The sequence below is a fragment of the Geotrypetes seraphini genome, chromosome 3 (assembly GCF_902459505.1).
Source record: "Geotrypetes seraphini chromosome 3, aGeoSer1.1, whole genome shotgun sequence".
Taxonomy (NCBI): Eukaryota; Metazoa; Chordata; class Amphibia; order Gymnophiona; family Dermophiidae; genus Geotrypetes; species Geotrypetes seraphini.
The window spans coordinates 140261595-141415027 of NC_047086.1; the positions used below are offsets into that span (position 1 = coordinate 140261595).

Genomic DNA, 1153433 nt, shown 5'->3' on the forward strand with positions numbered 1-1153433 from the left:
GGTGGGACGAAAGGGTGACGTGTTTTACATAAGATAAAGCAGAGTAAGGAAAAGTTGTGCTCTAAACGGTAAAACACTAACACTGAATCAATGTCCCTTAGCAACGCTCAGGTTTATTTTCATTTACTTTATAGTTTATCTTTCACTTTTAGTTGATTTCTTTAAGCAGCAATTTAACATAGCTAAGAAAAGCTAGTTATGCTGAAATGCACACTTCTCTCACTCATTCAGTGACCAGACCAAAAAGAAGCATGTCTCCTCATAGGCCCTAGGTGACAAGTTTCAGTATCAAAGATAAGGCAAAAATAGAGAGAGCAAAAGAGTGCAACTCTGTTTTCTCATGAAAAGGCAAAGTAATAGCTTGAGCTGAACTATGAGAACAGCAGTAGGTGGTGTATGCAGGATAAAAATAACTGAAAATTAACAAAATACCAAGACCTGTCTTTTGGCATCTTCTGCCTGAGTTTCAGAAAAAGGCAATAGATAAGATTCTGCCATCTAGTGTCCCAGAATAAAATGAATAAGCAAAGGAAGCTCTCTATATTATCTATATGCTGAAGACACCTGGAGTGCAGGAAACTTTTTGGACAAAGGGGGATATCTTAACCACAAAGGGAGAGATTCAACATGATATCTGGAGCCTTGGACTGATAGCAGGATAGCTCCTAAACAAAGGAAAAGAACTTGTCATAGGTCACAGTTAACTACTTTTTCTTCAAATCATTAATTAGACTTCATCTTTCCCCTTTCCTCCAGCACAGCTGGGTTAAAATTTCAGACATAGCTGAAAAAGTTAAAAAAAAAAAAGCCCCCCCCCCCAAAAAAAAACCAACCATCCCACCAATACATGTCACAAATTCAGTCTCTGTTGAAATCCTCTTCTCGTTTTCAAGTTGCAGAAGTGCTGCAGGATGCTGGCTCTGCAATTTTCCTCATGAAACCACAGACGTGAAGCAGAGACACAGACTGAACTAACGCACCAATCTGATCATGGCTCCTTAATTTACCGGTTCCACTATCCTGCCCTATTCCTCTATTTTTCCTCCCATTTGGATATCAAGGGCCAGATGTGATGCTGCACGAAATCAGGAGAAGACAGTTCAATCATCCAAAGTGCTTTGAGTGTCCTATAAAAATCCTGGGAAAATGTGCTGCAGCAGCAGAACAGCAGCAAAGATCATCAGAGCACACAGCACCAACAGCAGCCAAACTGGGAACATATCTGGGAACAAAGGAGAAAGGATTCCCATTGGTTTTATGACAGACATCTTTGCACCATAAAAGCTATGTGAGCAATATTTATGTTAAAAAAGAAAATCCCCTGAAAATGTCCAATTGAGTCTTACATTTTAGCCAATTCCTTCTATCTTGTCAACATCCTCTGGTCTATATTACTTCCAGAAGTTTTCACAGTGGGGTTTTCTCCTACAAATACTGTTATATAGTTTTTGGGAAGAGACGAGAGCATGATTTTTTGGCCCTGAAAGTTCATCTTGCTTCTTAAGGTTTCTAAGGTCTATCAAGTACTAGTGTTTGTGGAGGCTGTAGACCTTCTCTCACAACTACCCACCATCTTCCCAATTTTTTAAGCTCTTTCCTAGCCACAGTGATAGCCCTTAAAACCACAATAGCTCTCACTAATACTCCCCACAAGTTCATTTTGAATCTGGCTACTACCATGTTCCCCAAAAATAAGCCCTAGCATGATTTTTGGGATAGGTCTAAATATAAGCCGTACCCCAAAAATAAGTCCTAGTTAGATCCCCTCCCGAATGTCCTCAACACTCCCCAACTCCATCTCTGGATTTGCCAGCAGCAGCGCTCCCCCCCCCCCGAACCCCTGCTGATCATCCCATCTTTCCATCTCTCTCTCCCATCCGAACCCTGCAGACTCTCCCACCGTGAGACTGACATACCTCCCACCAAACAGCAGCATCGGCAGCACTCTAAACAGGCTGGTTAGCAGCCTTCTCCCGCCGGGGCCTTCCCTGTGCCGCATTGCTGATGACAATCAGTGATGCAGCAGAGGGAATTTGATGCACAGGGGGATGGGAGGGAGGAATAGAAGCTGTGCAAAGATTCTGCTGCATGGGGGGATGGGAGGGGTAGAAAGATGCTGCAGAGGGAAGGCACGAGGGGAGGAAAGATGCTGCACATGTGGAGGAGAAAAAGGAAACATTAGGATTGCCTTCTGATTGCCAAATTTCACCATAATATTAAAAACCATTTCCAGTAATGTTGTGTAGTACCTGTGTTTTATTACATACCAGCTGGGGTAAACGCAAACGCACTCTCTGTACCTCAGATCTCAAAGAATTTTAACACTGTAAGCACATGTATTCTAAAGCAATATGTAACACAATACTGATATCCTAAATGCAATTTGGTACCGAGCATGGAATATTTCAGATGAACATACATCGTCTGGGTATAAGATGCAGTTTGCAGCAACTGTCCACAGCCACACTCAGCAAGGCAGCCTCATTTTCTCCCATGAGCTCTCTTCCACGCCGTGTTTCTGGTAGAAAAGTAACATCGGTCACCACGATGCCATGGGCTTCCTTTACATAATACACCTTCTGAGGGACACAAGAAGAGAAAACAATACTTCAGCTAAAAGCAAGCTGCTTTAATCACTCAAATGACTACAGGGAACTAACAACCTGAGCTAGGGTTGTAAAAATGTAACTCCCTCTGAATGTGTCCAATGGAAAAGGGGCAGAGAATTCACTTCCATCTACAATCCTTAAAGTTCCACACTGCCAATACAGATATTAAACAATAGACATATCATGGGCTTTGATATGTCATAACACAAAATTAAGGCTAATGTTATTACTGCACTGAATTAAATTCAACAAAGCAACACCACAAGAACTATGAAACTCTAGGCAAACAAAGGGCATTTACAGATAAAACAAATTTAGAAGATAAGTATACCTGAAGGGAGAAAGAGATGTAGATTGTGACTGATCCTGTCACTGTGCCCAAACCAAGAAACGTTCCAGAGTCACTAAAAAGAATGAAGCCATGTTTAAAGTAGCAGCAACAGTTATTCTACTCACCTTCTAACCCACTCAGTTTCCTCCAGGCCTGATGCAGCTGCCAGAACAGCACCAGATTAAAAATAAAATGGGCTGATAAAGTCAGCATGACAGGATTTAAGATATCTAAGAAACCTCCTACCCATTAACATACTAAAAATATTGGAAACCTAACAGATTCTCAAGGAGTCCTGAAATATATCATTATAAATTCTGGAGGTTCCTCACCCAGGATTCTGTCAACCTGCCAACATTAGTTTTCTAAACGATTGATTTTGTTTCAGGACAATTGTGATATGCGATTCTAAAAGTGGAAGCAAACTGGGTCCTTCTCTACCATTGTACTGTCCATAAACTCACCAATATGGCAGCTGTCTTAATACAAAAGATGCCGAGACTGACTGATATCCACTGAGCCTGTCTCTAAAGCAAACAATATGGGCTGCTTGAAAGAGCCCATCTGATTTTAATAGGACAGACCATTCCTTTATTACCCGAGTTTGTCCATCAAACCCCTTTCCTTATTTAAAAGCAGACTGAAAACCCACCTTTTTGATATAGCCTTCAATCCTTAACCCTACTCCTCTGCCCTCCAACCCAGCCAGCTGATTAACCGTTCCCCTTAACTGTATCCATGACATCCTGTTTGTCTTTGGGAAGCAAAGCTGAGATTGTGATGTCATAATGCCTCCTTCCACCAATAAGACACAACCTCATTAGCGATGTCACAATGGCTTGATTGTCCTGTACTCCCCTCTGCCCTCCAACCCAGCCAGCTGATTAACTGTTCCCCTTAACTGTATCCATGACATCCTGTTTGTCTGTTTAGATTATAAACTCTTTCAAGCAGGGACTGTTTTCTTATTCTTTGTCACTCTATGCAGCACTGCGTGTGTCTAGTAGCGCTACAGAAATAATAATAGTAGTTGCAGTATTCTCATAAGTATAAAGTGGCAAAACATCTAAATCAGTCTGACTTATGTATCTGTCCTCCAAAAATCTGTCTAAAAATTTTTTTAAAAAAATTCAGCTACACTACTTGACTATCACATTCTTTGGCAACAAAATCCACAACTTGTGTGTTAACCTGAATTTTTTTACATTGATTTAAAGCTGCTATTAGTGTTGTTTCATGGAATGTCTTTTAATCTTAGTATTGTTTGTAAGGCAACAATCTTGTAACTATCTTAGATCCTTCTCCCCATCATTGTGTTTCCATATTGCAGATAGTATTTATAGACATAAGAATAGCCTTACTGGGTCAGACCAATGGTCCATCAAGCTCAGTAGCCCTTTTTGACGGTGGCCAATTCAGGTAGTACCTAGCAAAAACCTAGAGAGTAGTGACATTTTATGCTACCGATACAGGGCAAGCAGGGGCTTCCCCCATGTCTGTCTCAATAACAGACTATGGACTTTTCCTCCAGGAAACTGTCCAAAACTTTCTTAAAACCAGCTCTCTATCCGCTCTTATCACAACCTCTGGCAATACCTTCCAGAGCTTAACTATTCTCAGAGTGAAAAAAAATATTTTCTCCTATTGCTTTTAAAAGTATTTCCCTGTAACTTCATTGAGTGTCACCTAGTCTCTGTAACTTTTGATGGAGTGATAAATCGATCCATTTGTACCCAGTTCTACTCCACTCAGGACTTTGTAGACTTCAATCATATCTCCCCTCAGCCGTCTCTTTTCCAAGATGAAGAGCCTAACCGTTTTAGTCTTTCCTCATACGAGGGGAGTTCCATCTCCTTTGTCATCTTGGCAGCTCTTCTTTGAACCTTTTCTAGTGCCGCCGTATCTTTCTTGAGATAAGGAGACCAGAACTGAACGCAATACACCAGGTGAGGTTGCACTATGGAGCGATAGAGGCATTATAACATTCTTAGTCTTATTAACTATCCCTTTTTTAAAAATAATTCCTAGCATCTTGTTTGCTTTTTGGGCTGCTGCCACTGCATATTGGACAGAAGGTTTCATCATATTGTCTTGTCTACAACACCACCTGAGTCCTTTTCTTGGGCATCTACCCTAAGGTCTATAAAATATTGAATAGAGTGGGTAAATGTTTACTTTTTCCAAACACACTAGTACTAGGGAGCATGCAATGAAGATACTAAGAAGTAGATTCAAAACAAACTGGAGAAAATATTTCTTCACTTAACATGGAATTCATAAGAACATAATAACCTTACTGGGTCAGACCCATGGTCCATCTAGCCCAGTATCCCATCTTCATGGTGGCCAATCCAGGTCACAAGTACCTGGAAAAAAAATCCATAGTACTATATTCCATGCTACCAATCCAGGGCAAGCAGTGGCTTCCCCCCATGTCTGTCATAATAGATTATGGACTTTTCCTCCAGATAATGTGGTGAAAGCAGTTAGCTTAGCAGGGTTTAAAAAAAGGTTAGGATAACTACTTAAGAAAAGTCCATAAACCATTATTAAGATGGACTGGGGAAACCCACTGCTTATTCCTAGAATAAGCAACATAAAATCTGTTTTACTCTTTGGGACTTTGCCAGGTACTTGCGAACTGGGCCGCCCCTGTTGGAAACAGGATACTGGGCTTGATGGACCTTAAGTCTGTCCCAGTATGGCAACTGTTCTTATGTAATCTCTCATTTTAACACATCCTTACTAAAGGTGTACTCCATTAGTTATGACGTCTCACTAGGTCCCAATTTCAGACACATTACTTCATCAGGATATACTTTTAATGCAGTTGCTTGGATCAAAGCCAAGCTGAAAATTTTATATATGCTGATAATATTAATGTCTTATTCCCTGTGTTAAAGGATTGTCAGAGACTAACAGATACAAAATTTAATTGAAGGAAGGGCCACATTGCACTGTCTTAAGTTGAAAAGGGAGAAGACAAACTTTTGTGGATAGATTCAATAATGATCTTCTTATATAACCAAATTTTCTCTATTGGCTGTAATTAATTTTCATTTGAGTCTATTTGAATTAGTTTCAAAAATCTAGGAGTATATCTTGACAATTTAGTTTCAATGAAAATCTATGTCCAGACGGTAGTGAAACCGCCCCCCCCCCCAAAAAAAAAAAAATAAATAAATAAATTTTTGGAAGTGGTAGTTTGATATACCTGACTGACAGACAGGAAATGACTTCATTGCCACATGGCTGTGTGAGTAATGCCAAATAATTCTTGCCATCCCACTTAGTAATGTAGCAGGAAAGAGGCTTGCGCTCCCTTTTGTAGGGAATTTGGACCGTATATAGCCGAAGGGCGTCCTTGTTATCCTCCACCTTACCAAACCTAGAGGAAAACCAAAAGCAAATCAAAGTTACCTTTTCTTGCTATAAAACACAGATCTACAACAACGCAAGAATAACTTAGGGCATGGGGACCATATAATGAAGAAGTGTTTACCTTATGAAATCAAAAAGAAAAACACACACAACTTCACAACAAATCTTGAAGAATACAATTTCCTCCAATTACATCTATCCTCAATCTATTCTGATTGAGGTGTGCAGGGCACTCTTCCCTGGAAATGAATCAGATAAACACTTCACTAAATACTGGACTAGGAGCTTAAATATTCTCAGTATCCCTTATGGCAGTAACAATCCCATCTGATACAAGCTTCTTTTTTTTTTAAATCAGGAAAGCCACAGGAAGAACCATCGAGTGTGCACTGGGCTCCAGTCCACTGCCTAGAGAAAAACTGTAGCGAGCTCTCATTTTTAGAGAACAGATGCCAGTAGTTTTGAATTGTTTCAATCTCTTTCCATAACAGAACTTCTGCCTAAAGTTATGACTGAAAATATTTTCTACAATAAAACTTCATTTTTTATTGAGAGCTGTGGTATACAAACCTAAGGATTAGATTACATTAGATTAGCTGTGGCTTTGAAGTCCTGTAGGATAGTTATAAGTCGCCAATATCATAAGTTGACCATCAATGTGATTGATGGCTCACAGGATTTATATAGCTTCTTATAACTGGAGAAGTACAGGTTCTTCTATCTGTCCCTAAGATAACACCATTTATTTACTGTCCCCCAGCACCAAACATAGAGGACAGATTATGTCTAAGTTTTAAAACAAAACAAAAAAACCCAAAATCCCCCGACTCATGAGGTCAGTGCTTTTGAACATTGCAGAACAGATGGAATCAATAAGACCCAACAGCAAGTATCTATATATTTTTTTAAAAAAACCAAAAACGACTCAGACACTGCTGAGACAAACTATTACCTGCAAGCTTGGTATCTGTATACTCTGTCTGAGATTGCTGGAAGGTTTTCATTCCATCGCAAGCCAGTCACCAGCTGATCTTTCTTCCATACACAGCACTGAAAATCATGCCCCACTGTCACTATCTGGCAAAAGAGAGGGCCAATAACATATTTCTTCTCGTTATCAAGGAAAATTCAAAACCGAATTATCTAGTTTTGAAGAAGTAAATACCCACACAAGATATCTTGCAACTAATGATTCTTCCTAAATATATTGCAAAATCCAACCCCCCCCCCCCCATGTTTTTATACTTTTTCTGCTAACCTCAATCCTGGGAGGAAAAAATGAGCAGGCAGCAGTCCTATATCCACCACCATCAGCCTGAAGAGAAGGGGGGGAGGACACACTGGGGAGGAGAGGCTGCATACAGGATGTGTCTCACGGCAAGAGACGTGTCCTGTTGGCAATCAGCCAGAGCCAGCCTCTCCAGCCCTCTTCCCTACTAGCACCCACCATTGGCGGCTCAGGACCTGTCTCTGGAGGGGTGACATCACGACGATATCTGCGCATTTCCAGATGCCTCGAGCTGCAGCCACTACATTTAGTGAGCAGCAGTTCAAAGTTTGCGCGACATTGTGCTAGAGGCAGAAAAATACTGACAGGATCCATGTTTCTCCATCACTTATACTGATGTCATTTGAATTTTCAGCTTCCTTGCCTCTATTTGCTGGTAAGGGAATGTAACCCACTAGTATGGACTAATCAAGTAGGGTAGTAAGGAAATAGACATTTCAAGATTAATTCCATAAAAAATGCATAACAATGCATGTGATGCTATGCTAAAATGTCAAATCTATTGAAGATGCTTTCACAGGACTATGATGTAAAACTGAGTGAAATACTATATTTCCCAAAAATCTGTTGCTAGATATTCTCAACAGAATGCAAAAATTGTTCCAATTCAGTGTTCCATTAAGCGCAACAAATGGAGCAGGAACTCCTAATTAGACAGACTATGCTTTTCTTTCTGATTCATGAGGGTAGAGGATATCCCCTTAGTAGTGCAAACAAGGTTATAATCACTAGGCCAAAATAGGGTTCATTTAAAAACATGTCAAGTAGAAAGTCTAATCGGTTGGAATGTTTTACAAGACTCTGGAAAGGGCTATTAATTTAATCTTTTGTCTTATATACCATATTAGCCTTAAACTATAGGGTTCGACATGGTTTACAGTAACATTACACAATAACATACTTATACAATTTACAATAAGATTGAAAATATCAATTACTTATATTTAAATATATTTATTGATTTTTAAATCATATAATCAAGAATTATCTTGTACAGAAAGCAAATTAGCAATTCCACATAGAGCAAGAAACATTCCAATAACATATAAATCATGTATAAACTAAAATGCTCAAGTCCTCAAATTTGAATCCAAGATTTCTTAGCGAAAACAAAAGAAAAAGAATTGAACAAAATGTACACTCTTTCATATAAAGTTAGCTAGAGGGCTGATTGCTGGGATTAATCTATAATCTTAGAGCTTATGATTTTTCTGCCTCCAATCGGGAGAGCGCTAAAAAAGAAGTCAACTGATTAGGCTCAAAGAAAACATATTTAACTGATCGGTGATGCACTATACACTTACAAGGATGTCGTAAATAGAAAGTAGCACCTAAAGATGTAACACCTGGCTTCAACATAAGAAATTCACGGCGACGCTTTTGGGTCTCTCGTGATAAATCAGGAAATATCTGCACTTTACAACCCATAAATTCTTTGTCTATTTTTAAAGAATAGTTTTAACAACCAAACTTTATCAATAGAGAGAGCTACTGTTACAATCAAAGTACTTGGTTCTATAGCCTCTTTATCAGATTTTTCCAATAACTCCGATACATCCAATAATCCTTGGTCCGACGATTTTTTTAGCAATTTATTCTTATTAGGTAAGTAGTAAACTCGTGATAAAGGAGGTAATGAATCTTCTGAGGCCCCCAAAACTTCAAGAAAATATCTTTTAAACATTTCTCTAGGTGGTGTTAATGGTAGCCTAGGAAAGTTAATTAATCTTAAGTTATTGTATCTGGAGTTGTTTTCCAAATTCTCCATCTTTCTCCTAAGATTTATATTATCTTTCATTAAAGTTTCCTGTAGTTGTTTAGAGGATTTAATTTCCTGTTCAAGCTTTTGAACAGAAGAATTAGAGGCAGTCATTTCATTTTTCAATTCTTTAAGTTCAATAGAATGTTGAGACAGTTTCCCCTCAATTGACTGAAGTTTGGGACTTATGGTCTTCACTAGTCCGGCCATAAGATCCCATAGTGAGTCCAGAGTTACTTCTGAGGGTTTTTCCAAAGAAATTAAAGGTAAAGAAGTGTCATAGTGCTCACCGTCCAGTTGATTAACTTGTCGCTGTCCCTGAAGGCTGATTCGCCTCTCCTTAGATGATTTTTCCTCAGCTTCTTCAAAGGAGCTCATATCCATGAGAGCTCCTGTCAGCAGGCTCTGTGTTGGACTACTTGCCTCAGGGGAAGGCAAAACCCCGACATCCGGGGTTCCCTTACCCCTTGGAGAGCTGCTTAGCTGAGGCTGCGGGGGCGGCGCCCTAGCGTCAGGGCTCAAAGATGTCTCCAATCCCGGAGGAATCACCACGGCCTCTCTGACGCCGCTACTCCTCTGCGGGCCTCCCTCAGACGCCAAAAATGCTCCCTGCATCCGTCTGAGGAATTCCCCGATATCGCCGACCGCGGGGGTGGCAGTGGGCCGCGAGGCACCAGCGGCGCTACGGCCCCTCCGTATAGGCATCGGGTAAGTGATATAGCCGCTAAGAAATTATTGTTAAGAGAAAGTCCTCAGAGCGGCTCCTCAGCGCGTCTAGCCTGACGCCATCTTGGATCGAAAATATCAATTGCTTAAAGGATAATGGAATAATTATTCTAATGAAGCAAACAGTAAAGTTTTCAAATTTTTTCAAAAGTCTAGAAAAGACATTCTTATATCCAGCGGTAATTCTGCTGCCCCTCAATATCTCCCCTCGCTTCTCTCTCCTCAGATAAATCACTCTTTAATGTTACCCTTCTCCTCCACTGCCAATTCCAAACTTTGTTCCTTTCATCTAGCTGCCCCCTATGCCTGGAATAAATTACCCGAGTTTGTCCGTCAAGCCCCTTCCCTTGTTTAAAAGCAGACTGAAAACCTATCTTTTTGATATAGCTTTCAATCCTTAACCCTATTCCTCTGCCCTCCAACCCAGCCTGCTGATTAATAGTTACCCTTAACTGTATCCATGACATCTTGCCTGTTTAGATTGTAAGCTTTTTCGAGCAGGGACTGTTTTCTTACTCTTTGTGAATCTTTACAGCACTGCGTGCATCTGGTAGCACTATAGAAATAATTAATTGTAGCAGTAGTAATAGTAATGAGAACCCAAGTTTTAGACTGAATTCCCTGGGGCTGGCTTCCTTTTGGGTTTCTCTTTGTTGCTATGCTATACCTGTACCATTCATGTACCTATTAGTGGAGAGTGTATTTTCTTGTGTATATACTGCCTCTTTGTATTTGCGCTTTTGATATTGCTGTTCCTGTTATCCGGTTGTACCTTTTCTAATAAAAACTACAAAAAAAAAAAGGAAAAGAAAGTGTAACCCAAAATTCCATTTTGATAATTTCATAAATCATGCTATCCTTTTAACTAATTGTTAAAAAAGAGTTAAGAGATTTGTAGACACCCAAGACCTCATTTACCTATACAGCGTGGGAATGATCTCTCTTAGCTAGAGTAAGGACATGCCTTTCTGTATTAAGGTGCATAAGAAAGAAAGTTAAGGGAACACAGTGTGCAGAGCAAAGAGGAAAACAAAAAGGCTGGATGGTTCACAAGTGATGAATGTGAGATTCTAAGCAATTTGATTGATGTTATTCTCAGCATCAAAAGCTTGATTCACAAAAGTTATTTCCCATTCTGTGACCAAATGAGGTAAAAAAAAAAAAAAAAAAAAAAAAAGATTAATAGATCATCCCTCACATGATATTAACAATGCCATACCTTGTTATCTGGGTCTACAGCAATGTCTTCAATTTCTCCATTATGGGCTTTAAAATCCAGCGCCTTCTTCATACTGGGAAACTAAAACCAAGTTTACCAGATCAGAAAATTCAAGCAGAGGCTGCAAAATAGCATTCTTTTTACAAATGAGATATCCTTTTAATTAAAACAGCACTGTATAAATACATATTTAACTACATACTTTGTCATTTGCAACCATTAACATCTTTAAAATGCCAGATATGCTTCCCTATCAGAACTAGCATCAGTACCACTTGCCACAAAATTGCTGGGGTCATGGAAGGCTGGGGTATTAAAAGGCTTGCATTTGTAGCTTAACACCACCTTTTCCTTTTTCATCCAGCTCCATGAGGTGTTAATACCACAACCATTGTTTTTCACTTCTCTGTTTCCGAAATTGGATCCTCTCAAAGATCACTCTACCCCACCATCTACAACTCTTTCTCCCAGTAAATCTTCCTGTGATTCTCTCTCCTTTCCCTCTGTGGTTGGGTGCTCTCCTTTCCTTCCCTCCCTCTAACCTTTTATAGCCTGCCAGCAATGCTAGCGATTAGAGTACTACCGAAAGGCTCACCGGCTCCACAGTCTCTTGCAATCTCTTCAGTCCCTGTTACACTGGAACACCTGATGTAACTTCCTGTTCCAGTGTAGCAAGGACTGAAGAGACAGCAAGCTGGCCTACCACGGTGAGGCACAGCAGATAGAACAAAATAATAATAATATTTCTTATATACCACCCAACCAGAAGATCTGGGCGGTTCACAGCAAGAGAACTGAGGCATATCAGTGAAGATGCAAGATATAGTAGGAATCGGTAGAATTCAATGTTATACAATACAATAAAATACAACATGATACAATGTAGAGTGATACAAAGCAAAATCATTGCAAAAAGGTGATTAGACAGCCTGAACTGAATAGTCCGGCACGCAGACACTGCACCAGCAAAGAATGTACTAAGAGGAGAATGTACTAAGAACTTGAATGAGATCATAATGGGCGCCTGGCATCTAATCCACACCTACCATCACCAGCAGATAACAGGCATGCACCTCCATAGAGCACGTATTACGCAGGCACGCGCAATAAAGGAAGTGGCCACTGCTGCTCGGCTACCTGAAGATGCCGCTAGAAAAATGTTTTGTAACATAACATCCAACCTGTGATCCTGAGAGTCCTTAAACCTCATTCCCCCATCACTAGGAAGGGCTGCACGCTGGATGGGATGCACCACGGTGGAATCTACCTCAGGCTGTTCAAACCTGCCAAAAATCAGGATCCAGGTGATAAAGTGTAGACAGGGCCAGAAAGAGCTTTCCAGGGTATCACATTGTTCTGAAACCAGACCAAGGAGTTGTGGACTGAATGGAAAAAAGGCACAGGAGAATGGTCCGGGACCGAAGCCTGAGAATGAAAGGTGGAGAATCCAGATGGATCTCTTTCAGATCATCATCTGTAAAGAGGCGGGCAGAAGCCTGCTTAAAAATCTGCAAAGAGACAGCACCCAAATCTGGATGCTCAGGGCAGCCGAGGAGACCAGTCTCAGCAAAAGTATCAGCCATTTCCAAAATAAGGACAGTGGCAGGAGACAGAAAAATCAAACTCTGCATGGCAACTACTGCAATCGAGGTCTGGCACAGCCAGAAGAGGGCTCCTGAACAGGAAAGCTTTGCCACAAGTGCAACAGACCGAAAAAGCCCCAACACGCCCACCGGCTGCGTCAAAATGAGCAGAGTCTGAGGAATAACACCTTTCAGAGGAGCCAAATAAAATGGTGAAAAGGCCCACGCAACCATGGCAGGGTTGAGGTACATGCACCATGCCAAAAGAGTCCCCAGACTTGGAATGCAGGTGTTTTGCACCAGACTCCAGGACGGCCTCTGGTCGAGATATTCTTCAGAAGGCACAGACTCAGGCCAGCTCCCCAGCCCAAGGTTACTCGGAGGAGATGAAGTCTGAAGATCCCGCCCCCTCCCCCAGCATGTTATGGCACGCAATAAACAATTGCTGATCCATTGCAATCAATGTCCACATTCACCAGATTAGAGGCTGGGAAATCCATCCCAAACTATTTTGTGGTAAATCGAGGGGTTTTTGAGGCAGAAATAAGTTAGAAAAAAAGATCAATTTTAAAATCCAAGATGGCTACAGTCACAAATTCATGCCAAAAATAAACAAAAACCAAAAATTAAAAAATAGCAAATTTGGGGTCTGGGGAGGTGGGGAACCTGAACCCTAACCTCAGAAACTGTGAAAAACGTCTAGTAAAACAATTTTAAAGCCACGCTCAAAGTTCCTATAGGAGATAATGGAGGTTTACTCACAGTATGCAGTGCCAGACTGTCAGAAGCTTTAAACAGCATTTGAATGGAGGAAAAGTATTTTCTGCCTTAAACAGCTCCGAATGGATCCAGACTTGAAATCTTCAGACTGCCAGCTGCCAGAGACCGACTATGACCTCCACCCCCACGGATCCTCGTCCACGCAGTTGGGGGCATCCAGATATCTACTCGTTTAATGGCCAACTCAGACTATGCAATTATTCTAATTACATCCTAATCTAATCTAATCTAATCTTTGGTTTATACCGGGTCATCTCCCAGTGGAACTCGACTCAGTTCACATATAATTAAGACTAGAGTACATAGCAGAAAACATAAGCAAAGGAAGAACTAATTAAAAACTAAAGTACATAATAAAAGCATAGGAAAAATAACTATAATATCATCATTTCGGTGAGACTAAAGTTAAACCATTTAAAAATTGAAAGAACAAAGTTTTCAAGAATTTATGAAATAATTGCAGCTGGCCTAAAAGCCTAATGGAGTCAGGAAGTTCATTCCAAATCTCTACAAACTTGAAAACGAAAGAAAGATCGACAGCTTCATAGCAAATTTAATTCCCTTAAAGGAAGGGAAGAATAACTTACATCTTTGTGTGTTTCTCAAATGGCAAAGTCTAAAGGTATTCCAACATAAGGGGACAAAACATAAGAACATAAGAATTGCCACTGCTGGGTCAGACCAGTGGTCCATCGAGCCCAGCAGTCCGCTCACGTGGCGGCCCTTAGGTCAAAGACCATTGCCCTGAGACTAGCCTTGCCTGTGTACGTTCTGGTTTAGCAGGAACTTGTCTAACTTTGTCTTGAATCCCTGGAGGGTGTTTTCCCCTATAACAGCCTCTGGAAGAGCATTCTAGTTTTCTACCACTCTCTGGGTGAAGAACTTCCTTATGTTCGTATGGAATCTATCCCCTTTTAACTTTAAAGTGCCCTCTCGTTCTCTCTACCTTAGAGAGGGTGAACAACTTGTCTTTATCTACTAAGTCTATTCCCTTCATTATCTTGAATGTTTCAATCATGTCCCCTCTCAGTCTCCTCTTTTCAAGGGAGAAGAGGCCCAGTTTCTCTAATCTCTCACTGTATAGCAACTCCTTCAGCCCCTTAACCATTTTAGTTGCTCTTCTCTGGACCCCATAGAGAAGCTTGAAGATTATACATGCGCATTTAAATTGGATCCTAAAGCTTCACTGGCTCCCAGTTCGCTTTATCAACAAAGGGGAAACATGATCATATTTTCGTTTCCCAAAAATGAGCTTAGCTGCAGTATTCTGTATTAATTGAAGTAGTTTTAGACTGCCCTGCTTAATGTCCAGATAAACTGAGTTACAATAATCTAGCTGAGAAAGCACAGTGGATTGTACCAACACTGAGAAATGTTCTTGAAGGAATAGTGATTTGACCTTCCTCAACATGTACAGACTAAAAAAAAAAACAACATACTTTTTTGTCAAGGAATTTATCTGTTCATGAAATGTAAGTGATGAGTCTAAGATGACACCCAGGACTCTAGATGAAAAATCTATATGTAGTGAGATACCCGTTTTCTTTTTTTTTTTTAATTCTTTATTCATTTTCAACACATTCAATAAGTGAAAAACAGAATAAAATTAAACATTTTACACTTTAGACATCACTTAAGTTTTACAAGATTCATACATATTAATACCCTCCCCGACCCAACCTAATCTTTATCATTAAAATAACTATAAAATTTTCCATAGCTTCAGAAATATACTATACATATTTCAAACAGAAATTACACACATATAACCATTCAGACTTATTTATTAAACCACAAAAATTTACCACCCTTCCCCCCTATTTCTATCCATAAAAATGATCAATAAAAACCTTGTATACCTCCCATCCCTCCCCTCCCTGGATGTGCATTTTATCTAACCACAAAAACATAACTATAGTGATTCTACAAAGGACGTCAATGGGCCCCAAATTAAAGTTTTTATTATTCCCTAACAGAACAGTGTTTATTTTCTCATATTTATAGATTAGACATAAACTTGCCCACCAAAATGTAAAGTTGAGACGATCCCAGTTTCGTGTAATCAGTTGTATAGCTGTACTTGTCATAATTAAAAAGAAATATATTTTATGTTTATCTAGGGGATCTTTGATATGCAAAATGGTACCACAAATTACTATTTCATAAGTTGTTTTCAACGTAACAGAGGAAGGGAGGTTTTCTAATCTTGGCCCAATCCAAAGTAATTTGGTTTTGGCAGCGTTCAGTTTCATTTGAATAGACAAAGCCCATAGTTGAAGTTTAGAAATGCAGCAGTCTATACTAGGGATCCAGCTATGAATATGGGAGGATGACTTCCCTTACTGAACCAACAAAGGTAGCACCCCTCATTTGTACAAGGAGCCCAAGCCCATCTAGCTCCCAGACGTGCATGAACGTAGGCCACTTAAAGTACAGCGTGGTAAGCATGGATCAAAATTACTATTTTTTCATCTACAATGACCATTCAGCAGACATAACAGATGCTTCCATATTAGCACTTTATATCAATAAATAGTAGTCTTACCTCCCAAACCCTCACGAAGCCATCTGCTCCACCTGTGATAAGTATGGAATGATCCTTGTTGAAACAGACTGACTTTTGCAACAACTCCTGACTGAAATCTGTTTGTACCACTTGCAGTTTGTCTACAGAGACTTCAGCTGTCTCATTTTTGGTATCACCACCTCCATTTTTTACAGTACTATTAGATGACTTCCTCTTCCTAATTCCTTTCTCATTTGGTCCTATAAAACAGAAAAGAAGTTTTGATTCACAAAAGCCAGCCTTGAGTGGCCTCAGAACATCTTTACCACCATGCTATTCCCTTCAGTAACAGAGACTGGTACTCCTTTAGTGACTTCATGCCCAGCTCTATTACTTTATTGCCATGATGTCAATTAAGTTGTCACTTTGCAGGTATATTTTTAATAACCAGAACCCCAGCTCCACCTGCAACTTGCACTCCTAGCACCATCTAGCTCTCAGCTCCACTATAGCAAATAGTCTTGCTCTGCTACCACATTTTTAATGCTGTCATATTATGTGCACCTCCAAATCTAGTAGTTCCACACAAATCTGTGTTATCACCTATCCCAGAGGTAGACAATTCCGGTCCTCGAGAGCCGGAGCCAGGTCAGGTTTTCAGGATATCCACAATAAATATGCATGAGATAGATTTGCATCTCAAGGAGGCAGTGCATGCAAATCCATCTCATGCAATGATGCCAAACAAACAATGTTCAGAAGCTAGGGTAAGGGAAAATTTAGGGTAGGATAGCACCCCCACCCCCAAAAAATAATTTATTAAATGTTCTGAAAAAGTAAAGCAAATGTACTTAAGCATGACTGACAATGGATGACAAACCGAGAACATATAACAAAGACTATTACATTTAAAACAGAACCCTAACAGTACTATTAAAATTCACAGTTTACCTGGCTTTCCCTGGTTGCTGTTAGCTTTCTTTGCCTCCTGTTTCTTTAAATGGAATTTGAACATTTGACAATATTCATCTTGTCCTGTTGCAATCACATTGCCAGCCAGTGCCATGTTCATAGGGGCACGAGTCTCTGTGTCATGTGAGTGAATGAGAGAAGCGGTGAGCTGTCTGCCAATCAATTCCAAACGCAAAAAGTGCTGTGAAAAATAATACATACCACAGATGAGAGTAGGTAGAAGTCCTGAACACCATTAATGTGCAAGTTGCCAGAATGGCAGCATGGAAAGATTAGGTACAGACCATGATAATCTTCTTTCTAGTAAATATGCACTAGAGAATGACATGGGGACAAATTTGTCCCTATCCCTGCAGGAACTCAATTTCCCTGTCACGTACCCTATCCCTGTAAGCTCTGCCTTAACTGCACAAGTCTTGAACACGTATGATTTTAAAGTGTTTGAGGCTTGTGCAGAAGAGGACAGAGCATGCAGGAATGGGACGGGACAAGAAAAGAACTCACAGGAATGGGACAGGAAAATGAGTTCCCGCAGGGACAGGGAAAAATTTGTCCCTGTGTCATTCTCTAATAGGCACATCATTCTGGAACACTTTGGTAGTCAATCCCTGGTCACGAGATCCTATGTTTAGCGTCATTAGCATTTTTCTACTCTGCTTCCCATCCCTCTGGGCTGTCCAGTACTACCTTAGCTCGTATCAAAGCATATGGTCAGCCCTTGAGGAATAAACAGAATAGGGCGGGGAAAAAAAACCCTCCCTGAGAAGCAAGTCTGTTCTGCTCATATCATAACATATAACATTAAATAATCATAAGATGGTGGAACAAACAGGCCACCTACTTGGGTCAGGAACTGGTTGAGTGAAAGGGGACAAAAATGCTTAAGTATCTGAATAAATTTATGTAAACCATTCTGAGCTCCCCTGGGAGAACAGTATAGAAAAGTGAATAAATAAAAGGGTAGTTTTTATCATTGGAGATCTCTCTGAGGAAAGGGATGTTACCAGTGGCATGCCTCAAGGTTCAGTTCTTGGGCCTGTTCTTGTTAACATTTTTGTAAGTGATACTGCTTAAGGACTGTAGGGTAAGATTTGCCTCTTTGCAGATGCTACCAGAATCTGCAATAGAGTAGATACCCCTGATGGTGTGAATAATACGAGGAAGGACCTAGTGAAGCTTGAAGAATGGTCTGAAATTTGGCAGCTAAGATTTAATGATAAGAAATGCAAGGTCATGCATTAGGGCTGCAAAAACCCGAAGAAACGGACAGTACAGTTTAGGGGGTGAAGAACTTTTGTGCACAAAAGAGGAGCAGGACTTGGTTGTGATAATATGTGATGATCTAAAGGTGGCCAAACAGGTTGAAAAGGCAATGGTGAAAGCTAGAAGATGTTAGAGTGCATAGGGAGAGGTATGGCGAGTAGGAAAAAGGAGGTATTGATGCCTTGGTATAAGACTCTGGTGAGACCTCATTTAGAATATTGTGTACAGTTCTGGAGACCATACCTTCAAAAAGATAATCCACATATCTACCACATTTTTCTGTAAAAAAAGATTACTTCTGAGTCTAAGGAAATAATTATCACCTCTTAACTCATCCTATGCCCTCTCATTCCAGAGCTTCCTTTCAAATTAGAGAGATTTGACTCATGCGCATTTATGCCTTGTAAGTCTTTAAATATCTCTTATCTTCCCTCTCCCGCCTTTCCTCCAAAGCATACATATTGAAATTTTTAAGTTTGTCCCCATGTCTTATGATGATCATCGACCATTTTAGTAGCCTTCCTCCAGACTAACTCCACCTTGTATAGTCTCCGGGTGGAGGTGGTGGAGACAAAGAATTCACTTCAAGATGGTTTGCATTATCTACAAGGCAATCTATGGGGAAAACTCTTGGCAATGTCAGTGTCTCCCCAACCTTCCTCAATGCACACATGAACCAGTGCTTCAAAATTCCCTTCCCCCCCCTCCCCCCCAGCAAGTATGTTGGAAAAAGGCACACGAGTCTACATTTGAATTCCAAGGACCACTTATATGGAATAAACTGCCAGCACATATGAGAATCTAGTACATACCTTCATTTCCAGAAAATGCTTAAAACTCACACTAAAGACCAGAATACCTGGCATAAGTACCTAACCGTATAAGTACCTAAATTAAATCCCCAACTTCTCTTTTCTGCATATACTTTACAGCGGTATAAAAAATGATAAATAGTAGTAGTAGTAACTGAGGTGAACACTTAAGCTAATGGTTTTAAATGTATCCAATCATCACTCTATTGTGAGCCACAATGAATCCAAGCAGAGAAATACAGGATATAAGAACCACATGAGTTATGTCTTGAGTTAAAGACAGCATGGGACAGGCACATGGGATCTCTTGGGGAACAGCAGAGATTATGAATGCTTTGGATGGGCATACTGATGGGCCATTTGGACTTTATCTGCCTTCATGTTTTATGTTTCTATTGAGTGCAACCTGCACTAACAGTCCTGGAGTTCTGAAAGATACTCCATGGTCTCTTCACAGTAGTAGTGGTTCCCTGTACTGGACAGAGGAAAGAAACAAAGGTATCCAGTATTACAGATGTATCTTAAGACAGCAAATAGACTAATGAATATCTGCTAGAACAAGCTTCCAGAATGATGTGCCTATTTACTAGAAAGATTATCAAGTACCTACCTAATCTTTCCTTCTAGTGCAATAGGCACATCATTCTGAAACAAATGGAATTCCTCAAAGCAGTCCCCTGGAATTTTAGGGTGAGACAGATGAGCCTGCTGAAAGTACCGATGATATGAATGTGGTATCCAGTTTAGCCACTACATCCATCGTATTAAAAAAAACAAACAAACTTTGTGAATGTATATTCTTCAGGGGAAACAGTTCTGGACTCTGCCCAGGACGCTACACTCCTAGTGAAATGGGCCTTTGTGGCTGGCGATTGCTTTCTTCTGCCAGCGTAAGCTGATGAAATGGCCATATGAATCCATCTAGAAATCGTTGCTTTTGAAGCTGGCTGGCCCCAGCCAAAACTCATTTGTAACTTCCAGATAGTGAAGAACCACTCTGCCAACATCCAGCAATATTAGAGCTTTGTCACTCTTCTTGGACCCCTTGGGTGTGAAGGTCGGCAACTGTGCCTCCTAGTTGATGTGGAGACTACTTTCGGCAAGAAAGAGGAGACTATTCTCAGTGAAATGCCCATCTCCAAAATCCTGAGAAAGGATTACTATACCACACCATTTCTTATACCCCCCAAGTTTTGGCAAGGATTCACTGCGGTTTATAAAATATTTTCAGATATTCGTTGAAGTCACATTATACTCGGTTTAGCTTATAAACAAGTATAGATCAGAAACATTATGAAGAAAAGAGATATGTCTAACAGTTTCCTGACATGGTAATAGGAAAAGAGTGGACGCAAATAGTCTGGTAGGTTCCTGACTTTGGGTCCTTGAAATTCAAAGGTACGGTAGATGTGAATAATTTTTTCCAACGGACTTGTTGAGGTGATGGAAAGGTCAAGTTTATTAATAATAATAACTTTATTCTTTTATACCACCATAACCAAACGTTCTAGGCAGTTTACACTAAAAAGAGCTGGACAATCAGCGAAATACAATACTACAGTAAAAAATACAAATAAAATAGAATTTCAATAATAAAATTCACTAAATAATAAACTTATCAAGCAAAGTGGTCTTAATTAATTTCCAAAAACTGTAATAGGATAACATAGCTTGCTGAATCCATTTACCTAACAAAGATTGTTGCCTACCAGCTTGAAACGCTAGGGTCCTATCTAAGAAGGTCTTATATCTACACCCATTAATTTTTGGATAAGCAAATAAGTAGAAGTTTCTAGTTTCTCTTGATGGTCTATGCAACACAAAATGAGGAAAAAGGTAAGCTGGAGACAATCCCAATATCAGCTTAAAGCAGATACAGGAAAATCTGAGTAATACTCTTGCTCCAAAAGCAGCCAATGAAGTAAATGATAATATGGACTAATATGGTCGTTCTTTTTTAAACCAAGAATGCAGAAAGATGGATAAGCCTCACTGAAAAATACAATGATACTTTAACAAAAGATGAACAGAAGCAATTTGTTCTTTGGCTAGCGACTGAAAGGCATTTCCTTCTGCATCAAAGGTGGCTCTTATGTCAGACTGCTGATTTGTCGAGTGCAAAAAACTCAAATTTACTGTTAAGCTTAACAGTAGTTTAAAAAAAAAAAAAAAAAAAGTGAGGTGGGGCAACCCCTAAACTTTGTTTTTAAGTCAAATTTTACATTACATTAGTGACTTCTATTCTGCCTGTACCTTGCAGTTCTAAGCGGATTACATTAGAAGATGACTGGACATTTCCAGGAAGTTACAATTTAGGATTAGTTACATAGTAGAGGCTTTGAGGAGCAATTGAGGATAGATAGAAATAAGAGGATTAAATTTAGGGAAGTTGCAGTTTAGGGGCTGGTTACATGACTGAGTTATTGAGGAGAAATTACAAGAGTGGTAGGAAGACAACGGGGAGATTGCAGGGAAGGTGAGGAGAACTCTATAGATTTTTTGAATAGCAGAGTTTTGAGTTATTTTCGAAATGATTTAAAGTCACTTTTTGCTGTCAGCAGGTTGGAAATAGATGGATCCAATTTTGTGTGTTTTTCGTTTTTACATAAAGGAATAAGATAGACAGACAGACATGCAAATAGTGGTATTTGTCCTATCATGTGGGAAGAAAGGTTTATGCTGTCATTTGGTTTATAAAGTAAGAAAATCAGCAGTTTCAACTCTTGAAGATGAGAAACGAAACACAGATCTTATATTGAGTTGGGCAAGGTACAGGTGACCTGGATTGGCCACCGTGAGAATGGGCTACTGGGCTTGATGGACCGTTGGGTCTGACCCAGTAAGGCTATTATGTTCTTAAGAAAAAGTTATGTGAGACTTGCACATGATCCTAATGTGAATTTTGATTGCATAGTTTGTCGTTTACATGCAAAGGGACTACAGTGGTCAGCATTTGTAATGAGTTTTAGGGCTCCTTTTAACTAAACTGCAATAGCGTTTTTAGTGTGCGCAGAATTTTAGCACACGCTAAACCCACGCTACATGCCAAGAACTAACGCCAGCTCAATGCTGGCGTTAGCGTCTAGCACGCGCTAAAACCGCTATTGCAGCTTAGTAAAAGGAGCCCTTAATGTATATGTTTGGGGAATGTAAAGTGAGTGTGATTTATGAGTATAGTGGGTTATTAAGATTAAATTGGATAACATGGTCAGCAGCAGTGTCGAGAGAGATCGAGAGAATTTGCTGCATGGGCTGGGAGAGTCTGCTGCAGGAGCTTGGGGGGGGGGGGAAGGGAGGGAAAGAAAGATACCCCAAATTGGCTGTCTGCCTACATCACTGGTGTCGTGACCTGTTACACGAAGATATGTAGCAACTCTCCTTCAGCTCACTGGATCCAAAGGGGCCCTGACTTAGTGAACACCATTGCTCTAAACTGTCTAATATCTAATAAATGGCAACCCTGACAGATATAAAAATTGGAATCTGGGGGTTTTTTTTCACCACACCTGAACATTCTAATCATACCATCACATTGTAATTATACAAAATGTCAAATTAGGCAGGACTGGTATTTGTCCATTTGTCCAAATGTATTTAAATTACTGTATAGTCTTTGGGGTCTTTTCCAGATAAGCCCCGCCACTAATGCAAAAAGTGCACGGGCGAAAACTTAAGCCCCGCCACCACTAATGCAAAAAGTGCACGGGCGAAAACTTAAGCCACGGCACCTTATAAATTATGAAACTATTGAAGCCCTCCGAGGAAATTATGATTTTAATAATGACTCGGGGGGGTTCAAGGAGGGGCAGAGCCCCCCCTTGTATATCACTTTCCCCAAGTAGTCACTTAGCATGGTGTTAGCTAAAACTGTGGCGGGGGTTAACTTTTTGGCGGGGCTTATCTGGAAAAGATCCAATCTTTGTACTGTCCAAATGTACTCCACTGTGAATGTTTGCCTGTAGACCGTTCTGAGCTACTGGGAGGACGGGATAAAAATCTAAATAAATAAAAGTCTCCAGAGAACATTTAGGTGCAATATGAAGAGATGATGGGGATTCTGTATGGAGCCCTATGTTTCAAGTAGCAGAGCCCATGTTTTTAGAAAACCTGCCTTTCCAATGAGATCAGATACTAATATTCACTCAGTAGTATATCTATATGAAGAATATTACAAGATTTAATGGTAATCCTGTGCCATGGATAACTACAATATGACCTACTAAAATTTTCAAAAGGGGTCACAACCTGGGCAGGCCCTCCAAAAGATGTCATTGGTCCATACCTCTGGGGGCCACAGAGAAAGATTGAAAACCACCGATCTAATTGGCTTCAGAGACTTTTCCCATTGCTTTATGTATTCTGTGCTGACAGAACAGTGTTTAAATAAAAGCAGTTCATATATACACTATCACTAACCCCCTCCTTTACAAAGCCGGCCACCATTCATAGAATTCCTATGAGCATCTGAGCTGATACCACCATGGTCGGCATGGGGGTAAGTGTTTGCTAGCTGGAATTCAGATTTTATTTAAAACATTTCTAACCCACACAATCATCCTTAGCAGGTTACACCACCACATACATAAATCTAAAGTTGTTGGGGTTTTTTTTTTGCTCTGTTTAAGGGTACTGCATTTGGAAGATGTATTGATAAAAATTTTATAAGGGTTAGTCTTGTAACCATGTAGCAAACTCTGTGCACTGTTTGATGATTTTCCAGGCTAGTGAGAGTGGGGAGACAGTAATCACATAAACCTTACGTGTATGAATGCAGGGTTCTGGATGGAGCTCCAGTGCATGACCCCATTGCCATGACTGAGCTAAGAGTACTAAGGATAAACCTAGAGTGTTACATGTGAAAGTTTATAGCAACACATGAAAAATTTGGGTAGGCAAAAAAAAAAAAAAATAATAATAATCAGACCTTGTAAGAAAGACCATACACGTGTATAAAGGAGAGAGAAGCTGCAGATCAACGATCAATATTCAGGTTTCTAAAGGTGCAGTACAGCACCAAGACAGACATTTAAAGAACAGATATCTGCTCATTATTTTCAGATGTTTCCCCAAAGGTTCAATTTACATCAAGCATACCACATATAGAATGACAGCATTTTAAACAAAAGAGATGGATATTCTCCTAGTCAGAATACTCCGCTGCAACCATAAAATTATAAATGAAGAATAGCAATCATATAACTGTGGCTTTTATCATAAGCGCAGGTGTTCCACAGACACACAAAAAAATCAGCCCGTTACATTTCTGAACACAGAGTCCCAAGATCCTTGTCTCAGAAAGTCTTCTTGCGCTCTAAACAAAGCACATATATACTCAAGATCGTTTTCAGGAGGGTCCATGTGTAACCAGCAGAGAGAACAGTTCACAAGACACCTGCCAAGCAGGACTAGGAGCTTTTCCCTCTCTGGTTTTTAACACACTGCATTCCCACCCTAGCCAGGGAAAACTGTGGTAGGAGAAAAGAAGCTACAACAATAGGCCTAATTTAACAAACTGCCCTTCCCCGACTACATTAAATCAATGCTCTTAGAGTAGAAGCATGGGCACACTTTGTTTCCAGGTTAAACGAGGACTTTGGACTACACAAGAGGCAAGATTTACGAGTGCCCACTTTAGCTCTGTGACTGTGGGAGCAACTCATGAAAATTTTGTCCCTATGTACTGTGTATGTACAATTCACTACTCAGGTGCTAAAATGCAGACGCTTATTAATATTGAAGGGGGGGGGGGGAGAGATGTTAACAGCTGGTTCTTCTCCTCCTCTCCCTCCTTTATCGATCACCCCAGTCTAATCTCTCTCACCACGCCATTCTTGATGCCCGTCTGAGCAGCGCCTCCGCCACCTGCAGTAATAACGAGCCCATTCTCAGGATGTATCTGCAGGGTATAAAGAGGAAAGGGGGCCCGATACAGCTCGGGGTGCTTGCGACGGCCCATCCCCTCCCTCTGCTGCTCACAGAACCGAGGCCAGTACCGGGAGCCAGAGAGAAAACTCTTCTTTCATGCAACGGGAAGGAGGGGGGAAGCGCAGACTCTTAAGGCAAGGGGCGCCGAGTCCTGCGCTAAGGGTTAAAGCGCTAGCAGGGTTAAAGCGCTCGCGACTCTGTGGCACTCGGGACCCCCAGTCCCGGTAGGATCCGTGCAGCAAGCATGCCCCGTCCTGCACACCCGAAGCGGAACACTCAGTGCCCACCACGCAGACGCTGCCACGCCAGAACCGGTTCAGCACCAACGCTAGCCCTCCGTGCCAACTACCGACCGGCCCCCAGCCACCGAGCTGCGCACGCGCGCAAACGAATTAACCTTCTGCGCAGCCGCCGGAGAAAGAACACGTCAGCTCCCACGCAGGCGGCTAAATACTTCAGAACCCCCACCGTTAATTGGACGTATGAAAGCGCGTGGCCTTCCCACAGTCCTCCAGGAGCTGTTTACTAAGGGGGGCTGGACTTTATTTATGCTGCGGTGCTGAGGAGGAAGACCACAAGCTAAAAGTCCACTTTTTTTGAAACGGTTTTCAACGCTTAACTCCCACTCACTGCTGTCAGATACCTATACCCACTGTATTCATTTCCTCTACCATAATCTCCCTAACCCTGAAATGTCCTGTCTAAATTAGATTGTAAGCTCTTCTGAGCAAGGACTGTCTATTGCAGGGATCTCCAAAGTCCCTCTTTGAGGGTCGAAGCCAGTCGGGTTTTCAAGATTTCCCCAATGACTATGCATGAGATCTATGTGCATGTACTGCTTTCAATGCATAGTCATTAGGGAAATCCTGAAAACCCGACTGGCTTTGTCCCTCAAGGAGGGACTTTGGAGACCCCTGGTTTATTGTATGTTAAAATGTACAGTGCTGCATACGCCTTTCAGTGCTATAGAAATAATAAATAGTAGTAGTGGTGGTAGTTATGGAAGAGTCTGATAGTCAGGTGGAAGGTGTAAAGGATGGATAAGGATAAATGATAATTTCCGGGATGGCTATATAACTTGGCTCACCAATTTAAACTTTAGGGTTGCCCGGTGTTGTATTTGATGGGATAGTTCACTGTATTTATTTAGAAAATAATCAAATCTCCATATTTTTTTAATTTAGAGTGTCCTGGTGTTTTTCTAAAGATGCTGCTGTATGTTCTGCATAAGTGAGAATAGGATACACTACAGAGACAGGGTGGCCCCATCCCACCAAAATGAGTGAGATTTTCTAGTGCTACCTGCATCTGAGTGTGAATGTTGACAGATTTGCATGGTGTTTGTTTTCTTAAATGCTGCTGAAGCTAGGGCAGTAGTTTAGGGATACCTAGTGGAGAGGGTAGTAGTCTTGCTGCACCATTGGGGCAGGGAGAAGGGAAAGGGAAGATACATCTCTCCCTCTCTCTTACTCATCTTCTTCTGGTCCATTATCTCTTAGTGCTCTCTTTCATCCCATAGTCCAGTATCTCTCTCTCATAAGAATTAAGCCTCGCCATACTAGGACAAACCAAAGGGGTGAGTACCTGGCAATATACCATACCAAAAGAATAAAACAGATGGATTTTATGCTGGGAGGGGCCAGAATTGTAATAGACTCGCACACAGACATGCCGGCAGAGCAGTGGGACACCTTAGAGGGCACTGCTGTGAACTTCACAGAAAGGGTGACAAATATGCACCATTATAACCCCCTTATAATTTGTGCTGAGCCCTCTCAAACTCCCCCAAAACTTATTATAACCACCTGTCGCTCACCCTAATAGCCCTTATGGCTGCCGATGGTCAATATATGGTATATAAATTTTTTAAATAAATGATACCTATATGGCAGCATAGGAGGGTTTTGGGGGGCTCACACTTTCCATCATAAATGTTGTGTTTAGACTGACTAATGGGCTAGAGTCCTCCTTTCTATGGTTCATTAGCCCACCCTCCAGGCTACTAGGCTTTACTATACCAGGTGCTGCTGTTCTAGAGACTAGTATGTACTGTTTTATTAAGATCTTTGTGGGGTGGGAGAGGGTTATAGACCATTGAGGGAGTGATTGGGGGGAGGGGTCATTACATAATCCCTCCAGTGGTCATTTGGTCAGTTTGGGTACCTTTTTGGCACTTTTAAAATTTTGTACTTATGTATATCTACAATTCACTGCTCCAGTGCTATAAGGCAGATGTTTATCTGTATGGGGTCTAGCCTCGGACGTCTAAGTTCCATCCTGGACATCTTGAGAAAGGGTTGATTATCACCATAAGATTTCTTAAGTTCTAAGCCTGCCCAAAGTCCACCCATATCACCTCCAACATGCCACCTCGAACTTTGGATGCACAGCGGCTAAGAAGCTCAGCTAGACATCCAGAAAATCGGCATTTAGATGTTTTGGAGAAAAAAACGTCCAAGTGCCGATTTATGTCGTATTTTTTAAAAAACATCTTAATGTTTTGAAAATGCCCCAGATAGTGGAATTAGAAAAGGTATAGAGAAGGGCAATGAAAATTATAAATGGGATGGAATGACTTCTCTATGAGGAAAGGCTAAAGTGGCTAGGGCTCCAGCCTTGAAAAGAGATGGTTCTGGGGAATATGATGGAGGTCTATAAAATACTGTAGAGAGGAACAGGTAGATGTGAATCGCTTCTTTACTCTTTCCAAAAATATTAGGACTAGGGGGCATGCAATATCTACTAAGTAGGAGATTTAAAACAAATTGGAGAAAATATTTCTTCAACGTGTAATTAAACTCAGGAATTCACCGCCGGAGAATGTGTTGAAAGCAGTTAACTTAGCATGATTTTAAAAAGGTTTGGATAATTCTCTAAAACAAAAGTCAGTAAGGCCTTATTAAGATGGACCTGAGGAAATTTACTGCTTATTCCTAGAATAAGCAGCATAAAATCTGTTTTACTCTTTGAAATCTTGCCAGGTTTTTGTGACATGGATTGGCCACTGTTGGAAACAGGATACTGGGCTTGATGGACCTTGGGTCTGTCCCAGTATCCCTTTTTTTAATTCTCTGTTGGTGTAGCCAACCAAAGGGAGATAGTCATATAAATATGTACATACCTGTATTTACATTTAAATTATGTACACTATTTTATTAAAATAATGTCTGACATTTCTTCTGTGTCCTGAGTAAGGTAATTACATTTGCAGATGACAACATAGTTCAAAATTGTTAAATCATGAGTGGGTTGTAAGTAATTGCAGGAGGACATTGTTAGAGTGGGGGACTAGACAGCCAGAAAGTTAATGTGTGCAGATGTGAAGTAATGCATATGGAGAATGATCCTAACTATGGGTATGTGATGCCAGTTCTATATTAGGAGTCAACCCCCAGGAAAACAGGCTCCTGTGGTCACAGTGGACAATATGTTGAAATCTTCAATGCAGTGTTCAATACTGTAGTAATGAAAAAATAAAGCAAGAAGAATGTTAGGACTTATTTGGCAAGGAATTGAGAATAAAAAATGGAATATCATACAACTTTCTGTTCAGTCCACGGTACAACGGTAACTGTATCACCATGTCTCAAAAAAAAATGTATAGTGGAACCAGAAAACGAAGAAGGGCATCCAAAATGTTAAAAGGGTTAGAATGGATCCTTATGAAGAAATTAAATAAAATAGTTAAAGGCTAAACAGAGATTAGGAAAGAGACAGCTGAGAAGTATGATTGAGGTTTATAAAATCACAAATGAGCTGGAGTGGATACTTAGGGGATTATTATTTAACCTTTCGGATAGTACTAAGGCTAGGGTCCACTCCAAGAAATTAACAGGCAAAACTTTTACAAACAAATCAGAAAATATGTTTTTGCATTGAATGTACAATTAAACTGAAAATTGTTGCCAAAGATTTAGCTAAAACCATTAGCATCGCTAGGTTTTGCATTAGACACATCACTAAGGGGGTCTTTTACTAAAGATTAACCATGTTAACTGAGGCAGGACCAATAAAAATAAAATGGGTCATGTGGCAGATAACATGCACTATGGTAATCTTTAGTAAAAGGCCCCCAAATTGTCACATCTGTGGGGGTGGGGAAAAAGAGGGATTGATGCACATTAGTATGCCTCACAGGTCAAACCAAGGGCATAAGCTGAAAACATTAACCCCCACCCAAAAGAAGCATAAGAATAGTAACAGAACTGACAGCAAAGCCTTTTCTCTTACACCAGTGTGCACTGCCATATCTGAGATATCAAACATATGTGAAGGATCATTTTCTATAGGACATCTAAGTCCAGCTTTGGATGTTTCCCGCAAGAAGTCCAAAGTTGGAGGTGTAGAAACGGTCATTTTCAAAACTGGCAACATCACAATATGCCCAATTTTTTTTTAAATCCTATATTAGACATCTTGGCTGCCAGATGTCCAACCCTTAGGATATACAACTTTATTTGCCATTTTTGACCACAAAACCATCCAAGTTCAAAATGCCTGGCCTACTGCCGATTCAGCACCCCGCCCCGGTCCGCCGCCGCTGCTTGCTGCCCGCTGCAACTGAAGAAAAGTAAGGTCTAGGTGCCGGCCCACAAGCCTTCTTCCCAATGTCAATTCTGACATCGGAGAGGAAGTTCCGCGCTGGCCAATTATGGCTGGCCCGGAACTTCCTCTCCGACGTTAGAATTGATGTCGGGAAGAAGGCTTGTGGGCCAGCGCCTGGACTTTCCTTTTCTTCAGTTGCAGCGAATCTGGGGGGGGGGGGGGGTTTGAATCGGTGGTTGTACATAAAAGAAAGACGAGAGAGAAAGGCCTGGACCAAAGGAGAAAGACAGAGAAAGGCCTGGACCAAAGAGGAAAGACAGGAGGCAGATAGATGCAGGACTATGCGAGGTGCAGACAGAGGGGGAGAGATCCTGAGGAAGAGCAGAGAGAGGCAAGATCATAACAGAGGAGGAAGAGAGAGGGAGACCTGGAACAAAGGTACAAAGGAGAACTGACACTGGATCTGGGGAGGGTAACAGAGGGAAAAGAGATAGAAACCCGGACCCAAAGGGGATGGGGCTGGATTCTGAAAGAAATGTTGGATGAGAAAGAAAAAAAGAAATATATATATATATATATACAGTGGTACCTCGGTTTACGAGTGCACCGGTTTGCGAGTGTTTTGCAAAACGAGCAAAACATTTGCAAAATCGGTGCCTCGGAAACCGAGCATGGCTCGATTTACGAGCGCCCCCTCCCGCCACAATCCAGCATTCTCCCCCCCGTGATACGGAACCCTCCCCCCGCGATCGGCACCCCCGCCACGATCTTGCACCCCCCGATGCGATTGGGCACCCCCCGCCACGATCTGGCACCCCCCGCCACGATTGGGCACCCCCCCGCCGCTTCTTACCTTCATCTGGGCACCCCGAAGATCGGCCTCCTCGTCTGCTGGGCCTTGAGCATCTGTGCATGCTCAAGGCCTGCGAGTTCACGTTCAGAACGTCGGGGGAGTGCCGGATCGTGGCGGGGAGGTGCCAGATCGCGTTGGGGGGATGGGGGTGGGTGCCGGATCGCAGGGGGGCCTTCAAGGGGAGCAATGCCGGTTCTCGGGGAGGGGGGGGACGCATCAAAGCGAGTTTCCATATTTCCTATGGGGAAACTCGCTTTGATAAATGAGCATTTTGGATTACGAGCATGCTCCTAGAACGGATTATGCTCGTAATCCAAGGTATCACTGTATATATATATTGGATGCACAGAAAGAAACAAGTGCAACCAGAGACTCATGAAATCACCAGCCAACAAAGGTAGGAAAAATTATTTTATTTTCAATTTAGTGATCAAAATGTGTCAGTTTTGAGAATTTATATCTGCTGTCTATATTTTGCACTCTATGTGTCTATTTTTCTATAGTTACTGAGGTGACATTGCATATTTTAAAGTCATCTGCCTTGACATCTTTGAAACCCCCCCAAATATAAATGATAATTAACATTTTCTCTGCATACAGTGTGCTTTGTGTGTTTTTTTATTTTATGGTTACCATTATGAATTAATAAGATATTATGTGTACGTGAAAAATGAATAGAAGAAATTGGGGGCAGAGCTAGGACAGGATTGACAATTAATAGATGTCCCGTTTTGAAGAAAAAATAAATGGTCACGTTAACCAAGCACAAGTGCTAGGGGAATTAGCCATTCCCTGAACAAACTTTTAAACTGCCAGGAAGCAGCAAAGGGGTGCTTGAAAACTTGGGGTGGGGTGGGGCATAGCACAACTGTATGCACAGGAAGGGTTGTTTTGTTTCCACCCCCACTGCTTGGGCAGAACAGAAGTCCCAAGAGAAAAAAAAAACACAGTGAAAGCCAATGAGAACTCTTTTGCTTTATTATTGGAACTGGCTATACTATAATAGAGCAGGCATTGCCTGGAGAGAGGGGGGTAAGCCAGGAAAATGCTCCCCCATGAGGGAACCCAGCTACCTGTGGGGGTCTCAACAGAGACTAGGGGTCCCAACAGAAACTATAATATTATTTGGACAATTAGTATTAGAGGCAAATGAAGCCTAATAGCAATGAATTTTGAAATGAAGTACAATAAAGGATACTTGACCCAGGTGGCAGTGATCTGCATTGAACCTATCACTGGATTTAAGTCAGATATTTTTGGTTTGGTTTTTCTTGCGGACAAATAAAGTGTAAACCTTATTTTGAACTGAATCCAGAAAATTTCCGTGTTTTTCTTTTCACCAACCAAATCAAAGGCGCCCAAAATCTTGCCTGCAGTCCAAGCCGGGTCTTTTGCTAGCAGAGTGCCTGGCCCGGCCACAATACACATGTAGAGTTGAGTTAAGTATACCATTTAGTCATTTTTAGGTGTTTTTCTAAGTTTGCATACAGTTTGTATGCAGAGGTAGGATAAATAAGGATTTTTGGGGAAAAGATAGGTCTATATTGCTCTCTTAAAGTTAAGAAGTAAGCCCTGTTTAATCTTTAACAAAATTTACTTTCCTCGAATCCAATATCCTTCCAACCTGCTTGGTCTCATCTGGCTCATGATAGTGGAAATTCCCTCTTCTCAGAGGCATGAATAACCCTGTCAGCTAGGGAATCCTATATGTCCTGCCTGCTTGTCCTGGGATAAGGCACAGTTACCTTTCTGTAACAGGTGTTATCCAAGAACAGCAGGTACTTAATTCTCACAACCCTCCCACCTCCCCTTATTGGCTTCTTAGCTTGTAACTGAACTGGGGATCTCTTGAGCTGCAGGGAGATATGGGGAGCTGACACATGAACAAGCCTGAGGCTCTTAAAGTTGTATCACACTTTTCAAATGTTTGTGCCCGGGCTCCGTTAGAGATGTCACCTATATGTGAGAACATCTGCCTAGAGTCTTCGGATAACACCTGTTACAGAAAAATAACCCCTAGACCAGGGATCGGCAACCTGTAGCTCGCAAGCCACATGCGACTCTGCCATTTGGCTGCGACTCATTGGGTCCCAACCCCACAATTTGACCCACCCCCCCTCCGGGCCTACCGAGGTACCTGATAGTCCAGCGGGGGTCTTTGTGGCAGGTGCGTGGCCCTCTTGCTTGACTTCTAAAATGACTGCTGCAACCTCTTGTGGCAGCTCATGGTACTACAGAAAATGCTGTGAGCAGCTGAGACAGCATTCATTCTAGAAGTCAGCCACATGGAGGCAGGAGCGAGAGGGCTCCCCTCCTGCCATGAAAACCCCTGCTGAACCACCAGATACTGTGGTAGGCCCAGGAGGGGGGGGGGTCATGGGGTTGGGAGATTAAAGGGTCGAAGCCTAGAGAGGGGATAGAACCTTGGCTATGGTCTGGGTGGAGAGGGAGGGAAGAGAGGTGCAGAGACCTGTGAGGGGTTGGAGGGAAGAAAGAGAGGAGAGAAACTAGACCTTGGGGAGGGAAGAGTGAGAGACCTGAAATATCTCAAACTCCCTTCTCTACCCATTGCAGCTTTGTAAATCTTAGGATAAATTGTCTTTTTGTTTTAAAAAGGTTGCCCGACCCCTGCCCTAGACACTGAAGGAATCTGTTCAAGCACCCATTACATTCACAAAGTTAATACCTGTAAATTTATCTATAGTCTAAATGTGCAAATCTAACAAGGACTTTAGGATAACATCCAGCTGTTCCATCCTCATCAAGGTTCGGTCTAAGAAACCCCCAAAATAAACCAATATCCCTGAAAACAAAAAGCACCATGATACTGTTGTTCAGGTTGGCTTTGTACACTGGAAATGAGCGACAGGACATTTAAGTTTAACCCGACTCTCCCTAGCTCTGCACAAATTAGAGATGAGCGTTCTTTGACCTGCTTTCACTTTTAGCAATTTGGGAACGCCCCCAGCCTCCTTGGCAACAAGGTGCAAAGACTGGTTTGCTTGGAAGCTGGGGAAGAAGGAAAAAGAAAAGCGCAAGTAATGCTGACGTCATTGTCCAAGGTGCGCTCGAGACGGGCGGGGGTTGTGCAGCTGGTTCCTTTCTACGTACAGAACCCGAATTATGTAATAGAGAGTTCGGGAAAGGGAGAAGGAATAAGAATAAGATACACATTAAATCAACAGAACATTAAAAACAAACTTTGGGTGAGGAAGTCCGGCCTCTGCACACGGAAGGAATGCGTGTGCTCTTGCCCACAGCAGATTAATTTCTTATTCCACGTGGATTCTTTAAATCAGTTCACTGTAACTTTAGATCGTTTTCGTCATGCTGTTTCCTGACTGTACTGAAATTGGAACTATTCGAATTGCTTGCCGTTTTCTTGCTTCATCTTTCCTCCCTGCATAAAGGAAAATTTTGCGAGGCAGCACAGAACGTTTTCTTCTAGCAGGTAAAACTTCTTACCAGTTATCCTATTAGACAGGGTCTGGGGCTAGTGTAATTGTACTAGATATATTTCTACATCCAGTTGATTTGAGAGAAAATATTTACAAAGTCCCACTTAAGTCTAGGGCTGTTAGTGACGGGGTCACATTTGAAGATATCACATTATACATTTACAACATGCACAGGTAGCAGAATGGGGCCACTGGAACCATAGCCAGAACAATGTTTTTAGTCTCAGGAGATATAGGAACATGGTAAAAAACCAGGATCGGCAGAAATAATGCTAAATTTGTAAACTCATCCGTTGAGGGCACGATCCTGCAAGTTTTCCCATGGTTATCTGCACGGCTATTCTCGTGTCATTCTCTCTCCTGCCTGGAAAGCTAAGGAAGGGCTTTGATGTAGAGAGTTGCGCGAGGACAGAAATCCCACCCGTCCCCGCCAAAGTCCCACCCGTCCCCACCCGTCCCCGTGAGGAATCCCTCCGTCCCCACCCGTCCCCGCGAGGAATCCCCTACGTCCCCGCCCGTCCCTATAAACTACAGAAATAGTTATTTCATTTAATTATGCTACTGAATTAAAGGCTCTGGTAGAAACCCATTTAAAAATAAGCAAAAAGACTTTATTAATTTGGAAATATTAATTGGGAAGCATACATACTTTGTAAACGGGTTTCTACCAGAGCCTCTAATGTTTATAAATTTTTATCAACACAACTAATATACTACTTTATCCTTAAGAAAAAAAAAAAGAAAAAAAAAGAATTTTTTTCCTACCTTTATTGCCTGGTTTCTGCTTTCTTCATGTTCTCATTCAATTCCTTCCATCCACTGTCTCTCTTCTCTCTGTGTCTTCCATTTGCTCTGTTACTGTGCCTCTTCCTTTCTCCCCCCTCCCAAATTGGTCTGGCACCCATCTTCTTCCCGCTGCTCCCCCCATAGTCTGGCACCTCTGCCTTCTTCCCTGCCAGCGTCTTCTTCCCATTCCCTCTTCCCCATTTCCTTTCAGTGTCCTTCTCCCCCACCATCTTCCCCATGGCCTGTCAGGCAGCATCCTTCTCCCCCCTCTGCCTTCCCCATGTCCTTTCAGCGTCCTTCTCCCCCCTCTGTCTTCCCCATGTCCTTTCAGCGGCCTTCTCCCCCCTCTGTCTTCCCCATGTCCTTTCAGCGGCCTTCTCCACCCCTGTTTTCCCCATGTCCTTTCAGTGGCATTCTCCACCCCTTTGTCTTCCCCAGTGCTTTCAGGGTCCTTCCCCCCCCCCTCCTCCCGTTTACCCCATGTCCTTTCAGCGTTCTTTTCCACCCCTTTGTCTTCCCCAGTGCTTTTCAGCGGCCTTCTCCCCCCCTTAAGCGTCTTTTCTTCTCCACTCCACCTTTCCTCCCTCCCTGCCTCCACCTTTGTGGCGCTTTTGCACCGGACCGACAACAGAACAGGCCCGGTCGGACAAATCTCCCTGTCCTGTAGCCGCGAATCTAAATTACCTTCTTACAGCAGCTGGAGTAGTGAAGCTGCTGTAAGAGGTAATTTAGATTCGCGGCTACAGGGCAGGGAGATTTGTCGGCCGGGCCTGTTGTCGGTCGATCGGGGGACCTGACCGGCTGTGCACATTCTCCGGGGCGGACCGCCCCCTCCCCCCTCTTTCATACACCATTGCCTTCTCCCTACCTGCCCTGCCGCACACAGCCGACCGGAAGTCTTCCTGATGTCAGCGCTGACATCGGAGGAAGGGAGGGCTTTGCTTAAGCCCTCCCTCCGACGTCAGTGCTGACATTGGGAAGATTTCCGTTCGGCTGTGTGCTGCGACAGGGCAGGTAAGGAGAAGGAGACTACCCTCGCGGCTCGAATGCACTGCGATCCAACCCCGCAGGATCCCCGCGACCCTCAGAGGCATCCCCAAGGGATCCCCGCGACCCTAGGGGGCATCCCCAAGGGATCCCCGCGACCCTAGGGGGCGTCCCCACGGGATCCCCGTGACCCAAAGGGGGAACCCGCAGGATCCCCGCGGGTCCCGCGGGATTCCCGTCATCCCCGTTCCCGTGCAGCTCTCTACTTTGATGACAGAGAGAATATATTATGTAGAACTGTTTGGGGGAGGGGTGAGGGGGATGATTGACTTGTCTCTTACACACACTTTTTTCTGCCATGCTGGTTGAAGGTCTCCACTGGGTTTCCTGATAATTAGGATTTCTGATGTTAGATTAGGTCCAGCATAAGAGTAAAGAGATGATGTTGGAAATCACCTAGGGCAGGGGTGTCCAACCTTTTGGCTTCCCTGGGTCGCATTGGCCGAAGAAAAAAGTTTCTGGGGGCCGCATAAACGTGCAAACACTGCAGCAAGACAGAGGAGAGAGCCGGCAAGACGGTAAACACCCGAGGGCAGCAGAGGAAAACACTGCATCACCCTCGACCGGGGCTGCACAAAATACTTCACCGGGCCGCAGGTTGGACACCCCTGACCTAGGGTAAGATTCTCAAAACTTTAACGCGGTCGCTAAACAGTTTTCCAGTGGTTTAGCCTGTACGCATTTTAGCAGCGGATTATCAAAATGAATTATCTCGGCTTTAGCGAGGTTTCTGGCAGTCTCCAGCAATAGGCATTTTCGAAGAGCAGCGTTGGCTTTTGGCAACATAAAGCAGCGACCGTTATAGTGCCAGCACTTGTGTTTTGACTGTGGCTAATGCAAAAAAAAAAAATGTGTGTGTATATATTTTTAGTGGAGGGTAGTAAAATCACACTTCTTTTGAGTTTTTGGGAGAGACAGGCATGTTTCATGCGCGCTTGTTAAAAGCCAATCTTTCTTCTTGAGCACGTGTATGATACCCTTGTCTTGTGTGTTGCTGGCAGTGGGTCTTGATTAAATTTTACATTAAAAACAAATTACAAGATTTACCTGAATTATAGTAATTTTTTTTTCGAGAGAAAGGCATGTTTTAAGTGTGATTGAAAAAAGACGACGTTGCTTCTCCCCTCCTCTCCCTTCCATTCATCCAATGGTGCAGCAAGAGAGTGGGGTTTTTTTTATCAGCGTTTTTCTGTGCATGTGCCCATGCAAATGTAGGAAATCTTTGCTGCTGTCCGCCAATTTTATTTGCATGCTCAATTTTTTAAGAATGTCTCAGGTTTTTAGATTCGGTATCAAAATGGCTGCGGTAGCAGACCTTGGTTTTTTACGCGGGTTTTTGAAAATCCTGCCCCTAGTTCTGTTCTTTTAGCATACAGGCTGGAATTTTCAAAGCCTGCGGTCCTGATGAGGGTGGGCCTTCACTATGTAAATCCAGGCAGAGGGAAAATGAAGGTGTGGTAGAAAAAAGTGCCATTCTTTTAGTAAAGGAGAACTTTCCTGCCAGCCATACTTTTTACCAGTGAAACAGACACAATATTGCAGAGAAGCCTATGATTAGCTTGGAAGTGCAGGGAAGAGGGGACTTACAGATCAATTTTAAGCATCAAGGAAGTCTAGATCTTTTTGTGGGGAAAGCATCAAATAGACCAGGGGTGCCCACACTTTTTGGGCTTGCGAGCTACTTTTAAAATGACCCAGTCAAAATGATCTACCAACAATAAAATTTTTAAAAAAAACACAACGCACACTATACGCATAGAAAATGTTAATTATCATTCCTATTCCAGGGTTTTTCAAAGAGGTCAAAGCAGATGACTCTAAGCACTATCACCTCAGTAACAACCATACAAAAATAGACAAATATACCCCCTCCCTTTTTACTAAACCATGATAGCAGTTTTTAGCGCAGGGAGCTGCGCTGAATGCCCAGCGCTGCTCTCGACACTCATAGGCTCCCTGCGCTAAAAACCTCTATTGCGGTTTAGTAAAAGGGGACCTTAGTGTAAAATATAGACAGCAGATATAAATTCAGACACATTTTGATCACTAAATTTAAAATAAAACCATTTTCCCTACCTTGTCTGGTGATTTCACGAGTCTCTGGTTGCACTTTCTTCTTCTGACTGTGCATACAATCTTTCTTCCCTTCTTTTAGCCTGTATGCTTCTTCTCCTCCAGACCTCATTCCTTCCCCCCAACTTTTCCTTCCTCTTCCCTGCCCTTTCTTTCTCTCTGCCTCCCTTTCTTTATTTTCTGTTTCTCTTCTTTCCTTCTTTCTCCCTGCCCTTCCCCAAGCCACTGCCACTGCCATTACCATCGGGGACCAGGACCCAAACGCCACCAATAACAGGCCCCAAGCTCTCCCTGCTTCGGCCAACCAGCATTCCTCTCCCCGACGTCAATTCTGCCATCAGGAAGAGGAAGGCTGATCAGCCCAAGATCATGATCAACCTATTGGGGGAAATGCTGCCGGGTCCTGCCTTCGCGGAAACAGAAAGTAGGCAGGACCCGGCAGGAACAAGAACAAATGTTTCACTAACCTGTCTCCCGCATTAGCCCGTAGCGAACGCTTGCTTCAGGGCTCTCAACATGTGCGTGCAGGCTTCCCTTCTTCCCCCCTCCCCCTCCCCGGACATAACTTCCTGTTTTGGAGGGAAGAGAAGAGAAGCCTGCATGCACACGTTAGAGCCCGGAGCATAAGTTCGCTAGGGGCTGAAATCTCCAAGCCGGTTTTTTTGTTTTTTTTTTAATGTTCAGCAGCGGCAGATGACAGCTGGGCAGACCGCCCAGCTAAAAGGCCCTAGGGAGAACACTGGAGAGGAAGGCTGATCGGCCCGTAGACCAGGACGGCGATCGACTCGAGTTGCCTTCCTGAGCTACTGGTCGATCGCGATCGACGCGTTGGGCACCCCTGAAATAGACATTCCTCTGGGTTTAAGGACCCCTACAAGTAATGTGTGGAATACTGTTCACAAATCCTGAGAGAAGAGGGATGTCTGATGGAACCCAGGTGTAAGAAGACTTTGCACATTAAGAAACCACGCCTCCGATCCAGAGCAAGCAGTGGCTTCTCTCATGTCTGTCTTAACAGCAGGCCATGGACTTTTCCTCCAGGAACTTGTCCAAACCTTTCTTAAAACCAGCTACGCTATCTGCTCTTACCACAACCTCTGGCAACACTTTCCAGAACTTAACTATTCTCTGAGTGAAAAATGTTTTCCTCTTATTGGTTTTAAAACTATTTCCCTGTAACTTCGAGTGTCCCCCTAGTCTTTGTAATTTTTGACGGAGTGAAAAATCGATCCACTTGTTCCCGTTCTACTCCACTCAAGATTTTGTAAACTTCAATCATATCTCCCCTCAGCCGTCTCTTTTCCAAGCTATAAGAGCCCTAACCGTTTTAGTCTTTCCTCATACGAGAGGAGTTCCATCCCCTTTATCATCTTGGTTGCTCTTCTTTGAACCTTTTCTAGCGCCACTATATCTTTCTTGAGATAAGGAGACAGAATTGAACGCAGTTCTCCAGGTGAGGTCGAAACATGGAGCGATACAGGGGCATTGTAACATTCTTAGGGCTAGATTCACTAACATGACCGATCGGTGTCCAATCCGGGCAGGTCCGATGGATTCACAAACCGACAATATTCTAATGGGGCGATCGGAGAAACGCCCCCATCGGCCAACACAGATCGCTAGTGTGCGATCCTGAAGCATGCACAGACCATCTGTAGATGGTCTGCGCATGCGTCAAAGACCCCTCTGAGCCACGACTTTTTTTTTTTTAACTTTTACTTTACTTTTAGTAGCCCAGTGAGCCCATTTAAGCCCGCAGGTTAAAAACATGGGCTCGCAGTTCAGGGAATTCCTTAAGCCATGATTGAGATGTTCCTAGGATAAGCAGCATAAAATTGGTTTTACTCCCTGGATCTTGCCAGGTACTTATGACCTGAGTTGGCCACTGTTGGAAACAGGATACAGAGCTCAATAGACCTTCGGTCTGTCCCAACATGACAACTCTTATGTTTTTAACTGATGTTACTGAGGTCTGCAGTACTTTCAATGGTCTGGGATGTTTTGTGAATTCCTGGATGAGTTTCTGCTCTACACTTTTAATAATTTTGGCAGTCCAGACACTCCAGGGAAGGTTCATCACTATTCTAAGACTTCACCATTTGGAGGTAATGGCTCTCATGGTGGTTTGTTGGAGTTCTAGAGCTTTAGAAGTGGCTTTGTAATTTTCTAGATTGATGTGTTTCAAGAGCTTATTTTTCTCATCTGTTCTGGAATTTTTTATTGTTACATATAAGCGTTCTAAAAACTGTATAGTACCTCTTCACTCTCAGACTCTGGTTCAGTATATAGTGAGGTTTTAGATTCAACAGGGCTGGCTGTAATCAAGTCTAGCTATGTTCAATCAACTGAATCTAATCGATTACATTTGATCAATTGGTTGAGAACTAAGGAGGCAGCTACTTTTTCACATAGGTGAATACGGGTGTTGGATAACTTTGTTGCTTTAAATCTTATATAATAAAACCATAAGCGCACATGCGCACTTAGGGTTTCATGTTCCCTGCCGCCGTGGTGTGTGATCCTTGGCCGTGTTCCATTTTAGAACCCGGCTGCAGGGAACATTCTGACCACTCCCCTCCTCCCGCCCTCACTCACCATTTGGCCAGGCAAGCTCTGTCCCTGCCCGCGTTCTCAGCAGGGAACACACCTCCCGTCCTCACTCACCACTGCCGCCGATCCTCCTCTTCAGAGCAGCCTGTCCTGCCCTCACTCGCCGCCGCTGCTGCTGCATCTGATGCTCTTCTAAAGAGCAGCCTACAATGGTGGCCAGCTTTAGCGAACCTCGCAGGCCGCTCTCCAACCTCAGTAGCACGTTCCCTCTGACGCACGGGGGGAGAGGTGTGCTGGGGACAGACAGTTTTGCTCGGGGGGGAGAAAGAAGGGGCCATGGAGAGACAGGGAGAGGGAAAGGGGATTGCTTTGGGGGGAGGGGTGTGCTTGGGGCAAACAGTTTTGCTCTGGGAGGAAGACAGAAGAGGGCCATGGAGAGACAGGGAGAGGGAAAGGGGGCTGCTTTGGGGGGAGGTGTGTGCTGGGGGGCAGACAGCTTTGCTCGGGGGGGGGGGGGGGGGAAGACAGAAGGACACAGACAGCAGCCAAGGAGAGAGAGATAAAGAAACACAGACAGACAGACACATCTATTTTAGCACCCGTTAATGTAACTGGCTTAAAGACTAGTTAAGTAATAATTGAATAACTGTGTTGTCTGTTTACTCAGGTTCTCTTTGTCTAATATTATGTTTTGTTTAAAGGTCAGATACCATTTAGTGTGACATATATGCAATAATAAGGGAAATTGGTTGGGTGGTAAATACAGCAATGTGAAAAAGTACCTTCCCTGACTTGTGCTTCAGGATTTTGATTATTAGATTATCTTCTTGTTTTCTTGTTGCTCTGCAGTTTGAAAGTTTGGAATTTCAACAATTCTAAACATGTTTGGAAGGATTTGACTGCACATGTAGGAAAAGGAGTGACAGGGTGTATGTGAGAAAAGGGATAGGTCAGAAAAGGCATCAGTTATGGTTTAGTCTGTTTCTAACTGAAAGAAGTTGGCTCAAGTACCGAGAGAGCACAATATTTTACATCTAGATCTAAGGGAGACCTACTATACAATCTTTTGTTTGGATTCAACTTATCCTACCTTGCTCAACAATTGCCAAAATTGCCTGGGTAGACTGAACTTGTTACTTCTTGGAAGCTACATATTAAATCAGATTTGTTTTAGAAGTATTCTTGGAGTTGAAGGTGTTCATTATGTGTATATTCTGAAGAATCTTTGCTCATCTACCTTTCCATGACTTCACCATCTCCACCTCCTTATATTCCTTTCCCTTCTTCTCTACTACTGTCTTTCCATCACTATTGCAGGATCTCGACACTCGTAAGGAAGATTGGATGTGGATCAAGCCAGAGCTCCCTCACATCTTCATAAATAGCTAAAATGGAGCATCTTCAGGTGAGTGTTGGGAGGGGCCTAAATGCTGTTAAGTGGCTAGGCTCTGGTCATGTACAACTTATCCATCCACATTCTCAAAAACTGGGAAACTTAAGGCAATTCAATTTTTTTTTACACAGTTGTGTTTAACATTCAAGAGTCCTATAATCTGTTATACTGAAAAGAATATAATTTATTTAACTCATTCTACTTTGGAAATACTTGTATGTAGCTTTAAATAAAGGGGAAGGGATGTGGAAAGACTTTGTGGCAAAATTCCTGTTATGGAGTAGGCTGGGATATGGCAGACCTTCAGAGTATGCATAGAGTAAAAGGCTCTGTGCTCCCTCTTGTCTTACCTGTCCTTACCACAGTTGAGCATGAAGCCCAGCTGTAGCTACAAACAGAGCAGAAAAGATGATGTTGGCTGTCACAATACAGGGAAACCAGAGAAGGCAAGAGGGGAGATACTGGAGGAGGAGAGTAGGGAGGACAGGGACAGAGGATAGGATGAGCAAAGGTATATTGCTTTTCTGTGGTATAACCAAAGTGATTTACATATTATCTGAAAGAACTTTCTTTGTCCCTGGTGGGCTACAATCTAAGTTTTGTACTTGGGGCAGTGAGGGTTAAGTGACGGTCTAGGGTTACACGGAGCTGCAGTAGAAATCGAATCTGGTTCCACTGGTTCTGTTCACTGCTCTAACCATGTTGGACTGTATGAGAAAAAGAGAAGAGCAAAGGAAGATAGGAATATGCGGAAGGCGGGAGAGGGGGGGTATGGAGTGGAGAGATGCTGAACCATTGAGTAATGTATGGGGAAAGAGAGGGACTGGTTAATGCACAGGAGAAGAGGGAGATCGGGGAATGCTGCACCATGGTGGGAGAGGGGCTGGAAAGTATATTGATTTATGTTGGGGGATGATGGGGAATGGAGAGGAAACAGGAATATGTTAGACCATGGGGGAAGGAAAAGGAGAGGAGATGGGGAGATGTATAAAGCATGGTGGAACCATGAGGGAGAAACCAAAGGAGATGAATGAGACAAGGATGGGAATAGAGCTGGGAGATGGTGAAAGGATCTAAATGGAGAGTGAAAACATAAGATTTGTCGCTGCTGGGTCAGACCAGTGGTCCATCGTACCCAGCAGGCCGCTCACGCGGCGGCCCTTAGGTCAAAGACCAGTACCCTATTTGAGTCTAGCCTTACCTGCTTATGTTCTGTTCCAGCGGGAACTTATCTAACCTTTTCTTAAATCCCTGGAGGGTGCTTTCCCCTATAACAGCCTCTGGAAGAGCATTCCAGAGTTCTACCACTGTCTGGGTGAAGAAGAACTTCCTTACGTTTGTATGGAATCTGTCTCCTTTTAACTTTAGCGAGTGCCCTCTCGTTTTCTTCACCTTGGAGAGGGTGAACAATCTCTCTTTCTCTACTAAGTCAATTCCCTTCAATATCTTGAATGTTTCTATCATGTCCCCTCTCAGTCTCCTCTTTTCAAGGGAGAAGAGGCCCAGTTTCTCTAGCCTCTCATTGTACGGCAACTTCTCCAGTCCCTCAGCCATGTTTGTCACTCTTCTCTGGACCCTTTCGAGTAGTACTATGTCCTTTTTCATGTACGGCGACCAGTGTTGGATGCAGTATTCCAAGTGGGGGCATACCATGGCCCAGTACAACAGCATGATAACCTTTTCAGATCTGTTTGTGATCCCCTTCTTAATCATTCCTAGCTTGATTAGGCTTGATTAGGCGGTATAAGAAATTTTAAATAAACTTGAATTCTGTTTGCCCTTATCGCCACCGCTGCGCATTGCGCGGACGGTTTCATTGACTTCTCTACAAGTGCTCCCAAGTCTCTTTCCTGGGGGCTCTCTCCAAGTATAGCACCAGACATCCTGTATTTGTGCATATGATTTTTGTTACCGACATTCATCACCTTGCACTTATCCACGTTGAGCCTCATTTGCCATTTCGCAGCCCATTCCTCGAGTGTGTTTATGTCTCATTGTAGGAACTATAAGGGGTGATCAATAGAGAAGGGGCTAGGATGAGAGCTGAAATGTGGTATTTAGTAGATAAAAGAAGGGAATAGGCTGAGGAAGGAGTAAGATGAGAAATTGGGAGGGCTGGGGAGAGTGGGGAGATGGAAAGTTGATAAGCAGGTGAAAAAAAAGGAGATGCAACATGAATTTTGAATAGATATAGAAGAAAAGAGAAAAAGAAAGTGAAAGGTAGTATCAGAGATGGTTGTGAGGGGAATGGAAGAAGATATGGCAAGTGGACTAGAGATCCTGAACAGAATTAAATAAAAACAACAAAACCCCCAGGAAAACAGAAGAAAGACACTAGGACCAAAGTGAATGGAAAAATAAAATGCTCAGAAATCAAAGGTAGGAATAAAGAATTTTATTTTGAATTTATTAAATGGGATCTGTCAGCTTTAAGAAATGCAGATCTCTCAAAACTATATTTTGCCCAGTACAAGTGGAAATGCATTTCTTTTTCTATTTCTCCAGTGTTACTGTGCATGCAAACTCGGACTTCTTGATGTTCCCATTTCAGCTTTTGCCTTCATCTCTTTAATACTAGTGGAGTGGAGGAATAGCCTAACGGCTAGAGAAGTGGGCTGAGAACCTGGAGAACTGGGTTCATTCTGACCTTTCATTGCCCCAGGTACAAAAACTTAGATTTTGAGCCCACTAGAGCAGAGAAAGAACATCAGTATAATATGTAAATCACTTTGCTTGTACCACAGAGAGGTTTTGGCCAGGTACTAGTGACCTGGATTGGCCACCGTGAGAAAGGGCTACTAGGCTTGATGGACCATTGGTCTGACCCAGTAAGGCTATTCTTATGTTCTTATGTTAAATCAAATGAATGATCATTACCTTATCCTTATTAACCTGTGACCCTTTGTTTCATGTTTGGTGAGGACTTGTCTGTGGGGCTGATGCAGAAAGCTACTGCGAAATATACACACACATTACTGACTGAGCAATGCAGTAACTGGGTTGAGCCCAAAGAAGAAGCAGAGCAGTCCAGGTCTTCAAACTCAGGGAAATTTAATATAAAAAATGAAGATAAAACAATATCAAGACTTGACACGAGCCATGTTTCGGCTAAACTACTACTACTACTATTTATTATTTTTATAGCGCTGAAAGGTGTATGCAGCGCTGTACATTTTAACATACAGTAGACAGTCCCTGCTCAGAAAAGCTTACAATCTAATTTAGACAGGACATTTCAGGGTTGGGGAGGTTATAGCGGGTATAGGTATCTGAGGGGAGAGTTGAAAGCAGTTTCAAAAAAGTGGTCCTTTAGCTTGGATTTGAACACTGCCAGGGATGGAGCACGACGTATTGATTCAGGTAACCTGTTCCAGGCATACAGCGCCACAAGAAAGAAGGGACGGAGTCTGGAGTTGGCAGTGGAAGAGAAGGGTACAGATAAGAGGGGCTTGCCTGACGAGCGGAGATCACGGAGGGAAGCATAGGGGACGATGAGCGAGGAGAGATATCGTGGGGGCTTCAGACCGAACGCACTTGTAGGTCAGCAAGAGGAATTTAAACTGTATTCGGAAATGGATGGGGAGCCAATGAAAGTGATTTGAGGAGAGGTGTAATGTGAGAATAGCGGCTCTCACGGAATATGAGTCGCGCAGCAGCATTTTGAACGGATTGAAGAGGCGAGAGACAGGCGCATGGGAGGCCCAAGAGAAGTACGTTGCAGTAGTCTAAACACGAGATGATGAGAGCATGGACAAGGGTTTTGGTCGTGTGCTCAGAGAGGACGTATTTTGGTAAAGTTATAGAGGAGGAAGCGACAGGATATGGCGGTCTGTTAGATCTGAGCAGAAAAGGAGAGAGAGGAGTCAAAGATCACCACAAGGTTGCGAGCCGACGAGACAGGGAGGAGGATAGCGTTATCCACAGAGATAGAGAATGGCGAGAGGAGGAAGGTGGGTTTGTGGGGAAAGATAAGGAGTTCAGTTTTAGCCATATTCAGTTTGATATGACAGGCAGGCTGAAATTCGGACCTGAACTCCCGCAGAGATATCCGGCGTGGAGAGGTAGATCTGGGAGTCATCAGCATAGAGGTGATATTGAAAACCATGAGAGGAGATCAGCGTACCAAGAGAGAGGGTATATAGGGAAAAGAGAAGAGGGCCCAGGACAGAGCCTTGGGGTATGCCAGTAGGTAGCGGGATGGCGGCAGAGGAGGATCCACCATAACATACGCTGAAGGTATGTCGAGAGAGATAGGAAGAAAACCAGGAGAGAGTGGAACTCCGGAATCCCAGCGAGGACAACGTGTCGAGAAGGAGGCGGTGATCAACAGTGTTAAAGCAGCAGACGGATCAAAAAGAATGAGGATAGAGTAGAGTCCATCGGATTTGGCCAGGAATAGGTCGTTAGATACTTTAGCAAGGGCAGTTTCTGTAGAGTGGAGAGGGCAAAAGCCCGATTGAAGTGGGTCAAGAATATTATGAGAAGAAAGGAAGTCCAGGCAACGGCGGTGAACAGCACGTTCGAGTAGTTTGGATAGGAGGGGGGACATAGGATCAAGCTAGGGCTTTTTAAGGAGGGGCATAACTATAGCATGTTTGAAGACATCAGGAACCGTAGCAGTGGAAAGCGAAAAGTTGAGGATGTGACAGATGGGAAGGATCACAGCAGGAGCGATGGATCCGAGTAGGCAGGTAGGAATCGGATCAGAGTGCTTCAAGTATCCTAGCATCTATAAAACAAAGTATATATAAAAACCAACATGAAAAAGATACTAAACAGCATGAAAAAGATACTAAACTTTTAAAAAACCTATAATCTTATTTTTTATATTTATTTGAAGATCTGGACTGCTCTGCTTCTTCTTTGGGTTCATTTGTGTCTGTGCAAAGGTTGATATTCCCTATTATCTAGTGGATTATGGTAAACTAGTGTTTAAACCCGTTACAATAACGGGTGCTAGAGTAGATGTCTGTATGTCTGTTTTTTGTTTTTTATTTGTCTCTCTCTCTCTCCCTGGACGCTGTCTGTCTGTCATTCTTTGTGTCTGCGTCTCTCCCTGGTCCCCTGTCTGTGCGTCTTTCTTTCTGTCTGTCTCCCTGGCCCCCCTGCTTGCCAAAGCAGCCTCCTTTCCCTTTCCCCCTGTTGTGCAATGCCTGCCTGCTTCTTGGCCCCCTTCTGTTCCCCCCCATGATTGCTGTCTGCCCCCAGAACAACCATCCCCCCAAAGCAGCTCCCTTTCCCTCCCCCCCTGGCCCCCAGTTGTGCCATGCCTGCCTGCTGTGTGGCCCCCTTATGTCCCCCCCTATGATTGCTTTCTGCCCATCCCCCCAAAGCAGCCCCCTTTCCCTCTCCCCCTGTTGTGCAATGCCTGCCTGCTCCGTGGCCCCCTTCTGTTCTCCCCCATAATTGCTGTCTGCCCACAGCACAACTCTCCTGCCAAAGCAGCCCCCTATCCCCCTGTTGTGCAATGCCTGCCTGCTCCATGGCCCCCCTTCTATTCCTCCCCCCATGATTGCTTTCTGTCCCCAGAACAACCATCCCCCCAAATCAGCCCCCTTTGCCTCTCCCCCTGTTGTGCAATGCCTGCCTGCTTCGTGGCCCCCCTTCTGTTTCTCCCCCCTCCCTGATTGCTGTCTGCCCTCAGCACACCCCTCCCCCCAAAGCAGCCCCCTTTCGCTCTCCCTCTGGCCCCCTGTTGTGCCATGCCTGCCTGCTCCGTGGCCCTCTTCTGTACCCCCATGATTACTGTCGGCCCCCAGTACAACCATCCCCCCAAAGCAGCCCCCTTTGCCTCTCCCCCTGTTGTGCAATGCCTGCCTGCCTGCTTCGTGCACTCAGCACATCCCTCTCACCAAAACAGCTCCCTTTTTTGCCTGCTCCATAGCCCTTCTTTTTTGGCTTCCCCTCCCATTCTTACCTCCCTCCATCCATCCATGGTTCCTGCCGCCGCTGCCGCTCCTATTCCTGTTCAAAGCGGCCTGCTTAGGTTCATGGGCGGCTGTATTGAACCTCGCAGGCCGCTCTCCATATGGTAGCATGTTCCTTCTGATGCGATCGCGTCAGAGGGAACGTGCTTCATGTGGAGAGCGGCCTGCGAGGTTCGCTACAGCCGGCCGCGAACCTCATCAGGCCGCTTCAAACAGGAGCGGCAGCGGTTGGTGCGGGAGGGGGGAGTCGTCGACTTGTTCCCTACTGACACTGCTGCGGCGCAAGGGGATTGGGGGCCATGCTGCCAGCGGGACAGCCCCCAGCCCTCTCCCTCCTCCCCTCGCGGGCTTGGCAGATAAGTAATTCTGCGCTGTGGAGGCAATCGTTGGCTGGCTGCGGCCCCGGTTTGGAGAGGGCAGAGGGTGCTAGCGGCCGGCAGCCGCCGCTCCGCAGGTGGAGAGCAGGGAAGGGCGCGCATTTTCACTTGTCTTGCGTGAGGCCAGACCGTAAGCCACGCATGCGCACTTCCTATGGATCGCTACAGCTCACGGAAAACGGACGCACACATAGGAAGTGCGCATGCGCGGCTTAACGTTTTATTATATTAGAAGATAGGTTGAGTGCAGGTTTGACTCGCTTGACAAACATGACCTTACATTTCAATGAAATAAATTCATATGAGATCATTAAGTATGCTTCAGCAATGCAGATAGAGAAACAATGACTTTTGTGTGCTTACCACTAGAAGTTTTTTTCGCCATGTGCAGTGCACCATAGGTACTGATAGCTTTCTGCAATGGCAACATCCCACTCCTATTGGACCAGACTGGACCTGGCTCTCCTTCTCCTCAAATGGTATCTAGTGACACTGGGGGGGGGGGGGGTGTTACTAGACACCATAGAGAGGAGTTTAAAAAAAAAAAAGAAGTTGTTGGCAGGGGCAGAGGGTCAGGTCAGTGGGGTGATGGGGGACATCACCCCACTGACCTGACCCTCTGCCCCTGTCTTAATAAAAAATACTTTCTCTCGTCTCTAGGGCACCCAACTTTACTGCACTACTTCAAATAAAATCCTTGGTGTCTGGAGCACCCCTTTCCTTCTCGCACTATAAAAAAAAAAAAGACAAAAGACCCAATCCCTTGTATCTGTTGGCACCCCCTACTCACCCAATGCTCTCTAAAGGAGGCAGAAGTCTTGGGTTGTCTCTCTGTCCCAGACCCTGATCTCTTTGGATTTGGATAAGTGTACAACAGGTTTGGAGGTTGCTTTAGGGATTCAAATTATTGAAGGGGGCAGGGAGGGGTAAAAATGTTAAAGTGAGACCTGCAATGTGTTTGTTTTAGTATTTTTGCTTTTCTTAATAAAGATGAAAATTTAAAAGTAAAGGAGGTAGAAGTGATGCCCATTCACTGCTGCTTCCAGAGCCACCATCTTGAAAAATGGTGGCTCCAATCAGTCTGCTGTATACGGGGAAGTTTCCCTTATTTGATAGGTGAAGACATGATTGATTAAAGCTAATGTTCATTCTTTGCTTTCTCTACAATTTTCAACTTGGATATTTATAAACTGAAATACCTGTAGATATAAAAAGAAAAAACTTGAGATACCCGGTGTATATATATATATATATATACCTGTTCTCTTAAGATTTATAAAGCATATGTCATAAAGCAAAGTTGAAGATATGTGCTAGATAATGGTAATTAATTTGTATTAACATCAACCAGGATTTTAGGCCATTTTGTTGAGATGAAATTCTTTGTAGTATCCTTCTATCTGGTTAGGTTTAAATTAAGTTCTCTTTCCTGTTAGAACAGTCCAGATTAGTGAGTTTTATGTCCTTTTAGCAGTAGATGGAGGCAGAGAAAAATAACCCCAGAAGATTCTAATGCCATCGCTGGTATAACGGGTGGTGCAGCCTGGATCCTGTTCATATGCTTCTGCCTCCATCAGATGGTTCAGGTTGGACTGATGCAGCAGGAGTTTTGTGGTAATAGGCCTAAAACCCCTGGATGCATCCTATGGTCTACATCAAATGGTTGAGGCTGGTTGCTACAAGCTCTCAGGGGTCAGATTAATACTTCTGCTAGTTGAGCCCAGAAGGATTTGCTTCTATTCTCGAGCTCTGTGCCTTGGCCCAAAAGATTTTGTTCAACAAGGCTAACTAGCATAGGTTCATACTGGGCCTTGCCAGAAGGGATACCTCCCTTCCTATCTTTCTTCCTTTTGTAGAATTAAAAAAAAAATTATTTGGGCTGTCATTGCTTTATTTCCTTGCAAAAATTGTCAGGCAAAGGAATTGGATTACAGCAGCAGCTGTCAGCCCAAACAAGAACCAGCCTTGTTGCATCTTAATGGGAGAGTTGCCTGAAGCAGCAGCCATTTTTAGAGGTGTCTTTCTGTGACCAGTTTTGGGGGCTAGAAGCTGCTTGGTGCTAATCCAACCCTAGTTCTCTATAGACCTTTTCCATTGGTGACTTTTTGTTATATTATGGAGAATTGCTCCGAGAGGAAGTGGACGATTCCCCAGTAGTTAACCAGGAAGAGTAACAGTTGCTTATTAATCAAATTGTTTTTGCCTTTCATATCTCTATGATTTCGCAGGGGTAGACTGGGCATCTCAGATTTGGTGCTCAAAGGTTCCAAATTTATGAATAAATGGTACTCTCGTACCCAGGTGGATCTGGATTAGTTTGTTTTTTTATGTCCCAAGAGTGGATGCTTTGGTAATGACAATGACCAAAAGAACACCACTTCCAGCTTGAGGTTCTGCCCTGAGAAATGCTTATGACAGGAAGGCCTAGATCAGTGATCTCAAACTCAAACCCTTAGTGGGGCCACATTTTGGATTTGTAGGTACTTGGAGGGCCGCATAAAAAATAGTTAATGTCTTATTAAAGAAATGACAACTTTGCATGAGGTAAAACTCTTTATAGTTTATAAATCTTTCCTTTAACAGTTAAAGGAAAGATTTCTAAACTATAAAGAGTTTTACCTTATGCAAAATTGTCATTAACTATTTTTTTCTGCGGCCCTCACATTTAAAGTTTAATATCTTTCCTTTCTCAAAACTGACACATTTCAATCACTATATTGAAAATAAAATCATTTTCCCTACCTTTGTTGTCTGGTGACTTTATTTTTCTGTGCATTTAACTATGTTTCCAGGATCTTCTTGTCCTTTGACTGTTTTTCTCTCCGTCTTCACTTTCTGCCTTGCATCCATCTTTGGTATTAACTTAATATTCAATTTTTCTGCTTTCTTTTCAAAATCTATGTTTCCATGTCTTACCTTCCCTTCAATATCTCTCTTCTTCTGTCCCTATTTCCATGGTCTGCCATCTCTTTCTTTCCTTTCTCTCCATCCCTCCTTCCTTTCTTTCCCCTGGTCTGGCACCTGTCTCCTTCCCTCCCCCAACTTTTTATTTCTTTCACCCTGCCCCCTTCTTTCTTTCTCTCTCTATCCATGCCCCCATTCTTTCTATATGTCTGTCTTTCTCTCTCTCCCCATGCCCCCTTTCTTTCTTTTTTTCTTTCTTTCTCCATGCCCGCCTTTCTCTCTCCAGGCCCCTTTCTGTCTGTGTCCCGTTTCCCTTCTTTCTTTCTGTCTCTCTGTCCCATCCTCCCTTTCTTTCTTTACTTTTCCCTGCCCTCTCCCAAGCCACCACCATTGGGGAACAGGCTGTCACCGCCGCAATCAGATAACAGGCCGCCACCGCCGCAATCGGGGAACAAGCTGCCGCCGCCACAATCGGGGAACAGGCTGCCACCGCTGCAATCGGGGAACAAGCTGCCGCCGCCACATTCGGGGAACAGGCCAGTGCCGAGGTCTTAACTCTCCCTGCATATCTTCCCCAGCGCGGGGCCAACCAATTCATGCCACCCGACGTCAATTCTAACGTCGAGGAGGAACTTCCGGGCCAGCCAGGCAGCGAATATTAGAATTGAACGTTGGGTGGCGAGAATTGGTCGGCTCTGAGCTGGGGAAGATATGCAGGGAGAGCTAAGACCTCGGGCGCTGGCCTGTTCCCCGATTGCGGTGGCTTGGGGGAGGGCAGTGGGAAGGGAAGCAGATTGGGGACCCCTGCTTTAGGCAAGGACAGATCGCGGGCCGCATGTTTGAGACCGCTGGCCTAGATGTTCCTTAAACATGCCTTTAGTTCATGGCTGTTGTGGTCAAGGAGTGACTATTGTTATTTGTCTGAACTCCCACCTCCTCTATCTGAGTGTTTAGCTGGCCACTCGTATACCATGACTACAGATTTGTTGAAAAAGGAGCTGCAACGCTTGGGCCAGAGTGGGCGGGGTTACATTATGTAGCTTGGATGTTGCAGTTTTGGAGTCGGGGAAAGGGGGTGGCATTTTTGACTGATTCTCCAGGCTGCCTTGGTAATAGTGGCCTGATTACGGTTGTGGAATTGATTGTCTGAGTCTAACTCTAAGACTAACTTCCTTTTTGAGTAGTCTGCTTTTGGGGAGTTAATTAAAGAGTTGTTCCCTCTTTGTTAGTAAGAATATAGCTAGTATATACACTTGGACTTGCATGCCTAGTGCCTCATCCACATGTTAACCTTGGGGACCCCTAAAAAAAAAATCAGTTCTAGCTAAAGCATTATCCCAAATATTTTAACTGAACTATCTCTGCACTGCACTATCCCTGCCCTGATTTAGCCTCTCCAAACTTATGAATCTGCGAATCAGGCAGCACTACTCCAAACAACTGAATCACTGACACCTATGTATAAGCAGCTTGTGTAACAGGAAGCAAAGCCTTCCCAAAGTAATTTCCCTGTGGCAGGATTAAAGGAGAGACACTATCACCATAAGTAATTCCCTTATCCCTTATTTGTCCTGCTTGGCTGTCTTGATTAAATTGTAAGCTCTTGTCAGTCTCTTACATGTTTAATGCACAGTTTGAGTGCTGTGTCCATCTAATAGTGCTATAAAAATGATATGTCGTAGTAGCTGCTCAAGCTGATTCCATTGGCTGTGGATGAGTTATGTAAAAACAAGTTAGCACTGCTCAAATATTTTCAAAAGTTGTGGGCCAGCTGTGCTACTTTTAGAATACAGAATATTAATACAGCTGACCTGCTAATTTTGAAAATGCTTCATGACAGCTTTTGAAGGAGGAGGTTATAATTGGAAGAGCAGGGTGGCAGAGTGGAGGAAAGAAAAAATGAAGGATTTTTCTTTTAAGGCATTTATATTCAACTAGTGTTTAAATCCGTAACGTTAACGGGGTGCTAGAATAGATGTGTAAACCTTTAGCACAATGGGGCACTGAGGCCTTTCTTTATTTCCTTCTTTGCTTCCTGTTCCCCCTGTCCAGCAGTAGCCCTTCTCGCTTCCTTTTACCTCCACCCTGTGCAGCAGCACCCCTTCTCTGCTCCCCCTTTCCAGCAGTAGCCCTTTTCCCTTACTTTTACCTCCTCCCTGTCCAGCAGCACCCCTTCCCTGCTCCCCCTGTCCAGCAGTAGCCCTTCTCCCTTCCTTTTACTTCCCCCCCTGTACAGCAGGAACTCTTCCCTACTCCTCCTGTCCATCAATAGCCCTTCTCCCTTACTTTTACATCCTCCCTGTCTAGCAGCACCCCTTTTCTGCTCCCCCTGTCCAGCAGTAGCCCTTCTCCCTTCCTTTTACTTCCCCCCTGTACAGCAGCAACTCTTCCCTACTCTCCCTGTCCAGCAGTAGCCCATTTATCTACCCCCTATCCAGTAGTACCCCTTCTCCCTTCTGTGCTCCTCCTGTCCAGCATCCGCTAGCCCGAGCAGCCTCGGGGCTTTTGCTAGGCCGGCCCGCCTTGCATTATCGAAGTGGGCCGGCCTAGCAAAGACCCCGCGACTGCTTGATGAAACTGCAGCTACTGCTGGTCCGGGGGTGAGAAGAAGAGGGGTCCCAGCAGTGTAGGTAGAAAAAAGGAAGTCAGCCGGCGTCAGTGATTGGAGCAGAAGGCAGGAAATCAGCTGAGGTAGGCACGGGTGATCAGAGGTAGGCACGGGTGATCAGCGGCAGGCGAATTATTATACACTTCTCCCTCCATATCCACGGTGGTTAGGGGCAAAGCTGGCCCGTGAATATAAAAAAAAACTGCGAATAATATTCGGGCTGGTTCTGCCCTTAACCCCCGCTTCCCCACGGCTATTTTAAGCCCTGTAAGCCCCCCCCCCTTAAGCCTTACATGGTGGTCTAGCGGGTTTTCGGGCAGGAGCGATTTTCCCACGCTCCTGCCCTGTGCAGATCGCTTACAGGAAATGGCTGCCTTGAGCTCCCGTCGTAGTCTTGAGAGACAACGGGAGCTCAAGGCAGCCATTTCCTGTGAGCGATCTGCACAGGGCAGGAGCGTGGGAAGATCGCTCCTGCCCGAAAACCCGCTAGACCACCAGGTAAGGCTTAAGGGGGGCTTACAGGGCTTAAAATAGCCCAAAAAATGAAAATGATTTTTTTGGCATAAAATCGCGAATAATCGAAACCGTAAATATGGAAACCGTGAATACGGAGGGGGTAGTGTACTGCACATGCATGGCATGGTAGCACAAAACACGGACGCATGGAAATTAAAGTGCGCATGTGCACTGAGGGTTTTATTATGATAGATACCTTCCACAATTCCAGGCAGCTAACAAAATATAGACATAACTAGTCTTATAACCCGTTACATTAACGGGTGCTAGAATATATGTGTGTGTGTCTCTCTCTTTATTTCTTTCTCTCTCTCCTTAGCCGCTTTCTTTCTTTCTGTCTTTCTTTTTCCTTGGCTGTCCATCACTACCCCTTGCCTGCTCCCCCTGTCCATTCTCCCTTCCTTTTACCTCCCCTGTGTCCACCACCACACCTTCACAGCTCTCCTTATGCAGCAGCAGCCCTTCTCCCTTTGTTTTACCTCCCCTCTGTCCAGCAGCACCTTCCTTCTCCCCCTGTCCAACATTAGGCCTCCGTTCCTTTTTCTTCACCCACCCCCTGTCCATCAGCACCTCTTTCCTTCTCCCCCTGTCCAGCAGTAGGCGTCCCTTCCTTTTTCTCCCCCCTCCTCCTTCTTATCCTTATGATACACTTATCTTGCTCTGCCCCTGATCAGAAAATGTCAGGTTTGTTAGTGGCCCCCACAATATTAGGTGGTAGGGGTTAAGTGAGAGGCGCCCTGACAAACGCCAGGTCCCAGGTTCAGTTCCCTCACAGATGACTCACCAGGAAGTAGAATCAAAGAGGCACAGCCAGAGGTGATTGCTTAAAGAATATATTATAGAAATAGTCTTATAGAAAAGCAATATTCATAAGCATTACAACAATTGAGCATTACAATTAAGTAGAGAGCAAAGCAGTTTCCCTGCCTTACAGAGTCCAGAAGGAAGTGTGAAGTTCCAGGGAAAGGCAGAGAGAGAGAGAGAAAAGGGGGATGGGGTGATGCTTCGTGTTCCACAGATAAAGAGAAAGATAGACAGAGAAAGAGAGAGCTCAAGAGATAGAAGAGAGGACCAGAGTGCCAAGAGCCAAGAGATTGATAGATATTTGTAGGCTTTTATAGCTTGGAATCTTATTCTGAATATAGAAACTATATGTCCCAGTATCTTTCTGTTTAGAATTTGTAAACTGTTTGAAACAATGGTTAATTTAATTGCTAAGGAGGGTGTGATACTTGCAGGCATGCTAGATGGGATTAGTCTCTGGCTTCTTTGTCCCATTCAAGCCGCCTATCTTCTTGATGTGCACCTGGACCCATTGTCCTAAGCACCCTCTTAATCAGACATTAACATCTTTTAGCTAGTCATGATTCAATCAGGGCTACTTGAAACATATCAGGGATACTTAAAACCGTCTCCCTGCCCTCAGGATCTATCTGCATTCACATTGCAGAGTCAGATTGATATAATTTCCCATAGGCCTTCGCTGACATAAGTAATGCCAACTGAAAATGCTGAATGTTAGTGATAGCTATGCTGACAAGGTTCCCGACAGCCGCCCAGTTGCACCCATTGGAAAAGTTCCCTCTGCGGCATCCCGCACCCCTCCTGATGCGACTCCCGCTGTCTTTCTTTCTGTCTGTCTCTATCCCTGGCCCCCTTTGTCTGTTTGTCTTTCTGTATATCTCCCTGCCCCTGTGTCTTTCTTCTTTTCTTTCTGTCTCCCTTCCCGAAGCAGCATTCCCTCCCCCTCCATTTCCCTCCCCCCACACCAGTTCCCTGTGCACCGGCCCCTGTGTCTTTCTTCTTGTCTTTCTGTCTCCCTTCCTCCCTCTGTCTGTCCAAAGCAGCATTCCCTCCCCCCACACCAGTTCCCTGTGCAGCAGCATTAGCGTTTCCTCTACCCCCCTTTCCCTTCCCACAGTCGCGACTACAAACGCGGGCCTGAGTCCTTTGCCGCCGCCCCCCCTTCCCTTCCCACGGGCCCGACTACACATGGCGATTCAAGCAGCGTGTGCAGCAGTCTTCACACGCTGCTTCGGGTCCTTCTACTGCCCTGATTTACTCTGGCACGTCCGGAGAAAATCAGGGCAGTAGAAGGGGCCGAAGCAGCGTGTGAAGACTGCTGCACATGCTGCTTAAATCGCCAGTCGGGCCCGCGGTAAGGGAAGGGGGGGGACGGCAAATGACTCGGGTCCCGGGCAGCAGAAATCTTCTTCTACCTTGCCTCTCCTCCACCCTCTAATGCTCGTCTCTCCTGATTCCCCTCTCTGGTGCTGCCCCACCCGTGGTTGGCACCCATTGGCTGCTGCGCGCGAGATGTGCCAGCGGCCTGATCCAATGGGAAGCAGCCATCTGTTGGAGGCTGGAGGCTGGAGTCGGGAGTCAGCGCCAGGAGCTTTAACGGCTGGTGGTTCCGCTTTAGAAAGAATCCCGCGCCTCTTTGAAAACTGTAACGCCGCTGGAGCCAGGAGGCGACGGAGAGGGCAGGGGGTGCTAGCGGCCGGCAGCCGCCGCTCCGCAGGTGTAGAGCAGGGAAGGGCGCGCATGCACACTTGTCTTGCCTCGCGTGAGCCAGACCGTAAGCCACGCATGCGCACTTCCTATGTGTGCTACAGCTCACGGAAAACGGACACACGCATAGGAAGTGCGCATGCGCGGCTTACCGTTTTATTATATTAGATAATCTCATAACTAGCCAGCAAACTTTACTTTAAATTCATCTGTATCACATTTATACTTTGTGGAAGACTCGGTTCCCATATAAATTTTCTTGCTTTGAAGGGTTGCAGAGGCAGTGAAGTTAAGTCATTCGGAAGCTTGGACAAATCTATTTGCCAGTGGACAGTAGAAGATGTGTGTGAGTGGCTGAGTCATGGCTGCTTGGAAGAGAGGTCCTTCTTGCTGGAAGCAGTCACTTATCATGCCATTTCAGGTACAACAGATTATTATTATTTAAAGCAAAATATTTCCATTAAAATACCTTAACTAGTCAAAATGCATAGTAAAAATGTATGGTAATTTTCTAAATTGACAGAATCTGTAGTTGAAGGTGATTTTTAATATGAATATAAATAAATGATAAATTATATTCTTTATAAATTGTTTCATTAGCTATTATCATATAGGCAGCAAAGTGAAGCAGGTATGGTCTGTACTGGATACTGAATGATTTGTGATAATGTAGTTTGATTTATATACTATCCTATATAATAAAACCCTAGCCACGCATGCACACTCCTATCTGCGTGCTTCCATGATCCGTAGGTCTGTGGCCGCAGGAGTGCGCATACACGAGTCCCCAGCCTTACACCTACCTACACTTGCCGGCAGGACTCGCCGCCAGCGCTGGATTCCCTGCTCTACAAAGCCAGGGGTCGTAGGAGGCCCGAAATCGCCCGAACTCACAGCCACATACTGGCACAAACCTCCCTCCAGCATTGGCAGCCGCAGCACGCTAAACAGGCTGCTTCACGGCTTTCTCCTGCCGGTGAGTCTCCTGCTGGTGATGTCATCAGTGACGCGACAGAGGGACTCAACTGCAGAAGAAAACTGTGAAGCAGCCTGTTTAGCGTGCTGCGGCTGCCAACGCTGGAGGGAGGTTTGTTAAGGTCATGTCGCATGAGAAGGAGACATAAGAGAGTCACCGGGGGTTGGGCTGGGAGGGTAGAGAAGCGTCTGCCTTGGGTGCTTCAGGCAGCAGCAGCGTTTACAATTCACTGCTGTTGCCGGCTTTAGGCCTTCCTCTCTGGCGGGTCCTGCCTAAGGACCCGCCAGAGAGGAAGACCTGAAGCCGGCAAAAGCAATGAATTGTGAATGCTGCTGCTGCCCGATGAAGTTCAAGGAGGAAAGGGAGCAGAGGGGGAGAGAATGGCTTGGAGGGAAGAAGACATGGCAGGGCATGGAGGGAAGGAGGAAGGTATGCCAGACCAAGGGAAAAGGAAGGGGGAAAGGAAGGAGGAGATGCCATATGGAACAGAGAGAGAGAGAGGGCGGACACTGGATGGAAAGAGAAGAGAGAACAGTGAATGGAAGGGGCAAGACAGAGGGTGAACAGTAGATGGAAGGGGTAGAGAGAGGGAGACGGACACTGAATGGAAGTGTGGGGGACAGGGGAGCAGACGTTGGAAGCAAGTGGAGAGGAGAAAGAAAAAAGGGCACATGCAGGATTGAGGGAAGAGGATAGAGAGACAGAGGGCTAGGAAGAGACACAGACAGAAAGAATGACAGACAGACAGCGTCCGAGAGACAAATAAAAACAAACAAACAGACAGACATCTACTCTAGCACCCGTTAATGTAATGGGCTAAAACATATATATAGTTTGGTAATGTGTGGTTTCAGCGGCGTACCTAGGGTATGTGGCACCTGGGGCCCATCATTTTTTGACACCCCCCCATGTAAAAAAATATTTTTTGTAATAACCATGAAATGGAATAAATGTTCAGAATAGAAACAGGCAGTGAAAATTTTCTTTTATTGAACCTCATATATGTAACCATTATTCCAAACATAACATAACATAAATTATGTCTAAATTGTCATGACATTAGAATTACATATGGAGTAGTTGCAGGTGATGCTTGGGACATTTCTGATTTGTGTTAGTTCGGTTTTATGTGTTTTTTGAATAGAAGGATTTTTATTTCTTTTTGAAGGTTTTGTAGTCTGTGGTCGAGGTCAATAGGTTGTAGAGTTGGGGGTCGAGTGTTGCAGCTCAAGTGGCTAGGAGGTTTTCGTACAGTTTTTTTCTTTTGATGTTTTTGGTTGGAGGGTGTGTGAATGATGTGTGGGTTCTCCTATGTCTGGTTGAGGTGGATTGAACTAGTCGATTGTTCCAATAGGCTGGGCTGTCTCCATTTATTGCTTTAAATAGTAGGCAAGAAAATTTGAAGTGTATTCTCGCTTGCATTGGGAGCCAATGTGAGTCGTGGCAGTTTTACAAGATTACCACTAGAGGTCATAATAGTTATTTTGAAAGCAGAGCCAGTATGCTCAGGAGCAACAGGGGATTACTCCTGCCCTGACTACATCCTAGAATGCCAGGCCCTAGGGCAGGGGTGTCAAACTCAGGACTGCGTGCCAAATTTGGCCTGCAAGTAAATTCCCTCTGTTCCTTCCCTCCATCCCATTGTCCACCATCTCTCTCCCAGCTTCCCAATCTCACCTTCAAAACACCCTGCAGAGGATCGCCGGTTGGCTGTAGCAAATCTAGCAGGCTGCTGTCGACCTCCACAGCACATTCCCTCTGCCGTGGTCCCGTACATCAGAGGGGGCGGGACCGCGGCAGAGGGAACATGCTGCGGAGGCCTACAGCAGCCTGCTAGATTTGCTACAGCCAACCGGCGATCCTCTGGAGGCTGCTTTGAAGGTGAGACCAGGAAGTCGGAGGACACTAAAAAGAAGGGGAAAAACATACAGGCCTTGTAGGGGGGGGGAGCGAGGGAACCCTGGTGTAGAAGTACACAGAAGGAAGGAGGGAAGGAGGGGTCCGAAGAGACGTGCATATGCAGGACTGAGGGTGGGGGGGAGGGAGAGAGATGGTGTACAATGGGATGGAGGGAAGGAACAGAAAGGGAGAGAAGTTGTATGATGTGGAGGGGGGATAGAGATACTGGATAGGAGGGTAGTTGGGATCAAAGGGAGAAATGGTGGACCCTGGGGTGGTGGGGAAGGAGGGAGAGAAGCTGGATAAAAGGGTAGTTGAGAAAAAGAGAGATGGTGGATCTGGGGATGGTGGGGTCCATCGCTGCAGCTGCGGGGATGGAGATGAAAAATAGAAATGATGGTCAGACCTCTGGGGGAGGGAAGGGAAATGGAAGGAGAGGACAGAGATGGAAGATGGATGGTTAGAATGGAGAAAGAAGGAAACAATAAATGGGCAGGAGACCCTGACAAGCGAGTCATCAGAAGACAACCAGAGCCTGGGACCAACATTACTTGAATAATGACCAGACAACAAAAGGTAGAAAAAATAATTTTATTTTTTGTTTTGTGATTACAATATGTCAGATTTGAAATTGTGTATCTTGCCAGAGCTGGTGTTAGATATCAAGTGTGAACTAGGAAAAAAGAGAGGAAAAATCTTTTTTATTTATTTTGTTTATATCACAGGTTGTAGAGGGTTGGAGAGGTTGTAACCCTATACTTCTACTAAGACTAAGGGGTCCTTTTATTAAGGTGCACATTTATCGTGTGCTAAATCGGTTAGTGTACCTTATTAAAAGGACCCCTAAGTATCTTAATAAAAAATTCAGCCCGTGACTTAGTCTATGTTTTAGATTTCAGCCCCTTATGTGATTGCATTTGACATCCCTGCACTAGGGGAAGATCCTACAGGTGAGAGTCCCTACAGGTGGGCAAGGGGAAGGCAGCTTCTGTTCAGAGGGAAGAGGTGGGGGATAAATGGTACAAAGCACAAATTTTCAATTTCCACTGAAAATGCATGGTCAATTTCAACCAAAACCATGGCTACAGCCTTTTCACCAAAACAGAAACCAGGCTAAAAAAGGATTTGGGGGGGTCAGTTTCACCACCGTAACTGAAACCGAAATTCAGTCAGCTTCTACTTTTATACATTTTACACTTACTCTTTGGTATGTACACATTCCCCAATTATCAGATGCTAGGTTTCACTTTAGGATTCAGCACCTAAGAAAAAGATTTGGGTGTCATTGCAGACATTATGCTGAAATCTTCCACCCAGTATGCAGCAGTGGCCAAAGAAAACAAACAGGATGCAAGAAATTAAAAAAGTGATCATAAGACTATAAGAATAGCTATACTGGATGAGACCAATGGTTCATCTAGCCCAGTATCCTATGACCTGGATTGGCCACTGTGGAAACAAGTACCTGGCAGAAACCCAAAGGCTAGCAAATAGAACCAAGAGTATTATAATGTCTCTGTATCACTCCATTAGTATTGCGCTCAGTTCTGGTTGCTGTACCTCAAAAAAGATATAGCAGAATTAGAAAAGGTTCAGAGAAGAGTGACTATGATAAAGGGGATGGGAATCCTTTCATATAAGGAAAGGCTAAAGAGGTTAGGACTTTTCAGCTTGGAAAAAGACAGCTGAGGGGGGAATATGAGTGAGGTCAACAAAATTCTGCATGGCGTAGAACGGGTAAAAGTGAATCAAATTTTCACTCTTCAAAAAGTACACAGGCCAGAAGACACTTGTTAAAATGTCATGGAAATACTTTTAAAACAAATTGGAAAACATTTTTTCACTCAAAGAATAGTTACGTTCTGGAACTCATTGCCAGAGGATGTGGTAACAGCAGTTAGTGTAGCTGGGTTTAAAAAAAGGTTTGGACAAGTTCCTGGAGGAAAAGTCCATAGGTCTGCTATTGAGACAGACATGGGGGAAGCTACTACTTGCCCTGGCATTGGTAGCATGGAATGTTGTTACTATATGAGTTTCTGCCAGGTACTTGTGACCTGGAGTCCGCCACTTTTGGAAACAGGATACTGGGCTTAATGGACCATTGGTCTGACTCAGTATGGCTATTCTTATGGTTCTTTTTTTACATTACATATGTTTTGTAAAGTTTGTGCATGAATCCAAACCTCAACCCAACCTCATGCCTTCTGCTTGGGTTATACAAACTGATGTGCACAGTCAGGAGAACTACTGTGTTTCCCTGAAAATAAGACAGGATCTTATATTAATTTGTGTTCCAAAAAACGCACTAGAGCTTATTTTCGGGGAATGTCTTAGTTTTTTTTTTTTTTAATGTACAACAATCATCTCTCCCTTTCTCCCCTCCACCCTAATTCTTCCTCTTTCCTTTCTCTTCACCCCCCCCCCCACATGTGCAGCATCTTTCCTCGCCTCTCACCCATTCCCTTGTGCAGCAACTCCTGAGGCCTCCAAAAACAGCAGCGCTCTGAACAGACTGCTTCGCAGCCTTCCCCGCTGGGGCCTTCCTTCTGCCGCGTCACTGTAGTCCTAGCCCCAAAGCAGAGAGGACACTGAGAAAAGAGCTCCTCTATGAACCCTTGAAAAAGCTCTTTTGGGCAAACGGGTCCCATCGGGGCATGATAGAGACACTGCATTAAAAGGATAAGTTTTTATTTAGATTTTTCGAAAAAATGATATGTTAAACAGCAGTAAGCAAATTATCTACACTCAATCAGAAGGCTATGATATGAGCCAAGTAGAACAGCCACACGGGCTCATATGCCATTCTGCAATTGAACCCAAACCAGTGAGGTTTATATTTGTTGTGGTGGTCTCCGATTTGTCTCACTTTCTCATCTTCATCATTCCTTTAAGGCAGTGAAGCAGCCCATTCAGAGTGTGGCCACCGCTGCTGTTTTGGATTCTTTTGGAGTGGAGGTATGTCAGGCTCATGGTGGGAGGGTCGGTGGGGTTCCGTTGCGCAGAGGGAGGGAGGGAGGGATAGAAAGATGCTGCAGAGGGAAGGCTGTAAGTCAGCCCATTCAGAGCGCTGCCACTGTTTTTGGAGGCCTTAGGAGCTGCTGCACAAGGGGATGGATGAGAGGCGAGAAAAGATGCTGTACATGTTGGGGGGTGGGGGGGGGAGAGAAAGGAAAGAGGAAGAATTGGGGTGGAGGAGAGGAAGGGAGAGATGATTGGCAAATTGGGCAGCACTAGTGTCAGGGGTGGAGTCAGGGAGTGTTGGAGTGGTTTCAGGGATTGATCTTAACTGGGGCTTATTTTGGGGGAAACACAGTATGATGGATTAGCAGTGTATTTTAGGGTGGGAAACAGTCAGTTCATTGTTTTTTAAGAGTAATCTTATACATGTATATCGCCACTAGAGGACAGTGGAACACAAAGAAAGTGCAGGCAAACCCACAGAATTTGGAGCCCTGTAGTTAAAAATCTGCAGCTAAGTGTGTGAAAGTCTCTATATAAATTTTGTTCCTATTTAAATTAAATAAATGCAGTTTAGGAACAGAGATTTCATAATGCATTTGCTCACTTAATAGACCTGATGGTTTCCAACTGTGTGCTAAATCTATGGTAATGGCCTAATAAATGAAGGACCAAATCTGTTGTTTCAACTAAGAGTATGATTTCAGGTTTTTAAACCTGGATTGTAAAATGTTCTCTGATGTTGCCACATTTAATGAAATACAGCAGGAGTTTAGAAAATATAACAGGGTAGCCATGACCTAATGTTGAAATATTAGCAGAAAAATTTGGCTTAGTACATATCTTCCAGAATCACTGAGATTTCTTTCAGTTTATAAAGTTCTGAATAATTTGAATTCAATATTTTTTTTATTGTAAATTTGTCTTTACCATCTAATAAGGACGCTTAGATCTTTTAACCAAAATTTATTTGAAATGTCAACATATTCGTAAGACTACATTAATGAATATCGTTTTTCCTTATTTAAAGTGATGGGACAACAACTTTGGAACAGTTTACAGCCCACTTTACGTGGACTACAAACTTGCAGATTTTAAGAAAGCTTTGAAGAGTTTCTTATTTCAACAGGCATTTGGAAATTAGATTAACTTATCGTTAACTTCTTTTAAAAGATTACGGCTAGAAACATTTTATGAATTAGTCATGTAACAGAAAAGTACTCACAGTATCAGCACACAACAAAAGATCTTTTCAATAGGCAGCAGAAGGGACATTGTAGCAAAGATATAGGCAAGAGGGATAAGACAAAGGCATTGGGATAAATAAGTGGATGGCTAGATTAATGGAATAATGCACAGGCAAATAAGGTTTTAAGTGTAATCAATACTTAATCACTAACCTAAGAAAACTGAGTTACTTCTGTAGATAGGTCCAGGAGTTCTTGCACAGATGGTTGGTGTGTGGTATTTGGTAGACCATGAAAAGCTAGGAAATTAGTTCCTCATCTTCTAGCTAGAATAGATTAAAAGGCATTCTGATTCAGATAGCTGGGGGATGGTGATTTTGCGCAGTTTATCTTGTACATCAAGGCAGTTTTCCCTATGCCCCTCTTCCCTGGACCTGGCTGATGCTGGCTAGTGAATCATATTGAGCAGGATTTAGTAAGTGTGACACCTCAGGTTTTGTCTTGCTGGATCAGTTGTTCCCAAGATGTTCAGGTGATATTACATAAGAACATTAATTGCCATACTGGAACAGACCGAAGGTCCATCAAACCCAGTATCCTGTTTCCAACAGTAGCCAACCCAGGTCCCAAGTAGAAAAACAGATTCTATGCTGCTTATCCTACGAATAAGCCATTTACTTTTCTTTTCTTTGTCTTACACAGGCATACTTGCTTCTGATATTCTTTACTTCCTGCCTAGTAACTGGGGTAGATGATATGGGTCTTTGGAAGGCAGAATGTTCTGTTAGATGGGGATCTTACTTCTCTGGTGTACTATAGAATTAGTTCTGGGTGTGCTTCATTATGGCTGTCCTGCATGAGTGATATCATTTGTGTGGGAAGGTATGCATTGGTCCATTAGAGGAAGACTCTTCTAGGGCAAACTGCAGAAATAGGTGTTAATAAGTTGACTTTGCTTCTTTGGAATAAGACTGTAAACCTTTAAGAACTTTTGAAATAAAAAGCCATCATAAAGAAACTGGACTACTATACACAAGGGACAAAAATGCTTGGGGAGGATAAGGAAAGAGCAGAAAAACCAAAAATGGATTCTTCACCTCAGTCTTTATTGAGAAAGATCCACAGTGAAAACCTTTGACAGTGATGATGCAGAACAACTAAATCAAATCTCTGTACCTCTAGAAGTCATAGAGCATACTGTAGCAGGGTCAAGTCACTTCAACCCCCACCACGTGCACACTGATCATTTCTCCACAGGGTGGCAATGGGGTTTATGCAGAATTTTTTTTAGACACAAATAGTCTCTGAGCCTTTTCCACTTTCCAAAACACAACAAAAGCTTTATTTTCTTTCACATTATTTCCACACAAGTCAATGGGTACAACAATCGCCTCTTCAGCACTCAACACACAGACAGACACACACAGACAGACACACAAACACACTCTCTCTCTCTTTGCCAGCAGGCAACACTAGGCAGCACTTCTGCTTTCACATCTCTTCATAAAGGTTTTGTAGCTATAGTGGAGCACAGATCACATCTCTGCACAATTCTTTACCCTGACCTCCCCACCCCCTGCCTTTGGGTGCCCTCGTTTCTCACAGTCAGCTTTTGTAAATCCACAGAATCTTCCCCTTCCCAAGCTAAACTCCCTCTGGGATACGGATACCTTTCTTTCCTTTTTGCTTCTGGCTGAACTCTCCTGTGGGGTAGAGGAAATGGAGTATAAACTCTCTCGGAGTTTGTCCTGGGAGATTTCTCGGCATCCAAGCTCTGGACTGCTGCTCCTCCACCCAGCTCTGAGCTATAGGAGATTTATTCTTCCCGGGCTTCTGCACTTCTTGGTGCATGTCATGTCAGCTCTGCTGGTTCCTCCCCTCACTTTAACCCTTTGTTTGTCAGCCTGTACTGCTTTAGGATTAAAGTGATTCTTTCCCTCTGCAGATTTGTATAAAGAATAATAGGGTAATAAAGTGGAGCTCTTGTACTGCTGCTGCACTATTGCCTATTCCCTGCCTTTCTGAAGTGCCTGCAGTCTGCTTGTCAGACTTTAAACTCCTCTTTCTTTCCCTAGGAATGCGCACTGGTTTAGCACAGGTAGGGCTAGCAGCAGAGTTTATGGATGTGACAGGGTCTCTTGCCTGTCACATATCCCCCTCTCAAAACGCTATTATTTATTTTACCAACGGGAACCTCTTTTTTCCCCCTTATTTATGCAAGATAGGACCTCCCTTCTACCCCCTGCTCACTTGAGGATGAGCTAGTCCAGTGGAACCCCAGCCTTGCCCCCCCACATAGCGTGACATCCACCTTCTGAATCTCAGGGAGGGTGATCCTTTCACATATCAGTTGGGCCACCCTATCTCCTTCTCTCACCCTATACTCTTCTTCCCCAAAGTTAAACAGTATTATCGGTAGGGGACCCCTAAAGTCAGGGTCCACAACTGCAATGCTCAGCCCATATTTGAGCATTAAACCAGTCCGTGGAGCAATGTGCCCATAGCACCCTGCTTGCAAGGCAACCTGCAAATCTGTCCTTATAATCTTCCTACCCCCTTTTGGGATTGTTGCATCCTGGGCACTACATAAATCCAGGCCTGCAGATTGATCCATAGCTCTATAAGGTGGCTGCATTTTTGTGGTCACCTGCACAAACTTTAGAACAGGCCTGCTTGCTTCCCTCTTCGTTACAACCACAGGAACTTGGACACTACTCTCTTCCCCGATCTTCCCCATATTTCGGTGTAACAGCTCCTTGGCAACTTGCTGACAAGCTCCACAATCTTTACACCAGGCTTCTATTTCTTGGGGCATGGCAGGCCAATAAAACCTCAACTAAAGCTCTTTTACTGGTTTGTACCAAAGATAAGTGCTTTGACTGGGGATCACGTTGAGCCACCCAAAACATTTGTTTCCTAAAGGCCTGTGGAACCACCAAATGTTTGTATCTCCGGTACTCCCCTGGATTCCAGGTCATGTAATACAGGAGACCTACCACCACCTGGAAATGGCACATCCCATTCTTAACCGCCTCCAAGCATAAGTCAGGGTAGGGTCAGTCCCTTGTTCCCTCCTCAGGTTGAGAAATCTCTCTAATACTTCTCATGGGACCCACAGTTTCCACATAAGGCCCCCTTCCTCCCCCCACCTCTGAGAGTAGACCTGCTTCTCCCCCTCTGCCCTCAGCCTTCAGGGAGGGTGGCTCCAGCAGGTCATCTGCTAAGGGAAAGATGGTCCCCAGAGGCTTGTTTTCAAAACACTTAGACACACAAAGTACTGTGACTGGGCGCAGCCAACCTGGGCTCAGCAAGTGGCCTTACCCGGAGCACATAAACCTCAGCCGAGCCGTTATGCAAGGTTCTAATGGTAGCTTGGTATTAGAATAATGGAAAAACAATCAGTTCAAAGTCAGAGGTGCAATTTTTCTGGAATACTTTATTGAACAAAAATCAAAACAAAACCTTCAAATCTACTTACTTCAGGTTTGTTTCACCTGGTATCCTGGCAGCATTTAGAACACAAACAATTGTCAGCTTCCAGCCTATTATCTCAAAAGAGCAAAGAAAAAACTTGTTCCTAATATAAAGCTTTCTTCAAACACAAAACTTTCAGCCTTCTCTTAGGGTAGTACACATTCCACGTTTTCCTCCCAGTTTCCCAAACAGGGAAAAGATTAGCTTGTTTCTATGCTTTCAATAATGGGCTGCTCTGTTTCCTCTATCTCCATATCATATGCAAAGTCTTCATCAGCCAACTCAATGTCCTGCCCAAACCCAGTCTCATCACTCTCTGTGACTTCTATATCACCCATCTCTGCCTGGTCTGGTAGCCAGGAGGTAGACTGTGGCTTCCGGATTCCCTGGCCTGGCAATATGTGATTTGCAACTGGCTGACTGGCTCTGGCTTGCTCGGTTGGGAGCCGACGTGTACTCTCAGGCTGGTGTTCCAACTGCTTCTGAAGCTGGCTCCCCTTGCTTTGAGAAAACTACTCCCTTTCCTTTCACTGCAGGAAGTTGATTAGTCTTCCCTGCAGGTGTATTAGGGTAGCCTGCTCTCAGAGAACTTCTCATTTTGCTTAAAAAAATTTGAGCCTGATTGGGAGCGGCTTGTATTCCAGCCTTGTTCTTTCCTTTCCCTGGCTCTATGCCTGCTGGGAGATGTAGTCTTTCCACTTGTTTTCTTATAACTGGCTTAGGTAAAGCTAAACCAGATCTGCCTGCTTTAAGCAGGGCTTTAGGAGGTTTCATTGCAGGAAGGCTTGGCTTGTAAGTATTCCTAGGAGCTGCTTTGGGACTTTCCTTAGCATTTCCCTTTTCTGGCAAAGCTTCCTTACCAGGCACGCGGGCAGCCCTGTGACAGTACCTATGCTTTGAAAATGAGCTCCTTAGAGCCACATTCTATAAACAGTGTCAGACCACTGCCTAACTTAATTGTTTTAATTGACTTTAATTGGCATGGTAATTGACCACGTTGTTTAAAACCACTTATAAACTTGTTAAAAATGAAGTAGTTGCTGGGATGCGTCTACAGTGTAAGCGCCATTATCACATTTACATCGAGATGTCTAATGGCACCTTAGGCTTAAGTGAGGGTGGTTAGGGGTGGAACGGGACCTAGACGCTGTTAGGTGCGATTCACTAATGAACTTAAGACGCCTGCATTGTAGACAAGTAAAACTCTGGCCTACATTGCAGACACCTAAGTTTTAGGGTAGGTACCATTAGCCACGATTCTGCCTAAGTGTGATTGATATGAGGTTTTGCATGCAGTTGCTGATTAAGACGCCATTTACAAAATCTGGCCCTTAGTGTATTTGGATTTTTAGAAAGTGCATGATTCCGTACAAACATAAGGAAGTTGTTCTTCACCCAGAGAGTGGTAGAAAGCTGGAACACTCTTCCAGAGGCTGTTATAGGGGAAAACACCTTCCAGGGATTCAAGACAAAGTTAGACAAGTTCCTGCTGAACAAGAGCATGCGCTGGTAGGGCTAGTCTCAGTTAGGGTGCTGGTCTTTGACCAGAGGGCCGCCGCGTGAGCGGACTGCTGGGCACGATGGACCACTGGTCTGACCAAGCAGTGGCAATTCTTATGTTCTATATATGTTGCCTAAAAAATTGGTGCAAGCTAGTGTGATGCTAAGTGCAATTCTATAAAAGTTATGCACACTGTACAGAATCACACTTAGTGCCACTTAAACACCATTATGCTTTTAGGTACATCTTATTTATGCCAGGGTTTTCTCGGCCTGTGCTGAAGTTGTGCACACATTGACGTATGTCAAAAAACATTCACATATCTCAAACACCCACAATCTGCCCCTAACCACCTTGACTTTTAGTTGCGTGCATTGGACAAGGCGCCTGCCAAGTTAGGTGCCTAACTTTCAATTATCACCAATTAATTGCAATTATGAATTAATTGCCTTATTGGTGCCGATTAAGTTGTGCACTTCCATTGGCTAAGTACATCGATGTACGCCCACCGATGTACTTGCACAACTGTAGGTGCATTATATAGAATTTGAGGGTCAATGTTGTCTAAAAAAAAATATCGATGCCACCTAGTGTAGCACCGAGCGTGATTCTATAAAAGTTAGTTGCATTGTATAGAATCACGCTTAGTGCTGCCTAAGTACTGTTAGGCATCGTTATGTGTACTAACTTTTAGGTGCATCCTATTTATGCCAGGGTTTTCTTGGCTAATTTGTGCGCACAACCTGAAAACGTGCACACAATCCACCCTTAACCATACCCACTTCTAGGTAGGCGCTTTGGATTAGATGCAAATCGGCACAGATTGATCACTATCTCACAAGCTCAGTACCGGTTTTCCATGTTGGTTTAAACTAAACTAAACTAAACCTTAACTTTGTATACCGCACCATCTCCATAAAGATAGAGCTCGGCACGGTTTACAGGTAATTCAATAAATGAGGGAAGGACATAATAAGAAATTAGAGGTTATGAAGAAGATAGCTAGCTTTACATTTTAAATAGATAGCTTTACGTTTTGGAGAAAAGCCAGGTTTTCAGATGCTTTTGGAATAATTGGAATGAGCCTAGGTTCCGCAGCAGGGCAGGGAGGTTATTCCAAAGCTCAGTGAATTTGAAGAAAAGGGCTTTCCCTAATTTACCTGCATATTGAAGAGTGGCTCGTGGACTGTAGGGGGCGATATCTGTGGTACGTTAATGGAATGGACAGTGCAGGACATGATGGTGCAGTATTTTGTGGAGTTTTTCTACAAAAACGCCTGCTTTTCATATGGCTCTGGGTAATTCTAGTTAGATACAAGCATATGTGTTAGTTAAGGCCACGCCCAATAGAAGCGTACAAAAAGTTGGTGAATAAAAATCTGAATAGGGATGTAGCCAAGGCCAGAAAAACACACCACAGATTAATATTAAGGAAAAGCATAATAATATTCTCCTTATATACTTTGCTATTAAGCCAGACCACAGAGGAAATTAGGTAATGCGTAACATACATACATAGAAATATTAATGACTCCATTTTGTTCTTTGTCTTTCTGTATCCTCTGCTTGGCTTTGCTCCATTTTGTGTTCGGCCTATGTCTCTCTCTGTCTGTTCTTTGTTTCCCGCCTTAAGCCTAATTGATACCAGATGTGCTTAGGCCGGTTAGGAAGAGCATATTAGATTACGTATCCCAAAATGGAGTATAACATGCTTTAAATATGAATGAAATATATGGTGTGGATCTGTGGATGAAACGGGCCCCAAACGAATGAATGATATATGAATGATGTGTGAAGGTTAACTAAACATGAGAGTGGGTTTTGAAAATCATATTTTATATATTTGCAACCTAAAGAAACTTAAAGGAAGCCTGGGAGGCAACATCTGGGGTTTCTGAGTTTGTGTGAAATTTGAAACTGTCAGTTCTTGTAAAGAACAGAGCAGGAGGGGGAACAGCCCCTTCTCCTCCTTTTCTGTGCTGACAGGGAGGGACATGAACTTTTCAACATTTTGAAATGCAGGCTCTCTTGAAACAGATAAGCAGGTTTAGATTTAAAGGTTTCTTTGGTTATATGTTTATGCATATTCAGAAATTAATGTAACAAAAATATCACTTTAAAAACTTTGTTTTGAGTTTGAAAAACATGTAAAGGAAGTTCTTTGTCCAAATTTAAGGACAGCCTCTGTTAATGGATTGGCTGACAAGTAATGATGTCATTCAGGACAAAAGGTACATATTGAGGAGCAACGAATTCTCAGATTGAGATCTTTGTCAGAAAGGCCAGTATTTTGGCGTCTGTAAAGATTTCCCAGATGACGCAATAACCTTTTGAGGTCCATTATGACCATTAATAAACGAAATTACTATTTTAATAAAATTTGCGTCATGTGTTATTTTCCATGTACTTTTTACACACCTAGAGCGAAAGCTAGCAGCTTAATTGGCAACTTCTGCTTAGAGCGTGTGCTTGTGTACCCATGCTCAATACATGACGCCTTTTAACAAGGGGAAAGATAGTTTGAGTATGTGGGCAGATCTGGTAGTGTCGGGTCTCGAAGAATTCCAGGATAGTGGGATTAGGGGAGTTTATTGTGTGTAAATTCATGCGTTAAGAGCATTTTGTTTTGGGGGCCATAACTAGGTGGGGAGTAGGAAAGGAAGCTGCAGGTAGCACATGGCTTGTACTGCACACTAACTAGCACCTGTCCAGCTAGCACGGGTCCATTTAGCATCTCCTAATTAGGAGCTAAGTGATCTGTGCTAATTGTGAGCAGCATATTGCATTCTAATGGGCATTGTGATGTACGCCCCAATAGTTGCTGTGTTAGATATGCGTTTACTGCATGTTTTTTGCGTTAAGACACAGTAAATGCGCTTTAGTAAAAGGGCTGACAAGTCTGTCAAACACAGACTCCAGGAATTGGAGGCAATTGTCTTTGTTAAGCCTATGTTGATTAAACTGTTTTTACACAAAATATTGTCAGTAATTTTAGAATAGCTTTTACCATTTTGCCGCTGACTAATATCTGGCTATCATTTCCCTGGATTAATCCTGGAGCCCTCCTAAAAAAATCAGTTTTCTTTCAGTCCTCAGGTATTGTATCTGTTTTAAATGATAGGCTACAGATTACTGATAACATGTTAGCAATTTAATGCCTGAGCCGTCCCAGAACTCTGGTGATTTGTTATTCTTTAATTTGTCAGTTTGATCTATTACATTGTCTAGATTTACAGTGGTTTGCTTTAATTTCTGATTCATCACTGTCATAGAAGGTTTTTGCTTTTTGGCATGCCTTATTACTGTTTTACATCTAACTTGCCAGTGATTGTACTCATCCCAGTTTTCCTCATTAGGATCTGCTTTCCATATTCTGAAAGAAGCCTTTTCCATTTTTACTTGTTTCCACCTCAGCAATACACCACCCTGACTTGGGGCTCGATTTTCTAAGTGAAATGGGGGGGAGGAAACCAAGATGGCGGCAGCCCCGGGATGGCGTCTCTAATCGCCATCCATAGAACAGTCCCTTCCGATTCCTAAAAACTCTAATGCCGCTTTCGAAGCGTAAGGGGATGGTCCAGACTGATCCCTCCTGCACCCCGGACCCCGACCCCTACTCAGCGCTCGATTCTGGACTTTGTTTCTTACCTGGGAGTTCCACACCAAATGTCGGAGGGATGTCTGGCGTTTCCTCGGGGGGAAGAGGACCCGAGGTATCAGACTGGGAGATTTCTCTCTTCCCTCCGGCAGCTGTGCCTCCACCATGCCCGGACTATCCTGCAACTGAGTTGAGGGACCCCAGCGAAATTTCTCTTGCAAGGGAGACCCCAATTGCAGGGGCAGAAGCAGCGGAAGTTCTGGTTGAACAATGAGATTTGGAAGGGAAGGTGGCAACCTCCACTCCAGCAAGATCATCTCCGGTGGTTACATTAGAGAGCATTTGGAATGCTCTCTTGAAGCTCAACTCTTCTGTCGACAAATCTTCACAGGAGCTAACAATGCTTGTGAGTACTGTTAAATCTCTATCTGAAAAATTTGAAGGAACTAAACAGCAATTAACTTCAGAGGTTAAGCAGGTGAAAGAAAAAGTAGAAGATCTCCAATCTTTATCCTCAGGATTGGTTAAAGACAAAATTCTTCTTAACAGAAAAATAGAACAATTGGAAAACTATAACCGAAGGCTTAATGCTCGCTTGTTAAATTTTCCAAAATCATTAGGAGTGACTCCCATGGAAATGTTCAGGAAATTCTTGATTGAAGTTTTCAACTATTCTGCTGACTGTATTTCACCAGTCAATAAAAAAGGACATGGGAGCCAAAACGGATGAAGGTGTCCAGAATTGATCAGAAGCTGTTTTGAATCTCACAGATTTTCTTGAGACTTCAATAGCTGAGACCTCAGAGCGTGCCACTTTAATTGTTTCCTTTGTCTTTGAACAGGATATGTCTGATTTACTTAGGCAATATTTATGTAATTCTCAAGAACCATTCCTGGGGGAAATGGTCTGGATCTACCCAGACGTTACTAGACAGACGCAAGAGCGCAGGAAATTATTTCTTGTTATGAGAGTTGAAGTCGTAAAGCTGGGTGGGAATTTTATTTTGGCTTACCCCTGTAAGTGGGGACAAAATATGTTTTTTTTCTCACCTGAACAACTACGTGCTTTTATAGATATGAAGAAATTGTCAACAGGGGGAGTTTAGCGTTTACAACACAGTAATGTGTAAAAGGTTGGAATTTTCTGTGAAGCCAATACCTGTAGTTTGCCTTAGAGGGTTCTCTTCACCATTTTCTGATTCCTTTCCCTGGAGGGCTCCATTGTGGTCTAAGGAAGATATATCTTTTTCCTATTTATGTTTAAATATGCCTTATGATTTTCCTATCTGTATTTCTGTAGCAAGAGTTATCTTGTATATTATTTCTAAACTTAATAAAAAATGAAAATTAAAAAAAAAAATTCTAAGTGAAATGTTGTGGTGGCCATGTTAGTCCACTCTTCAAGGTAATATGTAGAAATAAAACAAAAACAAAGGAAAAAAATAACTTTTGCATTGGACTAACTGTCGTAGTTTATGATAGGCTTTTGAAGGTAACCCCTTCTTCCTCAGATCAGAAATAATTTCTCATCTGAGGAAGAAGGGATTACCTTCAAAAGCTAATCATAAACTACTTTAAGTTAGTCCAATTTTTAAAAGAGGTGGTATTTTTTCCTTTGTTTTTGTTTTATTTCACCAAAAGGCAACAAAGAAACTCAAAAAATACTGTCAAAAAAGAAAGTTCAAGAAAACAAAAATATATAATGGCAGGACCCTATATTAAACGCTCAAAGGGTGTTCACCAGCAACAAACAATCATATTACCTATAAATTCTAAAAAAAGTGCCGACTAATGTGCGATTCTATAAAAGTTAGTTGCATTGTATAGAATCATGCTTAGTGCCGCCTAAGCGTTGTTGGGCATCATTACGTGTACTCAATTTAAATTCCATTCATCATGGAATGAAGGAATAGCTTAATGGTTAGAGTAGCAGGCTGACATCCAAGGGAGCACAGTTAAAATCCCATTGCAGCTCCTTGAGATCTTGGGCAAGTCACTTAACTCTCCATTGCCTTGGGTTCAGACTATGAGCCTTCCAGGGACAGAAAAGTTACCTACAGTATCTTAATATGAATATACACTGCTTTGATAGCCTTTGTGATTGCAGACAGACAGTATATAAAAAATAATAATTATAAAAAATGACCCTATGAACCATTCCTTTGATTTTTTTTCTGTACTCCTCAATTTATCAGTCTTCCTTGTTAAATAACTGCCATAGCATTTAATTTTTCTTTAGCATGAACATATCAGGGATTATGAGAGATTTTGATCACACTACTGTATCGTCACTGTCACCAAGTGACCTCAGTTCAATTGACAATGCACTAGGTCTTGTATTTAGTAAGGAACTAGATCTAAAGCAGTTTTCTCCTCCATAGAACTTAACTCTCCAGCCTGTTCCAATGAGATATTTACTCAGTAAGTATTGAGATAGTTGAAATCTTTAAAACAAACAAACAAAAAAATAAACCCCCAACCAGAAAATCTAAAATATTCTGGCTGGCCATTCATAGAAACATAGAAATAGACGGCAGATAAGGGCCCACGGCCCATCTAGTCTGGCCACCTTAATGTCCCTCCCCTACCTTTGCCCTGTGAATAGATCCCATGTGCCGATCCCATTTGGCCTTAAAATCAGGCACGCTGCTGGTCTCAATCACCTGTAGTGGAAGACTATTCCAGCGATCAACCACTCTTTCAGTGAAAAAGAATTTCCTGGTGTCACCTCGTAGTTTCCCGCCCCTGATTTTCAACGGATGCCCTCTTGTTGTCGTGGGACCCTTGAAAAAGAAGATATCTTCCTCCGCCTCGATGCGGCCCGTAAGATACTTGAACGTCTCGATCATGTCCCCCCTCTCTCTGCGCTCCTCGAGCGAGTATAGCTGTAATTTGTCAAGCCGTTTTTCGTATGGTAGATCCTTGAGTCCCGAGACCATCCGGGTGGCCATTCTTTGCACCGACTCCAGTCTCAGCACATCCTTGCGATAATGCGGCCTCCAGAATGGCACACAGTATTCCAGGTGGGGCCTCACCATGGATCTATACAATGGCATAATGACTTCCGCCTTACGACTGACGAAACCCCTTCGTATGCAGCCCATGATTTGTCTTGCCTTGGACGAAGCCTGCTCCACTTGATTGGCAGACTTCATGTCCTCACTGACGATTACCCCCAAGTCTCGTTCTGCTACCGTTTTTGCTAGGATCTCGCCATTAAGGGTATAAGACTTGCATGGATTCTGGCTGCCCAGGTGCATAACTTTGTATTTTTTGGCATTGAAGTTGAGTTGCCATGTCCTAGACCATCGCTCCAGTAGGAGTAGGTCGTGCATCATGTTGTCGGGCACTGAATCTTCGTCTGTTGTGCATTTGCCCACTACATTACTCAGTTTGGCGTCATCGGCGAATAATTCCTGTTGAGTAGCTGTTTTAAAAGCCACTGTCAGTAGTAGACCTTTGAGTTTCTTGTGCACATGTGCTCAGAGCGTGCCGTGTTTATTCCTCTGTCAGGAGGCAGCAGGCCTTTATTGTTGTTGTTATTATTATTATTATTGATAGACTGGATGCATTTTCTTTGACATTATCATGATTTGACCTGTGCATTTTGAGTTTTGTTTACATGGAATGTGTTTGTCTTTGTGTGTTGTCAATGTGTTTTAATATTGTATTTGTGGCTTGGATAAAGGCGGGTTATAAATAATAAACTATTATTTATTTTTAGTGTATATATATACCACTTATAGCCTAAGTGGTTTACTTTCAGATACTTTACCATTTTTCCCTATCTGTCCTGGTGGGCTCACACTCTATCTAATTTATTTATTTATTTATTTCGATTTCTATCCTGTTGTCCCAGAAGCTCAGTTTGGGTTACAAGTAGACATTCACAATCGTTTGAAAACAGATTAGTCATGACAACAAATAGGTTACAGTAGACAATAACAGAGCTTATTCTAGAGACCAAACTGGTCATAGCAAACAGTACTAGGAGAAGTATATTGAGGAGGCAGTTTTTAGTGGCCCGATTGACAGAAGAGGAAGGTCTTTACTGCTCTGCGGAAGGCCATTAGTAAGTCTAGCGACCTGATCTGTTTGGGTAGTACCTGGGGCAATGGGGGATTAAGTGACTTGCCCAGGGTCACAAGGAGCAGTGTGGATTTGAACCCACAACCTCAGGATGCTGAGGCTGTAGCTCCAACTACTGCGCCTCACAGTCCCAGAGCAGAGCTGGGTTTTTGCTAGAATTTGCTGTTCGGAGTGAAAAGCATTCATTTGAAGTTGTTTTCCTACAGGGCGTGTTCTGCTGAGGCTGACAGACAAGACTCTGATGAGGATGGGACTCCATCAGCAAAGTCAAAGACATGAAGTGTTGCAGGCAGTGCAGGAGCTACGGTTACAGCAAGAGCTGGAGGACCTGATTGACATCTCTGGTGGTAAGTGTGAACTGCAGGAGACACTGGGTTGTTTAGTAATGCCTTACACATTACAAGAGAGCACACAATATGAGTCACTAGAGAGAGAGAGTGTGTGTGTGTGTGTGTGTGTGTGTGTGAAAAGTATATTTTGATCAGACCGGTCTTAAATTTGGATCTCCTGTTGGCATTAATGAAATAGAGAATATGATGGCAAATAAGGACCCTTTTAGTCTGTCTAGTTTTACTCCCGATATAAAGGTCATATACCCAAATTGAGGGCAGTCACTGTTCCAGGTAGAGGATTGCTTTTGGCACCTCCTTCCCTTTCAGGCTCACATGTTTGCAGATTCCTAAACTGACAAAAAATGTCAGTATAGTGCCCCCATTCAGGTTTATTACATAAGAACATAAGAATATCCATACTGTGTCAGACCAATGGTCTGTCTAGCCCATTATCCTGTTTCCTGGCAGAAACCCAAATAGTAGCAGCATTTATATTACCAATCCCAGGGCAAGCAGTGGCTTGCTTCTTGTCTATTTCAATAGCTGATTATGGACTCTTCCTCCAGGAACTTGTTGTTACCATATTAAGAACATAAGAACTGCCGCTGCTGGGTCAGACCAGTGGTCCATCGTGCCCAGCAGTCCGCTCACGGGGCGGCCCTCTGGTCACAGACCAGCGCCCTAACTGAGACTAGCCCTACTTGCGTACGTTCTGGTTCAGCAGGAACTTGTCTTACTTTGTCTTGAATCCCTGGAGGGTGTTTTCCCCTATGACAGACTCCGGAAAAGTGTTCCAGTTTTCTACCACTCTCTGGGTGAAGAAGAACTTCCTTACGTTCGTACGGAATCTATCTCCTTTCAATTTTAGAGAGTGCCCTCTCGTTCTCCCTACCTTGGAGAGGCTGAACAACCTGTCCTGATCTACTAAGTCTATTCCCTTCAGTATTCTCTGGCAATGAGTTCCAGAGCTTACTATTAGTTGAATGAAAAAAAAATATTTCCTTCTATTTGTTTTAAAAGTATTTTCATGTAACATCATTGAGTGCCCCCTAGTCTTTCTACTTTTTGAAAGAATAAAAATTTGATTCACTTTTATACCACTCAGGATTTTGTAGACATCAATCATATCTCCCCTTGAGAGACAAATGCTCATCTGCCCAAAGTGGTATTCCCTGTTTCCTGTTTATTCTGCCCTTTTGACTCCTCTGCGAGTTAGTCTGTTTTTGTCTCCATAACCTTCAGTAGTAGACTGCTCCATGCTTCTATTCCCGCTTCAGTGAAGAGAGATTTCCTGATTCTGTTTGAGTCTACTCTCTTAAAGCCTCACACTGTGACCTCTTGTACTTGTCTCTCATATTCTCCATGTCTCTGCTCTCCTTTTCTTCTAGGACAGTGGTCTCAAACTCACGGCCTGCGGGCAATTTTGCAGCCCGCGGTCTTGTACCCGATCTCGCACTTTGGGCAAGAACAGAAGTGCCGGGGTCAGCTGACATGAAACTGCCTTCTGCTGTCGCGTATGTCAGGGCTCCTGCCTTCGCGTATCTGGCAGATACATGAAGGCAGGAGTCTTGGCATACGCGATGGTAGCAGGAAGTTGCAAGTCAGCTGGCGCCGGAGCCTTTTTTCCTGCCCAGAGTGCGAGATTGGGTACAAGACCAAGGCTGCAAAATACAGGTACTGCTGGATAGGGGAGAAGGGGAGGAAGGAAAGGAGAAGGGTACTGCTGGACAAGGGGAGCAGGAAAGGGAGATGGGGTACTGCTAGACAGGGGAAGCAGGGAAGGGAGAAGGGGTACTGCTGGACAAGGGGGAGGTAAAAGAAGGGAGAAGAAGTGCTGCTGGACCTGGCAGAAAGGGAGGGAAAGGAAAAGTGCTACACACTGGAAGGGAGGGTGAGATGGTGCATGGGGAGAGAGCATGTTGGGTTGGGGGAAGGAGGGATGCCACTGAGGGAAGAGGCAAGGACAGAGAGAGAAAGAGTGCAGGAGGCAGAAAGTGTTGGACTCATGGAGAGGGCAAGATGGATGGGGAGGAGAGAAAGGAGAGAAGGAGAAATGTTACACTGGGGAAGGGGGAGAGGGCAAAGAGTGAAAAGTTGGACTCATGGAGAGAGAGAGAGAGAGAGAGATGTTGTTTGGTTGAGGGAAGGAGGACCAGAGGAGAAGTATGCAAGAGGAAGAGAGAGAAAAAAATGGACTGGTAGAAAGAAGGGAGAAATGTTGGACTGGGAGGGGGGCCAGAGAGGAGGTAGGGAAGGAAGATGGACTGCAGGGAGCAGAAAGGAAGAAGGGAAAGAGAAATGTTACACTAGGGGGGGAAGGAGAGAGATGTCAGACCATGGAAATAGGGAGAGAAGGAGAGAGAGATAGGAAGGGAAGGTAAGACATGGAAATGTAGATGTTGAGAAGAAAGCAGAAAAATGGAAAAATTGAATGTTAAGTTAATGTAAAGATGAATGCAAGGCAGAAAGTGAAGACGGAGAGAAAAACAGTCAATGGACAAGAAAGCGCTGGAAACATAGTTAAAAGCACAGAAAAATAAAGTCACCAGAGAACAAAGGTAGGAAAAATGATTTTATTTTCAATATAGTGATTGAAATGTGTTAGTTCTGAGAAAGGAAAGATGTTAAACTTTAACTGTGAGGACTGCAGAAAAAATAGGGTACTTGAAGGGCCGCAGAAAAAATAGTTAATGTCTTATTAAAGAAATGACAATTTTGCATGAGGTAAAACTTTTTATAGTTTATAAATCTTTCCTTTAACAGTTAAAGGAAATATTTATAAACTATAAAGAGTTTTACCTCATGCAAAATTGTCATTTCTTTAATAAGACATTAACTATTTTTTTCTGCAGCCCTCCAAGTACCTATAAATCCAAAATGTGGCCCTGCAAAGGGTTTGAGTTTGAGACCACTGTTCTAGGACATACATATTTATTTAGTTCAGAGTGGACTACTTTCAGTCTGTTCATAATCTTTATGGGTTAATATTCATAACCATACACAATGTTTTTGCCAAAGCCTTACCAAGAACCTATACAGGTTGTATCATCTTTTATTTTTTTGTCTTTGCCTCTCCCAATGCTCCTAGAGGCAAATTTTATAACCAACGCTTAAATTTAGGCGTTGGTAGGCATCCTGCCAATGGTCAGTAAAGGCAGGGTTGAAGCACCTACCAATGCCTAAATAAAAGGCGGCTGAAATGGCTGCTGGAATTGCAGCGAGGAAGCCGCCTTAGCCCGCAGAATGCCAAAGTAGGCGTGGCCAACCCCCGAAGTGACGTTAGTAAAATGTAGGCCTGGGAAACCCTGGCCTACATTTTAGCCTCCTATCTTTGCCTAGATTGCAGCAGGGAAATTCCCCCCTTCCCCATCAGCTGAGCATCAGGGACTCCCCAAAGCCACGATTATGTAAGTGGCACCCAAGTTCTGCGCTGGTTACAGAATCACGGCTTTGGGGAGTCCCTGCCACTCAACTGATGGGGGAGGGGGAATTCCCCTGCTGCGATCGTCTGAGAGCGGCTGAAGCAGGGAGCCCCCGAACCCCACCACAAATCAGCTGGTAGGAGAGATGCCCACTCGTCCTTCTCCTGGCACCCCCATTCCCGCTAACACCCCCAGCAGGAGGAATGCCCAGTCCCTCCTGCCGCCACCCCCGCAACACACCCAGCAGGAGGGATGCCCAATTCTTCCTGCCGGCAGCCCCCTAACATCCCTGATAGGAGGGATGCCCAAGCCCTCCTGCCACCAACCCCCGCTAACATCCCCCGGCAGGAGAGATGCCCAATCTCTCCTGCAGGCACTCCCATCAACTCCCCCCTGAAACCCACCTGTACACTCCCCCATACCTTTTTGTAGAAGGCTGGCTGGAGAGATGCCCACTCCTTTGGCTGGCAGGCCTGTATCTTCCAAATGGCGGGTCTTTCCCTTAGGGCCCCTTGGCCAACTGGAGTTTTAGGCCTCCTTCCCATTGCATTCTGGGATGCAGTGAGAGTGGCCTAAAACTCCGATTGGCCAGATCCCTAATGCCACTCCCATGGCATCTTCCCTCTGCTCCTCTTCCCCTCCCCTAGGTTTAGCATATCTCCCTTCTCTTCCCCTCCCTTGGTGTCTCTCTCTCGCTTGGAGGATCATAGATCAGCATATCAGGGGTGTGTGTGAGGTTATGGTACCCTTAACCTTTTCCTATCGTGTGTCCCGGATGACAGGACATTCCAAAAATGTTATTGCCATCGTATGTCCCATACTAATAAAGAGCCAGGAACACAAAATATTTGAATTTACAGACTTATGACTTATTTACATTATGTTTACAATAGCCGTAAATGATAACGGTGAATAATACAAAACTTTGCCAAAATAATTACGATTGGAACCAGCGTAACATAAAATGTATTATGATAGGAAAAGGTTAAACTAGTTCGCACTGAAGAAAATATCACAACAGTTGAAGATAGGATGTACCTGAAGCTCACAAGTCCATTTATCAAATTAGTTGAGCAACCAACATTTCTCAGTCAATGGTGTTTCAAATCATCCCCAATGATCTTAATGGTGTCTTAAGCAGAGGCAGTGTTGGAGGCGGAGGATCGGGTTTGATGCAGCAACAGCCTGGCAATGTATATTCCATAGCAAAGCAGCAGATGAATCCAGACTAGTGGGTATAGCTCACATCGACCAGCAGGTGGAGATAGAGAACTGATTAACAGTTGGCCTTAAAGCCTGGTGTTCCTCTTGTTACTTCAGTTTTGCTCTATCTCCCAGCAGGAATGGAGCTTACTCTACTAGCTCCTGGATTCTGGCTGGGGCCGGTTTAGGTGGTGTTCCTGTGGCTTCCTCTGTTGAGACTCTGTCTCTTCAGTAGGACAGGGGTGCCTGGCTGATCGGTGCCGGCTTTGGGAGCTACACCTGGGCCCTCCCAGGTCCCTTCTCCACCCTCCCCTCCGTTTGTTTGAGCGGGTTCTTGGGCCACTGCAGGAGGTTTGTGCTTAGGTTTCTTCATTCCAGTAAAAAAAAAAAAAAAAAACAACGACTTCCTGCTTGTGCTGAGCCGTGCTGGGTTCGTGTGGCTTTCAGTGCGATTACCAGCTGTTACCCGACTGCAGTTAGAGCGGGGGACCGGTTGGTGAGTAACTTTGTTTGCTGTCTGCCTCCTCTTGCGTTCGTTGGTCGTTCGGGTCGTTCCGGCGGTAGCGGGGGGTGGGCGGAGTCGGCGCGGCGGCGTGTTGCCGCGTTTGTGAAAAAAAAAAAAAAAAAAAGTTTTTTGTATCGCCGTTTTTAGCGATGGCGGCAGAGGCTACTCAGCGGTGCTCGCGCTGTGGGAAGCGCCGAGCACTGTCGGGCTTCTGCTCTGCAGGGTGTGGGGATACACCGGCAGAAGATGCCTTCCTGCAAGCGTGTGACTTAGCCATCTCCCGTGTCAGCGGGGCACGGTCTACTTCCCCGGGCCTCGAGGGCGACTCGGGGGGACTGCAAGGCTCTGCCGCGGCTGAGGGGAGGTCAGCGGCGGTCGGGGAGCCAGGGTCGCTAGGGGACGGCGCGGCTGCGCGCCCTAGCATTGATCAGGCCGGTTCTTCTTTAATGGGGGTGAGTTCCTTCTCCCCGGAGTTTATGATGCTATTGCACCGAGCTTTTCTGCTACAGGGCTCGCAGTCGGCCCAGTCGGTACCGGCGACCTGGCCGTCCCTCCCTGGGCCTTCTACCTCCACGGGCTTATCCGGTGCTAATGCCGGCCCGACTACGGGTCCTGTGCTGTCGCCTGGGCGGTCGCAGGGGGCGAAGAAACGCAGACTTGCGACCGTGGACGCGGAGGGTAATCTTCCCTTATCACCTTTCTCCCTTCCTGAATCATTAGAGGAAGGGGAGGTCTTAGATTGGGAGGCAGAGGATCCCCCGGGCAGGGAAGTTGATGATCCTTCCGCGCTCCGGCTGTTTCATAGAGAGGAGCTGGCGTCCTTGATTTCCAAGGCTTTGCAGGGTTTAAATATCTCTCAGGAGGATGCTAAGGTGTCGGGTAACCCCCTGATGGCAGGTACGCGTAAGCCACCTAGGTCCTTTCCGGTGCATGAAGCCATGCAGGAGCTGATCTCGGCGCAATGGGATACGCCGGAGGTCAGTTTACGAGTGGCAAAGGCCATGCGGCTCCTGTATCCGGTTGACCCGACCGAACTTGAAAAGTTTCGGTTACCTAGGGTGGACGCTTTGGTGGCAGCGGTAACGAAAAAGACTACCTTGCCGGTGGAAGGGGGGGTGACACTAAAGGATGCGCAGGATAGGAAGATTGAATCTTCACTAAAAATGTCCTTTGAAGTAGCTGCGGTTACCTTACAGGCCGCGATTTGCAGCTCGTATGCGGCGAGGGCATGTTTGCAGTGGTCACAAGGGATGACCGATAATTTAATGGAGTCCGGGGGTTCTGTCCCTTCGGAACTGGCTGATTTGGAGTCAGGCTTGGCCTATTTGGCAGACTCCTTATATGACATTATTCGAGCATCTGCGAAACAGATGTCTCTGTCAGTGGTATCGCGCAGATCCTTATGGCTCCGACATTGGGCAGCAGATGCTGCATCCAAGCTTAGGCTGGTGAGACTCCCTTTTAAGGGAGGTTTATTATTTGGAGAGGACTTAGAGAAATTGGTGAAAGATTTTGGGGATACCAAAACACAGCGTCTACCGGAGGATAGGGCTAGGCCCCCGGTGAGGTCCTCCTCGTCTAGACCGCGCTTCAGAGATGTGAGGCGGTCCAGGCCTGGTAAACCATTCTTCAGATCAGCATATGGTTCTTTCTCTGCGGCGAGGCCTAGGTTTCAGCAGAGGAGTTCCTTTCGTACGACGAAACCCTCTTCAGGTCAGCCAGCACGTGCCCCACCAAGTCGCACTCCGCAATGACGGTGGCTTGGCTCCCTCCGCCCTTCCCTTAGGGGGCCGGCTTTCGGCGTTCCGGGCGGAGTGGGCCACAATCACGTCAGATCAGTGGGTGTTGGACATTGTTCGGGAAGGGTACAAGTTGGAGTTCGCCTCTCCCGTCGAAGATTCTTTCTTGGTGTCCCCGTGCCATGGGGCGGCCAAGGGAGAGGCGGTCCGCATGACTCTTCAGGGGCTGCTCGATCTGGGGGCGGTGGTACCGGTACCCCCGGAAGAGGTAGGCCGCGGGATATATTCCCTGTACTTCATTGTTCCAAAGAAGGGGGGGGTCGTTCAGACCGGTGCTGGACCTCAAAGTGGTCAACAGATTTCTCAATGTTCGCCATTTCCGGATGGAGACGGTACGCTCGGTCATTGCGGCAGTTCGACCGGGAGAGTTCCTCACGTCCCTAGATCTCAAGGAGGCGTACCTACATATCCCGATCTGGCCTCCGCATCAGCGGTATCTAAGGTTTGCGATTCTTGGCCAGCACTATCAGTTTCGGGCAATGCCCTTTGGCCTGGCGACGGCTCCCCGCACCTTTTCCAAAGTCATGGTCGTGGTAGCAGCCTCTCTTCGCAAGGAAGGGATTCGGGTACACCCTTACTTAGACGACTGGCTGATCCGCGCCTCGTCCAGACAGGAGAGTTTGTCGGTTACTCAGAGGGTAATATCTCTCCTTCAGTCGTTAGGGTGGATCGTCAATTTTCCCAAGAGTTTTCTGTCCCCGTCGCAGTCTTTGGTACATCTGGGGGTCAGATTCGACACTGCTCTGGGGAGAGTATTTCTACCCCGAGACCGGGGAGAGAAGTTGCAGGCTCAGATTCGCCTACTTCTCGGGTCGCCCAGACCTCGGGTTTGGGATTATGTGCAGGTTTTGGGCTCCATGGTAGCGACTCTGGAGGTGGTCCCCTGGGCTCGGGGCCACATGAGACCCTTACAACAGTCGCTTCTCTCTCGCTGGTCCCCAGCTTCTCTGGACTACAATGTGCGTCTCCGATGGAGTCCTCGGGCGGCTCGCAGCATGCAATGGTGGCTACACGAGTTGCACCTGTGGCGGGGCATGCCGTTAGCCACACCGGAGTGGGTGGTGGTGACGACGGATGCCAGTCTGAGGGGCTGGGGGGCCCAGTGCCTGCAAGCATCGGTGCAGGGAGTGTGGTCCTTAGAGGAAGCACAGTGGCCCATCAATTTGTTGGAGTTAAAAGCGATCAGATTGGCGCTGAGGGCTTTTCAGTCCCTGATTCAGGACAGACCGACCAGAATCTTTTCGGACAGTGTCACGGCGGTCGCATATGTCAATCGTCAGGGGGGCACTCGGAGTCCGCAGTTGGCCGAAGAGGCAAGGATATTGTTTCAGTGGGCAGAAGGGCATGTTCCGCTTCTGTCGGCGGCATACATTGCAGGTCACGAAAACGTGCAAGCGGACTTCCTCAGCAGAAATCTTCTAGATCCGGGCGAGTGGGAGTTGTCGGCTCGAGCGTTCGACCTGCTAGTCCGTCGGTGGGGGTTGCCAGAGTTGGATCTCATGGCTTCGTCCCGCAATGCGAAGTTGCCTCGCTTCTTCAGCAGGCGCACGGAGAAGGGCTCGGAGGGGGTGGACGCGTTGGCCCTCCCATGGCCTCCAAATTCCCTTCTGTATGTGTTCCCGCCTTGGCCCATGATAGGGCGGGTGTTACAACGCATCGCTCTCTTTCACGGCAGGGTGATCCTGGTGGCTCCGGATTGGCCGCGTCGACCGTGGTACGCAGATCTCGTTCAGCTTTCAGTAGGCGATCGGGTGACGTTCCAGGTAACTCCGGACTTACTAACTCAGGGCCCAATCTGGATGGAAGATCCGGCCCGCTTTGGTCTTACGGCCTGGCTCTTGAGCGGTCAAGGCTAAAGAAGAAGGGCTATTCGGAGCAGGTGATTGCCACGCTTCTTAAAGCTAAGAAGATTTCGACTTCGACCTCCTATGCGAGAGTCTGGAAGATTTTTGATGCTTGGTGCGGTCGACAGGGAATCGCGCCCTTCCATGCATCTCTGGCGGCTATTCTTGCCTTTCTGCAGGAAGGCGTAGAGAAAGGATTAGCCTATAACTCTTTAAGGGTTCAGGTGGCGGCCCTTGCCTGTTACAGGGGCCGGGTGGCTGGCGCATCGCTGGTGTCGCAGCCGGACGTGGTCCGTTTCCTCAAAGGGGTTCACCATATCCGCCCGCCGGTAAGGCGAATTTGTCCTTCCTGGAATCTTAAACTCGTACTGGGGAGGTTGCAGGGGGCACCTTTTGAACCCCTGTCAGCGGCCACTTTGAAGGATGTCACGCTGAAAACAGTGTTCTTGGTGGCAATGGCTTCGGCGAGGCGAGTATCGGAGCTTCAGGCGCTTTCTTGCAGAGAACCCTTTTTACGTTTTTCTGAGACGGGGGTGTCAGTGCGGCCGGTGCCGTCCTTCCTGCCTAAGGTGATTTCTTCATTTCATGTGAACCAGAGTGTATTCCTCCCGTCCTTCCGGAAGGAGGATTGGGGTAAACGATTTTTGTCTTTGCGTCGACTGGATGTGCGGCGTATGCTTCTCCATTATTTGGGAGTGACGAATGATTTTCGTAGGTCGGACCATCTCTTTGTATTGTTCGCGGGTAAGAACAAGGGGATGGCGGCGTCTAAAGCGTCCATTGCGCGTTGGGTCAAGGAGACGATTGCTTCGGCTTATGTGTTGACAGGTAAGAAAGTACCGGAGCACCTTCATGCTCATTCCACTCGGGCATTGGCTACGTCTTGGGCGGAGTCCGGGGGGATGTCTTTGGAGGAAATTTGCCGAGCGGCCACTTGGTCGTCGGGTAATACCTTTTCGAAGCATTATCGCTTAGACATAGCAGCCAGTGCGGAGGCAAGTTTTGGCACTGCGGTACTGGCGGAGGCGGCATTGGCGTCCCACCCGGTTTGAGTTTGCTTTGCTTCATCCCACTAGTCTGGATTCATCTGCTGCTTTGCTATGGAAGGTAAAATTATGGTCTTACCTGTTAATTTTCTTTCCTTTAGAAGCAGCAGATGAATCCAGAGCCCCTCCCCAAGTGCACTGTATGTGTGTAGGGTGTTTGTTTATGGTTTCAGTTGGGATATGGTTGGTAATTGTATTATTTAGGGGCCCATTTTCTACTGGAATGAAGTTTTGTGGATGCTCATGCTCCTTTCGGGCTGCTTGGGCAAAATGCATAACTGAAGTAACAAGAGGAACACCAGGCTTTAAGGCCAACTGTTAATCAGTTCTCTATCTCCACCTGCTGGTCGATGTGAGCTATACCCACTAGTCTGGATTCATCTGCTGCTTCTAAAGGAAAGAAAATTAACAGGTAAGACCATAATTTTACCTTCTGCCCTGAAAATGTGATGATTTTCATCAAGTTGCTAGGACTTGAACATGTGTCAATGGCACCTAACAAGCAGAGGCAAGCACAGTACCTGAGAACAACTGCATTGCTTGTATGACATAGTCCAAGCAACTTGTTTGCAGGTTCCCCTCCTCCCTCCCCCACATGTTGTTGGTTTCAATTGATTCATAGATGAGCAAATTTTTATGGTTGAGTCACCTATCAACACCCAAAAAGGCCAACTTTACATACAGACTGCAGTTAGAGAGCGCTATATTGCTGCTGATCGTATTCTGTGTACTTGCTCAATTTACTATCCCCCTCTTTTACGAACGCATAGTGCGGGTTTTAGCGCTGGCAGCGGCTGTAACTGCTTCAACGCTCATAGGAATTCTATGAAGCGTTGGAGCACTGCCAGTGCTAAATCCCATGCTATGCTTTTGTCAAAGAGGGGGTATGTTTTGTAACATTCAGCTAATTGTCATGGTCTCTGTTGGAGTGTCCAAAATGGGATACACTGAGATTTTTTCATCAACTGAGGTGCAAAGATTAATGCTGAGTACTATTGTGAAGTTTTTCTACCACAGCAACTGCTACTGACCATTTGACATGTTGCTGCAAGCAGGGCTGTGGAGTCGGTAGATAAATGTTTCGACTCCGACTCCTCAGTTTTTTTTACTTCAGACTCCGACTCTAACTCCAGGTACCTGAAATTTCCTCCGATTCCGATTCCTCAACTCCGACTCCGAGTCCACAGCACTGGTTAATTTTGAGATCGTTAAAATGGAATGTCAAGTTGAGAGAAATGAGCATTTTCGACACCGCCTTCTTTTTGCTTTTAATCAAGGTTCTAAGGCCGCAGAAGCTGCTCGCAACATTTGTGCTGTGCTATAGCTGAAAGAATCGCTCGTGATTGGTATGCCAAGTTCAAAAATGGAGTTGGTAGATAAATGTTCCGACTCCGACTCCTCAGTTTTTTGTACTTCTGACTCCGACTCCAGGTACCCGAAATTTCCTCCGACTCCGACTCCACAGCCCTGGCTGCAAGACAATGCACCTGCCCTTTGTGCTCGTAAAGTCATCCAGCTGCTGCAGAAAATGGGTCAAGATTTAATTTCACTAGAACCTAACGGATGTAGCGGTATATAAGAAATAAATTACATTACATTACATTACTTGTGACCCCTTAGCAGTCCAAACCTGAATCCTGTTGACTACAGGATTTGGGGGTCTTATGAAGCAGCATGTTTATGACCATATGATCATCAAAATCAAGGTATATATTCTCAAAATGGGCCTGCACCCTAACATAAAAAAGACAAAGATCCTGACAACTGGTAAAATGAATAATTGCATCCTTAATGGAGAAGTAACAGCACTTGTAGACAATGTCGATCTGTTTGGATCAATATTCAATAAGGAAACACCAAGCAGTCAAGAAATGCAATGACCTGATTGGCAGAATGGCTCTGAAGCACCTAGACAAGATATTCAAGTGTATAGATTTAACTGCTACAAAGATTTGACTTTTCCAGGCCATGGAATTTTCAATGATATCATGTGGATGTGGAAGTTGGAACTGTGAAGAATCAAGACAGGAAACAATGGATGTATGTAAATATTTAATTCATTTTTTAAATTTACCCCCTCCCCCCTTTTATGAAACTGCATTAGATTTTATTTATAATCAGCCACAGCAGTAAAAACTCAGATGCTTATAGAATTCCTATGAATGTCGGAGCTAATACTGCTGTGGCCAGCGATTTTTTTTTTTTTTTTTTTTAAAAGGCCTAATGTGACTTCATAAAAGGGGGCCTTAATTTCTTCAATAGTGAATGCAGACTATTAAAATGGTGTGCCTTCGTCCATAGAGGGCTCACAATTTGAGTTTGCATTTGATCAAGGGAGGGTTAAATGATTTGCCCAACATCACAAGGAGCTGCATTGGAATTTGAACCAGGCTGCTCTAATTCTAAGCCCAAAAGGCTACTCCTGTACTCCAGATTATGGTGCTGGAGAAGAATACTGTGTATACTATGGACCTGCCAGCAATATGTCAAATCAATCAATATTGGAGGAGATCAAACCAAAGCTTTCCTTGGAATCTCAAATGATGAGACTTCAACTTTTATACTTTAAACACAACTTGTGAAGAGAAAGATCACTAGAGAAAGACATAGGGCTCCTTTTACAAAGGTACACTAGGGTTTTTAGCGCATGCACAAAATTACCACGCGCTACCGCCAGCTGAAAAGGAGGCGGTAGCGGCTAGCATGCTTGGGAATTTAACGTGCGTTAAGGCCCTAGTACATCTTCGTAAAAGGAGCCCATAATGTTTGGCAGGTTGAAGATCAATGCCAGATAGGAAATCCGGAAATGTGATGGATCGATAAAATAATAGCAGCTATGGATGCCACTCTATATCAATGATTGGAGATCGAACCTGGTTCAGGCCAACCATCCACAGGTTCGCCATGAATTGCATTGACCTGATATCACTTAACCACCACTAAAGAATAGATTACAAATAGACACCGTTTCCCCCTCTCTTATCTAGGCAACTTATTTTATAAAATGACTCTGAGTATAAGTAATGGGACATAGTTGTGGTAAATTTCCAGTCTGGATTGGCAAGGAGATACCTTCAGTGTTTGTGGAAAATCATAGGAAAACATTTTTGTGCAAGCTAGCAGTTATCACAGGGATTGCTGGTGTTCAATCTGTAGTTGTAATCAGAAAATTCAGTAGCTTCCTTGTTTGGGTTTTTTGTTTTTTTTAGAATTGTACTAAAATGTAATATATAATTTGCAGCTATTAAAAAGATTATATGCCAGTAATAAGGTGTTAAGATCTTCTCATTACATATCTGAATTAAACCTGAGTTAAAGTGGAACAAGTAACACACACATAATAGCCAAGGTTGATATAGTTTTGGAACACTTCACCTCTGAATTAAAAACTCTGAAATTTGTGCATTCATTTGCCAGCATCTTAACGTGTTTTCCTGAATTTGCGTTTTGCTAGTTAGTTCTTCCTATATTCATTTACCCTAGTGTATACAATATAGAGATTAACATCTTTCTCCTGACATACCTAATCAGGACAAGGCAATATTGTGCAGTAAGCAAATCACTAAGAACAGGACCTCATTTGTGGAGGGAGTGAAGAACCATTGAATAAATAATACAATTTCCTTTAATTTTTCTCCTGTAAACAGCACATTCAAGAATCAATACTCCTTTTATAAGTTAAAGTAAACTGAAATGAACCCATAACTCAGCCAGGCAAAAGCAAATGGTTAGCACACTCTTGAAATTTGTATATTGGAACAAGAGGTAGAGTTGCATCTTTCAGCTAAGTATACATTTTAAAGTTTCTGCACTTCAGCAATGAGGAGTGTCCTGGACCTCGTCAAGAATCCTCCTTGGACTTTCAACAATACCCTCTCAGGGAGTAATTTTAAGACAGAGTGTTGCTAATTTTGTAACCCTTATTTCCACATAAAGGGTCAGATTCAATAAATGGCGCCCCAAATTAGGCATTGTTACGATCCATGCTAAGATAGTATTCTATAAAGGCCTCTGCGCACCGAGTGTCCTTGACAGAATAGTAGTTTGGCGCATTTCCAGTGTTTAACTTTGGGCTCAAGTACTTAACACCTACCAACGGTTGGTGTGAAAGATGGCTCCCAATTGATGGCAGTTTGGCGTACAAATCCACTGGGAATGCCCCGATGCCCATGTCATGTTTTGAGTTGCATTCTATGAAATTTAGGAATGCATGTTATGGAATAGGACGTAGACAGATGATATGTAACTTCTAATTAGTGCCAGTTAACTGCAATAATTGAGTGGTTATTGCCTTGCCGGACTAATTTACATGGCACACCATGACATAGTAAAGGGGGGGGGGGTGGTCTGCCCTTGGTGTCTTCTTGGTGGGGGTGCTGGTACCCCTCCTCCTCTTCTCCACCCGCCACACGCCTTCACTCCCCCCCATACCTCTAACTCCCCCATACCTCTAACTCTTCACTGGCGTGAGCAGCAACTCAAACCTGCTGCTTGCGCTAGCGTTGGCTCTCCCTCTTATGTCACTTCTGGGTCCTGTGCTTATGAAGTGACATCAGATAGAGAGCCGACACCGATGCAGGCAGCAAGTTCGTGATGCTGCTTGTGTCAGGAAAGTTAAAGCGGTACAGGAGAAGGGAAGGGGGTGCGCGCGTGCATGACAGGAAGGTACGGGGGGGGAGGAAATAGAAGAGGGCGAGGAGGAGCGCCACTGCCCTAGGCACTTCTCACCCTTGCTATGCCACTGATGGTATATCTGCGATTCACACCCAAATTTGGGTGACCTGTACAGAATCTGGAGCAGGGATCTCAAAGTCCCTCCTTGAGGGCCACAATCCAGTCGGGTTTTCAGGATTTCCCCAATGAATATGCATTGAAAGCAGTGCATACACATAGATCTCATGTATATTCATTGGGAAATCCTGAAAACCCGACTGGGTTGAGGTCCTCAAGGAGGGACTTTGAGACCCCTGATCTGGAGGGAAGTGATGATTTATGCATGTAAGTGGGCACTTAGAAACCTAGGTCACGCTTAACTATATGCATGGTGCATGTATCTGTACAGTAGACATGGTCAGGAGAGGAGTTATGGCAGAGCATGGGTTGCAGTGTGAGTTTTGCACATACATTTATACCTGCTCTTGAGCAAACATAAGGTCTGCGCCTTCAATCTAGACACTATTGCTGCTGGATTTATTCTAGCATTTTATAAAGCTGATAGCGGCGGAGCAGGCAGGGGAAGCCCCAAGCCGCTGATTGGTAACTTTAGGGAATCTTGCCGGCTCAGCTGATCGAGGATTCCCCTGCCCTGATCAGATGCAGTCCCTTTTTTTTGGGGGGGAGGGGGTGTAGATGTTGTGCATGTGCTGTGTGAAAATTTCAGCACAGATTATTCAGTGCGGGGGGGGGGGGCATTCCCATTATTCCATCACAAGGAGAACTCATTTAAATACTAATGAGCTCCTTGCAGTGCATTTGCATTGGGTTCTTGTAGGCTGCTACGAGGATCAATAGCAGCCATGGAGATTGGAGAACCCTTTTGTGCACTGGGAGGAGGGTTTCTGTGCCATTAAGATGCTTTAACGAGTCTTACTGGCAAGGAAAACCTTTTGTACATTGAGATCTGAGTCTGGTTCCTACTACAGCTCCTTGCGACTCTGGGCAAGTCACTTAACCGTCCGTTGCCCCAGGTACAAAATAAGTATCTGTAATATGTAAACCACTTTGATTTTAACCACAGAAAGGTGGTATATGAAAATCCCATCTCCTTTCCCTTTTCTTTACTGTGCAAAGGGGAGACCAAGAGTTATGAATCCTTTGAAATGTGTCAAAGATAAGCATATATATCTTTAGATATACTTGTAAGAACATAAGAATAACCTTACTGTGTCAGACCAATCTAGCCCAGTATCCTGTCTTTACACAAAACGCTTCTAATCATCCAGAAGACAGTTGAGGATTTGAAAAGATTATATAGAACCAAGGTCTGCTTTTTTGTGTTAGTGTTCTGGAAGAGCTCACGAAATGGGGATAGAGCTATAGGAACCACCCTTCTACAACACTTATACACAAAACCCACTACATTCTCCTCTAGTGCAGTGGTTAAAGCTACAGCCTCAGCACCCTGAGGTTGTGGGTTCAAATCCACGCTGCTCCTTCTGACCCTGGGCAAGTCATTTAATCCCCCCGTTGCCTCAGGTGCATTAGACAGATTGTGAGCCCGCCGGGACAGACAGGGAAAAATGCTTAAGTACCTGAATAAATTCATGTAAACTGTTCTGAGCCCCCCCTGGGAGAACAGTACTGTATATAAAATTGAATAAATAAATAATTTAATCTTTAGGCCAAATTATAAGCCTTTTCATTGTAATAACTCATAATCTTTAGTGATAGTGAGAGACCACATAAATCTACACATATAATATGCACATAAAACTTCAGTGATACTCAAACATGTTTATACTCAGAAAAACTGAATTGCTAACTGACCCAAATACGGCTATGGATTTCTCTTGCCCAAGAATGGTCCGAAAATGCAGGCTTCTCATGATCACCTTCTTAGTGCTGGGTTTAAGAACATGAGTTGCTATACTGGGACAAGTCAAAGATCCATCTAACCTAGAATCCTGTGTCCAACAGTAGATAATCCAGGTAAAAAGTACTTGGCAAAATTCTAAAGGAGTAAAATAGGTTTGCTCGATTGTTTGTTTGTTAGGATTTATTTAGTTTGTTTGCATTGCATAACTGATGCACAATACAAAGTAGTTTACAATTAATAAATTATGAAAGTAAAAGAACTATAATATCAGATAGGAAAGATAAGCACTCTTCCAAAGGAGAAAAAAAAGCAAAGTAAAATCGCAGAGACAGATAAGGTAGGAGGCGCAGGGTCTTTTTGAAGAAATTCACCCAAGGTGATATATATCAAGTATAACCTGGGCATACAGTAGGCAGAACAGTAAAATATTTAAACAGCATCTATTATAGGATACTATGCTATTCTGTTTATTTGCAACTGCTTCTACTTTCATGACAGCAGTCTATATTCACTAAAGACACTAACCTAATAAGATCTCAGGCTCTGCTTTGAGTGATATATTTTTGGGAGGGGATTTTACTCTATTATATTCATGGAGAGATTATTCTTAGGGTTAGTAGGCATCTGTATATCGGTTTTCCTGCCCTCTAGCCCAGTGGTATTCAACCCATTCCTCAGGGACCACTTGGACAGTCGGGTTTTCAAAGTCTTTTGTCATCCATATTCATTGTGGATATCCTGAAAACCTGACTGGCCAGGTGGTCCCTGAGGACTGGGTTGAATACCACTGCTCTAACCCACCTTCACAGAAGCAGTTCAGTAGCCAGATATTTCCAGACATCTGCAGTAGAGAATGACATGGGGACAAATTTTTCCCCATGAGTTTTGTCGCTATCCCTGTCCCTGCGCCATTCCTGTAAGCTCTGACTTAACCACACAAGCCTTGAATATTTATGATTTTAAAGTGTTTGAGGCTTGTGCAGATGAGTTCGGAACTTGCAGGAATGGGGCAGGGACAGGAAAAGAACTCTATGGGACAGGATGGGAAAATGAGTTTCCGTGGGGACGGGGAAAAATTTGTCCCCATGTCATTTTCTAATCTGCAGCCCATGACAGATGATTTGAGATTTTCTTAGACTGTGGCCCAGTGTTTGGAAAGAACAAATGTGCTTAAGAAAGAAAGAGAAAAGAAAATCCTGCTCTGGCTTTGTTTGCTCATCTCAAAAGAAATGTTGAAATCAGTATGGACAGACTAGACGGGCCATTTGGCTTTTATCTGCCATCATCATGTTTCTAATATGGATTCTAACTCACAGTGATCTTCTGTTGTCCACAGGCCTAGGATAGACTCCACAATTTGGAACTCTCTGGCCCCTAAAGGTGGGTACTGTGACCCTTGTCTATACTTGTATTTCAAAACCAGAAAAGTGGTTGATATCAGTGTTGACTTTTCCAGTCCAAGAATCAGTTGAGAAATAGGGCAACTAGCCATCGCACACATTTTCTATTGGATGAGTAGCCTCTGGCTCTTGGACACATCGCTTAATGCTCCATTGCCTCAGGTACAAATTTAGACTGAAAGCCCTCTGGGGACAGGAGGAATACTTAGTGTACTCAAATGTAACTTCCTTTGTGCTACAACTGAAAAGGAGTGAGCTAAATCCAAATAGTTCTTTGCCTGTGGATATATATGCTTCTATTTTCAGAGCCACCAACATGGCAGTCTTTGGGCAGTCATTGTTAGCATTCAAAGAAATCTGACAGGGCACGTCATGTATTAAAAATGGTGATTTTACTGCAGATATCACCCAAATGACCTAAGCAGCCTATTTTATTGTGGTTGGGATTCATTTTATTTCAGTCTGGGTAGCAGAGTCTTACATCTTTAATTTATTGATGATACATTGTCTGATGAAAGGCAATACTATTTTCATATAGATAGGGGCATTTTTAATAGATTTAACAATATACGTATTTAAAACAAGAGAGATTTAGGGTTACACCTGATCATCTATCTAACATACTTTCAGAGCCGGCATTAGGGGAGGGGCAAACAGGGCAGTGCCCCACAGCTCCAGTGGGTCCCATGACTCAGGATCTCCCACCTTTACCCCAACATGGCCCAACATTTCTCTCCCTTCTCCCTCATCTTCTGATCTACAAAATCCATTCCCTTTGGCAGTGGCTCTGAATGGCTGCCTTGAATATTTCTATCTGCTATGTTCCACCCAAGCGAAAACAGGAAGTTGTGTCAGAGAGGGTCCAGAACATGGTAGAGAGAAATCTTCAAGTCATCTGTTAGAAGTGAGCACCGAAGTAAATGGATTTTGTAGATCGGAAGGTGAGGAAAAATGGAGAGAAAAATCAAGTCATGCTGGGAGAGTAGCATTGGGCCATGCTGGTGTAAAAAGTGGAAGATGCTGGGCCATGGGGCCCCAAGCTAATAACGGGGGGAAGGGGGAAGGTATGAGAGAGAGGGGGACATGCTTGACCAAAGTTGGAGGAAGGGGCCTGAAGAAAGAAATGATTAGCCCAAAAATGGAGGGGAGGGGGAGATAAAGAGCTGATTGGGAAGCTGAGCTCAAAGTGTGTGGGCACCAAATTTTTTCCATTCCCCCTTCCCAAATGCAAAATATAAATACCTGATCCCCAAGCCCCACCAGCTGAAAACTTCTTTCTCCAGTTCAGTAGCAAAATCTCTCCAAACTCTGCAGCCAGTGGCAGCTCAGGGATACTACTGCTAGCTGCAGAATTTGGAGATTTCTGGCAGACAGACTGGATGAGGAGGTGGTCTTTAGCTGGCAGGGCTTCAGGATCCCCATCAGCTATAGTAAAAGATGTGTTTTGGGGTTCGTTTGTTTGTTTTTTTGGTGGGGGGGGGGGACGTGGACCCAGGACTCCCTTTGGTATGCCACAAATTATGTTCAATACCAAAAGAAGTGCACTTCTGGTTTTAGTTCTCCAGTGTTGAAGTACTTGCTGAGGTTAATTTCTTGGAGTTTCCAGTTCAATTTTGGTCATCATATTTTTATTTGCAGTCCCTTGTTCTGTATTTTGTGTGTGAAGGAGTAGCCTAGTGGTTAGTGCAGTGGCTTGAGAACCTGGGGAACTGGGTTCAATTTCCACTGCAGCTCCTTGTGACTCTGGGCAAGTCACTTAACAGCCCCAGGAGTCAGGGAGGAGAAAAATCGGGGGCCCCCTCTTTAATTTATGCTCTTGGCTCAGCATGTCTAAAACTGGCCCTGCATACATTCTGTAATGTTGAACAAATCTACACACCTAGTTTTTAACAAAAGCCCAAATATAATATGGGGAGACCTATATTGGACATCTTTTGAAGAAATTACAAGTGGGAGGAATTCATTAAGATATAACGCAGATATATAGACACATTTTGCTATTTAGATGCTTGCTCGATTTATATTCTAAAGAAGGCACCTCTTTCCTTTAAAACAATCCTTTTTGACTGGATTAACATAATGCTAAAGGGAGATCTTTTCCCAAACTATCTGAAACATATAATGTTAACACTTTTATTTGTTTTTTTTAATATGCAGGGAGGGGTGGGGGGTCTGAGCTGTCAAGCCTTACTTTCCTGTCAGTGCCTGAGCCAATCAGAAAATTTTGCCTGCAAATGTGGCACAACAAGGTTAGGGAATCACCCAATGATGATAGAGAATCACCCAGGGTACTCCTTTAAATATTAATTAGCCCATTTTACTACCATTTTAATATTAATGACCTCGTTGTACACCCAGGGTACTCCTTTAAATATTAATTAGCCCATTTTACTACCATTTTAATATTAATGACCTCGTTGTACACCCAGGGTACTCCTTTAAATATTAATTAGCTCATTTTACTATCATTTTAATATTAATGACCTCGTACTACATTTGCATGGTAGAGTTGGAGACTGCTAAGAAGCTCGGAAAAGACTATGGTGAGCTATTCTGATAATCAGCTAGTAAAATACTGGCATGCTAAACTTGCTGGAATGGTAAGTTTTAAGAATCCTGCCCTGAAATACAGTGCGTTAGTATTTTCTGAAACTATATCATGTGTTTGCCCTTCAATACCAGTGTCATAACTCTATTGCCATAGTGTCCTGAAACTTGAATTGATTATTCTGTTCAATACAGTGTGCGTGAGTGTGGAGTTAGTATCTTTACTTTTGCCGCAGTGTTGAGTACTACTTCTTCAGTTAACGATGAATAGTTTTCATCCCAGAATGTCGGAGATAGCGATTGGGCCCCTTTCAGCTCTGTTCAGTTTATCCAGGACCTATGAGGCAAACTGATATAGTAATACACCACAAGGATTAACACCATCAAAATATAAACTTGTTAGTTTTATACCAGTGGTGGGCATGGTAATGAAAAGACTACTGAAAGACAAGATAGTGTATACTTTGAAGCTAGTGGATGACTGGGAAATAGGAAACATGGTTTCTTAAGAGGGAAATGTTGTCAGACACCACAGACTTTTACATAATCAGGGAAGCTACATTACTTGTATCTGTCTTGCGTTTCAGTAAAGATTTCTAGAATTTGACTCAGGACAGCGTATCACAAATCATTCAAGCCCAAGGTATGCCTAACTAAACAAAACAATTATACAGCCCTCCAACATTTCATGGGGAGACATGCATGACCACACATGTTCTCAGAAACTCTACTCGTGACTCGGAGGTTTGCCGCAGCCACGTTTGCCTCACACGCTTTTTGTTTGTGTTCACACCAGCATCTATACAGAGACAGAGCAGCTATCATAGACTCTTGACAAAGGCAGGATTGCCGAGACACTGCCAATGTTGAGTCCATTAGTTTGATACCATGCTGTTCTTCAATAAAGTATGCTTTGGAACAACCCAGTTGACATCTTTTGCCTCATGACTTCCCCTTTCTGGATTTGCTGCCTTCGTCGCTTCGTCGCTCAGAAACGGAGCCCAATTAGTGGTCTGGACATGCATGTCAGACAGTGAGGATTTATCAAGGTATACCTGATCAATTCTGAAAGTACTGTATACCAGCATGCTCTGACACAGTGGTTGAGAAACACTGACACAGAAAAATGGTGAACAATTTAGCAAGTCTGGGAGCTGGAAGAATAATTACAAACTTGGGGAGAAGTTAACTGAGGTGATAGCACAGTAGTCAATAGAGTTCACTATGGCGAAGAGAAATTGATCCATGGTCTTGTACATAGTTATTTAGCGTACCAGTTTATACTTGCCAATCCAAGATGTTTACGGTGTAAACCTGTTTTGCTTGATTTTCCATCTGCCAAAGGTTGTTCACATAAAAGACACTTCCAGCGGCTATTGTCATTTCAGGCTGCACCATGGGATAAAGATTTTAGTCGTTTAATAATTTCTTCTTCATACCAGTATTTTAGAAAATTGTTAAAAACCTATTTATTTGTTAAATTCTTAAGAAGTGTTAATGTTTTGTAATTTGCTGAGATTGTTCAGTTTTTTTCTTGCTTTGTTAACCACATAGAACTTTACGATTTTGCAGTAAAAAAATACATTTTTATGTTATGTTATCACTGATTTTTGCCACAAGGAGCAGTGCTAAGTCCAGTCCATTTCAGTTTCTTTAAGGGGTCTTTTTATCAAGCCACGCTAGCGGGGTTAGCGCGTCGGACATTTCATCACGTGCTAACCCCCATGGCCGGCTAAAAAACTAACGCCTGCTCAATGCAGGCGTTAGTGGCTAGCGCGGCAGGCGGTTTAGCGCGCAGTATTACGCGCGTTAAACCCCCTACCACAGCTTGATAAAAGGACCCCTAAGTAAGACTTGGAAAGTTTTAGAAGGAGAAGCATGCTTGCTTGCTAATATACAAATCTGTAATGCAGTAAACATTATGTAATAATTAGATAATATAAAAGGTAATGGAAACGTTGTCAAAGTATGGTAGCTGTGTTATAATCTCAAGAAATGTTAAAGCGAGCATTTGGAAGTCCAAGAATCAATTATTTATTTATTTTTTGGGAGGTGGAGAGGGGTGTCGGGTAAAGAACTAGTCATCACCAAACAAGAAAGAGATTTGAGTCATCTTGTCTAATGACCTGAGAGCTAGTCAGTGTGGCAGAGGAGTTGGGAATGCTTGAAGTCTACCCGGATGCATAAAGGGAAGGTATCATGAGCAGAGAAAGGGAAAGTTGTTTAATTACAGTTCTTATTAAGAAGCCATCTTGAGTACTATCTTGTGAAGACCACATCCTACAAGGGGTCATCGACAAGCAAGAGTCAATTTTAAAGGAAGTTCTCCAAAATTCTATTTGACATAAAGTGGGCCAATTCAGAAGGATTTAAGGAATGAAAGAGGTACTTTCTAGAAGAAAAAAGGTTGAGAAAATATAAAGCAAATACTGTTTAAGGCAAAGGATATAATACTAAATGGAGAAAACTAAAAGGAATGCGAGAAAACATTTTCATTGGGAGGGATGGTGGACACCAGGGACCATATTCAATAAATGATACCCCAAATTAGGCACCATTAAGATTTATGCTAAGCTAATATTCTGTAAAAAGTGCTTCCCACCCCTAAATATGGAGGTGAGGATATCATATAAAGCCTATTAAAATGTGGTATAAATCTTCATGCCCAGCTGATGGCAGTTGGATATGCAAATCCAAGTATTCTATAACATTGAACCTAATTTCTGAGAATGTCACTGACCTGCTCATGCCCCTCCCATGGCTATGCCCCCTTTTGAACTGAGTCCTATGAAATTTAGGCATTAAATTGATAAGGTCAAAGAATTTTTCATACTGGCAGGAGTAATTACTCCCCTTTTTTTTTTTTTAGTTCAATAAATTTGTATTTTGAAAAATACAGAGAGCAATTCAAATACATAAAAAATAATATAACATTTTGTATATATATATGGTTTATAAATATAGAATAAACTATAAAGGATCATAGTATTAAGAAAAGCTCAGAGTAATGGAGTTATTTGTGAAGACTGTATGAGAAAAAGATGAGATAGAACAGAATAAAAGTTAAGGAAAGAAAGAGGAAAAGTGAAGAAAAGGAAAGGGGGACAGGAGTGTCTACAAGTCAGAGCGTACATATGAATCTAAGAATGACCAGGGTGATTTTTTGCTTTTCAAATTCTTAGAGATTCGGTGTGTAATTTTATTCTCATATGCATATGATTCAAATCTATGATACATACATAAAGAGTTCCACCAAAACGTATAATCTAATAGCGAAGATGATTTCCAATTTTTCAGAATGTGCATGAGGGCAATTATCAACATGGTATCAGTGAGTCTAGGAGGACAATTTGATTGCACAAAGCAGGGATGTTGAGATCGAAGGATTATAATGTCCATAGAAATCTCTTCTGAGCAGTTAGTGATAGATTGTATGGTGTTCCAAATTTGGGTCCAAAAAGAGCGGACCAAAGTACAATGTAAAAACATGTGATCAAGAGTTCCCTCCTCTTTCAAACAATTCCAGCAAACAGAGTCTTGTTTTAATTTGGCTTTCCACATGCGAAATGGGGTCCATATTGCGTTCCACATAATAAAGAACATTGATTGTGAAACTCTAGCAGATAAAAGTGGGCGGTTTGTTGAAGACCAAAAGAGTTCCCAGTCAATGTCAGAAAGCGGAGTGATGAGTATATTATCCCAGTGTTTCATAGAATGGTATGAAACAGTGAAGAAATGATCTCTCAGAATATTATAAAAAAAAGATATAGCTTTTCCTTTTGCTAGAGACCATAAAGACCAATGGCAGATAGTATTTTTGGAAGACATGAAGTCATATCGTATGTGCACAGAAGACAGCACTTCAATGAGTGTGATCCACTGTGAATAAGCAGAAGAGGGCAACATATATGTGGAACAAAGTATATCAAAAGGAATTGACGTAGTGAGAGTAGACAGTTGATGAGCAAACCATATACCTGCCCGCTGCCACCGTTTCCATGAAAGGGATTTGCCTTGGTTTTGGATTTTGGGATTATTCCAAAGAGACATGAGTGGGCTAACACTAATTGAGATCTCAGCTATATTATCTAAATAATGGAGAGCATGCTGCGTTGAACTTAACAGAGAATACTTTCTCAAATGTCTGGGTATTGATATCGTTAGTAAGCAGGAGATGTGTAAAGGTTTGCATAGAAAACATTCCGTTTCAAACCAAGTAGGAGGGTCTTGATAAAAGGAATCATTAATCCAATAAGCTCCATATTTAGTTAATGAAGCTATATAATAATGGTAGAAATCCGGGATGTTAAGACCACCGTTAATTTTAGAGGCTTTCAGCTTGGCTAGAACAATTCGAGGTTTTTTCTTGTTCCATATGAATTCGGATAGCTTCCTATTTAGCCAATAGAAGAATGATTTACGGCATAGAAGAGGAAGCATAGAGAGAATGTAATTTATTTGAGGTGCTAGAGTCATTTTGATGGAAGCTATCCTACCCCACCAAGACAAATAAAGTGGTGACCATCTAGATGTAGTGTTAAGAACTAAATTTTTGATTTTAGATATATTACTTCCAAACCTTGTACATTTGCTCAATGTATAATTAAGAACAGCACTGCTACACCTTTACAAACAGCGCAGCTACAGTCTACATCAGTGGTCTCAAACTCAAACCCTTAGTGGGGCCACATTTTGGATTTGTAGGTACTTGGAGGGCCGCAGAAAAAATAGTTAATGTCTTATTAAAGAACAGTTAAAGGAAAGATTTATAATCTATAAAGAGTTTTACCTTATGCAAAATTGTCATTAACTATTTTTTCTGCAGCCCTTACATTTAAAGTTTAATATCTTTCCTTTCTCAGAACTGACATATTTCAATCACTATATTGAAAATAAAATCATTTTCCCTACCTTTGTTGGCTGCTGACTTTATTTTTCTGTGCTTTTAACTGTTTCCAGGGCCTTCTTGTCCTTTGACTGTTTTTTTCTCCGTCTTCACTTTCTGCCTTGCATCCATCTTTGGCATTAACTTAATATTCAATTTATCTGCTTTCTTTTCAAAATCTACGTTTCCATGTCTTATCTTCCCTTCTATCTCTCTCTTTTTCCGTCCCTATTTCCATGGTCTGACATCACTTTCTTTCCTTTCTCTCCCTCTCTCCTTCCTTCCTTCCTTTCCCCTGGTCTGGCATCTGTCTCCTTCCATCCCCCCAACTTTTTATTTCTTTCACCCTGTCCCTTCTTTCTTTCTCTCTCTCTCCATGCCCCCTTTCTTTCTATATGTCTCTCTCTCTCTCTCTCTCTCTCTCTCTCTCTCTCCGTTCCCCTTTCTTTCTTTTTTTTCTTTCTCCATGTCCGCCCTTTCTTTCTGTCTCCCTGTCCCCCCATTTTCTTTCTTTATTTCTCCCTGCCCTCCCCTAAGCCACCATCATTGGGGAACAGGCCACCACTGCCGCAATTGGGGAACAGGTCAGCGCCGAGACCACTGGTCTACATGCAGGATATATTCTTCAGAAGCCTCAGTGGTGACTAGTTTCACACAAACCACTCTGCCTATTGTTCAGCTAACTCTTCTTAGGCTTCAAATATTGTTTAGTTAAATTCTCATAAAACACACATTTTTGGGGGAAAAAAATCCTTCACAATAATCCATGTCCAAAAAGGTACTTAGTTTGAGAAAGTGTGTCTCTTTTTAAAGACTTGGGCCAGTTCAGTTTGGGCTACTTGGGCCAGTAGTGAGGGGAGGAGGTGCCTGGGGAGGAGACACCCCTGGCACCCTCCTCTCTGACCCCCTCTGCTCCACCACCCAATGCCAAATTTGTGCCCTCCCTTTCTCCATACCTTTTTAAATCTTCGCCAGTGCAAGTAGCTTTTCTCAGACTGCTGCTCATGCTGGAGTTGGCTTTCCCTCTGATGTCACTTCCTGGCCCTATGACCAGGAAGTGATTTCAGAGAACCAGGCCAGCATGAGCAGCAGGCCGGAGTAACTGCTTTTGCGGAAGATTTAAAGAGGGGGAGGGAGGCCATGAGCATGGTGTGAGAGGTGTAGAGGTGCCAATGCTCCCACAAAGATGCCTCCATGCTCCCCCCTCCCACCTTATTACACCACTGACTTGGACCAAGAGTTAGGTGAATCACGGGCAGAGTGGCTCATGTGAAACTAGTCACCACTGAGGTTTCTGAAGAATATATCCTGCATGAAAATTGTATCTGCGCTGTTTATAAAGGTGTCGAGGTGCTGTTCATAATTACACACTGAGAATTGAGCACATGTACAAGGTTTATGAAATTTAGGTATGAATGTTGTAGATTATAGTGCAGAGCATATCTGCAGAAAACTCTGAATGAATGCCAATTGACACCAATTGATTAATGACTCATTAATTAATTAGTTTATACACACATCTGCAATTCGTGTCCAAATTGAGGCAACCTGTACAGAATCAGGGGGCAGGTACAGACCTTTGCCAGTTTTGAATCCTTTCACCTCCATCAGAATTCAAAAGGACTTGAGAAAGAGAGAAGATCAGATTAAGACTTTTTACAGCATAGTAGGCCAGCACATACAGGGATGCTGAGTAGATCAAATGGTCTTTTTTTTTTTTCCTTTCATCTCCTATCTTTCTGTTTCACTAGGCTCAGGTTGTATTGGTTAAAGCTAGGACTGAATTTACATCACCAAATCTAATATCAGTATTTTTTTTTTCTATTTAAAGATGGCACCATCATGAAGACAACAGAATTTGAGCAAGTCTATGATAGTGACACCAACTCAGTCTTCAGTCTTAATTTGGAGCATATCAATAAGGAAATAACTGCTGCTGAAGGAACACCAAAGGAGGAAAGATGTCATGCATATGTCCAAACGAGCCCAACACAGTTGCTGTCCTTTATAGAAAGTCCTCTCTCTCAGGCCCAGCAACATCAGGTAGCTATAACTAATGATAGCTACTCATTGATTAACAGTAACTTAAGAGCTGTACGTGGATCCTTGGCTGGAATGCGTAAAGACATCAGTAACATGACTAAGGCCATGTATACACTTGCAAAGAGTATCAACAAATTAGCAAAGAGGAATGTAACATTGAATACCAAACTAGTGTGTACAAATCAGGCTGTAGGTGAGACCATACAAAGGTTATCGGGGGTGCTTGACACACTTGGAGCACTGACTGGCGTGACTGCTTGCAGAACTAAGGGAACTGATAGAATCATGCAGGAATCAATTGGTTCCGCACCGAGTGGCAATCCACAAACACCAGAATTGTTGCCAGAGATTGTGCTCAATGCACGTTTTCCACAAAGACAACAAAGACGAGGGTTAAAGCGAGCAAAAAGCAAACAAATATAATAGAATGGCTATTTATGGGTTACCATGTGCAGTAAGTATCCTAATGGCCGATTGTGTTGTTTTGAATTATAGAAATTGATTTTTTTTTTTTTTTTTTAAAGAAAAGACAATTGTGTATGCCCTGATGAAATTTATGTAACATGTTTAATGAGGATGACATTAGAATTGTTCCTTTACTTATTACTAGTAAACAAGCTGTTTAGCATTAAAGAGGATAGTGTGTTGTACTGGTTAAAGCTACAGCCTCAGCAGCCTGGGGTTGTGGGTTCAAACCCACGCTGCTCCTTGTGATCCTGGGCAAGTCACTTAATTCCCCCATTGCTTGTAAGTTTCAAGTTTTATTAAAATTTTGATATATGGCAATATCATAAATTCAAAGCGATGTACAATTAAAAATGGGGTCTCCGTTATTAACTACAACAAACACACAAACATTACAGACTTATACATAGGGGAAGTTCAGAAAACTACAATAAGCGTAGTAAAGTAAACAAGAAAGATAAGTACAATGGGAGGGTAAGAATTTTAAAAGTGTAATAAAAAAGTAAAAAGGAAATTAAAAAGATTAAAAAAAAAAATTCTAGGTGGAAAAATTCTGTAAAATATCAGTGCTATTTTTATAACTGTTTTTGTATGTATTCCTATAAGCACTGTTTTAGTTTCTCTAAAAATGAATAAAGATTAAAAAAAAAAAAAATAAATTTCTCGAGGCCTGACACAAAGGAAGCCAAAGTTTCTGCAGTGAATGGGGCCAAAAAAGAATCCGGCGATTATGTCTCAAAGGCATCCTTATACAACCAGCATTTTAACAGTCCTTTAAATTTTTCTTCTTTAATAAGTGCTGGTAAAGAGTTCCATATTCTGGGTGCAGTAACAGCAAAGATCGTATCTTGTCTTATATTTATTATACTAAGCGATGGAATTACTAGAAAGTTTTTGTCTTCTGATCTCAAACTTCTAGTAAGAATATATGGAATAATATACCTTTCTAGGAATGATGGGGCTTTAGTTGTTAATATTTTGAATACAGTGGAACCTTGGTTTACGAGCATAATTCGTTCCAGAAGCATGCTCGTAAACTAAATTGCTCGTATATCAAAGCAAGTTTCCCCATAGGAAGTAAGGGAAACTGCTTTGATTGGTTCCACCTCCTCCCCCCCCCTCCACGAGGCTACCAGCGCTGCTCCATTCTCCCCTCCCCTTGAGGAATCCGACGCTGTTCCAAACCCCTCCCGCGATCCAGCTTCCCCCCCCTGCGAACCGGCATCCCCCCCCGCTCGCGTTGCCCCCCCTCCACCGCGATCCTACTTTCCCCCCTCCCGAGCAGTCAATGACACCCTTTACCCGACTTGGCACCAGTGCCGGTGCCCGAAGATCCTCCCTCTTCTGGCGCGGCTGGGCGGTGCGTCGAAGATCCTCCTTCTTCTGGGCTGGGCTGGGCTGGACTGGCTTTGAGTATTTGCACATGCTCAAAGTCTTCTGATCTCGCTCTCAATCTTGGAGAGAGCGAGACCAGAAGGCTTTGAAAATGATTGAGTACCTGAATAAATTCATGTAAACTGTTCTGAGCTTCCCTGGGAGAACAGTATAGAAAATTAAATAAATAAATTTTGTTTCCATATTCCTTACTGGGTCATTTAACCTTTTTGGACTTTAGGCCAGATAGTATTTATTTAAATACAGCAGTGTGTTCAACAGTACTACATATTGCATATGCTACACTATTACACATTGTTATGGGCAAGCATATGTTTTGACAATTCAGCCAAGCTTTTCAGAAGGCAAAACATAGGCCAGGATTCTCAAAAAACTGCATTAAAAAGCGACGGTCTGCTAACGCAGCCGTTCTGCTAGCGAATTTAAATAATCGAATCATTCTCCAAAAAAACGCTCATGTGAATGAGGTTGGCAGAGAGTGGCTGAGACTTATCAAGCCCAATGACTATTATCTGATGCTGCTCATCCATGTTGACACTAATGATACAGCTAGGTACCCCTCCGAATGTATCAAAATTGACTTTGTGGCTCTGAGAGAGAAGGTGAAGCAGTCAGGTGCGCAGGTAGTATTCTCATTAATCCTCCCTGTCAAGGGTAAAGGCCAAGGCAGAGAAGCTCGCATCCTGGAGATGAATGCGTGGATGGTATCATCGAGAGCGTTTTGACTTCTCAATCATGGTCTGATTTTCCAAGGGCTGCTGAGTAGGAATGATGTGCATCTATCAAAGATGGGAAGAAGTGTCTTCAGCAGCAGACTGGCTAACCTACTAAAGAGGGCTTTAAACTAGGAATATCAAAACTCTCTAGAGAGTATGAGCACTCAAGTAAGTGAATCACTAAATACCTCTACACAAATGGGAAAAGGGGGTAGTGTCTGGAAAGCAGTATATATTAATGCTCGAAGTATAGGAAACAAGGTTCTGGATCTAGAGGCTGTGAAGGAAGAGGCTGTGAAGGAAGTGGCAATCACAGAGACATGGTTCATGGAGAACCATGACTGAAATATAGTTATACCAGGCTATAATCTGTTCAGGAATGACAGGGTAAGAAGAAAAGGAGGGGGAGTGGCATCATATGTTAAATATCATATTAAAGCCACACAATTGCAAGATCTGCAAGGTAAGGAAGAGGCACTGTGGGTCAATCTGGAAAGAGGGAAAGGAAATTGTATTTACATTGGTGTGATATACATGATGTGACCATTTATTTTTTTTCATCAAAAGGGGACATCTATTAATTGTCAGATTCTGGAGTTATTGGGGCAAATACATTTCATTGAAGTCATCCATTTTCCCTTCCTGCGCAAAAGTCTTGTTTTCTGTAGCTATAGGTCATTAGAAGAACAAACAGAAAGATATAATTGCTTATAATTTGTTTTTTTAAAAGGATTTTATTATATTTCAAAAATAATTTCAATACACGAGTTCACAATGCAGCAAACAAAGCAGCAAAAAAAACCCCAGAAATCTGTACATTATTTTTAATTCTTTCCTTCCTGAGCAGGACTGTTAACATCTTTTATCTCCCTTCATTTTTGTAATGTAAATGTGGATAATTATTTGAATTCAGTTCACATCTTCATTGCTGGCTCAAGGTGAATTATGTGTAGATATAGTACAGTAGATATTTCCCTGTCCCCACTGCTTTCAATTTACTAATTCATGTTAATGCATTAACATGTACTCTTCAATTAATATGAGTTATTACTAAATAGGCCCCGTTGACAATAATGGCGCTTAAGTTAAATAGTGAGCATTGATGTATTATTGCAGGTTAGTAAATCCGGCTATAACTTTGTACCTAAGGCAATGGAGAGTGATGTGATTTGTCTAAAGTGACAAAGGGCATTCAGTAAGTAAAGCAGAATCTGAACTTTAAGCCCAATCAATTTAACCCTTTACTTAGCAGATGGTGAAATGGCTGCTTTAGGTAACTTGATATTGAAAGACAGCAACAGTGCCAAGTAACAGGCATTTGGAGATGCAGATTTCCCATAAGAGCCATAGAAGACACATGTTGCTTCTGAGCAACAATGCCAAATAAAGGGTTAAAATCAGGAGTTGGGGTCCCTTTCTTCCCCTCCACTACATTTCCTTAAATGGCATCTTTGATTCATTGATCCCTCTAGCTTTAAATTTTTCAAGATCCTCGAATTGCAGAACTATCCATGTATTTAAACTTTATTTTCCCACTGTAAAAGGTGCCAGATCTATCAGTAAAATTGTTCATTCCTTCCCCTATTTATTAACAGCAATTTGGAACGACCTACCTTCTCAAATAAGATTCTGTCTATCCTTTCAAGTTTTTTTGAAAAATCCTGAAAACTATGCTGTTTCAGCGTTTTCTAGAAGATAAGTTTCCATGAGGTCAGTTCTCTCTATTAACTGCAATTACAGGTAGTCGTCGACTTATGACCTATGCGACATGCGACCATTCAACTTTACGATACGTTTTTCCCAGCCCATACTAATTATAGTACTGTACAGTATTTTTTACCCCTCCCCGCGTACCTTTTCCCTGGTGGTCCAGCTGTGTATCCTGCCTGAGCCCCTCCTGCCGATGTCAGAAGCCAACAGTGCACCCAGGCCGGCACACACAGGAGCGAGAACCACAAGTCCCGTGAGAACTTACGGCAGTGTTTCAGTCAGCAGTGCAGGGCAGGGCGGGCGTTCTAAAAGCTCGCTTCTGTGCATGCCAGTGTGAGTGCGCTGCTGGTTTCTGACATCGGCAGGAGGGGCTCATGCAGGATAAACTGCTGGACCACCAGGGAAAAGGTACGCGGGGAGGGGTAAAAAATAGTTAGTACAGTACTGTATTAACATTGGCTGACTTACGACTGAATCAACTTACTACCTATTAGTCGGAACCGATTGCGGTCGTAAGTCGCAGTGGCACCCGGGGCCCATCATTTTTTGACACCCCCCCATCTTTATAAAAATATAATTTTTAGTAACAATCCACATATCGCACAACAAGAGTGTACCTAGGAAAAGGCAGCATCTTAAACACTGCAGTGAGCACTAGAACACCAACACATACATTGTAAAACTAAACAAGCCAGATCCTACACAGTCAATTGATCCTGTAGTCAATGCCAACTGAAAACTATGTTCTTTTCATACACACAGAACAGAAATACACCCTCGCCCAATATGGAATAATCACAACTAAAAATAGAAATATGTAGACAAAAGTTAAACTAAACCGCCAAGAAATCAAACCCTGGATACAATGCAACACCACAAAAACAGTAACACATGTCCTCTAGTACAGTGCAAAATATAAAGACAGTAGATGTAAATTTGAAAAAACAATCACCACTTTACAAATTAACAAATAAAAATAAAACAAATAATGAGAAATAAAAAAATACCATTTTATTGGACTAATTCCCGTAAGCTCGGTCCCCATCCCCGCAAACCACCTGATTCCATCCACACAAGCCTTGAATTGTTTATATTAAAGTATAAAAAGAAACAATATTCTGTACAATTGTCAATTTATAAATCAGCGTCTTCTCCCCATTCTCTCTTCCCCATTTCCTTTCAGCGTCCTCAGCCCACTCTCTCTCCACTTTCCTTCAGCGCACGCACATAAAAACAAGCAAGTAATTTTATATCATTTTCATTCTATTCATTCATAGAAATTAAAGTCTAAATAATGCCAGTCACATAACAAAACATGATTTTACAAAAATAATTCCCTGCACAGTCAAACCTGCAAGGATTACTAGATGTCTTTCAGCAGCTCCCCTCCCTCCCTCCCTCTTACCTTTGTGGCCAAGTCAAAATGATCTACCAACAATAAAATTTTAAAAACACAAAGCACGCTGTACGCAGAGAAAATCTTAATTATCATTTATATTCCGCGGGTTTTCAAAGAGGTCAAGGCAGATGACTTTATGCAATGTCACCTCAGTAACAACTATACAAAAGTAGACAAATATTCCCCCTCCCTTTTTACTAAACCGCGATAGCGGTTTTTAGCGCAGGGAGCTGCGCTGAATGCCCCACACTGCTCTCGATGCTCATAGGCTCCCTGCGCTAAAAAACGCTATTGCGGTTTAGTAAAAGGGGGCCATAGTGCAAAATATAGACAGCATATATAAATTCTCAAAACGGACACATTTTGATCACTAAATTGAAAATAAAATAATTTTTCCTACCTTTGGTAATTTCATCAGTCTCTGGTTGCACTTTATTCTTCTGACTGTGCATCCTATATTTCTTCCCTTCTTTCAGCCTCCTGTATACTTCCTCTCCTCCAGACCTCATTCCCTCCCCAAACTTTTTCTTTGTTTCACCCTGCCCCCTTCTTTCTTTCTCTCTCTCTCCATGCCCCATTTCTTTCTTTGTTTCACCCTGCCCCCTTCTTTCTTTCTCTCTCCATGCCCTCTTTCGTTCTGTCTGTCTTTCTCTCTCTCTCTCTCTCTGTGCCCCATTTTTCTTTATTTCACCCTGCCCCCTTTCTTTCTTTCTGGCTCCCTGTCCCTCCCTTTCTTTCTTTCTCCCTGCCCTCCCCTCCCCCATGCCACCACCATTGGGAAAATGCTGCCACCGCCGCTAGGGAATAGGCTGCCACTGCCACCATCGGGAACAGGCCGGCGCCGAGTTCGCCCTGCTTCTCTTCCCCGCGGGTCCGACCAACTCTCACCGCCCGACGTCAATTCTAACGTCAGAGAGGATGTTCTGGGCCAGCCAGGCAGCGATTGGCTGGCCCAGAATGTCCTCTCCGAAGTCAGAATTGACGCGGGTGGCGAGAGTTGGTCGGCCCTATAAGGAAAAGCAGGGAGAACTCAGCTCCGGCCTGTTCCCGATGGCACTCAAGTGGCTAAAGAGCCGCAGTTTACCGGCCTAGGGAGAACACTGGAGGGTGGCCAGCTGTGCACCCCTTGGGGCGTAAACCTGGGGTGGACCTCCCCCCCACCCCCACCTTGGTATGCCACTGTCTGTACCTCACTCCCTCCCTATGACCAAAAATTTTCCTTTCTTCCATTCCTGTGTACACAACCATCTCTTTCCCTCCCTTCCTCTCTCCCAAGTTCATGCCTTGTGTCCAAAAAAGCACTCCCTCCCCCCTTTTGTGTTCCACGTTTGCCTCCTAGCCTTCATCTTAGCAACTTTCTCAGCCAAATACAACTCGAGCTGCGAGGCTCGACTTCTGCTCCTACCTGCCCTGCCGCGCACAAATAGCCGACCGGAAGTCTTTCCCGATGTCAGCGCTGATGTCGGAGGGAGGGCTTAAGCAAAGCCTGCCCTCCGACATCAGCGCTGACATCGGGGAAGACTTCCGGTCAGCTATGGGTGCGCGGCAGGGCAGGTAGGAGCAGAAGACGAGCCTCGCGGCTCGAGTTATATTTAACCCCGCGGGTCCCCTGTCGTCCCCATTCAGCTCTCTCCTGTGCACCCCCTTGGGGCTTGCACCCGGGGCGGAGCTCCCCCCCCGTCCCCCGTCCCCCCTCTAGGTACGCCACTGGTAAGTCAATGACTACCTATACTCTTAATGGAGTCGAGCCTTGTTTCTTAGGGATGACTTGATATATAAGTCCAAGATTTAGTTTAGTTTAGTTTAGTTTCCTGGAGAATTTTGACTCACTTTCACTATAGGTTTCACAGATCTTTTCCTCCATTTCTGGAATTCATTGGGTTCTGATGTCCTTCTTATGTGTGTAACAGTTCTTCTCTCATGATCTCATAGAAACATTATGGCAGATAAAGGCCAAATGACCCATCCAGTCTGCCCATCTACAGCATGTCTCACACTTTCTTGAATTCAGACACTTTCTTTTGTTTCTACCACCTCTACGAGGAGACTATTGTAAAAAAGAATTTCCTTAGATTACTCCTGAGCCTATCACCTCTTAACTTCTGATATACCAAAAGTGATTCTAGTAATGGAATGGAGTTAAAAGTATTAGATAAGATGCTAGGGTCCACCTTGGGGGTTGGCGCCCAAGAAAAAGATCTAGGTGTCATTGTAGACAATATGCTGAAACTTTTCACCCAATGTGTGGCAGTGGCCAAAAAAGCAAATAAAGACCTGGATTCTCTAAACAGCGCCCATATCAGCAGCTGCCGATTGCGTGTCAGTCATGTGACAGCACCCTTTAGAGAATCACACTTTGGAGAAAGATATATGCCGGAAATGTAGACCAGGGTTTTGAAGGCCTACATTTTTGATGCCTGCCTTTGCTGTGAATCAGGCGCTTTATAGTGCCTAACCCCACTTCCGATTAGGCACCGCCGGAGGCGTGATTCTGGCGCCTTTTGATTAGGTGCAAGTATGCACTTTAAATTTAAAGTTGATTGCCTTTTCAAACAGTGTTTCTCAATAAACTTAGGTGCCGTTTATAGACTTTCCCTCAAAATGCTAAGAATTATTAGAAAAGGGATGCTAAACAAGACTAAAATGTTATAATGCCTTTGTATTGTCCATGGTGCAACCACACATGAGCATGGCATTCAATTTTGGTTGCCTTATCTCCAAAAAGATATAGCCGCACAAGAAAAGGTTCAAAGAAGGGTGACCAAACGTTACCCCAAAATATGACTTTCTGCTGTGCGGGGGTTAAACTGTGGAACTCACTTGTCAGTCAGTTACAAAAATGCTGTGAAAAGGGCAGTTTTAGAAAATTACTTAAAACGCAGTTATTTGTAAATGCATTTTTTTCTAGATACTGAACCCTCATGATTGTTTTTTGCTGAACAATTTTTGTATGAGTCCTTCTATAAGCCTGGTGTGGCTTTCATTCTTTTATAGTCTATCTTCTGAAGATTATTTGTTTATATTTGTTCAAGTTTATTGTAAATTTGATTGATCGCTTACTCAAATTTCTAAGCGATGAACAAATCATTAAAATTATATACAATTAAAAGGGCAGCAAAACAAATAGACTAAACAGACTAAACATATGTAACATGATAAGAACTAACAGTACAAATATGTTAAAACGAGAGGAGAGGATGGGTAAGAAATACATATCGCTAGTAGAAAAGAAGACAATTATGGTAAAAAATAATAGGGAGGGAATAAACAATGAACCTTAAAAAGGTTATGAAGATGAAATGAAACTCTAAATCAAGCTTTTTTTTTTTTTTTTTAGGTATCAAAAGCATCCTTGAAAAGAAAGCTTTTCAGTTTGCTCTTAAATTTATCTAAGTTGTTTTCTTCTCTTAAGTAAATAGGGAGGGAGTTCCATGTTTGCAGAGCTGTAACAGAAAAAATAAAATGCCGCCTTGCATTAATAATTTTAAGTGAAGGAATAACTAATAAATGTTGATCAATAGACATCAGTAATCTGGTTGGGGTATAGGGAATCAATGATTTGTAGATGAAAGCCGGAGTTTGATCTTATTTGTTTTACTGAATTATGCATGTAAAGATATGTAAACCATTTAGGTTTAAACGGTATACAAAATTTTAAAATAAATAAACCTGCTACCCGCGGCTCTCCCTCTAATATCACTTCCAGGTCCCATAGAAACATGATGGCAGATAAAGTCCAAATGGCCCATCCAGTCTGCCCATCTGCAGTAACCATTATCTCTTCCTCTCTCTAAGAGATTCTACGTGCCTATCCCAGGCTTTCTTGAATTCAGAGTCTCTGTCTCCACCACCTCTTCCGGGAGACTGTTCCACGCATCTGCCACCCTTTCTGTAAATAAAGTATTTCCTTAGATTACTCCAGAGCTTATCCCCTCTTAATTTCATCCTAAGCCCTTGCATTCCAGAGCTTCCTTTCAAATGAAAGAGACTCGACTTATGCACATTTACATCACGTAAGTATTTAAACATCTCTAACATATCTCCTCTCTCCTGCCTGTGTGGAACACTGTCAAAGGCTTTGCTAAAATCTAAATATATCACATCTAGCCCACTCCCTCTATCCAATTCTCTGGTCACCCAGTCAAAGAAATTGATCAGATTTATCTGACAAGACCTACCTTTAGTGAATCCATGTTGCCTCTGGTCTTGTAATCCACAGAATTCCAGATATTTCACCATTCCCTGTTTTAGGATGTGACTTCAGAGGGAGAGCCAATGCCAGCATGAACAGCAGGTTGGATCTGTTGCTTGCACCGGTGAAGAGCTAAAGACACTGGGGTGGGGTGGACGGCAAGATGGGGGAACAGCAGTCAGAGAGAAGGAGAAGTACTGGCACCCTACTAAGATGGTGCCCAGAGTGGTCTGCCCCCCTTACTATGCCACTGTGTGCTAGTGTCCCACCCATGACCATCGGTGTGCTGCTATCCCCCCATCCACCCCCAAGATGACCGGCCCTTCTGTCCTAAACCACACCCCCATGGCTGGTACTAGTGTCTTCCCCCATTCCCCCTTTTTTTTTCTCCCCCTTATAACCCCATTGTATTATGTAACATCTTTCTTCTCCCATGTATTCTTTCCCCATGCTTCTCCAATTCATGATGTAACTTCATACTTCTTGCATTTTGTAATTTGCTGATTGTCCAGCCTTCTTTCTATGTGAACCACCTAGAAGTCAGTTTGACTATGGCGGTATAGAAAAATAAAGTTATTATTATTATTACTAGTCATTAAGCCCGTTACATTAATGGGTGCTAGAATACTGTTCACCCTCTATGTTGCCCCTTCCATTCACTGCCCTCTCTTCTCTTTCCATCCAGTGTCCGCCCCCTCTCTCTCTGTCCCATATGGCCTCTCTCCATCTCCTCTTTCCTTTTCCCTTGGTCTGGCATACCTTCCTCCTTCCCTCCATGCCCTGCCATCTGTTCTTCTCTCCAAGCCATTCTCTCCCCCTCTGCTTACTTTCCTCCTTCAACTACTTCATCGGGCAACAGCAGCATTCACAATTCATTGCTGTTGCTGGCTTCAGGTATTCCTCTCTGGCGGGTCCTGTGTTCATGAAAACAGGAAGTAGGCAGGACCGGCCAGAGAGAAAGGCCTGAAGCCGCAACAGCAGCGAATTGTAAGCCCTGCTGCTGCCTGAAGCACCTGAGGCAGATGCTTCTCTCCCCTCCCAGCCCAACCCCCGCTGACTCTGCGACCCTCCCGGCGAGATGACTTTAATAACAAACCTCCCTCCAGCGTTGGCAGCCGCAGCACGCTAAACAGGCTGGTTCGCGGCTTTCTTCTGCTATTGAGTCTCTCTGTCGCGTCATTGATGACATCATTAGTGACGCAGCAGAGGGACTCAACTGCAGGAGAAAGTCGCGAAGCAGCCTGTTTAACGTGCTGTGGCTGCCAACGCTGGAGGAAGGTTTGTACCGGTATGTGCAGAAGCGATATGTCTCTCCCCCTCCAGTACCTGTGCAGCACTTTGCTGCGGCGCATCCTCCCATCCTGAGTCGGCCACAGCGCTCGAGTCTGTTTCTCCCGCTTTGTCTAGCCGCTGCATACGCACTCTGGCCACGGACCTACAGATCATGGATCAGGGATTACAGATCACGCAGGTCTGAGTGCGCATGCGCGGCTAGCGTTTTATTATATAGGATTACTGGCATGCTACTGTCCTCCCTCTGTCCTCTTTCACCACATCTGATGACCAGCACTAGTGCCCAATCCCACCCTCCCCTGATGACCTTGGCATTAGTGTCCCTTCCCTCCTTGGTGACCATTGGCGCACTTATGTCCCCCTTCCACATCCCCTCTTCCTAGATGACCAGCACTACTGTCATACACCAGGGCACCTCCCCACCCCCAACCAACATTTCACTTACATGCACTAAACAATCAACCAGTGATCCTCCGTGTTGGGCTGGTGCGGGGTCGTGAGCATCTGTGCATATATGAAGCCTGCCAGCTCCTGCCTTCTTTGAGACTCTTAGAGCCGGTGAGAGCTGGCAGGCCTTGAGCATGCACAGATGCTCAAGGCCCTGTACCAGTTCAACATGGAGAATCGCTGGTAGCTTTTTAAGCTTGGGTAAGTGAAATGCCGGATGGGGATAGGGGAGTGTCTTGGTGTATGACAGTAACGCTGGTCATCTAGGGGGAGGGAGTGTGGAAGAGGCGGGACAGCAGTGCACTGATTTGGGAAGGGGTATAGCAGTGTACCAATGGTCATTGGGGGAGGGGAGACAGTAGTGTGCCAGTCAGCAAGGGAGACTCGCATATGGAATCCACTTGTGTTTTGGGAATCCCAGATGTTGGTGTTTATACATGCCTCGAAGTGAGTCTTAGGGCCTGCTGTAGGGCATATGTAACCAACAATATATGGGGTCTTCACAATACTTGCTGCCTTCCTGATCAAGCCCCAACCCTAATGCTACCTTCTCCCCATTAGACACTCCTCTCCAAATTACCTCCATTGCATTCAGATCCCCAAATCATGCCCTCTTGTGGCACTCAAATACGAGACATCCCAAGCAGCTCCCCAGTGGTGGGAGAGGGCTCCCACATGGGAGCAAGAGATCAACATATGGCTGCCTCCCTAGGGTAACCTCTCTGTGGTCCAAGGCCCTGAAAACAAACCTCTTCCAGCAGACCTCATCCCCCACCCCACTCCACTCCACTCTCTGGATTTACCTGGGATCTGCCCACTAATTTTCATGCCCACTAATTTCTACCTCAAGTCTCTGCCTAATCCACTATGGCTGCTGAGCCATCTAGCATATTGCTAGGGGTTAGGCTTTCATATATTTGCTCACATATGGACACCTGACCTCTATTAGTAGTACAGAAGTCTTGGTGGCCATATTGGATTGAGCTAAGACATGAGGTGGAAATCAATGGGCACTTTTCACACCCTATTAGATACTAGGGAACCCTGGTAAACCCTGGGAGTAGGTCAGGGGATTAGAGTAGAGGAGACCCGGAGACCTTCTGGAGAAGGGTTGTTAGTTGGCTTTGGGCCCCAAAGGGAGGGAGTTATCCTGGGGAAGGCAGCCAAGTGGCAGTCTTTTGCCCACATGGAAAAAGCTTCCTTTCCAGGGGGGTGCTACCTTGGAGGGATTTGATTGCTGTGAAGTGCTTTGATTGACAAATATGTGCTGTCAGGAGAGAGTCTGATTGGAGGAAGGGGTCAGGTGCTGTTGGAGGGTGTTTCCACGGGTGATGAAGTCTGTCTGTCTGCCACAGATAGAGTTGTTTGGAAAGACCTCTAATGAAGAGAGAAGCTAGATGCCAATGGTGGTATTGGGGCTTTTTTAGCAGGAGTGATGGTTTTAGAAAGCTGCCCCCATATCTATGTGTGTGTGATGGGGAGGAGGATAATATTCATACCTTCCCTCCCTCTCTTCCTCCACATACAGCTTTCAAAAATTACTGTTCCTTTTGGATGTGGATAGGCTGGAATGCAGCCTTGCTTTTATGTTAGGACTGGCTTCATGTCTGGCAGTGTCTCATGTAAAATAGCAGGAGAATTCCACACATCTTAACCTGGGTATGTGAATTCCTCTCGCCATGCTCTGTCTAAAATCTGCCTCCACGAATATAGTGGTGATATTCAGCCACTATCCTTGCAGCTAAGTAGTTCTAACCAACCACATTACCATATAGAGTGGTTGAGTATCGCTGTTATTCAAATAGCTACAAGTGGTAAGTGCTTTCCATGTATATTCTGTTCCACTGCCTTTCTGGATAGTAATGCGGAATATGTTTGGGGTTTTTAAAAAAACAAAACAAAACACTATAACTGGTGTTTAAAAACTGGTGTTGCTAGGTCTGTATGTTGATTTGATAGTGTTCAAATAAAGGCTGGATAAATGAAAGCCTAGTGTCATGCATTTGATATTCCGCCTTTCTGTAGTACTACCAAAGCAGTTTACAAATTATATCTATGGGATAACACCATGGTATTTAAGGCAGCCATTGAAACAATGCATACCTGCTCGAATGCTAAGGTCGGAGTTTGACATGAGGTTATCAATAGAGGTGCTTGGTGAAACTCACCACAAAAATACGCAAAAAGCAATCATTTTTGTGGCTGGTCCTCTGAAATGGAATGCTTTACCAGCAGGGCAGGATTTAGATGAAAAGAGGTCCTAGGCTATTCCACTTATGAGGCCCTTTCACCGCTCATTTTTAAGTTTGTAAATTACATGAGAGATAATAAAATACATCATTACTGTGATATATATCAATATGTTAAATGAAACATGTTGTTATTGGTACTAACCTTTATAAAAAATGTGACACAGATAATAAATAAAAAAAAGTCGAGAACACTTATTTGGACATTTATTCTCAGCACCATATATAGTACTTGTAACAATAACTAATCAAACATAACACACAACATTGCCCCTTCCTATGTCCATAGTGCCCCCAGTGCATCCTTCCTCAGCTCACCCCCCCTCCGATGCCCACCTGCCTCCCATCCCCCTTCCATTCAACACCCCCCCATGCCATCCTGCCTGCCTGCCTTCCATTAAACCCCCCCACCCCCCTTCGATGTCAGCCTGCCTGCCTCCCATCCCCCTTCCACTGAAACCCCCCACCCCCAATGCCAGTCCGGGCTGCCCTGTCCTGACGGATCCACGTTTTGCCTCTCTCCCCGCGGGGCTGGGTTTTGCCCAGCTGTTTCCGGACTGACGTCTTTCCCTCCCCGATCCTCCTCCCAGGGCAAGAAAAAGAAAGGGAGAAGCCAAGTCAGCGCCCCGTTGCGGCCGGAGCCGGTTCCGATCCCGAAGCGTAGAATTTCTCCTTATTTCCGGTTCAGTGTTTTAGTGTTCACTGTTTTTAGAATAGTGTAATTTTAATTTTGCTAACAATTTGAATGTAGGCCCCTCTTGATCTTGAGACCCTAGGCTGAAGCCTAGTTAGCCTATAGGAAAATCCGGCCCTGTTTACCAGGATATTTGAGACTATGGGCTCCTTTTACTAAGGTGCGTTAGGGCCTTAACGCACGGAATAGCATGCACTAAACCTTAATGCCAGCATTGAGGTGGCGTTATTCTAGAAGTGTATCGCGCGGTTTAGCTCACGGTAATTTTGTGCGTGCGCTAAAAATGCTAGTGCACCTTAGTAAAAGGAGCCCTATGTAAAGATAAGATGTCCTTTTGGAAGCAACTAGAAACATGTTTGTTTGTGAAAGCTTTTTTCTTGGTAGTGATGTTTTAGATTTTGATATTCTGTTGTATCTAAGTTTTATTAGCTATGTGCTAGTTTTAGCAACAGTTAGAAGAGTTGGGAGGATTAAGTAGACATGTTCTTACTGATTACGTGTGTGTACATGACTGTGTATGTTAGCCACTTAGGCTTTAAGTGGTGAAGACATTTTTAAAATAAGTAAGTAAAATAAATATAAAGGTACTTTCTCTGTCCCTGGCTCGTGATCTACGTTTTTGTACCTGGGGCAATAGAGGGTTTAAGTGACTTGCTTAGGGAAGTAAGAAGCCATGGTGCGAATCAAACCCAGAATATTGGCAAAGGTGGAACATGAAGGGAAGGGGAAGATGGTGGTGGGTCTTATTCTTCTCACTGATATGTCTATCTTTCCCTTTTGCTTTGCTGGACTTCTTTCTTAGTCTGTATGTTCTGCAATTTGCTATTAGATTTCCTCCCGCTTGTTGCAACGACTGTGACGGTGTTTCACCTGTTCATTTATACTGTGAGCGTGAATGCAGCCCAGTTACGTCCAGTGTTTCCTGCCTCTGTTGCTTGTCATAGAGTTGAATGATGCAGGAGCAATTTCATGGGTCTGCTTCTGAAACAGGCTGTTTTTCTCTGAGCTACATAGCGGTGATGGATAATAGCTCCTATGATACAAAGGACGACCTGTTCTCATCATTGTAGCAGTAACTGTTTCCAGAATAAAAAGCTGATTGGCCTTAAATGTAAATAAACTTGCAAGGGGGCTTAATAATAAGGTAGCTGACAGGGACACTTCCCCACTATGGCTTGATGGGGAAGGCCACTGCATTTATCAGCTCAGAAAATATTGTCTGCCACAAGCTTGTTTGCTGATGAAATGATCTATCATTCACCAGTTTCCTAAGACTTTCATTTTTAGTTAAACAGAAATGTAACCCCCCCCCCCCCCATAATGGTCTCATTTTCTAAGGACCATTATGAATAGGAGCACATGTTATTTGAAGAAGAAGGAGGTGCTGTGAATAGATTATAAAGGTATAAAATACTGTAATAGCCACAAAAATCAATCAGGATAAATTCTGTGAAGAAGGTGCTTATATATAGGCACCACATACATGCATAAAACAATACTGTCACATATGCATGTATATACCGAATTTCCAACTGATCACTATTAAATAAATAAGAACATAGAACAGCCAAGCCCAGTATCCTGTTTCCAAAGTTGGCCAATCCATATAGTAGCAACATTCCATGTTACCGATACCAGGGCAAGCAGTAGTTTCCATCATGTCAGTCTCACTAGCAGACCAATGGGGCTCATTTTCATAAATGACGTCCAAAGATGGCATAAACAGGCACTTGGACGTCTTACTAGTCAAAACGACCAATTAGGCATTTTCTAAACTGACTTTCTAGATGTCTTTCTGGTCTCTAGTGCGTCTAAATCTTAAGGGGGCATGTTAGAGGTGTGTTTTGGGCGGGATTATCAATGCCTCACTACATACAGGCTCTGTACCTACAAGCTGGAAATCAGCAATCATTTGACTACTCTTGAAGAAACCCATACTTGACCCAGACACACCCAGCAACTTTAGGCCTGTCTCCAACCTACCTTTCATTTCAAAGATCCTGGAAAAAAACAGTACTCAACCAACTACACTCATTTATTGACAACAAAACAGCCATCAGGTTTCTGGAAATTTCATAGCACTGAAACTGTCCTCCTTGATATCATTGACAATTGCTGGAAACTTATGGACAAAGGAAACGATGTTCTACTGGTGCTACTAGACCTCAGTGCAGCATTCAGCACCGTTGACCATGACCTCCTCCTCACCCGATTCACTGAGCTCGGCGTCCGAAATATGGCACTACTCTGGTTCACATCCTTCCTAAGCAACAGATCCCAATGCGTGCTACTCAATACTATCCTATCAAAACCAAAACCAATCAAGTACGGGGTACCACAAAGGAGCACTACTATTCCCTTTGATGTTTAATCTCTACATTATACCTGTCCTGGATATAGCCCACAAGCACCAAATCAAGATTCACTCCTTTGCCAACAACATTCACTAGGAGAGAACCATGACTTCCAGATTGCAAAACTACAAAACTGTCTCTCAGAAATCAAAATCTGGTATCCGCAAACAAGCTCCAACTAAACCCCTCAAAAACAGAATTCCTTTGGATCCACAAAGAACATTGCATCTACAACTGCTCCTCTCTCTGGGAATTATCTAACATAACTACCAAAGTCTGCAGCCTAGGGGTACTTCTTGACTCTAACTTATCACTTACCAACCATATCTCGCAAGTGGTCTCATCTTCGTTCTACTATCTACAACAGCTACAGAAAATAAGAAACTATTTCTCTGAACCAGACTTTTTACAACTTCTCAATGCCTTTGTCCTCTCCCGCATGGACTACTACAACGCATTATTCAACTGACTGACTGCAAAAAATATTAAGTGTCTCCAACGTGTACAAAATGCAGCAATCAGACTACTGATGAACCTTTGCACCCGCGATTCAGTAACCAAAGCACTAGCGTCATCCCTCTGGCTACCCATAGCTAAATGCTGCATCTTCAAAGGCTTAGTACTTGCGTTCAAGTCCTTACACAACAGGGCACCCAGCTACATATAAGTCAAACTCCCACCTTATGTTCCAAACAGACCCCTCCACTCTCAGGAGGAAACATGTTTTCAAATACCCCCTGGTCGGAGCCTCCAACTAGAAAAGTGCCAGACGAAGGTCATACTTTCACTTCTTACCAAAGTTCTGGAATCATCTACCTCTTAACATCAAATCCCTTAATGGACTTTTGAACTTTAGAAAAGCAATAAAAACCCACTTCTTCACCTGACTCCTTAGGAAAAGCTAGCATTCAGACTTACTCCCAAACCACTATATTCTTAATAGATGTTCAACTGACTCCCTGTGCATGCTTCAGGCTCCAACGTCCGGATACGGTATAGGACGCCCAGTCTCAGAAGCCACCTAAGCATCAGGCCGCCAAGTGGTACAAATTAATATCTGAATATTTGACTAAAAAACCTAAAACAAGCCTAAAAAACATTTGGCATATTGAAACAAAGCAGCATATTTCTGCTACACAGTGGCCACGGATTTGGACTTGGAGAATGAGATGTACAGCGTCAGCATCTATGAGATAAACTTGGTTATATTTGTTATATAGAATTTTGTGGACCCCAGTTCGTTTACAAAAGTTGGATAGTTCAAAGTCTAATAGATGCTGGCACTGTCATCTTGATGTAGGGACACTGGATCACTTGTTATTTTATTACCCCTTGATATTCAATTTTTGAAAATCAATATGGGGAAAAATGAATATGGTACTCGGTGTCTATATACTATTGTCCTATGACCTGTTCCTATTTAGGACATTACTGAAATCTAAGAGTCCAATCGACACACACAAAAGTAGACTTCTTCTGATTATGACGGGGGTGGCCATGCAATTGATAACCAGAAACTGGAAGAATTGGGACAGATTAAATTTTTCTAGTTGGTGGGAAACACTCTGGGGCTCATAATAATAAAAAAAAAAAGTCTAAAAAATAGCCTAAATAGGTACATGGACGATCAAAAAGCCTGATCGTCTAAGTATCCATAACCAAAGCTGGTTTTAGACTTATCTAAAACCAGTTTAGGCCTTTCCCCTGCCTCTAAACGCATAGAGCGAAAAGAGGCATTTTTAGAGGAGGGGAAAGGGCGGGAGGTGGGCCGACCTACACTTAGTCATACAGCAGGTATAACCAAACCTTTTGACAGGTTGCCTAGTTAGCACTTATACGTTTTGACTTAGACCAAGTCAAAACAGGTATAAGTGCCGAAAAAGGGCCCACTGAGCTGATCGTGGCTGGCGCGATCAGCTCAGTGGCCCGGCAACCTACCCCCCCCCTCCCCGCAACCATCACGGCAGGAGAGATGCCTCATCTCCCCTGCCGCAATAGCGATACCACCAAGTGCTGCCAAATGTGGCACTTGGGATTGCTAAAGCTGCAGAAGAGATGAGGCATCTCTCCTGCAGTGATCCACCCATCCCCCCCGACATGATCCGGGCAGGAGGGAGCCCAACCCTCCTGCCCAGGCGACCCCCCCCTACCCCCCATCTCCACTAAGATATGGGCAGGAGGAATCCCAGGCAGTCGCCGGGCCAGGAGGGCTTGGGCTCCCTCCTGGCTTAATCGGATCAGCCGGGGTGTCGCCAGGCCAGGAGGGCTTGGGCTCCCTCCTGGCACGATCGCTGTCGGACACCAGGGAGTCGCCAGGCCAGGAGTGGTTGGGCTCCCTTCTGACCCGATCGTTGCTGGGGTGGGGGGATTCTGTAACCGGTGTTCTTTTTGACAGACACCGGTTACAGAATCCAGCTTTTAGGTGAAGGACTGGCTCCTCCTTCGCCTAAAAGCCCTTGTTTTGAACGTTTGAGACTTAGGATTTTTTTAGATTGATTAGATGGTATAAGTTTAGATGTAGTGGTGGTCTGGGCGTTTAAACAGCTGAATGTAGAGGCAGGCCATTATCAAAAAAACCTCCTTTTGGATGTTTTTTTTTTTTATAATGGACATTTTCCCTGCTTCTACTTTTAACGTTTATGGCCTTAGGCCAAAAGGGGACTTAGATTTTTTTTTTATTATGCCCCTCCACGTTTGTATTACAAGTATGAAAGAATGAATGCAGAACAATTGGGACATAATAAAAGGTTTAAAGACATATGGGGCCATTAGAGTCATTTGTTAAACAAAAGACTGATTAATCAATTAACCTTTAATTCCTAGTTGATTTCCACACACATCCAGGGAGGGAGGGAGGAGGGGGGGAGTAAGGTACTTTGTTTAGTATTTGTTTGAATATAATTGCTGTTATATATTTTATCTGAATGTATATTTGTTTGCACTTTGTATAAGTTTTGAAAATTAATAAAGATAAAAAAAGATAAATTGGATATATATTGGATATTAGATATTGGATTTTTTTTGGATATTGGAAATTGGATATTTATTGGATATTGTAAAGAAATATTGATTTTTAATTAAACTTTGGTTTAATTTAAAAAAAAAAATAGGTGGGATTAGTTTTTAGGGAAATTCCAATTATCCTTTGATTTATTTGGGTAACAAGTGATCACAATGTTTATTTTTTATGTCATCAAATAGGGATATAGGGTTTTGCTTCCTTTAGGTTTTTGTTTTTTTTAAGCTAGGGAGTAGGTATCGTGGAAGAAGCTGTTCTGGGTCAGAAGGGGAAGAAAGGTATTCAACAGATCCCAATGGAGGAATAAAAGGACTGGATACTCACCTGTTTTGCTGCTGAAAAATCCTGTCTGCGGAAATTAGTGAGGAAAATTTTGGGACAAATATTGATAACAAATAAACTATTCTTTTAATATTTATTTTTATTTCACTTGTGTTTTTGATATATTTGGGTGAAGTTTATTTTAAAATGTAAATCTTTTACTTCCTTAAAGAAAACATTATTGAACCCTTGACCAAAACGACGACATTGTTGAGAATTACACTTTGAGGAAGTAGCAGGTTACATTAAGCATTGTTTTTTTCCCTGCTCCGAATTAGTGACCTGTTGTTTAGCATGCACGCCAAAAGCCTTTGCATTGTTCAGCATGCATGTAGTGAGCTATAATAACTTAGCATTATGACATATTTCACAGTTTTATGGGATTGTCTTTCATATCTCCTGCAAAGAGCTGCCATATGGCTGGAGCAGCTCCTTTGTGTGACACTTTTTTTTTTTTTTTTTTTTTTACAAATAACAGAGTACTGGGGGGAGAGGGTCAGGCTGCAAAGTAGCAAACCTACTGCTTCATGATAAATGATAACTAATGAGAAAATCTCTCTTCCAGAAAGTCAGTACCTAAGCAATGTCAAGAAAAAAAGGGAGAAGCTGTTTCCTTCCAGCAATAGGAGTGTATCTTTCACTGAAGCAAGCCATCCTTCGTAATGAATGAACTGCAATTACCTAGCTCTTCATGCTTAACTGGGCCTGTATTATAGTACTCGTTTCAGTTCTCTTAAGCTTCAATTGCACCTCATGTTATTTCGCAGAATAAGCTGAGAAGCAGGAGCTGAATTGATATTGTCAGATGTATGCTGAATGTCAGTAAATTGGATGATAATTCCAAGTCAGAACAGAACACATTCTGGACTTCATGATCTATTTTCTCTGTGCAGCACATGAGAGTTTCTGCTTTTAGACAGTAATCCGAGCAAGTGTAAGGTGGTAAATTATTATTGCAGGATAGCTTATGTGCAGCTCTGTGTCCTTAGAAATATGGTTTATGGTGTATTGGATTTAATATACCACTTTTCCTGGCACATAGCAAGGAAATAAATTAATATGGAACGCGAAAGGAACACCATATAAGATAGGAAAGAGGAAATTTAGAACGTCTGATCAACCAGATGCCATCCATATAGATTTTTTAAAAACCTGATTGCTATTTACAGGCCTGGACTTGTCATCCTAATAATCTTTGCTGCGTTAAAATCAGTTTTGTCTAGTAGGACATCAGGCTGCTCAGTGGTACAAAATGATTTCTGAATTTTTGAATAAAAAGCCAAAAAATAGTCTTAGAGACATCTGGAGCATCGAGATAAAACAGTATATTTCTGTATCTCGTTGGCCACGAATTTGGACTTGGAGGTTGAAATGTACAGCGTCAGCATCAATGAGACAAACATGGTTATTTTTGTTACATAGGATTTTCAGGACCCCAGTTCGATTAAATAAAATTGATAGTTCTAAATCTAATAGATGCTGGCATTATCATAGGGACTTTGCATCATCTGATATATTTTTGTCCATTTATATTTATATTTTGGAAGTCAATCTGGGAACAAATAAATTTAGTTTTGGATTCAAATGTTCCATTATCATATGAGGCTATAATCTGTGGAACGATATTACATGTAAAACCCACTCTAGATAATATAAGAGTCATCTATTCATGATCATAACAGGCATAGCCATTCAATTGATCACGAGTAACTGGAAAAACCATGACAGAATAAGTTACACTTTTTGGTGGGTGAATGTGTGCACTACATACAGATATGAAAGAATTAATGCAGAATGTAGGGGAGTTAGTGGTGTATTCAATAAAATTTGGAGTCCATTGACTAAATTTATGAAATTATAATGTTTATTTATCTTGTCTTTCCTTTCGTTCATTTACCTTTACACATCCATGGAGGGAGGGGGAAGGGAGGGAAGGGATTAAATATCGATGGTGACATTTGGGTAACTTTATTCCTCATTTATATTATATACTATGTTATGTTATTATTATATGTAGAAAACTGAAAATCTTGAATGATAAAATGTTACCTATATAGGAATTAGTGCAATGTATGTAATATCTGCTGTTCTATATATATAGCATTGTTTTTAGATTAAAAATCAATATGGATTTTTAAAAAATCAGTTTTGAAAGCTTTGGTGAACAAATGGGGTCTTCCATGCTACCTTAAATTTTTTAATGGAAAGCTCTAACCTGAGTAGGGCTGGGAGAGCATTCCAGGATTGGGGCAAAGTACAATTAGAAGCATCAATTTGAATATTATCAAGGTGTGCATGGAAGAGAGAAAGGATACACAGATGGCAGTCATTAAAAGAACCTAGATTTCTAGTGGGAGTATACAGAATAACTAAAGAAACAAGATAAGCAGAGATTTCTGTATGTAGCACTTTGTGACTCATGATAAGAATTTTAAATTGAATTATGACAAATATTGGAAGCTAATGACAACCGAGAAGAAGAATCATAAGGTGGTCAACTTTCTTGGCATGAGATAAAATTCTCAAAGCAGTGTTTTGAACAGTTTGTATATGCTGAATAAGTGATTGTGTGATTCCTGAATAGACTGTGTTACAGTAAACCAACCATGAGATTATTAGAACATTGTAACAAAGTAGCATAGACAGTTTATCAAGATAGTAGTGGGTAACCCTAAATTGTCTACAGGTAAAAAGGTATTTCTTGACTAGCATACCCATCTGATGATCAAACATTAACTCCTGATCCAGGATGATTCCAAGGTATAAGCATTTGTAATGTGTAACCATGGTAATTTGTGCATTAAAGAGCAAGGGAGTTAACTGAGGTCAAAAAGATCTGTCAGTGATCCATGAGGCTACCGTTTTACAATGGTTCAAACATAGAGAATGACACAGGAACAGAATTTGACCCCATCCCTGTCCCCGTGGTTAACCGCAGGAAACCATCCCCGAATCATTCTTTAAGCAGAGAGGGAAGAATCAGAGTATGAATGGGCACAACCACTGACCCTCAAGCCTTGCATTGAAGAATGCTGGTGTAGAAGGACTGAGGTTGAGATAGACACTAAAGAATGACATTGGATGGTTAGAATATAAGACCATAAGCATTGCCATACTGGGACAAACCGAAGGTCCATCAAGCCCAGTATCCTGTTTTCAGCAGTGGCTAACCCAGGTCACGAGTACCTGGCAGAATCTCAAAGAGTAGCAACATTCTAGAGCTGAGATTGTGATATCATAATGCCTCATTCCACCAATGCCTAAAAGTCAACCTCATCAGTGAGTAATGGCTTCATTATCCTATACTTGGTTCACATAAGAATCAGAGTATGAATGGGCTCAGTCACTGACCTTAAGCCTTGCTGATGTAGAAGGACTGAGGTTGAGATAGACACTAAAGAATGACCTGGGATGGTTTCCCATGGTTATCTACTGGGATGGGGACAAATTCTGGCCCCATATTGTTTTTTATGAAACCAGAAGAAGATTGAATCCAAAGCAGTCTGGAAATGAATTAGAAACAGAAACATGATGGTAGATAAAGGCCAAATGGTCCATCTAGTCTGCCCATCTGCAGTAACCATTATCTCTTCTTCTCTCTAAGAGATCCTATGTGCCTATCCCAGGCCCTTTTGAATTCACAGTCTCTGTCTCCACCATCTCTTCTGGGAGACTGTTCCATGCATCTACCACCCTTTCTGTAAAAAAGTATTTCCTTAGATTACTCCAGAGCCTATCACCTCTTAACTTCATCCTATGCCTTCTCATTGCAGAGTTTCCTTTCAAATTAAAGAGACTCGACTCATGCGCATTTACATTACGGAGGTATTTAAACATCTTTCAAGAAAAAAAAACAGAGTAATAACTAAATAAAAAAATTCAGAAGTTATATATATTACGCCAGAGGTGGGCTAAACACTCCCGATAAGCATTTCACATAAAAGGTGGAGAAAAAAGCCTCAAAATTCAAATTAACAGCAGCCCACAATCAAAACTTGATAAACATTCAATACTGCTTCATTTCTTATCTTAGGCAAAAAACTCCACCACCACTGAAATGAATTTATCAAAGGGTGAAAAAACCCATCACTGTGCACAGGAAAAGAAAAAACAAAACAGTTTACTTAGCCTTGGAAACATGGTCGAGAACACGCCATAGATGAAAACGTCTGGCCAGATAAAATATTGGTGGCGCTCACTAGAACCTTTCACAAACCATGTCCTCTTTTAAATTCCAACAAGTCCTTGTTTCGCCTCACATGAGGCTGCGTCAGGGAATATAATGCAGCTCAAAACTCTGTTCTCATTTCGTGCACTCTCCACCTTTTATGTGAAATGCTTATCGGGAGTGTTTAGCCCACCTCTGGCGAGTAATATATATAACTTCTGAATTTTTTGATTTAAACATCTCTACCATATCTCCCCTCTCCTGCCTTTCCTCCAAAGTATACAGATTGAGATCTTTAAGTCTGTTCCCATACGCCTTATGATGAAGACCACATACCATTTTAGTAGCCTTCCTCTGGACGGACTCTATCCTTTTTATATCTTTTTGAAGGTGTGGTCTCCAGAATTGTACACAATATTCTAAATGAGGTCTCACCTAAGTCTTATACATCTTAGCCATACCTCTCCCTATGCAACCTAACATCCTTCTAGCTTTCGCCATCACCTTTTTAACCTGTTTGGCCACTTTAAGATCATCATATATAGTTACACCCAAGTCCCGCTCGTCTGTCATGCACATCAACTCTTCACTCCATAACCTATACCATTCCCTTGAGTTTTTGCAGCCCAAATGCATGACCTTGCATTTCTTAGCATTAAATCTTAGCTGCCAAATTTCAGACCATTCTTCAAGTTTCGCCAGGTCTTGTATCAGGATGAAGTGAATCAGTATAATAATCACTAATCCTGAGATTTTGGACAAGGTGGATTAGAGGACTCAAGAAGATATTAAACAATAGAGGGACCAATACTGAGCCCTGAGGTACACCACAGTGTAATTTACGGGAATGTGAAGTTGACGTTGGTAATGCAACAGTGAAAGTTCTATCTACTACTATTACTATCAATTATTTCTATAGTGCTACTAGACGCATGCAACACTGCACAGAATCACAAAGAATAAGAAAACAGTCCCTTCTTGAAAGAGCTTACAATCTAAACAGCAAGACAGACAAACAGGATGTCATGGATACAGTTAAGGAGAATGGTAATCAGTGGGCTGGGTTGGAGGGCAGAGGAGTAGGTTTAAGGATTGAAAGCTATATCAAAAAGGTGAGTTTTCAGTCTGCTTTTAAACAAGGGAAGGAAAGGTGCCTGATGGTAATTTATTCCAGGCATAGGGGACAGGTAATTTATTCCAGGCATAGGGGACAGCTAGATGAAAGGAACGAAGTCTGAAATTGGCAGTGGAGGAGAAGGGTAACGTTGAGCAGCTTATCTGAGGAACGGAGTTCTCTGGGAGGTGTATAAGGAGAGAGAAGTGAGGAGAGATATTGAGGGGCAGCAGAATGAACACACTTGTAGTGAGAAAATTGAGAAAAGAATCGATGAAGTGCAATACTGCTGTTGCCAAAATTGCCTAATTGGGCTGGAAGTAAATTTTAATCAACAAAATCAGAAGCTGCCGACAGATTGAGACTACTAGTACAATTTTTACATTATCACCAGCTGAGTAAAGGTCACTTAGCAGAGCTGCGATTACTCTTTCTGTGCTACTTATGTCCTGGGCAGAACCAGACTGTCATGGGATGCAGGACATGAGTTTGATCAATGTATAATAGAAGCTGTTGGAAAACAACTCACTCAGCCAGATTGGACACAGAGCTTAAATTAGAAGTTGGGCAATAATTTAAAATATCAGAGGTGTCAAGTTTTGGTTTCTTAAGTATTGGGCTAACAAATGCTCACTTCCAGGGAATTAGAACTTCCCAGAAATTAAGCAGTGATTAATAAGGCCATTGCTTGAGAGATCAGGCCATGGTGTGGGTTCTTCTCCATGAGGGGGGAATGGGGCCAATGGAAAGGTGGTAATTTTTGCTGCCCAAATCAGCTTGTTGAATAAGAAAAGAGTAACCAAATCAAAGGAGGACCAAGAAGATGAGAATACAGTAAAATAACCCAAACAAACAAATACCTGAAATAGAAGTATTTGTTGAAGATGAGTCAGAAGGGTTGATGTCAGTGTCAGAATGTGTAAACTTTGGGAAAACTGTCAGAGTGGGAGCAGGCACTTGGGCTAGAGGGCTACAGAAGGGGCAGAAGAAACAATGCAGTAATAACACTTTGGTTAAAAAAAATGGGTAAGATCTTTGGCTGGGAGAAAAAGGAGAGAAAATCCATCTGATCAGGTAAGGTTAATTCTAAAATGACAGAAAAAAGTTTTAATATATTTTTTTTTCTATTAACAGAATCAATTACAAGTAAAATGCCTTTTTTTGTTTGACTTCCAATTGTAATGATTTTTTTTAACATTTGAAGATAATTAGGGGCTCTAGTGGTAGTAGAGCTTTCTCCAAATGAATTCTGGGTGTCTGGTCTGATGTTATACAAGATGTAGATCTTCATGAAACCAGGGATTCTGAGGAGATGCAGTGGGACAGTGGCAGTGGAGAGAAGCAATTTAGGCTAGCTGCTGAGTTATAATGGCAACTCAGGAGGAGACCCATTCTGCAAGTGAATAGGAATCAAAGCCTGAAGGAAAAAAGAAGCAGAGATCTGAAAGAGTAGACAGATCAAATGTGTGCAAAATTCCTAAATGGGAAGTAGAGGATGTGCATTGTTTGAATTGAGAGAAGGTAGTTGTAGAGAAAATGAAATCAATAGTTAATCTGACTGGGAAAGATTTGAAGAAGAATTCAAATCACTGTTTGTAGGGAAAGGAAAAAAATCTAGTTTGTAACCAGCTACATGGTTGGGATGTGCTATGTAAAGCTGACGTCTGACAGTAGAACAAGGAAACACTTTTCTTGAAGTTGCTGTGAGTTGTCTAGTGGAAAATAAAAAGTCTCCCAGCATTAAAATATTGGAGAATCTAATTGTTGCATCCAAAGAGTGGAATCAAATGCAGGGAGGAAATAGAGTAAAAGGCAAATTATATATACATCCAATAGGGATTGTATTTTCAGAGAAAATGGCCCACATCAAACATACCGGAACCTGAGCAATTCTTTCATGGAAGTCAAGCAGAAAAATTAGCATCCATAGAAGTGAGCCTTGAAGACGTACGCAGGCAGATAGAAAAACTAAAAACTGACAAATCCCCAGGTCTGGACGGAATACATCCAAGGGTTCTGAAGGAATTAAAGGAGGAGATAGCGGAACTACTACAGCAAATTTGCAACCTATCCCTAAAAACAGGAGTGATCCCGGAGGATTGGATGATAGCCAACGTTACGCCCATCTTTAAAAAGGGATCAAGAGGTGACCCTGGAAACTACAGACCAGTGAGTCTGACCTCGGTTCCGGGAAAAATGGCGGAAGCTCTGATAAAAGTAAACATCGATGAACATTTCGAAAGGAACAAACTTCTGATAACCAGCCAACATGGTTTCTGCAAGGGGAGATCGTGCCTAACGAACTTATTGCACTTCTTCGAGGGAGTTAACAAACAAATGGACAGAGGAGACCCCATAGACATCATATATCTAGATTTCCAAAAAGCCTTTGATAAGGTGCCCGATGAACATCTACTCCGGAAACTGAAGAACCATGGGGTGGAAGGAGATGTACATAGATGGATCAGAAACTGGTTGGAAGGTAAAAAGCAAAGGGTAGGAGTGAAAGGCCACTACTCGGACTGGAGGAGGGTCACGAGTGGTGTACCGCAGGGTTCGGTGCTTGGGCCGCTGCTATTTAATATATTCATAAATGATCTAGAAACAGGGACAAAGTGTGAGATAATAAAATTTGCAGATGACACCAAACTATTTAGTGGTGCTCGGACTATAGAGGACTGCGAAGAATTGCAAAGGGACTTGAACAAGCTAGGGGAATGGGCGACGATGTGGCAGATGAAGTTCAACGTTGAGAAATGCAAAGTATTACATATGGGAAGCAGAAACTTGAGGTACAACTATACGATGGGAGGGATATTATTGAATGAGAGTACACAGGAAAGGGACTTGGGGGTAATGGTGGACATGACAATGAAGCCGATGGAACAGTGCGCAGCGGCCGCTAAGAGAGCGAATAGAATGCTTGGTATAATCAAGAAGGGCATTGCGACCAGAACGAAAGAAGTTATTCTGCCGTTGTATCGGGCGATGGTGCGTCCGCATCTGGAGTACTGCGTACAATTTTGGTCGCCGTATCTTAAGAAGGATATGGCGTTACTCGAAAGGGTCCAGAGGAGAGTGACACGTCTGATAAAAGGTATGGAAAACCTTTCATACGCTGAGAGATTGGAGAAATTGGGTCTCTTTTCTCTGGAGAAGAGGAGACTTAGAGGGGATATGATAGAGACTTACAAGATCATGAAGGGCATAGAGAGGGTGGAGAGAGACAGATTCTTCAAACTTTCAAAAAATAAAAGAACAAGAGGGCACTCGGAAAAGTTGAAAGGGGACAGATTCAAAACGAATGCTAGGAAGTTCTTCTTTACCCAACGTGTGGTGGACACCTGGAATGCGCTTCCGGAGGACGTAATAGGGCAGAGTACAGTAATGGGGTTTAAGAAAAGATTGGATAATTACCTACTGGAAAAGGGGATAGAGGGGTATAGATAGAGGATTTCTGCACAGGTCCTGGACCAGTTGGGCCGCCGCGAGAGCGGACTGCTGGGCACGATGGACCTCAGGTCTGACCCAGCAGAGGCATTGCTTATGTTCTTAACTCTGGAATGCTCTTCCGAACTATATTTGATTAGGATCTAGTCTTCAACATTTTAGAACATTATTTTAAAAATTTCTGTCTACAGATGCATTTGGTTAATTTTCTTCAAAATTGCAGAATGGTATGTGGAGCCTTGCAAAGATCAATCTGAATTTAGGAGCGCATAATTCACTTTTAATCTTATATTTCATTCTCTTTACTATTAATATTGTAGTTCTACCCTTTTACTCTATTTTATTTTTGTGTTTTACTAGATTTATATGTAAACCACATAGATGTTTTTCCAATGTGGTATGTCAAATGCTGATTAAACTTGGAAAATTGGAATATTCAGTATATTGTCCTTGCTGGAGATATTATTAAAAGGAGAGCTTCTAAATATGGAAATGAGTCAGACCGAAGTTCAGTACTCTGCAGATCAGAAGCAATGAAGACTACTCCAAACCCTCCTATCTGTGATACTTCCTACTTTCTGAGAACAAGGAATAATTTTGAGAGACGCATTGAGAGTAGCTGGTTTTTCCCCTTTTTTAATCCATGTGTCAGCTACTTGTGCATTTTAGTACCTGCGGTAATAACAGCATCATAGATAGTAGTTAATCAGGCAAAACTAGAAAATTAGCAATAGAAGGTTAGGGCCAGGGAATAATTTAGGGTAAACCAATAGGACATGGTATTCAACATCTCATTTTAGCAGAGGTTCATAGTTGTGGGCAGTGACCCCAATGATGAGGGACAGGATACAGGAAGCAGGAAGTCATAGAATTCCTATGAGTGTTGGAGCATTTAGCACCCCGGGCCGTGGTAGAAACCTCTACCACAGCTTAGTAAAAGGGGGCCATGTTATTTATTTATTTATTTATTCAATTTTCTATACCATTCTCCCAGGGGAGCTCAGAATGGTTTACATGAATTTATTCAGGTACTCAAGCATTTTCCCTTGTCTGTCCTGGTGGGCTTACAATCTGTCTAATGTACCTGAGGCAATAATGGTGGTGGTGGTGGTGGTGGTGGTGGGGGTTAAGTGACTTGTTCAGGGTCACAAGGAGCAGCGTGGGTTTGAACCCACAACCTCAGGGTGCAGAGGCTGTAGCTTTTAACCAATGAAAGGTATCACAGTCTATTAAAATTTGAGTACAAAGATAACAAATGTGCTGTATACTATATATGAAAACAAAATAATCACTTCTCCAAATTTAATGTTACATTGGGAAACCCCCCTGAGATTATTGACTTTAACCATATAGTAATCTACAAAGAAGTAAGAAATAACCACATTGTGCATTTATAACCAGATCAGTTCCTTAGCAATTGAAAATAAAATGATAAGCATCAGTGAAAGGGTTTCCTATGGTGAATTATTTAAAAGTCCCGCATTTAGAGTGTCTTTTATCATCAGAGAAATATTGTAATGATGTACATGCTTAGGACTGTGTTAGAAATGCAAAGGATCCTGGATAATTTCAAACTGAATGCTATATGCTTGTCAATAATGCACCCCAATGGCATTAATCATTCTACATGGTGTCTGGAAAAAAGGGACCACTTACATAGTTTCAAAATACTTTGTAATTATTTAAACATTTAACCCCTCTCCATTTTATCAAGCGGTGCCAGAAGATTTTAGCGCAGGCCGGCGAGGTAAGTGTTCCACCGCTCATAGGAATTCTGTGAGTGCCATTGCATTTACCATGCTGACTCATGCTAAAAAACTCTAGTGCAGCTTGATACAAGGGGCCCTTAATTTGACCTATGAAAATAATTAGTCCAACCTTTACTAGGAAACTCCCTTAGGAAATGCATTGCATTGTATGCCTTTTGTCGTAAAAATTTAAATGCAGCTTTTTCTTCACTGAGCGCCCATTTGCTAAAAAAGGATCTTAATGGTCACTTCCTGAATTATGTCATTTTGAAAACAGGGATTATCCAGCATCTTGCAGTAGCACCTGTCAATAATGGTAATAATTTTTTAATAATAATACATTTGTTTTTGGGGGTTCCATTTTTTCTGGACACTATGGGGCTCATTTTCAAAGCACTTAGACACACAAAGTACCGTAAGTTTCTGTGGTACTTTGTATGTCTGTGCTTTGAAAATGAGCCTCTGTGTATATAATAAAAGCCAAGCTGTCTATCTGTCTGAGATGGAGACTGACATTTCAAAGTTTCTCACCAACCATTCAGCTTTTGAACGGATTGCCAAGCAGCCAGTTAACCATACTGACAACCAGCTGCTCAGTCTCAATGTTTTTTGGCTTTCAGTTTTCCTAGTTCTAGTTCTCATTTTCTAAAAAAAGCTTTCCTTTTCCATGCCACCCCACCACTACACGCATAGGGGAAATGAGGCTGGGAAATGAGTTGAGAGGAAGAGGGCTGCTGATACTTAGGGAGAGATTAGGACAGGCAGGTGCTGAGACTGAAGGCAAGAACTAAGGTTAGACGAGGGGATGCTATTGACCTAGTCTACTGAGATAAGGGACTGAGCTGCTGTGGGGGAAATTGAGATTTGGGGGATGGTTTAGGAAGGGAAGGAGCTCCGAGGGAAAGGTTGATTAAGGGGACAGAGGATTCAGGACTGAGGGGGAAATTGGGAGAATAAAAATTGAAGATTGAGCAAGCACACACACATGCATATATATCTATCTAAGTATCCCTTTCTAATCCTGAGAGAAAGTACAGTAAGGGCTCCTTTTTAGCGCGCGCTAACGCCAGCTCAATGCTGGCGTTAGCATCTAGCGCATGTGTCAATTTAGCGTGCGTTAAGTGCGCGCTAAAACCGCTTTTCCAGCTTAGTAAAAGGAGCCCTAAGTCCCATATTCTATAAATGACGCTTTAAGTTAAGCACCAGTAGGCACCCAATCGGTGTCTAACTTAAGTGGAAAACTTCATATGGTGAGGAGCCATTTAATAATGATTAAAAGCATTTTGGTTGGGTTTTTTTTTTTTTTTTTAATGTGGTGATGGCACTTACATCTCGGCTATAGTACAGAGGTGCTTTACAATGCCTAACGCCACTGTAGGCATGACTAATGCCAGAAGTGACATTAGGCGTCATAAAGCACCTACGTAGCCCTGATTCACATGAAAGGTAGGCACCGGAAATGTAGGCCTTGACATCCTGGCCTACCTTTCATGAAGCCCCCCCCCCCCCCATGAGTGTCGGGAACAGTGCAGAGCATTCAGCGCTACCAGCCTGCGCTAAAAACTGCTTTTGCAGTTTTGCAAAAACAAAAAACAACAACAAACGGGGGGGGGGGGGGGGGGATTAAGTCAGGAGATTTTGTCTGAAACTTGAACTGAGTTGGGAAGAACTGTTTTTAATGTACACACCTTATACAGTATAGGTGCCATTTATAGAATCTGGTCTGTAACTTATCTGTTGAAGTGCTGACAGGTAAATAGCAGGTCTAACTTTTAATGTTTTGCCTAAATGTTGAAAATTATAATGAATTAATTTTAAAATGCTTATTAATGCTCTATTAAAGGTTATAAAACTAAAAACTATGGTCTGAAGAACACTAATGGACACATGAAGGCTTTGCTCTTTGTTAATTCAGCCTTGGATATAAACTTTACTACTTCAAATAGGCAGAAACATCACAGAGTCTATTCTGTTTCCCAGATCTCTGTTCTCTGTTCAATGGTAACGCATGAAGATGAAGCTTCATACACTGTTTTTAAGCGTATACAGTTCATTAAACTCTTTGTGTTCTCTCTTATTCATAACTTGAATCAAGCAATCTTCAATTAAACAGAGCAGAAGAAAGAGAAGCCCAATACCAACATGGCCCAGAAGCTGACAGAGGCGGAGGACAGCAGAATAAGAGGAGACAATATATCGTGCATTCAACTCTGTTTTCAATAGAAGGGATTATGCCTATGAAGGTGAAATGAAACCTATGAAAGGTTCATAGCTTCCAATACAAGTTAATGGATAGCACAGCATTACTATCCTTTTCAATCCAAAATACTCATCTTCAGCTTGGAAAAGAGACAGCTGAGGGGAGTAGAATGGGTACAAGTGGATCGAGTTTTCACTCCGTCAAAAATGACAAAGACTAGGGGACACTCGATGAAGTTACAAGGAAATACTTTTAAAACCAATAGAGAGGAAATTTTTTTTCACTCTGAGAATAGTTAAGCTCTGGAACGCATTGCCAGAGGTTGTGGTAAGAGCGGATAGCGTAGCTGGTTTTAAGAAAGGTTTGGACAAGTTCCTGGAGGAAAAGTCCATAGTCTGTTATTAAGAAAGACATGGGGGAAGCCACTGCTTGCCCTGGATCGGTAGCATGGAATATTGCTACTCCTTGGGTTTTGGCCAGGTACTAGTGACCTGGATTGGCATCTGTGAGAACGGGCTACTGGGCTTGATGGACCATTGGTCTGACCCAGTAAAGCTATGCTTATGTTCTTATATAAGAGCTTCTTATGTTCTTATATAAGAGCTTCCTGGACTACACATTGAAGCTCTGATGTTTTGCAATGTGACAACCTCTGAATTGGTAATTTACAAGGATAAAGGGTCTGATGGTCATGAGCTGATTTGTGTTCTGTGATGGCAACATTTTGTTCTATTTTTGTGGTTGAACTGAAAATGACAAGCTAGCGCTCAAAGTTTCTCTTTAATACAGCAGTTTCTTCATGAGATCAAATCCCATTTCTGCTCCTTGTGACTCTGGGCAAGTCACTCAATCCTCCAGTGCCCACCGCTTTGAATGTCAGCTTTGAATGCCAAAGCCACAAAAAGGTGATATACAAGTCCCCGTTCCCTTTCATGTGGTGAGGCACCGAGTCTTTGGTGATTTAAAATGCAAATAGTATAACTTGTGGCACGTTACTCAGTTGATCCAAATACTATATTTGGCACTACATTTTTAGTATACTGTGGATTCTTGATGCAGGTGGAAACACGAAAATACGGTCAATGTTGGGTCCCCTTTTTTAACTACTCATAAGGGTTTTTAATAAGTATTGTCTGTTATTTGCAATCAGTATTTTAACTATTAATGGCAGGGGTGGGCAATCACAGTCCTCAAAAGCCACAACCCAGTAAGGTTTACAAGATTTCCACAATGAATATGCCTGAGATTAATTTGCATGGACTACATGCATTGTATGCAAATCAATCTCATGCATATTCATTGTAGAAATCTTGAAAACCCGACTGGGCTGTGGCTCTTGAGGACCCTGATTGCCCACACCTGGTTAATGGTCATCTCTGCTCTTGTGTTCATCCCAATTTGCATGCACAAATTAATTGAAAAATAAGAGAATTAATGTCAATAATTGGGGTTGTAACAAGTAATTATTGGCACTAATTGGAATTAATTAAAATTTATGTGCATATTTTTAGGCACATGATTCATGTGTAAATTGTACATGTGGTTGCAAAAAGGAACCAGGGCAATTGGGGGTCACGGGTGGATCAGAAGCATTCCTGCAATTTATGCACATGGTTATATAATAAGGGAGAATCGGTGCCTAATTTAAATATTGTTTATTGGAAGCTTCTATACTGCTACTAATGACTGGGTAGTCAATTCTGAGTGGTGTGCATGAGCGTTAATGAATGTGTTACAATACTGTATATGAGCTAAATATATGGATATCTTACCTAAGTATGAGGATTTACAACATGTTTCAGTTGGTGTAAAAGGCCTTGCCTAAAGTTACCGTAGTTTTTGCACCATAAGACGCATCTGACCATAAGACGCACCCACCTGTAGAAGAGGAAAAACCAAGAAAAAAAATTCTGAACCAAATGGTGTGCCCTGTACCCTGTCTCCCCCTCTGGTGGTCTAGTAGTAGGCTGGGACAGGGTACAGGGCATGTCTAGTGAAAGGTTATGCTGAAGTGAAGCCATGTAATATACCTGCGTGCTATGCTACCCAGTGTGCTATGAGGTTTCTTTCTCTTTTTATTATCTGTCCAAGGACTGGCGGTGTTCTTTTGAACAAATATCTGAGTGAATATTGCAAGCCTAAAGTATATAAACTATCTGCTCTGGTGAAGAGGACTGTGTTATAATCTACTGTTAAAGTCCAGAAGCAGGGGACTGTGTTTAAGCCATTACTGACAAACTTGAAAATTTTGATTTTGGTTTTGTTTCTGTATGAGAATTTATGTATTGTTTGTTTTTTTAAAACTGAAGGCTGAAGGCTGAATGCTGTGTTATGGTTTATTTGGCCAGTGGCTGAAATAAAGCTATTGTTTTTGCTAGGTATTTTGGGCCCTGGAAGTGCAAGTAAAATATTTTCCAATATTAAGCTTGGGATACAGATGAGACAGGAATTCCTTTACATCATATAGAAACATGATGGCAGATAAAGGCCAAATGGCCCAGCTAGTCTGCCCATCCGCAGTAATCATTATCTCTTCCTCTCTCCGAGAGATCCCACATGACTATCCCCCGCTTTCTTGAATTCAGACACAGTCTCTGTCTTCACCACCTCTTCCAGGAGACTGTTCCATGCATCTACCACACTTTCTGTAAAAAAAAGTATTTCCTTTGATTAATCCTGAGCCTATCACCTCTTAACTTCATCCTTTGCCCTCTGATTCCAGAGCTTCCTTACAAATGAAAGAGACTTGACTCATGTGCATTTACATCAAGTAGGTATTTAAACGTCTCTGTCATATCTCCCCTCTCCTGCCTTTCCTCCAAAGTATACAGATTAAGATCTTTAAGTCTGTCCCCATACTTTTTATGATGGAGATCACGCAGCATTTTAGTAGCCTTCTTCTGGACCGACTCCATACTTTTTATAACTTTTGAAGGTGCAGCCTCCAGAATTGTACACAATATTCTAAATGAGGTCTCACCAAAGTCTTATACAGGAGCATCAATACCTCCTTTTTCCTACTGACCATACCTCTTCCTATGCAACTTAGCATCCTTCTAGCTTTCGCCGTCACCTTTTCAACCTGTTTGGCCACCTTAAGATCATCACATACAGTCATACCCAAGTCCCGCTCTTCTGTCAGGCACATAAGTTCTTCACCCCTAAACTGTACCATTCTTTTAGGTTTTTGCAGCCCAAATGCATGACCTTGCATTTCCTAGCATTAAATTTTAACTGCCAAATTTCAGACCATTCTTCAAGCTTCACCAGATCTTTCTTCATGTTAGTCACACCATCCTGGGTGTCTACTCTATTGCAGATTTTCTTTGTGCAGGTTAGCGAGGTAAATGCTCAGATGCTCATTCAATTCCTCTGAGTGTCAGAGCATATACCTTGCCGACCCACGGTAAGAAGTTCTTCCACATTTTAGTAAAACCCAGCGTATATTAAAAAACCCAGCGTATATTAACAACATGTTAATAAAACAGTGATAGGAAAAATGTGAAAAAACATGGCACCTACTGCATTTGGATATTCTAAACACAAAAGTGGATGTATACGATGAGTTTCAATGCAAATAATTTTAAAAATAGAATTGTTGCAAAAAAAATGATGTTTGTGAGGGAAAAAACAAGGTGCAGAAATCTCATGTTCAAAATGAACCAAAGGTATTTATTATTATTATTTTTTTTGGTAATATCATGTTTATTGAAATGGAGAAGAACCGGGTTCAATGCTAAAAAGACATCAATACAACAGTTGAGCAAAATGATACAACAATGAACAAGAAACAACCAGAACAGAGTCCTAAGAAAAACATAAAGTGTGATCATATGGATGAAGGTTGTACCCCTTGCAGTAGAAAAGAAAATAAAGAGCAGGAGGAAGAAAAGGAGCGTAAATACGCCAAAGCTCTGATGCCCAAGAGCCAACAATTGGGTCTAGTTGCAGAGATTACCCAATGGAGGGGAGTGCAGAACAATTGGTACCACCGGTATCTCTGTCATATATTGCATAACATAAACAGAATCCTCAAACGATTCCACCAGCCAAACTGCCATTCACTCTACAAACACACCATATGCACACAAGCACACCAACAGTCATTCTCCACACGCATGCCAAGCCCTGACAGATGCAGTTCCCCTCAGCAAGTATAGAAATAAAACCAAAGAAAACAAAGAAAGCAAGAAAACAAGAAAGACAAGAAGGTCGAGGAATCCCATCCTCCCTATACATACAGAAAATGGCAGCATGACAAACAGCAGAGTATTAAAGCGACAAGCAAGCAGTCCACAATCCACAATCCACAATATGCCTTCCAGTGGTCCTGCCATCTCGAGGAGTAGGAGTCCAGTTCATATTGGGCCTGCTGCTTCAGCAAAGCAAGCCACATGGGGTAAGTGGGAGCGTCCTCAGATGTCCATCGCTGTAAAATAAGCTTCTTCCCCAGCAAGATGGCATGCAAGGTGAACTTTAGTTGTGGTGGGTCCAAACCATGCTGTATCCACTCCTGTACATCCCCCAACAGCAATGCAGGAGTGTTCCATGGCATAGCACAGTTAAGCAGACTCTACAAGCAGGCATGCACAGAAATCCAGAATTGCAATTTGGGACAGTCAAAAAAGGAATGCAGAAATGTGCCCCGCTAGAGTTGACATTTAAGACAAAGGCTAGTGGCCCATAGGCCCATGGTGTGTCTCCGAGAGTGAGTAAAGTATGCTCTGTGCAGTATTTTAAACTGGGTCTCCTGAACGGAAGCAGCCTTTACATGTAAATAGAGGGATTGGAAGAACTGATGCAGATCATGGGTCGAGACCTCCATCCCCAAATCTGCGGACCACTCCCGGGCCAAATAAGTCAAACAATCCTCCCCTAAACACACCAGGCCAGCAGCATACCACATAGAGAGTTTGTTGGAGGATGCAGGGGTAGATAGAAAAATCTCATCTAATTTACCCAGCGACCACTGTTCCCCATAATCCCAGAGTACGGATCGATAGTAATGGTGAATTTGAGTGTATGTGTAAGAATGAGCAGCCGGTAGATCCCAAGCGGTGCTCAGTTGTGCTAGGGATGGGAAAAGGCCCCCCTCCCCACTGTGAGAACAGCCCCCAGCGTGGTATCCCGTTCCGCCCGACCCCCTCAATCTCGCAGGGCAATGCAACCCAGGGGCGAAATCAGGATTACGAATGAGAGAGAGGAAAGGAGAGGCGGTGGGCAATCGACCCTGCTGCAAGCTGAGCATGGGCATTGGACGCCTGCGCACTCATAAAGCTGCAGCTGCCAATTAAGCTGCAAGCTTTCACTCAAGGTGTGAAAAATAACAAAAAACATGGAAAATGACGCTAACGCAAGGTTTTACCAAAATATAATTATTTATTTATTGTTTTTATTTTTTCATTATGAAACTCAAAAGAATAGTTGCATTAACAGTTGCGTTAGTGGGAGGTCATTATAGTTGCCAAAATGCTGGCCTTCTGATAACGAACTCAGCTCGATACTTCGAAGTTCCCCATTATATACCTTTTGCTCAGTGTGTCATCATTGGCTGTGTGGGCCAATCAAAACTAACAGAGGTGGTGTTTAAAGTTAGACAAAGAAAATTCCTCTATGTTTAAAAGTTTCAGAACTCATATTTGTTTTGTTTACATTCATTTCTGAATATACATTAACATTTTATTACATATCCAATATTCAAGAGAATCTGTATTTGTTAAAAGGGTGCTGAAATATTCTCAGTCTGCCTGTCAGCCTTAGAGGAAAGGAGGGGCTATCTCCCCCTCTCCCTGAGCTGACAGCTTCAAATTTCATTGATCCTCACACAGAAGCCTTCCTATGTTAGAGACTGGAACAGCAGTCTCTGACTCTAAGTTAACCATTTCCGGATGTTGTGTTCAGGATTTTTTCCTTAGTATTCTTCCATTTCATTTTTAATACAAAATTCCTTCATCCATCCATACTTGGGCCCAACGTTCATACATTCAAAGCTTGGTCATTCATATTTCATACATGTTTGGGATACGTAATCTCATATACTTTTTCTAGCCAGCCTAAGGCACATCTGGTATCAATTAGAACCACAATGCTAGGAGTGGGAAACCTGAACAAAGACAGAGACAGAAAGTCACTGACACAAAATGGAGTCCAAAACACAGAAGATACAAAAAAGACAGAGAACAAAATGGAGTCCATGTATATCCTGATTTCCTTTATGATCTAGCCTAATAGCAAAATACATAAAAAGAATATTATTATACTTTCCCTTGGCTACATCCATATTCAGATTTTTATTCATCAATTTTTCGTACGCTTCTATTGGGCATGGCCTTAACTAACACATATGCTTGTATCTAACTAGAGTTACCCAGAATCATACGAAAAGCAGGCTCTTTTGTAGAAAAATTCCACAAAAATACTACACTATCATGTCCTGACGTCCATTTCATTACCGTCCCATAGATATCACCCCCTACTGACCACGAGCCACTACTGCTCAAGCGCCACCATCTCCAGTCCCTCTGAAAGGGAAGCAGGAAAGGATAGAAGGGCGTACCAGCCCCCCTGGGACCCCAACCCACCGTGAAGGAAATAAGAAAAGGAGTAAGGCGAGCAGCAGTCTGGGGGAGAATAGCGCTGTAAACACGGATTTATAGGAGACCCAGGCCTCCCCGCTCCCTACTTTGGGACAATTTAAAAAAAACTAATGCGAGTGGCCTTACCACCCCAGACAAAGGTCCAAATAATCGACCGATAGAGTTGTTCATCAGCGCGGGTGAGCCAAACCAGAATGGTCTGAAGGGGGTATAACAACTTGGGAAACAAGACCATCTTGACCAATGCAACTCTGCCCAGGAGGGAGAGGGGCAAGAAGCATATGTTCCAGTTTAGCAGGAACTTGTCCAACTTTGTCTTGAATCCCTCCAGAAGAACGTTCCAGTTTTCTACCACTCTCTGGGTGAATAAGAACTTCCTTACGTTTGTACGGAATCTATCCCCTTTCAACTTTAGAGAGTGCCCTCTCGTTCTCCCTACCTTGGAGAGGGTGAACAACTTGTCTTTATCTACTAAGTCTATTTTATTCATTATCTTGAATGTTTCGATCATGTCCCCTCTCAGTCTCCTCTTTTCAAGGGAGAAGAGGCCAGTTTCTCTAATTTCTCGCTGTATGGCAACTCCTCCAGCCCCTTAACCATTTTAGTCGCTCTTCTCTGGACCCTTTCGAGTAGTACCGTGTCCTTCTTCATGTATGGCGACAAGTGCTGGACGCAGTACTCCATGTGAGGGCGCACCATGGCCTGGTACAGCGGCATGATAACTTTCTCTGATCTGTTCATGATCCCCTTCATTATCATTCCTAGCATTATGTCCATCCTTTTTGCCACCGCCACGCATTGCGTGGACGGCTTCATAGACTTGTCAATCAGAACTCCCAAGTCTCTTTCCTGGGAGGTCTCTCCATGTACCGCCCCAGACATCCTGTGTTCATGCATTCACTTTACACTAATCCACGTTGAACCTCATCTGCCACATTGATGCCCATTTCTCGAGCTTGATTATGTCACGTTACAGATCTTCGCAATCCCCCTGTGTCTTCACTACTCTGAATAACTTCATATCGTCCGCAAATTTAATCACTTTATTTGTACCAATGTCCAGGTCGTTTATAAAGGAAAGAAAAAAAGTTATTCACATAAAAGAAAAATTATATGTTAATGGAATAAGATTGATAAGATGAGGATTCAATCTATTTAATATAATGTTTTTGGGATCGATGAAAGAAATTACTATCCCCAATTTAGCCTACTGAGATTTTGATGATCAATTAACCAATCTATAATTAGCTGTGTTACCAATAAAGCAGGCATTTAGATAAAAGCTTGGCACGTGAACAATTTCAGGTTCCATGACTTGGCAATGGTTTAACACATCTCATGAATTTTTCAAGTTATCTTCTTATGATAATCTTTCTTATGATTATTTATAAGCACCTCAATAGTATGAGGTGAATATTATGTATTGCCTAATGTTGTCCTTGACCTTTATCATGCATCTGCTCTAACTCAGGTGTTGTATTACTCGCTACCACACTGTGCTGTCTGTCTTGTCTGTGATTGATACTGTGCATGTATTCCTGTAACCCATTCTGGGCTCTTTTGGGAGTACAGGCTAAAGAAATGAATGAATGAATAAATAAATAATGTAACATTATCCTGATAATATATATTTACATTTGAGAGATTATTAATGATGTTAATAGAAATAGTAAACTGCTTATTCCTTATAAAAAGTCCACTCAATAGTAGGACTAGAATATACATTCACCTCCTATCCATTATGCTAATAGTTCTAAATACTATTTATAATGAATTAACAAAAGTGATTCGATTGAATGGCGCCTGATGGGGCACTTAAAGGGGCGACCTGCCCCTTTAGCACACTCCTTCAGTGCGACGCCTCTGGAGCAGGTCTGCATTTCAGATTCCCAGTTCGATGTTGTTTCTGATTGCGTCAGAGCATTTTGCGTCCCAGGCTGTAGTAGAAGAGGGCCTAAGACAAAATAATTTTAGAATAAACAATATTTGCTTTTAAAATTTAATTTAAACAGATTTTATCAATAGACCTTTTGATTTATTTGTCATTTCAGATTTTAACCTTTTTTTTTACATGGTTAAAATATGTATTGTAGTCTTTTGGGGTATCAGCCCTTTCCATCCAGGTAAGGAACCTTTATTTTTTCCAATTGTTTACACTAGGAACTGTACAACACTGTCATAGAACTTTCTAGGGAGATTCTAAAACCAGGCAACAGTAAATGCATTCAGATTCAAGAGCTCCAAGAGGAGGGGAAACAGGTGCATTATGCATGTGAGGAAATAATCCTTGGTCTGCTAGGGCATTAATGAAGTATCTATAATGACCCTTCCATCCTGCCTGCCCTTAATATCTTTCTGGAACTATGCTGAATTTCCTTATGAGTTATGACTGGCTCAATACCTGATGAATATCATCTTCTATGCATATATCAGTTATTATGTTCTTATGTTTTTATAATAACATATTTCCAGATTATACCTTATGGATTCCTTCCCTCCTCTCTCCCCCCCCCCCCACGAAAAAATAGGGAAAAAATGACTCATGAATGACAATAATTTTGACATATCTTTAAAACTAATCAACAATAAAGAGACTTTTTAACCCAAACAATTAACTCCAGTTGAATTGTTTATAATTCTGTTATGGTATGGAGATGATAAAAAGACATTGTTTCTCATATATTTCTGTGACAAGTTTGAAGAGGTCTTGTATACTCCACAGCACAAAAAATGTACTGATTGTTCTGGCTATATGACCCATCTGTTTCTCCACTAAATAACACCGATGCTGTCACAGAAGAGATTAAATGGTTTTCACCATTACTCTTTTGTTAACTTATGCACTAATAAGGAACGAACAATGTTTGCCTCATCTGTAAGGTCAAGGCATTAGGCAATACCCCTTCAAAGCCTAAAGGCATTCCTTTCCCAGCTCTATTTAGCAGTGACTACATTGAATCATTTCAACAATAGGCCAGTCGTCTTGAGGTTAATCAAGAAGCCAGGCACAAGGATACTGGCATTCATCTTAATGATATACTTACTGCTGGAGTGCTCACAAGGCTGCATTCTGCACATTTTGTAGTTTAGGATAACAAATACAGGTATAGGAATCTTAGAAATAGCTAAGGTGTTACAAAAAGACCCCAATCCTTTATAGGGCATTTTATGATAAAGATGGGTCTCTGCTCATGTTTACCTCCCAGGCAATCCACAGAAGAAAAGTAAAAATGCAGTGCCTCCCATAGTATATATGTTTGACATATAATTTTTAGGAATGCACACAGGCGTGAAACATTTGTTCAATTTTTGGGCTTTTATCACAAAGTTTTCCTACTTTTTGCATGTTTTACATGTTTTTCTGTCCAAGTTAGATTGTAAGCTCTTCCGAGCAGGGAGCGTCTATAAATGTCAAAATGTACAGCGCTGCATAAGCCTTTAAGCGCTATATGAGTAATTAGTAGTAGTATTGGAATATTCTAAATTGATTTAACTGAGGAATTAAGGAACACCAAGTTGCTTAGTATGCTTTCTGTAATCCTATTTTTCCCACTGAGAATCAGGATGGGTTATGTTATTTTAAGTAATTTTTAAAAGGAGACACACCAGAATAATCTGGTGTGTTAATAACCTTAGCTGAGCACCTGCAGGTAGGATTTGTGCAAATGTGTTGGGGGTGGGGGAGGGATAAAGGGAGGCGAGGTGGGCAGTGAAGGCTATGTAGGACAGTGCATATGGAGTGGAAGCAGATAAGTAATGGAATTCTGGATTCCTGGAGCTAAGTAATCAAACAGTGGGATTGGTGGAAACTTTTGGCGGACTTGAGGAATTAGTCTATGAGGAACAGAGAAGGGGAGGTTTAGATGGCACCTGCTGTAATTCCACCCCTTTCCCCTGTGTATTTTGTTTTCTGTTATGGTGGATTTGGTGGTTCTTGGGGGTGGCGCTTAGGCTTTAGGATGGAGGATTAGCAGGGTTTGGGGGTAGGGTTGAGAGGTCGCAGCGGTGGAGTAAGGGAGGAAAACAGGGGCACTGGCCTCTGATGCAGCTGGGAGATAAGTTCATAAATAATTAAAATGTACCACTTATAGGTGACACCGCTAAGAGGCCTGACATTACCGTGGGTCATGCTTGAATTGTGAAGCCGCTTTGGAGTATTTGATGTTTTATTTGAAGTGTGAGTTAAGATGATGTGAATAGTTAATAAAGCTGCGGCCAACTACTTGTTCCACAAATTAGCGCAAGTGTGCTTATTGGTTGTTCTTATGTTCTTTATATGCAGGTGACAGAATGTGAATGCTAATGTAAATGGGTCAAGGCCGAGACAATTGTCCCAGTAAGCCACTCACACATCACTCTCCTTGCATCTAATAGGTGAATCCAGGTCAGCTTTTAATCTGAACCAAAACTTTTTCTACGAGAACTTTGGTTCCTGAAGCAAAACTTGGGGCAGTGCTTCATAGTAACTATATACAGGCAACAGTAGAGCAGAAAAAGTATTCACTGTCTTTTTTTTTTAGGTTCCTGGAACCTATCAGCATTACCTATCTGAGGGACCCTTTCCCCAGAAGAACGGTATCTCTGTAAGTCCTTTTTTGTATTATTTGGGATCCTTTAGCCTTCAAACACAAATGCCCAGATGCTCAAAAGCTTACTGTGCACATAAGACTGGTTAAAGCAAGTCTTACGTGCAAGGAAGCTCAGCCTCCAATGCACAAAAGGATTCTTCATGGCTGCTACCAATCCCAGCAGCAGCCACAGAGAACCCTATGCAAGGAGCTCATTAGTATTATAATGAGTACCCATGTAATGCTCAAAACGGAATACCTACTTTTTACAGGCAAAATTTTCTGACAGGTTAGGAGCTTCCAGTGGCTGTTTGTGTATGTGTTGTGGGCTTGTATGCCCAGTGCACACAATAAACACACAACACCTGTGCCCATATAGGGCCAACCTCCCCCTCCCCCACCCTACACACACAGCTAAGCCTGCTGTCCCTCTACTGGGTCAGCCTATCACAGCTCTAGAGCTGCGATCAGCTAAGCAGGAAGGGGAAATGGCGATCAGTTGAGCCAGCAGGACTCACTGGAGCTGCTGATCAGCTGGGCTGGCACAAGGAGAGGGAGCAACAATCAGCTGAGCCAGTGGCTCCAGTGAGTCCTACTAGCTGGAGGGGCTTTCAGGGCAGTCCTAGGTCCCGTTGTTTTTATATTTTTGTGCTGGGGCCTCAGGTGGCCCAGAATTATTGGGGTCCTGCCTGTTTTAGCCTCAAGGCAGGACCAGTTTGCAGCAGTGATCCTCTGGCAGCACAGCATTTGTTTGTTTGTTTTTTAAAGCACGGCTGCTGGTGGAGAGATGGAGCAGGATTGGCTCCAAAGAGGTGCGTTCCCGGCAGTCGTGGCATGTGTTTTTTAAGTGCTGGCTGCCGGGAGTGAGGGAAGATATGCGCCACTTTGGGCACATGTGCCGAAGAACTTTAGACTGGGCTGGAAGGTCTGAAAAGGCGCTGGAGCACGCCCAGCCTCAAACAGGGCTGGGAAGAGCAGAGACCAGGCCCAGGAAGGGCTGAAGAAAGGGCGCCAACCTGCCAGGAGTCTGGCAGAGAGGAGGCCAGGTCCCAGCAGAGTTAAACACGGATCAGGTGGGACCCAGGGAGTTTGGCGCAATTTGGGGGTGCGCACGTGCACGGGAGTGCATACCCATGGACCGGGGCTAGGAAGAGCAGACGGGAGGCTCCAGGGAAGCCACAAACAGTGGCCAGCATGTGCAAGGGGAGAGTCAGGGCCCTGAATATGCGTTTAGTGCTCAAATGGCTACAGGCAACATAAAATACGCCCCAGGCATGGTTGACCAATGGCTGAGAATGCTGTCCAGTGGCGTCATGAAGGCGCGGGATAGAGCCAGATCGGGAGGGTGTTCCTTAAAGGACGCTTTTGCCGCTCCTGCTGGCTTCTTAGCTTTTTTTGAACCGTAACAGTGGCATACCAAGGGAGGTGGGGGTGTCAAAAAATGATGGGCCCCTGGTGTCACATATCCTAGGTATGCCACTGAATTAGACCCTAAGGAAGAACGTTTTAAACATTGCCCATCATTGGAATGTTGAGCAGCACCAGTAGCTGTGGTAGGAAATCTGAGGGTTCCAATGGTACATTGAAGATAAAGTAAATAAGGCTTGAATGTCTGGCAACACTGTAATATTTTGCTGGGAGGATTAGGATAGGGACACCTGCTTTATCGTATTTTATATTAGCCAGAAGTACATGGTCCTAATGCCTATGAAAGCAATGATTTAGATCCACACAGAGGGAGTTAGGGTCTTGCCTCCCTTTAATTTTGTTTAGAAAGGACAGTAGGTGGAATAGTTCCTAATCCTGATGGTGCATCCTGGTGGTCCATTCCTGAATTAAGCAGCAGCTGGCAGAAATTCATCTCAGGTACCCTACGCATGAGAGCGGCGAGGGCCCAAAGAAAAGGTCTCATTCTTTTAAAATATTTTTATTGGTGTGCACAACCAAGTTTTTCTACCTGATCAATACTTACATGGTATTTTGGAAGGTTTCAATACCTGCAAAGGGATAGGAGAATAACACAGAGTTGGACTCATTAGATGGAAAAAGGAATCACCCTACAGAAAAGGAAAAATACACAGAGAGACAAAAGGAGAAGATACTTACCTCTTGTCTTCTTTAATAATATGGTTCCTGTATAAAAATAAGATATCATCATATCATTTAACAGAATTTCAGAAGACATTTATTGACAGAGTGAGGGGAAAACTTAAGAAAAACTTATCCGAGGTTCCTTTAAATGTTCGTTTGCCATAAGATGAAACCTAAAACAGAAGAGAAAAAGGTTAATTTACACTTTATTTAGCCTTTTAAAGTATTTTGATGTGGTTTTAATGCATTTTAAATAGAACTTACAATTGAAGCACTTTATCTGATTTTAAGTGTTTTTAGCTGTTTTAAATTGTTGTGATGCATTTTATTTCATTTCTTCTGAAAGCAAAATATCCTGAACATTCCTGAAATATTGTTGGTGTGCAATAAAAATTGTTAAAATGTAATTGTAACCTGGTATGAGTGTCTTTTTCTTGCTGGTGTCTCATTGGGTAACTAGAAGCACCCGGAAGTTCTTTTAAAACCTCAGTAGCAAATTAGTGGAAGTGGGCCTTGTCCTAGGGGATTCCAACTTTTACCAACAGACCACTGTGACACTTGATCTGTTTCTGTTTGACTGGAACAAGGTTGATCATTGTAGCAGAGACTTTGTGCCAGAAAAGGAGTGCATGAGATCAATTACATGCACAGGTTTTAGAATGTGACTGTTCAGAGGAGAAAGGTCTTATTAAAAACAAACCAGCAGAGCTCAGCAAAAGTGTCAGGAATAGAGGGCTCTTAGTAGAGGCTAAATTACTTTGCTGCTACTTAATCTGCTTTGTTGGTAAATGCTGATGAGTTATAGGTAACATGAGGGCCATGTAGAAAGGGGCAAAATCTGAGTACATTCTTTTTACCAGTTAAATCATGTTGCTAATTTTCTGTTTCACTTCCATTGTGTGAATGTGTTTTTCTCTCACTTTGTTTAATGCCCTTTTTTAATGGGCTTCAAAATGATTCCCTGGAGAGTTTCAGAGCAGGCTACTATAATTTGGGTGCGGACTCAGCAAATCCAAAATGGTTTTTATGGGCAATACTAGTGCTACTGCAGGAAATAAATAATCCTTGATTTGAGATTCTGGACCTTAAATAGATGTTTATTATAAACTGTGCCACATCTCTCTGCAGCTTAGCCAGACAATTCAACACAGAGCAATGAGGACTTGCATCTGTTTGCAAAGACCTTGCGTTCTGTCCATGGATAGTCTGATCTTTTAAATTCTGCTGTGTGACCATTCCATACCCACTGTGACAACTAAATTTAAAGCATGCACAGTGGCATGTGTGACACCCGGGGCCCATCATTTTTTGGCACCCCCCCATCTGTACGAAAAACATGATTTTTAGTAACAAGCCACACGTCACATATGAGTACCTAGGAAAAGGCAGCATCTTACATACTGCAGTGAAAAGTACAACAGCAATACACCCATTGTAAAACTAAATAAGCCAGACTAATTCAGATCAATCCTGCAGTCAATCCTAACAGAAAACCATGCCTTTCGAATACACAGAACACAGAAAACACCTTCGCCTAGTATGGAATAAGTAATCACAAACTTACCCCGCCCCCTTTTACAAAACTGTAGTGTGGATTTTAGCCACGGTGGTAACAGCTCTGACGCTCATAGAATTCTGAGCATCAGAGCTGCTACCACCACGGCTGGTGCTAAAAAACGCTCCACAGTTTTGTAAAAGGGGGGATAAAATAGAAATACATAGACAAAGGTTAAATTGAACCAGCAAGAAGCTGAACTCTGCATACAATGCAATACCACAGAAACAGTGACACATATCTCCTAAAGCAATAAATAAATAGAAAATTTTTGTTCTACTGAAAGGTCACTTGGACACACAAAGTCAGAGGCGTGAAGAAGTACAAGTTTTATTCACAGCATGCATGCTGGACCCCTGAGCTCCAAGCTGGCTCAGAAGTGCCGAAACCAGGAAGTTACAGAGATATTTATTCATTTTTCTGGCTATACAACTGAATTCTAGAAAAAGCTTTTCACGTGTTACTTTTCTTAACACTCATTGGTTCTAAGCTCACACTAGCAGGTCACTAGCAGGACACCTATCTAACTCTAACAGTTAAATGTACAGAAGGGCAGGGTACATCATGGCTCAAACTCTTATCTATTCAGCTTACAATGTGGTAAGGTAGGGACATACATTTTAGGCAGATGCAGTCAATAGATTATACACTGTTTTCAGCTATGTAGGCCAGAGCAATATTTTAAACAACAGTTAACTATTTCATGACCCTACATTCCCCCCTTTCAGGCTGGCGTACCTAAGGAGCCAAGCCTGACAAAATAAAGTTAGGGGTCAGGAAAGTCGGGGTCCCCAGTGGGTAAGGGACGATACTGGGAGAGGGCCAATGCAGCAGTGGAACGTTTGACAGCAGAGTCCATAGTTCAGTGGAGCAGCTTTATGGCTATGGGGACCACACAGGGCAGGCAGCAAAGGAGCAGAGAAGACAGGGCGGCAACCAGCAAGATGATATTCAGTGCTGAACCAGAGGGCAACCAGGAGCTGAAGGTACCAGAGATCCAGTCTGCAGTAAGATCACGCCAGGTCTGGTCAGGAACATGAGCCAGTTTGGTGATACGATCCACAACGTCCTCGATCATTTTACTCAAGTTCAAGGCAGCAGTTGGAGAGGTTGAATTTACCACAGACATTACCTTCTGTCTAGAGCTAGGCAGTTCTGATAGATAGCAGTGTGCATTTTAGCATTCGAAGCTCAGGTGGTCTCATTAGTTATCAGTTTGAATATAGCTTGTAGACAAATAATGCAGTTCAGCATATAGATTGGGGTCCGATAGCCCCAGGTGCCATCTTCGGCCCATGTGGCAGGTTCATAAGCAGCAATGATCCGTTCTGCAGGCCAGTCATCACCCCATTCACCTATTTTAAGGGAATTGGTGGAAGTAGACTGCTTTTGGCGACCTCTGGTGTTGAATACAGGGGCTCCCAGGTGTTCACCATCGGCCAGCGGTAACAGGAAGAAGCTGGGACGGATCATGCAAAGCACACATGTACCAGTCTAGTTAGCAGGCAATCAAGAGTAGGCAGACAGATCACAGAGCCAGTATCAACTATCAGGAGCTGACCATCATTCATAGGAAGTTCCATTAAGCAGTGTCTGAAGGGCGCTGAAGACAGTGGGAAGCAACAATGGAGGTTCACAAGGCCCATCGTGAAGGTCGTGGACCTGACGTAAAAGTGAGGGTCTGTGAAGTCAGGTTTAACATGTCCAGCTGCATTGCCTCCCATAGCCACTGTTCTCCCATACCAGTCCCTCCTCATACAAAATAATTGCTAACATTAAGAGTCTGACCTATAGTTTCAGCAAACTATATAAACAGATTTCTAGTGATTACAGGATATTAGTATCTACTTTCATAAAACTGGGGAAACACCACAGAGTGATAGACAGGAGCACATGAGTGGGATACAATTCGGACATATACATCAGTACCTGAGTCTCACCTTTTACCATCAATATACAATGCCATGCAGTCTCTGGCCTTCTGGACTTGGACATTGGCATTCCAGTTATATGGGTCAGTGATAGTGAAAACCATGGGATTACAGTAGCCTGTAGTACACAAGGGGCCGGAGCTAGGACCTATAGTAAGGGAGGCAGACGGGGTATTAGGGGGATATTTGTGTGGGTTATTGTAGGTGGCCCACAAGACACTTTCTCATAAAGGACAGGCTCCACCATTAGTGAAGGTTTCCTCATAGGGGCAGTTCTTAAAGGCATCAGGTTATACAGACCTATATACTTAGCACATTTGGTATAATAACGCTGTCAATCTAGGGAGCCACACAAAACTGAATTAGGGGTAGTACCATGACCTTGAGAAACATCAAATAGCACACATGTATCACAATACAAAGACACCGGGCGAGTGGGGTCTACAATAAGAGTCTAGTTGATAAGTGGACCCTCAACATTATAAATGCAGATTTCCGCCCACTTTTAAACTTCATCACCAGTTGGTTGGAAACAGAAAATACCCTCAAACGTTTGACACTTTCTGTACTTAACTCCTTCATGCAAACAAACATCAGGCAAAGGGCTAGGGGCACTTGTTAAGTACAAAATACAGAAGAAAGAAACATAAGTGAGGGCAACACAAATATCATATCTATATATACTAACATAGGAAGCTCATTTTTCTTTCAGGCACAACTTAGAAAACTTCAAACAGTTATACACTTGCTAAAGGCAGTGGTGAACCACAGGCAGTCAATTAAACTCAAACACTTATAAAGAATTATATTCAGAACACCTGATAAGTACAGTGGTAAATATTCAGAACTTTTGAGGTCTTAGAAAGCTTCAGCTGAAGATCCGTGTTGTAGTGGAACCAAGTTTCATGTCCGGACACCTTTGACAACTGTAAGAGAAGAAATTAGGACAGTAAAAGGACCTATCCACCTAGGTTTCAGGGGATCTGACTTCCAAGTTTTAGCCATACTGTATTTCCAGGGACATACCCATGGACTTGTGTAGCTATCGATAGTGGGGCCCTTTCCAGGACCCATTTGTGGAGCTCTTAAAGGGCTTTAGCTAAAGACTGGACCTGACTCTGGAGGATATCTGATCCCAGAGTAGCAAAGGAACCAGGATCTGGGTTCACAATGGGTGGTGGCCGGCCAGACATGAGCTCAAATGGGGCTTAGATGGGATGCATCTAATCTGAAAAAGAACAAAAGGCAGCAGGACAGGCCAGGACAGATTAGTTTATTCAATTCATTTTGTGAGAAGGGTCTTAAGAGTTCTGTTTATTCTTTCGACCTGACCAGAGCTCTCAGGATGGTAAGCAGCATATAATTTCTATTCAATTTGGAGGGCCTGAGCAATTTGTTGGACAACATCGGCAATGAAAGCAGGGCCATTGTCACTGCCTATAAAAACAAGGAGATCAAGGCACGGAATTATTCAGGAGGTGTTTGGTTACTTCCCTGGCGTGTTCAGTGCAAGTAAGGAAGGCTTTGACCCATCTAGTCAGGGTGTCTGTGAAGACTAGGAAGTGACTGAGGGAACGGGAAATGGGCATGTGGGTGAAATCTACAGATAGGACCTGCATCAAATGTGTTCCAATAGGTTGGTGCCCAAGAGGTGGTAGTCATCTGATTGGGAATTTTATTCTAGAACCGACAACACACTGTCGGACCATATTCCGGACTAGCTGATCAAGGTGATTGATAAAGAAATGTCTCTTGAGTCAATTTTCATAGCGGGTTCTCCAGAGTGTGCCAGATCATGGCATCTTTTGACAATCGTGAGGGCCAGGTGTTGAGGAATGAATATGAGGGTACCCGCTGTGCTTACGTTTGAAGTATCAGTGTGTGGGTCTGGATTGGCACTTGAATTGGTGCATTTTGTATCCACCCCTCTTTCAGGACAGACTGGCCCAAAATAATGCATGCCCAAGTCTGTTCCTGAGAAGCGTACTGGGGTGTAAGGGAATCCAGAAAAGGAATGATTGTATACAGAGGAGCCGAAAGAGGGGGCAGAGACTGGCAGCTCGGGCTGTGCGGTTGGCAAGGGCATTACCACGAGAGACAAGGTCCGTCACGCGTCTGTAAGCATGGCAGAGCATAACAGAAACACGTGAGGGTAGTTGTACGTGGATCAGGCGGCCGGAGGCTGTAATGAAACCTCGATATTTCCAGATGGCCCTATGGGAATGCAAGTTAAGGAAAGCATATTTGGAGTCAGTATATATATTGCAAGACTGAGAGGCAGAGTGGCGCAGGGCAGAAGTGAGGGCATAAAGCTCAGCTTCTTGGGCAGAAGGGCCAGAGGGCAGGGGCCTGAGTCAGAAGTTTTTGGAGGCAGCGAAAAGACCGCTCCTGAAGTTGGGTCCAGACAAAAGGGGCTGAGTCAGCGCCTTTGGTGGAATCATACAGAGGACGAGCAATAGTAGAGAAATCAGGGATCCAGATGGGACAGTATCCTGCAATACTGAGAAAGGTGCTCAGAGCCTTGCAGTTATCAGGGACAGGGAGACTACAGACAGCCTAGACCTCGGTGTAGGAAGGGACCTGGTACCCTTGGAGATTTGAAAGCCAAGGTAGGTGACACGAGGAAGGCATACTTGAAATCAATGTAAATATGGCCACAGGAAAATTTAAAAGGCAGACCCACTATCTGAAAGACTCAGATAAATAATAATAATAACAGTTTATATACCGCAAAACCGTGAAGAGCTATGTGGTTTACAAAAGATTAGAGAAGGTACAAAATAATTGAACTTAAGATGTGTACTAACACATAAGAATTGTTCTCAATCCCTATTCTATATCAGGTTCCTACCCCAAAGAGCTGACTTATAAAATTAAGCTAAATGCAGTTCTGGATCCACCCACTAAGCAGGGTAGTCTGACACAAGCGCTCTCTAAAGCAGCAGTCCCTTCACTATCAGCTGACTGGCAAAAATATTTACTTCAATACAAAAGCATTCCTAAAAATTACATTGTTATACCTAAACTTACATTTTTTTTATATACAGAAATACAAAACAAAGATTGGAATATACAGTAAAACTTTGGATTGCAAATAACTTGGTTTGCAAGTGTTCTATAAGACAAGCAATGATTAAATTTTAACTTGCTATACCAGTAATGTCTTGCAATACACGTACATACAGTATAGAAGCATCACATTTTCACAACTGAGCCAATGGTTCCTCTCTATATGACGCTGCAGGAATGCAGTGACTGTTCCAAACGAGCAAGGGCTTACAATACAAGTATGTATATTTTTGTACACTAGTGCCCTGGAATACAAGCATACTTCTGGAACAAATTATGCTCCCAAACCAAAGTTTTACTGTACTCACAAGTTTAAACATTGTTCATTTTTATTTTTTTTTTTTACAATCAACATGGGTCTCAGTAGAGACTTACTCCCCCTTCCTACAGAATTTCACAAAGGAGAGAGAGTTGCTTAAAGATCAAAGAGATCAAATTACAGATGTAGTCCTTTTCAGAACTTTTAAATTTAGACAAATAACTACTAAATTTGGACAAAGAACTTCTTTTTAGCATGGAATATAAGTTCCAGAAATCATATATTTCGTTTATATGCATTTCTGAATATGCATATACATTTTATAACATAGCCAAAAACTTCAAATGCAAAACCACTTATCTGTTTCAGGAGAAACCACATTGGAAGTGCTACACACTTCATGGCCCTTATCAGCACAAAAGGAAAAGTACTCTCCTCTCATGCTGTGAACAACTGACAGTTTAAACTTCACTAATACATTTGGACAGACAGAACTCATAAAGAACCCGGGATACTGCAGGACTTGGGAATCAGATGAAGGGAAGAATTTGGCAAGGTCTGAAGCAAGGGCAGTGCTGAATAGAGAGGGGCTAATTTTAAAGCCCTGGGGTAGACGGGTCCAGGTTACTTAGGAGGTTTGTCCAGTGGAAGGGTTTTCCCATTGGAATGCAAAAATTGGCTGACTGGAAGAGGAACTGACAGCAAATGAATGCATAAAAACCTGACGAATTATGTCCTCTTCCAGGGAGCCAGAGGGGGCCAGCCCACACCAAATATCGGCCATTCTAACTGGCACAGACAAATAAGGGTTGATTTGTTAAGTATAATCAAAGACAAATTCCTTTTTTAAAATTAGCTAACATATCAAGGGATCCCCACAGGTAGACAGACATCCCCCCATTGTGCAATGGAGGACAAAAACACTTCCCTGAATTCCTGGCCCCGCCCGTCTCCGGGCTAGGGAAACGCAGTACTAACAGGTCCACACTCGCTTCGTCCTCAAGGACGTCTCAGACACTCTCAAACACACAAAACACAACAGATTTCAGTTCAGTTACTCAACCAGAAAATAACAGTTCCTAGAATCCCTTTCCCACAACTTTTCAGCGACAGATCACGTGGCTTACTAGGCAGGAGACGAGAGACAGGATAGGGATGATCAATCCCCACTTACCAGATAGTGGCCACTCCAGGTACAGATACAGATACAGATACAGATTCTTGTACTTTAAACTGAGACTAGATAAGTCAGTTGAAGCGGTCCAACGTCCTGAGGTCTGCCAACCCCCCAAAAGGAAGGCAGCCGGCTAAGCAGACATATCAGCCGTAGGACCAGAAACAAGTGACCAATCGAGTAACCAGTGGTCAAGAGACCTTCAAGTCCCTGTTCGGAAGCCAAATGAAAGGTCACTTGGACACACAAAGTCAGAGGCGTGAAGAAGTACAAGTTTTATTCACAGCATGCATGCTGGACCCCTGAGCTCCAAGCTGGCTCAGAAGTGCCGAAACCAGGAAGTTACAGAGATATTTATTCATTTTTCTGGCTATACAACTGAATTCTAGAAAAAGCTTTTCACGTGTTACTTTTCTTAACACTCATTGATTCTAAGCTCACACTAGCAGGTCACTAGCAGGACACCTATCTAACTCTAACAGTTAAATGTACAGAAGGGCAGGGTACATCATGGCTCAAACTCTTATCTATTCAGCTTACAATGTGGTAAGGTAGGGACATACATTTTAGGCAGATGCAGTCAATAGATTATACACTGTTTTCAGCTATGTAGGCCAGAGCAATATTTTAAACAACAATTAACTATTTCATGACCCTACACTACCTTTGTCTTCTCTGGTTTCTGCTTTCCTCATCTTCTTGTTACTCTCTTCCTTCCATCCACTGTCTGCCATCTCTCTGCCCCTATATGGTATCTCTCTCTCCGCTCCCTTCCTCCTGTTCTTCCCTGGTCTTCCTTCTCAATTTATTTTCTGCCTTTGTCTAAATTCATTTTTATTATTCAGTCCTCAATTTCCCTCTTTCACTGTGTCTACCTATAGCTTGCCACCTCTTTCCCTCACTCCTTCCAGTAACTAACTCTATCCTCTTCCCTCAATCCTGCATGTGCCCTTTATTTCTTTCTCCTCCCCACTTCCTTCCAGCATCTGCTACCCCTTTCCCTCACACTTCCATTCAGAAGCTGTCCTTCCTCTCCCCCACACTTCCATTCAGTGTCTGTTTCCCTCTCTCTACCCCTTCCATCTACTGTTCACCCTCCATCTACTGTACCCCTTCCATCTACTGTTCTGTCGGGTCCTGTCTTCATGAAAACAGGAAGTAGGCAGGACCTGGCATGAGGAAGGCCTGAAGCCGGCAACAGCAACAAATTGTAAACGCTGCTGCTGCCCGAAGAAGATAATGCTTTGGAGCACCCGAGGCAGACCGCTTCTCTCCCCTCCCAGCCGAACCCCCGCTGACCCTCCTATCTCTCCCCCCCAAGTGAACCTTACCGACCTTCCCAGCGAGAGCAGCAAACCTCCCTCCAGTAGCGTCGGCTGCTTCGCGGCTTTCTCCTGCCGGTGCAGCATCTCTGATGACATCATCAGTGACACGGCAGAGGGAGGAGAAAGCCATGAAGAAGCCGACGCTACTGGAGGTTAGGTTTGCTGCTCTCGCTGGGAGGGTGGGAGCGCGATAGGGACTGGGATGGCTGTGCACCCCCCCTAAGGCTGCACCCGGGGCGGATGCCCCCCGCCCTCCCCTTGGTATACCACTGAGCATGCATAATGTTTGACAACAGGTCAGTGTTCCAAACTCGTTTACTTCTGTGTGTGACTATTAACTTTAATAAAAATGCAGATAAATAAGAACTTCATGGCCTGTCCAGTCTGTCCATTCATGATGCAGGTTTATATAGCCTACCCATCAATAAGCTTTACATTTGTACCCTTGTATCCCGCAGGGGTGTCCAACCTTTTGGTTTCCCCGGGCTGCATTGCCTGAAAAAAATGTTTCTGGGGCCGAACAAACTCGCAAATGCTGCAGCAAGACAGAGGAGGGAGCCGGCAAGACGGTAAACACCCAGGGGCAGTAGAGGAAAACACTGTATTGCCCTCAACCGGTGCTGCACAAAATACTTCACGGGGCGCAGCGGCCCTCGGGCCGAAGGTTGGACACTCCTGATAAAGCATTCTAAAGCAATATTGACGGAAACATTTCAGCATATAAATTTCTGACCATAAAGGAAGCTCATGACCAACACAATGAAGTATGATTGTCTGGCATCATCCTTATCTCATCCTTATCTATCAATAAGTTTAATTTTATAGCATGGTATGTATACAGGGGCTGGTCTCAGCGTGGCTGCACTTTTCAAGGCTGTATTGTTTGTTCCCCTGATGAGCCAAACATTGGTGAAATAAGGTCGCTTGTTGGGAAGATTAGAGAAGATGTGACAGCGTTGGAGCTCAAATCATCTTTTGTCAGCTAAGTCCTTGTACGTGCCTCTGGGTGACTTTGCCCTTTTCTAAACCTGAGCTGTTCTGTGAGAGAGTTTTTTTTGCCAGTGAAAGTATCAAAAGCAGTTTTGATTTGTATCTTTTGGTTCTATGCTGCTACATTAGTCTGAGGCTTTTTCTCCCTCTTTTTGGATGCATGCTGGGTTTGAAGAGGAGGGTACCTCGGTGCCACGATCACACAACATTTTGACTCATTATATGAACATATATGTTGTGCATCCTCGTATAATATGTACAGTCAAACCTCGGTTTGCGAGTGCACCGGTTTGCGAGTGTTTTGCAAGACAAGCAAAACATTCCCGCAAATCGTGCCTCGCAAACCGAGCATTGACTTGATTTGCGAGTGTCCCCCCCCCCGCGATCTGGCATTCCCCCTGTGATCCGGCATCCTCCCCGCTCACCTCGCCTCCCCCCACCCCCCCACGATCTGGCATCCCCCGCCAAGCACCGGAGATCTCCGAGAATCTCGGAGAGAGCAAGACCATAAGGCCTTGAGCATGCGCAGATGCTCAAGACCCAGCCCAGCCAAGAGGGAGGATCTTCAGGCACCAGCACCGGCACCGGCATGTCCTGTGGATTGGTGCTGGTGCCAGTGCCAAATCGGGGTAAGGGATGCTGTTTGGGTGCTCGGTGGGGGATGCCGGATCGCAGGGGGGGCAGCGCGAGCGGGGGGGGGGGGGGTGTTTGCAATGCCGGTTCTCGGGGAGGTATGGAGCAGTGCCGGTGGCCTCGGAGGGGGAGGGGGAACGAATCAAGCGAGTTTTCATTCATTCCTATGGGGAAACTCACTTTGATATACGAGCAATTTGGTTTACGAGCATACTTCTGGAACGAAGTATGCTCGTAAACCAAGGTTCTACTGTATACAATTATGCATTCAGAGATCTATTACGTTCTCTCACAGAAGGTAGTCTGGTTACTGTGTTAGTCCATTTTACAGGTAATACATGAAAATAAGATGATGCATTTTGTTATTTGGTTAACTTAACTAACTTTCAGAGGCCAGGCCAGGACAATATAAGCAAAAGTTGACAATATCATAATAAGGAAGGAAATGCAATAGCATTCCAATGACAGGCTCAAGGGGAGAGGTAGAGGCGGGAAGGTACCAGATACAGGGAGAGATGGATAGGTGATCAGAAGGTGACAAAGCAGTATGATTTTATGGTTTATAATATGGTAGGAAACCCAGATTGGTGTTAAGTTCTTTAGTGGGTGTCAAAGTATTTCATCATCTTAACTTCAAAGGTCTTACATTCCCAAATTGTTTAAAATTCTCCTCTTAGGACCTCCAGGACCTAAGAAATGCTCACTCACAGAGGTATCACCTTAGTTTGCTATGCAATGTCTGATGTGGCATTGGTGTGAGGTGATTCTTAAACATTTAGCCCGTCTCCGAAAATACAGCAGCATCCTTCTTATGCACTTTAAATCTATTGTCAAGTGACATTATGAAATTTCAGTGAGATTCAGTTTAGCACGGCACTTTTTATTGAATAATCTTAGCATGAGTTTTTTTGTGAGCACTGTGCACTTTAATTATTTTTGACTCAGTGACGATTTGGGGAGTTTATCTATTTTTTATTCTCCTTTTTCCCTGGTGTGAATGTTTGATTATGATTTAGATGGGACTGATTAAATTTATTATATTAAATAGGACTAAATGATGTATGGAGCAGTTCTCATTTAGACCTATGGTCTGGTGCTGGTCACCTATGAGTTACTGCCTGAGCCCATGATTCCTCGTTGTATGCTACGGGCTCATACTGATGTCCATTATTCAAATTTTTCTGTAATAGTTCACTTTTATCTAAGTCCAAACATTCTCCCCCAAGGGATTAAGAGTGTTAGCCAATTATAGATTGGGTGGCTAGTCACATGACACTCTATGACATGACTTCTTACCACTTCTCCCACCCCAACCATTTTCTATGAAAATATGAAAGTGTAGAAACTTTTTGAAGATATGTAGTCTGATATGTATTGAAAATTGTTTGTAATTAATTCAGATTTGTTGGTTTTGGTAGGCCATCAATGGTGGAGCTGGGAATATACAATATCTTTGAGTAATTCTTTCTCCTGGAGTAGTGGCTGTAGGTCTTTTATAATTTTTTTTTGTGTGTGTGTTTCCAACTCTGGATTGTAGGTCACTACAAGGCGAACTTTCTCTAAGGTTTTCTTTTCTTTGTACCATGGTAAGTTTTCCCTGGCTGTTTTAAGTGAAGAGGCAATTTTTCTGGGCATTATTTTGGGGTTATAGTTTTTCAATTTGAAAGAATTCAATTGGGATTTTGAGGTATTTATTTCAGTCTCTTGGGTCAGAACATATATGGTGGTAACATGTGGCTTGTATATTTGGAATTTTTTTATTTGCGAGGGGTGGACGCTGAAAATATAGAGGTAGCTATCATTTGTCAGTTGGGGATAGATTCACAAACCTGCCCGATCCGTGGCTGATTCATGGCAGGCTGCCAAATTCACCAAGGGCTAGATTCACTAACCTCGTGGCCGATCCAATTCCAATCCGTGAATGGAAATGAGGGGAAATGGCATGCACAGTAGGAAGGACGTGATTCACTTAACTTTTTCAGGAACAGCGACTGGGCTGGCAGATCAGAAACAAAGCAAATGTTGGGGACCAGTCACTCATGACCTTTCCTACTCTCTGCCGACTTCTCCTGCCTTGCTGCCCAGACTTCTCCTGCCTTGCCATCCCAACTCTCCTCTCGCCGCCCTGCTCTCTGCCCTGACTCACTGCCCTGTGCCCTGAATCTCATCTTGCCATCCCAACTCTCCTGCCCTTCCCCCATAGTGTGAGCCCATGGTTTTAACCCACGGGTTTAAAGCAGGTTATAACCACGGGCTTGCGAAGAAAAAGGAAAAAAAGGGTAAGAAAAAGCAGCTCGCAGCTCTGTAAGCATGCACAGACCATCTACGGACAAAGAAGATTGTCTGCGCATGCTTCAGGATCGCTCACTAGCAATCCGTGTGGTCGGTGGGGGGCATTCCTCAGATCACCCCCATTTGCGAGCTGACTCTTTTTGAATTCGTTGGCCTGCTGCTGATCGTCTATGGATCATAAAACTGTCATCAATATACTCATATTTAAAAGGTTTAGTCTGATATGTATTGAAAATTATTTCTTCTAGTTCTGCATAAAATGTTTGACATATTTTGGTGCTATCCTGGTGTGCATAGCAGTGTTATGGTTTGAAGAAAGAGTTCATTATTGAAGTGGAAGTAGTTTTGGGCTAAGATGAATTTGATTAATTTTATAATAGTTTCTGGCGTATATTGGTAGTCCAGGGTGAAAGCTTTTAGAAAAATGAATATGTGGAAAAAAAAGGATACAGTCCTCTAGTGGTAGTACGCCGGTACCTGGTATGGTTTCCAGAAATCATCACAAGTATTTTTTGCTTGTTTTTTCCTTATTTGTCTTTGTTGAAGTTTGGCAACACCTTTGTTAGTTGATACCACGCCAATTTTTATTGCCATTGGAGGCTCTTAAGATTCCTAAGGTAGGCCCGTCGGCCGAAACATGTACATGTCAAGTCATTGAGTCGTTGGATGAACTTTTGTGCTATTGGATGAATAAAGGTTTTTACACTATCAGATGAGTTGGAGGACACTTTTATTAGTGCACATCATTCTGGTTTGGACAATTCCATTCTGTCTCTTGCCAACCACAGCCTAACACTAAAAGATAGAATCTCATATACTTCCACTGCTTGTGCCAAAAGCACTTGCAAATAATACAGTTTTTACTTCTTTTCTAAATTGACAAAGAATGGTCAATTGACGCATAGAAACTGACAAGGCATTCCATAGGACCAGGCCCCGAACCAACAACATCGAATTCCTATTACCAGCAAGTTTCACAGTTACTAAGGATGGAATTTCCAATCTCAAACTGTCAGCAGACCGCAGCTCACGGGTAGGAAAGTACCATCGAAAAAGTGAGCGAACAGCTATAGGACAATTGCTTTGAAGCACCTTGAACATCAAATACAAGGTCTTAAATTCTACCCGCATTTCAATAGGCAGCCAATGAAGCGCGCGTAATATCGGGGTGATATGATCAAATTTGAACACAAGCGTAATAAGGCGAGCAAAACCACAGTAGTATTTTTTAGCGCAGGCCAGCACGCTAAATGTTCCACCCTGCTCCCGACACTCATAGGAACTCTATGAGTATCAGGAGCAGTGCGGATCATTCAGCGCGCAAGCCTGCACTAAAAACCGCTATCACAGTTTTGTAAAAGGGGGGTTAAGTTAGGCACCCTTTAAAGAATCAGCCCCAAAGTGCAATCTGCCAGTGGTGGTTTGCTGAATGTGCCACTGGCTATTGAGAGTAGCAGCCTCTCCCTAGCAATTTTAGTCTATCAGTGGTTAGTGTATTCTAGTCACTGATTCAGTTTTATAATTAACTTTCTCCCAGTGCATGAAATTCTCACCACAGAACACCAAAATGTGTTTTATTGCTGTTATAAACTTGTTACCGATCTATGTATTAATTTTGTTTTTCTTAAATAAGCCTGAAGCCAAGAATATTTTTAAACTCTGCAGACATATTGTCATCTCACTTTTAATCTGTCATTTGTGTGTGGCACTGTCAGATTGCCATTGCCGCTCAACTAATTAGTGCTACAAGAACAATGTTCTCAGTGTGGGTGGCAGTCTCCCAAAGATGGTAGTCTCTTCTGCTGGAATCTGGTATAAGTTCTTTCTTAATTTTATTACACACAAAAGTTTTCACTCAAAAACTAGACTGCAGAGTTCTAATAGTCACGTGTAATTCCCCTGTCAATTTCTTCTTTATACCTTTGAATTTCTAACACAATTGACAGCTTTTTGAAATGTCAGCCTGGCATATTGACTGCTTTTTGAAATGTCAGCCTGGCATATTGACTCATTTATAGGGGAAGCCTTGAATAGGAAGACTGTGCTTGTCTTGGGAGTTGCAGCTCAAGTAACTCTGGTTGGGACTAGCTGTACTTAATGTGGGCAGGAGAAGAGAGGGAGGCTCTGACTGAATTGCAGGGTTGTTGATAGCATATGGGCAGATAGGAGTAATTAAAAAATAGCAGTGGGCTCAAGAGGCATAGGAGGAGGGAGAGAAGTGACCCTATTAATGTATAAACTGGTTGGTGATGATACAATGCTGGCTAAACGTTGGCTTTTGTTTTAGAATATGGTCCTATTGTGTGTATGATGACTGGGATATTGTGGTATTGTTTTAATGATATGACATTTAATTTGATTATGGCCCTCATTTTACAAACATTAATCACAGCCTTCATTTTACAAAGCCAGGATATGTACATTATAGAATGACACGGGCTCTGTCCCTGACCCATTCCTGCAAACTCTGTCCTTATCTGCACAAGCCTCGAACACTTTAAAATCATAAGAATTCGAGGCTCGTAATGTTAAAGCAGAGCTTGCAGGAATGGGATACCCGCGGGGACTGGGACAAATTTGTCCCAGTATCATTACATATCATGTCCAAGTGTGTGCACAAGGCAAGGGGGTTCAATCTGGGCAGGACAAGGGAAAGGGACAGGGTTTGAAATAGTACCTTTCTGTGTGTGAGGGAGTCTACAAGATGCTACCACTCCCCCTCATTTTTGGCCTGAACAAATGGGAACACGTCACCCCCTTCTACCATAAATTGCACTGGTTACCATTTGAATCCAGAGTCCTGTTCAAGTTCTCATGCTTCTGCTACAAAACAGTTTTTGGTATGTCACCAAGATACCTCAACCCACACTTCAATTTAAACTACAACAATAAGAGCTCCCGCAGAATTCACCTGTTCGCCTTCCCCTCACTAAAATTAGCCATTTCAAAAGGTTCCTCGACAGAACCTTCTCCTTCCAGGCGGCTAAACTGAACCCATGGCTAGCCCAAATTGTGCTCGATGTCCCCGCCAACTTGACTTCAGAAAACAACTCAAAACACACTTATTCCACAGTCTGAACTCTTAATACACTTGACTTCTACTTCTTTCATCACCACCCACTAATGGCCAGGAATTTCCTCCTACTCCTTTTTATTGTACTTTCCTAAGCTGTTAATTTAAATGACTTCATTGTTTGTAACTCTGATTAACTGATGTGAACCGCTTAGAACTCCCTGGGTAAGGCGGTATACAAAAATAAAATTATTATTAAAAAAATTATTATTATTATTATTATTACAACGATCAACCACCCTTTCGGTGAAGAAATACTTCCTAATGTCCCCATGAAATCTCCCACCCCTGATTTTTAGCGGATGCCCTCTTGTCGCCGAGGTCCTGTAAGGAAAAAGATGTCCTCTTCCATCTCCATATGGCCAGCAACATATTTAAACGTTTCTATCATGTCTCCCCTCTCTCTGCATTCCTCGAGATAGCTGCAACCTACCCAGCCGTTCTTCATATGGGAGATCCTTGAGTCCCGAGACCATCCTAGTGGCCAATCTCTGAACCGACTCCATTCTCAACACATACTTTCGATAATGTGGCCTCCAAAATTGAACACAGTATTCCAGATGTGGTCTCACCATTGACCTGTAAAGCGGCATCACCACTTCAGGCTTACGGCTGACGAAAGTTCTCCGGATGCAACCCAGCATCTGTCTAGCCTTGGATGAAGCTTTCTCCACTTGATTGGCAGCCTTCATATCTTCACTAATGATTACTCCCAGGTCCCGTTCTGTAACAGTTCTAGTTAAGGTCTCACCGTTCAGAGTGTAGGTTCTGCAAGGGTTTCCGCTACCAAGGTGCATAACTTTACACTTCTTGGCATTAAAGCTCAGCTGCCAAATAGTAGGCCATTTCTCCAGCAAAAATCAGTGTTCCCTCTAAGGTGAGCGCATGAGTGATCGCTCACTATTTTCAGTGGCGTCGCTCATACACTTTCTCCTGTTGCTCACTCGAGGGCGGGCGGAGGTGAGAGGAAGTGGCGGCGGCCTGTATTTTAAGGCTGAAAGATGCAGCGGCGGCTCCTCTTAAGATCCCCGACTGCATCGGACTTCCGACACAGGTGGGGATTCGTGAGAGGAGCCGCTGCCATGTCTTCAGTGTCGTATCAAGGGGGGGAGGCAGTCCACCCCGGCTGTGCACCCGCCCTAAGGCTGCAGTCAGAGAGGAAGTTCGGGTCAGCCAATCGCTGCCTGGCTGGGCGGAACTTCCTCTACGACGGCAGAATTGACGTCGGGGGATTGCTGGTCGGCCCGGTGGGAAGCAGAGAGAGCTTGGGGCAGCCGCGGCGGTGGCTTTGGGGCCTGTTTCCCCTGATGGTTGTGGCGGTGGCTTTGGGGCCTGTTTCCCCCGATGGTGGCAGCAGTGGCTTTGTGGAGGGTAGGGAGCAAGAAAGGGGGCAGGCAGGGAGACAGAAGGGAAATAGAAAAAAAGAAAGGGGGCATCAAGAGAGAAAAAAGAAAGAAAGGGCAGGGAGAGAGGAAGAAAAAGTTGGGGGAGGGAATGAGGTCTGGAGGAGAGGAAGCATACAGGCTGAAAGAAGGGAAGAAAGATTGGATGAAAGGGAAGTCAGAAGATGAAAGTGCAACCAGAGACTCATGAAATCACCAGACAAGGTAGGAAAAATGATTTTATTTTAAATTTAGTGATCAAAATGTGTCTGAATTTATATATGCTGTCAATATTTTGCACTATGGCCCCCTTTTACAAAACCGCAATGGTGTTTTTTAGTGCAGGGAGCCTATGAGCGTCGAGAGCAGCGCTGGGCATTTAGCGCAGTTCCCTGCGCTAAAAACTGCTATTGTGGTTTAATAAAAAGGAAGGGGGGTATATTTGTCTATTTTTGTATGGTTGTTACTGAGGTGACAATGCATAGAGTCATCTGCCTTGACCTCTTTGAAAAAAACCCAGAATAGGAATGATAATTAACATTTTCTCAGCGTATAGTGTGCTTTGTGTTTTTTAATTTTATTGTTGGTAGATCATTTTGACTTGGTCATTTTAAAGTAGCTCGCAAGCCCAAAAAGTTTGGGCACCCCTGAGCTAGAGCATTGAAGCTGTGTATTTCTATTTTATCCCCCCTTTTACAAAACTGTGGAGCGTTTTTTAGCACCAGCCGTGCTAGTAGCAGCTCTGATGCTCAGAATTCTATGAGCGTCAAGGCTGTTACCACTGTGGCTAAAATCCACACTACAGTTTTGTAAAAGGGGGAGGGGTTAGTTTGTGATGACATATTCCATACTAGGCGAAGGTGTTTTCTGTGTTCTGTGTGTTCGAAAGACATGGTTTTCTGTTAGGATTGACAGTGTAGGATTGATCTGTGCTGTTCTGGCTTGTTTAGTTTTACAATGGGTGTATTGATGTACTGCTCACTACAATATGTAAGATGCTGCCTTTTCCTAAGTACTCATGTGTGACATGTGGCTTGTTACTAAAAATCATGTTTTTCATACAGATGGGGGGGGTGCCAAAAAATGATGGTCCCCGGGTATTACATATCCTAGGTATGCCACTGTATGTAAAGATACCAAAAAGCTGGCGAAGCAAAACTTTAAGTAAATTATTATTCTTCTAAGTTTTGAGTATTTAACCCTCCCACAATCTCACGGGCACTCGTTTCAAGTTTATTGAGATTTTGATTTAAACGCAATATCAAATATTTTCAATGCGTATAACAAAAATAAATTTGGGGAAATAAATAAAACCATTTGAACAATAAACATACAAACATATCCATAGATGATTAAAAATACATAAGGAGTACAAGGATAAATTACATTTGTTTAAAAATGTGTCCTCCCCGCCTGCTCATAAATTTGTGGAGTATGTAACTTCTCGCTCATGCATATTTTTTTTTGCACACACCTCATCAATCCTTAGAGGGAACATTGGTCCTGTGTCATACTGTCGGGTACGGTACCTCCGCCTACCACATTACATAATTTAGCGTCATCGGCAAATAATGCAATTTTACCCTGAAGTCCCTGAGGTAGATCCCATACGAAGATATTAAATAGAATTGGACCCAGGACCGAGCCCTGTGGTACTCCACTGAACACGTCCGACGTTTCGGAGGGAGTGCCGTTTACCACCACCCTTTGAAGTCTGCCACTGAGCCAGTCTTTAACCCATGCAGAATTGCCAGATACATCCTTTCCAAAACTGTTTGAAAATAGGACTCTCCGCCCCTAACCAACATTAGTCTTGAATTTGATGTCTATTGGTCTTTGAGCTTTGAACTCTTGGGCTAGATTTAAGCAAAGTCACTAGAGCGTGAATATGCCCTAACACATGTGAATGTGTTATTTATCTCAGATCATTATTCTATGCAGTGGAACCTATTTTTGCCCTGTTGGTTCTTGCCGTTCAGCGCCATCAAACAGGTGGTAAATAAATCCTAATGCTAATCCTAATAATTAACATTAAAAAAATTATTAATAATCCAGTACATTTTTAAATCCAGTCCTTAGCCTAATAACGCGCCGCGAAGGTAAGGGGGAGGGAGATTCTCAGGCTGCTGAAGGGTGGTGAGGTGGCAAGAGGGAAGGATGGATGCTGTGGGGACGGGGCGGTAAAGGGGACGGTGGTCCGGTGACAGGGCAGTGACGGGGACAGATTTTTTCCCCATGTCATTCTCTAATAGGTAGCTCTTCCTTAAGGGGAACTGACATAGGAAGGAGGAGTCAAGGAGACAGGAAGTATAAAAGGGCCTGACCAAAGCTAGGTCAGAGAGGCCCAGGGGATAAAAGGAGGAAGAGGGGATTCCCTTATGTGGCTTGACTACAGTCCTTAGATACTCAGCTTGGCTGAGGTAAGCCAATCTTCCTTTTGTTGCTGAACATCTGTGAGTTTGCTCTGAGGTATGGTGTCTGACTGAGGTAAACTTTTGAAAGACTGTGTTTGGGGCATGGCAGTCACAAGCCATGATCCATGCTTTGTTTTATTTCTTCTTTATTGAATTTTCATATAATTAACAAGATAACTCTTGCTTCAGAAAAAAAGAAGGAAATGACATAGAATCAATCAAAATAAACAATATTTCTTCCTTAGACCACAATAAACTCAGAAAGAAAACCCAGATATAGTGAAGAATAATAATAATAACTTTATTTTGTATACCGCCATACCCAGAGAGTTCTAGGCGGTTCACAACAATTAATAAGATTACAAACTAAGATAACATTGGAATTAACAATTTTTGGAATGTACATGTCATTGAAGTTGACAAGAATTAACAATTTTTGGAGGGTACAGGTCAATGAAGTTGACAGAATATACAATAGAGTACAATAGGAATATACAAGAGTGTACAATAGGAGGGTAGCTTTTTATTTTATTTTTTTTACAGGGGAAAATACCGGTCAGTGAAGTTAAATGGTTTGGAGGGTACATTAGGAGGGGAAGGTGGAGGTTCATGTGTATTGAAGGGAGTAGAAGAAGCGAGTGGGAGTGTTAGGGATTCTGTCCGTGGAATAAGTGAGTTTTGAGTTTTTTTTCTGAAGTCCAGGTAAGTGGGGGCGTCAAGTATAATTTGGGCAAGCCATGAGTTTAGTTTGGCCACCTGGAAGGAGAAGGTAAAAAAGTAAAAAGGAATTGACATAACAGCTAGTTCCCACTATTTAAATTGCTGTTCTTTATAGCTGAACATTCCCCTCAGGCAGTTTCTTCATATCCAGAAAAGCTCGCAGCTGCTCGGGTGAAAAAAAATACATATTTAACTCCAAGGTATTTAACCAAACATTTATATGGATAGGCTAATAGAAAAGTTACACCCAAAGTCAATGTTTCAGTTCTCATAGCCAAAAACAATTTTTGGCATTCTTGTGTTTGCCTAGTAACATCCAAGTAGATCCAAACTTTTTTTCCAAAAAATAGAAATTGTGAATTTTGAAAATATAGTCTTAGGAAAGCATTAACATCTTGCTCTAAAACAAATTAAACCAATAAGGACACCTCTCCAAACTTTTTGAACAAGAGATTGTTCCATGTATGCCTGGACCTGTGAAGAAACAGGGTGCAGAATTTTCCTTTCCTTTGAGTTAATAAAGAAGTTTCCATTACCTTTTCTGCTCATTAGTCAGTGCCAAACAGGCAGGATTTTTTTTTTTTTGTTTGTACTAAGAGTGCTCTAGGGCTGCCAGTAAAACATGGAGAAACTAATCTAGCTCAAGATGGAGGCCAAACAGCAGCAGCAGCAATTTATACAGACCCAGAAACAGTGGCAGTTTATACAGGCACATTTGGAGCAGGAGCAGCAGCAGCAGGTTCTACAAAAACTGATGGAACTGCCACAGGGTTAAGGCTCTTCAGCTTAGAGAAGCGATGGCTCAGGGGTGATATAATAGAGGTCTGTAAAATACTGAGTGGAGTGGAAAGGGTAGATGTGATGCTTATTTACTCTTTTCAAAAATACTAGGACTAGGGGGCATGCGATGAAGCTACTAAGTAGATTTAAAACAAGCCAGAAAAAATATTTCTTCACACAACGTGTAATTAAACTCTGGAATTTGTTGCCAGAGAATGTGGTAAAATCAGTTAGCTTAGCAGTATTTTAAAAAGTTTTGGATAATTTTCTAACAAGAAGTCCATAGGCCATTATTGAGATGGCTTGGGAAAACCCACTGCTTATTCCTAGCGTAAAAACTGTTTTACTACTTGGGATCTAGCTAAGTACTTGTGACCTGGGTTGGCCACTTTTGGAATCAGGATGCTGGACTTGATGGGCAATTCATATGTTGTTATGTTAATATCTTGTTTGCTGGATTGACCAGTAACTGTAATATTCAGTGGCTGGTTAGCTAAGGTTAGCAGCTAGACAGGCCCACCTAAAAAGCAGGTCTATCATTTGCTACGTGGCCAACTAAGTCTGAGGTGATAAACTTTGACCTAATTATTCAATGCCAGATGCAGCCCTAGGATTGAATATTCAGGATTGCTGTGGATCGTGGGAGGTAGCCAGGCTGCCTTCCATGGCCTCAATATAAGGACTTTAGAGATTAAAAAGATCAAGACTGGTGTGAAGAGGAGTGCTGACACAAGCATGCCAGGCCAGTTGTGAAGCAAGAACAAGGATCTGGACTGGAAAACTGGGCTTGAAGCAAGAACTAAATGGAGCAACAGGGAGGCCAGCAAATAGAGAGGACTTACACCAATGTTGCCACAACAGATTCTTGGCATATCTCTCCTTCTGTTCTTATGCACTGTTTGCAACTAAGGCACACTTGTCATGGGCCAGTAGAGACTTCCAGAGCTGGTCTTTCCTTAGCTCTGAATCTTTTGTGGCTCTGAGACAGGTTTCCATCCTTTGTCCTCTAGAGTCGCTGGTTCAAATCCCACAGATATTGGCATAGTAAAGGTTGGTGGTCCACCCTGGGCGCCCTCTTTTAGAAACATAGAAAATTGACGGCAGAAAAGGGCCAAGGTCCATCAAGTCTGCCCACTCTATTGACCCACCCACCATCCTAACTACACTGTGAGAGATCACACTCTGATGTCCCATTCCCTCTTAGAGATCCAACATGAGCATCCCATCTGCTCTTAAAATCTGGCACGCTACTGGCCTCGATAACCTGTGCTGGAAGCTCATTCCAATTACCAACCACTCTTTCGGTGAAGAAGTACTTCCTGGTATCGCCATGAAACTTCCCGCCCTTTATTTTCAGCGGGTGCCCTCTTGTGGCCGAAGGTGCTCTCTGAAAGAAAATATCATCTTCTACCTCAGTACGACCAGTGATATACTTAAACGTCTCAATCATGTCTCCCCTCTCCCTATGTTCTTCGAGAGAGTATAACCGCAATTTGTTTAGCCTTTCTTCGTACGATAGATCTTTGAGTCCCGAGACCATCCTGGTGGCCATTCGCTGAACCGACTCAACCTTCAGCACATCCTTACGGTAATGTGGCATCCAAAACTGTACGCAGTACTCCAGATGAGGCCTCACCATGGTTCTGTACAATGGCATTATGATATTGGGTTTCCGACTAACAAAGCTTCTCCAGATACAACCCAGCATTTGCCTGGCCTTGGAAGAAACCTTCTCCACTTGATTGGCAGTTTTCATGTCTTCACTAATGATTACTCCCAAATCTCGTTCTGCTTCAGTCCTTGCCAAGGTTTCTCCATTCAATGTGTACGTTCTGCACGGATTATTGTTGCCAAGGTGCATTACCTTGCATTTTTTAGCGTTAAAACTAAGCTGCCAGGTCGAGGACCAATGTTCCAATAAAAGCAGGTCTAGCGTCATGCTGTCAGACAAATTGCTGTCACTTACAATGTTACATAGTTTGGCATCATCAGCAAATAAAGTTATTTTACCTTGAAGCCCCTGAGTCATGTCTCTTACAAATATGTTGAAAAGGATCGGGCCCAAGACTGAGCCCTGCGGCACACCACTGGTCACCTCCAATGTTTTAGAGAGGGTACCGTTAACCACCACTCTCTGAAGTCTATCATTCAGCCAATCTTTGACCCATGAGGTTAGTGTGTCACCTAATCCCATCGATTTCATTTTGCTCAATAACCTGCGGTGGGGGACGGTATCAAAAGCTTTGCTGAAGTCCAAATACACTACGTCCAGGGACTCACCCAGATCCAATTTTCTTGTTACCCAGTCAAAGAAACTGATGAGGTTGGATTGGCAGGACCTACCCTTGGTGAACCCATGTTGGTGGGGATCACGTAGATTCTTCTCATCCTGGATCATGTCTAGCTTGCGTTTGATTAGTGTTTCCATGATTTTGCATACTATCGATGTAAGACTCACCGGTCTGTAATTCGCAGCCTCTGTCCTGCAACCCTTTTTGTGTAGAGGAATGACATTAGCTGTTTTCCAGTCCAAGGGGACTCTTCCCGTACTCAGGGAGAGATTAAAGAGTACGGATAACGGTTCGGCTAGGACATCTCTGAGCTCATTGAGCACTCTCAGATGTATATTGTCCGGGCCCATTGCTTTGTTCACCTTGAGTCTTGATAATTCGTCGTAGACATCTCCGGAAGTAAACTCAAAATTCCGAAACGGGTCTTCTGAACATTGCTTTGCCGGCAACTGTGGACCGGACCCCGGTGCCTCGCAGGTGAAGACGCTCGTCTCCAGAGGACCAACGAGTGGCTACACGGATGGTGCAGGGAGATGAACTTCGGATTCCTGAACCATGGAGAGGCACTGCAGGGACTTCAGGGACCAGACGGACTTCATTTAACCAGTAGGGAGGCACCCATCCTCCTCTCTGCCCCCCCCCCCACTCCTTCCCTTACCCATATCTCTGTAATGTTCCTGGCATGAACAGCAACCCTCAAGCTGCTGTCACGCCAGCATCAGGCCTTCCCCAGATGTCACTTCCTGAACCTGCACCTAGGAAGTCACATCAAAGGAAGAGCTGATGCTGGCGCGGCAGCAGCTTGGGGGTTGCTGTTTGCGCCAGGAATGTTACAGAGGTGCCGGGGAAGGGAAGTGGCATGTGTGTGGAGGTGAGCGGGGGGTGCAGAGAAGAGGTTGGTGGAGGGGCGCCACTGCCCGGGCACCTCTCAGCCTCTCCACGCCATTGCCCACAGATCCTGAAAGTATAACTCCATCTCCTATTGACCTCTTCTAAGAGTGTCAGAGGGTCCTGGGGGAATTATCTGAATAGGGTCTTTGCATGAATGTTCAAAACTAGCTCCCAGATGATGTCTTCTGAGTTATACCTCTATCAAATACTGTAACTCGATAATGTAGTTGTCTGTATATATCTTGAATCAAGGATCATAGAAACATAGAACATGACGGCAGAAAAGGGCCACGGCCCATCTAGTCTGCCCACACTAATGGCCCACCCCCTAACTACCTCTTCCAGTACTGGCTGCGCAGGAAGTATTCTTATAGATTTTTAACAGGGCCAAATAGAAGACTAAAATGATCTAGGGCTTGCTGCAATTGTACTCTGAGGGTCATTGGATTTATCTGTTCTGGGATGGCTAATAGTAGGGATGGCTAATAGTGTGTGTCTCTTACTGAAAATTGTGTATGAGGGGCGGGTTACTGCATCTGTCTGCATGTTCATCTAACAATTGTAACCCTTTTCAAGGTTTATTACTCTCAGGAATATACTATACCTCCTTAAGATTCTTGACCCATTCTACTGCATTTGGGCATCCCTCAAGCCTAGCACAATTGGGGGATGCTTCGTGGGTTCCAGCAGGACGGAGTAGGTATCCCTCCTGCTGGGGGACTTCAAGGGGGCATTCCTGGGTTCCAGCAGGAGGGAGTGGGCATCCCTCCTGCTGATGTCATGGTGTCCCCTGTCACAGCTGCTCAGCTGATCGTGGAAGGGGTATTTCCCTCCCCACCCCTCCTCTTCCCTCCCCACCCCTCCTCAATTGTCATACTTCTCCTGAGTGGAAACATGGGTGCTCTCAAATCCCCCTCCTTAACATGCTTTAGTACATAGGGGCCTTAAGCACAATATTGTCTCCTTTCTGAGTTTACTACAGTGTACTGTACTTAGAGCTATAGAAAAATGAAAGCTGGTAAGAACATAAGAACATAAAAATTGCCACTGCTGGGTCAGACCAATGATCCATCCTGCCCAGCAGTCCGCTCACGTGGCAGCCCCAAGGTCAAGACCAGTGCTCCAAAATGAGTCCAGTCTCACCAGTTTAGCAGGAACTTGTCCAACTTTATCTTGAAACCCTGGAGGGTGTTTTCCCCTATAACAGACTCCGGAAGAGTGTTCCAGTTTTCTACCACTCTCTGGGTGAAGAAGAATTTCCTTACATTTGTACAGAATCTATCCCCTTTCAACTTTAGAGAGTGTCCTCTCGTTCTCCCTACCTTGGAGAGGGTGAACAGTCTGTCTTTCTCTACTAAGTCTATTCCCTTCAGTATTTTGAATGTTTCAATCATGTCCCCTCGCAGTCTCCTCTTTTCAAGGGAGAGGAGGCCCAGTTTCTCTAATCTCTCGCTGTACGGCAACTCCTTCAGCCCCTTAACCATTTTAGTTGCCCTTCTCTGGACCCTTTTGAGTAGTACCGTATCCTTCTTCATGTACGGCGACCAGTGCTGGATGCAGTACTCCAGGTGAGGGCGCACCATGGCCAGGTATAGCAGCATGATAATGGTAAGACACCATTAGCTCTTTTTATGCCTAAGATACCTGCTCAGTGCTGAGAAGTAAATTCATTCATTTCTATTACTAGTGACCTTCATGATGGATAATCACTACCTTTATGAAATTCATTGATTCCACTGTGCTGGTGACTTTTCCACATTGGCTGTAGAGGGATCAGAATGTAATTACAAATTGTTCTACTCTTCTTAGAGCCTCTTAGGAACTTGTAGTCAGTAAATACAAAGTATACATATTGTACTGAATTCTATATGTGGTGCCTAAAAATCAGCACTGGAGAAAAGCGCTATTCTATAAGCTACACTTAAAGTTAGGTGAAGTTTATAGCATAGTGCTCACTCCCGGGAGCCGCACCCAACTTTAGGCGTGGCCAACTGAACCAACAAAAACATGGTGTAAATTTAGGCACAGATGTGTAACGTAAAGGAATGCCCTTGATCCGCCCATTTCTGGGACACCTTTTTTAACTCGTACATAAAATTTAGGCACAGCTCTCCCGTGCATAAATTTATGTGCAGAACCTGTAATTGATTTTAATTAGCACTAACAATTGCTTACTAAAATGGCAATTAGCAGCACTAATTGCGCATGCAATTTAATTGAATATGTGACCAAAATTGCATGCACAATTTTTAGCCCTTTTTATTGAATTAGAGGGACAGGACTGGATTCAGTAAATGGTGTCTAAAATTAGGCACCTCTTAGAGCGGATTCCCAAGCCCAGCTTTGGGCATGAGGACTTATGTCTATTGAAACCTGGCGTAAATCTTAGCGCCCAACTGAGAGCAGGGGTGAAAATCCAAGTATTCTATAACATGGCGCCTAAATTCTGGGAACCCTTTGCCCACGCCCCTCCCTTGGCCACACCTGCTTTGGAGTAGCACGCTATCAAATTTAGTCATCCATGTTATCAAATAGGGTGTAGGGTAGATAAACGTGCCACTCATTAGTGTAAATGAATTGCCAATCAACTCCAAAATTTATTGTTGTCATCTAATTGACTAATTTGTTTCTGCATGCATCTGGGCTCTGCGTCCACATTTGGGCAACCTTTGGAACAGGGGTAGGGAGCTCCGGTCCTCGAGAGTCGTATTCCAGTAGGGTTTTCAGGATTTCCCCAATGAATATGCATGAGATCTATTTGCATGCACTGCTTTCAATGCATATTCATTGGGGAAATCCTGAAAACTCGACTGGAATACGGCTCTCGAGGACCGGAGTTTCCTACCCCTGCTTTAGAATCCAGGGGATAACATATAAATAATGATTCATAATCTCTATGAAGTAGTCAAAGTCCAGTGAAATAAATAAAATAGGATTTGTGTAGGTTCACATTGCATGTGAACGAAACCAAGGCAGGTTTTTTTGATAAGCACTCATTATTTAGGACAGCACTTGAAAAATGTACCCATCTTTATCTACAAACTGAACAATGCAGATCCTTGATGCTTTGTTCATTGGGAATATGGTTATGTTATACCTTGATGTCATAGTGGAGGTGCAGCAAAGTGATTAGAACACCAGGCTGACAGCCAGGAGAGCCTGCTTCAAATACCACTACTGCTTCTTAGGATATTTGGGGAGTCCTACCATCTCAGCTGAGGGGGGAGGGAAATACCCCTGCAACAATCAGCTGTGACAGGGGACCCCATGATATCAGCAGGAAGAATGCCCACTCCTTCCTGATGGAATCCCCAAAGCATCTCCCAACCGTGATAGGCAGGAGGGATGCCCACTCCCTCCTGCCTATAGGTCCCTCCGAACCCATGACCCACCCCAACCACCGATATCCCCTACCCCCTACCCCAACACTTTGTGTGTCTAACTGTTTTCAAACTGAACCTCTATATCAAGTGGGCAAGATTAAAATTAACACATTCATGGGATTTGTGAAGTGTGTGCAAGACAGGTAGAGGCAAATTGAAGAATATAGCTGGGATAAAGGGACTCAAGGAAAAGGTGAAAACAAAAGATATAGAGAAGAGGGAGGTAGCTAATTAATGCTCATTTGAGGGAAAGGGGAAAAAATTCTCCATCTGCCACTAATGTGAACTCCCTATCCCTATCCTTTGCCCCCCTCAAAAAAAAAAAAATGAAGTAGGTAAACTATGCCTATGTATTTTCCAGAAAGTTTTCAGGAGGAAGAGATGCTTCAAGCTGTCTTCCTCCTTCACTGTCACCTGTGACCAGACTAGACATTTGAATTGTTAAGTGCAATCTTATATCCTGCCGAGACCTCATTAATTAGAGTTCTAGGCAGATTAAAGGCAACATATTGTTACATAGAATTTTGTATAGAGTTATATATGTTACAAAGAATTATACATGCTACATAAAGTTATCAAATTATACATACAGTCTGATGTAATATATCATAAATAGCAGCTGACCATTAACATGGACCTTCAACAAAGGCAGATTTACCCCACCCTCCTCATTCTTCTTTTGCTAGCTGTTGATGAATACGAGCTCTGCCCTTTCCCCAGATAAATCTACCCATCCTCCTCTGCCAATGATCAAGTAAGGTTTTTGGACTTGATAAAGGAAGCTGGACAACATAAAATTGAATTTGGGAAGGATCATCATCTTCTATGCTGCTATTCTCCCCCACCAACTCAAAGTTAACTTTCTCCATTCTTCCATTTCCTCTCCAATTTCTTAATCATGAGTGGATAGTTCAAGTGAAACAGGTCTGCTGGGTTAGTGGACAATTGTGAAAACTATGTGTAACCCAGAGGAAATGAAAAGAGCCTATCCAATCTGATGGAGAGAAACCAATCCCCAAGGCTTCAATCTTCCCAACTCTCAATTTATAGCTGGAAAAGATAGAATAACATTTCAATTCCTGTAGTAGAAAATGCAAAGACTTTTTTGGATTCCTCATAATGATCAGAGTATTGTCAGCATATAACATCACCTTGTGGTGTCTAGAACCAATCTGAACAGGAGAGATACCAGCATTCAACTGAATACAGGCTGCTACTTGTTCTATTGCCAATGAAAAAAGCATTGGCGACAATGGGCATCCCTGACAAGTCTCCCTAGGAAGACTGAGCAGATTCCATTGACCATTATACTAGACTGGGGATATAAATACAAGGCCTTGATCCAAGTGGTGGAGTTATCACTTATTCCAACTTTGTGAAGTAGTGTGAACAAAAACTCCCACTCTACCTTAAAAGCCTTTTCTGTATCTAATGCAAGATAAAGACCCCTTCCCCTTTTTAGATCGCAACCAGTGAAAAATATTAACCTCACATTATCCGAGATCAGCCACCCCTTAACTAAATCTGTGATTAGGATGCACTATTTTGGGTTACATCCTCTAAGCAAAAGCTAATACATTTGCAATAATTTTTATATCACAATTACATAGAAACATAGAAATAGACGGCAGATAAGGGCCCACGGCCCATCTAGTCTGCCCACCTTAATTCAGCAATGCTATGGCTCTATAACTTGCACAATGCTCCAGAGGTTTCCCCTCTTTGTGTAAAACTACAACATTGGCTTGATACATAGACTGAGGGAAAACCTGACCCCCTCAATGCTTTGTTCATGACTCTAGCCAACAGGTCACTAACCTCATCCCCTTTTAATAGCATATAATTACCTCAGTGGCTACACTCAAACCATCCACTGAGGTCATTATATGAAGATATTGAAATGTGTTTTGATTGTGAAAGTATTTAAAGTTTAATAAAGCTGCATTGGAATGCTATTAAAAGATTGAACACTTATTTATTTCATATTTAAACAAAAGATATGATTACAAGAGTGTAGCTCAAGATTTTGGACTGTTTTATTGAACAGCTTCACTCATAAGTTAATATTTATTGAATATTTACTATTGGCCTTTGTATGTGACATAGTAACATAGTAGATGACGGCAGATAAAGACCCAAATGGTCTATTAAGTCTGCCCAACCTGATTCAATTTAAATGTTTTATTTTTTTCTTCTTAGCTATTTCTGAGCAAGAATCCAAAGCTCTACCCAGTATTGTGCTTGGGTTCCTACTGCCGAAATCTCCGTTAAAACCTACTCCAGCCCATCTACACCCTCCCAGCCATTGAAGCCCTCCCCAGCCCATCCTCCACCAAATGGCCATATACAGACGCAGACCGTGCAAGTCTGCCCAGTACTGGCCTTAGTTCAATTTTTAATATTATTTTCTGATTCTAGATCCTTTGTGTTCATCCCATGCTTCTTTGAACTCAGTCACAGTTTTACTCTCCACCACCTCTCTCGGGAGCGCATTCCAGGCATCCACCACCATTAATATAGTACTGTACCTTCAACAGTAAACCTCCACCCCACCTAGTAAGTTTTAGCTGGGGTTTCAGTGCACTGTGTTACTGAATATCACAAAGCAACTGATTATCTCCATGAAAGACACAATCAGGACTGCACAGCAAGACTCTTCATTAACTCATAGTGGCTGCTGGGAAATGGATAACAGTAATTGTTTAGGGTTCAATTTTTGATGGCTTTTAATTCCAGTAATAGAAAATGGACATTTTCTGCCATGAAAATGCCCACAGAGCAGAAGGTAATTACTGTAAAAACGCCCCCGGAGGCCTTTAATCTAAGTCAGAAGGGGTAATTTTGGTGCAGCAGACATTGAAAGTATACTTTTGGTTCCCTGTCAGATGCTTCACAGTTGGAATGATGAGATTTATTAAACTGTACATTAACATAATGGAAGGGAAAGAGAAAAAAAAAATCTCGTCCAGTACAGCAACAACAACATGTTGTGAAATATTATCTAAAAAACATCAATCAGATCAGATACATCTTTGTAGGGTGCCAGCTGGGAGACAGTGACTGAAGAGCTTGTCAGCAGCTGAATGGGAACCAGTGTTACATGATTACATCAGAGCTTCAGCATGGAGTTGTTTCAGGACCAGAACAGGATGCTGCCCGGGATTTACAGTTTCCAGATCTTACTGAGTGGGACCTGTACTACTATTAATTATTTCTTGAGCACTGCCAGAAGTACGCAGCACTGTACAGAGTTGCGAAGGAGATTGTGACCTCATTCGAGCAGGGACTATCTCTAATCAATCAAGACAGACAAACAGGATGCCAGGTTAGAGGTTACAGTTGGTGGGAGATGGTTACGCTGCTGACTAGGGTGATGATCAGAGGGCAGTAGTGTAGTAAGGGTGAGTGGCGCCCGGGATGATGGCGCCACTGCCCTGCCCTCCCTGCCATGCCCCCTTCACTTTCCCTGTATCTTTTAAACTTCTCCAGTGTGAGCAGCATGCTGCCCACGTCGGTGTCTGCTCCCTTTGACGTCACTTCCTAGGCGTGGGTTCCAGGAGTGATGTCAGAAAGAGTGGCAAAAAGGTTCGGAGGATGGCAAGGGGCGCGGGGAGCAGGGAATGAACGGGTGGGCGGAGAGGAGGAGGGGTGCCACATTGCCCTTAGGAAGGCCACGCCTGGGGCGGACCTTCCCCCCCCCACATCCCCCTTACTACACCCTGGCAGAGGGAGAGGATTATGTGTTAAAGGCAATCTCGAAAAGGTGAACGCTCAGTCTATTTTTGAAGAAGGATGGGGCATGACACACGGACTCACTTAGTCCATTCCAAGCGTAGGGGATAGCGAAGTGAAAGGAATGAAGTCTGGAATTGGCAGTGGAGGAGAAAGTAAATTATCAGAGGAATGGAGTTCTTGGGGAGGTGTACAGTACTCCCCCGAAATTCATAGGGGTTCCGTTTCAGGAACTCCAACAAATTTTGAAAAACCACAAATACGGTTTTTCGCCTGTCAAAAGGTAGAAGAGGCAGGCGAGGGCAGCTGTGGCACCGGCAGGTGCAGAAAATCACTCACGGTATGCTCCGACCACCTCTTCCTGTTACTAAAGTCAGGCTACACCAATCAGAAGCTGATTTGACATGCCAGATAGCATGTCAAAGCAGCTCCTGATTGGTGTAACCATGATTTTAGTATAAGGAAGTGGCAGTCGGAAAATACCACGAATTACTGAGTCTAAAATTTGTGAACCGCAAATTTGCGGGGGTTTACTGTATAAGGAGAGATAATATAAGGGAGCTAGGATCCAGTACCCCTGAATCTTGTTATCACATTAGCAAAAACCTAGGGTCCCGAGATTTTGCTCAGGTGTACACTCTGCTACAGTACCGTTTTAGTGATTCATGAAAATAAAATCTTCCTCTCTCTTAATTACTAAATATGATCAAAGCTCCATAATATCCCCCAGGCTACTATAAAGAAAAATATAATGGAATGTAGTCTCTTGAAATTAACTTTATTAATTTGGATAGGTATGAAGCTACTCAACACCCCCCAAACACTTTGAGTATCATTACCAAAGTGAACCTGCCAGGCAATTATGTTCGTAATTGGAAAATTGTGTGTTTTTGCTTGCTCTAAGATTTATAAGCAAGGAATTATTAAAGGGAATGTGGATGGATTTCTGCCAGACATTTTCTTTCAATGTTCATAATATACAGTGTTCAGAATTTTGGAAAGCAAATATTTAAAAATATCCTCTATACAAATGTATTGAGTTGCTGCAGAGAGAAAAGTTAAATAAAAACTAAAACCCCCTCCCCTATTTATCAAGCTGAACAAGAGGTTTTAAGTGCTGGCCAGCGAGGTAAGTACTCATAGGAATTCAATGATCATTGGAGCATTTATCATGTTGGCCCGTGCTAAAGACCTCTAGCATAAAAAGGGGCTGTAAGGTTTTTTTAAATTTTTTATTAATTCTTTATTCCTTTTCAAAAATACATTAAGTGTTAAATATATTCATTCATATTAACAATAAATACATCACTTACAAACAATCATTGATATATTTCATAAATTCTTATCCCTTCCCCTTTCCCATCCCTCTCTCCCATATATTCCATTATCATATAAAACATATGATAATAAACTTCCCCCCTCCCTATACCTTAAGTTGATAAATATAAGGGAAACAAATTCAAATTAATCTTTACAATACTTTGTCAATGGTTTCCACACATCCTGAAACTTCTTAAAATATCCCCGTTGTAATGCAATAAACCTTTCCATTTTATAGATATGGCATAAAGAATTCCACCAGGGGCTGTAAGTTAATAAAAAAATAGACATTCTTAAATTAAAAATGTAAACCTTTGTAAAGTAATATAGCATGGTAATAAGACTGTAGAAAAAAAATCACATGGTGCGCTCTCATCTTGAGTATTTCATTCTATTCTGGTCACCATTTCTCAAAAAAGATAGCAGAATTAGAAAAGGTTCAACGTAGAGCGACCAAAATGATAAAGGGGATGCCTTTTGTATGAGGAAAGGCCAAAGAGGTTAGGGCTCTTCAGCTTGAAAAAGAGACGGCTGATAAGATAGAGGTCTACAAAATCCTGAGTGATGTAGAACAGGTAAAAGTGAATCAGTCTTTTACTTTTTCAAAAATTATGAAGACTACGGGAACACTCAATTAAGTTACAAAGAGGGGGAAATATTTTTTCACTCAAAGAATAGTTAAGTTCTAGAACTTGTTGCCAGAAGATGTGGTATCAGCAGTTAGAATAGACGAACATAAGAATAGCCTTACTGTGTCAGACCAATGGTCCATCAAGCCAAATAGCCTATTCTCACGGTGGCCAATCCAGGTTCCTGGTACCTGGCCAAAACCTAAGGAGTAGCAGCATTCCATGATATCGATCCAGGGCAAGCAGTGGCTTCCCCCATGTCTTTCTCAATAACAGACTATGGACTTTTCCTCCAGGAAACTGTCCAAAACTTTCTTAAAACCAGCTATTCTATCCGCTCTTATCACAACCTCTGGTAACAAGTTCCAGAGCTTAACTATTTTCAGAGTGAAAAAATATTTTCTCCTATTGGTTTACAAAGTATTTCCCTGTAATTTCATCAAGTGTCTCCTAGTCTTTGTAATTTTGACAGAGTGAAAAATCAATCCACTTGTACCCGTTCTACTCCTTTCAGGATTTTGTAGACTTCAGTCATATCTCCCCTCAGCCATCTCTTTTCCAAGTTGAAGAGTCCTAATCTTTTTAGTCTTTCCTCATATGAGAGGAGTTCCATCCCCTTTATCATCTTGGTTGCTCTTCATTGAACCTTTTCTAGTGCCACTATATCTTTCTTGAGATGACACCCAGATCCTTTTCTTGAGCGCTGACTACAACCTTATCTCTATCAACCAAAGTTAGAAGAGTAGCTCTTGAGGTTATGTTTCTTTAGAGTCTTCCAAAAGGCAGTGAAATTAATGTTAGGAGATACCAGAATATTTGTATCTTGCTTCCTTGATGCAATTCTTTTTTTTTTTTTAAGGAATATAACAATTGGAAATTTGAAGTGTCAGCAGTAGAAAGAAGTAATATTTCCTTAAAGAATATTCTTAATAGAATATCTGGTGAAAATAAATGAGTTTTAGGGAAATTTAGCAAACAAAATTTCTCTGCTCTAGAAAAATTCTCTAGATTTTCTATTTTGAAGTGTATATTAACAGAGCCCTTTATAGCAAAGACCGAAGCTGCCTTAAACAGTGGTATCCTGTGACTCTATATTTTTGATTTCCAATGCAGAGAAATTCTTATCCACATTAGAAAACATGGAAAGTTGAGGCACTTAACATTCCCTCCATATGGCTGGTAGCTGGCCATAGGTCTTTTAAAGTTACCTCTTGGGGAAGTTCTGTTGTTGAGGCCCTATTACCAATGAAATAGCTTTAGGGCCTGAAGCAAAAGTTTAAAAAGCCAGAAGACAGAGTTCTAGATGAACTATCCTTGAGGGTGGGGGGGTGGGGGGTGGGATCGGTGTAGAGGAAATAAGCACTAGCTCTGGTAGTAGGGCTTTCTGAGCTAGTAGGGTTGGGGTGGGTGGGGGAAGAGTCCACTCATTGAAACTTCATGAAGCTCCACTCGGAGAATTAGCAGAAAGAGGCATAGGAGTACCAGGAGTGGTCAGGAGCAGGTGTTTATCCATATGAACCACTGTAGGTATGCCTGAGGCTTGGCCTTAACTTTACACTTCCCCATAAGATGAAAAAAAACAGAGACTTACTAGGTGAAGTAGCATCAAAGATTTGGTCTTGCCTTCGCATTGCTCTTGGAATGCTTCAAGGGCTTACTACAGGGCCTATGGACTTATCTAGGCAGGGAGACTCCCAGATGACAGAGGTTGATGTTTGCTCCACTGTTGGCCAAAACAAATAATGCTATGCTGTCCTCCTCCAAGTTCATCCACACTCAGTTTCCTTCCTCCACTACACTTCAGTGCCAATGGACTTATCTAGGCATGGAGGCCTCAGATGACAAAATAGATTAATGTCCACTCCTATGCTGGCTAAAACAAGTAGCATTTTTCTCCTCCAAGCTCACTTTCACATTCAGTTTCCTTCCTTCCCTGGGAGGCTATAGTAAATCCAGTTTTATTAGGGAAATAGTAGTAGACCACAGTGTGTTTCAAGGCAAAAGATATGAGTACTGAAGAAATGGCAGGGCAAGTGCAGGGCTGAAGATAAGTGGTCTGCATTTGGTTGTTTTCCTGTCTTGCAGAGGCACTCCACAGTCAAGGATCCAAGAGGATAGGACACAGCCATGATGTGACAGAAGTAGTCCGTTCTGTAGACTGTTCATGTCTGGGAGACAAATAAGGAACAGCGAAAAACAAGTCTGGAGGAAAAGTCCTTGGAGGAATCTGATGGACTGAATCCATGGGCCAAGTTTTGGGACTTGGTTTAAAAACTCTGAGGGCTTGATACCTGGAAGGGACAAGATGGAAATTAGCCCTAGGGAAAGGGGGAAGTTGGAATCTTTCTGTGAGGATTGTGGGCAAACAGGTCACATAACAGTGGTGCCTGAAGGGGCCTCTGAAAGAAGAATCATTAGATGACCAGGAGTGAGAATGCTTTCATTGGGAAGGGGGCTGTATTCTATATGGTTTTGAGCGACACTCTCTGCTAATTATATTCTTACGAGGAGGAGCCTCTGAGGTTAGCAACCATGGATGTTTTGGAGGCAATAGTGGGTACAAAGAAGGCCAAATGCCTAAAGAATTTAAGGACAGACCCTACCTGTGAGACACCGGTAGCTAAAGTAAAGCCAGGAATCCAAGGCAAAGTCAATATCAGCAATAGAGAGGCCCAAGGGATAAAGAGGCTATTGAGCATAAAATATGCCAAACAGAATGGAGGAGGCCCAGAATTACATACACTTCTAATGCCACTTGAAGGAAACAGTCCTGGTAAGGGAAATACACCACTTAGAAGTCTGATTAGGTGGTATAACACATTTTTAATAAACTTGAAACTTGATGAAAGAACAACATAAGTAATAATGAGTATCAAAGGTCAAGCCTAAAGATCATTTTATTGATTTATTCAATTTTCCATACTGTTCTCCCAGGGAAGCTCAGAACGTTTACATGAATTTATTCAGATACTCAAGCATTTTTCCCTGTCTATCCTGGTGGGCTCACAATCTAACTAATGTACCTGGGGCAATGGGGGGATTAAGTGACTTGCCCAGGGTCACAAGGAGCAGCGGGGGGTTGAATCCACAACCTCAGGGTGTAGCTTTAACCACTGTGTCCTCCTCCGTCTCATCATCTGGTATGTATAACAGGCCTGCCTGAAAGTATGATATGGTCAATGCATATGAGGCTCATATATATCAATGTCTAGTTCATGGTTGCCTTTTATATTCTTAATCCAAGATAACAGGTAGGAACAGCTCGGAAGAAATCATGCAAGGAGTATAATATAATCAAATTTTTTATAACATGGATCTTTCTCACTGTGTGACATCCCTGTCTGAATTGCCAGAGGCTCATTCTGTCAGTCCCCCCACCCCCCACCCCCAAGCAGGGCGAGCAAGCCTTCCTTCAGTGCTTCACCTCCAATGATTAATGAGTGTCATCAGGACAGAGGCAAAAAAAAAAAAAAATCCCCATCTCTGCTCTTCACTCTGACAAGGAGCTGCTGAGAGCAAAATGTGTTGTGGTGGTTTTTGTTTTTTTTTAAGAAAAGCAATATGAAATATTTAATCTATTATTGTTCAAAGACCATTGACAGCAACAAACAAAAAAATGGTGCATCTGACAACTGAGCAAAAGGGCACATGTGTGCTGGAGAGAAAGATTGTTTTTACACGAACAGCATATTAAGAATAAAATTGCATAGGAATTTGGGGAATCCAAGTTCCTCAAGCCTTTTTGTGTACAGCATGAATCTGCTGCAGATTCCAGAGACATTCACATCATCTTTATGCTTTGTAGGGATGTACATGGGAACAATTTTCAATTCAGTTTCTCTTTGGATCAATTGCCCATTTGGTTCATTATTCCATACTTATGATTCTTTCATTCATTTTTGTTAATCAATAGGCAAGTAATTTTTCTATTATAACAGTAGAGATTTCTGTCCATTTTTAATAAATCTCACTTCAAACCAGAGTAGAACCATAGTCTAGCTGTAAAAACTGTGAACTGAGAACCAAAGAAAGGCAAAGTTCAAATCCCTCTAATTTGCCTCAGCTCAGCATTTTAAATACAATCCACTTTGAGCTACTATAGAAAATCTGTGAGGTAAATCCAAATATTTTTTTAACCTGCTGGCTGGCATCTATAACAAAGGTACCAGCATTATAAGATATCAAGAGTACCACAAAGGCTCCATAACACCAAAAGAGGGGCAAAGGGCATGAAGACTCTAAGCCAGGGATCTCAAAGTCCCTCCTTGAGGTAAGCAATCCAGTCGGGTTTTCAGGATTTCCCCAATGAATATGCATGCGATCTATGTTGTCACAACCCTAGCCCTAAAGCTCGGCTTGTTCCAGGGAAGTCTCCTCCTAACCCTAGCCGAACCTTAAATAGAGCTAACCAATGTGACAGGTTGGACACAAATAGAAAGAAAGGTTCTGAATTCCAATTCAAACCCCATGTTACAAAACCCTGGGGAGGTGAGGAATATGGTGAGAACAGCCTGGAGCAGAGGGAGGTGCCTTATACAAAGGAACAGCCTAAGAGCCAAACCACAAGCTCAGGTAGTTCACAGCTGCTAGGTCTAATTAGAGCTCAGAAGAAAACCCAGCAAAAGCAAAAGGCTGCCCTTCCCCCTTTCAGGACAGGGCGTGGTCGCCTCAATGCTTTAGAGGCAGAATTAAGGAAGACTAAGTTAGTCTATCCGGGGTCAGCCCAGGAAGGAGGTTCTCAGGACTGGCCTCCTGAGTCTCAGAAAAATCAGGATATTGAGATGGTGGATGCAGCCCCTGTTCCTGAAGCCAGCCAGCTAGCCAACCCAGAGCCCATGGAGTTTATGGACACTGCCATGGAACCAGAAGCAACAGCAATGGATGAAAGTTAAGTGCAATAACTTTACTTTTTGCTGTGCTTAATTTTGTGGATTTTTGAGTTTTGGAAACCTGCATGCACCTGTTTGAAGCCCGGTGAGCAGTGCTGAGCTCACAGCTGTAAAGGTGCCTGGATTTGGTGACATTAAAACCAGGTTTAGGTTGTTTGGGAGATTTTTGCTTTTTGACTTTTTTCGGCTGGTTTGGGACTGCATTGTGGACTGTGTAAAGGGGTAGTAGATTGGGGAGAATCCACACAAGATCCTTGGGTGGGATTGTAGGGCCATTTGTGGCATGCTTATTTAAAAAGTGGTTTCGGCTATTCCCCTCCCCCACCAACTGCTTGTTGAGTTGGCTGGGACAGGCCTGTTACAAGCCAGGCCTAATTAAAACACTTTCATAAGACTGAGGAATTGTAGCAGCCTTATTTTTGCCCTGTTTGGACTGCAAGATTACTAGGGCTGGGCTACTACGGACTATTGAAGCACATACCTATTGATACCTGTGGACTTTTGTTTTACAGCCCGGATGTTCTTTTCATGTTTTTTTTTTTTTATTCATGAAATTAATGGACTAACCCCTGGCTAAGGGGCTATGCACTCAATAAATTGAGACTCAAGTATATAAGAAACTTGATTGTTCCTGACTATTTGTTCTTTCTTCCTGACTAAGAACCAGCAGGACTTCCAGCATCTTCCGGAAGCACGTCGAGTTCGGTCCTTTCTGCGCGTTGACCGGGGGCCATCGTTAAAGCTGGCACCGGCAACGCCACAATGCCCATGCACTGCTTTCAATGCATATTCATTGGGGAAATCCTGAAAACCCAACTGGATTGCGGCCCTCAAGGCCCTGCTCTAAGCCATTGGGAGAAGGGCAAAGCAGCACAAATAGTGGAATGAGGATATCAAGGTATCGAGAGAGAGCAAAGCAACACCAGCATTGTCAGGAAGGCCATAAGGCACCAGGCAAGTGGCACAGCGGTGAAAATATTGTCAGGAAGTCCCCAAAGCACTGGAACAGTGGCAATACTGAAGGAGTCTGGGACTGGTTTCCCTAAAATCTGAACTAAGTTTTCTCTTTATCAAGGATGCTGGTTTGTGTTTAATTATAGCATCTGACTTATCTCACATATTAATCTGCCTGCACTATGTGCTTTAACCACGTCCTGTTTGTGCTGAAAACATGACCATATATGTACTTTGCCCTCCTGGACATGTAATAATGAAAATTGCAAGGCTTAGAGATATTAGAATTGCTCCCTATAGGACTATAAGGTTACCCCCTGAACCAATAGTAAATGCGGGATTAGGACCAATGTATGTCAAGAATTTGTAGCAAAATTAGCAAATGGAAAATTGTATCTAGCCTCCACCTAGCTTAGACAGGAAACATATATTTATCACTGAACATCCTGTTTTTGAACATTTCTGAGGCAAAACTTTACTGCACAGAAGTCTTTAGCATATATGCTGAATAAAACAAATACCTGTTACTTTATTCACGTCTCTGGTTATTGTGACTGCTCAAGTGACATTTCAGTACTATACTTTTTTAGTTGTCCTACTGACTGAGTGATCAGAAAATTGGATCAAGGACGTGCGCTAGATGTAATTTACTTAGATTTCAGCAAAGCCTTTGACACGGTTCCTCATATGAGGCTCTTAAACAAACTCCATGGGCTGAAGTTAGGGCCCAAAGTGGTGAACTGGATTAGAAACTGTACCTTTAGAATTGTTGGGAGCATGAGGGGTGCCCAGACCTCTTGCTCCTGAGGCCTCCCATGATCGTCTTCTGGAGCAGGAAGAAGCCCAAAATCCTCCTGCTCCTGCCGCTCTGCCGCACATCTGATGCATAGGGAGGGGCCTAAGGCACTGATTAGCTGAGGCACCTTGGGCTCCTCCATTGGGAGGGTCCTGTGGTGCCTTAGCCAATCAGGGACTTCCTTAGGGAGGAGTCTAAGGAAATCCCTGATTGGCTGAGGCGCCACGGAATTCAAAAAGGCATGAGATGAACACAGATGATCTCCAATTAGAAAATGAATGGTATGAAAAAAACAAAATTTAATTGATTGCATGTGTGCTTGATGTGTCTAGTGGTGCTTAGATAATAATAATAGTAATAATTTTATTCTTATATACCGCCATACCAAAAAAGTTCTAGGCGGTTCACAACAAGGTGAGCTAATACATGGGATACAGATAAAATACAAATTAGAATAATGGACTTAAAAACAGATAAAGACAGAGCGCATTTACAATATATTGCAGAAAATACCAGCATGGCAGGGAAAGAAGTAATACATAGAACAGATAAAATATATCAAGTTGAATATAAGGAACTTGATTGAAAAAATGAAGCAGAATACATTAAGATACCAGCCTATCAAAGAGTTGAGTCTTTAACAATTTTCTAATATCAAGATAGGAAGAGACCTCTAGCATAATTTTTCCAAGCCATACATTCAATTTAGCGGCTTGAAATGAGATGGCAACTCCGGCTGTGAAGAAAGAAGACTGGTACTGGGCAGACTTGCATGGTCTGTGTCCAGGCCCTCTGGCACCTCCTGCCTCCTCTGATGAAATTGTTTCTATGTTGGTGGGATGTTCCAGAGAGTAAGCCCCAGGATTGGCTGGCAGTTCCCTGCTTCAAGCGCCAATGCCAACAAGAAGGCACTGGGAGGCCAAAGAACCGCTGGGGGGAAGGGAATCAAGATATACCAGTTTGTGAGATGAGGGGGGAGAATAATACTGCATCGAGAGGGGGGGGGCATATGCCTGACCCTGATGTCGGGCTTGGAGTTTAGTGGTGAGGAGAAGAGAAATGGGAAAGATGCTACAAAAAGAGGGGGGAGGGGGTCTTTGGGTGGGTGCGTAGTCACACCCTCAACCCTAATAATTTTCAAGCTCCATAGTGATAGGACAATATTTAGTCAGAACAGGAAGCTGCCTTACTTGAGAAAGGAATCCTTGCTTCTGTTCCAGGTCTTGAGTTATAAGTAAGGAGACTACCTCTCCAAAGGTGTCTCCTTTGAGAAGCGTGTGGTGTAAAAGGAATCCCCCCCCCCTCTTTTATTGCACTTGTCATGTTAGATAGAGCCTGAGATGGATTTTGGAGAAAGTATTTGGAACAGTTACATATCACCAGGTCAGCATTGGTCAAGGCATCTGGCGCAACACTCATAGGGTCCCATTGCTCCATAGAAATTCCATTGTCCTTCAGCCGGCTCTGCTCAGCCAAGAGGATATCTGTTTGAACGTCAGTGGCAATATACTCTAACTGCAACAAAGGCTGAGTGTTTAAAAGACCCGGAATACGGAAGAACAAGTTTCCATCTCCTGCCAAAGCCTGCAGAAGAAAAAAAGGAAAAAGCATGAGGAGGGAGCAAGTTAGATAGAGAGGGAAAGAGACAAGGAGAGCAAGAAGAATCCCCAGTGAGGGGCTGAGAAACATCTCAGGAGAATAGACAGTTCAAAGTGAAAGACAGAAAACGAGAAAGAGGGAAACAAACCGCAGAGTGAAGGGAGATGACTGCTAATCCTATATGACGGTATATTGCAACACACTGTATGTAAACCATATATTGTTACACTCTGAATGTAAACTATAACCCATTCTGAGCTCTTTGGGGAGGACGGTATATAAATCTAAATAAATAAATATGTGGCAATTTGGTTTAGGATGAGCTGGAGAGGGCTTTGACGGAAATTCCAATAATTTAAAATGTGAGGACAGTGTTGGTCAGACTTGCACGGTCTGTGTCCCACAAATGACAAGATGGTTTGGATAGGATTGGATGGACTTTGAGGGCAACTCTAGTTGTTGGCAGTGCAAGGCAGACTTCTTTGCTATTTGTCAATGCCAAAGAAAGACAATCATGATTTAATAATGAATGTGACTGTTGGACAGATTGGATGGACCTTTCAGGTCTTGATCTGCCATCATTGACTGTGTCATTATCCCCCCCCCCTTTTACTAAATCACGATAGCGGTTATTAGCGTAGGGAGACACACTGAATGCTCTGTGCCGCTCCCGACACTTATAGGAACTCTATGAGTGTCGGGAGCAGCGCAGAGCATTCAGCACGGCTCCCTGCGCTAATAACCGCTATTGCGGTTTAGTAAAAGTGGGTTTATGTTACTATGAAGGAGAGGAGCCCAAGTCTTCTGAAAATGTGCTACCCTGTCATTCAGGGGTCCTTTTATTAAAGTGCGCTAACCGATTTAGCGTGCGCTAAATTGGTTAGCGCGCCTAAATAAAAGGACCCCTCAGTTTGCAAGTCAACTTTTTCATCTTGAAAAAGTCCCATACTTTCTGCAATCACTCTGAATATGAAGGAGATCCATTCCGCCTACAGTACCTAGCTATGGTGTATTTTGCAGCTTATAAAAGTCATTTGGTTAAGGCTTTCGAGATCAAGTAAAAGCTAATACGGTGTTAAAGAATATTAACATATTTTTCACATGCAGTAATCTACACATATAAAACCATGAATGAACAGCACTGTCTGTTTGCTGAGGTGTTAACGTAAGATCAGGTATATGCCATGCTCATTCTCCTCACAGGTCACTCAATAGCTCTCATTCCATTCCTTCCACCAGGCCAGGGCTTGCTTGCCCAACACATCAGGAACTGTAGAAGTAGCCAGAGCAAAAAAACACTCACTCTATCAGTTTGCTGGGTGAAAAAGACCCATAAGGATGGTCAGTGCTATTAAGGAGGCAGGAAGAGGAACACAAGCAGATCTAAGAGAGAGACGGGAGACCCAATGAAGGAAGTTAACGGACAGATGAACAACAGAGGGAAGGGGTAGTATTTTAGAGGGAAAACAGGAGAGGGGTAGGGAAAGATATCGCACTATACAACATCCCTAAAAGACCTGGTAATCGTGAACTGTTAAACCCAGGAAATGCTAGTGGAGACACCTGTAGCCAAGCCATTCTATCAAATCCACTTTTTTGTATTAATAAGGGAAAAAGTTGCTGGAGCGACAAACAAAGCCCTGAATCTGCTTTTTTTTGGGTGGGGGCAGGGCCGGATTTAGATGAAAAGAGCCCCAAGGCTATTCCACTTATGAGGCCCTTTCACCTCCCATTTTTAAGTTTGTAAATTATATGAGAGATAATAAAATACATCATTACTGTGATATATATCAATATGTTAAATGAAACATGATATTGGTACTAACCTTTATAAAAAATGTGACACGGATAATAAATAAAAAAAAGTCGAGAATACTTATTTGGACATTTATTCTCAGCATCATATATAGTACTTGTAACAATAACTAATCAAACATAACACACAACATTTACAAAGAAACAAAATTCAAATAATGAAAATCTTTGACTACGAAAATAAAATACGCAATAAAAATTATCATATTTTCTATCAAATTAAATTAAATATATTCAATACATTGAAGATTAAACCAAATGAAATTCTGATAAATTTATTTCATAATAATTCGCATTTAAAGTTTAAGTATGAATTATTATGAATTTTAAGTCTTAAACTAAACCAAAAATGGAACTTTATTCAAACAAAATCCAGATCAAAAAAAGAAAATATCAAATTGTATATCATATTAAATTTTATGTTAATAGTTATTTTATTTAAGAACTGATTCAATCCAAGTATACATTTAAAACGAAATAGTAGATTAGAAGAATTTCTTTCTAAACTTTTTCACACAGAATTCTTCTATAAGTTCATCAAAATCTATTTTTCTGAAGGTCTCATTTTCGATGCACAAAATACTCAATGAAGACAACCTCGTTTGGGTCATTGTGCTTCTTAATTGATTTTTGATATTTTTAGGTCTTGAAAATGACCTTTCTCCAGTACAATTAGTGACTATTAAACTGAGAAACAGCTGTAAGATTGATTCCACATTGGGGAAGGCCACTTGAATATTTTCTTTGAATATTATTTGATACAAGTCTGTATGCGACAATGTGGAATTTTTTGAATGTTTATGTGTTTGTCTCACATATGTGTGGAAATGAAATAGTTCTTCAGTAAGATTTTGGTTGACATCTTCTGGGTATTCTTGCATTAACAGCTCAACACCTCTCTGAAGTTCTACCTTTGATAATGTAAGATCGGCAAGAAAGGAAAATATTTTCACTACATCATCATAAACAGAAGCTCTTCTTCCTAAATTTGATTCTAGTGCATCTAATATAGGAATAAATGATTTAATCCTAAATTTATCTCTTGAAGAGAGTTCGTCTAAGACATCAGGGTCAGATGAATTTTTGTAATTCCCTTGCCTTTTACTTCTTATTATCCTTCTGGCAGTTCTATATTCAGTATTTGGCAACGTGTTTTTTGCTTGTTGCTCAAGTGCATCAAAATCTTCCCTAATTCCACGTAAAATATCCAAAAGTGACCTGTACCAATCTGCACAACTACTAAGTAAAATATTAGAGCTTTGAAGAATTTTAATTACTTTTGAAAAATGTCTCAGTATTCGATTCCAGAAATGGAGCATAAACACGAATTCAAATTCTTCCATCTTCTCTAAAAGATTGTTGGCCCTCAATCTATTATCACCCTTTGTATTATTATCTGAATGTAAATAATTGAGTGCATCGGTGATATCATTGTAATTTTCTAAAATAGCTTCTGTAGCTTTTGCGTGTGCCTCCCACCTAGTGTCTGATAAATATTTAGGCACGTTAGAATGAGGTTTCAAATGTGATTTCAGAACTGCCCATCTTTTTGTGGAAGATGAAAAAAAGATATAAACTTCGTTCACACCAAAAAAATTAACAGCATCAAGACAACAATCAACAGCTGAACGACCTACTAAATTTAAAGAGTGACCAGCGCATGGAACAAATCTTGCAAACCTGTTTTTTTTCGATAATTTTCTTGCTGCATACTATTGTATCTACCAGCCATATTGGCTGCATTATCATAAGACTGTCCTCGGCATTTTCTGAAATCAATTTCAAGTTCAGTAGTGATATAGTTAAATACTAAATCAGCTATGCGTTCCCCTGAGTGATCTTTTAGCTCAAGGAAAGTTTAAAATCTCTCAGTTGGCAAACCGTCTTCAGGTGACACATATCTAATAATTAAGGTCAACTGATATGTATGAGATATGTCAGGAGTGGAATCTACTGAAAGCTAAAATAGCCAGCCTTTTTCACTTCCACCACAATTGTGTCTTTCACTTTATTTGCCATAAGTTGTATAATTTCCTCACATATAGTTTTAGACAGATATGAAGGTTTTCCTGAGCCAGTATTTCCATATCGATCGATATGATCTCTTAAAAATGGATCAAATTTTGCTACTAGTTCTAGAAGACCAAAGTAATTGCCGTTATTTGGAGTTCCAAACTTTTCATTGTCTCCTCTAAATGGTAAGCCTCGCTCTGCAAGAGTGCAAATTACAGCGAAAACTCTTTCTATAACGTAACGCCAGTATTGCTGCTCTTTTCTTATTTCTTCCTCTAGCTTTGAAGTTAAAGTTTTCCCTTTTGCTCTTGTTAAGTACGTTAACATAGCATTCCTATGGTTTTCTGAATTTTCATGAGTTTGAATGATAGCAGGGTTTTTCCAATCATTAAACCCTTCAGAAGTTAATGCTGTTGCAGAAGATGCAATATTTGGAAAGAGTTTACAAACAAAGCAAAAAACGTGGCCTTTTGAGGGAGAGTACACAAGCCATTCTAGGGTATATTTTTCTCCATTGGCTTTTGTTGAATAAAAAATTGTTTTTCTACAAAACCTGGACTGATTCTTATATTCTCGCTTAGAATTTAAAAATGGTCCACAGTGATACTGAACTTGAGAAGGGCCCTTCTCTACCCAATATGATACATCATTTTGCGATAAATTTGTCCACAAGCCAACATCTGTTACAGTAGACATATATTTGACATCACTATCTAAATTTGCAACATCTTGAACATGGTGTTTCTCATTAGTTGTCTGAAAAAAATTCTGAATATTCGTATTATTTTCTTGTGGCTCATTTGTATATTCGTGTCCAGTAAGTTGCTCTTGAATTAGTTCCATATTTTCACTTTGAGTTGGTGCAACGGTCTTGTCCTCACATACAACGTGCTGCATTGCGTCCAATTGAATAGTACTAGTTGGCACATGCATGTAAGCAGTAATCGGTGTTAGCTTCTTTGCCTCATACTCTTGTAGCTTCTTTTTCTTGGGTTTGCAAGCGCCACTTTCAAATCTTTTACTCATTCTTAGATTAGAATCTAGAACAAAATATTTGAGTTATTAATTATTGTGCATAAATAAAAGTTAATTATTTATTATTAATACAAAAAATAACATTTTACATATTTGAACTGTGGTAAGTTTTCTTTTGTTTATTGAAATTTTTGATAAACAATTCATTTTCGAATAATAAATTGAAGTAAAACAAAACTCATTTCCGTGAATAGCGCGTCTCTTATAATAGTCATTGTTTATAAAATAATAAGTGTTAATTTCATAATTTCTGAATTTCAAACACTAATCAATTTAAAAAATATTTCCAAAATATCTTTAATTCAATAATGAAACTAAATTATCATTTTTCAATCAAGATTGTATAGAACTGTTATTTTGTCTCATTGAAAAAAATAGCAATTATGAATAATGAATTATATATATAATAGTCTTTAAGCCCGTTACATTAACGGGTGCTAGAGTAGATGTCTGTCTGTCTGGGTATTTTTTTTCTTTGTCTCTCTCTCTCTTTGCATGCTGCCTGTCTGTCATTTTTTCTGTCTGTGAATCTCCCTGTGTCCTTAGTGCCCCTTCCTATGTCCATAGTGCCCCCAGTGCATCCTTCCTCACCTCACCCCCCCTCCGATGCCCGCCTGCCTCCCATCCCCCTTCCATTGAATACCCCCATGCCAGCCTGCGTGCCTCCCATCCCCCTGAGCAGCATGTTTCCATGGAAACCACCCCCCATGCCATCCTGCCTGCCTGCCTTCCATTAAACCCCCCACCCCCTCTGATGCCAGCCTGCCTGCCTCCCATCCCCCTTCCACTGAAACCCCCCACCCCACCCCTCGATGCCATCCTGCCTGCCTGCCTTCCATTGAACCCCCCCACTCCCTTCCGATGCCAGCCTGCCTGCCTCCCATCCCCCTTCCACTGAAAGCCCCCACCCCACCCCACCCCGATGCCAGTCTGGGCCACCCTGTCCTGACGGATCCACGTTTTGCCTCTCTCCCCGCGGGGCTGGGCTTTGCCCAACTGTTTCTGGACTGACGTCTTTCCCTCCCTGATCCTCCACCCAGGGCCAGAAAAAGAAAGGGAGAAGTCGAGTTGGCGTCCCATTGCGGCCGGAGCCGGTTCCAATCCCAAAGTGGAACCGAGGTAACCGGGGAGCAGCTAAAACCTGAACCAGAGGCAGGATCGGACTGGGGAGCGGCGCGCGCCCACACCCGGGGCTGAGACCGATTCCCCTCCGGAGCCGGAAAGGGGCGGGGGGAGAGAGGAGCAGCGGGATCCAATCCGGAGCTGGAGCACGTGTGCAATTCGGATTCCCCACCCCCGGCTGAATTTTGATGAGTCGCTGGCGCAGGCGCCGTGAGGAGTGACACAGAAGCACACCTCACGCCACCAGGACTCACGATATTTCAACAGCGCATGTGCGCTCTAGGATTTTATTATTTATGATATAATCATGAAAATATAAAATAAAGCACATAATATACATTTTAAAATATGCAAATTAAAACATATGTTAAGAACTTACTTAGAATTACGCAAAATGAAGATACTGTCACAAAATTTTTTTTCAATAGTCTATAAACACTTCACTAAAGTATTGAATCTACTGAACTCAAAAGGCGAGAATCAAATGATCGTGTACGCAATCCTAAAATATGAATCTTTTCTAATAACATTAACATGTGTTTCATATTATCGAAGTAACAAGAAATATAATCGAACGTTGGGATATCAATAGGTCTGTTCGTTTGTCTGTTCCAATCTACAAACCAGAGCTTAGTAGCATAAGGCACGTCAATATTTGCCATAGCAATCAGTGAACGTATGAACTATACTTTGGTGCAATCTAGTACAGTGGAACCTTGGTTTACGAGCATAATTCGTTCCAGAAGCATGCTCGTAAACCAAATTGCTTGTATATCAAAGCAAGTTTCCCCATAGGAAGTAAGGGAAACTGCTTTGATTGGTTCCACCTCCTCCCCCCCTCCACGAGGCTACCGGCGCTGCTCCATTCTCCCCCCCCTTGAGGAATCTGACGCTGTTCCAAACCCCTCCCCGCGATCCAGCTTCCTCCCCCCCTGCAAACCAGCATCCCCCCCGCTCGCGTTGCTCCCCCTCCAACGTGATCCTACTTTCCCCCCTCCCGAGCAGTCAATGACACCCTTTACCCGACTTGGCACCAGTGCCAGTGCCCGAAGACCCTCCCTCTTCTGGCACGGCTGGGCGGTGCATCGGAGATCCTCCTTCTTCTGGGATGGGCTGGACTGGCTTTGAGCATTTGCGCATGCTCAAAGCCTTCTGGTCTCGCTCTCTCCGAGATTGAGAGCGAGACCAGAAGGCTTTAAGCATGCGCAAATGCTCAAAGCCAGTCCAGCCCAGCCCAGCCCAGAAGAAGGAGGATCTCCAACGCACTGCCTCGCCAGAAGAGGGAGGATCTTAGGGCATAGGCACTGGTGCCAAGTCGGGTAAAGGGTGTCATTGACTGCTCGGGAGGGGGAAAAGTAGGATCGTGGTGGAGGGGGGGCAATGCGAGCAGGGGGGGATGCCGGATCGCCAGGGGGGGGGGCGCTCGTACAGCGAGGCAAGCTCGGTTTACGAGGCACCAAGTTTGCGAATGTTTTGCTCGTCTTGCAAAACACTCGCAAACTGGTGGACTCGTAAACCGAGGTACCACTGTATATACAAACGAACAGACCCAATGAGCTGAACGCGTTGATCTTAACCAATACATTTTTATGTTTGTTTATTAGTCATATGCGTAGAATTTCTCCTTATTTTCAGTTCAGTGTTTTAGTGTTCACTGTTTTTAGAATAGTGTAATTTTAATTTTGCTAACAATTTGTATGTAGGCCCCTCTTGATCTTGAGGCCCTAGGCTGAAGCCTAGTTAGTCTATAGGAAAATCTGGCCCTGGGGGGGAAGAACAAACATCATTTCTTCCTATACTGGTGCATCTTTGCTGGTTTTCACAGGCTGAACGCTATTGATTTTCTGTTTGTTAGTTCTGAGTCACAATCGCATTGCATAACTCCAAAATGTCAAACATGTCACGTCAACAGATGCTCTATTTCTTAATGGGAAGGTTACAGCCTTTTCTATCTATTAGAAATTCAGTGCATAAAACAGATCATGTATCTTCAGTGGTTACAACTACAACAGTTTTGTATACTTTGCAGTTACAGTCTCTGCAAACAGTTGTGTTTTCCATGGTACAAAATATGTTGGCTGGCTTTACTGTATGCTAGTGTTCTCACAGTAGCCAATTCAGGTCCCTAGTACCTGGTCAAAACCCAAGGAGTAGCAACATTCCATGCTACTGATCCAGGGCAAGCAGTGGCTTCTCCCATGTCTTTCTCAATAACAGACTATGGACTTTTCCTCCAGGAAATTGTCAAAATCTTTCTTAAAACCAGCTACTCTATCCGCTTGTATCTCAACCTCTGGCAACGCGCTCTAAAGCCTAACTATTCTCTGAGTGAAAAAATATTCCCTCCTATTTGTTTTAAAAGTATTTCCCTCTAACTTCGAGTGTCCCCTAGTCTTTGGACCCTGGAGGATACCATCTAAAAGGGGGATGTACTGGTGATAGATCGGATTGACATGAATTTTCAGAAAAAAATAGGCAAAGTTGTAAAAGCTTAATAAAATTATATCATATGTCTTTTTTATTATATATTTGTTTTATTATCTGTTTATTTTAAATATTATGTATGTAAATTATATAAACTGCTTAGTCTTAAACGGTATATACATTTTTAAAATAAATAAATAAATTTACAGAAAAAATAGGCAAAGTTGTAAAAGCCTAATAAAGTGATATATTGCTACTCTGGCTGGAAACGGATCATAGACCCGTGTAGGTGCACACCTCAAACCTAACTTCAAAAGAGATTTCTAATCTTGTGATAATACGTATATGTATTGACAGATTAATTACTCTTGGTTCCTTGCTGAACAGGACAGGAAGTTTGGAATTCCACTTTTCTAATCCTTCATACGTACTCTCTGAGTTTCTCTCCTTCTTCCTTTGTTGATAGGTAAAAAATTACTTCTGACCTTCTGCCTAACATTTATCTTCTTCATTACTAATTTCTGAATCTCCTGACAAAGTAGAGCTTGTTAATTTAATTTTACTTAACCATGTATTTACTCTCTTTTGTTGATAATCCCTTTCATCTCTCTTGTATTTCTTTATCTTTCCTTGGCATATAGTCTCACGGAAAGATGCTATAGCATTTAAAAATTCTTGATAACATTTTTCATATTCCTGTATAGAATCATTTTGTTTCAATTGATCTTTTAATTCATTCATTTTCATTTGAAGCTCCTTTTCTATTTCCATTGTTGTTTTTATTATTAAGTCCACCAGATCTCGACTGCATTTATTAAGTATTCCAGTCCATTAATCCATAAAAACCTTATTCTTATTAAATAGTTTCAATTCTTTGACAATTCTAAGACCCTTCGGTATCATTGATTTGTTGACATATTGAACTAGAGAGTACTACCATATTGTTCTGCTCTAATGAGCCTTTTCTATAAGTTTTGTAAATACAACCAGGAACTCTGTGATGTTGTGCCTGGTTCATCTTCTAATAAAGCAGGTCTCTCTAAAATTCGATTAACTTGTTCCAAGTAAACAGAAAATTCAACAGCTATAGATTGTGCTGTCACTGACTTCTCTTCAGCACACAACACTCTTAAGGTATATATAAATATTCACAGTTCACACTATATACCTTCACTACATACCTTCACAACAAATCAAAATTAAATTGCTGTAGGCAAACAACCTTCTAAGGTATAGCCTTCAAGATCTATTAGGATCATAAAACCCGATGCAAAATAGCCAAGCAATGTAAGTGAATCAATCGCTTGGCTATTTTGCATGGGGTTTTACTAATTTGCATGGGCAATCGAGGGGAAAACACTTGGTGGGCCATTTTGTGAATCAGGTCGGTTAGCAGCGATCATTGCTAAACTTGTGAAAACAGGTTTAGTGAGGATCGCTGACTTTAGTGAATCAGGGCCTATATCTCCACCTCTAATACCACACTTAACTGTTTTAAGTACAACAAACTTTGTCATCAATGGTATGATCTTTTTCATGCCAATGTTCTACTAGAGGTGCTGAAACAATATATCTAGATATACAACTCTGATGTTCCATAATTCTTGTTCGGACCATTCTTTTGGTTTTACCAATATAGATCCTTTGATGTGGGCATTGTATAATGTAAAAAAACATGAGTCGTACTGCAATCTGTGTTGTGTTTCAAATAATAATTCCTTTTGGTCTGTGGATGAATGATGCTTGAAGTAATCCATGAATGACGGCAAACGCTACATTTCCCACACCTTTTGTGCCCAAATAGAGATTGATTTTGTGTTTGGGATGTGATAGGAGGAAGTAAGGAGGGGACAAGTTCTCTTTGAGGTTTTTCTCCCTAGTATATGCTACCATGAGGATTTTGTTGTCAAAACACAGGTGTCCCTCAAGGATGTGCCAGTTTTTTCTAATTATTTTCTGAATATCTTTTGCTAAATGTGAATTCCTGAGTGTGCACACATTATCGAGAGTCTTTTTGTCTGGGTTTCTTATGGTATTTTTGTTGTTCATTAGTTTTTAGATTGTACATCATGTACCCTTTATGCCAGTATTATGTTCTCTGCTGGTGCGGCTGCTTGTTCTGTATTGTTTTTGTACTCTTCCCAGCTGCTTGTATTTGTTTGCCTTTGTATTTTCCGGTTGCATTTGTATTTCTTGTATGCCCTTTGTTACTTTGGTTAACCTCAATAAACATGATTAAAAAAAAAAAAAAGAAGTTCTTCTCTTTTCCTTGCAGAAATCCTTTTTATATGCATCTTAGTGGATATCCATATTCTCTGAACCTAACATGCATTTCCTCCACTTGTGTCCTGAAGTCAGAATAATTAGAACAGATTCTTTTGGCATGTAAAAATTGGCTATATGGCAAGTTGTATTTGAGAGACTGATTGTGAAAACTAGTGTATAGAAGCAATGAGTTTCTACCTGTCGGCTTTCTATAAATCTTGGTAGTAAAATTATATTGGCCTTTAGTTATCAAAAGATCTAAAAAGTCGATCTCATTGTTTTGGAAGGACATCTTGAAGGAGAGTTATTGGTCATGGGTGTTAAGCCAATCATGGAAATCATGTAGAGTGGTTAAATCTCCGTCCCATAATAGGAAAATGTCATCTGTATATCTTTTGTAGAATTTGACATTGTTCTTGTATGGATGGTATGTTAGATGATTTTTCTCAAAATTTGCCACATATAAGTTTACAATGTCGAGCGCCATCATGGCACCCATAGCAGTGCCTTGTTGATAGATCTGATTTTCAAATATGAAATAATTCTGAGTGAGTGCCAGTATGGCAAAAGCGAGAATGAGAAAATTTGGAATGTGGTCTGTTGAGGTTCGTGTGCTGAGAATCTGTCTGATGATGTCAATAGCTTCTAGTTGTGGTATACAGTCGACTCTGCTTAAGTGCAAGGCCACCGGACCAGACTGCCACGTGCGCTTAAATGGAGTGTGTGGTTGATCGGAGTACCACTTTTTAGTCATGACCTTTTTACACTGTAGTCAAATGCAATAAAACATGGTTCAGTTATAGAAACAGCATTGTTCTGTCTAATGCAATACACTGTAAACCTTTTTTTAAACCAACATTCTACTGAAATAATCAGTCATTGTTTTCTGCACACAGATTGCACGATTCAGGCTGTGTATCTGACTACTGATGCTATAAAACTATCCTTAGTCGTGACATCCATTTATCTCTAGATAACAACGCAACGTGTGTAGGGACTTCAGCACGTCTGAGAAGGAAACAATCTCTGCAGGTGTTTCATTAGTTGTGATGACCACAGCAGTATCTCCATCCTCATCAGACTCTTAGTTGTCTGCAGTGTCCTTTATGACTGTACAGATATTGGAATTAGTGCTGTTAGATGATGTGGGCACATCATTGTCAATGGCGACATACAGCTCAAACTCTGGTGAGAGTCTAACTATGAGTTCAATGGACAGAGTGTCAGCTTCAATTGTCCCATCAGATGCGTGAATGACCCGTCAATAGCAATTTGAAATAGTTGATGAGACTCAACTACACGCCTCCCGTACCATGTAGAGAGAGTCGAGCACCATCATTTTTCTTGTGAGCTCAGCAGCTCGGGGGCTGGATTCTGTGTATGCATCAATCACTGCCATCACATATCTTAAGACGAGCAACCTGTAATGGCATTTGATGTTTGCGATTATCCCTTGGTCCATCGGTTAGATCAGCAAACCTTTGCAGCAACGCCTGTTCAATGTCTCCAGCCTTCCCAATTCTTTTCCATTTTCTGGTAGGATTGCTGTTAAAACGTCTTTCAATATGGCTTGCTTTTTTTTGTAAATCCGAGAAATCTGGCTAGGATGAACGCTGTAATGTTTTGCAATAGAGACCTACATAAGAACATAAGAATTGCCGCTGCTGGGTCATAACAGTGGTCCATCACGTCCAGCAGTCCGCTCCCATGGCAGCCCTTAGGTCAAAGAACAGTGCCCTAATTGGGTCTAGCCTTACCTACGTATGTTCTGGTTCAGCAGGAACTTGTCTAACTTTGTCTTGAATACCTGGAGGGTGTTTTCCCCTATAACAGCCTCCAGAAGAGCGTTCCAGATTTCTACCACTCTCTTACGTTTGTACGGAATCTATCCCCTTTTAACTTTAGAGAGTGCCCTCTCGTTCTCTCTACCTTGGAGAGGGTGAACAACCTGTCTTTATCTACTAAGTCTAAGACATCAACACGTTCAGCCAAAGACAATGACTTTTGTTCAGCATGGTGGACAAATTCAGCCAAAGACAATTATTTTTGTCCAAGCGACGCTATGGTGCAGTTCCCAAAGTTCAAACACCTGGCCAGGCCTAGACTGCTGTTTCCGAAACACATGGATCATCCACGTGAGAACGTGATTGCTTTTAACTGGAATGAACATAATGTGAATGAACAGAGGTGGGACCTATAACATCAGTGCATATAAGCGGATTGTGTGCTTATCAGAATTGCAATTATCCGGAGTTTATGTCCATTGACTTTAATGTAAAAAAAACGGGACCATGGTGGTAGGCTGTGGATAACTGAAGCGTGCGCTTAACTGACGTGCACTTAGGTGGAGTTGACTGTACTGGTATACAGAGCATCAATATCAAGTGTTACCATTGTGATGACATCCAGATCACCGTCAAATTCATCAAGTAAAGTAATCATGTGACTAGTGTCTCTGACTTAGGAAGGTATTTGTGGAACGAATGGGACGTAATAAGTAGTCCACAAAGACTGTGAGTGGTTCTAGTACTGAACCATTAGACAAGACTATTGGTCTCCCAGGTGAATTGGTTATGGACTTGTGTATTTTGGGTAAAATATATATAGTTGGAATAACGTGTGCTTTAACTTTGAGGTAGTCTTGTTCCTTGGAGAGACATACAGTATGACTGAAGGGTCAAAACAATATCAAGCAGATGGCCTGCCGGGTGAATTGGGCCATACACAGCTGATGAAGGGCGGTATCGTTAAGAAAAGTTAAAAAGGCCTGGGCCAAAGCATCTGATGGATCATCATGATGAATGTTTAAATCTCCCATAATATGTAATGGAGAAGGTGATGTAAGATAAAAACTAATAAGCTCTTGTAAAGCCAGAAGAGAAGAACGTGTGACCGGGGGTGGGTTGTAAATTAGAAGAAGTATCATAGAAGTAATTTGTAAGACTAAATGCTCCAGTGGTGGGCACAAGTACAACAGCTTTGTGGCTAGTGTAAGTGTGAGTGTCTAAATGCTAGGTGTGTTAATTTCCACATATGCTAATCTATACCAGAAAGTGGCACCTACAATACTTCCCATGATAGAATAGGCTCCTATTGCATGCCTCCAGGCACATAATTGAAGGTATCCGGTTGTAGAATTTCTCCCATAGTGCAGGCTGCAGTATTCCGGCTAGTAGCTTGTTAAGTGCTGCATTGAATTCCATGCTACTACAAGAACAGAATCCATGTAATCCTAGCTGGTAATATATAATTGCTGTCCACTAGTATAATATGAGAACAGAGGGGTCAAGGATTCAGTTGAGAATCTGAAAATAAACTGGATATGATCTCTATGCTTGCCTTGTTGAATGCTTCTGCAGTGGTCCTTCAGCTGTTCATCAGACTGACATTACTGCAGAAGCATTTCATATTTTCTGTGTGCAGACATGCTTCTTGATCAGGCATCACTTAAGCTCACTAGTTAGGTAGGCAGTGATTTCAGGAAAGGCAGATAGCAGGTTTGTCCCTAGAGGGTCAATTAAAGCAGTTGAAGGGAGCTTATTATTTTCCAGGCTTACATATATTTTTATCCTGTGGCAGGAGCATTTATCATAAACATCTAAGAAGGGGAAATAGCACAATGGGTGTTGTATGTTTCTCTCTCACTCTCTCTGGGGATGGAGGCGTGCTGCTTCCTACCAGAAGTCATACACCAGTTCCATTTCAGTCACTACATATCGACAATCCCAAAAGATTATTTTCGTACTAGTCTTTAAGCCCGTTACATTAACGGGTGCTAGAATAAGAGGTTTTACCTCATGCAGCCCTCCAAGTACCCTATTTTTTTCTACAGCCCTCACAGTTAAAGTTTAACATCTTTCCTTTCTCAAAACTGACACATTTCAATCACTGTATGGAAAATAAAATCATTTTCCTTACCTTTGTTGCCTGGTGACTTTATTTTTCTGTGCTTTTAACTATGTTTCCAGGGCCTCCTGCGTGCTTCTCCTTTGGTCCTCCTTCCCTCTCCCATCCAACATCTATCTCTCCCTCCCTCCATGAGTCCAACTTTTCACTCTCTGCCCTCTCCCCCTTCCCCAGTGTAACATTTCTCCTTCCCTCCTTTCTGCCCTCCCCATCCATCTCACCCTCTCCACGTCCAACACTTTCTGCCTCCTGCACGCTTTCTCTCTCTGTCATTGCCTCTTCCCTCAGTGACATCCCTCTTTCCCACCCCCAACCAAACTTGCTCTCTCCCCATGAACCATCTCACCTTCACCTCCAGTGTGTAGCACCTTTCCTTTCCCTCCCTTTCTACCAGGACCAGCAGCACCTCTTCTCCCTTCCTTTTACCTCACATGTCCAGCAATACCCTTTCCCTGCTCCCCCTGTCCAACAATACCCTTTCTCTACCTTCCTTTTACCTCACCCCGTCCATGTTCTCCTTTCCTTTTACCTCGCCCCTGTCTAGCAGCACCTCTTCTCCCTTTCTTTTACCTCCCTCCTGTCCAGCAGTACCCCTTCCCTGCTCCCCCTGTCCAGCAATACACCTTCTCCCTTCCTTTTACCTCGCCCATGTCCATGTTCTCCCTTCCTTTTACCTCCCCCCTGTCCAGCAGTACCCCTTCTCCCTTCCCTGCTTCCTCTGTCCTGCATCTGCTAACTTTAGTTTAGCTTTAGCCGCGGTTTCATCAGGCAGCCTCGGGGCTTTTGCTAGGCTGGCCTGCCTCACATCATCGATGTGGGCCGGCCTAGCAAAGGCCCCGTGACTACTTGATGAAACCACGGCTAAAGCTAAACTGTAGCTAGCTGCCACTGCTGATCCGAGGGTGAGAAGAAGAGGAGTCCTGGCAGAAGGCAGGAAGTCAGCCAGCATTGGCAATCGGAGCAGAAGGCAGGAAATCATCTGACGCCAGCATGGGTGATCAGTGGCAGAAGGCAAGATTATTAAACTGCCACACGAAACTGCCGCACGTGCATGCTCCTTCTAATGCGCATGCGGTGGCACGGAAGCACAAAGAACGGACACATGGAGGCACAGAGTTTAAAGTGCACATTCACGCTAAGGGTTTTATTATGATAGATCCTCTTTGCTTGAATGTGGGGGTCAAAGAAACTTTCTGGGGGGTTCCCAATAATAATAGCTTATTCATTATTTATGTTTACCTAGGCAAATTGCATGTCTTTTTGTTTTGTTTTGTTTTGTTCAGCACAAGGGCTTTTCATTGTTGTACAACTCCCATGGCTGCTGTGTAGGCACTCTAAACTGTGACAATTTGTGGAAATGAAGTGCAGGCCCAGTTTCTTGGCTAATCTTTTCTTCACTGGTGAGAGAGATTAACCCCTCGAGTTATAATGCCTAGTCTGCTATCTCCACTATCACTGTACAAATTACATTTCATTGGTGTCTTTTATTCTGCCAATACCTTGTGGTTCTAGGCGGATTACAATAAGAAGAGATTCTAGTCATATCCAGATTACAAGATAGCTATTTGGTTGGAATGTTTAGGATCTGGAGATAGATTGAGGTAACCGGTTATATCATGAGCTTGTCTTGATACATTTCCTAAATAACATGATTTTCATTTTTCTTCTGAAGGTTTTGTAGTTTGGTGCTGAAGTCAATACTCAGTGATGGTGTTATAACCTGAAACTTTACTGAAATACTTCTTCGATATAAATAATTTAATATAAATATTTTTCTCATTGCATGTATATCACAAACTGAAACTGTTAATTAGTCAATCAGTGCTCCCTTGTTCATTTCCCTTTTGTAAGGACATAGAAGATACCTGTAAAACTGGTGGTGCATACAGCAGGAATAGCCATTTTACAAAGAAACATGTTTGAAAAGAGACTTTGAATGTGTACTATAAGCACTGCATTTTTTCTAGCAAAAAAAAGTGGTGGTACTCAAATGCAAGACCATCCTATAGGAGCAGGGTGATTATTGAGGGATCTGCCCCACAATAGTCAGGCCCTTCCAACTCACCATGGAATCTATGAAAAGGCAGAATTGGTGTTGAGAATATGGGCTTTTTCATAAATACTTGGGGACCATGGGCTAGTTTTAACAGGCAGGGGAAAAGGTGCCAGTACTCAGCATAGGAGCCAACTTTTCAAAATTATTGAGGGTGCTAAACTCAATGGAAATGGCCTCTCCCAGTCAAGGAGTTCATTTTTAGGGGTGCTTAAGCACCCACAGAGCTGGCTCCTATAATACTCTGAAGAAAAGGCCCTGACTGTAAGTAGTGGCACTTATCCAGTGTAAGTTATTAATTTTACAATCAATAAATCAATGAAGAAGTGACTGTAAAGGAGTAATACATTCCAACAGCAATCTGAAGTTCCTAATCAACACAAAACTGAATATATTGGTTTTACTAGCTTTACTGAGGAGTTTATTGAATTTGATGATCTTAGCCTCAAACAGAACAATTAAGTTTGCAATGGTACCTGAAAATATCACCACTTGCACGCATAAGCAACTTGAAGAGAGGGGTAATGTGAGAATAGCGGTTCTCACGGAATATGAGTTGCGCAGCAGCATTTTGAACGGATTGAAGAAGCGAGAGAAAAGTACGCGGGAGGCCTGAGAGAAGTACATTGTAGTAGTCTAAGCGCGAGGTGATAAGAGCGTGCACAAGGGTTTTGGTCATGTGTTCAGAGAGAAGAGGATGAATTTTGGTAATGTTATAGAGAAGGAAGCAACAGGATTTGGCGGTCTGTTGGATCTGAGCAGAGAAGGAGAGAGAGGAGTCAAAGAGTTTTTGTCTCTTTGGCAAGCTTTTCTTCATATTCTTTTTTTAGCCATGTTTATCAATGCTTCAAAATACCTTTAAAACAAATAGAAGGAATTTTTTTTTTTCAGTGAACAAATAGTTAAGCTCTGCAACTCATTGCTAGGGGATGTTGTAACAGTGGTTAGCATAACTGGGTTTAGAAAAGGTTTGGACAAGTTCCTGGAGGAAAAGTCCATAGACTGCTATTGAGATGAAAGACATGGAGGAAGTCACTGCTTGCCCTGGGATTGGTAGCATAGAGTGTTGGAGCCTAATTCTCAAAATTAGGAGCTTAAACACGTTGAATCTCAGCTTCTTTAATTTTTTTTTTTTATTTGAAAAAATTATTTTATTTTATTTTTAAATTATTTTATTTTTATTAATTTGAAAAAATATGATAAGTAATACACTTATTGCAGAAATACAGAAAATAAAAACATCAAAAAGAAACAAGATAGTGCAGCATTTCAATTATTATCCTTCTTAGACCACAAATTTAGAAAAGGGAGAGATCCATTAATTCCATGGAGAGAAATACAAGAAGAAACTTAATTATTAGGAAAGCTGACTACGCTTAACAGCCCCACTTATCTTTTAAATCCAGTAGATCATATACATTACATATCTTGTGATGGTAAAAAGAAAGTGTAATTGATCCCCAGGTAACGAATCAAACTTTTACCGGGATATGCCAAAAGATAGGAAGCCCCCAAACTTTTTGTTTCATCACGCATAGAAAGGAATTCTTTTCTGCGGTCCTGTGTTATCTTAGATACATCTGGATAAATCCAAATTCTTTGTCCTGAAAAATCTTGATGTAAATTCCGAAAGTAAAGTTTCATTATGAGGTTTAAGTCTTGTTTGAATACAAAGGAAACCAGAAGCGTCTCCCTTTCCTTAACATCAGAAAGGGATTCCTCCAATATTGCAGTCAAATTTTTTTCCGCTACCAAATTCCCTCCTTCAGCAACCTTAGTCGTAGCATTGGGAATATAATATATTTTATTTATAGGAGGAATAGCTTGTTGAGGAATTTTGAGGATTTCCATTAAGTATTTTTTAAAGTAATCAAGAGGATTTAGAGCTGGTGGTTTTGGAAAATTTAGTATCCGTAAATTTAGCCTCGTATTAAAGTTCTCAAATTGTTCCAATTTAGAGTGAACATAACTCTTATCTCTGACCAACGTTGATGTTATTTCCTTTAAGTTTTTAACCTCATTTTTAACACAGGTTATTTGTTCAACAGAATCATGTTTGGTCTGTTCAATAGTTTTAGACAAATTGTCCACGTTTCCTGAGAGACTAAGTACTTCTAATGTTGATTCTGTCAGCTTGCTATCGAGTCTCTGCAAGGCCTGCCATATGATCTCCAGTGTTACCACCGGGGCAGTCTGAAACAGTGGCAAACTCGCTGATGCTCCCAAAGTCGTTTACTCGGCTGTCTTACCCACGGGCGCTCCTTCCTTCAGACTCAGGTCCAGGTCTACGACTTCCACCCCTGGAATCCCTGTCGGGGCGACCCGTGCCGACGTCGGACACGGGGGGTGCGCTGGATACCGGAGGGGACAATGATACTTCATGCCCTATGAAGCTGGACACTCCATCGTCCAAACTTCCTGCAGGGCCCTCTTCTCCCGGTTTCGGGGTTGTGAGCTGGCTCAAGAACCTCTCCAGGGTTTGTTGCTGCACCGATGTGGTGGTTCTGAGCTGGGAGGAAGCCGTTCTCAAAACCCCCTTCATTTTAGTATGTGGCATTGGAAAAGGAAAACACCGTGATAAAAATCATGATATTGAAAAGTAGCAAGGAAATAGCCGGCTCCACGGGAGAGGTAAGAGACGCCAGCACTAACATGCAGCCATTTTGGATCTCCTCCTATTGTTTCTTGCCTCTGCAATTTGTTGTTGTTGTTGAAAAGGTAATTGCATTATGAATGCTCATGAAAACTTCTTGAATGGTCAGTAGCTAAGGTGGAAGTCATCATGAGTGGCACTGCCGCTCACACGTTTCAACGTGGAACTAATTCAAGCTTTTGTGTCCATTCATCTCTTTAAAAAATGGGTATAGTTAGCAGCATTGAACTTGTCAAACCAAATAGCATCCCCCTAATGTGTATAGTCACATCACTTGAGATACAAATGTACAGTCAACTCAAGGATGGCTGTTGTACAGCTGCAATTCCAAAGTCTCTTAAAACGAAAGAAAATCAAATGCTATTTTGTCATTCAATTACACTTAGGGACATTGAAGAAGAAAAGGCAAACCAAGTTGCTCAAAGCTTCATGAAGAATCAAATGCTAAATCATGAACACAGCCAAGAGTGTGGGACCTGCCAGACCACTTAGAACAGGGGTCTCAAAGTCCTTCCTTGAGGGCTGCAATCCAGTTGGGTTTTTAGGATTTCCTCAATGCATGAGATACATGTATATGCATGAGATCTATGTGCATGCACTGCTTTCAATGCATATTCATTGGGGAAATCCTGAAAACCCGACTGGATTAAATTATTCTTATGAAAAAATGTTTTGTTTTTGTGATGGCAAAAATGCCTAAACTGATATTCATGGGCAATTCTGTTGGTCTGTTAATTTGCTGGCAAATGGCATCCTTCATTTTGGTTTGACACCTTAGGGCAGGGGTGGGCAACTCCGGTCCTCGAGGGCCGGAATCCAGTCGGGTTTTCAGGATTTCCCCAAAGAAATGCAACTTTCAATGCGTAGTCATTGTGGAAATCCTGAAAACCCAAATGGATTCTGGCTCTCGAGGACCGGAGTTGCCCACCCCTGCCTTAGGGCATCAGAGCTCCTGAAGGCTCACCGTCTCTACTCTATGATATCCTAATAATTTGGATTTTATTCTCAAGATTGCATAACCATGGATTAAATCAGCTGGTCAGCTCCATTTTATTTTCTCCAATATACCAACAAATGTTGGACCATTTTTGTTCTTCCAATTTTTAAAAAAATTCTTCTTCTTTCTTTTCTTCTTCTTCTTTCTTTTTTTAATCAATGTGAAGATGTGCCTATTTCAGTTTCTTTATTGTACAAATGGTGGTGAAATATATTACCTACTCGTACATATGGTAAAATTTTACAAAATTGGAATGAGGAGTTGGGAATTCAGATTTCTCTTATTAATTTTATTCAATCTATTAATAGACTACCAAAAGTTATAACACGGTATGTTTGGAGAGAATGTACTTATAGAATTTTACATAGGGCTTATTTTTCCCAAATTCAAGCTTTTCATGCGAGTTTAATTGATACCCCAATTTGTATTAAATGTAATAAAGATCTTGGCACATTATCTCATGCTTTTTGGTTGTGTCCTTTAATCAATTCATTTTGGTCTGCCAACCTATTATTTTGGGTTCTTTATGGGGAAATTCGATAGTAGGTTGTCCTAGGGGAATAATTTTTGGTAAAGCAGCAGCTTTTGGGGTTTTTGGCCAATTGAGATGTCTTTTATTTCAGAAAGCATGTATGATTGGGCATAAATGTATTATGCAATTTTGGTTGAAGAATCTCCAAGTTTCTGGCATTGGAGGAATCAATTGCATCGCTTATTTTTATTTGAGAGTTGGGAGGTTCGAGGTTCGCCTAAAAAAACTCATCTTTTTATGGAGGTTTGGGATCCTTATACTCAGAATCTTTCACCAAGAATACGAAGTTTGGCTATTAATGATTTATTATGAAAATTAGGTTTAATAATTACATTTCAGTTATTTATTTTAATTCTTTATTTTTGTCAACTTTCATCCAGGGTGAGGGATTTCATTTAGGGGGAAATATAGGGGGGTAGGGGATGGAATTAAGGGGGGGGGGTGTAGATATTTTTATTTTATTTTTTTATTTTATTTTTTATTTATTCAGTTTTCTATACCATTCTCCAAGGGGAGCTCAGAATGGTTTACATGCATTTATTCAGGTACTCAAGCAGTTTTCCCTCTCTGTCCCAGTGATCTCACAATCTATCTAACGTACCTGGGGCAATGGGGGGATTAAGTGACTTGCCCAGGGTCACAAGGAGCAGCGTGGGTTTGAACCCACAACCTCAGGGTACTGAGGCTGTAGCTTTAACCACTGTGCCACACAGATTGGATTAGTTCATATGGAAATTTAATTTGAAAGAATGATATAAATTTGCATGAAATATTATTATTATGATTCTTATTGTATTGAATGTATTTTTGTATTATCCTATTGTATTGATTATTCCTTCAATAAAATTGTTATATATAAATAAATAATAAAAAAATTTCCTCTGTGCCAGTGCATTTGAAATATTTACTGAGATTCTTCATTTCTCCTACAGATGTCCCTCTTATCAACTTTCATGCATTGGCATGTAACACCAGAGAGGTTTGGTTCTAGTGGGGGGGGGGGGGGGGGTTTCAAGAAAATCTCAGAATATGCTGAGCTAGGAAAGAGAGACAAAGGCCATTGAATGAGTGAAGAATATTGCCAGTCAGTTACTGCTGGGGGCTCTCAGGGTGCATTGCTGGAACCTTCACTGACTCTTAATAAGAGGGAGAGCTGTCAATTAAAACCAAACTAAGTGACCTCATATGAATATATTCTATGCTTTATTTAAGCTCATGTCAGTAAGATGTGCTCCAGGCCAGTGTAACTGCACTGGACATAACTCATTACTGCAGGAACTGGAAGGCAGAGGTCATTCCTGTATTTTGTATTCAGTATTCTGGGATTAGCATAATGACAGTGATACTAAATCAAATGTAGCTCTGTGGAGACTATGAATTAGTGAGTCAAATATGGCTTTTTTCACATTCCAGCTTTAATTTGGCGACTTGCAGCCAGCTCTAATCCCTGAACCTCATCACACTTGAGATGAGATTTGATTCACTATTGAGTCTGTTTGTGGGATATAAGGTAGAATTCTGACCTTTTGGGCCTGATCCTATAGCCCAGTGGCTATTGCCCTGTGGTCCCAACTGACAGACCTAGTTTAATACCAAGGCAAAGTATGGAACTGCTAAGAAAGCTGCAATCTTATCCTGCTTGGAAAGCTGAGTAAACTATTACTTTTCTGACGATACCTAAAGGACGATTTCTCAAAGTAATTTATGCAGGTACAAAGCGTTTTACCCAAGATAATCAGCTGTCAGAAAACCACCTTGCCTTTACCTGCATGAAAAGGGGATATTTCTGGGGACATGTTTAGGTCAGGGGAGGAAGCATGTGTGTACATATTTTTCAGCAAAAATCTGCCTTCAGACATCAGATAGTTTCAAAGCAAAAGTGCATGTGTACTTTCATTTAGAAAATGGGAAAAACTCATGGGTAAAAAGTACTCGCGGGTTTGGTTAATTCCTCATTTTGTATTAAGTATGATAAGGATCCTGGTACTTTATCTCATGCTTTTTGGCTGTGTCCTTTAATTAAGTCATTCTGGTCTGCCATCCTATTATTTTTGAGTTCTTTATGGGGTAGTCCTCTGGTGGGTTCTCCAAGGGGAGTAATTTTTGGTAAAGCAGCAGCTTGTGGGGTTTTTTGCCAAAGGAAATGTCTTTTATTTCAGAAAGCGTGTGTGATTGGACATAAATGTATTATGTAATTTTGGTTACAGAAAGAATCTCCAAGCTTCTGACATTGGAGGAACCAGTTGCATTATTTATTTTTATTTGAGAGTTGGGAGGTTAGGAAATTGTCTAGAAGAACTCGTCTTTTTATGGAAGTTTGGGATCCTTATATTCAAAATCTTTCACCTAGAGCAAGAAGTTTAATTCTTAATGATTTACAATGAAACTAAGGTTGTCTAAATTTCATTCCAGATCTTTATTTTACTTCTTTATTTTTGTCAGCTTTCATCCGGGGAGGAGGATTTGATTAGGGGGGAAGGGGATGGAATCAAGGGGGGGGGATGGAATAGATTAGCTCATATGGAAATTTAATTTGGAGGTATGATATAAATATGTTTGGAAATATTATTATTGTGAATCTAATTATAATGAATATCTCTTTGTATTATTTTACTGTATTTTTACTTGATTCCTTCAATAAAATTGTTATAAATTAAAAGTACTCATGGTCTTTAGCTCAACGCAACAATTTGAAAATTGCTTTTGATCAAAAAGCAACATAGGAAGTAGATCTCAAGTAGGTTTCATCTTCTCAAGAGAAAAAAGAGGGGAATATAGCTATGGTACATATAATGGCTGTTTGAAGAGCTTTAACAATAACCAAGAGAGAGCTTTTTTTGAGCGGTAGAGGGAGTATATAGCACAGTAATTGGCTGTTCAGACCAGAGACATTGGTAATTACAAAGTATTATTTATAAAACCTAAGCCTCCTATAAGAAATGAAAACTAGATATAACCAGAAGCTGTTTGCCAGGTGTGTGATCACACGATACAGACAACAATGCAGTGCCTTCCTATTTTGGAGAAGCGCAAAGAATTCATGTTACGTATTCTTTTTGCAATCATTCCTTCATGTACTGAATGGTTTTCCCCATTTTCCAGCCTATTTACTAAAATGCCAACCGCATAGGAATTCTATGAGCACTGGAGCTTTTACCACAGCAGCCGACAATTTAAAAAAAAACCCTAACCTGACTTGATAAAAGGGGGCCTTTATGCAGTTACTTAGCTAATTAGTGGACTGACAATTGCTGCTAACTAGCTGATACCCTGCCCTAACTCCACCCCCAGCCAGAGTTGTGCAAGAAATATATTAGCAAGTTATACCTTATGGTTTATTGTTTATTAAGAGGGATATTCAGTGGCTCTAATCCACTGAATATTGGATGTTGGCTGGCGTAATGAAGTGTAGCCAGGCAGGAGCCCCACATTTTAAATAACATTACATTACATTAGAGATTTCTATTCCGCCATTACCTTGCGGTTCAAGGCAGATTACAAAAGAGTTATAGAAGGAGGGTTACAAAGTAAGATCACAGGTCATTTCTTGTGAAGGTAAAGAGTAGATCAGGTAATATCGGTGAGTTAGGGAGAAGATAGGAAGAAGGAAGGTACTCGTGGTGTTAAGCCTTTTTAGGGATTTCTTGAAAAGTATAGTTTTTATTTCTTTTCTGAACATCTTGTAGTCTGGGGTTGTTATCAGTATAGCATAGGTATACATTTACAGGTAAAAATATGTTCATAGTAACATAGTAAATGACGGCAGATAAAAACCTGAATGGTTCATCCAGTCTGCCCATAAGTTATACCCACTAAAAAATACATGATTAAATTAACTTGTCTCTTCTTTGATATTTCTGGGCCGTTGACTGTAAAGTCTGGTATTGTCCTAGGTTTCAATATCACTAAAACGCCCTTCTTCCAAACAGTGCTGTAAAGATCTTTTACTGAATCAATTAGTGAAAAAGGAGATAATGCTTATCTTTAGAAACATACAGGAACTGTTTGTCCTTCTCTTAAATGGGGTGCTAAAGCTGATAGAGCAATTCACTGACACAGCATTATGGGCAAGGGTGGCAGTAGAGCACCCGCCTATATGAGCATTGCATCATGGAGTCATCAGTCCCCTGAGGGGAGCACACCCAGGCCCAAAGCCACAGTACGTGCAGGCAGCAAATGCTGAGGGTGAAGAGACTAGATCAGACATAGGCAACTCCGGTCCTCAAGGGCCGGAATCCAGTCGGGTTTTCAGAATTTCCCCAATGAATATGCATTGAAAGCAGTGCATGCAAATAGATCTCATGTATATTCATTGGGGAAATCCTGAAAACCAGATTGGATTCCGGCCCTCGAGGACCGGAGTTGCCCATGTCTGGGCTAGATGAAGCGTGACAGCACTTGTACCACATAGATGGCCTGCTATTGGTGCCAATTATGTGTGTAAGCTCTATGATTCTATAAACTGGGTGTCAGATTACAGAATTGCCTTTTTAGATTATATGTTAACCTGAATTCGTTTAGGATTTTTAATATCTGATAAAATACTGTTTTTTATTTATTTATTTTTTGCAATCTTTTTATATTGTACACCGTTTAGACACTTGTTTTTGTAGACGGTATATCAAAAATAAAGAAACTTGAAACTTAAGCCCTCCATGGTCAGGAAAATATCTGCTATAACTGAATGCAACTTGCCTTGACCTACCGAGAAAGGCATGAGCTAAATCCAAACTGTGCTCTTTTTTAAAAACTTTGGGCCCGGACTCTCTGCCATTGTCGGCAGCCTCCTTAAAAGCAGTCGCCAATCATGTGTCAATCACGCGTCAGTGCCGGTCGGAGAATCACGTCTCCGTAAAAGGTAAGCACTGGAAATAGGCCAGGGTTTTTTCCAGGCCTAAATTTCCAGCGCCTACCTTTGATCTGAATCGCGCCTCTGTAGCCGCTTTACAGCGCCAAATGCCACTTCCAGCATTGACCATGCCTGCAGTGGTGTTAGGTGCTGTAAGCGCCTACAGAGACGTGATCCCAGTGCCGATTTTTTTTTTTAGGCACGGGTAGGTGCTTTGAAAATCAGTGAAAAAATGTCATTTAAATTGTGTTTTTCACTGAGCTTGGGCAAAAAAAAAAAAGCGCCATTTAGAGAATCCGGGCCTTTATGTATAAATTCAGTAGAATAATAGGGCTCCTTTTACGAAGGTGCACTAGCGTTTTTAGTGTGCGCTACAATGCCGCACGTGCTAACCCCATGCTACATGGAAAATACTAACGCCAGCTCTATGGAGGCGTTAGCGTCTAGCGTGCGCTAAAACCACTAGCGCACCTTCGTAAAAGGAGCCCCTAGTGTCACTGAGGCACTATATATAACATCAAAAACTACAATAATGTCTTCCCAAAAGAATAACAAATAATAAATAGAATCTATTTTGCCAGTTCATTCCACCCCCACTGGTGGGCTCTTATTGGGATGACTCCCTCTAGGGGCAATAAATTCCACAAACATTTTAACATTATATAATCCCCCCTAAAACAACAGACACTCACAGTATCCCATAGAGCTCTTTAATCATCCAAACTCATCCAACTCACCCTCCTCTTCCAGCTGATATATATCCATCAGACACTATTCTGTGTTGTCTGTTGCATTATGTTAATGTATGGTAAGTACATCCACTTTTAACCATAAAGTGCAGTTTCATCATTCTCTGCATTAGCTGTGGAAATCAGTACAGTACATGTTAACTCAGGGCCGGATTAATGCCTAGGACCCGAAACTGTCAGGGGGCCCGCTGAAGGAGGGCACACTGACTCAGCTTTCCAATTTTTTTTTGGGCAACGGCAACGAGCCCTCCTCCCGGCATTGACGGCAACACAGGGCCCACGGCACCGATGGCAACACAGGAGGGGCCCCCCGGCATCGGCACAACTGGTAGGTTGCTAGCTACCCGATCCCCGCCGCCACAATTTCCTCTCTCTAAAGGGGTATCCAACCCGCAGCCCCACTTGAGGGTGATGCGGTGTTTTCTTCTGCCGCCCAGTTGTGTAGCTTCATGCCGGCTCTCTACTCCGTCTTGCTGCAGTGTTCATTCAAAGCCGTGGGCAGCGGCTTCTATGTGCCTCCTGCGGCTGACCCAGAAGCATTCCCTCTGACGTCACGACATGGGGCATGATGGGGCAGGGCAGGTGGTTTGGGGCAGGGGGCCCAGTGGACTTGTGAGCCTAGGGGCCCTCGACAAATTAATCCTGCCCTGTGTTAACTGCAAAAAAAAAACAAAAACACCTATTAATTGTTACCACATATTAGCTGCCATATTGCCAGGCAATGCAGATCAGTAAATAGGCCACTTCATGTCTGTGAGGAAAAGATCCTTATTCTTTCCTAAAACTACCTCCTCTTTTTTCCTTCATTTAGCAACACTGCTATTTCTCATCTTTTCCAAAGGAATCTTGTCTAGTCTTTCTGGGTTTTTTTATATAACAGCAGCAACAGCAGCAGAGAGATCATTTACACGTTCAGACAGACGGAATAGTGATCCAGTGACTGGCCTCTTATTGGTATTTTTTTTTTTCTTTCATGATTGGGGTGTCATATGTCAGAGAATTGTACACTTTTCAATCCAGAGGTTAGACAGTGAGCTGTGATAGGTTGTCAAAGCAATGGACTGTTTGAATATTTTACTGTTGTAATTGTTTATTACCTATGACTGTGTTATACTTGCTGTACATCGTCTTGGATGAAAATTCTTTAAAAAAAAAAAAAGGAAAAGATAAAAATAAAAATAAATCCTAATAAATAATTTAAAAAATGTTGCTGGAAATGTTAAAGATATTAAAATATAATTTCCAGTCTATATGACAAGCTACATTGGCACAGAAGTGTTGCCTTGTGTGTGGGTTGGTGTTTTTTTTTAAATAGAAAATTGTTACTCCCCAAAGGAACAACACCAAGACAGCATGACTGGTACAGGCTCATTCTATCCATCATGACCAAGCTGCATCTCTTAATGCTGGGGAAGGTGTCTGAGCGATAATAAATATGATAAACATTTCCATGGCTGCACAGTTTGTAGATGCTATAACATACCAGGTAAATGAAAGATATTTTATCCAGAATAAATAATGTAGGCACTGCTTCTGATTCAGAACATGGCTACCAGGATCCAGATGGGAGTATGTTTTGTGCATATTACATCAATTCTGCATTGGCTCCCAATAATATGGTGAGGCCTTTTATAGTGAAGCTTCAGCATGGCTTTCATCTCTCTTAAAAATCTATCATCCTCTTAAGGCACTTAGCGGCTGATGCAAAATCTCCTTCCAGATAGGCTGAACCAGGTTTACCAAAGCACAAGCATTCCGCCTGCTGGTGAAAGCAGGGTGCAGTCACAAGGGTGACATCTAGTAGTGACATTTTTCTGTACATGTGAAGGAAGAGGAGATCCTCAGGTACCTACAAATGCAATCAGAGATCAAGAAAATGTGACAGAAAAATAAATTGTCCCAGTTTTATGGGTTATCACCACCCTGATTAAAATAATTTCCAAGTGCATCTTTATTGTTGTCTGTGCATATTATATCTTTGAATTGCACTGCAGAATCTATTGTGGCACCAGATTACTCTTTAGACTGAGTGCATTTCTTTTCTACCAGTTTGGGCAAAGTTATTTCATTGTGCCGGCTCAGCTGATCAGGGATTCCCTTGCAGCGATCAGCTCGGCCGGCTGCGTCTACTTTTAACATTTTGCTGGCCTACACTTCAGGCATTTGTCGCAGCTCTAGGGAGATGCCTAGGGCTGCTTAAGCTCACCCAAGGCCACTTCCAGGTGAAACCACGCCCACGCCCAGCCTAGGGCGAGCATAAGTGTCCCTGTTTCCCTAGACCAGGGGTGCCCACACTTTTTTGACTCACGAGCTACTTTTAAAATGACCAAGTCAAAATGATCTATCAACAATAAAATTTAAAAAAACCCACAACGCACACTGTACGCATAGAATTGTTAATTATCATTCCTATTCCGGGGTTTTTTCAAAGAGGTCAAAGCAGATGACTCTATGCACTGTCACCTCAGTAACAACCATACAAAAATAGACAAATACCCACCCCCTCCCTTTTTACTAAACCACAATAGCATTTTTTAGCGCAGGGAGCTGCGCTGAATGCCCAGCGCTGCTCTCGACGCTCATAGGCTCCCTGCACTAAAAAACACTATTGCGGTTTAGTAAAAGGGGACCATATTGTAAAATATAGACAGCAGATATAAATTCAGACACCTTTTTGATCACTAAATTTAAAATAAAATCATTTTTCCTACCTTGTCTGGTGATTTCATGAGTCTCTGGTTGCATTTTCTTCTTCTGACTGTGCATCCAATCTTTTTTTCAGCCTGTATGCTTCCTCTCCTCCACACCTCATTCCCTCCCCCAACTTTTTCTTCCTCTCTCCCTTTCTTTCTTTCTCTCTGCATGCCCCCTTTCTTTTTTTCTGTTTCTCTTCTTTCCTTCTGTCTCCCTGCCTGCCCCCTTTCTTTCTTTCTCCCTGCCCTTCCCCAAGCCACTGCCACTGCCGCTGCCATCGGGGAACAGGACCCAAACGCCACCAATGGATAACAGGCCCCGACGCCGACACCATACTCTCTCTGCTTCGGACCGATCAATCTTCCTCTCCCCGACGTCAATTCTGCCGTCGGAGAGGAAGTTCCACCCAGCCTGGCAGCGATTGGCTGGCCCGAACTTCCTCTCCGACGGCAGAATTGACATCGGGGAGAGGAAGATTGATCGGCCCGATAGATCGCCAAGGCAAAGTGAGTCCTGGATGATCGACTCACTTTGCCTTGGCGAGCTACCGGTCGATCATGATCGACCTATTGGGCACCCCTGCCCTAGACCCACGACAAGCATCTACATTGTAGGCATCCTGCCTCGTTTTGGGTTTTTTTTTAAAAACGTGCATCCCGATTGGCTGCTAGACAGCAGTAATACGCCTACTGCTGTCTACAAACAGGACACCCGTTTATAGAATCAGCCCCTATGTGCACACCTTAGTTTAGGTGCAACCATTAAGGTAATGGCAGGTATAACTAGGCTCTCCTACTTGTACCTTCACATAGTGTTGTGTGTAACTGATAGTATACAGTAAGTTCCATGTGCCATTTGAAGACGTGTCCATGGCCTGCCCATCCTCTGCCTATGGATATGGACATCTATAGTTATGCATTATAGCAGTTGGGTGCTGCCTTTATTTGGGCATTTACCAAGTTAGCAGACTGAATATTACCGCCGACTGAGTGGAAACTCCTCCCAGGCTTGGCACTTAGACTACCCAGATAATGCCAAGATGGTCTGTTCAGATTGCCAGTGGAATTGTTTGGATAATGTTACTGGAATTGTCTAGATAATGTCACTGAAAACTTACCTGTCACTCCTACTGAAATAAGGTCCACTGAATAACGGCCATAATATGAGCCTGATTCTATAAAGGGGATGGGACTTGATACCACTTTTTTCATGTGGTTACAATCAAAGTGGTTTGCATATTTTTATATAGGTACTTATTTGGACCCGGGACAATAAAGGGTTAAGTGACTTGCCCAGAGTCACAGGGAGCTGCAGTGGGAATTGCAGAGGCCTGGATTCTCAAACTGGTGCTCATATCCAAGTTAAAAACTCCGTCCAAATAGCGTTTGTAACAGAGATTTGAGGCACATACCTACGCCTAGAAAATCAGTGCCAGAATCATGCCTATGTAGGTGCTTTAGGCCACTGAACGCCAAAGAAGGCATGACCAATGCTGGAAGTAGCATTAGGCAACCTAAAGCACCTACATAGGCATGATTCACGCACAGAGAGGCGCCGGAAATGTAGGCCTGGAAAACCCTGGCCTACATTTCCGGTGCCTATCTTTTGCATTGGCGCAATTCTGAAACTGGCACTGATGCATGATTGACATGCGATTGGCGGCCGCTGATATTGGCGCCAATTTGGCAATCTGGGCCTATGCGCCTGTGCATTGCATATCTTTTAGGTGCACCCATAAAGGCCAAGGAAAATCAGGCCTAAATCCCTACACCTAACTTGTGCATGCATCAGGAGTACTACTACTACTTATCACTTATATAGCCCTGAAAGGTGTAGGCAGTGCTGTACATTTTGACATTTATGGATGGTCCCTACTCAAAAGAGCTTACAATTTAACTTGGACAGATAGACATGATATATAGGGTTCGGGATGCAGAACCCAAGGTGAGAGGAGTTAGCAGACAAAAGCACTCTCGAAGAGGTGGGCTTTTAACTGGGCCTTGAACACTGCCAGAGACAGAACCCGCCATAGGGATTCAGGCAGTTTATTCCAAGCATACGGCACAACAAGGTAGAAGGGACGGAGTTGAAGAGAAGGGCACAGATAGGAGGGACTTACCAGCATTCTATAACAGTAAACATAACTTTTAGGAATGCACATAATCTGCCCACACCCCTCCCCTGGCCATGCCTCTTTTCAAATTCACACACTGAGACTGGCGCACACTTTTGGCAGAATCGCACTTTCCAAATTGTGTGTGCAACTTTGAATTAGTATCAATTAGCATCAATTAGGTGTTAATTACCAGTTATTGTTGCTAATTAGGTCTATTAAACAATTATGTTCTATGTCAGTGTATCGCAAATTGTGTGCCGTGGCAGATTCCAGGTTGCTGCGAGATGCCGGCGAGGAGGAGAGGCACTGGCGCTGGCTGACTGCTTATAAGACGTGCCTCTCGCGGTGAAAGGCAAGTCCTGTAGTCAGTCAGCCTGCGCCTCTCCTCTTTGCCGGCGCCTCTGCTCCTTCTCCTCACCATTTCTTTTGCAGCGTTCCCCCCCCCCCCCCACCACCACCACTACATGGCAAAAGCACACAGTTAATGAGGGCTAAATGTAGGCATTCATGGAAAAATGAGGCAGAAATAACGGGGTTCAGCACCTAAATTAACTCCCTTGGTAGGCATCAGCACACAGCCATGCAGAGAAAATTTTCAGTTCTGTGCCAGACAAGTTAAAATGAAAAATATACTGCCAGATCTGAGGTGGCACAGAAGGGTTAGTTGATGTGATTTCATGCAATCTCCACTGCTCCTTTCTCACAGGGTCCCGTAGCCAGTCCTTCTAAAGCAGTGGTCTCAAACTGAAACCCTTTGCAGGGCCACATTTTGGATTTGTAGGTACTTGGAGGGCTTCAGAAAAAATAGTTAATATCTTATTATTCAAATACTTAAAGGGTATTAACGTAGAACAAAATCTTTTCCAGAGAAAGGAAAATGGTAAAACCAGAGGACATAATTTGAGGTTGAGGGGTGGTAGATTCAGGGTCAATGTTAGGAAATTCTACTTTACGGAGAGGGTGGTGGATGCCTGGAATGCGCTCCCGAGAGAGGTGGTGGAGAGTAAAACTGTGACTGAGTTCAAAGAAGCGTGGGATGAACACAGAAGATTTAGAATCAGAAAATATTAAATATTGAACTAGGCCAGTTACTGGGCAGACTTGCATGGTCTGTGTCTGTATATGGCCGTTTGGTGGAGGATGGGCTGGGGAGGGCTTCAATGGCTGGGAGGGTGTAGAGGGGCTGGAGTAAGTCTTAACAGAGATTTTGGCAGTTGGAACTCAAGCACAGTACCGGGTAAAGCTTTGGATTCTCGCCCAGAAATAGCTAAGAAGAAAAAAAAAAAAAAAAAAAAAAATTTAAATTGAATCAGGTTGGGCAGACTGGATGGACCATTCGGGTCTTTATCTGCCGTCATCTACTATGTATGTTACTATGTATTAAAGAAATGACAATTTTGCATGAGGTAAAATTCTTTATAGTTTATAAATCTTTCCTTTTGGCTAAGTCAATAATAATATTATAATTTATAGCTAAAGAGACATATGATCAAGAAACTGTTTTATTTTACTTTTGTGATTATGATAAACATACCGAGGGCCTCAAAATAGTACCTGGCGGGCCGCAAGTTTGAGACCACTGTCCTAAAGCAAAGCCTCTCATATGCATAATAGAGGAGCTCTTTTCTTCTTTAGTGAGAACAGAAATTCATAGCTTAACAGCCAAGCTTTTCTCATGTCCAGGAATAGTGACATCGAAGCATCCAAAACCTCTTCTCAAACAACTCTCATTATAAGTTCCCACAATTACAAACATTTCTAGCAAACACCTATTGTAGATACAGTTCCAGTCTCAAAGGTTTCCCAAAATTTCACCTGCTACTGTAAGTTTTCTATCTCACTTGGGGGTCCTTTCACAAAGCTGTGGTAGAGAGTGGCCTTAATGCGCCCTTACACAGGTCTTTCCCACACACTAAAGTCATGTCTGTCACAGCCAGAAAATGGCTGATTTTCCATTTTCTCAATTAATGGCCATGCACTAATGTTGCTATTAGGAAGCTGGTTGCTTTTAATGCTGATGCTAGTCCCATGTTGATGAAGTCAGCAGGACTGGAGATGATCCGGGCAAAAGATCTTACAGTAGCAGCAAAACTGGTATTTATCCTCTCCAATCTCCCAATTAACTCTGATTTGAATTCACAGCTGTTTGCTTTTAATGCCAGTGCCTGTCCCGCACTGATGATGTCAGCAGTACTGGAGATGACCCGAGCAAAAGATCTTACAGCAGCAACAAAACAGGTGTCTGTCCTCTCCAATCTCACACTCCTCTCTCCCAGGCAGTACATTTAGAATTCAAATTTAAGGAACACAGAAGAGATGAACAAGCCAATTTTGTTGATTTATTCACTAACACAGAATGTTCATTTATCAACATGGGTATTTTAGAGGGAAAACATACAAAGAAACTTAAACACGTCTCATTGAATAAGACAATATTAGGAGAATCATAGAAAACATAGGTTAAATTTGGTTTTGAATGTTCATTTTTTCCTATATGTAACATTTCCTGTAAAAGCTCCAGCATCACCATCTCTCTCTGGTCTGGATTCTCAGGCAGTCCAGATTGCAATTTTACAGGGTCTGGATTTCAGGCATCCTGATTTTTGGACTTGTACTGTATCAAATCTGTTTGCTGAATGAGCAGAATCAGTGGGAAAAAGTAGCCATGAACTGCCAATATCTTCTATCTTTCTTAGTTTTAATGTAAATGTACAATATTTAGAGCCGTTATTGCTCAGTGCAACAGAGAGATTTTTGCACACATCTACCAGGTGAGGGTTCTAGAAATTTGTATATCATGTTGCCTGAAGAAGAGATAAAAGGCAATGGGAATCGTGCGCAGGTGCCAACTGAGTTTCCTTGCAGAGAGGCTATTGATTGTGCCATTAATGATATAACTTACCCCAGGAAAACCAAGACGCAATTACAAATAGTTTTCCAGAGTTGTTTTGCTGTTGGTTATTGTGTGGATAATTACTTGGCCATTTTTCATGATTACTTTGGTAGAAGAAATAGTGCTTCAATTTCAGCTGTCTGCTGTTAGTCCCCCTGCACCATGTTTAGGTGTGGAATAACACCTTCTTGAGCATCTCTTGGGCTATGGGTTTTGTTAGTACATGAAGCAAAATTAAGAGGCCCATTTACACAATAAGGTGTGCTAACCAGTAAAAGAGAAATTCTACAACAGGGTGTCACTTACTACCAGTTTCACAGACAAGCGTACAATTATGTGCATTATTCAGCATAGATGTGCTTAAATAGCGAACTAGTCGATATCCAAAATGATTTAACTGGCTAGAAACGATCACTTCCAAACAAACAAAACTGGAGAGTCAATGTCTTTGGAACTTCAGTTGTAGTTTATTCAAAATTTGAAGAACAATAAAAACACAATATCGATATTATCCACATTTATCATGAATGGACCCGACACGGGCCGTGTTTCAGCTGAACACACCTTCCTCAGGGATCCAAGATGTTATGAACAAGTCTTTTATAAATGTGGAGAGGGATGAGGGGTTCTGATAACCCAAATGCTGAAGTTTGCATGTAAAACGCAAAATGACAGTGCTGAGAGTTTTGTTTTTTTGGAATTGTTCTTCTTTTTCTGTGGAGATTTGGGTCATCTTGTTTTTTCCCGTGCCTAGAAGCGACCACTGTCCGGTTAAATCTCTTGTTTGGGGGCTATCTGCTAATTTTCAGTGACACTTAACCGGTTATCATTGCTGAAAATTAGCAGCTAGGGCAGGAGTGGGCAACTCCGGTCCTCGAGGGCCGTAATCCAGTCGGGTTTTCAGGATTTCCCCCAATGAATATGCATGAAATCTATTTGCATGCACTGCTTTCAATGCATATTCATTGGGGAAATCCTGAAAACCCGACTGGAGTCCGGCCCTCGAGGACCGGAGTTGCCCATCTCTGAGCCATGGCCAGATTCTATAAACAGTGCCTAGTTTGGCAGGCACCTAGGAAAACAACATCTACTGCATGTCAATGAAAGTTAGGTGCTGTTGTAGAATCACCTAGCACTACCTAAATTGACTTAGGCGCCAGAAGGCGTGAACAACTTAGGTGCCTGCCAGCTAATTAATTTTTTAATTGTTTTTTAATGGCACTTTCAATAAACGCCAATTAAAAATTTAAGCTATATTACGTATCCCAAGAACAATAACAGGTTCTCTGAAGATAGAATGCCCTTATAGAATCATTACTAGAATCATTATTTTACACAGGTGCAGGCTGTCCACTCCGGTTTGGTACACACACCGTTCTGTGGAAAGTGTGGCCAAGTGTCTAATTAATTTTCTCATGCCCTATGGCACTGTCAACATATTACAACTTTTTGGGGCCATGTTTTAAATTATCTGGGTAGACTGTGGGGAATTGCTGTATTCAATTCCCCTGTAGGGGTATTGTTTGGTAAAGTGGCCTGCTGCAAGGTTTTTGGGTTAGGGAGACATTTATTTTTTCAAAAGGCTTGCATGGTGGGTCATAAATGTATAATGCAGTATTGGTTGCAGGACTCTCTGCCTGGATTTTGGGATTGGCCAAATCAACTACACGGCTTACTTCTTTTCAAGGCTCACTCGACGTAAACAACAATTTCTTTTGATATGGGAGCCATATCTTCAATCCTTACCACATAAAGCCAGAAGTTTGGTCTTGAACGAACTGAATTTGTGAGACAGAGTTTGCTGGGTGTTGGTTATCTATTGCTATTATAGTTGTTTTAGGAGGGCAGAGGGGTAGTAGGGGGGTGGTTTGAGATAATACTTAGACTGGTATGCATTAAACCGTTTGAAGAAGAATATATCCACATGTATAATGTAACACCTGGTGGGGAGGGGGGTTGGACATTAAGAACCCGGGTCCCCCTTGTTATGGTTGGGAGCATATTGGGATCTATGTGGTGTTCTTGTTTGTTGTGCTTAATTTCTTCAATAAAAAAGAATTGACATAAAAATTTAAAGTGTTGAGCAGGTTTGAGCACCAGCCGTGGAAGTAACAGCTCCTAGCCTCATAGGAATTCTATGATCATTGGCACTGTTACTGCTGTGGCAGGCGCTAAAAACCGCACTACACTTTTGTAAAAAGGAGGGGGGGGGGGGTAAGTTAGAAGTCTAGGTTGGCTGGGCACTGATCTATGTATTTAATAAAGAGTCCTGAGACCATTTGGAATTGGTGTCTGAATAATCAGTTATGGAAGTGAGCAAAAACGTCTGAAAAATAGTGTGGAATTCATGAAAGTAGTATTCATTTTAAGAATCTGATAAGCTATACTTTTTTTTAGCACTATTTCCATGTGTAAAAGATGTGCAATTTCAGAATCACATAAAACAATTTGCAGGTTTACTCCTGATTCTAAGGGGTTGATATTCAAAGTGATTTGACCGGCCAGAAACATCTCCTGGCCAGTTATATTGCTTCTGTGGATCTATCCACTGATACGTATTCAGCGGCACTTCACCAGCTATTGGTGCTGAATATCACAATAAACTTCTAAACTAAAAGTCAGCTATTTTGTGGGCGCATGGGGGATGGAGTCAGCACTTATGCGGTTATGTGCTGTTATTCAACACTTCACCGCCTAAGTTAAGCAGCCGTATCGGAATGCATAAAAAGTCCAATGTGGTGACATCTAAATCTGAGTTTAGATGATTTAGGAAAGATGTCCCAATAGCTAATAGAAAAAATGGCCATTTTGAAACCAGATAAATACCTTTATCTTTTTTTTTTAATAATTATTTATTTATTGATTTTTAATAATTGACAGTAATTACAAGTCAATAAGCAAACATACAATGTATATTGAAATTAAATCAAACTTCCAAACAATTTTGAAAAGGTATAAACCTATACAAAGCATTATTAGTCCACTATATCGGAGACGAAGTTAAAGAGAAAAAAAGCTGAAATAAGGTAATCAGGAAACTAAATATAAGGCAAATTAAGAGGCGATCTGATCGCTCTTGAACAATCTTCTTAGAGCTAACTTGAGAACACAGAGGCTCATGATGACTCTCTATCAGAAATAAACTTAGATAACTGTTGTGGTTCATAGAATACATATCTATTCCCTCCAAATATTTTTTTAATTTTTTAATGGCCATTTCCTAGATGTGTTTCTCCTCAGCGCATCTATCTTTTTCAACCATTAAAAAAAAAAAAAAAAAAATCCAAATGAAAAATGCACAAACACCAGTCACTAGAACATAGAAGGGGCCAGCAATCTTATAGTCTGTACCAGACATCCCAGCAGAGCAATGAGGCATCCTAGGGGGCACTGCAGTGAATGCCACATAAAAGTCGCAGCTACACATCTTTCCACAGTCCACATACATTGTATGATGAGCTCGCCAAAGCTCACCTAAAACTACTGTACCCAACTGTATACCACCACAATAGCCCTTATGTCTGCAGGTATCACTTATATGTTGGTACAGAAGGTTTGGGCTGGATTTTGGAGGGCTCACACTTTCCACCACCAGTTAATGTGGGATAGGGTTGCCAGATTTTGTTAGTTTAAAACACAGACACATGGCCCTGCCTCCAGCCCAGCCCCATTCTACCCAAGTTATGCACCCCCCCAAAAAAAAACTTCTCCTCTCTCCTCGAGCTCAGAGCTGCATCTGCAGGGCTTCTGAGCATGCACAGATGTGATGCAATGATGTCACATGCATGTATGTGATGTCATCATGTCATGCCCGCACATGCTCAGAGGCCCTGCAGACGCAGCCCCAAACTTGAAAACCCGGACAAACAGCTGCTTTTTAAAAAATCCATCCGCACACCCAGACAGTCCTTTAAAAACATAGAAACATGATGGCAGATAAAGGCCAAATGGCTCATCCAGTCTGCCCATCTGCAGTAACCATTATCTCTTCCTCTCTCTGAGATCCCACGTGCCTATCCCATGCTTTCTTGGATTCAGACACATTTTCTTCTCCACCATCTCTTCCAGGAGACTGTTCCACACATCTACCACTCTTTCTGTAAAAATTACTCCTGAGCCTATCACTTCTTAACTTCAACCTATGCCTTCTCATTCCAGAACTTCCTTTCAAATGAAAGAGACTCATCTCATGCGCATTTACGCCATGTAAGTATTTAAATGTCTCTATCACATCTCCCTTTCCCACCTTTCTTCCAATGTATACATATTGAGATCTTTAAGTCTGATACCATATGCCTTATGACAGAGACCACTCACCATTTTAGTAGCCTTCCTCTGGACTGACTCCATCCTTTTTATATCGTTTTGAAGGTGCGGCCTCCAGAATTGTACACAATATTCTAAATGAGGTCTCACCAGAGTTTTATACAGGGGCATCAATACCTCATTTTTCCTACTGGCTATACCTCTCCCTGTACACCCTAGCATCCTTCCAGCTTTTGCTGTCAACTTTTGAACCTTAAGATCATCACATACAATCACACCCAAGTCCCGCTCTTCTGTCCTGCATATAAATTCTTCACCTCCTAAACTGTACCGTTCCTTCGGGTTTTTGCAGCCCAAATGCATGACCTTGCATTTCTTAGCATTAAATTTTAGCTGCCAATTTTCAGACCATTCTTCAAGCTTTGCTAGGCCTTTCTTCATGTTATTCATACCATCCAGGTGTCTACTCTATTGCAGAATTTGCAAATCTTACCCGACACCCTTCATAAGAACATAAGTATGACTCTGCTGGGTCAGACCAGAGGTCCATCATGCCCAGCAATCCGCTCACACGGTGGCCCATCAGGTCCAGGACTTGTATAGTAATATCTATACCCTTCTATCATCTTTTCCTTCAGGAAATTGTCTAATCCCTTCTTGAACCCCAATACCGTACTCTGACCTATCACACCCTCTGGAAGTGCATTCCAGGTGTCTACTACCCTCTGGGTAAAGAAGAACTTCCTAGCATTGGTTCTGAATCTGTCCCCTCTTAACTTTTATAAAAATGTTTAAAAGAACAGGTCCAAGAACAGAACCTTGAGGCCCACCAATGGTAACATCCATTTCCTTAGAGCAATCTACATGGACTACTACTCTTTGTTACTTTCGACTCAAGCAATTCATGACCCATCCCAAGGGCACTCAATTTATTTATTAGATGTCTGTGAGAAACACTGTCAAAGGCTTTGCTAAAATCTAAATACAGCACATCTTGCACATTCCCTCTATCCAATTCTCTGACCACCCAGTCTTCAGCACACACCTAACCAATCAGGTTTCTTTCACCCCTTCAAAGAAATGCAGTAGATTGGTGAGGCAAGATTTCCCTTGACTAAATCCATGCTCATCTGGCTGCAAGCTATTCCATAAGGGAGGCATCGGTCTAACTCCCATAGTGCATGACTCAAAAAGGGGCATTCTATGGGAGGGGCATGGACATGTCAAAGGTGCTCTATAAAGTTGCACACATACCCCCCTCTTCTACAAAGCCATGCAGTAACGATCACGAAGCCCAGGTAACGACCACGAAGCCCATAGAGATTTAAAGGGCTTTGGGGCTGTTGCTGTGCGGCTTTGTAGAAGAGGGGGTTAGTTATAGGCTACTGGGTCGGTGTGCCCAACCTGGGTGCCAGAATTTACACCAGGTTTCAGCCAGTGTAAGTATGACAGTTAGGGGCACATTCTATAAGAGGTGCCTAAATACCTACCTCAATTAATAAATTCCTTTCAATTATAAGCTTTAACAAGTTTATAGAATCAGGCCCTAGTGACTTCGAAGCCTCAGGATGCCCCAAAATAGCATTAAATCTAAAGGTCTTGTTTTCATCCTGACAGAATTATAATTTTATCTTTTACAGTACAGATGGCTACCTAAATGTGTATGTTTCTTCTGACAATGTTCTCTGCTAATGCCCTGGATACTGTTAATAAATAGGGCCAATTTCCCTCCCTGAACATCTCTGCTCTACCATGCTGCTCTCTCTCCACTTTGTGTTGGTAGCAGAAACTATGGGCTCCTTTTACTAAGGTGCGCTAGGGGTTTTAGCGCACGCACAAAATTACCACGCGCTATAGCGCATGCTAGCAAAATTATTACCATCTGCTTAAAAGGAGGCGGTAGTGGCTAGCACGTGTGGCAGTTTAGCGTGCGCTGTTCCATGCGTTAAAGGCCCTAGCGCACCTTCGTAAAAGGAACCCTATATGGATCAAATGAAATATTAATCCACCTCTTCCCACTGACATTCTCATCCAACTTATATACTGCTGTAGCAATATGAGCTTTTTCTGTGCCCTTTGAAAACCTGCCAGCATGTTTTCTATATGGCCATTTCTTGCTATTTTCAGTAACCTGTTTAAAGTTCAGGTTTCTTTCATGAAAACACTTGGGTTGACATTCCAAGTACGTTACATATGCACTAGCAGCTGGTGAAAATATAATGTCCTAATGTGTGAACCAGGGGCTGTGCCAAAAGTCCAATTTGGGTCCAAAACATGGACTAGGGGTCCAGATATTCTTTTCCCTCACAAAAAGGCATTCCGGAAATCAATCAAAACCGCACTCTTTGGCAAATGCCTCTCCTAAACAGAAGCCTCACCACTTACATTGGTATTTTACTCTCTACCAATCTCGGTGTAATATGCTGTCCTTTTAGCCTTTCATCTATCTCTTATATAATAAGTTGTATCCTCTCTTCTTACATCCTGTAATTCGCTGATTGTCCAGCCTTCTTCAGTTGTGAACTGCCTAGAAGTCTTTTCGACTGTGGTGGTATAGAAGAATAAAATTATTATTATTATATTAAAAATTGCAGGGCCCCAATTGCAATCACCTAAACAATGCCCCACTTTCTCTTATTTCTTCAGACCTCTGCGGCTTTATTCATAATCAAAAGCTCACCAAGTATGAGTATACTATATTCAAAGCCAACCTCCTCATCGGTCAAATGTTCTCATCTTTACTGATATATGAGTATTTATAGTCTGTTTATCATTTTAAATAGTAGAAAACTTTAAATATTCAAAGATTTTCAAAAATACTCATCTCAAAAATAGTTCTGGGGACTCCAACATGAATTCACATTTCCAGTGGCGTACCTAGCATATGTGACACCCGGGAACCATCATTTTTTGACACACACCCCCCCCCCATCTGTACAAAAAACATTATTTTTAGTAACAATCCACACGTCAAACAAGAGTGTACCTAGGAAAAGGCATCTAACATACTCCAGTGAGCAGTACAACATCAATACACCCATTGTAAAACTAAACTAGCCAGACCAGTACAGATCAATCCTACACCGTCAATCCTAACAGAAATCCATGTCTTTCGAACACATAGAACACAGAAAACACCTTCGCCTAGTATGGAATATGCCATCACAAACTAACCCTTCCCCCTTTTACAAAACTGTAGTGTGGATTTTAGCCATGGTGGTAACAGCTCAGACGCTCATAGAATTCTGAGCATCAGAGCTGCTACCACCACAGCTGGTGCTAAAAAACGCTCCACAGTTTTGTAAAAGGGGGGATAAAATAGAAATACATAGACAAAGGTTAAATTGAACCAGCATACAATTGACTCTGCATACAATGTAATACCACAGAAACAGTGACACATGTCTCCTAAAGCAATAAATAAATAGAAAATTTTTGATCTACCTTTGTCTTTTCTGGTTTCTGCTTTCCTCATCTTCTTGTTACTATCTTCCTTCCATCCACTGTCTGCCATCTCTCTGCCCCTATATGGCATCTTCTCTCCTTCTATGCCCCTTCCAGAAACCATATGCCCCCCTTCCATCTCTCCTTTCACCCCCATTGGTCTGGCATCTCTCTCCTCTCCTTCCCTCTCCCACACCTCTCTTCTGCAATCCCTTTCTTCCCTCATTTTCCTTTTCAATTTATTTTCTACATCCATCTAGATTACGTTCTTACTACCCTCTCATCAATTTCCTTTTTTTACTGTTTACCTACAGCTTGCCACCTCCAGTATTTCCCTAACTCAATCCTTTTCCCCCCATCATGTGCCCTCCTTTTATTTATCCCCTCCTTCCATCATGTGCCCTCTTTCTCTACCCCTTCCATATAGCTAAAGAAGCACTGCCTGGGCTTTGCAGTCCCCAGTTATGTCTCTAGCAGGATATATATTTCAAATCTGATATATTCTAATGACAAAATAGAAATAAAATGATTTTTTTCTACCTTTTGTTGTCTCTGGTTTCTGCTTTTATCTTCTTTTCACTCTTTTCTTTCCAGTGTCTGCCCTGTCTCTTCAATCCAGCATCTGCCCATTCCATCCACTGTCTGCCCCTTCCAGAAACTGTCTGTCTCCCCCTGCAATCTCTCCTCTAGACCCCCCCTTTGGTCTGGCATCCATTTTCTTCCCTCTGTTCCCTCATGGTCTGCCATCTTTCTCATTTCATCTCTCTTTCCCTCCCCCCTGTGGTTTTTAGCATCGCTCTCTTCTCATTTCCTTCACTCAGATCTGATATCTCTGTCTCCTTCCCCGTTCTCTGTCATCTCTCTCTCCTCTCTCTCTTCACTTTCCTTCTCTGGTCTTCCTTCTTTATTTTCTGCCTCCATCTAAATTAAATTCTTTCTTACTATGCAGTCCTCAATTTCCCTCTTTTCACCGTGTCTACCCACAGCATGCCACCCCTTTCCTTCACCCCTCCACTATCTCACTAACTCTATCTTCTTCACCCATCCAGCATATGTCCTTTTTCTTTATCCCTCCTTCCATCCAATATGTATTCTCTTTCTCCACTTCCATTCAGCATTTGCTCTCTCTTCTCTCCATTTCCATCATCTGCCCCTTCTCCCCACTTCCATCATCTGCCCTCTTCTCTCTCCCCACTTCCATCATCTGCCCATTCTCCCCACTTCCATCATCTGCCCTCTTCTCTCTCCCCCTTCTCTCCACTTCCATCATCTGCCCTCTTCTCTCTCCCCCTTCTCCCATCATCTACCCTCTTCTCTCTCCTCCTTCTCCCCACTTCCATCATCTGCTCTCTTCTCTCTCCCCTTCTCTCCACTTCCATCATCTGCCCTCTTATCTCTCCCCCTTCTCCCACTTCCATCATCTGCCCCCCCTTCTCTCAATCTGTCCATCCACCACAGGCCCATCTCGCCCCCTTCCTCTCACCTGTCCTATTTTGGCAACAAGATCGGCAATGCCCACCCCCGCCCCACCCCCGCAATGACACTTAAGATCGGCAATGGGCCTCCTTCTACCCCCGGCATCGACAGAACTTCAGATCAGCAACGTGGTACTCAGCCCAAAGCTTCCTTCTGACTCAGCTTCCTGTTTCCGCCTAGGCAGTTCAGTCAGAGGGAAGCTTTTGACTGAGCACCGCATTGCCAATCTGAAGTTCTGTTGATGCCGGGGGGGAGAAGGAGGCCCGTTGCCGATCTTAAGTGTCATTGCGGGGGGCGTTGCTGATCATGAATTGCGTCGCGGGGGGGCTGCTGATGCTGCTCCTTGCCGTTGCAGCCCAGACGCTGCCGATGGCCCCAATGCAATCTTGCCGGCCCTGTGCGGACCGGCACCGGACAACCCGGACCTGGCCAGCTGTGCACCCCCCTAAGGCATGCACCTGGGACGGCTCGCACCTCCCCCCCCTTGGTACGCCACTGCACATTTCACATAACACTGTTTCAATGAGCTTCCCCATGAGTGGCACCCTAACATACTTCCATTGTTGTTTATGGAATACACCACAAAGATCTGTTAGGAACTCATATGACATATTATAGACCAGTGTGTCTCAAACTTTTTATAGCTCTGGCACACTAAACGGAGCAAATGTTTTTAGCGGCACATTATAACTGAAATTATAAAATTACAAAACCAACAAAATATTAAAATTGAGAGCTATTTATTTAAAGTTCTTTAAGCTATGTGCGTAATTGTAACAACGGTGAAACTAAAGTAGATAGCATAGATTTGCTAATCAATCCGATGGATGTGCTTGCTTTTGAGTGCAAATTAACTCAAAACGTGGCTTGATAGTCAACAAGCAAACAGGCATTTCATCATCCATCATCTGCAGTCATTCTCTGTTTCAATTTAAACTCTGTTAGAGCTGAAAATCCAAGTTCACAAAGATAAGAAGATCGAAATGATAACAAAGCCTTGATTCCTTTGTTGCTCAAATTAGGATAACTAGTGCATAAAAAATAAAAATAAAATTACATGCCATTAATTTTCAAGGACCAATCACATCAAAGAATGATGCTTGTCTGGGCTGTTGTATCCTTACGTATACAGACGCTCATAACATTGACAGACTCTTGCATATGTGACATACATGTCATCTATTCTAATGTATATTTATGAAGGAAAATTTTAAAAATAAAATAAAATTCAGGAATCTCTTGTGGCACACCCTGAATCTCTTCAGGGCATACCTCTGTGCCCAACTTTATGTACCAAGGAATAGGAATTGGAACATATACAGTTTACTGAAGAATGAAATGGAATCAAAAATAATATTCTTACCCTTCCCCTTTTACAAAGTCACACTGCCCAGCAGCATGAGCTAAATACCAAGCTGTCCATTCTATTCCTATGGATGGCTCAAGCAGTGCGGTTTGTAAAAGAGGGGGTTAGATTTTTTTCCTGTTGTCAGGAGCTGTTATGAATTCTGAGTACATCAACCAGATCATTGGAATATGTTGAAAAGCTGGGGAAAAATTCATTGCTTTCTATGATGCAAACTATCAAATCTTCAAAGTTTTGCCCATTTTATAGGAAAGAAATTCCCAGAATTCTCTTAGCCACCTTCCCAGGTAAAGATTGTCTACATCTTTTTTGATGCAATGTCCTGTAAAGGTCTGCAGGTGGCAGCATAACACAAACAGTTTAAACATACAGAGTAGTAATATACCACACAAAAAATTGCTGGTATGATTGAATAGAAATGTATAAAGATAAGCTGATAAAGATATCTAGCTAACTTTAGAACAGATGGCAAACATGGCCTGACTTGTCCAGTTATCTATAGCTAGACAGCAATGAATATCAGTACTGCTGGCAGTTAAATTTTGTCTAGCTAACTCATTCACACAGTTAGCGGAAGGGAAAAATGATTTTTATAAAATATAGATTTGTCTGGATACCCTAGGAGTTAAACCTTAATAACTCATTGGACTATTATCAAGTTTATCAAGTTTATTAACAGAATATGATTAATCGCCTATTATAATCACTAAGCGATGTACATAACAAAAATATAATAAAATTAAAGAGAGGTTCACAATTTAGTAATAAACAATTAACTTAAACAAACATATAGCTAGGAAGGAAAGGATAAAAGTTACAATTATCATTTGGGGTAGAATAATGGAAATAACAGTAGGTAAAGGGACGTAATGACTCAGCAATTATTAACAAGCAGTGTATTAAATGTTAAAGGCATCTCTAAATAAATAAGATTTTCAAGATTTTTTAAATACTAAAATATCTTTTTCTTGACGAATATATTGGGGAAGGGCATTCCACCATTGGGGACCTGTCACAGAAAAAATATCAGCCCTTCTTGTACCAATAATTTTCAGGGAAGGAACTGAAAGAAGATTCTGGTTGGTGGAGCGAAGTGAGCGTTGTGAATTATAAGGTATCAAGAGTCTGGATATGAATTGGGGTTCGTCGCAGGCTAAAGTTTTAAAGATGAGTAGCATTATTTTAAAAGTGATTCTATGACCAATAGGTAGCCAATGGGAATCTATTAACAGCGGAGAAACATGATCGTATTTCTTTGCGTTGTATATTAACTTTATTGAGGTATTTTGGATCAGTTGTAATCTCCTTTTTTCTTTCAATGATAAATTAAGAAAGAGGGCATTACAATAATCAAGTTTCGAAATTACTAATGAGTGGATTAATATTGTAATGGATTCAGGGGTCAGAAATTTGGATATTGATCTAATACGACGTAATTTTAAAAAACAGTTTTTAACAGTAAGAGAAATATGATCCTGATAAGTGAATTTATCGTCAAAGAATTTTAACTGAAGGAACTAGATTTAGTGTGGTGTTGTTAAGAATAAATGGATTTGATAAAGTTATATCGTTTTTCCAAGTAAATAATACAGCTTTGGTCTTCTTTATATTAAGAGCTAATTTGTTTGTATTAAGCCAGGAATTAATTATTTCTAGTTTGAGATTAATGGATTTTATTTCTTTATCGCATTTGGGATCTAAAGGATGTATAAGTTGAACATCATCTGCGTATGCAAATGGGGTAAAGCCTATGGACTGACAAATGCTTAACAAAGGAGAGAGAAATATGTTAAACAGAAGAGGAGATAAGATGGATCCTTGAGGGATGCCAAATGTAGAAGAATAAGTTTTGGACATTTCATTTTTAAATTTAACTGAGGAGGTGCAATCAGTAAGGTATGAGGTTAACCAATTTAGGACATTATCTGTTATGCCTATTGATTCTAGTCTTTGTAACAATAAGTTATGATCTATGGTGTCAAATGCTGCTGAGATATCTAAAGAGAATAAGATGACGGATTTGTGATGGTCTAAATGATATTGAATATTTGAAGCCCTATTAGAGTATATTCTGTGTTATGAACTTTTCTGAACCCTGTTTGGTTTGGATGTAATGCATTAGTGCTCTCTATGAAATCTGAGAGTTGATTAAATATAAGTTTTTCTGTAAGTTTTCCCAAAAAAGGCAGATTAGCTATTGGTCGATAGTTAGTTGGATCATTTATGCTGATATTGTGATCTTTGATGATTGGAGTGATGGTCGCGGTTTTCCAAATGGGGGGAACGGTTGCTGTTGTTAGACTCTTTTGAATTAGTGAGAGAATGAATGGTCCAAAGTGTGAGATATATTTTTTTAAATAGTAAGGTGGGATGATCTCAGAGCCAGAGTTTTTTAGATTGATTTGTAGAAACAGAGATTCTATGTCTTTAATGGATGGAATTTTGATGTTTGAGCATCTTGCTGTAGGAACAGATTTGATTTGGTCTGGGTTAGTCATATTACTGTTTGTATTTGATGTAAAGGAGTTTCGAATATTGTTTATTTTTTGAATAAAGGCATTTGAAAGATCTTGTGCTGTTAGTATAGAGTTGTGAACAGTATTTTTTATTTTATTTTTTGAATCTATTATTTTTAGAATATTGAATAATGAAGAAGAATTTTTAGCTTTATCTATTTTGTTGGAGTAATATATCTTTTTCGCATAATTAATTTTATTCTTATAAAATATAATATTGTCCTTATAGTTTTGAAGATTTGTTTGAGTTTTGTTTTGTCTCCATTTTCTTTCTAATGAGCATAGTTGACGTTTTATCATACAGAGTTCATTAGAGAACCAGGGATTTGAAAGTTTTCGGGTTGATATGGATTTAGTGGATAGAGGGGCATTATTATCTAAAAGAGATGACAAGGATTGATTCCAAGTACTTAAAAGGTTTTCCACGGAAATAGGAGAGGGAGTAATAATAGATGGGTCGAGAAAAGAAGTAATGTCGATGTTATCCAGTTTGGAGTAGTCTCGACTAGAAATGATTTTTGTTTCGGTTGGTAATTGGGATAATCTTAATTTACTTAGTTCCATTGAGAAAGAAATGAAATAGTGATCTGACCAAGGGACAGGAGAAATATTTAGTTCAGAGAAAGTAAGACAGTGAGATTGAGGGGTAAAGATCATGTCAATTGTGTGATTTGCATTGTGGGTTGGTTCATCTATTTTTGGGTGTATGTTAAGTGGAATTAAAGTATTGAGTAAATCTTTGGTGTATGAATCTGTGATGTTATCAAAATGAATATTGAAATCACCTAAAATGAAAGGAATAGTTGTTGATGAACAAAAGTCAGTTAAGATGTCTTGTAGAAGAGAAAATTTATTTTGACCTAAGGGAGGGGGCACGTAGAGTAATAAAAAATCAAGTTTATTGTTGAAGTTACATTTAAAATGTATGTATTCAATAGAGGCATCTTTCACGGAATGATCATAAAGATTTAGCAGGTTTTTTTGAAAAATAACTTCTAGCCCACCACCTTTACGGTTATAGCGGTGGTTGAAAAGATAGTCATAATTTGTAGGGCAACAGTAGGACAAGTATGCTTCCTCACCTGCGGTGAGCCATGTTTCTGTAATAAAAAGGATGTGCAGCTTATTTTGGATGATTTTATCCTTTAGGAGATGATATTTGGATTTGATAGATCTTGTATTAATGAGTCCACATCTTAATATATTCGGGGGTTTTTTGGTTGTGTGTGAAAGAGAAGAAAGTGAAATTTCTAGAAGGGAAGTGTAACCAGGAGATGTTGCTTTATTTTTTGGAGGGCGATGGCCCCAATGGGTTGGTATTGTGTTTGTGGACAAATTAGTTGTCATTTTATTATGAAATGGAAAATTTAAACCAGAGTAAAAGAAAGGAAAAAGGTATAAAGAAAACAAGATTAATATTATTGTCAAAAATTTAATGATTATAAAATTAGTATTAGAAGGAGGTGAAGAGTTAGAATTAGGGAAAAAGAGGTGGCCCTCAGTAATGCGCACGACCTTCGGCGCGCGCCGCAAATGAGCTGTTTAAATATTGCATCAGCTGACCTGGAGTGGGAGGCGTCGGGCGTGCCGCCGCTGTGCAGCGGCAGAGATTGAAGCAGGCTGGAGTGGGAGGCGTCGGGCGCGCCGCCGCTGTGCGGCGGCAAAGATTGAAGCAGGCTGGAGTGGGAGCCAATTTCTGCAGATAAAGCTACATTTTACCCCATTTCTACAGAAGTTTTATCCACAGTTCTAGATTGGTTATCCAATTTTTTACGTTCATGCTCTTACACCGTTAACATGAACGGCACCTCATCCTCCCCCTGGAAACTGACATGTGGTGTCCCGCAAGGTTCACCTCTATCTCCAATTCTTTTCAACATCTATATGTCTTCCTTGAAACTCCTCCATCTATCCCCCCTAGAAACACTTTACACTTATGCTGACGACATCCTTGTCCTCCTCGAGACCGACTCAGACCTCTCTAACCTCTCCGAGAACATATCCTCATGTATAAGGAACCTCCAATCCTGGGCCCTCACAGTACAAATGAAACTGAACGAGTCCAAAACAAAACTATTTTGGCTCGGCCCAAAATTAGACCAATTACCCTCCTCCATCCCACTGTCCTCCAGCTCCACATTACAGCATGAGTTCTCAAGCAAAGTTCTGGGCATCACCATAGACTCTTTACTATCCTTTGGTGACCATCTCAATTCCCTGATAAAAAAAAATGCTTTTTTAGTCTTCATATGCTGAGGAAGGTGAGATCCTGCTTTCATCAAAAACACTTTGCCGTCCTAGTACAATCCATCATCCTCTCCAGATTGGACTACTGCAACTCTATCTACCTAAGCCTAACTATGAAAAGCCTCCATAGCCTTCAGCAGATTCAGAATGCTGCGGCTAAGCTTATTTTCACAAAAAGTAAATTCGACCATGTCTCACCACTCCTGTCCAAGCTTCACTGGCTCCCGGTAATCTCCAGGGTTCACTTCAAAAGTGCCTGCCTAACTTTCAAGATCCTTCATGACATCCTTCCTCCTATTATCCCATTATCTTGGAATTCTTCAATTCCTAATTCCACCAGATTCTCCCAAATATTAAAACTATCCTTCCCTTCTATAAAAGGTATACCCCATGCAGGAAAATTAGGGACATCCCTCCCTTTAGAATCACTGAGCTCTGGAATAACCTCACCTCCCCACTCCGAAACTCAAACTCCCTCCAACTTTTCCATAAACATCTGAAAACTTGGCTATTTTCAAAAATGTAACACTTCCTCCTTCCAGCATCTTACACCCATCTAACCTTCTTTACACTTAATCCTTTAACCCTCCATTGGAGTTCCTTTCTATCACAACTTCTGTAAACCATGCCGAGCTCTACGATTGCGGAGATGGTGCGGTATATAAACCTAAGGTTTAGTTTAGTTTAGTTTAGATTTCTTCAGAACTGGGGTTTTTGAAAACTGCCTTCTCAGTTCATAGTTGTCTTATATTTATCTGGAACGTATTCTAATGGGATTGTTATACTCTGTAGGTCAAAAACTAATGCACTAATAGTTCAATATTCAAATGCATTGGTCAGAGTTTTGTTTTAATGCTGGGCGCAGTTTAAATATTTTATACATTTTCTGTGCTTCTGTCCACAGAAGCAGTGGTGATGAATACATGTAGCATACACAATTGCAAACACTGCCACTCTACAGATAGCCTGCAATATTCAACTGCTCTCCATATTCTCTACTGGAAAGAGTGTATACTTTTTGAAAGAGGATGCACTATTATCAGCAAATGAAAATACATGTTTTTTCTGCTCAGTTTTGTTTATTAACAGCATGGGGTATGTTCTTGTCATTTCCTGTATCATTTCAAATGACAGCCCATCCCTGCAGAATATAACAATTCAAAGAGCAGAAAGTAAACTACATGAAGTGAAATATGAAAAAGTATTCAAAAAACAAAAGAGGATTTTTTTTTTTTTAAAGGAGGCTTTATGCTGAGGAAAAGTGAGTGAAAGTGTTTTAATGGTAAAGACTAAGCAGAGAGCAGTTCTAACTTGCTCTTAGGTGTGCATAAAATGGTGGGAAGTATTTTAGAGATGTAAACTAAAATATCTAAAACTACTGTTTAAGACCCCTATTGCATAGATAATTTGCAATAGAGGAAAATTGTAATTAAGGGAGCAAGAGTATCCTCCAGCATTGAATTTTCAAGTGAGTGGCAGTACTCAGATATGACTAGCATTCAGTGCCATGCTTGCCCTTTGCATAGTATAATTTGCCCAATTAGGTAAATGTGCATTGGCACTGATTATCACAATGCCTGCAATAACATGAGGCCATTTTACGATGCGCCTCAGAAAACTTGGCCTCTCCTACTGTATCACCAATGCTTTTTTAAAAAAAAAAATTCTTTATTCATTTTCAAAATTACATTAAATGTATATATATATTCAGTCACATTAACAATAAATATATCATTTAACATTCTATCATTTGTACAGTACATAAATTTTTATCCCTCCCCCTTCCCACCCCTCCCTACCATATATTCCATAATCATATAAAAAAACATATTAATAAAATATCCCTCACCCTACCCAAATTAATTGATACATTAAAGGGAAACATTTTCAACTAATGCTTTTGATAATGGCAGCCTTCAAGGAAGCTCATCAGCAGATTTAGTGAATGAATGGAGCATTTCCTTGCTTGATACAATGCTGCAGCTTTAACACTGTAGATCAAGGCTGCCCAAATCCGGTCCTCAAGATCTACTGGCAGACCAGGATATCCACAATGAACATGCATGAGAGAGATTTGCATACCAAGAAGGCAGTGCATGGAAATCTCTCTCATGCATGTTCATTGTGGATATCTTGAAAACCTGGCCAGCCAGTAGATCTTGAGGATTGGATTTGGGCAGCCCTGCTGTAGATGTTAGTGTCTCAGGAGAGATCCAAATGAGACTCAAGCACCAACTGCAGGAGAGGCATCAGCACTGAGATCTCAAAGGGCCTCAGGATCAGTTGCTGCCATAGCATTGTCTAGCTCCACTGAATCAAGGAAGGAAGCTTAATCAAGGCATCAGAGATCATTGATGACACTGTCAGTCAAGGGTCATCAACAACATCAGGAGATCAAGATAGGCAGAGATCTAAACTCCTCCACTGACATACATTTTAGGGATGGACTCTGAGCTCTTCTGAGATTATAATTATTAGTTAGAGGTTTATTCTAAAGAGGAGAATTCCACTGGCTTACCTTAAGATCCATCTCCACGACATGAAAAGTCCCCTCCCGAGAAACTCTTTTTCATCAACTTTATCAGGGAAATGGTGGAAATGATCAATTTAAGTTAGAGATGGAGGAGTAACCCAGAGCAGAAACTTTGGATATCCCCCTTATAGAGTGGAAGTGTGACCCAGTGGTTAGAGCTGCTGCTTAAACACCCTGAGGTTGCAGATTCAATCCCCAGTCGCTCCTTGAGACTCTGGGCAAGTCACTTAACACTGCATTGCCACAGGTGCAAAATAGTTATGTGTGTATATGCATGTGAGTGAGTTAACCACCAACCAATGGCTGCATGCACAGTGAGGAATCCTCCCTGTGATGTTTCAAAGCAGAATACAGGAGTAGTTTACCATTATCTTCTCCTGCACAGTGTGTGGCTCCACTATGTTGCTGCTGCTGCTGCCCAACATAGGACCCTGCAGCCTATAGCACCTGGTATTCCGCAGTGGTTCCCCACCCAGGTACTAGCCAGGCCTGATCCTGCTTAGCTTCCAATAGCAAGAGCAGGCTTACCCAAAATAAGTACATGTCTAAAATATGTAAACCACTTTGATTGTAACCACAGAAAAGGTGGTATATGAAGTCCCATTCCCTTTACCCTCCCTCAACCCACCCAAAGAAGCTAAGGCAGTACCTGTTCACAAAATCCTCAAAACATACAGATACATTAAGGGGAAACAACCTGCGAAGGAAGCGGTGGGGCCGTTGGATGACCATGGAATAAAGGGTGTGCTAAAGGAGGACAAAGCCATCGCCGACAAACTTTTTTTTTTTTAGTTCAATGATTTTATTGAATTATAGGAATTATAAACAGAAAGCAGTTCAAACATATAGAATCATAATAAAAATCATGTATCAAATATTTGTATCTACAATCATTTGAATAAAACTAGATTAATGAAAAGGATCCAGAGTATCTGGAACTGCTTAGAAAAGGAACAGAAGAAGACAGAGAAGCAGGAGGGATAAGAGAAAGAGAGAGAAAGATAAAGGAAGAGAGAGAGAATGAGAAATAGAGAGAGATAGAGAGAGAGAAAGAGAGAGGCAGAAGTGTCTATAGAGCAGAACGAACATATGAGTCTAAGAATGGCCAAGGTGATTTGTTTCGTGTCAAGTTTGTGGAAGATCGAGAAAACAATTTCTTCTCATATGCATAAGATTCAAATTTGTGGTACATACTTAAAGAGTTCCACCAAAAAGTGTAGTCTAGTAATGAGGATGATTTCCAGTTTTTCAGAATATGCATTAGAGCTGTCACGAACATGGTGTCAATGAGTTTAGGCGGGCAATTTGATTGTGCAAAACATGGGTGTTGGGAACGAAGAATTATAATGTCCATGGAGATCACTTCTGAACATTTAGTGATAGATTTTATGGTGTCCCAAATACGAAGCCAAAAGGAATGAACCATATTGCAGTGGAAAAGCATGTGATCGAGAGTTCCGGGTGCTTTCAGACAGTTCCAACAGGTAGAATCTTGTTGTAGATTCGCTTTCCACTTACGATATGGAGTCCATACTGCATTCCACATAACAAAGTACATTGATTGTGAAACTCTGGATGATAAAAGAGGACGATTTGTGGAAGACCAGAAAAGTTCCCAATCTATTTCAGAAAGCGTGGTTTTCAAAATAGAGTCCCAATGGTTCATAGATTGAGTTGAAAAAGTAAAGAAGTGATCTCTTAGTATACCATAAAAAAGAGATATTGTCTTACCCTTCATTAAAGCCAGAGTAGACCAATGACGAACAGTATGAATAGAGGTCATAAAATCAGGGCGGATATGTATATTATCTAATATTCCAGTAAGCATAAGCCATTGTGATCGTATAGAGGATGGGAGTGAGTATGTGGAACGGAAAATATCAAAGGGGACAAAAGAATTAGTGGAGATCAATTGATTAACAAACCACACACCCGCCCGCTGCCACCTTTTCCATGAGAGGGATCTTCCGTTGATCTGAATTTTAGAGTTATTCCAAAGGGACATGAGTGGGCCTTCATCAGCGTGAATTTCAGCTGCTGCATCTAATAGGCGTAAAGCATGCTGCGTTGCACATAATAAAGAATACCTTCTCAAGTGTCTAGGTATTGACACTGTAAGAAAGCACGAGACGTGTAGTGGTGTACATAAAAAGCGTTCCATTTCAAACCATGCTGGTTGATCTTGAGGGTTCGAATCAACTATCCACTGAGCTCCATATTTGGCTAATGATGCAATATAATAGTAATAAAAATCTGGTAGATTTAGGCCGCCATTAATCTTAGAGGCCTTCAGCTTGGCGAGAGCAATACGAGGTTTTTTCTTGTTCCAAATAAATTCAGAAATTTTCATATTAAGCCAATGAAAGAATTTTTTCCGGCATAAAAGGGGAAGCATAGAAAGAATGTAATTAATTTGTGGAGCCAGAGTCATTTTAATGGAGGCTATTCTACCCCACCAGGACAGATAAAGCGGAGACCAACGCGTTGTAGTATTTAAAATTAAATTTTTGATTTTGGATATGTTAAGATCCTGAGCATGATCTGGATCTTTATGAATTAGGATTCCCAGATATTTCACAGCTCCTTGTGACCATGGAAAAGAGAAGTGAGCTAGATCTGAGAAGGAAATATGGTCATTAAGAGGAAAGATCTCCGACTTCTCCCAATTGACAGAGTATCCCGAGAGGCGAGAATATTGGGAAACTATGTAAATGAGATGGGGTAGAGAGAAAAGGGGATCTCTGAGAAAGAGGAGAACGTCATCGGCATAAGCTGCCAATTTAATGTCTCGATTGGATGAGGGAATACCTTTTATTAGGGAACACTGTCGGATAGCAGATAATAAAGGTTCCAATGCTAGATCAAATAATAATGGTGAAAGGGGACAGCCTTGACGGGTACCTCTGTAAAGGGAAAATCTATTAGAGAGAGAGTTATTAATCAGGATACGGGCCGTGGGTTGACGATATAATGTTTCTATCCAATTTGTGAAAAAGGAACCAAAGTTGTACCATTTCAGTACTCGGAATAAGAAAGGCCACTCCACTCGGTCAAAGGCCTTTTCAGCATCGATGGCCAGGCCAATCACAGGCTCAGACATTGTTTTAGCGTGAGCATTTATATGATGAAATAAACGTATATTATCTCCTATATATCTTTGTTTGATGAATCCTGTTTGATCTTTATGTATGAGGGTTGGGATCACTGTGTTAAGTCTTAGTGATAAAATTTTCGCCATGATTTTGTAATCCAAATTGAGGAGAGAGATAGGACGAAAATTTTTAACCATAGTAGCATCTCTATCTGGCTTGGGAATAACTACAATGGTGGCTTCAGTGAAGTTAAATTGTTTGTCCGGAGTGGAGTGGAGGAAATCATAATATGTTAGAAGTTGAGGTGCTAAGAGAGCTCGGAAACTTTTAAAAAACTCACCAGTAAAACCATCTGGTCCAGGGGCTTTCCCAGCGGGTAAGGAGGATATAGCAGTCTCAATCTCGTTTGTAGTTATAGGAGCATCTAGTTTTGTTTTAATAGATTCCGATATAGTCGGATGATTTAAAGAAGCAAGAAAAGAATCTATGTCCGAATCAGGGGCCGAAGACTCAGAATGATATAGGGCAGTATAAAATTTTTCAAATTGGGAGGAAATCAACGATCTGGTTCTTACTAATTATCCTGATGGGTCTTGAATAGCTGAGATGTGTAGACGTTTTGATTTGGTTTTGAGATATCTAGCTAAAGGGCGACCTATGAGATTATCTCCCATATAGTGACCAGAAGTTGAAATAAAGATATCTCGTCGAGCCGTGCAAGAGACCAAAGTATTATATTCATATTTAAGGTTTTGAATACGTTGGAATAAGGATGGATCATGTAAATGAGTAGACATATGTTGTAATTCTAGGTTTTTAATAGAAATTTCCAATTCTTTTTCTTTTTGCATGGATTGTTTCTTTTTCCAAGAAGCAAGCTTAATCAATTCACCTCTGAGAGAAGCTTTGTAGGCTTCCCAGACGATAGAAGGACAAATTTCTGGATCTTTTGTATTAAGTTCGAAGAATTCTGTAGTAAAGGATTTGATTTTGTCCACTATTATCTCATCTAAGAGTAAGGTATTGTTAAGTCGCCAAGAAGGAGATTCTTTGTGCGGAGCAGAAATAGATAGATGCAAAGAAATAGCTGCATGGTCTGTAAGAGATATTGGGTGTATGATAGCGTTTGTCACATCTTGAATGAGAGGAGAGGAAAGAAGAAAGAAATCAATCCTCGAGTAGGTGTTATGTGGCGGTGAAAAGTGGGAATATTCCCTACCTTTTGGATTTAATAAGCGCCATGGATCTACTAGGGAGAAGGCTTCTTTTAAAGCATGTAGAGCTGCAAAAGATCTGGATTTGGAGGGTCTGCAAGAGGATGATCTGTCTATGTAAGTATCTTGAATTTGATTGAAATCCCCGCCCAGTATCAGAGAACGAGAGTCGTGTTCAACTAACGCTAGTTGAAGGTCTTTAAAAAAATCTGGGTGGTCCAAGACAGGAGCGTAAATATTAAGGAACACAAAATCTACAGAGTGCAACGCAGCATGTACTAGACACCATCTACCGTCAGAATCTGTTTTAACAGAGTGAACAATAGGGGATAGTTTGTCACTGAGAAGTATTGATATCCCATTTTTTTTCCTCTGAGTTGCAGGAGAATATAAATGAGTGGAATATCCCTTCAATTTAAATTTCAAGGAGGCAGTGGGCGGTAGGTGGGTCTCTTGTAAGTATATCACATCAGGATGTTTATTAGACACATAGTTGGCTATCTTTTTTCTTTTAATAGGATGGTTCAAACCATTCACATTAAAAGAAAGGATATGTAAGTCAGCCATAATCTATTATATGTGGTGTTATAGCATAGCAGATATCACCTTTATAAGAAAAAAGTAAATGACATAAACAAAATATCAGACAGACACTTCTGCCAGAAGGTAGAAATAAAGAAAGCATAAGATAAAGAGCAAATAGACTAGCAGTGACAGCATAATACAAGGTCAGAAAAAAGAAAGACCAAAATATCATGTATGGAAGAAAATAGTTTAAGAGTGCTCTTATGAGCACGGAGAGATAACTCATATGGAACAGTTAACATTATTTCACACTCACTCAATTTGAGAAACATGAAAGTGGTGTGCTTTTTCACACTAAGCAATAATTTGTACAGTCTTGTATTAACAAGTTATAACAGCAGAAAATCTTAACAGCAGAGAACATTAATAGCAGGAAACAGATGCAAGCATAGACATCAGTAGCTCAACATGTTAGCGCATTTTCAGAGAGTCCAGGAATGCAGTCAGCTCATCAGGATCAGTGTAAGAAGTGGTGTGGTTATTGTAAGTAACTTTCATCCTGGCAGGATACATAAGACCGTATTTGGCTCCAATGTCTTTGAGCTCTTGCCGGTGAGAGAGAAAAGCCTTTCTTTTCAAGGCTGTGGTTTTAGCCAGATCTGGAACAATGAAAAATTTCCTGCCTTGATGTAGTAGCTGAGGTTTAGATTTTGCTGTTGTGAGGATCTGTAATGTGTGTTGAAATCTGAGGAGTTTAGCCACAATAGGCCTGGGAGAAGATGCATGTGTAGAGAGGTGAGACGGCACGCGGTGAGCACGCTCTATTTCCAATGGAGGTGAGAAGACAAGACCCAGGGTAGCAGGCAGGAAAGCAGTCAGAAAGGCAACCATATCAGAGCCCTCCGATGATTCAGGTATCCCAATAATTCTTAGGTTGGATCTTCTGCTGCGATTAGAAAGATCTTCATAGTCTCTTTGTAAAGTAGTGATCAGTTTATCATGTTTAGATACCGTTTCTTGTAGTGAAGATATGACAGATGTTTTTTCCTCTAGGACGTCTAAACGATGTCGGACATCTACAAATTGGGAATTAATTGCCTCAATCTCACTTCTTAAAAGTTTGATTTCATCAACCTGTTCCTGAATTATGCTCCGATTTGATCTTATTTCTTTCAAGAGCAAGTCAAGTGAGGCCTCATCATTCTTCGGCGCCATTATCTCTGGTATGTTCAGATCAGATTTCAGCTTCTTCCCTCCGATCGACAAACTAAACACATTTTTTGCGTCTGTAATTTTCGTCTGTAATTTTTGATGTATTTTTTGTAATTCGCGACCTTTTCCTAACAGGTCCTCTCGGAAATGTATTAGCGTACTGTACTTTTTTATATTTTTGCATTCTTAAAGTTGATATACTCTGTATTTCCTCTGACTATCTGCATACTGTAACTTGCTGAATGTCCAGCTCTCTTGAATGTAAACCGCCTAGAAGTCGCAAGATTGTGGCGGTATAGAAAAATAAAGTTATTATTATTATTATTTGCCAAAGAGGATATACATAACATACCGGAAGCCAAAAAGCTATACACAGGAAATGAAGATGGGTAACTGACAGGCAGATTGATAGGCTTAAAATCGATAAATATCCAGGACCGGATGGTATCCATCCGAGGGTAATCAAGGAACAGAAAGGGGCTATAGCTGAACTGCTCCAACTAATAGCCAATCTGTCAATCAAATCGGGAAGGATTCCGGAAGACTGGAAAGTGGCAAATGTTATGCCGATCTTAAACTACAAACCAGTGAGTCTGACCTCGGTATTGGGAAAGATGGTAGAAGCGCTCATAAAGGACCGCATCATTGATCACCTGGATGGACACAATCTGATGAGGACTACCCAGCAAGGCTTCAGCAAAGGAAGATCTTGCTTGACGAACTTGCTGCACTTCTTTGAGGGAGTAAACAGGCAGATAGACAAGGGTGACCCAGTCGACATTGTATATCTGGATTTTCAGAAGGTGTTCGACAAGGCCCCGCATGAACGACTACTTCGAAAAATTGTGAACCATGGAATCGAGGGCGAAATACTCATGTGGATTAAAAATTGGTTGGCGGATAGGAAACAGAGAGTGGGGGTAAATGGACAATAATGCGTTATTTAAGGGAATGGCTCAAAAGGAAATTAGTCGTTTGCAGATAATCCAGAATGCTTCCAATAAACTAATTATGAAAGCAAAGAAGTTTGATCATGTGACACCTTTACTTCAAGAAGCTCATTGGCTTCCAGTGTCTCATCGTATTCTATATAAATTATGTTTGCTTACATTCAAATCTTTCCTATTTAAAACTCCAGCTTTTATTTATAAAGAACTGATACCATATAATTCTTTTAGATTACTGAGATCAAATGACCAACATTTATTGGTCATTCCCTCTCTTAAAATTATCAATACTAGACGACAATTTATCTTTACTATTATGGCGCCTCAGACTTGGAATTCACTCCCACTTTACTTAAGAGAGGAAAAGAACTTGTAAAAGTTTAAGAGCAAACTTAAGAGCTTTCTTTTTAAAGATGCATTCAATATTTAATTGAATTGCTTATTGCTCTTCTGTTTATTTTTTAAACCTTCTATTCTGTTTTGTCTTTCCCTTCCTGTTATTCTGAACCTCTAATTTTTGACTCCTATATTACATAAATTGTATTTCTATCCTTGCCTTATCTACTGTTTCATTGTGTTTGTAAATTAGTTTTTTATTATATTTTGCAAACTTAGTCCCTTTGTTAGTTATGTTTGTTTATTTTATGTATATTTTAACTATGTATTTTGCTGATTTGTACATCGCCTAGAATTTGGAATAGGCAATTAATCAAATTGTAAATAAACTTGAAACTTGAGTGCCGCAGGGATTGGTGCTCTTCAACATATTTATAAACGACCTGGAAATTGGTACGACAAGCGAGGTGATTAAATTTGCAGATGATACAAAGTTATTCAGAGTAGTGAGGATGCAGAAGGATTGCGAAGACCCTCAATGTGATATAAACATGCTCAAGAAATGGGCTGTGACATGGCAAATGAGATTTAACGTGGATAAGTGTAAGGTGATGCATGTCGGTAACAAAAATCTTATACACGAATACAGGATGTCCAGTGCAGTACTTAGAGAGACTCCCCAGGAAAGAGACTTGGAAGTACTGGCCGACAAGTCAATGAAGCTGTCTGCGCAATGTGCAACGGCGGTGAAAAGGGAGAACAGAATGCTAGGAATGATTAAGAAGGGGATCACAAACAGATCAGAAAAGGTTACCATGCCGCTGTACCGGGCCATGGTATGCTCCCACCTGGAATACTGCATCCAGCACTGGTCGCCGTACATGAAGAAGGACACAGTACTACTCAAGAGGGTCCAGAGAAGAGTGCCTAAAATGGGTAAGGGACTGGAGGAGTTGCTGTACAGTGAGAGATTAGATAAACTGGGCCTCTTCTCCCTTGAAAAGAGGAGACTGAGAGGGGACATGATCGAAACATTCAAGATAATGAAGGGAATATACTTAGTAGATAAAGATAGGTTGTTCACCCTCTCCAAGGTAGAAAGAACGAGAGGGCACTCTCTAAAGTTAAAAGGGGATAGATTCCATACAAATGTAAGGAAGTTCTTCTTCACCCAGAGAGTGGTAGAAAACTGGAATGCTCTTCCGGAGTCTGTTATAGGGGAAAACACCTTCCAGGGATTCAAGACAAAGTTGGACAAGTTCCTGCTAAACTGGAACGTACGCAGGTGAGGCTGGACTCATTTAGAGCACTGGTCTTTGACCTGAGGGCCGCTGCATAGGTGGACTGCTGGGCACGATGGACCAGTGCTCTGACCCAGCAATGGCAATTCTTATGTTCTTATGATTTCTGTGGTGGTCAAATCCAATCTCAAAAGCTCCAAGAGCTTTAAGTCACTCTTTGGTACCACCAGAGAGAGAGGCTCAGACACTGGAGTCTTAAGGGAGAAAATTGTTTTCAAAATGCTATGTTTACCTCCTGCCTAGTTTATTAGCTCTTCATGGGCATGCACTTGTAAAATGTTTTGTGCAAAATGCATCAGCTTTCAGACACTCTCCCTCAAGAGAAAGCCAAGCAACTCTTTTCATTAGTGGGTAAAAGGGTAGAATGCAGAAATATATGGTCTGAGCAAAAGAGCATTGAGAGCTTCCCATATGAATACTGGTGCAAGGAGCCAAGCTTGCTAACCTGCCATGCCATGGAAAGAATCTCTTCAGAAATAAGGTTAGCACTTCTGACTTAGTCTTCTCGTTATCTAGGAGGTTTCAGAGTGGAGGGGTAAGGATATCCTAATACTCTAAAAGTCATAGGAATTATCCTCACTCTCAGTCACTCCAAATTAGAGTTCTCACATTCAAGACAGCAGCCAAAACCTGGCTTGGGATTTTGACTTCCTACTTGACAATGTAGACAGAATTCCAGTATCCACACTAGATGACCTTCCTGTAAGAGGGAGGATTTTAAGAGAATAACTTCCCTGGATTTGGCCGATAATGTTTCACAGGAGGAGAAATTCCACCAGAAAGTCTTACAGTTTTAAGTAGAGGAGGTTGGCTGTCATGGAAAGACCATAGACCACTTTTCCTATTCAACACAAGAAATGCTTGAATGCCTTCTACATTTACAGTAACTGAGTCAAGTTTGAAAACCAATTCCATTAGGCCAGACCAATTGATGAATATCACCATTATGTGGAAGGTAAGTCCATCTATGTACAGCCTTTAGTCGTTTGATTCATACATGAGTTGCTTCTATTAAGATCTTACATCAATCCTCTCCCAGCATCATGGAACTTCAATATGACATGAAAGCTCTTTTGAGCCACCGAATAGCTATGAACTGAAATACATGATCTGAAAAGTCTTGCTTGTGGTAGCAGTGATTTCAGTGCAGAGAGAAAGTGAGCTCCGGGCTTTAGACAATAATCCACCTTATTCTAAATTTTACAACTAGGTGGTCTTGCACACTCATCCTAAAAGACTGGCACCAGCTCACTGAAAATGCTGCAAAATCAATTTGGAAATGTCCACTCCATGTCATTTCTCATCAGCATTCAAACATTTGGGCACCCACTTGGCTGACAGTTTCTGCATACCCAGCTTCTTGTGAAGTATACACCCAACATGTTCCCTGGATATCTGTAGTGTCAGCAATTGTTTTAGTCGATATTTGCCAGTCTTCAAAATCAAGTCATGGACACGGTCAATAATTTTATGAATTGACATCGCTTGAGGCCTCCCAGACCTGCATCTTCGGTCTCAAAATCTTCACACTGAAAGTCTGCACAGCACTTCTTCACTGTGGAGTATGATGGGTATTTGTCACTCAATGTTTGCTTCATACTTTCATGGATTTTCTTTGGAGTTCTCTTCCGCAGGAATAGGAACTGATGATTTGGAGTTCCACACTTGAAAATTCCACACTTTCCGTTGACATGGTTCAATGATCTGAAACAATGTCAAAACTGAGCTCTCCTGGGAGGATGGGCTATAAAATAACTAACTAAATGAATAAATAAATTCTGCAAATTGACATAAAATAACACTCTTTTCAGCTACAGTGGCCAAATAATGCTCAGAATTTAGGAAGCTGGTTGGTCAGAACAAGTAAACTGAATTTCCTTCACTTATAAACATGCAGACTTGACTCTTGATGGTTATGTACCAGCTCATAATGCCAGAGCTTTGGCTGCATCCATAGCCCACTTGAGGTTAACCTCCAAGGTTTCCATATGGACTTCTGCTCATACATTTACTGCTCACTACTCTTTAGAAAGAGACTGAATGGAATCTCTTTGGGGATTAAAATCCAACTCCATCTTCTCTAGGACCATGTTTGTTGATTTCCAGGCTACGTTCCAAAACAAAAAAAGAGAGAAAATTAAGAAGACAGCTTGTAGCTAGGGAGTCCCATGCTGTGAGGATTTGCTTTTCTCCTTGTCCTTGGAGAAAATCAAGATTTTTACTTGTAGTGGCTGTTATTCATGGACAGCAGGATAGAAATCTTCACATAACCCTTACCCTCTAAGGCAGTGTCTCTCAAACTTTCTCGAGCCGGGGCACACTACGGGTAGTGGCCATGGCTTGAGGCACCCAGAAGTGCAAGGACGTCCTTGTTATGACATTAAACATATGCATGTGTTGAATAAATTATTTATAAAGAGATTTTATATTTTTTGTCACATACACTCAGAAATGTGTAATTTGGCCAAAAGCCAAAGCTCCTGTTGCCGGACCCATCGCCCCATCACTGTGTATGGATTTTTTTGAAAAAAGTGCTAGTATATGTTATTCAAATAAGTGAAATAATTTTCAATGGCAAAAATAAAAAAAGGGGGAATAAATCCCACTTATCTCTCAATGTAGCTCAACAGGTCCCGACATGGACCATGTTTCGAAGTTCTGTTTCAAGGAACCCGATATTAGATCTTAGCGGTTCAGATGCCAAAGGGCTAGTGATAGTGCACTTGGGGTAAGTCTCATATTCATATGTGAGTCAGTTGGAGAGAAGCTTTTCTGTTTCTGTGTGGGCATCTCTCCTGCCACGGGTCGTGGCAGTTTGGGTAGAGGGGTGATCGCATCACGGTAGGGGAGATGAGGCATCTCTCTTGCTGCGATGGTTGTGGTGGGGGGGGGGTAGGTTGCCGGGCCGCTGAACTGATCGCGCCAGCCACGATCAGCTCAGCAGCCCCTTTTCAGCACTTATACCTGTTTTGACTTGATCTAAGTCAAAACGTATAAGTGCCGACTAGGCAACCTGCCTAAAGTTTTGGTTATACCTGCTGCACGCCTAGGTCTAGGTTGGCCCACCGCCCGCCCTTTCCCCTCCTCTAAAAATGCCTCTTTTCTCTCTGTGCATTTAGAGGCAGGGGAAAGGCCTAAGCTGGTTTTGAATACGTCTAAAACCAGCTTTGATTATGGGTACTTGGACAATCAGACTTTTTGATCATCCAAGTAGCCATTTAGGCCACTTTTTAGACATTTTTTGTTTTTGATTATGAGCCCCATAGACTATTGGGAAGTTAGGTTAAACTTGGGCTTTGTTACATACCTGTCCAGACCAGGCCTGATCTGTATTTTTAAAAAAGAATTAAGCTGTCGGCATTATTGATCTAAGCTGGTGTACTCAAAAACATTGCAACATGGAGCTGGATTGTTTATTCTAGATGAGATCATGGAACAGAACAGTGGTTCCCAAACCTGTCCTGGGGGACCCCCAGCCAATCAGGTTTTCAAGATATCCCTAATGAATATGCATGAGAGAGATTTGCATACCTGTCACTTCCATTATATGCAAATCTCTCTCATGCATATTCATTAGGGATATCTTGAAAACTTGACTGGCTGGGGGTCCCCCAGGACAGGTTTGGGAACCACTGGAACAGAAGAACCATGGAGGAAAATCAATTAGGTCATGATGATCTAGAACAATCCTGCACATCCATGAAAGTGGTCAGAGGGCAGGTCTGCTGAGATTCCCCTTTAATGAGCCTAATAGAGAATGTGTTGTGTATGCTTAAGCTGACTTGGCCTTTGCAACATAGGACCAATTTGGTAAGATTTGCCTCTTTGCAGATGATACCAAATCTGCAATAGAGTAGATATGCCGGATGGTGTGAATAACATGAAGAAAGACCTGGCGAAGCTTGAAGAATGGTCTGAAATTTGGCAGCTAAAATTGAATGCTAAAAAATGCAAGGTCATACATTTGGGCTGCAAAAACCCGCGGGAACGGTACAGTTTAAGGGGTGAAGAACTTATATGCACGATGGAAGAGCGGGACTTAGGTGTGATTGTAGGTGATGATCTTAAGGTCACCAAACAGGTTGAAAAGGTGACAGCGAAAGCTAGAAGGATGCTAGGTTGCATAGGGAGAGGTATGGCCAGTAGGAAAAAGGAGATATTGATGCCTCTGTATATGACTCTGGTGAGACCTCATTTAGAATATTAAAAGAATGGAGTCGGTCCAGAGGAAGGCTACTAAAATGATGTGTGGTCTCTGTGATAAGGCGTATGGGGACAGACTTAAAGATCTCAATCTGTATACTTTGGAGGAAAGGCAGGAAAGTCATTTAAATACCTACATAATATAAATGTGCATGAGTCGAGTCTCTTTCATTTGAAAGGAAACTCTGCAATGAGAGGGCATAGGATGAAGTTAAGAGGTGACAGGCTCCGGAGTAATCTAAGGAAATACTTTTTTATGGAAAGGGTGGTAGATGCGTGGAACAGTCTCCCGGAAGAGGTGGTGGAAACGAAGACTGTGTCTGAATCCAAGAGGGCCTGGGATAGGCACATGGGATCTCTCAGAGACAGAAAGAGATAATGATTCCTGTGGATGGAGAGACTAGATGGGCCATTTGGCCTTTATCTGCCATCATGTTTCTATGTTTCTATCAAGCTGGACCAATCATAAATTCCTAAGCACCACTACTTCCATGTTAGCCTGTCAACAGCCAATAACAGGACTTACCATTAATGATTATGGAGACAAATCCTATATAACAATGGATTTCTTAAACATTAAGGAGAAGGAAGAAGAGGAGGAGGAGGAGGAGAAAGAAAATGAGACAGAGGTAGTGGTTGGTTTCCAGCCCTGCAGAGAGCCTGGAAAGATGTGCCATGGAGAAGGATGTCTTGCCAGGAAGGGGGGAAATGATAATCTCTTCCTGAGCAGGGGTGAGAAATGCCGCCCTCTCTCTTCATACTCTGTCCTCTCTTTCCAGAGTTTTCCTTCATTTGAAAAAGGTTCACCTCTTGTACATCAAAGCCACTGAGATATTTAAATGTCTCAATCATCTCTTCTCTCCCATCTTTCTTCCAGAGCATACATATTGAGGTCTATAAATCTTTCCCCATACTTTATGAGACATCATTGACTAATTTTGGTAGCCTCCCTCTGGACCAATTCCACCCTTTTAACTGTATATCTTTTTGAAGGTGCAGTTTCAAGAATTGCACACAATATTCTAAAAAGGGCCTTACCAAATAAGACTATCACTTCTTTTTACCTACTGGCCATTCCTCTTGCTATTCACCAGAGCATCTTTTTGGCTTTGACCGTTACCTTTTTTGTCACTCTAAGATGTATTTATTTAATTCAAACTTTCTATACTGCGTTTAACTACATAAGTGAAATTCTGTTTCAAATTGGACTTTTTTTAGAGCAGTAATAATCTGACAGGAACTATAATAATAATAATAATAATTTTATTTCTTATATACCGCTGTACCGTGAGGTTCTAAGCGGTTTACAGTAGAAACAGAAGAAATGCAATAAGTAAGATTAATTAAGATGAAGAGAAAGTACTTAGAGTTCCCTGACTGTCCCAAAGGCTCACATTCTTGCTAAAGTACTTGAGAAAAATAAATTAGTTAGGTTATAAACATAGAGTAGAAGAAGGTAGGAAAACATCAAGGTTCAAGTCAATTCACTAAACAGGGGGGTAGGTAAGAGTAAATACACAGTATTGACAGTGTGGAAACATTAAACATAATATCTTACTAAGACACAGAGATTGTAAGTTTCTATATATTTCGTTAATCAGACCTTAATTACCTGTGTTACTATTGATTTGAGCTAAATAAAGCCAATTTTAAATACCAGCAACAACAAATAGGTGCTACCAGCCTCTATTTTTCATTGATACTATGAATCGTATCACAAGTACATGATATCAAAGTGCTCAGAGAAGATGACAATCTGAGACCGACATGTGGTTCAAGCCCACCAGTACGTGTCTCATAATCTCAATCACTGCACTTTTGAAAATATGTCATTATTCAGTAATTCAAAACAATTGTGCTTCTGATTCAAAAAGATTTTACTTATCTCAGATAGAGTGTAACATGGATTCTTTTCAAAGTCCTGGGGCAGCATTTTCACGTACGGGCTTCATCTATGACATCACTTCTACTGTGGGGACTTGAACATAAGAACATAAGAACATAAGCAGTGCCTCCGCCGGGTCAGACCATAGGTCCATCACGCCCAGCAGTCCGCTCCCGCGGCGGCCCAAACAGGTCCTGACCTGTCTAAATCACCAGAAAGGGCCCCCATGCCATCCTGGTTTCCTGATGAGTCCTATCTTCCCATCGAAGTCCTAGCCCTCCGGTCTTGCACATGCTCGACCTGGTTGGGTTTCTATACTTTCTCAGTATCCCAGTATCTCACTTTACTTTCTCAGTATCCCACGATCCCTTTATCCCCCAGGAATCTGTCCAGTCTCTGTTTGAATCCCTGTACCGTACTCTGCCCGATCACTTCCTCCGGTAGCGCATTCCAAGTGTCCACGACCCTTTGGGTGAAGAAAGACTTCCTTGCATTTGTTTTGAACCTATCTCCCTTCAGTTTCTCCGAATGCCCCCTCGTACCTGTTATCCCCTTCAGCCTGAAGAATCTGTCCCTGTCCCTGTCCTTATTCCCATAATCTGTCCCTTGTATTCTGTAGTCCACAGAGAACACCTGCTGCAGGTAAGTAACTTGGTTTTCTTCAAATCATTGTGTCCTATTACTATTTTGGTAACAAAATATATGGAAACTTTTCCAGATGCATAGGATTATTGGCCCTTCAACTGAATCCCTGTGCATGTATGCCAGTTATATGTCTTTTTTAAAGAAGCATAGTTCTGAGACTTTACCATTTCCCCCTGCAGCATATCTTGCACTCATTGAGATATATCAGGATCTTCTGGAAATTCTTCATATACTGGATAGACTGAGTTATTCACTATTAAGGCTGTTGCATTGCATATATTAGAACATCAGCCAGAAAATACAGACTTTTGACCTCATGGAGTTAAATCAACCTCATTGTTTTAGCACTCTAAAATGTTCTGTCCTCAAAGTCAGCTTTGGGTATAATAAAACATGAGATAGTGTTTCTTCTGGAAAACACCAGAACAGCAAAGAGGATATATGAGCCTTATGGAAGAATAAAACCCAGACACATTTACAGGTAACGGGATCTTAATGTCTTGTGTCTGGAGAGTTTATTGCTGTTATGTTACATTCTTTCTTAGCACATTTTTTTTTACTCTAGTTTTAACATTTTAAGCAAGGCAAGAATACTTGATGGGGGAATTTACAAATCAATAACGTCAGATTGCCCTTTAAGAAAATGTCCTGGGTTAGGTTGCATGCCGCAAGAGTTCTCATTCCACTTGTATTTATACTGAGATGTGCATTTGTGAGTGATGAATGTATGCTTTGTGTTTCTTATCAGTTTATTTCTTAACAGCTATTCTTTATTATTCATGAGCACAATAAATATAAAATTGTAGTTTATAAGCTTTATAGGTTTCTTCATTTTTGATATCTGATGACAGAGCCTATGTGGCCTTGGAAGTTCATGCATTGAATCATTTTTATTAGTGGAATAAAAGGTGCAGCAACTCGCAAACATTTCACTAGGTTATCATTCAAAATGAATTATGTGGTCAACGCTTCACAGTTAACTGCATAAAGAGTTCTGAGTGAAAATTCAGGACTGCAGACCATATAGCTTTCAGAAACACATTAAGATGCTGCCAAAGGTTGGGCAGTTATGTGGAGATGGGCTGGGAGATGTTCCAAGGCAAGGCATGCCAAAAAGTAGAAACATAGATAGAAACATGATGGCAGATAAAGGCCAAATGGCCCATCCAGTCTGCCCATCTGCAGCATCCACTATCTCCTCCTTTCCCTGAGAATTCCCACATGCCCGTCTCATGTTCACACACTTTTTGTGTCTCCCAGCTGCACCGGGAGAATATTCCATGTATCTACCATGTATCTACACATATTCCATGTATCGCTAGGTCAGCTAAACGAGGGTCTGTTGGAGCAAGCACGAGGTGAAGCTGGGGGCGGAGCGGAGCGGATCGGAGGTGCTGTAGGCAGACTGTGTGCTTGTTCCCAACTACAGGGCAGAGGAGGCTGACACAGCGGGCGGACTAGAACAGGAGGAACGAGAGCAGCAGAGAGGTTAGGAGAAGCAAAAGGAGAGTCGGAGAAGGCAGAAAAAGGGGGCGGAGAGGAGCAGAGAAGCAGCAAAGGGAGCGGGTGGTAGCCCCGCCCACCCCCGACGTCACAGCCGAGCTCCCCCATAAAAGGGGTCGAGGCGGCAGAGGGTCCTCATCGCTAGGTCAGCTAAACGAGGGTCTGTTGGAGCAAGCACGAGGTGAAGCTGGGGGCGGAGCGGAGCGGATCGGAGGTGCTGTAGGCAGACTGTGTGCTTGTTCCCAACTACAGGGCAGAGGAGGCTGACACAGCGGGCGGACTAGAACAGGAGGAACGAGAGCAGCAGAGAGGTTAGGAGAAGCAAAAGGAGAGTCGGAGAAGGCAGAAAAAGGGGGCGGAGAGGAGCAGAGAAGCAGCAAAGGGAGCGGGTGGTAGCCCCGCCCACCCCCGACGTCACAGCCGAGCTCCCCCATAAAAGGGGTCGAGCCAACGGCGCCCGGCCGTTCGGCGCGCGGCCCTTTGCGAAGAGCCTCAAGAAGGGCATCAAGGAAGGGCTATCAACTTTAGCCGTCTCTCTAGCTAATTAGCCAATTGATTTCAGTCTTTCTTCAATCTCACCTCTTCCAAATCTATCAACTCTCTTCTTTCTACCTAACAAACAAGCAACCAAACCCTTGCACTTAACAGGAGGTCCACACCAATCACTCTATCCCTAAACCATCTAAAACAGGCAGACCACACTATCCTCTAACATCCTCTAATCAGACTGACCTCACTAGCACACTAACAAGCAGGCAAATCTAACCAATTAATTAACTACTCTATCCCTCTGACTAAGAACTAACTACTTCTATCCCTCCAACCTAAACCTTCTGACCTACACCTAACAGCCCCTACCCCTTAAAAAAAAAAAAAAACATAAAATAAATAAAATAAAATTTTTTTTTTTTTTTTTTTTCTTTATTTTTAATGGCAGGCAGAACTAGAAGCAGCAAGACTTCAACCAAGACAGGCACTTCATTAGCCGGTAGTACCCAAGGGATGGCTACGGTCTTCGTACAGTCAGAAGGAAAGCCAGGACAGAGAGCGGAGGTCTCTGTACAGACCGAGGCCATCCCCTCAAAGATGTCTACAGTCTCCACACAGACGGAAGCAACGGTTCAGCCTGATGAAAGCCTTCTGCGAGAGCTGAGGAGCCTGAGAGAAGAGGTTCAACGCTTAAGAAGCATCCGTGACGATGAAACCTTCATCGATGGAGTCATACAGGAGATGTCCCAGATCGCTGAACAAGAACCTGACAGGGCCATCCTAGAGACACCCAAAGCTTCAAAACCAACCATCGGTATTCAGGAAGTTACTGAGGACGCTGATTCCTGGCAGCTTGTGACTTCCTCCACAGGAAAACGCAGTAAACCTAATTCTGTTTCTTTCTCTCACATGCAGGGCAACTCCACATCAACACCTCAAATCACCCTTAAGAACAGATACCAGCTGCTTCAGGAAGATCCTGACAACGAGGTACAGGAGGTTGTTCAGCAGACGGTTCCAGTTCCGGAGTCAACAGATCGAACCACCCCTAAGAAGCGCAGGGTGGTAGTCATCGGGGATTCGCTACTAAGGGGCACCGAGGGACCAATTTGTAGACCACACCTGCAATCAAGAGAGGTCTGCTGTTTGCCAGGGGCCAGGATCCGGGATGTAACTACTTGCCTGGACAGACTCATCAAACCCAGAGACCACTTCCCCATGATTCTCATCCACGTCGGAACCAATGACACCGCCAGGAGCACCGCGGAGAGCATACCCGATGACTTCAGAGCCCTGGGTGAGAAGCTGAGGAGGATGGATGCGCAGGTGGTCTTCTCCTCGATCCTCCCAGTGAGGGACAAGGGCAGGGCCAGGGAGGATCGCATCCGGAGGGCGAACGACTGGCTGCGAGGATGGTGCAAGGAGATGAACTTTGGGTTCCTGCACCATGGAGAGGCACTGCAGGGATTACAGGGACCAGACGGGTTACACCTGACCAGAAGAGGGAAGAACGTCCTGGGACACCGCTTAGCCCGCCTACTTCACAAGGCTTTAAACTAGGTAAGTTGGGGGAGGGTACTGGCACAAACAACCTACTTGACGAGCTAAGCTACCAATTTCTTCTTGAGACTGAAGTAAGGGAGACTAAAGAAAGTAAACACTATAATTCAGGGTCACATTATAATTCTGGATCACATTGTTATGCTGGGGCTAAGGGGAGTATACATTGTAAATCTGGGTCTAAGGGGAGTTCAAATTGTAATTCTGGATCTAGGAGGGGTGCACACTGTGATTCTGGGACTAGGAGAGGTACACATTGTAATTCTGGGTCCAGCGACAGAATACACACTGCAAACTATATTATAGGAAGTCAAGTTGCTCAAGAGGGAATACCCCCACAGAGTACACACAATTCTGAGTCTGGGTTAGCCATAAACTGTAGTTTTGGGTATGGGGAGTCCGGGAAAGGTGCACATTGCAGCTCTGGGTCTAGGAAGAATACGAGACATGCAAATAATGCTAAAGGTGGCCTAGCTGCTATAGCAGGAATGTCCCCACTGAGACATAACAAACATACAACATGGAGGGCTATGTACGTCAACGCCCACAGTCTGGGAAACAAGATCCTGGAACTGGAAACAGAAATGATAAATGCCGACTTGGATGTGGTGGCGATATCTGAGACCTGGCTCACAGACTCCCACGGGTGGGACATGGCCATACCGGGTTACAACTTGCTTCGCCGGGACAGGGAGGGCAAAATGGGAGGAGGTGTAGCATTATATACTAAAGATGACATTAAAGTCACCAGAATCACAGATGTACGGTACACTGGAGAATCCCTTTGGGTAAATTTGGCCAGAGGGAAGGACAAATGCTTGTATCTTGGCGTGGTGTACAGACCCCCAAGACAACAGGATGACCAAGATATGGAATTAATCGGAGATATAGAGAATATCACCTTGCGTGGGGACACAGTATTGTTAGGTGACTTCAACATGCCTGATGTGGATTGGGTCACGCTTTCCTCTGCTTCATGCAGCAGCAGGAGGCTATTGAATTCCTTGAAGGGAGCAAGACTAAGGCAACTAGTGTTGGAACCAACAAGGGATCAGGCAATCCTAGACCTGATACTTACCAATGGAGAAAGTGTCACAGAGGTCTCGGTGGGCGACACATTGGCCTCCAGCGACCACAACATGGTATGGTTCAATCTCAGAAAAGGTTTCACTAAATCTACCACACTGACCAAGGTCCTTAAATTCAAGGACACAAACTTCAAAGAAATGGGAGACTTCGTTCACCAGGTGCTACAAAGCCAAACAGAAACTGATAACGTGGAAGAAATGTGGTCAACTATGAAAGCCACCATACAGGAAGCAACAAACCGCTATGTTAAATCGGTAAGTAAACGGAGTAGGAACAATAAGCCACAATGGTTCTCTACGGAGATCTCGGACCTCATCAAGGAGAAGAAAAAAGCATTCATCTCTTACAAACAATCAGGGAAACAGGACTCCAGGGAAATCTATCTGACCAAGTCAAAAACAGTCAAAACAGCAGTTAGGGAGGCCAAATTCCGAATGGAGGAGTCTTTAGCAAGGAACATAAAGAGAGGAGATAAATCCTTTTTCAGGTATATCAGTGACAGGAACAAGAACTCAGGTGGGATAGTACGCCTCAGGAAACCAGGGGGAGACTATGCAGAAACGGACTCGGAGAAAGCCCAACTGTTAAATGAATACTTCTGCTCAGTCTTCACCCGCGAGGCGCCGGGACTTGGTCCTCAGCTGCAGACAAGGGTTGACTCAGCTGATCCATTTAGTAATTTTGAGTTTACGCCCAGCAGTGTCTACTGCGAGCTGTCAAATCTCAAGGTTAACAAGGCAATGGGGCCTGACAACCTACACCCCAGGGTGCTCAGGGAGTTGTGTGATGTCTTGGCGGAACCGCTATCCGCACTCTTCAATCTCTCCCTTAGTACAGGTGACGTCCCGTTGGACTGGAAAATGGCTAACGTCATTCCACTTCATAAGAAAGGCTCCAAGATGGAAACAGCAAACTACAGACCGGTGAGTCTCACATCAATAGTGAGCAAACTAATGGAAACTCTAATCAAATGCCAATTGGATACGATCATGAACGAGGAGAATCTACGTGATCCCCGTCAACATGGATTTACTAAGGGGAGATCCTGCCAATCCAACCTGATCGGCTTCTTTGACTGGGTGACGAGAAAGCTGGATGTTGGGGAGTCCCTGGACATCGTATACCTGGACTTCAGCAAAGCATTCGATAGCGTACCACACCGCAGGTTGCTGAGCAAAATGAGTTCTATAGGATTGGGCGACACGCTGACGAAATGGATTGGGAACTGGCTTGAGGGTAGGCTTCAGAGGGTGATGGTGAATGGCACCCCCTCCGAAACGACGGAGGTGATCAGTGGAGTGCCACAGGGCTCCGTCCTGGGCCCGATCCTGTTCAACATCTACATAAGAGACTTGGCAGAAGGTCTCCGAGGTAAAATAACATTATTCGCTGATGACGCCAAACTAAGCAATGTAGTGGCCAAGAGTACAACAGACAAAAACTCAATGCCCGACAACATGATGCACGACCTACTACTACTGGAGCGCTGGTCTAGGTCCTGGCAACTCAGCTTCAATGCCAAAAAATGCAAAGTCATGCACCTGGGCAGCCATAATCCATGCAAGACTTACACCCTAAATGGCGAGATCCTAACAAGAACTAATGCAGAGCGTGACCTAGGGGTGATCGTCAGTGAGGACATGAAGGCTGCCAATCAAGTGGAGCAAGCTTCCTCCAAAGCAAGGCAAATCATAGGTTGCATACGCAGGAGTTTCGTCAGCCGTAAGCCTGAAGTCATTATGCCATTGTATAGATCCATGGTGAGACCACACCTGGAGTACTGTGTGCAATTTTGGAGGCCGCATTACCGAAAAGATGTGCTGAGACTAGAGTCGGTGCAGAGAATGGCAACCCGGATGATCGCTGGGCTCAAGGATCTCCCTTACGAGGAAAGGCTGGATAAGTTACAGCTCTACTCACTCGAGGAACGCAGAGAGAGGGGAGACATGATAGAGACGTTCAAGTATCTCACGGGTCGCATCGAAGTGGAAGAAGATATCTTCCTTCTCATGGGTCCCACGGCAACCAGGGGGCACCCGTGGAAAATCAGGGGAGGGAAACTGCACAGTGACACCAGGAAATTCTTTTTCACTGAGAGAGTGGTTGACCGCTGGAATAATCTTCCACTTCAGGTCACTGAGGCCAGCAGCGTGCCTGATTTTAAGGCCAAATGGGATAGATACGTGGGATCTATTCACTGAGTTAGGTGGGGAAGGGTCATTGCGGTGGGCAGACTGGATGGGCCGTGGCCCTTATCTGCCGTCTATTTCTATGTTTCTATGTTTCTATGTTTCTACCACCTTATCTGTAAAAGTATATTTCCTTAGATTACTCCAGAGCCTGTAACCTCTTAACTTCATACTCTGCCCTCTCTTTCTGGAGTTTTTCTTCATTTGAAAAAGGCTCACCTCCTGTACATCAAAGCCACTGAGATATTTAAATGTCTCAATCATTCTTCCTCTCTCACCTTTCTTCCAGAGCATACATATTGAGGTCTATAAGTCTGTCCCCATACTTTTTTCTCCTTATTCCCATAACCCAAAATCAATCAGATTTACCCAACAAAATTTCACACAATATAGAAAAAAATCCAAAATTGGGCAACAACCCACAAACTGGAGCTAAACACAACTAAACCAAAGTTCTATACACTTCCCCCTCCGTATTCGCGGGGGTTACAGGCAGAGTCGGCTTGCAAATATTTAAAAAACGCAAATAATATTCGGGCCAGTTCTGCCCCTAATCCCCGCTTCCGCTGGCTATTTTAAGCCCTGAAAGCCCCCCCCTCCCCTTAAGCCTTACCTGGTGGGGCTTTGGTACCGCTGAGCCAATCCGGCCCCATTCTTCGGTGGCCTGCATGCCGGACGGACGGGTTTGGCACCCGTCTGTCCGGCCAACGACGAAAAGGTACGGGGAAGGGGGTGAGGGTGGAGGGGTCGTGGGGTCGTCCGGGGGAGGTCGCGGGTCGGCAGGGGGGCCCGATCGGGGGTTCTGGGGGGGGGCGGACATTGGGGGGAAGGGGGGTTTGTCGAGGGCAGGAGGGCCTGGGATCCCTCCTGCCCATAATGTAGTGGGGGGGGGTGGGGGTAGGGGGGGTCACCTGGGCCAGGAGGGCTTGGGCTCTCTCCTGGGGGTTCGCCTGGGCCAGGAGGGGTTGGGCTCCATCCTGGTCCAATCGAGTCAGGGGGGTTGCGGCTTCAATGGGGCAAGAGGGCTTGGGCTCCCTCTTGCCCTGATTGAGTCGAGGAGGTCACGGCTTCAACGGGGCAAGAGGGCTTGGGCTCCCTCTTGCCCCGATCGAGTCGGGGGGGTCGCGGCTTCAAAGGGGCAAGAGGGTTTGGACTCCCTCTTGCTCTGATGTTGTCGGGAGGGGGGGGCGCGGTTTGCCATGGCAGGAGGGCTTGGCACCCTCCTGCCTGGATGGTTGTGGGGAGGGGGGGGATTCTGTAACCGGTGTTGTTTTTGACAGACACCGGTTACAGAATCCAGCTTTTAGGCGAAGGGCTGGCTCCTCCTTCGCCTAAAAGCCCTTCTGTTGGACGTTTTTGGCTTAGGCGTTTTTTTGTTTCATTATGGCTTAAAAGTGTAGACGTGCTGTGGGGGTACTTTTAGACGTAGTGGAGATTGGGCGTTTAGGCAGGAGAAGGCCATAATCAAAACATGGACGTTTGTTTTGGTTATGGACACTTTCCCTGCTTCTAGGTTGAACGTTTAGGGACTTAGGCCAAAAGGGGACTTAGACGCTTTTTTTGATTATGCCCCTCCACGTTTTGATATCCAATTTCTAATAAAGAGCGCTTGTATATTTCAAAATTTGAAGTACAAAATACACTCTTAGAAAAAAATATATGATGAACAAACACAAATTCAAAAAAAAGGGGAAGAAGGAAATCTGGTTTATCTGCGGCTCAAGTGCCTGTTGTAAAAAAGGCACGATTTTTAAATATGGGGTAATCCAGTACTGCGCATGTGTCTCTTTGGAAAGGCTGTGATAGAAGGCACGAGACGAGTGCAGATCTAAAAAACTTAATGACTCAGCCAAAACATGAGTAGTATGGTGACTAATGGCAATTTGAAAATAATATAATCCAGAGCGAACGTATGAACGCAAAAAAGGGTGGGGGGAGGGTATATATAAACAGACTGTAACACAAATTATACATCTACCAACAAGTAAAACTAAGAATAAGAAAAAGACTCCAATTTTAAGTGTGGGGCAATATAATACTAAGCGTATGTAACATAATTTTTTTGAAGAAAGAATCTAAGGGCTCCTTTTACTAAGCTGCGTTAGGGCATTAATGCACGGAATAGCGCGCGCTGAATTTCCCCGCGCGCTAGACCTTAATGCCAGCATTGAGCTGGGGTTAGTACTAGCCGTGTAGCGCGTGGTAATATCCTGTGTGCACTAAAAACGCTAGCGCACCTTAGTATAAGAAGCCCTAAATGACCTCAGAATCAAAAAGTAATGAACATTAATAAAAAGAATTATTGATTCAAAATTTAAAAACAAAATTGCAAGTAAACTAATGACTAATATAATATCATTAAAAATACTTGTGAACAAGAGATGAACATTATCAGTGCTAAATGCAATAGAAAACACGAGCCTAATACTATGAGCGTCGGGAGCAGTGTGGGCCATTCAGCGTGGCTCTCCGCGCTAAAAACTGCTAGCGCAGTTTGATAGAAGAGGCCCTAACTATGACATGCCCCATTTCTGGATTTTAATTCTGATAATCCCCTTCATTCCCCTAATCCATGCATGCCACAGAGTAAAACCAGGACTCGGTTTGTCTGTTCCATATGACAACTTACTTTGGAGTTCAGCTAAAATAAGTGCATTTTGAAACCATGAGGGAGTCCATAGGACACTACCACTTCGCCATAACTATACTCCCTCAAAGTGCCAAACCTACCTTAAAACCCATAGTCCTGCCCACGGGAGATGTGACATGGGAGGGGTGGAGCTAGGAGGACATGGTCCAGGAAGTATAAAAGCCCGTGGTACAGATACATTAAGGAGGCCCGGGGACAAGCAGCGAAACACCACTGCATATGCCTCCACCACCTATGTTACGAACTGCAACTACTACAGTCAGGGAGACCAAGTTTGACTTGAAAGTTTGCAATTTAGTATGTTTGATCTGGCTGGTCATAGGCTGGCCTCATGGAACTGCTAATGATTGTCCTGGTAACTCTGGTTTACCACATCTATTCTCTGCCCCTAACCAGGTAGCGTTGGAGGTTGCCTCAACTTAGGTGCTGCGCAAAGACGCCAATTAAACTTGTTAAATCAATTTGGGTTGCGCACAGAATCTAGTTAGGTGTCACTAGACACCCACAATTAGGGTACCTAGAATCTGACCCTTATTTTATTTAAGGTCTATTCCTCGAATAAAATAGTCTTCACACACACGAAAATCCTTCATAAATTACTCTCTTATCCCCCCTCCCCCCCCTTTATCAAGCTGCACTAGAGGTTTTTAGCGCAGGCTGACGAGGTAAGTGCTACGATGCTCATAAGAATTCTATATGAACATCGAAGCATTTACCGTGCTGGCTTGCGCTTAAATTCTCTAGAGCAGCTTGATAAAAGGGTCCCTTAATTATTAAGTACATGATGAGCCCAAACTAATTTTGGCTGGGATTTTTGATCAAATATTAATGATGTAGGTTACTTTGTCTTGCACCCTGCCCTTTCTGTCAGTACAGATGTTGGCTAAGATACGAGCAGGGGCTATCCATAAAAAAAAAAAAAGATACAGCGACTGCAAAGAAATTTAATTTGTGTTTGCTGTGAAATATTGGAATAAACATTGGCTTTCCTTTCTAGCTGTAATCAGTAGGCACCCCAGAGGGCCTTCAATTCCTTATGCATCAACATTAAAAGTGCATTTGAATTTATGCTACTATTCCAGAAACGTGTATTACAGAGCCTTTTGTTTAAGGCGTTGTTCAATTAATAAAGAATCATTTCATACCTTCTTTCTCTCCAGCTGAACAAACATGCAGTCAAATTATGATGCTGCAATAAAGAACTGAGAAGACTACAGAACAATGCAAAAGATTTGCGCAGTGACCTCATTCACCGAGGAAGAATGCAAACAGAATGCTAGCTCTGCTACATAAAAAATGGTAATTTTGTGATGCATTTTGGGCCAGATTTTATAAATGGCACCTATCTTGGTAGGCGCCTAGGAAAACAGCACCTATCACATGTCAGAAGAGAGTAAAATTTAATGGTTGATTGTGTGATTTTCTGCTCTCCCTTCTTTGGATACTTCTTAAATCAAACTTAAATGCCATTTGTAGAATCGCACCATTCCCTTTGCTAGCAAAAATAGCAGGTACAAACGTAAGCAGGCGTTGTTTTATTTTATTTCATTCTTCTTGGCAGATGCTACTACAGTTATCCTGTACATACAAAAACAGAAAATATTTGACAAATTATATTGACGTGGGATAGATAGATTTTCAGAAAGCTTTTGATAAAGTTTCTCACGAGAGGTTCCTGAGAAAATTAAAGTGTCATGGGATAGGTGGCAAAGTTCAGTTGTGGATTAGGAATTGGTTATCGGATAGAAAACAGAGGGTAGGGTTAAATGGTCATTTTTCTCAATGGAGGAGAGTAAACAGTGGAGTGCCCCAGGGATCTGTACTGGGAAAGGTGCTATTTAACTTATTTATAAATAAATGATCTGGAAATTGGAACAACGAGTGAGATGATTAAATTTGCAGATGACACTAAACTGTTCAAAGTTGTTAAAATGCATGCGGATTGTGAAAAATTGCAGGCAGACCTTAGGAAATTGGAAGACTGGGCATCCAAGTGGCAGATGAAATTTAGGGCTCCTTTTACTAAGCTGTGTTAGGGCATTAACACACGGAATAGCGCATGATACAATGCCCCGTGCGTTAGACGCTAACGCCAGCACTGAGCTGGCGTTAGTTCTAGCCGCTTAGCATGGTGTTAACACGCTAATCTGTTGCGTGCGCTAAAAACGCTAGTGCACCTTAGTAAAATGAGCCCTTAATGTGGACAAATGCAAAGTGATGTACATTGGAAAGAATAACCTGAATCACAGTTACTGGATGCTAGGGTCCACCTTAGGAATTAGCGCCCAAGAAAAGGATCTTGGTGTCATTGCAGACAATACGATGAAACCTTCCGCCCAATGTGTGGTGGCGGCCAAAAAAGCAAATAGGATGCTAGGAATTATTAAAGAAGGGATGGTTAACAAGACTAAGAATGTTATAATGCCCTTGTATTGCTCTATGATGCGACATCATCTGGAGTATTGCATTCAATTCTGGTCTCTTTATCTCATGAAAGATATAGTGGCGCTAGAAAAGGTTCACAGAAAAGCGACCAAGATGGTAAAGGGGATGGAACTCCTCTCGTATGAGGAAAGACTAAAATGGTTAGGGCTCTTCAGCTTGGAAAAGAAACGGCTGAGGGGAAATATGATTGAAGTCTACAAAATCCTGAGTGGAGTAGAATGGGTACAAGTGGATCGATTTTTCATTCTGTCAAAAATTACAAAGACTAGGGGACACTCAAAGTTACAGGGAAATACTTTTAAAACCAACTGGAGGACATTTTTTTTCACTCAGAGAATAGTTAAGCTCTGGAACGCGTTGCCGGAGGATGTGGTAAGAGCGGATAGTGTAGCTGGTTTTAAGAAAGGTTTGGACATGTTCCTGGAGAAAAAGTCCATAGTCTGTTATTGAGAAAGACAAGGGGGAAACCATTGCTTGACCTGTATCGGTAGCATGGAATATTGCTATACCTTGTGTTTTGGCCAGGTACTGGTGACCTGGATTGGCCACCGTGAGAACACGCCACTGGGCTTTATGGACCATTGGTCTGACCCAGTAAGGCTATTCTTATGTTCTTATGACTTAGGCACTAGTATATTAAGCCAGAGTTTTCTTGGCCTATAATACAGGCACCTAAAGTAGGCGCCTAACTGAATCCATGCCCAAACTCTACCCCAAAACTTCCCCTTACCATGCCTACTTGCTGGTAGGCACCTTGGTAAACGCTTACATCAAAGTAGTAGTTGCCGCCTGCCAAGTTAGGCACCCACCAGTTAATAAATTTTTAAAATTTGGTTTTCATTGGTGGTGGCAATTAAACCAATTTAAAAAAAATTAAGTTACCGTATTTGCCGGCGTATAAGACGACTGGGCGTATAAGACGACCCCCCCAACTTTTACAGTTAAAATATAGAGTTTGTTATATACTCGCCATATAAGACTACCCCTTCTTCCGCACACCTTCTGCACAACAAATAAAACTTAAAAGAACATCAGAATTTATTTCAACAATTTTAATTAATTCACTAAAGCTGAATAGAACAATAAACCCATGGGAGCTGCCATGCTATTTGTTTTCTAAACTGTTAACCAAACTGAAACTGTCAATGATAGAAGGAAGATAACACATAGCGGGAGAGAGCAAGTGCCGGGCAAGTCCCTAGCAAGTTTGCTGGCATGACAGTTTCCCTTTAAAAGCCTTCAAAAGCCTCCTGTTCGCCCCCGCAACTTCCTTAAGGGCTAGACTCCACACACGGCCGCATGTGCGAGAGACGTAGTCAAGAGAAAAGGGGTGGGGCCAGAGCGCCGCTGCTTCCCGCTGCGCAGGATGAAGGAGATGGCACCCTTGTCACACTGATGTCCCGCCATGGCCCCGCTGATGTCCCGGCAGGTTTACTAGTACCGTAAGCACCGTAAGGAGGTAAGGAAGGAGATGTTAGGGCATGTAAAGTAAGGGCATGTAAACAGTACCCGGCGTATAAGACGACCCCCGACTTTGGGGAGGATTTTAAGGTACTGAAAAGTCGTCTTATACGCCGGCAAATACGGTAGGTGCCTAGATCAATAGGTGCCTCGATCTAGGTACCCACCTGTAGACGCCTTTTATAGAATCAGGGCCTTTTTGCATATAAAGAATGCTTTACTAATGGAAGACAGTAACTTGAAAATTACACAGGGGACTACAAGTGCAAAAAGTAGGCAGACTTTTACTCGACCTGAGCATAAGTATTCCCTACTACTACTACTATTTATTATTTCTATAGCGCTGAAAGGCGTATGCAGCGCTGCCCATTTTAACATACAATAGACCAGTGGTTCCCAACCCTGTCCTGGAGGAACACCAGGCCAATTGGGTTTTCAGGCTAGCCCTAATGAATATGCATGAAGCAAATTTGCATGCCTATCACTTCCATCATATGCAAATCTCTCTCATGCATATTCATTAGGGCTAGCCTGAAAACCCGATTGGCCTGGTATTCCTCCAGGACAGGGTTGGGAATCACTGCAATAGACAGTCCCTTCTCAGAAGAGCTTACACTCTAATTTACAGGCCATTTCATGGTTGGGAAGGTTATATAGTGGGTAAACGTATCTGACAGCAGCAGGGTTGGGGAGATTATAGTGGGTATAGATATCTGACAGCAGTGAGGGGGAGTTAAGAGTTGAAAGCAGTTTCAAAAAATTGGGCCTTTAGCTTGGATTTGAACACTGCCAGGGATGGAGCATAGTTTGCAAGGACTTAAGAACATAAGAACATAAGAAGTTGCCTCCACTGGGTCAGACTTAGAGGTCCATCGCGCCCAACAGTCCGCTCCCGCGGCGGCCCATCAGGTCTATGACCTGTAAAGTAGTTCCTGACCATTTTTATAACCTACCTCTACTTCTATCTGTACCCCTCAATCCCCTTAACCTTTAGGAACCTATCTAAACTTTCCTTGAACCCCTGTACTGTGTTCTGGCCTATCACAACCTCCGGAAGCGCGTTCCATGTGTCTACCACCCTCTGGGTAAAAAAGAACTTCCTAGCATTTGTTTTAAACTTGTCCCCTTTCAGTTTCTCTGAGTGACCCCTAGTACCTGTGGTTCCCCACAGTCTGAAGAATCTGTTCCCACTATAGAAAATCTGTTCCCATTATAGAAAATAAAGGGCTCATAATAAAAAATAAAATAAAGACGTCCACAGCTGTCATAATTCGGCACTTGGACGTCCTAATCCAAGCTTTTAATTAGATGTTTCAATGTGATGTGACATCTTCAATTATTTTACCTAGGAACAGAACATATTTCAAAATTAATGCTATAACATGTTGTGACAGAAGCAAATACATAAAAAAAAGCTTGTGCACAGAGCAGCAGAAAATATTTCAATATACTTTTTATGCAAACTATGTGCACAAAATGTGATTACTCCCCTCCACCCCCCCCCCCAAGTATTTTGTATGATAGGCTAAAGAGAAATCCATTCAAGGCTTTGATGACTTGGTTTATTTCTTGTACAAAATATAAATGCAATTCTATAACTTGGCATGTGCAGTTATGCAGACCTTGCAAGCTCAAATGCATAGAAAAGCAGCACTTTCATATTAAAATTACAGTCCATGCTTTTATATAAGACAGCAAGAAGGTACAGTGGCCATTTTGAGGCTGGATCACAAGAGACAGGAGTACATAAACATCACTCTTGCCCATACAGCCCCACTACACTTGGTGGGGGGGAGCTGCTGGATCGCAAGGAGGAGGTATGATGAGAGAGAGGGTGGGGGATAAGATACCTGACTTGGGTATGGAGGAGGGTAAAAGAAAGTGAAGGGGGATGTTTGTCCCAGGCATTGGGGAGGGATTAAGAGACAAAGAGAGAGTGGGGAGACAGATACCCAAGCCAGGCATGGAGGAGAGGGAAAGAGACATGCTGGTCAATGGGAGAGGGAGAGGGGACGGAGAGATGTTGGACCAAGACCTAAAAGAGAGTGATGGAGGATGCTTGACCCAGGCATTGGGGGGGGGGGGATTAAGAGACAAAGAGAGAGATACCCAAGCCAGGCATGGAGGAGAGGGAAAGAGACATGCTGGTCAATGGGGAGTGAGCGATATTGGACCAATTCCTAGAGTAGGGGAAAAGGGAAGAATGGAGAGATGCTGAACAATGTGAGGGAAGAAGGAGATATGGACTCCATGGCAGAGGAGAAGAATGAAAGAGGGAGGGAAACCTATTAGTTCTGGCCCTAGAGGTGGAGGGGAGGGTAATAAGGATAATGTTGGACCATGGGATGGAGGGAAAGAAGAGAGAGGGAGAAAGGGAAATGGGATAGGATTTGATGTACTGCCTTTTTGTGGTTATAATAGAGGTTTAAGTGACTCGCCCAGTCACAAAGAGCTGCAGTTGGAATTGAATCCTCTGGTCCTCATCCTGCTGTATTAACTATTAGGACTATGAAAGGGAGGGAGCTCAGAATAGTTTACATGAATTTATTCAGGGCAATGGGGGGATTAGGTGGCCTGGCCAGGGTCACAAGGAGCAGAACGGGTTTGAACCCACAACCTCAGGGTGCTGAGGTTGTAGCTTTAACCACTCTACCCCTTGTTAAATATGGCAATCCTGCTCTGACAATTTTTCAAAAGCTTCAAGCTAGCCTGCTAAATCCTTTCTTAGCCAGCTAGATTGCTCTGAAAATTGACCCGTGTGCTTTTAGAAAATAATCCAAACAACAGTTCAGGAGTAGGGAAGAGATTTGTTTATTTATTTATTTATTTATTTTTTTATAATCTTTATTCATTTTAAAATAATTTCAATAAGTGAAGAAGAATAATTAAAACATATACACTATAGACATCACTTGTCTATAGTGTACGGAAGAGATTTGTCATTCAATCAGTGCTTCATTCACTGATTCCTCCTCTCATCTAAAATTATTTAAAAGATATTTATTTTAAAAGTGCAGCTTCCTGGGTTACATACTTAATAGACAGGACATTTTTTTTAATATAGTAGTTGTTCATGTGAATTTAGAAACACATTTTTAAGAATAGTACAGTTAGTTATAACATGTTATTTTAAAAAGGCATGGCAAGAGTGCAATTTTTTGATAAATTGTACTATCAGGTCAAAACTGAAATATCAATCTCCTTAACAATCATTAGCAGGTAGCTTTAAATGAAGGGTGACATCAATAACCAAGAATAAGAATTGCTAAGTACTTTTATGAACTACTGCTCAAAGATATTCTGAAAAATCTATGAAACAGAGTACTCGGTAATATAAATATATATTCAAATCTGGAAGAAATTAAGAAAAATGATATGTAGCACAAGTCTCTCATACACAGTAGGTAATCCCCTTTTCTGAGATATATTTGCTATATAAAATTAATCTAAAACTCAGCTGGGGCTGGATTCAAGATCTGTAGTGACAACTCATGCTAGCATTTTGCTTGTTTTTTTGGTTTTGGTTTTTTCCAGCAGCAGAGAGAGTGTAAGATTTAATATCCTATCACTCAGACATGCTTCCATGGTCTCATTGTTCTCCAAACCATTCTGTTCCATTTTATACAAGCAAACAACTTTGCAAAAGCTTTCATGTAAACTTAACATATAGCTCAAGGCTGATCCTGAAAAATGAATTGTGGTTGATCAGAAAAAAAAAAAGTAAAAGGTCCATTTCCAAAGTAAAAGTGTGGAGATAATGGCAAGCTATACTCAAATTTCTCACAATGACCTGATATATAACAGGCCTTTTACTAATTTAGGGCCTCTTTTACAAAGCTGTGGTAGCGATCCCCCTGCGACAAATGTAGCGAAGCCCATTCCTGTGGGCTTTAGTGCATTTGTCATGGGAGAATCGCTACTGTGGCTTAGTAAAAGAGTGCCTTATAGAATAATTACGGTAGATTTTAATGTGAAATGCAGTTGAATAAATCTACTTTTTTATGCTGTTAATTTTCAATGCCATATTTTATTGAATGTGTAATCAGGGACTTGGAAAAAGAAATAGATTTTTTTTTTTAAACCCATCTCTCTCAGGTATCCTAACTGATCATAATATAAAGTATAACGAAGAGCCATCATCAGTCAATCTATGTTGATACATGGTTCTGACCTTCTGTATTGGAGCTTACTATAAAATGTTACTAAAGAAACCTGAATAACTAAAAAGTCATTAGGTTGCTAATAAATCACACATGAAAATGAAAAGGATTCATTTAATTATGATTTATCATTATCTTTGGACCTGAAAGTTACCTTTACCTTACAATTTCCTAGAATAATACGTGTTATGCATGCTATTCTATATTTTTATTTTATTTCAGTACACTGCCCTTCATGCACTGCATCAGAGTAGTTTATAATATAGTGTATAATTATATAATGCGAGTATATTACCCCAGAGAGACAGGAGGTTCTTGTTTCAAGTATTGGGTAATTCCACCATGTCAAGGGGCTTTCTGGAGGTAGGGAGGAGAAGCTAAAACAGACATGGGTAACTCCGGTCCTCAAGGGCCAGAATCCAATCAGGTTTTCAGGATTTCCCCAATGAATATGCATGAGATCTATTTGCATGCACTGCTTTCAATGCAGATTCATTGGGGGAAATCCTGAAAACCGGATTGGATTCCGGCCCTCAAAGACCAGAGTTTTCCATGTCTGGGCTAGAACAATAAATAGTGACCTGTATCAATGCAGATTAGAGGACTGGATGGATTAATGTTCTTGTTTCAAGAAGCAAACACCCTCTTTTACTAAGCCATGATAGAGGTTTCTACAGCGGCACAGGGTGCTCAATGTTCTGATGCTGCTACGATGCTCACAGGAATGCTGTGAGCATCAGAGCAGTGTCGGAGCATTTAGCACTCTGGGCCGCAGTAGAAATCTCTACCATGGCTTAAGAAATTAAGTGCTCACGCCCCGCCATGGTAGTGGTTTCCAACCTGCAGTATATACATGTTAGTGCTTACTGTAACTTAATAAAAGGATCCCCATAATTTGCAGATGACACATAATTAATCCAAGTTGTTAAAATAGATGTTCAAAGGAATAACAGAGGACAGCCTCACCACAGTAGAAGTGGACTTGGACCAGATATACTACCAGATCGACAATCTTAAAAGGGACCAATCCCCTGGACCTGATGGAATTCACCCGAGAGTCTTAAAAGAACTGAAGGTTGAAATCGGAGAGCTTTTGCAAAAACCTGCCAACTTGTTCAATTAGAACTGGACAGATACCGGACGATTGGAAGATAGCGAATGTCACGTCAATTTTCAAAAAAGGATCAAGAGGAGAACCGGGCAACTACAGACCTGTGAGTCTTATATCTGTCCCTGGAAAGATGGTTGAAGCACTGATTAAAGATAGAATAGTCCAACACTTGGATACACATGACCTGATGAAAGCCAGTCAACATGGCTTCAGGAAAGGGAAATCATATTTGACGAATTTACTTCAATTTTTTGAGACCGTGAACAAACAAATTGATAGTGGAGAACCGGTGGACATAATATACTTGGACTTCCAGAAAGCGTTCGACAAAGTTCCACATGAAAGACTTCTCAGGAAACTACAAAGCCATGGAATAGAGGGAGATATACTAAGATGGATAGGCAAATGGCTGGAGCAGAGAGTGGGCATAAATGGGAAGTTCTCAGACTGGGAGAAAGTGACTAACGGTGTGCCCCAGGGCTCGGTACTTGGGCCCATCTTATTTAATATTTTCATCAATGACCTAGAAGAAGGAACATCCAGTGAGATCATCAAGTTTGCAGATGAGAGTGATTTGTGTCAGTTAGAGAAATGGGCGGAGAAATGGCAGATGAAGTTTAATGTGGATAAGTGCAAAGTAATGCATTTAGGCAGAAAGAACAAGGAACACAAGTATAGAATGTCAGGTGCAACTCTAGGTAAGAGCGAACAAGAAAAGGACCTGGGTGTACTAATAGATAGGACCCTGAAACCATCAGCACAATGCGCGGCAGTGGCAAAGAAAGCAAATAGAATGTTAGGCATGATAAAGAAAGGAATCACGAGTAGATCGGAGAAAGTTATAATGCCGCTTTATAGGGCAATGGTCAGACCACACTTGGAATACTGTGTCCAACATTGGTCTCCCAACCTAAAGAAGGATATAAAACTGCTGGAGAGGGTGCAGAGACAAGCAACAAAGCTAATAAAAGGACGGAGAACTTGGAATATGAGGAACGACTTAAGAGACTGGGATTGTTCTCCCTTGAGAAAAGGAGACTGCGAGGGGATATGATCGAGACTTTCAAAATACTGAAAGGAATCGACAAAATAGAGGAGGAAAAAAATTATTTACAATGTCCAATGTGACACAGACAAGAGGACATGGACTGAAGCTAAGGGGGGACAAGTCCAGGACAAATATCAGGAAGTTATGCTTCACACAATGAGTGGTGGACACCTGGAATGCTCTCCCAGAGGAGGTTATTGCGGAATCCACCGTTCTAGGATTTAAAAGCAAACTAGATGCACATCTCCTTACGAGGGGCATAGAAGGATATGGGTGACTAAAATTATGCCAGGTGAACACCTGGCTGGGCCTCCGCATGTGCGGATCGCCGGACTTGATGGACCGAAGGTCTGATCTGGAGATGGCAGTTCTTATGTTCTTAAAACCTTAGGATGCAGCACCCTTGAAAAAAAATCTAGGTGTCATCATGAACAGGATGCTAGGAATTATTAGGAAAGGAATAGAAAATAAGACAAAGAATACTGCAGTATAATGCCTCTAATAATAATAATAATTTTATTCTTATATACCGCCAAATCCGTGGTAATTCATGGCGGATTACAACAAAGAAGAGCTGGACAATCAGCAAATATAGGTACAATGTAAGATCATCAAAATACAGGAGAGCATGATACAGAGGTGAGGCATGAGAGATCTTGGGAACAATTTGGTTAGAGATGGAGAGGTAGGGCTTAAGAGGACTTGGTTACAAATTGGTTAAACAAGTTTGTTTTTACAAGTTTTCTGAAACTTAGGTAGGAAGAGGAGTGCTTGATAATGTTACCCAACCAATTGTTCAATTGACCTGCTTGGAAGGCAAGTGTTCTGTTCAGGTATGTTTTGTAATGGCAGGCCTTTAGTGTTGGGTGGTTGAATAGATGGACTATGCGTGTGGGTCTGGATGGACATTCTAGGTTGAAGTGGGGAACCAAGTACATAGAGGCCGAATCTAGAATGGATTTGAAACAGAGACAGGCAAATTTGAACACCACTCTCGCTTCGAGGGGCAGCCAGTGGTGTTTTTGGTAGTAGGGAGTTAGGTGTTCCCAGTTTTTTAACCTAAAGATCAATCGGATTGCCAAGTTTTGGATGATTTGGAGTCTTCGAGTGATTTTTTTGAAAGACCCCAGATAAATGATGTTACAGTAGTCGAGTGAGTATAGAATGGAGGATTGCACCAGTAAGCGGAATGAGACAGCATCAAAGTACTTTCTGATAGTTCTTAATTTCCATAATGTTGAGAAGCTTTTTCTGACCAGCAAGTCGATGTGAGCTTCAAGGGTAAGGTAGCGGTCCAGAGTTACTCCCAGAATTTTTTATTGAATCTGTAATCAAAAAGACTTACCATTCAAGGAAATTGATTAATCTTTGATTTTGTTATTCGGACTCGCCAGGAAGAATTTGTTTTTTTTTCTGAATTGAGTTTTAATTTGAATTCAGCCATCCATAGTTCGATTTGCTTTAATATGGATGCCAGGTGGTTCTTCGTCTCGGGGGATAGGTTTGTTAGGGGAAAGACTAAGGTGATGTCGTCAGCATAGATGTAGAATTTGATTTTTAAACTTTTTCAATAGGTTCCCCAGTGCGGCAAGGTAAATGTTGAACAGTGTGGGGGATAGGGGGAGCCCTGCGGGACTCCACACGAGTTTACCCAGCTGAAAGGAATGAGTGTTGTCGCTGTAAACTTGGTAAGATCATTTGCTCAGAAAACCCTGGAACCATTTTAACACATTACCAGAGAGACCGATTGACTCCAACAATCCATACGAATAGTATGATCAGCTAAGTCGAAGGCACTGCTTAGATCGAATTGCAGGACCAGTGCACTTGTGCCCTGGCAAAATAAGCTGTGGAGTGAATCTAGCAGTGAGGCGATGACAGTTTCAGTGCTGTACCCGGAACGAAAACCTGATTGGTTGTCATTTAGTGCTGAATTTGACCAGATAGGTTACTAAGTCCTGGTTGACCAGGCCTTCCATCAACTTTACAAAGAAGGGAATGTTTGCAGTGGGTCTGTAATTTGAAGACAGTTTGATTGATTCTTTGGGATTTTTTACTATCAGGGTGATCAGGATCTGGCCTAGGGTCTCTGGAAAAGTACCTGCGTAGAAGGGAAGAAAACCATGTGTGTAACTTGGCTTTGAAGGTGACCGGGGTGACTTTCATCACATTAGGTGGGCAACAGTCTAATTTGCAATAGGAATCAGCTTATTTAGAGTAGAACTTGCAGAATTGTTGCCAGGTGGGGGTGGTAAAAGTGTTCCAGATTATATCTACCCTAGAATTGATGAAGAATTCAGCTAGGGCATTGGCCGAAGGTGGGGAGTCTAAGGTAGGGCAGGTTAAGGTCTGAATGTCGTAAAGATTGTTGACTAGTTAGAAAAGATTTTTGATGTCTATATTTGGAGAACTGATTTTTTGTGCATAAAAGTGCGTTTAGTTAAGAATAGAAGAAGTTGCCCCCGCTGAGTCAGACCAGAGGTCCATCTTGCTCAGCGGTCTGCTCCCGCGGCGGCCCATCAGGCCTAGTGCCTGAACAGTGGTCCCTAATTAATTTTGTAACCTACCTCTAATCCCATCCCTATAATCTACCTTTACTCTTATCTGTACCCCTCAATCCCTTTGTCTTCCAAGTACCTATCCAAAGCTTCTTTGAACCCCTGTAGCGTGCTCCTGTTTATCACATTCTCTGGTAGCACGTTCCATGTATCCACTACCCTCTGTGTGAAAAAGAGTTTTTTATACTCTTTTAATTTCGTTCTCCAATTCTCTCTCTCTTGACTATCTCCGGATTTCAGCCATATTCTTTCAAGTTTTCGTAACTCCCGTTTCGCCGTTCCTAGTTTGGCGTCGAACCAGCCGTCCAAATTATTGTTTCTCAAATTTCCTTGATTTTATGGGGGCCATTTTGTTTAGGATCTGCGTGCTCAAGTTGGTCCAGGAGTCTGCCATAAATTAGTCAGGATCTGGGTTGGCCGTGATGTCATAGTGTGACTAGAATTCCACTGGATTTACCAAGCCTCTTGTGGATACCACTTTTTGGTCCTTTTTGCCATCACTCCATGATGTAATCATACCTTGAGTTTGTTCGTTTGTTTGTTTATTTATATTCCACCTTTATCAAGGCAGAGCACAAAAATAACATACACAATAAAATTACATACAAACATCTAAAATAATATTAAAAAATATTATAATACATAAACCCAAACCTTTCACATCTACGAAACTGGATAATTACATTTTCTTTTCCACACTATACATCAGTACACCAGCCACAGCATGATTTAAACAATCCAAAATTAACTTGCATACTTCATGAGACAAAACAGGTGTCTTTTCAGCAATTTTTTGAATTCCCCCACCTTTCCCTGTTTCTTAATATAGAGTGGAAGCTTATTCCATTCCTCGGGGCAGCATAGGAGAAAACCCCTGTGCTGACTGCCTTCAATCTGACCTTTCTCCTTGTTGGTTTTATCAGGTCACACTATGTTGAAGAGTGTAATTGTGGTAGGGAAATGTATGAGGTTACATACTAGACCAGATATCTAGGTGCTCGACCCTGCATGCTCAGATATGTCAAAAGTATAAGTTTATATCAGATTTGAAACTCAGTTTTCAACCAGTACAGCTTATAATAGAACTCAGACAAGACACATGATCCTGTTTTATCAACCTAAAGAGAGTCCTAATAATAGAATTCTGGGCTACCTGCAAAGAACTCAGCACAGTCTGAGGCAAGCCCAAAGCAGTAATCTATTGTCGACAGTAATCCATTGTCGACAATACAATCGTTTGAGGAACAATTTTATAGTCATTCCAAGGCAAATAGCAGTTTAGCCTATTCAAAAGATGTAACTTAAAATAGACTTTCCTGATAAGATTTAGCACATGTTGCCTAAAAGACAACTGAGGGTCAAGAATTATCTCAAAGTACCATGAGATCACGGAATCAAGGATCTGGACTGATGGCAAAGAATCTGGTTGTGAAACTCAAGCTAGGTGCATCATTTTTGTTTTCTGTACATTGAGCATCAATTTATTAGCACACATCCAATGTTTGATTTGCATCATAAGACAAACCAACCTGTCAATAGTCCTCTCCATCAACTCTCCTTTGGGGAAAAAGAATAATAGGTCATCAGCATATACCCTGTAAGACACTTTTAGGTTATGAAATAAATGGCAAAGCGGTATGATATATACTGTATATTAAACAGCACCGCTGAGAGTGACGAACCCTGTGGTACACCTGTTTCTACTTCTGTTTGAGATGACATTTTTCCTTGCACATACACCTCTTGTCTCTGCCCTTGGAGAAATGACCTGAACCATGACAAAACTGATCCACCTAACCCACATGCTGAAATATGTTCCAGTAAAATACCATGGTCCAGGGTGTCAAATGCGGCAGAAATATCCAGCGACATCATGATATATTCCTCTCCATGGTCAAATCCACATCTGACCTCATCAATAAGTGATACTACCAGTGTTTCTGTACTATGATTGGACCAAAAAAGGAAGGAGATTGCCCTGAGTGTTAAAGTAAGTAATTTAAACTGGATGCGATATTTAACTGGAAGCCAATGTAATTTTAGCAAAAGGGGAGAAATATGGTCAAACCGTGAAGCCATAAAAAAAGAAATCTAGTAGCAGTATTTTGTAAAAATTGTAAAAGTTTCAATTGAAACGGTGTAAGACCTGTTGTAGTAGTCAAGTCTTGAAAAGAGCAATGAAATTATTAAAGAAAGTAAAGAAGAAAAATCAAATAAATGACAAATAGTCCAAAGACATCTGAACCTGAAAGCCTTTTGGTATAACAGATGAAACTTGGAGTTTAAAAGCCTTGATAGCTATAAATGGAATGACTCACAAAATAACTGGGTCTGATGGTAAAGGAAAAGGGCCTGCAAGCCAAGAAACTATTGTCTTGAAGGTATTTAAAACCAAATTATTGTCTTCTAACCACAGAGATAATTTTTGTAGACAGATTTGGCGTGGCTTCAGGTCAGGAGCTATAGGTGATATTGGAAATATAAGCAAGATATCATCAGCATAATAATAGCAGCTAATACCACACTGTTGGATTAAAAGTACTAGAGGACTAAGAAAGTTGTTAAACATTACACTCAAAACACAATCTCTGACTGATGCATTCCCATATCAATTAAACCAATTCTTGGTTTTTAATAGACTGTTTTGGGTGAATCAATATGGCAACAAGCTCTGTGTATTGGCTTCATGTCAAGTAATGGGCCAAGCTCCGCCCCCTCCCTGTCATCTGTTAATTAAACCTTCTTGGTTCCATCCTCCTCCTTATATCTGCTTTGGTGGAGAGGGACAAATCTGTCCTTCTCCAGTCCTCAGGACCCCTCCTGACTCTGGAAAAGCAATTAAAAAGTCAGACAAGAACCAAGATAGTATCTCTATCAGATGCTCTGATTAGCAGCCTATATGGCAACAGTGCGATATGAGCAGTGGATGACAACTTTTAAGCAGAGAGTAAAGATTTTGCTGTGTTTTTACAAGAATAGACAAACTTTGTCAATTATTTGAGTCATGGAATTACAATAAACCGGGGGCCTAGACGATAGCCCCAATTCTGACCATTCTTGTACATGGTTCAATATCTGTGGAACTGCAGGACACATATCTGGGATCCTCAACAGATATACTCCAAATAAAAACATTATAAGCACTTCCAATATTGATCAGTAGAAATCTATTTGAAAACCCAGTAAAAGCTTACTCTCAAAAACTAGGCACAAAAGTATTACATATGTAAAAACAAACTAAAAAGCTAAGAAGCTCTTCCTTTTAATTCCTGTCATACAAGTCCAGATAAATTAATTATGTCTCTCCTGCCAGCTCATGGAAAAAGAACTAACCTGTTAGATTCTATATGTAGCCTGGAGCTGCCAGCAAATTAATCAGTTGTTTCTGTCTCCAGCAGATGGAAAGACATATATACTGGTGCAGCAATCAAGAATGACTCCAGTGGCAGAGGCTTTGGTGGATATACATCTATAATGGAAGCCAAGGGCTAAGGCTGGGAGGTGAAGAAAAGGCAAAAGTCAGATGTAGCTGATCTCTTTCCCCAAGGAAAGTAGCCTTCTGAAGCCACTGTTTTCTCCTGTAGCATTGTAATCCTCTCTGTTGTTCAGAGCAAAAATTTAGTTCTACTGCAGTATATGAGGAATCAAAGTTTCTGTGTGAGCCCTTATAGTCATTTGCTACCTGGTCTAGATAATACCTCTGATACATCCTATTAATGATAAAAGCGATGGGACAACTTCTCTATAAGAAAAGGCTAAAGCAACTAGGGTTCTTCAGCTTGGAGAAGAGATGGCTCAAGGGTGATATTATAGAGGTCTATAAAAATACTGAGTGGTGTGGAAAGGGTAGATGTGAATTGCTTGTTTACTCTTTCCAAAAATTCTAGAATTAGGGGACATGCAATGAAGATGAAGCTACTACATAGTAGATTTAAAACAAACTGTAGAAAATATTTCTTCATACAACATGTAATTAAACTCTGGAATGTGGTAAAATTAGTTTAGCAGGGTTTAAATTTTTTCTAGATGGCTTGGAGAAACCTATTGCTTATTCCTAGGATAAGCAGCATAAAATCTGTTTTACTACTTGGGATCTAAATAAGGTATTTGGGACCTGGGTTGGCCACTGTTGGAAACAGGATACCGTGCTTTGGTCTGTCCCAATATAGCAATTCTTATTTTTTATGTCTGACAAGGACAAGAAGAAAGTCCAGTTTTTCTCACCTGAAATTTCTTTCCCTGAGTGTTGCAATATAGCAAAAGCTAGGAGGATGCACGGATGCACAGGGAGAGGCACGGCTAGTAGAAAAAAAGGAGGTATTGATGCCTCTGTATAAGACTCTGGTGAGACCTCATTTAGAATATTGTGTACAATTCTGCAGACCACACTTTCAAAAAAGATATAAACAGGATGGAGTTGGTCCAGAGGAAGGCTACTAAAATTGTTGATGGTTTTCATCATAAGGCATATGGGGAACAGACTTAAAGGTCTCAATATGTATACTTTGGAGAAAAGGCAGGAGAGGGGAGATGTGATAGACATTTAAATGCCTACGTGGCATAAATGAGCATGAGGCAAATCTCTTTCATTTGAAAGGAGGCTCAGAATGAGAGGGCCTAGGATGACGTTAAGAGGTGATAGGCTCAGGAATAATCTAAGGAAATACTATTTTACAGAAAGGGTGGTAGATGTGTAGAATAGGTCTTCCGGTAGAGATGGTGGAGACAAGACTGTGTCTGAACTCAAGAAAGCATGGACAAGCATGTGGGATCTCTTAGGGAGAGGAAGAGATAGTGGATGCTGTGAATGAGCAGACTGGATGGGCCATTTCGCCTTTATCTGCAGTCATGTTTCTATGTTTCTAAAGGCCATAGCACCCATAAAGTCTAGATTACTGTGAGTACATTAACCTCCCCTTTTACAAAACTGTGGAAGTGGTTTTTAGCGCAGGCCAGTGCGCTGAATGCTCTGCGAGCTCATAAGAACTCTATGGGCTCCTTTTTACAAAGGCGCGCTAGGGCCTTAATGCGTGGAATAGCGCGTGCTAAAATGCCACGTGTGCTAGACGCTACCGCCTCCTCTTGAGCAGGCAGTAGTTTTTTGGCTAGCACGCGCTAATCCAGTATGTGCACTATAAATGCTAGCACACCTTTGTAAAAGGAGCCCTATGTGTCGGGAGCAGTGCAGAGCATTCAGCGCGCCAGCCTGCGCTAAAAACTGCTTTTGCGGTTTTGTAAAAGAGGGGGGTAAATAAAGTAAGAACACAGTTACTTTCACCCTACAGAGTATTGTGTAAGAAAGATCTTTGTCTCATGGAAGGCTTTGCCTGAGAGAATGGGGAACAGCTTTGACATATGAATATTGATTGACTTTCTGGCTGCCTCAGGCAATATACAGAAGCCAAATATCTTAACTCCGTATTCATCTGCTGGTAGGAAGGACATAAACCATTCATCTGGAATGGTCTGGCAGGACTCAAGGAAATGCAATTATCAGATAAGTATAATTGAACCATAAAATACAGTGTAAATATTGGGATAGCTGAATTCCTAATTTACAACACCCTGAATATTTAAGTCCATATTTCATACATTAAAAAGCTTCTAGTTCAGTACCTTATTTATGAGTAATGGGTGAAAAAGGATCTTGGATATCTGTATTTTTCTTTTAATACTAAATAATAACATTGGACGTTTTAGCTTATCATTCTACTTTTCTTAAAAGCAGCAGCATTAAATTTGTTTTAGATCATTCTATTGATAACTGTCAGGTAAGTAACTTTTTTTTAATTTGATGTCTATTTCATAATGTAGGGGATATTTGTGTCTAAAGGTTTTGAAAATTGCACCTAGATATGATAATCATTTGGAATATAAGTAAACTGAGATGCTGCTGTTCTAATCCTTATCTGACGTCCATGCAGACATCACACTGAGACACGTCAAACATAAATATAGCATGAAGAACTGGAAAAGGGGCTGAGAGAAGCAAATCTTTAAAAAAATGAGATGAATTTAAAAAAACCAAACCAAACATGAACATGTGGAATACAATTTGTTCAGCTAAAACAAGAATGGACACTAACAATATGGAAAGATGAAGCAATAAAACAAACCAGCTGATATTTTAAAGAATCTAGCTAGAGCATGTACTGTACAGTGGTACCTCGGAATCCATACGCCCCAGAACTCAAACGGCTTGGAATCCGAACTTTTTTTGTAGTAAATTTTGTCTTGGAATCCAAACTCTGCTTTGTAATCTGAACATCCTGCACATTGTATGTGTGTGTTTGTGCCCCAGAATCTGAATGCTGCTTTGGAATATTTGTTAATATTTTACCTTAAAATCCAGTGTATTTCCTGTTAAAATTTGAGTTTGTGGGACCCAGGAACGGATTAATCCAGTTTTCAATGGGAAAAATTGTCTTGGAATTTGAACGCTTTGGAACTCGAACGGGGGTTCTGGAACAGATTAAGTTCGGATTCCAAGGTATCACTGTACTTTAATTTAATGAATATACACAATGTGGACCACTAAAAAGCTGAAGATTCATATAAGAATCTGAGCAATCTTCTAGTGGCTCATGTAAATGAATGGAGTTCTATTCACAGGCACGCATAAAAGGGAAACTTTCAGAGGATATACCAGCCTGAATATAGCAGCTAACACATGTTGATTTATAAATATAAACTTGATTGTTTAATTGTTCTTGTATGGCTGTCTTTCTATCTAATTGTGTACATAAGAAATAGACAAAAAAAAGTCACTACTCTGTGAACTGTCACTGTACACAAGAACTTAATCAAAACAAGCCTCAGACTGCCTCAGTATTCATTTTTGGTGGGCCAGTTTATGTTTCGGATACAGATACGAAAAGATGAATGCTGATATGTTGGGGCATAGCAATTTATTTAAATTGGTTTGGGGCCCATTGACATCCTTTGTTACTTCAACATAGTTGTCTTTTGTTTTAATTTTTGTTTCTTTTTATACACATCCAGGGCAGGGGGGGATATCTTTTTGGTTTATTCTTTGATTAAATATGTTGGATGGGAGGGGAGGGATTTTTCTTCTACATTATTATTGATTGAATTTAAGTGCTTATTTTGTTTATTAATGTCTGTATAATTCTTGACACTTTGTATTAGTTTTGAAAATTAATAAAGATTTAAAAAACAAAAACCAAAAACGAGCCTCAGACACACTGGCTGAATATTTAATTACAAGTCAGGCACTTTTAGCCAATAAGGCAACATGTCCTTAATCATCGGCTCCTCTTACATGTTAGGTGGGAAATTCAGTAAAAAACTCAGACATAGTCCAAGAAAAACTTGAACCCCACCCAACTGTAGAGTAAGATATAATCACCAGTGTACAGTCACACAGCAGTGTGTCACAAAGTTAAACAAAAAAGTGCACAAAATAAAACACAAAAGCATCAAGAAACAAAAATGCCACATATTTAGCTGGGGAGGAAAAAAAGTAGTAGTGAGTCCTCCAGGTCGGTTCAGGAATTGTCTCAGCTCCAGTTGCACACACTCTGGTCTCTCTATTTATTATATAGCATAAAAGTAAAAAACTCAACAAAAATTCCTTGACAATTACTGTATACTGTACACCAGATTGGGCAGTATAGAAAATTCTTTTTTTGTTAAATTCTTTATTCATTTTTAAACTACAGTTGTGCACAATAATTAGTACATTTACATAGAATATTAAAATTAAAGCACAATAAACTTACACGAATTAATGACAAAATATTATTTCCCCCCACCCTTTCATCGATTAATCAATCAATAAATGCCTATAAACCACATAAACATACCTCCTAACCAGTTCCAAAATGTATCCCCCGGATGCGTATGTTTTACTTTTTCCCCCATTTAAAAAGGTCAGTCCTTACAGTATTTAGTTAATGGTTCCCAAACATCAGATTCTCCCCCTGCCAGGATCCCCCTTCCTGACTGCCTGTCTTTAAAAATATGGCAGGAGGGATGCCCACTCCCTCCTGCCTCAGCTCCCTCCCCCGGCTCCCCCTATACCCCCCAAACCACCCCATACCTCTGAGTTGTGACAAACCTAGTACCAGTACTAGTTTTGCCCCTAATAGGATCCGGTGCAGAAGAGCTGAACAGGTTAATTCTGGTGACCAACTTGAGGTTGACCTCTCTTGACCATATGATCAGAGCAGTAGTGATCTGGATCAGGGGCAGGTAGACTGGCAACAGCAGCATCCTGGCTATAAGTCAGCTAGGGCAGCCGAAGGTAAACTAGCTGAGCCTAGGCAGAACAAGCAAGGAAAGTCTGCAGTAACACCAAAGCCCATCCCCCTCTACAGGCTGAAGATGATTGGCTGTGGGCTGATTAAAAGCAGGCTGAAGCAAACAGGGGCAGGGGAGAGTGATGAGGGTGAGTCACCCCTGCAGCTCAGAGCAGTGCAGAGCTTTGGGACAAGGAAGCAGTGGCTGCCGTCGCAGATTGGCCCATGCAGGAGGTACAAGAAAGCCTTCCCACTTCTACCTGTCTTTTTCCAGAGTTGTTGGAAGGAATGGAGGTGCAGGAAGCTGGCTCCATTGCTGAGGGTCAGGCACAGCCTATGGACATTAACTGAAAAGTGAGTAGCTGGAAAAACAGCCAGTGGTTTTTTTTTTGTTTTGTTTCTTATTCTCTGAGCAGGGAGTGCTTTTGTGTGTTCTGCTCCTTTGACAAGGAAGCTAAACTGTATGTTTTCTGAGGAGAATACTTACCTGAAAGACTTACTATTAAGAATGTTTGAGCTAAAGTATATGGAACTGTTTGAATGCTCTACTATGGAACTATTTGAATCTCTACTATGCTAATCCTCTCTGTGTGTGCCATGGCTGGGGAGAGCAATTACAGAATTTCTCTCAGCTGTGCTGCCTAACTGAGAGCATAGATCAAGCACTCAGCAGCCTTAGCAAAAACGGTCTTGTGACAAGCTCAGGAGAATATGAACTGTCTGTTGTTCTAAGATATGATAGGAAGTCATGTGCTTGCTGTAAATATATCCTGCATGTCTTGAACCTGTTACAAGAGAACAGTTTTGTTTTTTTTCTTGTTTCTTTCTGAAATGCCAGACTGGTCTTTGTGCTGAGCCAGTGTACATAGTCTCAGGTGAGACAGATCAGTTTATTTGTTCTTTTGAGAAACTTTGAATCTTTATTTTTTTCTTCACTTTTGAAAACTGGATTCTGTGAAGTGCTGCATGCGAGACCTGTGTGCTTTATCCTTTATGACCATCAAGAGTGGAATAAACTATTAACATGTTTTGAAAGAACTCTGGACAAACTTTGTCTTGTGGTGAATGGTGAAAGCTCATTCTTACCCTTTGCTCCCAGGCCTAGGCAGTTGCCTAGGGCACAGTTAAAGTCCTGAGGCTATCCCTGGTGGTAGGGAACACGCCAGAGCATAGTTTTTGTTACAAGTCCACTCCACTCTGAGGGGTGCTTGTGACAGAGTACAGATGACATCAGGAGGGATGCCTAGTCTCTCCTGCGAACAAGCCCGCCACTCCAAAATCATGGGCCTTCCCTATGCATCCTGGGATGCATGGGAAGGGGCCTAAGGCCATGATTGCCTCAAACACATAAAGCCCCTCTCAGAGGAGGAGCCTTGTATATCTGAGCCAATCAGGGTCTTAAGCTCCTCCTAGCATATCCCAGGATGCACCGGACAGGGTGCATAAGTTTCAAGTTTAATTAATTTTAATATACCGACCATTGACGTGCACCTGGCCGGTTTACAATGCTAAAAATGAAAGGTTAAAATAAATTTTTGTGTGTGTGTGTGGGGGGGGGGAATGTGAACATTAAATAGACAAATTAGAAAACGAACATGAGCTTGAGGGGAAAGTTAATAATTACGTCATTAAAAACAAATTAGTTAAAGGGAAGAGGGGGGTGAGGATAAAACACCAGGAATGGGGATCGCTTCTTAAAAGCGGTTCGTGTTTATTTTGCGGGGTGTTGGAAAGGAAATATTTAGACGTTATGGTAAGCGTCTTGGAATAAGACTGTTTTTAATTTAGTCTTAAATTTATCGAGTAAATTTTCGAGGCGGAGTTGAGGTGGCATGGTGTTTCATAAGGTTTGAGCTACAACAGAAAAGTTAGTTTTTTTAAGTGTACTAGAATTCTTTGATGGAAGGTATAGTCTTGATTGGCTCAGACACCACTTGGGAGGGGCCTTAAGTATGTGATCTAATCAGGGCCTTAGGCCCTGTGCCCGGTGCAACCTGGGAGGGGCTTTGTGTCTGAGCCAATCAGGGCCTTAGGCCCCTTCCCATGCATCCCAGGATGCACCTGGAAAGGGAAGGCCCACTATTTTGGAGTGGTGGGCCTGCGCGCAGGTGGGACTAGGCATCCCTCCTGCTGTCATCTGTACTCAAAGGTACAGGGGTGGTTCAGAGGGTTTAGGGAGAACCAGGTGGGGCAGCAGCAGGAGGGAGTGGGCATCTGGTGGGGGGTGTCAGTTTGATGGGGGGATTTGTGACAGCAGATGGAAGTGGGCACCTCTCCTGCCTCTATTTTTGTACCATGGGTTGTTGAGGGGGGCCGTGGAGGGGGCATCATCAGGAGGAGCGGCTTGACATTTTTTTTTTTTTAATGGGATGGATATTGTGCATTTGTTACACATACACATCTGTGCCCATAGAAAAAGAAATGAAAAACATGTCAGACCTGTTGGTAACAAGGTTACCAATGACTGTATCAGCACAGAATAAACTTAATGGTATGGTGTTCAGTCATATAATCATTAGTAAATATGCCATACATATATTAGTATTTAGGTGAATCACTTTCTGAGATTTCTGCCCATAAAGATCACACGACTTAAAGCTTAGTCTCAAGGGACTTGATGATTCTTTATCAGGTCAAATCATTTTGTGCAATTCTATATGTCTTTCAATACTTATTCATTATTATATTGTAAAGAATTTTTAGTTGAACTTAACTTAACATGTTCTTCTTTAAATACCCAAAGCCGAAAACCACCCCTTGTTCAGGAGCAGAGTCAGTAGCTGCAGGGAGGTGCAGGAAAGTCCCATGATGACTGAATTTAAGTTTACAGCCGCTGGCCCTCTCCATTCAATCTATGATGGGACTTTCTCGCGGTGTTTCTTTTATCCAATTCCCTTCAAACTCAAAGTCTAAATGTGGTAATAGGTTCATCCCTAATCTATCTATTTCATCATTTCGACTTTATAGGAACAACTTGTACACATAGGCCCTGATTCTCCAAAGTGCATCCCGATTTTAGGCGTCCTACAGCTGTCTAATCAGCCAATCGGGATGCACGTTTAAAAAAAAAAAAATGCTCCCCAGGCAAGCCTGAAGGCGCCTCCGGGAGCCTAGGGAGACCCGCAAGATGCCTAAGCTCGTCTAAGGGCCTTAGGCGGGCCTTAGGCTGAACCTAGGCAGCCCTACGCGTCTCCCTAGTAGAGGAGAAGCTTAAAATGTAGGCCAGCAAAATGCTGGCCTACATTGTAAGTAGACGCGGCCGCTATACTTATCGCGGCAAGGGATCTCTCTGCCGCTATAAGTATAGCGGGCCGCGGCCCCCTGACCAGGAGGGTGCCCAAACCCTCTGCCCGAAGACGCCCCCCCCCGCCACTCCCGACCCCCCCCCCCCCCCCCGACATTACCAATCTCCCCCCCCGACAATATCGATAGCTGGCAGGAGGGTGCCCAATCCCTCCTGCCCGAAGACGCACCCCCCCCGGCGCTAACAACCCCCAAACCTTCACTCCACAAACCTGTTCTTAGATGGGTCTTGCATGTCTTGAGCCGGCAGGCACACCTCGTCGAAATGAAGTGGGCCCACCCCTTCCCGGCCCATCCCGCCGAAGCCTAAGGCCTGATTGGCCCAGGCTCTAGAAGCCTAGACCAATCAGGCCTTAGGCATAGCGGGTCCGCCCATCCCCACTTAATCTAAGGCCTGATTGGCCAATCAGACCTTAGACTTAGACGCCTCTCCCGGGCTCCTATTCAGAATCAGGGCCTAGGTGTCTTGCGGGCCTTGCCTCTTGATAAAAAATGTTCATAACATGATCAGATTTGATATAATCTCTGAAGCAAGTACTGTGCACACTGGAAATTCAATACAATAGCATTTAACTTTAAAATGATAACATGAGGAAAATGGTATAAAAAAGAAACCTAGAAACTCGTTCCTCTCCCTTCCCTGGTCTTCCTTTTCCCTCTTTCCCTCTCTCCCCAATTGGGCGCAGCAGCAGCATTTCTCATCCCTGGTCTTCCTTCTCCCTCTTTCCCTCTCTCTCTCTCCCCAATTGGGTGCAACAGCAGCATTTCTCTTCTCCCCCTTCCCTGGTCTTCCTCTCCCTCTTTCCCTCTCTTCCCCAATTGGATGCAGCAGCAGCATTTTTATCCCCCCCAACAGACATGGCATCTCTCGTTACTCTCCTCTCCCTTCCCTAGTCTTCCTTCTTCCCAATTGAGTGCAGCAGCATTTCTCTTCCCTCTTCCATCCCTCCTTCCTCCTTCCCTATCAAAGCGCAGCATTCACAACTCACTGCTTCTGCTTGTTTTGGGCCTTCCTCACTGCTGGGTCCCACCTACTTTCTGTTTCCATGAAGGCAGGACCCGGCAGTGAAGAAGGCCTGAAGCAAGCAGGAGCAGCGAGTTGAACGCCTCCTCACTGTCCTATCTCCTGCTGATGTCGCCCTAGCCCAAAACAAGCAGGAGCAGCGAGTTGAACGCCTCCCTTCCTGCCATATCTTCCGCCGATGCCACCCTAACCAGCAAGTGACTTTGCCCATGCTCCGGGGCTCTAACACTGTGCTTGCCAGCTTTGCTTCTTCTCCCTCCCCCTCATGATGTAACTTCTGCCCGGTAAGCCAAGGAGCTGGAGGTATAAGGAAGGAGAGCAGCGATCAGACATCTTTTCTGCATCTTGGGGATGCATCCTATCTACCTCCGCAATTGCCCCAGCTGGAAAACGCAAAAATAGCTAAATCCTCCCTCCCAACTGCCTAGAAAGGAAATGAAATCCTTGCAGAGCAGGGGAGATAGAAAGACAGACAGGGGGGCAGGGAGAGAGACAGAAAGAAAGACAGACAGACAGGGTGCAGGGAGAGAGACAGAGACAGAGACAGAAAAAAAGTCAGACAGGGCCAGGGAGAGAGAGAGAGACAGAAAGAAAGACAGACAGGGGGCCAGGGAGAGTGACAGAAAGAAATACAGAAAGAAAGGGGGGCAGGGAGAAAGAAAGTTTCAAGTTTCAAGTTTCTTAGGTTTTTATATACCGCCTATCAAGGTTATCTAAGCGGTTTAACAATCAGGTATTCAAGCATTTTCCCTCAGTGCTAAAAGTTTACAGGTCTATTCTAGCACCCGTTAATGTAACAGGCTTAAACACTAGTATAAATGATAATTAATTAACATTTTCTCTGCATACAGTGTGCTTTGTGTTTTTTTTTATTTTGTGGTTACCATTATGTATTAAGATTATATTGTGTGTATATGAAAAATGGATGAAAGAAATTGCATTACAATTAGTACTATAATTATTGGGGTGGGGTCAGGGCAGAGCCTGGGTGGTCTAGGGTGGAGCCTGGGAGGGGTACTCGGTTGATATTTATTAGACTTAGGGGTACTTGGCTTGAAGAAGTTGAGAAACACTGATTTAAATTATATGAAGATAAGCTTTCTTATAACTCTTTAAATTATTCTTTAAAAATAAGAAAATTGAAGTCTTTAGACAATTAACTCAGGAACAATTTTCTTTATTTAGTCTTTGATACTTTATTATATACAAGCATATATATATGTTTATCATTTGCTTTATGTTTCTGCATCTTTTGTATTGTAACATTTATAATTTAATACAGTGGTCTCAAACTCAAACCCTTTGCAGGACCACATTTTGGATTTGGCGGTACTTGGAGGGCCGCAGAAAAAAATAGTTAATGTCTTATTAAAGAAATGACAATTTTGCATGAGGTAAAACTCTTTATAGTTTATAATTCTTTCCTTTTGGCTAAGTTTTAATAATAATATTGTAATTTATAGCTAAAGAGATATGATCAAGAAACTGTTTTATTTTACTTTTGTGATTATGATAAACATACCGAGGGCCTCAAAATAGTACCTGGCGGGGCCGCATGTGGCCCCCCAGGCCGCGAGTTTGAGACCACTGATTTAATAGGTATTTGAAACAAAAAAGACTGTGGCACTTTGCATATAATTAAAAAATAAATAAATAAAAGGAAGTGGGGGTGGGGGGATGGGAGTTCCCTGCCATTTCTGACTCTGGAATGGAAGCTCACAACTAGGACAGGCCAAAAGTCTCCCTCCTAGAACTATGTAACTTGGCTGTTGAGTTTCATTTGCCCTGACACAGCAGCTGTAGCCGGTTTGTTTTTATATTTATTTTCCCCCTTTAAATATTATTTATTGCTGTCAGAGGCCAAATGCTTGCCCACACTCCTTCCCATTGCAGGCAGCAGGTAATCGGAATACAAGCAGAGGGGAAGGGGTAAAACATGGACCTTCCGGATCTAAACCCGCACGTCCTTAAAAATCTGAGGCCCGTGCAAACAGAAAAGCAACCTACAAAGTACAGGCAACCGTGGAATAACAACACCAGAATACAAAATAGACTAACCCAGCACTCAATTTTAGTCTCAGTATAGGTCATGGCTCTGACAGACCTCTATGACAATTTAGCTCTGACGGACCCTAATGCTTCTCCCTCCCTAGGCTGAGACTAAAAGTGGCAACACTTTTGCCCTGAGGTCTGTGCCACTTTTAGTCTCAGCCTAGGGAGGGAAAAGCATTAGGATCCGTCAGAGCCATAACCTATGCTGAGACTAAAAGATTTTTAAGGACGTGGCGGGTTTAGATCCGTCTTTTACCCCTTCCCCAAGCAGAGCGTTCCACTGACGTCACCAGGAGCTCAAAAACGGCGGGAGAAATGGAGCGTCTCGAAATAGGGAGGAGAGGAAGCGGCGGCAGGCGGCGCAGTCACTAATACAACTGTCCCAGCTCTACCCTTGGGCCCGGGGTTAGAGCCTGAGCTGGAAGGGGGAGGCTCCAGTCGGATAAAAATGCACCTGATTCCTACCCAGATAAGAGGAAGATGAGCCCGGGATACAGATGCGCGAGAGCTTGGAGGACAGGTGGGGAGCCACGGAACTAAAGTGGGCGACGGTGTCGAATGCCCTAATGCAAGCGGGAGGCGCGTGAAGATGAAAAGGGGGGGGGGGCAATAACGGAGCAAAGGACAGGGACTATCGGTAGACTTTAATGGCTCGGCGGCTGCTTCGCCCAACAGTTTTCAACCCACAACCGTGAATAAGGGGGAGGAGGGGGGCTGCCGTGGGGGATGTGCCTTTGGCTCCCGGGGCACAGCATGACATCCCCCCCCCGCCGCTGGAAAACCTTTAAAAAAACAAAACAAAACAAAACAATTGTTGGAAAAGAATTCAGCAGCCGAAGAACACACAGGGCTCCGTCCAGAAGAACCGCTTTAACTTGGCGGGAAGACTGGACCACCCGGACATCTCGCCGTGGGTAGGGGGGGGGGGGGGGCGCGCGCGCGTGACGGACCCTCCCCACAGGCACGCGGGCTTCTCTTTACTACTGTTTCCTGCAGCTGTTTGGTCACTTCGGAGAGCTGCTGCGCCCGTTCTGGCTCGGCGGCCGAGCTGGTTCCCTTTCCTGGGTAAGAAGGCTCCCGGGACAGCGCGCGGGGAAAAGACGGGGGTTAACCCCCACCTCACCGGCCAAGACCCCGTGACAACTTTTTTTTAACGCCGTCTTATCCAGGAGAGAAGCGGATGGGGGTCAGACCTTGATCCGCCCCAACTTTTCCATGCCCCGCGCCCCGCACCTGCCAGTCCCCGTTCAGCCCGCAGCCCCCATGCAGGCCAAGAAAAGGTACCTGCTGCTGTCACTGGGAGCCTGCTGCCTGTTGCTGGGCGTCTACTTCGGGGGGCTGCACCCCGGACTCCCGGCCCCCGCCTCCTTCGCCCCGGCCCGGGACAGCAGTGGGAGGCGCCCGCTGAGCGGCTACCTGAAGGCGGAGGATGGCGAGCCCCGGCGGCGGGAGAAGAGTCGGGCCGGCGCCCGCCAGGGCAGAGGGTGCCGCATGGAGACCTGCTTCGACTTCAGCCTCTGCCGGAGGCACGGCTTCCGGGTGTACGTGTACCCGCCGCAGGAGGGGGACAAGGTGTCGGGCACCTACCGCAAGGTGCTGGCGGCGCTGGAGAGCTCGCGCTTCTACACGGCCGACCCGGGCCGCGCGTGCCTGTTCGTGCCGGCCGTCGACACCCTGGACCGGGACCGGCTGTCGCCCGAGTACGTGAGCGACGCGGGCAGCCGGCTGCAGGGGCTGCCGCGGTGGCGGGGCGGCCGCAACCACCTGCTCTTCAACCTCTACGCGGGCACCTGGCCCGACTACGCCGACGAGCTGGGCTTCGACTCGGCGCAGGCTCTGCTCGCCAAGGCCAGCTCGGGCGCCGGCGCCTTCCGGCCGCGCTTCGACGTCTCCCTGCCGCTCTTCGCCAAGGAGCACCCGCAGAGGGGCGGCCGGAGGGGAGCGCTGGCCGCCCACCACGTGGCCCCGGCCCGCCGCTACCTGCTGGCGTTCAAGGGGAAGCGCTACCTGACGGGCATCGGCTCGGAGACGCGCAACGCGCTCTACCACGTCCACAACGGCGACGACCTGCTGCTGCTCACCACCTGCAAGCACGGCAAGGACTGGCAGAGGCACCGGGACGGCCGCTGCGAGCGGGACAACGCCGCCTACGCCAGGTAAGAGCCCCGGCTTCTCTCTTACTCCTCCGGCTCGTACGCCAAACTGGTTGCGGTACGACCGATGCTTGATGTTAGTCGCTACTTTTTTTTTTTTTTTGAGGGGGGGGGGGGGGTTCCTCGCCGTTAAATAGCGACGTCAGGGTACTGTATGATGAATTTTCATGTTCTCTGTCGGTGCGGTGTCCGGAGGACAGCGGAGCGCCGAAAGCGATCAGAGAGCTGTCCTTGGTGCTGAAGTTTCCCGTGTAACTAGAGCAGCGTCTCGTTTGATTTTAAGATTCTCGGCGAGTTTGAACTGGCCTGGCAGAGCACTGGAAATAGCTTATTTTTGTTTGGGGGGAATTGGTTCTCTTCTTTCATCTTTGAGTGATCAGTGGCTTCCTAATGAATAAAACTGGGAGCCGAGAAAAAAAAATGAATATTTTTGGCATCTAGTTAACTGGAGAACACTAATGGTATTTGATGGTTAGCAAACTTGGCATGTCTTTTGGTACCCTTATAATGGGGTATCAAAGTGGAGGAGAAGTTGGCCACTATTCATTGAGAAGAGATTCTTCTTAGGTTCTCATTAACAGTAAGCGGTCGATTCTTTTGAAAGTGATACATTTTTTTATTGTGTTTTTGTGCGGGCACAAGTGAGTTTACAAGCCATTGCTCTCTGTTGGCTATTTGGGATTGGTGGCTTTGGCCTCAAGAAAGCAAATCGTTGTTGATGATTTAATCTCACTGAGCACCTCTTGTAAAAAGGGATATTAAACTACTGTTCAAAGTGTTTTCAAACTCCAAAGACATTTTTTTATGTATCATATTTTCTTAATACTCTTTCAAGAGCATCCATGTCTGTAAAGTGCCAGAAGATTGCTATGAGGAAAGATGAAGGAAAGAAAACAAATCACAGCTAAATAAAGGCCCAAATAAAAACATTTGGAGATAGATCCTGCCTGTACTCTCCATCTTCAGGCTTCTCTGTTCTCAGATGAGATTCTCTAACCTAGATACGTGGCTTGTATTTGCCATACCCCCTCCTTCCATTGCCTGTACCCTGAATATCACTTATCATCCAATTTTACCTATGTATTTTATTATTTCACATGGAAGGAAAATGTTCTTTTTTTTCTTTTCCTTATGTGGAAAATCATGGGAACTGACCCATGCCAAACTTTATTAATGCTTTCTTCTGCTGTTTCATTGTAATAGTGCTGGAAAAAAAGACTAAAAGGTTGAAAACTAGTTCTATTCTTTTATATAAGTGATAGCATATTGCAGCCCTCATCTGTTGAAAACTGGAGTTGATGGTCTATACCAGTGGTTCCCAAACCTATCCTGGGGACCCCAGCCAGTCAGGTTTTCAAGATATCCCTAATGAATATGCATGAGAGAGATTTGCATACCTGTCACTTCCATTATATGCAAATCTCTCTCATGCATATTCATTAGGGATATCTTGAAAACCTGACTGGCTGAGGGTCCCCCAGGACAGGTTTGGGAACCACTGGTCTATACCTATTGCACAAAAATTTCTGCAATTATACATAGATTCCCCCTACCTCTTTTCTCTGACTTTTGTGTACATTCTCTCCTCATCCATGTGCACACATACATGGATATACCACAAAACCTATGAGAAAGTACAAAGGATACTTACAGGCCAGTGTTTTAAACAGTATTAACATCAGTAGTTTTTGCAGATACTAATGGATGATGATAATAAGCAAATGAAACACATAGCTGCTGTTTGTTGTAAAGTGTACAAATATGTAGTGAATTATTATATTAATGCATTTGAAACAATGTGTGCCTACATTTTCACTATGATAATAGATAATAAGATGCAAAACAGCTCATTACCTCATTAGAATATTTCTGTATTAAAACTTTCAAACTAATATATGCATGTCAAACCCAAATTAGCTAGGTACTTAGGACCTGGGTTGGCCACTGTTGGAGACAAAATACTGGGCTTGATGGACCTTCAGTCTGTCCCAGTAGAGCACTTCAGTACACTGGCTCCTGCATAAAACATTAAGGGGTTCTTTACTTAAGAGCTTTCCGGCCAATATTCAGAGTGATTTAAATTGGCAGGAGAGACTACTGCCCTCTTAAATCACGTACCACTCCACCTAACTCTGATATTCAGTGCCAGCGGCACTAAAGTGAGCAGTGCCACTGAATATCACCTCCCCATCAGCTTCAGAAAAAGTGGGCAGGTCAAAGGTGGTACATGGGATGGCGTTAGGAAGTAACCAGGGGTTATTCCTGTGTCCTAATTCTGCCTTCATGGCTATGTGGATGTCAGCACTGAATATTGGCTGGCATCCGCAAAATTTTTATTTTAAATTTTTTTAATTTCAGCACCACAATTCCCTTGCTGGCCCCTTCCTTCTCTTCCACCCTGCCCCCAGCCTGTGTCATATAAAAGCCCTACCTTCACCCCTGGAACATTGCCCCCATGAGAGCTGCTGTGAGAGGTTGCAACAGCGATTATCTCCACCCTGCCACAAGGGGCAGGAGTGAGTGGGTTTCACTCCTGCCTGAAACACCCCATGAGGGGCAACATTCTGAGTGTGGGGGTAGGACGGGCTTTTATATGATGAGAGAGAAGATAGGGGGCTGGGAGGGGTATTTTGGTGCTAAAATTAAAAAAATATATACATGTGGGCCTTGGCCGAATATTAGCCAGGACCTGCATAATTTCTGGGGGTCAGGACTCTTTCTGTTATTTCCAAATGTTCAGTGCTGGTGACCAGACATGGGCTGCCACTATATATAGGGGGCTGATCTAGCCAGTGGCAATTAGCATTTAAAAAACACTGCTGACCACTGATGGATGAATATCGGCCAACCAAAGGTTTTCCAGTTAATTTGCCCTATCAGCAAAAAAAAAAAAAAAAAAAGCATGTGTTAGGTGCATAAGTTGTGTACTAATTTTTGGGGCATGCCCAGCAGTGTTGTATGAAGTTGTAGGAGATGTAAAGTACAGCCACGCTAACTGAAGAAACGGAAGTTAGTAGATGTTAATTACCCTGTACTGACAGCATTATGCAGTCGACACCATTTCTAATCTAATCTAATAGAAATGTAAACATCTAAGATCCATTCTCTGCTTATGACCAGCCTATTACATGCCTCTTAACATAATATGCAAACCATGAATTAGTGCATGCAAACCATCATGCCTCTGGGATAGCTGTTATTGCAATTCTGAAGTAGTGGTTAATGCACCCTAATCTGCATGCTAATAGCTTACCACGCAATAGTAAAAAAAGATCCCTAATTTACTGTATTTAAAAACAGATGACCCAGTTCTGAATATCCAGATTTAATAGGCAGAACTGTAAGAATCTGAGTAATGGTAATATACAGCACTTTTACCGGAGAGCTACCTGGATAATTTAGGACAGCTTGTTTCCTGTCCTAAGCTATCTAGTAGCAATCCAGATAATGGTGCTGAATAGCACTGGACTCCAGGTTACTCCTGGTTCTTCCCAGGCTGTTTCCCAGTGCTATCTGGCTAAAACCAGGGCAGTCTGCAAAGATTTTCAGCAGCATTATCTGGGTAATGCTGCTGAAAATCTGGGTGCTACTCATCTGTGTAGCATCACCTGGCACCTGGATAAATAGCTTTGAATTTGGGGCTGACCATTTCTTTCCCCGTTCTCAAGGGTGGGTTAGAATGAGCATGTTAGGGTTCTGAAATCATGGGCCTTCTATGTTATGTTGTTTGTGGTCTTATATCTCACCAAATCTTCCTAAGTGAAATTCAAGGTAGGTTACATCAATAATCAATGCAATATGAACCTTAATAAAATAATCAATGCAGTACCAGCAATCAGTGTGGTAGTAACAATAATCAGCCAGTGCAGTAACAATAGTGATCAGTGTAACAGTAACAACGGACAATCAATATAGCAACAACAATGATCAATGCAATAGTAATGCAATGATGCACATGAATAGTACAGAATTAATTGTTATCGTACAGGTATAAGTATACATTGTAGAGATTTTTTTTTTTTTTTCAAATTATCTTTATTGACAACTGCAAAGGAACATAAAGTAGAGATTTCTGATGGGGTGGGCTGGTGTGTGTTACGTTCACATCACAATCATGAGCATTTTGGGTCGAGTTGGCTCTTAGCCAAGATTTTTGGAAGAGCCATGTTTATAAGGATTTGTGGAACAGAGCATATGTGGGAATAGTATGGATCTCTGCAGGTATTGTGCTCCATGTTTTTGCAAGTTGATAGCTAAAGGAGTTGCTATGTTGCCTTTTTTTCATTTTATGTAGAGATGGAAAGGATAATTGGCAAAAGTCACTAGTTGGCTTCCAGATATATTCATTTTATGTGTATATGATGAGGCTATCTTCATGAGTATTGGCATGCATCCCTATTCAAGCACTGATAGCAGATGTGCAGGGCATTTTAACCTTGAAGGTACTACAGTAGCCAATATGCACAAATTAATGGTTGCATTGTAGAAGGTAGCAGGGTATATGTAGGAGTGAGCTTTGTGCAACGGAACTCTATCAACTGGATGATCTTAAAGACAAGTGTGCTAACCCATTTTTTGTACCTTAGTTGGTCGACCCTGTTGTCCTACCCCTTTTCCATCTGTTCCCGCCTGTCTTTGTCTGATTATGTCACGTAGATTTTAATTGTCAAATGCAAACCCTATTTTTGTCACAAACTGTATTTTTATTGTACACCGCTCAAAAGTCTAATTGAGCGGTCTAAAATTTTTTTTAAAAAAACTTGAAACCAATGGGGATTAGTCTGTGGGGCTCATAATAAAAACATCTAGATGTCCAAAAACCTGCCTAAGTCAACACTTGGATGTCCTAATCGACAGGAAGTACAAGTACCATGTTTCAAAAACAATATTCTGTGCATCCAGAGCTCAAAGGGGCGTGTTGGAAGGAATGATATGGGTGCGTTTGGGCGGGCTCTGGGCAGGCTTAGACTTAGACATCCTGCAGGGATAATTGAATGTTTTGGCAGACGTTGTGAACGAAACTTACACATTTTGAGTTAGACCTGTTTTAAAGGGATGTAAGTGTTAAGAAGGTACCCAAAGTGACCACATAACCACCGCAAAAATAAAGTAAAGACCGAAACACACTTCCTCAGAGCTCACTGACTCCCTCACATCCCACAAAGATCAGATTACAAAAGTACATACCTGTCTCCAGAACAGCAGCACCTGGTATAGAAAAGCCTAGTAGACCTACACACAGGTGTCTTTAAGTAGCCTGGTGAGTGGGCTAGTGAACCATAGAGAGGAGTAGCAAGTCTCATAAGCCACTCTAACCACTACATTTATGGTGGAAAGTGTGCTGGGGTATTGTCCTGTTGGAAGATAAAGTAGTCGCCTGACATGCGATGGATCACTGGCAATAGCTTCTGCATCAAGAGGATGTTCTGGTAGTATGCACCATTGATCTTAACCCCAGGATCAATGAACAGATCTGTGAATCTGAGTTTTGAGATTGCGACTGAAACCATGACTGATTGGCTGAAGGTCTGGTGGATCCATAGTAGGCATTTAGCATTAACCTCACACTTCAGTGCTGTTGAAAGCACATACAGGTGATCATTCTGTTTGTTAATTGGTGGAACTACTATAAATATCTTTCATCTGTAAACCAGATGATGCTGATGCTGATGCTGTTCTCCAGGCACTTGGTCAAAAGCTGCTTGCACCATTTCAGGCATGTGTCTTTGTTATGTAAAGTTAACTCTTGGGCATGACGTTTTTAAGACATTTTAATTTCAGATCATCATGAACTATCCTGATTACAGTTGTCTGGCTTTTTCCTGCTTCTCTTGTTATTTGGTGAGTTGTTTGTGATGCATCCTCCTGGCTCAGTACAAGATCACATGCAAAACAAGTGCGGTTGTCCACTGCTTGGCTTACACTCCACAGTGCCCATTGCTCAGATCTTGCATAGCAGTATGTCAAGACCTTTTTTGTTCCAACCCTTCTATGGGAACTCTTTCAACAATCATCGACTATTGTAACCTTTCAGCAGTACCAAGTTCTTTATCAGAATTTGTTCTTCTGCAGTGAAAACCATCTGTTTACAAACTATCATCTGCTTTTGCGTGTTTCGCATAACAACAATTCATTTTCACAAGGTAGTGTGATGCAGAGGGAAATATTTACATTTTATATCAACTTCATTCAGGACATAATGCACTAAATTTTATATGAAATGGTTGAGTTCTATGGAAGATATGACAAAAAACATTTTGCTGTGTGGCTTTTTTTTGGGGGGGGGGGGGTTTGAAAAAAGTTTTGTCATGTTTTTTTCTGGAATATATGTGTTGTTTCATAAGTCTTGATTGATAATTGTTTCCTTTATAAAATGTATATTTGTAGTTGATATTGAAAAACAAAGGATGTAATTGGTCTTTCCTGTGGAACTGTGGTGTGGGCACATATCTGCTGTAGGGTGGTGCTGTGTTATTATCTGTTTAATTTTCCTCAGGTTGTGTGTTGAAATCATGGTTTTATTAACCTATCTGGCCCCTGACTGAGAAGGCTGCAATGAAGAGACAGCCTGAGTCCTTTGTCCTGCTGAAGGCAGATGAGGTCCACATACCAAGGTTAATGAGGCCAATCTGAAGATACTAGGATCACAAGGCTCGGATGAGATGCAATCCAATGGATGGCCATGCCCACCATGAGTCAAGGAGGGAAGATGTAAAGGAGGCCAACAAGAGGCCAAGGTTGGACCAACACGTCTAATCCCAAGCTACCCAACTCTGCTCTTCGACTGAAGAAGCATCTAGCCTTTACGTTCTTAGCAAAAGCTATAAAGTCCATGACTGGTCTGCCCCAGTGCTGCACAATTAGATCAAGAGCGCAAGAGTGACTATTCCCTCGGGTCCAGGAACTGACAACTAAGAAAATCCATCTGAACATTTTCTACTCCAGTCATGTGGGCTATGGATAGAGCCTTTAGATCGACTTCCATCCACTGAAAGAGCATCTGAGGATGTTTCTTGCGCCCCTTGTCTGTTCACGTACACCACTGCCTTGGCGTTGTTGGAAAATACTCTTACAATTTTCCCTTCTAGGACATTGTCCAGAGTCCACAGGGCTAGACGAATGACTGAGCTCCAGATGATTTATGGACCACTTCTTTTGACGGGGAGTCCACTGGCCCTGAACCGAGCAATCCCTGCAATGAGCCCCCCAGCTGAAGAGGCTGGCATCAGTCATGAGAGTCATTCATTCTGAGATCTGAAGAAAATTCCCTTCAAAAGGATGTATCCTGAACCACCAGTGGAAGCTGAGCCTCACAACCCCGGTCCAAGGGAGCTGCAGCTGAAGAGGATGTGTCTGCAGAGACCACCGAGACAGAAAAGAGCCATGTAGAAGATGTATATGGGCTCTGGCCATGGAGCCCAGCACCTGAAGGTAATGCCAAGCAGTCAGAGATTTCATGTCCAATAGAAAACATATCTGGCTCTGGAGCTTCCGTTTGCATGGCTCGTGAAGAAACACTCAGTCGCAGGCCATGTCAAAAAGAATCCCCTTGTCTATGGAGAATGATCAAGAATTTTTAAGTTGCTCAGAGACATGAAACGCTACAAGGAAGGTATGCACTCTCCTAGTGTTGGTACCTTCGAATCATTGCAGCTATTACAATAATGATCACGCTCCAAGACAGAATGCAAAAATTTTTTTTAAAGAAGATGTCACAGTCTTTTAAAGCCACTTCAAAACTTAAGTTTTGAAGTGGCTTTCAAAAAACTGTGACATCTTCTTTAAAATGATGTGACATCTTCTTTAAAATTACCAATCAAGACTAATTCAAAACTTAAGTTTTGAAGTGGCTTTAAAAGACTGTGACATCTTTAAAAAAAATTTTTGCATTCTGTCTTGGAGCGTGATCATTATTGTAATAGCTGCAATGACTGGAAGGTAAAACTCTGTACCAACACTAGGAGGGTGCGTACCTTCCTTTTAGAGTTTCACGTCTCTGAGCAACTTAAAAAATCTTGATCATTCTCCATAGACAGGTTTTAAAGTGAGGTCAGTTTACTTTTTCATATAAGCATTTTCTGACTTCCTTCTGTTTTCAATCAGAAGTTTCCCTGCAATTTCAAAAAGAATATCCAGGCATAGGTGCCAGCTCTGTGGGTGCCTGAGCCCCCCCCCCCAATATTTGGGGGACGCCACATTACCCCAGACACACTAGTTGCCATCAGCCCCACAGCTTTAGGGGAGCGATCTGAAGGCCATCATGTTTCCCCCGTGTCTCCACCCTAGTCTGGCGACTCCCTGGCCTTTCTGGTCTTTTAAAAAGTAATTACTGTCTGCAGAAGATTGCTAGTGTTGCAGCCATTCTAACAGGCTGCTTAGGCCTTCTGCTGCACTTTCCCTACTACTGCTATTAATTATTTGTATAGCACTACAGATGTATGCAGAGCTGTACAGAGTCACGAAGAAGACAGTCCCTGCTCCATGGAGTTTACAATCTAAACAGACAAGACAGCCAAACAGGATTGTTTTCCCCTCTGCCGCAGTCCTGCCCCTCCTCTGACGTAATGTCCTGTTTTGGTCTGGGATGTACTGCAGCAGAGTGAAAATCCAACAGAGGCCACAGGCAGTCCGTTAGAATGTCTGCCGCACCGGCGATCCTCTGCAGACAGTACCGGTAATTACTTTTTAAAAATACTGGGAAGGCTAGGGGGACACCTGACAAGGGTGAAGAGAAGGGGGAAGCATGCCAGTCTTTGGTGGTGGTGGTGGTGGTGGTTGTACATAAAGCCATGGGGCTGAAGGCAACTGTCCTGTTTGGCCTAAAGGCTCTTCTTGATGTACATGGGGGAGGGGGTTCAAATATATGGAGGATATGCTGGACCGAGGGGGGGTGGGGTGAAGGGAAATAAATAATGGGCCTGGAAACAAAGGAGAGAGAGAGAGATGGTGATGGTGAATAATGGGATGGAGGGAAAAGAAAGGGAGAGAAGTTGGACCCAAGGGGTGGCATAGAGGGAGGGGGTACAGAGATACTGGATAGGAGGATAGTTGGAAAGAGAAAGGGAGAGATGGTGGACCCTTGGATGGTGAGGAAAGAGGGAAAGAGATGCTAGGTGAAAGGGTAGTTGAGGAGAGATAGTGGATCTGAGGATGCTGGGATCCATCACTGCTGTCTATATTTTGCACTATGGCCCCCTTTTACTAAACCACAGTAGTGGATTTTAGCGCAAGGAGCATATGAGGGTCGAGTGCAGGGCAGGGCATTCAGTGCAGCTCCCTGCGCTAAAAAACGCTATCGCGGTTTAGTAAAAATGGAGGGGGTATATTTGTCTATTTTTGTATAGTTGTTACTGAGGTGACACTGCATATTTTAAAATCATCTGCCTTGATCTCTTTTAAAAAAAACCCCAAATATAAATGATAATTAACATTTTCTCTGCTTACAGTGTGCTTTTTGTTTTTTTAAAATTTTATTGTTGGTAGATTACTTTGACTTGGTCATTTTAAAAGTAGCTCGCAGCCCTGTACTAGGCCCTTTTATCAGCCTAACTTCCCTCCTGTGTGTTTGGGAACTGTGTGTTTTGTGTGAAGTGCCACACCTCATGGTTTTATCAGCCAAACTTCCCTCCTGTCTTTTTCCTCAGGTTGGGTTTTGACATCTTTCTCAATATGTTCTAACCTCATTCTGGTGCTCCAATAGCCTTCAAATCTTACGCTGGTGCTCCATCAGTCTTGTGAATTCCATGCCTCATTCTGGTGCTGCTCCAAATGTCTTTTCAAACCCCATAAAGAACCCTCCAATGATTTTTCCCAAACTTGATACCTAGCTAAATTGCTTTCTGGTACCCTAAAATGTAATCTCTCCCCATTTCATCAAAATCCTTAGAGCTCTTTTCAAAATAAAATTTCTAACAAACATATAAAAATACAATTATTGCTCTTTTTATAGTATAGGATTTGGTGAGGCTCTATCTGTGTTCTGTGTATATTTGATGGAAGTACAGTATTCTGCTGATATGTACAAGGATTCTTCAAAAAGTTTCTGTATTTTTATATTTTCGCAGGAATTGGTTGGGGCGAGAGAAGTGATAAGAGGGTGTGTTAGTAGGGCATTGGGAAAAATATATCGCAAAACAGGTTGATTATGTGGAAAAGTGATGTAATTTGCTTTTGAGATATTTAATAAATAGAGTTTAAAAAAATAAAAGTGTGGAAACTTTTTGAAGATCCTGGGTAGAAAATGGAAGATTATTTGTCATTTCTAAAGAGGTAAAGAGAAGTCCGGTAGTTTTAGTGTGGCGGGAAGATGGAGGTAGGACGGTAAGCCACTAGCATGGCTGAAAATAAATTGCATATTTATATATACAATTGTATTGTATTTTTAATTCCATAGCAAAGCAAAGTTTGAATGTGTGATGCTACAGTTGATTGTATTAGATTAAATCATTGAACAGATGTTTCCATGAAACACTTAAACAAGACCCTTTTAATTTGCTGACTTGCAGCATTGATTTTCTGGTTCATTGGGTGATCTTTGTTGGTAAACTAACATACTGTATTCTTAAATGATTTTAAAGTGTTTAAAAACACATATCTGTAAGACAAGCTGACTAGAAGCAAAATGTATTTCTCTGAATATTGCCTTCATTGTAAAGCAAGAACAAAACAACATCCTCTCCAAATGCATTAAAGCGTTCATGCATTGTTTTATGTTTCATCAAAATTATTTGCCTGTCATCATGAAATGTAACCGGATTGTTTTCTTAAATGGTTTGCAATTTACCATTTGTTTGTTGATACACTCTTATAATGAATGAGTATTTCTAACCAGATTATAGTTTGAATGTACAACAATATATATTTTGTGAACGTTCTCAAACTGAAAATTTGAAAATCTATCATATCTAAATATTTAAGGATTTTGAATCATTTTGTTAAGTGTTAAAAATAAATGTGATTTTTCTCTGTAGTGTATGTATGTTGGCCATGCTTATACTGTATACAGATCTTTCTATATAGGGTGAATGTATGTAGCCATATTGTAAAACCTGAATTAATTATATTTCTGAGCTTGAAATTTTGTATAGGACATTTTCATAACTGTTACATCTGTTTTCAGTGCTGGATATAGTGCAGGAATTAGGACTGAGGACTCCTATTTATCAAAAAAAATATACAATATATAACACACCACTCGACCAGAGAAGTGCATCTAATTCCAGAGGCCTCAGAATTGGAGCCTACACCCAGTTGTATTATCACAAACTGAGGAAATCAGCATAGTGTTGTTTCTTTCCCTCTTGCAGCATCTTGGAATTTCATAAGCTGTGTGTGCTCAGACAAGGCCATCTTTATCATCACTGGGGCCCCTTGCTTCCCCACTAGAATGTGTGGTGTGAGACTACATTTGCAAGGTTCTTTTCCAGTTCAGGCCCATCTGTTGTTCCGCAGCGATATCTCCATTATAAGAACATAAGAATTAGCCTCCGCTGGGTCAGACCAGAGGTCCATCCCGCCCAGCGGTCCGCTCCCGCGGCAGCCCTCCAGGCCCATCACCTGTGCAATGGTCCCTGACTATTCCTATATCCTACCTCAACTCCTATCTGTACCTTCAATCTCCTTATCCTCTAGGAACTTATCCAAACCTGCTTTGAAGCCCTGTAATGTGCTCTGGCCTATCACATCCTCCGGAAGCGCGTTCCATGTGTCCACCACCCTCTGGGTGAAAAAGAACTTCTTAGCGTTTGTTCTAAACTTGCCCCCTTTTAATTTCTCTGAGTGCCCCCCTTGTACTTGTGGTTCCCCACAGTGTGAAGAATCTGTCCCTGTCTACCTTTTCTATGCCCTTCAGGATTTTGAAGGTTTCTATCATGTCTCCTCTAAGTCTCCGCTTTTCCAGGGAGAATAGCCCCAGCTTTTCAACCTGTCAGCATATGAGAAGTTTTCCATACCCTTTATCAGTTTAGTCGCTCTTCTCTGGACTCCCTCAAGTACTGCCATGTCTTTCTTGAGGTACGGTGACCAGTACTGGACACAGTACTCCAGATGCGGGCGCACCATTGCACAATACAGTGCAATCAGTGAATCGTTTTTCCAACAGCTCCAGTGAAGCACCCCTTTCCCATTCATTAGGCGTCACTTCTCTTTCCTGCCTGTACCAGGCCATGGTGTCAAACTTCTTTTTGAGGTTTGTTGCCTTAACCTTGGATTTGGTGAACCTTGTCCTTTGGAGTCCTTTAGAATGGAGTCTCCTGATCCAATGGCTAGTCTACATGCTGGACAAACCCATCCTCAGGTGTGTGAAGTGGTGTGTGCTGAAGATATGCAGATTCCTGGCCTTGTGCAAGACTTTGCTTTGCCCCTTTGGTTGACCCCTGGTCAACGCCTGCTGGACAATGAGGGATTTTTCAATCTGAACACCTCTTTTCTGGACCATGGTTTGTTCCTTGGTGTTTTACCCCATCTCGAAGTACCTGCTACATCCTTCCATGTCTTAGTCATCAATGCACAGCCTGATGAAATTGTGATTCTGGCTGGTGAACCTTTGGGTTTTCTCACTGGGGACCGTTTTCCTGACATCGATGTCAGTTTGTCTATTCATGGCAGTCTGCTTTCCTTCAGTGCCACTTGCTGGGGGGGGGGGGGGGGGGGAGGTAGGGCTGGTGGTGGACATGCCTGACTAGATACTTAGCTCACCTAGAGGACTCATTACACTGGATTTCATCTGGCTTGATGCTGCAACCACCTCTCAAGTGAAGGTGGAAGATGATAACTTGATTGTCCAGAAAGTTGGTTCTTACAAACAAGTCCAAAGAGAATAAATTCTTCCCAGTTGGTATGGTCCATTCCCTATTCTGGAAAATGCTTCATCTGTGGCTTACCAAACTTGCACTAAGAAAAACATTCAAGGTGTCTTTAAATGGATCCACATCAATCAGTTGAGACCATGTCACCCCAGTAAATTTGCCTCGTATGAATTTCCTGTGTGATGAATGTTACTAACCCAACAACGTGGTCTGTTTCTTTACTGTTTTTCAGATATCAAACTGAATGTTGAAGTTGCTGTTCATGATCTCATTACCGATTGGATCTATTGCCATATAGATTGAACCTGGTCCTCAGTCCGGTGTCATCCTTCAAGATTCTCCTGGTTTCCTGATCTCCCAGTCCCAGATCAACATTCAGCAAGTCTTTGTGTCTTTGGAAATATGATGGCAGATAAAGGCCAAATGGCCCATCTAGTTTGCCCATCCGAAATAACCATTTTCCACAGTAACCATTATCTCTTTCCAAGAGATCCCACGTGCCTATCCCTGGCCCTTTTGAATTCAGACACAGTCTCTGTCTCCACCACCTCTTCTGGGAGACTATTCCATGCATCTACCACCCTTTCTGTAAAAAAGTATTTCCTTAGATTACTCTTGAGCCTATCACCCCTTAACTTCATCCTATGCCCTCTCATTGCAGAGTTTCCTTTCAAATGAAAGAGACTCCACTCATGCGCATTTACATTACGTAGGTATTTAAACATCTCTATCATATGTCCCCTCTCCCGCCTTTCCTCCAAAGTATACTGATTGAGATCTTTAAGTCTGTCCCCATACGCCTTATGATAAAGATCACACACCATTTTAGTAGCCATCCTCTGGACAGACTTCATCCTTTTTATATTTTTGTGAAGGTGCGGCTTCCAGAATTGTACACTAAATTTTAAATGAGGTCTCACCAAAGTCTTATACAGGGGCATCAATACCTCCTTTTTCCTACTGGCCATACCTCTCCCTATGGAACCTAGCATCCTTCTAGCCAGGGCTATGGAGTCGGAGTCGAGGAGTCGGAGGAAATTTCGGGTACCTGGAGTAGGAGTCGGAGTCAGAAGTACAAAAAACTGAGGAGTCGGAGTCGGAACATTTATCTACCGACTCCATTTTTGAACTTGGCATACCAATCACGAGCGATTCTTTCAGCTATAGCACCCACTATATACACAGCACAAATGTTGCGAGCAGCTTCTGCGGCCTTAGAACCTTGATTAAAAGGAAAAAAAAGGTGGTGTCGAAAATGCTCATTTCTCTCAACTTGACATTCCATTTTAACGATCTGAAAATTAACCAGTGCTGTGGAGTCGGAGTCGGAACATTTATCTACCGACTCCACAGCCCTGCTTCTAGCTTTCGCCGTCACCTTTCAACCTGTTTGGCCACCTTAAAATCATGACATACAATCACACCCAAGTCCCGCTGTTCTGTACCATTCCCTTGGGTTTTTGCAGCCCAAATACTTGACCATGCATTTTTTAGCATTAAATTTTAGCTTCCAAATTTCAGACCATTCATCAAGCTTTACCAGGTCTTTCTTCATGTTATTTACACCATCCAGCGTGTCTACTCTATTGCAGATTTTGGTATCATCCGCAAAGAACAAATCTTACCCAACAACCCTTCAGCAATAAAAATGTTAAAAAGATCAGGCCCAAGAACAGAACCTTGAGGCACAATACTGGTAACATCCCTTTCCTCAGAGTGATCTCCATTGATCACTACCCTCTATCGCCTTCTACTCAACCAGTTCTTGACCCAGCCCGTCATGTTGGGACCCATCCCGAGCTCACTCATTTTATTTATTAGACGTCTGTGTGGAACACTGTCAAAGGCTTTGCTAAAATCTAAATACACCACATCTAGCGCATTTCCTCTATCCAATTCTCTGGTCACCCAGTCAAAAAAATTGATCAAATTTGTCTGACAAGACCTACCTCTAGTGAATCCCTGTTGCCTCTAGTCCTGTAATCCACAGGATTACAGAAACTTGACTATTCTCTGTTTTAAAAGTGTTTCCATTCATTTGCTTACTACAGAAGTCAGACTTACCAGCCTGTAATTCCTTACTTTTTCCTTACTTACACATCCGCCCTTCTGCAGAACTGCATTAGCAATCTTATGTTAGGTCAAATTCCTATATATCTAGTTTCCTCTGGTGTCATTAATGGGGCCTTTTCTAAAGTCACTCATATGTTCCTTTCAGATTCAAACCCTTAGATTCAAATTGTATTCCAGATTAATACTGTTGTTCCCTTCTATGTAGATGTAGAATGTATGAAAATTGCCTGTTTTGCATATTTCTGTTATTCTCCCTGAAAATGTGTACCATATGGAGCAAGTCATCAATGTCAGTACTTGGAAAGATAATCTTTACCTCCAGGTAAGACCCCCAAATATGATGACCCTCTTCATTATCTGGTCCCTAATTTAGTTCTTTGTCAGAAAACTAAGGATATCCATTGGCTTTGCCCTGATAAAAACCTTTTTGAAAGACACCTCTGAAACTCTTTGTGGTTTGTCTACTGCTAGTACTGAGAAATGTAAACTTACTATGACTGAGTATGATGATTTTTCAGATACTACTGTAGCCATTGTGAACAATGCTTGATTGATGAGTACTCCCCATACTGAATTTACTGTCACCTATACCAAACATAATGCCAATAATCATTTTCCATTGCCTTGTGAAACAGTGCCTCCCAATGCTTTTGAGTCTGTTGGAGGTATTTCCCTATCTACTTTCCTCAAGAACTTGATCAGCTTCTTCTGCTCAAGCCTTTGCATACAGTTGAACTTGAAGTCAACAACAATGACCTTTATGTTGCAAACTTTAATCTTGACTCTCCTATTGTCCGTGCCAAGGAAACCTCCAGGGATGACCTGCTTGCCACCTTGGTCATCTCTCTTTTTCTTTTCATGTGGCTCATCCTGTTGGGAATCACCGTCTTTCTCATCTACAAAGTCCGCCAGCTGCGACGTATGGTTGGTTATTCATCACTCATCTCCAGAGGACTTGAGAATGAATTATTTTGTTGCGGCTATGTCTGAGTAATTATGATGGCTGCATTCCCTTTTTCCTTTTCGATTTCTTTCCAATCTCTACTTTTGCTTTGGCATTTATACTATTGCCATGCTTGGAGTGTTGATTTGATTTTACATGCAAGATATTTTATTCACATTTATCAGTGCTTTTGTAATCATTAGTTATTGCTTTGGTCCATCTTATTGTATTTTGACCATGCCTATCTGATTATATTAGCTTGATTTTGCTTCATGCTTTTGCTGATTGTGTAATCTTACCACATGTGAAATGTCTTCATGCATTTCCAATGTCTTACCATGTGTCCTGTCAACCTAACCTGTCTTATAGTTAGTTTGAAGGGGACATAAATTCCTTTGTAGTTATTTCACCTTCAAGGTGTGTGTGTGTGTGTGTGGGAGGGGGGGGGAACAGTAGGTTCATTCCTGCACTGCCTTTTAGGCCAGTGGTCTAGCACAGTGTTCTTTAACCTTTTTACACCCGTGGACTGGCAGAAATAAAAGAATTATTTTGTGGACCAGCAAACTACTAGGACTAAAATTTAAACCCCCCGTTTACGCCCCATCTCCACGAGCTCGGTCCCCGCAAACCATCTGATCCCATCTGCACAAGCCGCAATTATGATTTTATATTGAACGTATTTTATTAAAGTATAAAAAGAAACAATATTCTGAACAATTGTGATTTTATAAATACAAATATACAGAGCACAGTTCAACAAAACCCCTGTCTCCCCTCCCCTTCACATATATCCCCTCTACTATCAAGAAAACTGAACAAGCCAAGTTATTATAGAATGCTACATAGAAATATTATGCTAACAGAATACTGCAGTCCCCAGTTATGTCTCTAGCAGGATATATATTTCAAATCTGATATATTCTAATGACAAAATAGAAATAAAATTATTTTTTTCTACCTTTTGTTGTCTCTGGTTTCTGCTGTCATCTTCTTTTCACTCTTTTCCTTCCAGCATCTGCCCATTCCATCCAATGTCTGCCCTCTCCCCCTTCCATATTTGACTTCTTTCTATGCCCCTCTTCCCTGTCCATCCAGCCTGTTCCTCCTCTCTCCTTTTTACATCATTCATTCCAGCTTCACTGCCTTCTTCATTTTTATCTCTCCTACACCAGATCTAGCATCTTTATCCCTCTCTCATTTCTCTGCTGACCCCCTTTCCAGCATCAATGTCTCTCTACTTTCTCATTCCTCTCTCTCTCCTTTCCCTCATCTAATCTCTCCATTCCACCCTGACCCCCTTCCCTCCTGTAATCTCCCTGCCAGCTATTTCCTTCCTTTTTTCTTTCTCCCTTCCCTCCTTCCTTTTTTTCCTTCTCCCTTCCCTCCTCCCTCTATCCAACATTAACTCTCTTCCCATCCCTTTCCCTCCTCCCCTTCCAGCAGCATCTCTCCTTCTTCTCCCTTCCCTCCTCCCTCTATCCAACTTTAACTCTCTTCCAATCCCTTTCCCTCCTCCCCTTCCAGCAGCATCTCTCCTTCTAACTCTCTCCAAGTCCAGTAACAGCTCTCCCTTTATCCAGCAGCTTCCCAGCCTCCCTGCCACAGTGGCTGTCTCCCCTTCCAGCAGCTCTCAGTACTTGCCTGCAGGAAGTTGCCGGTAAATCACTGCCCTGGCAAATAGGAGAGTTGGTGGGAGGGGAGACAGCCACTGTGAAGGCTCCCCAGGATCTTACTCGCACACGCTGACCATCTCCCTCCACCTGCACCTGAATCTTCAGCTCTCTCCGTTCTAATCGCAACTTCCCCACAGCCCTCTTCAGCAACTCGGCAGGGGCGGCGATCAAGACAGGCTGCCGACCTTGGGACCTTCACTCTCTGAGTCCCGCCTATTTTGTTTCAACTTCCTGTTTCGGAACAGGCGAGACTCACAGAGGGAAGGCCCCGACGACGGCAGCCTGTCTTGATCGCCTGAGGCTGGGAGGAATATTAGTCAGCAGGAACCGCAGTCAGAAGGAACCGCAATCGGCAGGAAATTTAACTGCCGACTTGATTTCGCCGGCCCTGTGCGGATCGGCAGAAATTTTCTGCGGACCGGCGGTTGAAGAACTGTGGTTTAACAGACCAAGAACCATTTTCTTTCCCACTTGCAGTATCTTGGTATTTCACAAGCTGTGTGTGCTCAGACAAGGTCATTTTTCCAGTACTGGGGCCCCTTGCTTCCCCTGTGGAATGTGTGTAGGAGTGAGACCACATCTGCAGAACCTGAACAATTCGTGCCTGGTATCTTTTCTGTATGGCATGATTTGTAGTCCCATCTGACACTGGCAAGCAAGCTTCATCATTCTTCTATGTCAATGTTTCTCAACCCACGGTATGCATACCCTAGGGGGTATGTGGGCCGCCTGTTGGGGGTACGCGGCCTGGCTGCCAATTTCCACCAAATTCTGCCCATCCATAGAGGTAGTGTCCACCGCGCTGCCACAGCTGCCACCACCACCACCCGAGATCTGGCATTCCTTCTCACCCACTGAAGCCACTTCTGATCTCTGCTCCTTGCTGTGGGCGGTGCACGCAGTGATTCAGGCGCTGCATGTAAGTGGCTGACCCAGAAGCCTTTTCTCCAATGTCAGCGTTGACGTTGGAGGGAGGCTTGTGGGTCAGACATGTGCAGCGTGTGGGTTGCTGCTTGTGCCATCCATTGTGGGGAGTACTGCTGGGGGCTGAGGACTGAAGTAGCAGTGCAGTTCAACAAGTAAGGGAGACACGATCTTTTGCTTGACAAGGCTGGAAGGCAGGGAGGGGGATAAGGATGAGATTAATTGTTTATTGAGTTGGATATGGTGGGGGAGAGGGAACAGAGGGGATGCAAGGTGGGGGAATATTGGACATAGTGATGGAGGGAGAGATGTAGCATGGTGCTGGAGAGGGGTGATAGGAATGGGCATGGCACTGGTGGACAGTGGTGAAAAATGCTGCACATAATTCGGGGGATGAGAGAGGGAGTAATGTTGGATATGGCAGTAGAGGGGGTGGAAGAGATGCACCTTGGATGTTGGTTGGGGAAGGGAATGAGGTCCAGAAGACAGGAAGCATGCAAGTGTTGGATTGGATTTGTGGAGGGAAAAGAGGGAGAAATATTGGACTGGGAGGGGGCCAGAAAGGAGGAAGGGACGGGAGATGTCAGACCACTGGAAGGGGGAGGGGATGTGTGTGAGAGAACTTGCCCACTGTGACTAATCAGTACAAGTAAATTTTATGTATCTAATGTTGTATTAAAAGTTTAATTAGACCTTTGCTGAGATTGGTTGTTTATAAAAATAAATAGAAGAAATGACATTACAATTAGTACTATTATTATGGGGGTGAAGTCAGGGGTGGAGTTTGGGTGGGTTTGGGGCGGAGCTTGTGTAGGGATACTCAGTTGGTATTTGTTAGGCTTAGGGGGTACTTGACTTGAAAAGGTTGAGAAACACTGTTCTATGTGACCGAAGAATGCCCCTGCAGGACGAGCACTGATTGGTCAGTGGGGGGGGGGGGGGGGGGGGGGGAGGAAGGTGGCATCCTTGGCCGAGGAGCAAGGCGAAGTTGGGCACTTTTGGTCAAAGAGAGATGCTGGAGGAGTTCGGTGCTTAGACTTGTGTGCCTTCATATGCTACCCCAGAAAAAAACAAGCTTACCGAGAGTCTCCTTGTATGCTGCTCTGGGAAGAGAGAAAGTGAGACTGTCTGAATTCAGAGACTTATGAACTTTGCCTCTGTATGACAAATGAAGGACTGACAGCTTTTGTGCTGGCAATTTACCATCCGGCAAGACGTGGTCCATCTGCAGTGCTGTGATCTGTCTAAGATCAGCAGAACTTGGGCATGCCTCTGGCAAGCTGCCTGGAAGAGAGAATTCTTCACACCCCACGGAGACACTCCTCTACACATTAATGGTGAGATCAGGAATTCCTCTGCTATTCAGGGAATTTACATGAAAGAAAAAAGTTTATGGTACATGGTAATTTGTTCATTTATAATCTTAGCTGTGTGGTTTTCTGTCTCTGTGAGATCTGTGTTTTTAAATGCATATCCTATGTCTTATCCAGATTTGCTAAGTTTTTGTGCATGTTGTCTAGTGGTGATATAGGCATACTTATATATTTATGCATGTATCTAATTTTAGCATTGTTGTATGCCAGAATTTTATTTTTCCATGAAATGCTAAAATTCTGAATAAAAGTATTCTTTGTCTCACTGGGTGTAGCTTACCTAAGCGAAGAAGCAAGCAAAAAGTTTGTTTCCTGGATTTGTAATTTAGTGCGTTCCCCTAGACCCATGAGAGGCATATAATTTAGGACTATACCTTGATAAGGCGGATATTCAATTCTCAGCACTAGTGGACATTATTACTGAGTCTCTTCCTGAGCTCAACATTGATCCACCTCAGTCCCAGTGATCTCAGTGTTAACGCTGCTGAGCAGGGTACAGTCTCAGCCCATGTCCTTTCTGTGGCACCCAGACATAAAACTATTGATTATAGAGCCCTGTGTGGTCCCTGAAGGCTCCTCCAAAGGGGTGAAAGCCATGACTAGTCTGTAGCCTATGAATTGATAGGTTGTGTAAAGGATACTCAGGACCACAGAGTGGATATGGTCTTCAGGAGGCAGTTTGAGGCACTGGCCCTAGACATTAAGGCGGCTTTCTTTGTAGCAAGCACATGCAATTCACAGCTATGCACCCTGAATGTGACAGCAGATGACCCATTACCTCAACTCATGCAGGCGGGCGTAGGCTTCATGGTGAATGCATTTTATAATGTAATCAGAGTCATGGCAAAAATTTTCACGTATTCCATCTCCGCTTGATGCATTCTGTGAATCAGGCAATGGGCAAGCGATTAACTTCCAAGGCAAAGCTCCACAGTCTTCTTGTTAAGGGACAAATGCTTTTTGGCAAAGTTCTGGATGATCTTATGGCCAGTGTACAAGTTTGCCATCCCAAGTCCTTACTGGACAACAGCCCTCGAGCAGCTAGGATCCAGGTTCAGAACTCCTTTGGGGATCTCAACATTTTCACCAGCATATCTCAGGAGGCTCATCACAGAGAACCTAACAAGGATCCAGACAGAGATATTCTGGAAGCAAGAAAATCCAGACTACAGGTTCCAGAGCCACAATGGCAACCAAGAAACCACAATGACGCCAGTCCTCCAGCTGCCTCCCAGAAGATTGGAGATTGGCTTTCGGACTTTCTGGAAGCCAGGGAACGCATAACAACAGATCTTTGGGTCTTAGATTTTATCAGAAAGGATTAGAAAATAGAGTTTGCATACCCTCTGTCTGACTGGTTTGTGGATTTTCTGACAGGCTAACTGGACTGGGTGGCACAAGTATGGGCAACGATAAACAGGTTGCTGGACAGTCAAGGCATAGAACCAGTTCTAGAAGAACACTCGGGCTCGAGCAGATGCTCCATATACTTTGTCATGCCCACGAAAGGCTCCAGTGACTGGAGGCCCATCATGGATCTCCAATAGTCAATGTGGCCCTGAGGGTTCCATGGTTCCAGATGGAGATGGTGTGATCTGTCGTTGCAGTGATCCAGCTGGGAGAGTTTCTAGCCACCCTGGATTTGAGGGAAGCTTATCTCCATATTCCAATTTTCCTGGCACACAGAAAGTTCCTGAGATTTCATGTCTCGGAGAATTACTACCAATTCTCAGCATTACCTTTCGGGCTGACAATGGCGCCCCGGTCATTCACAAAGGTGATGGTAGTGGTTAGCAGCTCATCTACGCAGTGCAGACTGGCTGGTGCATCCTTATTTGGACAACTGGCTCATTAGAGCCGCCTCCTGAGAGGAGAAAGAAAGTGTAGTGGTGGCAGTTGTAAACACTTTACAGAGTCTGGGCTGGATTATAAATTTTTGGAAAAGCCAGTTAGTCCCAACTCAGTGTTTGGAATACTTGGGAGTTCTACTCAACATGGTGGAAGGCCAAGTTTTTCTTCCAGAGGCACGCAGACAGAAGCTTCGGGGCAAATCACGAACCTCCTCTCACAGCCTGTGCTCATGGCGTGGCGCTATCTCGAAGTGCTGGAGTTGATGGTGGCTACCATAGAAGTGTGCCCTGGGTGAGGGTGCATATGTGACCCCTTCAGGATGCACTGTTGTTTCATTGGTTTCCTCAGAGAGACTCTCTGCCCTGGACAGAGGTAGCCAGAAGCAGCATGCACTTATAGAATATAGAATATTCAATATAGAAGCTTCCAATAAACAATAAATGCCTTACACTCTGAAAACTGCAGTTGGTACTGGAAGGCAGAGCAGACAATGCCACAGCAGTAGCCTTTGTCATCTGGCAGGGTGGTATCGGAAGCACAGCACTCTAGCAGGAGGCGAAAGTCCTGTTCAGTTGGGCAGAAAAACACTTGCTAGCCATCATGGCAGCACATGTAGCTGGAGTGGAGAATGTGCAAGTGGATTATCTGAGCAGACAGTCATTGTTCCAGAACATTGTTGAATACTGGGGGTATCTGACGTTTAATCTAATGGCAATAGCACACAACAAGAAAGCACTATGGTTCTTCAGCAAAAGATACAAAATCGGAAGTGCAGGCCTAGATGCATTGGTTCAACCATGGCTTAGGTCCGGACTGCTATATGTTTCCTCTATGGCTCCTGATAGGTCGAGTGGTTCATCGCATAGCAAGTCATCCAGGGAGGATAATCCTTGTGGCCCCTTATTGGCCAAGTGTCTCTGGTATGTGATTCAGTGCAGCCAGTTCATCAAAGCCATTTCAGAACAGCCAGTTCACTTTTTGTACAGAAAGGGTGGTAGATGCGCGGAACAGTCTCCCAGAAGAAGTGGTGGAAGCAGAGACTATGTCTGAATTCAAGAAGGCATGGAATAGGCACTTGGGATCTCTTAGAGAGAGGAAGAGATAATGGTTACTGTGGATGGGCAGACTAGATGGGCCATTTGGCCTTTATCTGCCATCAAGTTTCTATGTTTGGCCTGGATGACTGATAAAAGCTCAGTAATATCAGTATTCTGACTTCTACATTGATAAGATTTGGCATGAAGGTACTCCCTTTCAGGTGAAAGGTCAGAGGCTGGAGATATGAACTTGAAACACTATTACAAGAAGTAATCTCTATTTTATAGTCAAGAGGAGAATTCTGCTGCCACTAGAGCCTTTCACTGATTATACTGGTCACTGCTATTATTGTGCTAGCTTTCTGCATCTTCTATCTCTTTCTGGAAAGACGGGAAGTTAGAAAATTCATCTAAAGAACACCAGTTTGCCTGACTACATATGAGGCCAGCTAGAAGGTTTTATTATATTTGTGGATTGCAGTAGAAGCACTGAGGATTCAGGCATTACTCCTTACTGCTGAATTCCTTAGGCTGTTATACAATTAATTTTTTAAAATCTTTATTTATTCTGTGACAGAGATTTATTGTCATGGAGGATCCAGATTTCTTCTGGCTTATGGCTTGGCACTTTTGAGAAGTGCCACTTATACCTGTCATAGCTCTCCTTCTGAAGACTCACAGGTCAAGTCCATGGTGTATTTTCAGGTGTGACATGTCTGAGTGTTAGTGTGCCGAACAAAGGTTGCCAGCCTGATGGCAGAGTTTTCTTCCTTCATGTTCTTCCTATAGATTCATGTGGTAGCCATTTCTTGTTTCTGAGGCAAGGTAATAGATATTTCATTGACAGTGTATACAGATATCATGTGGTTATTGCAAGTGTGTGTGGGTGGGAGGTGTCCCATAGTGGGACCTTAATTTGATTCTCAGGGCTCTAGCTATATCTGCCTTTGAGCCATTGTGAGGAATATGAGTGAAGGATATTTCCATGAGGGTGTTGTTCTTGGTGGCTATATGTTCAGCTAGGCAGATCTCAAAGTTGCAGGTTCTGTTGTGTCAGGATGTTTATTTGTCCTTTTCAGTGGACTTGCATTATGTCTTTCTTCTTAAGGTGGCTTTTCCTTTTCGCTTGAATCAGTCTCGGCATTTTCTTGGAAAGCAAAAGGGGGATCAGACTTCACAAGTTTTATGTTTAAAGAGTGTTTATCTGCAGTTCAAACTCATGCTAGAAGTCTGATCGACTTTTTGTTTTATAGAGCAGCCATTGCAAGGGGGAAGCAGCTTTGAAAGACTCTGGTTTGCTGGATTAAGGCTATGATTGAGTCAGAACACATCCTCAACTGAAGAATGGTGAAGGAAGGATTTTGAACACATTTCATGAAGGCACATTGTGAGGACACACTGGACTCCAGTTCCTAAGGAAGGCGATGAAACAAGGTCATTGTTGAATCAGGGGTGTCAGAAGTTGTAGGCGTTCCATATTCATCCACATATGATGTTGTACGAGATAAGTAGCTGATTTTCAACTTCAAATAGCTTTAGACTTTGTGACAACTTGATGTCATTTTACTTTAGTGGGTTACTAGACATTAAGGAGTTCATAATAAAAAAAAAACACGTCTAAAAAGTGTCCTAAATGGCTACTTGGGACGATCAAAAAGCCTGATCGTCCAAGTACCCATAACCAAAGCTGGTTTTTAAACTTATCTAAAAACAGCTTATGCCTTTCCCCTGCCTCTAAACGCACAGAGAGAAAAGAGGCGTGTTTAGAGGAGGGGAAAGGGTGGGCAGTGGGCAGGAGGTGGGCCGACCTACACCTAGGCGTACAACAGGTATTTCACAGGTTGCCTAGTCGGCACTTAGACCTCTTTGACTTAGACGAAGTCAAACCAGGTCTAAGTGCCGAAAAAGGGGCTACTGAGCTGATGGCTGCTGGCGCGATCAGTTCAGCGGCCTGGCAACCTACCCACCGCAACCATCGCGGCAGGAGAGATGCCTCATCTCCCCTACCGCGATGCGATCACCCCTCTACCTGAACTGCTGCGACCCACAGCAGGAGAGATGCCCAATCTCTCCTGCCGAGGGTTGTGGCAGTTCGGGTACAGGAGTGATCGCATCGCGGCAAGGGAGATGGCCAATCTCTCCTGCCGCGATACATCACCCCCCCTGATGACGATATCGGGGCAAGAGGGAGCCCAAGCCCTCTTGCCCCGTTGAACCACGACCCCCCCCGACAACATCGGGACAAGAGGGAGCCCAAGCCCTCTTGCCCCGCGGCAGCCGCGGCACCCCTGACGATATCGGGGCAAGAGGGAGCCCAAGCCCTCTTGCCCCAGCGATCGTGCCCCCCAACTCGATATGGCCAGGAGGGAGCCCAAACCCTCCTGGCCCCGGCAACCCACCCTCCGATACAACGGGCCAGGAGAGAGCCCAAGCTCTCCTGGCCCCAGCGACCCCTCCGACTAACACAACGGGCCAGGAGAGAGCCCAAGCTCTCCTGGCCCCGGCGACACCCCCTCCGATACAACGGGCCAGGAGGGAGCTCAAGCCCCCCTGGCCCCGGCGACCCTCTACCCCCCACCCCCCCCCCACTAGAATACGGGCAGGAGGGATCCCAGGCCCTCCTGCCCTTGACATAGAAACATAGAAACATAGAAGATGACGGCAGAAAAGGGCCACAGCCCATCAAGTCTGCCCACTCCAACAACCCTACCCCCTTGAATTTACCCCCCTAGAGATCCCACATGTGTATCCCATTTCCTTTTAAAATCCGGCACGCTGCTGGCCTGAATCACCTGAAGTGGAAGTTCATTCCAACGATCGACCACCCTTTCGGTGAAGAAGAACTTCCTGGTGTCGCCATGAAATTTCCCACCCCTGATTTTCAGCGGATGTCCTCTTGTGGCCGAGGGACCTTTAAAAAAGAAGATATCATCCTCCACCTCAATACGGCCGGTGATATATTTAAATGTCTCTATCATATCTCCTCTCTCTCTATGTTCTTCGAGTGAATATAGCTGCAATTTATTCAGCCTTTCTTCATACGGGAGGTCTTTGAGTCCCGAGACCATCCTGGTGGCCATTCTTTGAACCGACTCAACTCTCAGCACATCTTTTTGGTAATGTGGCCTCCAGAATTGTACACAATATTCCAGATGAGGCCTCACCATGGATCTGTACAACGGCATTATAACTTTGGGCTTCCGGCTGATAAAGCATCTTCGGATACAACCCATCATTTGTCTTGCCTTTGATGAAGCCTTCTCCACTTGATTGGCAGTCTTCATGTCTTCGCTAATGATCACCCCCAAATCACATTCCGCCTTGGTCCTAACTAAGGTTTCACCATTTAGTGTGTAAGTTTTGCATGGATTCCGACACAACCCCCTTCCCCCCAACGACCGCCCCCCCAGAACCGGGTTGGGCCCATGTGCCTAAGGCCCCACCCACAGGAGAGGACTAAGGCTCCCGGGCCTATTCTGATTGGCCCAGGCGCCTCAGGCCCCACCTGTAGGCGGGGTTTCTGCCGCTTGGGCCAATCTGACCCCATTCTGGACCCGTCTGGCCTGCCGGACGGGCGGGCTTGGCACCCGTCCGTCTGGCCAACTTACAGGTACGGGGAAGGGGTGGGGTCTGGGGGTTGTGGGGTTGGCCGGGGGGGTTGCGGGTCGGCAGGGGGGTCTGATTGGGGGTTCTAGGGGGGCGGTCATTGGGGGGAGGGGGGGTCGCAGTGCAACGGGGCAAGAGGACTTGGGTTCCCTCTTGCCCCGGTTGTTGGGGGGGGGATCGACATGGCAGGAGGGCTTGGGCACCCTCCTGCCTGTATCGTTGTTGGGGGGGGGGGATTCTGTAACCGATGTTGTTTTTGACAGACACTGGTTACAGAATCTAGCTTTTAGGCAAAGGACTGGCTCCTCCTTCGCCTAAAAGCTCTTCTGTTGGACGTTTGGGGCTTAGGCGTTTTTTTGGTTCATTATGGCCAAAAAGTGTAGATGTCATGTGAGTGTACTTGTAGACGTAGTGGTGATCTGGGCGTTTAGTAGAGGCAGGCCATAATCAAAACAAGGACGTTTGTTTTGGTTATGGACACTTTCCCTGCTTCTGCTTTGAACGTTTAAGGCCTTAGGCCAAAAAGGGACTTAGACGGTTTTTGTGATTATGCCCCTCAAAGTATTTTATATTGGAGCACAATTTGGATTGCATACAAGATTTTTATGACAATTTTACAACAATACTGCATCGGTTGAAGTACTACTGATGGCATGTGTGGAACAGGAAATGATTAACTGCCATTAAGCAGAAGTGTCGACTTTATGGAATGATAATTTGAACTTTGAGTATTCATCTAAGTTGTCGCTACTGTTGTTTAGAAACATAGAAAGATGACGGCAGAAAAGGGCTATAGCCCATCAAGTCTGCCCACTCCACTGTCCCACCCCATTAAGTCAGAGTGCTGCTCGACCCACGTAGAGATCCCACGTGGATGTCCCATTTATTCTTAAAGTCGAGCACGCTAGTGGCCTTGATCACCTGCACCGGTAGTTTGTTCCAGTGATCCACCACCCTTTCTGTAAAGAAATACTTCCTGGTGTCACCACCAAATCTCCCTCCTCTGAGTTTGAGCGGGTGCCCCCTTGTGAAGGTCCCTTAGGAAAGAATATGTCGTTTTCCACCTCGACACGACCTGTGACGTACTTAAATGTCTCAATCATGTCACCCCTCTCCCTGCGCTCTTCTAGAGAGTAGAGCTGCAACTTGCCCAGTCTTTCCTCGTATGAGAAACCCTTGAGTCCAGAGACCATCCTAGTGGCCATTCGCTGGATCGACTCAGCTCGAAGTACATCTTTACGGTAATGTGGCCTCCAGAATTGCACACAGTACTCCAGATGAGGTCTCACCATGGTTCTGTACAGTGGCATTATGACTTCAGGTTTACGGCTGATGAAGCTTCTATTGATACATCCCATCATCCGCCTTGCCTTGGATGAGGCCTTCTCTACTTGTTTGGCAGCCTTCATGTCTGCACTGATGATTACTCCCAAGTCCCGTTCTTCTGAGATCGTAGCTAGTGTTTCTCCATTCAAGGTGTATGTTCTGCATGGATTTCTGCTGCCGAGATACATCACCTTACACTTCTTTGCGTTGAAGCCCAGCTGCCATGTCGAGGACCAGTTTTCCAACTTGATCAGATCCTGCGCCATACCATCCGTGAGATCGCTTTCACCTACTATATTGCACAGTTTGGCGTCGTCGGCAAACAGCGCTACTTTTCCCTGAAGCCCTCGGGTCAAGTCCTTTATGAATATGTTATAAAGGGATGGTCCCAGGACTGAGCCCTGCGGCACTCCACTAGTCACCTCCGATGTCTTAGAGAGGGTGCCATTGACCACCACCCTCTGAAGTCTTCCACTCAGCCAATCATTGACCCATGCTGTTAGTTTCTCACCTAACCCCATCAATTTCATCTTGTTTAATAGTCTACGGCACAGGTGTCAAAGTCGGTCCTCGAGGGCCGGAATCCAGTCGGGTTTTCAGGATTTCCCCAATGAATATGCATGAGATCTATGTGCATGCACTGCTTTCAATGCATATTCATTGGGGAAATCTTGAAAACCCAACTGGATTACGGCCCTCAAGGAGGGACTTTGACACCCCTGGTCTACGGTGTGGGACACTGTCAAACGCTTTACTGAAATCCAAGTACACTATGTCCAGAGACTCTCCCGAGTCTAGCTTTCCTGTCACCCAGTCAAAGAAGCTGATAAGATTGGATTGGCATGACCTGCCCCTATTGAATCCATGTTGACAGGGATCCCTCAGATTCCCCTCATCCAATATCGTGTCCATGACGCTGGACCTGTGAAACCATTTCAAGATAACTTCTAACATTCAGATAAGTGATTTTTCATTTATTCCTGGAAACTTTCCTAATTTGCTGGCAGGCTAGGTGTTAACAGTTATACATGGATGAACAGAGTTTACTCTTTTGTTAATTTTATGTAATGTTTGATTGAATGCTACTATTTTTGAAGTACTAGTTGGCCTATTGGAGGTTTTCTATAAGGACGGAATGTTGCTGTGATGGCCTTGAGCTCATTGGTCGTTTACTAAAGTGATCGGTGTGTGGGGGTGCTGAGCACATTCACTAACTTAGTATATTTAGATTTTTAAAGACCACAGTTTTTACTGTTCTATGTTGATTGTTATTTTTTAATATTTTGATTATGCTTTTGTTATAGCATTTTTTAAATTAATGCTTGCATACTTTGTCAGCCCTACCATGGCATCTACCAGATTCAGCAGGCCTCTCTGTTTCTTTTTCTGATCCTCTCCTCTTGCATGTGTGGCGTGATGAGTGATGATGATTGTGGTCACCATTCTGTGGAGAGGGCTGAGCTAAGTTGCTGGTTCATATCACCATTGCTACATTCAGCAAGCCTGCTTGTGCAGGTGCCCTGGTTACTTGCAGTGCCTGTGTAGGCTGAACAAGCCCACTTAGATATCTATGTACTTTCTCAGATAGCTTTACAGATATGGTTATTATTGACCTTTTTTGCATTAGCAATCTCAAATTTATAAATAATTCAAACCATATATGGCTACAAATGCTCATTAATAAACACACATCCCTTCAAGTTGGTAAAAATAACTTTATATAAATCAAAAGTTTACAGTGGTTTGTATTGTTTTAATGAAAGGGGTTCTGTAAAAAATAATAGCTTCCAAATTTCTAGTTTGTTAGGTATTTCCTCCCAAATTTCCAAGATCACTTTGATTGATTGAATAATAGTACAGCATGTTGTCAGATAGTCTTACCTTTTCCAAACAAAACCAGCAGATAATAGAAATAAATGGATCAAACTTACATAATTTAACAGGTGTCCATTTTGTCCTTCCAGTATTGTATCAAGTTAAGAATGCTGAAAGTAAATACCATCTCTATTGATCCTCATTTAAAACTGCCCTAAATTCAAGCTTCTATGATATTTTAGTTCCTGGCACCAAAATTCTATTGTGTGCTGCAGAATATTTTTAATAAATCCATTGATAATAGTAACTAAGGGGCATTCTTCCTAAAGTGTGGTAAGTTTCTGTGCTTACCATTTACTATACAGTCTGCCTAACTAGGTGACCAGAGTCTTTCCCATCCCTCTATGTAGGCTCGGGTCACCCATGTTTAAATGCTGGTTGTGAAGTCACCACCATGTCAAAAATGATGAGCATGATATGTGGTGTATAGGATGATGAGTGAGGTGATTAAATTTGCGGACGATACGAAGTTATTCAGAGTAGTGAAGACACAGGGGGATTGTGACGATCTACAAAGTGACATAATCAAGCACGAGAAATGGACATCGACATTTCAATTGAGGTTCAACGTGGATAAGTGCAAAGTGATGCATGTCGGTAACAAAAATCTCTTGCACGAATACAGGATGTCCGGGGCGGTACTTGGAGAGACCTCCCAGGAAAGAGCCTTGGGAGTTCTGATCGACAAGTCGATGAAGTCATCTGTACAATGTGCTGCGGCGGCAAAAAGGCGAACAGAATGCTAGGAATGATAAAGAAGGGGATCACGAACAGATTGGAGAAGGTTATCATGCCGCTGTACCGGGCCATGGTGCGCCCTCACTTGGAGTATTGGTCGCCGTACATGAAGAAAGACACGGTACTACTTGAAAGGGTCCAGATAAGAGCAACTAAAATGGTTGAGGGGCTGGAGGAGTTTCAGTACAGTGAGAGATTGGAGAAACTGGGCCTCTTCTCCCTTGAAAAGAGGAGACTGAGAGGAGACATGATTGAAACATTCAAAATACTGAAGGGAATAGACTTAGTAGATAAAGACAGACTGTTCACATTCTCCAAAGTAGGGAGAACGAGAGGGCACTCTCTAAAGTTGAAAAGGGATAGATTCCGTACAAATGTAAGGAAGTTCTTCTTCACCCAGAGAGTGGTGGCGAGCTGGAACACTCTTCCGGAGTCTGTTGTAGGGGAAAACACCCTCCAAGGTTGCAAGACTAAGCTGAACAAGTTCCTGCTAAACTGGGATGTATGCAGGTGAGGCTGGACTCATTTAGAGCATTGGTCTTTGACCTGGGGACCTCCATGTGAGCGGACTGCCGGGCAGGATAGACCACTGGTCTGACCCAGCAGCGGTAATTCTTATGTTCTTATTGCTGACAGTATTCAACTTACCAGTCAAGATGCCTTCCCCTCCCTCCAAAGTTGCACAGTTCCCCCACTCACAGTATGTGACAATAAAATGATCAGCACACTGGAGCTGTCAAACCTTCACCAGTCTCTTGCTACATGCGACACACAGACTCTATAAGTATGTCTGGCATTAACTTCTGCTTCCCCATTCTGGATTTTCTTTTTCTCTCACCACATGCAGGGCACAGACCATTCAAGTCTGTCTATCATTGGGTTCAGCTCCCACTATTCTCGCTCAAGTTATCACCTCAACAGCCATGTTGTGTTTCCATCTTCTTTCTATTTAAACATCCCTGTGTCTATTCTACACAATTTTGAATTTGTTTGCAGTTTTGAACTCTACCACATCTCTCAGAAGGAGCAAAAGTGCATAGTAAGTACAAAGTCTGATGCCATAAAAGTAGGGGGCTCGGCCAGCATCTGTCCTGTATTTACTGCATAGGGTGGATACTTATCATACATGCACAGTGGTACATGCACTACCCTATGGTGTGGTAGTATCCATGTTATCTGCCACATCATATAACATGGTACTGACTTGCATAAAAATAATACAGTGCATACTGTGCTATTACTGTGACACACCCTTCCCTAACAATTCTCCCCCAATCAAAAAATTTAGAAAACATTGCTTATTATGAAGAGAGAAAATTACATTTATGAACCATCATACTACTTGTCATATAAGATTTCCCATAAGCGGGGCAAATGTACCTGCCTTTCCTGGTGAAACGGATGAGTCGAATACCTTCCAATTGATTATGGTGTATGTCCTGAGCATAATATAATAGGGACTCTGCCCTATGAAACTGCATGCAATGAAAAATACCATCCAGGTTAGGGGCAATCAAGTAAATTTTATTGCTGGACTCGATATGGGCTGTGTTTTGCTGAGAAACACCTGCCTCAGGGGTCTAAAATGTAAGGAAGCAAATGTGAATGTTAAAAAATATCATTTTACTGTTAAGAAAACACTGGATAAAAATCTAGATAAACCATTAGTGTTTTTCCAATATGTGGCTAAATTCATCTAGCTCTTTGGGTCAGATACCTGGACCAGGATCTACAAAACAAAAGTCTGATTTCAAGCTGGGTGCAGGCCATAGCTGGACTTACTCCAGTAGACTGAAGGATAATTTCCCTTGGTGTCTAGTCACTTCACACAGTCTTTTACTTAATTGAAAGAAATCAAGTCAAGCCTGATGAAAAATTGATAAAGGTAGAAAAATGATTTTATTTTCAATTTAGTGATCAAAATGTGTCCATTTTGAGAATTTATATCTGTAGTCTATATTTTGCACTATGGCCCCCTTTTATTAAACTGCAATAGTGTTTTTTAGCGCAGGGAGCCTATGAGCGTCGAGAGCAGCGCAGGGCATTCAGTATAGCTCCCTGTGCTAACAACTGCTATTGTGGTTTAGTAAAAAAGGGAGGGGGTATATTTGTCTATTTTTGTATAGTTGTTACTGAGGTGACATTGCATAAAGTTATCTGCCTTGACCTCTTTGAAAACCCCCTGGAATATAAATGATAATTAACATTTTCTCTGCATACAGTGTGCTTTGTGTTTTTTAAAAATTTTATTGTTGGTAGATCAATTGGACTTGGTCATTTTAAAAGTAGCTTGCAAGCCCAAAAAGTATGGGCACCCCTGCCGTACACAGTAATTCTCACCTACCAAAACACAAATTTTCCTTTTTCAAGGAGGCTACATAATGCCGGATCTGCATATAAGCAAACCAATCCGTAGCGGCCAGACACAACTGATAATATAATTTATAAAACACTCTTCATTAAGCTCCCAGCTCTGTAAAGCCAACAGTACATTTTTTTTTTAAGATAATGGGTAAACAAGCCAAAAGTAAGGATCTGATGAAAACATAACGGTTTGTATATGATATAAAGCTACCATCTTGGTATTTTTGAATTATGCATTTAGGGATGAAGCTTACAGTAGCTTTTTTTTTCCTTTTCCTACAGAAGTAAAATATAGATTAATTTTCAAATTTATGTTTTTGAAGGTTAAGAAAAAATGCATCCATAGTTCTTTTGAAATGATGTCAAGAATGGCATGTAATTCATGAACTTGACATTTTTCTGTGACTTGTCACTTTTCAAAACTATGTAGAAATGTCACAGCAATGTTTTGCAGGGGTGAGATATGTGAGGTAACCTTTTACAGTGAGGCAGAAAAATCTCAGGCACCTGGTCGTCTTTGTGACAATTATTTCTTTCATGATACCTGCCATAAAGAGAGGAAATAGCTATTGTTGTGGCTTAGCACAGTTAGGGGTTAATTCTAGATTGCCTAAAATTAGGCACCTAGATGATGTACACTAAATGCAAACAAATGGCCAATCAGTGACTTCCTTAGGCTCAGCCATAAGGAAGTCCCTGATTGGCTCAGGCACCTCACGGGCCAGGCAGAGGAGAGGAGTAGGAGGACTTTGCAGTTCCTTCTGTTCCCGAAGACTGGGAGCCTACAGAGCAGGAGGGACTGAGCACCCCTCCTGCTTTCAACGTTTACAGGTGAGGGGGATGAGGCCGTGGGTGGAGCCGGGGCGTTTGCCAGCGTCGGCACGATGGCAGGAGGGGAGTCGGCATTCCTCCTGCCATATTTTGGATCGTCAGGTTTGGGGGAGCGCCGATGGCAAGAAGGAGTCGACATCCCTCCTGCAATAATTTTGCGGTGGCGGGGGGCTTTTTTTTTTTTGGGGGGGGAGGATAGGGCACCTTGTCACGGGGGGAGGGCTTTTTTATTTTATTTTTTTAATTGGGCAGTTATTTTGTGTGTTTAATATACGGCACCTAATATAGCTGTACAGCTAATTAAACTGTACAAGCAAACTGTCAGGCAAACCCAGATAAGAGCTTGCTCTGCACTCGTGTTTAGGATTCCCTACACCTAATGTAAATACCAGTGATTCAGACTTTTGCAATCTTATTGAATGTTTAAGACCAGAGAATATATACAACATTTTATTATGAAAATAAAAAAATAATATATATATCATGCTGTATAGAATAACAAACTAATAATTATGCACAAATATCTCACTAAATATAACAGCACAGTTAGTACATATGTAATTCACTAAGGGGCTCATAATAAAAAACAAACAAACGTCTAAAAAGTGGCCTAAATGGCTACTTGGACGATCAAAAAGCCTGATCTTCCAAGTACCCATAATCAAAGCTTAGGCCTTTCCCCTGCCTCTAAACGCACAGAGAGAAAAGAGGCATTTTTAGAGGAGGGGAAAGGGCGGGAGGTGTGCCGACCTAGACCTAAGTGTACAACACGTATAACCAAAAATTTTGACAGGTTGCCTAGTCGGCATTTATATGTTTTGACTTAGACCAAGTCAAAACAGTTATTAGTGCCGAAAAAGGGGCCGCTGAGCTGATGGCAGCTGGTGTGATCAGCTCAGCGGCATTGCAACCCCCCCCCACCTCAACCATAGGGGCAGGAGAAATGACTCATCTCCCCTAACGCGATAGCGATACCACCAAGTGCTGCCAAATTCGGCACTTGGGATCGCTAAAGCGTCAGGAGAGATGACCCATCTCTCCTGCAGTGATCCACCCCTCCCCCTAATACGATCGGGCCAGGAGAGAACCCAAGCCCTCCAGGCCCCGCTAACAATGATCGGGCAGGAGGGAGCCCAAGCCCTCTTGCCCTGTCGAACTGAAACCCCCATCGAAGACATCGGGGCAAGAGGGAGCCCAATCCGTCTTGCCCCGCGATCCCCAATCCCCCCCCCCCCACCGTCCAATGGGGCCAGGAGGGAGCCCAAGCCCTCCTGGCCCGGTGATCTTCAACCCCTCTCCCCCCACACGATCCAGCCAGGAGGGAGCCCAAGCCCTCCTGGCCCGGCAATCTCCAACCCCCCTGCCCTCCCACACGATCCAGCCAGAAGGGAGCCCAAGCCCTCCTGGCCTGGCAACACCCTCTAACCCCCACCCCCTACTAAAATACGGGAAGGAGGGATCCCAGGCCCTCTTGCCCTCGACGCAACCCCCCGACCACTCCCCCGAACCCCTGACCGGCCTCCCCGCCGACCCGCGACCCCCCCGCCGACCCCACGACCCCTCCCACCCCCAATCCCACCCCCCATACATTGCAATCATTGGCCGGATGGAGGGTGCCAAGCCCGCCCGTCTGGCAGGCCAGCCATCCCAGGAATGGGGCCGGATTGGCCCAGGCAGCTCAAACCCCGTCCACAGGTGGGGCCTGAGGTGTCTGGGCCAACCAGAATAGGCCCAGGAACCGTAGGCTCCTCCTGTGGGCGGGGCCTTAGGCACATGGGCCGGATTGGGTCCATGTGCCTAAGATCCCGCCCACAGGAAGGACCTCATAACCTCAAATTATGCCCTCTAGTTTTATCATTTTTTCTTCTCTGGAAAAGATTTGGTTTTTTATTAATGCCTTTCAAGTATTTAAACGTCTGTATCAGATCTCCCCTGTCCCTTCTCTCCTCCAGAGTATACATAGTTAGATCTTCCAGTCTCTCTTCTCATACTTCTTTTTTTTCAGACCTCTTACCATTTTGGTCGCCTTCCTCTTGACCGCTTCAAGTCTTTTTATATCCTTCGCCTCCAAAACTGAACACAATACTCTAAGTGCGGCCTCACCAATGACCTATATAGGGACATCAACACCTCCCTTCTGCTGGTTACTCCTCTTTATATTCAGCCTAGCATCCTTCTGCCTACAGCCACCGCCTTATCACACTATTTAGATGCCTTTAGATTCTCAGACACAATCACTCCAAGGTCCCTCTCTCCATCTGTGCTTATCAGCCTTTCACCTCCCAACACATATGGTTCCCTTGGATTTCTACCCCCCAAATGCATCACTTTGCATGAATTCTAGATGCCAGATGCTAGACCATTCTAACTTTTTCAGATCCTTTTTCATCTTTTCCACTCCCTCCGGGATGTCCACTCTGTTACAAATCTTGGTATCATCCGCAAAAAGGCTAACCTTATCTTCTAACCCTTCAGCAATGTTGCTCACAAACATTGAACAGAATCAGTCCCAGCACCGAGCCTTGAGGTACTCCACTACTCACCTGACCCTCCTCTGAGTGAATTCCATTTACCACTACCCTCTGGTGTCTGTCCATCAACCAGTTTCTAATCCAGTTCACCACTTTGGGCCCTAACTTCAGCCCATGGAGTTTGTTTAAGAGTCTTCTATGAGGAACCGTGTCAAAGGTTTTGCTGAAATCTAAGTAAGTTACATCTAGCGCACGTCTTTGATCCAGTTCTCTGGTCACTCAGTCAAAGAATTAAATCAGATTTGTTTGTCATGATTTACCTTTAATAAACCCATGTTGCCTCGGATATTGTAATCCATTAGATTCCTTTCCTTCAGCAAAGTTTCCATTATTTTTCCAATAACTGAAGTGAGGCTTACCGGCCTGTAGTTTTCTGCTTCATCTCTGCAACCACTTTTGTGAAGAGGGACCACATCCACTCTTCTCCAGTCCCGTGGATCCTCTCCCATCTCTAAAGATTTATTGAACAAATCTTTAAGAGGACCAGCCAGAACTTCTCGGAGCTCCCTCGATATCCTGGGATGGATCCTGTCTAGTCCATAGCTTTGTCCACCTTCAATTTTTCAAGTTGTTCATAAATATTTTCTTCTGTGAATGATGCAGTATCCACTCCATTCTCAGGTGTAACTTTGCTGACCAATTGTGGTCCTTCTCCATGTTTTTCTTCTGAGAACACCGAATAAAAGTATTTGTTTAGCACATTTGCTTTTTCCTTATCACTTGCCACATAGCAGTTCATACCTTCTTTCAGTCTCGTAATTCCATTTTTGGCTTTCTCCTTTCACTGATATAATTGAAAAAATATTGTCTCCCTTTCTTATATTTATAGCCATTTGCTATTCCGTTTGCGCTTTCGCCAGATGTATCTCTCTCTTGACTTCTTTCAGTTTCATCCGATATTTCTTTCTGTGCTCCTCTTCTTGAGTTTTTTTTATATTTCACGAACACCAATTCTTTTGTCTTTATTTTTTCTGCCACTAGTTTGGAGAATCATGTCAGTTTCCTTTTTCTCTTGTTTTTATTTATTTTCTTCACATAAAGGTCAGTAGCTCTATTTATTGCACCTTTCAATTTGGACCACTGTTTTTTCCCTTCCATTATGTCTTCCCATCCAATCAGCTCTTTCTTCAGGTACTCTCCCATGCCAGTAAAGTCTGCACATTTGAAATCCAGGACTTTGAGTTTTGTGTGACCATCATCCTCTTTGCCAGCTAAATATCCCCCTCCCCCCCATGCCTGAGGCAATGGAGAGTTAAATGACATGCCCAAGATCACAAGGAGTCAGTGGTTTTTGGAATTCTGCCTTCCTTGGTTCTCAGCCACCTACTCTAATCACTAGGCTGCTCCTCCACTAATATTTTGAGGCTCATGGTGGCTATTTTGCTGCTTGGAGTCAAACAGGGCAGAAGTGGAAGGGGGCTACTCCCACTCATGCCCACTGAACTACCAAGGATCACCAAGGAATGATAGGGGATCTGGAAGGTGAATAGGGGATCAGAATAAGATCAGGGAGAGATTTGAGAGGGAAGATCAGATGTGGGGGAATGTGTGTTTGGGGGGGTATGCTCTGGTGGCATATCTGTATTTATTTGTGCATGGGTCCATACCATGTTAACTGCAGTGGTAGATAGCAAGGGTATTCCTATGCTATCTGGCACTGTATGTAATGCAATGCTGTATGGTAAGGGTGCAATTCTTGAAACCAGAAAAAACTGCAGACAATATGTACAAGATGCAGGCTGTGTTTATTATATCAAATATTAAATGTGGTCAATGATACCACCTTTTTACAAATCAAGTGACCCGACACGGTCCGTGTTTCAGTAACACGCCTTCCTCAGGGGTCCTAACAAATATAGATAAAAATACCTAAAAATATACAATTGCTGGACATGTGGTATGCTTGAGTGATAGAGCGACATTCTATATAATGTGGTGAAAAATCATAACCTGAAGGAATAATGCATAAAAAGGTATGAATGCATGAAAACAACCCAAAGTGCATAAGATAAAAATGTGATAAAGAATGCCTATATATAAAGTATAAAAACATAGAAGACATTAGAACCAATGAAAGTACTGATGTGCCGAAATACAATTTGGTGTCCATAAAAGGTGCAGAATGCTATACAGTAGACAAAACACAAGAAACAAAATTATTAATGAGATGATGATAAGGGGACCTACCGTGGTTGATAAGGTTTTGAATCAAACCACAATTTAAACTGATAATGAACTGAAGTAAAAAATGAAGCATTCATAAACATATATAAAAATAAAAAACAATTTCTTTATTAAAAAGTTAATGAGATCACATAATCAGTGCTATGAGACTATCACGATGAAGAGGAAAGGAATTAGGTAAAAATACCTTGAGAGACCAGTTAGGCATGCTAATGCCCCATTATAAGACCAGTTCTATAGTAGTAGTGGAAGTTGGCATTAGTATGCCTAAGTTTAGGCATGAGATAATTGGTAGTGAGGTGAATGCTCTCAAAATATACAAAATAGAGAGGTCAAAATCGATAACAAAAGTGTAACAGGAACCAAGACTTCTCAATATATGAAAGTCAAAGATGGATCTTAAATATAGGTATTAACAAGTGAGGTAATACAATTTTCACATACACTCAGAATTGTGTAATCCGACCAAGAGCCTTGGCTCCTGTAGCTGAACCCACCGTCCCATCACTGTGTATGACTTTAATGCAAAATAATAGTAAATAAGGCAACGTGCTAGCATTCAAAGAGCACGTTGCCTTATTTACTATTATTTTGCATTAAAGTCATACACAGTGATGGGACAGTGGGTTCAGCTACAGGAGCCAAGGCTCTTGGTTGGATTATACAATTCTGAGTGTATGTGAAAATTGTATTATCTCACTTCTTAATACCTATATTTAAGATCCATATTTGACTTTCATATATTGAGAAGTCTTGGTTCCTGTTACACTTAAGTTTAGGCATGAACATCTGTGTCTATCCAGGTCTATGTCTGGCATAAATGTTGGCTCCTAAATGTGGCAGTTATGCATATAGCTTATGTTCATATATGTTAGCCCACATCTGCCTCTCTCCTGTGGATGCAACCTTTACAACTGTGTGCTAAGCCATTTTAGCACGTAACTATAGAGTAGAATAGCGGATGAGCATCCTACTATCATTTACAGTATGTGCATATATGCCAGTATGCTATAAATTTAAATTTAGGAAAGAGTTGGTTAGTGACTGCCTTGTATGACATAAGCAGGGTAGATACTGTCCCCTGCATTTGCTACATAGGCTTTTCACTTATTATGCACTAGTTTTTCAAGTAACACAGAAGATCAAAACCATACTTCACTTTAGTAAAAGAACCCTTGTCATATTTAGAAACTTTACAGGAATATATGACTGCATGGAGCTTTTAGCTTTGTCACTTTTTATTTTTTTCTTAGTCTAATATTCAGCAGCATTTGCCAGTAATTGGGTCAATTATCAATGTGCACCATTTAGCTTGTCAAAATAAGTCATAAGAACAATCTGAATAACATGAAGTGCATTAATCATGCCTGCAGTGTTAACACCACAGTTCTACAGTTGTTAAAAAAAATTGAATTTTTATATATTTTAATTCCTTTGTTCTGTGATAAAATAATAGAATATATGACTGATGCCAAATTACCTGAAACAGCAAATAATAAGCAGGTTGTGTACAGGAATAAATGGAATAGCACCTATTGATCCCCCTCCTTAATTGTCGATATTCAAATGCCAAAAATCTGAAAACAATCTGCAAATTAGAATATATGATACTGAGTGGCCTTTTTACTAAATTGAATTAGATATTAACATCAGTTAATAAAGTGTACTAGTTGTTGCTCAACTGCTGTGGAAGAGAGCATGGGATGGGTGGTGACTGTTTCACAAAACAGTATATAAAGTATAGTGAATTTCATCTGATTAGGTGTAGCTAAGTGAATCACAATTATCTACAATGCAGTTAATGCACAGTGATGGCATTTCCTCTGCATTAACTGAAGCAGACCCAGCTGAGGATGCCTCTAATAGTTGGTGCAAAGTTTTGCCGTTAATTGAATGTTCATTTTGGAAATTGTGATTGGGCGTGGGCCTGGCCGGTGAGGGTGAGGCCTGTAAATACTAGTGCTGCCTGATTCAGGAAAAAAATTTCTATTCGATTCGATTCAGCCTATTGAATCGATTTTCCTGCCCAAGTGGGTGTTTTTTTCAAACATCCTGGTAGGTTTATTTTATAGCCTCTTCACCCCCTTTGCCCTCTCCTACCCACCCTGGCGTTGTGGTGTAAACAAAATAAACAAACAAAAAAGACTTTTCCTCTCTTTGTTAAATCCTAGTTCACATTTGCAGTCTAACACCATCTCTGGCAGGATGCACAGTTTAAATCTGACATATTGTAATCACATAATAGAAAATAAAATTATTTTTTCTATCTTTTGTTGTCTGGTCATTATTCAAATCATTTTGGTCCCAGGCTCTGGTTGTCTTCTGATAACTTACTTGCCAGGGTCTGCTGCCCATTTGTCATTTTCTTCTTTCTCTGTGCTAACCGTCCATCTAACATCTCTTTCCTCCCCTTCCGTTTCCCTTTCCTCCCCCGGAGGTCTGGCATCTTTCCTTTTTTTCGTCTCTATCCCCAGATCCACCTTTTCTCAACTACCCTTTCATCCTTCATTTCTCCCTCCTTCCCCACCACCCCAGGGTCCACTATCTCTCCCTTTCTCTTTCCAACTACCCTCCTATCCAGTATCTCTATCCCCCTCCACACCATCCCTTGTGTCTAACTTCTCTCCCTTTCTGTTCCTTCTCTCCCTAAATCCCATTTTCCACCATCTATCTCCCTCTCCTCTGTTTTTAGACCCATTATTTCTTCCCCCTCTAAAGTCCAGCATATGCACATCTCTTTGAACTCCCCTTTCCTCCCTCCCTCCGTGTACTTCTACACCAGGGTCCCCCTCCCCGAAGGCCTGTCCCCCCTTAAGGCCTGTATCATCCCACCTGAAGGCATGTCCCCCCTGAAGGCCTGCGCCCCATCCCCGAAGGCCTGTCCCTCCTTAAGGCCTGCCTGACCCCCTGAAGACCTGCACCACCACCTCTGAAGGCCTGTCCCCATCCCCCCCCGGAAGGCCTGCATGTTCCCCCCTGACCTCCCGCACATCTATTTACCTAATGCTCTATTAGAGCATTGCAATGGTGAGGGAAAAATTGAGATGGAACCAGAAATAATGAAGGTAACTCATGAAGAAAAGCACCTCCAAAGGTAAAATAAGAAAGCTCAATCCAGAAAATTATTGCTGTTAGGGGATTCCATCATCAGAGGCATTAACCTTGAAATACAAGTCAAGGAGCCTAAAATAGTGAAGTGTCTCCCAGGATCCTTGGCTACTAGGAGTACCAAATAATTACTGTCTATACTTATGGAAGAAACTAAGAATTCTAAAGCTGATGTTGTTATCCACTTGAGAACAAATGACCTAGCCAGCCATACTCCTCTTGTGGTACAGAAAGCTTTTTGGGAGCTGGGGGAGGGATTAAAACCTTTTGTAAAGTCTGTAGCCTTCTCGGAAGTACTGCCTACATATGAAAAAGGAGAGGAAAAAGTACTAAATACTGAGATCTTCAATAGGTGGCTTAAAGCCTGGTGTCATCAAGAAGGCTTTAGGTACTTAGGAGGATGGGGAAATAAATGGAAAATGAGAGCCTATATTGTAATGATGGGCTGCATCTTACTATGGCAGGTAAAATAATCTTTGCTGAGAAATTCAGGAAATATGTTTCTAGGCATTTAAACTAGAAGGTGGGGGTGGCATATGTATGCAGGACACTTACAGTAGCCATCTCCAGCAAAAGACAGGAGGTGATGGTAGTAAAGATAAGAACATAAGAACATAAGATTTGCCGCTGTTGGGTCAGACCAGTGGTCCTTTGTGCCCAGCAGTCCACTCACGCGGCAGCCCTAAGGTCAAAGACCAGTGCCCTATTTGAGTCTAGCCTTACTTGCATATGTTCTGTTCCAGTAGGAACTTATCCAACCTTGTCTTAAATCCCTGAATGGTGCTTTTCCCTATAACAGCCTAAGCAAAAAACTAGACAAAAAATAAAATTGCAATTGAAAAATAGCTGGAAAGCAGTGACCACAAATGCTTGTAGTCTAGGCAACAAAAACCATGATCTACAAGCCCTGATGTTAGAGGCAGACTTGGATATTGTAGCAATCACAGAGACATGATTCAGTGATTACCACGGATGGGACACAAACATACTGGGCTATAATCATTTTTAGGAAGGACAGAGATGGTCAAAAAGGTGGAGAAGTAGCTCTCTTTGTAAAGGCCAATATCCAAGCGAATGAAATGCAAGGGGCCTGGGGATAGGGAGAAGCACTATGGATAGCTTTGAAAAGAGAAGATGAAATTTCTACATGGGTGTTGTTTATAGACCTATGACTTAATTGCAGCAATTTGATAAAGATCTCTCTTCAGATATCCAAAAGCTGGAGAAGAAAAGAGAGGTGCTTGATTTCAACCTGCCAGATGTGGCTTGGAAAGTTCCATCTGTGGAATCAGAAAGAAGTAGGGAAATAGTGGATGTCAGCATAGCTATTGCTAGCATTCAGCATTTTCAGTTGGCATAACTAATGTCAGCAAAGGCCTATGGGAAATTATCTGACTCTGGAATGTTTTTTTTTTTTTTAATATCATGTTTATTAAGACCAGAAACAATGGGACAGCCACTGCCATCTACAATACAAAAGCAATACTGATGCACAGGAAAGCATAGCAGAGATCATGCGGTACTATACATCATAACACTGTACAGAGGCCGAAGCCTACATAATCCTGGAATTACAGATTATATTAATGTAGCGCACTCCTGCGGAAATCTTATAACTAGCAGTGAGAGAGAACAGTAAGCCTCCCAGCGCCTCTCGCCCATATTTTCAATTAAGAGAAACCTCAATATCAACATCTACAACTGGGATCCCCAAACGATCCATTGCATCCTCTTATCAGTCATACCCCAGACAAACCATTCAGACCACCAATCACTCCCCATTCAGCACTTCAGACTTACAGGTTCACACTCGCTGTTGTCAAACTCACAGCAAGGGCGTATAGGTATGCAAAATGCAAAAACTCAAATACTCAAATGCTCTGACACTCGAACCCATGGCAGATCAAGCGAAAGTAACATGAACCAAACCCTCAAAGTGTCTAGGCAACCTGGGTTAAGGTCGCCCTCCAGAATGAGCAATAGAGTTTCTAGTGAGCCTGGTGTCGGGATGCATAAGTGTCCAGTTCAAAGCTCGCTTGCAGACGCATCCGGGATATCCACATATTGTATGTTGGTACCTCCTCCGCAGTCCAATATTTCAGGATGAGTTGTTTGCCCACGAGGATCACGTGTAGCAGGTACTTATGAGCGGGAAAGTCCATGCCTTGCTGTTTGAGATCAGTAACATCTCCCATCAACAGTGCAATAGGGTTCCAAGCCATCTTGCACTGTAGGACGTTCTCCAAACAGAGCTTCACAGAGTCCCAGAAATGCAGTTTGGTGCAAGCAAAGAACGAGTGGACATAATCACCCCTATGAGAGTTACATTTGGAACAGATGTCAACATTCCACAGTCCCATATGATAGCCCCGGGCTCTAGTGATATAGGCCTGATGCAATATTTTATATTGTGTTTCTTGCAGGCCCGCGGCCTTCACATGCAAATAAAGAGTTTGAAAAAGGAGCCTGAGATCGTGTACGGAAACAGACATCCCCAGCTCAGTATACCATTCGCCCCCCAAAATATGTAGACATCCTTCCCCAGAGCTATCTCTCCCCACCTTGTACCAGGTAGAAATTTTGTTAGAAGCAGTGGGTGTGGAAAGGAAAACCAGATCCAAAGGGCCATATCTCCATCGATCCCCGTGAGCACGTACTAAAGAGTGAAAATAGTGATGAATTTGCAAAAAAGTGTACATATGCGCGGGTGGAATACGCCAAGCTGTCCGCAGTTGTGCAAAGGAGGGAAACTCCCCCCCTCCCAGTTCCAAGACATCACCCACAGTTGTGGTACGAGCAGTGCGGTCCCCCAGTCCCGCCAGGCCCCCCGCTCCAGAAGCAAAATCGGGGTTACGTAGAAGAGAAAGAAACGGGGATACAGAGGGCAGCCGGTTCTGGAGAGTACGCCACCACCGCCACACCCGTTTGAAAGGAAGGAGAAAAGGCAAAATAGCGGAGCGGGGCCTCGCGTCCCCTCCTCGTACTCCAAGAAGAAAGGAAGAGAAGGACCAAGGTAGGCAGCAGTCCTCTAGTAAAGATTCGGGGGAATAACGACGCGAAGATACCAATTGCTCATGAATCCATCGAAGGAGTGCGGCAACATTGTAGAGTCGCAAAGCGGGCAGACCTAATCCCCCTCGATCTCGGCTCTGGGACAATTTAATTGAGTTAATACGTGCTTTCTTCCCCCTCCACACGAAGGCACAAATGATGGATTGATAGGCGCTTTCATCCGAGCGGGAAATCCAAACAGGTATGGTTTGCAGTGGGTAGAGCAATTTCGGGAACATCACCATTTTGACCAAGGCCACACGCCCGAAGAGCAAGAGAGGCAGCGATTGCCATTTAAGACAGAGAGTTTTAATCCGTCCGATGGTGGCAGAAATGTTAGCCTCGTATAACTTGCACGGGTCTCGGTAAAGCATGATGCCGAGATATTTCAACTTTCCTGGGGCGATACCCACTCCAAGGCCTCTACACCAAGGCTCCGTTGGCGAACCCCCTAACAATAGAGCCTCCGTCTTATCGAAATTAATTTTCAAACCCGAGAATACACCATAGGCTCGAATTATGGACATCAGAATAGGCATGTTCTGGTCTGCATTAGTAACATATAAGAGCATGTCATCAGCGAACATACTGATGCGAAATTCATTGTTACCCACCCTAAGACCCTCCAACCGAGCATCTTGATGAATTCGAGCTGCCAAAGGTTCAAGCGAGAGAAGGAAAAGAAGGGGCGAAAGGGGGCAGCCCTGTCACGTGCCCCGACCCAAAGGGAATGGGTCAGAAACTCCACCGTTCACTAAAAGTTGCGATGTGGGTTGGTGATACAGAGCCAGCAACCATGCGAGAAAGTTCCCCTGGATCCCGAAGCGGCCAAGCGTCTGAAAGAGATGTGGCCAAGAGACCATGTCGAACGCCTTTTCCACGTCCAGGCTAGTGATGAGTGCCCTGTCAGAGACGGCTCGAGGGTGTTGTAGCACTGCGAGCACCCTCAGTAAATTCATGGACGCGTGTCTGCCGGGTACGAAACCGACTTGGTCTTCGTGGATAAGTGTGGGTAAGAAATTATTGAGGCGCGCCGCCAGAATACTAGCCAAAAGTTTCACATCTTGGTTAAGAAGGGAAATAGGGCGGTAGGACCCTAGAGCATCCAGCGGGCGCCCGGGCTTGGGGAGAACAATAACATGTGCTCTGTTATGAGAATCACCTGGGGGAGTAGAGCTATGTAGTCCCATAAAGTATTGTTGTAGGGAGGATAAAGCCGGTGGATCCAGTAACTTATAAAATTCCGGCCCGAAGCCATCGGGGCCCGGCGTTTTAGCTAACTTGAGCTTTTTGATGGCAGCCTGCATTTCCTCTCCCAAAATAGGTCCATTAAGAGCGAGACTTTGGTCCTCTGTCAAGGTGGGGAGACAAAGACCCCGAAAGAACTCATCACTAGCGTCCGCGTCATAAGGTTGCGCTGCGTACAGATCGGAGTAAAATTGAACAAACTGCTCCGTGACAGCCGAATAAGTGACATGCGTGACTCCCCGTTTATCCTTAATGGAGGTAATAGTATGACGAGTTTTGTGCGGGCGCACTAGGTTAGCCAGCAACCTCCCCGTCTTATCCCCCCAACGGTGAAGTTTGTATTTGTAACAGTATATATTACGTCTGGCTCTCTGCTCCAAGAGGAAATTGATCTTTTCTTTGACCGCACACATGGCCTGTTTAGAATTATGGTCGAGTCGGGAGATGTGAATAGACCGAAAACTAGCAAGGTCCCGCGACAGAGCAAGCAGCTCCCCGTCTCTCTTTTTATTCAGGGACGCCGAGTAAGCCAGGACATGTCCTCGCATAACCGCTTTAGCCGCCTCCCAATAAACAACGGGGTCTACATCTGTCACTGAGTTAGTGTTATGGAAGTCATCCCACCTCTTTTGAAAGAATTTGCGAAACTCCGCGTCCTTATAGAGGAAAGGGGACATCCGCCAGACTCGTCCCGCGGCTTGGGACCCAAAATGTAAGTCAAGGCCCAGAAGAGCATGGTCCGATACTAATGGTGGCGACAGACTCGCAGCCGACAGGTTCGGGAAGAGAGAAGCAGAGATGAGAAAATAGTCAATGTGTGAGTGAGACGAGTGAGGGTTAGAATAGAAAGAGAAGTCAAGTTCGGTAGGGTGCAGTGTGCGCCAGGAATCCAGCAATCCTAACTCACTAATGAGAAAGTGTACCCCCTTGTTGAAATGGCCCTTTTGCACCGGCTTAGCTGGCCTGCGGTCCCACTGAGGGTGTGCCACAAAATTAAAGTCGCCTCCCAGTATAACCGGCTGAGGCAGAAGGGGCGTCAATCGACCCACCACTGTTGTGAAGAAAGCATGTGAGTAAATGTTAGGGGCGTAAATGTTGCACAAAACTAGTGGCTTGCCCCAGAGTTCACCCACCAGAATAAGAAACCTCCCGTTGGGGTCATCAATTTGGTTATGCAGGTGGAAGGGTATGTTCTTGTGGATGAGGATAGCCACCCCAAATTTCCGAGTTGTAAATGATGCGGAATATACCTGACCCACCCAGCCCCTACGCAGTTTCCCATGCTCCGTAGTGCTCAGGTGGGTTTCCTGCAAGAATGCTATGTCTGTGTGTTCACGCTTGAGATATGCTAAAATTTTTGTGCGTTTGATGGGAGAATGTATCCCATCAACATTTAAAGATTTAACATGCAGTTGCACCATTTAACAGAGCAGTGATACAGAGAAAAGTCAAGGGATATAACCAGAACAAAAGTGGGGGAGGCCGTCCCAGCCAGTGCCTCCGCCCACTCAGAAAATATAATAATACATCGCCCTGAAGTAAAGGTAAGGCCTGTAAGGAAAGACTCATACATGCAGACATACATACCCCAGTCAAACACCCCATACATACCCCAGTCATACCAACGTTCGTGCACCCATTCTGTCTCTTCCAATCCCCCCTCCCGGGTCCCTCCCCATTCCCAATCCCAGCACAGAAACCCATGCTAACCCAAAAGTACAAAAGACAAAGTACAAAGTACAACTAAGTACAACTGAGTACAACTCCGGGCCAGGCCCTCATAATACATTACAACAACATCAGAGAATGCACATTAAGCAAGGCTCACAGTGTAGTGGTGTATATACTACAGGGGGAAGAAAGCAGCAACCCACCGGTAGCTCTCCAGCCCCAGCTGTTCCCCAAGCCACTTGGTCTTCAGGCCGAGGGGATTCGAAGCCTAAGGGCCCAAGGTGTCAGGGGTCAAAATAGGCCAAGGGTGCTGGTTTCGAAAGCAGACCGGTAGACTGGCTGCAAAGGGGCACCACTGGGCTCCAGCACGCCAGCACCCGCCACCCCTGGAGTTCAGATGGATCCTCTCCACGATCAATGAGATAGGAAGAGTGGGTGAGGCTCCCTGAGCAGCCAACACCGGTGCTCACCTACGCCTGGTTCACAAGCGATGAAACTCCATTAAACCATCGTGCAGCAGGGCGCGGGTATGCGAGAGGAGAAAGCGCCCCCTCACTCAACGCTGGTCCCCCACAACAAAGTAGAGAAATCCGGGAGGAACTACATCAGATGAAATGAAATGGGGGACACTCAGTGGTTGTAGAAGATAGTTCCAGAGAAAAACAACGGTCAGGCACCTCAAATCATTGTCACTCAGTACGCTTTACACACTGTCCCCATCAAGAGCCAGGATACTGAAGGTAGAGCAGAAGGTTGGTAGTCAGACGTTCCCAGGTCCCGCTCTCAGGGGTGCTGGCAGGTCTTGAATAAAGCGCTCAAGCTCGCCTGGGGTGTCAAAATAGTGGACCTTGTTGTTAAAGGACACCCGAGCTCTGGCGGGATACAGCAGGGACACCCGAATGTTCCGCTGGTAAAGGGTGTTACAGTGAGGCGCCATGGCCTTGCGCTTGGATGATACCTGGGGAGAAAAGTCCTGGAAGACTAAGATCTTCTGCCCCTCATATTGGAAGCCAGTCCCCCGCCGAAATTGAGCGAGAACCCGCTCTTTCATGGCGAAGTTCAAAAATCGGGCAAGGACTGGTCGGGGCCGCTGTTCATTTTCTCTCCGGAGTCCCACACGGTGAGCGCGTTCAATGAGGACCCTCTCCCCCGAGGCGCCCAGCTCCAGGATATCTGGCAACCATTTTTCGAGGCAGGCCCGCAGGTCAACGTCCCGGATAGTGCTTGGCAGTCCAATAAATCGTAAATTATTTCTGCGGTTTCTATTCTCATGGTCGTCCAAGAGGTCGAGGCAGGCAGTTTTAGCGGTCTCCAGGTCATGGAGACGTTCTTCAAAGTTTGCTGCTCGGTCTTCCTGCTGGGCCACACGGTCTTCCACTCTCTGCAGCCTGCCTGCATGAGTCTCCAGCGTCTCCCTAAAGTCTTCTATGAAGGCTTGTATTTTTGCCAATTTGTCCTCCATGACTAGGGTTAGGGACTTGGTGAGCTCTTGAATCACTGCTGCCTGAATGGTGAATACAGGCACCTCGTGGCCCTCCGCCATCTTGGACTCAGTGTTCTTCACTTTCCCTCGTGCGTCCCGCTGCGGTCTCGCCGACATACCGCATGCAGGACCCGGTGAAAAGGAGCTCCGTTTACGCTCTGCAGCCTCAGGAGGACAGCGGTGAAAGTTTCAGAGGTGCCCGACAAAGTTTTTGTGCATAACAGCAGATTTTATCGCCGCCCGGCCCGGAGCTGTGCAGAGGCATGTCCGCTCAGTAGCGCGGCATCACGTGACCCCTGACTCTGGAATGTTGATGCAGAATTCTGTGCTCCTGCACAGAATTCACATACATTAAGCATCCAGCCAGACTGGATTGTTTATCAAGAAGATAGGCTGCTTGAATGGGACAAAGAAGCCAGAGACTAATCCCATCTACCATGCCTGCAAGTATCACACCTTCCTTATCAATTAAATTAACCATTGTTTCAAACAGTTTACAAATTCTAAACAGAAAGATACTGGGACATACAATAGTTTCTATATTCAGAATAAGATTCCAAGCTATAAAAGCCTACTCTCTACAACACACATTCAGATCTCTCTTTCTCTGTCTATCTCTCTGTCTGTCCTTCTCTTTATCTATGGAACCCGAAACTTAGACCATCACCCCATCCCCCTTTCTCTCTCTCTCTCTGGCTCTCCTTAGAACTTCACGCTTCTCTTGTCTCTTTGCCTCTGAACTCTGTAAGGCAGGGAAACTGCTTTTCTCTCTACTTAATTGTAATGCTTATAAATATTGCTTTTCTGTAAGCCTATTTCTATAATATATTCTTTATGCAATCACCTCTGGCTGTGTTTCTTATTGGATTCTACTCCTGGTGAATCTTCTGTGAGGGAACTGAACCTGGGACCTGGCGTTTCTAAGGGCGCCTCTCACATAACCCCTACCACCTAATATTGTGGGGGCCACACTAACAAACCTTACAGTGGATACCCTTCGAGGGACTCTGCTCAGACAAATGGTGATGGAACCAATGAGGGAAAAAGTGATACTGGATCTTTAGTGATGATTAAACAGTTTGGTTTGATATGACAGCTAAAGTGGAAGGCAGCCACATAAAACTCAAAGTCCTGGGTTTCAAATATGTGGACTTTAGTAGCATGGATGAATATCTGAAGAAACAGCTAATAGGATGGGAGGATATAAGGGAAGTGGAAAAGCAGTGGTCCAAGCTGAAAGAGAAAAAGGTCCAAGCTGAAAGAGAAAAAAGAAACCGATATGATTCTCCAATCTAGTAGTGTAGAAAATAAAGGCATAGGAGTTGGCATTCATGAAATACAAAAAGGAATACTGGATGAAAATAAAAGAAGCCAAGAGTGAGATACAGTTGGTGAAAGTGCAGGCAGAAGAGCAAATGGCTAAAAATATATAAAAAAAAAGGAGACAAAAATGTTTTCAGGTATATTAATGAAAGAAGGAAGATGAAAAATGGAATTATGAGATTAAAAGAAGCTATGAACTGCTATGTGGAGAGTGATGAGGAAAAAGCAAACCTGCTAAACAAATACTTCTGTGCTCATATAAGAAAATCCTGGAGAAGGACCATGATTGGCTGGCAAAATTACACATGAGAAGGGTGTGGATATCATGCCATTCACAGAAGAGTGTTTATGTATAACTTGAAAAATTGAAGGTGGACAAAGCCATGGGACTAGATGGAATCCATCCCAGGATATTGAGAATGCTCAGCGAGGTTCTGGCTGCTCCACTTAAAGATTTGTTCAATAAATTCCTGGACACGGGAGTGGTTCCATGGGATTTGAGAAGAGTGAATGTGGTTCCTCTGCACAAAAGTGGTCACAGAGATGAAGTGAGAGACTACATACCTGTAAGCCTCACTTCGGTTATTGGAAAAATAATTAAAGTGTTGCTGAAGGAGAGGATAGTGAAATTTCTAGAATCAAATGGATTGCAAGATCTGAGACAGCATGGCTTTACTAAAGGTAAATCATGCCAAATGAATCTGTTTGAATTCTTTGACTGAGTAACCAGAGAATTAGATCAAGGAAGTGCGCTAGATATAATTTACTTAGATTTCAGCAAAGCCTTTCACGCAGTTCCTCATAGGAGGCTATTCAATAAACTTGACCAGCTGAAGTTAGGACCCAAAGGTGAATTGGATTAGAAACTGGTTGTTGGACAGACGCCAGAGTAGGGTGGTTATTGGAATTCATTCTGAGGAAGAAAAGGTGAGTAGTAGAGTGCCACAAGGATCAGTGTTGGGACCGATTCTGTTCAATATCTTTGGGAGCGACATTGCTGAAGGGTGTTAGAAGGTAAAGTTGCCTTTTTGCGGATGATATCAAGATTTGTAACAGAGTGGACATCGTAGTGGGAGTGGAATACACGAAAAAGGATTTGCAAAAGTTAGAAGAATGGTCTAATGTTTGGCAACCGAAATTCAATGTGTCGTTCTGTCTTTCTCTCTCTCTCTCATTGGGCACTGTCTGTCTGTCTTTCAGTCTCTTTCTTTCTCTCTCTCTCTCCTTGACCACTGTCTGTGTGTCTGTCTGTCTTTCTGTCTCTTTCTTTCTCGTTGGCCTCTATCTGTCTGTCTTTCTGTCTGTCTTTCCTTGGCCGCTGTCTGTGTGTCTGTCTGTCTGTCTTTGTCTCTGTCTCTCTCTCTCTCTCTCTCTCGTTGGCTGCTGTCTGTTTGTCTTTCTGTCTCTCTCTCTCTCCTTGGCCGCTGTCTTTCTGTCTCTTTCTCTCTCTTGTTGGCTGCTGTCTGTGTGTCTTTCTGTCTTTCTCTCTCTCTCTCGTTGGCCACTGTGTCTTTCTGTCTCTGCCTCTCTCTCGTTGGCTGCTTACTGTCTGTCTATTTCTCTTATTGGCCGCTGTTTGTGTGTCTGTCTCTTCCCCTACCTCCCGTTCCCCGCCTGCGCCCCGCTCACCTTCCTTTGGCCGCCCCCCACCCCACCTCCCTCTCTGTGGTAGTGCCACCAGCCTCCAGCGCCATGGCAGCGAATAAACAAATCCTCATCCTCGACCCGACCAACGAACTCAAATTCTGAGGTAAGGGGTATTGGTTTGCCACCGGGCGGCAGAGAGCACTGCTCCTGTGAGCTGCAACGGTGCTCTGACCCAGAGGGAAGAGTGGAGGCAGAGGAGAAGGCTGTGCGACCAGATAGCGGCAGTGGTTGTGGCCTTCCCTACCCTAGCTCCGTAGCTCGGTCGCCACTTCCTCTCCCCGATGTCGGCTCCAAACGTCCAAGCGCCCGCGCCCTGAATGTCCACGAGCACGTGCCGCACTCTAACATTCTGCCTGCCACGGAGCTACGGATCACGGAACATGCAGGTAGGAGTGTGCATGTGTGCTTAGGGTTTTATTATTAGTGATTTACACTTTTTGTTTTTTTACCTGGAATAGATTCCATTTTTAATATATGTTTCTTATTTGGGGTGCATCTTTGCTTGATGCATTTGGCTACTGAGTGCTCCATTGCCTGTTTCAAAATTAGTTTTGTAGGCTTTCTTGTTTCTTTTATGATTGTAATTGTAAAATATTGAACAAATTGCAAAAAAAAAAAAGAAATTCTACAGTGCAACCTATGACGTATATTAGGACATTTAAATTGACTTATGTATCGAGTCTGTACCTAGACTCAGCTTAATGTTGTAACTGGTGGGTCAAGTGGTTTACTAACAAATTATATCATTTCTTTCCAGTAAGAAATTGGTAATGTTAAAAAATTGATTTCAATATCTTACAGTAATGATTTGTAGTCATGTGAGCTGAGGATTAGCAACTATATTCATATTAAGTGGTAAAGGTGGCTGTTTGATTTGAAATGCTTTTCCAAAGACCACATTATTACAGTCTATATCATCAAGGCAAAGTGCCATTTTACACCATTTTCCAATGTGAAAATACTATTTTTAAATTCTTACAGTGATATCCAGGAAGTCTGTCATCTGTAAATCTGTGCTCATCTAGAAACATAAAAGCTGATGTTGGATAAGGCCTTTAATTCCTATCTAGCCTGCTCAGTTGACATCTTAGTACAATGCGACTGATCACAGTTGATCTTTCCTTTGACTTCTTTGCAGCTAGGAATCCATGCCTCCACCACCACTGGGAAACAGTCTATATTTTATATATATTGTAGCCGGCACGCTCCAAGCAGAGGGCCTGGGAATACTGGCCACAATCAACTTCTTGTGAGTCGCTGCGTGTCTCACAAGGATAAGTTATTTCAACTTTCAGTGAAAGGGACACCATCCAAACAATAAGTTCAATGTTGAATAAAGAGTTGCATTTAATTGTTCAAAACAAAAAAAAAAAAACCCCCACAGTAACTTGCTTGTCAGGATTACAATGGCCAAGTCAACAGGCTTCCCATACAAGTTAAACACAATGTTCAATAAACAGTCTCTGGTTGAGAAACCAAAAAGAGTGCAAACTTAAACAAAACTCGCATTTAAATCATAGTCCAGGTGGAGTTCATTACCAAAAGGAAAGGAAAAAAACTTTTCCACCAAAACAAAGTTACAAGACAGTGTAAAAATACTGCCAGTGTAAAAATGGCTTCTTCAGCAACTCAAGGCTGGAAAGACAGTGTGCACCGTGTGGTCTTGAATTGCCAGAAATTAGGCCCGCTATCCCACCACGTAACACGGGGCTAACCCCACTGTCTTAACACATCATAGTACACTTGATTCAAAAAGGGAAAGCGCAATTAAGCTTTCAAAAAAATGGAAAAACAAAACTTCCAAAACAAACTTGCCATAAACTTCAGCAACATTCAATACTTGCTTTTGTGATGCAAACCTCCATAGGAATAATTTCAGGCATCAGCCCAACACTGGCTTCAGGACTTGTTTCCATCTCCATGGCCAATGGTTCCTCACTCAGACTGGAAGGTGATTCTCCTCCAGCCTCTGTAAACTCCATGTTCTCTGAAGCTTGACTGCTATCAGGAGCTCTCAGCCCTGAGCCTTGTGACCTTCCCTGCTGCTGTTCCTCTCTCTTCTGATTCTCTAGGAGCCTAGTCTTCAGGGAGAACAGCTTGCAGCCCCGCCCCCAACCCTCAGGTGGAAAGGATTTCTGGTGATTCACCTTGTGATCCAGAGGGGGATGGGAACCTAGCACTGCTGCTCTCTTACTCCCTCTACAGGCCCTAGAAGAAAATTCAGACTGAGAGGCAGAAAATGGGGAATAAGGCAGATAATGGACAGTGTCTGGATTTGCACTGGAATCTGTGCTAGGGACACTCCTAGCAGGCATAGTCTGCTTATCACAATATATATATATATATATATATATATATATATATAAAAGTGTAGGTAGGGAAGATGCATGCAATTCTTGGAAAGATTTTAAATATATCAACTCATCAAACTAGTTTTTGCCCATTCACTCTTGAAAACCTGGGCTCAGATCCTATTTTTGGATCTTAAAGCAGAATTTTGCTGGTCTCAGAGTTATCAATATTTGTCGGTACCTCAAAAATATCACACAGTTGATGGTTTCTCCTCAAGGGAGTTTTGACATTGAAACAGTAGAGGACCTAGAGATATATTTGAAGCTTTTTGGGGTTGAATAACAATAGTTAATGTAGTAAATGGATAATGCAGAGTTGTAGATGTTCCTTTGTAAAAGCAATGGTAATACTGTACAGTTCAGGCTTGAGATACAGTTAAATGCTGTATATGACCGCAATATTCTGTGCATTGTCTAGAACATGATTATGGACAAAGGGTTAAGAATTTGAATAAAATAGATAAAAAAGGGGGAGGAGCTTAACCAAGATGGCGACCTGAAGCTCTTGGGCTGATTGTGGAATGCTGTCGAGCCCAGTTTTTTTCTTTACTTATCATATCTATGGTGAAGCACAAATCTAAGACCCGGGTTCATTCTTTGGAACCCGGGCCACAGCCAATGCCTGGTCTGATGGACGCATTTGTCCAACATGGAATCCAAGAGGAACCGGGAGGAAAGTCCTCGGTGCAAGGTGGGGGGCGTATCGGAGAGCCCCGAAACCTCTTTCGAGGCAACTACTCTCTCGCCGGAAGAGTGAAACACGCCGGCGCAGCCACTCCCCCGAACTGTGTTGCAGGACACGGGAAGCGAGGGGAGTTATGTAGCTCCCTCCGAGAGCTGTGAAGAGGAGGAGGATGAAGATCTCGTGGTCTGGAGAGTTTCTGCTGCCTCAATACCATCGTTGCTGCCTTGCAGAGTCCAGGAATTAGCAGGGGAACTGCAAGAGTTACCTTCGACGAGTAAAATAACAGGTACTGTGGCACTTAAAGACTTGAAAATTAACTATTAACTAACTCCCTTGGAAAAGCCATCTGTAATTGATTTGCATTCTATTTGGGACGCAATTTCATCTCTACAAATTTCCCTGGGAACTCAAATCCAAATTTTATCCACACATTGTGCTGAGATATTATCTGAGACTGTGACTCTACAACAAAGAGTGGGCAAATTGGAAAAAGAATTAATTGATCAAGAAAAGAAATTGGAAATTTTAGGAGCACAGAACCAGCTCCTTATAAAAGATAGTGGAAATATTAACTTTAAAATGGAAGTTTTGGAAAATTTATCAAGGAGATAAAAGTTGAAATTAATTAATTTTCCAAAATCAATGATTACCTCAGCACTGGATATGTTTAAGAGATATTTATCGGGGGTACTGAAAGTCCCGCAAAACTCTTTTCCTCCTATTTAAAATGTATTACATTTCCTTGGGAAAGAAGAAACCTCCGAAGGATCATCGTGAAATACCAATAGATGTTTTAGATTTAACAAATATATTAGAGAAGACAGAATCAGAACAATTAACTTCAGCTACACTCTGTTCAATTAGCTCTAGATTCAGATAGAGGGTGGTTGTTAAAGTTGTTCTTTAAATATAAAGATGTTTTATTTCTGAATCAAAAAATAAGAATGTACCCAGATGTCTCCAGGCAAACACAAAAAAAGAAAAAACAATTTTTACTTTTGAGACCCCAGGTTTTAAAAATGGGTGCTACATTTGTATTGTCTTCTTATGTTCACACTCTGCAAAGTTGGTACACCATTTGCAAATACTAAATACTTTTATCAGAAAATGAAAAAAACCAAAAACTTAAAATGTGTTTTTTTCTTTTCATTTTCATTTAACATACAATGACATGGGATATCTCTTTGATGTTTCCTAAATCATTACAAATGACTGCCCATCCCTATTGATTAGAGGGATCAACCTTTGAAGAAGAAAGCATATGCAGAGCAACCAAATAGCAGAAATGCAATTCTCTGAGCAGTCAGAGGGTGATTTTATAACAGATTGCCTAGATTGTGAGGAAAAGAAAGTGTCCTTTTATAAAGACATGTAGAGAGCCATTTTCAAAAAGGTCATTTAAGTCTGACTTGACTTTGATATTTCCAGCTAAATGTCCAAATTCGGAAGAACTGAAATAGCCATTTTCAAACGGGATGTCAAAATAATTTTTTTGAACCATATACCCCTTCTAATGTATGGTGAGCCAGCCCTTCAGAACTCTTCTAAAACCTTATACCTTACACCGCAATAAAAATTATCATGAAAAGAAAAAAATTTGATCATTTAACCCCACTGTTAAAAGAAAATCATTGGTTACCAGTAAACCATAGAATTACTTACAAAATAGCCTTACTCACACATAAAATATTAGTAAATAAAGCCCCAGCATTTTTAGAAAGATTTCTAATTCCATACTCCCCTGTAAAATCTCTAAGATCATAAGAAAAATCTCTGTTAGTAATTCCCTCATTAAAAATAATTTATTCAAGGAGGGATATGATCTTTTCTGTTACAGCTCCTCAAATTTGGAACTTGCTTCCTTTCAACATAAGAGAAGAAAAATTACTTAACAAGTTCAAAGGCCTACTAAAAAGTTGGCTGTTTAAGGACGCCTTTAACTGACCCAACTAAAATCACATGACCTCACTCTGGAATATACCTGGACAAGGAACACTGTTAAGTAGAAATTAAGTAGGTAACGTTCCCTAACCTCTTGTCTCTTTACCTATCCTTTTTCATTTATTTTGGAATTGAATTTACTCCATTTTTTTAACTCCCCCCCCTCAACTGCATCTTTATGTTATAATTGGTTTTAGTGTCCTGTTTGTTGGAGTTTTTATTTCTATTTTTTTTATCTTTGTAAATCGCATTGGATTTGGATATTGCGATCATATCAAATATTTTAAATAAACTTGAAACTTGAAACCTACCTGTGTACCAGTAGCACTTATGGCTGCAGGTGGCACCTATATGGCAGTATAGTAAGATTTTGGTTGGTTTTGATGGGCTCATACTTTCCACCATAAATGTTGTAGTTAGAGTGACTTATGGGCCAGGGTCCTCCTTTCTATGGCTCACTTGATGTTCTACTAGGATTTCCCATACCAGATGCTGATGTTCCAGAGATAGGTATGCACTGTTTCATTGAGTTTTGGGGGAGGGAGGGGTGGAAGTGGGTCAGTAACTACTGGGGGAGTATGGGGAGTCATTACTTAATCCCTCCAGTGGTCATCTGGTCAGTTTGGGTACATTTTTGGCACTTAGATTCTTCCAAGAGAGGTTTAGCCCAAAATGTCTTTCTGTTCAGGACGTCTTTGGAAAGGTTTGGTTATTACCACAAGATGCCCAAGTCTAAAATGCCCAAAGTATTCCCATAATATGCCTCTTAACATGCTCCCTTGAACTCCGAATGCACATCGGATGAAATGTCTTGCTAGACGTCCAGGAAAATGGTTTCGAAAATTGGCACTTGGATGTCCTGGCGATTAGGATATCCAAATATTAACTTAGGAAGTTTTTTTAATGTTTTAGTTTTTTTATTATGCCCCTATAAGACTCTTCAGGTTAGAGAAGAAATGGCTGAAGGGAGATATGAATGGCTTGTTTACTTTTTCCAAACACACAAGGGCTAGGGGGCCATGCATTGAAGCTACTAAGTAGTAAATTTATAACAAATTGGAGAACACATTTCTTTACATTATGTATAATTAAACTCTGGAATTTGTTGCTAGAGAATGTGGTAAAAGCAGTTAGCTTAAAAAGGTTTAAAAAAGGATTGAACAATTTTCTAAAAGAAAAGTCCATAAGCCATTATTAAGATGAACTTAGGAAAATCTACGGCTTATTTCTAGGATAAGCAGCATAAAATCTGTTTTACTCTTTTGGAATCTTGCCAGGTACTGATGACTTGAAATGGCCACTGTTGATTTGTCACAGTATGATAATGCTTATGTTCTTAATGTTCTTAATCATGGTATAGGCCGTACTGAAATCCAAGTATGCTATTTCTAGCACTTTCCCTGATCCAACTCTCTGGCCATCCTGTCAAAAATTGTTCACATTATTTTGTTAAAACTTACTCCCAGTAAAACTATGCTGCCTTAGATCCTATAACCAATTAAGATCTAGAAACTGCTCTATCCTGTGCTTAGCAGTGATTTCATTCATTAATGCAACACTAAGGTCAGACTAACTGTACTGTAGTTCCCAGCTTTCATTTACTTTCAGTTTTGTAAAAAGGAACCACATCTGTTCATATTCAGTCCTTCTGAACCACTCCTTTTCTTCTGTTCAATATTTACTAGAAGTGCCAGTGCTTCCTCAAAAATTCATAAGTTGAGAAATTTAAAATGCTACTTAGCTTAGCTTAGAATTAGTACACTGAAGAAACATTTTTTATAAAAAGTATTTATAAATCTTTATGAAAATCTTTATGATAAATTTTTCAACATGAATTGTCACCAATTATAAGTTCCGATGACGATGGTCACCACACAAAGATTACAACGAATCAGCAGTTTGAGTGTGGCATACTGAGGAACTTTGGTGCAGATCTATTTGATAAGTAGTAAATATTATAATTAAGGACTTAAAACAGTGGTGATTAAAGAATTTTCAAGTTGTTAGCCATAATCAGAGCACAGACTGTAGAAATCTGCTCAGCACTGGCCTTAATTCCCAATTACTGGAGTATATTGTTTTGCCTCTATTCTCTTTCCATATAGGAATTCTTTTTGTTTATCCCACACATTTTTTAAATTCTCTTATCATTCTGTAAGGAATGATAACTGATTTTATTTTACCGACCCTTAAGCATATACATCCAGGGTGGGTGGGAGGGGGAGGGTTTTGCTTTGGAATTTCATTTGGGGAATATATGGAGAGTTTCATGCAGGTATGTACTTTTTCTGATTATTTGGTGGGGGTGGGGGAAATAGTTGTATATTAATGTCTCACAAGTTTAATGTGCATTTCATGCAAACTTATGTATATTGAAATTGTTTGTTTGCACTATGGTAGTTTGGAAATTTAATAATGATTTACAAAAAAAAAAAAAAATTATCTTCCCAATTTTCATCTCTATCATCTCCCATGGGAGGGCATTCCAGTAACCCATCACCCTTTCCTTAAAAAAGTACTTCTGACATTATTCTAAAATCGACCCCCCACCCCCACCCCCGCCGCAACCTCAATTCATGTCCTCTAGTTCTACTGCTTTGTCTTCCCTGGGAAAAAAAAATTGTTTGCATATTAATAACTTCAAATATTTAAATGTCTGTTTTCTTGTCATCAGCAGGAGATTAATCCAGAAATTTGTAGATTATGTCTATCTGCCAATAGACAGAGAGGCATTAAACTGAACTCTGTCACACAGGATGGCTTGCTCCTTGGTCACAAACTGATCCTCTATGTACTAAGTCTATGACAAATATCGATGTATGAGAGAGAGTTCTTTATCACAAAACCCACTATATAAGGTATTCACGCTGTGGGAAGCAGCGAACACCATCGGGCCTTTGTTCGGCAGGTTGCACGGCCACCGCAGGGGAAGAAATTAATATCGCAAATGATGTATCTGTTGTTTCCCAAGCAGTTGAAGTTCGCCCTGCTTCTCCTGCACTCGCGGCTGCTTCTGTTCTGCTTGAGTGCACGTTGGCAGCTGAAGAGATTTCGCCGGCAGTCAGCTGTTTTTCTTCTTCTATTACAGCGGAGGTTTCTGGGCAGGAGAAGATACATCCAGTGTAGGCAAAAACTAATATGGTAGCATTTTCCCCCAGAGTTCATTATGTTAATGCATAAAGCATTTTTAATGCAGAACTCTCAGCCTGCACAGCAAGGGGAGTGTAGTTTGGACATGTTTTCCTTGCTACAAGCCAGTAGACCTCCTCTGGAGTCTCAGGCAGCATAAAGGCGCAGAGTGGTTCCATGTACGGAGGTGACCCTCCATCAGACTCCACCTTATCTCTTCCCAGAATATTTGGAGGACGGTGAAGTGGCAGATTTGGAGTTAGAGGATGCGCTGGCTAGGGAGGTGGATGATCCTACAATGCTCCATCTTTTTCATAAGGAAGAATTTCCATCTTTTATTTCTAAGGCAATGCAAGGTCTTAATATCTCTCAACTTAATCCGCAAGCAACAGGATCAGCTAATCCTCTTATGGCGGGCACAAATAAAACCTCCTAATGTAAAAACTTATTTCAGCTTAATGGGACATGCCAGAGGCAGGTCTCAGAGTAGCAAAGGTCATGCGGCAGTTGTATCCAGTAGCTCAGGACGAGCTAGACAAATTTACAAATCCAAGGGTGGAAGCTTTGGTGGCTGCAGTTACTAAAAAGACTACATTGCCTTTTGAAGGAGGTATAGCATTGAGAAACATCCAGGATAGGAAGATTGAATCTTCACTTAAGCTGTCCTTTGAAGTAGCGGCAGTTACCTGCTTTATGTAGTTCCTATGCTGCACAGGCATGTCTGCAATGAGCTCAACGTACAGCAGATAAAATGATGGAGACAGGAGTTTCTTTTCCATCCGACTTTCCAGATATGGAAACGGGTCTAGCTTATTTGGCGTATGCCCTCTATGATATTATTTGCGCTTTGGTAAAAAAATGTCTCTTTCGGTTGTTTCGCGAAGATCATTGTGGCTTCCAAGCTTAGACTCATCAGGCTTCCTTTTAAAGGTCGTTTGTTATTTGGAGAAGATTTAGAAAAATTGGTAAAAGATTTTGGTGATACTAAAACGCAGAGGTTACCGGAAGATAAGCCTAAAGCACCTTTGAAGGCTTTGTCTGCCAGACCTTGCTTCAGGGATGTTAAAAGGAATAGGCCTGGAAAGCCGTCCTTTATGCCCTCTTACGGTTCTTCCTATAATGCTAGGCCTAGGTTTCCACAAAAGAATTCCTTTCGTTATACAAAACCTCAGCCCGTACCCCAGCCATACGTAATTCCCAATGACGGGATGTTGGCTCCCTCCATCGTAAGCATAGGGGGTTGGCTGTCTTCATTTCTGACAGAGTGGGCCAAGATAACGTCCCATCAATGGGTATTGGACATTATTCAAGAAGGTTACAAATTAGAATTTTCCTCTCCTATCGCAGATTCTTTCTTGGTAAACCCTTGCACAGGGGTAGCCAAGAGAGAATCAGTGCAAATCACCCTTCAAGTTCTTTTGGAGCTTGGGGCTGTAATTCCTGTACCTCCGGAAGAAAGGGGACAGGGAAGATATTCCATTTACTTCATAGTGCCCAAAAAGGGGGGTTCGGTCAGATCAGTTCTGGATCTCAAGAGTGTCAAGCAATTTCTAAATATCAGGCATTTCTCTATGGAAACAGTGAGGTCAGTCATAGCGGCGGTTCAACCAGGGGAATTCCTTACTGCACTCAACCTCAAGGAAGCGTATTTATACATTCCCATATAGCCAGCACTATCAGTTTTGAGCCATGCCATTTTGCCTAGCCACAGCTCCACGGACATTCTCAAAGGTCATGGTAATAGTGTCAGCGTTTCTTCGCAAGGAAGGGATTCGAGTACATCCTTACTTGGACGACTGGTTGATCCGGGCATCTTCCAGACAGGAAAATTTGTCAATAACCCAAAAGGTGATCTCCCTTCTTCAATCTTTAGGGTGGGTCATCAACTTTCCAAAGAGCTCTCTTGCACCGTCCCAATCATTGGAACATCTGGGGGTGCTGTTCGACACAAAGGTGGGGAAGATGTTTCTACCCAGAGACCGGGGAGTGAAGTTACAGTCTCAAGTTCGCCTACTTCTACAGTCGCCCAGACCGAGATTGTGGGATTATGTGCAAGTTCTAGGATCAATGGTTGCAGTGCTGGAAGTGGTGCCTTGGTCGCGCTTTCACATGAGGCCGTTGCAGCAGTCTCTTCTCTCCTGGTGGTCCCCGGTGTCTCAGGATTACAGTTGTCGTCATCTACAATGGACTCCTCAAGCATCGCTCAGCATGAATTGGTGGCTCAGCGATCTCAATCTATTCAAAGTCATGCCGCTGGCAACACCAGACTGGATTATAGTTACCACAGATGCCAGTCTGTTGGGATGGGGGGCTCACTGCCTTCAGTCCTCAGCGCAGGGAGTCTGGTCTCCGGAGGATGCTCAGTGGTCCATCAATCTTCTGGAATTGAGAGCAACCAGGCTAGTACTTCAGGCATTTCAGGTCATAAGAACATAAGAAGTTGCCTCCACTGAGGCAGACCAGAGGTCCATCTCGCCTAGCGGACTGCTCCCGCGGTGGCCCATCAGGCCTATTGCCTGAGCAGTGGTCCCTGACTATTTCTATAACCTACCTCTACTCCTATCCCTATAACCTACCTCTACTCCTATCTGTACCCCTCAATCCCTTTGTCCTCTAGGAACCTATCCAAACCTTCTTTGAAGCCCTGTAACGTGCTCCTGCTTACCACAGCCTCCGGAAGCGCGTTCCATGTATCCACCACCCTCTGGGTGAAAAAGAACTTCCTAGCGTTTGTTCTAAACCTGTCCCCTTTCAATTTCTCCGAGTGCCCCCTTGTACTTGTGGTCATGATTCAGGGCCGACTGATGAGGGTTTTTTCGGACAGTGTCATAGCAATGGCATATATCAACAGGCAGGGGGGTACCCAAAGTCCTCAGTTGGCAAACGAAGCAATGCTTCTGCTTCAATGGGCAGAAATTCATCTTCATCTGCTTTGGGCAGCTCACATTGCGGGTTAAGCCAATGTTCAGGCAGACTTCCTCAGCAGAAATCTTCTAGATCCCGGAGAATGGGAACTCTCCAATCAGGTGTTCGACCTCATTGTGCAAAGGTGGGGTCTCCCAGAAATAGATCTCATGGCCTCATTTCAAAATGCAAAGCTTCCTTGCTTCTTCAGCAGACACAAGGAGCGGGAGTCAGAGGGGGTAGACGCGTTGGCTCTTGCATGGCCTCCGAGTTCTCTCCTTTATGTGTTTCCTCCTTGGCCGATGATAGGTCGTGTGTTACATCGCATAGCTCACTTTCAGGGCATTGTGATCCTGTGTCACACAGCTATCCCCTGCTCTGACCGGCAGGCGGCTTAGCTGTGCCGAATCCTGACCTGTCTGCGTGGCTTCCCCAGGAAAGAGGAAGGCTTTTCAGGTAAAACAGACCTAGGCACATACCTAGTCTGACAGGCCACACTGAGATATTTTGCCAAAAAGGAGACACGACTTAGGTTTGTTCAAATTCACTTACTTAGGCTTTATTAAGCAGGGAGTCTGAATACTTTCAGCCACCTTCATGGAATGCAAAAATTAAACATAAAACAAAAATATCATACAGCTGTCAGAATTGTCAGAATGGCTTAAAGTTCAAGTATCTTAACTTTAAACTTGATAGTATGTTTAACTACCAGTTTTATACCACCTTATCACTATAGAGTTTTATTTGGAACCTCAGCGCCACCACTCAGAGCTCAAACTCGTTCATTGCTCTAAGCTTTATGTGTTAGCTCCTCATCGGATCCTTTTTTTAAACTCTTTTTGCTTTTGTAAACTGTTTTACCATATATATCTTGACATTTTATCATAAACTTGGAAATACTAAGTTTTACTTAGCTTTGTTTCTTGTGGTCTTAGGTTAGGGGAAACATCTTGCCGACATGTTTCGCTCTATAGCTTTATCAAGGCTTTTACCCCTGAAAAATATAACAAAAGCCAAAATAACATCAGCACTCAATAGAACAGATACAATGGCGTATAATTGATAATATGGAAAAGGGGAGGGTGGGAGGAAATAGTGAAGCATGGTTGAATCATAAGGAACAGCGTTGGATATATATGCTTAATACAGTGGTCCCGCACGGATTGAATGCGGAACTAGAATGGGGTTCTTTGATCTAACGTGAGTCAGGAATGGAAGGATATCTAATAAATAATAAGTCATTCAAGTTTTAAACAATTAAGTTTGACAGACGTGGCATCCGATGATGCTTACGTTGCGTGATGACACAACCTATGCTAATGGGGGCCCCGCTCTATTTAAATTCATAGTAAAAACGCCGCCGCCATATTTGTGGATGAAGTGGTCACAAGTATTGGCGGTAAACTAGTAAGGTAAGTGAGATTAGGGCACTTTAGTAAATTTTATATCTAGTGGTGTCACTATAAAGTTAATTATTTTGGCTTTTGTTATATTTTTCAGCCTTGATAAAGCTATAGAGTGAAACATGTCGGCAAGATGTTTCCCCTAACCTAAGACCACAAGAAACAAAGCTAAGTAAAACTTAGTATTTCCAAGTTTATGATAAAATGTCAAGATATATATGGTAAAACAGTTTACAACAGCAAAAAGAGTTTAAAAAAAGGATCCGATGAGGAGCTAACACATAAAGCTTAGAGCAATGAACGAGTTTGAGCTCTGAGTGGTGGCGCTGAGGTTCCAAATAAAACTCTATAGTGATAAGGTGGTATAAAACTGGTAGTTAAACATACTATCAAGTTTAAAGTTAAGATTGTTTGAATAATCACCTTAAAAATTATATAGACAAACAGTGCATGGTATACTTAAAGTTCAAGTATGGCATACAATTGCAGTTCCCTGGACTTTCTCTGCTTTAAAGATAGTCCTCTTCACCAGGGTTCAAATAAACAGAAATGCCATGAAAATAAACTTCCAAATAATGAAAACAAACTGCATAAACAAAGCAGATAAATGAAGTAGCAATCTTTAGAAATAAAGTTCCAAGCTTCCCAGCTAACCTAGCTGGGTAACGTGTTTAGTTTCCAGAGCAGACTCCTAGGCTCATTAGCATCAGCTGAGCTTCCCAGCAGGGTATTGATAAGCTGTGAGCTTTACTCAGGCTTTATCACAGAGGCTTCACACTATCAATAATACAGTTCTTTAAGCAAACACTAACCTGCGGGCAGTCCCAAAGTGAAACAGAGAGGTTTTCCTTCTCTCCCTAATCAGTGACACCTGGGCTCTGGTTGCAGAGAGCCAGCACTCAAACGCAGCTTAGTGAGACAGATACTCGGCTTCCCTTCAGCTTATGGACTAACCTCCATTCCCTCTGGGTTATAGACAGCTTCTGGACACACTTCAGCAGTGTCCATTGCCTCCTCTTTTCAGCAGTTGAGCTCAAGCTAGGAAGTCCTCTGCCATCTCCACGTCCTCACTACTGTGGGGTTGAGGAGGGAGACTTCTCTCCTCATCTGCCTGTGTGCACTGCTGCTGGTCGTGCCTTTGCCTTGGTTCCTCAGCTTCCCCTCTGTTCCTGCTCTTCTCTCTGTGCTTTTACGTGTGCCATAGCCCCACCCCTCTCTCCTAGGAGCAGGGGGGTTGGGCAGGAAATCCCTAGGGAAATAACTCTGGTTTCTCCTAGGCTGATAATGTGCATACCTTGCAGGACTAGGACTCCACTTCTCAGTAAAAGTCCTATCAGGCTTTCTGATGAACATATTCTGATATGGCACTCTGGTGCTGGATATTCTTAGGCTCATACCTTTCCTACTCTACCTCACTGTCTGAGAGGTAGTTAGCCATTTTCATATCCTTACTTTTAATCTGGTCAGCTCTCCTGACTAGGGACCGTGCTCTGCTTTTATCCATTACAGGGACAAAGCTGGTTACGGGTTTGTCACACCTGGTAGCTCCGGATTGGCCACATCGTCCATGGTATGCAGATCTGATAAGTCTGTTGGTGGGGGAATGGTTGACATTTCCGGTGACTCCGGACTTACTATCCCAGGGTCCGATCAACATGGAAAATCCGTCCTACTTTGGTCTTACAGCCTGGTTCTTGAAAGGTTACGGCTGAGACGTAGGGGATATTTGGAGCAGGTTATTTCCACTCCTCAAACAAAAAAGAGATCTACCTCTAGCTCGTATGCTAGAGTCTAGAGGATTTTCAATTCTCGGTGTACTGCTCAGGATCTTTCACCCTTCCAGGCTTCTCTCTCTAACATTCTTTCCTTTATTCAGGATGGAGTACCCAAGGGGTTGGCATATAATTCCCTTAAAGTTCAAGTGGCCGCTGTTGCTTGTTATAGGGGCTGCATGGCTTGTTCTTCCCTTGCTTCACAACCTGATGTAGTTCGATTTCTCAAAGATGTGCAACATATTCGACCACCTATTAAAAAGCCCTGTCTGGAGTGGAGTCTTAAGGTAGTCCTCGGCAGGTTCCAAAAGGCTCCATTTGAGCCTTTGTCAACGACAACTCTGAAGGATGTGACTTTGAAATCGATCTTTCTTGTGACAATGGCTTCAGCCCTGTGGGTGTCTGAGTTGCAGGTGTTATTCTGTAGAGATCCTTTTGCAAATTTCAGATTCAGGTGTGTCTGTTAGGACTGTACCATCGTTTCTTTCTAAAGTGGTATCAACCTTTCATGTTAACCAGTCTCTCTTCCTTCCAGCTTTCCAGGAGGACGACTGGAGGAAACGATTCTCTTCACTACATTTCCTAGATGTACGTAGGATACTTCTCCATTATCTCCAAGTTACTAACGACTTTCGATGTTCAGATCACCTCTTCGTGTTCATTGGCCATAACAAAAGTATGGCAGCGTCCAAAGCTTCCATCGCTCGATGGGTCAAGGAAACCATTGCTTCCACTTACTTGACTTCAGGCAAGCGGTTGCCGGATGAACTTCATGCTCATTCCACTAGAGCGATGGCTACTTCTTGGGCTGAGTCCAGAGGTTTTTCCTTGGAGGAGATTTGTCATGCAGCTACTTGGTCTTCTAGGAATACTTTTTCTAAGCATTACTGGTTGGATGTGGCAGCGCGTGTGGAGACTGCTTTTCGTGTGTCGGTTATTGCAGAGGCGACATTCGCTTTCCACCCGGATTGAGGATTGCTTTGCTACATCCCACTAGTCTCTGGATTCATTTGTTGCTGTTGCTAAGGAAGGAAAAATTTTGTTCTTACCTGTTAATTTTCTTTCCTTTAGATGCAGCAGATGAATCCAGAGCCCCACCCTTTCTGTCTGTCAGCTCTCAGTTTCGGTTTGACGAGTTTTGGAAGATTTGTTATAGTTGGTAGTTATATTCTATGTTGTTACCTTTGAAATTTATTATGGGAAAGAAGTTTTTTACATGTTAACCATGTTTCTGGTTCCGGATGCTTGGGCAAGGAGCAATACTGAAGATACAGGGAGCGTGCCAACTAGTGCTGCCCGATTCACGATTCGAATCGGTTCACCGATTCACTTTGGGTGAATCGATTCAAATTGGTTCAAAACAAAAAAAACCAAAAACGGCTTCCCGATTCGCCTGACCCTCACCCCTCGCCCTCTAAAGCAGGAGCGGCAGCTGCTGCACCTGCTTTAGAAGGCGAGGGGGGAAGGTCAGTCGGGAAGTGCTGTTGTCGGCTTCCCCCTCTGGCGTCCGGCTTCCGGCTCCCACCCCCTCGGCTTTCCGCTCCCCCCCCCGGCCTCCCCGCACTGTTTACTTTCCAGCCGGAACAGCCTGCAAATAAGATCTTAGTACCGCTTCGGAGCTGGTTCCTCCGTCGCGGTCCTGCCCCTCCTCTGACATCAGAAACCAGCTCCGAAGCGGTACTAAGATCGCTAACACCGCAATCTTGTTTGCAGGCTGTTCCGGCTGGAAAGTAAACAGTGCGGCCAGGGGGGAAGCAGAAGGCCAGGGGGGTGGAAGCCGGACACCGGGGGGGGATTGAGCAGTCCTTCGGGGTGGGACAGGCCTTCAAAGTGGGGTGGACAGGCCTTCAGGGGTGGGATAGGCTTTCAAGGGGGGAGAAGCCTTCAAGGGGGGAGGCAGGCCTTCAAAGGAGGGGACAGGTCTTCAAGGGAGGGACAGGCCTTTAGGGGGGACAGGCAGGCCATCAGGGATGGGATAGGCTTTCAAGGGGGGGACAAGCCTTCAAGGGGGGGAGGCAGGCCTTCAAAGGGGGGGGACAGGTCTTCAAGGGGGGACAGGCCTTTAGGGGGGACAGGCAGGCCATCAGGGATGGGATAGGCTTTCAAGGGTGGATAGGCTTTCAAGGGGGGGACAAGCCTTCAAGGGGGGGAGGCAGGCCTTCAAAGGGGGACAGGTCTTCAAGGAGGGGAACAGACAGGCCTTCAGGGGTGGGATGCAGACCTTTAAGGGGGGGGGACAAGCCTTCAAGGGGGAAACAGGCCTTCAGGGATGGTGGCACAGGCCTTTAGGGGTGGGGTGCAGGCCTTCAAGGGGTGACAGACCTTCAGGGGAGGGGGGCCCTGATATAGAAGTACACAGAGGGAGGGAAGGGGGGTTCAAAGTGTGCATATGTTGGACTTTGGGGAGGAAGAAATGGGTCTGAAAATAGAGGAGAGGGAGAGAGATGTTGGACAATGAGATTTAGGGAGGGAAAGAACAGAAAGGGAGAGTTGGATGCAAGGATGGTGTGGAGGGGGGATAGAGATACTGGATAGGAGGGTAGTTGGAAAAAGAAAGGGAGAGATGGTGGACCTAAGGGGTGGTGGGGAAGGAAGGAGAGATGCTGGAGGGTAGTTAAGAAAAGGTGGATCTGTGGAGGGAGACGAAAAAAAGGAAAGATGCCAGACCTCCTGGGGAGGGAAGAGAAATGGAAGGGGAGGAAAGAGAAGGAAGATGGATGGTTAGCAGGGAGAAAGAAAAAAGAAGAAAGAAGGAGACCCTGGCATGCAAGTTATCAGAAGACAACCAGAGCCTGAGACCAACAAAATTTGAATAATGACTAGACAACAAAAGGTAGAAAACTAATTTTATTTTCTGTTTTGTGATTACAATATGTCATATTTGAAATGTGTATCCTGCCAGAACTGGTGTTAGACCGCAAACTTGAGCTAGGATTTAACAGAGAGAGGAAAAGTCTTTTTTGTTTGTTTATTTTGTTTACACCACAGCGCCAGTGTGGTTAGGAGAAGGCATAGGGGGTGAAGAGGCTGTAAAATAAACCCACCAGGATGTTTGAAAAAAAACAACACCCAATTGGGCAGGAAAATCAAATCGAAAAACCAATTCAATAGGCTGAATCGAATCGAATCAAAATTTTTTTTTCCTGAATCGGGCAGCACTTGTGCCAACCAATAGGACCACCTGTTAATCAGTTTCCCTATCTCTACCTGCTGGTAGATGTGTGCTATCCCACTAGTCTCTGGATTCATCTGCTGCGTCTAAAGCAGGGGTGTCAAAGTCCCTCCTCGAGGACCGCAATCCAGTCGGGTTTTCAGGATTTCCCCAATGAATATGCATGAGATCTATTAGCATACAATGAAAGTAGTGCATGCAAATAGATCTCATGCATATTCATTGGGGAAATCCTGAAAACCTGACTGGATTGCAGCTCTCGAGGAGGGACTTTGACACCTCTGGTCTAAAGGAAAGAAAATTAACAGGTAAGAACATAATTTTTCTTTTCAAGCTTCACAGGTGAGATCTCTCCCTGCTGTTTTCTCAGCCAGCTAATTTCAGTGTCTACACAGCTTGCTGTTCCTATGGCTTACATAACTATTCCTCCTCTGAGTTTATTTTTTTGCTTCAAGTTTATTCTTATTCAGACACTTCTGCCCTCAGGCATTTTTTAAGGTCCCATCTGCCAAGAAAGCATTTGGACTCTGTTCTTGAGCCTGAGTTTTTGCTACCCCTTTTCTAGTGCTTTCTGAAGGGGCATTATCCTAGGACAAGCAGGCAGCATATTCTTACATGTGGGTGCTGTCATCCATGGAGCCCTGGCATGGACAGCAAAAAAGTGCACCGGCACTTTAAGAATTCAAAGCTTAATACTGCCCACACTGCCCATGCACAAGTGCCTTCCTGCTTGACACCAGCTTGTGAAGTCATCAGTTTTTCACTTTTCGCGGAGTGAAGATGTATCTCTTGTTTCTCCATTGAGTTGCCTTCCCGTTTAAATTTTTTAATGAATGTTTTCAAGTATTTCAATTTCTTCTTTACTTTTCTTATAAAAATCAGTGAAGAAGAAGAGTAGAAAGAAATCTTGGAAAATAACTTTTTTCGAAGTTCAAGAACCCTCACACAAAGTTCTGTCCTTACTTCCTACTGTGATCATAGATGGATTTTTGACTTTGCTTCTACTCTAACTCAGCTTACCCTTTCCGATTGTATTTGACTCTGTGGCTATAGATTAAAAGAAGATAAATACTATTGATTAATGTCAAAATTTTTCTTCTTTTGTTTCTTTATTTCAATGACTGGGACTTGCCGGTTCCAGTATACATTGATACCTCTATCTAGTTACAGTGCCCTGCTAATTAAGCATCGAGTCCATTTGATGCATGGTGCTCTGGGTGATACAGGTTGTCATTTCTGAAGTGCATCGCCTTTTCAGGCACTCACGCATCAATGCCTATGGCACCTTTCATACCACTTGATGTTACATGGTCATGGTGCCTCCTCTTAATCAATGGACATCAATACAGAAGAAAACTGATGTTCTAGCATGTTGACACAGATGCATCGCAATTGACAGTGCCCTGCCAATTAAGCATCGAGTCCATTTGATGCATGGCTTTCTGGGCAATACAGGTTGGCATTTCTGAAGTGCATCACCTTTTCAGGCACTCACGCTTGGACGCCTGTGGAACCTTTCATACCACTTGATGTTACATGGTCATGGTGACTCCTCTTCATCGATGGACATCGATACAGATGGTTTTGAAGTGCAGTGCCTCTTCATACATCGATCTGTAGCATATTCAACAACGGTACTTTCTCCAGGTTCTTCTTACATTGTAGCATTGATCATCATCGAACCTTTATGCAGTATTTCCTTGCATGTAGCAGTTTTTCTTCAGTACTGTGGCATCTACATCAGTGGTTCCTGATACATCATCAAGGAATAATTCTACATCAACACCGGTGTCTCCTTCTGTGCAGGTTTTGTCTCCTATTAGGCATTCATCCTCTTTGAGGTCTTCTACCCCTTGATATCCTGTGGCACCATTGATACCCACTCAGTCTCAGGTATTGGTGCAGGATATTGGTTCCAGGGTCAATGACTTTATGCACATTGCTTCGATTCGTTTCCTCGGCTATGACCTACTTACTCTTGACAGAACATCAGTTGCTTTGAGGGAGCATTTCATCAGAGCAGTACTGATGACATCGGTTCCATTTCAGCCTCTGTTATTCAAGTCATTGTCGACATTCATTTTCAGAGCATCGTTCTGTATCCAGAGGACACCGTTACTCCCAATTCAAACATCAGTGATCATCTTCATTGAAGCATTGAGTATAGTGGAAGCATCCTCGTATGTCTGCAAAAAAAATAAAAAAATTCTGCATCAAGGCATCAACGTACTTCATCTCATTGAGATTCTGCATCGATGCATCGAAGATCGTCCTTGATTCATTGAGACAATTCATCAAAGCGTCGATGTTCTTCGTCAGAGCATCAACATTCTTCATCTACTCTGATGTTCTTCTTTTCATCGAGGCTCTGCATCAAGGTATCGAAGGTTTTTCATATGGATTCGCCTTTAGCCATGGCACAGCATTCCAGCTGAAGTTTCTTAATTTCCAGCAGTCTTTGAACTTTATTTTGCTATGGACTCCACCGCTCAACCTTGCATAAGAAAGAAAATTAATGTTTTGTCATAGATGGCATTGCTGTTTATTTTGGAGCATCAGTATGGGTTCAAAAGACATCGAACTGAGATTCTACATCAACATCAATGATTTTTCATCAGGATACTGTGACAGGAATCCAGTAGAGCCTGTAAGGTGGTCTTTTTCCTGTTGTCTGGACTCAATCATGCAAAGGCTAGTGGGGGAATCTAACATGGGTGTAGAGCCTGTTAAGTTAGATTCCTTTCCATATTTTTAAAAGAGTAAGAAGAGAAGCAGTGTCTGCCTTTGTACTTTTACACTATCAAATCAACATTCTCTTTCTCCATGTTAACTAGTGAATCAATCAGCATCGATCTATGTTGCTACTGCCTTTCCATACTACATCAGGAATCCACCATGGGTGTAGAGCCAGTAAGATGTTTTTTTTTCCTGTTATATGGATACAAACAATCAAAGACAAGTGGTGGGATCTAACATAGGTGTAGAGCCTGTTTAGTTAGTTTCCTTACCATGTTAAAATTCTCTATATTAACCATTGAAGCAGAATGGTTCTCTGCTTTATCTTTTAAGCAGGATCAACCAGGTTCTTTCCTGAAACATGCCTTCCACTGTACCATCAATGTTTATACTGTCCAGGAGGCTCATATAATTACTTTGAAGTATCTTTCCCTACATGTGTTTCTGCTATTGTTTGATGGACATTATCCTAGACACCCTTTACTCCATCTCCTTTTTTATTCTAAAGGAACACAGAGGTTTAAGAGTGGCTGTAGGGGAGGAGGAGGCTACTACATCTTTTTAGGATGTTTTTTCATTTACTCCAGTTTATCTCAAACAATTTCAGTACATGGTCTAAAGTTAGAGGGTTATATGTTCGAACATCAATGCGCACTGCTCAAATTCTAATAGATAAGATTTTAATTCTATACCTGTTCTTGCTCAGCATTCTATCTTGACAGGTCACATTCATGTCTTTCAGTTTCATTTTCAATCTCTGGACAGAGAAAATGGATATGCTTGGGTGTGATTTAGCATATGAAAGTTTTTATAGCATCGCATAGTACCAGTGGATATTGTTCTAGTACTGAAATCAGGCCGTACCTTTATCACAGGTCCTATGCTTTATATTGATCTTTATTCAGTTCATTACTGTTCTTCCTCTTACACTTCTCTGCAGTATGCTGGGATCTTGTCTAATATGGTTACATGTTGTGACCTCAAAACTATTTCTAGGTCACCTTCTTTTTACCTCTTTTATCGTTAGTATATTTGTTTCTGCTAACATTGTACAGTCACGTCTTTGTAAGACTTATTCCTGCTTTGCAATTTTCTATATTTCTCATGATAACAATCAAGTGGTACGGAAAGCTTGTAATCATGATTCACAGTTGGACTCATTTTAAGTGACCTGGAGGTCTTTACTAAAAAAAGTGTCTTGGGTGATGACCTTGTATGATCTTCTGTTACAACCATTTCTTAATGGTCTTACAGAGTTGTTTTACTTATTGCCTTTAATTAGACAGGAAGGGTTAAAGGCTGCTGCGGAGGAGCAGAGTGATAGGTCTATTTGACTCTTTCTGCCATTATGCTTCTATATTTCGGTAGGAAATATCATGGTGTGCATTTCTTCCTACTCTTAGGGCTCCTTTTATCAAGGTGTGGTAGGCGTTAACGTGCAGAATACCGCGTGTTCAACCACCTGCCGCGCTAGTCGCTAACGCCTCCATTGACGAGGCGTCAGGATTTTAGGCTGCCGTGGGGGTTAGCGTGTGATGAAATGTCCGACGCGCTAACCCCCGTAGCGCGCCTTGATAAAAGGAGCCAATAGTTCCTTCAATGGATCTGAGTACGGGAAATTTGTCTCCTATGTTTCCCCTGGATTCCAATTTTAAAATCCACACACAAAATTTTATTCTGAGTCTAAGTTGGTTTCTTGCTGGACTTCTCGTATTACCAAGTTTCCAAGTTTATTATTTCTTTGATATACCGTCTTTTAAAAATTTATCTAGATGTTTTACAATCATTAAAAAACATTTAATCAAAAAATAAAACAAAAAACAATAGAAAATAATATCCTTATATGACAATTAAAATTTGCAGAGGGGTAGGGGATACAAGACCATAAAGGACTAACATGACAGGAAGGGAGGAACAAGAGATTGTAAAAAAATACATCAAGATAAAATTAAAAAAAAAAAAAAATATCGTAGGGGGAAGGAAAAAACAAATTGGGGATGTTTCGCTTTGAAAAAAGTTTTTGTGGTGGTGAGCCTGAACATATATTTCCAAAGTTCTTCATTTTTGTTTTTCTTCATTGCGTTTCTCCAGGTTGCCATTTCCTCTCATGTTTTCTGATTTTGCTGATCATTTTTACTACTACTACTACTATTAATTATTTCCATTGCGCTACCAGACGTACGCAGCGTTGTACAGAGTCACAAAGAAGAAAACAGTCCCTGTTTGAAAAAACTTACAATATAAACACCCAAGACAGACAAACAGGTCACCCAAGACAGACAAACAGGGTGTCATGGATACAGTTAAGAGGAATGGTTAATCAGCTGTCTGGAATGGTGGGCAGAGGAGTAGGGTTAAGGATTGAAAGCTATATCAAAAAGGTGGGTTTTCAGTCTGATTTTAAACAAGGGAAGGGGCTTGGCTGACAAACTTTGGTAATTTATTCCAGGCATAGGAGGCAGCTAGATGATAGGAACGAAGTCTGGAATTGGCAGAGGAGGATAAGGGTACAGCTAAGAGTGGCTTATCTGAGGAACAGAGTTCTCTCGGAGATGTATAAGGAGAGAGGAGAGATATTGAGGGACAACAGAATGAACACACTTGTAGGTCAGCAATAGAAGCTTGAACTGTATGCGATGGCAGATAGGGAGCCAGTGAAGTGACTTAAGGAGAGGGGTGAGATGAGCCTAGCAAGGTTGGCAGAAGATGAGTCATGCAGCAGAGTTTTGGACAGATTGCAAGGGGGAGAGGCGACACTGCGGGTGATCAGTTAGCAGCAGATTGAAGTAATCTAAGCGTAAGGTTATGAGAGCGTGGACAAAGGTCCGGGTAGTGTGCTCAGAGAGGAAGGGGCAAATTTGAGTGATATTGGAGAGAAGCAATCTCTCTCTTATTTAGGTAGTAGACAATCAACCTGGATACTTCAACTTGACTGAGTCAGTCTGTTATTTGCAGTGCTATTGCTAAGTCATCAGTTTAAATAAACCTGCATGAATTTTGGATGAATTGGTTGGTTATCCATATAGAAACTGAAAATACTTTTGAGAAATTTGAATGTTTCAATTATCACAACTTTTGTACTCTAGGGAATACATACAGTATTTAGGTCTTTCAGTTTCATTTAATTTTTGTACTCAGTGCATTTCTGTAGTGACCATTTTCAAACTAAAAACATCCAAGGGAAAAATGCACCAAAACAAGCCTTTAGAGTGTCTGGGGCCGGTCTTAGTGGACTAGCCACACAGATATCCCAGCAGAGCAGTGGGACAGCCTAGAGGGCACTGCTGTGGACTTCACATCAAAGGTGCCATGTACAAATCTCACCATAATCCACATATTTTGTATTGTAAGCCCTCCAGGACCACAAAAAAACAACAAACCAAAAACCCTACTGTGCACCACTACAATAGCCCTGAAGCCTGCAGGTGTCTCCTATATATAGGTACACCTGCATCTACCAAATAGTACCAAGGCAATAGTAGCTATTTGGTAGATTTGGGCACACATTTTCATCATAAATGTACTAATTCAGGTAGGATATGGGCACACAATTTCCATCATAAATGTACTAGTTCAGGTTGGATATGGGCCTGGGTTCCCTTCACTACAGTCCATCGCTGTTCCTGGGAGAGATTATTGGACATAAGTGTGTGGAGTGGGACCTGCTTGGTGTTCTAATATGAATGGCCATAATGTCTGCAGCTGTCATACAGCCAGGTATATACTGTCAGTCATAGACAGCGGAATGCTTTTTTTGTTTGGGAGTCCCAAAAGCTCTGTAGCACTTCCTCTTCCTGCGAAGGAAGGATACTGCAGAAAGAACACTTCCAGAGCAGGCCGATGGTGGGAGACTGGTTTTGCGTTGGCTGCCTGACGATTTTAAATTTCAGTAGCGGGGAGGTGGTAGGTGAGGGAGCCGGGACTCAAGGAGGTTCCTGGAGAGGGTTTCACCACAGTGTCAGGCGCACAGTCATTGCGGGCTGCAAAAAAAAAAAAAAAATGCATTTCCTTTTCTGTTGAACAGAATACAAAGTATTTAAAGCAGTTTTGATTTGTACCTTTTGTTTCTATACTGCTACATTAATCTGAGGCTTTTTCTCCCTCTTTTCGGGTGCATGCTGGGTTTGAAGAGGGGGATACCTCAGTGCCACAATCACGCAACATTTTGACTCATTATATGAACATATTATATGTTGTGCATCCTCGTATAATTTGCTATATATGTTTCCCAAAACTAGTATATTTCAGTCAATAAATTCCTTTTTTTAACTTTGTTGTTTAGGGATTTATTTTTCCATCAAGTTGGTTCCAGTTTCTGGTTTTCTCTGCTTTATTCTGCATTTCTCCATCTCTCTCCTCCACCCCATGTGCAATATGTCTCGATCTCTCTCTCTCTCATTTCCTCCCTTGCTGCAAAGGAAGTGGGAAAGGAGAGAGAGAGGTGTAGGAATCCAGAGTACATCTTTCCCCCCCCCCTCTCCTGACAAATGCAACATTTTTCCATTGCATCACTTGGCTCCTGTACAGCATCTTTTGTCCCTCCCCACCATCCCCATGCCCAAAATTTCTCCTTCAATCAACCCTCTCCACCACCATGTTCAGCATTGCTCCCTCTTACATCCCTTTCCATCTCCCACCCTTCCCTCTCAACATCCAATATTCCTCGCCACCACTATCATGTCCAAAAATTATCCCTCTTTTTTCCTTTCCCTCTCACTCCATACACCTGTGTCCAACAATTCTCCATTTCTTTTCCCTCCCCCCTCCAACAGTTTTTCTCTCCCTTTCCACTACCCCACTTATGCAGCATCTCTCTTTTCCTCTTTTCCTAACCCCCTTTCCCCATTTGTTCTTCCCAACCCTCTCCCAGTACGTGCAGTATCTTTCTTTACCAACCTCCCCAAAAGCCCCTAAGCATCCATCCACCCTGCCTTCCCAACTCCCTATCCCCAGCCCGTGGCATGTATCATGCTATTTCTTTCCTTGCCCCCTAGTGGGACCCTGCCGCACAACCTCTTTCTTCGACTTTGGACTCTGAACTCCTGACTGTCCCACACCTACCTCCTCCCTGGTGTTTGTTTTTTTAAATCTGTGGGTAGCGTCGACAAAATCAGCATGCTACCATCAGCCTGCTCTGGAATCCTTCATTCAGTAGCAGCCCGCCTAAGTGGAAACAGGAAATCGCTGCTGAATGAAGACTTCCGGGGTAGGCTGACGGCAGCACACTGATCTCGTCGACACTGCCTGAAGATTTTAAAAAATAAACACAGGGGAGGAGGTAGGTGTGGAGAAGCCGGGAGTTGAGAGTCCAAAGTCGAAAGAGGTCATGCTAGGGGGGAAGGAAGGAAATAGCATGATACCGACCAGTGGGGGAGCAGAGTCATGGCCAATTTTTGGGGAGGACACGGCCCTTGTGGCCCCCCACCCCGTTCCGATGCCTATGCTGTCAGTAACAAATCTTTGAGGGGAGGGAGAGGATCAGTGACCACTAGCTCAGCTGGGATCTGCTGCCTTTCTGAAGCCAAGTTTCCAGTTCTGCTTCCTCTGGGCTTGGCAACTGGCTGTCTTTCTTCCCCCCCCGCCCCCTCCCCTATAGAAACATAGAAACATAGAAGATGACGGCAGAAAAGGGCTACAGCCCATCAAGTCTGCCCACTCTGCTTACCCACCCCCTGTCTATGCCCTAATGACCCAATTTCCTTATCTTGACCCTCGTAGGGATCCCACATGGGTATCCCATTTATTCTTAAAGTCTGGCACGCTGTCTGCCTCGATCACCTGCACTGGAAGCTTGTTCCAATGATCAACCACTCTCTCTGTGAAGAAATACTTTCTGTGTCGCCATGAAATTTTCCGCCCCTGAGTTTGAGCGGGTGCCCTCTTGTGGCCGAGGGTCCCTTGAGAAAGAAAATATCATCTTCCACTTCGACATGTCCCTTGAGGTACTTAAATGTTTCGATCATGTCTCCCCTCTTTCTACGTTCCTCAAGAGTGTAGAGCTGCAATTTGTTCAGTCTCTCTTCATACGAGAGACCTTTGAGCCCCGAGATCATCCTGGTGGCCGTCCGTTGAACCGATTCAATTCTGCGCACATCTTTACTGTAATGTGGCCTCCAGAATTGCACACAGTACTCCAGATGAGGTCTCACCATGGCCCTGTACAACGGCATTATGACTTCAGGCTTTCGGCTGACGAAACTTCTATTGATACAACCCAATATCTGCCTTGCCTTAGATGAAGCCTTCTCCACTTGATTGGCAGTTTTCATGTCTGCACTGATGATTACTCCTAAATCTCGTTCTGCTGAAGTCCTAGTTAAAGTTTCTCCGTTCAAGAAGTACGTCCTGCATGGATTTCCGCTTCCGAGGTGCATGACCTTTAATTTCTTAGCATTGAAGCCTAGCTGTCAGGTTGAGGACCAACTTTCCAATGTAAGCAGGTCCTGCGCCATATAATTCTGTAAACTGCATTCACTTACTATATTACATAGTTTGGCGTCATCGGTGAATAGTGTTATTTTACCTTGAAGCCCTTGAGTCAGATCCCCTATGAATATGTTGAAAAGGAGTGGACCCAGGACCGAGCCCTGCGGCACTCCACTGGTCACCTCCGATGTTTTAGAGAGGGTACCATTAACCACCACCCTCTGAAGTCTGCCACTCAGCCAATCATTGACCCATGCAGTTAGTGTCTCTCCTAACCCCATCGATTCCATCTTGCTTAGCAGCCTGCGGTGTGGGACACTGTCAAAAGCTTTCCTGAAGTCCAGGTACACGACGTCCAAAGACTCTCCCAAGTCCAACTTTCTTGTTACCCAGTCAAAGAAGCTGATGAGATTGGATTGGCAGGACCTACCCTTGGTGAATCCATGCTGACTGGGATCCCGAAGATTCCCTTCATTCAAGATCGTGTCCAATTTGCTTTTAATTAGTGTTTCCATGAGTTTGCACACTATTGATGTGAGACTCACCGGTCTATAATTTGCAGCCTCTGCCCTGCAACCCTTTTTATGCAGAGGAACGACATTAGCTAATTTCCAGTCCAGGGGAACTTTCCCCTTACTTAGGGAGAGATTGAATAGCTCAGCCAACGGTTTCGCCAGGACATCGCTCAATTCTCTGAGCATTCTTGGGTGCAAATTGTCTGGTCCCATGGCTTTGTTCACCTTAAGTCTTGCCAGTTCACTGTAAACTTCACCTGGTGTGAACTCAAAATTCTGAAACGGGTCTTCTGTGCTTTGTGTTGCCTTCAACTGGGGACCGTGTCCCGGTGTCTCACAGGTGAAGACTGAGCAGAAGTATTCATTCAGTAGTTCGGCTTTATCGGAATCTGCTTCCACATAACTTCTGTCTGGTCTTCTAAGGCGTACTATCCCGCCTGTGTTCCTTTTTCTGTCACTAATATACCCTAGTGTATGCTACAGCTGGGAAGGCTTAATGTTGCATTGCAAACCAGTTCTTGATGTGTTGATATACTTTTACTATGCAAAGTCTGTCATGTTGATGTTCTGATAAGTAGCATCTGTTACTCTGCAAAGTAGGATGCATTAATTAAAAGACTCCTGATACAGGCTGTTTGAGCTGAAACATGTACGTGTTGAGTCATTGAATGAATAAAGTAGAGTTTTGAAACAGATCAGCACACCTGTTTCTTTGGAATTCTCCACTGTTTGCTCGTTTGCTACTTAATCAATATTAAAGACACAATTGAAAATGAAAAAGTAAAACATCAAAATATAACTTTATACCCCAGTTAAACACAATTACATTAATATTAAACTACATGGATGGGGGGTCAGGGATTCGGGGGTCATGGGTTGAGGGGTGCTGGCAGGAGGGAGTAGGCATCCCTCCTGCAAGGGATGTTGGGAGGGGTATGCTGGCAGGAGAGAGTGGACATGCCTCCTGCCAGGGATATTGTGAAGGGGTGCAGGCAGAAAGGATTGGGCATCCCTCCTACTGGGGATTGTTTCGCAGTTTGCGACAGGATGGACTGGGCATCCTTCCTGCCGGGGATTGTTTCGATGTTTGCAGCAGGAGAGAGTGGATATCCCTCCTGCCACGGACAGTGTGTGGGTGTGTGTGTGTGTGGGTGGCAGTGGGAAGGAGTGGGCATCCCTCCTGCTGACCGATGTGCAGTGAGGTTTAGGGGTTCCCTGCCTTGGCCACTCAGCTGATCGTAGCAGGGAGATTTCCTTGCTACAATCAGTTTAGCAGCTAGGACTATTTGAAATGTAGGCCAGCAAAATACATTTACATTTCAGGCATCTATTGCAGCCCTAGAGAGACGCACAGGGCCGCATAAGCTCACCTAAGGCTACTTCTGAGTGAGTCTTTGGTGATCTTAAGCATCCCTAGGTGCCTCCCTGTACCTGCAACAGACGCCTACAGTGTTGTCGGACATGCTTCGTTTTTGGTTTTTTTTAAAAAGAAAACGTGCATCCCGATTGGCTGGTTAGACAGCGGTAAGATGCCTGCTGCCACCTACAATTGAGACGCCGTTTATAGAATATGGCCCTCAATGTCTATGCAAGTAGCAGTGCAGGCCTTGGAACTCCTTGGCAGGGCACTGTAGACCCTATGCTGGGGGCTTGCTTCCCTGACCGGTCTGCTAAGCTGCAGAACAAGACAAGATTAAGAGGGACATGGCAAACTACCAGCCCATTTTTTGGTGAGTTGGGGAAAATGTTTTTACTCATAACTCATGAGTGAGTCTGGGCCCATGAGATCATTGGAGGCCAAGAGCAGTGAGAATGAGCTAGGCTTCATTAAAAAGGAGAACAGAGCTTTTTGCATCAGTTCAACCTTGCCAATTATGAATCACAATTGAGGAATCTGAATATCTACATGTAATATCTTCTTACAACATGAGCTGTTCAAGAATCTCCTTCTTCTTTTCCTATTATCTCTTTTTTTCTTTTCTCTTTCAGTATGGGCCCTGTTGTAAAAGGGAATGAGAAGTAACAACAGTGATTCACTTGACGGTGGAAGTAGTGAATGAAGACAAATGCGCTGAAAGGATATGCTGGATTTCTCAGTTTTTCTGGCATTTGGAGTAAGACCACTGGTTGATTATTATTCACATCCTCTGCATGTGTGTATAATTATATTGGAGAATTCCAGAGTAGATTTTATTTCTACTGCAATTTCTTTGAATTCTTATGATAAAACACATTTTCCCCTTAAATCTAAGATTGATAAATCTTGTGAATGTTAACCTAGTTACATTCAGTATTAGGTAAATTCAGTTAGGTCCCAAAGGATCAAATATAAGTGGGACTCACTAAGAATAATTCAGGAAAGAAAAGCCTCTATGACCCTACAGAATGTAATGACCCCCATGTGACTAAATCTGTTATCCTCGAACTACTTAAAGAAATCAAAATGTTAAGAGTAGACTTCCCAAAGGTGGTGGGGGAAATTAAAGCAACAATGAAGTTTCTAGATGACTGTATCACATGAAATTAATATAGAGGAAGAAGTAGACCCAACTGCCTTAATGTAAATGAAATTTAAAATACTTAGAATATTATTAAAATAAGCCAGAGAATGGTTAGATGATTTAGAGAATTGACAAAGACAAAGCAACTTTAGAATCTTTGGACTTTTAAAATCTAAGAATATCACTGAAAATGGTACTTGGATAGTACAAGAGATTCTACTTCTTGTGTTCCAGGTGTTGTACTAAGAGTCCAATATGATCAAGCATATAGGGGTCTGGGTAACTAGCTACAGAACTGTAACATTTCTAGACGTAGCATTTCTTGCTTTTATTACTTTGTAGACACATTTTTATGCATAGCATAAAAGGTAAGTATTAATATAGTTTCAAGTTTATGATATCCAGATATTTTCTGACCTTTCTCAGTATGCTTAGGAAAATAGAAGGTGCTTTTATCCAGTAATGCAATTATTTTGATGTAAAGGTGTTTGGTACCATTCCTTTTGCACTTTGATTAAGAAGGCACTACTTAATATCTCTGAGCTAGGAGTGCTTTGAGTTGGTAGGAGATGCCAGTATGCTCTTTGAGTATCTAATTGAAAGTCTCTACTCCTAAATGGCAGAAGGTCTTCAGTGGGAAGAAGCACCCATCCTTCTCAAACTTGGACTACTGAGAATGACATATTCTGCCCGATACCAAGAGGTTTATTATATTTTTATTATATTTAAATGCTACCTTAAAAGCCTAATTCATGTTCCAGGGTATTTTATTTGTACCTTATGTAGAGGACACACAGATTGTGCCGGATAGAAACAGCTCAGCAGAGACTTCCATTACAAATGTAAGTTTTGATTTGGAAGGTTGCCTGACAGTAGTAGGAGAAGAAAACCCTTTGGAGGGGAAACTGTGCCAGCATGCATCTATACCAAACTGTGTAGGAGTAGCCTTGTCTTTGGCTCCAGATCCTCTGACCACTATGCCGCTACTGGAGAGGGGAAAGGCTGGGATCTGTGTTCTCTAAATCATATATATCTAGCTAATAGGAAAGGGTTTCTAGTTACCCAAGCCACTTACCCTGGAGAGAGTAGGAGGGAAGTGCATGTAACAGATTTTACCAAACTACTGCAATTACACAAGTTAAGCTGGAATGGGGAACCAGCTCTACATCCTTATCTGTACAGGAGAAAGAGTTACAAGATCAAGCCTGTAATAACAAGCAGGAACCAGGAGAAGGTCCAGGAGTACCAACAGGATAGAGAACCATTGAAGTAATGCAACTATTGGGACAAAGAGTCATCTACAAGGACTTTGCACCAGCAGGCTCAGGGAGACTTGGTAATGCAAATGAAATGAGGAATTACAGGGCAGGCTTCCTCTGGAGAACGAGCACAAGAGAGAGAGGAGCTGCTAAGGACATTATTTTCCAAATCCTCTACCAAGGCGGAAGATTATTAAGAAAATCAGCTGAAGGCTGTAATTGATTAATGTTGTATATAGCTAATGCTGAGTGTTTGTCCCTTTGTTTTGCCTGAAGAATCCAAAGTTAAGAAAACCTTGTGGTTCAGATTTAAACTTCTGACTTGGACTGACTTGTTGGATGAAAGGAGAGTGCTGGGTTAATGGATTTTACATTGCCTTCTAACTTCCCAGATTGCTAGACCCACGTTTGATCTCTAAACTGGTCATAAAAAAATACTTAAAATAACCTGCCATGATATTCACCAGCCAAGAAATGGTTATATTTACATTCTTCAGACAGGTCTGGGAAATAGAGCACAAGAATTAAAAAGTGAATTCAATAAAGAAAACTGTGGATTGCAATATACAGAGGTCTATAAATCTCATCAGATATTTGATTTGCTAACTTCTTTCAAGATTTGTTTATCACTCACGTGAAAGCCTCTTTGGAGGACTTGGATAGACCATTCATTTTGTGATTCTATGGATCAATCCTTTATATTGGGAGAAAAAAACCCTAAGCAAATGATCTAGTTTAAAAAATAATAAAGCATCTGGTGCAGATTACCTACAAACTGAAATATATAAATATTTAATCACTCAACTAAGGGCTCCTTTTACAAAGGTGTGTTAGGGCCACGCACGCTAGACCTTAACGCCATCATTGAGCTGGCGTTAGTTCTAGAAGTGTAGTGCGGGTTTAACACGCGCTAAAATCCTGCGTACGCTAAAAATGTTAGCGCACCTTAGTAAAAGGATCCCTAAGTCCACTATACCTACATGTATTATATAAAGTAACTGGTGAACAAATCTGTTTAATTTATAATGCTTTGATTTCAGTTAACCATAAAGAAATGCAGTTATAAACCCACACTACATTACACTAAATGAATTTTGCTTAGACATTATATTTTCCACATTGTACACCAAAGCCAAACAGGTTTTATCAAAGGTGGATATAGCACAGATAATGTCAGATGCTTTATATAGTCAATGGCCTTGACCATATTTATGTGATACTGCCCTTGGATGCCAAAAAAAAGCTTTTGATAAAATCAAGTGACCCAATTTATTACCAGTGCTTTACAATTACCATAGGATCATTGAGCTACATTTTATGGATTTTTTCATGCCTTATATGGTGCTCTCTTTGCAGGTTAACAGACATTCTTCTATATATTCATGTAGGACATTGCACCGCACAGGGAAAACCCTCGCTCACCTCTTTTATTTGCCTGGCAATGAAACTTATGCATTATCAATATAAAACACTGAAAATACAGAAAGTATCAAATTTCATTGGATGAAGATGGTACGAGGGGGTGCTGAAAAGTTCTCAGCCCAACCAAGAAGATAATGACATGGATATGGTTCAATGAATGATCTGAAACAATGTCAAAACAGAGAATTTCATTTCTGTAAATTGGCACTTAACAAAATAAGATACTCTTTTCAGCTACAGTGACAAAATAACGCTCAGAATTTAGGAAGTTGGTTGGTTGGTTGGACTGAGAACTTTTCAGCACCCCCTCGTACCTTAGGCCCTCTTTTACTAAGCCGTGGGAGAGGTTTTTACCATGGCCCGGGGCGCTAAATGCTCCAACGTTGTTCTGATGCTCATAGGAATCCTATGAACGTCGGAGCAGCATAGGAGCATTTAGAGCTCCAGGCCATGGTAAAAACCACTATCACGACTTAGTAAAAGGGGGGTTAATTTTTATCTGCTTAGGTGCCTCCCCTGTGTACAATCTCTTATTAATGATTCAGTTTTGTTTCTGGTTACTCTGTAATTTTCAGAAATCTGCATTACTTCTTTGTGAAAGTAAGCTGAAACGGGTTGAGCAAACCAATCTGAAATTAGATTTTCAAATGGAATCAAAAGTTTATTTATTTGGGAATCATGACTTGTCCTTACCTTTTTTTTCTGAATTATATCAAGCTAGGGAGCTTTAAATGAGATCTGAAGGAGTGTAAAGATATGGCCCTTTCCTGTTTAGGTTGTGTTAACAATTGAGATGTTGATATTACCCTACATTCTCTTTTTATTTTGGCAATCACACATACAATTTCCCAACCAATTTTTCTTTGAGATGAAACAAATATTTGTTCATTTTATTTGGCAAGAGAAAAAAAAAATCTAGAATTCTTCTTCACACTATGGTGCTCATTTTTAAAAGAGAAAAATGTATCAAGAGTGATACAAAGTGGCAGATGGACTTTTTCCAGCTAAAATATCAAAAAGCAGAATTGGGACTTTTTTTCACTGAGTGCATCCAGATAGTAAGGGGATATAGTGGAGTGTGTTTTAGATAGGACTTGGTCGGACTTACAAGCTGGATAGTAACTTTCTGTGATAATGGAAGAGAAAAAACAGTCCAGGGCAGAAAAGAAATACATTTTTATTTAGACCTGTTTCAGTCACAACTAAGTCAGAAAATGTTTATTATTTATTGTGAACTTCTGTACCACTACTAATGACTATGGAGTCAATTCAGAGAAGTTTGCATGAGCTCCTGTGAGGTGTTACAATACATGGGCTCTATACAGTATAAGGGTTCTGTACTGAGTTACAGGAGCTTCTGTAGCGGTGTTACAATACAGAGTTAATATCAGCATAATTATGCCATAATCAGTCATCCTACTTATATACATATGTTTATACCGAATCAATTGTCCTACGTATATTCACATCTAATATTAGGTTTATTATTGCAGCTAAGTAGACAATATGTACACCCTCCTAAGGAGTTTGGCCAATTCAATGAAATATAGTCTATATACTCGTATTTATATAATGTTTTATGTTTATCTTTGAAATATTATTTTCCTCAGAGTCTAGTTTTCTGAGTTTCCGCACCTTGTCTATTTATACCCTATTGTGTTCTTCCTATCATGTTCCTGATTGGGGAGGAGGGGGAGGGAGAGAGGAAATAGCCAACAGTCTCCTTTACTTTGTTTTATTGACTAAAGTAATCTATGAAGAGGATGGTCTTTATCTCTTTCATGAACTTTCCAGTATCTTTTTCTTGTTTTAGTTCTTTTGGGAGGGTATTCCACTTCCTTGGAGCCATCACCGAGAATATTCTTTTCCTGACACTTTTGTATTTGATGTCTCTGAAGGAGGGAATTTCCAGCAGGTGATTTTGGCTCAAGTGCACTACGCATGTTGTGTGCTGATGTAGTCTGGCCGCTAGATATTGTGGTTCAGAGAGATGAATGATTTTGTGCGTCAGCAGTAGGATCTTGAATTTCACCCTGCTTTCAATTGGGAGCCAGTGTAGTTCTTTCAGTAGCGGGGTGGCACCCGTTTGCTTCGTTTTTCACATTTGAATCTGTTTAATCATGTATTTTGGGTTGCCCAGTAGGATTGCGTTGCAATAGTAGAAGATTGACAGTACCAAGGTTATTATTACGTTGTATATTGCTTGACAGGTGAGGTAGGGTTTGAGTTCTCTGATCCAGTAGAGTTTGCCATATGCATTTTTCACCATGCGTTTGATCTGTAGTGTCATGTTTAGGTTTGGGTTCAACCATACTCCTAAGTTTCTCACCCCATCCATGGAAGATTTTATGGAGTTGGTATCTTGGGCTATTTCCTCCCCATTTATTAATTAGTAATAGTTCAGTTTTCTCCTTGTTGACTACTAGTTCATTTTTTTGGAGCCATCCAAAGATTTTTCCCATGCATGTTATGATCTTTTGTTTAGCTTTCACGTTTTGCTTCTTTAGTGGAATGATCAGTTGGATGTCGTCTGTGTAGATGTAGCATTCCTATCCCAGCGATTGGACGAAGATGTTGAAGAGCATGGGTGACATGGCTGATCCCTGTGGTACCCCTAAGATGCATGAGGCCAACCCAGCGAGTTATAAACTTAGGGAATACCGTATATATATATTGGCCCAAAAATAGGGGTCCCAGTTTATATTCAGACCAGTGCCCCCCTCCCAGACTTATTACAGGCCGCCGCCAGGCTCTGCACCCTGCCCCCCTCCCTGCCCGTTCTGTCGTACCTCATCTGCCAATCCCTGGTGGTCTAGAGGTGCAGCGGGCAAGAGCGAGCTTTCGGCACTCCTGCCCCACTGCTAACCCGGTCGGTCGGTGGCTGCTGCGAATTCAGGTTTCTCCAGCCTCTTTGAAGTGTTTCCACTATCGAAATACTGCAGCACAGCTAATTGTTTCACCACCATATGCTTAACATTTCAAGAGTTTCATTACCAGTCTTTCCAAGTTTCATAGACACATCTTCCTTATCTGCCAGGATGAAACATACAAAGTTCTTCCTCTTGCTGTGACCCAACAATGAAGACTGCAACAGTCCAACTGTAGGTTCATAAATTTCGATGCATGAGCTTCATAAGAACCAGCACAGCATTGCCACATCTATTTACTTGAAAGAAATACAGAGGCAATTTTTGCCTGTCTTTGCAAAGTCCAATGTATTCTATGATAAAGTATATTGATTGAAGAGTAGATGCAGATTAGAGATTTGAAGACTTGTGTCCAAATATCAGACCATGTGTTACTGTCATAATTTATATTAAGGTCTGTATTCCATATATGTTTTATAGTTTGAGAAGCTATATATTTTGATTGTTGAATATAGTTATATCATTTTGAAGCAGTATTGTAGTTATATCCAATTGTATTGTTGGTTAGTTAATAAGCCATATATATATATTGTATAATTCAATATAGGTCATCCAGTGAGAATCCTTTATTAAATGTTTGATAGTTCATATGCCATATTTTTTGCTATATTTTCCATGATATAGGGGGGTCCCTTGATTTTATCATTATGCCATAGTGGAGTAAGTAGAGAGTCTAACCATTTGATTTTTGATAAATTGTTCAAAGTAGACATCAAAAATATTGTTGATGTAATAATAGGATTAGTTTTCCCATCTTTTCTGAGAGACATGGTCACATTTAAGGTAAGGTTGACCATGTAAAGATTATTCCAAGTGGAGCTATTGAATTTATTAATCTAAGATGAGCCTGGTCTTATCAGAAAAACTAGATAGTAGTCATAGAAACTTGCTTCTCCATTAGGTTTTGAGGTTTTTAAGGGCAATGCAAAGTTCTTTTCATAGAAATTTAGTCAGCAGTTTAATAGATTGATAAATATTTTGATATAGTAAGAAAAGTAACATGTTTTGGATGTAGTTTATCTTAGGTTGAATCATCATTTTTTATGGTGTACAGACAACCCCACCATGTTAGTGAGAGAGGAGACCATGTTTGTGTTAATTCTTTGATTGCTTTGAGTAGGAATTCAGGGGGGGGAACTCTATAAGAGGTGCCTAAAGAGAGGTGCCTAAATAAATAAGTGCCTAAAGTTAGGCATCTAACTTAATTAACAAATTGGCTTCAATTAATTAATTGGGTGATAGGTGCCTATCACATGGTACCTAGCAGTGCCTAACTCCAAAGTAGGTGTGTTTAGGGCAGAGAGGGATTTAGTTGCCTCTAGGTGTGATTCTCTAAAGAGCTTAGACATCTTTAATTTAAGCCTTTAAATGGTTGGTGGTCTACATCATAAGGCATATGGGGACAGTCTCAAAGATCTCAATATTATACTTTGGAGGAAAGGCGGGAGAGGGGAGATATAGTAGAGACATTTCAATACCTACATGTCATAAATACACATGAGGCGAGTCTCTTTCAATTGAAAGGAAACTCCAGAATGAGAGGGTATGTGATGAAGTTAAGCGGTTAAGAGGTGATAGATTCGGGAGTAATCTACAGATACCCTATCTGCTTTATGTTTCAGTATGAAGCTAGTAGGTGGCCAGTTTTATTTTCTGAATAATACGTAGATTGCTTAAAATTATTCAAAGCTATTCTTTCCTTCTATTTTGTAGTAAAATCAAATAGATAATGATCTGACCAGAGAACAGGTAAACAGGAATTAGAGTAAAATAATATTTCATGTAAATCGGGATCTAAAAAAGCCAGAATATCTAGTAAGTGACCCTTTTCATGTAAGATAATAAAATCTGGCCACCTAAACTCCAAATCATCCAGAAAAGCAAAAATTAATCAGAAAATCTACCATCAGTTTAAGCTTCCAAGGGCAGGTTAACATCACTAATTAAAAAAATTAAGGGGTCCTTTTACTAAGGCGCGCTAGTGCATCTTAGCACGCGCTAAATGTTAACATGTGCTAACTCATCCATAGGATATAATGGACGCATTAGCATTTAGCGCATGCTAATTTTTAGCATCTTAGTTAAAGGACCCCTAAATCGCTTCGTCGGGACTTGCTGCTAATATTCAGCAGCACTTACCTACCTTGGAGATCTTTGGGAATGAAGTCAGCACTTAAGCCGCCAGGGTTAGCCCATAGATGGAACCATCTAAAAATGTGTGTCCTATTTTTATGTGGTAACTAACTCTTGGCCACATAAACTATAAATATCAACTTAAGCAGTTATGAATTAGCTGAAAAATAACTAGATATTCAAAGTCAAAGCTTGCACTGATCCTGGCTTTGAATATTGACCTCAATGATTATAAATAACAGTGCTCTACTGTAAAAACAAATTCCATTCTTAGTGAAACCAAGTATAAGAACAAGGCTAGCAGTATCAATAATAAATCAAGTCTAAGTCTGATTTGGATGTATGGTGCTAGATGTCCAAAGTTGGAAGTAAGAAAATGCCTGTTTTCGAAAGGCAAACCAGCATATGTCTAGAAATTATTGTGTTTTTTTTTATCCTCTCTCTGGATGTTCAGGCCATTGGGACACCCAGACTGTCAGGACGTCTGTCTGTATACCACATTTTCGACCAAAATTTCATTGAAGTCCCAAACGCCCAGAACAAAACCATTTGGATGTGGGAGGGGCCAGTCCTGTAATGGATTGGCCACCCAGACATGGCAACAGAGCAGTAGGTCACCTTAGATGACACTGCTGTGAACTTCACATAAAGAGTGCAAGATAAACATCTCTCCAGAACTCCCTTATAGGTTTTGCTGAGCCCGCCAAAACACCTCCAAAACCCACTATATACACTTGTCTACAACCCCAATAGCCCTTATGGCTGCAGGTGACACCTATATTGCATTAGAGTGGAGTTTGGTTTTTTTTTGTGGGATCACATTTTCCACTATGAATGTAGTTGTTAGAGTGGTATATGGAACTTGCTACTCCTCTCTATGGTTTACTAGCCCACCCACCAGGCTACTTAAGACACCTGTGTGTCTAGGTGCTGATGTTCTGAAGGTAGGTATGTACATATGTATTTTGATCTTTGTGGGTGTGTGGGGGTCTCTGAGCATTGGGGGAGTGTGGGGATGTCTTACCTTGATGCATGCAGTGGTCATCTGGTCAGTTTGTGCACCTTTGTAGCACTTAGACCCTTCTAAACAGGTCTAGTTCCAAACATATAAGTTCTGTCCAGGATGTCTTGCAAAATGTTTGATTATCACAACAAGATGTCTATGTTTAACCAGCCCTTAAGACTAATATGCCTCCACTATGCCCATCTCCTTCTCTGAACATACAGAGGCTGGAGCACTTCGCTAGACTTACAGAAAGATGGTTTTGATTATCGGCACTAGGACATTCTGATGATTAGGACATCCAAGTGCTGATTTAGGATGCTTTTAGAATGTCTATGTCTTTTGATTATAGGCCTCCAAGTCAAGAGGGTCATTCCAGTTGTGGGGATTTTAAAAAATATGTTCAATTTTTGGGGTTTAACACACCATACACAAATATTTGGGTTTTTTTAAACTTTATTTAGTTTTTAATGCCAACAAAAAGTGCAATACAATTTATATACAAACTAGTCTTTAAGCCCGTTACATTGATGGGTGCTAGAGTAGATATCTGTCTGTCTGGTACAACTATACGATGGGAGGGATGTTATTAATGAGAGTACCCAAGAAAGGGACATGGGGGTAATGGTGGACATGACAATGAAGCTAACGGCACAGTGCGCAGCGGCCGCTAAGAAGGCAAACAGAATGCTAGGCATAATCAAGAAGGGTATTACAACCAGAATGAAAGAAGTTATCCTGCCATTGTATCGGGTGATGGTGCATCCGCATCTGGAGTCCAATATTGGTCGCCGTACCTTAAGAAGGACATGGTGTTACTCGAGAGGGTTCAGAGGAGAGTGACGCGTCTGATAAAGGGGATGGAAAACTTTTCATATGCTGAGAGATTGGAGAAACTGGGTCTCTTTTCCCTGGAGAAGAGGAGACTTACAAGATCATGAAGGGCATAGAGAGAGTAGAGAAGGACAGATTCTTCAAACTTTCGAATAATAAAAGAACAAGAGGGCATTTGGAAAAGTTGAAAGGGGACAGATTCAAAACAAATGCTAGGAAGTTCTTCTTTATCCAACGTGTGGTGGACACCTGGAATGCGCTTCCAGAGGGCGTAATAGGGCAGAGTAGGGTACTGGGGTTCAAGAAAGGATTGGACAATTTCCTGCTGGAAAAGGGGATAGAGGGATATAGATAGAGGATTACTGCACAGATCCTGGACCTGTTGGGCTGCCGCATGAGCAGACTGCTTGGCATGATGGACCTCGGGTCTGACCCAGCAGAGGCATTGCTTATGTTCTTATGGGTTTTTTTTTTCTTTGTCTCTCTCTCCTTGCACGCTGCCTGTCTGTCTGTCATTTTTTCTGTCTGTGGCTCTCCCTATGTCCTTAGTGCCTCCTTCCTATGTCCTTAGTGCCCCTTCCTATGTCCTTAATGCCCCTAGTGCCTCCTTCCCATGTCCTTAGTACCCCTTCCTACGTCCTTAGTGCCCCTAGTACCTCCTTCCTGTGTCCATAATGCCCCCAGTGCCTCCTTCCCATGTCCTTAGTGCCCCCAGTGCTTCTGTACTGTGTCCTTAGTGGCCCAGTGCCTGCGTACTGTGTCCTTAATGCCCCCAGTGCCTCCTTCCTATGTCCGTAGTGCCCCCAGTGCCTCCTTCCCGTGTCCTTAGTGCCCCCAGTGCCTCTGTCCTGCTTAGTGCCCTTAGTGCATCCTATGTCCTTAGTGCCCCTTTCTATGTCCTTAGTGCCCCCAGTGTCTCCTTCCTATGTCCCCATCATTATCTTCCAGACTTTGTCCCACCCCCACCCCCGATGCCAGCCTACCTGTCTGCCTCCCATCCCCCTGAGCAGCATATTTCAATTTAACCCCCCCCCCCCCGATGCCAGCCTGCCTGTCTGCCTCCCATCCCCTTGAGCAGCATGTATCCCTGTAACCCCCCCCCCCCCGTGCCAACCCTACCCGGCACACACAAAACCCCCGTTGACCCTCCCAGCGACCCACTGCGAGACAAACAGAAATCTCCCAGCTTCAGCAGCGTCCGAGGCACAGTAAACACGCTGCTTCGCAGTCTTCTGGCCTAATTTCCTCTGCCGTGTCCCTGATGACATCATCAGAGATGCGCCAATTTGAATCTTGGAGTTTAACCATAAGGATTGACACATGGATTTCTCTACTGGAATTTCTGTTAAATTGTTAATGAATTTCAAGGTTTTCCAAGTGTCAAATATAATACTATTGTCCTTAACTTAACTAGGTAACTTGATACTGAACACATGAGACAGCCGTAAAGGGGGCATAATTTGCCACTCTAAGTACAGCCAATCAGGAAGATGTTCCATGAGCTCAGGAAGGACCCAATACATACCCTGATGATACCTATAAAAGTTTGGGAAGTTTACCTCACCCGCTGTAATTGGTTTTTGTAAAGATACTAAAGCAATTCTAGCAGTTTTACCTAGCCAAACAAATTTGGTAAGAATGCTATTCAACTTCTTGTAAAAGAACCCCTGAAAATAAACTGGTAACATACCCATTTGGTAACAAACCACAGGCAAAATCATCATCTTAACCGTTTGGACTCTCCCCCACCAAGACAGATGTAGTGGATTCCATTGCTCACACATTTCTGAGATCTTTAGCAATAAGGATTTTTCATTTACTTTCATCGTCTCTTCCAACGTTTTTTTTGAATCCAAATACCTAAATATTTTATACCCTCTTCTTTCCAAAGAAAAGGGAATATGTCAAATAATCCTTTTGGACAGTGTATGTTTAGCGGAAGAACCTCTGATTTACTCCAATTTATTTTATATCCTGAAAATTTTCCAAATTGGTCAATCACATCCGGTAAATGCGGAATGGTAGATTCAGGATTCCTCAAATGAAGCAAAATATCATCTGCATAAGCAAAGATTTTATATTCCCGACCTGCATAAGGAATACCTTGTATCTCCTCTGCCTGTTGAATAGCCAATAGCAAGGATTTCAGAACAATATCAAATAGCAAAGGAGATAATGGACACCCTTGTCTAACTCTCCAGATGAAAACATTCTGAAAAAGTATTATTTATATATAATCTGGCAGAAAGGGAACTATACAAGGTTTGAATAATTTGTATAAATCCTGAACCAATACCAAACCAATCCATTGCTTGATACATAAAGGTCCATTCCACACGATCAAAGGCCTTCTCTGCATCCAAGGACTTTCGTCAAATTTAACATACGAAAAGCAAGACTGGTGTTATTTGAAGAATGTCTTTGAGCAACAAACCTCTTTTGATGCATACCGATGATATAAAGGAGAGCCTTGGCCAAGCGTAAAGTCAGTAATTTAGCCAGAAGTTTTCCATCAATATTAATCAAGGAAATGGGCCTGTAATTTGAAACCAACATGGGATCTTTATTTGGCTTTGGTAAAACTATAGTTAAAGATTCTGCCATAGTACCTGTAATACAACCTTTAGATAGTTGTGCCTGATATAAATTTAATAGATGAGGTAATAGGGTAATTTGGAATGTTTTATAGAACTCTACAGTGAAACCATTACCACCTGGAGCAAATATTTGGATTTCACATTTTTCATTTGTGTTTTAGAAGCATATTATTGTGTATTTTTATGCTAAAGAAGTGATTTGGAAGTTTCTATATTATTCATGCTCATTTTATTAGGCCAAAGGTTGGTTAATATGCAGGCTTCTTTTAGGTTTTATTTATAACTACTGTGTGTACCTGCAGAAGATAACTTGTTTTCATTTATTTATGTTTAATAACACTTTTAGATTCAGTATCAGGAGTCTAATTCATTTTAAGCTGTGCAAGAGGAAGTTACAATAATTGACCTTAATAGTCTATTGAAATATTAGAGAGAGAGACAGATTATTAATTCAGCATGCTGGAAGAAGATAAAAAAAATTAAGTGTTGCTAAATATAACTCATTATTTTAACTCTGTTAAGAACTACAAATTCTGTTGATGATAGTAAGATCAGTTTTAGTAGGCCTCTTATTATTTAACACAGTAATATAGTAGATGATGTCAGTCAAGAGCTAACATGGCTATCCTGTCTGCCCAGTATGATGGTTAGGTTTGTAACTACTCCTCAGTACAACTTACGCCCTTCATTGCCTTCATAAGAGATGCAAAAGTAAGTTCAGTGCTCTTTCAGAAGTACTTAGTGCTTGACTTCCATCTCTTATATATGCCTCTGTATATATAAGAGATGTTCATTTGATAATGCACCTTAAAAAAGTGCCACTGAATTTCACTGAGGCCTGCCTTGGCACTGTCTGGATAGTGCTGAGGTGGTCTGGGGTTATAACCTGGTGCTAAGAATCATTTGGTTATTGGCAATATCAGTAGCATCTCTAGTCTACTTTAAATTTAGGAACTTATTGAAAGTGGGTATTTCTAGATAGACATAGCCACTCATTTTCAAAGCAAAAGGATATCTCAAAATGGCCATCTGCCAAAGCAGAATTTGGATATCCTACACTGCAGTGCATTGAAATAACAAGGGAGCATGCTGTTGGTGTGTTTAGGGCAGAACTAGAGTGGACCTAAATTTAGGACTCCAACAGAAATAATTGAACAGGAAATCCAAATAAAAGAAAAGAAGGGCATCCTAAATTAGACCTGTTTTAATCACATCCAGGTATTAAAAGTTGCCCTGATTGAGTAGCTGACCACTGGATAGATTAAGGCATAACCCTTCCTCAATCCCCCAGTGGTTACTGTCTCCCTCCCTCTCCCCAGAAAGTGACACCAGAAAAGAAAACTTGGCTCCCTGACATCAGATATTATGGGCATTCTGAACACAGCAGCAAGTAGGCCTGAAACATAGCCTGGTGGTCAGTATGGTGAACTGTAAACTACGAGACCCAGGTTCAAATCCCATTCCAACTTGGTTTTTTTTTATATCTTCAAATTGTGAGCCGTCTAGAAAAAATATACCTACTATATCCAAATACTAAAGACACCTGCAAGCCTAAGGGCCATTGAGGTGGTACACATTCAGGTACACTAGGTATTTCCCTGTCTCTGAATAGCTCACCATTTAAAATAACAGAGTTGCAGTGGAATGTGAACTTGGGTGTCCTGGATTAAAGTCCACAGCGCTCACCACTAGGCTGCCCCTCTGCTCCGTAGGGACATCTGTGTAGCTATTTTTGTGCAAATGATGCCAGACCGATATCCATGTCCTTGGCCTTTTGGTGTTCATAGTCTGAATGTTTTATTTTGGAAAATGACTGTTCATTTTGGAGTTCTCATGTCCTAAACAAGGGCCTAGCACGCAACACAGTATAAAGCAGCCAGATGGTCCTCAATCCATACCTTCACTTCTTTCTACTGTTTGGAGAACCATTCCAGATGGGTCAGTCAGTTTGGGCAAACCAACTTTCCCTCTGGCCCTGTTAGATTTTGCTGTATAACCTCTTCCAGTGACATGATCCTGGCAGCTTGGGAGTCCCACATGTGAGAATATTATGTCGTCATGGAAAGCAAAGTTATTTACCTGTAGCAGGTGTTCTCTGAGGACAGCAGGTATATATTCTCACAACCTGCCCACCTCCCTGAGTTGGATTCTTAGCTTTGTTACTGAACTGCAGATACCATGAGCCAATGTCAGGCAGGAAAGCACACGATATGGGCACTGCCTAAAGATTTAAAATGACAGTGCACTAGGCAGTGTCCACTGGGTTCTGTGGATGGTATCACCCACATGTAAGAATATATACCTACTGTCTTCAGATAACTGCTACAGCTGAGTAACTTTGCTATATAAAGACACTTAAGTTTGATACTGCAGCACTCGTATATTTTGGGAGACCTATGATGTGATCAAGCTATGTGATAAACTAACTGGCTTTACTGTATACCAGAAACTTGTCAAAAAATAAAATGCCCTTACAAATCTTGCATGGATTCAGCAAGCAGATGTTTGACACGCTGAGGTCTCCCACTATACATGATAGTTTAATTTTATTCATTTGCATATAATTAAATAGAAGGACACAAGTACTGTTGGAGTTTAAATAAATGTTAAAGAATTTTCTTTGTTTTCACTCTTTGCCCATGATAAGCCCCAACTAGAAAAATAATTTTTTAAAAAATAGTTAAATGTGCACTTAGCATGCGAGAAATAGCAAAATGCTTTAATGCGTTTGCACTAGCCTGTTTTCCTGCACTAATACCACATTTGGAGCTTAATGCCATTTAGAAAGGGGCCCCTTAATTATTAAATTTATCTTATTCATGAGGTTTATCAAATACACCGAGCTTCAATTTAATTTGCTAATCAGAGGGAGTTAAGATTAGGAAATAGGCAAATTCTTAGCAAGTCAGGCATATTTACTTGCAGGCAAGGCAACAAGCCCTTGCTAAAAAAACAACAAAGCTAGCTTATATTGATTGAGAATGTATTTTTTTAAACAGCAACCAATTGCTTATGCAATCTTTCCTTAATCCCTGAGCATATACACCATAATAAAAATGTGAAATGCAAAAACACAAAAGTTTACATTTGTAATGAACTACAGTATAAATTATTCATAATTACTGTGGAAGCAATTATCTTTTATCTCTGGTCTATTTGGGGGTGAAAGGACACAAGTACAGTACTCTAGAAATTATCTGCAACACCTCCCTTAGACTAGCACTACCGATAACTCAGAGGCCACAAAAAAACTCCCAAAACCTAGGGGGTCTTTTACTAAGGCGCGCTAGCCGATTTAGCATGCGCTAAATGCTAACGTGCCCATTATATAAATGCATTCGCATTTAGCGCGCGGAAAATCAGCTAGCGTGCCGTAGTAAAAGATCCCCCTAATGAGGTATTTCATTTCAGAATAGTTAAAGGCATTTCATTGAAATAAATAGCTATATAATAGTTACAGGATAAGAAATCCTCCATGAATGTGTGAAATAAATTTCTGGCACTAAGGCTATGATGAACATTATGTGGAAAAATGCACAACATGAGTGTCCATTTCAGGGTTAGGGTTGTAAAGATAGAAGTGCTGTTTCTCCTCTTACATCTCTTCCCTGCTCTTAACACCCCACGATGTTTGGTGTAAATCCCCCTGTCTCCCATACTCCAAGTAATGTGTTTTCTCCCCTGATCCCCTTCAGCACACAGAGAAGCAGAGATAGAAGAAGAGATACTCAGCACAACGTGGGGCTAGATAGGGAAATGCAATCTGCATTAAGAAAAGGGAGAAAAGGAGGGGTGGGGGGGTCTGGGAGTAAAAGAAAACCATCATGGTGGTTTCATGGGAAGACAGAAGAAGAGTTGATATTATAGGATAAAAATGTGGGTTGGAACATCACTGGGGAAAGCAGGGTGGATCAGTGGGAATGAGGGCATTTTTAGCTTTTACAGCAGGGAAGGGAGAGGCTTGGCTTTCAGCATCAGCAATAGGTAAGAAGGAAAAGATTGGCTTTCAGATAAAGTATTTTATTTATTTAGATTTATATCTCCCAGAATGTAGGGCTGATGACTATCAATGGTGGTAGCAATAGTGATTATTAAGGAGGGGAAAATGTTCTTGATGATTGTAGGGGTCATGAGAGAGGTGAGACAAGGCTAAAGACCTAAAAATATTGCCTTCAGATTTATGAAACGCTTTTCTTGTAGTATTGTTCAATAGAGACTGAGATTATCACAAAATGATATGATATTGTTGTATGCAGTAATGGGAGGGGGGAGGAAATAAACTGGTATGTAATGAACAGGAAGTGTAGCAAGGCCTTGTAATCAGGGCCAGATTAAAGGGTAGGCCCAGTAGATATGTGCCGCGGTCAATGAACATTTTGAAAGAAACGAATTTCTGATAACCAGCCAACATGGTTTCTACAAGGGGACATCGTGCCTAACGAACTTATTGCACTTCTTCGAAGTAATTATCAAACGGATGGACAAAGGAGACCCCATAGACATCATATATCTAGATTTCCAAAAAGCCTTTGACAAGGTGCCCCATGAACGCCTACTCTGGAAACTGAAGGACCATGGGGTGGAAGGAGACGTACATAGATGGATCAGAAACTGGTTGGCGGGTAGGAAACAGAGAGTAGGAGTGAAGGGCCATTACTCGGACTGGAGGAGGGTCATGAGTGGGGTCCTGCAGGCTCGGTGCTCGGGCCGCTGCTATTTAATATATTAATAAATGATCTAGAAACAGGGACGAAGTGTGAGATAATAAAATTTGCGGACGACACCAAACTATTTAGTGGAGCTTGGACTAAAGAGGACTGCGAAGAATTGCAAAGGGATTTGAACAAACTAGGAGAATGGGTGACGAGATGGCAGATGAAGTTCAGAAATGTAAAGTATTACATGTGGGAAACAGAAACCCGAGGTACAACTATACAATGGGAGGGATGTTATTGAATGAGAGTACCCAAGAAAGGGACTTGGGGGTAATGGTGGACATGACAATGAAGCTGACGACACAGTGTGCAGTGGCCGCTAAGAAGGCAAACAGAATGCTAGGCATAATCAAGAAGGGTATTACAACCAGAACGAAAGAAGTTATCCTGCCGTTGTATCGGGCGATGGTGCGCCCGCATCTGGGGTACTGTGTCCAATACTGGTCGCCGTACCTTAAGAAGGACATGGCGATACTCGAGAGGGTTCAGAAAAGAGCGACAAGATTGATAAAATGTATGGAAAACCTTTCCTATACTGAAAGATTGGAGAAACTGGGGCTCTTTTCCCTGGAAAAGCGGAGGCTTAGAGGGGACATGATAGAGACTTACAAGATCAAGAAGGGCATAGAGAAAGTGGAGAGGGACAGATTCTTCAAACCTTCGAAGACTACAAGAACAAGAGGGCATTCAGATAAATTAAAAGGGGACAGATTCAGAACCCTAGCTAGGAAGTTCTTCTTCACCCAGAGGGTGGTGGACACCTGGAATGTGGTTCCAGAAGGTGTGGTAGGACAGAGTATGGTATTAGATTTCAAAAAAGGATTAGATGTTTTCTTGAAGGAATAGGGGATTGAAAGGTATAGATAGAGGATTAATATGCAGGTCCTGGACCTGATGGGCCGCCGCGTGAGCGGGCTGCCGGGCATGATGGACCTCTGGTCTGACCCAGCAGAGGCACTGCTTATGTTCTTATTTCATTAGTAATTTTCCCTAGAAACAATAATGACTTAGTTATCACATGCTATTCAGTTTTCCCCTGTCAGCATTAGAGGGGATGTTCTATTTCAGTGCATTGCTCAACGTGTGGCAATATGTCCATTTAGGGCACACTGATCTTGTTCACATGCTCTAGGATTTAGGCACTTCCTCTATTCTGCTAATGGAACAGGATGTAGCTGGGTCAAACATCTAACCAAGCAATATTATTATTACTGTAACTCTGAAGCATTTCTACATCCATCAACTTCATCTTTTGTAGGCCTGTCCCCCCCCTTGTAGGCCTGTCCCCCTTGAAGTCCTGCCTGCCTGCCTTTCCCCCCCTTGAAGGCCTGCCTGCCTGCCTGTCACCCCCTCCCCCTTGAAAGCCTGCCTGCCTGCCCGCCCGCCCCACCCTGAAGGCCTGATGCCCCGACCCACCCCGAAGGACCGCTCGTCCCCTGGCCTCCCCGCACCACCTATGAAGCAGCCGTAGCAGGATCGCGAAGTCAGCCTCAGCGATCCCTGCGCTGCTTCCTGCACCACGGTCCCGCCCCTCCTCTGACGTCAGAGGAGGGGCGGGATCGCTGACGCTGACTTCGCGATCCTGCTGCGGAATGCTTCACAGGTGGTGCAGGAAGGTCAGTGGGGCGAGCGGTCCTTTGGGGGTGGGGGGGATTGAACGGCAAGGTCGGGAGCACCCCCTTAGGGCTGGCACCCGGGGCGCACCGCCCCCTCCTCCCCCCCCTTGGTACGCCACTGCATGTAAACAGTACCCGGCGTATAAGACGACCCCCGACTTTGGGGAGGATTTTAAGGTACTGAAAAGTCGTCTTATACGCCGGCAAATACGGTATATACAGTCAAACCTCGGTTTGCGAGTAACCCAGTTTGTGAGTGTTTTGCAAGATGAGCAAAACATTCTCACAAAACTTGTCTCGCAAACCAAGTGTTGACATGATTTGCGAGCACCCACCCCGAGAACCGGCATCACCCCCCACACTCGCAAAGGCCCCCCCCGGCTCGAATCAGTAACCCCCCCGCGTGAACTGGAACTCCCTGCCTGACCAACTTGAACTTACACCCCCCCATCTGGCACTGGCACGAGAACTGGCATCGCTCCCTCCCGCTCGCAAAGGCCCCCCCCCCGCTCGAATTGGCACCCCCCCGTGAGAACAGACACCCCCCGCCCACCCAACTTTAACTCACCTCCCCGTCTAGCACCGGCACGCAGGGGGCCAGAGAGAGAGAGAGACAGACAGAAAGAAAGACAGACAAAGGGGGCCAGGGAGAGAGACAAACATACAGACAGGGGGCAGGGAGAGAGACAGACATACAGACAGGGGGCAGGGAGAGAGACAGACAGAAAGAAAGAAAGACAGAGGGAGGGAGAGAGACAGAAAGAAAGGAAGAAAGAGACAGGGGCAGGGAGAGCGACAGAAAGAAAGAAAGACAGACAGACATATATTCTAGCACGCGTTAATGTAACGGGCTTAAACACTAGTAATAAAATAATTCTGTTACTATTGTATACAGCATCATTTCAAAACTAGTGTTTTCAAAATTAAGTGCAAAGTTACATTAAAAATGATTGCACTTATCAGGTGTGTGGATAGTTTTCTTTTACTTATTTATTTTATCCCGGTATTAAAATTTGGGGGATAAGGAAATTTTAAATGTAAATCTGTTATTTCCCCAAGGAAATTAAATTATACTCTCAGCTAACGTGACTACATTGTTGAGAATTTCACCTTGAGGAAGTAGCAGGTTACATCTGTTTTCTACCTTTTAACCAATTCTTAATCCGGTTACCTCCTATCCCATGACTTTCTAATTTCCTCAAGAGTCTTTCATGAGGTACTTTGTCAAATTCCTTTTGATAATCCAGATACACAATATCATCCAACTCACCTTTATCCACATATTCTTGCACCCCTTCAAAGAAATGTAGTAGATTGGTGAGGCAAGATCTCCCTTGACTAAATCCATGTTGGCTATGTCTCATTAATCCATGCTTATGTATATGCTCTGTAATTTTGTTCTTTATACTAGTCTCAACCATTTTGCCTGCACCAATGTCAGACTCACCAGTCTATAATTTTCCAGATCACCTCTGGAACCCTTTTTAAAATAGATCTGGTGTTACATTAGCCACCATCTAGTCTTCGGTTACCATGCTGGATTTTAAAGATAAATTACAAATTACTAACAAATAGCTCTACAAGTTCATTTTTTAGTTCTATCTGGGATGTATACCATGTAGTCCAGGCAATTTGCTACTGTTACAGAGATTTGTTTCAATTTCTCTGATTCATCTGCATTGAATATCATTTCTGGCACCAGTTTCTCCCCTACATCTTCCTCAGTGAAGACCAAAGCAAAGAATTGATTTAATCTTTCTTCTATGGCCTTGTCTTTCCTGAGCATCTTTTTTACCCCTTTGGTTATCTAGAGGTCCAACTGATTCTTGTTCTGGCTTCTTACTTCTAATGTACCTAAAAATGTTTTTACTTTGGGACAGATTCTGTAATTCAAAGCAGTGGGCACTGAAGGATTAAGGCTCCTTTTACTAAGCTTTTTACTAAGTTTTTAGCGCATGCAGAATTTTAGCATGCGCTAAACCCACGCAAATCACTTTGTTTTGTAGAAGAGCATGACACAGAAATTAGAATATAAATAAATGTGAGCACTAGCTTTATCTTACAGTATCTCTCAGTATTCATTATACAGTATTTCTATTTATACTTTTAATAAATTCAGATCATCTATGCACCTGGAAAAAAGCCACTCTTCTTAGATAGACAGTTTTTTTTTGTAGTGGTGTTACTTTAATTATTTGAAGTTTTATAAGTGGATATCTGTTGTTGACTTATTTGCACCTGGACAATGTTTCTGCTTAAATTTTGATGCTTTCTGAATGTTTCTTTTTATTTGTATATTAATGATAATTCCCCCTTTTTTCCCTTGCAAGTGTTAGACCTTCTTGAGTTGAGTTTTTGTACTTTATAATATTCCACAATATTTGCATGCTTGGAAATGATGTAAAAGATATATAAAATGAATAAATAAAGAACTGATATTATTCTAACCTCAGAAGAATCTAATTAAACCTTAATGCTATTTTAGATTCTTAACATCTGGCTACTTGCTTTTTGCATTAAAAAAATTTGTACAAATCATTAGGAGAACAAGTTAAACTTAATGTGCAACCTTTTTCCTGTCAGTATTAATTTATACTTTATTATTCACAATTGATGCTTATTAGCAATAAAGAGGAAGAGACATTGGAAGCATAAAGATAAACCTCTAGTGAATTAGCTATGAATTAAACATAGGAACTAGTTAAATACCCATTTAAAATTAATTTAATTCTCTTGACATCTTTTCTGTAATTAGATATCCAATTTCCATCTAAATGTAGAAAGAAAAAGATACAAAAGCATGCTTGTTTTATTGAACCCTTGATTATAACAAATAGAAAAGGATATTAATACTCATATAAACAATATCAATGAACATTCTGGTTTCAATTTAAAAAAACCCATAAGAAAAGAAAAATAAATCTTATCAAGCCCATGAATTACTACTTTCCAAGAGTAGCTCAATCATAGCATAAAATGTACTATTCCCAACTTCATCTCATCCCCCCAAAAAGGAAGACTCCAATCGGGTGTACACTTGAAGTCAGGGAGGAAGTACCAAAGGCATAAACAGGAATTGTATCTTATCTCTGACAATTCTTGTTTTACATTGTCATCACATGCTTCCATGTGCAAGATGACAGGCTGATTATATTCTGGTTTTAATCCCGGTGTACACAAGGATATGTTGTTCCAGCTATGAGTGTAATTCCATAACTGGACACCCATTTACACACCTCAAGATTGTCTAGGTTCCATTACAGAATACTAGGATAACCCAGTAATGGCACACCTAAGATTTAGGCACTTGCACTTACACCAGCCATAGATCTGGTGGGTGCTTAAATGTAAAAACAAAAAAAATCCAATGAATCTGCAATAAAAGCTGAACACCAAAAACAAGAAAGAAACTGCAGAATGGAATGTACAAGGTGCAGAAATCTTTATTTAAAAAGCATACAAAATTGTAAAAAAATGGCTCTCATATACATGGAATATGGACCCAACACGATCCGTGTTTCGCAGAAACACTCCTTCCTCAGGGATCTGGGATGACCAATGTATCACATGTAGAGAGTGAAGATGAAAAACAACGTTGTGTTAAAATCATCAAAATTTTTGTATCAGAAGCAAGAAATTCTCCTTCCACATTCACTCTCTACATGTGATACATTGGTCAATCTTAACTTAGGATTGTAGTGTAAACTTTGTTCCACTAACTAACAGATTACACACAAGTAATAAGGTTATAGGGGCTGCTTAATACTAGGAATTTTGTCTTTTCACAATTAAGTTTTAGTCTTTTCACAATTAAGTTTTTGTCTTTTCACAATTAAGTTTTAGTCTTTTCACAATTAAGTTTTAGTCCCCCTTTTACAATTGGAGAGCCCTGAGGAACTCCACAGTTCAGAACCCATGATAATGACAAAACATTACCTTTTTTACTTGGTATGATCTATGTGGCCAAAAGCCCCTAAACTATTCCAGCACTACCTCACCAATACCAATAAAGCCTAGTAAATTTATAATATTCTGTGGTCAACTAAATCAAAGGTGGAAGACATATCAAATTACATGATCAGGACTCTTCTTTCTAAATAAGTTCTTCTTTTTGCTTCATAAAGGAATGAAATTAAAACAGTTTCTGTGCTGAAGTCATTTCTAAAACCTAATTAGGAATCATGTAGAATATTATGAATATCTAGAAACTCAGTCAGTTGTTTTGTGATAAGTCCTTCCATAATCTTAATTAATATGGGTATTAAGATCACAGGGTGGAGGAGACCACATGATGACGCCTAGCTGAGCGGTGGCTCTCTGCCTGAGCTCCGCTGCTCCTCAGCTCTTTCCTCTCCTTTCTGGATCCATGCGGCTTGCTGTATGTGCATGAACGAGTGCCGACTGATAATTTGAGCACTTTATGTGCTTCGGAGTTGGGCTATGCCCTCAAAGAACCCATGGCCTGCCAAACTCAAGCAAATCACACTGTCTCCTAAGATGGCAGCCCTGGGAACTCCCACACGAATGACGGTGGCACTGCATGAGAAAATCAGAGAGAACTGACCAAGCACCTTTCTGTGCTCATTGAAGACAACTTGCTAGGTTTCAGGCGTTGGTTAACGAACTTAAAGATGGCATGGAGTGGGAGGTGGTGCCAATTAACCACCTGGAAGGTAGTGTCTCCACACAGGAAGATCAAACGGGGCAATCTAGTGCTTGCCTTGAAGCTCTGCAAGCGCGCTGCACATTCCTAGTCGCTCGTCTGGAGGATCAAGAGAATCGGGGCCATAGAAATAATCTACTCATCATCAGTCTCTCCGAGCAGGTGAAGGATGCTGACCTGTGGACCCTTGTGGGACAATGGCTGCCACAACAAGTGGGCCTGGATCTTGCTGGGGCTCCTGCAGTGGTGGAACAGGTGCATTGCATAGGGAACTTGAAGACGGGGGACTCCAGACCACGACCGGTAATCACAAGGTTTGAACACCGCGTTGAAGGATAAGATTCTGGCACTTTATCGTAAGACGGGGGCCTTAGAACATGAGGGGGTCCAAGCTCCTGTTGTTTCAGGATTACTCACCTGCTATTGTCGCAAGCAGAAAAGCTCTTGCCCCTTACTGTGCTGAGCTTCGTAACCAGGACCTAAGGTTTGCAGTCTTGTATCCCGCACGTGTGTGAGTGCACACTGACAAAGGCACGCATCTCTGTGATACGCTGGATCAACTTAAAAATTGTGTGGCTGAGCTGCAGGGTGTCCCAGTGCCATGAGGACGCCTTCTAGCATGCACTGTTACTTTTTTCTTTCTATGCCTTCGGGTCTCTGCAGGGTGCCTCTATTTTAGGGCTTATTTGCTGACTGTTCCTACAAGAGACCCGGGGCTTTTTGGTCCTTTCAGGTACCACTTTGGACTTTTCAAGATTGCGGGGTGTCCAGGCCAAGAGGGAGGCTCTTTCCGTGGACTTTTGGATTCCTGCTGTGCACCGGGGGCTTACCTGTTGGACATGACAGCTCACTAGCCTTCTGGGCCTGTTCCAAGCAAGGTGGCTGGACTTGAGTTAATGGTTATTGTTTTCTGTTTGCACTTGTTTAGAACACTGACTGTATTCTCTTTGCATGGCTAGTTGACAGCATGGACATACTTATGTTCTTGGTTTTACACTGTTGAGGGAGCTGAGTGTGTGTGGGGGGGGGAGCCAGGCTACACTGGGGATTTTTTTATCTGGTGGCTGGTAAGGGGTTGATTGGGGTTTAGGAATAGTTGTGGAGCTGCAGGGATGGGAATGTGGGGGGGTGGGTAGGGGCGCTGGGGGGTGGGAAGGATGGGCTTCTGGATGCATGGCGGGGAGACCGGGAGAGAGCTAGGGGGTGAAGGGTCAGTGCTATGCAAAGGATGGGGCATGTATGTGGCTTGGGAGTGGGCTATGGATGTGTGCGCATTTGTGGGTGGGGGGTTAGCATGGGGGTGGGGATGGGAGGTGGGCGCCTTCTTCTAGTGGCTCTGATCCTTGGGGCTTTTCTCTACTGATGGGACCTGGCTGGGGGATCTCATGGGGTATCTTCTCTAGTACCTATATGCCTTCTCTCTCTACTCTTTGTTGGTTGGACTATGGCTGACATCACTTTTCTAACCTAGCGGGCATCAATTCTCTGCAAACGCTCTAAGATATTCTCATATCTGAAAAAAGAAGGGGCATAGGTTGTCTTCTTGCAGGAGACCCATCTTATGGCTGCTGAGCATGGTAAGCTTCACAGAGACTGGGTGGGGGACTTGGCATATTCCTCTTACAATTCCCAACAGCGCGGTGTGGTGATCTTAATCCATAAGGTGCTCACCTTTACGACCCATAAGATGCTGCAGGACCCTCAGGGGCAGTATGCTCTCTTGGCAGGGGAGTTGTTAGGAAGGAAGGTATTACTGTGTAACCTCTATGCCCCGAACGTCGCATCGCCATGTTTGCTGATGATATGCTATTCTTCATTACTGTAGCCTCTACTCACCTTCCGAAACTTATAGCCTTAATCCATCTTGTTGGTTTCTTCTCTGGTCTTTCTATCAATTTGGGGAAGTCTGAGGTGATGGCGGTCTTGGCTCCTTGTGCAGCATGTGAATTGCAGGATTTCCCTCTGCGGTAAGCTTCCAATGACTTGAAATACATAGGGATTTACCTGAGCGCTGACTGGGCTCGTGTCTATCAGAGAAACATAACGAATATCGAGGGCTTTCGTGATACGTGCAGCCTCTGGGGGGACCTTCCACTTTCTCTTATGGGGAGAATTGCTTTGGTTAAGATGGTTCTGTTGCCCAAGCTGCTATATCCATTGCAGATGCACCCCTTATGGGTGCGTAACGGTTACGAGCACCTGTTTCGGTCTATCATTGGGTCGTTTATTTGGCGTTCATGCAGAGAGCGTGTTAGCTATCAGAAATTGGTCAAAGGTCGAGAGCAAGGGGGGTTGGTGCTACCTGACCTTCGGCTCTATAACTTTGCCACACTGTTTCACTGGATCCATGAAGCACATATGCAAGGAGTGAAGTTTGCACTGCAGGGGTTTATAGCACACTGGTTTTGCCCCTATAGCATCATGGCCTATGTTTCATTGGTTATTGGAAGTGTGTGGGGGGGGGTGCCTTTGGGGTGTAAAATTTGGTTGGATGCTCTCCGGAAGTTCTACCTTTGGTGGAGGAGACATGTGGGGGGCATGGTGAGTAATTGGGCCATGATTCCTCTTCAGGGTAACCCTAATTTCTGCCCAGGAATTGAAGGTGAGGGGCAGGTGGAACCCTGGTTTGGCTTGGGTCGCTATATGGGTCACTGTGCCAAAGGGCCGGCCTCAGCCCGGTTTCCCACACACGAGGCTCTCTGGTGCAGGTGTGGGGTTCCACATCAACCTTTCTATTCTTATTTACAGTTGAGGCACTACTACACGAGTGAGCTGGCTAAATTTCCACTGGGGGAGGTCCTTTCTCAAGTCTGGCTCTTTCTCCATCTTCCTTCTTCTGCTAACTCAGTGCCTACTTGGTATAGACTGGGGTGGGATGAACAGCCTGCACCTCATCTTGTCTCTCTCACCAGGGTGTGGTCTTCAGACCTGGGGAAGGAGTTGTCCATTGGTTTCATGCAAGAGTGTTTTGCTGGGGTGGCTAAGAGGTCTCACAATGCTTTGCTGCAAGAGATGCAGTTTAAAATTCTGCATAGAGTCTAGATTACGAGATGTCATGGGGTCAAGGCAGGACTGTGGGACTCAAGAGGAGTGTGTCCGTTGTAAGCATGTGAAGGGCTCTTTGATACACATGTTGGTTGAATGTGAGAGCCTGTGTTCTTATTGGAATGGAATTCTGGAGACCTTACAACACCGGTGCAAAGGTCCATCCAATGGTCTTACAAGATTTTGCTCCTGGTCATGAAGGGAAACTGGTTACACAGGGTTTCTCCCAGATCAATGTCAGTTCATTGCTATTGGCCTTCTTTTGGCCAAGTGCCATATCTTGCATGTATGGATGGATGGATGAGTATTCCCCTGTCCTGAGGGCTTGGGTGGGTTCCATGAGGGAGATGGCACTCTGGGAACAGAATTAGCGGGCCTGGAAAAAGAACTATTGGGTCTTGTGGCATGATTTCCTTGCCCGCAATCTAGCGGAGTAATGAGCACTCCCAGATGCTGACTGTGCCTTTGATTGGCTGCGGTCATCCTTGGACTGAACCACACAGGGGAGGGCAGGGGGGATAAACACTTAAAATTGGTTTTACATTGGTGTGGAAACTGTGCAGCTGATGGACTTGGATTTCTTGGATTGCCTTGGGGGGGGATGCATTGTGTTTTCCTTTGTTCTTTTTCGTTGGAGCTACTGCTCCCATAAGGGGAGTAGACTAGCATGTTATACCCTGATATGCTTTCTCTAAGAGATGCTGTTCTGACTGTTCATTGATTTGTTTTGCTGTTTCTTCACTAATGCGAACCTTAATAAAAACTTTATTCAAAAAAGACTACAGGGTGATAGCTATTCAAATCATTTAAGTTTTTAAAACTGGAATTAGAATAATATTTCTGCCATCTTGAGGGAATAATCCTATAGAAAAGATGTTAATTAAATAGTCTTTAAAAAATGCAAAAATTCTTGAGACACATGTTTCACAAGTTAATTAGGACACAGTTGTCCATCAAACAAGCTGAAGTAGTTTTCAACTCCGCAAGAGTTAGAATAGTAAATTCAGTCCAACTTATATCTGAATTCAGTTCATCAGTATATAATAATGTGTTATTCTCAAAATGTAATAGAATGTTACCCTGTAAATTTAGAACTAATCTAATTTTATCAATTTTGCTTTTTATCAAGTTTGCTAGTTCTTCAGCTGGTAGAGTTGTTTCAGTAACTGTCTAATCTCCTCTTTTATCAAGCTGTGCTGCTGAGCAGTGCGAGTTAAATGCCGAGCTGCCCATTCTAATCCTTTCCTATCATAGATGAATAGTATGATAATTTTACTTATTTAAATTTGAATTCCCACCAAATCAAACTATTCTGTTCAGACCAGATTTGTTTTACTTAGTCAAGAGCTCTTTTATAAACCATGCTGATCACTTTCTCTTTGAGCAAATACCCTGCTTCAGAGAGGCTATTTCTTCTAATATTTCCCAACTGATCACATTCCAATCTGATAGTGACTATTTTGTAACATTCTTCTGTGTTCTTAAAATCTCATCAGCTTTTCACCAAAACAATTGCTCATCTAATTGACCTCCTTTCAAGTTTCTGTAGTTGACTTATCTCAGTTGATTGTTACCTTTCTTTCCAATTAAGCTTAAATTGCAATTTGTAAAGGTCAGACCATATATAGTAGAATCTCAGTTAACCAGCACCTATGGGGATTGATAGATGCCAGATAAATTTTCTGGTTGCTTGAGAGTTACTAATAAAAATAAAATACTATAAAATACTAATAAAAATAAAAATACTATATCCCATACTATTCCATACCATAAACTGTTCCAAATTACCAGACATGTGGTAGGCAAAGCATAGGTATACTCAAGTGTGGTGTGTCAAGTTTACACTTAAATCTCTGCCAGAGTGCTATACAAAATTTATTAGTTAAATATTTTATTCTATACTGTCCAGCAGAGGTCAGTGTGATTTCTGGGACTCTTACAGTAGTTTGGAGGTTCTACTAAGATGATGCTAAGATGAGAGATAAAGTAGCCAACGATGGGGCTAGGGAGGCACCCATAGCTATGCCATGACATTGCTGATAAAATTCTTCATGGAACCAAAAATAGCTATGGGTGAGAACTAGAGTAGCCATTTCCATTAGAATCTCCGTTGGGTGTTACAGTAGGGTGGGAGGGAGGCAATGTAGAAAGAATTTTAAATCTGAATGAATTACGGTGGATGTTTACACTAAAGTCCATGGCTCCTGAGGAGCTAAATGAAATGACAGACTGGCTAGCCCAGGTTGATTTGTAATAAAACTCTATGGTTGTAGTTTTGTTCCTGGGGGGGTTGATACAGACCCCATGTCCCGGATATGACGTCAGGGAAATAAGATATTTCATCTGGGAGTAAGAACGCCATGGCCATCTTTGCGGCCTTTAGGCACGGTAGACAGTAAGGTAAACATATTCAGGTAAAAACTTGGGTAATAATCTTTTGAATAATATGACAGTATGGATTAATGAAGTAAAATAAAATACTGATGGTATTCTTTTTATGTTCATTTTATAGTATCCCCAGCCTTGATAAAGAATGGCGAAACGCGTTGGCGAATGGGGAGCATTTGTTAAATGCGATGGAAATGTGCTGGAAACATGAATTAATATTACCACAAGCTAAGTGATTTAAAAATATTTATATATTTATTGATAAAGAAAATATGCCAAAAACAAGAAAAACAGGAAAATAAGAAAATTAAGATAACGAGGGATGAATGAGGAGTGACAGACCTGACAAGCTTACATTTATGCTTGAAAGGTCATTCTGATATCCCATTACAAGTTATCATTTACTATTCTGTCTTCAGAACTCGACTGAATTAGTTTATTTGATACTTTTTATTTATTGAACTTATTCAACGATTTGTTTGAAGAGGATGGCTCAAACTTATGTCAATAAGGAATTATTTAGTTTTTTGGAAGAAAGAAAAACAGAGTTGATAATTAGACCCACTTTGTGTGAAGGAGGAGTTACTGCAACGGGATCGCTATCATGGTTTGACCTAGAGAATCAGCAAAAGAAACTTATCAAAGCTGAGCTACATGCTAATACTTTAGCTCAATATGTAGCCTCCGGAATGATTCCGCAAGGCTTACGTATCCAAAAGGGACCTACACTATTTGCGCAAAATCAGCAATTCAAAGATAAGTGGTGTGCCATACTAAACAAATGTAGTATGGATTTCATGCTACTAATCATTGAGCAAATCACGATATTAGAACAGGAATTGAAACATAATATTGAAGAACTAAAAGCGGGGATTAAACAAGCATGCAAGAACGATAATGAATTTAACACCCTTGAGCATGACCAGAATCAGAAAATGGATAATTATAAAGATTCTACAAAACAGACTAAATTAAAAAAGTACAGAAGAGACGAATGAGATTATATGACCAATCAAGTATAATCAATGGTTGTTTAAAGGGAATGTGGTGCCAAATAAACAATCGTTTGATGAAGATCAATTATCCACAGATTCAAGCTCCTCTAGTAGCCGCAGTGGGGGTCGATCTTATGCCACTGTGGGCCAACAGGGCCAGGGGGGTTTTCAACAGAGAGGTCAATGCGGCAGACAAAAAAACCGCGGAACAAGAAGAGTGGGTTTTTAGCAACAACAGGGGTTTGTTCTAGGTCCTCAAACTCGGTCTCAACAGCGGAACAATCCCCCATAGTGAATCTATCCCTTGCGCAGTTGTCCTCTGTGCAAGAAGCGGTATTAAACTTGGGCTTAGGATTTGTCCCTACAACTCGTTATGACGCTTTTGAAACGCGAATAGCAATCTATAGTTTACTTAGAAAGTTACATCTGAAGATGTTCTTTTTGGAACACGTTGTTATCAACGATGGCACCTTGATAGCTAACAAATCTGGATGGTGTCCGGCTGCTCCTCTTTACCCCCACTTAATGACATTTAGAGATCTGGTGCTTACGGACGTGGAAGAGATGGAATGTCAACATAGCCAATTTTCTATGGACTATAATTTGTCTTATAATGAATGGCAGGCTCTTCAGGAATTAAAAAACAATACTTCCCTGATCATTACTCGAGCAGTCAAGGGAGGAGCAATTGTGATCCTCCCCAGGGAAAAATATTTATGTGAAGCTTATCGTCAATTAAATTGAGGGAGGACCATGTATTTGATCTTAAATTGATTATATCTACTTTAATATCTAAAGCATATAAGGCTAAAACGGGAGGCCGCATTTCTCAAACCCAAGTGGCATGTCACCCCTAAAATCTACTTTCTTCCAAAAATACATAAGGATACAACTAACCCCCCTGTTTGTCCGATCGTGTCCATGAGAAATTCCCCACTGGAGCCCATATCAAAATTTCTAGACATTTTTCTTCAACAAGAAATCCAGAATGTAAAGTCATACATTAAAGATACTACTCATATGTTGCAATTACTTGCTGAAATTCAGGAGGTGCAAGATCATTGGCTTCTGGTTACCTTTGATGTGGCAGCGCTTTACACCATGATTCCGGTGGACCAAGCTCTTAATTTGCTGCAAAGAATTTTTAGTAAGCAAACTGTGAGACCTCATATGCCAACGGAGATTCTAATGGAAATGGCTACTCTAGTTCTCACCTGTAGCTATTTTTGGTTCCATGAAGAATTTTATCAGCAATGTCATGGCATAGCTATGGGTGCCTCCCTAGCCCCATCGTTGGCTACTTTATTCATGGCCGCTATGGAGGAGGAAAAGATATATACTGAGATGAGAGAGAAACAGATATTTACAGAGTCGGTACAGTTTGAGTTATTTGTGCTAATTTAGTCCTTATGCTGATAAAATAGTGTTCTAATAACAAGAACAGCCTTGGAACACTATCCAGACTTAACAAGATATCCTTGGCAATACAGAGAAAGGTTTACAGTACAGCTTGTGCTATATACAAAGAAACTGCTTCTTGTCTTATGAGCTATAAGAAGTGAGATTGGAACTAAAATTCTGTTTTAAATATTCTTGTCCATTCTATCTATAATAGCTTATAATGCCATGTTATTTTTGTTTTCACATTATCTTTTTCTTGCATTGTACATTGTAATTAATCTATTCCATCAACGTACAGCCCAAATCTATTCCTTATTGCTAGTTTGAGGACAGATTTCATATGCTAATGGTTACTTTCCTTTTTTCTGTCTCAATTCCTTATTATTTTGAACTTTTCAAAGAAAAGATTTACCTGAGTAATGAGACATATGTTATATGCTTATTGAACTGAGTAATAAAGTGCCAAAAGTGATAGGAGAATGACTAGACTATGTAGTGAAACTTTTTACAGAGGTGACAAAGTTTAGAGAGCCCATTAAATGTTTTGTTATGTGGCTGGAATTAAATATGCAGGCCTCTGTAGAACTCATGGTTTCACTGGATTTCTGTAATCAATACATAACTAGTTAAGAGTGAGACCTGGGTTTGCAGCCAGTGGGTGATATAACTGGAGACAAACCCTCCCATGACAGGGATGAGGAAGAGAGCACTGTGTGTTTAATAATGGTGCCATTATAGACCTCAATATTAAGAAAAAGAGGGTACTATCTCAGGGATAGATTCTCAAAACTTACTGTGCCTTTAACAATGGTCACTAAACTTCTCCAGCCTGTTTAGTTTGGCAGTATTTTACTGGCCGATTATCAAAACAGCTCACAGTGGTCTTTTCCTAACTTCCTGGCAGACTCAGACTGTGCAATGCAAATGTATTACAATGAGGTCATTAATATTAAAATAGTAGTAAAATGAGCTCAATAATATTTAAACGAGTACTCCGGGCAATTCTCTATCATTGCTGGGTGATTCTCCAATCATGGCACTGGCTTTTGATGACTAAAAATTACCAGCTGGTCCAATACTGTGCAAAGCGTGTCTCAGGCATGCATTTCTGACTGTGACTCATCATAAAATTAGAAAAAAAATACACCATCCAGATAAATTATTATAATTTTGGGGAAAAAAGATCTCAAAAGCACGCTTCTGGTGTGTATTAAAGATATGTCTTATGTGTGCGTGTTGAAAGCCGACACTTGCACCTTTCCTCCCCTCCCTTCCCCTTCCATCCAATAGTGCTGGCAAGCTTATTATTGACGTTTGCATATATTGTGCTCCAATAAAGCATGCACACAATATTTGTACTTACAGCATAGCTTTTTCCATCATATTTATGCCTCTTTCCATGGTCTATTCTCAGCATGTGCCAATCGCTATCAACAGCGACTCATCTCATATAAATTTGGAGACCCTCCGCCAACCTCATTTGCATGCGCGTTTTTTGAGAATCACTCATCTTTTTGAAATTGTTACATTTACAGCTGCGATAGCGGCCCATCGGATTTTATTAGCAATGTTACTGAATTGTGCAACAGAGTGCCAGTTGTTTGGCTCAGCTAACTAATGGCACAATATTAACTCAGGAGTTTATCTCTCTGCTTGATATCTCTGTGAAAAGCATAGTGGCTGAATCCTTTGCACCCAATCAGGCTGAGGTAATGAGGCAGCATGATCCTTCACAGCTAGTTAAATGCCAAATATCATACCTAGTGAGCTATGTAATATAATGTGATGTAATATATCATTTATATTCTGCCAACCCCCTTAGATGGATCAAAGCAGATTAAACAAAAATAACTGTTTCCCAAAAACCCAGAACATTACATTAAGTACTTTTTGAACAAAAGTGTCTTTAATTGGGAATATAAGAACATAAGAATAGCCATACTGGGTTCCATCTAGCTCAATTTCCTGTTTCCAAGAATGGGTAATCCAGGTCACAAGTAACTAGCAGAAAACCAAATAGTAGCAACATTCCATGCTACTAATTCCAGGGCAAGTAGTGGCTTCCCCTATGTCTGTCTCAATAGCAGACTAGGGATCCAAGATAGTACTATGAGAGTAACATGTACCTGTTGCTTCTTTGAAATTTCAGCTTGTGTTGGCATCCTCAGTTCTCTTGGGCAAGAGGAAGGAATTAGCTAGGTTTAAGTGCCTAACCAGATACCCCAATGCAGTAAGCCAAACTTGAAGTTTTTCGACTGGTTGTGGGGTCTGTAGAGGAAGAGGAACAGCATGAACTGGACTCAGGAGAATTTCTGAGCTTGTCTGCACTGGCTGGGAGTTCACCTCTTGCAGCGTCCTCTCCCTGGGAAGCAGCCATCCTGATTAGGTTGGCACCTTTGGCTTATCAGGCTCAACTGACTGTTGAGTACTTCATGTGGAGAGAGTATACCTTCTGTGGAAGTGCAAATTGGGAAGGTAGTAATAACCTGTTATAACCTTGGAGGTACTATGGAACACAATACAAGGTTTAAACTCCTCTTGTTGGAGAGTGACTGAGAAAATGGAGGGTGAGATAAAAGATTTATCTGAGAAATTTGCTGTTCAAGCTTAGGAGTTGGCCAATAAGTCTTTAAGGTGATTTATCTGGAAAAAAAAGTGAAGTTGTTAAAACGCATGTGGATTGTGAAAAATTGCAGGCGAACCTTAGCAAATTGGAAGACAGGGCATCCAAATTGCAGATGAAATTTAATGTGGACAAATGCAAAGTGATGCACATTGGGAAGAATAACCTGAATCACAGTTACCAGATGCTAGGGTCCACCTTGGGAATTAGCTCCCAAGAAAAGGATCTGGGTATCATCGTAGACAATACGATGAAACCTTCCACCCAATGTGCAGCAGCAGCCAAAAAAGCAAACAGGATGCTAGGAATTATTTAAAAAGGGATGGTTAACAAGACTAAGAATGTTATAACGCCCCTGTATCGCTCCATGGTGCAACCTCATCTGGAGTACTGCGTTCAATTCTGGTCTCCTTATTTCAAGAAAGATATCGTGGCGCTAGAAAAGGTTCAAAGAAGAGCAACCAAGATGGTAAAGAAGATGGAACTCCTCTCGTATGAAGAAAGACAAACGGTTAGGGCTCTTCAGCTTGGAAAAGAGACGGCTGAGGGGAGATATGATTGAAGTCTACAAAATCCTGAGTGGAGTAGAATGGGTATAAGAGGATCGATTTTTTACTCTGTCAAAAATTACAAAGACTAGGAGACACTTGATGAAGTTACAGGGAAATACTTTTAAAACCAATAGGAGGAAATTTTTTTTCACTCAGAGAATAATTAAGCTCTGGAACGTGTTGCTAGAGGATGTAAGAGTGGATAGTGTATCTGGTTTTAAGGAAGGTTTGGACAAGTTCCTGAAGGAAAAGTCCATAGTCGATTATTGAGAAAGACATGGGGGTTGCCACCTCTTGCCCTGTATTGGTAGCATGGAATATTGCTACTCCTTAGGTTTTGGCCAGGTACTAGTGACCTGGATTGACCACCTTGAGAACGGGCTACTGGTCTTGATCGACCATTGGTCTGACCCAGTAAGGCTATTATGTTCATATTACCAACAGACAGAACATCTGGGAAACTGGCTGAGAAGAAATAATCTATGCTTTCTGAATTTTCTCAAGTCCCCAATTATATCTTCAGTGGATTTGGTGAGATGGTATTTCAGAGAAATTCTTAAAATACCAATAGAAGCTCTTCCACCAATTATAAGAGCACTCTATTAATGTTCTGGATATGGACTTGACTGGATTTCTTGAATCCTCAGTTGAAGTAATAACACAGAGACTCACCCTAATAGTTACATGTGCCTGGAATTTAATTGCAACAATGTTCTATGTTTATATTTCTGTAATATAAATCAACAATTTATGGGTTCAATATACGTATTTTTCCTGATCTTGAGATACGCAGTAGAGGTTCCTTTTCACTTATCAAGCTGCATTATGGGGAAAAGATCTGGAACAATTACTTATGCATGCTGATAACTATGGGGAATTTAGGAAACACCTAAAAATATATCTGTTCCTGAAGTACTTAGGTAGCTGAACTGCACAATTTCCCACAACAAATGATCTCTAGAACTGTTAGTCACTAATCTCTAACTTTGTTAGTTCTACTCAATTTGTAGCATTTTTAATCATTATAAACCACATAGAACTTCACAGTCCTGCGGTATATAAACTGTTGTTATTATTATTATTATTCCTGACATTCTTGGCCTATCAGTCAAGAGTGGTAGTGCTGAAAGCTAATTATACTCGTATGTTGAAATTTCCTTGTTTGTATGTTAGTTTTTGAAGGTGTAACTTACAATTCCTTTGACCCTAAACAGCTTCTCGAGTTACTTCTGTAAAAGAGGAATTTAAGGTTATTGTATAAATGTCTTAGTGCTATGGGTTCTATTCTTAAGAGGGTTGAGATGGGCACACGGGCCATGATTCTATAAAGGGCACCTAACGCTGAGCGGGACTTAGGCATCCAAACTAAGTGGTTAATGAGCCATTTAAGGGTCTTAATGAGCAATAATTGGCACATGGATGTCTAAAGGATGTGGACATCACTTTGTAGGTTCCTCCACAATTTCATGGATGCCCATTGGGAAAACTCACTGGGGATACTAACAGGCTGGGGATACTAACAGAATGTCTAAAGGCTGGGGATACTAACAGAATAGGCGTGGGCGTGGAATGTGCTATAGTTTAACCACCTCCCTCCCTCTTGTTTTTTCCCTTTTTCTACCAAGATGAAAATTGTAACTTTTTCACTTTCCCTCCCGACTCATGTTTGTATTTTATGAAAGAATATTGTTAATATGTTAGTTTCTTTGTATTATACTCTATTTTTAATTTTGTTCATCGCTTAGTAATCCTAATAAGCGATTCATCAAATATATTAATAAACTTGAAACTTGAATAAAACTTGAAACTTGAATGGGCGGGGCTTCAATATTGGTGTCCTTCAATTAATTTACATAATGCTGAGCGACCTAGGGCATCCATCTCATGCTTACATTGTAGGCGAATTAAAACCAGGTCTACTTTTCAGCATAGTTTGGGTTTCAGATAGACCTGAGTTCTATGGACAGAACTTAGGCACAGTTTAGACGTTCTTAATGCGATCTGCTAAATAGCTCTCTGTGTTTTTATTTTTGCTTTATTATGCTCAAAATACATTTAATAAAGCACCACATAAACAGGGCACATCAAAGCAGATATATTGCATGCAAAACTTTCTATTTTTGTGGACAAACAGCAATGCTATTTGCTAATTAGAGGAAAAGATCCATTAACTGAAGCACAGCACATGAAAAACACAGCTTTATGTTTCTAGCTAAAAGCTACCCTTTTTTTCTGACTAAACAGTGCTCCAATCAGCTCATTCTTGAAAGCAAAGAAAGCATATGAAAAAATATGTAGATTGCATACATAACTTCATTTACAAAAGCTTAAAAACAGATACAGAGCTTATCATGGCTTCTACTTCATTACAAATGGAGGTGTGTAGCTGCACAATGTTGACCTCATTGTGAGATCATCAACGTGCACCTGCAAGGTAGAATGCCACAATTAAAAAATGTGCTTGGATTTGAGCCTATGACCTCTGGAAGATGGGAATAGGGCTTTTTACCCATTGAGCCACAGTAGCTTCTACTAATGTCTTTCTTCCTCACATCTGATATGATATCTTAGGGATCTGCTAAGCTATGATCTTCTCAGGTAGTTTCACCTTCACATGGCTAGGATCACTAAGCTCTTGTGGTAGGAACCCCCATGACTGAAAAGAAGCAGCTCTGGCTCACCGGGTAAAAGCCCTGTGCTTATCTTCTAGAGGTCATGGGTTCAAATCCCAGCACATATTTTAATTGTGGCATTCTGCCTTGGAGGAGCACCTTAATGATCACTTAACTCTCTCAAAGTTGCTGCCTCCAAGTGGTATGCATTGCTGCAACAGGCCTCTCCCATCTCTGTATCATGGCTGATGAATGCTTGGCACCCTGATTTTGATGTCAACAGACAACACTCTCTGGCAAGAAGTATGGATTAGGGTATTTAAATCTATTCGGACACCTGCAGTTCTTCAGTCGATATACTTTCTTCTACATCGAACCCACTAGACTCCGAAGAAACTCGCCAAATTCTCTCAGGATGTAACTAGCCTATGCTGTTCCTGTAGGAAATCTGAAGGATCACTGTCCCACATGATATACCATTTCCTCCATACTAAATATATAAGAACCTCTACACCTCAAGATTATTATTTTTGGTCATCCTGGTCTTTCAAATACTTTATCGAACACAATGCTCGTTTGCTTAATATCTTACTGTTCTTGGCTATCAAAAATATACTACGTTGCTGGAAAGATCTGTCCAAAGTGGAATTCATTGTATGGTGGAATACAATCTGTACAACTATCAAATTTGAAAGTCTTATAGCTGAGAAACATAATTTTACTAGTATATTTCTTAAAGTATGGAGCCCTGTCCAATCCTATTGTGATTTAGATCGTTGACATTTAGAATTCTATGTCATACTATCTAACTAAATACTGATATTTTTCTCACTAGATTAGCTTAACCACTTTGTGGTGCTCATTGGGAACTCTCTTCCATGCCTTGCATGGTAAGCAGAGTAATCTGACACAAGCACGCTCTAAAGCGATAGTCCCACCTGGGGTGCCACTTGAGCAGCTAGCCTTGCTCTTAGGTGTGCAGAAATCATGGCAATGACACAAATATTGGTTTTATTAGTTATCAGCACAACTATCAAAATGTATTTGCATCATGGGATTTTTACAGAAGCCAAAATCTGGCATTTCTAGTTGTACATCCATATATATCTTACATAACGACATCCCTTCACTAACATCTGACTGGTCAAAAATATTTGCTTCTATATAAGGCTTACTTATATACCTTCATATAGGCGTGTCACAAAAGCATTCCTAAAAGTTACATTCTTATACCTAAAAAGTTACATTCTTATACTAAGCTTACATGATTTTAAAAAAAGAAATACAAAAACAAATATTGGAATATACTCACAAAAGACAATCCCTACACTTTAAACCAGTGGTATCAAATTCAAACCCTTTGCGGGACCACATTTTGGATTTGTAGGTACTTGGAGGGCCGCAGAAAAAATAGTTAATGTCTTATTAAAGAAATAACAATTTTGCATGAGGTAAAACTCTTTATAGTTTATAAAACTTTCCTTTAACAGTTAAAAGGAAAGATATATAAACTATAAAGAGTTTTACCTCATACAAAATTGTCATTTCTTTAATAAGATATTAACTATTTTTTCTGCGGTCCTCCAAGTACTCTATTTTTTCTGCAGCCCTCACATTTAAAGTTTAATATCTTTTCTTTCTCAAAACTGGCACATTTCAATCACTATATTGAAAATAAAATCATTTTCCCTACCTTTGTTGTCTGGTGACTTTATTTTTCTGTGCTTTCAACTTTGTTAGGGCCTTCTTGTCCTTTGACTGTTTTTCTCTCCGTCTTCATTTTCTGCCTTGCATCCATCTTTGGCATTAACTTAATGTTCAATTTTTCTGCTTTCTTTTCAAAATCTACGTTTCCTTGTCTTACCTTCCCTTCCTATCTCTCTCTTCTTCCATCCTATTTCCATGGTTTGGCATCTCTTTCCTTCCTTTCTCTCCCTCCCTCCTTCCTTCCTTTCCCCTGGTCTGGCATCTGTCTCCTTCCCTTCCCCCATGCCCTGGCATCTCTCCCTTCCCCTCCATGGTCTGATATCTCCTTTTCTTCCCTCCCTCCCATGAACTTGGCTTCTTCTCTTGTTCCTCTCCTTTCCCTTCTCCTTCCTTCCCTCTCTTTCCCCAATTGGGTGCAGCAGCAACAGAAGCAGCATTTCCCTTCCCCCTTTCCTGTGCGGGAGAGGCATTTCTCTTCCCCTTTCCCTCCCTCTCCCTTTCCCTGTACAGCAGCAGCAGCATTTTCCTAGGGTCCCCCTTTCCTATGTAGCAGAAGCATTTTTATTTCCCCTCCCCTTCCGTTCTCTTCCTTGTGGAGCAGCAACATGTCTGTCCGGCTCATTCCGTTCAAAACTGCGGGTGGCGGCTTTTTGCGAGATCCGCACCTGCGTCTGAAGCCTCTCTGATGTTGTGACGTCAGAGAGGCTTCCGATGCAGGAGTGGATAGCGCGAGGAGCCGCCAACCCGCGGCTTTAAATGGAACGAGCTGGCCAGACACGCTGCTGCCACAAAAGGAAGGGAAAGGGGAAGAGAAATGCTGTTGATCGCGTCCAGACTGCGGGTCGCAAATAACACCTGGAGAGCCACATGCGGCCCGCGGGCCTCGTGTTTGAGACCGCTGCTTTCTGTTAGTCAGCCTGCATCTCTGTGCTGAAAAGACTGTGTCCTTTTGTTAGAACCGAAGAAGGAGAGACCTACTCCCCCTTCCAGAGTTTCACAGAGTAGAGTTACTTAAGGTCAAAGAGGTCAAATTCCAGATGTGGTCTTCTCAGAATTTCTCCTTAAAGTTTCTTGAATCTTATATATGTAAAACATTTGAAATTAAATACAAATCATTCTCTCACACATCATTCATACCACACATCACATATTCGGGGCCCCAAACATCCATAGATCTACACGACATATTTCATTCATATTTAATACAAGAAAGCTTTTCTTCTATACCCAACATTGGAATGTGAAATCAAGCTAACCAGCTCAAGAACATCTGTTATCAATTAGGCCATGAGGTTTCGCCTATTCCCTCTGGGCATGGTAATCCACACAAAGAACACTAGAATCACAGGCCTTTTATAGGCAGGAAAATTTCAGTCTGTGTTAAAGAAAGACAGAACTCAAGATGGAGGAAGATTATACAAAATGGAGTCATTAATACCTCTAGAAGTATGTTACACATTACCTTAATAGCAAAATACATAAAAAGAATAATATTATGCTTTTTCTTAATATTAATCTGTAGTGTGCTTTTCTGGCTTAGCTACATCCATATTCAGATTTTCATGCACCCACTTTTCCGTACGTTTCTATTGGGCATGGCCTTAAATGACACATATGCTTGTATCTAACTAGAGTTCCCCAGAACCATACGAAAAGCAGGCGTTACATGTAGAAAAAATCCACAGAATATTGCACCAACATGTCCTGCACACTATCCATTCCATTAACGCATTATAGCACCCCTCACAGCGAGCGAGCGCCACTCCTCAGTGCATATCAACTGCTGAAAGTTTTTGTACTGGTTTGTCACATAAGTTTGACATTGATCAATCGGTTGTATTGTTTCAAGATTATTGATCTTTACTTGTGTATTATTACTGTTCGTACATCTGGATTGTATCATGTCTTAGTTACCGTTTGTATACCTTTTTTTGTTCACTTTTTTATAAAATCAATAAAACATTTGAACTTTAAAAGAGTAACAAACTTGAATAGACCTATAACAGACAGAATTTTCCAAAGCTTTTTGTAATGGACTTCCAATACTGGAGAAAAATAGAACAGACATGATTTCAGGTTATTTGGAAAAGAAAATAAACATATTAAATATTCCAGACTAGTTCTGGCAAAGATCTTATAAATCATGCATGCATGTGAGCAATTTGCGAGGGAGTGCTGAAAGGTTCTCAGCCCAACCATCTCAGCCCAACCACCCAACTTCCTACAATCTGAGCATTATTTTACTGAAAAGAGTGTTATCTTATTTCATTAAGTGCCAATTTGCAGAAACAAAATTCTGTGTTTTGACATTGTTTCAGATCATTGATTTAACCATATCCACATCATTCTCTTCTTGGTTGGGCTGAAAATTTTTCAGCGCCACCTCGTATGGGTTTAGTATATGTAAGCAAATCAAAGTAAAAGTCACTCTGAGAAAATTCTTCTTGTGAAAAATCAATTTGGATTATCTAAAGCATAGTGCATGAGTTATTTGATATTAATGAATATAAACTGTTACAATAACCTAAATGAGATAAAATGAATGTTCTATGAGGAGGTGCTAAAAAGTTCTCAGCCCAACCAACTTCCTAAATTCTGAGTATTATTTTGCCACTGTAGCTGAAAAGAATGTTATTTTATTTTGCAAAGTGCCAATTTGCAGAATTGTAATGCTATGTTTTGACATTGTTTCAGATCATTGATTGAACAGTGTCAACAAAAAGTGTGGAATTTTCAAGTGTAGAACTCTGAGCCATCATGAAGTTCATATTCCTGGAGAAGAAAACTCCAAATGAAATCGATGAATGTTTGATTCAAACACTGAGTGACAAATGCCCATCATACTCCACAGGAAAGAAGTGGTATGCAAACTTTCAGCGTGGAGATTTTGAAACAAAGATGCAGCAAGGTTTGGGAGGCCTTAAACGGTGTCAACTCCTGAAATTGTTGACTATGTCTCTGACCTGAATTTGGCAGATTGACAAACATTGGCTAAAACAATTAATGAGACATTACAGACATCCAAGGAACTTGTGGGTATATAATCCACGAGCAGTTTATGCAGAAGTTGTCAGCCAAGTGGGTGCCCAAATGTTTGAATGATAATGAGAAACGACGTCAAGTGTACACTTCCAAGTTGATTTTGCAGCATTTTCTGTGAGCTGGTGCCAACCTTTTGGAATAACTAGTTTCTATTGATGAAACATGGTTACACCACTATGATTCTGAGAAAAAAAACCAAAACCGTCCCTGCAATGGCAGCACTCAGGTTCTCCAAGGCCAAGGAAATTGAAGACCCAAAAATTAGCAGGAAAGGTCATGGCCACAGTTTTTTGGGATCAGGAAGGTGTTGTAATGATTGACTATCTTCCATGGGGCCAAACAGTTAATGCAGAATACTACTGTAACTTGCTGCATTGAAAGAAAAAAGGAGATGGAAGCTGTGGAGAGGAGTTCTCTTTTTTGCAAGACAATGCACCTGCTCACAAGTTTGGCTTAACAGTGGATGTTTTAACACAGGTGAGGGTTTCAGTGTACAGACCATCTACCGCAGTGGTCTCAAACTTGCGACCCGAGGGCCACATATGGCCCACCAGGTACTATTTTGAGGCCCTTAGTATGTTTATCATAATCACAAAAGTAAAAGAAAACAGTTTCTTGATCATATGTCTCTTTAGCTATAAATGTCAATATTATTATTACGACTTAGCCAAAAGGAAAGATTTATAAACTATAAAGAGTTTCAGCTCATGCAAAATTGTCATTTCTTTAATAAGACATTAACTATTTTTTCTGAGGCCCTCCAAGTACCTACAAATTCAAAATGTGGCCCTGTAAAGGATTTGAGTTTGAGACCACTGATCTACCATATTCATCAGATCTTTCTCCATTTGAATATTTTCTGTTTCCAAACCTTAAAAAGAATTTGGAAGCGCAACAGTTTTCGAGTGATTCTTAGGTGATTGTAGCAGTAGAACAATATTTCAGTGGCCAAACATCAGAGTATTTTTGGAAGGGCTACAGAAACTTCAGACATGATGTGCCAAGTATACTGAACTTTGGGGTGAATATGTGGAATAACTTGTAAGTTTCATGGCTCCATGTCATTCCCTTCTTGGTTGAGCTGAGAACTCTTCGGCACCCCCTCATAATAGAGAAAAGCTCTCTTCGGAGAACAATGAGCAAATTGATCAAAGTTGTCACAATTCAGAAAAATGGAACTGACCACACAGCTTGAATGATAAAGGTGAATCCAAAAGGATCTCCAATATTTTTAAAGTATGTTTCACTTTAAAGGTTGATTCATCTAGTAATACTAACGGCCTCTTTTACAAAGCCGTACGGCAATAGCCCCGAAGCCCTTTAAATCTCTAAGGGCTTCGGGGCCATTAGCGCAGCGCAGCCGCTAGCGTGGCTTTGTAAACGAGGCCATAAATTTTCTGGGATTATTTTATCAGAGCAGCTTAACCGAAGTAATTTGGTTTTATCTTTATTAAGTCGGAGATGTTTCTAAGACAAAGTTATGGTTGAACATTTGAGTTTCATCATAGTTTTTGTTCTAGACATCCTAAGTATCATTGTGGTGCAATAGAAAATGCAAATATTTAATCTGGTTTTGTGCATTCTTCCCACAAATCCTGAGTCAACACATTTGCAAGAATAGAATTAAGGATCCACAACCTAATGTTTATAATTACAAATTCTTCTTCCCCCCCCCCTTCAAATATAATCCATTTCGCTTTCCTATATGGAATCACTACAGGAATACTTTACATGTGTTAATGTGAATGCATAACTAATGTTATGGTTTGCTTACATAATGTAGAATATCAAAAGATATGTCATGGTCATGGGGCTCTACAGCTTGGAAAATAGTCAGCTGAGAGGGAATATGATTGAGGTTTACAAAATCCTGAGTGGTGTATAATGGGGAAAAATGAATCCAGTTTTAGCCCTTTCAAAAAGTACAAAAACCAGGGGACACTCAATGAAATTACATAGAAATACTTTTAAAGCACATAGGATGAAATATTTATTTACTCAAAGAATAGTTAAGCTCTGGAACTCATTGCCAGAGGATGTGCTTATAGCAGTTAGTGTAGCTGTGTAAGAAGAGTTTGGACAAGTTATTGGAGGAAAAGTGCTTAAATTAAGATGGATATTGGGGAAGTCACTGCTTGCCCTGGATTGGTAGCATGGAATGTTGCTACTATTTGGGTTTCTGTAAGGTACTGTGACTTGGATTAGCCACTGTTGGAAACAAGAAACTGGGCTTTATGGACCATTGGTCTGACTCAGTATGGCTATTCTTACATTCTTATGTTCAACCCTTAAATATCTGCTGTGGGAAAAATTTATGAACTAAACAAAATAAGTAAAACTTCCGGCGGAAACATGGAGCTGTAGACAGTGAGTTGCTACAGCTCCGCTTCACCTAACCTCGGCGCGGCATTTAAACTGCAATTTTCCCCCTGATTCGGGTCGTCGCGGGCACTGGGGAGGTTGCTGAAGAAGCGGAGCCGCTAAGAAAAACTTCCTCCGCGCCTCTGCCTTCCTTTGTCGAGACGGCCGGCAGCCACGTGGCGCCGCGGGTAGCGTGCAGCCGCGAGTCTACTCTGCTGGGACGGCGCGGCTCTTCCCCTGCAGGTCCGCCTTCGGGTGCGGTCGTCTCCCCGTGCTGGGGAGTTGACTGGGGGTGCTGCACGACTCTTCAGCCGTTCTCCTTGCAGCCCTGCTGTTTGGATCTCGGGTCTCCCGGGGGCCACGTGGTGCAGTGGAAGGCAGGTGGCTGAGACTCTGACCCCGGAGCGAGGTGTGGCTCTTCCCCTGCAGGCCGGATTCCGGGAGCGGTCCTCTCCCTGTGTTGGGGAGCTTCCTAGTGGCACGGTAAAATTGGGGAGCCAGAGTAGGATCGCCATGGCGACCAAGACGGTCCGGAAGGATCGGGAGTGGAGTAAGCTGCCAGAGGCCAAGTTGGCGGATCCCGTGGCGCCCCCATCGCCGGAGGCTCCGCATTCATCCTGGGTGTCCACAGTTATGGCGGAGGTTCAAGCAGCCCTTGAGAGCTCTCTGGGGGACAAACTGCAGCGCATCCTTGATAAACTGGACACGCTGGACCAGCGTTTTGCTTCCCTCACATCGGAGGTCAAGGAGACTCAGCAGAGGGTGAGTGCTGCGGAGGATCACGTCAGGCAGCTTGCTCAGGAGCAGTCCGCCCACACTTCAGAGTTGGCTGCGCTGCGCGCCAAGGTGGATGATTTGGAAAATAGGTCTCGCCGGAATAACCTTCGGTTTGTTGGCCTGCCTGAATCAGTGTGGGACGTGGAGTTGGGGGCGCTGTTGGAACGCTGGTTGCCGGAGTCTTTGTCTCTATCTTCCTCGGGCCCTTTGCAGGTGGAGAGGGCGCATCGCTTGGGGCAGCGGAGAGAGAATGCTGACAGACCTCGAGTGGTCATTTGCCGTATCCTGAATTATCATCATAAGATGGAGGTCCTGCGTGCGTTGCGGCAGGGCAAGAAGCTCTTGTATGACAACAAGCCCATACTTTGCTTCCAGGACTACTCAGCGGAGGTCTCTCAGGCACGACGCAGGTTTTCACCGTTATGCACCCGTCTCATCCAGTGCCACATTGCTTTTTCTCTGCAGTACCCGGCTCGCTTGAGGTTGACACATCTGGGTAGAGCTCATCATTTCGACACCTTGGAGGCCGCACAGCGTTTTGTGGCGGAGATGTTGCCTGAAGAACCACCGCAGGGAGCGGCTGTGGACTGAGGAGACCCATATCTGGGGCCGGATCTGTGGTTTGAGTTGGGACTGGGGGTCTCTTTCCTCTCCTTTAGAGTTGGGTTTCTATGTTTTCTTGCAGGACTGCCTGGTTGGTGGGTGTGAGGAAGGGGGGGGGTTGACCTGCCTGTTCTTTGTTAGTTAGGGTCTGTGCTTGGCCCTTCTGGTTCTGTGAGCATTGGGGATTTGGCTTGGAGAGGGTGTTTGCGGATGGGTGGTGTGGCTGTGGTGTTCGTGGAGGGGGAGGGGGGTTGAGTGTCCTGGGGGGTTTGGTTGATGGAGGCTGCTTTTATTATTCTCTGAACTTTGGGGTTTGTGGGTCGGGGGGTAATGGTCATTATTCCCGTGGGAGGTGTAACTGGTTTCCTGGAAGTGATGCCCTTATTGGGGTGTCTTGGGTGTAGATTGGGTGAGGGGCGGTTGTGGGGAGGGGCTCGAGGGGTGGGGAGGGGGGGTTGGGGGGGGTTCGAAGGGTTTCAGGGTTTCTGTGGTGGGGCTTTTTGGGGAACTTTGGGGGGGGGGTTAAGGGGTTCTGTGCTAGGGGATTGAATTGGTGGCAGGGGTATGGCTTGATTCTCGGGGCCAGAGGTGGTGAGAAGCCGGGGGAGCGGTGGCTGGGACGCTTCTCTGGTACTGTACTGGTTCTTTCTTTTTGTGTGATTAGGCTATTGAGTGGATTGCTCTGGAATACATTTTAACTTCTTGGAATGTTGGGGGGATTCACTCCCCCATTAAGCGCTCCAAAATATTGCAGCGTTTGAATCGTTCTAAATCCTCTATTGCCTTTTTACAGGAGACCCGTCTATCCTCAGTGGAACATGCCAAGCTCTGTACCTGGTGGGTGGGCTCCTATTTGGAGGCGCCCGCCGTGGGGGGAAAGGGAGGTGTTATTATTTTGATCCGAAAGGGTCTTCGCATGCACACTCAGAAAGTGCTCCGCGACCCTAGTGGGCGTTACATAGTTGCTTTAGTGTTACTGGATAATCGGCCACTTTTGCTCTGCAATGTTTACGCTCCTAACAATCCTTCGGCCAGGTTCTTTAGGGGGCTTCGCAATCAACTCTTGCAGTTTGGAGATGTTCCGATGCTGGTGGGCGGGGACTTTAATGAGGTATCGGATCCAAAATTGGATCGCTCTGCTTCGTTGGGTAGAGAGTCCTCCAAACTTTATACGGGTGGTCAACTTTTGGAATCCACCCTGGGGTTGCTGGATGTGTGGCGGGTGTTACACCCGTTGGAGAGGGATTACTCCCACTTATCCAGGGCGCACGGGACGCTTTCCCGAATTGATTTTATCCTCATTTCTCGCGCGCTGCTTCCCCGGGTAGTGGGGGTTGATATGGGCCCCATTGAAATATCTGATCACGCTTGGGTGGGATTGCGGTGGACCTGGGGAGACTCTCGGATAAATAGAGGGTCCTGGCGATTTCCCTGCTACCTGTATAGGGATACCCGTTTTCACGAGTTTTTGATACAGCGCTGGCGTGATTTTCAAGTTAATAATCGGCAGCATCGTGATGATCCCATTCTTTACTGGGAGACGGCTAAGGCTGTCTTACGGGGGGATGTCATTTCTTATGTGGCCAGGGAATCGAAGCTGAAGTATAGGCAGATTCTGGCCTTGGAGTGGAAGGCGACTGTGTTGAGACGCCAGTAAGGCAGGGCGCCCTCCTTCCAGCTTCGGGCGCAGCTTTTAGAGGTCCAACAGGAACTGAATGAATTGTTGCATCTTCGGGCTTTGCGGACGAGGGAGTACTTTAAGTTTTCTTTATTTCGGTTTGCGAATAAGAGTAGTCGATTGTTGGCCCGCCTGGTGCATCCGAGGGGTGGACCTGAGAGCATAACGACTCTTCGGGGCTCCTCTGGGGTGCTGCATCATCGGCCGGAGGAGATATGTGAATTATTTCGGGAGTTTTTTGCTGAGGTGTATACAGATCAAGGCCCCGAGCTTATGGATGGGCAACTTTATCTAGACAGTCTCGATTTGCCTTGTTTATCGCAGCGGGATGCTGCCGTTTTGGATCTTCCTATCACCGCGGAGGAGGTGGAAGGGGCGATAGGGGTCAGTCCGTTGGGCAAGGCGCCGAGCCCGGATGGGTTTCGGAGTGAGTTCTATAAGTTGTTGGTGACGGACGTAGCGCCAGTGCTGGCTGAGGTTTATAATTTGAGTGTTGCTAAGGGCTTTCTTCCTCGCTACGTAAATCTAGCGTCTATTATAGTTCTCCCGAAGCCTGGTAAGGACCCTCTCTTGCCTGAATCGTACCATCCTATCTCGTTGTTGAATTATGAGGCGAAGCTTTTGGCTAAACTTTTGGCTAACCGCCTGGCGCGTGTTTTGCCATCGGTGATCTCAGACTCTCAGGTGGGGTTTGTGCGGGATAGGCCGGTAGCTAAGAATATCCGGCGCATCTTGTTGGCGTTGGAACGGGTGGGACAGGACGGTAGCCCCGCCTTGCTCATTAGTTTTGATGCCAAGAAGGCGTTTGATAAGGTGCGGTGGGGTTTCCTTTTTGCGGTGCTGAGGACGTACGGTTTGGGCCCCTTCTTTTTTGGTGCAATCCAGGCACTGTATAGTGATCCTGAGGCGCGGATTTTAGTTAATGGGATTTGCTCGAGTTTTTTTCCTATCGGCCGAGGGACTCACCAGGGCTGCCCCTTGTCGCCGCTCCTCTTTGTGCTTTCTTTAGATCCTCTACTTCGGGAGCTTCAGGCAAATGCGGATATTCGGGGATTGGTCCTGGGAGATTCCCATTTTAAACTGGCGGCGTTCGCGGATGATCTCTTGGTCTTTTTAACAGACCCGCAGCGATCCTTGCCAGTATTGTTGGAAAGTCTTCGGGAATATGGAGATTTCTCTGGCTTCGCCTTGAATTTTGCGAAATCTGAGGCGCTGGCTTCCTCGGTTCATCTTCAGCGGTTTTGGGGAGATAGTTTCCCGCTGCGCTGGGCTGACTCTTCTTTTAGATATCTGGGGATCAGGCTGACTATGGATGTGGCCCAACTGTATCGTCTTAACATAGATAAACTCCTGGCGGAGACTAAACTGTTGCTAGCCAAATGGCAGGCGTTGCCGCTGTCTCTGTTGGGAAGAATTCATTTATTTTGTATGGTTGTTTTCCCGAGGTGGCTTTACGTTCTTCAGACTCTACCCCTTTCTTTGTTGCAGAAGGATATTCGTTCCCTCACCTCCCTATTGATCCGGTTTTGTTGGGGGTGGACGTAGACCTAAACTGAAATGGTCCTTGTTGGTGGGGCCTGCCTATGGGGGTGGTTTGGGGGTGCCTGACATCAGGGTTTATAACCAGGCCTGTTTGCTTCGTCATATTAGTGATTGGGTGTTGGGTACCTCTTTTTATACGGATCTTTCCCTGGAGCGGGATCATTTCTACCCTCTTCATCTCTTGTATCTCCTCCATGCCCCGTTGTCTACACTGCCGCGACCCTGTAAGCATAGTATTTTGTTTCGGTCCTTGTGGACAGTGTGGCATCAAATCCTTCGGTTGTGGAATCAGGACTCTCATACTAGTATATTTCTACCGTTGGCGGGGAATTTAGCTTTCCCTCCGGGGGTTGGACCTTCTGTGTTCGGTCGTTGGAGGGCGCGGGGGGTGGAACAGTTGCGGCATGTTCTGCGGGATGATGGGTCTCTCTTATCATATGCTGAGTTGGCGGGGAGGGGGGTCCCTGAGATTGGCCTTCCATTTGCTTATTGTCAACTCAGTCACTATGTGGCTTCCCTCCAGGGGACTTCCTTGCAGGGGGATTTTGGGACCCAGCTCTGTACTTTTTTGGCTGCAGATCCTGATACTAGGGTCTCTATCTCTGCTTTGCATGGCCGGATCCTGGCTCTTTGCCCGCCTAGGGTTTTCCCTGGTATTTTGGAGGCATGGCGGCGGGACATGGGTAAGGACTTGGGGGACAATTTTATGTTAAAAACCCTGAATCGAACTGCGGGCTTGGTACATAGTGCTGAGTTACGTGAATGTCACTTTCGCACTGTCCTGAGGGCCTATGCTTCCCAGAGTCAGGCGTACCATATGGGTTGTATTGATACTCAATTATGCATCCGCTGTTCGGTGGAGGTAAATTCTTACTTTCATGGTATTTGGAGTTGTGAGGGGATTCATACCTTCTGGACGGATATGGCCTCCTTTTTACAGGGCTTGTTGCAGACCCCTGTGCCAGTCTCCGTGCAGTCTATGCTGTTTGCCCATTTCTCTTTCTTGAATATGTACACTTCTTATGAAAAATTATTTCTTAGTAAATGTTTTATCTTGGGGAAGAAATGTATCTTGTGTTGCTGGCTTTCTTCTGAATCACCTTCTTTTTGGTATTGGAGGAATCGCCTTCATGAACTGCTGGGTTGAGAGGCCCGTTTGGCCTGTTCTTCTCGACGCCGGAGCAGAGACTTTGTTCACACTTGGACTCCGTATTTGAACATTTTGACTCCTGAGAGTCGTAGCCGTGTTTTGAATAGACTTCACCTTTGATTCTGTGCTTCTCAGTGTCTTTGCTGATCCCTGCCTCTGAGTTTCTGTATCTGTGGGGGATGGGACGGGAGGGCGGGGGGTTGGGGCTTCTTTGCTGTGGGGTGGGGGTGAGGTGGGTCCGGGAGGGCATAAGAGTCCAGCCCTCCGCGGTTGTTTGATGAAAATGTAAACCATAGTTATTCTTGCTGTTGTATTTCTTTCTGCTTAATAAAATAGATTTGAACATAAACAAAATAAGTAAAATTACATTTTTTTCAGAGAATAGAATGTGAAAGGATGATTATTAACAAAAAAGATGTTGAAGATAAAATGAAGGTAGATAGAGAAAAATGCATGACTTTGCTTGGTTGATAACAGAAAATCATGGAAGCAGAAAAGAGCAGATTGAATTTTTAACAAGGTACTGAAATTCATACATATTTTCACAAGCCCGATCCCAGTGCCGGCCTTATGCCAGTAAAAAACCTCAGAAACTGCCCAGTGAAATTAGTCAGGGCTGATCACTATGTGCCTACAAGTCAGGAACAATATCAGGAAGCGCAGGCTGTGTTCAAGCAGGGTTTAGCCCATAGCCCTGTGAAAACAGGTTTTACCCCTTTAAATCCACCAACTTGGAAAGAGCCGGCCAAACAGGGTAGAAGGCGGACTCAGGTGCAAAAAGCCCTGCCCTCGAGTAGGGCTGGGCGTGGCACAGCAGCACTGGAACAGTTAGAAAGCTGGCTGTCTCAGAGAGGAAGGCAGTCCAGGGAAGTTCTCATGTGGAAGGAACCTCCACCAGCCCAGGAAACCACAGATGTGGAAATGATTAACCTGGAGGCAGAGGAACAAATACAGGTGAACCAGGTATTGGAAGACATGGAATGGAGTGTTCTGCCAGATCCTGCTTTACCAGAAGCCATGGAAGTGAGTTGATCTGACTGTGTGTTTGATTTGCAAAGTTGTTGGGTTTTTTTAATCTTTGTTTTGTGTTGGCTGTCTCTCTGCAGGGACAATGCTGAAGTACAGTTAAGCAACATTGATAATGCATTTTTGAGTGCTGTGAAAACCCTGAAGGTTTGCCTGACATCCAAGTACAGTGGAACCTTGGTTTACGAGCATAATTCGTTCCAGAAGCATGCTTGTAAACCAAAATACTCGTATATCAAAGCGAGTTTCCCCATAGGAACTAAGGGAAACTTGCTTGATCGTTCCTACCCACCCCCATCCCCCGAGGCCAGCGGCGCTGCTCCCCCCCCCCGCGTGATCTGCCATCCCCCGCTCGTTTCGATCCCCCGCGTGATCCACCATCCCCCCCCCCGGTAATCCGGCACCCCCCTTGCTCGCGTCGCACCCCCCCGCCGCGATCCAGCATGCCCCAGGCACCCACCCACCCACCCGATCACATTCCTTACCCCCATTTGGCACCGGCAGCAGCACCAACGCACAGGACATCCTGGTGCCGGTGCCCGAAGATCTGCCTTCTTCTTGACGCTGGGCCTTGAGCATTCTCGGAAACGCCGATGCTTTGACACACAGCTCCTGATTGGTAAGGCCCAACTTTAGTGTAGGAAGAGGCGGTCGGAGCATATAGCAAGTGATTTCCTTCACTTGCCGGCACTCCGGCTGCTCTCTCCTGCCTCTCCCACTGCCTTCTCCAGTCTCCCCCACGAAAAACCGTATTCGTGGTTTTTCAAGATTTGCGGGGGTTCTTGGAATGGAACCCCCATGAATATCAGGGGAATACTGTATGTTATTGCTTAGTTTAAAGTGCGATTAAATAGCAATTTTCTTCTGGTGGGGATGATAACAGCAATTATTGATTATTAGTCACTTCATTGGCTCCTTATACAGTTCAGACTCCTCTCACTGACTTACAAATGCATTCACTCTGGAGCCCCTCAATATATCTCTCCTCACTTATTTCCCCCTATGCTTCCGCCCCCCTCCCCTGTGAACTCTGTTCATCGTGTAAGTCCCTTTTATCCATATCTTTCTCCATTGCCAACTCCATACTCTGTCACTTTTATTTTGCTCTACATATGCCTGGAACAGACTGCCTGAGTTAGTGTGTCAAGCTCTATCTCTGGCAATATTCAAATCCAAGCTAAAAGTCCACTTTTTCGTGGCTGCTTTCAATTCTTAACTCCCATTCACCATATGATACCTATGTCTGTAAGGAACTGTGGATATCATTATATTAGTATATTTGGGAATAGCAAGATAGGAAATAAAGAGAGAATCAAAATGGAGAATAGAAAGATGTTTTCTTCTATCTCTGGCTTTCATAATTGGATATGTCAGTCCAGCAAGACTGTTGCTATCTGGCTGATACTTATGGGTAGTTGACCATGTGATTGGGTGGGACCGAAGATGGTACCATACAGAGAACTCATGGGCTGAAGACAGGAATAACAAGATAAGCCAAGTCACATCCCATCCACACCACCCCCCAGAAGTCTGGGTCGAGGTGACCCAGGCCTGCGCAGGACTGTACACCTGTTCTGGGATAGGAATAAGGGGAGGTGATGGAAAGGACCAATTAAAGGTGGAGGTGGAAAAAGGTGACCAGTACTAGCTAATAATAATTGGTTAGAATTGTGTACCCAATAAACCACCCTCTTTGGACTTGGGCATTTGAACAGAGCCCAGAAGACACGTCTACAGGAAAGTTTGGGATTTTTCACCCATCATTAGCCTAAATTAATGTATAAAAAGCTGTTGAAGGGAGGAGGTGGGAGTTCAGTTGGAGAGGCTGAATTCAGATTGGGACCCCTTCCTCCTCTGCAGGATTCTAAGGAGTTACAGAGAAAGACTTGGGTAAAGTATGGGTTTCCTTTGATTTGATATAGAATACAGCTGTAGTTAAATACAGAAATTGATTTACTTAGGAATTAGATATACATAGAATTAAGAGGTAGAGTTTAGAGAGGAGGTATACTGCAATAGAGATTGTGATTTGTCTATAAACCCTCCAGTGATGCAGATTCTTGATGTGTGAATAATCTTCTTTTATAATTATCAAATATATTCTTCCAATAAACCAATTAGCTGTCATGTTTGAGTGAGTTTCTGGTACTTTACTTTACAACAATTGACCTCTGGGTAAAACATAGCAAAAGAAATAAAGCACACACATATATTCTGAGAATTAGATTGCCTGGACAGGTGATTCTAAATATCCCAACATTTTGGGTCTGTAATATGTCCATCCTACCATTCTCTCTGCAAAAAGCTACCTAACCCCTATATGTCATAGAAACATAGAAACATAGAAATAGACGGCAGATAAGGGCCCACGGCCCATCTAGTCTGCTCACCTTAATGTCCCTCCCCTACCTTTGCCCTGTGAATAGATCCCATGTGCCGATCCCATTTGGCCTTAAAATCAGGCACGCTGCTGGCCTCAATCACCTGTAGTGGAAGACTATTCCAGCGATCAACCACTCTTTCAGTGAAAAAGAATTTCCTGGTGTCACCTCGTAGTTTCCCGCCCCTGATTTTCAACGGATGCCCTCTTGTTGTCGTGGGACCCTTGAAAAAGAAGATATCTTCCTCCGCCTCGATGCGGCCCGTAAGATACTTGAACGTCTCGATCATGTCCCCCCTCTCTCTGCGCTCCTCGAGCGAGTATAGCTGTAATTTGTCAAGCCGTTTTTCGTATGGTAGATCTTTGAGTCCCGAGACCATCCGAGTGGCCATTCTTTGCACCGACTCCAGTCTCAGCACATCCTTGCGATAATGCGGCCTCCAGAATTGCACACAGTATTCCAGGTGGGGCCTCACCATGGATCTATACAATGGCATAATGACTTCCGCCTTACGACTGACGAAACCCCTTCGTATGCAGCCCATGATTTGTCTTGCCTTGGACGGAGCCTGCTCCACTTGATTGGCAGACTTCATGTCCTTACTGACGATTACCCCCAAGTCTTGTTCTGCTACCGTTTTTGCTAGGATCTCGCCATTAAGGGTATAAGACTTGCATGGATTCTGGCTGCCCAGGTGCATAACTTTGCATTTTTTGGCATTGAAGTTGAGTTGCCATGTCCTAGACCATCGCTCCAGTAGGAGTAGGTCGTGCATCATGTTGTCGGGCACTGAATCTTCGTCTGTTGTGCATTTGCCCACTACATTACTCAGTTTGGCGTCATCGGCGAATAATGTTATTTTACCTCGAAGCCCTTCTGCCAAGTCTCTTATAAAGATGTTGAATAGGATTGGGCCCAAGACTGAGCCCTGTGGTACTCCACTAATCACCTCCGTCATTTCGGAGGGGGTGCCATTCACCACCACCCTTCGGAGCCTACCTCCAAGCCAGCTCCCAACCCATTTCGTCAATGTGTTACCTAATCCTATAGAACTCATCTTGCTCAGTAACCTGCGGTGTGGTACGCTATCGAATGCTTTGCTAAAGTCCAGGTACACGATGTCCAGGGACTCCCCAATATCCAGCTTCCCCGTTACCCTGTCCTGTCTGTCTAAATTAGATTGTAAGCTCTTCTGAGCAGGGACTCTGTTACATTTACACTGTGCATGCCTTTCAGCACTATAGAAATGATAAATAGCAGTAGTAGTAATTATCTAACTAGTTTACATGTAGATCTGTGATCCATGCCCAAATTTGCATGACCAACTCTAGGCAACCTATAGAGAATCTGGCCATTAGTGTGCATCAGTCAAGGGGTATGCACATGGAGGGAGAATGGAGCATGTCACAACCACTTATGCCATCCATTGACCTGTTGTAAGTAGGTGCATCTAACATTAAGTGTGGCCTTTGTGTTGCCTAAAATGAAGTGCCAACTTATAGTATTGCCACCAAACAGTAGAACTCCTAATGTTGCCATTTTTTAGGCTGTTTGAGTTCACGGAACTGGCAGAATGATTGTATGATGATGACCACTAGAAAAGCAGAAAACTATGACATCATTCTTTTCTATTTGGCTACAGTGCTTACAGTTTTAAACTCGTTATTGAACTATATTATCATTGCTAAAATAAAATTTTCCATGTTATAGTTATTAAGCTTCTATATATTGTACAAACACTACTTTCCTTACAGTGCTTTATTGTGGAACAGGAATTAAGTTAGGACATTTTAGCACATGAAATAAGCTACTTTTCTCTTAAATGATCAATTCTTTGCTTCTACTATGGGGAAATTCTTGTCACTCAATTTTTTTCTTCTACAATGGTGAAGTTATTGTCACTCAGCTGCTGTCCTGAATCACTTCTACCAGAGAGTGTATTAAACCTTGCCTGCCTAAGGCTATTCTTCTACTGTATACTTGGAAAGAATGAAGTTTACCTCTGATTGGTTTTGTGAGGATTGGGTTTGCTTTGTTTTAAACTTTAATAACACTATGTAACAATTTTTTTTTGTTCCTGGGTAATAAGTGTTCTTTCTGTGTCATAAAAGTATAGAAAATGGCTATCATTCCTCTCAAACTTTGCTTTTGTGACCAGGACATCAATATTTTGAAATTGACCTTTTGTGCAGAACATTCCAGATTGATTCCAAGCTCAGTAAAATTAGGAATCCTTCTGACGTTTAGGCTCAAGCAGTGGAACTTGTTAGATAAAAGTTTGTAAGTCATTGATCAGAGGAAGTGTCACTAAGCTTTTTCAACTTTCTTCATCGATCAAGATGGGCTTTGCATTTGTCACAATGTGACCATCCTGTTTGAGGCAATTAGAATCGCTTGTAACCTGAAAGTATGGCATCTCTTCATTGACAGTTCTTCCAGGAGCATCAAAGCTGTGCTTTTCCTTAATGGGAACACCTGTCTCTTCCACTGACTCAGTGCATCTCAAAGAGGACTACAACAACATTAAGAGCTTACTAGGCACCTTGCATTATGATGATTATTACTGGGAGGTCATCAGAGACTTCAAAATGGTGGCATTCCTAATGGGTCTCCAAGACAATTTTACCAAGCTTCCCTGATATCTCTGCCTTTGAGACAGCAGGGACACAAAGGCGCTCTACCAAAGGCTGAGTTCTCTGTGGGGAGAAACAATATCAAATGGGAACCACAGATGGACCCCCAGAAAGTGCTGATGTCACCACTGCACATAAAATTGGGCCTAATGAAACAATTTGTCAGAGCTCTAGATAAGGAGTCGGCAGCCTTTAAATACTTACATCTTCCCTGTCTTAAGCACTATATAATATTTCTTCTAAATTTTCATATTTGAATAAATAGATTTAACCTAGCTTAAGCTAAAGCTTAGCTTAAGCTAAAGTTAAGTTAAAGCTTAGCTTAAGTTAAAGCTAAGTTAAATCTATTTATTCAAATATGAAAATTTAGAAGAAATATTACATAATGAATTAAGTGAAAAAGAAAAAAATACTTTTTAAAAAATTAATTAAGAACTAAAACTTAATAACACCGTGATACAGGATACTAATGAGGATTGCAGCCGCTGGGTGTTATGTTACACTTGCGGCAGTCTGAAGACTCCTGAATAGATTGGTGTGTTTTGAACCAGCATACAATATAAGTCTGTAAATACCTATTTGGCATAAATGCACATGAGGTGAGTCTTATTTGAAAGGAAGCTCTGGAATGAGAGGGCATAAGATGAAGTTAAGAGGTGTTAGGCTCAGGAGTAATCTAAGGAAATACTTATTTAAAGAAAGGGTGATAGATGTTTGGAATATTCTCCCAGTAGAGGTAGTGGAGACAAAGACTAATCTGATATTACAATTTCATTGGTTTAATAATCTTTATTTCTTTCACCTGCTTCATAAATGTAAATGTAGTTATAATTTTCTCTTTCACATCTAACTTTCATCTCTGTGGTTACTCTCAGACTTAGGACCCTTCTTACTAAATGGCAGTAGAGGTTTCTAACACAGTTCAGTGAGGTAAATGCTCCGACGTCAGAGCATTTAGCTTGCCAGCAGAGCCTTGTGGAATGGTCACTTTCAAAAGAAAATAGATGAAAGAACTCCCTCTGAACTACATACTTGTTGCATATTTTCAAGTTTCAAGTTTATTTGCATAGTGCATAGTTTCAAGTTGCATAGTGAAGGTAAGATAGAACTCAAGCCATTGGCATATCAAGGGGGGAGCAGGCCACACTGGGTGCAGCCATAAGGGGGTGCTCTGGCCACGCAGGCAGCAAAACTAGACCACCAACTATCCAATCTACTGATCACAACACTTTCAGAACTACAAAACTTTCAGAAAATAAATAAAAACCCTGCTATTCAAGAAATCCAGCAAAACAAACTAACACTGCAGGAAGCACTTCAGTCCCCCGAAGTAACCCATTCAACTCTGTAACTCTTCTGGAAATGTCCAGATAACCTCTTATGCAATCTGCCTTGAACCACAAGGTAATGGCGGAATAAAAGTCACTAATGTAATGTAATTCAACTCCTCCAAGGGCTGACACCAGCATCAAGAACTTCTTTGCAGCAGCATTCACAATTCGCTGCTCTTGTCAGTATCAGACCTTCCTCTCTGCTGGGTCCCGCCTATTTCCTGTTTCCGTGAAGGCAGGACCCAGGATAGAGGAAGGCCTGATGCCAACAAAAGCAGCGAATTGTGAACATTGCACTGCCAACTGCAGGGTGACAAAGGGAGGGAGGGGGAAAAATGCTGCACCCGATTGGGGGGGAGAGGGAGGGAAAGGAAGGAAGGAAGGAAAGGAGCTGCCAGACCATGGAGGGGAGGAAAGGGAAAGAGACAGATGCTAGACCAGGGAGGAGGGAGGGAAAGGAAAGAGAAGAGATACCAGAGCATGGAGGGAGAGGGAGAGATGGAAGGGAAGGAGAACAGAGAGATGCCAGAACATGGGGAGGGAGTGGAGACAGAAGGAAAAATGGAAGGGACAGAGAAAGAGGACAGATGCTGGATGGAATGGAGAGTGAAGAGAAGCTGAGGAAACAGAAACCAGAGATGACAAAATGTAGAAAAAAAGATTTTTTTTTTTTCTTGCATTAGAATCTAATATAATAAAAGCCTAAGCCGCGCATGCGCACTCTTAACTGCGTGCTCCCATTTTCCTTGCGCTGTAGGTTCCCGCAGGTAGGAGTGCGCTTGCATGGCTTAGGGTTTTATTGGCTTCAGGCAGCGCGGAGGCTGTCGGCCGTGGCGGCTGTCGGCATCTGCAAGCTGCAGCGGCTGTTGGTGTCTGCAGGCCGTCACAGCTGTCGGTGGCTAAAGGCCGCGGCGGCTGTCGGCGGAGGGCAGAAAGCACATGATGAACTGGGGCGTGGCCTAAGGCCCGCAGTTCATCAGAGGAGCAAGAGGGACTGAGCAGCCCTCCTGCTCCCAACTTTTAGAGGGGAGGGGGAGGGGAGGGGAAGCAGGGGTCCGCATCCAGTGGCAGGAGGGAGTGGGCATCCCTCCTGTGTTGTTGGTTTTTTTTTGGGGGGGGGGAAAGGAGTTGGCCCGATGGCAGGAGGAAGTCGGCATTCCTTCTATATTGTAGAGCGCTGTGGGGGGGGGGAGCGCTGATGGTAGGAGGGAGTCGGCATTCCTTCTGCCTTTTTTTTGGGGTTCAGAGAGGGGGAAGGGAGGGAGCGCTTTGTTGGGGGAGGCTTTTTTTTTGAAGGGAGGCCTACTGCTGGACGGGGGAGCAGGAAAGAGGGGCTAGGGGAGAAGAAAAAGGAAGGGAGGCCTACTGCTGGATGGGGGAGTAGGAAAGAGGTGCTGATGGACAGGGGAAGAGATGGGGCGTAGAAAAAGGAAGGAAGGCTTACTGCTGGACAGGGAGACAGGAAAAAGGTGCTGCTGAACAGGGGGGGGGAGATTAAAAAAAGGGAGAAGGGCTGCTGCTAGATAAGGGGAGCAGTGAAGGGGTGGTGGTGGACACAGGGAAGGTAAAAGGAAGGGAGAATGGGTGGACAGCCGAGGAAAAAGAAAGAGAAATACAGAAAGCGGCTAAGGAGAGAGAAAAATAAAGACAGACATACACACATATATTCTAGCACCCATTAATGTAACGGGCTATAAGACTAGTAAAGTAATATTGTAATAAATAGAAATGGAAGTAAGGTAATCTTTTTATTGTACTAATTGTAATATATTTTTACTAACTTATGGAGATCAAAATCCCATTCCTCAGGCAGTGGAGTACCAAGGAGGGAGTGGAGGGGTAGGAGGGGGAGATAGCCTGCCCTGGGTGCAGCTCCTAGGGGTTGCTCCTCTAATCCTTTTTATATGGGGGGAGGGTGTTAAACAATGATCAGCCCCAGGTGTCACATATCCTAGGTATGCCTCTGACTCAAGCCAAGCTATGAAGAACAGTAGAAGACGTCAAATGAAGCAAGCCTATTTATCCATATGAATGGTTTATTATATTAAAGGCTAAGGTAATATCTAAATAAATAAAAAATAAAGTGTGAGCACTGATCTAACTTTTGCTGAATCACATCAGTAGTGGTTAGTAACAGTTTCTGAAGCTAGATTGAAAAGGATTTTAAAATTCCCAACTGTTCAGCAGTCAATTAACATAAAACTACTTTGCCAATTAATTGTGTGAAAGCTGGCAATATTGATGTGGGATGGTAATTAATTTAAAAGGGAAGGATCTAGTTAAAAAGTCCTTTCATACAATGCCTTCAATGAGGGGGGGGGGGAAGAGAACCAGAACCCTCATAGGGGAGGCTTTCCAACGTCCTTTATCATTTTTATCTTTCTTCTCTGTATCTTTTCTGATTCTGCTATAGCTTTTTTTGAGATCTGGTAACCAGAATTTCACACATTTCAACATTTTTGATTCCTTTCCTAATAGTTCCTAATATTCTGTTTGCTTTCTTTGTCGCTACTGCACACTGAGCAGAGGGTTGCAATATATCATCAATGATGACACCTGGATCATATTCCTGGATGGTGATTCCTAATATGAAACCTTCTATCACGTAGCTATAGTTCTGCTTTTCCACATGCATCACTTTGCCCTTGCTCTAAAAATATTCTTCCCTGAATAAAAATTTTAAGATATTATGGGGGAGTGGGGGGAATTTTTGATTATTATTGTGATAAATCATTTTCATAAATGAATAAGGGAGGTGGTAATATTTTATTATACGAGGATCAATTATAAGACTTCAAGTGTATTTGAAAATTCAATTGATAAATGTCATTATTGTACTTGATTTAAGATTTGAAATGAATAAAGTTAAAAAAAAAAAAAATGGCCCAGCTAGACGTTTTGTCCAAGCATAGATAGTTACGACAATTTCAATACATCCCCTGTACTATTTGATGTATCACCTTCTAGCGTTTGTAAGGTTGCACTAGTCCAGCCTAACACTTCGAATGTCAGTCTGTAAGTAACTTGTATGATGTGAATCTACTTGCATCTTTTTCTCTGTTTAACTGCATAACACAGTTTGTTTATGTATTTCTGTGTTTCTTAAATTTAATAAAAAAAAGTTTGAACTTAAAAAATTAGTAGAAGAGGATCTGCCATCTTGTTGAAAGTAAGCCTCAATTCAGTCATGTTTTAAAGACTGCAGGTGAACAAGAAGATCTAAATAATTATTGTCTAATATCAAACATGCCTTTTTGTCTAAAATAACAGAACAAGCAGCACATTGCCAATTAGAAGATTAAACTGAAATAAAAGCATTATTACATGAATGCTAATTAGGTTTCAGAATGAGTTGCAGTATAGACTTTTGGTCTCAACAATGGATTATTGATTGAAAGCTCTTGAGATAAACATGGCAATAGTAGCTGCATTTTTGTATATTCCAGCACTTTCATGACATTACTTTTCATAGACTTGACACAGTCAGAATTAATAAGAGTGTGCTGAAATGATCTGAATCTTATCTACTGACTAGGAAACAACAGATGTTTATTGAGACTGATAAATCAGAGTGGTGCTATTAGTTGTGAGGAGTTCCACAAGGATCCGTGTTATCTGCTTCTCTTTTCAATGTATTTTTACATCCAGTTTTATGTGGGACTGTCATTTTTGATTTATGCAGAAGACATAGACATAAATGGTACTTCATTAGATATCTTGATTAAATATGATTAAATCTATATAGAATGTATCCCATTGACTAATACTGAAAGTCAGTCTGTGAATAAGACCCTTTTCTTCTTTCTCTCCCTCCCCCTTCCTTCCCCTTATCCTACCAATTTATTGTAGCTCCTTTCTGTCTCCAAGAAAACTGCCCTGAGTGTACTCTCAAGGTGTGGTATATCAAAATGGAATAAACTTAATTTCCAGTAATTTGGATCTGAACTATAGGACCAAAACAAATTCTTCAGTACTCTCTGCCCCCCTGACACACCTCCATGGCCATAAAATAAAAAAATATTTTTTAGCGCATGGGTAGTGCATGTACATTTGACACACCCTGCAGTAAGCCCTTTTAAGCTGCAGCTTCCTTAAGGACTCCATAGGGAATTGCTTACTAAATGCTATCTCATGTTATCTGTCCTAGGACTCACTTTATTCCTATGGGCTTTGTTGCAGATAACATGTACTAATCTTTATTAAAAGAGCCCCCTTACTAAGCTTTGATGATGATGTGATCTGAATTTGTAGGGAAGTTCATTGTCTACACAGGTATTGCTAAATTCCAAGTTATATTCAGGCCAAATATTAGACAAATAATTAAGACAGCTTTTGATAAACTTAGGCTGTTGCAGAGGCTGGGTTAATATTCAGCCACTGCAGTCAGTGTTTTTTTTTTTTTTTTTTTTTTTTATATTGCTGTGATGGTCATAACATGTCTGGATCTTCACCACCACTATCCAGATAGTGGCTAGTAATAACCAGATAAGGCAGCCATTTCTAGAACTTATCTGGGTAGGGGCAGTATTCAGTGTGGTATCTGGATAAGTTATTCAAATAACTTAGGACAACTTTTTATCAGATATCAGACTGAATGATATAATTAGGTTGACAAGTTTGGGAAAAACCCTGGTTCTGCCCACTCTCTAACCTGGCACTATCCACATAGGAAATTAAAATATAATTAATATAATGAAAATAAAGAATCCCTTATACAAACAATCCAATTAATCAAAAACTCAAAAGCATGAGTATAATGTACAAAACTTATCAAATTATAACCACGTTAATACTTTTATTACTTTAATTAATATAATTCTAATGGTCATCAAAACACTTAAAACACATACAACCATAAGATTAAAAAACATATATGAAAAGAAACACAGATACAAATATAAATATACGGATGGCACACAGGATACGCTCTGTTCATGAACCCAATAAACAAAAATAAATACTTAGCTGGAAAGTCCAATGAACTAAACGCAGCAAAAGAACGGCCCAGCCATCTTTGAGAAAGTCAAAAACAAGTCAATTCACTCCCAAGTTCAGAATCCAATCAAAAGCTAAAGTGCTGGTGTGCAGTGATAACTCCAATGATGTGCAATAGTAATTCCAGTGATGTGAAGATATCTAAATCTTAGTGCAAAGAAATGCTAAAAGACGTTCCACAATTGTCCAAACGCAAGGCAGGGACAAGTCTTGCACATCATTGGAGTTATCACTGCACACCAGCACTTTAGCTTTCGATTGGATTCTGAACTTGGAAGTGAATTGACTTGTTTTTGACTTTCTCAAAGATGGCTGGGCTGCTCTTTTGCTGCGTTTAGTTCATTGGTCTTTCCAGCTAAATATTTATTTTTGTTTATTGGGTTCATGAACAAAGCGTATCATGTGTGCCATCCGTATATTTGTATTTGTATCTGTGTTTCTTTTCATATATGTTTTTTAATCTTATGGTTGTATGTGTTTTAAGTGTTTTGATGACCATTAGAATTATATTAATAAAAGTATTAAAGTGGTTATAATTTGATAAGTTTTGTACATTATACTCATGCTTTTGAGTTTTTGATTAATTAGATTGTTTGTATAAGGGATTCTTTATTTTCATTATATTAGTTATATTTGAATTTCCTTTGCTTTTTGAATATCTCTCAGTTTTGTTTGATTACTATCTACATAGGGCCAGATTCTATAAGTGGCACTTAAGCATACCTACATTTTAGGCGCCGCTCTGCATGGTTTATAGAATCCTGCCTAGCAGTGCCTAGGCATTTTTAGGTATCACTAGGTGTCCTAGAGGTATGCGCCTGTACTTTAGACCAGGTTTTCTTGGCCTAAGTTATCAGCGCCTAACTCGAATCCACAGCAACAGCTAAGTCAACCATGCCTATTTTCCATGCCTAATTTTCAGATAGGTGTCATTAGGCGTCAGAGGTCTCCTCAACTTAGGCGTCCCAAGAGTTCTGCACGGAACTCTTAATTGGTAATTTAATTTTGTTTTGATTGGTCAATGACCACACCGATTAAGTCAATTAAAAAATAAAGTTGTGTGTGGATTCCAAAGTTAGGCAATGCTAAGAATCCTTGATTAGGGTGCCTATTGTAGGCGTCCTTTACAGAATGTGGCCCTAAATATCCTGCACTCTCTAAAGTTAAAAGGGGATAGATTCTGTACAAATGTAAGGAAGTTCTTCACCAAGAGAGTGATGGAAAGCTGGAAAGCTCTTCCTGAGGCTGTTATAGGGGAAAACACCCTCCAGGGATTCCAGACAAAGTTAGATGAGTTCCTGCTAAATTGGAACATATGCAGGTAGGGCTAGTCTCAGTTAGGGCACTAGTCTTTGACCTAGGGGCCGCCGTGTGAATGGACTGCTGGTCTGACCCAGCAGCAGCAATTCTTATGTATTATCCATGTGCTAACCAGTTAGCATGCAGTAATGTACAGTAGATGTACTAACTGGTTAGCACAGGAACACCCACTCTCCTCCCATGACATGCCCCCACAGCCCTCCAAAATTATTTGGGTGCTAATTAATTATGTTTACGTTTATTTTGATATGATAAAATTGCCTTATTTACAAAGTAAATCAAAATGATGTGCAAATAAAAGTTACAGTAAGAAAGGAACTACATAAAATATAGGAAAGAATCAATCATAAAACCAAGCATATTGCTCAAACAGTCAAGTATAGGGAAAAAGGTAGAGTGAGGAGAGGCAGGTAAAAACATCAAAAACTGAGTCAAACAATGGGAATCAAATCACTGATTACAGGCAGTCTGAAAATTGATCTTCTTAAAAGTTTACAAATAAACTTGTAATAAATGGAACAAGGACTATGTTACTCACCTTTTAGAAGTGTTTTTCTCAACATATAAACATTTGATATCATGGTCTCCCATGAAAAATGTGGCATTCTGGTTGGCATGAAGGAGTAGCTGGGAGGGGATAGGAAATAATGCTTAGTATTATAACATTTTCTGTCAATTATAAATGTAACCGCTTTGTTTCTGGCAAACACTTTGGGCCATATCCTATAAATGGTGCCATAAGTTAGGTAGCGGTAGGCGCCCTACCATTGTTTTAAATTGGCTTTAATTGCTGCAGTAATTGACCGTATCGTTTAAAGCCAATTGAAAACTTGTTTAAAAAAAGTAGGTGCCAGTAACGTTTCAAGGACACATTATAACAATTCTTATGAGTTAATTGTAAACATGTTTTGCATCCACAAAAATCCAACCTCCTCCCAAGAACTACAATGTAGTAGGTCATTTCTCCTTGGAAGTCACCATTCAACAAATATTCTAATTCTCGTGTCATCTGGGCATTAGCAATAAAAATTTCTCTACTTTAGGCACACTGTAAAGTGTAAAATATATAAATAAAGGAGGAAAAAGCCTCAGAATCCCATCTTGATCCCTAAATTCAGCTTCAAGACTAGAAAGGGGAAGTAACTTCACAGGCTCAAAAGAACCTCCTTAAAAATCAATTCAGTTTGTATTATTGTTAACTCATTATTGTTCGATAATAAATTTTATAGCACAATGTTCTTCAGCTTGTCAATATAGAGAAAACCTTAGTGCACTTATCTGCTACAACTATTTAAATCACATCCATTGAAACCAAACAGATTTGGCTATATTTCTCCAAATTTGGTTACCTTTTCACTGACCAGTTCAATTCAAAGTTTTAACATTGATTCACAAATTCTTGTAAAGAAATGCTCTGTCATCTTTAGTCTCCTCCTACATGTTTATCAGCCTTCATATTTGTTGAGATGTGCTGAAAAACCTTTATTAGAAGTCCCTTCGTTTCATCAAATCAGATTATTTGGTTATGAAATGCCCTGTCTTTTGAATTAGGCAGTGTGGCTTCTTTTTTTGCAGTTTAAGAAAATATTTGAAAGACGGCTTTGTAAGGCTTATTAATTAGAGCAAGATAAATTGTATTCTTTGCTGATTTATAAATATCAAAATTGTATTGTCAATTTTAATGATGTGTTTTAATGATGTGGTATATAATTTAATATGTATGTTTTATTGTAAACTGTCTAGAATTGTGAAATAGCGCCAGTTATTCATTTTTAAGCAAATAAATAAAACTTAAAGATTGTTAAGACATAAATCTTAGTAATAATAATAATAGCTGAGCTATTACTGGCCAAGGGAAGAGAAAGAAAAGGAGAAGAAAATGAAGAAGAAAGTTCTAAGAACTGTAGAGAGCCTCAGCAAGGATAACTTTATCAGTCATGGGGAGAGAGAATTGGGAATGACTGAGGAATTTTCTGGAAGGATGAAGATTCAATGAACAATGGAGGAATTATATGTAGGGTTTAAGAATGTAGAAATTGCTGTAGGAAAGAGACAAAGGAGTAAAGAAAATTGAAGTTTGCTGGGGGGGGGGGTATAAAGTTACCTATAAGAATTGGGGTGAGACTGGGAGAATGGGGGGCATATGGGTGGTTCATATAGGCAGGGCTGGCATTAAGGGGAGCAAACAGGGCAGCGCCCTGAGCCCCAAGGCTCTGGGGGGCCTCTAGTGGGCCAGAATGTCTTCCCCCTTCTCTCCGCACCAGTCTAATGTTGCCCTCACCTTCTGTCTCACACTGAAAAATCTGCCAGCCTTAGCAGCGTTTCAGAAACATTGCCCGCAGCTCCCCTTCCTGCTTTCCATTTGCCACAGTCCACCCGGGTGGAAACAGAAGTTGCGTCATTGGAGAACAGATTGCGGTAGACAGAAAGCAGGGAAGAGAACCATAGGCAATGTTTCTGAATCGTTATTGAGGCCGGCGGATTTTTCAGTGAGACAGAAGGTGAGGCAACATTGGACCGGCACGGAGAGAAGAGGGAGAACATGCTGGGCCAACCCTGGTCCCTGTCACTGATTCTCAACCGCTACTTGTGGCCCCTCTCTGTTTCTTTCCTTTTGCCATGGTTCAAGCAGGCAGAAACAGGAAGTTGTGTCATTAGGGACTGACCGTGGCAAAAGGAAAGCACAGAGTTTCAAGTTCAAGTTTATTAAATTTTGATTTTACGCAATATCTAATATTTCAATGCTTATTACATAATTGTAAAAGCCAGGGATGACAAATACAAATAAGACTATTATACAGACTAATCATTATGTTCTATTAATACAAACTGAAACAAGTAGGTAAAAGGCAGAAATACAATTTATACAATTTATAAAATTAATTAAAAAAAAAAAAAACAAAAAAAAATAAAAAAAAACATTTAAGGTTTGTACATAAGGATAGGGTCAATTTAGAAAAAAAAAATATGAAGAAAATTAATTGATAGAAAGAGCTTCAGTTATTTTAAAATGATTCATGGAAAGAGGTAATGTTATGAATAATTAATCAGTTTAAAAGTAGATAATTTTAATATGAAGAATGAATAAAGATCCAGATTAGTATTAATGATCTTTTGAAAAAAGAGGATTAAGATTAAAAAGCACTTATAGTTTCCATGTTGATGTCCTACTCATTTTATTCTTTAAAGAATAGGTACTGTGTTTATTATAATTATTTATCTATGTATTGAATGCATCTTTATAAAGAATGCTTTTCAAACCGCGTTTGAATTTGGCTAGTGATGGTTCGTTACGTAGAAAAATTGGTAAATTGTTCCACAGTTGGGGTGCTTGTACTGAAAATATGGTTGCTCTTCTTGTCCCAATTATTTTTAAAGAAGGAATGGTTAATAAGTTTTGTTGCGTCGATCTCAGCGTCCTTAGTGAAGAGTAAGGGATTAGTAGTCTGTCCAGAAATAACGGCTCGTGTGATTGTTGGATTTTAAATGTTAATAATACGATTTTAAACGTTATTCTGTGTATAATAGGTAACCAGTGTGCATCTTGTAGGAGAGGTGTAACATGATCATATTTTTTTGTATTTGTTATAATTTTTATAGCTGTATTTTGTATTATTTGTAGTCTTCTTATTTCTTTATGAATTATGCCACAGTATAAAGAATTGCAATAATCCAACCTAGAAATAATTAGGGAGTGAATAAGAATGTTAAGTGCTTCTGGTTTAAGAACCTTTGCTAATGATCTGATAAGTCGCAATTTATTGAAACAGTTTTTGACAACTGTGCTGATTTGATTATAATAGCTAAATTCTTGATCCAAGGTTACTCCCAATATTTTTGTTGTATTTACTTGCTGAAGGGGAATATCGTTTAATAATATCTGAGATGAAAATTGTTCTTTTAGATCTTTTTTCCAGGGGAAAAACATCACTGAAGATTTTGTTGGATTCAGCGCTAACATATTCTCCTTAAGCCATTGGCTTATTTGTATTAACTTGCTATTTATGGATATTATCTCATTTGGATCTAATGGATTTAAAGGATGAAGCAATTGTATATCATCTGCATATGCAAATGTGGAAAATCCAATGGATTGACTGAGCGTCAGTAAAGGTGCCAAAAAAATATTAAATAGAAGCGGTGAAAGAATTGAGCCTTGTGGAATTCCAAATGAATTGGTGAAATTATTAGATGTTGAATTATTAAACACTACTTTTGCTGAGCGATCTTGGAAATATGATTTAAACCAACTTAGCACCTGTCCTGAAATGCCAATTGAAGAAAGTCTATTAATGAGTAAATGATGATCTATAGTATCAAAAGCTGCAGATAAATCAAGTGAAATCAGAATTACCGTATTTTCGCGGATATAACGCGCGCGTTATACGTGTTTTTACGTACCGCGCATACCCCTCGCGCGTTATATGCCTGAGCGCGGTATACAAAAGTTTTAAAACATAGTTCCCACCCCGCCCGACGCCCGATTCACCCCCCCAGCAGGACCGCTCGCACCCCCACCCCGAACGACCGCTCGCACGCGCTCCCACCCGCACCCGCATCCACGATCGGAGCAAGAGGGAGCCCAAGCCCTCTTGCCCGGCCGACTCCCCGACGTCCGATACATCCCCCCCCCCCCCGGCAGGACCACTCGCACCCCCACCCCGAAGGACCGCCGACTTCCCGACAATATCGGGCCAGAAGGGAGCCCAAACCCTCCTGGCCACGGCGACCCCCTAACCCCACCCCGCACTACATTACGGGCAGGAGGGATCCCAGGCCCTCCTGCCCTCGACGCAAACCCCCCTCCCCTCAACGACCGCCCCCCCCAAGAACCTCCGACCGCCCCCCAGCCGACCCGCGATCCCCCTGGCGACCCCCACGACCCCCCCACCCCCCTTCCCCGTACCTTTGGTAGTTGGCCGGACAGACGGGAGCCAAACCCGCCTGTCCGGCAGGCAGCCAACGAAGGAATGAGGCCGGATTGGCCCATCCGTCCTAAAGCTCCGCCTACTGGTGGGGCCTAAGGTGCGTGGGCCAATCAGAATAGGCCCTGGAGCCTTAGGTCCCACCTGGGGGCGCGGCCTGAGGCACATGGGCCCAACCCGACCATGTGCCTCAGGCCGCGCCCCCAGGTGGGACCTAAGGCTCCAGGGCCTATTCTGATTGGCCCACGCGCCTTAGGCCCCACCAGTAGGCGGAGCTTTAGGATGGATGGGCCAATCCGGCCTCATTCCTTCGTTGGCTGCCTGCCGGACAGGCGGGTTTGGCTCCCGTCTGTCCGGCCAACTATCAAAGGTACGGGGAAGGGGGGTGGGGGGGTCGTGGGGGTCACCAGGGGGGTCACGGGTCGGCTGGGGGGGCGGTCGGAGGTTCTTGGGGGGGGCGGTCGTTGGGGGGGGGGGGGGTTTGCGTCGAGGGCAGGAGGGCCTGGGATCCCTCCTGCCCGTAATGTAGTGCGGGGTGGGGTTAGGGGGTCACCGTGGCCAGGAGGGTTTGGGCTCCCTTCTGGCCCAACTACCAAAGGTACGGGGTGGGGGGGTCGTGGGGGTCGCCAGGGGGGTCGCGGGTCGGCTGGGGGGGCGGTCGGAGGTTCTTGGGGGGGGCGGTCGTTGGGGGGAGGGGGGTTTGCGTTGAGGGCAGGAGGGCCTGGGATCCCTCCTGCCCGTAATGTAGTGCGGGGTGGGGTTAGGGGGTCGCCGTGGCCAGGAGGATTTGGGCTCCCTCCTGGCCCGATATTGTTGGGGAGTCGGCGGTCCTTCGGGGGGAGGGATGTATCGGACGTCGGGGGGGGGCATCAGGCTTTCAGGATGGGGACAGACCTTCAAGGGGGGACAGTGCACGGAAGTCAGGGGGGTAAACGGAGAGTCGGGACAGCGCACAGAAAGTCAGGGCGGGCGAAAGGAGCGTCGGGCAGCATGCGCGGTATACCCGTGAGCGCGGTATACCAAAGTTTTTGTACATATCATCGTGATTTCTGCGCGCTATACCCGTGTGCGCGTTTTACACGGGTGCGCGTTATATCCGCGAAAATACGGTATTGATTTATGGTGATCTAAATGGTATTGTATGTTAGTTGTGAGTCCTATCATTGTGTGTTCGGTTGAGTGATTTGCTCTAAATCCAGTTTGATTTGGGTATAGTATATGTGTTTTTTCTATGAAGTTAGTTATCTGATTAAAAACGACTTTTTCTATTAGTTTAGTGAGGAATGGTAAATTGGCTATTGGGCGATAATTTGATACTTCTGAAGTTGTTTCTTTAGGATTTTTTATCTTTGGTCGAATAATAGCTTCTTTCCATTCTTTAGGAATGTACCTTGTAGTTAAACTAGATTCTATCATGCATCGGATAAAAGGGTCAAAAAAAGAAAAATGTCGTTTTAATATAAAAGGGGAAATAGTATGAATATCTGTTCCTTTTGCGTTAATTTTTCCTAGAAGAGATTTAAGATCTTCAATGGAGGGTATAATGAAATTGGTGCATTTGGAAGTAGGTATTGTTTGTATTTGTGTTTCTTCTTGGTTAAGATTTGTATTTGGTTTAATGTTGCTTCTTATTTTATCTATTTTATTGATAGAGTGATCAGCAAGATTTTGTGCGCTAGGTCTAGCTTGTGAGGATGGATCTTCTATAATTTTGGGTATTGTAAGCTGTTTTAGGATACTATAGAGAGCAGAGAGGGGTTGCATGCAGTGGTTGAGAATTGCTGCCGTGGCTGGCGGTCCACTGTAACAAAAATGGATGTGTCTGCAAGACTGAAGGTGAGGATGACATTAGACCAGTGCGGATAGAAAGGGGAGGAAATGCCAGGCCAGGAAGCCCCCTGGACCAGCTTCTTAAGTAGAATGGGGGAGGCTGGGGTGGGGGAGAGGAGAAGGGGAAGAATTTATGAGGCTGGAAACAAAAGGGAGAGAAAGAAAGATAGTGGGCAATGGTATTGAGGGAAAGAAGTTGGACTGCGGTACTGTGGAGAAAGGGAAAAGAGATACTTGAAGGGAGGACAGTTGGGAAGAGAAAAGGAGAGATGTGGGCCTAGGGGTAGTGCAGAGGAAGTGAGAGATATAGGATGGGAGGGTAAGGTAGTTGAAAAGAGAAAGGGAAAGATAGACATAGAGGGAGGGAGGCAGGTAGGGAAAGATATAGGGTGAGAGGGAAGTTGGATCTGAGGATGGAAGGAAGGGAAGGAGGGAGAAATGTTAGGTATGGGGGTGGAAGGGAGAGAAAGATGCAGCATCTCTTTCTTTCCCTCCCATTGTTCAGCATCAAGGGGGGGGGGGCAGGAAGAAGAACAACAAAAGAGAATGAGAGAGGTTGGATCATGGGGAGAGAGATGGACCCATGAGAGGGTAGGAGGGAACAGAGGTGGGATAAGATGATACTAGGACAGTGCTCTTCAGTGCAAGGCCTGCAGCCCTCTGAAACCTCTGGAGCCCAAAATATCAGCGCCAACTAGAATGGCAGTTAGTGCAATTCTACAAGGTGCATGTAACTTTTTTAGAATCATGCTTAGCATCTGTGGGTATCGTATAACTAAGGGTATTGTATAACTAAGGCATTTAGACCAACTAAAACCAGGCCTAAATGCCTACACCTAAGTTGTGTGTACATTGGGCATATGCAATTATAATGCACATAATTTTTAGGACTGCCCATGATCTGGCCATGATCCACCCCTGGCCATACCCCCTTTTCAAATTTATGCACTGCATTTGGGGCATACTTTTTATAGAATTGCGCTTTCCGAATTGTGAGTCTAACTTCTAATTATTGCAAATTAGCATCAATTACAAAGTATTAATTGTCAGTTATTGGTGCCAATAAAGCCAATTAATCAATTAAGTTGTGTGTGCACATCAGCTACATGCACCACTGTTTGCGTACAACCTTAGACACCATATACAGAATTTGGGGAGTACATGCCTACAGTATGTATAGCACTGGTAAGAAGCACTCAGCCTCACAGCCTTTTCACCTTCACAATATGTAAGGTAAAATTTTGTTGGTGCATGAATCTCCCTCAAAATATTTTAAGCAAACAGTACATACAACATGTGAACTAGACTGAGCCTATCTCTGTATACTAAGAAGAGATACTACATCACTAACAAACACATCAGAACATATCAATTTCAAGTGTTTTATCCTCACTGTTGGTAGCTTCTTCTGCCTTCCATTTCTGTCTTATTATCATATTTTGCAGATCACTACTCTTGTCAGGCTCCATTAATTTAATCATGGATTTTTATTTTAGTTACTGTCTCAGTCAGTGAAAGTTATTTAAATTGCTATCTTGTCTTAATCAACCAATATTGCTTATCTGTTTAGCTTCTTCCTTTATTGGCTAAAGTCCTCTGTGGCATATTTATTAGTATTTTAGCTTTATTTAATTTTAGTAAGTTAGGAAAAGTGATAAGTCAAAAAATGAATGGGCTTTGCAACTAGAGGCAACTTTTGTTTTTTTCTGATCATGTAAACTAGGACGTCCTTTCTATCATTTCAGTCAGATCGCTAGATGAGCTCCTAGACAACTATGATTTCTTGCTCCCCTCTTACCCTCCTCCCCTTTCAAGGCCCCTCTTAGTCCCCCCTCCTGATCCCCTTTCAGCCCCTTTCTGAATGTTGCCTAGAGCCTGAATAGGTATGTTCGACACACAAATAGAAGATTAGATTAGATTAGACCAGTGGTTCCCAACCCTGTCCTGGAGGAACACCAGGCCAATTGGGTTTTCAGGCTAGCCCTAATGAATATGCATGAAGCAAATTTACATGCCTATCACTTCCATCATATGCAAATCTCTCTCATGCATATTCATTAGGGCTAGCCTGAAAACCCGATTGGCCTGGTGTTCCTCCAGGACAGGGTTGGGAATCACTGGATTAGACCATACACCACAACTTTCAGTTTCTCCATTGTAAACATAAGATGTGCTGTATAGATTTTGTGCAACACATAAAAACAACAAAAAGGGAGGCCCAATGATCCACAGTAAAAACCATCCAAAGATAAAAACAACAGACTGTGGATGTGGATGTCCTGAAAGATGATTTTTAGTCGCTCTTCACAATAAAAATACATAAAAGTCTAAATTAGAAATACACGTATGATTGTCCTGACAGACCTTACACAGTCCGTGTTTCGGTAAGACCGCCTTCCTCAAGGGTCTGGATAATGTAGGGTACAAAGATAAAAATATGAGCACAAACAATGTACGTACGTGTCTTGGCTTGAAATGGCTTGAAACAAGCAGAGTGGCACATAAAATCGCTGTGATTTCATTTGGTTGCTATTTGCAGTGTTTGTGGTGGCCATCTAAAGAGTTTGTTTCCCATGTTTTTGTGAGTATTTTATCATCTACAAGCATATCGTATGTGTATTAGGTCCAGACTTTACTCATGTGCGCTCGCACTGGTAAAGTACATATCAGAGCATGGCACAGTTTTTCACTTATGCCTTCTTGCTGTCTAAATCTTGGTATCTTCTTATAGAATTACCCCCTCAACGACTAACTTTTACTCACACCGAATGCTTCCATAAAAGACAGTTTCTCAGTACTAAACCCCCAAAAATATAAAAAAAAATCCATACAGGAATGCTTCTCAGTGTTAAAATGCGAGGTAGAATATGTTTTAATAAATGCAGCTAGTCCTTGAATATTTAAGTACTGTAGCTAGTATTTATAGACAGAGAATATCTAAAACTATTATTTATTTACCGATTTTTGTGAAGCTGAGGTACTATGTTTCTAATAATGTTTATTGGACTATAAGATTTAAATATGTTCTAGAAAATTATGCAGCAGGAATCCAAATTGTATAGTACGACAATCATCTTTCATGAAATAACATCTCAGGGGAGGCTTCATTGAAATGCAAGCTGCTTGCTTTGTTTTGAAACTTGGAGGCCATTCTACTTCATATTTCTCCTGTTGAACCCTGGGAATTCATATTTACAACTCTATTAATTTGATTTTGTATGAGATCTGTAATAAGATCAGCTCTGGGAGTTATAGAATGATGGAATCAATACAGAAAATCATTTGAAATTCCATAGCCCTGTAAAAGAAATGAACTGACTTGCACAGCCCTATGACAGATTTCAAAGCCTTCTAAAGGAACATGCCATAAGATTAATACTCCTTATTAGAGACTGTGATAATTCCATTAACTAGTTAGATGCCTTAAAGCATTCCCATGCCTCTAATTGTATTCCCCTTTTGTAATCTAAAGGAAAATAAGATATAGGGGAAATTTGGGTTGCTTGCTCATACCTGGTAGCTGGATAGAGATATGGGTTACAAGTTTAAAAACATAATAAAGCATAACAGGGTATACATAATAAAGTAGAACATGATAGTACATTTTTGGTCGTGACATGATAGGGCAATACATAAGGGTGCATGATTGTAGTCAAAAAGCATGGCAATATTTAATTAGGATAAGACAGGACAAGACCTCATACAGCATGGAGTGGTGATGTTATAAGTTTGGTTTGACATTGCGGTAACTAATAGAGCTCGATAGTACATTATAGTACCTGACAGAATGAAGCGTGGTAACAGAGCATTGAGGTGTATTAGGATATATCACAGTACAAGGCATACCTGTGAATGATAATATATGCTAGGTGTGGTATAGCATGAAATGTCTGGCAAAGTATGAAATTATTGGCAAAGACAATGCATGACAGTATGTGGCATGGCAAGATAGTTACCAACAGCGTATGATAATATGTGTTAGGTATGACATGGTATAGGCATGTATGGCAGGGCATGGTAGTATCAGTGATGGTTGATCTTGTTACATAGACAAGTGGTATTTAGACTGGAGCTATTTCATAGAAGGTTAGAGAAAGAGGTGAGTTTTTATTGCCTTCCTGAAGTTCAATAGTCCTTCTAGTGATCTGATGTGAGGTGATAGTTGATTCCAGAGGTGTGGTAGGTAGTGGGAGTAGGATCTTTTCTGAACATTCTTAAGGCAGAGGGAGCATCCTGAAGGTGTGCATAGTCTTTTTTTCTTCTTGCGAGCAAAGTTTCCGGTTTGGGGTGGAAAGTGGAAGTTTGGAGGCCATGTAGGTTGGTATCATGTTGTGGAAGACTTTATAGGCTATTACCATACACATCGTTTGTTGATAGGTAGCCAGTGAGCTGTACCCAGTGCTAGGGTGATTGAGTCAGGTATGTGAAGGTTTCTTAGGAGACAAATGGTGGCGTTTTGTACTCATTGTAGTCAATGGGAGATTTTAAAAGTAAGACCGTTTAGTAGCATGTTGCAGTAGTTTGTGTGGGAAAAGACAAAGGTGTAGAGTAGCTGTGAGAAATCTGGTTCAGAAAAATATCTTCTGATTTTTGGGAGTTGCTGGAGGTAGTAGAATGAGATGGATACCACTTGGGAGATAAAATCAGAGAGTGATAGATTGGAGTCAAGGGTCACTCCTTATCTTTGGCAGTTAGTGTGGTGGACTCCCAGGAGATCGAAGGGTAGGCAAGTGTGGGGTTATCTTTCCATATCCAGAGGAGCTCAGTTTTTGCAGCATTTAATTGGAGCTTGTTTTGAGTCATTCAGCTCTTTATTTCTGTAAGGCAGTTATGTAGTTTGGATATTTGGGTGTCTCGGTTTGAACCTAGTGGCAGGTATAGTTGTATGTCATCCACAAAGGAGTGGTTCTTTATCTGGTATTTTATGGCAATATCTATTAATGGTCTGATATAGAGGTTGAAGAGTAAAGGGATAGGAGGGCACCCTTCGGTACTCCATATTTTATTGGTTTTGGTTTTGGTAGAACAGATCTTAGCAGAACACTTTGGGCCAGGAAGGATCAGCGGGGGGGGGGAGGGGACTTGGGGATCACCAGGGCAAGAAGGCTTGGGCTCCCTCTTGCCCCAAAGCTGTCAGGGACGTTTGGAGCTGGCGGGGTAAGAGGGCTTGGGCTCCCTCTTGCCCCAATGTTGTCGGGGGTTTGTGGTGTCGCTGGGCAGGAGGGCTTGCCCTGCCGTGACGCTCACCCCGAAGTGCCACAGTTCGGAGGGGGGTGGGTGATCACCATCGTGGCAGGAGAGATGAGCCATCTCTCATGCAGCAAACGTTGCAGTATGGGATAGGCAGGTTGCTGGGGCCGCTGAGCTGCAGCGATCAGCTCAGCACCCCCTTTTCGGCACTTATACCTGTTTTGACTTGGTCTAAGTCAAAACGTATAAGTGCCGACTAGGCAACCTGTCTAAAGTTTTGGTTATACCTGCTGCACGCCTAGGTCTAGATCGGCCCACCTCCCACCCACCGCCCGCCCGGCGAGAGGGAGAATAGAAGTCCTTGAGCATGCGCAGATGCATGCTCAAGGCAGGCAGAAGCCGGAGGTGTCAGGTCAAAAGTGCGCCGGGACAAAGGCGCGCTTTGTCTATGAACCGAAGCCGGAAGATCTTCTAGGCACACGAGCTGTGCCTGCGTGCTGGTGCTGGTGCTAGACGGGGAGGTGGGTAAATTTAAGTTGTACTGGCGGGGTGGGGGGCTGGTTCGCGCGGTGGGGGGGGGCCGGTTGGAGCGGGGGGGCCTTTGCGAGCGGGGGGGAGCGATGCCGGTTATCGGGGGTGGGGGGGGGTGGGAATATATCAAAGCGAGTTTCCATTATTTCCTATGGGGAAACTCGCTTTGATAAACGAGCATTTTGGATTACGAGCATGCTCCTGGAACGGATTATGCTCGTAATCCAAGGTACCACTGTACTGTATTTTTTGCTCCATAAGATGCACTTTTTCCACCCCCAAAAAGGGGATGGAAATTAGGGTGCGTCTTATGTAGTGAATACCCAATGCACGTGCGCGCCCCCTCCGTCACCTTATTCTAATGTGGCCGCCCTCCCTCACTGGATGTGGCGCACAAGGCAGGCCCTGGCCCTCTTCCTTCTCCCTGATGCCTCCCGTACGTACCTTTTTTTAAAAAAAAACTTCTGGACCTGGCGCCTCACTGAGAGCGGCGCACCAGGCTGCTGCCTGGTTCTCGCCGCTTCCTCTTAGAACTGCCGGCTGCCTCCTCTTCTGTTCTCTGCGTAGCAGTGCATCAGGTTGCCTGCCTGATCTCATGCCGCTTCCTGCGAGAACTGAGTTCTCACGGGAGCGGCGCAGGACCAGGCAGGCAACCTGGGAGGGGGGAGTACTGCCTGCTTGGGGGGGATGCCTGGGAGGGGGAGGTCTGCCTGCATTCCCTGTCCCTACCTGCCTGCCCTGTCCCTGTCTGCCCTGTGCTCTGTCCCAGCCTACCACTAGACCACCAGAGGGGGGACAGGGTACAGAGCCTGGCAGGGAGGGGAGACGGTGCAGAGCTTAGCAAGGAGTGTGGGGTTGGGTGCAGAGCCTGGCAGGGAGAATTTGGTTCAGAATGTTTTTTTTCTTGTTTTCCTCATCTAAATCTGGGGTGCATCTTATGGTGAGATGCGTCTTATGGAGCGAAAAATATGGTAGTTTCCATCTGGCTGCAAGGACTGCCCCCAGCTTAGCAGTAAAGGGGAAAAGAAAAAAAAGCCCTCTGAAAACCTAAACCTTTCAGCCAATAAAACGTACAGGAACAAAACCTAAATATTTAACAAGCAGAAAAAAACCCCCTCTTAATTCTTCTGCACTTTCTCCTAGTTTCTTCACTTTTATCATACAGTCTTTGTTTAGGAGAAAAAAGGAAAAAATTTCCCATAAACAGTCTCTGGGTTCCTCCTACAGAGGTTTGTTTCCTAGCACAAGTAAAAAAAACAACAACACATAGACAAAGTATGCTATTGCAGAACTTAAACACACTTCTGCTTTGCTCATTAGGGACCCACCTCCATGAAGTCAGGACAAAAACTTAGCCCCTCGGGTTCACAGGTAATGTCCATAGCTTCCCAGCTTGAATGGTCCCTGGAAGTTTGTGGCACTGCCAGTCTTTCATCTCAATCTCCTGACCTAGCCAAGGCTCAGAAGAAGGGTACTGCTCCAACCTTCTCTGTGCTGCTTCTTTGGCTGCTTTTGGCAACCTTCTGGTTACATCTTCCACCTCCTCTTCTCTCTACTGTTCTAAGCCTTGCATTTTAAGCCTGTGATAGTCACGCCCACTGCACCTGGAGCGGGAGCCTAGGTTTCTCTATACTGCCTACCTGGGGACTGCCTTAAAGTGACAGACTTCTCTCTGAAAGCAGCACATCTCATTGGCTTAGACTTAAACCTGTTCTGAAATGTATCTTCTTGAGTATGACTGAGTGACCAGTCTCTGTCCTGCTCAGCCTTCATGTCTGTAGAGTAGCCAGCTGACTCCTTACTACTGCTATTGACCTGGTCAGCTCTCTTGGTGAGAGACTGCAAGTTCTTAATGCTGCTGCTTCTTGAGACTAAGCCTGCGCTAGTGCTGGGCTGGTCACAGTACTCACTAAGGAAATCCTTGATTGGCTCAGGTGCCTCAGGCCCCTCCCAAGGGAGAAGCCCAAGGTGCCTGAGCCAATCAGGGCCTTAGGCCCCTCCCCATGCATTACATGATGCACCATGGGGGGGCCTAAGGCCTAGAAGCATCGTGGTAGGCATTGGAGCAGAAGGGATTGAGCACTCCTCCTGCCCCATTACAGGTAAGAGGAGGGGAGGAGAACGAGGTGGGGGCATCCAGTGGGTAGCAGGAGGGAGTTGGCATCCCTCCTACCATTTGTTTTTTGGGGGGAGTCAGGAAGCATTGGAGCAGGAGGGACTGAGCACCCCTCCTGCTCCGTTACAGGTCTGGGAGGCAGAGAGCAGGAGAGTCGGGGAGGCAGAGAGCAGGACAGTTGGCAAGGACGTAAGCGATTGGTTCTCAGCAGTCGCTTCTTTTTTGATCGGAAGCGTTCCCTCTGACATCATGACGTCAGAGAGAAGGCTTCTGACGCAGCTGCGGATTGCGTGAGGTGTAGACGCCCGCAGCTTTGAGCAGGGGAACTGGCCAGAAATGCTGGGCAGGGAAGAGAAATGTTGCTGCACAGGGAAGGGAGGGGGCATAGAACTGTTGCTGCTGCACAGGGAAGGGGGGTAGAAATGTTGCTACTGCACAAGCAAGGGGGAGGATAGAAATGCTGCACAGGCAAGGGATGGGAGACATGCTGCTGCTGCACAGGGAAGGGAGAGAAATGCTGCACAGACAAGGGGCAGAAATGCTGCTGCACAGGGAGGGGGGTAGAAATGCTGCACAGGCAAGGGGGGAGAGAAATGCTGCTACTGCAGCACACAATTGGGGAGAGAGAGGGAAGGAGGGAGAAGGAAGACAAGGGAGAGGAACCAGAGATGCCAAGTCCATGGGAGGGAGGGAAAGCTAAAAAGGAAAGGAGATACCAGACCATGGAGGGGGAGGAAGAGATGCCATGGCATGGGGGGGAGGGAATGGAAGGAGATAGAGTTACCAGATCATGGTGTGGAGTGGGAAGGAAGGAAGGAAGGAAAGGAGAAGAGAAAGAGAGAGATGCCAAAGCATAGAGGAGGGGGTGGAGACAGAAAAATGGAGAGGGAGTGAAGCTGAAATGAATCATGTGCAAAGGAGAGAAGGGACACAGAATATACAGTTTATTGAAGGGACATAGAAAGAAGGAAGATGCCATATGGAAGAGAGAGAGGGTGGACAGTAGGTGGAAGGGGCAGAGAGAGAGGGCAGAAGCTGGGTGGAAGGGGCAAAGAGAGGGCAGATGTTGCATGGAAGGAAGAGAGGACAAACGCTATATAGAAAGAAGAGAGCAAAGAGAAGATGATTAAAGCAGAAACGACAAAAGGTAGAAAGATTTTTTTGTTGCTTTACTTAGAATCAAGTAGTATTGTAACTGTATTGATAAAAGTTTATAAATAGGAAATGGAAATAAGGCAATTTTTTGGACTAAACCCCTTTCCTCAGGTCAGGATAGGATACCATAACAGCAGTATACTGTACTGTTCTGAAGAAAGATTTGGCCTCGGAAAACTAATTGAAAAATGGATTTGTCCAATAAAATGGTGTTTTCTTATTTCTCATTATTTGTTTTATTTTTATTTGTTAATTTGTAAAGTGGTGATTGTTATGTATCAGTTTTTTCAAATTTACATCTACTGTCTTTATATTTTGCACAGTATTAGGGGACGTGTCACTGTTTTTGTGGTGTTGCATTGTATGCAGAGTCTGGTTTCTTGGTGGTTCAGTTTAACTTTTGCCTACATATTTCTATTTTTAGTTTGTGATTATTCCATATTGGGCGATGGTGTATCTCAGTTCTGTGTGTATGAAAAGGACATAATTTTCAGTTGGCATTGACTGTGCAGGATCAATTGACTGTGCGGGATCTGGCTTGCTTAGTTTTACAATGTATGTGTTGGTGTTCTAGTGCTCACTGCAGTGTTTAAGATGCTGTCTTTTCCTAGGTACACTCTTGTACGATATGTGGATTGTTACTAAAAATCATATTTTTCATATAGATGGGGGGTGTCAAAAAATGATGGGCGCCGGGTGTCACATATGCTAGGTACACCACTGCCACACTTGCTCAGGTTAATTACTGATCAGGAAAGAACATAGAGAGAGCTGAATCCTGTGCCTCTCCCATGTAGGTTTGGGTGTGGCAATCTGAAACAAAGTCAGGTAGAGGAGTGCAAACTGCAGTCAGAGGGAGTTGGTCAAGCAGAGGAAACAGATCCATGGCAGAGTTCTCCAGAGCTTAAACAAGGTAATGAGATAGAAATGCTGTACTAGGAGGAAACTTTGCAGCCAACCAGCCAGCGTACCTGGGACAAGAGAAGCTCATGGACATTACAGTATAACCTATTTGTGAGGACATGGATGTAAGCTGATTTTGTTCTTTTCTTTCTTTGGAAACTGGCAACTGCGATGTGTTTTGGTGAAGAGAATTGTGTGGTTACTGGCTAGCCTGGAAACGGAAAGCCTGAAGGAATACTAGCATTTTGAAGGCAACTGGAAAGGGAATTGCTCCAGCACAAAAAGGACTATTTTTGCTGCGTTTGTTTTTGAAAGAAAATAAAGGGTCTGCAAGGTCTGCTTCATTGTAACAGTGCTGAGCACAGAAATAAACTGTCTCTGCTGTTTGTAAAACTTTGGTGGATGGGGGTTTCTTCTGGGGTTTTTTTTAAATGCAAGTCACTCATTGCTGATGTGGAGAGTGATTTGGGGAGAATCTACTATTCATCCAATGGTTTTGGGATAGCGGGTGCTTGAAAAGCAAATTAATTTAGTGGATTTGGTAATTCTCCCAGGAGTTGGTGGTGAGCCTGACTGTGACCAAACAGGCTGAGTGAGGATTACAAGAGAGTTATTTGGACTGTGTGTAATGCTATATGAATGCATGATATTGGTTTTTCTTTTGTTTTGAAGAGTATCAGGGGAATCATTCTTGAACTGTCCCTGATTAAAAGGTATAGCAGGAGATGTGTTGACCTGGCAGCCAGAGAAGCTGCGTTGAGGCGTTAGAAGTAGGTGAACTGTTTGCTTTTTCCTTTGTTTTATTTTCCTGCTCACGCCTATATAGGGAAAAGGCCTGTGAACTGGGACACCGTTGCATACAGGAAACTGGGGTGAACTAAGAATGTGAACGTGAACTGAGTTTTTGACTTTTTGAATATTTTCAAGGTTTTGGAAGACAGAATAAAGACCGTCTCAGCTTACCTGTGACTAAGTTGTAGTTTGTTTGATTTTTAAAGCATTGAAAGCCTTAACGTTATCACCAGGACAGGGCTTTCCCTCCTAGAAAGCAAGCCAGAACTGTTAATAGCGCCAGGTGAGGTTGACCATCTGTGGACCGGGACCCACTGTGTGACAAGGTGCAGCTTTAAACATTCTTAATGGTATTTCAGTGTGCTCCAACTCATTTGAGACTCCTGCTAAACTGACCTTGCCTGCTTCCCTTTAGGAGATAAAAACAAGAAGAAGGGATTCCAAATATCAAGGGTAGCAAAAGTCCATGATAAAAATGATTCGGGGGTTACTGGGTGATCTGCCATCTGTGACAGAAATATGAATGTAATTAGGTAATGGTTCAAAAGGGCACATTTAGAAGAGGGAGGCAGATATATAGGCATAGTGACCTTATAAAATCAATATTGCTGTAGTAAATGAGACTAAACGAGAGGCGGAGTGCTGTTGTATATTTTTCTGTAAGTGTATTTCATTCATTTTATAGCTTATATGCTGCTCTTTCACTAACTAAACTGACTAGCACCATCCATCAGATGCTCAACATATTAAAATATCATAAATTAAAGATAACTTGGGGGTCACTTTTCCTAAGCTGCATTACGTGCTAATGTACACTTAACATACATATGAAAAATGGCCTAACACACAATATACTAAAGCATTCTTCTTAGTTTTGATTGCAAGCTCTTTCAAGCAGCGCTATGTGTGGCTGGTAGCGCTACAGAAATAATAGTAGCAGCACTGAAGTAGTAGTTGTATCATTTGTGCATCTAGGTGTGCAGTATTTATTTTATTTTTTGGGAGTGGGTATGTCAGGGGCACTATTCCGTGTGCTGACATCTCTGGCATGTTAACTGGTTAGCACATCAATAATGCAGGAGGTGGCAAGTGCTACCCTGTTAATGATTTAAAATTGGATGCTTATTAATGCTAACATTACCACTCAATATAGGAGGTGCATCTGCAGTGTTCTATTACATATAGTAACTACTCTCTATTCGGGAAAAGGCCTCAGAATAGGAGCGTACGCACAGTCTTATCATAGACTGAGCAATCAGCGTAGTTTTTTCTGCTCCATGCTCCAGTCATTGGTCAAAAAATCAGAAATTTATATTTATTCTCACTATCTTAATTATTCTTATTTTTTTATTTTTATAACTTAATCCATAACTTAAAATATCATCTATCATTTAAAATCACCAGAGATGCATTACTCCCTTGGTTTGAAAAACAATTGACAGCTAGTTACTTATCTTAGTCAGTGTTTGTTCAGTGTTTTTTCAATATTTGTTGTACAATGCCGACGTGGCCAACATTTGGCGGATTTTATTCTTTATCCACTGCTTCAGGGCCAGTATCAAAGCATCAAGACATCTATAACGAAATAAACTCATTAGTATTATACCAAACCATTTTTCAGCTAAACAGAATGTTACTTACTTTCCTGCTACCGACTGCCAATGATTCTTGAACGTCGGCAAGATGGTGCCGGTGTTCACTTTATGTTCTCTCGTCAGCGTACTCTGCAACATGCTGATGTAACATCTCCCTAAAGTCATCTCCTAATAGGAAAGCTTTAGTCTCAGTCGTTAGCAGGAGAGTAAGTAACATGCCCCTTTTAGCTCCGGTCGTTCAGCAGCACTTTGAAGGCCTAGGTCATTTTTAAATACTTCTAAAACCCGGTTTGATTTAGGCCGGTTTTTAGACGTTTTTCTGTTTTGATTATGAGCCACCTAGTTTCCACCGTCTCCTTCGAAGTAATCCCCTTGAGAATGCATACAGCGATCCCAGAGTTTTTCCCATGAGGCCATGCATCTATGGAAGTCATCTTGGGTGAGTGCCTTGAGGATCTCCTGCAATTCTGCCTGGATCTCTTCAATCATGTTAAAACGGCACCCTTTCAGTCGTAATTTCATTTTGGGGAATAGGAAAAATTCACAGGGGGTAAGGTCAGGCAAATAGGGAGGGTGCATAATCACTGTAATGTTTCTGGAAGCCAGGAATTGTCGAACAACGAGTGATGTGTGAGCCAGCAGCATTCAGGCATGGTGGAGCAACCAATTTTTGTTTTTCCACTTGTCTGGGCATTTGCACTGAATGCTCTCGCTCAGCCATTTCAAATCCTAACAATATGACTGTCCTACTATCTCACAAACATTGTGGATAGTTTGCCTACGATCTGCAAGGATAGTCTCATGAACTTTTGCTATGGTTTCCAGTGTTGTGCTTGTTGACGGTTGTCTGGAACAGTCATGGTCGTGGACAGATGTTCGTCCATCCTTGAAGCATTTGTACCAAAGAAATGTTTTGCTTTGGCACATGGCATTATCTCCAAATCTTCCTGGAGCATATGATGGGTTTCTGCAGCAGTTTTATGAAGTTTGAAACAAAATTTGATGCAAATTTTTTGCTCAGTAAAATCTGTCATATCGAAATCCGCCGAGTCACTAAAACACAACCTTACAAAATCACACAGAACAAAACAATGTGACCACTCAGCTGCACGCCTGTTGGCACACTGATTCACAAAGCATACAGCTAGACACCTCTAGCGGTGGAAGGGCATACTATATCCAGTTCACAAGCGCTGTTCACATTCCCCAAACTTTTGGGTAGCACCTCATATATTTTTTGAGATGTGGTCATTATCTCTAGTTTGGGATATTTTTTTAAAAAAATCCTTTATGAATTAATGCTAAATTCTGACCCTTTTTGTCTGATCAGTTGGCATTGGTAATTTTATAAACTAGAGGACAGATTTCAAATAAAATGTGATCATTCTTTGATTATAACCACATTGTGGTAATTTAAATACCATTTCTGGCTGATTATCTCCTATTTAGTCCCTGATAAAACAACAGTGTCATTTAGCTGAAGGACATCCTTGAATTGGAATGCTATTGTGAACAATGGGTTAGAAGAAATTGCATCAAAAAAGTAATATTGTGGGTATTTCATAAGGGCTATCCTGGGTTCACTAGGGACTTAGGTTGAAACAGAATTGGAGATGCTTGGAGAGGATCTGGATTAAAAATCAATTGGTGATTTTTTTTTAAGTTCAGCAATTTTATTCTTTTTTAACAAAACAAATCTTAAAAATAATCATATGCCTCAAAACACATATTATAACTGATGTTCAGGAAAGAGTCACTATCTTTATTTTTGTATACCGCTACTATCAAAAGAATTCTAGGCGGTTTACACAAAAGAGAAAAACTGGACAATCAGCGAAGTACAAAATAATAAGTTGAGAATACAGCATATTGACTAAAAAGCCAATAAGAATTTAAATTAATGCAGTAAAATTATTATATTAAGATTGAAAACATTGAATTAAGAGATAAATTTAAGGAGTAATACTGTCTTAATTTCTCTTTGAAAGGCGCCGTGAGATAACATGACTCCGCTAATATAGTTACTGAAGTAAAGGCTGCTCCTGTCATCTATCTCATTACCCAACCAGGGCTGTTGTTTACTTGCTTGAAATGCAAGCATCCTATCCAAAAAAGATCTAGGGCTCCTTTTACAAAGCCGTGCAAGGGCCTTAACGCGCGGAATAGCGTGCGCTAAATTGCCGTACGCGCTAACCGCTACCGTCTCCTTGTGAGCAGATGGTATATTTCCGGCTAGCGCACTAATCCAGTGCGTGTGTTAAAATCGCTAGCACGGCTTTGTAAAAGGAGCCCCTAATTTTACAACCTAAAATCTTTGGGTATGCAAATAAGTTACAATTCCTGGTTATCCTCACAGGGTTATATAGCACAAAATGAGATAACAGGTAGGTAGGGGCCAGTCCCCAAACCAACTTAAAACAGAGACATGCGAATTTGAACATTACTCGTGCTTCCACTGGCAACCAGTGTAATAAACGATAATAAGGGCTGATATGATCACTTTTCTTCAGCCCAAATATCAGGCGAACAGCCGTATTCTGCACTATTCTCAATTTTCTCACAACTTTCTTTGGTGTGCCCAAGTAAACAATATTACAATAGTCCAATATGGATAGTACCAATGCCTGCACCAATAATCTAAAAGATAAAGGGTCAAAATATTTTTTGATGGTCTTCAATTTCCATAGTGCAAAAAAGCACTTTTTCATCACCAAATTCGTATGTTCTACCAAAGTAAGATGGGAGTCTAAAGTGACTCCTAATATTTTTATAGATTTTAAAATTGGATAATCATGCCCATTTAGGTGAAGCGATGTCCTAGTTAATTTGTCATTTGTACTTGCTAAAATTTTTTTTGTCTTTTCTGTATTCAATTTAAAATAGGTTGTCCATTGCTCTATTTCTGTCATGATGTGGAGGGGCATTTTCGATATGACATCCAAATCTGAGTTTGGATGTTTTGTGGAAGACACAAAAATCCAGTAGTGAACATGACCATTTTCAAAACAGAAACACATCTGTATTTTTGTTTTAAAATGGTCATTTCTCAGATGTGCTTGTTTTCAGTGTGTCTATCTTTTTGAACCATTTTTGAAAAAAAAGTCCAAAAGAAAAATACTGAAAAAACCCCCCATTGGAACGTATGAGGGGCCAGCATTTTTTGTAGACTAGCCACACAGACATCTCGGCAGAGCAGTGGGGCACCCTAGGAATCACTGCAATTAAACTTCAGTTACCATAATCCCATTATAGTGCATGGTGAGCCCTCCCAAACTCATCCACAACCTACTGAACCCAACTGTACACCACACCAATAGCCTTTATGCCTTCAAGTGTCACCTATGTGTAGGCACAGTGGGATTTGTGTGGATTTTGGAATGCTCACATATTCCATGATAAGCGTAGTAGTTAGAATGGGGCATGTGTGCCCCTCTATGGTTGACTACACCACCCACTAGGCTACTCCAGAACCTGCTTGTTGCTCTACTAGGACTGGCCATAACATCTAAAGCTATCATACATGCAGGTATGTACTGTTTAATTCACATCCTTGAGGAGGGTGGGAGGGAGTCAGTGACCACTGGTAGAGTATGTGTGTGTGTGGGGGGGGGGGAGGGGGTTATGCCTTCATCCCATCAGTGGTCATCTGGTCAATTTGGGTACCTTTTTAGCACTTATTTGTTGTTAAAACAGGCCTAGCCCATAAACATCCAGACTGGGCCTTGGACATTTTCTAAAATGTTTGATTATTGCCTCTAATATGCCCCCCCTTAAGATTTAGATGCACTGCAGCCACCATAGAAATCTATTTACAAAATGGGATTTGAAAATAACATATTGGAAGGGTTTGGCAAGAAAAACATTCATCTGCTCCTTTATGCCACATTTTGGACGTTTTTCTTTTTTGAAAATGAGTCCTGCATATTGTTTGACAGAATCCAAAATTCAATTAAAATGGGCTAATAAACATATTATTAAAAAAAAAAAAAAAATGGGAGCAGCTGTAATAACATTGAGCTTTATTGGCTTCTTATCTGAAAATACAACACACATTGTTCCACCAGAATTGATAATTGAGTAGATGAGTGTCTTTTCATGAACTCGTAATACAGTATATCCTGTAGTACAGCATAATTAAAATGGAAAGTACCGGTAGTTTCTTATTATTTTCCGTTAGTGAATAATCGGGTGAAAATATATTGAATAATACTCCTTTGAATGACAATGGTTCAGATATAATGAGTATCTCCTGTATTTTAAACTACATCTGATGTAGATATCTTTGTCCTATAGGGCACTAATATATCATATGTTCAAAGGATCCTTTATCAGATATGAATGACCAGCATAAATCTGAATTTTCAGAAGAAGTTTTATTCAATTTGGCAGGAGTCCAAAAGGCTCAGTGAGCCAAAAAGAACATTGATTGTTTAGCAGATGCTGATCTAATTGAGTGTATTCTCTTAGTTCAGAAAAAGATCTATTCATTATTATCCAATTCTGAATTGATTGATTTATGCCATGATGCGCATAAGTTGCTTAAATGTTTTGTTTTGTTTTAAGCCAAATAATTTTGTGCCACCTGCATATGAACATGAGAATAGTCATATTGGGTCAGACCAATGCTTCATCCAGCCCAGTAACCTATTTCCACAGTGGTCAATCCAGGTCACAAGTACCTGGCACAGAAGACTTAAGGGGTGGATCTTCCCGCAGCCATGTTTGTGAAACTGCTTAGACGCTGAGCAGAGCAGAGCACACATATGGGAGTTTATTTTTGTACATCCTGAGGTAGCCGACACAGGTGAAACGCTGGCCATCGTCGATGTGATGTACTCTGCATTGGGGATAAGTACTCCATTGATTTAATTTCACTGGATGAATATATAAATGATTTATTTGTTCAGTTTTGATTACTGTTCTCTGCATTGCACAAGGTTTTTTAATGTTACACAGTTAAGGTTTTTTATGCTGATGAGGTGATTTACCCCGGTTTGGAATTCTCATACTTTTTTCAACAAAGGTTGGTGTGAGAGGGGTTCTGAGGCATTTTCCTTCCTCCTGGGTGTTTAATACTTCTTTAAGCATCTGCACTGTCAGAGACCGGTAGAGTGAGTAAAATGTGACTATGGTGCTACTGATCCCAGGGCATTGGCTTCCACCTATCTGTCTCAACAGCAGACTATGGACTTTTTCTCCAGGAACATAAGAACATAAACAATGCCTCTGCAGGGTCAGACCTGAGGTCCATCGTGCCCAGCAGTCCACTCACATGGTGGCCTTACAGGTCCAGGACCTGTGCAGTAATCTTCTATCTATACCCCTCTATCCCCTTTTCCAGCAGGAAATTGTCCAATCCTTTCTTGAACCCCAGTACCGTACTTTGCCCTATTACGCCCTCTGGAAGCGCATTCCAGGTGTCCACCACACGTTGGGTAAAGAAGAACCTCCTAGCATTCGTTTTGAATCTGTCCCCTTTCAACTTTTCCGAATGCCCTCTTGTTCTTTTATTTTTTGAAAGTTTGAAGAATCTGTCCCTCTCTACTCTCTCTATGCCCTTCATGATCTTGTAAGTCTCTATCATGTCCAAACCTTTTTAAAATCCATCTACATTAACCACTGTTACCTAGATGCAGTAGCATAGTAAGGGGTCGGGGGGCCGGACTGCCCTGGATGCCATCTTGGTGGGGGAAGTGGCACCTCTCCTTATCTACAACCCCCCATACCTCTTTGGCTCTTTGCCAGTGTGAGCAGCATCTCCAATCCATTGCTGGTGCTGGCCTTACTCTCCCTCTGAAGTCAGACTGCCCCTATCAGAACTCACTCTAACCTACGATATATCTACATTCATCACCAACATGCAAAAGAAAGAACAGCCACCCCTGTACTCAGCATTTACATAAATGCCAGATCTGTAGCCAACAAACTACTATTACTGAATGCTCCGATATCTACAAATGACTTAGGCCTTACCTTCCGGCTAAAAGATAGAACTTGCCCAGAAATATCCCATCTCTGTCCACTAGGATACAGTGTCATCCATACACCTACACCAACAAAATGAGAAGGCGGCTTGGCTATAGTCTACAGAGCTTTTTCAAAACCACCTTAACAGGCTCTTCTATCCTTCCTGAACTAGAATATATGATATGCAAGTTGGAAGACAAAATCAATGTATACTCCAGCAGTGTAGGTATCCTACTATTTTATAGCGCCCCCTACCCCTACCCACAATAACACAAAATTACAATAAATTATCAATATGAAAGAGTGATTGTTCTAGGTGACATAAACATGCCACTAGAATCCATGGCAATGTTAATGTCTCTAAATTCAAAAAATTCCTCCATGACTATCAACTGTCACACTCTAGAACTTATAACATCCAATCCCCCCCTCTAGTCACAGATACTTACTGGTCATCACTTTCTTGGTCAGATCACTACCTACTGTCCTTCAATCTTTCCATGCTCATGGGTAGGGCATCCACTAAAGGTCCTATCAAAAAACTCTACGAAGAAGCAGGATCAATGCTGAACAACTCTGGAATAAGATTTCTGAAATGCTAAACACAAAAACAAATAACCCCATTATGATGTTGGCTACCTGGAACAACACAACTGAACTGTAGACTCAATAGCTCCCTTATGTTACCGCAACACAAGATCTACCAAGGACTCACCTTGGTTTACCAAAAACCTTATAGCAGAAAAACAAACTTGTCGTAGACTCATGAGGCAATGGCAAAAGAGTAATTTACCAGAACATAAAACTGCCTGGAGAGCTGCAATCAATAGATACAAATTCAACATGAAAGAGGCAACACCCACCCCCATGCTCATTAAATAGACAGCAACAACTTTGATGTCAAAAAGCTATTTCATTTAGTTCACACCATGACTGCATCTCTAGTACCAGGTCTTTCCAACATAAATTCTCAACCAGATGCTTAGACCCTTGCTGACTTCTTTTTAAACAAAATCAAGAATGTACAAATTGATATTGAGAAAACAGGACTGCTGTACATCCAGAGCACATACTACATTTAATAATAACCAACCTTTGTACAGTTGACCATATCTGGTGTGCCTTCACACCTCTATGAACTTCCGACACAACTAGGCTCCTAAAAAAACTTTCCTTGCGAAACAGCATCCTTGACAAATGCCCTACCTGTTTACTAGCAGATACCCCAGATCACATCATAACCTGGATAACCAACCTAATATCTACTACAACATGGTCAACTACTATCCCAAATAGGTCACATAGCTCTCACCCCCATTCCTAAGACTCAAAATGCAGACCTATCTAACCCCTCAAACTAAAGGTCCATAGTAGAGAATGACACGGTGGTGGATGTTACCCACGGCTATCTGCGAGTAGCCTTGGGTAACCCGCCAAAACGGTGGAGGGGGAAAGGTGCTCACCGCAGGTATGGGGACAAGGCCATTCACCGCCCCGTGGAGCGGTGAATGGCCTTGTCCCCGCAGTTAAGGGAGGGAGGGCCCCCTCCCTCCTTCCTACCTACCCACCCAAATCTATTTCCCTCCCTCCCCCTTACCTTCGCGGAGTGTTTTAAGATTGCAGACTTGTTGAAAGCTGCCAGAGAGTACGTGCAGTCACGTGCGTGTGTGGGCAGAAGCTTCTTCTCTGACACAACTTCCGGTTGCATCAGAGGAGAAGCTTCCACTCACACATGCACGTGACTGCACAAACACTCCGGTGGCTTTTAACAAGTATGAAACCTTAAAACACACCGAGAAGGTAAGGGGAAGGGAGGGAGATGCACGGACCGTGCGAGGGATACTGAAGGGCAGTGAGATGGCGAGAGGGAAGGGTGGATTCTGCGGGGACGGGGAAGGGGGGTGAAGAGGACGGCAGGGACGGGGCGATGAAGGGGACGGTGGGGATGGGGCAGTGAAGGGGACGGTGGTCCGGTGACGGGGCAGTGACGGGAGCAGATTTTTTTCTCTGTGTCATATTCTAGCCCATAGCTGGCATCCCAATACTAACTAAACTTCTAGAAGTACATATGTGTAAACAGTTCTCTGCCTACACTGAAGAATACTCCTGTCTCCATCTCTCACAGTTCAGCTTCCACCCACAACACAGCACAGAACTTCTTCTGTTAACCTTAACCACCAAAATCAAACAAATCTTAAGCATAACACATCAAGCAGTCCTACTTCAATTTGATATATCAGATGCCTTTTATTCTATCAACCACCACCTATTCCTAACCAAACTAAATGAAATAGGCAATGAGGACACTGTACTAAACAGGCTCAAATACTTCTTACAGAAAAGGAATGACCTCATCTGCAAATATGGAGTACTCTCCAGCAGCTGGCAAGCATTCTGTGGTATTTTCTAAGGTTCTCTACTCTCCCCAATACTTTATAACCTTTTCATGAGTTCCCTGGGCCACATTAACATTCAACAACAGTGAAAGCCTCCTGTCTTATACAGATGACATCCTTCTTCTCATCCCAATCAAATGCAACTCTGAAACCTCCCAGAGAATATCCAATACCATTGACAAAATATATTCTTGGGCTACACTCAATAAACACAAACTAAACACAACAAAAACCAAAGTACTATGGTTTCATAGCACCTTGCAAACACCCCCCACAGCCATCACATAACCCTCAGGAACTACTATAGACATTGACAAAACCTTGAAAATACTTGGAGTCATAACTTGACTCTACCTTATCCTATGAATCTCAAATCTCCAACCTATGGAAAAAAAGAATCTACAGCATGAGACAGTTAAACTAATCAGACCATTCTTCCATGATCACCATTTTACCATAATGGCACAAATGTTGTTTTTTTTCCAAATTAGACTCTTTTTATGCTGGAATAAACACTTCAAATTGTCACCCCTAGGCATCTAACCGGCTTGGTTAGTGTGTTTGGGCAGTAACAATAATCTCTCCCAGAGTGCCCTCTAAAGCTTGAGGGTCCCCTCAGGTCTTTTATCCAGGCTAGGCAACTGCCTAACAGCACAAGTAAGATAGGCAATCTTCCCAAAATAGAGACGCAGTCAGAATGGCTTTGTAACAGAAAAATAAAAGTTTTATTCAGGCCACCGGCCAGATAAGGTTCAACCCCTTTGGCTATAGTTCTGATGTATTTCACAAGCAATAATCTGGAAATACATTCAATCAATAGCCCAGGGTTTCTGCCCTGGAAACAGTGTTTGCATAAACAAATATAATTTTTTATAAGTCTCCCAACCTCCAGTGGCATGGACAAAAAAAAAAAGATAGAAAGCCAAAACAGCAACAAAAACTCAAAAAGAAGATTTTATTAACACAGATGAAAACCGTGGTTATGCTTCCTAGAAGGTTTCAATGACTGTGTGGACGTGTTAAGATAGGCAAGGTAGTTTTCCTTAACTTGGCTCATGCAATCCTCTAACAGTCTTAGGTTGGAGACAAACAGAGTAAAGCAGTCCCGTAGGCGATAATGGATAGCCTATTGCAAATTCACAGGCAAGTTTAACATATAACAAAGACTTGCAAAAACCAGCTTGCAACTCCAGCTCTGTTTGCAGTAGCCGTGTGAATTGCACTGAGCTAGTCTCAGCTGCACGTAACACACCTATCAGCCCTAATGTGGGGGAAGGGATACTGATTCCATTGACAGATTTAAAAAAAAAAAATACAAAACGTTTTCTCTGCTCAGTAACTCTCTTCAAAACAAAGGATTGTGTTATCACACACAGTAAACCAAACCCACATAGCAGAAATCAGGAAGGTTAAGGCAAAATTCAAACTTACAGTTTAGCTGGTTTGCATAGCTTCAGTTATTTCTTGAAACTCCAAATGCCTGTATTAATTTCCATAGCTTCAGGCTGTGGGAGAGACTCTGAACCTGTACAGAGAGGAAATTCTCCTGCCTCTTCCATATCCCAGTCAGCAGGAAAATCTCTGGTAGGGCACTCACACTGGACTTTAGCTGGGCTCCTGAACTGTCTCTGCTCAGACCAGTTCTCCTTTGCCCTGCCCCCAGCTTCCTTCCTGATCTGCAGCTCCCTGGGCTCTGCAGCTCTCTGGTTCCTGTCTCTCCCCTCTCTGTAATCTGAGCTGGCTTTTCAGGAGCTCTAAGCCATGACCCCTAAGCCAGGGCAAGAAAGCAGACTCAGGCATTTCTCAGGTAGGTTTCTTTCCCTTGTTTCTAACAGCCCTCTGCCTTAAAGGGACAGGACTCCTACCAGGCGGACTCTGGCTCATCTCACCCAGGTCCATGCTCTCCCAGGGCCAGTCAGTATTACCTGGAAACCCAGCACTCAGTCTGCCCTCTTACAACGGGGCTTAGGCAAAACCCTGTCTTTCCTTGGAACAAACCTTGACTTGGCCCTAAGTTTGTCACACCTTATCCACAAGATATAATTGATACAAAACAGAGCAATAATACTAATATTCAAGCTGAAAAAATTGACTCCATCTTGCCATACTTCAGCAGGCTACACTGGCTACCTACCAATGTGCGAATTACCTTCAAAATATCATGAATAATGTTTCATGTCCTATATACAAACTCTGCAGAGTCTCTTATAAACCTTTTCATCAACTCTTGGTCAACATCAACTAGAAGTCTCAAGCCACTTTTACTGATCCTTCATTCTTCCAAAGGAGTAAAATACAAGTGCATATTTAGTTTGTTACTCATATATCTTCCAATAATCATCAAGGCTGAGCTTACCTACCTCTGATTTTGTTAGAAGCTGAAGACTCTTCTATTTGAGAACATATACACCATGGACTCTTAACAATTACTACCATCTTTGGCAAATTGCATAACACTGCATCATTCAAGTATTGAACAACCTTCTTCATAATTTATGTCTACCTTTTAACTCATTCAACTGGATTGCAATTGAAGCTACTGTACTGTATGTCTAATGTTTTCATTATATTTCATGCTATGATGGATTCAACTTCTTCCTATCTCCTGTATATCTTACATAGTATTCTGTCTAACCTTGTTTACTGTGTAACTCCTGAATTGTAAGTCATCTTGAACCTAGATAGGCATAGAACGTCCCAGAAATTGTAGATTAGATTAGATTAGAAGGTTAAATAGTGGGTTTCATCAAGGGTCTATGCTGGGACTGCTGCTTTTTTAATATTTAACAATGATCAAGAGATGGGAATAACTAATGAGATAATTAAATCTGCTGATGACACAAAGAGATGAGTATCTGAATATTAATATTGATAATGGAAATCTAAAATAAATACCAAAAATAAAATAATGACCGATGAAGATTCTGGTGCTATTGAATCTGTGTATGGAAACTGACACAATTGCACCGCCGAGGTCTTTAAACGGGTTATAATCTAAATATCTAAGGTGGCTGTTTTTTGATACTGTCTGTTAAAAAAACTTTAGAAAAATATACTTTACTGTGTGCCTAATATACTTGTGCATAGAAGTATTTCTCACCATAACTCCTTGTAATGTATAGTGAGCCCTCCCAAACTCCCCCAAACCTGTCTACCAACCCAATAGCCCTTATAGCTGCAGATGGCACCAATATGGCAATATAGCAGGATTTGGGTGGATTTTGATGGGCTTACACTTTCCACAATAAATGTAGTGGTTAGAGTGGCTTATGGACCTGGATCTTCCTCTCTATGGCTCACTAGTCCACGCACCAGGCTACTTAAGATACCTGTGTGATGTTCTACTAGAATTTCACACACCAGGTGCTTCTGTTCTAGAGACAGGTATACACTGTTTCATTCGGAGTTTTGGCGGGTGAGAGGGGGGTCAGTCACTACTGGAGGAGTATGAAGGGGTCATTATCTAATCCTTCCAGTGGTCATCTAGTCTGTTTGGGCTCCTTTTTGGCACTTAGACACTTTTAAAACAGGTCTAGCTCTGGACATCTAAGTTCCATCCTGGACATCTTGGGAAAGGTTCAATTATCGCCACAAGGTGTTCAAGTCTAAGCATGCTCATATCCCTCCCATGACAAACCTTTAACATGCTCCCCTTAACTTTTGAATGCACAGCAGCTAGGAAGCCTAGCAAGATGTCCAGAAAGTCAGTTTTGAAAAATCGGTACTTGGATGTCCTGGCAATTAGGACGTCCAAGTGCCGGTTTATGCCACTTTTTGGACGTCTGCATTTTTTGAAAATGAGCTCCATAGTCTAATAAAATTACTCCATGAAGTACTGTACATGAGGATTTATCTTCCTGCTGCTTTGTGCCTGGAATAATTAACAGTCATTCTGAATACTGCTTTGATTGCTGGAGTTGAAGAAACAGAGCTTGCAGATCTACTAATCTCTTTCTTTGCTGGGCACTTGTACGTTAGAATTTATTGGATGAATATCTCCTTTCACAAGTTGCAGAGGCAGCATCAGTTTAACTTTGATTTACAGTACATGTCATTGCAAGGAACACTAAATCCCTGAAGACAAGTAGGATATATCAACCTCACAAATGAGTGATGTTCGCCAATAGTGCTTACTAGGGCATTCTCATAGGATGTTCTGGAAAAGCCCTGCCATCTTTTTCTAGACATACAGAATATGGACTTTCCCATGTGCATGCCCCTGAAAAATCCCCTTGGTTCATTTTTGTCTGCAGTAATAATTGCATGCCCTTTCTCCTGCAGCAGAACTTTGACAGAAACATTTTCACAGTTGCTCCCTTAGCAAAATTTCTTTTTCTTTACCTCCACAAAGTACCTTCATTTATTTTATTTATTTTTTGTAATTCTAAAGCACAAGATCTCTTCGGTGTAGCCTCTCCTCTCATACCAAGCCCTTTTCATTGAGGAAAATTTTGTCTTTTGATTTCTCATCAATCACTATATATACTTATGTAGATGTCTATCTCATGTATAAGTTGAGGGCAAATTTGGGCTAAAAATAGTCAAAATTCTTTAACTTATATATAAGTTGAGGCTCCCTTTCAGCATTACCTTCTTCTCGTCTCACCTCTGGATCCAACATTGCTCCCTTTCTCTCCCTCCCCTTCACCTCCAGATCCAAATCTGCTCCCTCTTTTGCTACCCCTTCACCTCTGAATCCAATATTGTTTCTTCTCACTCCCTCTCCTCCATCTCCCAGGACAATTGTTGCTTTCTTTCTATCCTTTTCTCCCATTAACCAGAATCTCTCTCTCTCTCCCCCACCCCCCATACTGGTGCATGGCCAATCATTTTTCCTTCCTTCCCTCCCTCCCCACCCACAGTTCAGCATTTCTTCACTCTCTCATTCCCTCCCCCATCTACCTTAAACTTGTCTTCTAAAGAGCAGTAGCAACTCATTGATACACTTAGTCTGCCTGCAGCCTGCTTTGGAGTGTTCCCTTAGACCTGCCTGTGCTTCTGATGTAACTTCCTCTTTCCACATGGGTGGGACAGGCCCAAGGAAATGTTTTGGAGCGCAGGCCAAAGTAAACTAGGGTATCATTGCACTGCCCACTATTGTTACTATCCAGGACAAAAGTTAAAGGTAGATGGGGAAGGGTTACCAAACAATGGACGGGCAGAGAGAGGTAGGCATATCAAATTTTTATTAAACTTGAAACTTGAAACATCAAAATTGAAACTGGAATCTACAATCCCTTTGACGTATGAGGCAATTATATGTGGAACTTTGCTGCATATCAAGCCTCCTATGGATCATTAGAAATGCAGGTTATTCCTTATTATGACATAGATAGTGATGCAAATGATAAAACGCAATTGGAAAAATTGCAACCGCCCAGAAGCGTATCTAGGGTATGTGACACCCGGGGCCCATTGTTTTTTGACACCCCACCCAATGTAAAAAAAATTTTTTTTTAATGTCCCCCCCAAGTGCCAGCCATGAGGGGGTGTTCCCAGCCTAGGAGTCATGGTCCGGGAACTTCCCTTCTCACGGCCCGGTGCCAAGGCTCTGGATAGTCCCCTTGGCCCAGCATGTTCCCAGCCTTCTCTCCCTTTACCTTCCGTGAAGCTGAAAAAACCGCCGGCCTCGGCAGTGATTCAGCTACATCGCCCGCGGCTCCCCTTCCTACTTTCCGCGTCTGCCAATGACGCGACTTCTTGTTTCCACCCGGGTGGATTGCAGAGGCAGAGAGAGTTGAGTGATGTCCTTGCTGAACCATTATCCGCGCTCTTCAATCTTTCCCTAAGTACAGGAAGAGTCCCGTTGGACTGGAAAACGGCTAACGTCATTCCAATCCATAAAAAGGGATGCAGGACGGAGGCTGCGAATTACAGACCGGTGAGTCTCACATCAATGGTGAGTAAACTCATGGAAACACTAATTAAACATAAATTAGATACAATCCTGAACGAGGAGAATCTACGTGATCCCCATCAACATGGATTTACAAAGGGAAGGTCCTGCCAATCCAATCTAATCAGCTTCTTTGACTGGGTAACAAGAAAACTGGATATGGGGGAGTCCCTGGACATTGTGTACTTGGACTTCAGTAAAACTTTTGATAGCGTCCCACACCGCAGGTTATTGAGCAAGATTAGTTTGATGGGATTAGGTGAAACATTAACTGCATGGGTCAAAGACTGGCTAAGCAGTAGACTTCAGAGGGTGATGGTTAACGGTACCCTCTCCGAAATGTCGGAGGTGATCAGTGGAGTACCGCAGGGCTCGGTCTTGGACCCGATCCTATTTAACATTTTCGTAAGAGAAATGACTCAGAGGCTTTAAGGTAAAATAACATTATTCGCCCATGACGCCAAACTATGCAACATAGTAGGCAAAAGCACATTGCCCAACAGTATGACGCGGAACCTACTCTTACTGGAACATTGGGCCTCGACTTGGCAACTAAGCTTCAATGCCAAAAAATGTAAGGTCATGCACCTTGGCAGCAGAAATCCGTGCAGAACTTACACCCTAAATGGTGAGATCTTAGCTAGGACTGCAGCAGAACGAGACTTAGGAGTGATCATTAGTGAAGACATGAAAACTGCCAATCAAGTGGAGAAAGCTTCATTCAAGGCTAGACAAATGATGGGTTGTATCCGTAGAAGTTTTGTCAGCCGGAAGCCCGAAGTCATAATGCCGTTGTACAGATCCATGGTGAGACCTCATTTGGTGGCCACATTATCAAAAGGATGTAATGAGAGCTTAATCGGTTCAGCGAATGGCCACCAGGATGGTCTCAGGACTCAAGGATCTCCCGTATGAGGAAAGGCTGAGTAAATTGCAGCTATACTCACTCGATGAACGTAGAGAGAGGGGAGACATGATTGAGATGTTCAAATATATCACATGCCGTATCGAGGTGGAAGATGATATCTTTTTTCTTAAAGGACCCACGGCCACAAGAGGGCATCCGCTGAAAATCAGGGGCGGGAAATTTCATGGCGACACCAGGAAGTATTTCTTCACTGAAAGGGTGGTTGATCATTGGAATGATCTTCTACTGCAGGTAATTGAGGCCAGCAGCGTGCCAGATTTTAAGAAAAAATGGGATAGGCATGTGGGATCTCTTAGGGGAATAAGTTAGGGGGATGGGTCATTAGAGTGGGCAGACTTGATGGGCCGTAGCCCTTTTCTGCCGTCAGTTTTTATGTTTCTATTATAACATTCTTAGTCTTGTTAACCATCCCTTTTTTAATAATTCCTAGCATCTTGGGGTTTTTTTGGCTGTTGCCACACATTGGGTGGAAGTTTTCATTATATTGTCTACGGTGACACCCAGATCTTTTTCTTGAGCGCTAAGGTGGACCATAGCATCCGGTAATTGTGATTTGGGTTATTTTTCTCAAAGTGCATCACTTTGCATTTGTCCACATTCAATTTTATCTGCCACTTGGATGCACCTAAGTTCAAAAAAGGACCCAATCTGACCAGATGACCACTGGATGCACGAAGTAGAGATGTACCAGGGAGGGGCCTAAGGCCCTGATTGGCTCAGATGCCTAAGGCCCCTCCCATAGATAAATCAGATGCCTAAGTGACCCGAACACACCATAGGGGTGTGTTGGGGGGACTTAGGGGTGGGGTGTCAGTGGTCTAGAGGCTTGGGGGAGGGTCTGGAGGGGGTGCTGCCAGTTGGGGGGCTTTCAGGAGTTCTAGGGGAGTACAGGCTGTAGAAAGTGGGCATCCCTCCTGCCAGCGGGCTTCGTAGGGGTGGGGGGTTCAGAGATTCTGGCAGTAGGAAGTGGCATCCCTCCTGCTGATGTCGGGGATTCCCTGCCAGCTTAGCTGATCAGGGATTCCCTTGCTGTGATCAGCTGATGGCAAGGGATCTTTGATCAGACATGTGAGATTCTGTAACCAGTGCTGTGACATGGGCGCCAGTTAAAGCAACGGGGAGGGGGGAAGGCTGTTAGACGGGGTTAGGCATCTATCCAATGCCAGTGTGCAATTCTTAGCCACTTCTCAAGCAGCTGCTGAGATCGACGTTCTGTTTAGATTCAGTTCCTGAGTGTCCTGGTATGGGTAAAAGAAGTAAAGTTTTACAAAAAAGTAACCAGCAAAAAGAATAGGGGAAAACAAATTAAATGTTTATCTGCAGTCTTTCATTTTATAGATTGCAAATGAATTGTCCCTAATGTTCATTAGGGTGCTGAAACTATACACTCACGTACTTTAGCATCAGCCCCCTAGAACTGTGTCAATTTCCCCTCTTAATGATCCAAAATGTATAGTAACTTCTTTAACATTGTTCTATTAATTCTAATGTTGGTGCAGCATCTGGATAACATGGCCTGGAGGAGGGGAGCTAATGACTAGATCAATAAGAGAAACAATGATTGGAAAAATGAAATGTCTTTTGGCAAATGAGGCAGTGACCAGCAGTGAGGAATAGGTTTCTTCTCATTTGCTAAATGGCAGCAAACATTTTCATCTCCGACAGTGTCCAGATAAGAAGACACAATAAGTTGCTTACATTTAAGTGTGTCATGCCTGTTTTTAAAATGAAAATTGAATAAATAGAAAGTTTAAAAAAATAGAAATCATGTATAACCTAGTAAGGTTTCAGTTGTGTTTTAATAGGGGATTTTTTTTCTGAAACTGAATGATTTTTTCTTTTAGAGTGTTCTCTGTTCTCTGTTTTGCCGTGCAGAGATAAACCTCTCTTCTGAATCTTTTTGACAATATATATTCCAGTGCAATAGGTGAGACATTCTAGATAGACGGGTTGTGTGCCTATGGCCGCACTGCATCTGCAGAAGGAATCCACTCCTTTTTTTTCTCTGCGCCTCTGCGTCACATTAGACACACACTTGACAATGGTTGAACACACGAATGCAGTGGTAAAAAAGTGCTTTCTGGCATTATGGAAATTAAAGACCATCAAAAAATACTTTGACCCATTATCATTTAGATTACTAATGCAATCACTAGTGCTTTCTACACTGGACTACTGCAATATCATTTATATGGGTATACCTAAAAAAAACAGTGAGGAAACTAAGAATTGTTCAGAACACAGCAATCCGCTTGATATTTGGATTGAAAAAAAGCGAACATGTTAGCCCCTACTAGAGACTGCTGCCAGTGGAGGCACGAATAATATACAAGTTCTCTTGCATATGTTTCAAGCTGGTTTGGGGACTAGCTCCTACCTACCTGCTACCTCACTTCGTACTATACAGCCCTATAAGGCCAACCAGAAACTGCAATCTATTTGCATACCAAAGCATTATCGGCTGTAAATACAAAACCTTTCTGGATAGGACTTTTATGTACCAATCAAACAAACAGCAAACTTGGCTAGACAACTACATTAATAGAGCTAGACTGACCTACGACGCTTTTAGAAAAGATATAAAAACTGCCTTATTTGACAGATTTATCACCTAAACAGTAACTACACCAAACACTAAATCCAATTCTATTACTTCTAATATGTCCATTCTTGCGTATAAGTCTGTAATTTTTAATATTGTATATTATAATTCGCTGCATTTTAAAATTCTGTATACTGCAATTCACTGATTATCTGCATATTGTAACTCATTGATTGTCCAGCTCTCTTCAATGTGAACCGCCTAGAAGTCACACGATTATGGCGGTATAGAAGAATAAAGTTATTATTATTATTATTCACTGGGTTCCTTAGCTCCACCTACAGTTTTTTCCTTCTGCACGGGGCTGGGGAGTCCACTGCAATCATTGTCCCATCCAGGGGTGTTAGACACCTTCTCAGAAGCAATGGTTAATCAACCAGTTGGAGCTTCTATAAAAAGAGATGTTTTAAATAATTTTTTTAAACTCTGAAAGTTATTATTCATTCTCAGTTGTCCAACCAGATTATTCAAAAACATCACCCCTACCACCAAATTAACCATAGCTCTGGTACTAGCTTATCTCAACTTGCTGTCATCAACAGATACATACATCATGTTCTCTGATCTTAAGGATCAACAGGACTGATGTAATGTCACAGCATGTGAAAGATACAATGGTAGCCCTTGATGAATTGCTTGAAAAATCAATACCAAACTTAAATACTACTTGAGATTTAAAAGGTGGTCAATGCAATTTTTGTAATAAAGGTTTCACATGCTCAAATTTACTGCCACCAAAGATTAAACGTACTGCAGCATTCGGAACCACTTGTAAAGATCTACATTTGGATGATGACATACCCAAATACAGCACTGAACAAAAAATACCACTCTCCACTGCACCAAATACAGTGCATTACAATAATCCAACCTTTGTAATACAACTGCAGATTTACGGCCTCTTTAACAAAGCTGCGCTAGCAGTTGCTGTGCGGCAACAGCCCCGAAGCCCTTTAAATCTCTATGGGCTTCTGGACCGTTAGCGCAGCGCAGCTTTGTAAAAGGGGCCGTTAGTGACAGATAAAACCTTATCCTTCATGGATAAAAGAGAATCTATCCAAATGCATAAAATTTTAATTTTCTTTCGCTCTATAAGCACCATTCAGTCTACCTCAACAACTTCTGGCCATAATGGTTCTTCAACCCTTTCCCACCTACCCGAGTCACATGGGACCTTTAATTTTCACTTCTCTGTAGAGCTGTGAAGATATGTGACAGCACGATACTTCTTGGCCTTTCAGCCCTTATTTTCATGAGTAGCAAAGGATTTTTTTTCCCTGCAACGTGTTTTTTCTTAGTTTTTTAGCCTTTTTATGTATATTCTTTGGCTTTTGGCTGTTTTAGGCCTGAGCTCCCAGCCAGATCCATAAATTTTTTAAAACAATTTATTTTTGTCATCATTAAAGGCTCCTTTTACGAAGGTGCGTTAGGGCCTTAACGTGCGGAATAGTGTGTGCTAAATTGCCGCAAGCGCTAGCCCCTACTGCCTCCTTTTGAGCAGGCGGTAGATTTTCGGCTATAACGTGTGCTAATCCTGTGCGTGCGCTAAAACGCTTAGCGCACCTTCGTAAAAGGAGCCCTAAGTCTTTTAATTTCACTGCAGCTTTTTTTCATGATGTCCCAGAAACCTGGCAGTCAGTTTAAACGGTCCACATATTGTAATAGGACAATCAATGTCTGTGACTGACCTACATAGCATGTGCCTAAAGTGTCTGGGTCCTTATTCTATGTCCTTTAATTGTTCTCTTTGGCCCTGATTCTATAAATGGTGCCTAACTTGTAAGTACCATTGAGCACAATTGTCAATTATCCACTAAATGCCATTTATAGAATTGTACCTAAGCAGTCTTAGGTGCTGGTAGACTTGAAACCATAGGTGTACTGCCATTTAGGCTAGGGTTTTCTTGGCCTAAATGAGTGCACCCAAGTTAAGTGCCTACCTGCGCCTAAGTCAAACCCCGCCCCAAATTCATCCACAATCTTCCCATAGCCACACCTACGTTTTGGTAGGTACCTCAGTGTAGATGCCTACTTCAAAGTGGTAGGTGCCTACTGAGTTAGATGCCTACCAGATAATTAATTTTTAAAATAAATTTTAATTGTTTTTTAAATGGCGCTTTCAGTTATCAGCGCCGATTAAGCTTAACTGAATAATTAAGTTAGGCACCTAGATTGGCTAGGAACACCAATCTAGGTGCCTAACTTTAGACATATATTATAGAATTAGGGCCTTTGTACTCAAAAGTAGAAGAGGATTCAAAGCGCCAGAGAGTCCAAGAATGGCTTTTTGGCATGCATAAGTTTGAACATTGCCACCAAAGGCATCTGTCCCAGTGTCTTCTAGAGTGGCATTAGACACTGGAGACACATCATCATAGAGGAGATCTACTTCACCCTGGGTTTTGAGCACCAGTAGTCCCTATCTGGACTGACCATCTTTGCATCCAGCCCCAAGGAACTGCATGGATTCTTCTTCATCTTCATCAGCATCGAAGAACTCCAATGGTGGGCATAAAGTGAAGGTGAAGAAGCATCAGCATCGGTCCTCATTGAAGTATGGTTTTTGGAGCTCTGGGGCACTGATATTGCCAGTACCATAGAAGCGCCATTGAGCACAATTGTCAATCATCTGCTAAATGCCATTTATAGAATTGCACCTAAGCAGTCTTAGGTGCTGGTAGACTTGAAACCATAGGTGCACTGCCATGTAGGCTAGGGTTTTCTTGGCCTAAATGAGTTTTGAAGGAGGTTTTTTTCATTGACCGATGATTGATGTTACCCTTTATAGAGACATGTGTACACTTCTCCCTCCGTATTCGCTGTGATAAGAGATTAACAGAACCGCAAATACAGAAAAACCGCAAATAACTTTTTCATATGTTATTCACTGTTTTCTATTAAAAACCATTGTGAATATGGTGAAATCGTGAATAACATGGTGGGAGACCTGGCCTGTTCCTGAAGGAGAGGCAAAACACAGTGAGGAAAGTGCTAGGAATCAGTGATTTCTCTATGCAAGCTGATTTAATTTGGGGGGGAGGAGCCAGCAAGCTATAAACCATGAATAATCGAAACCTCAATTGCTGAAACCGTGAATATGGAGGAAAAAGTGTAGTTATACCAGCCACTAGAGGGAATCAGAGGACTTTTTTTTCCTCCTTTGCTATGAATGTTACAAGAGAGAATTGTTGAAGTCAATAGATAAAAAAACAGCATATATATATTTTTTAAAAACAGGGGTCTTTTACTAAGGCGCACTAGCCAATTTAGAGCACGCTAAATATTTAGTGAATCTGTTAAAAAAAAGCCTAAAAATGGTCTTAGGGATATTTGGAGCATTGAGATTAAGCATCAGATTTCAGCATCTCAATGGCCACAAATTTGGTCTTGGAGGATGAGATGTACAATGTCCGCATCTATGAGACAAACATGGTTTTTTCTTTTGCATAGAGTATTTTGGATCCCGGTTAGATTACAGAAGTTAAATAGTTCAAAGTCTAATAGATGCTGGCATTGTAACATTGAAGAAGGGACTTTAGATCAACTTTTGTTTCACTGCCCTATATTTTAGCCTTTTGGAATTCAATCTGGAATCAAGTAAATTGTTTATTGGAAAATTACGCAGCATTATCTTATGATACCATAATATTTGGAATGTCGATGAGAAAAAAGGGCCAGATATCAGTAAATAACAATAAACTTTTATTGATAACTAGTCTTTAAGCCCGTTACATTAACGGGTGCTAGAATATATGTATGTCTGTCTTTCTTTCTGTCTCACTCCCTGCCCTTGTGTCTTTCTTCTTTTCTTTCTGTCTCCCTCCCTCCTATTATTTGTCTTTCTTTCTATTTGTCTCTCTTTCTGCCCCCTATGCAGCATTTATCACCCCTTGTCCACTTTCCTGTACAGTAGCCATATCAGCATTCCCTCCCCCTCCATTTCCTTGTGCATCAGCATTCCCCCCTCCCTACTTCCCTGTGCAGCATTTTCCTCCCTCGGGTGCTAGAATATATGTGTGTGTGTCTGTCTTTATTTCTTTCTCTCTCTGTCTCCTTAGCCACTTTTTCCTGTCCATTCTCCCTTCTTTTTACCTCCCCTGTGTCCACCACCACCCCTTCACTGCTCCCCTTATCCAGCAGCAGCCCTTCTCCCTTTGTTTTACCTCCCCCCTGTCCATCAGTACCTCTTCCTGCTCCCCCTGTCCAACAATAGGCATCCCTTCCTTTTTCCCCCCTGTCCATCATCACCTCTTCCAGCTCCCTCTGTCCAGCAGTAGGCCTCCCTTCATTCCCCCCCGTCCATCAGCATCTCTTCCTGCTCCCCCTGTCCAGCAGTAGGCCTCCCTTAATTTTTTTCCCCTGTCCATCAGCACCTCTTCCTGCTCCCCCTGTCCAGCATTAGGCCTCCCTTCATTTTTCCCCCCTGTCCACCACCACCTCTTCATTGCTCCCCTTATCCAGCAGCAGCCCTTCTCCCTTTGTTTTACCTCCCCCCTGTCCATCAGCACCTCTTCCTGCTCCCCCTGTCCAGCAGTTGGCCTCCCTTCATTTCCCCCCCTGTCCATCAGCAGGTCTCCCTTAATTTCCCCCCCTGTCCATCTGCACCTCTTCCTGCTCCCCCTGTCCAACAATAGGCCTCCCTTCCTTTCCCCCCCCCCTGTCCATCATCACCTCTTCCTGCTTCCCCTGTCCAGAGTTTTTTATTTACTCGGATAGAGTCCTTGCGGCCCCCCCCTTTCCCTTCCCTTGTAACTCGGCGATTCAAGCAGCCTGTGCAGCAGTCTTCACACGCTGCTTCGGGTCCTTCTACTGCCCTTATTTGCTCTGCCGCATCTCCGATGACATCATCAGAGACGCGACAGAGCAAATCAGGGCAGTAGAAGGGCCTGAAGCAGCGTGTGAAGACTGCTGCATAGGCTTCTTGAATCGCAGGGTAGGTATTCGGGTCAGCGGCAAGGGAAGGGGGGTGAGCGGCAAAGAACTCCTCTGGTCTGTTGCGGAGGTCGGCCCGGCTCCATTTATTGATTCGTCGGGGGGGGGAATATGCGCTGTGTTGGGGGGAAGGGTAGGCAGACGCGGGGACCGGGTTGCGCGCTTGTGGTGCCTGAGCTGCAGGAGAGGGAGCTGGTTGTGCGTGGCGGGGGAGGCCCCGACTGCAGCTTCTTCGTCATTGAAAGCCGCCGCCGCCGCAGCTCCTCTCTGTCGATCCTGGTCCAGTTCAAGAGAGGAGCTGGGGGTGAGGAAGGCCGCCGCAGCTATGTAAATTTTTTTTTATTTGAAAGCTGCTGCCGGGGCCGCGCATGCGCAATTGTGTTTTCGCGACAGATCGGGGAACATGTTTTTTTTAGTGCGCATGCGCGCCTATCATTTTATTATATTAGATGACAGGAGTCGCCATTCAACATATTACTAGGAATTGGAAAAATCATAGTAGACTAAGTTATAAGTTTTGGTGGAATTCACTTTGTCACATATATAAAATGGAAAGATCATTAGTTATACAACATGGTAATTATAAGAATTTATTAAAATTTGGGAGCCATTAACGAATTATTGCAATGATTAAATGCCATTTTTTTTTTCTGTTGAAAGATACAGCATCTATGCTGGGAGGGGGGAGGGTCACATTTTATTGTTTATCTCAGAAAAGAATAATGGGTAGGGGGGTGGGATGAGGGTTAATTATAATTATACATATTATAAGATACAGTAATAAGAGTTGCAAGTGTTGTACTTTAATGTTGTTTATTTAATGCCTGTACACTTGATGAAAGTTTGAAAATGAATAAAGAATTTAAAAAAAAAAAAGAGCACGCTAAATATTAGTGTGCGCTATATTCTAACGCGCCCATTATATTCTATGGACGAGATAGCATCTAGGTTGCGCTAAATCAGCTAGTGCATCTTAATAAATGACCCTCATTTTTATTGAACTTTTTTTAATGTTGATTATTTAATATGTTTGTTTTTTCCACCTTTTGCTATTGGTTTTTGACAAGTATGGGTGGTGGAATTTTTATCTTTTTGGTTCTAAATGATTTTGCTTTAGCTTGTTGGATTACTTCACTCCCCTTAGAACTTCATATGTATACATTTTTTATTATTATTCTTACTTTAAAAGGCATTTATATACTCATATGTTTATATATCTTCTATTCAATTTAAATTCTGAAATATTCATGAAAGGAACAATAAAAAAATAAAATAAAATGACTATTATCAGTGAACTTCTGAGTTTTCTAAATTATTGAGGGGAAAAAGCACTTTTTATAACCATATGCAGCTGGTGATCTGAGAGGAATCCAGAGGACTTCTCAGAGGAGAGATCTCTTAACCTGCCTTCAGATCCCTCCCGACCACAGGAAAGGAGTCTAGCCAGAGGAACTCTCCTTTGTAGGCTTTTTTGCAGAAAATGGTGGAGGCTAATCCCTATACCAGGGGTAGGCAAATTCAGTACTCAAGAGCCGGAGCCAGGTTAGGTTTTCAGGATATCCACAATAAATATGCATGAGATAGATTTGTATCTCAAGGAGGCAGTGCATGCAAATCCATCTCATACATATTCATGGTGGAGATCCTGAAAACCTGACCTAGCTCCGGCTCTCGATGACCGGAATTGCCTTCCCCTGCTTTATACGTTAGAGGTCATGGATGAGTCCAGGGCTGAGATGCTGAACGTTCTCAACTATGACTTCCCTACTAAGAAAGCTGTGACAGTGCTATTCACATCATAAAGGATGCACAGATGAACTGGGAAATCTCTATCTCTGTGCAGATTGTTCCTAAGAAAGTAGACACCAAGTATAGAGTCTAGAAGGTTCCCAGATTTGAGAAGCCACAGCTGTTGGCAGATAAATGATGGCAGTTAAAGACTTGAATAGTCTATCCAGTCTGCCCAACAGTCACACACATTAGTAATTCATGATTAAATTATCTTTCTTTGGCATTTCTGGGACATAGACCATAGAGTCTGCCCTATACCATCCTCGGGTTCCAAATACTACTCCAGCCCACTCCAGCTTATCCAAACCATCTTGTCATTTGCAGGACACAGAGTGTAATAGTCTGCCAAGCACTGTTCTCACATTCCAACTTACTTGAGTTTCCATTAAAGCCCTCTCTAGTCCATCCTATACCGAATTGCCATAGACAGGACACAGATAGTGCAAGTCTGCCCAGAACTAGCCTTAGTTCTTCACAGTCTGAGTCATTACAACCATTTAAGTTTTGTTTTTTATATCATTCATTTTCTAATCAGAGATCCTCTCTGTCCATCCCATGCCTTTTTGAATTCTCTTACCATTTTCATCTCTACCACTTCCCTCAGGAGGGCATTCCAGGTATCAATCACCATGACGTTACTCCTAAGTTTACCACCCCAGGATGCTTTCAGAGATTGACTGTTGAACAAAATTGTTTTAATTCAAACAATCGTGCCATGTACTATGTCAACAGTGAGGGTGTATAGGTTCCCATCCCTTGTGTCAGGAGGTGGTCCAGATGCAGCAGTGGGCCACCAGCCACAGCATGATGCATCAAGCCACATACCTAGCAGAAAAAGACAACAGTTTGGCAGAGAGGCTGAGCAAGTTAATTTAATTGCACTAGGGTCTTTCAATATGGGCATTACCCAGAAGGTCTTCTGATAGTAGAACACTCCTTTGGTGGATCTTGATGCCAAAAAACAAAAGGAACATCACAGAGTGTTTTTTTGTTTGTTTTCTCTGGATCTTGATGCCACTCATTTCAACAAAAAAGATCCCTCAATTCTGCTTCAGACTCAGATTCCACAGCAGGATTGGGAAGAGGGTCTTCTGTATACATATCCTCCCATCCCTCTGACAAGGGAATGGGGACTTAAATACTGCCTTTTTGTTGCTTTGGCATTTCAAAGCTGATATTCAAAGCAGTGGGCACTGGAGGATTAAATGACTTGGCCAGGGTCACAAGGAGCAGCACCATAACCCTTCTCCTGAAACTCAAGCAGCACCAGAGAATCATGATCCTCATAATTACTGGTTCCTTCTTCTTCTGGAATTATCCTTTGAAGAGCTGTGGAGCTTGGACTGTTTTACAACCCTTATCACACAGAACAAGGGGTCTTTTCTGCATCCCAGCCTCCAGTCCCTGGCTCTCATGGCTTAGATGTTGAGGACATAGAATTTGCTTCCCTTTGATTTCCAGAGGGTGTCTCTAGAATTCTGCTAGCTTCCGAAAAAGATTCCACTATGAAATGTGTGAGGGAGTAAGGGGTTTTCCCTCACTAATGTGGCTATTATATTGTTGGACAGCAGTGAGCATTAGCGCAAGAGTCAGCCACCTGGAGGAAAGTAATGTAAACCTGCTGAATCAGAGGGATGGAACTGAGGCAGAACTTCCACCCTAGACTGGAGTCATTCAGGAAGATCCCAAGGGAGAAGCTTCCAGGAGAGGTACTTCCTTAGCAGTGGGTTGAATCAGAGCCCTGGAAAGCAGAGTCAAACCATGAAGATTATGAGAACAACAGGCAAGGTAAGATGCCTGTTAAATTATAGAAGACTTTAATGCTCAGTATGGAAGACTAAAGGCAAGCCTGGGTATGTAGGAAGACTGTATATGGGAACTGTGTTGTGGGTCTGGCTAGGACCGAGGTGTGATTAAAAATACGGTGAATGCTGCTGCTGAGCATCATTCAACAGAAAGGCAGGGATCTTCAATGTGGAATGTGGTGTGTCCAACCTTAGTAACAGTGTGTGACAAGTTTCAACTTGTTCGGTGCAGTCAGTCAATTGTGAGCTATGGTTAAAAGAAAGTGTGTGTTTTAAACCGTATTGTAAATCATGGATCACGAACAACGCATTAACATGAAATTTTGTTTCAAACTGCAAAAAAGTGCTAAAGAAACACATGAAATGTTACAATTAGTTTATGGTGATGCTGCAGTGGCCATAAAGACAGTTTACAAATGATTTCATAATGGATGTGAATTGGTTGAAGATGAGGAGAGATCGGGACGTCCTTCAACATCAAAAACCCAAGAGAATATTGAAAGCAAAATGATTCGATCAAACAGGCAATTGACTATTAGGGAAATTTCTGAGGATCTGAACATCTCTTATGGCTCAGTTCAAAACATTTTAACAACAGATTTGAAGATGAAAATGACCTGAGAGATGGGCAAACGGTTTCTTCCCTCCATCAGGACAATGCTCTGTGTCACACGTCACTTGTGGTATGCCAATTTCTGTCAAATAAAAACATTATAGTGTGTCCACATCCACCTTATTCACCAGACCTGGCACTGTTTGACTTCTGGCTCTTCCTGAAAGTCAAAATGACCATGAAAGGTAAATATTTTCAATCGATTCAGGACATTGAGGCAACCAAGACAGCGCAACTAAAGGCACCCATGAAAGAGGACTTCCGGAACTGCTTCAGAAAGTGGCAAGAATAATGTTGGAAGCAAGGGGGAGTATTTTGAGAGGAATTAATGGCAATGTGTCTTTTACTGTAATACATTAAAAAAAAGATTTTAAACATTCACCATATTTTTTGATCACACCAGAAGGAAAGACTTGCAAGACTGTGTTTAGGGCATGGCAGCCATTGTGAATTACAAGGTTTTGTGTGAACTAAGTGATTATTGACTTTTCCTGAGCCTGTGAAGTAACACAGCTCATGCTTTATGAAGGAATAAAGAGTTATGTTGCAACTTTCAGGTGTCTGTGTGTACACAGATTTGAAAATCCACTCAGGATTACAAGGTGTTATTCCTTTAAGTGAAGGAGGCTTGCTGTCTGGGTATGAGGGCAAGACACTAGATCCTCTCTCTTGCCCTACAGATAATTTGTTTGAATATCTTATACATCTCTCTGAGCCTGGTCTAAAAACTAACTTTGTAAAGGGTCTACCTTAGTGTAATTAGTGCTTACCAATACTATGTAGAAGGTAAGCCCATCTCTGTATAGGCTCTAGTTGTTCAATTCATGAGAGGTTTGTTATTGACAAAACCCTCTGTCAAACCTCCAAAAGTGTTATGGAACCTGAACATCATCCTCATTGAGCTGACGAAAACTCCTTTTGAGCCTCTTGACTCCTACCATCTGAAGTACCTGACATGGGAGGTCTTGTATTTGGTGGCAGTCACTTCAGTTCACAGAGTCAGTAAGCTACAGGCCCTAGTTGCTGATCCACCATGCACTAAGTTTCATCTTAACAGAGTAGTCCTCCACAACCATCTTAAATTTCTTCCTAAGTTAATGCAGAGTTCCATCTTAACCAATTGTCCTGCCAACAATTTTCCCAAAATCCCATGCCCATCCTGGCAAAAGCACATATCCTGGACTGCAAACTAACCTTAGTCTTCTATCTGGTGTGCACTAAAGCCCTTAGATAGTCCATCCAGCTTTTTGTCTATTTTGACTCAAACAGGATGAGAGCAGCCATCAGTAAACATAGTTTATCCACTTGGCCAGCAGACTGCATCTCTTTAATTTGTGCTCAGGCTGGGATGACTCTGGATGGTTCACAATTTCAGAGGTCAACCTCCATTGAAGATATTTGCAAAGCTGCAAAGTGATCTTCAGTCCTTATGTTCACATCTCACTGCTGCCCTGAGAATACCCAATATAATAGCTAGTTTAAGCAGACAATTCTGCAGAATTTGTTTGGAGTCTACAGTCTAACTTCACCCTCCTAGGCCCATTTTTTCTATTCCAGGCTGTACCTTCATAATGCACCTGTTTGTTGTTATTGTTATTGGTTCTTCTTGGTCTTGCCATTGCATGTTCCTATTGACTATTCTTTGTTGTTTTCAATTAGCCTGGTAGCTAGGGATTCATATCTGTGAGAATACTCTGCCTGCTTCTCCTTGGAGAAAATGAAGTTACTCACTTGTAGTTGGTGTTCTCCAAGAACAGCAGGACAAGTATTTTCACATACTCTCCCGTAAGAACATAAGAATTGCTATACTGGGACAGACCAAAGGTTCATCAAGCACAGTATCCTGTTTCCAACAGTGGCCAATCCAAGTCACAGCTTCCTGGCCAACCCAGGTCACAGGTGCTTGGCAAGAACCCAAGAAGTAAAATAGATTATATGCTGCTTATCCTAGGAATAAGCAGTGGATTTCCCCAAGCCATCTCAATAATAGCCTATGGACTTCTCTTTTAGAAAATTACCCCCTTGGAGTTGCATTTCTTGTGCTTTTTTATCCAACTGCGGGTCCTGTGCCACATGGACAGGCAGGAACACACTCACATATGGTGGTATGGTCTACCAAAGGCTTATCAAAGTTTTTGTTAAAATACTGGTAAGCTTTCATGCTGGGACTCTATTGGATGATGTCACCCATCTGTAAGAATACTTGTCAACTTTCCTCAAAAAACACCTGCTGGAGGTACGTTCACTTTATAGGCTTATGACAGGAAAAGGAATTTTGGAAAAAAAGACTCCCATGGGAGAGAGTCTGTGTAGAAGATGATCTTATAGTGGAAGGAAGAGCCCTGTGAAGTTCATCGGAAGGGAATAAGTTTGTCAGTGCAGTTTTCATAAAGGACATAGTATTAAAGCAGCAATGTGGTCTGTTAGATGAGATTGTAACCTACCAAGACAGCCTTAGAGATGTTCTTTTAATCCAATTGGATCTGAGTGCTGCTTTTGATGTGATAAATCAGTCTCTATTATTGTCACAGCTAGAACAGATTGGTATTACAGGAGTAGTACTTAATTGGTTACAGTCTTGTTTCTCCAAAAACAGGGCCTATTAAGTGACCATAAATAATTCTGTTTCTAGAACTTTCCCATTAACTTACAATTTTCCACAGGGATCTGTTCTGGCCCTAGCCTTGTTTAATATTTTCTTTGCCCTTCTGGCTACTTTGATTCAAGACTTAGGGATCAGTGTGCATTTTTATGTTGACTGTGAAAAAATTCATCTACTGTGAATGTGCCAGGTATGCTGCAAAGAGCAACGTGATGTTCACAATTTTTTCTACTCAATAAATGTCAATTTTCAAAGATTTTTGAACACTTTTTCAAACATTATTTAGAGAGCAATTCCATCAACAAATTAGTAAGGAGGAAAAAGCCTCAGATCCCTCCCTTTGCCTCCCAGAGAACGGAAAAAAGGTTGTAGTGTATATTTGACCTCATCGGCATAAAAAAAATCTCTTTTACCATTAAAGTTAGCTCTGTGTGGTACAAACAATTACAACAGGATCAAATCAAAAGATACGTGGAGGGGCATAATAAAAAAAAACGTCTAAGTCCCCTTTTGGCCTAAGTCCTTAAACGTTCAAAGCAGAAGCAGGCAAAGTGTCCATAACCAAAACAAACGTCCTTGTTTTGATTATGGCCTGCCTCTACTAAACGCCCAGATCACCACTACGTCTAAAAGTACACCCCCATGGCGTCTACACTTTTTGGCCATAATGAACCAAAAAAACGCCTAAGCCCCAAACGTCCAACAGAAGGGCTTTTAGGCGAAGGAGCCGCCAGTCCTTCGCCTAAAAGCTGGATTCTGTAACCGGTGTCTGTCAAAAACAACACCGGTTACAGAACCCCCCCCCCACAACGATCCAGGCAGGAGGGTGCCCAAGCCCTCCTGCCAGTTTGAACCGCAAACCGCCCCCCCAACAACATCGGGGCAAGAGGGAGCCCAACCCCTCTTGCCCCGTTGAACTGCGACCCCCCGACAACATCGGGGCAAGAGGGAGCCCAAGCCCTGTTGCCCCGGCGATTGTGCCCCCCCCTGACTCGATATGGCCAGGAGGGAGCCCAAGCCCTCCTGGCCCCGGCGACCCCCCCGACTAACACAAAGGGCCAGGAGAGAGCCCAAGCTCTCCTGGCCCCGGCGACCCCCCCCCCCTCCGATACAACGGGCCAGGAGAGAGCCCCACCTACACAAATGGGCCAGGAGATAGCCCAAGCCCTCCTGGCCCCGGCAACCCCCCACCCCCCACTACAATATGGGCAGGAGGGATCTCAGGCCCTCCTGCCCTCGATACAACCCCCTCCCCCCAATGACCCCCCCCAGAACCCCCAATCGGCCCCCCTCACTGACCCATGACCCCCCCAGCTGACCCCACAACCCCTCCATCCCCACCTCCCTTCCCCGTACCTTTAATGTTGGCCAGACGGACAGGTGCCAAGCCCACCCGTCCGGCAGGCCAGCCGGGTCCAGAATGGGGTCGAATTGGCCCAGGCGGCAGAAACCCCGCCCACAGGTGGGGCCTGAAGCGCCTGGGCCAATCATAATAGGCTCAGGAGCCTTAGGCCCCTCCTGTGGCCTTAGGTGCTGATCATCCGTTTGAGATAAGTATCTTTTGATTTGATCCTGTTGTAATTGTTTGCAATGCAAGAGCTATCTTTAACAGTAAAGGAGATATTGGTACCTGCTACATTCACAGTAGATGAGTTTTGCACAATTTATACTATTTAGGTTTACTATACATGCGTTTATTTGGCCATTTTTATGCTGATGTCATCCAATTTGCTTTTGTGCATGATAAATGGAACTCAATTTTCAAGCATAGTATTCAACATAGATCAAATAAGTTCACAAAAAATTGAAAATTACAGGCTAATCCTTGATACTTAAAAATGTGAGGCTCTATGGCAAAGCTTCCCAAATTGTGAGGTCAAAAAACCTGCATTTGGGGTCATGGCCTAGATCGCCATTATTCTGCACCTTTAGGGGGGTCACACAATTTTGCTTAGCAGCACTCATGGGGTCACAGCAATAAAAAAGATTGGGAATCATAGCTTTAGAGAGCTGTCATAGTAGGCTGATGCTCAGTGGTCATCTTTGTGATCATCTTTGTGATAAAGTGTATGGGGACAGACTTAAAGATCTCAATCTATATACTTTGGAGGTGGGAGAGGGGAGATATGATAGAGACGTTTAAATACCTACGTAATATAAATGTGCGTGAGTCAAGTCTCTTTCATTTGAAAGGAAATTCTGCAATGAGAGGATGAAGTTAAGAGGTGATAGGCTCCGGAGTAATCTGAGGAAATACTTTTTTACAGAAAGGGTGGTAGATGCGTGGAACAGTCTCCCAGAAGAAGTGGTGGAAACAGAGACTGTGTCTAAATTCAAGAGGGCCTAGGATAGGCATGTAGGATCTCTCGGAGAGAGAAAGAGATAATGGTTACTGTGGATGGGCGGACTAGATGGGCCATATGGCCTTTATCTGCTGTCATGTTTCTATGTTTCTATCTGGCATCACAATTCTATCTGTAATTTGAAAATGATAAAAGAGGTGTGGGAGTGGAAAATGGGAAGATGAAATTGGAATTCAGCTGTCTCTTGAGCAATTAAATAATTTTTGGATCACTATGATATGTAGCATACATTCGGCATCAGTTAATCTATGTGGTTGGTTTCACTCATAGGGCTTTCTGTTAAGGAATTTAGAGCTAAGGGCTCCTTTTATCAAGCTGCGCTAGCGGTTTAACGCGCGTAATAGCACGCGTTAAACCGCTAGCCGCTACCGCCTCCTCTTGAGCAGGCGGTAGTTTTTGGCCAGCGCGGAGGTTAGCGTGTGATGAAACATCGCGCGTGTTAACCCCGTTAGCGCGGCTTGATAAAAGGAGCCCTAAGAGTTTGGTCCTATAATTTCAAGAAAGGAACATTTTCACATTTCTGTTTTATGGTGCTAACTTGACATTGTACTGGGCTGGGATATGGCAGTGTTTTCAAACTAGTTTTCAATTAACTTCAATTAATGTCTGATATTGTGATTTATACATCATACAGTAGAACTAGACCAAATAGCACAATTGAAAATATATATATATATGATAGCAAGGAGGAAAAAAGACCTCATTGAGTGGAACAGACTGCTTAAATGGAAAAACATTAGCAGTTCTACGTCTCACTACGTCAATCTAATCACTGTTCAAAAACCTCCATAATAATTGAAAGACATTGAGAAATGGCACCTATCGGCATTCAACATAACATCAAACTCACTTGTATACCACAAATACCATTAGGTTCTATGCGGTTCACAAAAATTAGTAATACAAATGAATAAGGATCCAGATTCTAACTTCCAAAAGATTCCCTAAAAAGATACGCTTTTTAAGGCACGTCGAAATTGTTGATACAAATTTGGGAATATGAATATATGAGTTAAATCCCTAGTCCATAAGGCTGCCTGAAAAGATAGCAATCGTTCCTGAAATTTTTTGTAGTTACATCCCTTAACTGAGGGGAATGAAAACAGTGGATGCGATTTTCTAGGATGTTTAGAACTTGTAATAATAAAAGATTCCATGAGATACTCAGGAATTGAGCCTGTTAGTGCCTTAAAGCAAATGCAGCTGAGCTTAATTTGTTTTGAGGCACTAGCAGGCTCAATTTCCTCCTTGCTATTATATATATAAAAAATATTTTTAATTGTGTTATTTGGTCTAGTTCCACTGTATGGTGTATATTTGAGAGTATATTTTTCAATGGATCTGATTATCCTGATGTTTTGGATTTAAGTATAGTTGATATTGTGATTTGCCAGCCTTCTAGAGTGCCCTGTCATGGATGCCAATCTAAATTGCTAAATATTCTGTTAACTATAGCTTTGAAACTGATTATGAATAACTGGAAAAAAATCTGCTGTATTATCGATGAGAAGGTTCCAGCTGAATGTTACATGAGATGAATTAGAGTCAGGTAATCAGGTCTCGATTATAAAAACTAACCCTGAGAGTTGGAGAGTGGCCAAGATGGCGGTACTTAACTGGCATTTGTAAGATCACTCTCGAGGTTGCCAGTGATTTTCCCCGTGATTAAGAAAATGGCACATATCACCCATCCATCCAATTATATATAAGAATGTCATAAGATATTATTTTCATGTGGTATATATTAGTTGTATATGAATTTGGGAGGAGGGTGGGGGTTAAATCTTCTTGGTGTATGATATTGAAGATTTTTCAAGTGATGTTGTATTATAATTGTTGATATTTACTGTACACTTGATGTAAGTTATAAAATGAATAAAGAAATTAAAAATAAAGAAAAGAAAATGGCACATAAATGGAAGGGGTTTGTGAGGGTGCCTACCTCTTCGATGCCTTCGCAGCCACTGAGGCAGCTCTCGATTGAGCAATTTTTGCCAGCAGACTGCTCACAAGCTGGCAAAGTAAGTCCCACTGCTAATGTAGCTGAAGAAGGGCTATTCTCGCTGGGACCCGAGATCTCGTTATTGCTACCACTCTCAGTGCCGCCTCTTTGTCCGGCTGAAACTACTGCCGCTGAAGCGGGAAAGAAGGTTGCTGGAAGTGCACCTGAAAGTCCTGCAGAGGAAGGAGATGCGGCAGATGAGCTTCTACCGACGGAGAACATCGTAGAGGCTTTGGCTCCCTCCAAGGAGGTGACTTTAAAGACGATTTGGAAGGTTCTACAAAGGCTGGATGCAGCAACTCAGAAGACATCAAAGGAGGTAAAGGCACTGGGAGGGAAAATTTCTAAGACTTTAGAGCATTCTAATGCTGAAATGAAAATCTCAATTACCATTATACAAATGGATATGCAATCCCTTCAGGGGTTTAGAATTATGGTAATTAAAGACAATACAGCCTTGCAAAAGAAAATTAAGAATATTGAAAACTTTAACTGGCGGTTAAATGTTAGGATTCTTAATTTTCCTAAGTCTACTGGGATAACGTTCTGTGGTATGTTCAGAAATTATCTTGTTGAAATCTTAAAGTATACCTTGGACTGTAGTCCCCTGATAAATAAGATATATTATCTACCAAGCAAAGTAAAGCAATCCCAGGAAGCTTTGGAAAAACAGAATGCCCAAACTCCTCAACTTGATCTACAAAATTTATTAGCAATTTGGAAGAATCCATTTCAGAAATATCTATAAGAACTGCACTTCTAGTATCCTTTGTCTTCCAGCAAGACTTGGCCTCCTTTTATGAAACTGTGATAGCAGTTTCTAGCGCAGGGAGCCAGGCTGAATGGCTCGAGTGTGCCTCCCAACACTCATTGAGGCATTCATGAGGCAATATTTTCGTAATTCAAAAGAACTATTCCACAGTAAAAGGATTTGGGTCTATCAAGATGTTACCAAATCCACACAAGAAAGAGGAAAACTAAGGGTCTCTTCTATCAAACTGTGCTAGCAGTTTGTAGCGCAGTGAGCCACGCTGAATGACCCCTGCTGCTCCTGACGCTCATAGAGTTCCTATGAACGTAGGAGCAGTGCGGGCCATTCAGCGCACCTCTTCACAAAAAACTGCTTGCGCAGTTTGATAAAAGAGGCCCTAAATCTCTGGGGACGTCATTCCTAATTGCTTATCCGTGCAAGTGTATAGTGAAGTATGCTCAGACTAAATATGTGTTTTTCCTCCCAGAGCAGCTGAAGGCCTTTTTGGAGCTGAAAAAAATTGCCTCAAATTGACTGAGTGGAAAGTAAAGTAAAGAGCAAAGTCTAGTGTTATGCCTATTCCTTAATTCATTTGCTTATTGTATAAATATCTTCTCTGTTTTTTCTGGCTTAATCCCCCTTTTAACTTTGTGGTCTAAGAAAGATTAAAGATTATTCTTCTTTTGTTTTTTTTAAATTTGAAACAACACTATACTTATTGTATTTCTGTAACAAGATGTTTATTTTCTTGTAAAATATTGTGAAATTATAAATAAATAATAATAAAAACTAATCCTATCTGAGTATCACCTATCAAATCACTTATGACTGTAGTTTTGTTACAAATATATCTGCATCAAAATGCAAACATTCAATAGATAAAGTATATAGTCTTCTTTTTTAAAAAGAAAATTGACTAGGAGGGTACAATAAAAAAAATTAGTTTATTTTGCCTACTGACTGAGAAGATGGTCTACATTTATCTCTCTTCCTTATTATTACTTCAGAACTATGTACAAACAACTTATATCAATTAAGTTATTTACCATTCTAATTCCATTGCTATAATGTTTATAACGGTTACTTCCGAAAGGCACTAAAAGGATAGAGGGGCATAATTTAAAAAAAAGTCTAAGTCCCCTTTTGGCCTAGGCCCTAAACGCTGAAAGTAGAAGCAGGGAAAATGTCCATTCTCAAAAAAAAAAAAAAAGTCCAAAAGGAGGGTTTTTTAAAAATAATGGCTTGCCTCTACGTTCAGCTGTTTAAACGCCCAGACCACCACTACGTCTACACTAAGTCCCAAAAGCCCAACACAAGAGCTTTTAGGCGAAGGAGGAGCCAATCCTTTGCCTATAAACTGGATTCTGTAACCGGTGTCTGTCAAAAAGAACACTGGTTACAGAATCCACCCCCCACCCCAAGCAACGATCGTGGCAGGAGAGATAGCCAATCTCTCCTGCCGCAATCCCCCCCCCCCCCCCCCGATTTGATCGGGCAGGAGGGAGCCCTTGCCCTCCTGCCCGGCAACTCCCCATCCCTCCCAACATGATCGGAGCAGGAGGGAGCTCAAGCCCTCATGCCCGAACAACTCCCACCCTCCCTGACACGACTGGGGCAGAAGGGAGCCCAAGCCCTCCTGCCCCTGCGAACTACCACCCCCACTAAAATACAAGAAGGAGGGATGCCCCGTCTCGCCCCCCCCCCCCCGCACCTCAATTGGCCCCCCTGAACACGCTACCCCCACACGCCAACCCAAGCCCATCCGGCCAGCAGGTCTGCTATCCTCAGGTGAGGCCTGAGGTGCCTGGGCCAACCGGAATAGGCCCAGTTGCCTTAGGCCCCTCCTATGGGGAATTACACTGCTTATTCCTAGGATAAGCAGCATAAATTCTGTTTTACTACTTAGGATCTAGCTAGGTACTTTGGACCTGGTTTGACCACTGTTGAAAACAGGATACTGGAATTGATGGACCTTTGGTCTGTCCCAGTATGGCAATTCTTATGTATATGTGAAATCAAAATATTTAACAAGAATTGTGGCTTGGAAGATGATTCAAGAGTTATTTATGCATGATTTAAGAGCTAATTTGGAGAAAAGTAATGGGAACAGGTTCACAAAAGCATGTCCAGTGCCCTAAAGTGATTCAAGCATCCCTGGATAATTCTCTCTAAAGATCACTTCAGTAAACCAAAAGGGAAACTATTGAGGCGTGTACTACCCTTAAAGACTATCATCTTGATATGGGGTTTTCTTTACTATTCTGAAACTATATGACTCTAACTTCTGCACCCCTGTATTTTTTGCAAGATTAGAGTCTGTAAGTATACATCTGATCATTTCATTTAAGGTTCTGTTTTTCCTTTCAGTGTCAGCATTTTGGGAAAAACAATATGTCATGCAGGTAACTTGGTATACGGGCATTCAGCCAGAGCGAGCAGAACTTTGCTGAGTTGTCTATCCCTCCTGTGGGAAGGGGTTAGTTCGTTGCCAAAATAACATTACTGACCTCAAATTTATAGAATTATTAAAGAAAGCATATTAGATAGGTTTAAGGACCCCGTGGCCCATACCGGTTGTCACACTTAATGTTTGAAAGCTATAAGATCTGGAATCCTGATTCCCAATTGGCCTGTTTCTAAAGTTCAAAATAAAAAGAGGCAGGTATACAGCACTTATTGAGCCCAAGAGGCAATGATTGCAAATCAGTCCAGAGCAGTGTTGATCAATACCAACCAGGTCAGTTTGTATTTGTCTAATCTAGCATATTGATCATTAGCAAGTTATACAAATGTATTCCTCTAGGGTAGTAGTCTGTATCTTAGCAAACCACATTAGAGCACGTTCAGGGACTAACACAAATCAGATTTTACCCAAACATTTCCAGGTAGGTTTATCAACTTTATCAAATAATCAGTATAATTAAGTAGGAAAGGAGACTTGTAAAGCACCTTTTTGTGGCTTTGCCATTTCAAAGCTGACATTCAAAGCAGCAGGCACTAGAAGATTAAGTGACTTGCCCAGGGTCACAAAGTGAAGCATAGGTGTCGGAATGGGGGGGGCACAGGGGCCATGGCCTCCCCAAAAATTGCCCATCCTGTAGGTGATCCAGTGGGGAGAAACCCCCCCCACACACACTTATTGCGAGACACTACCGCCCAGTGTGCCTGCTGGTCGGTACTCTGCCACGTCCCTGTCAGCATCTACTTCTCCTCCCCTCTCACTCGTTCGCTCACCCACCTGCCCACCGCGTTTAACTTCTTAGCAAAATGCTGTGCCACCCTGCCACTAGCTTCGGCATCTTCTCTCCACTGCGGCCCACCCTAGCGGAAACAGGAAGTTGTCAGAGAGAGCGGGCCGCAGTGGAGAGAAGACGCCATGGCTAGCAGCAGGGCAGCGCAGCGCTTTGCTAAGAAGTTAAATGGAGAGGGTGGGTGTGTGGTGTGTTTTTCAAGAAGGCATCGGTGCCTTCAAACTGGTTACTCACACCAAAGTCAGCGATTTTAATGTGACCATTCTCACCAACCAAAAGATTAGTCTCTGTGGCAATCGAGATGAGGCATGCGGAGATGTAACTGGAGAACAGGGATAAATGTAGTGACCATTCATATTTAAGTTATTACTGGGGCACTGGCTAGACTGAGATCTCTCTTGAAGGGATAACTTTCTGCTTGATATGTTTAGTTGAGTTCTTGGTTCTTTCATCTCCTTGGAAGGTCCTTCTCTAAGGCTCCAGTTGCACCTCCTTCAAAAGGTCTACTGAAACTGGGCCCTATGTCCTGTTTGCAGTGCTCTATTTCTGGCCCCTCTGGTTTACAATCTAGATATTGTGTGTTCCACTTCTGCGGGAGAGAGGAGGGGGAGAAGTAGATGCCGGCAGGAGTGCAGCAGAGTGCTGACAGCTAGGTGTAGAAGGGAGGAGCATATGGGACTGGGGGAAGGGAGTGATATTGGTCCCAGATAAGGGAAGGAGGGAGAGATGTGAGGAATGGAGTAAGGGAGGGAATGATGTCAGATGTGTGAGGGACAGGGAGAGATAGATTTGGGGACTTCAGAGGGGGTAGAAGGAGGACAGTGAGAGGTGGCAGAGGGGGGCAGAAGAGGGACAATAAGATGTATTTGAAGGTCAGAGGGAGTAAGAGAAGGAGAGATGGACACGAGGGAAGGTGGGGGGAGGGAGAAAGGTATGTGGAAGGGCAAGATGGGGAGAGTGAGAGAGATTTGGGGAGGAGACAGAAGGGGGAGGGAGAGATGGACAACTTGGGGAAAGCAGAGAAAGAAGAGAAGCCATGGCTAGGGAAAGGCGGAGGCAATATGGACTGGGGACTGGGAGAGGTGAGAGATGTCATACTTGGGAGACAACCAGGACCTCTGGCTGTACTCTGATGCTACTGCCTGGGCTTTGTGAAAAAAGAAGCACAGCTGGAAAGGAGGAGAAGACCTACTTGGATGTTTTAGAGCCAGCCAGAACACAGGTACATACTCTTGGGAGGGGCCATGAACTTGGGACACAGAAGGGAGGAAGAGAGGCACATTTTATTTGCTATCATTTACTATGTTACTATGTTACATTGGGTCACAGGATGGAGGGAGAGGGGCATGTTGGGACACAGAAGGGAGGGGTACATTGAGACAAGGAAGGGAGCGTGAACTTGGGACAAATGAGGGAGGGGCATGAATTTGGGACATAGAATGGAGAGAGGGGGCACAAACTTGGGACAGGCTGGAAAGGAGGGAGGGAGCACTAACTTGGGACTCAGAAGGGAGGGAGGGGGCATGAACTTGGGATATAGGATGAAAGGACGGGGAAAGAGATGCTGAGGTGGGGGAGGGAACAGAAAAATAATTGTTAAGCATGGGTGTGAGTGAGAGGGAAAGAGATGGTGTACATGGGGAAAGGAAGAAAGAATAATTATTGGACATGGTGATGGGAGAAGAGGGAGAAATGTTGGATTTGATGGTGGAGAGGAAACAGTGGGACAGATGGAAATGATTGCAAGAGGGAGAAATATTAGAAATGGTGGTAGAGGGAATGGAGGAGAGATGTGGCATGGAGCTGGAGAGGGATGATAGAAGCAGAAATGTTGGACATGGGGCTGGTGGGCAGGGGCAAAAGATGCTGCACAGAGTCCGGAGGATAAGAGAGGGAGAAATATTGGATGTGGCAGTAGAAGGGGTGGGAGAGAGGCAACCTGGATCCCTCTCTCTCTTTCCCCACTCCCTTTGCAGCAAGGGAGGGAATGAGAGAGAGATGGTGGACAGTGAGAGAGAGGAAGACATTGCACACATTGCATATGGGGGTGGAGGAGAAAGGAAGAAATGCTGTGCAGTGGTGATGGGAAAAAGAGTGCACTTTGTGTAGTTTAATTTTGTGGTTACCATTGTGTATTAAGATTATATTGTGTGTATATGAAAAATGAATGGAAGAAATGGTGTTTACAATTAGTACTATTATTATGGCGGTGTCTCGGGAGGAGCATGGGCAGGTCTGGGGGTGGGGTCTAGTACAGAGCTTTTGGGCCCCCCAAACAAAAAAGTGTTCCACTGCCTATGAAGTGCAGCACTGGGATTCGACGTCATAACCTCCGGGTGCAGAGGCAGCAGCTCTACCAGTGATCCACATCTTCCTCAGGTTACTAATCTCTGAAGATAAACAAGGTTACCTGTCACAAGAATGGGTTACATGAATATGTATGGGGGTCAGTGAAGCAAATTTTTCAGAGCCTTTTGGTAATCAATAAGGGACCTTTGTGTTAAACTGTATTAAGGTTCTGTACTTAATGCAACGTAACATCCCAGGTTAAGACACATTAAATGAAAACCCCTGAGTTAACAATTAGGAGTGTCCCAGCCGCTGTGGGGAAGCGGCCTTGTTGTTAATTGAAAGCAATGGGTACTACTACACATTAATAATATGGCTGCTAACATGGAGTGCATTTTGCTGTACCTTGTATCTGCAGTAGTAGTAATTAATATGAGAAAATCACTTTCATATTAACTGCAAGGCATACGGTAGTTTCTGTCCATTTCCCACCCATATTATACACCCAAAGAGTAATACAGCAGTTATTGGATACTAGCAGTTAAACACACTGCATAAACTGTTTACTGGATGCTTAGGGTTACCATACGGCTACAGAAAAAGGAGGACGGAATGAAACATCCAGGTTTTAGGCTAATGATTAAGTGGCTGGAGGGTGTGTGATAACAGCCTAGTTTATAAAAAAAAATAAGCACCTATTTTCCTTTATGGAATACTAGTATAAATATTGTGACGGGGCCAGGAGTAAGCCTAGCACTGGCAACCCAGATCCCGCCTCAGGCACAAGTATTAGCACTCTTTGGAGGACCACTCTGGAATAAGCACAGCAGAGAAAAAGAAAAGGAAAAAAAACCTTCCACAAATAATTGCCAGTTCAAAGTTTTATTATCCAGTTCAGTTTACACTGGTTCTAATACAGCCACATTGGCTGATGAGGCTTGGAAAAGATTTTTCACAAATAAAGTCCTCTTTTACAGCAACTTCTTGCATCAATCAGGAAAGAGAACCCCCCCCCCCCCCCCCAAAAAAAAAAAAATCCAATTCCCTTTTAAACAGGGTTTCTTTCTCACAGTTCTGGGCAGCATTCTGGTTTCAAGAACTTATATACAAGAGTTTAGCTCCACTTTTTTTAGGCTTGGCACAATTATTGTATTGAGCCCACTGTGTTTCTTCAGGAAGTTCTCCCCACCTGACTGCCTGAAGTATGAATATCCCACTGACCCTTCTTATGGCAGGGCAGTGGGCTGGGAACCACCCACCCTTGTTTCAATGATCTAAGATTCCTCTCCCAAAAGTTCCCACTATCAGGGCTGTGAAATGTCATGTCACTGAATCAACTCAGGGCTTTATTTCTCCTTCTAACATTAGTTAGCATTAGGCCATCCCCCTCTCACTATGCTTTGCCTGCATACAGGGATTCTTGTTTAATTTCTGTTACTAACTAATCCTCACATTCACACATCAAACTCTCATTCATTATATAGTCCCACATAAGGACAGAAATGTTTCTTTAACCATTTTAGACCATTGTTATAAAACAAACTTTCATTCCCTTCCCCCACACAGTACCTTACTGACTCATGCTGCATTCAGACATATAGTCTAAGGCTTCTGGGCTGCACTCCATTTCATTTCCCTCAGAGACATATCCCTCTACTTCTATAAGAGAGTCCTCACTCTCTGAAGCTGGGTACAAGCTATCCTCTGGAACAGCATTTGGCCAGCCCTGCTCATGGAGATTTTCCCTTCCAATTAGCCTCTGTTTGGAAAGCAAAGTTTTGTCAGTATGGCAGTGCTATAGGACTGGAGGTTTCTTAGCAGAAGGCAGTAAGACAGAGCTCTTAGCCTTCAGTTACCTGTTCTGTGAGGAATGTCCTTCCCTCCAGGTTCCTGATTACCTGCTTATGTTGTCAGCTGGCCTTGATTTAGGTGTAACTTTCACTGGTGCTCTAGCCACTTTCTGCCTGTCAGCTCCACCCCTTTCCTTAACCCTTGCTGTGTCAGATTGCCTGACCAGAGGATTAACTGGAGAATTAACAGATGGTTTATAAAAGGGATTATAGTGACTTGGAACAGGTATTCTGTTCTCTGCCATCCCTTCTCTGTTCTGCCCTGCCTGTCTGATCTTAGCACTGGGAACAGAGTTACTGGGCAGCTTCCTTGGCTTAGGAATAGGCACATTTGCTTTAGTGGCAGGGTTTAAAGCTGATTTTGAACCCGTGACAGGAGCTTCCCTGTCACTATATTTATGTATTTATGGAATACTAGTATAAATATATATAAATGTGTGGTGCAGGAGTGTATGGCGCAGTGGTTGGAGCTACAGCCTCAGCACTCTGGGGTTGTAGGTTCAAACTCCGCGCTGCTCCTTGTGACCCTGGGCAAGTCACTTAGTATTCCATAGCCCCAGCCACCGGGACAGATAGGAAAAATGCTTGAGTACCTGATTGTTAAACCGCTTAGATAACCTTGATAGGCAGTATATAAAAACCTAATAAACTTGAAACTATATATTTAGGCATAAGCACTTACACCAGCCATAACACCTGAGTGTCAGAAATCCATATAACTTACAATATTTTGTAAGTTACACAAGTACAGTAAGTGGCTGCCCTGTCATGCTCTGCCCCTGTGAATAAGTCACAAATCAGTGAGTAATGTTCTTCTATCCTTCAGTGACCTATTGGAGACCTGGCGCTAACTTTCTAAGAAAGCAGTTGAACCAATTATCTTATTGGCACAAGCGCTGCAGGTCCACAAAGCCTAATTCAATACCTTTCTATGTGAGCTGTTGCTTGTATTTATAACATCTTTACTCAGTGCATGTTTTGACCCCTGAAGCAGGCATATGATATGCCGAAACACAGTGCAGATGGACATATAATAAATGTTTTTATTAATTTGGTCTTTTTGGCTCTTCTTTATTTGGAAATACTATTGTCCAATCCCACTTTTTTGTGTGGCTTTCGTCTTCTTCATGGTCTGTCATGATTCTTCCAATTATGTAATGTAATGTAATGTAATTTATTTCTTATATACCGCTACATCCGTTAGGTTCTAAGCGGTTTACAAAAAATATACATTAAGATTAGAAATAAGAAAGGTACTTGAAAAATTCCCTTACTGTCCCGAAGGCTCACAATCTAACTAAAGTACCTGGAGGGTAATAGAGAAGTGAAAAGTAGAGTTAGAGGAAAAATAAAAATAAAATAAACATTTTAACAAGACAGCATTGATCTAAATACTTTGGAAGGTAGAAGAGAGGAGAGAAAGGAATAGAAGCAGTAGGGGGAGCCGCTGAACAGTAGAATTCTGGAGAAATTTAAATGATAGAAATAGAACAAAACAAAGACAAAAGGCAAAACAATAGATTAAAGATAAATCGTAAGCTGGAAAGAATTATGTGTGATCATCTGGATACCTAGATGTTTAAAACTGTTGAAAAATCAAAAGTATTTTACCTTTAGTTGGAAAATATGAATTCTCTAACTCCTGGTGCTGTTAAGAAGACAAGAAGGTTATTTTTTCAGTTGAGGTCAAAAATAATACAGCTTGGTGCCGCCTCCGTATTAAAACGTCCTTGTAAATGTTATATAAGCTATCATGGAGTGAGTTTTATTTTTTATGATTGGTCACAGTTGGCATTAATTTTGAAAGACAAATAGGCTTGAAAAATGGGCCTTATTACTCCATCTGTGCCTTATCTGTCCGCTGCATCCAAACCAATTATGTATTAATACTGTGTCACTGTACTTCCTCCTGTTCTTCAACTTTAATATCAAGAACAAGGCTAATTTTCTCTGTTCCTTTTCTATGCAACTTTTTGGTCACTCTGAATGCCATCATCATAATTTTTTTTAACTGTTTGTTTTTTTTCTTCTTTTGCATAATGTGCCCAGCATTGAATGCTAGGAAGTCATATTAGAAACATGTGAATAGTAGCATTTACATCTGTAGATTGCACACACTTACAAATGCCAGTTTCATAAAGTCGCTGTGGATTACAGGACCGGAGGCAACATAGATTTACCAGAGGTAGGTTTTGTCAGACAAATCTGATCAATTTCTTTGACTGGGTGACCAGAGAATTGGATAGAGGGAATGCGCTAGATGTGGTGTATTTAGATTTTAGTAAAGCCTTTGACAGTGTTCCACACAGACGTCTAATAAATAAACTGAGTGCTCTCGGGATAGTTCCCAAAATGACGGGCTGGGTCAGGAACTGGTTAAGTGGAAGGTGACAGAGGGTAATGGTCAATGGAGATCGCTCTGAAAAAAGGGATGTTACCAGTGGTGTGCCTTGGGCCTGTTCTTTTTAACATTTTTATAAGTAATATTGCTGACGGGCTGTCAGGTAAGATTTACCTCTTTGAGGATGACACCAAAATCTGCAATAGAGTAGACACCTCGGATGGTATGAAGAAAGTCCTAGCAAAGCTTGAAAAATGGTCTGAAATTTGGCAGCTAAAATTTAATGCTAAGAAATGCAAGGCCATGCATTTGGGCTGCAAAAACCTGAGGGAACAGTACAGTTTAGGGGGTGAAGAACTTATATGCATGACAGAAGAGTGGGACTTGGGTATGAATCTATGTGATGATCTTAAGGTGTCCAAACATGTTGAAAAGGTGACGGCGAAAGCTAGAAGGATGCTAGGGTGCATAGGGAAAGGTATGGCAGTAGGAAAAAGGAGGTGTTGGTGCCCCTGTTTAAGACTCTAGTGAGACTTCATTTAGAATATTGTGTACAATTCTGGAGGCTGTACCTTCAAAAAGATATAAAAAAAGATGGAGTCAGTCCAGAGGAAGGCTTCTAAAATGGTGCGTGGTCTTCATCATAAGGCATATGGTGACAGCCTTAAAGATCTCAATATGTATACTTTGGAGGAAAAGCAGGAGAGGGGAGATATGATAGAGACATTTAAATACATTTGGGGTTCTGGTTTGGATTTCTCACACTTGTGTGTGGCCAAGATATAAAGTATAATAAATAAAAGATTGTGAAAAACTGAAACCGTTAACAATCTAAAGCCCCTGATGACGCTGAAAGGCGAAACACAGAGCTGTGTTGGGCTTAACTGTTCAGTTTATTCAAGGTGAATGATATATGGAGAAGAACTGACATCGGAAGGAGAAGATTAGCAAAGTGAACATTGGCACAGTGATGAAGGTTTTTTAGGATATAATAATTGGAAATTGCTTCATATAGTGAATTAACTTTTAAGTTGGGATTAATAGGGTAGATTGGGAGGGCTTCATATGTATTAAGATGATATAAATGTATGTATGAAAGAATATTGTTTAATTGAATTTTAAGATATGTGGTATAATAAAATTATGAGTAAGTTAATAACTGAATAAATGATAATTATTTATACAATATATGGTTTAATAGTAAAGCTCTTTTTTGTATGAAATTATTGTTTAATTAATGAGAGCTATTGAAGGCATTTTATAAATCCCGTTGGTGTTTGTGTATTGGTAACTTCTTATATTATAGATAAATCAATGTTTATTATCTGGTGCACCTAGACCTATCCTAATGTGTTATCCTTTCACTTCTTTTGTTTTAAAATTGTAGTTCTACCCCCCATCCTTCTGTGTTTATGTCATGTCATTGTTCTTTTTTTTTATAATTTCTTTTAACTATTAATATGTATTATATACCGCTTAGACATTCTTTAATTTGCTGAATATCAAATTATAATATACTTGAAACTTGAATGTATCTGAATGCAAAAAAGCATGGGACCAGTGGTGTACCTAGGGTATGTAACACCTGGGGCTGATTATTTTTTAACAACTCCCCCATATAAAAAAATATTTTTAGTAATTTTATTTAGTTAGTTAGTTTTATATCCTGTCCTCCCTGGAGAGCTCAGAACAGGTTACAGTTTATCATTCACAATGTTACAATTTAACATTATATAGGGTTATAACCTCTCCAACCCCATGCAGGTGCTAAGGTGTAAACAAAACACACAAAAAAGACTTTTCCTCTCTCTTTTAGGTCCTAGCTCACATTTGCTCTCTAACACCAGCTCTGGCAGGATACACATTTAAAATCTGACATATTGTAATCAGAAAATAAAATTATTTTTTTCTACCTTTTATTGTCTGGTAATTTTATTATTCAAATCATGTTGGTTCCAGGCTCTAGTTTCTGTTTGTATTCTGTTAACTTGCTCACCAGGGTTTCCTTCCCATTTGACATTTTCTTCTATCTCCATGTTCACCATCCATCTTCCATCTCTGGATCTTCCCTTCCACTGCCATAGCCAACATTTATTTCCCATTGTCTACCATCTCTCATCTCTCTCTCTCTCTCTCTCTCCCTGCCATGTGCCCTGGGTCAAACTTCTCTATTCTGCTCCATGCATAACGTGACCATACATCCCGTTTTCAACGGGACAGTCCCGTTATGGGACCAAACGTCCCGTTGTCCCGACCCACCACTTCGGGACGCCGAAATGTCCCATTTTCAGGGACAGCGTCCCGAAGCTGTGCGCGGGGACAACAGACCAGCGATCGCTTCCACTCCTGCGCTAAAGCCTGCCTCCCTCCTTCCCTCCCTACAGTGCCGAAATGGTCAGGGGGGGCCCGCCAGGTCCAAAATCACCCTCCCTATTCTCAGGGCCGGCATTAGGGGATGGCAAGAGGGCCCTGCAATCCAGGCAGCTCACTTAGCTGCCATCAGCCCTGCCTTTGGCTGCACCGGTAATGCTAAACTGGACGGTAAAATCAAAGAGAGAAGCCGCGGGACTTTCTCACTTGCCTGCATTGCTCGAAGTTCTGCCACTCTCGATCCCGCCCCCCTCTGAAGTGACTTCCTGTTTTTGAGGGGCAGAATCGAGAGCGACAGAACTTTGAGCGATGCAGGCAAGTGGGAAAGTCCCACGGCGTCTCTCTTTGCTTTTACCGTCCAGTTTAGCATTACCGGCGCAGCCGAAGGCAGGACTGATGGCAGCTAAGAATCGCCTCCAGTCTCGCAGTAGCACAGGAACACTCGCCTCTAAATTAAGCTAAGGGCTGATTCCCTGAGGGAAAAGAGGGGAAGTACTGGAATGGGATGTGGGAAGATGATTGGTTGGCTGGCTCAGGAAAGGGGAGAAAGCTGCTAAATCAGATAAGGAAGAAAAAAAAGGAACACAGGAAGATGCTAGACATGAAGGTTGTAGGATGAAGGAAAAAACCAGACATGACGAGTAGGAAGGCAGGTGGGAGATGCTGGACATGGGGCATGCTGACACAAAAGGAGAGAGAAGGAAAAGGGAGAAGAATGAAAGATGCCAAATGCATGGGAGGGAGGGAAAGGAAAGGAGATACCAGACCATGGAGGGGGAGGGAGAGATGTCAGGGCATGGGGGGAGAGAGAGGAAACAAATGCCAGACCAGAGGGAAAGGAGGGAGATAGATGTCAGGGCATGGGGGAGGGAAGTAGATAGAGACGTCAGATCATGGGGTGGAGTGGGAAGGAAGGAAGGAAAGGAGAAGAGAGAGATTCCAGAGCATAGGGAGACAGAAAAAGAGAGAGGGGGAAAGCTGAAATGAATCATGTACAAAGGAGACAGCTTATGGAAGGAGCATAGAAAGAGGGAAGATACCATATGGAAGAGAGAGAGGGCGGACACTGGATGGAAAGGGCAGAGAGGGCAGAGACTGGAAGGGGCGAGACAGGGTGAACAGTAGATGGAAGGGGTAGAGAGAGGGGGACAGACACTGAATAGAAGTGTGGAAGAGGGGAGGGACAGATGCTGAATGGAAATGTAGGGGGAGGAAGGACAAACACTGAATGGAAGTGTGGGGGAGAGGAGGGACAGACACTGAATGGAAGTGTGGAGAGGGGGCAGACTGAATGGAAGTGGGGGAGAGGGGAGTAGACGCTGGAAGGAAGTGGGGAGGAGAAAGAAAAAAAGGGCACATGCTGGATTGAGGGAAGAGGATAGAGATAGATACTGGAAGGGGTGAGGGAAAGAGGTGGCAAGCTATAGGTAGACCCAATGAAAGAGGGAAATTGAGGACTGAATAGTAAGAAAGAATTTAGACAGAGGCAGAAAATAAATTGAGATGGAAGAACAGGAGGAAGGGAGCAGAGAGAGAGATGCCTGAGCAGGGGGGAAGGGGAGGAGACAGATACCAGACCTGGGAGGAGGAAAAGAGGAAGGAGACAGATACCAGATCTGAGAGGAGAAAAGGAGGAGAGAGATAAGCTAAAATCTGCTGGGAGGGAAGGAGGGAGGAAGGAAGGTGAGAAAGAGGCAGAGAAAGGGGGGGGGCTTGTAAGCAGATTAGAAAGACTAGAGAGAGAAAGGCCTGGACCACAGGGGAAAGACAAGAAGCAGATGCAGGACTATGGGAAGTTCAGAGAGAGGGGGGAGAGACCCTGGGGAAGAACAGGGAGATTTAAGATCAAATGAGAACTGACACTGGATCTGGGTAGGGTAAGAGGGAAAAGAAAGACAGACCTGGACCCAAAGGGGATGGGGCTGGATTGTGAAAGAAATGTTGGATGCAAAAGAAAGAAAGATTGGATGCACAGTCAGAAGGAAGTGCAACAAGAGACTCATGAAATCACCAGACAACAAAAGTAGGAAAAATTATTTTATTTTAAATTTAGTGATCAAAATGTGTCCGTTTGGAGAATTTATATCTGCTGTCTATATTTTGCACTATATTTGTCTATTTTTCTATAGTTATTGAGGTGATATTGCATATTTTAAAGTCATCTGCCTTGACATCTTTGAAAAAAATCTGAAACTTGTAAATGATAATTAACATTTTCTCTGCATAGTGTGCTTTGTGTTTTTTTTTAATTTTATGTTTACCATTATGAATTAATAAGATATTGTGTGTACATGAAAAATGAATGGAAGAAATTGGGGCGGGGCTAGGGCGGGATTGGGGTGGGGCTAGGGCGGGATTGGGGGTGGGTCTGAATATTAATAGATGTCCCGTTTTGATGAAAAAAAATAAATGGTCATGTTATCCATACAGCATCTCTCCCTTCCTTCCCTCCATTATCATGTGCAACATTTTTTTCTCTTTCCCCATGCACCATCTCCTTTCCCTCCACCCTATCCCTCTCTTCTCCATTCATGTCTCCCTTCCCCTCCACCATAAACAGGATTTCTCCCTCTCACCCCTTTCTACCTCTTTTTTGCACTCCCTACCTCTCCGCCATCTCATATTCTTCCTCTCTCCTCTTTCCTCCCTGTGCAGCAGTTTTCTATCCTTCCCTCCCATCCCCCTGTGCAGCACCTCTGGACCTAACCGACCCCCACCATGAAATATTTTGCAGCCTGCTCTGCCAGGGCTTCTCTCTTTTGCATCATCAGTGATCCCAATATAACAACTGGGTAAAAGTACCAAAGCAATGTCCCAAAAGGAATAAATCAAAACAAAACAGAACAAGGGACAGTGAATCTTATTTAATTGCCTTTAAACCTAGACGGTGCTCAGATTCCACGAATGGAACAGAAATTCTCAAAACAGGGGACAAACCCCTAAAAGAGATTTTCAGAGTCTATCATTTAAGGTAGAAAGGTAGTTAAAATATATATCATGTGTAGAAAGTTTTTTTCTTCCTTTTTTTTATAGTTTAAATTATATGATGAGTGCAATAAAGTGAAACTTAACTTGAATATTCATACAGCATAAACCGGCAAGGTTCTAACGCGTTTCGCCAGAATGGCTTCTTCAGAGAACCTGCTAGCGCTGATTGTAGCTCCAGTCTTTAATTCTTTCTCTCAGATGACCCGTAACTTTTCACTTCACCGTCCCCTTCACCGCCCCGTCACCGCCATTCCATTTACCGCCCCGTCACCGTCCCCGCAGCATCCATACAAGCCTCAGTACTGCAATATTTAGCTTATTCCTTCCTTATAAATCAAAGTTCTGGCTGCTGAACTGGAGAAAGAGATGTTCAGCTGGCAGGGCTTTGTTTATAAATTTTTATCAACACAACTAATATACTACTTTATCCTGAAGCAAAAAAAGAAAAAGAAATAGAATTTTTTTTCTACCTTTGTTGCCTGGTTTCTGCTTTCCTCATGTTCTCATTCAATTCCTTCCATCCATTGTCTCTCTTCTCTCTGCGTCTTCCATTTGCTCTGTTACTGTGCCTCTCCCTTTCTCCCCCCCCTTCCAAATTGGTCTGGCACCCATCTTCTTCCCTCCACTCCCCCCATAATCTGGCATCTCTGTCTTCTTCCCTGCCAGCGTCTTCTCCCCACTCTCTCTTCCCCATTTCCCTTCAGCATCTTCTCCCCACTCTCTCTTCCCCATTTCCCTTCAGCATCTTCTCTCTACTCTCTCTTCCCCATTTCCTTTCAGCATCCTTCTCCCCCCATCTTCCCCATGTCCTGTCAGTGTTCTTCTCCCCCCCTGTCTTCCCCATGTGCTTTCAGCGTCCTCCCCCTCTGTCTTCCCCATGTCCTTTCAGCGCCCTTCTGCCCCCCATCTTCCCATGTCCTTTCAGCATCCTTCTCCACCCCTCTGTCTTCCCCATGTGCTTTCAGCGTCCTTCTCCCCCCCTCTGTCTTCCCCATGTGCTTTCAGCGTCCTTCTCCCCCCTCTGTTTTACCCATTTCCCTTAAACATCTTTTCCTCTCCACTCCACCTTTCCTCCCTTTTTCCCTCCCTGCCCCTTACCTTCATGGCTCTCCTGCTCCCCCCACCCCCCGACCGACCGACAACAGGTCCGGATCAACAAACCTCCCTGCTGTGTGGCCGCGAGTCTAAATTACCTTCTTACAGCAGCCGGAGCATTGTAGTTGCATATGGCTGCCGTAAATGTCTTCTCTGATGCAACTTCCTTTTGCAACAGAGATGACCTTTACGGTAGCCACATGCAGCTTCAATGCTCCTGCTGCTGCAAGAAGGTAATTTAGACCCCCCCCCCCCAGCCAGTCGAGTTTTCAAGATATCCCTAATGAATATGCATGAGAGAGATTTGCATATAATGGAAGTGGCAGGTATGCAAATCTTTCTCATGCATATTCATTAGGGATATCTTGAAAACCCGACTGGCTGGGGGGTCCCCAGTACAGGGTTGAGAAACACTGATCTAGATCCAAAGACAATGCAATTAAAACTGAGAGTGAAGTTCTGCCATAACATTGACCCTCAGAAGGAATAAGTATAGACCTGTATGTGGTAGCTGTGGTGGGTAATTCTATTAACTAGGTACATATATGTTTAGTAATTAACATAAAGAGAATAGAAGAGAATGCCAGGTGCTACATTCACTAACTTGCTCTGTTGAACATTCATCCAATAACTCTGAGAAATCATCAGTGAAAGTCAGCTTGACATCTTCATGTTTCTTTTTTATCTATCTTTTTTATTGTCTTTTTCCCCCCCCCTATGTTTATACCTTTGTATTTTTTGAATTTAATATAGAATGTAACCATTAATGAATTTTCCTATTGTTTCGATATAATAAGTAACAACTTAATTTTTTTTAAAACTGTGTTTGCTTTTTGTAATATTGTCCATTTATATAATATTTTACCTATGTTTATAATTATTAGTATTATCTTGTACATCGCCTTGAATGTAGAGTAGGCGATTAATCAAATTATTGAATAAACTTGGATAAACTTGGATTTAAAGTAACAAAAAACAACTCGGAAATGTGAAAAGCTAACAATGTTGAAACAAACACTTTCACCAGTGCAATAGAATGTCACAAAAATCAGTACTGCTGCAGTTTCAATAGAATCAGTCATTTGAAACTCCCTCTATTGAAACTGCAGCAGTACTGATTTTTGTGACATTCTATTGCACTGGTGAAAGTGTTTGTTTCAACAATCTTTTTTAAAGTAAGCCATTTTAATACATTGTGATAATCAGTATATAAAATAATTCAAACCAATCCAACCATATAAATATTCAAAATTAGAGATTCTTTTGTAGGCATAATGGTACCAAAATTTAAAGACAGAATTAAAGATCAGTGTCCACAATGTTTGCCAATATTGTTTACATATGGGCATTAATATTCTATGAAGGATCAAGCTAAGTAAAGACTTATCTGAGATTGTTACTCATTTACTTTAACAGTTACATCTGAGTTACGCACCCGGCTTCCCAACCGCCACTGCCACCGGCAGCGCACGAGCTACATCCCGCTGCCTAGCAAAAAAAATAAAAAATACATTTGAGGAAAATTGACATAGATTAGATACAGTGGCCTGTAATGAGGACTCAATCCTGTTAACAACCAGCCAGATATCATTCAAAGAAATTACTTTGTCTTTAGGAAGAACTTCCTTATTAGTCCCCGATACCATTTGAACCGGAGTCAAAGGCTGTGCTCCTAAGGACTTTGCACCTTCCTGAGATAAATCCATAATATCAGTTGGGTGAGGAGATTATGAAAGAGAGTTTGATGATTCCCCATTCCTAGGGGAGTCAATTAAACTCCCAGAAGAATTAAGTATTGGTTGAAGAGGAGGTGACGGTTCCACAGAGGAGAGAGACACAGTTTGAGATGTTATGATTACCTTGTCTTCCATCAATGGTGAAAATAGGGGTTGAAGATGTCTGTCCATTGGTCCTGGGGTCGGCTGAGATGGTACAATTTTAGCTTTCCACTTCCCCATTTTGAAGCACAACAGTAATCCCCTGGCCTCTACTCCTCATGGCTCCAAAGGGGCTCATAAGGGGCATGACCTGCCCCTTTGGCTATGCCCCTTCGGTCACGCGACTGTGGGCTGCATACCATGGTTCACAGCTGATTAATATACTCTCCACCAGGTGAGGTTAGGTGGCTGCAAGGAAGCCTGCTCGATCGCCCACTGCTCCAGTAGCGGCTCACACTCTCACGGCTCACATCATTTACTCATCAAAAGACTATCTTCAGTTGGCATTTCCGACCAAGTACTAAATTGATTTAAATCATACTTTCAAGATCGGTCAGCTAAAGTTATCTTTAATAATTCATCATCGAACAACTTCACCAATCCTACGGGATTCCGCAAGGTTCAGTTCTTTCCCCACTTTTATTTAATATCTTTTTATCACCCCTCTTAACCTTCAGTCAATCTATTGGATTCTCCTCTTTTGCATATGCAGATGACATCCAACTCCTGTATCCTTTAAATTCAGCAAACCCCAATGAGATAACAACTATAAATAACAAGTTAAAACAAATAAGCCAATGGCTTAAGGATAATATGTTGGCCCTGAACACAACAAAATCTTCTGTAATGTTTTTTTTTCCCATGGAAAAATGATCTTAAATTTTCATCACAGATACTCCTAGATAAAATCCCTCTCCAAATTATAACTACAACAAAAATATTGGGAGTAACATTAGATCAGGAACTTTCTTATCATGATCAGAATAGTTCAGTGGTTAAAAATTGTTTTTATAAGTTACGTCTCATTAGATCCTTATCAAAAGTTTTAAAACCTGAAGCTCTTAACATTCTAATACACTCATTAATCATTTCTAGGCTTGATTATTGCAACACTCTATACCATGGCATAACCCAAAAAGAAATAAGAAGACTACAGATAATACAAAATACAGCAATAAAAATTATTACTACTTCAAAAAAATATGATCACGTTATACCACTTCTACAAGCCGCACATTGGTTACCAATCACACACAGAATAACTTTTAAAATTATACTGTCAACTTTTAAAATTCAACAATCACATGCTGCATTATTTCTAGATCGTCTCTTGATACCATATTCTCCATTTAGGGCACTTAGATCAACACAACAACATTTAGATGGGCATAATAAAAAAAACACGTCTAAGTCCCTTTTTGGCCTAAAGCCTTAAACGTTGAAAGTAGAAGCAGGGAAATGTCCATTATCAAAAAAAACGTCCAAAAGAAGGTTTTTTTTTATAATGGCCTGCTTCTACGTTCAGCTGTTTAAACGCCCAGACCACCACTGCGTCTAAATTTATACCCGATAATCAACCTAAAAAAAGCCTAAGCCCCAAATGTCCAAAACAAGAGCTTTTAAGTGAATGAGGAGCCAGTCCTTCGCCTAAAAGCTGGATTCTGTAACCGGTGTCTGTCAAACACAACACCGGTTACAGGATCCCCCCCCCCCCCCCCACACACACACAATGTGCTTAAGGCAGCCTAAGGATCACGGGCCTATTCTGGTTGGCCCAGGCGCCTCAGGCCCCACCTGTGGGCGGGGTTTGAGCTGCCTGGGCCAATCCGGCCCCATTCTGGAGCCGGCTGGCCTGCCAGACGAGCGGGCTTGGTACCCATCCATCCGGCCAATGTTTTGAGGTACGGGGAAGGGGGGTAGGGGTTGGGGGGTCGGGGGTTTGGGGGAGGCGGTCGTTGGGGGGTTTGTGTCGAGGGCAGGAGGGCCTGGGATCCCTCCTGCCCCTATTTTAGTGGGGGTGGGGGGTATGGGGTCCGCCAGGGCAGGAGGGGTTGTGCTCCCTCCTGGCCAATCTTGTAGGGGGTGGGGATGAGAGGCCAGGAGGGCTTGGGCTCCCTCCTGGCTGATCGTAATCGGCCGGGGGGGTAAGAGGATCACCGGGGCAAGAGGGCTTGGGCTCCCTCTTGCCCCAATCATTATCGGCGGGGCCAGGAGGGCTTGGGCTCTCTCCTGGCCCAATGTTGTCAGCGGGGGGGGGGGGGGTGAAGGGTGGATCGCAGCAGGATAGATGGCTCATCTTTCCTGCCAACGATGGTGATCGCCCACCCCCCTCCGAACCGCGGCACTTCGGGGTGAGAATCGACGGCAGGGGTGATGCCCTGCCGCGATGCTCACCCTGAAGTGCCGCCGTTCGGAGGAGGGTGGGCGATCAGCATCGCTGGCAGGAGAGATGAGCCATCTCTCCTGCAGCGAATGTTGCAGTAGGGGGTAGGCAGGTTGCTGGGGCTGCTGAGCTGATCGCAGCAGCCACGATCAGCTCAGCGGCCCCTTTTTGGCACTTATACCTGTTTTGACTTGATCTAAGTCAAAACGTATAAGTGCCGACTAGGCAACCTGCCTTAAGTTTTAGTTATACCTGCTGCACGCCTAGGTCTAGGTCAGCCCACATCCCGCCCACCGCCCTCCCTTTCCCCTCCTCTAAAAACGCCTCTTTTCTCTCTGTGCGTATAGAGGCAGGGGAAAGGCCTAAGCTGGTTTTAGATATGTCTAAAACCAGCTTTGATTATGGGTACTTGGACGATCAGGCTTTTTGATCGTCCAAGTACCCATTTAGGCCACTTTTTAGACGTTTTTTTTTCTTTTGATTATGAGCCCCTTACTAACTATTCCTTCCTTAAAAGTAATAGGGATCAGGAGATCTACCATTTTCTCGGTTAGAGCACCCCAGCTTTGGAATAATTTACCATTACACTTACGCAATGAACCTTCTTTAGAAAAATTCAAGCGTTCCTTAAAAAGTTTCCTCTATAAGGACGCATTTGAAACATAAATAATTTACCAATCACTAAATCTTTTAGACCTTAATCAGACCTACGAGTGGGTCGCAAACTTATCCTTTTTTTTCTATAATTATTTCTGCTTTTATATCTCTTTTTTTTTTTTCTTATGTGTTCCTACCATATGTGTTCTTCCCTAAATGTTTTTTCTCTTTCTTTAAAAATTGTAGTTCATCCCCCTTGCCTTCTGTACCAGTTATATATTAGAACATATATAATTTGTATTCAATTGTATAAAAATGTTTTGTTTTGTCCTCCTTTTTAAAAAAATGTTATACGCATTGAAGTATATGATATTGCGTAGATAACAAACCTTAATAAAACTTGAAACTTGATTGATATACTCTCCACTGGGTGAGGTTAGGTGGCTGCGGGGAAGCCTGCCCGATCTCCCACTGCTCCAGTAGCGACTCCACCAAGTGGTATAAATTAATATCTGTGCATCTGAATAAAAAAACAAAAACTAGTCTAAGAGACATTTGGAGCATTGAGACAAAGCAGCAAATTTCTGCTACTCATTGACCATGGATTTGGACTTGGAGGATGAGATGCACAGCATCAGCATCTATGAGACAAACCTGGTTATTTCTGTTATATAGAATTTATTTTTTTTTTTCTTTTTTTTCTCCATGAAAATTTATTAAGTTTTCAAGAAGAATTTATTGGACCCCTGTTAGATTACAAAAATTAGATAGCTCTAAGTCAAATAGATGCTGGTACTGTCATCTTGATATAGGGACACTGGATCATCTGCTCTTCTTTTGTCCCTTGATACTTAAATTTTGGCAATCCATGTGGGTTCAAATCAATAGGATTTTGGAAGTTCCATTGGCATCGACATATGATGCAGTGCTGTTTGGTACGTTATTAATGCCCAAGAGTCTAATAACTTCACATAACAATAAATTATTTCTCATCATGACAGGAGTTGCCATACAGCTTATTATGAAGAATTTGAAAAATTGGGACAGGTTAAACTATAGTTTTTGGTGGGAATCCTTGTGCCAAACTTATAAGTTTGAACATATGAGTTCAATGCATTTGGGACATTATAAGAAGTTCAAGGAAATTTGGAACCCAGTAACAAAATTTTGTAAGAATTATTAGCTTTGCCCTTTGATTCTGCACATCCAGGATGGGTGGGTGGGAGGGCGGTATGTAATTAATTTATTATTTGATTGCAAGGTTGTTTATCTTGATCATTTGCATTATATTAAGTGTTTTTACACTTTTAGGAAGGGTGGGTGGGGATGGGGAGGGGGATATGTATTTATTGTATCATTTGAAGGAATTAAGTGCTGTCTTTTGTGTTAATTGATTGATAATATGTTGCACTTTGTGCTGGTTTTAAAATGAATAAAGATTAAAAAAAAAAAAAAAGAGAGCGAGAGAGTACAGTTTTATATAGGTGAAGCATCTGGGTCAGCTGGGGTGGCCCCACAGTCCCGGCAACACCAAGCTAACTCCAGCTGCCTTTCAGGGAGTCAGGAGTCTATATAAGGCCCGGCACTAGCTTAAGTGACACAGAGCCTTCGAGTAAATCTGCTCGTGAGACCCTGTTGATACCACCCTTCTGACGCAAACATGTCAAAGTGGGTGGAGCTGACAGGACCTTCCCGAGCACATGGCTATGAAGGCTTTTCATTGAAGTTAGCGCCGATGCCAGGCCCTTTGTGGAATCCAGATTCTGGATCAGGCAGTGGGAGGGAGGCAGAAGGAGGAAGGTTAGAAGAGGAGAAATGCTTGATTTGCTTGGGGGGGGGGAGAGAGAGTGATGTTGGACTGAGGGATGTGGGGAAATGGAGAGAGTTGGTAAAGATGGATGGAGGAGAAGGAGCATATTTCTTATGGGATGGAGAAGAAGGGAAGAAAGAGGAGGAATGCACATGGATGGTGGAAAAGGAAGGGGAACTGAAGAGAAAGCGACATTATGCACATGGATGAAGAAGGTGAACATGCATAAAGTGGAATGGAAGGAAATAGAGAGAGGAGATGCACATGACTGGAAGGGAAAAGGAAGAGGTGAAAAGATGCATGTGGCTGGAGGAAGAGAGGGGCATGAACTTGGGACACAGAAGTGAGGGAGGGAATAGAAAGGGAGAATTGTTGAGCATGAGTGGGTGAGAGGGAAAGAGATGGTGCACATGGGGAAAGGAAGAAAGAGGAAAATTTTGGGGCATAGAGAGAGAGAAGAGTGAGGTAGAGATGCATGGGGAAGAGAAGTATGAGGGAGAAATGTTGGCTATGGTCGTGGAGAGGGAACAGTGGGACAGATTGAAAGGGATGCAAGGGAATGTTAGACATAGTGGTGGAGGGAATGGAGGGAGAAATGTGGCATGTGCTGCAGAGGAGTGATAGAAGTTGAAATGTTGGGCATGGGGCTGTTGGGCAGTGGTGAAAGATGCTGTGCATGATCTGGGGGATGAGAGAGGGAGAAATGTTGGATGTGGAAGTAGAGGGAGTGGGAGAGATGCACCATGAACCTCTCTCTTTTTCCCCCACTCCCTTTGCAGCAAGGAATGGAATGAGAGAAAGACAGATGGACAGTGAGAGAGAGAGAGGGAGACATATTGCCAGTGGGGGTGGAGGAGAGAGGAAGAAAAGTTTGACTCATGGCGGGACAGAGAGAGATGCTGGTTGGGGAAGGGAATGAGGTCTGGAGGAGAGGAAGTGTGCAGGATGCAGAAAGAAAGAAATGTTGGATGTACAGTCAGAAGGAAGTGTAACCAGAGACTAATAAAATCACCAGACAACAAAGGTGTCACCCATGGATTTGGTGGAGTGTGTGGTGTGTGGTTAGAGCTACAACCTCGGCACCCTGAGGTCATGGGTTTGAATCCCGCACTGCTTCTTGTGACCCTGGGCAAGTCACTTAATCCCCATTGCCCCAGGTACATTAGATAGATTGGGAGCACATAGAATTGTAGGATATGCAGAATATAAATTTTTTTTTAAAAGGTAGGAAAAATGATTTTATTTTCAATTTAGTGATCGAAATACGTCAGTTTTGAGAATTTATATCTGCTGTGTATGGGCTTCCTTTATTAAGGTGTGCTAGCGGTTTTAGCGCGCACTTAGCGTGCGCTACAATGCCATGCATGCTAAATGCTAACACCTCCATAGAGCTTGCGTTAGTACTTTTCGTTTAGCGCGTGGTTTGCGCGCGTTAATCTTTGCCGCACTAAAAACGCTAGCACACCTTAGTAAAAGGAGCCCTATATTTTGCACTATATTTGTCTATTTTTTTGCAGCTGTTCCTGAGGTGACATTACATATTTTAAAGGCATCTGCCTTGACCTCTTTGAAAAACCCCAAATATAAATGATAATTAACATTTTCTCTGAGTACAGTGTGCTTTGTGTTTTTTTAATTTTGTAATTACCATTAAGTATTTTTAATAAGATTATATTGTGTATACATGAAAAATGAATGGAAGAAATCGCATTACAATTAGTACTATTATTGTGGGGGTGGAGTCTGGGGCAGAGCTTGGGCAGGTCTGGGTGGAGCTTGGATGATATTTGTTAGAAGTTGAGAAACACTGACAGACTTTAAGCAGTGTATATATACAAAAAAAATCAAACACAAAAAGAAAAAAGTGAGAAAAGAAAGGCCAATATTACATGTTCATTATCATTTTGCTTATGTCACCCATAGATTCATTTGTGGGTTAAGGGCAAGCATTGGTCTTATACACACCACATAACTTATAAACAAACTTTGTCAAAGGGAGTTGTTTAAAACTCATGTTTGTCATCAATGGGGGGCTTCATCTAGTGCTGGAAATGTGTAGAGAGATGGAAATCCAGGTAGCAAAACTAGGAGTGAACATCTGTCCAGGCTAGCTCCAGAAGTGCATGGAAACTTACAACAATTCACCCTATTCCTAAAGTGCATCTCTTCTTCCCCACCCCCTAAGAAATATATTTACAATAAAATGCATAATTTACCCCCTCCCCATTTTATCAAACCATGCTGCTGAACAGCTTGAGCTAAATGCTGAGTCACCCATTCTAATCTCATGGGTGACTTGGCATTTAGCCTGCGCTGCTTGGGAGGGGGGAGGGGGGTTAATGATTAAAGTTGTTGCAGTGACCAGTCTGTAGGGAAACAGAGAAAAATATCTTTACATTTAGCTATTTATTGTCCAAATAGATGAGTTCCTGATAACTACAAACACATTTTATTACCATAAAATATAAGGACCAAAGGCATACTTACAGAGCCTGATGGAAGATATGATTTTTCAGAGAAGGGAATTAATTGTGAGCAAGATAAAAACAAATCAATCATTTAAATTCAGCAGTTTCCTACTTGTAAATTATCTCTGTGGGAGATACATGCAGGTTATAATACTATGAAGCAGGTCTCATGATATTTTATATTGATTAGTTAATTTATACTTTCTTTTAGGCAATAAAATAGCTGCCAATCTTTACTATCTCAAGTGTGATTTTCTGACTCAGCATGTATTCCTGGGTTTGTTTTTTTGTTCTCTGGTTATGTCCTTATGTCTTTTTTTCTTTCTCTCTCTCTCTCTGGTGCCACCTTCCTTATTCTTTTCTGTTTTAGATTCCTTTTTCATTGTTTTTCTCTTCTTCAGAAGTCCTTGCAAATGTAGATAATATGAGGAAAGACCTAGCAAAGCTTGAAGAATGATCCAGAATTTTGTAGCTAAGATGTAATGCTAAGAAATGCAAGGTCATTCATTTGGGATGCAAAATCCAAAGAAAAATTACAGTTTAGGGCTGAAGAACTTTTGTACATGATAGAGAAGCATGACTTGGGTATGATAACACTGACCAACCTGCTAATTCCAAAAATGGCACCAGTTTTCTCCTATCAGTTCTAGTTTTTGAGATACAGAATATGTGCCATATACCACTCTTCACTCTGCTCGCCCATTAAAAAATCAGGATATTTTAATGTAGTGTTTCAATTAATATCTTTTAAGCATGAAGGAAACATATTAAAAATTAAAAGAAAAGTGTACAACGTGAAAATCTACTTATTTCATACCAAAAGCACAAGTTTATGATACAAACTTTCCAGTCATTCAACACACAAGAACTCCTTTTGTAAGACTTCTGAATGTGGGATCTGCTAGGACAATCTCGCATAAATTTCCAACAATAGTCTACCGTCATGAGTGCATCCCATCTTCCTTGGTATCTGGCTTCCATTGTTTTATGTCTTGGTGAAATCTTTCATCTTGCTCTTCACTTAAGTCATCAAGGTTCTCTGGAAAGCGATTTAAGTGACTGTGTAGATAATGGACTTTAACACTCATGTTGAAATAAAAGAGCATATTCTCTACTAATTGTGTGTAGTTGTCTGCCTTCTTGTTGCCAAGAAGGTTTTTCAAAACAAGAACAAATGAAGACCAGGCACATGATTCGATTTCATTCATTGATGCTATGAAATGTGAGTCATCGAAAATTCCTTCCTTCAGTTTTTTCACGGTAAGTCTAGGTAACATTTGCGTTATATATTCAATGCATGAACCGTCTTTATTCAAAGCCTTTACAAATTGTTTCATAAGGCTTAATTTTATATGTAGTGTTGGCAGTATGATTCTATCTCCTGCTACCAAAGGTTCATTGATTACATTTTGTCCTCCAACCACCATATATTCCCTCGGATGCCCACTCTCTCCTGCCAGAACCCCTGAAACAACCCCCCCCCCCAACTGCGATAGGCAGGAGGGATGCTCACTCCCTCCTGCCAGCAGGCCAACCCAAACCCATGACCCTCCCAATCTATGACCCCTGCCCCCAGGCACTCCAAGCCCTCACCATACTTTTTGTAGTATAGTGGGTCGGAGGGATGTACCGGGGAGAGGTTAAGGCCCTGATTTGCCCAGGCATTTAAGGCCACTCCTATAGGATGCCTACCACTGCATAAAATCGGTATGCCATTTATAAAATTTGCCCCAAAAAGTGTTTCTGAATTCAAGAAAGTTTAAGACAAGTATATTGGATCACTAAAGGAGGGTATAATAGATGCGATAGATAGGTAGACTAGATATGGTCTTTATCTGCCTTCATTTTTCTCTGTAGAAACATAGAAACATGATGGCAGATAAAGGTCAAATAGCCCATCTAGTCTGTGAAGGTACCTCTTAGGATAAGGCCCTCCGTCAGTAGTACAGAGACTTGAGCCAGAGACTGAGGAGATGTAAAAAAAGGCTTTTATTATACAAGCATATATGCTGGACCTCTGAGCAGAACTAGCTGCATAAAACAGAGGACCCTGAGGTTCTCGGACACAAAGGTTATATAGGGTCCTAGCCAGTCTTAACTGGTATAGCCAGCTCTGGCCAAAAGGTAAGAGCAGAGAGAAAAACAAAGCCATAAATCCATCCTATAGTCCAGTGTTTTTCAACCGCTGTTCCGCGGCACACTAGTGTGCCGCGAGATGTTGCCTGGTGTGCCGCAGGGCCGCCATCAGGGCAGTACTACCAGTCCTGCATTCAGGGGCCCGGAGCTGACAGGGGGCCCGAGGCAGGGGCGCCAGTAGCTCGCCAAGGCAAAGTGAGTCGATCACCCAGGACTCACTTTGTCTTGGCGATCTAATCTATCGAGCCGATAAGTCTTCTTCTCCCCGACGTCAATTCTGCAGTCGGAGAGGAAGTTCGGGCCAGCCAATCGCTGCCTGGCTGGGCGGAACTTCCTCTCCGATTGCAGAATTGACGTCAGGGAGAACATGCGTCGGCGTCGGCTTTGGGGCCTGTTATCCATTGGTGGGTCCTGTTCCCCGATGGCAGCGGCAGTGGCAGTGGCTTGGGGAACGACAGGGAGAAAGAAAGAAAGGGGGCAGGCAGGGAAACAGAAGGAAAGAAGAGAAACAGAAAAAAAGAAAGAAAGGTCAGGGAGAGAGGAAGAAAAAGTTGGGGGAGGGAATGAGGTGTGGAGGAGAGAAAGCATACAGGCTGATAGAAGGGAAGAAAGATTGGATGCACAGTCAGAAGAAGAAAGTGCAACCAGAAATCACCAGACAAGGTAGGAAAAATGATTTTATTTTAAATTTAGCAAAGTGGAGGCAGTATTACCACAGTTTTCAAAGGAATTTGCCCAAATAACTTAATAGTTAACTGGGTAAATTCCCAGAGATGAAAACTTCCCTTCACTTACTATGCACAGTTCTGAATTTATATCTGCTGTCTATATTTTACAATATGGTCACCTTTTACTAAACCGCAATAGTGGTTTTTAGCGCAGGGAGCCTATGAGCGTCAAGAGCAGCGCTGGGCATTCAGCGCAGCTCCCTGCGCTAAAAACTGCTATTGTGGTTTAATAAAAAGGATGGAGGGTATATTTGTCTATTTTTGTATGCTATAAAAACCAAATACAGAGAGAGACTGAGAGCTGTTGACGAAGAGCTACGTGTGTGTCTTTCTTCGATTCCAGCCAGAATATCAGCTTTGTGTTCAGCCAAACAGGCCCAGGTTTCGCACTGAATAAAGTATTTTATAATTTTTCACTATTCTGTTTACTTAATATTTCATAATAAAGTAATTATAAAATACTTTCTTTGTGTTTACTTTATATATAGTCAATATAGGCACAGAGTTAAATTTTTTAACATTTTCTAATGGTGGTGTGCCTCGTGATTTTTTTCATGAAACAAGTGTGCCTTTGCCCAAAAAAGGTTGAAAAACACTGCTATTGTCTATACATCAAAGCTAGGTAAAAGCAGCATCCTGTTGCCCCTTGGCCGTGACTGGTACAAGAGACAGATAAAAAGAACAGGCCTGCATACAGTACGTGATATCTCAGAGCAGTAAAATGGTTGTTGTTCTTATGTTTTACAACCCACTGATCTAAAATGGAGTTTCTTCATCTAAACTGTGACCCAGCTATAACAGCTGGCTAGGGATCCTTCAGTCTGCCCATCCGCAGTAACCATTATCTCATCCTCTCTAAGAGATCCCACATGCCTATCCCACACCTTCTTGCATTCAGACACAGTCTCTGTCTCCACTACTTCCTCCAGGAGATTATTCCACACATCTTCCACCCTTTCTGTTAAAAAAGTATTTCTTTAGATTATTCTTAAGCCTATCACCTCTTAATTTCATCCTATGCCCTCTCATTCCAGAGCTTCCTATCAAATGAAAGAGACTCAACTCATGTGCATTTATATCACATAGGTTTTTAAACGTCTCTATCATATCTCCCCTCTCCAGCCTTTCCTCCAAAGTATACAGATTGAGATCTTTAAGTCTGTCCCCATACGCCTTATGAGTAGCATTCCTCTGGATTGACTCCGTCTTTTTAATATTCGAAATGAGGTATCACCAGAGTCTAATGCAGGGGCATCAATAACTCCTTTTTCCTACTGGCCATACCTCTTCCTATGCACTCTGGCATCCTTCTTACTTTTGTCGTCACCTTTTCAACCTGTTTGGCCACCTTAAGATCATCACTTGAGATCATCACATACAATCATACCCAAGTCCCACTCTTCTGTCATGCACAAAAGTTTTTCACCCCCTAAATTGCACTGTTCCTTCGAGTTTTTACAGCCCAAATGCATGACCTTGCATTTCTTAGCATTAAATTTTAGCTGTATTTTTCATTCCCCTTTTCTCCTTCTGCTCTTTCACCTAGATACCTACCTCTCTTGTTCCTGATTCCCCAGTTCCACATTGGTTATCGCAACTGGTTCAACCACCCTTCCTCTTATACAGATAGACAGTTAATCCGTCCTTCCTCATATATAGATTAATAATTATTCCATCTTTGAAATTCTGAGGCACAAACTAGAGAATGACACCGTGATAAAATTCATCACCGTTCCCGTCCCCGCAGATAACCGCGGTAAACCATCTTCATGTCATTCTTTAAGGAGAGAGGGAAGAATCAGAGTATGAATGGCCACAACCACTGACCCTCAAAGCTTTGCTTTGAAGAATGCTGGTGTAGAAGGACTGAGGCTGAAATAGATACTAAAAAATGACATGGGATTATTTCCCGAGGTTATCCGCGGAGAAGGGAACGGTGATGAATTTTGTCACCGTGTCATTCTCTAGCACAAACCCATGCTTACAGCTACATTGGAATAGCTATCTAAATTGTAGAAGCATGTAATCAACTCCTTATAGTATTCCATCTCATCTTGGGAATTTTCCTGGTAGAATCTGACTGATAGTTTTACTGACCTCAGGCAAAGATGATGATATGTCCAAGCTTACCAGTATACTTCATTAAGAGATATCACTCAGAGCATCTTCAGACATTCCATAAAGAACAACGTTGTAATTCTCTCTTTTACCACCTTCTGTTGAATGAATAGGTGAACTGCCATTTGACTTGAGACCCAAATCAGCTCAAAGATTCTGATTGAAAAGTGTGAAGTATTACTCTGCTGCTTCCTGCAGTTCTTTGACTTTTGCTTTCCAACATTTGTTTTTTGGTTTTTTTTTTTTTGGTGGGTCTGAACTTCATGTTGGATTTGGTTGCAGTAAGCCTTCTTTCCTAGGGACCTATTAGCAGTATGCAAACTGTAAATTATGTTGTGTTATGTTATATCCTGCCAAATCCTCATCAAGCAGAATTCAAGGCGGGTTACAATCTGCATTATCGCTACACAAAAGTAAACATACAAGGCTAAATCAAAAACAGTCTAAACTCCTAATATAGACTTCTAAAATAGCAGATTACAAACAACATTTTTGTTACATAGAGATAAACATACAATACAGAGTCAAAGTCAAACTAAACCTCTAACAAAGATTTTTTTTTTTGAAAAAGCCATGTTTTTAGATTTTTATGAAACAGAGCATGCATAGGAGTAGTTTCCAAGTTTTATTTAAAAGTTGATATACTGTTTAAAAAGTTGCCTAAGCGGTTTACAGAATCATAAAGAGCTAAAATCTTTAGGGAGACATATTTAGACAATAACATTCATAAATAACGCATTGAAATGAGAGGGATACGGGGAGAAATAAGATTTGCAATAAGAGTGAAGAACGATAAAGGTCAATACAGTAGGTAGGGAGTATGCTCTTCCTTCCAGATTTTGGTAGTTTGATAATTAGGGCTCCTTTTATCAAGCAGCGGTAGAGCGTTTTACTGTGGGCAGACGAGGTAAATGCTCCAATGCCATAGGAATTAAATGAGCATCAGAGCATTTACCTTATCAGCCTGCGGTAAAATGCTCTACCGCTGTTTGATAAAAGGAGCCCTGAATTATTTGCAGTGAGACTTGCATTTTACACCTTTCAAGATGGAAAGGATAAAGTCAAACGATCAGAATTACATCTTGTCTAGAACTTGAGCTATTTCTATGTCATTTTCATCAACTTCTGTCATGATGTTTAATTTTATTGAAGCCAAGAACATCAGCACTAGCAGAGAAGATTGCACCACGAAATTTACATTATGCCATTTCACAGTGTGTATCTGTGAAGTCAGAGCTGGGAAGCTCTACAGTTTATTGTGGAACACTTCCTGAGTTCTTTGATGTTTAAGATTAGTCATGTGTAATTTCTTTGAAGGCTTATGTCTGTTGATGCTTTTCTGGCTATACTTGAAAAGACATTTGGCTTCTGATTAGTCTCTAATCAGACCAGCAATCTTTACTTCTGATAGCAAGGGTGATGTGACGTCAAAGAGGCTTCCGACGCAGGTGTGGCTCATGAGAGAAGCCGCGGTGGCGGCTCTGAACTTAAAAATCACTTCGGCAAGGGACTGTAAGGGAGACGGCCAATCCGCGGACCGCGCTGTGTTGGACAGAGTGAAGGGGGGGAGAGCCGCCTCCATGCGTCCATGCTTAAAGTGCCTCCGCATGCGCAGAAGAAACCACCGCTGACTCCTTCTACTGCACATGCGAAGCCACGGAGCTACAGAGCACGGATAACGCAGGTAGGAGTGCGCATGCACGCTTAGGGTTTTATTATTAGTGATACTGACCTCAGCGATTTACATACTAAATTATATTACCTACAGACCTCAGCGGTTTACATTCCAAATTACATTAAATATCTAAGAAAAATCAATTCCCAAAGAGAGATGAAGGAAAAAAAAAGTGTACTGTAGATAAAGACAAAGAAACTGCATCAAGGTACAAACTAAGAAGTAACAAAGAAAAGAAAGAACAAAAATTAGGCCATCCCACAAAAGAAAGGTATAATAAAACAAATCAAATCCCATTCATTCTCCACAGTTTCATCCGAATTGGTTGCCCAATGTTTGTAAACTTCCACCGGCAGCTCTCAGCTGGGTTCCCATCCGTCTCCTGCATACCGGAGGCCGAAGAGGGAGGAGAGAAGGCAAGACATATTACCAGGCCACTGCTGGCGGTCCCAAGCCACACGGACTCCAGTTGCTGGGGAACAGCGCCCGATGACCAATGGCTCAGCTGAAACCAGAGCTCTGCTGCTATGGCCTTTTTTCGGTTTCCTATCTACCCACCTATCCCTGATCCTTCATAGAGCCTTCCAGATTGTTTTATTAAGTGCTGAAGGTTTTAAATAAAAAGTTTTTATTTAATAAATAAAAGGTTTTAAATATAAAAATTAAATACTAGAGATGTACAAGTGGTGAAGATCACTTCAGAAGTTATCAATTCACCTTTAGGTTTCCCTATTGTGTGTGTATTGTGTGTGGTCACTGCCAACCTCGAATCTTTTCAAAGCCACATTTCATTCAGTTCTGCTATGTTGATGCCTTTTATTATATATTTTGAATTTTGCTCACACCGTTTTTCTAGTAGCAACTCAAAGTGAGTTACATTCAAGCTTACAATCTTAAGTTTGTACCTGAGGCAGTGGAGGTTTAACTGATTTGCCCAAGATCACAAGGAACAGCAGTGAGATTTGAACTAGGCTTCCCTGGTTGTCAGTTTTGTTTTCTAACTACCAGGGCCAACTTTGGCAATTGCGGGGCCCTGGGTGGACCAGTTTGGTGGCACCCCCTTCCTCTAGCCCAGAACTTAGGGCTAGCCTATGATGTAGTGGGAGGAATATAGAGCATCAGTGCTGAGAAGAACGATTGCCAAGTAGAACGGGAGGAAAAGAGAGGTAGACAGATTGCAAGTTGGAGATGGAAAGGAAAAAGTCAGCCTTCAGTTTCAAAGCTGTCCTATGCGGCCTCCCTCTCAACCCTGCTTAAGGCCAGCCCTGCTTACTACTAGGCTACTCCTCTACTGTATTTCATGAGCATCCTGCCTGGAAGGGTACTATGTCGTTCTGGTTCTGAGTTATCAGTCTTTGCATTTTCTATGTGGCAAAGTTCATGTGGAATGATATTTTAGAAAGGATGTACAAAGTTGGAATTATGAGGTCCAGGTCAGAATGTGTCAAATTCTGTAAGTATTTTAAAGCAGGATCTGCTGATATAAACCCTGTTCAAAAATACTTTGAAGAATGGACATCTATGCACCAGTTACTTATGGAAGCATCCTTTTTATAATTATAAATGTCTAAAATATCATTGTAATAAGCATAGTAACATGAACAATTATGTGCTGATGCATTCATGTGTTTGTTCTGAAATACTAACAATAATATGCATTCAGGTACCACATAACAATGGGAAAGAAGTGCCACAGGTTTAATATTTAAAAATGGAGAAAAGACTTCAGTGTCACGGTGGATTTACTAAAAGGTTTAATCCTCCAGACAAGACAACTTCAAAAAGAAATTTGAAGGTGCAGACACATCCTTGGTCTAGAAAAACTCCATTCTATGTAGTCATTCCTTACTTGAGTAAAATTATTTAGCATATAAATAGCATATTCACTCTAATAGCTATATAACATATGTCCATCCAAAAACTCAAAGCAAAGAAAGAAACAAAAACTTATCTGCAGCAGGAATTTCTTCCACAGGTTATGTGGGCAGGGTGCAACGAAAAGGTGTTCACACAGAGTCCGGATGATTCAAATCCAATCTATGCTTATCAACAGACCTCATTCAGCAAATTCACGACAGGGCCCCTGTTTCGCTATCTTAAGCTTCGTCAGGGGAATAAGCTGTAACACCAAGAATCAGCATCAAAACCCCCCCAAAATACACAATAACTTGATAATCTTTTGCAATCACACACTACCTTCTGCTTGAGTAAATCGCTTCAAAGTTCCTGTCACCAAAATGGCTCCTCAGCGTTCCGGAAATAGATTACAAAAAATGTCAAAAATGTGATGACATCATGCAAAGCAGCGCTAAAAATCAAAAACCAAAAGAAAAAAAGAATAAAGGAATAAACAAGAAATTCAGAAAAAAGCATTCCATTCTATAAAAGAATTTAGTCCTGTTGGAACACATGTGCCAAGATTGACGATCCAACGTTGCTCTCGCTGCCTCAGAATAGTTTTAAAATCTCCACCACGGGCTGGCAAAAACAGCTGTTCTACAACCCAGCATTTCAAATCAGTGAAAGAGTGTTTTAAAGCTAGGCAGTGTTCCACCAATGGCGCTTCTATGCGCTCGCAAGTTAAACATGACTTGTGTTCTGTCTTTCTTGTTCAAAATTTTCTAGAAGTTTGTCCTATATACAGTTTTATGCACCAGTGGAGTCACACGTAGTAACACTATTTAGTGCATAGCTTTTCTTGTCCTTAGGATTAATAAACAAAGCACCTTCTTGAGTAATCTTGCAGATAGAACAGTGGCCACATTTAAAATGTCCCACCCTCCAATACCACTGTTCACAAATTGTATAGGCACAGAGCCTCTACTAGTTGGACAAATATGTTCTTGTAAATTACGTTTTCTAGAGTATGCCAAAATGACTCGGTTGTCTTTAATGCAATCAAGTGTGGATAAGCAATGCCAATATTTCTTAATGATTTTACCAAAAAATTTTGATTGATGTGTAAATTGTAATGTGCAGACAATGAAATTGGTATCTATCGTATCATTCTCAGTGTATTGTAAGAGACAATCTATCATTAAATAGACCTCATTTAAAGGACCTTTTAATACACTATTTAGAGTACCCTCGATCTTCTAATTTTTCTTTTAAGATCTCAGATTGATGTTGTTATTCTGCCCTCGTAAAATAAATTCTACGATATCGGAGGAACTGAGATTGAGGAAGACTTTCTTTGAGATGTTTCAGATGTGAACTGTCAAAATGTAAAAATTAAAAAATGTATTACGGTCTGTTTCTTTCCGAAATACAGTGGTAAAAAATTCATTGTCAATGATTTCTATAGATACATCCAGGAAGGAAATATTTGATGTACTGTATATCAGAGAAAAATTGATAGTAGATTCACAAGAATTCAAATAATCTATAAGATCTTTCAGTTTTTCAACAGAATCTTCCCATAAAATGAAGATATCATCAATATATCTTCCCCAGTAAGCAATATTGGGGAAAATCTCTGAGATGTAAATAAATTTTTCTTCAAAACTAGTCATAAATAAATTTGCTAATAAAGGGGCACAGGTAGCCCCCATTGCTGTTCCTTGGCATTGCTGATACCATCATCCTTGAAAGGTGAAATAATTTTTCTTTAAGGAAATATTCAATAGCTGAATCAAAAAATCAGTTGGTATGGTATGGGGATATAGCCGTGAATCTAAAAAAGATTCAAGTACCTGCAATGCAGCTTCCTGGGGAATATTTGTATACAATGCTTGCACATCCAGGGTTACCAAGTGCCGTGGGTAGGAGGGCCTGGGATCCCTCCTGTCTGTATTTTAGGGGGTGGGGGGGTCGCATTCAGGAGAGGTTGGGCTCCCTCCTGCCGGTATTTTCTGGGGGGGGTCGTGGGATCACCTTGGCAGGAGGGGTTGGGCTCCCTCATGCCGGTATTGTGTTGGGTGGGGGGGCTCATGGGGGGGGGCTCACCTCGGCAGGAGGGGTTGGGTTCCCTCCTGCTGGTATTGTCGGGGATCAGGGGTGGGGGGTGGATCGCGATTGTGGCAGAAGAGATTGGCCATCTCTCCTGCCGCAATAGCGTTCCCCCCTCCCCCAGAACTGCCACAAACTACAGCAGGAGAGATTGGGCATCTCTCCTGCTGCGGTTTGCGGCAGTTCGGGGGGGATCACGATCGTGGCAGGGGAGATGAGGCATCTCTCCTGCCATGATCGTTGCGGGGGGGAAGGGGGGATTTTGTAACCGGTGTTGTTTTTGACAGACACCGGTTACAGAATCCAGCTTTTAGGCAAAGGACTGGCCCCTCCTTCACCTAAAAGGTCTTGTTTTGGGACTTTGGCAATTTTTTGGTTGATAATGTGTTCTAAGGTTAGACATAGTGGAGATCTGGACAATTAAACTGCTGAACGTAGAGGTAGACTATTCTAAAAAAAAAAAAACCCTCTTTTTGGATGTTTTCATTTTCCCTGCTGCTACTTTCAGCGTTTAGGGCCTTAGGCTAAAAGGGGACTTAGACTCTTTTTTTATTATTATTCCCCTCTATGTATGCACTCCTTTGAAAATTTCTGCAGGGAAAAACATGCATGGTAAAATGCAACTGCTTTCTGTATGTACAAGTTAAGTCTTATTTGAATTTCAATTTATACATGTACTTTTCCTCTCCAATTCTATATACAACCCCTGGAATGCACCCTCTCAATGCATCTAAAGTCTGCATATTGTGGAATAGGAGGATGGAGAATTTTCCAACAGCCATTTTGCATGGATTAAATACTTTTTACCCCCAGAAATTCTTTTGAAAGTTAGCCTTAAAATGTTAGAAGGGTTCTTTCAAACTACTGTAATTTTTCTACTCCTTTTCATTTACTTTTTTCCCCCAGATAAAAATGTGAGTAGATAAAGCACTGTAAAGGTTTTGCCAGTGAACAAAAAGCTAATAGAGCAATCTAAGCCCCAGATGATTACCTGTAATGTGATTGTCATTACTTAGCATTAGACCAAAATGGAATATATCAAAGGTATAAACTAAATATAAGCTATGAGAAAACCTAACTAAATCTATTTTCTGTTACACATCAGAAAGGTAATTTTAAAAGCCATTTCTGCATGCAAAGCAATGTAATCTACAAAGAAATTGACATTTACTGTATAAAATTGTGCATCCAATATGCCAGACAGACTTCTAAAATCAGTCTCCCAAATGGCAAGAGACTGAAAGAAGATTAGTCAAATTCAGCATGGGGGAACTGAGATTGATGCTGGACAGACTTCTACTGTCTGTGTCCCACAGATGGCAAGAGAAAGGTGATGTTTTGACACCTCCAGTGTGTTAAATCATTTTATTATCATATACTGTAAGTGGGGGTGCTCTGCAGCATAGACTAGTCACACAGACATCCCAGAAAGCAGTGGGGCACTATTAGAGGCATTGTAGTGAACTTCACATAAAAGGTCCCATGTACACATCTCATCATAACCCCCTTATGATGTATGGTGAGCCCTCTAAAACCCACCCAAAATCTACTAGGCCCAACTGTACACCACCCCAATAGCCCTCATGCCTGCATGTGGCACCTCATATGTGGGATTTGGAAGGCTAGCAGATTCCACCATAACTGTAGTGGTTAGAGTGGAGTATAAGCCTGAGTCCCAATCTCTATGATCGATTACACTGCCTACCAGGCTACTCCAGGAACCTGATTGCTGCTATACTAGGACTAGTCGTACCAACTGAAGCTGTCATACAAGCAGATATGTACTGTTTCATTCACATCTTTGGGGGAGGTGGGAGGAGGTCAGTGAACATGGGGGGAGTGTGGGGGATGTCATACTTACATCTCTCCAGTGGTCATCTGGTTTGTTTGGGCACCTTTTTGCCACTTATTCGTTATTAAAACAGGTCTAACCCCAAATATCTAACTTGTACCCTGGAAGTATTCGTAAATGGTAGATCATAGCAGAAAAATGTCCAAGTCATAAGCTCAGCTCTTGGCTCAGGGTTGGCGTCCTCATATGTTTTTATTTCCTGGTATGATGGTGTGCCCCCACCTCGGGTTCTAAATGAAAGCGTAGGGATAGGTTGTGAGTATATTTAGTTAATAAGTTATTGTTAGTTAAACGTTGTTATCCAGTTAGAATTCTTGGATAATGATAAAATGTAATATGGATTGTATTGTAACAATGCTGCGGCCTACAGTAAACTTCCTTAGCGGAATTTATTATGGACTCGGACTACAATTTGTTGGGAGGGGGGAGATAGAGAGGGGGAATAGGGAGGGAGGGCAGATGGAACAGGGAGACCCGAGTGAGGCCTCCCCAACTTTGAGCCCCTAAGCAAGCACTATAGAGGGACTCAAGTGCTGAGCAAATAATTTCTGAAGTAATTTCAGATGGTATAACAAGAGGACAAATAGCTTTTTACAGTCTCACCTCTTGGAAATTCTGTGTTCCACCAGAAGTCGTTGTCAAATCAACATACTACTATTATTGTTTATCACTACTACAGTTTAACACCAGTGTTGCAAATCTAGCCACAGTAGAAACAACCAAAGAACTTTCTCTAGCCAGCCCAACAACGCTGCTTCCATAGACAGATATGCTGTACTCACCGATATCTCTCAATGGGCCAAAAAGGCTAAGTGAAACATTGTCCTCAAAGACTGGACTCCTCCTTGAGTCTGGTACATTTGGCACACCCATTGAAGTTACCTGTATGTAGCTGGTCATTTTGTCTTATCCTGAGGTGGGGCCAAATCCATGCCTGAGTCTTCCCCTTCCTTTTTAGCATTAGGTAAGCTGAAGTCACTAAAAGATTAGCTTAGGAAAGAGAAGGGCAGATCAGAAATGCTTAAGCATGTCTTACTGAGATATGGTCTTGAATTCTTCACTTCTGTACAGGTCTTAAAAGAAGGAAGACACATTGGAACACATATCCCCTAAGTAAGGGTTTGTGCAACAGGCTGATAATTTGTTATAATAAGCATTCACAATCAAAATAACCTAACTTCAAAATAAAATTAAATCATAATAACCTACTGGATTTAAACCTAGAAAAGACAAAGGAACAGAAACTAAAGATATAAAGAAAATTGTGACATGGAGCATAAGTCCTGAACTAATAGAAACTGCGCTCATAAAAGTTCTTGAAGCAAAATTAATGAACGTAGTAATGATTAAAGACTCTGAGATGAAGTCCAAATGTATCAAATGAAATGGAATTATATAATGATATATAACAGTGGATTAAATCAAAATGTTAGAGCATGGAGTGGAGTAAATGTCATAAAAGGCCAAAAATAGAAAAATAGGATTAAATGTTATGCTTTATAAACCATAAAATTGTCATTTAAAATCACAAGAGGCCACTTGACTGTAATTGGAGTGTTTGTCCTTGAACAAGGGAAAGATCATTTTCTTTTTAAACTTAAGTCTTGTCTTGTTGCTATAAGAGCAGCTTCTCGCCCAATCCCTGGAGTCTATATGGAGTATAAGTGATCCCCAATTGCTCCTGCCCTGTTGGTGCCATAATCCAAAATGATGCAGGTCACTTGAGGCTAGCACCATTTGGAGTATGGCAGTGATCCAAAATAGTGCTGGTCAGGACAGAAATAACTAGGAACCCTTCCTGCCTTGTGAAAACTACATAAATGGAAGTTAGAGGGGGCAGGACTTCTTTTTTAAACTTGGAGGGGGGGGAGGGGGAGAAGGAGGGAGGCAGACAGGGCCAAGGTTTTGTTTTTCATTTTTAGGTGCATTTTGCTAGAGCAACAGCATCCATTAGCAAGGGTCTGTCCATCTGTATAACTCTTGGCCCATCTACCCATATACATGGGTTTGTTTGCAATGTGCCAAAAAAATGCATACATGCTGACAGTGGCGTAGTAAGGGGGGAGCGAGGTGGAGGCAGACCACCCCAGATGCCATCTTGGTGGGATTGCCGGCACCTCCCTGCCCCTCATGCCTCTCTGTCTCCCTGCTTCCCATGCCATACCCTCTCTTCCCCTACCCTGTACCTCTTTAAATCTTCGCCTGTGCGAGCAACTTCTCCAGCCTGCTGCTCAAACTGGCCTGGCTCCCCTCTGAAATCACTTTCAGGCTATGAGGCCAGGAAGTGACATCAGAGGGGAAAGCAAACACCGGCGCAAGCAGCAAGCCGGAGAAGCTGCTTGCGCTAACAAAGATTTAAATAGGTACAGGGAAAGGAGGGTGCAAGTGTGGCATGGGGGCAGGGAAGGAGCAGAGGCAAAGAGGAGGGCACAAGGAGCACCACCACCCTGGGAACCTCTTACCCTTGCTACTCCACTGCTTGCTGATAGGAGCAATCTGGTGGGAAGAGATCAACTGATGCCAGGAGAACTTCAAGCTTTGTGACCGGTGCAGCTTAATTTTACATGATGTAGAGGAGACTTCCTGGCAGCGCACAGATCAGCATTCAGTGAGGACCAAACCATAGGTGCCAATTCTGTGGGTGCTTGGGCACCCCCAATATTTTATCCTACATTTTATTAACATTTGGAGAAGAAAATTCCACGATGTAGAGCAACCGAGGAAAGCAAAAGGAAGTGCTTCTGTATCCCAGCTACTGATCCCATCTACTCTTTTTGGCTGACTGATGGGCTTCAAGGGTAAGAGGGAACTGCAGTAGCCTAAGATTGAAGAACTTCTTCTCTACGGCTGCCAAATGGGAGAGAAACAGCAGAAGGAGCAGCAGCAGATAGACAATGTAAAAAGGAAAGACTAAGGGCTCATAATAAATAAATAAAAAGTCCAAAAACCAGCCTAATTTGGTGCTTGGATGATCAAAAAGACAGGTCGTCCAAGTACCGATACTCAAAACTGGTTTTAGAAGTATATAAAATCAGCTTAGGTCTTTACCCTGCCTCTGTATGCCTAGAATGAAAAGGGGCATTTTTGGAAGAATGGATAGGGCAGGAAGTAGGCGGGATGTGGGCTGACCTAGACTTAGTCGTCCGGCAACCATAACCAAAAATCTTTGACAGGGTTGCCAGACAGAACTTATACATTTTGACTTAGACCAATTCTCTTGGCTTCATTTGGTCCCCTAATAAAATCAAATACCTTGAGGTTCTTTTTGGGTTTCCATTGAATCCACTATACAATACAATACAGATTTCTTGTTTTCTGTTGTCAAAAACTTTACAAGGAAATGGTCCCCTCTCAACCTATCTTGGTGGGGCAGAATTTCTACCATTCGGATGATGATTTGCCCTAAAGTAAATTATATTCTGAGCATGCTTCCAATATTATTTCCCCACTCTGTATACAACCGTCTAGAGAAACTGTGGATTTTCTTTGGCAAAATAAACAGCCACGAATTGCCCTTAAGAAAATGAAATTCTCCCATGATCGTGGAGGTGTCAACTTTCCTAGCTTTTGTGACTTTCTTAATGACACAGGGCTCTTCATGGATGATTGATGACCCTACAAAGATCACTCCTAAATGGCTACAACTGGAACATACTTTACTCAACCCACTTATTTTAAAACATGCCCCTGCCTCAACTCTTCCTACATCTGCTAAGACTAACCTAATTTTATCCAGCACAATGCAAGCCATCTCCTTCATAGACACTCTCACTGATAAAAGATGGGCTGATTCACTATCTGCTCCCATCTGGCACAATAATACTTTCAAAATCAACCATAAGATTAATGTCTGGAAAGCATGGCAATAAAAAGGTGTTTGGACTCTTGATCACCTCATTAAAGACAATACCTTGTTTCATTTTTCAGATATCATGACCAAATTCCATATTTCACCTTCTCAATATTTCAATTTGATCCAATTACACCATTGCTTGAAGTCTCAACTTTCAGATACCCCCTGCCTACATGATTCTCCTGATTTAATATCCATGTTAACTCTATTTACTATTGGCAAAGGCCAAACATCTAAATGGTATAAAATCATAGAATTTAAGTGCTTCCAGACTCTATTAGATTCCATCACTATATGGAATTCTACACTTCAATTAACTTTTACTGAAGAAACCTGTCTCGCTGACTGGCATCGTACTTTCAAATCAATACAATCTGCTTCTATATTACAAGCTACCTTTTTTCTATATCATATGGCAACCTGGACTCCTAGTACATCTGCAAAGATATTCAGATCTAATGATGCTAATTGTTGGTCTTGTAAGACATCTGATGGTTCTCTCCAACATATGTTTTCTCTTGCCCATACCTGCACACCTTTTGGACTGCAGTATGGTCCATAATTTCCAAAATCTTTCACATTGTTGACACTTTTACCTTTGATATTTTAATTACTGGCTCCTTAGCACTATCAACCCCAATGTTGATATTTCATGATAGACTGCTGACATCCTGCTATTTATTGCCATCAAAATTATTCTCCAAAATTGGAAAGACTTTTTGAAACCTGAGTTTAATCATTGGTGGAACTCTGTATATTTACATGTTAAATTTGAACGTTACATAGCTGAAAAGCATAACTCTATTTCCTCCTATGTTAAAACTTGGGCTCTAATTCAGGAATATTGTGACTCTGACCTTTGAAAAATTGTATATTACAGTTTCCTACATTTGCTTTGATTTAATCCTCCTTGGAATTGTATTTCGCCTCTTGACTTCTGCCTTTTTTAAGTTGGCTTCTCATCCATGTACCTTTGGCAGTATTAGCTTATTCTTTATACCTGATTATTACTTATCATTTACAATGTACTTTCTCATGCTAGGCAAATATTTCTTTTCATGCTTCCCATTATGAAGCATTACTTTCACATACTTGTTGTACTACTTGAAAATTCAATAAAATTTGGTAAAGTGAAAAAAACCCAGGTACAAGTTCCGAATCGAGCCACTGAGCTGATCACAGCTGCTGCGATCAGCTCACCAGTCCAGGCAAGCTGTCCCCCCCCCCCCCCCCCCGCACCTATAATGATCATGGCTGGAGAGATGCCCAATCTCTCCTGCCACGATCGCCCGAATGCTCCATGAATGTTCCCCGGCAAGAGAGATGCCCACTCTCTCATGCCGCCACCCCCGAACTGGCACGATCTTCAGAGGGCAGGAGGGATACCCAGTCTCTTCTGCTGGCCTCCCCAACCCCTGCCGGACCACCCAGCCCACCCCCTGGACACCCCCTCCACCCCATCAGAACCCCTTAAACCCAACCCCCCCCGGGCCCCCCCTAACATTTTGATGATAGCCGGACGGACGGGTCCTCCCTCCATCCATCCAGCAGACCCGCCTTCCTCTGAATAGTGGGCCTGCCCCTTCCTGGTGCAATGTGGGATTCTCTGGGGAGGGGCCTAGGGCCTGATTGTCCCAGTCTCCTAAGGCTCCGCCCATAAGAGGGGCCTTAGGTACCTGGGCCAACTGGAATCTTAGATTGGACCATGTACCTAAGGATCCACATAAGATTCCACTTGGCCCAGGTGCCTAAGGCCCCTCCTATGGGCAGAGCCTTAGGCTCCTGGGCCAATCAGGCCCTAGGCCCCTCTCCGATGCATCCCACAATACACCAGGAAGGGGCAGGTTCACCATTCAGAGGAAGGCGGTCTGATAGGGGTTGGGGGGCTGGCAGGAGGGATTGGGCATCCCTCATGCTGGTGAAGAGTCTCATCACGCGGGGTGTTGAGGGGTGCCAACAGGAAGGATTGGGCATCTCTCCTGCTGGAGAACATTTGGGGGCGTGCGCAGTGGCTTTGGGCAGGAGGGACTGAGCATCCCTCCTGCCGTGATCATTGCGGGGGGCGGGGCGGGACAGTTCCAGGATTCTCTAACCAGGATTGTTTATAACAGACGCCGGTTAAAGAATCATGCTGTTAGGCGAAGGACAGGCACCTCCTCCTTTACCTAAAAGGTCTTGTTTTGGGCATTTGGGACTTGGGAGATTTTTTGATCGGAAATGTGTTCTAAACATACACATAGTGGTGGTCTGGGCGATTAAACTGCTGAACATACAGGTTGGCCATTCTTAAAATAAACCACATTTTGGGCATTTTTTTCGAGAATGGACTTAATTTTTAATTAAGATAATTAGGGGTCCTTATATTAAGGTACTCTAACCGATTTAGCACATGCTAAATGCACACCTTAATAAAAGGACCACTTAGTCTTAGTAGAAGTATAGGGTTACAACCTCTCCAACCCCATGCTGGCTCTGTGATGTAAACAAAATAAATAAAAAATACTTTTACTCTCTCTTTTAGGTCCTAGTTCACGCTTTCTGTCTAACATCAGCTCTAGCAGGATACACATTTCAAATCTGACATATTATAATCACAAAACAGAATATAAAATTATTTTTTCTACCTTTTGTTGTCTGGTCATTATTCAAATCATATTTTTCCAAGGCTCTGGTTGTTCTCTGATAACTCGCATCTGATAACTCCTGTCTATTTGTTGTTTTCTTCTTTCTCCGTGCTAACCATCCATCTTTCATCTCTGTCTTCCCCTTCCGTTTCCCTTCCCTGCTGCAGCGTTGGGCCCCACCATCCCCAGATCCACCATCTCTCCTTTTCTCAACTACCCTTTCATCCAGCATCTTTCCTTCCTTCCTCACCACCCCAGGGTCCACCAGCTCTCCCTTTCTCTTCCCAACTACCCTTCTATCCAGTATCTCTATTCCCCTTCCACACCAATCCCTCGTGTCCAACTTCTCTCCCTTTCTGTTCCTTCCTTCCCTCTATCCCATTGTCCACCATCTCTCTCCCTCTCCTCTGTTTTAGACCTATTATCCCCCCCCCCCAGTCTGGAATTTGCATCTCTGCACCCTTAACCTGTATATTTGGAAAGTACCTGGCAGAAACCTAAATCGCGACTTTAGAATTACAGGGTTCTAAGTGACAATTTTCAGTATTTTTAACTCTGATGACTTCCGGGTTCTATCTGACATGTAGATGTTACAACACTCATGAGGATTTATTGCAACGTAACCGTTCCTTCATTTCATAAAAAATTACATGGTAAATCCGCACATGTCATTGAACACCAAATTGCCCCACAAACCTCTACTTCAAATTCCTGAGAATGACTTTCGGTACAGTTAGAATAATCTAATTCTAAGGTCACGAAATAGTAGCAACATTCCATACCACTGATCCCAGCCCCTTTTCCCATTAAAGCCCCTCTCTGCTTCTTCCAGCTCTTCACAGCAGAATGCTCCTGCTGCACTTGCTGACAATTACACAGTATGCAAGTCTGCATGTTTGGGGGGGAGGGGTTTGGGGGGGTTGTTTGTTTTTATCAAAAGCTTCAAGTCAGCAGATCTTTTTCCAAAATGCCACGTCAACTGAACATGCCCTGATCTGTTTCAAAGCAGCTTGCATAGGATCGCCGGTCGGCTGTAGCGAACCTAGCAGGCTACGTTGGCCTCCGCACCATGTTCCCTCTGCCGCGGTTCCACCCCTCCTCTGACGTATGGGATCGTGGCAGAGGGAATGTGCTGGGTAGGTCAACGGCAGCCTGTGAGGTTCGCTACAGCCAGCCAGCAATCCTCAGCAGGCTGTTTTGAAGAGGAGACCAGGAAGCTGGGATGGAGGGAGGACCAGGCGAAGGCAGAGGAGCAGTGGCAGAGGTACTCGTGAAGAGCAGCAGTTCGTGCCAGCGGGCCAGCTTAAGTATAAATTGGGAAATGTCTGGTGGGACAACTTTTATTACACCTGGCCCACGGGCCAGAGTTTGACATGTCTGGCCTAGAGCCTTAAGCCAAAAGGGAACTTAGACATTGTTTTTGATTATGCCCCTCTAAGTCACATAACTTTATTGCTGTGGCAATTTTACATGTTTTGCTAAAGTAATGCATTTAGCAAGATAAAAAGACAAAGCAGTATTGGGATGGAAATATTAGGGGCTAGGAAAGGGTGAAGGGAACTGAAAGAAATTACTGCCTGGGAGAGAGAATTCTGCTGTGAAGAGCTGGAAGAAACAGAGAGGGGCTTTAATGGGAAAAGAAGCTGGGATCAGTGGCATGGAATGTTGCTACTATTTAGGTTTCTGCCAGGTACTTGTAATCTGGATTGATCACTGAGGAAACAGGATACTGGGCTAGATGGACCATTGATCTGACCCAGAATGGCTATTCTTATGTCCTTACGATGGGGTCAGAGGCTTGGAGTAGAGTTTTGGGGAGGGAAATGTTCTTAGTTTTGTTACGTTTGTCAATAGTTTGTCAATAGTCTTGTCAAACCTGATTTTTGTTATTTATTGTATTGTTCCCCACATTTTGTAATTTTATTATTATGTACATCGCTTAGAATTATGATTAAGCGATTAATCAAATCTCCATTAAACTTGAAACTTGAAACTAGGAAGGGGTGAAGGTGATTTAATGGGGTTAGTGGCAAAGGAAGAGGATGTAACTGTGAAGGGCTGGAAGAGGTAGACAGAGGCTGGGTGATGGGAACAATGTATGGAAATGTAACTGTGGGAAGGAAAGAAGAAGCTTGGAAAGGGTGAAGGGGAATTGAAAGGGGTTATTGAATCAGAGAAAATATTCTACTGTAAAGGACAGGAAGGGGCACAAAACCATTTCTAAGGGAAGAAGAAGGCTGGGCAATAGAGACAGGGACTGTGAGTAGAGCTGTATGAGAAGAGTAGAAACAGACTGTGAGGGTGAGAGGAACTCAGAGAACATGGACCATGAGAGACGAGAGTTGGAAGGAGATATGGTCTTGGAGAGAGGAAGACGAGCAGGGAGATGAAAATCAGCTACAGAGGGAAGAGAAGCTAGAAGAGAATGGAGAGTAGCAGTATGGGATTGGAAAAGAGGGGCTGAGAAAAAGATGAGAGAAGAGATAATGATGGAGAGAAGACACAAGATGCTGAGAAAAGGGTGAGACGTGGCATGAGGCTCCGAGACTAGAAGGTAGTGAGATGAGAGAAGGTAGAGACAAGCTATGGAGAAACAAACATGGAGTAAAGAAAAATGAAGGCAATGAGAGAAAGACTAGAAAAGAACTCATAAAAGAGAAGGAAGAAGAAGGCAATGAAAAAACATCCGCTATAATAAAACCCTTAGCCCACATGCAATCTTCGTGATCCCTGCATCCGTGATCCGTGCTTCCATGCCACACATGTGCAGTAGAAGGAGCCAGTGGTGGTTTCCCCATCGCCCTCCCTCGGCGATGCTGGCTCCTTCTACTGTGCATGCGGAGGCATCTTAAGCACGGATGCACGGAGGCGGCGACCACAGCAGCAACTCCCCCCTCCTGCCCTCACTGTGTCTAACACAGCGGTCTCAAACTTGCGGCCCCCCAGGTACTATTCTGCGGCCCGCGGTCTGGCCAGCTCCCTTACTGAAGTTATTCTTCAGTCCCTTGCTGGTCACGTCAAAGAGAAGGCTTCTGAAGCAGGATCATGAGAGTAGCCGCTGCGGCGGCTTTGAACTCAAAAATAACTTTGGCAAGGGAGCCGTCCAGAAACGACAAAGAGAAATGCTGCTGCCCTGCTACACAGGGAAGGGGGGAATGCTGCTGCACAGGGAAGTGGAGGCGGAGGGAAATGCTGCTGCTGCTGCTGCACAGGGAAGTGGCGGGGGAGGGAAATGCTGCTGCTTCTGCTGCACAGGGAAGTGGAGGCGGAGGGAAATGCTGCTGCTGCTGTTGCACAGGGAAGTGGAGGCGGAGGGAAATGCTGTTGCTGCTGCTGCACAGGGAAGTGGAGGGGGAGGAAAATGCTACTACACAGGGAAGGGTGGGAGGGAAAAGCTGCTGCTGCACAGGGAAGTGGGTGGGGGAGAGAGGGAAAGGGGGGCCAGGGAGCTAACTTGCTTTGCTTTGGGGGGATGGGTGCACTGGGGGGCAGGGAGCAATCTTGTTTGCTTTGGGGGGAGACAGAAGGGGGCCAATGAAAGAGACAGAAAGACAGGCAGGCAGCACATGAGAACTAAAGACAGACACACAGAAAGACAGCGGGCAGGGAGAGAGACAGAAAGAAATAAAGACAGACAGACAGGGGGCCAGGGAGAGAGAAAGACAGAAAGAAAGAAAGACAGACAAAGGGGACCAGGGAGAGAGAGAGAAAGACAGACAGACAGGGGGCAGGGAGAGAGAGAAAGAAAGAAAGAAAGAGAGACAACGGGAGAGAGAGAGAGACAGAAAGAAAGGAAGAAAGAGACAGGGAGAGAGACAGATAGACATATATTAATGTAACGGGCTTAAACACTAATAAGAGAATAAGCAGAGACAGAATAGAAAACTACAGACACAAGGTTGGAATATTATTTTAAGTTTAAACATTTCTGTATTAGCCAGATTGGATCAAACATGGGGGTAGTTGGTATTTTGCCCTTCTCCTCCAGCCCTATGGTCATCAGGATAAATACATTTTTCCTGGAGTATGTGATCCACTAGAATACTAGATGGAGTTTACATGGAGGAAAAAGATGTTACCAGTAGTGTACCACAGGGATCAGTCATTTCTTTATGAGTGATCTTGCAGAAGGATTGTTGGGTAAGATTTGCCTCTGCAGATGATACAAAGCTCTGTAACATAATTGGGGCATTCTTGATGGTGTGGTGATGGTGATGGGTAGACATTCTTGATGGATAACATGAGGAAAGACCTAACTAACTCCCCCTTTTACAAAAGTGTAGTGCAGTTTTTAGCACCGACCAGGACGGTAACAGCTCCTACACTCATAGGAATTCTACGAGCATTGGAGCTGTTACCGCCACGGCCGGTGCTAAAAACCACACTATGCTTTTGTAAAAAGGGGGGGGGGGGGTAAGTTAAAAGATTGGTCTAGAAATTGACAACCAAGATTTTGTACTAAAAAAATGTAGAGCAATGCACTTGGTATTGCTCCCTCAGGTTTCTGTAGCACATTTAGGAGAACTACTGTGCTTGAAAGAAGGGCGAGACTTGGGAGCAACATCCAAAGCCTAGATAGAGGCATAGAAAGAGGAATGGCCAGCAGGAAAAAGGAGGTGATAGTGCATTTGTATAAGTCTCTGGTGAGACCCCCATTTAGAATACTGTGTACGATTCTGGATACCGCACATTCAAAAAGATATAAACAGAATGGATCAAATCAAATAAATAAATACTAAAATGGTCAGTGGTCTTCATCATAAGGCATATAGACTTCAAAACGTACACTTTCAAGAAAGATGTGAGAGAGAGAGAGAGAGAGAAGATATGATTGAGACATTTAAATATCTTCTTGGCATAAATGCATAGGTGCATTCATTAACCCTACCTTTTCTCCTCCTTCTCCATTTCTATGCCTTTCTCTCTCAAACTTGCTTCTTCCCCAATACCTGCCCCTTTTCTCACTCTGACCCAGTCCCTGCCAGCATCAGTCCCCTTTCAGTTCCAGCCTTCTTCCAGTTGCAACTTTCTGGTCCCCCAGCAGAAACTTTTTTCCAGTCCCAGCTCACTCAAGTCCAACATCCCCTGTCCCAGCATCATCCCCCTTCCAACCCCAGCTCCAGCCATTCCCCCACATTGATTCTCTGTCCCCAGTTAGTGTCATTCCTTAGCATCAGTCCCTTTCCAGTTACAACTTCCTGTCCTTCAGCAGAAACCTCTTTCCAGTCCCAGCATCATGATGTTTCATTCCCTATCTCCATATTAGACCACTTCCTATCCCAATCCCATCAGCAGCAGCCTATTTCCAATCTTAATCCCCCAGCCCCATTCCACCAACAGCATCAGTCTCCTTGTAGTCCAAGGCCCAGGTGCACTAAAAACCATTGTTAAGACCGTGTGGGTCACTGTGGGCCGATTCATTGACCAGTTTTAAAACATCAATCAATGTTCAGCCAACTTTGCATGCAAATTAGTTTTGCAGAGGTCGACCGTAATCCCACCCCACCAGTTGTTGTAAAAGTGACTTTTCACACAGGAAAAGTGACTTTCATACATGTGCAGAGCCGGCAGGGGAAGCCAGAACAGCTGAGCAACAGGGGAAACCCTAAAGCAGCCTCTAACCACTCAGCTGGTCAGGATAGGAAGACTTTTTTTGAATGGCACAATGCGCAATACCTGTCCCAATTAAAAAAAAAATTGTGCTGGTCCTCCGATGCCACCCCCCCCCCAAAAAAAAAAATAAATAAAGAGAGGCAGGATGGATGCCCACTTCATCCTGCCTTGGCCACCCAGACCCCCCCACACACAAACCCCGAACTGCCACCAACGATGATTCCCCTTTCCCAACTTATAAGAAAAATCAGCAGGAGGAATGCCCACTCCCGACTGCCTTGGCCACCCAGACCATCCCCATACACTTGAATGGCCAAAATCTGGATCCGCCCATACCCCCTTGCACCCACAACACCAAGGCCCCCCTTCCGATCCCTCCCACCACTCCACCAACAAAACCCCAAGAGAAGGCCCTGGTGGACTGGGGGGAGTCAGGTCAGAACCGCCCCCCCCCCCCCCGATCAAGCACACACCCTCAAACCCCTTGTAGAAACCTGACAAGAGGGATACCCACTCCCTTCTTCTGGTAGGCCCCCCTCTTCAAAATGGCAGGCCTTCCCTTTCCTGGTGCATCCTGGGATGCACCAAAAAGGGGCCTAAGGCCCTGATTGGTAAGGTCAGGTCAGGATTGGTAAGGTCAGGAAAGCAAAGTTGCAAATGGAAGAAAAGATAGCCACTGCAGTAAAAGTGGGGGGGGACAAGATATTTTTTTAGCTCTTAAATAATAGTAGGAAGTGCCAAAATGGCACTGCAAGGCTCAAGGATGAAGGGGAGGAATATATATAAGATGATAAGGATAAAGCTGAAGTATTTAACAATGATTTTTGTTGTGTTTCACTGATGAAAGACTGGAGGTAGAACTTGAATAGCCTCGGGGTGGAGACACAAACTAGGTCTGAATTTAAGAAGCCATGGAACAGGAGGAGATAGTGGATGCTAAAGATGAACAAACTGGATGGGCCATTTGGCCCTTACCTGGCATCATGTTTCTCTGTTTCTAGAGTCACGGCAGCTTTATAATCCAAACTTTTCTTCCCCATTTCTATCCTTTCTTTCTGTTAACAGAATCTTTCCATACACATTTGGGACTCTGTAAGTGTTTATTCCTTTGACACTCATAAAATGTTAAAAGCTCCATCTTATGAAATGCTACATTAATCTTTAACTTGCTTGAATCAGCAATTCTGATCATTGTATATCTGCTCCTAGCCTATGGGGCTCCATATGGTACAAGTGCTCTGATCAGATGTTAACTTAAGATCTTATTTCCCATGGCAGACAGAGCAGGATGGCAATGTTATTCCACATAGAAAGAAGAACAAGGGTTTACTATTACCATCTGGGGGGAAAAAGCAGTGAAAAGAAGAGACAATAACAAACAAGCTGAAAAAAGAGAATGATAGAGAGAAAAGATTTTGTAACTATGGGAAAGAGAAATATCCATATGTATATCTAATGTGACAGTGGGCAAATCAAATGTGAAAAATCTTTCAGCTCTCCAAAAATCACTGACTTATGGCAAAAATGCTTTTAAAGGAGCAGTACTACTGCAGATCCTGACATCTTTTCAGCAACAGATAAAGACTAAGCATGTTGACAATTTAATATTTTCATTATCACTGTGTGCAAAGTGTCCTGTTAATCTTCCATATCAGTATTTTCACTGCATATGAAATAGAAATCTCTCAAGTCTTATTTATTTGAAAATTTGATCTACAGTGCCTAAAGATATGATGCAAGCTATAGATCATAAAGCAATTTTACACTTTTTAAAATACACACTTTTGAAGAACCAATAAAACAGCATGACAAAATATCAGACAACATAATAAACCATAAACAAAATGGATACAACTGGGCACCAGCATAATGAATTATTACATTTAAATTACAAGAGCAAATTAAAAAGTGTATGTCCCCCAAGGGTTATTAGAATCTATCCAAAACAATGAATAAATACAATAGATTAACGCTGGCTTTTACAGAGCTGCGATAGAGGTTTCTACCATATGCCAGCGAGGTAAATGCTCCAACGCACGTAGAATTCCTATGAGCGTTGCAGCAAATTACCTCGCTGTCACACAGTAGAAACCTCTATCGCAGCTTTGTAAAAAGGGGCCTAAGGCAGTCTGCATTTTAAAAACTAACAGCTTGCTGGTAAAAATTTGAATGTATCTGAAGATGCATTATCTTGGAAAATTTTAATTTAAAAAAAACAAAAAAACAACAAAAAACGAGAATAAATATTTGACTTTGAAATTAAGGGCTCCTTTTACTAAGGTGCGCTAGCGTTTTTAGCGCACACAGGAAATTACCGCGCGCTGTGCTTCTAGAACTATCGCCAACTCAATGCTGGTGTTAAGGTCTAGCGCGCGGGGCAATGTAGCGTGCGCTATCCTGCGCGTTAAATCCCTAACGCAGCTTAGTAAAAGGAGCCCTAAGAGGGAATATACAACAAATATAGGGGTCCTTTTACAAAAAGGCCTTTTATACAAAACTGCGGTAGCAATGCTGCTGTGGTAAATGCGCCGAAGCCCTTTAAATCCCTATGGGCTTCGGCGCATTTACCGCGCCAGCCCGTGCTATCGGACTTTTTAAAAAGAGACCCAAAATGCATTAAGATTAGGCTTTAATGCAGCTTAACGTGCGATTTTTCGGCATGTTAACTGAAAATCTAATATGGTGCTTTTAAACGCATTTTCCATTTTTAATTTATTCAGGTCACAAGCTAATTTGGGGGGTCTTTTACAGAGCTGATAGCAATGCTGTTGCGGTACATGCACCAAAGCCTGTTCAGTTCCTATGGGCTTCGGTGCATTTTGCCACGGCAGCATCACTACTGCAGCATTGTAAAAGGGTCCTGTGTTATTAACATGAGGTACCTGCTAGGAGTTAATGTGGGAACACTTACCGCTCTTCTTTAGGATGCACTTAGGCCCTGATTCTATAAAAGAAGCCTACAGTTAGGCACCTATATCAGTGTCACTAGCCAATCTTGGCACCCTTGGGAGGGTCCTTAGGCGTTTGAGCCAAAATGAGTGAGCACCAAATTTTCTCCCTCCCCAATGCCCCTTACCCAAATGCAAAATATAAGTACCTAAGCTGATGGGGAATCCCAAAGCCCTGCCAGTGGAAGACCTCTTCCTCTAGTCCACAGGTGTCAAAGTCGGTCCTCGAGGGCCAGAATCCAGTCGGGTTTTCAGGATTTCCCCAATGAATCTGCATGAGATCTATTTGCATGCACTGCTTTCAATGCATATTCATTGGGGAAATCCAGAAAACCCGACTGGATTCCGGCCCTCGAGGAGGGACTTTGACACCCCTGCTCTAGTCTATTAGCCAGAACTCTTCAAGCTCTACAGCTGGTGGCAACTCAGGGATACTGCAACTATCTGCAAAGCTTAGAGATCTGGCGACCAGACCAGAGGAGGAGGTCTTCAGCTGGCAAGGCTTTGGGATCCCCACCAGCAAGGAAGGTGGCAAACTGTAGGAGATCCTGGGCCCAGGATCCTTGTGTGTTCAGTACAAAAAGTGCATATCTGTTTTTATTTCTCTTGCTGAATTTAATTTCTTGGGGTTCCCAGTTCTGTATTTATTTATTCAATTTTCTATACTATTCTCTCAGGGGAGCTCAGAACGGTTTACATGTATTTTGTCAGGTACTCAAGCATTTTTCCCTGTCTGTCCCTGTGGGTTCACAATCTATATAATGTACCTGGGGCAAGTCTGACAAAGATGGCAAAACAAAGTTTACAAAGCATGGTAAAAATATAATATGACAAAACATGGTATGGTGAGACATAGCAGGGCCATGGTATGTTATGTTTTTATGTATGGTAGTAATGGCGGGAGGGGAGATTAGGGAGGGCGGTGAGGAGAGAGGATCAGGGTCCCTGCAGACAATTTTATAACAATTTGTCTAGGTTCGGAAGTGAAAAAGTGCTTATTTTCAGCCTATTTTATAAAAACACTATGGTGGTAAGAGATGTGTCTTCCAGGTGCATCCCTTACATCCCAGTCAAAGAATTTGCCCTTGAATATCCAACTATAACTTTTCATAGGGGGAGATCTTCGATGCTTTGAATGGCTCAGACGTGTGGTTGAGGTGCTCTGGGTGCCCCCTGCTTTCAGACTTTATTTTGTTTTTAATTACTGATCTGGCTTTGTATAACCTGTGCAAAACTAGTATATGGACGTGTTGTTAAGAAGTCCGGAGATGGAATGACAACTAAGTCATCTAAAAAGATAAAGATAAACCCCGCTGCAGAGTTGACGAGATGGAGGAGGTGAGCACACTGGCTGCTATACCGTTCTCTGCCCTTAAATTAGAGCAGCTTACTGAGGCTGTGACAAGGGTAATGGTGCCGCGTCTTAAGCAGCTTTCAGGGCAGATTTCTAATCATAGAAGACTCAACCGCAACAATGTGCACTTAGCTGAGCACCTTGCATGCCCAAATGAAAGAACAGGCCTTGAAATTACATTTCTCCCTCCGTATTCGCTGTGATAGGGGATTAACAGAACCGCAAATACAGAAAACCCACAAATAACTTTTTCATATGTTATTCGCTGTTTTCTATTAAAAACCATCGTGAATATGGTGACACCGCGAATAACATGGTGGGAGACCTGACCTGTTCCTGAAGGAGAGGCCAAACATGGTGAAGAAAGTGCTGGGAATCAGCGATTTTTCTCTGTAAACACTTGGAATCAGCGATTTCTCTATGCAAGCTGATGTAATTTGGGAGGGGAGGAGCCAGCAAGCTAAAAACCGTGAATAATCGAAAGTGCGATTGCTGAAACCGTGAATACGGAGGGAGAAGTGTACGGTAGATGATCTTGAAAACCACTCGTTGTGTAATAATGTGCATTTTGTGGGTTTATGAGAAGCAGCTGCCTCATATTCTGGACAGTTATATCTCACAGGAACTTCCTTGTTAAATAAAGGGCCTTTGTATCTTGAGTGTGTGCACCGCTTGGGCCACAAGCGAGATGAGGTATCTCGTCCTCAAGTGGTCATTGCAAATATTCACAATTATGCTCAAAAGGAAGAATTGTTGCGCTTATACAAGCAAAAAAGGGGCTCTTTAAAATATGACAAGGAACTAGTGCATTTATTTCAGGATTATTCACCAACTCTTTTGGAGAGGTGCAGAGGTTTTATGCCTCTGCAATGTTTTGTATGAGCACAGGATTTGATGTACGTTTCTCTATCCAGAGGTCCTAAAGATTTTTTTGGACAGCAGATGGAAAGCCTTTGAGTCATTATAGGAGGTGCAGGACTATGTAAATAAATTACTAGAGCTGACTGAGCCCACAACATGAATCACCATTTTCAGATTGTACATTAGTTGTTATGTTTGCACTGAGGTGGTGTAGCAGTTGCTGGGTCTGTGGCTTAGCAAACCTTTTGCTTCAGTTACTAGGGTTACCAGATGTCTGGGAAAACCCAGACATGTCCTCTTTTTAGAGGATTGTCCAGGGTCCCAGACAGACTTTCCAAAACCTTGTCAGTTTGTCCAGGTTTTGGTAAGCCCCGACAAGCTCCGGCCACATCTGGAGGGCATCTGAGCATGCGTGGATGATGTCACACACATCCACGCATGCTCCAGGCCCTCCAGACGTGGCAGGAGATTGGGGAAGAAGAGAGGAGGTTTGTGGAGGCAGGGCTGGAGGCTGAGCTGGGAGGGGCTGAGGCAAAACTGGGCGGAGCCAGGGTAGAACAGAACAGGGCTGGAGGCAGAACAGGACAGGGCCATGTGCCACACCTGAACTCCCCTCTCCACCGTGAAGTTTCTTGGCAAGAAGGATGCCCACTCTCTCCTGCTGGATTTTTGTGGCCTGAAAAATGGTAACCCTAGTTGTTACTCATGTTGCTGTTTCAGCACTTTTAAGCATTAACAGAGGCGTGCCCTGGTTGATTTCTGGACCTCAAGATTTATTCAACTGGAGGCAGGAGCTTCCTGGTTCACAAAGTGATCTTCTGTTCCCTTGTGCACATGTGCACCACTGGAATGCTTATTTCTTTGAAAGAGATAATTGTACGGGAAAGGACGGTAGGGAAGGCAGGTGTAAGGGGGTTAGGCTGCTACACTAATTTACTATGGGTCTTATATTGTTTTTTTTATGGGACTGCTTTATTAATACTGATATTATTGCTCGTATTGGTGTCTATGCACTTTGGGTAAGTAGGTTTGGGCCAAAATGGTATTGCCCTTGGGTAGGGGCTGGGCACCCAGGGGTTGATATTTGGGAGGTATTTGTTGTTAAGATGGGTTTCTGATCCTCTATAACTGAAGTCAGTGAAGAGTGTTGTCCGCCTTGTGTCTTAGAATGTGGGTGGCATTACCTCCTGATCAAACAGAGTAAAATTTATCACCTCTTAAGAGATACAGGGCAGATATTGCCTGTTTGCTGGAAACCTGGTTATTAGAGGCTGAAACACTGAAATTATAGAGACTGGGCTGGGGATTTTTGTTATTCTGCTGCAGATGGACGCAAGGGGAGAGTGGCGGTAATAGTACTGAAGGGTTGACTTGCAAAACAGAAGTGCTGCTTAAAGACACAAAAGGCCACTATGTAATCTTGAAAGTACTGATTTTAGTGATGGTTTATGCTCCAGGTAATTATGTGTTATTTTATAAAGTCTTTATTAAATATTAGTGTAAGCAGCAAAATTGGTGCCTACTTTGAAAATATGGGCATTTATGCCTGCTCTTGCAGTGTGCATGAAGATTAGCATATTTTATCATCTATGGGCCATATTCTACTGTATATATGTCACCTAAAACATCACCACGATGGTAAGCTCGATTCCATAAAAGTTATGGGCACCTTATAGAATCATGCTTAGCAATGCCATGAATAACTTTTGGGTGCACCCATTTTAAACTGAGGAAGATTGGACCTAAATTGCTTTGCCTAAGGTGTACATACATCAGCACATAGGGAAAAAGACTTGTGCTTAACTCAAAACCACGCCCATGATCCACCCCTAACCATGCCTCCTTTTAGATATGCACACTGGACAAGATGTATTACACTATAGGCTAGATTCACTAACCTGCCCGATCGGGCCCGATCCGGGCAGGTCCGACGAATTCACCAAACTGCAACATGCAGATGGGGGCGATCGGAGGAACGCCTCCATTTGCCGGCACAGATCGCTCTATAGCAATCTATAGCAAAGCCTGTGGTTTTAACCCGCTTTAAAGCCTGTGGGTTAAAACCATGGGCTTACACTGCGGGGAAGGGTGGGAAAGTCGGGGCAGGCAAGCAATCAGGGCAGTGTCGGGGCAGGCAGACGATCAGGGCAGCGTCAGGGCAGGCAGGCGATCAGGGCAGCTACAGTCGGGGCAGGCAGGCAGATCGGGGAAGCAGGAGATCAGGGCTGACAGGGCTGAGAGCAGGGTGGCACAAGGCAGAAGGCAGTCAGAAAGGCCTTCAGCGACTGTCCTCAGCAGTCACTTTTTGGGTTGATCAGCCAGCACAATCAAATCGGCAAATTTGTTTAGTGAATCATGTCCATGCCTACTTTGCATGCCGTTCCCCTCATTTGCATGCGCGGATCAGAATCGGATCGCAAAACAATTAGTGAATACTGCAGGAGGGAAATCAGGCTTCAAAGGGCTCGCAAACCGATCGGTACATGATCGGTTTGCTTAGTGAACCTAGCCCCATGTGCTGTGCGCCCTCCAAGCTCTGCGCATAACTTTCAATTAACTCCAATTAGTGTCAGTTATGAGATGGTAATTGCCAATTATCAGTGCAAATTTATTTATTTATTCAATTTTCTATACTGTTCTCCCAGGGGAGCTCAGAACGGTTTATATGCATTTATTCAGGTACTCAAGCAGTTTTCCCTCTCTGTCCCGACGGGCTCACAATCTATCTAACGTACCTGGGGCAATGTTCACCGCCTAGAAGGCCAATTGGGCGGTTAAAAAATTTTTTGAATAAACTTGAAGTGACTTGCCCAGGGTCACAAGGAGCAGCGGGGGTTTGAACCCACAACCTCAGGGTGCTGAGGCTGTAGCACCACACTCTCCCCAAATTAGGCCTAGTAATCAAATTGTGCACATACATCAGCTACGCACACCGATGTACATGCACAATTGTAGGTGCCATATACAGAATTTGGCCGTATGGGCGTACTTGCAAACTCTACACACATGCCACCCAAACCCCTCTCCCCTCCTCAGCTAAGTACTTGCCATTATGTTACTGTGCATACTTTTATGCTCGTTGGTATTTTATAAGAGGCCATTTAGGTGCTAATGTAGCCACAAATGCATGAAAATGACTTTATAAAATCACTGTCTAAAAGTCCTATGGGAGTCCTGGAATATAATAGAATGAACACTCGAAAAATGTTGAGAATATCAGTGGCAAATAAATCATTCTTACATTAAATTTGAATGTTAACAGCAGCACGGATTGCTTTGGAAGACAGTATTTAAAATAAAATTAGATAGCTGGTGAATTACATAGGGATCTGTTTTAATTCATTGCAATGAGGAAACATTTAGTAGAGCGCAAAGTAGATTGAGATCTTTCTAGTATATCCTAGACATGATATATTTTATGTCTATGGAAAGAAATTTGATATAGATGAAACAAAACCAAGAATGACTAGTTTCATTTTTAGTTCCACATTAATGCATCAGCTGTATATCTTCCATTTAGCAATGACTGTCATATCAATAAAGCTCTAGAAAATGAAGCAAAAGCAAGAGGGAAAAGAGAGAAAATAGATAACATATAGAAATTATTGGAGATATAGCAAGATTATACTATAAGGATTGACAAAGGATTGTAAAAGAAACAAAGATACAGAAAAATAGATTGAAGAAGGTACTAAAAGGTCTCTTTGATAACAAAAGATTGTAACATTTAAGCCTAATGAAAACTATATCTATTAATGGAAAACCTTAGGACTTGAGAAAACACCAACTAGAATTGCCTAATCCCACCTAACCGGCCCGATTCTCTGCACGGCGCTCATGTCACAGGCGCCAGTTAGAAAATCGTGTTACCATCAGCAAAGAAATCCCACTTCTGCAATCAGCTGAGTGGTTATGCCCTCCCCACACAAAGTACATCAGGCAAGAGTGATGCCCATTTCCTCCTGCCCCCAAATCCCTGAATCCCTCCCAAAGTACAATGGGCAGAAGTGATGCTCCCTCCCTCCTGCTGCCACCCCGGAATCGCTGCCATCCGCCAGGACACCCCCCCCCCCCCGACACACCTGTCTATCCTGACAACCTCCCCTCCACTCCCATCCCCCATACCTGTACGAAGTCTGGCCGGAGGAATGCTCACACCCTCCAGCCAGCAAGCCCGTCACTCCAAAATGGCAGGCCTTCCCCTTCCTGGTGCATTCTGGGATGCACTGGAGACGGGCCTAAGGCTCTTATTGGCTCAGATACCTAAGGCCCACACCCATAGGAGGGGCCTTAGATACCTGGGCCAACCAGAGTCTTAGGCCTCCTTCCCAGTGCATTCTGGGATGCACTGGGAGTAGCCTAAGACTCCGATTGGCTAGATACCTCCTGCCGATTGGGCATCCCTTTGGCTGGTTAACTTCAGGGGGGATTTGGGGGTGGCAGCAGGAGTGAGTGGGCATCCCTCCTGCCTGACATACTTCAGGAGGGGATTAGGGATTTGGGAGCAGGAGGGAGTGGGCATCCCTCCTGCCTGGAGTACACTCAACTGATCACAGCAGGGGGATTCTCTTGCCGCAATCAGCTCTGCGGCTGCATCTATTTGAAATGTAGGCCAGCATTTTGCTTTTCAGGCATCAACATTTTAGGCATCTATCGTAGCCCTAGGGAGATTCCTAGGGCAGCTTAAGCTCGTCCAAAGTAGAGCATGATGCGGGGAAAAAATTTGTCCCCCTCCTATCTCTGCGGACTCTGTCCCCACCCACACCCAATCCCCGCGGTCTCAGTTCCTATTCCCGTCCCATCCCTGTGGACTCTGTCCCTATCCTTGTCCCTGCTGATTCTGCCCCTGTCCCCACCCCGTCCCCGCGGACTCTGTCTGATCTCATCCACATAAGTCTTGAACAGATATTTTATATTGAAATCATTTTATTAAAGTATAAAAAGGAACAATATGCTGTACAACTGTCATTTTATAAATCACAACTACAGAAAAAGGATCAACAAAACCCATCTCCTCTCACAATATCCCCTCCACTATCAGGAAAACTGAATGCTACATAGAAAATTCATCCTAACAGACTACCTCGGTCACACACACAGAATTCAAATGTAAAATACATAATAACTGACCAAAAATGATAAACATATATTAAACCAAAATCCCAAGAAGCTGTACCTCCCATATAGTGCAACACCAAAGAAATATAAAGATTAATTTCCTCCTATACTGTGCAAAATATAAAGATCACATATGCCATGGATGGTGTTAGGCCAAGGAGTGCAATTAGAGCAACTGACCCTTTGCTAGAGAATGCCCTAAGCCTGCTGGAAGCTGAAGATGGCACGGGCTAGTAGAGAGCTTTGGGGTCCCCTCCCAATTCTTATATATTCTAATCACAAAATAAAAAATAAAATTATTTTTCTATCTTTTGTTTGGTCATCATTCAAATCATGTTGGTCCCATGCTCTGGTTTCTGTTTGTCTTCTGATAACTCGCTTGTCAGGGTCTCCTGCCCATTTGATGTTTTATTCTTTCTCTGTTCTCACCATCCATCTTCCATCTCTGTCCTCCCCTTTCCTTTCCCTTCCCTCCTCCGGAGGTTTGACATCTTTACTTTGTCCCCATCCCCGCAGTCCAGCATTTCTCTAATGACCACAACACCCCATTCCCCTTCCCCCCTCCCCCCCGCGGAATCCTCCAGTGGCCCCCTACGTTCCTTTCCTCTGTGGGATTTGATAAGGAAATACTCTTGTGCTCTTCAGGCCACCAGCAGCATCTGTAAAGCCTTCCCTCTGCTACTGCTTCATGCCTAAGCGGGGCTAGGAAGCAGTAGCAGAAGGAAAGCTTCCAGCCACAGAGGACAGCATGTTAACGGCCTGAAGAATGAAAGAGCGACTGCAGCAATGGATCCCACCATCCCCAGATCCATTATTTCTCCTTTTCTCAACTACCCTTTCATCCAGCATCTCTCCCTCCTTCCCCACCACCCTAAGGTCTATCATCTCTCCCTTTCTCTTCTCAACTGCCCTCCTATCTAGTATCTCTATCCCCTCTCCCTGCACACCACCCCTTGGGTCCAACTTCTCTCCCTTTCTTTTCTCTCCCTCCATCCCATTGTCTTCCATCTCTTACCAGGCCCATTATTTCTTCTCCTCCACCTCCCCCTCAGTCCGATATATGCCCCTCTCTTTGGACCCTCCCTCCCTCCTCCATTTGTCCTTCCGTGTACATCTCATAGCTACACCAGGGGGCCCCCAAAGGCAGGCATGCTTCCCCCTTCTCTCTACCATCATCTGGGGTCTCCTGGTCTCACTTTAAAAACTAATTATGGCCTGCAGAGGATCGCCAGTGCACTTTCCCTCTGCCGCAGTCTGCCCCAGACCAAAACATGTCATTAGGTCAGCAGAAGGGAAGTGCATCAGCGATCCTCCACAGGCTGTAATTGGTTTTTACAATGAGACCGAGAGGTGAATCGGGCAGCACTAGCTCGTAGGTCCAGTGGGTCCAGAGAGCTTCCCTCCCTTCCTGCCACTGGCACAAACCATGCAGAGCGAGCCATCGAACACAGGCTTGCTCAACGATGCTCTTGGTCTTCTGCTGGGCTCCTCCTTATGTCTAGGCATCCCTCCTATGGCGATCTTTGTGGGGTATTGGGGGGATCCGGCAAGAGGGATTGGGCATCCCTCCTGCCAACGATCTTTGTTGGGGTGGGGGTCTGGCAGGAGGGATTGGGCATCTCTCCTGCCGGTAGTCTTCATGGGGGGGGAGGTTGATGGGTTCCCTGCTGTGACCACTGCCACTAAACTGATCATAGCAGGGAAATTCCCTTGCTGCAATCAGCTCAGCGGCAACCTGATTCTCTAACGGCACTTATGACACAGATGCCGGTTAGAGAATCATGGTGTTAGGCGATTCTATATAGGATGCCCCTGTGCGAATCTCAAAAGCAGCTTAGGTGGCTTCTGAGACCTGTTTTTAGATCTCCTAAGTCAGAAGGCAGCCTGGTAAAACTTTTGATTATCCCTGCAGTACTACTAAGTGTAGGTCGGCCCACATCCCGCCCTCACCATTCCTCCAAAAATGCCTCTTTGAGCTCTGGGCGTACAGCAGGATTTAGAGGCCTAAAAAGTCTCTGAATATGTCTAAAACCCCGTTTTGATTATCGGCACTTGGACGACCTGTCTTTTAGGTCGTCCAAGTGCTGAATTGGGCGGGTTTTTAGATGTATTTTTGGTTTGATTTTGAGCCCCTTAACTTTTCAGGCCTTGCAAATAGCCCTTTCTTTAGTTTGCATAGTGACAAAACCTGATCCAAAACAGATGTTAAATTGACGTTCTTTAGCAAACACTCAAAAAAATAGTAATAGTGTACAGTGAGTGATTTAACACATTATTTACCATGCTGTATTTTAAGAGATCCTTTTTTGTGTTAATATTGAATTTTTTCTGATGCAAACTTGAACCTGAAATATGATCCCGTTGAAAATTGCTATTCAGTATCAATGTTTAAACTCCATGCATGTATAATTTTCCACAACTAAATATACCACTGCTCATTTTATGCTGAAGCTTTAGACATGTCATTATTGAACTGTGGCTCAGTAATATGTTCTGACACAAAGAGGCTGGAGACATTTATCACAAAATTTAAGAGTGGCTTTTAAACATACACTTCTCCCTCCGTATCCGCGATTTCCATATCGGCGGTTTCGCTTATTTGCGATTTTTCGGCTGCTGACTCCGCCTCCTAATTTTCGGCACTGAACCTGGCGTTTCACATTGGAAATCGCTGCTCCTGGTGGTTCCTGGAGGAAATCGCTGCTCCCGGCATTGTAGGGAGCAAATCGCAGGTGGGTTATTCATGGTTTATTATCTTTTTCAGGTCTATTTTACTGAAAAACCGCGAATAACATGCAAAAAGTTATTCGCGGTTTTTCAGTATTCACGTCTGTGTTCTGCCCGCATCCCCCGCGAATACGGAGGGAGAAGTGTACTCTTTATAGTGCGTGCCCCCTGAGCCAGCTGTTGGTCTGGGGCCCCTTCCCTATCTTCACTGCTGTTTAAATTAGCTGATATGGTAAAATAGGGGGGGGGATAAAATTTTTTAAGGTAGGTTAATGAAGGCAGAAGTACATAAGTGGCATTGTGTGGCCCAAGGGTGAAGAGAAATATGTAAAAGCTGAATTGCTCAACTGTGTTCACAGATGAAGAGCCAGGAGTGGGACCACAAAAGACAAACACAAAATGGTGTAGTTTGGTTGAGATCAATAAATATTACCTGACACCTCCACTGAGGTCAGAATTTTTGCCAATGAGGACCATGTTGCCCTGTTGGTCCAGAATATGAAACTATCTCAATTAAACTATCACAAAGCCATTTACTCTGAAGTGGTAGTTAATATTCGGAAGAAGCTTCGGTTGTTGCAAAATACGGCTGCCACCGTGATTGAAGAGGTCAATAAATTTTTAAATAAATAAATTTAGAAGCAAAAACAAGTTTGATAAGGTTCCTCCTTTGTAAACTTGAATTTCTTCTTTCTTCACCTCCCATTGTTCCTCTCCATTAGTCCTCTTCCCCCTCCTCTATCATAATTACCAATTTGTACACCACCTAGACTAGGGATGGGCAACTCCGGTCCTCGAGGGCCGGAATCCAGTCGGGTTTTCAGGATTCCCCCAGTGAATATGCATTGAAAGCAGTGCATGCAAATAGATCTCATGCATATTCATTGGGGAAATCCTGAAAACCCGACTGGATTCCGGCCCTCGAGGACCGGAGTTGCCCACCCCTGACCTAGACTGCAGTGATGCTTAACCTTTATTGAGTCACAGACCCCTTTAAGAATCTGATGAAAGCTGTGGACCCCCTTCCCCAGAAATATTCACATAAACACAACTTTGCATGTAATGAATATAATGTACTTTATTTATCGAGATTTGATACCTTTATTTATAAAGCCTTGATACCTTATACTTCATCCAGATTACTTGATTCCTTATACTTCATCCAGACCAACATTTATTGGTCATTCCCTCTCTCAAAATTATTAACACACGGCGGCAATCTATCTTTTCCATCACAGCTCCTCAAACATGGAATTCACTTCCAATTTATTTAAGAGAGGAAAAGAATTTGGAAAAATTTAAGAGCAAACTTAAGAGTTTTCTTTTTAAAGATGCATTCAATAACTAAATGAATTGCGTATGGCTCTCTTTTTATCTTTATACTTTTTGAGAGTTTTTTCCTTCCCTTCCCTATTGTTTTTAACCTTAATTGTTTTTCCTCATATTAATCAGATTGTATTTCTTTCCTTGCCTTTCCTTGTGTTTTATTATGTTTGTATAAGTTGGTTTTTATTATGCTTAGTAGATTTAGTCCCTTTGTTAGTTGTGCTTGTTTCCCCTAATTCTGTAATTTTTATCGATTTGTACATCGCTCAGAATTTGGAATAGGCGATTAATCAAATTGTATAATAAACTTGAAACTTGTTTCATACATATATGACATACACAAAGGGCTCCTTTCACGAAGCAGCTTTAACACGCGTGACTTTTAATCACACGCTACCCCCGCACTAGCCAGAAAACTACCGCCTGCTCAAGAAGAGGCGGTAGCAGCTAGCGCGGCCAGTGGTTTAGCACGCGCTATTATGCGCGTTAAACCGCTACCGCGCCTTCGTAAAAGGAGCCCAAAGTATTATTAAACTTTAAAGTAAACAGGGGCGCTAGCGAGCCGGTGAAGAGATGGCAGCATAACTTTTGAGCTCCAGCTGCACCATTAAAGAATCGATAATTAACCCTCTTTTTGACAACAAATTTTGGTGTATTCTTCTCGCGAGGATCTTTAATAAAGATATGGCAACTTCCAAAGTAGGAAAAAGGCACAAGCCTGACCCACCGTCTCCCAAAAAATCAGCTGAAGATGCCAAAGACGAGGAAGGCTCCCAGAACATCATGGCGGAGCTTAAAGCATTGAGATCCATGCTCTCTGATGTGGGAACCGACGTGACTGAAATCAAATCCGAACTAGCTGACATGCGAGAAGATGTCAATCAATTTCAGCAGCGGATTCAGGCTATCGAGGATAAACAATCAATCCAACAGTCCACTATTAAAGAACTCCAGGTACAAGTTAAAAAAATTGCTAATTTGGAGCGTGAGCTTGAGGACGCAAACCTCCTCTCTCGGCGAAATAATCTTAGAATTCTGGGTGTGCCGGAAGGGACAGAGTCAACAGATATGATTAAGTATTTGGAAACTTTTATTCCGAAAATACTAGATCTTAAATTTGACAAACCACTAGAAATCGATAGGGCACATCGGGTCCCTTCACATAAGCTAACCAATGCCCGTTACCCGCGCCCGATTGTGCTCCGACTGCTAAGATATAGTCAAATCCCTGAAATAATGGCAAGAGCAAGGGTAAAGTCTCCTCTGAAACTTGATGGGTATTCTATTTTATTTGTGCCGGATCTAAGCAAGAAAACTGCACAACTACGGAAACAGTTGTTAGCCTACCAGCCTAAATTAAAAGAACTAAATGCAAAGTACGGGATGATGTACCCAGCAAGGATGAGGGTAACACTCAATAACAGCACTAAAGACTTTACGGAACCGACTGCACTAGCGGATTTCATTGAGGAGATGAGCCCTTCCACTATAGATGCAGTATGACTGAAATAATTGAAGTTCTTTTCTTCCTACACGTTTACTGTTATTTACAGAATGAGTGTCCTGTTTAAGACAATGGTGGAACCTACAATGTCTCATTCTGTTGTCAGCGTTTGTGTGCATACACTACTGGAGATAAGGACAAATCTTATGCATTGAAAATCTTTCTCATTTGCTATTAACGGTGATTTGCTTACTGATATTTCAAGGAATCAACTCAACAAATATGGCGTTACCTTCTTCTTCTTCTTGAGGATGAACCACGTGGCAAGTGGCGTGAAACTTTTGCGCCTTACAGCGGTAGCGTCATCATGCCAACATAAGAGTCTGCAGTAAAGCGTCGCATACTTCGCTGCTTAATCCTGAATCGCAAATCCTGAATGTACATTGGAATCCTGATATAGACTCATAAGCGTGATTGCTGCTTCTCTTAATTCCTAACAGTGCCTACATTCACTTGTCGTGCCTGTTCCAACAGTCGGATGGACAGCGCTACTGTTTACGGGTTATTTCCTCCACAGGATATTAGTTGCTATAATGATTTACAGATGTTTAACATGAGCACAGACGATTAGCGTCAAATAGAGATTTTTATTTTCTGGTATCGACTGCTACATCGAAGTTGTGTAAAGCTCGTTTCTTCTTTCCAGTATTATTTGCAGATTATTATTAGTTAGAATCTGTCAAAACTTCATTTATAGATTGCATACTTACTTACAGTAGAGGCTGATATTCGATCGAGCTTTCCATATCTCACTATTAGTTTGTCATTTACATAGCATTATGCGTTAGCACAGGATGCACTGATTGTATATGATGGTATAAATCAGCTCCCATATTTAAATTCAAACTATTAGTTGTGTTGTTAACTCCTGGAATTATTTCTACTTTATTCACTATTCTGGAGATTAGATGACTGTTTAATCCAGGATTTACATAAGTCATAATTATATAGTACAGACTCCATCTACGTAACGTTAGGGGTATTATTATCACAGTTCATTTCACTGTAAATAAAAGTACATGTCACTCATTCTTTTAGTGCGTCACATGCATTATTACGAATGATGACATAGCTCAGACACTAGGGGATTACTTTACAGCCTACCTCTCACCATTTATATCATTCATTATTCTATTGCCTACATTATTACTCATATCTACTATTACATACAATTACACTGAACTGATGTAATAAGTTTATTCGGTTCATGTTACACTACTCTGAAAATCGACATTTACTTTAGCACACATCACTCCCTTGGTCAATTCATTGTTATACATACAATCATATACACTTGCATTGAATTGTGGTTATAAGTTTATTCAGTTCATGCCCCACTGCTTCAAAAACTTGACATCTACTTTATCATACATTACTTCTATGATTACATTATTGTTACACACTCACCCTTCATATTCCTAGTTAAATCATTGCTATACACACAACCATTTACACCTGCATTGAACTGATGTTATAAGTTTATTCGGTTCATGCTACACTACTCTGAAAACTGGCATTTACTTTAACATACATTACTATCTTGGTTAATTCATTATTATACATACAATCACATGCACTCGCATTGAATTGATGTTATAAGTTTATTCAATTCATGCTCCACTGTTTTAAAAAAAATAAAAATAAAAAATTGACATTTCCTTTATCATACATCATTTCTCTGATTACATTATTGCTATTCACTCATCCGCATACACCAGTATTGACTCAATGTTATAAGCTATTCGGTTCATGCTTCATAGTGCTGTACACTGACAGTTTCTATATCATACATATTTCCTTTGGTTAAATTACTACTATAAGTACATCACATACACTTGCAATGAACTAATAATACAAAACTATATGGGTTATCTTTTATTGTTGTGTACATTGCCATATTATGCACTACTTTGTTTGAATCATTGCTACCTACATAATCACATACACCTGCATTGAACTGATGTCATAAGATTTTTCGGTATATGATTTACTGCTCTGAAATTATGGTTTTCTGTATTATATATCACATCCCTAGTTAAATCATTGCTATGCACACAATCATTTACTTATGCATTGAACTGATGTTATAAGTTTCTTCGGTTCATGCTCCTTAGATCTGTAACTTGACATTTCTTAAATGGTGCAATATTCTCTTGGATTAATTATTGCTACACATACAATCACATACACTTCAGTTGAACTGATGTTATAAGTTTATTCGGTTCATGTTCCATTGTTCTGAAAATTGACATTTCCTATATTACACATCATACACCTGGTTGTATCACCACTATACACTCATTCACATATCACTCTTTTGGTTAAGTCATTACAATACATACAATAACACACATGAGCATTGAATTGATGTTATAAGTTTATTCAGTTCATGCCTCAATGTGCTGCAAAGTGCTATACCTTTATTATACATCACATTGAAATATTGTCATAAGATTATTTGATTCATGTTCCTCAGTTTTGTGAATTGACATCTCCTACACTATACATCAAATCCTGGTTAGATGGATTCATTCAGTCCTTAACACAATATTGCATATACTCACATTGATTAGAAGGTATAGATTTAATTTGATCATGTTACCTTGGACTAGACTGATACAGTATGTTTCAGCTTATGTATCTGTTACATTGACATACCCACTTCCGTAAATGGTTGCAATGAACAACTACTATTGGTTTATTCTGTTAACGATATAATAATATGGAACGTGGCACCTCAGGTCACTGTATGCAATACCAAATATCACTAGTGAGTTTAAATCATATATACACATAATCTTATAAGCACATGCATTGGAAAGACATTATAGGTTTCTTATGTTCCTTCTATAATGTACTGAAATCTCATAGTTTATCTCAATATGCATGAGAGGAGAGACTGACAATGTCCTTATCTAATTATTCTTATGGGCTTATGTTATACGTTATACATATATATTTGAGTGCTCTTATAATATATTGCTGACTGGAGAGTACATGTTGTGGTTCGTTTTCCACCATATGTCTTACGTACTACAAAACATTAAACGGAACGGCACCCTCCCACTTAAACAACCGCCTAAATAGGAACCTCTCTTCCAGACAAAGGAGAACCCAGTCCCCTTTCTCCTACCCCCCTTATAAAGGAACTAAGCGCAAAAAGATGTACGACAACCTACTAGCAACACATGCAGCTAAATTGGACCCCTCCATCACCAACCTACTGACAGCTTCAACTGACCTCAAAGCTTTTCGAAAAAAAATCAAAACCATACTATTCAAGAAATTCATCCTAATTTCCTAACCCCACTCTTCTCCCCTCTCTCCCCCTCTTAGGATCCTCCCTTCAAAATGTGATTTAGACCTAACGCCTTTAACTGTATTCCTCTTCCTGAAAACGTCCAGCTATCGTTTTGATGTATCAGGCCCAACGTCTTTAATTGTATTCCTCTTCCTGGAAATGTCCAGTTATCTTTTTGTTGTAATCCGCTTAGAACTGCAAGGTACAGGCGGAATAGAAGTCATTAATGTAATGTAATGTAATGTAATATGCTTTATTATAGAGGTTAATGTTAAGATATTATGTCACAATTTGCAGCTGGGAAAGGTTGTGCTGCTTCTCACCTGTTTGCTTCCCATAGATATACATACCATATTTTCGTCTGTTCCTCTGTTATGGAGACGCAGATATGGTACAGTGGTGCCTCGCATAACGAACGCCTCGCACAGCGAACGCTGCACACAACGAACTTCATGTCTTGATTCATACAACGAACTTCGTTTCACACAACGAAGTCGCCCGAGCTGCCGATGTATTGCATCCTTCCGCGCAGGCACTGCAGGCAGTCGTTAGTCACTGCGCTTAACTGCCCTCTCTCACAGCCCTTCGCCTGGCTCCCTGTGCAGTGGCGGACCGTCGGCTCGCCTCCTTTTATGGAGGGGCCCGGCGCCTACTGCTGATGCGTTGGGGGGGGGCGGAGCTACTCTCGCCGCTTCCCCGATGCTAGAAAAAAAAAAAAAAAGAAAAGTTAAGTCCCAGTTTTTGCCGCTGAGACTCTGCCCTCTCTCACTGTATACAGTCGTCCTTTTAAGATAAACTCAATATTTTTTATATATCATGGCTTCTAAAAAAAGCAGGAAGGTGATTTCTGTTGAAATGAAACGGGAAATAATTAGAAGGAGTGAATGTGGGGTAAAACAGTGTGACCTCGTCAAAGAGTTTGGCCTCAGCAAGACCACCATTTTCACCATTTTGACAAATTTATCTTTTTTTATGTCATCTTAGCATATTTTATGCTGCAGAACGAATTATTTTTTTTAACATGTATTGTTATGGGAAAACGCGTTTCACATAACGAACTTTTCGCATAACAAACTTGCTCCTGGAACGAATTAAGTTCGTTGTGTGAGGCACCACTGTATTTTGGTACAGACGTGGTTTACTTATGTGATACACATTACTTAGAGATGGGGCTTGGTTGGGTTCGCGGGGGCTACAGCAGACTAAAAAACTATGTACTTACACTCCTATGTCATTGACGGAGTATGGGATGTGAGTCATGAGCTGCTGTGGCCCCTGCGGACCTAACGACTCTAACAACACTAATGACCCTAATGATTACATTGATGACATTGATAATGCTGCTGTAGCTACTGTGCTACTATGATGATAATGTTACTAAGCTGATTGGTACTTCTCAAACTAGCCTCTGAGATGACATATACAGCCTTATATGTAGAATTTTATTGTACTTTCACTACCACGTCTGACCAGTACTATTAGTTCTGGTTTTGTTAGTTGTTCCTGTTACTTCATTATTATTTTGATTATGCATTGTGGCATGAATGTCAACACACATGCTTTTTGTTGTCACTGTCAGGGATGCTGGCATTCGTGCCTTTGGATGTATATTTTAAAATACTAATAAAGATGATTGAACTTAAAAAAATAAAATAAAAGTAAGCAATCTAAAAAACTACTCCTTTTTAATGCAAAAAGTAATGGCTACTCATTATAATTACGAAATACAATCCTCTTGTGCAGATTAAAACAGATCTACTACTATGTTTTCTACTACCATTACTACTACTACATCTACTTAATTTTTATCTGACCCTCACGGACCCCTTGAAATGCATCCATGGACGGACCTCAGGTTAAGAACCTCTGGTCTAGAGGTTCCTTAATAGATAGTATATCAAGTATTAAATAAACTTGGAAACTTGCAGCCTCTTTTACAAAGCCGCGCTAGCGGATGCGCTGCACTAACGGCCCCAAGGCCCATAGAGATTTAAAGGGCTTCGGGCTGTTGCCGCGCGGCCTTGTAAAAGACGCCGTTGGTTTGGGGGTTGTATAATTTTTAAGCTATCCTATTTGGTTTACAAGATTATTTTAATGGATTAGCACCTATTTTCTTAATCAATAAGATTTCTATTCTTTCCGCAAATTAACTTTTAGATCATTAAGTTGGTATTTACTGAATTTTCCTTCATCTAAGGGTATTTGTATAAAGAAAATCCTAAAGGGTTCTTTTCTTTCAGGCATTCCAAATCTGGAATAATTTACCTATATAACAATAATCTTCCTATTATCTAGAAATGTTTAAAAACATATTTATTTCACAAGTATGTGGTTTGTATTTGTGGTCATCATATGTGTCACTGCTGTAATTTTGAATATCTGGTTGCATGATCTTATATTTATTGCAGTTTTTTGTAAACTGTTTAGACCTACTTTGGGATTAACCAGGTTATAAATGTTTAACCTTGGATTAGATTAGTTTTAGAGGAATGGGTAAAAAGGTATTAGAATAAGTGAATGCCTTTATTACAGTACTCAGTATGTAGTTGCTGTAGAGATGCCTAATCAGTTAACAGGATTTAAAAGTTTTTTCCTATTATTCCATCTTTCAGCAGGAATTATACACATCTTAATGAAATATTCTGTGCTAGAATTTGTAGCAGGCACATCTAAAACAATTATTAGCTACCGGTGTAGTCAATGAGCGTAATGAAATCCAATGTTCTGTTCTGGAATACATTATATAGTCAAAATAAAAGATAAATTTAATGGTTTCCTGCATGTAAAAGGAATATCACATTTTAATTAGACATTTGTCTATACACTGCTAATTTTTTTCCATGGTGTAATAGGTTTGGAAAGACTTTAGTTATAGCAATTAAACAAAATTGTATTTAAGTGGTGGTAGAGCGATAAAGAAGTTGAGAAAGAAAGAAGGTATACTTAAGTATATGCTCTAAGAGAGACAGCAATGTGTATGAGAGAGCATTAGATGAATAATAATACCATTTTCAATTTGGACAAAAACGGTACTGTCACAGTGGTGTCACTGTTCTGAAGAGCTTACAATTTAAATGCCTGAGACAATAGGAGATAATGTGCCTTGACCTACAGTAGGTCACAAGGAATGTTAATAGCAGAATTAGAATTTGAACCCAGGCCTCACTACTCTTTAGCCCATTGCACTAACTGCTACACCACTTCTTCTACCAAATCTAATCATCTCCATTTCCTTCCTGTGCAGTACAGGAAAGGTGTGTAGATGAGAGAGAAGGGAACTGTAAAATGTCCCCTGCAAATGCCAAAAATATAAATATCATTCTTTGAAAAGTGTGTTTGGTTCCGTATTGGAGCAACGGATATTTATTTCCACTGCTTGTGGGAGATGAATGGAATATAAGTGCAAGTTTTTACAGTTTTTTGCTGTTTTTTTTGCAGTTTAACTTGTGTATTTTAAACTGTATCTTTATGAATCTTTTCCATGGAGTTTTTTGACCTGGGATGTGTTTTGTATGGCAGTTTATAACTGAACATATAGTTTCTTGGTTGTTTCCTTGAAACACTGAGGTCTTTTTCTCCATGTTAGTTACTTGCCTTTCAGCCTGTTTCCTTCCACTATTAGCAGCTTTATTCTGAATATTTGTTGGTTATTTTTTTGATTTTTTTTGGATATTCAGCTTGTATACTTTTTGATAAATAGAAATATCTTTTCTCGGAAAAATATGCATGCAAGTCTGCTTGGCTATTAGCCTTTCTGGGCATTGTTAGGAAGAGACCTTGTATAAGGTAATCCGAAGGCCAAACGAGAACCATCTTCAAAGTAATGTTTACTTTTTTTTTTTTACACTTGCGTACTGGCTGTCTGAAATTTGCCCGTCCTATTCGTTGACAAAAGTACATGTATACTGTATGTACTTCTACAATGTATGCATTTTTACCTGCATATGGGACAGTGTTCCTAAGGCACGAAAACAAACAAAGAAGAAGACCACATAGCGCTCAATCCTTTTATTTATTAACAGACGCGACACGATCATGTTTCGGCCTAAGAAGGCCTGCCTCAGGAGTCTAAAATGGGACATTTGCTAAAAATATACAATTGTATCAGTCAACCTCCACATGAATACAAAACATACACATAACTATGGCCCAAATTGTGTAACCAGCGCCTAAAGTTAGGCACCTATTTCAGAAGCGCCCAATTAGATAGGCGCCTATCTAAATCGAATAACAAGCTCAATTAAGCTTTTTAATCAGCACTGATTGGAACATAGGCGCCTATCAAGAAAGCGCGATTCTGAAACAAGGCGCCTCTAACAATTTAGGCGGCCTTCAAAAAAAATAGGCGCTACGCATGTTAGGCGTGGGCGTGGCTACGTGTTAGGCGCCTTCTTACACCACCAGCTTTAACACAAGCCTTCAATCGCCTCGTACATCGGTCTATGTGACAGGATGTCCCCGATCATCTGCAGTACTTCCTTGATTTTGCCGTTGGCGGTTTTGGGGGGGAGCTTGTGACAGGCCACCAGCATTGCTCCTCAGGCAAATGCCTACATCACTGCGGTAGCTTTACAGTGCAAGCGTTTTCAAAGGCGTGCAAATCCCTGGATGATCATGCAAAAAAAAGTCTGTGACTGTGTTATGTTTAATGAGAATCTCATTCCACTCAGCACAGAAATAGTTAGAATAAAGCTGTAAAATTTCACATTGAAATTCTGAGTGTTTGCTGACTAACACTATTACACACATCTTTCAGATTGCTTGTTTTGGACAACCTGTCATTCAAAACAGTTTACAGTAGAATCCCATAAAATCAGAATAAAATACAGGGAGGAAATGTGCAGCTTGTTGCAGTGAGTGGCTTGTAAGCGGCTTCTAGCTGTGGCTTGATCTAACCTTGGATATTCAATGCTGGGACATACACAGCTCCCAGCATTGACTATCCAGGTATGTGCTCTGACACCGAAGTTAACTTGGCACAGGTTAATTCTATACATGTTAAGGCCTAACTTTGTATACTTAATTCACTGGTTAGCAGACTGAATATTGCCTCTAACTGGCTAAGGGCTGGCTCAGCCCATGCTTCAGTCCCAGATCGCTCTTAATCTAGCTAGTTAGGGAATGGCTGGTTAGCGGATATTCACCAGCACTGCCTGGTTAAGTGCCACTGAATCAGTGGTTGCCAGCTCAGCAAGGTTTAACTGGGCAGGAGCCTCTGATTAGAGCTACAGCCTCAGCACCCTGAGGTTGTGGGTTCAAACCCCGCGCTGCTCCCTGTGACCCTGGGCAAGTCATTTAATCCTCCCCTGCCCTAGATACATTAGATAGATTGTGAGCCCATCAGGACAGAGAGGGAAAATGCTTGAAGTACCTGTATGCAAACCGTTTTGAGTATGGTTTCAAATCTACAAAAAGGCAGTATACAAGCCCCAATCGCTTTCCATGATGTAGGCACCTAACTTACCCCCCCCCCCCTCTTGTGGAAGAGGTTTTTAGCACTGGCTGGCGTGCTGAATGCTCTGCACTTTTGTAAAAGGGGGGGGGGGGCGGTGAATAAGGCGTCTACATCAGTTGATGTCCAGATCTAGACGCCTACTGGTAGACGCGGTTTATAGAATCAGGGCCTAAATGCCCTGATAACAGTAGGATGAATATGGCTCCAAATAAGTAACACAATCTTCATCAACGCTAGCTCACCATCTTTGAATGCCTTACTTTGGGCCTCTTTTACAAAGTCACGGTTGTGCTGCTGCTGCGGTAAATGCACTGAAGCTACTGTGGCTTTGTAAAAGGAGAATGGTATCGAAAATTGAATAAATAAATATACTAATTATTCTAACATATAAAAATAGAAACAGGGTGATTGATTTTTAAATCAGATGCATTTTCTAAAATCATAGTCATTTATGGTAAATGTTAAGTTTTCATTTTCCGGTAATAGTCTTTAAAAAAAAACAGCAAACATCTTTGTTTAAATATTCATAGTATTGATATTTATTTGTTGCAAGATCTCAAAAAGAAAAGATCCATGTCTTCGTGCCAGATAATAGAGATGTTGATGTACTAGCAAGAATTAAAGGACAGGCTTAAAGCAGTAATTGAATTTATTAAAAAAAACAAAAATATTTATAAATATAAGTTCATAATTAATAATAACAGGCTCATAAGCTTCAGGACATCAACCACAGACCTACTTTTCAAGAAAAGCAAAAAGAATGCTCAAGAAAAAGATCTGAGTGTTATCATAGACATAGACAATATGTTGAAACCTTCCGGCCAATGTGTGGCGGCAGCCAAAAAAGCAAACAAGATGCTAGGAATTAATAAAAAAAAGAAATGGTAAAGAGGACTAAGAATGTTATAATGCCTCTGTATCGCTCAGTGGTGCGACCTCACCTTGAGTATTACATTCAGTTCTAGTCTCCTTATCTCAAAAAAGTTATTGCGGCACTAGAAAAGGTTCAAAGAAGATCAACCAAGATGATAAAAAGGGTGTAACTCCTCTCGTATGAGGAAAGACTAAAGAGGTCAGCTTGGAAAAGAGACGGCTGAGGGGAGATATGATTGACGTCTACAAAATCCTGAATGGGTACAAGTGGTTCGATTTTTTTTTTTACTGCATCAAGGTTTACAAAGACTAGGGAATACTCGAAGTTACAGAGTAATAATTTTAAAACCAATAAAAAGAAAAAAAAAAACCTTTCACTCAGAGAATAGTTAAGCTCTGGAATGCATTGCCAGAGGATGTGGTGAGAGTGGTTAACGTAGCTGGTTTCAAAAAAAGGTTTGGACAAGTTCCTGGAGGAAAAGTCCATAGTCTGCTGTTGAGACAGATATGGGAGAAGCCACTGCCTGCCCTGAATAGGTAGCATGGAATTTTGCTTCTATTTGGGTTTTTGCCAGGTTCTTGTGACTTGGATTGGCCCATGTGAAGATTGGATACTAGGCTGAATGGACCATTTGTCTAACCCAGTAAGGCTATTCTTATGTTCTTAACCATGCTTATAAAATAATTTTATATAAACATACGTATTTCAACAAAGGAAAGAAATCACTGAGGCTGACATTCAAAGAGTTTAGACTCGTGACATTGAAAATTGGGCTCTTAAATTGGCATCTTTGAAAATGTACCTACTGCTGAGTACCTAAGTTTATGTTTCTAGTTTTACTAAGGTCCTAAATTTAGCAGCCTAAAAAATGATCATAACAGGGACAGATTTAGGACATAGTAAAAAGTTAACAGTATAACACTGATTTTCAACAATATACACCTACTTTATAATCCTAAATCTAGACAAATGTATAGCAGATCTACATTATAGTACATAATTTCTAGGTTTCTCAATTTAGATTAATTTTCAACTGAAATCTTGCATAACTATACATTTACCAGAGGCCAGTAAACATAATACTCCACTATCTGTGGATTTCCAGTCATTGTATTGGGCTAAACATATTAGAGTAGATATTCCGTTCTATTTAACCTAGCACAAGCAGGAGAGGATACTACCCAGTTAAATAGCACTGAGTGGGTCAGCAGATGTGCCACTGAATATTAGCTCTGATCATCATGGTACTAACCAATTAGTACCAGCCAATCAAGGGTCATAGTCATGGTAGTCCCAGAAGTTTTTCTGGGCCCTGATGATATTCAATGCTGGTGCTCAGATAACAAGGCAATTAGTACTGCATGGACGAACAGCTCTAGCTATGCCTGGTCAGTTATACTAATACTAGCTATACTAATACTAATACATTGATTTCTGAAGCATTAAACATCCATCATTATCCACCGACCTGCTACTGCTTGATACTAAAGCTTTGCTGTTTGACTATCACTGATATCATCATAGGAAAAGTAAACTGTGACTAAGTTTACTTGCATTCTCTGCCAGGTTGTTGTGTGAGGGGTCAGTCATCAACTGGATGACATAAAAGTGTACTGACTCCTGAGGCATCGATTTGTAGGGGCATGGCCAAGGGGCAGGTCATGCCTCTTTGTGTGCTCCTTCATGTGTACTTTGTCACATTTTGTTATATTAAATCATAGGCAGTGGAATGTTGTTTTGTTTGGGGGGCTCAAGGGCTCCACCCAGCAGGAACCTGCAGCACGTCTCTCTTCAGCTCCTGGCTCCCCCAACCACCTCCTCCCGACCACTGTAATTTTAAGTTTTCAGGCAGTCACTGCGCAGCATCAACGATCAGGCCTGCCCAAGAAGTCTTCATTCTGCAGCAACGCTCATTGATGCTGCACGGTGGCTGCCCGCAGACTTAAAATTACAGCAACCGGGAGAAGGTGGATGGGAGAATAGAGCTGCCCATAACCGACTCCTCTGACCAACTGCCAATTTATGAGGAGGTCCCTGTGGCCTCCCCCGGTCTGACGCCCATGTTATATTTTAAGCTATTTTGTAGTCTTATGCTTTGTTTTAACATTAATTATCAAAATGTATTGGTTGTGATTGATTTTATTCTTCCAGTTATTCCTGAATAGATACAGGTAGATTGAAACCTATGCAGTACCAGTAAGACAGCCAATATTTTTCTCTGCTCTGATTTCTAGTATACGGATTAAAGTATCCTGCAAACAAATGACCAGATTTTTTTTGAGAATAAAGTAGAGGGTATGTGCAAAAATATTTCTTTTTTTGCAAATAATAATATAACATCAAATAATATTAATATTATATTGGGTTTACCAATAGACAGACCCCCTCTTTTATAAAACCCATTAGCGCAGGCTGCTGTGGTAACTGCTTTAAAGCCCATAGGAATTTAAAGGGCTTCGGGGCTTTTGCCGCATGGCTTTGTAAAAGGAAGGGAGAATTTAGAACAAATTTATTTAGAGGATGATATCATAGCTATAATTAAAAATATGTAAGTTTATATTGCTCATTAGATGAATACCCAACTTATCTTATGAAAAGTATGTCCCCAGAGATTTTAAGAGGAGTAAAAGAATGGACAGAATCCCTCCATCTTCTCTTGGAGGTATATTTTTGACACCAGTCCCAAAAGATCCTAATAATTATTTAGATAAAGAAACTAATTTTAGACCAGTGACTTCAATTATTTTTATTTATTTTTTTTTTAAACAAATTTGTTGGGAGAATTGGTGACAATGCAATTATATAAATATCTAGATGATTATGAGATATTATAAAGGTTCCAATCAGGTTCTAGGATGAACTTGTTTTTGGAGCTTTGAAGTCAGAAGCAACATGTATTTTGAGTGTTGGTAAAAGGTTTTTGATTATTCATTTTCATCAAGCCCCTTCAATTTGGTTGATCATAATGTCATGTTGAATGCATTAAGCAAGATTGATATTCACCAGGAAGTATTATCTTGGTTTGAGAGATTCTTGCATACAAGAACCTATAGAGTTAAAATGTCTGGCTTTTTTTAAAGGCATAGAGTATAGAAAGCAGCATACCCCACAGTTCTCTGGTCTCTGATTTTGTTTAACATCTTAATACTAATTATGGATCCAAGATTGAATGAAATAAGAGTAAAACTGTTCATATACACAGATGATATTATACTACTAATACCCTTTTTCTCTTCACTTTATATAATTGATACAATAAAATCTTGCCTAGATGCAGTAGAATATTGGGGTCTGCCTACCAACTAAAGAACCAAATTTCTTATGTTTTCCTATATTGAGAATTACTATACTATAACATATGATTTCTTATATACTGCAGTTTTAAACAAAAATTCAATGTGGTTCACAATAAGATATCAATGTATACAAAGAAGTTTTAGTAGACTCATATTCTGTGAGAGCTGCCATGCTCACATTATCCCCCTCCTCAAGTCATTTCATTAGCTTCCCATCAATTTCCGAGTACATTTCAAACTCCTTTTACTGAGTGCATTCACTCTGTAGCCCCTGAATATCTCTCCTCACTAATCTCCCCCTATGCCTGAAGGTATGTGAGTTCTCTCTTTGTCAGCAGCCTTAACTTGCTGCTTTGCCGGTGTTGGGCCATCCTCTCTGCCAGTCCCACCTACTTCTGCTTCCACAAAGGCAGGACCAGGCAAAAAGGAAAGCCCGATGCCGGCAGAGCAGCAAAGTTCCTCTTCATGGTCTGCACCTGGGGTGGACCGACCCCAATATTCCACTCAACTCAAAACCCTATATGAAAAACGATACACACTCCGCAACACTAAAAGGCTTTTCATACATACTAATCATCCACACAGCACAAACATAAGACAGCAGGAAGAAAACAAACAAACAAAAAAAAGATAATTAGTATGAATGAAAAAGCCTTTTAGTGTTGCGGAGTGTGTATCTTTTTCCATATAGGATTTTGAGTTGAGTGGAATATTGGAGTTATCTGACCCTTATCTCTAGGTGAAGAGTTTAGTGGACCGACACCCCCCCCCCCCCACACACACACACACACACTGGTACGCCACTGCCCAGAGCTTCCACATGGAAGTGTCAGAATGTACATGCAGAAGTGTTTATTTTGCAAAGAGCATGTGTGAATTGTACCAGGAGACTAAATTTTTGCTGCAGTTTATACCTTCAGTCATGCTCTGCTAAGCTGTGTTTCTACCTAAGGGTGCACTTGTATTTACGTGTACCAATGCTGAGTCACTCTGCCAAAAGATCACACCTAAGGAGCAGGTCACATGGGGCAATGATGCAAGATAAGGGATAACGTTTAATCAGTTTCTTGGTTTTTTATATTGAAAAAATGAAGTGGCTGATACTTTGCCTACTACAGGCATATCTAGTGACATGTACTGATGGATTAGAAGATTTTTAACATCCCATACCAAGTTAGTTTTTGTGACAAATTTTCTTTTTTTTTTTTTTTTTTTTTTTAATCTTCATTTTCAATCTAAAAACAGTGCATACAAGAATTCATGCAAATTATTTGAATAAACAGCACTTACATCCATCAATTAAATACACGAAAATCATTTTACCCCCTCCCCCCATTTCAATGTATCCTAGAAAAACCATACAAAGGTACTTTCAGATCATTAATGGACCAATCCCTACATATTATCCCACTCCCTCCTACCCACCCCCCTTCCCTGGATGTGCAAATTATAACCAGAAGTAAAGAAATGAGCCATTCAATTATAATCAATAAAATTGGTCAATGGACTCCACATCAGATTAAACCACTTAATATTACCCCTTTGTTCAGAAATAATTTTCTCGTATCCATAACACAAGTATAACAAACTCCCCCCAAAAGGGAAATTTAAGCGATCACAGTTCTTCTAATTTTTCGTAATCATTTGGATGACTATCCCAGTCATTATACCCAATAACCTGTTTTTATGTCTATCTACTGGAGATGTAGGTTATAACAACATCCCACATATTACCACTTCATTTGACAGCAGAACCACAGTCTCCAGAATCAGAGTAATATGTCCCCATATAGATCTCCAAAAACTGAGTATCAAAGGACAGTAGAATAATAAATGATCCAGTGACCCTATATCAAGATGACAGTGCCAGCATCTATTAGATTTTGAACTATCTAACTCTTGTAAAATAACAGGGGTCCAAAACCTCTATGCAACAAAAAAAAAACATGTTTGTCTCAAAGATGCTGACGCTGTACATCTCATCCTCCAAGTCCAAATTCGTGGCCATTAAGACGCAGAAATCTGCTGCTTTATCTCAATGCTCCAAATGTCTTTAAGACTAGTTTTAGATTTCTTATTCATATAGCCAGATATTAATTTATGCCACTTGGCTGCCTAATGCCCCAGCAAATCTATCTGGAAGCATAGGCCCGGCAAGCTATACTGATTTTTTAGATTTTGCCAATCAGGGAACCCCTTCTGAATGGCTTGCTTCAACTGCAACCACTTATATATTTGAGATTTTGAAATACCGAACGATTGTGACAGTTGTGAAAAATCAAGCATTTTCCCATTAGATATCACATCATCTAGCGTGTGTATGCCTGCCTGCAACCAATGCTTCCAGAGGATCTTAGACTCGCCAATTTGAGTCTTGGAGTTCAACCATAATGATTGACATGTGGACTTTTCTACTGGAACATCTATTAAGTTGTTAATACATTTTAAAATGCTACATGTGGCAAATAAGATACTATTGTCCTTATAAATTCTAAGTAATTTGATACTCACCATATGACATAATCTTAATGGGGACATAAGTTGCCATTCTAGAGATGTTCCATAAGCTCAGGAAAGATCCAATACATACCCTGACACAGTATATAGGCCTGATGGTACCTATAAAAATTTGGGAAATTTACCCCACCTCCGCAATTGTTTTTTGTAGAGATACTAAAGCAATTCTAGCATTTTTATCCAGCCAAATAAATTTGGTGTGAATTCCATTTAGTTTCTTATAAAAGGACCCCTTAAAATAAGCTGGCAACATACTCATTTGATAAACTACAGGCAAAATCATCATTTTTACAGTTTGGACTCTCCCCCACCAAGAAAGATGTAATGGATTCCATTGCTCACACATTTCTGTGACCTTCAGCAATAAAGATTTTTCATTTACTCTCATTTTGTCTTCCAGAGTTTTTTGAATCCAAATACCTAAATATTTTATTCCCTCTTCCTTCCAGAGGAACGGGAATGAATCAAATAGTCCTTTTGCACAATATACGTTTAATGGAAGAACCTCTGATTTACTCCAATTTATTTTATATCCAGAAAATTTTCCAAATCAGTCAATCAAATCTAGTAAATGCGGAATGGTATATTCAGGTTTCTTAAAATGAAGCAAAATATCATCTGCATAAGCAGAGACCTTATATTCCTGACCTGCATAAGGAATACCCTGTATCTCCCTTGCCTGTTGAATAGCCAATAGCAAGGGTTTCAGAACAATATTGAAAAGCAAAGGAGATAATGGACACCCTTGTCTAACTCCCCTCTCTAGACAAAAATGTTCTGAAAAGTATTATTAATATATAATCTGGCAGAAGGGGAACTATACAAGGTTTGAATCATTTGAATAAAACCGGATCCTATACCAAACCAATCCATTGCTTGATACATGAAGGTCCGTTCTACACAATCAAAGGCCTTCTCTGTATCCAAGGACACAGAGAAGGCCAGGTCTTGTATATCGAGTAATTCATATGAAATCCCCCAGGGATCTCTACTTTTTCCATTATTGTTTAACATCTCTTTGGCTTCTTTAGGGAACAAATTATTTGGTCTAGGTATAAATTTTTACAGTTATGCTGATGTCATCACCATTGTGAGTTCAGAGGAAGGCTACTAAAATGGTTAATGGTCTATGTCATAAAGGTATGTTGGGACTGACTCAAATATCTCAATATTTAATTTATGTTTAAATTATTTTTATTATTCCAGCAGTAAGAAGCAAATACAAACAATAGTACCATTCAGGAAATAACATTTTCAACAATATAATCAGTTCCCCTCCCCTCCCCAAGAATCCATGGCCAGTCCAACAGCTGAGAGTGGGAATAACATCTTAAATATTCAAAAGTCTACTGCGAGCATGCGGTGTGAGGTTCTGCCAGAAGTGCTCCCACACCTGGCAAAATTTGCAACCAATTCTTATATACTGCTAATAACCGTGAGGTTTCTAAGCGGTTTACAAAAATGATGCATTAAAGATACAATAAATAAAAACTAAATAAATAAGATAGGTACTTGGAAATTCCCTAACTGTCCCAAAGGCTCACAATCTAATTAAAGTACCTGAAGACACAGTATGAAAAATAAAAATAAAAAGACAGAGGTAGAGATAGAGATAGAAATGAAATATTCCAACAAGTAATGAATAAATAATTTAAAGATAGAATTAAAATAATAATTAAAGTAAACAAAATAGAGATAAAAATAAGCATAGAGAGAAACAGAAACACAAAAATAAGCATAGAGAGAAACAGAAACACACTCCAAAAAAGCATCAAGATCTTTGACTTGTAATTATTATGATCATTTAACACCAGATCTTAAATGCCTTTCCGGAATACATCATATCCCTATCCCTCTCCATACCCACCTCCATCTCCACCCCAATTCACTTCAACCACTATTCCCATTCTATTCTTTAAAGAATATAGGTATTCTTTATACTTTAATATGTATACTTTGGAGGAAAGGCTAGAGAGGGGAGATACGATAGAGATGTTTAAAACCTACGTGGCATAAATATGCATGAGGTGAGTCTCTTTCAATTGATAAGAAACTCCAGAGTGAGAGGGAATGGGGTGAAAGGCTCAGGAGTAATCTAAGGAAAAACATTTTTACAAAAAAGGATGATAGATGTGTGGAATAGTCTCCCGGTAGAGGTAGTGGAAACAAAGACTGTGTCTGAATTCAAGAAAGTGTAGGATTCGGGAGAGGATGGGAAAACTATACAAATTTACACCTGCTTTTAGTATAGGTACTTTTTAAAGGCAAAAGAAGGTATATAGTTTGATTATTTACCTGCAGGTAAAAGGACACACATACATCCAGGTGCACCTTTGGACACGGTGAACAATATTTTAAAATGCTGTTTCAGTGGGTAAAACAGCGCATTATCCATGGGATGAGTTTTCATTATTGCCCTCCATATACTAATCACTATGAATCAACCATTTAAAAAAATACGCCTGCAAATATTCTCTGTTGTGAAACCACTGCTTGCCCAAACTATGTAAAAAGGGAAAATAGGATCTGAAGGGCAGCAGAAGGACAAGGTGACACGATATACAAGAGAAGGAAAACACAAAGGAAGCCATTAAACATACTGTAAGTTGAAAATAAGAGGCCACATTTCTTATCCTTTTACAATAAACCCAGTGTTCAGTACTTCAATTATCATTCCAGGTTAGATTTTTTTTCACATGTTCAGTTTTTATTACCATTACCCTCCCTGACACCTAAATCTAATAGAAATGGACAAAGAGAGTGCCTTGAAGATGCATCTAATTAAAGAATGCTCCTTTTTCTCCTTAGTTCTGGGAGCATTGGCCAAAAATCTCTATATAAAGCATGGGATCTTTCATTAAGATGTTCTTATTAAATTCCTTCAGCCGTATTAAAGAATGATGAAAGAGATTATTGGATCTGTCTTCTCCATGGCTGTGAATCTACCTTGGGAGATTTGTGAACAAACAGAATCAAATTTTGAAAATACAATTTTTGCATGCTTCAGCTCCTCTCCCTTTTTCTCCTCTCTTAGATATCATGTGATTTAACAAAATTAAAAGTTGCTTGTCGTGCTTTTCTTCCCTGTTGGTTTTAAATGCTTTACTTAACCAGTAAACTGTGCTTTAGTTGTGTCATGTCAGATCTTAATATTGCTGAAAATATTTTCCACCAGGGCTTTAGTAGAAAACTGGTTTATGAAAGCTGAATATACTCAGTAGACCCAAAAAAAGTAATTCTTGACTCCGTGCCTCAGGACTAATTCATTTTAGTAAGACTTAATTTAATATAAATGTACTACTGTAATATTAAATAGTCTATTCATCTAATTGACTTATGTCAGCATAAGCCCCATTTTGCAAAGGACTTCTAGGTAGGAATCTGGATGTCTAAGTCAGGATATTCCCAGTTCTCTGAATATTTTACATACATGTCTTTCTCAATAACAGACTATGGACTTTTCCTCCAGGAACCTATCCAAACCGTTCTTGAAACCAGCTATGCTTTCCACTCTTACCATAACCTCTGGCAATGCATTCCTGAGCTTATTATCAGAGTGAAAAAAATATTTCCTCCTATTGGCTTTAAAAGTATTTGGGATGTTCTGACTTGGATGTCGTTATTCTGACTTGAAGTCCTTTTGAAAATGTCCCTCCATGCGTCTTTAGAAAATAAGCTTAGGGCTCCTTTTTACAAAGGTGTGCTAGTGTTTTTAGCGCACGCACCGGATTAGCGCACGCTATAGTGCGCGCTACTTGAAAAACTACCGCCTGCTCAAGAGGAGGCAGTAGCAGCTAGCGTGCGCTATTCTGCACATTAAGGCCCTAATGCACCTTTGTAAAAGGAGCCCTTAGTCTGGTAGCTTTGGCAGTAGCATGGAAACAACAGTTTACACCAACAATGGATATGGTGCTTTTCAAGATATATCAGATGGCCAAACTGACAGCAATTCAAAACAGCCAATTAATTGCTTTTCACAGGGTTTGGGATATACAGTATATCACAAATGGAGACATTCTGATCAAGATTAACCTGCTGGAATTATTGCAACTAGGGCTCTTCAGCTTGGGAAAAGATGGCTCGGGGATGATCGAGATCTATAAAATAGTGAGTAGCGTGAAATAGGTAGATGTGAATCGCTTGTTTACCCTTTCCAAAAATACTAGGACTAGGAAGCATACAATGAAGCTACTGAGTAGTAAATTTAAAACAAACAGGAGAAAATATTTCTTCACTGAACATTTAATTAAACTCTGGAATTTGTTACCAGAAAATGTGGTGACTGAGCTTAGCAGAGTTTAAAAATGGTTTGGTTAATTTCCTAAAAGAATAGGCCATAAGCCATAATTAAGATGGGCTTGGGAAAATCTACTGTTTATTTCTGGCATAAGCAGCATAAAATTTACTTTGCTCTTTTGGGATCTTGCCAGGTCTTTGTGACCTCGATTGGCCACTCTTGGAAACAGGATACTGGGCTTGATGGACCTAAAAATATTTGTTTGTTTGTTTTCAGAGGGCATGTCAGGGGACAGATAGTAAGTGTTCCTGTAGCATAACTGCTTAGAAATGATTAATAGTAGTAGTACAGTATAATCTCGCTTTTAACGGAACCTCATCTATAGCGGACAAGGTCCGCTGGTCCCAGCCGTGCGCCTTTATAAACATGCAGAAAATCATTGCATATAGCGGACTTGCATATAATGGACTTTTGGATATAACGGACAACCAATTTGGTCCCCAGAACCACTTTTAGCTGTAGTTTTGTTCAACTATAACAGACATACAGGCTCCGCCTACAGGCACATGGCGTGCCGGTGATATGGTATCAAAATGGAGCCCAGAAGAAAATGACAGATTATTTTTCTTTCCAGGACAGTGCAACATAATGCTTTAGAACAGTGTCCTGGAGGACCACCAAGCCAATCGGGTTTTCAGGCTAGCCCTAATGAATATGCATGAGAGAGATTTGCATATAATGGAAGTGACAGGCATGCAAATCTGCTTCATGCATATTCATTAGGGCTAGCCTGAAAACCCGATTGGCCTGGTGGTCCTCCAGGACAGGGTTGGGGACCACTGCTTTAGAACATCTTTTAGTGTTCTGATTTTGCAATCATTTCGTGCCATACCGATGTTTTACTGAGTTTGTTCTTGATGTTGCTGATATGCTTGTGCAGCGACTGTTGTTCATCGATTGTACGTTGTTTCAGTTGACCTAAATAAAGTTTTTAAAAAATGCAACTCTGTTTTTCCGGGTCCCTTGAAGTCCATTATAACAAGATTATTGTACAAACCTTTACCACCTACAAAATGGATGGTGAGAAGTGCTCATGCAGTAATAGCATGGCTAATGGCAACAGTGCATGGCCATTAATACAAAAACATTGGAAATTGGCCATTTTATGGCTGCAGTAAATATGGCCTTAGCATGTGGGAAAATCCCTCCTAAGGGCAAGTTAGAGCTGGAAAAAGGACCAGTTAGTAAATTACTCTGGAGTAAATTACTCTGGAAAATATATTTTCTTTGCTCCTGAACAATTATGTTCCATCATTGATTTGAAGAAAGTATTGGTTTCACCTTCATCTCCAAATGGTTTGCAGCCATTATTAGGATATGTTATCAGGAAGTAATTTTGTTAGTGCTGTTCCTGTAATTATTTCTTAAGAGTTATTGCCATTAATATTGCTTTTCTCTCTAATTTGCATTGTAGTTTAACAAGGAAAATGAGAAAATATTTTATTTTAGTTTCCTCATAGATATATTGTCTTTCCTAACATTATGGGTAAAAATCCCAACTTCTCAGTGTTTCTCTAGTAAGTGGATACTTCAAGTTTCAAGTTTATTTCCAATTTACCATACCGCCCACTCGAACCTTCTGGGCGGTGTACAAAATACCTTGACATTATACCAATTAAAAAATAACTCTTCTAAAATGACCTTCTATAATGGAACATAAGAATAGCCATACTGAGTTGAACTGATGGTCCATCTAGCCTTGTATCCTGCTTCCAACAATGGCCAGCCGAGCTGACAAATACCCAGTAGAATCCCAAAGAGCAGAAAGATTCTATGCTACCAATCCCAGGAATAAATAGTGGATATGTTATTGGAGGATCAGGGCATTGATCCCACCACTCGCATGCTGAGCAAGCAGTCTACCATTCGAGGTAATTCATTTACAGTTGCAATCAGGGATCTCTCATAGATAACCCAGCCTTGAGCAGAAGTAAATGTATTTGAGGTTTTTTGGTGGTCAATGAAAACATCTTAAGTATGTGGGTAAATAACCACTTATGGGCCAACAGGGAGACTAATGGAGCATTTATGGTGGGGGTTGTCTTTTACAAAGCCCCAGATTTCTTTTTTATTTATTTAGATTTCTATCCCATCCTCCCAACAGCTCAGAACGGGTTACAAAAGGACATTCACAGTGTAGGGAGAGGACATGAAGCTAAAGGCAGGGACTACAGAGGACAAAAGAACTAAAAAAGGAAGAGAGGATACCTATAGAAGCATACAAGGGGACAGTTTCCTAACTATATAGGGACGAGAGGTTAAAGATAGTAGCTTTCATAGGGGTCCGTTTACAAGGAGTCACTTCATTCAGTATCTTTGGCAAAGAGTACGCTGAATAGTTTGGTGCACTCCAAATAGCTCTGGAACTGACCCTTATAACAATTCCCTTATATCAATATGTCTACTTTGGAGGAAAGGCTGGCGAGGGGAGGTACAATAGACGTTTAAATACCTGCATGGCATAAATATGCATGAAGCCAGTCTCTTTCAATTGATAGGAAACTCCAGACATCCTCACCCCTGGAACCAGGGGCTAATGTACCCTCCACAACATTCATTATTTTTTGGGTACCATATGTATTCTTTCCACAATTATTATTTTTGTTATTCTAATCACTGCCTCATTCTCCTTTCATGAGAAGCTTTATGACCTGCCAGGAACTGTGTCCTTTCTGCACTGCAGTTGATCAGCTTCTCAGGTCATAGGAGGCCTTGCTCTGTGCTGAACTTATACCATGCTTAACTGGCCAACAAACAGGGCACAGATTTATAGCATTGCTGGCGTCAGAGTCCTCAGCCCTTCTCAAGCTGGCAAATGAACACCATAAATCACAAAGGCTTTAGCGCTGCAATGTGACAAAGAGAATCCATATCCCGGGAGACCTTTTCATTTTGCAGCAAACAACATTTTGGCTGTTCCATGAACAAACTGTGAAATCAAAGGAAGGTGGGAAGGGACAAGCCATTTCTTCACTCTCTTAATAATTTGTGTGCTTGATAGTGGTCTCTCACTGGAGGAGGAGCAGGTTCCATGCACATAACAGCAGTTATATTCTTGTTGCAGGCAGAAAAAAAAAGAGAAGGGAAACAATCCTTACATATAAAAACTGACAGAGTATTATTAACACTGTCATTTTTAATATCTGCAGACAACTTTTATTTTGCTGTGAGAGCTGCAAAGGTTAAGTGCTTCTAAAGTGAAAAAAGAGACATTAAGCCTAGGGTTACCATAAGGTTCCAGAAAAAGAGAGGACAGATTGAGAAATTGTTTGTTGTTTTTTGAAAGCGTCTATTATCGCTACTAATGACTGGGGAGTCAATTCAGAGCAGTTTGCATGAGCTTCTGTAATGGTGTTACAATACAGAGTTTTCTGAGATGGTTGTCAATACAGACACATTTATACCATAATCAATCATCCTATTTATATCCACATATAATACTAGTATGGTGTACTATGTTCATACTAAATCCTACTTATATGCACACATAATACCTTTATCGTCTTCTATGTTATGTTACTAATTAGCCGGCTATCTCATCTATGTTGCTTTATTAGTTAAAGTAGTCTGTGAAGAGGATGGTCTTTATCCCTTTCTTGAACTTTCCGGTATCCTTTTCTAATTTTAATTCCTTCAGAAGGGAGTTCCACCATCTTGTCTTTGTGGCGTTGTGGTTAGAGCTTCAACCTCAACACCCTGAAATTGTGGGTTCAAACAACATGCTGCTTCTTGTGACCCTGAGCAAGTCACTTAATCCCTCATTGCCCCTGGTACATTAGATAGATTGTGAACCCACCTGGACAGATAGGGAAAATGCTTGAAGTACCTGTATATAAACTGCTTTGAGTGTGGTTGGAAAACTACAAAAAGGTGGTATACAAATCTCTTTCCCTTGTCTCAATCTGTTCTCCTTTTTCTGGATCCATATAGTAACCCTGTTTTGATTATTTTGATCTCAAAAAATTCCATTAATATTTTTTTTTACTTTTTTCTGTACTTCACTTGTGATTTATATTAAAATGAGGCAGTTAACTTCACTTGTGATTTATATTAAAATGAGGCAGTTAACAATAAAACATACATAAAAACATCTATTACATATAAATCATTAAAAATAATTCAACATAGACATCATGGCACTGCCAAAATAACCAGGTATTAAAAATTAACTACCATGACTGTCTTTATAGCTGTGTCTGCTACTGCATATGCTATTTCAGGTTCTGCAAACTTAAAGATCTCTAATAAACTAATGGCCCTCAACTAAATCTAAGTAAGCTGACTGGACCCTTTTAAAGACTAAAGACCTCTGTAAAAAAATGAAACCTTCAGCTGCTTTTAAATACAGTGTTATCTGCCAAGAGCCTCAAGGAGATAGGTAACTGATTCCACATTATGGGTCCAGCAATTGCAAATTTCTACTCTCTGCAAAATGAGTTTTACATACTGCAGGAAGTGATCCTTAATTGGGTTCCTTCTGAGGCGTGTATACACAAGACTAAAGACAAAAAGGTGTTAGATAAGAAAATGCATTATTTTGTAAAGTTTCATAAATCAATTATTTATTTATTTTAAAAGTTTATATACCGCATATATCCTACACGGTTCACATAAAAACACATACATAAAAATTTGATTCTACAAACATAATAAGCATAAAGGCAAGTCCCTACATAACTTGAAATAACATCAGAGTACACAAACCCAAGTCCTTGACATACTATAAGCCAACTTCTCAACCACAGTCAAACCCCATCACATAAATGCATTGACAAACAGGTATGTTTTAAATAGTTTCTTAAAGCATTACCTGGTCGTACAGAACCACAAGGTACCAGCCAGAGTCTTCCAAAGGTTTACACCCCCCCCTCCCGACACCATAGCATTTCCGATCATTGAATGTACAATTGACCTGCTCATGTAAGAGTTTAACTGAATACTTGTTTCAGATCTCAAAGTTCTTCATAGGTGATAGATTTCAAACCATCCCTTCAATACAACAGGCGAAACATGAAACACTACCTGCTGCACTATTGACAATACCTTGTACCCTATGTTTATGTTTATTTATTTTATTATTTATATACCACTTATATCCTAAGGCAACAAGAGGGCATCCGTTAAAAATCAAGGGTGGGAGATTTCACGGTGACATTAGGAAGTATTTCTTCACCAAAAGGGTGATTGATCGTTGGAATGATCTTCCACTTCAGGTAGTTGAGGCCAGCAACGTGCTCGATTTTAAGAAAAAATGGGATAAACATGTGGGTTCACTTCGAGGAACTGCTTAGGGGGGAGGGTTCTTCGAGTGGGCAGACATGTTGGGCTGATGGCCCTTTTCTGCCATCATATTCTATGTTTCTTTGTTTCTAAATGGTTTATATTCAGGTACTTTATCATATTTCCTTATCTGTCCTAGTGGGCTCAAACTCTAGCTAGTGTACCTGGGGCAATGAAGGGATTAATTGACTTGCCCAGCGTCACAAGGAGCAGCGAGGGATTTGAACCCACAGAATTGGCGTTAAATGATCCATTCTCGAAGCACCAGTAATCAACTGTGCTGCAGAATTCAAATGTAACTGCAATGTTCTCATCTTCACCTTCGCAACCCCCAAATACAAAGCGTTACAATAATCCACCTTACTTAAAATGAGTGCTTGCACTACGGTATGAAAATCATAGTCTTGCAGCATTGGTTTCAACCTATACAACAATAATAAGATCTTAATTTTAGCTCTCGGTTGAAGAGGTAGCCACTGTAACTTAAAAAAAAGATGAATTATACAATGTTGCACTAGTTATTAATCTGGCAGCTGAATTTTGAACTATTTGAAGTTCTCTCAGATATTTTGATAAACCTAAAAGCAAAGCACTGCAATAGTGAAGACTATGTAAAACCACTCTGAAAATCATCAAAAGGCAACACCGATTTTAACTTAGCTAACAAACATAACATTAGCATTCGCATTCCCGTCACCTGCAACTGAAAGCTAATCACCATCAATCAATAATCACACAACTCAGTTTTATTGGAATAAATATTTGGCCGCAGCTTTATTATCTATCTGAATATTATCTTCACTTACAATGCAATCTGTGTCCAAAAACCAACAAACCCCCAATGCATATTTCACACACCCCAAGGGAGCTATTCGGTGTCGAAACTAGCTCCAGTTAAGTCTTTAAATTTATAACATTCCCCCAAACGGCCCACGGTGACGCAAGGCCATGCTTCCCCTCCCCTCCCCCCCAAACATGACCCACGGTGACGCAAGGTCATGCTTCCCCTCCCCCCAAACATGATCCACGGTGACGCAAGGTCATGCTTCCCCTCGCAGCGGTATCGCATACGAGTGTCACATTTATTTATTTATTAACTGCTCATCTCCCAGATCCAACTGGGCCAAACCCCATTTTCCGCCCCACCCAAAGCTGCGACCACCTCCCCCCCAACCCCATAAGCTCCACCAAACCCACTCAAGTCGACATATAACATGTAAACCCCCCACCCCACAACACTGACACAAAACATAACATCAGCACAAATGGGAGGGAGGGAGGGATAATCTTTTCCTGAAGAGACTACTCTACTGTTCCCCTTTCCTCACAGAATTCACTCCAGCCTGCCACAACATCCAACCAATCACGTGACTGCTCCACCCCATCACCTTAGCAACCTCCCTAATCATTTTTCTTTCTTACAAGCTCTATCTATTAACCCTTTCTTACCTCCTCTTATAAAATTGTCAATCCTTATTCTACAGACCCTTGATAACACCTCATATATTCCCCTCACTATCTGTCCCCCCTCCCATTTTACCCACACCATCATTCAATAAATATTACCAGCCGGTGACATCAGCTCAGCTAATGTTATATCACACCAGATGAATCTGGTGTTCTTCTATACTTGTGGAGGGGCATAATCGAAAGGAACGTCTAAGTCCGTCTTCATCTAAGTCGCAAGTCGTCCAAAGTTAAAAAACAGCCTAGGACACATTTTCAAAAAATACGTCCAAAATTTTTTCTGTTTCGAAAATTGTCTAACTATACGTCCTGCCGATCTGATCGTCCAAGTCGCTAAATCATCCATCTTTATACCACATTTTTGTTCAACTTTTCATCCAAGTCAAAAACGCCTAGAACAAGCCCTGTTGGACGTGGGAGGGGTCTGCAAAGTGATGGACTGAAAACCCAGACATGGCACCTAAATAGTGGGGTACCTTACAGGGCACTGCTGTGAACTTCACAAAAAGGGTACCATGTCTTCTCCTCACTACAGCTCCCTTATAGGTCATGGTGATCCCCCCCCAAACCACCTCCAGAATCCCCTAGACCCATTTATCTACCACCCTAATAGCCCTTACGGCTGCAGGAGCCACTTAAATGCCAGTAAAAAAGGTTTGTGGGGGTATATAGGGGAGTGTACATGTTTAAGTATCAATGCAGTGATTACAGGGGCTTATGGGCATGGGTCCTCCTCTCCATGAGTCCCTAACCCACCCTCAAGACGGCTTAAGCCGACTCTGTGCTGGACGACTAGGCTTTCCTATGCCAGGCTGCCAGGTGATGATGGTCTGGAGGCTGAATTTTAAAGGTGTGATTAATATTTATATGTGGTGGGGGGGGGGTCAATGATCACTGGGGTAGTGTGTGGGGGTCTGTTTTATGTGTTTGCAGTACTTATCTGGTAACTTTAACTTTTTTTGTGACTTAGACCATGTTTTACATGGTCTAAGTCACAACGTCCAAGTTCCGTCGATCCTGGGCTGTATAACTTTTGGTTATAAAGGCTGTACGACTAAGTCTAAGCCGGCCCACATCCCGCCCAACTCCCGCCCTCGACACTCCTCCTGAAACGCCCCGTTTAGCTTTGGTCATTCAGCGGCACTATGAAGGCCTAGGTCGTTTAGAAATACGTCCAAAACCCATTTTTATTATCGGCACTTGGACGTATTTGGACAATGTTCGTCCAAGTGCTGACTTAGGCCGGTATTTGGACATTTTTCTCTTTCGATTATGAGACCCTTAGAATATTAAATGCACTACAGATTTAATTTATAGTTTCACAGAGAGATTCTGGTTAAGAATCACACCTAAGGTGGAAATCTGCATTGAATTATTTTTTGATGCTCCTGAAAGGAATGGCTAGATGGTAAATCAGAGAAAAGGAAATGACTAACAATCATAATTTCTGCTTTTCCCAAAGTTAAAGCAAGATGATTATCTTTCTTCCATTTTATTATAGTAGACAGACTCAAATGTAACATTGACAGTGCAACAATCAAATCACCATAAAAGGGAAATAGAAATTGAATATCATCAGCATATAGATGATAATGCAAATATTAAAAAAGTAAAGCCAACAGGGCAGATCTCTGAGGTACCCCTGATGTCACTGGGTATAAAGAAGATTTACTATCTAATCTCACATGATTAGATGTCAGAAGAAAAATAGAACCAACTGAGGACATCAGCCATGCCAGCAAGTTTCAAGTCTCTGCAAATGAATGGTACGGCAGATAGTATCAAACACAGAAGTAATGTCCAGTTCTACCAATGCATAATAACCATAGTGGTCGTTCTAGGCCATGCTGTAAAACACTCAAAGAGACAATAACAAAGTTTCAGTACAATGATACTGAAAAGGGTCAAGAAGGTCTGCTCATCTCCATAATCAGAAAGATGGCAAAATACATATATTAGAATGAACACTTTCACCAAAACAATAAAATGGATGTCACAAAAAATCAGTGCTGCTGCAGTTTCAGTAGAGGAAGTTTCAAATGAATGGAGGAAAAAGCCTCAGATTGGAACCCTTCCACCACCACAATGGTGGTCCAAGGTGGTTGGGCGAACACCTCACTGGCAAAAAACCTCCAGACCGACTCCCAATAGTTGTAAACTTGAAGCAGGGCTGTTGTGCAAAAGATAGAGGAAATATCCACTTATCTAATTAGTTGATCGGTACACCCTGCTTCAAGTTTACAACTATTGGGAGTCAGTCTGGAGGTTTTTTGCCAGTGAGGTGTTCGCCCAACCACCTTGGACCACCATTGTGGTGGTGGAAGGGTTCCAATCTGAGGCTTTTTCCTCCATTCATTTGAAACTTCCTCTACTGAAACTGCAGCAGCACTGATTTTGTGTGACATCCATTTTATTATTTTGGTGAAAGTGTTCATTCTAATATTATTAATTTTTCACATTTCCGAGTTGTTTTTTGCTACAAAAATACACTCATATAACCTGCACCAAAAATATCACCATCAAGTTTCAAGTTTTATTAAAATTTGTTATACTGGAAGTTTATTGGACCTTCAGAAGTTACTTTTTCAACCACCCAGCAGCGATGTGATTGCTTGTCACGAAGCTTACCAGGATCGTTTTGAACAAGCTCTCAGGACTGTTTTTGAAACATGCACTAGTCGGGTCTCCTGAGGCAGGCAATGAAACGGGGCCACGTTGGGACCCCATTAACCTTGTTTTTGCAAGCTAACTGAATGCATTTCTAATCCATTTATGCAGTGACTTTTCGCATGATTGACATAAGAAGAAAGGAAAACTACCATCATATTTTGAAATTGTGTAAAGTTCTTCAAATTTTATGAAAAAATCCTAGTCTATGAGCGTGATCAAAAAACGTATATAGTAGCAATGACTGGAAGGTGAACTCTTTACACAGGGAGGTTTTTCAGCCTTCTCTCCAGAGTTCCATATCTCTGAGCTTTTATAGAAGTTTTTTTGATCACCCTCTTCAGATAGAATACTCTTAGGGTCAGTTGTTTTGATTATAAATCAAATTTCAAGGCAGTATACGTCCAAAGGTTAAAAAGTACATATATTTATAAATACAGAACACTATAAGGCAGGGGTCTCAAAGTCCCTCCTTGAGGGCCGCAATCCAGTTGGGTTTTCAGGATTTCCCCAATGAATATGCATGAGATCTATGTGCATGCACTGCTTTCAATGCATATTCATTGGGGAAATCCTGAAAACCCGACTGGATTGTGGCCCTCAAGGAGGGACTTTGAGATCCCTGCTATAAGGGGTCCTTTTACTAAGGTGCGCTAGCCGTTTTCACGCACACTAAATATTAGCGTGCACTAAACGCTAACGTGTCCATTATGGTCTATGGACGCATTAACATGTAGTGTGCACTAAAACGGCTAGTGCGCCTTAGTAAAAGGACCCCTAAGTTTTGGGTTGTCATACAAAGACTTGACAGAACCAACAGACAAACTGGAACAAGAGGAAACTTGTAGAACTACATTATTTGAAGTAAAAAACACAAATCTGATCTAAGCAAGGATGATATTTATTTTATTTATTTATGAAAGTTTGGTATACCGCAATTTGGTTTCTGTCATGACGGTGTACATATTAAAATGCAATAACTGAAGAAATGGCAATCAACATAATGTAAATTCACAAGAAAAACAATAAAGAGACAATTAAAGCAATTAAAACCTATCTTTTCGATAAATTTCTTTGACTCCTTCCCGCCGTGTTGTACCTCCGAAATACTTGTTGTATCCATGTTATTCTTCTGGATATACCTAACCCTCCCGACTTACCAATGTAATTTGAAAATATTTTCTGTGACATCGCTGTCTGTGTACAGTCTCTTCCTCTATAAACCGCTCTGAACTGCTTGTGGTATTTGCGGTATACAAAAATAAAGTTATTATTATTATTACTAGTCTTTAAGCCCGTTACATTAACGGGTGCTAGAACATATGTGTGTGTGTGTGTCTGTCTTTCTTTCTTTCTCTCTCTCTCCTTAGCCGCTTTCTTTCTTTCTGTCTTTCTTTTTCCTTGGCTGTCCATCACCACCCCTTGCCTGCTCCCCCTGTCCATTTTCCCTTCCTTTTACCTCCACTGTGTCCACCACCACCCCTTCACTGCTCTCCTTATGCAGCAGCAGCCCTTCTCCCTTTGTTTTACCTCCCCCCTGTCCAGCAGCACCTCTTTCCTTCTCCCCCTGTCCAACATTAGTCCTCCGTTCCTTTTTCCAAGTTTCCAAGTTTATTAGTTTTTAATATCCCGACCATCACGTGAATATCTGGCCGGTTAACAATGTTTTGTATAGGCTAAAAATGTTATAAGATAAAGTGAACATGGATGACAAAGACTAGACAAACTGGATAGTGAGGAATGTGAGGGGAGTAGGGGAGAAGTTACAAAATTTAGTGAAAGAGGGGGGGAGGGGAAGGGGTAGAACGTGAGGGATAGGGTGGCATTGTTGGAGCAAGTATTTATTCGCAGTAAGAGGTAGAAAAAAGGAGAGAAAGAGACAAAAAAAAAAAAAAAGATTTGAAAAGAGAAAAGAAGTGATCTAGGTTCAATTGAAAGCATCTTGAAATAAGAATGTCTTTAAGCCAGACTTGAATTTAGTTAGATTTTGTTCGTCCCGTAGAGATTGTGGAAGAGAATTCCATAGTGTGGGGGCAGTTACTGCGAAGTTGGTTTTTCTGGTGTAGTAAAATTCTTTTAAAGAAGGAATAAACAAGAGTTTTTGGTCGGTAGATCTTAATATACGAGGGGAACTTTGTGGAATTAGTAGTTTATCGAGGAATAATGGTTGATGGAAAAGTTTAATTTTAAAAGAGAGTAGGATGATTTTGTAGGTGATGCGATGATTGATGGGAAGCCAATGAGCCTCTTTAAGAAGGGGAGTGACATGTTCAAATTTACCTTTTTTATATATTAGTTTTATTGCGGAATTTTGTATTAATTCTTCACCTCCTCTGAACATCAGCATCTCTTTCCTTTTCCCCCTGTCCAGCAGTAGGCATCCCTTCCTTTTTTATCCCCCTCCTCCTTCTTATCCCTATGATACTCTTACATTGCTCTGCCCCTGATCAGAGGTTCCCGACAGCCACCCAGTTGCACCCATTGGAAAAGTTCCCATTGCCGCATCCCGCACCCCTCCTGATGCGGCTCCCGCTGTCCTTTCTGTCTGTCTCTGTCCCTGGCCCCCTTTGCCTGTCTGTCTTTCTGTGTATCTCCCTGCCCCTGTGTCTTTCTTCTTTTCTTTCTGTCTCCCTTCCTCCCCTGTCTGTCTGTCCAAAGCAGCATTCCATCCCCCTCCATTTCCCTCCCCCACACCAGTTCCCTGTGCACCTGCCCCTGTGTCTTTCTTATTTTCTTTGTGTTTCCCTTCCTCTCTCTGTCTGTCTGTCCAAAGCAGCATTCCCTCCCCCTCCATTTCCCTCCCCCCCCCACCAGTTCCCTGTGCAGCAGCATTAGTGTTTCCTCTACCCCCCCCTTTCCCTTCCCGCGGTCCGGACTACAAAGGTGGTGATTCCAGCAGCGCTTGCATTAGTCTCCACACACTGCTTCGGGCCCTTCTACTGCCCTGATTTACTCTGGCACGTCCCTGATGACATCATCAGAGACGCGGCAAAGCAAATCAGGGCAGTAGAAGGGCCCAAAGCAGCGTGTGAAGACTGATGCACACGCTGCTGGAATCGCCATTCGGGCCCGCGGGAAGAGAAGGGGGTGGGCGGCAAAGGAGGAACGGAGATCGGCGGCGGCAGGAGAAACGGAGATCGTCGTCTGGCTGCGGTCCGGCTTGTGGAGGCGATAGGTTGGTGACGTATTAGCGCGCATGCGCACTCCTTCAGCCACAGACCTACACGCACGGAACACGCAAATAGGAGTGCGCATGCGCGGCTAGCTCTTTATTATATTAGATTATGTAATAATATGGCAGTAATAAAACCTAACAGACAATATTACAGAACAGAAGAAGGGAAAGGAGGAAAATGTTAAAAAAAAATCTAAAATGGCTAACCCAACAGATCTGAAAAAGCCTGCCTTAAAAGCCAACGTTTTCACTAAAACTTTAAATCTTGTTAAAAAAAAGATTTAGCTCGAATACCAGCTGGCAATTAATTGCAAAGTCTCACAAGGCTGAATCCTTTTAAGAATCAGAAATCATTAAATTCATTTTAGAAAAACAACGTTGTCTAGACGGACAATATGGAATCATTAATGATCCAAAGTACAAAGGAATGGCAGTGAAAAAAGCTTTATGGGCCAAAATGACATTTTCAAACAGATTCTATACTGCACCAGCAACCAGTATTCATTACAAGTAAAAGAGGAAATAATCAAACTTCTTCACATTTCTGGACAAGTTGAAGACATCTCAAGGAATACAATGAGATAACAATAAGAAGTGCATTCCAATATCAAACCTCTTAAGAATTAAAGCATGAATGAAAATCTTCAATGCATTAGGTAGTAAAAATGGTTAAGAACATAACATAAGAATAATTGGAAGAACTATGACAGGATTAATTATATTGTTTGGTGGGTAAATGTGTGTCCCACGTATAAGTATGAAAGAATGATGGCGGAACGTTTGGGGACTAGTAAGTCCATTAATGATGTATGGAGTCCAATGACTACTTTTGTTGCATTACAGTAAGGGTCATGTTTCTTCCCTTTTCATTAGATTTCTTTACACATCCAGGGAGGGTGAGTGGGGGGGAGGGAAATGTGCGTTGAGGAGTTAAAATATTTAATTATAATATTGAAATCACGTCATATGTATTATTGTATTAATAATTAAGATGAGGATGGGAGTAAATGATTGTTTAATGTAATAATTGTATGGTTAGTCGAACGTTCCATGCAGTATTTATGATCTACCAATTGAATTGCATTATCAAAGTTTGAAAATCAATAAAGATATTTAAAAAAAAAAAAATAAGAATAACCATACTGAGTCAGAGCAATGGTCCATCTAGTCCAGTATCCTGTTTCTACAATGGCCAATCCAGGTTACAAAAACCCAAACAATAGCAACATTCCATCCTATCAAACCCAGGGCAAGCATTGGCTTTCTCCATGTCTGTCTCAATAGTAGACTATGGACTTTTCTTCCAGGAACTTGTCCAAGCCTTTTTGAAACCCATCTACGTCAAGTACTGTTACCACATCCTCTGGCAACTATTCTTTGGGTGAAAAAATATTTCCTCTTATTGGTTTTAAAAGTATTTCCTTGTAACTTTATTGAGGCCTGGATTCTAAAAACAGCGCTGTAAGTTAGGCGGCAGTAGGCACCCTACTGCCACCTAACTTAATTGATTTAATTGGCACGGAAATTGACCGTGCTGTCAAAAACCAATTAAAAAGTCATTTTAAAAAGTAGGTGCCGGGAGGCTCCTACCCTCGTAGGCACCAAATTGTGTCTAAGTATGGCATGTACCAGCACCTACAATCAAAGTAGGTGTGGTTAGGGGGTGCTTGATGCGGTGTACTTGGACTTTAGCAAAGCTTTTGCCACGGTGCTGCATAGGCAAGTGATAAATAAACTGGCCTTCAGTTTGGGCCATAAAGTGACGAACTGGATTAAAAGCTGGTTAAGTGGAAGAAGACAAAAGGGTTGTGGTCAACAGAGTTGGCTTAGAGCAGGGATCTCAGAGTCCATTCCTTGAGGGCCGCAATCCAGTCGGGTTTTCAGGATTTCCCCAATGAATATGCATTGAAAACAGTGCATGCACATAGATCTCATGCATATTCATTGGGAAAATCCCGAAAACCCGACTGGATTGCAGCCCTGAAGGAATGGACTTTGAGACCCCTGGCTTAGAGGAAAAGGATGTTGTTAGTGGAGTGCTGCAGGGATATTGTGGAAGCACTGTCTGACAAAGTTTGTCTTTTTGTGGATACCAAGCTCTGTAATGGGGTAGGCAGCCTGGATAACATGAGAGAGATGGGATTTAGCAAACCTTAAAGAATGGTAATTGGCAACTAAGATTTAATGCTAAAAAATGGGGTGTCTACTGTGAGACTTTCTGCATGGGCCCCTGAATGTGCACATGAGCAGCAGGAGCAGCTCTGTGCCACAAAAGAGAGTGCGTGTGTCTAAAAAGTGACAGAGTGCCTGTTTGTGCATGTGTGTATGTCTGAAGAATGAGTGTGTATATCTGTGAATTAAGAGCAAATGTGCATGTGTGTGCATTGGAAGAATTTGGGGGGAGGGGCTATGGGAGTGTGTGGGGGGGGGGGGAAACTCAAGCCAGGACTAAATCTCTCTTTCAGAGAGTAGGAAAGAGAGGGGATCGGGAAGGAGGGGGGGATTAGGCCACAACTGTATCTGTTTTCAGGGGGAAGGGGGCATTGTGACTGGGGGAATCAAACTAGCATTGCATCTATCTTCATGGGTGCAGGAACCAGCCAATATTCAGACCTGTGCCCAGTTAGCTGGGCAGATAAAGTTATGACAGCCTCTTTGCTGTTCTACATATAGCCGCTTAATTAACTTAATCGTTGCTAACTGGTTATATACTGGTTCCATCCAGGCTCCAACTAAACTGTGCCCATTAATTGGACAGTGCAGGACTGGTTTGTGGTGATATTCAGAGGCACTGTCTGGCTAAGTGTCTCTAAATATCAGCAGTTAGGCAGCCACTGATTAAATCACCTTGAATATCAGGTGTACAGTCCTCTGCAGCTGGTTCAAGGTCTACCTCAGTCGTTTTTTCTCCGTCCTACCTCAGCCCTTCCTTGTCATACATTGGACAGAAAAATGTGCATGCAATTTGTTATTTTCATCATCAGCCACTCCATATTTCTCACCTTTTTGAAATACTAAATACAGTATCTAGACATTACAAGTCTATTTCAGGATATTGTTTATGGTTATGTGTATTATGATTTTTAATAATAAACTATGGAACTGCTGCCATACCAAGTTAGTTGTCTGCTCTCGACTGGTATCCATTTACAGATTCACCTTTTTGGTGATGTTGCCTCTCTCTTTGACCTTATTTACAACGTGGACAATGCTGTCTAAGTAGGTGTGGATCCTAATTGATATAGCAATGGCCATCACTGATAGGTCTTCCTTACTCAGAGTGCTCCTATCCAGGCTATCCAGCATCCTTGGAGAATCCTTCTAGTGCTTCATTTATGCCATGCCTAATATCTTCTATGTGTGGACTATTCAGCCCATAGGCATGGATATGGTACACAAAGGCAATGTAGCTATGTCACATGATATGGCTGCCTGGATTCCATTTGTGACAATCTGGGATCCTACAACTCATGTCTTTCTACAGCTGCACTCCTAAATATCTTGTTCATTGGATAGATGCTCATCTTCCACTGGGAAGCATATAAATCTCAAGGCGTGTATCAATGCACTTTCCAATGACCTTCACATACTCAGATATGTATGCTGCAAGGTCAAGTTGCTGCTATGACACATTGCAGCCCCATTCGTCACCCTGGGAAAATCACCAGCATGTCTACTACTACTACTAATCATTTCTATAGCACTGATAGACATATACAGTGCTGTGCATTAAAACATTCAAGAGACAGTCCCTGCTCATTAGAGCTTACAATCTCCTCAAAACAGACAAACAAGACAACATAAGAACATAAGAACTGCCATCTCCGGATCAGACCTTCGGTCCATCAAGTCCGGCGATCCGCACACGCGGAGGCCCTGCCAGGTGTACACCTGGCGTAATTTATAGTCCTTTTTTAACCACACAAAATGATATTCACACAATCGTGCTATCAGAAATAAAGTGCTCAGCTTATACCAATAATGAAAACGGTATAGACCTCAGTGTTTCCCAAGATAAATCTTGTGAAACAATCTATGTCAGTAATAATACTAACATAGGAAATACATCCTTGGTCTAGTCATTTACCGTTCCTTCTTATTTCCAAATTTTTAATAATATAGTTTTCAAAATTTTATAGAAAAGTGAGCACTTATCTTATTTTCTTCTGATGGCCCAAAATCACCGCAGCTGCAGTTTTAGCGGTATTTACATACACCGCTTAGGATCAATATCAAAATTGGTAAATATCCCAACTGGTAAATAACTGGTAATTTATAGTCCACCATATCCTTATATGCCTCTCTTAAGGAGATATGCATCTAGTTTGCTCTTGAAGCCTAGGACGGTCGATTCCGCAATAATCTCCTCTGGGAGGGCATTCCAGGTGTCAACCACTCTCTGAGTGAAGCAGAACTTCCTGACATTAGTCCTGAACCTGTCCCCCCTTAGCTTCATTACATGTCCTCTAGTCCGTGTCAAATTGGACAATGTAAATAATCTTCTCTGCTTTATTTTGTCGATTCCTTTCAGTATTTTGAAGGTCTCGATCATATCCCCATGCAGTCTCCTTTTCTGAAGGGAGAACAATCCTAGTGTTATAAGTCTGTCCTCGTATTCCAGTTTCTCCATACCCTTCAAGTAGGAGGTTAGGGCATGGGTAATATACGGAGTTAAAAGCAGCCTCAAAAAGATGGGCTTTCAGTCTGGATTGGAATACTGCCAGGGACAGAGCTTGCTGCACTGCCTCAGGTAGTCTGTTCCAGGCGTATGGTGCAGCAAGGGAGAAGGAATGTAGTCTAGAGTTCGCAGTAGAGGAAAAGGGGACAGATAAGAGAGACTTGCCCAACAAACGGAGTTCCTGGGGAGGAGCATAGGGAGAGATAAGAGAGGAGAGATATTGGAGGCTGCAGAGTGAATGCATTTGTAAGTCAATAGGAGGAGTTTGAACTGCGTGCGGAAATGGATAGGGAGCCCATGAAGTGACTTGAGGAGAGGCGTGATGTGGGCATGGCAACTCTGGCAGAGTGAGTTGAGAATAATTAGGGATGGTAGAAAGTCAAGGCAACAGCGGTGAGCAGCATGTTCAGGTAGCTTGGATAAGGAAGGGGAGGAGGGAGATGGGGTGATAGTTGGAAAGGCAGGTGGAGTCTAGTGAAGGTTATGTACCACATGAAACATCACTCTGTGTACATAGGCAATCGCTTAGATATTTGAGTAAGCGATCAATCAAATACTTAATAAACTTGAAACTTGAATATTAGCTGTGCAGTACTACCATCCCAGAGGGAAGAGGGGTTTTCTTCCTAGTTACTCCCTATGCACTGTTTATTGTGAACATTCATTGTAGTAATCAAAAATGACCTTAAAATCCTTTACTATATTAGTTCAGCTAATATAATCCTCCCTCCCCTGCCAGCCCACATGCAGCATGGAGCATCATTTTATATGTTTATATACAGTATGTATAATATTCTATAGCAGGACATGTTTAGTCTAGCTGAGATCATTTTCAAGCACCATTCTGACCTCATGTGCAACCTTCTTTAAATTAGTCCCCCGTTACTCTGTCTTATCTATCTGTATGCTATCTTTGCTTACATTCTATGCTGTCTATTAAAATATTGTATTGTACATTAAATTGACATTGTAATGCAGCATACTATGTTATACTTTGTATTGTGATTTCAGTATTTTTATTGCTGAAATTGTCTATGCTTATGTTTGACTTATTCTTGTTGTATACTGTCTTGAGTAATGAAGGCACTGATAAACCTCCAATGTGTTTGAATGACCCCACACCGACAACCCAATTGCTGTTGATAATGTAGGTTTATTAGTAATAAACAAAAATCAGCTCACATGAAATAAGGTAACAGCAAGTTAGGCCAAAGGAGGAATAACATGCTATGATGTCAGGTCAGGAGGCTGTGAACATTTTTCAGGATGCTTGCAACTTTGCATCCTCCTCAGATTTCTGGTTTGTTCTTGGAGTCTCTGTATTTTGTGTTTCCTTTTAAAGTGTTACTAGTCCTCAGGGCGGTTCATGTAGTTCTTCGGGAATTACATGAACGTAGTTCACTTACTGCATGGTGCCCAAGACGGGGGCATTGGGAAGACTGGGGCTGGATCCCATTCTGCTGAATTAGTTTCTCAGGGTTACACATTTCTGCAGAAAAACTGGGAGAATATTTACATTTTCACTATGGATTCTGAATTGGCACTAGGTTTGCTTGCCTCTCTTGGAGCAGCGCTTTCGGTTTTGGCACATGCCATTTCGCCTACCCAAGAAAATGAGGGCAGTGGTACCATTTTGGCACTACCAGGCGATTCACCTCCTTTCTTCTTGACTGACTGCTTGATTCGGACGTCTTCCAGTCGGGCCATTTGACTGACACGAAAAGGGTGGTTTCTTTTCCTCAGTTCTTTGGACGTGAATCTTCGAATTTGCACAGCGCTCTTTTCTCCTGTATTATTTATAGGTATATCAGGGCGATGTTTTTATTCATATAGGAGAGAAATGTGTTTCTTCCCAGAGACTAGGGCGATGGGTCACAGTCTCAGGTTTGCATTCTTCTTCAGTCACCATGACCAAGAGTATGGGATTCTGTACAGGTTCTAGGATCCATGTTGTTGACTCCACTGGGAACTTCGGCTTGCTTTCCCATTATAACGCTACAGCAGTCGCTTTTGTTCCGGTGGTTCCCGGTATCTCAGGGCTCCAATTATTTGGTAGGTTCCTCAAGCATCGCTCTGTATGATTTGGTGGCTCAGCGAGATTTCTCTTTCCAAAGGCATGCCTCGGACTTTGCTGGACTAGCTCATGGTCACCAAACATCCCGGGCTGTCAGATTGGGGGGCTCGGTGCCTTCCATCCTCAGCTCCAGGAGTCTGGTCTTAAGAGGTGACTCAGTACTTGTTCATTCTTCTATTCTGGAGCATGGTCAGGCTACCGTTTCTGGAGCTTCAGACCATTCTTCCAGAATGATGCTGAAGGTCTTCTCAGTCAGTTTTATGATGGTGGTATTTCTCTCCAGCCTGGGCAGTAGGTGATGTACTCAGTTGGCGAGTAAAGTTATGGTTCTACTTCAATGGGTGGACCCTCATCTTCCTCTTCTGTTGGAAGATCATTTTACGGGTTAGGAAAAGAGTTTGGATAGACTTTCTCTCCGCGAAATCTGAGCATGGCCCATTTATTGTATGTTAGTGTACAGCGCTATGTACGCTCTAGAAAGTGTAAATGTTAGTAATAGTGAAATCTTCTACATCCTGGATATTGAGAATTTTGGCTCAGGTGTTCCCGCTCTTTGTATTGAAGTGAGATCTCCTGGAACTAGACCTCATGGCCTCGTCTCGAAATTTTAAGCTTCCTAGCTTCTTCGGCAGACACAGGGAGTGGGAGTCAGAGAGGGTAGCAGCATGGCTTCTTTCTTGTCTCTGGTTTCTCTTTTTCAGTGTTTTCCCCTGGCTGATGATGGCTTGGATTTGCCATCTCAAACTCGATTTCAGGGCACAGTATTTGTAGAATCTCTGGATTGGCTGCGCCATCCTTGCTATGCGGATCTGATGAGTCTTTCGACAGCCGGACTGTTGATTTTCCTGGTATCTCCAGATTTGCTCACCTGGGGTCTGATCAACATGGATATTCGTTCTACTTTGATATTATGACCTAGCTTTTGAAAAGTCATGGCTGACGTGTAAGGGTTATGCGTAGCAGGTTATTTCTTCTCTTATCCAGGCGATACAGGTGATAAAAGCCAGCAGCGTGACGGATTTTAAGAAAAAATGGGATACTCTTGTGGGATCTTTAAGGGAGTAAATTCAGGGGGGGATACTTGGAATGGGCAGACTTGGTGGGCTATAGCCCTTTTCTGCCGCTTTTTTCTATGTTTCTATGTTTCTACAGACGTCTTCACCTGTGGCTTCTGCTTCCTTTTGGTGGTTTTTCCTGTCTTGGGTACTTCTCAACATTTGCACCCTTCCAGAATGCCTTTTTGGCACAAGTGTATTGCCAAGGCCTTAGCATTCAATTCCCTTCAGCTTCAAGTGCCATTCTTAGCTTGTTACAAGGGCTAGGTATCTTGCTCTTCGCTTACTTCTCAGCTTCATGTAGTTCAGTTCCTAAATGGAGTACAGTATATTCGTACACCTCTTAGAAAGCTCTTTCCGGAGTACAGTCTTAAGGTACTTCTTCGCAGTTTACTGAAGGCTACATTCATCCTTGTCTTTTGAGCTGCTAAAAGGCTGTGCCGTTGAACACGGGGTTTCTTGTGGCCATGGCTTCAGCTCGGCAGTTTTCTGAGTTGCAGGCCTTGTTCGGCGGGGATTCCTATTTCTGATTTCCAAAATCTTCAATGGTACCATAATTTCTTTCTAAGGAGGTGTCATCCTTTCTTTTATGCCACTCTAACTTTTCCTTCCTTCTTCCTGGGAGGAGAAATGGGGAGACATGCTTTTATTCACTGCATTTTTTTTGAAGGTGCGTAGCGTTCTCCGCGAGCTAGGTTTCTAACAACTTTTAGTTGTTTAGATCACCTTTTTGTATTCTTCAAGGGATGCCTCAAACATTTGGTGGCGTCCAAAACCTCCATCGCTCGATGGGTCCAGGAGGACATTCTTTATGCTGGCTTGATAGTAGGGAAGCGGTTGGCGGAAGAACTTCATAACCATTCCGCCAGAGCGATGGCTACTTATTGGACTCGTTCAAGAGGTTTTTTCCTTGGAGTTTTGTCTCGCAGCTACTTGGTCTTCTGAGAGTGTTTTATCTCAGCATTACTGGTTGGATGTGGGTGCGCATGAGGTGGATGAATTTAGTGCTTCGGTTGTTGCGGTGGCGGCGTTTGCTTCTCACCCAGATTGAGGATTGCTTTGCTACATCCCATTGGTCTCTGGATTCATCTACTGCTATTGCTAAGGAAGGAAAAATTATGTTCTTACCTGTTAATGTTCTTTCCTTTAGACGCAGCAGATGAATCCAGAGCCCCACCCTTTCTGGATATTGTCTGTCGGTTTTTTCTTTTGCAACTTTCGAAGTTTGTTATTATTGAAGGTTGTATTCTATATTATTGCCTTTTGAGATTTGTTATGGGAAAGAAGTTTTTTACATGCTATGCCTATTGATGGTTACGGATGCTTGGGCAAGGAGCTATACTGAAGATACAGGAGGAGTGCCAAGCAATAGGACCACCTGTTAATCAGTTTCTCTATCTCCTCCTGCTGGTAGATGTGTGCTATCCTATTGGTCTCTGGATTCATCTGCTGCGTCTAAAGGAAAGAAAATTAACAGGTAAGAACATAATTTTTCCATTGCAGCTATGAAGGGAAGAGATAGAAACATAGAATACGACGGCAGAAAAGGGCCGGCGGCACAAGTCTGCCCAATCATGATCCCTTCCACCCTCGAGAAACTATCCCCTATCATACCTCTCTAGCGACCCCACATGTTTGTCCCATCGTCTCTTGAAGTCGAGCGTGCTGCTAGCCTCGACTACCTGACGTGGAAGACCATTCCATCTATCAATCATCCTCTCGGTAAAGAAGTATTTCCTGGTGTCCCCATGAAATCTTCCTCCCCTAAGTTTTAGCGGATGTCCTCTTATCACCGTGGGACCCGTAAGAGTGAAGATTTCCTCCTCCTCCTCGATGCGGCCCGTTATGTACTTGAAAGTTTCTATCATGTCCCTCCTTTCTCTGCGCTCCTCGAGCGAGTATAAGCGCAGACTGCTCAGACGATCTTCATATGAAAGATCTTTAAGTCCTGAGACCATCCTTGTGGCCATTCTCTGAACTGACTCAATTCTCTTCACATCCTTTTGGTAATGCGGTCTCCAAAACTGGACACAGTACTCCAGGTGCGGTCTCACCATGGATCTGTATAATGGCATTATAACTTCGGGTTTTCGGCTGATAAAGCTTCTTCTGATGCAGCCAAGCATTTGTCTAGCCTTTTTTGAGGCTTTCTCCACCTGATTTGCAGCCTTCATGTCTTCACAGATGATTACTCCCAAGTCCCTTTCTTACATTTTTTGGCATTAAAGTTTAGTTGCCAAGTACCGGACCATTGTTCAAGCAAAAGTAGGTCTTGTTCCATAGTGTTTTGCGCGGTTGCGCTGTTGGGTTTAGTTGCCCTGCCCACAACGTTGCATAGTTTAGCATCGTTGGCAAATACTGGCTCCCCTCCAACACTCTAGCATAGACCATAAAAAACCTCCTTATATAATAATAATAATAACAGTTTATATACCGCAGGACCGTGAAGTTCTATGCGGTTTACAATTTTTTGAAATGTTACAGATTAGAAATGTTACAGATTAAATGGAATAAACAAAGTACAGACTTAATTATTGGTAATTCTAGCGATCATTTGTTGAGGATTGAGATTATATAGGTTGGTTTCCTAAGTATTTCAGGAACAGATGTGTTTTTAGGCGTTCCCTGAATTCCACATAGGTAGTGGGCACAAGCAATTGTTCGAGGTCTTTACCCCATAAAGCTGCTTGATGAGCAAGAAGATGTTGGTAATGACTTTTAAATTTACAACCTCTGACCGGTGGAAAGACAAAGTTCAGATGTGAGCTTCGTTTGTGTCTGTTGGTTGTGAACTGCATACTCAAATTAAGAAACATGAGGAGTGTGTGGTGCAGTGGTTAAAACTACAGGCTCAGCACTCTGAGGTTGTGGGTTCAAACCCACGCTGCTCCTTGTGACCCTGGGCAAGTCACTTAATCCCCCCATTGCCCTGGGTACATTCGAGAGTTTTTGAGCCCAGCGGGATAGACAGGGAAAAATGCTTGAGTACCTGAATAAATTAATGTAAATCATTCTGAGCTCCCGTGGGAGAATAGTATAGAAAATTGAATACATAAATGAGTTAAAATGCAGATTTCAACTGTAGTATCTAAACATAGATTTTAAATGTTTCTTCTTCAAACAGGTAGGCAAACAGCAGGTAAGCTGTAACCATTTGGATTTATGGAAGGCACTGAAATTGTGGGGTCAGCGAGTTCTGGCAGGAACCTTTGAGATAAGCACTTATTTTTATTTGCTTACCTGCTGTTTGCCTGCCTATTTGAAGTAGAAACATTTAAAATCTACGTTTAGATGCTATGGTTGAAATTTCCATTTCTAACTCACTTTTCTAATGTGCATATACAGTGGTGCCTCGCATAACGAATGCCTCGCACAGCGAACGCTGCGCACAACGAACTTCATGTCTTGCTTCCCACAACGAACTTCGTTTCACACAACGAAGTCGCCCGAGCTGCATCCTTCCGTGCAGGCACCGCGCTTAACTGCCCTCTCTCCGCCTGGCTCCCTGTGCAGTGGCGGACCGTCGGCTCGCAGGGGCCCGGCGCCTACTGCTGATGCGTTGGGGGGGGCGGAGCTACTCTCGCCGCTTCCCCGATGCTAGAAAAAAAAAAAAAATGAACAGTTAAGTCCCAGTTTTTGCCGCTGAGACTCTGCCCTCTCTCACTGTAAATTTAGACTCTACTTAGTCTGTCTTTAAATTTAAAAAATGTGTGTTGTTTTAAAAAACAATTATGTTTTTAGATGTATCTAAATAAAAATAATAACAAAAAATTTATCTTTTTTTATGTCATCTTAGCATATTTTATGCTACAGAACGAATTATTTTTTTTAACATGTATTGTTATGGGAAAACGCGTTTCACATAACGAACTTTTCGCATAACAAACTTGCTCCTGGAACGAATTAAGTTCGTTGTGTGAGGCACCACTGTATATAAATAAGGAGGTTTTTTATGGCCTATGATAGAGTGTTGGAGGGGAGCCAGTAAAGGTGGTTTCCATTCATAGCTGCAATGTAGCATTTGCTCTCCGTAGCTCCTGAAGCCTTTTTCCTCCTTTTAGAAACGATTCATAGGTGACAAAGAAGTTAAAGGCGATACACTCGGTATATAACACTGGAAGTTAGTTGTTTTATAGGATTTTACTAAATGGCACTAAAGGTTTTTGCATGGGTAAATGCTCCGAAGCTCTTAGAATTCCTATGAGCGTCAGAGGATTTACATCACCGGCCTGTGCTAAAAACCTCTAGTGTTGTTTAGTAAAAGGAGCCCAAAGGTACGTAAAATATCAAAAGGTACCTCGGGATGAAATTAACACTTCTTTGATCTGTGATAATGTTACAAGAATCATGCTGTTATCCTATCATACGACTGCACAGAATGATTCTTTCTGAACTTTTGACTTGGCTGTGGTTCAAAGCTGTTAATCAGAAAGTAAATCTATCTGACTAATGAGGCTATTAAGTGAGACTACAGACACCTTTATTGCTTTGCTAAAGAAATAATTTTGATAGATATATAGATACACTGTAGGAAATAGAATTTAGGGGAGGTTGCTTCAGCTGTTTGCTTGACTTGTCTCTGACAAGCAGCCTGGTCGTTCCCCAGATTTGTAAAGTAGAAAAGAATCTAATTTTCAGCAGACGTTAGTGTTCTTTTAAGTATTACAGGCATCATGCATGCATATGAATTAGGCCGTATGAAAATCAGAGCAATGGAGCATTACAGAAACTGACAAAAAAATGTTTCTCTTTAGTTTATTGGCCTATTCCTTCTTTTTGCACATGTATAACCTTGGACTATATGCAACAGAGATAGCATATCATGTTGATGCAAGGATTCAGAGTTTACTGCAAGGGCCTAGAATATGTAATGCTCCAAACCTCAGACCCTTTCAAACCAGTCGTGAGGCTGCATCAAGGGCTATGGGAAGTGTGTAAAAATTGCTCCCAGCCCACTTCTTCTCTCACTGGCTGTGGTGATACAGGCAGGTTGGGAGGCACCAGTGCGCAAGTTACTGTTTGCATCATATATTGTTTATAAAATCATTCAAATTTACTAGAAATAAAGAAGGTTGTTAAACTTGTTCATAAAATCCATGGAAATATAGCTGACTTTCCTCGGTGGGGTGAAGATTTGCTCCAAAGGCACAGGGAACATCACAAAGTACTCATAAATCACCTCTTGTTGATCTCTTGATGGTGACACAATTTCACAGGAGGATTTTAACTCTCTAGAGATAGTGGAAATGCAGAAGGAAGTAGAGACTGCAGTAATACAGTAGAGATATAGGGCAAATAAAAACTGGAAGGTGGAACTGCCACCCTCCAGCCTCAATTCATGCCCTCTAGTTTTAGCATTTTCTTTTCTGGAAAAGATTTGTTTCTATATTAATACCTTTCAAGTTTTTAAACGTCTGTATCATATGAGTCTGCCCTGTCCCTGATCACCAGGACTTGTGGTAGGTTTGAAGGGGACCTACAGGTGAAGGGTTTGATTTTGTTCAGAGAGGTTAGGAGTGAGGCCCACTTTTCCTCAGGGGATGGAAGTGGAATGGGGCCTACTTTTGATCAGGCGAGGCAGGATAGGGTCTGCTTTTGGTCAGAGAGAGGGAGGGGGAGTTTTGCTGTCAGATGAAAAGCCAAATTTGAATTTGGGGTCTGTTTTGGCACCAAAACCAAAATTCAGTCAGCTTCTACCTTCTCCTCCCATAGCTTTCCCTCTTCCTCCCTTTTCCTCAGCCCCCCACCTCAAGCACTATCAGTTCTTCCTTCTGTGTCTGGCAGGGTTGGGGCTTTCTGCCAGCAGACAACCGTGATTTTTCTTCCACAGCTTTGTTTCATGACACTTCGGTTCCCTGGTGATCAATTCTATCTCTACCACCTCTTTGGATGGCATGGTCTGGGTTCCCTGCCTGCCTTGGTATTCAATTTCTCCAATACAGCCACTTCATCTTCTCTACCATAGTTTCAGTTTATGTTTTGACTTTTGTGTGACATCAGTAGCACAGACAGGATAGATGAATAGATAAAAGGAAAATCATAAGCATGTTTTTATTTCACAAAATATGCTAAAAATTATTACTTTTAGAGCCCTGAGCACAGTCAATTCAAAAATGCATGTGGACTGATTGAACTGTCATCCTGTAGAACACAAGGAAAGTTGCTTTCTTATCTGAACAGTAGTATTAGGCACAACATAACAGTCCAGTTCATCAAAATTCTTCACTTTCTGATCCTGCAAGTTCCCTCAGCAATAATGTAAGTCATAGCAATAAGATCCAGTTGTAATTTACAACAGTCTGTCATAACAGAAAGAATGTTAGAATATCCCTTTAAAATATTACTCCTCATCCCTCCACAACAGCCATTCTCTTATATACTGTCCTTTTTTGCAGCTGCTATGCTGCTTCCATTTCAGCGGTCACTCCTGCTATTTTGGGGGGTAATATTTCTCCTGATAGCTAATGGGATTGTCAGAACTTTGTAATCATTCTATTGCCAACACTATTGTTCTGGTGAACTGTTGCCACGGGCCTTGCTACTAGCTATCTTCCCTTTCTTGCCCATTCTGAACAACAACTCATCGAGGTCAAATAAATGGAAGATTAGGATTGACAGAACATATTCACTTAATAATAGGGAATGTCTGCCCAAAACGGAGTAGATCAGGTTTTCCCCTGATAGCTTCATAACTGCAGTGACAAATTATTTCACCTATTTTAAGTTCCATTTAAAGTGCCAAGCATACTATATAGATATGTAGAACATAAAAATGTTTAGCCAATTATATGTTTTCCTTCTTTGGTACAGAAGAGAATTCTCGAACAGTTAAAATTTGTATTTATTTATTTTGTTATTTAATTACTCTCATGATTGTATCTGGGGCGGAAATAAACACAGGTAATAAAAACATATGAAACCACAATTTTACAATGAAAACCGGACATCCATTTATGGCTCCCAGCCTTTCCTCCCTACCCCATATTTGCATAGAAACATAGAGTATGACGAGAGGGCCGGCGGCCCAACAAGTCTGCCCACTCAAGACCCCTCCCTCCCTGGATTACCCATCTTATATGCATAACCCTGTAGCATCCCCACCTGTTTGTCCCATCGATTTTTGAAGTCGAGCACGCTACTAACCTTGACCACCTGGCGTGGAAGTTTATTCCATTGATCAATTATTTCTACCCAAACGGAACAAATGATATTTACTGCCCACCTGAAACACATCATTAAAAAGCCTCAGTGAAGAGAGTAATTTATTCAGTAAAGGTGGGATAGCACATGAAAACACAGTTGAACCCTTACCAACTGAAAAATCATAACTAATGGAACCCAAGAACTACTTCGCCTGCAACTGGAAGACAGGAATAGGTTCATGAACCAGAAAGAGCGCCAACATTTATTTATTTATTTATTTAATCTTCAAATTCTAAATGGTTTACAAAATAAAACATTTATACAATATCAACTTATATTTAAAAAAAAACCTAAATATAAAAACTTAGAAACAAATATAAAAACTTAGAAACAAAATCCATCATCAATCTCTTTTTGTACTGGAGCACACCGACCAATCAGCAATTATCTAAATGAGACACTTTGGGGAAAATTCTATAAGAGGCACCTAAAGAGAGGTGTCTATAGTTAGGTGCCTAACTTACCCACTCTTTTACTAACGCTTAGTGCAGGTTTTAACGCCGGCAGTGGCAGTAACTGTTCCGACGCTAATAGGAAATCTATGAGCGTCTGAGCAGTGATCGCTGCTGCTGGCGCTAAAACCACGTTATGTGTTTGTAAAACAGGGGGTTAATTAGTAAATTGGCTTTAATTATGAGCTCATCATTGAAAAATATAAAAGTTAATTGAGAGATAGGTGCCTATCCTCTTAGGCGCGATTCTGTGAAAGATATCGCATGGTGCCTATTAGTGTCTAACACCAAAGTAGGTGCCGTTAGGTGTGATACTCCAAAGGACTTAAGAGCTTCTAATGTAGGCCTTTAAAACCCTGGCCTACATTACAGGCACCTAAGTTTTAGTTAGGTGCAATTCTGTAATGGGCGATTAGGTGTAACTGACATGCAATAGGCGCCCACCTTTAGGCACCTATCTTTTTTAGGCGCCAATTACATAATCTGGCCTTTTATCATTATCCTGTTCCATAAGATTGAAGAAACAATATCATATTTGATTATTTTGTAAAAATCAGTAAAAATTTGTCAATCTACACCAGGGGTCCCCAAAGTCCCTCCTTGAGGGCCAAATTCAGTCGGGTTTTCAGGATTTCCCCAATGAATATGCATCGAAAGCAGTGCATGCACATAGATCTCATGCATATTCATTGGGGGAAATCCTGAAAACCCAACTGGATTCGGCCCTCAGGGAAGGACTTTGGGGACCCCTGATCTATAAAATCCTGGAGCTAATGTGTTCCACAGTTTAGGGCCATGATGATACACACTAACCCATAAATTCTATAAAAGTGTCAAAAATTGTGCATGCAATTTAATTGTATAACAAGCTAATTAGCATCAATAATTGGCTTTTTAACAAGCAATTATTGGTGCTAATTAAAATCAATTATAAGTTATATGACTAAGGGCTCCTGTTACTAAGGTGTGTTAGCCATTTTAGCGTGCGCTAAATATACACACGTGCTAAATGCTAACGCGCCCATTATAAATCTATGGATGCGTTAACATTTAGCATGTGCTAAAACGGCAAACACACCTTAGTAAAAGGGCCTACAAGTCAAAAAATGGGGCACGGAAACGTGTGGGTCATGGCCCACAACATGCCCTTTACTCCACCCATCTCTGCCCACAGCTGTGGTAAGCCGCACTGCCTGAATTACTGTGTGGTAAATCTTTTTTTTACCTCAGTGGCAAGTTCAGCATGCCTGCGATATTGTTTGACACATGGCAATAACCTACCACAACTTAGTAAAAGGGCCCCTAAGTTTATTCAGCGTGAAATCAATCTGGAATGTTCTGCAAAAAAGGTAATTTCAAAATATTAATGTCCTGGTTACAAAAGCAAAGCTTGTGGAGAATGATAGCCATTTTTTATATTTTTGTGGCATAAGCAATTAAGAAAGAACACTTATTACCCAGGAACAATGCGCGAATGTCGCTATCGCACAGTCCTGCGGTCAGGCTTATTATATGGGCTGTATTGGCACTCAACTCTGTGTCCGTTATTCTGTAGAGGTTAACTCTTACTTCCATGGTATCTGGAGTTGTGAGGGGATTCAGGCCTTTTGGAAGGCGCTGGCTTCTTTCTTATAGGACCTGGTCCATCAGATGATGGAAGCGCTGATTAAAGACAGCATCTGGGAACACATCGAAAAAAATGGGCAGCTAAAGTCGAGCCAGCATGGCTTCTGCAAGGGCAGGTCATGCCTCACAAACTTATTATACTTCTTTGAGGGGGTAACAAGCCAGGTGGATAAAGGGGAATCCATAGACATCATTTACCTTGACTTCCAAAAAGCCTTCGACAAGGTGCCACACGAAAGACTGCTACGGAAGCTATGGAACCATGGGGTACAAGGGGAGGTCCACCGATGGATCAAAAACTGGCTGGCGGACAGGAAACAGAGGGTTGGAATAAAGGGCCATTACTCAGACTGGCAATGGGTCACGAGCGGAGTTCCGCGGGGGTCGGTACTGGGACCGCTCCTGTTCAATATATTCATTAACGACCTGGAGGCAGGAACAAAATGTGAGGTTTTCAAATTTGCGGATGACACCAAGCTATATAGCAGGGTAAATAACATGGAGGACTACGAAGATCTCCAAAAGGATCTGACAACACTAGAACAATGGGCCAAAAAGTGGCAAATGAGCTTCAACATAGGGAAATGCAAGGTCATGCATATAGGGAAAAAGAACCCGATATTCACTTACAAAATGGGGGGATCACCGCTAGGGGTGAGCAACCTTGAAAGAGACCTTGGAGTAATGGTGGACACAACATTAAATGCTTCGGAGCAGTGCGCCTCAGCCTCAAGGAAAGCAAACAAAATGTTGGGTATCATTAAAAAGGGTATCACGACCAGCACGAAGGAAGTCATCCTGCCACTGTATCGTGTATCGTGCAATGGTGCGACCGCACCTGGAGTACTGTGTTCAGTACTGGTCACCGTACCTCAAGAAGGACATGGCAGTACTTGAGAAAGTCCAGAGAAGAGCAACTAAACTAATAAAGGGCATGGAGGATCTCTCATATACTGACAGACTGAAAAAGTTGGGGCTCTTCTCCCTGGAAAAGCGGAGACTTAGAGGAGACATGATAGAAACCTTCAAGATCATGAAAGGTATAGAAAAAATAGACAGGGACAGATTTTTCAAATTAAGGGGGACCACAAGTACAAGGGGGCACTCAGAGAAATTGAAAGGGGAGAGGTTTAGAACAAACGCCAGGAAGTTCTTCTTCACACAGAGGGTGGTGGATACATGAAATGCGCTGCCGGAGGATGTGATAAGCAGGAGCACGCTACAGGGCTTCAAAGAAGCTTTGGATAGGTACTTGGAGGACAAAGGGATAGAAGGGTATAGATAAGAATAGAGGTAGATTATAGGGATAGGTTTAAATGGTAAGCTATAAAATTAGTCAGGGACCACTGCTCAGGCAATGGGCCTGATGGGCCGCCGCGGGTGTGGACCGCTGGGCGGGATGGACCTATGGTCTGCCTCAGCGGAGGCAACTCTTATGTTCTTATGTTCTGTCTCCGTGCTTTCTATGTTATTTGCCCAGTTTTCCTTACTCTCTGTGTATACTTCTTCGGCAAAACTTTTTCTTAGTAAATGTTTTATCTTGGGGAAGAAATGTATCTTATGTTGTTGGCTTTCTTCTGAACCCCCCTCCTATTGGCGTTGGAGGAATCGACTTCATGAACTTATGGGCTGGGAGGCCCGTTTGGCCTGTTCTTCTCGTCACCGGAGCAGAGACTTTGTCAACACTTGGACTCCATGCTTGAACATTTTGTCCCCTGCGAGCCTTAGCCGTATCCTGAATAGACTCCAGATATAATTGCCTTTCCCTGTTAACATTGGTCGTTTCCTGTTTGTGTGTTGTACTGTCTCTCTTGGTAGGGGGAGGGGGGTTGGGGAGTTATTTCTGTGGGGTGGGGGTGTTGATTCTGTTCGTGGAGGACATGAGTCCAGTCCTCCGTGGTTGTTGGTTGATATTGTAAAACTTGTTTTATATTATGGTTGTAACTGCTATTGTCGCTGCTTAATAAAACAGATTTCAATATAATTACCCAGGAACAAAAAAAAATTGTTTCATAGGGCCGGATTTTCAAGAAGGCCACCAAAAGTTAGATACCGTCAGACACCTAGATTGTGCCTGCGGTTGCCTAAATTAATTGTTTTCATTGGCTTTAAGTGGCGTGATAATTGATTGCACCATTAAAAGCTGATTAAAAAACAAAAAAAAACATAGGCACTGCTAGGTGCCTCCTGGGACTAGAGGCTAACACCCGAGTACCTAGCATTGCTTAATAATGCCACATGCCTAAGTAGGCATTTTTAGGGACAGAGTTGGTCTTAGGCATCACTAAGTGCATGGCTGCTGTGAGCTCCCATCGTAGTCTCGAGAGACTACAAGAACTCATGGCAGCCATTTCCTATGAGTGATCTGCACGGGGCAGGAGCATAGGAAGATCGCTCCTGCCCCAAAAGCCCACTAGACCACTAGGTAAGGTCCGGGATGCCAGGGGGAAGGCGGAAGGGAGGCGGGGGTGGGTCAGAGTCAGCCAAAAAGTTATTTGTGAATTTTCAAAATTCGCGGGCCAACTCCGCCCCTAACCCTCGCGAATACTGAGGGAGAAGTGTATTTTAATGTGTAATATGTATTTGTATGTAATCCACTGAGAACTTGTGAAAGGTATAGCGGAATATCAAATTTTAATAAACAAAAACATAATGCATGCAATTACAGGGCAGACTGGCTGAATTGTTCAGGTCTTTACCCCACGCAGAATTGTAGGATGCTGCAGGTAATAAATTTTTAAATAAATAAATAAATCTGCTATCATGTACTATGTTCTCACTTTGATCAGAAAAATCAGAGGAAGATGGAGATACGCTGTCCAAATTGCAGTATACGCCAAAAGTTCAGGATTTGTGGTGTGTTTATAATAGCAAAGTTCAAACCGGACTACTGCCGAGAGCTGGTGAATCCAACTCCCTAAAGGTATGTTCCCTTCCTGTGTCCAATATTGCAGAATGGGGGGGGTGGGGTGGGGGGAGAATGCATGGGTTGATTGACTGATGTCTGTGTGGTGAATGGATGAGTGTTGGGATTGAGCGCTTGAGTGAGGCTGTCTTTAATGATGGTTTACTGAGGTGGTCTTGTTGGGGATCTATATAAAAATGTGAAGTTGGGGAGCCCGGGATTTCTTCTTCCAGTGGCCTCCACACTAGCTATTGTATATTGCTAATTTTGAAGTCTGTGTTTTTGAGTTCCTTTCCGTATTGCACAATCCTTTTGGTTGGATGGCTTTCACCGGGGAGCGAAATTTGTTACCTTGTAAGTTTGCCTTATGTTTTACACTGTTGGTGATTGTACAACCCTTTTTGGGTCACGGTATACTAGTATATTGTTGTTCTTGTCCTCTCTCGACTTCTCAATTAAGATGATTAAAAAAAAAGAAGAAAAAAAAAGAAAAATCAGTAACCAAATCAATATCTGGAGGAATTAAAGTCCTGATATTAGTACGGTAATTCTTTCAGAAAAGTACCGTATTTTCGCGGATATAACGCGCGCGTTATACGTGATTTTACGTACCGCGCATACCCCTCGCGCGTTATATGCCTGAGCGCGGTATACAAAAGTTTTTAAACATAGTTCCCACCCCGCCCGACGCCCGATTCACCCCCCCAGCAGGACCGCTCGCACCCCCACCCCGAACGACCGCTCGCACGCGCTCCCACCCGCACCCGCATCCACGATCGGAGCAAGAGGGAGCCCAAGCCCTCTTGCCCGGCCGACTCCCCGACGTCCGATACATCCCCCCCCCGGCAGGACCACTCGCACCCTCACCCCGAAGGACCGCCGACTCCCCAACAATATCGGGCCAGGAGGGAGCCCAAACCCTCCTGGCCACGGCGACCCCCTAACCCCACCCCGCACTACATTACGGGCAGGAGGGATCCCAGGCCCTCCTGCCCTCGACGCAAACCCCCCTCCCTCCAACGACCGCCCCCCCCAAGAACCTCCGCCCGTCCCCCAGCCGACCCGCGACCCCCCTGGCCGACCCCCACGACACCCCCACCCGCCTTCCCCGTACCTTTGTGTAGTTGGGCCAGAAGGGAGCCCAAACCCTCCTGGCCACGGCGACACCCTAACCCCACCCCGCACTACATTACGGGCAGGAGGGATCCCAGGCCCTCCTGCCCTCGACGCAAACCCCCCTCCCCCCCAGCCGACCCGCGACCCCCCTGGCCGACCCCCACGACCCCCCCCCCACCCCCCTTCCCCGTACCTTTGGAAGTTGGCCGGACAGACGGGAGCCAAACCCGCCTGTCCGGCAGGCAGCCAACGAAGGAATGAGGCCGGATTGGCCCATCCGTCCTAAAGCTCCGCCTACTGGTGGGGCCTAAGGCGCGTGGGCCAATCAGAATAGGCCCTGGAGCCTTAGGTCCCACCTGGGGGCGCGGCCTGAGGCACATGGGCCAAACCCGACCATGTGTCTCAGGCCGCGCCCCCAGGTGGGACCTAAGGCTCCAGGGCCTATTCTGATTGGCCCACGCGCCTTAGGCCCCACCAGTAGGCGGAGCTTTAGGACGGATGGGCCAATCCGGCCTCATTCCTTCGTTGGCTGCCTGCCGGACAGGCGGGTTTGGCTCCCGTCTGTCCGGCCAACTTCCAAAGGTACGGGGAAGGGGGGTGGGGGGGGTCGTGGGGGTCGGCCAGGGGGGTCGCGGGTCGGCTGGGGGGGAGGGGGGTTTGCGTCGAGGGCAGGAGGGCCTGGGATCCCTCCTGCCCGTAATGTAGTGCGGGGTGGGGTTAGGGGGTCGCCGTGGCCAGGAGGGTTTGGGCTCCCTTCTGGCCCAACTACACAAAGGTACGGGGAAGGTGGGTGGGGGTGTCGTGGGGGTCGGCCAGGGGGGTCGCGGGTCGGCTGGGGGACGGGCGGAGGTTCTTGGGGGGGGCGGTCGTTGGGGGGAGGGGGTTTGCGTCGAGGGCAGGAGGGCCTGGGATCCCTCCTGCCCGTAATGTAGTGCGGGGTGGGGTTAGGGGGTCGCCGTGGCCAGGAGGGTTTGGGCTCCCTCCTGGCCCGATATTGTTGGGGAGTCGGCGGTCCTTCGGGGTGAGGGTGCGAGTGGTCCTGCCGGGGGGGGGGGATGTATCGGACATCGGGGGGGGCATCAGGCTTTCAGGATGGGGACAGACCTTCAAGGGGGGACAGGACTTCAAGGGAGGACAGTGCACGGAAGTCAGGGGGGGTGAACGGAGAGTCGGGACAGGCACGGAAAGTCAGGGCGGGCGAAAGGAGAGTCGGGCAGCATGCGCGTTATATGCCTGAGCGCGGTATAGAAAAGTTTTTGTACATATCATCGTGATTTCTGCGCGCTATACCCCTGTGCGCGTTTTACAATGGTGCGCGTTATATCCGCGAAAATACGGTAATGTGCCAGTTCATTAACTGAAGGTAGTAGAAGCTGTATCTTACTAATGTCAGAGTTTGAGGGTGGATTTTGGAATGAGGTCAGATGGAGTCATGATTTACACATATTTATAAAACACACCATATGAATATACTATATATGCACATTCTGACACAGAGCTGTTCAGGACAGAGAAAAAGGAAAGAGGAAGACTATCCCTTTCAAGAATCCTCAAGCTATCCTGGACCCTTGGGAATCTGACCCTGAAATTCCAGAGACACCTCCTTACTTGAGGAAGCTATACAGTTCTTTCAAAGTCTATATTATAGCAGTGACCATTACTCAGGAAAGAGGCAGGAGTAGGAAAACATACAGCGGCCAGCAATTTTTAAAAACTCTAACGCAACTTGATAAAAGAAGACCAAAATGTCCAAATGCAAAATGCACAAAACAAGTCATTGAGATGAAAGAGGGTCCAGCATTTTTAGTAGACTAGCCACACAGACATGACAGCAAAGCAGTGGGGCACCCTAGGGGCACTGTAGTGAACTTCACATAAAGAGTCCCAGGTATACATCTCACCGGTTCATAGACAAAATCGCACGAGACAACAGCGCGCCGACAACTGAGCGCAAGGTTGATGGCGCGCCGAAGAAAAGCACTATTTTAAAAGGTTCGGACGGGGGGTGTTGGTGGGGAACCCCCCCATTTTACTTAACAGACATCGCTCTAGCGTTGTGGGGGGGTTGGGGGGTTGTAACCCCCCTCATTATACTTGAAACCGAACTTTTTGCCTGTTTTTTAGGGAAAAAGTTCAGTTTAAGTATAATGTGGGGGGTTACAACCCCCCAAACCCCCCACAACGCCAGCGCAATGTCTGTTAAGTAAAGTGGGGGGGTTCCCCCCACACCCCTCGTCGGAGCCCTTTAAAATAGTGCTTTTCTTCGGCACGCCGTCAACCTTGCGCTCAGTTGTCTGCGCTCAGTTGTCGGTGCGCCATTGTCTCGCGCGATTTAGTCCCATCACACATCTCACCATAATCTCCTTACATTGTATGGGGAACTCTCCAAAACCCACCCCAAACCTACTGGACCCAGCTGTCTACCTTACCAATAGATTCAAACATCTAAATGGTGCGCTGGAAATTTTGTAAAATGTTTGATTACATTACATTCTAACTTGTATTCTGTCAAAGTCCTTATGAGTTCAATGCCAATAACAATATATTTCAATTACTGGAAACAATCTCAGTTAAACATAATGGAATGACAGATATTCAGTAATGAATATTAACAAGGAAAAATAGCTTAAGATAAAAACATTTTTAACAGAAATGTTTTTATGAGTTTTCTAAAAACTGTACAGTGACCATAGCATGATGGCTGAAACATCGGAAACCTTCTACAATCTTGTATAGTGACCTACCAATCTAAGGCCTAAGTAGACACCCCTGGGAATACACACTGAACATCTTGGTGAGAGGGGTGTTTATAGAATCTATGTAGCACAAAAGGGGCATCATTTACAGCAGGGGTGGCCAATGTTTCTGGGGCCGCACAAACGCTGCAGCAAGACAGAGGAGGGAGCCGGCAAGATGGTAAACACCCGGGGGCAGCAGAGGAAAACACTGCATCGCCCTCGACTGGGGCCGCACAAAATACTTCACGGGGCGCAGGTTGGACATCCCTGATTTACAGCATGGAAGAACATACACACACACATTTCCCTGGACTTAATGCCAGGTAATTTTTATTTAATTGGCTTTTGATAATGAGAGTGGATTAAACTCCAATAAACATTTATCTGTTTTTGAGGCTGCATAGGCTGCTTTTCAGAGCATAAGATAAGATCAGTTTAGGGCATAGATGGCAGTTGAGGAAAGTCTCTGTTTAATTCTCTCCCACCCTCCCCAGTTCCCATCCCAAAGCTGATATTTTGATTTATAGGCTCTTCAGCCAATTAGGAACAGGACATTGCTTTGGTAAGATTTTTTATTAGCTTTTTCTTCTTTTTTTATCAGTTGTGAGTACTTCTGCAAACACAGTATGGCCGGAAAACATTGTGTTACCAAAGCTGTTGCTCAGGTTACAGCTTCAGTCTCTTTGCAGATAGAAAATGTTACCCAAGGAGAGGGAGTGGTTCTATGTGCAAGCTGTATTAAGCTTGAATCCCTCATGAAAGAAGTAAAGGAACTGAGAGACATGGCAAGACTGAAAAGCATCCATGAGAATGAGAGATACATCGATGAAATGCTTCTTGGGGCATCAAAGATTTCCAGCAGTGGGGAAGAAAAGGTTGTGCTGAGGGAGGACAGCTGGATTCAGATTAAGAGACCCTGCAGGATTGATACTGTGACTCTATCTGTCCTTGAACTGAAGAACCGGTATGCAGCACCAGAAGTGGAGGAGATGAGAGCATCCCACAGAGAGGAAGGACCAAAGCTCAAAATCCCTAAAGTTGCTGGATCCATAACCCTAGGAGGCATAAGGTAGTAGTGATTGGTGATTCCTTTCTGAGGGGTACAGAGGTGTCCATCTGCAGACCAGACATGATGTCCCGGGAGGTGTACTGTCTGCCTGGTGCCAAAATCATCAAGCCTAATGAATATTATCTGATTCTGCTCATCGATGTTGCCACTAACAATACTTCTAGGTACTTCGAACTTACCAAAGGTGACTTCGAAGCTCTGGGAAAGAAGGTGAAGCAGTCAAGTGCATAGGTGATATTCTTGTCGATCTTCCCTGTTGAAATTAAAGGCCAAGGCAGAGAAGCTCATATCCTGGAGATGAATGTGTGGCTGCACCGATGGTGTCATTGAGAGCATTTCAGCTTACTGAACAATGGGATGATTTTCCAAGAGCTGATGAGCAGGGATGGTGTGCATATATCAAAGAAGGAAAGAAGTGTCTTCAGTAGACTGGCTAACCTACTAAAGATGGCTTTAAACTAGAATCAGGGCAGGGTGATCAAAGCTCCCAGGTGAGTATAAGCTCTCATATCAGTGAATCACTAAATATTTCTACACAAATGGGAAAAAGGGGCAATATCTGGAAAGTAATATATACTAAACATAGAAGCATGATGGCAGATAAAGGTCCAGTCTCCCCATCTACAGCATCCACGATCTCCTCCTCTCCCTAAAAGATCCCATGTGCCTGTCCCATGCTTTCTTGAATTCAGATAGTCTACCGGAATGCTATGCATCTACCACCCTTTCTATAAAAAAAGTATTTCCTTAGATTACTCCTGGGCCTATCACCTCTTAATTTCATTCTATGCCCTGTCTCTCTTGAGTTTCCATTCAACTGAAAATGATTCACCTCATATGAATCATTTATGCCATTTATGCCACATAGATATCACCTCTATTGTATTTGCCCTCTCCCACATTTCCTCCAAAGTATGCATATTGAGATCTTTAAGTCTGTCCCTGTACATCTTATGACGTAGGCCATCACCCATTTTAGTAGCCTCCCTTTGGACCAACTCCATCCTGTTTATATCTTTTTCAAAGTGCGGTCTCCAGAATTGTACACAATTTTCTAAATGAGGTCTTACTAGAATCTTTTAAAAGGGCATCAATACCTCGGTTTTCCTCTCCCTATCAAAGAAGGGAAAAAGTGTTTTCAGAAGTAGACTGGCTAACCTACTGAAAGAGCTTTAAACTAGATTTATTGGGGCAGGGTGGTCAAAGCTCTCAGGTAAATATAAGCCCTCAGGAAAGTGAATCACTAATTACCTCTATACAAATGGGAAAAAGGGACAGTATCTGGAAAGTAATATATACTAATACTTAAAGTTTGGGATACAAGGTTCTGGATATAGAAGCTGTAATGGTAGAGGCTGAGCTGGATTTAGTGGCAATCATGGAGACATGGTTCATGAAGAAACATGGCTGGGATATATTTATACCAGGTTATAATCTTTTCAGGAAAGACAGATTAGGAAAAAAAGGGAAGGGAAGAAGAATTGTATGTGAAAGATCATATTAAAGCCATACAATTGCAGGATCTACAGGGTAAGAAAGAGGTACTGTGGGTCAATCTGTAAAGAGGGAATGGAAAATTGATGTGATATATAGGTCTCCGTAGACAGAAGAAGTGGACAGAGATTTAATAGTAGACATTCAAAGTATAGCTGGAAAAAGGGAAGTACTACTAATAGGTGATTTTAATATGCCAGATGTTGATTGGGGTATCCCTACTGAGTGTTTCCTAGAAGTAGAGAAATCCTGGATTCTCTACAAGGAGAACTGTTCTAGCAGTTGGTAATGAAACCCATGTGGGATGGGTCCATACTGGACTAAATGCTTATAAATTGGGAAAGCGTTTCTAATGTTATAGTGGGTGATCATTTGGCATCCAGTGATTACTGCATGGTGTGGTTTAATATTCAGACAAGTGTAGAGATGGCTTATTGGACCATGAAGGTTTTTAGACTTTAAAATAACTAATTTTGTTCAGATGGGGGATTATGTCAAGGAATTCTCTGGTTGGGAACATCTGGAAAAAGTAGGAAAGCAGTGGGTAAAAGTGAAAGGAGCTATTGTAAGGACAACAAACCATTTTGTAAGGAAAGTAAGGAAGTTTTAAAGAAGGCCAATTTGGTTCTCAAAAGTAATAGCTGAGAAGTTAGAAAAAAGAGATTAGCTTTCATAAACTATAAAAGATAGCAGGAAGAAGAAAGGCAAAAATATCTGAAAAAGTTAAGAGAGGCTGGGAAAGCAAAGATGCAAATGAAATTAAAAAAAATAGCCGGCATGTCAAAACAGGAGGACAAGACATTTTTTAGATATATTAGTGATAGGAAGAAGTGTAAAAGTGGCATTTTGAAACTCAAAGGTGAAAGGGAGAAATATGTAGAAGCTGATAAATATAAGGCTGAATTGCTTAACAAATATTTCTGTTCTTTGTTCACAGCTGAAGCACCAGGAGCAGGACTGCAGGAGACAAATACAAATAGGGCTGGAGGTGTGGTAGACCATGACCAATTGTTAGAGGATTGTGTTCATGAGGAGCTAGCGAAACTAAAGGTGGACAAAGCAACAGGGCCGGATAGTGTATATCTGAGGTTACTGAAGAAACTTAGGGAAATTCTGGCACCTCCGCTGGCTGACCTTTTTAATGTTTCTGTAGAGCTGGGAGTGGTACCAGAGGACTTGAGAAGGGTGGATGTGATCTCTCTCCTCAAAAGTAAGGAAGAAATAGAGAATTACAGGCTGGTGTCTGACTTCTGTGTTAAGTAAATTAAAACAGAGAATAGCGATGTTTCTGGAATCCAGTGGATTACAGGATCTGGGACAACATGGATTCACTGGAGGAAGGTCTTATCAAACAAATCTGATCAATTTCTTTGACTGGGTGACTAGATAATTGGATAGAAGGAGAGCGCTAGATGTGATGTATTTAGATTTTAGGAAAGCCTTTGACATTGTTCAACCCTGGTGTCTAATAAACTGAGTGTCCTCAGAATGGGCCCCAATGTGACAGACTGGGTGAGGAAATGGTTGAGTGGATGATGACAGAGGGTAGTGGTCAATGAAGATCATTCTGAAGAAAGGGATGTTACCAGTTGTGTTCCTCAAGGTTTTATTTCTTGGGCCTCTTCTTTTTAACATTTTTGTAAGCAATATTGCTGAAGGGCTGTCAGGTAAGATTTGCCACTTTGCAAATTATATCAAAATTGGCAATAGAGAAGACACCCCTGATGGTGTTGATAACATGAGGAAGGACCTATTGAAGCTTGAAGAATAACCTAAAATTTGATAGCTAAGATTTAATGTTAAAAAATGCAAGGTCATGCATTTGGGCTGCAAAAACCTGAGGGAACAGCACAGTTTAGCGGGTGAAGAACTTTTGTGCATGAAAGAGGAGTGGGGCTTGGGTATAATAGTATGTGATAATCTTAAGATGGTCAATCAGGTTGAAAAAGTGATGGAGAAAGCTAGAAGGATGCAAAGGTGCATAGGGAGAGGAATGACCAGTAGGAAAAGGGAGGTATTGATGCCCCTGTATAAGACTGATTAAACCTCATTTAGAATATTGTGTACAATTCTGGAGACCAAACCTTCAAAAAGATATAAACAGGATGAAGTTTGTCCAGAGGAAGACTACTAATAATGGTTGGTGGTCTTTGTCATAAGGCATATGGAGACAGACTTAATGATCTCAATATGTATGCTTTGGAGGAAAGGTGGAAGAGGGGAGATATTACAGAGATGTTTAAATACCTACATGGCATAAATGCGCATGAGTTGAGTCATTTGAAAGGAAGCTCCGGAATGAGAGAGCATATGATGAAGTTAATAGGTGATAGGCTCAGGAGTAATCTAAGGAAATTTTTTTTATTTTTTTTTTTATAGAAAGTGTAGTAGATGTGTGGAAATCTCCTATTAGAGGTGGTGGACTATGTCTGAATTCAAGAAAGTGTGGGACAGGCATATGGGATCTCAGGGAGAGGAGGAGATAGTGGATGCTGCAGATCGGCAGACTGGATGGGCCATTTTTGGCCTTTATCTGCCATCATGGTTCTATGTTACTAATTGAATTAAAATCCAGAGAGAGATTTTGAATAATGAATAACTTGCATACAGTCAAATTCACTGTAAGCCATGTTGCCATATTATGCTATAGTTTATTGAAATAACAAATTATTTTGCTTTATATATATAGTAGATTGTGCAATTGATCACATTGCAAAGACAAAAAGTAGGGCTGGACAACAGACTTCCAAGTGACAGGAGAATAACCAGGTGACAAGTTTATTAAACTATGAATCCACAGGCGTAACTGTACAAGACCCGACACAGCACCGTCTTTCGGTAAGAAAAATGCCTACCTCAGAGGTCGAAATATTTTGTCAGGACTCATAAACAGCTGGGCACAAATAAGAGTTTGATAAACAGAATTTATCCAAATGTACTGTGAATAAAGCTCCAAAATGAGAACCACAAAATATCACAAGTGGGGGAAAAAGACACCACCTTTAGAGCTCTGTGGATTCATATAATAAACTAGTCATCAGGTTATTCTCCTGTTTGTTGGAAGTCTGTTGTCCAGCCCCTCTCCTTTTTGTGGGGGGGGGGGTTTTCTCTTGGATTTTGATCATATTGCCACACAGGGTTAGTCTGGAGCAGGGCTGGATTTACATATGAGCTAAACAAGCTTCAGTTTGGGGCCTCAAATTATAAAGGGTCGTATTGTTTTTATGTATTCCTTTAATAACCATTAATACAAATATTTGCATCTAATGTAGCATTGTATGCATACTCTTTCACAAGAATGGAAAACTATTAAACATAAAATTAATTTCTTGTTTAATCAAGGGGAGCCTCTTAAATATTATAGCTTAATGGCCATAATAGACATACTATAAAGTTGGTATCTCAGCCATGCCGGGCTTTTCCAGAATAGCTACAGCAATGTAAAACAGCCTCCTTCAGGATCATTTTCATAGTTGCTGCAGAGATTCCCACTCAGTGACGTGTCTGTAAGCTTTCATTTAACTCTTTCTGTACATTTTGCTGATGACATTTCACTTTTTTAGTAGCAGTTCTTTGTTGCTGTATAAAAGAAGATTGTTTTTATTACCTCTTTGGGCTTTATCACTTTCATTGCTTGTTTATTGGACTCCTGATGAAAGCTATCGTGCTGAAATATGGCCTGTGTTGAGTCCATACCATTCAACCGTTGTACTTCATAAGGTGTTTCATAATTAAACCCCCCCCCTCCCTTTTTACTAAGCCACAGTAGAGGCTTCTTCCGCAGCCCGGAACGCGAAATGCTCCGACGCTGCTCTGACACCTATAGCATCAGAGAATTTAGCGCCCTGTGCCACAGTAGAAACCTCTTCCACAGTTTAGTAAAAGAGGGCCTAAAGTTTTTATCTTGGAGATTCAGTTTCCTTTTTTTGTGTGTGTTTGCACAATACAAATAAATCCATCTCTGGTCTGGAGTGAATTAGTGGACATCCTTGGTATGTATTGTGACAGTCTACACTGTAAAAAAAAACCCAAAAAACTAATAAAAAGGAATTTCTGTGTAATTGATAAATGTACAATTTTATTTATTACAACTAGTGTTTAAGCCCATTACATTAACGGGTGCTAGAATAGATGTGTAGACTTTTAGCACAATGGGGTGCTGAGGCCTTTCTTTTTTTCTTTTTCTTTCTTTCTGTCCCTCTCCCTGTCCCACTGTCTGTCTGCCTTTCTTTCTGTCTCTCTCCCTGTCCCCATCTGTCTTTTTTTCTGTCCCTCTTCGTGCCCGCTGCCTGTCTTTCTTTCTGTCTTTCTCCATGCCCCCCTGTCTGCCTGTCTTTCTTTCTCTCTCTTTGCCCCCCTGTCTGTCTGACTTTCTTTCTGTCTCTCTCCCTGGCCCCCCGTCTGTCTTTCTTTATTTCTGTCTCTCTGGCCCCCTGTCTGTCTTTCTTTATTTCTGTCTCTCTCTCCCCCCTGACTGTCTGTCTGTCTTTCTTTCTGCCTCTCTCCCTGGCCCCCTGTCTATCTGTCTTTCTGTCTCTCTCTGCCACCCTGTCTGTCTTTCTCCCCCTGTCTGTCTTTCTTTCTGTCTCTCTCTCCCTTGTCTGTCTTTCTTTCTCTCTCCCTGGCCCCCTGTCTGTCTGACTGTCTTTCTATTTCTCTCCCCCTGCCTGTCTTTCTTTCTTTCTGTCTCTCTCCCCCTGTCTGTCTGTCTTTCTTTCTTTCTGTCTGTCTCTCTCTCCCTGTCTATCTTTCTTTCTGTCTCTCTTCCTGGCTGCTGTCTGTCTGCCATTCTTTCTTTCTGTCTCTCTCCCTGGCCGCTGTCTGTCTGTCTTTCTTTCTTTCTGTCTCTCTCCCTGCCCTCTGTATTTTCTGTCTCTCTCCCTGCCTGTATTTTTTTCTGTCTCTCTCCCTGGCCCCCTGTCTGTCTGTCTTTCTTTCTGTATCTCTCCCCCTGTCTGTCTTTCTTTCTTTCTTTCTCTCTCCCTGCCCCCCCCCGTCTTCCTGTCTTTCTCTCTCGCTGCCCTCTACCTACCACTGCCGATTTAAGCCATTGCCGCTGCCACTGACGTTGATATTATCGTGCGCTGAGATGCTTTTATGTTTGGTGAACGCGTGGTGAAGGCGGCCGGGGACAGGAGAGATGTGCTGAGCTAGAGGTGCTGTTGCTGTGTGGACTTTTCCAGGATAGGTAATCACAGAACCAGGCACAGCTCCTTGCAGGCCACCTCTGGGAAAGCAAAAGAGGGTTTGCGGGACACTGTAACCCCAGAGTGGGCCTCAAGACCTGGGGGGGAGACTGGTGGAAACCGCCTTATTTTTGTGGTCTCTTTCTCAGGCGATTAAATGGGGTTGGGGAGGGGAAGTACTGAGTGTGAGTTGGATGGAAGGAGGGAGCTGAAGACAGAATTTTCTGGGTGGTCTGTTCACCTGTGAAAAGGTTTCCAGGATCGCACAGTTTTGGCTTCCCCAGCGCTTCCCTGCTTGGCAATTCTATTGTACTGTGCATGCGCTTGTGGCATGGAGGCACACAGGCACGAAGTTTCAATTGCGCATGCGCGGCTAAGGGTTTTATTATATAGGATGCTCTTGAAACTAAGGTGGCAGCTTTAAACACATCTGCCTGTTTCCCCAAATTCTATATATGGTGTCTAAAAAAATTGGCACCGATCAGAATGGCATTTTAGATCACCAAGAATGATTTTGCATGATGGCATTCTCCCTACATTTCGGATTTCATTTAAGTTGCACTCCAGCATGGCCATAAAGAATGATAAAACACCACTGCAGTTAAAAAAAAAAAAATGACTTATGGAAAAAATCCAATCTGGCTTTTCACAGCTCCTCAGTGCTTTGCTCATACATTGTGGATATTACGAGAGACAATTTTTTCTTCTTTTTATGTGTTTCTGGATGTTGAAAACAAACATAGCCATAAATTACAATGTTATTTCTTTTTTTGCTCCCCAAATTATTTGAGCCTGTTCTAGTTACCCAAATAAAATAAAGAGTCAGTACTTCAATCTTTCTTAATTACTTGTCATTCTGTCTCACACAGTTTCTGAACTGGCTGGACTCCATCTTTCCACCTGGTTCCTGTGGGCAGCCCTCAGACACTGCTCAGCAAAAGGCTTTTTGCTAGGATTCTCATGCAGATGCAGAATGGACCTAGCCAGAGATACTGTGTGTTGTGCCCAGAACTAGAAAAGATATAGAGGAACTGCCATCCCTCCCTCTTTCCATGTTTAAATCTTCCCTTCCTATCCTTTCTCAATTCTTATAGAAAGATCATTTCACTTTCTTCCTTTGTCTTTCATTTCTCCTTTTGGTCCTTCTATCCTTCCTTCATTCTTCATCTCATTCATTTTGCCTTCTTTTTCTCTTGTCACTTTGCCTATAATAAACATCATATCCTATAGATTAATTTACTGGGGGAGGGGTTCTATGTCACTCCATCAGTCATGCTAGAAAATTCATATTTTTCCTACAACGTGCTATTTTCTGCTGGTTTTTCTCTACTCGTTTTCATCATCTTTTAGTTGCTTTTACATTATAGGAATTCCAAAATTTATTTTTTCTGCAAAAAATAAATTGTTTTCCATTGCAGGCTGTTCCATGCATGTTGTGGTATATGTTCACATCTCCATAGTCAACCTCTGTTCATCTGTACTATTTATGCCCTTCCTCCCATTCCTCTTCTCTGGCCTACAGACAGCCATTGCATACACAGTATGTGTATGCTTCATGTAGAAATAATCATACTACCTAAATAGCAGATGCACATGATCTAAATATGTATATCAGGGACGACAGGCATAAAAGGGGGACATGGATGCAAGTGGAAACAGGAGTAATTTAAGGTAAAATTTCCTTTTGGAAAGACTGGTGAATGCATGGAACAGCCTTCCAATGGAGGTGCTGGAGAAGTGGATGGTATCAGAATTCAGCAAACCATGAGACAATAGAGAAATCTCTAAAGGAGAAGGGGTTATAGAGATTTGGTTATTGGTTTGCATGAGCAGACTGAGTAGTCTTTTTGTAAAACCATTTTCTATCAGAGCAATATTCAAACTAACATGTATGTCCACAGGTGGCCAGTAAAACTGTAACATCACTAATCTTGTATTTTCAAAACTTGCATGGACTGTTGTGGGCCATATATCTGACTGAACAGTTTAACAACAAGGCCAACACAAACAGACTCTTAGGATCTCAAAACTTTTTCCCCCAAAATTTTATAACCATCGAGGGCCATTTTATTAATGAAAAATTAAAGTAGGTGTCAGTGTAGGTCTCCTTAGACCTCACAGCGCATGTGTGAAAATTCGTGCTGTTTTAAGCCTCCCCTGACTTCCCAACTCTTTCTGGGATTGTATATAAAACTATGCACGTTTTGCACGTGCATAATGGTTGTGGCCTCACTCTGTCTCACTTTCTTTGGGCCTCTTCAGCCCTGTACCCACCTTAAATGTATTATTTTATTTAATATTCAGGTCCCCCAGGCCCAAAATCTCTTTCCCCAGCTTTCCCTAATGCTGGGCCGACACTAGGTGACGTCTGCACATGCGTACGCTATTATATCATTGCCCACACATATGCGGATGATGTGATGTGCGGACACCAGCCAGACATGGCCCCGAGCTCAAGCAGAGCTGGGGCCCTTCCTGCAGCCTTCTCCGGAATCCCCCAGTTCTCCAGCAGCCCAGAATGTCCAGCGCAATTGCCAGATCTGGCATTGGACCCGCAGTCGCGACCGTGGCTGCCTCACATACTCCTGGGTAGTGCCCCGTATATCCCCCAAGTAACATTTTTATTTTATCACTCTAGTTACATTTATATATGCAGATGGTATCACAATATATATTCCTTATAGGAAAGATATTCTGACATATGAAATTATTCAAGTAATTAATGGCTTGTCTATTCTGGAATGCTGGGTTTTAGAATTCAGACTAAACCTCCCTTTTACCAAGCTGTGCTGCTGAGCAGCAAGCTAAATGCCAAGCCGTCATTCTATTCTTATGGGCAGCTTGGCATTTAGCATGAACTGCTGGGTATGCCAGCTTAGTAAAAAGGAGGGTAAATTTGAATGGCGAAAAATCAAAGTTTTATTATTGAGTAGTTCCTATAATCCTTTTAGCTCAAATAATCTGGATTTAAATGGCATTAATTTTAAACTGAGTTAAAATGTTGTGTGATCGTGGCACCGAGATACCCCCCTCTTCAAACCCAGCATGCACCCAAAAAGAGGGAGAAAAAGCCTCAGACTAATGTAGCAGTATAGAACCAAAAGGTACAAATCAAAACTGCTTTAAATACTTTCACTGGCAAAAAAAACTCCCTCACAGAACAGCTCAGGTTTAGAAAAGGGCAAAGTCACCCGGAGGCACGTTCAAGGACTTAGCTGACAAAAGACGACTTGAGTTCCAACGCTGTCATGTCTTAATAATAATAACAGCTTATATACCGCAATACTGTGAAGTTCTATGCGGTTTACAAAGATTAAGCAACAAGGCTATATTGTTTGTTCCCCTGATGAGCCAAACATTGGTGAAACAAGGTCGCTTGTTGGGAAGATTGGAGAAGATGTGACAGCGTTGGAGCTCAAGTCGTCTTTTGTCAGCTAAGTCCTTGAACGTGCCTCCGGGTGACTTTGCCCTTTTCTAAACCTGAGCTGTTCTGTGAAGGAGTTCTTTCTGCCAGTGAAAGTATTTAAAGCAGTTTTGATTTTGTACCTTTTGTACCTGCTACATTAGTCTGAGGCTTTTTCTCCCTCTTTTTGGGTGCATACTGGGTTTGAAGACGGGGGGGGGGGGTACCTCGGTGCCACGATCACACAACATTTTGACTCATTATATGAACATATTATATGTTGTGCGTCCTCTTATAATTTGTTAACATATTAATTTTAAATTCAAATCCCAACTTAAAAATCTTATGGATCATATTTGACAGCCATTTTACTTTTGAAGATCAGATACAGTATTTAGGCCCTCTTTTACAAAGCTGCGGTAGAGGTTTCTATGCGCTCATAGATTTCCTATGAGTGTCAAAGCATTTAGCGTTCTGGGTTGTGGTAGAGGGCCTTAGATTGCTCTAGACATTAAGAAGAATTAGAGCTAATTTTGGCCATACGTCTTTTAGTCTGATTGTTCAGTCGGTTATATTGGCTCATATTGATTACTGAAATTCTATTTATATTGGAGCCAAAGATATTACAAAACTCCAAAACTCTGGGCTGAAAAATTCCTAAGAATGTAAGTCCTTATGCTGTTTGCAGGGCAGGTGTAACCCTAAATGGGCAAATCAAGAAAAATCTACCTGCTGTAAGGATTTCGTGACACCTATGTAATTACAGTAAGAGATTGTGTGATCACAATCATATCACTGAGATGTGCATACACAAACAATGTAGGGTTGAAGATGGTCACTTCCATAGTAACAGTAAAACCTTGGGTTGCAAGTAACTTGGTATGCAAATGTTTTAAGCAAAACATTTTATTAAATTTTAACTTGATAAATAAGCAAGGCCTTGCAATATAAGTACATACAGTATACATGAGTCACATCATCACAACTGAGCCAATGGTTCTTCTCTCTCTGACGCTGCGGGAGTGTAGTGACTTTTCTAAACGAGCGATGTCTTGCAATACAAGTACATACAGTACAGTCATGCAGATTAAAAGATATATGGAGGCTTTTTCATTTTAATGCTCATGAATTTATTTTTTGCTCTCATGTACGTACATAATTCATTTCCAAGAATTGATTACATATTTATCTCAGATAGTTTAATTCAACAGGTTACAAGGGCTAGCATAGACCTGATCCTTTTGAAGGATCATGCTGGCATTTGGATTGAATATCAGTTTACTAAAAAAAGATGGAGATTTAATAATGCATTGCTTGCAGATTCAAACTTTCTGGAGGAAATTCAAATGAAAATGAATGAATTTTTTCAATTCAACTCCTCAGAAGAAATCTCTTTGGAAACCATTTCAAAGCTACATTGAGAGGGCAAATAATTTCATATTCGGCGCATATTAGGAAAATGCTAAAATTAGAATTTTCTAATTTGGAACAAATTATTCGGACTTTAGAGTCACAATTGGCCTCAAAATGGGAACAAAATACTTTACAGGCCCTTGTAATAGCTAAATATAAATATAATGAGATTTCCTCACAATTTGCTAGGAAAGATTTGTTTTCTCAGCAGGCTCTGTATTATGGAAACTCGAATAAAGCGGGAAGATTATTAGCTAATTATCTTAAAGCTAAAAAAAAGAAAAGTAAAGATTGGGGCCATTAAAGATGAGAAGGGTACAAATCATACTCAAATTGGAAATATATTTAAACAATTTTTGGAATATTACAAGGCTTTATATTCTTCTGAGCTTTATTCAAATAAAGAACTTGAGGGTTTAGAATTTTTAAAGTTAATTCATGGGCTAAAAATTCCCGAGCATATAAAAGGAAATCTTGAAGCGCCTATATCACTTAAGGAACTCCAGGCAGCATTGAAGTCCCTCAGAGTTGAATCCGCTCCGGATAGTGATGGATTTACAATGGAGTTTATTAAATCATTCCAAATTATACTATTACCTCATCTTCTAAATTTATATCAGTCACAATTGACTAAAGGTTATATTTCAGGTACTATGGTAGAATCTTTAACCATTGTTTTGCCGAAGCCAAATAAAGATCCCCTTTTGGTTTCAAACTACAGGCCTATTTTTTTTAATTAATGTGGATGGAAAACTCCTGGCTAAGCTATTGGCTCTAAGATTAGCCAAGGCTCTCCCTTATATGATTGGTATGTACCAAACTGGTTTCGTTGCTCAAAGACATTCTTCAAATAATACTAGATTGGCATTTCATATGCTAAGTTTATCAAAAACAATGAATGATCCAGCTTTCTCTGTCTCATTGGATGCAGAGAAGGCCTTTGATTATGTGGAATGGACTTTCATGTACCAAGCGATGGATTGGTTTGGTATAGGCTCCGGATTTATTCAAATGATTCAAACCTTTTATAGTTCCCCCTCAGCCAGGCTATATATGAATAATACATTTTCTGAACGTTTTTGTCTGAAAAGGGGAGTTAGACAAGGATGTCCTTTATCTCCTTTGCTTTTTGATATTGTTCTGGAACCCTTGTTGTTGGCTATACAGCAGGCAAAGGAGATACAGGGGATTCCTTATGCAGGTCAGGAATACAAGATCTCTGCTTATGCAGATGATATCTTGCTTCATCTGAAAAATCCTGAATCTACCATTCTGCATTTACTGGAATTGATTGATAGATTTGGCAAATTTTCGGGATACAAAATAAATTGGAGCAAATGTACATTGTGAAAAAGGACTATTTGATCCATTCCCATTCCTTTGGAAGGAAGAGGGTATAAAATATTTAGGCATCATGACTCAAAATACATTGGAAGACACAATGACAGTAAATGAAAAATCTTTATTGCTGAAAGTCAAAGAAAGGTGTAAGCATTGAAACCCATTATATCTCTATTGGTGGGGGAGAGTCCAAACTGTCAAAATGATGATTTTGCCTGTAGTTTGCTACCAAATGAGTATGTTACATTACATTACATTACATTAGGGATTTCTATTCCGCCATTACCTTGCGGTTCAAGGCGGATTACAAAAGGTTAGTTTAAGGACAGAATTACAATGAATAAAGAAATTACAGAGTTACAGAATAACAGAATTATATGAATTGTAGAGAATAGCTAGAGAGGTAATATGAAGATCTTGAGGGCTTTTAGTGGTTGTGTTGTTATTTCTGTCTTAGGAATTTCTTGAAAAGTGTGGTTTTTATTTCTTTTCTGAACGTCTTATAGTCTGGGGTGGTCATCAGAAGGTTGGAGATTTGGTTATCTAGTCTTGCAGCTTGTGTGGCTAGGAGGCCGTCATGTAGTTTTGTTCTTTTTACTTCTTTGGATGGGGGGGGTATGAATGGGGAGTGCGTTTTTCTGTTGCCAGTTTATTTTCAGAGGTCCTTTTATAAGAAATTGAATGGAATTCTCACTAAATTTATTTGGCTGGGTAAAATGGCTAGAATAGCTTTAGTATCTTTGCAAAAACCAATTGCAGCAGGTGGGGTAAATTTCCCAAATTTTTATAGATACTATCAAGCTTTCATACTACGTCAGGGTATGTATTGGATCCTTTTTTAAAGCACACTGTTTATGCAGTGTGCTTTAACAAAATGCTTTAAAAATAGTCAGTGCATGATTAATCAACTGGTTTAAGAAGAATATAAGAATGAGTGACAGAATATAGATCAGGTTTCATATGAGTGGAGTATTGATTTTTATTGTATACTGACTACCAATACCACTCAGTTATAATTTCCTGAAGCTTTGTTGCTAATGATAAACATTAGCCATATTAAAAGTGATGACCCCCTGACTCGAGTTTCAATGACTCTTCCTCAGGAAGGGACACCTTTTCTGGCGTTAATTAAAATAACAACGAAAGTTGAAAATTTTCAACTTTCATTGTTATTTTAATATGGCTAATGTTTATCATTAGCACACACCTCAGCACAAGCACTTTGAGTCACTTTATTGGCTGTGGTTGTACTTGGACATCTACTATCAACCTCTCATCATATAAGATAAGTGAACATGCTATATTAATAGAGAATTATTACTATATGAGAGGTTTGGGACCGTAAAGAGCTGTGATGGTCCCACTACAACCATAGTTCTGTTGTTATCACAGATGATTTTGGTTATGGGTCTGAGCACTTTACAAATATTTACATAAATTAAATGACTTATTAGAGCTGTGATCAATCAGTGTGAACCCATTAGGGTTATCACACTATATTGTAAAGCCCGTAGTGGAAAAGAAATAATAATAAAGACTCTTAAATTTCCACTATATCAGAAAAAGTGCAAACAATACTAATATCTAACTAGAGGGGCCTCAGTTAAGGAGCCTACGCAAGTCATAGACTCTGACCGCACAAGTCTGCGTAGATTTTCAGCTCCTTTGCTCCAATCATCGGCAACCCTCCAGTCCAGTTGAAGCAATTTGCTGTGAATTTATAGTCTGAAGCTAAGTAACCCTAAATTTTATTACAAAATTTTTTTGATGTTAAAATTTAGTCTCATTCCAAAGAAATAGTGCATTTAAATCTTAAACCGAAGAGTATAATAGAACTAAATATTTACTAGAAGAAAATCTTTTTAAAAATATATGCATAATAAAATTTAAAATCTTAATTCTAGTGGAGGTTAGGGACTGGAGGGTTGCCGATGATTGGAGCAAAGGAGCTGAAAATCTACGCAGACTTGTGCGGTCAGAGTCTATGACTTGCGTAGGCTCCTTAACTGAGGCCCCTCTAGTTAGATATTAGTATTGTTTGCACTTTTTCTGATATAGTGGAAATTTAAGAGCCCCATTAGGGTTATGTCATATATTGAGTATCAAGTTACCCAGAATTTATAAGGACAATAGCATTCTTTTTACCACCTGGAAAACCTTAAAATTTATTGATAATTTAACATCTATATCAGTAGAACAATCTATTGAACTCCAAGATTCAAATTGGCGAGTCTAAGATCCTCTGGAAACACTGGCTGCAGGCAGGTATAATAAGTACTTTAGATGATGTGTTATCAAATGGAAAAATGCTTGATTTTTCACATCTGCAACAATCATTCGGCATTACAAAGTCTCAAACATATAAGTGGTTGCAGTTGAAGCAGGCCATTCAGAAGGGGTTCCCTGATTGGCGCAACTTAAAATATCAGTATAGCTTGCCGGGCCTATGCTTCCAGACAGATTTGCTAGGGCATCAGGCAGCCAAGTGGTATAAATTAATATCTGAATATCTGAATAAAAAAACAAAAACTAGTCTAAGGGACATTTGGAGCATTGAGATAAAGCAACAAATTACTGCTACTCAATGGCCAGGGATTTGGACTTGGAGGATGAGATGTACAGCATCAGCATCTATGAGACAAACGTTGTTTTTTTTTTTGTTGCACAGAAGTTTTTGGACCCCTGTTAGATTACAAAAGTTAGATAGTTCAAAATCTAATAGATGATGGCACTGTCATCTAGACATAGGGACACTATGTCATCTGTTGTTCTATTTTCCTTTGATATTCAACTTTTGGAAATCTATATGGGGACATATTAATGTGATTCTGGAGACTGCGGTTCCACTGTCATTTGAAGCGGTAATCTGTGGGACATTGTTATCTCCTTCATCTCCAATAGATAGACATAAGAGCAGATTACTTGGTATAATGACTAGGGTAGCTATGCAAATGGTTACTAAAAATTGGAAGAATTTTGACAGATTAAATTTCACTTTGTGGTGGAATTCATTATACTTGTGTTATAAATACAAGAAAATGAATTCTGAACAAATGGGTAATAATAAATTGTTTAAACTGACGTGGGGTCCATCGACCAATTTTATTAATTTTAATTAAATGGTTTATTCTCCTGTTACCGGTTTGATTTGCACATCCAGGGAAGGGGGGTGGGAGGGAGAGGGATATTATATTTGGATTTGTTTATTAATTATATATATGTACAACTATTTCTGTTTCTGCTGAACTACGGGAATGTCAGTTTCGGGTGCTCCATAGGGCTTACTTCACGAAGGTTCAGCTGTTCCGCTCTGCCTTGACCGACTCGGCTCAATGTGAGAAATGTAATGCTGCCCCTAAATCCTTCTTTCACGCTTTTTGGAGTTGTCCGATTGTTCAGTCCTTCTGGAGGAGGGTGGTTCACTTTTTGGAGGCTCTGTTGGGCTGTTCCATTCCTCTTACCCCGGTGGGGTTTCTTTTAGACAAATTTGAGGCTTTTCATTTATCGCCTGGTGTAGGCAGTTTATTCCTGCGGAAGGCAGGCTTGGTGGCCAAAAAGATTATCTTGACCGAGTGGGTGTCAGCTGACCCTCCTGCGTATTGGGCCTGGCGCAATCGGCTGCATGCCTTGATGTTACTAGAGAGGGGTCAGGTGCGTGCTTCCTTTCGTCAGTCAAAGATTTTTCTGCGGGTCTGGAGGCCCTATATCTATTCTCTGTCTCCTAGAATTCGGAGTTCGATTCTTAATACTCTGAGGCTTTGACCTGCCCGGAGCGGTGGGCGTTGGTGCTCTGGGGTGCCCCTCCCTGGATGAAGACCTCCTATTAATTAAATTTTTTTTATTTTAAATTTTAGTTAGGGGATGGGGAGGGGAGAGGTCTTGCATTTCTTCTCAGGGCTCATCATAGTACAGGACTCTGTTTGTATGGTATCTTTGTATATATTGTCTAGGCCTTTCCACAGGTGAGCGCTTGCAGTTTCTCTGTTATCAGCCTTACACATTCTTGCTTGCTCCTTCATCGCCAATACCTTTTTTTTTTTTTTTTGGAGGGGTGTTGGGTTGGGTGGAGGGGGGATGGGGAGGGAGTAGGGAGTTGGGCGTGAAGGGGAGAGTTTGGAGAGTTGCTGTCTACTCGCTGCACCACCTGTGCCTTTCTTGTGTTTCTTTGTTCTGTTTATGCTGATTTTAGACACATATCTGTATTTATTTAGGCGATGATGGACAATTTCTTGACATTTGTTCCAGCTCCCCCTGTTCTATCTGACCTGTACATGTTTCTGCTGCTTTTGTATGTTTATTGTAACTTTAATAAACAGTTTGAACGTAATTATATATATGTACTGTTGTATGATTTATTGAATACATTGGAATTAGGGTGGTTGGGAGGGGGTGAAAATGGTTTCTCATATATTTATCGATTGATGCAAGTGCTGTTTTTCAAATTGCTTGTATGCATTCCTTTATGTACTGTTTTTAGGCTGAAAAATTAATAAAGATATACAAAAAAAACCACCAAGTACATACAATATTTTGTATTAAAGTTTTTCGGTTGTGGAATGAATCATCTGAGTTTCTATTATTTCTTATGGGAAAATTCACTTTGATATACGAGTGTTGTGGATTACATGCATGTTTTCAGAACGAATTATGCTCTTTAACCAAGGTTTTACTGTAAATAGCAGATAAAGACCAAAATTGCACATCTACTAGTCTTTCCAGCAGAGATTTATCCTCTTTTGGGTACATGAATAGTCAAATTTCCATGTTGTATCCAACTCTCAGAACCCCCTTTCCTCTGCCTCTCACCTGACAAATGAAAGATCTATTATCTCTTAGGTTTGCAATTGCCACTTCATGCAGATGACACTCTAATACTTCTCATAGATTTAGGACTGTCACCAATAAAGGAATATAGTGAAAAGTAGGTTAGAGTTAAAGGCACGAATTATAATACAAACCCCACAATAGGTGGGGGGTTCTGCATTGGCAGGAGGGAGAGGGCATCCCTCCTGTCTTTATTGTTTCCGGACGGGTCGTTGCGAGGGGGGTCATCAGGGAGGGCCTGCACATCTGTGCCATTTAAAAAAAGAGAGAGAGAGAAAAAAGCCCCAAGAGCTGAGTGGCAGGAGGCTACTTTGGGGCTTCCCCTGCTGCTTAGCTGTTCGGGATTCCACAAACCGGCTCTGCGCATGTTGCTCTCAGAGTGACTAGTGGGACGGGATTACGGCAAACCGTGCAAATCATCTGCATGGAAACTTGTTGGAACATAAATCGCTGTTCCAGAGTTGGCCAAAACAATCAGCCAACAAAGACTCACACAGTCTTAACAACCAGGTTTTGTGCATCTAGTCCTGAATCTATGCAGAGTCTGTGAGCATGCACCGATGCACAAGATCTGTGCTGACTGCTGCTGTTAACAGGGTCATTTATGAACCCAGCATCCAAAGTTGCACACCACTGCAGAGACAACATAAAAACCCACACACACTTCCCTAGTGATCACTGACCCCCTCCCACTGCCACAAATATCAGAATAAAAAAGTACATACCTATCTCCTGAACATCAGCACCTGCTATAGGAAAGCCTGGGGTAGGCTAGTGAACCATAAGCTACTCTAACCACTACATTTATGGTGGAAAATGTGAGCTCCAAAAACAAACAAAAAATCCCTACTGTACTGCCATATAGGTGCCACCTGCAGCCATAAGAGCTATTGGGGTTGTAGACAGGTGGGTATAGTGTGTTTTGGAGGTGTTTTTGGGGGGGCTCACCATAACCTATAAGTGAGTTCTGGTGAGATATTTATTTGGCATCCTTATAGTGAAGTTCACAGCAGTAAGGTGCCCAACTGCACTGTTGCCATGTCTGGGTGGCCAGTCCATTATAATGCTGGCCCCTCCTATGTCCATATGGTCTTGTTCTGGGCGTTTGCGACTTGGACATATTTTTGGTCGAAAATGTGGTATAAAGATAGACATACTAGCAATCTGGACGATCAATGGTCTGGATGTCCAGATAGACAATTTTCAGGAAAAAATTCTAGACCTATTTTTTGAAAATGGACATTTTCCCCCTGCCGACTTTCTGAATCTAGCGCCATACGTCCGAATTGGACTTAGACGTTTCTTTTGATTATGCCCCTCCACATATCATAAATTAAATACAGTGGAACCTCGCTTGATACATCCCCCCCCCCCCCGAGGCCAGCGGCGCTGCTCCTCAATCCCCCCCCCCCCACGCAAACCGGCTCCCTCCCCTGTGCAAACTGGCACCCCTCCACCCGAACAACTTGAAACTTACCCCCCGTCTGGCACCGGCACACAGCCCACAGGACGTGCTGGTGCCGCTTGAAAAACTTCCTGCCTCTGCCGGGCCTTGAGCATGCATCTGCGCATGCTCAAGGCCTTCTAATTCTCCCTCTCGCCGAGAATTAGAAGGCCTTAAGCATGCACAGATGCATGCTCAAGGCCCGGCAGAGGGAGGAAGTTCTTCAAGTGGCACTGGCACGTCCTGTGGGCTGCGTGCCGGTGCCAGATGGGGGGGTAAGTTTCAAGTTGTTCGGACGGGGTTGCCAGTTCACACAGAGGGGTGCCGGTTTGAGCGGGGGGGGCCTTTGCGAGCGAGGGGGGAGCGATGCCAGTTCTCGGGAAGGGGTGCTCGCAAATTGAGTCAACACTCGGTTTGCGAGAATGTTTTACTCGTCTTGCAAAACACTCGCAAACCGGGTTACTCGCAAACCGAGGTTTGACTGTATACATGTTATATAATATGTATCATAATTATAAAACGAAAATAAAATTATATGCAAAAGTAAAAGGAGAACCTTGACAACCATTTCAAAAAATTAAACTCTAATATACAACAGAAAACTTGTAGATGCCGACAAAAAGGGAGAGGGAAAAAAGAGTGGGAAAAGTGAGAGGGAGGGGATAAAAAGACATGGAGGTTAAAGAGGGAAGAGGAGAAATGGGAGGGGCAGGGAGAAAGTGGAAGGGAAAAGGAGAAGGATGGGAGAAGGAAAAGGAAGGAGGAAACAATATATTGCCTCCTTCCTCACCCCCTTTCTCCCTTTTCCTCTTTCCTCTTCCCGTTCCTCCCTGTCTTTTTCCCCATCCCCTCCCCCTCTCACTTTTCTCCCTCCAGATGTGGCCCAAGCTCCATGGTTTTCAAAACCCAGACAAAGTGCCAGGTTTTGAAAACCCGTCCAGATGCCTGGACAATCCCCTAAAAAGAGGACATGTCTGGGTAAATCCAGACATCTGGCAACCCTATGCAGAGACCTCCACCCCTCTGAAAAATTGAAGGAAAAAGAGGGAATATGTTGTTTCCAACTGGGCAAAGCTCGAAGACCCCATCCATATTGTTACTAGTCCCAGCACCATCCTAAGGATGATGAGAGAACTACTACTTATCATTTCTTAACACTACAACAGTAGATGTACACATTATATTTAAGGACCTTTCGCTGTTCCTAGAGGATTCACAAATTCTAGGTGGTTTTTTTTTTTTTTTACCTGGAGCAATGGAGGGTTAAGGATTCCTTTTATCAAGCAGTGGTAGAGCCTTTTACCGCGGGACTTTGAGGTAAATGCTCTGATGTTCATTCAATTCCTATAAGCATTGGAGCATTTATCTCGCCGGCCTGTGGTAAAAGGCTCTGCCGAGAGGGTGATTGATATATGGAATGGTCTTCCACGTCATGTAGTCGAGGCTAGTAGCACGCTCGACTTCAAGAGACGATGGGACAAACATGTGGGGTCGCTACAGAGGTATGATAGAGGATAGTTTCTTGAGGGTGGAAGTAATCATGATTGGGCAGACTTGTTGGGCCGTCAGATCTTTTCTGCCGTCATATTCTATGTTTCTATGTTTCTACCGCTGCTTAATAAAAGGAGCCCTAAGTAACTTACCCAGGGTCACAAGGAGCTGCAATGGGAATTAAACCCATTTTCCCAGGATTGTAGCTCACTGTACTAACGATTAGGCTACTAATCCACTAACACTACTGCAGTTCACTGAAGTAAATAGTTCCAGATGCATTTTCAGCTATTACATACTGTAGGTACATGCACTCCTGAAGACTTATAAACCTTGAATCCCCTGATCGAGAGAGAGAGAGAGAATTCTGAGACTGTGTGTTACATCATTATTCTAAAACATTGCTGAATGTTGTCCACAGAAGCACAGAGGAGATGTGAATGGTTAGTAGTGTAAAATTTATATATTGTGAATAGCTGAATGCTGCCATTAAATTGTTCAAGTTTCCTCATTAAGTTGGTTCACCATGAAACAACTGTTATGGTTTATATTATTGAGTGAGAGAGTGAAAGACTTTTCAGTGCGTGTGGTACTACTTCTGGCCTCCTGGAGTGAGCCTGGCTCAGGTCCCAAATCCATAAATGTATCATGTACCAAGAAGAAAGCTCTGATGCTGAGCTTATACTAGGCAACTGCCTAGGTGAACTCTAACTAGGTAAGTTGGGGGAGGGTACCCACTCATACTCTGGAGCAGTAAGTAACTATCCTGAGGAGGTGAGTCACCACTCTGAGTCCGAGGTAAGTGCACACACTGTAAACAATACATTAGGGGTCACACTAACTCAGGCGGGGAACTCTGTACAGGGACTTAGCAAACATAAGGTATGGAGAGCTATGTATGTCAATGCACACAGTTTGGGCAATAAAATTCTGGATTTAGAGACGGAAATAATGAACGCCGACCTAGACGTAGTGGCGATATCCGAAACCTGGTTCACGGACTCACACGGGTGAGATATGGTTATACCGGGTTACAACTTACTCCGACGAGACAGGGAGGGCAAGTTAGGAGGAGGGGTAGCTCTATACACTAGAGCAGTGTTTTTCAACCGCTGTTCCGCGGCACACTAGTGTGCCGCGAGATGTTGCCTGGTGTGCCGTACGGTTAGGGCCGCCATCAGGGCAGTACCACCAGTCTAGGGAGAGGGGCGGTCCGCCCCACGTGGACAGGAGAGAGCTGGACGGGGGACCCGCAGAGTTCAATACATCTCGAGCCGCGAGGCTCGTCTTCTGTTCCTGCCTGCCCTGCAGCTAACATATAGCCGATCGCAAGCGTTCCCCGATGTCAGCGCTGACGTCGGAGGGAGGGCTTAAGCAAAGCCTGCCCTCCGACGTCAGCGCTGACGTTGGAGAATACTTCCGTTCGGCTATTTGTGTGCGGCAGGGCAGACAGGAAGCAGAAGACAAGCCTCGCGGCTTGAGCTTCGTTTTGCTGAGAAAGTTGCAAAGATGGGCTGGGAGGCAAACACGGAACACAAAAGGGGGGAGGGAGTGCGTTTTGGACACAAGACATGAACTTGTGAGAGAGGAAGGGAGGGAAAGAGATGCTGAGGTGGGGGAGGGAATGGGTTTTTGGACACAGAAGGCATGGACTTGGGAGAGAGGAAGGGAGGGAAAGAGATGCTGAGGTGGGGGAGGGAATGCGTTTTTGGACACAGAAGAAATGGACTTGGAAGGGAGGGAGAGAGGAAGGGAGGGAAAGAGATGCTGAGGTGGGGGAGGGAATGCGTTTTTGGACACAGAAGAAATGGACTTGGGAGAGAGGAAGGGAGGGAAAGAGATGCTGAGGTGGGGGAGGGAATGCGTTTTTGGACACAGAAGAAATGGACTTGGGAGAGAGGAAGGGAGGGAAAGAGATGCTGAGGTGGGGGAGGGAATGAGTGTTTGGACACAGAAGGCATGGACTTTGGAGAGAGGAAGGGAGGGAAAGAGATGGTTGTGTACACGGGGAATAGAAGAAAGGAGAATTTTTGGTCATAGGGAGGGAGTGAGGTACAGATAGTGGCATACCAGGGTGGGGGGGGGCGGTCTGCCCCACCCCGGGTTTACGTCCCAAGGGGGTGCACAGCTGGCCACCCTCCAGTGTTGTCCCTAGGCCGGCAAACTGCGTCTCTTAGGCACTTGAGTGCCACCGCCGCCAACGGTGATGTTGGCAGTGGCAGCATTATAAAATACTTTCTTTGTGTTTATTTGATTCCTATTCAAGAGAATTACTTTATATATAGTCAATATAGGCACAGAGTTAAATTTTTTAACATTTTCTAATGGTGGTGTGCCTCGTGATTTTTTTCATGAAAAAGTGTGCCTTTGCCCAAAAAAAGTTGAAAAACACTGCACTAGAGAAGACATCAAAACTACCATAATCACAGATGTCAAGTACACCGGGGAATCCCTGGGGGTGAACCTGGCTAGAGGAAACGAAAAATGCCTGTATCTTGGTGTGATTTACAGACCTCTAAGACAACAGGTGGACAAGGATATGGAATTAATCGAAGACATCGAAAACATCACCTTGCGTGGGGGACACAGTACTGTTAGGGGACTTCAATATGCCTGACGCAGATTGGAATGCACTTACCGCACAAACTAGTGGCAGCAGAAGGTTGTTAACCTCCATAAAGGGTGCACGGCTCAAACAATTAGTATTGGAGCCCATTAGGGACCAGGCGTTACTAGACCTGGTACTCACCAACGGAGAAAGCGTATCGGAAGTTTCGGTTGGTGATACGCTGGCCTCCAGCGACCATAACATGGTTTGGTTCAACCTTAGGAAAGGTTTCACCAGATCGACCACAACAACAAAGGTCCTTAATTTTCGGGGCACTGACTTCAAACGCATGGGAGATTTCGTCCGTCAGACACTGCAAGACCATGCCGAAACCAATAATGTAGAGGCTATGTGGGCAAACCTGAAATCTACCCTACATGAAGCAATGAATCGTTATATAAAAACAGTAAGCAAACGACGGAGAAATAACAGACCCCAGTGGTTCACTACAGAAATCTCGGACCTCGTTAAGAAAAATAAAAAAGCATTTGTTTCTTACAAACAATCAGGAAGAGGAGAAGTAAAAGAAGACTATCTGGCCAGGTCCAAAGCTGTCAAAACAGTAGTCAGAGAGGCCAAGCTTCGAATAGAAGAGAATCTAGCAAAGGACATTAAGAAAGGGGACAAATCCTTCTTCAGGTACATCAGTGATAGGAAAAGAAACACAAATGGGATAGTACGCCTTAGGAAAGCAGACGGGACTTATGCAGAATCAGATTCCGATAAAGCCAAACTACTAAACGAATACTTCTGCTCAGTCTTTACCTGCGAGGCACCGGGGTCCAGTCCACAGTGGCAAGCAAGGCAAAGATCAGAAGACCCATTCTGGAATTTTGAGTTTACTCCCAGCAGCGTCTACTGTGAACTATCAAGACTCCAAGTGAAAAAAGCCATGGGACCAGACAATCTACACCCCAGGGTGCTTAGAGAGCTCTGTGATGTCCTGGCAGAGCCGTTATCTGTGCTCTTCAATCTTTCCTTGAGGGCGGGAAGAGTCCCCTTGGACTGGAAAACAGCCAATGTAATCCCACTCCACAAAAAGGGCTGCAGGACAGAGGCTGAGAATTACAGACCGGTGAGTCTCACATCCATAGTGAGTAAACTCATGGAAACACTAATTAAGCATAAATTGGATACGATCCTGGACGAGAATAATCTACGGGATCCCCGCCAACATGGATTTACCAGGGGCAGGTCCTGCCAATCCAATCTGATTAGTTTCTTTGACTGGATAACAAGGAAACTGGATGTGGGTGAGTCCCTAGACGTCGTGTACTTGGACTTTAGTAAAGCTTTTGATAGCGTCCCACACCGCAGACTATTAAGCAAGATGAAATCAATGGGACTGGGAGAGATATTAACTACATGGGTCAGTGATTGGCTAAATGGTAGACTTCAGAGAATGGTGGTGAATGGTGCCCCTTCAAAAATGATCAGTGGAGTGCCTCAGGGCTCGGTCTTGGGCCCGATCCTCTTCAACATATTTGTGGGATATCTGACTCAGGGGCTTCAGGGTAAAATCACATTATTTGCCGATGACGCCAAACTATGCAACATAGTAAGTGAGAACACTTTACCAGACAGTATGACGCAGGACCTACTTCTATTGGAACACTGGTCCTTGACTTGGCAGCTAAACTTCAATGCCAGAAAATGTAAGGTCATGCACCTTGGCAGCAGGAATCCATGCAAAACTTACACACTTAATGGTGAGACCTTAGTTAGGACCAAGGCGGAACGTGATTTGGGGGTAATCATTAGCGAAGACATGAAGACTGCCAATCAAGTGGAGAAAGCTTCATCAAAGGCAAGACATATGATGGGTTGTATCCGTAGAAGTTTTATCAGCCAGAAGCCCGAAGTTATAATGCCATTGTACAGATCCATGGTGAGGCCTCATCTGGAGTATTGTGTACAATTCTGGAGGCCACATTACCAAAAAGATGTGCTGAGAGTTGAGTCGGTTGAATGAATGGCCACCAGGATGGTCTCGGGACTCAAAGACCTCCCGTATGAGGAAAGGCTGAATAAGTTGCAGCTATACTCACTCGAGGAACGTAGAGAGAGAGGAGACATGATAGAGACGTTTAAATATATCACGGGCCGTATCGAGGTGGAGGATGATATTTCTTTCGTAAGGGTCCCTAGGCCACAAGGGGGCATCCGCTGAAAATCAGAGGTGGGAAGTTTCATGGGGACACCAGGAAGTTCTTCTTCACCGAAAGGGTGGTCGATTGTTGGAATGAACTTCCACTTCAGGTGATTCAGGCCAGCAGCGTGCCAGATTTTAAAAGGAAATGGGATACACATGTGGGATCTCTAGGGGGTAAAAATGGAAATGGGATACACATGTGGTATCTCTAGGGGGGTAAATTCAAGGTGGTGGGGTCGTTAGAGTGGGCAGAAATGAGGGGCTATGGCCCTTTTCTGCCGTCATCTTCTATGTTTCTAACTGCTATGAAAGTTCCTGGCTTACACATATGTACTGTATGTGGTAGCACAGCTTCAAAAGTAGGCCTCAACATTAAGTAGAATATTATGTAATACCAAAATCATACTATGTACAAAATCATTTTAGCATTTCTGTCAAACAATACAATTAAAACCAGTCTATAACCTGCCAAGTACCCAGTTTTCTCTAGGAATAATAGGGTTACTGACATGTGCCATTATCACTGTTAAATACGTATATAGTTTCCAAAATTAATATACTGCAGCTGCAGTGAAAATATATTTTCTAAAAAAACCCACCAGCGTGTTACCTTGGACCCAGAGTCCTTTCTGATATAGTCTCAGAGAAGCATTCAAGCATCTGTTTGTTCTTAACTGTTGAGCCTCATTGAGCACTAGAGTTATTGCTGTGTGGGGACCTTGTATCCTGGCCAGGATCTCCTTGCTATATCTGCTCTGTGGAATACATTGCTGGAGCCACCTGTGCCAGGAAGGGCTCTGGTCTAAGATTATTTCACAGTCACTGAAAGAAGCTGCACAATCTGAGAGGTCTAATGAAGCATGAAATAATATGTTTTTATCATTGCCACTAACCTCAGGATCTCCTGCTGTTCACTTTACAATGAAGGGCAGGAAATGTCGCCATAATTTTATCAGTTTACTGAATATTTAAAGTTGACTCAACCATTTCTGTATTCTAGTGCCATTATTGCCTCAGGTACAAACTTGGATGCTGTACCTGAATGTAACTAGCCTTGAACTACAACTGGAAAAAAAAAACAACCAACACATGAACTAAATCCAAACTCCCTTCCCCCCATTGTTTCAATCCCAGTCCATACTCCAGAAGTCTAATGCTGATGAGACAGTCAGGAATTATGTCCCAGGACTTTCTAACAAGATTCTGCTTGGAGTTCATGCCAATAAAAAATAGACTTGGAATGAGCACACACTATTAGCATGTATGCCCACAGAAAAAGATTAAAAATAACATGCGTGCAATGGATTTCAAAATTCCCATACTAATTGGACCAGAGTGCAAGCATAAGCATCGCTACAGGGTGGCACAAAGTGGCAGCTGCCACCTCTTCCCCCCCAAAAAAAAAAAAAAAAATGTCTTGTCACTCTTTTTCCACCTCAGTTTAGAACATTGGATCAGGCCTAGAGTAATCCAACCCTTGCCTGATCTGATCAAGTGTACTTCAGGCCTCTTTTTTTTTTCCCCATCTTCCTAAACTCCCAATTCCCCTCCAACATTGCAGACCTATTCCTTCCCATATGCACAGCTGCACAGTATTTCTAGTGCAGCCTTGTATATGTACCTCCTGTAGCATAATCCTGACCTAAGGAGGAAAAGACAGAGACTAATTCCAAACTGCTGTCTGCTGCAAACCAGCTGAAACCACTTGGATTTCATTTCCTTACAATACTTGAAATCAACTTACTAGAATTCCTGCCCCAATTGCTTCAGCACTGGAAGAAGCAAAATGAACTGCTTACACAGATATACATACAAATATAGATAGATTTAAGGCTCCTTGTACTAAGCTGCGATAGTGTTTTTAGCGCATGCAGAATTTTAGTACGCGCTAAACCCACGCTACGCGGCTAGAACTACTAGCTTCTAGCACGTGTGGCAATTCTGTGCACGCTAAGCATGCGCTAAAACCGCTATCACAGCTTACTAAATGGAGCACTTAGAGGTAGATATGCAGTGAGTTGTAAGTAGAAATGCCTTTACTCATGTATTACAGAACCAGAGGTTCAAAGTTGGTGCTGAGATTCTTTCTCTTGTTGTATAGAATTCAGACTTTCTAGATTTATTGGATGTCACTATTAAATAATTATGATAGTTGTACTTTATGTGACTGAAATTGTCAGGGAGGATGTCTCTATGACCAGAAGGCCTTGGACGTATAGGGCCTGGTTCTGTATAGGATGCCCAGTCTCAGAAGCAACCTAAGCGGCTTTTGAGGATTACACATGGGTGTCCGATACAGAATCACGTCTGTCCTCACGGACAGATGCCTAACCACATTTAATCCTGCCTAACCACCCTGATTCTCTAACTGGCATCTATGTCACAGACGCCGGTTAGAGAATCGCGTTGCCACTAAGCTGATTGCAGCAAGGGAATCTCCCTGCCATGATCAGCTCAGCGGCAACCACAGAAGCAGGGAACCCCCGAAATACCCCCTTGCGAAGTCAGGTGGCAGGAGGGATGACCACTCCCTCTTACCACTACTCCCCCAAAGCATCCACCCTAAAGCATCCCCCGGCCCAATTCCTCCTGCTGGCTGTTGGGCTCATTTGCCCAAGGCCCCGCCCACAGGAGGGGCCTAAGGCTATTGGGCCGATTCCGGTTGGCCCAGGCACCTCAGGCCCCACCTGTGGGCGTGGTTTGAGGTGCCTGGGCCAATCAGGCCCTAAGGCCCCCCATTCGACGGATGGCGGGCCTGCCGGATGGACGGGCCTGGGATCCGTCCATCTGGCCAACTTTTTTACAGGTACGGGGGGTTGGGGATTGGGGTGGATCGAGGGGTCGGCAGGAAGTCGAGGGGTTGGCAGGTGGGGAGCCGATCAGGGGTTTGGGGGCGATCATGGGAGGGGGGTGTGCCGAGGGCAAAATGGACTGGGATTCCTCCTGCACGTATCTTAGAGGGAGTGGGGGGTAAGGGGGGTCGCCTGGGCAGGAGGGCTTAGGCTTCCTGCTGCTCAGATCGGATCAGCGGGGTGGGGTGGTCACCGGGCCAGGAGGGTTTGGGCTCCCTCCTGGCCCGATCGCTGTCGGGGTGGGGGTGTCGGCCTATGCTGGGCGAGGAGGGCTTGGGCTCTCTCCTGGCCTGATCGCTGTCGGGGCAGCACATTGTACAGTAATGTCAAAATAAAGGTAAAGCTTTCCAAACTTTGCAAGAAGTCATCAAATGCAACTATGAGCACTGGAAGTTTTGGGAAAACTACATTCTTACCAGTACTGATATAGGACAGTTTTCAGAATCTATTAAAGCTTATCACCGACTTATGGATTTACAAGAGAAATAGAAAGATATTCAGGTGCTGAACATTATAGTGAAGGCAATGGTGGATGGAATAGTTGATCGAAAGGGAGAATTGGTAACAAGTTTGAAAGGGAAACTGCAGGAGTTGTTTGAAAGATTGACTGCTAGAGAGACAAATGATGGAGAAATCTGGAAAATATATCCTAAACTATATGGAAGTGGAAAGAGTGATAATGAAGATGACAATGAATGTTTATTCCCCTATTCATGGAAGATCAATTGTTCATTGAGGATTTCTCAGTTGGTTGCTCATTTCTTGGAGCTCTCTGATTAAGATGACCATTGTTCTGACTTCATTAGCTAACTCGATGCAGACGTCACTCCTTCCAACATCTGTGAATAGTTGCTTTACTTTGGAAGATAATCCTTGGAGGTTAAGTCATACTGAAGAGAGAATTCTCACCATAAAAAAGGTAGATGGAGGGAGAGGGGAGATGGGGGAGTTGGTGGACTGAAGGAGAGATGGGGAGAAGATAGATGGGAGAAATGAACTTGGTGGAGGGGGGAAGATGGATGGTGGAGGGGAGAGATGGACTTGGGGGAGATCATGAAGAGGGGAGATGGGGAAGGATAGAAGAAATAAGGATCTAAAAACAGGAGAGGGAGAGAGATGGTGGACAATGGGATTTAGGGAGGGAAGGAACAGAAAGGAAGAGAAGTTGGACACAAGAGATGGTGGGGGGATAGAGATACTGGATAGGAGGGTAGTTAGAAAGAGAAAGGGAGAGCTGGCGGGGAAGGAGGGAGAGATGATGGATGACAGGGTAGTTGAGAAAAGGAGATATGGTGGATCTGGGCAAGAGACCCTGACAAGCAAGTTATCAGAAGCCGTTTGTTGCAGAGCCTGGGACCAACCTGATTTGAAAAATGACCAGACAACAAAAAGTTAAAAAAAACAAATGTATTTTCTGTTTTGTGATTATAATGTGTCAGATATAAAATTTGTATCCTGCCAGAGCTGAGCTAGGATTTAACAGAGAGAGGAAAAGTCTTTTTTGTTTGTTTATACCACAGCACCAGGAGAGGGCAAAGAGGGTGAAGAGGCTATAAAATAAACTCACCAGGATGTTTGGAAAAAACACCCAATTGTGCAGGAAAATCGAATCGAATCGAAAAATTGATTCAATAGGCTGAATCGAATCAAATCAAATCGAAATATTTTTTCTTGAATCGGGCAGCACTAGTGGGAACACATGTGCTTGTTAGACACAGCAACTCTAAAAGCTAAGGGGCTCATAATCGAAAGAGAAAAACGTCCAAAAACCGGCCTAAGTTGGCACTTGGACGAACATTTCTCAAATATGACTCCACTGCTCAGTCATCTTATCCGGCACACGTGCACTGAGGGCTCTCCCAGCCCCTCAGTCATCTTCTCGCCGACACACACACTAAGGACTCTCCTGGATTCTCCTTCACCAGTCCCACCTCCAGTCGTCAAGCCTAAGCTCCTCGACTCCAGACTCTACCGGGTCCCCAGCTACTTCTTCAGCTCTTTTCCTGCCGGTGTATAGATCCCCTGGGACCCTCCCACCACCAGGTTTCCATTCTCTGTTGCACCAGTTCCCCCGTCAGGACTGATCAGCTTGGCAACTCTACTCCGCTGCACCGGGCCCCCTATCAGCACCAGTTAGCAGTGGCCTTCTCTCCAGGTCTCCAGAGTCCTTCCTCTGACCATGTATTGGCCCACTTCTGGCCAATGACAGGTACTCCGCCTTGTCACAAGGTACTTAAAACTTTAAATCTTGTGTTTTTTCTGCTTTACTAAAATGGGGTTTTGCTAATTCTGTGTTCTGCTCAATGGAAAGAGGTGCTCTGAGTTTAGAAAATCTTGTATATTTGTCTTCTCAGCTATGTAGTAAAGTGAGCTTAAGCATTTGGCTTAACATTAAACCATATAGTTGCCTTGAACCAGTATCTAGCTAGAAGGGGCCAGTTCCTGGGACAAAGCCTCGGTGGGAACACGTACTAGTAACACAGCAACTCTAAGAGCTAAGTAATCCTGAATTGTATATCCCTGGTTTTGCTTTAAGCACAGAATCTAATACTTTCACTTTCCCTTCAAGCCCCTCTTTTCCTTTACTATTTGGGAAGCTTGGTTCTCATCTGTTTAGTTCTCTGCTGAATTAAGGATTTATAGTCCCACTCCTGGGTTTGCTACTGCTATATATCTAATATAATAAAACGGTAAGCCGCACATGCGCATTTCCTAAGCATGGGTCCGTTTTCCGTGAGCTGTAGCTAGGAAGTGCGCATGCGCGGCTCACCCCCTGCCCTCTCCGTCGTCTCCCGGCTCAAGCGGCGTCACAGTTTTCAAAGAGCCGCGCGATTGTTTCAACGTGGAACCACCAGCCATTAAAGCTCCTGGCGCTGACTCCCGACGGTGGAGGAGAGGCAAGGTAGAAGAAGATTTCCGCCGCCCCCCCCCCCTTCCCTTACCGCGGCCCCGACTGACGATTTCAGCAGCGTGTCCAGAAGTCTTCACACGCTGTTTCGGGCCCTTCTACTACCCTGATTTGCTCCGGACGTGAAAGAGTAAATCAGGCCAGTAGAAGGACCCGAAGCAGCGTGTGAAGACTGCTGGACACGCTGCTTGAATCGCCATGTGTACTCGGACCCGCGGGAAGGGAAGGGAAGGGGGGGCCGCCGGCAAAGGACTTGGGCCCGCGTTTGTAGTCGCGACTGTGGGAAGGGAAAGGGGGTAGAGGAAACAATAATGCTGCTGCACAGGGAACTGGTGTGGAGGGAGGGAAATGGAGAGGGAGGGAATGCTGCTTTGGACACACAGACAAAGGGAGGAAGGGAGACAGAAAGACACAGGGGCAGGTGCACAGGGAACTGGTATGGGGAGAGGGAAATTGAGGGGGAGGGAATGCTGCTTTGGACAGACAGACAGAGGAAGGAAGGGAAACAGAAAGACAAGAAGAAAGAGGTGCAGGGAGATATACAGAAAGACAAACAGACAAAGGGGGCCAGGGACAGAGACAGACAGAAAGAAAGACAGCGGGAGTCGCGTCAGGAGGGGTGCGGGATGCCCAGAGGGAACTTTTCCAATGGGTGCAACTGGGCGGCTGTCGGGAACCTCTGATCAGGGGCAGAGCAAGGTAACTGTATCATAGGGATAAGAAGGAGGAGGGGGGAAGAAAAAGGAAGGGACGCCTACTGCTGGACAGGGGGAGAAGGAAAGAGGTGCTGATGGACAGGGGGTGGGTGAAGAAAAAGGAACGGAGGCCTAATATTGGACAGGGGGAGAAGGAAGGTGCTGCTGGACAGGGGGGAGGTAAAACAAAGGGAGAAGGGCTGCTGCTGCATAAGGAGAGGTGTGAAGGGGTGGTGGTGGACACAGGGGAGGTAAAAGGAAGGGAGAATGGACAGGGGGAGCAGGCAAGGGGTGGTGATGGACAGCCAAGGAAAAAGAAAGACAGAAAGAAAGAAAGCGGCTAAGGAGAGAGAGAGAGAGAAAAAGAAATAAAGAGAGACACACACACACACATATATTCTAGCACCCGTTAATGTAACGGGCTATAAGACTAGTATATATATAAATGTGTAAAACTGATGCATATATTTTTGTAGTTCATTGTAATTAGCCTTTTGCTTTTCCCTCTTTAACTCTATCCTCTCACACTCTGTGTATCTTTTAACTTTCCAGCCTAAGTTACTCCCTTCTCTTCTCACCTTAAGAAACAGCCTAAAACTTGTAAACCCAGACCACTCTACAATTTTCTTGAACTCATATAAACCCAGTTATTTCCGCCTGGAATGCACCTCTCATCTCTTGCTACTTCTGAATCTTTTCAGGGATACTTCTGAAAATGCCCATTATTAAACTATAAGCTACCTCTAGTAGATCTCTTAAGATAGTCTCCACAGCCACATTGTGAACTCAGCCCAGGCTCGCATTACATATATAGACCCACCCACCAATCACCCTCCCACCTGTTGCCCAACCAAATCCAACGAACACAGAATAAAAGTAACTAAATAAAAAATATAATTTAATAACCCCAATGCTATACCTTAAACTTATAATAATCTTGCCCATCATGTCCTTTCCTATCCCAGTTATCAACCAGGGCCAATATGCTGACCCCAAAAACCCCTCCCAATATAGCCCTCACAACCTGAATCTCTTTTTCTTCATACACCCCCACAACAAAAAAACATATCTATCACCCTCATAAATTCCAGACCAATAAATAACAAAGACATCATACTAAAAGACCTCACAGATAAAAACTGGAACGTATTCCTGCCTACTAAAACTTGGCTTAAAGACAATGATAGTTACACCAGGTACTGTATATGACCCTTACACTATCACATTTTAGCAAGCTCCTGTACACACAAATGAGAAACAGCCATTACCTGCCCATGACAAATGGATTGCAGAGAAATGTACATTGTTACACTTTCTCCTCCCCATTCGCAGTTTCGGCAATTGTGATTTCACATATTCGTGATTTTTTGGGGAGGGGGAAAAAAGAAAAAAAACATAGTTTAGCTTTCCCCCCGGCGTTTCGGCCTTACCTGGTGGTCTAGCGGTCTTTCTGGGCAGGAGCGATCTTCCTACGCTTCTGCCCCTTGTAGATCGTCAATAGGAAATGGCTGTGGGGAGTTCCTGTCATAGTCTCGAGAGACTACGGGAATTCACGGCACCATTTCCTATTGGCGATCTGCACGGAGCAGGAGTGTAAGAAGATCGCTCCTGCCCCGAAAGCCCGCTAGACCACCAGGTAAGGCTGGGATGCCCGGGGGGAAAGCGGGAGAGAGGCGGGGTGGATCAGAGCCAGACCAGAAGATATTCGCGGTATTTCACCATTCGCGGTCCGGCTCTGCCCTTATCCCCCGCGAATCCGGAGGATTCAATATATGTCACATTAGGTTAAAAACTTATATTGAAAAAACATGCACTGCCAAAAATAACTATGTAAATTGTAACCTGGATCCCTAGTTTGTATCAAGTTAGGATACAACCTTATATAATAAACTTTTTCGGAGGTGACACGGACAAGAGGTCACAGACTGAAACTGAGTGGCAGCAGGTTCAGGACGAATGTCAGGAAGTTCTTTTTCACACAGCGAGTGCTGGGAATTTGGAATGCTCTCCCGGAGGATGTTGTGACAGAGATTACTGTTCTGGGATTCAAGCGCAAGTTGGATGCACACCTTCTTGCAAATCATATTGAGGGCTACGGTATATCTGGGTCTCCAATCAGGAGTACCTAAATGGGCCGTCGCGTGTGCGGATCACCGGACTGGATGGACCTCGGTCTGATCCGGTGATGGCTTTTCTTATGTTCTTATGTTCCTCATGGCATGGGTTTAGCATGCGCTAAAACCCTGCGTGCGCTAAAAACGCTAGCGCACCTTAGTAAAAGGAGCCCATAGTTGCTGTGCATATATAAGGAAAACTTTAAAAAATGTAATCATTTCCTATCAAATCTCTACAAACAGCTGACAGGTAAAAGGCAGACCTAGAAGGAGGAAAAGCCTCAGAAATTATTGGGGTTAAATATTTGTATCCAGCACCCCTTCTTTCGATCATCGGCATAAAAACCTCCTTCCTTCCACTTTAAATGTTTAAATAACTTTGCTGTCCCCCAAAAAACGTGCACTTATCTATTTCTAAAAGCAATTCTTTTCTGCAGCACTGTAGACCTATTTACCAAACTCAAACATGTATATATTCATAGAACTCGTCTCTAAGTGATTCTTAGTTCTTCCTGAAGAATATGTCTCTCAGCAGTCTCAGTAATTCAGATGGGAAACATATTTCTCTCCACATTTCAGTAGTTAAAGTGAAGGACCTAACAGAATATACCGGTAGTTTTATTGTTAACTCTCTCAAAGGTACTTCCCTCCCACAACTTCTATTTATCAAGCCCAAGCATATATTCAAAGTAGTTCAGATGAAAAATACACGTCTCTCCATGTCTTGGATAGTGCGACACTTATAATGGCCATCCCCAGCAAAAGACAGGAGGTGAGGGTAGTAAAAAAAGCAATGCAAATAACAATATTTGTAGTACACTTCTTAGCAAGACAATTAAAAAAACTAGCAAAAAAACAAAATTACCACTGAAAAGTAGCTGGAAAGCAATGACCACAAATGCTCGCAGTCTAGGCAACAAAAATCATGATCTACAAGCCCTGATGTTAGAGGCAGACTGAACGGCTTTCATTTTGTCCCCACATAAAGCTGTTCTTATTTGGTACTTATATATTTATAAAATGGGCATTTCCTTTTGTAGTAGTTCTGCAGTGATATTTACATCTTATAAAAGGCTCGTTCCTCACTGATCTTTTTTTTTTTTTATTTTATTTATTTATCAGTTTTCAAAATAATTTACAAGAATTAACTCTTGTGACAGCAATACAGCTTAAATTTGGATAAAGGAAAAAAAAAAGAGTCAAAATCTTTATACAATAAAGAAACAGTCAATAGCTCCTTAGACCTCAAATTATAAGGGAGGAATTCCAATAAGTGAAGAGAAACTTATTATACATATAATTAATCAATATAATTAATCAATCAGGAAAGGCTTAACAACATTCTTAAGAATCCCTTTTTCAAACTGCTGTTCTCATATCTAGCCTAAACATTTCCTGTGGCCAACTTCTTCAAATCCAAGAAAGCTCGGAGCTGTGTAGGAGAAGAAAATACATATTTAACCCCTAAATATTTAACTAGGCATTTACAGGGGTAGGCCAAAAGAAATGTGCCACCCAAAGAGACTATTTCAGGTCTGACCACGGGTCACACACACACTAGCTCTAGGTGTATATAAAGTACATGGAAAATAACACATGACGCAAATTTTTATTAAAATAGTTATATCGTTTATTAATTGTCAGAGTGGACCTCAAAAGGTTATTGCATCATCTGGGAAATCTTTTACAGACACCAAATGCTGGCCTTCCTGACAAAGATTTCAACTCGATAATTCGTAGCTCCCCAATATGTAACTTTTGTCCTGCATGACATTATTATTTGTCGGCCAATCCATTAATAGAGGCTGTCCTTAAATTTGGACAAAGAACTTCCTTTACATGTTTTTCACACTCAAAATAAAGTTTTTAAAGTCATATTTTTGTTTACATTCATTTCTGAATATACATTATTACATTTTACTACATATCTAATATTCTTTTTGTCATTCTCAAAACTTATTTCAAACAGTTCATTTATGTAAGACAACCTGCTGAAAATTTATTGGCCCTACCAGCATCAGAGAAAGGAGGGGCTGTTCCCCCCTTGCTCAAACTGACAGCTTCAAATTACACTGACACATTCCTAAGTGTGGGCTACATGTGCTCTCCCTTCCTATGCTGGAGACTGATACAGGTCTCTGATTCTAACTTAACTATTTCCAGATGTTGCCTTAGGATTTTTTCTTAGTGTTCCTTCAGGTTTAAAATATATAAAATATTAGAAATTAAGTACACACCATTCTTTCACATATCTTTCATTCATTCGTTCGTTCGGGGCCCCTTTCATCCATAGATCCACACCATATATTTCATTTATATTTAATGCATGTTACATAATCTAATATGCTCTTCCTAATCAGCCTAAGCACATCTGGTATCAATTAGGACCACAAGGCTAAAGGCGGGAAGCTGAACAAAGAACAGAGACAGAGTCATGTATTATATATATCCATTTCCTCTATGGTCTGGCTTAATAGCAAAGCACTTAAGGAGAATATTATTATGCTTTTCCTTAATATTAATCTGTAGTGTGTTTTTCTGGCCTTGGCATATTCAGATTTTTATTCACCAACTTTTCGTACGCTTCTTTTTGGCGTGGCCTTAACTAACACATATGCTTGTATCTAACTAGAGTTACCCAGAACCATAAGAAAAGCAGGCATTTTTGTAGAAAAATTCCACAAAATATTGCACCATCATGTTCTGCAATGTCCATTCCATTAACGTACCATAGATATCGCCCCCTACAGGCCACGAGCCACTACTGCTCAGGTCTCATTACCAAAAACAATGTCCTATGGTCCTGTGTTTGTCTAGCTACATCAGGGTATATGAAAACTTTTTTCACATAGAACATCTGTAAAGAACAAAAGTATAAACGGAAAATTGCATTAACATCTTGTTCAAAAACTAATGAGACCAATAAGGTCATTCTTTCAGATAATTCAGATACTGTTGATACATTCAGGACTTCTTCATTGTTCAAATTAACTTGTTCAAATTCTGGGTCAACCCATGTCTTTTTTTTCTCAAAGGCAGATAGTAAATCTTATTAACAGGTGGTATGCAATCAGGGTAAAATTCCAAAATTTCAACGAGATATTTTTTAAACATCTCAATAGGAGATACGCCAAGCGTCTTAGGAAAATTCAAAAGACGGACCTCACTGATCTTTTATAAACTATGGGGCTCATAGTCGAAACAGAAAAACATCTAAAAACCGGCCTAAATCAGCACTTGGATGATCAGTAACAAAAAATGTCCAAGTGCTGATAATCGAACAGGGTTTTAGATGTACTGTATTTAAAAATGACTTAGTCCTTCACAGTGCTGCTGAACAACCAGAGCTAAAAGGGGCGTTTTAGGAGGAGTGGTGAGGGTGGGATTTGGGCGGGACGTGGGCCATCCTAGACTTAGTCGTACGGCATGTATAACCGAAGGTTTTAAAACACTGCCTAGATGGAACCTGGACGTTGTGACTTAGGCTATCTAAAACCAGGTCTAAGTCACAAGAAGGTATCCAAAGTGACCAGATAAGCACTGCAGACACAAAGTACAGACCCACACACACAGCCCCAGTGATCACTGACACCCCATCACCACCATAAAAAACGTAATAACAACTTTACATATCTGCCTCCAGAACATCAACACCTGGCAGCCTGGCATAGGAAAGCCTAGTAGAGCTGCACAGAGGTGGCTTAAATGGTCTTGGGGGTGGGTTAGTGAACCATGGAGAGGAGGACCCAGGCCCCTAAGCCACTCTAATCACTACATTCATGGAGAAACATGTGCACCTCCCAAAACCCCCCCAAAACCCTTTTGTACTTTCATATAAGTGGCTCCTGCAGCCATAAGGGCTATTAGGGTGGTAGATAGGTGGGTCTAGTAGATTCTGGGGGTGTTTTGGGGGCTCACCATGACCTATAAGGGAGCTTTTGTGAGATGTTTATGTGGCACCCTTTTTGTGAAGTTCACAGCAGTGCCCTGTAAGGTGCCCATATCTGGGTGTCCAGTCCCTTACTTTTCTGGCCCCTCCCACGTCCAAAAGGTCTTTTTCTAGGCGTTTTTGACTTGGACAAATTTTTGGACGAAAATGGGGTATAAAGATGGACGACTTAGCGGTCTGGGCGATCAGACAGCTGGACGTACAGTTGGCTGATTTTAAAAAAAAAACGTTGGACGTATTTTTCGAAAATGGATCTTTTCCCATGTCCAACTGGGCGTCTTGTGAGTTAGGCCAAAACGGACTTAGACATTTCTTTTGATTTTGCCCCTTCACGGGTCTAGTTTTAAACAGACAGACTGAGATATTCATTTTCCCACTAACACAATCTATGCAATATTATCCTCTGCCTGCCTTTAAGAGCATGATAAAATTGAACTCTTTTTTTTCTGGCATTTTCTGATATCTCCTAAATGTACTTTTCTTCATACTCACTGTTTTCAGTTATTCAGGTTTGATAATTGTTCAATTTGCATTTTGATTGCAATATTTTAAATATCCTAAGCAGAGCCTAGTTACATGTGATTAATAACTAAAATCATTAACTATAATGCCAGTTACAGCACTGAATTTAGAGAAAAGGGCACAGTGACTGCCAGCTGTTCCTTCTATTGCTATAATGTGTGTGCCTGCACATTGCTAGCAGAAAGAGGACATTTCTAAAGATAAGTTACATACATATACTAACATTTGGATTCATTTTATGAAAATAAGGTACTACAAAAATGTAGATAAAATCTTCAAATTGATCACATTTCACAAACATTTCAATGGGTAGGGAATTGTCAAATATTGTCAATTCTCTGCTCAGCTATTGGGACAATCTTCTAGTAATTCCTGATCTTCAGTGGAATAATTTTTTAGAACAAATTCTACCAATATTTTCCTCCCTTTTACAAAGCCGTAGTACGGTTTTTAGCACTGGCCACAGCGGTAACAGCTCTGATGCTCATAGTATTCCTATGGGCATCGGAACTGTTACCACTGTGGCCAGCACTAAAAACCGCGCTACAGTTTTGTAAAAGGGGAAGTCTATGAATTAATGCAAAATGTGCTCATTAATATTCCCGTAATATAGGGATCCTTTTACGAAGCTGCGTTAGTGGCTAATTTGCCGGCTACGCTAGCCGCTTCCGCCTCCTCTTGAGCAGGCGGTAGTTTTTCGGCTAGTGCAGGGGTTAGTGTGCGCTAAAAAGGTGCGTGCGATAAAGCCGCTAACGCAGCTTTGTAAAAGGAGCCCTTAGTTCAAACCATCATTTGCTTATCCATCCCTATTTGCAAATAAAAGAATACATTTTTCCTGCATATACATTGCAAAACAGTAGTCCTTCCAGCTAAAAAATTAAAAATTATCTTAGGTTTTGCCATTAGACAGTAGACAGGTAATTATATAGTATATTGATAAACCAGTGTATCGCAAACTGTGTGTTGCGGTACACTAGTGTGCCTCCTAAGATTTGCAGTGTGCCGCGATATGCTGGGGAGGAGGAGAGGCATCAGCACACTGATTACAGGATGTGCCTCTCGCGTCGAGAGGCATGTCCTGTAGGCAATCAGCCAGCACCAGGGCCTCTCCACTCTGCACGTGTTCCCTGCCAGCACCCCCCACTGGCAGCTCACGGCCCACACTTGTGCCAATGTCAACATGATGATGTCATCGTGTCAACGTCGGCGCACTTCCGGATGCCTGGAGCCATGGTCTCTACATTTAGTGTGCCGTGGCTTGACAAAGTTTGTGGGACACTGTGATAAAGTTAAATGCGTCATGGTTTATAGAAAAATCTTCTGTTGTTAAAATGCGAATGTCATAAAGTTGAACACATCTGCCATAAATCAAAAATTTCAGCAGACAAAGAAAAATGGCATATATTAGTGAAATCTTGTAAGAAACAAATTTAGCTAAACAAACTTATTATTCTGAATTGGTAGGGGAATAAGTGCCCAGATTTGAAAAAATATTATTCAAGCTTGCATATCAGTTGACTCCCTCTTGTTCTACTTTTTCTATAATTGGGGTTCATCCATCTACTGATATGCTTGCCACTATTTTTCTGAAAAAAACTAATAAAACATATCAATCTTTTACTATATCAGAAGAATTATATTATTATTATGTTCCAGATATACAGGTAGATAAGAACTGGTCTACTTTTAAACCAACTACTACTAAAGAAATAAAACCTCTGGTTAAAAGGCTTTCAAAAGAATCATGTCCTTTGGATGGTTGTTCATTTACCCTCATGAAGACTGTTCCATATGGTTTCTTTTTTAAAAAATTTCTTTATTCATTTTAAAGCCATAAGTAAGTGTAAAATAAAATACAATCATATAATTCTATAAAAGCACTTAAATACAATTACAATTATAACCTATGACAAAAAGATTATCACACTCCCCCCCCCATAATTATATCTAAGAACTACGCTCAAATTGAGGATTGAAAAATATATTCCAACCCGCCCTCCCACCCACCCAACCACCCTGGACGTGCATGACCAAAGGGCATAATCAGCAATCACTCTTTGCAAAATTTTGGCAATGGCTCCCATATCTTCAGAAACTTCTTATAATATCCCTGATGTATGGCCATATACATTCCATCTTAAAAACATGACAGAGAGACTCCCACCAAAAGGAATAGTTCAGTCTATCCCAGTTTTTCCAATTCCTTAGAATAAGCTGTATTGGAACCCCTGTCATAATAAATAGAAGTTTATTATTATGGGATGATATTTGGCTTTTAGCTCTCATCATAGTGCCAAATAGCACAGTGTCATATGTTAGTGCCATTAGATTTTCCATTACTTTGTTTACCTGATCCCAAATGGATCTCCAAAATTGAGGTATCAAGGGACAATAAAATAATAAATGATCTAATGTCCCAGGTTCGAGATGACAGTGCCAACACCTATTAGACTTGGAACTATCTAATTTCTGTAACCGAACTGGGGTCCAAACTGCTCTATATAACAAAAAAAAACAAGTTTGTCTCATAGATGCAGACACCGTACATCTCATCCTCCAAGTCCAAATTCGTGGCCATTGAGACGCAGTAATCTAATGCTTTATCTCAATGCTCCAAATGTCACGAAGACCAGTTTTTGGTTTCTTATTCAAAAATCCAGATATTAATTTATACCATCGAGCGGCCTGGTGACCCAGGAAATCCACCTGGAAGCATAGGAACAGCAAACTATACTGATTTTTAAGATTTTTCCAGTCAGGGAACCCCTCCTGAATGGCCTGCCTCAACTGCAACCACCTATAACTTTGAGTTTTAGCAATACCAAATTTTTGTTGCAGTCATGAAAACTCAAGCAGCTTTCCATCTGATACTATATCATCTAAAGTACGTATGCCCGCCTTCATCCAGTACTTCCAGATAACCTTAAACCCGCCAATTTGAATCTTGGGGTTCAACCAAAGGGACTGACAAGTGGATTTATGAATTAGAATATCTGTTAAATTAGTAATAAATTTTAATGTCTTTCAAGTGTCCATTAAAATTCTATTGTCTTTATACAGCCTAGGCATCTTGATACTCAAAACGTGACACAATCTCAATGGAGACAGGAGTTGCCATTCCAACCATAACCAGTCTGGAAGATTTTCCATGAGCTCGGTGAGGACTCAATACATACCATGACGCATTATATAGGCATATGACTTCTTAATGTAGCTTGTTTATTGGGTAAATCTGATTTTAGTTCAAGGATTTTAGTTCCCAGTGTCTATGGGAAATATTATTTTGACACCCATTCTGAAGGTTCTTGGTTCAAATCTTTCAAGGAGACAAACTTCTAACACAACAGAAGAAAGGCCCTGCCAGAGCTGGCAGGAAGCAGCCTGTTTACGGTGCTTCTTCTGTTCACTGCCTGCTGCTGCTTCTTCGGTAAGGGAAGGAGGGAAGGGGGTTGTCAAGATCAGCTTACGCTGCTGCTTTGGGGCCAAGGGAATGGGATTGTTAGGATTGGCTGCCCCTGCTGCTTCAGGGCCGAGGGAGGGAGGGTTGTCAGGATTGGCTGCCACAGCTGCCTTGGACCCGGAGGCAGGAGGAATGTCAGGACCGGCTCTGCTGCTTCGGGGACTGAAGGGAGGGAAGGTGGGGTGTTGTCAGGAATGGCTGCCTGCTGCTACAGTATTTTTTTTTTTTACACTAATTATCAATCAACCAGAAACTACAGTTATCCAGCATCCATCAATTCCCTTGGGTGCCGGATAGCTGAGAGTATACTGTATACAAGGTATACTGTTAAACAAGATATAAGGAACTGATTTAGGGCTCTTTTACAAAGCTGCAGTAGAGCTCTCTACCGTGGATCAATGAAATAAATGCTCTGATCCTCATAAGAATTCTATGAATGTCGTAGCATTTACCTCACCAGCCAGTGGTAGAAACCAGTGTTACATAGAAACATAGAAACATAGAAGATGACGGCAGATAAGGGCCATAGCCCATCAGGTCTGCCTACTCTACTGACCCACCCCCAATTCTACTATCCTAGGGATCCCACTCCTGGTGACAAGTTCCCTTGGCTTAACCCTCTAAGGGATCCCACTGGGCAACCCATTTGCTCTTAAATTCTTGCACGCTGTTTGCCTTGATCACCTGCACCGGGAGCTCGTTCCAAGGATCAACCACTCTCTCGGTGAAGAAATATTTCCTGGTGTCGCCATGAAATTTCCTGCCCCTGAGTTTGAGCGGATGCCCATCTTGTAGCTGAGGGTCCTTTGAGAAAGAGAATCTCTTCTTCCATCTCGATACGGCCGGTAATATACTTAAACGTCTCGATCATGCCTCCTCTCTCCCTACGTTCCTTGAGTGAGTACAGCCGCAAATTTTTCAGCCTTTCCTCGTACGATAGATCCTTGAGCCCCGAGACCATCCTGGTGGCCATCCGTTGCACCGACTCTACTCTCAGCACATCTTTTCGGTAATGTGGCCTCCAGAATTGCACACAGTATTCCAAATGAGGCCTCACCATGGTTCTGTTTAATGGCATTATGACTTCAGGCTTCCGGCTGACGAAACTCCTGCGGATGCAACCTAACAACTGTCTTGCCTTAGATGAAGCCTTCTCCACATGATCAACAGTTTTCATATCTGCGCTGATAATCACTCCCAAGTCTCATTCTGTTGAAGTTCTAGCTAAGGTCTCACCATTCAAGGTGTAAGTTCTGCACGGATTTCTGCTGCCGAGGTGCATGATCTTGCATTTCATAGCGTTGAAGCCCAGCTGCCAGGTCGAGGACCAAAGCTCCAACAAATGTAGGTCCTGTGTCATACTATCGGGTGAATTGCTATCTCTCACTATATTGCATAGTTTGGCATCGTCAGCGAATAACGTTACCTTACCTTGAAGCCCCTGAATTAGGTCACCTATGAATATGTTGAAAAGAAGCGGGCCCAAGACTGAGCCCTGCGGTACTCCACTGGTCACCTCCGATGTTTTAGAGAGGGTACCGTTAACTACCACCCTCTGAAGTCTGCCACTCAGCCAGTCATTGACCCATGTAGTTAGTGTTTCTCCCAGCCCCATTGATTTCATCTTGCTCAACAGCCTGCGATGCGGGACACTATCGAAAGCTTTGCTGAAGTCTATGTATACGACGTCCATGGATTCTCCCAAGTCTAACTGTTTTGTTACCCAGTCAAAGAAGCTGATGAGATTGGATTGGCAGGACCTACCCTTGGTGAATCCGTGTTGACTGGGATCCCGTAGATTCTCCTCATCCAAGATTGCGTCTAATTTACTTTTGATTAGTGTTTCCATGAGTTTGCATACTATTAATATGAGACTCACCGGTCTGTAGTTTGCAGCCTCTGCCCTGCAACCCTTTTTGTGCAGTGGAACGGCGTTAGCTGTTTTCCAGTCTATGGGGACTCTCCCTGAACTTAGGGAGAGATTGAAGAGTCCTGATAACGGTTCTGCCAGGACATCACGCAGCTCACTGAGCACCCTGGGGTGTAGATTGTCCGGTCCCATGGCTTTGTTCACCTTGAATCTTGCCAGTTCGTAGTAGACGTCGCCAGGTGTGATCTCGAAATTCTGAAACGGGTCTTCCACGCTGGGCCTTGCCTGCAACTGCGGACCGTGCCCCGGTGCCTCGCAGGTGAAGACAGAGCAGAAGTATTCATTCAGTAATTCTGCTTTATCAGAATCTGATTCTGCGCAGTTCCCATCTGGTTTTCTAAGGCATACTATCCCGTCTGTGTTCTTTTTCCTATCACTAATATACCTGAAGAAGGATTTGTCCCCTTTCTTCATGTTCTTTGCCAGAGTCTCTTCCGCTCGAAGTTTGGCCTCCCTGACTGCCGTTTTGACCGCTGCAGACCTCGCCCTATGTTCTAGTTAGCTTCCCTAGTCTCCGTTCGTTTGTAGGAAATAATTGCTTTTTTCTTCTCCTTGACGAGGTGCGAGATTTCTGCGGAGTACCATTGGGGTTTGTTGTTTCTCCGCCGTTTGTGTACTGATTTAATGTAGAGGCTTGTCGCTTCATGTATGGTAGATTTCAGGGATGACCACATAGCTTCCACATCATCGGTCGTAGCTTGGTTCTGCAGTGTCCGGTGGCAAGCTAGTCCTGGTGCAGAATGAATGTATGGTCAGTCATCCTATGTATTAAAGATACAGCTGTTAGAATGATCTTTAATAGGTCAAAGTTTGATCATGTGACCCCTTTGCTTGTTGATGTTCATTGTCTTCCTGTTGGAGCATGAATAGTTTTTAAATTATGCTGTTTAGTTTTAAAGATTTTGGAGGGCATTGGCCCAGCTGATCTGATATTTACTGTACAATTGTTAGGAATTCATAAGCATGCTTGCAGTTATTTTTTTGAAATATCGTGTTCTTTAGGGGGTAAAGAAGTTATCTTTATATGAAAAGTCTTTGATATCAGCTGGTCAAAAGTTGGAATACATTACCAGAGAGATGTATTCAAATTATTTTCAGTTTTGCAAGATATTGAAGCATTATTTTCTAAATTTGTATTATGAAACTTACATGTAATAGTTTATTGATTTTATGATCTTTTGGTATATGATTGTTTAATTTTGTTCAATTTCCTTGATATGTAAACCCACATCGAACCTTGTTTGGGGATTTGGCAGGCTATAAATATTTTTTCCTTCCCTAGTAAGCTCACAATCTAGGGGCCCTTTTTATTTATTTATGTATTTCTAAAATTTATAGACTGCCTATCCCTAAGCGGTTCAAACCGTGGTAGAGCTCATTCAGTTCCTATAAACAAAAGAGCATTTACCTCAACAGCCCGCAGTGAAAAGCTCTACGTAGTTTAATAAAAGGGGGGTCTAAGTTCTGTTCCTGGGACAATGGAGGGTCAAGTGACTTAGATCACATGTATTAGCTAGTTATATATGTCCAGATATTCAATGCTGGTGTCTGGACATGGTCCGGGATTGAATAACCAGAGATAAAGCCAGTGGCCTCTGTCAACATTCCCGACTGATTCTTGTATTGCCTTTTCCTATATGTGAGCAAGGTCAGATGAGTTTTGAAATTAAAAAAATTTTAAATCTCTACTATGAATTTTTTGACATCTATCAATAAAACCTTAATAATCTTTCACGTGAAGTTATTATTATTGATTGTAATGATAACTTCACATGAAAGATTATTAAGGTTTAATTGCTTAAGAGCAATAAATTACAAGAACACTAGCTGATGACCCGGCGTTGCACGGGTATTTAATTATAGCAATAACACAGTAAATGGATTGAAATAAAGATACTTTAAAGTGGTGAATGAAATTATTTTTTTACAGCTTTATAAAAAGTACAATAATCAAATTATAATGTGAAATATTTGATAAAATGAATACAATACAACTAACACAAAACTTGATTATAAACAACAATTTTAGTTTCACCTCCAGGAGCAAGAACATATAAATTCTTGGGTGAACCCACCCTTGATCAAGCAACATAGAGTTGTCCATGGGAAAAACAGGGGGATCTTAAATCCACTCCACAGTATGTAATAGTCTGTCCCTGTGATTTGTTGATTGTGATAGAGAATGCAAGTCTCACTGGAATTTGCAATCTCTTAAACTGAAAAGGAAGATCTGTTGGAATAAGTGGCATCCAAAAGTTTCAGTATTGATTTAAACAACTCAATATGTGGAAACTCAGGTTGAAAAGAAACTCCACGCAGTTTGTTCCCGGTTCAGAATGGAACCTGTGTTCATAGGTCAGGATATGTGAGTACTCATGTAATGTAATAACATTATGAACTGGGGTGCATGAAGGAAACAGTTACAAACACAGTTAGAACATACAAACTCTATATGTATGGTGTCCGTGGTAGAATAGAAACGATGTCCCTAGTGGTTATAGTGTCATAGAAAGTGTTTTATAGTTGGAATTACAGTGAGAATGGCAGCTTTTTACATTTTTTCCATTGACATGAATGGGTGAAATCTGATTTTCTGTTTGTAGCTCTGCCCACGTGTGCAGGTGGGCCGCGAGACCCCCAGAACATATCACCCCAGGTAGTGAGGGATCTGCATACCAAGTTACGTTCAAATCGGTCAAGTCGTTTTTGAATTACTGTGAGAATGGCAGCTTTTTACATTTTTTCCATTGACATGAATGGGTGAAATCCGATTTTATGTTTGTAGCTCCGCCCACGTGTGCAGGTGGGCCGCGAGACCCCCAGAACATATCACCCCAGGTAGTGAGGGATCTGCATACCAAGTTACGTTCAAATCGGTCAATTCTGTCCGTGGTAGAATAGAAACGATGTCCCTAGTGGTTATAGTGTCATAGAAAGTGTTTTATAGTTGGAATTACAGTGAGAATGGCAGCTTTTTACATTTTTTCCATTGACATGAATGGGTGAAATCTGATTTTCTGTTTGTAGCTCTGCCCACGTGTGCAGGTGGGCCGCGAGACCCCCAGAACATATCACCCCAGGTAGTGAGGGATCTGCATACCAAGTTACGTTCAAATCGGTCAAGTCGTTTTTGAATTACTGTGAGAATGGCAGCTTTTTACATTTTTTCCATTGACATGAATGGGTGAAATCCGATTTTATGTTTGTAGCTCCGCCCACGTGTGCAGGTGGGCCGCGAGACCCCCAGAACATATCACCCCAGGTAGTGAGGGATCTGCATACCAAGTTACGTTCAAATCGGTCAATTCTGTCCGTGGTAGAATAGAAACGATGTCCCTAGTGGTTATAGTGTCATAGAAAGTGTTTTATAGTTGGAATTACAGTGAGAATGGCAGCTTTTTACATTTTTTCCATTGACATGAATGGGTGAAATCTGATTTTCTGTTTGTAGCTCCGCCCACGTGTGCAGGTGGACAGCAAGACCCCCAGAACATATCACCCCAGGTAGTGAGGGATCAGCATACCAAGTTTTGTTCAAATCGGTCAAGCCGGTTTTGAATTACAGTGAGAATGGCAGGTTTTTACATTTTTTCCATTGACATGAATGGGTGAAATAAGATTTTCTGTTTGTAGCTCCGCCCACGTGTGCAGGTGGGCCGCGAGACCCCCAGAACATATCACCCCAGGTAGTGAGGGATCTGCATACCAAGTTACGTTCAAATCGGTCAAGCCGTTTTTGAATTACTGTGAGAATGGCAGCTTTTTACATTTTTTTCCATTGACATGAATGGGTGAAATCTGATTTTCTGTTTGTAGCTCCGCCCACGTGTGCAGGGGGGCTGCGAGACCCCCAGAACATATCATCCCAGGTAGTGAGGGATCAGCATACCAAGTTTCGTTCAAATCGGTCAAGCCGTTTTTGCGTGATCGCGGCACATACACACACACATACATACACACATACATACCTCCGATTTTATATATATAGATAAGAAAGGCCATACTGAGTTTGACCATTGTCCATTGAGCCCAGCCTCCTTTCCTCAAGAATAGCTGATCAGGTAAAAGTACCCAGTAGATCCTAAAAAGTAGATTGAGTTGCTGAAAAGTTCTCAGCCCAACCAAGAAGAGAATGATGTGGAGCCACGAAACTTCAAATGAGGTTTGGACAAATTCCTGGAGGAAAAGTTTAAAACAATTGGAGGCCAAATAAACTTACGAGGGGCTGCTGAAAAGTTCTCAGCCCAGCCAAGAAGATAATGATGTGGAGCCATGAAACTTCAAATAAGGTTTAGACAAATTCCTGGAGGAAAAGTTTGAAACAATTGGAAGCCAAATAAACTTATGAGGGGCTGCAGAAAAGTTCTCAGCCCATCCAAGAAGATAATGATGTGGAGCCATGAAACTTACAAGTTATTCTATACTTTTCATTTCATATCATTGAAAAGAAAAATTTCAAAGCTTTGCTTGCAGATAAAGACAGGACTGGCATTAGTGGGATGAAGCCCACCGAGCTTCCCTGGAGCAGCTGTTTTGGTTTGTTTGTTTTTTTAAATGAAGGGAGGGATGCTGGATGGGAGGGCATTTGATAAGGGGGAAAATCATGGAAGGGGGGCAGGGAGGAGAGAAATTGGGGTGCCCTCCTTAATTTCTGCCCTGGGCCCCAACATGTCTTAACAATGACCTTGGATAGAGAACTGCTTACCTGTGGTAAAAGCCCCATTGAAAAATGCTTTCCTCTCACTGTGGTTAAAAACAGTATAGGTACTTTTACCCCAAACCAAAAATAATTGAGAAAGAAGTGAAAAGGGTTGGTAGAAGAAATCTATGCAGGAGCTTAATTTCGAAAACCCCATATGAACTTTCTATGGATACACTTGCACATGTTTTAAAGCATATAGGGCCTCTTTTACAAAGCTGCAGTACTGAGTCCTGCACTTCAATTCAGGAAATGCTAAAGGCATATCTCTTCTCCTTCCCACCTCATGTCTTTAGTGTAATTACCTGATCTGCCCTTCCACTCTAATCATTTTCCATGTCTGGAAAAATTTTGTAACTACGTACATTGTCCAGATATACCTTTTATTGTAAACCACATTGATTCCTTGTAGAAAATTGCAGGATATTAGAAACTATATGGTATAGGTATTATCATAATACCCAAAACTGAGGAAACCACAGGTGTCGAAAATTACTGTTTCAGATAAAATCAATCCATCCCACCAGAAAGAGTTTCCTATCACAGAGATTTTACAGTTTAAACAGGTGGTTCAAAGAAATTTAGAATACTATGCTATGAAGAAATGACAGTGGGATAGTAAATTATCAAAGAAGGTGAAGAAAAGTCAACTATTATAACAGCTCCATCGGGGACTGAAAGGCAGACAAAAGGAAGTCAGTGAAAAGTTTCCTGAGCAAGTTAATCTCTGCAACTGGGAGAAAAGGCCTGTCATAACATCAAGGAGAGTAAATTTAGGAGATAAGATGCTATAATACATCACTGCAGCAGTCTTTTAATAGGTAAAAACACTCTAGAGTCATCTATAATAGGTAACAGCAACTCAGAGCAGTTTTGTGACAGATAAGAACAGTTTTATAATATGTAGGAGCACCCTGGAGCTGCCTTGCATTAGATAAGGGCTTCTCTACAGGAGTCTGGTAATATGAGAACCACAAAGCATTGTAATAGATAAGAACAGCTCTGAAGTAACCTTGTAATAATTAGAATTTTCTAAGATGGTCTTAGAGGCTGTAAAAACACCTCATAACAGTCTTACAATATGTAAAAGTGCCCAAAAGAGTCTTATGTCTCTGAAGTACCTGTAACCCGTTCTGAGCTTGTGAGGGAGAATGGGATATACTGTAAAACAAATTAAATAAATATAAGTAGTCTTGTAATGGGTTTGCGTGCCCCACAGCGGTGTTGCAGCAGCTTGAAAACCTTTTGAAACAGTCTGTATCAATTGAAGGAAACCTTCCATCAGTATTAAACTTGTTTTGGGAGCTCTATACACTAATAAAACATCAATCCTCCCTAGCCCTTCTCACTTCATAACACTCCACACCCAATAATTCCTAAAGCAAGAACTCCCAATGTTTCTTTATAAAGCATTCCCATCCATCCCCCACATTTACTCATACCTACCCTTTGCACTTCTCATAAGCCATAACCCTCCAGACTTAAAGGTCCACATCCCCTTCACTCAACCATACCTCTGTTATGTATACAATCCTCCAAATATGTGCTTTCACTTCCTCAGCCGATAACTCCACTTTATTTCTCACAGAACAAAAAATCATTAACACTAAGTTCTCTTCAAAATTATTTCTTCTACCTGGTAATAAACTAATAGTCATCAAAACTATATGCAACATCTTTCCTTTAACCACTACGCCACCCCTCCCATCTCTAACACTCCCATAACAGCCCTTCCCCATTACAACCTATCTTCCACTATGATAAGAAACAGGACCTAGTCTCAGGGGCAGATTGACTGTGAACTGGGTCTCCTAGATGGAAGCTAAGAGACAGGAGGCCCCCTACTGCTGTGGGCTTTTGGGAGCTACCTTATTGTTCCAATGGTCAGTCTACCCCTGCCTGGTCTAAAACCCTACTTCCAACTTCTAACCCACCTACTCTTACCAAAGCATTTTTCGATGCTCATATTGCCCATCCAACTAAGTAAAATAATCACCCCTACGCATCTTCCAATCAAACCCCTACCCCATCCTTTCTTCTTTCTCATACCAATCAACCCATTCAACACCAGAATAGTTACAGCTGCCCACCCACAAAATAGAATAAAAAAAACTATCACCTTTCAATGCACAAGACCACTAGAGATTATCCTTTGGTCTGTACTCATCTCAATTCTTATCTTTTAGGCAAAACTGGCCAATGGGATCTAATTTCTTTTCTCAAGGACTAGTTGGCCATTCTGAGAGGTATCTCCCCTTGCTGTTGCTCAACAGCCCTGAGCCCCATGGCTTTTGGCAGCCCCAATCCTACAACAGCTAGGGATGCCCTCCTCATTCTATTCCAAAGATATGAAGTTATGACTGTCTTATTTGGTCACACCGTCAAAAGAGAAAGATCATTGGAGAAGGACATCATGTTTGGGAAGATCTAAGGAACCAGGCAAATAGGATGACCTGCAACCAGATGGCTGGATACATTGAAAACAACAATGGGGATGACGCTGGAGGACCTTAACATACTAGCACAAAACCGATTTCTTTTTAGATCTGTAATTCATCAGAGTCTCTAGGACTTGAACATGAGTAGATGACACCTAACTAACTCCAAAGATATGTGGATATACCCACTGATAATGATCGATCTCTTAGTCCACACATTGGAGCAAAGACTCCAAAAACATTCTCAATGTAAGAGAGCTTTTTGAGATCCTTCAAAAAATCTTTCAAAATCTGCATCTGACAGTCTCTGGTACAGTATAGCAATAAAAGCTAATTCAGCATCAAAAACAGATTGGAGACAACCCAGGACTAAATGCAAATGTTTAGTTCATGCACAAAAAAGAACAAAGTTTTACCGTGTCCATCTCATAATCTTCCTGGCAATAAAATGCCCACTAGATGGGGCTGTGTGTTAAATGGTGGGTTGTAAATAGGGAGTAGTCTAGTGGTTAGGGTAGCTACCTCAGTATCTTGAGGTTGTGAGTTAAATTCCAACTGCAGCTCCTTGTGACTTTGGGCAGGTCACTTAAGACTTCATTGCCCCATGAACAAAATAAGATCCTGTCTAAAATATGTAAACTGCTTTGGTTGTAACCACACAGAACTAGAAGAGGGAATAGAGAGCCTTTAAAAGTAATGCTGCACATGAGGGAACGTAACTCAGTGTGAGAGGTACTGTAAAGCTGCTTTATAAAACACTTTATTTCCTATTCCCAAGCACCTTTCCTTTTTCACGGCTGATTAATCTTGAATAGTGAAGCATTATTCTCCCCTGATGAGCCCCACACCATCTTGTCTCTGCTAACTGAGCTGTAATATAGAACATTACATACATTTACCAGAAAATAATCGTAGTGTGGTAATTTAAAATGCTGCCTTGTATAATTTCATACAATTTACCGCTCGTGTCAGGAGAGTCATCATCGCTTGCATATTAATCCTTTCCACCTACATGATGCAGCAGAGTTAAAATTATGCAGTGAAATAGTAACACTATAACCCATTTCCATCAGCACAGTTCTTAAATGTGGGGCATAGGGAGGTCACTTGTAGGCAAGGCTACAACCATTAGTTTTCTTTCCGAGTTCTCTGTTTTCTGTATCTTTCCAAAATTAAAAAAAGAGGCTTTCTGCTTCTCTCACTGTATATGTAAGTTCTCAAGCATGCAACAACTTGATGTCCAATTAACTTATGGGCTTTCCTAGGTCTGGAATTATTATGATGGAAACCCCATTCTGAAAACTTCCATCACTGCAATAACTCCTTTCAATTGCAATGGTTCCCAAACTTTCTCAGGTCACAGCACCCCTAGGCCACATATTTTCTCTCAGGTTTCCCCTCCCCCCAATGATGTTGAATTCTACCTTTGGTGGGGATGTCTAAGCCCCCCCCCAGAGGTTCACTGCCTGAGGCTCAAGCTCCATACTGCCTGCACAATGAGCAAATTGGTAGCACCCTTCAGCCTCTGAAACTGCATTTCCATACATATCATCCTTCATGTCTCCCTAACCATCCAGTATCTACCCTCCTTCTTTTTCCCTTCTATCCAGCATCTACCCTTTCTTTCCCCTTTTTCATCCAACCTCTGCCCTCCTTCTCTCTGCCTTGCATTTCGTAGCATTAAATTTTAGCTGCCAAATTTCAGACCATTCTTCAAGCTTCACCAGGTCTTTCTTCATGTTATTCACACCATCCGGAGTGTATTGCAGATTTTAGTATCATCCGCAAAGAGGCAAATCTTACTTGACAGTCCTTCAGCAATATCACTTATAAAAATGTTAAAAAGAGCAGGCCCAAGAACAGAACTGTGAGGCACACCACTGGTGGCATTCCTTTCCACAGAGTGATCTCCATTAACCACTATCCTCTGTAGGCTTCCACTCAACCAGTTCTTGACCCAATCTGTCACTTTGGGGCCCATCCCGAGGGCACTCAGTGTATTTATTAGACTTCTGTTTGAAACACTGTCAAAGGCCTTGCTAAAATCTAACTACACCACATCTAGCACACTCCCTCTATCCAATTCTCTGGTCACCCAGTCAAAGAAATTGATCAGATTTGTCTGACAAGACCTACTTCTAGTGAATTCATGTTGCCTCTAGCACTGTAATCCACCAGATTCCAGAACCTTCACCATTCTCTGTTTTAAAAGTGTTTCCATTAATTTGCTTACCATAGAAGTCAGACTTACTGGCCTGTAATTCCCCACTTCTTCCCTACTTCCACATCCATCCTTCTCCAGTCCTCTGGCACCACTCCCTCCTCTGGCACCACATCTGCCCTTCTCCAGTACCACTCCCGACTCTAGAAAAGCATTGAAAAGATCAGTCAGCGGAGCCACCAGAACTTCCCTAAGATCCTTCAGCACCATCTAGCTCCATTCCTTTGTCTACCTTTAATTTAGCTAGCTACTCACGAACGCAAACCTCTGAAAATCGCTCAGAGTCAACCACTCCTCCATCCCTATTCACGTTTGACTTCTGCGGTCCCACTCCCAACGCTTCAGCCGTGAATACAGAACAGAAATATTTGTTAAGTAATTCAGCCTTTTCTTTATCAGCTTCTACATATTTCTCCCCTTCAATTTTTGAGTCTCACAGTGCCACTTTTGCCCTTCTTCCTATCACTGATATATCTAAAAAATGTCTTTTTTCCTTGTTTTACCATGTCTGCTATATTTTCTTCCATTTGTATCTTTGCTTTCCTGACTACTTGACCAGCCTTTCTTAACTTTTCCTGATATTATTGCCTGTCTTCCTCTTTTTGCGATGTTTTGTAGTTTATGAAAGCTAACTTCATATTCTTTACCTTCTCAGCTACTACTTTTGAGAATCAAAGCGGTTTTCTTTTCCTCTTACTTTTACTTACTTGCCTCACAAAAAGGTTTGTCGCCTTAACAATAACTTCTTTCAGTTTTGTCCCTGCATTTCTACTCCTTCCAGACATTCCCATCCAGAGAACAATTCCTTGACGTAGTCCCCCATCTGAATAAAGTTAGTTTTTTTAAAGTCTAGAACCTTTACTTTTGAATGAGCCCTCTCCACATCTGTCTTAATATTAAACTATACCATGCAGTGATCACTGGATGCCAGATATCACCCACTGCAATATCAGAAACACTTTCCCCATTTGTAAGCACTAAGTCCAGTATGACCCCCCCCCCCTCCCAATGTATGGGTTCCATTACCAACTGCTAGAACAGTTCTCCTTGTAGAGAATCCAGGATCTCCCTACTTCGAGAAGACCCCATAATAGGGATACCCCAATCAAAATCCGGCTTGTTAAAATTACCTATTAGTAAAACTTCCCCTTTTTTAGATATATTCTGAATGTTTACTATTAAATCTCCTCACTTCTTCTGTTTGTGAAGGAGGCCTGTATATCACAGCAATGTAAATATATTTACTGTTTCCTCTTTCCAAATTGATCCACAGTGCCTCTTCCTTGCCCTGCAGATTCTGCAATTGCGTGGCTTTAATATGATCTGTAACATATAACACTACTCCCCCTCCTTTTTTTTCCTACCCTGTCTTTCCTGAACAGATTATAGCCCGGTATAACTACATCCCAGTAATGCTTCTCCGCTCACCTCGTCTCTATGATCACCACTATATCCAACTCATCTTCTTCCATCACAGCTTCTAGATCCAGAATCTAGTTTTCCATACTTTGAGCATTAGTATATACTGCTTTCCAGACATTGCCCCCTTTTCCTATCCGTGTAGAGGTATTCAGTAATTTACTTACCAGGACATGTTTATCAGTTCTCCATAGCTTCTTACAACCTCAAATTCTTATCTCCTTTAGGCATGGAAGATTTGGGGCAACACCATGGCCATAGATCCAAATGCAGGGCAAGTTCCCCATTCTTATGGGAGTGGCAGTCTCTCTCTCTTGCACCTCTGCAGAATGCCCTTTTGGTTACATTTTTCCTCTCTTCCAGTAACTTCTGAGTCTGCCCCTTCCTTCTTCTCAGGAGCTTACTCTTGCTACCCTTTACTCCTATTGGATGCTTCAGTTAGAGACTATAATTCCCAACCTGCCCCAAGATCCACCCTTCCAGCTTGGACTTCCTTGCATAACTGCTTCAGTCTATGCCTACCCCTCCCTCATATTCTGTACTTGGCATTTCTCTGAGGATCAATGTGGTGTGCCTGGAAGTTAGCTTCTCCCTCTTTCGTGCTCCTGGCTTTCCCAGCTCCTCTTGGTGAACAAAAAGGGTGCACATTAGAGAAAGACACAGGAAACATTATCGCAGTAGTGCCATGGGTACCACGGTAATGGGGAGAGAAGCAGAAAACCCCATGGGAATGCTGTATGAACGTTGAACCATTCCACAGTAATGAGGAGCTGGATCGCCACTGCCACTGCTGTCTTCCCAAAACAATAGACAAACTGGAGGACCACATTGTACTTACCCACGGCTGCTGGCCATGCTCCCTCAATGTCACCTCTTGTTCCAGGGCAAAGCCTGCAGACATAAGTAATGCAGTGCTCTGGTTTTTCTTATATTTTGCCACTACTGGTTTGGGGAAAGAAGTGGGAAGGAAAGGGGAGCATATGCAGGATAGACATGGGGACATGTAAAGGAGGGAGAGGGCACATGCTGAATTATAGTGGGGAGGAGCGAGGTGGCAGGTGGTGGATAAAAGTGGGGAGGAGAGAGAGGGCAAATTGTGAATGGAAGTGGGAAGGGAGGGATCTGACATTGAATGGAAACAGAGAGGAGACAGGGCAAATGCTGAATGGAAATGGAAGGGAGGGGACTGACATTGGATGGAAACAGGGAGGAGACAGGGCAAATGCTGAATGGAAGCGGGAAGGACATAAGGGCACATGCAGGATGGATGTGTGAAGGAGAGAGAGAGAGCACATGCTGAATGTAAGAGTGGAGAAGAGAGGGACAGGTGATGGGTAGAAGTGGGGTAGGACAAATGCTGGATGGAAGCAAGGAGGAGACACTGAATAAAAGCAGGGAGGAGAGAGGGGGCAGATGCTGGATGGAAGTTGGGAGGAATAAGGGGCAGATGGATGGAAATGGGGAGAGAAGGGTCAAATGTTGGATAGAAGAGGGCAAAGAGGATACAGTTAGTGTGAATAAGAGGAAGTAAAATAGGAGAGCCAGGGTGAGTGAAAGAGGAGGCAAGCTATAGGTAGAGGGACATTGAAGACTGGATTATAAAAAATTAAAGCCCCCTTTTATGAAGCCACATTAGGCTTTTTTCTCGCAGGCCATGGCAGTATTAGCTCCAACGATCATAGGAATTCTATGAGCATTGGAGCTTTTACCACCGCAGCCGGTGATAAAAAAAAGTCTAACATGGCTTCATAAAAGGGAGGGGGGGGGGAGGTAAATCTGGACAGAGGCAGAAAATAAATTGAAGAAAGCTGAAAGGAACAGTAGAGAAAATTGTCAAATAGATAGGAAATCATGGCAAGACAAAGAAAGCAGAAACTTGAGACTAGTACCAACACAACTGAAAAAAATAAATGGTCATACAACAAAGGTAGGAAGAATAATATTCCCCCTCCTTTACAAAGAAGCGCTAGCATTTTTAGCGCCGGCCACCACAGTAACAGCTTCGATGCTCATAGAATTCCTATGAGTGTCTGAGCTGTTACCGCCATGGCCAGTGCTAAAAACTCTAGTGTGGCTTTGTAAAGAGGGGGGGGTTTATTTTTAATTTAAGATAAAATAGTGTGGTAACTGTGTTAATAAAGATTAATAAGTAAAAATAGAAAATGGAAATAAATTCGTTTTTATTTGGATTAATTTTAATAACTTTATGACTAACTTTAGAGACAAGACTTCTCTCCTCAGGTCAGGACAGGATACCATAACAGCAGTATACTGTCCTGACATGAGGTAGGAAGTTTTGGCCTTTGAAAGCTAATTTTAAAAAGTATATTTAGTCCAATAGCATGGGGCTCCTTTTACTAAGGTGCGCTAGTGGTTTTAGCACGCGTTACAATGCCTCGCACGCTAAATGGAAAATGCTAACGCAAGCTCTATGGAGGCGTTAGCGTGTAGCATGCACGGCAATGTAGTGTGTGCTAAAACTGCTAGCGCACCTTAGTAAAAGGATCCGATGGCATTTTTTTGCATTGTGAATTTGTTATGTTATGTAGTAGTTGGAATGTGTCAGTTTTTAGAAATTTACATCTGCTATCTTTATATTTTACATAGTACATGGGGACATGCATTACCTTCGCTCTCTGGTGTTGCACTGTATGAACAGCCTGGCTTTTTGCGTGTTCAGTTTAATTTTTATTGTGTGCTTACTTATTCTATGCTGGGTGAAGGTCTATATTCTCCATTCGTGAAAGAGACCTAGGGCTCCTTTTACAAAGCCGCGCAAGGGCCTTAACGAGCGGAATAGCGCGCCGCTAGCCGCTCCCGCCTCCTTTTGAGCAGGCGGTAGATTTTCAGCTAGTGCGTGCGTTAAAAACGCTAGCGCACCTTTATATAAGGAGCTCATGGTTTTCTGTTAGTACTGACTGCTTGATTGATGTGTTCTAATCCGGTTTGTTTAGTTTCACAATAGGTTTAGTGATGGTCTAGTGCTCCCTGCAGTGTTTATGGTACTGTCTTTTCCTAGGTAGGTGCTTATTGTATGACTTGTGGAAGTTACTGCTATTATGGTATGTCAGAATTACTCTGTAGGTCCTGAGTGGCATTTGTAGTGTATTGGATTTTGGATTTGGATTTAGGTTTAAATCACACCTTTCTCAGTAAGGCTCAAAGCAAGTTACATTCAAATACAGTAGGTATTTTCATGTCCCTGGAGGATTTACAATTTTTAAGTTTTTATATCTGAGGCAATAGAGGGTTGAGGGTTAAGTGACTTGTCCAAGATCTCAAACAACATCAGTGGGATTTGAGCCCTGGCTTCCCTGGTTCTCGGCTGGCTGCTCTAACCATGGTCCCCTTTTATCAAGCTGCGTTAGGGTTGGAGGGAGGGGAATAAATATTGATGGGGGCATTAGGGTAACTTTATTCTTTATTTATAATATATATTATGTTATATTATGTTGTTATTATTATATGTAAGATAACTATAAATCTTGAATGTTGTATATGTTACCTGTACAGATATTAGTGTAATATATGTAATACCTACTGTTTGTTCAATTGTATGACACTGTTTTAGATTAAAAATCAATAAAGATATAAAACAAATAAAACAAATAAAGGCTAGTAAAACTGAAGCCTGTTGGCCTTTTGGCAACCTACCAAAAACATTACATTAAAGATTAATAGAGGAAAAAAAAACTAATTTTTTTCTAGCTACTTCGATCAAGTGTGGCATATACAGAATCCTTGAGGTACATGTTGAGAAAAATGTATCTATGTTGTTACAAGCTGATCATGTTGTACGAAAGGGATTTTTTATGTTGTGGAAACTAAGATCCATTAGATCTTATTTTGATAATAATAATAATAATTTTATTCTTATATACCGCCAAAGCCATGAAAGTTCGAGGCGGTTTACAACAAGATGTGCTGGACAATCAGCGAAGAGTTTACACTACATTGTTATCAAATATAAGCCATGATGATTCGAGGCAATTTACAACGAAAGGAGCTGAACAAACAGTGAAGTGGTCACAATACAAAGACATTGCATACAAGCTTACAGAAAGGAAGAAAAGGAAAGTTTATAAAAATTCTTAGGTTACAATTCGATTAAACAGATTCGTTTTAACAGATTTTCTTAAAATTGAGGTAGGATGAGGAATGCGTGATAATTTTACCCAGCCAATCGTTCCATTTGCCTGCCTGGAAGGCGAGCGTTCTGTCTAGGAACCTTTTGTAGTGGCAGGCCTTTATTGTCGGATAGATGAACAGATGAATTCTACATGTGAGCCAAATAGAACTATCCAGATTAAATTGGGAAACCAGGTACGTGGGGGCCAGACCAAATATTGATTTGCAACAAAGACAGAAAAATTTTAAACAGAACTCTTGCTTCCAGGGGCAGCCAATGAAGTTTTTGATAATAGGGACTAATGTGTTCCCATTTCTTCAGTCCAAAAATCAATCTGAACTGCTGAATTCTGAATAACTCTTAGTCTTAGAATGATGTTGCAATAGTCAAGCATGCTCAAGATGGAAGATTGAACCAATAGGCGGAATGATGCTGCATCAAAGTATTTTCTGATGGTTCTGAGTATTGAGAAGCATTTTCTAACCAGTAAATCTGTGTGAGCGGATAGAGTGAGGTGGCGGTCCAGAGTCACTCCCAGAATTTTTATGGAATGGTCAATAGGGAAGACCTGACCATTCAAGAAGATTGATGTGCCTTTAATTTTATCATTTGGTCTTGCCAGGAAAAATTTGGTTTTGTCTGAGTTGAGTTTCAATTTGAATTCTGTCATCCATAATTCGATTTGCTTTAGAATGGATGATAGTTGATTCATTGTCTCAGAAGTCAGGGTAGTAAGGGGAATAACTATCGTGATATCGTCTGCATAGATATAGAATTTAACTTTTGCAGTGAGTTCACCAATGAGGCAAGATAAATGTTGAACAATGTAGGGGATAGAGGAGAGCCCTGCGGGACTCCGCAAGAGTTTACCCAGCTGCAGGAATGTTTGTTGTCAATATAGACTTGATATGATCTTTTACTCAAAAAACCCTGGAACCATTTCAGCACATTGCCTGAAAGACCAATTGACTCCAGACAGTCAATCAGAATAGCATGATCGACCAAATCGAAGGCAGTACTTAAGTCTAATTGCAGAACTAGTGCACTTGTGCCTTGACTGAATAAGCTATGAAGGAAATCTAGGAGTGATGCAATGACCGTTTCAGTGCTAAACGCAGATCGAAAACCTGACTGATTGTGTTGTAGTATGCTAAATTTGTCCAAATACGTGTTACTAATTCTTGGTTGACCAGGCCTTCCATCAGCTTGACGAATAAGGGGGTACTCGCAATAGGTCTGTAATTTGATGTTAGCTTGATAGATTCCTTAGGATTTTTTATGATCGGTATTATCAGAATCTGGCCTAGATCCTCAGGGAATGTACCGGTTAGTAATAGGGAGGAAAGCCATTTGTATAGGTTGGCTTAGAAGGTGACTGGGGCAACTTTCATAATGTTTGGTGGGCAGCAGTCTAATCTGCAATAGGAATCCGCGTATTTCATATAGAGTTTACAGAACTGTTGCCAGGATGGAGTGGTAAAATTGTTCCAGGACATATCTACCCTAGGTTCATCTTTGTATTGGGCAACTGGATAGTTCGAAATGTTGGTTTTGGAGCCCGTTAGTTTGGATCTCAAATTATTGATTTTGTTGTTGAAGAATTCAGCCAGAGCGTCTGCAGATGGTGGGGAATCTAGGGTCGAACAGGAAAAGTCCTGTAGGTCGTAGAGATTGTTAACTAGTTCAAAGAGATTTCTACTATAAGTATTCAGAAAGCCAATTTTTTGGGCGTAAAAGTTAGTATGTTTCTTTATTATTAGTATTTTGTATTCTTTTAATTTTAGTCTCCAGTTCGATCTCCCTTCACTGTCCCTTGATTTCAACCATTGTTTCACATTCACTAACTCGGCATCCTACCAGCCATCCAGATTCTTGTTTCTCTTTTTCCTTAATTTAGTGGGGGCCATTTAGCACAGTTACTTACCGTAACAGGTGTTATCCAGGGACAGCAGGCAGATATTCTCTACATGTGGGTGACGTCACCGACGGAGCCCCCTAGCAGACGTTTTCGCAAGCAGACTTGCTCGAAGACCTTCAGGCTTGCGATTGGCCCGCGCATGCGCGCGTGCCCTTCCCACCCTGCCTAGGGCATGCGTCTCTTCAGCATGTCCTCAGTTCAGATAGCAAGCAAAGAAGCCAACCATGGGGAGGTGGGTGGGTTGCGAGAATATCTGCCTGCTGTCCCTGGATAACAGCTGGTACGGTAAGTAACTGTGCTTTATCCCAGGACAAGCAGGCAGCATATTCTGTACATGTGGGTGACCTCCAAGCTAACTATAATGGGATGGAGGGAAAGTTGGCAATTTAGGAGAACAGATGCTGCAAAACAGACTGGCCAAAGTGGCCTTCACGCCTGGCGAAAGCATCCAGACAGTAATGCGAGGGACAACGAGATTGCATAGCAAGGGAGCAGTGCTTCTGGCTCCGCGGAAAACATTGAACTGAGGACACACTGAGGAGACGCATGCCTTAGGCAGGGCGGGAGGGGCACGCGCATATGCGCGGGCCAATCGCAAGCCAATCACAAGTCTGCTTGCGAAAACGTCTGCTAGGGGGCTCCGTCGGTGACATCACCCATATGTAGAGAATATGCTGCCTGCTTGTCCTGGGATAATGTTTAGTATCTGCGTACTCATGTTAGTCCAAGAGTCCGCCGAGAAAGAGTCTGAGTCTGAACTAGAAGTTATGTCGTAGTGTGACCAGAATTCCACAGGGTTGACCAAACCTCTGCTAGCTACCATTTTATTATTTCGTTTTGCCTCCTTAGATTTGGTTGGGGAGAGTTTTACTTGCCAGCTGAGTTGGAAATTATATAAATGGTGGTCTGACCATAGAGATTCAGTCCAAGTGGCTTGCTTCCAGTAAATCTTGGGATTGAGTTGTTCTTTGGAGGAAAAGGAAACTAAATCTAGCTGATGGCCTTTTTGGTGTATCTTTTCAGGGGCTGGCATGAAGAAGTCTAAAGAAGAAATAAAGGATAGTAAATCTTTAGGGTCACCCTGCTCTACCTGCTCTAGATGAATGTTCATGTCACCAGTCAGAAGGTTATAGGGTCCTGATATTGAGTTTGTAAGGAGGAATTCGTAGAAAATGTCCTTGGCTGCGGGCCATTTCATAGGAGGAATGTAGAATAGGGTGATTATTAGAGCATCTTCTAATTGATTTGACCAGAGTTTGCAGGAAAGAATTTCAAGGTCTGCAGAAGAGTTTGAAGCTGGGATTGTGGACTCGAAGGACTCTTTTAAGATGATAGCTAGTCCACCTCCTTTACCCCTGCTTCTAGGTTGAGATATAATTTTAAACCCAGGGGGCAGACATTCGCGTATAATGATGTCATTATCTGAGACCAGCCATGTTTCAGTTAGGAGAACAAAATCAGGGTTGGTCTCCTCCAGCCAGTCTTTGACCAGCTGCGATTTGTTCCTAATAGATCTTATATTTAAATAGAAGCCGTGAAAATTTTGATGGTAGGGAGCGTCAGTGGTTGCAGAGTAGGTGATCTTTCTCAGCATTTGCTGTTTTTTATAATGAGGTCTGCTAGGTTTTCGCAAAGGTGGTACAATCGGGATTGGAAAGGGACCCCATTCGGAACAATCGTATAGAAAAGGATTGGCAGTCCTAAGAGGTTCTGAATTTGTAGAACGGGACCTTATAAGGACTGGAATAGGAATAGCATGTAGTGCATAAAGAACCAAATCAGATAGTTACTTAGGAGATCCATTATATAAAGAGTGATCAACAGAGTCTAGAAAGCTTTATCCGAAGTAGAAATAGTAGGTGATACCATGCGGAAAGTAAGGTAGAAATTGTAATCATGCAAATACTTTATCCGGAGTAGTCATGCAATTAGTGTTAGCCAGAGTAGTCATGCAATACTTATCAGTTGGATTTTTTCGGTCCGGGGGCCCACTGTGGGGTCTTTCAGGTCAGGAGAAGAGACCGCTCAGGCAAGAACTGGTTGCTGAGGAGAAAGAGTGGAGGTGTAGAGAAGTTTTTTCCTGTGGCAATCCCAGTGCAGCTAGGAGGTAGAGGTTGAGGTGGAGCGGGATCTCACGCCCGTTGTTAGGTCGCACAGGACAGCTCTGTCGTTTCGTGAAGGCACGCGCCTTTGCCATGGCCTTAGCCGGCGTACCGAATGGCAGGCGCCGTTTACTCAGCAGGGTTTGAATGCTTCCGGCAGCTCTGGAGGGGCGGAGCTAGCTCACACGCCCGGTTGAGGGAGGGTGGAGAAGAGGCTCCGTGCAGGAGCCGGCCTGATCGGCGCTGGAAGCTTTGGCAGCTGGTTCCTTTTCAATTATTGTTCAGTCATTAGTACTGAGTCTTTTAGATTTTTGTAATATTGTTTACCTGGCAGGACAGCAATCTCTTTTTCGTAAATTATATATAGTTCAGAATACAGCAGTTAGATTGATTTTTAATTTGAAGAAATTTGAACATGTATCCCCATTTTATCAAAAATTGCATTGGCTCCCTATAGAGGGTAGAGTTTTATTTAAGCTTGGATGCATTATTTATAAAGCATTGTATGGTTTAATGCCAAAATATTTGATGAATCAATTTTTATTTGCTTCTCAGAGACGTTCTTTGCGTAATTTATCTTACTTCCAGTTCCTTGCAGTTAAAGGTTGTACTCAAGCAAGATTTATCAACTGGCAAGTAACTTACCAAGCTGCACATTGGGACTCTGAATTTGGGTCATTGGTTAAAATGTCTACAACTTATATGCATTTTAGAGAGCTTTTAAAAACTCACCTGTTTTCTGAATATTTGTAGATTATTGAATGATATTGTAAATGTGATTTAAATGTAATTCACTGATAATGTTCACTTTTATTTTTGTGTATACCGCATAGAACTGTAAGGTATTTGTGATACAGAAATCGATTTTTATGTTATGTTATTGTTAGGTCAATTATTTTAGGGTTCTTAGTAACCTCAGTTTCTGTTAAAGTGTTTAGGAACATTATTTTTCACGTGGCCAACAGGAAGTCGCTGGCCAGAGAAGCTAGGGCTGACTGAGAGCCAAGTGTTAAAGTACCTGCATATATTTCCAGAATACTGCAAATACTGTTCTGTTCAATATGTTGTTTTTCTGTACATTCTTTTTATTTTTTTTTTCTACATAATTTCCTGCATACAGTCTGCATAATACTCTCAGTAACAGAAGTACAGTCAAACCTTGGTTTGCGAGCATAATTTGTTCCAGAAGCATGCTTGTAATCCAAAGCACTCATATATCAAAGCGAATTTCTCCACAGGAAATAATTGAAACTCAGACAATTAGTTTCACAACCCAAAAACTTTATTACAAAATACTATACGTACTTGCATTGCAAGACCTCGCTCCTTTAGAACAGTCACTACACTCCTGCAGCGTCGGAGAGAGACGAACTATTGTCTCAGTTGTGATGATGTGACGCGTGTATACTGTATGTACTCTTATTGCAAGACTGCTCGTTTAGAACAGTCACTGCACTCATGCAGTGTCAGAGAGAGAAGGACCATCGGCTAAGTTGTGATATGTACTTGTATTGCAAGACATTGCTTATATATCAAGTTAAAATTGAATAAAATGTTTTGCTTGTCTTGCAAAACACTTGCAAACCAAGTTACTTGCAATCCAAGGTTTTACTGTACTGTCCTTTTTTTCTTTAAAGAGTTGGGTTGATACAGAGGGTAGCAGGGTCAGGGACCCCCCATGCCAGGGCCCCCCTGACAGCAAGCTCCCTCCCCAACAACCCCACTAAGTCTCCAAGATAAAACCTTGGTGGTCTAGTGGGCAGTCCCCCCCCCCTCCAACCCACCCCGTACCCACTCCCTCCTGCCGGCAGACCCACCTCTTCAAAATGGCGAGCCTTCCCCTTCCCACTGCATTCTGGGATGCACTGGGAGGGGCCTAAGGCCTTGATTGGCCAAGGTGTGTAAGACCCCTCCCCTATCAGAAGGGCCTTAGGTGCCTTTGCTAATCAGGGCCTTAGGCCTTTCCCAGTATACCCTGGGATGTACTGGGAGTGGCCTAAGGCCATGATTGGCCCAGGTGCCACTAGAGGGAGGGGTCTTAGACTCCTGGTCACACCCCAACTGAGTAGGCATGATACCCAGTCACAGGGGCTTGGCTGCCTGTCTCTGCATTCTCTCCCGCACACAACTCCTTTTTCTAGAGCCATGTGGTAACCCTACTTAAGTGCCACAGGGACAAGCATTAGGTAGCTGCCAATGCAAGATATTGAAATCTAAGTTTACATTATCATACTTAAAATAAGGTTTACAACATATGGATAGTTTCAAGAGGTTACTGCCTTAATTCACCCTTCTAAAGTACACACTGTTGCAATTTCACACTGATTTACAGCTGAGCAAAATATCTTACCTAATCTCTGCCACTAGATGACTGCTGTCAGCTCCCAAGTCCAAGACAAGATAATCCAACAAGAAAGGAGGAGGAGATTCTTGGGTTAGATCCCACTACATTTTGAAAAAAAAAAAAAGAAGAAGTGATTATGAAGCTGAAGGGTTTATGTTTTAGCTGTCAATTTTTCTACTAATTGTGCTGTCAGAAATGTCTGCTACATTTTCTGCTTGATTGATGGGTAGAAACATCTTGCATTTGTTTTGCAATCCAAGAAAAGGCACGTAAAATACTCCTGATATAAAAGTATGAGAACCAGTTCTCATCAGGACTCAAACAAGATGTTTTCCTATCCGTGTATTATAATTACAGAAACCATTATCACACCCCTTTCCAATCCTGGTGACATGTAACGCCAAGCCTTAACAGCAGCCAAAAAACAATATTTCTCTCAATGCATTGAACTGGCTGCCAATTCAACCAAGCACCTGTTCAGCATAGTAAAGATCCTACTTCATGCCCCACAAAAGAAACAGCCTGCCCAGTCAAAACTGAACTAGAGTAATTTTGCTGTACACTTTGCCAACAAAATTAAAAGTCTCCTCCAGGATTTACAGTCTCATGCAGTCTCCAATAAGTTATTCAAGAATAAAAAATCTTGTTCCTTCCTAACACAGATATAAGGGACTTTTGTAACCCAATAACAAAATCCTAAGAAACCATCAACCAACTACCTGCTCCCTCAATCCATGTCATCAAAGATAGCGCAGCAGGCAAGCAGGGTCCTTATAGAAGGTGCCACAAAAACTGTGAATTCCTCAAGACGTAACGAGACGCAACAATCACAATGCCAGCTGTGGAAACCATGAGAGAAAAATGGCCATCTAACTAGAGTTACCAGATTTTACGTCAGTAAAATCAAGACGCCCTAGATCCGCTTCCAGGTCTGCCCAGTTCCACCCATCCCCACCCCGTTTTGCTCAGCTCTGCCCTAGCCCTGCCCCGCTGCCTGTTCATTGGGCAGAAATGCATCCACACATGCGTAGATGCGATGTAATGATGTCACCGCATTGCATCTATGCATGCATGGATGCCCCCTCCCAATGCGATTTCTTTTCAAAACCCAGACAAAGTGTTTTAACCAGTTTTTAAACCACAATAGGACATTACCTCCTATCCCATGACTTTCTAATTTCCTCAGAAGTCTTTCATGAGGTACTTTATCAAATGCCTTTTGAAAATCCAGACACATAATATGGACCAGCTCACCTTATACACATGTTTATTCACATCTTTAAAGAAATATAGTAGACTGGTGAGGCAAGATTTCCCTTGACTAAATCCATGTTTGCTTATAAATCCAATTTTGCTTATAATAGTCTCTATCATTCTGCCCAGCACTGTCAAGCTCACCTGGATCACCTCTAGAACTTTTTTTTAAAATTGGCATTGCATTGGCCACCCTCCAATCTTCTGGTACCATGCTGGATTTTAAAGATAAATTACATATTATTAATACTAGCTCTGCAACATCATTTTTCAATTATATAAGTACTCGGGGATGTATACCATCTGGTCCAGGCAATTTGCTACTTTTCAACTTGTCAAATTGCCCCATTACATCTTCCAGATTTAACATAGTAGATGACGGCAGATAAAGACCCGAATGGTCCATCCAGTCTGCCCAACCTGATTCAATTTAAATGTTTTTTTTTTTTTTTTAAATTTTTCTTCTTAGCTATTTCTGGGCAAGAATCCAAAGCTTTACCCGGTACTGTGCTTGGGTTCCAACTGCCAAAATCTCTGTTAAGACTTACTCCAACCCATCTACACCCTCCCAGCCATAGAAGCCCTCCCCTGCCCATCTTCCACCAAACGGCCATACACAGACACAGACCATGCAAGTCTGCCCAGTAACTGGCCCTAGTTCAATATTTAATATTATTTTCTGATTCTAAATCTTCTGTGTTCATCCCACGCTTCTTTGACTCAGTCACAGTTATTACTCTCCACCACCTCTCTCGGGAGCGCATTCCAGGCATCCACTACCCTCTCCGTAAAGTAGAATTTCTAACATTGCCCCTGAATCTACCACCCCTCAACCTCAAATTATGTCCTCTGGGTTTACCATTTTCCTTTCTCTGGAAAAGATTTTGTTCTACGTTAATACCCTTCAAGTATTTGAACGTCTGAATCATATCTCCCCTGTTCTCCTCCTTTTCTCTAGGGTATACATATTCAGGGCTTCCAGTCTCTCCTCATACGTCTTTTGGCGCAAGCCTCCTATCATTTTCGTCGCCCTCCTCTGGACCGCCTCAAGTCTTCTTACGTCTTTCGCCAGATACGGTCTCCAAAAACTGAACACAATACTCCAAGTGGGGCCTCACCAATGACCTGTACAGGGACATCAACACCTTCTTCCTTCTACTGACTACGCCTCTCTTTATACAGCCCAGCATCCTTCTGGTAGCAGCCACTGCCTTGTCACACTGTTTTTTCACCTTTAGATCTTCGGACACTATAACCCCAAGGTCTCTCTCCCCGTCCGTTGAGTTGATTCAGTTTATCTGATTTATCACCTTTGAATACCATTTCTGGTACTGGTATTGTCCTCCCTCTAGTGCTGTCTGATTAAGCGAAAAATCTTTTGATTTGATTTGGCCTATCAAATCAATTTGATTCAATTCACTTTTCCCACCCAATCATGTGGTTTTTTAAAATATCCCGGTGGGTTTATTTTGTAGTCTCTTCACCCACCCTACCCTGGCGCTGTAGAACTGATGCTGCTGGGTCAGACCAGTGGTCCATCGTGCCCAGCAGTCTGCTCCCGCGGGCGGCCCTTAGGTAAAGGACCAGAGCTCTAACTGAGTCTAGCCTTACCTGCATACGTTCTGGTCTAGCAGGAACTTGTCTAACTTTGTCTTGAATCCTGGAGGGTGTTTTCCACTATGACAGCCTCCGGAAGAGCGTTCCAGTTTTCCACCACTCTCTGGTATAAACACTCTGGCGTTAGTTTCTAGCCGCGTAGCGTGGGATTAGCACACGCAAATCTGCAAAGTTACATGAGAAAATGGAGTAGATTCTGTGCTGTTCACGGGAGGATAGTGTTTAAGAGCAACTTTAAAAAATGAAGGTGGACAAAGCAATGGGACCAGATGGGTTCCATCCCAGGATACTAAGGGAGCTCAGAGAGGTTCTGGCGAGTCCTATTAAAGACTTGTTCAACAAATCTCTGGAGACGGGAGTGATTCCTGGGGATTGGAGGAGAGCGGATGTGGTCCCTATTCATAAAAGTGGTCATGGGGATGAAGCAGGAAACTACAGGCCGGTGAGCCTCACTTCAGTTGTTAGAAAAATAATGGAAGTGTTGCTGAAAGAAAGGTAGTGTACTTCCTTGAATCTAATGGGTTACAGGATCCGAGGCAACATGGCTTTACAAAAGGTAATATCATGCCAAACGAACCTTATTTGAATTTTTTGATTGGGTGACCTGGATTGAGGACATATGCTAGATGTAATTACTTAGATACCAGTTCCTACAATAGGAGGCTGTTGAACAAACTTGAAGGGCTGAAGTTAGGACCCAAAGTGGTGAACTGGGTTAGAAACATGGCTGTCGGACAGACACCAGAGGGGTGGTGTTTAATGGAAGTCGCTCAGAGGAAGGAAAGGTGAGTAGTGGAGTCCCTCAGGCCAATCCTGTTCAATATGTTTGTGAGTGACATTGCTGAAGGGTTAGAAGGAAAAGTGTGCCTTTTTACAGATGATACCAAGATTTGTAGCAGAGTAGACACCGAAGAGGAAGTGGAAAATATGAAAAAGGATCTTCAAAAGTTAGAGGAATGGTCTAATGCCTGGCAACTAAAATTCAATGCAAAGAAATGCATTTGGGGATTAATAATTGGAAAGAACCATATATGCTGGGAGGAGAGAAGCTGATATGCACGGACGGGGAGAGGGACCATGGGGTGATAGTGTCCGAAGATCTAAAGGCGAAAAAACAGTGTGACAAGGCAGTGGCTGCTGCCAGAAGGATGCTGGGCTGTATAAAGAGAGGCGTAGCCAGTAGAAGGAAGAAGGTGTTGATGCCCCTGTACAGGTCATTGGTAAGGCCCCACTCGGAGTATTGTGTTCAGTTTTGGAGACAGTATCTGGCGAAGGACGTAAGAAGACTTGAAGCGGTCCAGAGGAGGACGATGAAAATGATAGGAGGCTTGCGCCAGAAGACGTATGAGGAAAGACTGGAAGCCCTGAATATGTATACCCTAGAGGAAAGGAGAGATAGGGAAAATATGATTCAGACATTCAAATACTTGAAGGGTATTAACGTAGAACAAAATCTTTTCCAGAGAAAGGAAAATGGTAAAACCAGAGGACATAATTTGAGGTTGAGGGGTGGTAGATTCAAAGGCAATGTTAGGAAATTCTACTTTACGGAGAGGGTGGTGGATGCCTGGAATGCGCTCCCGAGAGAGGTGGTGGAGAGTAAAACTGTGATTGAGTTTAAAGAAGCGTGGGATGAACACAGAGGATCTAGAATCAGAAAATAATATTAAAAATTGAACTAAGGCCAGTACTGGGCAGACTTGTATGGTCTGTGTCTGTATATGGCCGTTTGGTGGAGGATGGGCTGGGGAGGGCTTCAATGGCTGGGAGGGTGTAGATGGGCTGGGGTAGGTTTTAACGGAGATTTCGGCAGTAGGGACCCAAGCACAGTACCGAGTAGAGCTTTGGATTCTTGCCCAGAAATAGCTAAGAAGAAAAAATGTAAAAAATTTAAATTGAATCAGGTTGGGCAGACTGGATGGACCATTCGGGTCTTTATCTGCCGTCATCTACTATGTTACAATGTTACTTTGTTACTACGTGCACTAAAAACTCTAGCGCACCTTAGTAAAAGGAGCCCAAATTTTTTTGTCGCGTCTTCAGGTCAGAACTTTATTGAAACATCTTTATTACTAAATAGTTCTACGTACCTAATACAACCCATTACTAAGATCTTGGGTGTTATTTTAGATCAACACTTAACCATGAAGGATTAGGTAAATGCACTGGTGTGGAAAGTCTTTTATACTTTATGGAAATTATGCAATATAAGATCTTACTTTCACACTGCATCATTTACATAAAATTACTGGTACAATCTTTGTTGTTGAGCCAATTGAATTATTGTAACATAGTATATATAGCAGGCCTACAAAAGAATCCATCTGGGCTGTGTATAGTCCAGAATGCTGCTGTCCACCTGATTTATGGTCTGAAAAAGTTTGCTTTGATTAGTCACCCATCAGCAATCTATAAATCTCTTTGTATATAAAAAATAACCACACAAAATATGATACGTGCTTAATAGTGAACGCTCAGACCCACAACTATATCCCAGTGAAATATCACAGAGAAGCTGTGTAAAGAGACCATCATTGCTTGTTCACAGTCTCACCCACCATTACTATATAACGTAAGTTCTAACAACATCCACAGCTCCTAAAAAAGGAACAAAAACTACTTATCTTAGTAAGGTGGTGTGACACGAATGTGAAACGTATGACTATGAAAGGATTATTAATATTGAATGACACTGCCTAGGATCCATGATAGCTGTTACATGGGAAACACAAGTATTATGAGAACGAGCAAGGCCAGGAATTTTTCAGCACCTCGTGATAAGTTTCTCTATTATGAGAGCAAGGCTCACTGTCAGCACACGAGCAAAGCCAGGAGTCTTCAGCACCTGATGATAGGTGCTTGACAGAATCACACCCTCCCTGCACGAGATAAGCATGCGTTTGTAAATCCAATCTGGCTAGAGGGGATGAGGGAAAAAGTATCCAATCCATAAAGAGGGGCTGGTATACAACCCACGAGCTAAGCTAGTTGTTTTCAAGACATGCTGATTGGGGATTACCCCTCTCAACATGAGGTAAGCACGCGTTTGTAAATCCAATCTGGAAAAAGGGGATGGGGAAAAAAGTACAATTTAAGGGAGGAAAGTTACCTGTAAGAGAGAGAACATTTTTCCACCACTGATACGCTGTGTGATGACATTTTGTGAGTAAGCCTCTCCTGAACGTGTCCTTCGACAGAATAATGATGTAATAACCGGTAACGTATTAATTCAAACTCTGTATTTAATCAATGATTAAGGCTAGAAATATTGTATATATGTATATTATGGCTAGAAATATTGTTATATATGTAATAAAACTTAATATGTATACTATTTTGATTTCCTGGCATTCTGTCCAGTGCGGAAAGTGACTGAAGGTATTTGGTAAGCCTTTTTAAATATGTAATACATTAATTGGCGTAGTCGGCAGGATTTCTCTAAAGAAAACCTGAGCGCTCTTGTGATACAGGAATGTTCAGGAAGAGAGAGAAATCCTCAAAAGAACCTACAGAGGTGCCCAGCTGGACCGAGACACCGTATAATTTAATAGCACAAGAACTAGCCAATAATCATGGATTAGCAGAGTCATGGGAAAAGGTTCTGGGAAGTGCAGAACCAATTGATCTTGTACAAGTTTAGAAAAATGCCCCGATAAATTGGGTGATGTAGTTGCCCCGATAAATCAGGTGATGTAGTTGCTCTGGGTTCTGGGAAGTGCAGAACCAATTGATCTTGTACAAGTTTAGAAAAATGCCCCGATAAATTGGGTGATGTAGTTGCCCCGATAAATCAGGTGATGTAGTTGCTCTGGGTTCTGGGAAGTGCAGAACCAATTGATCTTGTACAAGTTTAGAAAAATGCCCCGATAAATTGGGTGATGTAGTTGCCCCGATAAATCAGGTGATGTAGTTGCTCTGGGTTCTGGGAAGTGCAGAACCAATTGATCTTGTACAAGTTTAGAAAAATGCCCCGATAAATTGGGTGATGTAGTTGCCCCGATAATCAGGTGATTGTAGTTGTTCTGGGTTCTGGGAAGGCAGAACCACTTGATCTTGTTACAAGCTTTAGAAAAATGCCCCGATAAATCGGGTGATGTAGTTTAGAGAAATAAAAATGCCCCGATAAATCAGGTGATGTAGTTTAGAAAAATGCCTTGCTGCCACAAAATATAAGATGTTGGAGTAAAAGTTCCTTTGTTTGCAAGAGCGAACTGCAAAGGAGGGATTTTCACCCCCACCCTTTTTCCTCCTTCGGCGGCTTTTTTGAGTTCTCCTTTGTTCACCAGGCAGAGGGGAGGGGAAGTGGGAGGAAGCAGGAGAAAAAATAGAGAGAAGACCGGCATGGAGTCTGTCTGCAATTCTACCGAATGTCTGCAAAAAACAGGGATCGATATTTAAAATATGCTTAAAATATTAACAAATTATGGATTTAAATGTAGGAACTTGTAATGAAATTAATAATGTAAGCAAGGAACCAAAGGGTTTTATGGATAAAACTTTTACCAGCCTTATGATATTTGGAGTTCTGATCAGCCGATATAAGGTACTTGAAGTTAATTGAAAGTTGTTTTGCTGTTCAGGAAACAAAGAAAGTTTGTGTATGTTGATTTAAGTTTGAAAGAGTTTTTACAGGGTAGATCTATGCTGTTAAGAACAATGGGAGGTAATTTAGGAGCTATTTGCCTGATATAGCCTGAAATTTTTTTTTTTTCTTTTCCTTGTTTCTTTAAGAGATTGGTTAAAAGCTGGGAGATAGTCTGTAGAACGAACGTACAAGAATGTGGAAGAAAGCTTTGTGAGACGTGTTAAGGAAGGATATGTGCCTTTTGTTGTAGTAACAAGCAGGGACTAATTGTCAGCACTGCTTTGTAGACTGGCCGCGGACTTTTCAGCAGTCCGAAATAAGTTTTTAAGATCGATAAAAGAATATTGGAAATGTTATAAAATGTTAATGTATATTCCTGTAAGTAGGTTTCAGGTTGTTTGAACGTGCCCAATCTACTTTTACTAGGCTACCACAGGGATGGTTACATAGTCCTTACCATTTGTCCTCAAATAGTAGCGGAACATTTAGATGAATTTCAGAAATTCACCTCTATACAATTTTCTCATTATGTTGACAGACATATTGATACAGGAACAACGAAGGAAGAGGTGAAAGGGCAGTTGGATTTATTAATTGACCATATGAAAAAAGAAGGGAAGGGAAATAAATCCAACAAAAAATACAAGGACCGGCAAACGTCGGTAAAATTTTTAGGAATTCAGTGAATAGAGGATATTAGGGAAATCACAGAGAAAGCAAAACGAAAAAATATTAGATTTTTCCCACTCAAAGAATATACAAGGTAACTAGTAAAAAATATTGAGTTTATGTGGGGAGAAGAACAGCAGGTTGCTTTTGAAAATGCTAAACAAGCCATACAGACCACTGTAGATTTGTGGCCATGAGAGAGGGGAAGTGGAATTACATGTATATATTCCCTTAGAAAAACAACTTTAGCATGTTATTGGGCGTTGGCTGAGACCGAACAGATTACCTTAGGTCATACAGTACTATTGCGACCACAAATTCCAATTATGCAATGGATAATGTCTGATCCCAAGTCAAATAGAGTAGGATATGCTCAGGAACAAAGTATTATAAATGGAAATGGTACATTTCTCAAAGAGCTAAAATAGTGTGAGCATGGGGTAGCTACTTTGCACGAAAAAAATAGCTAATATTCCTAACGGAGAGCTGGAATCATAAAGCCAGTATATGCTCATGAATCCCCAGTGAAATGGGGAGTGGGATATCTTTTTACTGGACCTCCTGGTCGGTCGCTAATGGTCTTGCTACATGGTTAATGGGGTGGAAGTCCCATAATTGGTTAACTGTGGGGTAAAGAATTGTGGCAAGACATGGAAAAAATTGTACAGGAGACAATAGTGTCAGTATTTCATGTAGATGCACATATGCCTGTTGATTCAATGGAACGATTGTTTAATTCCCAAGCAGATGCTGCAGCTACCTTTTCTGTAACAACTACTAATGAAATTCCTAAGGTGGAAGAATGGTTGGAAGGTACAGCCATTTGGACACATCAGAAAGTGGACATCTTGGAAGAAAAAGCTACTTACAGGTGGATCCCATCAGGAACGAGGGATTCCTTTGATCTAACATGTGATCGGAAAAATGTCCGGTGTGTCTAACATATCAAGAACGGGAAGTACCACATAAGGTAATGGGGCATCGGGGCGATTTGCCAGCCCAGATTTGGCAAATGGGTTTCATAGGACCGTTACCCGAAAGTCGTAAATGTAAATTATATGTGTACTGCTGTAGAATATTATTAGCATTCCCTTGTGCTTCTGCGTCACAATGGAGCACTCTATGGACTTTAGACATGATTAATTCAGTATTATGGTATGCCCTTACAAATACATTTTACAGGAGGGCAGATAAAAGAATATACTAAGGAAAATAATATTGAATGGGTATATCACATGCCCTATTATCCCCAGGCAGCGGGATTAATTTGAATGGATGAATGGACTTTTGAAAGAGGCCCTTAAAAAACTAACTACAGATGACAAATATGGGCAGTGGAGGGATAATGTAACCCCAATTTGACGATTGGGAAACTGTCCATAGCCAAAATCTGGATTAGCAATCCTAAAGGGACCTCCGGAACCAGCGGAGGTTGATTGCAATCGGGAAAGATAAGGCCCTCCTTGTAATGAAACCGGGAGTGGGAAAAATGGGAATATGTCCCTCAGGAGAAATGTTATTTGATGAGAGTAATAATGTTTTCTGAAACTTGCAGATATGCGTGTGCCTTGGAATCCTTGGAATATGGTATGGGGTAAGAGGCGCTGCCCCCGGGCGACGTATTACAATTAAATGAAGGGTCGTTACGTCATGGAGATGGAAGCATTCTTCAATGAATCGGAAGCAAGATAACTTCACTTGCAGCGCTAACTCCAGATGTATCATTGCAAATGTGACAACAAGAGACCATACATGGATTACAGAAATTAAAAGCAATGAACACACTAGAAATGAGCAGATATGGAGGACCGTGTTTAATAAACAATTTCAAGACAATGTAATGATACTCATGTGTAAATATGTAGTGTTACCCCTCATACTAGGGGAACCTCAGAAGCAATTTTTCTGGGCACCTAAATTTAATTTTAACATTTTGTGACTCCACATTGCAAGGGCGAATTTGTAAATTACAATCAATAATATATGATGTGTGTGAATGGACTATATTATTGAAATAGCACCACGCGTAATATGTGTGGTGACTAATGAGCCAATAATACCAAAAAAATGATAGTACCCTTTGCAGGATGCTTACACAATATGTCAACACTTCTTTGGCAGAATCAAACTTATGTTTGAACACCTGATATAGGATTCTGGGAGAACAACTTTTCCGTTCCAAATTGGGATTTAAAGTTGGGAAAGTTAATACTAGGATCCCGTAGGATAAATCAGTCATAAGGAATTTGAACAAAAGCATAATAGAGCACCAGATTAGTAATTATACTAACCATAATAGTACTTGTTCTGTCCTTGTGGAATTGTTATGTGGTTTATGGTACTATGCTGTAATCAACACGACCCACGATGGTATCCTATATGGCAGTATCACTCAATAAGGGACCGAATGTGACACGAATGTGAAACGTATGATATGAAAGGATTATTAATATTGAATGACACTGCCTAGGATCCATGATAGCTGTTACAGGGAAACACAAGTATTATGAGATACGAGCAAGGCCAGGAATTTTTCAGCACCTGCTGATAAGTTTCCTATTATGAGAGCAGGTCACTGTCAGCACACGAGCAAAGCCAGGAGTCTTCAGCACCTGATGATAGGGTGCATTGACAGAATCACACCCTCCCTGCACGAGATAAGCATGCGTTTGTAAATCCAATCTGGCTAGAGGGGATGAGGGAAAAAGTATCCAATCCATAAAGAGGGGCTGGGTATACAACCACGAGCTAAGCTAGTTGTTTTCAAAGACATGCTGATTGGGGATTACCCTCTCAACATGAGGTAAGCACGCGTTTGTAAATCCAATCTGGAAAAAGGGGATGGGAAAAGTACAATTTAAGGGAGGAAAGTTACCTGTAAGAGAGAGAACATTTTTCCACCACTGATAAGCTGTGTGATGACATTTTGTGAGTAAGCCTCCTGAACGTGGTCCTTCGACAGAATAATGAATGTAATAACCGGGTAACGTATTAATTCAAATCTGTAATTTAATCAATGATTATGGCTAGAAATATTGTATATATGTATATTATGGCTAGAAATATTGTATATATTGTAATAAAACTTAATATGTATACTATTTGATTTCCTGGCATTCTGTCCCAGTGCGGAAAGTGACTGAAGGTATTTGGTAATGCCTTTTTAAATAGTAATACAGGTGGTACTAAGATTTATAGATTGCTGATGGGTGACTAATCAAAGCATTTTTCAGTATCACCCTTGTTTTGCCATTATAATTCCCTCTTATAATAAGTTCAATACTGAAAAGTTTGACATTTGAGTCCCTATTATCAAGAACTTCATTGGTTTCCCGTGGAGGGCTTGGGGTCAATTTAAATTTGTCCTGTTCTCTGCTACAAATTAAATTACATTACATTACTGATTTCTATTCTGCCTCAACCTTGCAGTTCTGGGCGGATTACAAAAGAGACAACTGGACATTTCCAGGAGAAGTTACAAGAATAATGGATCTGTATATTTCAAGAGCTACAAGATGCTGTACAAATAGGAAATACTGCAGATCCAGTATATATACCGTTAGGGAAGCAGTTGACATGCTTGATGCTAAAGAGAAGGGAACTGGTGAAGGGGGGAGGAGGGGGGAGTTGCATTGCGGGGGGGTCCGGTTGGGGTTAAGCCATCTGTATAAATTTTTTGAATTGGTGGGTTTTGATTTCTATGCGAAAATATTTGTAGTCGTTTGTTGTTATCAGCAGGTTGGAGATAGTGTGGTCCACCTATCTATTGATCCAAATTATTTTCCTTTGCTCAGTCTAAGTGTCCATTTAGTTCACACAGTCTTTTTAATTTTCCATTAATTAAAGGCTGTCGTTATAAAAAAAATACCATCAACGTCTGTTCTCCTATCGGGCAGCTTTTTTGGGGATAGGGAACGGAAACTTCTGTTGTTAAGCTCTGTGTCTTAATATAATTTTCCAATGCAATAGAAGACACACCTGTGTATTAATTAATCAAATCTTATTTTGTTGTATTATTTTTTTTAATATTTGTAAACCGCATTGAACTTACCGGCTATGCGGTATAGAAATAACTTATTATATTATGATATGTTTCTTCTCATCTACATATAAATTTGGACTGCACTAGATGATCATGCTTTCATGTATTAGCTCCTTCCTTCTGGAATGGTTTTCAATTAGATATATGATCCAAGATGTCCTTCAGGAAGTTTAGAGTAGCTCTAAAACTATATTATTTTAGGTGGGCATTCCCTATAGGATTCTGCCATTCCGTGGCTTTTGGCCTGCCCTAGGTATTCTGTGATCTGATGGCAAACTTATCCCCTTCCTTCTTTTAGTCTCTTATTGTTATGTTATTAGATATATTGTGTTTTCCTGAAAATAAGTCAGTGCCTTATATTAATTTTGGGTCCAAAAAATGCACTAGAGCTTGTTTTCAGGGATGTCTTATTTTTTATCATGATCGCAACATAACAAAGACTTGCACTAGAATAGGTTTTAAGTAGGTGATTTGTTACCCTCAGATACCTGTGCTCTTCAATCAACCAGTGATTTTATAACAGTTTGTTAAGGTGTATGGATATCATTCATTGGGTACAATTTTTCATCGTGTTCATCCTACGTGCACTGTAAATAGAATAAATATAAAGTGCTAGAGTAAGAAATGCACATAAAAGGCAGCACTTATCTTTAAACGGCTGTCTTTGCCCAACGGGACCCGTTTCGCCGAAAATTCGGCTTCTTCAGGGGTCGTATATAAACTGCAAATATTAAAGATCAAAATTATAAACGTGAAAGTGCTAACCAATTATAAACTCTAACCACTAAAACCATAAAATATGTTTTAAAACAGAAGTGACTTACGGGCAGCTCTGCTCTTCTTTTCTTAGGCAGAAAAATGGCGCTAGCTCATACAAGTACGCCGCACATGCGTTTTAAAGATGTAACTCATTAATTATCAAAATACCACGAGACTACGCTTTCTAGATAAGCTTGCTACTTTATATCAATATTTACTTAGTATGCAATTGTTTGTATCTAGGGCCTTAGAATGTTGCAGTGGATGTTTAAAGCTTTGCTCTTTTACAATTAATTGTAATATGAATAATTAATGAGCTACATCTTTAAAACGCATGTGTGGCGTACTTGCTGTGTCTAGTGCCATTTCTGCCTAAGAAAGAAGAGCAGAGCTGCCCCAGTAAGTCACTTCTGTTTAAAAACATATTTTATGGTTTTAGTGGTTAAGTTATAATTGGTTTATCACTTTCACGTTATATAATTTTGATCTTTAATATTTGCAGTTTATATACGACCCAGAAGAAGCCGAATTTTCGGCGGAAACGGTCCCATTGGGTGAAGACAGCCGTTTTAAAGATAAGTGCTGCCTTTTATGTGCATTTCTTACTCTAGCACTTTATATTTATTCTATTTACAGTGCACGTAGGATGAACACAATGAAAAATTGTACCCAATGAATGATATCCATACACCTGTAACAAACTGTTATAAAATCACTGGTTGATTGAACAGCACAGGTATCTGAGGGTACAAATCACTACTTAAAACCTATTCTAGTGCAAGTCTTTGTTACTGTTGCGATTTTGTCGAGTGACTTGCTTACATTGCATAATTATTGAGTGTTGCCACTTATTTTTTTCATGTACAACTAACATACCTCCGCTCCGAGGCCTCCAAAAACAGCAGTAGCAACAGCAGCACTCTGAACAGGCTGCTTCTCAGCCTTCCCCGCCGGGATCTTCCCTATGCCGCATCACTGATTATGTCATCAGTGACACAGCACAGGGAAGGCTCTTGCAGGGAAGGCCGCAAAGCAGCACATTCAGAGCGCTGCCATCGCTGCTGTTTTTGAAGGCCTCGGAGGTACAGTATGTCAGTCTCATAGTATGAGGGTTGGTAGGGTTCTGCTGCACAGGGGGATGGGAGGGAGGGATAGAAAGATGCTGCACAAGGGGGTGGGTGAGAGGAGAGGAAAGACGCTGCACATGGGGGGAGGGGGAGAAAGCACTACCACCAGCGAATCGGGCAGCACTAGTGTCAAGGATGGAGTTGGGGACATTTGGGAGGGGCTTTGGGGGTTGGTCTTAAATAGGGCTTATTTTTGGGATAGGTCTCATTTTTGGGAAAACATGGTATATGTAACCTAGGCCTCCTAGTGTGGTTCTTCTATGTCTTGTCTAATCTCCCTGCTGTTATTACTAGTGTGAACTGCTTAGATATATTTTTTTAATTTGCAGTATATCAAATAAAGAAGGAATGTGAAGAATAATCCCCTGAAGAACATTATTAAATGCTTATATCTTTCTCTTAATCTTAGATTGAACAAAGAGAAAACTCCCATCTATGCTGAGCACACAGCCGTGCACCTTTTAACATGTGCTCAAATTCTAGAGCAGCTGTGCCTGACCTAGTCACAGTGAAAAGCTAATAAATTTTTAAATTTCCTATTGCTTTTTTAATGGCTTAATGGATTGCTGCTCAGTTAATGACTCCTGGCAGCAACACGTTTAATGGAATAGTTCAAAACAGAACTTGTTTGTTTGCTTGTTAAAAGAATAAAATCAAACTGCAAGAGCTAATATGTCTCCAGATGTTATTATAGTTGCAGAGGAAAACAAACTTAAAGACACATCAAACTTCTTTAGCTTTGCAGAGAATTTTATTTTTAACTTGTTTTTTAATCCCTTAACAAAGCCCCTGGAAGGTGATTTTTAAAAAAAAATATTTTGTTTGATTTGGTTTCTAGCAGAATGTGGTGATTTGCATTGAGGGTAAAAGGTTATGCAGACTAGTTGCAGCCAAATTTTTATTTAAAATGCATGCTCTTTCAATGCATAAGAACATAAGAATAGCCTTATTAGGTCATACCAATGGTCCATCAAGTCCAGTAGCCCATTCTCATGGTGGCCAATCCAGGTCCCTAGTACCTGGCCAAAACCCAAGGAGTAGCAATATTCCATGCTACTGATCCAGGGCAAGCAGTGACTTCCCCCATGTCTTTCTCAATAACAGACTATGGACTTTTTCTCCAGGAACTTGCCAAACCTTTCTTAAAACCAGCTACGCTATCCTCTCTTACCACAACCTCTGGCAACGAGTTCTAGAGCTTAACTATTCTCTTGAGTGAAAAAATATTTCTTCCTATTGGTTTTAAAACTATTTCCCTGTAACTTCATCGCATGTCCCCTAGTCTTTGTAATTTTTGATGGAGTGAAAAATCGATCCACTTGTACCTGTTCTACTCCACTCAAGATTTTGTAAATGGGCCGGAGGTAAGTTTTTTCAATTGAAAGGAAACTCTAGAATGAAGGGATATAGATTATAGGTGAAAAGGGACAGACTCATGGTGGTAAATTCATGGAACAGCCTCCTGGTGGAGGTGGAAGAGATGAAGATTGTATCTGAATTCAAGAAAGCTTGGGACAACTATATAGGAAGATCTCCAAGGGAGATGAAGGGATAGTAAATTGCATGGATGGACAGATTGGATAGGCCATATAGTTTTTAGCTTCATTTTTCTATGATTCTATGTTTCATTTCTTTCTTTCTCAACACCTTATTCCTTCCTTATCTTCTAAATGAACATCCCTGGCAAAGCTTATGTCTGTATTCCTTCCCTTCATGGTTTTTCTACTCGAACAGCCATGTCTTTTCACCAATTTCATGACATTTCATCATATGACACATCATCACAGACATTTCAACACCAAGCCAGTTCATCACACGACACTTCATCACATGTTCGTGTTAAATATTCAAATGCACAGAAACCTTGCAGTAAATGGGAGAGGCATGCCAGCATACCTCAATGCCTGTTCTTTTGCACCTAAATATGAGCTTTGCTAAAACTTCTTGCACATAAAACCATGCCCTGAATATGACTACAAGTGGACCATATAAAACTGTATGCCTTCTGACACAATGCTCAGATCTCATATTCCTGTAACCATTAGAGCAGGGGACCCAATACATTGATCGTGTTGCCATCCGATTTATCGGGCCCGATCAGCCTTCCTCTCCCCGACGTCCCCCACCACCCTCCCTGCAGAAGCGTTGGACCGACCAGCATTCTGCTCCCCGACGTCAATTCTGACGTCAGAGAGGAAGTTCTGGGCCAGCTAATCTCTGCCTGGCTGGCCCGGAACTCCTCTCTGACGTCAGAATTAACGTCGGGGAGCGGAATGCTGGACAGTGTGATGCTTCTACAGGGAGAGCTTGGGGCAGCGGTGGCTTGGGGGCCTGTGTCCCCGATAGTGGGGGCGGCAAACCTAGTGGCTTGGGAGAAGGCAGGGAGAAAGAAAGAAAGGGGGCAGGCATGGAGATAGAAAGAAGGGGGGGTAAGGAGACAAAAAAGAAGGGAAACAGAAAGAAAGGGGGAACAGGGAGTCAGAAAGAAAGGGGGAACGGAGAGAGAGAGAAAGAAAGAAGGGGGTAGGGAGAAAGAAAGAAAAAGTTGGGGGAGGGAATGAGGTCTGGAGGAGAGGAAGCATACAGGAGGCTGAATGAAGGGAAGAAATATTGGATGCACAGTCAGAAGAAGAAAGTGCAACCAGAGACTCATGAAATCACCAGATAACAAAGGTAGGAAAAATGATTTTATTTTCAATTTAGTGATCAAAATGTGTTCGTTTTGAGAATTTATATCTGATGTCTATAATTTGCGCTAGGGCTCCCTTTTACTAAACCGCAATAGCGGTTATTAGCGCAGGGAGCCTATGAGCGTCGAGAGCAGCGCTGGGCATTCAGCACAGCTCCCTGCGCTAAAAACTGCTATCGGGGTTTAGTAAAAAGGAAGGGTGGTATATTTGTCTATTTTTGTATAGTTGTTACTGAGGTGACATTGCATAGAGTCATCTGCCTTGACCTCTTTGAAAACCTGCGGAATATATATGATAATTAATATTTTCTCTGCATACAGTGTGCTTTGTGGTTTTTTTATTTTTATTTTATTGTTGGTAGATCATTTTGACTTGGTCATTTTAAAAGTAGCTCGCAAGCCCAAAAACTGTGGGCACCCCTGCATTAGAGTAATTTTTGAGGCTTTTTATGTGTATGAAACAGGGTTCAAGTATGAAAATTTTTTATAAAATTACCCCTTTAAAGGGTAATTGTTTAAAGAGGTGCCTAGATTTAGGTGGCAGTTCTTTGCCTAAATATAAGCCTCACAAAAATTTTATGTGGAAGAAATTTTAGCAAGGCTCATATTTAGGTACCAAAGAACAGGTACCAAAGCTGCAATTACCAGCAAGCTACCTGCCCCCCTACCCCCTCCCCTTATTTGCCACAAGTTTTCCATGCATATATTTTGAATACATGGCTTTCAAGATCATTCACGGCATCCTTCCACCCCTAATCCCTATATCCTTCCTCGTCCCAACACCAACTACCACCAGATCAGCCCACAGACATAAACTATCCTTCCCCTCTCTACTTGGCATCCTCCACGCAGGTAAACTGGGTAGATCCCTCCTCTCCAAAATCACGGGTCTCTGGAACGATCTCACTGTTCCGCTGCGGAATCTGGGCTCCCTCCAACTATTCCGAAAACAACTGAAAACCTGGCTTTTCTCTAGCATATAACATCTCTTCTCCTGATTACATCCCCTCTTTTTATGCTTTGTAAACTCTTTCTCTTCTCTCTTCCCATATTTTTTTAAACTTTGTAAACCGTGTCGAGCTCCACTCCCGTGGAGAAGATGCGGTATATAAACCTAAGGCTTAGTTTAGTTTAGTTTAGGGCTCCTTTTATGAAGGTGTGCTAGCGTTTTTATTGCACGCACTGGATTAGCGCGCGCTAGCCGAAAATCTACCGCCTGCTCAAAAGGAGGCGGTAGCAGCTAGCGCGCACGGCAATTTAGCAAGTGCTATTCTGCGCGTTAAGCCCCTAGCACACCTTCGTAAAAGGAGCCCTTAGCTTGAATACATAAAGTGTCAGATGATGATATATCTGTAGTGGCGAAGTGTGAAACAGAATAGTGAGGAGATGTACCAAAAGAGACAAAGGTCAAAGAAACTTGTACTCTAAAAAGTTCCTTGATTTTAAATCAACAGAAAGCAATATCAATTACAGTTTGTTCAACTAAGGGTTAAAATGGCACAAAGGATCAAATTTGGCACAATTGTGTTTCAGCAGAATCATACAATTTAGAACAGTGTTCTTCAATCTTTTTACACCCGTGGACCGGCAGAAATAAAATAATTATTTTGTGGACCAGCAAACTATTAAGACTGAAATTTTTTAAAAAACCATTTCTGTCCTGTCTCCGTGAGCTCGGTCCCCACAAACCATCTGCACAAGCCACAGTTATGATTTTATATTGAACGTATTTTATTAAAGTATAAAAAGAAACAATATTCTGAACAATTGTGATTTTATAAATACAAATATACAGAGCATGGACCAACAAAACCCCTGCCTCCCCTCCCCTTCACATTTATCCCTTCTACTATCAAGAAAACTGAACAAGCCAAGTTATTATAGAATGCTACACAGAAATATCATACTAACAGAATACTAAGTCCCCGGTTATGTCTCTAGCAAGATATATATTTCAAATCTGACAAAACAGAAATAAAATTATTTTTTTCTACCTTTTGTTGTCTCTGGTTTCTGCTTTCATCTTCTTTTTACTCTTTTCCTTCCAGCATCTGCCCTGTCTCTTCAGTCCAGCATCTGCGCGTTCCATCCACTGTCTGCCCTCTCCCCTTTCCATATGTATCTGACTTCTTTCTATGCCCCTCTCCTCTGTCCATCCAGCCTGTGCCTCCTCTCTCCTTTTTACATCATTCATTCCAGCTTCACTGCTTTCTTCATTATTATCTCTCCTACACCAGATCTAGCATCTTTATCCCTCTCTCATTTCTCTGCTGACCCCCTTTCAGCATCACTCTCTCTACTTTCTCATTCCTCTCTCTCCCCTTTCCCTCATCTGATCTCTCCATTCCACCCTGACCCCCTTCCCCTCCTGTAATCTTCCTGCCAGCTGTTTCCTTCCTTTTTTCCTTCTCCCTTCCCTCCTTCCTTTTTTCCTTCTCCCTTCCCTCCTCACCCTAGCCAACATTAACTCTCTTCCCATCCCTTTCCCTCCTCCCCTCCCAGCAGCATCTCTCCTTCTACCTCCCTCCAGGTCCAGTAGCAGCTCTCCCTTTGTCCAGCAGCTTCCCAGCCTCCTACAATGGCTTCCTCCCTTTCCAACAGTTCTCAGTACTTGCCTGCAGCAGTGATTTACTTAGGCAACCTTGGGTCCGTTGCCGCCTCTGAGGAAAGAGGAAATTGCCAGTGAATCACTGCCCTGGCAAGTAGGAGAGCTGCTGGGAGGGGAGACAGCCACTGTCGAAAGCTCCCCAGGATCTTGCTCGCACACGCTGACCATCTCCCTTGTACCTGCAGCTCTCTCCCTTCCACTTGCACCTTCCCCATGGCCCTCATCAGCAACTCGGCAGGGGCGGTGATCAAGACAGGCTGCCGACGTCAGTACCTTCACTCTCTGAGTCCCGCCTACTTTGTTTCAACTTCCTGTTTCCAAACAGGCGAGACTCACAGAGGGAAGGCCCGACGTCAGCAGCCTGTCTTGATCGCCCGAAGCTGGAAGGAACAGCAGTCGGCAGGAAATTTTATTGCCGACTTGATCTCGCTGGCCCTGCATGGACTGGCAGAAATTTTCTGCAGACCGACACCGGTCCGCAGACCGTCGGTTGAAGAATAGTGATTTAGAATAAAAACAAATCAACCAACAGTCATGTATGTGACAAATGACTAAGGCCCCCTTTCATCAAGCCACGGTAGAGCGTTTTAGCGTTAGCTGGCAAGGTGAATGCTCCGATACTCATTCAATTCCTATGAGCATCAGAGCATTTACCTCACCAAACAGCACTAAACGCTCTACTATGGTTTGATAAAAGGGGGCCTAAGAAAATAATTACAAGCATAAAACCATAATGATGGAAGCCTTAGTTGTATAAAAAATTACATATTGACAGAAAAGAACAAATAATATAATCCTAATATTCCCAACCCTCAGCGTTCTTCCATCCCTGCGCTCCAGCCTGGAGTGTAGTACACCCATTACCTTCTCCGGCCTCACTCCCCCCCTCCTCTCCGGAGAAGGAATCACTACTCTGCCCGCCCACTGGACAGAGCGGTGCAGAGATCATCGGTGGCGACAATGATGTCTGGAACTCCAAAGACTCGGATGCTCCCTCACTCCGAGTCTGCGCGGAAGTCTGCCGTCGTTGGGATGACTGAGGGTCGGCTGTTGTCCTCACCAGCCAGCACTAAAATGGCTTGATAAAAGGGGGCCTAAGAAAATAATTACAAACATAAAACAATAATGATGGAAGCCTTAGTTGTAAAAAAATATATTGACAGAAAAGAACAAATAATACTGATAGATTAAAAAAAATAATATTAAAAGAACATAGAGACTGACTAATCAATAAATGCAATAGCCGTACCTATGAAGAAAATAAACTTTCAAATGCTCATTATTAAAAGAGACTGTAAATATTTGTTGAAACATTAAATTAATCTGAATGCTCTGAACTATAGGAATGATTAGTAGTGGTACAGTATAATCTCGTTATAACGGACTCGCTTATAACGGAACCTCGTCTATAGCGGACAAGGTCCACTGGTCCCAGCCGTGCGCCTTTATAAACATGCAGAAAATCATTGCATATAGTGTACTCGCATATAATGGACTTTTGGATATAACAGACAACCAATTTTACCATGTTTCCCTGCTATCTCTGCCTTTGAGATAAGAGGGACACAAAGGTGCACTACCAAAAGCAGGGCTGGCCACAGCGGACCGAGTACTCTGTGGGGATAAACAATGTCAAATGGGAACCACTGGTGGACCCCCCAGAAAGTGCTGATGCCACCATTGCACATCAAATTAGGCCTAATGAATCAGTTTGTCAGAGCTCTAGATAAGGAGTCGGCAGCCTTCAAGTACCTTCAACACATCTTTCCTAATCTGTCTGAGGCAAAGGTCAAAGCTGGTGTCTTCAACAGATCTGGTGTCTTCATGGATCTGGCAGCTCCAGTCCATCCCCCTCACATGTGGGTCCGGTGTATCCAACCAGCGTCCCTCTCTCCCTGCTGCTGGCATATATCTTGAAGAAGATCGAGCCAATCAATGGTACTCGCAGTCAAAACCTTCCCTCTGCCAGGCTCCTTCTTAAGAGCAACTTCCTGTTTTTGCAAAAAGAGGAAGTTACATCATAAGGAGGCGCCTGGGAGAGGGAAAACCATAACCATGATCACCGTTGATCATCTGGCTCTTCTTCAAAGTATATGCCAGCAGCAGGGAGGGAGGGTAGTCGGCTGGACCCACCGGACCCCCGAGGGGGAGAGCTGGAGCCATCGGTAAAGCAGATGCTGGGCAGGAGGAAAAGGCACAGGCGAAGAGTTCGAGCACAAGAAAAGAGCACAGGAGGGAGAGGAGGGACTTGAGTGATGGTAGATGCATGGAACAGTCTCCCAGAGGAGGTGGTGGAGATAGACTGTTTCTGAATTCAAGAAAGCGTGGGAATCTCTTAGAGGGAGGAAGAGATAATGGTTACTGTGGATGGGCAGACTGGATGGACCATTTGGCCTTTATCTGCCATCATGTGTCTCCCCTCCATTCCCCCAACCGTGTGCAACATTCCCCCCTCCCCTATAGGATGGGTACCTCTCTTTTTTTCTCTGATTTTTCCAGGCTGCCACTTGCAATCTTTGGGCCACCAGCAGCATCAGTCAGCTGAACACGTTGCCTTTGGCAGCCCCAAAATCTTTCCCTCTGCTTCAGCTTTGTGTCCCCACAAAGGCAGGATGCTGTAGAGGGAAAGCTTCTGGGCCACCAAAGACAGCATGTTGAACCGATTGATGCTGCCGGTGGCCCGAAGACTGCAGGCTGCAGAATGGGGAAGTGATCGGAACCCCCCCCCCCCCATGACCTAAATCCAGGGTGCCCCCCTCTCCACATTTTGGAACACCATTGGGCCCAGTGCCTTTAGGTCTTTATTCCAACACTTGTGTTGCTTTACCCCTCTCCTGTTGGCTTGGGGGTCTTCATGTCACTATTTATAGATTTTACAAGTTACAGAGCCTGTTCTGTAAGATGGGAAGGAGCAATGATACAAGGTTTAGTAAACCACTTTCACTAACACTAACAGTGAAACATTGCTGGAAGCTCTACATGAGAGCTGCTGTAAATTTTATCAAAGCTCCTTTGTGGAGGGCATAAATTTGATGAATGGGACAGAAAAACAGTAAAGCAATTCTATAGTTTGTAACTCCACAATAGACAAACAAAAAGAATAAATGATGCCCATATTTCAGCTACCTCTGTCATTTGTCCTACAACACTAATGAAGTTATTCTGCAGACACTGCTTGGCATATCTTTGTTTATCCCCACTCATTTTTGAAGCATGATACGTCAGGATGCAGCAACAGACATGGAAACCAAAACCTGTCTGACATGATGTATGAACCCAGGATTAGTTGTGCCCTCTCAATTAACTTTCAGTCCTCTATGCCCCCTTGAGATTGAAAATTAAACTCAACAACTGTGATCCCCTCAACATCTTGCCTCCTAGGTTGATCCTGGCAAGAATGCTTAGTTGAACACGCTGGAAGAAATGCAAGTATTTTCATGCTTCATTTGCTTATATAGCAAGCACTCATATTTACATATGGAAATTAACAAACATGTTTTTTTTAATTCTTTATTCATTTTCAAACTTACAATAAGTGTGACATATATTCAAACAAATTAACAATAAATACATCATTTAATAATCATATAATCAAATATCTTATAGAATATGTAATAGTAAAATAACCCCCCCTCCCCCCTTGCTATTGAACATGTTTAAGAGTGATTTATTTTTTTTTAAGTACTACTTACACAAATATGTTGTGACATGCAGAAATTTCAAGATGTGGTGTTTTGAGTCCTTCAAAGTATACAGGTATTTCATATTTTAAAATGATAATATAGTGGTACCTTGGTTTGCAAGCATAATTTGTTCCAGAAGCATGCTTGTAATCCAAAGCACTCATATATCAAAGCAAATTTCCCCATAGGAAATAATGGAAACTCGGACAATTCGTTCCACATCTCAAAAACTTTAATAGAAAATATAGCACTGTACATCCTTGTATTGCAAGATCTCACTCGTTTCGAACAGTCACTACACTGCGGGTGAATTGGGCGTGATGCTTTTATTACGTATGTTGTGCGCGCTTGAACTGTGGGTTCATGTATTACGTTCAGCTGCAATCAGTGATGCGAAGTGCATATAATGTGAGTATTTGACGTGACACATGTATATGTGCTCGTATTGCAATGCAATGCTCATTTATCGAGTTCAAATTTAAGAAAATGTTTTGCTCGTCTTGCAAAACACTCGTAAACCACGTTACTCGCTATCTAAGGTTTGACTATATATGTATGTTCAGGAAAATATACTGTTGGCATTTACACCTGCTTCTAGTCAGGTTTAACTTTTGGCTAACTTCTTGCTTGGATTTAGGCTTTAGATGACAGCTTGAGCAGGGAAGTGCATGCCACTATGCAGTTCAATGTCACCTGAAGGTGCGAAAGGTTTGAATTCTGGAGGATATCTAATCAGTTCCCCAAAGCCATCCAAATGTCTAAAATCTACCACTTGTACATGTCAGTAGCAAAATTACCACATATATAGCATGTTGTCAACATAGACAAATGCCGTGAAACCAGTGGACTGTGCTCATGGCCCCATGAAGATGTTAAACAGGATACCATACCATACTGATTCTTGTAACCTGCAAATGTCGACTAGGAATCATTGCAGCTTACATAATATTAGAAACGAAACAGAGGTATAGTTCACATACACGTGAATACGTTATAACAAGTCAGCGCAGCGAGGAGAATAGATGTGTTTTCAGTGCTTTCCTGAATTGGGAGTATGTGGTAAGTCATCATAAACTGCTTGGGAGTTTGTTCCAGACTTTGGGCCCAAAGGTAGTCTCGAAGAGAGTTTTTCTCTGGACCTGGCGTGGGGAGGGAAGTGTTAGCTTCCAGCGTTGAATTGTCCTCGAGTCATTGAAGGACTGTAAGACCGGGACAGCAGAAGTGAGTCCCGCTGAGTTCTCTCTCTATATGGCTTTAAACTTGCAATTTTGAACTGAACCCTGCTTTTGACTGGTAGCCAGTGCAATTCCTTAAGTAGTGGACTTGCCCTCTCATATTTGGTTTTGCGAAGAATGAGCCTTGCTGCTGTGTTTTGGAGTACCTGCAGCCTCTTAAGGCCTTTCTCTGTGATGCGGCAGTAGAGGGAGTTACAGTAGTCCAAGCAGGGGAGGAGGACTGCTTGGGCCACTATCCTGAAGTTCTTCGGGCTTTGGGACCAGGATTAAACCCTGGGGCACACCTTAGGGCAAGATGTAGGACTTAGATAAGTATTCATGGAAACGGACTCCATACTGTCAATTGTGGAAGTACATGGTAAACCAGGCAGGGGTAGGGCCTGTTATGCCAATCTGAAGGAGACTTGTCAACAAGTGTGTATGATCAACATTATCAGATGCTGCTGTGAGCTTAAGAGCAGACTGACCTACAAAATTCTGCTTTTGGTTTTCAGAACCTGTCACTCCTGATCTCTGCCTTATCATGATCAACTCCTGATTCCATATCTGCTATCCTTTACCCTTCAATCTTTAAACAGAATCTGGTTATCATCCCTACTACAAGACAAATTCCATATGAATCCACTCAAAGTAACATTATTTTCAATAACAGGTCCCTCTTTAAGAAATTTACCCCCATCTCCTATTCGGCTGGAGTCATCGAAAGATTTAAATCTGCCCTCAAAACATTTCTGTCTATAGGTGCCTTTGATTAATGATTTTGTCCCCCTATTGGTCCCTCTCTCTTTTCTCGCCCATTTCTGGATGCGACTAAGATAGTAGCCTATAAAGAATGCTAAACACTTTGCCCTATCAATTACTGGAGTTCTCTCTTTTCTCTTTTCCTATCACCTCTGTCTCTCTAGTTTTATTTATTTATATATAAATAACCCAGATGCACTGTAATGGGTGGTATATCAAATAAATTTGAAACATACATGTGAAAATGTCACTTATGTACTATTTTGCTAATACCCACTTAGTTTACATAGAGGGGCATTTTCAAAACATATGTCTGTCCAATTTGGATGTACTGTGCTAGAAGTCCAAAGTCAGCAGTAAGAAAATGCCTATTTTCAAAAGGCAAACCACCAAACGTCTAGAATTTTTTTTTTTAAATTCTCCGTCTGGATGTCCAGGCCATTGGGACTCCCAGACCGTCAGGACGTCTATCTTTACACCACATTTTCAACCAAAATTTCATCTAAGTCCCAAACGCCCAGAACAAGACCATTTAGATGTAGGAGGGACCAGTCCTGTAATGGACTGGCCACCCAGACATGGCAACAGACATGGCAACTTAGAGGGCACTTCTGTGAACTTCACATAAAGGGTGCCAGATAAACCTCTCAACAGAACTCCCTTATAGGTTATGATGAGTCCCCCAAAACCCACTATGCCCACCTGTCTACAACCCCAATAGCCCTTATGGCTGCAGGTGGTACCTATATGACAGGACCAAGCGGAGACCGATGATGTAGAAGCTAAGTGGTTAACACTGAAATCAACCATACATGAAGCAATTAGCCGCTTCATAAAATCAGTAAATAAACGACAAAGAAACAATAAACCCCAATGGTTCACCGCGGAGATCTCGCACCTCATTAAGGAGAAGAAAAAAGCGTTTCTCTCCTACAAGTGCACAGAGAAAAGAGAGGCAAAGGTAGAATATAGGACCAGGTCTACAGCGGTCAAAATGGCAGTTAGGGAGGCAAAACTTCGAGTGGAAGAAATTCTGGCAAAAAACATTAAAAAGGGGGACAAATCCTTCTTCAGGTATTAGTGACAGAAAAAGGAACACAGGCGGGATAGTACGCCTTAGAAGGCCGAATGGAAGTTACGTGGAAGCAGATTCCGATAAAGCCAAACTACTGAATGAATACTTCTGCTCAGTCTTCACCTGTGAGGCACCGGGACACGGGCCGCAGTTGAAGGCAACACAAAGCACAGAAGACCCGTTTCAGAATTTTGAGTTCACACCAGGTGAAGTTTACAGTGAACTGGCAAGACTCAAGGTGAACAAAGCCATGGGACCAGACAATTTGCACCCAAGAGTGCTCAGAGAATTGAGCGATGTCCTGGCGAAACCGTTGGCTGAGCTATTCAATCTCTCCCTAAGTAAGGGGAAAGTAAGGGGAAATTAGCTAATGTCGTTCCTCTGCATAAAAAGGGTTGCAGGGCAGAGGCTGCGAATTATAGACCGGTGAGTCTCACATCAATAGTGTGTAAACTCATGGAAACACTAATTAAAAGCAAATTGGACACGATCTTGAATGAAGGGAATCTTCAGGATCCCAGTCAGCATGGATTCACCAAGGGTAGGTCCTGCCAATCCAATCTCATCAGCTTCTTTGACTGGGTAACAAGAAAGATGGACTTGGGAGAGTCTTTGGACGTCGTGCACCTGGACTTCAGTAAAGCTTTTGACAGTGTCCCACACCGCAGGCTGCTAAGCAAGATGGGTCCACTCCTTTTCAACATATTCATAGGGGATCTGACTCAAGGGCTTCAAGGTAAAATAACACTATTCGCCGATGACGCCAAACTATGTAATATAGTAAGTGAATGCAGTTTACAGAATTATATGGCGCAGGACCTGCTTACATTGGAAAGTTGGTCCTCAACCTGGCAGCTAGGCTTCAATGCTAAGAAATGTAAGGTCATGCACCTCGGAAGCGGAAATCCATGCAAGACGTACTTCTTGAACGGAGAAACTTTAACTAGGACTTCAGCAGAACGAGATTTAGGAGTAATCATTAGTGCAGACATGAAAACTGCCAATCAAGTGGAGAAGGCTTCATCTAAGGCAAGGCAGATATTAGGTTGTATCAATAGAAGTTTTGTCAGCCGAAAGCCTGAAGTCATAATGCCGTTGTACAGGGCCATGGTGAGACCTCATCTGGAGTACTGTGTGTAATTCTGGAGGCCACATTACAGTAAAGATGTGCACAGAATTGAATCGGTTCAGCGGACGGCCACCAGGATGATCTCGGGGCTCAAGGGTCTCTTAAGAACATAAGAACATAAGCAGTTGCCTCCGCTGAGTCAGACCAGAGATCCATCTCGCCCAGCGGTCCGCTCCCGCGGCGGCCTATCTCTACTCCTATCCCTATCCTTAATTCTTATCTGTACCCCTCAATTCCCTTGTTCTCTAGGAACCTATCCAAACCTTCTTTGAAGCCATGTAACTTGTTCTGGCCTATCACAGCTTCTGGAAGTGCGTTCCACATATCCACCACCCTTTGGGTGAAAAAGTACTTCCTAGCATTTGTTCTAAACCTGTCTCCTTTCAATTTCTCTGAGTGCCCCCTTGTACTTGTGCTTCCCCATAATCTGAAAAATCTGTCCCTGTCCACTTTTTCTATGCCTTTCAGGATCTTGAAGGTTTCTATCATGTCTCCTCTAAGTCTCCGCTTCTCAAGGGAGAATAGCCCCAGCTTTTTTAGCCTGTCAGTATATGAGAGGTTTTCCATACCCTTTATCAGTTTAGTTGCTCTTCTCTGGACTCCCTCGAGTACTGCCATGTCTTTCTTGAGGTGCGGTGACCAATACTGGACACAGTACTCCAGATGTGGGCGCACCATTGCGCGATAAAGTGGCAGGATGACTTCCTTTGTCCTGGTCGTGATGCCCTTCTTAATGATTCCAAGCATTTTGTTTGCTTTCCTTGAGGCTGTGGCGCATTGTGCCGATGCCTTCAGTGTTGTATCAACCATTACCCCCAGGTCTCTTTCAAGGTTACTTACCCCCAGCAGTGATCCCCCCATTTTGTAGCTAAACATCGGGTTCTTTTTTCCTACATGCATGACCTTACACTTCCCTATGTTAAAACTCATTTGCCACTTATTGACCCACTCTTCCAGTGTCGTCAGATCCTTTTGGAGATTTTCGCAGTCTTCTGTTGTTTCAACCCTGCTGTATAGTTTGGTGTCGTCTGCAAATTTAATGACCTCACATTTTGTTCCCGCCTCCAGGTCATTTATAAATATATTGAAAAGGAGCGGTCCCAACACCGACCCCTGCGGCACCCCGCTCGTGACCCATTTCCAATCTGAATAGTGACCCTTCACTCCAACCCTCTGTTTTCTGCCTGCCAGCCAGTTTTTGATCCATCGGTGGACCTCCCCTTGTACCCCGTGGTTCCATAGTTTCTTAAGCAGTCTTTCGTGTGGTACCTTGTCGAAGGCCTTTTGGAAGTCAAGGTAAATGATATCTATGGATTCCCCTTTATCCACCTGTCTGTTCACCCCTTCAAAGAAGTGTAATAAGTTAGTGAGGCATGACCTACCCTTGCAGAAGCCATGCTGACTTGATTTAAGCTGTCCATTGGCTTCGATGTGTTCACAGATGCTGTCCTTGATCAGCGCTTCCATCATCTTTCCCGGGACCGAGGTCAAGCTCACCGGCCTGTAGTTTCCCGGGTCGCCCCTTGAACCCTTCTTGAAGATTGGCGTGACATTTGCTATTTTCCAGTCCTCTGGGATCTCTCCAGTTTTTAAGGATAGGTTGCATATTTGTCGAAGTGGCTCTGCTATTTCGTTCCTCAGTTCCTTGAGTACCCTTGGGTGAAAGCCGTCTGGACCTGGTGATTTGTCGCTCTTTAGCCTGTCTATCTGCCTGAGGACATCCTCTTGACTTGTACGAAGAAAGACTGAACAAATTGCAGCTCTACACTCTCGAGGAACGTAGGGAGAGGGGAGACATGATTGAAACATTTAAGTACTTCACGGGACGTGTCGAAGTGGAAGATGATATTTTCTTTCTCAAGGGACCCTCGGCCACAAGAGGGCACCCGCTCAAACTCAGGGGCGGAAAATTTCATGGCGACACCAGAAAGTATTTCTTCACAGAGAGAGTGGTTGATCATTGGAACAAGCTTCCAGTGCAGGTGATCGAGGCAGACAGCGTGCCAGACTTTAAGAATAAATGGGATACCCATGTGGGATCCCTACGAGGGTCAAGATAAGGAAATTGGATCATTATGACATAGACAAGGGGTGGTAAGCAGAGTGGGCAGACTTGATGGGCTGTAGCCCTTTTCTGATGTCATCTTCTATGTTTCTAAGAGTAGGGTTTTAGGGGGTTCTAGTGGGCTCACATTTTACACCATAAATGTAGTGGTTAGAGTGGCTTATGGGACTTGCTACAACTCCCTATGGTTCACTAGGCCACCCACCAGGCTACTTAAGATAGATTGGAAAAGGTTATCGTGCCGCTGTACCGGGCCATGGTACACCCCCACCTGGAATACTGCATCCAGCACTGGTCACCGTACATGAAGAAGGACATAGTACTACTCGAAAGGGTCCAGAGAAAAGCGACTAAAATGGTTAAGGGGCTGGAGGAGTTGCCGTACACTGAGAGATTAGAGAAACTGGGCCTCTTCTCCCTTGAAAAGAGGAGACTGAGAGGGGACATGATCAAAACATTCAAGATAATGAAGGTAATAGACTTAGTAGATAAAGACAGGTTGTTCACCCTCTCCAAGGTAGAGAGAACGAGAGGACACTCTAAAGTTGAAAGGGGATAGATTCCGTACAAACGTAAGGAAGTTCTTCTTCACCCGGAGAGTGGTAGAAAACTAAAACGCTCTTCCGGAGGCTGTTAAAGGAGAAAACACCCTTCAGGGATTCAAGACAAAGTTAGACAAGTTCCTGCTGAACTAGAACGTACACAGGTAAGGCTAGACTCAGGTAGAGCATTGGTCTTTGACCTAAGGGCTGCCGCGTGAGTGAAATGCTGGGCATGATGGACCACTGATGTGACTCAGCAGCGGCAAGTCTTATGTTCTGTGTGCAGCACTACTACACTTTCCTATACCAGAGGCTGATGTTCTGGAGACAGGTATGTACATTTGAATTCTGATCTTTGTGGGTGTGAGGGTGTCAGTGAGCACTGTGAGGTGTCTTACCTTGATGTATGCAGTTGTCATCTGGTCAGTTTGAACACCTTTATGGCATATAGACCCTTCTAAACCAGGTCCACTTCCAAATGTACAAGTTCCATCCAGGATGTCTTGCAAAATGTTTATCGCTGCAAGACGTCCATGTCTAGCCCACCTTGAGACCACCCAAAGGCTGCCTAACACGCCTCCTCCATGCCCATCTCGCACTCTGAACATACAGAGGCTAAAACACCTCGCTAGATGTACAGAAAGACGGATTTGATTATTGGCACTTGGATGTCCTGGCAATTAGGACGGCCAAGTGCCAATTTAGGATGCTTTTTGGACGTCTGTTTTTTGATTATGAGCCTGATAGTATGTATTTGTAAGGGGGCAGACACAAGTGGGGCTCCTTATTATGTAAGTTAGGTGCCTATCTGCGTCAACTACAAACCCAACAGCTAAAGTGCCCGTGCATAACAATTAAGCGTGCATACAGTACACCTAGTTAGATCCTTTAGAAAACAGACTCCTACCAGATGTGTATGCTTATGGGTGTATTAAGTAAAATGTATATATATATTGCATAGAAAACCAAAAAAACTCTGTGGAGTGACGATGTTCCCAAATGGACTTTATTTGAAAGTATCAAAGTTCCAAAGGTACACTAAAATCATCCACATAAAATAATTCCATCCACATAAAAGTAAATCATCCACATTAGAGCCTTAAAGGACCTAGTCCGCTAGGGATACAGGACCCAACACGGTCCGTGTTTCGACAAAAAGTCTTCTTCAGGGGTCCCTGGGGGTCCTATAAAGGTGAGTATGTGGGAAACAATTGTGTGGTGAACCGGAAGTGAGACACTGCTTGCATTTGTCGAAATACGCACCATGTTGGGTCCTGTATCCCTAGCGGACTAGGTCCTTTAAGGCTCTTATGTGGATGATTTACTTTTATGTGGATGGAATTATTTTATGTGGATGATTTTAGTGTACCTTTGGAACTTTGATACTTTCAAATAAAGTCCATTTGGGAACATCGTCACTCCACAGAGTTTTTTTGGTTTTCTCTGGATTTTCTTCTTTGTGGATATTTTGGGGTCAATTCCTTTTGTTTTTATATATATTGCATCTCATCCCTTTTTGACCCCTAGGTGTATTCCTGAAATATATCATGAGGTGCATAAAAAGTAGTTACTGTCTTGCTGCACGCAATTTGTAGAAGCCTATTTCTATGTGTAAATCATGTTTCCCCACAGAAAACCATTTATAAAATTACTCCCAAGGAGGCCATTTTTGAAAGCTTTGATCCAGGTCAACTGAGCTGCACAAATTAAATACTGTCAATGTCACTGCATTCACTTAACTCCTCTTAATAATAATAATAATAATAATAACAACAGCTTATATACCGCAATATCGTGAAGTTCTATGCGGTTTACAGAAGATTAAGCAAAGGTAACAAATTGAATTGACTTTAAGAGGGGAGGAAGAAGGAGAATTAATAGGACAGGAAATTCATTGTTGAGGAGAGAGAGATCAAAAGGACAAGTTAATCGCTATAGAGGGGAGAGAAAAGAGAGGATCAGTTGTCTAGATGCTTTAGGAACAAGTGTGTTTTTAGACGTTTCCTAAATTCCCCATAAGTAGTGGGCGAAAGCAATTGTTCTAGGTCTTTACCCCATGATGCTGCTTGGTGTGAGAGAAGGTCACTTCAGAAACTGCCTATCCTGATACAGTTTAAATTTTTCGCTCAGATACAAATACATTCATTCGGTAGCTCCTTATTACCTCTCCCCATCTCTCCTTGAACCCCCCCTCCTGTAGAATTATGTTCATCTATGCTTTTCTTCTCCAGTCTGTTCTTTCTACCTTGATGTGCTGAACACCTGGAATAAACGCCCTGAGTCAGTGTGTCATGTTCCCTCTCTGGCCCTATTTAAATCCAACCTAAAGGCCACCTTTGTGTAGTTACTTTTACAGTTATAGTTATTTTATTTGATATACCACCATTTTTAACAAAAAAAACTCAAAGCACTCATAGTTTACAAGGATAAGGCGATGGGAACCGTTAAAATCAATAAAAACAAACAATGGAAATGGACAAACAAAAATTAATAAAACTAGATGCAAATGGGCAAACGAGGGCAGGAGAGGTTACAATATCATAAGGAAAGAACAAATAGGAACAAAAGGAGGGTAGATTAAAAAAAAAAAAAAAAAAAAGAGTAGAAGAGGAATGTAAGAAGAAATGAGGAAAAGAAAAGTGAACAAGAGATTTATTTCCCGATCGCAGGTTTAAGGATAAAGATGTAAAGTATTGGACTATTAGGAACAAGATTCAAACGCCATTTTGAAATAATAAGTTTTAAAATCTTAACCCTGTAGAGGGAAGTCATCAAAGGGCGCTAGGTGCATTAGTGCGCACAATCGTGTTAGCACACGCTAATTGCTAATGACGCTCATTGAATCTTTAGTGGTTAGCACATGCTAATATGATTGCACACACTATCTCACTTAGTGCCCTTTGATAAATTCCCCCCACCCCCCACCCCATGCATATTTGTTTTTTCACCACAATAAATGAAGCTCTCTATTTCTCTTGTTATTTTTGTCTGCTTTGAACAGACTGTAAGCTCCACCAAGCAGGGACTGTCTCTTATGTGTATTTTGACAGCTCCACATACATCTATCTAATAGTGCTAAAGAAATGAAAAACAGCAGCAGTTGTAGAGGTAATTGGCCTATTTAAACCTTCCCTGTGGGTAAAGATGCATGATGATGGTAATTTGAATAAGCGTGAATGTCAAAAGCTCTTGCTATGTTTTGACTGCAGCTGTTCTTTGGCGCCCATTCCAGAAGTTGCCACCCTTGGTGACAGTCTGGTTTTCAGGTACCTTTCCCTAGTGTTGAGAAAAGAACTGCAGATAAGAAAGACCATTGGGCTTGAATAACCCCTGACCCTTTGTTACAGGCAAAGAGCACGTCTCTAATGGGCATGTGGGACATAGAGTGTGGTGTAGCGGTTAGAGCTACAGCTTCAGCACCCCTGAGGTTGTGGGTTCAAAACCCATACTGCTCCTTGTGACAATGGGCAAGTCAATTAATCCTCCACTGCCCCAGGTACATTAGATAGGTTGTGAACCTGCCAGGACAGATAGGGAAAATTCTTGAGTACCTGATATATAACCTGTTCTGAGCTCCTTTGGGAAGACAGGCTAAAAAACCTGAGTAAATAAGTCAATTACAAGATCTTCCAGTGAACTGTCAATTTCTTAAAAATACCACAGTGTGGTTACGCAATCAAGACACTGTGCATCGGAACTGTAAGTTCCTAAAAACATCTTTCTACTTGATTAAAGTAACAAGAGAAAAAATGTTTAGAAAAGAATAATCTCTGCATGTCTTCTGTTCCATTAATTTAAAGGACTGGTTTCAACACTGAGGAAAATTACTTTAGAAAGAAAATCATTTCTTTTTCTAATAAGACTTGGTGCTTGATGCAGTTTACTCTGAAAATTCAGCTTTGAATGTCGCCTACATGGGAAATAGCAGCTTATACTAGAAATGGCCAAAACACCATTTTAGAAAACTATGGGCTCCTTTTATCAAGCCGCGCTAGCGGGGTTAACGCGCGCGACATTTCATCAAGCGCTACCCCCCCCACCAAAAACTACCGCCTGCTCAAGAGGAGGCGGAAGCGGCTAGCACGGCCGGCGGTTTAACGTACGCTATTATGCGCGGCTTGATAAAAGGAGCCCTATATATATATATGTGTGTGTAAAAGCTACAGGACGCATAATTTGGAAGGGATTAGTTTGTGGGTATAGTTAGGAATGTGAACATAAATTGTGTGTATTTCCAGCTATACAAGACGGATTCGTATAAACTTTGGCATTAACCCCCAAATTCTATAGATAGTGCCTAAAATTTGTGCGCCAAGTTATAGACTAAACTCAGTTACACATATAACATGCTTAGCTATTTGTTGTTAAATTGGCACTTAATTGGAGATAAGTGCTAATAATTGACCTTAACAAGCACTAATTAGCAGTTGCACTCTTAACTGACTTATGCCCCTATTCTGTAAACTGAGACCTAACTTCTCTTGGGCACAACTCCAAAGAGGGTGTGGCCTAGGGCCAGGCATAGCTGGTTCAGAGACATTCCCAAAATGCAGTCATTTAAGCATCCAGCTTCCATTAGTTATGTGCCAGCATTTACACCAATTTCTGGCAGGCATAAGTACTCACGCCCAAAGTTAGGGAACGAGATGTTTGCTAAGCCAATATTCTGTAAAGGTTGTTCCAGGCGGAGTTCCCTTTGCAGAATACTGGCTCAGCATGGATCTTCCCAGTGCATAATTTTGGGCATCATTTACCGACTCTACCCCTAAAGTGTAAACTAAGCATTTGTTTGGAATCGGGAGTCACACTATTCATGTACTTCTCTTCTACATATCACATGTTGAAATATCTAAAAATAAGAGTATTTTTGCAAGGGCTCATTTTCAAAAAGAAAAATGTCCAGGAAGTGACATTAAGGGGCAGATGGATGGTTTTCTCACCAACCCCTTCCAATTCGCTATTTTCAATGCAGTTTTTGGTATGCTTCCAGGTTATCTCATCCCTCATTTTACCTTGAGTTATTCTAATAAGAGCTCCCGAAGAATACACCTGTTCGCATATCCTTCAATAAACCTCTGTCATTATAAAAGGTTTCTTGAGAGAACCTTTTCCTTTCAGGCGGCCAAAATGAATATATGGCTTGCAAAAATTGTTTTAGAAGCTTCCTCGTACCTTGACTTTAGAAAACAGATAAAAACACAACTATTTAATAGGCTAGAATCTTAATGTTGCCTATTCTCTTAATCTAACTTTTTATCCTATTTTAAACCCTTTGTATTTCTTTATATAGTTAGCATTTTATTTTGCTGAATCTTCAGAAGATTTTAATCTGATGTATGCATTTGCATCGTAGATATTGCATTGTATGTACTGTGCTTGACTGTTGTGAACCGCCTAGAATTTTCGGGTATGGCGGTATATAAAAATTAATTATTATTATTATTATTATTGTTTTCTAAATGGATATCTATGCTCTTCATCTGCAGTTCATCTAAATCTCAAGGGTGAATGATAGAGATGCGGTCTGGGTGGGACAAGGGCAGGCTTATGACTTGGCTGTTTTTTCTGCCACAATCAAACATTTAAGAATACGTCCAGTGTACAGTTTGGAAGTCTGGGGTTAGACCAGTGTTAACAACGAATAAGTGCCAAAAATGTGCCAAAACTGACCAGATGTCGGTTGGAGAGATGTTAGCATGATCCACACACATTCTTCCAATGGTCACTGACCCCCCTCCCACCCCCAAATATGTGAATGAAACAGTGCTTACCTGTATGACAGCTTCAGATATTATGGCTGATTTGGCCTATCAGTTATGTGTCTATATCAGCTAGGTGTGCCAATGTAGACTTTATAGAACTGGGGGGTAAAAGTATACTTTCAAAATCATTCCTTTACAAGAATGCTTTCATTTTATGCAACTGTATCCCCCACCCTGGCATCTTTTTGTCTGTAAGCTCTTTAGAGCAGGGACTGTCTCCTTCGTGACTTCATACAGTGCTGCGTATGTCTGGTAGTGCTCTAGAAATTATAGTAGTAATAGTAACTTCTGTTGGATTGAAATGAATAAAAAAGGAATCCTTAAAAAAAAGAAAAGAAAAACAGGACCAAATGAAGCAACTAGGAAGGCATAAAATGGTAATAAAACAGGCTAAGAAAGAATTTAAGGAGAAACTTGCTAAAAAGCAAATGCAAAAATCCCCCAAACAAACAAGTATACGAAGGAAAAGAAACCCGCAAGGAGCCAGTGACTAGGGAGTAAAAGGGTACTGCAGAAAAGATAAGGCTATATCTGAGTTCTTTCTTTAGTTTGTACAGTGGAGGATATTGTTTAGCTACTCACATCAGAGGTGATGAATCAGCGGAACTGAAGCAAAATGGTGTAAATTGAGGAGCACACATCAGCATTGACATTTGTCTTTCAGCAGAGTAGATTTTGCAATTATTGTAGATTCTTTAGAATCACCCAATGAAGGCCCTGGGACACTTTGCCTACCCCTATGCACTAGGATCCAGTTGCTGAGTTATAGAATTTCCTTTGCATCTGAAGCAGCATGACTTTACCAGAGGAATATCATGTCAAATGATCGACCTGTACAATTGGGTGGCTAGCGAGTTGCAATGTGCTGGATATAGTTTACTTAGATTTCAGTAAAGCATAAATATAACTCACCAAGACTGAGTTCAGGATCCCCCATGACCTGCTACTGAAAAGGACTGAGCTAAATTCAAGGCTTTTGACTATTATGAGCAGCCTGAAGGTAGATCCCAAGGTGGTGGACTACATTAAAAAACTTGGTTGTCTGACAGACACAAAGGGCCATATTCTATAAATGGAATCCCAATTGTAGGCAGTGGTAGGCGTCCTTCTGCTGTCTAACCAGCCAATCAGGATGCACATTTTCTAAAAAAAAAAAAAAAAAAAATCAACCTGAGGCAGGCTGCTTACACTGTAGGTGTCTGTCACAGGTGCAGGCAGGTGCCTAGGGCCTTAGGTGAGCTTAAGCGGCCCTAAGCATCGCCCTAGGGCTGTGATAGGCACCTGACATGTAGACCTGCTGTCTGCAGCAGGAACGATGCCCAACCCCTCCCCCCCCCCCAACACACACACACAATATCACCGGCAGGAGGAATGCCTACTCCCTCCTGCCGGCACACCCCCAAACCCATGATCCCATGAACTGCTACCCCCTGACCCCCCACCCCCAAAGGCCACCCAGACTCCCCAATAGCATTAAAAGCAAGTCTGGCCAAAGGGATGCCTACTCCCTCTGGTCGGCAGACCCATCTCTTCAGAATGGTGGGCCTTCACCTTCCTGGTGCATCCTGGGATGCACCGGGGAGAGGCCTAAGGCTCCAATTGGCCCAGGCGCCTAAGGCTTCTCTCATAGGAAGGCTTTAAGCACCTGGGCCAATCAGAGTCTTAAGCCTCCTTCACATTGGCCAGATCCCTAAGGTCACTCCCACAGGGGGTGGGGGGTTAAGGGAGTCATGGGTGGGGGGAGCCAAAAGGAGGGAGAGGGCATCCCTCTTGCCGCAGACAGTGTGGGGGGGATCGGGGGTTCCCTGCCACTGCTGCTCAGCTGATTGCGGCAGGGATCAGCTCAGTGGCAACACAGTTCTCTAAACAGCGTCTATCAGGGTGGTTAGGCAGGGTTAGGCGACTGTCTGTATGAAGAAAATGCGATTATATATAGGATGCCCGTGTGCAGTTCTCAAAAGCTGCTTAGTCAGCTGCTGAAACAGGGCATCCTACACATAATCAGGCCCAAAGAGCAGAGGGGAGACAAAGATGAACAACAGAATGCCCTTAGAGTCCATCATGATCAGCTACATCCTCCTCCTGTTCTGACAGAATTCTGTGTGCTCTGACAGAATTTTTCAGAAGACTCTGGGAAATGTTACACAGTTAGGTACCATCGAATGACAACACCCTCATTTGCCCCTGATTATCCTGTCCTTGAAGAACATCTGTTACAGATAAATGACTTTGCTTTTTAATCTGCATAGGTCCTAACTAAGCCTTTGAAAATGTATTTCTTCTTTCCTTAAATCCTAATTTTTGACTTGTTGTCATCAAGGCACATCATTGAGATTTCAGAGAGAATGAATTATATGGTCTTGACCCATTAAAATTACAATAAGATGCACCTGCTATTTATTTGGACTAAAGTAACAGAAAGGCAGACCAGGTCATTGGATTGAGGACAAATAAAAATTCTTGTCAGAGTGGAATTTATTCTGAAGCGACTCTTCTTACAATCTGTTCTTTATTTCATAGACTCCCCAGATGCTCGCACAGCTGCTTCTGCCCTCTAATAAGTGCCACATATGAAGCCTCATTCTCAGGAGTTCTGCAGGATTAATCTGATTATGTGATGCTTTATTCAGAGCTCTTCAGTACAAGAGCATTTCCCATAATCATCTTTATTAATGACCATCTCCTTCTTCCTATGGATATGACCAGAGAATAAAAAGGAAAGCACACATGATTCTCCATAACGATTAGCTATTATGTGCTCTGCTGCACTAGTTAAAACGTGAGACGTACTCAGGATGGAAAGAACAATGTGTGACAGCCTTTTAAAATGTGTGTTCAGCTGCAAACTTCAGGGCATGTATATTATTATGAAGAACTTCTTCTATACCTGACCACTACCTAAGTACTGTGGTATACACCTAACAATTACAGGATTTATCATCTTCAATGTTCATTTGCAGTCCCATATATATTTGGCTATAAGATACTGGTAAAATGTAGAGACAGTGCATATAAACTTAAAGATGTCTTAAATATTTTTATAAAATTAATACCAGCATTCATTTCTAATTGCATACAGGATTAAAAGACTAACGGATGCCATTTATTAAGATTAACATAAGCTACTGCCTTTATCTTCCGCTGATTATTAGTAAATTACTCCCTTAACATGCATGAAAGAGAATTGAAGTTAAAGTAAGACTTTGTTGAATTTGCAACCTTTCTGCTAAATAGTTTAATTCAGAAATCCTCTAGAGCAAACTTCTGGATTACTGTTAACCTGTTTACCATTGTGCTGTTTGTTCTTATATAGCCAAGGGAATTTAGTACTTTTCAAACCATTTTTGTATCATAATACCTATTTAGCAGGTAAAATAACATCTGGTTTCCCTTCAGATCGAAGGGTCAGACACATACGAAACAAAATCATTTAATCATTTTTTCATAGTATAAGAAGATGCAAGGGTGTAGCCTTGTAGCATCGGTACACCTTGACATCATAAGCTTCCATGATCTTACATCACTCTCTTCAATTCACTGGGTCCCCAAAAGTGGCAACAATTCTCACAAGCTGCCTGCCACTGTCCCGGAAGCTCCCCCTCTGCCACAAAACAGGATGTTTGTGACAAAGGGTAAGCTTCCAGGTAAGCGGCAGACAGACTGTAGGAATTGCTACAAATATTAGAGAATGAATTTGAAAAGAGCTATGCAGGACCATGGAAGCCAAGCTGGTGCTGTCAAGGTGCACTGCTGCTAGGGACCCTGAAGTAGAGGAAGTGGTTTAGATAGAGTAGGATGAGGGAGGGAAAGAGATGCTGCAGCAGTGTGGGGAGGGAGGTAGTATTACTGGGCATGGGGTGGAGGGGAAGAAGGGAGAGATGCAGCAAAGCAGGGGTGAGAAAGGGAAGAATCCTGTATATGGTGGTGGAGGGCAGAGAAATATGCTGCAGGGAAGGGGAGAGAGGAAGATAATATTGGTCATAGGGATGGAGGGGAGGAGAGATGGTGCATGGGGGAGAGGGAGAGAGAGAAATATTGGGTAGGATGGTGGCGGGGCAGAAGAGATACTGCATGGGGGAGGAGGAAGAGAGATGTTGGACCCAGGGCACAAGGGAAGGAGAGAGAGAGATGTTGGACATGAGGGTGGATAAGAGGGAAAGAGAGGTAGATGTTGCATCCAGGAGCAGAAGGGAATGATGGAGAGACCTGGACAATGGAAGTGATAGAAGAGAGGGAGAATGCTGCACCATGGGGAGGAGGGAAAAGAGAAGGGACAGGGAAATGAGAGACTATGAGGATGGGAAGGAGAGAAAGAGGGAACAAATGCTGGGTGTGGAGCAGTGGCAGCCCTATAATGAGGCCAACTGAGGCAGCGGCTTCAGGAGACACTTGAGGGAGCGGCATCTTTCTGCTGGCCAGCCTACCTGCTGGTCAGCTCTCTCTTCCATTTCCCTTCCTGACATCTAATGCTTTCATTGATTTCCTCCAATCAGCATTTTTCCCATCCTCTCCCCCCCCCCCCCCCCCCCCCCCCCCCACATCTTCCTTGCCAGGGAAGCACAAAATTTTAAACCATTCTTCCAATATGTGAAAGGAAAGCAGCCGGCGAGGAAGGAGGTGGGATCTCTGGAAGAGGACGACAGGAAGAGAGTGGTGAAGGAGGAAGAAGAGGTGGCAGACAGACTAAACACATTCTTCTCGTCGGTCTTTACAAGAGAGGACACATCCAACGTGCCGGAACTGGAAAAAATCATCAAGGAGGATCAAGAGGAAAAATTATCATGCATGGAAGTAAGCCGCAAAGACGTACTCAAACAGATAGATAGATTAAAAATTGACAAATCTTCGGGCCCAGACAGAATCCACCTGAAAATACCGAAAGAGCTCAGAAACGAAACAGCGGAGTTACTGCAGCAGATTTGTAACCTATCCTTGAAAACAGGAGTAATCCCGGAGGACTGGAGGATAGCAAATGTTACACCTATCTTCATAAAAGGATCGAGAGGCGACCCGGGGAACTACAGACCGGTGAGCTTGACCTCAGTTCCAGGGAAGATGGTCGAATCATTGATCAAGGACAGTATCAACGAACATATAGAAAAAAATAAACTGATGAGAACAAGCCAGCATGGTTTCAGTAAAGGAAGATCATGCCAAACGAACCTACTGCACTTCTTTGAGGGGATAAGCGAACAATTGGACAAAGGTGACCCCATAGACATCGTATATCTGGACTTCCAAAAAGCCTTCAACAAAGTACCCTATGAGCGCCTACTAAGGAAACTGTGGAGCCACGGGGTGGAAGGGGACGTGCACATATGGATCAAAAATTGGCTGGCGGACAGGAAACAGAGGGTAGGAGTAAAGGGACACTACTCTGACTGGAAATGGGTCACGAGTGGCGTCCCACAGGAGTCAGTGCTGGGACCGCTGCTGTTCAACATATTCATTAATGACCTGGAATCAGGGACGAAGTGCGAGGTTATAAAATTTGCGAACGACACAAAACTCTCCAGTAGGGTTAGAACTGTTGAGGAATGTAAAGAACTACAAAGGGACCTGAACAAACTGAGTGAGTGGGCAAATAAATGGCAGATGAGCTTCAATGTAGAGAAATGTAAAGTCTTACAGATAGGGAAAGGGAACCCGATGTATAACTATACGATGGGAGGGATGGTACTGGGGGAAGGCAACCTAGAAAAGGACTTGGGGGTTTTGGTGGATAAAACAATGAAGCCGGCGGCACAATGTGCAGCAGCCTCAAAAAAGGCAAACAGAATGCTGGGCATTATCAAAAAAGGTATCACTACCAGAACGAAGGAAGTTATCCTGCCACTGTATCGGGTGATGGTGCGCCCGCATCTGGAGTACTGCATCCCAATATTGGTCGCCATACCTTAAGAAGGATATGGCGATGCTCGAGAGGGTCCAGAAAAGAGCAACAAGCATGATAAAAGGCATGGAAAACCTTTCATATGCTGAAAGGCTAGAGAAGCTAGGGCTCTTTTCCCTGGAAAAGCGGAGACTGAGAGGGGACATGATAGAGACTTATAAGATCATGAAAGGCATAGAAAAGATGGAGAGGGACAGATTCTTCAGACCAGCGGGGAAAAAAAAAAAAAAAAAAAAGGGCATTCAGAAAAATTGAAAGGAGACAGATTCAGAACAAATGCTAGGAAGTTCTTCTTCACTCAGAGGGTGGTGAACACCTGGAATGCGCTTCCTGAAGAGGTGGTAGGACAGAGTATGATATTGGGTTTCAAAAAGGGTTTGGATGATTTCCTGAAGGAGAAGGGGATTGAAGGGTATAGATAGAGGGTTACTATACAGAATATTAAATGATTAGGGAATTAAAGGTTTAGGTAAAGGATCACTTACAGGTCATGGACCTGGGGGGCCGCCGCGGGAGCGGACTGCTGGACACGATGGACCCCCTGGTCTGACCTGGCAGAGGCAATGCTTATGTTCTTAATGTGCTGTAAAAAGTTGCCAGGCAACAATAGCAATTCACAGAGCTACTCTGCTGCCGGTCCTGGTATCTTCTCTCCATTGCACCCGTGCCAGCAAAAACAGGAAGTTGTCAGAGAGGGTGGGCCGCAGTGGAGAGAAGACATCGGGACATCTGTGAATCGCTACCGCCGCCCAGCAACTTTTACAGCAAATTAAAGGTAGATGCGGGTGAGGGGGGGAGGATGAGAAAAATGCTGGAGAAGAGTGAAAGCATTAGATGCAGGGAAGGGGAACAGAGAGAGAGCTGACCAGCAGGTAGGTTGGCCAGCAGCAAGATGCCGCTCCCTCAACTGTACCGCTTGATTATAGATATTGAACTCGGGGTGAGGGAGTGGGAGGAAGGAAAGATAAACTCAGGGATGGGGTAAGGGTGGGAGGGAGCTGGGTGGGGAGGACAGTTGGGGGCAGCGCTTGCCCTACCCCCATTTTGGATGTTTGGGGGGAGTGCCAGCTCATCCCTCGCCTCAGGCAGCAGATTGCCTTGAGCCACCTTGTATTTTATACCTTTCAGAGATGGGAATGATAAGATTAAGTTGTTAGGGTTATGTGGCCGTGATTCTCGCAAAAGGTCGGTATCGGAAGTATAGGCCTTGAAAACCCTGACCTACATTACTGGTACCTACCTTTCACAAAGCCACAGTTCTAAAAATGGAGCTGTTGTGTGATGGACATGAAATCAGTGGGCATTTTTTAGGCAGCCTCTGACAATGGCACTATTTATAGAATCTGGCCCTAAAAGTCCATTGGAATAACATGGTCTTTAGAATTTAACGCGCACTAATTCTATTAATGTGCATTAAAGGTATGTCAATCCCTAACACTTGGATTTATTTAGAGTGGATTCATCAAAGACAAAGATCCTATAGTTTGGGAATTATGAATCCATACCTGTCAGATAATTAATATTATTTTTCTAGTTTTGATAGTACTCTCCTATCAATTTGCTTACTATTAGTCATGTAAAACATGAACCATAAAAAGCTTAGTCAGACTGACTTATCTTGAAGAAGATGGTCCTGTTCCAGTGATGGCAGCGTTTCATAATGAATCTCTTCATCAGGGCAAATGGGTCAGATTTTCTATCATACTCATATCATGTCTGCCATGCAAATGAGTGTTTAGAAAATGGTGCCTTGGCATCTTATTGACTCCACAGGGGGAATATAAGCTTGTATGTAGTATAGTATGTATTCACTCACAGTTTTTTAAGGGCCGCCAAAAGGTCAAGTTTTCAAGAACCTCACAAGTTGTGTTCTACCATAATTGAAGCTTGGGCCTTAAAGCTGCAGCCTGATGCTCCTGGCCGTGATCCAAAAGGACTACCAAGGTCACAGTTCTGCCTTATACCTCTCTCAAACCCCCTGAAAGAGAACCCCTTCCCCACTAAGATAATCCCAACCTGGAAGACTTCTCCCCAAGTCATTACTCAATATCCAGAAGAACCCCAAGCAACAAAGACCCCCCAACCCCCTGTAGGCACCCTAGTGGCTAGAGGTGTCAGGCAGAAGCAATCCCCAGTCCCTCCTGCCCTTGCCAGAATTGGATTCAAAATGGTACCTGTGACCCCTAATGGTAGTCTTGCTGTACTACCACTAGCTGACAAGTTTGCATAAAAGCACCCTTTTGCCCTTTCCTCTATGAGGGCCTTCTGAGAAAGGAAATTGTAATTTGGGGAGGGGGACCTTCCAGCTGAGGGATATTGACTTGGAGGGTAGAATTCTGAGTGAGGAACTTTTTTTATTGGTCAGGGACAGCTGTAACTTTGGGTGGTCCCTTTAAGATCTGCCCAGGAACATAACTGCTTCCTTGAAGGAAAATAAAATGAGGCGTGTGATTTTCACAAGCCATATTAGACAGTAGAATGTACATAGTAATATGCTTGACATGCTTTGCATTTCATTACTATATAACCTGTTAATGTAATGTTAAGTAGTATTCTGTGTTACGGTAATACAATTTGTGTATGTGCCCTTTAATGTGCATTAAGGGGCAAACAATGGGCATTATAGCCATAGCGCAACTTGATAACTACGTCCATAAATTCATACATTTTACTTCGATAACTCTAGCAGAACATTTTGTCAGCCCCAAATGTAAACAAAAAAGAGATTTATGTGGTTAACTTTGAAATTAACCATAATAAATCTTAAATACTGACCTTATTGGTCCAAGTGAAGGCCAGATTCTTTCAGGAATGGGTACTTCTTTTATTGAATCAATTTAAGATACATATAAACCAAAAAAAGAAATGTATGTGGTCTAGAAAATGAATATGCAAACTCTTTGGATAATTCTTAAATTGGTCCAATAAAATGTCTCACAGTCTACAGCCAAATTTATGTGGACCCTCCAGATGCTATTTTTTTAATTTAATACGTGCTGGAAATAAAGTCTAATTAAAGGAACATAAAAGCTGAAAGTATCAAAAATTATGTGTTCAAGCAGTTTTTAAAGAGGAAGAATAAGTAATGAACTCCTTCTAGAAGAAATAAAAAAAGAATTGGAAGTGAGGAAAGGCAAGATTGTGCCTACATCTCACTCATGGCAGTTTGTATTTGGACTGAAAAGTAGGCTGATGGCTTTAGGTAAGAATCTACCTTGTTTGAGTCACAGATGTATTTTGCTTGCTTCTTAGGTTGACTGACAATAACAAAATTAACAAGAAAAGCTATCTTCCTATGCAGTGTGCCTGACTTTATGACGCAGGACCTACGGCAGCTAGAACAGTGGTCATCAACTTGGCAGTTAGGCTTCAATGCTAAAAAATGTAAAGTAATGCACCTAGGCAAAAAAAATCCACACAGAACTTACACACTATAAATGGTGAAACCTTGTCCAGGACCACGGTGGAACGTGATTTAGGAGTGATCATTAGCAATGATATGAAGGCTGCCAATCATGTGGAGAAGGCTTCGTCCAAGGCAAGACAAATGATGGGCTGCATCCGTAGGGGTTTTGTCAGCAGAAAACCTGAAGTTATAATGCCACTGTACAGATCCATGGTGAGACCTCATCTCGAGTATTGTGTTCAATTCTGGAGACCACACTACCGGAAAGATGTGTTGAGAGTTGAGTCGGTTCAGCGAATGGCTACCAGGATGGTCTTGGGGCTCAGGGATCTCACGTATGAAGAAAGGTTAAAAAAACTGCGGATGTACTCACTGGAGGAGCGAAGAGAGAGGGGGGACATGATTGAGACTTTTAAATATATCACGGAGCGTATAGAGGTGAAAGAGGATATCTTCAGTCTTACAGGGCCCACGGTAACCAGAGGACACTCGCTGAAAATCAGGGGAGGGAAATTTCAAGGTGATGCTAGGAAGTACTTCTTCACCGAAAGGGTGGTCGATCATTGGAACGAGCTGCCTCAGCAGGTGATTGAGGCCAACAGCGTGTCAGATTTTAAGAGAAAATGGGATATTCATGTGGGATCTATAGGGGAGTAAGAATCAGGGAGTGGGTCATTGGTATGGGCAGACTCGATGGGCTATGGCCCTTTTCTGCCGTCAACTTCTATGTTTCTACTCATAAGGTTTTCCTTCAACTTCTGCTCTCGTTTTAGCGTCTGTGTGTGGCTTTTTGTCTGCTCTGGTTGTTTTCAGCCTCCGTGCTCCTTCCTGTGTAACCAACAAGTGCAGGCATTAGCTCCCGAAATAGATTTAGGTTATGTCTCACATAATCTAGGTAATGATGCAGTAACAATAATCATAAATATTCAGGGGATATGGTAATACGGATGGGTTGTCTAATCTTTGAACAGTCCACAGTGGGACTCATTCAAAAGTTGTAGTTTTGCAGCAGTTGTCATGGTAAATCCTCAGTCCACACACCCATCACACTAATCCAAGGATACATATTTACAGAGGAACTTAATAAATAAATTTAACATTGAAGCATTCTATGAGGGGGTGCTAAAAAGTTCTCTGCCCAACCAACCAATATCCTAAATTCCAAGTGTTATTTTGACACTGTAGGTGGAAAAAGTGTTGCTGTATCTTGTTTCATTAACCCCCTCCTTTACAAAGCTGCATTAGAATTTTTTAGCACCGACCGCAGAGGTAAGAACTCCGACACTCATAGAATTCCTATGAGCATCGGGGTTCTTACCGCCACGGCCAGCGTTAAAAACGCTAGCGTGGCTTTGTAAAGGAGGGCCTAAGTGCAAATTTGCAGAAACAAAATTCTATGTTTTGATATTGTTTCAGAACATTAATTGAACCATATCCACATCATTCGCGTCTTGGTTTTCAGCGCCTCTTGTATTTGTTCTTCCTACTGTATGCTCCTGACAGCTGAATGAATGATTGCACCTTAGCTAACACCAAGTAGAACCAAAATTAGAGGTATTTAACTAATACACTCTTGGAAATCAGACAGTATCAGTGGATCCTATAACAGCTTAAGTGTTTTCCAGCTAGATTATTCATGGTGATAAAATATATCTCCTTCTATTTGCGAGGAATGAGTAATTTGTGTAAGAATTCTACAATGGTTGATTCTAGTAGAAAATAAATTAGAAACTACCAGTAGAATTTTGGTCTTCATAGATTTAAAAAGCTTAAATTGAGAATAATAATTTTTCTCTAATATTTTGTGAGAAGTTATATTTTAACAGTTGATTGGGGGGAAAAAAAACAATGATAGATTGAGAACAGTTTTTCCGCTAGTAGGGTTGTATTTTACTTGAGTGGATCCTGTAGATAAGGACAGTTCTAAAGCCAATTTCCATGAAAAAAAAACCAGCGTGAAATGGGGTTATTCTACAAATCTTCAAAATGTACATAATGTAAATCTGATGAAGGTAAAGTACTCCAAACAATGAAAATACAACTCAAGCTTCACCTCTATCAATCAATTTTTACACCAAATGGAGGAATAGCCTCAGAACTGCCAGGGAAAATGCTCTGTATCACAAGCATAAAAGCCTCCAATCAAAGCATAAAAGCCTCCAATCAAATATATAAACAAATGCTTGATAGTTCCAAAATTCTTTAACATTTAGAAAAAACTCATCTTTTTAAAGAAGATTCTTTAAAAGATATGCTGTTTCATTTAGATCAGGTTCTTTTCTTTTCTCTTTCTTCTTTAATAACTGAATTGTAACTTTTTTCTTTTTTTAATCCAATGGGGTTTTTTTTTTAAATTGTAATCCACTCTGACATATTAAGAAGGGTGGAATATCTATTTTTTAAAATAGATTACCAGCCGACTTACATAGTATATACTGTATGATCCAACACAAAAATGTGAAGAGGGATGATACCTCAGACAAACCAGCAATACACTGAGAACACATATCAATCTTCAAAGACCTAACAAGCTATTTCAGAAAAATAAACGAATGACAACTCAGTAAGTGAACATTCCTCAAGGAAGATCACTTCCTTACTGACCTTACAGTAATGGTGCATACAGGAAGCTTCAGGAGCACAGGAATATACTCCAGGAGGACTCTTTTTATGAACACTTTGAGGATTTTTTTGTGACGGATATTTTTGTAGCAGTTATTGTCATGTCTTTTGGGACACTAGAAGGATTTTGATTTTGAGTTTAAGTTTGGAACACTGAATTTCTCACAGAGGGATTTTCCGACAACAGCGACAAGATAATCCATCATTCATAAGTGCTTCACCTACCTGATGAATCATCATCTACAGATTAAGATAAGTGTGATATTCATATATATATGTTTGAAAAACATTGCAAATTAAAGTTATTAGATGGCAGGTGAGTGCAATGAGGTTTGATATACCATCGTCATAAGACATGTTGCCGGTGCGGATATGGTTGAATGACTGAGATAGAGATTAGTTAGGCTAGGATTTCATTGTGATTTTTAAAACTTTAAGAATGACACCAAAGGACTCATTACCTTTCTTACCCATTATTAGATAATTTGCCTGTAAGAGATTTGTCTTTTAAGTTTGGGGTGAGTGTTCTGGTGTGGGAGCTTAGGTGTATAATGGAAATATAGAAACATGACAGCAGATAAGGCCAAATGGCTAATCTAATCTGACCATGTGCAGCATCCACTTTCTCCTCCTCTCCCTAAGAGATCCCATGTGCCTGATCCATGCTTTCTTGAATTCAGACACAGTCTTTGTCTCTACCACATTTATCAGGATATTCCATGAATCTACCACCCTATCTGTAAAAAAGTATTTCCGTAGCTTACTCCTGGACATTCTAATCACCAGGATGTCCAAGTGCTGATTTTCAAAACTGTCTTTCTGGACATCTTGCGAACTGTTGTACCCACTGTGCGTCCAAGAGTAAAGGGGGCGTGTTGGATGGGCTTAGGCTTGGACATCTTGCGGCAAAAATTGAACCTTTCCCAGGACGTCCTGGACAGAACTTACACATTTTGAGCTAGACCTGTTTTAAGAGCATCTAAGTGTCAAAAATTTTCACAAAGGAGGAAATTCAATAAACAACGTCCCGATTGTAGGAGGCGGTAGGCATCCTACTGCTATCTAACCAGCCAATCGGGATGCATGTTTAAAAAAAAAATCCCCCGAGGCAGGCAGCCCACATTGTAGGCGTTTTCGCGAACCTAGGGAGGTGTGTGTGGCCGCTTAAGTTCGCACAAGGCTAGGCATGGGCGTGGTTTCACCCGGAAGTGGCCTTAGGCGAGCTTAGACAGTCCTAGGCCTCTTCCTCAGGCCGCAATAGGCACATGAAATGTAGGCCAGCAAAATGCTAGTTTACATTTTAAATAAACGCGGCCACTGAACCAATCACGGCAAGGGTATCTCCCTACTGTGATCAGTTTAGCGGCCGCAGAAGGGAAACCATACCCCTGCGAAGATGAATGGCAGGAGGGATGCCCACTCCCTCCTGCCGGAACCCCCAAAGCCCCTCCCCTAAATATCCATGGCAGGAGGAATGCCAAATTCTTCCTGCCGTCACCCCCTCAAAACATCCCCCCCGGGTGCACTTGGGGGGGATCGGGGTGGGGGCATGTCTTCGGGGGGTGTTCCGACAGAAGGTAATCTTTTGGGGGGTTCTGGCAGGAAGAACTGGGCATCCCTCCTGCCAATGATCTTGGGGGGGGGCGGATGGCAGAAGGAGGTAGTGTATATCCCTCCTGCCGGGGGATGTCTCGGTGTGATGGCGACAAGAAGAATTCGGCACTCCTCCTGCAACAGACATTTGGAGGGGGGCTTTGGGGGTTCCTGCAGGAGGGAGTGGGCATCATTCCTGCCAACCAACTTTACAGGGGGAGACAGGTTCCCTGCCGTGGACACTAAACTGATCATCGCAGGGTGATCCTTGCGGCGATTAGTTCAGCGGCAATGCGATTCTCTAACTGGCACCTGTGACATGGATACCATTTATATATTCGGGGTGGTTAGGCAGGCTTAGGTGTCTGTCCGTCAGGACAGACGTGATTCTATATAGGACGCCTGTGTGCAATTCTTAAAAGGCGCTTAGGCGGCTGCTGAGACTGGACATACATCTTCTTTCATATCAGACAGCATTATGGGGTAAAGATCTGGAACAATTGCTTCTGCTTACTAACACTTATGGGGAATTTAGGAGACACCTAAAAACATATCTGTTCCTGATGTACTTAGGTAGTTGATTTGTTTAATCTTATTACACAATAATTGATCTTTAGGGCTCTCAGTTACTAGTTCTCAATCTTTGTAAGTTTTACTTAATTTGTAGCATTTTTTAACTATTACAAACCACATAGAACTTTACGGTCCTGAGGTATATAAACTGTTATTATTATTATTATAAAGAATCCAGCCCAAACTGACCAGATGACCACTGGTGGGATTAAGTAATAACCGTCCACACTCCCCCAGAGGTCACTGACCCCCTTCCACCAGCACCCCAAAATCTAAATGAAACAATACATATCTGTCTCTAGAAACAGCAGCACTTGGTATGGGAAAGCCTGGTAGAGCATACAGGTGTCTTAAGTAGCCTGGTGAGTGGGCTAGTGAGCCATAGAGAGGAGGACCCAGGCCCATAAGCCACTCTAACCACTACATTTTGGTGGAAAGTATAAGACTACCAAAAAACAACAAAACCCTACTATACTGCCACCTGACATGCCACCTCCCATAGAGTCTAATTAATCCACAAACGTTTCACACAAAATAAGCAAAAACTCAATTATAATAGCTTCTTATACAGTAATTCTTGAGTTCTCCAGAGCTTATCAAATCCAAATGTCTAGCTTTCCACAATTGTCCAGGTCGGAAGATGGCCAAAGCTTTACCATTCTGCCTCAGGGACAAATGGACTTCAGAGTTATACGTTTATATTCAGTGATGCGTGCAGGAACGGGAGAATCGAGTGCCTTAATAAGACTCTGGGGGAAGGGGAACTGGGTTCAGTCAAGATGAATGGAGTGTGTTGTTGAGGTGGAGTGAACTATCACAACTATCACTATCACGGTTATGGGTTCAATCACAGGATGGCGGAAACCTTCAATGTCATTTAGGTTCTCTTCACAGCCTCCTGCAGATATATATGTATTTAGTTGCTGTTGTTTGACTTTCTATAATTCTTCATATACAAAATAAATAAAGACTAAACAGTACAAATTCATTTTCTTTACTTATCCTTTTATTGTCTCTAGCGTGCCCCGAAAGCCCCAAAGAATACGGATGCTGAAAATGAGCTCCCACATGAACCCTTGAAAAAGCCCTTTCGGGCGATACGGGTGCCGTCGGGGCACGCTAGAGACACTGCAATAAAAGGATAAGTAAAGAAAATGAATTTGTACTGTTGTTTAGTCTTTATTTTGTATATGAAGAATTATAGAAAGTCAAACAACAGCAACAGGAGGCTGTGAAGAGAACCTAAATGGTTTAACACATAATTTTATGTAAATGACATTGAAGGCTTCCGCCATCCTGTGATTGAACCCATAACAGTGAGGTGTTCTTTCGTTGTGTTGTTTCCAAGTTACCTCACTATTCATCTTCAACATCCTTCTAGTATTTACTAAGAGGCGGAGTGAACTGCCATCAGGGACTGGGATGAGGCTCTTTGCTAAGAAAACAGTTAGTTTAGAAGCTGTTCTCATATCCATGTGAAGGGGAAAAGTGTGTGTGTGAGTGGGGGGGGTTAACTCACATCCAGCTTTCTGAAATTGCCATTTCCTCTTGTCTTACCCCCTCCTTTACTGATGCGTAGTGTAGCGGCGTAGTGTAGCGGCGGCGGTAACGGCTCCGAAGCGCATAGAATTCCTATGAGAGTCAGAGCAGTTACCGCCACTGCCGGCACTAGAACCCGTGCTACGCGTCAGTAAAGCAGGGGGTTTGTTTGCAGAACCTCTTGTAAAATAGTATGGGAATTCACATCCTGACATGGACATTTGAATTTCCCTCCAAACATCCTTTATAAACTGTCGCTCATGCGTGGGACGAGGACCTTAACGATGGAGTAGTAGTTGACATTTTACAGCTCTTACATGGAAAGTAATGAGGAAAGTTTTGAAGGTTCAACGCTGTAAATAGATTGACCCAATATTTCTGGCTCTCAAACTTGTCCAAGATAATGACATTTTTTCTTCCTGCATGTCATATTTGGAGAATTTCTGGCACTTTGGAGACTCAGAGACAAAAGAAAAAGGATATTCATAGCTTTTATTTTATAATTCTTTCTAGCACTGCTTTTTTTTTGAAAAAAACATAAAAAATTATTTACCAAAAATTAAAAATATCTTGGCAACCACTGCAGCAATTATAGGCCCCCTTTTATCAAGGTGTGTTAGGGTTTTTATTATCGCGAGTCACTGCGCGGTAAAAGCTCTGATGCTCATAGGAATTCTTTGAGCGTCGGAGCTTTTAATGTAACGGCTTGTGATAAAAAAAAACCCCTAACACAGCTTGATAAAAGGGGGCCATAATTAGTAACAAGAAAGCAAGTGCTCAGCCTTTGCGAAGATTTTTTTTTTTTTTTTAAGGAGACTGTCTCACAGAAGATACAGTAAAAGCAGAGCTTTATGTAAGTAAATGAGAACCAAAAACACCAGCCCATATATATGTAGTTTAGCTCTCCTTTTGCTCTATTTGGAGCAAAATGACATCCAGTTAATGGCAAGGAGCATAATGACAAGTGGAACCTGAAGAGGAGACAGAGACCCCGATGACCATTTACATGGTTCCCTTAAACTGTTACTTTCCCTGCTGTGGGTCAGCAATTCCTCACCTAATACAAATGTTATTTGGCCTTCAGTCACCTAGAAAATCAAGGCATTGCTCATCGCATTGCCACCTACCCTCCCTGCACATCAGTAATCTTTTGTTTTTCTCCGTCTCCTGTATGGGTACCTGAACTTAACTAAACACGGACTGCCCAGATAAAGATACTAGTACAGGCAAATAATTAAATTAAATAGCAAGCAGTTTGTTTACAATTATTTGAGGTTTCTAACCCTTCTCTGTCTTCCTCCTTCCCCGTTAATTGATTGTAAAGAGCTTACTATGATGGTGTTTGGTTTTTTGTTTTTTTATAAACCTCTGACTAATGAGGACCAAGCATCTGGAGCAGTTGCAGCAAAGATATGTGCAGTCAAAGTACAAATCACAAATCACAGTAGGAAAGGTGACAGATGACAAGTCTCCCCATGGAGAACTTGGTGAATCTCTAACAATCAATCCAGCACAGGAGGAAATGAATACAAACAAGACCTGGCTAGAGCTAACTAATTTGTATAATTCTTAGCACAAAAGCCTTGAGAATTAATTTTTTTAAAAGAGGCAAGCTCAAAAATAGGAAAAAGATAGGTAACTTTTGGAAACATCACTATTTTAAAGAATCTTATGTTATTATTTTAGAGAGTTGCTGTGGCTGGGTATGTTAATATTTGCTCACTTTTACAGGTAAGAGAAGGAGGAGACATAGAAACCTTCACATCGGAGTATAGTTCTACAGCCATGATATAAACTGATTTTCTTCAAGGCTTTGTTTATTTTTATGTTTAAGACTTTATGATTTTTTTAAAGTTGTTTTTCTTACTTTATATCTGTGGCTCTAATGGGACCTGAGTTGCTAGCTTTCAATTCTGTAGTGGTTTGACTAATGCTCAAAGTATAAGAAACAAGATTCTTGATCTAGAGCAGGGGTGTCAAAGTCCCTCCTCGAGGGCCGCAATCCAGTCAGGTTTTCAGGATTTCCCCAATGAATATGCATGAGATCTATTAGCATACAATGAAAGCAGTGCATGCAAATATTTCTCATGCATATTCATTGGGGAAATCCTGAAAACCCGACTGGATTGCGGCCCTCGAGGAGGGACTTTGACACCCCTGATCTAGAGGCTATGATGGAAGAGACTGAGTTGGATTTAGTGGCAATCCCGAAGACGTGGTTCATGGAGAGCCATAACTGGGATATAATTATACCAGGCTTGTCCTGAAGAGGTGCTGAGTGAGGATCTACTAAGGCAGGGGTGTCAAAGTCACTCCTCGAGGGCCACAACCCAGTCGGGTTTTCAGGATTTCCTCAATAACTATGCATGAGATCTATTTGCATGAACTGCTTTCATTGTATGCTAATAGATCTCATGCATATTCATTGGGGAAATCCTGAAAACCCAACTGGATTGCGGCCCTCGAGAAGGGACTTTGACACCCCTGTACTAAGAGGAAGAAAAACTCCATTTTAGAATATCTTACCTGCAGACATTCAAACTTGGGAAAAGATGCAAATACTTCTGCAACCACAGTATGATTGTGAAATATCATGTCACCAAAGTTGTTGCCCAGGATACATCTTCTGTCTCTATACAAACAAAAAATGTTACCTAAGCCGATGGAGTGATTCCATGTGCAAGCTGTCTTCAGCTTAAATCCCTCAAGAACCGTGGTTCCCAAACCCTGTCCTGGGGGACCCCCAGCCAGTCGGGTTTTCAAGATATCCCTAATGAATATGCATGAGAGAGATTTGCATATAATGGAAGTGACAGGTATGCAAATCTTTCTCATGCATATTCATTAGGGATACCTTGAAAACCCGACTAGCTGGGGGTCCCCCAGGACAGGGTTTGGGAACCACTGCTCAAGAAGGAAGTAAAGGAACTGAGAGAGGAGGTGACGAGTCTGAGAAGCATCTGTGAGAATGAGAAGTACATCGATTAAGTGCTTCATGAGGCATCAAAGATTTCAAGCAGTGGGGAAGAAGAGGCCGTGATGAGGGAGGACAGCTGGGCTCAGATCACGGGACCCTGCAGGTCTGATACTTTAACTCCACCTGCCCTAAAACTGAAGAACCCGTATGCAGTCCTGGAAGTGGAGGAGATGGGAGCATCCCAGAGAGATGAAGTACTAAAGCTTGAAATCCCCAAAGCTGCTGAATCTGTGACCACTAAGATCAATGGACCGCTATAAATGCCGGCTTTTCCTTATTATGACCAGGATAGCCATGCAAATGATTACTCGCAATTGGAAGAATTGGGATCACCTTAGTTTTCCTTTCTGGTGGGCGAGCTTATGCTTAACTTATAAATATGAGAAAATGAATGCTGACATGCTGGGGCATTATAAGATATTCAAATTAGTTTGGGGTCCATTGACATCTTTTGTAGATTTGCTATAGTTGTCCTTTATCTTTATCTTTATTTTCTGTTGTTTTTCACCCACACATCCAGGGGGGGTGGGAGCAGGAGGGGGGTATATCTTTTGTTTTGGTATTATTCCTGATGGTAATGATGGATGGGGAGGGAATTTTTATCTTTTGTATAGATATTGATTGATTATAAGTGCTTGGTTGATTATCATTATTTGTATATAAATTGTATAACAATAAATAGAAATACGCCACTTGTTTAATATGGGAGCATAGTGCTCCCATATTAGTGCTCCCATAGTGCTCCCATATTAAACAAGTGGCGTATTTCTATTTATTGTTATTTATTATCCACTTCCACCATTTTTTGGCAGATTTATATAAATTGTATTGTACTTTTTGTTGGCATTAAAAACTAAATAAAGTTAAAAAAAAATAAAATAAAGATCAATAGGTAAGATAGTGGTGGTTGGCAATTCCTTTCTGAGGAGTACAGAGGCATCCATCTGCAAACCAGACATGATGTCCCAGGAGGTATGCTGTCTACCTGGCGCCAAAATCCAAGATGTTATGGAGAGCTTGCTGAGACTCATCAAGCCTAATGACTATTATCCTATTCTGCTTATTCATGTTAGCACTAAAGATAGTGCTAGGTACCCTTCCAAATGTAGCAAAAGTGACTTTGTGGCTCTGGGAGAGAAGATGAAGCAATCAGGTGCACAGGTGGTATTCTCATCAATCCTCCCTGTTGCAAGTAAAAGCCTGGGTACAGAAGCTCGCATCCTAGAGATGAAGGCATGGCTATGTGGATGGTGTCATCGAGAACATTTCGGCTTCCTTAACCATGGGTGATTTTCCAAGTGCTGCTGAGCAGGGATGGTGTGCATTTATCAAAGAAAGGAAAAAGTGTCTTCAGCAGCAGACTGACTAACCTACTGAAGAGCGCTTTAAACTAGAATCGCTGGGGCAGGGTGAACAAAGCCCTCGGGTAAGACCTCAGGTAAGTGAATCACTAAATACCTCTACACAAATGGGAAAAGGGGGCAATGTCTGGAAAGCAGAATATATTAATGCTCAAAGTATGGGAAACAAGATTCTGGATCTAGAGGCTGTGATGGAAGAGGCTGAGTTGGATTTAGTGGCAGTCACAGAAACATGGTTCACAGGAAACCATGATTGGGATATAATCTGTTCAGGAAAGACAGGGTAGGAAGAAAAGGAAGGGTGTGGTGTTATATGTTAAAGATCATATTAAAGCCACAGAATTGCAGGATCTGCAGGTTAAGGAAGAGGCACTGTGGGTCAATCTGGAAAGAGGGAATGGAAATATATTTACATTGGTGTAATATACAGGCCTTCTTCACAGACAGAAAAAGAAGGACAAAGATTTAATAGTAGATATTCAGAATATAGCTGTAAAAGGGGAGTTATTACTAATGGGTGATTGTAACATGACAGATGTTGATTGGGGTATCCCTATTGCAGGGACTTCTAGAAGTAGGGAGATTCTGGATTCTATACAAGGAGAAATGTTCCAGCATTGGTAATGGAACCCATGTAGGGTAGGGCCATACTGGACTTAGTACTAACAAACAGGGAAAATGTTTCTGATGTTACAGTGGGTGATCATCTGGCATCCACCCTATGGTGTGGTTTAATATTAAACAAAATTCCTGAGAGGAAAAAATAAGAAAGCAAACAAATGGATTCAAATCTAATCAATTATACCCATCAATAGAATCCACTCTTTAAAATCACAATTCAGATTCATCCACTAACTCAATAATCTATCAATGTGATCAATATAATCATTTAAATCATATAAATTCATTCATTCATACAACATTTTATTAATATTCATAACGCCATCAATAAGTTAAAAAGACAAACATGTAAACATATACACAAAAACTAAACAAGGCAAATGAATCCAATCATTCATTAAATTCATATGTTCTCATCAAATAATTCATGAATGAATGAATTTATATGATTATATTGATCACAATGAAACATAGTAGCACTACATATGTTTCATTATTGAGTTAGTGGATGAATTTGAATTGTGATTTTAAAGAGTGGATTCTATTGATGGGAGGGGTTTAATTATTAAGACAGGTCTTGAGAGGACTCAATCAAAAGTAAAGGTTCCAGACTTAAAAATAAATAAATAACTTTGTTCAGATGGGGGATTACGTCAAGGAAGTAGAGGAGCAGTCAATTCATGCACATTGTGGGAGCACCAGTCTCTTTATTGGGAAGCAAAGAAGAAAAATGAAGATAGAAGAAAAAATCCTTCTGGGCAGCTTTGAAGTCACAGTTGAAGTCACGACTCGTTACTTCAACAAGATGGAGATAAGTGCTACTATGTTTCATTTGATGTTATATTAGCTTGAGTAGCCTTGACACACATTTAAAGAGCTAGAAGTAACATACTGCTTGTTATGCTTATAAAGGGATCGAAAAGTACATATCATGGTCCCATACTTGTTCTCTCAGCAGTTCGAATTGCAGGAACATAAGAACATAAGCATTGCCTCTGCCGGGTCAGACCAGGGGTCCATCGTGCCCGGCAGTCCGCTCCCGCGGCGGCCCCCCAGGTCCATGACCTGAAAGTGTTCCCTACCTAACCTAAAATATCCATACCCTATTCGCTCAATGTCCTGTAAGGTAAACCTCTATCTATACCCTGTTATCCCCTTCGCTTCCAGGAAGTCATCCAGTCCCTTTTTGAACCCCAGAATTGTACTCTGTCTTATCACCTCTCCGGGAAGCGCATTCCAGATGTGGGCGCACCATTTCTCGATACAGTGACAGGATAACTTCCTTCGTTCTGGTAGTGCTACCTTTTTTGATAATGCCCAACATTCTGTTCGCTTTTTTTGAGGCCATTGCACATTGCGCCGCCGGCTTCATTGTGTTATCCACCAATACCCCCAGATCTTTTTCTTGGCTGCCTTCCCCGAGTACCCTCCCTCCCATCATATAGCTGTACATGGAGTTCCCCTTCCCTATGTGCAAGACCTTACATTTCTCCACATTGAAGCTCATCTGCCATTTTTTTGCCCACTCACTCAGTTTGTTCAGGTCGCTCTACAGTTCTTTGCATTCCTCAACGGTTCTGACCCTGCTGGAGAGTTTTGTGTCATCCGCGAACTTGATAACTTCGCACTTTGTCCCAGTTTCTAGATCATTAATAAATATATTGAACAGCAGTGGTCCCAGCACTGACCCTTGCGGAACATCACTTGTGACCCCTATCCAGTCAGGAGACAAAGGATACTGAGCACTTTCACTAAAAGCACTTTAAGTTTCATATATAAATATTTATTTAGATAATTTATGGAAATATATGCTGGCAAATTAATAGAACTACATTAAGGTATGCTAATGCTATTATCTGATGTCTGACATCACTTCCTGGACCCACGCCTAGGAAGTTACATCAGAGGAGGAGCCAACGCTAGCGCAAGCAACAGGTTGGGGTTGCTGCTCGTGCCAGAAACGTTAAAGAGGTCCTGGAGAAGGGAAGGGGTGTGCGCATGTGGCAGGAGGGGGCGGGGAAGGAGCAGGTGAGGGTGGAGAAAAGGGTGGGTGAGGGGGCGCCTCTCAGCTTCGCTATGCCACTGATTCACTTTTGAGGTACAACTGAAAAAAGTGAGATCCCAAATCCCTTCTGTTCTCTCCTTACAATACAGTCTGTTCTAGGTAAAGCATATGCAAACTGTAAATTACAGGAACAAATGTTTGTTTGTTTTTTCATCTAAACACAGATACAGATATTTCTGCTCATGTAAGTTAAAAAAAATAGTAGTACTGGATTTTCTTCTGATAATATTCCGCCCGTAAATTGTATTTATTATTTACCTGTTAAAAAAGTAATGGAATCTGAACCAGGGACTTTACTAACAAATATTGCTGATCCTTCAAATGTTACGGACATACTGGACTCAACTATTACCGAAAATACAGAGAGAGCGACCTTATTAGTGTCATTCGTTTTTGAACAGGATGTTAATTCTATTTTTAGAATGTTCTTCAGAAAATCCCAGGTACCATTTTATGGGGGAAAAAAAGTCTGGATATTTCTGAACGTTACAAGATAAACTCAAGAAAGAAGGAAGTTATTTATTGCCATGAGACCTGAGGTGGTTTCTTTGGGTGCTTCATTTTTGCTCTCATATCCTTGTAAATGTATGATAAGATATATGGGGTAAAATAGATGGTTTTCTCCCCGGGTCAACTAAGGGTATTCATTGATATGAAGAAATAAGTTACTGGAAATGTTTAGTGTTATTGAACAGTTTAAATAGAATGTGGGATAACTGTTAAGCCATTCCTCAATATTTGTTTTCTTGATGTAATATTCTCCTCTTTAATTTCACCTGGATTCTCTGACTTACGCTTTGGTTGAGGTCTAAGTCTGTATTTTTTTTTCTTCTTTTTACTAAATTCTTGTTTCAATGATTCTTTCTGTATTACCTAAACAAGTATGTACTTGCATATAATTTTCAAATACTAAATATATAAATACAAAAAAAAAAGTAGTACTGTAATAATGTAAACAAAATTGCATCCGTAACATCCCACAGTCCACCCATAACATCCCACAGTCCGCCTTGTCCCTATTTGTCCCAAGATGATTGCTCTAAGCCAGGGCTGCCCAAGTCCGGTCCTCGCGATCTACTGGCAGGCCAGGTTTTCTGGATATCCACAATGAACATGCATGAGAGAGATTTGCATACCAAGAAGGCAGTGCAGGCAATTTTCTCTCATGCATATTCATTGTGGATATCCAGAAAACCTGGCCTGCCAGTAGATCTTGAGGACCGGACTTGGGCACCCCTGCTCTAAGCATTTATGTAGGCTGTTCAGAAGAGACATACCTTTGCCAAGGGCAGTTCTACCCACATAAAGAAAAACAATCTAGGTTTATAGAGCAATTGTTGTAGACTGTTTCTGAAACTAAAATAGATCTGGAATAGAAATTAGTCTGAAACTATTTATGCCTCAGCAGCACCACAGTGGGGTGCAAGACCGATAAATAAAGGAAAACCATGTATGGGAAGCTTGAAAACATGTCAGAGCAGTAGGAAGTTGAACCTCTGCGTCCAAGAGTGGTGGTGGTGTTTGCAATCACTAGTTAGCAGATAGGAGTAAGGGCCTAGGGCGAATTCTTATAGTAGCGATGGAACAGAAAGTTTCCTGCTCCCATCTGGCTCAAAGACAATTAAAGGCATGTAAGTTATTTAAATGAGGAGAATGAGCTCCTGAGGTCAGTGGCGTACCTAGGGTAGGTGGCACCCAGGGCCCATCATTTTTTGACACCTCCCCCCCCCCATGTAAAAAAATATTTTTTGTAATGACCATGAAACGGAATAAATGGTCAGAATAGAAACAGGCAGTGAAAATTTTCTTATATTCCAAACATAACATAACATAAATTATGTCTGAATTGTCATGACATCAGAAATACATATCCAAGTTTCCAAGTTTATTAAATAGTTTGATTTATCGCCTATTCAAAATTCTAGGCGATGTACAAATAGTTTAAAAATTTAGGTAACATGTCATTCAGACATACAATAAATTTGGATAAAAAAAGTAAACTTATTTAAACAGATATCAATACAATTACATCTATGTATAATAATAAAACAAAAGGGAAGTTATTTAATGGTTACATTCGTTGTTAAATTCAATAATAATTCAAGGGAAGTACATTAGGAAGGGAGACAATGACAATTAAACGAAGAAGATTAGATAGGCAATGCGGAAGATTTTAATCATTGAAAGCATCTGTAAATAGAAAACTTTTAAGTTTGGTCTTAAATTTGTCTAAGTTTTTTTCTTGTCTTAAATAGAGTGGGAGATCATTCCAGGACTGAGGGGCTGTTATAGAAAAGATTGTATTGCGCCTTGTGTTAATAACTTTTAATGAGGGGATAGCTAATAGATGTTGATCTTGTGATCTAAGAGATCTAGTGGTAGTATAAGGTATTAAGACTCTAAAAATAAAGGCAGGAGTTTTGAATTGTAAAGCTTTAAAGGTAAGTAAGCATTGTTTATATATGATGCGGTGTGCTACTGGTAGCCAGTGTGCCTTCTTGAGTAATGGTGAAACATGATCAAATTTTTTGGCTTTATAAATAATTTTTATGGAGGCGTTCTGAATTATTTGTAAACGCCTAAGCTCTTTTTGTGGCAAACCTATAAATAAGGCGTTACAGTAATCAATTTTAGAGATTACAAGGGAATGAAGTAATATGTTCAAAGATTGTGCACATAAAAATTTTGATACAGATCGGATCTGGTGGAGTCTGTAAAAAGTAGATTTAATCACTTGGCTTATGTGATCGTGGAAAGATAATTTATTATCAAATATTACTCCTAGAATCCTAATATTTTTGGCCATCTGCAGGGCAATGCCTTTAATAGAGATAGGAAAGAGAAGTGTTTCACAATCTTTCCATGGAAAGAGCATAACATTGGTTTTCTGAATATTTAAAGCTAGTTTATTAGTTTCGAGCCAATAATGAATTTGATCCAGTTTATCATTTATTACTGCTATTTCTTGAGGATTTTTGGTATTGATTGGATGTAATAATTGTATATCGTCTGCGTAGGCAAATACTGTAAATCCAATGGATTGACACAATGTCATCAGAGGGGCTAGGAAAATATTAAATAAGATAGGCGAAAGTATTGTACCTTGGGGGATTCCATAAGGCAGTGAATAACTATTTGAGGTGGCATCGTTAAAAGAAACATTAGATGACCGATTATCAAGGTAAGACTGGAACCAAAGCAAAACTTGATCAGTTAAACCGATTGATTGAAGCCTATTTATTAAAAGACTATGATCAATAGTGTCAAAGGCAGACGATAGATCAAGAGAAATCAAAATTACGGATGTATGGTGATCTAAATGATATAATATAAATGTTGTCATACCAATTGGAGTAGTTGCAGGTGATGCTTGGGACAGTTCTGATTGTGTTAGTTCGGTTTTATGTGTTTTTTGAATAGAAGGGTTTTTATTTCTTTTTGAACGTTTTGCAGTCTGTGGTCGATGTCAATTGGTTGTAGAGTTGGGGGTCGAGTGTTGCAGCTCGAATGGCTAGGAGGTTGTCGAACAGTTTTTTTCTTTTGACGTTTTTGGTTGGAGGGTGTGTGAATGGTGCGTGAGTTCTCCTATGTCTGTTTGAAGTGGATTGAATTATTTAGCTGAAGAAATTAGTTACCCCCTCATCCCACACACATTAATTCTCTTCCATTTTTGTTCCCATTATAAAAAAACACTGATAAGTTCCCAGAAAAAAAAAACATTAAAATAAGAAGTGAAAACAAAGGCCCCTACAGATGAGAACATAACATAAGAATAGCCTAACTGGGTCAGACCAATGTTTCCATCATGCCTAGTAGCCCATTCTCATGGTAGCCAATCCAGGACACTAATACCTGGTCAAAACCCAAAGAGTAGCAACATTCCATGCTACCGATCCAGGGCAAGCAGACACTTCCCCCATGTCTTAATAACAGATTATGGACTTTTCCTCCAGGAATTTGTCCAAATCTTTCTTAAAACCAGCTACACTATCTGCTTTTACCATAACTTCTGGCCACTTCATTTTTAAGTTTAGATCTTTCCTTTCAAACAGAGACCTTGCTAGATGTCAAATACAGCACAAGGTAACTTCACATGGACTTAGCTGTGCAGGAAATGTGAATCTCCTCATACACCCACCATATAGTGCAAAAATGTGCAAAGGTCTGTTTTTTTCCTTTCGATCACTACATAGCTTAATGCCACACAAGCAGCGCTGTTACAAACATATTCTGTAGGTCAATGCTAAGGATAACAAAGTTTCCTTCCTTGGACCAGAAGGAGATACTGATAAACCACTGGAAGAGATCCCAAACAACACCCAAAGACCCACTCAGTGTGTGAACCAGTTGAATGGAGTGGACTAACTGGGAGGTGGAAATGGGCCCAGAGTTTGCTCAGCAGAATTTCCCAGACCACCTCTTCCTCTCAACACATTGACACGCTGCCACCACCACCACTAGGAACACCTCAATGGGTAGGCCAGCTATGCTATAAACTTTATAAAACACATTATTATATTTTCTTATAAAGCACATATTTTAACTGAACTCTCTGACTTCCTCAGCCTTTCTATTCACAAAAATAGAAGGAAGAAAAGATCCCATTTCCTGCTGTCTCATGTCCCCGGCCTATACAATATTTTTTTTCTGCAGACCCTTCAAAAGTCTGTCCAAATCCTCGTTTCACTTGCATTATAAAGTACTGAGGATGCCATCTCTCCCCAATCCCAGGTCCTAAAGTCTAAGACAGTAGCGCAAACTAATGCTGCCAGATTCAGGAAAAAAAATTTTGATTCGATTCAGCCTATTGAATTGGTTTTTCAATTCGATTTTCCTGCCCAGTTGGGTAATTTTTTTCAAAACTTCTGGTGGGTTTTATAGCTTTTTCACCCCCTTTGGCTTCTCCTAACCACACTGGCGCTGTGGTGTAAATAAAATAAAGAAACAAAAAGGACTTTTCCTCTCTCTGTTAAATCCTAGCTCACGTTTGCAGTCCAACACCAGCTCTGTCAGGATACACATTTCAAATCTGACATATTATAATCACAAAACAGAAAATAAAATTAATTTTTCTACCTTTTGTTGTCTGGTTATATTTCAAATCTTGTTGATCCAAGGCTCTGGTTTTCTTCTGATAACTTGCTTGCCAGGGACTCCTTCTTTCTTCTTTCTGCATGCTAACCATCCATCTGCCAACTCTGTCCTCCCTTTCCATTTACCTTCCCTCCCCAGGAAGTCTGGTATCTTTCCTTTTTTTCATCTCCCTCCACAGATCCACCTTTTCTTAACTACCCTTTCATCCGGCATCTCTCCCTCGTTCCCCACCACCCCAGAATCCACCATTTCTCCCTTTCTTTTCCCAATTACCCTCCTATCCAGTATCTCTATCCCTCCTCCACACCATCCCTTGTGTCCAATTTTTCTCCCTTTCTGTTCCTTCCCTCCCTAAATCCCATGGTCCATCATCTCTCTCCCTCTCCTCTATTTTCAGACCCATTATTTCTTCCCCCCCCCAAAGTTTGACATATGCACGTATCTTTGAACACCCCCTTCCCTCTGTGTACTTCTAAACCAGGGTCCCCCCAAAGGCCTGTCCCCCCTTAAAGGTCTGCCTGTCCCCCCTTGAAGGCCTGCACCCCCCTTGAAGGCCTGTCCCACCCCCTTGTAGGCCTGTCCCCCCCTTGAAGGCCTGTCCCCCCTTGTAGGCCTATCCCCCCCCTTGAAGGCCTGCCTGCCTGTCCCCCCTTGTAGGCCTGTCCCCCCCTTGAAGGCCTGTCCCCCCCTTTTAGGCCAGTCCCCCCCTTGAAGGCCTGCCTGCCTGTCCCCCCCTTGAAGGCCTGTCCCCCCCCTTGAAGTCCTGAACCCCCTTGAAGGTCTGCACCCCCCCCGAAGGCCTGTCCCCCCCTTAACTCCCAGAGACCCAAATATAGAAAAAAACGTAAAAAAATGTTTTCGAACGTTCACATGTTGTTATAGGAGGCTTGTGATCCCTAAATCAGTGTTTTTTTTTTTATTTTGACATTTTAGTAACTTTTGGGGAGGATGTTGTAAAATTGCAACGCTGGGCCTGTAAGGTAGCAGAATTTCAATAGTGTCACTCTCTCTTTGAACACATGTAAGGAATAATTAAAAGTTTATTTGTACTTTACAGCTTATAAAGACCCACCTAAGTTTATGTATATACACAACAACAATAGTATAATAAAGAAAAAAGTAATTTTTATTATCAATTTAATACAAAAAATGAGTATCATATAAAAACGCAAATTTTTCCCTGTGAAGCGCCCATTGACTTCTATCAGCGGTAATCAAGAAATTTCGTGTTTTTGCACAAAAAATTTCATGTTAGCGCAAATACGGGTAAAAACGGCCACGCTATGAAATAGCACTTGTTCTATCTTCATAGCACGGTTTTGTGAATCGAGCCCTATATGTGCATGTTTTATTTGTTCATTTATTCAATTATGGTAGTTCCAAAAACAGTTATTTTGCTCTGAAAAGCACAGGCGAACATTGCACTTCCTGCAAAGTGTGTTGGTATAGCCTTTTGCACAGTGTCGGCACCGTCCTCTATCGGCTTTGATGGGAAAATGTCCAATCATGTCCTTGCAAACTTCCTTTGGAGGGTGTGCATTTGACTTTTTGGCTGTCATGGCAGCTGAAGAACCTCCATCATCTGTAAACTGCCTCTTTTGGGAAGTCAAGGTGCCCCCTCTTGATGAAACTGGGCTTGCAGATGGTCGCCCTCGCTTTGACACTGACCCAGCCGTTCCGATCAGGATAAGAGAAGATGCCAACTGGGCCTGAAACATTCTCCTGTTTAGCATCTGTTTCTTTGGGATATCCAAAGCTTTGCAGTCCCTTTTGTACAGGAGCCAAGCATTGATCACAGCTAGGTTAATGGTGTGCCAGAAGATGTAAAGGTACCAGCGGTAGGACTTCAGTGGAAACTTGTATTTTGCTGCAAATGAGTCTAACAAATCCACTCCGCCCATGAATTTGTTATAGGCAGCCACGATATAAGGCCTCTCAACTTCAACAAATCTTTTGGCAGTTTTGTCCCAGCGTTGAATCTTCTCCACTGGTTGTGGGCCAGCAAAGGAAGACACAAGTGTAACCTGTCTGTTGTCAAACCATTTCACAGCACAAATGTTGTGATTTGACTCCACTCTGACATCAAAGCTTCCTCTTCCCTTTTTCTTCACGCTTTTCTCATCCTCAAGATTACAGTTTGGAAGGCGCACTTGTCTGGCTGTTCCTGTGTAATGAATTCCACAATCCAGCAGCCTAACTATCAATGGGATGCTGGTGAAAAAGTTGTCTGCATAGATCTTGTAGTTGTGACTATGTGGAAGTGTGGAAGCAAGTTTCATCACAACATCCCCTGATAGTCCAAGTTCAGATCTTGCCCGTATTCCATTCACACTGCCTTGGTACACATCAAAATCACAAAGTATACCAGAGATTCCAGTCCTTGCCCACAGCTTGAACCCCCATGGGTTTGGCTTGCCACGCATGTACTGTTTGATGCTGCTGAATTTCCCCCTGAAAGGGATCATCATTTCATCAACAGAGTTATGTTCTTCAGGGACCACTTTTAGGCATTTCTCTCTGAAAGCATCAAGCCATGGTCTGAGTTTCCAGAGTTTGTCACTTTTTTGTTCCATCTCAGACACGGTTAGATTGTTCACAAAATGTAATGATGTCAACAGAGACTGGAATCTGTTTCGTGACATTACATCAGCGACAGGACTGTATCTTGTGTCTGCTTCCCAGTACATACGGACTCCAGGCATTTGGACAAGACCCATCTTCAGATACATGCCAATCATCTGCTCTATTTCCTTTGTGTTTGTGTTTATAGATGATCCTTTCTTCTGAAAACTGTACTGATTTGTGTTATCTGCCAGAGCGTTGATCATATCTTCTGTCACAAACTTCTGAAAGTACTCCAGTGGTGTGCAGAGGGAATGGACATCATTACTCCAAAGCAGGCAACAGGGTTGTATGACTTCATGGCCAGATAAACAGACCTATTTACACATTCAACCATCCAATGGTGTTGCAGAACTGAACAATAGGTTCTATTAGTAATGTACATGAAGTTTTAAAAAGAAAAAAAATGGGGGAGGGTTTATTTTGTAGCCTTAAATGTGATGTTGTAATATTACAACACTGGGTCTCAGGGGAGTGCAGACAAAACCTTGCTATCACTTTGACCCACTGTTGTAAAATTACAACATAGAAATAACCAGCTCTAAATCTCTTAAAATCAGTATATTCAATGATGTCATAAAATCTGCATGATCTACACATATTAATGATCACATAAAAAAATATTTCAAGCTTTTTACTTACTTTAGTCCTGATGTATCCCGTCCAAAACAACAAGATGATATACTCCAAAGCAGGCAACAGGGTTGTATGACTTCATGGCCAGATAAACAGACCTATTTACACATTCAACCATCCAATGGTGTTGCAGAACTGAACAATAGGTTCTATTAGTAATGTACATGAAGTTTTAAAAAGAAAAAAAATGGGGGAGGGTTTATTTTGTAGCCTTAAATGTGATGTTGTAATATTACAACACTGGGTCTCTGGGTGTTAAAGGTCTGCACCCCCGAAGGACTGCACCCCCCCCGAAGGCCTGCATCCCCCCGAAGGACTATCCCCCCTTGAAGGCCTGTCCCACCCCCTTGTAGGCCTGTCCCACCCCCTTGTAGGCCTGTCCCCCCCTTGAAGGCCTGCCTGCCCCCCTTGAAGGCCTGCCTGCCCCCCTTGAAGGCCTGTCCCCCCTTGAAGGCCTGCCTGCCTGCCTATCACCCCCCTTGAAAGCCTGCCTGCCTGCCCGCCCACCCCACCCTGAAGGCCTGATGCCCCGACCCACCTCGAAGGACCGCTCGTCCCCTCTGGCCTCCCCGCACCACCTATGAAGCAGCCGCAGCAGGATCGCGACGTCAGCGATCCCTGCGCTGCTTAGGCGCTGCTTCCTGCGCCGCAATCCCGCCCCTCCTCTGATGTCAGAGGAGGGGTGGGACCGCGGCGCAGGAAGCAGCGCCCAAGCAGCTCAGGGATCGCTGACGTCGCGATCCTGCTGCGGGCTGCTTCACAGGTGGTGCAGGAAGGTCAGTGGGGCAAACGGTCCTTCGGGGGTGGGGGGGACTGAATGGCAAGGCCGGGAGCACCCCCTCAGGGCTGTCACCCGGGGCGGACCGTCCCCCCCCCCCCCCCCCCTTGGTACGCCACTGCCTGAGGTCTTATCCCTTCTGCACTTGTAAATTACCTTTCTCTTGGCTACATACAGTGTTTCCCCGAAAATAAGACCTAGCATCATTTTCGGGGTAGGTCTTAATATAAGCCCTATACCCCAAAATAAACCCTAGTCCCTGGATTCGCAGGCAACTCTTCAACCCCCCACACCGTACAGCCAAACCCCTGCTGACCCTCCCTCCTTCCCTCCCCGCCGACCGCTAGCGAGCCCTATCTTCAACTGAAGCAGCATCGGGCTGGCAGCACTCTAAACAGGCTGCTTGGCCTTGTCCATTGAGGTAGAGTGAAATCTCCGAACCGACACTGCTTCAGTTAAAGGTAGGGCTTGCTTGCAGTCGGCAGGGAGGGAAGGATGGAGGGTCAGCAGGGGTTCGGCTGCGCGGTGGGGGCGGGGAGGATTGCTCAAGGGTTCTGCTGCTCAAGGGATGGGAGGGAGGGAAGGATAGAAGCTGGGCAAACTTCTGCTGCACAGGGGGATGGAAGGAAAGATGCTGCACATGTGGGGGGAGAGAAAAGAAAGAGGAAGAATTGGGGTGAAGGAGAGGAGGGGAGAGATGATCATGTGCATACCCCGAAAATAAGACCTAGTGCCCCAAATGAATGTAAGACATTGTCATATTTTCGGAGAAACACGGTAGTTGGGAAAAAAACTACTTTACCCTGGGTTAGGAGGAATAGTGAAAAAGAGTGAATCAAAGTGCGAGCCTTCTCTGCAATTACCATTTGCCTAACAGAGCACAAAGCCATCAAGACCCTGATCTCCCAAAGTGTCTTTTGCTAGGATCTCTGACATAATAATAAACCCACACAAACTTCAAACCTCAGCCCTTCCCCACGTCAACTAGAACCTCCAGAAGTCCTCTATGATTCCCATACATCTGTGCAGACTGAAGTGCTTACCTCCTGCTGTCTTGCCAGACACCATTTATATACCGCTGTTCGTTAAAACATCAGTGCGGTTTACAACATGATCCATCTGGGTCAAACTGTGAAGCACAACTAAACCAGCACAATTTTAAGAGTGGTAGATAAGATAGCAGGACATGTGTACAAGTCCAGCAGCACTGGGGCAGCAATTCTATAAACTAGTGCTTTATATTAGGCACCACAAAAAAGGGTGCGCTTAGTGCCAATTCTATAATGGATTAGGGTTTCACCTAACCCACAAAAAGAGGAACAGTAGTTCCTGCATGTGACAGAAAACAATGCAAATGTTATAGGAGGCACCCTCCCCACGCCCTTCTCTCCACCCCCTACCCCCACTCCTTCTGCACCTTCATGCCACACTCACGCCCCTCCTTTCCCATCCCCCTACCTTTTAAAATCTTTGCCAGTGCAAGCAGTTTCTCCAGCCTGCTGCTTGCACTGCCTTTCCCTCTGATGTCACTTCCTGGCCCTTCGACCCGGAAGTGATTTCAGAGGGAGCCAGGCCGCGAGCAGCAGGCTAGAGTAGTTGCTTGCACTGGCGAAGATTTTAAAAAGATACGGGTAGCAGGGAAGGGATGGGGGGTGGAGAGTTGCCGGCGCCCAGGGGAGTGCGCCCCCTACCTCCCCCTTAATATGCCACTGCAAATGTTTATTGTGCTCAAAATATCATATAACAACCACCAAATCAAAAAATCTTACACACAAAGAAACTATATAAAAATTAGAACAGTAGTTTCATCATACGCGAATTGCTCACAGGATTTGTAATTAAAACAGACCCTACATGGGCCGTGTTTCAGCAGAACTTTGCCTTCCTCAGGGGTCCTGATGATTACTTGTAATCTGAGATCGAGCAAATAGGCTGAGAGAACATATATATAATCTGTTAGTAAAACACACAATTACAAGGCACAGAAAACTTTGGATGATAAAATGCAGCTCGTAGCAAAAAATGCTATAGAGTGCACCTAAGCCATTATTGAATTTTAGTGTAGTGTCACACTGCTATTCTAAAAAATTGATGTACCTGCTTATAACAGGTCAATGGCTGGCATAAGTGGACATGCCTAAGTGCACCATGCAATTCACCATGCACCTCTAAGGACAAGAAAGATACCCTCATCTATTGTACTAATCTTTCTCCATACCCTTTTTCAACTATAATTTTATTGTAACTTAGCCTCCCTTCCCCCTATCTCCTCGTGGACTCATGTCAGTCAAGTCTGTCAATTCCCCTCAATGTTTTAGATTATATTTTTAATTCTTTACTTTACTAACTATATTGTAAACTGTCTAGATATTTGGGATAGACGGTATAACAAAAAATTAATAAACTGGAAACTTGCAGTGGGTACCACTGATAGAATTCTATAAGTAGCATGCATTTCATGGTGACATGTCCATGCTCCACCCCTCCAACAGTTGCATGCTAAGCAATTTAGGCACACTGGGCCCGATATTCAGCCCATGGGAGGCAGCGTGATATCCGAGCCTTAAGCCCCTCCCAGTGCATCCCAGGATGCATGAGAAGGGGAAGGCCTGCCATTTCAAAGAGGCAGGCCTGCCGGCAGGAGGGAGTGGGCATCCCTGCTGCTGAATTGTAATTTAAGGTACGGGATGGGGGGGGGGAGTCAGGGGTTCAGGAAGTGTCTAGGGTGCTGGGGTGGGGTGTTGGTGGTTTAGGGGGTGTCAGGGTGAGATGTCAGGGGTTCGAGGGGGCCCAGCTGCAGAAGGGAGTGGGCATCCCTCCTATCAATTGGGGGGGGGGGGGTCTCCTGTCCGCTGCAGCCAGCTGAGCTGATCGCGGCAGGGGATGTTCTCTTTAATGTCGCAGAACCCCACAAATCGTTGGCTGGCATTTATGGCAGATGGATGTTTACAGTGCTGCATCATGTTTTAAACTTATTGTTAATAAATCTGAACTTTTGAACCTTACTGTCTGTGGGGGTCATACTTGATGAGTTACGTTCTGCATTTCCTTTTCATAGGGCATCTCACTATATTTGTTATTTGGGAGTGAATATCTCAGCAGATTTAGGAACTCTTTTTGAGGTTAATTATTATTTTCTTTTGAAGGCAATTCTAGCAGATTTAGGCAGGTGGGAATGACTGCGGATTTCTTGGGTTGGGGGGGATTAATGCGATGAAGATGGTGGTGTTTCCTCGTGTTCTGTATCTTTTTGCTTGCGTCCCTCTGCTTGTTCCCAAAAAAGTTCCTTTTCTCAGTGCAGCAGCGGGCCTTTTCTTATATCTGGAAGCATAAGCCACATAAGGTTCAGAAAACAAGGATGTTTTTAGATCATGTCTTTGGAGGGTTGGGGTACCTAATTTTCTAATATACTGTCAAGCAGTTCAGCTTAAGGCGCTTCTGCAATGGGTTTCTTTTCCAACTAAGTGCTGGATTAAACTTGAACAGGCTCTTATTGGATCTGTCCCTCACATGGTTACCAATGGCTGCCCTTAAGGAGCTCGCTCAATGAGCACCTTATTGTTCAATTTGTACACACTCTATGGCAGTGGTTCCCAACCCTGTCCTGGAGGACCACCAGGCCAATCGGGTTTTCAGGATCGCCCTAATGAATATGCATGGATCAGATTTGCATACATATCACTTCCATTATATGCAAATCTCTCTTATGCATATTCATTAGGGCTAGCCTGAAAACCCGATTGGCCTGGTGGTCCTCCAGGACAGGGTTGGGAACCACTGCTCTATGGTGTGCGATTCAGGGGCAATTCTTTCCTAACTAGCAATAAATTTTTAGTACATATATTTATTTAATTTTCTATACCGTTCTCACAGGGGAGCTCAGAACGGTTCACATGAATTTATTCAGGTACTCAAGCATTTTCCCTGTCTGTCCCAATAGGCTCACAATCTAACTAATGTACCTGGGGCAAAGGGGGGATTAAGTGACTTGCCCAAGGTCACAAGAAGCAATGTGGGTTTGAACCCACAACCCCAGGGTACTAAGGCTATAGCTTTAACCACTGCGACACACTCTCCCCATATACAATATGCTCTGAGTTTCAGTCTGACAGTAAGGAGCTCAATTTTTCAGAAGTGGGCAGGTAGAAGGCTGCATGTTTTAGGACAATTAGTGGTGGTGGGAGAGATGATATCTTGTGCTGACCTTTGAGATGAATATAGACTTGATGGTACAGATTTTTTTTCTTACTTTCAAGTCAAAGATTTTATGCTGCACAAAGTGCTGCCTCGTTGGGAGCAGGAGAATCATGCTTTTCTCAAAGTTTTCCACTTGGGGGTTTGGAGAGGGCTTATTTCTAGGCTTTACTTATTTTTATTTTTATCCTTTTTCATTTCAACATCAAGAATTTACAATCTTGAAAGGAGATCAGAATATCCAAAAAGATACAGAAAAATTTACATATTTACACTAGAAAATTCAATCTACTATTCAGTCCACCAATTTAGAATCAAGAGAGAAAAATAAATTCAATTAATTACACAAATTATATTGATATAGAATATCAGCAGCGGGTAGCCCCCCCCCCCCCCCCCCCTCCCCAGCCGGTAGACAGGTCATTCATCCATGGACTAAGAAACCAACCCTTCTTTTGGCCCTATAAAATCTAATAGCTGTTGGGGCTTAAAAAAAAGAAAATTTTTATTTTGATAACAAATGAAACATTTTGCTGGAAACTTAAGCAAAAAAGTAACACTAAGGACCAGGGCTCTTGGCCTCAAGGCCAAGAACTCCTTTCTATACCTCTGGATTTTCAAAGCTAAGTCCGGAAAAATTCTAACATTTGAGCCCTAAAACATATCATTTAAATGACAGAAATATAGACGTAAAACATATTCTCTATCACTTTCCAAGGCTAGAGTCAATAAGAGAGTGGTTCTATCTGTCACCACCTCAAGAGAACTTTCCAGAAATGAATTCAAATCAACATTATCTTTAGATTTTCCTTTAGGGGTAGATTCCCCTTGAGGTCTCTTAATGTCCAAGTAATAAGCTCTAACAATTGGAGGTAAATTTTCCAATGGAATGGCTAGGACTTCTCGGAAGTATTTTCTCGCCATCTCTACTGGGGAGATGACAGGACATTTAGGGAAATTCAAGAATCTTAAATTATTCCTCCTAAGTGAATTTTCAAAGTTTTTCAGCTTGCGAGAAATAAATGATCTTTCTTTAACCATTTCCAATTGAACGGTCTTTACTTCCTTCAAACTTTCTTCTTGTTTCTCCAATTTCTCAGTCAAATTAGTTAGTCACACCCCCTGTTGCTCCACCTTGGAGTAGATAGTCCCATAATCAGTTTTAATTGTTGAAAAACTCAATTTTAGGTTGGTGTCCATGATGGATATGGCCTGCCAAAGTGCTTCCATATCAATTGTCTCAGGTCTTTTCAACTCCCCAAAACTGATTTTATTGCCTCCAGAAGCTCCTCTCACCTCATCTCCATTAGTGCCAGGAGTTGGATGGTCAACATCTCCAACACTGTCCTGCCGAAGCTCCGGTGCTGGAGTCCCTCCTCTGCTTGAGTCCATTCCTCCCACATCGGGCAGCTGAACTCTTGCAGTTCCCTGCACTGAAACACTTCCGGGTTGGGGTGGAATAGACCTCTGCTCTGGGCTCAAGAGTGCTCGGGCAGCTCCTGCGCTGAGTTCGCCAGAGGACTCCTGGCTCACCCCCGAAGTGGAGGGGTTCTCCGCAGCTGAGTGGGAAAAAGCATGTAAAATCGTTGGCTGTGTCATCCGCTGTGGGGTCCCGAGCGCCGGAGGGATAGGACGAGCGGCTCCCTTCCTCTTCCCCATTCGGGTTGGAATCGCGCATTCAGCGATAAGTAAACTGAAGAGAATTCCTCCCAAACTCGCTGCAAACCGCTCAGTCGTCCGACCTCGACACCATCTTGATTCGATCCCTCTAGGCTTTACAAGGTCCTTGCTGTCCTTTGGAGGCTAAGTGGGAGGGCCTTCTGGGCTATTCCCCCACAATTACTAAGTGGGAATAGATATATAGAAGTCTCTTGAAAATTTCTATTACTACAAATTTAGTGGAGCATGGGTACAAAATATTGCTCTAGTGGTATTATACCCCTGTGCGATTGCAGGCAGTCTATAGCAGTGTTTCTCAACTCGGTCCTGGAGTACCCCCTTACTCAGGATATCCACAATGAATATGCATAAACTTGATTTACATACACTGCCTCCTTTCTATGCAAATTTCTTTCATACATATTCATTGTGATTATCCTGAAAACCTGATTGGCAACGGGATACTCCAGGACTGAGTTGAGAAACACTGGTCTATAGCACTGGATCAGATCTATGTTGGAGGGACTGTACCCAGATAGGCTTGAGGGGCGTTCAATAATTTATCTACCTCAGTAGGAAAGACAAGTTTTCAAAAAAGTTTTTGTTTTTCAGTGTAGTCCCCTGATACATACACTTCATCCAGTATTGGAGCTTGAGGAAGGAGCTTAAAGGCTTGTGGCTCTGGTAGCCACTATGACCAGAATTTACATGTGACCTCCTATTCTAAGCGAGTTGATATGCCTTCTTTGGACATATTGCTAACCAAAATAGACTTTGTTTACTTGATGACAAAATTGACAGCACTACAAAAGGACACTATGGGCTCCTTCCTGTGAGTATGGGCACATTGTTGGGCTTGGAGGCACCTACCACCCTAGTAACCTCTGCCACACACACTTTAGCATCCTTGTACTCGCACTCAGTGACTTCTTGAGTATAAGTATTGCTTTCTGTCAGTGACCTGTAGTTAGAGGGGGGAGGGGGGAGGGAAGAGGGAGGGTTTTAGCAATTTGTAACAGTTATATGTTTGTTGGGGGGGGGAGTTGCTGTTTTGTTTGATCTGCATACTCTTTTATATTTGTTGTACTTTATGCAGACTTGTTTGTATTTTCAATAATTAAAATATTTTTGAAAAAAAAAATTAGTATAAAGTAAGCATCCAAAAAGCACCTGCAAATTTTATAAGTATGAGGGTTATTTGAAAACTGCCCCTCCCCTGATCCAGTAAGTGTGAAGTACGGAGTTTATTCATTTTAATTCCTTAAAAAGAGATGTTAGCATGTCTCAATAAAAATTATTTATGGCTTTAAAGTAGATGTAATAAAAATACCAGCATTTGTTAAACAAACTGCAAGGACATAAAATAACAGCTGTAAAGTACTGCCATATGTCGGTTCCTACACCTAGAATTTTAAAAACTATTTCAGCAAAAATGCATAGAAAATCATGTAAAACTTTTCAGTCTCATAATTGTGCCTGTCACATTTTTTCATATGCTGTTTTTCTCCTCTGCTTTCATCTTATTTTCTTCTGTCTCTTTCCTCACTCCCCACCTTTTCTATCTCTATCAGTTTGACATTGCTCTTTTTCATGCTATACAGTATATTCCTGTCTCATCCTAGAGAATGACATGGGGCAAAGTTTGTCCTCATCCCTGCGAGCTCTGCCCTTTCCCCACCCTATCTCCATGAACTCTGACCCTGTCCCCGCCCCATCCCCACAAGCTCAGTCCAATCCCATCCGCATAAGCCTCAAACAGTTATGATTTTATATTGAAATAATTTTATTAAAGTATAAAGAGAAACATTATTCTATGCTATTTTATAAATCACATATACAGAGCAAGGATCAAGAAAACCCATCTTCCCTCACAAGTATCCCCTCTACTATTGGAAAACTGAACAAGTCAAATTACTACAGAATTTGACATAGGAAATTCATGCTAACAGAATATCTTGGTATGACAGGGTGTCGTTCCTGTCACAAGCCTGCAGAGGGAGCCTAAGTAGGGGAATATGTGGAGCTAATTTGCATAAGAGCTAAAAAGGCACCTGGGAACTGTTCACTCACTGTGAGTGGAAAGGGTGCTTAAAAGAATAGCTCCAGGACAAAGAACTAGGAAAAGCAGAAGTTTCTGCAGGAGCCAGCTAACCCTGGAGGGGGAGGAATGCTGGATTTTAGTCTAACCTTCAGTAAGGCTGTTAGATTGACCTGTCTGCCCAGTAGAGCTTGGGGTGACCAAGAGGATACCCTAGGCTTGATGACCAGAAAGGGGGTTGCGTTGTGAGTGATTGAGAAAGTTTTCATGTGGAAAGTGGCTGGGATAAGACAATTGAGGGACTGAGAGAATTCTCAGTGTGTGGATCCAGGAAAAAGCAACTTGAAGGGCTTGAAAGGAGTAGGCAGAGGGCCTGATAAAGTCTAGAATTCAGGGAGGGACTTAGGCTTGATAACCAGCAGAGGGACTGGTGAAGATGTATCCAGGACCCTTGGGGGAATCAAGAGGCTGGGGAGCATAGGGATTGGTGGTGGCCCCACAAGGAGAGCCAGAAGAGTTAAGGTCCAAGGCTTAAGGAGGTCTGGTGAGTGACCAGCAGAGAAACTGGTAATGGCACCGAAAGCTGCCAGAAGAGCCAAAGATGAAGCAGCCTGACAGACCCAGGAGAACATTGGTCAAAGGTCTGGCAACTGACCAGTGGAAAGACCAGAGGGGCCGGTGGCAACCAGCGGGGAGACTGGTAAATGGCACCGGAAGCTGCCAGAAAATCCAGAGGGCCAATGAAGGGTCGGGAGAGGACCTGGAAGCAGCTGGGAGGACCCGGTGATGACCAGGAGGAGCCTGGAGGGACCTGGTCATGTATTTTAACAGTATGTGTTGCGTTGTTAACAGTGTTATGTTTTAGCAGAATCTGGAGAAGACCAGTTACAATGTGCTGTGAAAAACATACACTCCATTTAGTTTGCTGCGAAAAACCTTTGCTCCGTATAGCATGCCGGAGCTATAGAAGTTTGAGACACACTGTTCTATATATTTCCTCTCTCTTAATCTTCTATTTATTTCTCAAGTTTTATGGTTTAGTTTCTTCCTAGTTGCATTGATTTTATATGTTTCTTTTTTTGTGCTCCCTCTACTATATAATTCATTCTTAGTCTCTTTTTCCCGCTTAGTACTCACAAATGCTTAGTGCCTAGCCGCCAGCTGGCTACAGGCAGCATCATTTGCCTCACAACAAAGTCTTAATTAGTTAGAGTCATCTGGAATGGAAAACAAGAAGCAGCGTTTCTCTGCCCAAGCCACTTATTTCTAAAGTCATTTCTTAATTAGATGTTGATGCCAGGGTATCAGGCCTTGGAAAATTTAGAATATATCAAATGATTATTACCAATGGGTAGCTTTGGTGCAGCGCAGGCTTCATGTTAATTTTGAAACAAAACAAGCTGGAAATATATTGGGGGGGGCACCAGTTGTTCTAGTATTATTATTTTTTTCTTTTTGCATAAGTTATTTACAATCGATATGTGATAAAAATGAAATATAAGGACTGAGAAACCAAAGACAAAATGTAAAAAACATGGTCAGGGTGCACATCTCATTTGGAGTGCACAGTAGTAAGGATGTGCAACCCAAACTTTTTCATTTTGTGTATTCTTATATACCGGTATGGCGGTATATAAGAATAAAATTATTATTATTGTTTGGGGCTCATTTTCATTGTTAAGAGTAGGCACTCAGTAGCAGAGTGTGCACGTGCCATGGATGTGAAGCCAACGTGCATTCATGGCAGAGGTTTGTGGCACTTTGCCTGCCCTTCTCACTGTTATCAGTGCCCTTTCTTGCTGTCACCAGTGCCCACCTGGTGTCCTGCATGCCATCAATCTACTAAAGTACTGAGTACGTTGTAATTTGGGACTAATGGAGCAGCTGCTTAAACCCCACCTCCTTCATAACCTGCAGATGCTGATCATCCAAAACAATCATTAAAGCTATGTACTGTTTGGATGCAGCCTGCTTCTTGACATGCAACAGGACAGTAGGACACCATCCTATTTGCTCCATTGCAGCCTTCTTCTGTGTCTGAGGGAGGACCTGTGCTATAACTACTGGCAGAAGGTGGTGGAGACAAAAAGTGTATCTGAATTAGAGAATGGCATAGGAACAAATTTGTCCCCATGGGTTCTATCTCCATCCCTGCACCATCCATGCGAGTTTTGTCCCTGTCCTTGCCGCATCCCTGCAAGCTCTGGCCTCATCTGCAAAGCCTCAAAGTGCAGGCTCAAGCTCAATGCTACTCCTTGTGACCCTGGGCAAGTCAAGGAATTGTCTGGATGGGAACATTTGGAAGGAGTAGAAATGTAGTGGGCAAAACTGAAAGGAGTTATTGTAAGGGCAAGTAAGTAAAAGTAAGATGAAAAGAAATTTCCTTGCAAATGTTTGATTACATATGAGAGTAATAAGTACAGTTTTGTTGATCCATCTCATTTGGAAGGTTTCCTGAAAGATAAATCTAAAGTAGATAAATTACCTGAGATTATTGCAGAGGTTAATAAGAAGTGATAAAGTAAAGAAACGAATATTGTCTGCTTTTCTGAATATAATTTAAATTACCTTTTTTCTATGAGATCTATTGGGTGAAGTTACAGTCCCAATAATGTGGACTTGGATTTGAAAGATTTATTTCCTTTAATGTAACAATTTTGTTTTACATTGGTGTGTATTCCTATTTTTATTTGTTGTAAAAATGAATAAACTTCTAAATAATAATAAAAAAGTAAGATGAAAAGAAGGTCGCTTTGGTTCTCAAAAGTAGAAAGTAAGGAATAAGAGGTTAGCTTTCATAAACTACAAAAGATCGCAGAAAGAGGAAGACAAGCAAAAATATCTGGAAAAGTCAGGAAAGCAAAGATACAAATGGAAGAAAAAATAGCTGACATGGTAAAACAGGGAGACAAGACATTTTTTAGATATATCAGTGATAGGAAGAGTGCAAAAGTGGCATTATGAGACTCAAAAGTGAAGGGGAGGAATATGTAGAAGCTGATAAAGAAAAGGTTGAATTGTTCTGTGTTCATGGCTGAAGTGCCAGGAGCAGGACTGCAGATAACAAACGCGAATAGGGATGGAGGAGTGGTAGACCTTGATTGATTTTCAGAGGGTCGTGGTCATGAGGATCTAGCTATATTGAAAATAGACAAAGCAAAGGGGCCAGATGGTGTACATCCGAGGGTGCTGAAGGAACTTAGGGAAGTTATGGTGGCTCCGCTGACTGACCTTTTCAATGCTTCTCTAGAGTCGGAAGTGGTACTGAAGGACTGGAGAAGGGTGGATGTAGTTCCTCTACACCAGGGGTGTCAAAGTCCCTCCTCGAGGGCCACAATCCAGTCGGGTTTTCAGGATTTCTCCAATAAATATGCATGAGATCTATTTGCATGCACTGTTTTCATTGTATGCTAATAGATCTCATGCATATTCATTGGGGAAATCCTGAAAACCTGACTAGATTGCGGCCCTCGAGGAGGGACTTTGACACCCCTGCTCTACACAAAAGTGGAAGTAGGAAATTACAGGCCAGTAAGTCTGACTTCTGTGGTAAGCAAATTAATGGAAACGCTGTTAAAATAGAGAATGGTGAAGTTTCTGGAATCTGGTGGATTACAGGACCAGAAGCAACATGGATTCACTAGAGGTAGGTCTTGTAGACAAATCCCATCAATTTCTTTGACTTAGTGACCAGAGAACTGGATAGAAGGAGAACGTTAGATGTGGTGTTTTTAGTTTTTAGCAAAGCCTTTTACAAGTGTTCCACACAGACATCTAATAAATAAATTGAGTGCCCTCGGGATGGGCCTCAAAATGATGGGCTGGATTAGGAACTGGTTGAGTGGAAGATGACAGAGGGTAGTGTTCAATGAAGATCGCTCTGAGGAAAGGGATGTTACCAGTTGTGTGCCTCAAAATTCTGTTCTTGGAACTGTTCTTTTAAACATTTTCATAAGCGATATTGCTGATGGGCTATCAGGTAAGATTTGCCTCTTTGCAGATGATACCAAAATCTGCAATAGAGTAGACACCCCGGATAGTGTGAATAACATGAAGAAAGACCCAATGAAGCTTGAAGAATGGTCTGAAATTTGGCAGCTAACATTTAATGCTAAGAAATGCAAGGTCATGCATTTGGGCTGCAAACCTGAAGAAATGGTACAGTTAAGGGGTGAAGAACTTATGTGCATGACAGAAGAGCGGGACTTGGGTGTGATTGTATGTGATGATCTTAAGGTGGCCAAGCAGATTGAAAAGGTGACGGCGAAAGCTAGACGGATGCTAGGGTGCATAGGAAGAGGTAAGGCCAGTAGGAAAAAGGAGGTATTGATGCCCCTGTATAAGACTCTGGTGAGCAGTGGCGTACCAAGGGGGGGGGGGGGGAAATCCGCCCCGGGTGCACGCCCCAAGGGGGTGCATAGCCGGCCACCCTCCCTAGGAAAAAGCGCTCTGTCGAATCACCGCATCCCAGCACTGGCTCCCCCGCAGAGTCACTCCAGCGCGGCAATCTCCAAACCCCAGGGCAAACTTAACCCGGCCGGCAACAAGACTTCAATCCATCGTGTGGGCTCACTGGTGAGCGAGGAGCTAAGTCTCCTCTCATTGGTTGCGCTTTGCTGGCCCGCTGCGTGGTAGGTGAAGGCAAAAGGTGAGGTGGGCTGGTGGGTGGGGAAAAAGTGCAGGGCCCTCAAGACTTCACCTCCGGCGTCAATTCTAATGTCGGAGAGGAAGTTCTGGGCCAGCCAATCACTCTGGCTGGCATGAAACTTTCTCCCCGTTAGAACTGACGCCAGAGGTGAAGTCCTGTGGGCCCGGCGATTGTACGCGCCAGGCCTGGCTCGGGGAAGAAGCAGGGAGAAATCGGCTGCTGGCTTGGGGGTGAGGGTAGGGAAAGAATTGGGGAAGTGGAGAAATCGGCAGGATGGCTTGGTGGGGGCAGGGGGAGAGAAAGAGAAAGAAAGAAAGGCAGGCAAGCAGGGGGAGAGAGAAAGAAAGGCAGATATAAAGAGGGGGACCAGGGGGAGAGAGAAAGAAAGGCAGAAAGAAAGAGGGAGGCCAGGGGGAGAGAGAAAGAAAGGCAGAAAGAAAGAGAGAGACCAGGGGGAGAGAGAAGAAAGGCAGAAATAAAGAGGAGGAGAGAGAAAGAAAGGCAGAAATAAAGAGGGAGGCCAGGGGGAGAGAGAAAGAAAGAAGGGGGCAGGGGGAGAGAGAAAGAAAGGCAGAAAGAAAGAAATATTGGCTTTACAGAAGAAGGACCAGACTCATGAAATCACCAGACAAAAAGGTAGGAAAAATTATTTTATTTTCAATTTAGTGATCAAAATGTGTCCGTTTTGAGAATTTATATCTGCTGTCTATATTTTGCACTATGGCCCCCTTTTACTAAACCACAATAGCGGTTTTTAGCACAGGGAGCCTATGAGCGTCAAGAGCAGCGCGGGGCATTCAGCACAGCTCCCTGCACTAAAAACCACTATTGCAGTTTAGTAAAAAGGGAGGGGGTATATTTGTCTATTTTTGTATAGTTGTTACTGAGGTGACATTGCAGAGTCATCTGCCTTGACCTCTTTGAAAAAAACCCCGAATATAAATGATAATTAACATTTTCTCTGCGTACAGTGTGCTTTGTGTTTTTTTTAAATTTTATTGTTGGTAGATCATTTTGACTTGGCCATTTTAAAAGTAGCTTGCAAGCCCAAAAAGTGTGGGCACCCCTGCTGTAAACAGTGGTGTCCATGTCCCAGCTTGTGCTCCCTCCGGCGGTTGTTTCACTTCTGTCTGTCTCCCCTGCTCAAAGCCGCGGGCATCGGCTCCTCGCGCGATCCGCGGCTGCATCAGAAGTGTTCCCTCTGATGTCAAGACATCAGAGAGAAGGCTTCCAACACAGCCGCGGATCGCATGAGATGAAGACACCCGCGGCTTTGAGCAGGGGCACCGGCCAGACATACTGGGCAGGGAAGAGATGTTGCTGCTACACAGGGAAGGGGAGGGGGGAGAAATGCTGCTGCTGCATAGGGAAGGGGGGAGAAATGCTGCTGCTGCACAGGGAAAGGGGGAGAAATGCTGCTGCTGCCTAGGGAAGGGGGAGAAATGCTACTGCTGCACAGGGAAGGGGGGAGAAATGCTGCTGCTGCCTAGGGAAGGGGAGAAATGCTGCTGCTACACAGGGAAGGGGGAGAAATGCTGCTGCTGCATAGGGAAGGGGGTGAAATGCTGCTGCTGCACAAGGAAGGGGGTGAAATGCTGCTGCTGCACAAGGAAGGGGGGAGAGAAATACTGCTGCACCCAATTGGGGAGAGAGAGGGAAGGAGGGAGAAGGAAGACAAGGTAGAGGAACCAGAGATGCTAAGTCCATGGGAGGGAGGGAAAAGTAAAAAAGAAAGGAGATACCAGACCATGGAGGAGGAGGAAGAGATGCCATGGCATGGGGGAGGGAAGGGAAGGAGATAGAGATACCACACCATGGTGTGGAGTAGGAAGGAAGGAAGGAAAGGAGAAGAGAAAGAGAGATGCCAAAGCATAGGGGAGGGGGTGGAGACAGAAAAAAGGAGAGGGGGTGAAGCTGAAATGAATCATGTGCAAAGGAGAGAAGGGACCCTGGATATACAGTTTATTGAAGGGACATAGAAAGAGGGAAGATGCCACATGGAAGAGAGAGAGGGTGGACAGTAGATGGAAGGGGCAGAGAGAGTGTGGGCAGTAGATGGAAGGGGTGGAGAGAGAGGGCAGAAGTTGGGTGGAAGGGGCAAAGAGAGGGCAGATGTTGCATGGAAGGGAGAGAGGACAAACGCTGTATAGAAAGAAGAGAGCAAAGAGAAGATGATTAAAGCAGAAATGACAAAAGGTAGAAAGATTTTTTTGTTGCTTTATTTAGAATCAAGTAGTATTGTAACTGTATTGATAAAAGTTTATAAATAGGAAATGGAAATAAGGCAATTTTTTGGACTAAACCTCTTTCCTCAGGACAGGATACCATAACAGCAGTATACTGTACTGTTCTGAAGAAAGATGTGGCCTCTGAAAGCTAACTGAAAATGGATTAGTCCAATAAAATGGTATTTTCTGATTTCTCATTATTTGTTTTATTTTTATTTGTTAATTTGTAAAGTGGTGATTGTTATGTATCAGTTTTTTCAAATTTACATCTACTGTCTTTATATTTTGCACAGTATTAGGGGACGTGTCACTGTTTTTATGGTGTTGCATTGTATGCAGAGTCTGGTTTCTTGGCGGTTTAACTTTTGTCTACATATTTCTATTTTTAGTTTGTGATTATTCCATATTGGGCAAGGTTGTATCTCTGTTCTGTGTGTATGAAAAGGATATAGTTTTCAGTTGGCATTGACTACAGAATCAATTGACTGTATAGGATCTGGCGTGTTTAGTTTTACAATGTATGTGTTGGTGTTCTAGTGCTCACTGCAGTGTTTAAGATGCTGCCTTTTCCTCTTGTTGTGCGATATGTGGATTGTTACTAAAATCATATTTTTGATATAGATGGGGAGTGTCAAAAAATGATGGGCCCCAGGTGTCACATATGCTAGGTACGCCACTGCTGGTGAGACCTCATTTAGAATATTGTGTACAATTCTGGAGACTGCTTCAAAAAGATATAAAAAGGATGGAGTCAATCCAGAGGAAGGCTACTAAAATGGTGCGTGGTCTTCGTCATAAGGCATAAATGCACATGAGTCGGTCTCTTTCATTTGAAAGGAAACTCTGAAATGAGAAGGCAAAGGATGATGTTAAGAGGTGATAGGCTCAGGAGTAATCCAAGGAAATACTTTTTTTTTACAGAAAGGGTGGTAGATGCATGGAACAGTTTCCTATAAGAGGTAGTGGAGATAGACTGTATCTGAATTCAAGAAAGCATGGGATAGGCACATGGGATCTCTTAGAGGAAGAGATAATGGTTACTGTGACTGGACGGCCATTTGGCCTTTGCCATCATGTTTCTAAGGCACAATAGGGCATCTGCAGGCTCTTTACTTCTGCCCTGAGCTGCTCCCAAAGGCCACTTGCCTTGAACTTAGCTCCCAAGGGCTGCTGATCTTCATGAGTGCCTCTTGTGGTACACTTCTGCTGGTACACAGAATACCAGCTCTAATAAGAGCTCTGTAGTAGCCAGTAACAGGGTATCCCACATAGGAGGAGGCTTTGGCGGTGGTTGTTTTGGTGGTGAATGAGGGCGGGAGGGGGGAGTCGCCTGGCTGCTGCATCTGCACTCCTGCTGGCCACAGACCTACTGATCACAGAGCAGAGATCACAGAAGCACGCAGGTATGTGCGCATGCGCGGATAGGGTTTTATTATATAGGATATACACCTATCGCATCTCATTTTCATCACAAACACATTAGCGAGACTATACACAATACATTACAAAGTTGAGCTTGGGCTTGATAAAATAAACAGCATAATTTTGACTCTGTATTACATTTATTGAACCATACTTAAGAATATGGGTGTTGCATCCGTGACAACGGTGCTTTACACCATTGAGCTACCAGTCTTTTGCCTCAACTGACTGTGATATGATAGCTAAGTAGAGTATACTTTAGCACATCACTAAGGTATGCTATGACAGGGGAACCAGAGACACAGGTGTAGGTCAGTGAGTAAAAGCACTATATCGATCATCTGTAGGTTGTGAGTTCAACTCCCGGCTTGTCTTTTACTTGTGGCATATCTACCTTCCAGGTGCACCTTGATGATGTCACAATGAGATCAGCATTGTGCTGCTTGCTACTTCCTCTTCCTGTGAACTAGAAGCCACATTCAGGTCTAATCTGTGTTTTGATTCTGTTTCTAAGTTGGGCCAGTGTAAGTTATGGGATTTATCTTTGTTCTGAAGAATGAGCTGATTGTTGCAATGTTTTAAGACCAGGAGAGTGTTCTTTCGAGCAAGATATCACTTCTAAACTATCCTCTCTGAAATAATGTCTCTGGGAAATCGAGAGAAAGCTTATTGGATGACTTAGGGTGCCTTTCCTGCCAGTCTTTGTGGAACTTAAACGAAGTTTATATGGTGTTCAAAGTCCTATCCTTTCCACTTCTAATAGGAGGTGAGTATGACATTTCTATACAGCTTTCTGTGTAGCATACATCTACCGGTTCCCACCTTCCATACTGATAATGTAAGTTCAACACCCACTCGGTACGTTTCATCTTCTAGTTCTCCTTTGAAACATAACATATTTTTTTTCCTTGTATTAATGGTAAACTGTACAATTCTGATATCCTAGAGGAAAAAGATACAACACAGCAGTGTTCTCTGTCTGCCATTCCCTACCTCACTGATATTGCTAGATCAACTAATATATAGTTTACAAAATGGTATACTGTGTTTTAGTTATCTTTTTCATCATCCTATACTTACAATGCTGAATGAGTGATAATAAAGAGTATAAATAAAGTATAATCTAAAAAAACAACTAAAAAAAAACGTACCCACGTCTATCACGGGTCCATTGGAGACGTCTTAATGACGTTTCAGAAACCTGCGATTATTTTGCGCGAAGAGGTTGTAGGGACGTCTACTGCACGCCTAAGTACCGTTTGATTGACACTTGCGTTTGCCGGACGTCTAAAGCACGCCTATGTTAGACGTACTAATAGAGAATTTACCCCTTCACGTACATGGATGTCCATTTAGGTTTTTTGAGATTCCCTTATAACACAGAACACAATAGATGACGGCAGAAGAAAACTTCATAGACCATCCAGTCTGCCCAACAAGGTGACTAGAGCCTCCCCCACCACTGTATGTAGGTGTGGTTTATCCACATTTAAGTGCTGATTGTGGTGTATTGCTGACAGTATTCAACTTACCAGTCAAGATGTCTTCCTCTCCCTCCAAAGCTGCACAGTTTCTCCACTCGCAGTATGTGACAATAAAATGATCAACACACTGGAGTTGTCAAACCTTCACCTATCTCTCACCATGTGCAGGACACAGACTGTACAAGTCTGTCTGGCATCGGGCTCTGCTCCCACAATTCTTGCTCAAGGTAACACCTCAATAACCATGTTGCATTTTCATCTTCTTTCTACTCGCATTTAAGCATCCTATGCTTTTTTGAATTCATTAACAGTTTTAGGCTCTACCACCTCTCTTGGAAGAGTTTTCCAAGCAAAAGTATTTCCTGGTATTAGTCCTAAGTCTATCTCCCTGCAACCTCCTTTCATGTCCTCTAGTCCTACCATATCCACGTCACTGAAAGAGCCGTGATAAGCAATCAAATCCAATTTTAAATAAAACTTGAATATTAACACCTTTCAAGTACTTAAAAGGTCTGTTATCATATTACTTCTCTCTCTTCTTTTTTCCAGCATATACATATTCAAACTCTCCTGTTTTTTCTCATACATCTTATAGCACAAACCCTGTACTATTTTTGTCACCTTCCTCTGAACTGCCCCAAGTCTTTTTTACATCCCTCTTTCCAGAGATACGATCTCCAAAACTGGACACAGTGGGTCCACAAGTGGGTCTTTACCAACGACTTGTACAGGAGCATCAACACCTCCTTTCTTCTGCTCCCTATGAGGGAATCTGTGGGATCGTTGGATGATCAAGAAGCAAAAGGGGCGCTCAAGGCGGATAAGGCCATAGCAGAAAGACTGAATGAGTTCTTTGCTTCAATCTTTAAGGAAGAAGATGTAAGAAATCTACCGGAAATGGTTTTCAAGGGTGATGATGCAGAGGAACTGAAAGAAATCTAGGTGAATATGGAAAATGTACTAAGCCTAATTGACAAGTTAAAAAGTGATGGACCAGATGATATACATCCCAGGGTATTAAAAGAACTCAAAAATGAAATTGCTAACCTGCTGTTATTGATCTGTAACCTATCGCTAAAATCATCTGTAGTACCTGAAGATTGGAGGTTGATCAATGTTATGCCGATTTTTAAAAAGGGCTCTAGGGGAGATCTGGGAAATTACAAACCGGTAAGCCTCACTTCAGTGCCAGGAAAAATGGTAGAAACAATTATAAAAAATAAAATTATGGAACATGTAGTCAAACATGATTTAATGAGATGGAGTCAGCATGGGTTCAGCCGCGGGAGATCTTGTCTCACCAATTTCTTTGAATAAACATGTGGATAAAGGTAAGCCGGTTGATATAATGTATCTAGATTTTCAGAAAGCTTTTGATAAAGTTCTTCACGAGAAGCTCCGGAGAAAATTAAAGTGTCATGGGATAGGTGGCAAAGTTCAGTTGTGGATTAGGAATTGGCTATCAGATAGAAAACAGAGGGTAGGGTTAAATGGTCATTATTCTCAATGGAGGAGAGTAAACAGTGGAGTGCCGCAGGGGTCTGTACTGGGACCGGTGCTATTTAACTTATTTATAAATGATCTGGAAATTGGAATGACGAGTGAGGTGATTAAATTTGCAGATGACATTAAACTGTTCAAAGTTGTTAAAATGCATGCGGATTGTGAAAAATTGTAGGCGGACCTTAGCAAATTGGAACACTGGGCATCCAAATGGCAGATTAAATTTACGGCCTCTTTTACAAAGCCGCGCTAGCGGCTGCTCTGCGCTAATGGCTCCGAAGCCCATAGAGATTTAAAGGGCTTCGGGGCCGTTGCTGCACAGCAGCCGCTAGCACGGCTTTGTAAAAGAGGCTGTTAATTTGGACAAATGCAAAGTGATGCACATAGGAAGAATAACTTGAATCACAGTTACCGGATGCTAGGGTCCACCTTGGGGATTAGCGTCCAAGAAAAGGATCTGGGTATCATCGTAGACAATACGATGAAACCTGCCCAATATTCAGCGGCGGCCAAAAAAGCAAACAGGATGCTATGAATTATTTAAAAAGGGATGGTTAACAAGACTAAGAATGTTATAATGCCCCTGGTGCAACCTCATCTGGAGTATTGTGTTCAATTCTGGTCTCCTTAACTCAAGAAAGATATAGTGGTGATAGAAAAGGTTCAAAGAAGAGTGACCAAGATAGTAAAAGGAGATGGAACTCCTCTCGTATGAGGAAAGACTAGAACGGTTAGAGATCTTCAGCTTGGAAAAGAGACGGCTGTGAGGAGATACGATTGAAGTCTATAAAATCCTGAGTGGAGTAGAACGGGTACAAGTGGATCGATTTTTCACTCCATCAAAAATTACAAAGACTAGGGGACACTCGATGAAGTTACAGGGAAATACTTTAAAAATCTATAGGTGGAAATTTTTTTTTCAGTCAGGGAATAGTTAAGCTCTGGAACGCGTTGCCAGAGGATGTGGTAAGAGCGGATAGCGTAGCTGGTTTTAAGAACGGTTTGGACAAGTTCTTGGAGGAAAAGTCCATAGTCTGTTATTGAGAAAGACATGGGGGAAGCATGGAATATTGCTAATCCTTGGGTTTTGGTCAGGTACTAGTAGCCTGGATTGGCCACCGTGAGAACGGGCTACTGGGCTTGATGGACCATTGGTCTGACCCAGTAAGGCTATTTTTATGTTCTTATGTTCCCTAGTCATACAAACCAACCTAGAGGCATTTTTAGGTATTAAATTGTGTTTTAATTTTCTATGCAAAGTTCTTATATGTCCAGTATTAATTCCTATAATTAGGCAAGCCAAAAAAAGATTTCAGACTGGACCCTGACTGGTATCCAGTCCAGTGCTATGTATAGATTAGTTAAGGTATCTTTCAATGCTGGACTAAAACATGAACTCGGAGCACTTTTATATGACTTAAAAATTGATAATTGTTTTTCTATTTGTATGTATTTCCTCATTGATTATACATATATATTATAAGGGAAAATGGAAACAAATACAAACAAGAAAAAAAATTAAGTAAAAATATAAATCAAATAGTCGGCATCATGGGACATATCATTCTGATTACATCTCAGGAAAGAGCAAGCAAAATCAAATCAAACTGACTCAGATAAAATTAGATGCTGTTGGATCAATATTCATAGGCAAAGTAATTTTTCCCTGTCAATCCTCAGTATTATGTGCAAAGGCTTATGAAATACTTTACAATCAAAATATATCACATAGTATTCTAAAATATTCCACATCAATCAAGCTCCGAGCCTCCTACTTATAACATCCTTGGACAATCTTTAGTCATTGTTTGAAGTACTACAAATAAAAACAACAGAGAGGAACTTTGTTCATTTCAGTACAACATTCAGGAAAGCAATAATGAACATGTACCAGATTAACTATTACCAGTTTGACAGAACTCACAGTGAAATTAGTAGATTTTGAACAGGAAGTCATAAACCAGTGGTCACTCATATATAAAAGGAGGCAGATGGATGGTCTTATTTTTACAAAGTGACTTTTGGCAAGTTACAGACACTTAAATCCTAGAGATCAGGCAATGAGATGATAAATAAAAGATGTTCTGCAACAGTGGGTTTGCTAGCACTTGTACGGAATTGAAAAGTGCTGATCCTAGTTTCTCTTCTGAAGGGCAAATTGGAAAAGTGGGATAAAAATCTGAATATTCTTCAGCAGACAGGGAATATAGGCTGATAGGGAAAGAGTAAGCTCTCTATAAACCTGCATTTAAATGGGGATATTTAAACCATTAGCCACTCTCTGAATTTTTATCATCACTGACCTTCACAGATTAAATGCAATCTAATTTCAGACTTTCCAAATAAGTCTGGGGGCTGGAACATTTCCTTCTGTATTGCACAGACACTGTTTTACGATGTTGGTTAATGTATCTGTGTCTGTTTCTCAACTGGGTTTAAAAATAAGTTATTGTGAGCTAGCCCTATACCTCAGTGGCAGGGCTGTGCATTTCAATGGAGAAGGTTCCTGGTTCAGTTCTAGAGTCAGTTCTCTTTCTTAGTGGATCGGCTTGGAGGGAGTTGTGGTCATTTCTTAAGGGGGGGACGCCTAATGGCTGGTTCAGGACCCCTGATTGTAGGGTTGCGGAAAGAGCCAGGATCATTGTTGCAATAACTAGCGGCGTCCCACAAACCTACGGCTTGCCTCTCCAAGGAGGGTTTATTTCATGCCTAAGCTCCCGAAGAAGGGTGTCTATCCTGAAACTGTACCAGCTGAGCTACCAACTAGGCGGTTTTGCCTCGTTTAAAACAGCGATATCATTTTGAGAGTCTGAGGATGTCGGACATATACTGAATTGAATTGGCAGCCATTGCAGACAAGTTTTTTTTACTTCCGCTGGTTTTGAGCCTTAACTTTGAATGTTGACAGCACTGTATTTGTATTAAGTCTGTTTCTTTCTAATTTATTGCACTAGCACTTTAAAATTCACTGTAATTTGTGCACACGGTGAGGTCAGTGATGGTGCATAGCGTGGCTTGAGAAAAAGCCACGCTTGCAAATGGTAAGCCAGGAGCACTGGTAACAGTGTACCATAGGCTTTCGCTATAGCACTGAGACCTCACCTTTATAGATTTATATATTTATAATACGCCCCATTTAGGGTTGGGGCTTATTAGAGTTCAGCGCTGCTACCTTTTTTAGTTTATATCTGGGGATTCTAGTTTTACTATTGCAATAACTAGACTAGTATGTTTGGGGGAGATAAAATAGGGGCAAATTCCCTTGTACTTGTGAATGGAACCAGAGCCCAGGCCTGATTCTGTTGTGCTGGAGGTAAAAATAAGCAGAAGGGTGCTTCTGGTTCAAAAAGGTACCATTAAAACTGATTGAGTGGTTAAGTTGAATAAAGACACATATAAACAGTTTCCCCGGTGTTGTGCACAATCACTTGTTATGGCAAGAATATACCGACTGACTACTTTGAGAAGAATATTGAGGATAATCCCACATCTCATCAGCTGAAAAAGCAAAGCACTTCTACTTTGGAACAAAGAAATCTGTCACTTGGTGCTGCAGGTTAGGAATAAGGTTTATTGGCGAGTGTTTCCAAAACTGAAATTCCAAGGAGGCCGACATTTTGGGCTTGAGATACATCAACATTTTATAGACATGTACAGTATTGCTAGTACTAAAACATCAGCCATATTTTTGTACTAGAAATAAATATTTGATGCAGCTTCAAAGAGAAATTTGTGCTCATTAGTTGGAATCATCACAATCAAAAATCCAATAACCCACTCAACTTTGCCCTCCTCAGCCTGTCTTCCAGGAATTAATTACCAAATTATAATTACAATATTTATGTTGTATCAGAGTCATCTAAGCAAAAGCATCAACTTTAGCCAACCTACAAACCAAGAATATTTGCAGCAGCAATACAATAAAACATACATAAAAGGAGAGGATACTTATCTGAGAAAGAGCAATTGACAAATTCAGTAATCAAACAAGGTGCTGAAAAGGACAGTTCCCAAGCTGAGAGCTGAGACAAGCAAGAGCTCTCTTGAGAGAAAGAGAGCTCTTGCTAGCTTCAGCCTAACTCCTGGTAAGCCCAGTACTGACAGGGGGCTCAGTGCAGTAAAAGGAGTTGACCAAAAGGGTGCCTGGTTTCAAGTCTCTTTATTTTTGATATGCTGTTTGTCATTCAGGTATCTAAACAGTTTACAATAAAATGAAATATATATAAAAAATTACAAACTTATCTAAACTAAGAAAAAGGGAAGCATTTATGCATTGACGTACATGATACATTAGGAGAGAATGGGAAGGAGAGATTAATAATTACATTGAGGTGAAAATAAAAATATAAAGAGGAAAATGGGAAAGGGAAGTACAATTAGGTTGGGAAGGTCGCTTCATAAAAGCGCTTTGTTTGCTTTAAGATTTCTGCATGGTGCAGCAGAAGGAAAGAAAGGAAGAGCTGGGAGAGAGTCTTCATGGAGAGCGGCTGAGGAACTGGTAGGAGTCTGCAGGGAGAGCCCTTAACCAGAGTCAGAAGGCTATGGAAGATGAAGTAGCTGGAGGGCCTGGTAGAACCTAGAGTCCAGGCGGGACTCAGGCATGAAGTAGCCAGAGGGCCCGGTAGAGCCTAGAGTCCAACCAGGATTTAGGTTTGATGACCAGCGGTGGGACTGGCGAAAAATCCAGGACCCATGGGGACTCAAGAGGCTGGGGAGAATAAAGATCAGCAGTGACCCCCACAAGCAGCTAGAAGAGCTGTGGATGAGCTGGAGGAGTTCAAGGCTGAGGAGGTCTGGCAAACAACTACGGAGAGATATAGGGGGCCAGTGGCGACCAGCATAGAGACCTGTAATAGTGCTGGTAGCTGGCCAAAGACTCCCTAGGATGCAGCCTGATAGACCCAGAAGAACAATGGCCAAGTTGACTGGTGAGTGACCAGCCGAGGGACTAGCAGGGCCAGTGGCGACCGGCAAAGAGACCAGTAATGGCACTGATAGCTGCTATGAGACCTTGAGTGGGCCAACAAGGGTCAGTGAGGACCCAGGGAAGTCTTTGAGGGCAAGTAAAAACCTTAACCGCGGATTTGTAAAAGGAGCCCTTAGTTAGGACAACAAAAACCTGTTTTCACTTTATCCACCTGTGCACCAGTCTGAATATTAGCAGGTGCCCAGACAACTTCTAGCACTGACCTGGATGTTCAATGCCAGTGCCTGAACATGGCTCGAGATTGAATATCCAGGCTTAATTCAGCCTGAAGCTCTCAGCAGCTCAAAACTCACTGACCATCACGGAATGAATATCATCAGCCCCAATGGTTTTAGAAAGCTGTTGTTTGCATGTGTATAACTCCAGGAAGCATAAATTTGGAAGGAGATAAACAGTATAGGGAGTATGGTTTGGACATGCCAGAAAAACAGATGTGTTCTTACTTCTGCTGGTAGTTTCTCAGGATACTGGGGATTCTGAGGGATAGAGGAAGAGGGTATTGAACATGTCTGGAGAAGTTTGGTGGGTAAGAAAAGGGTATTAGATTCTCCTTCACCAGCTCCATTTACAGATAGTGGCCATAACTTAGGGTCTATCGTGGCTGCAGCAAGGTGACTGTGATATTCTTAGCTGCGAAGATCAAAAAAATCTATCCCTACCATATGAAAAAACCTAGAGCAGCAGAGAAACTTAATGCCTGACTAATTACGGGGCTCCGTTTCAAAAGGAAGAATCTTTTTCATCGGGAACTACACACTGCTTCACATTAAAGATTTACTGCCAGCAAGCTGAAAACCAAAAAAGCAAGTTTGAAAATGGCGCTGTGCTATTTAACTGCTGGTGCACTTTTTGGTTTTTCCTTTTCATTTTTGTCTGGAGGTACTTTGTTAAGACTTCTATTGAGTAATGTCAGCTACGGTGACGCTGGGTCTTAACTAATTCTGACATCTCCACACAGGTCAGCTGTTTTTACGGCTTGACATCTGCTTTCGGTCTGCAGTTTAAATTCTGTCGGCGTTCCCTCTCTGGCAATGCCTTTTTCAAACTTGCTTTTTTGGTTTTCAGCTTGCTGGCAGTAAATCTTTAATGTGAAGCAGTACGTAGTTCCCGATGAAAAAGGTTCTTCCTTTTGAAACGGAGCCCCGTTGGACTTTATGAGCATAAGAACATAAGAACATAAGCAGTGCCTCCGCTGGGTCAGACCACAGGTCCATCTTGCCCAGCAGTCCGCTCCCGCGGCGGCCTGAACAGGTCACGGCCTGTCTGAGTCACCAGAAGGAGCCCCCTTGCCACCTTGGTTTCCCATTGAGTCTTATCTTCCCATCGAAGTCCTAACCCTCCGGTCTTGCACATGCACGACCTGGTTGGATTTCCAGACATGTTATTACTTGGTTTGCTTTCTATACCTGTGTTACATCCCAGCACCTCTCTCAGTATCCCACGATCCCCCTATCCGGAGCAATCTTGGGGCAGTTGAACTTTCCTTTTCCAACCCCGAAAATAAGTACAGTTTGTTGTTACATTTTTGATCTAGCAAGGTTGAGTGTACATCGCTACAGTGGTGACCTTTAATTGGACGCTGATGTATGACTCTTAGAGCAGCAGAGTCTTAGTACTGTTCAATCTGTTTATTTAAGTAATAAAGTAAAGGAAAAAAATTACATCATACAACCAAGAACAGCGGACAGAAAGTGGCATTAGACAATGCATCATTGCAAAAAGCAGAACATCCAAAATGTACAGTAATTAAGGTAATATAAAATCATAGAATTAAAGCGATTGTAAGTATTCGTCAATGGGTATCCAAATATCACGTGTTGGAATTAAACGGTTAGTTCTCCTTTTATCTATTCTATAGCATATTGCTCATATCTTTTATATAAACAAATAGAATTCCACCAGAAAGTGAAGTTTAACAAGGATGCAGATTTCCAATTTTGCAAAACTTGCTGCATGCCCACAGATATTTATTGTTTAAGATACGTACGATTTTTGCGCTTTCTGCACTTCACAAATAGACGGTAAAGGCCCAGGGATGTATCACAAGTTACCCTTTGTGGGTTATTGAGTGACAACTCTCTGTTAGGGGTTTTTATTATTTCCCTTCGTGTGAGAGCCCTCCGTTCTAATCTAAATTGAATCAGTTATTAAGTCAGGTATTAAGTTTCTCTGCTGCTCTAAGTTTTTTTCTTTTTTTTTTGTTCAATGATTTTTATTGAATATTTCAAGAAATATACAGAAAGCAGTTTAAACACACAAAATCTGACTAAGAACCAGTGGCATAAAATAAGACCATGTCTATAGTCATTAACATATAACCAGATTATTAAAAAAAGTTCAAGGTATGTGCAACTGCTAGTAGAAGATATATGAAAAGCAGAAAAGCAAGGAGAGTAAATAAGAGAAAGGGAGATAGAGGGAGGGACAGAGAGAAAGCAAGAGATAGATAAGTAGAAAGAAAGAAAGGCAGAAGTGTCTATGGAGTAGAATGAACATATGAATCTAAGAATGACCAAGCTCTAAGTTTTTTTCATACGGCAGGGATAGATCTTTTTTGATCTTTCTAGTTTTCATCTGTCCCTTTGGTTTCTATTTTTGAAGATATTCTTAGCTGCAGCAACACTTTGCAAGAGCTCCAAACAAACTCTTTTTTCAATGTTGTATCTTTAAATTGCTGCTCCCCCTGGATGTAATGGCAAATACCTATATATTTGTTAGCAAATTGTAGGTATTTTACAAAGATTTTTCAGCAGGCTCTGTTGTAAAGTACAAGGGGAACCTGTTAATTCACAAGCTAAGTGAATAGAATGGAATGAAGCAGGAAATGGGTAGATTACACTCGTCAACAAAAAAAAAAGGTTTTCTTTGCTACTGAGAACTTAATAAGTGTTCTTAGTTAATTTAATTACACTGATTTCAGATCTGTAATTAAAATTCAGCTAGTACATCAGGTTTCTGAAATACACGTTACTGATTTTTTTAGACAGTTTGCCATATTGGCACAATATTGCGTGTATGAACTGTGTCCCACCAAACTCGTGTTAAGGAGTTTACTCTGAAAACAAACACAAAGACAATGAGACATGTTACAACATATATTTACGCCTCTCTTAACTCACACAAAAGTGATGTCAGCATGTTCAGAAATGTTTGAGACACTTGCTTTTTACGCTTGTACTGTACATTTATCTCTCTGCAAGAACCAACAATAGTCTCCCATCATACTTGGATTGAACTTTCCCTGATATCTGCTTTCCATCACCTTGATATCTTGATGAAATCTTTCCACATGCTCATCACTGACCACCAAGATTGGGTGAGAAGAAGTCAAGGTGAGAATGTAAGAAGTTCATTTTTTTTTTTTTTTTTTAATATCATATTTATTGAGACAAGAGGCATCTAGACAACGAGAGCCCAACATTAGGCAACAATACATACAGTATATCACACAAGATCATAATGAAACAATCAACACAGGCAGGAATGAAGCACGCAAAAGAACAGGTTAGATACAGCAGAGGCTCAACAGGATCAAGCGCAGTGCGGAAACCACTCGCCAGTCAGTGCCCCCCGTCCATTTTGAAATATATAAGAGCATCCCCAATCCCCAAACATGCAACACAAGCAGTCATCCCCCTAATACCACCCCCATGCACCAGAACACCCCCATACATTACAGGACACCTGCAGACACCCAGACACTCACAACACATACACACAATCAAACAGATGCATACCCATTCAAACACATGCAAACACATTCGCCCTGCCGGAGAGCGCCACACAGGAGACAATAGAAAGTGAAATAGGAAAATAAATAGACAAGATAAATAATAAACAGGATGGAGAAACCACTCAAGCCCGCCCAGGGGCCACACCAACTGCAACAATTATGTATCAAGGTCCAAGAACTGCAGCCAAATGGTGCAATAGTATTTCCATTGATCCTGTGGGCGAGTCAAGTAGGTGTCCAACTCAAAGCGAGCCTGCTGTTTCATCATGGCAACCCACAGAGCATAAGAGGGGGCCTCCTCTGAGATCCAAAAGTTCAAGATGAGCTTTTTCCCCACCAGAACCGCATGTAAAACAAATTTCTGAGAGGGGAAGTCCAGTCCGTGATTCTGGAGGTCATGGACATCTCCTAGTAACAAGGCAGGTGTATTCCAAGGCACTGTGCATTGCAAGAGGAGGTCCAAGCAGCTCCGCACAGATTCCCAAAGAGTCAAGTGTAGGCATTCAAAAAAGGAGTGAAGGAGTGTGCCTCTATGGGTTTTACATTTAAGACATTTGTCGTAAGACCATAACCCCATAACGTGTCCTCTGGCTCTCGTAATGTAAAAGCGGTGCAAAATTTTGTATTGTGTCTCCTGCAAAGACACCGCCTTCACATGACAGTAGAGAGTTTGGAAAAAGAACCGAATGTCATGAATGGTGACCTCCTGTCTGAGTTCATTGGTCCACTCCCCCACCAAAGCAGCGAGACAGCTCTCCCCACCCCATCCCTCCCCGCTCTGTACCAAGTAGAGATTTTGTTAGCGTCTGTGGGAGTAGAGAGGAAAATCAAGTCCATAGTCCCATAACCCCATTTGTCCCCATGATCGCGCACCAATGAGTGGTAATAATGATGTATTTGGAGATAAGTGTATAGATTGGCGGAAGGTAAATGCCACAAGGCTTGCATTTGGGCAAAAGAGGGGAACACTCTGCCCCCCAAATCTAAGGCAGCACCCATAGTCGTGTCCCTCCCCAAGTGTCCTCTCAAGCTTGCCAAACCTCCCACCCCAGAAACAAAATCAGGATTATGGATAAGGGAGAGAAAGGGAGAAACCCGAGGCAGTCGACCCTGGTGCATGCGCCACCAACGCCATGCCTTGCAAAAGGGAAATAGCAATGGGAGAGTATGGAAACCAGACGTCCCGGCACCCCCACCCGACCCATGTAGAAAGGACGAAAAAGACCAGGGCGTACAACAGTTCTCAATCAGAGCCGCAGGGGAGTAGCGGCGTGAAGATACCAGATGTTCATGAATCCAACGGAGAAGCGCCACCACGTAGTAAACACGAAGGGCAAGTAAGCCCAAACCCCCCCTATCCTTACTCTGTGACAATTTAAGAATATTTATACGTGCCACCTTTCCCCTCCAAACAAAGGAGCAGACAATAGCCTGGTAAGAGCGTTCATCCGCGCTTGAGATCCATACAGGTATTGTTTGCAAGGGGTAAAGCAGTTTCGGGAAGAGCACCATTTTCACTAAGGCCACGCGACCCATCAGGGACAGGGGAAGCGATTGCCACTTCAAACATAGAGTTTTAATCTATCCAATAGTAGCCGTGATGTTGGCAGCATACAATTTGCGGGGGTCCCTATAAAGCATGATACCTAAATACTTTAACTTCCCTGGTGCGATGCCCACACCCAATCCCTGACACCAAGGTTCCGCAGCCCGGGCCCCTAACAGAAGGGCCTCTGTCTTGTCGAAGTTAATTTTAAGACCAGAAAAAACACCATAGGACCGAATAATGGACATCAAGGTGGGCATGTTACGGTCTGCGTGATTTACATATAACAACATATCGTCTGCGAACATACTAATGCGAAATTCCCGGCTACCTACCCATAGCCCCTCCAATGTAGGATCCTGTCTCAATCGGGAAGCGAGAGGTTCCAAGGAAAGGAGAAAAAGGAGCGGCGAAAGAGGACAACCCTGCCTTGTGCCTCTTCCGAGGGGAAAAGGATCAGATACTCCACCGTTCACCAGTAACTGGGATTGAGGATTATGATACAACGCGGATAGCCAGGCAAGGAAGTCTTCATGCACGCCGAAGCGCTCAAGGGTCTTGAAGAGATGGTCCCAGGAGACCCATGTCAAACGCCTTCTCAACATCCAAACTGGTTATGAGCGCTTTGTCCACGGGGTCGTGGGGAGATTGTAACACTGCTAGCACCTTCAAGAGATTCATGGAGGCATGCCTACCCGGTACAAAGCCCACTTGGTCTTCATGAATAAGAGAGGGCAGGAATACATTAAGCCGCGCCGCAAGTATGCTAGCCAGAATTTTGACGTCTTGATTGAGGAGAGAGATGGGTCGGTAAGACCCCAGAGCATCAAGAGGTCGCCCAGGCTTAGGAAGAATGATAACATGTGCTCTGTTATTGGTATCCCCCGGAGGGGTGGTAGTGCGCAAGCCCATAAAGAAGTCCCGTAAAGACAATAAACCCGAATGGTCCAGAAGTTTATAAAACTCAGGGCCTAGGCCATCTGGTCCTGGCATCTTAGCCAGTTTAAGTTTCTTAATAGCCACTTGCAGCTCCATGCCTGTGATGGGACCGTTAAGAGCTGTGCATTGGTCGGGAGTCAACCGGGGAAGGGAAATATCCTGGAAGAACTGTTCACTAGCAGACACATCAAAGGGTTGAGCAGCCTAAAGGTCTGAGTAAAAGTTCACAAATTGGTGCGTAATAGCCTGGTGGGTAACGTGGAGTGCTCCCTGTTTGTCTTTGATAGAAGTAATTATGTGCCGCGCTTTATGAGGGCGCACAAGATTAGCTAGCAGCCGGCCCGTTTTATCGCCCCAACGGTGGAGTTTATATTTGTAACAGTAAATATTGCGACTAGCCCGCTGATCTAAGAGACGGTTAAGTTTAGATTTAATAGTACTGATAGTCTGTTTGGTATCGGCATCGAGATGAGAGATGTGCAGGGACCGATAGGCAGCCAGGTCCCGCGATAAAGAAAGGAGTTCCCCATCCTGTCGCTTTTTCAAAGAAGCCGAATAGGCCAAAATGTGCCCTCTCATAACCGCCTTGGCGGCCTCCCAATAAATAACTGGGCCCACATCCTCCACAGAATTCGATAGAGTAAAATCCTCCCATTTCTTCAGAAAGAACTCACGAAATGAAGGATCCGTAAAGAGGTGGGGTGACATGCGCCACACTCGGCCCACTGAAGGAGAGCCAAATTGTAAGGCAAGGCCCAAGAGAGCGTAATCAGAAACCAGGGGCGCTGAGATAGTAGCGGCCGACAAGGAAGGGAATAGGGAATCAGAGATAAGTATGTAATCAATGAGTGAGTATGATGAATGCGGATGGGAATAGAAAGAGTAGTCATATTCATCCGGGTGCACGGTGCGCCAGGAGTCTAAGAGACCCAACTCCTTCATGAGGAAGTGCACCCCCTTAGTAAAGTGTCCCTTCGGAACCGCCAACGCTGGTTTATGATCCCACTGAGGGTGGGCTACAAAATTGAAATCCCCTCCCATGACTATTGGCATATGGGGAACCAGATGATCAACCAAAGAAGAAAAAAAGGCCTGATTGTAGAGATTAGGAGCATAAACATTACACAATACTAAAGGGTTTCCCCAAAGTTCCCCCACCAGAATAATGTAACGCCCATTAGGATCAGCAATTTGGCTATGAATGTGGAAGGGTATATTCTTGTGTATTAAGATAGCCACCCCGCATTTCCGAGCTGTGAAGGAGGCATAGCTCACCTGACCCACCCAGTCTCTGCATAGTTTGTTATGTTCTAGAGGGGTCAGATGGGTCTCCTGCAAAAAGGCGATGTCAGTGCGTTCCCTCTTAAGGTAAGCTAGTATCTTTGTACGTTTGATGGGGGAGTGGATCCCGTCCACATTGAGTGACTTCACATTCAAGGAGGTCATAACTCAAAAATGTCACAAAGCATGAATAACCAAGTATAGAACATACAGCAAAAAGAGGGTGGGACATCCCAGCTGTATCCCTCCCCCCTGAACATAACAACAACCAGATGATAGGCTCCAACCCAGATAAACTCCGACTGAGGACGACTCCCCGGCAGAGAAAACAAACATACAACCCCAAGCACACCACCACATACATTCCAAACAGACTGACACCCCCCTCCCCCTCCCTCCCCACCCCTTCAAACCCAGAACCCAAACAAAGCATGGAGAACTCCCTGCAAATCCCCAACCCCTAGAACTCTCCTACCGTGCAGCCTCGGACCACTCCACATTAAGCAGCAGTCCGACCTGGCAAAGTTAACAGACATATAATGGCAAAACCAGGAGAAAGCTCAGAATAGAAACTCCAAACAGTGAAGTGCATAAAAGTACATATGGTACATAAACCTATGCAAAACGGAACAGCAGTGTCCAAAAGGAAATAAATAAGTAAATAAAATAACAGGAATCAAGGTGTATCACAAATGAGGAGATCAGTCTCCTGGAGGAAACAAAACAACGGAACCAAACATTCAAGTATATGGCATAACCTCACACCATGGGCGAGCAAGGCACTGCAGAGGAAAGAACCCCCGGAGGCTTCTCCAGGATCAGATAGCCCACGGGATAGCAAAGCCAGGGTTACAAAAGAATACACTGTAGAAGATCCACCTGGTCTGTGCAGCGGAGTTGCTTAGTGTAAGTACTGGCGCACATCTCCAAGAAGAAAGCAACGGCCACGATGAGCGCCCAGTTCATCCAGTGCAGTCAAGCAGAAAACCGGTGTCAAACGGAGCCCTCGCACCACCTCCTCAGCGACCCAATGCAGATAGTGCCAAACCAAGGAAGGAGAACAGTGCCTCAGTGAAAAGCTCGTTCAGGGCTCATTCAGGAGGCACGCCGGTCCCCCGGTGCAATGACAGGGAGAGATTTGAGGAACCCCTCCAACTCCGCAGGCGAGGTGTAAATAGTGGTGGTGTTGTTGTAGGTCACCCTTGCCCTCGCGGGATACAGCAGCGAGAATCTGATGTTGCGCTTGAATAACTCACTGCAATGGAGTGCCATAGCTTGACGCCGCGATGATACCTGAGGTGAGAAATCCTGAAAAATGAGCACCTTGTGTCCCTCCAGTTGCAGGTTAAGATCCCGTCCTCTACGATAATGGGCCAGGACTCTTTCCTTCAGGGCATAATTAAGGAACCGTGCAATAACTGGCCGGGGCCGGGAATCCTCCTCACGTCGAGCGCCTAACCTGTGAGCTCTTTCTATAGAAAACGGCGCCAAAGGGTCAGGCAATGCTACAGCTTTAGGCAGCCAGTCCTCCAGCCACTGGCGCAGGTCGACATCCCGAATGCTGGAAGGGATCCCCACAAACCTCAAGTTATTACGACGGCCCCTGTTCTCCTGGTCCTCAAGGCGGTCCGCCATGGCCCTATTCACCGATTCCAGCGTGCGAATGCACTCCTCAAAGTTAGCCGTGACATCCTCCTGCTGGGCTATACGATCTTCAGCCCGCTGAATCCTGCCTGCCTGGGAGTCCAAGCTTTCCTTTATACCTTCCATGAAGGTATGTATAGTGGCCAGTTTGTCTTCCATGACTAGCATTAGGGAGCAGGTGAGCTCTTGTACCGCCGCCGCCTCCAGTGTGAAAATAGGCGCCTCGTGGTGTTCCGCCATCTTGACTTCGGCTCCCCTGTTCTTGTCCCTCACGGCCCGGGCAGGTTTTGTTGCCATTGAGTCCGTCCCCGTCGGAGCGGAAGCAAAACGGCAGATGCTGCACTGCGAGGGGAGTCGGGTCTGCAGTGTCGGATTCGCCGCCGGTCAGACTAAAGCAGTTTTATTTGAAAAGAATGGCGGCGCGGCCCGGAGCTGCGCGAAGGCACGTCCGGTCACTCTCCCGGCATCACGTGCCTCTCCCAAGAAGTTCATTTTAAGTGACATTCTGGCACCCATTAGCTTGTGTTCTCCACAAGCTCAGCATAATTCTCTGATCTGTGATTACCAAGAAAATTCTGAACAACCAGCTAGGTTCAGCTTCTGTCTGAACGCATCATCAAGGATCAGTTCACAGGTTTTGGGTCCAAGGAAAACACCTTTGATTTTGACTTCACTTTTCTCGAAACCAAAAGTACTTCTTAGGTGCTGATTGTGCAGAAAATTGTCCGCAGACATAACAAAATTATCAGGATGGTTAACATAGAAACATAGAAACATAGAAAGATGACGGCAGATAAGGGCCATATAGCCCATCAAGTCTGCCCACACTATTTACCCACCCTCTTAAGTCTTCTGACCCCTTAAGTATAATTGTAATTATACTGTCACTCTACTGACCCGCTCATTCAAGTCCTAGTGACCCTATCCCTTGGCATGACCTCGTAGGGATCCCACATGGGTATCCCATTTGTTCTTGAAGTCTGGGATGCTGTTCATAATTATAATATCATAGACAAAAACAAACAAAATATAATAATTCACAGGTAGAAAAAGCAGCACTTTTTAGTATAAACTTTCAAATTACTGGTATATGTGATCGATGCGCTGTCCTAAAATGCAATATTGTGTTACAAAAACAGTAAAATACCGACGCTTCAAGGTAGCGTTATTGACGAAAATGATATAAACACAAACTGACGCATAATTTAGACGAAAACTGTTTTCAGCTTTAGAGTCAGCATGTGGCCCTTGTTAAGGTACAGGTGACAGAACTCCAGTAGCAAAATGCTTGTTGACCAGTGTTATAGGCAGAAAATGTGCTTGGGCTGCACCTTTCATTTAGTACATGTAAACTTACTGCACTGTTAATTCAATGAACGTGTGGTAAAGGCTTTTCCTTTGCAGTAAACGCATGCACAAATGCTGAGAACAGCCCCAACAATTGCCAAGGGTGTTTTGTGCCCTTAAGAACATAAGAAGTTGTCACCACTGGGTCAGACCAGAGGTCCATCACGCCCAGCGGTCCACTCCCGCGGCGGCCCATCAGGTCTGTGACCTGTGAAGTAGTTCCTGATCATTTCTGTAACCTACCTCTACATCTGTCTGTAACCCTCAATCCCCTCATCCTTTAGGAACCTATCTAAACCTTCCTTGAAACCCTGTAGTGTGCTCTGGCCTATCACAACCTCCGGAAGCGCGTTCCATGTGTCCACCACCCTTCTATTCATTTATTCAATTTTTCTATACTGTTCTCCCAGGGGAACTCAGAACAGTTTACATGAATTTAGTCAGTATAATTTGGGCACTTACCACACAGTAACTAATGTCTTCTTATGTAATTTCTATACTCTGCCATTCTCATGCATAATTGTCATGATGCTTTAGTGTGTTAGGTGCCATCAACTCGTGTTCAAGTCCTAGCAACTTGATGAATTACAGATCTAAAAAGAAATCATTTTTGTGCTAGTCCAGTAAAGTCCTCCTGTGTCATCCCCATGGTTGTTTTCAACGTATCCCGCCATCTGATTGTAGGTCGTCCTCTTCACCTGGTTCCTTCAATCTTCCCAAACATGATATCTTTCACTAATGATCTCTCCCTTCTGACAGTGTGACTAAAATAAAATAGTCATAACTTCACCATTTGGGCTTCGAGTGACATCGCGGGTTTGATCTCTTCCAGAATTAATTTGTTAGTTCTGGCAGTCCACAGCTCACATAAAATCCTTCTCCAGCACCAAAGCTCAAATGAGTCAGTCTTCTTTCTGTCTTGTTTCTGTGGAGGGGCATAATCAAAAGAAACGACTAAGTCCATTTTGGGCCTAAGTCGCAAGTCGCCCAAAATCAGACACGGGAAAAGATCCATTTTCAAAAAATACGTCCAACATATTTTTCAAAAATCAGCCAACTGTACGTCCAGCCATCTGATCGCCCAGACCGCTAAGTCATCCATCTTTATACTCCATTTTTGTCCAAAAATTCGTCTAAGTCACAAACGCCTAGAAAAATACGTTTTAGGCATGGGAGGGGCCAGAAACATGATGGACTGGACACCCAGACATGGCACCAAAGTAGTGGGGTACCTTACAGGGCACTGCTGTAAACTTCACAAAAAGGGTTCCACATACACATCTCACTACAGCTCCCTTATAGGTCATGATGAGCCCCCCCAAAACACCCCCAGAATCTGCTAGACCCACCTATCTACCACCCCAATAGCCCTTATGGCTGCAGGAGACACTTATATGGCAGTGCAAAAGGGTTAGGGGTTTTTGGGGGATACACATTTTTCACCATGAATGCAGTGATTAGAGAGGCTTATGGGCCTGGGTCCTCCTCTGCATGGTTTGCTAACCCACCATCAAGACCACTTAGGCCACCTCTGTGTAGCTCTACTAGGCTTTCCTATGCCAGTCTGCCAGGTGCTGATGTTCAGGAGGCAGATGATGTAAAGTTGCTGTTATGATTTTTATGGGGGTGGGGGTGGGTCAGTGATCACTGGGGCAGTGTGTGGGCGTCTGTACTTTGTGTCTGCAGTGCTTATCTGGTCACTTTGGATACCTTCTTGTGATTTAGACCTGGTTTTAGATAGCCTAAGTCACAACGTCCAGGTTCCGTCTAGGCAGTGTTGTAAAACTTTTGGTTATACATGCAGTATGACTAAGTCTAGGACGGCCCACATCTTGCCCAAATCCCGCCCTCAACACTCCTCCTGACATGCCCTTTTTAGCTCTGGTCGTTCAGCAGCACTGTGAAGGCCTAGGTCATTTTTAAACATGTCTAAAACCTAGTTCGATTATCGGCACTTGGACGACTTGTCTTTTAGATTGTCCAAGTGCCGATTTAGGCCAGTTTTTAGACATTTTTCTGTTTCAATTATGAGCCCCATAGTGTCCAGCTTTCGCATCCGTAATTGACCACTAAGACAATGAGTGCGTCGACAAGTCTGATCTTCATTGGGAGTGTCATTTCCTTGCCTTTGAATACTTTGTCGAGAGGCCTCATTGAAGTGCGACCAAGTGCTATTATGTGGAGTATTTCTTCTCTGCTAGTTGCTTCTTTGTTTACAAAAGATCCCAGGAGATTGAAATCCTTTATAACTTCTATTCTATCGCCTTGAAGCTCAAAATCTTCATTTTCTGTGTTCATGATCTTCATCTTGTTATGTTCAGTTCTAATCCCATGTTTTGACTTTCGGCTTTGACTGTTCTCAGTAGATACAGTATGTCTTCTTTGCCGCTGGTGATGAGCGTTGTATTATCTGCACAGCACAGGTTGTTTATATATCAGCCACCAACTTTGAAACTCTTCTTCCAAATTTGCTTTTTTAAAGATGGCTTTGCTTGATGCCACGTTTTATTGGAAATCAATCAGTGTTGTCATATTCAGTTCTCACTGCAGCTTCTTGATTTTCATAGAGACTCTTTATCAGCTGAGTTAAGTGTTTGGGTATTCCCATTTGTGCTAGAGTACTCCATAGTTTATCGTGATCCACACAGTCAAAAGCTTTGCTATAGTCAATGATGCTTTATCTGTGTATAATAAATCACATGGACATTTAATAGCATAGATCAGATTTTCTGTCATACAAATGGAAAAATGTCAAATGTATAATTTTTTTCATCACAGGATGTGTGAAAATCTTTATACTGAAGGCTTGTGGCAGCATAAACATTTTACCCATTTGAGGTGACCTTTAACTCTAGATAATAACTTTTTTCCATCAATCCAATGCTGAGAAAATTAATCTCTCTCTTAAATTCTTCCTTCTAGTATAGGCACAATAAGTCTTTTATTTTCAGAACATTTATGTGTCTGCTAATGTTCCTGTAGAATTTTCTGAAACTACAATACACAACTCCCTTATTAAACCAATCAGCACACCCATCATATGTTATGCAGGCTAAATGCTATCTAGGAAATCATTTGATCAGTTGACGTGGGCCTATTCACCTCTCCTGGTTTTCTTCCTATCTCTCCCATTGCACCTTCAGTGTATATAATGGTGGTTCTTCCTCTACAGCCTTCCCGCTATCGATTGGTGTTCCTCAAGGCTCTGTCCTGGGACCGCTCCTTTTCTCAATCTACACTTGCTCACTTGGAGCACTGATCTTCTCCCATGGCTTCCAGTATCACCTCTATGCTGACGACTTCCAGATCTACCTCTCTGTGTCAAATATCTCTACTGAAACCCAGAGCAGACTCAGCCTGCCTGTCTGACATTGCCGCCTGGATGTCTCACTGCCATCTAAAATTGAATATGGCTAAAACAGAACTGCTCATCTTTCTATCTAAACCCACCTCTCCGCTTCTCTCGTTCATAGTCTCTGTTTACAACATTCTCATCCTTCCTGTTTTGTCTGCTCGTAATCTTGGTTTCATCTTGCGTCAACTAGAGATTGTGCGTTCTTTTATTTAGTTCTGCGGTTATAGAATAATCTGCCCATAGATTTAAGAAAAGAAGAATCATATATACACTGTAAAATACATTTAAAAGCACATTTTTTTCCAGTTGGCTTTCTCAACTTAGAACAGAGTTTGTTGTGATCTGTGTTTTATTTTTTTACTATTAGAATTGTTGCTGTTGAGATATTTGCTATTTTTTTTTTTAATTAACTTTTGTTCTTAATCTTTCCTTTTCTATTTTTAATGGAGTTCTTTTCTTGATGAATATGAATTGTGTATTGCAAACTGCATAGATTCTTTTAGGCTGTTATGCGGTATATAAAGTTCTTAAACATAAATTAAATACTAGGAGCGGAACCTTCCACGGCCATCTTTGTGAAGCTGTTAAAACACTATGCACGTTAGTGGGTATGATACACAAATGAAGGATCCATTTTTTATGGGACACAATATGAAGAAAAGTAGGATTCACACAATTTTTTGCTCTCTAGGAGATAGTTGGCGCTTTCACATCCTGAAGCAGCTGGCACATACGAAACGCTGGCCATTGTCAGTGTGTGGTGGAGTCTCCTAATGGATGAGTATTAAATATTCATTTTTCAAATCAAGTAACTTTTGTTTCTTGCATTGCACAAGGCTTTTTGGTAATAAGTCCAATTGAGGAGGTTTTTTATGCCGATGAGGTATACCTACCTCTAGAAGGTTCTTCCACACTTCAGTTGGTTGGTGGGGGAGGGATTCTGAGGCTTTTTCCTACATCTTGGACATTTTGCTAATTTTTAAAGTTGACAATGCGTGAGACTTAAATCACTCTGATCAAATGATTTCATAGCATTTAGCCTGCATAACATATGACGAGTGTGGTTTAATAAGAAAGTTGTGTATCGTAGTTTGATTGACCTTATATACTTGAGTTGAATTTTCTGAAACTGCCAGCAAGATGAGAAAATCTCTTAAGCACCTAACTCTGGTTTTTATTTTATTTTAAAACTTCTCAGTAAAACCTCCCTGTCAGAGTTTCTTACTGGCTCATAACCTTTGTTCATACTGTCTTGTAGGTTCCCTCTCCTCAGATCTCTGCTTCATATCTCTGATCTGTATTACTCTTCTGAGGTAATACAAAGGGCTCCTTTTATAAGCTGCGGTAGGCGGTTAACGCACGGAATACCGCGCGTTCAACCGCCTGCCGCTCTGGTCGCTAACACCTCCATTGACGAGGCATTCGTTTTTTGGTGTGCCGCAGGGGTTAGCGCGTGATGAAATGTCCGATGCGCTAACCCCATAGCGCACCTAGATAAAAGGAGCCCAAAGTCTTTTTAACCTGATGACTTTCCAGCTGGGAGATTATCTTTTATATTCATGGTATGATGATTGAATAGTGTAAAACTTTATATCATTTCATTTTCAAATATTTTTATTGAAAATTTTGTAATAAAATTGGCATACAGAAACAGATTAAACTGCATAAATGTTACAGACAAGTTCATAGGTGCAGCAGGAAACGACAGGCACCTATGCATAATGGAGAGAACAATTATATGAAGCCATAAAAATCATCTTAAATAAAAGTGCTTAAGGAGACCCGACAGAATAATTATACTGTAGTCAACATGAGAGTTTGAGTAGTTAAAGTTTACGATCACTAATATGTAAGAAGTTGGAACTACATTAGATAAAAGAGACCATATTTTTATTAATTTTATATCCCTTATTCATAAGAGAAGTAGCTTTACATTCAAAATTATGTGTCATCATTACTGTGGCCCACCAAAAGGTGGTTTTTAACAATTGAGCTGACTTGTAATGTAATAAAATCGTTTGTAGGGAAATGGCTAAATGAGCATCTAATACCGTATTTTTCGCTCCATAAGATGCATTTTTTTTCTACCCAAAAGTGGGTGGAAATGCTGGTGCGTCTTATGCAGCAAAGATACAAATTTTTAAACCCCTCCTCCCTGTACCTTATTAAAATACCCTCCCCCTCCTCCTCCTACCGTCAAACCAGTACCTGAGCTCGCCCACCACCAAATCCCACAGTCTTCCTTCTTCTGTCCTCCGACTACATCTGACAACTTCTCTCCCTTGCAAGCGTCCCATATTTGCCAGAAACAGGAAGCTGTGTCAAAAGATGGCAGGACTTGTTGCAGGCAATCTCTACTAGGAAAACAGAGATGGGAGCAGTTCCTACAGCGCTCATGTACGAGCCTCTCTGTGAGCGCCTACAGTACCCAGTGGCCGGTGGCGAAAGAGCAGTGGGGCAGAGCCTTGGGGGGAACGTGGCGGAAGAGCGGTGGCCCAGAGCCTTTGGGGGATGGTAGCAGAAGAGCGGCGGCCCAGAGCCTTCAGGAGACGGTGGCGCTCAATGGTCAGGGAGTATCGGCAGGAAGTCTAGGAGCTGCTTGCTTTCTCTGGAGGCTCCAGCGGTATGAGAGAAATCCGGGCGCCGAGACCTCAGCTTGTTCCCCAAATTCGCTCTGCTTCCCGATGGTTCTGCCACTTATCTTGCTTCTGGTGCCGAACGAGTTGCAATCGCTGGAAGGGACATTTTCCCTGTGCGGCAACTCGTGTCGGTTTTACAGCCTAGAGCCTGGGGCACTTCAAGGGGTTCCTGCTGAGTCTGTCAGACCAGCACTTATTCCTGGGACATAGAATGAGCTGTTTTGTGTTTGCTTCAGCTGCCGGTCTTCTGGTGCTTGGAACTGCTTTTCAGCAATTCCAGCCCCAAGAAAACTTCCCTTAGTTCAGATGGCTTTTGCATGTGCTGAAGTTCAGTGTTTTCAAAAATCAGCACAAAAAAAACCCCTGTGAAATAAGACAGCAGTCCAATAGGGGTCCAATATGCTTTTTATAAAAAGAAAATATAGGGATTGCATAAGGCTAGTGGACATGGTCGGGCGTAAAGTATATCTGAAATAATATGATCATTGGTCGTCAGTGCACATCCAACCAGATTCGGCAGACCAAAGTTGTTTAGTATGTTGTGATGGATTCACAGAAGATTCAACAAAAAGCCTGTAGTATAGGGAGGTAGTATGACCCAATGTGGATCTGAGATGGCAAAGATCCAAGAATTTAGATGTGAGTAGAAGGTTGCAGAGGCCATTTTGAGCTAATTAAGCAATGTTTCAATTGTGACCATTTATAAAAGTCCGTATGGGGGAAATTGTATTGGTTCTGTAATTGTGGGAAAGTTATTAAAAAGTTATCTGAAATTGCATGACTAACATTCCAAATACCTCTCTGAATCCTTGTAGACCAGTTTAGTGATTTGGCGTCAATAAGGATATTAGAGTTGTATCAAATGGGAGCTGATAAGGAGGTTTTACTCTGAGTAGGTGATGCTTTTTCTAATGTTTGGATGGTGTAATTAGTATGAATAATTGTGTCGTATTGTAACAGTGGTTTAAGGTTATTCATAAATATTATCTTGCTATGCTGTTGAAATAAGGTACTCTCTGGATAAATGATCCTTCACAGACCTTGATCCCCCCGGCTTGGCACTCTATTGAAACATATTTTGCTTTTCTAGTTCCTCTCAAATGCATTCCCCTTCCAAAACTTTATTTCTATAATTTGGATTTCTATAAATGGTAGCATTACATTCTTGCTGTGATTTTCTAATCAATATATTCAAAAAAGTATCTCTGGATCATTATATTGCATCTCAAAACTCAAATTGGAATTCCTTGTGTTCAACCATGTTAAAAATGCTTCCAACAAGAGCCTGCTGTTAGCCATAATGTTAATATACCATATAACATTGCTCATATAGAGATGGACTGAAAGAGGTGAAGTTCAATTTTAAATTAAACATTGAAATGGGAATCGAGATATCCTGGTTGGGGTGTTTATACTTCCCCTGGCATTTTACAAAAGGCTCTACCAAATGTAGAACCTGTTCTAAAATAATATAAGGACATGCACAATTGCTGGCATGCCCACCAGGAGCAACAATTTAAAAAGCTGCATGAAGAGAATAAAAGTGCCCTGCTTGCCTCATGTTTTAGCATCTGCAGCTTCTTAAAATGTACACTTTCCAGAGCAATTATCCTTTCACCTCAACCCTGCTCCCCAATATTCATAAAAGTACCTCCAATTCATGAACCCCCTCTGGCAGCACAGACAGCAGCCAGACACCATGTGAGTGACTCAATAAGATGCTGAATGGTTGCTAGAGGTATCTGTAGCCATGCAGACCGCAGTGTGTCTGACAGATACTAATGGGCGCTTGGTGGTGGATCCAGTCATTGAACTTGTCGATCGAGCTGTTCCCAAATATGCTCAACTGAGTTAAGATCTGTGGAATTTGGAGGCCAGGGAAGAAGCTGGAAGTCTTATTCATGCTCTGCAAACCACTTGCGAATAATTCTGGTAGTATGACATGTCGCATTGTCCTATTGAAAAATCCCATCGACCATAGGGAAGACTGTCAACATGTACAGATGTACTTGATGGGCATCTCTCCTGCTGCAATCTTCGATTTGGTTTTTTGTTGGTTTTTTTTTTTTTTAAATATGCGTGTTTATTGTGTACTTGTGCTGATCGCTACCACCAGCGACTCATCTCAAGTAAATTTAGCAAGCATATGTGAACATTTGCAAATTTCATTTGCATACAGGATCTTTTGAGAATGACTCGCCTTTTTGAAATCGTTACAATAGCAACCTTAGTAGTAGCCCGTCAGATTTTACCGTGAAGTTTTGAGAATCTTCTCCTCAGTTCCCTCTCTCATACCAGCTGCTGTTCTGTCTCCCTCTAAAACCCACTCCTCTCTCACTTGCACCTTGAATCCCCTCCTTGACCCCCACCATCTGGCATCTCTTTCTCCTTCTCTCCACTAGCTAAGAATCTCTTCCTCCCTTCCCATTCTAGTCCCTGCCTTTCATGTCTAGTCTTGGTCACTCTCTCTTCCCCTTTCTACCATCCCCCACTCCCACTTGCGGGTCTAGCACCCATGTCCCCTCAACCCACCCACCGCCTCTCTCACTTGCAGCCTGAATGCCTTCCCTATTCCCCATGGTCAGGCATTTCTCTCTCTCTCTCGTCAAGCATCTCTTCCTTCTCACTCCCTTTCTGGCCTGGGTTTCCTTCTCACCCCCTTTCCCCTCTACTTACAGGTCCAGCATCCATGTCCCCTCCGCTCTCCTACTCCCCCTGCTGGTCTAACATACATGTCCCCACCTCCCTCTACTATTTGCTGTCCAGGATCCATGTCCTCCCTTACTTGCAGTCCAAGACCCATGTCTTCTCCTCTCCTCTCCCCCTTACTTGCAGTCCAGGATCCATGCTCCCCCCCCCCACACTCTTCCCTCTCTTACTTCAGTTCAGAATCCATGTTCCTTCTTCCCCTCCATATTGTGGTTTAGCATCCCTGTCCCCCCTCCTCCTCCGCCGTGCAGGTCTGGCCTTTCTCCCTCTGAGCAGCCGACACCCCCTCCTCCGCCCCCCCCCCCCATGTGATCAGACATACCTGCAGGCCTCCCAGAAAAGCAGCTGCAGCAGCAACCAGCTGGCAGAGGCAGCCGGCAGAACAGGGCCTTCCCTCTGCCGCATCATCTATTTACAGGACATGATGTAGCAGAGGGAAGGCCCTCATGGGGTTGGCTGCAAGCTACCTGTTCACAGCACTGCCTGTGCCAACCGGCTGCCACCACTGCTGCTTCCATGGGAGGTCCACAGGTATGTGTGATCCTCACGAGAGGGTGGTCGGTTGGAGGGAGGGAGAGAGACCAGACCTGCACAGGGGAGAATGAGGGGATAGGGACAGGGGCAGAATGGAAGGCTTGCGCAGCATGTTCAGAATTCTGTGCAGGTGGGGAATTCTGTGTAAATTCTGCGTGGCGCAGTTGCACAGAATTCCACCAAGAGTACTATGTAGTGAAATGATACTGTAACCCACCTCAGACTCCTGACTGAAGGATTTAGTGGGATATAAAACCACATATAACAACATAATAATAATAATCCACTGCTTATTCCTGGATAAAATCCGTTTTACTCTTTTGGGATTGTTGTGGCCGTGCCAGATTCTTATAACCAGGCTTGGCCACTGTTGGAAACAGGATACTGAGCTTGAAGGACCTTCGTTCTGTTACAGTATGGCAATGCTTTTGATCTTATATACAATGAGGATGGAAAAGAGAGATGCAACCCAGCAGTGCTAAAATGAAGCCAATGCCTGATCCCAACAGAAGCAAACTACTCTGAGGGAGAGAAGGAGAATGAAGAGGAAATAGCAAGAATGGGTGGAAAGAAGAAATTAAAGAAATAGGAAAAGTGGTATCAATCTGATATATTTTGCATATTTTACATATCATAGTATCATAAGTCACTGTAGATACCACTACATCTCTAAATGTTTCCCATGAATAAGTAACAGGAAGATACTTGCTGATGATACAAATAAGGCAGGACAAGACCTTTACGTTTTCAGGCTCTTCTTGATAGTTCCATAAGAGACTACTAGAGTAAGAAGAGAGACTGCAGGAGGATGAAAAAAAGGAAGGAACTATCTTGAATAGGATTAACATTTCTGAGGAGCCTTGAAATGTAGGGCAGCATGATCAGACCCTTAATACCATTTTGATAAGAATCTAATCCTTCTCGTATGAGTCAATAAACATCAAATTACACGGTGCATGGGCTGCCAGTCACTTTCTTAATTATACTAAGGTTCTTCCCAGAGACTGAAGGACATGAGGGGAAGCAATGCCTGAAGCTCATGAAACTGGCCATGGCTTTCATTTACATTTTCTGTAGCAGGATTCAGAAAATAAATCTCAGATAGATAGACTAAGGGTGTTGTTGAATCTAGCAAGCCTCACAAGGAACTTGCAATTTAAGTATCTTGCTAAGTCTTCACAATTGTTACCTTTTTCCTTTGAATCTTTTCCTTTATCCTCTTCTTTTTATGTTTCTCTTCCCCTGTGATTTGTGGAGTTTAGTTTGAGATCTACAGTATTGTAATTTTTTTTCTTAAATTTCCTTTTGGATTTTCATATTTTGCTGTTATGAACCTTCTCAGAATTCCTTTTCAAGTTTAATGATTTATTTGTTAAACATGTAAATATAAATCTCATAGCATCGTGCCCCACTTCAAGAGGTGATAAGTACACCTATGCTACCTGTAGTCCAGTAGCCCGGTCTAACTCCCAACCACAGCCCCCTGATCCCCTCTCATCCTGAATCACAGCCATAATCTCCCCACAAACCTGATCACTTCCCTCTCATTGGCAAGCCTTGTCCCCATAGCCAGAGACCCCCGGTCCTTCACCCCCCTACCTCAGCGTACTTCAGTTCCCTGGCTCCGCAATCCACTGCAGCCACTTACTGACACATTCTCTAATGTATAACATACAGGGCAGGGGTGGTCTGCTTCTGCTCCTGCCCTGGCCAAGCGACCAAGTCCCATGTCTGAAATGTTAGGTCTAACTCCTAGCAGTAGCCTCATGGTACTACCTTTAGGGGTCAGTTTCCCATTTAAGGATTGATTGTCCTTACATGGCAGACTGACCCCTAAAGGTAGTACTATGACTACTACTAGGGGTCAGATCTTCCATTTTGAACTTGGGGTTTAGCCAGGGCAGAAGCAGAGGGGGACTATTCATGACCCAAGGGGAATGCATTGGTAAGTAGCTGGGGTGGATCTAGAGAGCCAGATTATATAAGGGGGAGGGGGAACCTTGCCTGTAGAGGCAGCAATTGGTAACAGGGGACCTAGTGATCAAGGGGTTGCGAACAGTATGGCAGAACTAGGGAGTCTGATTGTGGTGGGGGGATTGTGATCAGGGCAGGGTGTGGTTTGGGTACGTTCAGGATTGGAGAGGGTTGGAGGATGCAGGTGGGCTGTTAGGGCAGATTGTATACATGTTTGCACACATACTATCTGCAAATGGAAGTGATGCAGTGCCCTTGTAGTAACTCCCTGCACTGTGCAATAAATGAAGGGTAGATGCAGGGCACACACCTCTGCATTTACTACATGGGCTTTGCACTTACAACATCTTCCATTTTTTTACTTAAGTTGCAATAAATGAGAAAATTTACCACATTTTAATAAAAGGGCCCCTTTGTACTCTTTTCTAGAAGGTGTCACACCTGACATTTTACAGTAACTAAAAACAGGGCTAGGATTCATGTCCCAATAATAAATATATTTGGCCAAATAAATAATAGATAAAAGTATGCATGATTTTCAAAAGACATCTATACATACGCAGAAAGTGTAGTCAATAAAGTTGCTTACCTGTAGCGGATATTCTCTGTGGACAACAGGACAATGTAGACATATTGGTTTAGTTTTGCCATAGGCTGCTGGTCTAGAACTACCCTCTCAAGCTTGAGAGTGTTTTTAGCCAATCAGCTGCTGAATTTTCCTTCCCATGTTGAGCAAGTCAGCCTTCTCCTCAGTTCTGTACCTAGCCAGCTAATCAGATGGAATGCCCAGAAGTGAGTGGTATTAAGTCAATAACAAAGATTTCTAACTCTTTTTTTTTTTTTTTTAAGATGAAGGAATGGTGGGAGTGAATGTGTGTCTACATTATCCTGTTGTCCACAGAAAACTCGCACAACAGGAAAGCAACTTTGTTTTCTCCGTGGACACAGTCCAATGCAGACACATTGATGACTGGTAATATAAGCAGTCTGGAAATGTTGAGGGGTAGTGATAGAAATCATAAGCAAACAAGTTCTGCAGGACTGATTCTCCAAATCCCATCAGTCCTAGATGCTGTATCTAAACAATAATGTTTGGTGAAGGTGTACAATGAAGATCATGTAGCTGCTTTGCAAATTTCCATATTTGAGGAGGGGGATGCCTGTGTTCACTGAATCTTTCAAAGTACAGGAATTCAACAAGCAGGCCTCCATTGTCAAAGCAACAGGGAAATTGTCTGTACGTTATATAGACTCCTCCCACTACAAGGAGCAGAAAGCTACTATTGGCTGTTTTTAAAGATTCAGGCTTTTTCCAGATTGAGAACAGTGATAAGGGAGAGGCAGAAAACAGTGTGTGTGAGAAGGGAAGTGGGCATACAGGACCAGATGCACTATGTCAGTGATCGTCTAACGATCATCGCTAAACCAGTTTTGACTGGTTTAGCGATGATCGCATTTACCAACGTGATGCAGAAAACAGCTCACCGCATGGTTTCTGCACGATCAGTCATTCTCCAATCTAACCATGCAAATAAACTCATTAATATTGAAATGCCATGTAAGCTAGTAGAGCGATTGATACTCTAAAATGGCTTCCTGATGCACATAAAAAAGCGATCACTTTCAATGATCCCATAAAAGCGACTGGTTGAGACCAGTCACTTACATGTCTAACCATAGTTTAGCCCTTTTTTTTTTTAATGGGCATAAAAAAATAAAAAGCAACATCCCCCCTTGGCCAATGATGGCCCTCCCCATCACCCCCTACTCAGGGGCACCAAGAACCAACTTTCCCCCCCCCCCCCATGCAGCAGTGAAAACGGCAGGAGGGATTCCCACTTACTCAAGCAATGCCAACCTCACCCCTATGTGAGAAAATAAATGGCAGTTGCCCCTGTTGTTTCAAATCTGGAGAACTGTTTAATGTTGTTTCCACATGATTATCAACTCAAGGGTTGGTCCACTCCACTCAGTATTTTATAGACTCACAACTGAAAGTCTGATATATCATGGGCACAGCACAAGAAAGGATGGGGGGGCGCCATGGAGGGCAAGTTACACAGAATGCAATTCCAGCCTGGTACGACCCTGACTACATAGCAGGCATCCGCCTAGGCGAGGGGCAGGGTGAGGAGTGGAGCAAGGGGTGGGGCCAGGGGTGGAGCCATGTGTCCTCTTATTGTGGTTTCACAAATATGGTAACCTTAGTGGGGGGGGCAGAACAGTGCTGCAATTTTTTCAAATGGAACCATTGTCCAATATATTATTGCTGTTTCAACATTTGTAACAATTTCTTGATGTCTACATTTTTAATATTTCAAAAGAGGCACACTTATGTTCCTGATATATGCCTTTAGATTACATTCTACCTATATGACTGTTAATGAACAACAGAAAACATCACGCCTTTTGGATAAGGCAATTTTTGTCCATATCCTGGCGATCTCTGCCTTAATCCTATATTCTCTGTCTGGAACCCGCTGTCCTAGTCCGATATCTTGAGCAGGGCATTTTATTTCTTCCTTCCTGTACCTATAATTGGCTGTTCTGTTCCTGATCATGTAGTAACTCTTTAGAACTCCCCTACGAATTGTCTAATACAGGCTCATTTACTAACCAGCTATTTCTGCCACTGAGCTGAAGTACACATGTCTGAAGAGAAAAATATTCTTAATTGATACTGGTTACACTGAAAGACATTGCATCTTACTAAAATATCCCCAATTGGTTTTATTTCCTATTAGCCAATTGCTGTTCAGGTGTTAGCAAAATGAGTCTTTTTTTTTTTTTTTTTAATTGCCCAAAACACTCCGTAACAGCTGCAGCCTGCTAGAAATGTTGCCTCCGCCTGAGACCACGACGACAGTATCTGGGTTAGCAGATGTCTCGATCCCTCATTGCCTCAATGCCCTTTTACTTCCTGCATTTCATGATCTCTAAAAACATCACTGGCATGCTCCTAGAACATGTGACCAATAAAGAAACAATAAGTAGGGGTACAAACCTGAGAGCATCCTGGAGCATATGTAATTCTTGTTGCACAAGTTTCACCAGGTTGCAACGCGAAGCATAATAAGATCAAATTCGTAGCATGCCTATCACTGCAGAGCTGACATAATTCTTGATCTGATTTCTTCCACCTAGGATTTTTGGCTGTCATATTTCCCACCCCCAAGTCATTCCTTTTCCAAATTAAGGCCCCCTTTTATTACATTAGTTTCTTTTAATCTGACAATACCTTGCGGTTCTAGGTAGATTACAAAGGGATGAGATTTTGGTCATATCCAGAAGATTACAGGGAAGCCATTGGTTGGAACATTTAGGGCTCTTTTTACTAAGCTGCGATAGCGGTTATAGTGCACGCTTAACGCGTGCAGAATTGCCGCATGCGCTAGACGCTAACACCAGTATTGAGCTGGCATTAGTTTTAGCCGCGTAGTCTTTTTTTTGGGGGGGGGGACAAAAGCATGCTTCTTGAGCACATATATTATATCTGTGTCTTATGTGTTTCTGGCTGTGGTTCATGATAAAATTTGATAGTTCACTTTTAGTAACACATGTAGGGTGTAATTTTAGCAGTTTATTTTTGAGGCAATTAAGTAACTTCTAAGGATCAGAAAAACAGGTTTAGTGTGTATTCATATCGTGAAAACCTTTTTGTGGCTTTTGGATCACAGAATCCGTTGAAGCACGGATTATATTTAAGTTTGGCTGTATTTGCTTTAAGACATTACAACAGGTCTAATCCCAGAGCATCTTATGGAATCTTCATTATTACAAACTCCAAGCATTCTAGGAAATCTCATCCATTATTCTCGTTTCCTTCTGCAAAGGGACGTAAATCTAAAAAATTCCAGGAGCGTCTACTGTCCTTTCAGGCAGCTTCATGGATTAGGGATCTGACTCACATATTTGCATTTTCAAATTCGTATCAACAGTTTCGGCGTGCTCTAAAGACACATCTTTTTACAGAATCTTTTGGAAGTTAGACACCGGTTGTTAATTCATTTGTATTGCTAATTTCTGTGAACCGCATAGAACTTAACGGTATTTGCAGTATACAAGTAGCTTTTATGTTATGTCTTATGCGCACTTGTTGAAAGCCGACGTTGCATCTCCCCTCCCTTCCCTTGATCCAATAGCTCTGGCACACCTATAATTGACATACAACTTACGGTGCTGCTTTTCCCAGCACATGTGCATATTTACACCTCTTATGTGGTATATTCTACGCATGTGTTGATCACTATCACCAGCGATTCATCTCATATAAATTTAGTGACAGTGGCCCATCGGTTTTTACCACAAAGTTTTGAGAATCTAGCCCTAAATCCCTAAAGGGCCATCGACTGGTATTTAATCCAGAAAAAAACTGTAGCCTGTTGGATTTCCAGAAGCTCTCCATCACCTTCAATTATCCCACTTCTGTTTGATAGGCCTGTACCTCCAGTTACGTACATCTTTTTATTTGGGGATCATACTTGACTCATCACTCTCCTCACCACAAATTTCCAATGTGATCAAAACAGGCTTTTATTTTCTATGTAAACTTAGGGCGGTTCGTAATTTTCTAGATAAGGGCTTATTTCATACATTATTATATGCACTTGTAAATTCAGGATATGATGATTATAATACTGTTTATGCAGGTACAAATCTAACCTTAAACACCGCTGCTAAAGTATTATATAATGCTTGCCATTATGATCACACCTCTCTTCTACTGAAATCATTATATTGGTTGCCTATAGAATATAGAATTCAATACAAAATATTATCATTAGTTCATGAAGTTCTGTGTTATGGTATTCCCATTTATTTATTAACTCTTCTCATTCCTTATACACCTACCTGTATGTTAATGGTCACTAATGGACAATACTCTTGTCCTTCCTCATCCTCAAAAGGCCAGATGGGAATCAACCAATCAGTTTTCTGTTTTGCCACCCCGACCCTCTGGAATTCATTGCCAAAACAAATTTGACTAAAAAGGTCTTATTCTAAATTTCATCTTTATACTTGACTTATTTCTTTGAAATGGCCTTCTTATGACATTAGCATTCTAGCCGAGCTGAACCATATGGGAATTTTGAGCAATGGGAGTGAGCACACTGATGAATGTTTGCTTCTTTCCGTGGAGTGTGGTGCAGTGGTTAAAGCATCCTGAGGTTCTGGGTTCAAACTAGTGCTGCCCGATTCAGGAAAAAAAATTTCGATTCGATTCGATTTTCCTGCCCAATTGGGTGTTTTTTTTAAAGCATCCTGATGGGTTTATTTTATAGCCTCTTCACCCCCTTTGCCCTCTCCTAACTACACTGGTGCTGTGGTGTAAACAAAATAAACAAACAAAAAAGACTTTTCCTCTATCTGTTAAATCCTAACTCACGTTCGCGGTCTAACACCAGCTCTGGCAGGATACACGTTTCAAATCTGACATATTGTAATCACAGAACAGAAAATAAAATTAGTTTTCTACCTTTTGTTGTCTGGTCATTATTCAAATCTTGTTGGTCCCAGGCTCTGGTTGCCTTCTGATAACTTGCTTGCCAGGATCTCCTTCTTTCTTCTTTCTCCGTGCTAACCATCAATCTTCCATCTCTGTCCTCCCCTTCCGTTTCCCTTCCCTCTCCCAGAGGTCTGGCATCTTTCCTTTTTTTCATCTCCATCCACAGATCCACCTTCTCTCAACTACCCTTTCATCCAGCATCACTCCCTCCTTCCCCACCACCCCAGAGTCCACCATCTCTCCCTTTCTGTTCCTTTCATCCCTAAATCCCATTATCCACCATCTCTTTCCCTCTCCTCTGTTTTAGACCAATTATTTCTTCCCCCCAAAGTCCGGCATATGCATGTCTCTTTGAACCCCCCCCCTTCCCTCCCTCCCTTCATGTACTTCTACACCAGGGCCCCCTCCCCTGAACATCTGCACCCCCTGAAGGCCTACACCCCACCCTTGAAGACCAGCCTGTCCCCCTGAAGGCCTACACCCCACCCCTGAAGACCAGCCTGCACCCCCCCTGAAGGCCTGCACCCCCCCCACAAAGGACTATACCCCCTCCCCCAGAAGTCCTGCACCCCCCCATGAAGGACTACACAACCCCTCCCCCCAGAAGGCCTGCACCCCCCCACAAAAGACTATATACCCCCTCCCCCTGGAAGGCCTGCACCCCCCATGAAGGACTACACCCCCCTCCCCCCGGAAGGCCTGCACCCCCCCCATGAAAGACTACACACCCCCTCCCCCCAGAAGGCCTGCACCCATCCCCACGAAGGACTACAACCCCCCTCCTCCCGGAAGGCCTGCATGTTTAATTTATCAAAATTCAGCAGCCTTTCTGTGCAGAAGAAGATCGCTGGCTCTAGCGATCTTTGTAAGCTGCCATAGGTTGTCCGAGTTGTCTTCTCTCTGCCGCAATCTCTGCCTTCTCTCTGCCGCAGTGATTACAGGGGCTTATAGGCATGGGTCCTCCTCTCTATGGGTCCCTAACCCACCCCCAAGATGACTTAAGCTGCCTCTGTGCTGGACGACTAGGCTTTCCTATGCCAGGTGGCCAGGTGATGATGGTCTGGAGGCTGAAATTTAAAGTTGTGAATAACATTTTTAGGGGGGGGGTCGGTGATCACTGGAGTAGTGTGTGGGGGGTCTGTGTTTTGTGTTTTCAGTGCTTATCTGGTGAATTTAGGTGGGTTTTTATGACTTAGACCCCGCCAGCCCTGACCATCTTCGACACCATCGGGGCAAGAGGGAGCCCAAGCCCTATAGCCCCGCCAGCCCCCACTGTCCCCGACAGCATCGGGGTAAGAGGGAGCCCAAGCCCTCTTGCCCCGGTGATCCCCAATCTCCCTCCCCCCCACCCCCCACCCCCGCCGATTATGATGGGGCCAGGAGGGAGCCCAAGCCCTCCTGGCCATGACCCCCCCTACAAGATCAGGCAGGAGGGAGCCCAACTCCTCCTGCCCAGGCGAACCCACTATCCCCCACCCCCACTAAAATACAGGCAGGAGGGATCCCAGCCCTCCTATCCTTGACGCACACACCCCTGCTGACCCCTCAATCCCCCACCCCCAATCCCCCACCCCATACCTTTAAATCATTGGCCAGACGGACAAGTGCCAAGCCCATCCGGCAGGCCAGCCATCTGTTGAATGGCAGACCTTAGGGCCTGATTGGCCTAAGCGGCTCAAATCCCGCCCACAGGTGGGGCTTGAGGCACCTGGGCCAACCAGAATAGGCCCAGTAGGCTTGGCACCCGTCCGTCTGGCCAATGATTTAAAGGGGTGGGGGATTGGAGGTGGGGGGATCAAGGGTAGGAGGGCCTGGGATCCCTCCTGCCCGTATTTTAGTGATGGGGGAGTAGTGGGTTCGCCTGGGCAGGAGGAGTTGGGCTCCCTCCTGCCCGATCTTGTAGGGGGGGGTCATGGCCAGGATGGCTTGGGCTCCCTCCTGGCCCCATCGTAATTGGAAGGAGGGAGTGGGGTTGGGGATTGCCGGGGCAAGAGGCTTGGGCTCCCTCTTGTCCCGATGCTGTTGGGGATTGTTGGGCTGGAGAGGGGTGGGAGATCACCATTGCAGCAGGAGAGATGAGCCATCTCTCCTGCAGCGAACGTTGCAGTAGGGGGTAGGCAGGTTGCTGGGGCCGATGAGCTACAGCGATCAGTTCAGCGGTCCCTTTTCGGCACTTATACCTGTGTTGACTTGGTCTAAGTCAAAATGTATAAGTGCCGACTAGGTAACCTGCCTAAAGTTTTGGTTATACTTGTTGCACGCCTAGGTCTAGGTCGGCCCGCCACCGCCCGCCCTTTCCCCTCCTCTAAAAACGCCTCTTTTCGCTCTATGCATTTAGAGGCAGGGGAAAGGCCTAAGCTGGTTTTAGGTATGTCTAAAACCAGCTTTGGTTATGGGTACTTTGACGATCAGGCTTTTTGATTGTCCAAGTACCCATTTAGGCCACTTTTTAGATGTTTGTTTGTTTTTTATTATGAGCTAGAAAACAATCCAGAGCTGCAGTCTTTAACACTGATCTCGTTGTTTTCTTGTCTGTAAGCAATTCTCCCTTCTCTTCATCCTGGGGGTATCTAAGTAACTAATCCTGGGTGACTTTATTAGGAGGATGTGGGCCAGGACAGCTGGAGCTGGCATGATAGTGGGCATCTCGTTCCAAGCAGAAATGGGTCAGTCTGCTGGAAACATACACAATGCAAGCTGGCCAGCTGCCAGGTTCAGTAACAAGCATGACTGGTTGAAAGATTGGCAATTTTAGGGTATACGCATGGCTTCGGCAGGGAGAGAGCAAGAGAAGGTTAAAGTGATTAGGAGCTTGCAGTTTCCCTGGAGTCTCTGTCTCCATGTTTCTCCTGTTGAAGGTTAAAGCGATTATGAATTATTGACCTTAATGTTACCTTTTCATGCTATTTAATATGGATTTAAAACTGGTTTTAGGAAGTTTTAAAAAGTAGTGCAGTCGAAGGTTTTCTCTCAAACATTGGCAAGTGCTTAACACAAATGCTGTATTCTCTGGGGGATATTATTAGTGGTTGGTATCCACTAATGACATTAATGTGCACAATCTGTCACAGGGCCCATTTATTCCTGAGGCCCTGAAGCATACAGCTAACTACCGTATTATTAAATTACCTGCTCTGTGTGCTACACGTTGTACCAAAATATAAATGTAACACGTTGTAATATTCTCCTTATAAAATATTCCAGTAGCCTAGTGGTTAGAGCTCCAGTCTCAGCACCTTGAGGTTATGGGTTCAAACCCTGCACTGCTCCTTGTGACCTTGGGCAAGTCACTCAATCCTCCATTGCCCCAGATATGTTAGATACAATGTGAGCTCACCAGGACAGATAGGGAAAATGCTTGAGTACTTGATTGTAAACCACTTAGGTAACCTTGATAGACACTATATAAATACCTAATAAAAATAAATAAATGGTATTACCTTCTTCACACTCCTAAGAGGTGTGCATATAGTGCTATAGACCTGCCTAGGGGAGGGTATGAGAATAACTACAGGAAAATAGAGCTCATGTATGCTCTGGAGGAGTAAGGAGTTATATTCCAGGGGTTCATCTCTAGAACGAAGAGTGCTTTCAGGGGGCTCACTGAGAAACATTTGAAAAAACAAGTTTCATATCCGTAATACAGGGGTAGGGAACTCCGGTCCTCGACAGCCGTATTCCATTCGGGTTTTCAGGATTTCCCCAATGAATATGCATGAGATCTATGTGCATGCACTGCTTTCAATGCATATTCATTGGGGAAATCCTGAAAACCCAACTGGAATTCGGCTCTCGAGGACTGGAGTTCCCTACCCCTGCCGTAATAGGTGTTCTCGATGGACAGCAGGGTCCTACAGCCGTAGTGATAGTGGTGTTGTTGCACAATGCATGTCAATCTGGAATATTTAGCAAAATTGATGACTGTAAGGAATGCAAAGCCCACACTTGGGACCTCCAAGACACTGGACAAGGCCATTGCAACCAATAGTTTATTTACAAGCTAGCTTCTTCATCCTCCGTCAACTGCGTGCAGTGAGACACTTATTTAAAGATAACATTTTCCATGGCCTTAATGTTTCCCTTTTCATAACTAAATTGGATGATTGTAATATTATTTATATAGGGCTTCTTCACTCAGCTCTAAAGAAGATACAATCAGTTTAAAACATAGCAATTGGACTTCTCCATTGTGCACATAAATCAGACCATGTCCCTCCCTGTCTTGACCTAGCAATTCTTTGAATGATAATCAAACAGTATAACTCTTTGGGTTTGTAGCCTAAATATTACCAAGCCTGGACTCTGTGATCTGGAAACAGGTCTTTTTTTAATAGACTCGTTAGGTGGCTAGCAAACCTAAAGTCAGGAAGCCAGCAAACCCAGAGTGTAAAATCAAATTGGGAAGACAAGCTTTCTCTACAGCATGTGGTGTAATTAAGATGGAATCAGCTTTCATCACAGAGCTGAAGGAAAAGGTGGGCTCCAGCAAGCAGCCAATACCTCTGGGAGTTGCTAAGCCCTCTGGGAATTTGAGTCCGCAGAACAAACTGTTTACACAACTTAGTATAGACAATCTATACTTGTTTTATACAAGAACTGAGAAACTGCCTACTTGAAATGGGGACAGAACACTCCCTTATCCAAAATTAGACATTGGCTTCCGATCAAACAAAGAATCTACCAGATCCTAGTCCTGATCACTAAAACTAGGTTTCCCAGACTATCTTGCTGCTTTCACTACCCCATACCCTCCATTGTGTATTCTCCATTCCTTAAATGATTTTGTCTGCTGCTCCCAAGTCCTAAACAAACACATCTCAAATCCATGAGACATAGGTTTAAAAAGAAGTTTGGATAATTTCCTAAAAGAGAAGCCCAAAGGCCATTATTGAGATGGCTTGGGGAAATCCATTGCTTATTCCTAGGATAAGCAGCATAAAATTTGTTTTATTACATGGGATCTAGCTGGGTACTTGGGACCTGAGTTGGTCACTGCTGGAAACAGGATACTGGACTTGATGAACCTTCGGTCTGTCCCAGTATGACAATTCTTAGTGCCTTTTATTTCCTGGCCCCTGCATCTTGGAATTCATAGTCTGGCTTCCTTACAGGAATTTAAAACTGCCTTTAAGACCTGGGTTTTTTTTTTTTAAATGAGTGTTTAATAATAAGTAATCTGTTCACAAGTACTATTTCTCTCTCTGGCACTGGTTCCCTAGAAACTCCAGTTTGAGGAGTAGTCTTAAAGTATTGTGTGAAAGTCTATCTCCTTACCTCTCTGCGTGAATGGATTTTTCTGTTCTTTGATATATTGTTGTTCATTTCTCATCTTCTGAATAGACTGTACACTGCCCAGCTCTGCCCATCAATTAGAACAGAATAGTAAGTTCAAATAAACTATAAACTATAGGGCAGGGGTGGGTAGGGGGTAATGTGGCTGTATGATCCTACTGTCCATGATATGAAATTTAATTTTCTCCATGGACAGCTAGGATCCATAGCCTCACTGATGATGACTTATTAGCTGAGGGTTACAAAGATATAAAATTCTAAAATTACTGAAGAGGTACAATACTAGAATTGTAATTTGTATATGCAATCCATAATGAACAGAGGAGAAGGTAAGTTGAAGCGCAAAACAAATATATTTATTAACTAAACATATTAGCAAGAGCAGATGAGCCTTATAAGTAGAGGCAAACTGAATTTTGGTTTTAGTTTTAGTTTTGGCACTGAGATCGGCCCAAAATCCATATTCTGCATTGTTTCAGTTTCAGCCAAAAATACACCAGCATTTTATGGTGTGTCCTGTAGGCCCCTCTGGGTCTACCATACAACTGCTGCTGGTCTAGTGGTTATTCAAGGCAAGAGCGATCTCTAGTTGATTCTGCCTATACCATCTCTGCCACCAAAATGGTTGCTGTGATCTCCAACCTTGCTTGAGGCCTCATTTTTGATGAATTGTTTCCTCCCTGACTAGCAACTAGGCTACCAGTGGATATATGGTAGATTTGGTGATAGGGGGGCTTCTTCTGTTTAGGGAGGGATGGAAGTAGAGATAGAGCAGTTTTATTTATGGGGAGAGGACTTTGGAGGTTTCTTCTGTTCACAAGGAAGAAATGGGGGTTGTTTCCCTTTCGGACTGGGCCTGGTCTGGCCATAGCAACCAGTTATAGTTTCAGCTTTGGTTCTGACCAAAATTGAGTGGCAAATTTTGGCCACAAATTTGGTTTTGACTGAAACCTTTAAAAAAACAGTTTGTCACCATCTACTTGAACTACAAGAAACAAACTAAACATGAACAGAGAAGTCTCCAAGTACTATTGAACCAATTTCTCTATAAATAGAATGTCTTATTTAAATAATAATGTTTTGTAAAAGTATAAATCGATGACCAAGTATTTACTTTACAAATGTTCTGCACTGACACATTTTGAAGCTGAGCTTTAGTGATAGCAGTCGACCATCTGCAGTTTTGTTTGCCTTTTGATAACAAAAATCAATGCAATTGGAAATCCAAGATAAGATTCTCTTATTCACAAGATAATTATTTATTTTAGGAGCAAAGTGTCATCTTTGTGGATGATACCAAAATCTGCAATAGAGTACACACCCATGATGGTGTGCATGACATGAAGAAGGACCTAACGAAGCTTGAAGAATGGTCCAGAATTTGGCAGCTATGATTTAATGCAAAAACCCGAGGGAACAATACAGTTTAGGAGGTGAATAACTTTTGTGCATAAAAGAGGAGCAGTGATCGTATTTGTGATTGTATGTGATAATCTTAAGGTGGCTAGCAGGTAAAAAAATATGACAATGTAAGCTAGAAGTATGCTTTAGTGCATAGGGAGAGGAATGACCAGTAGGAAAAAGGAGGTGATGATATTCCTGTATAAAACTCTGGTGAGATCTCATTTAGAATACTATGTACAGTTCTGGAGGCTGCACCTTCAAAATACTATGGATGTCAGTCCAAAGGGCAGCTACTGAAATGGTCCATATGCTAATAAAACCTGTTGCTTTCTTCAAGTCTCTAAGTTTTGTGGCTGCCCAAAGTGACCTTTCAAAATCATTCCCCCATTCCCATCCCTCGGTCTCATCCAGTTACTAGGAATCTTCATGCTATTGATCCTGCACTTTGTCTACCACTGTTTCATCTTTCCTGTCATCTACTATGTTATCCAAGTCATTCAATGAGGCTGAATCTTCCTATAATAATAATCTCTCCTCTGGACTCTCTTGATCCTCCTATTCCGCATTTGGTAAGGCATACCAAATGCCAACCTTGGTTGTCCTTCAGAATCTACCACTTGTATTCCTGTGCCTGCTTTGCTGAGTGCCTTAGCAAAAATTCCATGCTGACTTTATACATTTCAAATTCTTGCTGACCTTCTTCCAATCTGAATTAGATGTTTATAGACTAATCTTGGTCTGAAATCTTGTCAGTCTCTCCAGATCAGAGTGTCAAGCACAAAAATCACAGTCTTTTAGAGAAATTTTCCTCAGGGAGGTCTTAATCCCATCTTGGATGCCATTTTTTTTTAATCCCGGTCCCACTCACCATTCAGTCTCTGGGTTCTGACTAGGTTTTCGGGATGTATACCCAGACCAGGTGCTTACAAAAAGATTTAATATGTAATTGAGCTGGGCGTAGGCCAGGTCTGGAATTATTCCGGTAGGCCATGGAATACAAGACCACCCCCTTTGTCAACTTTCCAGTCCGTCCCTTTGTATCAGTTCACATTCAGGATAGAAAAAAAAACATATAAGGACCTTAAAGGTAAAATAACCAAACTGGAACTCTTTACTGTAACTTTGCAGTAATGTTCAACTTCAAAACAGTGTTCAAACAAATATATAATTTTAAACTGTCTGTTTGCTCGGGATGGGGATATAATTGTGGATTTTGGTGAAATCCTGATCAGTTGTTAAAAAAATCAATCAGCTATTTACACAGTTCAATACAGTTCTTGTCATCCTATCCCCATCCCAATTGTCAACTCCAGGGAAGGCTGCACTCTGTCTGGTTCCCCTTCAGACAGACATATAAAATCAAAACAACCAAAAAGACAAAAATCCAGCTACCACACTGTGATCCCACAAGGCCTTTCCCCAGCTGCCAGATCCAGCCTCAGAGAACCAGACCTCCCTATCTGTCTTCCCTGCTGTTGTGTGCGGTTTCTCTCTCACTCGCCTCCAGTCTCACTGAATGTACTCTTGCTCTGCTCAGCTTCTAAAGCCCTCCCTGCTTCAACTTCGGCGCTCACTCTTGCTATCCCCTGTTCCTCTCCACATGCTTCTTTGGTGATACCTCACAGAATTGTCCCTCATGCCTCCTGGTCAATGGCTGGGAGCACAGGAGAGCAAAGACCCTTTCCCTAGCAACACAGATACTTTTATCCCCCTTAACTCTCCTCCTCCCATTGACACCTGTTGTCACTCATTTAGCCTAATTATAAAATGAATAACCATTTCTGCAAACTAACTTTTTACTCATCAATCCACTGGAAAAGCCACTCCCCCAGGCATTCAACACTCCTCCACTGGCAGGCTCTGGCCTAACCAATTTCAGTAATCCCCTGTGGAATGTGCACTCTCATTCCCCAGAGGGATTGCATTTTTGGGGTTATACATTATATAGCAACTTTTAATTTATTATTGTAATTCAAAGATATAATAAGAACGATGATTATGCTTGCTTTGCGACGTCAGTTCCTATGGAATTATATTGTTTTGTACTGACATTAATTTTCTTCAAAACAAACATTTAGTAGAGTGAGATTTGAAAAATAATTTTTTTTTTGCAGTATCAAAAGAGTGTCCCAGGATTTACTTCACATGGTGAAAAGTACTGAAATATCTATTTCCATCCATTGTTTTCCCTGTAACCTATTTATACAACTCTTTTTCTTCCATGTCCTTCCTTCCTTCATTGCATACTTTGCTTATCTCTGATTGTTTTCTTTTTTTTGTTCTCATTGTAGGTATGATTACCAGGAGCTGCTCCACAATTCCAGTTTCTGTCTGGTTCCTCGTGGCAGGCGGCTGGGATCATTTCGCTTTCTAGAAGCTCTCCAGGTAAACAAGAATTCCTGTCTCATTAATTCTGTATCATGGTTTGCATGTGTCTCCTCTCATTTTTTTTTCCTTCTCTGCATTGTAAGAGTGCTGCCTTAGGATGAGGAATATGAACTTTTTTTGTATTGGCATACTGGAAAATTGTGGTCAGTTATTGAGAAAGACATGGAGGAAGCTACTGCTTGCCCTGTGTCGGTAGCATGGAATAGTGCTACTCCTTGGATTTTGGCCAGGTACTAGTGACCTGGATTGGTCACCGTGAGAACGGGCTACTGGGCTTGATGGACCATTGGTAAGGCTATTCTTATGCTCTTATAAGGGAAGAGAAGCAATAGAGGATGATGGTAGACTTATTCCTGTACTCCTAGTCTGTCCTGTGGTAGGAAGTAGTGCTGCCCGATTCACGATTCGAATCGTTTCACCGATTCTAATCAGGTGAATCGATTCGAATCGATTCAATTATTTAAAAAATCAGCCTCCCGATTCAATGACCGACCCTTCCTCATGCCTTCCTAAAGCAGGAGCTGCAGCGCTGCCTCTTGTTGGCCATCCGCTGCCGCTCCTGCTTGAGGGGGAGGGTCAGTCAGAAAGGCCTCCCCCAGCTTCCCCGTTCTTACCTTTAGGCTAATACAGCAGCCTGCAGGATCACTAGTGCTATAGCGATCCCTGCAGTTGCCCGTCGTCCTCAGCGGCACGTTCTCCTGCTATGGTCCTGTCCCTGCTCATGACTCCATAATATACTTAAGCAGTACAATGGAACAAAATTAACCAATAAGAAACTATAGACAAAAGAATTGCCTCTTGTGTGGTATTTATTCCAGTCAGTTTTCTATCCAATATTACAAGGATTCCTAGTACTATTATCTTATTGGTAGGGAGAACCTTCACAGTTTTGGAAAGTAGTGAATATCTTAAAAGGTCATATATATAGAGGGGCATAATCAAAAGAAATGTCTTAAGTTCAATTCAGATGTATGGTGCTAGACACCCAACGTTGACAGTGGAAAAATGTCCATCTTTATATCACATTTTCAACCAGAAATTCTTCTAAGTCCCAAACACCCAGAGCAAAACCATTTGTGATGGACCATTGTGATGGACTGGCCACCCAGACATGGCAAAGGAGCAGTGGGGCACCCTTACAGGACACTGCTGTGAACTTCACAAAAAGGGCGCAACATAAACATCTCACCAGAACTCCTTTACAGGGTATGGTGAGCTCCCTCCAAAACACACCATACCCACCTGTCTATAACCCTAGTAGCCCTTATGGCTGTAGGTGCCACCTATATGGCAGTACAGTAGGATTTTGGGGGTTTTGGTGGGCTCACATTTACCACCATGAATGTAGTGGTTAGAGTGGCTTATGGGCCTGGGTCCTCCTCTCTATGGTTCACTAGTCCACCCCCAGGCTACTTAAGTCGCTTGTATTTAGCTCTACTATAGCAGGTGCTAATGTTCCGGAGACAGGTATGTACTTTTTTATTCTGATATTTGTGGCAGTGGAATGGGGGCAGTGATCACTGGGGGAGTGTGTGGGGGTCTTTACATTGTCTCTGCAGTGGTTATCTGGTCACTTTGGATACCTTTTTGCCACATACCTGCTTTTATATCATCTAAGTCACAACATATAAGTTTCATCCAGGAAGTCTTGTGAAACATTCAGTTATCCCTGCAGGACGACTAAGTCTAGGCTGGCCTACATCCTGCCCACATCCTGCTCTAACCACTCCTCCATCTATGTTCCATCCAGGACATCTTGGGAATTTTTTTTTTCTGGATGTCCTGGATGAAACTTAGATGTCTGAGGCTAGACCTGTTTCAAAAGTATCTAAGTACCAAAAAAATACCCAAACGGACTAGCTGACCTGTAGAGGAATTATATTATGACCCCACACACACACTTCCCCAGTGGTCACTAACTCCCTTCCTTCCCTCAAAATCTGAATTGGAAATGGAGAATAAAGCTGGATGTCTTAAGGCTAGATGTCCTGGCGGCCAAGACGTCTAAGTAGAAAATTTTTTCAAAAACATTAGATGTCTTGCGGTGTTGCCTGTTTCAAAAATGGCTTTTTTTCCACCTCCAATTTTAGACATCCAAAGTCAGACTTAGAAGTCCTATAGAAAATGCCCTTCCACATCTTTTTTGAGATACATTGACCAGAATTGCACACGATAGTCAAAGTGCAGCCACACTATGGAATGATAAATAGCGATTACAATATTCTCATTTTTGTTTTCCATTCCTTTCCTAATAATTTCTAACTTCTATTTACTTCCTTAGCCATCACTGCACACTGAGCAGAGGGTTCCAACATATGACACTTAAATCCTTTTCCTGAATGGTGACTCCTAATGTGGAATCTTAGATAATATAAATATAGTTTGGGTTCCTCTTTCCCCACATGCATTACTTTGCACTTGATCATGTTAAACATCATCTGCCATTTAGATGCCCAACAGTTTCCCATTCTTGTAAGGTCCTCTTGCAATTTTTCACAGTTCTCTTTGAATAACTTTGTGCCATCGGCAAATTTAATTACCTAACTGGTTATTCCCGATCATTTATAAATATGTTAAAAAAATAGCGGTCCAAGCACAGACCCCTGGGGGAACCCCTACTATCTACCCTTCTCCATTGAGAATGCTTCAGAGAAATCTCCATTGACCACCCTTTCTGTAAAAAAGTATTTTCTTAAAATACTCCTGAGCCTACCACCTTTTAACTTTATCCTATGCCCACTCATTCTGGAGTTTCCTTTCAATTGAGAGACTCGCCTCATGTGCATTTATGCCATGTAAGTATTTAAATGTCTCTATCATATCTCCCCTCTCCCGCCTTTCCTCCAGTATACATATTGAGATCTTTAAGTCTGTCCCCATATGCCTTATGATGAAGACCACTGACCATTTTAGTAGTCTTCCTCTGGACTGACTCCATCCTGTTTATATCTTTTTGAAAGTGTGGCCTCCAGAATTGTACACAATATTCTAAATGAGGTCTCACCAGATTCTTATACAGGAGCATTAATACCTCCTTTTTCCTACTGGCTATACCTTTCCCTATGCCTCATGAAGCATTTTATCAATGTATCTCTCATTCTCACGGATGCTTCTCAGTCTGGCTACCTCCTCTCTGTTCATTTACTTCCTTTATGAGGGATTCAAGATGAAGACAGCTTGCACATGGAACCACTCCCTCTGCTTGGATAACATTTTCTGTCTGCACAGAGACAGAAGCTGTGATCTGAGCAACAGCTTTGGTCACACAGTGCTTCCCAGCCATACTGTGGTTGCAGAAGTACTTGCACTTGATGAAATAAAAAAGAAGAAAAACCAGAAAAAAATCCTACACAAGCAACACCCTGTTCATAATTAGCTGAAGAGCCTATAAATCAAAAGATCAGCTTTGGGTGGGTGGGAGGGAATTAAACACTAGACAGAGACATTCCTCTACTGCTATCTGTGCCCTAATCTGATCTCATACTCTGAAATGCAAACCTAAAATACTAATCTAGACTAAAACACTTTTTATATAAAACCCTAACAGAAAGACTAAAGGCTACGCTGTTGTCTAAACTGTCTTTGCTGAAAAATCAGATTACTGAACTAAAAAGTAAAAGACAAGGACAATGAAATAACCTACTGAAGTCCTAATTTTGTTCAGTTAGCTTTCCAGACACCAGAACTGAATACTGGCTAGTGCCCAGATAACTTCTGGATAGTGTCCTGGTTCCCCTCCACTGCCTACCTTTCATTGCCCTGGTGATTTAAGGAGTTGTAAGGGCAGGAACCACGCCTGTTATGGCTCCTGCCTCAAAGTGGCCACTGTGAGCTCTAACATGAGCCTTTTTATAAATTCTCTGGAATACCAGTTTTCCTCAGCCCATGTTCTATAACACCTCACGTTCTCTGAGTTGACTGGTAGGCCTTGGGGGAGGGGGGTTCTCCATTTCAGTAAGAGAGTGGTTCCTATAAGTAACTGGAAGGCCCATTCAGCATCAGACTTTCTAATACTGGGTTTTTAAAGTAAACTTCAAAGGTATATTTACAGATCACTCATTTAGGAGAACAATGTATACCTTCATGGGCAAAAGGCCTGAGCAACTGGTGCTGTGAAAGAAGATGTGAGCTTACACTAGCTAGTGTGAGTGAAAAATATGGACCTGCAGTTGTTTGCTTGCACTAACTGGGGCTTTTGAGAATGAATAAACATAATAACCTAGTATACTGTACAGTGAACAGATCCAAGATTGCTGAATTCACCTGGCACGTGGCAGGTCTTCCCTTAATTTTCTTCTGTTTGATGTGATCCTTGGGTGCCGGAAAATCCTTCTTCAATGCTGAAGTGATGGAGAAGGAGTGCCATCGGCACCTCGCAGCACCCCGAGCTCGTGGCTTTGGGTTCGCTGGAAAACTTTTTTGAGAAGGCTGCAAACCGAGATGACATCAGATGGAGGCCCGCTGGAGACGCCGGCATGGAGCGGAAGTACGGCAGATCTCCCTGGGATGGATACCATGCTTAGCCCCGACTATAGAGCTCCTCCCTCTCAGCCACAGAACACTAGTTCCCCGTAGTAGGATCAGGGCACACCAATATTGGTAGCAGTTCCTGACCTGGAGGCTCGAGTGGAAACATCAGTGGGCCTGGATTTTCCTTGATTGCAGGACAGATCATCAAAGAATTCTGCAAGTTTACATTTTTCTGAGAGGGCGTTGGATTCCAATGGAGGTAATCGGGAGTAAGTACAGATTGCTGAGCAGACTAAAACTTTACAATTGCAAAAATTTTCTTTGATTAAACCTCCTGAAGTTACTCTTGATTCTTTATGGGACTTAGTTGCTAATCTTGGAAAATCTGTATGTTCCCAAATTCAATGTCTGGAGGAAAGAACTGAAAAGCAAGAAAAAGAATTGAAAGAGATAAAAATTGAAATAGGTTCTTCAAAACTTTGGATTGATAAATACGATAAATATCTAAGCGAGATATGTCAAACACAGGAAGCTATAATTAAAGATAACTTGAGAAGAAAGATAGAATTATTGGAAAATAGTTCTTGTAATAATAATCTACATTTCCTAAACTTCCCTCAGATGTTCTCAGTGACTCCTAGAGATATATTTTTTGGAAATACTTTTAGTTCCAGAAGAATCAATTCCTCCCTTTTCTCAAGTTCATTATCTACCAATTAGAAAGTTGCAAGACCAACAAACTCTTAATCAAAATAAAGAACTTTTAGATATTTCAACTATTTTGGAAATCTCTGATAAAGAGGTGGCTAAATCCTCAATATTAATGGCTTCAGTGGCATTTCTGCCAGATAAAATTTGGGTTTTGAAAATGTTCTTTAAAAACAGACATAAATAATTTTTGGGTTTTAAGATCCAGATGTTTCCAGATATTTCCAGATGTTTCTGAGGACACACAAAAGCAAAGGAGTAAGTTTTTGCCTTTGAAACGAGTTACTCTTATTGGAGGGATTTTTTATTTGAGATATATTTTGAAGATTAGAACATAGAAACATAGAAAGATGACGGCAGAAAAGGGCTATAGCCCATCAAGTCTGCCCACTCCACTGTCCCACCCCATTAAGTCAGAGTGCTGCTCGACCCACGTAGAGATCCCACATGGATGTCCCATTTAGTCTTAAAGTCGAGCACGCTAGTGGCCTTGATCACCTGCACCGGTAGTTTGTTCCAGTGATCCACCACCCTTTCTGTAAAGAAATACTTCCTGGTGTCACCACCAAATCTCCCTCCTCTGAGTTTGAGCGGGTGCCCCCTTGTGACTGAAGGTCCCTTAGGAAAGAATATGTCGTTTTCCACCTCGACACGACCTGTGACGTACTTAACCCTTTCAGGACCATAAGGATCGTAGGGCAATTTTTGTGGTTTTGACGACATTTTTATGGTAAAAAGGGCTTGCAGATGCCAAAAAATTGATTTTTTTTGTGAAATATCATTATTTTTATTTTAAAAAATCACACTTCTGGCTTATGGACAGTGTGGCAAGTGAATCTTCTCGTCAATCTGGCAACGACGCTAATGAATGAATGTCGGAACCAGTTTGTTTACATAAAGGCAGTATCATATGGAATCCGTACATATCAAATTTAGAACTGTAAACTATCCCAATCAAAATTTATAGGATTTTAAAGTTATGGGACAAATATGTCCCTTGGTCCTGAAAGGGCTACATGTCTCAATCATGTCACCCCTCTCCCTGCGCTCCTCTAGAGAGTAGAGCTGCAACTTGCCCAGTCTTTCCTCGTATGAGAGACCCTTGAGTCCGGAGACCATCCTAGTGGCCATTTGCTGGACCGACTCAGCTCGAAGTATATCTTTACGGTAATGTGGCCTCCAGAATTGCACACAGTACTCCAGATGAGGTCTCACCATGGTTCTGTACAGTGGCATTATGACTTCAGGTTTACGGCTGACGAAGCTTCTATTGATACATCCCATCATCCGCCTTGCCTTGGATGAGGTCTTCTCTACTTGTTTGGCAGCCTTCATGTCTGCACTGATGATTACTCCCAAGTCCCGTTCTTCTGAGGTCGTAGCTAGTGTTTCTCCATTCAAGGTGTATGTTCTGCATGGATTTCTGCTGCCGAGATGCATCACCTTACACTTCTTTGCGTTGAAGCCCAGCTGCCATGTCGAGGACCAGTTTTCCAACTTGATCAGATCCTGCGCCATACCATCCGTGAGATCGCTTTCACCTACTATATTGCACAGTTTGGCGTCGTCGGCAAACAGCGCTACTTTTCCCTGAAGCCCTCGGGTCAAGTCCCTTATGAATATGTTAAAAAGGGATGGTCCCAGGACTGAGCCCTGCGGCACTCCGCTAGTCACCTCCGATGTCTTAGAGAGGGTGCCATTGACCACTACCCTCTGAAGTCTTCCACTCAGCCAATCATTGACCCACGCCGTTAGTTTCTCACCTAACCCCATCGATTTCATCTTGTTTAATAGTCTACGGTGTGGGACACTGTCAAACGCTTTACTGAAATCCAAGTACACTATGTCCAGAGACTCTCCCAAGTCTAGCTTTCCTGTCACCCAGTCAAAGAAGCTGATAAGATTGGATTGGCATGACCTGCCCCTAGTGAATCCATGTTGACAGGGATCCCTCAGATTCCCCTCATCCAATATCGTGTCTAATTTCCCTTTAAGTAGAGTTTCCATGAGTTTACACACTATTGATGTGAGACTTACTGGTCTGTAATTGATATCTCACTACACATTTGCATGGATGTGTTCTTTGAACCCTCTCACCTAACTGTTTTTCTGTCCATGAAACGCTTTGAAGGTGTATAAAGTTTAGAGCTCTTAAAATGTTGATATTCTTTGGGAACCAGGCGTCAGATGATACAATTTGCCTTTTTCTTTTCTAGATAATCTAGTAATACCTTAATAATTCTGCTGTATGTAATCTTGGATCTAACATAGTGGACTTGAGAATGATTAGTCTATTATATTTCTTTATATAGTTTTGTTTCTTTGATATGTAATGGAATATATCAGTCTTTTCTGTATAAGATTTTTGCTTGATAAGATGAATGAAACTTGATAAATTAAAAAAAAGAACCAAAAAACCTACAGTACAGTACTTAAAAGTTCTGAGAATGATGATGCAATACAGTGAAGCTAACATTTACTAATATGGTTTCCTCTCAGGCAGCACATGTTTTTAAAAGTTTACATTTCATCAAGCCCATTTCTAACCTCATTAATTTTTGGATCATCCATATTTCATATGGGTAAGCTTTGGAGCTACTCTATTATTTTTTCACCCCAGTGACCTCTCCCCTTTGCTTCCAGGCAGCTTGCATCCCTGTACTGTTGAGCAATGGTTGGGAGCTGCCATTTTCAGAAGTCATTGATTGGAATAAAGCTGCCATCATTGGAGATGAAAGACTTCTACTGCAGGTAAGAAAAGAGGGCATAGGGCTTGGGGAAAATGAGGGATTCCTACAGAAAAAAAATAGGAAGCCATGGAGTTCCAGGTGGATGAGAGATGTTTACTCTAGATGTAGGAAATCCTGGAGAAATCAGGATAGGAATACTATAGATAAGATGGGTAGAGAGACCCATCTTATCTATACATACTATAGATAAGATGGGTAGAGAGACCCAAGGAACCTTTGATGTAGAGACCCAAGGAATCTATGATGTTACATTACATAAAGAGTATATAAGTATAGAGAAGGGAAGACTACAGAAGACTCAAGCCACTATAGGATGAGGCATTTTGCTACAAGTAACAGGAGGGATCATATTTTTCAAAGCCTTTCAGCTTTACCTATTGTATTTAATTCTGTGACAACAAGTGAATCACCCTTCACACCCATGCTGCTCATGGTGGGACACTTCTAGAGTTTTCCAGTGTCAGTGCTCGACGATTTAACTCATACATATTTGGATGTGCCAATGCATATCTAAATTTTGTGGTGTATTTCGATTGGACCCCAGAAGAAGGTTGTTTATTACCGAAACACGGACTGTGCCGGGGCCACACCAATAATTTTTGCTGCGTGTTATATGGATTTATTTTATTTTTACTGCATCACTTTTATTTGTGAAGAACATTGGTCATTAAAACCTCTAGATCAAGAGCATCGTCTACTTAGGCCGCCAGCATGGATGCCAACCATGAAGACCAATATCTTTAACAGTAGTATCCTGTCATACGGCCAGCAGAAGTGGTTCCAAGACTAGGTTGAAGAGCAGTAGGGAGAATGGGCAGCCTTGAATAGTTCCAGGTGCAAATGGAAAGTATTCTGAAAGTAAAAGTTTGACTCTGATATGAGATTTTGGGTTAGAGAACTGGCATATGCTGTACAAAGAGATCTCAAGCCAAACCAGCACAATCACTATGTGCACATGCAGCCAATCTAAGCATGTAAATGCCGTTATGTACATATGTAATAAATTCTATAACGACTTTCTAATTGAGGTGTTTTACTGTGCACATTAAAGGGATATTTTTATAAAGGAGTGTTTAATTTTAGATATCAAAAGGGCACTCACCGTATTTGGAGCCAGTGTTACAGGCCAAATATTCTCCAATATTTACAGCAGCCATAGAACTGGTGCAAATGCTCACACTTAGACTGCTAAAAAGTATGATAAATTATGGTGTTCTATCATTTACATGCATAACTGTGTGGCCCGCCCATGTGTATGCTCATCTTCAAAGCACATGCCATGCGTTAGGCACCTTATTCAGCCTGTGGTAGAATGTGACATCAGAGCCACTCACAGCAGCCCAGATATTCAGTGCTGGGCATTGCATGGCTCCCAGTATTGAATATTCAGGGGTCAAAGGTCATCCAAAAGTTAACCAGGCACCAGCCGATATTCAGACCAGTGCAGTTAGCTGGTGACCAAGGGCTGCTAAATTTGATTTTCTGTGACCGAATGTGATCAATCCAGGCTGCATGTCCCACCCAGAGGGAGAAGATTTACAGCCTGCAAAGTAAAGACACAAAGTCTGTGATATCTGAATTAGTATCAAATTTATTAGTAATTAGAATTCAGTCTTTGGGTTGGGAGCACAGTTTGCCCTTTTCTCTCCTGTCTACTGTACTCTAAGGTCCAGTGTTCAACCTATTACATTTATAGCATTTTTTAATGTCACATTTGTTAATTAACATATTCATGTAACACGATAGTAACAAGCAAATCACATGATTTCCAGCAAGCCAACACTCATATTAAGCCAAACCTGCACTATTTCTTTTTTCTGCTATCTTTAACTTTATCTTACCTCAGTGCATTCTCCTAACATTTTTCTACAGTTCTATAAAGAATGTTATCATGTGCACACATGCTTTTATAAACTTCTTACTTAACATTGTTTCTTAAGAAAGATTTGGACAATTTTCTGGAGGAAAAGTCCATAGTCTGTTATTGAGAAAGACATGGGGGAAGCCACTGCTTGCCCTGAATCAGTAGCATGGAATGATGTTGCTACTCTTTGGGTTTTGGCCAGGTACTAGTGACCTGGATTGGCCAGTGGGAATGGGCTACTGGGCTCGATGGACCACCGGTCTGACCCAGTAAGGCTGTTCTTAAGTTCTTATTGTCTTTATGAACTTATCTGTTTACCGCTGACCTAGTTACTGTTGGTCATACCTCTCTCTTCTAGCTAGTCACTTTTACCACATCTTCCTGTCAATAACATGTTTTTCTCAAAATTTTTCACAGAATCTTTGTCACTTGATTTCTTATAACCCTGAAGTAGTTTCTTATAAAAAAAAGCTTTTAGCTTTTTGCTTAATATTTTTTTAAATATCATCCATGGGCCCGAACTTATATTTTATCCCAAATTAATTTTCTTATCACAGCCCAATTAATCCTTACCTTCATTAGCCTTCATCAGTCTTAATTGCAATTAAAGGTAATTCAGATTGGTCCTTGCATTACAATTCTTCCATAGCCCTCCTGCAGCTTCTATGCCCAATATGCTGGAAAGTCTGTCTTGTTTGCGTCTTGTCTGTAAACTCCAAGATATATTCACCCGAAGTGGTTCAAAACACAATATACAAAAATGATACCAAATACCACTTCCAGAGAGTATGTATCCAAAATTAATTCTGCAATGGTTATAACTACTCAGGAAAAGGCCTCAGAATGGGAGCTTACGCAAAGTCCTATCATGGACTGAAACTTCAGCGTAACTACTCCTTGCTCCAATCACTGGCCCAAAAAAACCTGAGAGTATATTCAGTACAGTTTACTTCAAGTTTGAATAAATATAGTTTTTTTAACTTTTTTTAAAACTTTTTTTAAGACCTTTGTGTAAACTATAACCTTTTGGTAAACTATAGGTACATCTCTCTATTAGTTTGCAAAAGAATTTGACAACTGGATACTTATCTTAAACGTTGTCATAGTTAATTCAAATGTTGCCTGTAAGTTGCCAAAAGTTGCTGACGTGGCCAGCGTTTCGTGGATATATCACTCGGTCCACTGCTTCAGGGCCATAGGCAAAAGCATGCAGGCATAGTTCCGTAGAAAGCTGCCAAAAGCTTACAAAACCATTGCAGAATTAATTTTGGATACATACTCTCTGGAAGTGGTATTTGGTATCATTTTTGTATATTGTTTGCGTCTTGCCCATGCTCACCACCTATCCAGCTCCCAAGGTGTCCATCTTCTGCTTGTACAGTCTGACTGTCGTACCTGAAAAGCTCATCGTGCCTCATTACTGTTTAGTTGAATGAAAATCACCACTAACTGGCTAAATAGTTGCTGTGCCCCCGGTCCATCCCTAACATAAATAGTTAGGAGATGGCCAGTTAGCAGCAATATTCAGTGGTACTAATTGGTTAGGTACCACTTAATATCAGGTGCTGGGTTACTCAGCAGAATTTAACCAGGTAGGTGCCTTTCCTTCACAATTAAACCCTTTTGAATATCAGGTCCAGAAATCTTAATGTAATCCCCTGGGGTATTACTGAAGGAAAAGTCTGTCGCAGAGGACAGACAAGAATGTTAGCCTCCTGGGGGGTGGATCTAGCAGATGGCAGGAAAAATTATCTCCCTTACAGGGGAGGGGGGAGTTGAAGGGATAATACAGTTGTTATGGTTATGTGAAATATGATCGATGTCTATATATGCCTGGGGCCAGGGCTGGAAGGGATATACCCGCAAGACTGAGAGTAAGATCTTGGTAGCCTGCACCCCCACCAGAACCCAAGAAGACAAGGGGATGTCCTGGCCTAGCATAAAAAAACAAGGATTGCCGAGGAGAGAAATGTCTCTGCTCAATAACAGAGGCAGAAGTAAAAAGATCCCAGGAGAGGCACAACCCCCCCCCCCCCCCCCAAGAGTGAAGTAGGAGATTGACCTGCTAGAGTAGAGGTGAATGAAGAGAACAGAGATCCAATCCGCGGATAAGATCAGCAGTTGGGGAGAATATCAATGGGATATAACCTTCTTTTTTGTGATAAAGAAGAAAGCAACCCTGGGTTGTTCTGCCAGGCAGGATGGGACAGAGCCTTCTAGGTGTAGGAAAAACATTAGGGTGGAGAAGGAGGATTAGGAGAGTTTCACGTTGCTCTGTTGGATATTTCTCTCCACATTACTGCCTATGAGAACTGTTCAGCTGATTTTTTTTCCCTTTAGTAAAGTTGAACTGTTTGTATTAAAAAATGGTGTGTAAGTGAATGGCTTTTTTTGGAGCTGGACTGACTGAGTAGGTGCCAAAACTTCCTGGCCTACTGGGATTTAGCCCGGCTCTGGCCTACACCCAGCCCATTAAACCTAAGACCTTTTTTGAATCCTGGGGTGACTACGCCAAAAAGCTTAGCCTGCACCCAGAACTATTTGAGCAGGACCAGGGTTACTTTAAGTTATTTCATCAAGGTCATCGAATGAGTAACAAAAGCAATACTGGAATCTGATCCACTAGGTTTCACAGTTTCACTCCATAATTGCCTAATTATGTATAATAATACAATAACTTCCCGCACTCTATCCTGCATTATCATGCAAATATTATTGCAGTAATTTCAGTTATCAATTTCCATTCTCCCCTCCCCTCTGTTAGTCTTCACCCACAGATGTGATGGTGTTCCTTCATGGCACACTCCAGATTTTTAATGGCTTCATTAATTACTGTACGTTATTTATGGCTGGTAATTACAGAAATTAATAACAGCATGGGGTTGTCTGGTCTAGTGTCAGACAGGGAAGAGATAATTAAAGCATCGCTCCTTCTTCTGCTCATGCTGCAAGGGAATAAAAAGCAGTGTCAATGTCAGAAGGGACAGAATGTTTGAAGGCTGACAGGACAACGCCAGTGGTAACAGGCAGAAGACACACGCTAAATGGTACAGTACAGAACACAGAAAGAAATGGGCAAATCTTTGAAACGTGGTCCAAAGACATATTCCAAGTAGAAAAGGCCAGCTGAATGTGATCAACTGTGTCAGAAAAGTTTAGGTTTTTAAATTTAAGGCAGACAAACTATTTCTCAGGGAGGTAGTAGATTAAGAGGGGCATTTTCGTCCAAATCCGAATTTGGACATTTTGAGGAACATGCAGAAAACTCCACTAGCGAACATGACCATTTTCGAAACTGAAAACCATCTTTTTGTTTTGAAAATGGCTATTTCTCAGTTGTGCTTGTCCTCAATGCATCTATCTTTTTGAACCATTTTTGAAAAAAAAAAAATATATAATAATAATCCTTAAGAAAAACACACAAAACAAGGCTTTGGGATATAGGAAGGGCCAGCATTTTTAGTAGACTGGCCACACAGACATCCCAGCAGAGTAGTGGGGTACCTTAGGGGGAACTGCAGTGAACTTCACATAAAAAGGCCTAGGTACATTTCCCAAAATAACCCCCTTATAATTACATTACATTAGAGATTTCTATTCCGCCATTACCTTGCGGTTCAAGGCGGATTACAAAAGAGTTATAAATGGTGGGGTACAATGGAAGATCATTGGTCATTTCTAGAGAAGGTAAAGAGTAGGTCAGGTAGTATCTGTGTGGCAGGAAGAAGAAGGGAGGGAGGAAGGAAGGTATTTGTGATGTTAGAACTGTTTCAGGAATTTCTTGAAAAGTATAGTTTTTATTTCTTTTCTGAACATCTTGTAATCTGGGGTAGTTATCAGTAGATTGGAGATCTGGTTATCTAGTTTTGCTGCTTGGGTGGCTAGGAGACCATCATATAGTTTTTTCCGTTTAACTTCTTTGATTGGGGGGGTGTGAATGGGGTGTGTGTTTTTCTATGTCTGGTTGAGGTAGTTTGGATGAAGCGGTTGTTCAGGTAGGTTGGGCTGTCTCCATTTAAGGTTTTAAATAGCATACAGTAGAATTTAAATAGTATTCTTTCTTGGATTGGTAGCCAGTGTGAGTTGATGTATGCTTCTGTAATATGGTTGTGTTTCCTCAATGAGTAGACGAGTCTCAGAGCTGTATTTTGGATTGTTTGTAGTTGTTTAGTCATTGTAGCAGGGCAGGGGAGGTAGAGGATGTTGCAGTAATCTAGTAGACCTATGAGCTGGAATTGTGAGATCTCCAAAACCCATTGGACCCAAGTGTGCACCACACCAATAGCCCTTATGCCTGCAGGTGTCACCTTTATGTAGGTACAGTGGGATTTGGGGGTGTTTTGGAAGACTCACATATTTCACCAGAAGTGTAGTACTTAGAGTAGGATATGGACTTGGGTCTTCATCTCTATAGTCTCATACTGCACTGCTTACTAGGCTATTCCAGGAATTTATTTATTTATAGTATTTATATACCACTTATAGCCTAAGTGGTTTGCATTCAGGTTCTCAAGCATTTTTCCTTATTTGTCCCAGTGGGCTCATACTCTATCTAATGTACCAGGGGCAATGAGGGATTACGGTGACTTGCCCAAGGACACAAGGAGCAGCATGGGATTTCAACCCACAATCTCAGGGTGCTGAGGCTGTAGCTCTAACCACTGCGCCACACACTCTGCTTGCTGCTCTACTAGGACTGGCCATAATATCTGAAGCTATCACACATATTCATTCACATTTTTGAGGTGTGGGAGGAGATCATGCATTCATCCCTCTAGTGGTTATCTGGTCAAGGCACCTTTTTGGCACTTAAAACATAGGGCTCCTTTTACAAAGCTGCGCTAAATTGCCACGCATTCTAGACGCTAACGCCAGCATTGAGCTGGCGTTAGTTCTAGCAGCGTAGCGCGGGTTTAGCACGTGCTAAAATTCTGCGCGCGCTAAAAACGCTATCGCAACTATGTAAAAGGAGCCCATAGTAACATAGTAAATGACAGCAGATAAAGACCTGTGTAGTCCATCCAGTCTGCCCAACAGTCGCACTCATTCTCAAGCTGACAAACCATTAATTATTCATTTTATTGCTAAGTTTAAGATATAACCCCCGCCCCAGAAAGGTAAGACCTGTACTCAAACGATTTGAATGTGATATAAAATGCTTATAACACTGTGCAACAGAGGTTTTGGGGCATGAATTGTAGTGGGTGTTCTATAGTGATTTGGGGGTCACTGAATTCAAAACTGACCTTATTTTTTTGGTATAACCCTCTGATTTATAGCAAAAGAGCATTATAATGCAAAAATTAACATTTTCGTTATATTTTCTAATGCTTAAAGTAAATGTTATAACAATCTCTGAAATATTAAATCAGTTTGCCTCAAATTTGATTTTTAAGCTACAGTGAGAAAAGTGCATCATAGCATTTAAAGAATGTAATCAAGAATTTTCTGGGGAATTGGAAGGCATCAGACTATTCCAAATGGTGGAGACGATGCTTAAAGCATTCTGTGATCTCAAATGCAACATGTCACTAAAAATTCATTAACTCCATCGATAATCTTGGTAGTGTTAGTGATGAGCACGGGGAAAGGTTTCACCAGAACAACAATGGAGAAACGATATCAGGGCAGACGGAATTCATCAATTTTGGCTGACTATTGTTGGACATTAATTAGAGATGCACCTAATCTCGTTTATAAATGGACTTCAACAGCAAAATGATTCTAAAAATATTTATAGGACCTCTTAAATCGGCACAGTGCGTTACAATCTGACTTCTCATGCTATAAATATTTGCGATTTGCTCAAAAACTATACATGATAGGAGAAAACTGAGGCTATTTTCATATACAGGAGGTCAAATTCTATAAAGTAAACCTCATTTTCTTCTTGCCCCAGAAAAAAAGTTAAAATTTGTTGCACAGTGTAATTGATCCTTTTTGCCACAAATGGAACTGACTCTGTAGAAGTCTGTCTATCATCGGTTCCACCGCCTCATACTGCCCCATGGCTAGAGTTGCCATAACAGCTAACTGTAGCCCCTTCCTTCCCCCCCCCCCCCCCCCCCCGATCCAGCTTGCTATATACGGGACACAGACCGTAGAAGTCCATCTGGCATCATCTTCCTTCCTCACTGCTGGGCTTCTATTTAAGCACCACTCCTGTGCTTCATAAATGAAGATATAGTTTTGGACGTGTCGAGTTTTGTGTCAAAACTATCCTCTTTCTGTTTAGGGATCCTTTGTGTTTATCCCATGCATTTTTGAACTCTGTCACTGTTTTTGCCTCCACCACCTCCAGAGGAAGGGCATTCCAGGCATCTACCAATCTCTCTCCATGAAGAAGTGTTTCTTGACATTACTCCTAAGTCTACCATCCCGTAACCTCATATTATGTCCTCTAGTTTTACTGCTTCTCTATTTCTGAAATAGATTTGTTTGTAGATTAATACCCTTCAAGTATTTAAAGTCTGTATCATATCTTATCTATCCCTTCTTTCCTCCAGAGTATACGTATTCAGGTATTCAAGCCTCTTCTCATATGTCTCTTGGCAGAATCTCAATATCATTGGGATTTAGTCCCAAATGTCCATATTGTGCCCTGCAGAAAAAAAGCAATCCAGAAAAAAACAAACTGTGGAAAACCACAATGTTCTTGACTTTCCTTTATTTCATCAAAATATCTTCAAACAAAGGTAGGAATATGTCCACATCAAGTGTATATAGACTAACGGACCCGACACGGGCCGTGTTTCAGCTGACATGCCTTTCTCAAGGGTCCAGTCATAATAGATATGTTGGTATAGTAGAGTTGAATTCACAGTTTCAAAGATCCGTTGTGAAGAACAAGCCGAGAGCAGGACTATGATTCATAGTGAGACTGCTATGTACAAGTGTAAAAGGGTGCCTGGTTGTCATTAGAGGAAGCGCTGGTTTGAGCAGGCACCTTACTGGATGCACAAGATTGCTGACAGAGAGAGGTTTTGGCTCCTCTCTGTATCTCGGCGCCCACTCCGCGGTTCAGGTGTTGTCATCGGAGGAAGCGTTGTCATCGGAGGAAGCGTTGGTTGGATTGCTGACATCAGAGAGAGGTCTTGTCTTCTCTCCTTATCTCAGCGTCCACTCCTTTGTTCAGATGTTGTCATCGGAGGAAGCGCTGGTTGAAGCAGGCACCTTGCTGAACCAGTCTGCTTGAGGCAATTGGAATCGCCTGTATCTCGAAAGAGTGTACCTCAAAGCATCAAGAACTTACAAGGCACCTCGAAATATGATGAGTACAGCTCGGAGGTCATCAGAGACTTCAAAATGATGGCATTCCTAATAGATTTCCAAGACTGTTTTATCAAGTTTCCTTGCCTTGGGGCAGCAAGGATACAAAGGTGCACTACCAAAGGTGGAACTGGCCACAGTGAACCAAGTGCTCTGTGGGGAGACACAACAAGAAGTGGGAACCATTGGTGGACCCCAGAAGGTGCTGATGCTACCACTGCACATCAAACTGGGCCTAATAAAACAATCTGTCAGAGCCCTAGATAAGGAATTGGCAGCATTCAAGTACCTTCATGATATCTTCCCTAATCTGTCTGAAGCATAGTTCAAAGCTGGTGTCTTCATCAGACCACAAATAAAGAAGATCCTGGAGTGCAAGGAATTTCCAAAGAAGCTAACTAGGAAGGAGAAAGTGGCTTGAAAAAGCTTTGTTGCAGCGGTTCGGGGCTTCCTGGGCAATCACAAGGCCAAAAAACTATGTGGTTGAGAATCTGGTGAAGAATTACAGTAAAATGGACTGTAGGATGTCTCTCAAAGTCCATGTCCGTGATGCTCAAGGAAAACATGGAATAGGGTTACCAGATATCCAGATTTCCCCAGACATGTCCTCTTTTTGAGGACTGTGTCTGAAGTCTGGGCAGATTATTAGGGAAATCAGACATCTAGTAATCCTACAGCAGCTCAACCTATCCGGAGCCCTCCTCCTCCCAATACACAAGGAAGAGAGCGAGGGAGGAGATGGTGTATAGGGATGGGAGAAGTGGGGAAGGGAAGAAAATAGAAGAAATACTGTTTATAGATGGGAATATGAGAGAAGAAAGAAGGAGAAGATTTTACACATGGAAAGATAGAAAGGGAAGACATGGAAAAGTAGAGAGATTTGAGGAGAAAGCAAAAAAAAAAAAAAAATGGAAGAAAGTTGAATGTTAAAAGGTAATGCCAAAGATGGATACAGCAACAAAAGACCCCCCATTTTGGGTGGATTGTAATTTAAAATCCCCGGTCTGTTCGGATCAAAGATGGATACAGGGCAGAAAATGAAGGAGAGAAAAACAGCAATTAAATAAGAAGACCATGGAAGCATTTAAGAGCACAGATAGAAAGAAGTAAAACCAGAGACTGGGAAAAGATGAGTAGAGAAAAATAAAATCACCAGACAACAAAGGTAGGAAAAGTGATTTTGTTTTCAATTTACTGACTGAAACGTGTCAGTTTTCCGAATTTACATCTGTTGTCTATATTTTGCACTGTTCAGGAAGAAATGTATTTATTTCTATTTCTCTTGTATTATACTGCATGCAGAGTTTGGCTCCTCTCTGCAGCTTGAGTTCTCGAGCAAGGTCTTGGCAATCATCATTGATTCCACATTGTCCTTCAATGACCACCTCCAATCCTTGGTAAAAAAAAATGCTTTTTCAGCCTTCACATGCTGAGGAAAGTTAGATCCTGCTTCCATCAAAAACATTTTACCCTCCTTGTCCAATCCATCATCCTCTCCAGATTGGACTATTGCAACTCTATCTATTTAAGCCTAAATAAGAAAAACCTCCACAGACTCCAATGGATTCAGAATGCCGCGGCCAAGCTCATCTTCGCTAAAAGTAAATTTGACCATGTCTCCCCGCTCCTGGCCAAGCTCCACTGGCTTCCAATAATCGCCAGGGTCCACTATAAATGCGCCTGTTTAACTTTCAAAATCCTATATGGTATCCTCCCTCCCTTTATCCCTCTTTCTTGGAATTCCTCAAACCCTAATACCACCAGATCCTCCCACAAATTAAAACTATCCTTCCCCTTGCTAAAAGGCATTTCCCACACAGGAAAGCTAGGGACCTCCCTCCACTTCAAAATCACTGAGCTCTGGAACAACCTTACCTCCCCTCTTCGGAACTTGAGCTCTCTCCAAGTTTTCCGCAAACATCTGAAAACCTGGCTTTTCTCAAAAAATGTAAGTCTCCCTCCAACTTAGAAATCAAGGAAACTCTTATATCTTGGCATCCCAAGTCCTCTAAATTTTCTTCACACTTCTACCTCTAACCCTCTGTTGTAGTTCCTTCCTATTTCTCCTACTGTAAACCGCGTCGAGCTCTACGAACGTGGAGATGATGTGGTATACAAACCTAAGGATTAGATTAGATTAGATTTTAGGTTTTCTTTTGTGTATATTAGGACTTTTAGTTTGTGGTCCTGTATTTGCATAGGGTTTATCTGTGTTTTGCACATGTGACCAAGGCCAGGTGTTCTGATAGGAATGAATGTCATGAAGCATTATTGATGTCATGGCCCCAAGTAGGAAGATATTTGTCGGCAGTTTGTCCAGGTTTTGGAGGCCCCGAGCTCAGAGCCATGTCTGGAGGGCTTCTGCACATGTGCGGATGCCAACGTGATGACATCATATGCATGCGCACCTGAGCGTGATGCCATCTCTTTTGTATGATGAAATATAGGAGCTGAACCTTTTTTTTTTACTTGTACGTAGGCACTGGTTGCCAATTCTTTGAGATTTTATGCTGTTTGCTTTTATTATTGTGTATGTGTTAAAATTTTTGTAATTATTGTTGTGTATGTGTTTTGACCATATATGTGAGACAGCATTAATTTAAGTTATACATCACAAGACCAGAGCAGTTGTTGGATGGGTCACAGCTCCACCACCACCAAAGATAAGTAACCAGCAGATACTTTAGAGTATAAGATTCATCTCAGTATGCGGTGGTATGAGACGGTGATTAGCTGTAATGGTCTCATTAACAACCTGCTCCGTGTTGATCACTAGAGGTTGGTTGTTGGGTCTGAGCTTTTCACATACACATATTTATTTAATTATGGAGATATATTAGTATATAAACAAGGGATCAAAGAGGAAAAAGAAAAAAGAACCGGCGTGGCTCACTGTAGAGGTAAATGAATCAGAGACAAAAAAACCTCGTTTAAGGAGTGAAAAAGATCAAAAACTGGAATAAGCACAAACATCATCAACGCAGGTGCCATAAGGCGGTAAAAGGGGTCAAAAAAGACTACGAGGAAAAAATAGCTAAGGAGGTGAAAAACTTTAAGCTGTTTTTTTGATATATTAAAGGGAAACGACCCACGAAGGAAGCGGTGGGACTGTTGGATGACCAAGGAATAAAGAGAGCGCTAAAGGAGGACAAAGCAATCGCTAACAGACTGAACATGTTTTTTGCATCTGTATTTACCAAAGAGGATATACACAGCATACCGGAACCCATCAGGCTATATGCTGGAAGTGAAAATGGAAAACTGACAGGGTTAACGGTCAGTCTAGAAGAGGTATGCAGACAGATTGATAGGCTTAAGAGCAATAAATCCACAGGACCAGATGGCATCCATCCGAGGGTCATCAAGGAACTGCTTCAACTAATAGCCAATCTGTCGATCGAATCGGGAAAGATTCTGGAGGACTGGAAGGTGGCCCGATCTTCATAAAAGGTTTGAGGGGGAGACCCAGAAAACTACAGACCTGGACATAGGTACGACGAGCGAGGTGATTAAATTTGCAGACGATGCAAAGTTATTCAGAGTAGTGAAGACGTAGGGGGATTGCGAAGATCTGCAACATGACATAATCAGGCTCGAGGAATGGGCATCGACATGGCAGATCAGGTTCAACGTGGATATGTATAAAGTGATGCATGTCGGTAACAAAAATCTCATGCACGAATACAGGATGTCTGGGACGGTACTTGGAGAGATCTCTCAGAAAAGAGACTTGGGAGTTCTGATTGACAAGTTGATGAAGCCGTCCGCGCAATGTGCGGTGGCGGCAAAAAGGGTGAACAGAATGCTAGGAATGATAAATAAGGGGATCACGAACAGATCGGAGAAGGTTATCATGCTGTTGTATCGGGCCATGGTGCGCCCTTACCTGGAGTACTGTGTACAGCACTAGTCGTTGTACATGAAAAAGGACACGGTACTACTCGAAAGGGACAAGAGAAGAGTGACTAAGATGGTTAAGGGGTTGGAGGAGCTGCCGTACAGCGTAAGATTAGAGAAACTGGGCCTCTTTTCCCTCAAATAGAGGAGATCGAGAGGGGTCATGATCGAAACATTCAAGATACTGAAGGGAATAGACTTGGTAGATAAAGACAGGTTATTCACCCTCTCCAAGGTAGGGAGAACGAGAGGGCGCTCTCTAAAGTTAAAAAGAGATAGATTCCGCACAAACGTAAGGAAGTTCTTCTTCACCCAGAGAGTGTAGAAAACTGGAATGCTCTTCCGGAGTCTGTCATAGGGGAATACACCCTGCAGGGATTCAAGACAAAGCTAGACAAGTTCCTGCTGAACAAAAACGTGCGCTGGTATGGTTAGTCTCAGTTAGGGCGCTGGTCTTTGACCAGAGGGCCGCCGCGTGAGCAGACTGCTGGGCATGATGGACCACTGGTCTGACCCAGCAGCGGCAATTCTTATGTTCTTAATAATGGCCTATACACTTCTCTTTTCGGTAAATTATCCAAACCTTTTTTATACCCCACTAAGCTTGCTGATTTCACCACATTCTCCGACAACAAATTCCAGAGTTTAATTACACGTTGTGTGAAAAAATATTTTCCCTGGTTTGTTTTAAATTTATTACTTTGTAACTTCATCGCATGTTCCCTAGTTCTAGCATTTTTGGAATAAACCCATAGACAACACTGCTTCCTCCTCTTTAGACAATACATGGAACAACAAATTCACCACTGCTGATTTCATTTCTGAGATCAGGTGTTGGACCGTTGACTTTTAAGAGACTGTAGGTCCATATGAATTCTACCACGCAAAGACCCAAATAATTAAAGTTAAGAGATAAATGTGGAGTTTTTTTGGCTGATAATAGAATGCTCCTTTGCATATGGGGATTATGCTTTTTTTTCTGAGGCCTTTTTACTCCACTAAAAGAAAATGTTGTGTGATTAATATATTTTTTTATAAGAGGTGGTAATGTTGTATGCACCTTTGATCTGATTGTTTTTGACAGATTTATGAAGTGTTCAATTAGTCCTTTTATATATATTTGGCAATATGTATCTTTTATTGTTTGAGGATGGATGGTATATTAAATAAATTTAAACCATAACCATAAACCATAATCAAACCCCATTTGTATGTAGATAAATAAGAGTTAGCTCACATCAAATCTTTTGATTTTTGCCCCTAATATTTACAAATAAATCACTGTTGGGGAACTGTTGGGTTAAGTACCATGCATGAGTCATGGGAATTCTTCTGACTCCCACTCACAGCTCTCCCTGCTACTTCTTTCTAAAGAAAAAAATAAATACTGTACCTAGAAACTGCATATATGCATTGTTAAACTGAAGGCTGTCAACATGAGCATTTGTGCTTGTATGCATGATTTTTATTTACTCAAATTGCATCTATTTGCATTGTCTCTCTCTCTCTCTCTCTTTCTTGATTTCTATCAGGTTCCCTCCATAATCAGATCTATAGGTCCTGACAAGATCCTTGTGCTCCGACAGCAGACACAGTTTCTTTGGGATACCTATTTCTCTTCAGTAGAAAAAATAGTATTAACTACATTAGAGGTATGTGCCCACTCTTTATTATTTATTAATAATATTAAAATTTGTAGCCCATTCTATCTGTAGTTCTAAGTGGGTATTAGAATATACCTGTACATACACAATTAAAATCAATAATGCATGATAAAACAAAACATGAAATCAACACCACCAAATAAATAAATCCTTATATTAAAAAGAAAATAATATAGGCCCCCTTTTATCATGTAAGGTTTTTTTAAAAAAATCACAGGCCACTATAGTAAAAGCTCCGATGCTCATAGTGAGCATCGGAGCTTTTACCGCAGTGGTCTGCGAAAAAAAAACCCTTATGCGACTTGATAAAAGGGGGCCATAACTTAGGGCCTATTCTACAAAACTGTGCTAGCATTTTTTAGCACAGAGAACCACGCTGAATGGCCCACGCTGCTCCCGACTCTATGAGCGTCGGGAGCAGTGCGGGCTATTCAGCACAGCTCACCGCAGTACAAACTGCTGGCGCACTTTGATAGAAGAGAACCTTAGTTGCTATCAACAAAATAGTTAACTACAATAATCAGTGCAACAATCTTAAACTGTGGCCCAGATTCACTAACCTGCCTGATCAGGCCCAATCTGGGCCCAATCCGGGCAGGTCCAACAAATTCAGGTCCAACAAATTCAGGAAAGAAACATATGCAGATGGAGGCGATCGGAGGAACACCCCCATCTGCCTGCACGGATCGCTGTTGTGCGATCTGCGCACATGTGCAGATCATCTGTAGATGTTATGCACATGCCCGTCGGAGCTGCAATCTTTTTTTTTTTTTAACTTTTTACAGGACCACTGGACTTGCTGTTTTATTTTTCTTTTGCCCGTGGTTTTAACCCGCTAGAAGCCCGTGGCTTAAAACCACGGGCTAGCACTGCGAGGGGAAGGCAGATCGGGGCAGTGGGAGGCAAATCGGGACAACGGGAGGCAGATCGGGGCAATGGGAGGCAGATCTGGACAGCGGGAGGCAGATTGGGACAATAGGAGGCAGATCTGGACAGGGGGGGGCAGATTGGGACAACGGGAGGCAGATCGGGGCATCAGGAAGGAGATCTGGACAGCGGGAGGCGTTTGGGGCTGCAAGAGATCAGGGCTGACAGGGCAGAGAGCAGGGCGTCAGAAGGCAGGGCAGCTGGAAAGGGCTTGAGCGACTGGTCCCCAGCAGTCGCTTCTTTTGTGATTGGCCAGCCCAGTTGGTGTGCCTGAAAAATATTGGTGAATCGCTGCCTTGCTAGATTTGCATGCCATTTCCCTAATTTGCATGCGTGGATCAGATTGGGTGCGTCCAGGTTAGTGAATTGGGTCGGGGTCATAAAGGGGTCGCAAACCGATTGGTACACGATCGGTTTGATTAGTGAATCTAGCCCTTTGTTATCTGCATAAATTATTTCATTCATTTATTCATTCATTCAATTTTCTTGCCTCAAATGATGCATAAGGCTTCCATGAGAGAATGCTACTTCCATGGGAGTCGTTATGGAAGGGAAAGTGATGACATGGGCCACACCAACAAAAGGCTAACTATACCAGTTTCAGACATCAAATGGAACTTGAGGCAAGCCTAATCCCAGCCCAATTTGGATTTAGCTCATAGCTTTATAAGTAATACATTGAGGAGAGTTGCATTCAAGTACAACAAATATTTTCATGTTCCTGGAGTGCTTACAATCTAACTGGGCAGGAGAGGCTTCCGTCTGGTCAAATATGCCCTAAAGCAGATATTCAGGGTCACTTAACCATATAGTGCCACTGAATATAGCTGTTGATTGCCATGGCACTATCCAGAAGTTATCCAGTTGACACCAATATTCAATGCTATGCCCAGATAACTAGCCAATCAAATTGGCTCCTAACCAATTCAAAGAATAGTTAAACTCTGGAACTTGATGCCAGAGGATGTGGCAATAGCGGTTAGCGTAGCTGGGTTTAAAAAAGGTTTGGACAAATTTCTGCAGGAAAAGTCCATAGCCTGCTATTGAGACAGACATGGGGAAGCTTGGGAATGTTGCCACTCTTTGGGGTTTTGACAGGTACTAGTGACCTGCATTGGCCACTGTGGAAACAGGATATTGGGCTAGATGGACTCTCAAATACCTATAAATACACTACAATTAATCATCTTTAAAATAAAAATTAAAAAAAACTTTCCATATAGTTAAACTGCCAATGTTTTATCATAAGTTATGCTTTAATACATCATACTGAAGTTAAACAGATGCCAAAGACAGGAAAAAGATCACCATACTTTGTCACACTATTCCTCTGGTTCATTGCTCTGGCAACAAGGTGTCTGGTGCTGAGTGAAACCTGATGACTTTTAAACTGAAGATGTTAATTGAAAGCTCCTGAACTTAATGATCTAAATCAGTGGTCTCAAACTCAAACCCTTTGCAGGGCCACATTTTGGATTTGTAGGTACTTGGAGGGCCTCAGAAATAAATAGTTAATGTCTTATTAAAGAAATGACAATTTTGCATGAGGTAAAACTCTTTATAGTTTAAAAATCTTTCTTTTAGGTTAAGTCTTAATAATAATATTGTCATTTATAGCTAAAGAGACAGATGATCGAGAAACTGTTTTATTTTACTTTTGTGATTATGATAAACATACCGAGGGCCTCAAAATAGTACCTGGCGGGCCGCATGTGGCCCCCAGGCCGCGTGTTTGAGGCCACTGATCTAAATTGACCTATTGTCCAGATCAAATAGAATACCATTTAATTTCCCAGTTTAAGCCTGCTGGTTTACTAGTTCTCTATTGATAAATTAATCGCTGTTCCTTTTGTAATAAGATTTCAGATATGTTACCCCCATGAGTTAAATTAACCTGAATTAATACTACAAATTTCAAGTCATCAATTCCATGATTTAACTGCCTCCAATAGGACACCAAAGGAGCCTCACAAATTCCTATCCTTAAATTGCTCAGATGTTGTGAAATATGTAATTTAACCTTGCTTTTTATAGCATTTGTCTCCTTCATGACTCTCTACAGCGCTGCGTACGTCTGGTAGTGCTATAGAAATAATTAATAGTAGTAGTTGCAGTAGTAATGTCCTCAATCCATGATGCAACTTGGAGCAGCTGCAGTAATTGATTTTGGACTCTTCTAGTCTGATATATGATTGGTCCTATGAGTAATTGCATTGAATTGATTTTTATTTGTAATATAAAACGTGATAAAATATTGAGTGACTGCATTTATGAGACTGATGATTATAAGTAAGGCCTTTAATACAGCAGTGATATAGGAAATATATTGCTGTTAATTGGCTCTTGGCTCTGAGGACCCTTTAAATTGATATACATTTAGGTTCCATTTTAATCTATCAAAAGACATTTCTGCCCTTTGCTTGCTTAAGGATTTAAAGATGGATGTTTGTTTCCTCTTCTCAGACTTACATCACACAGTTTGGGCTAGACATGTTTCAATAGGCTATATGCTCAGCGGTGTAATCATTCCCAACATACAGCGCTTCACGTGAATGACTATAAATCTTTATGATTTCAAAAGCTTACCAAATTTTATTGTCCTAGCTTTTTATGTAAAAGTGGTGCATGGTGGCCAAGATGAAGTACTTTGATATCTTCATCAGAATGAGCAAATTCCTTGTACATTTCTTTTTAAACATTTTATATAACCAAACCTCATAATTCACTCATGCAACATGTATGCAACAATTCTGTACTGCTGGAAAGGCTCTTTTGACACCTGGTTTTTGTGAATTAATTCAAATCAACATAAACGTTCACGATCTTTTACAAGTCCTAAAACAGGAAGAATTGTGTTGATTTTTTCTCTTTGGCAGATTATTCAGGATCGAATCTTTTCCCACATAAACCGGAATGCAGTGATGTGGAATGCTCTCCCTGGAGGCCTTTTTGTTCTGCCCCAGTACTCCACACATCTTGCTGATTTCCCATTCTATTATTTGGTATTGGGTGAGTATGTAAAATACTGGATACCTATCATAAGACTGCTGTAATCAGAAAAGTTCCTTGTCTGTCCTTATTCAAATCCAGCCTAAAAGCCTACCTTTTTAATTTAATTTAATTTATACCGCTAAATTCATGGCATTCATGGCATCCTCCCTCCTCTTATCCCACTGTCTTTCAACTCCTCCAGTCCCGACTCCTCCAGAACTGCCCAAAGGTATAAACTAGCCTTCCCCTCCCTACGCGGCATCCACTATGCAGGCAAACTGGGAAAATCCCTTCTCTTCAAAATCACAGGTCTTTGGAACGACCTCACCTCCCCGTTGCAGAACCTGAGCTCCCTTCAGTTATTCCGCAAACAACTGAAAACCTGACTTTTCAGCAAATTGTAACTCTATCCTTCACTCCCTTTCCCCCCCCCCCTTCTTCATATAAGTTCATGTAATCCTTTTTTTCTTCCTGTCTACCTACTATTTTAAGTTCTTGTAAACCGTGTCGAGCTCCATACTCATGGAGATGATGCGGTATATAAACTTAAGGTTTAGATTAGATTAGATTAGATTAAATCTCCCAAAAGATTCAAAGCGGTTTACAAAGTAATTAAATTGACTTAAGTAATGGCCAAAAATCTAATCAGGTACTTTGAATTTCCCTCTCTGTTCCAACGGGCTCACAATCTAACTATAGTACTTGTGAAAGAAATAATTACTTACATTTACCTATATACTATAGGTGTGTAAAAGGCACAACAGAAGAATATCAAAGAACCCTAAAGAAAAATTACATTACATTACATTAGGGACTTCTATTCTGCCTATACCTTGCAGTTCAAGGCAGATTACAAAAGAGCTAACTGGACATTTCCAGTGAAGTTACAACAGTTTTGGGGGATTTTTTTTTTTTTGGTTACAAGGGAGGAGAGGTACCTGGATTAATTCCGGAAGAACTTGCAAATTGGATATTAAATTGACTGTACGTTACTGTGTGATATAACAAATAGATTACAGTTAGAGTACAAATAAGATTACGTTACATTTCAGGGATCTGAATACTTGGTTGGTGTTTTGGGGAGGAAGAGATTATTTAAGTGGAGGTTTTGAGGGAGAATTTATCTAGGAGGAGGGGGAAGGGTTGGGTTAAGATATCTGGATAAATTTTTTGAAAAGTAGGGTTTTGATTTCTTTTCGAAAAGTTTTGAAGTCGCCCGTTGCCGTCAATAGGTTGGAGATGGAGTGGTTAAGTTTTGCTGCTTGCGTCGCCAGAAGGTTATCAAACATCTTTTTGCGCTGAGTGCCCTTGAGTGGAGGGAAGGCAAAAGGGTTCGGAGTTCTTCTTTGTCTTGAGGTGAGGATCTGGTTTAGGCGGTTGTTTAGATGGGGGGAGGCGGAGCCGTTTAATGCTTTGAATAATAGACAGTAGAATTTGAATTGAATTCGTGCTTGCATAGGTAGCCAGTGAGAGTCTAGGAAGGCAGTTGTAATATGATCATATTTTCTCAGGGAGTAGATCAGTCTGAGGGCAGTGTTTTGTATAGTCTGAAGTTGTTTTATCATGTTGGCAGGACAAGGTATATAGAGGGAATTGCAATAGTTCAGTAGACCTAAGACTAGGAATTGGACAATTAGCCTGAATTGTGCTGGGTCGAAGAATTTTCTTATTTTACGTAGATTTCTCATAATTAAAAAAACTTTCTGGGATGTTTTATTGATTTGGGACTGCATTGTGCAGTATCTGTCTATCGTTACTCCTAGGAGTTTGAGTTCAGGCTGTATTGGGTATTTGGTGTTTTTAATTTTCAGTTCTGTAATAGTGGGAGTTTTGGTCTTTTCGAGCAGAAGGAATTTTGTTTTATCTGAGTTTAGTTTCAGTTTGTGGTCTACCATCCATTTTTCCACTGCATTTAGGGTTATTTCCAGTTTTGCTGTAGTGGTGGGCTCTGATGGGTCGAAGGGGAGGAGTATGGTGATATCGTCTGCGTAGCTGTAGGATGTAACATTTAAGTTATCTAAAGTGGCTCCAAGGGAGGAAATACAGAGGTTGAAGAGCGTAGGTGATAGAGGTGATCCTTGTGGAACTCCGCATGGGTTGGACCATGGTTCTGATTTGATATTATTGGACTTTACCCTGTAGGTTCTTGATTTGAGGAATCCTTGGAACCAATTGTAGACCTTGCCTGAGATCCCAATGGCATCAAGTATCTGTAGCAGTATGGAGTGGTCGACCAGGTCAAATGCTGCGGAGAGGTCAAGTTGGATTAGCATCATCTTTTTGCCTTTGCTAATTTGCTGTCGAGCTGTGTCTAGTAGTGTTACAAGTAGTGTTTCTGTGCTGTGGTTGGTTCGAAATCCTGATTGTGAGGGGTGAAGTAGGTTATGGTCTTCCAGGTAGTTGGTGAGGTATTGTGCAACTAGACCTTCTATTATTTTAACGTATATTGGTATTGAAGCGATTGGTCTGTAGTTGGAGGGGTTATCTATTGGGCCTTTGTGGTCTTTCATGATTGGGGTGATTATGATCTCTCCAAGGTCTTGAGGGAATTGACCTTCTGATAATGTGGTTTGAATCCATAGCATGAGGTTGGCTCTGAATGTGGTGGAGGAGTTTGATAACAGGTAGGTGGGGCAGTTATTTAGGTCGCAAGAAGCTTGGCTGTATTTTTTTGTAGAGTCGATTCATAACTGACCAATGTAATACAGGGAAGACTGTCCAGCTTCTGTCTGCGACAATGGCTTCTCCTGTTGAACATAAGAACATAAGAACATAAGTGTTGCCTCTGCCGGGTCAGACCAGGGGTCCATCGTGCCCGGCAGTCCGCTCCCGCGGCGGCCCCCCAGGTCCACGACCTGAAAGTGTTCCCTACCTAACCTAAAATATCCATACCCTATTTGCTCAATGTACGGTAAACCTCTATCTGTACCCTGTTATCCCCTTTGCTTCCAGGAAGTCATCCAGTCCCTTTTTGAACCCCAGAATTGTACTCTGTCTTATTACCTCTCCGGGAAGCGCGTTCCAGGTGTCCACCACCCTCTGAGTGAAGAAGAACCGCCTTGCATTCGTTGTGAATCTGTCTCCTCTCAGTTTTTCTGAATGACCTCTTGTTTTAGTTGTCCCTGCTAGTCTAAAGAATCTGTCCCTCTCCACCTTCTCTATGCCTTTCATGATTTTATAAGTTTCTATCATGTCCCCTCTCAGTCTCCGCTTTTCCAGGGTAAAGAGCCCCAGCCTGTCTAACCGTTCGGCATATGAAAGGTTCTCCATACCCTTTATCATCCTCGTTGCCCTCCTCTGGACCCTTTCGAGTATTGCCATGTCCTTCTTGAGGTATGGCGACCAGTATTGGACGCAGTATTCCAGATGTGGGCGCACCATTGCTCGATACAGTGGCAGGATAACTTCTTTTGTTCTGGTAGTGATACCTTTTTTGATAATGCCCAACATTCTGTTCGCTTTTTTTGAGGCCGCTGCACATTGTGCCGCCGGCTTCATTGTGTTATCTACCAATACCCCCAGATCTTTTTCTTGGCTGCCTTCCCCGAGTACCCTCCCTCCCATCGTATAGCTGTACCTGGAGTTCCCCTTCCCGATGTGCAAGACCTTACATTTCTCCACATTGAAGCTCATCTGCCATTTTTTTGCCCACTCACTCAGTTTGTTCAGGTCGTTTTGCAATTCTTTGCATTCTTCAACAGTTCTGGCCCTGCTGGAGAGTTTTGTGTCATCCGCGAACTTGATAACTTCGCACTTTGTCCCCGTTTCTAGATCATTAATAAATATATTGAACAGCAATGGTCCCAGCACTGACCCTTGCGGAACACCACTTGTGACCCCTATCCAGTCAGAGTAGTGCCCCTTTATTCCTACCCTCTGTTTCCTGCCCGCCAGCCAATTTTTGATCCATCTGTACACGTCCCCTTCCACCCCGTGAAGGGTTTATTGTTATCTTGTCGAGGTGAAAAAGCAGGGGAAAAAATAGTAAAATTAGACAAGCCCAATTTTTGATGCTGCTTTTAAATCTTAACCATATTTCTCCCCATGTTGTATTTAATCATCTTCCATAATAAAAGCAGCTCCTTAATTCATCTATTTATCATGCTTGTCATGAATAACTTGGAAGCTTTATGGAGAACAGACTGTTTTTAAGTGCATAAGACCAGCTACGTACATCTGGTAGCATTATAGAAATAACTAATAGTAGTAGTGGTAGTAGAAGCCCTCTCTTGCTAGTTCAGCCTTTATGAAACATTTAGAGAGCATTTATTCTTTATTTCACTAAAACAAAATTATTGCAGCTTAGTGAGGTTCTATTGTCACAAGTAAAACTTAGATCATCTGGATTTCACATCTGATGAATCTCAGCATACTTTACTGACACATATATGTGAATGAATATCTATCCCAGGGTGGAAAATAAGGCAAGTCTTTCATCATTTCATATCTCCTCTGACATGAAGAAGAAGAAATAACAGAAAAGCAGAAAGAGAGAGAGAAAATCTTGGAGTGGCTCATAAAATGAATGAGATTGAAACCCATGCTCATATTTATGCAATCATACCCTAATACATTGACTATATTACCTACCTCAGACTACAAACTGTAGTTATAACTTGCAAAAAAAAAATTACACCTGAACAAAGGTTAATCTAACATGTTGGTCATTTATGTTATATGTATATTGAACAAGATCATTCTTCTCAATATGCAGCTGGTGGCAGGCAGCGCTTTGACTGCCCGCCACCAGCGTTAAAACCAGATATTCAACACTGGGCCATTTCTGGTGACCATCATCGAATATCCAGATTTTTCAACACCAGCTGTTGTATGACCAATTAAGGTGATAGGCTTAATGGGCCATGGCTTAGCAAACAAAGATGGACCTGCTTTTGATGCTGTCTTATTTGCCCACTAAACCTGGCCGCTTAAGCAGTCATGTCCCCGGAACACCCCCAACATCACTGGCTTATTTTTTTTGTGCCAGCTAGGCATTTTCAATGATGATAACCAGTTAAATGCCACTGAAAATGCCCAGTTAACTGCTGCAATGCAATTTAACTGGTCAGTGGCCATTCCTGGTCAGTTAATTCATGCTGAATATTGGCCAGTCTATTTCTTATTTTTCATTATCCTTCAGATAAGGACCTCTTCTGATTCAATGACAGCTATAAAAGATGGAATTTTTTGTGTGGCCCCCCTGGAAATAACAAGGTCTTTGGTAATATTGCAGGTCAAACCCCAGCCAAGGAGTTTACAGCTGTTATTCAAGCGGTGTCTCCCCTGCTGACACAGTCTCAGACGATCCTCAAACTCATCCTCAGCGTAGCAAAGTCCAAGTACTGCAGACAGGTATGTATTGCAAAATTTGGTAAACGGGAACATAGGTGCTTTATTTCTGGTAGGGACTGAGTAATCTGTTCTAGTAAATCAGGATTTAAACTACAGCCTAATAATCCAATAACTGTTCAATTTGACCAATATTTTGGAAGTCTCTCATGGTTGATGGTTCATCTCTCCCAGGTTATTTTGATAAAAACTTGTGACCTACAACTGGAAAGGAATTGGGCACTGAGATGTACTTTCATGATAAAGATGCCTTGTTTTCATACTAGTGAATTTATGTATTTCGGGGGTGGGGGGGGGTTTGCCAGGATTTCATGGGTAAAACATAAGGCTTTTTTCACTATGTGCCCACAGGTTTTGGCACTGGAAATTATATTTATCCTTCAGTTTCCATGCAGGTGGTGTATTTAGAATGATGGTAATAATTACGGGGGAGGGAGGTTTGACCCAAAACAATGGTAACCTCTGATTGATTTATATGTCTTGCTAGAGTTTATTGCTTCTGGAGGATGCTCCCATTTTTTTCCTTCATTGTTTTTTTTTTAACATGAAAAGGGGGTCTCCAACTCCTTTGTTTCTTTGCTTCGTCCCTTCTTTTTCCTTCTGATTAAAGACATTTTATCATTTTCTTTTGATGATTTTCTTCCTGTTTAGAATGGATTGAATATTCTTATTCTTGATTTCAAGGATGCTTCAAAAATACTGCAGCTGATATTCAGTATGACTTATCTGGATTGGAGTAGCTCCTACCTGGATAAGTCCCACTCACCAGGTCCATAACCACATATTCTGTTGCAATATCAGGATAATGCTGCTGCAAATCTAAATAGACCACTCCATCGCTCTCTGGGTAATACTTGGTGAGCCAGGGATAGAGCTTGGGCAGAGTTTCCATTTACATAATAAGGACTAATTTTCTATGGCAGCAGGCACCCTCTAGACTCACCCATTTAATGAGGTTTGAGCATCTAAGCTTTGGTCCTTAAAAGCTCATGCTTTGATAAATGGGTTTATAAGGTGTAACTTAATAATATAGTAAATGGTGGCAGATAAAGACCTGAACAGTCTATCCAGTCTGCCCAACAGTGGCACTTATTTTTAATTCATGATTACCGTAATTTTCGCTCCATAAGACGCACCCACCTCTAGAGGAGGAAAAACCAAGAAAAAAAAATTTCTGAACCAAATGGTGTGCCCTGTACCTGTTCCCACTCTGGCGGTCTAGTAGTAGGCTGGGACAGGGTACAGGGCACATCTAGTTCTGGGCACATCTAATGGTAGGCATGTCTTGTGGCAGCCAGCCAGCTCGTGCCCAAACCCCCAGCCAGCCCCAAGGCAACCAGCCAACCCCCCCCCCCCCCCAAGCCAGCCAGACTCCAGCCAGTCCCAAGCCAGACAGCCAGCCCAAAGGCAACCAGCCAATCCATCCCAAGCCAGCCCCTCAGTCAACCTGGCCAGCCAGTCCCAAGTGAACCCTGCCAGCCAGTCCCAAGCCAGCCAGCCCAAAGGCAAAGGCAGGCAGACAGGCCCCCTCCCCCCCCCCCTCACACACACACACCTGGTACCTTTTTATTTATTTATTTGTTCATTTTTATAGCCATCCTCCCCAGGAACCCAGAATGGGTTACAAGGATACATACACAAGTTTCTACTACACACGCTACAGTCAATAACATGCTATAGAAAATTAAAATCCAAATGGCAGAAAAGAAAAAAATGGAATGTGAAGGAAAGCAAATAATAAAAATTAAAAGAAAGCTAAAAGAAAAAAAAAGAAGTTCAGTTCAAACAGTTTAATGTAGATGATTCCTTGTTGACATACACCACCAGTGCAGAAGGAGGAATCAAGCTGATATTGAAGTCCGCCGTCAAAATCACTGCCGGAGCAGGGACAGCCGCAGGCCCAATGGACAGCAGGGCCGATTCGTCGGGATCTCTGGCTGTGTGATGTCTCGAGGCCACACAGATATCCTTTCCCATCAAGGCTGATCCTCCAGAATGCCTCACAGCTCCACCAGCGATCTCCCGACATCAGGTCTTCTGGCTCCGTTGAAGCAGACTCTGCCCGACGTGCAGGGCTCAATGTCAAGACCACCAGCACAGATGAGCGGAGAGCTCCTGCTGCCGCCCTAGTCTTTCACCGCCCTCATCTTTCACACCAAATAGGGCTTGAGGGAGAAAGGAGGCTTAAAGCAGATTTCGCTCCAATACAAAGGGAATGGCCTGAAGCTGCACATCCGAGGAGCAGCCAACAGCGGCCAACGTTAACAACCATGAACGGGTATTTCGGTTGGGAACATAAAATGATGAATTAAAAGAATAATTAAAAATAACCTAGAATGTTAAAAATAAAATGTAAGGATACAAAAATAACAGAAAATAAAACTGAACTGAACGAACAGAATGGGACGAGAACTGACAAACAGCCATTCGGAGTGCAGGGAGGGACCAAGCAGGCACGCAAAAAGCGCACGTCTGCCTCCTGTGCCGCTTTTGGAAGAGATCAGCAGAAACTAGGCAGGAGCGCAAAAAATGTGCTGGACCGCCAGGATGCCAAAAGGAGGTACGGGTTTTGTTTGGGGTTTTTTTAACATTCGCTCCTTAAGACGCACCCTTATTTCCACCCCCTTTTTGGTGGTGGAAAAAGTGCGTCTTATGGAGCGAAAAATATGGTAAATAGTCTTTCTTTGGCATTTCTGAGGCATAGATTGTAGAAATTTGCCCAGCACTGTCCTTAAGTTCCAATTACTGGAGTTTCCCTTGAAGCCCATTCCAGCCTATCCAAACCGTCTTGTTATTTGCAGGACACAGACTGTAAAAGTCTGCCTGACACTGTCCTCATGTTCCATATAACTGGAGTTTCTGTTGAAGCTCTCTCCAGCCCATCCTAAACTGAATTGAAATATATGAAACATAGACAGACTATGCAAGTCTGCCCCATGCCGTCCTTAGTTCTTAATAGCCATCTAAACAGCATTCGAAACATTAAACACACATGCAACCATTTAAGTTTTGTTTTTTCTACCATACATTTTCTAATTAGAGATCCTTTGTGCTCATCTCATGCCTTTTTGAATTCCTTCTCTATTTCGTCTCCACCCCCTTCCTTGGAAGGGCATTCCAGGCATCCACCACGCTCTCCGTGAAAAAAGCATTTCCTGTCACCTGCCCCTGTCATTTTTGTTACACCAGACTAATATAGCTATGCCTTTAAGTGAAGGTCTGAAAAGTATGTAAAATATTTATTCTGTGAATTGTATAATTCTGACTCTACCTATGGGAAATGCTTCCTTGACAAAGTATATACTAACTTCTAGGAGACTTTTCAAGATAGTATCCACAGTTATAGTGTGCACTCAGCCCTGGCCCTCCTACCCTTCCGTCATCCCACTTAGCCCTAGGCTCACATTACATATATTTATCCCTACCTAATCACACTCAACACCCTCCACCTGTTGCTCAACCAAATCCAACCTGAAGAGACTAAATATAACAAAATTAGAAATGTAATTCAATAGCTCAAATGTTTTACCTCTTTAAACTTATAACAATCTTGCCCATCATGTGCTTTGCTATCCCAATCATCATCGGTCAGAGCAGATATGGTGACTTAAAAAACTGCCCCCCCCAAAAAAAAAAAAAACCCTCCCAACACAACCCCCCACAACCTAAGATCAATCCCCACTTCCCGAAGCACCCCTAAAACAAAAAAACTATCGCCCTCATAAATGCCAGATCAGTAAATAACAGAGACATCATACTAAGGGTGCTAGCGTTTTTAGCGTGCGCTACATTGCCCCACATGCTAACCCCTCAATAGTTGCATTAGCGTCTAGCGCGCGCAGAAATTTAGCATGCGCTAAGCGCACACTAAAACCTCTAGTGCAGCTTAGTGAAAGGAGCCCTAAATGACCTCCTCACAAAAAAAACTGGGTCATTCTCCTCATTACTGAAACCTAGCTAAAAGATAATGATGGAGTTACATTACGTATGATATGCCCCTCAGGCTAGCAAGCCTTAGCATGCTCGCATACAAACAAAAAGGAAGGAGGAGTAGCAGCCATTATAAAATCAAACATCATCCCAAGACTGATAGACACTATCACACTAAATGGCATTGAATGCCTCACCTTCTCCAACACACTCCCCCTCCCATGTTCACTGACCCCGTTGCACCCCCACAAAGATCGGAATAAAAACCTAAATACTTGTCTCCGGAACATAAGCACCTGGCATAGGAAAGCCTAGTAGAGCTGCACAGAGGTGGCTTAAGGAGTCTGGGGTGTGGGCTAGCATACCATAGAAAGGAGGACCCAGGCTCATAAGCCACTCTAACCACTACATTCATAGTGGAAACTGTAAGCCCACCAAAAAAAAACCCAAACCCTACTGTACTGCCATATAGATGCCACATGCAGCCATAACGGCTATTGGGGTTGTAGACAGGTGGATATAGTGGGTTTTGGGGGGGCTCATCATGACCTGCAAGGGGGTTGTGGTGAGATGTTTATGTGGCACCATTTTTGTGAAGTTCACAAGAGTGCTGTCTAAGGTGCCCCACTACTCTGTTGCCATGTCTGGGTGGCCAGTCCATCACTTTGCTGGCCCTTCCTACATCCAAAATGTCTTGTTTTAGGTGTTTGGGACTTGGATGATTTTTTTGAATCACCTCTTCTCTTGATCCTCTACAAGAGTGCACCAACCCAAATTTCCCAGACTTTCTGAGAAAGAGCATCAACCCTCTCCTGTCTCAAGTCTCTAATGCTGATATGCTTTGTCCTACCATGCCATGTACTGTTGCAAATTGCATTGCCCATCATATAATATTCTACCTATCCAACTCCCCTCCGGTGGTATAATGTACACTATAGCCTCCACTGCACTCGTGCACAGGATTGGCATCCTTAATTAGAAAATGCATGATTAAGGGCGCTTTTTACTAAGGTGCGCTAGCGTTTTTAGCGCACACAGGAAATTGCCGCGCGCAATGCTTCTAGAACTAATGCCAGCTCAGTGCTGGCATTAAGGTCTAGTTCTGCGTGTTAAAGCCCTAACGCACCTTAGTAAAAGGAGCCCTAAGCGCTAGGTGCTATTCCGTAGCTTAGCATGCAAATGCAAGTAGGCTACATCTGTGAATGGAGCATGGGTCTCTCATGGGCATTCTGCCTAGCAACTCACACAACTTACAGAATATTGAAGGTAGCTGTAGCTGCATATTATCAGTATAGTGTAGATTTAGAATTTTGTGTCCATCAACCAAAGCAGCTCAGATAAAGACTTGAGATAAATACAGTAAAACCTTGGGTTGCAATAACTTGGTATGCAAGTGTTTTGCAAGGCAAGCAAAACATTTTATTAAATTTTAACTTGATATACAAGCAAGGTCTTGCAATACGAGTACCATAGAAACACGCATCACATCATCACAACTGAGCCGATGGTTCTTCTCTCTCTGACGCTGCGGGAGTGTAGTGACTGTTCTAAACGAGCGAGGTATTGCAATACGAGTACGTACAATATTTTGTATTAAAGTTTTTGGGTTGTGGAATGAATCGTCCGAGTTTCCATTATTTCTTAAGGGGAAATTCGCTTTGACATTCGAGTATTTTGGATTACAAGCATGTTTTCGGAACGAATTATACTGTGCTACTAATACCTGTTTCTCTGCCAGCTGTATAAGCATGATGATGTGATCCATAGTTAAAGGCTATTGAGAAATCTGGTAGCAATAGTATTGAGTTGAGTCCCCTGTCACAGTTTCTGTGGAGATCATCAAGCAGGGATACAAGAACTGATCCCATTCCACTGCCAGGTATGAAACTGGATTAACCTGGTCAAGCCAATTTCTTTCATTGGGTTGAATGCACCTAATCTATTCTATAGGTTGTGTCAAGAAAGGGATGTTAGAAACCGATCGATTATTTTCACGGAGTGCTTTTTCAGTAGTGGAGAGCCTTTTTTTTTTATGTTATTGCCAACTGCCTTTCCACAAAAGAGGATTTAATAATTTTAACGGACTCTTCAATGAGGCTTTGCAACTAGTTAGAAACATAGAAACATAGAAAAATGACGGCAGATAAGGGCCATATAGCCCATCAAGTCTGCCCACACTATTTACCCACCCTCTTAGGTCTTCTGACCTCTTAAGTATAATTGTAATTATACTGTCACTCTACTGACCCGCTCATTGTAATTTTACTGTCACTCTACTGACCCGCTCATTCAAGTCCTAGTGACTCTATCCTTCGCATGACCTCGTAGGGATCCCACGTGGGTATCCCATTTGTTCTTGAAGTCTGGGATGCTGCGTGCCTCGACCACCTGCACTGGAAGCTTGTTCCAATGCTCGATCACTCTCTCCGTGAAGAAGTACTTCCTGACGTCTCCACGAAACTTCCCTCCCCTGAGTTTGAGCGGATGTCCTCTTGTGGTCGAGGGTCCCCTGAGAAGAAAGATATCGTCTTCCACCTCGACCCGTCCTGTGATGTACTTAAATGTCTCAATCATGTCTCCCCTCTCCCTACGCTCTTCAAGAGTGTAGAGCTGCAATTTGCTCAGTCTTTCCTCGTAGTTGTACTATCTTGCTGGGTAGGGAACAAGATGTCAGCTGTAGATCTTTCAAGATTCTATTGAGAGCTTCCTTTGTTACCTTGTTGAATGACTGTCATGATGGCTGTGCATGGGGACATCAGAGGGAGAGCCGAGGCCAGCGCAAGCAGCAGGTTGGAGATGCTGCTTGCACCGGTGAAGAGCCAAAAAGGTATGAGGGGGCAGAGAGGAGGAGAGGTGCCCACACCTCCACCAAGATGGTGCCCTAGGTGGTCCCCCCCCCTTACTACACTATCCTGACTGCATACACTAAGATCACCAATATTGAGACCAAGGTCAGAGCTGCTGCAATATGTCCTAGAAGCCTTTGTCAGGTTAACTCTCATAGTAAACCTTGAAGAGCACAAATGTCATGCTAACACCTGTGTCGAAGGATGATCTGTTACATTGAGCAGAACATAGTTCGTATCACAGAGTGAACACTAGACCTGTTAAAAAGTAGTATAGTGAGGGAAATTGGTGCCATGTGCCTTCCCCCCTCTCATGCCCTGCAGCACTCCTCCATACCTCTTCAAATCTTTACTGGTTTTGACCAGCATCTCTTACCTGCTGCTCCCGCTGGCTTCATCCTATTCTCTGATGTCACTTCCTGGACCCTGCGAACAGGAAGTGATGTCAGAGGGAGGGATGAGGCTGGTGTGAGCAGAAGGTAAAAAATGCTGCATGCAGTGCTGGCACCCCTGGCAAGGTAGATCCTTTGGCAATCCACCACCACCACCACACTACACCAGTGCTCATAAATGCTGGGTAGATAGCAGTGAAAAATTCAGGTGTTAAAGTAAGTTAGGGCAGTGTGTAGAACTAGATAAATTTGTGCGTCTATGAGTAGATGGATAATGAATAAAGGAGTGGATATATTTTGCCAGGATGGATAGTTAAATGAATTTGTGGATAAATGAACTAGATGGATAAAATGTCAGGGAAGATGGTTGAATGAATGCTTTGGTTCATGGGATGGCATGCATGGAAACTTAAAGATAAGTAAGTGACATGGATGAGGCTGGTAGAGAAGGTGGCAAGGTATAATAAATGGATGGGTGCTGTGATGAGCTCATGATACATGAATGGTGATGAATGATGAGTGGATTAGTGGATTAAGGGGATAAGTGGGCGAATAGGACATGTGAACTAGCTTTGTGGGATGGATGAACAAATGGATAGGTTAGTTAGATGAATGAAGAATAATGCTGACAATCATTAACAAATTAAAGTCCATTGTCATATACACTGCTTGAGATTCTACAGATATATGTGATTTTTAGAGGCCTGCATAGTAGTTTGGTGAGACAGGAGGATGAATAATACAGATATATAAATGGGTAATTAGGTTGGTGGAATCAGTTATGGAACAAGAGTGAGTAAGATGGATGATGTGTGTTAATGGAATATGTAGACAGACAGAAAAGGGCAATAGATGGATGGATGGAAGGATGAACAAAGATAATGGAATGGTTAATATGGGATTCTGATGGACAGATTAGATATATGAGTGAATGCATGGATCATGAACAGGTGGGTAGATAGGATGCATTATAAATCAAGGATAATTGGATAAATGGGAACTTCAAACCTCTGTCACTTTGTTTGTAGTCCTAAGGAATGATTGTTTTACCTCATGCCATTTTCTGTTCTGTGCAAAGAAATAAAGATTAGCCAATATAACAAAACAAAAATGTATACATAGTGATACCTTTTATTGAACTAACAACATTTCATAACTAGCTTTCATAAGGTAGTATTCCCTTGCTCAGATCAAAATACTAAAAGATAACATTGGTAAAAAAAAAAAAAGGTAAGTATGGAGCCACCTTGGGATCCTTCAGTGTATTTTTGTGACCATATACAGTAAAACCTTGGATTGCAAACAACTTGGTTTGCAAGTGTTTTGCAAGACAAGCAAAGCATTTTATTAAATTTTAACTTGATATACAAGCAATGTCTTGCAATACAAGTACATACAGTATACACACATCACAACTGAGCTGATAGTTCTTCTCTCTCTGGCACTGTAAGAGTTTAGTGGCTGTTCTAAACAAGCAAAGTCTTGCAATGTGAGTACATACAGTATACACGCATCACATCCCAATTGAGACGATGGTTCTTCTCTCTCTCTGATGCTGCAAGTGTAGTGAGTGTAAACGAGCGAGGTTTTGCAATACAAGTACGTATAGTATTTTGTATTAAAGTTTTGGGGTTGTGGAATGAATCGTCTGAGTTTCCATTATTTCCTATGGGGAAATTTGCTTTGATATAGGAGTTCTTTGGATTACAAGCATGCTTCTGGAACAAATTATGCTCGCAAACCAAGGTTTTACTGTATTTTGAAATAGGAATTTTCCCAAAATGAGGAGGTTCTGAGGCTGTGATAGAAATTTGATCGGCTGTTAAATGTATTACTCAGGATAAATTTCATAAATTATTTTCCTTTAATATGGACTTATAATCTAAACAGAATCTTAGGCAGTGGAGAGTGAAGTGATTTGAACAAGATGAGTCCATGGAAGAGGTAGGATTTGGATCCTGACTTCCCTGTTTACAGCTCACTTCTATAACCATTAAACTGTTACTCTAGTTGAGGGAGGCATTGTCCATTCTCAAATGAGGGACAGGAATATAAAAGAGGGGACTCAGTTCTGAATGCTTTGATCAGAGGAAGGTTTGTGGACAATAATGAGGGTTGAGGACCTCGGGGAGCAGTAAAAGGCAAGCAAGGAGGCTGTGCTCTCAGGTGCATCACTGGAGAAGAGAGGAACCTTTTTCCTTCCACCTGGATAAAGGATGTGTCATTGATGAGCTTGCTAGACAAGAGGAAACTCAATAGAACAGCCTCCAGGAAGATGAGTGTCCCTGTACTAGAAGGATAGGAGCCCAATCATAGGACTTTATCACCAAAAAGGTATTGAAGTGATTTTTATACAGTATTTGAAGAGGAAATCAGGGACAGTTACCTAAAACAGGAGAGGAAAAACTTCAGAGGGAACAGTGCAATGCCTAAGTCTAATTTTATTGAGGGCCCAAGAAGCTTGAGCTTGGACTGTTTAAAGACATAGTGTTAGGTTTTCTTTCTTGATGTTGTGATCAATTAATGACGATTGGAAATTGTGAACTTCATATCATGTAGGGTTTTTTTAAAATTTATGCTCTTCTCATCCTCTTTTCCTTACCATGTTTTAGTTTAGTTTGTTTGATTTTTTTGGGGGGGTTAGTAAAATTTTCTAGATTGGAATTAATTACTTGGATTGTCAGATGTTTTCAAGTGGAGTGCAAAGGAGTAAATAATCCCTTCTTAGGCCAAGGCCTCCCAACTATTGCTGATCCCTATCCCGTAAACATTTTCAAATACTGTTTCAGTAATTTTTATTGTAGCCTATGAAGATTAACCCCTTGATCTCTACCCGGTGGGGGTCCTCACTAAAGGAATTTAATCTGTGAGTCATAAAAAGGATTCCAGTGGTAGTTTGAGGGAAAATAGTTCAACAGAGGGAATTTGATGGGTGATCAAAGAGTGACAGACAAAATAATGGTTCTTGAGTTCAAAGCTCAGATTTTTTTTGTGGAGCCCTTTCTTGTTATGTAAAAGTGTCTTTCATTTTATCTAAACATTTTTACACTCCCATGTATAAAATTTTAAGTATCCTGATGATAAGAACATTGATGGTCCCAAAAAAGTGTTTTCCCGCAGATGTGTAACCTTTTTCTGCTCTATGGTATGTAATCATTTGTCTATTTTTCTTCCCTTTAACCATCTGAACTAACCAGTCGCCCAACACATTGACGAACCCAGGGTAGACATGTACTGGAATAAACTTTCTATCCCCACCTGGAATCACTTCTGCAAATTCTACTTGAAATACGCCAATTCGTACTGCAGATTAGACAGTTGCCCACCAAATGTCATGAAAGCTGCTCCAATCACCTTCAATGGCAAGTTACATGATTGGCTCTCCTCTCTATTACTGTCTGGTACATTTCCCGAGGAGTTAGGTAACATACTAATCACACCGATTGTAAAAAAATCCCAAGGAATCTATCAAGTTGACATCAAATTATAGACCCATTGCAAACATTCCCATTTTTATAAAGCTGATGGAAGGCTTGGTAAACCAGGATTTAGTATCGTACCTGGACAAACTCAGCATACTTCATGACAACCAATCAGGTTTTCGTTCCGGGTTCAGCACAGAAACAGTTATTGCTTCATTGCTGGATTCCCTCCTGAATCTATTCAGCCAAGGTTCTAGTGCACTAATCCTTCAGTTAGACCTGAGTAGTGCCTTCGATTTAGTCGATCTTACTATCCTAATTAACTGCTTGGAGACTATTGGACTCTCAGGCAATGTATTAAAATGGTTCCAAGGTTTCTTGATTAAACGATCATGCAGAGTCCCACAGGGTTCCCCCTTATCCCCCACTCTGTTCAACATTTACCTAGCCTTATCCCTGTACTCTACTTACATGTACTAGATGCCCCTACAATGTGACTTACTATGTCCCCCTTCCTCCCTACAAATATTCATGTATTCAAAGTCTTCATTGTTTATATTTTTCGCTGAATGTCCAGCTCTTCTTATTGTAAACCGCCTCAAACTATTTTTGGCTTTGGCGGTATATCAAAAATAAAATTATTATTATTATCCTGTCTCAACAATGTAGCATCCTTCTTCACATTTTCTCTGCTAAATAATACCACCCCCCTTTTTTACAAAGCCATGGTAGTAGCTGCTATGCGGCAAATGCTCTGACACCCATTAAATCCCTATGGGCATCGGAGCAATTACTGCAGCAGCAGCAGCAGCCACTACCACGCTTTTGTAAAAGGAGCCCAATATATGGTACTTTAGAGGAGGATCATAAGTAAGATCCCCTTATGTCAAATTTATGTCCCATATGCATAGTCCTGTGTTCTAGCACAGTTTGCGGCATGACACTGTGTTGGACTTGTGCCATTCTTTTTCAAGTTTCTTCTAAAAGCTTGCTTGTTACTGGTTTCTGCTTTAGATTGAGAGGTTATTTGAAAGCCAGTTCCAAGGAAGTGGAAAATTTCTCCTTCAGTGACATTCTTCAGGTTTAGTGGTTTTAGGTCTTCTATGAATTTTCTCCATTCTTCCAGCTCTGGATTTTGTGTCATAAAGAAGTACTGTTTTGTAGTTTTCTTTTCTTCATGGGACTGTAATTGATACCTTGTGTTCTTTTTATGTTTGCTGTCTATACAGATCATTGTGCTATGGAACTGTGAGAAGCCTTTACCTCCTCAAAACAAGTGGCCCTCTACACCAGTGCCTCTAAATGTCATTGAAGGAGACAACAAGGTAGGAACAGATCAGCAGAGAGGCAGAGAGCTGAGAAATGGGTACAATTGAAGATGAAGCTTAGGTCTGCAGTTGTCAAGAATAATGAGCTCTAAAGCAACTTTGATAATAATGCTTAAACATGAAACTCACTTTGATTCCTTCCCATACTCTCTCCATTTCACACTTCCACTTTGATTTCTTATCACTCTGTGTTTCTGCTTCTCACTCTCCTTCCCTTATTGCTTTAACTCCTCCTTCCACACACATATACACCTTTTGCTTTGCTTATCAGTCTTCATTCCCTGACTTTCATTGGTTCCAAAAAGCAGGGCTGGCCCAAGGATATCTAATACCCTAGGCAAACCATTGGCCATGTTCCTGCTCAAGGATCCCCACTTAGTCCAGCATCTTTCCTACCTACCAGGTAGCCAGCAATTGCCCTTCCCCTTCTCCTCCCCCCTCACCCAGGTAGCCAGCATCTCCCATTCTTCTTCTGCTCTCTAACACCCTCTCCTTGTGGCCACTCCATCAGACCCCTTCTCCAAGGCAGGATACCCCTCTCACAACAGGACCCCCGGTAGGATTATCTCAGTCCCTGGTGGTCCAGGGGATCATTGGGGCAGGAGTAATGTCCATTTGCTCCTGCCCATGGCCTCATCCTACTCCAATATGGCAGCCATAACCTTTCACCCTATTCTCATGATACACCTGCTGTCCATTATAGAACATAACCAGGTATTTATGCATGTATGTGTTTAGGCTCAAGCACTGATGCCAGCCATAGAGCTGATGTAAATGTTTGCACCTAGATTCTGGAAATATATATATTACCTACAGTATTCTATAAGTTACATGTGCGTTCCCTGTCCATGCTTCATCCAGACTCCAAAGGAAAAAGAAGGAGGAGAGGACCAATAAATAATAAATAAATAAAAAGGAACCTAGGAGTCAAGGAACAACAAACACAAAATTTATTATGATAAAAACTAGGCCAAGAGGGCTGTATAAATACAATTCCCCAAAACAGCAGAAATTCAGAAGAAGGACTCAACACAGTGCCATGTTTCAGTGCAACTACCTGCATTAGGAGTCACACCAGTCTGAATATTTCTAATCACAAGTATCTGTTGTTGGGGGGTTAAATAATCCTCAAAAAGGAAAATATCTATGTCTGCATGCTATTGAACAATGTGTGTGTTTTTAACTGCAATGAAAATGGGCAATATTGTGACAGCCACTCTATAGGTGTCAAATAATTTTTACCAATGTAAAATCACTCTACCACATCATCTAGCACCTGTTCCAAGTATGACTATCTGCTCTCATTTCTGTAAAGAAACATTTCCATAGATTATTCCTTAGTATATTCCCCTTTGAAGCAGAGGAGTAGCCAAATGGTTAAAGTTAGAGGGCTGGGAATTGAAAGGTCCAGTTTCAAATCCCATGGCAGCTCCTTGTGGCCATGGGCAAGTCATTTAACCATCCATGCTTTAGGAGAAGACTCTAGCAAACCATACTTGTATTATGCCAATAAAACATAATGAGGTGTCCCTTTTTGGTATGGTCAGCTGAAGTCAACTCTGACTCAAGGGTACATCTGGATCTTGATGCACCCCTTTCTCCCTCATCTATGAGCCCTCATTCCATAGCCTCATTTCTATTTAAGAAGACCTAATTCCCATGTATTTATATTTTGGAGATAAAATCTCTATTAGAAAGTGACTGAATTCTGGTTTTAGTTTCGGCATTGAAACTGGACCAAAATTCTAATTTGGCCATGTTTCAGTTTTGGCCAACAATGGTGATGCATTTTCAGCTGAAACGGAAACCATCTCCCTCTTTTCTGGACCAAACTACCACCCATTTTTTACCTTCCCCTTCTCCAACTAAAGCTATCAATGTTCTCTCAGGTCTAGTAGCCTAATTGGAGCATGAGAGATTCATAGTCGCTCCTACCCCTGCCATCTCTGCTGCCAAAATGGCTGTCGAGACTGCTGATGAAGATTGCAACAGTCATTTTGAGCCTGGAGCTGGCATAAGCAGGAGCATCCAAACTGAATATGAATTAATAGATTTACATTGCACAGAGTAGTACGCCATTTGATTAAGCTAACAACTTAAGACATCATTTACCTGCATAACAACTCTAATCAAGAGCCATGTAATGAGGTAATGCTGTCTGACATGAATTGTTCCCCTGCAGATGATGAGCAGTCGTTTTTTCCCATATGACCTGATTCAGACGGAGGCAGTGTTAAGCCTGGATGAAGACTCTGTCCTCTCAACTAATGAGGTAGGTGAAACTGCTAAGAAAAAAATTGTGGCTATAAGATACTTAATTCTTGTTTTGTTTCTTGGTTTATACTAAACCCTCCCAGATGCCACACTGGGCTTAGAAACCTATGCTAATAAGTAGTAGTACTGGGAGTGACAGGGATAGCATTTATCACTGTTCATATGTCTCTTTAATTCACATTTTATCCCAACGCCTCTCCTTCTATCAACGCCTCCCTTACTATCATGCAGCTGATTACACATCAACATTCATACATGATTTTTCTTATTCAATTTTGCTTGTATAATGTACAGTATGTTCTAAAACAAAAGTTTAAAGGTGTGGAGAGGCATAATCGAAAGGGACATCTAAGTCCGTTTATGTCCATCTCGCAAGTCATTCAAAATTAAAAAGAGCGTAAGACTCATTTTCGAAAGAAACGTCCAACTTTTTTTTTGTTTCAAAAATCATCTAATTATACGTCCTTCCGATCTGATCGTCCAAGCCACTAAATCGTCCATCTGTATACCACATTTTGGGGAGTAATTTTGATAAAATTTTTCTACTGCAATTCTTCAGCATTCACAGAAAAGTTCTTTCTTCTAGCCTGAGCGGTGCCTTTACCACTCATCCCAGAACCTGCTACAAAAGAAATAAATTGTTTCATAGGACTAGAAACCGCTGCTGGAATATAAACCAGATCATTGGAAGAGTAAATGAGGTTTTTAACTACCACATGGGAAAAAGCACCACAGTGCACCAACAATAGTCACCAAACAGAGCACTGTCCATCTTGCCACCATCTTGATTCCCTGAACGATAAATGTTCCAGCAATAGATTAGTAGTTGTTGTTAGGTGCCATTGACTCGTGCTCAAGTCCTAGCGGCTTGATGAATTGTGGATCTAAAAAGAAATTGGTTTTGTGCTAGTCTGGAACGGTCCTCCAGCGTCATCCCCAAGGTTGTTTTCAACTTGTCCAGCCATCTGATTGCAGGTCGCCCTCTTCGCCTGGTTCCTTCGATCTTCCCAAACATGATGTCCTTCTCCAGTGATCTCTCTCTTCTGATGGTGTGACCAAAATAAGTCAGTCATAACTTCATCATTTGGGCTTCGAGTGACATAGCCAGTTTGACCTCATCCAGAATTGATTTGTTAATTCTTTTGGCAGTGCATGGTACTCCTAAAATCTTTCTCCAGCACCAAAGCTCAAATGAGTCAATCTTCTTTCTGTCTTGTTTCCGTAGTGTCCAGCTTTTGCATCCGTAACTGATCACTGAGAAAATGAGTGCTTAGGCAAGTCTGATCTCCTTGCCTTTGAATACTTTGTCGAGAACCTTCATTGAGGAGCTACCAAGCACTATTCTGCGGAGTATTTCCTCCCTGCTAGTTGCCTCTTTATTTTCAAAAGAGCCCATGAGGTAGAAATCCTTTACAACCTCTATCGTCTTGAAGCTCAAAATCTTCATTATTTTCCATATTCATGATCTTCATCTTGTTTATGTTCAGTTCTAATCCCATATTATGACTTTAGGTTTTGACTTTTCTCAGTAGATTCAGCATGTCTTCTTTGCTGCTGGTGATGAACGTTGTATCATCTGTATAGCGCAGGTTGTTTATATTTCTGCCACCAACTTTGCAATCGACCCACTCTTCTTCCAAATTTGCTTTTCTGAAGATAGTTTCACTGTATAGGTTGAACAGGTAAGGTAACAAGATCCATCCTTACCTGATGCCACGTTTTATTGGAAACCAATCAGTGTAGTCATATTCAGTTCTCACTGCAGATTCTTGATTTTCATATAGGCTCTCTATCAGCTATGTATTTAGGTATTCCTAGTTGCTCTAGAGTTCTCCATAGTTTATTGTGATCCACACAGTCAATGAAACAAAGGTATAGGGGATTTTGGTATTCTTTGCTCTTCTCCAATATTCATCTAAAAATTTGTGGTGTTCAATGTATTAGCATTAATAATGTATAAAGGCAGAAGGAATATGTGCTGAAAACCATAGAGCACTATGAGAAATTAAAGAGAGAGTGGAGGAGTAACCTAGTGGTTAGAGCAGCTGTCTTCGCACCTTGAGGCTGTAAATTCAATTCCCACTGCAGCTCCTTATGACTCTGGGCAAGACACTTAACACTTCATTGCCCCATGTAAACCACTTTGATTGTGTAAACCAGGGGTACCCAAAACGTCGATCGCGATCGACCAGTAGATTGCAAAGGCAATGCAAGTCGATTGCGGTGCCCATCCCGGGCTCCATGATAGACTCGCATTGTCTTTGCATTCTCCCTGCCTCCCCAACACCAGGCCAGGTGTGTACAAGCACCAGGCCCACAGCCTTCCCCCCCCTGCCCCCTTCCCCGATGTCAAGTCTGACGTTGGAGAGGAAGTTCCAGGCCAATCGCTGACTGGCTGGCCCGGAACTTCCTCTCCGATGTCAGAATTGACAAGGAGGAAGGCTGTGGGCCCGGCGCTTGTACACGCCTGGCCTGGCATCGAGGAAGCAGGGAGAAATCGGCGGGGGTGCAGGGAGAGAGAAAGACAGACTGAAAGAAAGAAAGGGGAGCGGCAGGGAGAGAGGAAGAAAAAGTTGGACTCATGGAGGGACAGAGAGATGTTGGTTGGGGAATGGAATGAGATCTGGAGGAGAGGAAGCATGCAGGAGGCAGAAAAGAAGAAAGGCAGAAAGAAAGAAATATTGGATTTACAGTCAGAAGAAGGAAGTGCAACCAGAGACTCATGAAATCACCAGACAACAAAGGTAGGAAAAATGATTTTATTTTAAATTTAATGATCAAAATATGTCTGAATTTATATCTGCTGTCTATATTTTGCACTTTGGCCCCCTTTTACTAAACCGCAATAGCGTTTTTTAGCGCAGGGAGCCTATGAGCGTTGGAAGCAATGTGGGACATTCAGCGCAGCTCCCTGTGCTAAAAACTGCTATTGTGGTTTAGTAAAAGGGGAGGGGGTATATTTGTCTATTTTTGTATGGTTGTTACTGAGGTGACATTGCATATTTTAAAGTCTGACCTCTGAGAAAGTCTGACCTCTGAGAAAGACCTATGAGAAAACCCCAAATATATATGATAATTAACATTTTCTCTGCGTACAGTGTGCTTTGTGTTTTTTTACATTTTATTGTTGGTAGATCATTTTGACTTGGTCATTTTAAAAGTAGCTCGCAAGCCAAAAAGTGTGGGTACCACTGGTGTAAACCATATAGAAAAAGCAACATATCAGTCCCATTCCCCCTTCCATCATAAATAAAAAAAATCTAAAGAAACAAGTAGTAAACAGTCACCAGGTACCAAATGAAAGAAATTGTGGTGACAGACATGATCAAAGTGGAAGAGGTCTTTAAAAATCTCTATTATAATAGGTTAGAATACTGCCCTTCCATAAAATAATGTTATTTTGAAATTTGTGTGCACTTAAAAATAAAAAAGTAGATGGCAATCCACCAGAACTGTGAATCTTCTCATACACATGTTCGAACAGTTAGAAAGGATATTGAAAAATGTGAGAATCAAAACAAAAGAGGATATTGTAACATCAGAAAGGAAAAGAAAAGTGTAATTCATAGATTAGAATGACACTAGTATAGTGATCAAGCTAGCTGACAAAGGGGAGGGCTTGAGGGGCTGGGATGGTATAGATGGGCTGGAGTGGGACTTCAGTAGTTGGAACCTAAGAACAGTCCCGGGCAGAGCTTTGGATTCTTGCCCAGAAATAGCTGTGAAGAAAAAAACCCCCAACAACAAATTTTTAGATTGAATCAGGATGGGCAGACTGGATGGACCATCCAGGTCTTTATTTGCCATCATCTACTATGTTACTTTGTTACTATGTTACAATTGTCATTATAGATAAATAGGCAGTAGATATGATCCTAAGAAGGTGATTGTCTATAATTTAAATAGGTAACTAAAGAGGCTTTCTTACTAGCAAAGAAATTGATTTCCTTACAGTACAGCATCCAGTAACATCAACCATTTACATTCTTCCTAAAATACACAAATAATTTGAGTCACCCCCCAGACAATCCTTTTATTTCTTCCATTGCGGAGAGATTAAATGAATTATTTGCCTTGGTATTTACCAAGGAAGACGTGTTACCAGTGCCAGAAATGGTATTCAATTCTGATGAATCAGAGATACATATCTCTGTAATACTGGATGATGTAAGGGTCAGTTTGACAAACTGAACAGTAGCAAATAGCCTGGACTAGATGGTATACATCCCAGAGTGCTGATAGAATTGAAAATGAAATTGCAGAGCTATTGTTAGTAATCTGTAATTTTTCTTTAAAATCCAGCATAGTACCAGAAGACTGGAGGTTGGCCAATGTGATGCCAATTTTTAAAAAAGGGTTCGAGAGATGATCCAGGAAATTATAGACTGATGAGTCTGATGTTGGTGTCGGGCAAACTGGTAGAGATTATTACAAAGAACAAAATGTCAGAACATATATGTATTAGTGCTGATGTACAGCCTCTTGTTCTATTAGCTGCCAATAAGTTTAGTCGGGATGCAGCGGAACAATACTGAAAGAGGGACTTCTTCTTAAAAAAACTTTGGCGAAACATGTTGGAGCAGACGCTTTAGGATCAACAAACATTCTCTCATGCAATCAGCATGCATGAAGCTAAGTACAAAGTTTTCTTAAATACCAAGTACTAAGTTTATAAGCACAAGCACAAAGCACAGAAATTTCTATTAAAACAAGTCTGATGAGGATGAACTTGCCGTGAGATGTCTCAAGCCTAGAATCAATTGGCTGGAGGTTGGCACATTTTGAAGACTTAACAAAAATTTGTTTTAAAGTGTTTAACATTGAATATTTGATAATAATCTAAATGCTGCTTTTTGAGAACATATATGAAAGCATGGATTAATGAGAGAAAGCCAACATGGATTTAGTCAAGGGAAATCTTGCCTCACCAATCTACTGAATTTGTTTGAAGGGGTATGAACATGTGGATAAAGGTAAACCAGTTGATATTGTGTATTTGGATTTTAAAAAGGCATTTGACAAAGTACCTCATTAAAGACTTCTGAGGAAATTAGAAAGGATAGGAGGCAATGTCCTGTTATGGTTTAAGAACTGGTTGAAAGACAGCAAACAGAGTAGGTTTAAATGGTCAATATTCTCAGTGGAGAAAGGTAAATAGTGGGGTTCCCCAGGGGTCTGTGCTGGGACAATGATCTAGAGATAGGAATAACTAGTGAGATAATTAAATTTGCTGATGACACAAAGTTGTTCAAAGTTGTTAAATTGCAAGAGGACTATGAAAAATTGTAAGATGACCTTGTAAGACTGGAAGACTGGGCATCAAAATGGCTAATGACGTTTAATGTGAGCAAGTGCAAAGTAATGCATGTGGGAAAGAGGAACCCGAACTTTAGCTACGTGATGCTGGGTTCTATGTTAGGAGTTGCTGCCCAGGAAGAGGATCTAGGTGCCATTGTTGAGGATACGTTGAAACCCTCAGCTCAATGTGTGGCGGCAGCTAAGAAAGCAAATAGAATGTTAGGAATTATCAGGAAAGGAATGAAAAACAAAGATGAAAATGTAATAATGCCCTTTTATCGCTCTATGGTACAGCTGCAACTTGAATACTGTGTGCAGTTCTGGTTGCTATATCTCAAAAAAGATATAGTGGAGTTAGAAAAGGTACAGAGAAGGGTGACGAAAATGATAAAAGTTTGGGATGACTTCCCTATGAGGAGAGACTAAAGCAACTAGGGCTCTTCAGCTTGGAGAAGAGACAGCTCAGGGGGGGATATGATAGAGGTCTATAAAATATTGTTCACTCTTTCCAAAAATACTAGGCCTAGGGGGCATGCGATAAAGCTGCTAAGTAGTAGATTTAATACAAACCGGAGAAAATATTTCTTCACACAACATATAATTAAACTCTGCAATGCGTTACTGGAGAATGTGGTGAAATCAGTGAACTTAGCAGGGTGTAATAAAGGCTTGGATAATTTCCTAAAAGAGAAGTCCATAGGCCACTATTGAGTTGGTTTGGGGAAATCCACTGCTTATTCCTAGGATAAGCAGCATAAAATCTGTTTTACTACTTGGGATCTAGCTAGGTACTTGGAATCTGGGTTGGCCTTTGTTGGAAACAGGATACTGGGCTTGATGGACCTTCAGTCTGTCCCAGTATGGCAATTCTTATGTTTTTAAGTGCACAAAATTTCAAAATAAGATTGTTTTGTGGAAAAACAGTATTTTAACCTACTGTAATAAATATCTTTTAAGACCTCTTCAACTAATACAAAAATCTAGGCAGAAGCTGTTCTATCCGAAAGGGAATTCCTTACAAACAGGAACTATTTCTGTGGATTTCACTATGATGGGACCTCTCTTCCCATTTTATTTTTGTTGCCTCCTCACCAGCTGTCCTGTCACTTTGGTCCCACAGATTGATTTTGCTTTCATTGTATGGCGTACTTTCCCAGAGCGCATTGTGGGTTATCCTGCCCGCAGTCATTTCTGGGATAACAGCAAAGGATGCTGGGGGTATACCTCCAAGTGGACCAACGAGTACTCCATGGTGCTAACTGGTGCTGCATTCTACCATAGGTAAGCATAAATGCTGTGAATCCTTCCACAATACCCATTAACAGTACTGCTATGTCACCACTGTCAATTACTGATTTCTGTTTCCAGATGATTAAAATAACATCATGCTAGATATAGCAGCTTAGATAACTAGAAAATTACTCTTAAATAATGACAATAAAAAATACTCTAATAACAAAAACCCATAAAAATAATTATTGTAAACAAAAATTTATGCTGAGTTTTACTAAACCACAGAAAAGCTCCTTACCGTGGGCCAGCGAAGTGAATGCTTTGACGTTCATAGAAATTGAATGAGCATTTACCTCGCCAGCCTATGATGAGAAGCTTTTCCGTGTTTTAATAAAAGGAGCCCTTGGTGAAGAAAGTCCTCAGTCAAAAATTGTACAATCTCATTCAACAAGAGGTTGGAAGCATCTAGTCAATGGTCAAAAAAAGAACTTCCGCTAAAATAACAAAAAACACAAATATAAATCTAAAAAACTGAAAAATGTTACTAGAGGGTTCCCATGTAGCAAACAACCAATAAATAATCCAGTCTTTATTCATAAAAGTAAATAGAGCTCATAAGTGTCTCAAACCTATTTCCTCTTAATTTCCCAACAGTGATTCCCTATTTCTCTTAGCTGCTTCAGGGGATTTTAAGATGTATCATTCTTCTCACAGCTTCTCCACTTCAATATGAACATTTGAACTTGAAGGTAAATTATTTTTTTCCGTTGGAAACTTCACTTACGCCCCCTTTTTACAAAACCGTAGTGCGGATTTTAGTACCGGCCATAGTGGTAACATCTCCGATGCTCATAGGAATTCTGAGCGTTGGAGCTGTTACTGCCATGGCCAGTTTTAAAAAACACAGTACGGTTTTGTAAAAGGAGGGGGGTTTAAAGCATTCACAGGTAGGGTCTCTACAGGTTAAAACTCTGGCTTATGCTGATGACCTACGTATATTCCTCTCTAAACCGGCATCCTCTATCCCTATTTTACTTCAATTGGTTTCCGATTTTTCTTCAGAATCGGGCTACCGTATTAACTGGGACAAATCTGAAATTATGCCCCTTAACGATGCCACCTCCTTATCTGATTGTGGTCCAGTCTCCTTTCGGTGGGCAGAATCATCTCTGAAATACCTCGGAACTCTTTTCCATCAGGACTCTGATACTATGATGTCCATTAACTTGTCAGCAATAACTGCCAAAGTGGATGCTCTCTTAAAAAGGTGGTCCCCTCTTTCAATGTCCTGGTGGGGGCAGCTGGAAGCAATCAAAATGACTATCTCCCCGATTGTTAACTACTATCTCTCCATGCTGCCTAGATTAGCCCCCAAAGCTTTTTACAAATCCATAGAAAGTAAATTATCGGAATATCTTTGGAATAGAAAACCTCCTCGCATCTCATTAAAAATTCTTAAATCATCTAAGGAGGACGGGGGCATGGGATTCCCTGATTTTTTTCTATATCATGTCGCAGCGTTACTTCGCTACAGCTCTATCTGGATACAAGATATGGACCCGATTAATGCCTGCGCTGCCTGGGTTCATATTGAACAACATCTAATAAACTCTATTCCCATATCGTGCTTACCTTATATCTCTCCTTCCGCTCTTCCTTGTAAATCTAATACCATCTTTGCAACTCTTCGAGCGATACAATATTTTGATGACTTTTCTAATTCTAACAGGAGACACACCTTGACTACTCCCCTGTGGTACAACTCCTTATTCCATATTGATAATCGCTTCATTCATTGGCAGTCGTGGATTGATAATGGTGTATGGTCACTGGGTCAAGTAATGAACAAGGAAACTCTCTTGTCCTTCTCTCAGATTATGGATAAATTCAACCTACCCCCTTCAGAATGCTTCCATTGGCTTCAATTCTCCCATTGCTTGAAGAAATGCTCTCCTTCTATTTTTACCTTCTCTCAGACCTCCCATTTTGTCACCTTATCTCAGCAGGGCTTTCTCCTAGGACATTCGACCTCTCTCTTCGATAAAGAACTTAGATCGCATCTTTTTCCTAGATCCACCAGGACCACCGATTCTTGGGCATCCTTTCTCACTTGGCATGGTTCCGACAAAGATTGGGAACGATATTTTTGTAAAATTATTCGACCTACTGCCTCAGCTAGTTTATCACAATCTCTTTACTTTTTAGCATATCATGTTTTCTGGACTCCTCACAAGATGTTTAGAGCTGGCCTTACGGATTCTAACCTTTGCTGGCATTGTTCTGCAGAACTGGGCGATCTTCATCATATGATTTATGCCTGTCCCATTCTCACCTCATTCTGGACTAAAGTTTGGGGACTTATTCGACGTATATTACCTATCACATCTGATTTCACTTTTGATATTCTCCTCTTTCGGGCTCTAGCGCTGACAGACCCGCTCACCCATAGCCAACAATCTCTCCTTAACATACTAATTGCCCTTACGATCCAAATGATCCTCCACAATTGGAAATCTGCGGATACCCTTAATATTGTGTTTTGGTGGAATTCTGTTCTCATGATCCACTCATACGAGATCAAAGCGGCAGAATTCTCCAACAGATCCTTCACTGTATCTCGCATTTGGGAACCTATACAACACTTTTCTTTATAACCGCTGACACTCCAATTGACTTTATTAAGATATTCAGAACTTTATATTTAATCTATATTTACTTATCATGGATGTAGATGCCCGCCCTACTTATTTACTCTCTTCTTGATTCCTTTCTTCCTCTCCACTTATTGGATTTATCTAATTCTTATTAATATATCTCTTTCTTCCTTCTCTTTTTTCTTCTTCCTCTCCAGGATTATGATACATCTGGCATTGGGGTATTTTAGTACCTTGCTATGGTTAGGATGATACATGATGCTCTTATATATTTTGGTGCTAATGTTTGTTAATATAACACTACCTTCTTGAATGTTAATTGTTCTCAATGCATTCCTTACTGAATATATTTGTGTTTTGTTTTTTAATACAAAATCAATAAACATATTTGAACACGTTAAAGCATTCACTTTTCTGATAACTCCCTTTTTCTTCTGAAAACTCCCTTTTTCTTGTATCCCATTAAGCAGCTAAGCAAAACAGGGAATTTCAGTCAGGAAATGAGGCTTGAAACAGCGTTATTAAGATAAGTGTACTTTTGAGTTCTATTTACTTATATGAACGGATTGTTTATTGATTGTTTGGTACAAGGGAAGCCTCTAGTAACTTTTTTTGGGGGGGTATATTTGATATTTTTGTTATTTTAGTGGAGTTTCTCTAATGTTCGATACTTCCAACCTCTTGTTGAATGAGGCTGTGAAATTTTATAGAAGGTCTTTTTCTTCACTGATTTTTGTTTACAATAATTATTTTTACAGTTTTTGATTATTAGAGTTTTTACATTATTGTTATTTAAGAGTAATTTTCTAGTGATAGCAGTTTATCATATAAGCCCAGGTACAATGTATCCTGTGTATATGGTACATTTAAAAGGGAGAGGAAAAATAATTAACATAAAATGAGGCCTTATTATTTGACCATATTAAAGCCCATATTAATACTAAGGTGCGCTAACCGAGTAGCATGCACTAATCAAATTAACGTGCGCTAAACGCTAACACGTGCATGTTAGTCTATGGATGCATTAGCATTTAGCGCACACTAATTCAATTAGCGCATGCTAATCGGTTAGCGCACCTTAGTAAAAGAGGGGGGTAAGTCAATCCATTTTTTTCATTAGCATTGAGGGGCTTAATCCAAATAAAAGGTTCACTAATAATTTTTCACTGATCCTCTTCCTATCTATTTAAGGGTCTTTTACTAAACGGCGCTAGAAGTTTTCAGTGCAGGCCGGTGAGGTAAATGCTCCAATGCTCATAGAATTCCTATGAGCATCGTAGCATTTACCTTGCCAGCCCACGCTAAAAACCTCTAACACCATTTAGTAAAACCCAGCAAAAATGAATTAACTCAGTAATCACTCTTTTAGTGTTGTTTGGAACATTATTAATGCCCAAGAGTCCAATCAATGCAAATAAGAATAGATTGCTTCTCATCATGACAGGAGTTGCTATGCAGCTAATTACGAAAAACTGGAAAAATTGGGAGAGAATAAATTATAACTTTTGGTGGGAAACCTTATGTCAAGTTTATAAGTTTGAATGTATGAATTCGATACAATTGGGACAGTATAATAAATTCAAAGAAATTTGGAATCCATTAACAAAATTTTGTGCAACATAAGAAGACTTTAGGCGGTCCAGAGGAGGGCGACGAAAATGATAGGAGGCTTGCGCCAGAAGACATATGAGGAGATTCTGGAAGCCCTGAATATGTATACCCTAGAGGAAAGGAGAGACAGGGGAGATATGATTCAGACGTTCAAATACTTGAAGGGTATTAATGTAGAACAAAATCTTTTCCAGAGAAAGGAAAATGGTAAAACCAGAGGACATAATTTGAGGTTGAGGGGTGGCAGATTCAAGAGCAATGTTAGGAAATTCTACTTTACAGAGAGGGTGGTGGATGCCTGGAATGTGCTCCCGAGTGAGGTGGTGGGGAGGAAAACGGTGACTGAGTTCAAATAAGAATGGGATGAACACAGAGGATCTAGAATCAGAAAATAATATTAAATATTGAACTAAGGCCAGTAATGGGCAGACTTGCACGGTCTGTGTCTGTGTATGGCTGTTTGGTGGGGGTTGGGTTTCAGTGGCTGGGAGGGTGTAGATGGGCTAGAGTAGGTTTTAACGGAGATTTCGGCAGTTGGAACCCAAGTACAATATCGGGTAGAGCTTTGTATTCTTGCCCAGAAATAGCTAAGAAAAAATATTAAAAAATTTAAATTGAAGCAGGTTGGGCAGACTGGATGGACCATTCGGGTCTTTATCTGCTGTCATCTACTATGTTACTATGTTACTATAACTTGATTATTAGTATTACCCTTTGATTTCTGATTTTATGTTATACACATCCAAGCAGGGTGGGTGGGAGGGGGGTGATATGTACTTATTTTATCATTTTAAGGTAATGAGTGCTGTTTATTGTATCAGTTGTTTGTTTATCTGTTGCACTTTGTATTGGCTTTTTAAAAATAATAAAGAATATTTTAAAAAAAGTAATCATTGTTTTGATCTTTATATGAATTGTTTTCAACAGAAAGATTAGGTTTGAATGGCTTGAGAGCAGATTTTTTTATGATGTAAACAATTTTTTATTTTCAATAAGAATACACAAGCAACACAATAAATGCTCAGCTATTAATAAATGGCCTGAAGTTTTGCCCATTTCCAGTCCTGCAGAAGAATAGATGTAAAGTATATATTTTTAAACTGGCGTGGGGTCTATTGACCAATTTTATTAATTTTAGTTAAATGGCTTATTCCCCTATTACTGGTTTGATTTGCATATCCAGGAATGGGGGAAGGGAGAGGATATTATATTAGGACTTGCTTATTAATTACATGTATGTACTGTTGTATGGTTTTATTGTAGGGTGGGTGGGAGGGGGAAGAAAATGGTTTCTCATGTATTTATTGATGGATGTAAGTGCTGTTTTTCAAATTATGTATTCCTTTATGCACTGTGTTTAGAATGAAAAATTAATAAAGATATATATATATATATATATATATATTGTGACAGGGAAGCTCCTGTCCCAGGTGAAAAGACGGTGGGACCCATCAGAAATACAGCCTTTAAGGCTGCCAGCTCTAAACTAAAGCCTATTTCTCCTGATAAAAGCAACAGGGTAGCACAACCAAAGAACCTGGGGGAAAAGCAGGGGTGGAGTCAGCCCGGAATGCAGGAAGGGAGGGCACTGAAACCACAAGCCAGTCCCTATTACTCCTTTCCCCAGGTTAGAGGAATCCAGGAAGAAGGGGGTGGAGCTGGTCACCAGCCCTGCAACCAAGCAAACCTCAAATAGGCAGAAGGCAGAGTAATCAGGAAGGAGGAGGAGGCTCACCTGTTCCTGATTATAGGAGCCCAGCAGCAAATCACAATAGCTGCTATCTCCCTTCTGCCAGAAGCCAGCTAGGAAAGTTTCCAGAACTCAGCCCACCCGGGGAGAGAGATTAACTCCAGGGAAGTACAATTACTTTCCAAACACATTTTGGGGTGAGGGGCTGGAGGTTGTCCCTGAAGGGGCAAACGATTTGAGAAGGCTGGCAGACATCCAGAGAGGGGGAGGAGAGGAACAGACAGAAGTGCAGGACTTCATAGAGAGCCCTAATCCCCTGGAGCCAGCCTGGGAAATGCTCAGTGAGGAAGGCTCTGGAGAATACATGTTTGAGGAAGACATGGACATGGAGTCTTGAGCTGGAAAAGGCATGGCAGCAGTGCCTAATTAAGTAATGCCAAAATAATTCCTTGAACCTCAGTTCTCCTAGGGACCCTTTGAATTAAAGTTCTGGATGTTGTGGGCATGTTCGGGTGGGAGATAAGACCTTTAGCATAAGGGAGGCTTGCCCGCACAACCTGGGTTCAGGTTGTGAACATCCTTCAAAGGGAGGGACAAGGAGAGAAAGAGGAAAAATAATAAAAGCCAAAACGTTTTTTTTTTTCTACAAAGTATAGGGGAAAGCTTGCTGACACCTGTTGTGCTCAGCTGTGAATTAGTAAACCAGCTTGGGTTGGGAGAAGTCTTAGTCCTGAGAGGGGACTCTACGGAGGCAGTGAAGAAGCTGCAGAAGCATTTTTTTTCTGTTGTTTTTTTTGTTTATGATTTCAGTGCACTGAGGAAGATTGACAGTCACAGGCCGAGGCACATCCAGCGTGCCCGGGACGTATGTAATATACTGTGAACTCAACGACTGTGCACTGTGACAAGTGTGCACACAGTGATGTTTTGTTTTGCACATTAATAAACCTGGTGAAGCTTTGCGAAAAGTCCAGTCTCCGGGTTTTCCTTGACCAACCATATAAAAGGCGCTCCTAAAAATCTTACCTGTGATCTGAGCCGGAGGTTTCCCACCTACATGAGGTCTGGCCCGGCCACAATATATATATATATATATCTTTATTAATTTTTCATTCTAAACACCATTTTCTCCCCCCTCCCACCCACCCTAATTCCAGTGTATACAATAAAACCATACAACAGTACATACATGTAATTAATAAGCAAATCCTAATATAATATCCTCTCCCTTCCCCCATCCCTGGATATGTAAATCAAACCAATAATAGGGGAATAAACCATTTAATTAAAATTATGTATAAATAATATATATATATATATATATATACATCTTTATATATATATAAAGATGTAAAGTATATTGTAGGTAGTTTTTAAAGTGAAACAGGTGGCTACTGAAACTTGTCTCCTTAGAGCTAGAAACCTTCATATAGAATTCCCAGTAAGGATGTACAGTATGTAGCTTTCAGATGCAGGAGATGCATTTAGCATTCCACTTTAAAGTCTGATAGGTCGTGTCACATCCTGAGGCAGCAGATTTGTGAAACGCTGGCCACCGTCGGTGTACCGATCAGCGGAAGATAAGTGGAAATATATTTTCTTCTATCTTTTTTTGTTTTCTATAGCACAGCATAGAGCTTTTTTTTCATTTTTGCTGAAGGTTTTTTGCCCATGAGGTGACCGCTCAACTACCTTTAAAAAACCAATTTTGTGGAGGTGGGGGGGGCCTTGTCTGAGGCTTTTTCCTTCAGTTTGGTATAAAGTCTATGCTGTCCTTATATTACTTATACCATTGGATATTAAACATCATTTGTAATTGAAAGTGTTACAATAATAATAATAATAATAACAAAATATAAGTCAAAAGAAGAAAAATATTATTAGCTAAGTGGTGGGAGTACCCATTGAAAAACCATTTAATTCAATGGAGACAAAGCTAGGAAGTTCTTCTTTACCCAACGTGTGGTGGACACCTGGAATGCGCTTCCAGAGGACGTAATAAGGCAGCATACGGTACTGGGGTTCAAGAAAAGATTGGACAATTTCCTACTGGAAAAGGGGATAGAGGGATATAGATAGAGGATTACAGTTCAGGTCCTGGACCTGTTAGGCCACCGCGTGTGCGGACTGCTGGGCACGATGGACCTCTGGTCTGACCCAGCGGAGGCACTGCTTATGTTCTTATGTTCTTAAGCCTCATCCTTATATAATATACAGACGGCAACCCAATGAGTTTTTTAGTTATTCTAATTCTGTATCATAAGGAAAAAAACCTCCACAATTCTCAAAAATGTAATTTTCCAAAACAGGAAATCATCATGTTCTGATTGGTGACATTTATGAAGATAAGTGCAATTTTGTCTCTTGTTCTTTTTCCTCTTCCCTGTGCACAGTGGTGGAATGATTTCCCGTTTTGGAAAATTACATTTTTTGAGAATTATGGAGTTTTTTGCCTATGATACAGAATTAGAACGGCTAAAAAAACTCATTGGGTTGCCGTCTGCATATTATATAAGGTTGAGGCTTTATCTCCACTTTTCTTCTTTTGACTTTTAATTGAAAGTGTTACCATATAGTATGTAGCCCTAAGACAGTTTGAAATACTTCTCTTTGTCTTTGATTTCCAGGTACTATCACTACCTTTATACATTCTACCTACCCAGCAATTTGCACAGCATGGTGAATCAGATGAGCAATTGTGAGGATATTTTGATGAATTTCTTAATTTCAGCCACCACCAAGCTTCCGCCAATTAAGGTCACCCAGAAAAAGCAATACAAGGAGACTATGATGCAGCAGGTGTGTGTGAGCAATGCTATCCTGTGAGCAAAATGGATGGCAAACAATCTCAATAACCTGTAAAGAACTGCTGTCCTTTGAAATGTGAAATTTCTCTTGGAACTAGATGCAGCTAAGGAGACTATTTTGGAAGGCATGCACAGCTTTTACATGTATAACTATCCTACACATGTATATAGTGCTTTAGAACAGAAAGGGTGGTAGATGCATGGAACAGTCTCCAGGAAGAGGTGGTGGAGAAGATGTGTCTGAATTCAAGAAAGCTTGGGATAGGCACATGGGATATCTGAGAGAGAGGAAAAGATAATGGTTACTGCAGATAGGCAGACTGGATGGGCCATTGGCCTTTATTTGCCATCATGTTTCGATGTTTCAATACACGGTACTCATACTTCTTGAGTGGAGCCATTGTTGTCAGTCATCACCACCACCACCACCAGTGATCCCATGTGTTACCTCAGCAAGCCTCCTTCATGCCCCCCTCCACAAAGCCATGTGCACACTCCCAGCATGCCACTGAAGCCGACCCCACAGTTTTCCCTTCAACGTTGGAGGGAAGGCTTCTGGATCAGCCACGTGCAGCATGCAGGAAACGCTGCATGCAGCTCTGTGAAGAATAAAGTGCGGCTGAAAGCAGGAAGAAGGAACCCAGCTGGACAGCCCTAAAGGGAACGAGTGAGCACATTGGGAAAAGTAAGGTAGAGAGGGGACATAAACGTGGGACAAAGGAAGAAAGGAGGTAGGAGAGAGGACCACGTTGGAACATGGAAGGAGCACGAACTTGGGACAAAGGCTGGAAGGAGGGAGGGGGCATGAACTCGGGACACAGAAGAAAGGGAGGGAGCATGAATTTGGGACACAGAAGGGAGGGATGAAGGGAGAATTGTTGGGCATGAGTGTGTGAGTGAGAGGGAAAAAATGGTGCATATGGCAAAAGGAAGAAAGAAGAAAATTGTTGGGCATAGGGAGAGAGAAGTGTGAGGTAGAGATGCATGGGGAACAGAAGGATAGGAAGGAAAAATGTTGGATATGGTGGTGGAGAGGGAACAGTGTAACAGATTGAAAGGATGCAAGAGGGAGGAATGTTGACATAGTGGTGGAGGGAATGGAGGGAGAGATGTGGCATGGTGGGGGAGAGAGTGACAGAAGGAGAGATGTTGGGCATGGGGCTGGTTGGCAGGAGCAAAAGATGATACACATGGTCCAGTGGATGAGAGAGGGAGAAATGTTAGATGTGGCAGTAGAGGGGATGGGAGAGATACACCCTACATCCTTTCTTCTCTCTCTCTCTCTCTCTCTTTGCAGCAAGGGAAGGAATGAGAGAGAGATAGGGACAGTGAGAGAGAAGGAGAAATGTTGCACATGGGGGTGGAGGAGATAGGAAGAAATGTTGTGCTGAAGTGGGGAGGGGAAAGAGGGAAAATGTCCAGGATAGAAGGGAGTGAGGATGGTGTAGGAGGGAGGGAATAGAGAAATGCTGGACCATGGTAGGAGATACCAATGGTCAGCAACTGCTCGAAGAAGAATTTGCAGAAGACAGGAGAGTGGGAAGAAGGGATGTCAGACTTGAGGGAAGGGGTGAGGAGAGAGTGCAGGAGGCAGAAAGTATTGGACTCTTGGAGAAAGAGGAAGAGATGGATAGGGAGGGTAGAAAGGAGGGAAGGAGAAATGTCACACTCAAGGGAAGGGGGAGAGGGCAGAGTGAAAACTTGGAAACCAGAATAGTCCCCATATTCAGTGAAAGTATCCATCAAATTGGACAATGAAACTATAGGATTCGATAGATGTACCAACAGATCATTGGCAAAAGCCGAGATCTTAAACTCCGAGGAACCTATGCAAATACCCGGAATAGCCGCATTAGACAAGACATCTGGAATGACAGGATCCAAAGTGAAGGCAAACAACAAGGAGGGAAGGGGGCACCCCTAATGTGTGCCCCGACAGATTGGAAAAGAGGGAGAACATATGCCATTGGCCCAAACAAAGGCACTGGGGAATGATAGAGCACCCAAAACTCTTCAGCAGATTTTTTTTTTAATTCTTTAACCCTCTTGGGCTACTACTGTTTCTCAGCTGGAAGAAACCATGACTGATGCTGTTGTGTCAGAAGATTTCATACTGTTTATGTTTATTAACTTGATATACTGCTTATCATTCATACAGACAGTTTCAAATAGTATGAGACATACAATGATGGTAAACGATTATTGACCCCTCTCTATCTATCTCAGCGGTCTCAAACACGCGGCCCACGGGCCGCATGTGGCTCTCCAGGTGTTATTTGCAGCCCGCGGTCTGGACGCGATCAACAGCATTTCTCCCCCTTTCCCTTCCTTTTGGGAAGCGTGTCTGGCCAGTTTGTTCCGTTCAAAGCCGTGGGTTGGCGGCTCCTCGCGCTATCCACTCCTGCATTGGAAGTCTCTCTGATGTCACAACATCAGAGAGGCTTTAGATGCAGGTGCGGATCTCGCAAGGAGCCGCCACCCGCAGCTTTGAACAGAATGAGCCGGCCAGACACGCTGCTGCTCCACAAGGAAGAGAACGGAAGGGGAGGGGAAAGAGAAATGCTTCTGCTACATAGGAAAGGGGGACCCTAGGGAAATGCTGCTGCTGCTGTACAGGAAAAGGGAGAGGGAGGGAAAGGGAAAGAGAAATGCCTCTCCTGCACAGGAAAGGGGGAAGGGAAATGCTGCTTCTGTTGCTGCTGCACCCAATTGAGGAAAGAGAGGGAAGGAAGGAGAAGGGAGAGGAGAGGAACAAGAGAAAAATCCAAGTTCATGGGAGGGAGGGAAGGAAAGGAGATATCAGACCATGGAGAGGGAGGAAGAGATGCCAGGGCATGGGGGAAGGGAAGGAGACAGATGCCAGACCAGGGGAAAGGAAGGAAGGAGGGAGGAAGAGAAAGGAAGGAAAGAGATGCCAGGCCATGGAAATAGGACGGAAGAAGAGAGAGATAGGAAGGGAAGATAAGATAAGACATGGAAACGTAGATTTTGAAAAGAAAGCAGAAAAATTGAACATTAAGTTAATGCCAAAGATGGATGCAAGGCAGAAAGTGAAGACGGAGAGAAAAACAAAGGACAAGAAGGCCCTGGAAATATAGTTGAAAGCACAGAAAAATAAAGTCACCAGACAACAAAGGTAGGGAAAATGATTTTACTTTCAATATAGTGATTGAAATGTGCCAGTTTTGAGAAAGAAAAGATATTAAACTTTAAATGTGAGGGCTGCAGAAAAAATAGAGTACTTGGAGGGCCACAGAAAAAATAGTTAATGTCTTATTAAAGAAATGACAATTTTGCATGAGGTAAAACTCTTTATAGTTTATATATCTTTCCTTTTAACAGTTAAAGGAAAGTTTTATAAACTATAAAGAGTTTTACCTCATGCAAAATTGTCATTTCTTTAATAAGACATTAACTATTTTTTCTGCGGCCCTCCAAATACCTACAAATCCAAAATGTGGCCCCGCAAAGGGTTTGAGTTTTGAGACCACTGATCTATCTGGTAGAAATATATAAAACATGGTTGGTAGGGGAAAGAAACACCTTTATATACAGTAGATTAAGGAAAGAAAGGCGAGAACAAGCAGACTACCAGCACAGTTTAGCTCTGCTGCCCCCTAACCTGTAAAGCCAGGCTGTATTATCCTTTGTGCAGCAGCCTGTTGGCTAAGCAAAAAAAAAAATTACACACAACTACCTATTCTCTTTCTCCTTTCCATGTAGCCCAGCCATTATAGTGGGAGTGCTCTGAATGAGAGGTATAAATTATAGCTTCCTCAAACCCAGCACATGTGATTCTTGGCCCATTCATAAGATGTCACGGCTGACTAATGCTTAGAATTTCTTCCCATGTGGGGAATGTGGATACTGTATTGACAGTGTCTCCAGCTACTCCCCATAAGTACACATTGCCTCTGTACCTTCAGACTGGTCTTCAGAACACACATTCTTACAGAAATCAGGGTTGGGGTTATACACATTGCGGACTGATTCAGAAATTGAGGAGTAGGCCCAGCCAGTTCCAGGTACCCTGCTATTCACTTCAGTGATGTCACTCAGTTTCACTATGTGATGCTGGAGCCCCAAGCAATTGCCTTGGGTTGTCCTCTCTTTTCCAAACCAAGCCTGATAGAAACAAAAATCTCAGAAATCTATTCTGAATGTTTCTTCTTTGTAAATGAATTTCAGTTTGATTCTCCAACTCTTGCCAAACTCAAATAATGAAAGTATGATTTCTAAGCAAATTTTCCAAACATTCAAAAATAGTGGTACTTGGAGTTCAGACTGCAAATGAGCCTAGCAGACTCCTACAGAAAAGACTGCTCATCATTAATAGTTGTTTCCCTTTCAGTTATTATGCTTCATTTGTTAACACACACTCCTTGGTGTTGCTCTGACAGAGTACTATTGCTCTATATATGCAGAAAAAATAATAAAGCTGACTCCTGACATAGGCTTCTTGCCGAAACACGGCATACCAATGCCTGAGGTCCTTTGTGCTTTTCTCTTCTGTTTCAATATACTGATTCATTCCCTTGTCATTTCAACCTTAGATTACTGTAATGCTCTCTACCAAGGCATAACCCAGAAAGAAATTCATCGGGCCCAATTAATACAAAACACTGCAGTGAAACTAATCTATCACGCAAAAAAATTTGACCACGTTACTCCTCTCTTCCATACAGCCCACTAGCTTACTTACAAAATACTACTACTTACTTTCAAAACAAAACATTCCCTCCAACCAGCTTTTATCGATAATCTTCTAATTCCATATGCATCCTGTAGGCCTCTTCGATCTAGTAATCAAAATCTCCTCATCATCCCCTCAATAAAAGAATTCTTCTATGACACTACTCGCACATCTATTTTCTCTGTTATAGCTCCCATTTTGGGGAATGCCCTTCCTGTGGATCTTTGCTTAGAAAACTCTTTAGATAAATTCAAAATCAAACTCAAAACTTTCCTTTTTAAAGACGCCTATACCTTATAAACCTTGATTTCCACAACTATTGTTCCTCTTTCGCAAAACCTTTTTCACAATCAAAACACTTCTTTTGAAGTGACCCCCCCCTTATCTAATTTGTACTTCCCTTCCCATTTTGCCTCCCTTTATTTTTTATTTTCCATTTTGATGTATTTAATAACTCTCCTCTCCTCTTGTTTCCCTTCCATATCATGTATGTATATGTGTAAGTGCCTCCCCTCTTTTAGTTTAGCCATGTTTTTATTTTTAATTTTTTTAATTTTTATAATCTATTTTATTGTTAACCGTTTAGATACTTGTATGATAAATGGTATATCAAAAATAAAGAAAAGTTGAAACTTGTACTTCTTAAACAATTGTTGCTGTAATCTTGAGAACAGGACATGCTGAAGAGACCTGCCCTGTGCAATAATGAAACAAAGGGAGACTCAAATATTATTAATGCAGAAATCACTGGATTTTGTTTCTGGAAATCATTATAGATCTACATATTTTGGATTTAGTAGCTCAGTTTTCTAAATTCAAGCTTAAGATAATATTCAGGCACAGTGAGTATTTCACTCCCCCAAAGGATTAATCTAAGGGCTCATTTACTAATACTTACCATGTGTTGTTTCCAAGGTAACAAGGAGTATCAGTGACAGAAGTACGATTTGATCCCTGATTTCCCTAGTGTTTAACCCACTACTTTAATCACTAGACTTCTGAAAAGGACTTAAGGACCCATGAAATAGAACTCACACTAAAATTTTATTTGTGAGTTTTCGAAAACTATAATGCAAAATCTTTACTCAACACATCCTATTGAAAAGACTTTTTCCCCCTCAGTCCGTAACTTGGTGCCTAATCTTGGGCACCAACTGGGTAATTCTATAAATGGCGCCCTAATTGCAGGTGCCTAGTGATGCCTAAGTTCAGGATCCGTGCCCAATTTTTATTTTTTAATTGGCTTAATCGGCGTAGTAATTGTCCATGCTGGTTTTCAGCCAATAACAAAACCTATTAATTAAACAATTTAAGAGTTTGGCACCAAACTCTTAGGACATTTAATGACACCTAAGTAGAGGCGCCCTTCCACGCCTAAGGACATCTATGTTTAAAAGTAGGCATTGTTATGGGCGGAAAATAGGCATGGTTGACGTAAGTGTTGTTAGGCATCAACATAGGTGCTGCCAAATTCGGCATGTGAAAACTGGTCTAATAGAGCAGCGCCTATGTCTAGGATGCCTAGTGATGCCTAAGTCTGCTTAGGCACCACTAGGCATGATTCAATAAAGGTGTCTTTTTTTCTATTGACAACTGTGCTTTTTATAGAATCTGGCCCCAAGTGCACACATATATTATAGAATTTGAGGAGGCTTTTCAAAACCCGTACAAAGTGTCGGGTTTTGAAAAGCCATCCGGACTCCCGGACATGTCCTCATAAGAAAGACATTTCTGTGGAAATCCGGACATCTACGTAGGGAGGGAGAGAGAGAATGATGGGAGGGGAAGGAGGGAGTGGCTGGACCCTATCTTTTGATTTGTCCATATTCCCTGCCCTTGCTCTTGACATTTAGATACAGTCTGGTCATCACTGCCATTTGCTATCAGATGTATTTTATTTTCCCTTTTTTTTTTTTAATCTTTGCTGGGTGAGGGGAAATTTGTTGTGAGTTATGAGTTAAGCACCCCCAATCATTTTCAAAAGTTGGCTCCTATGACTGTAGCTAGTGTTCCCCACCTCTTAAAAAAAACCCTTCCCAGAATTTTTTTGACCCTTTAGGGATTTTTCCAGGCTGTTTTTAGTGCAACCACACTGCTATGGTAGCGATCTTGGATTTTCCCAATTTTGGAATAAAAGCCTCCATCTGCCTCAAATCCCCCTTGATTTGGATTAAAAACACCTGGGTCAGGGAGGGCCAAATAAACTAAACTCTGTCTTCCATCTCCATTTTCCTGGTTCCTGATGATGTGTAGGACAAAATTTAGAAGGGTCAGCCCAGTGGTCCACTCCATTCTGCCACTAAAATGGTATGTGGTCTTCATCTTAAGACATATTGGGACAGACTTAAAGATCTCAATTTGTATACTTTGGAGGAAAGGCGGGAGAGGGGAGATATGATAGAGACGTTTAAATACCTACATAATGTAAATGCGCAAGAGTCGAGTCTCTTTCATTTGAAAGGAAACTCTGGAATGAGAGGGCATAGGATGAAGTTGAGAGGTGATATGCTCCAGAGTAATCTAAGGAAATACTTTTTTACAGAAAGTGTGGTAGATGCATGGAACAGTCTCCCAGAAGAGGTGGTAGAGTCAGAGACTGTGTCTGAATTCAAGAGGGCCTGGGATAGGCACGTGGGATCTCTCAGAGAGAGAAAGAGATAATGGTTACTGTGGATGGACAGACTAGGTGGGCCATTTGGCCGTTATCTGAGTGGACAATTGTGCTTAGCTCTCTGGCATTTAACACCACATCAAAACTCCAAAAACAGAATTTTATCACTTAGCTCCTTAGCTGCCTCATCCTTGATGTTCAGTTGTATAAAATACAACTTTTATATGTGATTTTTAAATCAGAAATACTATTTTAAACAACTTGGTCACCCACAAATAATAGTGTGTACAAAGGTAGATGAGCACTTGTAGTGTGTACTGTATACTTTGCATTCAAAACCCTGAATGATGCTCCTTTTTTGAACACGTACCTTTGCAAAATGGCTGTAATTACTGGATGTGCTGTAAGATACCCATCTATTTCCCAGCGTCCTCAATGAGCCTTTTGTAAAACATGTGGGAAAACATGGATTCCATATAAAGAATTGGACTTCACATGTATTAGGAGCTTTTGGCTACAATAACAAAACTGTTACTCCTTCCCAGTTTGAGTTAGAGACAATTTTATGACTGGAGAGGACAATTTTCAAAGTAGAGGCCAACCAAATTTTCATTTTGTTTTCTGCTTCAGGACTAAACCAGGCCAAAATTAATATTCCACATTGTTTTGGGTTGCGTTGAAAATGTCAGTGCATTTTCAGCTGAAACTGAAACTTTAAGACAGACAGACCCCACTACCTAGCCTACTGTACTGGCTAGTCAAGGCAGAAGCAATTCACAGTCGCTCCTGCCTATGCTAGTTCTAGTCTCAAAATGGCTACTAAAATCTACAGCTGCAGTCTCATCAGACTGATGCTGGAGATCCCAGCATTCAATTTAAACCCTGGAGCCTTCATGGGCAGGAGTAAATGAGGATCGTTTCTGCCCTGACTAGCCACTAGACCACCAGCAGTACGGGGGCTCCTTCTGTTGGGGGGAAGGAGGGAGGGAGAGAGAGAGTGGAGTTGTTCCTTTTTGGAGGCCAGGCTGGGCCCTACGCAGCCCTGCCCTAGCATTCAGTTTTGGTTTCAGTGGAAACTGAGCATTGAATTTTAGCTGCAGATTCGTTTTTTGGCTAAAACAAAAAAAATATATATAGTTTCAGTCACCGTCTATTTCAAAGAACTCTGGCTATACTAAAATGATTAATGCACATAGACTGCCTTTATTCATGTCCTCGGCCTGCCTAAAAGTATTAGTGGGTTTCCATAACATGTTTGGTCTAGGCTGGGACGATAGGAAGCATTCTTGGAGGCATGATTAGCCTGAGGAGAAAAAACATATACGTATATGCGTGATTTTAAAAACAGGGATACTATTTTAACCTTCTTGGTCACTCACACAAAATAGTGTTTACAAAAGTAGATGGGAACTTGTAGTGTGTGCATGCTTATGCTATTTTTCAAAAACAAATACTACTGATACTACAGTAAAACCTTGGTTTGTGAGCATAATTTGTTCCGGAAACATGCTTGTAATCCAAAATACTTGTACAGTAGTACCTCGGTTTACGAGTGCACCAGTTTGTGAGTGTTTTGCAAGACGAGCAAAACATTCGCAAACTTGGTGCCTCATAAACCGAGCTTGCCTCACTGTACGAGCGCCCCCCCCCCCCCCCCCCCCCCCGTGATCCGGCACCCCCCCCCCCCCCCGCCACCATCGGGCACTCCCCCGCCGCAACCTGAGATCCCCCAATCCACCCGAACCCTCTTCTTACTTTCAGTGTAGCCTCTGCATCAGCATCGGCAAGGCCCGGCACAGGAAGCAGATTTTCGGGCACAGGACATGCTGGTGCTGGTGCCGATGCGGAGGCTACACTAGAAGTAAGAAGAGGGTTCGGGTGGGTTGGGGGATCTCAGGTCATGGCGGGAGGGGTGCACGATGACAGCGGGGGGGGGTGCCGGTTCGCGAGGGGGGCTTTCGGGGGGAGCAATGCCGGTTCTCGTGGGGGGGGAAGCAGCGCTGCTGGCCTCGGGGGGGGGGAAGGTGGGGGGGGAACATATCAAAGCAAGTTTCCCTTACTTCCTATGGGGAAACTTGCTTTGATATACGAGCATTTTGGATTACGAGCATGCTCCTGGAACGGATTATGCTCGTAATCCAAGGTACCACTGTATATCAAAGCAAATTTCCACAACCCATAAACTTTAATACAAAATACTGTATGTACTTGTATTGCAAGACCTCACTCGTTTATCAAGTTAAAATTTAATAAAATGTTTTGCTCATCTTGCAAAATACTCACACACCAAGTTACTCACAATCCAAGGTTTTACTGTATCATGGGGGTCTTTGAAAATTAGTGTAAGGCTAGAGTTGAAAGCACTTGTGTACTTTTGCATCAAACTATTTGATACTACATATGTAGCCTGCAGCTCAGAGGATTACAGCAACAAGCAGCAGCAGTTTCACTTGCACAAAGTATTGATGGAACAGTTCCCCTGAGAGTTCATGCTAGAGAAGCTCCAGGGGGAAGAGAGACAGCTGGAGGGGGGGGGAGATATGATAAATGTCTAAAAAATAATGAGTGGAAAGGAATAAATAGATGCAAATTAGTTGTTTACTCTTGAAAAGCACAGAATCTAGGGGACTCCCAATGAAACTACAAAGTAGTATATTTAAAATAAATTAGAGAAACTATTTTTTCACTCATTGTATAATTAAACTATGGACTTTATTGCTGGAAGATATGATTTTAAAAAGTCAGTGTAGGTTCAAACAGGTTTTGGACAAGTTCCTGGAGGAAAAGTCCATTGTGGGGCAATTCCACTACTTACTGTATCCCTGGAAAAAAGCAGCATTGAATCTACCTACTTTTGGGTTCCTGACAAGTCCTTGCAGGCTTGATGGGCCTTTGGTCTGATTGAATATGCTAAATCTTATGCCCTTATGTATCTGTACAGTATTTCACATGTCCAGTAGTGCTACAGAAATGATATATAGTACTAACAGGAAGAGAGGTCACAACCATATGCATTGTGTGCCAGGCTGCTAAGTGATGCTATCCTTGGTGGCTGTCTTTGTTTGCAATGGTGGTGGCTAGCATTCCAAGTAGTCGCAGGTATTTTATTTTTTATTTCTTTATTTAATTTTCAAATACATTTTCAAGCATAATCATTTTGTACAGAAAGATTGACAGAAATTTAGAAACAATAACACAAAGAATATAATTTCAGAAAATCAAAAAAATTTTTTACTATCATTCTCAAGTCCTCAATTATAAGGATTCCAAGATTCATTAAGTGACTAAACATAATACAATCAAAATACTTAATCAAGGAAAAAAAAAAGCAGCCTGTAATGGTAGGAGAATAATTCTACATTTCAAGTGAGATTTCTATATCTTATACTTTATCAAGGCGTTTTAGAGACAAAAAACCAGTCATCTGAGATGGATCAAAGGAAACATATTTGAAAGATTTATATCTAATTATGCACTTGCAAGGATAATGCAAGAAGAAAACTCCACCCATAGAAGTAACTGCTGGTCTCATTAACAAAAATTATCTCCTTCTTCTCTGAGTATCTTTGGAAACATCAATATTTTTTGTCCCAAGAATTTTTTTGATTTATTTTTTTAAAATAACCTCATTATCCATTCCTTATCAGGCGCTAAAGCCACTGTTACTAGTAGAGTTGCTGGTTTCACAAGTATTTCCTCTGGAGTTTCAAACAATTCGGAAACATCAAGAGGTTTGTCATGATCATTTTGGTCTTGAACTAATTGTTGCTGTCATTTCTTATCAGGAAGATAATATACTTTAACAAAAGGAGGTAATGATTGTTCTGGAACATTCAAAACTTCAAGAAAATATATCTTCAACATATCTCGAGGTGTTGTAACAGGATTTTTTGGAAAATTTAAAATCCACAAATTATTGGCCCAATTATAATTTTCAAGAGATTCTAATTTTCGCCAAATACTGTTGTTGTCTTTAATTTGCATTTCCTGAAGATTTTTTTATTGTTTTCAATTCCATATTCAGTTTTTGAGTCTCACTTTTACCTATTTCGATTTCTTGTTTCAATTGTACAATTTCTTCTTTCTGTAATTTTAAGTTTCCTTCAATCTCTCTAACTTGTGGGGGAAAAGTTTTACCCAAATTCACTGCTAAGTCCCATATAGTCTCCAACGTTACTTCTGGTGGTTTTGTAAGTAAAGAAAAATCCTGCAGTGGTATTACAGGCTTACCAGATGCTGGCTTTGCTTCCAAAGTCCCTTGTGCTCGCTCCTCCAATGATTTCCCGGCCACAGGTAGCTCCAGGGAAGTAACTTCCCCCACTGACTCCAACGACAAGCTCTCAGGTGAATTAGCCTCTCGCGTTGTGAGCCCTGCCTCCTCGGGCATGCTCAGTTCCTGCGGAGAGCTTGCTTGCTATGGCGGTGGGGGTGGATCTCTATTATCCGGGCTCAGCATGGCATCAAGCCCCAGGTTGTCCACTTTGACATCATTTGCCATGTCGACAGCAGGCGACTCCCGGGCTGCTCCAATTCTCCATCAAGATGTCGTAGATTTAATCAATCGTGCCGCTAGAAGGGATCCCGGGACATCGGGAGGCTCCACCGGTTCCTTTCCCCCTTCTTTTCGGCATTCTGACCAACAAAAAAGGTATGAGAGGAAAAAATCTCTAGGCATCTCTCCCATTACCAGCTGCTGCGGCCATCTTGGATCACTGTGCATCTAGTTCCAGGTATTTTAAATGAAAGATCAATATCTCGGACCCTCCTTGCACATTTCCATCATATTTTCTCTCTTTATTCCTCTTATCCAATTCCCCATCTTTTTTCTCCTTCCTTTCTTGCCACCTTATCTCTATTCCTTTCCTTTAAGAACATAAGATTTGCCGCTGCTGGGTCAGACCAGTGGTCCATCGTACCTAGCCGTCCGCTCACACGGCGGCCCTTAGGTCAAAGACCAGTGCCCCATTTGATTCTAACATTACCTGTGTATGTTCTGGTCCAGCAGGAACTTATCTAACCTTTTCATGAATCCCTGAAGGGTGCTTTCCCCTATAAAAGCCTCTGGAAGAGTGTTCCAGATTTCTATGAACTTCCTTACGTTTCTCACCCTCATCCTTCTCTCTACAATCCACGTAGACTTGGTAACAGCGTCTATGGTTGGGAGCATAGGTGTCGGAACGGAAGAGGAGGCCAGAGAGGCCATGGCCTCCCCATAATTTCTCGGTCACTCTGGTTTTGGCCCTCCCACCCACCCTTCTCCCGATGTTTGCTTAAATCTTCAGGCAGCCATCATGCAGCGTCAAACAGCAGGTCTGCCCCAGAATCCTTCATTCTACTTCTGGGGGCAGGCCTACTCATGGATGTTGCAAAGTGGCTGCTGAAGATTTAAAACTAAAATGCCAGGAGGAGGTGGGTGGGGGATTTGGGAGCTTTTAGAGGTCACGCACCAGGATTGAGCTCCTGGTCCCCCCCCCCCCCAAACAAAGCAGCGTTCCGCTGCCTATGGTTGGGAGGAAGAGAATCGTTGAATACAGAGAAGAAAAAGAGTTAACAGCAGCTGCAAGAAGGGAATATTAGTAGGAACTGATGCCAAGATGTAATGAGTCAGTGACAATTACTGGTTTGAGAGACAGTTAGTAGCAGCTAATGGCAGAGAGAATCAGCAATGTGCAACTAGAGAAGTTGGTAGGGGGAACAAGAATGGTTTGACATATCAGAATAATGTCTAGAATTAGGATATTTTGGACTCCTGTGTGAATAGTGAAAATGTTGATATATTTGGATAACTACTGAGGTAGGCTACTGAATACTGTACATCTATGCCTTTGGGGTTCTTCCAGGTGAAATACTATATAACTCCAGACTGGAGAACCCAAGCCCACGATATTGTCATATGACACGGTTTTCAAGTACAGCTTGGAAGCAGTGCTCTCTTAGCTGGAAGAAAGGAGTTGCAGATGTCAGTTGCATAAACTTCTGTAAAGTAAAAGGAATCTTTCAGTTTATGAACTAGTTATTTATATTAAGAAGACATGGGATCACTGTTGATTATATCAATCTTTACTGGTGTAGTCTATATACCTCCAAAATATTTGGAAGAAATGGTCAATGGTGGAAAAGAAAGGGAAGGTGGAATTTTGGGGAGACTCTAATCCTGTCTGTTGCGGATTCGAGTATTTTGTCGGTAGAGTCAGAAGGAGAAATCCATTAAGAAAAGGCAAATCTGAGCCTGATTCTTACAACTGGAGAAAGCAGTGGATGCTATGTCTGTGGTGCTGTATCTTGATAGCACTAGTGATCATCCAATGGTGCAGTTTATATAGGAGTCAGGATGACGAAGTAAGTTCTGGGTTCAAAAGCAGAAAGTACTCTACAGAAGGCACTGACAGGATGTAAGGATATAAGAACAATAGACTAAGCTAGAAGGAGCTGGACTGCCGTTAGTACACTTTCATGAATTCTAGTTTTTCTTATGGAGGGGAACTACTAAGCACTGGGATTGTGGTTATTAATACAATTACTGATATTTCTGTGAGTGGTCTTTACCAAAGCAAGACTGTGACACATACCTTGCAGTTTTTAATGTTTTGTGGTTTGTATTTTTCTGATTACAGGGCAACGGTTTTGCATGTACTGGCCTACTTTTTCTATCTCTTCTGACCCACTGCACACTGTTATTTACATCTGTTCTCCTGCGAAATCGAAATAAAAATTATTGCAAAGAAAAAGGAGCTATCTAAAAAGCAAGAAATCTCTATATGAGGAAATTAAATACCATAAGAAAATAAAAAGATTTTCAAAAGAGGTAGCCGAGAAAGTAAGGACAAAGCAATCAGCCTTCAACATATACAAAGGTTCTTGAAGAGGAACCTGGGAAAGAATATACTGTAGAGTCAAGCTAAAAAGGGTAGCAAAAGTGTTCAAGAAAGCAAAAGGATGCATGGAAGACAGGTTAGCTACAGAGCTTAAATGAGGTGACAAAACATTTTCTGGCATGTTAATGAAGAGAGGAATAGCAAAGATGAGATGATAAATCTTAAAGGAAATAAGGAGAAATGTGTAGGGGAAAAAGGAAATACAGTAGAAAATGCTAAACAATATTTTGATTTTCATTGAAGGAGGATTTAGAGGACAGTCATTTGTTGGAAATGTTGTGTATGGTAATAGGATTGGGGTTACACCATTACAGAAAAAAGGGTATTTGTGTGGAACTAAAACATGATTTCTTGTTCTTTCTGTCTCCTGATCCATATCCCTTTCCCTCTTCTCTATCTTTAGGGTTCCAAGACTTCTCGGTGGGCTGACCCAGAACACTTCGCCCAGCGTCAGGCCTGTATGAACGCATTCACTAACTGGTTTGGATTCATGCCCTTGCTCCATTCACAGACAAGGCTAGACCCTGTTCTCTTCAAAGACCAGGTTTCCATTCTCCGTAAGAAGTATCGGGATATTGAAAAACTCTAGCACTTACTCCATCCAATTAACAGGATGACATTGAGAATTTCTAGGATGACATGTATCATCCATATGAAGAAATATCAAGATAATGTAGGGTGCTTCCTATCTGGAAAATGAGGCGACAGAGGACTTAAGCTGAGGCTTCTGTCAATCTTAACAATTAATAGAGTATCAAGATTTTCTCATCAGTCTGTTGTATAAGGTATCAGGAAACTCCATAGACTGCAGTCCACTTTCTGCAAGAAGTAGAGGACATTTAGAAATTCTGAAGAGCCTCCATTCTCAATCTGAAAGGACATCATAAAGCTTTATGGAATTCTCTGCCTTCTACCGGATTTATCAAGACTCTAAAAGAATCAAGAGATCCCTAATGAGACAAAGACCCAGCACAGGACACTTCACAGAAATTTGGAAGAGTGCCTAAAATAAAAAGGGAAATACCTGAGTATAACAAACTGTGTCCCTTGTTTGAAAGAGAGGTCAGAGACTAAGTAGAAGAAGAGAGAAAGTATAAAAATCCAAAATCTTTTTTTCTCAGATGGACATGTTGACTCTGGAAATAACAAATGTTACATAAGAGTTTCATGAACGCAACATAAGAGTTTCCAGCAAAAGACTAATGAGTATATAAATCAGTCAAAAAGACATGTCGGTAATAATAGTAGAGTGCTGTAAAGACAATCTGTGAAGATTTAAGGAAAATATGACCTCACAGACTCTACCAATAGAGCAAGAATAGCATCAGCTTTATATATGTATAAACTGTTTAACTTTGTTTACTCATTAAATTTTAAGCTCAGGCCAGGATTTGTATCTAGCTCAATGTCATACTAAGACCTAATCACCCCCCCCCCAAATGGGGAATCTAAATTAAGATCTCCCAAAAACAAAAGCCTGAGCAGCATTCATCATCTCACTGCCATTTTTGAACATTGGGATTTCCTGTTCAAAAATATGTGAGAACATCCAAACTGAACAGCTATTTTACAGATTAAAGAGTCCAAATTATGAATGCCAGGAGCAAGGACATATGTATGGCAGTATTTTACAGAAATGGCCACCTTGGCATCCTTGCAAAAAAGAGTGGCAGCTTAGTGGTCAGTGCTGTGGATTGTAAACTGGAGCACCCAGGTCCATATTTATTTATTCAATTTTCTATACCGTTCTTCCAAGGGAGCTCAGAACGGTTTACATGCATTTATTCAGGTACTCAAGCAGTTTTCCCTATCTGTCCCAGCAGGCTCACAATCTAATGTACCTGGGGCAATGGGGGGATTACGTGACTTACCCAGGCTCACAAGGAGCAGTGTGGGTTTGAACCCACAACCTCAGGGTGCTGAGGCTGTAGCTTTAACCACTGTGCCACACTCTCCCCACCCCCACAACTTTTTTATTTCAATGCCTAGTCCTCCAGGAGCATGGAAATACCTCCTGTACCTAACTGTCTCCATCTCAATAACCTTCAGGCTTGCAGGGGTCATAAATATTTAGGAATAGTAGGTATACATCTGTTTCTGGAGGGCTCACAACTTAATTAGGGGAAAAAAATAAGAGCATGCTGAAATGAAAATTGAACCTGGGTCCCCTGGTTTAGTTCCTCTCACAGACTGTATTCTTCAGGCTTGCTTTCTGCTTTGTTCAGAATGCCCATTATACCTGATTCTGTCATAGAGCCAGTGGCGTAGTAAGGGGGGGGGGGGGTGCTGGCACCTCGGGCACTGTCTTGGTGGGGGTGCTGGCACCTCTTCACCCCCCACGCCACACTCGGGCCCCCCCATACCTCTTTAAATCTTCACCAGAACGAGCAACTTCTACGGCCTGCTGCTCATGCTAGCCTGGCTCCCCTGTGAAATTATTTCCAGGTCATGGAACCAGGAAGTGACATCAGAGGGAAAGCTAGCACCGGCACGAGCAGCAGGCTAGAGAAGCTGCTTGCACTGGCGAAGATTTAAAGAGGTACGGGGGGAAGAGAGGGTGTGAGTGTGGCATGGGGTGTGGAAGGAGCGAGGGGAGGGCAGAGAGGAGGGAACAGGGGGGTGCCATTGCCCAGATGCCTCCTACCCTCGCTACGTCACTGCATAGAGCCTGGCATTCATTTCCAGTTACACTTTCAAGTGAGAGGGATGGGGACAGTAATCACTGGGGGATTCATGAGGGGGTCATGCCTTAATCCCTCCAGTGGTCAGCTGCTCAATCAGAACACCTTTCAGTACCCTTGACATGACTGAAACAGGTCTTCCTTGGATGTTTCTTCCAGTTCCATTATCCCTGTTGAACGTTATAAATTTGGGCCCTCCCTAGACCCACCCAAAACATGCTCACAACACACTGCCTTACTATTTGGACAAATTGCAGTGTAGGACATTCAAAGTCTGCCATTCCAAATTCATAGTTTGGATGTTTCTGGCAGACAGACTTTTTTGCCATTTTGAGGCAACCATGTGCTTCAAAATGAGCCACATAGGCACCCTATGTATCTTTATAAAATACTAGCACCAAATTCTGCAGAAACAAGGCCTAGATTGTGGAGTTGCTTAGGAGACAACATAAATATTACATAGAGTACCTATGCATTGTATAAATATTTGTGTAAATGGTAACTCTACTCATGCACTGCAGCAACTCCTCCCCTGAGCATAAGTACTGTATATTCCTACTTGAATCTACTTGCACTCCTCCACTACAAGTGCACTCTGTGACCATTGAGACATGGCCTAATTTTATATGAGGCCTTTGACATGCACAAATCAGGTTTCTAAAATATTCTCAATTGGGTGCAAAATCTCTACATTAAACTTCTGGGTGCATTCCAACACTTTTTGAAAAGCAGCCATGCACGTAACAGATAGAAACAATTTCCATTATACATCAATGATATGGCTAATATAGCAGAATACAGTACTATAAAGCAGTGTTTCTCAACTTGGTCCTGGAGTACCCCCTCGCCAGTCAGGTTTCGAGATATCCACAATGAATATACATGAAATAAATTTGCATATAATGGAGGCAGTGTATGCTAATCAAGTTTATGCAAATTCAACGTGGATATCCTGAAAACCTGACTGGCAAGGGGGTACTCCAGAACCGAGTTGAGAAACACTGCTATAAAGAATTATCCCCCCCTTAAGTGCTTGTGCCTAATTTATAGGTGTACATTTGACCTGTTATGCTAGTATTCTATAAAGGAAAGTAAGCACCTATTTTCCATTATAGAATAGGATTCATAGACAGTGGAGCGCAAGACGTCAGCACACTGACAATCCAGCGCCGACAATTTGGCAGAAGACAGAAGCGCGCGGTGGAAAAAAGAATTTTTAAAGAGCTCCGATGGAGGGTTTGGAGTGGCAACCCCCCCCCCCCACTTTATTGGTTAGTGTTCATGCTGCTGTTGGAGGGGGTTTCGGGGGGTTGGAAACCTCAATTATAGTGAAAACGGAACTTTTTCTGATTTTTGGGGGGAAAAGTTCCGTTTTCTCTATAATTGGGGGGTTTCACCCCCCACACCCCCCCGCAACGGCAGCGCAAACACTAACCAATAAAGTGGGGGGGGGTTGCCACCCCAAACCCCCAGTCGGAGCTCTTTAAAAATTATTTTTCCCCCACGTGCTTCTGTCTTCCGCCGAATTGTCGGCACGCTGGTGTCTGGCGCGCGATTATCCCGTCACCTAGTATAGGCACCCTCTACGTGCCTAAATATAGAGATGTACCTTTATAGAATTGCCCTCATGATGTTGCAAAAATGATGTCTGCCAGGGCCACTCTATTTTGTTTGGCAACCACTGCTTCAGAATATCCATACTGAATAAAACATTGTAAACCATAGTTGTAACTGAAAAGGTATATGTCATGCCAATCATAATAGGACCAACAATACCAGTTTTCATGTATAAATTGTGCAGAAATGGCACAGAAAAATACTTTTTGTAAAGAAGGTTATAAATTGGAGTTACCTTGGAAATGGAAATGTCTGTTTCATGGCACAGGTGGCCCTAAAGAAGAGCAAAAGACCTTGTCAGTGTCATTTGAACTGACACTGGCAAGGTCTGCGGCAGTCTGAAAACCCGGGGAGCCAGAGTTAAAATTCCACTTCTCCCACTGAGGTACCCTGTGGCCTCGAGCAATTCACTTCACCTTCCATTGCCAAGTACAGCTTAGAAGCCTTAGATTGTAAGACAACTTGGGCAGGGAAATAACTGCAGCACCTGAAATTTAACTTCCCTTAAGCCAAAGGCAAGTAATTACACTTGGTTTTGATTTTTTTTTTTTTTTTTTCAAATTAATTTAGACATTGTAACCAAAATTAAGCATTATCATGTGATAAGCAACATGAAAAGAGTAAGTAACATGACAAAAATATAAGAATTAACATGAATGAAATCAAATCTCCATCAATTCTCATATAAAAGAACCACAATAAAAAGGCAGAGAAATCATAAAGGAGCGAGTAAGAAAGAAAATAAAAATTACAAAGAAAACCAGGTGACCAGAGGACCATTCTCCAAAGGACACTATAAATTAGCTGCTAAAGATGTACAAGCCAAGCCAGTATTCTATAATAACATAAGCCATTCTAGAATACTGGCTTAAATTGTCAATCACAGGCCTAAAGTTAGGCGTGACAGCTTATGCCTGCTCTAGGATAAGTGTAAATGTTCACAACTAAATTTGACAGTTGTGCACATGTGTGAGAGGATTCCCTTATGACATGGCTATAACTCACCCACTTCAACGCTCCTTTTTCAGATGCACATAGCGCTAAAAACGCCAGCGCACCTTAGTAAAAGGAGCCCTCAGTGTCAGAAACAAAAAAATCTTGCTCAACAAAAAAAACAGTCTCTCAAAGTACTGAGCGAAATCAATGAAACAAATCATATAGATATATGATAAAGTGAGTAGAAACCTCAAACACCCAGACACCAATTATTTATTTATTTGTGTAAGGATTTATATAATGTATATTACCTATACAGTTTACATAATCACTGCCATAAATGTTAAACAAACAGACATCTTAAATAGTTACAGAAGACTATATCATGAAATTTGATTATTAATCAGGTAACACATTGGCAGGTACATACATTATGTAAAATCTCAATACAAGTGTCTTTACTGGGGTAATGAATTTTATCATCAGTTCACATTCAATCACTAGAAATGCTATCTCAAAACTAATCCAGAAAAAAAAAAAGACTTATTTAAAAAAAAAACCACACTTAACTTCAGCCCAACAGGAGCTCTGCCGTTTCACTTTGTTCAGCTTTGTCAGAGGTTAGTGTTATTGCAAAGTTTTCTTCAATATTAATCGTCTCAGTTGCTGTTTATTGTATACTCTAAAATGTCAATAAAAAATGATTGAACTTAAAAAAAAAAAACATAACATATCTTAATATCCAGCAAGCCTGAGCATCTACATGCCACTTTTTCACTAACCCCTGACGAAGCTGAACAAAGTGAAATGACAGAGCTCCCATTGGGCTGGAGTTAAATGTGATACAATACTCGTAGAATGTGTGTGTTTCAGAGTCAGCCTTTTTGCTGTTGAGCTGAAATCTTCCCAATGCAGATCGTAAGGAGCAAAACCATGGTTAGAGGTGGATGAAGCAATGCAGGACATTAAAGGCTGAAGAGAGAATACATGCCAGCTGGTTTGTGTTTTGGTGATTTATAGCGCAACATTCATTCAGCAGCAAAACAGAGAAAAAAAAGGACCTCTGCAGAAATCCATAAAGACAACACAGTGAAGATGGCAAAAAAAAACAGAGGCATGAAAATGCAAAATCTTTCTTAGCTGACCCGACAGTCATGTTTCAACACAATGCCTGCATCAGTAAACTTTCACTTTGTTCCTGAGAGCACTTCTGTTGACACCTCAAAGTATTATATTTGCCTCCACTTGGAAGCTATATTAGAATTTGATTAGAGAGCTTATCAATAAGCTCTAGTGTGGTAGTACTGTTATTTGTTCTTAGACAGCCAATCACAACTGATGCAGGCATTGTGCTAGGGTTATCAGATTTTCCCGAAGAAAAATCCAGACTCAATGTCACGCCCCAGGCTTGCCCAGTTTTGCCCTGTTCCGCCTGTGTCATGCCCTGTACCGACCCCCCCCCCAGTCCTGCCCCCAGACAACATCTGCACATGCGCAGAATTTGCACATGTGCGGATGCAACTCAGTGATGTCATCATGTTGCATCTGTGCATGCGTGGATACCCTCTCCTGACACAATTTTAACAGGAAGCTTTTCACAACCCAGACAAAGTGCTAGGTCTTGAAAAGCCATCTAGACCAGGGGTGTCCAACCTGCGGCCCAAGGGCCGCATGCGGCCCCGTGAAGTATTTTGTGCGGCCCTGGTCGAGGACAATGCAGTGTTTTCCGCTGCTGCCCCCGAGTGTTTACTGTCTTGCCGGCTCCCTCCTCTGTCTTGCTGCAGCATTTGCGCATTTGTGCGGCCCCTGAAACATTTTTTTCGGCCAATGCTGCCCAGGGAAGCCAAAAGGTTGGACACCCTTGATCTAGACCCTCCAGACATGTCCTCAAAAAGGAGGACATGTCCAGGGAAATCCGGACAGCTGGTAACCCTACATTGTGCCAAAACGTGGCCATGTCGGATCAGCTAATAAAGATCTTGCATTTTCGACTTGTCATCACACCTCTATTCTTTGTTATCTCCGTTTCATGTTGTCTTTGTCTCTTGCCCAACAATCATTTACAGCAACAACAATTTATTATTTCTATAGCGGTAGCAGATGCACGCTGCGCTGCATGTTGTACATGCAAGAGAAAGTCCCTGTACAGAAAAGTTTACAATCTAATTGTGATAGACATACAGGACAAGAGGGAAGTCAAAACATAGTGTTGTATATCAAAAATATGACTTTTTGGGAATGGTGTGTTTCTTCACCTAGAAGAATTATTTTGGACTATGTGTGCATTTCACTGTGTAGAGAAAGTTTTCTTGGACTTTGCTTTTATGTCTACCCTGGGGACTGCTACAGTCCATTTGAAAACTGCTTCATGATATACGAGGGTTAAGTAATGATGAGCTTTTAAGGTGTTTGTCTGAGGTTATTCCTCCGTATAATTTATAATAGGGATGGTCTGTAGTTGACAGTGACATGGGACATGTCAATGACCTAACCCAAGTCATTTCATGTTGTTAAGATCTGAAAATGTCCAGGAGAAATCCAAAATGTTGTCTCTTACAGTGTTTCTGACAAAGTGTGCACTATTTGATAGGAGTGCACATTATTGGAAAATAGTGCACACATGTGCAAACCATTGCAATAAGAAATAGTGTGCACTCCTCTCAAATAATACACCCCCCTGGAACTGCTAGAGCACTTTGCTTCTTTTCCATCCCACTGTTTGCCAAATTGACAATTTAACACCTGCAGGGCCATACCTAGAGCAGCTCACATTTTTTTCAGTAGTAGTTCAAGGTGACTTAGATCCAAGTTCATTAGGTAATTCCCTGTCCCCAGAGGGCTTACAATCCAAGTTTGTACCTGAGGCCGAGAAGGATTAAGTGAAACGCCCAAGATCACATGAAGCAGCTTCTAACCACAAGGATACTCCTCCACATTTTGGAAACAGAGAAAGGGCAAGACTTTTCAAAAACAGATATTCTCAGAATGTTCAATCTATTATAAAAACTCTGATTATTACTGGAGTGTAATATTAATGACTGAAAATATTTCTATCGTCATGAACGGGTTGCGCGGATAGGTAGCTTGAACTGCATCTAGCCTTGAATCTAAGAATTTTTTAAAAAGAAATGCCGTCAACCTCTCTTCAGGAACTAGGGGCTTCTTTTACAAAGGTGCGTTATGACTTTAACGCACGGAATAGCGCGCACGCTAGCCGCTACCGCCTCCTCTTTATCAGGCCATAGTTTTTTGGGTAGTGCGTGCTAAAAATGCTAGCGCACCTTTGTAAAAGGAGACCAAGGTTTCCTTGAGCACAAAGGGGGTAATTCTCTACATGTCGCCTGAAGTTAGGCATGCTAATTAAAGAATGACACGGTGACAAAATTCATCACCGTTCCCGTCCCTACGGATAACCGCGGGAAATAATCCCATGTCATTTTCTAGTGTCTATTTCAACCTCGGTCCTTCTACACCAGCATTCTTCAAAGCAAAGCTTGCAGGTCAGTGATTGTGGCCATTCATACTCCGATTCTTCCCTCTCTCCTTAAAGAATGACATGAAGATGGTTTCCCGCGGGGATGGGAACGCTGATGAATTTTGTCACCGTGTCATCCTCTAATGCTAATCACAAATTCTATTTCAGCAATTACAGTATGTACATAATTCACGTTAGAGAGTACTTGCTTAACTTTGCAGCTATGTGCCTAATGTTAAACATGAGCACATATGCTATCTCTCAATGGCTGGTATAAATGCTCACATCTAACTGTTATCATTTATGTGAATAATTGATAGTATTCTACAGTATTCTACACTGTGCACATAAATGCCCTTTCCAAGTCTCACCCCCATGCAGTTGCATACTATGGATTTTGGACACTCAGTAGAATATCAGCTAGAAGCAGTTGTGTGCATAACTGCAACTTTAGTGCCAACTGGCCCCAATTAAAGCAATTATAGCCAATTATCGGTTGTTATCACAAATTAGCAGCTAATTTAGCAATTAAGTTACGCATGTAACTGGCACTAATCTATAACTTGTGCATGCAACTTTGCACACTAAGGGCTCCTTTTATGAAGCAACGGTAGCGGCTTTAATGTGACTTTTAATCACACACTAACCCCCGCGCTAGTCGAAAAACTATCGTCTGCTCAAGAGGATGTAGTAGCGGCTAGTGCGGCCGGCAGTTTAGCGTGCGCTATTACACGCTTTAAACCGCTACCGCGGCTTTGTAAAAGGAGTCCTAAACATCAAATTGTGCCTACAATTTTGCAGAATAAAACCTTTAAAAGACCAAATTCTATAAATGGCGCAGAAAAATCAATGCGCAAAGTCACAAATATTACCTGGCCATCACCGCCAAAGCCATTTGCTTGGCAGATGCCCAGACAAGCTTTAATTTAATTTAACAAATGTATATTCTGCTGTAACCAATAGTTCTAAGCGGAGTACAAAATAGAAAATTAATACAAGCGTAGCTAAAAAATATCTCAAAGAGATAACTATGATACAAATAAATCAATATATCAAAACTTCAAAAATGCATTTTTAAACAGTAACAGGGATAGCCAAGAACAGATATTAAACAAAGACAGGAATAATATACACCTCACTTACAATTAGGGTCTGATTCTATAAGCCACGTCTAACTTGTAGGCACCAGTTGGCATGGGTGTCAATCAACCGCTAAGCGCTGCTTATAGAATCACACTTAGTGGCACTTAGGTGCCCTTGTGATAGGCACCGATATATTAGGCCAGGGTTTTCTTGACCTAATTTACTGGTGCCCAACACAGACACCTAGTGACACCTAAGCCAACCATGCCTATTCTCCACCCCTAATCACGCTTACTTTTCAGGTAGGCATTGTTAGGTGTCGCTAGGTGCTTCAGCTTAAGCATCGCTAGTGCCACGTGGTATTCTGCGTGCAATAAATTGTTTTTTAATGGCATGGTCAATTACCATGCTAATTAAACCAATTAAAAACAAGTTGCACACAGAATTCAGTTAGGCATCGCCAGGCGTCCTCGATATAGAATTTCCTCCTTAATGTCCTGTATAGAATTTCCTCCTTAATGTACATAACAGAGAACATTTTCCTAATATATCAAAGCATTCTATACTGAAGACACCAAATATCAAATTTAATGAGATGTCATCAGATATTTCTTAAAAAGCCAGCTCTTTAAACTTCGACAAAAAGACATATAATTCTTAATAATATCTCGGATGATGATTGGAAGAAGATTCCAGAGTTCAGCCCCTTTACCAAATTGGTTGCTGCTCAGTGTTTTTCAGCCTACATAACGTTTTGAATGGTTTAACCAATCGCAGTTTAGTGGAGGAATGAAGATCCTAGAAGAAGCATAAATTGTCAAAAAATCATTTTGTGTCACTGGGGCTAAGACCATAAAAAATCTTAAACATAAAAGCCAAGATCTTACATTCAATGCTGGCATAAACTGGAAGCTAGTGCAACTTAATCAAATAAGGAGTCACATGATCATACAATTTTCCATTCAGGATCAATTTAGCTGCTACATTTTAAATGGCTTGTAACCTTTGAATTTGTTTCTTCATATATCACCCTTTTACAAAATCATGATAGCGGTATTTGGCGCTGCTCCAGTCGCCCATAGGAACTCTATGAGTGTCAGGAGCAGCGCAGAGCATTCAAGGCACAGATTTGTGAAAAGGAGAGGGGAGATAATTAATCTGTCAAATAAACCAAGCTGGTCTCCATACTTGGAAGAATTTCCATACTGGAAAAGCTCTACGACAGCTTGCTGTACCCAGCCTGGAGTGAAAGAGCAGAGACTTCATAGGACAGCTTCATGAAGACTCTAATTTTCTGTTCTGACCATCCTTTAGAGCAGGGGTGCCCAAAAGGTCAATCGCGATCGACCAGTAGATTCCGAAGGCAACTTGAGTTGATCGCGGAGCTCATCCTGGGCTCCGTGATAGACTCATGTTGTCTTCTGTTCTACCTGCTTTCCGACACTGTAAAGAGGACATTGAATTGCCTGGCCGACCAACGTTCCTCACTCGACATCAATTCTGACATCGGAGAGGAAGTTCCAAGCCAGCCAATCGCTGCCTGGCTGGCCCGGAACTTCCTCTCCGATGTTAGAATTGATGTCGGGTGGGGAAGGTTGGTCAGCCTGGCGCTTCAGTGTCCTCTTTACGACAGCGGCCTGTTCCTTGATTGCGGCAGCGGTGGCGGCCTTTTCCTCGATGGCAGTGGCGATGGCTTGGGGGAGGGCAGGGAGACAGAAAGACAGACAGAAAGGGGGCATGGAGAGAAAATGGCAGGGAGACAAAAAGAAAGGGCATGAAGAGACAAAGACAGAGACATACAGAAAGGGTATGGAGAGAGAAGAACAGGGAGACAGAAAGAAAGGGGGCACGAAGAGAGAAAGAAAGAAAAAGGAAGAGGGCAGGGAGAGAGGAAGAAAAAATTGAGGGAGGGAATGAGGTCTGGAGGAGAGGAAGCATACAGGAGGCTGAAAGAAGGGAAGAAATATTGGATGCAAAGTCAGAAGAAGAAAGTGCAACCAGAGGCTCATGAAATCACCAGACAACAAAGGTAGGAAAAATGATTTTATTTTCAATTTTGTGATCAAAATGTGTCCATTTTGAGAATTTTTATCTGCTGTCTCTATTTTGCACTATGGCCCCCTTTTACTAAACCGCAATAGCATTTTTTAGCACAGGGAGCCTATGAGCATCGAGAGCAGCGCAGGGCATTCAGCACAGTCCCTGTGCTAAAAAAGGAGAAGGTATATTTGTCCACTGTATAGTTGTTACTGAGGTGACATTGCATAAAGTCAACTGCCTTGACCTCTTTGAAAACCCACAGAATATAAATGATATTTAACATTTTATCTGCGTACAGTGTGCTTTGTGTTTTTTACAAATTTTATTGTTGGTAGATCATTTTGACTTGGTCATTTTAAAAGTAGCTCGCAAGCCCAAAAAGTGTGTGCACCCCTGTTTTAGAGCTATGTCTCCTTCTACAAGAAGCATGGTCTTTTTCATAACTGCAGTCACCAAGGAATCCACCTTAGGTTTTAATCTTCCCAGTTCATCTGGAGAGATATAGGTGGGATATCATCCGGACTACTTGAAGACTAGCATTCGGAATGGTCCACTGAGCCTAAATCAGCTCCTGCATAGCCTCATGGACTAGGAAGGACTTAGGTGGCCTTTTGGTATTAACCATCTTAGAATTAGAAGGGGAAGAAGGCTGAGGGTCGAGGAACAGATATTAAGAACCTTATGAGCCTTAGTGATAAAGGAAGGTAATTCCTCCTTATGAAAAACCTGCCCTAGGGTCATCAGCTTCATCATTCAGCAACTCCTCCTCCTCCAGAGGTTCAGGTAACACATAGAGCCGTGAAGCTACTGAAACACCCTCCTCTGTGTAGGCGAAGGAAGTGACACAATCTCCCTTCAGACACACTGCCCAAGCGCCTTCTTTTAGAAGCAGCAGCCTCCCTCTGCCCTATGGAAGAAACAGACTACAGGTAATACTCAGAAGGCTGATGAAAGTGCTTAAATATATTTGGTGCAGAAGCAAAATTAATTCTGAGGATAATGGTTCCTAAAAAGCAGATGAAGTCTGAAACCCCCCTCTCCCCCCCACAAGAGGTTCCAGGGATGTGTTCCTCAAAGCAAAAACAGCTGACTGCACTTGCAATTGAGAACCCTCACCTGCAGCTAATCAGAGCCTTAGGCCCCCTCCCCGGCGCATCCTAAGAAGGGGAAGGTCACCATTTTGAAGAGGCGGGCCTGCTGGCCGAAGGGAGTAGGCATCCCTCCAGCCAGCCATCATAAACAAGGTAAGGGGGAGAGGACGTGGGGTCATCAGAGGCACGTGGGTGTCAGGGGGTTGTGTGGTGGTGGGAGGGAGTGGGCATGTCTCCCACTGCCATGGGGGGGGAAGGGGTTTGTTTGACTTCCAGTGGCAGGAATGGGCATTCCTCCTGCCGATATTTGATTTGTGGGGGGGGGGGGGGGGTTTGGCTTTTTTTTGGTGTGTTTATTCTGCACATGTGCCAAACGCTATCACCAGCAATGGGTACATACAAATTTAATGAACCTTTGCTACTCTCCGTCAGCCTCATTTGCATGCGTGTTTTTTTGAGAATTAATTGCCTTTTTGAAATTGCTACAATAACGGCCCATTGGTTTTTAATGTGAAGTTTTCAGAATCTAGCCCTAGGCTTTTGTGTTTGTTTCCCCCATCTGTGAATTGAACAGAACCCCCTACCCGACACCTTCAATAAAGCATTATTTTGTTCACCTTAAACCTACTGTGGCTTTGGTTCCTCTTGGCTGCAGGGCCTGCCCTCACTCACATTACCCTTGTCTCATCCTTTCTACACTGAATATATATTTTTTTATTTTATTTCTTATTGTAATCTGTATAAATGCCACATTTGTGGCCATCAGCGGTATATCAAGTTTCTGGAAATAAATATGTAAGCCCTGACCTTTAGGGTCACCCTAGACAGCTGTCTTGTGTGCTCTCTGAAGCATGACTGCTGCTCGGGTACACAATATTTTATATTTAGGACATGGGCTGGGACTGGAGAAAATTCCAGGAGGCCGAATAAGACTATCACACAGTCACTCACGCCTCAAAATAAGCATAGTTGATGTGCTCCGAACCACAATAAAAGTTTACTTCAAAAACAGGGCAAAAATCAAGGTCAATTAAGGCAGAGGGAGTTTAAGTGCAGGCAACAAAATCTTTAAACACAATTACTTTATTCCACTCCTTGTGAGAACTGTGGAGTTTTCCAACAAATTAAGCTATATGGCAGCAGCTGTCATCAACAAGAATTAACTAGGAATTGATAAACTTACAGTTGTAGAACCATGCAGTGCTAGTTCTTACTATCTCTAAGGAATTGGGCAGTAAGACAGTCAAACAAGAGCTGGTGGTTTTGTTCCGGAACTGCAGAAGTTCTTTTCTCTCAGCTGGCTTCTAACAGACTCCGCGGTACGAGTATTTTGCATTGTAAACTAGAAGATGCCTAGTGTTACAGCTCAGATGAGACACAGGTACTCTCTTCTCTTCCTTTTAATATTAATCCAAAGGTAATGAGGTGGTTCCCTATTTCCAGCCTCTCACCATAGGCAAGAAATAACTGGTCAGAAGTCTCAGCGACACTTCCCAATCCTGTCTAAAGCTTAAATGTGCTGATTGGGTTAGTTCAACACTGCTGTTAGAAACATAGTTATAGACGGCAGATAAGGGCCACGGCCCATCTAGTCTGCCCACCCTAATGACCCTCCCCTACCTTTCTCTGTGAATAGATCCCACGTGTCTATCCCATTTGGCCTTAAAATCAGGCACGCTGCTGGCCTCAATCACCTGTAGTGGAAGACTGTTCCAGCGATCAACCACTCTTTCAGTGAAAAAGAATTTCCTGGTGTCACCTCGCAGTTTCCCGCCCCTGATTTTCCACGGATGCCCTCTTGTTGTCGTGGGACCCTTGAAAAAGAAGATATCTTCCTCCGCCTTGATGCGGCCCGTAAGATACTTGAACGTCTCGATCATGTCTCCCCTCTCTCTGCGCTCCTCGAGCGAGTATAGCTGTAATTTGTCAAGCCGTTCTTCATATGGAAGATCCTTGAGTCCCGAGACCATCCGGGTGGCCATTCTCTGCACCGACTCCAGTCTCAGCACATTCTTGCGATAATGTGGCCTCCAAAATTGCACACAGTATTCCAGGTGGGGCCTCACCATGGATCTATACAATGGCATAATGATTTCCTCCTTACGGCTGACGAAACCCCTTCGTATGCAACCCTTCGTATGTTAGTGTGTCTTCTGTGTCTAAAAAGTTGGAGACTTCTTGCTGGAGGGCACTCTCTGTTACATGGATTAGGGTTCAGGATAGGGTTACCAGATTTGTAGAGCCAAAAATCTGGACATTTGGCCCTGCCCCCTTCTACCTCATCCCGCCCTACACCCACACAAACCTCATCTCTTTCCTTGAGCTTGAAGCCATGTCTGGAGGGCTGATCAGAGGTTCGGGTGGGGCGATCGTGGGAAGGGAGTGCGTCGAGGGCAAAAGGGCTTGGGATCCCTCCTGCCCGTATTTTAGTGGGGGTGGGGTCTAGGGGGGGTTGCCTGGGCAGGAGGACTTGGGCTCCCTCCTGCCCAGATCGTAGTCAGCCGGGGTGGGGGGTCGTTGGGCCAGGAGGGCTTGGGCTCCCTCCTGGCCCGATCATTGCTGGGGTGTCAGCTGTCACTGGGCTCCCTCCTGGCCTGATCGTTGCTGGGGTGGGGGGGATTCTGTAACCGGTGTTCTTTTTGACAGACACCGGTTACAGAATCCAGCTTTTAGGCGAAAGACTGGCCCCTCCTTCGCCTAAAAGCCCTTGTTTTGGGCGTTTGGGACTTAGGCTTTTTTAGATTGATTATATGGTGTAAGTTTAGATGTAGTGGTGGTCTTGGCATTTAAACAACTGAACGTAGAGGCAGACCATAATTTTAAAAAACTCCTTTTGGATTTTTTTTGATAATGGACATTTTCCCTGCTTCTACTTTCAACGTTTAGGGCCTTAGGCCAAAAGGAGACTTAGACATTTTTTTTTATTATGCCCCTCCACATATATGCATGCAAAGGTATAAAAGTCCTAGGTCTTTAGAAAGACCATTTGAAGTCCCAAGTGAGCAGAATCCTAGGAAAGCCCCAACCAAGAAATGAAAAATGGATTAAATGAAGTAGAGTAATGAATGGCAAGTTTGAAACAAAGTTTTAATAAGCTGGGACAAAAAAAAAAAAAAGAAAAGATTTTAAAAAGAAGCTCACCATTGAGATAATGGAGCTGATATTTATATTGTGAAAGGGGAGGCCATCTAACTCCCAAAGCTGGCGCTGAGCCCATAAATTCAATGCTGGGCTGTTTCCAGTGCCTGGCATTGAATACCATCTTGTTGGCTGGCTCAAACTTATTCAGCTAAGTCAATTTTATTTATTTAACTTTCTATACTGTTCTCCCAGGGTACTCAAAAATTTTCCATCTGTCATGGAGGGCTCACAATCTATCTATCTAATATACCTGCAAAAAGGGGACTAAGTGACTTGCCCAGGGTCACAGGGAGCAGCATGGGTTTGAACCCACAACCTCAGAGTGCTGAAGTTGTAGCTTTCACCACTGCGCCACACTCTCCACTATGCACTGGCTGCTTAAGTTATAGCAGCCAAAGATAGACTAGCTATGTGCAGGGCCCAATTTGGCCACTAAACTTATCTAAACGCAATATAGCTGGCTAAGTTTTAGCCACTAAGTGCTAATATTCATCAAAGAAAGCCAGCTATTTCCTACTGAATATTAGCAGTTAGTTGGCCAAACGCTATTTAACTGGCCAGGCTAAATTACTTTTTTGTTTACGTATGTTTGAAACAAATGCCAGTGAAGGAGTCGGTTGCACCATTAGATGATTGAATGTTAAAAGGAACACTCAAGAACAAGGCCATAGGAAGGAAACTAAACAAATTCTTTGCTTCGGTTTGTACTGAAGAGGATGTTGAGAAGAAACCCGCAATAGAAACACTATTTGATGGTGAAGATCCATGGAAATTGAAAAATATTGCAGTGAACTTGGGAAATGTAATAGAGCAAACAGACTGAAGAGTAACAAATCACCAGAACTGGGATTGCATATTCCTCCACTGCTTATTCTTAGGATAAGCAGCATACAATCGGTTTTATTACTTGGGACCTGGGTTGGCCACTGTTGGAATTCTTTTTTTTTTTTTTTTTTTAATATTTATTCATTTTAAAGCCAAAAATAAGTGCAACATATACAATCATTTACACTTTAACAGCACTTAAATTAAATCAGAATTATATTCTATGACAAATACATATATCATCCCCCCTTCTACTTATCCAAAAATTTGCACTCAAAATTAAAAAAAAATCTTCCCACCCACCCTGGATGTGTATTATCAAAAGGGGAAAATCAACAATCACTCCTTACAGAATTTTGTCAATGGCTCCCAAATATCCATAAACTTCCTATAATGTTCCTGTTGTATGGTCACCATACGTTCCATTTTAAAAAGTGTGACATAGAGATTCCCACCAAAAAGTATAATTTAATCGATCCCAGGTTTTCCGGTTCCTCAAAATATGGCAACCCCTGTCATTATAAAGAGAAGTTTGTTATTTCGAGCAGATATTTAGCCCTCATTAACGTACCAAATAGGATGGCATCGTACTTCTGCAATTCTTATGTTCTTATACTTCTGAAAGAACTTGCTACCTCAATGGAACTCCCTAAGTATGAATGTCTTTTTGGTGTGTATGCAACTCTGAATGCTTGGGACTGATGAAACCTCTTTTTTCTGTCTCCGTGTGTGTGCTTGCTGACAACTATCATGCTATATCTTACAGAACTGTCTTTAGGTAATGTGCATCTACCTTTATCTAATTATTCCTTAGCTCTGTGTTTTCTATCTCTCTCATTCATCTCTTCTTGACTATCCTTGCTGATTTCTACGATATATACTGATAAGAATATTTTCTCTTTCTAACTTGCTCTAACTGTCCTTATTACTCTTGCTTATTTCTTGTATAGTCTGTGTGTGTTTATAGCGAGGTTTTCTGGACCCAACTCATTAGCGTAGCTGAAGCTTTCTCTCTGCCCATATTATGATATACTGTGTGTGATTTAATACTCTTTTCTTCCTTTACTATCTGCAGCTCCTATCTGCATTTAAGTAAAGATTCTGTTCTGCAGCAACATTCTAAAGACCATCAGATTATTTACTGTCTATTATATGTTCTGGAAATTCTTAGTGTGTGCTTTCCGATAGTGAATTAGTCTTTCAGAGCTCACTGATTAGGACAAACTCTCTTTTCTACATGCATACACTCTTTTTTCTGAGTTTTCTTTCTGTCTTCCAGAGACCAAGGTCTTTTGCCTGCTCATAAATAAAAACAATTTATTTCCAGCAGAATACTTCTTCTCTCTCACTAACTTCTCAGCTTACATACTCTCCCTCCCTTCACTAAAAAAAAAAAAAAAAAAAAAAGTGCAGGCATGCAGTGTATTTTGTAGTTATACATATTATTGTGGTAGTATTCCCATATATCTGAGATCTTATCCTGCCTTTTGCCACATATCAGGGAGTTAAGGAAGTTGGAACGGAAGTGGAGGAAAGCTGAGGAGGGAGTATTGTTTCGGGCTCTGGCCCAGGATTTTGAGTTTGTCGTACGATCAGCCAAAAAACAGCTGTACCAACAGAGGGTGGAGGAGGCTGTGAATAAACCTCGTGAGCTTTTCCAAGTTGTGAGGGATTTGAGTGGGGATGGAGTAAAGGGACCACCCCCACCATGTATGTTCTCTGCGGAGGAATTTAACAACTTTTTTGTACTGACCAAAGACCAAAGATATAAGAGGATTACCAAAGCTGACCTTTTCCAGTAACTAAAGGCTCCTTTTACTAAGGTGCGCTAGGGCTTTAGCGCACGCTAGACCTTAATGCTAGCAATGAGCTGGCATTAGTTCTAGAAGCGTAGCGCATGGTAATTTCCTGAATGCACTAAAAACGCTAGCGCACCTTAGTAAAAGGAGCCCTAAGAGTTCCTTTTACTAAGTAGCGGTAGCAATTCTACCATGGCACATGTACCAAAGCCCATAGGAACTGAATGAACTTTGCTGCAATTACCACGAAGGAATCACTACTGCGGCTTTGTAAAAGAGGCCCTAAGTGAAAACAACATGATGTCTCCAATGTACTGTATATTGTCTGGACATTTTATTTTCCGATAAATTTGGTTCATTTTCCTTGTTGCCCTTCTTTTAACTCCTTTTTCAGAGTTTACTGTCCATTTTTATTTAGAGGGATGTTACAGAACTAGACTAAAATAAGGCATTTTACCACAGCGGGCCTCACTAACCTGTGGTGACTCCCTACTGCAGGTTAGAGACTCCTCACTGTGAGGAGCCGCAGTAGTGATTCTCCCATGGCAAAAGCACTGAAGCCCAAAAGAATTGAATGGGTTTCGGTGCATTTGCCATGGGGGAATCGCTACCCGAATGTAAAGGAGCCCTAGATGAACAACTCAACTTGCCATCAACCTTGCAAGCTGTTTTATTCAGCTTCCCTGGAACATGGGACCATCATCACATAGCCTGATGTTCTTGGGGAACCTTCTTAAAGCTACATAGCTGCAGACAACTGAATACTGCTTCTCTCCCCTGAAGATACCTCTCGGAGAGATGCCATGAAGTCTTCTATTGGAAGATGATAAATGTTCATTTATAGTAATGTTCTTTAAAAAGTTAGTAATAGTCCTCTGTTAAGAATGATTTTGGTGTGGGTGGTGGGAGAAGGTAATATTAGCTGGATTCTAGTGAGTCAAATATGCTGGAGACACCAGTTAAATAGAAATTGAGATAGGGGGTCCCTCATTTAAGTTCCTGAGTGATCAATGTGCAGGGGGAGATTTAGTAGTTATTCTACAGTCAAGTGCCTTAGGAATCAGGAGTCTATCAATGGAACAGTAACTCACCTATTAATATTAATGCAGCTTTTGCTTCAGGGCCAAGAGATTTTAGCAGTATGCTTCAGTAAAATAAATGTTGAATGAATCGTGAACAGCCTCAAGAAATTTATTAATTGTCTCAAATACTGCATAGCTGGCACAAGGCGCATGAGCCACAAATGGGAATGTGCTACCACCTAGTGGCAATCAGTGTAAGTGAATTTACCATTTGATTTTAATTCCACAAGATTTGCTAGTACTGTATTGTTATATTATATTGCTAGTGTATTTCTGGGCAGAAGACTGAAATTTTTACAAAAGACCAGAGTATGTATATACAGTAGGGTTGCCAAATAGCTGCAGATGTTCAGGACAGGTTTATCTGACCCTGGTTTTAACCCCACAGGATGCACTACAAGCCCTAATGCATGCTCTAAGAAAAACAAGACTACCAGTTCCAGGACCAGATCACCCCAGCTGGTAATATTAATGTACAACTGCTAACACTGCAAATGTCAGGGTAAGCTCATGTAATTAGGAGGGATACAGATTCCTTAGAAACTAAACAAAGGCTGGAGAGGGATTGATAAGTCCCTCTGAGTGTTTGTCTTTTTATATCTTTTTTTTTATCAGCAACCTAATCCCTGGCTCCCACCCCTATCACAGGAACATAAGTGATGACAGTAGATACTGAATTGGTCCATCTAATCAGTTTTAGTTTTAGGTAGATATTCTATTCTTGATCATACAGCCCATGCATTGCATTTGATGTCGTAATGTGAGCGTTTTAACCAGGACATTGTAACATAACCATGTACAGGTCAAAATCACCTGAATATTGCATAAAATAGTAGTTTGCTTTTCAAGGTGAAAAACAAACAAACACATGAACACCTATAGTTGCCATCTGAAATATGTTATGTTTTGCTATACCTAGATTTATATTTCACCTATACTGGTCCTATTTAGTCAGATTTTAGTCAGTATTTAGAGTGTGTTTTAAAATCAACCGGCATCTAGTAGTGACTTAGGGCTCCTTTTATTAAGGTGCACTAGCGTTTTTAGCGCACGCTAACCCCGTGCTACGCGGCTAGAACTAACATCAGCTCAATGTTGGCGTTAGCATTAATGCCCTAACTCAGCTTAGTAAAAGGAGCCCTTAGTGTGAGTCATAACTGACCAATCACATTGTGCATAATTTCAGAGCCATCTTGTAATAGGATCCAAATATGGTATAGATGTGAAATTTTAAAAAACAGCCATCTGGCTTTTAGAGTGGAAGATACAGTGGAAAGCACTAATGCAGAAGCTGTAATTGCATTACCCTTACCCTTCTATGATGTTACCATGACCGCTCTTGTTTCACAAAAGACTCATTTTTATTAGATTTTGAAATATTACAAAGAATGTAACACATCATCAACGCTTAACAAAATCCAAAAGCCCATTATGTCTCCAAGAACCTTCCCAAAATACCCCACTACCCACTCAGAATCCCTAATCCTCCTCCATGCAATGAGCCTCTGCAAAGTGTCTATAATAACATATCTCAAAAAGCCACAGAACAACAACTCAAATAAAGCTAGCCGATCTCTACCCCATTAAAACATTCAATAGCCCATTTCTTAGTCTGAGAGACAAGTCCACGAAGGGAGCCCAAAGCTATATAAAATGAGTGATTTTTTTTTTGTTTGTTTGTTTCTACATCATATAATAGATCATCTCTACATACGAAAAAGATAGCATTTCACCTTCAAACAAGACTTTTGGATAAAAAAAAATCTTCATCAACATAGTTTTGTGTTTTGAGGAGTTATTTGTCCCGTTAGCTGTTCTAGATGATTCTTAAGTCTCTCAAAAATGAGCACGTTTAGAACAAGTCCACCAGCAATGAAAGTATGTCCCATCCACATCCCCATACTTGAGACAATTTGCTGGCTGATCTTTCCAGATTTTATGCACCTATCTCAGATGCATATAAAGATGATATAAAGTTTTAAAATGTATTTCTTTAAATATAAAGATAATAACCAAAAAGTGGAGCAGGTATATATTCAGTTAAAAATTAGCAAAATTTATCAAAATATATTTTAAATCAAGTTCATAAATATTTCAAACACACAAAATGTGCTAGCAAGAAGATTTCTCAAAAATACTTCAAGAATAAATTGGGGGGGGGGGGGTAGAAGGACATCAGACTCCCCTTTGTAATTCACAATAGAGCAGCCAATTCTGTTCCATTCAATGGGGTATCTTGTCAATCATCATTCCACCACCCCCTCCATCAAACATATCAGGTATGCAATGAATCTCAATTTTCAAAAATAAATCAAAACAGGAACTTAGCTTTTGAATAAATTTCTGAAGTACCCCTCCCCACCCCAAAAAAAAAAAAAAAAAATTATTCTTGAAGTATTTTGGTGGAGTAGTTTGTCTTTTTTTGTTTCTTTAAATACAATACATTTTGTCAAGTCTGCCTCCTTAGCACACTTTCCAAAAATTCCCACTTTATAAATTTCAGTGCTAAATCATGAGCCCTCAGCTGAAAAGAAGCTGCTTGATATTTTCAACATCATATTTGTCTATGAGCCCCGTAGTAACAGCTTCTTGTTGCCAAACAACCTCTCGTATTTTAAACTTTATTCAGGAATACAGAGGGCATTCAGTAGGCATTATGAAGGGAAAGTTGAAATTCAGGAATAGTAAGATAAAATTGATTTAAACTTTCACAAGGTAAAAAGTAAAGATAGTTCCTTTTATGCAAATACCAAGTCACAAATGATTTATGAGGGCTGCTATTTGTGTGAAATTCTTGACAGACTATTTCTCCAGTCATCTTTACCTCCTTTTGTCAAAAGTGGAATACAAATGAAATAAATTAAATTAACTGACTGAAAGCAGATGGATGGCTGAGCTGGCTAGAGGTCAGCTACCTGACAGATATCCCAACAGAGTATTTGAAATCAGGTTGTGGGTACAGGAGGCAAGTGACCTACCAATTGCACCATGAGGCCTTCCATGAAATGGTGCCTAAATTCCTTGTATGACTGACCAAAGTATTCTGCTGAGTGAGAAGACGGGAAAGTCTGTACACAAGAGCATAAGAGTTGTCATACTGGAACAGACCAAAGGTCTATTAAGCCCTGTATCCTCCCTTCTAACAGTGGCCAACCCAGGTTAAACTTACCTGGCAAGATCCCAAAGAGTAAAAGATTTTATGCTTCTTATCCTAAAAATAAGGAGTGGATTTTCCCAGGTCCATCGTAATAATGGCTTATGGACTTTTTGGAAGGAAGCTAAACCTTTTTTAAACTCTGCTAAGCTAACTACTTTTACCACATTCTTTGGCAATGAATTCCAGAGTTTAATTACACATTGAGTGAGTAATATTTTCTCTGGTTTGTTTTAAATCTACTACTTAGTAGATTCATTCCATGCCCCCAAGTCCTAATAATTTTTTGGAAAGAGTAAACAAGCAATTCACATCTACTTGTTCCACTCCACTCAGTATTTTATACACCCCCTATTATATCTCCCCTGAGCCATCTCTTTTCCAGGCTGAAGAGCTCTAGCTGCTTTAGCCTTTCCTCGTAGGGAAGTCATCCCATCCTTTTTATAATTTGTGTTGCCCTTCCTCTGTTCCTTTTTTAATTCTGCTATATCTTTTTTGAGATGCGGCAACCAGAATTGCATACAATATTAGAAGTGTAGCTGCACCATGGAAAGAAACAAGGGCATTATAACATTCTCATCTTTGTTTTCCATTCCTTTCCTGACAATTCCTAGAATTTTATTTGCTTTCTTAGTCACTGCTGCATACTGAGCTGAGGATTTCAACATATTCTTGATGAAGACAGTTTTTCTTTTTCAATCCTTTTCATGGGTAATGACTCCTAATGTGAAAACCGCATCACATAGCTATAATTCAGGTTCCTCTTTCCTATATGCATCACTTTGCACTTGCTCACATTAAACATAATCTACCATTTTGATGCCCAGTCTAGCAAGGTCCTCTTGCAATTTTTTACAATTTTCTTGCGATTTGGAAGAAAGGCGGGAGAGGGAAGATATGATAGAAACATTTAAATGCACATGAACACTAACAAAAATAAAAAAATGATAAACCACACAAAATGAAATAGGCTAATAATCAAATTGTTTCTAATAGAGGATTATGGCTATATATTCACTGCAGTAAAAAGAGGGAAAGACTTCAAGTGCTCCAGGAACAAGGTATAAACATAAACTTGCCTCATTCCTCAACAACCACCACTCACCATAAAAACTTCCACTGCATTTAAATTGGAATATATATCCTGTACAATACATCATTCTACTGACCATATAATGCGATTATTCTGAGACTACTTTAAGGGTATCTATGGTAGGCGGGACTCGGGGACAGTGCCTCCCATTCAGGATTATTTGGAGGATTCCGGCCTTCCAAGATTGCTAGAGCAGGAGGTGCAGTCTTTGAATGCACCAATCACTATTAAAGAATTACAGAAAGCCATTCAGACCCAAAGGAATTATTCAGCCCCAGGGCCAGATGGCTTTACGGCCGGATTTTATAAATTACTAGCTCCCCAGATTGGGCCCCCGTTTCGTGAATACTATGCTCGGGTAGTTGAGGACGGGCGATTACTGGAGGCAGCCAATGAGGCTTTAATCACCTTAATATTGAAACCTGGGAGGGAGGAAACGGCTCCTGAATCCTATAGACCAGTGGTCTCCAACTCAAACCCTTTGCAGGGCCACATTTTGGGATTTGTTGGTACTTGGAGTGCCTCAGAAAAATAGTTAATTTCTTATTAAAGAAATTACAATTTTGCATGAGGTAAAACTCTTTATAGTTTATAAATCTTTCCTTTTGGCTAAGTCTTAATAATAATATTGTAATTTATAGCTAAAGAGACACATGATCCAGAAACTGTTTTATTTTACTTTTGTGATTATGATAAACATACCGAGGTCCTCAAAATAGTATCTGGCGGGACAGATGTGGCCCACGGGCCACATGTTTGAGACCACTGCTATAGACCTATCTCGCTTCTGGATGTGGATATAAAAATTTTGTCAAAAATACTCGCAGATCAATTAGCGCTCCTCCTTCCCACTATCATTGCCCCGGATCAAGTGAGTTTTGTGAGAGATAGACAGGCAGTCCATAATGTCCGTAAGGCAATACTAACTCTGGCACATACGCAGGCACATACAATGTTGTATGCCACACAAACCTTCAACCAAGTAGACTGGACATATTTATTTGAGGTACAGTGGTACCTTGGATTACGAGCATAATCCGTTCCAGGAGCATGCTCGTAATCCAAAATGCTCGTTCATCAAAGCGAGTTTCCCCATAGGAAATAATGGAAACTCGATTTGATACGTTCCCACCCCCCCACCGAGGCCAGCAGCGCTGCTCCCCCCCCGCTCGCAAAGTCCCCCTCCCGCGTGATCCGGCACCCCCCGTGAGAACAGGCACCCCCCGCCCGACCAACTTTAACTCACCCCCCCCCATCTGGCACTGGCACGAGAACCGCTCCCCCCCCGCTCGCAAAGGCCCCCCCCACTTGAATCGGCACCCCTCCCCCCCCGCGAGAACAGGAACCCCCCGCCCGACCAACTTTAACTCACCCCCCCTTTGGTACCGGCACGCAGCCCACAAGTGCCGGTGCCGGTTGAAGATCTTCTTCTTCCCAGTCTCTGCCGGCTTTGAGCATGCATCTGCGCATGCTCAAGCCCTTCTAATTCTCCCTCTCGCCGAGATTCTCGGCGAGAGGGAGAATTAGAAGGGCTTGAGCATGCTCAAAGCCGGCAGAGACTGGGAAGAAGATCTTCAAGCAGCACCGGCACTTGTGGGCTGCGTGCCGGTGCCAAAGGGGGGGTGAGTTAAAGTTGGTCGGGCGGGGGGGTTTCCTGTTCTTACGGGGGGGATGCCGATTCAAGTGGAGGGACCTTTGCGAGCGGGGGGGCCCTATGCGAGTGGGGGGAGCGATGCCGGTTATCGGGGGGTGCTCACAAATCGAGTCAACACTCGGTTTGCAAGAGACGTTTTGCGAGAATGTTTTGCTCGTCTTGCAAAACACTCGCAAACCGGGTTACTCGCAAACCGAGGTTTGACTGTACTTGATTACATCGGATTGCATGGTTGGTATGCTCGGGCGATACAGACTTTCTACATGAATCCAAGGGCATGTCTCCTGGTTAATGACATAATCACTGACTCATTCCTCATCGAAAGAGGCACTAGGCAGAGCTGTCTTCTGTCCCCTTTGTTATTTTTACTTTATTTGGAACCTTTCCTTCGCACTGTTTCTCAGGATGGGGATATTCTTGGAGTAGATTTTTCTGGGATGCCTGTGAAGGTTTTAGCATTTGCAGACGACCTGTTATTCACATTAACTAGACCGAGTCACTCCATTCCCCATCTATTACAAGCTCTGGAGGAATTCTGATTTTATTCGGGGTTCACCTTAAATTATAGGAAATCCACTGCTTTGGCTAGCCCACTCGCCCTGCAACAGTCTTGGGTGGGGGAGTTTCCTTTTACATGGGCTACAACCTCTATCAAATATCTGGGCGTATGGATCCCTAGAGACCTTAAGACACTCTATAAGTGTAACATCTCTCCTTTACTGCTTGATACGTTACAACGACTTCAAAATTGGTCCATATTCCCCCTTTCAGTGGCGGGAAGGATAGCCCTGTATAATATGGTGCTTTTTCCCAAATGGTTGTATCAATTCCAGGTACTTCCTTTATTGTTATCCCATACCCATAACGTCCAGCTTACCAAGGGATTACAACGTTTTATATGGGGGGGGGGGATGTCGCCCTCGCATGACACTTCCTCGAAAGTGCATCCCTAGGGAAAGGGGAGGATATGGTTTATTGAATATTCGCTGGTATGCTTTGGCCTGCCAGATATGGCACATAAATGATTGGTTTAGAGGCACTTAACACTTTTCAGCAACTTCATTATTAGTTATATGTTACCGACCCGTCGCTCTGCCTGGTGGTAGCAAATTATCCCATTTTTGCTCCAGCTAGGCGGACATGGCGGTGGATTTGTAAAAATGCTAAACTGTCTTCTGTGGTTTCTCTGTATTTACCTATTCAGGGCAATGGTGCATTGTTGTAGGGACTGCAAAATGCTTCATTTCAACGATGGGCTGTAAAGGGCCTCCAATATTTATTTCAGTTATATTCGGAGGATGGAATCTTGGTTTCCTTTCCAACTTTATGTCGTACGTTTGACTTACCAGCTACAGACATATTTGCTTATTACCAGATACTACATTATGTGCAGTCTTTGCCAGTCGAACACCTTAAGGAGGACAGTCGTGAAGCACTCTCTGAGCACTCTCTATCAGCTCAACAGAGGATCCCTCTTAAATTTCATTTACCGGGTCTCCGGGATTGCCAAGCGGGACCTAATCTGGACATTTTGGCGGCCGCTTGGGCGGAAGACCTGCAGTGCTCTTTGACAGCTCAATAGATACAACAGGTGCTGAAAACCATTAAGAGAGTGTCTGCCAATTTTACCTACTGGGAACTACAATTGAAGGTGGTGCTGCGGCTTTACATTTCCCCTGAAAGGGCAGCTCGGATGGGCCTCACTTTCACTCATCATTGCCCCAAGTGCGCACAGGCCCATGCTACATTGGGACACATGCTTTGGACTTGTCCTTTGATTCTTCAGTTCTGGCGTGATCTGGGCAACTATATTACATCCCTCTGGGGCAGACGTTGGTCTCCTCTGCCCAGAGTTTTATTTGGCTATTATACTATTGCTGGACCGAAATTGAAAGGAATGACAGCTTTTGTAGCGCGGACTGTGCTTCTGGGAAAGAAAGCCATATTGACAAACTAGATATCACAGGATCCACCGACTTACTGTCAGTGGAGAGCTATGATGATAGTGCATGCCTCTTTGGAGCGGAGACAGGCTGGTGACCTTGAACTGGGCCCAGGTCGCCGCTTCTATCAGATTTGGGAACACTTTTGGATGGACCTTACACCTCAGGCCCATGGACGCATACTGAACTTGTGAGGGGGTTCACATGCCACTTATCAGAATGTTAGTTATTGTTACTACTGTTGTTGGTGGGAGGGGGGAGGGTGTGGGCGGAGGGATGGTGGGGTTTGAGTAGTGCACATGTAAGAGTCTATGGATTACACTGCTTTGATCCTTTACTTGCACCTTTTCTTGAAAACTTTAATAAAAACATTTAAACATATATATCCTGTACAAGAAGAAGAAGAACTTACAATTAATGTTTTTGGCTTTTTATAATTCATAGTACCCACAAAGGCCAGGGTAGAAGTCCCTCTATATGACCACTTGAATAAGCATATGAACATAAGAATAACCTTACTGGGTCAAATCAATGGTCAATCTAGCCCAGTATCTCGTCTTCAAAAACTCAATGCCTTCTGTTCTGCAATTGTTTTTCTGGTAATGTATACTGTTTTATTATATAAAACTAATAAAACTTATTGAACTGAAAAAAAAAAAAAAAACACCCCATCTTCAAAAACTCAAATTCTATGCCACTGATCCAGGGCAAGCAGTGGCTTCTCCTATGTCTGTCTCAACAGCAGACTATGGACTTTTCCTCCAGAAACTTGTCCAAACCTTTTTTAAAACCAGCTATATTAACCACTCTTACTACATCCTCTGGCAATGCGTTCCAGAGCTTAACTATTTGCTGAGTGAAAAAATATTTCCTCCTATTGGTTTAAAGGTAATACTCTAACTTCATCAAGGGCTCCTTTTATCAAGGTGCGGTAGGCGGTTAATGCGCGGAATACCGCGCGTTCAACCACCTTCCGCGCTAGTCGCTAACGCCTCTATTGACGAGGCGTTAGTTTTTTGGCTTGCCGCAGGGGTTAGTGCGTGATGAAATGTGCGACGCGCTAACCCCCGTAGCGTACCTTGATAAAAGGAGCCCCAAGTGTCCCCTAGTCTTTGTAAATCTTGATGCAGTAAAAAAAAATTGATCCACAGTTTTGTAAAAGGGGGAGAAAAAATAGAATTACGTAGACAAAGGTTAAATTGAACCACCAAGAAGCTGGACTCTGCATACAATGAAACACCACAGAAATAGTGATACATGTCTCCTAAAGAAAAAATAAATAAATAGAATTTTTTTTCTACCTTTGTCTTCTCTGGTTTCTGCTTTCCTTATCTTCTTATTACTCTCTTCCTTCCATCCACTGTCTGCTCTCTCTCTGCCCCTATATGGCATCTTCTCTCCTTCTATGCCCCTTCCAGAAACTGTATGCCTCCCCCTTCCACTCTCCCTTCACCCCCATTAATCTGGCATCTTTCTCCTCTCCTCTCCTTCCCTCTCCCACACCTCTCCTCTGCAATCCCTTTACCTTTTTTTCCCTCATTTTCTGCATCTGTCTATATCAGGGGTACCCATACTTTTTGGGCTTAAGAGCTACTTTTAAAATGACCTAGGGCTTCTTTTACGAAGGTGCATTAGAGCCTTAACACGTGGAATAGCTGCGCTAAAATGCCGCACACAGTAGCCGCTACCGCCTCCTCTTGAGCAGGTGGTAGCGCGCGCTATAACACACGCTAATTCAGTGTGTGCGCTAAAAATGCTAGCGCACCTTCGAAAAATGAGTCCCAAGTCAAAATTTAACAAAACACAAAGCACACTGTGCGCAGAGAAAATGTTAATTATTTATATTCCAGGGGCTTTTTCAAAGAGACAAATATACCCCCTCCCTTTTTACTAAACCACGATAGTGGTTTTTAGTGCAGGGAGCTGTGCTGAATGCCCTGTGCTGCTCTCGATGCTCATAGGCTCCCTGCACTAAAAACCGTTATTACGGTTTAGTAAAAGGGGGCCATAGTGCAGAATATAAACAACAGATATAAATTCTCAAAACGGACACATTTTGATCACTAAATTGAAAATAAAATCATTTTTCCTACCTTTGTTGTCTGGTGATTTCATGAGTCTCTGGTTGCACTTTCTTCTTCTGACTGTGCATCCAATATTTTTCCCCTTCTTTCAGCCTCCTGTATGCTTCCTCTCCTCCAGACCTCATTCCCTCCCCCAACTATTTTTGCCTCTCTCCCTACCCCCCTCCTTTCTTTCTCTCTCCATGCCCCTTTTCTTTCTTTCTGCCTGTCTTTCTCTCTCTATGCCCCTTTTCTTTCTTTCTGCCTGTCTTTCTCTCTCCATGCCCCTTTTCTTTCTTTCTGTCTTTCTCTCTCCATACCCCCTTTCTATCTTTCTGTCCCCCCTTTCTGTTTCCCTTTTTTCTTTGTGTCTCCCTGCCTGCCCCCTTTCTTTCTTTCTCCCTACCCTCCCCCAAGTCACCACCGCTGCCATCGGGGAACAGGCCCCCAAGCCACCGCCACTGAGTTATGCTCTCCCTGCTTCCCAATATCATAAAGAGGATGCAGGAGCGCCGGGCCGAGCAACCTTCCCCAACTGACTTCAATTCTAACATCGGAGAGAAAATTCCGGGCCTGCCAGGCAGCGATTGGCTGGCCCAGAACTTCCTCTTTGACGTCAGAATTGACGTCGGGTGGGGAAGGCTGCTCGACCCGGCATTTCTGCATCCTCTTTACAGCTTCAGGAAACAGGTAGAATGTGAAGGCAACATGAATCTATCATAGAGCCCAGGATGGGCTCCGCGATCGACTCACGTTGCCTTCACGATCTATTGATCGATTGCGATCGACCTTTTGGGCACCCCTGGTCTAGATTGTTCTTACTACCCTGTCGTCAATTTCCTTTTTCACTGTCTACTTACAGCTTGCCATCTCTTTCCCTCACCCCTCCAGTATTTCACTAACTCAATCCTTTTCCCCCATCATGTGCCCTCCTTTTATTTACCTCCTCCTTCCATCATGTGCCCTCTTTCTCTACCCCTTCCATCCAGTACCTTCTCCTCTCTCTGTCCACTTCCATCCAGCGTCTGCTCCCCTCTTTCTCTCCTCCCCATTTCCTTCCTGCATCTGCTCCCTTATGTCTCCCATCCACACTTCCATCTAGCATAGGCTCCCCCTCTACCCTCCCCACTAACATCCAATGTCTGCCCTTTCTCTCTCTATCCACCCCCTCTTCAATCTGTATCTCCCCTTCTCTCTCCCTTCCCCCCACGTCGATCAGCATCTGCCCCTTTCTTTCTCTCCAATCCAATTCCATCCAGTATCCTTCCCCCTTATGTCTCTCTCCCCTTTCCCTGCACACTAATTCCATAAGCACCACCCTTCCATACCACCCTGCCTCCTTTCTCTCCCTCCATCACTCTTCCATACCAGCAGTCCTGCTCCTTTCTCTCTCTTCATGCAGCAAGGTCCCACGATGACTGCATCTGCCGGTCCACCCCTATGATATACTTGCTCTAGAGTAGAGTCGGCAGCTGCGCTGAGGTGCAGGAAGGTCCCGCGATGACATCTGCCGGCTTTGCTTTGGAAGAAGTACCAGACGTCAGAGGGGGTGGACCCTGCAGACGCAGTTATCATGGGACCTTGCCACAACTCCCTGTGTCTGCCGGCCCACCCCCTCAGACATAACTTACTTCTTCCGGAACAGAGCTGGCAGACGTAGTCATTGTGGGACCTTTCTGCACCTCAGTGCAGCTGCCAACTCTGCTCTAGAGCAAGTACGTTGGAGGGGGTGGACCGGCAGCCATGCTGAGGTGCACGTCCTATTGCACAGTAGGGTGGGAGGTTCCAGTCCCGGACCTGGCCGGCTGTGCAACCTCCTAGGGCGTGGTGTGGTGCGCCCCCGCCCCCCACCCCCCGTGGTACACCACTGCCACTATATCTTTTTTGAGATAAGGAGACCAGAACTGAATGCAATACTCAAGGTGAGGTCGCACCATTGAACGATACAGAGGAATTATAATATTCTTAGTCTTGTTTACCATCTGTTTTCTAATAATTTCTAGCATCTTGTTTGCTTTCTTGGCTGTAGGTTGGGTAGAAGGTTTCAGCGTATTGTCCACAATGACACCCAGATCTTTTTCTTGAGCGCTGACCACCAAAGTGGCCCCTAGGATCCAGTAACTAAGATTTGGATTATTCTTCCCAATGCACATCACTTTGCATTTGTCCACATTAAATTTCATCTGCCCAGTCTTCCAATTTCCTAAGGTCTTCCTACAGTTTTTCAGCCCGCAAGCGTTTTAACAACCTCACTCGTAGTTCTAAATTCCAGATCATATATAAATAAGTTAAAAAGCACTAAGCTCCCGCAGCAAGAAGAAGAGACCCGCTATACAGTGGTTCACTTCCTCCTCCTCTGCTTCTCCTAAACACTAGACACAGACATTGTGGTCATCTTCGGTGCTCTCTTTTTTCAGGTTGGGCATATTTTAAATCCTGATTTGGAGGTGGTAGACCCTTTTTGCTGGTTGCTCTTTTTTTTTTCTTTGCTATAGTTTTTAAGGAAGGCAGGGGCTGTTTGCTGGGCAGCGGATAATTTAAACTGAGTCAGGAAGGGATCATCCATGGTATATAAAGGGGGGGGGGGGCTGGCACATGCTTAGAGGGAGGCCATAAAGCAGGGGTGTCAAACTCAATCACATAAGGGGCCGAAATCTGAAAAAATGGCTAAGTTGCGGGCCAAATTTTTAATTAAGATACTTAGGGATCCTTTTATTAAGGTACGCTAACCAATTTAACGCACGCTAAATGCGCACCTTAATAAAAGGACCCCTAAGTGACTAAGGCTTAGTCTTAGCAGAAATATAGGGTTACAACGTCTCCAACCCCACATCGGCTCTGTGGTGTAAACAAAATAAATATTGTAATCACAAAACAGAAAATAATTTTTTTTTTCTACCTTTTGTTGGTCCCAGACTCTGGTTGTCTTCTGATAGCTTGCTTGCCAGGGTCTCCTGCCCATTTGTCATTTTCTGCTTTCTCCGTGCTAACCATCCATCTTCCATCTCTGTCCTCCCCTTCTGTTTCCATTCCCTCCCCCAGAGGTCTGGCCTCTTTCCTTTTTTTTTGTGTCCATATTTGCAGCAATGGACCCCACCATCCCCAGATCCACTATCTGTCCATTTATTATTAGGATTTTATTAGGATTTTATATACCGCCTATCAAAGTTTTCTAAGCGGTTTTACAATCAGGTACTCAAGCATTTTCCCTATCTGTCCCGGTGGGCTCACAATCTATCTAACGTACCTGGGGCTATGGAGGATTAAGTGACTTGCCCAAGGTCACAAGGAGCAGTGCGGGGTTTGAACCCATAACCCCAGGGTGCTGAGGCTGTAGATCCAACCACTGCACCACACACCAACTACCCTTTCATCCAGCATCTCTCCCTCCTTCCCCACCATCCCAGGGTCCACCATCTCTCCATTTCTTTTCCCAACTACCCTCCTATCCAGTATCTCTATCCCCCCTCCACACCATCCCTTGTGTCCAACTTCTCTCTCTTTCTGTTCCTTCCCTCTCTCCATCCCATTGCCCATCATCTCTCTCCCTCTCCTCTGTTTTATTTCTTCCCCACTCCACTCCACTCTCCCTCCAAGCAAACATATTCCCTTTCTTTTTAACCTTTCTATCCCTCCCTTCCTTTGTTAAGCATTTCCTCTCTTGCCCCTCTCAATTGAGCATCTTCCCCTTTCCTCCCTGCTTTCCCCTCCCACATGTCCAGTATCCACTCTGTCCTTACTCCCTCGCTCCATGTTTATGATTTCCCTTTGTCATTTTTCACCCACCCCTGATTTAGCATTTTCTTGGTCACTCTGTTCCCTGCAGTATCCAGTATCCCCATTTGTATCCCTAAATGTTTGTATCCTTATTCTCCCCTCACTCCTTCTCAGTCTGGCAAGAATTTGCGGGTGCCAGTAAGGAAGCCGCTCAGCGTGGAGAAGCAACGCCAAATCGCACTGCTGCTCTTGCAGCTCAGATGGCGAAGTTGGATCATGCAGCCGGTTAGCAGTGGGGCAGGAGTTTGGAAAGCTTGCTTCTGCCTGCTGCACCTCCACCAGAGATTGGCAGAGGACCCGCTGCACCTCTACCAGAGGCAGAGGTATGAAGATAGGGCAGGGAGGAGAAGGAGGGGGCAGAGCCTTGCGGCGGCCTTAAAAAATTCTGGGAGGGGGCATTGACCCGAATATAAACCAGGACCCCCATTTTTGGGCCAAAAATCCCAGTTTATATTCGGGTATATACGGTAATGAGATTTCCTCACAATTGGTAAGAAAGATTTGTTTTCTCAGCAGGCTTTGTATTATAGAAACTCAAATAAAGCAGGAAGATTATTGGCTAATTATCTTAAAGCAAAAAAAAAAAGAAAAGTAAAGATTGCGGCCATCAAAGATGAAAAAGGGAAAATTTATACCCACATTGGTGATGTTTTAAAAACAATTTTTAGAGTATTATAAGGCTTTGTATTTTTCTGAGCTTTATTCAGATAAAGAAAATAACGGTAGAGAATTTTAAAATTCAATTAATGGGTCCAAAATTCCTGAGCATATAAAGGAAAAACTTGAAGCGCCTATATCATGTACAGAACTCCAGGCAGCATTGAAGTCTCTCAGGGCTGGATTCACCCTGGGTAGTGATGATCTCACAGTGGAGTTTTTCAAATCTTTTCAAAATTTACTATTACCTCATCTTTTAAATTTATATCAATCACAACTGAATAAGGGTTGTATATCAGGTACTATTGCGGAAGCATTAACCATTGTTTTGCCAAAGCCAAACAGAGATCCCGTGTTGGTTTCAAACTACAGGCCTATTTCTTTAATCAATGTGAACGGGAAAATTTTGGCTAAATTATTGGCTCTACGACTAGCCCAAGGCTCTCCCTTATATGATTAGTATGCACCAAACGGGTTTTGTTGCTCAAAGACATTCTGCAAACAATACTAGAATGTATGCTAAATTTAGCAAAACTATGGATGATCTGGCCTTCTCTGTTTCTCTGGATGCAGAGAAGGCCTTTGATCGTGCAGAATACACATTTATGTACCAAGCCATGGATTTGTGTTAGAGCCTCCCCGGCAGCAGCTTCGCCGTTTTACCCGGGGCCGAGGGAGATGACCACCTCCGTGCCCTCTCTTTTTCCCCGGAACCCCGACCGCCGCCCCGTCTCCCCTCCAGGGGTGGGGCGCGCGGATGGGGGAAGGGGGACGGGGCCCCCCGCCCCCGGCGCGACTGTCAACTGGGGTGGACTGTCCTCAGTGTGCCCTGACCGTGTCGCGCCGCAGGGCGGGGAAGCCCATGACGGCGCCATGGGTTCGCTGCGTACGACCTCAGATCAGACGTCGCGACCCGCTGAATTTAAGCATATTACTAAGCGGAGGAAAAGAAACTAACCAGGATTCCCTCAGTAACGGCAAGTGAAGAGGGAAGAGCCCAGCGCCGAATCCCCGCCCGTGCGGCAGGCACGGGAAATGTGGCGTACGGAAGACCGCCTCCCCAGCGCCGCTCGGGGGCCCGAGTCCTTCTGATCGAGGCCCAGCCTGCGGACAGTGTTATGCTGGTAGCGGCCCCCGGCGTGCCAGGTCCGGGTCTTCTCGGAGTCGGGTTGTTTGGGAATGCAGCCCAAAGCGGGTGGTAAACTCCATCTAAGGCTAAATACCGGCATTGGTTTGGAATAGGTTCTGGTTTTATTCAAATGATTCAAACCTTGTACAGTTCCCCTTTTGCAAGATTATATGAAAAAGGCCACCAGCTAGAAAAAGGCCACCAGCTAGATTTGGTAGCTATGTCCTCAAAAGAAATCCTAAATCCCACTATTGCCATATCAAACGGCATCTGGAACCACGACATCTGGTCCGACCACTACACCTATTACTTTAATTTAAACTGGAACCAACCTAAAGAAAAAACTCACCCAAGGATAAAAAAAAGAACATCTCACAAGGGGCCACATTAACCCAGAGGAATACTGGGCCCACTATGAAGCGCGCGAGGAGATGAATGAAGAAGGTGAATTCTGGGAACAGTGGTCAAAAACAAGCACAACCATCTTAGACAAAATAGCTCCCAAACAAAACAGAACAAACCGCTCAAATAAATATAACAACTGGTTCGACTCCAAACTACAAAAAATGAAACAATCAACACGACGACTAGAAAGGATCTGGAACAAATCAGGTGAAAAATCTGACAGGAACAATTGGAGAGCAAACATAAAGGAATATAAACAACTGATAAAAGAAAAAAGGAAAATATTCTACTCATCCAAAATATATACATCCAACACAAGTTCAAAAGGAATTAACACTCATGAATTGTTCAATCTAGTTAAAAATTTATTCGACACCACACGCCACAGTCAATCAATGCACGACATAAAACTTCCATCAACAGACGACCTAACACAACACTTTAACTCAAAAATTGTGAACCTAAGGAACAACGGCCCAACAAACAACACAGATGAACAGCAAATAGCCAACATACATGAAAACGAAACACCAGTAGACATGTATTGGAACTCCTTTCAGGACCTAGAATGGAACAGCTTCATAAAACTCTATAACAAATATACCAAATCAAACTGCATCCTAGATCCCTGTCCACCCAACATAATGAAAGCAGCCCCTTTAGACTTTAAAATAACACTATGGACTCATATGTCCAACAATTTCAAAAACGGAAAATTCCTATCAAAAAATGGTCACATTATAATCACCCCAATCCCAAAAAATCGTAAACTACCCCTAACATCAGCAACCAACTATAGACCAGTAGCATCTATCCCATTTTTCGTAAAAATAATGGAAGGCTTGGTACAAACCCAACTGATGGACTACCTAGATCGGTTCTCACTGCTACATGAAACCCAGTCAGGCTTCAGACCTCTGTTCAGTACTGAGACGGTGATAGCAGCAATCTTAGAATACCTACGTAACCTATTTAGCAAGGGCCACAAAGCCTTAGTGATGCAATTCGACATGAGCTCAGCCTTCGACTTGGTGGATCACAAAAAACTACTACAATGTTTAGATTCAATCGGCATCGGAGGCGAAGTGCTGGACTGGTTCCGAGGTTTCCTCACGACCCGCACCTATCAAGTCCGCTTCAACTGCAATCTCTCAAAAACATGGAGAAACCCATCAGGCGTTCCACAGGGGTCCCCACTATCCCCACTACTCTTCAACGTCTACATAGCTTCATTGGGTACGCAGCTAACCCAGCGAGGCATAAAAGTATTCAGCTATGCAGACGGCTTCACAATCATAATCCCATTTACGGCATCCCCCTCTGAAATCATCCCCACAGCAACTGAAGCGCTAAACACGATGGAACAATGGACCACAGATTTCAAACTGAAGCTCAATTCAGAAAAAACTAAATTCTTCATAGCCTCGCCACACACACAGAATACGACAATATCACTACACATTAACAATCTAAACTACCACATTCAACCAACGATGAAGATCCTAGGAGTAATAATAGACCAAGGCCTAACCATGAAAGACCACATAGACTCCTTAATCAAAAGAGGGTTCTTCACTCTCTGGAAACTTAAGTCCATTAAGGCGTACTTCCACACTTCAGCTTTCAGAATTCTAGTACAATCCCTAATACTAAACCACCTGGACTATTGCAACATCACCCATCTGACAATCCCCCAGAAGCAAATGCAAAGACTACAACTGATACAAAATGCAGCAGTCAGGATGATTTTCGGGCTGAAGAAGTCCGATCACATAACCCCTTCCTACCGACTCCTACACTGGCTGCCGATGGAGGCGCGCACAAAGTTCAAGCTAGGATGTCTCTGCTTCAAAGTATTAAATGGTCTAGCCCCAAAATACATTACAGATCTCTTCTCATTCCCAACCAACAGACATGCAAGAAAAACACACATGAAATTTGTCTCTCCACCGGCTAGAGGGTGCAAATATAAGAGACACCATCAACAACTGCTATCATATCAAGCAGCCATACGGGGTAAAGACCTAGAAAAACTAATTGCACACACAAACAACTATGAAGAATTCAGGAAACACCTAAAAACTTACCTATTCGTGAAATACCTTGGTAACGAACCGGAACATCAACCCCCCTCGTAACATCATCACATACCTGAACTTGCAAACTGTTAACCCCAACCCCTAATCACTATGAACACTCTATTCAATTTACGGAATATTTCTACTTCTGTGTAAACAGCTTGGCACTTCCTGGCCTTGCAACACACAAACTGTAGTCAACATTATTAATGTTATCAGATGTATACTGCTATACTCTTTAATTCATTGTACGAGATGTACACTGTTATACTCTTTAATTCATTGTACGTACAGTTTCTCTTTATTGTAACACAAACTGTCGTTAACATTATTAATGTTACCAGATGTATACTGCTATACTCTTTAATTCATTGTACGAGATGTACACTGTTATACTCTTTAATTCATTGTACGTACAGTTTCTCTTTATTGTATTTACAGTTTCTTTTATTGTAAACCGCCTAGAAGTCGCAAGATAGCTGGCGGTATATAAAAATAAAGTTATTATTATTATTATTATTATATATTACTACTACTATTTTAGGGGTTTTAATTTTGCCAGCGCTATCCTTGGAGACTTATTATTCCATAGAAATCTAGCCAACATTCTTTCCACAATTTTATAAAATGGAAGAGGAAATAAGAGGAGAAACATACTAAAAATATATATTATTTTGGGTATGGTTATTATTTTTAGGAATTCTAACCTACCCCACCATGAAAGAAACGATAGACTATTTATTAATAACATCTTTAACCTTATTAATGTCATATTAAGTTTAGAAGAAATTAGCAAATCTCTGTCAAATAAAACACCAAGATATTAAATATGAGTAGTAACACAATGTAATGGACAATCTGCTATTGAAAAAGGAACACAAGCACTGTTGAGAGGCATTATCTCAGACTTATCCCAATTAATTTTATATCCTGACAGAGTGGAAAAGTTTGAAATAACATCTTTTTTCTTGTAGACATGAGTCAGTCTTGACCAGTGGGTAATTATCCTACCCAAGCCAGGTAGATCTGTAGGAATCCAAATTTGCATCTCTGGGCTCCTCCCCCTAACACTCTAGCTGTGCATGAACTCCTTAGTTCCTTCCAAAACTGTTGAATAGCCAAGGAGTGTCAACCTAGAAAACATGTAACATAGGGAGCAGCCTCTGCAACACATTTCTGTTCTGCTCTGAACAAAATAAGAGAAAGTTAGTCAGCAAACAAAACAAAGCAAACTCTGCATGAACCAGCTGCATTGAAATTTTAGCACACTGTAAACAAAGTACTTCCAGAAATCTTTGTCTCCTGAATCCCCAAGGGCACACAGGAAAATCCAAGTCATCAGTCCATCCAAGCCAGACTAAGGCAGATAGCAGGTTTATCAACTGACAGGGCAGGCATCAAGACTGACAGTCATGTCTACAGGAAAGAAGATAGCAAAAGTAAGAACCTAATCTTTCATTCCTGAGCAACATGACTGGCGGTCTTGACCAGTGGGACGTACTACTACTATAAATCACTTCTATAGCGCACAAAAACAGTCCTCTAAGAGGGCGGGACCTATGAGTTTGCTACCAGCACAGCGGCACCAAATGTGAAGTCTGCTCTTGCCGCTAGGTCCACCCAGTAACATCTGGTAAATGTGTGCAGCAGAAGAGAAAGGATTCCTACATTCTCACTGTAGGAAATTAGACTGAGTTCAGGCCTAGCCCAGAGTGTAAGAAGGAGCCGAGAGATGCAAATTTGGGTTCCTACAGATCTTCGCGGATTGTCAAGACTGGCAGTCAAGTTGCAGAGGAATTTAATTTATATGAGGGTTGGTAATTTGTGCCGACTTGAGCGCCCCTAATTATTTTGAAAGGCTGGCTCCTACTGTAAAGTACTTTCTTCATCATTTATTGGGCTTACAATTAAAAGGTGGTTTATGTGTGTGTGGGGGGGGGGGGACCTTAGCTAACGTACACCCCCTATCTCCAAGTTTAAAAAAGTTGAATTTATTCAGGAAGCACTGGTATTCTCGTCTCTCTTAACACGGTGTTTCACTGTTAAGGAGGGCCTGCAAACTCCCTCCAGCACATTGTTGCCCATCTACAGAACAAAGTTAAAAAAAAAAAAAAATATCTTGAAGAAGTGTTATAACTGAATGACCTACTATTCCCAGGAGAAATCATGCAAGTTCTTTTCTGCAAGCGCTGCTCAGGTTGGTTTTAGCCCGCCCCGCCTTCTCCCGTCAGTCTTCGTTTGCCGGCCCGGCTCCTCCCCTGATCTACGCATCCTTCCCATTTACCCACGCATACAGGCCGGGACAGAGACGCTGATATCTTTGGAGCATCCAAATTAGCCCCTTCTTTCGCAACCTGCTCCCGGTTTGCCTCTGCGCAGCTCTCGGTGAGCTTGCAGAGCTCCTCCCGCGCGCCTTCCCCCCCTCAGCCGGTGCTCTGCCTCTAGCCCTACACGTGGCACGCCACGCGCAGCTCAGCCCCGGGCCCACGTTGTACCGTGGAGACGCGATTCCGAGTCTAAGCGAGGCGCGTGGAGTCCGGTGGGAGGAGATCGCGCGCCGGCAACACACGCTTACGTGCCGCGAGGGAAAGTGAACCGCGGGCGGTGGAACCGGCACTTTGGTTGAAGAGGGGGGGGGGGATGGCCTCGTTGCTGCTGGAGGACGGGTCGGTTTACAGAGGCCGCCTCTTTGGCGCCGTCGCCTCAGTGTCCGGGGAAGTGGGTGAGTAGCGGGGCTGCAACGGGGGAATTTCGCAACCTCTTGCCCTCATTTCTGTGGGAGTGATTAAGGAGGACGAATAGGCTGTAGAAGCATGTCCTGCCGCTACACAGCTCCCGTCTTAACCCCTCCCCACTCCTTGTCAGGGTCATTTCTTATGTCCCTCCGCCCAAACCAAATAGAGTTCGGCTCTTAAAAATTTAAAAAAAAAAAAAAAAATTGCATCCATTAGAGATAACAGTGGTCATGGGGACCTTCTTCAGAAAGTGTCCTCGGTCCTCCTACGAAGTCCCTTGAGAATAAAAGGTTAAAGAAAAATGGTTGATGCATTATTGGATGTGGCAACCTACTGTAATTGAATCTGTGCATTTTCAGTGGTCCAGCGCTGTGCTTTGCTATGCTGGGCAACCGGTTCTCAAGTTATATCGTGAACATGCCTGATTTTTTTTTTAGGCTAGTTACTTTAAGAGAGATTGTAGTTAATGGAGAATACTTGATGAAGCAACATGCAACCAGGCTGTATGTCCTTTAAATATAGGTTTTTCTTTTTTTTAAACTTTATTAATTTTTCAATCAAAAACAATGCATTAAAATGTGCATATACATATTATTAACTTCAAAATTGCATTTTCATCAATCATAGAAATACTTCAGAAACATTTTCCCCCTCCCACCCCAATACAAGATAAAAAAACAAAATGTATTAATTCAGACATAGTGAAAATCGTATTGAACTTATTAATCAATGATGACATCAAAATATAATACCCCAGCACCCTCCCTGAATGTGCAACTCAAAAAGGAAATAAGGGATAATCCAGCTAATCAACTTTAACAAAATTTGTCAATGGACTCCAAGTTAATTTAAATAACTTATTATTTCCCAAAATTTCTGCATTCATTTTCTCATATTTGTACATTAAACATAAAGAATCCCACCAGAAGGAGAAATTAAGCCGATCCCAATTTTTCCAGTTTTTGGTAACCATTTGCATGACTATCCCAGTCATGATAGCAAATAATCTGCTTTTATATTTGTTCAAAGGAGGTTTAGGTGACAACAGTGTACCACAAATAACCATCTCATAAGACAGCAGAATTGAAGATTCCAAAATCAAGTTGATTTGTACCCATATTAATTTCCAAAAGTTGAGTATCAAGGGACAATAGAACAACAGATGATCCAGCGTCCCTATTTCAAGATGACAATGCCAGCATCTATTTGACTTTGAGCTGGGGTCCAAAAAACTCTATGTAACAGAAAAAAACAAGTTTGTCTCATAGATGCTGATGCTGTACATCTCATCCTCCAAGTCCAAATCCGTGGTCATTGAGTAGTGGTAATTGGCTGCTTTATCTCAATGCTCCAAATGTCTTTTAAGCTAGTTTTTTGTTTTTATTCAGATATTCCGATATTAATTTATATCACTTGGCGGCCTGATGCCCTAGCAAATCTGTCTGGAAGCATAGGCCCAGCAAGCAATTTCACCAATCAGGGAACCCCTTCTGAATGGCCTGCTTCAACTGCAACCACTTATGTGCTTGAGATTTTGTAATGCCAAATGATTGTTGCAGTTGTAAAAAATCAAGCATTTTCCCATTTGATAACACATCATCTAACACAGGTTTTTCTTATGATTGAACTGTTTGGAGATGGGTTGAAGGTCTCCTAATTTCAAAAATGTAACTAGCAGTGATTGTTAAAGGTCCTGTCATAGGTAACTGATGCATTTTATTTGCCTTCTCAAGGTGTATCACAAAGGTTCACCTATAAGCTGAATGTGCCTAGAGGGCACATTGAGACATCAGTGTTAATCAGCTGTGTCATCTTGGGTAGAGAAAGTAAATACAATAATACTTATGCAAGAGCAAATAACTTTGCCTGCATTATGTGAAAGGGACAAGAACTGTACCAGCTGAGTAGCCAAACCCAAGGGAACGGTACAGTTTAGGGGGTGAAGAACTTATGTGCACAACAAAAGACTCTGGTGTGATTGTATGTGATGATCTTAAGGTGGCCAAACATGTTGAAAAGGTGATGGCAAAAGCTACTGTGTTTTCCTGAAAATAAGACACTGTCTTATATTAATTTTGGGCCCAAAAAAGGCACTAGGTCTTATTTTCGGGTAGGTCTTATTTTTTTTTTTCATGTACAATGATCATCTCTCCCTTCCTCTCCTTCACCCCAATTCTTCCTATTTCCTTTCTCTCCCCCCCCCCATGTGCAGCATCTTTCCTCCCCTCCCACCCATCCCCTTGTGCAGCAGAACCCTTGCAGCTTCTATCCCTTCCATCCCTTGTGCAGCAGAACCCTTGAAGCTTCTATCCCCCCCTTCCTTCCATCCCCCTGTGCAGCATCTTTCTAAAACTCCCATTGCCTCCCGCTGCCGTGCACCCCCCCTGCTGACCCTTTCATCTCTCTTTCCCATGGGAGGGAGAGATGGAAGGGTCGGCGGGGGCATGCATAGGGAGGGGGAAGGGGGCACGCTGCTGCCGGCGACTAGGGCTTATTTTCAAAGGTAGGGCTTATATTAAGACCTACCCTGAAAATCATGCTAGGGCTTATTTTCGGGGGAACACGGTAGTAGGATGCTAGGCTAGGGTGCATAGAGAGAGGTATGGCCAGTAGGAAAAAGGAGGTATTGATGCCCCTGTGTAAAACTCTGGTGAGATCTCATTTAGAATATTGTGTACAATTCTGGAGGCTGCACCTTCAAAAAGATATAAAAAGGATGGAGACTGTCTAGAGCAGGGGTGTCAAAGTCCCTCCTCGAGGGCCGCAATCCATTCGGTTTTCAGGATTTCCCCAATGAATATGCATGAGATCTATTTGCATGCACTGCTTTCATTGTATGCTAATAGATCTCATGCATATTAATTGGGGAAATCCTGAAAACCCGACTGGATTGCGGCCCTCGAGGAGGGACTTTGACACCCCTGGTCTAGAGGAAGGCTACTAAAATGGTGCGTGGTTTTCATCATAAGGCGTATGGGAACAGACTTAAAGATTTCAATATGTATACTTTGGAGGAAAGGTGGGAGAGGAGAGATATGATTAAGATGTTTAAATACTTACATGGTGTAAATGTGCATGTGTAGAGTCTAATTCTTATAAGGGTACAGTCGTATATGTCCAAAAAAGTATATACAGTATTCCCCTGGTCGTTTGCGGTCGGTGGTTAGTGGTCTCGGTCATTCGCAGTATTTTCCGACCGTGAACCGCTGACAAGGAGAGGGCAGCCGGAGTGCCACGAGTGCAGGAAATCACTCGTGGTATGCTCCGACCGCCTCTTCCTGCACTAAGTCGGGCCTTATCCAGTCAGGAGCTGCTTTGACACGCAGCTCCTGATTGGATAAGGCCCGACTTAGTGCAGGAAGAGGCGGTTGGAGCGTACCACGAGTGATTTCCTGCACTCGCTGCACTCCGGATGCTCTCCTGCCCTCTCCCGCTGCCCTTTTCAGGCTCCTCCATGAAAAACTGTATTTGCGGTTTTTCGAGATTCGCGGGGGCTCCTGGAACGGAACCCCCACGAATATCGGGGGAGTACTGTATGTCTAAAAAGTACTGTATAGTCAGTTTAGTAGAAGGGCTTCATTCATATCACATAAAAAACATCACAAACAAAAAAGATAAATACAAAAACGGTAAAATCAAACCTCATAAACAGGCATGTGTCGAGCCTTTCATTTGAAAGGAATCTCTGGAATGAGAGGACATAGGATGAAGTTAAGAGTAATCTAAGGAAATACTTTTTTACAGAAATGATGGTAGATGCATGGAACAGTCTCCCGGAAGAGGTGGTGGAGACTGAGACTTTGAATTCAAGAGAGCTTGGGATAGATACGTGGGATCTCTTAGAGAGAGAAAGAAATAATGGGCAGACTGGATGTGCCATTTGGCTTTTATCTGCCATCATGTTTCTATGTCTGTCTATATACTGTGTTTCCCCGAAAATTAAACCTAGCATGATTTTTAAAGGTGCTCTTAATATAAGCCCTACTCCAAAAATAAGCCCTAGTTAGATCGACCCCCCCGAAGCCTCTCCCGAATGTCCCTGACACGCCCTGACTCCATCCCTGACACTAGTGCTGCCTGATTCAACGAAAAAATCACTCGTCAATTCAGTGACCCCTCACCCCAGTGAGACCTGACATACTTCCACTCCAAGGCCTCCAAAAACAGCAGTGACAGCAGCGCTCTGAATGGGCTGCTTCGTGACCTTCTCCGCTGGGTCTATCCTCTGCCTGTCATGTTTTATTCACACATATGTATACTTCCAACCTAAATTTGTTGACATTCTTATTATTTTTGTTATAAATTTTACATCTTACAACACGTGTATCAGACAATATCATTTAAACTTATACAATATCACTTGATTAACTTTCATATACAACTTAAGTTATAATATTTAAACCCACCCCTCCATCCCCACTATTTCAAATGTGATTACATATATAACATATTGTATAATCTTTTCTGTTTGCCTAAACGTTTAATAACAGATCCGAAATCCCTCCCCCCCTCACTTTACAATTGTACCAATATGGGAAAAATGATATCTAATCATCACAAAATTCCATTAATGGACCCCAAACCTCCTGAAATTTATTAAAATTTCCATTCTAATAAACTAATAGCTGTTTGACCTCTGTCCCTTCCCCACTCCCTTTTTGCTCTTATAGTTCACACATGTGGTTGTGATTTTTTCCTTTGTATTGTATGATTCATGAAAAAAATAAGACATCCCCAAAAATAAACTCTAGTGCGTTTTTTGGACCCAAAAATGCACAGAATACATATATATTTTATCATTAAATTAACTTCACTTCCCTAGTTACCATATTTTTCACAAAAGTGGGTGGATGTGTCTTATGCAGCAAAGATACAAATTTTTACCTCTCCCCCCTGTACCTTTTAAAAACACCCCACACCCCAGTCGTACCTTTTAAATACACCCTTATAGCCTGGTAGTCCAGCGTGTATCGGCATGGGCAGGAGCCAGCTTTCCGCGTTGCTGCCTGGGCCCATGCCGCTTCCTGAATGGCTGCCATCGGTTCTCTCGAGACTCGTGAGAACTGATGGCAGCCATTCAGGAAGCGGCTTTGGCCCAGCCGGCAACGCGAAAAGCTGGCTCCTGCCCATGCCGATACACGCTGGACTACCAGGCTATAAGGGTTTTTTAAGAAGGTAGGACGGGGTGAGAGTATTTTTTTTAAAAGGTAGGATGGGGCAGAGGGTGTTTTTTAAAAGGTACGGGGGGGATTAAAAAAGGTGATGGGGTGGCAGGGTGCAAAGCCTGCAGGGAATGGGTACAGAGCCTGGCAAGGAGTATGGGGTTGGGTGCAGAGCCTGGCAGGGAGGTGGGACAGGGTGCAGAGAAAGGCAAAGAATGTGGGGTTGGGTGCAGAGCCTGGCAGGTAGGGGCGACAGGGTGTAGAGCCTAGCAGGGAGTGAGGGGGTTGAGTACAGAACCTGAGTTCAGAATGTTTTTTTCTTGTTTTTCTCTTCTAAATCTAGGATGCTTCTTATGGTCAGGTGAAATTTGGGAGCCCTTTTAATAAAGTGCAGTAAGTTATTGTTGGGTGGTTGGTTTGTTTTTGGGTTTTTTTTGCAGTTACTGCATGTTAAAGGGAAGGGGTGTGGTGGAATAATCACCTGGTAAATTGTAAATGGGTTGCAATTGTACTCTGCTCCACCTGTCTGACCTGGGATTCTTTCTGTTGGGGCTGGGGGGTGGAGGGGTTTGGGGGGAAGGGGGGGGTATGGGTTTGTGGGGGGGTGTTTGGGTTTCTTTGTTCCCTGAGAGGACATCAGAGTCCAGTCCTCTTTGGGGGGGAGGTGACCTCCTTTGACTTTTCTTGTAACTGTTACAATCCTTCTCTGTATTCTGTGGTTGTGAGTTGTTATTCAAAGCTTGTGCAGTAAGTGCAGGGGGCATGCCTAGCATCCATATTGCGATTACCACCCAGGGCAGAGTTTTACCACAGAGGAACTGAATTAAATATATGGGCATAGAGCATGGGATCATCTGTGCTGTCTGCCCAGGCATGTAACACAGACTCCACAAATACTTGTGACTATAGTTAACACCACTGCAGCAGCACTATCTCCTGTCCCAAACACTTCCTATCTGATCCTTCTCTAAGCACCTATGTGGTACAAAACTTTGACCCTCCAGTATCCCCCCAGAATTTAACCCCCCCCTCCCCCATAGAATTCTTGTTTCTCTAGTGGCATAGGGCAGAGTGATTCCCCTCTATTCCTGTCCCATCAGCTCTGGTTTCCAAAAGGGCACTGAATGCATACTACCACTTGGGGGAGTCATCCTTCTAGATAAAGATATTTTCTGTTTATATGGAAGGATGCCCCCTAGCAGTAGTACCATGAAATTGCCACTTGGAATTCTGCTGGCCATTTTGGAGCCTAGGTTGGAGTGGAGGGGACCTCGCATCCCAGGTACCATTAAAGCAATGAAGATCATCAGTGGGTGTTTGAGGGTTGGGGGAGGGGGCTTATGCATGGGTGGGAGGATGGGCTGTTATACTAGTGGGGTATTGGGGATGTCAGGAGGAGGACTGGAGAGTGAAGGGAAATTGGGGGGCTGGATCAGACAATGGTGCATGGGACAAGGCACTCTTGAAGTGATAAGTACAGCTACAGAATCAGCAGTCATGACAGCGCAGAATAATGACCCATATGCTAGCTGTCATAACTTGCCACTTCTCCGCACTGCCTTGGTCACACTCCCACACTTCCTATTTCCATGTTAAGTACCTAGTGTGGGTTAGAGTGGGGCTATGCTAATATTAACACAAGGTAAAAACCCGTACTAGCAGTGCACTGCAGCTTAGTAAAAGGGTCCCTTGTTAATCTTACATATACCGTATATACTCTAATATAAACCGAGATTTTGTGACCAAAAAATTGGCCCAAAAATGGGAGTCCCAGTTTATATTTGGGCCAGCATCCAGCGCCCACCCTTCTCCCCCCCTCCCAAACTTTTTGCAGGCCTCCACCGGACCGCAAGGCTCTGCACCCTGTGTCCCCCCTTCTTGCCCATCGTACACTGGAATCTCTGATGGTCCAGAGATGTAGTGGGCAGGAGCGAGCTTTCAGTGTTCCTGCCCACTGCTAATCCAGTTGGTTGCTTCCAACTGATGAGCCGTACTGAGCAGCAGTGCGCTTTGGCGTGGCTAGTCGGCGCTAAGCAGCTTTCTGAATGGCTCCTGCAAATTCTCACCACTTAGAGCTGAGCAGCAACACCAAAGCGCACTCCTGCTCAGTAGAGCTCAGCAGTTGGAGGTTGGAACTCCTGGCAGGCAGCGACCAACTGGATTAGCAGCGGGCAGGAGAGCGGAAAGCTTGCTCCTGTCCGCTACACCTCTGGACCACCAGGGATTCCAGCAACAGAGGAAGTACAATAGACAGGGCAGGGAGGGGGGACAGGGTGGAGAGCCTTTGGGGGATGGATGGAGGGAGGGAAGGGGACTGTGTGTGGTGCCTGGCAGGAAGGGGGGCTGGATGCAGAGCCTGACAAAGGAGGGAGGGAGGGGGTGCTGGTGCAGATCCTGGCAGGGCACTTGAATATTCGAGTCAACCATTTTTCCTCCTTTTTGGGGGAAAAATGGGGGTCTTGACTTATATTCGAGTATATGTGGTAAACAGACAAAACATGGTAGACTGTAAGACATTTAATTTGCCCAGTGTTCTTCCTGTTGTGGTTCTTTTTATCTCTAGAGTAAGAGAGGATCCTCTGTGTTTATCCTGTGCTTGCTTTTTATTGTTTTTCTCTCTACTGCCTGTGCTCTGAGGCCATTCCATACACCAACTGCTCTTTTACCAGCTTGTTTCTCTCAGATCTGTTGACCAAAGCCCTTATTGTGACTTCTCATGTACTATTTATATTTGTCCTATATATAGGATGTGCTGGTGTTAGCACCTCCAGGAAGCTCCTCACACCAAACACTTCTTCCCAGATCCTCAAAAGTACCACCTATTGTCCCAGGCTTTATGTACTACTTCCTCACTGGATCTTATATCTAATTATGATTTCAGTGATATATATTGTATCTTTTAAATACCCTTTCAGCGTATATGTATTACAAATACTTAGCATTTAAATGTGGTCTTCCTTTCAGGGATATTACAGCCAACATGTTTCACCCAGAAAGGTTTTTTCAAGGCTAGTCATCCCTTTGTAAGCTTAGCGCCGCTGCATGTGACCCACATTTGGTCGGATGAAGTGGCACTAAGCTTACAAAGAGTTGACTAACCTTGAAAAAACCTTTCTGGGTGAAACATGTTGGCTATAATATCCCTGAAAGGAAGACCTGCCACATATTCTGGATCAGACAACGGGCGGGCGATTCAGCCTCCAAAGCCACCTTAAGCAGACTGCCTTTCAAAGGGCAGATTCTATTTGGTAAGGTCCTGGACGACCTTATGGCCAGTTTGGCAGATCGTCATCCCAAATTTCTCCCTGGCTAACCTGTTGGGGAAGACAGAAGCAATTTTCGTCCCTCTCGACATTCCCGCCATTTCTGTGCAAGTGCTTCTGCTCGGAGATCTTATCAGGGCCCTAGACAATGGTTTGGCAACTCTAGATGCCTGCAACCCTCTCAGAGTCTTGTGTCAGCACAACCTCCAAGAAACCACAATGATGCCAGGTCGGCTGCTACAATCCTGCACATTGGCGGGAGACTGTTGGCATTCTGCAGGGAGTGGGAATTTCCTTGGACTGCTGGGTTCTAGATCATATTTGAGAGGGGCACAAGAACAAATTTTATCACTCTCCTTCAGATCTGGATAGGGTTTGAGCGACAGTGCAAAGGCTATTGGATATTTAAGCTATAGAGCAAGTTCCGAAGAAGAATCGGGCTCTGGTAGATACTCCATATCCAACGATAAAAACAAAAAACTGTTGTTCTGAAAATGATTTATTATATGTCCTTTCACAATAAAACCATAAAAATACTTATGTAATAGTCCAACCGGACCCGGTGAACACGCCTTCTTCGGGTGCAATTGATGTCAAATAAAGAAATGGACTAAAAACAGTGTACTTGTCTTTAAGTATATAGTAAGAACTGACTGAGGAGTGTGTGGCGCGGTGGTTGAAGCTACAGCCTCAGCACCCTGGGGTTGTGGGTTCAAACCCCACGCTGCTCCTTGTGACCCTGGGCAAGTCACTTAATCCTCCAGAGCCCCAGGTACGTTAGAGAGATTGTGAGCCCGCCGGGACAGATAGGGAAAATGCTTGAGTACCTGATTGTAAAACCGCTTAGAAAACCTTGATAGGCGGTATATAAAATCCTAATAAACTTAAACTTAAACTGGAGACAAGCACGAATGGCACAAAAAAATCACTATGGAGGATACTCCATATCCTTCATAGTGCTCAAGAAAGACACTGAATATTGGAGACAGATCCTGGACCTAAAGTCCATAAATTCGGCACTGAGTACCAGGCTTCCGCAGGTCCATCATTCTAATATTTGTTCTTTTCCATGAGTTACAGTGCAGAACAGAAATGTATGTTATTTCTGGGGAAGTTCCCTGTGCCCTTCCTTCTCTTATCTCCTGTTATAGTGAAGCTTGATTGCTTTGGGAGCTATACTCCACTGGCGAAGGAGGAGGAGCTGAAAGATGTGATAGACACTCTTCTGCAATACTAGGGGGCACTCGATGAAGTTACAGGGAAATACTTTTAAAACCAATAGGAGGAATTTTTTTTTTCTCTTAGAGAATAGTTAAGCTCTGGAACACATTTCCAGAGGTTGTGGTAAAAGCGGATAGCATAGCTGGTTTTAAGAAAGGTTTGGACAAGTTCCTGGAGGAAAAGTCCATAGTCTGTTATTGAGAAAGACACGGGGGATGCCACTTCTTGCCCTGAATCGATAGCATGGAAAATTGCTACTCCTTGGGTTTTGGCCAGGTATTGGTGACCTGGATTGGCCACTGTGAGAATAGGCTACTGGGCTTGATGGACCATTGGTCTGACTCAGTAAGGCTATTATGTTTTTTATGGTTCGCGAGCATGTATTGATTATATGGACAGAAACAAAATTATACAGGTAAGAACCTAATCTTTCATTGTATAGCACCACTGGACATATGCTGAGCTGTACAGTGGTGAAGTATTCAGGTACAATATGTTGCTTTTCTAGAGAGCTTACACTCTTAGGTACCCGAGACAATGGGAGGTAAAGGAACTTGCCCAAGATCACAAAGTGTGGAAGAAGTTTGATTCCCTAGCTTCCCTGGTTCCCAGTCTACTGCTCTAACCCAGAGGTTCTCAATCTAGTCTTCAGGGAAACCTAACCACTCAGGTTTTCAGGATTTCCACAATGAATATGCATAATATAAATTTGTATTCACTGCCTCTCACATGGATTCCATAGCCAAATGCTGAAACAGTTCTTACAGAGAATTTCCGACAACACAGCTGAGATGTCCCAAACAGTGATGCGAGTATTCAAGATCATCAAGGTCTCTTAATTTTTGTTTGCGATTTGTCCCAATGCTGAACTTTTTATTTATGAGTGTTTATAATCCATAAGAACATAAGAAGTTGGCTCCGCTGAGGCAGACCAGAGGTCCATCTTGCCCAGCGGTCCGCTCCCGCGGCGGCCCATCAGGACTAATTGCCTGAACAGTGTCCCTGACTAATTTTGTAACTGCCTCTAATCCTATCCCTATAACCTACCTCTACTCCTATCTGTACCCCTCAATCCCTTTGTCTTCCAGGTACCTATCCAAACCTTCTTTGAAGCCCTGTAGCATGCTCCTGCTTATCACATCCTCCGGTAGCGCATTCCATGTATCCATCACCCTCTGGGTGAAAAAGAACTTCCTGGCGTTTGTTCTAAACCTTCCCCCTTTCAATTTCTCTGAGTGCCCCCTTGTACTTGTGGTTCCACATTTGCAAACTTATGATCAAAGCAGAGATCAAAGAATAGTAACAGCAGTACAGGTGATAAATACACAATTTATGATTTGCATTCGTTTTTTTGGTGAGTTGCAAAGATCTTTTTTTAAGTAAGACTGCATACTGCTCCATTGCATAGTAGAGGAGGATCTAGCATGAGAATTAAATTAAACTGAACCGCAAGGTAATGGTGGAATAGAAATCACTAATATAATGTAATGTAATTTAGTTTTTCTTCTTCTTTTTTTTTTTTTTCCCGTCCTGCTCTGTCCCATTCCCTGTGTTCCAGTGTTCCAGACAGGCATGGTGGGTTATCCTGAGGCACTGACAGATCCTTCATATAAATCTCAAATTCTGGTCCTGACCTACCCTCTTATTGGGAATTATGGGATACCGCAGGATGAACAAGACGAGTATGGTCTGAGCCGGGTGAGTGTCGCACAGTGTTCTGAGCAGAAGCAGACAAGCCTTTGCTCTTATGTTAACACCTTGCAGGATTCCTGCAGTGGGACAGAAAAGGATTAATTTATCTAACATACCAAGCATATAAACTGCAAACGGAAGTGCTTTAGCAATAGTAAAAGCAGAAAGGCAACATTATGCAGGGTGGAAATGGTGCACAATATGTGCAATGCAGTTTGGGTTGGGTTGAAGCATCCATGTACAGCATAGATGTTTATAAGTGACTTGGTTAACATGCAGTGGGTTGGGATGAAAGTAAAATTAGGAACTGGGTTTATGTTTTACAGATTTATTAGGTTACTTATACGTAGTTGTATAATAGTGTTTTTGTATAATATGTAGTTGTATAATAGTGTTTTGTATTTGTAGTCTTTTTAATTGTAATCTTTTTGTATTTGTGATCTTTCTCATATACTTTACAATGATTTGGAATGGGATTCCCTCTTGTGTTAGAACTCTTCTCTCCTTCCAGATTTTTCATAAATCAATGAAAACACTGTTATTTCAACAGTTCTTAGAAAATTGTTCTAAGGAAAATTAGTTATCTTCTCTCTAGGATGTCAGATGATGGTCTTCATTAATAAGTTATTTTCTCTCTAATCTAACTACTTTCACTTTGATTATTGATTTTTATGTGAACCGAGTTGAGCTCCTTTTGGTGAGATGACATGGTATATAAATTCAAGATTTAGATTAGATTAGAACTTTTAGGTATCTAGCAGAATATAGGTGATGATGGTAATAATAATAATTTTATTATTACTACTTCTAGAGCTTTATATCTCATTTGGGTGATTTCCTTCGAGGCTGCAGGTGTTTAGAGGCAAAGTCTTTGGGTTAAAATTTTTAAAAGTAGGGAGTATTTGATAGCCTTCATACACGCCTTGTTAATATTGTTACTGGCTTGCTGATTATGTGAAGATTAGTGTTTAAGCCCGTTACATTAACGGGTGCTAGAGTAGATGTCTGTCTGTATGGGTTTTTTTTCTTTGTCTCTCTCTCCTTGGACGCTGTCTGTCTGTCTGTCATTCTTTCTGTCTGTGTCTCTCCCTGGCCCCCTGCCTGCCTGAATTTCTCTGTTGCGCCATGCCTGCCTGTCTCTCTGTGGCCCCCTTCCTATGTCCATAGTGTCCCATCCTATGTCCTTAGTGCCCTCAGTGCCTCCTTCCTATGTTCTTAGTGCCCCCCAGTGCCGCTTTCCTATGTCCTTAGTGTTACATCCTATGTCCTTAGTGCCCTCAGTGCCTCCTACCTATGTCCTTAGTGCCCTCAGTGCCTCCTATATCCTTAGTGCCCCTCCTATGTCCTTAGTGCCCCAGTGCCTCCTTCCCATGTCCTTAGTACCCCTTCCACATACTTAGTGCCCCCAGTGTCTCCTTCCCATGTCCTTAGTGCCCCCAGTGTCTCCTTCCCCTTCCCATGTCCTTAGTGCCCCCAGTGCCTCCTTCCCATGTCCTTAGTGCCCCCGTGCCTCCTTCCCATGTCCTTAGTGCCCTCAGTGCCTCCTTCCCATGTCCTTAGTGCCCCCATTGCCTCCTTCCCGTGTCCTTAGTGCCCCCAGTGCCTCTATCTTGTGTCCTTGGTGCCTTCAGTGCCTCCTATGTCCTTAGTGCCCCCTCCTGTGTCTTTTGTGCCCCCAGTGCCTCTGTCCCGTGTCCTTAGTGCCCCCAGTGCCTCCTTCCCGTGTCCTTAGTACCCCCATTGCCTCTGTCCTGTGTCCTTAGTACCCTCAGTGCCTCCTATGTCCTTAATGCCCCCAGTGCCTTCTCCCTATGTCCTTCTAACTTCCTTCCAGACTTTGTCCCACCCCCCGAAGCTAGCCTGCCTGCCTCCCTCCCATCCCCATGTGCAGTAGAACCCTTGAGCAGCATCTTTCCATTTTTACCCCCATCCCCTCCGTACAGTAGAACCCGGCATTTTTCTATCCTTCCTTCCCTCCCTCCCATCCCCTTTTGCAGTAGAACCGTTGAGTAGCATGTTTACATCTCCCCCCCCCCCGCCACTACCGCCGCCATGCAGCAGACCCCACTGGCCCTCCCATCCGACCCCCCCCCACCGCGAGTCGACCTATAAACCTCCTGGCTCCAGCAGCGTCTGCAGCACTCTAAACACACTGCTTTGCGGCCTTCTACTGCCCATAATTTCCTCTGCCGCGTCTCTGTCTCGATGTCATCAGGGACACGGCAGAGGAAATCAGGGCAGTAGAAGGCCGCGAAGCAGTGTTTTTAGAGTGCTGCAGACGCTGCTGGAGTCAGGAGGTTTGTGGTTATTTCGCAGTGGGAGGGTCGGATGGGAGGGTCAACGGGGGTTCGGGTGCACCAAGGAGGGGTGCGCTGGGGGGGGGGGGCGACAACGACAAACTGTCTTACAGTGAGTGCTGCCTTACACTGAGTGAGGGGGGAGTCGAAGCGCGCATGTGCACTCCGCCATGTGCCAGCCATGGATCATGGATCACGCAGGTAGGAGTGTGCATGCGTGATTAGCATTTTATTATTATAGATGTTGCTACATTCTTTATGATGCAGACTCTTGTTTGTTTACAGGTCCTTTTACTAAGGTTAGCTGTTTAGCACGCGCTAAACGCTAACGTGTCCATAGACTTATAATGGGCGCGTTAGTGTTTAGCGCTCCTTAGTAAAAGAGGGGTTTAATTTATGCAGATAAGAGTCCGCCATGTTGGTGTCTTAAGTACTGTTGTATTGCAATTTTTGTGTATTCTGTTTCATTTGTCTAAATAGGATGATTAAAAAAAATAATAAATAAAGCAATAGATCATAATCTGTCAAATCAAAAGCTGCAGACAGTCAAATTTGCAATAATATAATTTGCTTTAATAACAGTTCCAATTACACAGCATCAAGTGCATATGGTCAGAGCATATAAGGTTTTAAATCACCAACATTACATCAGCATACCAGAACATTTTCTTACCTCCCTGAGGTAAATAGACTGATACTGAGTTACATTCAGTAAACCTACAGCTGCCCATTTATTTCCATCCTGATTTTTGTATGTACCCCCTTGCTTTCTTTTTTCTTAAAGTTTAAATTGTACTGTCTTAAATACTGGAGTCCAGGCTGGACATTAGGGAAACGTTTTACATTTACGTACCAGATTCAGTGTTGCTGTCTCTATCTCACCTCCCACCTCCCTTTGGTGTTTGTGCCCAAGAAGAGCCCATGGAATGAAGTCCAGGATCTCTCTGCTTGTGATTCTCAGTAAATGTATTTTAGAGGTGACATACTTTTTCTTCACATTGAGACTGTTTCCATCCTTGCAGCCACAATAACAAACACCACACTTGCACACACATACACTGGTAGCTCAGTATTTTCCAAAGTTACCAAATATATTTTAGGGTCCAGTGGCACCTGTGCCTTGGCAGTGGCTCTGATAAGCTCCTCGGCTATTCTTCAACATTTTTTGACACGCGAAGGTATTAGATCCAGTGACACAGCATTATATATCCATTTAATGTATCAATCTCATGCATTTTTCTCTTCTCTTTCCATAACTGATCAGTGGTTTGAATCCAGCCAAATCCACGTGTCTGCCCTGATTGTGGGAGAGAAGTCTCAGATCCCTAGCCACTGGTGCTCCATCTTGTCATTGGACCAGTGGCTGAAGGAGCAGAATGTTCCTGGACTAGAAGGTAATGGCATGCGAGACGGGCAATAATACAGCTCACATGGATCAATCTGCTCTCGCTGACAATCCATTTCATTCAGAGCTATGGCTTCCACTGGGAGCTGTGTTGCTCTGAAAGTAAGTAGATGGGCGAGGATAGGGTTAGTGTGAAAAGAAATGAATTTTTATTATCCCACCACCACTTCTTGTTGGCACTGCTCTAGAAGTAAACATTGGTAGCCTGACTGCAGAACTGTGTACTAAGACTACTAAGCCATGCATCTTATTCTGTAACCACCCACCCTCCCTGTAAATCTGATGTATTCCGAAAGCATCTGAAAACCTGGCTTTTCTCCAAAACGTAAAGCTATCTATTTAAAATGTAAAGCTAGCTATCCTCTTCATAACCTCTAATTTCTTATGTTCTTCCCCCATTTATTGAATTATCTGTAAACCGTGCCGAGCTCCATCTTTATGGAGATGATGCGGTATACAAACTTAAAGTTTAGTTTAGTTTAAATCGTATTATTTTTTGAGTGGTACCAGTTATTGTCCTTATTTTAGATGTGGCTGTGTAGTTTCTTATCTATTTTTTCAGGAAGCTTTCTTGCAGTTCAGGCATCCTGTGATTGCCAATTTTTGACACTTCAGAGGTGGAGCCCTGTGGTTATGAAAAGCTTTGGTGTCTTGTCTTTTACCTAGTGGCTTACATGATAGGAGAGGATAATCATAGGGTTTTTAATGTAATGGGTTTTGTTCACCCAGGTTCTACACATGGCAAGATACAACATTACCACTTGCCATCTCTTTTTAATTTTTTAAAGCAATTTATTGTGATGGTTTTGCAGAACACTTAACAAGTGTTACTAAAACTTGTTCTTGCATGCAGACCAGTAGGATACAAGTCCTTACCCTGGTTTTTAACCTAATAAACCTTTGGTAAATAAATTGATTATTGTGAGAAGTCTTTTCATAGCTTGTTGCACTTTTGTCTATATCCTTACTTATTAATATCTCCTTTCCTTTAGCACTCTCCAGACCAGTAGAGGTTAATCTTTACAAGTGGGTATATATTCCAATCATGACCAGCAGGTGGAGACTGAAAACAAAACTGTGGAATAGTACATAAGAGATTCCTTCCCCTATTCCTATCAGTCTTCTTTCAGTCTCCAGCAGGTGTTGAGTGAGCTGTACCCATCTCCCTTGGTAGGGCTGTTGGAATTTGTTTAGGGATTTGTAGTCCCTGATTTTGGCTGGATTGAGCTTGGGTGGACCCTGTTTGGGGACCGTCCGACCTCAGGGGTGTCAAACCCGGCGGGTCTCGAGCAGGGTCCCTTCCCCCCATGTCCTCCAGCTCCCCACATTTTTTTAGAGGAGCCTCAGCAGTAAGCCTCGGCCCCCTAAATCAAGCAAGGCATATTGCTTTGAGAGCCTGTGGAGTCTATTCTGAAAGGAAAGAAAAAATCATGAGGTACTGCCGGTCTGAAGGGTTACTTCCCTTTAACTTTACTGTATTTTACTATATTTTTGTATTAACCGGCACTTTTCGTCTAGCTAGGTCGCATATGGAGCAATTGAGCCCTTCTCAGGGGGAGTGGGGCACAATTTGGCCAAGACGTGAGGCACTCGCGGCCGGCCTGAAAACTGCTTTTCGGGCAGGTGCGGTGGTGGAACTCCGTCGGCAGCGGCTGCAGGCGCCCAGAGCTCCCCTCCGATAGTGCCTTGCGAGTCAGCAGGGAGCAGTAGGGAAGCCTGATCTTCCACCGCCCACGGAGGGATTCCCTTGACTGCCAATGGTTAGGGTACAAAGGATTCCCTCTTAGCTGATTTTTCAGTAGCTGATGTCGGATGGTGGTCGTCGCGGCAGCCTTGCGGTCAGAGGGCATTCTGGTGCATCCCTACTTGGACAAATGGTTGATTCAGGCATAGTCGTTGCAGGAGAGCACCCGAGTTACGGCTCTGATAGTGGAGTTTCTCCAGTCGCTGGGCTGGGTATTCAACCTTTCTCAGCGTCTGGAGTACCTTGGGTTTCTGTTCGACACCTCCTTGGGAAAGGTCTTCCTTCCAGAGGCCCGAGTAAGCAAATTGCAATCTTAGTTTCGCCTCCTTATGACATCCCGGTGTCCTCGGGTGCAGGATTTTCTCCAAGTTTTGGGGTCGATGGCGGCTTCCCTAGACGTAGAGATGTGGGTTCTGCTCCGGAGGTGGTCGCCCCAGTGCACAGTTTGGTTCTCCATGTTCCTCTGCGAGGCTTGACGCCCTGCAGTGGCTTACGTCAGTCATCAAGGAGGCACCAAGAGCACTCGGGTAGCGCAGGAGGCGCTCTGCTCATGCTCTTGGCAGAGTCGCATCTTCAGGACATCTCGACCTCCCACTTAGCCGGAGTGGAGAATGTTCAAGCGGACTTCCTCAGTTGTCACACATTAGATCCCAGATAGTGGTGTCTCGACCTCATGGCCTTTCAGTTGATAGTGCAGTCTTGGGGTCTACCCTTGATGGACCTGATGGCCACAAGTGGCAGCGCCAAAATGCCCTGCTTCTTCAGTCATCGCACAGACGGTCAGGCTGAGGGTCTGGATTCTCTGGTTCAACCATGGCCAACGGAGGGGTTGTTGTATGTGTTCCCTCCGTGACCATTAGTGAGCAGAGTTCTTCTACGCATCATTCACCATCCGGATTTAGTTGTTCTGGTGGCTCCGAATTAGCCTCGATGACTGTGGTACGCAGATCTGTTGAGGCATCTGGTGACGGATCCTCTGCCTCTCTTGGACGACCTTCTGACGCAGGGTCCCATTCCAATGTTTGATTTGGGTCCCTTCTGTTTTACGTCTTGGCTCTTGAATGGGGTCGCCTATTTAAGAAGGGGTATTCCGATAAAGTAGTCTTTAATCTCTTTGGTTCCCAGAGGCTGTCTTCCTCTCGGTCTTATGAGAGGGTTTGGCGTCTTTTTGAGGAGTGGTCTCTTTTTGCGCTTCCCAGCCTACCATCCTAGAGTTCTTGCAGGATGGCCTGGACAGGGGACTGACTTGGTCTTTTCTCTGGATTCAGCTTGCGGCCTTGTCAGCCTTTCGTGGGTTGTTGTAAGGTCAGCGTTTGACTGCCATTCCTGCTGTGATTTGCTTCTTGCGGGTGGCCAAAATTACTCCAGCCTCCCGATCAACCCTCTGTTCCATCTTGGGATCTGAATCTGGTTCTTTTATTGCTAGTGCGCCATCCCTTTGCACAGTTGGGCGCCTGTTCTTTGAAGGACCTAACTCTTAAATTGGTCTTCTTGGTGGCCATTTCTTCTGCTAGACTTATTTTCTGAGCTGCAGGCTTTCTCTTGTAGGGATCCCTTCTTGGAGTTTTCTAGGGTGCGGGTTGTCTTGTGGCCTGTTCCTTCCTTTCTGCCAAAGGTAGTTTCTCCTTTTCCTGTCAATAAGGCAGTGGTCCTCCCGGTGTTTGGTAGTTGGGAGGGTTCTTCTGAGTAGAAGCAGTTGCGCAAGTTAGATGTCGATCGGGTTCTTCGCTCTTATATGCAGAGGACCCAGCAGATGAGGATATCAGATCATCTCTTTGTCCTTCTAGCGGGTCCTCGTAAGGGGGATGGCGCTTCTAAGGCTTCTATTATGCGCTGGATCAAGGAGACTATTGCTTCCGCTTATCTTCTGAGGCAGAAGCCTGTTCCCGAATTTCTCAAAGCTCATTCCACTCAGGGTCAGGCGGCTTCTTGGGTTGAGTCTTCACTTGTGCCTCCAGTGGACATTTGTAAGGCTACGGTTTGGTCTTCCTTGCATTCCTTTGTTGGACACTTCCGGGTAGATGTTCAGGCGCGTCGAGACGCGGTGTTCGGTGAGCGTGTTCTGGTGTTGGCCCTTCGGGGGTCCCACCCGTGATGGGGACTGTTTTGGTACATCCCATTTGTAAAGATTAACCTCTACCGGTCTGGAGAGTGCTAAAGAAGGAGAAATTAGGTTCTTACCTGCTAATTTACTTTCTTTTAGCTTCTCCAGATCGGTAGAGGTCCCCACCCTGTCTGTTGTTGTGTTGTGGCTGTTGCGCAGGCAGTTTTTGTTTTTTTGCTGCGGTTCTAGTACTTTTTTAGGGCTGGGGAGAATTGAAGAACAGCGGCTGTGGCTCAGCTGATTTAGCTGGCGAGCTGTGGGGGCATTTTCTTTCTGGTATGTGTCCTACATTTTCCAACAGCGTTTGGGTATGTTAGTTATTACTCCTGTTCAGAGTATTGTTTATTTGTGTTTCCAGTTCTTAGTTCTGCTTGGCTATTTGGCAGACTGATAGGAATAGGGGAAGGTGTCTCTTATGTACTATTCCACAGTTTTATTTTCAGTCTCCACCTGCTTGTCATGATTGGGATATACAGTGCTCCCCCGCGAATTCGTGGTCGGCGGTTCGCGGTCCTGGTCATTCGCGTTATTTTCCAAACGCGAATGACCGGGCAAGGGTGGCAGGAGAGGGCAGCCGGAGCGCAAGTGAGTGAAGGAAATCACTCGCTGTATGCTCCGACCGCCTCTTCCTACACTAAAGTCAGGCCTTACCAATCGGGAGCTGCGTGTCAAAGCAGCTCCTGATTGGTAAGGCCCGACTTAGTGCAGGAAAAGGTGGTCGGAGCATACAGAGAGTGATTTCCTTCACTCACTGGTGCTCCGGCTGCCCTCACCTGCCTCTCCAGCTGCCCTTTCCTGTCTCCCCTGCCTAAAAACCGTATTCGTGGTTTTTCGAAATTCGTGGGTGTTCCTGGAATGGAACCCCTGCAAATTTTGGGGGAGTACTGTATACCCACTCGTAACCTCTACCAGTCTGGAGAAACTAAAAGAAAGTCAATTAGCAGGTATGAACCTAATTTCTCCTTTTCCCTATGGGCGAAATGTTTTACAGTGTTGTTAATTTTGGTTCTGTCTGTGTTCAGGGGTGGATACCAGAGCCCTGACTAAAAAGATACGAGAGAAAGGAACAATGTTGGGGAAACTGATTGTGGATGGCACCGATGGAGGCACTGTCCTATATGATGACCCCAGCAAAAGGAATCTGGTGCAGGAAGTCTCACTAAAGGTAAATTGTGACCTTAAATCAGGGAGTAATTTGAATGTGCCTGTAGCAGGGTCATTGATTCTTTTGTGGCTGCAGCTATGAGATCCTGGCCTGAAAAAGTTTGGTAAACTCTGCATTAAAGCTTTTTCCCAGCAGAGCTTGGGGTCGGTTTACATAGCTACGTGCTTCAGGGATTACACCACCTTTTTTGTTCCTTGCCAGTGAAGTGGAGCACTGGAGAGTTTGTATTGGAAGGAGGCTTCATCAGCAAAAAGTAAAGTGGTGGCATGGTCTACTGATATTGAATGAGATTGGATAGCCTGATTGGTACTGTTCTTAACACTGAACATGGTTTCATGTCCCTGGAACAGAGAAGCATCTCATGCAGTAGACTACTCAGGTGGTGATGGCTCTTGGCCTTTGTCTTCTAGAGAGCAATAGTAGAAGCAGGTTTTAGGGGAATGCATTATTTTCAGTTTGTCCATGACAGGAATTGAGCTGGGTGACTAAGGACAAAATCTGAAGATGGGAAGGAGTATGGTGCTGGGGAATCTAATCCTAATATTTATTTCCCTAGCAACAGCAGCAGATGAATCCAGAGACCAGTGGGATAGCTCACATCTACCAGCAGGCGGAGATAGAGAAACTGATTAACAGGTGGTCCTATTGGCTGGCACTCCTCCTGTCTCATCAGTAATCTCTATCTCCCAGCAGGAAAAGGTCGCTATTCAACTAGCTCCTGAATTCTGGCTGTGGCTGGAACTTTATTTTCTCCTGTTGAGGTTTCTCTTCAGTGAGACTGCCATTCTGTTTCTCCTGTTGAGATTTCTCTTCAGTGAGACTGCCATTCTGTTTCTCCTGTTGAGATTTTCTCTTCAGTGTGCTGGCAGTGCTATTTCTCCTGTTGAGATTTTTCTCTTCAGTGAGACAGGGGTGTCCGGCTGAATGGTGCCGGCTTTAGAGGTTACACTTGGGCCCCCCCTTGTCCCTGCCTCACCCTCCCTCCATTGCTAGAGGGTCTGACTGGGTCTCAATTTTTTTCTTCTTTCCCTTCTCTGTAAAAAAAAAAAAAAGAGACCACAGTTGTTACATTCTGCCATGCTTTTGCTGCAAACTGGCTTCAACCGGCCCTAACAACAAGCTGTGAGTATGTCTGGCTTTTACGGTTGTTTGAACTTCAGGTTCTGTTTGGGAGTCTTAGTACTGTGGATTCGGTCATCATACATTTAAGGTATGGATATTTTATTGAGGCTAAGTTTTATGACTAGAAATCCATGGAGGGAGCCGGGACTTCCCGCCCTTTGCATGCACGCGCTTTGTTTCCTTGTTGGTTACAGCGCAGCAGTAGCGATGCAATTTCATGCTCGTACTTGTTCTCATTGTTGGGTTTCAGTGCAGCAGTAGTCCTGTTTATTCTGAGGTTCTCTTTCATCAGTGTTTGTCACGTGCAGCTGATTGTGCAGGTGCCGGTTTATAGCAGCGCGCATGAGATGGGATATGTTTTTTCCGGCGCTGTGGGCCATTCTTCTGGTTATTCCCCGAGTCAGATTTTCTTTCTATGCAAGCCGCGGCAGGGTAAATTTTGCGGGGCTCGAATCCGACTATGTTTCTAGGAGCGTTGATGCAGCGGCCACGTGTCAGCGAGAATCAGGCGTGCGCATGGGTCTCCAGCGATGGCGGGAGAGCTGCAGCGTTCCGGTAGTTTGTTTCCAGCTGACTTTGGTCAGGTTATGCCGGGGCTTCTCTCCTTTCCGGTTCAGACAAGTTGTATGTATTTCACCAGCTTTGGGACAAGCTTGAGCAGCTTTATATGTCTATGTCTGTGTTCCTGCTGTATTCCCTTGAAGGAAGCTACTTGTTTAATCGGACTCTGGAGTTAGCACTCAAGGGGTTTACCAGAGAGACTCTGACCTGTGCTAGGTCACCCAGTCTCGGTTTGTCTCCAGACTGGGGTGACATACGGCAACTCACGGCACAGTGAGATCAGCAGTAAGATAGTGCCCTGTATTTCACACAGGTATCTCATTGTCTCTCTTGGGGTCCCTGCAGATTGAGCCTTTGTCTATTGGTAACTGTCCTTATTTGGGACTCTGTGCTGAGCTGCATGTGTCTAGTAGTGGCACAGGATATTTATGCCTAAAGGTAGTACAAGCAGTTTCCAAGTTCGGGCTGTCTCTATGGGCATAATGACACTGCGCATATTCCTGCGGCCAGGACTCTCTTTCTCTATTTCTGAGGGGGCATGGACTTCAGATTTCCATGCTTATCACGCTGGTTTCTCCTGTCACCATTTTCTCATGGCACATGCTAGACGGGCCCCCCGACCAGACAGAAAGGGCTGTACAGCTCTTTTTAACCAGGAGCCAGTTACCTATTCTATCAAACCCACGGAGGTTCACGCACTATGTGGCTGTTAGCCTCATCCCTGAAGCTCTCATTAACGATGTGAGCTTTGTCTGATACCTGTAAGGATGCTGTTGTTTTCCACGGGGTGGTAGATGCAGCATCTTGATTGAGTCTAGTAAGTATTCACTTTAAAGGACATACGTATTTCGCTCATGTTGCATGGGGTTAGTACTGTTTTCATGGTTCCAGTATATTCCTCTTTACATTGTGAACCTTGATTTTTCCTAGGAGAATCTTCTTGCAGATCCTACGGTCTCATTCTGCCATTCCCTGACCTTCTGCACTTCATTCTGAGGGGATCTTGACTTCTTCCAATGACTCTTCAGGCTTTCTCATGAGGGAGAAGACACTATAATGTCAGGTCAGAGGGCTGTGAAGATTTTTCAGGATGCTTGCATCTTTGCATTCTCCTCAGGTTTTCCAGTTCGTTCTTGGAGTCTCTATGTTTTGTGTTTCCCTTTTCAGTGTTACTGGTCCTCAGGACGGTTCTTGTAGTTCTTCGGGAACTAAGGGACGTTGTTCCACTTACTGCATGGTGCCCGAGATAGGGGGCATTGGGCAGGCTGGATCCCATTCGGCTGAATTAGTTTCTCAGGGTTACACATTTCTGCAGACAACCTGGGAGTATATTTACATTTTCTCTATGGACTCCGAATCGGCACTTGGTTTGCCTGCCTCTCTTGGAGCGGCGCTTTCGGTTTTGGCACATGCCATTTCGCCTACCCAAAGCTTCACGAACGTTTTAGGTGATGTGGGTGGTGGTACCGTTTTGGCGCTAATTTCTTCTTGACTGCCTGCTTGATTCGGACGACTTCCAGTCGGGCCATTTGACTGACACGAAAAGGGTGATATCTTTTCCTCAGTTCTTTACAAGTGCATCTTTGAATTTGCACAGCGCTCTTTTCTCCTGTACTATTTATAGGTATATCGGGGTGATGTTTTTATTCATATAGGAGAGACATGTGTTTCTTTCCGGAGACTTGGGCGTGGGGTCTCGGTCTCAGATTGGTATTCTTCTTCGCTTACCATGACCAAGAGTATGGGATTCTGTACAGTTTCTGGGATACATATTGCTGACTCCACTGGGGACTTCGGCTTGCTTTCCCCTTCTTACGCTACAGCAGTCGCTTTTGTTCCGGTGGTTCCCGGTATCTCAGGGCACCAATTATTTGGTATGCTCCTCCTGCATCACTCTGTATGATTTGGTGGCTCAGCGCGATTTCTCTTTTCAAGGCATGCCTCGGTCTTTGCTGGACTATCTCATGACCACCGACCATCCCGGGCTGTCGGGTTGGGGGGCTCCGTGGCTTCCATCCTCAGCTCCTGGAGTCTGGTCTTCAGAGGCGACTCAGTACTTGTTCATTCTTCTGCTCTTGAGCAGGATCAGGCTACCTTTCTGGAGCTTCAGATCATTCTTCCGGATTGCCGCTGAGGGTCCTTTTGGTCAGTATTAGGATGGGGGTATTTCTCTACTGCTTGGGCAGTAAGTGTTGTTCTCATTGGCAGGTGAAGTTGTTCTGCTTCAATGGGTGGACTCTCATCTTCGTCTTCTGTTGGCAGATCCTTTTATGGATCAGGATAAGAGTTTGGATAGACTTTCTCTCCGGAATCTGAGCATGGCCCATTTCTTGTATGTTACAGTGTACAGCGCTGTGTACGCTCTGGAAAGTGTGCATGTTAGTAATAGTGTAATCTTCTGCATCCTGGATATTGAGATTTGTGGCTCAAGCGTTCTAGCTCTTTTTATGGAAGTGAGATCTGCTTGACCTAGACCTCATGGCCTCGTCTCTCAATTCTAAGCTTCCTAGCTTCTTCGGCGGGCCCAGGGAGTGGGAGTTAGAGGGGGTAGCTGCATGACTCCTTTCTCGCTTCTGCCTTCTCTTTTTCAGTGTTTTCTGCTGGCTGATGATGGCTTGGATTTGCCACCTTGAGCTCGCTTTCCGGGCACAGTATTTGTAGAATCTCTAGATTGGCGGCGCCATCCTTACTTTGCGGATTTGATGAGTCTTTCGACAGCCGGACTAAGAAGTTTCCTGGTATCTCCGGCTTTGCTCGCCTAGGGTCCGTTCAACATGGATATTTGTACTACTTTAGTATTACGACCTAGTTTTTTGAAAAATCTTGGCTGACGCGTAAGGATTATGCGAAGCAGGTTGTTTCTTCTCTTATCCAGGTGCTACGGACGTCTTCTCCTGTGGCTTCTGCTTCCTTTTGGAGGTTTTCCTTTCTTGGGTGCTTCTTAACGTTTGAACCACTCCAGAGTTCCTTTTTGGGCACAGGTGTATTGCCGAGGGCTTAGCGTTCAATTCCCTTCAGCTTCTAGTGCCATTCTTAGCTTGTTATAAGGGCTAGGTATATTGCTCTTCGCTTACTTCTCAGCTTCATGTAGTTCAGGTCCTAAACAGAGTGCGGTATATTCATGCGCCTCTTAGAAAGGTCGGTTTGGAGTACAATCTTCACGTACTTCTCAGTATACCGAAGGCTTCATTTCATCCTTGTCTTTTCGGACTCTAAAGGGCTGTGCCGTTGAACATGGGGTTTCTTGTGGCCATGGCTTCAGCTCTGCAGTTTTCTATGTTGCAGGCCTTGTTCAACGGGGATTCCTATTTCTGATTTCCGAAATATGGGGTATCAGTTCGGATGGTAACATTATTTCTTTCTAGGGGGGTGTCATCCTTTCTTTTATGTCATGCTCGCTTTTCCTTCCTTCTTCCTGGGAGGAGAAATTGGGAGCGGTGCTTTTATTCACTGCATTTTTTGATATGTACGTAGCGTTCTCTGTGAGCTCAGTTTCTAACGACTTTTAGTTGTTTATATCTCCTTTTTGCATTCTTCAAGGGACGCCTCAAACGTTTGGTGGCGTCCGAAGCCTCCATCGCTCAATGGGTCCAGGAGGACATTCTTTATGCTTGCTTGCTGGCAGGGAAGCGGTTGGCGAAAGAACTTCATGACCATTCCGCTGGAGCGATGGCTACTTCTTGGGCTCGGCCCAGAGGTTTTTTCCTTGGAGGAGATTTGTCTCGCGGCTAATTAGTCTTCCAAGCGTGCTTTCTCTCCCCATTTCTGCTTGGATGTGGGGGCGCATGCGGTAGGGACGTTTTGTGCTTCGGTTGTTGCGGAGGCGGCGTTTGCTTCCCACCCAGATTGAGGATTGCTTTGCTACATCCCATTGGTCTCTGGATTCATCTGCTGCTGTTGCTAGGGAAGGAAAAATTATATTCTTACCTGTTAATTTTCTTTCCCTTAGATGCAGCAGATGAATCCAGAGCCCCACCCTTTCTGGATATTGTCTCTCGGTTTTTTCTTTTGCAACTTTCGCAGTTTGTTATTATGGCAGGTTGTTTTCTGTATTATTGCATTTTGAGATTTGTTATGGGAAATAAGTTTTTTACATGCTATGCCTATTGCTGGTTACGTGTGCTTGGGCAAGGAGCTATACTGATGAGACAGGAGGAGTGCCAGCCAATAGGACCACCTGTTAATCAGTTTCTCTATCTCCGCCTGCTGGTAGATGTGAGCTATCCCATTGGTCTCTGGATTCATCTGCTGCATCTAAGGGAAAGAAAATAACAGGTAAGAACATAATTTTTCCATTCTGCATAATGGGTTAAGTCCAGTACAAATCACAAAAAAGAAAACTGGTAAGAACCAGGAGTTCACATCCAAATAATCCAATAACCCCCCCCCCCCCCCCCCCTGCAGTAAAATATATATATTTTTTTGTCCAAGAAACTTTATTAAATATTTAAATGTAAATGCAGAAACAATAAAACAAGAATTTTACGAAACAGTAGTATAAACATATCATCAATGATATAGATGAACTGTGCAAATTGAATAACAAAACTATGGCTATACATACAGTAGATAAGGTTGAAATGGACAAGGAGGGCAGTTATGTGATGTGATGTTTTCTGTTTCTGCCTTTACCCATTTAGTTCAAGGTTGGATTACATTACAAGAGGTTGGGTCAGTTACCCAGGAAGTTACAATGGACAGTTTGACATGGACATTCAGTAGAGTTGCTAGTACAGGTAGATCAGTACAATTACTAATACAGTTAGGTCATAGTTAAATACATAGTGTGGTCACCACTTTAACCTAGCATAGGCTAGGCAAAGATATAGGTGACTATAAACACATTTCACTTTTCGTGTGACCCGACATGGAGTCATCCTGCAGGCTGGACTGGAGTTAATATTCAACAAAAAACTTAACCCAAACGGGTGAAACAACATTCAGCTTTACTATGGTTCAATATACAGGTAAGCAGTTCATCAGCAGTGATATCAATGTCAGCAGCCAAAAGAACAGTCCAGGAAAAAGGTCAAAAAAAACAAGACAAAATAAAGTTCCACATAAGCTCAGGCTGAACATTCAGCTTCTCTTGGTCAGTCTCAAAATTCACTCAAGTCATTTGGGTAGTGGACCAAAACACAGTCCAATGCACTGTTTAACAATACTACCGTGCTTCAAACAAAAATCAAGCCTCTGGCAGGTTTGTGACAACTGCCAGGAAAAAGGGAGAAAGCCCTAGGTTTTGCAATTTAAAGCCAAAAAAACAGCTTTACCAATTTCCCTCCCAGCTGGAAGCAAAACCTCTCCCTGCTTCTCCAAGCTTTTCCACAATAATTTCAAACTAGTGATTTAGAGAACAAAACCCAAAACACTACCCAAACATTTCACTGGAAATCTCACTCACAGTTTGTGGCAACCGGCTAAATCCACCTGCATTCTTTCAGGGTAATCAATTCCCAAATCAGCACAGACTTCTTCAAACTCCATAGGCTCTTCACTGAGCCTGGATAAGTCTTCGGCTGTGTCAGTCTCACTCCATTCCATAGGGACAGGACAATTGACCCTGTTTGACTTGGGAAGAACCCTAGGGAGGCAAGGCTCAAACTTCCTTCCCAACCTGTTGCTTTGTTTGAAAGCCACTGTTGGCCTTTCTACTCTCGGGGCGTGGCCTGACCTAGCAGTGTCAGCTGACGACCAGGGACCTCTAGAGCTCCCCTGGTGGTGATTCATATTATCTTCCTCACCTTCCTCTTTCCAGATCCTGGACTTTCCCTGCCGGGTTTCTAGTTTAACCCTGGAGGTTTTTACTTTCTCTAGAGCTTTGGTCGGGCTTACATCTGCTGGGTCACAATAGTTACAAATTCTAGTAAGTCATCATTGGCTCAACCTTATATCTCAGGAGTTGCATAAGACAGTCTAGAAATGTGCTTTTACAGTTACCATTTCAATTACTTCAGGGTTGTCTCCCTGTTTTGGTATAGAAATGCTTTTAAAAGTTTTCTGAATCTGAGATAGTGGTCACAAGATCATAATGTAAATGGTTCTAGTATTTTGCTAATTGATATTGGATGGATAAGGTAATTTGCCTGGTAGACTTTGTACTATTGCATGCTGGGAATTTTAAGTGGAAAAGATTTTTGATGGAATATCTTTGGAGGTACCCTGGGGTAGGATGGCAACTCTGGTGGTTGGGGCAGTGATGCCTAATTTAAACTTGATCCTTGCATTTATGGGCAGCCAATGTAGTTTCATATAAAAGGGCTATAGATGTTCTGATTTCCATAGTCCGAGTCTTACTACTACATTTTGAACTAATTGTAGACACAATAGCAGTGTTTTAGAGCAAAGAAATAGTGTTACGTTACAGTAGTCTAGACAAGATAGGATTAGGGATTGCATTAAGATTTGGAAAGCCTCCATTTCAAAGTATTTTCTGATGGATCTAAGCTTTCTCATAAAAAGGAAAGATTGTTTTATTATTGATTGTAAGTGGCTCTTCATGGATAGGTGGTTATCAATTTCTACTCCTATGATTCGGGATTATAGTTCTAGTGGAAAGTCTGTGTCATTTATTGTAATCCTTGGAGTGTAGCGGGGGCCAGTTGAGGGTTCTAGCCAAATGAATTTGGGTTTTTTCTTATTTAGCTTGAGGCGTTGGGTTAAGGTCCAGTTTTCTGTGATGTGGACACATTTTTTGATAGTGGTGAAGGTATTGGTTAATGGCAGCTGTTTACAGGTAGCATGATTATGTTGTCTGCACTGGTAAAATGTTTTCTTCATGTGGCTTCCAAGGATTGCATTAGAAGGTTGAACATTGATGGTGAAAGTGGGGATCCTTGGATCCCGCTGGGAATGCTAGCCATTAGAAAGTTCACCATTCTTATGAGCAGTATAGTGCAGAGTGGTTAAGAAGCCTTGAAACCAGGAGAGGACTGAGTTGCTAAATCCAAAATCACTGACGATCTCGGACATTTGATTGAAGTCTACTAGGTCAAATCTGCCTCTTAGGTCGAATTGGATTATGATTGCTCTGTGACCCTTGCTTAGTAATTATTTGCCATATGTTACTGGTGCTTCTATCACTATCTTGGTGCTGTGATTCTTTCTGAATATATTGAAGTGTTGTAAGTAGCATTTGAGTTGTTTTGTGACATAATCTTCCATCATTTTGATAAACGGGGAAGGAAGCTACTGGCCTATAATTGGTCACTTCAGAAAGGCTGAGTTTTGGATTCTTGGGAATGGGTGTTAAGACAATTCCTCCTCCTACTGATTTGGGGGAAAAGTCCAGTTTTTAGGTGATAGTTGAGCCATTGGGTTATTTTTCCTATTGTTGTTCGGCTAGCTTCTTTGATCAGGTAAGGTGGGCATGTGTTGAGACTGCAGTATTATCCCAGGACAAGCAGGCAGGTATTCTCACTAGTGGGTGATGTCATCAGACAGAGCCCCGGTACGGACGTCTCACAAGCACGTGTTGCTTGTAGAAACTTAAAAGTTTCTAGATGCCCGCACCGCGCATGCGCCGGTGCCTTCCCGCCCGGAGATCCGGGCGTGTCTCCTCAGTTCTTTTCTTTCCGCGGAGCTGAGAAGTTCAACTTCATCATGCGCTAGCTGAATTCAGTTAAATTTGCCTTCCTTGTCCGCGTTTTCGCTTTCTTTTAATTACAATTAACAGTACATTTCTTTTTCAGTTTAAAAAAAAAAAAAAAAAAGAAGATTATTTCCTCCGGCGGGTCGAACGGGCCGGCCATGTGGCTCAGGCCCACAGGCTTCGACCTCGCGGCGGAGATTTTCCGGCCTATGTCCCGGCCAATCACCGGGTTTAAAAAGTGCAGCAAGTGCCAATGCGCGATTTCACTCACGGACCCTCACCGTCGCTGTTTGCAGTGTTTGGGTCCTGACCACATTCCGAAATCGTGCAGGCCTTGCTCTACCCTTACGGCACGCTCATTCAAACGGCGTTGCCTATTGTGGGAATCGATGTTCAAGATGGACGCAGCTAAGGATCCTTCAGCCTCCACTTCATCTGATACCTCCCCGGTTCGGGCGAAACCGGTATCGACCCCTCCTGCATCGAGTGTGGTGAAACCGGCATCGTTCATCCCGACAACATTCACGAGCTCGACGTCGGTGCCTGTCCCGGTCTCCTCGGTTCAGGTACCTCTTCCTTCCACAGTACCACCAGTGGTCATCAAAGTGCCGAAAGCTACTAAGCAGAAGCACTCGACCTCGAAGGAGCGCGATGACCGTGCAGGAGGACCCCCTTTCGGTGCGGATCCCTCCTTATCGGCTTCGCTACGGTCCATGCTGGAAGCTCAATTCGTTGAGCTCATGCAGACCATCGGACCCGGGCTCATCGCTGCCATACAGGGTGACCTCCCGGTACCGGTCCAAAGGGGCGGTCCGCCCCCTCCCCCTCCTCCACGCCGTTCGACCTCGAAAACCGACGAGGACGAACGGGGGAGGGCGGCGATGCCCATGCGGCAAGCCTCGCTTACCGATATGCCGCCATTAGAGCCCATTACGCCTCCGCGCCAACATGGGACCAGACCTCCGATCGATACTCAAAGCCCTGGGCATAGTCAGGAAGAGTTCTTCCGCACTCCTTACCAGACTTGGGTAGCATCGCAAGAATCCGCATCGCAACCCCAGTTGCGATCCACCGCTTCCAGCCCTATCCACCACTTGGGGGCCTCGGGAGACCATGCGATGCACAGACGATCCCGATCCCCGTCCCGCCACTGAGACGGGCACCGATCAAGACACTCATCTTGGCACTCTTCACGCCATTCGGAGGTGTCACCGCAGAAAAAACTGCAACGTATGGGATACTCCTCATCAGAGGTGTCCCCTCCGGAGGGACCGGAGTACGAGGAGACACCCGTACCCGATTCTCCTTGCCACTCCCCGATGTCCATGGATCCGGAGGCCTCTTCCTCCTCCAGCCCGTCTCACAGACTGACGCTGGCGGATCAATTGTCTTTCTCATCATTCCTCCGACAAATGGCGGATGATCTGGATGTGACCCTTGACACGGGCTCCCGATACTCCAAAGAGTATCTGGACACCATGCATTTACCTAACCCTCCAACGGAGTCGCTTCAGCTCCCTCTGCATAAATTGCTGGATCAGACCTTCATGCAGTGTTTCGAAACACCGTACTCCATACCGGCGATTCCCAGCAAACTCGATGCTCGATACCGCATCGTGCACCATAAAGGGTTTGAGGGCCCTCAACTCTCCCACCAATCCCTACTGGTCGAGTCCTCTCTTAAACGCTCTCATCCCTCTCAGGTCTACGCCTCTGTACCGCCGGGCCGAGAGGGGAGAACGATGGACAAATTTGGTAGAAAATTCTATCAAAACTCCATGATGGCGTCACGGGTGCTGAACTACAATTTCTTTTTCTCTTCCTATCTGGAGTTCTTCTTGCTGGTGCTCCGCTAGTTCACTCCGTTCATAGACACCCAAGCTCGATTCGAATTCGAGGAAGTGGTAGCCTCCCTCTCCCAATTACGCCTCCAGCTGATGCAATCCTCCTTCGATGCATTTGAACTCTCGGCACGTGCTGCCGCAAGCGCGGTAGCCATGCGTCGCCTGGCATGGCTCCGTACAATCGATATGGATCCCAACCTCCAGGACAGACTCGCCAACGTACCATGTGCGGGAGCTGACCTGTTCGATGAGTCTATCGAAACTGTTACCAAGAAGCTGTCGGATCACGAAAAATCTTTTCAATCCATCCTGCGGCCCAAACCCAAACCTCAACAGTCTCGACCTTCCAGGCCACCCCTGATTTACCAGCGGCGTTACATGCCCAGACAAACGCCTGCTGCGAGACAACCTGCGAAGAGACAACCTCCCCAGAAATCTCAGCAAAAACCTCAGCCACCGGCTGCACCTAAGGCTCCCCAGCCCTTTTGACTCCCCTCCTGGGAGCATAACCGACACCGTTCTGCACCCCTCAGCCTCTCCCATAGGGGGCCGCCTCCATCTTTTTTACCATCGATGGGAGGCCATAACCACGGACCTATGGGTCCTTACCATCATAAGAGAAGGATACTCTCTTTACTTCCATCGGGTCCCCCCGGACCATCCTCCAAGAGAGTATCCTTCAAGCTCGACACAGACCGCCCTTCTTCTTCAGGAAGTCCAAACCTTACTTCAGCTTCGGGCTGTCGAGCCGGTCCCATCAGACCAATTGAACCGAGGGTTTTACTCCCGGTACTTCCTCGTCCCGAAGAAAACGGGCGACCTGCGACCCATTTTAGACCTTCGGGCCCTCAACAAGTTTCTGGTCAAAGAGAAGTTTCGCATGTTGACTTTGGCTTCTCTATACCCCCTCCTCGAGCAGAACGACTGGTTATGCTCCCTGGATCTCAAGGAGGCCTACACTCACATCCCCATTCACCCGGCCTCCCGAAAGTTCCTCAGATTTCGGGTGGGAAATCTGCACCTACAGTATCGAGTGCTACCATTCGGCCTCTCTTCGTCCCCCAGAGTCTTCACAAAGTGCCTGGTGGTAGTGGCTGCGGCACTCCGGGACAGGGGTCTACAGGTGTTCCCATACCTCGACGACTGGCTCATCAAGGCCCCGTCAGCCCCAGAGGTCACTTCGGCGGTCTTGGCTACAGCCTACTTCCTCCAGAATTTGGGCTTCGAGATCAACTTTTCCAAGTCTCATCTACAACCCACCCAGTCCCTCCCCTTCATCGGAGCGGTCCTCGACTCCGAGCATTCCTGCCTCTGCAACGCATGGAGTCTCTTCTTCATCTCTGCCAGTCGGTGTCTACTCGCCAAACACTACCGGCGAGAAAACTGATGGTGCTCCTGGGCCATATGGCCTCCACAGTACATGTGACACCCTTTGCCAGACTCCATCTCAGGATCCCCCAGTGGACCCTGGCATCACAGTGGAATCAGACGTCCGATCCACTAACCAAACACATCTTAGTCACACCTGCTCTTCGGCAGTCTCTACTTTGGTGGATGACCTCTTCGAATCTATCCAGAGGTTTGCTGTTGCACTCTCCCCCCCATCAGAAAGTTCTCACAACCGATTCGTCGAACTATGCATGGGGGGCCCACCTGGATGGTCTCCGCACCCAAGGATTCTGGACCAGTGCGGAAAGACTACATCAAATCAATCTACTGGAGCTCAGAGCCATCTTCAATGCGCTCCAAGCTTTCCAACACCTACTTCACGACATGGTGATCCTCATTCGCACAGACAATCAGGTCGCCATGTATTATATCAACAAGCAAGGAGGCACGGGCTCGGCCCTCCTTTGCCAGGAAGCTCTACGAGTCTGGGACTGGGTGGTGCGCTGTCTACATTCAGGGGGAGAACAACGTCTTAGCAGACAAACTAAGTCGTCTGCTACAACCGCACAAATGAACTCTCCATTCCAGCCCCCTTCACCAAATCTTCACACAGTGGGGGACGCCTCAGATAGACCTCTTTGCGGCTCCCCACAACTCCAAACTGCCTCAGTTTTGCTCCAGGATCTACACTCCTCATCGCCTCGAGGCAGATGCTTTTCTACTGAACTGGGGGAAACGATTTCTATATGCGTTCCCACCATTCCCGCTGATCCAGAAGACTCTGGTCAAGCTGAAACTCGAACAGGCCACCATGATTCTAATAGCTCCTCGGTGGCCCAGACAACCTTGGTTCTCCCTCCTACTTCAACTCAGCAGCAGGGAACCAGTACCACTTCCAGTGTTTCCTTCACTACTTACTCAACATCAAGGATCACTGCTTCATCCCAACCTGCAGTCTCTCCACCTGACAGCTTGGTTCCTCTCAACGTAACCCCTCACCAATTCTCACAAGAAGTGGGGGAGGTCTTGGAGGCTTCCAGGAAGCCCGCCACTCGACAATGCTACTCCCAGAAATGGACTAGATTCTCCTCATGGTGTGTTTCTAAATCAAAGGAACCTCAGCGAGCTTCCTTATCCTCCGTGCTGGACTATCTCCTACACCTATCTCAATCTGGGCTCAAGTCTACATCCATACGAGTCCACCTGAGCGCTATTGCGGCGTTCCACCAGCCCCTACAAGGGAAACCCCTCTCGGCCCATCCGGTGGTCGCCAGATTTATGAAAGGACTCTTCCATGTTAACCCTCCTCTCAAACCACCCCCAGTAGTTTGGGACCTAAATGTAGTCCTTTCCCGTCTCATGAAGCCCCCGTTTGAACCACTCAACAGGGCCCCTCTTAAGTATCTCACCTGGAAAGTGCTTTTTCTTGTAGCCCTTACGTCCGCTCGCAGAGTCAGCGAACTCCAGGCATTGATGGCGGATCCACCATTCACAGTATTCCATCATGACAAGGTGGTCCTCCGCACTCACCCGAAATTCCTGCCTAAGGTGGTCTCCGAATTTCATCTCAACCAATCCATTGTACTTCCAGTATTCTTCCCTAAGCCCCATTCTCACCATGGAGAATCGGCCCTTCACACTCTAGACTGTAAACGTGCTTTGGCTTTCTACCTGGATCGCACCAAGCCACACAGAACCACTCCTCAACTTTTTGTCTCCTTCGATCCTAATAAGTTGGGAAGACCCGTATCAAAGCGCACCATCTCTAATTGGATGGCGGCTTGTATCTCTTTCTGCTATGCCCAGGCTGGATTATCACTTCCTTGTAAGGTCACAGCCCATAAGGTCAGAGCAATGGCAGCCTCAGTAGCATTCCTCAGATCAACACCAATCGAGGAGATTTGTAAGGCTGCCACCTGGTCCTCGGTTCACACATTCACCTCACATTATTGTCTGGATACTCTCTCCAGACGGGATGGACAGTTTGGCCAAACAGTATTGAAAAATTTATTCTCTTAAGTCGCCAACTCCCCCTCCATCCCACTGAGGTTAGCTTGGAGGTCACCCACTAGTGAGAATACCTGCCTGCTTGTCCTGGGATAAAGCAATGTTACTTACCGTAACAGTTGTTATCCAGGGACAGCAGGCAGCTATTCTCACGTCCCACTCACCTCCCCTGGGTTGGCTTCTCAGGCTAGCTACCTGAACTGAGGAGACACGCCCGGATCTCCGGGCGGGAAGGCACCGGCGCATGCGCGGTGCGGGCATCTAGAAACTTTTAAGTTTCTACAAGCAACACGTGCTTGTGAGACGTCCGTACCGGGGCTCTGTCTGATGACATCACCCACTAGTGAGAATAGCTGCCTGCTGTCCCTGGATAACAACTGTTACGGTAAGTAACATTGCTTTCTTTGGAGTGTTTTAGGAGAAGCCGTTTTGTATCTTTGAATTTAATCTCTTCAAAATCATTCCAAGATCTATTTGCTGGTATTTTTATAGGTGGTTTTGTTGCGGTGGGTCTATCTGGACTGGTGGAGGTAGCTGGTCTCGTGTAGATTGAATTTTTGTTTTAAAATAGTTAGCTAGTTCTGAGGTTGTTGGAATAGAGGGACTGTTGCCATTTGTGATCTTGTTCATGTTGGTTAGGTTATCTAATATTGAACATATTTTGTTGATTTGTAACTCAGGAGACTTCTAATTAGTTCTGGGAAGTATTTGGAAAATAAGTTATTACTGTAGTTTAGTGTTGAGAAGGATTTCAGCAGTTAACCATATGGGAAACAGTTCCTATTTTATTTGCCACTTCTATTTCTTTTTTATTTTAGTTTTTATTCATTTTCAAACTTTCAACAAGTACATAATAATATTCTCATATATATTTTAATATCACTTTTTAATCTTACATATATTGAAATCATAATACTATTTCTCCCTCCCTCCATTATATTCTTATAATTTCAGATAATTTAAAATTAATCCCACCCTCCCCCCATCCTATGCTTCAATAAATAAAGGGGAAGAAATAAATTATTAATTATAAACAATCCTTACAATAATTTGTTAATGGCTCCCAAACATCAATGAATTTTTTATAGCATCCCTGCTGAATAGCTAATATCCTCTCCATTTTAAAAATATGACATAGTGAATTCCACCAAAAACTATAAATTAATCTATCATAATTTTTCCAATTTCTTATAATTTGTTGAATTTCCTGTCATTATGAGTAAAAGTTTATTATTTTTGAAGGAAATTTGACTCTTTTTCCTCATTAATGTACTAAATAATATCGTATCATATGAAAGTGCTACTGGGTTCTCAAGTAATTTATTAATTTGATTCCAAATAGATTTCCAAAAATTATAAATTAGAGGACAAAAAAGCAATAAATGATCCAATGTACCAGCTTCAAGATGACAGTGCCAACATCTATTAGACTTAGAGCTATCTAATTTTTGTAAACGTATCGGGGTCCAAAATGCTCTATGCAATAGAAATAACCAAGTTTGCCTCATAGATGCAAATACTGTACAACTCATTCTCAAAGACCAAATTCATGGCCATTTAGATGCATTAATTTGATGCTTAATCTCAATGCTCCAAATGTCCCGTAGACCAGTTTTTGTTTTTTTATTCATAAATCCAGATATTAATTTGTACCACTGAGCAGCCTGGTGTCCCAGAAAGTCCACCTGAAAACACAGGAAAGGCAAACTGTACTTATCACTAAGATTTTTCCATTCAGGGAACCCTGACTGAATGGCCTACTTCAATTGCAACCATTTATAGTTTTGTGAATTATTATGTTTAAATGATTTTTATTATTCCAGCAGTAAGAAGCAAATACAAACAGTAGTACCAGTCAGGAAATAACATTTTCAACAATATAATCAGTTCCCCTCCCCTCCCCAAGAATCCATGGCCAGTCCAACAGCTGAGAGTGGGAATAAAATCTTAAAGATTCAAAAGTCTACTGCGAGCACGTGGTGTGAGGTCCCGCCAGAAGTGCTCCCACACCTGACAAAATTTGCGACCCGGGCCAAGAGTCAAGTCTCCCACCATGCGTCTCTCCAGTGTTGCGTGCACTATCATTAGGGATCTCCATTGTGCATATGACGGGGGATCACGGGAGAGCCAGTTGGTGAGGATGGCTTTTTTTTCCCATCAAAAGGACTCTGGAGATAAATGCTGACATTCCCCTGGGTTTGGGCGAGGCTATATTATAAAATCCAAATAACGCCCTCGGTTGCGGAAGCCATCGCCTTCCCCAAAGCGAAGTGGTATATAGGTCAAGATGTCTCCAAAACTGTTGGGTTGCGGGGCAGGCCCAAAACATGTGACTCAAAGATGAGTGAGCCTGATTGCATTTCGGGCAAGAATGCGACGCAGTAATCCCCATCCGGGCTGCACGTTCCGGTGGAATGTAAAGTCTAAGAACAATTTTCAATTGCATTTCCCAGTGAGTAATATTGGGTGACACCTTCTGAATGTTCTTCAGGACCCATTATAACTGTTGAGCAGTCAACTGGCAATGCAAGTCCTCAGCCCACGCTGTCGCTAATATATCCAGATTCGTACTTGGTTGGCAATCCCGGATCCCCACAATATGAAATCATAGAGGAATCCTCTGTTGGGCTGAAAGGCTGAAGAGTTCCGAAAGCGCCTCCCTGCAGACTTCAGTAAGAGCAGCCACTGGGAGGGACTGAACATAGTGATGGATCTGGTAATAGGCAAAGAGATCATTAGCCTGTAGGTCAAAAGTTCGTTGCAGCTCGTCAAATGTGGCCAGGCTCTCTTCCTCCGAAAACAGGTGAAAAAGATATTGTAGACCTTGTGCTTGCCACCTAAGAAAGGTGGCATTTTGCATACCTGGCTGGAAAGCTCCATTGCCCTGTATAGGCAAATATAAAGACACCCTAGAAGACAATTTGACTGTTTTACAGACCCATCTCCATGTCCTTCTGGCCGGCGTAAAAATGGGGTAGTGAGACACCAAAGGACGCATCCTCGGATCTGCCACATGTAGAAAATAGCTCACATGGAATGGAGCCAGCAAAGATAACTCCAGTGATGTAGCAGAAAAATCAAATGTTCCTCTAAACCAATCATTAATATGTCTCATCTGACAAGCCATAGCATACCAACGTACATTTAATAAACCATAGCCCCCCTATCCCTGGGCAGACACATCCGTAGCAAGGGCATACGTGGTTGCTTACCACCCCATAGAAAACGCTGTAGCTCTTTCATTAAACGAATGTTATGGGCATGGGACAGCAGCAGAGGTAAAACCTGAAAGCGATATAACCATTTGGGAAAGAGCACCATATTAAAAAGGGCTACCCTTCAAGGCAGTGCTCAGAGGAGATTGCATAGCCTACGTAATAGCGCGCAACCGCCGTCTATCACGGGGAATACTTAGGTTAGAAAAGGAACTTGCCCTAGCTAAACGTCATTACACCCACAACCCGACCCGAACCTCTAGAGAACACTTGATCTCGGTGGAAACGACCCTTAATTTCTACATACATGAGCGCACGGTGAAAATGCTTTTGTACCAAAAATATCGCTATCATCGCTATGGTAATCGCGCAGGGAAGTTATTAGCCCAATTGACCTCCCAAGTTAGGGGTCATCGTTATGTGTTGGGGTTGCGGGATAGCCTGGGTTGTCTCCAGCATACTACTGACCAAATTGCACAGCTTTTCATGTCCCACTTTCGGGGGATATACGGTTGCCAGGACTCGGGGGCAGAACCCCTTATTAGGGATTATTTAGTGGATTCTGGATTACAGACGCTTTCTGATTCGGATGTCGAGTTTCTTAACGCACCCATCACCCCTAAAGAATTGCATAAAGCTATCCAGAACCAACGAAACTTTTCTGCCCCAGGGCCGGATGGTTTCACGGCAGAATTCTATAAATTATTATCAGGGCAGCTGAGTCCCTATTTAAGGGACTATTATTCGCAGGTAATTCATGATGAACAATTTCCTGTAGGCTCCAATGAGGCACTAATTACGTTGATTTTGAAACTTGGCAAAGACAGTACTGCTCCCGAGTCCTATCGCCCAATTTCTCTGCTAAATGTGGATATTAAAATACTATCTAAAATATTAGCTGATAGGCTAGCGACCCTTCTCCCCAACGTTATAGCATCAACACAGGTGGGATTTGTAAAGGGTCGTCAAGCGGTACACAATGTACGTAAAGCACTGTTGTCCTTAGCTCACACCCAAGTTAATAACATTCCGATGCTTTTGCTTAGTTTAGATGCGGCACAGGCATTTGACCAGGTCAATTGGAAGTATCTTTTTGAGGTGTTGAATTATATGGGTATATCTGGATGGTTTGCCGCGGCGCTACGCACATTATATTCGACACCTACAGCAAGATTACTTGTCAATGACATTATTACTGACCCAATTTCTATAGAGCGAGGCACTCGACAGGGATGCCCCCTGTTGCCTCTACTATTTTTGTTGTACTTGGAACCATTTCTTCGTACAGTGTCTTTGGACCCTGACATTGTGGGTGTGAACATTGGGAACCACTTGCTCAAAGTGTTAGCCTTCGCGGACGATCTCCTCTTTTTGCTCACGGATCCCCATCATTCTGTCCCGCATTTATTGCAAGCGCTTGACGAATTTAAATTCTATTCGGGTTTTACGTTGAATTACCAGAAATCTCTGGCTTTGGCCAGCCCAATGACACTGCAACAGACATGGAGCGGCCAATTTCCATTTACATGGGCCGTGAGCTCGATTCGCTATCTGGGGGTTTGGATTCCTAGAGACCTTAAGACCCTATACGACAGCAATATCACCCCACTGCTTCGTGACACCACACAACATCTGCAGAATTGGTCCACTTTCCCATTATCAGTGGCAGGCCGGGTAGCTCTCTTTTATATGGTGCTTTTTCCCAAATGGTTGTACCGCTTTCAGGTCCTGCCTCTGCTCCTATCCTACGCCCGTAACACACGATTAACGAAAAATTTACATTTCCTCTGGGGCGGTAAGCGACCCCGTATGACATTTCTTTGGATATGTCTGCCTAGAGATAGGGGGGGTTATGGTTTATTAAACATACGTTGGTATGCTATGGCCTGTCAGATGCGACATATTAATGATTGGTTTAGAGGGACCTCTGATTTTTCTGCTACACCACTGGAGCTATCTTTATTGGCTCCGTTTCATGTGAGCTATTTCTTGCATGTGGCGGATCCAGGGATCCGTCCTTTGGTGTCTCACTATCCGATCTTTGCGCCAGCTCGGCGAACCTGGAAGTGGATCTGTAAAACTGCTAAACTGCCTGCTGGGGTGTCATTATATTTACCTATACAGGGCAATGGAGTTTTTCGGCCGGGATTGCAGAATGCCGCCTTTCCTAGGTGGAGGGAAAAGGGACTTCAATATCTTTTTCACCTGTTCTCGGAGGAGGGGAATTTGGCAACATTTGCAGAGCTACAACACACCTTTGACTTACCGCCTACTGATCTATTTGCTTATTACCAGATTTGACATTATATCCAGTCTTTACCAGTGACCGTTCTCACAGAAGACAGCAGGGATGCACTTTCCGAACTCTTTAGTCTCTCAGCCCAACAGCGGATTCCACTGCGGTTTCACGGTGGTGGGGATCCGGGACTGTCAATCGGGCACCAACCTGGACATTTTAGCGACAGCGTGGGCTGAGGACCTGCAGTGTACATTAACAGCCCAGCAGCTACAGCGGGTATTGAAGAACATTCAAAGGGTGTCTCCTAACATAACCCACTGGGAAATGCAATTGAAGATTGTTCTGAGACTTTATGTTCCACCGGAACGTGCTTCCCGGATGGGAATTATGACATCTCATTCCTGCCTGAAATGCAGCCATGCTCACGCTTCTTTGAGCCATATGTTTTGGGCATGCCCCAAAATTCAACAGTTCTGGAGTCACCTGGGACGCTATGTTACGTTGCTTTGGGGGAGGCGTTGGCTCCCACAACCGAGAGCGCTATTTGGTTTTTATAATATAGCTACGCCCAAACCCAGGGGAATGTCAGCTTTTATCACCAGAGTGCTTTTACTGGGGAAGAAAACTATCCTTATTAACTGGCTTTCGCCTGATCCTCCGACCTATGCACAATGGAGATCCCTGATGATAATTCATGCCACGCTGGAGCGGAGACTGGTGGGTGACTTGGAGCATGGCCCGGGTCGTAGATTTTGTCAGACTTGGGAATACTTTTGGCAGGACCTTACACCACGTGCTTGCAGTAGACTTTTGAACCTTTAAGGTTATCTCTCAGCTTTTGGCATGGCTCTGGACTCCCGGGATGGGGAGGGGTGGGGGAGGGGGGAAATGTTTGTACTGTTACTTCTGATTGATGCTATTTCTTGTTCTTGCCTGTTATACTTGAAATAATAAAAAAGCATTTGAACATAAAAAGGGCTACCCGGCCCGCCACCGATAAGGGAAAAGTGGACCAATTCTGTAGATGTTGTGAGGTGTCTTGGAGCAATGGGGTGATATTGCTGGTGTACAGGGTCGTAAGGTCTCGGGGGATCTATACCCCCAAATAGCGAATTGAAGTCTGAGCCCACGTAAATGGGAAGTGACCGCTCCGTGTCTGTTATAGTGTCATGGGGCTAGCTAGGGCCATAGATTTCTGGTAGTTCAACGTAAATCCCGAATAAAATTTGAATTCGTCAAGCGCTTGCAGTTTTGTAAATTATTAAGATCAAATTTATGTTGCAACTGTGAAAAATCAAGCAACTCACCATTAGAAATAACATCATCTAAAGTACGAATACCTGCCTTCATTCAATATTTCCAGATGACCTTGTATCCGCCAATTTTAATCTTGGAGTTTAGCCATATGGTCTGATATGTTGATTTAAATAGGCGTTAAATCATTAACATATCTTAATGTTTTCCAAGTATCCACCAACATTCTATGATCCTTATATAACCTAGGCATTTTAATACTAATGACATGACTCAATCTCAAAGGAAACATGAGTTGCCATTCTAATGTTAACCCAGTCTGGAAATTCTTTCATGAGCTCCGGGAGGATCCAATACATACCCTGATGCATAATATAGGCTTGATGGTACCTATAAAAATTGGGAAAATTTACCCCATCCTCCGCAATTGGCTTTTGTAAAGATGCCATTGCAATTCTTGCAGATTTCCCAAGCCAAATAAATTTTGATAGAATACTATTTAATTTTTTATAAAAGGACCCCTGAAAATAAATTGGTAACATACTCATTTGATAGCAAACTATAGGCAAAATCATCATTTTTACAGTTTGAACTCTCCCCCACCAAGACAGATGCATTGGATTCTATTGTTCACACATCTCTGTAACTTTTGTCAATAAAAAGTTTTCATTTATCTTCATCGTTTCTTCTATTGTATTATGAATCCAAATTCCTAAATATTTAATGCCTTCATCTTTCCATATAAATGAAAACAAATAAAATAAACCTCTTTGACAATGAATATTTAATGGAAGAATCTCTGATTTATCCCAATTTATTTTATATCCTGATATTTTCCCAAATTTATTTATTGATTCTAATAAGTGTGGAATGGTAGATTCCTCAAATGAAGCAAAATATCATCTGCATATGCTGAAACTTTATATTCCCGACCTGAATAAGGAATACCCTGAATCTCCTTTGATTGTTGTATAGCCTATAATAGGGGTTCCAATACAATATCAAACAACAAAGGAGACAACGGACATCCTTGTCTAACTCCCCTCCACTGTTCAAAACTTTCTGAAAAATTATTATTAAAAAACAATTTAGCAGAAGGGGAACTGTACAAGGATTGAATCATTTGTATGAAACCTGAACCAATTCCAAACCACTGCATTGTTTGGTACATAAAAGTCCACTCCACACGATCAAAAGCTTTCTCTGCATCAAGTGATACAGAGAAATCTGGATCTTAAATTTTTTGATAAATTTAACATATGAAAAGCCAGTCTGGTGTTATTAGAAGAATGCCTTTGAGCAACAAACCCTGATGCATTCCAATAATATATGGGAGAGCTTTGGTCAACCTCAAAGCTAACATCTTTGCCAACAATTTTCCATCCACATTAATTAATGAAATAGGCCTGTAGTTTGAAACCAAAGTAGGATCTTTATTTGGCTTAGGTAATACTATAGTTAAAGATTCCGCCATGGTACCTGTAATACAACTATTATTCAATTGAAATTTATATAAATTTAGTAATTGGGGTAATAATGTAGTTTGAAATGATTTATAAAACTCAACAATAAAACCATCTCCACCTGGAGCGGATCCAACTCTAAGAGATTTCAGTGCTGTCTGTATCTCCTTTAATGTAATCGGTTTTTCAAGGGAATCTTTTAAATGATCAGGAATTTTCGGACCTTCAATTTATTTTTAAAAATTAAATTCCTTCAGTTTCCTTATTCGAATCAAACTCGGAAGAATATAATGTTTTATAAAATTTCAAAAATTGTTCTAAAATGTTATTAATTTGGGAATGAGTTTTCCCTTTTTCATCTTTTATAGCTGCTATTTTTATTTTATTTTTCTTTACTTTAAGGTAGTTCGCTAACATTCTTCCAGCCTTATTCGAATTATCATAATATAATGCTTGCTGATAAAATAGCTCTTTTTTAACTATTTTAGAGGAAATCTCATTATATTTATATTTGTTTTTCAATAATTTTTGCAACGTGCTTTGTTCCCATTTTAAAGACAATTTTAATTCTAAATCTTTAATCTTTTTCTCCAAACTAGAATATTCCATTTTAAGCTTTTTCCTTGTATGTGCTGAGAATGAAATATGTCCTCTCATAGTACTTTAAAAGCATCCCAGAGGGTTTCTAAAGAGATTTCTTCTGATGTATTTAATTGAAAATATTCATTAATTTTTTGTTGTAATTCTTTTATAAAGTTATCTTCAGCTAACAGAGCATTATTAAACCTCCAAACAGATCTACTATAATCTTTGATCATTTATCTGTAATTCTATCCATACTCCTCCATGATCCGAAAAAATAATCGGATCAATTTCAGCTTTTGTGATTTGATGAATTAAAGTCTCTGACACAAAAAAATAATCTATTCTTGAAAAGGATTTGTGTATTTGAGAACAAAATTAAAATTCCTAATCTTTAAAATGTAAAATCCTCCATATCTTTTAAACCACATGATTGGACTAGATTATCCAAACCCAATGATTTTATTATTCTGCTTGGTTTTTTTTTTATCAATCAAAGGATCCATAACCACATTGAAATCTCCAGCCACAATCATTTTAGTTGTAGCCAGTGGTAAAAACAACTGTTGAAGAGATTTAAAAAACTCAATTTGACCCAAATTAGGTGCGTAAACATTAATCAGTGTCAAGGTAATATTCCCTAAACTCATGCCCACTTGGACCCATCTTCCTATGACATCTGTAGAAATTAATTTAAAGCTTCCAGTACATTTTTTATGTACTAAAATAGCAACCCCTGCTTTTTTACCTAGGCCGGCGCATAAAAACAATGTTTCACCCAATCTCCCTTTAATTTTGATGATTCATTGGGTGAAAGATGGATTTCCTGAATGAAATATATATCAGCTTCTTGTTTCTTTAAGAAATTAAGAGTTTTCTTGCTTTTAATCGGATGGTTGAGGCCATTAACATTTAATGAGAAAAATTTTTAAATCATTTTTTAATTATATGTATTAATATTCTAAAACATAATATCCATAATTCTCCTTTATTTTTCCCTAATAAATAATTAATATCGATTTTCTCTACCCACTTATCCCTTCCTCTACCCTCCCCTCCTCCCACATATATCTTGACTGCTTGGAAGTGTTTATGTGAAGCTAAACCCAAAGCTCCCCCCGAAAAACTTAACAGAATATCCGAATATCAATATTTATTTATTTATTTAGATTTTTATCCCGTCCTCCCAATAGCTCAGAACGGTTTACAAATGAACATACACAGTAGGGAGTAACTAGACATATAAGTAGTACAACAGGTTTAGTGATTGGATTTATAGTTTTTGGAGAGAATTAAATACAGGGAGAGTTAGCAGAAAGAGAGAAGGGGGAAATACAGTAGTTTAGTTTAAGGAAAGTTATAAGCGTTTAGGTACAATTTGTTAGTGGATAGAGTAAGAGAGGGTCATACTGGAATTTCGGGAAGGTGATAGGAGAGTGGAGGGTGGGGCCTAAGGGGGGAGAAGACAGAGGAGATCTTTAGTTGAAGAGGAGGGTCTTTACCGATTTACGGAATATCATATTATTCAATTCATATTTACCAAATTCATATTATAAAAGTTGATTATAAAGAATTATAACAGGTAAAATAAATGTCCATACAAATTTGCTTTAACAATTTTAAACTTAATATTTCATTTAACTCATGAATTAAGTATTCTTCATAACCCCTATGATTATTAAAAAAAAACCAAACAACCCTTTTTATGAGTATATTTAATTCCCTTATCTTTCTTAAAACAGTAAAATTATAGATTATACCTTTATGCCTTAACTTCTTATCATTATAGCTTAACATGACAATCACCAATGTTGGAATATTCATATTCATATTATAATTCATTATGATAATATTATATAATATAAATTAATATTTAATACAAATGAAGTTGATTATATTCAGATTATATTTATATTAGTATATTCCTTCACTATCAAATTAATTAATTCAATTAATACTTCTTTATTTTTAAAGAATAAATTAGTTTTCTCCCATCTTTAATCCAAATTCGTTTGAAATAATACAATAAGAATATTACCTATTCCCTATATTTATCAATTACTAAGACCTGTTACTATTACCTATTACTAAAACAATAAGTTTTAAACCAATAAAGTCAAATGGCATCTATTTATGAAGACTTTGTAATACTTTCTGCATCTTTAATTATTTTGATACCGTGATGAAATTAGAAATGCATTCTTTTTGAGAAATGAGGAGTGGATGTTTTGTAAATGACTAAGTCAGTAATTTCCTTGAATGAATTGAGATATATTGATGGCACAACTGTCTTCAGATCACATAACTCCGTTTTTAATTGTATTTACTCAAAGTATTTGTACTTTAGATATTGAATTTTTCAGAAGCAGTATGTAATCAATGTGAATATGGTAGTTGCATAGAGATCCCAACTGTCAGCCATAAGTGTATGCTTTTACATAGGCTCGTTTCTAAACAGACAGCACTTTCCCTTTGTTCAGTCGATGTTCCTATTACGCACAAGTGATTTTCTATATTCTATGCAGACAGGCAATAACAATGATTTAATGATCTTCATTAGAGCAAAGAAGGGAAGCCTCTACTGACTTCCATAAAAAGCAGAATATGTATCCACCAAAGATTTTAAAATGCATTCATCTGGCACAAAGGTTTTCCCCATAGAGGACTTTAGACACATGTCATTTTGCAGCCATATAATAACGATCGTCTTCAAATCCGTTGATTGTGTCACCTCGTTGGATCTATTTCCCTGTTTTCCACAAATAACAATGTTGAAATGATGGCACTGAAAACCACACTATGGTTTTGTAAAAGGGGGGAGGGGTTACTGAGCTAACCACTAATATTCAGTGAGGAACAGCCGGTTATCTCCGCTGAATATTCATGGTTAGCAGCTATCCACTAACTGATTATGTCATAGGACTTAGCTGGCTAGCCACGAATATTCAGCACTGGCAGGTTAAGCTTAGCAAGCAAATCAGACCACATGAATTGCCACTTATATTTCAAACTTGAAAATTTGTAAGACACTTTTTGAACAGGATCTTAATTCCATCATGAGATTTTTCTTTAAAAAATCAGGATTTACTTTTTTGTGGTCAATGTATATGGTTATACCAGTGGTCTCAAACATGCAGCCCGCCAGGTACTATTTTGAGGCCCTCGGTATGTTTATGATAATCACAAAAGTAAAATAAAACAGTTTCTTGATCGTATGTTTCTTTAGCTATAAATTACAATATTATTATTAAGACTTAGCCAAAAGGAAAGATTTATAAACTATAAAGAGTTTTACCTCATGCAAAATTGCCATTTCTTTAATAAGACATTAACTATTTTTTTCTGAGGCTCTCCAAATACCCACAAATCCAAAATGTGGCCCTGCAAAGGATTTGAGTTTGAGACCACTGGGTTATACCACGACATAACTAAAGCAACTCAAGAATGGCGTAAATTATTTTTAATAATGAGAGAAGAAACAAAGAAATTGGGTGTGACCTTTATGTTGGCCTACCCCTGCAAATGCATTGTGAAATATATGGGTTTGAAATATGTTATTTTTAATGCACCTGATCGACTAATTGGAAGGGGTGATTCCAGCTCTAAAAATTAAGGCTGGGGGTTTAGACATATTAGCCTTTCTCCTTAATTTGTTGTTAAGATTTATCTCTCTGTAAAATTTTTCTGATCTCCTCCTATGATAAATGGTGGTCTAAACGAGGGTTTTTTCCTCTAAAATACAATTGTTTCCTAACTCATATTTTGAACTAGGCTTTTTCCTTTATGTTGGAATATAATTCTGTATTTCTTTAACAAGTAGTTGTGTTAAATTAAAAAAAAATTGTAAGACACAATGTCACCTGAAATAAATTAACCTGTCCTGAGCTCTTTGGGGAGGACGGGATAGAAAACAAATTAAATAAATAAATGTTTGACTGTTTTTCTAGTTCGAAAGTAGAGTTTTAATAGCTATAGCAAGTAAGATATCAAACAGTTTTTGTTGGGATAGTGCAAAGTCTTTATCCAAAACCAGTGATAAATATGATTATTGTAGGCTATTGGTCTGTGTGGACTGGAAGAATTATTTTCATCTTACACCAAACATCATTGCAAAAACTAGAGTGAGTTGGCATTCATAGAGCAAGTGTAATAAAGTGCCTGTCTGTCCTTTACAAGATCAACACAAATTCCTAGGCGTTAGACCACTACAAACATATGTTGTGGAATCCAGAGGACTCTGTGGTGAAGAAAATAAAGTGATTGAATCACATTTGCAAATGGCAGTGGCTTACCAACTTTAGTCCAAAACAAAACCAATTGATTAGGCTCTAACAAATGTTATAGGTCTAATTCCCAGACCTTTTATAGGCTAGATCTTTCACAAAAATTTTTCTGTTGTAGAAGCTTGTAGAGATGGGATGGGCATACGATGAAAGAGAAAGGTAGCTGAAACATAAGGATGGAGAGAATATCTTTTTCAATTCAATGTTTTATTTGTATCCATCAAAAATATTGACCTGGATGAAGAGAAAATTGTGCTTACAAGGCTTGAAAAGATTTGATGTTTTTGTTTTGGTCATCAGTTTAGTCTTTTAGCAGATATGGAGACTTGAAGACCTAAGAGGTTAGTGCTTTTCAGCTTTAAAGTCTAAAGATGTTAGGGTTCTTCAGCTTGGAAAAGAGATGGCTGAGTGGAGATATGATTGAAGTCTACAAAATCCTGAGTAGTGTAGAACAGGTACAAGTGGATAGATGTATATATATTTTTTATTTTTGTTACTACATCAAAAATTACAAATCCTAGGAGACACTCAATGAAGTTACAGGGAAATACTTTTATAAAACCAATAGAAGGAAATATTTTTTCAATTGGAGAATAATAGTTAAGCTCTGGAACACATTGCAGGAGGATGTGGTAAGAGCGGTTAACGTAACTGGTTTTACATAAGATTTGGACAAGTTCCTGGAGGAAAAGTCCATAGACCTGCTATTAAGACAGACATGGAGAAGCCAAGGATTGTTAGCATGGAATGTTGCTACTATTTGGATTTTTGTCAGTTATTTGTGACCTGGATTGGCCACTGTGAAAACAGAATACTGGGCTAGATGGTCATTGATCTGACCCAGTATGGCTATTTCTTATGTTCTTATGCTTTGCAGTCCTTTTTTTTCTCCAAAATATCATGCTATTGTTGATTTTTACATAAGGATTGTTCCATATAGAGCAGGGGTGTCAAAGTCCCTCCTCGAGGGCCGGAATCCAGTCGGGTTTTCTGGATTTCCCCAATGAATATGCATTGAAAGCAGTGCATGCAAATAGATCTCATGCAGATTCATTGGGGAAATCCTGAAAACCCGACTGGATTCTGGCCCTCGAGGACCGACTTTGACACCTGTGATATAGAGGAATGTAATGATTTGTAACATGAAACATCCATATAATTGTCCAGTTCTGATAAGCAGTAAAATTGAAATGAGTAAAGTTTTCAACATATGATGAAACTTCAAATAGGTTGATTAGTAAATTATTCCATATAAGAGCCACTTGATATGAAAACATTGTTTTGAGCGAAGATTTATAACAAAAAACTTTCACACCAGGAATGTACAGTAGTTGTTGATCACTGACACCTATCAAATAAGAAGTCAATGGTGCTAAAATACTCCATGCATCCTTTTTTCTTTTCTTTGCTTATCTCTTAATTTTGCTTTGGTTTGCTGATTTTAAAGTACTCTGGTATGTTTATTGAAGGGCAGTATATAAAGTTTTATAATAAATGTAGCAGTGGGAAAAAGTTTATTGGAAGTTTGGTAATGTTAAATCCATTTTGTATGGGCATAAGTTGTAAATGATCTTGTTTGTTGTATTTTCAATAGGAGCCGCAGGTTTTCAATCCCAGTGGCACATTGAGGATTATAGCCCTGGACTGTGGTCTGAAGTATAACCAAATCCGCTGCCTATGTCAGAGAGGGGCTGCAGTGAAGGTAGTGCCTTGGAATCATCCCTTAGATGCCGAAGGTAACCATCCTCATTCAGTGTGATCACAGGACAAATAGAGAAAGGCATATTTGGAGGAGGGGAAAAGAGTCTTCTGAGGGAGCATGTTCTTTAATGATTAAAATTGTTACATTGGGCTAAACTGGCAGACATAGAAACATAGAATAGTCAAACAATGTCTGAAACCTAAATGAACTTAAAATTGTGAATATACTAAGAAAAAGTAAATGCATATGAGTGTGTTGTGGATGTTTGATTATTGTGGATGTTTGATTATCATTCAGAATGTATTTATAGTCCCCCCGTTTATCTGTTTGATTCTATTTAAATATAATCAAACATAAACGGGGGGACTATAAACACATTCTGAATGATAATCAAACATCCACAATAAACCTATAGCAAGGAAATGTTTTATTTTCAATAGGCTAGCTGAAAATGTATAAGAGGAAAAAGCCTCAGAATTTTATTCAGGCCACATATATAATATAGGAAAAGCTCTTCTAATATCTTCACCAGAACCTCAGCGATGCCACTCTAAGCTCAAAAAACTCTCATGGCTTAGAGCTTTATGCACCAGATCGTCACTGGTCCTTTTTTTATATATAGTATTTTTATAATTTTTACTCTTAAATTTCTTTTATATTCATAAATATTCATTAGTATTTGAAAATATTTCAAACTTAGCTTTAGCTTTCAGTTTGAAGCACTCATTCAGGGGGGGCGATTTTCGTAGACGCTTTTTCAAGGACACCCCTGTAGAAAAAGGGAGACTTAGTCTACTACCCTCCTCTACTCAAACTAATATGAAAGATATTCTTATGTATTCCCATTATAAAGGCAGTCTTACCATACACCCTGAATGTCCATACCCTCAGGGTGTATGGTAAGACTGTCTTTATAATGGGAATATATAAGAATATCTTTCATGTTAGTTTGAATAGGAGAGGATGTAGGGAACTATAGGCCAGTAAGTCTGACTTCTGTGGTAAGTAAATTAATGGAAATCATTTTAAAACATAAAATAGTGAAGTTTCTGGAATCCAGTGGATTACAGGACCCAAGGCAACATTGATTCACTAGAGGCAGGTCTTGTTAGACAAATCTGATTAATTTCTTTGACTGGGTGACTAGAGAATTGGATTGAGGGAGTGTCCTAGATGTAGTGTATTTAGATTTTAGCAAAGCTTTTGACAGTATTCCACAAAGACATCTAATAAATAAATAGTGCTCTCGGGATGAGCCCCAAAGTGACAGGGGTCAGGACCTGGTTGAGTAGTAGGCAACAGGGGGTAGTGGTCAATGGAGATCTGTGAGGAAAGGGATGTTACTAGTGGTGTGCTTCAAGGTTCCGTTCTTTGGCCGCTGCTTTTTAACATTTTTGTGAGCGATATTACTGAAGGGATGTTAGTTAAATTTGCCTCTTTGTGGATGATATCAAAATCTACAATAGAGTAGACACCCCTGATAGTGTGCATTACACGAGGAAGGACCTAGCGAAGCTTGAAGAATGGTCTGAAATGTGACAGTTAAAATTTAATGCTAAGAAATGTAAGGTCATGCATTTGGGCTCCAAAATCCTGAGGTAAGGATACAGTTTAAGGGATGAAGAACTTTTGTGCATAAAAGAGGAGCAGGACTTGGGTGTGATAGTATGTGATAATCTAAAGGTGACCAAACAGATTGAAAATGCAATGGTGTAAGCTAGAAGAATGCTAGGGTGCATAGGGAGAAATATGGCCAGTAGGAAAAAGGAAGTATTGATGCCACTGTATAAGACAGGTGAGACCTCATTTTGAATATTGATTGGAGATTCCGTATCTACTCCAGGGGTCTTGGGGATGGTTTTGCCCTTGACGTCTTCCCCGGTGCGGCCCCACACAATTTTTTTAAAATTCTTTATTTGATTTTAACAATTGACAATCTAAAAAAAAAAAGTCAAAAAGTAATAACAGTCTGTATATCTAACAAATCACTACAAGATATTTCTTATTACAAGAAATAATGAAAAATTATACAGATTGTAGTTAGTCTACCATATATATAGGGAAGGAGATGAAATTAAGCTGAAATAAGATAAAGAAATAAATGTTAAAGGAAAACTAAAGATGTGGCAATACAGATCCTAAACATTCCTTTCTTTTCGAGCTAACATACTGGAATAACTCAGGAAGCTTCTAAAGGTTGTACTTTAGAGGAATTAAATTTGGATAATTGCTGCGGCTCATAAAATACATATCTGTTCCCATTAAATATCATAACACACTTGCAGGGATATCTCAAAACAAAGGTTGCTCCCAACTGAATGACCCTCGGCCTCAAAATCAAAAATTGTTTCCTTCGCTTTTCAGTAGGATGTGACACATCTGGATACATTCTTATAACATTAGTCAAAAAGGGAACATCCTTATATTTGAAAAACAGCTTAAGCATCCAATCCCTATCTGAATCTATAGCAAATTGTACCAATAATGTAGCTGAAGTCTGGACCTCCATATCTGACTTCTCCAAGAAATTAGATAAGTCCAAACTGTCAGCAGATAAATTCTGCTGGTTTGGGCTTTGAGCTTTAATTTGTCTAGGTAAATAATATATTTTGGAGATAGGTGGGTATGAGGTCTCAGATACTTTAAGAACTTCATTCAGATATCTTTTAAACATTGTTAAAGCAGTTGTGGGAAATATTTTTGGGAAATTAATGATCCGGAGATTACATTTCCACCATTTCTTTTTTAAAGTGTAAACTTGTACTATCTTTAACCCAAGTCAATGCCTAGGCCTCCAAAGTCTTTATCCTGGTGTCCGCATCATCCACTTTATTTTCCAAACTTAATACTTTAGTCTTAATTTCTGTGTTTTCAGAAAGCACCTTAGTACACCTCGAGGAAAGTTGCTCAATTTGATATCCCAAGGAAATTTGTAAGCTGGATATCGCCTCCCATAGTGATTCCATATTAAAGACCTTAGGTCTAATCAGAGGGGCAATCTCAGTTCTGGGCCCTGCAGTGGAGAACACAGTATCTTTTGCCGTTGTGGAAGTCAATGAAGTTTCCTGGGCTTGTTCCAGACTCCCCGCCGGCTGCAATGCTGTTAAAGATAATTCCTCCTGCTTTTGTTCACGGACAGAAAATCTGTCCTGTTGGGCCAGTAGGTGAACATCCTGGGTTGGTTCAGCCAACAACAGCTCCTCCAATGCCGCAGGATGAGTCGGCGGGCTCCGCTCATCCGGGGAAAGAGTGGCTCCCTCAAAGGAGAACTCACGCGCCTCAGCTTGCGCGCCCTCTCCAGCTGAGGTTTGATCCTCTGGATGTGCTGTTCGGGAACTTCGCTCGACAAAGAGATCCATCGGCTCGGTCTGAGAAACGATTAATTCATCTGGGAACACCCGGAGCTTTGATTTTTCTCTTCACCATCAGATAAAAGAGAGAAAATTTCCAAAATGATCCGTGTCGGCGTCTCCCTGCTGAGCTCACGCCGCCATCTTAGGTAAGCTCCTCCCCCCACAGAGGCGGTTTTGCCCCCCTCTGTTCATCTCATCCAAACACCCAAGTGTCTCTTGGGATGAGGATTTTTGCCAAGAGGAGAAAGATGTTATTGCTGAGGACCTGGACCCTTGGGGAAATTTACAGGATCCTCTTGGGGGGGTTCGAGCACTCCCCAGATGGCGAAGATGTGTCTGTGATGCGCATTGTGCAGCAGAAAGAGCTTCATGAGTTAATTCTTTAGGTCTCCTCAGTTTGCACTTTGAGGACACCTTGTCGGAGCCCCCGCATATGGTGGATCCCTTGCTTAAGGGGATCCGCTCTGCTTCCCGCTCTTTTCCTATGCATCAGGATATTCGTGATATTATGCTCGCACAGTGGCATCTGCTAGAAGCTCCCTTTCGTTTTGCGCGCTCCATGGCGCACCTGTATCCCATTCCTGAAGAGGATAGGGACACTCTGACGTCGCTTGTAGTGGATACGGTGGTCTCGGCCATCTTTAAGAGGCACACCGTGCCTGTTGAGGGTGGTGCGGCCTTGAAGGACCCGGAGGAGCGTAAGTTGGAGTCCCTCCTTAAACAGAGTTTTGATGAGACAGATCTGGCGGTCCAACTGGCGATGTGTGGCGGTGCGTGGCTGGTGGCTCGGGCGTTTTTTCGCTGGGTCTAGCATGTCCTTGACTGTAAAACTGAGGTGGCAAAGATTGAATTGGGTGCTTCTTATCTTTCAGATGCTATGTATGACCTCTTGCGAGATTCTGCCAAGTCATTGGCGTTTGCAGTGGCAGCTCGCCATACCTTGTGGCTTCGCGCTTGGTCGGCGGACTCGGCGTCCAAAGCTAAATTGACAAAGTTTCCTTTTAAGGGATCTTTCTTGTTTGGTGAGGACCTGGACAGGTTGGTTCAGACTCTCACTGATTCTAAAGTGCCTCGTTTGCTTGAATATAGGCCTAGGCTGCTGGCCCGAGGTGGCACTGCTTGATGGCGTGAGCTTGATTTCCACCGTTTCCGCCCTGGTCGAGGGGCTGCCTCTTTTCAGTCAACTGGGCTCTCTAGAGGCAGTTTCTTCCAGTGCATGCAGTCCTTTCGTGGAGCCCATGGGGTGCGGATAGCGTCCCCGCCGGGTCTCCTGCCACCTGTCCTGCCCAATGACTCCTTGCTGGCACCCTTCTTGGTTCTGGTGGGCGGCTGGATGAGGGATTTTTATACAAAGTGGGCAGACATGTCCGTTAGTGGGTTCTGGAGGTGATTTGGGACGATTATGCTCTGGAGTTTGCCCGTTCCTTGCCAGACCATATTCTCGCTTCTCCCTCACAGGTGGCGTGGAAGCAGCAGACCTTTCGCCAGACCATTCAAAGATTTAGATCTCCACGCGGTGGTTCCAGTTCCCCCGCAGGATTTGAAGGAGGGTCAACAGGGCTCTTCACATGCCTTCCTTCTGCATAGAAACTCTGGTCTGTGTTTCTGGCGGTTCAGACAGGGGAAGTTTCTGACCTCTCTAGATCTGATCGAGGCCTTACTTGCACATTCCTATTTAGGCCTCCCATCATCGCTTCCTGCACTTTGCAATCTTGGGACAACATTATCAGTTCTGTGCACTTCCCTTTGGTCTGGCCATGGCTCCGCGGACGTTCACCGAGGTGCTGGTGGTTGTTGTGGCGGAGTTGCAAAAAGAGGGCATTCTAGTTCATCCCTACCTGGACGATTGGTTGATTCGAGCAAAGTTGTTACAGGGGAGCACCCGGGTCACGGCTCGGGTGGTGGAGTTTTTGCAGTCACTATGATTTGTAGTCAACCTTGCCAAGAGCCTGCTGTCTCCCTCTCAGTGCCTGGAGTATCTAGGTGTGCTGTTTGACACCTCCTTGGGGAAGGTTTTCCTTCTGGAGGCCTGGGTAAGCAAATTGCAATCTCAGATTCGCCTGCTTATGGCGTCCCGGTGTCCTCGGGCGCAGGATTTCCTCCATGGCTTGGGGGTCGATGGCGGCTTCCCTCGATGTAGTGAGGTAGTCACGGGCCCACATGCATCCTCTTCAGTATGTTCTTCTTCGGAAGTGGTCGCCTCAGAGGCACAGTCTGGATCACCATGTTCCGCTTCCAGGCTTAGCTCGGGGCAGTCTTCATTGGTGGCTCCAGACCCCCCCATCTTGTAGAAGGGGCGAGTCTCGATCAGCCGCAGTGTACGGTGCTTCTCACGGATGCCTGTCTCCTCGGTTGGGGAGCTCAGTGTCTAGGCCACTCAGCTCAGGGTACCTGGTCCACAGAGGAGGTGTCCTGGTTGATCAATGTGTTGGAAACCAGAACCGTCCATCTGGCGCTGTTAGCCTTCTTCTCCTTTTTGATGGGCAAGTCAGTCCGAGTTCTGTCGTCAATCGTCAGGGAGGCACCAAGAGCACTCAGGTGGCACAAGAGGCGGCTCGGCTCATGCTCTGGGCGGAGTCGCATCTTCAGGACATCTTGCCTCTCACATAGCCGGGGTGGAGAATGTTTAGGCAGATTTCCTCAGTCGTCACACATTGGATCCCAGAGAGTGGTGTCTCAGCCCCGTGGCCTTTCAGTTGATAGTGTAGGCTTGGGTCTGCCCCTGAGGGCCACAAGTGGCAATGCCAAACCAGGGCTGTGGAGTCGGAGGAAATTTCGGGTACCTGGAGTCGGAGTCAGAAGTACAAAAAACTGAGGAGTCGGAACATTTATCTACCGACTCCATTTTTGAACTTGGCCTACCAATCACGAGCGATTCTTTCAGCTATAGCACACACTATATACATAGCACAAATGTTGCAAGCAGCTTCTGCGGCCTTAGTACCTTGATTAAAAGCAAAAAGAAGGTGGTGTCGAAAATGCTCATTTCTCTCAACTTGACATTCCATTTTAATGATCTGAAAATTAACCAGTGCTGTGGAGTCGGAGTTGAGGAGTTGGATTCGGAGGAAATTTCGGGTACCTGGAGTCGGAGTCTGAAGTACAAAAAAACTGAGGAGTCGGAACATTTATCTACCGACTCCACAGCCCTGCACCAACTGCCCCGCTTCTTCAGTCATCGCAGGGACAGTCAGGCCGAGGGTCTGGATTCTCTGGTTCAACCATGGCCAATGGAGGGGCTGTTGTATGTGTTCCCTCTGTGGCCATTAGCGGGTAGAGTTCTTCTCCGCATCATTCGCTATCCGGGTCTGGTGGTTCTGGTGGCTCCAGACTACCCTGATGCTCGTGGTACACGGATCTGGTGGCGGATCCTCTTCCTCTGCCTCTCTTGGACGACCTTCTCATGCAGGGTCCCATTCCCATGTTTGATCCGACTCCCTTCTGTCTTATGGCTTGGCTCATGAAAGGGGGCGCCTAGGTAAGAAGGGGTATTCCGTTAAGGTGATCTCTACTCTTTTGGGGTCCTGGAGAAAATATCACCTTGCGTGGGGACACAGTATTGCTAGGTGACTTCAACATGCCTGATGTGGATTGGGTTACACTTACCTCTGCTTCCGGCAGCAGCAGGAGGCTATTAAACTCTATGAAAGGAGCAAGCCTCAGGCAACTGGTGTTGGAACCGACAAGGGATCAGGCAATACTGGACCTGATACTTACCAATGGAGAAAGTGTCACAGAGGTCTCGGTGGGCGACACATTGGCCTCCAGTGACCACAACATGGTATGGTTCAATATCAGGAAAGGTTTCACTAAATCTACTACACTAACCAAAGTCCTCAAATTCAAGGACACAAATTTCAAAGAAATGGGAGACTTCGTTCACCAGGCGCTACAAAGCCAAGAAGAAACCGATAACGTGGAAGACATGTGGTCGACTTTGAAAGCAACCATACAAGAAGCAACAAACCGCTATGTAAAATCAGTAAGTAAACGGCGAAGGAACAATAAGCCACAGTGGTTTACTGTGGAGATCTCAGACCTGATCAAGGAGAAGAAAAAAGCATTCATCTCTTACAAACAATCAGGGAAGCAGGACTCTAGAGCAGACTACCTGGCCAAATCAAAAGCCGTCAAAACAACAGTCAGGGAGGCTAAATTCCTCATGGAGGAGTCTCTAGCAAAGAACATCCAGAAGGGAGATAAATCCTTCTTCAGGTATATCAGTGATAGAAGAAAAAACTCAGGCGGGATTGTACGTCTTAGGAAACCAGAAGGAGACTATGTGGAAAAGGATTCGGAAAAAGCCCAACTATTAAATGAATACTTCTGCTCAGTCTTCACCCGAGAAGCGCCAGGGCTCGGCCCTCAGCTACAGACAAGGGTTGGCTCAGTTGACCCGTTTAGTAATTTTGAGTTTATGCCCAGCAGTGTCTACGGTGAGCTGTCAAAGCTCAAGGTTAACAAAGCAATGGGGCCGGACAACCTGCACCCCAGGGTGCTTAGGGAGCTGAGTGATGTCTTGGCGGAGCCACTGTCCACGCTCTTCAACCTCTCCCTTAGTACAGGCAGCGTCCTGTTGGACTGGAGGACGGCTAACGTCATTCCACTCCACAAGAAAGGCTCAAAGATGGAGACAGCAAACTACAGACCAGTGAGTCTAACATCGATAGTGAGCAAACTAATGGAAACTCTAATCAAACACCAATTAGATAAGATCCTGGATGAGGAGAATCTACGGGATCCCCGACAACATGGATTTACTAAGGGGAGATCCTGCCAATCCAACCTGATCAGCTTCTTTGACTGGGTAACGGGGAAGCTGGATATAGGGGAGTCCCTGGACATCGTGTACCTGGACTTTAGCAAAGCATTCGATAGCGTACCACACCGCAGGTTACTGAGCAAGATGAGTTCTATAGGATTAGGTAACACATTGACAAAATGGGTTGGGAGCTGGCTTGGAGGTAGGCTCCAAAGGGTGGTGGTGAACGGCACCCCCTCCGAAATGACGGAGGTGATTAGTGGAGTACCACAGGGCTCAGTCTTGGGCCCAATCCTATTCAACATCTTTATAAGAGACTTGGCAGAAGGGCTTCGAGGTAAAATAACATTATTCGCCGATGACGCCAAACTGAGTAATGTAGTGGGCAAATGCACAACAGACGAAGATTCAGTGCCCGACAACATGATGCACGACCTACTCCTACTGGAGCGATGGTCTAGGACATGGCAACTCAACTTCAATGCCAAAAAATGCAAAGTTATGCACCTGGGCAGCCAGAATCCATGCAAGTCTTATACCCTTAATGGCGAGATCCTAGCAAAAACGGTAGCAGAACGAGACTTGGGGGTAATCGTCAGTGAGGACATGAAGTCTGCCAATCAAGTGGAGCAGGCTTCGTCCAAGGCAAGACAAATCATGGGCTGCATACGAAGGGGTTTCGTCAGTCGTAAGGCGGAAGTCATTATGCCATTGTATAGATCCATGGTGAGGCCCCACCTGGAATACTGTGTGCAATTCTGGAGGCTGCATTATCGCAAGGATGTGCTGAGACTGGAGTCGGTGCAAAGAATGGCCACCCGGATGGTCTCGGGACTCAAGGATCTACCATACGAAAAACGGCTTGACAAATTATAGCTATACTCGCTCGAGGAGCGCAGAGAGAGGGGGGACATGATCGAGACGTTCAAGTATCTTACGGGCCGCATCGAGGCGGAGGAAGATATCTTCTTTTTCAAGGGTCCCACGACAACAAGAGGGCATCCGTTGAAAATCAGGGGCGGGAAACTACGAGGTGACACCAGGAAATTCTTTTTCACTGAAAGAGTGGTTGATCGCTGGAATAGTCTTCCACTACAGGTGATTGAGGCCAGCAGCGTGCCTGATTTTAAGGCCAAATGGGATCGGCACATGGGATCTATTCACAGGGCAAAGGTAGAGGAGGGACATTAAGGTGGGCAGACTAGATGGGCCGTGGGCCCTTATCTGCCGTCTATTTCTATGTTTCTATGTTTACTTCTCAGGCTTATGTGAGGGTTTGGCGTCTTTTTGAGGGGTGGTGTCATGGGCGGGGAGTGATCTCTCTTTGCGCTTCCCTGGCTAACATCTTAGAGTTCTTACAGGATGGCCTGGATAGGAGACTGGCTTGGTCTTCTCTCCGGGTTCAGCCTTCAGCCTTGTCAGCCTTTCGTGGGTTGTTGAAAGGTCAGCGTTTGACTGCCATTCCTGATGTGATTCGCTTCTTGCGGGCGGCCAAATTGCTCAAGCCTCCCATGCGAACCTCTGTGCCATCTTGGGATCTGAATCTGGTTCTTTCAGTGCTAGTGTGCCCTACCTTTGAGCCATTGGGTGCCTGCTCTTTGAAGGACCTTACTCTTAAAGTGGTCTTCTTGGTGGTCAGTACTTCTGCTCGATGTGTTTCTGAGCTGCAGGCTTTCTATTGTAGGGCTCCCTTCTTGGAGTTTTCTAGGGAGCGAGTTGTTTTGAGGCCTGTTCCCTCTTTTTTGCAGAAGGTAGTTTCTCCTTTTCATGTCAATCAGACTCTGGTCCTCCTGGTGTTTGGTAGTCGGAGGAGTCTTCTGAGCAGAAGCAGTTGCGCAAGTTAGATGTAGGTCGGGTTCTTCGCTCTTATGTGCAGCGGACCCAGGAGATCAGGAAATCAAGATCATCTCTTTGTCCTTCTAGCGGATCCTCGTAAGGGGGATGGCGCTTCTAAGGCTACTATTGCGCGCTGGATCAAGGAGACTATTGCTTCCGCTTATCTTCTGGGGCAGAAGCCTGTTCCGGAATTTCTCAAGGCTCATTCCACTCAGGGTCAGGCAGGGCTGGGTTTTCACTTGTGCCTCCAGTGGACATTTGTAAGGCTGCGGTTTGGTCTTCCTTGCATTCCTTTGTCAGACACTACCGGGTAGATGTTCAGGCACGTCATGATGCGGTATTTGGTGAGCATGTTCTGGTGTTGGCCCTTCGGGGGACCCACCCATGATGGAGACTGCTTTGGTACGTCCCACTCGTAAAGATTAACCTCTACCGGTCTGGAGAGTGCTAGAGAAGGAGAAATTAGGTTCTTACCTGCAAATTTATTTTCTTTTAGCTTCTCCAGACAGGTAGATGTCCCCACCCTGTCTGTTGTAGTGGCTGTTGTGCGAGCAGTTTTTGGTTTTTTTTTGCTGCAGGTTCTATTATTTTTCTAGGGCCTGGGAGAATTGAAGAACAGTGGCTTGGCTGGCTTAGCTGGCAAGCTGTGGGGACATTTTCTCTCTGGTATCTCTCCTCTGCATTTTCCAACAGCATTTGGGTATGTTTGTTATTACTCCTGTTCGGAGTAGAGGTCTGCACGGGAACGGGGATCACGGGAATCCTGCGGGTCCCGCGGGGGTCCTGAGGGAATCTCCCCCTAACCAACGGGACTCCCACGGGACCCCCCTCTAGCCAACGGGATTCCCACGGGGATGGAAGGCTTTGGAAGCAGGATTCGTCCATATAATATAATGGACACGTCAGCCTTGGTAAAAGAGGGGGTTTATAAGTTAATTATCTGAACAGAAAACAAAAAAAAAAAAGGGTTCCACCAAAGAGATTCCACAAGGAAAACAGTAGCGCAAACACAAAAGAAACTGTGGAATTGATGATCCTGTCAGAAGTAATTGCTGCTTTTTATGGGGATGGGCGTGGATGGAGAGGATCCTGATGGGGACGGGTGGGGACGGAGAGGGGACGGGTGGGGACGGGCGGGGATGGGTGGGATTTCTGTTCCCGTGCAACTCTGTAGTTTGGAGTATTGTTTATTTCTGTTTCCAGTTCTTAGTTCTGCTTGTCTATTCGGCAGACTGATAGGAATAGGGGAAGGCAGTGGCATACCAAGGGGTGGGGGCGGTCCACCCTGGGTGCACAGCTTGGGGGGTGCACAGCCGGCCAGGTCCGGGTCCTTCCCTACTGGCAACTACCCGGGTCCTCCTGCCAGGTCCAGGTCCTTCTGCCCTTCCTTTCCCCTGGTTTGCGCCGTTGCAATCTTACCTCCCCGCTGCTGCTGCTAATTGCCGACAAGAAGTCTTCTTTCAAACGTCAATTCTGACGTAGGAGAGGACGTTCTAGGCCAGCCAAGCAGTGATTGGCTGGCCCTGAACGTCCTCTCCGATGTCAGAAGTGAGGTTGGAAAGAAGACTTCTTGTTGGCGATTAGCAGCAGCAGCGGAGAGGTAAGATTGCAGCAGCGCGGACCGGGGGAAAGGAAGTAGAGAAGCGCTTTTTTTTTTTCACGGCAGGGAGGGAAGGATATAGGCAGGCAAGCTGGCTGGCTTTAGCGCGGCAGGGAGGGAGGGAGATAGGTAGGCATTTGGGGGTGGACAAAATCTGGAAGGCAGTGGTAGGACATAAGAAGGAGGCATTGGGGGCACTAAGGACACGGGAAGAGGGCACTATGGACACAGGACGGAGGCACTGGGGTGCACTATGGACACAGGATGGGGGCACTATGGACACGGGAAGGAGGCACTGGGGGCACCATGGACACAGGAAGGAGGCATTGGGGCACTTAAGACATGGGAAGGGGGCATTGGGGGCACCATGGACACAGGAAGGAGGCACTGGGGGCACCATGGACACAGGATACGGGAAGGAGGCACTGGGGGCACTATGGACATAGGAAGGAGGCACTGGGGGCACCAAGGACACGGGAAGGAGGCACTGGGGACACTAAGGACATCGGAAGGAAGGAGGGAGGGAATAGAAAGGGACAATTGTTGGGCCTGAGGGCAGAAAGAAAGAAATGATACACAGTCAATTAATAGATGTCCCCTATTGATGAAAAAATAAATGGTTACGTTACCTCTGACTTACTTTCTCTGCAGCAGAGTTGGCAGTCGCTCTGAGGTGCAGAAAGGTCCCGCGATGACTCGTCTGCCGGCTCTGCTCCAGAAGAAGTAAGTTACGTCGGAGGGGGTGGACCCAGCAGATGAGGTCATTGCGGGACTTTGCCACAACTCCCTGCATCTGCTGGGTCCACCTCTCCAACATAACTTACTTCTTCCGGAGCAGAGCCAGCAGACGAGTCATCGCGGGACCTTCCAACATGCAGCTGCTGAGTCCGCTCCAGAGCAAGTACGTCGGAGTGGGGTGGGCTGGCAGCTGGCAGCTACAGTCATCGTGAGACCTTGCTGCATGAAGGGAGATAAAAGAGCAGGACTGCTGGAATGGAAGAGTGGTGGAGGGAAAGAAAGGGGGCAGGGTGGTATGGAAGGGTGGTGCTGATGGAATTGATGTACAGAGAAAGGGGAGTGTGTGGCGCAGTGGTTGGATCTACAGCCTCAGCACCCTGGGGTTGTGGGTTCAAACCCCGCGCTGCTCCTTGTGACCCTGGGCAAGTCACTCAGTCCTCCATAGCCCCAGGTATGTTAGCTAGATTGTGAGCCCACCGGGACAGATAGGGAAAATGCTTGAGTACCTGATTGTAAAACCGCTTAGATAACCTTGATAGGCGGTATATAAAATCCTAATAAACTTGAAACTTGAAACATAAGGGAGAAGGATATGGGAGGGAAAGAAAGGGGGCAGATGCTGATTGAAGAGGGATGGATGGCGAGAGAAAGGGCAGACTTTGGATAGTAGTGGGGAGCCTATGCTGGATGGAAGTGCAGATGGGAGAGATAAGGGAGCAAATGCAGGAAGGAAATGGGAGGAGAGAAAGAGGGGAGCAGACGCTGGATGGAAGTGGACAGAGAGAGGAGAAGGTACTAGATGGAAGGGTTGGAGAAAAAGGGTACATGATGGAAGGAGGGGATAAATAAAAGGAGGGCACATGATGGGGAGAAAAGGATTGAGTTAGGTAAACACTGGAGGGGTGAGGGAAAGAGGTGGCAAGCTTTAGGTAGACAGTAAAAAGGGACATTGATGAGAGGGTAGTAAGAACGTAATCTAGACAGATGCAGAAAATAAATTGAAAAGGAAAAAGAGGGAAAAAAGGGGAAGGGATTGCAGAGGAGAGGTGTGGGAGGGGGAAGGAGAGATGCCAGACCAATGGGGGTGAAAGGAAAGATGGCAGGGGGAGGCATACAGTTTCTGGAAGGGGCATAGAAGGAGAGAAGATGCCATATAGGGGAAGAGAGACGGCAGACAGTGGATGGAAGGAAGAGAGTTACAAGAAGATGAGGAAAGCAGAAACCATAGAAGACAAAGGTAGAAAAAAAATTTCTATTTATTTATTGCTTTAGGAGACATGTGTCACTGTTTCTGAGGTGCACTGTATGCAGAGTCCAGCTTCTTAATGGTTCAATTTAACCTTTGTCTATGTATTTCTATTTTATCCCCCCTTTTACAAAACTGTGGAGCGTTTTTTAGTGCCAGCCGTGGTGGTAGCAGCTCTGATGATCAGAATTCTATGAGTGTTAGAGTTGTTACCACAGTGGCTAAAATCCACACTACAGTTTTGTAAAAGAGGGAGGGGTTCGTTTGTGATTACATATTCCATACTAGGCAAAGGTGTTTTCTGTGTTCTGTGTGTTCGAAAGACATGTTTTTTTGTTAGGATTGATTGCAGGATTGATCTGTACTAGTCTGGCTTGTTTAGTTTTACAATGGGTGTATTGATGTTGTACTGCTCACTGCAGTGTGAAAGATGCTGCCTTTTCCTAGGTACTCGTGTGTGACGTGTGGCTTGTTACTAAAAATCATGTTTTTCATACAGATGGGGGGGGGGGTCAAAAAATGATGGGCCCCCGGGTGTCACATATGCTATGTACGCCACTGGGGGAAGGTATCTTTTATGTACTATTCCACAGTTTTGTTTCAGTCTCCACCTGCTGGTCATGATTGGGATATATACCCACTCGTAAAGATTAGCCTCTACCGGTCTGGATAAGGTAAAGAAAGTAAATTAGCAGGTAACAACCTAATTTCTCCTTTCTATCTCTTCTAGAGTTTGATGGTCTGTTTATCAGCAATGGTCCTGGGGATCCTGTCTTCTGTCAGGAAGCCATAGAGAACATCCGGCAAATGATCACAAAGGAGGACCCGATACCTGTGTTCGGGATCTGCCTGGGCCACCAGATCCTCTCATTGGTTATTGGGGCCAAAACCTACAAAATGAAGTAAGTATGAGTAGTTAAGAAGAATAAATTTATCCAGTAAGGGATAATTCAACAGGTTCACAAATGTTCAGGTTGAAGCCAGTTTTAGATCCGATTTTGGTGCATTAAACATTTCTTACCACCTTCTACTCGTTGCCATTTGGGACGGGTTTTCAGCTTAGGCAGCACCATAGATGGTGTTGTGTCACCCACTCCTTTGATGCCATCCAAAATTTGTTTCGCTTCGTCACAGGATTTAATAGAAAATAATTTCCCTTGATAATAAAAGGAATATGCAAAAGGATATTTCCACTTGTATTTAATATTGTTGGATCATAAATATTGAGTTACTGGTCTGAGACCATGTCAACATTTCAGAGTTGTTGCTGCCAAATCTTGGTAAACTTCTATGGGATAAGAATCCCAAACCAGATTATCCATAGCGCGGACCTTATATAATACAGCCTCCTTAAGTTTAAATTCAGAAAAACATGCAATAATTTCTTTAGCCACATTAGAATGGGTTATGCCCAGGGCGCGATGCGCTGGATCAATTTTTATCCATTCAGATGCCGAAGGCATCCCTTCTTCTGCAAAAATATGGCCCACAAGATTTTTAACAACTTCTTCTGCATTAGCGTACTCGGGCATTTCAGGCAGTCCCCTAAAGCGTAAGTTGGATCTTCTGCTCCAATTTTCCAGATCTTCCAGTTTGTCTGCTAGATCCACCTGAGCAGATGCAACTCCTTTCACTGTATTGCAGAGCACTGTCATCCTGGATTGCTGTTCTTCCAACTGCGTTTCAGTCTCTTCAACTCAGGCCCCTAAGTCTTTAATTTTGGACCGGAGATACGTCGCAAGAGATGTTAATTCAGTACAAATGGCCCCCAAGTCTGTGTGGCTCTCCTGCATCCACAAACGAATCTCATCCAGGGGCTCCGGTGGCAGGGACGCCATATTATCCATCATTGCTCCATCAAGAGCTACACGTGGTTGCGTTCCCTGCTGCAGCCCTGCGATTGCTGTTGTTGCTTCCCCAGGTGAAAAGCGTATTCTTGCAATTTCTTATGACAACATCATTAACAGGTACACCACAGGTTATCCAAGCTATTCTTCTATAAGAAATCCTTTGCACTTGATCCAAACTCTGGAAAAGCTTAGTTTATTGCTGGGCCAGCACAGAGCTCCGTGTTCAGGCAGCCATTCAGAGCGCTGATGTCACTTCCTCCCTGTGAAAATTATCTTTAATGATGAGCCACTACAACCTCTCTCTTAGAACCAGGTTTACTGAGGGTTAGGCACAAGGCCAGGATTCCTCCTCTCAAGGGTCACTCGTGAAGTCTGATCTCTAAGAAAGTCCTCGCTTGAAGTTCAGAACTGAACTTAAAAGCTTTCCATTTTCAGTTTCTTTCCTGCTGATGGTAGTTCCTTTCTTTCTTCTGATTTATGTATTGCTGATTCTAAACTGTCTTGAAAGGTTTCTCAAGGGCAGTATATCAAATAAGGAATAAACCTGAAAGAACAAATCTTCCCTATGTCTAAAAATATTTGCTTTGTTAACTTGAGGGCTTTCTTATAAGTGAATTGCTATTGTTCAGTGTATGTATTTTGTTTATTTTGCCTTGTTATTACTCTTGAGTTTCAATAAATACTTCTGTTCCTTTCTTTCTTCTGATTTATGTATTGCTGATTCTAAACTGTTTTGAAAGGTTTCTCAAGGGCAGTATATCAAATAAGGAATAAACCTGAAAGAACAAATCTTCCCTATGTCTAAAAATATTTGCTTTGTTAACTTGAGGGCTTTCTTATAAGTGAATTGCTATTGTTCAGTGTATGTATTTTGTTTATTTTGCCTTGTTATTACTCTTGAGTTTCAATAAATACTTCTGTTTAAAGAAAGAAAAGAAATGTAAAGTCCAGTTATGATCCATGTCTAAAATCGGAGAAAGAATCTGTGTTCCAGGAATAACCTGTTCTGCTCTGGAACACTCAAATAATGCAGTTAAATCAAGCCTGTTGGAAAAAATTGCTGAGAGATTCTGTAGATCTCTAGTAACAGATATTTTGCTTTGAAAGATGTAAATAAAGGGCTCTAGAAATAGATGAAGATTCACCTGCTATTTAAAATATTTACTAATTAGTCTGCTGAAAATTTAATCAAATGCAGATTTTCCCTCATAGTGGCATTTTGCAAGTTCACTGGTTTACAACTTGTAATATTATCCTTAACATGTTCATCTTCAAAATATAAACCAAGGTAACCTTTTTTTCTCCCAAAAAAGGAGGAAAAAAAAAAAATTTGACTTGAATATAAGCCGCGATTAGAAATTTGGATATGCAAGTCATTTGTCAGGGATTATGCCATAAATCACTAATTTTTCAGCTAGGTCTGTTTCGAGTCCCAAAATATTGAAGGAGTGCCGACAAATATCTTCCTATTTGGGGCCACAATACCAACCAAAGTTTCTGGACTTCTATCTGCACCAGACCTCCTGGCCTCAATCTCAGATTCAGAAAACAGAAAAAAAAACCCTCTTCAAATACAAACCCATAAAGTAAAAGTACTATTGTACACAAACAAAACCATAATATGCCAGACTCTGCACACCACAAGAGAAACAGAAAGAAATGCATTTCTTCCTGAACAGTCCAAATATAAAAACAGATGTAAATGTTCAAAATTGACATATTTCAGTCACTAAATTGAAAATATAAACTTTTCCCTAACTTTGTTATTTGGCAATTTTATTTTTCTGATCATCTTGTTCTATCTGTGCTCTTAACTCTGTTTCCAAGGCCTCCTTATAGATTTGCTGTTTCTTTCCTCTCCTTCCCTTTTTGCGCTACATCCATCTTTGGCACTGATTTCATATTCAGTTTTCTTCCATTTTTCTGCCTCCATCTCAGATCTGTCTATCTTTTCAACTCTTACCCTCTCCTCCATCCCTCTCTTCTCCTCTCTCCCATTTCCCTCTGTCCACGTGTACCATCTCTTCCCTCTCTCCTCTCTCCCACTTCCATCCGTCCATGCGCACCAACTCTTCCCTGGTTTCTCTTCTCTCCCACTTCCATCTGCCCATGTGCACCATATCTTCCCTCCTTTTTCCTTTCTTCCATCTATGTGTACCATCTCTTCCCTACTCTTCCACTTCCCTCCATCCATATACACCATCTCTTTTCCCTTTCCTCTTGCCTTCCCCTCCCTTCCATGTGCCACCACCTTTTTTTTTTTTCTTCCCTTCATCCATGTGCCCCCTGTTCCTCTACTCTGTCTGTCCTATTAAGCATATCTCCCTTCTTCCTCCCTCCCGGTTCCACAGCCCTCCTCACCACAACAACTACAAGGAGGACGCCAGCACATTGCCTGTGGCCTCCTCTGCATGGTTCCTTTGCTGTGGTCTGTTCAAGCGGAAGCAGTAAGTTGCTTCAGAGGATGGTGAACTACAGCAAACGAACAATACAGAGGAGGCCACTGGCAGCACTGGAGAACACAGAAGAGGATAGAAGTGCCTGAATCTGTCTGCTTTTCCTTCCCCAGACAGACATTTCACTTACAGTTCTGCTCAGGAAGTGGGCGCCAATGCGCAGTGTAGAGCTGATGCGGGGCATTGAGCATATGCGCATGCTCAAGGCATGCTGGACTCCCTTGAGAATCCCTGAGAGGGTGGGAACAAGCAGGCCTTGAGCATGTGCCCAGCATGTGCATGTGCATCCTGAGTACTAGAATTGTAAGTACGATGTTGATGTTGGTCTGGGGCAGGGGATTGCAGATAGTGGAGGATAGGAGTTATCCCAGGACAAGCAGGCAGCTATTCTTGACTGATGGGTGACGGCACCGACGGAGCCCCGGTACGGACACTTTTAGAGTGATTGCACTCTAAGAACTTGGAAAGTTCTGGATACCGCACCGCGCATGCGCGAGTGCCTTCCCGCCCGACCCCGGCGCGCGGTCCCTCAGTTTCTTAGTTTCCGCGGAGCTAAGAAGACGCGTTCACTTCAACGGCCGTTGAAGAGATTTTTTTCACGCCTTCCCGCTCGCGTAAACCCCTTTTAGAATAAAGTTTTCTTTATTTCTTTATTTCTTTTCTTATTCTTTTTTAAAAAAAAAAAGAATTTTTTCTCCTCTTTTTCGATTCGGCCCGGCGGGGCCTGTTGCCACGATCGAAGCCTCGGCTTTCGATTTGGCAGAGGCTGTTTTCCCGTTCATGCCCCCTCAGCCCGGTTTTAAAAAGTGCCAGCGGTGCGCTAGACCAATTTCGCTGACAGACCCCCATAACTGGTGTCTGCAGTGTCTTGGTCCTGACCATCGAGCATCTACTTGCTCCCGCTGTGCAACTTTAAAAAAGAGAACCCTCAAAAACCGCCAAATCCAGCAGCGGATCCTTTTCGGTGCCGAGATGTCCGACTCCGCAACTCCGGCACCGACATCTGTTCCATCCCAGTCGGCTCCGACTTCGTCGACGCCGCATGATTCGACGCCGGTATCGCATCCCACAGGTAAGCCGGCTAAGAAGCCTTCCCCGTTGGAGCGTCCTCCGGTCTCTACAGCAGTGAGCCCAATCCTGCCGACCTCGAGGCGCCCACGGAAGCGCTCCGCTCCGATCGAAGTTAGTCCCTCGACATCGGGCTCTTCTTCGGAGTGTCGAGCGGCACCCAAGGCACCGCAGAAGAAAAAAGCGGTGCCGGTGCCATCCTTGGACGAGCGCATCGCCGCCGTTCTGCAGGTGCAGCTTAAGGATCAACTTCAAAAGCTGTTTCCTGCTCTCTTGACCCCGAACCTTCCAGTTCCAGTTCGGTCGGAGCCTCCGGTACCGATAGAGGAACGCCCTCTCTTATCGGCATCCACTTTATCGGTGCCGGCCCTTACCACATCGTCATCGATGCCGGTTCTGGCTCCTGAACCTAGGTCTCAGCACCAGGCGGTACAGACCTCGGTACCGATACATCAGGTTGCATCGCCTGGTACCGTTTCTATGAGATCGGGCAAATCTACACATAAAACCCGGCACGTAGAGCCCTCCACACCTGAGTCTCGACACCATGGCTCTCAGGTTAGAGACCCTGATTTGTGGGGAGATTCAGAAGAGCCCTTCCTATCTGAGGGAGAATGCTCTTCCGATGAGGAGGAACACCTGGTGACAGACCCCTCTTCTAAACAGGATTCCACCTCTTTTACCTCCTTTTTGAAGGAGATGTGTGAATCCCTGTCAATTCCCTTGGAGGCTGAATCCAAGAAGTCCAAAGCATTCCTTGATGCTCTGGATTTTGACCAGCCTCCAAGGGAATTCCTTAAACTTCCTCTCCATGATATTTTACGAGAGACGTTTTATAAAAACCTTGAAACTCCCCTGACTGTACCAGGAGCTCCTCGTAAGCTGGACTCTCTATACAGGGTAATCCCCATTCCTGGGTTTGACAAGCCCCAGCTCCCTCATGAATCTCTTTTGGTAGAGTCTACATTAAAGAAATCAGCAGGGGCTAATGTTTATGCTTCAGTCCCTCCTGGCAGAGAAGGGAAATCTATGGACAAATTTGGCAAACGGCTTTATCAAAATGCCATGTTGGCCAATAGATCAGGAAACTATGCTTTTCATTTTTCTTTTTATTTAAAGCATTTGGTCCAACAGTTGTCTTCATTTGAAAAATTCCTTCCTGATCGTAAAAAACCTTCTTTTCATTCCTGTGCTTCCTCTCTCCTTCAGTTGAGGAAATTTCTAGTCAGATCAATTTATGACACCTTCGAATTGACTTCTAGAGCCACGGCTATGTCAGTGGCTATGCGCAGGTTGGCATGGCTCAGGGTCTCAGAGCTAGAGGTGAACCACCAAGACCGTCTAGCAAATGCTCCTTGTCTGGGGGATGAGCTGTTTGGAGAATCCATGGATTCAACAACACAAAAACTGTCTGCTCATGAAACCAGATGGGATACTCTTTTAAAGAACAAAAAGAAGACTCCCCCTGCTAGACCGTTTCGCCAACAATCGGCATACCAACGCAGATATGCTGCTCGGCCTTTACCTCAGCATTCCCAACAACCTAGGCGTCAGCGACAACAACAACAACGTCAACCACCTAGGCAAAATCAGCAACAACAGGTGAAACCTCCTCCACCTCAAAAGTCTACTCAACCCTTTTGACGTGTTTCTCCAGAACATAGCCATTATGCCACCATCAGTTCAACTTCCCCTACCCATTGGAGGCCGTCTCACTTATTATCTCAGGCGTTGGGAGAACATAACATCCGATCAATGGGTTCTCAACATCATCCGCCACGGCTACTCTCTCAACTTCCAAACACTTCCATCTCAAAGTCTGCCAAGAGAGTCTGCTTTGAACACTCCTCAGGCTTCTCTCCTTATTCAAGAGGTTCAATCTCTTCTTCTTCTAAACGCTATCGAAGAGGTTCCTCTGGACCAGAAGGGGCAGGGGTTTTACTCCCGTTATTTTCTGGTTCCAAAGAAGACAGGAGATCTCAGACCCATCTTAGATCTTCGAGATCTCAACAAATGTTTGGTCAAGGAAAAATTCAAGATGCTTTCTCTGGCCACTCTTTACCCTCTTCTCAATCAAGACGACTGGCTATGTTCCCTCGACCTCAAAGAGGCATACACTCATATTCCAATCCATCTAGCCTCCAGGCAATACCTCCGCTTCATGATCAACAACTGTCATTACCAGTACAAAGTTCTCCCCTTCGGTCTTGCCTCATCTCCACGAGTATTCACCAAGTGTCTAATTGTGGTAGCTGCTTACCTACGCTCCCATCACCTTCAGGTGTTTCCTTACCTGGACGATTGGTTGATAAAGGCCAATTCATCTCAAACAGTTCTCCTGGCCACCAATCAAACCATCTTGTTCTTACAGCTTCTGGGGTTCGAGATCAATTTTCCCAAATCTCATCTCCTCCCCACTCAACGACTTCAATTCATTGGAGCGGTGCTGGACACAGTCCTCATGAGAGCATTCCTACCGTCCAACCGCCTTCAAACTCTCCAATCTCTGTGTCAGCAGGTGCTTCCACAACGTTCCATCTCTGCCAAACAAATGATGATACTCTTGGGTCACATGGCATCCACAGTCCATGTCACCCCCCTCGCACGTCTTCACCTGCGCATTCCTCAGTGGACCCTTGCTACCCAGTGGTCACAAGCGACGGATCCTTGCTCACGGCACATATCTGTGACATCATCTCTTCGTCAGTCTCTACAATGGTGGTTGATATCCTCAAATCTCTCCAGAGGTCTTCTATTCCATCTACCTCCTCATCAACTGATCATCACCACAGATGCCTCCCCTTATGCCTGGGGAGCTCATTTGAACGAATTCCAAACTCAAGGTCTTTGGACAGTGCAGGAAATGAGACATCACATCAATTTCCTAGAACTCAGAGCGATGTTTTATGCCCTCAAGGCTTTCCAACATCTTCTCTATCCTCAGGTCCTTCTGTTGTGCACAGACAATCAAGTGGCCATGTACTACATCAACAAACAGGGTGGGACAGGCTCTCGCCTCTTGTGCCAGGAAGCCCAGAAGATTTGGACTTGGGCCACAGATCACCATCTCTTTCTGAAAGCGATTTACATTCAGGGAGAGCAGAATTACTTAGCGGACAAGCTGAGCAGAATTCTCCAGCCTCACGAGTGGACACTCGATCCCTTAACTCTACAGTCCATCTTTGCTCAGTGGGGCACTCCTCAGATCGACCTTTTCGCAGCTCCTCAAAATTACCAGCTGCCTCTCTTCTGCTCCAGACTATACACTCCTCACCGTCTGGCAGCGGATGCATTTCTCCTCGATTGGTCCAATCTGTTCCTGTACGCCTTTCCTCCTCTGCCTCTCATGTTACGAACATTGTTCAAGCTCAAGAGGGAAGGAGCCACCATGATTCTGATTGCCCCACGGTGGCCCAGGCAGCATTGGTTCTCCCTTCTACTTCAACTCAGTTCCAGGGAACCTTTTCTGCTTCCACTGTTTCCTTCTCTGCTTACGCAACATCAGGAGACCCTTCTACATCCCAACCTCCAGTCTCTGCACCTGACAGCTTGGTATCTCTCGGGCTGACTTCACAGGATTCTCTTCTGTCTCAGCCCGTTCGTTCTATTCTGGATGCTTCCAGGAATCCAGCCACTCTGCAATGTTACCATCAGAAGTGGACACGGTTTTCTTCATCATCATGATCCCACGTCCCTTGCAGTAGAGACCCTATTGGACTATCTGCTTTCTCTGTCTAACTCTGGTCTCAAAACTACCTCCATCAGAGTCCATCTCAGTGCTATTGCTGCATTTCATGAGCCCATCCATGGAAAACTCCTTTCAGCTCATCCCCTGGTCTCTAGATTCATGCGAGGTCTTTTTAATGTAAAACCACCTCTTAAAGCACCTCCTGTGGTCTGGGATCTTAATGTGGTTCTCTCTGCTTTGATGAAGCCTCCTTTTGAACCCTTAGCTACTGCCGCTTTCAAGTTTCTCACTTGGAAGGTACTTTTCCTCATTGCTATCACCTCTGCCAGGAGGGTCAGTGAGCTCCATGCACTGGTTTCTGACCCACCTTTTACAGTCTTTCATCACGATAAGGTGGTTCTGCGTACACATCCAAAGTTTCTCCCAAAGGTTGTATCTGAATTCCATCTCAACCAATCTATTGTACTGCCTGTTTTCTTTCCGAGACCTCACACTCACTCTGGTGAACAGGCTCTTCATACTTTGGACTGTAAGAGAGCTTTAGCTTACTATTTAGACCGTACTAAACCCCACAGATCTTCGCCCCAACTTTTCTTATCTTTTGATCCTAATAAGTTGGGACGCCCTGTTTCTAAACGTACGCTGTCTAATTGGCTCGCAGCGTGCATTTCATTCTGCTATTCTCAATCCGGACTGGCACTGGAAGGTTCTGTCACGGCCCATAGAGTTAGAGCTATGGCAGCATCTGTAGCTTTCCTCCGTTCCACGCCTATTGAGGAAATCTGCAAGGCTGCTACTTGGTCCTCAGTTCACACTTTTACATCACATTATTGTCTGGATACATTCTCCAGACGGGATGGTCACTTCGGCCAATCTGTTTTGCAAAATTTGTTTTCCTAATGGCCAACCTTCCCACCATCCCTCTTTTTTGTTAGCTTGGAGGTCACCCATCAGTCAAGAATAGCTGCCTGCTTGTCCTGGGATAAAGCACAGTTACTTACCGTAACAGGTGTTATCCAGGGACAGCAGGCAGATATTCTTGCGTCCCACCCACCTCCCCGGGTTGGCTTCTTAGCTGGCTTATACTAACTGAGGGACCGCGCGCCGGGGTCGGGCGGGAAGGCACTCGCGCATGCGCGGTGCGGTATCCAGAACTTTCCAAGTTCTTAGAGTGCAATCACTCTAAAAGTGTCCGTACCGGGGCTCCGTCGGTGCCGTCACCCATCAGTCAAGAATATCTGCCTGCTGTCCCTGGATAACACCTGTTACGGTAAGTAACTGTGCTTTCCGGTTATACTGGGAGGGGAGTGATAGCGTCAACTTACTTCAGGATAGGAGTGCCGGTCATCGGAGGGTTGGGGGAGCTAGCAGTAGCGTCAGCTTTCTGAGCCCTAGAATTGTAAGTGCCATGTTGGTCTGGGGCAGGAGATTGTAGGTAGTGGAGGATAGGAGTGCCTGTCATGGGTGTGTGTGGATGATAACATTGCTGGTCATCGGGGGAGAGTGAAGGATGGTAGTACTGGACATGAGTGAGGTGGAAGATTGGTCATCGGGTGGGGAGGGGAGAAAAAAAGCACAATCATCAGAAGGAGGCTCAAATAATAAACCAAGACCCCCATTTTTTGGGCCCCAAAATCTCAATTTATATTCGAGTATATATGGTAACTGTTTATAATTGGAAAACTCTATAATCATGAGCCACTCTCTTTGTCAGGATTTCACTGGATGAGAATGTAACTACTACTACTACTATTAATTATTTCTATAGCGCTACCAGACGCACACAGCGCTGCACAGACTCACAAAAAATAAGAAAACAGTCCCTGCCTAGTTAGGGACTTACCAAGGCCCCGGTCACAAGCAAGCTGTATGGATTCTAGCAAGACTGTTAACCATTTTTACCATTTGAAAGAGAGCTTGCTCATAAGTTACTGTAGTATTGGCTTCTCTCCTTGTATAGCCCACTCGCACAAGTTGGCCAAGTCCAGGTCCAGGAAGTGTTGCAGCAGAAAAAGCAGAAACCAATGTACTAACTGCAGCATTTTCCACTACTCTAAGCAATACTTTATGCTCTGTCTCTGAGCTGATGATGCTGTTGGTCTTTGATTCTCAGCACCCCAGAGCCCAACCTAAGCAGCCCTCAACTGCATCTCTGGGTTTCTTGATCCTCTGGGCTAAGCAATGATTGCAAAGCAAGGGAGGGTGCTCATTCTCCTTCCCCTTCTACTTCTACTACTGATGGTTTCCTACCAGAGGTATATGCCACTGTGAGTCTTCACTGAGAAAAGCAATCAAGCTTGTGAAAGAGCAGGCAGATCTGCAGGGAAAGTACAAGTTTTTGCTCTCAGTTTCACCACATTAGAGGAAAATCAGCAGTAGGGGGCAGGAGTATAAAAAGCCAAATTTCAGCCTAATGTAAGGTTACCATATTTGTGAAGACAATAAAAGAGGACATGTGACCACCCCCCCACCCCTGGCCATCTCCCATCATGCCCTGCCTCTACCTCCCACTAGTCCCAGTCCCACTACTGCCCTCCCCATACTTTCACCCATTTGTTTACTTCCCCTTCCCATCCTCTGTACCCTTTTAGCCCTCATGTACCCTCCACTGTATCTCATCACCTTATCAGTCCTATCTACATCCCTATCTCTCTATCCGTCCCTATCCCAGTATGCATATTCCACCCCATCCAACTTCTCTTCTTTCTTTACTCTGCATTCTTTTCCCTTTTCCCAGATCCACTATCTTTCTCAATCTCTCCCCCTCCCCCATGCTACCATGTATCTCTCTCTCCCTCTTTACCCTCTGTTCCACAAAAGCTCCCCTGTGGTAGCATCTTTCTCTATCCCCTAGCCATGGGTGCTTCTCTCCTTCAAACCCACCCCCTCGGGGTGTAAGCAAGCTCTGCCAAACTGGGTGGACTTGCAGGCCGACTAAAGTAGGACAGACTCCCTGGACACCTGGACAGTCCTCTAAAAAGAAAATATGTCCAGGTTTTCCCAAACGTATGGTAACCCACCCAAATGTATTGCCCCCCATTGTTGTAGGGTTGTGTGTTTGGTGTTTTTTATTTTGTTTTGGTTTTCTCTTTTGAGGGTATCCTTATTTGGTTCCATCAAAGTTTTTTGTTTTGTGGTTGATACGTCCAGCCAGTTAATAAATGTGCCTGAGTTTTTGTTTTCATTAAACTGATGACACTGAACTGATGCAAAATTTGCTAATCTTTGCATATTCTCTTCTTCAGATATGGCAATCGTGGCCACAACCAGCCATGTATCCATACTGATACTAAGCGTTGCTTCATCACATCCCAGAATCATGGTTATGCTGTCAGTCCCGAGACACTACCTAAGGGCTGGTCCGTCCTTTTCACCAATGCTAATGATCACTCCAACGAGGGTATTATTCATGAGGAGAAGCCTTTCTTCAGGTAAGGGAAGATAGGGCAGAGGGTTTGTGGTTCCCTGGCTTGTTTGATAGTATCTCCCACATTAAGCTATCCTGTTTTATGTTTAAGAATCTCATTATTAATGGATTACTTGTAGGGGTGCCTCCTGGGCTTTGAATTTGGTGACCCTGACTGGCAGGCTTATGGGTTCCCTGAACCACCTATTGGTTACCTCTGAGATTGCTGCAAACTGACGCTGTATGTGTATGAGTAATGTCTTTTTTTTTTTTTTTTTTCTAAATTTCAGGGATTAGAATTATTATAAAATATATATATATTTCCTATTGAAATCTTCTGTTAAATTGGAAAATATATCGCATACTTATTTTCAGTGCTGTGACTTTTGTGGTTGAGCTGAGTCCGGGGTTATAGTTGCACATTTTGTTAAAGGTTTAGTTTTTGGCGAATGGAGACAGGCATGTGAAAAGTCATGCCTTTGGACTGGTCTGCTACACATTTACTGCAGTTCTATTGTAACAGCAACTTGGTGTATATGTCAGGCTTGCTGGGAAGAATATGTGATGTATTGAGAGAACTGAAGGGATGTGGTTTGTAGTTTGGGAACTACTGTATTTTCGCGGATATAACGCGCGCGTTATACGCGTTTTTATGTACCGCGCATACCCCTCGCGCGTTATATGCGTGAGCGCGGTATATAACTTTTTTTTTTCAATCCGATCGGCATCCCTCCTACGAACCGGTATCCTCCCCCCCCCCGCTCACGTCACACACCCCTCCCCTGCGATCCTACATCCCCCTCCCCCAGCACCGCAAAACATGTCTTACCCGATTGGGCACCGGCACCAGCACCAATGCACAGGATGTGCCAGTGCCCGAAGATCCTCCCTCGTTGGTTTGGGTTGGTTTGGGCTGGGCTGAGCTGGGCGGTGCGGTGCAGGAGAGATCCTCCTTCTTCCTGCGCCGGGCTGGACTAGGCTTTGAGCATTTGCGCATGCTCAAAGCCTTCTGGTCTCGCTCTCTCCGAGATTTCGAGAGAGCGAGACCAGAAGGCTTTGAGCATGCACAAATGCTCAAAGCCTAGTCCAGCCCGGCGCAGGAAGAAGGAGGATCTCTCCTGCACCGCACCGCCCAGCTCAGCCCAGCCCAAACCAACCCAAACCAACGAGGGAGGATCTTCGGGCACTGGCACTGGCACATCCTGTGCATTGGTGCTGGTGCCGGTGCCCAATCGGGTAAGACATGTTTTGCGGTGCTGGGGGGGGGGATGTAGGATCGCGGGGGAGGGGTGTGTGACGTGAGCGGGGGGGGGAGGATGCCGGTTCGTAGGGGGATGCCGGATCGGATTGAAAAAAAAAAGTTGTAAAACGCGGGTAAGCTAGCGGGGGGGAGGATGTCGGTTCGGAGTAGGCGGGAGAGGTTTTAGCATGCGCGGTATACGCGTGTGCGCGCTATATTAGAATTTTTTTACATAGATTTGTGTTCCCCGCGCGCTATACCCGTGTGCGCGTTTTACACGGGTGCGCGTTATATCCGTGAAAATACGGTAGTAGGTCACTGCTGCCTTGTTCTGCAGGGGAAAAGCAACATGACAGAAGCCTTTCTCCCGTCTGTATGGTAAACTCAGGAATAGATGCACCAAGTTGATGCTACTATCAAGACTAAGGGTTACACTGGCTTTGTGTTTGTAATTGCAGGAAAGCAGTGTTGTGCAGGACTAGATTAACACTTAGGCAATCAGGGCTCCTGGATACAGAGGGAGGTGCCTAAGGCCTGATTGCCTAAGGCCCGATTGCCTAAGGCCCCTTGGGAGGGGCCTTAGGCATCTGAACTAATCAGGGCCTTTGGCCCCTCCCCGTGCATCACATGATGTATTGGAGAGGGGAACGCCCATCATTTAGAGTAGACAGACAGGCCTAAAGCAGGAGCCAGAGAGCGGGCTTCCTGCTTCCAACATTTTAAAAGGGGCTGGGGGGTGCTTTTTTATTTTTTTGGACAGATTGTGCTTAATGGTTAGAGCTGGAGAGCTACCCAGTTCCAGGAGGAAATTTCTAAGCCAGTCCTAGATTTCTGCAACTCTATTCTGATACATTATGGGACCCGAAGTGCTGATTTTCAATTGGTATCGGGGACTACATATAGAATACTGATTTGGGATGTAATTTCAAAAACAGGCCTGGCCAAAGTGTTTCCCTCCTGGAACTGGATATCTTGGCATCTCTGGTTTCTGCTTTTCTCATCTTTTCACTCTCTTCCTTCCCTCAAGTGGCTGCCCTCTACCCCTTCCATCCTGCCTGTGTCTCTGTCTCTCCTTCTCTCCTTTTTATATGATTCATTCCAGCTTCACACCATTCTCCATTTTTATCTTTCCCTTCTCTGTCTCCCCACCCCACCTCATGATCTCTCTGTCCTCTCCCCTTTTCTTTTTGCCCTTTCCCAAGTCTTCGTTCCCCCTCTCAAATTGGCAGCTTTTCCCCTTACCCCTTCTCTTCCCCCTCCCGCAGGATGGGTACCTCTCTCCCTTTTTTTCTCCTCCCTGCAGGCTGGCACTTGCAATCTACAGGCTGACAGCAGCATCAGTGAGCTGAACAATATGCCTTCAGTGGCCCTAGAAGCTTTCCCTCTGCTTCAACTTCTGCCGCTACAGATGGAAAACTTCCGAGCTGCTGAAGGCAGCATTTTTAACTCACTGACACTGCTGGCGACCCGAAGATTGCAGGCTGCAGCATGGGGAAGAGACTGGAGCACCCCTTATGATCTGTACCGGACGTAGACCTCACCTACCACTCTACCTTTGGTACGCGAATCTGCCTCCCCTCCCTCCCCAAACACTCACTAGTTCCATTGATTCTTTCCAAAGAGCCTGTGCGGAGCTGAGCTTCCCTCACATTCCTTGCAGCAAAGCTCTTTCTTCCTGTGACTAGGAGCTTGCTCATTGGCCGGATCCTATCATAGCCTTTGCACTGGAAAGGAGGGAGCTGTAGTGAGCTAAACTCTGAAAAATATCCACACACTTAGATGTCCTTCTGGCTTTGAGATAAGAAGTGTATACATTTTTAGAATCCTGAAAAATATCTAGACAGTTGGCAATCCCAGCCTCCTGAATACTGAGCACATCTGACAGCCCCCCCCCCTGCTAAACTTTTGGGCCTGATGCACTTACCTGCCAGGTCTGCAGTTTTCTCATCCAGTTGGTTGCGGGAAATTTTTGAGCAGTTGTGGGTTGCAATGTTTTATGCTGGTTTCTGATTCTAAGTCTAGTGTCTGTAAGTCCTCTGTAGGGAGGGAACAACTATTTTACAAGGAGTCTTTCTCTCAATAGAAATTGCAGGTTGGAAGCAGATGAGATATCTGTGGTTCTTTCTGTGCACATTGAGAGCTCTATCAGACATCTGAACCTTTTAGGGCCCCAAATTGATTGCAGGAACTTTGAGTACCTACCTGCAGTGAGTCATTGCAGACCAACTTACTCTTGGGAGTATGAAGAAATATTTTGGGCTGTTTTTGGGCTGCTTTAACAAGATAAACAGGCGGTATTTTAGAAAACTATCTGGCAACCTTGCTAGTTTATCTGTTGTGTTTTTGAATGTTTTGGGGAGGTGTTGCTGCATTGACACTGTGTAGTGAATTGTTTTGCATTCTGCAGTCTCTGGGAAGTGTTTGTTTGTTTTTCTCTCCAGTGTTCAGTTCCATCCTGAGCACAGAGCTGGCCCAATGGATCTTGTGGGCCTCTTCGATGTCTTCATAGAGGTGGTAAAGGACAGGAAGAATAGGATCCATGGTGGGAAAACAGGTTAGTGTCTCCTGCACAGATCAGGATAATTAGTCTGGAGGTTGCTTGGGCTTTCTTTCTGTGCAGATGCCAAGATGTATGGATGAGGGGCTGCTGGGATTGGAGGGAACTGTGGCAGAAGTTCTCATTTCTTGAATTGAAGTTGCACTGATCAATGCTGAGTACTGAAGAAACTTAGCTCAAGACGTTTTAGAGATTTTAAAAAGGTAGTAGATGTATCAGCAAGAAAACTTATTTCCTCAAAATTGGAGAAACATCCTGTTTAAAGAGTATGAAGTTCTTCAATCTCCTGCTTTGCCTTCCTTCTCCAGCATGCCATTTCTTCCTCCCCCTCTGTCTTAGCTCTTGTAGTCATCCTGGGAGGTCTCTTCTTAGTTTGTGCTGGTAAGAGCCACAGCTTGAATCATTTCTCCCCTCCAGGGCCCAAGTGAATCACTTCTGCAATGTGCATAAACATGGTCAGCAAATTTTGATTGCAGATATCATAAGTCACAGTAGCTTTGGTCTTAGTTTAGTTATTGTCTCTATTTTGACCCCACTTATAAAATATTTGTGTCCACAGTTAAGGAACGGTTGACAGAACAGCTAACATACAGAGATGCACCCAAGGAGGATTTGTTAGCATCTCGTCCTTTCAAGGTCCTGATCCTGGGCTCAGGAGGTCTCTCCATAGGACAAGCTGGAGAATTTGACTACTCTGGCTCTCAGGTGAGATACAGAGAATAATGCTGCTCCTTTGACCGTGGTTGTGGCGTTCTGCTCATTTATTGCAGTTCAGTATTTATCAGGCCTCCTGCAAAAAGTTTTCCCATGTCTGGTGTGGTGTGACTTGAGTTATGACACAGTGACTTCTCAGTAAGGGATAAGTGACTCTGAGCTACGGGCAAGTCCTTGCTACTTCTCTCTCTCTCTTTTTACCTCTCCACCCTTTTTAATGACAACCTACTCTTATCTATGCTGTTTTCCCCCACTAACAATTCCAGAGTCCGTGCTTTCTGTATTTTTGCATTATAAGGGCAATTCTATTACCTAAGAGTCCATATTTGTATGCATATTATGCACATAAATGTTTATAATACATGCGCATATGTATGTGCACACATATCCATGTAAGTGCTATCAGGGTGCTTAAGCTCTATTCTGCATATGCCTGCATAAGTTACAGAGACTTTATTTAAAAGGTGGAATATACTGTATGGATGGATGGAACATATCAGGGCTCCGATTTATGTGCATAACTTACAGAATACTGTAAGTTACTTGGGTACCTGCTACATTTTGGCACATGTACTTCCTGTGCATACAGCATACAATTCCTTATGGATCAGTTAAGCACCTCACCTCACCTCACGAGTTGCTTGCAGAAGACTGATTGTTTTCTTCTTTCCTCCCCCTTGTCTCTCTATGGGCAGTGCTCCCTTTCCTCAGTCTTAATTTCTGCAAGCGAGTTGAGAAGATGTCTTTTTATATGGTCTGCACTATATTTTTTATTTTCAAATTTAATCCAATATTTTATCCCAGGACAAGCAGGCATGATATTCTCACATGTGGGTGACGTCATCTACGGAGCCCCGGCGCGGACAGCTTTTCAAGCAAACTTGATTGAAGTTTCAAGTTTGCACACTGCACCACGCATGTGCGTGCCTTCTCGCCCACTAGAGGGCGCATCCCACCTCGTGGTCCTCAGTTCAAATTTTTCCGCGGAGCAAGAAAGCCCTGTGGATCTGAGCTCCAGTGTTTTTGCCTTCTAGCTGCCGCGTTTAGTTTGTTTTTCCCTTCGAATTAGTTCGCGGTGCTGTTTTCCTTTCGTTTCTTTTAAAAAAAAAAAAAAAAAGTCTTTCGTTTTTCGTCGGGCTCCGGGGGCTCCCGGAAGCCGTGGCCGCGGGACGTCGGTACGTTCCCGGCCTTCTTCTTTTTCTTCGTGGATGTCCCGTCCTGTTACGGGATTCAAAAAGTGCAGCCGGTGTGAGAGGTTGCTTTCCATCACTGACCCTCACCGGTGGTGCATTGTCTGTCTTGGGCCCGAACATCCGACAGACTCGTGTGATCGCTGTGCTACCTTCCAAAACAGGGCCCTCCGTCGCCGTAAGGCAAGAATGGCCGAATTGTTCGCCGTCGACGCGCCGCCTAAGGCCTCGACGTCGGCCTCGGCTTCGGCCCCGGCCTTGACCTCGGCCTCGGCGTCCTCGGGGGCCTCGGCCTCCCCTCGGCCCTCTTCCTCGAAGGCGTCGTCAGTGAAGCAAGCTTCGGGTAAGTCCTCTGTTCCATCCCCTTCAGCAAAGAAGCCATCCTCGAGTCAGGCCAAGGCGGGTGGGTCGACCCCGGCCCCGCATCGGACCTCGACTCCGCACACCCCGAGGGAATACTCGAGACCGAGGTCGCCCTCCAGGGAGTGTGCCCCGGACTCGGAACTCCCCACCTTCGTGGGGATTCCGGCCTTCCAGGATCTCCTCCGAGCTCTGATCTCATCGGAGCTGTCGGGAGCCCTGGAAGTGTTGCAGCGTGCTGCGGTTCCGGCGGCCTCGACCTCGGCCTGGGCGCCTTCGGTCTCGGAGGCCCCGGCCTCGGCTCCCTCGGGAGCCCCGGCCTCGACGACCTCGGTCTCGGGTACTGGGACCCCGTTCACCTCGGTCTCGGCCCCGCCCCGGACCTCGACCTCGGGGGAACCCCCTGAGCGGAGTGTAAGGCCCAAAGAAAAGTTGCGCAGAGTGCGCCGTCTTTCCTCCTCTTCCTCCGAGTCTTCCAGACACGCCTCACCCTCGACGCGACCTCGGACGGGGCGTCGATCGAGGAAGTCTAAGCGGCCCCGAGGCTCGCCTCGGCGCGACCGTTCCTCGTCGTTCGGGGGCGAGGCGTTGCAGGTGTCGGAGTTGCGCCTCGACAACCCGAGGCTCCTCCGCTCACCCCATGGGAAGTCTTCCCGGGCCGCCTCGCCGAGGAAACGGGAGAGTGTCCCACGAACCCCGGGGTCCTCACCCAAGGGTTCTGCGAGGAGGATAATTTCCCCTTCCCCCTCGAGGGCCCTCGAGAGGGGATCCTGGGATTCGGGATCGGTTAGGGATCCTCATTATTCCCATGAGGCCTCCCCCCTCTCCTCGGTGGGGCGGTCGAGAACCCCCTCTCCCCAGGCTAGGCCGTCCTCATTTTCATCCTTCGTTCAGGACATGGCCCAAGCCCTGGGGATTGACCTGATGGTAGGCTCTCGGTATTCCAAAGAATTTTTGGAGGAACAGGACCTCCCCACTCTTCCTAGGGAGGTGCCTAGACTCCCTCTCAACAGTGTCCTTCTGCAAACCTGGCTGAAGAACTTGTCAAACCCTCTTACAGTCACGTCTGTGCCTTCAAAAATGGAATCGAAGTATAGGACGATTCCCCCTAAAGGGTTCGATAAGGCGCAGCTCTCACACCAGTCTCTTCTGGTGGAGTCTGCTCTTAAAAAATCACAGCCCTCACGGGTTTCTGCGGCGGTTCCACCAGGCAGGGAGGGGCGGACCCTGGACAAGTTTGGCCGTCGCCTCTATTCAAATTCCCTGATGGCCACCAGGGTTCTAAATTACGCCTTCACCTTTTCCTCCTTTTTGCGTGGTATGGTGAAGGACCTTCCTCAATATCGAAACTCGTTACCGGACTCCCAAAGAGCAGGATTCGACAAGTTTATGTCCAACCTGTCTCAATTGCGGTTGTACCTATTCCATGCAGTGTACGACGCCTTTGAGCTGGTTTCGAGGGTGTCGGCCCTCGCGGTGGCCATGCGCCGCTTGGCCTGGCTTCGCACCCTCGACATGGACCCAAACCTGCAGGAACGCCTGGCAGACTTGCCTTGTGTGGGGTCCGAGTTATTCGACGAGTCATTGGACGCGGCGACCAAGCGCTTGTCGGAACAGGAGCGCTCTCTAGCATCCCTGGTCCGCCCCAAACCTAGGCCCCCGCCGCAGAAACCCTTTCGGCCTCCGCCGCGCCGATACCCGCAGAAGTCGACCCCGGCTTTCTCGAGACCGCCTCCGAGACGTCCGTCTCAGCGAGGCAGAGGGGGACAACCCCAAGCCCCGGCGCAGGGCCCTTCTAAGCCAGCGCCTTCCTTTTGACGGGCTGAGCGGACGGGGCGGGTTCCCCTCCGCACTTTCACAAGAACCCCTTCCTATCGGGGGCCGTCTTCGGTCCTTCCGGGAGGCATGGACCGGGATTACCTCAGACGCTTGGGTGCTCCGGATCGTCTCCGAGGGCTACTCGCTCAACTTTGTGTCCTCGCCGCCGGACAGTCCCCCAAGTTTAGTCCCCTGCAACCGTTCGCAGCTACCGACCCTTATAACCGAAGCCAAAGCCCTCTTGAAGCTTCGGGCGGTCGAACCGGTCCCCAAGGACCAGTGGGGTACGGGGTTTTACTCCCGCTACTTCTTGGTCCCAAAAAAGACCGGGGACCTGCGCCCCATACTGGACCTCAGGAAGCTCAACAAATTCCTGGCCCGGGAGAAGTTTCGAATGCTATCTCTCCCGGTTCTGTATCCCCTCTTGGAGGAAGGGGACTGGATGTGCTCCCTCGACCTGAAGGAAGCATACACCCATGTTCCGGTGCACCCCGCCTGTCGAAGATTCTTACGATTCCAGGTGGGGGACCTCCACCTCCAGTACAGGGTACTGCCCTTCGGCCTGGCCGCGTCCCCACGAGTATTCACGAAGTGCATGGTGGTGGTTGCAGCAGCCCTCAGGTCGCGTGGACTTCACGTGTTCCCTTACCTGGACGATTGGCTCATCAAAGCCCCGACCAGGGAGGGGGTTATCTCAGCGACCCGACAGTCTATTGCCTTCCTGCAAACTCTCGGGTTCGAGATAAACTTTCCAAAGTCTCAGTTGAGGCCGTCGCAGTCTCTTCAATTCATAGGTGCGGTGCTGGACACGGTGCGCCTACGCTCCTACCTGCCGACCCAGCGGTTGGAAGCCCTGGTACGGATGAGCCACCAGGTCTCTCAACTGCCGAAGGTGTCGGCCAAGCGCATGATGATGCTGCTGGGCCATATGGCCTCGACGGTACATGTCACGCCGTTTGCGAGGCTACATCTGAGGATCCCTCAGTGGACCCTCGCGTCCCAGTGGCGTCAGGAGTGCGACCCGGTGTCTCGCCTCATTTCGGTGACTCCGCCCTTGCGGAAATCGCTGCGTTGGTGGACAGACTCTTCAAATCTGTCCATGGGGCTATTGCTCCGCACTCCGCCTTTTCGCAAGGTCCTGACCACGGACTCCTCGGAGTACGCGTGGGGAGCCCACCTCGACGGTCTTCGCACGCAGGGCCTGTGGTCGGCAGAAGACCGTCAGTGTCACATCAACGTGCTAGAGCTGCGGGCCATCTTCCTAGCACTTCGAGCCTTCGTTCACATATTGCAGGACCAGGTGGTCCTCGTCCGCACGGACAATCAGGTGGCAATGTATTATGTGAACAAGCAGGGAGGAACGGGGTCATGGTCCCTCTGCTCCGAAGCTCTTCGCCTCTGGGAGTGGGCGGCCTCCCGGAACATCTTCCTCCGGGCGGTCTACATCCAAGGAGAACGGAATTGCCTGGCGGACAAACTCAGTCGACTTCTTCAACCGCACGAGTGGACTCTACACTCAGCAGTTCTACGCGAGGTTTTCGCTCGCTGGGGAACGCCACAGGTGGATCTGTTTGCCTCTCCGGAGACACACAAACTACCACTATATTGTTCTCGGATGTACTCGCAGGACCGTCTGGAAGCGGATGCCTTCCTACTCGACTGGGAAGGGAGGTTCCTGTACGCATTCCCTCCGTTCCCTCTGATCATGCGAACGTTGGTACACCTAAAATCGTCCACGGCCACGATGATTCTCATAGCACCTCGGTGGCCGCGTCAGCACTGGTTCTCCCTGCTGCTCCAGCTCAGTGCCAGGGAGCCTCTTCCCCTGCCTGTCTCTCCTTCTCTGCTGTCTCAGAGTCAAGGATCCATGTTACATCCCAATCTGCAGTCATTGCACCTGACAGCCTGGTTTCTTGTTCCCTGACTCCTCCGGACCTGTCCCAATCGGTGAAGGAGGTGTTGGAAGCCTCCCGCAAGATCTCGACGAGGCTTTGCTATGCGCAGAAATGGACCAGGTTTTCCACCTGGTGTTCGTCTTTTCACCTGGATCCGGTATCAGTTCCGGTATCCTCGGTTTTAGAATATTTATTTCATTTGTCGCGCTCCGGCTTGAAAACCACTTCGGTGCGGGTTCATCTCAGTGCGATTTCTGCTTTCCACCAACCTCTGGAGGGACGCCCCCTGTCACTCCACCCCTTGGTGACACGCTTCATGAAAGGGTTACTCAGGGTTTGCCCCCCTCTTAAGCCTCCGTCTGTCGTGTGGAACCTGAATGTAGTTCTGGCTCAACTGATGAAACCCCCCTTTGAGCCACTCAACAAGTCCCCCTTGAAATTTCTGACTTGGAAGGCGGTGTTTCTGATTGCCCTCACCTCCGCCAGGCGGATTGGGGAGTTGCAAGCCTTGGTTGCGGACCCTCCTTTCACTGTCTTTCATCACGACAAGGTGGTTCTCCGCACCCATCCTAAGTTTTTACCTAAAGTTGTTTCTGACTTCCACCTCAATCAGTCCATTGTCCTTCCTGTGTTCTTCCCGAAGCCCCACTCCCATCCTGGCGAGACGGCGCTTCACACGCTTGACTGTAAGAGGGCGTTGGCATATTATCTTCAACGCACCAGGTCTCATCGGAAGGTTCCTCAATTGTTTTTGTCCTTCGATCCCAATCGATTAGGGCATCCAGTTTCCAAGCGCACTCTGTCTAACTGGTTGGCCGCTTGCATTTCCTTTTGCTACGCTCAGGCTGGCCTTCCTCCCCCGGGTCGAGTCACGGGGCACAAGGTCCGAGCAATGGCAGCTTCGATAGCCTTTCTCCGATCCACTCCGATGGAGGAAATATGTAAGGCTGCCACTTGGTCTTCGGTTCATACATTCACCTCTCATTACTGTCTGGACACTCTATCCAGGAGTGATGGCCGGTTTGGCCAGTCAGTATTGCAAAATCTGTTTTCCTAATTGCCATCCTCCCACCTGCCCTGTTTTGGTTAGCTTGGAGGTCACCCACATGTGAGAATATCATGCCTGCTTGTCCTGGGATAAAGCACAGTTACTTACCGTAACAGGTGTTATCCAGGGACAGCAGGCATATATTCTCACAACCCGCCCGCCTCCCCGGGGATGGCTTCCTTGCTAGTTATGGAACTGAGGACCACGAGGTGGGATGCGCCCTCTAGTGGGCGAGAAGGCACGCACATGCGTGGTGCAGTGTGCAAACTTGAAACTTCAATCAAGTTTGCTTGAAAAGCTGTCCGCGCCGGGGCTCTGTAGATGACGTCACCCACATGTGAGAATATATGCCTGCTGTCCCTGGATAACACCTGTTACGGTAAGTAACTGTGCTGTTTGAGGCTTCCCTGTACTAAGAGGATTCCAGTAGTCCTGGGAAAGCTGTATCTGGGAGCAGGGTCAGACACTGGGGTCTGAAGACAGAAGGATCACACTTAAAAAAGCACCTGCCTGGCAGGCCTGATCTAACACTTAGAGCTTTGGAATAGGTTCCCTAGGAGCAGTGCTCGCCTCTATGGAGTCAGGTGTGTGAGCGCAGGCTGATCTGACCCCACAACTGGACGGGAGGCTTGGCAGAGATTGGCTGTGGCAACCCCCCCCCCCAACGGAAGAATTGTGAGGGGTTGAGGGTTTCAAGTTTTTGGAACCTGAACAAAAGACAGCCCAAAGAAACAAACGCTTGTGTGAGGCAGAAATCACTTGTCCATTTCCAGCTGTAGTAAGAAGCTGATGCAAGCACCAGCTCATTACTGTCTGTGGGGAAAATCAAGGTAGGTCTGAATTCAGCAAAACTAAAGATTTCTGAGGGTGTCCCAAGGATCCCCCCACATCTAAAATCCTTTCCAGTGCAATAGGTGAGAAATTCTAGACAATAGGGTTATTTCCCCATACTCACAGAAGGAATCCACTCCGCATTTTTCACTCTGCCTCCAGTGTACTTCACAGGCCAGTTTAGCACCCTCTACAAGTCTTTTCCTTCACGCATGACTGCATCTTTGTGTTTTTCTCTCTTCATTTTATTGTTTTAAATTTGACATAGTTTCGTCCCCTTTGCAGGTATTTTCGCGTTTGAATTCACAAGACTTCGGTCTGTAGCTGACAGGCCATTCCCTTTTTGGGTACCTGTCAGTCTGCATAGTTTGCATTGGAGCTCAGCGCCGTCCCTGAAGTAGTCTCACCTTCTGTTAAGCAGGGGTTGAGTGAGACTGTTGGACGCAGCGGTGTTCCGCAGTGTGCCGGCTGCATTTTCACGCCTCCGCCCATCGTGGTACGCATCTGGTGGTCCGCAGGGGTGGAGGCATAAATAGTGGAGTCTGACCGGCAGCCCGAAGATAAGCTTTGAGAGAGCATTCCCAGCACTGTACATATTGTACACAGAAGGCCTCGGCAAGAAGGCCGTGAAGCAGCCTGTGGGTGCTGCTGGCCTGCCGCTGCTCTGCAGCAAGGTATTTATGGTCGCAGTTGGCGGAGACTAGTTGGAAGGGAAGGATGGAGGGTCAGTGGGGGTTCGGCTGCGCGGTGGGGGGGAAGTGCAGCTGCCTAGGACTAGGGCTTATTTTCAGGGGTAGGGTTTATATTAAGACCTACCCCGAAAATCATGCTAGGGTTATTTTCGGGGTAGGTCTTATTTTCAGGGAAACACGGTAATACATATACACGCTGAAATGGTGTTTAAATAGGAAAGATATAATATCACTGAAATTATAATTAAATATAAGATCCAGTGAGGAAGTAGTACATAAAGCCTGAGACAATGAATACATGCGAGTCCTAGGTGGTATTTCTGAGGATCTGGGGATAAAGCATTTGGTGTGAGGAGTGTTTTGGAGGTGTTTAAACCAGCACATTCTACACAAAGGATTGATTAATAACCCTCACAGAGAATTTTTACTTTACATTGAGTGTTTGGTGAATTAAATAAAAAGGAGCAAACCTTCTAGGCCTGAATAGTGTGTAAGGAGCCTAGAGTCCCTGCATTTCAGTGTTGAAGCATAGAGAAAATGCAGGAATAGTTTGAGGCTGAATTTTAGGATATAGATTGTCACACTATACTGTGATCTTTTATATTCTTTTTTTAGTTATTGGGGTTATTGTTAATCGAACATTTAAGGTTTCAATGAGTTAAGCAAGAACAGGTAAGCTTAATTGTATTGTATGAAGTAAATTGTAAGGAACATCCTATGGAATTGCTTTGCTCAATCATGTGAAACTTGGGGGAATGATGTTACACAGTAATTTAACAGAAGATCAGATCCCTTGAAGGACTCTTCAACTTTAGAAAAGCAATAAAAACATACCTCTTCACCTAAACTCCTACCCTTGACCGATAGACTACAAGGAAACGTATATTGGTACCAGAACCATTATGTGTCACATACGGATAACTTGTATCATACACTTTAACTTTCTGTTTGTCAAATTAGGATATACAGTAAAACCTTGGATTGCAAGTAACTTGGTTTGCAAGTGTTTTGTAAGACAAGCAAAACATTTTTTATTAAATTTTTACTTGATATACAAGCAATGTCTTGCAATACAAGTACATACAGTATACACACATCACAACTGAGCCGATAGTTCTTCTCTCTCTGACGCTGCAAGAGTGTAATGATTATTCTAAATAAGCAGAGTCTTGCAATACGAGTACATAACAGTCTACACGCGTCACATCATCACAACTGAGCTGATGGTTCTCTCTCTGACACTGCAGGAGTGTAGTGACTATTCTAAATGAGTGAGGTCTTACAATACAAGTATTTTTTTATTAAAGATTTTGGGTTGTGGAACGAATCGTCTGAGTTTCCATTATTTCCTATGGGGATATACGAATGCTTTGGATTACAAGCATGCTTCTGGAATGAATTATGCTTGCAAACCAAGGTTTGACTCTAACTTGTACTGAAAACCTTGCACCGTAAGGACGACGATAGCAAATTGTAACCAGTAAACTGTATATTATGCATATTAATATTAGACCCTAGTATGTATCAAGTTAGGATAAGAAACTTGAATCGTAAACTTGTATAGAAATTATGTATGTTAAACCTGTAACCCATTCTGAGCTCCTGGGGGGGTCAACGGGATAGAAATCGCATTAAATAAATATATAAGAAAGAGCAGCTGCATTTTGTAACTGATAACTCTAGACAGAGAGGCAGATGATTTTGATTCTACTTCTCCTTGTACAATTATATTTTATTAGAACTTTATGGAAAGGCTGCACTTGTAACTGGTTCACCTTTAATAAATATTGAATAAATATTTTCAATTGGAAATAAATATATTTGTACAATATTTTGAGTTGGGGTAATTTTTTTGGGAAGGGGGTGCAGCCTTCTTCCTTCTCAAGATATAGAGTCTCAGCTGGAGGGCCAGGAAACAGGGTCAGCCCTGGACCAGGGAGAGACTCCCTCAGCGTGCCGACTGTTTTAAGTACTCGGCATTACTGGAAATCATTACTGAGTCCCTTCAAGAATTAAGGGAAGTCCTGTCCCTGCCCCCTTAATGTTCTCTTCTGAGTGGAGTGCGAGCTCGGCCCTTGTCTTTTCCATGGCACCCGGACATGAAGATCCTGGTTACGGAGCCATGAGAGACCCTTGAAGGCTTCCTGAAAGGATCCAAAACCACGATCAAGTTGTATCCTATGGATCAAGAGATTCAGCAAATGTTGGCACTGCTCAAAGTGGACTCCCTGGTGGCCCAGATGACTAAGCACACTTCCCTGCTAAGAAAGGGAGGCACAGTTTTAAGAATCAGCAGGACTGCAGAGTCAATATGGTCCTCAGAAGGCAGTTTGAGGCTCTAGCCTTAGAAATTAAGGCAACAGCTACGGCCTCCTTTGTAGCACGCACATGTCATTCCAGGCTATGGAGTTGGAGATTTGCAGAGGGGGAGCCCCTTCCCCCAGCTTGTGGTAGCTGGAATTGACTAATCTAATCTAATCTAAACCTTAAGTTTATATACCGCATCATCTCCATGAGAATGGAGCTCGACACGGTTTACAAGAACTTAAAATAGTGGGTAGAGAAGAAGAAAAAGGATTACATGAACTTATGTGTAGAAGGGGGGAGAGAAAGGGGGAGGGGGGAAGGATAGAGCTACAATTTGCTGAAAAGCCAGGTTTTCAGTTGTTTGCGGAATAACTGAAGGGAGCTCTGGTTCTGCAGCGGGGTGGTGAGGTTGTTCCAAAGACCTGTGATTTTGAAGAGAAGGGATTTTCCAAGTTTGCCTGAATAGTGGATGCCGCGTGGAGAGGGGAAGGCTAGTTTAAGCCTTTGGGCAGTTCTGAAGGAGTCGGGACTGGAGGAGTTGAAAGACAGTGGGATAAGAGGAGACAGGATTCCGTGAATGATCTTGAAAGCCAGGCAGGAACATTTGAAATGGATTCTGGAGATTATTGGGAGCCAATGAAGTTTGGCAAGGAGTGGGGAGGCATAGTCAGACTTGCATTTTGAGAAGATCAGTTTGGCTGCAGTATTCTGGATTACTTAGAATACTTTTTTTTGATAGATTTAAGTAGATGGCGTTGCAGTAATCTAGTTTGGAGAGGATGATGGATTGGACAAGGATGGCAAAATGTTGTTGGCTGAAGTAGGATCTAGCTTTCCTCAGCATGTGAAGGCTGAAAAAGCATGATTTTGCCAAGGAGTTGAGGTGGTCATTGAGGGAGAGAGAGGAATCGATAGTGATACCAAGGACCTTGCATGAGAACTCGAGCTGTAATGTATCGCCTGTGGGTAGTGTGAAAAGTGTGGGCAGGTGTTCGAATTTTGGACCGAGCCAGAGTAGTTTTGTTTTAGATTCGTTTAGTTTCATCTGTACCGAGAGACTATGTAGCTGATGCATTTTATAATATAATCCGAGTCATGGATAAAGTCTCTGCTTATTCCATTTCTGCCTGCCGAATGCTCTGGATTAGGCAGTGGGCGGGTGATTCAGTTTCCAAGGCCACTCTGTGCAGACTCCCGTTCAGGGGACAGATGCTATTTGGGAAGGACCTAGATGATCTTATGGCCAGTGTGCAAGATCGGCGCCTGGAATCTCTTCCAGACACCAGACCATGGGCAGCCAGAGGCCCTGGTTGGAGCTCCTTTCGTGGATTACAATGCTCACACCAGTTTTCAGCAGGAGCCTTTATGCAGAGATCCTTTCAAAGGACCAGACAGAGATTCTCTGGGAATCGAAAGAGCCAAGGTTCAGGTTCCTGCTCTGCAGTATCTGCCACAATGGCGCCAGGCCCGATGCCTCTCCTGTCAAGATGGGAGGTCGGCTATTGGAGTATGTGGAGGCCTGGAAGCAGGTAACGACACACCGCTGGGTTCTAGAAATTATCCGAGATAGGTACAATCTAGAATTTGCCCACCCTCTTTCCGACTGATGTGTAGTTTCGCCGGTGGGCTGGCCTGAAAAGACGAAAAAGGTTTGGGCCATGGTACAAAGGTTGCTGGATATTCAAACCATGGAGCCAGTGTTTCCAGACGACTTAGGCTCAGGCAGATACTCCATATACTTTGTCATGCCCAAGAAAGGCTCAGAAGAGTGGAGACCCATTCTGGATCTCAAATATGTTAACACAGCTCTGAGAGTTTCTCGATTACACTTGGAGACTGTTCGGTCTGTAATTGCTGTGGTGGAACCAGGAGAGTTCTAAGCCTCCCTGGATCTGATGGAAGCTTACCTCCACATTCCAATATTCCCGGAGCACAGAAAGTTTCTGAGATTCCATGCGTTGGAAAATCACTACAGATTCTCAGATCTTCCCTTCAGACTAGCGATGACTCCCTGAACCTTTACCAAAGTTATGATGATAGTCGTGGCTCACCTCTGCAGAGCGGGCTGGCAAATCCAACCAAGGATTACAGAAATCCCCCCTCCCCTGATTTCCCCATAGGCTGTGACAGCCTGTACTCAAAGACCTTGTGCTCAGTAAAGGTGCTGCAAATCAGAAAGACACTGAAACCCTACAGTGCAACATAACCATCCCTATCTACTGGAAAAGATATTAAGGTAATCTCTTTTTAGAAAATCTGTTCAAAATAATCCTAAAGCATTCAGAGGGACATTTATATGAAATACTAGTTTTCATTCCCTTGGCCTGCCATTGTTTCTAGATTTGTATGTCCTTCATCCTAATACGGTTCGATCCCTCTTTCGTCTACAAGAAATGAAAAATAATGTAATGATAGTTTTAAGTCAGACTGCAAGCCTCTGAGCTCCTTGTTCCACACAAACAGTATATATGTGTCTTCACCTCTCAAATTTTGTTTTCAAAACGGAAAGACTACTCCGTCATTCTGAGACCTCTGAGCTCCTCATGCTTTTATTATTCCCCTCTCTTTTTCTTTTTTTTTTGTCTCCTTTCACCTTGGCACTACCTGGGCAATACCCATCTTCTTTTAGTAACGAAACTTCTCTTCAGCCTTTTTCATAGCAACTCAGTCTTTTTTCAGTTCACTTTCTCTGTGAGACATTGGAAGAATATTTTGGGACATTGAAAACTATGGAGAAGCTTGTTGAGTACTGTGTGCATTTTGAGCTTTTTATGTTTAGGGAGAGGAAGAAATGGAACTGCATGTTATTATTTTAAGTTCCTGTTGCAGCTAGTAATTTTATCCTTTTATTTAAAGCATTAACTGCGCAAGGCCATAATTTCCCAATTTGAGTGAAGTTTGCTGATCTGAGGGAGGCCTCAGTACTAGTTGAGGCTACTTAATTAATGAGGATATGGCTCATGCTGTCAAGATGTTATCTATTAAGCAATGAAGAATGATGTAGTTCATTCTGTTCATGCCAAATAAATTATTCAGCAGGTTTATAAAATTGCATCATTTTTGTCTCAGGCTATTAAAGCTCTGAAGGAAGAGAGTATCCAGACTGTGCTGATCAACCCCAACATAGCCACAGTGCAAACCTCAAAAGGCCTAGCTGACAAGGTGTACTTCCTGCCCATCACAGCAGACTATGTGACACAGGTGAGTCTCAATCTGCTACAGGAGCCTTAATTTTGTAAAATTCCTGAGTCATGAAGACAGTCAAATACCCAGAGAGCTAGCTTTTGTTATGTATTTATAAATATGTTTTATTTATTAAAGCATTTCTTGTGCCACAAGTGAAGCTTGGTTCTGTCATGAATGACTATAGTAGATTTTTTAATAGAGGTCTATGTGCAGAGCCTTAGGATAGCCCTGGGCCATTGCCTTTGGTACCACATGATGAAATGACAAAATGAAGATTTTGTCTGGAAAGCCTGGACATATGCTGTTAGCTGCTGATGTTTTGTGAATAAGACAAGATTGTCTCATACCATTTAAAACTAAGCATGGAATACAACATGAATTACAGTATTTGAATTTATATGCCTTTTTGAAAATCTGAATAAAAATAATTTTAAAAAAACCCCACACTGAGCATGAAGAATTTGAGAGCATTTCCTTGTGTAAAACTTCTGTAGTGAGTTCGGTGCTCCTTCCCTCCTTGGAAGACAGGCCAGAAGTTTTTGCAGTGTTGGTATTAAATATATTTTTATTTGATCCGATTCTTATTCTGAGTGTTGTTCCATTCTGGTTTAATTTTATAGAAATATATTTGGGTATTTTATATTAGATGGTGTTTATGAATATATGAATCAAGAACTGATTACAACTCTTCTGGGTAAAATTAGAAGTCTTTACAGGGGTTTGTCCTGATGTCTGAGCTGTCTCCTGGGTTGAATTATTGAGCTTGGATTTTGCCTTTTGAGCCCGTCAAAGATGTAGATGTACTTGAGGTAGTGTTTATAGCCCCAGGGAGAAGGGGGGAAGTCTTGTTACAAGACTGTGATTCTTTACTGGTAAATATCAGAATCATTGTGATGTAGGTTCTAAAGCAGTGAATCGCAAACTGTGTGCTGTGGTGAGATTCCAGGTGTGCCTCCAGGGATTGAAGGACACATGACGTATACCGAGTGTCACTTCTAGTGTCAGCGCCTCTCCTCCTCTCTGCCCCCACACGAACCCTGTCTCATTTTCTCTGAGCTCAGGGCCGTGTCTAGAAGACCTCTGAGCATGTGTGGAATACGACGTACGCATGCATGCAACATCATCGCGTTGACGTCTGCACAAGCTCGGAGCCCCTGCAGAGATGGCCCCGAGTTCAAGGAAAATGAGACGAGGTTCGTGTGGGGCAGGGCTGGGGACCGGGGCGGGGCTACAGAAAAACATTTGCTCTGTTAGTGTGCCTGAGCCAAAAAAGGTTTGCAGGACATTGCTAAAGGAACTGCAGTTTGGCAAGCTGCTCGTATTCAAGGGCTGTCACTATAGTGGAATGGATTGCAAATCATGGTGAGGGAAACCACCAGGCTCATGGCACCATAATCACATTAGAGGTTTGTTTTTAAATTTACTTGGGAAGCCCTAAGCTAAGGCATAAGAGGAAAATTGTAGTGCACCTTAAAATCAGTATTCAGTACACGGGTGAATGACAAACATATCCAATAAATGATGCTGAGAATACTTGCTTAAAATTGCACAGGTAACTTTGCTGATTGAGCTTTTGAATATTAAACATATGAACTAAAGTAAAACCAGTTAACAAACATCCTCTCCCTTCTCCATCGCCCCCTTCCCCTAGGTATTAAATATAATTTGGCTGAGCAGCTCCCAGTCTTGAATGGTTAAACTATTTTTCACATTTCCCTTTTCTCTGCATCCCCCAGAGCTGGCCCTATACTCTAGTGGAAGAAGGAAAGGCTTAGTCCTGTGTGCTTCATTGGATACCAAGGGGCAAATTCTATAAACGGCATCCCGATTGTAAGTGGCGGTAGGCATCCTACCGCTGTCTAACCAGCCAATCGTGATTGGGAGTTTTGTGTTGGTAGATGCATATTTCTATTTCCCAATCTCTCCCACCCCCACTCCCCAAAATCCATTCACACCAAGAGCCATACCACCACACATACCATACCAACAAACCAGGGTGAGTTCCCATAAACCAGATTAAAAAAGGCAAATTAGAAAAGCAGCCCTCCTGCCAGGGGATGTCTCGGGAAGGAGGAATTGGGCACTCCTGCCTGGAGATGTCTCGGGGAGGGGGCTTCGGGGGGTTCTGGCAGGAGGGAGTGGGCATCCCTCCTGCCAGTTGACTTCGTAGGGGGAGGACGGGTCCCCTGCTGCGGCCACTAAACTGATTGCTGCAGGGAAATTCTCTTGCAGCGATCAGCTCAGCGGCAATGCGATTCTCTAACTGGCGCCTGTGACATGGACGCTGGTTAGAGAATTGAGGTGGTTAGACATCTGTCTGTGAGGACAGACACAATTCTATATAGGACACCCATGTACGATTCTCAAAAACCACTTAGGCGGCTGCTGAGACCAGGCATCCTATACCGAATCGGGCCCTACGTTCTCTATTGTCACTTAATATTCCATTATTCACTTCAGCTCTGTCCCTCACCAGTCCCTTCAGTGACTGTTGGTGAAAGAATCAGTACCCATTTACAAGATTATCAATGTATTTTGAATAACAGCTCCCTTCTAGGTATTTCCTTTGTAGGAAAGTTTTCTTTTTCCCAGAGAATTGTTTATTTCATCTTTTATTATGAACAACAAAAGCTGGTTCTCACATATTTCTCTGTACCTAGACTAAATTATTGTTCCTAACTGTTGATGTTGCCAACTTTGCACCTGGTATCCTTGTTATCCTCTTGGGGTTTTTTTTTGTGTTTTTTTATTTAGGATTGCAATACTGTATTATATTATTAAAGTTTACAAGCATGAAACTAAAGATCTCGAGGGAGGAGGCTCCATGCATGAGAATTTCACAACTATAAGATACAAATAATTTAGAAAGTTAACTAAATAACATTGAGAATAAGTGTTTTCACATTGGATATGAGATAAAAGGTGGACAGTGCTGTGCTTTTATTTGACAATACAGAAGTCATTGTGTTCCAGCTGAGCAAGCTTCCTCTCATTGTGAAATTCTGCATGTTTAATGTGTGATTTTGGACTTCCTTTCTTCTGCAACCACTGCTGCATTTCTTGGATTCTGGACATGGGTCCCTGAAGCTGTCTCTGCACAGAGCTATGTTCTGTATTCTGCACCCAACCCACCAGCCCCAGCCGTTTTCCTTCAGCCTGTGTAAAGTTTTGGAAAAATACACCTTGAACTTTCCCCAAAACCTCATAATTCACAGAGATCAAGGTGATCTTCATCAGCCATGTTCCCACCTGTCTTCTGCTGTCTGGCTTGTTATCCTCTTGTAATACTAGGGCTAAATCAGGGGTGTCCAACCTGCAGGCTGCATGCGGCCTCGTGAAGTATTTTGTGCGGCCCCGGTCGAGGGCGGTGCGGTGTTTTCATCTGCCGCCCCCGGGTGTTTACCGTCTTGCCGGCTCCCTCCTCTGTCTTGCTGCAGCGTTTGCTCAAAGCAGTGGGCAGCGGATCCTGTGTGCCTCTTGCGGCTGACCCAGAAGTGTTCCCTCTGTCATCACGACATCAGAGGGAATGCTTCCAGATCAGCCGTAGGAGGCGCGTGGAAGCCGCTGCCTGCGGCTTTGAGCGAATGCTGCAGCAAGATGGAGGAGGGAGCAGGCAAGACGGTAAACACCCGTGGCACAGAAGGAAGGGAAGGAGAAGGGTGTGTTTGGACTTGAGAGGGAGGCGCTGCTCGTGGCTTTCAGCAAAAAATGACTAGCAGTGAAGAGGGATCCGGCTTGAAAGTAAACACCCGGGGCACAGAAGGGAGGGAGGGAGAAGGGCGTGTTGGGACTTGAGATTGAGGCGCTGCCCGCTGCTTTCATCAAAAAAATGACTAGCAGTGAGGAGGGAGCCAGCCTAAAGGTAAACACCCGTGGCACAGAAGGGAGGGAGGGAGAAGGGTGTGAGACTTAAGAGGACTTGAGAGGGAGGGAACACAAACTTAGGAAAAATGATGGAAGGAGGGAGGGGCATGAACTTAGGACACAGAATGAAGGGAAAGATAGAGGGGAGCATGATCTATAAAATGGAAGAATGGAGGGAGTGAGAGATAGAGATGCAGAGGTGAGGGAGATAATAGAAAGGGAGAATTGGGTGTTTGAGAGAGGGAAAGAGATGGTGCAATTGGGGAGATAAAGAAAGAGGAGAACTGTTGGGCAGAGAGAGGAGGGATGGAGACAGAGATAGAATTATTGGACATGGTGGTGGGGGAGGAGTGAGTTATAGATGCATGGGTGCAGAGAGAAGGGGGAGAACATGCTGGGCCGAGGAAGCCTTCTGGACTTTTTTTTTTGGGGGGGGAGGGTATTAAAAGAAGTGCCAGATTGGGTGTGGGGGGAGAACTTATGGGATCAAAAACAGAGGACAGAGAGAGAGAGAGATGGTGGGCAATGGTCTGAAGGGAAAGAAGTTGGACCTGGGGTGGTGGGGAGGAAGAGGGAAAGAGATACTTGAAGGGAGAACTGTTGGGAAGAGAAAGAAATAAATGGTGGACCTGGGGAACGGAGGGAGGCAGGCAGGCAGGGGGAGAATGGGATGGGGGCAGTTAGGAAGAGAAAGGGAGATAAGTTGGATCTGGGGATGGGAGGGAGGGAGAAATGTTAGGCCTGTGGATGGAAGGCAGAGAGATGCAGCATCTTTCTTTTATTTTTGGGGAGGGAGGGAAGAAGAAAAACAGAAAAGAGGGAGCAAAATGTTGGACCATGGAGATAGAGGAGGAGAGATGGAACCATGGAAGGGCAAGAGGGAAGAGAGCTGGGATAAGATGATGCTAAGGGATGGAAAGAAAGGGACAGGAAGTTATATCCTGACCAGTGGAGAGAGGGAGGGGAATTCTGAAAGTGGTGAGCCATGTGGATGAGGTCAAAAGGGAGATGACAAGATGAGTGAGAGAACAGTGAGTACAGTGATAGAAATGTGGTAATGGGGAGTAGATAGAAGGGAATAGGAGGCTGGGAAAGGAGTGAGATGGGAAATGGGAGAGCTAGAGACTGAGAGAAGATGGAGAATTGAGAGGTAACTGAACATTTAAAAAGAAGGATGAGAAAGGAAGGCAAGATTTGAGTGGGAAAGGAGTGAGATATGAAATGGGAGAGCTAGGGACTGAGAGAAGATGGAGAATTGAGAGGTAGCTGAACATTTAAAAAGAAGAAGGGTGAGAAAGAAGGCAAGATTTGAATGATTAGAGGCAGAAAAGAAAAAGTTAAGAAAGCTGAAAGGGAAAAAATCAATAAGTTGGAGATAGGCATAAGAAGGAAATGGAATGAGAGAAGAGGAGAAAAAAATGGACAGCAGACACTTAGTTGAAGATAGACAAAAAGCAGAAAGAGAAACTGGGACCAAGATGATGGAAAAACAAAACGTACAGACAACAAGGTAGAAAACATTGTTTTATTTTGAATTTATTAACTGGAATATGTTAGCTTTGGGATATGTGCATCACAATTATTTTTGTATTCAGTGGCATAGTCATATACAGCTGATCTGGGGGAGGGACTGGAGCCTAAAATTAGTGGATGGGCCCCAAAGTTTCTCCCTGCCTGAGTGCAATTTATAAATACTTGAGCAAGTGGGGATTCCCAAGCCCTGCCAACTGAAGAAATCTTCCTCCAGTCTGGCAACTCAAAATCTCCAAGCTTTGCAGCCAATGGCAATATCCTCAAGCTGCCCCTGCTTTCATGCATGCATGAAAGCCAAGGGGAGGGGGCAGGGAGGAGGGAAGGCAGCAGCTCTGCAATATTGCTGCCAGCTGCAGAACTTGGGAAGTTGGAGGGGGAGGAGGTGGCTGTCAGTTGGTGAGGCTTGGAGATCCCTACTAGCTACAGCAGGGGAGATATTCATTTTGAGGGAACCTAAGCTCAAAGTGGGAGGCCCAAAAGAACAGTAATATTTGCCCTGATGAAATGATCCTCCATGTGCGCCGCTGACAGCTGATTTAGCATCCCCGCTTTGATAAGGCTCACCGTAGCTGTAATAGAAATGAATGGGAGAACCAGGAGCGCGCATCCCTATTCATCAGAATGGGGATGCGGAAGCCTGTGGCTGCTCCCACTGTCAGCGGTGTACATGGAGGATCACTCAGTCAGGGTAAGTATTACTGCTTTTTTGGATTCCTCTCCACAGTGTCCCTTTAATGAAGGTTTTTTATTAGATACGCTCATCTTCTATATTAGTGATTGCAAATTTGGGACATGCTGAACCTTTTTTTTTGCTCATCAGCTAGTGTTGGTGCGGCCCCAGAAAATTTTTTTTGGGACCAATGCGGCCCAGGGAAGCCAAAAGGTAGGACACCCCTGGGCTAAATGATCATCCTCTTAAAAATGAGAAGATAGCTAGTAAAGTCTTTTGAGATCTTTTCACCTACCAGGATGTACTTTTGGCTTTAGAAGGACTGAGAGACATTATCAGGGCTTGGATGAGCTATTCCCTAAATTATTGTCCACAGTGAATATACATGAAAAACAATGCTGATATGCCATACTTTTTTTTTTTTTCCATTTTAGACTTGATTGATCAGGGTTCTCAGTTTATCCTAGGACAAGCAGGCAGGTATTCTCACTAGTGGGTGATGTCATCCGACAGAGCCCCGATACGGACGTCTCACAAGCATGTCTTGCTTGAAGAAACTCAGAAGTTTCGAGATGCCCGCACCGCGCATGCGCCAGTGCCTTCCCGCCCAATGGACCGGGCGTGTCTCCTCAGTTCTTTTCTTTCCGCGGAGCTGAGAAGTTTTACTTCAATTCTGCGCTGACTGAATTCCCGTTTTATTGCCTTCTAATTCTGCGATTTTGGTTTTCTTTTCCTCTTTTCGTGTGTTTTCTTTCTTTTATTTAAAAAAAAAATAATTTTTTTTTCTTCCGGCGAGTCGACCGGGTCGGCCACGTGGCTCAGGCCCAGCTCCTTCGATCTAGCGGCGGAGCTTTTTCGGCCTATGTCCCGGCCAATCACCGGTTTTAAAAAGTGTAGCAAGTGCCAGCGCGCGATTTCGCTGACTGACCCGCATCGACGCTGCCTGCAGTGTCTTGGTCCAGAACATTTTCCGAAATCGTGCCAGCCTTGTTCTACTCTAACAGCGCGAACGTTTAAGCGGCGCTGCCTGTTGTGGGAGTCGAAGTTCAAGATGGAAGCTGCTAAAGAACCTTCGGCTTCGACTTCATCGGCCGCTTCACCTGTCCATGTGAAACCAGCGACTGCTCCTGCGACTCCGGGCCTTTTGAAGCCGGCTTCGTTTACCCCGACTTCGGCCACGAGTTCGACGTCGGTGCCTGTCCCCGTCTCCTCGGCTCAGGTACCGCCTTCCACTATTCCACCTGTGGTCATTAAAGTGCCGAAAGCTGCCAAGCAGAAGCACTCGACCACGAAGGAGCGCGAAGACCGTGCTGGAGGACCCCCTTTCGGTGCGGATCCCTCCATATCGGCTTCGCTGCGGTCCCTGCTGGAAGCTCAGTTTGTCGAGCTCATGCAGACTATGGGGCCCAGATTAATCACCTCCATCCAGGGTGACCTCCCGGTCCCGGTCCCAGGGGGCGGACCGCCCCCTCCCCCTCCTCTTCATCGATCGATCTCGTTGCTTGACGAGGAGGAGCGGCGAAGGGTGGCTGGTCTCTCGAGGCGGGCTTCCTTTAGCGATATGCCTCCTTTAGAGCCCATTACGCCTCCGCGCCATCACGGTGCCGTTCCCCCAACTTATGATCGAAGCCCTGGGCATAGTAAATCACAGGAAGAGTTCTTCCGCACTCCATACCAGGCCTGGGCTGCAACACGGGAGGCGGCCTCCATTCCGCCCCTTCACTCTACCGCTTCCAGTCTCATACATTCACTGGAAGCTTCGGGGGACCATGCGAAGTATAGATGTTCTCACTCTCCCTCCCGGCACCGGGAGGGGCATCGATCCAGACACTCCTCTCGGCACTCCTTGCGCCACTCGGAGGTTTCGCCACAGAAGAAGCTGCCACGTCTGGGGTACTCCTCATCAGATTTATCTCCCCAGGAGGGGCCGGAGTACGAGGAGCCATCTACCTCTTATTCTCCTTGTCGCTCCCAAGTCTCCCTGGATCCTGAGGCTTCTACTTCCTCCAGCCTGTCTAGGAGGCCGGTACTGGCGGACCAGTTGTCTTTTTCTTCCTTCCTCCGGCAAATGGCGGATGACTTGGATGTGACTTTGGACACTGGGTCTCGGTATTCTAAGGAGTATCTCGACACCATGCACTTGCCTAATCCTCCTGCGAGTCTCTTCGACTTCCTCTGCATAAATTACTGGATCAGACATTCAAGCGATGTTTCGAGACGCCGTACTCCATCCCTGCGGTCCCGAGCAAATTGGATGCAAGATACCGCATTGTTCATCATAAGGGGTTTGAGGGCGCTCAACTCTCTCACCAATCCCTGCTGGTCGAGTCCTCTCTCAAGCGTTCTCATCCCTCCCAGGTCTATGCCTCTGTACCACCGGGACGAGAGGGGAGAACGATGGATAAGTTCGGTAGGAGAATCTACCAGAATTCTATGATGGTGTCTCGAGTGCTCAATTATAATTTCTTTTTTTCTTCATATTTGGAGTTCTTCTTGCCGGTGCTCCGCAAGTTTACTCCTTACATTGATGCTCAGGCTCGATTCGAGTTCAAGGAAGTGGTAGCCTCCCTTTCCCAGCTACGTCTTCAGCTGATGCAGTCCTCGTACGATGCCTTCGAGCTCTCGGCACGTGCTGCCGCCTGTTCCGTGGCCATGCATCGATTAGCATGGCTTCGGACAATTGACATGGATCCAAACCTCCAAGACAGACTTGCCAATGTGCCTTGTGCGGGCGCTGATTTATTCGACGAGTCTATCGAAACTGTTACCAAGAAACTTTCGGATCATGAAAATTCTTTTCAATCTATCCTTCGGCCTAAGCCCAAGCCTCAGCAGTCTCGACCTTCTAGACAGCCTTTGATTTATCAGCGGCGCTACACCCCTCTTCAGACTCCTGCTGCCAGACAACCGGCGAAGAGACAGCCTCCTCAGAAGGCTCAGCAGAAACCTCAGCCGCCGGCTGCACCGAAGGCTACTCAGCCTTTTTGACTCTCTTCCAGGGAGCATAACCGACCTCGTTCTGCATCCCCCTATTTTTCCCATCGGGGGTCGCCTCCATCATTTTTACCATCGATGGGAGGCTATTACCACCGACCTCTGGGTCCTTTCCATTGTAAGAGAAGGATACTCTCTTCATTTCCATCAGGTCCCCCCGGACCACCCTCCAAGAGAGTATCCTTCCAACTTAACGCAGACCGCCCTTCTCCTTCAGGAGGCTCAGGCTTTGCTTAGGCTTCGGGCTGTCGAGCCGGTCCCGGTGGACCAGCACAACCGGGGTTTTTACTCCCGGTACTTCCTCGTCCCGAAGAAGATGGGCGACCTACGACCCATCCTGGACCTTCGAGTCCTCAACAAGTTTTTAGTAAAGGAGAGGTTTCGCATGTTGACCCTTGCTTCTCTCTACCCCTTCCTCGAGCGGAACGACTGGTTATGCTCTCTGGATCTCAAGGAGGCCTACACTCACATTCCCATTCATCCGGCCTCCCGCCAATTCCTCAGATTTCGGGTGGGACATCTACATCTGCAGTATCGAGTGCTTCCTTTCGGCCTGTCCTCGTCTCCCAGAGTCTTCACGAAGTGTCTGGTGGTGGTGGCTGCTGCACTCCGGAACAGGGGTCTTCAGGTATTTCCCTACCTCGACGACTGGCTCATCAAGGCCCCCTCTGCTCCAGAGGTCATTTCGGCGACCTTGACCACGATCTGCTTCCTGCAGAGCTTGGGCTTCGAGATCAACTTCCCCAAATCCCATCTGCAGCCTACCCAGTCCGTTCCCTTCATCGGGGCGGTACTGGACACCATTCAGCTTCGAGCATTCCTTCCTCCTCAGCGCATGGATGCTCTTCTTCATCTCTGCCAGTCTGTATCTTCTCGCCAGTCCATCTCAGCGAGACACATGATGGTCCTCCTGGGCCACATGGCCTCTACAGTTCATGTGACACCCTTTGCCAGGCTCCATCTCAGAATTCCTCAGTGGACCCTAGCTTCTCAATGGACTCAAGTGTCAGACCCGTTGACTCGACACATCATAGTCACTCCTGCTCTTCGGCAGTCTCTACTTTGGTGGATGACCTCTTCGAATCTATCCAGAGGTTTGCTGTTTCACACTCCTCCTCATCAGAAGGTTCTCACAACCGATTCCTCGGCCTATGCCTGGGGGGCTCATCTGGATGGGCTTCGCACTCAGGGATTCTGGACCAGTGCGGACCGCCTCCATCAGATCAATCTTCTGGAGCTCAGAGCAATCTTCTACGCTCTTCAAGCTTTTCGACATCTGCTTCACGACATGGTGATCCTCATCCGCACAGACAACCAGGTCGCCATGTATTATGTCAACAAGCAGGGAGGCACGGGATCGGCCTCCCTCTGCCAGGAAGCTCTCAGAGTCTGGGATTGGGCAGTTCGCCACAATGCCTTCCTCAAAGCTGTCTACATTCAGGGGAAGGACAATGTCTTGGCAGACAACTTGAGTCGACTCCTCCAGCCTCACGAATGGACTCTCCATTCCAACCCCCTTCATCAGATCTTTGCACAATGGGGGACGCCTCAGATAGACCTCTTTGCGGCTCCCCACAACTTCAAACTGCCTCAGTTTTGCTCCAGGATCTACACTCCTCATCGCCTCGAGGCAGATGCCTTTCTGCTGGATTGGAGGAATCGATTTCTGTATGCGTTTCCTCCATTTCCTCTCATTCAAAAGACTCTGGTCAAATTGAAATCGGACTAAGCCACCATGATTCTCATAGCTCCTCGGTGGCCCAGACAACCTTGGTTCTCCCTTCTGCTTCAATTCAGCAGCAGGACACCAGTCCTTCTTCCAGTGTTTCCTTCTCTGCTTACTCAACATCAAGGATCACTGCTTCATCCCAACCTGCAGTCTCTCCACCTGACAGCTTGGTTCCTCTCAACGTAACTCCTCACCAGTTTTCTCAAGCGGTGAGGGATGTCTTAGAGGCTTCCAGGAAGCCTGCTACTCGACAATGCTACTCCCAAAAGTGGACTAGATTCTCTTCCTGGTGTATTTCCAATGCCAAGGAGCCTCAGCGAGCTTCCCTATCCTCTGTGTTGGACTATCTTCTACACCTGTCTCAGTCTGGTCTCAAATCTACATCTATAAGAGTCCACCTGAGTGCTATTGCGGCTTTCCATCAGCCTCTACAGGGAAACCTCTTTCTGCTCATCCTGTGGTTTGCAGATTTATGAAAGGACTTTTCCATGTCAATCCTCCTATCAAACCTCCTCCCGTGGTTTGGGATCTCAATGTCGTCCTTTCTCAACTCATGAAGCCTCCGTTTGAACCTCTCAACAGGGCTCCACTTAAGTATCTCACCTGGAAAGTGTTTTTTCTGGTGGCCCTCACATCTGCTCGCAGGGTCAGTGAGCTTCAGGCCTTGGTGGCGGATCCGCCTTTCACAGTATTCCATCATGACAAGGTGGTCCTCCGCACTCATCTGAAATTCCTGCCTAAAGTGGTCTCTGAATTTCATCTCAACCAGTCCATTGTACTTCCAGTATTTTTTCCAAAGCCTCATTCTCATCATGGAGAATCGGCTCTTCACACTCTGGACTGTAAACGTGCTTTGGCTTTCTACCTGGATCGCACCAAGCCACACAGAACTGCTCCTCAACTTTTCGTCTCCTTTGATCCGAACAAGTTAGGACGACCTGTATCGAAGCGTACCATCTCCAACTGGATGGCGGCTTGTATCTCTTCCTGCTATGCCCAGGCTGGATTATCCCTTCCTTGTAGGGTCACAGCCCATAAGGTCAGAGCAATGGCAGCCTCTGTAGCCTTCCTCAGATCGACACCAATTGAGGAGATTTGTAAGGCTGCCACTTGGTCCTCAGTTCATACCTTCACCTCTCATTATTGTCTGGATACTTTCTCCAGACGGGATGGACAGTTTGGCCAAACAGTGTTACAAAATTTATTCTCTTAAGTTGCCAACACTCCCACCATCCCATTGAGGTTAGCTTGGAGGTCACCCACTAGTGAGAATACCTGCCTGCTTGTCCTGGGATAAAGCAATGTTACTTACCGTAACAGTTGTTATCCAGGGACAGCAGGCAGCTATTCTCACGTTCCACCCACCTCCCCTGGGTTGGCTTCTCAGGCTAGCTACCTGAACTGAGGAGACACACCCGGTCCATCGGGCGGGAAGGCATTGGCGTATGCGCGGTGCGGGCATCTCAAAACTTCTGAGTTTCTTCAAGCAAGACATGCTTGTGAGAAGTCCGTATCGGGGCTCTGTCAGATGACATCACCCACTAGTGAGAATAGCTGCCTGCTGTCCCTGGATAACAACTGTTACGGTAAGTAACATTGCTTTCTGTGAGCACCGTTCAGGGTTGGAATTTTGTGTGGCTTTAGGACTGTGGAAATCAGGTCACTGGTGCAGAGCAGCCTGTTGTGGGGATCTCCTGTTAAGGGCATTTACTGGGAGGCATAGAGCTCCTCCAGAGCATTCACCAGAGCATAGAGAATGTTTTTCCAGACTTTGGAGCCTTGTTTATTGGTAGAGATTTTCTGTACCACCTTTAGTATTACCACAACCAGGCTTGGTTTTCCAAAGACAAAGAGAAGATTGTACCTATATCCTAAAGTGAATTTTACATGATTGTAGTTGACCCCAGTTGTGTGAACAGTGTAACTGTTGCAGCTAGAGTGAGAACCTCTGTCGCAAATAAGTGAAAAAAACTTGATTAGCTCATTCTTAAAATGCTCAAAAGCTCCCTCTTTCTTACTGAAATAAAATAATTTGCAGTCTTTTCATTCTTTTCTGTTCAGGTAATAAAGAATGAGCGTCCAGATGGGATCCTGCTAACATTTGGAGGTCAGACAGCATTGAACTGTGGGGTGGAGCTGACTAAGCAAGGTGTCCTGGAGCGATACAGTGTGCGGGTTCTAGGTACTCCCGTGGCTTCCATTGAGATGACAGAAGATCGTAAGGTGTTTGTGGAGAAGATGGAAGAGATTGGTGAACATGTGGCCCCTAGTGAGGCAGCCTTCTCTGTGGAGCAGGTGAGATGAATCCCAATGTAATGCTTTCAATATGGCAGACAATTTGCTTGTGATGTGTGGTTCTAGACCAGATATGGGCAACTCTGGTCAGGATTTCACCCCCTCTTTAAGTCGCCTTGAGCCTACCTAGGTATGAGCGACGCAAAAATAGAAGATTAGATTGTGAGAGTTGGGGAGCAATGGTTCTCCAAAGGTCCAGGTCTATAAAGTCAAGGTGAGGATGGGGAGGCCAGCCCAGTGGTGTCTATTGACAGAAGAATTTGGGGTGACAGATGATTTTAAATTAGCTATAAAAGACAGTACAGGTAAAGTCCCAAGGGCCTTCTGTGCATAAAGAAACCCCTCCCCTAGTAAAATCGACTATCAGTAAAACTACCTGCTCCAGATCCTTCATATCTCCACCTCTTTCTTTAGGCATACCTAAGACCATAAGAATTGCCATACTGGGACAGACTGGAGTCTATCAAGCCCAATATCCTGTTTCCAACAGTGGCTAACCTAGGTTCCAAGTACCTAGCTAGATCCCAAGTAGTAAACAGATTTTATGCTGCTCCCTCCATCTCTGACGGCTTTCTACTTCACATCCAGTCACTTCTTCCAGTACAAAAGGAACATGAGTCTTGACCAGTGGGTTATTTACCTTTACCTTCAAGTTTTGCAGAAGGAATCATCTCCAGCTTTTCAACTTCACCTCATTGTGTCAGTGGGCAGTCCCCATCTCCTCGGTTTTTCCTTCTGCAAACATATTGTCTTTTCCTCAGCTCTGCAACTGATTTATTATTTTCAGGGTTTAATCCAAAGTACGAGGTTTCACGGTGCCTCAGAGGTTCCCAGGATTTCTGGGACAGCTCTACCTGGAAGAAGATACAGCCTCTGGTTCAGATGTCTTTAGCTGGAAGGAGGGAGGGGGGAGCAACCCTTTTGCAGGGAGCCTATCTAGCTGGCCTGCATGAACACTTAGGATAGCTCAGGGTGCATTCTCCTGGGAGCTCAACTCATTTCTAATTGATCAGGTGCTGGAGTGCAGGCTGAGTGGCCCCGTGTTGGTCCAAAATGTTGTAGCAGATGTAGCTCCCCCCTCCCCTAAAGATGTGTGAGGGGCTAGTGAGGTTGAGGGTTTGAGGCTCTCAGAGACTGTGCAACTGCAAGAGACAAGCTTCTGAATGATCTGCTATGCTTATCTGAGGCAAGAATCTTCTCCTTTGTCCAGCTGCAGTGTGAGCTGATGCAGGCAAGGCACCAGGCAGTTCTGTGAATACAGTCTATTCTTTAGCACTCTCCAGACCAGTAGAGGTTAATCTTTACAAATGGGTATATATCCAATCATGACCAGCAGGTGGAGACTGAAAACAAAACTGTGGGACAGTATATAATATACAGTGGTGCCTCGCATAACGGACGCCTCGCACAGCGAACGCTGCGCACAACGAACTTTATGTCTTGATCCGTACAACGAACTTCGTTTCACACAACGAAGTCGCCCGAGCTGCATCCTTCCGCGCAGGCACTGCGCTTAACTGCCCTCTCTCCGCCTGGTTCCCTCTTGCCCCCCCGACTCCCCGACACGATCGGGGCAAGAGGGAGCTCAAGCCCTCTTGCCCCCCCCGACTCCCCGACACGATCGGGGCAAGAGGGAGCTCAAGCCCTCTTGCCCCCCCGACTCCCCGACACGATCGGGGCAAAAGGGAGCTCAAGCCCTCTTGCCCCCCCGACTCCCCGACACGATCGGGGCAAAAGGGAGCCCAAGCCCTCTTGCCCCGCCGATTCCCCAACTCCCCGACAATATCGGGCCAGGAGGGAGCCCAAGTCCTCCTGGCCACGGCGACCCCCTAACCCCACCCTGCACTACATTACGGGCAGGAGGGATCCCAGGCCCTCCTGCCCTCGACGCAAACCCCCCCTCCCCCCAACGCCCGCCCCCCCCCAAGAACCTCCGCCCGCCCCCCCAGCCGACCCGCGACCCCCCTGGCCGACCCCCACGACCCCCAACCCCCTTCCCCGTACCTTTCTGTAGTTGGCCGGACAGACGGGAGCCAAACCCGCCTGTCCGGCAGGCAGCCATCGACGGAATGAGGCCGGATTGGCCCATCCGTCCCAAAGCTCCGCCTACTGGTGGGGCCTAAGGCGCCTGGGCCAATCAGAATAGGCCCGGGAGCCTTAGGTCCCTCCTGGGGGCGGGGCCTGAGGCACATGGGCCCAACCCGACCATGTGCCTCAGGCCCCGCCCCCAGGAGGGACCTAAGGCTCCCGGGCCTATTCTGATTGGCCCAGGCGCCTTAGGCCCCACCAGTAGGCGGAGCTTTGGGACGGATGGGCCAATCCGGCCTCATTCCGTCGATGGCTGCCTGCCGGACAGGCGGGTTTGGCTCCCGTCTGTCCGGCCAACTACAGAAAGGTACGGGGAAGGGGGTTGGGGGTGTCGTGGGGGTCGGCCAGGGGGGTCGCGGGTCGGCTGGGGGGGCGGTCGGAGGTTCTTGGGGGGGCGGTCGTTGGGGGGAAGGGGGGTTTGCGTCGAGGGCAGGAGGGCCTGGGATCCCTCCTGCCCGTAATGTAGTGCAGGGTGGGGTTAGGGGGTCGCCGTGGCCAGGAGGACTTGGGCTCCCTCCTGGCCCGATATTGTCGGGGAGTTGGGGAATCGGCGGGGCAAGAGGGCTTGGGCTCCCTTTTGCCCCGATCGTGTCGGGGAGTCGGGGGGGCAAGAGGGCTTGGGCTCCCTCTTGCCCCGATCGTGTCGGGGAGTCGGGGGGGCAAGAGGGCTTGAGCTCCCTCTTGCCCCGATCGTGTCGGGGGTGCCAGGGACCACACGGAGTCACCCACCGTACCACCCGATTCGGGTAAGCGCAGGTATCGGTGGGTGGCTTATTTGCGGGGGGGTGCCTTATTTTACATTTTTTTCTAAAAAGGGGGGGCTGTCTTATTTGATGGCCCTGCCTTATCATCGGGGAAACACGGTAGAAAAAAAAAAAAAATGAACAGTTAAGTCCCAGTTTTTGCCGCTGAGACTCTGCCCTCTCACTGTAAAATTAGACTCTACTTAGTCTGTCTTTAAATTTAAAAAATGTGTGTTGTTTTAAAAAACAATTATGTTTTTAGATGTATCTAAATAAAAATAATAACCAAAAATTTATCTTTTTTTATGTCATCTTAGCATATTTTATGCTACAGAACAAATTATTTTTTTTAACATGTATTGTTATGGGAAAACGCGTTTCACACAACGAACGTTTCACATAACAAACTTGCTCCTGGAACGGATTAAGTTCGTTGTGTGAGGCACCACTGTACTCCCTTCTCTATTTACCTCAGTCTTCTTTCAGTCTCCAGCAGGTGTTGATGTGATCTGTACCCATCTCCCTTGGTAGGGCTGTTGGAATTTGTTTAGGGGGTTTATAGTCCCTGTTTTTAGCCGGACGGAGCTTGGGCGGGCCCTGTTTGGGGGTCCGTCCGACCTCGGGGGTGTCAAACCCGGCGGGTCTCGAGCGGGGTCCCTCCCCCCACTTCCTCCACCTCCCCACATTTTTTTAGAGGAGCCTCAGCAGTAAGCCTTGCCCCCTAAATCAAGCAAGGCATATTGCTTCGAGAGCCTGTGGAGTCTGTTCTGTAAAAAAAAAAAAAAAATCCTGAGGTATTGCTGGTCTGGAGGGTTGTTTCCCTTTAAGAAAACTGTATTTTACTGTATTTTTTCATCTAACCGGCACTTTTTTATAGCTAGGTCGCGTATGGAGCAATGAGCACTTCTAAAGGGAAGAAGTGCTCATTGTGCTCCAGGCGCGAGGCACTCGCGGCCGGCCTGTGCAAGCGGTGTTCAGGCCGGTGCGGTGGAGGAGCTCCGTCGGCAGCGGCTGCAGGCGCCCAGAGCTCCCCGCCGATGGTGCCTCGCGAGTCGGCTGGGAGCAGTGGGGAAGCCCGGTCTTCCCCAACCGCCCACGGAGGGATTCCCCGAGCCGCCGACAGTCGGGTTGTTGGGGATTCCCTCTCAGCTGATATTTTGACAGCTGATGCCGGCTTGCCTGCTTTAGCGGCTGGGACTGTTCAGGCTTCTCAGCCGCTACAGGCTATGGAGGGAGCATTTTTGGCGGGAAAGTCGCCATCTTCTCAGTCTGGCCCCTCCATTTTGTCTTCCACCTCAGGTGACCTTCCCCCTGTATTGGAAAAACAGGGGCAGGTTTCTGCTGGGTCCCCTGCTGTGGCAGGGAGTCCCTTGGGACCCTCGGGGGGGGTTTTCTCCTGATTTCTTTTTTTCCTTGTGCAGAGCCTATTTTCAGGCGTCTGGGGGTCCCGGATGCGCTCAGGGGGTTTCGGGGAGTGGGGTTTCCTCTGCGCTCCCTGCGGCTTTGCCTCTCTCGTCTGTTGTGGTGTCCCCTCCTCCTCCTCCCTTGTCCAAGCGTCCGCGGGTGTCGTGGGACGAGGATTTATGGTCGGAGGAACGTGTCGGTCTGGATGAGGACCTGGACCTTTCAGAGGATTTCCAGGACCCTCTCGAGGGGACGGCCGCTGGCGGCGGGTTGTCGGGTTTCCCGTTCTCCGGCGAAGAGGCGTCCGTGGTGCGCCTTTTTCAGAGAGATGAGCTGCCGGACCTGATTCAACAGGTTTCTTCGGTGTTGCGTTTTGAGGATGCGCCGCCGGAGACTCCGTGTGTGGGGGACCCTCTGCTACGGGGGATCCGTTCCGTTTCCCGCTCTTTTCCTATGCATCAGGATATTCGGGATATTATTCTGGAACAGTGGAAAACGCCGGAGGCGCCGTTTCAGTTGGCGCACAGCATGGCTCGTTTGTATCCCATCCCAGACGGGGATCGGGCTACTTTAGCATCGCCAGTCGTTGACGCGGTGGTCTCGGCGATTTCTAAGCGGCATACCGTGCCTGTTGAGGGCGGTTCTGCCTTGCGGGACTCTGAGGAGCGCAAGTTGGAGAACATCCTTAAGCAAGATTTTCAGGTCTCTGCCTTTGGGGTCCAGGCGGCTATTTGTGGGGGGCTGGTCGCTCGCGCTGTGTTTCGGTGGGCTGAGCGTGTCCTGGATCGGGAGTCTGATGACTGGTCTCTGGTGGATCAGGAAGTAGCGAAGATTGAGATGGCTGCCTCGTTCCTCTCAGATGCTCTTTATGACTTGGTGCGGATCTCGGCTAAGTCTATGGCCTTTGGCGTGGCCGCGCGGCGTATTTTGTGGCTGCGCGCTTGGGCGGCGGATGCTGCGTCCAAAGCTAAGCTTACTAAATTTCCCTTTCGGGGTCTTTTTTGTTTGGGGAGGAATTGGATAAGTTGATTCAGACTCTGACGGACTCGAAGGTGCCCCGTCTGCCTGAGGACCGTGCCCGCCCTGCGTCTCGGGGTGGCGCTGCCCGGGTGCGTTTGAGGGAGTTTCGCAAGTATCGCCCTGGGCATGGGGCTGCTTCTTTCCAGGCTCCGGGGTTTTCCCGGGGTCGGTTCTTCCAGCGCATGCAGCCCTTTCGGGGGGCCCATCGGGGGGCAGGGAATCCCTCCGCCGGTTCCCCCGCTTCCCGTCCTGCACAATGACTCCTTGCCGGCGCCCCCTTTGGTTCCGGTGGGGGCCCGGCTGCGCAAATTTTTCCCCAAATGGGCCGAGATCACGTCCGATCAGTGGGTCCTGGAGGTGGTGCGGGACGGGTATGCCCTAGAGTTCGCCCGCTCTCTGCCGGACCTTTTCCTCTCCTCTCCATGTCAGACTCCGTGGAAGATGCAGGCTTTTCGTCAGACCCTTCAGCGCTTTCTAGATCTCAAGGCAGTTGTTCCAGTGCCCCCTCCGGAGTGGGGCACCGGCAGGTACTCCATTTACTTTTGGTGCCCAAGAAGGAGGGGACCTTTCGGCCCATCCTGGATTTGAAAGGGGTCAACAGGGCTCTCAAGATTCCCTCTTTCTGCATGGAAACTCTGCGGTCGGTCATTCTGGCGGTTCAGCCGGGGGAGTTTCTCACTTCTCTCAATCTGACGGAGGCCTACTTGCATGTTCCCATTCGGGCCTCTCATCAGCGCTTCCTTCGCTTTGCGATCTTGGGTCGGCACTATCAGTTCTGTGCGCTTCCCTTTGGTCTGGCCACAGCTCCCCGGACGTTCACCAAGGTGATGGTGGTTGTCGCGGCAGCCTTGCGGTCGGAGGGCATTCTGGTACACCCCTACCTGGACGACTGGTTGATTCGGGCAAAGTCGTTGCAGGAGAGCTCCCGGGTTACGGCTCGGGTGGTGGAGTTTCTCCGGTCGCTGGGCTGGGTGGTCAACCTTTCCAAGAGTCGGTTGGTCCCGGCTCAGCGTCTGGAGTACCTTGGGGTTCTGTTCGACACCTCCTTGGGGAAGGTCTTTCTTCTAGCCTGAGGTTGATGCTGGTGACGAGGACGGCGAGGTTGCTGTTGAGGCGGGTTGAGAGGTCTGGCCGAGAACCTGCGCTGGTAGGAAGTCTGCTGTCTGTAGGGGCGAGCAGGTGGAGTCTTCTTTTTAGGTTTGACCAGAGTATCCCACCTGGTCTTGTGCGCTGAGAGTTTCTGGGTTGTCGAGTCCAGGGACTCCCCGAAGAGTTCGTCACCAAGAAAAGGTGCGTTAGCCAGGCGGTCTTGGTGGTTAATGTCAAGGTCAGAGACTCTCAGCCAGGCCAGACGGCGCATAGCAACAGCCATGGCAGATGCTCGAGAGGTCAGCTCAAACGAGTCATAAATGGAGCGAACCATGATCTTCCTGAGTTGGAGTAGGCTGGAAATTTGCTGCTGGAAGAGGGGGACCTTACGTTCAGGAAGGTATTTTTGTAAGGAGGAGAGTTGTTGCACCAGATGCTTCATGTAGAAGGAGAAGTGGAAGGTGTAATTGTTTGCTCTATTGGCTAACATTGCATTTTAGAAAAGGCGCTTACCAAACTTATCCATAGTTTTTCCCTCTCTGCCAGGAGGGGTGGAGGCATAAACACTGGAACCCTGAGATTTCTTCAAGGTGGACTCCACCAGGAGAGATTCGTGGGGCAATTGAGGCTTGTCAAACCCTGGGATTGGAATGATCCTGTACATTTCTGACAGGGCAGATCGCCACAGAGGGAAAGCTTTGGGGCAGCCGCCGGCAGTTTGAGAACGGCTGCCATCAGGGCCGGATCGCAGCAGTCATCGTCCTGGGCCTCCCCCCCAGTGTCGTCACTCCAGGCCCTCCCCGTCGACCTTCCCACTGCGAGAAGACCAACAAACCTCCCTCCAGCACTCATCGGCAGCCGTAGCACTCTAAACAGGCTGCTTTGCAGTTCGCGGCCTTCTGGTGGCGATCCCTTCTGCCGCATCACTGATGACATCATCAGTGACGTGGCAGAGAGAATCATTTGCAGAAGGCCGCGAACTGCAAAGCAGCCTGTTTAGAGTGCTGCGGCTGCCGATGAGTGCTGGAGGGAGGTTTGTCGGTCGTCTCGCAGAAGGGCCCCGATTACAGGGAGAGAAGCGGTCTGCCCTATGTGCTCCAGGGCCTGGCATCTTTAACTCTTCGGGCAGCAATAGTGTTTGCAATTAGCTGCTGTTGCCGGCTTCAGGCCTTCCTCTCTGCTGAGTCCTGCCTACTTCAAGTTTCCATGAAGGCAGAACACAACAAAGAAGGCCCGAAGCCAGCAACAGCAGCAAATTGTGAATGCTACTACTGCCTAAACAAGTTCATGACGCCAGGCCTTGGAGCACCTGCTTAGGGGCTGCACTGTCGACCGGGAATGGGGTGACAGAAGGAGGAAAGGGAGCAGAGGGGGAGAGAATTGCTGCACCCAACTGGAGGGAAAGGAATGAATGAAAGGAGATGCCAGGGCATGGAGGGAAGAGAGGGAGGGAGGAAGAGATGCCAGGGCATGGAGGGAAGAGAGGGAGGGAGGAAGAGATGCCAGGGCATGGATGGAAAAGAGGGAGGGAGGAAGAGATGCCAGGGCATGGGGGAAGAGAGGGAGAGGGAGATATGCCAAAAGAGGGGGAGGGAGATATGCCAAGACATGGAGGGAATGAGGAAGGTATGCCAGACCAAGGGAAAAGGAAGGAGGAGATGTCGGAGCATGAATGGGGAGGGAGAGATGAAAGGAAACTAAACTAAACTAAGCCTTAAGTTTATATACCGCATCATCTCCACGGAAGTGGAGCTCGACACGGTTTACAAAGCTTAAAAATATAAGAAGAAAGAGGAGAAAGATTTACAAGAGCATATGGATAGAGGGGATGTAAACAGGAGAAGAAATGTTATATGTTAGAAAAAAGCCAGGTTTTCAGTTGTTTTCAGAATAGTTGGAGGGAGTCCAGGTTCCGCAGCGGGATAGTGAGATCGTTCCAAAGGCTCGTGATTTTGGAGAGGAGGGATTTTCCCAGTTTGCCTGAGTGGAGGATGCCGTGTAGAGAGGGGAAGGATAGTTTATGTCTGTGGGCGGATCTGGTGGTGGCAGGTGTCGAGGCAAGGAAGGATAGAGGGATTAGGGACGGAAGGATGCCGTGAATGATCTTGAAAGCCAGGCAGGAGCATTTGAAATGAATTCTGGAAAGTACTGGGAGCCAGTGAAGATTGGTAAGTAGTGGGGAGACGTGATCAGATTTGCGTTTTGAAAAAATCAGCTTGGCAGCAGTATTTTGGATAAGCTGGAGTCTGCAAAGACTTTTTTTTGTTAGGCATAGATAAATGGCATTACAGTAATCGAGTTTGGATAGGATGATGGATTGTACAAGGACGGTGAAATGTTTTTGGTGAAAGTAGGATCTTACTTTCCTCAGCATGTGGAGGCTGAAAAAACATGATTTTGCCAAGGAATTCAGGTGATCGTTGAGGGAGAGGGAAGAATCGATGATGATGCCGAGGACCTTGCTTGAGAACTCAAGGTGCAGAGCAGAGCCTGTGGGTAGTGTGAAGAGGGTGGGCACTGGCCCGGGCAGGTATACTAATTTTGGGCCGAGCCAGAGTAATTTTGTTTTTGATTCATTTAATTTCATTTGTACAGAGAGGGACCAGGCGTGAAGTCTCATTATGCATGAAGTGATGTTCTCTTGGAGGTTTGTGAGGTTCTGGTCTGTTTCGAGGAGGATAAGGATATCGTCGGCGTATGTGTATATTGTTTCAAGGGGGGATAGTTTGAGGAGCTTCAGGGAGGTCATATATATGTTGAAGAGAATAGGGGATAGGGGAGAACCCTGTGGTAGAGAGATGCCAGGGAATTAGGGAAGGGAAGGAGGCAGATGCTAGACCGTGGGGTTGGAAGGAAAGGAGAAGAGAGAGATGCCAGAGCATAGGGGAGGGGGTGGTGACAGAGAAAAATGGAAAGGTGGCAGAGCTGAAATGAATCATGTACAAAGGAGAGAAGGGGCACAAGATAGACAGTTTATGGAAGGAGCATAGAAAGAAGGAAGATGCCATATGGAACGGGGAGAGGGTGGACAATGGATGGCAGGGGCAGAGAAAGGGGCAGACATGGATGGGGCTGATGCTGCATGGAAGACAGAGAGAGGAGAGATGCTGGCTAGAAAGAAGTGATTGAAGACAAGATGATTAAAGTAGAAATGACAAAAGGTAGAAAAATATTTTTTTGTCAATAAATAAGATTATTATTATTATGATATCTAGTTTTATTTAATGTTAGTAGCTAGTTTAAACCAACTCCTAAAAACATGGTTCTTGAAAAGAAATTTGGCTCTCAAAAGAAATCTTAATCGTTGTACTGCTGATATTTGGCTCTTTTGACTAATGAGTTTGCCTACCACTGTCCTAAGTCATTGCCAGACAGTAGAACACTTGGCCCAAGGAGATCCAGTCATGGTTCTTTTTGTGGCTACAGACGGTCTCACCAGTCATCAGGAGACTCCTCTGCTCAGAGATCATTTTTTTCAGATCTGGACAGAGTTTCGGGGGCTCCAGAAGATCTGAGATATCAGGTTTCCATTCAACAGAAATGGAAACCCAATATCACTAGATCAGAGCCTGAGCTTCCCCAAATAGGAGGGTGATTCTTGAAGTTCGGGGAGGCTGGAGTGAGAATTTATTTGGACAATGTATGCTGGATATTATTCCTGAGGAATACAAACTCAATTTCTCTCATCTGCTTTGGAATTTCTTTGTAAATTCTCTATCTGGAAGACCAGAGAAAGGCGGTCAAAGTCAAGAGACGGTAAAATGGCTTCTGGGGATTCAAGCCATAGAGCCTTTCCCAGACACAGAATTGGGCTCGGGCAGATACTCCATGTACTTTATTGTGCCCAAGCAAGACTCTGACAACTGAAGACCTATCCTGGATCTGAAGTCTCAGTGCAGCACTAAAGATGCCCAGGTTCCGGATGGAGACCGTGTATCAGTTATGGCCTCAGTGGTGCCAGGGGAATTCCTAGCTGTGCTGGTCTTGACAGAGGCTTACTTGCATATTTCCATATTCCCGGAACACAGATTCCCTGTGCTGGAAAAGCATTCTCAATCCTCAGCACTTCTGTTCGGTTTGGCAGCAGCACCTCTTACCTTTACCAAGGAGGTGATGGTGGCAGCAGTGCACCTGCCCAAGGCGGGGATTCATATACACCAGTACTTGGACAATTGGTTAATCAGAGCTCCATCCAATACCAACGGACACAAGACAGTGACGCAAGTTGTCCAGTTTTTTCGGGACCTGGGATAAAATATTATAAATTCCTGAGCGAGTCACCTGGAACCAACCCAATCCTTGGAGTACTTGGGGATACTGTTGAACATTGCAGAAGGCTGTGTTTTTCTTCCAGAGTCATGCCATCTGAAGCTAAGAGTCCAGATTTGAGAGTACCTGGCAATGCCAGCTCCTACGGCTTCTGCAGATACTCTAAGATACTTATACTTGTTTCAATTCTAGTATAAGTATCTTAGAGTATTTGCAGAAGCTGTACTTTAGAAACTCTAAGTGAAAATAGAAGACGTAACCATTGGTATTCTCTATTGAACAGTAGCTCCTACGGCTTGACACTGGGGTCGAAGGGTGCAACCTACCTGCGGGTACTGGGGTTTAAGGTAGCAACCATAAAAGTGGTATCTTGGGCAGTAGCTTATTTACGCCCTTTTCAGAATGCACTGTTATCCCACTGGTCTCTGCAGACAGATTAGCTCCAGAAGCTGTTGACCTAGACAATGAAAGCACGTGAAAGCTTGTGTTGGTGGCTTCAGGCGGAGACACTGCCCAAGGACTTGCCGCTCTGCATTTTTCCTTTTGGGTGATACTGATGATGGATGCCAGCCTCTTTGGCTGGGAAGGTCATTGTGAGGGTCGTTTGGTTCTTGGCCAATGTTTGCCTTTTCAGAGAAAATTGTCCATCAACAGTTTAGACCTGAGAGACTCACTTAGCACTGAAGTCATTCATAAAGATCCTGGAAGGTAAAATGGTTGAGGTCTTTTTGAACAGTGCCACAGCAGTGACATAAGTCAACAGACAGGGAGACACCAAGAGTGTTCCATTAAGCTAAAGTCTCAGTTGTTGTTTAGCTGGGCAGAATCCCACCTAGAAGCTATTTTGGTGGCACAATTAGCTGGAGTGGACAATGTACAAGCAGACTCTCAGTTGCCAGGCTTTGGATCTGGGAGAGTGGTCTTTACAAGAAGGCTTCTTGTAACTTTGGCTCTGAAGTGGAGCCTGGAAGTGCCGACATAGATGCTGTGGTACAGATGTGGCCAACAAAGGACCTCCTGATAAGTACTCCCTTGTGGCCAATGATAGGTCAGATTATCTGAAGAATGGCAACCACCAAGGGGTGGAGCTTCTTGTGCACCAGATTGGCTGCATCGCATGTGATATGTGGATCTTGTTTGGCTACAGCAGGACAAGTGGCTCAGACTGCCACTGCTTACAGCATTGTTTTCGCAGGTCCAATTGCTCTGGAGAATACGGAATACCTTGGACTTACACCATGACTCTTAAGTGCGCAGCCGTAAAGAAGAAAGAATATTCGGAGGGAGTTATTACATTACATTACATTAGGGATTTCTATTCCGCCATTACCTTGCAGTTCAAGGCGGATTACAAAAGAGTTAAAGAGGGGTGTTTTACAAAAAGATTTCTGGTCCTTTTTGGGGGAAAAAAGAATAGAGCAGGTTGATTTGGGGGTTCAGGGGGTTAGAGGGATGAAAGAAGGAAGCTTGAGAGGTTAGGACTTTTTCAGGGATTTTTTTGAAAAGTATATTTCTTTTCTGAAAGTTTTGTAATCTAGGGTCGTTATCAGAAGGTTGGCGATGTGGTTGTTTATTTTTGCTGCTTGAGTGGCTAGGAGGCCATCATATAGTTTTTTCCGTTTAACTTCTTTGATAGGTGGGTGTGTGAATGGAGTGTGAGTTTTCCTATGTCTGGTTGAGGTGGTTTGGATGAGGCGGTTGTTCAAGTAGGTTGGGCTATCTCCGTTTAAAGTTTTAAATAGTAGACAGTAGAATTTGAATAGTATTCTTGCTGGAATTGGAAGCCAGTGAGAGTTGAGGTATGCCTCTGTAGTGTGGTCATGTTTCCTCAATGAGTAGATGAGTCTTAGTTATTTCTACCCTCCTATAATCCTATGAAGCCAACTACAGTTGCAGCCTATGCTAAGGCTTGGAAGACTTTTCAGTGCTAGTGTGTGGAACCTTTTAGGGCCCTGATTTCTGCAGCCCTTTAATTTCTTCAGGAAGGTCTCAAATAAAGCCTCTCTGTTGGCCCCTTCAAGGTACAGGTGTTAAGCCTCTCATGCCTTATGACTCGAGTGGAGAAAAGGTCTTTGGGCTTCCCATCCAGATGTGTTTGCATCCTCCCGTGCAACAACCATTTCCAGTGTGAAATCTTAACATCATACTATTGGCCCTCGGAGCTCCACATGAGCCCTTGCAAGAGGCGTCTGGATCTGTCAAGATGGTTTTCCTAGTAGCTATTGCCTTGACAAGAAGTGTTTCAGAACTTCAGGTTCTGTCATGTAGAGAGCTGTTTCTCAGATTTACAGAGGAGGGTGCTTTTCTACGTTTGGTGCCTTCCTTTATGTCAAAGGTGGTGTCTGCGTTCCATGTCAATAAGGAAGTCTGACTGCCTCTGTTTCAGGTTATAGACGTAAAGAAAAAGGACAAAGTTTGGAGTTAAGGGATGTGAGGAGAGTTCTCCATTATCTCGAAGTGATGCATGATTTTCATCTTTTGGATCATCTTTTTGGGATCACCAGTCCTGGCGGACTGGGGAAACCTACATCTATGGATCCATATAGCTATTTCATCTGACTACTTTGGCTGGTGGAAACAGCCATCAATCTCCTGGAAGGCACATTCCACCAGAAGTGTGGCTTCTTCAAGGCAGAATCTTGGGCAGTTACATGGTTTTACAGAGTAGATTTGGAGGCGCAAATGGACGCTGCTTTTGGGTCCTTGGTGCTAGCAGTAGGCTCACCTGCCTTGCCCTAGACTCTGGACAGCTTTGGTACATCCCTCTGGTCGACTCATGTTCCTTTTGCACTGGAAGTAAAGATTAGGTTCATATCTCAATAATCTCTCCAATATGAAGGAATATAAGTCTTGATGCCTATGCCTATGCCTTGTCAAATATCAATTTAGCTCCCTGTGTCAGACATGTATGTGTGTCTCCAAATGCTTTCCTTGGAGCAGCCAAGAGAGTATGTAGATGATTGTTTTTCAACTGTCCAGCAAGTACAATAAGTGATGCATTAACTTACTATGGCAAAGTCTGTGGGAGAGCCTATTATAGCTGTATAAATTTGAGTGTTGGTTGCAATGACAAACTAAAAAGTAATTAAGGGGGCACTATAGCTCAGCATCTTATACGGACGCCAACTTGACGTACCTACACCTCCCAATTATTCAAGAGTACCAGAGATTCTTGTGTTTTGCTGCGTAAGGTCAGCCTTATCAACTGGAGGCCTTTTCCAAGTTAATGGTAGTAGTGACAGGTCATCTGAGAAAGGAAGGGATGCTGGTACTCCCATTCATCTGGACTAGTCTAGAGGGTCAATGAAAGATTTTCTCTTATCTGCTAATTTACTTTTCTTGAGTCTTTCCAAACTAGCTTTGAAACCACCTGAGCATTGGTTTGCATGGTTTGTTGGGCAGAAGATAGACTACTTGGAGGAGGAGTAGAGATATAGAACCGGGGTCCCTGGATTCTAGAAAGTCAAGTTGTTTCTTTTCTCAGTTGTTTAAAAGTTTGAATTTGGGTTATTTTCTTTGCCAGGATTCTTAGAGGATTATTCTGCTATCTTCCTTTGCCAATAGATATTGGTTGGTTCAGGGCTCCACAGGACACTTAAAATATGATTAATGGTTTCATAGTCTCCATCTTTTGGTAGAACAGCACATGTCCACTCATTGGGACTAATCTGGAGGGACTTGGGGAAAGAAAATTTAGTAGGTAAGACCTAATTTCTTCTTCTTCCTAATGCTCTTCCCTCCTTCCCATACCCTCCCTCCTCAAAATGCTTTACAATAGGTGAGAATAAAATCAGTTTTATACTTAAGGTATCTTGCCAGGTACTTGTGACCTGAATTGAGTGAAAGAAAAAAAAAGCAAGGGAGTTAGGCATTGAATAACACTTTTCCTCTTGCCACATCTCACCTGGGGCAGCTGCTCCGTTCTCCACCCATAGTCTTGGCCCTGACTCTATAACTTTTTTTGTGTGTGTGGTATACAGTAGGATAGGAGATCAGAACATTTGCTGATTGTTTTACGCATCCACTGGGATGGCAAATATGGCAGCAGTAGTAGCCAGGCCAAAATAATACAAGGAAATGGCATAAGTACTGATGTATTGAACAGTAAGATGTTTTCTGTTAACCTGGTGGATCATGGAAAAATGGTGTGTGTTTATGGCTTTTTAATTCTTCTCTCTTTTAAATCTCTCTAGGCACAGGCTGCAGCTGAGAGACTGGGGTACCCTGTCTTGGTGCGATCTGCCTATGCACTTGGAGGTCTGGGCTCTGGATTTGCCAACAGTAAAGAAGAGCTGACAGGTTTGGTGTGCCAGGCATTTGCCCACACAACTCAGGTGCTTGTGGACAAATCCTTGAAGGGCTGGAAGGAAATTGAGTATGAGGTTGTCCGAGATGCCTACAACAACTGCATTACGGTAATCTAGTGCTGGCAGGATTTGTGTGTGGTCTATACATAGGGATTGCCAAAACAGTTTGTTTAAATGTCTTTGGGAAATCCATCAGCAGTCTACTAATTTCAGTTATGATAATTTTTGAAGAAAATCAAATAATCAGATTTTGCTGCTTTACAACATAGCAGTCTGTAGACTTGTAAACATACCTGCTTTACATCACAAGAATTGACCTGTGAAGTCTTAGTTCAGGCTAGAGAGCTGAACGGGGACGACGGGAATCCCGCGGGCATCCCGCGGGTTCCCCCTTCGGGTCACGGGGATCCCGTGGGGACGCCCCTAGGGTCGCGGGGATCCCATGGGGACACCTCCGAGGGTCGCGGGGCTCCTGCGGGGCTGGATGTACTCAGTCGCGCGGCTCTTCTTCTCCCTACCTTCTCTGCTTGCAGCACAGAGCCGAACGGAAGTCTTCCCGACGTCAGCGCTGACGTCGGGAAGACTTCCGTTTGACTCTGTGCTGCAGGCAGGGCAGGTAAGGAGAAGGAGAGTAGCCTCGCAGTTCGAGTGGCTACCAAGGGAGGGGGGCGGTCCGCCACGCCCCGCCCCGGTTGCAGCACAGCCGGCCAGGTCCCCTTACTTTTGTGGCACTTCCCCAACCGACCGATAACAGCCCGGGTCCGACAATCCTCCCTGCCCTGTAGCCGCGAATCTAAATTACCTTCTTACAGCAGCTGTAAGAAGGTAATTTAGATTCGCGGTTAAGGGCAGAGAGGTTTGTCGGACCGGGGCTGTTGTCGGTCGGTTGGGGAAGTGCCACAAAAGTAAGGGGACCTGGCCGGCTGTGCTGCACCCGGGGCGGTAGAGAAGGAGGGGGGGAGAAGGACACTGAAAGGCCATGGTGAAGACAGGAGGGGGGGAAGGACTCTGAAAGCACTTGAAGACAGAGGAGGGAGAAGGACGCTGAAAGCACATGGGGGAATACAAAGGGGTGGAGAAGGACGCTGAAAGGCCATGGGAAGGGGCGGGGGGGGGGGAAGGACTCTGAAAGCACTTGTGGAAGACAGAGGGGGGAGAAGGATGCTGAAAGCACATGGGGAAGACAAAGGGGTGGAGAAGGACGCTGAAAGGCCATGGGGAAGACAGAGAGGGAGAATGACGCTGAAAGGACATGGGGAAGATGGGGGGGAGAAGGACACTGAAAGGAAATGAGGAAGAGAGAGTAGGGAGAAGACGCTGGCAGGGAAGAAGACAGATGCCAGACTATGGGGGGAGCGGAGAGAAGAAGATGGGTGCCAGACCAATTTGGAAGGGGGAAGAAAGGGAGAGGCACAGTAACAGAGCAAATGGAAGATGCAGAAGGAAGAGAGACAGTGGATGGAAGGAATTGAATGAGAACATGAGGAAAGCAGAAACCAGGCAACAAAGGTAGGAAAAGAATTCTATTTCTTTTTTTTTTTTTTTTTTGCTTCAGGATAAAGTAGTATATTAGTTGTGTTGATAAAAATTTATAAACATTAGAGGCTCTGGTAGAAACCCGTTTACAAAGTATGTATTCTTCCCAATTAATATTTTCAAATTAATAAAGTCTTTTTGCTTATTTGTAAATGGGTTTCTACCAGAGCCTTTAATTCAGTAGCATAATTAAATGAAATAACTATTTCTGAAGTTTATAGGGACGGGCGGGGACGGAGGGGATTCCTCGCGGGGACGGGTGGGGACGGAGGGGATTCCTCGCGGGGACGGGTGGGGACAGGTGGGATTCCTCGCGGGGACGGGTGGGATTTCTGTCCCCGCGCAACTCTCTAGTTCAGGCACACCAGCAGTTTTGGCCGTTTCTTAGATTGCCCAAATAAAAGTTTTTACAATATGTGCAGAGTACAAAACCTTAGATGAAGGATTGTCGTAGGCCAGGGTTTCTCAGCTGCTTGTTGGGGGTACGCGACACTGGCCACCACAGCCTTAAAACGAAAAGGATACTTGGAATTAGTCATCTCTACTCTGCTTAGAGCTAAGAAACCTACGGCAGTCGCGTCCTATGCTAAGGTGTACCAAGGATATGGTGGAGCCCTTTAAAGCCCTAATTGCGATCGTCCTAGCATTCCTGCAAGTTGGATTAGAAAAGGGTCTAGTGGTAGGATCACATAAAGTTCAAGTGGCTAGTCTCTCATGCTTTCAAGCTCGAGTGGAAAAGAGATCTTTGGCCTCTCACCCAGACGTGACCAGACTTTTGAAGGGGACACTCAGGTTACACCCTATATGTCAGCCATTCTCAGCATGGAACCTTAACATCATTTTGAAGGGATTTTGTAAGGTTCAGTATGAGCCTCTGCAGAAGGCATTTCTCACTGTAAAGTCTGTTTCTGGCATTGATTGTTTCTGCAAGAAGAGTCTTAGAGTTACAAGCACTCTCATGCAGTGACCTGTTTCTTGGGATCACAGAAGCGGGGATTTTCCTGCGCACTGTTCCTTCTTTCCTATCAAAAGTTGTTTTGGCCTTCCATCTCAACCAGAAAGTTTGCTTACCTACGTTTCATTCCATGGGTTCAACATAACAAGATAAGGTTTTGCAGGTACTAGATGTGAGGAGAGTTATGCTCCACTCTTTGGAAAAGACCAACAATTTTTGTCTCTCAGACCATCTTTTTGTACTGACTTGTCAGGCTAGACGAGGCAGACTAGCTTCCAAGACATCTATTTCTAGATGGATTCGTATGGATATTTCGTTGACTATTAGCTGTGGCAAACAGCCACCAATCTCGCTGAGAGCCCATTCTATCAGAAGTGTGGCCTCATCATGATCAGAGGTCCACCCGAAAAGATCTGCAGGGCTGCCACATGGTCTACTCTCCATACCTTAACAAAGATTTTCAGAGTGGATATAGTGGCACAAGAGGACGCTGCTTTTGTGTCTTCGGGTTTTATAGGCAGGCTCATCTGTCCCACCCTAGATGTCAGTTACTGCTTTGGCACGTCACCTTCAGTCCAGATTCCAATATCCTTGTACCAGAATGGAAGATTAGGTTCTAGTGAAACCATGTTGCCATTGGATTTCAGAAACTTCACTATTCTGTTTGAAAAATGTTTCCCTTAATTTACTGACTTACCGACTTGTAGTTCCCTACCTCTTCCTTACTTCTACTTTTGTGGAGAGGAATCACATCTTGTCTTCTACAATCCTCTGTTACCACTCCCAACTAGAGAAGCATTGAAAAGGTCAGCCATAGAAACTGCCAGAATTTCCTTCAGTACCCTCAGATGTATGCCATCTGGCTCCATTGCTTTGCACATCTTTAGCTAGCTCTTAATGAACAGTCTTTTGAAAATCATTCAGTGTCTTGTCCCACCTCCAATCCCGCCCTAGCCCTGCCCCCAATTTCTTCCATTCATTTTTCATGTACACACAATATCTTATTAATTCATAACTATAAAGTTAAAAAATAATTCAAAGCACACTGTATGCAGAGAAAATGTTAATAATCATTTATATTAGTTTTGTTTTTCAAAGAGGTCCAGGCAGATGATTTGAAAATACACAATGTCACCTCAGTAACAACTATAGAAAAATAGACAAATTTAGTGCAAAATATAGACAGCAGATATCAATTCTCAAAACTGCCCCTCCCCTTCACTGCCTTCCAGCATTTGTCCCCCTTGTTGAACTGCTCCTTTGTCCCCAACAGCACTCCCTTCATCACTATGTCCAATATCCCCCACCTGCATCCCATTTGTTCCCTCTCCACCACCATATAAAAACTCATTTCAGCCTTCTCCCCCTCCCTGCCTCCAGCATTTGTCCCCAACAGCACTCCCTGCATCAATATGTCCAATCCCCCACCTTGCATCCCCTCTCTTCTTACTTGTGGAACTGTTCTTCTTAGTCTTTCCAACTATTTGAACTGCTCCTTGCTCCAGCACTCCTGGACGGCGGATGATGGCCCAGCACTTCTGGATGGCCCGGCCCAAGCAGCTTCGAAACACTGCATGTGGCTGACCCATCCCTATACACACTAAGTGCCAACTCTGCACTGGAGTCCCCCCGCAACTGCCCCCGGACCGACTCACCAGTCTAATCGCACGACCTGGAGCAGTCAGCTGCTAACGAGCATGTCCAGAGGAAAGGAGGCCGCGCCCCAGCACACCTCCCTCAGTGCTGCCAGCAGCGGCTCCATATTTGGGCCAGAGACCAGAACTCCTCAGCTGCCCTGAGACATGCCGCCGCTGAGCAGGGGGAAAGGGGCGACAGGTCCATGACCAGCACTGCTGCTGCCATTCCTTCTTCTCTTCCTCAGGGCATTGGCTATCTGCTTCTGCTGTCCCCAAGCACCCGTCGCCCAGCTTGCTCCAGCTCCCGCTGCTGTACTGGGGCGGACAGGCCCCCCTATTAGTTTCAGGCCCAAGGCACGTGCCTATCCTTTAATGCGGCCCTGCACAAGCCTCTCCGACGTGAATTCTGACATCGGAGAGAAAGCTTCTGGACCAGCCACTTACATAGGAGAGTGCTACTCCAAGGGGTAGGGCGAGGCGGTACGGCGAATCCGAGAGCCAGTGCAGGAACAGGAAGAGATCAGGGCAGGATCATGAATGGTAGCAGCGGCAGGAGGTAAAGAAAGCTGTGTCCCCAGCTCTTCTAGGGTTTTGAATGGGACTGTCCCATTATTAGATTGCTCTCACCACTGAAAACGGGACATTTTGGCGTCCTGAAGTGGTGTGTGGGGACAACAGGACAGGTAATGTAATAACGGGACGTATGGTCACCTTAGTCTTACCACATCTCCACTTCTATTTGCGTTTGTTTTCTGCAGTCCTGTTCCCAGCTTTTCAGCTGTGAACACAGAACAGAAATATTTGTTAAGCAGTTCAGCCATTTCATTATCAGCTTCTATGTTTTCCTCCTCCATATATTTGAATCTCTCAATGCCACTTTTGCACTTCCTCCTATCACTAGCAGATCTAAAAAAAAATGTTGTGTCCTCCCCCCTCCTATATTACCATGTTGGCTATTTTTTCTTCCAGTTGTATCTTTGCTTTCCTGACTACTCTACAGCTGTATTGTGTGCATAAAAAGGCTTTTATAAAATTCTCATCCTTAAAAAAACATTGTAACGTCCTAAGGCACATACTTCTAAATTAATTTACAGTAGGCATGTTAAGGGGAGGGGTTTTCATTTACATGCTAACATTTGTCTTCTCCTGAGCAGACATACAGTTCTGCATAACAATATGCTAGTATTTGATAAAAGAATATAGGTGTCTGTTCATCTTATAGTTGAAAAATAGGAGCCTTACTGTTCAATTAATTACAGTACACAAATACAAGATAATGCAGATCTATGTAGATTTGCCATAGACTTTCTGAAACTTTGCCACATAATTTTCGACACTTGATCTCCTCTTTCTCTCCCTTCCTCTTTTTCTCTCTACTTCCTCTTCCACCCTCTTGTCTTTCCTCCCTCTCTCTTCCCCCTTCCCTCTTCTATTCTTTGTCACCTTGAGCCTATATAGGTATGTGTGACACACAAATAGAAGATTAGATTCTTTGATTGCAGAATTCACCCTTGAGTTACCAGAAGAAATGTGGTTGTGCTCATAAAACTGAAATGGGTATGCTTTCTATGCTGCCTTTGCTTGCATGATGGTCCCAAAAGGGAGTAGAGAGAAGTGAGGAATACAGGATCACAAAATCATAAGCCACACGAGTCTGTAAATAACCTTTACTGCTTCTAGAAGTGAAAGTTGGCTAGGTCAGATATGGGCAAACTATGGCCCGTGGGCCATATCCTGCCCGTTTAATGCTTTAATCTGGCCCGCCGACCATTTGAACCCTGCTAACCATGAGCCCTACATACCTCCCTCCAGAGCAGCGTCGGGCTGGCAGCACTCTAAACAGGCTGCTTCGTGGCTTTCTCTCGTCGGGGCCTTCCGTGTGCCACGAAGCAGCCTGTTTAGAGTGCTGCCAGCTGCTTTGCTGCTCTGGAGGGAGGTATGTAGGGCTCACGTTCAGCAGGGTTTGGATGGGAGGGAATGATGGAGGGTCATCGGGGGTTCGGCTGTGCGGCAGGGGCGGGTGCTCAAGGGTTCTGCTGCACAAGGGATAGGAGGGAGGGAAGGATAGAAGCTGGGCAAGGGTTCTGCTGCACAGGAGGATGGGAAGGATGGAGGGATAGAAAGATACTCTTGGTCTGGCCCCTCTGGCCCACGAGTCAAAAAGTTTGCCCACCCCTGTTCTAGGCCAAGCTCAGATGTTTCTTCACTGTTATTTGCTGCATTCGAAACACCAAACCGGAATGTGAATGAATGAATGATATATTTTTTTTTAATTTGTGCAGGTTTGCAACATGGAGAATGTGGATCCCCTGGGGATTCATACAGGAGAATCCATTGTTGTGGCACCTAGTCAGACACTTAATGACCGTGAGTACAACATCCTTCGAAATACTGCAATCAAAGTGGTGCAGCACCTGGACATCGTAGGAGAGTGCAACGTCCAGTATGCTCTAAACCCAGAATCTGAACAGGTACTGCTAGGGAGAGGATGTTCAGCTTTAGTAGAGGCTCCTTATCCTTTGATATTGTATTGAGTGCTTTCCTAGTAGATCTTCAAGGCTGCAACTAGATTGTGCATGCTGCTGTTTCACACCTGTGATTTTAATTCCAAAGGACTCTACTCCATCCTCATCCTCCTTGGTCTATCTGTAGTGTTTGACACAGTAGATCACTGCCTACACTTCCCCCTCTGCATTCGCGGTGATAGGGGAACAGTATGGCAGTGAATACAGAAAAACCGCAAATAACTTTTCATGTTAATCATGGTTTTTCTGTAAAAAAAACCCCAAAACAACCCTAAAAAAGACACAAAACCGTGAATAACCTGACCTGCAAGTGTAGCGATTTTCTCCGTACAATGCTGGGAGCATCGATTTTTCTCTGTGAAACACTGGGAGCAGCGATTTTCTGTGATGTAAATTTAGGGGCGGAACCTGAGAATGAAAAACTGCGGTTAACGAAACCACGAATACGGAGGGGGAAGTGTACTCATTGAAATGCTGTCCTCGCTTAGGTTTCAGGGCTCTGTTATTTCATGATTTTCTTTCTCATCACACCTTTAACGTAAGCTCTGGAGGATCCTCCTCCGCTGCCTTTCCACTATCGGTTGGCATACCTCAGGAATCTGTCCTGGGACCTCTTCTTTTTTCCATCTACACTTCTTCTCTCAGTGCTCTAATTTTATCCCATGGTTTCCAGTACCACCTCTATGCTGATGACTCTCAAATCTACCTCTCCACCCTGAAATTTCTATGGGAATCCAGGCCCGAGTCTCAGCCTGCCTCTCTGAGACTAAATATTTTGCCGCTATCTAAAATTAAACATGGCCAAGACTGAACTCCTTATCTTTTCCTTCTAAACCCGCCTCTCCCCCTTCTACCGTTCTCTATAGCAGTGGATAATGCCCTTATCCTCCCTGTCTCATTGGCTCGCAACCTCACGGTCATCTTTGACTCATCACTGTCATCCTCTCATATCCAACAGCTGCCAAAACTTGTTTCTTTCTCTATAATATTGCTAAAATCCATCCTTTCTGAGCATACTGCCAAAACCCTCATCCACACCCTCATTACCTCTCATCTGGATTATTGCAATGTGCTTCTCACCAGTCTACCGTTATGCCATATCTCTCCACTTCAGTCTGTTCAGAATGCTGCTACATGCCTCATATTCTCAGGTAGCTTCAATGGCTCCCGGTCCGTCTCCATATACGATTCAAACTCCTCTTACTGAAGTTCAAGTGTACTCGTTCTGTAGCTCCTCAGTATCTCTCCTCTCTTGTTACCCCCTGTACTCCCCTCTGAGAACTCCGCTCGTCAGACAAATCCCTCCTCTCTGTACCCTTCTCCTCTACCACCAACTTCCGTCTCCATCCCTTGTACCTTGCTGTGCCACATGCTTAGAGCACGCTGCCTGGCTTGCTATGTCAGATTTTGTCTCTGGCAGTTTTTTCAAAGCCAGACTAAAAACCTACTTATTTGAAGTAGAGAATGACTCGGTGGATTTTAGCCGTGGTTAGCCGCCGAAATGGTGTGGGGAGGGAAGTGCTTACTATGGACATGGGGTCAAGGCCATCCACTGCCCCATGGAGCGGTGAATGGCCTTGTCCCCGCAGTTAAGGAAGGGAACGCGCGCAGTCACCGATCGCGCATGGCCCCCTCCTTCCTACCTACCAGCTGAATCTATCTCCCTCCCTCCCCCTTACCTTCGCGGTGCGTTAGTTTCCAAAGTAACTTGCTTAAGCCGGCCGAGCCTGCCTGCAGCCGCGTGTGTCTGTGGGCGGAAACTTTTCCTCTGATACACAGTCAGTCAAAGACTACAACTTTGAGAGACCATGGGGTCTGCTCCTTTGTTCACTAAAGTTTTTACTTCTGTGAAAAAAAATAAGAGTCCTGAGGTTGTGCCGGTCTGAAGGGAAGCTTTTAATTAGCATTGCCTTTCATTCCTAACCGGCGTTTTTTTTTTTTTTTTCCCTAGCGGTTCACAATGAGAACTTTTTCAAAGAAGTGCTCATTGTGCTCCCGCCAGGCGGTCGATATGTCCGGCATCTGTCCAAAGTACTCCGGCTGCTGCGATGTGGAATCCATATGAAATGTTTAGTGTGCAGAAAAGGAAAACTAGTATAACAGTGTACTCAGTTAATTCTAGTGCCTATGATCCATCCTGTATTAAAACAGTTTATGAACCTGAAGGTACAGTGAGGCTAAGAATGCCAGGCACATAATTCCAAATAATTGCATGGTAACTGCATGGTTTATTATTAAAGAGCTTGAGATTTGCTTTCCTGAGTGGCAAGGTTATCCTTTGCTTGATCTGCAACACATCTCTTCTCTCAATCTGTTCTACTTCTCCTAAGCTTTTATTTCCCTGCTGATAACCCGCTTTTCTTTCCATGGTGTTACAGTATTACATTATTGAGGTGAACGCTCGGCTCTCCAGAAGCTCGGCTCTAGCGAGTAAAGCCACTGGCTACCCTCTGGCATATGTGGCTGCAAAGCTGGCACTTGGGATCCCTTTGCCTGTTCTCAGGTAACCAGACTGAAATCTGCTTGTGTGTATGTGTGTGAAATTTGGTTTTACTTGCTAACGTCCTTTCTTTAGGTCCTACCAGACCAGTCCAGAACAAAGGCAGATGAGAGCCAATCAAATTTGGCCTGCCCTTCATAGGGCACCATGTCATTTCCCCTAAAGAAGCTTCTTAAAAGCAGGAGCCAACGGTAATGGTCCATTCAGTTGGGCAGACTGCATGGACTGTGCAGATCTTTATCTGCCATCATTTGCTGGGTAACAGCAACACAGATAAGAGAGAGAACCTAGATTAGTCTGCTAGGACTCAAGGAAAGGAAATTAGCAGGTAAGACCAAATTTCACCTTTGTTGTGACTACCAGACCAATTTAGAACTAACGGAAAGAATAAATGCTTCCTTGAATGTGGGTGGGCATTAGAGCACCCTGTGCTAAGCAAAGCAGTCCCAACAGCTGCTTCCAGTCTAGTACTGAATTCCAATCGATAATGCTTAGCAAATGTGTGGAGAGAAGACCAAGTTGTGGCTCTTCATATAAGATCTGCAGTTATCACATGAAACTCGCACCAAGAGTTCATCATCCCTCTGGAATGCATCCTCAGCTCTTTCAGAGGCGGACGGCCCTAAAAGATGTATGCTGATGAAATACAAGGATAAATCAAAAGGTAAAGACAAAATACAGTGGAACCTCGTTTTGCGAGTAACCCGGTTTGCGAGTGTTTTGCAAGACGAGCAAACACTCAGCAAACTTTTGACTCGCAAACCGAGCACTGCCCCGATAAACGAGCACTTACAGACCAAGAAGCGCCGCTTCGGGGGATTCCTCTTCCGTCTTCCGGCCAGCCTTCCATGTCGGGTGCCTTCTGCAGGTTGGAGGACCTCTGTCTGGAACGGATTATGCTCTTAATCCAAGGTACCACTGTATATTGAACTGCTTTTAATAGAAGTAACAATTGAGCAATTGAACATATCATTTTTCCACATAGTCCCCATACAAAATGACACATTTGTTATATCACTCAGCTAGCCTCTGGAGAGAAGATGTTTTCACCATGTCCTTTACTTCATCATGCTTTGTCTTTTGGTCTCCGGGTCGCAGTGATGCACCCATGTCTTGTCACTGCTGACAGTTCTCTCCAGAATACTCAGATCTTCTTCATATCATATCGGGAACTGGGTCGCAACATCCACACGCTGTTGCTTGTGCAAATCAGTAAGCTGTTTGGGAACCCATGATGTGCAGACTTTCCTGTATCCCAAGTCATTATGCATTATGGCATAGATAATATCCAAATTTGCAGCCAATTGAGACACCATTTTCTATCAACCTTCTCTATTAAAGGCTTCTTGTACAATTCTGCTCTATTTCTGGACTAGTGGGTTATGCATCCCATGTCATGAAATTGCTTGTAGGAAGCATAGCTGCACAGCTGGAGATTCACTGAATCCCCAGAAAGCCCTGATGGCATGCCTATGCAGGGCATAGAAGTTGCCTGTAGCTCTTCCAGGTCCAGCCTTCAGCCTTCTCATCCCATAGAAATTTACTTTTTGTTGGCTATTTTTCTTTTTTTTTTTTTTTTAAAGCAACGTTAAATTTCCAGGAAGAGGGGGTAGTGGAGTCTACCTTGATCCCTGAAGGCCTGAGGGATGGGAGAAAACCCCACTGAATCCTCTGGGTAACCTTTCAAGAGACCTTCAAGGAAATCTTGAAATCCTAGCTAGTCATAACAGTCTGGAACACCTGCCCATTATGTTCATCAACCATCCGCTGGAGACCAAGCAGTACTAATGGAATGAACTTGCTTGGTGCCTTATGTACCTTGGTGCCTCAAATTTGATTGGCTGTGTCTCACATCTGGTTGACAATCATAATCTGTTGGTTCTGGGCTTATCTAATAGTGACAGTAAGAATCGTGTGTGTGTGTGTGTGTTAAAGGGTAAAGGGTCATGAATTTGATATACTGCTTTTCTGCGGTACAAAGTAGTTTACATTTTATTTTATACGGGTACTGCTCCTTACAGTCTGCTTTTTGTACCTGAGGCAATGAAGGCTAAATTCTCGGCCCATTGCGGCTACTCTTTGCTGCAATCTTAGAATAAATCTTAATGAATTGCACTTGGTAGCAATCATATTCTTTAGCACTCTCTAGACCAGTAGAGGTTAATTTTTACGAATGGGTATATATCCAATCATGACCAGCAGGTGGAGACTGAAAACAAAACTGTGGTAAATAATATATTCCCTTCTCTATTCTCATCAGTCTTCTTTCAGTCTCCAGCAGGTGTTGAGTGAGCTGTACCCATATCCCTTGGTAGGGCTGTTGAAATTTGTTTAGGGGGTTTCTAGTCCCTGTTTTTGGCTGGACAGAGCTTGGGCAGGCCTTGTTTGGGGGTCCGTCCGACCTCGGGGGTGTCAAACCTGGCGGGTCTCGAGCAGAGTCCCTCCCCCCACTTCCTCCACCTCCCCACCTCTCCTCAAGGCCTACTGCTTCGAGAGCCTGTGGACTCTGTTCTGTAAAAAAAATAAAAATCCTGAGTTAGTGCCGGTCTGCAGGGTTGCTTCCCTGTCAATTTACTGTATTTTTGCACTAACCGGCACTTTTTCTTCTAGCTAGATCGCATATGGAGCAATTGTACCCTTTTCTGGGGGAGTGGGACACAATTTGGTCCAGCCGCGAGGCACTCGCAGCCGGCCTGAACTCAGCGGTTTGAGCCGGTGTGGTCATGGAGCTCTGTCGGCAGCAGCTGTAGGCATCCAGAGCTTCCCAGCCTTAGTGCCTTGTGAGCCGGCTGAAGGCAGTGAGGCAGCCCGGTCTGCTTTCACTGCCTCCAGAGGGATTCCCCGAACCGCCGACGGTAGGGGAAAAATGATTCCCTCTCAGCTGATTTTTCAACAGCTGATGCTGGCTTTGCCTGCTTTAGCGTCTGGGACAGTTTAGGTTTCCCAGCTGTTACAGGCCCTGGAGGGGTTATTTTTGGCTGGATCTTCGCCATTTTGACAGACCCCTCCATTTTGTCTGCAACCCCAGATGACCTTCCCCCTGTATTGCAAGCAGGTTTCAACAGGGACCCCTGCTGGGGCAGGGAGTCGCTTGGGACCCCCGGGGTTTTTTTGCCCCGATTTAATTTCTTTCTTTGTGCAGACAATTGGGGGTCCCACGTGCACCTGGGGGGTTTTGGGGGGGTCCCCCTCCGTGCCCCCTGTGGCTTTGCCTCCCTCTTTTCACTTGGCGTCCCCTCTTCCTCCTCCCTCATCCAAGCGCCTGTGGGGGGCTTGGATTGCGAATTGGAGGTCAGAGGAGCCTGCTGGCGTAGATGAGGACCTGGCCGCTTTGGCGGGCTTCCAGGATCCTCTAGAGGGGACGGTCGGGTTTCCCGTCTTCCGGCGCAGATGCGTCCGTGGTGCACCTTTTATTCAGAGGGATGCGCTTTTAGGCCTGATTTAGCAGGTCTCCTCAGTGCTGCATTTTTGAAGTTGCGCCACCGGAGACCCCGCGTATGGGGGCCCCTCTGCTTCATGGGATTTGTCCTGTTTCCCGCTTTTTTCCTGTGCGTCAGGATTTTTGGGATTTCGTGCTGACGCAGTGGAATATGCCGGGGGCGCCATTTTCGGTTGGTGCGCACCTTGGCTCGTTGGTATCCCATCCCGGAGGGGGATAGGGTTACCTTAATTTCACCAGTGGTGGACACGGTGGTCTCGGCGATTGCTAAGCGGCATACCGTGTGTGTTGCGGGCGGTTCTGCTCTTAGGGTCTCTGAGGAGTGTACGTTAGAGATACTTCTTAAGCAGAATTTTGATGTCTCTGCCTTGGGGGGTCCAGGCGGCTATTTGTGTGGGGCTGGTGGCTCGCACCGTGTTTTTGTGGTCTGAGCGTGTCCTGGATCGTGAGTCTGATGACTGGTCCTTAGTGGATCAGGAGGTGGTGAAGATTGAGATGACTGCCTCGTTCCTCTCGGATGCTCTTTGTGACTTGGTGCGGCTAAGTCTGGGGCTTTTGGTGGCTTTGCGCTTGGTGGGCGGTTGCTGCGTCCAAAACTGAACTTCCAAAAATTTCCCTTTTGGGGGTCGTTTTTGTTTGGAGAGGACTTAGATAAGTTGGTTCAGACTCTGACGGACTCTAAGGTGCCCCTTCTGCCTGAGGACCGTGCCCGTCCGGCGTCTCGGGGTGGCACTGCCCAGGGGCGTCTGCGGGAATTTTGCAAGTTTCGCCTGGGGCGTGGGGCTGCTTCTTTCCAGGCTTCCGGTTTTTCCCCGGTGTTGGTTGGCTCAACGCATGCAGTCCTTTTAGGGGGCCCGTCGGGGGGCTGGGAGTCCCCCCCCCTCCGGTTCCCCTGCTGCCCATCCTGCACGATGGCTCTTTGCCGGCGCCCCCTTTGGTTCCAGTGGGCGCCTGACTGCGCAACTTGTTTCCCAAGTGGGCCGAGATCATGTCCGATCGGTGGGTCCTGGTGGTGGTGCAGGACGGTTATGCTCTGGAATTTTGCCCACTCTCTACCAGATCATATCTAGCCTCTCCGTGTCAGGCGGCATTGGAGACACTAGCCTTTCGCCAGAACCTTCAGCGCTTGCTAGATCTCAAAGCAGTTGTCAAGTGTCCCCTCAGAAGTACGCCATTTCCTTTATGGGGTCCTTTTGGCCCATCCTCAGTTTAAACAGGGGTCAACAGGGCTCTCAGAATTCCCTTTTTTTCACATGGACACACTGCAGTCTGTCCTTCTGGTGGTTCAGCCGGGGGAGTTCCTGACTTCTCTCACTCTGGCGGAGGCCTACTTGCATGTTTTTATTCAGGCCTCTCATCAGCAGTTTCTTCGCTTTGCGATCTTGGGTCAGCACTATTAGTTCTTTGGGCTTCCCTTGAGCCTGGACACACTCCCCGGACGTTCACCAAGTTAATAGTGGTCGTCGCGGCGGCATTGCAGTTGGAGGGCATTCTGGTGCAGCTATACTCACTTGAAGAACGCAGAGAGAGGGGAGACATGATCGAGACGTTCAAATATGTCACGGGCCGTATCGAGGTGGAAGAAGATCTCTTTTTTCTTAAAGGACCCACGGCGGCAAGAGGGCATCCGTGGAAAATCAAGGGTGGCAAATTTCATGGTGATACCAGAAAATACTTCTTCACCGAAAGGGTGGTTGATCGCTGGAATAGTCTTCCACAACAGGTAATTGAGGCCAGCAGTGTGCCAGATTTTAAGAAAAGGTGGGATTGACATGTCGCATCTCTTCATGGAGGTAGATAGGGGTTGGGTCTTGGTGTGGGCAGACTGGATGGGCCGTGGCCCTTTTCTGCTGTCATTTCTATGTTTCTGTGTTTCTACCTGGATGACTGGTTGATTCAGGCGAAGTCGTTGCAGGAGAGCACCCGGGTTACGGCTCGCGGGGTGGAGTTTCTCCAGTCGCTGGGCTGGGTGGTGAACCTTTCCAAGAGTCGGTTGGTCCCAGCTCAGCGTCTGTAGTACCTTGGGGTTCTGTTAGATACCTCTGTTGGGGAAGGTCTTCCTTCCAGAGGCCCAGGTAAGCAGATTGCAATCTCTGATTCGCCTCCTTATGGCTGGTGTCCTTGGGTGCAGGATTTTCTCCAAGTCTTGGGATCGATAGTGGCTTCCCTGGACGTGGTGAGATGGGCGCAGGCCCACATGCATCTTCTTCAGTATGCTCCGGAGGTGGTTGCCCCAGAGGCACAGTTTGGATGTCCCTGTCCCTCTGTGAGGCTTGGCGCGCTGCAGTCTTCATTGGTGGCTCCAGACCTCTCCTCGGATTCAGCGGGTGAGTCTGGATCTACCGCAGTGGACAGTGCTTCTCACATATGCCAGTCTCCTCAGTTGGGGGGCTAAGTGTCTAGGTCACTCAGCTCAGGGGACCTGGTCCACGGAGGAGGCATCCTGGTCGATCAAGGTGTTTGTGACCAGAGCCGTCCGTCTGGCGCTGTTAGCCTTCCACTCCCTCTTCATGGGCATGTCGGTCAGAGTTCTGTCGGACAATGCCACGGTGGTGGCTTATGTCAATCATCACAGATCGCTCAGGTGGCACAGGAGATGGCTCGGTGCAAGCTTTGGGCGGAGTCTCACCTTCTGGACCTCTCGGCCTCTCACATAGCCTGGGTGGAGAATGTTCAGGCAGACTTCCTCTGTCATCACATCTTAGCTCCCGGAGAGTGGTGTTTCAGCCCAGTGGCATTTCAGTTGATAGTGCAGGCTTAGGGGTCAGCCCTTGTTGGACCTGATGGCCACGAGTGGCAACGCCAAAGTGCCCCGCTTCTTCAGTCGTCGCAGGGACAGTCTGGCTGAGGGTCTGGATGCTCTGGTTCAACCATGGCCAACGGAGGGGCTGTTGTACATGTTCCCTCCAAGGCCATTAGTGGGCAGAGTTCTTCTCCGCATTATTTGCCATCTGGGTCTGGTGGTTCTGGTGGCTCCGGATTGGCCTCGACATCCATGGTACGCGGATCTGGTGAGGCATCTGGTGGCGGATCCTCTTCCTCTTTTGGGCGACCTTCTGATGCAGGGTCCCATTCCCATGTTTGACCCGTCTCCCTTCTGGCTTGCGGCTTGGCTCTTGAAAGGGGTCACCTAGGTAAGAAGGGGTATTCAGATAAGGTGATCTCTACTCTCTTGGGGTCCCAGAGGATTTCTACTTCTCGGGCTTATGTGTGGGTTTGGAGTCTCTTTGAGGGGTGGTGCCAGTCGCGGAGAGTGGTCTCTTTTCGTGCTTCCCTGCCTACCATCCTAGAGTTCTTGCAGGATGACCTGGATAGAGAACTGGCTTGGTCTTCTCTCCAGGTTCGGCTTGTGGCCTTGTCAGCCTTTTGTGGGTTAGTGAAAGGTCAGCGTTTGACAGCCATTCCTGATGTGATTCGCTTTTGGCGGGTGGCCAAGTGGATCAGGCCTCCCATGCCGGCCCTCTGTTCCATCTTGGGATCTCAATCTGGTTCTATCTGTTCTGGTGCACCCGCCCTTCGAACCGTTGGGTGGCTGCTCTTTGAAGGACTTTACTCTGAAGGCGGTCTTTTTGGTGGCCATTACTTCCGCTAGGCGTGTTTCTGAGCTACATGCTTTCACTTGTAGGGCTCCCTTCTTGGAGTTTTCTAGGGAGCGGGTTGTCTTGAGGCCTGTTTCTTCTTTTCTGCCGAAAGTAGTTTCTCCTTTTCATGTCAATCAATCTGTGGTCCTCCCGGTCTTGGGTAGTCGGGAGGGCTCTTCTGAGCAAAAACATCTACGCAAGTTGGATGTTGGTCGGGTCCTTCGTTCTTATGTACTGCGGACCCAGGAGATCAGGAAATCAGATCATCTTTTTGTCCTTCTGGCAGGTCCTCGTAGGGGGGCTGGCGCTTCTAAGGCTACTATTGCGTGCTGGATCAAGGAGACTATTGCTTCCGCTTATCTTCTGAGGCAGAAGCCCGTTCCGGAGTTTCTCAAGGCTCATTCCACTTGGGATCAGGTGGCTTCTTGGGCTGAGTCGTCACTCGTGCCTCCAGTGGACATTTGTAAGACTGCGCGTTGATCTTCCTTGCATTCCTTTGTCAGATACTATCGGGTAGATGTATAGGTGCGTCGGGACGCAATGTTCGGTGAACATGTTCTGGTGTCGGCCCTTCGGGGGGTCCCGTCCATAAGAGGGATGCTTTGGTATGTCCCATTTGTAAAAATTAACCTCTACTGGTCTGGAGAGTGCTAAAGAAGAAGAAATTAGGTTCTTACCTGCTAATTTACTTTCTTTTAGCTTCTCCAGACCAGTAGAGGTCCCCACCCTTTCTGTTATTGTTGTGTTGGGGCTGTTGCGTGGGCAGTTTTGTTTTTTGCTGCGGGTTCTAGTATTTTTCTAGGGCCGGGGAGAATTGATGAACAGCGGCTGTGGCTCGGCTGGCTTAGCTGGTGAGCTGTGGGGACATTTTCCTTATGGTATTTCTCCTCTGCATTTTCCAACAGCATTTGGGTATGTTAGTTGTTACTCCTGTTCGGAGTATTGCTTATTTCTGTTTCCAGTTCTTAGTTCTGCTTGGCTATTCAATATACTGATGAGGATAGAGAAGGGAATATATTGGATATATACCCATTCGTAAAGATTAACCTCTACTGGTCTAGAGAAGCAAAAAGAAAGTATATTAGCAGGTAAGAACCTAATTTCTCCTTCATGATCTCAGTGCCCTGTTCTCAAGATAAATACATTTTTCAAGTGCTGCCACTCTTCAGACTCCAGAGAATGCCTACTCAGAAAACCATTTTGCACTTTCAGAATTTCTGCTATGTGGGTTGCCAAGAAACAATATTGACTGCTTCATGGTCTGAATATTCTGTTGTCACAGGAAAGGATGAAGCTGTCGAACCACCCAGAATTTCCTACATTCATTTCAAAACTTCTGCAATTTGTTTCTATTGTTAAAGTAAAATCAGTTCCAATCTCTTAATCTTTTGTTGATACATACTGTGCAGGCATTCTAGACACATCGATGACTGATCAAAACTTTTTTTCCTAGCATCACTGTTTTAAACAGATTGCTATTTACATTTGTTTTAGATGCAAGTGAATCTACAGTCATTTGGAGTACAATATTTTTTTTCCTATATTAAATAAATTATTTTTTTAGCTAACAAACTTTTTAAGATACTGACATAAGTTTCAAGCAATATTGGAGAGAAAATATCTACTTTACCTGTATGTAAGATGTAAATTGCTTTGATTGTACTACAGAAAGACAGTATATCAAAAATCTTATAAAACAAATATTTAGGAGGAATTCATGAAAGGGTGCTGATTTAGCACAAGAGTTACCACATGTCTGTATTTTCCTGGACATGTCCTCCTTTTCAGAACTGTCAGGCGTTTTGGTGGTTTTCTACCATTTGTCCTGGTTTCTATTGGTTATAAAGAAAACAGCTTGGGCTACTGTGGTGCTCTCTTCAGTGGGTCAGCGGCAGCAATTCTCACAACCTGCCTGCTACTAACCCAGAAACCTTCCCTCTCTCCTGACAAGGGGTGAAGAAGTGGATGGGGAGACAGGGAGAGACAGCAGTGGGGTGGATGCTGATTGAGAAGTGCTGATTGAGAGGGATAAAATGTGGATATTGGGGGAGGAGAAGAAGATATATTAGACAAGATGATGGAGAGGAATGCATGGGGGAGAGAGGGAGAAATGTTGGATAAGATGGTAAAGAGGAGGAAATGAGAGATGGTATATCAGGAAGAAAGGGAGAAATATTGGATTAGATGGTGAAGAGAAGGAAGAGAGAGATGGGGCATGGGGGGTGGAGAGAGAGAGAGAGAGAGATTGGATAATATGGGAAGAGGAGGAAGGGAGATATGTTGGACCCAGGGAACAAGGGAGGGAGGAAGAGAGCGACAGAGAGAAAGATGTTGGACATGGAAGTGGATGAGAGGAAGGGATAGATACATAGGAGATGGAGAACAGAGAAAAAGGAAGATGAGGAATCCAGAAGCAGAAGGGAGTGATGCTAGATAATGGGAATGAGGGAAGAATGCTGGACCATGAGGGAGAGTGCAGGAGGGAAGAAAGAAGGGAAAGAGATGCAAGGATGGGGAGGAGAAAAAGAGGGAGAAGATGCTGGGCTAAAAAAGACTCAGAGCCAGTACTTGGAGATTTGTCTGCTCACCCTTGTGGCCAATGACAGCACTGATAATTCCCCAGAATACAACCCTAGGCAGACTTACTGTCACACGCACACAAGCTGCGCTGTTTACACACTTTCCTCCTCCCCTGGGAAATCATACTACAAGAGGAGGAGAGAGTGAGCAGATGCATATTGGGCCGCTTCCTCCTCCCATGTCTTCCTAGCAGCTTAGAGTCAATTGCTCATGAACCGCAGGGTTATGTACAGCCTCCTGTGGTTCCAAAGAACAGTTGGTTCTTTAGGCAGACTCAGAGGAAGTAAGCAGCCATTCACTCTTTCTCCTCTTGTGGGGAGAGAGAGCTGTTGGCTGTGTGGGAGGCAGGGCAAGGAGTGCTGGAGGCAGAGCCATATGTCTTTTTTTTTTTTTTTTGTCCTCCCAAATATGGTAACCCTAATTAGCACGTACTAATCTGTTAGCGCCCCTTGATGAATTCCCCCCTAAATGTGCAAACTATACAGCAGAAGAAGTTTGACATCTCTTGCTTTTTATCATGTTTGCTGTGCTGCAGCCAAGTTTATATGTTATGGGAGGGGTGGGAATTAGATATAGTTACTATGAATCCTGCACATCCCCTAAATAGTTTGTCTTTTAGCTATTGGTCTTATTTTGAGTTTAGATCCTTTGAGCAGTGAGTTGAGAAATGTGTAATCTCATAAAACATGACATGGTAACTAGAATCTGATCTGCATGTCTTCTGACTTCAGAAACTCTGTTACTGACTCCACCACAGCAAACTTTGAGCCCAGCTTGGATTACTGCGTAGTGAAGATCCCCCGGTGGGACCTAAGTAAATTCCTGCGGGTTAGCACAAAGATTGGAAGCTCCATGAAGAGTGTTGGTAAGGCTTTTAAATTGTAAATTAGCAGACCTCTTTTGACATCATTCATATCTTTTGTCTTGGAATGTCAGCAGATAAAGACTTGAATGGTCCATCCAGTCTGCCTATTTAGGAATATTCATTATCAATTCATTACTAAACCAACAATGAATGTAAGATAAATTACTTGATCATTGTCTTTTTGGCATTTCTGGGACATAGTAGAAGTCTGCCTGGCACTATCCTTAGGTTCTGACTACTGGTGTTGCTGTCGAAGCCCACTACAGCCTAATCAGATTCATCTTGTCATTTGTGGGATACATACCGAAAAAGTCTGCCTTACGCCATCATCATGGCAACAAACCATTTTGTAAGGAAAGTAAGTAAGAGGAAAAAAGGCTGCTTTAATTCCCAAAAGTAGTCGCTGAGAAGGTAAAGAAAAGGAGGTTAGTTTCCATAAACTACACAAGATCACAGAAAAAATATTCTCCCTTGCTTCAAATTTACTTAACCCAATTGCCACTTTCTGAAGCAGTTCTGGAAGTCATCTTTTGTGAGTGTCTTTAGTTGACACTGTCGTGGCTGTCTCAATGTCTTGAATCAATTTGAAGCGTTTATCCTTCATGGTCATTTTGACTTTGAGAAAGAGCCAGAAGTCAAATAGTGCCAGATCCAGTGAACTGACTGAAGGGACATTGTAATGTTTTTATTTGACAGAAATTGCCATACCAGAAGTGATGTGTGACACAGAGCATTGTCACAATGGAGGATGAAACCATTTGCCCATTTTTCAGGTTGTTTTCTATGCACATTATTTCTTAAACACTTTAATAAGTCTTTATAATATTGAGAGTTCACTATAGTGTTCCTGGGTACAAACTTGGCTCGCACAATTCCATCAAGGCCAAAAAAACACAATCATCACCTTGATGTTGGATCTTGATTGACACAATTTTTTCACACGTGGAGAACTGGGTGATTTCCATTGAGAACTCTGAACATTGGTCTCAGGATCATAACCATAGATCCAAATTTCATCTCCTGTGATGATATTTTTTAAAAAGCTGGAATCTGAAGCGGTATGATTGTGCAACTCCAATGAAATTGAGAAACGCTGTTTTTTGTCAACCTCTCCAGACCGGTACAGGCTTCACTGATGGGTAATAGCTCATCATGACCAGCAGGTGGAGACTGAGACCAGACTTTTGGTTATAGTACTTAATAGCTGTCCCTCCCTCTATCTAACAGTTTTCTCTCAGTCTCCAAGCAGGTGGTGAGCTGTATCCATCTCCCCTTGTGAAAGCTGTTGGATTTTGTTTAGGGCTCCTTGTCCCCATTCTGGTGCCAGACTTAGTATGGAGAGGCCCTGTTTGGGGGTCTCATGCTGGGTCCCTCCCCCCCTTCCTCCACCTCCCCCAAATTTTGTAGAGGTGCCTCAGCTGTAATTACACCTTGCCACCAATACAGGCAAGGCATATAGTTTTGAGAGCCAGTGGAGTCTGTTCTGTTAAAAAAAAAAAAAAAAAAATCCTGAGGCAGTGTTGGTCTGAAGAGGTTCTTCAGTGCTGTGTAATTGTTTTTATTTCAGCTAGGTTGCGTATTGCGCAATGAGCACTTTCACCAGGAAAAAGTGTTCACTGTGCTCCAGATGCGAGGCACTCGCGGCCGACCTGTGCAAGCGCTGTGCAGGCCGCCGTGAAGGGGAAACCTCGTCGGCATCCAGGCTTCTCCTTCAAGAGTACTTCGTGAACCAGCAGGGAAGCCCAGGTTTTCCTCACTGCCCATATAGTGATTTCCTCAGCCGCCACCGGTCAGAGTAAAAAGGATTCCCTTACTGCTGGAGACTCCATTTTCGCTGCTGCTGGCTTGCTTTCTATAGCGGCTGGGACATTTCAGGCTTCCCAGACGCTACAGGCCTTGGAGGGGTCGTTTTCGGCAGGAGCCTCCCCATTTTTGGTGGGTAGCACCTCCATTTTGTCTGCAGCCTCAGGTGACCTTCCCCCTGTATTGGAAAAAGAGAGGCAGGTTTCTAGTGGGTCCTCTGCTTTGGCAGTGAGTCCCATTGGGCCGCCAGGGGGTTTTCTCCCTGATTTTCTTTTTGTCTTAAAGCAGCCGGGGGTCCTGCTTCCGCCCAGGGGGGATTTCCCTCCACGTCCACTCCAGTTCGGCTCCCCTCAGCCGCCAGTCACGCCCGCCCCCCCCCGCCCCCAAGCCGCCGCTGGTGACTTGGGATGAAGATTTTGTTACTAAGGAGCAGTTTTCTGTGGATGAAGACCTGGACCTTCTGGGAGACCTCCAGGATCCTCTCAGGGGGACGGATGCTGGCAGCGGGGCCTTTGGGGTTTTGTCTACCAGTGAAGATGCATCTCCGGTGCGCATTTTTCAGTGGGATGAGCTCCCAGAGCTCCTCGGTATTGCGCTTTGAGGAGGAGACGCAGGAGATCCTGCATGTGGTGGACCCTCTGCTTCGGGGGATTCATTCTGCATCCCGTTCTTTTCCCATGCTTCAGGATATTGTCCCGGTGCAGTGGAAGATACCGAAGGCGCCTTTTCATTTTGCGCACTCCATTACTTGTCTGTATCCCATCCCAGAAGGGGATCGAGATACCTTGAAGTCACCAGTGTTGGACGCAGTGGTCTCGGCTATCGCCAAGGGGCATACGGTGCCTGTAGAAGGCGGCTCAGCCTTATGGGACTCTGAGGAGCATAAGTGGAGGCCCTTCTTAAGCAGAATTTTGCTGTCTCTGCATTAGGGGGTCCTGGCGGCCTTATGTGGTGGTCTGGTGGCTTAGGCTGTGTTGTGGTGGGCCAAGCGTGTCCTTGACCATGAGGCTGATGACTGGTCCTTGGTGGATCAGGAGGTGGCAAAAATTGAGAGGGCTGTCTCTTATCTCTCGGATGCCTTGTATGATTTGTTGCGGACGTCGGCCAAGTCCTTGTCGCTTGGGGTGGCCGTGCGTTGTACCTTGTGGCTTCGTGCTTGGGCGGCTGATGCAGCATCTAAGACTAAATTGACAAAATTTCTCTTTCAGGGGTCCTTTTTGTTTGAAGAGAATTTGGACAAGTTGGTTCAGACCTTGATGGACTCTTAAGTGTCCCACCTGCCTGAAGACCATGCCCATCCAACTGCCCGGGGTGGCACTGCTCGGGGGCGTTTGCAACTTTGCATGAGTTCCGCAGATATTGCCCTGGTTGAGGGGCTGCTTCCTTCTTCGCCTCTGGGGCGTTTCTTTCAGTGCATGCAGTCCTTTCAGGGGGCCCGTTGGGGGTATGTGATTCCTCCACGGGCCCTTCTGCTGCCCGGCCCACCCAATGACTCCTTGCTGGCGCCTCCATTGGTTCCGGGGAGTGCAAGACTTTTACCAGGGGTGGGCTATGATCACGTGAGATCAGTGGGTTCTGGAGGTGGTTTGGGACGGTTACGTGCTGGAGTTTTCCCGCTCATTACTGGATCACTTTCTTGCTTCTCCTTGTCAGGCGGCATAGAAGAAAAGAGCCTTTTACCAGATGCTTCCCAGATTTCTAGATCTCAAAGCGGTTGTTCCTGTGCCTCCGTCAGAGTGGGGTACTGGCCAGTACTCCATTTACTTTGTGGTGCCCAAAAAAGAAGGGACCTTTCGGCCCATCTTGGATCTTAAGGGGTTAATAGAGCTCTGCGAGTTCCGTCTTTTCGCATGGAGACCTTAAGATCAGTCATTCTTGCAGTTCAGGTGGGAAAATTTCTGCCCTCTCTTGATCTGACGGTGGCCTACTTGCATGTTCCGATTCAGGCTTCTCATCAGCGGTTCCTGTGCTTTGCGATCTTGGGCCGGCACAATCAGTTTTGTGCACTTCCCTTTGGTGGTCATGGCAGCAGTCTTGTGCAAGGAGGGCATTCTGGTTCACCCCTATCTGGAGTATGTGTGGCGCAGTAATTGGAGCTAAAGCCTCAGCACCTTGGGGTTGTGGGTTCAAACTCCACACTGCTCTTGTAACCCTGGACAAGTTACTCGGTCCTCCATAGCCCCAGGTACGTTAGATAGATTGTGAGCCCACTGGGACAGATAGGGAAAATGTTTGAGTACCTGATTGTAAAAACCACTTAGATAACCTTGTTGGCCAGTATATAAAATCCTAATAAACTTGAAACCAGAGTCATCCAGCTGGTGTTGCTAGCTTCCAGACCTTGTTGTTGGGCAAGTCTGTTCAGGTTCTCTTGGACAATGCCATGACGGTGGCCTATGTCAATTGTCAGGGGGGAACCAAGTGTCATCTGCCCGCGCAACAGCCCCAACACACCAATAACAGACAGGGTGGGGACCTCTACTGGTCTGGAGAGTCTAAAAGAAAGAAAATTAGCAGGTAAGAACTTAATTTCTCCTTGCTTTTGTTCGACCGTCAAAATGCATGGAACAAATTTCGCACTCTCTCTTCATGTTCAAATCTGTTAAAATGTTTTGAACGGAACCATAAAAGACATTCAGATCTTCAGAAATTTCCCTAATAGTCAATCGCCTGTTTGATCGAATCATTTCGCTTACTCTTTAAACATTATCTCCTTCTTTGCCAACCTCTCCAGACCGGTACAAGCTTTACTGATAAGACATACCAAAGCAGTCCCCATCACGGGTGGGACCCCCAGAGGGCCTACACCAGAACCCACTCACCGAACACCGTGTCCCAACGCGCCTGAACGATAATGGCAAACAAAGGAAACGATAATGGCAAACAAAGGAAACGATAATGTCAAACAAAGGAATGCAGAGAAGACCAAACTGCTGCTTTACAGATATCCACTGGAGGCACAAGAGAAGACTCAGCCTAAGAAGAGGGGAGACATGATCGCGACGTTCAAGTATCTCACGGGCCGTATCGAGGTGGAAGAAGATATCTTCTTTTTCAAGGGTCCCACGGCAACAAGGGGACATCTGCGAAAACTCAGGGGCGGGAAACTGCACGGTGACACGAGGAAATTTTTTTTCACTGAAAGGGTGGTTGATCACTGGAATAGTCTTCCACTTCAAGTCATTGAGGCCAGCAGCATGCCTGATTTTAAGGCCAAATGATATAGACATGTGGGATCTATTCAAAGAGATAGGTAGGGGAGGGTCACTGGGGTGGGCAGACTAGATGGGCCGTGGCCCTTATCTGCCGTCTATTTCTATGTTTCTATGTAAGAAGCTGCCTGACCCCGAGTGGAATGAGCCTTGAGAAAATCCAGAACAGATTTCTTCTGAAGATATATGGAAGTGATAGTCCCCTTAGTCCAGCGCGCAATGGTAGCCTTGGAAGCACCATCCCCCTTATGAAGACCTGCTAAGAGGACAAAGAGATGATCCGATTTCCGAAATTCATGGGTCCGCTGAACCTAACAGCAAAGGACTCGACAGACATCCAACTTGCACAACTGCTTCTGCTCCGAAGAGCCTCCCAACACCGGGAGGACTACGGATCGACTGACATGAAAAGGCAAAACCATCTTTGGCAGAAAAGAAGGAACAGGCTGCAACACCACATGCTCCCTAGAAAACTCCATGAAGGGAGGCCTACAAGAGAAGGCCTGCAACTCAGAAACGCATCTCGCAGAAATAATAGCCACCAAAAAGACCACTTTAAAAGTAAGGTCCTTCAAGGAGCGGGAACCTAAGGGCTCAAAAGGAGGGTGCACAAGCATGGAGAGGACCAGATTAACATAAGAATAACTTTACTGGGTGAGACAAATGGTCCATCAAGTCCAGTAGCCCATTCTCATAGTGGCCAATCCAGGTCACTAGTACCTGGCCAAAACCCAAGGATTAGCAATATTCCATGCTACAGATACAGGGCAAGCAGTGGCTTCGTCCATGTCTTTCTCAATAACAGACTATGGACTTTTCCTCCAGGAACTTGTCCCAAGACGGAACAAAGGCTGCACCGGAGGCCGAAGCAATTTGGCCGCTCTCAAAAAGCAAACCACGTCCAGCTGAGAGGTCAAGCGCTGACCCTGCAGCAACCCACAAAAAGCGGACAAGGCCACAAGCTGAACCCAGAGAGACCAGGCCAGGCCAGTGTCCAGGCCATCCTGCAAGAACTCCAAGATGTTAGGCAAAGAGGAACGAAGAGGAACCACACCACATGCAGCACACCACTCTTCAAAGAGATGTCACGCACGCACTTAAGCCCTAGAAGTGAAAAGTCTCCAGAATCCCAAGAGAGTTGAGATCACTATCTGAATAACCCTTCTTACCTAGGTGTTCCTGCTCAAGAGCCAAGGTGTAAAGACAAAAGGGACCCGGATCAAACATCGGAATGGAACCCCGAGACAGAAGGTTGGGCGAGAGGGGTAATGGAAGAGGATCTGCCACGAGATGACAAACCATCACAGCGTACCATGGGTGCCGGGGCCATAAGGATCACGTGGTCGGGATGCTGAGGAATACAAAGAATAACTCTGCCCACCATTGGCCACGGAGGAAACATGCACAGAAGCCACCGTCAGCCATAGCTGCACTAGAGCATTCAAGCCTCTCGGCCTGAACATCCCTGCACCGACTGAAGAACCGTGCTTTGGCATTGACGCTCATGGCCATCAGGTCCATGACCAGCTGACCCCAAGTCTGCACAATCAACTCGAAGGCTGCGGCATGATAACCTTCTCTGATCTGTTCGTGATCCCCTTCTTAATCATTCCAAGCATTCTGTTTGCCCTTTTCGCCGCTGTCGTGCATTGCGCGGATGGCTTCATCGACTTGTCGACCGGTACTCCCAAGTCTCTTTCCTGGGTTGTCTCTCGTGTACAAGATTTTTGTTACCAACATGCATCACCTTACACTTGTCTACATTAAACTTCATTTGCCATGTCTCAGCCAATTTCTCGAGTGTGTTTATGTCCTGTTGCAGGTCTTCTCAGTCCTCCTGCATCTTTACTACTCTGAATAACTTCGTATCATCTGCAAATTTAATTACCTCGCTCGTCGTTCCAATTTCCAGGTCATTTATAAATATATTGAAGAGCACAGGCCCAAGCACCGAATCCTGTGGCACTCCACTGGTGACGCTTTTCCAGTCCGAGTATTGTCCATTTACCCCCACTCTTTGCTTTCTATCTGCCAACCAGTTTTTGATCCATGTGTGTATTTCACCCTCAATCCCATGGCTCGCAATTTTTTTGAAGTAGTCGTTCATGCGGGACCTTGTCAAACGCCTTCTGAAAATCCAGATATACAATGTCGACCGGGTCACCTTTGTTTATCTGCCTGTTAACTCCCTCGAAAAAGTGCAGCAAGTTCATCAAGCAAGATCTTCTTTGCTGAAGCCGTGCTGGCTGGTTCTCATCAAATTGTGTCCATCAAGGTGGTCAACGATGCGATCTTTTATCAGCGCCTCTACCATCTTCCCAGTACTGAGGTCAGAATCACCGCCCTGTATTTCCCAGATCTCCCCTCGAACCTTTCTTGAAGATCGGCGTAATATTCGCCATTTTCCAGTCTTCCGGAATCCTGCCCGATTTGATTGACTGATTGGCTATTAGTTGAAATATACCAATGTGGACTCGGGCTAAAACAACATTAACCTATGTTCTTGTTGCTAAAGGAAAGCCTCAGCCCCACCACTCCACCGCTAGTTATGAAATTCAAATGCGGGAAGAATTATGCAGGAACTCATCATTGGCTGCCAGTAGCGTGTTTTATCAAACTAATTTTTTTGTGTGTATATATCTTAAATGCTTATATAGTCAACGTTTTCAAATATCATGTTTTTAAAGCTTGTACTTAGCTCATTCAATTACAGCCAATATCCAGGAGTGGAACCCGACATGCATGTTTCGCACCATATAATAGTGCTGTGTCAAGGGTCTCCCAGAAACGCTCATGTCATCCGACTCCACTAGTTAAAGTTACTCCTTTAACTAGTGGAGTCGGATGACATGAGCGTTTCTGGGAGACCCTTGACACAGCACTATTATATGGTGCGAAACATGCATGTCGGGTTCCACTCCTGGATATTGGCTGTAATTGAATGAGCTAAGTACAAGCTTTAAAAACATGATATTTGAAAACGTTGACTATATAAGCATTTAAGATATATACACACAAAAAAATTAGTTTGATAAAACACGCTACTGGCAGCCAATGATGAGTTCCTGCATAATTCTTCCCGCATTTGAATTTCATAACTAGCGGTGGAGTGGTGGGGCTGAGGCTTTCCTTTAGCAACAAGAACATAGGTTAATGTTGTTTTAGCCCGAGTCCACATTGGTATATTTTGACATTGTTTGGATGACCTGGGCTTTCATTTTTGCTTTAATCTAAGCCATTTATTTTGGTGGCTATTAGTTGAAGCAGTTCAGCTATAACCCCTTTCAGTTTCTTGATTACCCACATGTGTGAGAATATCTGCCTGCTAACCCTGGATAACACCTGTTATGGTAAGTATCTCTGCTTTCCTGAAAAACTATTCCATGCATCCACCACCTTAATGAAGAACATTTTGTGGTGACACCTAAAAGATACACACACACACACCCTCCTATCTGTTTCACAAATTTGTTTTTCCATGTCTAGGTGAAGTGATGTCTGTGGGGCGGAACTTTGAGGAGGCTTTCCAGAAGGCACTGAGGATGGTGGATGAGAATTGCGTGGGGTTTGACCACACGGTGAAGCCAGTATCTGACATGGTAAATAGAGAACTTGTCTGAGTGAACAGAACTAGTGTTATATAATCTCAGTATGCTGTTATGATGGGTGAGTGGTGGTAGTATTTTAGATCTTTTTTTATTGCTATCTTAGATTTATATAGGGTTTCAGAATCACAAGGTTTCTTCCATGTAAGCTTGTAGTCTTGGTGTGAGATAGGCTTTTTTTTAAAATGATTTTGCTTCTGATAAATGTACCAGCTCTGACTGAATTTAAAAGCTACCTGTTTATCCAATGTACCTAGTGCACTGCAGGCAGCAGCTGGTGATTCTTAGTGCCAGCATACCATGAAGATCAGAGGCATAAATATAAAATATAAATACTCCAGCTTATGAGGACCCTCAGGTTATGTCAGCTGAAGATGTCTTCTGAAGGAGGCCAAAAATCCTTTTTACCAAGCTTGGCAGGTAGCAGCAGCATTGCTAAATCACAGATGATGGCACCTCAGTGGCTCAAGGATGCTGCCAGTGACTGCTATGCTTGAGGGCTAGAGAATGACACAGGGACAAATTTTTCCCTGTCCCTGCGGGAACTCATTTTCCCATCCCGTTCCCCATGAGTTCTTTTCCTGTCCCTGCCCCATTTCTGAAAGTTCCATCCTCATCAGTACAAGCCTTAAACACTTTAAATTCATAAGTGTTTGAAGCTTGTGCAGTTAAGGCAGAGCTTACAGGAATGGGACAGGGACATTGACAAAACTCATGGGGATGGGACGGGAAAATTGAGTTCCTGCAGGGATGGGGACAAATTTATCCCCGTGCCATTCTCTAGTTCTGGCCACCTTTGGAGGAGGTCTTCAGTTGGTGGTGCTTGGAGATCCCCCATCAACTAAAGGAAGGGTCAGCATGTAATTCAACAATAAATTCTTTTTTTACCTTTGGAGATTTATTTTTCCATCAAGGTGGTTCCAGTATCTTTTTTTTTTTTCTTCTTTCCTATCTTCTGCATTTCTTCCTCTTGCTCTTCCACCCCCATTTACAACATGACTCCCTCTCACTGTTCACCATCTTTCTCATTCCCTCCCTTGCTGCAAAGGGAGTGTGAAAGAGGAGAGAGAGGGGGGGATCCAAAACACATCTCTCCCATCCCCTTTACTGCCAAGTACAACATTTCTCACCTTCTCATCCCTGGCTTCTGTACAGCATCTTTGTCCCTCCCCACCAGCACTATGACCAACATTTCTCCTATCAACCTTCTCCAATGCCATTCTGAATCTCTTCCTCCCCTCCCTCCAACACCATGTTCCACATTGCTCCCTCTTGCATTCTTTTCCATCTATCCCACCCTTCTCTCTCCACCACAACATCCATTCAGTTATGTCCCTTCCGGATTCCATACGCTAGGTGTTCAATGCCAACCTGCAATATGGGAGTTGCAGAAATTCAACACTTTTCTGAGCATATGCTCCTCCCACTTAGACTGAGAGCTAGAGCCATATACAGTTTCAAGTTCTGCAAGCAATCCATGCAGAAGTCTTTTGAATTGCTCTGCTTCATTTCTTATTTTTTACTTAAAGTTTGGTCTTTTTCGGTGGCTTCAATGCCTTGAGACCCCTTTTTATGGATCTGTTAGAGAAAAGGACGCAGTCCTGCGAGTCCTACTGCTTCATGGAGAAACTTTGGTTGATCTGTGGAGCCAGCCTGCCATGTGCCACCATTCTCTCACTTGGGTCCATTCCCCTAGGAGTTTGCTTGGCCACTGACCTTGTCAGCGGTTTAAGCACAGGCTGTATGTATCCTAAATGAAAATCCCCCAGGTTTCAGGGCGGAAGCTGCATTTCCTGACCCCCCTCCCCCCTGGTCATGTGGAGAGGATACGGTGGGCGGAGGTTACAATCGGTATCCGGCCAACTGGCAGCCCGAAGATCTTCAAGTCTGGTCAATTTGGAGCTGCTCTGAGGCAGAAAATCCTTTTCTCAATTCAGCTGTTGTGTGAAACATCCATTATTTCCATGGGAACTTCGGGGGTGGTTTGTAAAACAGGTTAAAACCCATTTTTCACATTTTCTGAGGATAGGGTTCAGATCCTCCACCTCCCCAAATCGCTATGGTTTATTTTTGGATTTTGTTTATGTTTACCGTTTTTTGTCATGCATTCGCTGGTGGTGGCCATCTTGAATTTTATTCAGTCTTTTTTTTTCAAAGTTTTATTTCTGCCTCCAAATCCCTTGATTTGATTAAAAATCTTTTGGGATTGGACTCCCCAGCCCCTAATCTGTCGAATTTGTGCCTTGATTGTGCCAAATTGGTGCTGGATCTTTAACCGTATTCCACGTACCACAGCACACTGGGAGAGGGGACAGGAGCTTCAGGCTTTGCCTTCTTCAAGTCCTTCAGTGCTGGGGAGCTGGTCTGGATCTGCAATTTTGAGGAACTATCTCACCCAGAGGCCTTTCTGGAGTTTGGTGCCAAACGCCTGCATTCTGAGTCTGGGGACTGTTTTGGAGCAGTGCAAGTGCCTCAGCAGGGTCCTGTGCTCACGGTATGAATTTTCACCGGACCTGGGTATTTTTTATTTTTTTTTTTTACTTCTCTGGAATCTCTGTACAGTTTTCCTCTCTACTACAGACTTCTCTGACAAGTCCTTAATGGCTCTACAAATGCTCTTCTAATCTGATGACTTGTAGTGCTTTGATGGTTCTGAGCAGAAGATCAGGAAGTGTATGCATTGCACTGATTAACAGAGGTGGGAGGTTAGTGCCAGGTAGAGAGGATATGGTAATAGCTGAGGGAGATTGCAGCCAAATTGGGTTTGTTTATTTATTCCATACATTTGTTACACCTCAGCACAGGCAAAAAAATGGTAATTATTCAACTAGATCTCACCGCAGCTTTTGATCTGGTTGAACATGATATCCTACTACAAATCACAGACAATGAAAAATCAGAACCATGGTCCAATCCCTGTGGCGTACCCCAAGGATCACATCTATCCCCCACACTCTTCAACCTATACAGTGCTTTCCTCGCCACCTACATAGACAAACTAGACCTGACCTCCTACAGCTACGCAGACGACATTACCATCCTCCTTCCTTTTGACCAACCAGCCCTCCATGACAGACATGATGCACAGAACACTAGAAACAGTAGCAACATGGATGAATGAACACAAACTGAAACTAAATCCTGACAAAACAAAATTCATCCTCCTCGAAAATAGAAAAAACCCCCAACCATAACAAACCTAGTAATAAACTCTATCACATACCCCATTCAATCCACTCTAAAACTTCTGGGAATGCTGATAGACAGAGGCTGTACCATGCAACCACAAATCAACAAAACAATACAAAAATCATTCGCAGTCATGAGAAACCTAAGACAAGTTCGAAAATTCTTCGACAGAAAACAATTCCAGCTAGTGGTCCAATCCCTAGTCCTTGGTCTATTAGACTACTGCAACATCCTCTATCTCCCCTGCCCCGTAACCATGATAAAACAACTACAAACAGTACAAAACACAGCTCTAAGACTTATCTACTCACTGAGGAAATACGACCACATTATAGTGGCATACCTCGACTCACACTGACTCCCAATACAAGCAAGAATACTTTTCAAATTCTACTGCCTTACTATTCAAAGCCATAAATGGAGACAGCCCAGCCTACTGGAACAACCGACTAATTCAAACCACCACAACCAGACATAGGAGAACCCACGCACCATTCACATACCCTCCAATCAAAAACGTCAAACGTAAAAAAATATACGATGCCCTCCTAGCCACCCAAGCAGCAAAACTAGACCAACTCTCCAACGTACTGATATCGACTGCAGACTACAAAACCTTCATAAAAGAAATAATAAACTCTGCTATTCAAAAACTCCATAAAGACAAACTAACACAGCAAGATCCATCTCAAGCCCCATTTGCAATCCACTTCACCCTTTAGCACCTCTGAAAACGTCCAGACAACTCCTAATGTACTCCTAAATGTCCTGACAACTCATATGTAATCCACCTTGAATCGCAAAGTAATGGCAGAATAGAAATCATTAATGTAATGTAATCCTTCAAGCAGTACAACAGAATGGTTTATATATTAAGTAAAATGGCAGATTTTAACATGCAAATCGTCTTGTGTTGCTCTGTTTGTAATATTAAAACAAAAGGAGGAGATGCATAGAGCAACAAGTAATGTCCTGTTTAATATTGATTAATACTGAGATTCATTGTCTTCCAAGTTTTTGTTTGTTATACTGCCCATTAAAAAATTATCTGAGCAGTTTACATTACTAGTATGATAACAAGTAAGGAAAGGAAATAAAAAGGGAATGGAAGGTGGTGGTGGTGGGAGAATTGCAATATGCATAGGAAAGAGAAAGATAGTAATGAAAGAGAAGGATAGAGATGTTCGAGGCTGTAGCTCACAGGCATGCTGGGAGACATTGCTAAAAATTCATATTAAAGGAAATGAAAGCTATGAATGGTTTAGTTAAAGGTATCAAATAAAAAGATGCTGACTTTGGATTTAAACTTATCTAGTGAGGTTTGAGTGCGTTGATGATGGGGCATAGAGTTCTGGAGGATGGGCCCCATGACAGAGAAGATGAATTGGTGAGTGGTATCATACCTAATTTGTCTAAAGGAAGAGACTACTAAATGTTGGTCAAGGCGGTAGGGTATCAATGAGCAAGATAAAAATAGCAGGCCTGTGCATTGTATTTTGAAAACTGATGAGAATCTTTTATGTTCTATGTGTGAGTTGTAGCCAGTGAGCAGATTTAAGGAGGGGAGTGACACGATCAAATTTTCTAGATTCCCTGGCATTTTCAGCTTATTAAAACTAGGAGAGTGCCTTGGAGAGAGAACTATGTAGAAAGTTATCATTTCATGTGAGCTCTGCACTGTTTTTGTTTTGGAACCTTCTGCTTACTAAGTCTGTTTCTACAGGAGCTGGAGACTCCCACTGATAAAAGGATCTTTGTGCTGGCTGCAGCCCTTAAGGCCGGATACACCATTGATCACTTGTATGAGCTCACCAAGATAGACCGCTGGTTTCTACATAAGATGAAAAACATCACAGACCATGTTATGATACTGGAAACATACCGTGAAGATGGAACCAAAATGCCCTCGGAGGTGCTGCTGAAGGCTAAACAACTGGGTTTTTCAGATAAACAAATTGCCCAAGCAGTGCAGAGGTAACTAATCAAACAACCCACTTCTGCTCCTTTCCTGTTGATTATGTTCTCTGTGTTCTCAGAGATAATGAGAACCTTTTATCTTCCACCCGCCCATGCCCTTGAAAATTGCTTAACCTAGTTCCTAAATCCATGTCATCATAATAATTCCTACATGTCTTGATATTTTTCCTCACTTTCTGACAATCCTAAAAGAGCTGTTTGCACGGCAGACTTTTGAACATCAGGGCATGAGAGAGGAGTAGCTTTGTGTGTAAACACCAATAAGCATTCGCACTTAATGCATGTGTTCTTTTTCTAATATGATTCCAAGAAGAGTTTTCTCCATATAAATAGTTTAGTTTATTAGTCACTACTGTACTACTTTTCACAACTCGTATCAAAGTGGTTTATGAATGCACATAAAATTTCCTAAATAAACAGAAAAAGAAATGAAACGTTGTTAAATAGGATAGTAGACAAAACACACAAGTGACAAGTAATATAACAAAGGTGCACAGATGTGTGTCAATGCACTGATGAACTAACACACGGATTCCAGCCCAGTTTTGAGTTACTCTGGAATATATTTCTTATGGCATTTGTCAGAACCGTATGTACAGATGGCTATTATTTATTTTCTGGATGCAATTTTTTTTTTTTTTTCAGTTACTTAGTATTGTTAAACATCGGTCTTTCATGCCTTTCCATCCTTTCTTTTAAAGGACAATTTTCTGTCAGTTTTTCAAGTAAAATAGCTTGGCTGAACAGGGCTGCCAATCTGCCTAGCTGTAAAAGTATTTTAGCTTGTTTATCTGTTAGATTTGTTTTGATATGATTTTCTTTTCTTTTATCTTTAATTGGTTATAATCTACCTTGAACTAGATTTTTGCTAGTAAAAGTAGAGTGGAAGTGCCAAATTAAATTAGTGTAGATGCAAGCTTCCAAAGACTATGTACTTTAGTCAGAAGATAGACTACTGTTCATATGGCACATTTTTACAAATGCATGTGCTATATTCACTCGATTTTCTTGTTTGCATTGAAGAGCAAGTGCAAGCACTGTATGCTTGTATGTTCCATTTGAAAATGAACATAAAACAGTTTTTCTAAAAGTACATATTTTACAAGTATGCGAGCTGTTTGAAAATATCCCCTTTGTGTGCTGCTTTTGATCTGTCATGTTCCGTCTCTTCTTTTCTCCCTCTCTCTGTCCCACTCTCTCCCCCTTTCAGCACGGAACTGGCAGTGAGGAAGATGAGGCAGGACTGGAAAATCTTACCTGTGGTGAAGCAAATAGATACAGTGGCTGCAGAGTGGCCAGCTCAGACCAACTACTTGTACCTGACCTACAATGGAATGGAGCATGATCTGCTCTTCCGAGACCCTCATGTCATGGTGATTGGTTCTGGTGTTTACCGCATTGGTAGCAGTGTGGAGTTTGACTGGTGTGCTGTGGGATGCATCCAGGAGCTACGCAAGGTTAGAAGTGCAAATTCTGTCTGCCTTTGTAATTGTTTTTTTGATATTAAAATATCAAGAATTATGGAGAATTTTTATATGACTTGAAGCTGTGTTAAATAATTGCTATTTCCTGTATAATAGGTGAGATTGTACACAGTAAGGTTATTTCCCTTTAACCACATGGTTGCAGAAGGAATCCACTCTGGATTTTTCACTCTGCCTCTATAGTATTTCACTAGCTGTTTATCTTCCTCTACAGTTCTTTTCTTTTGCATGCATGGATGCAGTGGTCTGTGTTCTGCTCTTGCCCTTTGGATTGGCTTCAGCGCCCCGGACCTTCCCCAAGGTGATGGTAGTAGTGGCAGCTTACCTGCAGATGGGTCTCCAAGTGTGCACCCTTATATGGATGGATGGCTGGATTGTCCACTTAAAAAAAAAAAAAAAAGAACCATCATCTGACGCCCATGCATTCGCTTGGATATCTAGGAATTCTTTTTGACACAGCAATGGGCAGCGTCTCTACCAGTCACCCGCAGACAGATATTGTGTGCCCAGATTTCTTCCCTTCTGGAGTGGCCGGCTCCTTCGGCAAGAGATTCTCTTCAGGTTCTGGGTTCAATGATTGCCATACTGGATGTGATTTCTTGGGCGAGGGTGTGCATGCGTCCTCTGCTATATGCTTTAATCTCTCGCCGGGCTCTGCACAGATCTGCCTTATAGATCTGTCTACCTAGAACCCTGGAAGCCTGAGAAAGCGTGGTCTGGTGGTTTCTCCTGGAATCGCACCTCAGAGGTGTTCCACTACACTTTGCCTTCTGGATCGTGGTGATGACAGATGCCAGCCTTCGGGGCTGGGGAGCTCATTGCAATTGACTTGTTCAGGGGTGTTGGACACCCTCTCAGTGATAGTGGTCAATCAGCCGGTTGGAGCTCAGAACTATTCGACTAGCTCTGACAAGATTGTAGAATACGCTGGTGGGCCAAGTGGTTCTGGTCTTCTCCAATAATGTGACAACAGTAGCCTCTGGCACTCACCAGGGATGAACCCTTCTGGCTCAGGAAGCTCGATGTCTTTTTCATCAGCGCGTCGTTACCTAGTACTGATGGCAATGCATGTGGCGGGAGTAGACCACATTGAAGCAGGTTTCCTGAGCAGACAGACTTTGGATCCAGACGAGTGGATTCTGTCCACAGAGGCATTCCAAGTAATGGCGGTGCGCTGGGGGAGATCCTGCTTCAACTTCATGGCCATGACAAGGAACCAGAAAGCAAGTTGCTGCTTCAGTTGCAGATCCAAGCCCGGAAGCGAGGGGCTCAACGCTCTAGTGCACTCTAGCGTCCCAATGGAACCAGGATCGAGATCCTCTCTCTCGACGCATTATTGTGACTCCTTTGTTGAAGAGGTCTCTCCATTGGTGGATGCTCTCTTCCAATTTTTCCAGAAGTTTTCTGTTTCATACTCCTCCTCCGCAAAAGGTCCCCACGACGGACTGGTTGACCTCTGCTTGGGAGGGCTCATCTGGATGGTCTGTGCACCCAGGGTCTTTGGTCCCGTGCCGACCGCCTTTGTCACATCAATCTTCTGGAGCTTCGAGTGATTTTCCTCGCTCTGAAAGCCTTTTGTCACCTGCTTTGCGACCGGGTGGTGCTAGTTCGCACAGACAATCAGGTTGCCATGTATTATATCAACAAACAGGGGGGCACGGGGTCCAGGTCCCTGTGCCAGGAGACAATGTGGCTCTGGGATTGGGCCATCCGCCGCAACATATTCCTTCAAGCTGTCTACATTCAGGGCCAGCGAAACTGTCTGTTAGACAAGTTGAGTCGTCTTCTGAAGCCTCACGAGTGGTCCCTCCACTCCGTGACCCTGCGTCAAGTGTTTGCTCGTTGGGGGACTCCGGATGTCGATCTGTTCACGTCCCCACTCAATCACAAGTTGCCCTGCTTCTGCTACAGGGTTTACACCCCTCTCAGGATCGAGGAAAAAGCCTTCCTTCTGGATTGGACGAACAAGTTCCTGTATGTGTTCACTCCATTCCCTCTGATTCTGAAGACTCTCGTCAAGCTCAGGTCTTCGCATGCCACCATGATTCTGATAGCTCCTCGGTGGCCCTGACAGCCGTTTTTCTCCCTTCTGTTGCAATTCAGTTCCAGGGAGCCTCTTCCTCTGTCTGTTTTTCCTTCTCTGCTTACGCAGAGTCAGGGTTCTCTGCTCCATCCCAACCTCCAGTCTCTGCACTTAACGGCTTGGTTCCTCGAGACTTAATGCCCTTGTTCCAGTTCTCCCAGCCTGTGCTGGATGTCCTGGAAGCGTCTCGGAAGGAGTCCACTCGCTAATGCTACCATCAGAAGTGGACCCGCTTTTCTTCCTGGTGTGATACTCGGCAGCAGGAACCGCTGTCTGCCTCCTTATCGGCTGTCCTGGATTATCTGTTGCACTTGTCTGGTGCTGGGCTCAAGTCCTCTTCGGTTCGAGTCCACCTTAGTGCCATTGCTGCTTTTCATCAGCAGATTGACGGGAAGCCTATCTCTGTTTATCCTGTGGTTTCCCGCTTCATAAAAGGCCTTTTCCACGTTCATCCGCCCCTGAAACCTCCGTTCGAGCTGCTGGCGTGGGCTCACTTGAAGTATCTTACTTGGAAGGTTGTGTTTCTTATTGCTCTCACTTCTGCCCATCGGATCAGTGAGCTTCAAGCCTTGGTGGCGGACCCACATTTCACTGTCTTCCATCGTGATAAGATGGTCCTCCGTACCCATCCTAAGTTGTTGCCTAAGGTTGTTTCTGAGATTCACATCAACCAATCCATTGTTCTTCCTGTGTTTTTTCCGAAGCCCCATTCTCACCCTGGAGAAGTGGCTCTACATTCTCTTGATTTTAAACGTGCGCTGGCCTTCTACTTGAAGCACACTGCTCCTCATCGTTCTGCTCCCCCGCTGTTCCTCTCTTTCGATCCCAATCACTTGGGTCGCTCGGTTTCTAAGCGGACCATTTCTAACTGGTTGGCCGCTTGTATCTCTTTCTATTACGCTAAGGCTGGTCTCTCCCTGCCGGGTTGAGTCACGGGCCACAAGGTCAGAGCGATGGAGGCATCTGTTGTTTTCCTCCGCTCGACTCCCATCGAGGAAATCTGTAAATCTGCCTTGGTTCATACGTTCACCTCGCATTACTGTCTGGATGCTTTCTCCAGGCGTGATGGCCATTTTGGCCAGTCGGTGTTGTGAAATCTGTTCTCCTGAATTGCCAACTCTCCCTCCATCCCATTCTGTTTAGCTTGGAGGTCTCCCACATGTAGAGAATATGCTGCCTGCTTGTCCTGGGATAAAGCACAGTTACTTACCGTAACAGGTGTTACCAGGGACAGCAGGCAGATATTCTCGCAACCCACCCACCTCCCCGTAGTTGGCTTCTTTGCTAGCTATCTGAACTGAGGACACACATGCCCTAGGCAGGGTGGGAGGGGCACGCGCGCGCATGCGCGGGCCAATCGCAAGCCTGAAGGTCTTCGAGCAAGTCTGCTTGCGAAAACGTCTGCTAGGGGGCTCCGTCGGTGACATCACCCACATGTAGAGAATATCTGCCTGCTGTCCCTGGATAACACCTTTTACGGTAAGTAACTGCTTTTTTGCCTGGAAAACTGCTAGAATGAAGTTGGTGTCTCCTCATGTGAATTCATGCCAGGATTGCTCAAATTTAGCACTTTTAGAGTGTCATTGGGTCATGTGCCATGTGGTGCAGCTGGGGGGGGTGGCTGTAGTGACCGGCTTAGCTTTCCCCCTACAGAAGCAGGTGATCAAACGCTCAGCCAGCCCAGTGGGGCGGCCTCCATTACTTTCAGGGCCCAGCACTGCTTGTTCTTCGGTTAGCCTAGCTGTGGACTCTCCGCAGTCTAAGACACGTGAATTTAAGTCATCTAAGGGTGACTCCATGCCCCAAAGCCTCCATGCCCCAGGAGCCTCTCTAAAATCCTGAGGTTTTGGACACAGAGTTTTAAAAAAAAGGCATGTTCTTCTCCTGATCAGTCTCCTTTCCCTTCCAGGCCATGTCCTCGCCTCCGCCTGATCTAGCTGTTGATCTGCCTGCTCCTGATTTGGAGGATCTGGCTGCTGATCCTGACCTCTCTGATTCCTTGTTTGTGAGTGCAGCCTTTCCCAGATTGCTTGTGTGCTGGATCCAAGGATCCTGGTGGTGATCCTGCGCTTAAACAAGTTTGCAGCTCTGCCTGTTCTTACTAATACATCTTTACAGGAATTGAGCTTAGTCACGCAGCCTGCTCTGTCCAGGCTTTGTAGTGGACGCTCACATTCTGCGCCCTTTCTCTGGCATCCGGATACGAGTTTTATGGTCTCTGAGCAATTTGACTCTCAGAAGGTACTTTGAAGAGTGCTAGAGCTATGTTCCGCTTGTATTCCCTGGAGTAGGAGTGTCGACAGCTTTTGGAGCAGCCCAAGGTAGATTCCTTGGTGGCACAAGTGACTAAGCACACTTCTCTTCCCAGTGCAGTAGGTGTTGTGTTGAAAGCTATGCAGGATCGGTGTGTGGCTATGGTCCTCGGGAAACGTTTTGAAACAGCCAATTCGGGCATCAGAGCTGCTGTGGTGACATCTTTTGTCACATGCGCCTGCCTCTTTTGGCTACGTATGCTATAGACTGATATGGTGGAACCACCTCTTCAACTGCTGCTGGCTGGGCCACTTTATATAGCGGATGCCTTATATGACCTTTTGACAGTGCTGGTAAAGGTGTCAGCGTTCTCACTTTCAGCCTGTCATATGCTCTGGGTCGGGCAGTGGGCTGGTGTTTCCATTTACACTGCTACTTTAGCAAAGCTGTCTTTTAAGGGGCAATTGTTGTTTGGCACAGGCTTGGAGGTCCTCATGGATTCGGTAATGGACTGTATCCCAAAGTCCCTGCCCCTCCAGGGAATCTGGGCGTTCTAATTTTTGTGGTTCCAGACAGTATGCACATTCCATGTCATAGAGATATTCCCAGAGCTCCTGAGGTCGGTATTCGAGCTACAGGCATTCCCAACTTTTCGCTGCCTGTCCTGCACAACCTGCCAGAGAGATATATTGTTGCCAGGACACTGAATGCCCCTCTACAGATAGGGGGCTGGCTCTTGGAGTTTCTGCCTGCCTGGATGCACATTACAGCAGTCCAGTGGGTCTTGGACATTATTCGAAGGATACAAGCTGGAATTTGCCCAGCCTCTGTCAGATTGGTTGGTGGTTTCTCCGTCCGGACAACTGGACAAGGTGTTTATAGTCCAGGCTACTGTTCAGTGCTTGCTGAATATTCAAGCTATAAAGCCGGTGTCATGTGACCTCTCAGGCTCAAGGCAGATACTCTGTATACTTTAGTGTACCAAAGAACGGCTCCAATGATTGAAGGCCTATTCTGGATCTTCAGCACATGAATGCGGCTCTCAAACTTCCCTCCTTCTGAATGAAGACCTTGCGGTCAGTCATTGCAGCAGTGGCTCTGTGGGATTTTCTGGCCTCTCTGGATCTTACGGAGGCGTGCTTACACATTCTCATATTTCCGACCCACCACATGTTTCTGCGGTTTCATGTTCTGGAGCAGCTTTACCAGTTCTTGGCCCTGCCCTTTGGGCTGGTGATGGTGCCTTGGACCTACACCAGTGTGATGGTGGTGCTGGCAGCTTACCTGAGGAAGATAGGTTTGCAAGTTCACCATTATTTAGATGACTGGTGGATCAGAGCTCCCTCGTTGGCCAAGGGATGTCGCACAATGGAGCAGGTGCTGGATGACTTGGACTGGACTATCATCCTTGGAATGAGTCTTCTGCAGCCCACCTAGTCATTGGCATACTTGGATGTTCTCATCAATACGGCTGCAGGCTGTGTCTGCCTGCCCAGGATTCGCAGACAAAAGATGTTTGCACTTTTGGAGCAGCTGGCTCCTTCAGTATGGGATTATTTGTCAACTTCTAGGCTTCGTGGTTGCCACACTGGATGTGGTTTCTTGGGCGAGGGAACATATGCATGCTCTTCAGCTTGCCTTACTCTCTTGCTGGGCGCCACGCAGAGGTGCCTTGCAGATTTGTCTGCCATGGCTTCTACAGACTCGAGCAAGCATGGACTGGTGGATTTGCCCACAATCCCTCTGCAGGGGTGTTCCGCATCTCATCTCCTGGATCGTGGTGTGTGCAGATGCCAGCCTTTAGGACTAGGGAGCTCATTGCAGTCGTCCTGTTCAGAGGTTGGACACTCTCAAAGAGAAAGTGGTCCATCTGCCTGGTGAAGCTCAGGGCCATTCATTTGGTCTTGATGAGATTGCTGAAGACCTTGGAAGGCCAAGTGGTCAGGGTCTTCTCTGACAATGCGACGGCAGTAGCCTATGTCAGTTACCAGGGAGAGCCCAGGAAGCCGCCTTCTTTTTCTTGGGCAGAATGTCTTCTCCTGGTGCTGAAAGCAGCGCATGTGGCGAGAGTGGACAATGTGCATGTAGGCCTCCTCAGCGGACGGTCTCTGAATCGGGCGAGTGGATCCTGTTCTCACAGGCATTTCAGATGATTGTGGAGTGCTGGGGGTGTCACCGCGTCAATCTGATGACCACTTCATGATTCCAGAAGGTGCTTTCTACCGTCGAAGATCTGAGCCTGGAAGCAGAGGGCTCAACACGCTGATGTAGTGCTGGCAGCAGGAGCTTTGTCTTGTCTGTTTATACTCATGGGGCATTGGTCGACCGTATCCTTTAGAGGATCCTGGTTCATCCTGGCTGCGTAATGCTGGTGGCTTCAGCTTGATCATGCAGGCATGTGTGTTGCAGTCTTTGGACTGAGCACTTCTTCGGACCCTTTCAAGCAGGGCCCAGTTGCCATGCCAGTTTCGTGACCTTTGGCTCTTATGGCATGGCTCTTGAGGATGTGACCTTTGGGGATATGAGATGTTCTGCCCTTTAAACAGCAATTCTGTAAACTAGGTGCTAACATTTATATGCATAAATGTTAAGAATACAAGCATATATGCTGTTATATTCCAATATGCTGTGAATACACATCTATCTTTCATAGTGTATATTTGTAAGGGTGTGTACATGTGAGCAGTTTGTAGGTGGAGCTCCCACTTGTGAGCATTAGCTACAGAATACTTTTAAGTTATGCATTTCACTACCATATTTAAAGACATTGTGTCACCAGTCATTGAAAACAGTTTTCAATTTACCACACGTGTTGAGGATTAAAACTGTATTTGTTTTTTATTAGTATCACACTGTGTACTATTTGGTGATCTTAGAACTGTTCTTGTATGCTTATGTGTGCCCTATATCCCTCCCATCTTTAATTTATGTCTTCAAGTTGCATTAGGTGTATTTTCAAGTTACCATCCAGAAGTTTCTGTTTATTATTATTATTATTATTATTTTTTTTTTAATAGATGGGATTCAAGACTATTATGGTGAATTATAACCCAGAGACTGTGAGCACTGATTATGACATGTGTGATCGCTTATACTTTGATGAAATATCATTTGAGGTGAGTAAATTGTCTTGAGTTTCATGGGAATATGGAGGAAAAGGGAAATGAGCATAGCACAAACATTTTCTGCCCAAATCTTGGAGAGAGTAGAGACCAACTGAATTTCAGATTCGGCATCAAAACTGACCCACAATCCGTGTTTGGTCATGCTATGGTTTTGGCCAAAAATGCCAGCACGTTTTCCACTGAAACTGAATACCCCCACCTTGCAAGTACTCTTTACCCACTTTACTATACCATACAGTTTCTTATATCCGTGTTTTCTACTAGGAATCATTGCAGTTTACAATTTAGTTACAGGACATATAGTTGACATTGCAACAAAGTTTTCAGATCTTAGATACGTAGGTAGCTCACCTGAACAAATCCTGCAGGGTCGGCCTTCTCTCCCCCCCTCCTTCCCCCTTGCCACCACAACCCAAAGCCATTTCTGGGCCTAACTTAAATACCCTTGTGTTTTAGTGGCCTCTTCTTTAGCAACTCTCCAGACCAGCATAGGTTAATCTTACAAGCGGTTATATCTCATCATGACCAACAGGTGGAGACTGAGACAAAACTTTGAAATAATACATATCACCACAGTCTGTCTTCTCTCAGTCTCCAGCAGGTGTTGGTGAGCTGTACTACCTCCCTTAGTAGAGCTGTAGGAATTTGTTTAGGGCTCTTTGTCCCCTTTTTGGTGCCGGATTTAGCTTGAGTGGACCCTGCTTTTGGGTCTGTCCGACCTCGGGGGTGTCAAGCCCAGCGGGTCGTGTGCTGGGTCCTTCCCCCCTTTCCTCCACCTCCCCCCACATTTTTTTTTTAGAGGTGCCTCAACAGTAAGCCTTACCCCTTGGTTGGTAAAGCATACTGTTTGGAAAGCCAAGTGGAATCTGTTCTATGTGGAAAAAGGGTTGCTTTCCCTTTAAATTTAATGTAAATTACTGTATTTTTAACTAACTGGCACTTTTTCTTTTAGCTAGGTTGCTTATGGAGCAATGAGCACTTCTCAGGGGAAGAAGTGCTCAGTTTATTCCACTCGCAGCCGGCCTGTGTAGACACTGTGCAGGCCGGAGCAGTGGAGGAGCCTCATTGGCAGCGGGTGCCAGTGACCAGGGCTTCCTACCGAAAGTTCCTCGCGAACCGGCAGCTGACTGCGGGGAGGCATGTTCTTCCCCAGCTGCCCACGGAGAGATTTCATCAGCCGCCGACGGTGAGGGGAAAAAGGATTCCCTTACCACCATAGTGATGGAGATTCCCTCACAGCTGTTTTTTAACAGCTAATGCCAGCATGCCTGCTTTAGCAGCTGTGACAGTTCAGGCTTCCTAGCCGCTACAGGTCCTGGAGGGGTTATTTTTGGCAGGAATTTCGCATTTTTGCCTATCAAACCCTCCATTTGCTCTGCCACCTCAGGTGACTTTCCCCCTGTCTTGGAAAAACAGGGACAGGTTTCTGCTGGGTCCCCCAACTCGGGCAAGGGTCCCAAGGGGCTGCCAAGGTTTTATTCCCCCTGATTCATTCATTCAATTATTTAGCCCATCCTCCCAAAGGAGCCCAGAATAGATTACAAAGTACATCCACAATATAATCGAGACAGGACAGAGATGACATAATTTACAATATAGACATGACAGTAAAACATATACACTAAGCAGCATCTGGTGAGAGTTGGTGGAGTAGGTATGTTGACTCTGATGGCATTTCTTCTCTCTGGGTTCAGCTTGCAGCCTTGTCAGCCTTTCATGGGTTATTACGGGGTCAGCGTCTGACTGACATTCCTGATGTCGTTCGCTTTTGGTGGGCGGCCAAATTGCTCAGGCCTCCCGTGCAACCATCTGTTCCCTCTTGGGATTTGAATCTGGTCTGGTCTTGGCTGGTGTGCCCCCCCTTTTGAGCCTTTGGGTGCCTGCTCGTTGAAGAACCTTACTCTTAAGGCGGTCTTCTTGGTGGCTATTATTTCTGCTAGACATGTTTCAGAACTGCAGGCTCTCTTGAAGGTCTCCCTTCCTGGAGTTTTCTAGGGAGCGGGTTGTGTTGAGGCCTGTTCCTTCCTTTCTGCCAAAGGTAGTTTCTCCTTTTCATGTCACTCAGTCCATGGTCCTCCTGGTGCTGGGTAGTCGGGAAGGTTCTTCAGAGCAGAAACTATTGTGCAAACTGGATGTTGGTCAGGTCCTTCGCGTGTACGTGCAGAGGACCCTGGAGATCAGGAAATCAGATCATCTTTTTGTCATCCTAGCGGGTCCTCGTAAGGGGGATGGCACTAACAAAGGCTACCATTGCGCTCTGGATCAAGGAGACTATTTTTTCCGTTTACCTTCTTCAGAAGAAGCCTTTTCCGGCCTCCAGTGGATATTTGTAAGGCTACTATTTGGTCTTCTTTGCTTTCCTTTATCAGACACTAACTACCATGTGGAAATTCAGGTGCGTCAGGACGAGGTGTTCGGTGAGCGTGTTCTAGTGTCGGCCTTTTGGAGGTCCCACCCATGAAGGGACTGCTTTGGTACATCCCGCTATGCTGGTCTGTAGAGTTGCTAAAGAAGGAGAAATTAGGTTCTTACCTGCTAATTTACTTTCTTTTAACCTTTCCAGACCGGCATAGGACCCCCACCCTGTCTATTATCGTGTTGTTCTTGCGTGCAGATTTTGCTTTCGGCAGGTTCTAGTATTTTTCTAGGGCCAAGGAAGTCTAACAACAGCTGCTGTGGCTTGGCTGACTTTGCTGGCGAGCTGTGGGGACCTCTGCTATTTGTATTTGTTCCTTTGCATTTTCCAACAGCGTTCCTGTTTTTTATTAGTTGATACTCCTGTTCAGAGTCCTGTTTTTTTTTTCTGTTTCTAGTTCTTAGTTCTGCTTGGCTATTCGGCAGACTGAGGTAATTAGGGGGGGGGGGAGACACCTGATATGTACTATTCCAAAGTTTTGTCTCAGTCTCCACCTGCTGCTCATGATGAGATATAACCGCTTGTAAGATTAACCTATGCCGGTCTGGAGAGGTTAAAAGAAAGTAAATTAGCAGATAAGAATCTAATTTCTCCTTCTGGACAGGAGCAGTCCCCAGTCATTCCTGTCCCTGCCATTTCCTCAGTCAAAATGGATTCCAAGATGTTATGTAACAGCCATTTTGAGATTGGCAATGGTATAGGAATTGCTCATGCCAGTTCCAGTCTCAAAATGGCTGTTTTGGCAGGCATTTTGACTGAGAAACTGATGGGGCAGTAGCCTGGTGATTGCTTCTGGCTGGAAGAGGCCACTAGATCACCAGGGCATTAAAAGGTAGGTCTCAGGAGGACCTACATGTGGTGGGAGGGCAGAGGGATTGTGGTCCAGGGGGCTTGGAAGGACCCATGATGATCTGTTCTTTGCTGGGAGTGGGGGGCAGTAAACCTTCTTTGGTGCCCATGTCAAATAACTACTTTGTACAACAGGATACAGACCCAGCAGTATTAGCAAGATTTTTGGTATAAAATAAACCATGATGGAATTTTTCCTGCGCCCTCCAGTTTTGGATCCCTGTCTATAGGAACTTAAGGAATAGCTTAACTTGTTTCTTATTCAAATGATTTTGAACAGCAGAATTGTAACATTGATTTGTAATCTGAATTAATGGAAATTAAGGAATTTCAAGAAACTAGCCTCCCATAAGCCTTCCTTTCCTTGTATGGAAGCAGTGTTTTACTGGCACTGTTCTTTTACCAAATTATTTTGGGTAGTAATGGGAGGTTTATTACACAGTTTAATTTTGGGTATATTTGACCGATCATGAGGGTTTTTTGGCTGCAGAGAACATAGACTCTGAGGGTAGTAGTCTGTAACCAAGAGGCAAACTGCTCGTCAGGGCACTTACTTGGCCAGCCTGCATTAACAGTCCGGGAGCTCAGGGGCTGTTCCCTTGGGAGCTAGGCCAGCCCCAGGTTTTGTCCGCAGTGGACTTGAGCATAGGCCAAGTAGCCCTGTGGCTTTTTTTTTTTTTTTTTTCAGGATCGGATGCTGACTACGTTCCTCCTTCTGACTTTGTGTGTGGGTTCTGGTGGGGGTTGAAGTCTCAGTCCAGTCAGCTGGATTGAGAGGCAATCTGAAGAAAAAAAAAACATGTTTCCAGACTTCTCTGAGGCATAAGTCCTTTGGCTGTAGTTTCAGCCTTTTGCAGCTCCCAGCACCAGCATGGCACAGTGAGTACCACTATGACAGCCTATGAGAAAAATCGGGATGGAGGTTCTTAAAAGTGAATTTTGAAGGTTGTGGAGGTTAGGGATAGAGTCCCCCACCTCTAAAATCTTGTCCCCAAACTTTTTTGTCCCTATAATTAGCTCCCACAGGCTGTATTTGGCACTAAAATTGTTGCCATGGTGGCCATCTTGGATTTCCCATTTTGAAATAAAAACCTCTGTTTGCTTTAATACACCTTGATTTGCTTCATAATCGGACCAGATTGACTTGTCTGGTCAAGATAAGAAGGATTCATGCCAGATTTGCGATGGCTGGCTGGCTTAGAACCATACTTGTTCCATGTGCTGCACAGTGTATGAGGGAAGCGGGAGCCATGGGCTTAGCCTCTCCTAGTCCCTCTGGAGATACGGGGGCTCTGATGCATTGAGTTCCAGGTAAAAGAAATCCCAGCAGGAACCAGGATCTGGCGACAAGGCATTTCCGGTGAAGCACAGCTGAGCATCTGCCGCAAAACCCCAGAGTGATTCAGAGGAGCACCTTCCAGCGTTCTCTGGGTGTCCTTGTCTGGATATTGATCTAGAATTTATTACTATGATGTATGAAGCTTATTTAAATTTCAGTGGTCACACAGACACCTTGGGGGTAGCGCTGGGGGTCAGTTCCTCTAAGAGTGCATTTTCCCTGCAGCAGAGCCATGAGCAAGAGAGAATGTAGTAAGAGGAAGACTGGGATGAAGTGAATTTGCTAGCTGTGCCTTTGCTGTCTGGGTTCTCAGTATTGGGAGTCTCCCCTTTCGCACCTAGAAGAGTCCAGTTCCAACCAGCTGGCAGCCCTGGATTTCAGAGAGGACTCGTATATGTTAGGCTGTTCAAGCCTTCAGCACTTTTTGAGATTATTACTGTATCTCTTCAAGAATTAAAGGTAGAGCCTTCTCTGGCCTCTACTGCTCAGTGCTTACTCATGAGCTGTATCACGGCTCAGACCACATGCTTTCCCTCCCATCCAGACATTACTAAAATGTTCACTGACCATTGAGAGGTCCCAGAGGGCCCTCTTTGGGTGGCTAAGGCTTTGGCAAAGCTTTACCGGATGGATGCTAAGTTTCACCTGCTATTTCTTCCACCAAAGGTGGATTCTTCGGTGAAGCAGGTTACAAAGCATATACCTCACTCCCCAGTGTAGGGGGGATGGTATTAAAAGATGCTCAGGACCTCAGACTAGATTTGTCCTAAAGGGATTCTGAGGCTGCTGGGTTGGGGTTGAAGGCAGCAGCAGCAATGTTGTATGTCACACAGGCCTGCCACTCAAAGTTGTATCGGGCTCCGGGAGTGTCTCCTCGGTTCCTGATGTCGGGAGTGGATTATGTTGTGGGCACTCTCTACGACTTGTTCAGAGTTCTAAGCAAGGTTTCTGCATATTCTATTTCTACCTACAGAGTGCTTTGGATTAGACTGTAGGCGAGTTACACATCCTCTAAGGCTACACTGAGCAAGTTGCCTTTTAAGGGTCAATTGCTCTTTGGCAAAGGTCTTGACAATCCTGTGGCCAGCTTGTAGGATAGTAAACCAAAGTCTTTGCCAAACAGTAGACCAAATGCCCCTAGGGGCTCAGGTTGCGGTTAGTTTCGTGGCTCTAGGCAATTTTGGTAGTACTCGGAAGGATTCTCAAGCCAGAAATCATTTCAAGCCAGATTTGGGGGGGGGGGGCTGCAGCCCCAGTCTCTATCTAGAGGCATACCGCTTTGCATCTTCACATGGGTGACCCTGACATGGATGCAAGCTTGTATGGCTGGGGAACTCAGTGCATGGATCGCCCAGTTCAGGGCTGTTGGTCCCCATCACAGAAGAAGCGATCAATCAACCGGTTGAAACTGAAAGCCATCCACCTGGCACTTTGGGAGTTCAGAAGCTTACTGCAGAGTAAAGCGGTATGAGTTTTCTCAGGCAATGCAACGGCAGTGGCCTTTGTTGGCAGGGAGTCACCAAGAGTTCTCCACTATAGTTAGAGGCCCAAATGCTGTTCCAAGGGGTAGAGATCTATGTTAGTTCTCATGGCGGTGCATGGAGTGGGAATAGACAGTGTGAAAGAGGATATCTTCAGCCGGCAGATGCAGGATTCTGGAGAATGGTCTCTATCCCAGGAAGCGTTCGATGCCATTGTGAATGGTGGAGACTGTTGATATTTGACCTTATGACTTCAGCAGACATCAAGAAAATGGCTTGGTTTTTCAATCGAAGATATGAGCTAGAAAGCATGGGCCTGGACGTCCTGGTACAGCCATGGACACAAACAGGGCTGCTGTATGTGTTCCTACTGTGGCAGAATGCCACAAAGGATAATGGTGGTCTTCCAGGGTTGATGGTCTTCGTCACTCCAGACTGGCCGAGGATCCCGTGGTACACAGATCTAGTCTGTCTAAAACGATACCAGGTCCTCAAAAGTTTCCTGTCATCCGGGGTTACTCTCTCAGGGCCCAATTGCCCTAAAGGATCTGGAGCACTTTGGTCTTACGACTTGGCTCTTGAACATGCAGCCTTAGTGCAAAAGACTTTGAAAGTGGTCATTGCCACTCTCCTAAAGTCCAAGAAGCAAAGGCCTGGAGATGCTTCCAGGTCTAGTGTGCTCAGAAAAGTGAGGACCTAATCACGGCGTCGATATCTCTAGTTCTAGCTTTCCTTCAAGAAGGACTCGAGAAAGGACTAGCGGTTGGTTCCCTCAAAGTATAGATAACGTGTCTTTCGTGCTTTAGATCCCAAACGACAATCTCACCCAGATGTGTCCAGATTCTTGAAGAGAGCCTTACATCTGCATCCTCCAGTATGCAAGCCATTTTGAATGTGGATTCTTTTTTTTTTTCTGTTTATATACTTTATTGATTTTTGTTACTAAAAGATAACAAAATACAGGAAAATAAACAATGTCATACATAAAATAATTCTAATCAGGAAAAAATAGACATCAATTCCAGTCCACATTAATGGAGCCAGGTACTACTACACTTTAGTTATAAACAAGTAAAACAAAATAGAGTATTTATGGCAGGCAAAATAGACCTCAATCAAATAAGTCACTTTTTATCTTCAACCAAATTAGTATCTGAAATTTTCTGCACAGGTTTATCTATCAAGAAATTTTCCAACTGTAATGGATCTATAAAAATAAATTTGTCATTCCCATATGTTACAAGGCACTTACAAGGAAATTTTAGGAAAAATGCAGCTCCCACAGCTAAAACTTGAGGTTTAAGCTGTAGAAATTGCCTTCTCCTAAACTGTGTCTGTCTGGACACATCCAGGAAAATATTCAATTGCTGTCCACAGAACAGTGCTTTCTTATTCACAAAGTACAATTTAAGATTTGCTGTTTTTTCATCTCCGATTTAAAGGTTACCAATAGGGTAGCACGTTTAGTTATCAAATCTTTAGAAGATTCTAAGAATTGTTATCTGGTGAAACCAGTCTATCATTTTCCCCTTCTTCCCTTATTTCTTTGGAACTCCTAGGAATATAATATAGATTATCTAGTACAAAAGAGTCTACCTGAGGGTATTGTAAATTATCCTTCAGGTACATTCTTAGGAGTTCCAGAGGTGCCAAATAGTGTGAGATAGGAAAGTTGAGGAGTCTAAGATTCTTTTGCCTCATTAAATTCTCTGTTTTCTCCATTTGTATATGAAGTAAAGTACTATCCTTAATATTAGACATAGTTTTTTGCTTTAAAACTTTAGCTGTACCTTCCAGTTTTTCCACCTTATTTTCCAGAGATTTTATCTGAGATTGTTGCTTATTTACTTTAACAGTTACATCTGAGGAAAATTGACATAGATTAGATACATAGATTAGCCTGTAATGAGGACTCAATCCTGTTAACAACCAGCCAGATATCATTCAAAGAAATTACTTTGTCTTTAGGAAGAACTTCCTTATTTGACCCCGATACCATTTGAACCGGAGTCAAAGGTTGTGCTCCTTCCTGAGATAAATCCATAATATCAGTTGGGTGAGGAGATTGTGAAAGAGAGTTTGATGTTTCCCCATTCCTAGGCGAGTCAATTAAACTCCCAGAAGAATTACGTATCGGTTGAAGAGGAGGTGACGGTTCCCCAGAGACACAGTTTGAGATGTTATGATTACCGTGTCTTCCATCAATGTGAAAATAGGGGTTGAAAATGTCTGTCCATTGGTCCTGAGGTCGGCTGAGATGGTACAATTTAGCTTTCCTCTTCCGTTTGAAGCACAACGGTAATCCAATGGCCTCTGCTCCTCGTGGCTCCGAAGGGGCTCATAAGGGACATGACCTGCCCCTTTGGCCACGCGACCATGGCTCACAGCTGATTGATATACTCTCCACCGGGTGAGGTTAGGTGGCTGCGGGGAAGCCTGCCCGATCTCCCACTGCTCCAGTAGTGGCTCACCTTCAACGTGGAGTCTTAATCTCGTTCTGAGGGCTCTTACTAGAGCAATGTATGAAGTTTGGGAGACTGTGTCGTGAATGGACCCAACAGTTTAGATGATGTTCTTAGTGGTGGTTGCTTCAGAGCTTCAGGCTTTATCCTGCAGAGAGCCCTTTCTCAAGGTGTCTGAGATGGGGGTTTCGTTGAGGACAATCTCCTCTTTCTTACTGAAAGTAGTTTCCAGTTTTCATGTCAGCCAGGAGGTAAGGTTGCTGGCCTTCTCATCCACAGGGTCAAGAAAGAATGATGAGGCTTTGCTATTGCTTGATATTTGCAGAATACTGCTTTATCTGGAGGTAACAAATGAGTTCCAACTTTTGGATCACTAAGGCTGACCGACTTCAAGAGCAACCATTTCTAGATAGATTTGGATGGCCATTTCTTCTGCTTATATTGGCAGCGGCAAGCAACCTCCAGTAGAGGTAGAGACTCACCCCGTTAGGGGCATAGCCTCCTCCTGGGCAGTCTAGAGCAGTTTCTCCTGAAGAGATTTGTAGAGCGGCCACATAATTGTCCCTCCATACGTTCACAAATTTCTGTAGGATGGATATAGTGGCCAAATTGGATGCCGCATTCAGATATTCAGTACTTTCAGCAGGTTTATCTGCACCACCTTAGATTCTACCATGCTTCCCTGAAAAAAAGACAGTGTCTTATATTAATTTGGGGTCCAAAAAATACACTAGGGCTTATTTTCGGAGGATGTCTTATTTTTTTCATGTACAATGATCATTTCTCCCTTCCTCTCCTCCACCCCAATTCTTCCTCTTTCCTTTCTCTCCCCCACATGTGCAGCATCATTCCTCCCCTCTCACCCATCCTCTTGTGCCTTCCCTCTGCAGCATCTTTCTAGTCCACCCTCCCATCCCTCCCCGTGTAGCAGAACTGTTGAGCAGCCTGGCTGGTGCAACGGTTGAAAGCCTGGCTGGTGCAACGGTTGAGTGCTGGGTTAGTAACAAGAGGCTGAGGGTTCAAGTCTCAGCTAAGGAGTAGGGCTGTTACTGGTTCAAGTGAAGTGAAAAGGGTAGTGATGTCAGGTTCAAGTCTCTTTTCTATAAGATGGGATGCTCACGTGGGATCTTTAAGGGAGTAAATTCGGTAACAAATACTTGGAATGGGCAGACTTGGTGGGCTATAGCCCTTTTCTGCCACTGTTTCATCTTTCTATCCCTCCCTGCCTCCCATCCTCCTGTTCAGCAGAACCCTTGCACAGCATCTTTCTATCCCTCCCATCCCCCCTTGCAGCAGAATCCTTGAGCAACATCTTTCTATCCCTCCCTCCGTGCAGCAGAACCCTTGAGCAGCATCTATCCCTCCCTTTCTCTCTCTCATCCCCCCCCCCCGCATAGCAGAACCACACCGACCCTCCCACCGTGAGACCGACATACCTCCCTCCAAACAGCAGCGTTGGCAGCACTCTATACAGGCTGCTTCATGGCCTTCTCCCACTGGGGTTTCCCTGTGCTGTGTCGCTGATGCAGCAGAGGGTAGGACCCGGCGAGAGAAGACCACGAAGCAGCCTGTTTAAAAAATGATGCCCATGCTGCTATTTGGAGGGAGGTTCAGCGGGGTTCGGATGGGAGGAAGAGATGGAAAGATGCTGCACAGGGGGATGGGTGGTTGGGTCAGCAGGGTTCAGCTGCGCAGGCGGGGGGAAGTGCTGCTGCTGGCGAATCCATGGAGGGAGTGTCGGGGACATTTGGGAGGGGCTACAGGAGCAATCTAACTAGGGCTTATTTTTGAGATGGGGCTTATATTAAGACCTACCCCCAAAATCATGCTAGGGCTTATTTTTGGGGAAACACAGTAGGGGACTGTTTTGATACATCCTACCAGTTCCAGAATGATGTGTCTATTGCACTAGAAGGGAAGATTAGGTCCTTACATTGATGATCTTCTTTCTAATAGATACGCATCATTCTTGAAGCGTGCCCTGTCAGATGTACCTGTAGCCTGTTTACTGTCCCAGATGCCTTGTTTCCTTCTCTCTGTCCAGCACTGTCGAGGTTGGAGGGCAATTATTACTATTTTGCAGAATCCCAAGACTGTTAGTGCAAGTTGCACCCAGGTAAGTGGTTTGTTCATTCCACCTCATCATAAGTTATAGAAGGTTTCATGATTTTTTCTTGTTAAAATTTTGTGATATGAGCAAAACAGACTTGTTTCTCGGGGAGTGTCCTTGTACCTCTCCCTTCCTGTTGTGATTCTTCTCTAGGGATGACCATCTGCTTTGATACGAACTGAGGATTTGCAGGACAGCCCAGAGTGAAGAGCTCTCTACATAGATCTCACGATCAAAGGCTCACTACCCACCAGTTTCAGAATGATGTGTCCAACAACTGGAAAAAGATTATCAAAATAATGACCTAATCTTCCCTTCTGCATCTCATAATGAAATGTTAATAAGGCTCTCTCTACACAGATCTCACAATCAAAGGGTCAGTACCCATCAGTTCATAATATGTCCATCTACTGGGAAAAAAAATCATCAAGTTAAGGACCTAATCTTCTCTTCTGAATCTCATAAAAATTGATTTATGTTTTGTATGTTTCTTCCCTTGAAAGGTTGTGATGGATATATATGAGTTAGAGAACCCTGAAGGTATGATTTTGTCCATGGGAGGACAACTTCCAAACAATATTGCTATGGCCCTCCACCGCCAGCAGTGCCGTGTCCTTGGCACCTCGCCAGAAGCCATAGATTCTGCTGAGAACCGCTTTAAATTTTCCCGCCTACTGGACACAATTGGAATCAGCCAGCCCCAGTGGAAGGAGCTCTCTGATATGGAGGTAATGGCCTTTTACTTTATTACTTTTCTATCTCTTTAGGGCTGCTATAATTTTTGGACATGGGATCAGATTGGAAGAAATAGCATTTCAGGAGGCAGGCATTAAATTTTTGGTCATCTTTTTTTGTGTCTCCCTTGATCTCTTTAGCACTCTACAGACCAGTAGAGGTTAATCTTTATGAGTGGGTATATATCCCAATCATGGCCAGCAGGTGGAGACTGAAAACAAAACTGTGGAATAGTACATAAGAGATACCTTCCCCTATTCCTATCAGTCTTCTTTCAGTCTCCAGCAGATGTTGAGTGAGCTGTACCCATCTCCCTTGGTAGGGCAGTTGGAATTTGTTTAGGGGTTTCTAGTCTCTGTTTTTGGGCGGATTGAGCTTGGGTGGGCCCTGTTTGGGGGTCTGTCCGACCTCAGGGGTGTCAAACCCGGCGGGTTTTGAGCGGGGTCCCTCCCCCCATTTCCTCCACCACCCCACATTTTTTTAGAGAAGCTTCAGCAGTAAGCCAAGCCCCCTAAATCAAGCAAGGCATATTGCTTTGAGAGCCTGTGGAGTCTGTTCTGGAAAAAAAAAATCCTGAGGTAGTGCTGGTCTGAAGGGTTGCTTCCCTTTAACTTTACTGTACAGTGCTCCCCCGCAAATTCACGGTCCCGGTCATTTGCGGTATTTTCCAACTGCAAATGACCTGGCAGCAGAGGGCAGCTGGAGCACCAGTGAGTGAAAGAAATCACTCGCGGTATGCTCCGACTGCCTCTTCCTGTACTAAAGTCGGGCCTCACAAATCAGGAGCAGCTTTGACACGCAGCTCCTGATTGGTAAGGCCCGACTTTAGTACAGGAAGAGGCAGTCAGAGCATACCGCGAGTGATTTCCTTCACTCGCTGGCGCTCCGGCTGCTCTCTCCCATCTCCCCTGCTAAAAACCATATTACATTTTTTTCAACATTCGCGGGGGTTCCTGGAACGGAACCCTTGCGAATATCGGGGAAGTATTGTATTTTACTGTTTTTTTTGTACTAACCAGCACTTTTCTTCTAGCTAGGTCGCATATGGAGCAATTGAGCACTTCTCAAGGGGAGAGGTGCACAATTTGGTCCAGATGCGAGGCACTTGTGGCTGGCCTGAAAACTGCTGTTGGGGCCGGTGTGGTGGTGGAGCTCCATTAGCAGTGGCTGCAGGCGCCCAGAGCTCGCCTTGTGAGTTGGTAGGGAGCAGTGGGGAGGCCCGGTCTTCTTTCACTGCCCACGGAGGGATTCCTTTGACCACTGACACAAAGGATTCCCTCTAAGCTGATTTTTTTAACAGCTGATGCCGGCTTGCCTGCTTTAGTGGCTGGGACTTTCAGGCTTCCCAGTCGCTACAGGCCCAGAAGGGGTTGGTTTTGGCGGGAACTTCACCATTTTCTCTGTCTGGCCCCTTCATTTTGTCTGCAACCTCAGGTGACCTTCCCCCTGTATTGGAAAAACAGGGGCAGGTTTCAGCTGGGTCCCCTGCTGTGGCAGGGAGTCCCATGGGACCCCCGGGAGGGTTCCCCTGATTTACATTTTTCTTTGTGCAGAGCCTATTTTCAGGTGGCTGGGGGTTTTGTGGGGGAGGTTCCTTCCGCACCCCCTGTGGCTTTGCCTCCCTCTTCTCCTTTGGCGTCTCCTCTTCCTCCTCCCTCGTCCAAGTGTACGTGGGTGCCTTGGGTTGCGGATTGGTGGTCGGAGGATCATGTTGGTCTGGCTGAGGACCTGGACCCTTTTTAGGAATTCCAGGATCCTCCCGAGGGGACGGCCACTGGCAGCGGGGCGTTGGGTTTTCCGCCTTCTGGCGACGAAGCGTCCGTGTTGCACCTTTTTCAGAGGGATGAGCTACCAGACTTGATTCAGCAGGTCTCATTGGTGCTGCATTTTGAGGAAGCGCTACCGGAGACCCTGCGTGTGGGGGACCCTCTTAGGGGGATCCGTACTGTTTCCCGCTTATTTCCTATGCATCAGGATTTTCGGGATATTGTACTGGCACAGTGGAATACGCTGGATGCACCGTTTCATTTAGCACGTGCCATAGCTCGTTGTTATCCTATCCCGGAGGGGGATAGAACTACTTTAAAGTCGCCAGTGGTGGACGCGGTGGTCTCAGCGATTTCTAAGCAGCATACCGTTCCTGTTGAGGGCAGTTCTGCTTTACGGGACTCTGCAGAGTGTAAGTTGGAGACCATTCTTAAGCAGAATTTTGATGTCTCTGCCTTGTGAGTACAGGTGGCTATTTGTGGTGGGCTGGTGGCTCGCGCCGTGTGGTGGGCTGAGCGTGTTCTGGATCGTGAGTCTGATGACTGGTCCTTGGTGGATCAGGAGGTGTCAAAGATTGAGATGGCTGCCTCGTTCCTCTTGGATGCTCTCTATGACTTGGTGCGGACGTCAGCTACGTCTCTGGCTTTTGGAGTGGCCGCACGACGTACCTTGTGGCTTTGCGCTTGGTTGGCTGATGCCGCGTCCAAAACTAAGCTTATCATATTTACCTTTTGGGGGTCTTTTTTGTTTGGCGAGGACTTAGATAATTTGGTTCAAACTCTAATGGACTTTAAGGTTCCCCGCCTGCCTGAGGACCATGCCCGCCTGGCGTCTTGGGGTGGCAATGCCCACGAGCATCTGCGGGAGTTCCGCAAGTGGGGCTGCTACTTTCCAGGCTTCCTGGTTTTCCCGGGGTAGGTTTTATTAGTGCATGCAGTCCTATTGGGGGGGCTCATCGGGGGGCTGGAAATCCCTCCACCGGTTCCCCCACTGCCCGTCCTGCACAATGACTCATTGCCGGTGCCCCCTTTGGTTCCGGTGGGTGCCCAGCTGCATGTCCTTTTTTTCCCAAGTGGGCCAAGATCCTGTCTGATCAGAGGGTTCTGGAGGTGGTGCGAGATGGTTATGTTCTGGAGTTTGCCCGCTCTCTGCCAGATCATTTTCTAGCCTATCCGTGTCAGGTGGCATGGAAAACGCTGGCCTTTTGCCAGACCTTTCAGCGCTTGCTAGATCTCAAAGCAGTTGTTCCAGTGTCCCCTCAGGGGTGCCGCACCAGCAGGTACTCCATTTACTTTGTGGTGCCCAAGAAGGAGGGAATCTTTCAGCCCATCCTAGATTTAAAAGAGGGGTCCACAGAGCTCTCAGAATTCCCTCTTTTCACATGGAAACACTATGGTCTGTCATTCTGGCGGTTCAGCCAGGGGAGTTCCTCACTTCTCTCGATCTGACAGAGGCCTACTTGCATGTTCCCATTCGGGCCTCCCATCAGCGCTTCCTTTTCTTTGCAATCTTGGGTCAGCACTATCAGTTCTGTGCGCTTCCTTTTTGTCTGGCCACGGCTCCCCGGACATTCACCACAGTTATGGTGGTCGTTGCAGCAGCCTTGCGGTCAGAGGGCATTCTGATGCATCCCTACCTGGACAACTGGTTGATTCAGGCATAGTTGTTGCAGGAGAGTACCCGGGTTACGGCTCAGGTGGTGGAGTTTCTCCAGTCGCTGGGCTGGGTGGTCAACCTATCCAAGAGTCGGTTGGTCCAATCTCAGCGTCTGGAGTACCTTGGAGTTCTGTTGGACACCTCATTGGGGAAGGTCTTCCTTCCAGAGGCCCGGGTAAGCAAATTGTAATCTTAGATTTGCTTCCTTATGGCATCCCAGTGTCCTCGGGCGCAGGATTTCCTCCAAGTCTTGGAGTCAATGGCGGCTTCCCTAGAAGTAGTGAGGTGGGTGCGGGCCCACAGGTGTCCTCTTCAGTTTGCTCTGCTCCAGAGGTGGTTGCCCCAGAGGCACAGTTTGGTTCTCCCTGTTCTTCTGTGAGGCTTGGCGCGCTGCAGTCTTCATTGGTGGCTCCAGACCACTCCTCTTGTTCAGGGGACGAGTCTGGATCAACCACAGTGGATGGTGCTTCTCACGGATGCCAGTCTCCTCGGTTGGGGAGCTCAATGTCTAGGTCATTCAGCTCAATGTGTTGGAGACCAGATCTGGTGCTTCTTCTTGTCAGGCAAGTCAGTCAGAGTGCTGTCGGACAATGCCATGGCGGTGGCTTACGTCAATCGTCAGGGAGGCATCAAGAGCATTCGGGTAGCGCAGGAGGTGGATCTGCTCATGCTCTGGGCAGAGTCGCATCTTCAGGACATCTCGGCCTCCCACATAGACGGAGTGGAGAATGTTCAAGCGGACTTCTTCAGTCGTCACACATTCTATCCCAGAGAGTGGTGTCTCAGCACCGTGGCCTTTCAGTTGATAGTGCAGTCTTGGGGTCTGCCCATGATGGACCTGATGGCCATGAGTGGCATCGCCAAAATGCCCCGCTTCTTCATTTGTTGCACAGACAGTCAGGCTGAGGGTCTGGATGCTCTGGTACAATCATGGCCAATGGAGGGGTTATTAGTGAACATAAGAATTTCCGCTGCTGGGTCAGACCAGTGGTCCATCGTGCCCAGCAGTCCACTCATGCAGCAGCCCTCTGGTCAAAGACCAGCGCCCTAACTGAGACTAGTCCTACCTGCGTACATTCTGGTTCAGCAGGAACTTGTCTAACTTTGTCTTGAATCCCTGGAGGGTGTTTTCCCCTATGACAGACTCCGGAAGAGCATTCCAGTTTTCTACCATTCTCTGGGTGAAGAAAAACTTCCTTACATTCGTACGGAATCTATCCCCTTTCAAATTTAGAGAGTGCCCTCTCGTTCTCCCTACCTTGGAGAGGCTGAACAACCTGTCCTTATCTACTAAGTCTATTCCCTTCAGTATCTTGAATGTTTCGATCATGTCCCCTCTCTATCTCCTGTGTTCGAGGGAGAAGAGGCCCAGTTCTTCTCCGCATCATTCCCCATCCGGGTCTAGTTGTTCTGGTGGCTCTGGATTGGCCTCGACGACCGTGGTACATGGATTTGTTGAGGCATCTGGTGGCGGATCCTCTTCCTCTGCCTCTATTGGATGACCGACGGTCCCTTTCCAATGTTCGATCCGGGTCCCTTCTGTTTTACAGCTTGGCTCTTGAATGGGGTTGCCTAGGTAAGAAGGGGTATTCCCTTCTTACTCTCTACTCTCTTGGGGTCCCGGAGGCTGTCTACCTCTCGGGCTTATGTGAGGGTTTGGCGTCTATTTGAGGAGTGGTGCAATGTGCATGGAGTGGTCTCTTCGCGCTTCCCTGCCTACCATCCTAGAGTTCTTGCAGAATGGCCTGGACAGGGGACTGGCTTGGTCTTCTCTCCGGATTCAGCTTGCGGCCTTGTCTGCTTTTCGTGAGTTGTTGCAAGGTCAGCATTTGACTGCCATTCCTGATGTGATTCGCTTCTTGCGGGTGGACAAATTGCTCAAGCCTCCCGAACGACCCTCTGTTCCATATTGGGATCTGAGTCTGGTTCTTTCAGTGCTAGTGCGCCCTCTCTTTGAACCGTTAGGCGCCTGCTCTTTGAAGGACCTAACTCTTAAAGTGGTCTTCTTGGTGACCATTACTTCTGCTAGACGTGTTTTCTGAGCTTCAGGCTTTCAATTGTAGGGCTCCCTTCTTGGAGTTTTCTAGGGAGCAGGTTGTCTTGAGGCCTGTTCCTTCCTTTCTGCCAAAGGTAGTTTCTCCTTTTCATGTCAATCAGGCAGTGGTTCTCCCGGTGTTGGATAGTCGGGAGGGCTCTTCTGAGCAGAAGCAGTTGCGCAAGTTAGATGTCTGTCGGGTTCTTCGCTCTTATGTGCAAAGGACCCAGGAGATCAGGAAATCAGATCATCTCTTTGTCCTTCTAGCAGGTCCTCGTAAGCGGGATGGCACTTCTAAGGCTTCTAGTGCGCGCTGGATCAAGGAGACTATTGCTTCTGCTTATCTTCTGAGGCAAAAGCCTGTTCCGGAATTTCTCAAGGCTCATTCCACTCGGGATCAGGCGGCTTCTTGAGCTGAGTCTGCGCTTGTGCCTCCAGTGGACATTTGTAAAGCTACGGTTTGGTCTTTCTTGCATTCCTTTCTCAGACACTACCGGATAGACGTTCAGGCACGTCGGGATGCGGTGTTCAGTGAGCGTGTTCTGGTGTCGGCCTTTCGGGGGTCCCACCCATGATAGGGACTGCTTTGGTATGTCCCACTCGTAAAGATTAACCTCTACCAGTCTGGAGAGTGCTAAAGAAGGAGAGATTAGGTTCTTACCTGCTAATTTACTTTAGCTTCTCCAGACTGGTAGAGGTCCCCACCCTGTCTGTTGTTGTGTTGTTGGGGCTGTTGCGCTGGCAGTTTTTGTTTTTGCTGCGGGTTCTAGTATTTTTCTAGGGCCAGGGAGAATTGAAGAACAGCGGCTGTGGTTCGACTGTCTTAGCTTGCGAGCTGTGGGGACATTTTCTTTCTGGTATCTCTCCTCTGCATTTTCCAACAGCATTTGGGTATGTTTGTTATTACTCCTGTTCGGAGTATTGTTTATGTTTGTTTCCAGTTCTTAGTTCTGCTTGGCTATTCGGCAGACAGATAGGAATAGGGGAAGGTATTCCACAGTTTTCAGTCTCCGCCTGCTGGTGATGATTGGGATATATACCCACTCGTAAAGATTAACCTCTACCAGTCTGGAGAAGCTAAAAGAAAGTAAATTAGCAGGTAAGAACCTAATTTCTCCTTTTTTGTGTGACTTTTACTGTACATTGATTTAAACTTTCAACCTATGGATGCATACTCTTAGAGTGTTAACCTGTCTTCTTTATTGTAAAATATGAAACCGAATGTCAAAGCATATGAAGGGCACAAGGCACCTCTAGTCTGCCCACTTTATTTAAGTGGATCTCCAGCTTTCTCTTAATTGTTCAACAACTAAGGATCCCTTGTGTTCTTCCCATCACCCTTACTACCCATGAACTCTGTTATCTTTCCACATTCATTTACTTTTCCCAGTGTTTTAGAATTTACCCCCTTGAAACTTCTTATCATGAACTCCTGCTCTTGGGCCTCCCTTCCATTGAAGAATTTTCTTGCTGTACATCATCTACAGTATATCTCTAATATATTTGAATGCATCTGTCACATAGTCGATGTAGAAACAGAAAATTTTGTTACATTACTGATGTTCATGTTCGCTCTCTCTCAATCTTTCTCATCTGTTAGGGGGGCAATCGTGGTGAGCAACCAAGTTAAAATAAATAGAAAGCTACTTTTAGTTAATGGTAGATAATTGATTTTGGTTTTTTGGCATCTGCTGTCCAAAATAGGGTGAGCTAGATCCCTAGTTATAAAAGTGAATGGAAAGCAAAAAAACAGTTGGAATCTATGGCACTGAAACATAAATGAAAATGAAACAGACCAGGCGAATATTATTTGGTGGTTATTCAGTCATTGAGAACTATGTCAAGATTTGGCGGTATATCAAATTTTAATAAACATAAACTTTGGATTTTTAAACACTGACGGCTATCGACAGATTTAGGCCCTAATATTCAGTGCAAAGCCATATCTGGCTGACTAGAGTGTATCTGGCTGCCGGCCTTAAGCAGGTCCTGGCTGAATACAGTCTGGGACCTGCATAAGTCCTATGTTCATGTTTCTTCTCCCACATTCCCAAAAAGTAACCCCCCTTTCTACCAGACCGAATAGCCTTCACCCATGCAGCCTACCTGAACTTCTCTGGTGGTCCAGTGAAGCAGTGGAGCAGAAATAAACCCTACTGCCCCTTGCAGTTCCATGGTAAAAGGGACTTCTGTGACCTCTAGTCTTAGTTTTGTGGTAATAGTAGTACTGTGAGACTACTACTAGGGCTAATTTTATCATGGAGCTGCTAAGGGTAGGAGCGAATGATGTTTGTTCCTGCCCCTATCACCTCACTGGACCACCAGGGAGTTCAGATAGACCTGGGGGAGGGGCATCTATTCTGACTGGGGGTGGGAAGGGCAACCAGACCTTGGTGGGAGGGAGGAGAAGACATTGAACCATGTGCTGGCCAATACCTGTAGTTATATAAGTGCCAGTCATTTTTCAGTGCCAGCTCCCACGTAGCTAACCAGGTGGTATTAGGAAGACTTTTTATGTGGTTCTACATGTCTCATTATCTATACAGGTGCCAACGCTGAATATTGCTGGCACCCACATAACTCTGAGCTCCTCCCCCCTGTAATGCTCCTGACCTGCCCATTTGAGGATAGCTGGTGAGTGCCAATATAGTGGCACTGTCTGATCAAGTACTGCTGAATATCTTCAACTAGGGTGGGCAAAATCTATTTATGTGGTTAGGTGCCTCTTCTGCACATTTAAATTACTTTGAATATGATTCTTGTTTGTCATTATAGTCATATATAAAAAAGGGAGAAAATAAATCCTTTGATTTGTTCTTAAATGTCACTTCAAGTATCTGTTGCTTTGCCCTTTTTACCTGAAAAGGATACGTAGGGGTTTTTTGTGGTGTGGGGGAAGCTTTTATTGGGCTCTAAGATTCAGCCATATTTTGATATTTCCAAGCAAATGGCAACATTAACATCAGTTGGCAAAGATCCTGCAAGTTTGTGCATGCTCATAGGTCCAAGCCCTGCGCATGAATTTTTGGTGTTATAGGAGGGAGCGGGGCTGATGACTGCAAAGAGGGTTGTAGGCCCTGAGCTAACTTCTGGTTGCAAGACAGAATTAAGGACTAGAGAAAGGGGTATAGAGATGAATATGAAGGGAATAGCCCTGATCCATTCACTAGTTTTGTCATCCCATTTAGAGTTGTACCCTTCAGAGTGAGAACCATTGACTTTTTCCCGCTGAGGGTCTGATGTATTCAGATTTTGCTATGATTTATTATTTGCCTTTTTTTCAGTCAGCTATGCAGTTTTGCAGTAAGGTGGGGTATCCATGTCTGGTTCGCCCATCTTATGTGCTCAGTGGAGCAGCAATGAATGTGGCATACTCAGACAGTGATCTGGAGAAATTCCTCAACAGTGCAATAGCTGTGTCCAAAGAATACCCTGTGGTCATCTCCAAGTTCATTCAGGAAGCCAAGGTAAGTGCACAAATCTTCAGGGAGCCTTGGGGGAAAAAGGAAAGATTTATAGTTCTTGAGCAGAGCTTGAATTATACAAGTTATTTTCTGGGGCTCCTAACACACATGTGCAGCAGTGTGTTGTTACATCTGCTGGGGTAAGATGTTTGCCATTCAGTTATGCATGGTATTCTGCTTGAACACACTTGCTGGCTCCATAAGGTCCCATGAAGAAAGCTTTCAGTGCATCATAGGATCAGCAAACCAGCCCGTGAAGTTCAGAAAATATTTGTTTATAGTACCAGTAGTTTCAAGTTTATTAGTTTTTATATACCGCCTATCAAGGTTATCTAAGCGGTTCTACAATCATGTACTCAAGCATTTTCCCTATCTGTCCCAGCGGGTTCACAATCTATCTAACGTACCTGGGGCTATGGAGGATTAAGTGACTTGCCCAGGATCACAAGGAGCTCCATCCACTGTGCTGAACTACTGAACATTGCCAATTGAATTTATGGCATGCTTTTTGAGTGTAGTAGAAAAGGTGAGACCTAGAATTGGGTAGAAAAATATTTCAGAAATTTGGATGCTAATCAGCCATTTTAGAGTGTAGTTGCCATCTTAGTTTGTTCGATTATACAGAAATTAGTCAATAAGGTAGAATGAATGAATGGTAGCCCCTTTTCCTTGTCATCCTTACTGAACCAGTCCAGATGAATGAGCAGATGTGCCCACCTACCAGTGGATGGAGTGCATAGTTATAAAATGCTCAGTATTTTCTGTCTCTAGGAGATGGTGGATGGTACGTACAGCTCCTATCTGGTTCTTCTCAGTCAACTCCTGACCTAGGGGATTCCTAAGCATCAGTTGAGCAAACATTCCAACCAAAAGAGACTTCCATTTGATAAGCTGAACATGCTTTGAGCTGAGGGAAACCTGGTGGTGCTGGATCTCTGCCCCGTTTTCCCTTCCTTCATTTGGACCTTGTCAGACAGGTGATAGTTCCAGAACCTAGGTGATATTTGAAGGGACCAAGTGCCCCTGTTTCTATCTGGGGGAAAACAACCCAAAACAAAATAATGAGGTAAGCTTTGCGTTCGTCGTTTTCGCCCTCATGCTGTGGAGGTTCCCTGCGGAGACATCCTTGACTGTGGGAGATTGCAGACCTTTGGAAAAAGTTTGCTTCTAGGGGGATCCCTGCATCTCAGTAAGCCCCCTAGACAGCCGACATATCAGTCCGAGACTCGGGGACTCTTCCCTTGGGAGCTTGCTCACCCCAAGTTTGTCCACTAATGGGTAGATCGCAGGCTGAGCGGTTCCATGGAGGCACGACCAGGATCAGAGCCAAACTATGTTCCTCCACCAGGCATCTGTGTTGCGTGTCCGAGTGTGGCGAAGGTCTCCGGCCATGGTGGTCAGGCCAGTGAGCCAGTCAGAAGATTTGAAATCCAGATTTCCAGTTCACTGAGGCAAAGGATCTCCTTGTGAGCTGTTTTCAGCTCTGTCTGCAGTTTCTCTCATTCAGCATATATCATAGTGAGTACAAGCTGCTGTGTTTCCCTGTCAGTACATGTTTCTGTGAGTACAAGCTAACAGCTTGAATCGGAGATTTTGTGGGGTCTATAACAGCACTTAGGCGCCCTTAAATTGTCTTAGAGTACTAATGCAAATTTGCATTGGTATACGTAACCTTAGGTGTGATTTTATTTATTTATTTTTTTTATGCCACGTCATTGGCAGGTGTAAATGGTTGCGCCTAAAGCATTCCAAGTGACCCACATAACTGATAGTATTCTATAAGTTACCAATGTTACTTGGCACTACACCCAGTGTTCTCCCTAGAGCCTTTTAGCCGGGCGCTCCGCCCGGCTATTTAGAGGACTGCCCGGCTGTCATCTCGGTCACGAATCCTGCTGCTGCTGCTCAAACTTTTTTTTTTTAATTCTTTCAACAAGCAAGCTCTAATACAATCATATCCACTTTAATATCAATTTTTAATCATACATTTGTTAAATCCTAATATAATTTATCCCTCCCTCCCTCCCATATATCAGTATCGTTTCAGATAATTTAAAATTGAACCTTTGAACCCCACATCCTATACTTCAATCAATTAATAAAAGGGGAAGCTATAAATTAACTATAATCAATCTTTGCAATAATTTGTTAATGGCTCCCAAACTTCAATAAATTTTTTATACCACCCCTGTTGAATAGCTAATATTTTTTCCATTTTAAAAATATGGCACAATGAATTTCACCCTCTCACCGACTTGGGGATTCCCCAGGCTGACTCGGCACAGCCTGAAGAGCCACCAAAAGTTGAACATTTTTGATTCCCGCCTCTGCCTGACTTTTTGTCTTTTTAAAGCGCCAGCAAGTGACTTGAACCCCTGCTCCAGGGTTCTAACGGTAACACTTATTCTCCTCCGAAACCGGAAGTTATGTCCTGACGGGGGGAGGGGAGAGAAAGGAAGCCGGCACGGACAGTGTTACCTTTAGAGCAGAGGTGTCCAACCAGAGGCCCACGGGCTGCATGCAGCCCTACAAAGAGTTTTGTGCAGCCCAGCTTCTCCTTCCCTTTTGTGCCTCCCTCCGGCAGGTAGTTTTCTGGCCGGCTCCCTTGCTGCAGTCGTCTGCGGGTGTCCTTAGCTCTTTGTTCGCGATCTGCAGCTGTGTCAGAAGTGTTCCCTCTGACGTCAGAGGGAATGCTTCCAAATCAGCCATAAATTGTACGTGAGGAGCCGACAACGCCTGCAGACAACTGCAGCAAGGGAGCCAGCCAGAAAATAAACACTCGCCGGGAGGCACAGAAAGAAGGGAAAGCTTCCAACACAGGCGCGGATCGCTGACAGCCATAAAATAAATGCTTCCAGCACAGCCACGGATCGCATGAGGAGCAGCCACCACCGCCCGCAGCTTTCACCAAAAACGATTGCAGCATGGGAGCTGGCCAGAAGGTAAATGCCTGCTGGAGGGAGGCACAGAAGGGAGGGAGGGTGGGAGAAGGTCGTGTTGGGACTTGAGAGGAAGGGATCACAAACTTTAGACAAATGATGAAGGAAGGAGGGAAGGCGCATGAGCCATAGGATTGAAGAATGGAGGGAGGGAGGGAACAGTAAGGGAAAATTGGGTGTCTGAGAGAGGGAAAGAAATGGTGCACTTGGAGAGATGAAGAAATAAGAGAACTGTTAGGCAGAGAGAGGAGGGAGGGAGAAAGAATTATTGGACATGGTGGTGGGAAAGGAGTGAGGTAGAGATGCATGGGCGTGGAGAGGAAGGGGAGAACATGTCAGGCCAAGGAAGCCTCCTGGGCTGGGTTGTTGTTGTTTTTTTTAAGTATAGAGGGGAAGGATATTAAAAGAAGTGGCAGATTGGGTGTGAGGGAAGAGCTTATGGGGCCAAAAGCAGAAGACAGAGAGAGAGATGGTGGGCAATGGTCTGAAGGGAGAGAAATTGGACCTGGGGTGGTGTGGAGGAAGAGGGAAAGAGATACTTGAAGGGAGAACTGTTGGGAAGAGAGAGGAAGAAATGGCGGACGAGGGGGAGGGAGGCAGGCAGGCATGGGAAGAGATGGGGTGGGGGCAGTTGGGAAGAGAAAGGGAGAGAAGTTGGATCTGGGGATGGAAGGGAAGTAGGGAGAAATTTTAGGCCTATGGATGGAAGGCAGAGAGATGCAGTATCTCTCTTTTTTTTCCCTCTATTTCATTGTTCAGCATCAAAGAGGGGGGGGGGAGAAGAAAAACAGAAAAGAGAGGGAGCAAAATGTTGGACCATGGAGATAGAGGAGGAGAGATGGACCCATAGGAGGGCAGGAGGGATGAGATCTGGGATAAGAAAGGGGATGGAAAGAAAGGGACAGGGAGTTATAGCCTGACCAGTGGAGAGCGGGAAGGGGATTCTAAAAGTGGTGAGCCATGTGGATAAGGTCAAAAGGGAGATGACAAGATGAGTGAGAGAGCAGTGAGTACAGTGGTAGAAATGTGGTAATGGGAAGTAGATAGAAAGCAATAGGAGGCTGGGAAAGGAGTGAGATGGGAAATGGGAGAGCTAGGGACTGAGAGAAGATGGAGAATTGAGAGATAGCTGAACATTTAAAAAGAAGGGTGAGAAAAAGCAAGATTTGAGTGGACAGAGGCAAAAAAGAAAAGAAAAAGTTAAGAAAGCTGAAAGGGAAAAATCAATACATTGGAGACAAGCATAAGGAAGGAATGGAACAGTATTGAGAAGAGGAGAAAAACTGGACAGCAGACACTGGAAAGAGTATTGGTAAAAGATAGACAAAAAACAGAAAGAGAAACTGGGACCAAGATGATGGAAAACCAAAATATCCAGACAACAAAGTAGAAAAAATTGTTTTATTTTGAATTTATTAACTGGAATATGTTAGCCTTGGGATATGTGCATCACAATTATTTTTGTATTCAGTGGCGTAGTCATATACAGCTGATTTGGGAGAGGGATGGGAGCCCAAAATTAGTGGATGGGCACCAAACTTTCTCCCCGCCTGAGTGCAGTTTACAAATTCTTGCACTATTGGGGATTCACAAAGCCCTTCCAACTGAAGACATCTTCCTCCAGTCTGGCAACCCAAAATCTCCAAGCTTTGCAGTCAATGGCAATGTCCTCAAGCTGCCACTGCTTTCATGCATTCATGAAAGCCAAGGTGGGGGGCAGGGAGGAAGGAAGGCAGCAGCTCTGCAATATTGCTGCCAGCTGCAGAACTTGGGAAGTTGGAGGGGAGGATGTGGCCGTCAGTTGGTGAGGCTTGGGGATCCTACTAGCTACAGCAGGGGCGATGTTCATTTTGAGGGAGCCTAAGCTCAAAGTGGGAGGCTGAAAAATGCAGTAATATTTACCCTGACTGAACGATCCTCCATGTGTGCCGCTGACAGCTGATTCAACATCCCCGCTCTGATGAAGCTCACCGTAGCTGTAATAGAAGTGAATGGGAAAATCAGGAGTGCGCATCCCTGCTCATCAGAGTAGGGATGCGGAAGCCTGTGGTTTCTCCCACTGTCAGCGGTGCACATGGAGAATCACTCAATCAGGGTAAGTATTACTGCTTTTTTGGGTTCTTCTCCACAGTGTTCATTTAATGAAGGTTTATTATTAGATATGTACATCTTCTATATTAGTGATTGCAAATTTGAGACCTGCTCATCCTTTTTTTTTTGCTCATTAGCTAGTGTTAGTGTTTGTGCGGCCCCAGAAAAACTTTTTTTCGGCTAATGTGGTCCAGGGAAGCCAAAAGGCTGGACACCCCTGCTTTAGAGCCCTGGAGCATGGGTTTAATTCACTACAGGTTAAGGCAGGAGATAGGGAAGCGACGAGGAAAGCTTACAACTAGCTACTCTTGCTTGCTTCGGGCCTTCCTCGTTCCGGATCCTACCTTTACGGAAACAGAAAGTAGGCAGGACCCAGCAGAGAGGAAAACCCGAAGCAAGCAAGAGCAGCTAATTGTAAGCTTCCCTCGTCGCTTCCCTATCTCCTGCCTTAGCCTGTAGCGAATTGTGAATGCTGCACTGCGGGGGGCGGGGGAAGAAATGCTGCACTGTGGCCAATTGGAGGGGGAAAGTAAAAATGCTGCTGCTGCACCCAATGGGGGGGAGAGAAATGCTGCTGGTGCACCCAACTGGGGAGAGAGAGGGAAGGAAAGAGATGCCAAGACCATGGGAGGGAAAGGAGAGGAAAGAGAGATGCCAAGACCATGGAGGGAGAGGGAGAGATGTCAGGGCATATGGGGGGGAAGAGACAGATGCCAGACCAGGTGAAAGGACGAAAGGAGGGAGAGAAAGGAAAGAGAGGAGATGCCAGATAATGGAGGGGGAGATGGAAGGAGAGGAGAGAGATGCCAGGGCATGGGGGAAGGGAAGGGAAACTAAGGAGACAAATGCCAGACCAGAGGAAAAGGAAGGAGAGGAGGTGCCAGAGCAAGGAGAGAGAGATAGGAGTGGAGAGAGATGCCAGGGCATGGGGGGAAGGAAGGGAAAGGAGACAGAGATGCCAGACCATGGGGTGGAGTGGGAAGCAAGGAAGGAAAGGAGAAGAGAGATGCCAGAGCATAGGGGAGGGGGTGGAGACAGAAAAATGGAGAGGGGGTGAAACTGAAATGAATCATGTACAAAGGAGAGAAAGGGCACAGGATATACATTTTATTGAAGGACATAAAAAGAGAGATAATGCCATATGGAAGAGAGAGAGGGCAGACACTGGATGGAAAGGGCAGAGAGGGTGGACAGTGGATGGAAGGGGCAGAGAGAGGGTGGACAGAAAATGGAAGGGGTAGGTGAAGAGAGGACAGAGGATGGGTGGAAGGGGCAAAGAGAGGACAGAGGATGGGTGGAAGAGCAAAGAGAGAGAGGACAAACACTATATAGAAAGAAGAGAGTGAAGAGAAGATTGAAGCAGAAACGACAAAAGGTAGAAAGAAAATTTTTTTGTTCCTCTACGTAGAATCAAGTAGTATTGTAACTGTATTGATAAAAGCTTATAAATAGGAAATGGAAATAAGGCAATTTTGGGGGGACTAAACCCCTTTCCTCAGGTCAGGACAGGATACTATAACAGCAGTATACTGTACTGTCTTGAAGAAAGGTTTGGCCTCTGAAAGCTAATTGAAAAATGGATTAGTCCAATAAAATGGTATTTTCTTTTTTTCTCATTATTTCTTTTACTTCTATTTGTTAATTTGTAAAGTGGTGCTTGTTATGTATCAGGTTTTTTTCAAATTTACATCTACAGTCTTTATATTTTGCACAGTATTAGGGGACATGTGTCACTGTTTCTGTGGTGTTGCATTCTATGCAGAGTCTGGTTTCTTGGCGTTTAAGTTTAACTTTTGTCTACATATTTCTATTTTTAGTTTGGGTGAGGGTGTTTCTGTGTTCTTTGTGTATGAAGAGGACATGGTTTTATGTTAGCATTGATTGTACAAGATCAATTGACTGTGCAGGATCTGGCTTGTTTAGTTTTACAATGCGGGTGTTGGTGTTCTAGTGCTCACTGCAGTGTTTAAGATGCCTTTTCCTAGGTGCACCTTTGTTGTGTGACTCATGGATTACTACTAAAAAAAACTTTTTTATATAGAGGAAGGAGTTGTTAAAAAATGATCAGCACTGGCTGTCATATATACTAGGTACGCCACTGGATTTAATGACCCTATTCTAACCACCAAATTTCCCTGTCCCACCCCACCCGGCTAGAAAAAATTTCTGGGGAGAACTCTGACTACACCCATTATCCTCTCATGTTTATGCCCACCTTGGAGTTCTATTAAATAACACGTAGGTGCTACTTTATAGAATAGTGCCTAGTGCACTTATGAATGAAAATGCCAATTAAAGGTACTTTTGACACATGTAAGTGGACCATAGCTGTAGGTAGGAGCTTATAGAATTGCCCCATTTTTCTTCCTTCTGTCTAGATGTATGAACTTTGCTACATCCCACCAATGTGAACTGATCTAGCTGGATGGTAAGAAAGGTGAAATTTCTTCTTACCTGTTAATTTCTTTTCCTTGAGTCCTGCTAGACCAATCTACCATGCTGCTGTGAAGACTAGGGGTAGGGAGTACCCACTGATTGCTTGGAAGCATAGTGACTTTGGTCTTTTTCTCCCAGAACTCCTATATGTTTCAGTTTGGTTCATGTTTGATTTTGGTTTTTTTCTTTGGACAGAGGTTTTGGAGGACCCTTTGAAGTGTTTCTTCCTTTTATGGGCTTTTTTAAATATATACTTACTAGCTCCAGGCTGCACTTTCTCTTATACTGTACTGGTATTATCACTGGAAATTGGTTTTCTCTACCTCCATCTGCTGATCGAGAGAGATAATCCACTAGTCTAGCTTAACTCAAGAACAGGAAATTGACAGGTAAGAATAATTTTTATTATAAATTTCACTGTTTTGTTTTGTATTTCTACTGCTGCAGTTGGCTTAATTTTTTTCTGTCTTTCATTTGCAAAACTTTTTAAAGCAGTCAGCAATTCACATTGAGCCTTTTCTCAGATGTGTCTGAAGGGGAAAAGGCTGTGAGGTTGAAAAAGTCATATGCTATGTCCTTTTTGAAAGGTTTTGCAACATTTAACCTATATAGTGTAACTGAATGTAACTTGCCTTGAACTACTACTAAGAAAGTATGAGCTAAATTCAAATCTCATAAAAGAACTCTAATCTTCTTTAGGAACAATATGGCTACTAGAATTCTGCAGAAAATATCAAAAGGACTTTTAAAAACCTAAATATTTATTTTAGCATTTATATGCCACTTATAGCCATTCAAGTACTCAAGTATTAAAGTATTTTTCCCTATCTGTCCTAGTGGGCTCACACTTTATCTAATGTACCTGGGGCAATGGGGGATTAAGTGTCTTTCCAGGGTCACAAGGAGCAGCATGGGATTTGAACCTACAACCTCAGGGTGCTGAGGCTGTAGCTCTAACCACTGTGCCACACACGCCCTGTCAAAGCAAATAGCAAATTTTTTTTAAAAAAAATCCTTAATAAAGCTTGACAATTGGTGTCATGTCTTGTAATCCATTGCTTTTCAACCCAGGCCTCAGGGCACAGCTGGCAAGTCAGGTTTTCAGGATATCCACAATAAATAATCATGAGAGATTTATATACACTACGTCCTTGGTATGCAAATCTCTCTCATGCATATTCATTATGGATATCATGAAGACTCTATTGGCTCATTGTGGCGCAAGGACTGGATTGAATTTTAAGCACTATTATAATCTGTCAGTAAATAGTGAAGGAAGTATGGTAACGTGTACTGCTGAAGGAAAGCAGATACATTGTCCCTCTTAGTTTGCAAATGAAGCTGTCTGAACATTGCAGTGGATCTGTGTCCAGAAACCTTCTGCATGTTTAGTGTGTCTGACTGCTGATATACTTAAGTAGCAATTCTCTAGGATCTCGATATAGATTCTGACCTTTTGCATTTATTTCTCTCCCCTCGTTTGACAGGAAATTGATGTGGATGCCGTTGCTTGTGATGGAGTGGTTGTTGCAATTGCCATATCTGAACATGTGGAGAATGCTGGTGTTCATTCAGGGGATGCTACCCTGGTCACTCCCCCCCAGGATATCACCCCAAAGACTTTGGAGAGAATCAAAGCCATCGTCCATGCTATCGGGCAAGAGTTACAGGTTACAGGGCCCTTCAATCTGCAGTTAATTGCAAAGGTACAGTGATATATAATAATAATAATAATAATAATAATAATAACTTTATTTTTGTATACCGCCATACCCCGAAGAGTTCTAGGCGGTTCACATTATTTAGACAGAGATTACAAGTGGTTACATATCAAATTGATCATGGAGTAGTTTGACAGAGATTACGAGTGGTTACACAAATTGATCATAGAGTAGCAGACAGCAAGGAGAGAGTATTTACAAGTGATTACATATCAAAATGGTCATAGAGTTGCGAACAGCAAGGAGAGAAGTAGTGGGAAGAGGAGGGAGAACAGGGGGGGCGAGGATCAGAAGGGGGGGGAAGAGGATTGGAAGGGGCATTGAGGGTCTTGGTCTCGGAATAGGTGAGTTTTGAGTAATTTTCTGAAGTCGAGGTAGTTGTGGGCCTTGAGGACCATTTGGGCTAGCCAAGGGTTTAGTTTGGCGGCTTGGAAGGCGTAGGTTTTGTCTAGGAATTTTTTTGAGTGGCATAGTTTTAGGGAGGGGAAGGCGAAGAGTTGAATTTTACGGGCGTTCTTGTAGTTGTGGTTAAGGGTGAAGTGAGGGGTGATGTAGCTTGGGGATAAACCAAATAACGTTTTGTAGCAAAAACAGGCGAATTTGAATATGATTCTGGATTCTAGAGGGAGCCAGTGAAGTTTATGGTAGAAAGGGGTGATATGGTCCCATTTTTTCAGGCCAAATATGAGGCGGACTGCGGTGTTCTGGATCATCCTTAGTCTCCTGATGGTTTTCTTTGTGGAGCCTAAGTAGATGATGTTGCAGTAGTCCAGTATGCTGAGTATGGAGGATTGCACTAGGAGGCGGAATGAAGAGTCGTCAAAGTATTTTTTTATGGTGCGGAGTTTCCATAGAGTCGAGATACTTTTCCTGACTGTGATATCAGTGTGTTTCTCGAGGGATAGATGTTTGTCCAGTGTTACTCCCAGAACTTTTAAGGTTTGTTCAAGGGGGAATGTGGATCCTTTCACTTGAATAGTGGTGTCTTTGATTTTGTCATTGGGGGTTGCTAGGAAGAATTTTGTTTTGTCTGGGTTTAGTTTTAGTCTAAAGGTTAGCATCCAGAGTTCTATCTGACTAATTATGCTTGTGAGGGAGTTGAGGAGCTCTTGAGTGAAACTGGTTAGAGGGATGACTATGGTAATGTCGTCTGCGTATATAAAGAATTTTAGCTTGAGGCTTTGCAGGAGGTTTCCTAGGGAGGTGAGGTATATGTTGAACAGGGTGGGGGACAGGGGGGAGCCCTGTGGCACACCACAGGAGTTTTCCCATGGGTAGGAAAGAGAGTCGTTTTTGAATAGGACACCTTGTGGTCACCCTAGATATAGTGGCAGTGGGTGAAACAGAATAAGTGCTTGGATTTATGTAGTGCTTGTAAATCAGAATTGTTATGAGTTATACAGTTCTATACTGCTTTAGATGTGCATGCCACCACTTTTGATTCATGAAACCAGGAAGCACATTCATGTTACCTTAACTGAGGCACAGGGAAGTAAAGCAAGAAGTTATTCAAGAGGAGAATGGAGAGCAGAGTTTAGAAATGGCGTAACCTAGGTTTTTATTTTTCCTAGTTTCGTACTTTGACCAGTTGGCTTTATGCCCTCCTTTACATAGTTTTAGCTGGAGTGGAATCGGAGAATTTGAGAGCATGAGAATTGTCATATCAGGTCAGACCAAAGGTCCATAAAGCTTAGTATATTGTTTCTGAAAGTGACCATCCCAGATCACAAATACCTGGCAGAATCCACAAAAGTAGCAAGATTCCATGTTACTTACCCCCAGAAATATGCAGTGGCTTTGCACATATGTAATGTAATGTAATTTATTTCTTATATACCGCTAAATCCGTTAAGTTCTAAGCGGTTTACAGAGAAATATACATTGAAGAGTATAATAAAATAAGATAAATGAATAAAGAATTGGTACTATGAAATTCCCTTACTGTCCCGAAGGCTCACAATCTAACTAAAGTACCTAAGGACAAACAAATTAGCAAATAATAGAAAGGAAAAATAAAGAATAGAGTAAATGAGATATAAAGCATCCTAACAAGAACACATAGAAAACATTGATCTCATTACGGCCATATTCTTTTGAAGCAAGTGTACATCCCAGCAATAATAAAGTGGGTAAAGTAAATTAAATTAAAATTATTTGAATTAAAACTAAATATATATAAATGAATTAATTAAGAGAGAAACCAAAAAACCGTTAGATAATGGAATTCTAATGAAAATTTAAAATAAAGATGTAAAACAAAATAAATTTAAAAAAAAAACAGTAAAAATAAATGAAATTTTAAACACGATGTTATAAGAGTCAGGAGGGTCTCAATTTCACTTCTGTCAGATCATCATTCTCAGCGTCTCTAGTCCATCAGCCGTTTTAACCGATCAACCGCCATTATCATCCACAACACGCAACTACAGGACACCTCCTCCGATGTAAAAGAAACCTCCCTCAGTCTCCTCAACGGTCAGTGCGCTGAACAGCTCCGTTACCACACAGATCATGCCGACTTCAGTCAACTGCTCCCTGGTCCGGACTGCGCCTCACTCTGCCAGCCCTCGCTCCCGTAGACACCGCCTCTCATCACACCACTCCCATGATTGGTGAGGAATCGGGTGTGGTGAAACTTCATCAGGATGAAACAACTCTGCAGACCTCCCATCCCGCTGATGTCGCCCTGCAGGCAGAATATAAGGAGCTGCATCCATGTCGGCTTCAGAGCTTACGCTGAGCACCTCAAACATGGCGCTTCCAGGTCCCAACAGCAACCGCTCCACGATGTTTCAGCACCTCTCATCGACTTCGGCACTGATACTCTCTCGACTCTCGACTACCAGTGTCACTTGCCATGGCTCAATCGTCAGGCACAGCCCGACACCCTTCAGAAGTGCAAGGAAATATCCGGTAGGAAGAAGGCTTTTCAACTGTTAGACCAGAAACTAACGGTCAAATCAGTAGCTGTCGGTCCATTTTCACATATCTTCCTCAATAACAGTTTATGGTCTTTGCCTCCAGGAATATGTCAAAACCGTTTTTTCAAACTGAGCTACACTAACTACTTTTACTATATCCTCTGGCAACAAATTCCAAAATGACCTTGGTGGCTCTCCCCAGAATGTTTGCTTCTGCTCCAGCTCCACCTCCATTGGAAGTGACCACAGCAGTAGTATCTCTTAAATGAGAAACTTATAGTGGTGCACGCTATGTAGGCGCGCATAAGAAGCAGGTCATGCTCTTTGTGCACACCCTAAGGGGGAAATTCTGTATAGGATGACTGTTTCTGTTGCTACCTAAGAAGTGGCTAAGAATGGCACATCGGCCTCCTATATAGAAGCACGTCTGCCCTAAGGGACAGACGCCCAACCCCACCTAACTGGCCTGATTCTTTAACCAGCACCCATGTCACAGGTGCAGGTTAGGACACAGTTAGAGAATCACGCTTGATCCCTTCCCATCAGCTGATCATGGCAAGGGAGTCACCCTGTCACGAGCAGCTGCAGCAGGGAACCTCCGATTTTCAATCCCTCCCACCGCCACCCACGAAGCCCCATGGCAGGAAGGATCCCCACTGCCGCCGGCCCTGTCAATCTCCTAAACCCTGGACACTCCCCAACTTTCTCCTGACACTCCCCAACACCTCCTGACACTCACAATAGGGACGCTATTATAGAATTTGCTCCTAAGTGTGTACCAATCAGCATTATATAACCCTTCCGCTGTATCCCTATTTTCTGCCAGCTACTTCTCTTTTATGTGCTTAGCCAGCCCAATTTATGTACTCTGGGGCTGCCACCCACATGTCCTGGAATGGTTCTCAAGTCAATCTCAGGTAAATTTCTTCAACCTATCCCTTTATTGGGTACCACCAACCCCCTCCTTTCTCAGTCAGAGCTTAAGTTGTGCCTTCTTAACCCCCGTTCTATGCATAACAAACACTAGTTCATCAAATAACTTATTATTTCTAATAACCTAGATAGTCTTTGCCTTATGGAAACATGGCTCTCTGACTGTGATCTCTCCTACTTATTTCAAGCAACTTCACTCCATTATTCCTTCATTGCGCATAAGTGACTAGACTCAAGGGGTGATAGACCTGCAGTGATTTTCTCTACACAACTAAAAAATTAAGTCCTTATCTTCCCACTCTCACCCTTCTCTGGAAATGTTTTCATTCTGTCTTCTGACATCCCCAGCACTTGACTTTCTTTTTCTCTACCATCCTGCTCCACCATCCATTTATTCTTTCCAGTTATTGCAGAATCATTGTCTCCATAACTCTTTCCCCATTGTACTGGGTGATTTCAACATCCACTTGGACAGCTATACTGCTCCTTTTTCTAATGATCTTAGTGCTTTTATCAAATCTTAATGTGACCTCTCCTTTCCTAGTATCCGCTCATATGAGGCTGGTCACACATTCTCCTAATCTAATTCCTCCATTAAAAATTACAAAGACTAGGGGATACTTGATGAAACTGCAGGGAAATATTTTTAAAAATAATAGGAGGACATATTTTTTCACTCATAGAATGGTTAAGCTCTGGAACGCGTTGCCGGAGGTTGTGGTAAAAGCGGATAGCGGAGCTGATTTTAAGAATGGTTTGGACAAATTCCTGGAGGAAAAGTCCATAGTCTGTTATTAAGACGTGGGGGAAGCCGCTGCTTGCCCTGGATCGGTAACACGGAATGTTGCTACTGTTTGGGTTTTGTTCAGGTACTGGTGACTTGGATTGGCCACCATGAGAATGGGCTACTGGGCTTGATGCACCATTGGTCTGACCCAGTAAGGCTATTTTTTTTTTTAGTTCAAATAATTTTTATTTTGAAAATTTTTTTAGAACATAACATTCAGACAGAAGAATATACATTTTAAGATATTTCCATATAACTGTCATAAACATAAACTAGGGATACATATCTTAAACAGAAAGCAACCCCTCCCCCCCTACAGATAGTGCAGTATCATTCATATCCACTCATACGCATATTTATCACTTTAAATAACTTTTATTTCTGAAAAATAAAACAAAGCAGATTACATATGCGAATATAAGTAGCTGATTATGTGGTATTTTTTTTGTTGTGATTTCCCAGTTTGTTCTGCTGTTGTCTTGCTTATTGAATAATAATAAAAGTAATTCTACATACATATATAAATATAGTACAACCCCCACCGATTTTTTATTTTTATTTTTTACCTTCCATGAAGTTTAGAATTTGAAACAGAGGTGTTGCACACCCCATGCTTTCACATTAACATTAGCTGGCAGTTAAGGTTGCCCCTTTATACTTCGGCTAGTTTAATATTCTACCTACCAATAGTTTTACCTTTTAATTTCCTGCCTTGAAAAAAGATTCTGCTACATCTTTACAACAAATCTCTTTTATGGGAAACCTTGACTATGAAGCTTAGCTAGGGTTTGTCCTATAGGGTTTAATTCTGCCACCACCTCCACCAACTTCAGCCATTAGAAGGGTTTTGTTGCATGTGCCACTGATAGCAGGACAGGAGAACTGGATCTTTTTGTGTATTGAACCAGACGTATACAATGTTTGAATACTAGAACATTTTTTAAATTCCAAGATACAGTGGTACCTTGGTTTACAAGCATAATTTGTTCCAGAAGCATGCTCGTTATCCAAAGCACTTGTATATCAAAGCAAAGTTCCCCATAGGCCATAATGTAAACTCAAACGATTCGGTCTACAACCAAGGTTTGCTATGGTGGCCCAGGGGAGGGTTCCTGCCTGAATGATGCCCGGGTGCCGCAGCCCCTTCAGCAGGGTCATTTCCTTCTGTCGGGGTCCCCATACAGCTGCCTCCTACTTCAGGATGAGGCATCTCCTCTGTCCTCCACCAGGTTGTACCAGTTCCTCACTGGTATGTCTCATCTCCCCTCACCTCTCAGTAGCACAGTCAGCGAAGCCCCAACCCCTCTCTTCTGCTGCTGCCACCACCAGCACCAGTGGCGAGGCTTGCAGGAAAGGACAGCCCTGGGCCAGCGGGCATGGTGCATCCACTCCCCCTCTGGGCCCTTTATCAGCCAGGCAGCATGGAAAACAGTAGATTTCCCAGGCAGAGAAGAACAGACACTTTCCCTCTCCATTGATTTCTAGGGCATGCTCCTATACAGCCACAACTCACCGGCACCTTCACTCTCCATTGATTTCTGGGGCGTGCTCCTATACAGCCGCAGCTCACCGGCCCACATTCATTGGTTAAAAGTGACCTCACGTGGCTGGGGGTGCAACTTGCGGTGGCGGATGGGGGAGGGAGTTGAGAGAGAAAAAGATTGCGTGGAACGTAGGTGCATGCATGTGAGAAGAGCATCTGACAATTGCCAAAGGGAACGTGCTGGGAGCATCAGGAGTAGGGGAGACTGCTTCTGTTATCAGGACGGCAGCTGACTTAATTCACTCGTGTATCGGGAAAGCGCTCGGTTTGTGAGGTAAGATTTGCGGGAGCGTTTTGCTCGTCTTGCAAAACACTCGCAAACCACATTACTCGCAAACCGAGGTTTGACTGTAACTATGTTGAATCGCTGGCACCACCAATAAAACAGTAACTTAGGGTTCCTTTTACAAAGCTGAGGCAGTAAGGCTATTCTTATGTTCTTTCAAACTGCTCTTCCTTAAGTGTCTCTCCAGACCAGCACAGCTTCACTGATGGGTAATAGCTCACCATGACCAGCAGGTGGAGACCTGGCCATAAACTTTTGGTTGTATACTCCTCCCTCAATATTCGTGGGGGTTAGGGGCAGAGCTGGCCCGCAAATATTGAAAATTTGCAAATAACTTTTGGGACGACTCTGACCCATCCCCGCCTTCCCCCCCCCCCCCCAGCATCCCGGACCTTACTTGGTGGTCTAGCGGTCTTTCAGGGCAGGAGCGATCTTCCTAAGCTCCTGCCTCGTGCAGATCACTCATCCAAAATGGCTGCTGTGAGTTCCCGTAGTCTTTCAAGACTATGATGGGACAAAGTGCTCCTTGTGTTCTCACCGCAAGTGCTCCTTGTGTTCACTGTGTGCCAGCCGCAGCAAAGGGGAATCTTCGGATTCGGGCTTCGGATGCCGGCTTTGGATGCCGGCAAGTAGGGTTCCCCTTTGTAAGTGCGTCGGCAGCAGGCAGGGAAGAAGCCTGGGCTTCCCCTACCGCCCACACAGGGATTTCCCCAGCTGCCAAGGGTCAGAAAAAAAAGAGGGTATCCCATAGCGCAGATCGCAGATTCACTTCCTCATCACTTCCCGGTGTCCTCGGGCACAGGATTTTCTGCAGAAACTGGGCTGACGGCAGCCTCCTTGGATGTCGTTCATTGGGCTTGGGCTCGCATGCGACCACTTCAGTATGCTCTACTTCAGTGGTAGTTTCCTCAGTTACACGATCTGAAATCTCCTGTTCCTCTTTGCAGGGTTGGTTCGTCTCAGCCTCTGGTGGTGGCTACAGTCTTCCAATTTGCTGCAGGGAGTGAGTTTGGATCAGCTCTAGTGGACAGTGCTTCTCCCAGAAGTCAGTCTCCTTGGATGGGGAGCTCAGTGTTTCGGTCGCTTGGCTCAGGGCATCTGGTCTCTGGAGGAGGCGTCTTGGTCGATGAATATTCTGGAGACCAGAGCCATCCAGTTGGTGTTGCTAGCATTCCAGACGCTGTTGATGGGCAAATCGGTTTGGGTTCTCTCGGACAATGCCATGGTGGTGGCTTATGTCAGTCGTCAGGGGGAAACCAGGACTCGTCTGGTAGAGCTAAAGGTGTCTCGGCTCATGGCCTGGGCCAAGGCTCATCTTCAAGACATCTCAGCTTTCCACACAGCAGGAGTGGAGAATGTCCAAGCAGACTTCCTTAGTCATCATGTGTTGTATCCCGGAGAGTGGTGTCGCAGTCCCACAGCCTTCGAGTTGGTTGTGTAGGCTTGGAGGTCAGCTGAGTGAATGCCACAAGTGGCAACGCCAAAGTGCCCTGGTTCTTCAGTCGACGCAGGGATCTTGAGGCCGAGAGGCTGATTGCTCTGGTGCAGCCTTGGCCATCGTAGGGCCTTCTGTACGTGTTTCCCCTGTGGCCGATGGTGGGCAGAGTTCTTCTTCACATTGCTCAGCACCCCGGCTGCGTGATTCTGGTGGCTCTGGACTGGCTCAGGCGTCCGTGGTATGCAGGTTTTGTTCGTCTTCTCATAGCAGAACATCTTTCATTGCCCCTCTCACCCAACCTTCTGATGCAGGGCCCCATTCCAGTGTTCGATCTGGGTCCCTTTTGTCTTATGGCCTGGCTTTTTAAAGGGAATGCCTAGGTAAGAAAGGTTATTCAGATAAAGTGATCTCCACTCTCTTGGGGTCCTGGAGACTTTCCACCTCTTGGGCTTATGTGCGAGTTTGGCGTATCTTTGAGGAGTGGTGTGCCGTGCATGGCATGGTTCCTGTTCGTGCCTCTTTGCCTCATTTCTTGGAGTTCTTGCAGGATGTCCTGGACAGGGGCCTTGTCTGGTCTTCTGTCCAGGTTCAGCTTGCGGCTTTGTCTGTGTTATGCGGTTTGCTGCATGGTTTGCTTACCTGTAACAGGTGTTCTCCATAGACAGCAGGGAAATGCAGTCACACTTGCCCGCCCGCCATCCCTCTTACAAGGTAGTTCTATAGGCTAGAGACATAACTGACAGTTAGAAGTTGGAGTCCCAGAGGCAAGGTAGTTCGCTCATGTTCAGTAGGAAAAAAAAAAAATCTAATTCTAGGGGAGGGCACTTGCATGCAGGCTCAGTCAGAGGACTTCACCAGCATGTGTGACTGCATTCCCCTGCTGTCTACGGAAAACACCTGTCACAGGTAAGTAACTTTGCTCACCAGTCTATGAGAACTATAACCTTTCTCCAGATACAAATTTTTAATAAAGATTAGATCCTCCTGACTGAAAACCGTGGTAACTTTTCACGTTTAAAGCAAAATGATGACTGTATATATCATCACAATAGTCACTAAGTGATAGTGATGTTGTTTAGGTGTGGAATCAGTGTGAGTGTAGGCTTATTGCAAATTGCTCAGGAAGTTATATCCCAAATTTTATTGAACTCTGTCAAGTTTTGACAAGAGTTATGCAGAACAGAAGGTTTGTATAATGTTTTATTTTAAATTTCCGTGTGTGTGTCTTCATCATAAGAGCACATAGTTGGAAAATGAATACATGAATTAATTTAAAAAATGTAGCTGATTTTATGTAAATTGCTGTCATAAAACTATAAAATAAAGATTAAAAATATTTTACTTTTTAAATTTAAAAACCTCTGTATCATAGATGTCAGAATACAGTACAGTATTCAAGAAATAACATTTCACAAACCCTAAAACCTTCATATATATATATATATATATATATCCTTACCCTCCTAAGTTTTATATATTTGTTAAAATTAAGCCCAGATTTATTTAAATGTGGATTTTTTAAAAAGTGAAAAGCCATTTAGTCTGCTGCCAATTTCATTTTCAGTGATAACCAGCTCCATAGCAGCATAAAATCTGTTTTATTCTTTTAGGATCTTGCCAGGTACTTGTGACCTGGATTGACCACTCTTAGAAACAGGATACTTGGATTAATGGACCTTTGGTCTATCCCAGTATGGCAACTTTTATGTTCTTATGTTATGTTCTTAAAGTTCCTGATATTGCTTCCTAGTTTTCCCTAGTTGAAAATACTTGAGTCTCTAGGATAGACAAATTATGTGCTTGGCTTGATGGTAGTCATCTAACATGCTTATGCATTATTACTATCACCTTGACATATTTAGGACTCATATTTTGTATGTATGTACGAATCAATGGAGGTTGTCTAAATGATTTATATTCAGGTAGTCAAGCATTTTCCCCTATCTGTCCCAGTGGGCTCACAATCTATCTAATGTACCTGGGGCACTGGAGGATTAAATGACTTGCTTAGGGTGACAAGGAGCAGTGTGGGGATTGAACCTGTAACCTCAGGGTGCTAAGGCTGTAGTTCTAACCACTATGTCACTCCTCCCTCATTTAATCTGTCTCTTTCTTTTGCGCTGTCCTTTTCACATAATCATAAATTCCTAAAACAAATAAGACTTTTTTTTTTTGTCATATTTTAAAGCTGAAGTCTTTTGCTTACTTTTATCACTGGCCATTGCACTGTTAATTAAACATCTTGTGTGCAATGTGTTGGGATACCCTTAAGGCCCTGGTGTGGTGGAGTTAATGTATCTTGAGCAAGTGTGTAGAGTATTCTCAATAATGGTTTCTTCTATCTCTGTCTCAGGATGACCAGCTGAAGGTGATTGAATGCAACGTGAGGGTTTCACGTTCTTTTCCCTTTGTATCCAAGACCCTGGGCGTGGACATGGTGGCTCTTGCTACACAGGTCATCATAGGAGAAGAAGTGGAGCCAGTTGGACTTATGACGGGAACTGGAATTGTTGGCGTGAAGGTGAATGAATCAACCCTAGGGCAAATGCTTATTATCAAATGTCTGTATCTTTTTAGGTCCTGACATGTCTCTCTATTATGAGATTCCCCTTGTAGATTAAGAATGGATCGTAATTAGTTTATTTTTTGTCTTTTGGGAATCTGAACTGTCTACTGCTTTTAGAGCAGGAAAAGTCTCACTGGTGGTGATGGTGTTATTTCAGGTTCCCCAGTTCTCATTCTCTCGACTGGCAGGAGCAGATGTGGTATTGGGAGTAGAGATGACCAGCACAGGAGAAGTGGCCTGCTTTGGAGAGTCCCGCTGTGAAGCTTACCTTAAGGCTATGCTGAGCACTGGTTTCAAAATACCAAAGAAAAACATTCTACTGACCATTGGGAGCTACAAGGTAAGAAGGCGCGAGAAAGCTATTCTTCCTGTGGAAAGAGTGATCTGTAAGTCTGATAAATTTGGCATGAAAGCATTGATTGTACATCTCACTTAAAGAGGTACTCAGTTAGTAGATAGGGCAAGGTTAAAGAGGAAAGTCTTATGTCTGTTTTCAAAGTAGTTTATCCAGGTAAAGTGGGTTTTGGGGGTTTTTTTTGCCTGTTTGAACTGTATGCCCCAAAATTTGCTTTACCTGTATGGCTAAAAGTTTTTGCAATGTCCCTCAACCTGGACGTCTAGCCAGATTGAGAAAAGGTGTTCTCTGGGACATATTGATGATGGAGGAAGCAAAGTACAATACAAAACAATAGTCTACTCTCTTCTGATGCTGAGGCAGGTAACCTAGGACCCAATCCTGAGTATACACCAAATTCAAAGAGTGGAGAAAAAGACCTCAGTTAAAGCCACTAATGGCTAGGGAACCACTGCTAAAGGTCAGACACAGTCAATTGCAGTATCCAGCAACACAAATTATCTGACCATTTATCTTAAGATGGATATCCAATACTTTGTCCGATGTTTTTAAATCCCAATGGGAATAACCCATTTTGCAGGTCTGAACTTTCTATAATTGAGGGTGAGACTCTGCAATTCCTGATGCTCACGGAGGAGTGGACCAATATTCAGGAGTATTAAGATAAAGTGGAGTTTTTTTCTTAGACTTATGACTGTTATGGGACCACTGTGTATGTTTGTACAATTATAAGTGCCTGCTTTAGCAGTGTTTCCCTAGCCATTAGTGGTTTTAATTGAGGTCTTTTTTTTCTTTCTTTTTTTTCCCATTTTTTTAATTTGGTGTATACTTTGGATTGGGTCCTAGGTTACCTGCCTCATCATCAGAAAAGAGTAGACTAGGGTTGGTACTGGGCAGTCTAATATGGTATGTGTCCCGTATGTGGACATTCAGTTGAGGACGGACTGGGGAGGGCTTTGATAGCTGAAATGGTTAAGATGGGCTGGAGTGAGCTTTGATGGAAACTCCAGTAGATAGAACCTAAGCACACTACTGGGCAGGGCTCTGGGTCTCTGGCCCAGAAATATCTAAGAAAAAGGACAATTTTAATTACTGATTTTTTATGGAGCATGTAAGATTGTGCAAACTGGATGGACCGTCTTTATCTGCCGTCTTTACTATGTTACTAAGTTTTTCTACTCTTTCCTTCTTTATATAGCTCTTGGAAGCAAATTACACACATTGATGGCACTTTCAGGATTTTATGCATATGTTTACAGCAAACTTCTCTCTGCAGTTAAAGCAGATCTGCGTGATTGTGTACTTTGAACTCATTTCAAGTTTCAAAGAGAAAGTATGTGTGTACTTTAGTTTTTAGAAGTGATGCAATATTCATAGGTAAAAAGTATACCAGGATGCCCCGTGGCTCAGAGGGTAGTGCTATACACTTCATGAGGAAGGTTCCTGAATTGGAACTTCCGCTCCTTGAAGTGAAGGAGAGAATTGTAGCCATTGCATGGGGTGATGCCTAAATGGCTGCATTTGGTACTTGTGATTGTCGGGTTCTGACCTCCAGCCCAGGGTGGTTGTTAAGGTGGCCCAACTATAAGGTATCTGTGTGTATCCCAGAATCAACAGGAGTAAAAATACTTTAGGCATATTTGAAAAAAAGAAGTAGGATTTGTTCAGACTATTCTGTCTAAAGAACTGAGTTTGATATGATAAGTCTATTCATTTATTTAATTAATTTGTTTTAAATCCCATCTAGAGAGTTGTGCGGGGAAAGAAATCAAACCCGTCCCCGCACATCCCCGGTAGAATCAAACCAGTCCCCATCCATCCCCGCTGGAGTCAAATCTGTCCCTGCCTGTCCCCGCTGAAATCAAACCCATCCCCGCCCGTCCCTATAAACTTCAGAAGTAGTTATTTCATTTAATTATGCTACTGAATTAAAGGCTCTAGTAGAGACCCATTTACATATAAGCAAAGACATTTTATTAATTTGGAAATATTAATTGGGAAGAATACATATTTTGTAAACGAGTTTCTACCAGAGCCTCTAATGTAAATATAAAATATAAATAGGTGATGAGTCCAAGCTGTCAGCTGAGGACTTCCTCTGCAGTTGGCCGGGGGTCCCTTTTGCCAAGCTTGGCAGGCAGCAGTAGCGTCCCTGAGTCACAGATGCTGGCATCTCAGTGGCTCATGGATGCTGCCAGTGACTGCTGCGCTTGGCGGAGGGGAGTAGTGGCCGTTTCTAGAGGCGGTCCTCTGCTGGCGGGACTTGGGGAACCCCACCAGCCACAGCAAGGGTCAGCAAGTACTTCAACATTGTAGAAATAAAACCAGAAATGCATTTCCTTTTCTTTTGAACACATTACAAAGACATCTGATATATGCATTTCCCAAAGCTAACATATTTTAGTCAATAAATTCCGTTTTTTACCTTTGTCATTGGGAGACTTATTTTTCCATCAAGTTGGTCCCAGTTTCTTTTTTTCGCTTTCCCATCTTCTGTAAATTCTTCTGTTGCTGTCCATTGGTTCTTCCTACCATGGTTCAGCATTTATCCCTCTCTCATCCCCGGGACCATGTGCATCATCTTTCGCCCCTACCCACCAACCCCATGCCCAACATTTCTCCTTCTATCACCCCTCTCCAGCACCATGCCACATCTCTTCCTTCATTCTCTTCACTACTATGTTTAACATTTCTCCCTCTTGTATCCCTTTTGTCCCACCTTTCCCTTTCCACCACAACATTTCTCCCTCCCTTCTGTACATCACTCCCTCCCTATGACCAAAAATTCTCCTTTTCTATTCCCTCCTCAGCATCTCTTTCTCTACCTTCCTCCATCCTCTCTCCCAAGTTCATGCCTTCTGTGTCCAAAAATGCACTCCCCCCTTCTGTGTCCCGCGTTTAAGTCCACATAATAGCAGGGGTTGGAGGCAGCTCGAGCTGAGAGGCTTGTCTTCTTTTGCTGCCTACAGCATGAACATGTAGCCGACCAGAAGTCTTCCCCCAACAGAACTGACGTCTGAGGGAAGGCTTCGCGTCAGTCACATGCAGCGTGCAGGGCCCATTTGGAAATGATGGGCGCCCTTGAGCTCATATCCTGAAAACTTTCTTTGGTCTCCACAAGCTGCAGAATTGAGGATTTCTTCCCCCCCCCCCCCCCCAAGTTGTTTTTGGCGGGGGCAGTGATTTCTTGCTCTGATCTACCCGCCATGCCTCTCCCCGGCGTCTGGCATCATCTGGCCTCTCCACTGCTGCCCTTCCTGAACTATTGGGTAGCGTGCCGCAGCCATTTTCATGGGATTAAGGGGCATCTCCATCCAGGACCACGGCTTCTGCCAGCCCATCTCCATCCCCCTCTCCCTGTGCATGGACATCGCCTACAACCAGACCACCATGCCCCTATATATTGAGCATTTTTCGATATCTGGCATCCAGGGAAGGGGGGTGGGTGGGTGGGAGGAAGATGGATATTATATTTGGATTTGTTTATTAATTACATGTATGTACTTTTGTATGATTTATTGAATACATTGGAATTAGGGTGGGTGGGAGGGAGTAAAAATGGTTTCTCATATATTTATTGATTGATGTAAGTGCTGTTTTTATTGTATTCCTTTATGCATTGTTTTTAGACTTAAAAATTAATAAAGATATCAAAAAAAACTTGGCATCACCAAAATAAAGCAGTATAAACCCAAACAAACTAAGTATGGTTGGGTTTCAGGCTAGCAAATTCTCTGGTTCCTTTCCAGTTATTGTTACCTAGTAATTAACTGTGGACCTGCTGGGCCACACGAACCAGGAGGACGCCGGCCTGGAGATGCACCAGTTCTACCCACTGGTGAAGGTGCAGTGCTCCCCAGAGCTCAAGTTCTTCCTCTGTTCCATGTATGCCCCAGTGTGCATGATGCTGGAGCAGGCCATCCTGCCGTGCCGGTCCATCTGCGAGCAAGTGCGGCAGGGCTGCGAGGCTCTGATGAACAAGTTCAGTTTCCAGTGGCCAAGCAGATCTGCATGGGGTAGAACCACTCGGAAGACCGGGGGAAGAGGAAGCACTGCTCTCCACCACCGCTCCCCCACTCTATGGAGCGCCCAAGTACGCCACCTCCAACCAGCCTTTCCACTGCCCCTAGGCGCTCAAGGTGCCCGCCTACCTCAACTACCGGTTCTTGGGGGAGAAGAACTGCGTGTCCCCCTGCGAGCCGGCCAGAGGTGACGGCTACATGTTCTTCAGCCAGGAAGAGATCTGTCTGCTACCCTGCACACTGCATGTGACTGATGCGAAGCCTTCCCTCAGACACCAGCTCTGACGTCGGGGGAAGACTTCCTGTTGGCTACGTATTCGTGCTGCAGGCAGGAAAAGAAGAGGAGCTTCTCGGCTCAAGCTGCCTCCAACCCCGCGGGATCCCCATGACCCGAGGGGGAAACCCACAGGATCCCCGCGGGTCCCACAGGATTCCCATCGTCCCTGTTCCCATGCAGCTCTCTAATCCCGTCCTCAGTTCAGAACAGGTTACAAGGTAACATAATAATTTATTTATTTATAAATTTTCAAATTTACACAATCAAGTTTAACTTGTACAGAAAGCAAGATTCAAGAAGTAAAGGAAAACCATCCAAAACAATGTATAGAAATTCAAGAAATTAAATCCTAACTTAAATCTAGCTCTTAAGTTCTCTTATAGGGTCCAAAATTGAATTAAACGGAATTTAAGCAATTTATTATTAAAAAAGAAAAAAACAGTTATAGGTTAATTTGTGCTATGGGCAGTCATCTATCCTTCAATGAGCATTCTCCAGCCTCGACAGAGACAGGAATGTTGTCAGTTGTGAGGGCTCAAAGAAAACAAATTTATGTGACTTATAATGAATAGTACATTTACAAGGGTATAAAAGTAGCACCCAAGGTTATAATAGCTCAGCTCAGAACAGGTTACAAGGTAACATAATAATTAAATAAAACAAAATACAAAAACTAAGGCTTCACTGATTTTTATCTAATACAGTTGTTCATCCTAAATTAGCAAGCACAGAATGAGGATTTTTCATCCAGATATCTCCAGACTTGCTAATGTAAGATGGACTATGTTAGTTTCACATTGAATTAAATCATTATAAGCATGTACAGAGAGAGTCTAAGGTGTTGGAGTCTAGGTGCTATACTATACTGATATTAGACTGAGAGAATTAGGTGAAGAGGTAAGTTTTTATTGCTTTCCTAAATCTTAAAAGCTCTTTGAGGGATTTGATGTGTGGAGGCAGTTGATTCCAGTACTTTGGTAAGAAGTGGGAGTAGGATCGGCGTCTTGTACTTTATAGTCGGAGGTTCTGACCAGGGGGTAAATGTAGATGCATTTCCTCCTGGGAGTGGAGGGGTCTGTTCGGGATGTAAGGTGGGAGTTTGACTGATGTAGCAGGGTGCCTTGTTGTGTAAGGACATGAACGCAAATACTAAGCCTTTAAAGATGCAGCATTTGGCTGTGGATAGCCAGTGGGCTGACGCTAGTGCTTGGGCTACTGGATCATGGGCACAAAGATTCTCTAGAAATCCAATTGCTGCATTTTGTGCACATTGGAGGCACTGAAGTATTTTTGCTGTCAGTCCGTTGAATTATGTGTTGCAGAAGTCCATTTGGGAAAGGACGAAAACATAGAAAAGTTGGGTAAAGTCAGATAGGTTCAGAGAAGTAGTTTCTTATTTTCCGGAGTTGTCTGCAATAGTAGAACGAAGAGGAGACCACTTGAGAGATATAGTTTGTGAGTGATAAGTTAAAATTGAGAAGTACTCCTAGGCTGCATACTTGGTCTTTGGCAGTTATGGTAGATGATTCCCAGAGAAGAGAAGGGGGGTTGTAGGTACATTGCTCTTTGTGGATCCAAAGGAGTTCAGTTTTTGAGGTATTTAGTTGTATTGTTTGTGGACATCCAGATTTTTATTTCTGAGAGACAATGTTGAAGTTTTGCAATCTGGAAGTTGCAGTTCTCTCCTAGTGGAAGATACAGTTGGATGTCATCGGTGAAGGAATTAATCTGGATTTACTAGGATGGGTGTAATGGGGATAGTAGTAGTAGTAGGATGATCAATGGTGTTGAAGGCTGCACTGAGGTCTAATAGCATCAATAGAACATTGTTTCCCTATCCATGAGTTTCTAGCAGTTGTCGATGATATCAAGAAGGACAGTTTCAGTACTATGAAATTTCTGGAATCCCGACTGGAAGGTGGTGGATAGGGCTTTTTTATTTTCAATGAAGGAGTGTAGTTGGTTGAGTACCGTTTTTTCCAGGATCTTTAAAAGAAATGGTAGGTTGGAGGCAGGCCAAATATTTCTGGAGATGTCTGGGTCGAGTTTAGGTTTTTTAAAGTGATTTGATGATTGCTGATTTCCAGATTGTAGGTACTGAGAATGATTGTAAAGAAGCGTTGATAAGAGGAAAGATTGAGCATGCAAAAGCATCTTTCTCTGCAACTAGGAGGTATGATGGGCAGGGATCTAGGGTGGAGGTTGATAGGAGTCGACAATCTTGGTAATATTATTGAGTGAGACATTTTTGAAGTGGGTTATTTTATCTGTTGTGGGTTTGAGTGTTCTGTTTGGGTAGTGGGATACTGATGTTAGTTGTGTGACTGTGGGTGGGTTTCAACTGCCACTTTCATTGCAGTATTTAAAAAAAAAAAATTTATTGCTCACCTGAGGCAGGATATTGTGTCATTGTTTTATGGGATGAGCATATGTATCTATCTGTTGATGTGTGGGAGGGGGAGGGGATCTTATAGTTATGGGGGTGTTACTAAAGGGGGATTCCAGTACAGGGGACCGAGAAGTTGATACGGTTATGTATGTGAGTTGGCTGGTGTGGACTTTTTTTTTAGTGTGGTTGGCTGGTAAGGATGGGGGTTAGGATATAGCAAGGGGTGGGGGTTTTTTCAGGGTTGGGGATAGGGGGGTTGGAGGGCCTGGGGGTTCTGGGGGTTCCTTGGTGCTCTAAGGTTTGGAGAATAGGAGATCGTGTTGGCCCGTTGCTCTGCTCTGATGAGTGGCCATCCTTTGGGGAAGGTGGTATGGGAGGTAGCTTAGCTGGGAGGTTGCTTTTCAATATGTTTTTGTGCGATCCACAATTTATGACCCCAACTGGTTTTGTCTGTGGGTAGTCTGCGTGTAGCTACCTGGAATGTGGATGGGGTGCACTCCCCTGTGAAGCAAAAAATAGATTCTGTCTTTCTGTAAAAAGCTACAGGTTGATGTGCTATTAGTGCCACATCTGAAGTTGAAGCAGGACTGGGTGGAAGATTTAGTTTTCTCTTCCTTTACCGGTAGGAAAAGGGAGGGTTGCTATCATGTTCCACAAAAAGCTCCATTGTACTATGCACAAGCTGATCTAGGACCCTGAAGGGAAGTTTGTAGTTTGGGTGGGTGAGATTTAGGGGGGCAAATATGCCATTTCCTCTGTGTATGCTCCAAATATATAATCCCATGGATTCTTCTCGAGGCTCCTGGCTATCCTCAGTCCTTATGGGGGCTATCGGTTCTATTGGGTAGGGATTTCAATGTCACTGCAGATCCTCTCCTTGACTGTAGCCCTCCAAAGCCTAGACCAAGCGGGGCTGTGGGTCGAGGGGTGAATTTTCTTTGTGATGGCTTGGGTCTCCTTGATGCTTGTTGCTCTTTGCAGCCGGATGAACATGATTACAACTTTTTCTCGCATGTCCATAGGATGCATGCCCGCTTAGACAACATATTGGTCCCACAGATTTTGTTTCCTCATGTACAGTCGGCAAACATTGTAGATACCTGGTGTGGGTGGACTTGGGAATTTCTGCAAATCAGTCTGTGGCAGGGTGGCAAATGAATCCTACTCTATATCTCAACCCTGTGTTCAAATTGTTTTTGCAAAACCGATGGATGGGCAGACTATCTGGCAGAGAAAATAGCCTAGCTGATGTTTTGCCCACTGTTTATTGGGAGGCCAGAAAGGCGGTTATGCGGGGACATATACTGGCGTATGGGGCTTGAGTGCAAAAACAGCAAGATAGGTAACTTTTAGAGCTGAGCACTCAACTTTCTAACTGCAGAGGAAAGTTGCGGGGCTCTCAGAACGCTGAGATGGAGCACGTACAGTATTTGGAGGTAAAGTGGAAGATCAATGCCTTGTTGACCAAGAGGGCAGAGAGAGATATCCAGGTTTATAAATACCGCCTCAATCATTGGGGTAATAAGGCTGGTAAATTGTTAGCGTGTATGGTTCGACAGCGTGGGGCAAAGCAGACGATTACACGTATCCGGGAGCCTGGGGGGGTCCTCTGTTACAGCTGTGAGGGACATCCAATCTGCTTTTTGTGCAATTTTATCAATCTCTGTATGATACAGGCTGCTATGAGGTGCCTCAAAGAGATGCATTTTTTCAGGGGCTACAGCTGCCATGTTTAGACCATGAGCAATGGGAGTTTTTGAACGCACCAGTGGCAGAGGTGGAAATCTTGCGCGTGATAAAAGACCTTAAATTGGCTAAGGCGCTGGGACCCGATGGTACTCCCAAAGCCAGGTAGGGATGGGGAACTTGTTTGCTCTTATAGGCCTTTATCCTTATTGAACCAGGATATTAAATTGTTTGCCTCTATTATGGCCAAGCGGTTGGGAGCTCTGTTGCCGCTCCTGGTCCACTCTGATCAAATGGGATTTGTTCCAGGGAGATGTGCATCAACTAATATGTTGTGTGCGCTCTCAGTTTTGGTGTCCCAGAGTGGCCAGCAGCGTGATTCTATCATTGCGAGCCTTGATGCGGAAAAAGCATTCAATAAAATTCTTTGGGATTGCCTTTTCTGGGTGCTTCCTCAATTTGACATTTTGGGCAATTTTCTGGAGGGCATTCACTCTCTTTACAGTGCCCCTACCGCTCAGATCCTTGTCAATGGTGAACTGTCCCCGAGCTTTGCACTGGACCAGGGCCCCCATCAAGGCTGTCCCTTAAGCCCATGCTTTTTGTGCTCTCGCTAGAACCCTTGGCATCCAAGGTTAGGCAGGCCCCAGATATTGTGGGTATTGATACAGGTTCTACACAGAATACTGCTTTTCCACTTGCTTGGTCCAAGGGCACCCTTAAATATCTGGGCATCTATTTAAATGCTGACCTGCAGCTCATATATAAATTGAACATTGTGGACTGCATAGCTCATCTCAAGATATGCGTCAGATGGAAGGATATTCAAATTTCCTTCTTGGGGAGGGTGGTGCTCATGAAAATGGTGATGCTCTCCAAACTCTTGTATCCTGTACAGATATTACCTCTATGGGTTTCTCGGAAAGATGAGGAGTCGTTTTGGGGCTAGTCAGCTCTTTTATCTGGAGGTCGCTGTGTGCTTATTAGTTATTCAAAACTTACTCGGGGTCGCACACGAGGAGGGATTAATTTACCGGACCTTCGTTTATATAATGTGGCAGCTTTACTCCGTTGGCTCCATAAGAACATAAGAAGTTGCCCCCGCTGAGTCAGACCAGAGGTCCATCTTGCTCAGCGGTCCGCTCCCGCGGTGGCCCATCAGGCCTAGTGCCTGAACAGTGGTCCCTGATTAATTTTGTAACTTACCTCTAATCCCATCCCTATAATATACCTCTACTCTTATCTGTACCCCTCAATCCCTTTGTCTTCCAAGTACCTATCCAAAGCTTCTTTGAACCCCTGTAGCGTGCTCCTGTTTATCACATCCTCTGGTAGCGCGTTCCATGTATCCACCACCATGAACTTCATACAGGTGCAGCTTGTTTTGTACCGAGTGATTTTTGGTCGGCTCTCGCTCATCTGCATTGTGTTCAGCCTGCTGCATGCTAGAGGACAAGGGGGGTGCGGTATCTCGGTGTTGTTGCGGCCTTTAAAATTATCTTGGGACTGGTGGAGAACAAAGGTTGGGGGGGGGGGCAACAGAGTTATCTCCGTTTAGTGAGCTCCAGGTTAACCCTGATTTTCCAGTGGGATTGGATGCCGGTGCTTTTTCTGATTAGGTGAGGGGGGGGGGATGTCGATACCTTGGCCATCTGTATTTCCCTGTATCTGGACGCCCTCTCTTTCCCACAGGTTCAGCAGCGTTAGGGTAGTGTGTTTTTCGTAGTGTGCCTTCGTAGTGTGTTTTTCAGTATTTACAACTTCGGCATTATTATATGTCTTTAGCGCGACTCTGATCATCCTATCCAGACTTTTCATGCACATGTCTGTCCCCCATAACAGGTTGTCCACTTGGTATGCATTAGGTAGGGTATTTCAGATGTTGCCCTCGTTTGGGCAGCTGGCTATTTCCTGGGCTGAGCTTACTGCAGAGACCGTTTCGGAAGACGAGCTTGCTGAAGCTTTTGTTCAGGCCTTCAAAGTCACTCCTAATGTGGGCCTTCATGAAATACAGTTCTGGATCCTGCATCAGGCTTACATAACTAGATGTTGGGGTAAAATCATGGGCTTATGGGAGGAGGACCTTTATTCTAAGTGTAATTCTGCTTCAGGTACCCTTGTGAACCAGTTTATAGAATGCCCTTAGTTCAGGGATTTCTGGTCAGGAATCTTTAAAGTGTTGGAGAAGGTGGTAGGATCTCCCATGGAATGGGCCTATGAAGTATTGCTGATGGGGCTACCTGGGGTTCTTTTGGCCCAGGGATTGGAGAAACACCAGGTGACCTTTTTGCTTTTAGCGATTGTCCTGGCTAAAAAGTCTATACGTTTGCATTGGGTGGGAGATCGTATTCCTAGCCTGGGCCATTGGCAGGGCCTCATATCGCAGATGGCTCAGTAGGAGCAAGAGTAATTTGCTGGCACAGGGAAGAGCTCTCATCTTGCTTATTGTGCTTTATGGCACCATTATGACTCCTTACACTCAGAAGCACCAGGGGAGGGGGGGGTTGTTGGGATTTGTGTTCCTTGTTATGGGCAAAATGTAAAATTCTTGATATTCTGGATGCTTACTTTCAACCTTGGTGTTCTATTGGTCATCTTATGCTTTCTTGTATAATATTCCGGTGCTCTTCTTCTTTTTCACTTTGTTTTTGTATATGGGGGGGTTTCAATTCTGATCTGGCGACTAACCCTTTATATTGGTGTTTTGCATTGCTGTTGTTCTGACAGGCACTTTGTTTACCAATAAAAAATGATTTCCTCCCCCCCCCCCCCTGAAAAAAAGAAAGCATCGCTACCTCACATTATTCGAAGAGAAAAACAGCTTTGCATCATACCTCTTCCTCATCATTGGACCGGTACCGAACTCGGAGTAAGCATCAATCTTCTCGACGCATTTCTTCCCCAAGGCCTTCATATGGGTCTGACTTACAGTATGATTCAGCTGAGACTTATCTGAGTCTACAATGGAGGCTTATGACATTCCTTTGGAAAAGTCTCCCACAAGTCTCTACGAACGGCTAAATCTCCTACAGAAAGACCAGTCAAGCTAGAAGCTAATTCTGCTTATAGTGCTGAATACTTGGAGGCCTTAGATTATGATCAGCCTCCTAAAGAACTTCTCAAAGAGACTCTTCATAAGAATTGAGAAATGTCCCTCACTATTACAGGGGTTCCCAGATAATTTGATTCCATGTATAAAACACCAGTCACTAGTGGTAGAGTTGACTTTGAAAAAATATATTCCATCAAAAGTCTATTCCTCAGTGCCACCAGGGCGTGAAGGGCGCACTGACACATTTGGATGTTGCTTGTACCAAAATTCCATGTTGGCGAACAGAGTACCAAATTACAATTTCTATATCTCCTGCTATGTTGAAGCATCTTGTTTAGAAATTGTCTTCTTTTGATGGATTCCTTCCTTCTCAAACCCCGCGCTGCTCCTTTTGACCATGGGCAAGTCACTCGGTCCTCCATATCCCCAGGTACATTAGATAGATTGTGAGTCCACTGGGACAGATAGGGAAAATGCTTGAGTACCTGATTGTAAAACCACTTAGATAACCTTGATAGGCGGTATATAAAAACCTAATAAACTTGAAACTTAAACTTTAAACTACAGGAATTTCATCATATCTTTCAATCCTTCGCCCTACCTAGAATATATCAGGCTAGATCTGTCTATCCATGGTCTACGGGGAAATCTAACATGGGTGTAGAGTCTGTAAAGTTGGATTCCTCCACATGGTTTTTAGCAAGCACAGCACAACTTGGCATGCATCAATCGAGTTGTGACTGCTTCAGGATTCAGGATGGGGTTTAGAGCCTGTAAGGTAGCTCTTTTCCTGTTTCAGTACAATTATAAAAAGAGATGGTGGGATCTAACAGGGTTGTAGAGCCTGTAAGTTAGATCCCTTCCATCTCAGAACCTTCTACTGTTTTATCTTTGAACCAGGATTAACTAGGTTTTTTTCTTGAAACATGTCAACTGTCCCATCAATGTTTATTCAGTACCTTCCAGAAGGTATCCATTTACTTCACATTTTTTCCCTACACCTGTTCTTTAATGAACATTCGCCACAACTTTTTTTACTCTCATCTCTTTTTTGATTCTAAAAGGCCCGGAGGTTTGGGAGTGGAGGGAGGAGGAGGAGGCCACTACATCCTAAAAAAAAAAAAATTTGAGAAGGATACTCTCTTCACTTTATCACTATGCCTCCAGATCATCCTCCAAGAGAGTCTTCTTTCAATCCTCAGCAGACATCTCTTCTTCTTCGGGAGATAGCATCTCTTCTTCTCAAAGCAATAGAAAAGGTTTCACCCACCTCGGCAGAGGAATCAGAGATTTTACTCACGGTATTTCCTCATCCCAAAAGAGATGGGAGGTCTACGTCCAATTTTAGATCTCAGGGGCTTGAATAAGTGTCTAGTGGAGGAAATGTTTCATATGTTGTCCCTAGCAACTTTATATTCCCTCTTAGATCGCAGCAATTGGCTATGCTCTCTAGATCTGAAAGAAGTTTATACTCATATTCCAGTGCATCTGACCTTTGAGAAATTCCTCAGATTTCAGATAGCGCAGCACCATTATCAATACAGAGTTCTGGCCTTTTGCCTTGCATCCTCTTTCAGAATATTTATCAAGTGCCTGCTTGTAGTGGCAGCAGTGTTGCGGGCTCAGGGTCTGCAGGTGTTTCCCTCACTGGACGATTGGCTGATCAATGATCCAACCTCGCAGTGGGTTATGGCAGCAACTCAGTTGCCAATTCTCTTCCTTCAGCAGTTCTGGTTTGAAATAATTTTTTCCAAATCCCAAATACCTCTCAGAATCTGCAATTTATAGGTGCTCTGCTAGACACCATTTATTTCAGAGCGTTTCTCCCTCAGCAAAGACAACAAAATTTGATTCAGCTTGGCAATCAGACCTATCTTCCATCAATCTCGGCCAGACAACTCATGGTACTCCTGGGTCACATAGCTTCCACGATGCATGTTACTCTGTTTGCGAGACTTCATCTCAGGACTCCTCAATAGACTCTCGCATCTCAGTGGTCTCAACCTCTCGACCCACTGTCTCAACACATTATAGTCACATCTTCACTTCGATAATCTCTGCAGTGGGGGATGAACTCTTTCAGTCTTTCCAGAGGTTTTTTGTTCTACACACCTCCACATCAGAATCTTCTGACCACGGACTTGGGGCTCATCTGGACAGTCTTCGCACTCAAGGTCACTGGTATACCCAGAACCAGTTTTACCATATCAATCTCTTGGAACTCTGAGTGATCTACAATGCTTTCAAAGCATTTCAGCACATTGTGACTGACCATGTCATCCTAATGTGCATGGACAATCAGGTTGCTGTGTATTACATAAACAAGCAAGGAGGCACGGGTTCTCACCTTCTTTGTCAAGAGCCCCAGAAGATTTTGAACTGGTCAATTGCTCACAGTATACATTCAAGGAGAACAGAATTCTCTCGCAGACAGAATCAACAGGTTTCTTCAGCCACACGAGTGGACGCTCAACTCTTCAGTTTTGCATCACATATTCTCTCTTTAGGGGACTCCTCAGATAGACCTGTTTGTGTCTCGCCACAATCACAAGTTGCCTCAGTTTTGATTCAGGCAGTACTCTCCCCAACGTCTGAAATCAGATGCATTTCTTTTGGATTGGACACACAAGCTTCTTTATGCGTTTCCTCCAATCCCTCTCATCCTCAAGACGGTTGTTAAGCTCAAGCGGGAATCAGCCACCATGATTCTGATAGCTCTTCGGTATCTCAGGCAATCCTGGTTCTCCCTTCTATTTCACCTCAGTATCAAGGAACCAATACCTCTTCAGGTTTTTCCATCTCTTCTAACGCAAAGTCACGGATCTCTTCTGCATCCCAATCTTAAGTCTTTACACCTGACAGCTGGGTACTTCTTGAGTTGACATGGACTGAGGTTCATCGTTCTCAACCTGTCAGGCTTATCTTAGAAGCGTCAAGAAAACCGTCCATGCAGCACTGTTACTAACAGAAATGGACACGGTTTTCCACCTGGTGTACTCCATCATCATGATGCTAAATCCAGTTCTATATCTTCAGTACTGGATTGCCTTCTACATTTATCCAATTCAGAACTCAAGACCACTTCGATTAGGGTTCATCTCGGTGCTATCAATTTCACAGCCCAGTCAATGGTAAACCTTTCACTGTTCATCCTCTTGTGTCCAGATTCATGAAAGGACTTTTCTGTGTCAAACCATTTCCAGTAGTTTGGAATCCCAATGTTGTTCTCTCTAGACTTATGAAGCCTTCTTTTGAACCAATGTCTTCAGATGTTTTTTCTCATCTCCCTTACCTCTGCTTGCAGAGTAAGTGAACTTCAAGCGCTAGTGGCGGACCCACCTTTTACAGTGTTCCACCATAACAAAGTAGTGCTTCGCACCAAACCGAAGTTACTTCCAAAAGTAATCACTGAATTCCATCTTGATCCATTGTGCTTCTAGTGTTCTTTCCCAAGCCTCATTCTCATCCTGGAGAAGCAGCTCTTCATACTTTGGACTGTAAACGAGCTTTGGCTTATTACTTACAGCGTACGCAGCCACATAGAATATCTCCTCAACTTTTTGTCTCCTTTGATCCTAACACGTTGGGACGTCCTGTATGCAAGAGAACTATTTCTACATGGTTGGCGGCTTGTTTTGCCTTTTGTTATGCTCAGGCTGGACTGCAACTGGGGAGTAGCGTCACAGCCCACAAAGTCCGAGTTATGATAGCTTCAGTTGATTTCCTACGCTCCACTCCTATTGATGAAATCTGTAAAGCTGCTACTTGGTCCTCAGTTCATACATTCACATCACTATTGTCTGGAATCTTTTTCCAGACAGGATGGTCACATCAGCCAAGCAGTACTGCAAAATTTATTTTCTTAATGGCCAACATTCCCTCCATCCCATTCTAGTAAGCTAGGGAGTCCCACATATGAGAATATGCTTTCTGCTTGTCCTGGGATAAAGCACAGTTACAGTAACAGGTGTTATCCAGGGACAGCAGGCAGATATTCTCATAACCCTCCCACCTTCCCTGATTGGCTTCTTAGCTTTCTTACGGAACTGAGGAGCCGCAAGCCTGAGTCGGGTGGGAAGACATTTGTGCATGCGCGGTGCGGGCAGTTTGCAAACTTTCTTCTTAAAGTGGCAATGCACTTTTAAAGCTGTCTATACCAGGGCGCTGTGGATGACCCACATGTGAGAATAACTGCCTGCTGTCCCTGGATAACACCTGTTATGGTAAGTAACTATGCTTTTGTATTCTTCATGTAGTTTCTTCCTTTTTTTTTTTTTATTATAGTTTTGAATACATTACAATATCCAATAATTCCAAAGGAAAAATCACACAAAGCAATACATAATCAAATCATACATACATAATTCCTTTTAAGCCCACATCAATGGGGAGAACATGTTACTATTTCTAATCAAATAAATTCAAGAAAACTAAAGGACAATAATTCTCGGTTTGTACTAGACCACCTTGAATCATTCCTTACTATGGGATATTAATTTAATTTCTCCTCTTATTCTCAGCTAGATGAAACAAACTCATTTCTGTTCTCTCGCAACTAAAAATTGTTGTAGTTGTGTAGGATCCCAAAAAGCATACTCAATATCTTGTAACTTAATCAAACATTTACAAGGAAATTTCAGGTAGAAAGATGCCTCTAGAGCCAGAACTCTATCCTTCAATTTCAGAAATTCTTTCCTTCTCAATTGAGTGGTTCTAGAGACATCCGGAAAAATCCTAACAAAATCCCCACAAAATTTCATTAACCTATTTTTAAAATAAAGTTTCATTATTAACGTCTTATCCATCTCGTTCATGCATGTTATCACCAGGGTGGACCGACTCTGGATCACATCCTGTGTATCTTCCAAAAATTCAGTCAGATTTACCTCTGGTGTGGCCAGATGGTCCACCTCCTGGGCAGATTCAATTTTTTTTAGGAGGAATGTAATAATAATTATTTATTGGAAATTTCTCCGCATTGGCCATTCCCAGTACTTCTTTGAGAAACTTCCTTAATAAAATTTCAGGTGACAATAAATGAGTTACTGGAAAATTGACCAAGCGGAGATTTTTTGCTCTATTCATATTCTCCATAGATTCAATTTTAGAATGTATCACTGTAGAATCTTTAACAGCAGATACCAAGACAGCTTGTAAATTATTACATTGAGTTTCTACAATATTTAATCGTATATCCAAACAACCTAAATTAGAGTCCACATTTTCTAATTTAGAAGAAACAGACTGAGAAAAATCCCCCGGAGTTGTAATAGTCTAGTTGAGGCAGGACCATCATCTGGGTGATCAGAGCAAAGTAGTGTGGGTGAAAGTATGATCTTGTGAGTCGCAGTTGATGCATAGTGTAGATGTGGAGCTCTGTATATCAAGGTGATGATAAGAGCTCTGTTGTGTCCCACTGAGAAGATGAGGCATTCTAGTGCATTTAGTGTGATAGCATCTATTCATTTTGGGTTGAGATTGGATTTAATGATGATAGCTACACCTCTTCCTCTAGCATCGGTGTGTGCAAAGCATGCCTTTGGTGGCTTCATCGTTGTCTTTAAGTCAAATTTATGTGATTAAGAAGATGACCCAGCTGTTGTCTATGATGACATCATTTAGGATTGCATCTTTGTTGTTTACTGATTTTGTATTCACAAGGGCAATCTTGAAGCTTTTGGGTATAGATGGAGGTGAAATGAGGGGAATAGGCTTAAGGTAGTGGGGTTGGTGTGCTATGGATTTTATGTGGGGGAGCTTGCTCAAGTCACCATATCTGCCCTGGCGTGTAATGACTGGGATGGAAGAATGCATGTTGTCGCGGGGAAATGTTGTCAAGAAGTATGAGAGCAAGAGTAGCAGCATTTGCATTGGTATAGAGTAGTGATGGTATAGGTCTATAGTAGCAATGAATAAGTGAAGTACAATTTTCTAGAGTGTAGTGATAGGAATAAACAATATACAGCAGTATACTGCAGCTTCAGGAGTACTGTAAATACTCAAATGTAAACCAACCCAAATATAAACCGAGGTAACCTTTTTCCCCAAAAAAAAGGTGGAAAAAGGTTGACTCGCATATAAAGTGATGGTGAGGTGGTAATATTCAAGTGCAGTGCCTTGCCCTGCTCAGCCAGACTCTGCACCCTGTTCCCCCCTCCCTCACTGCTCTGTATCCAGCCCCCCTTCACTCCCTCCTCTGTCCCGCCAGTCTCTTTACCCAGCCTCACTCCTTCCCTGCCAGGCTCTGTACCTTATCCCCCCTTCCTCCTGATGACTTGCAGGCCTCCACCGGGCCATGAGACCTGGTGGTCCAGCGGTGACCGGGACATGAAGGATCCATCCCGCTTTCTGTCCCAGCCCATTCTAAGAATTTTTATCCTTCCTCCTGCCTCCCTTGTGTACCTTTAGTATCTCTGGTGGTCCAGCGGTGAATCGCATCAGGAGCAACTTTCCTTAGCTTCTGCCTGTGCAGAGCCACTAGCTGATTGGCTGCTGTGAGTTCTCGCAGTAGCCAATAAGCTAACAACTCTGCACAGGCAGGAACGAAGGAAGGTTGCTCCTGCCGTGATTCACCACTGGACCACCAGGATCCCTTCTGTCCTGGCCACTGCTGGACCACCAGATCTCACGACAGGCCGGGCAGAAGCCTACAATAGGTTTGGGAGAGGGCATGTTTGCGCTGACCCGAATATAAACCAGGAGAGAGAGATGGTGGACAATGGGATTTAGGGAGGGAAGGAAAGAAAGGGAGAGAAGTTGGACACAAGGGATGGTATGGGGGGGAGGATAGAGATACTGGATAGGAGAGTAGTTGGGAAGAGAATGGGAGAGATGGTAAACCCTGGGGTGGTGGGGAAGGAGGGAGAGATGCTGGATGAAAGGGTAGTTAAGAAAAGGAAGGTGGATCTAGAGATGGTGGGGTCCATCGCTGTAGCTACAGGGATGGGGACAAAAAAAGGAAAGATGCCAGACCTCCAGGGAAAGGAAGGGGAGGACACAGATGGAAGATGGATGGTTAGCATCGAGAAAGAAGAAAACGACAAACGGGCAGGAGACCCTGGAAAGCAAGTTATCAGAAGACAACCAGAGTGTGGGACCAGCATGATATGAATAATGACCAGAAAACAAAACAAAACTGCAGGAAAATATATAGGGTACAGGAATTTATTAAGAAAAATCTTAAAACAAATGCATAAAATACATAAGCTATATCCAAAGAACTGGTCCAAATGTTCATGTGGACCGGGCCCGACACAGTCCGTGTTTTGAAGAAACACTCCTTCCTCTGGGGTCCTGAATGTTGATAATTAGAGTATCAAGAACCAAATTGGATGAAATAAACCAAAATCGAAAGTAAATAGGCATGAAAAAATTCCTGTGTAAAGCGTACACTGTTGAAACACAAAATGCAGGGTAAAAATGGCCAGACAACAAAAGGTAGAAAAATTAATTTTATTTTCTGTTTTGTGATTGCAATATGTCAGATTTGAAATATGTATCCTGCCAGAGCTGGTGTTAGACCACAAACGTGAGCTAGGATTTAACAGAGAGAGGAAAAGTCGTCTTTGTTTATTTTGTTTCCACCACAGCACCAATGTGGGTAGGAGAGGGCAAAGGCAGTGAAGAGGCTATAAAAGAGGTGAAGAGGATATAAAAAAAACCCCCACCAGGATGTTTGGAAAAAAAACACCCAATTGGGCAGGAAAATCGAATCGAAAAATCGATTCAATAGGCTGAATCGAATCAAAAATTTTTTTCCCTGAATCGGGCAGCACTATTCTTCACAGACCTAGAGTTTATGTACTTTAAGTCTTCTGTTTGTGTATATGTGTAAGGAATGCAGTGTCTGAATCTGTAGGCTCTGGGTTTGCTTTGAGGAGGATGCAATCAGCAGATAATATTTATTTGTGGATTTTGTTTTTATGTTCTTTTCACAGAACAAGAACGAACTGCTCCCTACAGTGCGGACTCTCGAGCGTCTAGGATACAGTCTGTATGCCAGCATGGGAACTGCTGATTTTTACACAGAGCATGGGATCAAGGTAACCAGGAAGGTGGCAGAGGGACCAGCTATAGCCACATGAGGGGGTAAAGAAGGCAGTTGACCAGGGTGGAAGTGAAATATTAAAAACATAAACTGGAAATCTATGCAGAGTACAAGGGGCCTAACAGGAAGACCTCAAAGAAAGAGGCAAAGTAATCATAGACCCCACACTAACTTCCATTACTGGCCATGAGTCACAGTAGAGGTTCATGGAAAGCAAACATCCACGAGAGGCTACACAGATCTGCAATGAAAAAGATGCAGAAGCAGATCCAAGTCCAATATATAGAAAACAGAACTTTCCTTGTCATCAACAGCAGATGAATCCAAAGACTAGTGGGATTACGTCCACCAAACAGCAGGGAGGACATAGAGAGCCCTGAATTGACCTAGGGTATATCTTGGATGCACATCCTCCTGGCCATTCAGTATACTCTATCTCCAGCAGGTTGAGGATGGGTTTCTTATAGCTCCTGGATTCTGCAGTAGATTTCAGCCAGGCTTGGCTGCAGCTACCAGCACAAGTTTCCTAGATCTGAAAAATGACTGCTATCATTCTGGTTCCTGGTTTTGGCTGCTGAGGACAGAAGGCTATTTGCTCCTGTTACTGCGGCTTCAGTAGAGCCTAGGGGTGTTGGCCATATTGAGCCAACTTTAGGGGCAACACCTGGGCTCACCCTGATCCCTTCCCCACCCTCCCAGCCGGTGGAGAGAAGAAGCAGCTGATGTGGTCGGAGGGTCCTTTCCCATAAGAAGAAAAGCCCGACCATGGGTGCCGGCACAGTTCCCTGTGCGATGCAGCACTAACACCTCTTCCTTTGCCTTCTGGTAGTGCAGGAGCATGAAAGTACTTGGCTTAGACCTCAGTAGAGAGGCATGTTCCTGTGGCTTAGGCCTCAGTAGAGAGACATGTTCCTGTGGCTTAGGCCTCAGTAGAGAGACATGTTCCTGTGGCTTAGGCCTCAGTAGAGAGACATGTTCCTCTGGCTTAGACCTCAGTAGGGAGACATGTTCCTGGGGCTTTAGGCCTCAGTTGAGAAATCTTCCTGTGACCTCAGATGTGGAAATTTCGGTGGCTTAGGCCTCAGTATAAAAAAAAAAGATTCTGATGGCTTAAGCCTAGGATGAGACATGGCCCTATGGTGTAGGCCTCAGTGGAGGTCGATTTCTGGGCCCTTCCTGTGGCTTCAGAGGTTAAGATCTTCCTGTTGCTTTAGGCCTCAAAGGTACGATCTTCCTGTGGTTTTCGACATCAGAGGTGAGATCTTCCTGTGGTTTTCGACATCAGAGGTGAGATCTTCCTGTGGCTTTAGGCCTCAGTAGTGAGATCTGGTGGCTTGGGGCCTCAGTAGTAGGATATTCTTGTGGCTTAGGCCTCAGATATAAGATATTCCTATGGCTTCGGCCTCAGTGGTGAGATATTCCTGTGGCTTAGGCCTCTACAAGAAAAATATTCCTGCGGCTGAGGCCTCAGTTAACACGATATTCCTTTGGCTTAAGGCCTCAGATGAGACGTGTTCCTTTGGCTTGGGCCTCAGTAGAGGAAGATTCCTGTGGCTCAATTTAGGCCTCAGTTGAGAATTATTCCTGTGGCCTAGGCCTCAGAGGTGAGTTCTTCTGGTGGCCTAGGCCTCAGAGGTGAAGTCTGC

At 43.2% G+C, this 1153433-nt stretch overlaps 5 protein-coding genes across 12 annotated transcripts in view; 3 read left to right on the forward strand and 2 right to left on the reverse strand.

The window, feature by feature from the left end:
• Positions 1 to 206: 206 nt before the first annotated feature.
• Positions 207 to 25185, reverse strand: PREB (prolactin regulatory element binding). Its single transcript, XM_033937925.1, has 9 exons — positions 25051 to 25185; positions 17134 to 17335; positions 16222 to 16442; positions 11314 to 11394; positions 7274 to 7398; positions 6155 to 6328; positions 2941 to 3013; positions 2420 to 2579; positions 207 to 1222 (listed from the first exon to the last, which is right to left on the reverse strand). The coding sequence occupies exons 1-9, from the start codon at positions 25183 to 25185 to the stop codon at positions 1128 to 1130; spliced, it is 1266 nt and encodes a 421-aa protein (XP_033793816.1). The 3' UTR covers positions 207 to 1127.
• An 8356-nt stretch (positions 25186 to 33541) lies between these two features.
• LOC117358018 (sterile alpha motif domain-containing protein 12-like) lies at positions 33542 to 124885 on the forward strand. 6 transcript variants are annotated; one of them, XR_004538930.1, is made up of 8 exons: positions 33543 to 34003; positions 41784 to 41871; positions 56973 to 57123; positions 62470 to 62532; positions 76591 to 76731; positions 88501 to 88575; positions 94407 to 94450; positions 103734 to 103866. XR_004538930.1 is itself a non-coding variant. In XM_033939416.1 (7 exons), the coding sequence occupies exons 2-6, from the start codon at positions 41857 to 41859 to the stop codon at positions 88548 to 88550; spliced, it is 420 nt and encodes a 139-aa protein (XP_033795307.1). In that variant the 5' UTR covers positions 33542 to 34003; positions 41784 to 41856; the 3' UTR covers positions 88551 to 88575; positions 103734 to 103851. The 6 variants fall into 6 exon arrangements, 5 of the variants coding, with proteins under 5 accessions (XP_033795307.1, XP_033795308.1, XP_033795304.1 ...); XM_033939416.1 differs by lacking the exon at positions 94407 to 94450 and having other exon boundaries at positions 33542 to 34003; positions 103734 to 103851; XM_033939417.1 differs by lacking the exon at positions 88501 to 88575 and having other exon boundaries at positions 33545 to 34003.
• A 172820-nt stretch (positions 124886 to 297705) lies between these two features.
• Positions 297706 to 889270, forward strand: LOC117357489 (exostosin-1-like). The gene is made up of 11 exons (XM_033938173.1): positions 297706 to 298598; positions 812377 to 812470; positions 820295 to 820402; positions 834964 to 835083; positions 838899 to 839031; positions 844247 to 844365; positions 856182 to 856277; positions 858463 to 858552; positions 864973 to 865133; positions 873668 to 873839; positions 888430 to 889270. Exons 1-11 carry the CDS (start codon positions 297706 to 297708, stop codon positions 888613 to 888615), a joined length of 2172 nt encoding a protein of 723 aa, XP_033794064.1. The 3' UTR covers positions 888616 to 889270.
• A 38707-nt stretch (positions 889271 to 927977) lies between these two features.
• CAD (carbamoyl-phosphate synthetase 2, aspartate transcarbamylase, and dihydroorotase) overlaps positions 927978 to 1153433 on the forward strand; it is a 408216-nt gene continuing 182760 nt past the window's right edge. For all 3 annotated transcript variants that reach the window (XM_033937498.1, XM_033937499.1, XM_033937500.1), the window contains exons 1-25: positions 927978 to 928471; positions 939689 to 939828; positions 943384 to 943513; positions 948395 to 948537; positions 977682 to 977823; positions 992055 to 992226; positions 1003632 to 1003817; positions 1007474 to 1007586; positions 1008149 to 1008294; positions 1021514 to 1021645; positions 1034482 to 1034715; positions 1049522 to 1049743; positions 1056046 to 1056234; positions 1058667 to 1058791; positions 1069120 to 1069253; positions 1077755 to 1077867; positions 1082786 to 1083036; positions 1084250 to 1084496; positions 1091877 to 1091975; positions 1103145 to 1103369; positions 1112119 to 1112301; positions 1121252 to 1121470; positions 1131747 to 1131914; positions 1132117 to 1132299; positions 1151678 to 1151782. In XM_033937498.1, the coding sequence (XP_033793389.1) occupies positions 928390 to 928471; positions 939689 to 939828; positions 943384 to 943513; positions 948395 to 948537; positions 977682 to 977823; positions 992055 to 992226; positions 1003632 to 1003817; positions 1007474 to 1007586; positions 1008149 to 1008294; positions 1021514 to 1021645; positions 1034482 to 1034715; positions 1049522 to 1049743; positions 1056046 to 1056234; positions 1058667 to 1058791; positions 1069120 to 1069253; positions 1077755 to 1077867; positions 1082786 to 1083036; positions 1084250 to 1084496; positions 1091877 to 1091975; positions 1103145 to 1103369; positions 1112119 to 1112301; positions 1121252 to 1121470; positions 1131747 to 1131914; positions 1132117 to 1132299; positions 1151678 to 1151782 (4083 nt within the window). In that variant the 5' untranslated portion in view covers positions 927978 to 928389. The remainder of the gene's footprint in view (positions 928472 to 939688; positions 939829 to 943383; positions 943514 to 948394; positions 948538 to 977681; positions 977824 to 992054; positions 992227 to 1003631; positions 1003818 to 1007473; positions 1007587 to 1008148; positions 1008295 to 1021513; positions 1021646 to 1034481; positions 1034716 to 1049521; positions 1049744 to 1056045; positions 1056235 to 1058666; positions 1058792 to 1069119; positions 1069254 to 1077754; positions 1077868 to 1082785; positions 1083037 to 1084249; positions 1084497 to 1091876; positions 1091976 to 1103144; positions 1103370 to 1112118; positions 1112302 to 1121251; positions 1121471 to 1131746; positions 1131915 to 1132116; positions 1132300 to 1151677; positions 1151783 to 1153433) is intronic.
• Positions 1024571 to 1024864, reverse strand: LOC117356666 (acylphosphatase-1-like). Its single transcript, XM_033936213.1, has one exon. It carries the CDS (start codon positions 1024862 to 1024864, stop codon positions 1024571 to 1024573), a length of 294 nt encoding a protein of 97 aa, XP_033792104.1.

Coding starts and splice junctions, on each gene's coding strand:
- PREB (XM_033937925.1), bottom strand. CDS start 25,185: ATGGGCCGTCGCAAGCACCCCGAGCTGTATCGGGCCCCCTTTCCTCTT. Junction 17,336..25,050: donor CGGGCATCAAGAATGGCGTG/GTGAGAGAGATT, acceptor TATTTTTCACAG/CACTTTTTGCGTTTGGAATT. Junction 6,329..7,273: donor TACAGATACCAAGCTTGCAG/GTAATAGTTTGT, acceptor GTTTTCCTCTAG/GTTTGGTAAGGTGGAGGATA.
- LOC117356666 (XM_033936213.1), bottom strand. CDS start 1,024,864: ATGAAGATCACCTTGATCTCTGTGAATTATGAGGTTTTGGGGAAAGTT.
- LOC117357489 (XM_033938173.1), top strand. CDS start 297,706: ATGCAGGCCAAGAAAAGGTACCTGCTGCTGTCACTGGGAGCCTGCTGC. Junction 858,553..864,972: donor CTGTCCTCTCAACTAATGAG/GTAGGTGAAACT, acceptor TTGGTCCCACAG/ATTGATTTTGCTTTCATTGT. Junction 873,840..888,429: donor AGGAGACTATGATGCAGCAG/GTGTGTGTGAGC, acceptor CTCTATCTTTAG/GGTTCCAAGACTTCTCGGTG.
- LOC117358018 (XM_033939413.1), top strand. Junction 62,533..76,590: donor TGGATTCTTTTGGAGTGGAG/GTATGTCAGGCT, acceptor GTTTTCCTACAG/GGCGTGTTCTGCTGAGGCTG. Junction 76,732..103,733: donor CCTGATTGACATCTCTGGTG/GTAAGTGTGAAC, acceptor TTCTATTTAAAG/ATGGCACCATCATGAAGACA.